At 45.0% G+C, this 1,153,433-nt stretch overlaps 7 protein-coding genes across 17 annotated transcripts in view; 3 read left to right on the top strand and 4 right to left on the bottom strand.

The window, feature by feature from the left end:
* Positions 1-34,950, top strand: part of LOC142297229 (coiled-coil domain-containing protein 162-like) — a 186,769-nt gene extending 151,819 nt beyond the window's left edge. Inside the window, exons 15-21 of the mRNA XM_075341487.1 lie at positions 2,104-2,238; positions 6,868-7,020; positions 8,329-8,538; positions 28,331-28,451; positions 28,929-28,985; positions 31,260-31,387; positions 34,357-34,950. Of these exons, the coding sequence (XP_075197602.1) occupies positions 2,104-2,238; positions 6,868-7,020; positions 8,329-8,538; positions 28,331-28,451; positions 28,929-28,985; positions 31,260-31,387; positions 34,357-34,449 (897 nt within the window). The 3' untranslated portion in view covers positions 34,450-34,950. The remainder of the gene's footprint in view (positions 1-2,103; positions 2,239-6,867; positions 7,021-8,328; positions 8,539-28,330; positions 28,452-28,928; positions 28,986-31,259; positions 31,388-34,356) is intronic.
* A 9,243-nt stretch (positions 34,951-44,193) lies between these two features.
* CD164 (CD164 molecule) lies at positions 44,194-55,431 on the bottom strand. The gene is made up of 7 exons (XM_075338355.1): positions 55,099-55,431; positions 51,878-51,952; positions 49,659-49,721; positions 48,912-48,959; positions 47,227-47,277; positions 46,473-46,532; positions 44,194-46,313 (listed from the first exon to the last, which is right to left on the bottom strand). Exons 1-7 carry the CDS (start codon positions 55,190-55,192, stop codon positions 46,147-46,149), a joined length of 558 nt encoding a protein of 185 aa, XP_075194470.1. The 5' UTR covers positions 55,193-55,431; the 3' UTR covers positions 44,194-46,146.
* A 62,781-nt stretch (positions 55,432-118,212) lies between these two features.
* PPIL6 (peptidylprolyl isomerase like 6) lies at positions 118,213-211,683 on the bottom strand. 6 transcript variants are annotated; one of them, XM_075338349.1, is made up of 8 exons: positions 211,518-211,683; positions 167,631-167,726; positions 162,129-162,317; positions 151,314-151,388; positions 144,845-144,992; positions 135,077-135,139; positions 127,186-127,321; positions 118,213-118,389 (listed from the first exon to the last, which is right to left on the bottom strand). In XM_075338349.1, exons 1-8 carry the CDS (start codon positions 211,596-211,598, stop codon positions 118,278-118,280), a joined length of 900 nt encoding a protein of 299 aa, XP_075194464.1. In that variant the 5' UTR covers positions 211,599-211,683; the 3' UTR covers positions 118,213-118,277. The 6 variants fall into 6 exon arrangements, with proteins under 6 accessions (XP_075194464.1, XP_075194465.1, XP_075194466.1 ...); XM_075338350.1 differs by having other exon boundaries at positions 135,083-135,139; XM_075338351.1 differs by having other exon boundaries at positions 151,314-151,376.
* A 10,553-nt stretch (positions 211,684-222,236) lies between these two features.
* Positions 222,237-250,638, bottom strand: ZBTB24 (zinc finger and BTB domain containing 24). The gene is made up of 7 exons (XM_075338348.1): positions 250,584-250,638; positions 243,110-244,019; positions 241,171-241,338; positions 239,839-239,922; positions 230,422-230,505; positions 229,064-229,145; positions 222,237-224,589 (listed from the first exon to the last, which is right to left on the bottom strand). The coding sequence occupies exons 1-7, from the start codon at positions 250,635-250,637 to the stop codon at positions 223,782-223,784; spliced, it is 2,190 nt and encodes a 729-aa protein (XP_075194463.1). The 5' UTR covers position 250,638; the 3' UTR covers positions 222,237-223,781.
* Positions 250,639-314,621: 63,983 nt separating this feature from the next.
* On the bottom strand, positions 314,622-526,950 carry AK9 (adenylate kinase 9). 4 transcript variants are annotated; one of them, XM_075340057.1, is made up of 39 exons: positions 526,692-526,950; positions 514,940-515,065; positions 478,556-478,619; positions 473,217-473,269; positions 469,016-469,112; positions 462,828-462,940; positions 452,376-452,543; positions 450,117-450,239; positions 443,713-443,787; positions 433,524-433,625; positions 427,184-427,323; positions 426,929-427,109; positions 423,846-423,990; positions 422,569-422,646; positions 406,880-406,972; positions 399,348-399,484; positions 397,849-398,005; positions 394,954-395,068; positions 392,011-392,102; positions 390,463-390,597; positions 388,051-388,257; positions 386,422-386,555; positions 385,549-385,761; positions 382,878-383,144; positions 382,650-382,771; positions 381,061-381,280; positions 376,556-376,621; positions 376,160-376,372; positions 374,760-374,978; positions 365,651-365,864; positions 364,780-364,981; positions 360,482-360,628; positions 347,557-347,777; positions 347,075-347,271; positions 338,659-338,828; positions 338,417-338,515; positions 337,377-337,479; positions 316,488-316,602; positions 314,622-315,134 (listed from the first exon to the last, which is right to left on the bottom strand). In XM_075340057.1, the coding sequence occupies exons 2-39, from the start codon at positions 515,054-515,056 to the stop codon at positions 314,932-314,934; spliced, it is 5,517 nt and encodes a 1,838-aa protein (XP_075196172.1). In that variant the 5' UTR covers positions 515,057-515,065; positions 526,692-526,950; the 3' UTR covers positions 314,622-314,931. The 4 variants fall into 4 exon arrangements, with proteins under 4 accessions (XP_075196172.1, XP_075196173.1, XP_075196174.1 ...); XM_075340058.1 differs by having other exon boundaries at positions 390,463-390,591; XM_075340059.1 differs by lacking the exon at positions 390,463-390,597.
* FIG4 (FIG4 phosphoinositide 5-phosphatase) lies at positions 526,828-911,562 on the top strand. 3 transcript variants are annotated; one of them, XM_075340062.1, is made up of 25 exons: positions 526,828-527,043; positions 538,895-539,025; positions 566,398-566,492; positions 626,707-626,805; positions 633,051-633,174; positions 639,941-640,097; positions 644,194-644,244; positions 650,203-650,354; positions 655,208-655,336; positions 656,675-656,775; positions 662,627-662,789; positions 670,065-670,162; positions 710,903-711,036; positions 718,895-719,011; positions 719,375-719,420; positions 727,827-727,975; positions 735,973-736,139; positions 754,082-754,220; positions 783,717-783,775; positions 786,820-786,967; positions 787,065-787,148; positions 837,007-837,202; positions 852,844-852,926; positions 857,911-857,997; positions 909,291-911,562. In XM_075340062.1, exons 3-25 carry the CDS (start codon positions 566,430-566,432, stop codon positions 909,466-909,468), a joined length of 2,724 nt encoding a protein of 907 aa, XP_075196177.1. In that variant the 5' UTR covers positions 526,828-527,043; positions 538,895-539,025; positions 566,398-566,429; the 3' UTR covers positions 909,469-911,562. The 3 variants fall into 3 exon arrangements, with proteins under 3 accessions (XP_075196177.1, XP_075196176.1, XP_075196178.1); XM_075340061.1 differs by lacking the exon at positions 538,895-539,025; XM_075340063.1 differs by lacking the exons at positions 526,828-527,043; positions 538,895-539,025 and adding an exon at positions 624,013-624,188 and having other exon boundaries at positions 566,436-566,492.
* Positions 911,563-1,133,499: 221,937 nt separating this feature from the next.
* GPR6 (G protein-coupled receptor 6) lies at positions 1,133,500-1,135,339 on the top strand. The gene is made up of 2 exons (XM_075338347.1): positions 1,133,500-1,133,679; positions 1,133,992-1,135,339. The coding sequence occupies exon 2, from the start codon at positions 1,134,011-1,134,013 to the stop codon at positions 1,134,992-1,134,994; it is 984 nt and encodes a 327-aa protein (XP_075194462.1). The 5' UTR covers positions 1,133,500-1,133,679; positions 1,133,992-1,134,010; the 3' UTR covers positions 1,134,995-1,135,339.
* Positions 1,135,340-1,153,433: the final 18,094 nt, after the last annotated feature.

Here is a 1,153,433-nt window from a genome sequence, read left to right as displayed (position 1 = left end):
CAATCAGTGCTGGTTTTACTCTCCTCTCCTTCTGACAAATCCAGTCATCTGAAGGAAGCTGCTGCTCTCTCCCTTCTTCCAATGTCCGAAGGAGGGGATTTTAGATGTTCAAGTATGAAAGATGAGATCAGGAGGCAAAGCCAAGGAGAAGATGAAGGAAGAATCCTTCATTGATCAGATATTTTACAAACTTTCTTATATTTATTTGTATTCCAATACATTTCTTTACACCAACAGAGGTAACAATTCAAATTATTAACTGCAGAGAAGAAAAATGGAAGATGTGATCACCATGTCGAGACCTTGTGGCTACAAGAAGGCAATTAGCGTTTAAAAATGTTTAGATCCATAAACCTATAGAACAAGCTTTCACAGGACGAATGGTAGATATTGACAAATTTAACAAGTAGCATAATGTAGGGGCTGAGGCCCAGCAATGCATTACCTAATTAGCTGCTTTCCTGCAGTTTTGATAAAATCACTTTTTTGTTTCTTACAGATCTACCAATTCACTGAATGTTGAGCTCTGTGAAACCCCGCCCACTCCAGTGTACACTATGCATAGGCAGAAAGCTACCAATAAGTGTTTTGGGCGTGGTTATACAGAGCTTCTACTTAGCAGCAGGTTTACTAGTCATCAATTGATAATCTTCTGCTGATAAAACAATGATGTTATGAAAACTACACTAAGTAGCCCGTAAGTGACACATCGCTGGATTCTCTGTAGATTATGCTGCCCTCAGATTAGGTGGCAAAAACATGATGACAGATTCCCTTTAATTAAGCAGAATAAAATTGCCAAAAGGAGCTTAAAGGGAACCTGTCATCAGAAATTTCGCCCAAAAGCTAAAAGATTCCCCCTCTGCAGCTCCTGGGCTGCATTCTAGGAAGGTCCCTGTTATTATTGTGCCCCATGTGAGACCAAAATAAAGCCTTTATAAAGTTCTACCTTTTTGTATGCAGCTTCTGTAAATCCGTCACGGGGGCGGGCTCTCTGCCGTCCGTTATTCTGCCTCCTGGTCCTGTATGCCGCCCCCATCGCTCCTTTCCATATCTGATGCACCGCCCACTGCTCCAGCCATCCCCGCGCATGCCCAGTGCCAGTCTCACAGGACTGAGCAGTTTGACCGCTGGTGACGTGTGCGCAGGCAAGTGATTATGGACGGGACTGTGACTGTTATCAGCAAGTACCCGCCCATAATCTCTTGAGCGCGCAAACCTCTCCAGCATTCACACTGAGCTCAGTGTAGATGCTAGACTGTATGGGCTGCTTCCAGGGATGACGTCCCTTTGTCATGTGATAGGGGCGTGTTCGAAATACTATCACGTGACAAAGGGACGTCATTCCTGGAAGCAGCCCATACAGTCTAGCATCTACACTGAGCTCAGTGTGAATGCTGGAGAGGTTTGCGCGCTCAAGAGATTATGGCCGGGTACTTGCTGATAACAGTCACAGTCCCGTCCATAATCACTTGCCTGCGCACACGTCACCAGCGGTCACACTGCTCAGTCCTGTGAGACTGGCACTGGGCATGCGCGGGGATGGCTGGAGCAGTGGGCGGTGCATCAGATATGGAAAGGAGCGATGGGGGCGGCATACAGAACCAGGAGGCAGAATAACGGACGGCAGAGAGCCCGCCCACGTGACGGATTTACAGAAGCTGCATACAAAAAGGTAGAACTTTATAAAGGCTTTATTTTGGTCTCACATGGGGCACAATAATAACAGGGACCTTCCTAGAATGCAGCCCAGGAGCTGCAGAGGGGGAATCTTTTAGCTTTTGGGCGAAATTTCTGATGACAGGTTCCCTTTAACAAAAATTGAGTTCACACTCAATATTTATATCAAATGGTATTGGAAGTGGCTCTTCACAACAGGTAAATGTTAGACTACATTTCTTGGTTCACAGGATTCACGGAATATTTTAAAACTCACGGTTGACAAGCAACGAGAACAATGTGAAGAAATATAGAAGGGAAAAGTACTCGGGGTCAAGGGAATACAGGGAATGGTCAGCTGCAATCACTGAGATCAGAGCTGATTCTTTTGAACACAAGTGTAACTTAATTTTTTTATGTAATACATATGATCATTTTTCTTAGCAAGAGAAGATGCAGAGTCTAAGAGAAGAGAACTATCAGCTACAAGCACTAGTATGCAAACTGAAAGCGCTAAATAAGTGGAAAATCACAGCCAAAGAAGGCCAGCTGCGTGCCAAGCTAAGAAGCACGGAAAAGGTAGAGTTAATGTTATGTAGTTTCTGGTTTGTTTTTTTTAAAAATGTGTAAACTAAAACCACAGAAAAAGATATTCTTTCATTTCTTGTAAGTTTATGGTATAACTTGGACAGACAACATTAAGTCTGGTTTCAGACGGCCACATTGAAAATTAGGTCAGTCACATCCGCAAGTTGCAGGCAAGACTGGCTACTTGTGCAGTACCGTGTGCTTATCTGCAATGAAGATGGCTGCCACTAAATTGCTTGTGTGACGCCTGACAAAATGAGGTTGTCACAGAAGACTGCATCCATCTTCCAGATGCAGGATTCCCTCCCCCTTGGCCCTCCATCACAACCCACACACAGGTACATACACCAGCCACAAAGCCTAGTCACCCCCCCAATGACAATAGGGACACACCAGTGGACGGGGCCCAGGCATATGGTGATGCCCACCTAGGGGTTCTGAGGTGTCAGGGGAGGGAAAAGGTGGAGTTAGAGTCTGGACAGTGAAGAGAGAGGACAGTAGAAGTCAGTAGTCGAGGGTTGTAGCTCCGGGACTACCGGACTAGTGAAGCTGACTAGGTGGCAGACGGCAGAGCAGTTCCACAGGCGACAGAGATCCGGTCGTGGGAGACCTTAAGTGGACCGGGGTAGGGTTGTAGCCCGCCGGTGCCATCAGCGGGGATCCAGTACGGAGGCCGTGCACAGTCGGGGTACCTGGGCCCTAGGGCGAGGACAGCTTCAAGCCCCTTGTCAATTAGCCAGCAGGGGACAAGATTCCACGTCTTGTCCCACCAGCAGCCCAGATAGAGCGAGACAAAAGCCCAACGCGACAGATAGGGCGTCTGCAAGTGCCTGTGAAGATCCCAAGGGTCAGATCTCACAGGCCACAGCTCCCACAGTAAAGACACCGGGAGTGGACTTTTCCAGTTTCATGCAGGACTAGTCAAGACAATACCAAAAGTGCAGGAGGCAGGGCCCCTGCTCTGTTCACCGGTGTGTGGGACCCGAGCACACCCCTCCGGAGGCTACCGGTATCCGGCACTTGGTTTACTTCTTGGACTTGGTGTGACTTATTTACAAAATGTGAGTACACCGGTATCATCCGGTCCAGCCCTGCAAGCTGCGCCCCAGCATTCCATCCCTCCTACATCTGGGCCCCAGGACTACACCTCCCATGCCCGTGGAGGGGATACTATCCTGCTGTCCCCGCTCCATCAGCCCCGGGCACCCCATACCAAGGCAGCGGCGGTGTCACCAACCATCACCGCAACCCACGGGTGGCGTCACTGACACAAACTCTCCCCTGTAAATACCCCCTTATTGAGTTGTGAGGACGAACGACTGCACGAGCCCGGGTCCGGCTGCACTCGAGCCACTGCAACGATCCCAGATCCAAGAGTCCCGAGCAGCCCCTGCCGTGGTCTGTCCCCCGTCCGCAACACTTGCAGTATTCTGATCCATACAAAGACCTAGAATGCTCTAATGGTTTTTGTGCGGGATATTGATCCACATGGAAAATCAAGCAAACTTTTCCCTACACAGCACATTACAAGGAAATCTGCAGTACTTAAACACTTCTATTATATATTATTTCTCCTGGTATTTCTCTAATAATTCCCCTAACTATATCTAGGTGTCTGTAGCAAGTATCAAACTGCAAAAAAAGAGGCCATAATCTCTTAACATAAGGTAAAAGGCTTGAAGCCAATAACAGCGAGATTGTGGAATAGGTCACAACTAGTGATGACCAAACTCTTCAGTGCTCGGGTGCTCGTTTTCAGAGTATAATGCAAGTCAACGGGAAGCTTGAGAATTATTCTGAAAAATGTTCTAGAAAAATCCTCAAGTTTCCGATTGACCTCCATTACACTGTGTAAATGAGTACCGAGCATCTGAGCATCATAATGTTCATTACTAGTGATGAGAGAGCATGCTCGGCATTGTTGATACTTGATGGAGCATCAGGGTGCTTGGGCACTCGCATTGCTCTGCCGAGTATCACGGGTGATCAGATATTTCGTCCGTAAAATAATGAGCACAATGTGACGCACCCATGGCATCTGGGGGGTTACTCGTCACAGGACCGGTGTAGGAATAGGGATGTCACAGCTGCCAGGCCTGGTTCCGTGACGGTGGCGGTGTCAATGAAAGGTGGATGATGATGGGGATAGTAGTTCTTCATGACACCACCTGTGGTGTGCGGCTATAATATGGGAGCCGCTGATGCAAGGGGTTTCCCCTGAGGGCCGGTGTTAGTGCAGCTAGGTTGGTACAGCTGTCCACAGGCAGAGCTCAAGCCCACAGGAAGGTTGGGAATAGTAGTCCACTCTAATAAAGGGGTGCGGGAAGGATTGGACGACACAACGGTTGCAGTTTAAAGTTCTTTTCTCACTGGGATTTCACCACCTTTGGACTGCCGGACTCTGCTGTGATGGGCTCCAGCCAATCCGAGATAGTTTGGAGCCTAGAACCTGTGTTTCTTTCTGTGAGTCCTTCCTCCCTGCGCTGTGTGGTGTGAGTCCCTGCGGCTTGAAGCCACGTGAGGACCAGAGTCCTTGAATGGACCCCATTCCTGTCCCGTATAGCAGACAGCGCGAGTCTGTTACTGGTGCCGCCCTGTTATCACGACTCCTGGCTCTATATGCTGCTGTGCCCCGGGCCCTTTGTGTGGGCCAGAAGCGTTGAAATCCACTGCCCGGCGGATTCTGCTGGCGGGACGTGAAGTGCCCACCAGCCTAGGGCTCTGCAACATGTCGTATGCGCTCGGATCTGAGGGAGCTATGGTGCAGCACTCCTGCAGCTCCTCCCCTTAGGTTCCTGAACTAGTGAGCAGAGGGTCCACAACTATGTAATGGGCACCCCCCAATGTCTCTACCCTAGCCCAGTCCCAGTAAGAGGGCATCTAACTGTGTGTTGTGGTGGATTGTGTTGGTTTACCGGCAATGACCTCCTCCGTATCCGAGATGACTACTGCACCTGTGATGAGGTGCAGTACCCTGTGGCCACTGAAGCCTCAGGGGTGCCACAAATGCACAGGCTCGCTTCACTGCATGAGGTGTGCAGGCACCCTAGGGAGAGCCGTTCGCAGTCTCTGAATTGCTCTACCGGGAGATAAAGCAATGTTCTTGGATGTAGTGGGACCAAAAAGAACCCCACCATCCCTCTCTCCAGAAATGCTCTGTTTATGGCTGGCTGCATATATGCTGAGACCTGAGCAGGCCAGTCATTGACTTTCCATAATGCTCGTTACTTGTGTCTAGCTTGTGCAAGCGTCAAACCACGTCGAATCAAGTAATGAGTACTCAAGCATTTTAATGCTCGCCCATGACTACTCATTTCACTTAATGAGCACCCAGGCACCGAGTCGTTCGCTCATCACTAGTCACATCTACTGTATTCTCCTTAAATCTATTAGATAATACATTTCTATATCTTCATTGAACATTTCTATTTTCTGCTATTTTGTACGATGAAATTGCCCAAAGGTGACAGCTCTTATGTTGAAAGCATTTTCAACACAGCTTTCAAAATTCTACAAATGGTCTTCACTTATGAAGATCTCACAACTGGGTCCCTAATGATCATGAGATGGTTAGGTCTTAGGGTGGTATCACACACAGCGACGACGACAACGACGTCGCTGCTACGTCACCATTTTCTGTGACGTTGCAGCGATGTCCCGTCACTGTCGCTGTGTGTGACATCCAGCAACGACCTGGCCCCTGCTGTGAGGTCGCCGGTCGTTGCTGAATGTCCAGCTTTATTTTTTGGTCGTCGCTCTCCCGCTGTGACACACACATCGCTTTGTGTGACAGCGAGAGAGCGACGAAATGAAGCGAGCAGGGAGCAGGAGCCGGCATCTGGCAGCTGCGGTAAGCTGTAAGCAGGGTAAACATCGGGTAACCAAGGGAAGACCTTTCCCTGGTTACCCGATATTTACCTTCGTTACCAGCGTCCGCCGCTCTCGCTGCCAGTGCCGGCTCCTGCTCTCTGCACATGTAGCTGCAGGACACATCGGGTAATTAACACGATGTGTACTGTAGCTAGGAGTGCAGAGAGCCAGCGCTAAGCAGTGTGCGCGGCTCCCTGCTCTCTGCACATGTAGCTGCAGGACACATCGGGTAATTAACACGATGTGTACTGTAGCTAGGAGAGCAGGGAGCCAGCGCTAAGCAGTGTGCGCGGCTCCCTGCTCTCTGCACATGTAGCTGCAGTACACATCGGGTAATTAACCCGATGTGTACTGTAGCTAGGAGTGCAGGGAGCCAGGGCTAAGCATGGCTCCCTGCACATGTAGCACAGCGACGCGTTTCGTTATGGTCGCTGCTGCGTCTGCTGTGTTTGACAGCTAAGCAGCGATCTTAACAGCGACTTACGAGGTCGCTGTTGCGTCACAGAAAATGGTGACGTAACAGCGACGTCGTTGTCGCTGTCGCTATGTGTGAACCCAGCTTTAGTGATATGCTGTGACCCCATAACATTTAGTACAGACAAACCAGCAACATAGCCCCATTCACTGTTTTATCATAATCAGTAAGGATCCCCGGTGATTTCAGTCCTAGGAATATGCCATCAATATCAAATTTCTGTTAATGTGGGATTTCCCAGTATCGTAATCTGTATTCTCATGTTTAATAACCAGGAAGCTATTCTGAACAAAAAAGAAGGCTTAAAGCTGAAGCTGCTTGTGGAACAAGAAATGGCCTTGTTACGTCAGCAGCTTGTGGCTGCAAGGACAGCATTGACGAGGACACAGGCTGAAGCCAGCAAAGTGGGACAACAGCTGAGTAGACAGGTAATGTTCCCATACAACACATACATGACATATATGGCAATGTATAATGCTCTACTCCACTGCTATACAGTGAACTGTAGTGAAAACGCTGGCTACACATATAGGGTAATGTACCCCTATTCAACTAGATTACATCACAGTAGCCCCAAGGCTACACAATAAAAGTCATTTATTAGTAATAGAATATTGCCTCCAATACCACGTGTGGAGAACCTAGGATATACTAACCAAGGTCTAGATCTTTCAATAAGGAATTCTGCAACTAAATTCTCAAATAATCTCAAATTATCAGTATAAAATCAAAGGAATTTTCTCCTTTGTACACAGATTATGTTGAGGAGAGAAGAATTGATCAATTGAAATGGAAACACCCGACCGATTCGTATTCAGGGGAGACAATATAATATGCAAGTAAAGGTGCCCGACAGTAGCTTACCTGTCCCCATTGAAAACACATATAAACATCTGACCAAACAAAGGCTTCATGTGTAGAACGGAGAGGTTTAAAGAAGCTCTTTCACAACATCCTATATTCCCTAAACTGGTCTTAATATACAGTATATGTAGTGTAATGTAGGTGCATAAATATATTCACCGATCGTTGTCTTCCTCAGTTTGCAGTACTGCTCTGGTCCTCTTCTGGGTCACATGATGTCTATTCTCACTTACTGCCGTACACTATTGTTTATGTGTGAACCAGAAGTGGCTTTTTCATTGTAAACCTATAGAGCATCATAAAAAGGCTCCATGGGCTTACATTGTAATAGCGACCTCCGGCTCACACATAAACCCCAGTATGATTTGGTAAGTCAAAATTTCAGTCACACAAGTCAGAAAAGGACCAGAGAGTCGTTGGAAACTGGGGAACACAGTAATCGGTGAATATATTAATTCAAATTTAGGGAATAATAAATGTTGAAGATCTATAATAATGTTTTGGATGCAACCTGAAGAATTTCCAACTTCTCTATGAGTTCACAATGTTTAAACCTTTTCTTAGACCGCCCCTGGACTCCCAGAGGAGATGACAAATATTCAGTGATGCACCAAAATCTTGCAAAACCCTGTGGAATGGGAGGATCAATAACACACACAGAGGGGGCATGTTAGAGGTATATAGGAACGTGTTAGAGATGTTCAAGGGTTCTGATCTAAAATTGTAAAATATTCAGTAATACAGTTCCCATCATGATCAATCTCCACCATGACAGGCTATGTAAAGTTGGCAAGTATACTCACGGAACATAGAATAACATAATTGGTAGGCTCAATCAATCGTCACGTGACAGATATATTTTTGCCTTACAGAAGCAGCTGCTAAATGAGTCTGAGCACAGGCATTCTCAGGAGGCGAAAAAGAGACAGCAGCTAGATAGCATTAAATCTGCCAGCATGGACAAACTGCTGGGAGATATTGACGTGAAGGAGCAGAGGCTGCGCTCTCTGACAGAAGAAACTGAAAGAACATCCAAAATGGGTCTCCTGCAGCAGAGTAAGATAAAAAAAGAAGTAAAGCAGGTAATAAGATCAGCCTGGACAATTGTCACACCTTGTCTGACGTCTCCTGTAAAGTATACGGCAAATTTACCACACAAAAATGCCACCTTTAAATACATAAAAACAAAAAAACAAAAAAAAACAAAAAAAAAAAAAACAAAAAAAAAAACAAAAAAGTGAGCTGGAGTATGAGATGGTATACATGGAACTTGTGAGACCATGTTCACACTGGCCATGAGACAAAGAGAAACCAAGGAAAAAACTGTGAAAACATACCCTGCTGTAACTAAATAAAAGCATAGTGCATATAAACATAGGGTACTTAGTAAACACTGTTTTTGATCAAAAAAAGCATAAAGCTATCCCACCAAACGTCAAGGTGTACCCAGTTGGGATAGTACCTACACTCTCTAATATTAAAACCTTACCATGGGTCTAAAATAGGCCTCAATGTGGCTAAGGGCTGAGAGCGACCGGGTCCCAACAGGACACACACAGTCAGGGGGATTCACAGAATGAAATGTCCAGCTCGCTGAGAAGGGGGCCACTCCCTGTTTGTACTGAATACAAAAAAACTACATAAAAACAAAAAAAGTGAGCTGGAGTATGAGATGGTATACATGGAACTTGTGAGACCATGTTCACACTGGCCATGAGACAAAGAGAAACCAAGGAAAAAACTGTGAAAACATACCCTGCTGTAACTAAATAAAAGCATAGTGCATATAAACATAGGGTACTTAGTAAACACTGTTTTTGATCAAAAAAAGCATAAAGCTATCCCACCAAACGTCAAGGTGTACCCAGTTGGGATAGTACCTACACTCTCTAATATTAAAACCTTACCATGGGTCTAAAATAGGCCTCAATGTGGCTAAGGGCTGAGAGCGACCGGGTCCCAACAGGACACACACAGTCAGGGGGATTCACAGAATGAAATGTCCAGCTCGCTGAGAAGGGGGCCACTCCCTGTTTGTACTGAATACAAAAAAACTACATAAAAACAAAAAAAGTGAGCTGGAGTATGAGATGGTATACATGGAACTTGTGAGACCATGTTCACACTGGCCATGAGACAAAGAGAAACCAAGGAAAAAACTGTGAAAACATACCCTGCTGTAACTAAATAAAAGCATAGTGCATATAAACATAGGGTACTTAGTAAACACTGTTTTTGATCAAAAAAAGCATAAAGCTATCCCACCAAACGTCAAGGTGTACCCAGTTGGGATAGTACCTACACTCTCTAATATTAAAACCTTACCATGGGTCTAAAATAGGCCTCAATGTAGCTAAGGGCTGAGAGCGACCGGGTCCCAACAGGACACACACAGTCAGGGGGATTCACAGAATGAAATGTCCAGCTCGCTGAGAAGGGGGCCACTCCCTGTTTGTACTGAATACAAAAAAACTACATAAAAACAAAAAAAGTGAGCTGGAGTATGAGATGGTATACATGGAACTTGTGAGACCATGTTCACACTGGCCATGAGACAAAGAGAAACCAAGGAAAAAACTGTGAAAACATACCCTGCTGTAACTAAATAAAAGCATAGTGCATATAAACATAGGGTACTTAGTAAACACTGTTTTTGATCAAAAAAAGCATAAAGCTATCCCACCAAACGTCAAGGTGTACCCAGTTGGGATAGTACCTACACTCTCTAATATTAAAACCTTACCATGGGTCTAAAATAGGCCTCAATGTGGCTAAGGGCTGAGAGCGACCGGGTCCCAACAGGACACACACAGTCAGGGGGATTCACAGAATGAAATGTCCAGCTCGCTGAGAAGGGGGCCACTCCCTGTTTGTACTGAATACAAAAAAACTACATAAAAACAAAAAAAGTGAGCTGGAGTATGAGATGGTATACATGGAACTTGTGAGACCATGTTCACACTGGCCATGAGACAAAGAGAAACCAAGGAAAAAACTGTGAAAACATACCCTGCTGTAACTAAATAAAAGCATAGTGCATATAAACATAGGGTACTTAGTAAACACTGTTTTTGATCAAAAAAAGCATAAAGCTATCCCACCAAACGTCAAGGTGTACCCAGTTGGGATAGTACCTACACTCTCTAATATTAAAACCTTACCATGGGTCTAAAATAGGCCTCAATGTAGCTAAGGGCTGAGAGCGACCGGGTCCCAACAGGACACACACAGTCAGGGGGATTCACAGAATGAAATGTCCAGCTCGCTGAGAAGGGGGCCACTCCCTGTTTGTACTGAATACAAAAAAACTACATAAAAACAAAAAAAGTGAGCTGGAGTATGAGATGGTATACATGGAACTTGTGAGACCATGTTCACACTGGCCATGAGACAAAGAGAAACCAAGGAAAAAACTGTGAAAACATACCCTGCTGTAACTAAATAAAAGCATAGTGCATATAAACATAGGGTACTTAGTAAACACTGTTTTTGATCAAAAAAAGCATAAAGCTATCCCACCAAACATCAAGGTGTACCCAGTTGGGATAGTACCTACACTCTCTAATATTAAAACCTTACCATGGGTCTAAAATAGGCCTCAATGTGGCTAAGGGCTGAGAGCGACCGGGTCCCAACAGGACACACACAGTCAGGGGGATTCACAGAATGAAATGTCCAGCTCGCTGAGAAGGGGGCCACTCCCTGTTTGTACTGAATACAAAAAAACTACATAAAAACAAAAAAAGTGAGCTGGAGTATGAGATGGTATACATGGAACTTGTGAGACCATTGAGGCCTATTTTAGACCCATGGTAAGGTTTTAATATTAGAGAGTGTAGGTACTATCCCAACTGGGTACACCTTGACGTTTGGTGGGATAGCTTTATGCTTTTTTTGATCAAAAACAGTGTTTACTAAGTACCCTATGTTTATATGCACTATGCTTTTATTTAGTTACAGCAGGGTATGTTTTCACAGTTTTTTCCTTGGTTTCTCTTCACCTTTAAATACAGTTAGGTCCAGAAATATTTGGACAGTGACACAAGTTTTGTTATTTTAGCTGTTTACAAAAACATGTTCAGAAATACAATTCTATATATAATATGGGCTGAAAGTGCACACTCCCAGCTGCAATATGAGAGTTTTCACATCCAAATCGGAGAAAGGGTTTAGGAATCATAGCTCTGTAATGCATAGCCTCCTCTTTTTCAAGGGACCAAAAGTAATTGGACAAGGGACTCTAAGGGCTGCAATTAACTCTGAAGGCGTCTCCCTCGTTAACCTGTAATCAATGAAGTAGTTAAAAGGTCTGGGGTTGATTACAGGTGTGTGGTTTTGCATTTGGAAGCTGTTGCTGTGACCAGACAACATGCGGTCTAAGGAACTCTCAATTGAGGTGAAGCAGAACATCCTGAGGCTGAAAAAAAAGAAAAAATCCATCAGAGAGATAGCAGACATGCTTGGAGTAGCAAAATCAACAGTCGGGTACATTCTGAGAAAAAAGGAATTGACTGGTGAGCTTGGGAACTCAAAAAGGCCTGGGCGTCCACGGATGACAACAGTGGTGGATGATCGCCGCATACTTTCTTTGGTGAAGAAGAACCCGTTCACAACATCAACTGAAGTCCAGGACACTCTCAGTGAAGTAGGTGTATCTGTCTCTAAGTCAACAGTAAAGAGAAGACTCCAGGAAAGTAAATACAAAGGGTTCACATCTAGATGCAAACCATTCATCAATTCCAAAAATAGACAGGCCAGAGTTAAATTTGCTGAAAAACACCTCATGAAGCCAGCTCAGTTCTGGAAAAGTATTCTATGGACAGATGAGACCAAGATCAACCTGTACCAGAATGATGGGAAGAAAAAAGTTTGGAGAAGAAAGGGAACGGCACATGATCCAAGGCACACCACATCCTCTGTAAAACATGGTGGAGGCAACGTGATGGCATGGGCATGCATGGCTTTCAATGGCACTGGGTCACTTGTGTTTATTGATGACATAACAGCAGACAAGAGTAGCCGGATGAATTCTGAAGTGTACCGGGATATACTTTCAGCCCAGATTCAGCCAAATGCCGCAAAGTTGATCGGACGGCGCTTCATAGTACAGATGGACAATGACCCCAAGCATACAGCCAAAGCTACCCAGGAGTTCATGAGTGCAAAAAAGTGGAACATTCTGCAATGGTCAAGTCAATCACCAGATCTTAACCCAATTGAGCATGCATTTCACTTGCTCAAATCCAGACTTAAGACGGAAAGACCCACAAACAAGCAAGACCTGAAGGCTGCGGCTGTAAAGGCCTGGCAAAGCATTAAGAAGGAGGAAACCCAGCATTTGGTGATGTCCATGGGTTCCAGACTTAAGGCAGTGATTGCCTCCAAAGGATTCGCAACAAAATATTGAAAATAAAAATATTTTGTTTGGGTTTGGTTTATTTGTCCAATTACTTTTGACCTCCTAAAATGTGGAGTGTTTGTAAAGAAATGTGTACAATTCCTACAATTTCTATCAGATATTTTTGTTCAAACCTTCAAATTAAACGTTACAATCTGCACTTGAATTCTGTTGTAGAGGTTTCATTTCAAATCCAATGTGGTGGCATGCAGAGCCCAACTCGCGAAAATTGTGTCACTGTCCAAATATTTCTGGACCTAACTGTATTTCAGCATTACACGTAATCCCAATATCTGCAATTTCATCACAATGACAGTTGGGGGCTGGCTGGCAAATTTTTCTGGGGGCAATTAGAAAGAACTGGACCACGAGTTGAGTTGGCCTCTCTTTAGCAGGAATAAATTTGTCAGCTGCAAAAAAACAGCAGAGATAGCAGACTTTAAAGCATAAAAGCCACTTTAATTTTTATTTCATAAACCAATAGTACACATGAAAATAAAAAAAATGGTATTACATCTTCTTTCTCCTCCTGGACTGATATTTCATTCTCAAAATTCTCATTTCCTGGGTAATGTCTGTCTTCATTGAATACAGATTTTGATATTACCAAGTTACGAGATTGCAGTTGTTACTGACAAATTTGCTTATTTTTCTGTGTACTATTGATTTCGGAAATAAAAATTAAAATGACGGTCACATTTTAAAAATAACGATGGCTCATGTATAGATATGGGAATAGATTGGAGTATGACATAGTTGTAAGGACAGAACTAAATTTACTGTATAAATACAGAAACAGAACTGAGATTACTACATAGATATGTTACCAAAACCAAGCTTACAGCAGAAATACAGGAACAGAACTGAGTTTACTACATAGATACGTTACCAGAACTAAGCTTACTGCAAATATACTGGAACAGAACCGAGCTTCTACATAGATACATTACCAGAACTAAGCTTACTGCATAAATACTGGAACAGAACCGAGGTTACTACAACGTTACATTACCATAACTAAGCTTACTGCATAAATACAGAAACAGAACCGAGGTTTCTACATAGATACTGTACATTACCAGAACTAAGTTTGCTGCATACATACAGAAACAGAAGTGAGTTTACTACATAGATACGTTACCAAAACTAAGCTTACAGCATAAATATGGGAACAGAACTGAGCTTATTACATATATATGTTACTAGAACTAAGCTTACTACATAAATACAGGAACAGAACTGAGGTTACTACATAGATACGTTACCAGAACTAAGCTTACTGCATAAATACTGGAACAGAACCAAGCTTAGTACATAGGTACGTTACCAGAACTAAGCTTACTGGATAAATATAGGAACAGAACTGAACTTACTACATATATACATTACCAGAACTAAGCTTACTGCATAAATACTGGAACAGAACCGAGATTACTACATAGATACGTTACCAGAACTAAGTTTACTGCATAAATACAGAAACAGAACCGAGCTTACTACATAGATACATTATCAGAACTAAGCTTACTGCATAAACACAAGAACAGAACCGACGTTACTACATTGATACATTACCAGAACTAAGTTTACTGCATAAATACTGAAACACAACCAAGCTTACTACATAGATATGTTACCAAAACTAAGCTTACAGCATAAATATGAGAACAGAACTGAGCTTATTACATAGATATGTTACTAGAACTAAGCTTACTGCATAAATACAGGAACAGAACCAAATATATGTGAAAGACTACAACTGACTAAACTACAAAGATCCAAGAGCAGAACCAGATAAAGTTCTTTTTGTACACCCTGTTTTTTAAAAACAAAAATAAATCTGCCTTCTGGAATTCCATTCTATTTTTTTTGTTAAAGACAACCTAAAATGTAGCACCAGGGGTGAGCTTCAAATTTTTAACAGGTTCCCTGTTTGTGCTATGACACCAAGCCCATAAAAACCACGCCCATTTGAATGCCACACCCATTGTCCTAGCCACACCCATATTCATACATTCCTCAATCACAAAATATAAGGATAGCTAAAAGTAAAAGCAATTTACTCTTCTTACCCTACTTATACCTTCATTTATAGTCATTGCCTCCTGTCAAGTACATGTTGTACCAGTCAAACTGTCAGTCATCAGTCACTTGTTAGTATGGTGAGTAGCATTTGGGTATGTGCACAGAACTGACATGCAGCAGATTTAAATCTGCACTAAATCTGCAAGGAGAAAATACTCAACGTGTTCAATAGACTTCAGGATTTTCATTGACTTTGTTGGCATCAGGAAAAACCTTCAGGTTTTGTGACAATTCTACACTCAAAAGTGGCTAAAAAATGCAATACAAATGCAACATGTGCACATAGCCTTAACGAGTTTTATACAAGTTTTAAAAAATTGTATTAAAGGAACCCTGGTGAAATAGGAAGGGATGACCACCTGTCCATCTGTCACCTCAACTGTCAGTTGCACCCAATCTCTGGTCTCAACAGCCACAGACCAAATATGTGCAAAATACTACTGTTAAGCAAGCTGGACACTGACTACTTGACATTGTATCAAAGTGTCATATCTTCAGTGTTGTCCCATGAAAAGATATTATAAAATATTTACAAAAATGTGAGAGGTGTTCTCACTTTTGTGATGTACGGGCAGATTCAATTTTGAGAAGGACTTATGAATCAAGCTGCATACAAGGTTATCCTGGAAAAACAGTTGCTTCCTTGTGCTCAGGCAATGTTCCCCAACTCTGAGGACTGATTTTTCCAGCAGGACAATGTGCCATGCCACACAGCTAGGTCAATCAATGTGTGGATAAAGGACCACCACATCAAAACCCTGTCATGGCCAGCCCAATCTCCAGACCTGAACTCCATTGAAAACCTCTGGAATGTATCAAGAGGAAGATGCATAGTCACAAGCCATCAAACGAAGAAAAACTGCTTAAATTTTGCACCAGGAGTGGCATCAGGTTACCCAAAAAAGTGTAAAAGACTGGTGGAAAGCATGCCAAGACACATGAAAGCTGTGATTAAAAATTATGGTTATTCCACAAAATATTGATTTCTGAACTCTTCTTTAGTTAAAACATCATTAGTATGGTTGATTCTAAATTATTATGAACTTGTTTTCTTTGCATTATTTGAGGTCTGAAAGCAATGCATTTTTTTGTTATTTTGACCATTTCTCATTTTCAGAAAATAAATACAAAACGTATTGCTTGGCAATTTGGAGACATGTTGTCAGTAGTTTATAGAATAAAAGAACAATTTACATTTTACTCAAAAATATACCATAAAGAGAAAAATCAGATAAACTGACAATTTTGCAGTGGTCTCTTAATTTTTGCCAGAGCTGTATATCTGGACAGACCCCAGATCATAAGGAACATTTAATTTATCACCAAAAATGTTCACGCTCGTTGATTTTCCCTGTAAAATCTGTTGTGCTACACATGCTAGAGGACCAGATGGCAGGCTGTGAGGCAGCAGGACAAGTGAGCAGTGAGGTATTATTAGGTAGTATTTTTGCCAGAGCTGTATTTACGTGTTCAGTTTATTCACTGCTGTTATATATTTATGTGTGTCTAGTTTATTCACTGCTGGGGTAAGTTTATGTCTGCCTAGTTTATTCACTGCTGGTGCATGTTTATGTGTGTCTAGTTTATTCACTGCTGGTGTATGTTTATGTGTGTCTAGTTTATTCACTGCTGGTGTATGTTTATGTGTGTCTAGTTTATTCACTGCTGGTGCATGTTTATGTGTGTCTAGTTTATTCACTGCTGGTGTATGTTTATGTGTGTCTAGTTTATTCACTGCTGGGGTAAGTTTATGTCTGCCTAGTTTATTCACTGCTGGTGCATGTTTATGTGTGTCTAGTTTATTCACTGCTGGTGTATATTTATGTCTGCCTAGTTTATTCACTGCTGGTGTATGTTTATGTGTGTCTAGTTTATTCACTCCTGGTGTATGTTTATGTGTGTCTAGTTTATTCACTGCTGGTGTATGTTTATGTGTGTCTAAGTTTATTCACTGATGGTGTATATTTATATGTGTCTAGTTTATTCACTGATGGTGTATATTTATATGTGTCTAGTTTATTCACTGATGGTGTATATTTATGTGTCTAGTTTATTCACTGCTGGTGTATGTTTGTGTGTCTAGTTTATTCACTGCTGGTATATATTTCTGTGTGTCTAGTTTATTCACTGCTGATGTATGTTTGTGTGTCTAGTTTATTCACTGCTGGTGTATGTTTATGTGTGTTTAGTTTATTCACTGATGATGTATATTTTATGTGTCTAGTTTTTAATTCACTGCTGGTGTATGTTTATGTGTGTCTAGTTTATTCACTGCTGGTGTATGTTTATGTGTGTCTAGTTTATTCACTGCTGGTGTATGTTTATGTGTGTCTAGTTTATTCACTGCTGGTGTATGTTTATGTGTGTCTAGTTTATTCACTGCTGGTGTATGTTTATGTGTGTCTAGTTTATTCACTGCTGGTGTATGTTTATGTGTGTCTAGTTTATTCACTGCTGGTGTATGTTTATGTGTGTCTAGTTTATTCACTGCTGGTGTATGTTTATGTGTGTTTAGTTTATTCACTGATGATGTATATTTTATGTGTCTAGTTTTTAATTCACTGATGGTGTATGTTTATGTGTGTCTAGTTTATTCACTGCTGGTGTATGTTTATGTGTCTAGTTTATTCACTGCTGGTGTATGTTTGTGTGTCTAGTTTATTCACCGCTGGTATATATTTCTGTGTGTCTAGTTTATTCACTGCTGGTGTATGTTTATGTGTGTCTAGTTTATTCACCGCTGGTATATATTTCTGTGTGTCTAGTTTATTCACTGCTGGTGTATGTTTATGTGTGTCTAGTTTATTCACTGCTGGTATATATTTCTGTGTGTCTAGTTTATTCACTGCTGATGTATGTTTGTGTGTCTAGTTTATTCACTGCTGGTGTATGTTGATGTGTGTTTAGTTTATTCACTGATGATGTATATTTTATGTGTCTAGTTTTTAATTCACTGATGGTGTATGTTTATGTGTGTCTAGTTTATTCACTGCTGGTGTATGTTTATGTGTGTCTAGTTTATTCACTGGTGATGCATGTTTATGTGTGTCTAGTTTATTCACTGCTGGTGCATGTTTATGTGTGTCTAGTTTATTCACTGCTGGTGTATGTTTATGTGTGTCTAGTTTATTCACTGCTGGTGCATGTTTATGTGTGTCTAGTTTATTCACTGATGGTGTATGTTTATGTGTGTCTAGTTTATTCACTGATGGTGTATGTTTATGTGTGTCTAGTTTATTCACTGTTGGTGTATGTTTGTTTATGTGTGTCTAGTTTATTCACTGATGGTGTATATTTATATGTGTCTAGTTTATTCACTGATGGTGTATGTTTATGTGTGTTTAGTTTATTCACTGATGATGTATATTTTATGTGTCTAGTTTTTAATTCACTGATGGTGTATGTTTATGTGTGTCTAGTTTATTCACTGATGGTGTATGTTTATGTGTGTCTAGTTTATTCACTGCTGGTGTATGTTTGTGTGTCTAGTTTATTCACTGCTGGTGTATGTTTATGTGTGTTTAGTTTATTCACTGATGATGTATATTTTATGTGTCTAGTTTTTAATTCACTGATGGTGTATGTTTATGTGTGTCTAGTTTATTCACTGCTGGTGTATGTTTATGTGTGTCTAGTTTATTCACTGCTGGTGTATGTTTATGTGTGTCTAGTTTATTCACTGCTGGTGTATGTTTATGTGTGTCTAGTTTATTCACTGCTGGTGTATGTTTGTGTGTCTAGTTTATTCACTGCTGGTGTATGTTTATGTGTGTTTAGTTTATTCACTGATGATGTATATTTTATGTGTCTAGTTTTTAATTCACTGATGGTGTATGTTTATGTGTGTCTAGTTTATTCACTGGTGGTGTATGTTTATGTGTGTCTAGTTTATTCACTGCTGGTGCATGTTTATGTGTGTCTAGTTTATTCACTGCTGGTGTATGTTTATGTGTGTCTAGTTTATTCACTGCTGGTGTATATTTATGTCTGCCTAGTTTATTCACTGCTGGTGTATGTTTATGTCTGCCTAGTTTATTCACTGCTGGTGTATGTTTATGTGTGTCTAGTTTATTCACTGCTGGTGTATGTTTATGTGTGTCTAAGTTTATTCACTGATGGTGTATATTTATATGTGTCTAGTTTATTCACTGATGGTGTATGTTTATGTGTGTTTAGTTTATTCACTGATGATGTATATTTTATGTGTCTAGTTTTTAATTCACTGATGGTGTATGTTTATGTGTGTCTAGTTTATTCACTGATGGTGTATGTTTATGTGTGTCTAGTTTATTCACTGCTGGTGTATGTTTGTGTGTCTAGTTTATTCACTGCTGGTGTATGTTTATGTGTGTCTAGTTTATTCACTGCTGGTGTATGTTTGTGTGTCTAGTTTATTCACTGCTGGTGTATGTTTATGTGTGTTTAGTTTATTCACTGATGATGTATATTTTATGTGTCTAGTTTTTAATTCACTGATGGTGTATGTTTATGTGTGTCTAGTTTATTCACTGGTGGTGTATGTTTATGTGTGTCTAGTTTATTCACTGCTGGTGCATGTTTATGTGTGTCTAGTTTATTCACTGCTGGTGTATGTTTATGTGTGTTTAGTTTATTCACTGATGATGTATATTTTATGTGTCTAGTTTTTAATTCACTGATGGTGTATGTTTATGTGTGTCTAGTTTATTCACTGCTGGTGTATGTTTATGTGTGTCTAGTTTATTCACTGCTGGTGTATATTTATGTCTGCCTAGTTTATTCACTGCTGGTGTATGTTTATGTGTGTCTAGTTTATTCACTGCTGGTGTATGTTTATGTGTGTCTAGTTTATTCACTGCTGGTGTATGTTTATGTGTGTCTAAGTTTATTCACTGATGGTGTATATTTATATGTGTCTAGTTTATTCACTGATGGTGTATATTTATATGTGTCTAGTTTATTCACTGATGGTGTATATTTATGTGTCTAGTTTATTCACTGCTGGTGTATATTTATATGTGTCTAGTTTATTCACTGATGGTGTATATTTATGTGTCTAGTTTATTCACTGCTGGTGTATGTTTGTGTGTCTAGTTTATTCACTGCTGGTATATATTTCTGTGTGTCTAGTTTATTCACTGCTGATGTATGTTTGTGTGTCTAGTTTATTCACTGCTGGTGTATGTTTATGTGTGTTTAGTTTATTCACTGATGATGTATATTTTATGTGTCTAGTTTTTAATTCACTGATGGTGTATGTTTATGTGTGTCTAGTTTATTCACTGCTGGTGTATGTTTATGTGTGTCTAGTTTATTCACTGCTGGTGTATGTTTATGTGTGTCTAGTTTATTCACTGCTGGTGTATGTTTATGTGTGTTTAGTTTATTCACTGATGATGTATATTTTATGTGTCTAGTTTTTAATTCACTGATGGTGTATGTTTATGTGTGTCTAGTTTATTCACTGCTGGTGTATGTTTATGTGTGTCTAGTTTATTCACTGATGGTGTATGTTTATGTGTGTCTAGTTTATTCACTGATGGTGTATGTTTATGTGTGTCTAGTTTATTCACTGATGGTGTATATTTATGTGTCTAGTTTATTCACTGCTGGTGTATGTTTGTGTGTCTAGTTTATTCACTGCTGGTATATATTTCTGTGTGTCTAGTTTATTCACTGCTGATGTATGTTTGTGTGTCTAGTTTATTCACTGCTGGTGTATGTTTATGTGTGTTTAGTTTATTCACTGATGATGTATATTTTATGTGTCTAGTTTTTAATTCACTGATGGTGTATGTTTATGTGTGTCTAGTTTATTCACTGCTGGTGTATGTTTATGTGTGTCTAGTTTATTCACTGCTGGTGTATGTTTATGTGTGTCTAGTTTATTCACTGCTTGTGTATGTTTATGCGTGTCTAGTTTATTCACTGCTGGTGTATGTTTATGTGTGTCTAGTTTATTCACTGCTGGTGTATGTTTATGTGTGTCTAGTTTATTCACTGGTGATGCATGTTTATGTGTGTCTAGTTTATTCACTACTGGTGCATGTTTATGTGTGTCTAGTTTATTCACTGCTGGTGTATGTTTATGTGTGTCTAGTTTATTCACTGATGGTGCATGTTTATGTGTGTCTAGTTTATTCACTGCTGGTGTATGTTTATGTGTGTCTAGTTTATTTACTGATGGTGTATGTTTATGTGTGTCTAGTTTATTCACTGCTGGTGTATGTTTGTTTATGTGTGTCTAGTTTATTCACTGATGGTGTATATTTATATGTGTCTAGTTTATTCACTGATGGAGTATATTTATATGTGTCTAGTTTATTCACTGATGGTGTATATTTATGTGTCTAGTTTATTCACTGATGGTGTATGTTTGTGTGTCTTGTTTATTCACTGCTGGTATATATTTCTGTGTGTCTAGTTTATTCACTGCTGATGTATGTTTGTGTGTCTAGTTTATTCACTGCTGGTGTATGTTTATGTGTGTTTAGTTTATTCACTGATGATGTATATTTTTTGTGTCTAGTTTTTAATTCACTGATGGTGTATATTTATATGTGTCTAGTTTATTCACTGATGGTGTATGTTTATGTGTGTCTAGTTTATTCACTGCTGGTGTATGTTTGTGTGTCTAGTTTATTCACTGCTGGTGTATGTTTATGTGTGTCTAGTTTATTCACTGCTGGTGTATGTTTGTGTGTCTAGTTTATTCACTGCTGGTGTATGTTTATATGTGTTTAGTTTATTCACTGATGATGTATATTTTATGTGTCTAGTTTTTAATTCACTGATGGTGTATGTTTATGTGTGTCTAGTTTATTCACTGATGGTGTATGTTTATGTGTGTCTAGTTTATTCACTGCTGGTGTATGTTTATGTGTGTCTAGTTTATTCACTGCTGGTGTATGTTTATGTGTGTCTAGTTTATTCACTGCTGGTGTATGTTTATGTGTGTCTAGTTTATTCACTGCTGGTGTATGTTTATGTGTGTCTAGTTTATTCACTGCTGGTGTATGTTTATGTGTGTCTAGTTTATTCACTGCTGATGCATGTTTATGTGTGTCTAGTTTATTCACTGCTGGTGCATGTTTATGTGTGTCTAGTTTATTCACTGCTGATGCATGTTTATGTGTGTCTAGTTTATTCACTGCTGGTGCATGTTTATGTGTGTCTAGTTTATTCACTGCTGGTGTATGTTTATGTGTGTCTAGTTTATTCACTGATGGTGTATGTTTATGTGTGTCTAGTTTATTCACTGATGGTGTATGTTTATGTGTGTCTAGTTTATTCACTGATGGTGTATGTTTATGTGTGTCTAGTTTATTCACTGATGGTGTATGTTTGTTTATGTGTGTCTAGTTTATTCACTGATGGTGTATGTTTATGTGTGTCTAGTTTATTCACTGATGGTGTATGTTTATGTGTGTTTAGTTTATTCACTGCTGGTGTATGTTTATGTGTGTCTAGTTTATTCCCTGCTGGTGCATGTTTATGTGTGTCTAGTTTATTCACCGCTGTTGTATGTTTGTGTGTCTAGTTTATTCACTGCTGGTGTATGTTTATGTGTGTCTAGTTTATTCACTGCTGGTGTATGTTTATGTGTGTCTAGTTTATTCACTGCTGGTGTATGTTTATGTGTGTCTAGTTTATTCACTGCTGGTGTATGTTTATGCATGTTCAGTTATTCACTGCTGGTGTCTGTTTCCATCACCGAAACACAATACAGGCTAGGCACCAATGGATATGACTGCACAGGGCACTTCCCAACCCAAGGTTAGTCCTGACTACAGAACCATACTAATAGAGCGTGAGTGGCTGAAAATCAGAGGATTACATTTCTTCTTTTGTGGGCAATGACGAGAAACTCACGTTGTATGTAACGTTTTTTTACAGCATCCTGACTACTTTGTGGATTGTTGACTGTGCATGGGAGACTAGTTTGCGGAAGTCTTCCCTTATTTGAAGAGTAAGATTACAGTGTTATTGTGAAGCCCCACAGGTGTAGTGTCGGTGCATTACCTTCAGGGACTCCACTCGGCTGGATCTCCGTCACTGGTAGGAAATCTTCTTGTTTGATCGTGACGCCACTCTCAGTATTGCGGTCAATGGGGACCGCCACTGCAGGTTAGGGGACGCCTGGGGCTGATGGTGGGTGCAGTCGGATGTAGTAGCCTCCTGAGAGTGAGGCAAGCCCCAGGGCCCTGTGTAGGTTTGTAGTACTACAAGTCGCAGAATGACCACACAGGCAGAGTGTCTTTCAGGGTTTTTACTCACATTTGATGGCAGGGTGAGTAGCCCGGGCGTAGCTGGGATGAACCAGATGGGAACCAGGTGTCCTTCAGGCTGACTTTATGAGGGTGACTACTGACTCGCCTTCCTTAGCCCTTGGTGGTTTGGGGTGACCCCGACTTTGAGTCCCTATGGGGGTCACCCAGGGAAGATGCTCCAAGCCTCTCTCCCCTTCTTGTTTCGCCGTGTGCTTGTTCCCCGGACCAGGCCACTCCAGCCTCTTGCCTCCTATGACCTATGGGCCCAAACTTGCGGTTACGTGGCTGCGGCTTTTGTAGTGTTGTGGTGTGGGCTTTAAGAGCCCCACACCGGCAGGTTTAGCAGGGAAAGGTGAATCTATCCTCGCTTCGGGATCTGCCGCCCGGTTGGGCCTGGTGCTCTCTAGCAGTCTCCTTACTTCCCACTCCGTTGCACTCGCTAGCTGAAGCTGGCTTTCAGGCAGCACTCCTAGTTGACCGTTCTCCCCCGTCTGTAGCCACTGCGCGGGCGCTGTTAGACAGCAACAGCCCCACAGGTCTGCTCCTCACTGAGCCCTATGGAGTTCTGCTCTAACTGACTCACTGCTCCTCCTCTCCTGTTCTTGCCTACGCCACCTAGCAACCAGACTCTCCACCACACCCCTTGAGAGGAGATGGAGGCTCTACCCCCTCCACTATTCCAGTGAAGGTGAAGGCTTGCCCCCTCCTGGGATCCCCAGGGGTCCTCTCATGGGTACATGTGTGAGACCTGATCACTATGCGCCTGTGTTCCACACCCCAGTCAGCCTTCTGGATTACCTGTATTGTACTGTCCCCAGCATGGGTGCAGTACTCAGTGGTGCCTGACCAGGTCAGGGGCGCCACATTCCCCCTTAGTTATCACCAGCACGTCCTCGGGCTGCAAGACAACATTTTAAAATGCATAAAACATTAAAACATGTAAAACATTTTTAAAACCACCAGGTATCAGACATCACCACCCTCCACCCACAAGTCCGTTAACCCACCCAAAACCCTTTCACGTTGGCCGCGGCTTCAGCCACTTCTGGCAGGATGTAGAGGCGGCTTACATGGGCTGGTGGTTTCAGGGTATACCTGGCCTGGTGGATCCGCGCCTTCAGCCTCTTCTGGCAGGATGCAGAGGCGGCCTCCACAGTTGGTGCTGACCAGGTACCCTCTTTGTGGTGGTGAGCCAAGGCCCCATAAACAGGCGTGCTCTCTGGTCGCAGGTGAGCCAAGGCCCTTTTCTACGGACGGGCCCCCCTGGTTGCAGACGAGCCAAGCCCCTAAACAGGCTGGCCCTGGTGGTGGTGCCACTGGTGTAACTATTTACACTGCGAGAGTTTGTGGCTATAGCAAGTTCATAGCCTTAAGGTTTATGGTTTTCTCACAATAGTTTTTGTGGGCACATGCTTAAACGTTGCAAAACAAAACTTTTCAAAACTTTAACTTCTCTTCTTACTTTACTTTACTTTTCTCTATTCTACTCCTCCATTTCACCAGGGCGTGGGCATGTAGGGCACCGGCACCTGTGACTTTCTTGCTCTCCGTCGTCGTCCGTGGTTGTTTCATCTGTAGGATCTTTGTCTGTGGTTGTTTCATCTGTAGGATCTTTATCTTTGGTTGTTTCATCTGTAGGATCTTTATCTTTCCTTTCTTGATCTTCGTCTGTTTCTACATCTGGTTCTTTATCTCTGTCTTTTCTTTCTTGTCTTTCTTGTCTTTCTTGTCTTTCTTGTCTTTCTTGTCTTTCTTGTCTGGGACATGGTGCTACGTCTAAGGCATAGTAGCCCCTTTCTCCTTGATGCAAGGTGAACTGTACTAAGTCCCCAATTTTCAAATTTCTGCCTGAATGTCCTCTGGGCAGGTGGGCTTGAACATCTCTCCGATTTACAAATATGCCCTCTTTTATTCCTTTTACTACAATAAAGCCGTATCCGCTTTTCAAGTTGAAGTCCTCTACTATTCCTCTGTAAAGGGGTCCTCTAGCCTGGGCTTTGGACCTTCTTAGGCACCTTTTCTCCTCCAGGTCTCTGACCGTGACTTCCCTCTGCTCTGGAGACTGCGGTGTTGGAGCAACCTGTGTTCTGCTGCGCCGTGTCTTGCGGGCTGGATTCATGCCTGTGGGCTTCCAGGTGAGGTCTTTAGGTTGATCTTCATCTGCTGACGGTGTCAAGTCTTCCTCCTCCCAGCGGGAATAGGGCAGCATCTCCGGCTCTGGGTAGGGGTCTGCTGCGGTTGGCGTCGGAGTCAGCTCTTCTGCTTCATGGTCTCCTCTCCCCCTTAGTTCTTCGCTGCACTCCTTTGGTGGCAGTGCTGGGGATGGGCTTTCTTCAGCTGGTCTGGGCGGTGGACTCTCTGGCGCAGCTGCAGGGGTTGTCTGAATCTCCTTGGGGGTATACGGAGGGAGCAGGTACCGATCCACCATCTCTTGTGGGAACTGGGCCTCTAGATCAGCCTTCAGCTTCCAGTATTCGGGGTCCTCTCCTATCAGGGTCTTCCTAACAGGGACCTCGGTGGACTGGGGAGCGGTGTCTGCTCTGGCCTTGCAGGCCGGGGAAAATAGTGATGCAATCTCTTGGCGGGCCGCGCCCTGTATGGCGGCGGCCTGGTCTTGGCGGGCCGCGCCCTGTATGGCGGCGGCCTGGATTGGCGTTTCTGTCGCGGCCGGTTCCTGGCGGGCCGGACTGGACACTGCAGCCGCGGTCTCACTTGGCGTCGCAGCCTCGATGGGGTCCGTGCAGGCTGAGTCGGGCGTCGCTGCAGTGATCGGAGCTTGGCGGGCCGCACCCGGCGGGGCTGCGGCCTGGTTCAGCATATCACTTGCGGCGCGGACGAGCGTCGCTGCTGCGTTGGGGTCTTGGCGGACCGGGTTTAGCAGGGTGGCAGCCTGGGTCAGCGTCACACCTGCAGCACGGATGAGCACTGCCGTGGTGGTCGGAGCCCTGCGGGACAGGCGGGGCATCGCTGCAGCGGCCTGGGCTTGTCGGGCCGCATCTAGCGTGGCTGCGGCCTGGTTCGGTGGCGCCGCGCCGAGCGCCTCTTCCGGGACCGCGGGCGTGGCAGCCGGGGTCGGGGCACTTGTGCTGGCCGGGGCATCACTCGACTCACCCATCTGTGGCTGCATCGGGGTCTGCGTCGTCGCCGCTCGGTCTAACATGCGTCGCGCGGCTCCCTCCTCGTAGGTCCGCACCGCCGCAGCCATCTCCAGGAGCTCCGTGCGTTCTTCCCTAAGCTGTCGCACAATCCCGGCCTCCAGCCGGTCGCAGAAGATGGCAAGCTCTGGTTCTGGGTATCCGCGTCTGGACTCCATTTTCTCTAACAAGCTGCTGGCTTCCCTTCTGCTCCGCCGTCTCTGGACGCTTCCGCTTTCTTCATCAGCGAGGTCAGGACTCTGCAGGGGATCTCTGGGTAGCCACGCCTCTTCGTGGGCGGTAACTTCTTCCAGCGCGGGCTGCTGTTGTTTTTCAGCGCGCTTTTCATGGTGGCAATATGGCGGCGCTTCCAATTTTTCAAGCGGACCGCCCAGGCACATGGTCACCTGTCTGGACAGGTCTAGTCCTTATCCTGTTCGTGACGCCAGATGTGAAGCCCCACAGGTGTAGTGTCGGTGCATTACCTTCAGGGACTCCACTCGGCTGGATCTCCGTCACTGGTAGGAAATCTTCTTGTTTGATCGTGACGCCACTCTCAGTATTGCGGTCAATGGGGACCGCCACTGCAGGTTAGGGGACGCCTGGGGCTGATGGTGGGTGCAGTCGGATGTAGTAGCCTCCTGAGAGTGAGGCAAGCCCCAGGGCCCTGTGTAGGTTTGTAGTACTACAAGTCGCAGAATGACCACACAGGCATAGTGTCTTTCAGGGTTTTTACTCACATTTGATGGCAGGGTGAGTAGCCCGGGCGTAGCTGGGATGAACCAGATGGGAACCAGGTGTCCTTCAGGCTGACTTTATGAGGGTGACTACTGACTCGCCTTCCTTAGCCCTTGGTGGTTTGGGGTGACCCCGACTTTGAGTCCCTATGGGGGTCACCCAGGGAAGATGCTCCAAGCCTCTCTCCCCTTCTTGTTTCGCCGTGTGCTTGTTCCCCGGACCAGGCCACTCCAGCCTCTTGCCTCCTATGACCTATGGGCCCAAACTTGCGGTTACGTGGCTGCGGCTTTTGTAGTGTTGTGGTGTGGGCTTTAAGAGCCCCACACCGGCAGGTTTAGCAGGGAAAGGTGAATCTATCCTCGCTTCGGGATCTGCCGCCCGGTTGGGCCTGGTGCTCTCTAGCAGTCTCCTTACTTCCCACTCCGTTGCACTCGCTAGCTGAAGCTGGCTTTCAGGCAGCACTCCTAGTTGACCGTTCTCCCCCGTCTGTAGCCACTGCGCGGGCGCTGTTAGACAGCAACAGCCCCACAGGTCTGCTCCTCACTGAGCCCTATGGAGTTCTGCTCTAACTGACTCACTGCTCCTCCTCTCCTGTTCTTGCCTACGCCACCTAGCAACCAGACTCTCCACCACACCCCTTGAGAGGAGATGGAGGCTCTACCCCCTCCACTATTCCAGTGAAGGTGAAGGCTTGCCCCCTCCTGGGATCCCCAGGGGTCCTCTCATGGGTACATGTGTGAGACCTGATCACTATGCGCCTGTGTTCCACACCCCAGTCAGCCTTCTGGATTACCTGTATTGTACTGTCCCCAGCATGGGTGCAGTACTCAGTGGTGCCTGACCAGGTCAGGGGCGCCACATTATATCCCAGTGGTGTTAGTACTAATGCACACTATGAGCTAAAACACACAGCTCCTCCAATACATAGTTATTATAGCTCATGTATAGGCTCGGGTTTCTTTCCACATTCTTTCTGAAATCTGTCCTTGAAGCTCTGCTTGCTTAATAGTTATTGGAAACTTTTTACTCTTATTCTTATGGGATCATTATATGGGGAAGTCATTGTGATCTGCTGTAATACTATGCAACTGAACGAAATATGCCTTGTAAGAAAAATATGAGTAGCACATGGAACTCACTGGATGTATCACAGTCAGAGCCTCTGATATTTTCCTATTATTTATATATTACTAATATAATTCATAGCTTAGCCCGCTGAATGTGTTCAAGTTAATATACATTGCTAATAAATATTCATTAATTTGTGTAGATAAAATCTCAGCTAGTCCAGGAGCGCAGCTTAAAACTGGATGCTTTCCAGCGTGTAGATGAACTCCAAAGCCAGGTGTATGACATGGAAATGACCACTTCTCTACGAAGCTCACCTGGAGGTAAAAAGACAATAAAAATGCATTCATGTAAAAAAAAAAAAGCATTGTTTAGGTTACATTACAGAATAGATCAGTGCTTTGCTTTGGCTACATTACAGACTAACGAGAGAGAATATGGTCCTATTGGAACACACAATGGGTGGACATTGGCCCATTACCGCTTGGGCCCTTGTGCTGATACATCGGTTGTACCAATGGTATATAGTATTTGCCAAAAAAAATTCTGAAATTTCCCCAATTGATCTTAAAATGTGTCTTCTGAACCAAGTACTAGGCGTAAAAGAAATCGAATGTTGGAGCAACCACGGAGAAAGACCAGTGTAGACTGTAATTACTGCTGTGGAAACCTCCTCCACAGCTGCTCCTCCTGAAAACTGGAGGCATCTGAGAGTCTGAGAAGCACTTAGGGACTTTTACATATGTAGAAGTAGTGGCAGGAGGATAAATTATGTGCTAATAAGAATTGTTTATTTTTAGGACTCCGAAAGACATCAGGCTCCCTCGTATCTCGTGCCTCTAGGAGTCATTCAGCAGGTATGACAGTTTTTCTATGAAGGAAAAATCCAAAAATAGAAGAGTTTCAACTGCAAACTTTTTTTGTGAGGAATCATGATTATAGGACTTGCAGGACTGTAGCTGTGGGGTGACGACGGTGCGAGTGTCATTTTACACAGTGAAATGGAAGAACTTCTGTAAGATCATCTCTCAGTTTCTCTTACTCGTTCTCTCTTGGTCACACTCTCTCTAGTGCACTTTCTCCCACACTTACTCTTTTGTGCTCTCTCATCGTCCAGTATGCATACCTGTGTGTCTGAGATCCAGATACTGTAATTAGATTTGTAGCCCCAGTGTGTACAGGGACTAGTATGTATGATGACAGACTTTGTACTGTGCAGCCCCCTGCTTCTGTCAAACATTCAGATCCTAGTCCCCACAGATACGACTGGCAAGTGCTGATACATAATGGCAGCCAATAACCTAAGAAAGACGCATCTGCCTTATAGATCATCACATGGGGAGTGAGTAAAGTGGTGGCAATTACATAGCAGAGCGATATAATCTACGTTGATATGGTTAAAGAGAGCCTGTCATGGCCCTATTACCCTCCAACCCAGCAGCATTCATACCAGTATGCCCAAATTCGCTCCCTAACCAGTCATGTATAACGCTATTCACTAATATAAATGCTTAAAAAATGACTTATAAACCTTGCTTTCCCTATGTTAATTAGACCTGTGACTAGTCACAGGGGCGTTATTTCCCCTGACTAGTCGGCCCTTTTTCCATGTTATCACGTGGGTGTGATAACATGATTTCACTGTGAGCTCCTGGAGATCTTGCGCATTTGTGTGGATTATTTGGGGTGTGTCATTGCGCCTCAGAAGCAGGGTGGACACTTCCTGGCTTCATTAGGTGCACTGTGCATGACTGGACATTCAGACGTTCAGAAGATGGCTCACATACATGTCTTCTGAACTTCCGATCATGCGTAGTTCGCCTAATTAAGCTGGGAAGAGTACACTTGGCTTCAAAGGAACACTGACACGGCCAAAATGAGCCGCGCGCATGCGCAAGATTTCTAGAAGCTGACGGTGACACCGGCTCATGGAAATCATGTTATCACACCTACATGGGCCTGAGATTAATGTGACAAACACAACACTCCCTTCCACTGCCATCATTTGTACTCCAAATGAGTACATTATTAAATCAATTCAGCTGAAGGCAGGTAGACAGGGAAACCAGGGATTTGGAAGCCAATTATATGTGATTTATTTTTTTTTACAGGAATGAAGAAAAATCCCTTCATAAAGTGGTGTAAAGATTTCGTGCGAAACAAAATTTGTTTTTTAAAAAAAAATGAGTTTAGTTACTCTTTAAAAGGGTGGTTCACCCATATTTTTTATTGTCTATTTCAATATTATATTGAGAAACAATGTTTCTCTCAAATACCTTGTGTTGGCAATAGTGCCTGTGAGAGGCGCTATTGCAGACCGCTGTTCCCCGCTCTGGTGACATCACATCTAGTGCCGCACACATCACATCCGTGCAGCCGGCTGCATTCTTCCTGACTCACTGAGCTGTGAGCGGTGTTTCACCGCTCGTCACAGCCCATCTGCTCCCTGCTCCCTCCTCCCTCACAGCAGAACGCTGCAAGCAGGAGACGAACTGTGTTGTGACAGCGGTGAAACACTGCCCACAGCCCAGTGAGTCAGGAAGATTGCAGCCGCCCGCAGGGATGTGACATGTGCGGCACTTGACGTGACGTCACCGGAGCGGGGAACAAGCAGACTGCAATAGCGCCTCTCACAGGCACTATTGCCAACACAAGGTATTTGAGGGATACATTGTTTCTCAATATAATATCGAACTAGACAATAAAAAATATGGATGAACCACCCTTTTAATTCTGACCAGAAAGCGCTTTAAATCCAATGAAAAGTAAATCATTTTTGAGGATGATTAGTGCAGGGAAGGGAAGTCCTAAATCACAGAACAATTCTCCAAGTCAGTCAGTGACCAATAAAGAGACTATACACCAGACATACTCTGTAAGAATACCCATCCTTTCCATGTTACACATCCTGTAGAGTGAAGAGTGGGGCTGATTACAGCGCCTGAGGCCGGGACTAGTCCAGGAGAGTATACGGATTGGTCATATAATTACCGTAATTAGCATATCATTCAACAGTCATTTTGCTACTCATAGAGCAGAGTCTGGGAGCTGTTTGGAGGATTTGGGAAACCTGACAAGTTCCTTTTAACATTTATAGTCCGTTTTTAGTTAATATTTTTCTTTTTATACAGCGCCTACGTTTATGTCATCTGAAACATTGCCTTACAACCCAGAAATGTGGGATCCCATGCAGTATTTTCCGTCAGCAGAAGCAAGATCCCATCTTCAAGGAGAGAGGAGACTCCAGAGACCTAAAACGGTGATAATTAGCATCTCATGTCTTCATCTTTAATTATTTAAACTGCCCAAAACCATCAAACTAGCCTCTGGCCTAGAGCCAGTCAATGGCTATTGGAGCCGATGTGTAGAAGAACCAGCATAGTTTTGCAGTGTCATTATAAAGTATGGGAAAACATGTTAAGGAATCGTAATGTTCCAAGTATTCACTGATGTTGTCACTTCAGTGGAGACTCTTCTCCACTTACTGCCTGCATTTTATACACAATGTCTATTGTAACGCCACTTCATTGTACATAATGGCACTTTTGCATGGTTTATGCCTCGTCAGCCGATACCTATCACGTGTAGTAATAATAATAATAATAAAAAAGTTTATTTTTATAGCGCCAACATATTCCACAGCACTTTACAATCAGGTGGGGGCTTGTACAGACAAAAACAAAAAAACATAGCACATAATTCAGCAGCTACAGTAGGAATGAGGATCCTGCTCTAAAGTTACAGTCTATGGGGAAAGAGGGGGACACAAAAGGTAAAGCGTGCTTGTAGTGTGACGCCCTGGCAAAACCAGGTAGTCACAGAAAAAGTTAATTCTCCTTGGCAGCTACACAATCCCCACACAGATGTACACCAGCTAATTAGGCCCTACTCACCCCATCCCCAGGAAAAAGGGAGGGGGCGAGAGGAGTGAAGTTCAGTTGTGCTGTAGTCAGTGAAGCGCTGACAGGGAGAAGCTTGGAGCTCCCCGGGAAAAGGTGGTAGTCGGGATTGGAGCCCTGGACTACCGGACTAGGTGGCAGTGAGGGCCACAGGTGATGGGGATCCGGTCGCGGGGATCCTGAGGTGACCGGGACAGGGTTGTAGCCCGTCGGTGCTGAGAGTGGTGACTCGTTCCGGAGGCCGTTCGAGCGGACTAGTCCAGACACGAGGGAGACAGACAGAGAGAGTGAAAGGAAGGGCCCTGGCTGTACATCTGGGTGTGGAACCCGAAAAAACCCGCCAAAGGTGACCGGCCGTTTGGCAAGTTAGTTGACAAAAGGACTCTGTGTATTCTTGACCCTCCACATGAGCACAGCCTCATCCAGCATCACGACTACCAACTGTAAGTGCTCTACTTCCTGCCTACTAAAGACTGCTCCCTGCAACCTCTCACATTACCCTAGGTCCCGGGACTACAACTCCCCTACCCGTGGAGGGGATCCTACCTTGCTGCCCCGCTCCATCAGTCCCGAGCACGGTCCCCAGAGGCAGCGGCGGTACCACCATCTCATCACCGCAACCCACGGATGGCGTCACAGACAATCTCCCCTGTAAATATCCCCTTTTCACTTGTGGGCGGCGGACCGCTGCTCGAGCCCGGGTCCGGTTCCCACTCGAGCCACAGTAAAGCCCCGGATCCGAGCGTCCCCGAGCAGCCCCTTATCTACGGTCTGGCCCCGGCCCGCAACAGTAGTATCTGGTCCGGCCACCGTTATGATAACTTATTGTTTTCATATAAAATTGAATGATCTGGTCGTTGGACAGTAATCTTTTAGGAGGACTTATGTGCTATTGGTGTTATGGAGGATGTGAGGACAAAAATAGGAGGGAGAAGTTTATGGATAGCATTTAGTAGGCAGGAACAGGGGAGAGTTAGGTTATCAGGTCGTCACAAGGGTGCCGTACAATCTGCCCTTCTGCATGGTACCCGCTCCTCCTTGGTTACGGGTCCTGTCCCTTTGGTGTTGCTAAGAACAGGTATACACAAATCCTGAGAAACACTCTGCACCATACCCACCAGGCAGCCTGAGGGGAATAGGGCCGCCCAGATGGAAGGATGGTAGAAGGAGGGCCAGAAGTGTCAGAAGTAGAGGGAGAGTAGTCGAGAAGTGCCAGTGAGCAGTGACAGGAAAGGTCACGCTGCGGAGCTGGGCTCCTGTAACCGTCCCAGGTGCCAGATGTTGGTCTGGCCTGGAAGTAGCTGGAACCCCAGTCCAGTCACAGGGGGTAGTGACAGGGGGCATGGTACTGCCACGGAGGGCAGACCGGCGGCCTTGTGCTACAATTGGGCAGGGGCCAGGGCACGACGGGGTACGCAGACCCTAGGCTGGGAAGTAGCTTCATGCAGCCCAGTAATTCACCAGACGGGAACGGAATCTTCAGGAACCGCTCTCCACCCGCTCCAAAATTGGGATACTAGCGCAACGGAGGGATAGGACTTCCCAAAACCGTCCAGAAAATCCCAAGCGTGAACCCTGAGAGCAAGCTCACTCTGCTAGCCACGCAGGTGAGCAAGAACTGAGTAGTTTTAGGTGAAAGGGATCCACCAAGTGTAAACACAGTGCCAAGGGACAAGGCTTCAGACCAACCAGCAACGCCAAAAGGGCACGGACCCAAAGTTTTCGGACTAAGGCTGCAGGGTGTTCAAGACTTTGGTTTACCTGGTGTCAGTGTCAGCATCTCTGGACTGTGTGAGTACGTAGTGCCCCTTTGCTCCCAACGGGTCCACAGCCTGCCAGCACCGAGCCCCGGGACACCTTCCCCTGCCCACGGAGGGGTTAACATCAATAGCTGCCATTCCATCGCTCCCGGGCGCTCCCCTCTCCCCTAATCGCAGCAGCGGTGGTATACCAATTTTTACTACGAACCGTGGGTGGCGTCACGAACGTTATTCAATCCACACTTTCTACCCCCCTTTTATTTTCGAGAGGCCGCGCGACCCCGCCTCGGGTCCGGAGACCCCTTGAGCCGCTACGGATCCGGATCTGAGCAGCCCGTCGGCTGTCGCGGGGGCGGCACACTTGTTTGTAGACATGTGTTTTTAATGCACGCTTAAAAACTTGGGGGCTGGATATTAGTCCATTCTTTGGGGTAGTGCATTACAGAAAACTGGCGCAGCACGAGAAAAGTCTTGAAGACGGTGTGAGATTCATATTATGGAGGATGTTAGTCTTTAGTGTCTTTAGTTTCATTTATGGTGCAATGAACTGATGTCCTTTATCTTTCCAGGTACCCAGCAGATGTCGAGCCCCTGAACCGACAGACAGCACATCACAAGCCATTCTCACCCAGCTCCATGAACTTAGGCTCAATACTAAGTGATCTCCTTTCTACCAGAATAATACAATCACCGTAACCAAAAGCTAGTAGATGTAATGAACAGGTTACTCACATCAAGCAGACATGCCTATGCCTTTGTTTTTTTTATAGTGGACACGCCATTGACTGTGTATACAGTATATCACAAAAGTGAGTACACCCCTCACATTTTTTTAAATATTTTATTATATCTTTTCATAGTACAACACTGAAGATATGACACAGCCATTAATGTCTAAACTACTGGCAACAAAATGAGAACACCCCAAAATAGCCAAATTGTGCCCAAAGTGTCCATATTTTGTGTGGCCACCATTATTTTCAAGCACTGCCTTAACTCTCTTGAGCATGGAGTTCCCTAGAGCTTCACAGGAACCACTGGAATCCTCATCCACTCCTCCATGACATCACGATTTGGCGGATGTTAATGAGACCTTGTGCTCCTCCACCTTCTGTTTGAGGATGCTCCACAGATTCTCAATAGGGTTTAGGTCTGGAGACATGCTGGGCCAGTAAAGTAGTTAGGCCTCGGCTCCACTTGAATATTGTTTCCGATGCGAGAGGATCGGAAGCAATATACTAATGACCCTCGGCGAATGTGGTCCAATCTTGCGATTGGATCACAGGTACAGAGAAGAGAGATATAGTACTTTCTCCCTCTTCTCCTCTTCCTGTCTGTGTGTATATTGCACTGCACTCACATGACATCCGAGTGTAGTGCAATGTTTTACACACTCCTACAGACTTGTATGAGTGCGTGTGATGCAAGACTCGCTGCAAACGCAGAATTCTGCGATTCTTTTTTTTATGCCGATATGGCATGAGAAAAGAATCGCAGATGGACACTGCCCCATAGTTTTACACTGGTGCGAGTGCACTCCGATGTTTTATTGGATTGCACTTGTCTGTGTAAAATGCAAATGGAACTGAGGCTTTACCCTCAGTTTCTTTAACAAATCAGTCTTTGAGGTGTATTGGGGTCATTATCATTTTGGATTCAATGGCAGGGGACCATGCTCTAATTCAGTATGTCCCAGTACATGTTGGCATTCATGGTTTCCTCAATGAATTATAGCTCCCCACAGCCGGTAGCACTTATGGAGACTCATGCTTGACTGTACACAAGACACACTTCTCTTTGTACTCCTCACCTGGTTGCCCCCTCACACATTTGACTCCATCTGAACCAAATAAGTTTATCTTGGTCTCATCAGACAACCGGACATGGTTCCAGTAATCCAGGTCCTTAAAGCCTGCTTTACACGTTGCAATTTCGCATACAATATCGTATGTGATTTGCAACGCCCCCATCATGTGTGCGGCACGTTCAATTTGTTGAACGTGCCGCACAGACGATTCACCCCCGTCACACGTACTTACCTACCATACGACCTCGATGTGGGTGGCGAACGTCCACTTCCTGGAGTGGGAGGTATGTTCGGCGTCACATCGACGTCACGCGGCAGCAGGCCAATAGAAGCGGTGGGGCGGAGATGAGCGAGACGTAAACATCCCGCCCACCTCCTTCCTTCCGCATTGTCGGCGGGAGCCGCGGACGGAGGTAAGCTGTCGTTCAATGTTCCCGGGGTGTCAGACACTGCGATGTGTGCTGCCTCGGGAACATTGCACAACCTCACGTTCATTTTTTGAGGAATGAATGACGTGCATGCAATGAACGGATTTTCCTTCAATCGCAATTGCACGGAGGTTTCACACACTACAATACTTACGATGCCAGATGTGCGTCACTTATGACGTGACCCCGCCGACACATCGTAAGATTTATTGTAGCGTGTAAAGCGGGCTTAAGGCCCCTTTACACATTGCAACATCGCTAACGACATCGCTGCAACGTCACCGGTTTTGTGACGTAATAGCGACCTCCCCAGCGACATTGCAGTGTGTGAAACACATCAGCGACCTGGCCCCCGCTGTGAGGTCGCTGATCGCTACAAATCTTTCAGGACCATTTTTTGGTTCTTTGTTTCCCGCTGAGCAGCATGCATCGGTGTGTTTGACACCATTACAACGACTTCGTTAGCGACTTCCCTTTCAAATAGCTGCTTTGACACGTTCCCAACGACCAGCTAGGTCGTTCTGCAGGTCCATATCGCTGCTGCGTCGTTGGCAGGTATGCCTGTTTGACAGCTTACCAGCGACTCACCAGAGACTTTGTAGCGATCCCGGCCAGGTTGGGATCGCTAGAAAGTCTCAGTGTGTAAAGGGGCCTTTAGTCTGCTTGTCTTCAGCAAACTGTGTGCAGGCTTTCTTGTGCATTATCTTTCAGGAAAGAATACTGTGGAAAATGAAGCGCAATAGGGTTTTACCCGAGTAATATGGGGTGAACAAGAGCAAATGCACTCACCGAATCGAGTTGTGAAAGTCACAACTACTATGCACGCATGATAATCCAGGCCACGGCAGCAGCACCCAGGATGGCTGATAACGGAGAGTAGTAGAATTGGGTTTTAACACAGCGCCAATGACCGCTATGGACGTCTGTAATATTATTGTTACTTTTTATTTCATTTACAGGTCAACGCGTTTCTGGAGTCTCAGCTCCCTTCCTCAGGACATGCAGGAAAAAAGTACATCAAATGAGATTTGATGTACTTTTTTCCTGCATGTCCTGAGGAAGGGAGCTGAGACTCCAGAAACGCGTTGACCTGTAAATGAAATAAAAAGTAACAATAATCTTACAGACGTCCATAGCGGTCATTGGCGCGGTGTTAAAAAACCCAATTCTACTACTCTCCGTTATTGTGCATTATCTTTAGAAGAGCCTTTTTTCTGGGATAACAACCATGCAGTTCAGTTTGATACATTGCATATAGTCTGAGCACTGACAGGCTGACCCCCTCTTTAACCTTTGCAGCAATCCTGGCAGCACTTATATGTTTATTTTGAAAAGACAAGGTCTGGATATGATGCCAAGGGCACTCAACTTCTTTCGTCGACCATGGTGAGGCCTGTTCTGAGTAGAACCTCTCTTGTTAAACCGCTGTATGGTCTTGACCACCATGCTGCAACTCAGTTTCAGAGTCTTGGCAATCTTATAGCCTCGGCCATCTTTATGTAGATCAACAATTTTTTTTTCAGATCCTCAGAGAATTCTTTGCCATGAGGTGCTATGTTGGATTTTCAGCGACCAGTATGAGAGTGTGTGTGAGCAATAACACCAAATGTAACACACCTGCTCCCCATTCACACCTGATACCTTGTACTTGTAACACTAATGAGTGACATGACACGGGGAGAGAAAATAGCTAATTGGACACAATATGGTCATTTTCACGAAGAGGTGTACTCACTTTTGTTGCCAGCAGTTTAGACATTAATGGCTGTGTGTTCGGTTATTTAGAGGGCACACCAAATTTACACTGATATACAAGCTGTACACTGCTTTACATTGTATCAAAGTGTCATATCTTCAGTGTTTTCCTGTGAAAATTTTACAATAAAATATTTACAAAAATGTGAGGGATGTACTCGCTTTTGTGATAAGGTGTGTGTGTATATATATATATATATATATATATATATGTATTTTATACACACACGCATCTCTTGAGTCCTAGGGGTAGCAGTTTTTAGACCATACCACAACAGATTGATGCAGATAACATGGTTATTAAACAAAGAATGAAAACAATACAAACAATAATATTAATTTGAGTGTTTGTGGCACCCTGAAAGAAATGTCTTCCACTGCAGATTTATAAAATCCACATGAGCGGTGTGCCAGTTCTGGTCTGTCTGTCCATGTTCTGCACTGTTCTCTCGTCACATGCAGGACAACTACGCCTGCTGCTAATCATTTCACACAGTTGTTTTTTGTTTTTTTTATATCTGGTTGTAACAAAGAGGTAAAAAATAAGTTTAAACTGAAAATAATCTAATGTTCCTCTTTAAGGTTGTTCACTACTTTTTATTGTTTTAAAAATTGTTCTATGTTAATCAGAAAATAAAAATGTACTCTTCCACCAGATCCCCTCTGTTCTACTCACTCCCTTTCCCGAAGGGGGTGCTGAGGTGTTCATCCATGCAAGAAAAGTTAGGATTATGCTGGTAGCAGTACTGAGGAATGGTGGGGGGTCTGCCAGTTTTTTTATTTTAATAAATGGATTTTTTTTATATTTTAGTAAACGGATTGCTATTTATCTTTCATTTGTAATGGATCCTGTAAGAAAAAAATGGATCAGTTACAAGTGCAAGAGAAACAGTTGGCTAAATAGCAATCCGTTAATGGATCCATTCTCCAAAGAATCCAATATTTAAAAAAAAAAATGGATCTGGCAGACATCAATTATTTAACAACAGACCAAAAAAAAGTTATGCTTGCAGAACTTTGTCCCCAATATCCCTTCTAACGGATGATTACAGGACATGTGAACGCAGTGTTATTATGGCTTATATCGGGATTGAGTTACATTCTATGGGAATCTGCTATAAATGGATACAACTATACAATGAAGGAAAGTTACAGTCCTTGGTAAGCTTTCCTTTATATGACTTGGTAGGAGTCTAATGGAGAGTGGGTGGAAACTGCAGCATGGCCCTATTTACTTGGAAACTGTGAAGGGATCATTGCAGTGACCCTTCACTCTTAGGGTCATTGTAGTAAGATGTTATGACTGATGGTGCATTCAGAGTAAATAGTTGGGAACAAATGTTTGCAGAAACACTTGTTCGCAGAAACATACCAGAAATCATCCAATGAATTGGATGCCTGCAAAAAAGAAAACCAAACATTATCCGGAGCACATCGCCCAGTGTAAACAGACGTGCTGCCAATAACATTATACTATATAGGAACAGAACGATAGTATTAACGATTCCTCTGCACAGTCATTGTCCATCAGCCTGGGAAAAGAGGCCGGAAAACAAGCACCAAAGACCTATATAGTCAATCTGCTCTCATTTTATAGTATTCTTGGGTTGAAATTAGCATATCTGGATACACAAATTCTCTAATGTGAGGACACCTTTAAAAGTTGGATTCTCTGCAGCATAATAAATGTCTGGGGGGCATCACAACTCTGAACCAGACCTCAATCAGAGGACAATAAAACTTTCACACTGCTTATCTATGAACTGCTGCAATATTTACTGCCACAACAGCTTGTCCCCTTGCCATAGTGATAGTTCTGCTTCACATAACTTGTCTTATTTACTGCACTATTCTATGTCCTGTTGTGTATAAATATGTAACTCTTCAGATTTTGTGTTATACTGAGCCTGATGACACCTGAGTAGTCGCAAAAGCTTGCAATTATTACCATCTTTTCAGTTAGCCATTAAAAAGGTATCAACCACTGAGGACTCTCAGTTCAATAAATGGAGCATTCTTTCTTGTGCATATTAGGGTATGTGCGCACGTTGCTTTTTACCTGCTTTTTCTTCTGCGCTGTTTAATGCCAAAATGGATGTGTTCTTCTATTCAAGCAAAGTCTATGGGAATTTGGGTTTCTTGTTCACACTATGTTGTTCAAAATGCTGCCTTTTTGTATCAGAACTTTGGTCAAAAACTCAGCTTTGCAGTGCAAAACCCAAATGGCAAAAACAATTGACATGTTGCTTCTTTGAAAAGCTGAGTTTTTGACCAAAGTTCTGCCACAAAAAGGCAGCATTTTGAACAACATAGTGTGAACAAGAAACCCAAATTCCCATAGACTTTGCTTGAATAGAAGAACACATCCATTTTGGCATTAAACAGCGCAGAAGAAAAAGCAGCAAAAAAGCAGGTAAAAAGCAGGTAAAAAGCAACGTGTGCACATACCCTTAGGAAGTGTTATGGCTATTCATTTAAGTAATCATTCAAAATCCCAGTGAAAAGGAATATTTTCCCATCAAAGATGACCTGCCATTTGCTCATATTTAGTTGAGCCTTGTTAATCTCAGAGCTCACCTAATTCTGCTGTTTTTTTCAGTTTTCGCCGAGTCATTCCATTGCAGGGATAGTCACATTTGATTTTTCTGGGATGTACTATGTGAAATCTCTGCTTTGCAGTCCAACTGAACATTTCTTCAGTCTTCTCTGGGGACATATGCTTTCACCTTGCCCCCCCCCACCCAAACACTGCAAATCATAGCTGCTGATCTAATCTCAGATGATGACAAGCTGTGATTTTTAGCATCTTTGAGAGAGGGGTGAAAGTGCACGCCCCTAGAGAAGTCTCTGAAGAAAAACACCCAGTTGGACTCCCAAGCAGAGATTTCACATAGTGCGCTTCAGAAGAAAGTATTGTGAATATCTCTGCAATGGAGTGACACAGAAAAAAACCCTGAAAGGATGGCAGAATGAGGTGAGTTCAGGGATTTTTATAGTTCTTTAACTACATTTTGAGCAAGTGACAGGTTGTTTTTTTTAAAAAATAAAATCAAAGTCAACCACACGTCATGGAGGTCCTTAAAGTGTTTATTTTCAACAAAATCAATTTTAATTTGCAGTTTAACAGCTTATGAGATTATTAGGATATTCTTACATTCGTCAAGGCATCTTGTCATGGAGCTTAAGTGTTACACGGACTCTGGAAGCTCACTGCAGTACAGTAAACTGCACATCAGTAAGAAAAATACTGTGGGATGGCACAAGAATTTCAGGTTTAGCATGCTCACGATTGATTTCTCACCATGGCATTGTTCATTCCTTCCACCGAGCTGACTCACTTCAGATGATTGGTACAGGAACTCCTAATTAGCTAGCACTAAGTTCAGACATTCTTGTGGGAGCACAGCTACACTTTTCCAGCAACAGCGCTAGATTCATCATACTTTTTTACTCTGTGAGCAGTTTGCATACTGGACTTTATTAAAGCTCATGGGGTTGTAAAATCAGCATCAGCTCTTTAAAACCTAACCTTCGCATAATCTGTTAATTGGCTCACAGAATTGTATCCTTCATATAATATTGGTCTAGAATTGCAATTCCTTATTTATAACGTACTACTGAAAGAATTGGGGAACCTACTGGGATTTTCGTTACTGAAAAGTCAGATATGGAACCTTACAGCAACATTTCTACAGTGCAAATGTGAAAGACAAACCCGTACAGCAAATATTGTATTAACTCAAGTACCAGTCCTAATGCTCCCGACAAACAGCTGTGATGGCTACGTAGATAAAAGTGCACGGATTAAGAATATATAGTCTCTGTACTCCCTGGTGTTCCCATGCAGTCAGCCGCCGAAAGCTCCTCATGCTACAGATGACTTCTAAGTGTGCAGATATAATAGTTGTGTCTCCTAAATAGTAGCATACAAAGTGATGCAGTGCATGGACCCAGTCCTGTTTAACATTGTTGGGCCCCCTACTAAACATCAGAGGGGTTTTCTGAGATAAAAGCTTAATAAAGAACCTCAATAGGTTTACAGCCACCAGAGTGTGCAGAAGAGAAGGAGGGAGCTACAGTGTAAGGCAGTGTTCCTCAACTCCAGCCCTCATGGCCCACCATCAGATCATGTTTCCAGGATGTCCTTAGTATTGCACAGGTGGTGGAATTATTCCCTGTGCAATACTGTGAAAATCCTGAAAACATGATCTGTTGGTGGGCCATGAGGACTGGACTTGAGAAACACTGGTGTTAGCGCTTGTTCTGACATCTCATTTTTTCCACATGTGAGTTCTAGCCAAGTTTTTCATGGATAGAACCCGTCTGTACCTATCATAATTTATGGAGCTGTTCACATTTTTGTTGATTTTTTTTAATTTTGAAGACCAAGTGATCTACTCAAAATTGTGGACAAATGTCGAATTTTGATCCCAAAGCCCAGGGGTGAGTGATAAAAACAAAATGGAACGGAGAGCACTTGGATGCCATTCATGTGTTGTCTGCTAGAGAAGAGAAGGTAGAGAACTTTTTTTTCTCAACAGAGTAAAACTACGGTAATAAAGATTTCCTCTTGGCTTTGTAAACATGGCCGAAAGGTACCACAATTTCTCTTCCAATCTTGATATTCAAAGAGATCCCCGACTGACCCAAGCTCTGCAGTTAGTGATGAGTGCACTACCATGCTCAGGTGCTCTGTAGTTGTAACGAGCAGCTGGAAGCTCAGACGGGCTCAACTCGTATACCAAGAATAATGGAAGTCAATGGTGAACTTGAGCATTTTTCCAGAAAAAAATCTTCCAGAAGAATGCTCGAGTTCCTCAATGACTTCCATTATACTTGGTAAATGAGTCAAGCCCATCCAAATGTCAAAATGCCCGTTATGAGTAACGAGCACCCGAGTGTGGTAGTGTTTGCTCATCAATAACTGCTATAATATATAGATATTATATATTCATATCCTAAGAACAGATATAAGTGCACCATCTGTTCGATGGTTAAAGTGGTCCTGCATGGACGCTCTGCGGGATGGCTGCAGGTTATGCCAGGGAGTGCAGGGATAAGAGTGACATATACTATATCGGCTCCGTTTCATCTATGCAGCCATAACAGAATTCTGTAGTGATAATAAATAATGATAATTTCCTTTAACATGGTATATGGGGCCATACGCTAGCAGCAGCTGATCAGCCATAGTTCTGTGTACATTATAAACACTGCTCACACCCTTGTTTGCGGATTATGAAACACAACTAATGACAGGTTACTGGTGAGACTATGGAGAAGATGGCACTACTTGCAGAAACAAAATTGCCTATAGAAAATACTATGTTGGCTCATGCACTAAGTGTTTGTGATATAATATTCCATTTCCAGTGGCCTTTGGTATTCCTGATTGGTAAGGCAGCATTTCTTAGGCTACCCGTCCATTTACAGAAACATTCCTTCCAGGGTGTACGTAATGTTCTTCACATTGTAAATCCTAATGAGCAGAGATACTGGTATGCTTGCCGCCCCCAGCATATATGCGTCGGGTCACCTTCAATATATGAAGAAGAAAACTGAGGACAAACAACTACAACTTTAAGGCACTTAGAAATCGCACCCAGAAGCAAGAAGCAAATTTTTTTTTGTTTCTTTCATTTCTGACCCCATCAGATTAAAACCAGAACATGAGATATAACAAAACAATACGGCAATATATGGAGCGTTAAAGAGAAGCCATCATCAGAAAATAAACTATTGTTCAAATCATTGTTTTGCTATATATATATATATTTATTTTTTAATTTTGCCATTTTTTATGAGTGTTCAAAAAAAAAAAAATTAGCAATTTTCATACTGGCCACAGGGGCTTTTTTTTTTTTTTAGACTGTAACTTCCCATTGTTTCAGGAAACAACACATGTATATTAGCCACAATGGTAAGATGATTCTATCTAATGAACGTGTGAAAGGGTCATTGTAGAGGGAGGGGAAGCAGTGATATCTATTATGACTGGTAATCCTGCGTATATATATATTACAGTCATTGTAATGCTAGTTCTGATAATAGGGAGCCTTACCTAAACTTCTGTTTTTTCAGGAAGAGTTATGAGTAGAGATGAGCGGACCCATTGAAGTTTGTCAGACTTTAGATAAAGTTCGGTTCTGGACCTAAACACCATTGGAAATAACCGATTGGGCAGTACAGGTCTGTGCCCACATACAGCCAGACATACACAGTAATGATGAGCGAGTTTCGAAATACTCGTAACGAATACAGTCATATGCTCGCGTATGCATTCCGAATAGTGTGTGCAATGCAAGTCAATGGGAAATACTCGCAATGTAACTAGTAACCTGAATGCCGTACTATTCGTGAGAGTAGTGAATAATATGGCATTCGGGTTACTCGTTACTTTGCGAGTTTTTCCCCATTGACTTGCATTGCACACACTATTCAGAATGCATACGCGAGTATTAGACAGTACTCGATACGAGTATCGCGAATCCGAGTATTTCGAAACTCGCTCATCATTAATACAGAAATCACTTCCGGAAAAGAGGGCGTGCGTGCAAGGTTTTTTTTTTTTGCACACTACATCCTCTATCGACGATTTTACCCCCAGTGCGAGATATTCAAAATACTGAAAGTGGCTCGCAGCGGGCTGATCACAGAGTGTACCCGAGAACAGTGCTGCTCACTTGAGTGGTTAGCACCCAAACTCTAAACCCTGATTTTTTACTTTAGTAATGTCTGTCTTTGGTTTGAAAATCGAACTTAACATGTCCGCTCATCTCTAGTTATGAGTCTAGTATAGCCCCAGTGGACAGAAAATTGAAAGATTTCGCTCTTTTGTTTTAAAATTTAGATGACCATATTAAAAGAGAAAAAAAAAAATACTGATTTAAACAATAGATAATTTCCTGATCACACATTCTCTTTAAAGTCACAGCATCTATTAACACATCATCACTCGATCATCTCTGACTAACCTTCGGACCTTTTGACTGTATGGTGGAACATATAAGTATAAGGTGCGTCATCTTACTAGTGCTGTTCATTTACTTCAGTGCTTTTGTGCAGACTTGGACAAAGGTGCATGGAGAAAATCATCAACATCATCATCATCATCGTCGTGAGTCTGTCTGTCTGTCTGGACCAGAGCAAGTGTCCATGTCACAGGGAATCCTGTGTCACTAAGGTAGTTGCCCGACAGTGACAGATCCTCCTGGACTTCACTTGAAGATGACAGAAGACATTATTTACGTTTAGGGCGTTGTGATAGAATCAGTATGCTATTGTGACTCAAGGTCCAAGGTAATTTCTTATTAGCTCCCTAGGGAACAGCCTTTGGCACATAACCTGCATATTGCACTCCCTCGGGAAACATTTATTGCAGCAGTAACAGGTTTCATTCACTGATCTGCCTTGAAAACAATTATTCTGATCACATCTGTACAGATCATGCGGTAGGGAATAGGTAGAAATGCTTTTTATATACACTTATGGCCAAGAGGGACCCAAGAAAGCGATTAGAATTAACAATGAAGACATGCTGTAATAGAAAGCTGTGGGAGCTAAAATTAAAAAAAAAACAAAAAAAATCAAGTTAGAGCAAATTAGTATATTTTTCCTTCATTTTTTGGAGCGATCCACAGAAAAGATCAGTTGAAATAGTAAATACGTAGCGCAAGCCCTGTTGATGTAGGAATGCTATTATACAGAGATGGGAAGATGCATTGAAGACGACTTTAGAGCTAAACTTGCTTTGCTTCATTAATTTACTTGCCAAACTCGAGTGCAAAATGTATTTTCTGGAAGATACGGGGCGTATTGGTCAGCCATCGCAGCAAACCTGCACAGATGCCAATTCAATAAACTGAAATATGAGAGGTACTTTCAAGATGTCTTTTAAGGCACAATTCTCTGAATATCACCTTCTTTTAGAAATAAGGTGCACTTAAGGAAATGGGGAGAAATCATAAAAAAAACAAAAGTCATTTTTAGTTAAATGATTCACCAAAGGTAATGAAAGGGTGAAAATGATAGAAAGATACGCAATACCTACAGATTGCACGGCTCCGATCATCACCGAACAACCTGATCAGCTAAAACCATTCCCTGCAATGCAATTTTAAGATTTTTTTCATCCAATATACCCATGGAAACATTTCTTCCCCTGTATACTGTAGAACAGGACATAGCAATACTTTAGGAAGCAGATGGGACGCATGCAGTCCACAGCAATGTACTTCCTTCTCAATAGCGATGGTACAAAATAGAATTTGCAGAGGAAGAAGGGCCTCATTCTGTTACTTTCCAACGAGTAATCTCCAGGTTTACATTTGGTTAGAGCGATGTAGGTGAGCAGTCCAGAGCTACTGGCCTTAAAGGGTATGATAATTCCTGTCTTTGGCCTTGCAGAACTTGTACAAGAAGAATACAACAGCTTGAACGCCCAGCACAAGGACGATCCCTCCGATAAAGCTAGCGGCATCAAAGGTGTTCTTCTTTATAGGTGATGGTGTAGGTTCTGGGGGAGTTTTTGTGGAGTCTGCAAAAAAAAAAACAACACTTTTTGTAAGATACTGTATATGAAATCCCAACTTTCACAAAAGAAAACTGAAAACCAAAAGAGTTCTTTTTACATGCAATATAAATATAATAAAGTAATAAGAAACACTATGCAGAAAGTTATATCAACATAACTTACTGGTTACAGCGCTATGGGTAGTGGATGAAGGAGTAACTTCGGTGCTGTTTGTTACTGGAGCTAATAAACAGGGAAAAGCAAATCAGATAAAATTAAAAAAAAAAAAAAAAAAAAAAAAAAAAAAAAGACATTACATGTACACCTGGTTCTACATGAAAGCTACACATGCAAATAAAAGGTTAGGCTTTAGCAGTGGTTGTCCATCTCATGGTGCTTTTCAACAGTTAGACTAAAGACTAAAGACTTTCATGTGGGCGAGTGTGGAATATATATTCACTATTTTTAACATATTGTCGCTTTAGTAGATTAAGCCTTCTTTTTCATTATACTTGGAAAAACAGATTTATTAAATGAAGTAAATAAAAAACAAGAACTTTAGACTAGATTTAGATGGCCGTATTTCAGTCTTGGAGTGGCAGGGGTTCCTGTACCAGAACCCTCAGCCTCAGACATTGAGGTCCACATACAGACTGAAATATGGCCATCTGAGCCAGACCTTACAGCCTCAGACATTGAGGACAACATATAGACTGAAGTACAGCCATCTGAACCTGACCTTACAGTCTCAGACATTGAGGTCCACATAAGGACTGTGAAATACAGCCATCTGAACCTGACCTTACTAGCTAAACACCACTGTTGCAAGTTTAGCAACTATTTGGAGAAGAACTTTAACCCAAATGTTTATTTTATGGAAGATACACACAATAGAGAAAACATGGTCTCCTAGCCTCATTTTCTGAGATGTACTTACCTGGGACTGAGGTAGATGTATTGGTAGCAGTTCCATTTGTGGTGGGTTGAGCTGTACAAAAAGATAGAATAGCAGCTAGTAATGTTATTCCATCATATAAATCAACTACTAAAAGAGCTGGTGGGTTGTTATGGACTTATGGTTCTCCATGACTTCCTCTTGTCAATATTGTTTCATCTTTGGTATATAGAGTCAAGAGCGACTAGAAAGATCCGCTGTAAAATTGCTAGATCATTTCCAATTAATGATCACGAAAACAAACTGGGCTGAACTGAAATAGCAGGCACATTGCTTGGACACAAGTGACATTATGTCTACTAAAGGTTGTTGTGATCTGTACAAGTTCCAATGGCTTAATCCTCATGAATAGAATAACCAGAAGAAGCTGTGAACCCCCACAACAAATGATGGACACCACAATTGGCACTTACACTATATAATTCATATGACATGCTTACATCCGAGTAGGGCTAACAGCATTGATGCAGCCTGAACCATGCAGCCAGGTATGCCTTACTCTGAAAGATCACGGCTTTTCCAAGAAAACATGGTTTGAAGAACCGGCTAGAGACTACAAGGTGACGTCCCTGCCGTGCTCAGCCGATTCTCAGGTGTAGCCCAAGTGTGGAGCAGAATTGGGGAAAACTATCCGGGCCGCACTGGATCAGTCAAGTTTCTCCCTATTGTCCCCGACCGGCTCTTCAAACTGCAGCGTAGCTCGGGCAGCATGGCTTTAACTTAGCATTGGTTCCCTTTACTGTCTCCATCTTATTCCATAATCTGATAGGAACCTGGCATGTGGAAAGTGTTTGGATTGTCATTCTTTCCACTGCAGACTGTTCAGTCTAAGGCTATGTGCCCACGCTAGAATGTCCATGCGGATTTTTTTGCCTGAAAATCCGCAACTTTCGCGGCAAATCCGCACCCGCGGATTTGCCGCGGATTTGCCGCGGATTTTGATGCGGATTTCATTTTTTTTTTTTCCCCCATTCAAAACAGAAAATCCGCACCAAAACTGCACCAAACAATTGACATGCTGCAGTTTGTTCCGCATCAAAATCCGCGGCAAAATCTGCAGCGGAAAAATCCGCAGCATGGGCACAGCATTTCCAAAATGCCATTGAAATGGCTGGGGAGTAGCTGTGCTGCAGATTTTCGGCAAATCCGCGCTAAATCCGCGTCAAAATCCGCGTCAAATCCGCGATAAATCCTGTAGCGTGGGCACATAGCCTAAGGCTATGTGCCCACGCTACAGGATTTATCGCGGATTTGACGCGGATTTTGACGCGGATTTAGCGCGGATTTGCCGAAAATCTGCAGCACAGCTACTCCCCAGCCATTTCAATGGCATTTTGGAAATGCTGTGCCCATTGCTGCGGATTTTTCCGCTGCGGATTTTGCCGCGGATTTTGATGCGGAACAAACTGCAGCATGTCAATTGTTTGGTGCAGTTTTGGTGCGGATTTTCTGTTTTGAATGGGGGAAAAAAAAAAATGAAATCCGCATCAAAATCCGCGGCAAATCCGCGGCAAATCCGCGGGTGCGGATTTGCCGCGAAAGTTGCGGATTTTCAGGCAAAAAAATCCGCATGGACATTCTAGCGTGGGCACATAGCCTAAAGCTGCAGCAAGTCAATGTGATATCTGCTAAAAAAATCTATGTCAAATACTAATAATGTGCTTTACCTGCTGGAGTAGTTGGGGCTGGGGTTGGCGCTGCTGTACTTGGAGCGGCTGTGAAAGGTCAACAAGAAAAACAGATTTACATTCTTCTATGGGACGGATTTCACATTAGAAGTGAATGAGAACAACAACAAAATACTACTTACGAATGGTTAAAATTACTATAGCTTAAGAACAAAGTATTCAGAGTATAGAAAAACATAGATCTGGAATAATCATTAGGAAAAGCAAACTACGCAGACTGGGCTTTTCTTTTTTCCAATACAGATTTCATTTATTCAGCACGATCAAGTAAAGTATAGAGAGCAGGCGGCTTCCCAGCCACCCGAAGAGTGAGCTTGTCATTTCTTTTAGGACTCACCAACCCTGAAGTGGTGAACAGAAGTTCCATAAGATGCAACATGTGCACAACAATGTCGCTTTCACATTGCAGTGAATTATGTTCAATATTATGGGGTGTAACATAAAAACCTGATTTAAACAAAAGGTTATTTTCAAATGGGCACCACAGTTCATAGGTCTCCCAAACCCCTCATAGGCATATGTGAGGCTTTTGAATTTGGACCAGAAAGCGGTCAGTACATCGCGCTCTGTGCTTGGACTGTGAAACACAAATGTGTGAGACCGGACTCGTAGCACAGGGTTCCCGGGCTCCAGATTAGTATAAAGTAGCTATCCTAAGCAAATTAACTTTCCAGACATGGATATTTACATAATTAGGTGTGACGTAAACGGAAGAATAGATATTACCGTCACAAGCTACTTCCGTGCAGTTGGTATCAGATGAATTTAATGAACACTTTGGATTTTCACCTAGAAGGAAAATGAAATCATTAAGTATGAAACACCCAGAAAACAACAAAGCTGTGAACCATTGGGAAGATCAAACCATGCAGAGCAAAATCCTACCCAGCAAAACTATCAAATCTTTCTGGCTGCCGCAAGAGTACACACTAGCCGTAATGAGGGGAGTGCAGGAATAGGATACGCCTAAAGGCCATCTACCAGATTTGGCGAATCTAAATCATTGGCGCGTGTCTCGCCAGAAGCGTTACTCCAATCAGACTGAAGTAACATTTCTGGAGTAAGAACGTTGCAACTTCTAATGAATTTGTCAAGGAGGCATTGCCACGCTGTCCCAGCTTTGACGGAGTTGCCCGAAACTAGTTTGAAAACTTCAAAAGTCGTAACATTTTTATGCAGCTTTGTGTTACGCAAAAATGTTGATATATTTTACAGTGTTCTACACCAGAATTCTGGCATAAACACCTTGATGAATCGGAATCTTAAGGGTGCTTTACACGCTGCGATATCGCTAAGGAGATATCGTCGGGGTCATGGTGGTTGTGACGCACATCCGGCCTCGTTAACGAGATTGCAGCGTGTGACTCCTCTGAGCGACCGTAAACGATCGCAAAAGAGGGAAAAATCGGTGGTCATGGAGAGGTTGTTCTAAAACAAAATATCGTTTTCTGCTCAGTAGCGATGTGGTTCGTCGCTTCTGCGGCACCACACATCGCTGTGTGACACTGCAGGAGCGACCACCATCACCTTACCTCCGAACACCGGAAAAGGAGTAAAGAAGGAGGTGGGCGGCATGCTCCGGCCGCTCATCTCCTCCCCTCCTTTTCTATTGGGCGGTGGTTCAGTGATGCTGCTGTGACGTCGCTGAACGAACCGCCCCCTTAGAAAGGGGGCGGTTCGCCGGTCACAGCGTCGTCGCAGAGCAGGTATGTGCGTGTGACGCTCTCATAGCGATAATGTTCGCTACGGCAGCGATCACCACATATCGGCCGTACGACGGGGGCAGGTGCTATCGCGCTCTACATCGCCAGCAAATGCTAGCGATGTCACAGCGTGTAAAGTACCCCTTAGTGTAATAAATGGACACATTATCGAGCTCAGGTGCTTCATATTCACCTTCTGCAAACAGATTCATAACATCAAATACACAGCCAAGCAATCTCCATAGACAAACATTATGGATTATACGGAGATCTCAGACTGCAAACATGGCTCTGTCATAGCATCAATTGGTAGGTTGTGAGTGGTTGTTTCATCAGTATTTTGCACCTGTGCTACCCCCACCTTTATCATGGGGTCTGCTGCATCCTGCTAATCCAATGGTAATCTGATCTTGTTGGTAATGGCTGCTTCTTTTTCTGTGATCTTTTAGCTTGGGGACCCTTGACATTGGGTTGCGAGCTTCCATATTTTGGCCAAAATATAAACCAATGCCTCATGTATTTTATAAATTATTCTAATATTCATCTTTTTATTTCACTATTGCACACTTTCATTTTTATGTGGAATGCAGCCAGGCCATATAGTGTTAGTTTGGGAGAACTTGGGTGTCTGTCCTGTGGGGTGCACTTATATAGTGCTGGGCAGCCCACCTAATCTAATAGTAGGGACGTCATCAATAGGCTGTATAAGCCAGACACTGTGCAGCACACGTAACTGGCGCCCCACAGAAGCCTCATCTGTGTGCATGTATAATAACAGCAGCCATCGCCTCCATGAAGGGAAATGATGTGAGTGGTTGTTTCATGAGTATTTAGCACCTTTGCTGCCCCCACCACAGGAACAACTACCAAAAAGGGAAGGACCATGAGGCCAAGGAGAGGTCCTTCAGCAAGATCACAGTAGAAGAGTCACCATTCATAATATGTGTTCTCTGTGCCCGGTCTCTGACGAATCCTCTCATCAGACATGGAGATGAATGTGGTCACTGGCAATATGGAGTTCCAAGTAATGGGCAACAGTAATGGTAGGAGGTGAAATCTAGATGCCAGTGCCTATTCTCTTGTGCCTGTGTTTTGGCCAACCGTGATCAAGAGTCTCTTAGTCTAAACTGTAATATAGTTTATGTCCATTACAAACGTCAAAGATAATACTTTACACAAGATTGGGAAAAGGAAAATTCTTCCATGTTCCTGAGATATTTTGTACTTGTCCAGATCTCTTACCCACAATACAGGTGTTCCACACGCAGCCTGAGATATTTTTACACGATTCACATGTGTTTCCGCCATCACAGCCCTCTGCAAGTAAAATACAGAAAATAATCAGAAAAATGGGAAAAAAAAACAGCAAAACAAACATGTACTTCAAGACAACTCATGATAAATATATATGTGAAGCTTAAAGAAAACCTGACAGCTGACACATGCTGCCCCAACCTCGGGCAGCAGAAATCAGAGTCCAGCTCCATCACTCAGCCAAGCAACATGGTGTCACGTTTCAGAGAAGTGAAACATTGAAGCCGGCCGGGGCCTAAGCGGCTCGTGGGACTTCTCCTCACCCTACATGTGTACAGCTGTTCAAAGGGAGAGCACAGCCTGCGATTCTGAGCCACTGGCCCAAACACAATCTCCCTGGCGAACTGGTAGATTAGAAATGGAGCAGCACAGCTCTGCTCACTGTGCAGTGGCCGTTCTCAGGAACTGAACAACCCATTAGGTCTCTTTCACACGTCCATGTTTCCGGTACGGGTGAAGTCTGTTTTTTGTTCTTCACGGGTACCAGAGACACGTAGACCCATTAAATTCAATGGGTTTGCGCATACGTCAGTGTTTTCACACGAACCATCCGTGTGCTCCAAACAGCAACATGTCCGTTTTTCTCCGGCAACACGGGTGTAACACGGACCGCACACTTATCCATGTGACACGTACCGGAGAAAACACATGTCACATAAAAATAAGGAATTTTTAGACTTCATCGTCTCCAACACTGCTGTCTGTCTCTGCTGTTACTTCCGGGCTCGCTCATTATGCTCATGCATATTCACTGCACGCACTGCGGACCTATAAGTAACCGCAGCGCCGGAGACAGGCAAGTATACAAGTTCATGCTGTCCGCATGCTATCTGGATGTCACACAGATAGCACACATACGCACGTTCACCACGGACCGTGAAACACACGTGTTTTACTCAGACATGTGAAATAGGCCTTAAAGTGAACCTGCCGGCTGATAAAAGCTGCTCGATCCAAGGACAACAACAAGTGTCAGACACTGGCAGCACGATTTGACTCTGAAACACTGCGGTGTCAGAGAAAAACAGCAGACTTTAAATTCTCCTGAGGACTGAGCCGAACAGGTGACTATTAGTACAGGTGGGTCCCCAGCGGCTTCTGCTTGCCCACTAAACTGAGTGACAGATCTCTGCTAGTGATGAGTGAACTCGAGTGCTTGCTACCCATACCGAGCAATGGTGAGTGAGCACTACCATGCTCGAGTGCTTGCTACCCATACCGAGCAGTGAAGAGTGAGCACTACCATGCTCGAGTGCTTGCTACCCATACCGAGCAGTGAAGAGTGAGCACTACCATGCTCGAGTGCTTGCTACCCATACCGAGCAGTGAAGAGTGAGCACTACCATGCTCGAGTGCTTGCTACCCATACCGAGCAGTGAAGAGTGAGCACTACCATGCTCGAGTGCTTGCTACCCATACCGAGCAGTGAAGAGTGAGCACTACCATGCTCGAGTGCTTGCTACCCATACCGAGCAGTGAAGAGTGAGCACTACCATGCTCGAGTGCTTGCTACCCATACCGAGCAGTGAAGAGTGAGCACTACCATGCTCGAGTGCTTGCTACCCATAACGAGCAGTGGCGAGTGAGCACTACCATGCTCGAGTGCTTGCTACCCATAACGCGCAGTGGCGAGTGAACACTACCATGCTCGAGTGCTTGCTACCCATAACGAGCAGTGGCGAGTGAGCACTACCATGCTCGAGTGCTTGCTACCCATACCGAGCAGTGGTGAGTGAGCACTACCATGCTCGAGTGCTTGCTACCCATACCGAGCAGTGGTGAGTGAGCACTACCATGCTCGAGTGCTTGCTACCCATACCGAGCAGTGGTGAGTGAGCACTACCATGCTCGAGTGCTTGCTACCCATACCGAGCAGTGGTGAGTGAGCACTACCATGCTCGAGTGCTTGCTACCCATACCGAGCAGTGGTGAGTGAGCACTACCATGCTCGAGTGCTTGCTACCCATACCGAGCAGTGAAGAGTAAGCACTACCATGCTCGAGTGCTTGCTACCCATAACGAGCAGTGGTGAGTGAGCACTACCATGCTCGAGTGCTTGCTACCCATAACGAGCAGTGGTGAGTGAGCACTACCATGCTCGAGTGCTTGCTACCCATAACGAGCAGTGAGGAGTGAGCACTACCATGCTCGAGTGCTTGCTACCCATACCAAATAGGGATGAGCAGGCACTATCATGCTCGGGTGCTCGGTACTCGTAACGAATAGTGATGAGTGGGCACTACCATGCTTGGTACTCGTAATGAGCTAACGGATGTGTGGACGTCAAGGTTTCCCACTGACTTCTATTATACTCGGTATATGATTCAAGCTACCTCTGACCTGTTCATTAGGAGTACCGAGCATGGTAGTTAGTGCTCGCTCCTGATTAGTCACTGCCTATTCGATACATGTAGACAGTGGATCGGGCACCGTGTATTTGCCGTTAGGTTACCTCTAAGCCTGGAACCACCCTCAATTAGTGGCCCGGTTATCCCCATAATAAATGATAAAATAACAATCACCAAGTAACAGAAGTCTTTGGCAGCTACTTATCACCTCTCATCTAATCAAATAACATACATAAGACTATTCACATCTGTCACCAAGCCAGATTCTGCCAATATGAGGGAAACCGGACAGACCCCATAACAGTTAATAGGGTGTGTGACCCTTCATATCTGCCACCAACCCAAATTCTGCCAATATGAGGGAAACTGGACAGACCCCATAACAGTTAATAGGGTGTGTGACCCTCCACATCTGCCACCAACCCAGATTTTGCCAATGAGGGAAACCGGACAGACCCCATAACAGTTAATAGGGTGTGTGTGGCCCTCTGGTGACTGGGGGAACTGTACATGGCAGCGGTCTGCAGAAGCCATGGCCGGCTCATTGGGTGCCAGTCAGCAGTGCCATGCTCCTGTAGGCGGGGACACAATGCATGCACACTACACATGATCACGAGCCAGCCAGGAATGTGAGGCATCCACTCATGAGACTAGGTGTGTGCTCCATACAGGGCACTGCTCCGCCCTGTGTGACCTGCCAGTGCTGGCCACCATGCAGATCGTGACGTCACGCTGTATCGCACTACGACGTCACAGAGTGACTGTGCACTATACGAGGCATTCCTATAGGCAGCTTCCTACCTGCCGCAGCGGTGCCGGTCGCCCCCCACAGCAGCAGGAGCAGTGCGGGCAGCAGCAGGAGCCGGTGTGTCGGGGCGCCCCGAGCAGTCATCATCCCGGCTCTGGAGTGTTGCAGTCTGCAGCGTCCTCCCTCGTTCCGCGCCTCTCCTTGCTCACGTGATCCCCCCAGGTGCGGCTCTGCGGACAGCGGTAACGTGCGGCGGCGACCCTCCGACCAGCGGCTTTTCTGCCTCCGCCGTGTGCGGGAACTGAGAACCGGTCTGGGGAGACTCTCGCACCTCCTGCTGTAACGTCACTACGAACGTGGCACTAGAGAGCGTTCACCTCGTCACTGGCAGCCACCTTCCACCTTCTATCCCATGGGTGATGGCGCCATCTGGAGGTGGTTAGTGGAAGTGCAGTCACGGGCGAGAAGGCGAGTGAGTCACCTGTGAACCGTGTGTAACGGGTCCGCTGCGGATTGGGATGGAGCAGGATCTCTGTGATCTCCCGGTACAAATCAGATCACAACTGTAAACTGTTGCTGTTGTGAATCCAATACACATGAGTAGTGATGGGCGAGCACTGCAATGCTCGGGTGTGTGGTCAGGGCTGTATTTGGCCTTCGCGCTGCCCTAGGCACTTTAAGTGGTCGCACCCCTTACTGACAACTAGGGATGAGTGAATGTATTCGGCACTATTCGGTATCCGACGAATAATGGGGTATTCGCTATCTGACGGCTAATATGGTATTCGCTCCGATACTTTCATTTTTGTTTCTGGACTTCCTGGCGCCTTTTTCCAGCCAATGAACACATCTGACGTTGCTTGCCCTCACAGTAACGCCGCAGCCATCTTTGTTGTGACGTTACTGTGATTGGCTTGGTCGCACAGCGTCATAGGGGCTATATAAGGCAGCCACCATTTTGTGTGCACGCATTCATTCCTGAGCTGCCGCTCTAGCGAGACTGTACTGTGTGCGGGAGAGCATTTCTCCAGCCATCTAATACTAGTCCTTCTAAAGGCCACTTTACACGCTGCGATATTGGTACCGATATCGCTAGCGTGGGTACCCGCCCCCATCGGTTGTGCGACATGGGCAAATCGCTGCCCATGGCGCACAACATCGCCCAGACCCGTCACTCTACTTAAGTGCCTGCGACGTCTCTGTGACCGGCGAACCGCCTCCTTTCTAAGGGGGCGGTTCGTTCAGCGTCACAGCGATGTCACAGCTGCGTCACTGAACCGCTGCCCAATAGAAGCGGAGATGAGCGGGATGTAACATCCCGCTCACCTCCTTCCTTCCGCATTGCGGGCGGGAGGCAGGTAAGGAGAGGTTTCTCGTTCCTGCGGTGTCACACACAGCAATGTGTGCTGCCGCAGGAACAAGGAACAACTTCGTTACTGCTGCAGCAACGATATTAGAGAATGGACCCCCATGTCACCGATGAGCGATTTTGCACATTTTTGCAACGATGCAAAATTGCTTATAGGTGTCACACGCAACAGCATCGCTAAAGCGACCGGATGTGCGTCACAAATTCCATGACCCCCAACGAGATTGCCTGAGCGATGTCGCAGCGTGTAAAGCGGCCTTAAGGGCTGAAGATATTTACCATTAGCTACTAGCGCCTGTGTAAATCATAGAAACAGGTATAGGGACAGTGCAGTTCGTTCTATGAGATAGTGTTCCTGCTGCAGAATCCAAAATAGTCCTTATAAGGGCTGAAGATATTTAGCATTGGCTGTTAGGTGTGCCGCCCCCGCGACAGCTGACGGACTGCTCGGATCCGCAGTGGCTCGAGGGGTCTCCGGAACGAGGCGTGGTCGCGCAGCCCCTCAAAATGAAAAAGGGGGGTATTTACAAGGGGGTGAACAATAAAGTTCGTGACACCACCCACGGGTCGTGGTAATGTGAGATACCACCGCTGCTGCGTTTGGGGGAACGCCCGGGAGCGATGGGATGGCAGCTTGTGATATTAACCTTTCCGTGGGCAGGGGGAAGATATCCCAGGGCTCAGTAGTGGAAGGATGGGGACTCGTTGGGAGGAGAGGTCCAGGAATTCTGACACCGACAACAGGTAAACCAAAGTCCTGAATGCCCTGCAGATGTTGTTGGAGCACGCTGGGTCCGTGCCCTTTTGGCGTTGCTGGTTGGTCTGAAGCCTTGTCCCTTGGCACTGTGTTTACTCTTTGTGGATCCCTTTTGCCTGAAACTACTTGGGTCCCGCTCACCCGTGTGGCTAACGGAGTGAGGTTGCTCTCAGGGTTCACGCTTGGGCTTTTCTAGACTGTTTTGGGAAGTCCTATCCCCCCCGTTGTGCTAGTACCCCAATTTTGGAGTGGGTGGAGAACGGCTCGTGAAGACTCCGTCCTCGTCGAGTAAATTACTGGGCTGCGAGAAGCTACTTCCCAGCCTAGGGTCCACGTACCCCGTCGTGCCCTGGTCCCTCCCCGGTTGTAGCACAAGGCCGCCGAACTGCCCTCTGTGGTAGTACCATGCCCCTTGCCACTACCCCCTGCGACCGGCGTTCTAGCTCCTTGCAGGCCAGGCCAACGTCCGGCACTGATCTCACTGACGGCACACTGGGTGAACCTGGTAGTGGCTGGTAAATAGTCTGAGCCGGCGCAACATCCCATATAATTCCCACACCCAGAATAACGGGGCCCACTTCAATCACAGTTTCAGTAGCCTACTACACAGCAACAACTCCCTCCTCATACTCTGGCTCCTGTGCATCCTCCTCAACATCCGCCGGTGTTCAACCGTCAACATCATTCCCCAGTTGGGATCTCTGCAGCACTGCCTTGGCTAAGCGTCAACACGCTCTACTGAAGCTCATCTGTATCGGTGACAAATCGCACACGGCACCTGAGCTTTTTAAAGCAATAACTGAGCAGACAGATGAGTGGCTTGAGCCGTTGGACCTCCGTCCAGAGATGGTAGTGTGCGATAATGGTCGTAATCTGGTGATGGCTTTAAAGCTTGGAAAGCTTGTACACGTTCCTTGTATGGCCCACGTTGTAAATTTAGTAGTTCAGCACTTTCTGAAGAAATACCTTGGGATACCAGACCTACTTACCAAGGTACGACGTATTAGCGCACATTTCCGCAAGTCATCTGCCTCTTCTGCTGGCCTGGCAGTGCTGCAGCAGCGCTTACACTTGCCTTGTCACAGACTAATATGTGACCTCCCTACGAGATGGAGTTCAACCTATCATATGTTGGCCAGGATCCATGAGCAGCAGAGGGCAGTATCCCAATTCCAGCTGGAACATGCCCGTCAGACGTAGCTGCCAGACATAAGTACTGCCGAGTGGGTGTGGATTGCAGACATTTGTCAGGTCTTGGAGAATTTTGATTACTGTACCAACATTGTGAGCAGTGAAGATGCTGTTATCAGCATAACCATTCCACTGATTTGTTTATTGAAACGCTCTCTGGATGGTCTGACTTATCAAAGTGTTCATGCACCCGAGTTGTCTGTGGATCGAGACTTCACAATGGTTGCTAGTAATCCACACAACCTCGGCCAACAAGCTCAGGCCACCTTTGCTCAGCATCATGAGGATGAGGAGGATGATGAAGAACAGGAATTCTTTGAAGTTGGTAACCAAGGGATTGACAACCCAAGCTTCAGGGCTGTCCAGCATGGATGGCCTGAGGAGAAGCAGGACGAGGAGAGAGAGACTGAGGAAGAGAGGAGGTTTAGGGAGACAGACTGTATTCTTAGCAGTGACACACAAAGGTTTCCAGTTCGGAGTCTGGGACACATGTCACACTGTCATGACTGTCGGCTAGTCCGCATTTTGGCAGACAGCAAATACTGGTTATGTACCTTCCTTGACCCACGCTACAAAGACAAATTTGCTTAGCTACTTGTGGAGGCAAATAAGGATTGTACTACGGAAACATTCAAGAGGGCTGTAGTGGAGCAGTTGATGAAACGATTACCCTCAGATCATGCTGGCATCAGAAGTAGCATGTCATCTCACGCAACAGGATTACAAGAGAGGACTATGCATAGTAGGAGCAACACAGGCGGGGGACTAATGTGCCAAAACTGGTCCATTTTCCACAAACCGTCAACTGCGAATCAGATAACAGTTGGGGAATGATGACAAGGAGGGAACAGTTGAGTAAGATGGTGAAGGACTATGTAGGTGACCGTATCAGTGTGCTTTCCGAGTCTACTGTTCCCTTTAACTATTGGGTTTCCAAGCTCACCTCGCGTTATACGCTTTGGAAGTGCTAGCTTGCCCTGCTGCGAGTGTGTTGTCTGAGCGTGTTTTCAGCTCAGCGGGGTCAATAATAACAGTCGCACAAGACTATCCAAGGAAACTGCAGACAGTTTGACGATGATCTAAATGAACCATAGATGGATTGCCCCAGAGTATCTCAGGCCGCCTGTTAACAATACCCAATAATAAGTGTAGCCCCAAAATTTGGATTTCTTAAGCCCGCTTTACACGCTACAATAAATCTTACGATGTATCGGCGGGGTCATGTCGTAAGTGACGCACATCCGGCATCGTAAGTATGATTGTAGCGTGTAAAACCTCTGTGCAATTGCGATTGAACGAAAATCCGTTCATCGAATGCACGTCGTTCATTCCTCAAAAAATGAACTTGAGGTTGTGCAATGTTCCCGAGGCAGCACACATCGCAGTGTGTGACACCCCGGGAACATTGAACGACAGTTTACCTCCGTCCGCGGCTCCCGCCGACAATGCGGAAGAAAGGAGGTGGGCGGGATGTTTACATCCCGCTCATCTCCGCCCCTCCGCTTCTATTGGCCGGCTGCCGCGTGACGTCGATGTGACGCCGAACGTCCCTCCCACTCCAGGAAGTGGACGTTCGCCGCCCACATCGAGGTCGTATGGTAGGTAAGTACGTGTGACGGGGGTGAATCGTCTGTGCGGCACGTTCAACAAATTGAACAAGCCGCACATACGATGGGGGCGTTGCAAATCGCTTACGATATTATATGTGAAATTGCAACGTGTAAAGCAGGCTTTAAGTTCAAATAAGTTCCATTGTTTCTCATTCAAGACTATTTTGTCTTCTATCATCTAATGACAGCGCATGACTAATGTAACTTGTTATGCTGCTGCCATGTAATTGTTTGGCCCAATCACCCAGAGCAATATTTTTCAAGCTTTTGTACATTATGCACTGGCACAAGCACTGTCGAGGCTACACTGTCTAGAACAATTGGTCAGGCAGTCTCTATTTGTGTTCTTTATTGAGGCTGTGGAACTGAATGTATTAAACTCCTTGGCATGTTATGCCCTGTTGCTTATCCTACCAATTTTTTTTAAAAACAGCTGTTGGGAGTACCTACTGATGCAGTGCTCCATAGTGTCTGAACCATTATCCCCTGGGTAAACTAAATTTTTTTAAATCCTCGGTGTTAGCTAGTGGAATAAAGCCTGAGTTCTAGAGTGAAATAACTGCCACTTCCACTGTGCTGCATGCTTCACAAACTGCGGTCTAGGAAGCAGGCGATGATGCCTCCTGCTCCCAACCTGCTTTTGGTCAGATGCAATCATCATCAACGACATCAGCTTCGATGTCCCAGCGTGGCGTTCGTTTTTCCATAAAACATGCATTTCTGAATCATTTGAATAGAATTTGAATAGAGGGCCACTGGAGCCAGTGGTGTTGGTGGAGGAGGAGGAGGAGGAGGAGGGCAAGGCCAACACCCAAATGGCCACATTGGCAATAGCACTGTAAAGTGTTATGGAGTACGTATTCCAACTTTCACACAAATGATATAGGGGACGCAGAAAACTACAAATGACTGCCATCCTTCCCCAATGTATGTTACAGGACCCACCTGAGAGCCCTAAGAAGTCTGAAATTTGAGGACAGCCAGAGGGCCACTGAAGCCGGTGGTGCTGGTGGAGGAGGAGGAGGGCAAGGTCAACATCCCAACGGGCACATTGTAGCTGACCTTTTAAAGAAGTTGTCCAGTTACCAAAACTGATTTTTTTTTCTGATAAATCTTGCTAATATGTGCCTCTCCACACATCTATTATGTTATTTCAGCAATATTACCTTTTATCGTGCTCTAGCAGCACATCCTCATTGCTGGCTCCAGCTCTGATGGGGTTAATCTCTCTTCTGACTTCCTGGGTTCAGTTCCTAGTACTAGTTCCTGGTAATAAGGGGTTAATACCAGCTATGTTTTACCAGCTGGTATAAAGTTTGACTTGGCCATTAAGAATCTCCAATAAAGGGTTAAAAAAAAAGACATCACACAGAGAAAAATACTTTATTAGAAATAAATACACAGACACATTAGGGACTCCATGTGTATTACTCCCTCTCACCCCTCCACGATCGAGAGATTTCTGTACTGACCATGCCAGGAGAGAGAGGGAAAAGAGAGAGACAGGGTAAAGAGAGAGAGAGGGTAAAGAGAGAGGTAAAAGAGAGAGGTAAAAGAGAGAGGGAAATGAGAGAGGTAAAAGAGAGAGAGGGAAAAGAGAGAGAGAGAGGGAAGAGAGAGAGGGAAAAGAGAGGGAAGAGAGAGGGAAAAGAGAGAGAGGGAAAGAGAGAGGGAAAAGAGAGAGGGGGGGAGAGAGAGGGAAAAGAGAGAGAAAGAGAGAGGGAAAAGAGAGAGAGAGAGGGAGGGAAAACAGAGGGAGGGAAAAGAGAGAGAGAGGAAGGGAAAAGAGAGGAAGGGAAAATAGAGAGGGAGGGAAAAGAGAGAGAGAGGGACGGAAAAGAGAGAGAGGGAAAATAGAGAGAGAGAGGGAAGAGAGAAAAAGAGGGAAAAGAGAGAGAGGGAAGAGAGAAAGAGGGAGGGAAAAGAGAGAGGGAGGGAAAAGAGAGAGGGAGGGAAAAGAGAGAGGGAGGGAAAGGAGAGAGGGAGGGAAAGGAGAGAGAGGGAGGGAAAAGAGAGAGAGGGAGGGAGGGAAAAGAGAGAGAGAGGGAGGGAAAAGAGAGAGAGGGAGGGAAAAGAGAGAGAGAGAGAGGGAAAAGAGAGAGAGAGAGGGAAAGAGAGAGAGGGGAGAGGGGAAAGAGAGCGAGGGATTGTGCAGATTGTACACATTGTGCACCAAACTCTTGGGACACTACTAAAATATGCCACCCAAACCCAACACTAAATCCGGTTATGTCCTAAGAAAATCTATCCTTCCTCATTATAAGGTATATCAACTAAATATGACATCCTTAGTTATCAGCAGCTGGAACATTCAAGGATTGAATGCCTCAGCTTTTGGGTCCAAGACAAATGACCCAGACTTCAAACAAAGGCTAAAAAACATTGACATCCAGATCCTCCTGGAGACATGGGCCCGGGCAGAGGAGGAATCTCTCGCACCCATGGGATACAAGGAATTCTCTGTCTCCGCCTAGAAAAACAAGAACACCAAACACGGCCGCTGCTCAGGGGACATACTAATATGGTACAAGGAGGAGATCCAAGAACATATCAAGGCAATAAAAAGAGGAAAAAGCCATATCTGTATGAGGATAAGTAGCTCCATCCTCACCTCTCAGCAGGACATCTACCTCTGCGCAGCCTACATCCCTCCATCAGAATCCCCATACTTTAAGTTGGACATCTACAAGGAACTTCAGAGGGAGGCTGCCCAATTCCAGTCCAAAGGTAAGGTGCTCATCTGTGGAGACCTGAACGCCAGGACAGGTACAGAGAAAGACTACCTGTCACCTGACGGAAACACATACGTCCTGGGAGATGAGCCCTTCTACAGAGACTCAGTACAGACAACAAGAAACAGTTATGATAGAGTGGTGAATAAAAGCGGCAGAACACTGCTGAACCTGTGCCGGAGCTTGGGGCTGCATATACTGAACGGGCGCACCAGGGGTGACTCATTAGGGAGATTTCCACTAAACTCCCACATGGACAGCAGTGTAGTGGATTATGCCATAACAGACATAGACCCAGCAAACATAAATGGCTTCATAGTCACCCCCGACACCCACATGTCAGACCACAACCAGACACTGCTGTACTTGAGATCCACGGACAAGTCACCCACACAAAAGCCCCACTTGAGCTGTCTCCCCAACTTGCCACCATCCTTCAAGTGGCCCAAACAGTTAGCCATTGAATACACCAACATGACCAACAGAACAGAGATTAAAGAGCTGCTTGTAAACTTTCATACAAAATCCTATACATCAAACCAGCAAAACTGCAAAACTATTAATGTCATCTACGCTATTATTTGTGACTGTCCAAAGATGTACGTGGGTCAGACATCTCAGGAGCTGAGAAAGCGAACCCAAAAACACATTTCTACTATCAATTTGGCAGCCATTGATCTCAAGAAAGGTAAGACCCTCACTTCGATAGCATCCCATTTCTTGAGATTTCACTCTGGCTCCAGCAGAAACCTGCGGGTAGTTGGTTTGGAGAGGGTCCTTGAAACCGGCAGAGGTGGCTCCCTTCACAAGGCCCTTCTTCGAGCAGAATCAAGATAGATATTCTATCTTAACTCACTTACTCCCCATGGGCTAAACGAGGAACTTCTGTACACTGGCTTCTTGGGTTAGGTTTGTTGTGCTTGTTCCCGGGGTTTTGGCTTACGGTTTTGCTTTCCATTGTTGTCCTTCTGCAGCCCATTGTCCAGTGGTATTGAACCAAGGCTTGGTTCTATGTCCCCTTCAAAAGGAAGATGATGGTAATAGAGGATAAAAGGGAAAAGATTAAGAAAAGACCAAAGAAAAGGAATAAAGAAGACACCAAGCAAGAACCCTCTTACAGATTTTTCGATGGATTTAATGGGTTGACATCTGCCGGGACTCATTTCATGACTTTGGATACCGCGTTAAGGTTATTTCCATATTTGGATTCCCCTCTCTATAGAACACCTCACGGGGTGCATGATTTGTGTTCTCTACTCTGTATCAAACACTATCTGATTTGGCTGTGTCGATGCATTGTGGCCTCCACTTCTTTATTCTGAATTTTGCAGAGATACGGTATGAGCCCATTTGCGCCTGAACTTTATTCTATTTTATACCGTTCTCTCTGACTTATGGGGAGTGTGTGTGGAACAGAGACCATTAACCATTTAATTCCTTTTATGATGGCACATGATTAACCTTCGGATAAGTACAATTGGCTCTCCGATGCTGTATGGGGATTATGCTGCATTGTTTTGCGGTTGTTGTATCCTATAAACTCAATTTTCATCTACGGTGGATGCTAGTGCTTTATACTTGAGTCTTTGCAAATTATGCAGACCTGATATCTAACCTTATATGCATCATCGCCGCCCCATAGGCATCCACTATTTGTCCATTCAAACATTATTGTTGTTATATTCTAATTATATCTGCAGTGTGTGCCGTTTATATCTTTGAGTATCGGTATGCCGCTCCATCTACTATATACTCTCATACATCTGACTGGTGTTTTCAGGTCTTAGCTATAGCCTGTGTTCAGGCTGTTATTCTGTTCGACCTATGCGAATGTTCACCCATGCGATTGTCCGTTCATTTGAATTGGGGTGCTGATTCCCTCTTGCAGTACTTGCGCATGCGTAACCCTGTGTCCCATTTCTCTATACGCCGTGTTAGATATGCGTGATTGCCTGTGCTGTTGGGAGGGACGCCTCCTTCCATGCACGGCTCACGCATGCGCTGTACCATTTGTTTACAAATCATACTTCCTGGCTTTGTGCACGTGGCCACTGCGTCGTCACGTGCATACTCAAACTTCCGGCTTCATCGGCGCAAGCGCCATTATACATTGTGCGACTGCACATCTCCCCATAAGGAAAACGCTATGGCTTCTAGCGGATTGTGACAGCTGCTACCACTTGACGTCAACTGGCAAGTAATTATCTAATTGCTATTTACGTATATATATGTGTGTTTTGGGTCCTCTGTTTTATACTTCCCCTGACGAAGCTGCTAGTCAGCGCAACGCGTTGGGCTCTTTGCTGACCTCACTTTTACTCCTCCGCATAACTCTTGCATGCAACCTTCTGACCACACCGGGCCCGGCTGGTAATCACACCTGTTTGACCCTCACATTGTTTGAGTGGTCAATGGGTACGCTCTTGTGATCCTCTCTTATTTCAGCTATATCCCCTCCCATGTGCCCAGGCTCAGGCACCTTGTGTGTGTGGGGGATTTCTATTACTCCTGTATACACTTATGCTAGTATAGGTGGATCTTGGTATCTTCTGCTGTAGATTGCCATGTGGCAAGTTTGACGGGCTGGTCTTGCATGTGTGTGCTTCAGATGTAGTTCCTGGCTGGGGCTGGCTGGTTTACATTATTATCCTTGATGTTCATGTTATTTATATCTGCCTATATAACTGTACTTAGCTCATCTATTGTCTGGCCACCCCTGATGTTTAACATCATCTTACACCACTGCTGATATGGTTCTTACCACCACTTGACACACAGCGTTAGGCAGACATCTGGATGGGCCGAACCTGTATATTATTGACATAGGCACAGTCTTTGGTCAGGTGACAACCTCTGTATTATTATTTTGAGGTCTTTATTACTTGTTAACATCCCGATATAAATCACTGCATTGGGTGTTTGGCCTCTAATAGCTATTAAGAATGGTCATTTGCATGCAATATACTGTTTATTTATTGATTGAGTTATTTTTTGTCTATCTGTACTAAATCTTTACTACAATTGGAGTACCAGTGAGGTCATCTGTTATGTGTGTATTTTAAGGTTTTTTATATCATGTCCTTGTCTTGTTTGATCCAATAAAATATATTGTATATTAAATGCTGTATGGTTCTGATGTGCGCCCATATTGTGTGTACTTTCCCTTTCTTTTTGTCTGATATGCAATTTTACACATAGGGCTGCACTCATATGCTCTCATTTTTTGCTGTGCATCCCCATCCCTCCCACTTATCAGAGCAGAGCATGTCACTAACTGTCTCCACCCTGGGACTTGTTGTGCAGGTGACAGAGTGGAGGAAATTGATCCCATGCAGCGTCCGGTCACCTGTGCTGCTGGTAGGAGCACATGATCACACTGCCGACACCGCTGGCTCTCCTGACAGCTGAGCAGTGCACAGCGGGCGGATAGTGTGATCACATACTTGCGTGACAGGGGGGATTTCAGCTGAAGAAACCCCCCCTGTACTCTACACTGGTGCCCCGTACCTCCCACATCTGACGGATGCTAAGCGGCGCACTCTTCACCGCTCCACACTGGCGCCCCCTGGATCCCTTCGATGCTGGGCTGTGACGTGCGGTAGTCACCGCCCACAGCCCTGTCAATCAATGTGAGTGGCGCCAGCATTTTGTGATGTACCCGTCAAGTTTGAGAGCCCGGCACTTGACGGGACGTAAGAGGATACTAGCGGCCACAGCATCAGGGGTCATGTGACCAGCACTGAGCGTGCAGGATAGCGCCGCTCAGTGCCAGAACTGCAAATAGAAGCCAATAAAGAAGTGACCTAAAATGGTAAGTTACATTCATAGAGAAAATAAAAAAAATGGGTGAACCACCCCTTTAAAGTGCTGTCAAATATGTCCCAAAAAAAGAGGTGTGAGACAGACACCAATATAATGTATTAGTTACAGCCCTTTCAAACCAAAAAAGATGGTAAAATGTAAAAAATGAAACGTGTGAACATATGCTAAAGTGGTTTGGTTTTTTTTGGAGGCCGGCGCTTGATTTCACGTTTTATTACAGTTATTAGGCACTAGAAACTGTTTCTTAGCAATTTCCCCTCTTTTACTTTAGTTTGAGAGCTGTTCTGGCGAGTACGTAAACGCCGCTTGCTGCTCTGACCACGTTATTTAAAGACACCAGAAATGCAGTGAGGCACCTTCTACAGGCTGTGCCCATACTGTTTCAGCCTTTCCCCATCCTCTTCAGCCTTTTCCTCAGTTACCACAGGTCACCGACAGGTCCGACGTAAAATTATTCTGGTTTCCCATATACTTACATTGAGGGTCGAATATTCGCGAATAGCGGTAAGGTATTCGTCGGATATCTGTCTAAACGAATAATAGGGTAGTCGATCATCCCTACTGACAACGTAAAACTATGATTATGTGCACATAACATCTGTGTAAGGCCTCTTTCACACGTCCCTGAAAAACACACGTTTTTCACGGACGTGTCAAAGGTGCGTATTGCCCTCGGTGTGCTGTGTGCATGGCCTACGTGTGTTCTCCGTGTGTTATCCATGATAACACACGGAGAACGGGAACTTTCTGCTCACCTGTCCCTGGCGTCGCTGTCCGTGGTGTTGAACTTCGGTCTCCGGTCCTGCCGACTCCCCGCTGCTGCTGCTGCTGCTTCCGGCCGCAGTCGAGTGAATATGCAATGAGCGGCGGTCGGCAGAAAGTGACAGCAGCGGCAGAGACAGGAGGGCAGGAGAAGGTGAGTAATGTTTTGGTTTTTTTTTCTCGCAAACACGTCTTTTCTCCGGTGCGTGTCACACGGAACATATCCGTGTATGTAACGTGTGACACGTTTGCGTTCTGTGTGACACCCGTGATGCCGGAGAAAAATGGACATATCAGCGTGAGAAACACACGGACACACGTAAGTACGGAACGGACACACGTTCCGTTCGAAAATACTTACGTGTGTCCAAAACATTAGGGATACATAGGTCCACGTGTGTGCGTGTCTCCGGTACGTGATAAAACTGCCAAACACGTACCGGAGGCACGTACGTGTGAAAGAGGCCTAAGGCTGACCTGCTCTTTAACACACTTGAAAAACTGCTGAACACTATAAGAATGATGATCAGTACTTGCTACGCACACGTTCAGTTTTATTTAGCTTCTTTTAACAGCTTCAGGTTTTCAAAGACACTAAGTGGTTAAAACAGGTAACTGAACTATTTTTCGGGATGCTGCCACCAAGAAGTTGCTGACTAGCACTTAATACAATTTCAATTTAAAAAAGATGCCAGTGTTTCCTCACTTGTCCTCCGCCTGAATAACTCAAAAGGTTCAAAGATGTGTAAAAGCCATGGTGTGCACATAGCTTAACCGTTCACATACACTTTAGATAGTAGTTATGGCGCTCATACATAGACTACAGTTGGCAGAACCCGGAGATAGACAGGCTCGGCCGACAGTCTGATTGTCAGAGAAGTGATGACCCAGCAGGTCCAATTTTGGATTGTGGTTTCTTTTTTCTCTAAGAGACGAGCCACTGCCAGAGATGTGTAGTAGCGTCTCTCATAGAGAACACGAGCACTCAGCAAAGTGAGCGCTCAGGGAGACAGCTGCCAGTTGAGTGATGGGACACCTGTCTATAGTGTATGGGAGAGTGGGAGATAGCTGCCAGCCAAATGATGGGACACCTGTTTATAGTGTATGGGAGGGTCCGGGAGATAGCTACCAGCCGAATGATGGGACAGCTGTTTATAGTGTATGGGAGAGTCAGGGAGATAGCTGCCAGCTGAGTGATGGGACATTTGTCTATAGTGTATGGGGGTGTCAGGAAAGATAACTACCAGCCAAATGATGGGATAGCTGTCTATAGCATATGGGGGCTTTAGTCAAATACTCGTTTGGCAGATGTATGGCCTCACTAAGACAGATATTTATTTAGCCTGGCACAATGACCCTATATCACATTATAGCCTCTGCCTGCCCCTCCCCCACACACATCACGTTATAGCCTCTGCCTGCCCCTCCCCCACACACATCATGTTATAGCCTCTGCCTGTCCCTCCACCACACACATCACGTTATAGCCTTTGCCTGCCCCTCCCCCACACACATCAAGTTATAGCCTTTGCCTGCCCCTCCCCCACACACATCACTTATAGCCTTTGCCTGCCCCTCCCACACGCACATCACATTATATCCTCTGCCTGTCCCTCCCCCACGCACATCACAATATAGCCTCTGCCTGCCCCTCGCCCACACGCATCACATTATAGCCTCTGCCTGCCCCTCCCCCACACGCATCACGTTATAGCCTCTGCTTGCCCCTCCCCCACACGCATCACGTTATAGCCTCTGCCTGCCCCTCCCCCACACGCATCACGTTCTAGCCTCACCTGCCGATTCCCCACACACATCACGCTGTAGCCTCGCCTGCCCCTCCCCCAAACACATCACGCTGTAGCCTCGCCTGCCCCTTCCCCACACACATCACGTTATAGCCTCGCCTATCCCTCCCCCACAATCCTCATTAAGAAGACCCGCACCTTCCCTATGAATCTTCAGCTCTGCGAACGATTACCTACTCCTGTGCCCGCCATCCTCCTCCTCTTGCTGCTGCTCCTCCGGTGTCCGTCGTCCTGTTGCTGCTGGCTCCGGCGAGTGTTCTCTCCTCCTCCTCAGCATCTGAAGCATTGGACGCCATATCACGGAGCTGATTGGCGCGCCTCTGACCACGGAAGTGCAGGCGCCAGCACGTCCGGGGTCAATCAGCTCTCTGTGCCCGGCGCCTGGAGTTTATCTGTATTATGTCTTAAAGACATAGAAACAGATAAATGGAGGTGTGCCTCTCCTGCCCACACACACACCTTCCGAAAACACAGCGGATTTAATCGACTGTCTAACAAAGGGGGAGAGGATGTGTAAAATAAAAAAAAATATTTTTTTTTTGCTGCCAGAAGGGGCCATCCCCCGCAGAGCGCCGCCCCAGGCACCGGACCACAGGTGCCTAGTGGTAAATACAGCCCTGTGTGTGGTACTCGGATCAGGCAGGTCGGACTCGGACAGTCAATGGAAGTCAATGGTTCTCCATGTACAGCTGGAGTTCCACTTGGGAATGAATCGTGTGAGTCTCGCATCACATAATCCGGCGAGGCCGCACACTATATATCAGTCATGGCGAACCTTTTACAGGCCGAGTGCCCAAACTGTAGTTCTAAACCCATTTTTTTTTCCGAAGTGCCAACCAATCCTATTATGTAAATAATTGATTTTAACCTTACCTTTGCAGTCTTCTCTTCTCTTCAGGAGGGGGCATCACACTCATGCGTGCTTACCACACATTGGAGCTGAGCCCCTGCCCTTTCCAGACACAGCAGTTGGATTGATCTTTCTGGAAATAAATTGCAGCATATTAGACAGAGATTTTAGCCTGGAATGCAATCAGATGTCACCCTGTAATCCACATCTACATTTCAATGTCTGAAGATCTTGAAATCCCATAAAGACGTACGAGTTGCTATTCTCCCCTTTCATTGTGTAGTTATGTCCCCTTCCTGGCCACTTCCTGGTAAACATGTCCCTCATCCTGATATATATTTCCTACATTCTGGTATATTTGTCCACATCATGGCCCCATCCTGGTAAATGTACCCCATCCTGGTAAATGTATCCCATCCTGGCATGTTCCCCCATGCTGTTAAATGACCCCATCCTGGTAAATGTACCCCATCCTGGTAAATGTACCCCATCCTGGTAAATGTATCCCATCCTGGCATGTTCCCCCATGCTGTTAAATGACCCCATCCTGGTAAATGTACCCCATCCTGGTAAATGTATCCCATCCTGGCATGTTCCCCCATGCTGTTAAATGACCCCATCCTGGTAAATGTACCTCATCCAGGCATGTTCCCTTATCCTGGTAAATGTACCCCATCCTGATAAATGTCACCCTTCCTGCTAAATGTTCCCCATCCTGGCATTTTTCCTCATCCTGGCATGTTCATGTACCCCCATCCTGGCATGTTTCCCCCCCATCCTTTCATGTTTCCCCCCATTCTGGTAAATGTATCCCCCATACTGGTAAATGTATCCCCCATACTGGTAAATGTATCCCCCATACTGGTAAATGTACCCCTTCCTGGCATGTTTCCCTTCCTGCTAAATGTACCCCATCCTGGCATGATTTCCCCCATCCTTACAGTCATATTTACCCCCATCTTTGCAGCCATGTTTCCCCCATCCTTGCAGCCATGTTTCCCCCATCTTTGCAGCCATGTTTCCCCCATCTTTGCAGCCATGTTTCCCCCATCTTTGCACGTTTCTCTCCATCTTTGCAGCCATGTTTTCCCCGTGCTCTCCATGTTTTCCCCGTGCTCTGTTTGCCCCGTGCTCTGTTTGTATATGCCCCATGCTCCCATGTTCCCCCCGTGCTAGCTCTGTCCCCCGTGCTCCCCATGTTCCCCCCCCCCGTGCTGGCTCTGTCCCCCGTGCTCCCCATGTGTCCCCCATGTAGGCTCTGTCCCCCGTGCTCCAATGTTTCCCCCGTGCTCCCCATGTGTCCTCCGTGCGCTCCATGTTTGCCCCGTGCTGGCTCTGTCCCCCGTGCGCTCCATGTTTCCCCCATGGTCCCATGTTTCCCCCGTGCGGTCCATGTTTCCCCCGTGCGCTCCATGTTTCCCCCATGCTCCCATGTTTCCCCCGTGCGCTCCATGTTTCCCCCATGCTCCCATGTGTCCCCCATGCGCTCCATGTGTCCCCCGTGCGCTCCATGTTTGCCCCGTGCTGGCTCTGTCCCCCGTGCGCTCCATGTTTCTCCCGTGCGCTCCATGTTTCCCCCATGCTCCCATGTTTCCCCCGTGCGCTCCATGTTTCCCCCGTGCGCTCCATGTTTCCCCCGTGAGGCTCTGTCCCCCATGTGTCCCCCGTGCGCTCCATGTTTCCCCCGTGCAGGCTCTGTCCCCCATGTGTCCCCCGTGCGCTCCATGTTTCCCCCGTGCAGGCTCTGTCCCCCATGTGTCCCCCGTGCGCTCCATGTTTCCCCCGTGCAGGCTCTGTCCCCCATGTGTCCCCCGTGCAGGCTCTGTCCCCCATGTGTCCCCCGTGCGCTCCATGTTTCCCCCGTGCAGGCTCTGTCCCCCATGTGTCCCCCGTGCGCTGCATGTTTCCCCCGTGCAGGCTCTGTCCCCCATGTGTCTCCCGTGCAGGCTCTGTCCCCCATGTGTCCCCCGTGCGCTCCATGTTTCCCCCGTGCAGGCTCTGTCCCCCATGTGTCCCCCGTGCGCTCCATGTTTCCCCCGTGCATGCTCTGTCCCCCATGTGTCCCCTGTGCGCTCCATGTGTCCCCCGTGCAGGCTCTGTCCCCCATGTGTCCCCCGTGCAGGCTCTGTCCCCCATGTGTCCCCCGTGCGCTCCATGTTTCCCCCGTGTAGGCTCTGTCCCCCATGTGTCCCCCGTGCGCTCCATGTTTCCCCCGTGCAGGCTCTGTCCCCCATGTGTCCCCCGTGCGCTGCATGTTTCCCCCGTGCAGGCTCTGTCCCCCATGTGTCTCCCGTGCAGGCTCTGTCCCCCATGTGTCCCCCGTGCGCTCCATGTTTCCCCCGTGCAGGCTCTGTCCCCCATGTGTCCCCCGTGCGCTCCATGTTTCCCCCGTGCAGGCTCTGTCCCCCATGTGTCCCCCGTGCGCTGCATGTTTCCCCCGTGCAGGCTCTGTCCCCCATGTGTCTCCCGTGCAGGCTCTGTCCCCCATGTGTCCCCCGTGCGCTCCATGTTTCCCCCGTGCAGGCTCTGTGCCCCATGTGTCCCCCGTGCGCTCCATGTTTCCCCCGTGCAGGCTCTGTCCCCCATGTGTCCCCCGTGCAGGCTCTGTCCCCCATGTGTCCCCCGTGCGCTCCATGTTTCCCCCGTGCAGGCTCTGTCCCCCATGTGTCCCCCGTGCAGGCTCTGTCCCCCATGTGTCCCCCGTGCGCTGCATGTTTCCCCCGTGCAGGCTCTGTCCCCCATGTGTCCCCCGTGCGCTGCATGTTTCCCCCGTGCAGGCTCTGTCCCCTATGTGTCCCCCGTGCGCTCCATGTTTCCCCCGTGCAGGCTCTGTCCCCCATGTGTACCCCGTGCAGGCTCTGTCCCCCATGTGTCCCCCGTGCGCTCCATGTTTCCCCCGTGCAGGCTCTGTCCCCCATGTGTCCCCCGTGCAGGCTCTGTCCCCCATGTGTCCCCCGTGCGCTCCATGTTTCCCCCGTGCAGGCTCTGTCCCCCATGTGTCCCCCGTGCGCTCCATGTTTCCCCCGTGCAGGCTCTGTCCCCCATGTGTCCCCCGTGCGCTGCATGTTTCCCCCGTGCAGGCTCTGTCCCCCATGTGTCCCCCGTGCGCTGCATGTTTCCCCCGTGCAGGCTCTGTCCCCCATGTGTCTCCCGTGCAGGCTCTGTCCCCCATGTGTCCCCCGTGCGCTCCATGTTTCCCCCGTGCAGGCTCTGTGCCCCATGTGTCCCCGTGCGCTCCATGTTTCCCCCGTGCAGGCTCTGTCCACCATGTGTCCCCCGTGCGCTCCATGTTTCCCCCGTGCAGGCTCTGTCCCCCATGTGTCCCCCGTGCAGGCTCTGTCCCCCATGTGTCCCCCGTGCGCTCCATGTTTCCCCCGTGCAGGCTCTGTCCCCCCCACATCTTGGCACAGCCGCACAGAGGCTAAAAATAAAAAAAAAAGCTCACCTTCTGGCCCCCACTCCTCCACTGCTGCGTCCTCAGTCACTTCAGTTCCTCGCGCGGCCACAAGACACCGGCGCCGCCTACTGACGCTCCTCCGTCTCCTAGGCAACAGGTCTGCAGCCCAGGAGAGGAGGAGTGTCAGAGCGAGGAGAAATGTCTCCTCTGCTAAACACCAGTTTGAGCTGCTGGCGCGACCACACCAGCAGATCAAACTGGCGCAGTGTGGCGACAGCGCACGTGCCAGCACAAACGGCTCTGCGTGCCCTGTCTGGCACGCGTGCCATAGGTTCGCCATCACTGCTATATATATATATATATATATATATATATATATATATAATGCTCATTGTATGTGTATGTGTGTGTGTGTATGTACAGTTGTGCTCAAAAGTTTAAAAGTTTGACTCGACTTACCGTAGTTCTTCCCTAGTAGGTCACAGGCGGATTTCCCGTACTACCTAACCAGATATATTTGTCAGGGCCAGGCGGACAGGCAGACCCAGGAGGTGGATCCACTGGGCCGAACTCCAAGATGGTGGTAAGGAGTCCGGTAGCTGAAGCACTATAGGCAGCTGAACAGTCCGTGCATATGAGGATAACGGAGAAGTCCCTGGGACCACGGAGTCACTGATGGTAGTCCGGGTGACGCAGCTCAGGTTCGGAAGCCGAGATGATGTCAGGCGGGGTCCGGAACCTTTGGAGCGAGACGAGGGGTCACCGCAGGGATCCGAGATGGTGCGGACTGTCAGATGGCAGATGAACAGCGTGCGGGGTTCGGGATTCAGCAGGACCGGATGGCGAGGCAGGATCAGCTCTAGAAGAGAGATACGTGAGTATGGCAAAGCAACACCAGGAGACCTGACTCCTAGCTTGGAAAACACGAAGATCAGGCCCCGCCCCCTTGGACATTAAACCCCTTTATACCCTGTACCTGTTTGCATCATTTCCTGTTAATGGACGCTGGCCCTTTAAGAAAGGGTCAATGACCGCGCGCGCGCCCTAATGCGCATGCGCGCTGCCCGAGTGCCAGAAGCCAGAGCAGGAAGCTGCGAGGAGGAAGCAGCAGGGACGGCCTGGGGCTGAGAAGCCGACGGGCGCCGGGAGCGGGGGCCAGGACGCCGGGGACGTGCTGGCAATGGAGGCAGGAGAGCGGGGAGCGGCGGTGACCGGACCAAGGAACCGGGAAGCGAGGCAGGGGAGCCGGGGAGCGTGACAGGTGAGCCGGAGGGCAGCGCAGGGGACCCGGGGAGCGTGACAGTACCCCCCCCCACGCCCCCCTCCCCGCAACCGGGACAGGAAGGCACGGATCAGCGGAGTGCCCACATTCTCCCGAGGCTCCCAGGACCTATCCTCAGGACCATACCCAGCCCAGTCCACCAGGAAGAACTGTCGACCTCGTACGGTCTTCATGGCCACGATATCCCTTACCGCATAGATGTCGTCATCGGCAATAGGAGGAGGAGCCGAACTGGCAGCAGCGGAGAAGGGACCAAGTACAACCGGCTTGAGCAGGGAGACGTGGAAGGAGTTGGGTATTCTCATCGTGGCCGGGAGCTGTAGCTTGTAGGAGACCTCATTGATCTTGTTGAGGACCTTAAACGGCCCGATGTAGCGAGGACCCAGCTTGTAGGATGGTATCTTCAATCGGACGTACTTGGAAGCAAGCCAGACTAGGTCTCCAGGAGAGAAACACGGAGGGTCCAGACGTCTCTTGTCTGCGTGTCTCTTCATCCGCAGGGAAGCACGCCCAAGGGACGCCTTGACAGAGTCCCAAATGGTAGCGAAGTCACGGGCTACAGTATCAGCAGCAGGGACATCCGAAGAAGGGGATATAGGCAATGGGACGGAGGGTTGAAGTCCGTAAACAACCTGGAAGGGAGAGCTGGAGGACGATTCACTGATGTGGTGGTTATGGGAGAATTCAGCCCAAGGAAGAAGCGTGGACCAGTCGTCGTGATGGGCGTTGACATAGTGACGTAAGAAGGAGGTCAAGATTTGATTGACCCTCTCCACTTGGCCATTAGACTGAGGATGGTAGGCAGAGGAGAAGTCCAGAGTCACTCCCAGATGTTTGCAGAGCGCCCTCCAGAAGCGGGAGGTGAACTGAGTTCCTCTGTCGGACACGATGTGAGATGGAAAGCCATGCAAGCGGAAGATGTGCTGTATGTAGGCTTCCGCGAGTTCCTGAGCAGAGGGCAGTCCAGCCATAGGGACGAAATGAGCCATTTTAGAGAACCGATCCACCACGACCCATATGACTGTGTGTCCGGAGGACAATGGCAAGTCCGTAATAAAGTCCATTGCTATGTGTTGCCACGGAACTGAGGGTATCGGCAGAGGCAGAAGACGGCCATATGGCAGGTGTTTGGGCGTCTTGTTCCTGGCACAAGAGGAGCAGGCAGAGACAAAAGCAGCGACGTCCGTGCGAAGGGATGGCCACCAGTAGTGACGTACAATCGTGCTCCATGTTCTCTTCTGGCCAGCATGACCGGCTGTTTTCGAGGCATGGCCCCAGTGTAACACTTTTTGCCTGTCAGTCTCAGAGACATAGGTCTTCCCGGGCGGTATCTGGGCCAGGGTGACAGGAGCCACCGGAATGATTTTGCTAGGAGAGATGATGGGTTGGATAGTCTCCTCCTCCTGCTCCATGGGCATGGAAGACCTAGACAAGGCATCAGCGCGTACATTCTTGTCCGCGGGTCGGAAATGTAGCTGGAAATCAAACCTGGCAAAGAATAAGGACCACCTGGCTTGCCGTGGGTTCAGTCGTTGAGCGGACCGCAGGTATTCCAGGTTCTTGTGGTCCGTATAAATAATCACGGGATACACTGCTCCTTCCAGAAGGTAGCGCCATTCTTCCAGAGCCAGTTTGACCGCCAATAGCTCTCGGTCACCGATGGTGTAGTTGCGTTCAGGCGCTGAGAAGCTCTTGGAGAAGAAACCGCAGGTCACCATCTTCCCGGAGGAGGACTTCTGCATGAGCACTGCTCCGGCTCCCGAGGAGGAGGCATCCACCTCCAAGGTGAACTGGCGGTTTAACTCCGGACGGTGGAGTACAGGAGAGGAGGCAAATGCCCGCTTCAGAGAGTCAAAAGCGGCGTCGGCCGCAGGTGACCAGTCCTTTGGATTAGCCTCCTTTTTGGTCAAAGCGGAGAGAGGAGCAGTCAGGGCAGAGAAGTGAGGGATAAACTGGCGGTAGTAGTTGGCGAATCCCAGGAAACGTTGGATTGCCTTCAGTCCAGAAGGAGGAGGCCAGTTGAGGATGGAGGAGACCTTCTTTGGATCCATCTGCAGTCCGGTATCAGAGATGATGTACCCCAGGAAGGGGAGAGAAGACTGCTCAAAGACACACTTCTCGTACTTGGCGTAGAGACGATTCTCTCTCAGTCTTTGTAGAACCAGCTGTACGTTCTCTCTGTGGGTCTGGAGGTCCGGAGAGAAGACAAGGATGTCATCCAGATACACTACTACACAAACGTAAAGAAGGTCCCGGAAAATGTCGTTCACCAATTCTTGGAAGACTGCTGGTGCGTTACACAGGCCGAAGGGCATCACGCATTATTCATAGTGCCCATCGCGAGTGTTGAACGCGGTCTTCCATTCGTCCCCAGAGCGGATGCGTACCAGATTGTAAGCACCCCGAAGATCCAGCTTGGTGAACACACGAGCTCCTCTAAGTCGGTCAAACAATTCGGGGATGAGCGGCAGAGGGTACTTGTTTTTTACGGTGATTTGATTCAATCCCCGGTAATCAATGCATGGGCGTAAGTCGCCTTCTTTCTTCTTGACGAAGAAGAAGCCTGCTCCCGCAGGAGAGGAGGACCTCCGAATGAATCCCCTAGCCAGGCTCTCTGTGATGTAGGCAGACATGGCCCTTGTTTCGGCTGGAGACAACGGATATATCCGTCCTCGAGGTGGTGTTGTTCCTGGGAGCAGGTCGATGGCGCAATCGTAAGGACGATGCGGCGGAAGTACCTCAGATTCCTTTTTGTCAAAAACGTCTGCGAAGGACCAATAGGCCGAGGGCAGTCCCGGTAGGTTCTCTGGAACCGGAGGTTGTCGAATGGGTTGTATGGACTTCAGACACTTCTCATGGCACGAAGAGCCCCATCGGGTGATTTCGCCAGTACCCCAGCTGACTGATGGTTCGTGTGTCCGCAACCAGGGAAGTCCCAGCAGGATTTGATGGGACATGTGTGGAAGGACGTAGAGAGCAATGTTCTCGGTGTGCAGGGCACCGATACGCAGTTCGACTGGCCTGGTGATCCAGGAGATGGTGTCAGAGAGGGGTCTCCCATCCACAGAGGCAATCACCAGGGGCTTGTCGAGTGGAGTAACAGGCACCTGGTACTTGTCCACCGTGGCCTGCTGGATGAAATTGCCTGCTGCTCCGGAATCGAGGTACGCCTCAGCCGTGAACCGCATCTCTCCCGTTGTCACTTGCACAGTCCAGGTAACCGGGTCTGAGAGAGTCCCAGCACCTAGGGTGGCCTCTCCTACCAACCCTAGGCTTTGGCGTTTCCCGACCTCTCAGGACAAGAGCGTAGGAGGTGTGTGCCCTCTCCGCAGTAAAAGCAGAGACCTTTGGCGAGCCGCTCTGCTCGACGTTGTTCAGACTGTCGTACTCGGTCGATCTGCATGGGCTCGTGGACGGGATTCCCAGCTGTTGATGACTGTAATACGGAGGGCTTCTGCGGAGGAGAGGAATGCCGTACCGGACGTCTCTCACGAGACAGCTCTTTGGATCGCTCCTGAAAACGAATGTCCACTCGAGTCGCTAGGGTAATTAGGGCATCCAGAGTGGACGGCACGTCACGACCTGCCAGCTCATCTTTGATGCGACCCGAGAGTCCTTCCCAGAAGGCGGCTGTTAGGGCCTCGTTATTCCACCCGAGTTCTGACGCCAAAGTACGGAAACGGATGGCGTATTGACCCACCGTCAGTGTTCCTTGACGTAACCGGAGAAGGGATGAAGCAGACGCAGAGGCGCGTCCCGGCTCGTCAAAGGTGCTGCGAAAGGCCTGCAGGAACTCTTGAAGATCCTTGGTCATGGGGTCCTCCTTCTCCCACAAGGGGTTCATCCATGCCAGTGCCTCGCCCTCCAGGTGAGACATTATGAAGGCGACCTTGGCTTGGTCGGAGGCAAACAAATGTGGCAGCTGCGTAAAATGAAGGGTACATTGGTTTATGAAGCCCCTGCAGGTCTTGGGATCTCCGGCATAACGGGGTGGTGAAGCCAAACGGAGTCTGAAAGCATCCGAAGAGACTGCCACGGGTGCGGGAGCCGTGGATTGACTAGTGGAGACCTGGGATGCAGAAGATGGGACCGAGGCTTGTAGCGTGGTCAGGCGGGCGTCCACGGAAGTCATAAAGTTCAGCATGCGGGTCTGGACTTCACGCTGGCGTTGGAGTTCCTCTTGCAAGGCCGGTAGTGCTGCAGCGGGATCCATGGCCTGATCTTACTGTCAGGGCCAGGCGGACGGGCAGACCCAGGAGGTGGATCCACTGGGCCGAACTCCAAGATGGTGGTAAGGAGTCCGGTAGCTGAAGCACTATAGGCAGCTGAACAGTCCGTGCATATGAGGATAACGGAGAAGTCCCTGGGACCACGGAGTCACTGATGGTAGTCCGGGTGACGCAGCTCAGGTTCGGAAGCCGAGATGATGTCAGGCGGGGTCCGGAACCTTTGGAGCGAGACGAGGGGTCACCGCAGGGATCCGAGATGGTGTGGACTGTCAGATGGCAGATGAACAGCGTGCGGGGTTCGGGATTCAGCAGGACCGGATGGCGAGGCAGGATCAGCTCTAGAAGAGAGATACGTGAGTATGGCAAAGCAACACCAGGAGACCTGACTCCTAGCTTGGAAAACACGAAGATCAGGCCCCGCCCCCTTGGACATTAAACCCCTTTATACCCTGTACCTGTTTGCATCATTTCCTGTTAATGGACGCTGGCCCTTTAAGAAAGGGTCAATGACCGCGCGCGCGCCCTAATGCGCATGCGCGCTGCCCGAGTGCCAGAAGCCAGAGCAGGAAGCTGCGAGGAGGAAGCAGCAGGGACGGCCTGGGGCTGAGAAGCCGACGGGCGCTGGGAGCGGGGGCCAGGACGCCGGGGACGTGCTGGCAATGGAGGCAGGAGAGCGGGGAGCGGCGGTGACCGGACCAAGGAACCGGGAAGCGAGGCAGGGGAGCCGGGGAGCGTGACAGGTGAGCCGGAGGGCAGCGCAGGGGACCCGGGGAGCGTGACAATATTTTACTCTGTATAAATACAACGACCTCAGGTATTATTATTACCCCTCTAATTTTGGTTATGCTATAGTTGTTATATCGCTTATTGTATAGTATATTCCGCCTATAGGTGGTGTGAGTCCCATTATAAAGTCATTAACTATACGGTGTGGAGTCCCCATAATATTGTTAAGACACTATCTGACCCGTAGAGGACTCTTTTCAGTTCTAACTTATAACAGGTACAGTACATGACCTCTTTGATTGATCATCACTACAGATTATCCATCTTATAACACTAGAGCTTACAAATTTGCATCCCATTCCTGCGTCCATTGGTGTTTTAGGTAATAGACACTTTGCACTCGTGTTTTTCATTCACTTTTTCCCATGATGCGTACTAATCTATATATTCCTCTACAGGCCTTAAACCCTGTTTCTTCCTTTCTATGGTTGCTTTTTCTTCCCATTCCAGATCTCTTCTATGGTACTTTCAGTGCAGTTGCTCTTTATCTGTCCCTTATTGTATTTTGTGAAATTATTTGTAAATGTAGTCTTGTTACACTGATTTCTTGTTATATTTGATGTCCTCATATTTCTTCAAATTTTTTGTACTGATATTGTATTTGTATTGATAGCCTATAACCATGGTGTACAACCGTTCTACCTAGAATGTATGTGAATATGTATCATTGCAACCTCTTTAATGTATTGTTTTGTTACCACATTGTTTTATCACAGACATGTAATCCTTGAAAGGCTGATGTTTAGGGTACGCTCACACGAGTGTATATATTGGACGAGTGTGTAGCGCCCCTGAAGCCATCAGGAGCCACAGGGAAGGACTGGTGACAGGCTAGGGTTGGACCCAATGGATGGCCACCTAGGGGTGGACCCGATCCAGTCCACTAGACGACAACCAGGGGGGAGGGGTCAAACAGTAAGTGGAAGTGAGAGGAGATGGTCTTAACAGTACTGATGGGAGAGTGTAACAGTGACCTTTCAGGCTCAGGCGTGTGGTTGCCAAAGGAGTACGGTGGAGTATTCTCGGAACCATAGCACCAACAGGGTGCAGTGCCCTAGGTCAGGAAAACGCTCCAGACAGACCTGATAAAATCTGCACTGTGAGTGGACCATCCATGACCTCACCGACCTAAGAGTTCGGAGCACAGTAACAATGGGAGAACCTGGGAACGAGACAGAGATCTGGCCCAACAGGGTTCAAGTTACCTGCCGTACGGACTAAGACTGAAAGACAACCAGGAGGAGACCAGCATACGCTCTAAGCCACGGGGACCCACCAGCCAGAGACAGGTGCAGGGGAAGTAAGCCACCAGGTCACCACACCGGCACTGGAACTAAGGAGACCAGTGGTGAGGACCAGCCTTCATCGGGTTGCAAGCCATAACAACGCTGTGAGTAAAGAAACCAGTTACACTGCAATCCCTTGTGTGGCCTATCTTCTTTCCGCGCCCAACACCATCATCTATCCCCTGAGGCCTGGCCCTACCTGCGGAGGGCCCAACATCCAGGCTGCCATTAACATCAGCCTCAGCAGCGAGAAACTGTGCAGTGGCAGATCTATCTAAATAGCCACAACCCGCAAGTGGCGTCACCATAAAAACTTTATTATTATTCTCTTGTGCATAACCCCTTTTAAATGACCCCCAGGGTCACGGAACCGGGCAACGGCCACCCAGTGAACTGTTCCAGTAGATACACTGCCCGGGACCGAGTACCCCAAAGCCCTGGGGTGCAACAGTCTTTTTGGCGCGGTGAACAGGATTGGACAAAACCCGTTAACACCGGGTGACGTGCGCCTCATGGACTGTTTTTGTGATTTGTAAAACTGCCGCCATATTTGTATGAAAAACTTACTGCGCCACAGCAGAGGTGAAAAAGGCGCGAAAGGGGATCTCGCCCATGACTCCAGCAAGCGCGGGCGGAAGGGCCAGTGATCTGACCTGGAAGCTCTCAAAGTGCTCCAGTCCCCCGAGAGAGTAGTGAGAAAAACCAAGGGGGACGGGAAGATGCAGGCGCAAGGCGACGGGGATGCATCGGCGCCTGGTCCAGCTGTGGAAGCAGCAGCGCCCGGAGCGGTGGCACCGATCATGCTGATCACCCTGCCGTATGTCCCAGGAGCGGCGTGGCTGCCCCAGTATGATGGCAAACCGTATGCCTTAATCGGGTTCAAAAAGAAAATATGCACCGTATTGGACATGTATGCAATGACTGGCAAACAAAGAGCGTTTGTTGTGCTGGGACAGTTAACGGGTGCAGCAGAGCTGGAAGTAGAGACCTGGTCAGATGTAGACCGAGAATCAGTGAACACCATCTTTGAAAAGTTAAAAATTGCTTTTGAAACCCGTACGGAGGCAGAGCTGAGAATGGGATTTTACAATTGCAGGCAGAGGCCACAGGACAGTATCAGAGACTATGCTCTACGATTACAAGCAGCACTGAAGACCTTGAAAAATGTAGACCCCATCAGTGCTCCAGAAGGGGACAACATGATTATTGAACAGTTCCTGCAGGGGTTACAATCAGTGGAGGACCGTAAACAGCTGCGCCTGTGGGCCCTGGAACACCCGGATGTGGAGTTTGTTGTTTTAAAGGACCGGGCTATAAAAGCCCTGCAATCCCCTGTGACCACAGACTCTGCCCCTCAGTCCTGGCAAGCCAGTACTTCACCTATGAGAGTGGAGCCCTCCTCCTTAACTGTGGTAGAGGCTAAGGGACAGGCTGCGCTCCCTGGTGCTCCAAATGACTTGTGTTCCTAGGTGCAACAGCTGAGCAAGGATGTGGCCATGATCCTAAAAGTGGTGCAGCTCAAGCCAGAACCCAAGCCGGCAGAGAAGATCCAGTTGGCCGACTGGGAGGACATGGGAGGACGTCCCATGGATGCGAGGAAGGTGGATCCGATCATCCAGAGGAAGGAGCAGCGATCGCTATGACTCGTCCGGACAAGCCATCTGCCGTCGTTGCAACAAGGCCGACCATTTTGCACGAGTGTGTCCTTCAAACCGGTAACCCCTGGGGCCAACCCCCAGGAATAAAGGGGGCATTACACGCAGTGACATCGCTAGAGATGTCGCTCGTGAAAGCACCCGCCCCCGTCGTTTGTGCGTCACGGGCAAATCGCTGCCCGTGGTGCACAATATCGCTAGAAGCCGTCACACATACTTACCTTCCTAGCGACGTTGCTGTGGCCGGCGAACAGCCTCTTTTCTAAGGGGGGGGTTCGTGCGGCATCACAGCAACGTCACACGGCAGGTGTCCAATAGAAGCGGAGGGGCGGAGAGCAGCGTCGTTCGTCGTTCCTGGGGTGTCACACGTAGCGATGTGTGCTGCATCAGGAACAACGAACAACCTGCGTCCAGAACAAGGAACGACATTTGGGAAATGGACGACGTGTCATCAATCAACGATTTGGTGAGTATTTTGCATCGTTATCAGTCGCTCGTACGAGTCACACGCAATGACCTCGCTAACGAGGCCGGATGTGCGTCACGAATTCCGTGACCCCAACGACATCTCATTAGCGATGTCGTTGCGTGTAACGGGGCCTTAAGACGACAAGGCCCATCTGACTGCCGCAACAGTTATGTAGGAGGACGACCAGTTCTGTCCATCACCTTGGATGGAATTCCCACAACTGCATTGTTGGACACCGGTTCGCAGGTAACAACCATCCCGTATGCACTCTACAAGACGTTTTGGTCTGATACTGAGCTCACCCGTCCGGACTCGGGCCTCACTATTTATGCTGTTAATGGATTACCAGTGACTCAGATTTGGTTTAAGGAGGTAACCATAAAAATGAGGAGGGTAGAGTCAAAAGGTCAAGGATTGATTGTGGTCGAAACTGATGCCAATGATAAGAATCCACAGATGATTTTGGGCAAATGTGATTGAAAATTGTCTGGGGGAAGTGTTATTCTAAAGGCCCCGTCACACAAAGAGATAAATCTTTGGCAGATCTGTGGTTGCAGTGAAAGCATGGACATTTTGTTCCATTTGTACACAGCCACAAACCTGGCACTGATTGTCCACAATTTTACTGCAACCACAGATCTACCATAGATCTACCACAGATCTACCACAGATCTACCACAGATTTATCTCTGTGTGTGACAGAGCCTTTACTCCTACAGATTGCAGCAACTGCCGGCGCTGGGCAGCAGAGGGTCCTGCAAAGAGGAATCAGAACCCTCCTGCTGAGGCAACAGGTAAACCTGTCTGGTGGGGAAATTGGTAATGTACGGGTAATAGACTCCGGTCCCATTGTGATACTTCCACGAAGTGAAATTATGATATGGTGTCGGGCGGCAATAGACCTCAAAGGGCAAGATTATCAGGCAATCGTGGAGCCCATATACTCAGAGAATTGGTCTATAGTCTTGACAGCCAGGGGAGTGGTTGATGTTCGCAAGGGAAGAGTACCCGTGCGGGTGTTAAATTGTTGGGGGGGGGACTAAATTGCCCAGGTACGCTACCATTGTCAATGTTCGCTGTTACAGATGATTCGATTCAGGCAGGAGAGTCCCTGACCCCATCAGAACAGGCAGAAGTTGGCAGCCCCCAAGAACAATTAGAGATTTGGTGTCAGGAACTGCATGTGGGTACTGATTCCTCCCCTTCACACCAGAAATACGGAGTTTACCGGGTAGTGCAGGAATACAAACAAGTTTTCAGCAATCATCCATTAGACTTCTATAGGATAAAAGGGGTACATCATCATATACCCACAGGAGATCATCCCCCTATCAAAGAAAGCTACAGGCCTATACCACCTACTCACTATCAGTGTGCCAAGGAGATGTTGAAGAACATGAAGGAGGATGGGGTTATTAGAGATAGTTGTAGCCCCTGGAGCTCCGATGGTTATCAAAAAGAAGGATGGCACCATGAGGATGTGTGTGGACTATAGGCAAATCAATCGAATAACACATAAGGATGCTTATCCGCTACCCCGCATAGAAGAATCACTAGCTGCACTGAAGGCTGCTAACTACTTTTCCACACTAGATCTCACCAGTGGCTATTGGCAAGTCTTTGTGGCAGAAATGGACCGGGAGAAGACTGCATTCACAACACCAATGGGCCTGTGTGAGGTTAATAGCATGCCATTTGGACTCTGTAACGCACCTGGAACATTCCAAAGATTGATGGAATGCTGCCTTGGACACCCCAACTTCGAGACAGTACTGCTCTACCTGGATGGTGTGATCGTGTACTCAAAAACCTACGAGGAACATCTGGAACATCTAGCTAAGGTATTTGAGGCATTGTCGAAGTACGGAATGAAGTTGAAACCATCAAAGTGTCATCTGTTAAAACCCAAGGTTCAGTACCTCGGACATGTGGTCAGCGCAGCAGGAGTGGCACCAGACACAGAAACGATTACAGTCATCAAGAACTGGCCAAGACCAAGCACTGTCAAGGAGGTACGTGAGTTTCTGGGCCTGTTAGGATACTACAGGAGATTCATAAAGGGCTATACGAAGATGGTAGCACCTTTGCAAGAACTCCTGGTAGGTCAGGCCAAGAAGGGCAAGACCGCTTGTCCTCCATTTGAATGGGGTGAAGGAGAAGAGAACTCCTTCAGACAGATGATGTGGGCCCTGACTGGTGACGAGATTCTGGCATATCCTGACTTACAACTTACCCTTTGTGCTGTATACTGATACCAGCAATGTGGGATTGGGAGCCGTGCTATCTCAAGTGCAGAACGGCAAAGAACGAGTGATTGCCTATGCAAGTAGAAAGCTCCGTCCTACCAAGAGTAACCCTGGGAACTACAGCTCATTCAAGTTAGACTTCCTGGCCTTGGTCTGGGCTGTCACCAAACGATTTAAACATTATCTGGCCTTAAAGATGTACTGTTCACACACCTTCTGTCTGCTTTTAATTCTAGGTCCCGGAAGCATCCAAATCCTAATGTTGACTCGCTGAGAGCATTCATTACAGTATTACTGAAGGCAGGAAAAGATCCGACACAGTGCGCCAGTTATCGCCCAATATCGCTATTGAATGTGGACACTAAACTATTCACAAAAATTTTAGCAAATAGGCTGGCACATTTGCTTCCACGGATTATCCATCCAGATCAGGCGGGGTTTATGGTGGGACGCGAGGCACGGGACAACACAATTAAGGCCATCAGTCTAATTCACAAAGCTAAAATAGGTGGAATACCGACCATGTTACTGTCGACAGATGCCAAAAAGGCATTCGACAGAGTGGATTGGACATTTATGGAAGCCGCGCTCAGAAGTCTGGGGTTGGGGAACGGAATGTTCGGATGGATATTATCTCTATACTCAGTACCCTCGGTGAGGGTCCAGGTGAATGGGATCTTTTCAGACCCATTTAATTTTTCCAATGGTCACTGTAAGGGATGCCCGCTATCTCCTCTTATATTCATCCTAACGCTGGAACCCTTCCTCAGACATGTACGAGCTAATAAGGATATTGCAGCCATTGCGGTGTTCCAGACCACGCATAAAGTAGCTGCGTATGAGGATGATCTCCTTTTTTTTTGTTTCAGCTCCTAGAATTTCTCTCCCTAACTTGATTAAAGACTTCCAGATATATTCCCACTTATCAAATTTTAAAATTAACTTTTCAAAATCCGAAGCTATTAACATTAACCTCTCCCCTCCAGGGAGTAGGAAGAGATGAAAACATCTTTTAGCTTTCAATGGGTGGCCCAATTTCTTAAGGGTGCTTTACACGCTGCGACATCGCTATCGATATATCGTCGGGGTCACGGTGTTTGTGACGCACATCTGGCATTGTTAGCGACGCCGCAGTGGGTGACAGGCTGGAGTGACCTAAAACGATTGCAAAAAAAGACAAAAATCGTGTGTTTTGGAGAGGTCGTTTAATTACAAAAAATCATTGTCAGGTAAGTAGCAATGTTGTTCCTCGTTCCTGCGGCATCACACAGCGCTATGTGTGACACCGCAGGAGCGACGAACATCTCCTTACCTGCATCCACCGGCAATGTGGAAGGAAGGAGGTGGGCGGGATGTTACGTCCCGCTCATCTCTGCCCCTCCGCTTCTATTGGCCGGCCGCTTAGTGACGCTGCAGTGACGTTGCTATGACGTCGAACGCACCTCCCCCTTGAAAGAGGGATTGTTCGGCGATCATAGCAACGTCGCTGACAAGGTATGTGCGTGTGACGCTGCCGTAGCAATAATGTTTGCTACGGCAGCGATCACCAAATATCGCACGGACGACGGGGGCGGGTGCTATCGCGCTCGACATCGCTAGCAATTGCTAGCGATATCGCAGCGTATAAAGCGGCCTTTAGTTATTTGGGGATACGTTTGACTAGCGATCTGGGTCTTCTTTATTCACATAACTTTCCAGCTATGCTTGCCTCTATTAGGAAGGACTGTGACCGGTGGTGGAAATCTTTGTTCTCATTGTTTGGCAGATGTCACATCTATATGATGAACATTTTGCTCAGGATCTTGTATCTTCTACAAGCTCTCCCAGTTAAAATTCCATCTGCCTTTTTCAAGACTCTTGAGTCGATTCAGTCATCTTTTATATGGGCAAGCAAATCTGTATGCATAAAAAGATCTATCCTATTTAGAGCCAAACGCAGAGGTGGGATTGGGTTGCCGGACATGAAGCGTTATCATTTAGCAGGACACCTTACCAGAATGATTGATTGGTGCAGGAATGGTACACAGAAGGCATGGGTACAAATAGAACAGTCCTTTTCTCCGATACCCCTCAATAAATTGACCTGGGTGATCTCTGAGGCTCCCGCAAGGCTGAAATTGCATCTGACGATTGGCCCGACTGTGACATACTGAAATACGGGAGTGGTGCGCGCGTAATTGATCCCCCTACATTCTCGAATGTTGCCTATCCTGAGTCATCCCTCTTTTGAACCAGGAAGAGCGGATCCCATATTTCAATCGGGTGGAGGACTTTGGAGATCAGGAGGCATGGCCCTCAGCTGCCATTTTGGCCGTGAGACAAGTGCCCGCCCCACTTGGACAGTGGAGAAGCTTTCAATTGGCACATTTTTTCTTCAGAAAACTCCCAACTAAGACCCACTTCCAACGGCCCAAGACACAATTTGAACTTACTTGCGTGGCAACGAGCCCGATATGGCACTCGCTCTCGGCGGTGTACTCTCTTCTATCCTCCCCCTCAGACCAACCCCCTCCTCCGTTTGCACCACAATGGGAACGGGACCTGGGCATCAGTCTCACCCCTGACCAATGGGACAGTGTTTTTCTACTTGCACATAGCTCATCCATCAGCTCTAGGTTCCAGGAGGCCAGTTATAAATTACTATCCAGATGATATAGAGTGCTGTCTAAGGTTAATGTGATATTTCCATTGGTGGATCCCACCTGCTGGAGGTGTGGAAGAGAGGAAGGTACTATGTTTCACGTATTTTGGGAATGCGAGGCGATCCAACCGTTTTGGAAGAAAGTGTCTGATATTATCCGATTGGTTACTGGAACCACTGAGGATATGGGACCTGCTATCTTCCTGTTGCATCACTGTGAGACCCCATTAAAAACGTACAAAACCTCCCTGAGGAAATTCCTCATAATGGCAGCTAGATCATGTATTCCAGAGAGATGGAGGAGCCAGTCGCCTCCCACGATGGTACAGTGGATCACCAAGGTCAATGACCTTATGAATATGGAGGACCTGACCTCCTCAATGCATGACTCTTACATGAAATTCTGGGCCACCTGGTGGGAGTGGATGGATTTCCAACAATCGGAGGAATATAGAGTTCTGGTGGGTGGTTGCATGGTAATTAGTGATTTGGCAGCTCCGTAATCTCCCTGGTGATGGTGGGTCGGAATGGCTACCTGTTTACCCTCCCTTTTCCCGTTCCCTGCCCAACCCTACCCCCCCCTACATACACATTTCATTTCTTTTGTACCCCCTTCCTTATTCCTCTATAAGCGTTTTCTTTTTCTTTCTTGCCTTCTCTATGTTCTTCTCATCTTCAACTTTCGCATATCTTTTCTCTACAGTATAGTACTTTTAAATTTGTAAAATATTAAGAAAATCTTATTGGAACCTTGAATATTCATACGCTCAGAATGGGATGTACGTCGGTTCACTTACTGGTGTTTTTCGGGTTTTTTGTGAGTCTTGTTGTACACTTTGTTTTGGGCACAACAGTGTTATTCCAAATAGGCCGTTAGGTCCAATGATTTGTATTTTATTTTCATGATGGTTTCTAAATAATTAAAGAATTAAAAAAAAAACATTATCTGGCGGCTGCGAAGTTCACCGTCTTCACAGACAATAACCCTCTGACCCACCTGGATACAGCAAATCTAGGTGCACTGAGCAATGTTGGGTGGCCCGGCTAACAAACTATGATTTCACTATCGAGTATCGGGCTGGTCGCAAGAACGCCAACGAGGATGCGTTATCCAGGATGCCTCACCTATCAGAGGGGGGAAAAGATGTGGATAAGCTAGAAGAGATTAAGTTACCAGCTTTCCACCGCCACAGTACATCCCAGTATCACCAATCTTATAGCAAGCATCCATCCAGAGGTTGCATTGAACCTGGTACCTCATCACAGATGGAAGGAAACTCAAGATGCTGACCCTGCGGTTAGACTGAAAGTACTGATAACCCAACTGTAATGCTGCCACCAGGGGGAGCCAGAACTCTGCAGCAGACGACACTACACAGAGCAATGAGAACCAGGAAGGAAATGCACAGCGTTCTCATGCACTGCCTAATCAGCACAGCTGAGAGGCAGAACTGCAGGGTATGTGAGGAATAGTCAGACAGGCTGGGTCAAACACCATACGGGCAGAAGCAGGACCGGAGGAGCGAGCAGAAGCGAAGTCAAAGTCAGGCTAAGGTCAGTACCGGAGGAAGCAACCGAGTGGGGAAATAGGAGGGGGGACACAGGACAGGAGGGACGACCAGGGGACAGAACACAGACAAGGGCACGGGGGCACAGGAACAGACAGATCAGGATATCACTCACAGGACCAGCAATCACAGGCAAAGCAGAGCTAAGCTTATAGCCGGCGCTGGTTCACTGGAAGTGTCAGCTTTTAAGTCATCCAGGGGCCGGAAGTGAGGCCCGAGAGAAGGCTCTGCTCCCTAGCCATGTGGATAGGGAGGCGAATCATGACAGTACCCCCTCCCCAAGGGGGGGCCACCGGACCCCCAGGCTTCTCAGGATACTTTCGGTGGAAAGCCGCAATTAACCGATCGGCCCGCACGGATCGAGCCGGCACCCAGGACCGGTCCGGAAGGTAACCCTTCCAATGAATCAGATACTGGAGGGAACTACGAACCCAACGAGAGTCGATAATACGCTGAATTTCGTACTCCTCCTCACCGTCCACCAGTATCGGAGCCGGAGGGGTCTGAGAATCCACCACTGAAGGAACAAATGAGGTATGAAACACATTGGGAATACGCAAGGTCTGGGGCAGTTGCAACCGAAAGGCCACCGGGTTGATCACTTCAATGATCTCATAGGGCCCTATAAATTTAGGACCCAACTTAGCAGACGGAACCCTGAGCCTGATATTCCGAGTGGACAACCACACTTTGTCCCCCACCTGAAAGGGGGGTCCCAGAGAACGGCGTTTGTCCGCTTGGCGTTTCTGGGACTGTTGAGCTGTCACGATGCACCGCCGTACCTCCTTCCACACCTCTCCCAGATGCTGAACGATGGAGTCGGCCCCTGGACACCCCGAATCCACTCTAGAGAAGGTCCCGAAGTGAGGGTGAAACCCGTAATTACAGAAGAAGGGAGAAGTTCCCGTAGACTGATGGACTCTGCTATTGAATGCAAACTCCGCAAGGGGCAAAAACGTACACCAATCCTCCTGCTAAGCAGAAACCAAGCACCGCAGGATTTGCTCAAGGGTCTGATTCGTCCTTTCCGTCTGCCCATTGGACTCGGGATGATAGGCGGACGAGAAGCACAACTCAATTCCCAACCGCCTGCACAAGGCTCTCCAAAACCGAGAAATGAATTGTATCCCCCTGTCAGACACAATATTCAGGGGCAACCCATGTAATCGAACCACCTCGTCAATAAAGTGGTTGGCAAGGGCCGCAGCAGAAGGTAGACCGGAGAGGGGAACAAAATGTGCCTGTTTACTAAAACGATACACCACCACCCAGATCACAGTCATACCATTTGAGACAGGGAGGTCCGTAATGAAATCCATGGACAAGTGGGTCCATGGTCTTTCAGGAACAGGTAATGGAACCAGTTCCACGGCCGGCCGGTTACGACATACCTTAGCACAGGCACATGTAGCACAGTCAGACACAAACCGAGCAACATCTGAGTGAAGAGATGGCCACCAAAACAGTCGAGCAACAGCCCTGTGAGTGGCTGTAAATCCAGGATGGCCACTGAGTACGGACTCATGGAACTCTTGAAGTACCCGTAACCGGAGGTGCAAAGGGACAAACAGTTTAGTGTCTGGAGCGGAAGATGGAGCTGAGGACTGGGCCTCCCTGACCTCAGCCTCTAACTCGGACGACAAGGCAGCGACCACCACCCCTCGTGGAAGAATGGAGGAAGGAGGCTCTGGAGGTGACACCGGGTCCAAACTATGAGACAGTGCATCTGCCCTCACGTTTTTAGACCCCGGACGAAAAGTAATACAAAAATGAAATCTAGAAAAGAAAAGAGCCCACCTCGCTTGTCGAGGCGTCAATCTCTTGGCGGACTCGATATACGCGAGGTTTTTATGATCAGTGATGACAGTAATACGGTGAACAGCACCCTCCAAAAAATGCCTCCATTCTTCGAATGCCAACTTTACCGCCAATAATTCACGGTTACCCACATCATAGTTCCTCTCAGCCGGAGTGAATTTCTTGGAGAAGAACGCACATGGTCGCAGATTAGGCAGAGTAGCAGGGCCCTGAGAGAGAACAGCTCCCACCCCCACCTCTGAGGCGTCCACCTCCACAACAAACGGCGCCTCGAGGTCAGGCTGTACCAGGACTGGGGCGCACATGAACCGGTCCTTTAACTCAAGAAAGGCCTGGACAGCCATTTGCGACCAGTTCTGCAGATCCGCCCCTTTCCGTGTAAGGTCAGTCAATGGCTTGGCAATTTAAGAGAACCCCTTAAGGAACCTTCGATAATAATTTGCGAAACCCAAAAAGCATTGTAGCGCCTTGATATCCCTGGGTTGCACCCAATCCACGATAGCCTGCACCTTTCCTGGGTCCATTTTAAACCCATCACGAGAAAGGAGTAACCCAAGAAAGGCTATTTCCTGAACAGAGAAAACACATTTTTCAAGCTTGGCAAACAGATGGTTATCATGCAATCTCTGTAATACTGAGCGAACATGCATAATATGCGTATCTCTATCAGCAGAATAAATCAAAATGTCATCGAGATAGATGACAACAAAACGACCAAGAAAATCAGAGAAGATATCGTTGATGAAATTTTGAAACACCGCAGGGGCATTTGTTAGACCAAAAGGCATCACCAAATTCTCGAATAACCCCTCTGACGTCAGAAAGGCCGTTTTCCACTCATCCCCTTCTCTAATACGGATAAGATTATAGGCCCCCCTAAGATCTAGTTTGGTAAACCACCGGGCTTCACAGAGTTGGTTGTAGAGATCAGGGATGAGTGGAAGCGGATACGTGTTTTTCACAGTAATTTTGTTTAATTCTCGGAAATCGAGACATGGCCTTAATCCTCCGTCCTTCTTGTTTACAAAAAAGAACCCAGCAGCCACATGGGAAGAAGAAAGACGGATATGCCCTTTACGTATACTATCAGATATGTATGATTTCATAGCAGCCCTTTCTGGACCCGAGAGGTGATATAAACGGGCCTTTGGCAATTTGGTATTGGGAAGTAAATCGATGGCACAGTCATATGGGCGATGAGGCGGCAAAACCTCGGCCTCTGTTTCCGAGAATACGTCTCCGTAGTCCCTCAGGTATTCCGGAAGACCCTCAGGACTTACGGAGAACACAGGTACAGATTGTAATCACCTTTTATGACAAGCAGGATTCCATTTGACTATGGTACGACACTCCCAATCAATAACGGGATTATGTAACCTTAACCATGGATACCCCAACACTAATCCAGCAGGGAGATTAGCCATTACAAAACAAGAAATAGTTTCAGAATGCAGAGACCCGATCACCAAAGTAAATTTTTCTGTAGCAAACTGAATGAGGTTTTGAGGCAGCGGTGTTTTATCAATTGCCAGGAGTTGAATGGGTCCTTCTAACCTCACTGTCCCTAACTCTAATCTTTGGACCAACTCAGAGTCAATGAAGTTCATAGCGGACCCACAGTCAACAAAGGCAGTAGCAGACCAGACCGACTCCTTGACCCGGAGGTCAACATTCAGAAGTATCTTATTGGAGGAGAGGAAAGGTACCTGATAGTCTGGGCAACCTCCTCCACCGTTACCCAGACTTAGAAGTTTCCCGACGACTGTTTAGCGGAGGGGCAAGCAAGGCAGTCTTTCCTCCAGTGTCCATGGTGTCCACAATAGAAGCACAGCTTGAGATCCCGGCGTCTTCTCCTCTCCTTCTCATCCGGACTGATGGCTCCAACTTCCATCTGTTCCATGGCCGGCAAAGAAGGTGCCCTAGGTAGAGGGGGCGGAATCTCACGCATGGTTCCCTTTCTTTCCCGTAATCTGCGGTCCATACGAACTGCCTCCGTCATCGCATCATCCAAGGTGCTGGGAGGAGGGTGCAGATCCAAAGCGTCTTTCAGGGAGTCTGAAAGACCTCTCCGGAATTGGCACCTGAGTGCAGAATCATTCCACCGTACCTCAGTGGACCACTGCCGAAACTCAGAACAATATAGCTCAGCAGTGTGGTTTCCCTGAGTGAGACACATGATCCTGTCCTCAGCCACCCGTACACGGTCTGGTTCGTCATATATCACCCCGAGGGAGTCAAAGAAGAGGTCAACCAAATGCCGTTCCGGGGCCGAAGGGGGTAGGGAAAAAGCCCAGGTCTGGGGACCCCCTCCCTCTAAGTAACGACATGATGATCCCCACCCGCTGGGTCTCATTCCCCGAGGAGTGAAAAGAAGCCTGCAACTCTCCTTAAATGTCTGAAATAGGTTTTTCTCCCCCGAGAATTTATTGGGGAGCATCACCGTGGATTCGGAGGAGGTCAGTTGGACATCAGTGGGACTATGCTGTCCTACGGTTTGTGAGGTAACTGCCACTGAGGTGGCCCTCGCAGAAGCAGAAACCTCACTCTGCATAATGTTGTGTGAAGCTACCAGGGTGCGATGCTCTGCAGCCAAATCCTGCACCAGCTGCATAAGGTTGGCTACTTGCTCGCACAAAGTACTGAGTGGATCCATTACAGTCTGTTATCCTGCAAAGTTTGATCCCACTACCAAGAATTAAATGGCTTTTTTTTTTTTTCCCCTATGGGAGATAAAGCCTATTGGGGCCAGCTATACTGTAATGCTGCCACCAGGGGGAGCCAGAGCTCTGCAGCAGACGACACTACACAGAGCAATGAGAATCAGGAAGGAAATGCACAGCGTTCTCATGCACTGCCTAATCAGCACAGCTGAGAGGCAGAACTGCAGGGTATGTGAGGAATAGTCAGACAGGCTGGGTCAAACACCGTACGGGCAGAAGCAGGACCGGAGGAGCGAGCAGAAGCGAAGTCAAAGTTAGGCTAAGGTCAGTACCGGAGGAAGCAACCGAGTGGGGAAATAGGAGGGGGGACACAGGACAGGAGGGATGACCAGGGGACAGAACACAGACAAGGGCATGGGGGCACAGGAACAGACAGATCAGGATATCACTCACAGGACCAGCAATCACAGGCAAAGCAGAGCTAAGCTTATAGCCGGCGCTGGTTCATTGGAAGTGTCAGCTTTTAAGGCATCCAGGGGCCGGAAGTGAGGCCCGAGAGAAGGCTCCGCCCCCTAGCCATGTGGATAGGGAGGCGAATCATGACACCAACCAGGTTTGTGTTTAGGTCCTGATGCTCCACTTGAAGCCCAGCATTTATGGAAGGAGAAAAGCAGGCTGTGTATCCATCGAGGCAAACTGTGCAGAAGCGTTACTATCAGTAAAACCCATGAGAGGGTATGTCAAGTGGTAGTACCCAAGAACAACGTCCAGATGGTGCTAGAAGCATACGAAGATCGAGCACGACACTTCGTTTGGAAGTAGTTGGAAGCGTTGTCGCGTGACCGGTTCTGCTGGATTGGAATGAGAACCACTATAGAAAAATCGTGCAGAAACTGTGGTCCCTGCGCACTGAGAAGGAAAGACCGCGACAGCCAAAGAGCACCGCTGCGACCCATTGTCACCAAGCAGCCATTGGAAATTGTAGCCCTGGACCATGTGAAATTAACACCCAGTCGGACAGGCTGTACATATGCTCTCACAATGGTGGATCATTACTCCAGATTTTTGGTGGTCGTTCCAGTGAAGGACTTGACAGCAAGGACTGCCACAAAAACCTTTCAGGCTTACTTCTGTAGACCACACGGATACCCAGAACAGGTATTAACAGATCAAGGTTCTGCATTCGAAGCTGAAATATTCCAAGAGTTCTGCAACTTATATGGTTGTAAAAAGATCCGCACTATGCCTTACCATCCACAGACTAACGGTATATGTGAGAAGATGAACCAGGTAGTCATTGACCTGTTGAAGACTTTACCACTAGAAGAAAGGAACATGTGGTCAGAAAAGCTACCTGACTTAGTGGACATGTACAACAACATTCCTGTGAGTTCCATAAACTGTACACCTGTGTATCTAATGAGAGCAAGACCTGGAAGATTGCCAGTTGATCTTGAGATGGGAGTCGTTCCAGAAATCGATTCATCAGATGCTGATTGGGACTCTAATTGTCAAACGCAATACAGAAGAATACAAGAATGCATAAAAAAAAGCTTAAATCAGAGTCGATAAAAACAAGAGAAGGATTACAACAAGAACGCACAAGCTGTTTCCTTAACACCTGGACAAATAGTTCTAAAAAGAAAAAGAAAGGTCCATAAACTTGATGATCAGTGGGAAGCAGAACCCTACACTGTGCTACCTTCCATTTCTGATAATAAGAAAGCATGCTTAATCAGCAGAGATAAAGGAAAAACTTCATCAACAGTCTCAAGGGATCATTTGAAGAAATGCCCAGAGCAATTGAAACCCAAGGAGGAAGTTCCCTGTACACCTCAATTACCAGAGAAGAAAGAGAAGCTGATACATACAATACTTGGAGACTTTCCTAAGAGTTAGCCTCAGTACAATGGAGCTATAATAGTGTCGGTGATTACTTTCCCACAACCAGTGGAAGAGACAATTCGAGCTCTAGAAGAACCACATGCTGTAGCAGAACCAGAAGAGTCTATAAACAGTGAATCCATCAGTTTAGTAAGACGACTGAGAAGTCGCAGACAACTACCTAGTCTACCTATAAACGTTAGTGGCACAGTTGCACCAGACACCAGAGTACAACAGGGACCAGCTGGGACACTAGAGTTACGTAGGTCTAGTCATAGCAACCTTGGTCAGCCTCCGCCCAGGTACAGAGAATAGGTGCCAAAAAGAAAAAAAATATGTACATGGTGTCCTTATGTAAATAGTAGTGTAACCATAGAAAGTAAGAATGGTTGTAAACTGTAAATGTTAATATAAATATGTAGATGTTGATTTTGCCTTAACCTGGTTTTGCATAATTTTGATAAAAATGGACCCAAACTACTGGACTGGTAGTAGTAACAAGTTGCCATTGTAAACAGTGGCACCAGTTATGCACAATATCAGAGTAATTCTGCAACAAAGTCTTTCGAAGAGGATCTGTGTTCTGCAGCAAAGTCTTTCGAAGAGGACTCTTATTTTACAAAAAAATTTTGGGGAGAGGACAGGTCGCAGGAAGGGTCTGCGGCAGAGGCGTCCGAGACCCAGTCGTCATAGTAACCGGCAACATACCTCCCAGGGACACCAGGTTATGGGTGGCAAGAGGGGAGCCTCCTGTATATATGTTATGGTTGATGAAACGTTCAAGAAAAGTGCCTCCCTTGTATGGGAAGGAAGTTGTAATGTTTGAAAAATGTAAATTAAAGTGTTAACCTTTTTTCACCTGTGCAGCCCAAGGACATGCTGGAATTCACCAAGGGGGAATGTAGTAACCCTGAAGCCATTAGGAGCTACAGGGAACTGCATCCTGTCAAAGATGCAGGGCCTAGTCCCAGGGACCCAGAAGACCAGTGTCGGTAACACCAAGACATTCATATAATCCCTATTTTTCCCTTTCCCAAGGACTGGTGACAGGCTAGGGTTGGACCCAATGGATGGCCACCTAGGGGTGGAACCGATCCAGTCCACTAGATGACAACCAGGGGGGAGGGGTCAGACAGTCCATAAGTGGAAGTGAGAGGAGACGGACGTAACACTACTGACGGGAGAGTATAACAGTGACCTGTCAGGCTCAGGCGCGTGGTTGCCGAAGGAGTACGGTGAAGTACCCTCGGAGCAACGACGGGATGCAAAGCTTTAGGTCAGGAAAACACTCCAGACAGACCTGATCAAATCTGCACGGTGTGGGGACCATCCAGGACCTCACCGACCTAAGAGTTCGGGGCACAGTAACGACGGGAGAACCTGGGAACGAGACAGAGATCTGGCCCAACAGGGTTCAAGTTACCTGCCTTACGGACTAAGACTGAAAGATAACCAGGAGGGGACTCCCAGATGCTCCAATCCATGGGGACCCAGCAACCAGAGATAGGTGCAGGGGAAGAAAGCCACCAGTTCACCACACCGGCACTGGAACTAAGGGGACCAGTGATGAGGACTAGCCTTTATCGGGTTGCAAGCCATAACAACGCTGTGAGTAATCACCAACTGCACCAGGGAACCCGCAGCGCAGCGGTGGCCCACATAGCCGCAAAACCAAAGGCAGCATTACAAACTTCATCTTATCCAAAAATACAACTCCCATCATCCTCCCCTTTATTGTTGAGACACCGCCAGGGTCACGTAGCTGGACCCCCACCACCGCTGACATCCTCGGACTAGTCCTGCCCGGTTCCAAGTGCCCCGGCCCTGGGGCGGGTGTGTCCATATCACCGAATTGGTTTAATGTCATATGTTACTTGTCATATGTTACTTCAACATATTTCTTCTCTGTGAATTGTATAATTTTTAAAGACACATGAAATTTTTCTTGTGCATGCACCCATACTTACTGTGTTTTCATCATGGTATTTATCATAGTCATGTTTCATTTTCCTGCATTTAAACAGTGTCTGATGTCACTGGACGATGGCGGAGTTGCTGGGACCAATACCGGCGAGAGAGGCAACATCAATGTCGCAGTGGTGCAGATGCTTCTAAAAAAAGGTGTTACATATATTTTGACCAGCTAAATTTTTTGGCACCCATAATGAATTTACGGCCGTAAATGTATGTTATTTTTTGCCTTATTTAATTTGTTTTATACAACATATTGATTATGTATTATGTTACAGAACGGAAAGTAATTTGAGAAGCCGGTCTGCATCCGAATCTGAGGCAGCTGTGGAAAGAGTTGATGTGACTACAGAGGAGGGCTACATGGCAGTTATTGCAGCTCCTGAACCACCACAACCTCATGAACCACCCATATCACCTGGAGTTGAGTAGGGAAATGATAATGAGGATCAACAAAGGAGCAGCAGCCCTACGGTGGCTTTGGACCACTCCCCGGCAGCAGTATCTAGCTCGCACTGTTAATAATGATGATGATGATGAGGAATTTACACTCAGCATGGCCAACTATCTGCGACAAATACCGCGAGAAGTAAGGCTGCGTGCAATGGCTGCCATGCAGATTGTTATTGATGCATGTACTGCACCAAACAATCCACAAATTATGTTCAATGCCCTAGAACAGTGAACCTATTGCACGCGTGCCAGAGAGGGCACGCAGAGCACTCTCTGCTGGCACGCGCGTCCTTGCCTCAGGCAGAATCGTACTGCCGTTTTGAATTGCTGGCGCGCTAGCGCTAGCAGTTCAAAGTTGTGACTGTCAGATCGGAGGAGACATTGCTCCTCCCGCTGACACCCCCCGCAGCGTCGTTAAGCCCGACTGTCGCATACCGTGATGTGACGGCCGCTGCCTCAGGCAGAATCGTACTGCCGCTTTAAATTGCTGGCGCGCTAGCACTAGCAGTTCAAAGTTGTGACTGTCAGATATGAGGGGACATTGCTCCTCCCGCTGACACCCCCCCCGCAGCGTCATTAAGCTCGACACTGTCTCATACCTTGATGTGGCGGTGACGGCGCCGGCGTCATCACGTGTTGTGGCCGCGGCAGTGCGGGAATAGAGAAGACTTGAGGAGACCAGGAGCGAGCAGCGGTGAAGTGGGAGTAGGAAGGTGAGTAGTACGATTTTTTATTTTTTTTTACTATCTAGAGGCGATTAAAAACTATGAGTGGGCACAGTATTATATGTATCTGGATGGGGCACAGTATTATATGTATCTGGATGGGGCACAGTATTATATGTATCTGGATGGGGCACAGTATTATATGTATCTGGATGGGGCACAGTATTATATGTATCTGGATGGGCACAGTATTATATGTATCTGGATGGGCACAGTATTATATGTATCTGGATGGGGCACACTATTATATGTATCTGGATGGGGCACAGTATTATATGTATCTGGATGGGGCACAGTATTATATGTATCTGGATGGGGCACAGTATTATATGTATCTGGATGGGGCACAGTATTATATGTATCTGGATGGGCACAGTATTATATGTATCTGGATGGGCACAGTATTATATGTATCTGGATGGGCACAGTATTATATGTATCTGGATGGGGCACAGTATTATATGTATCTGGATGGGGCACAGTATTATATGTATCTGGATGGGGCACAGTATTATATGTATCTGGATGGGGCACAGTATTATATGTATCTGGATGGGGCACAGTATTATATGTATCTGGATGGGCACAGTATTATATGTATCTGGATGGGGCACAGTATTATATGTATCTGGATGGGCACAGTATTATATGTATCTGGATGGGGCACACTATTATATGTATCTGGATGGGGCACACTATTATATGTATCTGGATGGGGCACAGTATTATATGTATCTGGATGGGCACAGTATTATATGCATCTGGATGGGGCACAGTATTATATGTATCTGGATGTGGCACAGTATTATATGTATCTGGATGAGGCACAGTATTATATGTATCTGGATGAGGCACAGTATTACAAGGATCTGGGTGGGGCACAGTATTATATGTATCTGGATGGGGCACAGTATTATATGTATCTTTATGGGGCACAGTATTATATGTATCTGGATGAGGCACAGTATTACAAGGATCTGGATGGGGCACAGTATTATATGTATCTGGATGGGGCACAGTATTATATGTATCTGAATGAGGCACAGTATTACAAGGATCTGGGTGGGGCACAGTATTATATGTATCTGGATGGGGCACAGTATTATATGTATCTGGATGGGGCACAGTATTATATGTATCTGGATGGGGCACAGTATTATATGTATCTGGATGGGCACAGTATTATATGTATCTGGATGGGGCACAGTATTATATGTATCTGGATGGGGCACAGTATTATATGTATCTGGATGAGGCACAGTATTATATGTATCTGGATGGGCACAGTATTATATGTATCTGGATGGGGCACAGTATTATATGCATCTGGATGGGGCACAGTATTATATGCATCTGGATGGGCACAGTATTATATGTATCTGAATGAGGCACAGTATTATATGTATCTGGATGGGCACAGTATTATATGTATCTGGATGGGGCACAGTATTATATGTATCTGGATGAGGCACAGTATTATATGTATCTGGATGAGGCACAGTATTACAAGGATCTGGGTGGGGCACAGTATTATATGTATCTGAATGGGGCACAGTATTATATGTATCTGGATGAGGCACAGTATTACAAGGATCTGGGTGGGGCACAGTATTATATGTATCTGGATGGGGCACAGTATTATATGTATCTGGATGGGGCACAGTATTATAAGTATCTGGATGAGGCACAGTATTATATGTATCTGGATGGGGCACAGTATTATATGTATCTGGATGAGGCACAGTATTATATGTATCTGGATGGGTACAGTATTATATGTATCTGGATGGGGCACAGTATTATATGTATCTGGATGAGGCACAGTATTATATGTATCTGTATGGGCACAGTATTATATGTATCTGGATGGGGCACAGTATTATATGCATCTGGATGGGGCACAGTATTATATGCATCTGGATGGGCACAGTATTATATGTATCTGGATGAGGCACAGTATTATATGTATCTGGATGGGCACAGTATTATATGTATCTTTATGGGGCACAGTATTATATGTATCTGGATGAGGCACAGTATTATATGTATCTGGATGGGCACAGTATTATATGTATCTGGATGGGGCACAGTATTATATGTATCTGGATGAGGCACAGTATTATATGTATCTGGATGAGGCACAGTATTACAAGGATCTGGGTGGGGCACAGTATTATATGTATCTGGATGGGGCACAGTATTATATGTATCTGGATGAGGCACAGTATTACAAGGATCTGGGTGGGGCACAGTATTATATGTATCTGGATGGGGCACAGTATTATATGTATCTTTATGGGGCACAGTATTATATGTATCTGGATGAGGCACAGTATTACAACGATCTGGGTGGGGCACAGTACTAGATGGAGAGTATCAGGATGGGAACATTACATGTGCTGTGGATGTGGAGTGGGGTGGGGCTGTGGAACCAGTCTTATTGGAGAGGTGGTGAACACAGTAATTAAAAGTTAAAGTGCACCTGCACGATTAGGTGAATATATTTGATCGTTAACACTCGCTCATAGGTGTTACACGCAATGACGTCGCTAACGACACCGGATGCGCGTCACGAATTCCGTGACCCCGACGACATATTGTTAGAGATATCGTTGCGTGTAAAGCCCCCTTTAGGCCTGGTACATCTTGTTGACCATTAGTAAAATCATCATATTGCTCAAACATTCTGATGAAATTATGTAAGATGACACATGCCTTTATGATGCAATTTACATTCCTCTCACTCAGTTGTTAGTGTGAGATCAACACCCTCCATTTTGCTGTTAGAATACCAAAAGCACATTCCACTCGTCGTGTTCGTGTTAATCTGTAGTTAAATATACGTTGATGATGATCAAGACCACGTTGTGAATATGGGTGTAGTACTTCTCTACAAAGTTGGAATGTCTCGTCTCCTACAATCACGTAAGGTGCCGGATTTGCTGTTGTACCAGGTAAGAGCCGTGGGGGTAGGACACACAAATCCTTCTTTCTAAGCCGTCGACCCATTATAGACAAATTAAAGATTCTGGAATCTCCAGTTTGTCATTATAGCGGGCTGCGACATCGCTAGCATTTGCTGGCGATGTCGAGCGCAATAGCACCCACCCCCGTCGTACGGCCGATATGTGCTGATCGCTGCTGTAGCGAACATTATCGCCACACGCACATACCTGCTCTGCGACGTCGCTTTGGCCGGCGATCCACCTCCTTTCTAAGGGGGCGGTTCGTTCGGCATCACAACGACTTCACACGGCAGGCGTCCAATAGAAGCGGTGGGGCGGAGATGAGCGGGACGTAACATCCCACCCACGTCCTTCCTTCCGCATTGCTGGTGGAGGCAGGTAAGGAGATGTTCGTCGCTCCTGCGGTGTCACACACAGCGATGTGTGGTGCCGCAGGAACGAGGAACAACATCGCTAATAAGCAGAAAACGATTTTTTGTTTCAGGACGACCTCTCCGCAGCAAATGATTTTGACCGCTTGTGCGATCGTTTAAGGTCGCTCATAAGTGTCACACACTGCGATCTCGTTAATGAAGCCGGATGTGCGTCACTAACGACGTGACCCCAACGATAATTCATTAACGATATCATAGCGTGTAAAGCCTGCTTAAGTCCCAATATCAACAACCACAAAACGGTATGTAGAGTCTGCTAAGGCCAAAAGGACAACAGAAAAATACTGTTTGTAGTTGTAGTATTGGGTGCCTGAGTTTGGAGGCTTTTTGACACGCATGTGTTTCCCATCGAGAGCACCTATGCAGTTTGGAAATTGACAGGTTTCAGAAAATCCTCTTGCAATCCGGTACCAATCTTCTTCATTAGGCTCGGGCATCACTAGTGGTTGAAGCTTCATCCACATGGCTTCACAAGTAGACTGTACAATGACAGATATTGTAGACTTGCCCAGGAGAAACTCAAGATGTAACGCACCATAGGATACACCTGTCAATAGGAATCTAGTATTTTGGTTTGTTTGTGAAATAAAAAAAAAAAATTACCAATCATTTAAATCACATTTGTTTGACTTTTTAAAGAAAACCATAAACTCTCTTGTGGTGAAAAATTACCTTAAGCCCGCTTTACACGCTACAATAAATCTTACGATGTGTCGGCGGGGTCACGTCGTAAGTGACGCACATCCGGCATCGTAAGTATGATTGTAGCGTGTAAAACCTCCGTGCAATTGCGATTGAACGAAAATCCGTTCATCGCATGCACGTCGTTCATTCCTCAAAAAATGAACGTGAGGTTGTGCAATCTTCCTGAGGCAGCACACATCGCAGTGTGTGACACCCCGGGAACATTGAACGACAGGTTACCTCCGTCCGCGGCTGCCGCCGACAATGCGGAAGGAAGGAGGTGGGCGGGATGTTTACATCCCGCTCATCTCCGCCCCTCCGCTTCTATTGGCCGGCTGCCACGTGACGTCGATGTGACGCCGAACGTCCCTCCCACTCCAGGAAGTGGACGTTCGCCGCCCACATCGAGGTCGTATGGCAGATAAGTACGTGTGACGGGGGTGAATCGTCTGTGCGGCACGTTCAACAAATTGAACGTGCCGCACATACGATGGGGCATTGCAAATCGCATACGATATTGTATGCAAAATTGCAACGTGTAAAGCAGGCTTTAAAGTCACCAACAGACGCTATTCAGCAGATATACACCGTCACATGTTAGGGGTACTTTACACGCTGCAACATCGCTGCAGATATATCGTCGGGGTCACGTCGCTAGTGACGCACATCCGGCGCCGGTAGCGACATCGCAGAGTGTGACACAAATGAGCGACGATCAACGAGCGCAAAAACGTGCAAAATCGTTGCTCGTTGACACGTCGTTCATTTCCATAATATCGGTGTTGCTGCAGGTACGATGTTGTTTGTCGTTCCTGCGGCAGCACACATCACTATGTGTGATGCCGCAGGAACGACAAACATCTCCTTACCTGCGTCCACCGGAAAAGGAGGAAGGAAGGAGGTGGGCGGGATGTTCCGGCCGCTCATCTCCGCCGCTCCTTTTCTATTGGGCGGTGGTTCAGTGACACTGCTGTGACGTCGCTGTGACGCTGAACGAACCGCCCCCTAAGAAAGGAGGCGGACCGCCGGCCAGAGCGGCGTCGCAGAGCAGGTATGTGCGTGTGACACTGCCGTAGCGATAATGTTCGTTACTGCAGCGATCACCACATATCGTGGCTATCGCGCTCGACATCACTAGCAATCAGCTCTTTCCACAGATTCTCGGTTGGATTCAGGTCTGGACTTTGACTTGGCCATTCTAATACCTGGATATGTTTATTTGTGAACCATTCCATTGTAGATTTTGCTTTATGTTTTGGATCATTGTCTTGTTGAAAGACAAATCTCCGTCCCAGTCTCAGGTCTTATGCAGACTCCAACAGGTTTTCTTCAAGAATGGTCCTGTATTTGTCTCCATCCATCTTCTCATCAATTTTAACCTTCTTCCCTGTCCTTGCTGAAGCAAGGCCCAAACCATGATGCTGCCACCACCATGTTTGACAGTGGGGATGGTGTGTTCAGGGTGATGAGCTGTGTTGCTTTTACGTCAAACATATCGTTTGGCATTATGCCCAAAAAGTTCGATTTTGTTTTTTTCTGACCAGAGCACCTTCTTCCACATGTTTGGTGTGTCTCCCAGGTGGCTTGTGGCAAACTTTAAACAACACTTTTTATAGATATCTTTGAGAAATGGCTTTCTCCTTGCCACTCTTCCAAAAAGGCCAGATTTGTGCAGTGTACGACTGATTGTTGTCCTATGGACAGACTCTCCCACCTCAGCTTTAGATCTCTGCAGTTCATCCAGAGTGATCATGGACCTCTTGGCTGCATCTCTGATCAGTCTTCTTGTTTGAGATGAAAGTGTGGATGGACGGCCGGGTCTTGGTAGATTTGCAGTGGTATGATACTCCTTTCATTTCAATACGATTGGTTGCACAGTGCTTCTTGGGATGATTAAAGTTTTAGAAATCTTTTTGTAACCAAATCCGGCTTTAAACCTCTCCACAACAGTATCATGGACCTGCCGGTTGAGTTCCTTGGTTTTCATGATGCTCTCTGTGCTTTAAACAGAAGACTGAGACTATCACAGAGCAGGTGCATTGATACGGAGACTTGATTACACACAAGTGGCTTATATTGATCATCATCAGTCATTTAGGACAACATTGGATCATTCAGAGATCCTCAATGAACTTCTGGAGTGAGTTTGCTGCTGTGAAAGTGAAGGGGACGAATAATATTGCACGCCCCACTTTTCAGTTTTTCATTTTTTACAAAAATTTAAAATAAGCAATAAATTTCGTTCAACTTCACACATTACAATTTTTATCTTTATGTGTGAAGCCTGAAATGTGGGAGAAGGTTGAAAAATTCAAGGGGACGGAATACCCTTCACGCTTTACAGTTTGTCTCCAAAATCCTGCCTCAATTACCGTAATTTGAATGGAGCTGGGAGATACGGGCTGTTAATACCAACTGTCAGTGGTTGGTATAGGAACAAAATAAACTGTTAGTAAAAAAACCGATGTGTGAGGTAATAAGATGGGGAGACGGATAGAGAGAGACAGAAAAAGAGACAGACAGACAGAGACAGACGGGGAAAGAGACAGAGAGATAGAGACAGCTGGGCAAAGAGACAGCCCTGGAAAGAGACAGCCCTGGAAAGAGACAGCCCTGGAAAGAGACAGCCAGGCAAAGAGACAGCCCTGGAAAAAGACAGCCCTGAAAAGAGACAGACGGGCAAAGAGACAGACGGGCAAAGAGACAGACGGGCAAAGAGACAGACGGGCAAAGAGACAGACGGGCAAAGAGACAGACGGGCAAAAAGACAGACGGGCAAAGAGACAGACGGGCAAAGAGACAGACGGGCAAAGAGACAGACGGGCAAAGAGACAGACGGGCAAAGAGACAGACGGGCAAAGAGACAGACGGGCAAAGAGACAGACGGGCAAAGAGACAGACCTGGAAAGAGACAGCCCTGGAAGAGACAGACGGGCAAAGAGACAGACCTGGAAAGAGCCCTGGAAAGAGACAGCCCTGGAAAGAGACAGCCGGGCAAAGAGACAGCTGGGGAACGAGACAGCCGGGGAACGAGACAGACAGACAGACACAGAGAAAGAGAGAAACACAGAGATAGAGACACAGAGATGGAGAGAGACAGACAGAGAGGCTGATACAGAGACAGACAGAGGAACAGATACAGACAGAGACAGACACACAGAGACAGACAGAGACTGATAAAAACTCGAAGAGAGATAGTTACTATCCTGGGCAATGCCCGGGTACTATAGCTAGTATATATATATATATATATATATATATATATATATATTTGAAACCTGAAGATTACATACACTTCTAAAAAGTTGAACAGGCAGGTGCAAGCCAGGCGGACTACAACCTACAAACATGGCTCAGCTACACCAGTTCTATCAGGAGGAGTGGGCCAAATTCCTACCAGCTATTGTGAGAAGTTTATGGAAGGACATCCAAAACGTTTGACCCAACTCATACAGTTTAAGGGCAATGATACCAAATACTAATGAAATGTATGTAAGCTTTAGACTTTGCAGAAAGTAATAGAGATGCCTTAAAACATTCTTTCTGTCTTAAGGTGGCTTTACACACTGCAACATCGCAAACGATATCGCTGTAATGTTACCGGTTTTGTGACGTAATAGCGACCTCCCCAGCGACATTGCAGTGTATGAAACGCATCAGCGACCTGGCCCCTGCTGTGAAGTTGCTGATCGCTACAAATCGTTCAGGACCATTCTTTGGTCCTTTGTTTCCCGCTGTGCAGCAAAGTCTCAGTGTGTTAAAGGGGACTTAAAACACTGGAAACGAGTGATGTGTCACAATATCTGTCAATCACTATTCTCTGTCAGTCAGTCTCTCCCTCTCGGTCTCTATTCTCTCTCTGTCGGTCCGTCACTATCTCTGTCCCTCTCTCACAGTCTGTCGGTCATTTTCCCCTCCTCTCTCATACTCACCGATTCCCGATCCCCGGCGCGGCACTGCATGGCATTCACACTGCTGCGGCAGCTTTTACTATTTTGAAAAAGCCAGCCGCTCATTAAACAATTTCATATTCCCTACTTTCCCCGCCCACAGGCGCCTATGATTGGTTGCAGTGAGACACGCCCCCACGCTGAGTGACAGGTGTCTCACTGCACCCAATCACAGCAGCCGGTGGGCGGGTCTATACTGTGCAGTGAAATAAATAATTAAATAATTTAAAAAACCGGCGTGCGGTCCCCCCAATTTTAATACCAGCCAGATAAAGCCATACGGCTGAAGGCTGGTATTCTCAGGATGGGGAGCTCCACGTTATGGGGAGCCCCCCAGCCTAACACTATCAGTCAGCAGCCGCCCAGAATTGCCGCATACATTATATGCGACAGTTCTGGGACTGTACCCGGCTCTTCCCGATTTGCCCTCGTGCGTTGGCAAATCGGGGTAATAAGGAGTTATTGGCAGCCCATAGCTGACAATAAGTCCTAGATTAATCATGTTAGGCGTCTCCCCGAGATTCCTTCCATGATTAATCTGTAAATTACAGTAAATAAACACACACACCCGAAAAAATCATTTATTAGAAATAAAAAACACAAACAAATTCCCTCATCACCAATTTAATCAGCCCCAAAAAGCCCTCCTTGTCCGGCGTAATCCACGGACCTCCAGCGTCGCTTCCAGCATGAAGGTGACAGGAGCTGCAGCAGACACCGCCGCTCCTGTCACCTCCACGCAGCTAATGATGACAGCCGCGCGATCGGCTGAGCTGTCACTGAGGTTACCCGCTGTCACTGGATCCAGCGGTGGATGCAACGGTGGCCGCGGGTAACCTCAGTGACAGCTCAGCTGATCGCGCTACTCACCGCCGCTCCGGTCAGCTCCACGCAGCAACTGAGGTGAGTAGCGCGATCAGCTGAGCTGTCACTGAGGTTACCCGCGGCCACCGCTGCATCCACCGCTGGATCCAGTGACAGCGGGTAACCTCAGTGACAGCTCAGCCGATCGCGTGGCTGTCATCATTAGCTGCGTGGAGGTGACAGGAGCGGCAGTGTCTTCTGCTGCTCCTGTCACCTCCATGCAGCACAGCTGGAAGCGACGCTGGAGGTCCGTGGATTACTCCGGACAAGGAGGTCTTTTTGGGGCTGATTAAATTGGTGATGAGGGAATGTGTTTGTGTTTTTTATTTCTAATAAATGATTTTTTCAGTTGTGTGTGTTTATTTACTGTAATTTACAGATTAATCATGGAAGGTTTCTCGGGGAGACGCCTGACATGATTAATCTAGGACTTATTGGCAGCTATGGGCTGCCAATAACTCCTTATTACCCCGATTTGCCAACGCACCAGGGCAAATCGGGAAGAGCCGGGTACTGTCCCAGAACTGTCGCATATAATGTATGTGGCAATTCTGGGCGGCTGCTGACTGATATTGTTAGGCTGGGGGGCTCCCCATAACGTGGCACTCCCCATCCTGAGAATACCAGCCTTCAGCCGTATGGCTTTGTCTGGCTGGTATTAAAATTGGGGGGGACCGCACGCCGTTTTCTTAAATTATTTAACTATTTATTTCACTGCACAGTATAGACACGCCCACCGGCTGCTGTGATTGGGTGCAGTGAGACACCTGTCACTCAGCGTGGGGGCGTGTCTCACTGCAACCAATCATAGGCGCCTGTGGGCAGGGAAAGTAGGGAATACGAAATTGTTTAATGAGCGGCCGGCTTTTTCAAAATAGTAAAAGCCGCCGCAGCAGTGTGAATGCCGTGCAGCGCCGCGCCGGGGATCGGGGATCGGTGAGTATGAGAGAGGAGGGGAAAATGACCGACAGACTGTGAGAGAGGGACAGAGATAGTGACGGACCGACAGAGAGAGAATAGAGACCGAGAGGGAGAGACCGACTGACAGAGAATAGTGATTGACAGATATTGTGACACATCACTCGTTTCCAGTGTTTGACTAGCTAGGTCGTTCTGCAGGTCCGGATCGCTGTTGCGTCGTTGGCCAGGTTTGCCTGTTTGACAGCTCACCAGAGACTCACCAGAGACTTTGTAGCGATCCCGACCAGGTTGGGATCGCTGGTGGGATCGCTGAAAGTCTCAGTGTGTAAAGGGGCCTTTATTCTGGTATTTGGCAAATATAAATAATTTTGGTAATCCTAATTGACCTTAAATAGAAAATGTGTATTCTGATTTCATGTCAGATAGTGAGAAAAACATGCATATGTGTCTTTTTAGATAATGTATGTAAACTTCTGGTTTCAACTGTATAGCTCAGCATTGAGACATTGAGACCACCATAGGTCCTGGTCAAGTATCCAACACCTTTGACTGGGAAACAACTCCATATCATCAGGCTTCTTCCACCAAACTTGACAAGCAAAATGGTAACAATGTTTTTAACTTTTGACGTGCATGCTGCATATTTTATCATCTACTGTACCTTAGACTATGATACTACCTTCATTTTATAGACAATCATATTGGCTATCTCATACATAAATTTGAATTGCAATTATTTAGCATACGATGAGTTATGCAGATTCTTGTCATGTCACTGCATTGTTACTGTTTTGCTCCTGGTAGTAGAAAAATCTTTTTCTTCCTGTACACTACAAATTACAGCCTGTAGGTCAATGTGTTATTAGGTTGATTCCCAAGCAAAAGGTCACTGGTTCAAATCGAGGAGCCGTCAAGAAGATTTCCCCAAAAAAGAGAAACAGCATCAATCAGCTCATAGGTAGCGGCTTCTCGGCCAAGAAAATTGCCAAACTGCATTATGGGAGTGCCATAACAGTTGGAAGAATACAAAATGAAGTCTGTCCATGTATTGAAAAGCCAAGAGGTGGGCGTTCAGGCAAAATATAGGAGTCAAGAAGTCGGCTCATCACAAGGTCTATCAGTTTTGGTGCGGCACACAGTGGAGGTTGCTTGCATGCTTCGTAATAGTGAGATCAGACATGCATGCAAGCACCGCGCGATGCACATCATACAATTCTGGAACGATGGCCCGAAAAAAGTGGAGAAGTCTTGACTTCGATATCATCATAAAAGTATAAAAAATGGACAGTAAAAGATTGCTCCAAATCACCTGTTTCCAATGAGATGAAAGTCAATAAACTATGCAATGATGCTTTAAAGGGGTCTGGAAGAAACAATGGAAAAAGGGGCTAACAGACTAAGAAATTGAAGGAACTGTCAAGTTCGGTGAAGAAAGCCTGTTGATAAGGGGTTGTGTCGCCCAGAGTTTTGTACAAACTTCGCCAACTGTCATGGCAGCGTTGGACGCTGTTCGGATTGCAGATTCTGACACTACGCCCTTTGGTTTCTCTGGTGTCTGGGATCAACACAGGCTGACTCGCTCTGTGTTGATTCATAGGCAGGCTAGCAAGAGTTAATCCCCGTTGGTTTGTTTGCTCCTTTGGTCACTTGTTAGAGAGAGGCCTATCACATCTACTTCCCTCCTATTTATGCTGGTTGAAACGTTCCACCCATGCTAGCTATAGTTTATCCAAAGTTGGTTTGTGATGTGTGGTGTCCCAGACTTACTAGTGAAAGTTGTGCTGTTTGCGTGGTCCAATTGTGGAGTTTACCCCTTTTTGTTTTGTAGCTTCCTTCCTGCTTTTGTGTTTCCTCCTGAATCTCTTATTGTCTTTACCTTTGTGAGTGCATGCTGTGTGATAATGTTTTGGTTTTCCCTTGTCTGTCTAGATCTGTGGTTTTCATCCCACTCCTATGCTGTCGCTCCCTCGAGGGAAGAGGAAGGGGAAATCAGATCAGGATTGGTCAGGAGCAGGGCCAGGAAAGAGACTCATGCCTTTCCACCATCAGGAGTATCCCCGAGACTAGGGATAGCATAGGACCCCCTAGCTTGAGGGACAGCTAAGGATTCCCGGTTCCCCACTATCCCAGAGTCATCGTGACAGATTGTTTCACAGCCAAAGGCATTGGATACTTGACTAGGATTGATGGTGGTCTCAATGCTGAGCTATATGTGAGTATTCTTAAAGACGAGTTACTTTGTACACTAGAGTACTATGGGTATGTAGAGGATGACATAGTGTTCCAGCAGGACAACCACCAGAAGCCTACTGTATGTCAAGATTGGAGATTAAATGATTTAATGACAATGTTGTAGAGATGGTGGATTGGCCCTCACAGTCCCCAGACCAGACCTCAACCCAATCGAACACTTGTGGGTAGAGTTGACCAGTATGCATCAAAATTGGGAAAGTGTATAATAAACCTGGGACCAGAAATGCTTGAATCTGATCGAGAGCATGCCCAGACTTTTCAGGCAGGGTTGAAAGCCAAGGGTGAATTTATAAATTACAAATTCAAATTTAGATTTTTAGGAGCAAAACAGTAACAATTCATTACAAGAATCTGCATAACTAACCATATGCTAAATAGATGCAAGTCAAATTTATGTATGACATAGCCAAGATTATTGTCTATAAAATGAAGGAAATTTCAAGCACAAAGTTGTAGTGAAAAGTGAGATATGGAGCCTGAAAGTCAAAAGTTGAAAAAATTGTTACCTTTTTACTTGTCATGCATCTGGATACAAATCCTTAAGCCTGTGCTCCATTTCTCTGTCCACCAGAGCACAATAGATTCACCTTTTGTTTGGGTGTTTTGTTTCTGTTATCCGTGCTTTGATTTTATTAGGGTCACAGTTGTATTCATTTACTCCATTACCTGCCCAATCACCTTTCCAGTGCGACTTTAAATACATTCCTCCTATTGGTATTTCCTGCTGGTGATATTTTCACCTTGAAACGCAGCCATATTGCTATTAGTTTCTGCTAGTCAGTGGAATACCAACTAGCATATTTCTCAATACTGTTTTTGTTCTCCACTCTGCACCTATCTTATGTTTGCTGTCAATAAGTAGGCCGCATATTCTTTAGCAATATTTACCTTCTCTGGTATTTTGTTGTTTGTCCTACTATAGGATCATGTTCTACTTGAGCACATCTTCTCTCCTGTAGGTAATTTGCACTCCACTTTGCCCTCCGCTTCCTTAGGAGGAACATGAAGTGCAAGTGCATGATGGCTGATCAGGTAGTATAGGCCTGAGCTGCCATCTTTTAGTCTGTGGTCAGGGCTATTGCAACTACTACAGGAACCAGGAACCACTAGGGACTACGGGGTTGGCATCTCTGGTTTGTAGAGGAATCGGCAGGTTCAGGTACAGTTTTTAGTGTGTTTTTTGTACCTCTTTGTGAGTTGTTCTGCCAACATAACATTGCTCATTAGTGCATGTCCCTATCCTGGTAAATATGTCTCCCATCATGATATATACTGTATGTCCCTATCATGAGGTACATGTCTCCGATCCTGGTATATATGTCTGCATCCTGGTATATCTGTCCCTCATCCTGGTATATATCCCCCATCTTGGTATATATGTTTCCATCCTGGGCCTCATCCTGGTATACATGTCTTCATCCTGGTATATATGTCCTCATTCTGAGCCCCATCCTGGTATACATATCCCCATCAAGATATTGGGGATCAACTCCGATACTGTTGGTTGTTTTTTGTTTTTTTTTTTTTTTAAACCTGGTTGGACCCACAGATCTCGGGTATTTGCAAGTCTGCCCATCACTAATCACTTACTGAGCTGTTTGCTGTCATTTTGATATGCAGACCAAGTAGTACTCTTATGATAAAATCACTGTTTAATCAGTGGTGGATTATCAAAACTACACTAAGCAGCCCAGTAAGTGAAACACCGCTGGAATAAAGATCTCTGCCCCTAAAAACCTAGTGACAGATTCCCTTTAATAACAGGCTTTCAAAACATTTTATATATATCCCTAAAAATATCAATAAAATTATCAGCTTGGGGTGTAAAAAGAAAGCCCTCACACAGCTCCATATCTCAAAAATTGAAAACGTTACGGCGCTCGGAAAGTTGTGACACAAGCAAGATTTGTTCATTTTAAAAATTCTGAATTTGATTTCTCCACTTAAATACAACAAAAACTATACATGATCTATGTAATCGTATTGATCTGGAAAATCATACTGCCAGGTCACTATTATGCTAAAGTGAACTCTGAGAATAAAGAACCTAAAAAAACAACTACAGAATTTACCTTTTTTTCTATTTTGCCACACTTGGAATTTTTTTCCGCGTACCATTACATATATGAGACAATGAATGGTGTCATTCAAAAGTATAACTCATCCCCTAAAAATCGAGCCCTCAAACAGCTAAAACGACAGAAAAAGAAAAAGTTATGGCTCTTGGAAAAAGGGAAGGAAAAAAACGAAAGTGCAAAAATGAAAAATTGCATGGTCCTTAAGGGGTTAAAGTGCAAACTATTATCTTTAATTTTAGAGTATTTACATCCAAATTGGAGTAAATATTTAGGAATTACAACTCTTTAATATGTAGTTGCCTCTCTTTGAAAGGAACAAAGTATTTGGATAATTATCTCAAACGCTCTTTAATGGGCTGCATGGGCTATTCCCTCATTAATCCTCATTAATCCATCATCAATTATGAAGGTAAAAGGTCTGGAGATGATTCCACTTGTGGCATTTGCACTTGGAATCTGTTGCTGTGAACCCACAACATACGGTCGAAGGGGCTCTCAATGTACAGTAAGTGAAACAGACCATCATTAGGCTGAAACAAAGGAAAAAATCCATCAGGGAGGTAGCAAAAGTGTTAGGAGTGGCCAAATCAACAGTTTTGTATATTCTACAAAAAAAAAACAATTAGCACACTGGTGAGCTTGGGAACTTAAAATGGCCTGAACATCCTCGGAAGATAACAGTGGTGGATGATTGCAGAATCCTTTCCATGGTGAAGAGAAATCCCTTCACAACATCCACCCAAATGAAGAACACTTTCCAGGAATTTGGTGTTTCTGTATCTAAGTGTACCATAAAGAGAAAACTTCATGAGTACAAATACAGAGGGTTCACCACAAGGTGCAAATCATTAATCAGCCTTAAAAATAGAGAGTCCAGATTAGACTTGGCCAAAGCACTCTAAAGTAGCCAGCGCAGTTCTGGAAAAGCATTGTATGCACAGATGAACCTAAGATCAACGTGTACCAGAATGATGGGAAGAAGAAAGTATGGATGGCGCTTGGAGCTGCTCATGATCCAAAGCACCGTACATCATCTGCATAACATGGTGGAGACAGTGTGATGGCATGGACAGGCATGGCTTCCAATAACCCTGGGGCACTCGTGTTTATTGATGATGTGATGGAAGACAGAACTAGGCAGATAAATTCTGAAGTGTACAGGAGTATACTTTCTGCACAGATTCATCCAAATGCAACAAGCTTGATTTGATGGTGATTCACAGTATAGATGGCAATGATCCAACACATAATGCAAAAACAACATAGGCATTTATTTATTTTTCAATGGCCTAATCAGTCACCAGATTTCAGCCCCTCCAAGCATGCATTACATATGCGTAAAATAAAACCTAAGGTAAAAAGACCCACAAACAAGCAACAACTGAAGTGAGCTGCAGTAAAGAACTGGTAAAGCATCACAAAGGAGGACACTCTGTATTTGGTGATGTCCAAGGCTTTCAAATTTCAGGCAGTAATTGCCTGCAAAGCATTGTCTACAAAGTACTAAAAATGATTATTTTATTTATGGTAAAGTAAATTTGTCCAATTTCTTTTGAGCCCCTGAATGAGGAGGCTTTGTAGAAAAATAGTTGCAATTCCTAATCATTTCACAGGATATTTTTGTTTACCCTCATTAAACCTGAAAGTCTCCACTTCACTTGCATCTCAGTTTCATTTTAAATAAATAATAGCGGCATGGAGAGGCCAAATCAAGATTTTATTACTGTCCAAATATTTGTGGACCTAACTATAAATATGAGGGGGATGACATAGGAGATGCCACAGTTGCCCCTTAAGACAAACTTTAGTTTCTTTGAAGAGCATACTGTAAGTAGGTAGAATGCAGTGTTTTTTCAAAGCTTAGAGACCATGCTTTGCTTTGCAAGATCAGTTTTAAATGCCCATTCTCCTGGACTTAGACACCACCTTCTTCAAGTGGGAATACTTAAAAAAAAAAAGAGGCAAAATCAAATTTAGGATGTGGGCAAAAGAGGGAGCACGTCTTACTTTGCCTAAATGTAGTGGAGCCACAATGTGTCAGGCATTGTAGCTTACTAGTATACCCAGCTGTAATTGACAGAGAACAAGCCAGCATGAGACTTGTTGTTTGATGCAGAGGGTCAATTCACCTTTGGTATGGCTTTTGTAGGACATGCTCATAAACTGTAAAGCATCTTGTTAACTCTTAAGCATACAAGAGCAAAGTGATGGAGTGATGTCCATTGAGGAGGATGTGAAGAAGCACCGTTTGGTATTGGAACTAGACCTAGTATCCAGCTGTGAAGACTTCACCAACTATCTTGGTTTCTGTGGTGCATCACTGCCCTCAAAACACTGACCCAATCGGCCCTGAAAGACGTGCACTGTCCAGTGTTAAGGGCGCATGCAATCATTTCCGAAAGGCAGTGGAATTTGTGTTGCGTACAACAAGAAGTAGATGATGACATCAACCAAGTACTACTTGCGGATGTGACCAGACTCCCAGAAGGACAAATAAAAGGAGGAAGAGACCAGCTTGATCCTTGCTGACAAGTTTGCTTTTCCCACATTATCAGGTGGTGCTGCTTCATGTGCTGATGGAGAGCTGTGGTTCCTGGATGATTTTTGCAAAGATTAATATGGCTTATTTTCCTCCTGCAGAGCTTGCAAGCTGAAAAGGATTTGTAGCATGCAGGGGGCAGGGGAAATCAGGCTAGAGGTGTCTCGTACCTGCATTACTTGTCACCGGGCTGGTGTGATGATCTGGGATGTCGCAATGGCCTGCCCGGCTTCGTGTCCCGAGGTGTACACCAATAAGGAGGAAAGATGGTGGGGATAGTAGTTGGATGAATGTCGTGACGCCACCTGTGGTATGCGGCCAGGGATTCAGCTGGCACAGCTGTTGCTGTCCTCCGGGTCGGATGGTAGTAGCAGCCAGAGATTGTATCACTTCGCACAGGTGGAGCGGGCCCCAGGGAGGATGATGAGGGGAGTTGTGATGGCGTTTGAGCACCGAGGTGCGGGGCGGCGGTGCCGGTAATCAAGAGTCAGAGTGAGTGGCTGCGGTTCCAGGTGTCTTTACTCACTCTTTGTGCTGTGCCACTCGCCCGGGTAATATCGGTCACCTGCTGTGATGGGCTTCGTCGAACCAGAATCCTTTCAGATGTCAGACTGGTGAGGTGCTTAGTGAGTCCCTTTCTGCCTGCGCCTTTTGTGTTGGATCCCCGTGGCTTGAAGCTACTTGGTACTCTTGTCCCTATTTCCAGGTACCGCGGCTCCATACTGGGACCTGGTGCTGTCCAAGGCCCTGGATCCTATCTTAGTACTGTGCTTTTGGGCTCTTTGTGGCCAGGGAAGCTTGAAACCTCCCTGTCACGGCAGATTCTGGAAAACCAACTTGAAGTGTGATCTTCCCTAGGGTCCTGCACCCTGCGTGGCGCCAGTGGGAGGAGTGTCACTCTCCCTTCGGCAACCACATGAACTCCTCTGTCCCACCGGAGCACCAGTGAGACACGTCTGCTCCTCTCCTGCTGGAGAACTCTCTGACCGTTGTGTTGGCTCTTAACTCTCCCTAAGTGGCCACCCCTCCCCGGGTTCCTGTCACTAGTGGGAGGTACCCCCCATGTTTGAAGGCATCCTTAAGACCCTACCCTAGCCCGATCCCCATTGGTGAGGGCAACCTGGTTGTGCATTTGAGTGTGTAAGTGGTGAAACCAGTACCGGCCTCCTCAGGATCCGAGTGTAGCATTACACCCAAAATCAGGTGCAATACCCTGTGGCGACTGAAGCCTCAGGGGCGCCACAGATTCATTGGCTGAAGATGTGGCTAAGAATTCCCACACTCAAAATGGCATAGAATTCACCCCCATCAAAACTAGAAATTTCAAGAACTCTTACACAAACATCAGTTGCAGAATTACCTGCTCCTCTGCTGACCTCAGAAAAAGGATCTTTTGGCCTGACATTGGATCCTCTCTTTATCGCTGGTGCCACCACCCTATTCCTCTGATTACATTACCTCCTTGTCATACCGATCTGATTGCAAGGTCCTGTCCACCACACAATCATCATCTCTGACTCTGCTGAATTTTCTCAGTGTGGGAAATTCCTGAGCCCTTTGTCACCCCCCCCCCCCAGTTCCCACCTTTTAGAATTGCCATTACCAAGAATGCCACTACCACCTTGGCTGTTAGACACATAATCACTGTGGCAGAACAATGCCACTGTTACTACCTTCACCAACACAGCAATGCATTTTGAGTCATGTCCTCCTCTGTCCCCCTCTGATCTAAATACATACACTATAAGTTCATCTCATCCAATACATGAACTGGAAGATGTTATTGTGAAACATTTTTCTTAGCACCAGGAGTGCTGTGGTTTAGGAAATAGGGAGTCAGAAAAGACACATGTAATTCAAAGTCTACAATCATGGCAGAGAAGAAGGACTGTGCAGAACACTGGCTCAAACTGACAGTGTCACTGTCAGAGTTAACATCATCCTGCTCTGACTGAGACTAGTGGTGTGCCTTATATTCCATAATGTTCTCTGCTTTCTACTAATACACTTGATGAAGGCAAAGGAGGATAATTATGAGCTTTAATACCACTGCCCAGACACCTGGTGCCAATAGTACTGCTGCTGCTTGTAGCTCTCACATTCTTATTATTAGATGCTATGGTAAAAGGGCAAGTTTCCATTGCCACCTTTCCTTGCAGCATCATTTTTTACTACACTAGAATTAACCTGTTACTATTTTTATCCACAATTCTTCCTTTCCCAAAAGAAATGACCAAAACATGTTAGGTACATGACATGCCCCAAAAATACTACAGAGGCAACAAGCCGCAGTATTAAAGTGGTATGTAAGCATCTCAAATTAGAATAATATAATAGGTGTGTAAAAAAATCAGTAGCTTGTGACATGCACACTTCGTGAGACAGTTAGTTTTTTTTTCCTTTTGGCAAATATTTTTTTCAGCAATACTGATGGCCTGCTTCTGCATGAAGAATGAAAAAATATGTAATTACAGGTGCCATGACAGAGTTGGATAACATTTCAGTGTTTTTATTATGTTTACAAGAGAATAAATGACAGCATTTGTTGTAATTCAAAGAAAATATTTCATTGTCAAGGGGTAAAAATTCCACAATCCACAATTATGCAGTCCACTCTCGGTCTCTCATTGTATGTTGCGATGTCCTCCATTTTCTGTAGCACCTCACTACCTTCAATCAGTTGGCTAAAATGAAGAAAACCATTCCATTAGTTTCCATTGTTATGAAACATAAAATATACATACTGCTGAGGAAAAAGTCATAAGCGGGCTTTACACGCTACGATATCGTTAATGAATTATCATCGGGGTCACGGTGTTTGTGACGCACATCCGGCGTCATTAACGATATTACAGTGTGCAACACTTATGAGCAACCTTAAACGATCGCAGAAGCGGTCAAAATCTTTTGCCTCGGAGAGGTCGTCCTGAAACAAAAAATTGTTTTCTGCTTATTAGCGATGTTGTTCCTCGTTCCTGCGGCACCACACATCGCTGTGTGTGACACCGCAGGAGCGACGAACATCTCCTTACCTGCCTCCACCGGCAATGCGGAAGGAAGGAGGTGGGCGGGATGTTACGTCCCGCTCATCTCCGTCCCTCCGCTTCTATTGGACACCTGCCGTGTGACGTCGCTGTGACGCTGCACGAACCGCCCCCTTAGAAATGAGGCGGTTCACCAGCCAGAGCGACGTCGCAGGGAAGGTAAGTGCGTGTGACTGGGTTAAGCGAGGTTGTGCGGAACACATATTCGATGTCCATGGTTTTTGGTTAGGGATGATTAAGGAATGTTATTCTGAAATGCGTAAGATGTATTGAAGATCGCATTGTATGCCATCACAATAGTACACATGACAATTAACTTTGTAATATATACGATTACAGAATTTGGCATTATTTTCCTCCTAAACTGATTGATTATTCTTTCTTAAAATTCTGGATTCACAGGTAAAATCTGTCTTCAGTTAATACCACACCTCCCAATTACTGAGCTAGGAAATGACAGTTGGTGCTCATAAAGGTCTTTGGAGAACTGTAACTGGCGTTTTAGTAGAATTTGGCATTAGAATGCCTGTGTCTGCCTCTAACTCCTCCCTCCTTTCCCCTCACCCTCCTCCATAGCACCAACTGTCATCTAGTTCAGTAATGTTAAAATCGGTCTTTATTTGAATACAGATTTTAACCATGAATTGAGAAAGAATGATCAATCTAGGGGCAGAAAGAAACAGCTTTTTCCACTAACGTGCAGCATATTAGAAAGCTGCTTATTTTCATCTATACTATTGATTTACAAAATAAACATTAATATGACGGTTACTCTATAAATGTATTACAGCACCAAAAGTCAACTTGAATTTCAGCTTCAACAAAGTGATGATTTGAACCACATAATTTGGGCTTTTTCCAAACCTGTGTTATCACTATAGGTATTTAAATTGTAATCATGCTCAATAGTGAGTTTCTTCAGTCATACAGTCAAGTAGATCTCTCTATAAGTAGACTTCTTATATAATGGAGACAGCTGAGTTAAAGAGGATATCCACTACTTTTACATTGATCATTCATCCTTAGGATAGGTCATCAATATCTGATTGGCCTTGGTCCGACACCACACTTCCCCACCGAACATTTGTCCTCAGTGCCGGTGGTGGCAGCAGGAAATGCTCACTTCTGGAGCTGCCCCGTCAACTCATAGCAGCCATGGCCGGGTACTGCACATCCATCTCCTATTCAAATCAATAGGAGGCAGATGTGCAGTACCTGGTCGCAGCCAATATCAGAAGACGGGGCAGCTCCGGAACTGAACATTTCTTGCCGCCTGCTACTGCCGCCGGCACCAATAACAGCTGATCGGCGAGGGTGCCGGGTGTCGGACACCGGCTGATCAGATATTGATGGCCTATCCTAAGGGTAGGTCATCACTCTAAAGGTAGTGGATAGCCTCTTGAACTGTGCCTTTAATGTTGCAGCTCTGTGATAGAGGCTAACAGCCAGTCAGCACTTACAACTGCACATATACTGGTTCAGGAATCCAGTGCATGTTCATGCACACTGGCAATGCTCTAGCCAACATTACTGCGCTTGTGCTGGTCTACTGTGTGTAGGAACCAGTGCATGCACATTTCCGTGACCAAAGATTTGAGATTGGACCATATGGAATTCACATGTTACAATGGATGAGATCAGTATGAAAGCAGGGAGAAAGGTTATTCATCAGCAGGATACCATTGTTTACATTTGGAAGAAATATCAACACACCCTCAAATAAACATACATGGTATTAGTAAGGGTGCAGTATATTGACGATATAAATTGGATCGAGATTGCACTGCAATTCTCAAATTGGCCACAGCTGTCAAGAGTAGACCCAAGTGTGACAACTCCATATATATATATATCTATGCAGCTGCCATGCTCAAGTCGGGAGATGCACAGCCAGCTGAGCAGTGCTGTCAGATTTATCCGGTCGTATAAATGCACCCCAAGTGTAAAGTGTCACTGTCCGCCACGTATTCGTAAGAAGTCTACATAAAGTGGACAACTCCTTTTAAGAAGCAACTCTACTAATAAAGTATTGGTGCCAATCAAAAAAAAAGTACCACATCGGCATTTATTTTTTATTTCACAGCTAGAGTGGTGCTTTAAATCTAGGTCCCCTACCTCTACTTTTATACTCACCATCTGGCATATTCATCTGTTAACAGAACTGCTCCCATCAATTTTCTGCAATTTGTGATCTGGAAGCTGGTCCAGTGATTCATGGAGTGATCCGGAGATCACAGCTAAATAGAAGTCTATGAGAGCTTTGTTCTGGCTTTCAAAGACTTGTATTAAGAGCATGTGACAACTTCTGACTTCCCGACAGTCAGAAGTTACAGTCACAAGATGGCACCATGGGATCGGAGTGACGTTGAAAAAGAAGACACCAGAGGGTGAGACTGGTGGGCAGGGGACTTAGATTTACAGCACCACTCCAGTGCTGAAAAGGAAAAACTCTGGAATGGTGCTTTAAGAAAACACTAATGTACTTTTGGAGCATGATGCTATTTGGAAAAGCACTAGATGAATAGATGATTATTTATCATGATTACGTTGAATCAATATATGCAATATCTTGAAAAAGTATTCATACCCTGTAAACTTTTCCACATTTTTTTCACATTACACTACAAGTTAAATGTATTTTACTGGGATTTTACGTTATATACCAACACTAAGTAGAAGGTGTTTGTGAAGTGTAAAGGAAATAATACATGGTTTTCTAAATATTTTAAAATATAAATCTGAAAATTGTGATGAGCATTTGTATTCAGCTCCCCTGAGTCAATACTTTGTAGGACCTTACGCTACAATTACTGCTACATGTAATTTACGAACTTTACACATCAAGAGGCTGAAATTGTTGCTCATTCTTCTTTGCAAATAGCTGTAGCTCAGTGAATTGGGATGGAGAGCATCTGTGAATAGTAATTTTCAAGTCTTGAGACAGATTCTCAATGGGATTTAGGTCTAGACTGCACCATTTAAACACATGAGTATGCTTTGATCTAAACCATTCAATTGTAGCTCTGGTAGTATCATAGAATCATAGAATGTTAAGGCCCCATCGCGCACAGAGATAAATCTTTGGCATATCTGTGGTTGCAGTGAAAACATAGACATATTGTTCCATTTGTACACAGCCACAAACCTGGCACTGATTGTCCACAATTTCACTGCAACCACAGATCTGCCGCAGATTTATCTCTGTGTATGACAGGGCCTTTAGAGTTGGAAGAGACCTCTGGGGTCATACTGTCCAACCCACTGCTCACAGCAGGATTCACCAAACCATCTTAGACAGATATCGTCCTGCCTCTGTTTGAAGACTTTCGTTGAAGGAGAACTCACCATCTCTCATGGCTCTCTGTTCCAATCAATGATCACCCTCATTGTCAGTATGTTTAGGGTCGTTGTCTCAGGGGTGAATCCAGGGTGGGAGCGGTCAAAGGGGCATTTGGTCCAGGCACAGACGACAATTGGAAAAATTGGACCCTTTGATGCGGATATCCGGGGTATCTCCTCGACAGCTGCATTTTGCTGCTCCCGGACTGGGATGCAGCTCTGTGAGGCCGCTGTCAAGGTTACAGCTGGCTGAGACAAAGTGCAGTGCGCCAACTCCCATGATCAAATGCACATGCGCCTTTCAGACACGAGTATAATTGAAGCCTTGACCGCTGGCACTTCCAGGTCAGTGCGACGTCAGCAGCGTGATCAAGTTATCTGATCACATGGTTGACGTAACTGGCTGGCTCTGCAGAGGCGCAGACAGCATTGGTGGTAAGTGCTCCAGTGGAGTGGGAAGATGTGTGAGGAGACAGTATGGAAAGCAAAGGGGAAGGGAAAAATTTGATTACACAGTATGACAATTGAGAGAGGGATGGGTGCAGACACCGTATGAAGAGCTTGGAGGGGCATGTATGAGGAAGCAATCTGCATGGGGGAATGTGTGCGTACACAATATGGTGAGTGAGGTGGATGGGATGGGTGTGGACACAGACTTGGTAGCAGGGGGATATTTGAGGAGACAGTATGGAGAGTGAAGAGATAAATATGTAAAAAGACAGTATGGTTAGCAGGGGGTATGTCAGAGGAGACAGCATGAGGGAGGGGGGAATGTGTTAGTAGCCTTTTGAAGGGAATAGTGTGGGGAGACAGTATGAGAGGAGAAGATTGTGAGGGGCAAAGAATAGAAACTTGGTAGTGTATGGGGGATGGGCAGTATAGAGATGGAATAGCATGGGGGGGGCTCTGTAAGAGCACAGACAGGAAGGGACAGTATACTGAGGAGGGGGAGTGTGCTACGTTGGCACAGTATAGAGACTGTGCAGCATAGGGTGGATACAGTGTGAGAGGATAGTGTGAAGAGGGGGCTCAGTATTGAAAAGAAAGGGCAGTGTGGAAGGCATGTACCATACGAGGGACAGTGTGTGGGTCATATTTTGTGCAGGGAACACTGAGGGGCAATTATTTATTCAGTCGCATAGCATAGGGCATGTATTCTTATTCAAGGGCATTATAACCATTCTGCTATTTTTAAGGGTATTGCGTTGGGAAGTGCTGCAGAAGACCAGAGAAGATGGAAGTCTGCAGAGGCGAGCTGTGGATGTGAAAAGTCATCAGGGTGTCTGGACAAGATGAAGAAAAGAAAGCGAATTACATCAACATCATCTATAAGGTACCTGGATACAAATTATTTGCGATACTGATTAATTCTCATCAATACTGTAATTCCTGTATTGTCCGCAGTCTGATTATGACTGTCAACAACAAGTCCCAGTATTTCCTTAACATTCTTATGGTCAAACTTGGAGTTGTAGGTTCATGTGACACAATTGTATATGGTCAAGACAAAAAAATTTTTTGTTTTTGAGAAGTTTTTTTTTTTTTAAAATATACTATAAATCACCAGCAAGAAGAAAAAGTCAATATAAAAGAATATCTTTATTGATTATAAAATTTAAAAACATAGACAGGATGTGTCAAGGAGGCAAGCCCCACAGAAGGGGTTAAAATTATCAATCTAACCATAATGTTGGGAACACCATAATCTGCACATGATTACTAATATTATCAATATTACCCTGTATAAGAGACAATGCTAATATAAATATAGTTATAAATATGTATATAGTAACACAAAAGTGTTATAAAGTGCAAAATTCATAAAAATATAGTAACAACAAAGTACCAACTCTTATACCTACGGGATATCACAGAATACAAGTAAGCATCCCACACCCTCTCCGACCCACGTTTTGCACTGTGTAGCGCTTTTTCCAGGAAAAATATACCATACCATATACATATTTATAACTATATTTTTTATTAGCATTGTCTCTTATACAGGGTAATATTGATAATATTGGTAATCATGTGCAGATTATGGTGTTCCCAACATTATGGTTAGATTGATAATTTTAACCCTTTCTGTGGGGCTTGCCTCCTTGAGACATCCTGTCTATGTTTTTAAATTTTATAATCAATAAAGATGTTCTTTTATATTGACTTTTTCTTCTTGCTGGTGACAATTGTATATGGGTCTGACATGACATTACAATTGGAGTACCATGGTCTGATGTTGGTTCTTGTGATGTATTTCTGTACTTCTGGTGATGTTTTTGTACTGCTGATGGTTCTGCTGATGTATTTCGATACTGCTGATGGTTCTGATGATGTATTATTGTGCTATTATTAGTTGTGATCCTGAACACATGTAACAATCCATAACTTGTACGATTATATTTTACATAGCTATGTTAATAAAGTATTGTGCCATTTGACAAGTTAAGGGTTACTATGTTTTATTTTATGTTAGGAGCATTAAAGAGGTTGTCCAAGTTTGTGATGAAATTCTGCAGTCTTTTATGTGATTGCAGATGTCTGTATTCTAACAGTGCGTGCACTGCAAATTGTCAGGTTTCTCTGATGCCAGCGGTTAGAGTGGGAGCTCACAAAACCGAAAGTTTCGTGGCCTCGCTCAATACAAGTGAATTGAGTAAGGCTGGACACTGTAGTCGGAACGGAATATGGCAAGAAGTGTGCAAATCGCATCCTTGCGTTCACATGACCATCCACTCTTGCTGGTGGCATGGGAGAATCCGAACAGTGTGCAGTGCTTGCGCTGTGAGAATTCAGAATTTTGTAGTCAGAGTGACTGCAGACTTTCATCACAAGCCTGGACAAGCCATTTAATTATAAAATTAAGCAATGTAGCATGTCCAATTCTAATAGATTGTAATATACTCACTTTAGGGATTCAACTCGGCTTGCTGGTTCCAGTAGTCATCACATGGTCACTCCACTCATATGGGATTTTCATACTTATGGTCACATGTAGCACGTCTTCCTTCTCTCAATGTTGCAGGGCTGCAGTTTTCCACTGAACATTGAAAGAATTAGGAAGAGCAGCTTGTCAGCATGAAACTGTAAGTGCGCAAAGTGCATATGAATGAGCGGTCACATGAAAACGACTCACATCAGCCAGGGATGAGGGTGTGGGGGCGCCAAACTGAGTTCTTGCCCCAGGTGCTGGAAAACCTAATAAAGATCTACCTCTGCGTTGTTCTATGCCCCAGTGTCAAGTCTATTGCAGCTTCTAACAGGATTTCCCCTACATAGCTTTTTGCAAACTGAAAATGAGACTTCCTATGACTTGCTTTCAAAAATGGCTTTCTTCTTGACACTCTTCCATAAAGGTCAGATTTGTGGAGTATGCGACTGATTGTGCTGTGGACAGTTTCTCGCTCCTGAGCGGTAGATCTCTGCAACTGCTCCAAAGTGACCATGAACCTCTTGGCTGCTTTTCTTTAGTGCTCTCTTTACTTTGTATGACAGTTTAGGTGGACAGCCATGTCTTGGTAAGTTTGCAGCTGTGCCACTCCCCATTTTTGGATGATTGATAGAAAGATGCTTAGTGAGATGTTCAGAGCTTGGGTTATTTTTTTTATTACCGAAACCCTGCTTTATTTTTCTTCACAACGTTATCCCTTGACCTGTCTGGTGTGTTCTTTGTTTTTAGTGATGCTGTTTGATCCCTAATATTCTTAAAAAAACCTTAAGACCTTCCCAGAACAACTGTAGTAAATACTCAGAATAAATTACACACAAGTGGACTCTATTTACTAATTAGGTGACTTCTAAAGGCAATTGATCACTCAGGATTTTATTTAGGGGTCTCAGACTTCAGGAGGCTAATACAAATTCATGCCACAATTTTAAGATTTATAATTTTAAAATATTTAGAAAATCATATCATTTACAGTCACGGTTGTCTCTCTATTTTTGGAGACTAGTGACGGATTTGGGGTTGGTATCCCTCATTTCCATCTTGGACACTACATTTAAATGTGGTTTAATTTCTTTCAGTGCATCATGAGTTTATATCAGTTTTGTTGTCCAGCAGTTCCTAGCTGAGAGCTTACACGCCCCTTCAGGTTTAAGTAGAGGTGTTTCCCAGCAATCCTTGCTGAAGATACAAATCTATTTGTTCTCTGGCCGCCTTGGTGGTAGGTCCTGTGAAGGAGTGTTCCTGAGGTTGGACTTTATCCTTTTTGTTGCTGTTTTACCCTGTTTGTCTTACCTTTCCTTGCGTTATATTAGTACAGCGGTGGGGCTAGCGTCTCCCACCTGCCAACACGCTACAGGTTTTCTCATGGTCTCAGGTTCCTGCTCGGCGACAGTTGAATAGACTGTATAGGCCCTGGCTAGGAGAGTAGGGACAGCTACAGGTGATGATAGGAGGTGTCCCATCTACCCCTCTCACTAAAACTAGGGCCCACCATTGTTATTGCTTCCCCAGTGTTCCCTCATACTTGCTGTATTGTTTGTTCTATTTTTGTCATGCGTCAGGCTCCCCATTGGTCTGAATGCACATGCCAAACTTGTCATACCCATCAGCGTGACATTTCCTTTACACTTCACAAATACATGCTACTATGTGTTGATATAGCACATAAAATTCCCCAAAAAATTTCAGTTTTTGGGTGTAACATGAAAAAATTTGGAAAAATTCATTGGGTATGAATACTTTTTTAAGGCACTGAATTAAGCAAAAAGAGTTGCAGGACACTGGTCCAGCAGCTCTGTCAAGTGTGTGGCCTCTGGACTAGACACTGCAAATGCCTTACCTACCAGCATCCTCAGCACCTCTTTTGATTAGCATGTGGTACAATATCATCATTGTGGTGTCATGCATGCATGATTTCCTGATGGATCTACTAATCAGGAAAGGCGCTGGGGATCCTGGCAAGATGAAAGAGGGTTGCTGGGCTCTGGTCTGTCAGCCACAGACCTTTGACGTGGCCATTGGACATATCACTTAAACTTCATGTAGACAAACTGTCAGTGACCTGTATTGAATATAGCAAATTAGACAATTTTATTGATTTTTGGATTTGCATTTTTTTTCTAGATGAACATTTTTCTGAATTGAGCTCTTACCCAAATGCAACATGTTTTCTATCCATGTATGGAGTAGCCTGTAGAGTGATATAGAACTGGGAACCATTTGAATGTCGCCCCTTATTGGCCATACCAAGAATTCCCCGATTATTGTGAGGAACTGCATAATTTTCATCTGCAAAATAATATTCTAGCTGGTGAAAAATAAGCAGCACAAAAAGCACACATAAGTTTCATACATTTTCTTTGACACTAGAAAAAAAGATTTATTAAGATGACGTGATTTTAAATGTTAATAATTTTATATATTATCTCATGCAGTATACACCCCAAGTGACAAGTACAAATCACATACAGCACATCCAGTAATTGGGAAAACAAGAAAAATCAAAAACTGGGCACATGGATTGCTCTAAGGATATAGGAATATCCACGTCCGCTTAATTAGGTGAGTGCAGTTATCACGCATTCCAACATCACTCCCTGCTCAATGATCCGGATTTTGTGCCTCCTGCCAAGTCCCGCGGCTCTTAAGTCCCCCCCGCACTCCTGTCAGCATCCCTGCTGTCCCCTGCGCTTAAGGCTATGTCCGCACTTTGCTTTTTACCTGCTTTTTTGCTGCTTTTTCAACTGCAGCGTTTAATGCCAAAATGGATGTGTTCTGCTTTTCAAGCATAGTCTATGAGCGCGACCCCCTGTGAAGAAGCCCTCGCGAAACGCGTTGTGTCTGTGGAGCTGCACCCCGTTCTTGCTGACTTGGTTATTATGGGTATGTGTCTTTCCTAACCATATGTAAATTTGTGCCTCTGTTGGTTACAGTTACGGGTAGTAGTGGATTTGAGCCCCCCTCCCTTTCTCACACTGTGAGCGATATGCTCTGCACAATAGGCACTTTATACTGGCCCTTTGCCTAGCATTAATTACATCTCCGCAGTATGCTGCACTTTATATATTTTACAGGATAACCACGGAGTGCCTTGGTTAGATTTACTATTTATGACACGGAGTCCCCAGCCATAGGCTGATTTGCCTCTTATATACATACCCAGCATTTGCGGTGCATGTTCCATCCTTTTTGTATCCTTACCAGCACGTCTTGAACTATCTAATTTTAATCTTGCCTGTCTATACAAGTGATTAATAAAATTTGTACACTGTTTTTGCATCAAGGTAGTGTCATTGACTCTTCTCTATGGTTTTTTATATGTTATGGAGTCTCTACCAGGGATTACGTACCCTTTATGTCCTGTATAGGGGTTATGGTGATCAGTTTTGACCACCAACAATTTCCCCCACATGGTTTTGTTCAGATGTTGTTTATATTTATAGTCTATGGGAATTTGGGTTTCTTGTGTGCACTATGCTGTTCAAAATGCTGCCTTTCTGTGGCAGAAATTTGGGCAAAAACTCTGCTTTGCAGTTCAAAACGCAAATGGCAAAAACAATTGACATGTTGCTTCTTGAAAAGCAGAGTTGTTTTTGCCCAAATTTCTGCCACAAAAAGGCAGCATTTTGAACAGCATAGTGCGGACAAGAAACCAAAATTCCCATAGACTATGCTTGAGGCCTCCGACACACATCCATTAAAAACATGCATGTTTTGTCCGTTTCCGTATATACCGGAGACACGGACAAACGTGCACCAATGTTAATCTATGTTTGTGGTCAAACTTGCGTTTTTCATCATGTCCGTGTGTCCGTGTCCATGATCCGTTTCCGTTTTTCACGTCAGCATGTCCGTTTCCTGCACGGAACACGCACACACGGACACCATGAAAGTCAATGATTTGGTGCGCACAAGTATGTGACACGGATGCATCTCTGTATGCTCCGTGTACATTTTGTGCTTTTTTCTTGCGATGTCGGTCATTCTTTCTTTTCCTATGTATGTCGGTCAATCAACCTCAGTCCGTCGGTCGGTCTCTCTCTGTCTGTCTGTCTCTCTCTCTGTCTTGTCTGTCCCTCTCTCTGTGTGTCGGTCAGTCTCCCCCCTCTCTCATACTTACTGATCCCCGATCACCGGCGCGGCGCTGCACGGCGTTCACACTGTTCTGGCGGCTTTAACTATTTTGAAAAAGCCGGCCGCTCATTAATCAATCTAGTATTCCCTGCTTTCCACGCCCACCAGCGCCTATGATTGGTTGCAGTTAGACACGCCCACACGCTGAGTGACAGCTGTCTCACTGCAACCAATCACAGCCGCCGGTGGGCGGGTCTATAATGTGCAGTAAAAAAAATAAATAATAATAAATAATAATATCCTTTATTTGCATTAATAAACACTAACAAATACCCTTGTTCACCACTTTATTAACCCCCAAAAACCCATCCATGTCCGGTGTAATCCACGGAGGTCCTGCATCGCTTCCAGCTCTGCTACATGAAGGTGACAGGAGCTGCAGAAGAACACCGCCGCTCCTGGCAGCACCATGCAGCAACTGATGTAAGTATAGCGATCAGCGATGACGTCACTCAGGTAACTCGCGGCCACCACTGGATCATCCAACTGTGACAGCAAGTCGCCTGGGTGACAGCGATGAAGTCACAGGTGAGTTGCGGTCTCGGGTGGGTGACTCCAGCAGGCCGCGGGTAACCTGACTGACAGCAGCGAAAATCGCGCTGCTCACTTCAGTTACTCTGGGGATTAGCGGTCACCGGTGATTCCTTCACGGGTGACCACTAATCAGTATGCGGCACACAGACAGAGCTGCGGTATGACAATGAAGTCGGGTGAAGGTCACCTGAGTTCATTCTCTACGCGCGACACTGTCTGCTGTCAGCGGGTATGCATCAACGACATTTTACGTCACACACGTACCATTTCACACGGACAAAACACACTCACATGTCAGTTATGTATCTCACGTACACACGGACATTCCACACGCACACACGGCTAGCATACGCTGTTCACACGGATGCCACACGTACCATAAAAACGGACATAAAAACAGATCACGGACCTGAAAAATGGCCCGTATTACACGTGCGTGATTTTAACGGATGTGTGTCGGAGGCCTGAAAAGCAGAACACATCCATTTTGGCATTAAACGCTGCAGTTGAAAAAGCAGCAAAAAAGCAGGTAAAAAGCAAAGTGCGGACATAGCCTAAGCGCCGACCATCTGCTCCAACCGACTCCCCCTCCATGCTTCCTGGTCTGACATCTGGTTCCCGAGGTCCACGCGTGTGCACTAGGGCGCGGCCACACACTCTCCCCTATTCTTAAAGGGCCAGCATCACCCGACCTGGATGTCCCTCCTATGACCCCTGCAGGTACTGGGTATTTAAGGCATCCTCCCCCCAATGGGAGGGGCCTATTCAACATGTCCTTGTAGTCAGTTATACTCTGCTAGTTGTCAGGTCCCCCATGCAATCCCACACTCTGTATAAGTCTTTGACTCTGTCTTTGCTTCCATCTAGTAGTGCTCGTGTTCCCGCCTATGTTCGTCTGGCTATCTGGCTACCTCCAGTTCCTGCAAGCTTCTACCGCTTGCCTGTTATCTCCAGTACCAGCCAAGTAGAAGACTCGGTGGCCGTCCAGGTCCGCACCTCCAGGTCATTGGACGGTAACTTGGTCCAGTTGACCCACTTTCTCCTCGTCCGGTAACCCGGGCGTGACATAAATGCTCAGTCAATCTCCTCTCCAGTTCTCTGCATAATCTTTCTGGAAAGCTTTTTCTATTGGCTATTCCGCAGTGAACAGTGAAGCAATATGCAAATACCAGGCAGTATGTGGGGAGCAACTGAGCATGTGTGACCACAAACACTCAACTTTAGGTGGACATGCACACCGATATATACTTTGAACACCAGGAGGCACCATACTATGTAAAAGATGTTATTAATCATCACTGGTAGAAATTCAATTTAATGTTAGGCTAGCTCCATGTCCATGACCATGGTACATCCATCATTTTCACTTCATCACAAATTGTGATATTGTGCAAAATTAGACTATGTAGCCCCTTTTTGTGTAACAGCTGTGGAAGGCATGTGTGCTGAAAAGTTGTAATTTTACATATTGGTGGTGCATTGGACTTTTTTACTTTTGATTCTGTGTGTTGACTAAGGTGAAGCACATCCCTAAGACTGCACGCCATCTTTGGACCTGGTGCACATAACACTTGTGCTAAGAAGGTTTTCCTATTATATGATGATATGAACTTGTTTGCACCTTAAGGCATTATGTATTACTAAATTTACAGCATTAGGCTCTGTTCACACATACGTCCTGAGTTCCATTTTAGGCATAGGAAATCACATCTGGTACAAAGTGGATTCAAACTGAAAAAGAAGAGTCCCATTAACTATGACAGGGTCTGTCTGATTTCCATTTTGCAGAAACCTGATGGACGTCCATTATGGTCTCTGAAGCCAAAGCAAAGTAAATCAGTTTCTTTATTAGGGGTCAGAACACAAAGTAGCCCATGGAGAAAGAGACTCCTTCAAACAAATAATATGAACAAAAATAATTTTATTGATCATAATATTAAAAACATGTTACAAGCATAAAAAAAGAGATTGTCCTAACAGAAAAAAAAATTCAATGGGTTAGTAAACAAAATATCACATCTTCCTTGATGTGAAATAATGTAACAAAGCCCTAATGTGGTCAAGCTTATATATCATAGGATATGGCTATATCTTCATGAAGTGACCTGGTGAAATCACAAAAGAGACAATCTTTAGTGAATTAAAGGGGGCTTTCCACGCTACGATATCGCTAATGCGAAGTCGTTGGGGTCACGGAATTTGTGACGCACATCCAGCCGCTGTAGCGATGCCGTTGCGTGTGACACCTATGAGCGATTTTGCATCGTCGCAAAAATGTGCAAAATCTCTCATCGGTGACATGGGGGTCCATTCTCAAATATCGTTACTGCAGCAGTAACGAAGTTGTTCCTCGTTCCTGCGGCAGCACACATCGCTCCGTGTGAACGCCGCAGGAATGAGGAAGCTCTCCTTTCCTGCCTCCCGGCCGCAATGCGAAGGAAGGAGGTGGGCGGGATGTTACGTCCCGCTCATCTCCGCCCCTCCGCTTTATTGGGCGGTGGTTCAGTGACGCTCCTGTGACTTCGCTGTGACGCTGAACGAACCGCCCCCTTAGAAAGGAGGCGGTTCGCCGGTCACAGCGACGTCGCCGGGCAGGTAAGTATGTGTGACAGGTCTGGGCGATGTTGTGCGGCACGGGCAGCGATTTGCCCGTGTCGCACAACAGATGGGGGCGGGTACCCACGCTAGCGTGTAAAGCGGCCTTAAGAATAATGCTAGAGATGCAATGGTGAACAATACAAGCTGCGTCAAAACAGAAACAACAGCACTTGCTGCACAGAGATGGATTGAATGCATTAAAAATGGAGGAGTGTATAGAAATTGAGACCATCACTATATGGGAGGATACCCCTATGCACTCTAAGTACAAAAACCTTATTTTCCCTAGTGGGATTAAGCAAGGTAAGAGATGGGCAAAGTTTCAAATGAGGTAAAGAAGTATCAGTGAAAAAATATAAGTGATAAGATTGTAATTCCTTGTTGGAATGTGACAAAAAGTATATTTGAACTAACTCAGTAAATTGGTTGTAACGCCCTTACTGGCGTCCCTGCACTGTCCTGCCCTCCTTTCCCGGGACACACTCACCCTTCCGACTGCTCAGCGGTAGCTGTTCCGTCTTCTGGGGCCTGTGCACGCCGCATAGGCTTTCTGGGAGTGCCCTTTTCTTAAAGGGCCAGTACACCCTAACCCAGAAGTTCCTCTCAGCCTAGTATTAAAGGCACCCTCCCCCTAAGGAAGGTGCATGGCATCGTGGTCTATTTCTAGAGATGTGTTGCTAGTTGTGTAGGTCCCCTTACTTATGTGCTGCTGCTGTATTACTTACACTTGTCTGTTTCATAGTCCCGGTTGCTGCTGCTGCATTGTATCCTATCGGCCAAGTCTGCTATAAAGTCCACTGCTGCATTGTACCCTAATAGCCAAGTCTTCTATACCGGCCACTGCTGCATCGTACCCTATTGGCCAAGTTTGCTATACTGGCCGGTGCTGCATCATACACTATCGGCCCCAAGTCTCCTATACTGGCCGCTGCTCCATCGTACCCTATCGGCCAAGTCTGTTATACCGATAGGTGCTGTATTGTACCCTATCGGCCAAGCCTGCTTCTTCAGAGACTGTCAGTGACTTACCCCTAGGGTCAGCTTTCGCAGCACCGTGTCTCCCTGAGTGGCACTTGGTTTCTACCTGCAGTGCAACACCCTCACCATCAGGGGCTCTGGTAAAAACCTGGTGTGAACCATAGTTATGCCCCTCAGGTTTTCTGTGTGCTGTGGCCCAGCGGGTACAGTCCCCACTCGCACCCACGAGCATTACAATGGCCATATACAAATATAAAATCTATGACTAGAAAATGTGGATAACTCTCTTAGTATGAAAGCAGCAACCATGCATCAGAAGCATGAAGGAGATGAGAACAAAAAGAACATTGACAAATGACGTCCCTTCTGAGGAATCTACTACTGGGAAAAGCGCACCAGGGGGTCCATTGGTAAATGTTATTTTTGTTCTCATCTCCTTCATGCTTCTGATGCATGGTTGCTGCTTTCATACTAATGGAGTTATAAGCATTCTCTATTCATAGATTTTGTGTTTGTATATGACCAATTTACTGAGTTTATTCAAATGCACTTTTTGTCTTATCCCAACAAGTGAGTACAATCTTATCACTCATATTTTTTGACTGATACATCTTTACCTCGTTTGAAATTTTATATTAGTGCAAAGTGCAAACAATATATATTGTTTGCACTTTGCACATCTTTTAGCTTGCTTAATCTCACTAGGGAAAATATGGTATTTCTCCTTAAGGGTGCTTTACACGAGACGATCTATCATGCGATAGATCGTCAGGGTCACGGTTTTTGTGACACACATCCGGCATCGCTTGCGACATCGGCCTGTGTGACACCTCCGAGCGACGCAGTATCGCTCACAAATCGAGAGTTGTGTACTCGTCGCTCGGTTTCATAATCTCGTTTAATTATAATGGCGCCGGTTGCTCATCGTTGCCGGGGTAGCACATGCCGCTCCGTGTGACACCCCGGGAACGATAAACAGCAGCTTACCTCCATCCCGCGGCACCCGCCGGCTATGCGGAAGGAAGGAGGTGGGCGGGATGTTTACATCCCGCTCATCTCCGCCCCTATTGGCCGGCCGCTGTGTGACGTCGCTGTGACGCCGAACGTCCCTCCCCCTTCAGGAAGTGGACGTTCGCCACCCACAGCGACGTCGCACAGCAGGTAAGTGTGTGTGACGGGGGGTTAACGACTTTGTGCGCCACGGGTAACTAATTGCCCGTGACGCACAAACGACGGGGGGGGAAGACGATCGATCGTGAAATTGCACGATAGATCGTACCGTGTAAAGCAGGCATTAGAGTGTGTAGGGGTATCCACCTTAGAGTAGAAAACAAGGCCATCACTATATCATAGTAAATTGGGCCCCTTCTGCTTTAGTTTGAATCCATTTTGTAACAAATAATAATAATATTTATTCATTTATATAGCGCCATTAATTCCGCAGCACTTTACATACATCAGCAACACTGTCCCCATTGGGCCTCACAATCTAAGTTCCCTACCATTATGTCTTTGGAGTGTGGGAGGAATCCCATCCAAACACGGGGAGATCACACAAACTCCTTGCAGATGTTTCCATGGTGGGATTTAAACCCAGCACTGCAAGACTGCAATGCGCTAACCACTGAGCCACCGTGCCACGCAACAAATCTGTTTTCCTAATGAGTTTAGTTTCTCTGTTCCTAAAACTGAACTGAGAAATGGAACTCAAAATGAAAGAGCCGTAAGATGCTTAGGTTTTATTTTCTGTTTGTTTTTTTTTATAAAATAGAATTTTAAATACATTCTTGGAAAATTTACCTTTACCTTCAAATGTATCTCCAAAAACAGACTCTCCTCCATTTCCTTTTCCAGATGCTATATCTATTCAACGTATATAAAAAACAGAATTACTTTATTGTTTCATTGTAATCTGAAGGTACAAAATGTGCTGTAGAAGTGTAAATTATTGTAGTCATATAATTTAAAATATAACATATATTATTATATATTTAGTTTGTGCAGAAAATTTCTGCACCAATTACTCAGTGTGCACACATAGCCTTAATGTAATATTTATGTAATTTTATGTTCTGTAATAGAACACATTAAACTTAGGGGCTGCTTCATCATCACTTAACGCCAGTTTTATTGTGTAAAACTGCTTGAAATATGGTAACATTTTTGGGCAACTCATCGTTCCGCAAATAAAAATTGTGACTTTAGATGATTTTATGCTGGTTTCGGTTAGCTCTGCCAACTTTTTGAAAGGTGGATGACAATTGTACATTTGTTCTGGTGCAGAACACTTAATAGATGCCCCAATTTCATCTTACTCCTGCACATGCTTCTTCTTCAAGACTGGAGTTTGCTAATCTAAGCCTTTAGTAGTTTTTAGTAATTTATTAGTATATATGGTATAAAATTGTTAAAGGGAATGTATCAGTAGATTTTACTATGTAACCTGAGGACAGCATGCTGTAGGGTCTGACACAATGATTTCAGGGATGTATCACTTATTTAGCTGTGTGCTGGTGTTTCAATAAATTAGTGTTTTATCAGCTGGAGATTAACATTGCCCAGACTACGTCCCACGTGAGACCTGGTCCAACCACTTCCCCAGCACTGATTAGCAGCTCACTGTTACTATACAATTTACACAGAAAGCTGTGGTCTGGGCGTGGTTAGCTTTCTGAGCTCTTCTAAAATCATCTGAAAATCTGATTGTGTTACAACTGTTGCACCCTGTAAACAAAATGATACATTGTTGGAATCTGGGCCTCTTCCTACTTTATGCTGATCTCAGATATGGTAGCAAAAACCTGGTGACAGATTCCCTTTAATGTGTTTTCTATTTAAAACCACAGAACAAAGCAACACTGGCACAGTAAGATCAACTTAGCGAGATCATAGGAATTTAACAAATCTTTAAATTTTGTTCTGTGACTCCCCTTATACGGTGCCTTAAAAAAAAGTATTCATACCCCATGAACTTTCCACATTTTCTCATGTTACCCCCATAAACAAAATGTAGGAAATATTTATGAAGTGTAAAGAAAATGATACATGGTTTTCTAAATATTTTAATGTCTGAAAATTGTGATGTGAATTTGTATTCAGCCCCCCTGAGTCAATAATTTGTAGGACCACCATTGGCTGCAATTATTGCTGCAAGTCTTTTGGGCTATGTCTCTATCAGCTTTACCCATCTAGAGGCTAAAACGTCTGTCTTTTCTACTTTGCAAAATATCTCTAGCTCAGTGAGATTGGATGGAAAGCAATTTTCAAGTCTTGCCACATATTCTCAATGGGATTTAGGTCTGGACTGACTGGGCCATTCACACACATGTATATGCTTTGAACTCAACCATTTCATTGTAGCTCTGGCAGTATGTTTAGGGTAGTTTTCCTGCTGGACGGTGCATGTATGTCCCAGTCTCAAGTCTTTTGCAGCCTCTAACATTTTCCTCCAGGACTGCCCTTTTCGTAGCTCCATCTATCTTCCTGTCAACTCTCACCAATTTACCTGTCTCTGATGAAGAAAAGCTTCCCCACAGCATGATGCTGCTACCACCATGTATGATGGTAGTTATGGTGTTTTCAGGGTCATGTGCAGTGTTTGTTTTCTGCCACATATTGCATTTTCAATTTAGCCCAAAAAGTTCTATTTTGACTCATTTGACCTGAGCACCTTCTTCAACTTGCTATCTGTGACTTCTATATGATATATATCATTTACGTTACACATCACAAATACTTGCTATTTAGTGTTGGTACAGATAGGTTAAGAAATATTTGGACAATGACTAAATCTTCATGATTTGGCCTCTACATGCATCTATTTTTTATTTAAAATGAAGCAACTGAGATACAATTGAAGTGGAGACTTTCAGGTTTAATGAAAGTGGTTGAACAACAATATTCTGTGAAACGCTTAAGAATAGCAACCATTTTTTTACAAAGCCTCCTCATTTCAGAGACTTAAATGTAATTTCACAAATTTATTTTATCAGCAATTTTATTTTAATTTATTTTCTCAAATACATTTTTTATACTTTGTAGAGAATCCTTTGCAGGCAATGATTGTCTGAAGCATGAAAGCCATGGACGCCACCAAATGGTGGGTGTTGTCCTTTGTGAATGTGTGCCAGGACTTTACTACAGCTGACTTAGGGGGGTTTTGCACACTACGACATCGCAGGTGCGATGTCGGTGGGGTAAAATCGAAAGTGACGCACATCCGGCGTCGCAGTCGATATCGTAGTGTGCAAATCCTTTTTGATACGATTAACGAGCGGAAAAGCGTCGTTATCGTATCATCGGTGTAGTGTCCGACATTTCCATAATGCCGGTGCAGCGACAGGTACGATGTTGTTTCTCGGTCCTGCGGCCGCACACATCGCTGTGTATGAAGCCGCAGGAGCGAGGAACATCTACCTGCGTCCCGGCTGCAATGAGGAAGGACGGAGGTGGGCGGGATGTTTACATCCTGCTCATCTCCGCCCCTCCGCTGCTATTGGCCGCCTGCCGTGTGACGTCGCTGTGACGCCGCACGACCCGCCCCCTTAGGAAGGAGGCGGTTCGCCGGCCAGACAGACGTCGCAGGGCAGGTGAGTGCATGTGAAGCTGCCGTAGCGATAATGTTTGCTACGGCAGCTATTGTCGCGGGCGGCGAGGCACTGCGCTCGCTAACGCTCGGGTCCAGCGCTGCGGCTGCTGCTCGGTGGCCTGAGCGGTGGGCTGGATCTGGGGACTCGAGCGGCGCTCCTCGCTCGTGAGTGAAAACGGGGTGGTTTGTTTTGGGGATTTAGTCCGTTACGCCACCCACGGGTTGTGGTGACGATGGGCACCACCGCTGCTGGTGACGGGGATCCCGGGAGAGATGGTAGGGAGCAGCTGGGATGTTGTTTTTCCCCTCCATGGGTAGGGGTTGGTGGTCCCGGGGCCTGGTGGTGTGACGGGGAGGCAGGGTCGGTGAGGTGCAGGGTTGCAGGGACAGCGCGGCGCGGTGCCGGATGGCACGGGTGTACTCACTCAGCAATAGAGGGAAAAAGTCTCCGGTGAACCAAATGGCTGGATGGACGGGTCCCGCAGCCGGCTGCAGTGTCTCTCCCCGGACAGGTGATGGTGGCTGTCTCTCCCTGCACCTTTGTGTACTGTGTTGACTCCAATGGCTTCCCAACGGTAGTCTGCTCCCCGGTGTATAGATACCGGAGGAACCCGTTTTGCCTGCAGGCGCTGGCCCTTGGATTTCTAGCCGGTGGCGGTGGCTGTATATCCTCACGGTGTGAGCGGTTGCCTTCAATCGGGACCTGGTTGTTAGGGAACCCCGGGGGTTCCTGTCACATTCGGATTTGACTATTGACGGCGGCTCCAAGCCTGGTCGGGGTCCGATGGCCCTGCCTGTGTGTGCTTAGCTTCACTCTGTTCCCCGGTCCGGTACCGGTGGGCCACCGCCCAGCCCCGGTCCTTACGGCTCTGCGGAGTTCCACCAACTCATGCAGACGGCCACCACCATCTGCCAACCTTGCTCTCAGTGCCTGGGTTCCGACTCAGACATTTGCAGTACGTGACCTCTCACTTTCACCTCCTGACTCTCACTCCTCCAAACTAAATCTGACTGCTTTTCCTGCCTCCAGGCCTGTGAACTCCTCGGTGGGTGGGGCCAACCGCCTGGCTCCGCCCCACCTGGTGTGGACATCAGACCCTGGAGGGAGGCAACAAGGGTTTTGTGTCTGACTAATGTAACTGTCCGGGGGTGGGGGGGTGTGTGTGTTCTGTCTGTGGCTACCTGGCTAGTCCAGAGCGCCACATTATCACAAGATATCGCTGCTGCGACGGGGGCGGGGACTATCGCGCTCGACATCGCAGCATCGGTTTGCGATGTCGCAGCGTGCAAAGTACCCCTTAAAGCGCACCAATCACCAGGAGCAGATAATATCTGGGGGGAATTTATAGTTATCCCCTCCCCTTGTTAGAATTAGCATAAGTATTATACCATCGATTTACTTTTACTTCTAGGACCTGTGCTGAGGTCATACCCATGTGACCAGAAGGGACAGGGCATCAGCCAACAAAGCTGATACCAGCTGGTCACATGGGTATGACCTCATCACAGGTCCTGCAAGTAATAGTAAATCGATGGTATAATACTTATCTATGCTAATTCTAATGGGGGGGGATAACTATGAATCCCCGATCCCCCGCTATTATCTGATCCTCAGCTGCTGTCACTCAAGAAGCTGATGAGTTTATAAACTTTACTTTCTTGAATTTCAAAACCTAAACATCTGAGCTGACCACTACAGGTATGTATAGAATCAAGAAAAAACCAAGGAGAAAAATAGTATGAAAAATACCCTGAATATAAATAAATAAATTGCAAGTGCTTAATAACAGGGTACTTAGTGTATACATTTTTGCAAAAAGGTAAAAAGCTGTCTCACCTCGTCACGGTGTACCCATCTGAGACAGTCCCTAACCTACTGAAGTTAAAAACATTATCAATACCTGACTTGTGTCATGTCAGAACTCCAATATGGATGGTGGCAAGTGGTTAGCTGTGTCCCAGATAAAATACACAGCAAGGTGAGACGCAATCAGCTGTTCAGTCTCAGTACTAGGAGGGCTGCACCCCCAACTTGCAACCAAGCAAGAAAACATACAAAAAACACAAAAACCTGAGCTGAAACAATGTTCAGTAAACATGCAACATTAAGCATGTGAATTGCAGCCTTAAGACTAGAAAAAACCAAGGAGAAAAATAGTATGAAAAATACCCTGAATATAAATAAATAAATTGCAAGTGCTTAATAACAGGGTACTTAGTGTATACATTTTTGCAAAAAGGTAAAAAGCTGTCTCACCTCGTCACGGTGTACCCATCTGAGACAGTCCCTAACCTACTGAAGTTAAAAACATTATCAATACCTGACTTGTGTCATGTCAGAACTCCAATATGGATGGTGGCAAGTGGTTAGCTGTGTCCCAGATAAAATACACAGCAAGGTGAGACGCAATCAGCTGTTCAGTCTCAGTACTAGGAGGGCTGCACCCCCAACTTGCAACCAAGCAAGAAAACATACAAAAAACACAAAAACCTGAGCTGAAACAATGTTCAGTAAACATGCAACATTAAGCATGTGAATTGCAGCCTTAAGACTAGAAAAAACCAAGGAGAAAAATAGTATGAAAAATACCCTGAATATAAATAAATAAATTGCAAGTGCTTAATAACAGGGTACTTAGTGTATACATTTTTGCAAAAAGGTAAAAAGCTGTCTCACCTCGTCACGGTGTACCCATCTGAGACAGTCCCTAACCTACTGAAGTTAAAAACATTATCAATACCTGACTTGTGTCATGTCAGAACTCCAATATGGATGGTGGCAAGTGGTTAGCTGTGTCCCAGATAAAATACACAGCAAGGTGAGACGCAATCAGCTGTTCAGTCTCAGTACTAGGAGGGCTGCACCCCCAACTTGCAACCAAGCAAGAAAACATACAAAAAACACAAAAACCTGAGCTGAAACAATGTTCAGTAAACATGCAACATTAAGCATGTGAATTGCAGCCTTAAGACTAGAAAAAACCAAGGAGAAAAATAGTATGAAAAATACCCTGAATATAAATAAATAAATTGCAAGTGCTTAATAACAGGGTACTTAGTGTATACATTTTTGCAAAAAGGTAAAAAGCTGTCTCACCTCGTCACGGTGTACCCATCTGAGACAGTCCCTAACCTACTGAAGTTAAAAACATTATCAATACCTGACTTGTGTCATGTCAGAACTCCAATATGGATGGTGGCAAGTGGTTAGCTGTGTCCCAGATAAAATACACAGCAAGGTGAGACGCAATCAGCTGTTCAGTCTCAGTACTAGGAGGGCTGCACCCCCAACTTGCAACCAAGCAAGAAAACATACAAAAAACACAAAAACCTGAGCTGAAACAATGTTCAGTAAACATGCAACATTAAGCATGTGAATTGCAGCCTTAAGACTAGAAAAAACCAAGGAGAAAAATAGTATGAAAAATACCCTGAATATAAATAAATAAATTGCAAGTGCTTAATAACAGGGTACTTAGTGTATACATTTTTGCAAAAAGGTAAAAAGCTGTCTCACCTCGTCACGGTGTACCCATCTGAGACAGTCCCTAACCTACTGAAGTTAAAAACATTATCAATACCTGACTTGTGTCATGTCAGAACTCCAATATGGATGGTGGCAAGTGGTTAGCTGTGTCCCAGATAAAATACACAGCAAGGTGAGACGCAATCAGCTGTTCAGTCTCAGTACTAGGAGGGCTGCACCCCCAACTTGCAACCAAGCAAGAAAACATACAAAAAACACAAAAACCTGAGCTGAAACAATGTTCAGTAAACATGCAACATTAAGCATGTGAATTGCAGCCTTAAGACTAGAAAAAACCAAGGAGAAAAATAGTATGAAAAATACCCTGAATATAAATAAATAAATTGCAAGTATACATTTTTGCAAAAAGGTAAAAAGCTGTCTCACCTCGTCACGGTGTACCCATCTGAGACAGTCCCTAACCTACTGAAGTTAAAAACATTATCAATACCTGACTTGTGTCATGTCAGAACTCCAATATGGATGGTGGCAAGTGGTTAGCTGTGTCCCAGATAAAATACACAGCAAGGTGAGACGCAATCAGCTGTTCAGTCTCAGTACTAGGAGGGCTGCACCCCCAACTTGCAACCAAGCAAGAAAACATACAAAAAACACAAAAACCTGAGCTGAAACAATGTTCAGTAAACATGCATTTTTTTTCTAGTCTTAAGGCTGCAATTCACATGCTTAATGTTGCATGTTTACTGAACATTGTTTCAGCTCAGGTTTTTGTGTTTTTTGTATGTTTTCTTGCTTGGTTGCAAGTTGGGGGTGCAGCCCTCCTAGTACTGAGACTGAACAGCTGATTGCGTCTCACCTTGCTGTGTATTTTATCTGGGACACAGCTAACCACTTGCCACCATCCATATTGGAGTTCTGACATGACACAAGTCAGGTATTGATAATGTTTTTAACTTCAGTAGGTTAGGGACTGTCTCAGATGGGTACACCGTGACGAGGTGAGACAGCTTTTTACCTTTTTGCAAAAATGTATACACTAAGTACCCTGTTATTAAGCACTTGCAATTTATTTATTTATATTCAGGGTATTTTTCATACTATTTTTCTCCTTGGTTTTTTCTAGTCTTAAGGCTGCAATTCACATGCTTAATGTTGCATGTTTACTGAACATTGTTTCAGCTCAGGTTTTTATGTATAGAATCAGCCTGATAGTGCCAGTATAGCACTGGCTTTAGCTTATATACGAAAATCCTGGTGATTGATGCGTTTTCCGTTGTTACTCGTTTTTGGGTCTTTTCGTTTTAAATTTAAACAGAAAGTCCAGCTCGCCACATTGTGACAAGCCCTCTTGTTAAGAGCACAAATCTGCTTTGCCAAAACATGTAAACATGATGAGAAGAAAGATCCAAGTCCAGCTTCACTAACTGTAAACTTTTTTATTATTAAAAATCACAAAAATACATCACACACTACATCCACTATAATACCTCTACTAGTTACTGGTGTCAAGCACCCTTAGTCATGATCCAGTCATGCTTGACATTAGAAACTAGTAGAGACATTATAGGGTATGAGGTGTGAATTTTTTTTTATTTTAATAATAAAGAAGCCTACAATTAGTGAAGCTGGACTTGGATCTTTCTTCTCATCTTTCTGTTTTAAGTTTCGTCTTAAGTATATGTAATGCATGCTCGATTGAGTTGAGATCTGGTGATTGGTTCAGCCATCACCGAATATTACACTTTTTTGCCTTAAATAAAAACTCTTGCGTTGCTTTTGCAGTATGTTTTGGGTCACTGTTCGTCTGTACTGTGAAGTGCAGTCCAATCAAGCTGGCTGTATTTGGTTTTAACCTTAATAGAAAGTATAGCCCTGTACACTTCAGAATTCATCCAGCTGCTTCTGTCTTCAGTGACATCATCAATAAACACTTGTGATCTAGTGCCATTGGAAACCATGCAGGCCCGGCCATCACACTGCCACCATGTTTTACAGAGGATGTGGTGTTCTTTGGATCATGAGTGGTAAGTATGTTTTTTTTTGTTATGCTGTTTACCTATTGGATTAAAGTATTTATATTATGATAGATTGGATATTTCTGAATGCAGCTATACCAAATATATGTATTTTTTTATTATATTTTCAATGGGGCAAAAGACGGTTGTTTGGCTTGTGATTTTTCTTTATTTTTTTTCATACTTTTATAATCTTTTTTTTTCCCACGTTTTACTGATTTAATAGTCCCCTTAGGGGCCTTGAAGCTGCGATTGTCCGATCACCTGTGCTATACACAGCAGTGCATTAGTGCCATAGGCCTGCGTTCACAGGACAAAAATAGAAGGCACAGGGGTCATCAGCAGACCCCTGGCTGTTATAAAAACCCCTTGCGCCCCCCCGCGATCACGTCACAGATGTGCTAATGGGAGGGTGGAATGACGCGATTCCCTGATGGCGCATATTAAATCCCACTAACCCAGTTTGAAAGCGCGATTTAACAGGGTAACAGCTGCAGGTGGATCCGTGACCCTAACGCGATGTCGTTGGGGTCACGGAATTCGTGACGCACATCCGGCCTTGATAGCGACGTCGTTGCGTGTGACACGTACGAGCGACCGATAACGAGCAAAAATACTCACGCTGTCCAGTTCCCAAATATCGTTGCTGCTACAGGTACGATTTTGTTCGTCGTTCCTGCGGCAGCACACATCGCTGTGTGTGACACTGCAGCAACAAGGAACCTCACCTTACCTGCGTCCACCGACAATGAGGCAGGAAGGAGGTGGGCGGGATGTTACGTCCTGCTCATTTCCACCCCTCTACTTCTCTTAGAAAGGAGGCGGTTTGCCGGTCACAGCGACGTCGCTAGGCAGGTAAGTAGTGTGACAGGTCCGAGCGATGTTGTGCGCCACGGGCAGTGATTTGCCCGTGACGCACAACCGATGAGTGTGAGTACGCACGCTAGCAATCTCGCTAGCGAGATTGCAGCGTGTAAAGCGGCGTTTACTCCAATTAGGATGTGAATACAGTCAAATTAAAGCTGAGAGTCTGCACTGTAAACCAATATTGATTATATAACTGTACTTAACTATGTTTTGGTAAACCGCTAAAATGCCAAAACTTGTGTCACTATCCAAATATTTCTGGACCTAACTGTATAACACAAAATCCCAATAAAATACATTTACATTTGTGGGTGTAACATGAAAAAAAGTGTAAAAGTTCATACGGTATAAATACTTTTTCAAGGACCTGTATATGTTTTCTGACTATTTTTCACTGCATATGTCCATTGTTAGGTTATAGGACTCTGTCTAAATAAGTTCTTAACAAGGTCTGTCTTTTTTTCCCAGAAGCATTGACCCTCCATGGGTGCTTTTTAGGGTTAAACTACAATTTCATGCGCAGCCTATGCACGAGAGTGGTGCTGTTCTAGGACAAAAACAAAGAGCTAAACAAACTTCTATTTTTTTTAATGTGATAGAAATCTTTTTACCTCCCCCTTGTACCCAGCCATTTTTCACTATGCGATGAAATGGAGTTCCTTTGTAATGCAATTTCAGGCCACTTTTGGAATCCCCAGCTTCTCCAGTGCACAAGTATTGGAAGTTTTTGCATGTTTTAGGGCACATATCCGAATACAACTGAAATAAATATATATGTCAGTGCCGACGGGGCGTTCACAGCATACTTACAACTTATCAACCTTATAACTATTTTTCCTAAAATGTATGCTTCATAGTTCCCCAAAACAATTCACAAACCTCAAAACAAAAAAGGAATGTTTTCCCCTCAAGTAAGTTTTTTATGTGATGGATATCGGGGTAATAGCGGGTTAATGGTAGCCCACAGCTACCACTAAGCCCTAGATTAGTAATGGAAGGCATCTATGAGACCCCCATTACTAATGTGTAAAGAATTTGTGGGTTTGGGAGCTCCTCTTCTCGCCCCTCCACCTCTGGTCTTAGTTGATGGCTCGCTGGAGTTCCAGGCATCAAAAACTATAGATTCTCGTGTCGTTCGTCGTTCTTTACAGTACCTCGTTCACTGGCATGATTATGGTCCTGAGAAGAGGACTTTGAGTACCAGCCTCAGATATTCATGCGGAGTGTCTGGTTAGAGCATGTTGTCACCGTCATCCAGAGAGTCTTGGTCCTAAGGGTCCAGAGGCCCCTCGTAGAGGGAGGGGTACTGTCATACGGTGTTTGGCTCTAAACTCGCTGAGTGTCATGGTGGCATCAGACACTGTTCAGATTATATAGACAATAAGACTGACGGCACTCACCAAACTGAGGTGTGAACAGGTGCATAACTGAACATGACAGTTTGCACTCTGATAATGCTAAAGTATGGAAACCATGAATGTGTGAACATGGACCTGCATTACTGTTAAGGAAAATCTAAGAAAAATTAGATATTTAGCATTTATAAATGGGCCATTTGCATATCTGCCCAGTTGCCCCTTCACAGCATATGTTGTAACTGGGTACCTACATTATGCTGAAGCCTCTCTCTGGGTTAAAAACCTCCTGTGTATGGGCAAGTAGGAACCTGCTATATAGGATAAGATTACCTGTGGCAAGTGTGGGAGGGGTGCATGGTCAGAAGTTATGTCCCTCTTAATATAGACAAAAAGACTGACGGCACTCACCAAACTGAGGCGTAAACAGGTGCATAAGGCTGCTTTTACACCAGGTTTTTGCTGTGCGGCACATTCCGGCGATTTGCGGGAAGAACGCATCCGTTTTTTTTTTTGCCGCCGGGTGCGGTTTTTCCTCATAGACTTGCGTTTGATCCTGTTTTTGCCGGATGCGGCAAAAATCGTCACTCCGGCGGCCGCTCGGGACGAAGAGAGGAACGTTTTTTTGCCAGCGGCTAAAAAAACGCATAGCGCCGGGTGCGGCGATGTGCACCATGGTGCATAATGAAAGTCTATGCGCCCCGGATCCGGTGGCATGCATCAAACACCGGAAGCATGTACCGGAGCCGGTTTTTACTTCTGAGCATGCCCAGAAGTGATATAGATTCATTGCTTGTCAGAAAATCAATCACTCACTCACACTCACTCACACACTCTCTCTCTCACACTGACTCACTCACTCTCACCCACTCACCGATCACCGACGCTGTTGCACTGCTGTGGCGGCTTCTCCTGATTTGAAAATGCCGTCCGCCCATTATTCAATCTCATATTCCCTGCTTTCCCCGCCCACCGGCGCCTATGATTGGTTGCAGTCAGACACGCCCCCACGCTGAGTGACAGCTGTCTCACTGCAACCAATCACAGCCGCCGGGCGGGTCTATATCTTGCAGTAAAATAAATAAATAAATAAATAATTAAAAAAAAACGGCGTGCGGTCCCCCGCAATTTTGATATCAGCCAAGATAAAGCCACACGGCTGAAGGCTGGTATTCTCAGGATAGGGAGCACCACGTTATGGGGAGCCCCCCAGCCTAAAAATATCAGCCAGCAGCCGCCCGGAATTGCCGCATCCATTAGATGCGACAGTCCCGGGACTTTACTTGGCTCATTCCGAATTACCCTGGTGCGGTGGCAATCGGGGTAATAAGGGGTTAATCATGGCAGGCGTCTATTAGACACCCCCAATGATTAACCTGTAAGTGAAAGTAAAGAAACACACACAACGAAAAAAATACTTTATGTGGAATAAAAGACAAAAACACACCCTCTTTCACTATTTTATTAAAATCCCCATATACCCCTGCAGGTCCGAAGTAATCCAGAGGTCCCGCGACGCTCTCAGCTCTGCTACATGAAGCTGACAGGAGCGGAAGTAGAACACCGCCCCTCTCTATCAGCCGGTGTATGTGCGGTGATGGTGCGTGCGGGAGTGCCGGTGTATGTACGGTGATGGTGCGTGCGGTAGTGCCGGTGTATGTGCGGTGATGATGAGTGTGGGAGTGACGGTGTATGTGCGGTGATGGTGCGTGCGGGAGTGCCGGTGTATGTGCGGTGATGATGTGTGCGGGAGTGCTGGTGTATGTGCGGTGATGATGGGGTCTCGCTCTCTCTCAGCCCTAAAAAAAAATAAATCAGTTTTTACACAATCAGAGACGGATCCGTTGCATCAGGCACAAACCGGATTGTGCCTGATTGCAAAAAACTGATGTGTGAAAGCAGCCTAACTTAACATGACATAAAATACAAAAAAAGACAGTTTGTACTCTGATAATGCTAAAGTATAGAAACCATGAATGTGTGAACATGGACCTGCATTACTATATTAAGAGGGGCATACCTTCTGACCGTGCACCCCTCACCCACTTGCCACAGGTAATCTTATACTATATAGCAGGTTCCTACTTGCCCATACACAGGAAGTTTTTTAACCCAGAGAGAGGCTTCAGCATAGTGTAGGTACCCAGTTACGAGATATACCGTAAAGGGGCAACTGGGCAGATATACAAATGGCTATTTATATATGCTAAATATCTCATTTTTCTTAGATTTTCTTTAGCAGTAATGCAGGTCCATGTTCACACATTCATGGTTTCCACACTGTTCAGATTATAGACTCTGATGCTCCTCACTATGCGTTTTCTGGTGCTTCTCGGTTGCACAGGCAGGCTCGGGTGTCAACCAACTGTGTGCTCATTAGTGATCGGACAAGCAGGAGTTGATTTCTGCTAGCCTGCTGGTTACTTTGTTGGATTACATGTTGTGGGAGACCTATTACATTTACTACTCATCATTTAAGATGGAGGAATTTGTCTCCCATGGCAACTATAGCTTTTTGCTAAACGTGCTGTTGGGTTTCAGTAACTGGTAATTTACTGTGTGTAGCTTGATGTGCTGTTATATTCCTCCTGTTGTCTGGCTATTTCTTCCCTGCTTTTAGTTTTCCTCCTTATTAGTTGTTGTCTGATCACTTTGTGTGAGCGTGCTGTGTGACAGAGTTTTAGTTTCCCCTATTTGTCTATCACTGTTAAGGGTACTTTACACGCTGCGATATCACTAAAGATTTATCGTCGGGGTCACGGTGTTTGTGACGCACATCCGGCGTCGTTAGCGGCATCGCAGCGTGTAACACGTACGAGCGACCTTAAACGATCGCAAAACAGACAAAAATTGTTGGTTTTGGAGAGGTCGTCCAAACACCAAAAATCGTTGTCTCATATGTGTGACACCGCAAGAGCAACGAACATCTCCTTACCTGCCTCCACCGGCAATGCGGAAGGAAGGAGGTGGGCGGTTATGTCCCGCTCATCTCCACCCCTCCGCTTCTATTGGCCGGCCGCTTAGTGACGCCGCTATGACGTCGAACGCACCTCCCCCTTGAAGGAGGGATTGTTCGGCGGTCACAGCCTCATCGCTGACAAGGTATGTGCGTGTGACGCTGCCATAGCGATAATGTTCTCTACGGCAGCGATCACCACATATCGCTGGAACGACGGGGCTGGTGCTATTGCGCTCGACATTGCTAGCAATCGCTAGCAATGTCTCAGCATGTAAAGTACCCCTTAGTGTTAACAAACTTCTGTTCCGCCCCCCCGAGGTATGGAGCGAGGGGGTTCTAGATCAGGGCTGGTCAGGAACAGGGCCAGGCTGGTGGCTCAAACATCCTCACCATCAGAGGTAACATAGGGATAGCCTGAGCCCCCCTAGTCTGAGGGCCAGTCTCTCCCCCAGTCACTGTGACACAAGGCTTTCATAGGATGCAAATTAAGAAAAGGGTACAGATTCTTTATGGAGGATAGGAGAGTCCAATGCCAAAGCTATGATAACGGAGAGAGGAGGTCTGGTTGGAGAAAATGGAACTTAGATCTTGAAAACAGATAATTGAGAGCATAAGGGGTAGTTCACACACAGCGAGATCGCTACTGAGATCGCTGCTGAGTCACGTTTTTTGTGACCTCATTAGCGATCTCTCTGTGTGTGACACTGAGAAGCGATCTGGCCCCTGCTGTGAGATCGCTGCACGTTACACACAGCCCTGGTTTGTTTTTTTATTGTTGCTCTCCCGCTGATAAGCACACATCGCTGTGTGTGACAGCGAGAGAGCAACAATCCTGAATGTGCAGGGAGCAGGAGCCGGCGTCTGACAGCCTGCGGTAAGCTGTAACCAAGGTAAACATCGGGTAACCAAGGTGGTTCCCCGATATTTACCTTCGTTACCAGCCTCCGCAGCTCCCACGCTGCCAGTGCCGGCTCCTGCTCCCTGCACACGCTAAGCTAAGCGGTGTGCGCTGGTAACGAAGGTAAACATCGGGTAACCATACCCGATGTTTACCCTAGTTACCAGTGTCTGCAGCTTCCAGACGCCGGCTCCGTGCAAGCGCAGCGTCGCTTGCACGTCGCTGCTGGCTGGGGGCTGGTCACTGGTCGCTGGTGAGATCTGCCTGTTTGACAGCTCACCAGCGACCATGTAGCGATGTAGCAGCGATCCTGACCAGGTCAGATCGCTGGTCGGATCGCTGCTGCATCGCTAAAGTGTGAAGGTACCCTAACTCTGGTTGGAGAAAAGGAACTTCAATCATGAAAGCAGTAAATGGAGAGTGGAGGTCCAGTTAGAGAAAGGAACTTAGATCATGAGAGCAGATACTGGAGAGCAGAGGACCTATTAGAGAAAAGGAACTTCAATCATGAGTGCAGATTACTGAGAGCAAGGACCTGGTTGCAGAAAAGGAACTTCTATTGTGAGAAAAAATAAGAGAGTGGAACCCTGGCTGGGCAAGCGGAATCCCAAATGGTGAGAGCTGGGAAAAATGTGAGTCATCAGATGATTGAAGACAATAAGAGCGGGTCAGCAACTGACTGAACTATCTACTGCCTACTGTGCAAGATTTGTTGCCTACCAGGAGTGCATAGCATGGCTTCTATAAGGGCTTGCAGCGGTGACCGCCATTAAGAAGCTGAAGCGGGTTGGAAGAGGACTATATAGATTCGGCCCAGGTACTGACAGTTATTCTAGTGTATCCTTGATGATATCATTGAACGATGTGACTAATATTCGTATACCAATGTGTGTTGCCTATGTTTTATGTGAATATAGTTATAGTAATGTTCAGTACTTGTTCTTGGTGTGTAGCTCACCTAGGGTATAATTGAGCCAAGCAGAATTTAGTGAATATGACAGAAAGTGGTTATCTGTTTTCAAAGAAAGATAGGGATATCTAGTTGATGACTAATTTATCGGCGTCGCATTTCTCAGTGTGGTAGCACTTGGTTTTAGCGAAGTGCCCTCAGGGCAAAATGGACTGTACGTGGGAGGCTGTTCCCCATCGGGTGACAAGAAGAGTACACCCCAAAAACATTGTGTATGAGTTCCGGACAGAAGAAGAAGATGCCATACTGGGAAGAGTGCTACACTATCACATGCTCCAGCCATGTGTCTCTGACGAGGAGAGAGTGACCGAGGCCCCGAGAGAACAGGAGGATCCGGCACCTACGATGCTTGTAGATGACAGAGATGAAGGGTGGGTAGTACCTTATATGGCAGAAGAAATAACACAATTACCCCAAACTAGCTCAGTAAGTAGGTTGGACGATTAGCCAACAGGAGAAGTGTCTGAGGGCCAGAGCATGCTGGAAGAGACAGGTCAAGAGTGACCTCATAGAACTGAGCATACCAACGCTGGTATTTCACCTAGAAAATATGTATTTGTTGTAGGGCAGATCTGACATTAGATTGTATTTTTTTAGACAAGAAAAGGATTCTGTTGTGAAGAGACTCTCTAACCTGTTAATCACTTAAGTACGCCAATGTAATATAGTTTCTCTATACTCTATACCCAGAGGATCATGCCTTAGATTTACAATCAATTTCTATAGACTTTAAAGGAGACATCTGATATTCAGGCTTTTATTACACAGAAGAGGTCACTATTACTTAAAAGAAATTTACAAAATAATATAATACAAAAGTAAGAACTCCCTTGTGCCAGCAAGATTTTCTAGAAAATAACCAAAAATCACAAATAGAATCAGAGGTTAGAATACTTACCTCAAAGAGTAATCTTCCTATTAATTTATCCTGAACTGCAATGTCAAGGTATATCAACACGTGCTGGAAAAAAAACTTTGTTAGACATATAAAAGAAGCACATGTATGTACACGTCATGCCAGTGTAACATGCGTCACGTTATAGTTGTGGCCACAGGTCAGTATGATGCTTTTTTGATATGTGGCTAACTTAAACTCAAAGTGTCATGTAATACAGGCTAAATCTAAGGTCAACACAACTTGGTACCGTTTTTACTGACCAAGAAAGAAGTGAATCAATATGATTTACTATCAATTATTTATTTTATTTTCAATAAATTCAAACCACAATAATATCAAACAAGAGAGCCGCCTGGGGGACACATGGTTCCAGACTATAGATAAATAAATAAATAAACTTCCTGCTCGTTATGACACTGTGCAATATCCATACCATATATCAAAATTTCAATATTGAATATTAAATATTACCATCACCCATTCTGTTATCATACTGTGTCACACATCATGGGGCATAAGGTCTATTTATTATTACTACTTCTCAGGGCAGTGGATATAACTTCAGATTCCAGAATAGTATATTATCTCATTATCCAATATTCCACCAGAATTTCCATAAGCCCTCATGACTATTCCCATCATGTCACACACATTTGGCAACAGAAAGGTTTCACCCGATCTAATAGGTATAACACAGCACCAATCACTATGTATTGATTGCAAACAATTGTTACCATCAAAAAGCAGCGTTTACTTACATTAAACGATATGTTATCTGGCCATGCGCCCCTCCACCCTTAACGCACGTTTCGCCGCAAGCTTTGTCAAAAGAGGGCGTGTCTAGGTGGGGAAACCTCCGTGTTTATATACTATCATCCCGCCAATAGCAGTGCCATGATATACCGTCATCATTACGTAGCGTGATCTACTTCCGGTATGTGCCGGCGCATGACGATGTTGCCGCTTCCTCATTGTAAACAGACTTCCGGGCTGCGCGCGCCGACCCGCAAACGTCATCACGTTCTTGGGTACTCAAGCCGATGTGGTATCCTTTATATATGAAGGCAGAGTGGCCACAATGGGCTTGAGGAAATGATCAATGGTGACGGAAATAAGTTCACAAAGACTACCATTGCCTGATATAATTGGTCTTCCCGGTGGGTCACTCGGGTTCTTGTGTATCTTGGGGATATGATAGAATTTGTGTGGGCATTTGAACACACAAAGGGTGCGTTAAGGGTGGAGGGGCGCATGGCCAGATAACATATCGTTTAATGTAAGTAAACGCTGCTTTTTGATGGTAACAATTGTTTGCAATCAATACATAGTGATTGGTGCTGTGTTATACCTATTAGATCGGGTGAAACCTTTCTGTTGCCAAATGTGTGTGACATGATGGGAATAGTCATGAGGGCTTATGGAAATTCTGGTGGAATATTGGATAATGAGATAATATACTATTCTGGAATCTGAAGTTATATCCTCTGCCCTGAGAAGTAGTAATAATTAATAGACCTTATGCCCCATGATGTGTGACACAGTATGATAACAGAATGGGTGATGGTAATATTTAATATTCAATATTGAAATTTTGATACATGGTATGGATATTGCACAGTGTCATAACGAGCAGGAAGTTTATTTATTTATTTATCTATAGTCTGGAACCATGTGTCCCCCAGGCGGCTCTCTTGTTTGATATTATTGTGGTTTGAATTTATTGAAAATAAAATAAATAATTGATAGTAAATCATATTGATTCACTTCTTTCTTGGTCAGTAAAAACGGTACCAAGTTGTGTTGGTTCAGTGTAACTGAAGTGTGTATAGCAATTGGACTTGGGTAAAACTAAATCTAAGGTCAGACTGAATCTGTGCACTTGGCCTTTCACAATTTATTTATCAGAAAGAGCCTAAAAAGTGTTGGTCTCGTTGCTATGCATTTGCATGCTGTACAGTAGGGTTCCCCAACCTTTGGCTTGGGAGCCACATGTAGCTCACAGGCCCATGATCTATGGCTCGTGTCAGGTATAGCAAACCGCTATGAAAAACAAGTGCCAGATGGTACTTTTTAAGTATTATGGCACAGAAGAGTAGATTAGTTGCTCATATACTGGGTGTGGGAGTAATAGCCTAGTATTTTAAAGAATTATACAGGCTTGGGATTAAAGGCTGCAATCACTCTATGAGCTTTTGAATAACATTATGCTGGTAATGGGGGGCAATGCTTGTCACTACTGCCGGAGGGGAGCCAAGCCTTCACTACTCAGGGGTTACTGGATGTGGCTTGCGACCATTTCCAGAGCTGAATGTGGAGATTAACGTAGGAAAAAATGGGTACTGCTGCTGTATAGGATAAAGGATCAGAATGTATTTTCCTATACAGAGAGTCACCACAAAGAAAAATAAATATCATGCAGAACACTTTTTTTTATACTGGGTCTCTATAGAGGATGGATGCTAAGGGATTAGAGTTGGTGCAAATTAATTCACAGGGCCAAGTGCATCATCCACATCAATCATCTGTGGCCACTAGACAGAAGGCCCAAGAAAATGCCTCCTACTTGCCGGAATCCACACCAGTTCTTTTGATTAGCCGACCTGGTGCAACATCACATGTGTGTCACGCCTCAACAATGGCATGGCACCAACCCAGCTAATCAAAAGTGGAGCTGCATATGCCATCAGGTAAAAGACAGTACTTACGACTTGTATTCAGTTGTCACAGATTATTGATCATGTCCTGAAACGCAATGATTATTGCTTTTTGGAGTTCAGAATAACATAATTTGATTCACTGGCAAAACCAGACAGATTCCATTAACAGTGACTTCATCAGGATATGTTAGGATTAGAGATGAGCGAACCGGTCCCGGTTCGGCTCGAGGTTGGTTCGTCGAATGGAGGTCTCGTTCGAGTTCGGTTCGACGAACGTTCGACGAACCGAACTCGAACCGCATAGGAAACAATGGCAGGCATTCACAAACACATAAAAACACCTAGAAAACACCCTCAAAGGTGTCCAAAAGGTGACAAACAACTCACAACACAACACAAACACATGGGAAAGTGACAAGGACATATACTCATGCGAAAACAAAAGAGCAGGACAAGGAAAAAGAGGAGGAGACACAGATATATGACTATATGCAAGGAAACGTCGATGCGATTATTGTGCAACTTGAGCCCTGCTCATTTTAGGCTTCCAATCTGGATAAATTGCCTGAGCTTGCCACGTACGCCTTGGGGATCTTGTCGTGTCCTGCAGCCAGCGTTCTCTCGGAACCTGTCTTCAGTGATGCTGGGGGGTCTGCTGGCAGATAAGCACACGTGTCTGTCCACTGACAATGTGGACATGGCTCTCAGAGGACTTTTCTTCCCCTGGGTCAGCCAGGGGAGGCGAAAGGCACGCGTATTTTTGAGAGTGCTTCATACAAAGCATCTGTTTCATTTTGAAAAGGGGGATCAAGTGATGCCAGTCAAGTGGGGTGTGTGTGGCCCAATTAGTGGAAACGAGGGAGACTGTGGTTGGAGTCCCCTCGCTTTTGAAAAAAGAACCAAGATGAACAAGTCATGGCTCTCAGAGGACTTTTCTTCCCCTGGCTCAGCCAGGGAAGGCGAAAGGCACGCGTATTTTTGAGAGTGCTTCATGCAAAGCATCTGTTTCATTTTGAAAAGGGGGATCAAGTGATGCCAGTCAAGTGGGGTGTGTGTGGCCCAATTAGTGGAAACGAGGGAGACTGTGGTTGGAGTCCCCTCGCTTTTGAAAAAAGAACCAAGATGAACAAGTCATGGCTCTCAGAGGACTTTTCTTCCCCCTGGCTCAGCCAGGGGAGGCGAAAGGCACGCGTATTTTTGAGAGTGCTTCATGCAAAGCAAAAGCAATTTTTAAAACACTATCCCGGCCTACATGGCCTTCTGTCGAGGGCACGGTGTAACGCCTGCCTGGATCGACACACTCAGATGGGCTGTAAAGGATAGGCTAGAGGGAAGCCACTCACCAAGCTGGACACCCAGAACCCTGAAACCCTTTAACCCCTATACAGTAATTTGGAATTACACAGGGCCCAAGTTGATCAATACCTGTGGAAGGCTGCAGTTCCAGAGAATAGTAGTCAGGCAGGGTCAAAACATTAATTGAGGAAGAGGAACAGAATGGGATGGCCAGGACTTAATCAGAAAACAAGCAGAGGTGAAATGCGGATCGGCCAACGAGGTACATAAACAGCAAGCAGGAAAAGTAGTCACAGGTAACAAGCACACAAAATCATAAAACTGAACTGGGGGTAACAGTAACAAGAGGTTCATAGCTTTGTCTGGCAGTGGTCTGCAGACAGGAGGGGCCTAAAAAAGGGTGCGGTGTATTCCCATTGGTTGTAGCTGAATGATGGTACTTCATCTGTGAGATACCCACCACCTACATTCAGCCTGTGGTTCTGCATCTGTCAAGGTAATGCAGCCCAGCGGGTGAGCATAACCTGTGTCCACCTGCGCCGCTGGCATCGACTCCTTTCCCATCATCAGCACTATGCATGAAAGGGACACGTTGTCACCTGGCGACCGGAGTACAAATTGATTGAGTGGACTACGTTGGTGACTTAACAGCCGTGTGCGGCAATGATGCAAACCTGTCTGCGGCCCTTCGTCAGGGCAATGTGACACACGTGCCTTGTATGGCTCACGTGTTGAATCTGATTCTCCAGCAATTTTTAAAATACCATCCCGGCCTACATGGCCTTGTGCAGCGGGCACGCTGCTATGTGCTCACTTTCATCCTTCGCACCCAGCAGCTCAACAACTTTCATCGCTCCTGAAGTCTTAGGGTCTGGCGGTTAAACGCCTGAAATGCGATGTTCCGACACGCAGGAATTTGAATCTGCACATGTTTCAGCGTCTGTGGCAGCACCGCAGAGCCCTGCTGAAATATGGTATGACGTATACCCTGGGCTAACTTGATCCAGAGGTGGTGCAGATCACGCTGCTGTAGTAGTGTCAGATCAAGGACCTATGCACCCTTCTACACAGTTTACAAATATCGACGAAGATCTTTAGCACTGGCGATGCCATTCTCAGCGTGACAATTCTGGTCATCTACAAGATGGAGCACACTGTATGCATTATTCGGAGTCAGGTGTTGGTCCAAGAGGAAGGGGAGGAAGTACAGGAGGAGTCATATGCAGAAGGGATAATAAGATCTACAAGGTCCAGACGGTGAGCGGCACCTAGGCGGAAGTCAAGGGACGGTGGGGGAGAGGGATTAACAAGGGCGAATAGTATCTGCAAAAATTGTTGAGGAAGGTGCAGGAGCCCATGAAGAAATGGAGGACGAACTGGCGATGGGCTTGGAAGACTCAGCAGATGAGTGAGAGCTTGCTCACATTTAGGTTGTGCGAGGTTGGGGGGAGAGGGCAGAGGAAGGAGGCACGATTCTCACCTCTCTGCCACCAACACACCAAGCACTTGGTCCTCCTGGATGCACAAGACACATGAGCGCCTTCTTGCTGCACTACCTACAACATGACCCTCGGATTGTACGAATTCGAAGTAATGCTAACTACTGGGTTGCCACACTGTTAGATCCCCGGTACAAGACAAAATTTGGCGAAATAATTCCTGCCATAGAAAGGGACGTACGTATACAGGAGTATCTGCAGAAGGTGGTACGGAGTCTTAGATCTGCTTTTCCAGTAAACACCAGTGCTGCACAGAGTGAATCTCAACGCTTTGTCATGGATAGGAGGAAATGGTCTTTTACTTGTCCACATCTGAGGGACCGAGGGCTGGCTGCTGTGCTGAGATGGCGTTGAGTACGGTGTCCCTGCAGAGTTGCACTTTTGGTCATATACCAAATGAGTTCAAAAAGGACAGATGCTGGTGGAAAGGGGAACAGGTGTGTTGGAAAGGGGAAAAAAGTTTTTGTCCGTGGGTTTGTTGGTTAAGCAAAAGTAACATTTGATGAAGAAACAAACACCATCTGTTACGGTGGGACTGGCAGATTTGGATAAGGTGGTATATACTATGTTACCGCTATATAACGAAAATTAATAAGAAAAGAAAGAGAAAGGTATATATCCCCATCAGCAGTCAATGTCCACCGTGCTCCCAGATGGAAAAGGAGAGGTTGGCAACTTGAAGGTTAGATGGAGGATACAGATCTGTGTGGCTATGAAACTAATAGTTGCCTGAACCGAGTTAGACGCCACTTGGATCTGGAGACTGGGAGCCCTGTTAGCGTCACAGGGTCCACACGCCCACCCAGCCCAGGAACTCCCTGTTAACATCACAGGGGCCATTCAGTACGCTGACCGTGTGCATTGGGGCCACACCTGTGGACAGCAGGCGCAGCAGCAGCAGCAAGCCTGTTAATGCCACTGGGCTGCACAAGCAGGACTGGTAGGACAGGAGCTGGTCTTAACCGTTCTGCGTTACCAACTGTGGTGGCGGCCTGCATCGACGCCCTATCCCTGCCTACCTCTGGCCTAAAGCCGCAATGGGTTCAACACATGGAGGTGTGCTCTTTCGGAGCATAATAGAAGACTGCGCACCTCCTTGTTGGCTCCAGCCCGTTTTATAACTTTGGTCCGCCCCAAACCAGGGTGGACCACAATGCACCTCCTGGAGACAAAAGCAGAGTGACACGTCATGAGTGGCATAACTAGCGTCCTATTTGGAACCGAAACTTCAATAATGACCTCATGGCTGCCACGACACAAACACCTCACCAGTTATTGTCTGACCATCAATAATGAGGTGACAAGTCATAGGGGCGGGCCTCTGCAAGCCATTTGGGAGTGGCCTAGCCACATCGTCAGGACACCTGATGCCCTGTGGTCTATATGGGCCCCCCACATCAGGGGCAGGGCCAAAGAGTTCATTACTGGACCTAGTCTCTGATGCAGTAAGTGCCTGAGCATGCTCAGTTGCATGAAATACAGTCTCTGAAAAAAGACTATCAGCTTTAGCATGGTGTCTAGGCACAAAACAGGACTTAGACCCAGCACGGAATGCAAGTACCTGTGCAAAGAGGCTTTTCACACTAAGTGTGGGAGCATGCGCTGTATCCCGAAATGAAGACTTAAGCGGGCTTTACACACTGCGATATCGCCCGAATTTTGTCGTTGGGGTCACGGTTTTGGTGACGCACTTCCGCAATCGTTAGCGATATAGCTTTGTGTAACAGCGTTCAGCGATGTAAAATCGTCGCAAAAGCGTGATTTATCGCTAATCGGCTACACGGGTCCTAATTCCCAAAAATCGTTACTTCAGCAGTAACGAGGTTGTTCCTCGTTCCTGCGGCATCACACATCGCTGCGTGTGACGCCGCAGGAGCGAGGAACGTCTCCCTACCTGCCTCCCGGCCGCTATGCGGAAGGAAGGAGGTGGGCGGGATGTTACGTCCCGCTCATCTCCGCCCCTCCGCTGCGATTGGGCGGCGGTTCAGTGACGTCGCTGTGACGCCGCACGGACCGCCCCCTTAGAAAGGAGGCGGTTCGCCGGTCACAGCGACGTCGCCGGACAGGTAAGTATGTGTGACGGCTCTGGGCGATGTTGTGCGGCACGGGCAGCGATATGCCCATGTCGCGCAACAGATGGGGGCGGGTACGCACACTAGCGATATCGGGACCGATATCGCAGTGTGTAAAGTAGCCTTTAGCCTCAGAAATTGCACAGTCAGGCTGAGCATACTCACTAGGCGAAACACTGTAGTTAGGCTGCAGCTGGGGTAAATCGGCACACGCATGCGCACTAGCTGCCTCTGCACACTTAGGGTATGTACGCACGTGTGCGTATTACATGCAGTTACGCTGCGTTCTGCACCGCAGCGTAACTGCATGCGTCCTGCGTCCCCTGCACAATCTATGGAGATTGTGCAGGAGCCGTGCGCATGTGGCATGTTAGAACGCAGCGATTCGGCTACTTGCCGAATCGCTGCGTTCTAAGAAGTGACATGTCACTTCTTTCGTGCGTTCTGCATGCTGTCTATAGGGAGAGGCAGCATGCAGAGCGCACGAATCTGCCGGCACCATGCGCTTCAGAACGCAGCTTTTCAGCTGCGCTCTGAAGCGCACATTTTCGGTGCGGTGCAGAGCGCACACGTGCACACATAGCCTTAGACGTGGAGGAGAAATTGCTCTTCGGGTGTGCACTTGGAGATGCTGTCTATGAACAGAAGGAAAAGCTAAAGGAAGCCTCACTTTCTATCCCTCCGAATTATCAAATGCAGCAATGAATTCCCTGAGTTTGCGAAAAATTAGCGTAGCAAAATGTGCATGAGGGTGTCATGGAGAGGTGCTGCAAATCAATTAGTGTCCCACTGGTGCAAATCTAAGTCCAACAGGCAGTTCTATGATACCACTAAATGGCAGTATTTTTTTGCTATCATTATAGCTTATTAAAAACAGAGCAGGAGGGTGTCCTGCACAGGTGCTAGAAATAGCTTGGCACCAGTGGGACAATAATGAAATACAACAGCCAGTTCTTTGATGCCACTAAATGGCAGTATTTTTTGCTATCATTATAGCTTATTAAAAACAGAGCAGGAGGGTGTCCTGCAGAGGTGCTGCACATAGAGTTGCACCAGTGGGACACTAATGGAGTACAACAGCCACTTCTTGTATGCCACTAAGTTTACTCAATTTTTGGTATTATAATGTCTTAGTAAGTAACAATGAGTTTGAGTGTGCAATGCAGGCAGAGGTGCTGCAAATATCTTTGCACTAGTGGGACAATACAGAAGTCCAACAGCCATGTTTAGGATGCCACTAAGTTGCAGCAGTTTTTGCTATTATTATAGCTTTTAAAAACAGAGCAGGAGGGTGTCATGCAGAGGTGCTGTAAATAGCTTGGCACCTGTGGGGCACAAATGGAGTACAACAGCCACTTTTTGTATGCCACTAAGTTGCAGCAGTTTTTGCTAGTATAATGGCTTAGTTACAATGAGTTTGAGTGTGCAATGCAGGCAGAGGTGCTGCAAATATCTTTGCACTTGTGGGACGATACAGAAGTCCAACAGCCACGTTTAGGATGCCACTAACTTCACTCAGTGTTTGCTAGTATAATGGCTTAGTAACAATGAGTTTGAGTGTGCAATGCAGGCAGACGTGCTGCAAATATCTTTGCACTAGTGGGACAATACAGAAGTCCAACAGCCACGTTTAGGATGCCACTAAGTTCACTCAGTGTTTGCTAGTATAATGGCTTAGTAAGGCTGTGGCCACACGGGCACTACTGCGATCCACTTGCATGACACTCGGCTCGTGCTGGCAGTACAGCAGAGCCGAGTGTCATGCGTGTGTTCTTGCAAGTAAGGTCCGTTCGTGCGAGCAGACCTCAGCTGCGGGGGGCGGGCCGGCTCTCAGGAAGTGAGGGAGGGATTTCTCTCCCTCTCTCCTGCGTAGTCGGCTATTGCCATTCTCGCACTGCACTAGCAGTACACCGGTGTACCGCGAGTGCAGTGCGATTTTTCTCTCGCCCCATTCACTTGAATGGGTGTGAGAGAAAGATTCTCAGCTTACAATCGCAGCATGCTGCGATTGTTTTCTCGGTCCGATTAGGGCTGAGAAAATAATCGCTCATGTGTGCTGACACACAGGCTAGAATTGGTCCGAGGGGAATGCGATGTTTTATCGCACTCCACTCGCACTGTTTTTCTCGCCGTGTGGCTTAGGCCTAACAATGAGTTTGAGTGTGCAATGCAGGCAGACGTTCTGCAAATATCTTTGCACTAGTGGGACGATACAGAAGTCCAATAGCCACGTTTAGGATGCCACTAAGTTCACTCAGTGTTTGCTAGTATAATGGCTTAGTAACAATGAGCTTGAGTGTGCAAATGGCAGGAGGGTACAGTGGCAGGGTTGTGGGGCTCTGGGTAGAGGAATGGAAGCCTGCCTTTCTATCCCTCCTAATGGGGAAATGCAGCGAGGAAATCCCTGACCTTAGCTACACAGACACTGTCATCTTGTGTAGCTGTTAAACTCTGTTTTCACGGACCTGTCACCTATGGCTCTGACCCTGCCGGTATGAGCCCTTAAAAGGACTGATAGAAAGTGCTATCCCTATGCTGTACAGCGCTGTGTATGGAGCGTACACAGCAGTATCGGCGATAGACGCTGCGCCAGCGGTGACTGACACCAAGGACGCAGAAGACAGATAATGGCGTGCTGGAGGAAATTGTCCGGTTTTATAATGCAGGGACATGTGACATGGACATCCTATCACACATGCCGTTGCTTCTCTGGCTAAAAGTCCACTTAGCTGTGTGTGTCTGGGATTGGCTGACATGCTGGCCCTCCCCACTACACGCGCGCGCTTAGGGAAGGAAGACAAGGAAAAAAAAAAAAATGGCGATCTCCATTATCCATACAGCAGTGATCTGAAGGCGCTGTTCCCGCACACTATACACTGAAATTTCATAATAGTGTGAGTCACAGAGTGACTTACACTATTACAGCGGAAAGCCAGCTAGGAATTAGCTGGTCTTTTTGCTGCTAGAACCGTTCTCGAACGTATCTAGAACTATCGAGCTTTAGCAAAAAGCTCGAGTTCTAGTTCTATCTAGAACAGGCCCCAAAATCACTCGAGCCTAGAACTGGAGAACCTCGAACCGCGAAAGTCTTCGACCAACAGCTTTTCCTCCTGACCCCTATACAGAGCGGTGGCTCTTATGAGCAGAAATAACCACTGTATCCTTGGAATTGATTTTTCAAGTCACATTATAACAGCGTTCAATGGTTGCAAGCATTCAAACAAGTCTTGTATATGCATTCATTGTATTATATATCTGTATGTTGGTGAATATTGATATAAATCCTCTTACCTTTGTACTTCTCATGTATTTGGTGTAAAAATCCTCTGCCAGAGCCTTGTACAGTGCCAATGGCCTGTAGTCTTTGTAACCCCATGTATCATTAGCCCATATTTTCAGGGCTTTTTCATCTCCTATGAACTGTCCATTAACATAGCACATTACGTGTGATGAAAATTCCCAAACGTCACCTTTAATTTCCTGTGAAGCAGCACATGAAGATGTAAAGGCTGAAATAAACTAATTTAATAACAGAAAAAAAATTTCTAACTTACGTTTACATTCTAATTCCAAATTCTAATTATTAAGCCACAAAAATGTGGTTTGTTTTTTAACCACTTCACGACCGGCCGATTTTATGCTTTGGGGTTTTTTGCCATTCTTCTTCCAAGAGCCATAACTTTTTTATTTTTCAGTCAATATGGTCATGTGAGGACTTGTTATTTTGCGGAACAAGTTGTACTTTTAAATGAAACTATTAGTTTTACCATATAGTGTACTGGAAAATGGCAAAAAAAATTAAAATGCGGAAAAATTGCAAAACAATTTGCGATTGCACGATTGTTTTTGAGATATTTTATTCACTGTGTTCACTATATGGTAAAACGGATGTGTTTGTGTGATGCCTCAGGTTGGTGCAAGTTCGTAGACACTAAACATGTATAGGTTTACTTTTATCTAAGGGGTTAAAAAAAAATCAGAAGTTTGTCCAAAAAAGTGGCGCACGTTTTGTGCCATTTTCCGCGACCTGTAGTGTTCTCATTTTTTGGGATCTGGGGCTCAGTCATGGCTTATTTTTTGCACCTCGAGCTGACATTTTTAATGATACTATTTTTGCGCAGATGATATGTTTTGATTGCCTGTTATTGCATTTTGTGCAAAATTTGCTGTGACCAAAAAACGTAATTTTGGCAGTTGGAATTTTTTTGCCGCTACGCCGTTTACTGATCAGCTTATTTGCTTTTATATTTTGATAGATCGGGAATTTTTGAAAGTGGAGATATCAAATGTGTGAATATTTTCTAATTTTTTTAACCCTTTAATTTTCAATGGGGCGAAAGGGGGGTGATTTGAACTTTTATTTTTTTTTAATTTTTCAAAACTTTGTTTTTACTAGTTCCCCTAGGGGACTATAAGGATCAGCAGTCTGATCGCTCTTCCATATCTGCTGATCACAGCTACATAGTTGTGAACACCAAATATGCTCATCTCCTGTCTCACACAGCTGTCGGCCGGGTAAAACAGGAAGTGAGTCATGTGAGCTGCAGGAGTCATCATAATGACCCTATGCTACAATGACAACCATCAGATCAGTGTGATCACATCATGTGACTTCCGGTGTCGGGCAGTGAGTACATTTTAACCGTGACTATAATTATAATGGCGCTGTCACATTTTGACAGCGCCATTTAAGGGGTTAACAGGTACGGGCAGATCGAAGATCTGCTTATGAAACCTAAAATAATGTAGCCCCAATTTACAAAAGGGTGGAGGTGGGGATACAAAAGAGAGAGGACCACGGATTATCAAAGTGAAATACAAATTTATTGAATATACAAAAGGTGATACAGGACACACAGTGGAGGGAGGCTAGATGGAAACAGCCTGCCAGGAAACAACCCACAGCAATACCAGGGCACACCACCAGATGGCACAATCTGCTGACAGGCAGCAATAGAGAGAGGGAATAAACAAGGTATAAACTGGCCCGTAGAGAGTCCAAAGGGACAGTGTGAGAAAGACAATTGTACATAGGAGATCTGTAGGATCCCCTAAAAAAGTCCCAGAGGCAGGGGGGCATAAGTGGTTAATCTATTTTACCTTGCGTCATGTCAGAGCAGTGATGGTGGATGTGTCCGGGCGTGGGGGCGGGGCCTCGACGCGCGTTTCACCAAAGGCTTCGTCAGGAGGCGCCTTTGGTGAAACGCGCGTCGAGGCCCCGCCCCCACGCCCAGACACATCCACCATCACTGCTCTGACATGACGCAAGGTAAAATAGATTAACCACTTATGCCCCCCTGCCTCTGGGACTTTTTTAGGGGATCCTACAGATCTCCTATGTACAATTGTCTTTCTCACACTGTCCCTTTGGACTCTCTACGGGCCAGTTTATACCTTGTTTATTCCCTCTCTCTATTGCTGCCTGTCAGCAGGTTGTGCCATCTGGTGGTGTGCCCTGGTATTGCTGTGGGTTGTTTCCTGGCAGGCTGTTTCCATCTAGCCTCCCTCCACTGTGTGTCCTGTATCACCTTTTGTATATTCAATAAATTTGTATTTCACTTTGATAATCCGTGGTCCTCTCTCTTTTGTATCCCCACCTCCACCCTTTGGTAAATTGGGGCTACATTATTTTAGGTTTCATATTCTTGTGGACCTCTTCCGGTCATAGGAAAGGTTGTTTAGGTTATGAAGATCTGCTTATGCCTGCTAGGCACACGTCAGCCGTACAAATCATCTGACATGTGCGGATCACCCCCGGCTGCCCACGGCAGCTGGGTGGGATTAACACTATGTCCACTGGGACGTAATTTTACTGCCCGTAGTCGTTAAGGGGTTAATCAGAGCACTTTAGAAAAGTGAGGGAGGTAGGGACCAGGGGCCGAGCCGGGGGGCAGAGGGGCAAATGTTTAGGGGCACTTTCTGCTTTGAAGTGTTTGGCAGATGTGGCCGTGCACAGCCTGCTGCTCAGCCGCATCTGCTATACTGTGATGGAGCCAGGCCGGCACAGCTGCACATTGAAAGGTGTGGTGTCTGCCAGGCACATCACAGTATAGCAAATGCGGCTGTGCACAGCCACATCTGCCAAACTAATATAAGAAAACATGGGAGTGCAGGTGTGAGGGTAGCCTGGGAAAAGATCTCTGGGCAAGAGTGTGGGCCATAAGGAAACCAACTGCACAGTAGGAGGTGAGTGCTGAGTGGCTAGGTGCCAGCGCCAATCTTCAGATGTAAAAGCATCCCCTGTGTGTGTTTATGTTTGTATCTGGAATTGTATGTGTGTAAATATATGTGTCTATGTATGTACAGTATGTATTTTTGTGTATATGTTTATCTATATAGAATTGTGTACATGTATATATTATGACGCCCTGAGCGTAAAAGTGAGGGATGGCAGTGACATAAACCCCAAACAGTCCATATATAGGAACATAAGGCTTTTATTTTTCAGCCTCCCGGATGCCACACAACAACATATCATATAACATAACAAAGACTGGCCCGGCTGAGCACTAATACAACATACCTCTGTCTGACACTAGAAAATGGTTGTTTCCAGCATCACATCCAAGCAATAAGGTAAAAAACAATTTGATTCCATAAAGTTAAAACCAACACTAGGTTGGATGGACATCCATGAAGTATAAAACAACATCTTACGCATTTCGAATACAAAAGGGGTTCTTAGTCTTAGCTAAGACTAAGTACCTCTTCTAGGTTTTAAACGCAAAAGACATTGTGAAAGAAATACTTTCTGCACCCACTTTATATGTATATATATCGGTTTAATGTGTAACAGCAAGGTATTGTAGTCAAATTTCTGCAGGTTTTTCTTATAAATTTGGCTGGTAATATTTGAGCACTAATTACCTATATTATTTGGGCACAGTATGTGGCATTAGTTGGATGGGATATTTATTTTTGAGCACTGTATCTTGGAACTATTTGTGTTCTGAATTTTGATGTTATTTTAGCTTTGTATAGTGATTGAGTTGAACATTGTTTGAGCATTGTATATTGGACTGTTTTCTTGGAATTTAATAGCACTATAATTGATGGGATTATTTTGGTACATATTTGGGCACAGCATGTTGTTGGAAATTGTTTCACTGTATATTGGTATTATTTGTTTTTCATTATTTGAGCACTGTATGTTGGCATTATGTGGGTTCTCTATATTGGAATTATTTTAGCACTATACAGTGATGTGTTACTGTGTATTTGTTGTGAGTATTCTGTATTTGATGTCGATATTGTGCATTTGTTGTGCGTTTTGAGTTACGAAATGTATTTGATGTCTAAATTCTGTATTTAAGGTCTGTATTGTGTATTTGTCTATATTGTATATTTGATGTATGTATTGTGTTTATTATGTCTGTGTTGTGTATTTGTTGTGTGTATTTGTGTTGATCAGTGATCTTGAAAGCCATGCCATCAGCAATGTATTTTGCCATCAGGGATACCCCAGTCAAACAAGTTTCAACTGAGGTACCAAACTAGGCATACTGCCCAGTGTCAGCGTTGGCAGCAGGACATTGCGCGATGAGGCGGTTTGTATTGACAACACACAATTCTGATTCAGTGTGACTTCTTCACGGGAGCCAAATTACTCCGTGTAAGAAAGGCCTGGCAATCTACTTCCGTATTATGCCAATAAAACTTGATGAAAAGTACAACTATAGTAATTTGATATAGTGCTAGAAGATGCACCCCTAAGTCGGAAAGCACTCAACAAGCTACTGGGGAAGAGCTGACGGTCTGCCTGAGCATGTTCAAGTCTCATGACGCGCCAGGATCAAAACTGCAAGGATTTCTTGGTGCTGATATCACTTGGTGAAAAGGGAAAATCAAAAGCTGCAGAGATATCATAAAGTTCAGAACTTGGAAAGTATGAAGCATGAATCAAAACAAACCTGACATCATCAAAGCCAAAACTGACAGAACAGGATTCAAATTACTCAGCAAACTAAGATAAACTCAATCCGGTCATTTCCAGTCAAACGAACATTGGGCCTACTATTATGGCAGTGATAACCGAAGGAAAAACAGTGTCATTTTTAATCTCAATTGAAATTTGGCCGGCACTGTCCTGAAATACAATGCAGTCAGTGATGGATTTATCTCGATACGACTGGAAGGTGCACCATTCATGTCACAGTTATACAAGTCCACTCACCAACAACAGATGCCGGGTACGAGAACGTTGAACTATTCTACTATCAAGTTTAAGAAGAAATTGGCAAGACCCAAACAAGACTTACTCATTATCATGGGAGACCTGAATGGCAAAGTGGCCATGGGAAACATGGAACCGTTGTTGAAAACTTCAACCAAAACGAGGTTGGAGAATCTGTCCATCATGAACACTTTCTTCCAAAATAACAACCAAAGACTGGACGTCGCCGAATGGGGCCTACAAGATTCAGATTGACTACACATGTGTCCACCAAAGATGGAAGTCGACGATCATTATCGCAAAAACAAGGCCATGAACTGACTGTGGAACCGATCATGAACTTTTGCACCAAAGATTAGAGTCTATTTGTACAGATGGACTAGACTACAACAAGTTGATTTCAGCTTCGATTTGACCAACATACCTGAAGTGTTTTGGAATGGTTTTGACCCAAAATTGTAAGTATGCAAATTACATATGAGGCCGTCATGTGACAAATGCAACCATTTATAGTATTAGTCTTTTCATATAAGCCTAATTAACTTTTTTGCCCCCTAGACTCCAGGGCTCAGGTGCAACTGCAACCTCTGCAACCACTACAGTGATGCCCATGACTATACCTTTTTCTTTGTGCATAAATATTCATGCCACGCACACTGCAAAAGTGGCTTCACGACTGGGTCTTCAAAATGGGCATCAAATGAGTGTTTCAGCACCTAGCAATAAAAAGAATACACAAAAACAAATCCAAACGGCTGAAACAGCAAATCTCTTTATGGATTATATTTACTTTGATCCCCTCATGGAAAACATACATAAAACGTACAGCTCAGCCCCCACAATCAACTCGGAAGGAGCCCATATGATGGAAATATTCTCAAGTTGGGCCTCATTCAGATGTCCACTTTTTTTTTTTAATAAATACACTTTTTTTTCTCCCCTCTATTCACTTGATCACTTGAATGGGCAATTTAAGGGCTTTATACACGCTACAATATATCTTACGATGTGTCGGCGGGGTCACGTCGTAAGTGACGCACATCCGGCATCGTAAGTTACATTGTAGCATGTAACAGCTACGTGCGATTGCGATTGAACGGTAAAACGTTCATCGTATGCACGTTCATTTCCTAAAAATTGAACGTCAGGTTGTTCATCGTACCCGGGGTAGCACACATCGCAGTGTGTGACACCCCGGGAATGATGAACAGATCTTACCTATGTCCTGCGGCTCCCGCCGGCAATGCGGAAGGAAGCAGGAGGGCGGGATGTTTAAGTCCCACTCATCTCCGCCCCTCCGCTTCTATTGGCCGGCGGCTGTGTGACATCACTGTGACACCGAACGTCCCTCCCCCGTCAGGAAGAGGATGTTCGCCGCCCACAGCGAGGTCGCTCAGCAGGTAAGTACGTGTGACGGCGGTTTAACGACTTTGTGCGACACGGGCAGCAATTTGTCCGTGACGCACAAACGACGGGGGCGGGTACGATCGCTCGTGCAATCACACGATAGATCGTAACGTGTAAAGCTCGCATAAGTCCTTTGACTCCTGTCTTACACTCACCTGCTGCTGTCTTCAATTGTTTCCAGCATTGCTCCTTGGTCGAGCAATGCTGGAAACAATTGAAGACAGCAGCAGGTGAGTGTAAGACAGGAATCAAAGGACTTATGCAGGCTTTACACGTTACGATCTATACGTTATGTTTTTCATGGAATGCCGGAAGTCACAACTCAATACAAGTCTATGAGAGCCTTGCTCTGGCCTTGTTCTGGCTCTTAAGGCCACTTTACCTGCTGCGATCTCGCTAGCGAGATTGCTAGCGAGCGTACCCGCCCCCGTTGGATGTGTGTCACTGGCAAATCGTTGGCCGTGGCGCACAACTTCGCTCGGACCTGTCACACTACTTACCTGCCTAGCGACGTCGCTGTGACCGGTGAACCACCTCCTTTCTAAGGGGGCGATTCGTTCGGCATCACAGCGACGTCACTAAGCGGCCGCCCAATAGAAGCGGAGGGGCGGAGATGAGCGGGATGAACATCCCGCCCACCTCCTTCCTTCCTCATTGCTGGCGGCCACAGGTAAGGTGATGTTCCTCGTTCCTGCGGTGTCACACATAGCGATGTGTGTTGCCGCAGGAACGAGGAACAACCTGCGTCCTGCAACAGCAACGATAATCGGGAATAGAGCACCGTGTCAACGAGCAACGATAAGGTAAGTATTTTAGCTCGTTAGCGGTCACTCGTACGTTTCACACGCAACAACGTCGCTAACGAGGCCGGATGTGTGTCACAAATTCCGTGACCCCAGTGACATCGTGTTAGCGATGTCGCTGCGTGTAAAGCAGCCTTTAGAGATGCATTGGGAGCGTGTTGTGACTTAACTTGTGTCTTCTGGCTAGTAAGACGTTATAGGCACAAGATGGCGGGACCAGAGTGGATCGGTAAAAGGTGAAGACACTGGATGGCGATTATATGACAGGGGGCAGGGGACTTAGATTTAAAGAGCCACTCCATCTTTGAAAAAAAAACTAATAAACGCTGGAGTGCTGCTGTAAAAAAATAAATTAGGCCCAATAGGTCTGACATGTTAGCATGCTCATAGACTATAATGGATATATGTTCTTTCTGAGAAAGAAAAATCATAGATAAAAAGTGTACATAAAACACGGCCATCTGAATAAGGTCTTATTTGCATGCACAACAGTGATTTTTTTTTTAGTGAGACATGCTGATGTTTTTCAGCCTACTCAGAAGTGTAGTATGCCTTAGGCCCATTTCACACATCCGGCATTTCGCCGGATGCCGGATCCGGCACGCATGCAGTACAGTACATTCATTACAGTGGAAGCACGATATCATGCGGTTGTGTGCTTCATGCACAACTGCATTTGTCCGCATGGTGTCGCACTTCGACTGAAAATGAATGTACTGTACTGCATGCGTGCCTGATCTGGCGAAATAACGGATGTGTGAATTGGGCCTTACCTGCCTTGATTTTGTCACAACTTTGCTATGGTTTGGGAAAGGATACCACTAAATGGAACCTGCAGATATGGGGTTAATTAGTTAGCAGTAAGTAACTGACAGCTGGCTTAGCACTGATGCACTGTAGAAACAGCGGTCAGTCAGTGCGGGGGTGTGGTTACAGCCGACTTTCACTATGTACTGAGCAGTAACTGAAACCGCGCCTAATACTCCCCTGTAACTGAAAACTGGAGCCTGCTGAGAGAAATAAAGCTCATTTCCTCCCGGTAGTTCGGTTTCCAGTACAGGCACACAACTTCAGAATGCCATTAACCTGCAAAGTAACCCCATATCTGTAGTTTAAGGCTGTGTGCACATGATCAGTGTTTGCAGTGTTTTGGATGTAGCGTGTTTTTGCTGCGTCCGAAACGCTGCATTGTACAGTACAAGCATAGTGGATGGATTTCTAGAAATCTCGTGCCCACTGTGCTTGTTTTTTCCACAACAAACACTGACCTGCGGTGCGGCTTTCCAGCATGTCAATTGTTTGCTGCGGATTCACATGCGTCCTCCGAAGGGAGAACACAAGCGAGGGTATGAGCAGCTAAGGTCTCCTGAGTTCTCCTGTGGAGGATACTCGTGGCCCCACAGGTCAAGACTCAGTGTCCAGGACGCAGTGAGTCCTGATCGTGGGCACATACTCTAATAGCGTTTGGGAACATGATACGTTCCCTTTAAGGAGAACATGTCACATGATGAAAAGCTATTAACCTGCAGATTAACCCCATATCCACATTTTAATGTGACAGGTTCCCTTTAAACTACATTGTAGTACCTTAGTACCAGCACACCCTACCAGCATGCTGCATTACCTTAAACATGCACCATGCAATAGAAAACCCTTGGGCCCGATTTATTATTTGTGTTTTTGTCAATATTCTATGTTTGTGGTTTCCGATTACATATATTGAGGCAAAGTCTTCGAAATGGCGGTACGAGGTTCATGAATTTTATGCAAACATTTTTAAAAATGCCCTTTTCTTTTGTTTTTTTACCTTTTTTGAAACTTTTTATAGGAAATAGCTGCATGATTCCACTAAAATGCCACATAATCTGCATAAGTTTTCAGGCGAACAGAAAATCACTTCAGGGGTAAACTTTTTAAAAACTTGCAATTGATAAATTTTCCACAGTCTTCCAGAAATCCCAAAACCAGCCCACAATGAAAAATATAAGAAATAGGTGAACATATAAAATACATTTTTAAAAAGTCGCAATTTAAAAAAATAAATAAATAAGGCGCAAATAAAAAAACAGGTGAGCAACACCAAAAAAACAAGAATGCAAATTTAATAATGAATCGTCTGTGTTTGGATTCTCATTCACTTACATCAAACATCTAGATTTTATGGCCCTGATTCATTATGACCGTACACCCATCTTAATTAAGGGGCATTTTGACATAGGATGCGCCAAATTCCTTAAGAGGCGCCCATCACTTAGTGAATTTGGCAAATGTCATCAGCGACGTGCGCCTCGCTAGAAATGCTACACAAGTCATGGACTAGATTAACATTTGTGATGTGAGTTTTTCCACCAAAGTGGCGTTAACATTTCATAAATTATTCAGGCATGCACTCACGCGACTGTTGCTCTTTGGCTGTTGCTCGATATTCCATTAGAGTGGACGAAATAGTAAAGGCAGCAATCGGTCAGCGGATGACTGGCTGCAGTGTTCAAGTGGTATTATATCACGTGAGCGTCAAGAGACTCAGCGCCGATTTTGTTGGTGTGGGACGTGAGTATAAGCGCACTCAAGCATTGTAGGGCTCGCTCATCATTACTCGTTTTGAGTACCAAGAACCCAAACATGGTAGTGCTCTTTCATTACTACTCGTTACGAGTACCGAGCACCGGAGCATGGCAGGGCTCGCTCATCACTACTCGTTATGAGTACTGAGCCCCCAAGCATGGTACTGCTTGATCATCACAATGGTTTACGAGTACCCAAGCATAGTAGTGCTCACTCATCACTACTGGGTGACGTGGTGGCTCAATGGTTAGCACTTGCAGTGCTGGGGTCCTGGGTTCAATCCCACCAAGGACAACATCTGCAAGGAGTTTGTATGTTCTCCCCGTGTTTGCGTAAGTTTCTACCTTATACTTCAATTTAGATTGTAACCCCAATGGGGACGGAAATGTTGATGTAGGTTAACCGCTGCGGAATACAGTTAGGTCCAGAAATATTTGGACAGTGACACAATTTTCGCGAGTTGGGCTCTGCATGCCACCACATTGGATTTGAAATGAAACCTCTACAACAGAATTCAAGTGCAGATTGTAACGTTTAATTTGAAGGTTTGAACAAAAATATCTGATAGAAATTGTAGGAATTGTACACATTTATTTACAAACACTCCACATTTTAGGAGGTCAAAAGTAATTGGACAAATAAACCAAACCCAAACAAAATATTTTTATTTTCAATATTTTGTTGCAAATCCTTTGGAGGCAATCACTGCCTTAAGTCTGGAACCCATGGACATCACCAAACGCTGGGTTTCCTCCTTCTTAATGCTTTGCCAGGCCTTTACAGCCGCAGCCTTCAGGTCTTGCTTGTTTGTGGGTCTTTCCGTCTTAAGTCTGGATTTGAGCAAGTGAAATGCATGCTCAATTGGGTTAAGATCTGGTGATTGACTTGGCCATTGCAGAATGTTCCAACTTTTTTGCACTCATGAACTCCTGGGTAGCTTTGGCTGTATGCTTGGGGTCATTGTCCATCTGTACTATGAAGCGTCGTCTGATCAACTTTGCGGCATTTGGCTGAATCTGGGCTGAAAGTATATCCCGGTACACTTCAGAATTCATCCGGCTACTCTTGTCTGCTGTTATGTCATCAATAAACACAAGTGACCCAGTGCCATTGAAAGCCATGCATGCCCATGCCATCACGTTGCCTCCACCATGTTTTACAGAGGATGTGGTGTGCCTTTGGATCATGTGCCGTTCCCTTTCTTCTCCAAACTTTTTTCTTCCCATCATTCTGGTACAGGTTGATCTTGGTCTCATCTGTCCATAGAATACTTTTCCAGAACTGAGCTGGCTTCATGAGGTGTTTTTCAGCAAATTTAACTCTGGCCTGTCTATTTTTGGAATTGATGAATGGTTTGCATCTAGATGTGAACCCTTTGTATTTACTTTCATGGAGTCTTCTCTTTACTGTTGACTTAGAGACAGATACACCTACTTCACTGAGAGTGTTCTGGACTTCAGTTGATGTTGTGAACGGGTTCTTCTTCACCAAAGAAAGTATGCGGCGATCATCCACCACTGTTGTCATCCATGGACGCCCAGGCCTTTTTGAGTTCCCAAGCTCACCAGTCAATTCCTTTTTTCTCAGAATGTACCCGACTGTTGATTTTGCTACTCCAAGCATGTCTGCTATCTTTCTGATGGATTTTTTCTTTTTTTCAGCCTCAGGATGTTCTGCTTCATCTCAATTGAGAGTTCCTTAGACCGCATGTTGTCTGGTCACAGCAACAGCTTCCAAATGCAAAACCACACACCTGTAATCAACCCCAGACCTTTTAACTACTTCATTGATTACAAGTTAACGAGGGAGACGCCTTCAGAGTTAATTGCAGCCCTTAGAGTCCCTTGTCCAATTACTTTTGGTCCCTTGAAAAAGAGGAGGCTATGCCTTACAGAGCTATGATTCCTAAACCCTTTCTCCGATTTGGATGTGAAAACTCTCATATTGCAGCTGGGAGTGTGCACTTTCAGCCCATATTATATATATAATTGTATTTCTGAACATGTTTTTGTAAACAGCTAAAATAACAAAACTTGTGTCACTGTCCAAATATTTCTGGCCCTGACTGTATATTAGTGCGATATAAAAATTATTATGACTACTCTATATGAGTACCAAGCACCAGAGCATGGTAGTGCTCGCTCCTCACTCGTTTTTACAACTATTGAGCACTCGAGCATGGTAGCGCTCGCTCATCAATAGCTGTTAAGAGTACCGAGCATGCGAGCAGGGTAGTGCTTGCTCATCACTACTAGTTACAAGTACAAAGCACCCAAGCTTGGTAGTGCTCGCTCATCAGTAGTCGTTACGAGTACAGAGCACATGAACATAGCAGTGCTCACTCATCACTACTCATTACGAGTACCAAGCAAGTGAGCATGGTAGTGCTCACTCATTACTAGTCCTTACGAGTCCTGAGCATCCAAGCATGGTTGTGCTCGTTAATCACTAGTCGTAATGAGTACCGAACACCCAAGCATGGCTGTGCTCGCTAATCACTACAGGTTATGAATACCAAGCAACCAAGAATGCCAGTGCTAACTCATCATCACCCCTCATTATGAGTACTGAGTACTAGAGCATGGTAGTGCTCGCTCATCACTTCTCGCTACAAATATAGAGCACCCGAGCATGGTACTGTTCGCTCATCAGTACTCGTTACGGGAACCCGAGCATGGTAGTGTCTCACTCACCACTACTCCTTACAAGAACCCTATAACTCAACCAAGAAAATGTCCCAAAAAAGGGAGACAGAAAAACGATTCATGCTAACATATGTATACTTTATTAATTACATTTTTTTATGTTAAAAAACAGAGCGCACCCGAGTATGGTACTGCTTGCTCATCATTAGTTTTTATGAGTACAGAGCACCCGAGAATGGTAGTGCTTGCTTATCAATAGTCGTTATGAGTAGCGAGCACCCGAGCATGGCAGTGCTCACTTGTCATCACCCTTGGTTACGAGTACCAAGCCCCCAAGCATAGTAGTGCTCGCTCATCACTACTTGTTATGAATACAGAGCACCCAAGCATTGTACTGCTCGCTCATCAATAGTCGTTACGAGTACAGAGAATCTGAGCATGGTAGTGCTCGCTCATCAATAGTTGTTATGAGTAGCAAGCAACCGAGCTTGGCAGTGCTCACTTGTCATTAACCCTGGTTACGAGTACCAAGCCCCCAAGCATAGTAGTGCTCGCTCATCACCCCTCGTTACGAGTACCAAGCACCCGAACATGGTAGAGCTCACTCATTGCTAATCGCTATGAGTACCAAGCACCCGAGAATGCTAGTACTCACTTGTCATCACCCCTCATTATGAGTACCTAGCACCAGACTATGGTAGTGCTCTCATTACTACTCGTTACGAGTACCGAGCATTCGAATATGGTAGTGATCACGCATAACTAGTCGTTATGAACAGCGAGGACCCGAGCAATGTAGTGCTCGCTCATCGCTAGTCTTTACAAGTATGGAGCACCCGAGCATAGTAGCACTAGCTCATCACTATTTGTTACAAGTACTGAGCACTTGAGCATGGTAGTGTTCGCACATCAGTACCTGTTACAAGAACCGAGCACCCGAGCATGGTAGTGCTCGCTGATCACTACTTGTTACAAGTAACGAGCACCCAACCATGGTAGTATGCGCTCATCACTAGTCATTACGAGTACTGAGCCCCTGAGCATGGTAGTGCTCGCTCATCACTAGTCTTTATGAATACCGAGCATGGTAGTGCTAGTCTTTACGAGTATGGCGCATCCGAGCATAAAAGCACTAATCACTACTCGTTACGAGTACTGAACATCCAAGCATGGTAGTGTTAAGCTCATCAGTACTCATTTGGAGTATCGAGCACCCGAGCATGGTAGTGCTCACTTATCACTATTAGTTACAAGTACAGAGCACACGAGTATGGTAGTGCTCGGTCATCACTAGTCTTTACGAATATGGAGCATCCAAGCATAGTTGCGTTAGCTCATCACTCACTACTCGTTACAAGTACCGAGCACTTGAACATGGTAGTGCTCGCTCATCAGTAGTCATTGCGAATAACTAGCATAAACCATAGTAGTGCTCGCTCATCACTGTTCTTTACCAATACCGAGCATGGTTGCGCTAGTCTTTGCGAGAATTGGGCATCCGAACATAGAAGTGCTCGCTCATCACTACTCGTTTCGAGTACTGAGCACCCGAGCATGGTAGTGTTCGCTTATCTCTACTGGTTACTAGTACCGAGCACGGTAGTGCTCGCTCATCACTGATCATAATCAATACTAAGCACCCGAGTATGTTAGTGCTTGCTCATCACTACTTTTTACGAGTAACGAGCACCCAAGCAAGGTAGTGCTAACTCATCACTAGTCTTTATCAGTACTGCGTATCCGAGCATGGGAGCGCTCGCTCATCTCTACACGCTACGAGTTCTGAGCACCCGAGCATGGTAGTGTTCGCTGATCACTACTCATTAGGATACCGAGCATGGTAGTGATCGCGCATCACTAGTCGTTACGAGTATAGAGCACCCCAACATGGTAGTGCTCACTCATCACTACACGTTATGAGTACTGAGCACCCGAGCATTGCAGTGCTCACTTGTTATCACCGATCCTTACAAATACCAAGCACCCAAGTACAGTAGTCTTTGAACATTGCTACTCGTTATCAGTACCGAGCACCGGAGCATGCTAGTGTTCCCTCATCAACTACTTACAAGTACCGAGCACTCGAGTATGGTAGTGCTCTCTCATCACTAGTCATTACGACTACTGAACACCTGAGCCTGGTAGTGCTCGCTCATCACTACTCGTTACGAGAACCAAGCATGGTAGTGGTTGATCATCATTAAGTGTTAAAAGTACCAAGCACGGTAGTGCGCACTCATAACTACTCGTTACGAGTACCGAGCACACGAGTACGATAGTGCTCGCTCATCACTACTGGTTACTAGTACGAAGCACAGTAGTGCTCGCTCATCATTGCTCATAACCAATACTAAACACCCGAGTATGGTAGTGCTTGCTCATCACTAGTCGTTATGAATACCGAGCACCCGAGCATGGTAGTGCTCGCTTATCACTACTTTTTACGAGTATCAAGCACCCGAGCAAGGTAGTGTTCGCTAATCGCCCCTCATTACAAGTACCGAGCACCTGAGCATGGTAGTGCTCACTCATCACTAGTCTTTACCAGTACTGAGCATCCGAGCATGGTAGCGCTTGCTCATCACTACATGCTACGAGTTCTGAGCACCTGAGCATGGTAGTGCTCACTCATCACTACTCATTAGAGTACCGAGCATGGTAGTGATCGCTCATCACTAGTCGTTACGAGTATGGAGCACCCCAGCATGGTAGTGCTTGCTCATCACTACACGATATGAGTACTGAGCACCCGAACATGGCAGTGCTCACTCGTCATCACCCATCCTTACATTTACCAAGCACCCGAGCAGGTTAGTATTTACTCATTGCTACTCATTATGAGTGCCGAGCACCAGAGCATGCTAGTGCTCACTTGCCATCAACCCTCATTACAAGTACCGAGCACCCGAGTATGGTAGTGCACGCTCATCACTAGTTATTACGACTACCGAGCACCTGAGCCTGGTAGTGATCGCTCATCACTACTCATTACGAGAACCAAGCATGGTAGTGCTTGATCAGACATTAAGCGTTAAAAGTACCGAGCACGGTAGTGCTCGCTCATTACTACTCATTACGAGTACCGAGCATCTGAGCATGGTAGTGCTCGCTCATCACTAGTCTTTACGAATATGGAGCTTCCGAGCATAGTTGCACTAGCTCATCACTACTCATTATAAGTACTGAGCACTCGAACATGGTAGTGCTCGCTCATAAGTAGTCATTGCGAATACTGAGCACGAAGCATGGTAGTGCTTGCTCATCACTGTTTTTTACCAATACCGAGCATGGTTGCGCTAGTCTTTACGAGTATGGAGCATCCAAACATAGAAATGCTCGCTCATCACTACTCGTTACGAGTACTGAGCACCCAAGCATGGTAGTGTTCATTTGTAAGTATTCATTTCGAGTATCGAGCATACCCAAGCATAGTAGTGCTCTCTTATCACTACTTATTACAAGTACCGAGCACCCGAGCATGGTAGTGCTTGCTCATCACTACTTGTTACGAGTACCAAGCCCAAGAGCATGGTAGTGCTCACTCATCATTAGTCATTACGAGTACCAAGCATGGTAGTGCTCGCTTATCAGTAATCATTGCGAGTACAGAACATGGTAGTGCTCGCTCATCATACTCATTACCAGTACCGAGCAGCTGAGTATGCTGGTGCTTGCTTATTATTAATGTTATGAATACCGAGCACCCAAGCATGGAAGTGCACGCTCAGCACTACTTTTTATGAGTACCAAGCACTCGAGCATGGTAGTGCTAGCTAAACGCCCCTCGTTATGAGTACCAAACAGCTGAGCATGGTAGTGGTTGCTTATCACCAGTCTTTATGAATACTAAGCATCCGAGCATGGCAGTGCTCACTCATCACTACACGATACGAGTTCCAAATACGGCAGCATTCGCTCCTCAAAACTCATTATGGGTACCGAGCACCCAAGCATGGCTGTGCTTTCTCTTCACTAGTCCTTACTAGTACTGAGCTTCCCAGCATGGTAGTACTCGCTCACCATTACAAGTTATATGTACAGAGCGCCCAAGCATGGCAGTGCTCACTTGTCATCACCCCTCGTTACAAGTACAGAGCATCGGAGAATGGTAGCGCTTGTGCATCACTAGTCTTTATAGATACCGAGCATTGTAGCGCTGGTCTTTACAAATATGGAGCATTTAAGCAGAGAAGTGCTCGCTCGTCACTACTCGTTACGAGTACCAAGCACCCGAGCATGGTAGTGCTCGTTTATCACTACTTGTTACGAGTACCGAGCATGGTAGTGTTCTCTCATCACTACTCATTACAAATACTGAGCCCCCGAGCAGTGCTCGCTCATCATTAGTCATTGCGAGTACCAAGCACCCGAGCAAGGTAGTGCTCACTGATCACTAATTTTTATGAGTACCGAGTACCCGAGCATGGTAGTGCTTGCTAATCACCCCTCATTACGAGTGCCAGAACACCTGAGTATGGTAGCGCTCGCTCATCACTACACGTTACGAGTTCCGAGCACCTGAACACTCGTCACTACTCGTTATGCGTATCAAGCCCCCGAACATAGTAGTGTTCGCTCATCGCCCCTCGTTATGAGTACCGAGCACCGGAGCATTGTAATGCTCGCTCATCACTAGTCATTGTGTGTGACATCCAGCAACAACCTGGCCCCTGCTGTGAGGTCGTTGGTTGTTGCTGAATGTCCTGGGCCATGTTTTAGTTGTTGCTCTCCCGCTGTGAAGCACAGATCGCTGTGTGTGACAGCGAGACAGCAACAACTAAATGTGCAGGCAGCAGGAGCCGGCTTCTGCGGAGGCTGGTAACCACAGTAAACATCGGGTAACCAAGAAGCCCTGTCCTTGGTTACCCGATATTTACCTTTGTTACCAGCCTCCGCCACTCTCACTGTCAGTGCCGGCTCCTGCTCTGTGCACATGTAGCTTAATTAACCCGATGTGTGCTGTAGCTAGGAGAGCAGGGAGCCAGCGTTAAGCATTGTGCGCTGCTCCCTGCTCTGTGCAGCTGCACCCTGTACTCTATACCCTATATATGTACCCTGTGCAGCTGCACCCGGTGTGCGCTGCTCCCTGCTCTGTGCACATTTAGCTGCAGCACACATCGGGTAATTAACCCGATGTGTGCTGTAACTAGGAGAGCAAGGAGCCAGCGCTCAGTGTGCTCTGCTCCCTGCACGTGTAGCTGCTTGCGCTGGTAACCAAGGTAAATATCGGGTTGGTTACCCGATATTTACCTTAGTTACCAAGCGCAGCATCTTCCACGCGGCGCTGCGGGCTGGTCACTGGTTGCTGGTGAGCTCACCGACAACTCGTGTAGCGACGCTCCAGCGATCCCTGCCAGGTCAGGTTGCTGGAGGGATCGCTGGAGCGTCGCAGTGTGACATCTCACCAGCAACCTCCTAGCAACTTACCAGCGATCCCTATCGTTGTTGGGATCGCTGGTAAGTTGTTTAGTGTGACTGGACCTTAAAGGTGCCAGCCACCTCTGCAGTGGATCTGTTCTTCAGCCTCTTGATAATCAAGGCTTTGGTCGCAGGGTGAATTTTTGGCATGTTGTCAGAAATCAAGTTGCAGTTCAACTGAAGATCTGGGGTGCTGGGTTTCTTTTTATACACACCCACTAATTAAGCGATCATTTAGTGAGCACAGGTGAGGATGTAAACTAGGATTGGGTGCATTATATGACAAGGTGACAAAACTTTTATCTTGCCAAAATGTGACCTTTCTGTGTTCATTAACCCCTTCACAACCATGGACGGATTTCTCCGTCATGGAGCGTGTCCCGTTAAGCCCCGCCCCCTGTTTTCAACAGCTGACATGTGTGCCTGCTAGCCGCGGGTGGAATCGCTTCCACCCGCGGCCATTAACCCCTTAAATCTTGCTGCCAAAGTCTGGCAGCAAGATCTAAATGCGCACGGCCATGTTTTTTACTTACTGCCGCCCCCACCGGAAGTCACGTGCGTGATCACGTGACTATCGGTGGTTGCCATCGTAGCACAGGGTCATGTGATGACGCCTGCAGCTATGATGTTTCACTTTCGTTTTTCCTCGGCACGGAACAGAGGGAAAAAGAAAGTGACTGTATCTGCTGTTTACAGCTGTATAGCTGTGATCAGCAGATAGATAATAGCGATCGGATTGCTGATCGCTATAGCCCCCTAGGGGGACTAGTAAGATAAAAAAAAGAAGTAAAAAAAAAGTTTTAAAAAAGAAAAAAGAAAAAAAACAAAACCTAAAAGTTCAAATCACCCCCCTTTCCCCCCATTGAAAATTAAAGGGTTAAAAATAAATAAATATACACATATTTGGTATTGTCGCGTTAAGAAATGCCCGATCTATCAAAATATAAAATCAATTAATCTGATTGGTAAACGGCGTAGTGGCAAAAAAATTCCAAACGCCAAAATTACGTTTTTTGGTCGCCGCAAGTTTTACGCAAAATGCAATAACAGGCGATCAAAACGTAGCATCTGCGCAAAAATGGTACCATTAGAAACATCAGCTCGAGATGAGAAAATAAGTCATCACTGAGCCATAGATCCCAGAAAATAAGAACGCTACGTGTTTCGGAAAATGGCGCAAAACGTGCGCCACTTTTAATGGACAAACTTGTGAATTTTTTTTAACCCCTTAGATACAAGTAAACCTATACATGTTTGGTGTCTACGAACTCGCACCGACCTCAGGCATCATGCCCACACATCAGTTTTACCATATAGTGAACACAGTGAATAAAACATCCCAAAAACTATTGTGCCATCACACTTTTTTTGCAATTTTTCCGCATTTGGAATTTGTTTGCTGTTTTCCAGTACACCATATGGTAAAACTTATGGTTTCATTTAAAAGTACAACTTGTCCCGCAAAAAACAAGCCCTCATATGGCAAGATTGACGGAAAAATAAAAAAGTTACGGCTCTTGGAAGAAGGGGAGCAAAAAACAAAAACGCAAAAACAGTAAGTGCCCCGGGGCTGAAGTGGTTAAATGATCAATATTTCACCTTTGCAGCAACTTTATTTTCATAACCTAAACCAAATTTGGGAAGATTTCCGCTTTCAAAAGAGTAATTTATGAAACCAATAGATGAATTTAAAGTCAGGTTATAAGCTTTTATTTAGATAACATGGATAAGCGACAGAACTTCTGTCAGGGACTGTAGTCGTTATAAGTACCTGTGACGGGGTATGCGACAGAGCAGTAATGGACACCAGACCGATGAACAATCCAACAAGATTTAATGAGGCAGGGAACATAAAACATCCAATATCCAAATGGTTCTTTAGAGTCCACACAAAGGAAACAGATTCGGGGCAATCCGACGCCAAGGAAAATGCAACAACAGTCCTTAGATGTGTTCCTTAAATCCGATAGCGTGGCTGAGACAACACAATCCCACATAGCAGCTGATCTTCAATGTCCCATAGTCCATACATAGGCTCTAGGATTCAGCCTCAGCTATATATCCTAATCCTTCTCCAGCCGAGATCCAACTAACTAAAAAACATGTGGCTGAATCTCCCACCTCTCCTTAGATCCACCCCCTTAACATTTGCTACTTGTAGCTACTAGTAGAAAGAAGTTCCTAGACAGAGTCTCCAGAGATTGTGTACTAGGGAAGCCCCCTGCAGAGGAGAACAATATATATGCAACCCCCACCAAATCAAAGAGAATAGCTACTGCTGAAGCCTGATTGCAATATGATACAGGCTGGGGGGATATAATGTTACAGTTCCGGGCACCTGAGCATGGTTGTGCTCACTCATCAGTAGTCGTTACTAGTACTGAGCAACTCAGCATGAGAGTGCTCACTCATCATTACACGTTATGAGTACAGAGCACCTGAGCATGGCAGTGCTCGCTTATCACTAGTCTTTACGAATACAGAGGATGGTAGTGCTACTCTTCACAAACATGGAGCATTCAAAACATAGAAGTGCTCGCTCATCACTACTCGTTACAAGTACCAAGCAACCGAGCATGGTAGTGTTCGCTCATCAGTCCTCATTTCGAGTATTGAGCACTCGAGCATGGTATTGCTCACTCATCACTACTCGTTACGAATACCTTGCCCCCAAGAATGGTAGTGCTTGCTCATCATTAGTAATAATCATACTGAGCCCCCGAGCATGGTAGTGCTCGCTCATCACTACATATTATGAGTACCGAGCACCCAAGCATGGTAGTGCTTGCTATCGCCCCTCATTACGAGTACCGAACACCTGAGCATGGTACAGCTCGCTCATCACTAGTCTTTACGAGTACAAAGCATCCGAGCATGGTAGCGCTCACTTATCACCAGAGATGAGCGAACCTTAAGCTCAAGGCTCGGGGTTCGGGCTCGGAAAATGACGGGAAAATCATCCTGTTGAGTATGGAGCTGTGCTGGTGTCTGTGTGATGTACAGCATTGTGCGCACAGTGGGAAGTGTGTGATTGGCCCAAATGTATTCAGTGTTCCCAGATGTATTGTTCACGGAGAATAAAAAAAAAACAAAGCAAATACAGCCCATTCACCTTGAGAAATGTTTTGCTATGGGCCAAGAGCAAAAATTTCTAGAGGTGAGCGAGTACTATCAGGCTCACTCATCACTAGTCATTACTAGCACGGGGCCCCCAAGTATAATAGTGCTTGCTAATCATTAGTCATTATGAGTACCGAGCACCCGAGCATGGTAGTGCTCGCTTATCACTACTCATTACGAGTACAAAGCAACCGAGCATAGTAGTGCTCACTCATCAGTAGTCTTCAGGAATATTGAGCATGGTAGGCACATCTTTACGAGTATGGAGCATCCGAGCATAGTAGTGCTCGCTCACCAATACATATTACAAGTATCGACCACTCAAGTATGGTGGTGTTCGCTTCTCAGTACTCGTTATGAGTACCGAGCACCTGAGCATGGTAGTGGTCACTTGTCATCACACCTCCTTACGAGTACTGAGCAGTCGAGCATGGTAGTGCTTGGTCATCACTACTCGTTATGAGTACCGAGCTCGCGAGCATGGTAGTGTTTACTCGACATCACCATTCCTTACAAATACCGAGCACCCGAACATAGCTGTGCTCACTCATCACTATTCGTTATGAGTACAGAGCACCTGAACATGGTAGTGCTCGCTCATCTATAGTCGTTATGAATACTGATGAGTTATGAGGATGGTAGTGATCGCTCATCACCCTTCGTTATGAGTACAGAGCACCTGAACATGGTAGTGCTCGCTCATCTATAGTAGTTATGAATACTGATGAGTTATGAGGATGGTAGTGATCGCTCATCACTAGTGATGAGCGAGTACTAAAAAGCTCGGGTGCTCGAAGCTCGGGCCGAGCCTCCCAAGATACTCGTGTACTCGGCCCGAGCAACGAGCCCAATGTTATCCTATGGGAGACCCGAGTATTTTTGTGAAATGACCCCCCGGCAGCATGGAGAAACCCTAAAAATGTCACAAAAGTCTCAGAAGAGTGCTCAAATGACATGGCAACAGCATGGGGAAGACCCCTTGAAGCATTTATCACTGAAAAGTCACAGCTGTGAACAATTTTGTCCGCGTTTTACGCCATTTTTACGGACTCACCAGAAAACCTTCCAAAATGACCCCAAAATGATTTTTCATGGCGGAAATGTTAAGGGCACATACCCAATAGTGAGATAGAGCTGGTGTATGTTACTTTTTGAGATTAATACATGAAAGATTTTACGTGAAAACATTGTGTGGCACTCCGATGTCCCTGAGAAGAGACGTACATGAAGGCCTCTTGAGTCTAATGTGCCCATTTTGAGGAAGTGAGTCTTTGTAGTATTTTCCTTTGCCAGGGCAGTCCAAAATTGTGAGGTTCACCAATGCCCCTGCATACAGACGTGCATGAGGGCCTGTAAACCTGAAGTGCCCATTGTAAGGAAGTGGGTCTATTGTAGTATAGCCCTTAGGCAGGGAAGCCAAAAATTGGGAGGCTCCACATTGTCCCTGGATAGAGACGTGCATGATGGCCTGTAAACCTGAAGTGCCCATTGTAAGGAAGTGGGTCTATTGTAGTATAGCCCTTAGGCAGGGCAGCCAAAAATTGGGAGGCTCCACGTTGTCCCTGGATAGAGACGTGCATGAGGGCCTGTAAACCTGAAGTGCCCATTGTAAGGAAGTGGGTCTATTGTAGTATAGCCCTTAGGCAGGGCAGCCAAAAATTGGGAGGCTCCACGTTGTCCCTGGGTAGAGACGTGCATGAGGGCCTCAAAACATTAAGTGTCCATTGTCAGAAAGTGGGTGTATTATAGTATAGCCCTTAGGCAGGGCAGCCAAAAATTGGGAGGCTCCACGTTGTCCCTGGGTAGAGACGTGCATGAGGGCCTCAAAACATTAAGTGTCCATTGTCAGGAAGTGGGTGTATTATAGTATAGCCCTTAGGCAGGGCAGCCAAAAATTGGGAGGCTCCACGTTGTCCCTGGGTAGAGACGTGCATGAGGGCCTCAAAACATTAAGTGTCCATTGTCAGGAAGTGGGTGTATTATAGTATAGCCCTTAGGCAGGGCAGCCAAAAATTTGGAGGGTCCACGTTGTCCCTGGGTAGAGACGTGCATGAGGGCCTCAAAACATTAAGTGTCCATTGTCAGGAAGTGGGTGTATTATAGTATAGCCCTTAGGCAGGGCAGCCAAAAATTGGGAGGCTCCACGTTGTCCCTGGGTAGAGACGTGCATGAGGGCCTCAAAACATTAAGTGTCCATTGTCAGGAAGTGGGTGTATTATAGTATAGCCCTTAGGCAGGGCAGCCAAAAATTGGGAGGCTCCACGTTGTCCCTGGGTAGAGACGTGCATGAGGGCCTCAAAACATTAAGTGTCCATTGTCAGGAAGTGGGTGTATTATAGTATAGCCCTTAGGCAGGGCAGCCAAAAATTGGGAGGCTCCACGTTGTCCCTGGGTAGAGACGTGCATGAGGGCCTCAAAACATTGTTCCCATTGCAAAGGAGCGGGTCTCCTGTCGTTGTAATGTCCATTCTGCAAAGAATGGGCGAAAAAATTTACCACTGGGGGTATACCTGAAACAAAGGCCTAAGTATTGCAATTTGTAACGGTCATCATGGTGGCGCATGAGGAGAAGGAGGAGCAGTCCAGTGATTATCCAAAGTCCAGAAGTGTGTACCCATGGGTGAGTGGAGGTACATGGCAAACTTTAAATTCCGCTCTCATTTGCTGGTGGTGTGGTGAAGTCTGGCCCAATCCAACCCTTGTTCATCTTGATCAGAGTCAGCCTGTCAGCATTTTCAGTTGACAGGCGGGTGCGTTTATCTGTAATGATTCCAACTGCGGCACTAAAAACACGCTCTGACAAAACGCTAGCGGCAGGGCAGGCCAGGACTTCCAAGGCGTAGAGAGCCAATTCATGCCACGTGTCCAGCTTGGATACCCAAAAATTGTAAGGCACAGAGGAATGTCGGAGTACAGTTGTTCGATCTGCAAGGTACTCCTTCAGCATCTGGGCAAACTTAGGATTTCTTGTGGCACTACCCCGCACCTCAGGGGCTGTGATACGTGAGGGGCTGAGAAAACTGTCCCACATCTTAAAGACTGTTCCCCTACCTCTGGCGGATTGGACTTGTGCCTCTCTCGGCTGTACGCCTCGGTTGTCCACTGATTCCTGACCTATGCCGCTAGCGTTTTGTGAGGGGAATGCTTTGCCTACTTCCGTGAGTATGGCCTTCCGGAACTGCTGCATTTTGGTTGACCTCTCCTCCACGGGAATAAGAGACAAAAAGTTCTCCTTGTAGCGTGGGTCTAACAGTGTTACCAACCAGTAATGATTGTCGGCCAATATGTTCTTAACGCGAGGGTCACGAGACAGGCAGCTTACCATAAAGTCAGCCATGTGCGCCAGACTCTTAACAGCCAGGACTTCAGTAGCCTGACCAACAAGATGACTGAACATGCTGTCCTCCTCCTCCTCCTCCTCCTCCTCCTCATCTACCCTGTCCTCTGGCCAGCCACGCTGAACCGAGGATATGACTGGTGTGCATGTCATATCCTCAATTTGGCCGGAGAGTTGCTCCATGTCTTCATCCTCCTCGTCGTCATAGTCCTCCACTGCACGTTGTGATGAGACGAGGCTGGGCTGTGTGTTATCATCACCCACACCCACTACTGTTTCTTGCTGCAACTCATCGCGCTCCGCCTGCAATGCATCATGTTTGTTTTTCAGCAGAGACCGTTTTAGAAGGCAGAGTAGCGGTATGGTGACGCTAATAATGGCGTCATCACCACTCACCATCTTGGTGGAGTCCTCAAAGTTTTGGAGGATGGTACATAGGTCTGACATCCATCTCCACTCCTCAGGTGTTATGTGTGGAGTTTGACCCATTTCCCGACGGCTTAGGTGATGCAGGTACTCAACAACTGCCCTCTTCTGCTCACATATCCTGACCAACATGTGCAGAGTTGAATTCCAACGCGTGGGGACATCACACACCAGTCTGTGAGCCAGAAGATGCAAACTGTGCTGAAAGCCGGCAAGGCCGGCTGAAGCAGTAGGTGACTTTCGAAAATGTGCAGACAGGCGGCGAACTTTTACCAGCAGATCAGACAGCTCTGGGTATGACTTTAGAAACCGCTGAACCACGAGGTTGAGCACATGGGCCACGCATGGAACATGTGTCAGCTGGCCTCGCCTCAAAGCCGCCACCAGGTTCCGGCCATTGTCACACACGACCTTTCCTGGCTTTAGGTTCAGAGGTGTGAGCCAGTGATCTGCCTGCTGTTTCAGAGCTGTCCACAGCTCTTCTGCATTGTGGGGTTTGTCACCTATGCAGATTAGCTTCAGCACAGCCTGTTGCCGCTTCGCCGAGGCAGTGCTGCAGTGCTTCCAGCTTGGGACTGGTGTGGAGGATACAGTGGATGAGGATGCGCAGGAGGAGGAGGAGGCTGAAGAGCATGACATTCCGGAGCTGTAGAGTGTGGGTGAAACACTGACTGAGGTAGGGCCTGCAAACCTTGGTGTGGGAAGGACGTGTTCCGTCCCTCGCTCAGACTGGGTCCCAGCTTCCACAATATTAACCCAGTGTGCCGTCAACGAGATGTAGCGGCCTTGCCCACAAGCACTTGTCCACGTGTCTGTGGTTAGGTGGACCTTGGGTGAAACAGCGTTGTTCAGGGCACGTGTGATGTTTTGTGACACGTGGTTATGCAATGCGGGGACGGCACACCGGGAGAAATAGTGGCGGCTGGGGACCGAGTAACGTGGGACAGCTGCCGCCATCAGGTCACGGAATGCTTCTGTCTCCACCAGCCTAAAAGGCAACATTTCCAGCGCAAGCAGTCGCGAAATGTTAGCATTTAGAACTGTGGCATGTGGGGTGTTGGCAGTGTATTTGCGCCTGCGTTCAAAGGTTTGCTGAATGGATAACTGAACGCTGCGCTGGGACAAGGACGTGCTTGATGATGGTGTTCTTTCTGCGTAGGCAACTGCAGGTGCAGGAGTGGAGGAGGCTTGTTCGCAGGCAGCATGGACAGGGGATTGGCTCGCATGCACAACCAGCGAAGACGTAGCAGTGACATCAGCAAGCACTGCTCCTCGACTCTGTTGTACTTCCCACAAAGTCGGGTGCTTGGCTGACATGTGCCTGATCATGCTGGTGGTGGTCAGGCTGCTAGTTTTGGTACCCCTGCTGATGCTGGCACGGCAGGTGTTGCAAATGGCCTTTTTTGAATCATCTGGATCCAACTTAAAAAACTGCCAGACTCGGGAAGACCTAACATTTGTACAGGCACCTTGTGTCGTCGTGTTGTTCCGGGGAACGGTTGCCTGACTTCTGCCTGGGGCCACCACCCTGCTTCTTACTGCCTGTTGTGATGCTACGCCTCCCTCCCCCTGTGCACTGCTGTCCTCGCTCTGCATATCCTCCTGCCAGGTTGGGTCAGTTACTGGATCATCCACCACGTCGTCTTCCTCTTCCGCACCCTGCTCCTCCTCCTGACTTCCTGACAATTGTGTCTCATCATCGTCCACCACTTGTTGAGACACGTTGCCAACTTCGTGAGAACGTGGCTGCTCAAATATTTGGCCATCTGTACAGACGATCTCCTCATGACCCACTTCAATATGAGCTGGCGAGAGGCCAGAATGTGTGAATGGAAACGTGAACAGCTCTTCCGAGTGTCCAAGTGTGGGATCATTAATGTCCGAGGAGGACGTGTACTCAGCCTGGTGGTAGGATGGAGGATCAGGTTCAGAAATGTGCGGTGCAGTATCACGGCTACTGACACTTGACCGTGTGGAAGACAGAGTGTTTGTGGTGGTGCCAATCTGACTGGAAGCATTATCTGCTATCCAACTAACAACCTGTTGACACTGGTCTTGGTTCAAGAGCGGTGTACTGCTGCGGTCCCCAAGAATTTGGGACAGGACGTGCGAGCCACTAGATGTGGCCCTTTGTTGTTGCGAAATTAGAGCTTGCCCACGACCTCGGCCTCTGCCTGCACCACCATCACGTCCACTTCCTTGTTCCTTGCCAATGCCCTTGCGCATTTTGCAATGCTGTGCTGACGTGTATATTCACTACTTGTGCGTTATATCAAAGTTTGTGGAAATTGCACACAAGTGCACCTGTACGCTGCCACCGACAGGCACACACGTGCGGTTTTAAAAACCAAGCACGGACGCAATAAGAACCTAACAGGTTTTTTTGGGGAGCGACAATTACAGACAAGTCAGACACTATCTGGACTGTGTACACCAGCCCCAGATATGATGAAGGCTGGTATACGGTCACCACTAGGAATGGCTATATATACCCTGCCTGCCTGCCTGCCTGCCTGCCTGTATACTGGTACAATAGTCCTGACAAGGACTCTTCTGATCACTAGCCTGTATTCAGACCTGGCTATACCCTGCCTGTATATAGCAACAATAGTCCTGAGAAGGACTCTGCTACTGTACTCCGACCTGGCTATACCCTGCCTGCCTGTATACAACTAGAATAGTCCTGAGAAGGACTTTTGGTCACACTGTTTGCAGCCCTGCAACTGAAAAAGCTATAAAGGGCCGCAAAGCTTTCCCTGAATCAGCGACACTCTCCCTGCACTCACTGTCTGGATAGCTGTGAGCAGAGCACAGCGCGCCGGCCGGTATAAAGGCTCGGTCATGCTGTGCAGGCCGGCCAATCACTGCAATTCCACAACTAACAGGGCTGTGGCATTGCAGTGGTCTGCCAGCCAATCCCTGCATGAGGGCTGGCTCTCAAAAGAGCGCCAACATGCAGGGATGAAGACCACGAGTACAGCACGAGTATCGCGAGATTACTTGGTCCCCGCCGAGCAGCCCGAGTACAGCGATACTCGTGCGAGTACCGAGTAGTTACAAGCATGCTCGCTCATCACTACTCATCACCCTTCGTTACAACTACCGAGCACTCAAGCATGGTAGTGCTCGCTCATCACTAGTCATGACGAGTACCAAGCCCCGAGCGTGATAGTGCTAGTTCATCACTAGTCATTATGAGTACCGAGCACCCGAGCATGGTAGTTCTTCCCCATGACTACGCAATACGAGTACTGAACACCCAAGCATGGTAGTGCTTGGTCATTACTAGTATTTAAGAATATTGAGCATGGTAGCACAAATCTTTACCAGTATGTAGCATCTGAGCATAATAGCGCTCGCTCATCACAACCTGTTATAAGTACCGACCATTTGAGTATGGTACTGTTCGCTTATCACTATTCGTTATGAGTACCAAGCACCCGAGCATGGTAGTGCTCACTCATCATCACCCCTTGATACAAGTACAGAGTACCCGAGCATGGTAGTGCTCGCTCATCAATAATCCTTACGAGAAACTAGTACCCCAGCATGGTAGTGCTCGCTCATCACTTCTCATTACAAATATCAAGCAACCGAGAATGGGAGTGCTCCCTCATCACTACTCTTTATGAGCACCGAGTAACCTAGCATGGTAGTACTCGCTCATCACTACTTGTTCCAAGTACTGAACACTAGAGGATGGTAGTGGTCATCATCAATACTCGTTACGAGTACAAAGCAAACAAGTATGGTAGTGCTTACTTGTCATCACTCCTCGTTACGAGTACTGAGCACCAGAGCATGGTAGTGGTCGCTCATCACTACTCGTTAAGAGTTCCGGTAGCATTCGCTCATCACTACTCGTTATGAGTACCAAGCACCCGAGCATGGTAATTATCACTCACCACTACTCGTTATGAGTACCGAGCACCAAGTATGTCATTACGACAACCGAGCATCCGATCATGGTTATGCTCGCTCATCACTATTCGTTAGGAGTACTGGGCACCCGAGCTTGCTAGTGCTCCCTCATCACTACTAGTTTTCAGCACCAAGCACCCCAGCATGGTAGTGCTTGCTCATGACTACTTGTTACGAGTACTCAACACTAGAGGATGGTAGTGCTCGCTTATCACTACTCGTTACGGCTACAGAGCACCAAAGTATGGTAGTGCTCGCTCATCAATAATTGTTATGAGTACCAAGCGGCAGAACATGGTAGCTCTCACTCATAACTACTCGTTACGAGTTCCAGTAGCATTTGCTCATCACTACTCGATATAAGTACCAAGCACCCAAGCATGGCAGTGCTCACTCGTCATCACCCGTAGTTTTGAGTACTGAGTACCTGAGCATGGTAGTGCTGACTCATCAATAGTCGTTACGAGAACCGAGCACATGAGCATACCAGTGCTCACTCATCACTACTTGTTACAAGTACTGAACAACAAAGCATGGTAGTGTTTGCTCATCAGTACTCATTACGAGTACTACTGTAAGCATGGTACTGCTCGCTAATCACTACTCTGTATTAATAGTGAGCACGGTAGTGCTCGCACATCACTACTCATGACGAGTACCGAGCACCCGAGCATGGTAATGGTAGTGCTCGGTCATCACTAATTGTTACAAGTACTGAACACCGAAGCATGGTAGTGCTCGCTCATCAGTACTCATTACGAATACCGAGCATGGTAGTGCTCACTAATCACTACTCATTACGTTTACCGAGCATGGTAGTGCTCGCTCATCACTACTCTGTACTAGTACCAAGCACCCGATTATGGTACAGCTTGCTTATCGCTAGTCGTTATGAATACCGAGCACCTCAGCATGATACTGCTCGCTCAACTCTACTTTTTAAGAGTAACGAGCATCCAAGCATGGTAGTACTCACTAATCACCCCTCATTATGAGTACCGAAAACCTGAGAATGGTAGTGCTTGCTCATCACTAATCTTTACGAGTACATAGCACCCCAGCATGGTAGCGCATGCTCATCACTATTCGTTACAAGTTACAAGCATTTGAGCACGGGAGCATTTGCTCATCACTACTTGTTTTGAGTACCAAGCACCCGAGCATAGTAGTGCTTACTCATCACTATTCGTTATGTGTACCTTGCTCCCGAGTATAGTTGAGCTCACTCGTCATCACCCCTCATTATGAGTACCGAGCACCCGAACATGGTAGTGCTCGCTCATGAATAGTTGTTACAATTACCGAGCACCTGAGCATGGTAGTGCTAGCTCATCACTAGTCATTACGAGTATGGACTGCTCGAGCATGGTAGTGCTTTCTCCTCACTACACATTATGAGTACCGAGCACCCAAACATGGTAGTGCTCGCTCATCGCTAGTCTTTATGAATACCGAGCATGGTAGCGCTAAATCTTACGAGTATGGTGCATCTGACCATTGTAGCGCTCGCTCATCACTACTGAAACGCATTTATGATGGATCCGGTTTTGTGGCAAAATACCGCTGATGTGAGTGTGGCCTTACGAATACTGAGCATGGTAGTGCTCTCTTATCACTACTCGTTACGTTTACCAAGCATGGTAGTGTTCACTGATCACTACTCTATACAAGTACAGAGCATCCGAGGATGGTAGTGCTCACTCATCAATAGTCGTTACAAATACCGAGCATGGTAGTGCTCGCTTATCACTACTTGTTACGTTTACCGAGCATGGTAGTGTTCGCTCATCACTATTCTATACTAGTACGTAGTACTAGTCGTTATGAATATTGAGCATCCGAGCATGGTAGTGCTCGCTAATCACCCCTCATTATGAGTACTGAACAGCTGAGCATGGTAGTGCTCGCTCATCACTAGTCATTATGAGTATAGATTGCCCCAGCATGGTAGTGCTCACACATCACTACACGTTATGAGAACAAAGTACCCGAGCATGGAGGGTCTCACTCGTTATGTGTACTGAGCACCCAAACATGGTAATGTAAACTTGTTAGCACACCTTGTTTTGAGTACCGAGCACCCGAGCATGGTAGTGCTCGATCATCACTTCTCCTTACGAGTACCGTGCCCCTGAGCATGGTAGTGCTCATTCATCACTAGTCTTTATGAATACCGAGCATCCTTATGAGTATGGAGCATCCGAGCATAGTAGTGCTTGCTCATCACTAGTCGTTATGAACACTGAGCACCCGAGTATGGTAGTGTTCGCTAATCACCCCTCATCATGAGTGCCGAACACCTAAGCATGGTAGTGCACGCTCATCACTACTCTTTACGAATAATGATCATCCAAGCATGGTAGCGCTCGCTTATCACTACCTGTTACGAGTACCGAGCACCCGTGGGTGGTAGTGCTCACTCATCTCTGCTTTTTAAGAGTACTGAGCCTGGTAGTGCTTAGTATTCGCTCCTCAATACGAGTACCGAGCACCCGAGGATGGTAGTGCTCGCTCAACACTACTCGCTACGAGTACAGAGCACTTGAGCATGGTAGTGCTCGCTCAACACTACTCGCTACGAGAGCACTTGAGCATGGTAGCGCTCACTCAACACTACTCGCTACGAGTACAGAGCACTTGAGCATGGTAGTGCTTGCTCATCAATAATTGTTACAGGTACCGAGCACCCGAGAATGGTTGTGCTCGCACATCACTACTCGTTATGAGTACGGATGGTAGTGCTCCCTCATCACTATTCGTTACAAGTACAGAGCACCCGAGGATGGTAGTGCTCGCTCATCAATAGTCGTTACGAGAACCGAGCACATGAGCATGGTAGTGCAAACTCATCATTACTCTATACTAGTACCTAGCACTAGTCGATATGAATACCCAGCACTCAAGCATTGTAGTGCTCACTAGTCACCCTTCATTTTCAGTACTGAACAGCTGAGCATGGTAGTGCTCGTTCATCACTAGTAATTACGAGTACAGATCACCCAAGCATGGTAGTGCTCACTCACCACTATTCATTACGACTACCGAGAACCAAGTATGGTACTTGCTCATCACTAGTTGTTATGTATACCGAGCACCCGGGGATGGTGGTGCTCGCTCATCTCTACTTTTTAGGAGTACCAAGCACCCGAGCATGGCAGTGCTCACTCGTCATCAGACCTTGTTATGAGTACCGAGCACTCGAGCATGGTAGTGCTTCCTTATGACTACTCATTAGGAGTACTGAGCACCTGAGCATGGTAGTGCTCACTCATCACTACTCGTTACGAGTACCGAGCCCCCAAGCATGGTAGTGCTAGTGTTTATGAATACCGAACATGATAGCACTAGTCCTTTCGAGTATGGAGCATCCGAGCATAGTAGTGCTCGCTAATCACTACTCATTACGAGTGTAACAGCGTGTCCCTCCCCTGCTTGTGCTCATGGTGTAATAGTCTGTCCCTCCTTTGTACTGCTTCTGCTGGGAGATTGTTTGTTCTTCTCAGCATGGGACTCCTCCAATCCACAACTTGGTAGACAGAACAGAGCCAGGACCTCTAAAGTCCATTCATGTATCAAATGTCCAGGGGGAGGTGGGCCCACCTTAGGGGCTGATCCCAGGAGAGAAGAACAATGAGACCCATGTTAGTTCAGTTAGTTGGATCTCGGCTGGAGAAGGATTAGGATTTATAGCTGAGGCTGGATCCTAGAGCCTCACAGATTGGAGATCAGTGGCCACGTGGGATTGTGTTTTGTTGTTCACCCTGTTGGAGTCAAGGAACTCATATAAGAACCATTGCCATATTTTCCCTGGCGTTGGAATACCGGGAGGTGCCCCTGGATCTTTTGTTTTGTTGTGGACTCCTTGCAGACTTTAAGGCTTTATATTTATGTTTGGTGCTTTATCTTTGTGGTTCCAATAAAGCCCTTTGGATTGTTCCTTGGCCTGGCGTTACTGCTCTGTTGCATACCCCGTCACAAACTGGTTGGCAGCGGCGAGATCAGAGCAGAAGAAATGGAGGACAACGGCCCATCAACGTCTGAAACCAGAACCTCAGGATACAGGAACTGGACTATGTCGAACCTCAAAACAAAGGCCCGTGAATTAGGAGTCGGCTACAAAGGACTCTCTAAGGAGCAACTAATTGAGGCGTTGGAAAACGCTTGCCTGCAAGTTGTCACCGAGGAACAATTTCCACAGCAAGGGGAGGAAAGACGGGAGCTGGAGGTAAATACCCAAAAAAGTCAATGGGTTGTGTGGTATGAGGAAGAGATGACACTGCTTGGAGATGAGGTCACCATTGAATATAAGATGGATGCCATTCGCAGGGCTCAAGAGAGGGCATTGCTGGAGAGGTTTGCTGTGGAAGCAGCTAGAGGCTCCAAACTGTAACCACAGCACCCACTATGAGGGAATTCTGCAGAGTGTCCCTCAAGGACTTTAAGCCATTTAATGAAGCTGCAGGCGACATTGAGGGCTTCTTCCAGGACTTTGAGCATGAGTGCCGATTAATGGAAGTCCCAGAAAGAGAGCGAGTCAGACACCTGGTGGGCCTCTTGGAGGGTGGAGCTGCCGAAGCCTATAGAGCTATGGACCCTCAGTGGAATTGTGAGTATGTAGAGATAAAACAAACCATTCTAGAACATTATGCCGTGACCCCAGATACTTATAGGACTCAGTTTCGTATGTTAGCCTGTGATGGGGAAGTGTCTTTCAAGATGTATGTCTGCCCACAGACTGAAACAAGTATGCCATCGCTGGCTGGAAGGAGAGGGGTCCTTAACTTGGGAGATATTCATCCAGGTCATCCTAAACGAACAGTTTTATGCCAAGTGCCCTACTGAAATCCGGGAATGGGTGCGCGAGAGGAGACCAGAGACAGTGGAGCAAGCTGCTACTCTAGCTGATGAGGTGCTCACAATTAACCCTCAGTGGAAGAAGCTGCTAGCAGAGGGAGCAAAAATGACCAGCTCCCCAACACCAGAGGTTCCTTGTCCTTCAGTGCTCAATGTTACTCAACCTCCTAGATCACCACCTCATGTGGATACCCGTGTGTATGTGCCTCCAGTTGTTTCTACCACATTTTCTGGAATGCGACGAGAAGAGAAAGTAGAAGAGCGAAGATGTTATAGCTGTGGGCATCTGCTGGCCACATGCCCATCTATCCCGTGGAGTAATCCTCCAATTCGACAACCACCTCCAGCACCTGCACCTCCCTATCAGTCACCAAGATTCTCCTACATACTTCTCCAGAAGGCAAACTGGAAGGAGTGTGACGCAGCGCAGATGTTATCTATGTGGGCAGCCTGGTCATCTGCAAGCTCACTGTCCAGGTGTTCGGAGGCAGAACAGCTGCAGACCACCTTTGCCTGTCCATTATCTACAGACACCCTCAGCAGGAGAAGAGCTGGATTCAGGCCCTGATGATTTTCCAAATGACTATGATATGTTGACTTCCCTATCAGGAGTCTATGGGGTGCGAGCCACAGCCACCCGTTCTTATGATCTTCAGCATAACCATCTACAGGAGGTTGTGCTGGATGGCCAAAAAGTTGTTGGCTTTTGTGACACTGTGGCTTTTCTCACCATAGCAGATCCCCAAGTAAATCAACCAGAAGCAATTCAAAAGGGACCAGGAATTGCCATTGAATTGGCTAGAGGTACTCAGAGATATATTCCAAGAGCAAGTGTAACCCTGGATTATGGCTTTGGGGAAAAACAATGCATAATCGGTGTGATGAGCAGCGTTCCTGCAGACATTCTCCTAGGCAATGATGTGGGAGATATACAATGCCAATTTGTGGGTGCAGGAAGCAGAGTTTAAGTGAAGGAGGACAAAAACTGGAGCCGAACATTCAACCCTACATCATGGTGTAATAGTCTGTCCCTCCTTTGTACTGCTTCTGCTGGGAGATTGTTTGTTCTTCTCAGCATGGGACTCCTCCAATCCACAACTTGGTAGACAGAACAGAGCCAGGACCTCTAAAGTCCATTCATGTATCAAATGTCCAGGGGGAGGTGGGCCCACCTTAGGGGCTGATCCCAGGAGAGAAGAACAATGAGACCCATGTTAGTTCAGTTAGTTGGATCTCGGCTGGAGAAGGACTAGGATTCATAGCTGAGGCTGGATCCTAGAGCCTGTGTATGGACTGTCACAGATTGGAGATCAGTGTCTACGTGGGATTGTGTTTTGTTGTTCACCCTGTTCGATTCAAGGAACTCATATTGATAAGGCCGTAATTTAGGTTGATGCAATCTAATCATGCATCCCTCTTAAACTGTCTGCAGTCCAAATTATGAGTCACTCGTGGTAGCATGCATAACCACAATCTTTCACACACACACCAGAGACGTGCTCAGATATGAATAGAAAGTAAGACTGATTTATTTCCGGAAGTGTTACAAATATATATAACCTTATTGGCTAGGTGCCAAGAATACGTAACACGTCTCCTATTGGATAAAGTAGAACAGCTTATTCTGTGATATACAATTTACTGTAATGTGCTTGGTTCCTCATTTATATTAAGCAATGTCAGCATTATTCACTTGTCACAAGAATAGCCCAGACTGTCTGTCTGAGTCTTATGCCAAGAGATATGTGGGGTACAGTTCAAACAACATCTTAAATCCTGTTCTTTATGGATATCTCCATGTAACTCCTATATACTCATAATAATGATAATCACATCCCTAACAGTCCCCCCTTTGGAGATAGCCAAAAAGTCTTTCCTTACGTTTCCAGGTCTATTGATCTGTCCTAATGCTGATGGTTACCTCACTCACATACGAGATACCCCATCCCTTGTGGATGAATCTCCCCACCCAACAGACTATGCATAGGAAGCCAGATCCTGACCGTGTTCTCTAGACTGTCCTCATGGCTATGTTCCCCTGGCCCACGTTATTCAGGAAGGGGGAATGTGGCACTAGTCCTTTAATTGGCTAATATTTATCAGGGTTGGGTTCACTCAGAGTCTCATGCTCCTCAGTCCTCAGGCGGTAATGGTGGGACATCAAAGGTGGGATGTAGAGTCGTCTTCCAGTCCACATGCTTAGATATCATCATCCTGGCACAAAGTATCGGGTAGAAGAGGGAAGACAGCCATCTCCTGGTCTCAGGCAGGTCCGACATCTCTTTGTAGTGGAATGCATGGATCTTCGTCCGAAAGAAAAAGAGTGAGGGAAGAGAGAGAGAAAGAGAGAGCGAAAGATTGAGAAGAGAGGGAGAGAGAGAGAGGAAAAGAGAAAAGAGAGAGGAAAAGAGAGAGGAAAAGAGGAGAGAGAAAAAGAAAAGAGAGAGAAATCTAGATCTGGTTGGATCTGGAGGAGAAAACTTCTTTATGGATATCTCCATGTAACTCCTATATACTCATAATAATGATAATCACATCCCTAACAATATAAGGACCATTGCCATATTTTCCCTGGTGTTGGAATACCAGGAGGCGCCCCTGGATCTTTTGTTTTGTTGTGGACTCATTGCAGAATTTAAGGATTTATATTTATGTTTGGTGCTTTATCTTTGTGGTTCCAATAAAGCCCTTTGGATTGTTCCTTGGCCTGGCGTCCCTTACTGCTCTGTCGCATACCCCGTCACAACGAGTACGAAGCACCCGAGCATGGTAGTGTTCGCTCATCAATACTCGTTACGAGTATCGAGCATTCGAGCATAGTTGTGCTCGCTCATCACTCGTCTTTACGAATTCCAATTCATGGTAGTACTCTCTCATCAGTACTCGTTGCGTGTACTGAGCCCCCGAGCCTGCTAGTGCTCGCTGATCATTCGTCATTACGCGTACCGAGGAACTGCGCATGATAGTGCTCACTCACTTGTTACAAGTACAGAGCACCTGAGTATGGTAGTGCTCGTTCATCACTAATTATTACCAGTCGTTACAAGTAGTGAATCTGAGCATGGTAGCGCTTGCTCATCAGTAGTCTTTAGGAATATTGATCATGGTAAGGCAAGTCTTTACGAGTTTGAAGCATCCGAGCATAGTAGTGCTCGCTCATCACTACTTGTTACGAGTACCGAACACCCAAGCATGTTAGTGCTCGCTCATCCCTAGTCGTTACGAGTATGAAGAACCCGAGCATAGTAGTACACGCTCATCACTATTTGTTCCGAGTATCGAGCACCTGTGCATGGTAGCGCTCGCTCAACACTACTCGTTATCAGTTCCGGTAGAATTCGCTCATCACTATTCGTTATGAGTACCAAGCACCCGTGTATGGTAGTGCTCAGTCACCACTACTCGTATTGAGTACCGAGTTCCAAGTATGGTACTTGCTCATCACTAGTTGTTATGAATACTGAGCACCCAAGGATGGTAGTTCTCGCTCATCTCTACTTTTTAAGAGTACCGAGCACCCGAGCATGGTAGTGCTCTGTAATCGCCCCTCATTACAAGTACAAAGCACCCGATGATGATAGTGCTCGCTCACCACTACTCGTTACGGGTACCAAGCACCAAGTATGGTACTTGCTCATCACTACTCGTTACGAGTACAAAGCAAGTTTGGTACTTGCTCATCACTACTTGTTACGAGTACAGAGAATCCGAGTATGGTATTGCTCGCTCATCACTAGTCTTTACGAGTACCGAGCGTCCGAGCATGGTAGCGCTCGCTCATCACTACTGGTTACAAGTTCCGGTAGCATTCGCTCATCTCTACTCGTTATGAGTACCAAGCACCCGATGGATGGATGGCAGTGCTCCCTTGTCATCACCCCTGGTTACAATACTGAGCACCCGAGCATAGTTGTGCTTGCTCATCACTACTCATTATGAGTACCGAGAATGGTAGTGCTCCCTCATCACTACTCGTTACAAGTACAAAGCACCCGAGGATGGTAGTTCTCACTCATGAATAGTCGTGACGGGAACTGAGCACACGAGCAATGTAGTGCTCGTTCATCAGTAGTCTTTATGAATACCGAGCATGCTAGCACTAATCTTTACGAGAAAGGAGCTTCCAACCATAGTAGCTCTCGCTCATCACTACTTGTTACGTGTACCGAGCACCCGAGAATGGTAGTGTTCGCTTATCAAAACTAATCACGAGTATCGAGAAACCGAGCATGGTAGCGGTTGCTTATCACTACTAGTTACGGGTACAAAGCACCCGAGCATGGTAGTACTCTCTCATCAAAACTCGTTGCGTGTACTGAGCCCCCGAGCCTGGTAGTGCTCGCTGATGATTCGCCATTACGCGTATCGAGCAACCGCGCATTGTAGTACTCACTCACCTGTTACAAGTACAGAACACCAATTACCAGTCTTTACAAGTAGTGAATCCGAGCATGGTACCGCTTGCTCATCAGTAGTCTTTAAGAATATTGAGAATGGTAAGGCAAATCTTTACGAGTATGAAGTATCCGAGCATTGTAGTGCTCGCTCATCACTACTTGTTACGAGTACCGAACACCCAAGCATGTTAGTGCTCGCTCATCCCTAGTCGTTACGAGTATGAAGAACCCGAGCATGGTAATGCACACTCATCACTATTTGTTCCGAGTATCGAGCACCTGTGCATGATAGTACACGCTCATAACTACTCGTTTACGAGTATCGAACAAACGAGTATGGTAGTGCTCACTTGTCATCATACCTCGTCTTGAGTACTGAGCACCCTAGCATGATAGTGCTCGCTCATCACTAATGGTTAAGAATATCGAGCACCCAAACATGGTAGTGCTCAATCATCACTACTCATTATGAGTAGAGAGCACCCAAACATGGTAGTGTTCGCTCATCACTAGTCGTTATGAATACTGAGCACCCGAGAATGGTTGCACTCGCTCATCATTAGTCGTTGCGACTATTGAGCACCCGAGTATGGTAGTGCTCGCTCATCACTACTCACTGCGAGTACAGCGCATGTTAGTGCTCGCTCATCACTACAAGTTACGAGTAGAGAGCACCCGAACATGCTAGTGCTCGCTTATCACTAGTTGTTACGAGTGCCAAGCACCCGAGCATGGTAGTGCTCGCTCATCACTACTCATTGCGAGAACGGCGTATGGTAGTGCTCGCTGATCACTACAAGTTACGAGAACCGAGCATTGTAGTCCTTGCTTATCACTACCCATTAAGAGTACCGAGCATCCGTGCATGGTAATGCTTGCTTATCACTCACTACTCGTTACAAGTACAGAGCTTTTGAGCATGGTAGTGCTAATCAATGCTCGTTATGAGTACAAAGCATGGTAGTGCTTGTTCATCACTACGAGTACTGAGCCATTATGTGTACCATGCACCCAAGCATGGTAGTGTTTGCTCATCCCTACTTGTTATTAGAGATAAGTGAACCCCAAGCTTGAGGCTAGGGGTTTGGGCTTGAGAAAAGACGAGAAAATTAGTCAGGTGAGTATCGCGCAGGGCTTGTGTGTGTGTGATGCCCAGCATTGTGTGCGCTGCGGAATGTTTTTTTTGGGGGGTCAAATATGGCTCACATTCAGCGTACTGAGATGTTTTGTTCACAGAAAAAAATCAAACATCGCCAACATAGCTCCGGAAGTGTTTTGCTATTGGCCAAAAGCAATACACTTACGGAGCTGTGTGGGGGTGTTTGTTTTTTTTATCAACTCTCCATGAACAAAACATCTCAGTATGCTGAATGTGAGCCACATTTGACCCAAAAAATACAATCCGCAGCGCGCACAATGCTGGGCAACACAGACACATGAGCCCAACGCGATACCTGACTGATTTTCTCGTCTTTTCCTGAGCCCGAACCCAGAGTAAGGTAATGCTCGCTCATCACTAGTCATTACGAGTACCCAGCACCCGAGCATGGCAGTGCTCGCTCATCACTACTTGTTACGAGCACAGAGCACCCAGGCATCGTAGTGCTCGCTCATCACTACTCGTTACGAGTATCGAGCACCCAAGTATGCTAGTGGTGGCTTATCACTAGTTATTACGAATACTGAGCACCCATACATGGTAGTGCCTGCTCATCACTCCATGTTATGAGTACCGCGAACCCAAGCATAGTAGTGCTCGCTCATTGCTACTCGTTGTGAGTACCGACCACCTGAGCATGATAATGCTCACTCATTACTACTCGTAATGAGTGCAACAGCGTGTTCCTCCCCCGCCTGTCCTCATGGTGTAATAGTCTGTCCCTCCTTGACTGCCTTGTATGTACTACGTCTGGTGGGAGATTGTTTGTTCTTCTCAGCATGGGACTCCTCCAATCCACAAATTGGTAAACAGAACAGAGCCAGGACGTCTAGAATCCTTTCATGTATCAAATGTCCAGGGGAGGTGGGCTCTTTTGCCCACCTAAGGGGCTCATCCCAGGAGAGGAGAACAATGAGACCCATGTTAGTCATTTAGTTGGATCTCGGCTGGAGAAGGACTCGGATCTATAGCTGAGGCTAGATCCTAGTGCCTGTGTACGGACTGTTACAGATTGGAGATCAGTGGCCACGTAGGATTGTGGGATGGTAGTGCTTGCTCATCACCGAGGCCACACATCCAGCTGAAATGCATTGCGGTGCAAAGACCCATCCGTTTTCTGCACTACGATACATGCTGCTGGCCAAACAGTGGCTGGCTGGCAGCTAAGGCCCCTTTCACACATCAGTTTTTTTGGCATCAGTCACAATCTGCTTTTTCAACGGATTGACGGATCCGTCGTAGATTGTGTAAAAACTGATGAGACGGATCCCTGTAAAAAAAGGATGAGAGAGAGCGAGAGAGAGATTTTCCTGACCAGCAGTGAATTTACACCACATCTGAGCATGCTCAGTAACAAAAACGGATCCGTCACCAGATTCCGTCATTTGACAGATGATGATGGATCCTGCGCTCATAGGCTTCCATTCTACCACACAACGGACGTCACTGACCGTTTTTTCGATGAACACACAAAACTTTACTATGGACGTCATCTCCATTCGACAGACAGTCGAATGGCGGATGAAACGTGAGGCCATCCATCGCTAATGCAAGTCAATGAGAAAAAAACGGATCCAGCTCTGGATCAATTTTTTTAAAAATTTGACGGATTGTGACTGATGTCAAAAAACGGATGTGTGAAAGGGGCATAACAGCATAACAATGACATCATGCGTTGCCATAGAACTGACGCCGATGAAAGCTGACTGCCAGCTATAGAGGAGGATGCTGTGTGACTTGGGAGCTGGGTATGATGAGTATAGTCTATACCAGGAGGGGCCCAGGAGAGGCACATATATACCAAGAGGGGGACATTATATACCAGGAGGGGCCCAGGAAAGGAATATATATACCAGGAGAGCGACAATATACAGCAGGAGTGGTCCAGGAGAAGAACATAAACAGTGGAACATCGGTTAACGAGTAACCCAGTTAGCGAGTATTTCGCTTAACGAGCAAAGCTTGCTGTAAATTTGTAACTCAGTTTACGAGCAAGCTTTGCTGTGCAAGCAAATACTCACTGCACACACTTCCGGTTCTATATTTCCACCATGCTCTAACCCGCTCTTACAGTCGGCTTCAATAGGCTCAAACAGGCTCAAACAGGCTCAAACAGGCTCAAACAAGCTCAAACAAGCTCAAACAAGCTCAAACAGGCTCAAACAGGCACAAACAGGCACGCACACACACACATATTATGTTCACCTTACCTTCTGTTCCATTGCCGGCCTCCCGGTTCTTGTAGTTTGCCGCTACAGGATGTATATCCGGTAACCATCGCGACGAGGGAGGAACTTCCGGTCAGCCGCTACTCTGTCAGCGTGCTGACCAATCAGAGGCAAGCGGCTCCTGCCTTTGATGTCAGCGCTCTGACCAATGAGAGGCAAGCGGCTCCTGCCTTTGACGTCAGCACTCTGGCAGCGAAAGTTCCTCCCTCGTCACGATGGTTATCCGATACACATCCTGTACCTGTGGACTACAAGAACCAGGAGGCCAGCGTGGAACGGAAGGTAAGGTGAGCATAATATGTGGGTGAGTGCGTGCTTGTGTGTTTGTGCGTGTTTGTGTGTGTTTGTGCATGTGTGGAATGGCACAATAGGGGACCAGGATGGGAGATTGCACAAGTTGTGGAACGAATTGTCTGCATTGCAATGAGTTCCTATGGAAAATCTTGCTTTGGTTAACAAGCACACTCCCAAGAACGGATTGTTCTCGTTAACCAAGGTTCCACTGTATACCAGGAGGGGGACATATATAGCGGGAGGGTGACAGTATATACCAGGAGCCCAGAAGGGGAACATACATACTAGGAGGGGGACAGTATATAGCAGGAGGGAGAAAGTATATACCTGGAGGGCCCCAGGATTGGAACATACAGTGCCTACAAGTAGTATTCAACCCCCTGCAGATTTAGCAGGTTTACACATTCGGAATTAACTTGGCATTGTGACATTTGGACTGTAGATCAGCCTGGAAGTGTGAAATGCACTGCAGCAAAAAAGAATGTTATTTCTTTTTTTATTTTTTTTTTTTAAATTGTGAAAAGTTTATTCAGAGGGTCATTTATTATTCAACCCCTCAAACCACAAGAATTCTGTTTGGTTCCCCTAAAGTATTAAGAAGTATTTCAGGCACAAAGAACAATGAGCTTCACATGTTTGGATTAATTATCTCTTTTTCCAGCCTTTTCTGACTAATTAAGACCCTCCCCAAACTTGTGAACAGCACTCATACTTGGTCAACATGTGAAAGACAAAGGAGCATTCCAAGGCCATCAGAGACAAGATCGTGGAGGGTCACAAGGCTGGCAAGGGGTGCAAAACCCTTTCCAAGGAGTTGGGCCTACCTGTCTCCACTGTTGGGAGCATCATCCGGAAGTGGAAGGCTTATGGAACTACTGTTAGCCTTCCACGGCCTGGACAGCCTTTGAAAGTTTCCACCCGTGCCGAGGCCAGGCTTGTCCGAAGAGTCAAGGCTAACCCAAGGACAACAAGGAAGGAGCTCCGGGAAGATCTCATGGCAGTGGGGACATTGGTTTCAGTCAATACCATAAGTTACGTACTCTACCGCAATGGTCTCAGTTCCAGACGAGCCCGTAAGGTACCTTTTCTTTCAAAGCGTCATGTCAAGGCTCGTCTACAGTATGCTCATGATCACTTGGAGGACTCTGAGACAGACTGGTTCAAGGTTCTCTAGTCTGATGAGACCAAGATCGAGATCTTTGGTGCCAACCACACACGTGACGTTTGGAGACTGGATGGCACTGCATACGACCCCAAGAATACCATCCCTACAGTCAAGCATGGTGGTGGCAGCATCAGGCTGTGGGGCTGTTTCTCAGCCAAGGGGCCTGGCCATCTGGTCCGCATCCATGGGAAGATGGATAGCACGGCCTACCTGGAGATTTTGGCCAAGAACCTCCGCTCCTCCATCAAGGATCTTAAGATGGGTCGTCATTTCATCTTCCAACAAGACAACGACCCAAAGCACACAGCCAAGAAAACCAAGGCCTGTTTCAAGAGGGAAAAAATCAAGGTGTTGCAGTGACCTAGTCAGTCTCCTGACCTTAACCCAATTGAAAACTTGTGGAAGGAGCTCAAGATTAAAGTCCACATGAGACACCAAAAGAACCTAGATAACTTGGAGAAGATCTGCATGGAGGAGTGGGCCAAGATAACTCCAGAGACCTGTGCCGGCCTGATCAGGTCTTATAAAAGACGATTATTAGCTGTAATTGCAAACAAGGGTTATTCCACAAAATATTAAACCTAGGGGTTGAATAATAATTGACCCACACTTTTATGTTGAAAATGTATTAAAATTTAACTGAGCAACATAACTTGTTGGTTTGTAAGATTTATGCATCTGTTAATAAATCCTGCTCTTGTTTGAAGTTTGCAGGCTCTAACTTATTTGCATCTTATCAAACCTGCTAAATCTGCAGGGGGTTGAATACTACTTGTAGGCACTGTATATACCAGGATGGGGGAATATATACCAGGAAGGAGCCCAGGATGGGGTATATTAGAACAAAATGGGGGATATTACTGCATAATAGGGGCGATAACTCGTATGCCTTTATAGAGGATTCAGAATGCTAAATGTATGCAAACATACATACATCTGACCAATATACGAGGATGGGGGTGGAGGCAGGTCCAAATTTTGCACTGGGGCCCATTGAACTCTAGTTATGCCACTGCTCATCACTACTCATTTCCAGTACTGAACATAGTGGTGATCGCTCATCACTACTTGTTACGCATACCAAGCACTTGAACATAGTAGTGCTTGCTCATCACTACTCGTTATGAGTATTGAACATAGTAGTGCTCGCTCATCACTACTTGTTACGCATACCAAGCACTTGAACACAGTAGTGCTCGCTCATCACTACTCGTTATGAGTACTGAACATAGTAGTGCTCGCTCATCACTACTCGTTATGAGTATTGAACATAGTAGTGCTCGCTCATCACTACTTGTTATGAGTATTGAACATAGTAGTGCTCGCTCATCACTACTTGTTACGCATACCAAGCACTTGAACACAGTAGTGCTCGCTCATCACTACTCGTTATGAGTACTGAACATAGTAGTGCTCGCTCACCACTACTCGTTATGAGTATTGAACATAGTAGTGCTCGCTTATCACTACTTGTTACGCATACCAAGCACTTGAACATAGTAGTGCTCGCTCATCACTACTTGTTACGCATACCAAGCACTTGAACATAGTAGTGCTCGCTCATCACTACTCGTTATGAGTCTTGAACATAGTAGTGCTCGCTCATCACTACTTGTTACGCATACCAAGCACTTGAACATAGTAGTGCTCGCTCATCACTACTCGTTATGAGTCTTGAACATAGTAGTGCTCGCTCATCACTACTTGTTATGAGTCTTGAACATAGTAGTGCTCGCTCATCACTACTTGTTACACATACCAAGCACTTGAACATAGTAGTGCTCGCTCATCACTACTTGTTACACATACCAAGCACTTGAACATAGTAGTGCTCGCTCATCACTACTTGTTACACATACCAAGCACTTGAACATAGTAGTGCTCGCTCATCACTACTCGTTACACATACCAAGCACTTGAACATAGTAGTGCTCGCTCATCACTACTCGTTATGAGTATTGAACATAGTAGTGCTCGCTCATCACTACTCGTTATGAGTATTGAACATAGTAGTGCTCGCTTATCACTACTTGTTACGCATACCAAGCACTTGAACATAGTAGTGCTCGCTCATCACTACTCGTTATGAGTCTTGAACATAGTAGTGCTCGCTCATCACTACTTGTTACACATACCAAGCACTTGAACATAGTAGTGCACGCTCATCACTACTTGTTACACATACCAAGCACCTGAACATAGTAGTGCTCGCTCATCACTACTCGTTACACATACCAAGCACTTGAACATAGTAGTGCTCGCTCATCACTACTCGTTATGAGTATTGAACATAGTAGTGCTCGCTCATCACTACTTGTTACAGATACCAAGCACTTGAACATATAGTGCTCGCTCATCACTACTCGTTACGCATCCCAAGCACTTGAACATAGTAGTGCTCGCTCATCACTTCTCATTAGGAGTATTGAACATAGTAGTGCTCACTCATCACTACTTGTTACGGATGCCAAGCACTTGAACATAGTAGTGCTCGCTCATCACTACTCGTTATGAGTATTGAACATAGTAGTGCTCGCTCATCACTACTCGTTATGAGTATTGAACATAGTAGTGCTCGCTCATCACTACTTGTTACGCATACCAAGCACTTGAACATTGTAGTGCTCGCTCATCACTACTTGTTACACATACCAAGCACTTGAACATAGTAGTGCTCGCTCATCACTACTCGCTATGAGTATTGAACATAGTAGTGCTCGCTCACCACTACTCGTTATGAGTATTGAACATAGTAGTGCTCGCTCATCACTACTCGTTATGAGTATTGAACATAGTAGTGCTTGCTTATCACTACTTGTTATGCATACCAACCACTTGAACATAGTAGTGCTCGCTCATCACTTCTCATTAGGAGTATTAAACATAGTAGTGCTCGCTCATCACTACTTGTTATGAGTCTTGAACATAGTAGTGCTCGCTCATCACTACTTGTTATGCATACCAAGCACTTGAACATAGTAGTGCTCGCTCATCACTTCTCATTAGGAGTATTGAACATAGTAGTGCTCGCTCATCACTACTCGTTATGAGTATTGAACATAGTAGTGCTCGCTTATCACTACTTGTTATGCATACCAAGCACTTGAACATAGTAGTGCTCGCTCATCACTTCTCATTAGGAGTATTGAACATAGTAGTGCTCGCTCATCACTACTTGTTATGAGTATTGAACATAGTAGTGCTCGCTTATCACTATTTGTTATGCATACCAAGCACTTGAACATAGTAGTGCTCGCTCATCACTTCTCATTAGGAGTATTGAACATAGTAGTGCTCGCTCATCACTACTCGTTATGAGTCTTGAACATAGTAGTGCTCGCTCATCACTACTCGTTATGAGTATTGAACATAGTAGTGCTCGCTCATCACTACTCGTTATGAGTATTGAACATAGTAGTGCTCGCTCATCACTACTTGTTACGCATACCAAGCACTTGAACATAGTAGTGCTCGCTCATCACTTCTCATTAGGAGTATTGAACATAGTAGTGCTCGCTCATCACTACTCGTTATGAGTATTGAACATAGTAGTGCTCGCTCATCACTACTCGTTATGAGTATTGAACATAGTAGTGCTCGCTCATCACTACTCGTTATGAGTATTGAACATAGTAGTGCTCGCTCATCACTACTTGTTACGCATACCAAGCACTTGAACATAGTAGTGCTCGCTCATCACTTCTCATTAGGAGTATTGAACATAGTAGTGCTCGCTCATCACTACTCATTATGAGTATTGAACATAGTAGTGCTCGCTCATCACTACTCGTTACACATACCAAGCACTTGAACATAGTAGTGCTCGCTCATCACTACTCGTTATGAGTATTGAACATAGTAGTGCTCGCTCATCACTACTCGTTATGAGTATTGAACATAGTAGTGCTCGCTTATCACTACTTGTTACGCATACCAAGCACTTGAACATAGTAGTGCTCGCTCATCACTACTCGTTATGAGTCTTGAACATAGTAGTGCTCGCTCATCACTACTTGTTACACATACCAAGTACTTGAACATAGTAGTGCTCGCTCATCACTACTCGTTACACATACCAAGCACTTGAACATAGTAGTGCTCGCTCATCACTACTCGTTATGAGTATTGAACATAGTAGTGCTCGCTCATCACTACTTGTTACAGATACCAAGCACTTGAACATATAGTGCTCGCTCATCACTACTCGTTACGCATCCCAAGCACTTGAACATAGTAGTGCTCGCTCATCACTTCTCATTAGGAGTATTGAACATAGTAGTGCTCACTCATCACTACTTGTTACGGATGCCAAGCACTTGAACATAGTAGTGCTCGCTCATCACTACTCGTTATGAGTATTGAACATAGTAGTGCTCGCTCATCACTACTCGTTATGAGTATTGAACATAGTAGTGCTCGCTCATCACTACTTGTTACGCATACCAAGCACTTGAACATTGTAGTGCTTGCTCATCACTACTTGTTACACATACCAAGCACTTGAACATAGTAGTGCTCGCTCATCACTACTCGCTATGAGTATTGAACATAGTAGTGCTCGCTCACCACTACTCGTTATGAGTATTGAACATAGTAGTGCTCGCTCATCACTACTCGTTATGAGTATTGAACATAGTAGTGCTCGCTCATCACTACTCGTTATGAGTATTGAACATAGTAGTGCTTGCTTATCACTACTTGTTATGCATACCAACCACTTGAACATAGTAGTGCTCGCTCATCACTTCTCATTAGGAGTATTGAACATAGTAGTGCTCGCTCATCACTACTTGTTATGAGTCTTGAACATAGTAGTGCTCGCTCATCACTACTTGTTATGCATACCAAGCACTTGAACATAGTAGTGCTCGCTCATCACTTCTCATTAGGAGTATTGAACATAGTAGTGCTCGCTCATCACTACTCGTTATGAGTATTGAACATAGTAGTGCTCGCTCATCACTACTCGTTATGAGTATTGAACATAGTAGTGCTCGCTCATCACTACTCGTTATGAGTATTGAACATAGTAGTGCTCGCTCATCACTACTCGTTATGAGTATTGAACATAGTAGTGCTCGCTCATCACTACTTGTTACGCATACCAAGCACTTGAACATAGTAGTGCTCGCTCATCACTTCTCATTAGGAGTATTGAACATAGTAGTGCTCGCTCATCACTACTCGTTATGAGTATTGAACATAGTAGTGCTCGCTCATCACTACTCGTTACACATACCAAGCACTTGAACATAGTAGTGCTCGCTCATCACTACTCGTTATGAGTATTGAACATAGTAGTGCTCGCTCATCACTACTCGTTATGAGTATTGAACATAGTAGTGCTCGCTTATCACTACTTGTTACGCATACCAAGCACTTGAACATAGTAGTGCTCGCTCATCACTACTCGTTATGAGTCTTGAACATAGTAGTGCTCGCTCATCACTACTTGTTACACATACCAAGTACTTGAACATAGTAGTGCTCGCTCATCACTACTCGTTACACATACCAAGCACTTGAACATAGTAGTGCTCGCTCATCACTACTCGTTATGAGTATTGAACATAGTAGTGCTCGCTCATCACTACTTGTTACAGATACCAAGCACTTGAACATATAGTGCTCGCTCATCACTACTCGTTACGCATCCCAAGCACTTGAACATAGTAGTGCTCGCTCATCACTTCTCATTAGGAGTATTGAACATAGTAGTGCTCACTCATCACTACTCGTTACACATACCAAGCACTTGAACATAGTAGTGCTCGCTCATCACTACTCGTTATGAGTATTGAACATAGTAGTGCTCGCTCATCACTACTCGTTATGAGTATTGAACATAGTAGTGCTCGCTCATCACTACTTGTTACGCATACCAAGCACTTGAACATTGTAGTGCTTGCTCATCACTACTTGTTACACATACCAAGCACTTGAACATAGTAGTGCTTGCTCATCACTACTCGCTATGAGTATTGAACATAGTAGTGCTCGCTCACCACTACTCGTTATGAGTATTGAACATAGTAGTGCTCGCTCATCACTACTCGTTATGAGTATTGAACATAGTAGTGCTTGCTTATCACTACTTGTTATGCATACCAACCACTTGAACATAGTAGTGCTCGCTCATCACTTCTCATTAGGAGTATTGAACATAGTAGTGCTCGCTCATCACTACTCGTTATGAGTATTGAACATAGTAGTGCTCGCTCATCACTACTCGTTATGAGTATTGAACATAGTAGTGCTCGCTCATCACTACTTGTTACGCATACCAAGCACTTGAACATAGTAGTGCTCGCTCATCACTAGTATCCATACTTTACTGTCTTTTCTCTTTTTGCTCCGTCTGTGACATCAGCACCATGTTTGCTATTAGGGATGTATTGAAGTTATACAATTTCCCAATACAACTTTTGGATCTATTCCTCCCAGCTTTCTAATCTTGGGTTGCAGTAGGGGCCTTTATTCAGGGTGTCCTTATAAGATGTGGGTCACCGGTGTGTGCCCATCTCATGACTATGGACACTGTTGCACTGGATTCTGTATTACACAGACAATCTCTATGTGCTGACATGAAGATCAGACCTTCCCAAACGATACTGTATTCTCGCTATCTGATGCTTTCTGGAGAGCTGTCATTCACCTAGATTGATTATACATGAAATCGGTTCTAATGATCGCACCGATGTTCAAATCACGGTCAGATCCCTGTCCAAAATTGCCTGATGCGACTAAGTGCCCCATCCTCTCACTGACCTCGGCCGCAAATTTAGCCACGTGGAACGGGGGTTCACTGAGGAGCCCGACAACCTCGATCTGCTGCTGCTCCGGTGCCATGATATGTGACCACTGCTGCTCCTCTCCGCGTCCTGCACGTCCCCGTCACCAGGGCAACAAGGCAGCGCCGGCCTGTCCCCATGCTGTGACGTCACAGCATAGAACGCGTCCACTTGACTCATTTACATACACCACAGACTAGTGGCGCTGCTGCAGATATAACCAATCAGGTTACACCACTGATTTGGGTAGGGCAGATTGAAAAATGAAAGAGTCGATCTGATTGGTTGTTATGAGTAAGTGCTGCTAGTTAGGTGAACCTGGGACACATCGGTACCTGGGACACATTTTTGCGCGGTTTCTATGATAACTCGTTGTATACAGCTTTTTCTTTGTTTTTTACTGTAGATGTGCAAATAATGTGGATGTGTGACATGACTGTAACGTGTGAACACCGCCTTAACCCATTACCACCCTAGGCGGTTTTCACCTTCATAGCCAGGCACTTTTTACGATGCTGAAGTTGGTTTCTTATTCGTCAGTTTCTTATTCGGCAATTTTGTTTTTTTCAGTTTATTATGCATTTAACAACAAAATTAACACATCACCATAATAAAATACAATGCACTGATGTGCCCTAATATAAATACACTCAAAATCAGCTGCGAAAATTATAAAACTGGGAAAAAAATGGGCATCAAAGTGGGCACCAAAGTATGTTAGTGAAAGGGTTAAATGGCTTTGGGCCACTGATCTCAGACCACAATTGCATATCTAGTGATGCCTCTAATCAAACTCAAGTGACTCCAGCCTGGCCCAAAGGGGTTCTGGGCATCAAAACTGGCATCAAAGTGGGCACACAGCCACTTTTCACAGATTTGAATAAGTAACTGGTGTTTTTGAGGGGTTAAATGACTGAGCCACTGATCTCACACCACATTTACATACCTAGTGATGCCACACATCAAATTCAGATCACTTCAGCCTGGCCCAAACAGGTTCTGGGCATCAGAACTGGCATCAAAGTGGGCATATGGCCAGTTTTCACAGATTTGAATAAGTAACTGGTGTTTTTGAGGGGTTAAATGGCTTTAAGCCACTGATTTCACACCACATATACATACCTAGTGATGCCGCACATCAAATTCAGATCACTCCAGCCTGGCCCAAACAAGTTCTAGGCATCAGAACTGGCATCAAAGCGGGCAAAACCCCAGTTTTCACAGATTTGAATAAGTAACTGGTGTTTTTGAGGGGTTAAATGGCTTTAAGCCACTGATTTCACACCACATATACATACCTAGTGATGCCGCACATCAAATTCAGATCACTCCAGCCTGGCCCAAACAAGTTCTAGGCATCAGAACTGGCATCAAAGTGGGCAAAACCCCAGTTTTCACAGATTTGAATAAGTAACTGGTGTTTTTGAGGGGTTAAATGGCTCTGGGCCACTGATCTCACACCACATTTACATACCTAGTGATGCCGCACATTAAATTCAGATCACTGCAGCCTGGCCCAAACAGGCTGCAGTGATCTGAATTTGATGTGCGCCATCACTAGGTATGTAAATGTGGTGTGAGATCAGTGGCCCAGAGCCATTTAACCCCTCAAAAACACCAGTTACTTATTCAAATCTGTGAAAATTGGCTGTGTGCCCACTTTGATGCCAGTTTTGATGCCCAGAACCCCTTTGGGCCAGGCTGGAGTCACTTGAGTTTGATTAGAGGCGTCAGTAGATATGCAATTGTGGTGTTAGATCAGTGGCCCAAAGCCATTTAACCCTTTCACTAACATACTTTGGTGCCCACTTTGATGCCCATTTTTTGACAGTTTTATAATTTTCGCAGCTGATTTTGAGTGTATTTATATTAGGGCACATCAGTGCATTGTATTTTATTATTGTGATGTGTTATTTTTGTTGATAAATGCATAAAAAACTGAAAAAACTAAATTGCCGAATAAGAAACTGACGAATAAGAAACCAACTTCAGCATCGTGCATTTTTTTGCAATTCTGGCCAGTGTCACTTTCACAGGTTATAACTCTGGAACACTTCAATGGATCCTGGTGATTCTGAGGCTAGTTTCACACTTGCGTTGTTTTCCTTCAGTCACAATCCGCCGTTTTGGAAAGCAGCGGAATCCGTTAACGGATTACGCTGCTTCCCATAGACTTGTATGGACGACGGATTGTGACAGAAGTACCTGCGTTGCTTCCGCTGGCCGACGCTGCGTTGCTTCCGCCGGGTGGAAGGAACGCAGCATGTAACGATTTTTGAGCAGCAGAATACTTAGGATTTCGCTGCGCATGCTCTCTCTGGCTCCCTGCACACGTAACCAGGGTACACATTGGGTTACTAAGCAAAGTGCTTTGCTTAGAAACCCGATATTTACCCTGGCTACGTGTGCAAGGAGCCAGCGCTAAGCGGTGTACGCTGGTAACCAAGGAAAATATCGGGGGTAACCAAGAAATGTGCTTTGCTTAGTTACCCGATATTTACCCTAGCTACGTGTGCAGGGAACCCGACACTTCCCCGCTCGGCTCTGCCCCCTCCCGCACTCCACTCCGCATGTACACACACTCACACTCACCTGTCCCCAGCCATGCAGTCCCGCGGCACTGACTTCCTCAGCGCCATGGCCCCGCTCGGCTCCACCCACCCTGCACTCTGCCCCCCACCCCCATTTTCGGGGGCCTGAACGATCAGCTGATCACCCAGCGGCCGGCTGCTGTGAGCGATCAGCTGATCACCCGGCGACCGGCTGCTGTGAGCGATCAGCTGATCTCCCGGCTGCTGTGAGCGATCAGCTGATCACCCGGCGACCGGCTGGTGTGAGCGATCAGCTGATCACCCGGCGACCGGCTGCTGTGAGCGATCAGCTGATCACCCGGCGGCCAGCTGCTGTGAGCGATCAGCTGATCACCCGGCGACCGGCTGCTGTGAGCGATCAGCTGATCTCCCGGCTGCTGTGAGCGATCAGCTGATCACCCGGCTGCTGTGAGCGATCACCCGGCTGCTGTGAGCGATCAGCTGATCACCCGGCTGCTGTGAGCGATCAGCTGATCACCCGGCGGCTGGGTGATCAGCTGATCGTTCACAATAGTCTGCCGCCGGTAAAACTGTAAAGAAAAAAAAAAAAAGCAGATTCCGTTATTTTGTACGATCCGTTGCATCCGTTGTGCCATTATATGCAACGCATCCATTGCATCCGTCACACAACGCAATGCAACGGATGCCGTTCAACGCAAGTGTGAAACTAGCCTGAGAATGTTTTTTTTACGATACTGGTAACTTTAGGACGATATTTTTTGTCTTTGTGAAAATATAAAATAAATTGGCGAAAATTTAGATAATGTTGCAATTTCCAAACCTTGAATTTAATGCTCATAAATCCGAGAGGCATGTCACACAAAACAGTTAATAAATACCATTTCCTACCTGCCTACTTTACATCAGCGCCAGGAAACATTTTTTTATTAGGAGTTAAGGCTACTTTACACACTGCGATATCGGTCCCGATATCGCTAGCGTGGGTACCGCCCCCATCTGTTGTGCGACACGGGCAAATCGCTGCCCGTGCCGCACAACATCGCGCAGACCCGTCACACATACTTACCTGCCCGGCGATGTCGCTGTGACCGGCGAACCGCCTCCTTTCTAAGGGGGCGGTCCGTGCGGCGTCACAGCGACGTCACTGAGCGGCCGCCCAATAGATGCGGAGGGGCGGAGAGGAGTGGCTGGAACATCCCGCCCACCTCCTTCCTTCCTCATAGCGGCCGGGAGGCAGGTAAGGAGAGGTTCCTCGTTCCTGCGGCGTCACACATAGCGATGTGTGCTGCCGCAGAAGCGACGAACTACATCGTTACTGCTGCAGTAACGATAATTGAGATTGGACCCCCATGTCACCGATGAGCGATTTTGCACGTTTTTGCAACGAGGCAAAATCGCTCATCGGTGTCACACGCAGCAACATCGCTAATGCGGCCGGATGTGCGTCACAAATTCTGTGACCCCAACGACTCCGCATTAGCGAAGTCGCAGCGTGTAAAGCCCCCTTTAGAAGGGATAAGTTTATCAGCAATTTCTCATTTTTCCAACATTTACAAAACCATTTTTTTTTAGAGACCACATCACATTTGAAGTGACTTTGAAAGACCTATATCATAGAAAATACCCAAAAGTGACCCCATTCTAAAAACTGCACCCCTCACACTGCTCAAATCCACATTTAAGAAGTTTAATAACCCTTCAGGTGCTTCACATGAACCAAAGCAATGTGAAAGGAAAAATGAAAATTTTACTTTTTCCCACAAAAATGTTATTTTAGCCATAAACTATTTCCATTTCACAAGGGTAACAGGAAAAAATGCACCATAAAATTGTAGTACAATTGCTCCTGAGTTCACAGATACCCCACATGTGGTCAAAAACTACTTTTGAGGCACAGTACAAAGTGAAGAAGGGAAGGAGCGCCTTATTACAGTGCAGATTTAGTTAGAATGGTTTGCAGATACCATGTCACATTGGAAGAGGCCCTGAGGTGCCAGAACAGGAGAACCCCCCACAAGTGACCCCATTTTACAAACTGCACTTCTCAATGAATTCATCCAGGTGTGCAGTGAGCATATAGACAGTACAGGTGTGTCATAAAATTTTATACTATCGGCAAGTGAAGAAAAAATAATTAGATTTTTTCCACTAAAATGTTGTTTTAACCACAAATTTCAAATTTTCACAAAGGGAATAGGTAAAAAAAATGCCCCATAATGTGTTACACAATTTCTCCTGAACGTGGCAATACCCCACATGAGACCGTACAGTGCGGTTTGTCTGCACCACAGGGCTCGGGAGGGAAAAAGCGCCATTTGAGTTTTGGAGCACAGAATAGTTTGCGGACTCCATTTGCAGAGCCCCTAAGTGCCAGAACAGAAGAAATCACCTCAAGTGACCACACTTTGGAAATTACACCCCTTTAGGACTAAAGGGTACTTTACACGCTGCGATATCAGTACCGATATCGCTAGCGAGCGTACCCGCCCCCGTCGGTTGTGCGTCACGGGCAAATCGCTGCCCGTGGCGCACAACATCGCTTACACCCGTCACAGACTTACCTTCCCTGTGACGTCATTCTGGCCGGCGATCCGCCTCCTTTCTAAGGGGGCGGTTCGTGCGGCGTAACAGCAATGTCACACAGCAGCCGTCCAATGGCAGAGGAGGGGCGGAGATGAGCGTCCGGAACATGCCAAGCACCTCCTTCTTTCCACATTGCCGGTGGACGGAGGTAAGGAGATGATCGTCGCTCCTGCGGTGTCATACATAGCGATGTGTGATGCCGCAGGAACAACCTCGCTACGTACGAGACGATTTTTGGTAAATGAACGACCTCTCATATACCAACGATTTTTGTCTCTTTTGCGATCGTTTAAGGTCGCTCCAGCCTGTCACACGCTGCGATGTCACTAACGGCGCCGGATGTGCGTCACAAACACCGTGACCCCGACGATATATCGTTAGCGATGTCGCAGCATGTAAATGGACCTTTAATCTACGGATGTAGTGACAATTTTGTCTCTAGAAAACACCCATGGTGTCAAACGCAGTGAATCTTGCAGAATTAAGAATTGCAAATAAGCCCTTCTTGTGTCCAGTACATTGTAGTGACCAGCTTTTCCTTCTGGAAAGCTGCATCCCATACATTTAGGCGGGCATTCCTTACTACTAGAATGCCAAATATGTGGACTTCGAAGGCTCGGGCCACACGGGGATTACTGCGATCCCCTCGCATGACCCTCGGCTCACGCTGGCAGCACAGCAGAGCAGAGTGTCATGCTAGTGTCCCTACGACAGAGGTCTGACCGTGCGAGCAGACCTCAGCTGCGGGGGACGGGCCGGCTCTGAGAAAGAGCGGGCCGGCACGGAGGAGGAGGGGGGGGGGGATTTCTCTCCCTCTCTCCTCCGTTGCCGGCTATTGCTATTCTCGCTCTGCACTCATGGTACACACTTGAATGGGTGCGAGAGAAAGAGTCTCACATTACAGTCACAGCATGCTGCGATTGTTTTCTCGGTCCAATTAGGGCTGAGAAAATAATCGCTCATGTGTGCCGTCACACAGGCTAATATTGGTCCGAATGGAATGCGATGTTTTATCGCACTCCACTTGCACAGTTTTTCTTGCCATGTGGCTTAGGCCTAACTGTGGTTTACGCACATTGTGGGACTCCGAAAGTATGGGGCATTTGGATTTGGGAGCGCAGATTTTTCTGGATTTTTGAGAGGGGGTGGAGCCATAGCGATTTTCAAGAGCCTTTGTGCTACCAGTGATGTGGAAGCCCCCTATATTTTCATTAAGTGATGATGGACCTGAGTGGAGACTTATGTTTTTGTGGGTTGAGTTGAATGCTATTTAGTGGCGATTTTGGTACAGAACATTTTGGATCAGTTCACATTTATCCTATGGCCTATGCTGAGTACTTACATTGGGGTTTCCATCTTCATCTCTAAAAACGTGATTGAGGAGAAATCCGCGACAGATCCATTCACTAATGAGGCAGCAATGTTACTCTGGACTGTGTTTGGCCTCTGTTCAGCAGTGTCCGTCTTTTCAAAGGTGACCAAAACTGCTGATGACCTCACTTTTGTGCACACCTAAAAAGAAGCGTAAAAAGATGGACACCACCGGACCAGAGGCCAGACATGAGGTCAAAGTGACTCCCTCATTACAGTAAATTTTCCATTGGGAATTTTGTCTGAATCACGTTTTTCAGATATTTAGGGTATGTGCCCACGATCCGCATGTGTTCTCTTCATGATACTGCAGCTGCCTGTGCCCACAATCAGATTTTGGGTCAGTGTGGGGCTTTTGCTCTCTTTTCGCCGCAGAGAACACTTGCGTCTTCGCAAGCATAAATAGACTTGTGCACCTCAGGAAACTATGCCACAAGTCAGTTTATGCTGCAGAGAAAAGAAGCACAGTGGGCATGGGATTTCTATAAATCCATCCACTGTGCTTGTACTGTATAATGCAGCGCACTTTGGATGCGACGAGAACTCGCTGGGTCCCGATCGGATGGGAGAGGGAATGCTTTCCCACTCCCAATCCTGTAAGTGCCACGATCAATATTGATTGCAGCATTTAGGGGGTGCCACAGGTCAGTTTATGCTGCAGCCCCTGGCTGTGAGGGCCGGGGCTCGGCTGTCGGGTAAGCAGAGTCCTCGGCGGCAATGGTGGTTGCACAGTGCCTTGTGATTGCTAGGACGTTTCGATACATCTTTCATCGTTAAGTACCTGACAAATAGGACATACTGGTATGTCCTTAGTCGGAAAGAAATTAAAGGGTTATTCGCAATCTTCAAGATCTTATGGCAATATACAGTAGGTGTAATAAATAATATTAGCAAATACCTCCAATTAGAAACGTAGTATAGTTCTCCTGATATATCTGTCTCTTACCTCATGTGCAGGGCATTCCAGCTTAGGTATCCATGGTTATGACCATGATCAACTGTCACTATATGAGTAGTCGTAACCATGGATACCTAAGCTGCAATGCCCTGCACATAAGGTAAGAGACATGGCTCTATCAGGAGAACTATACTTCATTTCTAACTGGAGGTATTTGCTAATATTAATTTTAATAATTAATATGCTGGGCAGACCTTGCAATGCTATGTCCAAGCTTCACACATGTTAGAGGAGCTTGATAGGACTGGTATAAAAATGGCAAAAGACGGAAAATGATTCCCCATCATCAAGTTGTGCAAAAGTTTCAATATTTCAAAGTGTTTTAGACAAGAAAACTGATAAAACCGCCTTGAAAAATTAGCCCCATAGTTTAGTATTTGGAGTGTTCATGAAGGGAATTGCTCCCTCCATCATCTTCTGCTCCTTGACACTGATTGGCATTCGCTCCATGAATATACCGATTATTATTAATTTATAATATATATATATATATATATATATATTTTAAACGGCACAAATACTCTGACTTGTAAGTGAGGGACCTGTGCACGTTACACTACACATAGATTTATGTGCAAAAAGAACGTGTGAATGAGGGCTAAAAGTTAGACCGTTCCAGGCCTCATTCAGATGTCCGCTTTCCATCACTTTGCTGGATTTCACCAGTGTGTCTGTTTTTACCATCAGTGTTTCATCAGGTTTTCACGTGCTCAAAACAAGGGGAGAAACAAAAGAAAAAAAAAAAACAACTTATGACAGATTTTTCAGGTTTAAGCCAGTAGTGAAAACTGACAGTGCCAGGATGCATGTTGGGTTCAAATGGCTGAATTAGAAACTGGGATAGTAGAGTCCTCTAAAAGTATACCTGAATAATGCACAATGCAACTTTATCCACGGGAGCGATTGGTCCACGTGCACTGGATTTAAAGGGCCTGTGGTGCACAGACAGCACACGATTGGACCACTCTATTTGTTTTTTGGGAATATAAGACACTACTTTCTGTAAGCTGCAACCTATATTTAGTCAGCAAAAAATAGGAAAAATTATTTTTCTATTCTTCCCTGATGGTGTAAAGTGGAGGGGTCATTAGCACTAGTTTTAATGTAATGGGGTAGAATAGGAAAGTAATAAATTTATTGTTCATGTTTCTCTGCAGTTGTGTGCATTATACACGCACAGCTCCACCACATGCACAGTTGCCATGGCACGCACAGCTCCGCCGCATGCACAGTTGTAGTTCCCCTGGCACACACCGCTCCGCCGCATGCATAGTTGCCTTGGCAAGCACAGCTCTGCCGCATACATAGTTGCCTTGGCACGCACAGCTCCGCCGCATGCACAGTTGTAGTTGCCCTGGCACGTACAGCTCCGCCGCATGCAGTTGCCCTCCCACGCACAGCTCCACCGCATGCACGATTGCCCTGGCACGCATAGCTCCGCCACATACACTTTCACATACAGCCCTTCCACATGCACAGTTACGCTTGCATACACAGCTCTGATGCAAACAGTTATGCTGGCATGCACAGTTACACATTCACATCTTGTAGTTCCTGATCAGGAGCTGAACAGAGGCGGTGTGTCTTGAGGACCTTCTACATACTTAACTGCAGGACCTTTCAGGTCATGTGATCAGTCATGAAAGGTCATTGAATGGCTTGTGTGAAAGGTCCTTCAGCTGCTGAGCTCTTGCAGCCTCAGTTCAGGCCCAGGCAGCTTCCTCTCCTGCTCTGCGCCAATCACATAGGTCATCACAGAAAGCTGCCTCCGGGATAACACACGCACACACATTTTAGCAGGAGTTTATCTTGTTATAACATGGATCTTATAGCAAGAAAAATACAGTATACATTCCTCTGAATGAGCCTAAGGCCACGTGCACACATTGAGTATTTGGGGAGTTCTTTTTACCTCACAGTATATGTAAGCCAATACCAGGGGTGGGACAATCAGAGGAAAAGTAAAACATGGGCACCACTTCTATATTATTCACCCACTCCCGGTTTTGGGTTACAAACACGGAGCTAAAAAAAACCTCTCAAAATACACAATGTGTGCACATGGCCTTACATATACTGAGGTAAAAAAACCTCCCGAAATACTCAACGTGTGCACGTGGCCTTACAGATACTGAGGTAAAATACTGATCAAATAATGAACGTGCACACGTGGCCTAAATCCTCATTCAGACCTCCGAGTATCACACATATGTTTATCACATTGTACCCGTTATAGTCTATGGAGCTGTTGACATGTTTTTATGTCACTAAGGGTACTTTCACACATCCGGATTTTTGCTCTGCGGCACAATACGGCGTTCTGCAGAAAAACCGCAACCGGCTTTTGTAACGCCAGTTGCGTTTTTTTTTGCATAGACTTACATTAGTGCCGTATTGTGCCGCAGGGGCTTGCGTTCGGTCCGGTTTTGGCCGCATGCGGCAGATTTAGCCGATGCCGCGGCCGAATCGAACGTTCCCTGCAACGTTTTTTGCTCCGGCAAAAAACACCGCATCGCGCCGCATCCGGCCGCTGCGGCGCATTTTTCAATGCATACCTATGGAGGCCGGATGCGGCGCGATGCGGAAAAAAAACGCATCCGCTCGCCGCATGCGGTTTTTTCCACTGCGCATGCTCAGTAGCATGCCGCAACCGGAAAAAAACGGACGGGCCGCATGTAAAAACTTATGCAAAGGATGCGGTGTTTTCGCCGCATCCGTTGCATAGTTTTCACAGCCGGATTGAGCCGCAGTGCTCAAACCGGATGTGTGAAAGTAGCCTAAACAAAAAACATTAACAAGGTAGTTGATCAGCATTGAGGATGAAACTGGCCAGTGCCTGTCTGTGTGTCACTAATGACATCTTTTTTTGGTCAGTTTTCCACAAACTGTCTGATAGGACCTTAAGAAACGATCAGTTTAGTTTTTTTGCATATAAGAAAAACTGATGACAGACCAAGCTGATGTGAAACATTCACCAAACACTGTTGAAAATCAGTCCATTTTTTCACATACAAGGAAAATCACTGGATGTGAATGATGCTGTAATAATTCAGCCCAGCATTCCTGAGCATGTAGAGTTCATAGATTGATGGTAAATTAAATGTTTGAAGAGCAGAGGCCTAGAGAAGTGTCTACAATATGGCCATGTGGTTGGCAGCAAATAGGAGTCAATAAAAAAACAAAAAAAAAAACCCAAGAAATCTAGACATAATTGAAGAAATAAAAAATAAAAAAAAAGTACATCTTGAGATCTGGGACCAGAAAAATGGTTTTATTTAAAACCATAAATGCAATATCTGCTCATAAAAGAACATTACAAGCTGCTGCAGTATGGCATGTTTGGCTCTCCATAAGGGCAGGGCCAGACGGATCAGCCAAACTGTGGCCGTGGTGTGGCTGCCGTGGCTTTTAAATTATTAAATATTTCCTTGATTTTGCAGTGAAACAGTACCTCACTAAAATCAAGGCCCTGTCACAGTCGCACCATGGTTGGAGCTTGGCCGCTCCATCTGGTTGTACTCTACTGGTATTTAAAGAAATCCTCTCAGAAAAAAATAAATATAAATAGCACTTTGGTGCATAATAAAAGTGTGAAAAACATTTTTTCCTGCTTACTAACTGCTTGAATTTACAGATCTAAAGCCTAAGGGCCCCTTTACACGCTGCGACATCGCTAACATTTGCTGGCGAGGTCGAGCGCAATAGCACCCGCCCCCGTCGTACGACCGATATGTGGTGATCGCTGCCGTAGCGAACATTATCGCTACGGCAGCGTCACACGCACATACCTGTTCAGCGATGTCGCTGTGACTGCCGAACAAACCGTCCCTCAAGGGGGAGGTGCGTTCGGCGTCACAGCGACGTCACTAAGCGGCCGGCCAATAGAAGCGGAGGGGCGGACGTAACATCCCGCCTACCTCCTTCCTTCCTCATTGCGGGCGGCCGCAGGTAAGGTGAGGTTCCTCGTTCCTGCGGTGTCACACATAGCGATGTGTGCTGCCGCAGGAACAACGAACAACATCGTACCTGCAGCTGCAACGATAATTGGGAATGGACCCCCATGTCACCGATTAGCGATTTTGAATGATTTTGCAACGATTCCAAATCGCTCATAGGTGTCACACGCAACAACATCGCTAACGCGGCCGGATGTGCGTCACTAATTCCGTGACCCCAACGACATCGCTTTAGCGATGTCGTAGCGTGTAAAGCGGCCCTAAGGCTATACTTGTGAGAGGTACGAATGGAGAAGGAAATAAAACAACACCATAACAACCCAAACTGCCATCTTTCTGTAATGTGGCCTCAGCTCTTTGGCCCTTCAAAGAATTTTATCTAAAAAGATTAAAAAAAATAATAATTCACATTTTTGTGTACACCAAGCACATTTATATCAGTCTTCTGGTAGGTTTTCTACTTTTTAAAGTACTCAATGCTCTGGAGTTTATTTCCATTTAAACTATTTGTTAAAAGAACATTTTTCCATAAATTTCTGCATATATTCATGTGAACACCTGCTACACAACACAAGAACTAAATGAAAAGAAAATTAATATATACGGTCAATGAAAGGCACATAAAATGTAAAAAATATAGGGAAGCGTACACACGTCTAAGCTATGGAATAAATCCTGCAGGACCAACATAGTAACTTAAACTGAGTATAAACTCAAGACTGGGGTTGACAACTTGCTGGGCCTGGAAAAAAAAAAAGTTTTTTCAGTCATCATATTAGAAAAAAATATCGTCCAAGTCCCCCCCCCCCACCTCCAAATAATTATACTGAGGTTGAGTTTGTCGTGGGCATTGTTGGACTGATGAAGGAACCGGCTCCGGGTTGTATCTGGAATGACTGGGCTGGAATAGGGTTACCAGGCACGGGCTGTGTTACTGGGCCAAGAGCAACAGTTTGCAGAACGTGGTGAGGGACTCTGACACCCTGGCTCAAGACACTAGGTGGGCGAGATTGCACCTGAGTTACTGGACGATTTATTTGCGCCAAGTTAATTTCATGGGTCCGTCCCTGAAGGCGGTCAAACACTTCTTTTGGCAAAGTCACCACATGCATTTTTTCTGGCATCACAGTCTGTACTCTGCTTTCCACCAAGTCAATACTGCGGATGGGTTGCACTGGATGATGGTGCGGTAACCCATGCAAGACAGGAGGTGGGTGAGTTATCACTGTCAGATTTGGAGCCTGGTCACCAATCGTTGGAGCTTCAGTAGTAACAATACTAACACCTTGGCCATGACCTGACACGAAGTTTAGGTTATGTAGATTGTCTGTGACCAGGTACTGAATCTCTTGAGAATTCGATGTCGCCAACTGGTACTGCGGGATCTGAATAATGCTTTTTGCTTCCATTCTATTTACAGCCCTAGTACTGGTAGGCAATGCTTTGGTCTTTTTTTCTTTGTTGTGGGTTTTTATGTGTGCCTTCAGATTGTCCAGTCGCGTAAATTGCACATTGCAGTCTGAGCAAGAGAATGGCTTATTTCCAGTATGCAAAGACATGTGTCTCCTCTTGGCACTGGAATCTGAAAATGCTTTTCCACAAATGTTGCAAGAATACGGCTTTTCACCCCTAAGGAGAGAAAAAAAAAATGTATGAGACACTACCAATTTGAATGCAACTTATTACAAAAAACCTTTTCATAAACCGATATCTCTCCAATAGGAGGTGTGCAAGTCCAAAAATCTGTCTAGCGTGTCATCAGAGCATGTAAACCATAGCCAAATTCCAAGGTTCCTTACAGCCCACTTCATGGAGGCCTACACCCAACACTCAATCCTCACACTCTCTGCTGCCTTCTGCTCTTCCTTTCCTCGCATAACCTAAAAGTTTGTCCTTTCTGCTTTACGGCCATGAATAGGTTTCCAAATGAGCCTTAAGAGGGGTACTCCTGTACTTAATATTGGATAGTAGACAATGTTCTTCTATATGTCATGAACGCTGTGCAGCACTGAAAGTATTTCTAATCCAAACGAGGAATGAACCTACAAGAGAAACATGAAATAAAAAGGCTCGCATTTGAACCATTCCTAGTTTTGTCTTAAAAATACAGAGTATGAAACTGATCTTTGAAAGCAGCCAAAGGCAGGTCTCTGCTTAAGTGTTTCTAATGTAACTGCTGGATGACTCATGAGTAGGCTTGTCGGAATCGGCTCACGTTAATGCCATGGCTTAGGCACGCAACAGAACCGTGACGTTTAGGCTCAGATGGTTTTGAAATGGATCCTAACAAACACTGATGGATGCCACTGTTAGGTTCTGCAAGATTTTTAAAGGTTGGTACTGCGAAGTGTATTCGCTTGTTCAGACAGGCATATTTAGAAGCGATTACTATCAGACTCAATATCCGACGGCGATCGGATAAATGTTATTCAATGGGCATGTTCAGGTGGCAGATTTCTTCATACACCCCCATCCCCTTTTTATATCATACGAGACTTGCCTGTTTAAGGCTGGGTTCACACATAGCGACAGCGACGTCGCTGTTACGTCACCATTTTATGTGACGCAACAGCAACCTTGTATGTCGCTGTTATGATCGCTGCTTAGCTGTCAAACACAGCAGCGATCATAACGTCGCTACATGTGCAGAGAGCAGGGAGCCACGCACACTGCTTAGCGCTGGCTCCCTGCTCTCCTAGCTACAGTACACATCGGGTTAATTAACCCGATGTGTACTGCAGCTACATGTGCAGAGAGCAGGGTGCCAGCACTTGCAGCGTGAGAGCAGCGGAGGCTGGTAACGAAGGTAAATATCGGGTAACCACCTTGGTTACCCGATGTTTACCCTGGTTACAGCTTACCGCAGCTGCCAGATGCCGGCTCCTGCTCTCTGCTCGCTTCATTTTGTCGCTCTCTCGCTGTCACACACAGTGATCTGTGTGTCACAGCGGGAGAGCAATAATAAAAAAACTAACCAGGACTGTGTGTAACAAGCAGCGATCTCACAGCAGGGGCCAGATCGCTGCTCAGTGTCACACACAGCGAGATCGCTAATGAGGTCACTGCTGCGTCACAAAAACCGTGACTCATCAGCGATCTCAGCAGCGATCTCGCTGTGTGTGAAGCACCCCTAAGTCTATGGGTGCACAAACAAAACAAATAAAATCAGATCCCTTGAGGTACAATCATATTGCATCCAATTTTTTACAGATACATTGTCATTGTTAACCCAGGAAACCGAATTTCATCATGGACCTCGTAACAAATTTCTATAGGGCTGACATCTTCCACAGCACTCTACCGTTAAGTGGGGACATGAGTAAAGACAATACAAAGTAACACTTAGGGGTACTTCACACACAGCGAGATCGCTACTGAGATCGCTGCTGAGTCACGGTTTTTGTGACCTCATTAGCGATCTCGCTGTGTGTGACACTGAGCAGCGATCTGGCCCCTGCTGTGAGATCGCTGCTCATTATACACAGCCCTGGTTCGTTTTTTTATTGTTGCTCTCCCGCTGATAAGCACACATCGCTGTGTGTGACAGCGAGAGAGCAACAATCCTGAATGTGCAGGGAGCAGGAGCCGGCGTCTGACAGCCTGCGGTAAGCTGTAACCAAGGTAAACATCGGGTAACCAAGGTGGTTACCCGATATTTACCTTTGTTACCAGCCTCCGCAGCTCTCACGCTGCCAGTGCTGGCTCCTGCTCCCTGCACACGCTAAGCTAAGCGGTGTGCGCTGGTAACTAAGGTAAACATCGGGTAACCATACCCGATGTTTACCTTAGTTACCAGTGTCCGCAGCTTCCAGACGCCGGCTCCGTGCAAGCGCAGTGTCGCTTGCACGTCGCTGCTGGCTGGGGGCTGGTCACTGGTGAGATCTGTCTGTTTGACAGCTCACCAGCGACCATGTAGCGACGCAGCAGCGATCCTGACCAGGTCAGATCGCTGGTGGGATCGCTGCTGCGTCGCTAAAGTGTGACAGTACCCTTAGTGCAACAGTTACAGGAGGAGTAAGGGCCCTGCTAAAAAGCTTACAATCTATAAGGAAATACTGGGGACGCAATAGATAAAGAGTGTTTTTTCTGTTTGGTCCAGTCATCAGCATACAAAGTAGGGCAACTCAAAAGCTGCATGATCCAGTCATCAGCCAGGATCTGTCTCCATACATTTACCACGTGCTACTGTGTGCATGGAGGATGCGGGTGGCAGATGAATAGGAAAGAGATTGTGATTAAAATGTATACAGAGAGAACGGGAGAGATAGGTTAGTAATCTGAGGAGATAGGCCTGTCTAAAAATGTGTTTTTAAAGCCTGCTTAGAGATAAGTTTGTATTGTATTCTGAGAATAGGTAACTAGTAGTGATGAGTGAGCACTACCATGCTCCGTACAGTCAGATGAGCCCAACTCAGACCAAACGAGTATAAGGCTATGTGCGCATGTGTGCGTAATTCATGCAGTTACGCTGCGCTTTGTAGCGCAGCGTAACTGCATGCGTCCTGCGTCCCCTGCACAATCTATGGAGATTGTGCAGGGGCCGTGCGCACGTGGCGTCTTAGAGCGCAGCGATTCGGCTGCTGCCCGAAGCGAGCATTCTAAGAAGTGACATGTCACTTCTTCCGTGCGCTTTGCCAGCAGCTCCTGCTCTGTCTATGGCAGGAGCTGCAGGCAGAGCACACGTTCTCTGCCTGCATCATGCGCTTCAGAACGGAGCTTTTCAGCTGCGCTCTGAAGCGCACCTTTTAGGTGCAGTGCAGAGCGCGCGCACACGTGCGCACATAGCCTAATGGTAGGCAAAGGGGGACTCGAGCATTTTGCCAGGAAATCTTCCAGAACAATGCTCGAGTTGCCCATTGACTTCCATTACACTCGGGTCCTCCAGTCACGCCCATCCAAGTATCCAACTGCCCTTAATGAGTACCAAACACAGTAGTGCTCACTCATCACTAGTAACCAGTGAAATGACTGGCACAAGTAAAACAGAAAATATTCATGAGTAAATACGGATAGCACGTAAAATACAATCTGCCATAAAAAAGTAGCTCTTGCTATGTACTGTATAGGCTGACTGACAAGTTTGTTCATTTCTCTGAGTGCTATAGAAGCTTAAATGAGTTTTCCCATAAACAAAAGTTAATTTTAATCAATATATCTTCTAATAATAAGTAGTGATGAGCAAGCACTAATATGCGAATGCTCTTCACTCAAGTTGAGCTGGTTGGACGCTCTGACAGGCTGGACTCGAGCAACAAATATAATGGACGTCAACTATGGGGCAGTTCAGCTCTCCTCCCAAAACAGACAGCTATAAACAAAGACGTTCAGGGAAAGGGTGGGCAGGGCTTTTTTTTTTTTTAACACAGTATATCCAAACACGTTTATACCCCCAGTGAGAGCCATTCAGGGATTGCAAGTTGCTTTCACTGGGGTGTGGGCTCCAATCATTCACTGAAGGGAGCCAACTCTTTGTGTTGGATCGTTCACTAACGACACATCCGAGCACCTCCAATACTCAGCCAAGTACCGAGTGCCTCAATGCTCAAATATTGAGCACTGGCGAGGACAGGTGCTCATCATTAATAATAAGTTCCACAATTGGATGTTTATTTATATTTTTAGATGTCTCTGTGCTGAGATAATCTTATAAATGTGCCCTTGCTATGTACTGTGTAATGGATGTGTCTGACCGTACAGGGACATGGTCTGATCAAGTGTACAAACATTACAGCATGGGATCACATAATTCTTTGGAGGTAAAAAAACATTTATAAAAAAAAAAAAAACACCAAAAAAAAAAAACCCCCACAAAGAATCATCTCCCTGCCAGGAGATGTGGTCTGATCAGACCATGTCCCTGTACGGCCATTACACAGTACATAGCAGGGGCACATATATATAAGATTATCTCAGCACAGGAACAATTTGTTTTTTAAAAACACATTCAATTGTGGAACTTATTATTATTCCAAGATCTATCTATTAAAATTAACTTTAAAATGAACCTTGTTTGTGGGAAAACCCCTTTTATTTAAAAAAACTGCATATGAAGACAGTGTATATAGTTTTAAAAGCGCATATTATACAAAAAAATATATATTACCTATGTATTCTCATATGTGTGAGTAACGAGCTTTTAGCGGTGAATGAATTTCCACATACTTCACATGTATATGGCTTTTCACCTGAATAACAATAAGACAAAGAAAAAATTATTATTCAACCCCAAATTAATCCATGGTTGGATCACGTCCTCAGGCATGCATAAACAACCAATAATACACAATGCATATTATTTCTATAATTTATGAGCAAACATGAAAGTCCATAATATTCACAAACTAAATATATCTGTCGCATCCTTATAAGACAGGTCTGGCCCTTTGTCCATGTACGACCTTGTCATGACAAATGTAATGGACGTTGTAAGTAGATACTATGGCTTCCTAGTCACATTCTTAGAGGAAAAATGTAAGATCTCAAAGTAGCAGTGACGCTGAAGATGTGATGACCAGGCGAGCTCCCTGACGTATGTCTTTATTGCAGTCGGTGTATTGGGAGATAATAAGGTGGACACATTGTTAACCAGACCATGGAGCTGCTATTAAAATCCAATGGACCTTGTGTATTACATTTCTCCTACATTACTTCTACAAGGGTCAAATGTGAGCTCGCCAGCCATCATTCACACTAAGGCTATGTGCCCACGCTGCGGAAAATGCGCGGATTTTGGCGCGGATTTCTCGCGGAAAAGCCGCGGATTTTCCAAAAATCTGCAGCACAGCTACTCCCCAGCCATTTCTATGGCATTTGGGAAATGCTGTGCCCACACTGCGGATTTTTCCGCAGCGGAAATCGTGCGGAAAAATCTGCAGCATGTCAATTATTGTTGCGGATTTCTCCGCAGGGTCCCATATACTTACCTGCCTTGATAGAGACCCGAGTCACTTTCTCCGTCCGGTGTACAGCAGCGCGGTGGATCCAGCCAGGTACAGGAAGGAAGAGGTGGGCGGGGCCTGCACGAGCTCCGGTCATGTGACAGTCGGAGCTAGTTCAGGCCCGCCCACCTCCAGCACAGTGCACCAGACGCTGACAGTGACCCGGCCGCCGGAAAGCGAGGTGCTGCATGATGGAGGTAAGTATGAGCACCCCAATCACTGCAGCACTTGTTCTGCATTGAGGATGCAGTGCCGAAGCCATGGTACTGTATCCTCAATGCAGAATGCCCGCACCATATCCGCAGGACATTCCGCTGTACATCCGCAGCATTGAAACAGAGAAAGTTCTGTTGCGGATTTCTGGGAGCACCTGCGGAATGTCCTGCGGATATAACCACAGGACACGGTCCCCGTGGGCACATAGCCTAAGTGTTGTACCCTTAAACTTTAAATTGCCCACTAATTATGGTCTCCAACCTCCATTAAGTCAAGCACATATATTCATATAGGAAAGCAACTGTACCTGTATGAGATCTTAAATGTTTTTTTAATTGAGCAGAGTCCATGAACGTTCGCTGGCAGACTTTACAATCTCGTAACCCCTCGCCTTAATATGGATGCATAAAAAAAAAAAAGAAAACACAAGTATGCATTAGAATACAATGTTTATTTTTTTCAGGGTTTTTTTCCTCTAGAGCATAAATAAGCACATTTGCAAGGGCTTATCAAGGACTTTTTTTCTCCCCAGAATGTGCCCCAGCACTAACAGGCAGGTAGCTAAGTATTTACCTGTTGTGCCCGGTGCCGATCACACACTGACGGATCAGCTGGGACACAGGTATGGAAGCGCCCAGATCACATTGCATCAAGCGATTTTCTGATAAAGACCTTACAGCTCGAAACATTGTAGTCGCTTATCCCCTTGCCTTCTACTGTCCACCGTCTATATTTCTAAATAAATCTCACTGTTGCATGAAAAACTATTGCAGAGTGCGGTGAACTTTATTATATACTACCTGGGAAGCTATATCCCATCTATCAGCACCTCTTAATTTAACCGGCTGCGTGCACACTAATTCTATCATTAATGTTATCATAATATGCAGTGGGGAACGGGCTGCCATACTGCGCAGGGAGTCGGGGTCAATCGGCATGACATCAGCTATCAGGTCCCATTGATAGAGGAGCAGTGAAGAAGAAAAGCTGCTCTGTTTACATGGAGCTGAATCGCCGGCAGGAGCGGACTGTGACAGCGATGTGTCAACGTCGCATACAGCAGGCAGGTAGTCAGCAACTATGTGCCTTAAAAACGAAGATTGGGATAACCTCCAACTCTAGAATAACATACCCCCAAGATATGAAATTCAGAAATATTAAAATCGGCGGGAGTTTAACTTAGGCCAGTGACAATTATTTTTAATCTGTGTATTAGAGATATTTCACTGTCCAAAAAAAGTGGAGCAAGATATGTACTAGGCTGACTTTACACTACTGTGCGCCTTGTGATTACGGTAGGTGAAGACATATACTACAGTATACACACAGTAAGTGCAGGCTTCTTCAAGATTTTTGGACATATAGCACCTTTAGTCACCAGGTATTAGACAAATGTCTACACTGTGTGCAGAATTATTAGGCAAATGAGTATTTTGATCACGTGATACTTTTTATACATGTTGTCCTACTCCAAGCTGTATAGGCTTGAGAGCTAACTACCAATTAAGTAAATCAGGTGATGTGCATCTCTGTAATAAAGAGGGGTGTGGTGTAATGACATCAACACCCTATATAAGGTGTGCTTAATTATTAGGCAACTTCCTTTCCTTTGGCAAAATGGGTCAGAAGAGAGATTTGACGGGCTCTGAAAAGTCCAAAATTGTGAGATGTCTTGCAGAGGGATGCAGCAGTCTTGAAATTGCCAAACTTTTGAAGCGTGATCACCGAACAATCAAGCGTTTCATGGCAAATAGCCAACAGGGTCGCAAGAAGCATGTTTGGCAAAAAAGGCGCAAAATAACTGCCCATAAATTGAGGAAAATCAAGTGTTAAACTGCCAAGATGTCATTTGCCACCAGTTTGTCCATATTTCAGAGCTGCAACGTTACTGGAGTATTAAAAAGAACAAGGTGTGCTATACTCTGGGACATGGCCAAGGTAAGGAAGGATGAAAAATAACCACCTTTGAACAAGAAATATAAGATAAAACGTCAAGACCGAGCCAAGAAATATCTTAAGACTGATTTTTCAAAGGTTTTATGGACTGATGAAATGAGAGTGACTCTTGATGGGCCAGATGGATGGGCCAGAGGCTGGATCAGTAAAGGGCAGAGAGCTCCACTCCGACTCAGACGCCAGCAAGGTGGAGGTGGGGTACTGGTATGGGCTGGTATCATCAAAGATTAACTTGTGGGACCTTTTTGGGTTGAGGATGGAGTGAAGCTCAACTCCCAGACCTGCTGCCAGTTTCTGGAAGACAACTTCTTCAAGTAGTGGTACAGGAAGAAGTCGGTATCGTTCAAGAAAACATGATTTTCATGCAGGAAAATGCTCCATCACATGCATCCAACTACTCCACAGCGTGGCTGGCCAGTAAAGGTCTAAAAGATGAAAAGAAGGGAATTTTGTTTACTTACCGTAAATTCCTTTTCTTCTAGCTCCAATTGGGAGACCCAGACAATTGGGTGTATAGCTTCTGCCTCCGGAGGCCACACAAAGTATTACACTTAAAAGTGTAAAGCCCCTCCCCTTCTGCCTATACACCCCCCGTGCATCACGGGCTCCTCAGTTTTGGTGCAAAAGCAAGAAGGAGGAAAACTTATAAATTGGTCTAAAGTAAATTCAATCCGAAGGAATTTCGGAGAACTGAAACCATTCAACATGAACAACATGTGTACACAAATAACAACAGCCCGAAGGAAACAGGGGCGGGTGCTGGGTCTCCCAAGAAGAAGAAAAGGAATTTACGGTAAGTAAACAAAATTCCCTTCTTCTTTGTCGCTTCATTGGGAGACCCAGACAATTGGGACGTCCAAAAGCAGTCCCTGGGTGGGTAAAATAAAACCTCGTAATAGAGCCGTAAAACGGCCCCTTCCTACAGGTGGGCAACCGCCGCCTGAAGGACTCGCCTACCTAGGCTGGCATCTGCCGAAGCATAGGTATGCACCTGATAGTGTTTCGTGAAAGTGTGCAGGCTCGACCAGGTAGCTGCCTGACACACCTGCTGAGCCGTAGCCTGGTGCCGCAAAGCCCAGGACGCACCCACGGCTCTGGTAGAATGGGCCTTCAGCCCTGAGGGAACCGGAAGCCCAGAGGATCGGTAAGCTTCGAGAATTGGTTCCTTGATCCACCGAGCCAGGGTTGATTTGGAAGCCTGTGACCCTTTATGCTGGCCAGCGACAAGGACAAAGAGTGCATCCGAGCGGCGCAGGGGTGCCGCACGAGAAATGTAGAGTCTGAGTGCTCTCACCAGATCTAACAAGTGCAAATCCCTTTCACATTGGTGAACTGGATGAGGACAAAAAGAGGGTAAGGAGATATCCTGATTGAGATGAAAGGGGGATAGCACCTTAGGGAGAAATTCCGGAACCGGACGCAGAACCACCTTGTCCTGGTGAAACACCAGGAAAGGGGCTTTGCATGACAGCGCTGCTAGCTCAGACACTCTCCGAAGTGATGTGACTGCTACTAGGAAGACCACTTTCTGCGAAAGGCGTGAGAGAGAAATATCCTTCATTGGCTCGAAAGGTGGTTTCTGAAGAGCCATCAGCACCCTGTTCAGATCCCAGGGTTCTAACGGCCGCTTGTAAGGAGGGACTATGTGACAAACCCCCTGCAGGAACGTGCGTACCTGTTGAAGTCTGGCTAGGCGCTTCTGAAAAAACACAGAGAGCGCTGAGACTTGTCCCTTAAGGGAGCCGAGCGACAAACCTTTTTCCAATCCGGATTGAAGGAAGGAAAGAAAAGTGGGCAAGGCAAATGGCCAGGGAGAAAAACCCTGATCAGAGCACCAAGATAAGAATATCCTCCACGTCCTGTGGTAGATCTTGGCGGACGTTGGTTTCCTAGCCTGTCTCATAGTGGCAATGACCTCTTGAGATAACCCTGAAGACGCTAGGATCCAGGACTCAATGGCCACACAGTCAGGTTGAGGGCCGCAGAATTCAGATGGAAAAACGGCCCTTGAGACAGCAAGTCTGGTCGGTCTGGTAGTGCCCACGGTTGGCCCACCGTGAGATGCCACAGATCCGGGTACCACGACCTCCTCGGCCAGTCTGGAGCGACGAGGATGGCGCGGCAGCAGTCGGACCTGATCTTGCGTAACACTCTGGGCAACAATGCCAGAGGAGGAAACACATAAGGGAGTTGAAACTGCGACCAGTCCTGAACTAAGGCGTCTGCCGCCAGAGCTCTGTGATCTTGAGACCGTGCCATGAATGTCGGGACCTTGTTGTTGTGCCGGGACGCCATTAGGTCGACGTCCGGCATCCCCCAGCGGCAACAGATCTCTTGAAACACGTCCGGGTGAAGGGACCATTCCCCTGCGTCCATGCCCTGGCGACTGAGAAAGTCTGCTTCCCAGTTTTCTACGCCCGGGATGTGAACTGCGGATATGGTGGAGGCTGTGGCTTCCACCCATAGCAGGATCCGCCGGACTTCCTGGAAGGCTTGCCGACTGCGTGTTCCGCCTTGGTGGTTGATGTATGCCACCGCTGTGGAGTTGTCCGACTGAATTTGGATCTGCTTGCCTTCCAGCCACGGCTGGAACGCCTTTAGGGCAAGATACACTGCCCTTATCTCCAGAACATTGATCTGAAGGGAGGACTCTGGCTGAGTCCAAGTACCCTGAGCCCTGTGGTGGAGAAAGACCGCTCCCCACCCTGAAAGACTCGCGTCTGTCGTGACCACCGCCCAGGATGGGGGTAGGAAGGATTTCCCCTTCGACAATGAAGTGGGAAGAAGCCACCACCGAAGGGAGGCTTTGGTTGCCTGAGAAAGGGAGACGTCGACTTCCTGTCCCATTTGCGGAGAATGTCCCATTGAAGTGGACGCAGATGAAACTGCGCAAAAGGAACTGCCTCCATTGCTGCTACCATCTTCCCTAGGAAGTGCATGAGGCGCCTCAAGGGGTGTGACTGACCTTGAAGGAGAGATTGCACCCCTGTCTGTAGTGAACGCTGTTTCTCCAGCGGAAGCTTCACTATCGCTGATAGAGTATGAAACTCCATGCCAAGATATGTCAGTGATTGGGCCGGTGTCAGATTTGACTTTGGAAAATTGATGATCCACCCGAAACTCTGGAGAGTCTCCAGAGCAATGTTCAGGCTGTGTTGGCATGCCACTTGAGAGGGTGCCTTGACAAGCAGATCGTCTAAGTAAGGGATCACCGAGTGTCCCTGAGAGTGCAGAACTGCTACTACTGTTGCCATGACCTTGGTGAAGACCCGTGGGGCTGTCGCCAGGCCGAAAGGCAGTGCCACGAACTGAAGGTGTTCGTCCCCTATGGCGAAACGCAGGAAGCGCTGATGCTCTGGTACAATCGGTACGTGGAGATAAGCATCTTTGATGTCGATTGATGCTAGGAAATCTCCTTGGGACATTGAGGCGATGACGGAGCGGAGCGATTCCATCCGGAACCGCCTGGTTTTTACGTGTTTGTTGAGCAGTTTTAGGTCCAGAACAGGACGGAAGGATCCGTCCTTTTTTGGCACCACGAACAAGTTGGAGTAAAAACCGTGACCCTGTTGCTGAAAAGGAACAGGGATCACCACTCCTTCTGCCTTCAGAGTGCACACCGCCTGAAGAAGAGCATCGGCTCGCTCGGGGGCGGAGATGTTCTGAAGAATCGAGTCGGAGGACGAGAGCTGAACTCTATCCTGTAACCGTGAGACAGAATGTCTCTCACCCAACGGTCTTTTACCTGTGGCAGCCAGGCGTCGCAAAAACGGGAGAGCCTGCCACCGACCGAGGATGCGGTGTGAGGAGGCCAAAAGTCATGAGGTGGCCGCTTTGGGAGCGGTTCCTCCGGCGGTCTTTTTAGGACGTGACTTAGACCGCCATGAATCGGAGTTCCTCTGATCCTTCTGAGGCCTTTTGGACGAGGAGAATTGAGACCTGCCCGCGGACCGAAAGGACCGAAACCTCGATTGTACCTTCCGTTGTTGAGGTCTGTTTGGTTTGGACTGGGGTAAGGATGAGTCCTTTCCCTTGGATTGTTTAATGATTTCGTCCAATCGCTCACCAAACAGGCGGTCGCCAGAAAATGGCAAACCGGTTAAGAACTTTTTGGAAGCAGAGTCTGCCTTCCATTCACGTAGCCACATGGCCCTGCGTACTGCCACCGAATTGGCGGATGCTACCGCCGTACGGTTCGCAGAGTCCAGGACAGCATTAATGGCGTAGGACGCAAACGCCGACGCCTGAGAGGTTAAGGACACCACTTGCGGAGCAGACGTACGTGTGACTGCATTAATCTGCGCGTGACAAGCTGAGATAGCTTGGAGTGCCCATACGGCTGCGAATGCTGGAGCAAAAGACGCGCCGATAGCTTCATAGATGGATTTCAACCAGAGCTCCATCTGTCTGTCAGTGGCATCTTTGAGTGAAGCCCCATCTTCCACTGCAACTATGGATCTAGCCGCCAGTCTGGAGACTGGAGGATCCACCTTGGGACACTGAGCCCAGCCCTTGACAACGTCAGGGGGGAAGGGATAACGTGTATCCTTAAGGCGCTTGGAAAAACGCTTATCTGGACAAGCTCGGTGTTTCTGGACTGCCTCTCTGAAGTCAGAGTGATCCAGAAACGTACTCATTGTACGCTTGGGAAACCTGAAACGGAATTTCTCCTGCTGAGAAGCTGACTCCTCGATTGGAGGAGCTGGGGGAGAAAGATCCAACACCTGATTGATGGTCGCTATAAGGTCATTCACTATGGCGTCGCCTTCAGGTGTATCTAGGTTGAGAGCGGCCTCAGGATCAGAATCCTGATCTGCTACCTCCGCTTCATCATCCAGAGAGTCCTCCTGCTGAGACCCTGAACAGTGTGATGAAGTCGAGGGAATTTCCCAGCGAGCCCGCTTAGGCGGCCTGGGACTGCGGTCCGTGTCAGAGACCTCACCCTGGGACCTATGAGTCACCCCAGGAGCACTTTGCTGCTCCAACTGAGGGGGGCCTGGGGTCAATGATTCAACAGTGCCCGGGGCCTGTGTTACCGGTCTGGACTGCAAGGCTTCTAGTATCTTAGCAGACCATTTATCCATACTCTCAGAAAGTTTGTCAGCAAATACTGCAAACTCCGTCCCTGTCACCTGAACAGTGGTAGCAGGTGGTTCCACCTGGGCCACCAGTAACAGAGGCTCCGGCTGAGTAAGTGCCACAGGGGCCGAGCATTGCACACAATGAGGGTCGGTGGAACCTGCCGGTAGTATAGCCGCACATGAGGTACAGGTTGCAAAGTAAGCCTGTGCTTTGGCACCCTTGCTTTTTGCGGACGCCATGCTGTTGTCTCCTCTGAGTACAATTCAGGAGGGTATATAGCCAAAAATCAACAGTGCGACCGTACAGTGTAAATGTATAGCATATAAGCATATATATATATATGTACACTTCGGCACTCAGTGGGGCCAGCACCACAGGTGCTGCTTACCGACCGCTCAAAGCGGTTGTGTGATCACCAGATTCCCTGCCTGGGCCTCCCAGAGCCGTGTTGTCTCTCCTCTCCAGCGTCAGAAGTGCTGACAGGAATGGCTGCCGGCGTTCTGTGGGGAGGAGGGGGCCGTGGGCGTGCCCTAGAAAGTGCGGGAATCTGGTGCCCCACGATGCTCAGTGAGGGGGGAGGAGGATACAAAGTATGCTCCAGCCCTCAGCGCTGACGTCCTGTGCAGCGTCCCGCCCTTCCCCTGACTGGCAGGCCTGGGGGCGGGAATATGCGATACTAGGCCGCAAAAGCCGGGGACTAAAGTTATAAGCGCGGCCGGCAAATAAGCGCGGTCGGCGCGGTAGTCCCCGGCGCACTAACACACCCAGCAGTGCTGCAGTGTGTATGGCACAAGCGCTCCATGCGCGGTCCCCAAGGGGACACAGAGTACCTCACAGTAGCAGGGCCTTGTCCCTGACGATACCCGGCTCCTGTCCAGCAGATTCCCCAGGGGCTGCGGAGGGAGCACGGTCCCAGTGCCTGGAGACCGATTAGGATCCCACTTCACCCAGAGCCCTTAAGGGATGGGGAAGGAAAACAGCATGTGGCTCCTGCCTATGTACCCGCAATGGGTACCTCAACCTTAACAACACCGCCGACCAGAGTGGGGTGAGAAGGGAGCATGCTGGGGGCCCTGTTATGGGCCCTCTTTTCTTCCATCCGACCTAGTCAGCAGCTGCTGCTGACTAAGATGTGGAGCTATGCGTGGATGTATGCCTCCTTCGCACAAAGCATAAAAACTGAGGAGCCCGTGATGCACGGGGGGTGTATAGGCAGAAGGGGAGGGGCTTTACACTTTTAAGTGTAATACTTTGTGTGGCCTCCGGAGGCAGAAGCTATACACCCAATTGTCTGGGTCTCCCAATGGAGCGACAAAGAAAAATAATGACATGGCCCCCTTGTTCACCTGATCTGAACCCCATAGAGAACCTGTGGCCCCTCATAAAATGTGAGATCTACAGGGAGGGAAACCAGTACACCTCTCGGAACAGTGTCTGGGAGGCTGTGGTGGCTGCTGCACGCAATGTTGATCGTAAACATAATCAAGCAACTAACAAAATCTATGGATGGTAGGCTGTTGAGTGTCATCATAAAGAAAGATGGCTATATTGGTCACTAATTGTTTGGGGTTTGGTTTTTGCATGTCAGAAATGTTTATTTCTAAATTTTGTGCAGTTATATTGGTTTACCTGGTGAAAATAAACAAGTGAGATGGAATATATTTGGTTTTTATTAAGTTGCCTAATAATTTACACAGTAATAGTTACCTGCACAAACAGATATCCTCCTAAGATAGCCAAATCTAAAAAAAAAACAAACACTCCAACTTCCAAAAATATTAAGCTTTGATATTTAGGAGTCTTTTTGGGTTGATTGAGAACATAGTTGTTGATCAATAATAATAAAAAAAAAAAACCTCTAAAATAAAACTTGCCTAATAATTCTGCACACGATGTACTGTATATTACAAGCTCTAAAGATTACTTTTCAAGATTCACAATGCCAACCTTGCCAGAGGTTTTTGTGGCTGTATACAGGCTATTATATTTATTTTTTTAAAGGAACAAGTCAAGTCATAGTCGAGGAAATTTTAAAAACCAAGCATGAAATAAAAAAAAATGTATTTCCTATTATTTAGTGATGAGCGCAGTACAGGGTTACTGTACACTTTAAATGGTTAGTCCAACCCCAGCTAACGTAAGAGTAGTATGGTAAGGCTGGGGACAAATGGGCATTAATGAGCGTCAATTCCATGACACTCAGCTCCTGCACTGCTGCGAGCCTAAGCCGAGTGTCATACGATTGATATGCCACTGTGCTGCAATCAGAGCACAGTGGCGGAGGACAGGACGGGCGCTGCGGAGGGGAGGGAGTAATCTCCCCAGCTCCTCCGTTGTTAGCTGATGTGATTCTCGCACTGCATTCGCATTACACTTATGTAATGCAAGTGCAATGCGATGTTTCTCTCACACCCATACACTTGAATGGGTGCAATTCAAAACTAATCGGATTCCACCCGCAGCATGCTGTGATTGTTTTCTTGGTCCGATTAGGGACGAGAAAAAAAAAAAATCACTCATGCGAGCGGCCCCATAGAGTAACATGGGTGCGGGTAGAATACGATTTTTCATCGCATTCCACTCATTCAGTTTTACTTGCCATGTGTGCTCAGCCTAAAATAGATGATGATATATGGCCATTGGAAGAGCATAACTTCCATTAGAACAATACTACGGATGTACGTACCTATATGGACACGATAGTGACTTTTCAGTTGCCTCTTTTGAGTAAAGAACTTTCCACATTTGTCACAAGTAAACGATTTTTTCTCTGCAGAAGTAAAGAAACAATATAGTCAGCAAAAAGCAACATAATAGGAGGGATGTGGTCACAGGCTTTGTACTGCTTTGCCAGCGTTTTCTCTCTTCTGTATACTAGTTATTGATGTATGAATGTCATAGGGAGGGAAGCTATAAGATGTGATCTCTAAGATTTGGACCAATATAATATACTAGAAGGTGGCCCGATTCTAACGTATCGGGTAGTCTAGAATGTGTATGTACGTTAGCAGATTGAATAATTAGGTAATGAATGGACTGGGCGGGTTAGGTTTAATTTAGTATTCTTATAATTGCTTATTGGTTTTAAAATGACAAACAACAGAAGGAACATTTTAATAGAGGAGTCTAATGTTTAATGATGTCCATGGCTTGTAATGAAAGAAGGCCATGAACAGTGTACGGTTAAGTAAAAATATGCTGATGCTGTGATGTGGCCCAATGCTGGTATGTGCCCTCATCCTGCGGGCTAATGTGTGCGGGGGACGGAAAGCGGGGGTGGGGAGCCGAGCGGGGCCATGGCGCTGAGGACATCAGTGCCGGGGACTGCATGGCTGGGGACAGGTGACTATCCATTTGCGTGTGTGAGAGATATAGATAGATAGATATAAATAAAATCTATCTATGTATGTATGTATGTATGTATGTATGTATATAACATGTGTGTGTGTGTTTGTTCAGTGTATACATGAGGAGGGTGGAGCCGAGTGCGGTAATGTGTGCAGGGGGCGGAGGCGAGCGGTGGGTATGTGTCGGCTGGGTTGCCGGTGTGGGCTCCCGGGGGTGCAGCTGTCACCTGGGAGTTGGGGCGCCGTGTGGGTGCGGGGAAAGGTGTCGGGCGTTATCCTGTCGGCCCGTAGTTCGGGCTGTTCACTCAGCTGAGCCGTTGGTCGCAGGCTCTTTAGCGCGCGGTGTGGCGACGGTTGTCACTGTAATGACGTCATTTTGGACCAAGACAGACAGAATAAGGCAATTATATATATAGATTTCCCCAGCAGCTTCCACTGTCTGGCCATATTCTCCCCTAGCAGTTATTAGAAATAACAGGCAGCACATCTCCCTAGCAGTAGTAGTCAGTGGCCACTAAACAATGTACATGGCTTATATCCAATCTGCTGCCAGAGCATATTTCAGTTAATTGGTGGGAGTGTCGGGTTTCGAACCAAATGGTATCACAAATAGATGATCTATCCTACAGATGTTAGTCCCAGACTGTAGTATATGAACTATAGAAACGTACCTGCATGTATACGCATATGATCCATCAGGGAACTCTTGGTTGAAAGTGATTTACTGCACACAGTACAGCTATATGGTCTCTCTCCAGTGTGTATGCGCTCATGAACCCGCAGAGAATGTTTCTGGGCAAAACCTTTTCCACATTCAGCACAACTAAACGGACACTCTCCTGAAATATTACAGAAAAATAAAAAAAATTGGGCACTAAACATGCATTGAAGTGGAGTCACTTGACAAATATTAGGCTTAAATGGACAACTCTACCCCAGGATCCACTCACTATCTGGGCTCACAGATTAAGTATGCTTTCCGGCCCTACGGGAGAACGAGCACCATTTTGGACGTGTATATAGCTAACACTATAAACATAGAGCCCTAATTCATTGCAGTTTCTACACCAGAAATCTGGCATAAAAAGCTTTGAAAGGCTTCTACATTTTTGGGACTCGGTTTTCAAGTTAGTTTTGCCTATATCCACCAAAATGGATGGAACTGAGGCAGGATGGGGGCATGACGCCACAACTCTTCTAATTCATGATAAGCTGTGGTGTCTAGTGATGAAAGCACTATCATGCTGATGTGCTCGGTACTGGAAGTTGGACATTCGGACAAACTCGACTTAGTATTTAAGTATAATGGAAGTCAATGGGGAACTCAAGCATTTTTTCAGAAGGCCTTGAGGAAAAATGCTGGTGTTTCCCATTGAGTTCCATTATACTCAGTATTTAAAAGGGGTGGTTCATCCATATTTTTTTTTATTGTCTAGTTCGATATTATATAGAGAAACAATGTTTCTCTCAAATACCTTATGTTGGCAATAGTGCCTGTGAGAGGCGCTATTGCAGACTGCTGTTCCCCGCTCCGTGACGCCCAGCCTCCGTGACCTCGGGGATCCGGTGATGTCACGTCAAGTTCCTGACACCGCGGCTGGCCGCAATATCTGTGACTGATGGGCTGTGGGTGGTGTTTCACCGCTCGTCACAGCCCATCAGCTCCCTGCTCCCTCACAGCAAAACGCTGCAAGTAGGCGACACGCTGAGCTGTGACAAGCGGTGAAACACCGCCCACAGCTCAGTAAGTCAGGAAGATTGGGGCCGGCCGCAGGGATGTGACGTGTCCACAACTTGACGTGACGTCACCGGATCCCCGAGGTCACGGAGCCCGGGGATCACGGAGTGGGGAACAGCGGTCTGCAATAGAATAGCGCCTGTCACAGGCACTATTCCCAACATATGGTATTTGACAGAAACATTGTTTCTCAATACAATATCGATCTAAACAATAAAAAATATGGGTGAACCACCCTTTTAAGTCGAGCCCGTCATAGCATCTGACTGCTGGTTACAAGTATCAAGCACGGTAGTGCTCGCTCATCAATAGTGGAGTCCCTTAATATAGAAGTCTTCCTCCTCGCCTCTGGCGAGATGTATGCCACTTGTCAGACACTACTGATTTAATAAAAAGCATGTGCCTCTTATTTGATTAGGCACCTCTGCTTCTACTCTGCCCCTTCATCAAAATCAATGTGAAAATCGCCAGCCTTAATGAATCAGTGCTGCAGGGTTTTGGTATGGTCACAAGCTAACCATTCATATTTTTATAGTTTTAGGAGGCTGTTAATTTATTATATTAACTTTAAGGGCATATGGAAGTAAAATAAGGGGGTATGTTAACTAGCTTATCAATGGGGCACCCGTAAACAGGCGTAAATGTGCACAAGGCCTTTGGTGAAGTGGGGTCTGATCACACATAGGAGTTTGTAATATAGATGGGTAAATATATGCAGTGAGTGCATCTGGCGCTGGCCTTTATGCCCTGATCATCTGGAAATTACTACCGGTACAACATTTTTGGTGCTAATTTGGACTTATTTGTCAATTGAGGACAGTAGTTGTTAACTGAGAAAGTAGTATAGTATTCCTGGTGAACGCTAGAGATACCTGTATGAATTCTCCGGTGCATGACTAAGAAGTGCTTGTACTTGAACACTTTTCCGCAATCTTTGCAGGAAGCTTCAGAAGGAGGCAACTTTTTCTTGCCCGCAGACTGCTTTCCTGGTTCCTGCCCCTCATTGTCTTCTCCAACTTTATAATCTTGCAGCTTAATGGACCTCCGAGATCTGCGCTTGCTTTGCCTATTCTCTATAACTTGTTCTTCCTGAGGCTTGGGATTTAAGTCACATGTCACCTCCGCAGCAAAATCGGCAACTTCATGGTCATGTATCACACTTCCATTGGAATAACAAGACTCCTCAACACTTTCTGGGTTATTGGCAGGCTCTGTGACTTTCTCTGGCTCCGGCTCTGTCTCTTCGGTGTCCGTCTGATTGTTAGTTTGAGGAGCGTGTTTTTTTGGTCTTCCTCGTTTACGCTTGGAAGGTTCCTCGGCTTCATCCGTTTTATTTTCAGGTACTTCGGCCGGAGGTGTGAGTAGCTCCTGCTGATAATCTATATATGCTTTCACCAAATTATCGATTTTCAGAACATGTGCCGTTGACACGATTTGCTTCAAGCTTTTTTCACCTATATGTACATCTCCAGTGTACATAAACTGCAGTAAGGATTCAAAAACATCAGAAACGATTCCTTCTATGACATATACTGACTGGCCAATATTTCCCTCATCAGCAAACATCATGGAGAAATATTCACTGCTAGCAGCCAGAAGAGCTTTATGTGCCCGAAACTGCACATCCCCAACCATCAGCGTGATGTCACATAGGAAGTTCTTCTTCCTCTGCTCCTCTAAGCTGGAGAGAACCATGCCCACATGACCTTCAGAGTGGAAATTAATCCGTAATTCTGTGTCTGATTCTACCTGTTGGGCCGAGTCTTCCATTGTAGGAGGGGCCTAGAAAAAAAGAAAGCAAATCATTTAATGTTCTTATGTCATTTCTGCATTTAGAACTTAGTATTGAACCTAGTTGTCACCGCAGCTATGTGCAATCAGATTGCCTACATGATGAGAGCAGATTTTAGAACATTAAAGAGGTTTTCCGGGGCTCCAAGTAAATTTTTGCAGTCACTGTATGTGACTGCCAATTGACGAATCATGACAGTGTGCAATTTGTGCAGTCAGGATTCTGCTCCTTTGCTAGCTTCAGCAGTGTTCACAAGTGTATGCCATTTTCAAAAGAGTTGTCGTGTGGGCTACTAGCGTACCTTCTCGCAACAGAACAATGAGAAGAGCGGTAAGATTTGCTAGCCATCACGTGAACAAAAGTATATAAACAGTATACTTGTGGTCACATAATCGCACAGGCTGGCAAACAGTAGAATACTGACAGTGTGCATAATTGCATAGTCAAAAGAAAGCAGTCACTGACTGTAAAAACTTATGTGGAGCCTGGAAAACCCCTTTAAGAAATATGGCACAAATGTTTTCTGTGTAACTGTTACTGTTAAGATCTCACAGTAAAACGCAGTGTTCCATTCTGACACAGAAAATGAGCTCTTCCAGGCTATGGAGCGGATGCTGCCTGTAAAATAACTGTCTCCACTGATTATTTTAAATAAAAGGGGAGATACCAGTGTGATGTCCGCTCTCTGCTCTCACTACAGAGCTGTGTGTGATTATAAGAGCAGTCACACTGGTGTATGACTCGCACGAGTGCAATGCAAGAAACACTTGCATTGCACTCTGCCCCATTTAGGACAATGCTGCAGCTCAGAACTGCGTGTTTTTCCTCAGCCATAATCGGACTGAAGAAAAAAAATTGTAGCATGCTACGATCGTCTCGACTCTCTCATCACTCGCTCCCAAACAATTCTATGGGTGCAAGTGAAACGTCGGACTGCACTTGGACTACATCCAAGTGCAGTGCGATATACACAGAGCCTAACAATGGAGGAGCTAAGGGATTTATCCACAACAAGGCATCTGATATGAGGCCTACAGGTATGTCATTTTCGAGCATTCTATAACCAGTACGCCCACATTATCAGCTTAAAAAGGTGAAAGTGGTGCCAGGTCCCCTTTGAAGTGCCACTTCAAAGGAGACCTGGAAAGAGGTTTTTTTCAGCACTGGAGTGTGGAGTGGCGCTTTAAACGTAAGCCCGTCTTATACTTATCTTCCGACGACTTCATCTTCTTTCGATGCTACTCCGGTCCCATGTCGCTATCTTGTAGCAGTAACGTCTGACTGGCTGGCTGGAAGTCAGAAGTAACATCACAAGTTCCTAATGCAAGTCTATGAGAGCCAGAACGAGGCTCTAAGGCTGCTTTCACACATCAGTTTTTTGCCATCAGGTTCAATTCGGCGAAAATCCGTCGCATCAGTTTTTTCCACGAGTTCCTTCCGTTTTTTGACGGATCCATTGTGATACTGAGCATGCTCAGTTCAAAAAACTGGATCCGTCGTTGGATTCCATCATATGCTGGATGACGATGGATCCGGCCTCCATAGGCTTCCATTATACAACATGCCAGATGGCGCCAGATCCAGCGTGGTCCGGTTTTTTGCCGGAGACAAAAAACGTTCCATGCTGCATCCTTTCCGACAGCTGGACGAAGAAACTTCGCCGGATCCGGTGGACGCCGCATGATACGCAAGGCCATCCGTCACAATCCGGCGCTAATATAAGTCTATGGGGAATAAAATGTATCTGACACCGGATCCGTTTTATCCGCAATTCGCCGGATTGTGCCTGACAGCAAAAAACGGATGTGTGAAAGAGACCTTAAAGATGCATTGAGTTGTGACCTCCGACACACGCCATGAAACACTAGAGCTAGCGGCAGGTCACAAATCGCTGGAGACCGACCACTGCCTGTCAGTGATTAACAGATACCTCTTCTTTCAGTCATCTGCCCTCCCCGCAATCTAATAAATAATAATCTTTATTTCTATAGCACCAACATATTCCGTAGCGCTTTACAATTCAGGAGGATCATATACAAACAAGTAACAGTTATAGAAATACAATATTTAGAGGGAAAAAAAAAATACAACCCTGCTCGTGAGAGCTTACAATCTACAATGAGATGGGGGGAGAGGCAAGGTTCAAGTGCTTATTTACAATGACAATCCAACCATCTCACGGAAATGGGGCTGGATAATGGTTTCCTGGACCAGTGGGCCCGAGCCTTGAGATGCCTTTGGGTGCCATGGAGTTTGATGTGGAGCTATGTTGTGAGAGGTTGTAGAGGGACTATGTGAATCGAATCTGATTAGGGAGTGTGATAGGCCGCCCTAAAAAGATGCGTCTTTAGGGTGCGTCTGAAGCGGAGTAAGTTGTGATTTGTCGTAACTTCTTGGGGTAGAGCGTTCCAGAGGGTTGGTGCAGCTCGGAAGAAGTCTTGGATCCGGGAGTGGGAGGTTCGAATTAGTGTGGATGTTAGTCGAAAGTCGCTTGCAGAGCGTAGAGAACGGGTGGACTGATAGACAGAGAGGAGGTTGGAGATGTAGGGGGGTGCTGCACTGTGGAGAGCTTTGTGGGTGAGAACAAGCAGTTTGAATTGGATCCTATGATAATGGTTGGTGCAGCTCGGAAGAAGTCTTGGATCCGGGAGTGGGAGGTTCGAATTAGTGTGGATGTTAGTCGAAAGTCGCTTGCAGAGCATAGAGAATGGGTGGACTGATAGACAGAGAGGAGGTTGGAGATGTAGGGGGGTGCTGCACTGTGGAGAGCTTTGTGGGTGAGAACAAGCAGTTTGAATTGGATCCTATGATATATGGGCAGCCAGTGCAATGACTGGCATAGAGCAGAGGCATCCGAGTAGCGGTTAGCCAGATAGGTGACCCTGGCTGCTGCATTAAGGATTGACTGTAGAGGAGAGAGTCTAGTTAGGGGGAGACCAATTAATAGAGAGTTACAGTAGTCCAAGCGAGAGTGGATCAGGGCCACGGTGAGGGTTTTTGTCGTTTCCATAGTGAGAAAGGGGCGGATTCTAGAGATGTTCTTGAGGTGCAAGCGGCAGGTGCGGGCAAGAGATTGTATGTGGGAGGTGAAGGGGAGATCAGTGTCAAGTATAACCCCCAGGCAGCGGGCCTGCAGCCTAGGACTTATCGTTGTGCCACACACAGAGAGGGAGATATCAGGTTGAGGAAAGTTGGAAGATGGAGGGAAAAGAAGAAGTTCAGTTTTGGAAAGGTTAAGTTTCAGATAGAGAGCAGACATGATGTTGCAGACTGCAGTCAGGCAGTCACTTGTGTTCTGTAGTACAGCGGGGGTGAGCTCAGGGGAGGAGGTGTATAGCTGTGTGTCATCAGCATAAAGATGGTACTGAAAGCCAAATCTGCTGATGGTCTGACCAATTGGGGCAGTGTAGAGGGAGAAAAGAAGAGGGCCAAGGACTGAACCTTGAGGGACCCCAACAGTGAGAGGAAGAGGAGAAGATGTGGAGCCAGCAAATGATACACTGAATGAGCGGCCAGAAAGATAGGATGAGAACCAGGAAAGAACAGTGTCCTTTAGGCCGATAGAATGGAGCATAGAGAGAAGGAGATGGTGGTCAACAGTGTCAAAGGCAGCAGAAAGGTCAAGAAGAATAAGCAGAGAGTGGTCACCGTTACGTTTTGCTGTCAATAGGTCATTGGTCACTTTGACAAGGGCAGTTTCTGTTGAGTGTAAAGGGCGGAAGCCAGACTGTAAAGGATCTAGAAGAGAGTGAGAGGAGAGGTAGCGGGTGAGACGAGAGTAGACCAGGCGCTCCAAGAGTTTGGAGATGAAGGGGAGATTAGAGACTGGTCTGTAGTTGCTTGTGCAGGACGGATCGAGAGAAGGTTTTTTTAATAATGGAGTAATGATAGAGTGTTTGAGGGAGGAGGGGAAGATACCCGAAGAGAGAGAGAGATTGAAGATTTTAGTTAGGTGAGTGGTGACAACCGGAGAGAGTGTCTAGAGTAGAGGTGTGGGGAAGGGATCAGTAGGGCAAGTTGTAGGACAAGAGGAGGATAGGAGCCTGGAGACTTCCTCCTCTGTGACTGGGTCAAATGTGGAAAGTGAGCTGGATGGGATATGGGGAGGGATGGGATTCACAGGGCTTGGTGGCTGGGAGCTGATCTCTTGGCGGATGTTTTTAATTTTCTCTGTGAAATGCGAGGCCAGGTCATCAGCGTGAAGGTCTGTGATAGGGGTCTGTGCTTTGGGACTGAGGAGGGAGTGAAATGTGTCAGAGTTTTTTTGGATTGTTGGCAAGTGAGGAAATAAGGTTGGTGAAGTATGTCTGTTTGGCGAGGTGAAGGGAATAGTTATAGGTCCTTAACATGAACTTGTAGTGGATGAAGTTTTCTGGTGTGCGGGTTTTCCTCCATAGGCGTTCGGCGCTCCTGGAGCATCGCTGAAGAAGTAGAGTTTGGGATGTGAGCCAGGGCTGTTTTACTCTGTGTTTGGTCTTTCTAAGGGTGAGGGGCGCTACTTGGTCTAGCGTAGTCCTGAGTGTGTCATTGTAGTGCTTTACAGCCAGATCAGGACAGGAAAGTGAGGATATAGGGGACAGTGATGCGTGTAAAGAGTCTGAAAGTGTCTGAGAATCGATGGCCTGTAGGTTTCTGAATGTGTGATTGGTGGGAGTGTGCTGGGGCGGACGAGGGTTTGTGAGCTTGAAGGAGAGGATGTTGTGGTCAGAGAGGGGAAGAGGTGAGTTGTCAAAGTCAGAGATTGAGCAGAGGCGGATAAAGACCAGGTCAAGGGTGTTACCATCTTCATGTGTCTCAGAGGATGAGAGCTGTGAGAGGCCAAGGGAGGTGGTGAGAGATAGAAGCTGGGATGCAGAAGGGGAGGAGGGGCTGTTCATGGGGATGTTAAAGTCTCCTAGGATCAGGGTTGGTAACTCTGAGGACATGAAGTGTGGCAGCCAGGCTGAAAAGTGGTCAAGGAACTGGGTGGGTGAGCCTGGTGGACGGTATATGACAGCTACTCTGAGGGGAAGGGGATAGAAGAGGCCTAATGGTGTGGACCTCAAAGGATGGGAATGAGAGTGATGGAGCTGGGGGGATGACCTGGAAAGTGCATTGTGGGGACAGTAGTAAGCCTACTCCACCACCATGTCTGTTTCCAGGTCTTGGTGAATGGGAAAAGTGTAAACCACCATGAGAGATGGCAGCAGGGGAAGTAGTATCAGAATCCTGAATCCAGGTTTCAGTTAGGCCTAGTAAGTTAAGAGAGTTATTGAGAAAGAGGTTGTGGATGTAAGGAAGCTTGTTACATACAGACCGTGGATTCCAGAGAGCACAATTAAAAGAGGGAAGTGAGGGTGTACAGGGAATGTTAATAATATTATCAGGGTTTCTATGGGAGGTGGGGGAGGGGGTAAAGTTAGCCTGGGGTGGACCGGGATTAGGAGAGATATCACCTGAAAGAAGTAGGAGTAGAAGGAGAAAGGTCAGATGGTTTTTGGACTTGTGGCATGGCTTTTTTTGGAAGTCCCTGGAGCTTGATTGAATCAGATTATTAAGATAGGTGAAAAGAGCCTGGGAGCTGTACATAGGAGAGGGGAGGAGAACAAAGCAACTAAAGCAAACACCATTATTTCTCATGACGGTGCAAGCACAGAAAGCTCCTGATGAGGTAAACTGTCACTCTCAAATGTGATCTTCATAGTTTGGAGATTGTGCCAGACATTTACCGTTCTTTGACAGCCACTACAGAAAGGTGCAGAAGGCCCTTCGCTCGCCCCGGCCGTACAGGGGGCCATTCGCTCGCCCCGGCCGTACAGGGGGCCATTCGCTCGCCCCGGCCGTACAGGGGGCCATTCGCTCGCCCCGGCCGTACAGGGGGCCATTCGCTCGCCCCGGCCGTACAGGGGGCCATTCGCTCGCCCCGGCCGTACAGGGGGCCATTCGCTCGCCCCGGCCGTACAGGGGGCCATTCGCTCGCCCCGGCCGTACAGGGGGCCATTCGCTCGCCCCGGCCGTACAGGGGGCCATTTGCTTGCTCCACCACCAGTCGTCCTTGTGAAGACGATGAAGATCACCCCCACCCATGTAAGCTTTACTCATGAGAAGCTTTCTGTGCGTGCACCGTCACAGGGAATGATGGCGCTTTCACTAGATTCTGGCATAGACGTGACCTGTCAATCACTGACAGGCAGGGAGGAGAGGGAGGACGGGCAGCAGAGCTGTGCACTTGTGGCTCATCTGCATAACAGACCCACAGCACATCTCCCTGACAGAAGCAGACCACTATGGTATAGCTCAGCATTACAGTGCCCACACACAGATGGCATTAGTCTGGGGTAGAAAACCCAATGACAGGTTCACAGTAAAGGCTGCTGCACATGATACAGCAGGCGGTATATGGCTGCCCCGGTAACACAACGACCTCACGTGCGCTCCCTGCCCCCGCCATGCCACTACTGTCAGCAAAGTGACTGCACCGAATAACCGTAAAAAGCGCAACTTCAAAATAATATCGGAGGAACAACCAGAACACAAGTAACCGAGCAACGGCGACCGCCACAACTTACACTCACCCGGATACACAGGCGAAGCGCACACAATGACGTCACTATCATGTGACCGCACATAGTGATGACATCGGCCAGCGCCTCGCCCCCGTGAAAAGCCGGAAGTCAACAAGGACGGTGGAGCAGTGTGGCGGTGGAAGCAGTGGGCGGAAAGCTGATAGCGCCTCTCTGCAGCGCCCTCTGGTGGTAAATTCATGGAACTGCGTTATTTTGTACTGGCGATGGATTCCGCTCTGACGGAAGAAAATCCTGTAAATGGCGCGCACTTTCAAATGCATCCGTGGTATTATATGTGTTGAAATTTATTACAGTTGTATTTATTTTCAGTACTTTTAGCAGTTGTTTTTGCCTTCACTTTGATGCACAGCTATACTATAACACATGAAGGTATAAGTTTGCATCTTCATGAAATAAAATATTGCTTTATATGAGGGGACATAAGACAATAGGCCCTGATTCATCATTTACATTGATTCTTAAGTCTCTTCTTTTTGTCTTGCGATATTTGCTGCCGTTTTCTGCACCAAATTCTTTAAAATGAAGCCCGAGGTTCACAAATTGTGCATAAAATATTAAAACATTCCCTTTATTACTGGCTTTAGCCTTTTTACAACTTATAAAAGGCAAAATACCAGGCGCATGCTATCACCGGAATTCAGCGCATCTTATCATGCACCTCACAAGATATGTGACTGCAATCAAGCACCGGAGTAAGGCGGCGTCACACGGTACGATATATTGTGCGATCGCACGAGTGATCGTACCCGCCCCGTCGTTTGTGTGTCACGGGCAATTAGTTGCCCGTGGCGCACAAAGTCGTTAACCCCCTGTCACACGCACTTACCTCCTGGACGACGTCGCTGTGGGCGGTGAACATCCTCTTCCTGAAGGGGGAGGGACGTTCGGCGTCACACAGCGGCCGGTCAATAGAAGCGAAGGGGCGGAGATGTAACAACCCGCCCACCTCCTTCCTTCCGCATTGCCGGCGGGACGCAGGTACACTGTGTTCGTCATTCCCGGGGTGTCACACGGAGCACAGAAGGAGGACCAACATTTTGAAAATGAACGCCGTGTCAACAAGCAACGATAAGGTGAGTATTTTTGCTCCTTCACAGTCGTTCGTAGCTGTCACACGCTACGATATGTCTAACGATGCCATATGTGCGTCATGGAATCCGTAACCCCGACGACATATCGCCCGATATATCGTAGCGTGTGACGCCGCCCTAAGACTTCCAGGGTAATCTATACCTGTACCATGATGAATTTGTCAGGCAGGCTTTAACATGCCTCGCCCCACCCTGGGCTGTGCCCACTTTGGCAAAGCTGGCTGTAAGTTGCATGAAGACGTCAAAAGTTGTAATTTATTTTGGAACTTTACAAAGTCAGAATCCTGGTAGAAACACAGATGGATCATGGCCACAGTGTCTAATAAAGACGTGCAGATCAATCCATGGAAGATCAAGTTTGAGTTGAATTTCCTGACCTTTGTGGTTCCATGTGAATTCAAACAATTTGTGTTGCGATTCACGAGGACCTTAAAAAAAAAGGTCCGTTCACCATTTGGATGAATCATAAAAAAAATCGAATGCCTCACCGTTCACCTCTCCGGTAACCACACCGCTCACTGCCCACAATCTCAGTCTCAGGGCCTCTTCTTTAACACTAGAACTACTGGACTCGTGACACCTATATAGAAATACATGGTGCAAAGTAGTCAAAATGACAACCTCAGTAGTTCTAGTGTTAAGTCGTGGTACGCCTCAACTGCCTGCTCCTCTGACCACCATCAGATCTTGGGGATCACTGTGTCGCAATACGACCTTACGATACGCAGACGCCCCCAAGGTCTGGTCACAGGCAGAAGTCCAGGACATGACGGCTTAAAGAAGAGGCCCAGATTACCAGATGGCGAGCAGTGGGGCAGCTAGAAAGATATGCGGTGATGTATTAGACTATGTGTGCACATGACACGCCGGGGCCGTGGGGTTACTTGGTACCAGGCCACGGTTTCTGCTTCTGGGTCGCCACGGTGGCAAGGCCTGGTTCCGTGACCCCAGCGGTGTCAGTTAAAGCAAAGAGGGGGATGATGATGGGGGTGATAGTTATTTGTGATGTCACCTTTGGTACTCGGCCATAGATAGCCGACGCTGCGGGATAGGACCTCTGGGGTAGATGGTGACGCAGCTTGGTTAATATAGCTCTCCACAGGTAGAGCTGAGCCCCAGGGACCAATTTCCCGTGGTCTTTAGGACCCCTTCTGTCTTGTGCCTGGGTCAAGCTGCACCAACTCCAGACCACAGGTCTTCACTCCTACACTGTTCCTTTCAACTGTCTCACTTCCTACTGTGTGCTCCCACTAACTAGACTCCACCCCCCTCATCAGGCCAGGTCACCAAACCCTGGCCTGCTGAGGTGTTGCTGAATGAGAGTGTCTGTGTTTTGTGCATACCGGTGGATGACCTCTTCTGTACCCACGATGGAATACCACACCTCCTGCTGAGGTGCAGTACCTCTGTGGCGACTGAAGCCTCAGGGGCACCACACACACGCTGCAGATTTGGTGCAGGCGCTTTATGCATCAATTCTGCACTTTGTGGTAAATAACGTGGCAAAAAATGGATGTGGTTTCTGATGTCATTGAAGTCAATGGGTGAAAAAACGCTGCTAAACTGGATAAATAATTGACTTGCTGCAGAGTTTTTCTGCATCAAAATCTGCCCAGAATAAAACCGCACTGTGTGCACAGCAAATCCAAAATCCCATACACTTCACTGGCTTCAGGAGAGGCATGCAGATTTTGATGAAGATTTTAAAAAAACGCATCAAAAACCGCAATATGTGCACAGGGTCTTAGGTGTTCATTTTTTCTACATCCCATTTTTATTATGCCCTGGGGTCTGGAGAGATCTCTGAGCATAATAAAGAATGTTTAATTCACTACAGATATCTTTGCTGCTCATCTATTTCCTCATGAAAAACCGTGTGAACAAACATATTCCGACTTCAAATGATCCACTTATCACTAGTGTCCAACACTAAAGGCCACTTCACACATAACGAGATCGCTAACGACATCGTTGCTACGTCACAGTTTCTGTGACGAAACAACAACTTCACCAGCGATCCCCTTATGTTTGACATGTACCAACGATCTGCCCCCTGCTGTGAGATCGTTGGTCGTTGCTGAATGTCCTGGGCCATTTTTGGCTCGTTAGAGTCCTGTGATTTTTACCACGCAGACATCTTAAGGCCGCTTTACACGCTACGACATCGCTAAAGCGATGTCGTTGGGGTCACGGAGTTTGTGATGCACATCCGGCCGCATTAGCGATGTCATTGCGTGTGACACCTATTAGCGATTTTGAATCATCGCAAAAACATTCAAAATCACTAATCGGTGACATCCCCCCCAATCTCAATTATCGTTGCTGCTGCAGTAACAATGTTGTTCGTCGTTCCTGCAGGAAGCACATATCGCTCGCTATGTGTGACATCGCAGAAACGAGGAACATCACCTTACCTGCGTCCCGCCAGCAATGAGGAAGGAAGAAGGTGGGCGCCCCTCCACTTTGATTGGGCGGCCGCTTAGTGACTTCGCTGTGACGCCGAACAAACCGCCCCCCTTAGAAAAGGAGGCGGTTCGCCGGTCACAGTGACGTCGCTAGGCAGGTAAGTAGTGTGACGGGTCTGAGCGATGTTGTGCGCCACAGGCAGCGATTTGCCCGTGTCGCACAACCGATGGGGGCGGGTACGCACGCTAGCGATCTCGCTAGCAAGATCGCAGGGTGTAAAGCGGCCTTTAGGCTATGTCCGTACTTTGCGTCGAGGTAGTTGCAGATCTAAACGCATCCTCTGGCAGAAATTGCTTTTGCCAAAGTTGCTGTTGGCCACAGAAACGCGATAAAAACGCGTGCATATTTACCGTGCTTTAGCCGCGTTTTTAGCGCTTTTACCTGCTTTTTCATTGCTTAAACTCAGATACGTTTTGAACATAAAGACACTACTAAATAAAGTTTACACATACAAACACTATGAAAAAAGGAAAAAAAAAGATAAATATAATTATTTATATCATAACGAAAATAGTAATATTTAATATAATTATAGCGGTTTTATACTATTTATGGATAAAAAAACAATAAATTAATATTTTTTAATAATTTAATTGTCGGACTATGTGTGTGTGTAAAGGGACATATCATTCCATTATTTTGATGTCAGAAACGCATGTGTTTATGTAGTCCATGTTTTCTGCAGCTAAAAAGCATGTAAAACGCTGGAATTTTGATGTTGCTTGCTTTTTGCAACTTCTCATTGACTTCAATGTTAAGCCCGCTTTACATGCTACAATATATCTTACGATGTGTTGGCGGGGTCACGTCGTAAGTGACGCACATCCGGCATCGTAAGTTACATTGTAACATGTAACAGCTACGTGCGATTGCAATTGAACGGTAAAACGTTCATCGCACGCACGTCGTTTATTCCTCATGAATTGCACGTCAGGTTGTTCATCGTACCCGGGGTAGCACACATCGCAGTGTGTGACACCCCGGGAACGATGAACAGATCTTGCCTGCGTCCTGCGGCTCCCGGCCATCAATGCGGAAGGAAGGAGGTGGGTGGGATGTTTACGTTCCGCTCATCTCCGCCCCTCCGCTTCTATTGGCCGACTGCCGTGTGACGTCGCTGTGTCGCCGAACGTCCCTCCCAGTCCAGGAAGTGGACGTTCGCCGCCCACATCGAGGTCGTATGGAAGGTAAGTACGTGTGACGGGTGGTTACTCGTGTGTGCGACACATTCAACAAATTGAACGTGCCGCACATACGATGGGGGCGTTGCGAATCGCATACGATATCGTATGCGAAATTGCAACATGTAAAGCAGGCTTTAGCAAAACGCAGCCCAAATGGCAAAACAATTGACATGCTGCTTCTTTGAATGCTCAGTTTTTGCCCACAATTATGCAAATTAAACGCAGCGTTTTGAACTGCAAAGTGCGCACAAGAAATCCCCATTTCCCATAGACTTTGCTGGAAAATCAAAACACATGCATTTTGGCATGAAAACGCTGCAGTTAAAAACGCTGCGGAAAAGCAGGTGAAAACGCAAAGTGCAGACATAGCCTTATACTACGGATTGGACCATTATCTTATTCACAGCGGTGCAGATTGAGCCATGTTTGACCAGGTTTCTGTTTATCAAATTATTACTGCATTATTACTACAAATTAAGACTGACTGTGCGAGCCTAATAGGATGCACCTAGAAAAGCATTAGTGCTATATATTTATATTTGTAGTAAATCAATGTTGGGCAATAAAGTCATATGAAAAAGTTTGGGCACCCCTATTAATGTTAACCTTTTTTCTTTATAACAATTTGGGTTTTTGCAACAGCTATTTCAGTTTTATATATCTAATAACTGATGGACTGAGTAATATTTCTGGATTGAAATGAGGTTTATTGTACTAACAGAAAATGTGCAATCTGCATTTAAACAAAATTTGACAGGTGCATAAGTATGGACACCTCAACATAAAAGTGACTGTAATATTTTGTAGATCCTCCTTTTGCAAAAATCACAGCCTCTAGTCGCTTCCTGTAGCTTTTAATGAGTTCCTGGATCCTGGATGAAGGTATTTTTGACCATTCCTGTTAACAAAACAATTCCAGTTCAGTTAAGTTTGATGGTCGCCGAGCATGGACAGCCCGCTTCAAATCATCCCATAGATTTTCAATGATATTCAAGTCTGGGGACTGGGATGGCCATTCCAGAACATTGTAATTGTTCCTCTGCATGAATGCCTGAGTAGATTTGGAGCAGTGTTTTGGATCATTGTCTTGCTGAAATATCCATCCCCTGCGTAACTTCAACTTCGTCACTGATTCTTGCACATTATTGTCAAGAATCTGCTGATACTGAGTTGAATCCATGCGACCCTCAACTTTAACAAGATTCCCGGTGCCGGTATTGGCCACACAGCCCCAAAGCATGATGGAACCTCCACCAAATTTTACTGTGGGTAGCAAGTGCTTTTCTTGGAATGCCGTGTTTTTTTGCCTCCATGCATAACGCCTTTTTGTATGACCAAACAACTCAATCTTTGTTTCATCAGTCCACAGGACCTTCTTCCAAAATGTAACTGGCTTGTGCAAATGTGCTTTTGCATACCTCAGGCGACTCTGTTTGTGGCGTGCTTGCAGAAACTGCTTCTTTCGAATCACTCTCCCATACAGCTTCTCCTTGTGCAAAGTGCGCTGAATTGTTGACCGATGCACAGTGACACCATCTGCAGCAAGATGATGCTGCAGGTCTTTGGAGGTGGTCTGTGGATTGTCCTTGACTGTTCTCACCATTCTTCTTCTCTGCCTTTCTGATATTTTTCTTGGCCTGCCACTTCTGGGCTTAACAAGAACTGTACCTGTGTTCTTCCATTTCCTTACTATGTTCCTCACAGTGGAAACTGACAGTTTAAATCTCTGAGACAACTTTTTGTATCCTTTCCCTGAACAACTACGTTGAATAATCTTTGTTTTCAGATCATTTGAGAGTTGTTTTGAGGAGCCCATGATGCCACTCTTCATAGGAGATTCAAATAGGAGAACAACTTGCAAGTGGCCACCTTAAATACCTTTTCTCATGATTGGATACACCTGCCTATGAAGTTCAAAGCTCAATGGGGTTACAAAACCAATTTAGTGCTTCAGTAAGTCAGTAAAAAGTAGTCAGGAGTGTTCAAATCAAGAAATTGATAAGGGTGCCCATACTTATGCACCTGTCAAATTTTGTTTAAATGCAGATTGCACATTTTCTGTTAGTACAATAAACCTCATTTCAATCCAAAAATATTACTGAGTCCATCATTTATTAGATATATGAAACTGAAATAGCTGTTGCAAAAACCCAAATTGTTATAAAGAAAAAAGGTTAACATTAATAGGGGTGCCCAAACTTTTTCATATGACTGTATATACCATCCTTAGGGGTACTCTGCACGTTGCGACATCGCAGGTGCGATGTCGGTGGGGTCATGTCGAAAGTGACGCGCTTCCGTGCATCGCTCCTGACAACGTAGTGTGTAAATCCTAGATGATACGATTAACGAGCGCAAAAGCGTCGTAATCGTATCATCGGTGCAGGGTTAGGGAAAACCATAATTAAGCTGCAGCGACGCTACGATGTTGTTCCTCGCTCCTGCGGCAGCACACATTGCTGTGTGTAAAGCCGCAGGAGCGAGGAACATCACCTTACCTGCCTCCAGCAGCTCACGCCGACTATGCGGAAGGAAGGAGGTGGGCGGGATTTTTACGTCCCGCTCAGCTCCACCACTCCGCTTCTATTGGTCGCCTGCCGTGTGACGACGCTATGACGCCGCACGACCCGCCCCCTTAATAAGGAGGTGGGTCGCCGGCCAGAGCGACGTCGGAGGGCAGGTGAGTGCATGTGAAGCTGGTGTAGCGATAATGTTCGCTACGCCAGCTATCACTGCATATCGCACCTGCAACGGGGGCGGGGACTATCGCTGCAGCGTCGGTAACATATTGTTACCGATGTCGCAGCGTGCAAAGTACCCCTTAGGATAGCAATACCAATTTGTAAATTTGTAGTGGCTGCTACCAGTGAACACGACAGAATCGTATGCTCTATTGACCTGCACACCATTTATATAGCATCTATGTTATGTACTGTAACGTTGTCTTGTTAGGACAATACCCAGCACAGTATGTGGTAGAATAGGGTGCAGCACTCAGCAGCACCTAGAACCCATTCAAACAGCTGACCTCTGGAAATGCCAACAGTTGGACCTCACCAACCTGATACTAAGGCTGGACTCACACGCGCATATAACTCGCATCAGTATCGAAACACATTACTCGGTGCGACCGCATACTCTCCGGACAGGAGCATGTCAGCCGCATAGAAATACATGCAGCTGATCCGCTCCTGTCAGCAGAAAAGCCAGCCACGTCGGGTGATGCGTTCCGTTACGCATGCGAGTTATATGCTCGTGTGAGGGGGCACCCTTATAGTCTACTTGTTAAACCCCCATTAACTTCCAAAAATCTGCTGTACATGTACTGTGTAAGTCATCGTGGTTGTATGGAGCAGGCACAGGAACTGAGCACATATCATACCCAGCAAATGCCAGCTGTGTTACAGAGCTGACATCTGCCTGTAGTAACAGCTGGGCTCCGCTCTGCTGTTAAAATCTCAAATGTCCATTGCAGCGATTTCTGGTCAATCACTGGTGATCGCAGGGTGCGGATGCAGGGTTTGCCACTGCACATCTACCCAAGAAATAGAATACATTGTATGGTAAAATGAATGGGGTCGGTCAAAACTACAACTTATGATGACTATGTGTACGAAAAAATAATTATACTTGTTCGAAAAAGGTTAAGAAAGAAATCATAAATGCAAAGATGAAAATTGGCGGTGGTGGGAAAGGGTTAAAGGGAAGCTTGCTAGGACACTTTTACTACTGAAAAAGAATACACAGTGACAAGCAAAAGGGTAAAAATGTTTTGAACTTTTTAATTTCAGGCTCCATATCTCACCATCCACTATAGCTTTGAGTGTGAGCCTACCTTCATTTTACAGACAATCATCATCTTGGCTAGTTCATACATAAAATTGATATCCAACTATTTTGCATATGATTAGTTATGCAGATTCTTATAATGTCACTTCATTGTTACTGTTTTACTTCTAAAAATCAAAATTTAAATTTTTATTATTTTGTAATCCACCTTTTGGCTTTCAATACTGCCTCAACCTTTCTGAGCATGTTCTCGATCAAATTCAAGCATGTCTTGGCCGAAATCTGATTCTAGGTTGGTGCATATTGCTCGACTCACTTGGGTACGTACACAGCTGTTTAACTGGGTTGACATTTGAGGACTTTGGGGGCCAATCCAACACCTCTACTTCATTGTCATTGAACCATTTCTTTGCCCATCTTCACTTATGCTCCAGGTTGTTGTCCTGCTGGAACATTGCAGTCCTTTTCAAACTCATAGTATATGAGTGTATGGACTAACTTGTCTTGTACAATACTCGCACATAGCTAATTATTGAGACCACCATCGATTTTGGTGAAGTATCCAATGCATTTGGCTGGGAAGTACCCCCATAACACTTGTTATGATGATATGGAAGTTGAGGCTTCTTCGCCTTTTTTGGGATCACCATTATAGACTTGTGTAACGTGCATCACAGGGTGCTTGAATGGATGTCTGTGATCTCAGTATTATGAAGCATACGAGCCACCTCCACTGCCGTTTTGTTGCATCAGAACTGTTAAGCGGGCTTTACACGCTGTGATCTCACTAGTGAGATCGCAAGCGATCGTACCCGCCCCCGTCGGTTGTGCGACATGGGCAAATCGCTGCCCGTCGCGCATAACCTCGCTTACCCCGTCACACGGACTTACCTGTCCTGCGACGTCGGTCTGGTCGGCGATCCGCTTCCTTTCTAAGGGGGCGGTCGTGCGGCGTCACAGCGACGTCACACGGCAGGCGTCCAATAGAAGCGGAGGGGCGGAGATGAGCGGGACATCCCACCCACCTTCCTTCCGCATAGCCAGTGGAGGCAGGTACGGTGCTGTTCCTCGCTCCTGCGATGTCACACATAGCGATGTGTGCTGCGGCAGGAACGACGAACAACATCGCTAATTAGAAAAAAACGATTTTTTGTTTTAGGACGACCTCTCCACGGCAAACAATTTTTGCCGCTTTTGCGATCGTTTTAGGTCGCTCATAAGTGTCACACACTGCGATATTGTTAATGAAGCCGGATGTGCGTCACAAACAATGTGACCCCGACGATAATTCATTAACGATATCGTAGCGTGTAAAGCCTCCTTTAGACTTTGTGATGAGCCAACTTGTTGACTGCAATATTTTGCCTGGATGCCCACCTGTTGGCTTTCGAATGGATGGACAGACTTAATTTCATATTCTTCCAACGGTCTTGGCACTCATAGGACTCAGTTTGGCAATTTTCTTGGCCAAGAGACCACTATCGATGAGCTGGATAATTCACTTTCTCTTTTCTCCGGAAAATTTCTTCATGGTTATTCCTCGTTTTGAACCATTAGCCTTTCACTTGGAAATCAATGTAATAAATCACTGAGCTATTATGGAATGTGATAACAGATTGTAATTTGTAGTATACAGAAAGAAAATAATTTTTCAAAACACAAGAAGGAAAACAATAACAATGCAGTGACATGACAAGAACCTGCATAACTAATCATATGCTAAATCGTTGCAAGTCAAATCTATGTATGAGATAGTCAAGATGATTGTCTATAAAATGAAGGTAATCTCACGCTCAAAGATGTAGTGGATGGTAAGATATGGAGCCTAAAGTCAAAAGTTCAAAATATTGTTACCCTTTTGCTTGTCACTGTATTTATTTCTATGTAAAAAACGATTTGCTGTTCCTATGTTCAGGCTTTTTAGCATATCTTAATGGCTTCAGGTTTACAAAGATCCAGGTGGGTAAATTATGTAATCTGACTATTCTTCAGGCATCTTCCTATCTGAAGATTCACTATACTTTCCAATACGTTAAGGGGAAGGCTCAAGGATGATGCCTGGGTGGTTTTTTTTTTTAGCCTCTTTGCTTCAGAAACTGCCAGCTGTGTGCTTCATCTTAGCTGTGTATCAAAATACGAGGGACCTCACGCAGCTTTTTTAAATTATTGGAATACATTTTTAAAAAACGGAGTAGGGTCCCCCCAATGTTGATACCTAGCCAAGGTAAAGCAGACAGCATGGCAGGGGTTAATGAGACCCCCCTTCCCATTACTAATTGTGTAAGTAAAAAGAAATTTAAATACAGAGAAGAATCCTCTCCTAAAAAAACCGAACCCTTTCTCCAATTTATTAACCCCCAAAACACCCCTGCAGGTTTGATGTAATCCATACCATGACGATCCTGACTCTGCTACATCCTGAGGTCACAGTGCGCGCTCACATTAGAAAACGTGACCAGTCACTGCAGCCTGCAGGACACTGCTGAAGGCGCTGCAGCTGTGATAGTAGTGACATCAGTGAGTTCAGTTGAGGTCAAAGGTGTCGGTTCCTATGGTATCCCAGCTGTGACTTCAGGTGAACTCACCTGAGGTAAACTCATTCATCTCCGTACCAGATTTGGTGCAGAAAAAAGTCCGGATCGGGACCGGACACCGAATCCTATAAAAGTCTATAGGGACCCAAACTTAAGTGCTATAATATGGTAATATGGTGGTAGTAAGGGCTAGTGGGCTGCAAAAGGAAGAAAAATGGGGATTAAAGCAGGACAATTATAGTTACTGAGTTTCCGCGGAGCTGTCACACTGATACTGGGTTCGCTCATTAAATCTTAGGAATATTCACTGCTTCCCCTGCCCACCCACTGTGACAGCATCTGTGATTGGTTGCAGCTTGACTGTATCAAAGCACAAGGGACCCCAAGTGGCTTTTTTAATTTAAACAAATAATTAAAAAAAAACAACAGCGTTGGCTCCCCACTAATTTTGATACCCAGCCAAGATAAAGCAGATAGCTGTGTGTTGGTATTCTCAGGCTGGGGAGGCCCATGGTCATTGGGCCCTTCCCAGTGTAAAAATAGTAGCCCGCAGCCACATCAGAATTGGCGCATCCATTAGATGTGCCAATCCTGGCCCAAGCCACATAGCAGTGGATACCACTGTCACAACTTACGCTACTAGTCAGGCATTTCCATATCCAGTAGCACATAAACTGATGAAGGTCATTTCTTCACGACCAAAACATCTTCACCTATATGCACTGGAACTGCTACATAGCTGAATAAAAAATTATTTTGTTTTCCACCATTGGGAGTGCTCGTTTTTTTTTCAATTTTGACTACAAATTTTACAATTCTGACCAGTGTCACTTTATAAGCTAATAACTCTGGAATGCTTCAATATATCCCAGTGATTCTGACTGTTTTTTCGAGACACATTGTACTTCACAGAAGTGGTAAATTTTGGTTAATATGATTTGTGTTTATTTACAAAACAGAATCTGAAATTTATGAAAATATAGAAAATTTGACACACAAAAAATTAACATTTAGCAATTTTTAAACTCTCAATTTTTATTGTCTTAAACCAGATAGTTATATCACACAAAATCAAAAATAAATAACATTTGCCAAAGGTTCACTTTACATAAGAGCCATTTTTTAAACTTTTTTTTTTTTGCTAGGAAGTTAGAATTAAAATTTTATCAGCAGTTTTTCATTTTTCCAACAAAATTTACAGAACAAATATATTTAATGATCACATTATATTTGAAATTACTTGGAGGGTCCTATGTGACAGAAAATACATTATTTTAAAAACATCACCTTTCAAAATGCTTAAAACCACATTCAAGAAGTTTATTAACTCGTTTAAGTGCTTCACAGGAATTAAAGCAATATGTAAGGAAAAAATTAAAATGTTACCTTTTCTCACAAAATATTTTTAGCCCTATTTTTTTTAATTTTTACAAGAGTAACATGAAAAAATGTACTGTGCAATTTCTCCTGAGTACATCGATACCCTGTATCTGGTGGAAAACTACTGTTTGGGTTCACGGAAGGGCTCGGAAGGGAAGGATCTTATGCCGTCACACTAGTTGTCTGGGTCCCCAAAGTGGAGTGTGAAAATAAATAATTGGAAAAAATAGCATGGAGTACGAAGTATTTGATACCCAGTGCATATAAAGCAGAGAGCTGGGCTGCAGAACCCAGCTGAGTGGATTATCTTTGCTTTATATTAAACAACGAATGACCCAATGCAGCTTTTTTTAAATAATTGAAATCATTTAAAAAAAAGCGTGAGGTCCCCCGCATCGTTATTGGGCCCTCCTCATCCTAAAAATAGCAGCCCGCAGCCACCCCAGAATTGGCGTATCCATTTGATGCTTACCTGGCTCATTGCCCTAGTACGATGGAGAAAGAGGGTGTTTTTTTTTGTTGAATAATGGATTTTCTTTGTGTTCTGTGTTTTTCTTTTTACTTACACAATTAGTAATGGGGTCTCATAGACTCCTCCCTATTACTACCCTCGAGCTTGATGACAGCTGTAATTTTTTGACAAATCACAGCTGTCATTAACTCTTTATATTACCCCAACTGCCACTGTTCCATGACAATCAGGATGAGCCAGGTAAGCGCCAGGATTGGTGCATCTAATGAATGCGCCATTCTTGGGCGGCTCTCGGCTGTTATCTTTAGGGTGTGGAGGGTTCAATAACCATGGACTGAGAATCCCCAGCCTGAGAATACCAGCCTCCAAGTTTATCTTGGCTAAGTATCAAAATTGGGGAACACATGCAGCTTTTTTTGTTTTAATTATTTATTTCAATAATTTAAAAAAAAAAAAACCACATGGGTTCCCTTGTATTTTGTATTTATACACAGCCAAGATAATACAGACAGCTGGGGGCTGAAGCCTCCAGCTGTCTTCTGCATTGGGTGTCAAAATATGGGGGGACCCTGCACTATTTTTTCCAATCCAAAAGATGGCACTGTGATTGCAACCAATCACAGGCAAGGATGACAGCGTCCCAATGGGGGTGAAATTCAATCCACCGTTATTCCATCAGACATGATGATAGCAGCAACAATTCGACCAGTTTGTCTTTGTCAAGCATAACATAAAGTGACTATTGCCATTTGTTATACAAATAACAATCACCAATCCACCAACTAAAACAATGCCACCCCTCATCTACATAATGGACATGTTTAACACATTCCCCGCAAAGATCAATATACACATAAGACAAATCACATCACCCGAAGGGGTTAAATGTACATCAATACATCAAAAAGTGCACTCACATAATCATAAGATACAGCATAACGCTACCTATACATGAAAAGATTGCCGCTCGTCTCCATGCTGCTATTGCCATAGAAATATAATGTTCATAGTTCATTGGATGGTGTATCTTGTGACCTCCAAGCGGCCAATCTCAGCGCAGTTCCCCTGCGCAGGCGCCGGTGTCCTTATGGATCCTCACTCCAAGCAAGCAATCAATGTGTGCGCATGTGTAAAGCAGACCAATAATAAGATGGTTGCAATGCGCAGCAATCACATGGGTCATCCAGACCTTGTTACTCCATCTTCCTGAAGATAAAACCTTCTCTCTATTGCGCATCCTCTTCTGTCCGCCATGTTTATGAAGACACACAGCACACCACTAATAACGTTACTGCAGCAGAGCATTGTACAGGCGGTGACTAATGATAGAAAAGCTTCAATAAGACACCATGTTATAGAAGACATACAGCACATCGGTCATAACATTAGTATAGTATAAATGTACAGCGTATAGCGCAAGCTACCGGCCAATATCCCTGCTTAATGCGTATTTAAAAATATTTGCAAGACTACTGGCCACTAGATTATCGGTGCTCCTCCCACAGTTAATCCAGGGGGACCAGGTGGGTTTTGTCCTGGACAGGCAAGCGGGGGACAATACCAGAAGAACAATAAGTCTTATTGACACTTTGAACTATCAAAACAAGGAGGGATTACTCCTCAGCCTCGATGCGGAAAAGGCCTTTGACAGGCTGGGCTAGCTCTTTTTGTTTGCTTCCCTTCAATGGTTTCGCATCAGTGGGCATTTTCTGCAAGCTATCAGGGTTTTATATACTGGTCCAGAAGTGTTGGTAAAACTTCCCCATGCATCATCATCATCAACTTTTCCCATACATAACGGCTCCTTGCAGGGGTACCCTCTTTAACCCCTTATTATTTGTATTATGCATAGAACCTCTGGCAGCACAAATTCTGCAAAGTCCAGATGTGCAAGAGTTCAGATTAAAGGACATGAATATAAATTGTCACTCTTCGCAGACGATGTCATTTTATTAATCCGAAATCCCTTGATATCCATGCCCAATCTCCATAATGTCTTGGCAAAGTACGGACACCTTTCGGGTTATAAACATAATGCTACAAAAACAGAAGCACTACCGCTGAACTTAAAGCCATCTGTTCTCTCTTCGTTACAATCAGCATATGCGTACGCCTGGAAAATAAGGCAGTCTAAAATACTTGGGGATATATTTAACGGGTGCTTACAAAACACTGTATGCGCACAACTTTCCAGCTTTCTTTGAGAATCTCAAAAAGACTTTGGCGAAATGGGACAAGCTTCACCTATCCTTCTTTGAGAGGATGGCCGCCATTAAGATGAAAATTCTTCCAAAGTTTTTATTTTTGTTGGAGACGTTTCCCATACTGATCCCTAGATTGGTGATACGACGATTTAAAAAATGACTGAACAATTTTGTTTGGGCCTATAAACGCCACCAAATTGCCCAGTCTGTGTTGCTGGCCTCTAGGAGGATGGGTGGTTTAGCTTTCCCAGATATATGGCGGTATTACCTAGCCACATATTTAAGACGTATCCCTGCCTGGTCTAGTGTGTCCTCAGCGATTAAGTAGATGGAGGTGGAGAGAACCTGGTTGGTTCCCACTCACCCTGCTGCTCTGCTGTGGATGGACAACTTGGGCCCACCAGATGCAGCCCTCCTGGGGCCCATGGCATTCACCAGGTGTGTCTGGCGAGCGCCATGAAAAGTTTCCCGCTAACCTCAGCTAAGTCCCCATTGATAACATTTCTGTATATTCCAACACTGCAAGACAGCTCCCTGAGGCATATAACTACCCCATGGATAGTTGCCGCCTTTTCCATTTTGTAGACATACTGTAATCAATCCCTGCACCAACATGATCCTCTCCTTCCCAACTTTGCGTGAAAGATTTAAAATTCTTGGGAAGGCTTTCTACACATACATGCGAATTCGCCACCTAGCCATGTCTGTGACCAGATCCACATCATTCCCCAAACTTACCCCTTTTGAGAGTCTCTGCAAACAGGGCCCTTCGATAAAGGGGCTAATTTCATGTATATATGGCTTACTCACCTTTCATGCAGAAATAGAGAACTCATATATGACAAAATGGTAGACGTATTTAGGGAGAGAGATACCTAAACTGATGTGACGGGTCATATGGGAACGAACGGCAAAGACCTCTTTATGTACTACACAAAAAGAAAACCAGTACAAAAGTTTAATGCATTGGTACCATACCCCAGAGGTCCTTGATAAGCTTTTTCTCGGCACATAGGATCGATGTTGGAGATGTGTGAAAAATAAGGCATCCCTCACCCATATTTTCTGGGACTGTGAGACCCTTGCTCCCTTTTGGAGGGCGGTAGGGGAGCTGGTCCATGGAGTTTTGAGGTATAGGCAGGGCCAGATTAAGGTTGGTGGGGGCCCCTGGGCAGAAAATCTGGTGGGGGCCCCATAACGTTAACATTTTTAGCCATAACAGTAGAGCACGAACCGTAGCATTTAGATATAAATCCAATGAACATTTATCTTATCCTGTTCTGCCACATTCAGATTTACAGTGCTACAGACACAGTCCAGGATAAATCACAGCTGTCCACTTACACACAGAAAGTAGAGTTAAGGCTGCTTTACACATTTCGATCTCGTATGCGATCGCACACGCCCCCATCGTATGTGCGGAACAGGCAATTTGTTGCCCGTGTCGCACAAACTATTAACCCCCGTCACATGTACTTACCTTCCAAATGACCTCGCTGTGGGCGGCGAACATCCACTTCCTGAAGTGAAAGGGACGTCACACAGCGGCCGGCCAATAGAAGCGGAGGGGCGGAGATGAGCGAGACGTAAACATCCCGCCCACCTCCTTCCTTCCGCATTGCCGGCAGTACGCAGGTAAGCTGCAGTTCATTGTTCCCGGGGTATCACACGGAGCGATGTGTGCTTCCTCAAGAACGATGAACAAAGAGACGTTCTATTTTTAGAAAATGAATGACGTGTATGCAATCAACGTTTTAACGCACAATCAGGGTTGCACGTAGCTGTCACACACTACAATATCACTAACGATGCCGGATGTGCGTCACTTACGACGTGACCCCGCCGAGACATCGTTAGATATATTGTAGCGTGTAAAGCCCGCTTTTGTCACATATTTTTTATTGATCCCAATGTTAAGGCAGCCAGGGCCGGCTCCAGGTTTTTGTGGCCTCCGGGTGAGTCTCAGTGGGCCCCATCCACACACAGACACGCACATACACATACAGGCATACGTATATACATATTTGAAGACAAATTCAGAAAAATACATATAAACAGACAAATATATGCACAGTTATATACACTGACATACATGCAAACACAGACGCATTAGGGCTCGTGCGCACGTTGCGTAATTACATGCATTTACGCTGCGTATAGCACTGCAGTGTAAATGCATGCGTCCTGCGTCCCCTATACAATCTATGTAGATTGTGCATGATACGTGCACCCATTGCTTTTATGAACGCAGCGATTTGGGTGCTAAAATGTTGACCCAAATCCGTGCATTCATAAAATGAGCATGTCAATTATTCCGTGCGCTATGGATGCAGCTCCCGCTCTGTCTATGGTGGGGGCAGCAGCCAGAGCGCATGAAATCGGCTTTTTTTGTACAGAAAAACTGCATCCATTATGCAGTGTTTCTGCAGCGATTTGACGCGCACATGTGCTGTCACATCGCTGCAGAATATTCAGCAGTTACGTGCGCATGAGCCCTTACAGGTATTAATATGGGAAAGTCGCCAGCAGCCTCACTCACCTCTCCTGCTTGTTTCCGTCTAGCTCCTTCAGGACATGTGGCTGTTTCACGATGGCTGTCACTAACACACATGACTGCACACTGACAGCACTGCTGTATATACATCACAGGAGGGGCTGGGGGCTACGATATATACATTACAGGAGGGGCAGGGGGCATAGACGTTACTGGAGTGGCAAACAGCTCTGGTGGTGTACTCATCACTGCGATGGGTGACAGCGCTCTGGGGAACCCATATAGTTCTGGGGGGGGGGCGCACAGACTGCTCTAATTCATATATACACACAGTACTGCTTTTTACACACACATCTCTGACACACACACACATCTCTGACACACACACACACACACACACACACACACACACACACTACAATGCACCCCCCATCACCCCCTACAGACACACACACACACACACACAATACAATGCACCCCCCATTACCCCACACACACACAATACAATGCACCCCCCATTACCCCTCCCCACACACAATACAATGCACCCCCCATTACCCCTCCCCACACACAATACAATGCACCCTCCATTACCCCTCCCCACACACAATACAATGCACCCTCCATTACCCCTCCCCACACACAATACAATGCACCCTCCATTACCCCTCCCCACACACAATACAATGCACCCCCCCATTACCCCTCCCCCTACACACACACACACACACACAATACAATGCACCCCCATTACCCCTCCCCCCACACACATTACCCCTCTCCTCACACACAATACAATGCACCCCCCATTACCCCTCTCCCCACACACAATACAATGCACCCCCCATTACCCCTACGCACACACAATACAATGCACCCCCCATTACCCCTACACACACGCACACACAATACAATGTACCCCCCATTACCCCTACACACACACACAATACAATGCACCCCCCATTACCCCTACACACACACACAATACAATGCACCCCCCATTACCCCTCCCCCCACACAATACAATGCACCCCCCATTACCCCTCCCCCCACACAATACAATGCACCCCCCATTACCCCTCCCCACACACAATACAATGCACCCCCCATTACGCCTCCCCACACACACACACACAATACAATACACCCCCCATTACCCCTCCCCCTACACACACACACAATACAATGCACCCCCATTACCCCTCCCCCCACACACATTACCCCTCCCCCCCACACACAATACAATGCACCCCCCATTACCCCTCCCCCCCACACACAATACAATGCACCCCCCATTACCCCTCTCCCCACACACAATACAATGCACCCCCCATTACCCCTCTCCCCACACACAATACAATGCACCCCCCATTACCCCTCTCCTCACACACAATACAATGCACCCCCCATTACCCCTCTCCTCACACACAATACAATGCACCCCCCATTACCCCTCTCCCCACACACAATACAATGCACGCCCCATTACCCCTCTCCCCACACACAATACAATGCACCCCCCATTACCCCTCTCCCCACACACAATACAATGCACCCCCCATTACCCCTCTCCCCACACACAATACAATGCACCCCCCATTACCCCTGTCCACACACACAATACAATGCACCCCCCATTACCCCTCTCCTCACACACAATACAATGCACCCCCCATTACCCCTCTCCCCACACACAATACAATGCATCCCCCATTACCCCTCTCCCCACACACAATACAATGCACCCCCCATTACCCCTCTCCCCACACACAATACAATGCACCCCCCATTACCCCTCTCCCCACACACAATACAATGCACCCCCCATTACCCCTCTCCCCACACACACACACACACAATACAATGCACCCCTCATTACCTCTCCCCACACACAAACACTGCACCCCTCATGACCTCTCCCCCCACACACAATACACCCTCCATTACCCCTCCCCCCCACACACAATACAGTGCACCCTCCATTACCCCTCCCTCCACACACAATACAATGCACCCTCCATTACCCCTCCCCCCACACACAATACAACCCTCATCACCCCCTACACACACAAATTACACTGCTCCATCCCTACACACTCCTGCCTCCCCCCCCTCCCTCGGAATACAGTACTCCTCCTCTGCCTGTCACAGAGCTGTGTTCCTTCACAAATGTTCCCCGTTGTGTCCTCTGCCCCTCCTCACTCATCCCCATTAATTACACCTGTCTCTTCAGCTCCTTCATGGAGCGCTCGCTTCCTCATGTCCCCAGTGTGGCGCCGGCAGCACTGTGATGACGTCAGCAAGGTGCTGATCTCATCACGTTGCTGCACGTCGGGGGCGGGGCCCAGTCCCGGCGCGCTGTTCAAATGTATTTACGTCTGAAAGACGCAAATACATTTGAATAGGAACGGAAACAGGAAGCTGCGGTCATCGGCTCTGCTGCGCTCCTCTGCAGTGTACATGCCGGCACACAGCAGAGCCGGCACACAGCAGAGCCGGCACACAGCAGAGCCGGCACACAGCAGAGCCGGCGCACAGCGCGCTGCCTCCTGCTCCTGCTAGTGTGCCTGGCATGTAAGGAGCGCAGCGGGGACAGCAGACAGCGGCCCACCACACCGTGCCCCTGCTTCTAGGTACGGCCGCAGCACATAGCAGAGAGCATTAGCACACCTCTGACCCCGGAAGTTCAAGCGGCCGCTTGTACTTCCGAGGTCAATCAGCGTCCTGTGCCCGCAGTTTGTTTTTGCGTCTTAAAGACGCAGATGCAAATAAATAGCGGTGCCCCCCCCCTCCGAAAACACAGCTGATTTATTAGACTGTCTTTACGGAGGGGGAGAGGGTGTGAAAAAAAAAAATGCTGACAGGTGCCTAGTGCCAAGTATGGTGGGGGCCCCCTTAGAAGCTCTTTTGGTGGGGGCCCCTGGGCTCCAGCCCCGCCTGCCCCGCCTATAATCCGGCCCTGGGTATAGGGTCCCATTAGACCCATTTAACCATCTTCTTAATATCCCTCCAACAGGGGTCACAAAAGATTCAGCCAGGTTGCACCTCCATATATGGACTTCAGCAAAGTGTTTGATAGCTTTGTTTTGGAAACAAACTCTTCCCCCCACTCTCCAGGAACTAGAGTCAAGGATCAGAGAAATGAGGCAGATGAAGTACATTACGGCTTGCATTAATAACCAGCTCGACAAATTTCAGCGTATATGGTCACCTTGGGACCTCTTTGTGGATAGTGTACAGCTGGTTATCAGAGTAAAGAGTTGGCTTAAGGCCTTGCTCAGACGTTTGACACATATTGCATGTTTGTTATCCCCCCTTCCTGTTTCATCCTGCCCCGTCTCTCCTTAGGCTAAGTTCACACATCCTGTGTTTTGCATCAGTCACAATCCATAGCCTTGAGGAATTACGGAATCCTGCAAAATATTTTGCAGGAATCCTGTATTTCCCCATAGACTTCTATTAGTGACGGATTGCGACTGATGACCCTGCGTTGCATCCGCTGCGTCGCGGTCCGTCGTTTTTGACTGACCGCCGAGCGGGGAGCAACGCAGAATGTAACGTTTTTCGGGCCGTCAAAATTAACGCGCCGCGCAGGAATCCGTCGCCATCCGTCAAGCTTGTAATGCATGTCTATGGTGCTGGATTCCGTCGTAATCCGTCTTACAACGGAATCCAGCGCAGGATTCCGTCATGCTCTACTGAGCATGCCCAGCATGCTTGGCACGCCCACTGGGCTGTCCCAAACACAGACGGATCATGACTGATCCATCAAAAAACGGACGCACAGCGGATGTAACGGACGCAACTGATCCGTTTTTTCACAGGATTCCTGTGAAAGGAATCCTGTGAAAAACACATCAGTTGCATCAGTTGACATCTTGAAAATGACTGATCCGTTGCTGACGGACCTGACGGATTGAAAACACAGGATGTGTGAACTTAGCCTTAGGCTAAGTTCACATTTCCGTTGTTTTGTATCAGTCACATGCGTCGCTTGACGCATGTGACTGATGCGCTGTACAACGGATGACAAAGAACAGAATTCTTTGTCGGATTCCGTTGTGTGCGGGGGGCGGAGTTCGGGGGGGAGGGGAGCCAAGCGGGGCCGTGGCACTGAGGACGTCAGTGCCGCAGGGACTGCAGGACAGGTGAGTGAGTGTGAGTGTGTGTGTGTGTGTATGTGTGTGTGTGTGTGTGTGTGTGTGTATACACACATGCTGAATGTGGGAGGGGGCGGAGCCGAGCGGGGGGCGGGGCCAGGCGCTGAGGATGTCAGTGGAAGTGCTGCGGTCTGCATGGCTGGGGACAGGTGAGTGTATGTGTGAGTGAGTGTGAGTGAGTGTGTGTATGTGCATGTATGTATGTATGTGTGTGTGTGCACATGCAAAGTGCGGGAGGGGGCGGAGCCGAGTGGGGGGCGGGGCCAGACGAGGGTGTCAGTGGCAGTGCTTGTCTGCATGGCTGGGGACAGGTGTGTGTGTACATACATGTGCGGAGTGCGGGAGGGGGCGGGGCCGAGCGGGGAAGTGTCGGCCTCCCTGCACACGTAACCAGACTAAATATCGGGTAACAGCAAAGCACCCGATGTTTACCTTGGTTACCCGATATTTACCTTGGTTACGGGCCTACACCGCTTAGCGCTGGCTCCTTGCACCGTAACCAGGGTAAATATCGGGTAACCAACCAAAGCTGGTGACGTGTGCAGGGAGCCAGAGAGCATGCGCAGCGAAATCCGACGGATCTCGCTGCTCAAAAAACGTTACATGCTGCGTTCCTCCCGCCCGGCGGTCAGTCGTTCCACGACTGATCAGTCGGGCGGAGGGTGCAACGCAGCATCATCAGTCACAATCCGCTGCTCACACAAGTCTATGGGAGCAGCGGAATCCGCTAAACGGATTCCGTTGTTTACAAGAGCAGCGGATTGTGACTGATAGATTTTAGCGGAAATGTGAACTTAGCCTAACTCCCATTTGATGTCTTGTCGAATCTTACCAAAATACTGTGATTTTGCAGTTTGAAGTTTTTATGAAAAATATCTTAATAAATAAACAATTTAAAAAAAAAGTACATAGTATAAACAATTACCATTACCCATCATTGCATGTTTGTGGAATGTACAGTGCCTACAAGTAGTATTCAACCCCCTGCAGATTTAGGGTATGTGCGCACGTTGCTTTTTACCTGCTTTTTACCTGCTTTTTTGCTGCTTTTTCTTCTGCGCTGTTTAATGCCAAAATGGATATGTTCTTCTATTCAAGCAAAGTCTATGGGAATTTGGGTTTCTTGTTCACACTATGTTGGTCAAAATGCTGCCTTTTTGTGGCAGAACTTTGGTCAAAAACTCAGCTTTGCAGTGCAAAACCCAAATGGCAAAAACAATTGACATGTTGCTTCTTTGAAAAGCTGAGTTTTTGACCAACGTTCTGCCACAAAAAGGCAGCATTTTGAACAACATAGTGTGAACAAGAAACCCAAATTCCCATAGACTTTGCTTGAATAGAAGAACACATCCATTTTGGCATTAAACAGCGCAGAAGAAAAAGCAGCAAAAAAGCAGGTAAAAAGCAGGTAAAAAGCAACGTGCGCACATACCCTTAGCAGGTTTGATAAGATGCATATAAGTTAGAGCCTGCAAACTTCAATCAAGAGCAGGATTTATGAACAGATGCATAAATCTTACAAACCAACAAGTTATGTTGCTCAGTTAAATTTTAATAAATTTTCAACATAAAAGTGTGGGTCAATTATTATTCAACCCCTAGGTTTAATATTTTGTGGAATAACCCTTGTTTGCAATTACAGCTAATAATCGTCTTTTATAAGACCTGATCAGGCCGGCACAGGTCTCTGGAGTTATCTTGGGCCACTCCTCCATGCAGATCTTCTCCAAGTTATCTAGGTTCTTTGGGTGTCTCATGTGGACTTTAATCTTGAGCTCCTTCCACAAGTTTTCAATTGGGTTAAGGTCAGGAGACTGACTAGGCCACTGCAACACCTTGATTTTTTCCCTCTTGAACCAGGCCTTGGTTTTCTTGGCTGTGTGCTTTGGGTCGTTGTCTTGTTGGAAGATGAAATGACGACCCATCTTAAGATCCTTGATGGAGGAGCGGAGGTTCTTGGCCAAAATCTCCAGGTAGGCCGTGCTATCCATCTTCCCATGGATGCGGACCAGATGGCCAGGCCCCTTCGCTGAGAAACAGCCCCACAGCATGATGCTGCCACCACCATGCTTGACTGTAGGGATGGTATTCTTGGGGTCGTATGCAGTGCCATCCAGTCTCCAAACGTCACGTGTGTGGTTGGCACCAAAGATCTCGATCTTGGTCTCATCAGACCAGAAAACCTTGAACCAGTCTGTCTTAGAGTCCTCCAAGTGATCATGAGCAAACTGTAGACGAGCCTTGACATGACGCTTTGAAAGTAAAGGTACCTTATGGGCTTGTCTGGAACGGAGCCCATTGCGGTGGAGTACGTTACTTATGGTATTGATTGAAACCAATGTCCCCACTGCCATGAGATCTTCCCGGAGCTCCTTCCTTGTTGTCCTTGGGTTAGCCTTGACTCTTTGGACAAGCCTGGCCTCGGCACGGGTGGAAACTTTCAAAGGCTGTCCAGGCCGTGGAAGGCTAACAGTAGTTCCATAAGCCATCCACTTCCGGATGATGCTCCCAACAGTGGAGACAGGTAGGCCCAACTCCTTGGAAAGGGTTTTGTACCCCTTGCCAGCCTTGTGACCCTCCACGATCTTGTCTCTGATGGCCTTGGAATGCTCCTTTGTCTTTCCCATGTTGACCAAGTATGAGTGCTGTTCACAAGTTTGGGGAGGGTCTTAATTAGTCAGAAAAGGCTGGAAAAAGAGATAATTAATCCAAACATGTGAAGTTCATTGTTCTTTGTGCCTGAAATACTTCTTAATACTTTAGGGGAACCAAACAGAAATCTAGTGGATTGAGGGGTTGAATAATAAATGACCCTCTGAATAAACTTTTCACAATTTAAAAAAAAAAAAAAAAAAAAAAAGAAATAACATTCTTTTTTGCTGCAGTGCATTTCACACTTCCAGGCTGATCTACAGTCCAAATGTCACAATGCCAAGTTAATTCCGAATGTGTAAACCTGCTAAATCTGCAGGGGGTTGAATACTACTTGTAGGCACTGTATATACAGCAACAAACCATGTTGACCACTCATGTGTCACATATAATTAAACATGTAAATAATATATTATCCCATAATATCATAAAGATTAGGGATGATCGAATACCAAAATATCCGCTTTGACGAATATTTGAGGAATAGGTCGGCACTATTCGACTATACGCAAATATTCGATGCGCAATGTAAGTGTACCGGCCCCGTGGAAGCAGCCGAACTGCTCGGATCCGGGTTCACCGTGGCTCGAAAGTCTCCGATCCGGGGGTCTTGCAGCCACTCAAATGAAAAGGGGGGTATTTACAGGGGAGTTATAGTTCGTGACGCCATCTGTGGTGTGTGGTAATTAGGAGTACCACCGCTGCTGTTGGGAGTACCCGGGGGTGATGGAACGGGGCAGCAAGGTGTTGGAACCCTCCACGGGTAGGGAATGCCCCAGGACTCGGTGAATGGGGGAGTGCCGTTGGTATGAAGGGGTCACTCTCATACTCACTCGGTTCATAAGCAGACAACGACAACCGAGTAAACCAAGTCTCTGCGTACCGCTGCCGCTGAGGGGAGTTCGTCCGGGTCCTGTCCCCAAGTGGTGCTGCCTGGTGATCCGTGACCTGCCTCCTGGCACTTAGTTTAGACTTCAACTTGATGGCCTCGCTCCCTACTATGGCTAAGTAAGGGAGCTTGCTCTCAGGGTTCACACTTGGGATTTTCCGGACCGTTTTGGTTGGAAAGTCCTATCCCCCTGCTGTTGCGCTAATGCCCCAATTATGAAGCAGGTGGGAACGGATGGTGAAGGCTCCGTTCTCCTCAGGTGAATTGTCGGGTTGCCTCAAGCTACTCCCCGACCTAGGTCCGTGTACCCCGTCGTGCCTTCGGTCCCGGACCGGTGATAGGGCCAGGCTGCCGGTCGTCCTCCTCGATGGGTTCAAGCACCTAGCCACGATCTCCTGCGACTGGGGGTCCGACTCCTCTAGGCCCAGACCACCGTCTGCAACCTAGGCAGTTACTTCGGGAGTCCCCACTCCCGACTTCCTCTGAGCTCCTCTCAGCTCGAGGGCTACTTTCCAACCTCTTCTCCACTCACTGACAGACTAACTACACTCCTCACCTCCCCTCCATGACCCCCCAGGTGGGCGACTCTATTCCTCTCAAGCCACCCACTGGTGTGTCAGGTGGGTGTGATGCAGGGTGTCTCTAGTATTTTCATTTGCTGGTAGAGGTAACACCACAGAACCAAGAGGGAGGCGGAATACTGCACAGAAGGGCAGCTTGTGCAGTACCCTGTGACGACCTGATAGTCCAGGAGCGTCACATAAGTCTATGGGAAACTCGAATAATTTCACGTTGGACCTAACGGCGAGCTGTGGTGAGTGAGGAAAAGGCTGAAATGGATGGGATTTATAATTCTGAGTAAACCTGCACCTGCACCCTCACTATTTTGACCGCATCTGGGCTGGAGGGTGAGGAACTGAGGAACTGACTGATGGCTGTAATGGGGATATTGGATCCACTTCTTATCCAGGGAGTCCTTTGAGGAATGTCCTTATCTGATGAACACTGAGGCCTAAAGCTGGGGTCACACTAAGCGACAGCGACGTCGCTGTTACGTCACCATTTTCTGTGACGTAACAGCGACCTTGTAAGTCGCTGTTATGATCGCTGCTTAGCTGTCAAACACAGCGACGCAGCAGCGATCATAACGTCGCTGTGCTACATGTGCAGACAGCAGGGAGCCGCGCTTAGCGCTGGCTCCTTGCTCTCCTAGGTACAGTACACATCGGGTTAATTAACCTGATGTGTACTGCAGCTACATGTCACAGTGCAGAGAGCAGGGAGCCGCGCACACTGCTTAGCGCTGGCTCCTTGCTCTCCTTGCTACAGTATACATCGGGTTAATTACCCGATGTGTACTGCAGCCACATGTGCACAGAGCAGGAGCCGGCACTGGCAGCAAGGGCGGAGGCTGGTAACGAAGGTAAATATCGGGTAACCAGGGAAAGGTCTTCCCTTGGTTACCCGATGTTTACGCTAGTTACAGCTTACCGCAGCTGCCAGACGCTGGCTCCTGCTCCCTGCTCGCTTCATTTCGTCGCTCTCTCGCTGTCACACACAGCGATGTGTGTGTCACAGCGGGAGAGTGACGACCAAAAAATGAAGCTGGACATTCAGCAACGACCGGCGACCTCACAGCAGGGGCCAGGTCGTTGCTGGATGTCACACACAGCGACAGCGACGGGACGTCGCTGCAACGTCACAGAAAATGGTGACGTAGCAGCGACGTCGTTGTCGCTGTGTGTGACACCAGCTTAAGATAAGTGGCTAACGCCTTGTATTTTGAATGGTGGCTGCTTCTTGTCCCTTTTGAATTTGTTTCTATCTCTATATGTACAGATGCTCTGATTAACCCCTGTTACCCTGATGGGTGTCAGAGATTTGGTACGGTGTATCTTGAGACTTTCTAGTTTTTGAATATAGTCTCATTCTGTTGGCATTGGACATATTCAGGGATTATTTGATTCTCAGTGTTGCATGGGACTACCAGCATTTATTATTGTGTTATTTATTGTCTCTTTGAACTAACTCCTTATTCCACTCTTGAGGAACCTCAGATAGATGAGGGGAAACGCGTCGGGTGGTTTCCGATAGGAGCCGCTGGTATATAACTGAGTGGTTTTCTTGGGTCATTGTACCCTGCTATGTTCCCAATTTAATCATATTGGCTATAGTGTATCCCTATTATCTATATTAGATCTGACTGTTGGTTCATTGTTGGATTTTGAATCCTTGCTAGTACTATCACCTTCACATCCGCTAGGGTCAATTTAGGACATGAAGGGATAGTCTTCGTTGAGCGGGGGCGCCAGGTGCGCAGGCTTTAGGGTGCCGACCTCCGCGGCAAGGAAGGGGCGAGTTTAGGGCGATATGAGGGTCAGGCCCCTCCCCTGTACTCTATAAATATCTATTGAAGTTTTTATTATTAATCTATGATATAGGTGTTGGGATTTTTCCTTCCCCCTTTTTAATACTGAATATTAATAAAATTGTGAATTTTAGGAGTTTTTTTTGCTTTAGTTTTTCTTGAAATGGATGGGAAAAGGCAGAAACAGTAAGGGCACAGCCTGTAGAAGGTGCGTGACTGCATTTATGGTGTCTTGGAATAACATGCCCAGAGCAGCATGCGGTGTTTACTTAGTCGCCAGAACACCTCTCAAACCAAAGTAATCACTTTTTTGACAAACAGAAGGCAGGTCTTTCGGTCTCTGTCTGTCGTTCTCTCTCTGTGTCTGTCTATCTCTCCCACTCCACCCCTCTCTCGTACTACCGATCACTAACCGATCAGGCGTGCGGCGCTGCATGGCTATCACACTGCTCCCGCGGCTTCTCCAGCTTTTGAAAATGCCGGCCGCTCATTATTCCATCTTGTATTCCCTGCATTCTCCGGTCACCGGCGCCTATGATTGGTTGCATTGAGACACGCCTCCACAGCTATCTCACTGCAACCAATCACAGCCGCTGGTGGGCGGTTCTATGTAGTGCAGTAAAATAAATAAATAATTTTAAAAAAACGGCGTGCAGTCCCCCCAAATTTTGATAGCAGCCAAGATAAAGCCACACGGCTGAAGGCTGGTATTCTCAGGATGGGGAGCCCCACGTTATGGGGAGCCCCCCAGCCTAAAAATATCAGCCAGCAGCCACCCGGATTAGCTGCATCCATTAGATGCAACAGTCCCGGAACTCTACCCGGCTCATCCCAAATTGCCCTGGTGCATTGGCATTCGGGGTAATAAGGAGTTAATAGCAGCCCATAGTTGCCACTAATAGCAACGCCCAAGCACTCAAGAAAGAGAGGAGGAGTAATTTTTGATGCAAGTGATTTATTAACAAACAACAAACTGCAAAAATGTAAACCCTGACATTAGCAACACTCAACGTTTCGGTTATGACACCTTTACCAAGGTAGTTCCTTAATCTAGAGATGCTATGTCGCACGAGTCACCTCGGACAACCGTCTTAGAAGTTAGATGGAGAGCATCACATTTTGCAGTATGCAGTGTCAAAGTGATGGTGAAGGGCTGTAAAAGAGCAGAGGTGTGGAGTGAAGGACGATTGCAAGAAAAGTCCAAGATGAGCTGTAACAGCGGTGGCAGTGGCACCGTCACTTTGTATTCTCAGGTGAAGGACTGCAGCTAGCCGAGGGTCACCTGAGTGACGGCACCGCTGATCGCGTGGCTTACTTCAGTCACTCAGGGAATTTGCGGTCACCGGTGAGTCCTTCACCTGGGATCACAAATCAGGCTGAGACACACACAGAACCGCGCGATGACAATGAAGTCGGGTGAAGTTCATCCGAGTTCATTCTGATTGCGCGACTCTGTCTAGCAGCCAGCCATGTTGTATGGGGATGTAGCAGAGCCGAGTGGCACTGCACTGTCAAAAATGCATCCAAAACGGTGATCGGGAATGTTTTCACTCGCTGACAACAAGCAGAGATGGTGGGGAATGTTTCCATTCCCTGATAGCAAGTAGACGTGTTGGGGAATGTTTCCATTCAATGACAGCAAGCAGAGATGATGGGGAATGTTTCCATTCACTGACAGCAAGCAGAGATGGAGGGGAATGTTTTCATTCACTGACAGCAAGCAGAGATGGTGGGGAATATTTCCATTCATTGACAGCAAGCAGACATGTTGGGGAATGTTTCCATTCAGTGACAGCAAGCAGAGATGGTGGGCAATGTTTCCATTCACTGACAGCAAGTAGATGTGTTGGGGGAATGTTTCCATTCAATGACAGCAAGCAGAGATAATGGGGAATGTTTCTATTTATTGACAGCAAGCAGAGATGATGGGGAATGTTTCTATTTATTGACAGCAAGCAGAGCATAGAGCATGGCTGGCTGCGAGACAGAGTAGCGCAATCAGAATGAACTCTGATGAATGTGCCGCCCCTGCAGCAGTCTCACTGCTCGGATCCGGGGTTACCATGGCTCGAGGGTCTCCGGACCCGGGGACTTGTGGCCACTTCAAATGAAAAGGGGGCTATTTACAGGGGATAAGAGTTTGTGATGCCACCTGTGGTTCGCAGTAAGGGGAGTACCGCCACTGCTGATGGGAGTACCCGGGGAAGATGGAGTGGGGCAGCAAGATGACGTTCCCTCCATGGGTAGGGGAGGCCCCGGGACTTGTGATGGTGAGGTGTAGGGGAGCGTGGTGCAGATTGGAAGCAGGGGAGGACAGCGTACTAACTCAGGCCATGTTGGTATTGATGCGACCATAAAGCAGATTTTGACACAGAAGTAAACCAAGTCTCTGAATGCCGCTACCGCTTTAGGGGAGCTCATCTGGGAATCCGCTCCCGTTGGTATTGGTGATGGTCTGAAGCCTATCACCATGCACTTGTATTTTAGATGTTCTGGTGACCCCTCTGCCTGTAGCTGTCGGGGTCCTGCTTCCTACAGTTAAATAAAGGAGCTGTGCTCTCGATGGCTGACACTTGGGATTTCAGTGGGCCGCATAAGCTGGAAAGCCCTATCCACCTCGCTGTGTTGTTGCCTTCGATCTCTGAGCTCTTGGGGACAGTTCATAGAGAGGCTATCCTCCGCAGGTTAATTATCAGGTTGCGTGAAGCTACTCCCTGATCTAGGGTCCAGTACCCGGTGCCGACCGTTCTCCAAAACGAAGTCTAACCACCCTTCTCTAATACCCTGCGACCAGGTCTCCGACTCCTCCGGCCCCAGACCACCGTCTGCGACCTAGCCAAAAGTCCCCTGGGAGCTCCATCTCCCAGCTCCTCACTCTTTGGGATCTACTACTCTTCTGCCTAAGCTTTGCTCTCTACTTCCTCTCACTGACTTCCTTCCTCCCACCAGTCTGCCTGACCCCTAGGCGAGTGGCCCTGTTCCAGCTAGACCACCCACTGGTGTGCCTGACAGGTGTGGTGTGAGGTGTGGCTATGATTTGAATGCTGATGGAGCAATACCAAAGGTTGGGATCCCAGTACCATGGGTGGTTGAGTCCTGCACCAAAAGGAAAGGGGTGCAGTTCCCTGTGACACCCTGACTAGTTCAGGGGTGTCACATTAACTTCACCCGACTTCTTTGTCATCGCGCGGCTCTGATTTGGGACCCTGGTCCCCACGTACTACCCTGGTCTTGTACTGCATTGGTATGAGTAGTTTAACTGGTGGCTGCCTGGTTGGCATGTTTGATTGTTGTTGTGCGGTTTCTATCTTGCACTTTACTATTTTTGTCCACAAATAGTTCGACTCACCTCTACTCTTAACTACGTGCCAGGGGTCCTTTCTTTCCCCCTCCGCACTTTACCCATATACCCAATATCTGTTTGATATTTTTTGTCCTGAAGCATTTTACAATAAATTTATATAGCATTTATTGGATCCTTTAGATATATTATTTCTTTATTTATCTTGGCAAAATGTAAAGACTTTATTTAAGTTTTTTGGTTCCTTATATGAATTGAAGTTGCTGCCCTATACGTATCATGAGATTGGCCCTGGTTTTTAGTTTTCATCGCGCGGCTCTGTCTGTGTGCCGCGGCCTGATTCGTGATCACAGGTGAAGGACTCACTGGTGACCACAAATCCCCTGAGTGACTGAAGTGAGCCGCGTGATCAGCGGTGCCGTCACTCAGGTGACCCGCGGCCAGCTGGAGTCCTTCACCTGAGAGCTGTGGCCGCGGGTCACCTGAGTGACGTCACCGCTGATTGCGTGGCTCACTTCAGTTGCTGTATGGAGTTGACAGAGAGCGGTGGATGCGTCATGGGACCTCGTGAGATTTACGTCGGATCTGAAGGGGTATTTGGGGATTTTAATAAAGTGGTGAAAGAGGGTGGGGTTTTTTGTCTTTTATTTCAAATAAAGGATTTTTTTGGGTGTATGTGTTTATTTACTTTCATTTACGGGTTAATCATTGGAGTGTCTCATAGATGCCTGTCATGATTAACCTAGGACTTAGTGGCAGCTATGGGCTGCCATTAACTCCTTATTACTCCGATTGCCACCGCACCAGGGAAATTTGGGATGAGCCGGGTAGAGTCCCGGGACTGTTGCATCTAATGGATGCAGCAAATCCGGGCAGCTGCTGGCTGATATTTTTAGGCTGGGGGGCTCCCCGTAACATGGGCTCCCCATCCTGAGAATACCAGACTTCAGCCCTGTGGCTTTATCTTGGCTGGTATTAAAATTTGGGGGGACCGTACGCCGTTTTTTTTTAATTATTCATTTATTTATTTTACTGCACTACATAGACCCGCCCACTGGTGGCTGTGATTGGTTGCAGTGAGACAGCTGTCTCTCAGAGTAGGGGCATGTCTGACTGCAACCAATCATAGGCTCCGGTGGGCAGTTGAAGCAGGGAATACGAGATTGAATAATGAGCGGCCGGCATTTTCAAAAGAGAAGCCGCTGGAGCAGTGTGACAGCCATGCAGCGCCGCGCTGGTGATCGGTCAGTGATTGGTGAGTGTGAGAGAGGGGGGGAGGGAGAGACCGACAGACAGAGAGAGAGACCGAAAGACCTGCCTTCTGTTTGTCAAAAAAGCGATTTCTTCAGCTGCTAGCAGCTACTGGACACTGTGTTTAGCCCTTACAAGGACTATTTATTAGGTGGATCTAAGAACGCTCTCCCGCACACAATATAGTCTATCTACACTGCCAGCTCCATATGGCTGCGTGTTGACAAAATGGTCGCTGGCTTATATAGCCCCGATGACGCTGTGCAGCCAAGCCAATCTCAGTAACACCACAACAAAGATGGCTGCGGCGTTACTGTGAGGGCAAGCAACATCAGATGTGTTCATTGGCTGGAAAACAGGCGCTAGAAAGTCAGAAATGAAAATGAAAGTATCGGAGCGCATACCATATTAGCCATCGGATAGCGAATACCTCAAATACCCCATTATCCGTCGGATACCGAATAGTGGCTAATACATTTGCTCATCCCTAATAAATATATAACAAAACAAATATGGGAAAAGAGAGAGGAGGGAGACACAGGCAAATACCTACCGCGTCACCATCCTCTATCGCATTGCCCATAAAGAGAGCTGGGGAGACAAAGAAAAATTAAGACCAGATAATAATAAAAGCAAACAGCAAACACAGATGTACTGTCAGAATCTCTAGTGAAGTAGGCATACCCCCTGATCATAATCAACATTAAGGCACTTTGAAGATAAACTCTCTAATTCAAAAATCCAACACAGTTCTTTCATTTTTAAGGATTTTAAAACATGGTTATCTGAGACATAATTTGGAGTTACCGTATATAGGTACAGGGCTCTGGGCTTATGCCGTATGGATTTGTTGCATGGTGGGCCCCCTAAGGGTAAGGAAAAGAGAATTCCATTTGTCTACTCCTATAGTTTTATGAGTGGGCGCATAGCAGGCATTGTTAATAAACATTGGCCACTACTTTCTAAATGATACCCGAAGATTGAGGAATTGTAATTATCCCTTTTGTTGTCGTATAAACGTGGATCTAATGTTAAAGATTTATTGGTGAAGTCGGATGTAGGGACTTTTAAAAGGGACACCAGACTACCTTTAGTCAACCCAAAATGGGTAATTTCCCATGCCTGCAATGTGCATGTTGCAACAATATGTTTAAGGGCCCACGTATGGGCAAGACATACCGCAACAGTGGGCGATACACGTGCACCAGCTCTTTTGTGCTGTATGTGGTCTCCTGCCCGTGCGGGGTGCTATACGTGGGTGAGATGACGATGGAGGTCCGAGCAAGAATTAGTAAATACAAGAGCACTATTAGTACAGGTTTAACGGAATTACCTATACCGAGACATTTTAAGGATAGGGGACACTAAAGCCAGCTTTACACCTTACAATTAGGTGTGCGATGTCGTATGCGATGTGACACGCCCAGGTTGCATATGCGATCTAATGAGATTGCACGTAGGTCGTTCATTTGCTGTCACACGTGCGTTAGTAGCCTATGTTAAATTGATCAATTTTGTGTGCGATCCTTTAGATCATGTGTTCTGTGACGTATGCATTGGGCACCCTTTTTTTTTTATTTATTGACTTGACAAGCGTGTGTAATGTGTAGGGATGCGTTTTTACTATGTCATCTGCCATTCAGCTCTGCTACATGGCCGCTAACAGCAGACACAGACACCCATGTAGCAGCGGTGAATGGCAGATGACAGCAGACACAGACAGAGCCGCACTGTCAGAATGAACTCGAGTGAACCTCACCCGACTTCATTGTCATGCTACGACTCTGTCTGTGCCGCGTCCTGATTAGCGGTCACCTGTGAAGGGCTCACCGGTGACCGCTAATCTCCTGAGTAAGTGAATTGAGCAGCCCTCTCTCATACTCACCGATCCCCGATCCCCGGCGCTGCACGGCATTCACACTGCTCCGGCGGCTTTTACTGTTTTGAAAAAGCCGGCCGCCCATTAAACAATCTCGTATTCCCTGCTATCCCCGCCCACCGGCGCCTATGATTGGTTACAGTGAGACACGCCCCCCACGCTGAGTGACAGGTGTCACACTGCACCCAATCACAGCAGCCGGTGGGCGTGTCTATACTGTGTAGTGAAATAAATAATTAAATAATTAAAAAAAACGGCGTGCGGTTCCCCCCAATTTTAAAACCAGCCAGATAAAGCCATACGGCTGAAGGCTGGTATTCTCAGGATGGGGAGCTCCACGTTATGGGGAGCCCCCCACCCTAACAATATCAGCCAACAGCCGCCCAGAATTGCCGCATACATTAGATGCGACAGTTCTGGAACTGTACCCGGCTCTTCCCGATTTACCCTGGTGCGTTGGCAAATCGGGGTAATAAGGAGTTATTGGCAGCCCATAGCTGCCAATAAGTCCTAGATTAATCATGTCAGGCGTCTATGAGACACCTTCCATGATTAATCTGTAAATTACAGTAAATAAACACACGCCCGAAAAAATCCTTTATTGGAAATAAAAAACACACACACATACCCTGGTTCACCACTTTAATCAGCCCCAAAAAGCCCTCCATGTCCGGCGTACTCCAGGATGCTCCAGCGTCGCATCTAGCGCTGCTGCATGGAGGTGACCGGAGCTGCAGCAGACACAGCCGCTCCGGTCACCTCCACGCAGCTAATGAAGACAGCCGTGCGATCAGCTGATCTGTCACTGAGGTTACCCGCTGTCACTGGATCCAGCGGTGGCCGCGGGTAACCTTAGTGACAGATCAGCTGATCGCGCTACTCACCTCAGTTGCTGACTGGAGCTGACCGGAGCGGCGGTGAGTAGCGCGATCAGCTGATCTGTCACTGAGGTTACCCGCGGCCACCGCTGCATCCACCGCTGGATCCAGTGACAGCGGGTAACCTCAGTGACAGCTCAGCTGATCGCCGGCTGTCTTCATTAGCTGCGTGGAGGTGACAGGAGCGGATGTGTCTGCTGCAGTTCCGGTCACCTCCATGCAGCAGCGCTAGATGCGACGCTGGAGCATCCTGGATTACGCCGGACATGGAGGGCTTTTTGGGGCTGATTAAAGGGGTGAACCAGGGAATGTGTGTGTGTTTTTTATTTCCAATAAAGGATTTTTTCGGGCGTGTGTTTATTTACTGTTATTTACAGATTAATCATGGAAGGTTTCTCGGGGAGACGCCTGACATGATTAATCTAGGACTTATTGGCAGCTATGGGCTGCCAATAACTCCTTATTACCCCGATTTGCCAACGCATCAGGGCAAATCGGGAAGAGCCGGGTACTGTCCCAGAATTGTCGTGTGTAGCCCCGCTGATGCAGTGTCGGTGCATTACCTTCAGGTACTCCACGTAGATGGATCTGTCTGGTCACAGGTAGGAAACCTTCTTTGTAGTTTGTCGTGACGCCACTCTCAGATTTGCGGTCAGTGGGGACCGCCACTGCAGGTTAAGGGATGCCTGGGGCTGATGGTGGGTGCAGCCAGTTGTAGTAGCCTCCTGAGAGTGAGGCAAGCCCCAGGGCCCTGTGTAGATGTGTAGAACTACAAGGCGCAGAATGACTCAACACAGGCAGGATGTCTTTCAGGGTTTTTACTCACAGTTGATGGCAGGGTGAGTGACCCGGGCGTAGCTGGGATGAACCAGGTGGGAACCAGGTGTCCTTCAGGCTGACTTGTGAGGGTGACTACTAACTCGCCTTCCTTAGCCCTTGGTGGTTTGGGGTAACCCCGACTTTGAGTCCCTATGGGGGTCACCCAGGGAAGATGCTGCAGCCTCTCTCCCCTTCGTTTGCCGTTTGCTTGTCGCCTGGACCAGGCCACTCCAGCTGCTTGCCTCCTGTGACGTATGGGCCCTAACTGTGGCTACGTGGCTGCGGCTTTTGTGGTGTTGTGGCGTGGGCTTTGAGAGCCCCACACCGGCAGGTTTAGCAAAAGAAAGCTGGATCTATCTCCGCTTCGGGATCTGCCGCCCGTTTGGGCCTGGTACTCTCTAGCAGTCTCCTTACTTCCCACTCCGTGCTCTCTCTCTAGCTGAAGATGGATTTCGGGTAGCACTCCTAGTTGACCGTTCCCCCCCGTCGGTAGCCACTGCGCGGACGCTGTCAGACTACAGCAGCCCACGGGATCTGCTCCTCACTCGAGCTCCCTGGACTCTGCACTGAACTGGCTCACATCTGGGACCTTCACTGCTGCTCCTGTCTGAGCTTCACTTTCCTGCTCCTCACTCCTCCACACTCTGCTTCAGACTGTTTACTCCTCCTTCTCTTTTCCCTTTGTGCCTGCCTACGCCACCTAGCAACCAGACTCTCTTCCACACCCCTTGAGAGGAGATGGAGGCTTTTGGCCCCCTCCACTATTCCAGTGAAGGTGAAGGCTTTTCCCCCTCCTGGGATCCCCAGGGGTCCTCTCATGGGTACATGTGTGAGACCTGATCACTATGCGCCTGTGTACCACACCCCAGTCAGCCTTCTGGATTACCTGTGTTGTACTGTCCCCAGCATGGGTGCAGTACTCAGTGGTGCCTGACCAGGTCAGGGGTGCCACATTCCCCCTTAGTTATCACCAGCACGTCCTCGGGCTGCAAGACAACATTTTAAAATGCGTAAAACATTAAAACATGGTAAAACATTTTAAGATCACCAGCTATCATACATCACCACCCTCCACCCACAAGTCCGTTAACCCACCCAAAACCCTCTCAGGAGGCAGGTCACCGGTTTCTTTTGGTAACCAGGTCTGGGCCATCCACTTCCCCAGACCTTTCCTCCAATCTTCCTCTCCCGTTGGCCGCGCCTTCAGCCACTTCTGGCAGGATGTAGAGGCGGCTTTCAGGGTCTGGTGGTTTCAGGGTCTACCTGGCCTGGTGGATCCGCGCCTTCAGCCTCTTCTGGCAGGATGTAGAGGCGGCCTCCACAGTTGGTGCTGACCAGGTACCCTCTTTGTGGTGGAGAGCCAGGCCCCATAAACAGGCATGCTCTCTGGTCGCAGGCGAGCCAAGGCCCTATATACGGACGGGCTCCTCCTGGTTGCAGACGAGCCAAGCCCCTAAACAGGCTGGCTCTGGTGGTGGTGCCACTGGTGTAACTATTTACACTGCGAGAGTTTGTGGCTATAGCAAGTTCATAGCCTTAAGGTTTATTTCTCACAATAGTTTTTGTGGGCACATACTTAAACGTAAACGTTGCAAAACTTCAAACTTTTCAAAACTTTCACTTCTCTTCTTACTTTACTTTTCTCTACTCCTCCATACCAGGGCTTGGGCCTGTAGGGCTGCGGCACCTGTTGGTTTCTTGATCTCTTTCATCGTCCGTAGTGGTCTCATCAGTGGGTTCTTTCTCTGTTCTTTCTTTATCTCTGTCTTTCCTTTCTTCCTCTGTGTCTCTGTCTTCCTCTTCTGTGGTGACTGCAGGGCTTCTGCAAGGACTTCTTGGGCATGGTGCAACATCTAGGGCATACCAGCCTCTTTCTCCCTGATGCATAGTGAACTCCACTGAGTCTCCTATCTTCAAATTTCTTCCAGGGTGTCCTCTGGGCAGGTGGGCTCTCACATCCCTTCGATTGACAAAAATCCCTTCCTTCACACCAGGTGATACTATAAAGCCGTACCCTGATTTGAGGCTGAAATCTTCGACAATTCCTCGACGCAGGGGTCCTCTGATCTGTGCTTTGGCTCTTCTCAGGAACCGTTTTTCTTGTAGGTCTCTGGCCGTGACTTCTCTCTGCTCTGGGGATGGCGGTGCAGGGAAAGACTGGGTTCTACTGCGGCGCTGTGTCTTGCGGGCTGGATCCTGCGAAGTGCAGCTTACAAGCTCCCAGGTGGGGCGGTTAGGCAGGTCTTCCTCAGCAGGAGGTGTCAGGTCTTCCTCGTCCCAGCGGGAATATGGCAGCATCTCCGGCTCTGGGACTAGCACTGCTGCTGGCTCCGGGGGCAACTCCTCAGCTTCTTGCCCTCCTCTCCCCCTTAGTTCTTCGCTGCACTCTGGTCGTGGCAGCGCTGGGGATGAGTGTTCCTCGGCTGGCCCAGGCGGTGGACTCTTCGGCGTAGTTGCTGCAGGGGTTGCCTTAGGGGTGTGCGGAGGGAGCATGTACTGGTCCACCATCTCCTGTGGGAACTTGGCCTCCAGGTCAGCCTTCAGCTGCCAGTATGCGGGGTCCTCACCTACCAGGGATTTCCTAGTAGGGACCTCCTTAGACTGGGGAGCGGTGTCTGCTCTGGCCCTGCAGGCCGGGGAAAATGGTGAGGTAGTCTTTTCTTGGCGGGCCGCGCCTGTCATGGCGGCGGCCTGGTCTTGGCGGGCCGGGCAGGGCATCGCTGCGGCGGCCTGGTCTTGGCGGGCCGCGCCTGGCATGGCGGCGGCCTGGTCTTGGCGGGCCGCGCCTGGCATGGCGGCGGCCTGGTCTTGGCGGGCCGCGCCTGGCATGGCGGCGGCCTGGATCAGCGTCACTGTTGCAGAGGGCTCTGTGCAGGCTAAGCTGGGCGTCGCTGCAGTGATCGGGGCTTGACGGGCCGCACCTGGCGTGGCTGCGGCCTGGTTCAGCATCTCACTTGCGGCGCGGACGAGCGTCACTGCTGCGGTGGGGTCTTGGCGAACTGGGCTCAGCAGGGTGGCAGCCTGGGTCAGCGTCACACCTGCGGCACGGATGAGTATCGCCGTGGCAGTCGGACCTTTGCGGGCCAGGCGGGGCATCGCTGCGGCGGCCTGGATTTGGCGGGCCGCACCTAGCGTGGCTGCGGCCTCGCTCAGCGTCGCCGCGCCAGGCGCCTCTTCTGGGACCGCGGTCGTAGCAGCAGGGGTCGGAGCACTTGCGCTGGCCGGGGCAACTCTGGACTCACCCATCGGTGGCACCATCGGGGTCTGAGTCGTCACCGCTCGGTCTGGCATGCGTCGCGCGGCTCCCTCCTCGTAGGTCCGAACCGCCGCAGCCATCTCCAAAAGCTCCGTGCGTCCCTCACTGAGCTGTCGTATAATCCTGGCCTCCAGCTGGTCGCAGAAGATAGCAAGCTCCCGGCACCACCAGGCAGCAGAGCCTGGTTCTGGGTATCCGCGTCTGGACTCCATTTCCTCTAGCACGCTACTGGCTTCTCCTCTGCTCCGCCGTCTCTCGACGCTTCCGCTCCCTTCACAAGCGAGGTCAGAACCCTGCAGGGGATCTCTGGGTAGCCACACCTCTTCGTGGGCGGTAACTTCTTCCAGCGCGGGCTGCTGTTGTTTTTCAGCGCGCTTTTCATGGTGGCAATATGGCGGCGCTTCCAATTTTTCAAGCGGACCGCCCAGGCACATGGTCACCTGTCTCAACAGGTCTAGTCCTTATCCTGTTCGTGACGCCAGATGTGTAGCCCCGCTGATGCAGTGTCGGTGCATTACCTTCAGGGACTCCACGTAGATGGATCTGTCTGGTCACAGGTAGGAAACCTTCTTTGTAGTTTGTCGTGACGCCACTCTCAGATTTGCGGTCAGTGGGGACCGCCACTGCAGGTTAAGGGATGCCTGGGGCTGATGGTGGGTGCAGCCAGTTGTAGTAGCCTCCTGAGAGTGAGGCAAGCCCCAGGGCCCTGTGTAGATGTGTAGAACTACAAGGCGCAGAATGACTCAACACAGGCAGGATGTCTTTCAGGGTTTTTACTCACAGTTGATGGCAGGGTGAGTGACCCGGGCGTAGCTGGGATGAACCAGGTGGGAACCAGGTGTCCTTCAGGCTGACTTGTGAGGGTGACTACTAACTCGCCTTCCTTAGCCCTTGGTGGTTTGGGGTAACCCCGACTTTGAGTCCCTATGGGGGTCACCCAGGGAAGATGCTGCAGCCTCTCTCCCCTTCGTTTGCCGTTTGCTTGTCGCCTGGACCAGGCCACTCCAGCTGCTTGCCTCCTGTGACGTATGGGCCCTAACTGTGGCTACGTGGCTGCGGCTTTTGTGGTGTTGTGGCGTGGGCTTTGAGAGCCCCACACCGGCAGGTTTAGCAAAAGAAAGCTGGATCTATCTCCGCTTCGGGATCTGCCGCCCGTTTGGGCCTGGTACTCTCTAGCAGTCTCCTTACTTCCCACTCCGTGCTCTCTCTCTAGCTGAAGATGGATTTCGGGTAGCACTCCTAGTTGACCGTTCCCCCCCGTCGGTAGCCACTGCGCGGACGCTGTCAGACTACAGCAGCCCACGGGATCTGCTCCTCACTCGAGCTCCCTGGACTCTGCACTGAACTGGCTCACATCTGGGACCTTCACTGCTGCTCCTGTCTGAGCTTCACTTTCCTGCTCCTCACTCCTCCACACTCTGCTTCAGACTGTTTACTCCTCCTTCTCTTTTCCCTTTGTGCCTGCCTACGCCACCTAGCAACCAGACTCTCTTCCACACCCCTTGAGAGGAGATGGAGGCTTTTGGCCCCCTCCACTATTCCAGTGAAGGTGAAGGCTTTTCCCCCTCCTGGGATCCCCAGGGGTCCTCTCATGGGTACATGTGTGAGACCTGATCACTATGCGCCTGTGTACCACACCCCAGTCAGCCTATTGGATTACCTGTGTTGTACTGTCCCCAGCATGGGTGCAGTACTCAGTGGTGCCTGACCAGGTCAGGGGCGCCACAGTCGCATATAATGTATGCGGCAATTCTGGGCGGCTGTTGGCTGATATTGTTAGGGTGGGGGGCTCCCCATAACGTGGAGCTCCCCATCCTGAGAATACCAGCCTTCAGCCGTATGGCTTTATCTGGCTGGTTTTAAAATTGGGGGGAACCGCACGCCGTTTTTTTAAATTATTTAATTATTTATTTCACTACACAGTATAGACACGCCCACCGGCTGCTGTGATTGGGTGCAGTGTGACACCTGTCACTCAGCGTGGGGGGCGTGTCTCACTGTAACCAATCATAGGCGCCTGTGGGCGGGGATAGCAGGGAATACGAGACTGTTTAATGGGCGGCCGGCTGTTTCAAAACAGTAAAAGCCGCCGGATCAGTGTGAATGCCGTGCAGCGCCGGGGATCGGGGATCGGTGAGTATATGAGAGAGGGGGATAGACTGACATGGACAGAGAGTGAGGGACAGAGATAGTGACGGACTGACAGAGATTAGTGCATGACAGACATTGTGAGGCGCTTCAGAACGCAGCTTTTCAGCTGCGCTCTGAAGCAGACCTTTTTTAAGCTGCGGTGCAGAGCGCACACCTGCGCACATAGCCTCAGACATCAAAATCGTATGATGGATGTCACACGTTACAATTGACTAGTTTCGTACTACCAAACGTCCAATGTATGAGGAATAAACGACGTGTATGCGATCACCGTATTTTCGTTCAATATCGATCGCATGTAGGTTTAACACGCAAATACATCACGAACGATGCCGGATGTGCGTCACTTACAACTTGACCCCGACGACGGATTGAAAGATCTATTGAAGTGTGTAAAGCAGGCTTAAGTTAATCAATTGCGTTTTCGCGTGACTGACAGTGTCCCATGTTCTAGGAGGGGAGGCGATAGGGTTAAATCCTTAAAAATGAAAGAATTGCATTGGATTTTTGAATTCGAGAGTTTATCTCCAAAGGGCCTTAATGTTGATTATGATCAGGGAGTATGTCTACTTCACTAGAGATTCTGACAATACATCTGTGTTTGCTGTTGTATGTTTTTATTATTCTCTGGTCTTAAAAATGTTCTTTGTCTCCCCAGCTCTCTTTATGGGCACTGTGGCAGAGCATGATGACGCGGTAGGTATGTGTCTCCCTCGTCTCTCTCTCTTTTCCCAGATTTGTTTTGTTATATATGTACTAGAAGGTGGCCCGATTCTGCGCATCGGGTATTCTAGAATTTACGTATTTTGTAGTTAAGGTATGATTTGTGTTATATATATATATATATATATATATAGATGTTGTTGTGTGTAGTTGCCAAGTGTTTGTGTAGGGCGCTGTACATGTTCTAGGTGTTGTCTGGGTGTGGGGGTGTGTGAGAGTGGTGTTGTTTGTGTGTTGCGTTGTGTGTGTTGCGTTGTTTGTGGAGCGCTGTGTGTCTGCAGTGTTGTCTGTGTGTGGTGCTGTGTGTGTTGCGCGGTTTGTGTGGGTGTGGGGTGCGTGTGTTTTGGGGGGAGGTATGTTTTGTGCAATGTGTGTGTGTTGCGCGGTATGTGCGTATATTTATGTATGCCGCGGTGTTTGTGTGTTGGGTGTTGTGTGTGTGCGGCGTTGTCTGTGTGTGTGGGTGTCTGTGTAGGGCGGTGTTTGTGGTTCCCAGTGTGTGTGGTGTGTTGTGCGGTGCGCGTGTGGCGGTGTGTGTGTGTTTTGGGGGGAGGTGTGCACCCCCATCGTGCTCCATCCCCCATGCTGCGCACTCCCCATCGTGCTCCATCCCCCATGCTGCGCACCCCCCATCATGCTCCATCCCCCATGCTGCGCACCCCTCATCGTGCTCCATCCCCCATGCTGCGCACCCCCCATCGTGCTCCATCCCCCATGCTGCGCACCCCCCATCGTGCTCCATCCCCCATGCTGCGCACCCCCCATCGTGCTCCATCCCCCATGCTGCGCACCCCCCATCGTGCTCCATCCCCCATGCTGCGCACCCCCCATTGTGCTCCATCCCCCATGCTGCGCACCCCCCATCGTGCTCCATCCGCCATGCTGTGCACTCCCCATCGTGCTCCACAGTCACACATCAAACAGTATACACGCACACATCTGATCGCATACACTCACACCCCACTTCTCCCTGTGCCCTCCGGTGGGCGGTCCCAGCAGCTGTGCTGAACACCATGCTCCTCTGCCGACACGCACACATCCGATCACATACACGCACACATCCGATCGCATACACGCACACATCCGATCGCATACATGCACACATCCGATCGCATACACGGACACACACACTGACGATATCGCACATACGCGCTCACACACTCACAACATCCGGAGATACCACATGCTTCCGGCCATGTGATCCTCCGGCAGGTCCTGGAAGGTCACTGCACGCACAGTATCGCCGCCGAGAAGTAAGCGATATCACTGGATGTTGTGAGTGTGTGGATGCGATCTGATGTGTGTGTGAGGTGTGTTTGAGAGTGAGTGAGTGTGATCTGATGTGTGTGTGTCTATTCTTATGTGTGTGCGTGTGTGTGTGTTCCGCCGCTGCAGGACCTTGATGCGCTCACCTGCTCCCGGTCGGCGTCTGGTGAGTATGACTGCGGGGTCTTCTTTCTTCTGTCTTCTCTCTTCTGGGGGTGCCTATAATGAAGTGTCTTGCAGTGTCTTTAACTCTTTCACCGCTGCATGACACTTCATTATTGACCGCACCGGTGTACGCTGGTAACCATGATACGAAGCGCTTCCTATAGTTACCCGATGTTTATCATGGTTACCAGCGTACACCGGCTCCTTCACGATCCCAGCATCGCAAGGTTATGTCTGGGCTGGGGGAGTCGGGGCTTCGTTTGAATTCGGGGGAAGGGGCGTGGCCGAGCGGTCGATGCGTGCGGAGGGTCAGGGCGAGCGGCCAATCCGTGAGGGTGGGCGGGGCCAGGCCGAGCCTGGCGGCCAATCCGAAAGTTGTCACTGTAACGACACAATTTTGGAGCAAGACAGACAGACAGACAGACAGAATAAGGCAAATTATATATATAGATGATTTTATGGGATAATATATTGATATTTACATGTTTTGTTTAACTATATGTGACACATGACTGGTTAACATGTTTTGTTGTTGTATATATGGTACATACCACAAACATGTAATGAGTGGGTAATGGTGATTGTTTGTACTATGTACATTTAATACGCCATCTGTTTAATATAATTTTGCTATACTAATGTGATGTGCTGTATTTCTTCTCTAACATGGTTATTGAAGCCTTTCTATCATTAGTCACGGACTGTACAATATTCTGCTGCTGTAGTAATGTTTTTAGTTGTGCGCTGTGTGTCTTCTTAAACATGGAGAACGGAGGAGCATGCACAATAGAGAGAAGGTTTTATCTTCAGGAAGATGGAGTAACGAGGTCTGGATGACCCATGTGATTGCTGACGTCAGGCGCCTGCACATTGAAACCTTCTTATTGGTCCGCTTTACACATGCGTACTCATTGACTGTTTGCTTGCTTGGAGTGAGGATTCATGAGGACGCCGACGCCTGCGCAGTGGAACTGTGCAGAGATTAGCCGCTTAGAGGTCACAAGATGCACCATCCAATGAGCTTTGAGCATTGTATTTCTATGGCAACAGTAGCATGTAGACGAACGGCTATCTTTTCATGTATAGGTAGCGTTATGCTGTATCTTTTGATTATGTGAGTGCACTTTTTGATGTATTAATGTACATTTAACCCCTTTGGGTGATGTGATTTATGTTATGTGTATATTGATCTTTGTGGGTAATGTGTTAAACATGTCAATTATGTAGATGAGGGTTGGCATTATTTTAATTGGTGGATTGGTGATTGGTATTTGTATAACAAACGGGCAATAGTCATTTTATGTTATGCTTGACAAAGACAAACTGGTCAAAACGTTGCTGCTATCATCATGTCTGATGGAATAAATATGGATTGAATTTCACCCATTGGGACGCTGTCATCCTTGCCAATGGTATGTCTGCATTAAGTGATCCCTTGATTATGGATGTGCATCCCTGATCTGCTGAATGTGTTGCTATACACAGGCAGTCCTTTTTCACCAAGATGCTGTGGACTTTGCTATTTTTCTGTTCAACCAATCACAGACACTGTCACAGAGGGTAGGAGAGGGAACTAGTGAATATTCATAAGAGTTAATGAGTGGATCCAGAAGCAATGTGACAGCAGCGCAGAAACTCGGTAAGTATAATTGTCTTGCTTTAAACCCCATTTTTTTCCTTTTGCAGCCCCTTACCCTTACTAACACCATTTTACAGCACTCACGTTCGGGTCCCCATAGACTCATATGGAGTTTGGGGTCTATGCTCAAGTTTGGGTTTAAGTCTGGTCCCGAAACTGACTTTTTTTCTCCAGCCGGCCCACCGAACCCGAATGACTGCGGGTTTACCCATCTCTACTAATAAGAAAAAATGGAACACACAGTTTGTTGTGTAATTATTCATGAATGCGCCAGTACTCTCCATGTAATCAGGAATAACTCTTGAGGTACAGTGCAAAGCTTAGAAGGGAAGTAGAGTCATATTCGACTTCAGAATGGCTCGTGGGTGCCATGCCACATTGGCAGAGCCCCCAAGATACCAACACAACAGAAATCCCTGAGTCATCATAGTTCACAAAGCACAACCCTCAATTAATTAATCTAGGGGTGCAGTGAGCATATTGACACCAAAGATGTGTGACAATTAGGGCTGAGCGGATCCGGACTGTAAAAGTCCGAATCCACACGGTTTCAACGCTCTTTGGGTGCCGGACCCGGGCGCGGGATTTCGGGTGCACGATCCGGATTCAGCAATTAAAGTAAAAATAAACAAAAGAAGAAATAAGTGAGAGTTTCATACTTACCGAGACTTGGTGTCATTTCGGCACACTGCTTCCAGATCACGCATTCACTTCCTGTACTGTCCATCGCATACACACAGCTTTCCGTGTTTTCCCAGCCCACCGGCCGTCCTCTCGTTTGTGATTGGTTGCAGGCTGACGCGCCCCCAGTCCCCCCAGTCTGTGACAGTGTCTGCTGCAGTCATCGCTCATCGCGGCTCAGTCATAGGCTACACTCATAGCTGGCAGTCTTCTCTATGGCTGCTAGCTGTGACATGTAGCAGAGCTGGATGCGTCGTCGTGGTGTGATGCCCCTGACTCTATCAGAGTGTCACAGGGAACTGCACCCCTGTTTCTCATGGTGCAGAACTCACCCTCCATGGTTCTGGGATCCTAACTACTGGTATTGCTTCCATCAGCACTCAAATCCTAACCACACCTCACACCACACCCTGTTAGGCACACCAGTGGGTGGGCTAGCTGGAAAAGGGACACCCGCCTAGGGGTCAGGCAGACTGGTGGGAGGGAGGAAGTGAGATGAGTAGTAGCCCTCAAAGAGTGAGGAGCTGAGGGAGTTGGAGCTCCCTGTCTGACCTTGTTTGGGTCGCAGACTCTGAGACCAGAGGAGTTGGAGACCCGGTCGCAGGGTATTGGAGAAGGGTGCCCCAACTTAGTTTTGGAGAACGGTCGTCACCGGAAAGTCCAGTAACCGGACTGGTACCGAGTACGCAGGGTACTGGACCCTAGATCAGGGAGTAGCTTCATGCAACCTCGTAATTCACCTGTGGAGAATAGACGCTTTATGAACTTTCACCAAGAGCTCAGAGATCGAAGGAACAAACACAACGAGGGGGATAGGGTTTTCCAGCTTATGCGGCCCACTGAAATCCCAAGTGTCAGCTATCGAGAGCAGCACAGCTCCACTATTTCACTATAGGGAGCAGGACCCTGACAGCTTCAGGCCGAAGGGTCACTCAGGAACATCTACATAATTGTAGCAGGCTCCGGGCCACTAAGCAATGCCAGCGGGGACGGATACCCGGACAAGCTCCCCAGCGTGGCAGCAGCACCCAGAGACTTGGTTTACCCCTGTGTCAGAGTCTGCTTAATGGTTGCACCAACCTCCACACAGCCTGAGTGAGTACACTGCTCTCCCTGCGTCCTGCCTGCCCGCTTGGCCTGCACAATCCTATCCAACACCTACCATCCAGAGCCCGGAGTCTCCCCTACCCATGGAGGTATCACCATCTGGCTGCCGCACTCCATCTTCCCCGGGTACTCTCATCGGCAGCGGCGGTATTCCCCTTACCGCGAACCACGGGTGGCGTCACGAACTCTCCCCTTGTACATACCCCCCCCTTTACATTTGAATTGGCCGAAAGCCCCCGGGTCCGGAGACCCTCGAGCCACAGCAACCCCCGGATCCGAGCAGTTCGACTGCTGCAGGGGCGGCACAGTGGGACCTCGTGTGGACTACGGGGGAGCTGAAGGATTGTGTTGGGGATTGAAAAAGTGGTGAAGGAGGGTGTGTTTTGTACTTTATTGCAAATAAAGGACTTTTCTGTCTGTGTTTATGTACATTCATTTACAGGTTTGTGATGCAGGTATCTCATAGACGCCTGTGCCATCACAACCTAGGACCTAGGGTTTAGTAGCAGCTGTGCGCTGCAATTAACATCTTATTACCCCGATTGGCATCGCACCAGGCCAACGGAAAGGGCCGGTATTGTCACATCTAATAGATGCGGCAATACCGGGTGGCTGCAGGCTGAGAATATACCAGCCCTCTGCTGGCGTTATCATGGCTGGGGTTGAAAATTAGGGGGGACCACACGCCGTTTTTTAAAAAAATTATTTATTTAAATTAAAAAAAAAAATTGGAGTCACACTTGCGAGGAATACACTGCTTTCCCCGCCCACCGGCCATTCTGGCGCCTTTGATTGGTTACTTACAGCTGACACGCTGACACTCAGGATGGGGGCGCGTCTAACTGCAACCAATTACACGTGCCGGTGGGTGGGCAAAGTAGTAAATATTGAATTGTCGGCTCCAGAAGGGAAAAGCGTGACCCCGAAGGAGTGTGCCGCCATGACGCAACCTCGGTGAGTATGCCGCACACGCTCCTAACCCCCTATCTCCTCCACAAACGTTTTTAATCTCTGGACTCCGGTCCCCATTGACTTATATGGGCACCGGATTCCGGAGCGGATCGGACTCTTTTTAAAATCTGGCAGTGATCCGCCGGTCCCAGTTTTTGGGGAGTTCAATCAGCTCTAGTCACAATTTGATACTAGTGGATGGGAAGAAAAAAAATAATTTTTTACTACTAAAATGTTGTTTCAGCCCCAAATTTCCAATTTTCACAAGGGAAATAGGTAGAAATGAGCTTATGATGTGTTACACAATTTCTCCTGAACGTGGCAATACCTCACATATGACTGTACAGTACTGTTTGTGCACACTGCAAGGCTCAAGAGGGAAGGAGTGCTATTTAACATTTGGAGCATAGATTTTCCTACAGTAGTTTGCCAACTCTATTTGCAGAGCCCCTAAGTGCCAAAACAGAAGAAACACCCCTCAAGTGACATTTTAGAAATGAAACCCCTCTGGGAATTCATCTACGTGTGTAGTCACCACGATTTTAACTCTGGAAAATACCCATGGAATTAAAAATTGAAAATAAAACCTTGTAATGGCAATTACAGTTAGGTCCAGAAATATTTGGACAGTGATACAATTTTGCCGAGTTGGGCTCTGCATGCCACCACATTGGATTTGAAATGAAACCTCTACAACAGAATTCAAGTGCAGATTGTAACGTTTATTTGAAGGTTTGAACAAAAATATCTGATAGAAATTGTAGGAATTGTACACATTTCTTTACAAACACTCCACATTTTAGGAGGTCAAAAGTAATTGGACAAATAAATCAAACCCAAAAAAAATATTTTTATTTTCAATATTTTGTTGCGAATCCTTTGGAGGCAATCACTGCCTTAAGTCTGGAACCCATGGACATCACCAAACGCTGGGTTTCCTCCTTCCTAATGCTTTGCCAGGCCTTTACAGCCGCAGCCTTCAGGTCTTGCTTGTTTGTGGGTCTTTCCGTCTTAAGTCTGGATTTGAGCAAGTGAAATGCATGCTCAATTGGGTTAAGATCTGGTGATTGACTTGGCCATTGCAGAATGTTCCACTTTTTTGCACTCATGAACTCCTGGTTAGCTTTGGCTGTATGCTTGGGGTCATTGTCCATCTGTACTATGAAGCGCCGTCCGATCAACTTTGCGGCATTTGGCTGAATCTGGGCTGAAAGTATATCCCGGTACACTTCAGAATTCATCCGGCTACTCTTGTCTGCTGTTATGTCATCAATAAATACAAGTGACCCAGTGCCATTGAAAGCCATGCATGCCCATGCTATCACGTTGCCTCCACCATGTTTTACAGAGGATGTGGTGTGCCTTGGATCATGTGCCGTTCCCTTTCTTCTCCAAACTTTTTTCTTCCCATCATTCTGGTACAGGTTGATCTTGGTCTCATCTGTCCATAGAATACTTTTGCAGAACTGAGCTGGCTTCATGAGGTGTTTTTCAGCAAATTTAACTCTGGCCTGTCTATTTTTGGAATTGATGAATGGTTTGCATCTAGATGTGAACCCTTTGTATTTACTTTCATGGAGTCTTCTCTTTACTGTTGACTTAGAGACAGATACACCTACTTCACTGAGAGTGTTCTGGACTTCAGTTGATGTTGTGAACGGGTTCTTCTTCACCAAAGAAAGTATGCGGCGATCATCCACCACTGTTGTCATCCGTGGCTGCCCAGGCCTTTTTGAGTTCCCAAGCTCACCAGTCAATTCCTTTTTTCTCAGAATGTGCCTGACTGTGGATTTTGCTACTCCAAGCATGTCTGCTATCTCTCTGATGGATTTTTTTCTTTTTTTTCAGCCTCAGGATGTTCTGCTTCACCTCAATTGAGAGTTCCTTAGACCGCATGTTGTCTGGTCACAGCAACAGCTTCCAAATGCAAAACCACACACCTGTAATCAACCCCAGACCTTTTAACTACTTCATTGATTACAGGTTAATGAGGGAGACGCCTTCAGAGTTAATTGCAGCCCTTAGAGTCCCTTGTCCAATTACTTTTGGTCCCTTGAAAAAGAGGAGGCTATGCATTACAGAGCTATGATTCCTAAACCCCTTCTCCGTTTTGGTGTGAAAACTCTCATATTGCAGCTGGGAGTGTGCACTTTCAGCCCATATTATATATATAATTGTATTTCTGAACATGTTTTTGTAAACAGCTAAAATAACAAAACTTGTGTCACTGTCCAAATATTTCTGGACCTAACTGTATATTGTAGTGCCCATACATTGTGCCCAGCTTGTGCTTCTAAAGACACACAACCCGTACATTAAGCTACACTTAATTCTTCACCACAACAATGCCAAACATGTGGACGTTAATTGTAGTTTAGGAACAGTATAGTGCTTAGGAGGGAGGATGACATTTGGATTTTGGAGTGCAGATTTTGCTGAATTTCATTTTGGTGGAGCCATATTGCTTCTCCAGAGCCGTTGTGCTATCAGTAACGTGGAAGCTCCCTATATTTCTGTTAACACATGATGAACCTGAGTGGATACTTCTATGTTTGTTTTTTTCTGTGTTGAGTTGAATGATATTGGTGAAAGTTTGTGGTACAGAACATTTTGCATCAGTTCACATTTATTCTGTGCTCTATGCTGAGCACCTACATTAAGCCTCGGTTCCATTTACGTTTTACACGGAAGAGTTCAATCCATTAAAATATCGGAATGCACTTGCACCAGTGTAAAACTATGGGGCAGTGTCTATTTACCATATTGGCATGAGAAAAAAATGGCAGATGTCATCCAAGTGCAGTGCGATATACAGACCGACAAGCAGCAGAGAAAAGATAGAAAGTAATCTCTCTCTCTATTCCGTACCTGTGACTCAAGCACAAGATCAGATCAGAGTTGCATGACATTCGGTTCACACTCACAGCAGTGCTGGAGATGAGGCTCATTAGTATATTACTTCTGATGCTCTCACATCGAAAACTATACACAAGTGGAGCTGAGGCTTTAGGGTTTTCATCTACAGTTCCTAAATATGTGATATAGGTGAATGCCCCAACAGATCCATGCAATAATAAGGCAGCAGAGTTACTCAGGACTCTGTTTGATCTTTATACATCGGTGTCCTTGTTTTCAAAAGTGCACAAAACTGTTGTTGACCGCACTTTTATGCACACCTAAAAAGACATGTAGAAAGATGTACACCTCTAGACCACAGACCAGATGGAAGTTCAAAGTGACTCTTTCTGCCTTACTACAGTGAACTTTCTGTTGGGAACTTTGTCTGAATCATGTTTTTCAGAGATTTACAGGTAAACCCAGAAGTAAGTGGTCAGTATAGAGTGCAGAATAAATGTGAGCCGAGTCATACTGCGATCTTTGGGAGGAAGAAAGAACACATCAACAGCAGTTAAACAATTGGCTTTATTTATTTTTTACGCAGTTCACCGTGCCATAGAAGTGATTAATCTGCCTTGCTCCTTAGATCAGTATGATTATACCAGATTTTTAAGTTTGGGGTTTTTTTTAGGTTTGTTTTTTATTTTTCTAAAAATAGCAACAAAAAGAGGACAATGTCCTCCAAAAATTAAGTATTACTCACAGCAAGTTGGGCTGTAGTGTGTACATCGCCCAGGCCAAAAGCCAATGCTCTACCAGGATACAGCTAAACCCCCACTAATGTGGAAGCGTCACAGGTGCAGGAGAAGCAGATCACACACACACCTCCATGGAATGGAGGGGAGGCGAATGCTAGATGATAAAACTGCACACAAGTGGCTTGCATAGAGCGCTGTTCACATGCAGATGGCACAGTCACAAACCCGCAGCCTATTAGGTGATGCCCTTCTATTAGATCAGGCGGGCTGCCAAGCCGTACCCCACTGTGTATCATGCACGAACAGACACTCTACAATGCAAGGCCCAACAGAAAGGGGCCTGGCTGTATCCTGTACAAACAAAAAAATATGAGGTTTTTGTTGGTATTTATGGCCATAAAACGTAAGCCTACACCCTCGTCACGGGACCTCATGTCTGTAGGTCCCTACACTAAATATAAAAATAGCAACAAAAAGAGGACAATGTCCTCCAAAAATTAAGTATTACTCACAGCAAGTTGGGCTGTAGTGTGTACATCGCCCAGGCCAAAAGCTAATGCTCTACCAGGATACAGCTAAACCCCCACTAATGTGGAAGCGTCACAGGTGCAGGAGAAGCAGATCACACACACACCTCCATGGAATGGAGGGGAGGCGAATGCTAGATGATAAAACTGCACACAAGTGGCTTGCATAGAACGCTGTTCACATGCAGATGGCACAGTCACAAACCCGCAGCCTATTAGGTGACGCCCTTCTATTAGATCAGGCGGGCTGCCAAGCCGTACCCCACTGTGTATCATGCACGGACAGACACTCTACAATGCAAGGCCCAACAGAAAGGGGCCTGGCTGTATCCTGTACAAACAAAAAAATATGAGGTTTTTGTTGGTATTTATGGCCATAAAACGTAAGCCTACACCCTCGTCACGGGACCTCATGTCTGTAGGTCCCTACACTAAATATAAAAATAGCAACAAAAACATTTTTTTGTTTGTACAGGATACAGCCAGGCCCCTTTCTGTTGGGCCTTGCATTGTAGAGTGTCTGTCCATGCATGATACACAGTGGGGTACGGCTTGGCAGCCCGCCTGATCTAATAGAAGGGCGTCACCTAATAGGCTGCGGGTTTGTGACTGTGCCATCTGCATGTGAACAGCGCTCTATGCAAGCCACTTGTGTGCAGTTTTATCATCTAGCATTCGCCTCCCCTCCATTCCATGGAGGTGTGTGTGTGATCTGCTTCTCCTGCACCTGTGACGCTTCCACATTAGTGGGGGTTTAGCTGTATCCTGGTAGAGCATTAGCTTTTGGCCTGTGCGATGTACACACTACAGCCCAACTTGCTGTGAGTAGTATTTTTTATTTTTCTGCTGACAGTCATATGAAGGCTTGTTTTTTTGCAGTTTGAGTTTGAGTTTTTATTGGTACCATTTTGGGAAACATAAAATAATTTTTGACCGCTTTCTATGCCGCTTTTTGTGAGGCATAATCAAGAAGAAACAGGAATTTCGATATTATTTTGTTTTCCTTTTTCTTTTCACCGTGTCATAAAAGTGACAGCTTTATTCTTTGGGTCAACATTTATCCAGCGATACCTCATTTATACTGTTTATGTTTTTCTTCATGTTTTGCACAACATCTTTTACACAATTTTGCATTGCTATATTTTGAGAGCTGTAGCATTATTTTTTCTGATGATGGCTTGTTTTTTGTAGGACAAAATTACGTTTTCAGTGATAACATTTTTATGTAGATATCACTTTTGATCGTGTTTTATTCCACATTTATTATAAGTTGTATGATGAAAAGACAATTTTTGCAACTTTTTTTGACGGTGTTCTCTGAAATGGTTTACTAGTCTGACAGTTTTAAAGAACGGGTTGTTCCAGAAGCGGTGATACTAAATATGTGTAATTTTTTTGTTTATATCTTTTGTTACATAAATATACATATTTATTGGTATACTTTTTTCATTGTTATCGTTCTTTATTTTCTTTTTTCTCTTCATTTTTACTTAGCACCAGGATGGGACATTAACTTTTATTACTCTGATCGCTGGTATAATGTATTTTAATGCACAAGCTTTGCAACTATATAAATAGTTTAGGATCTGAAATTATGCGTATGTAGCGCCCCTGAGACCCTCAGAACACTTCAAGGAACTGCATCCTCTAGGGGATGCAGGACCTACCCCCTGGGACCTGGAGTACCAGTGCCGATTCCACCAACACACAATCTAAATCCTAGTTCTCCTCTCCACACTGGGCATAGAGGGTTAACCATGTAAGGGGATGGTCGCCATGGGAACGAGTCCCTGGGTATAGCCAGCCTGGTGAGAGGGGTCAGTGAGTCGGTGGTAGTGAGGGGAGTTGGGAGCACACAGGAGAGGTGTGCGGACGTGCCTGAGCTGGGTCTGTGTAACGGTGACCCCGGGGGCACAGGAGAGAGGTCGCCAGGGTGGGTACCGAGATACCGCTAGGACCGGAGCATGAATGGGGCACAGGGCCCTTGGTCAAGCGCAAGTTTCACACTGTTTGGCAAATACCTGCACGGTGAGGACACCTTCACGGACTTCATCGAAGCAAATAATCCGGGGGAATCAGCAGTACACTAGGATCGGGGTTCGGAGACTTACCTCCCCGCAGGGTCTGCACTGCCTGCCGTACGGAGAAGGAGGCTGTACCCCAAAAAGGACAGTCGGGGTCCCCAAACACTCCACGCTACGGGGACTCAATCTACAGAGAGTGCCGGGGACAGAGCAACCTGGGTCACTACATTGGCACTGGTCCTTCTGGGACCTGAACCAGCAACCCCTGGGTCCACAGTTAGTAGAGACTCTTAAAGACAACTTGGTGTGGTCTCCATTATTGCCCCACTACATCTCCCAGGCACAGCCCTACCTGAGGAGGGCTTACCATCACAGCTGCCACTACCATCAGCTCTGGGAGTACCTATATTCAGCAGCGGTGGTTCTACATCCTTAAGCGCAATCCGCAGGTGGCGTCACATGACAAAAACTCTTATCTCCCCTGTAAATACCCCCCATTAACAAAAGGGGCCAAGAACATGGGACCGGGCAACAGCCACCAGCGTGACATTCCCATTTGTTACTGCCTGGGACCGAGTACCCCCTTCTCTGGGCGCTACAACCCCTTTTTCTGGCGTCACGAACAGGATACGGACAAGGCCCGGTAACACGGGTGACGTGTGCCTTAAGAACTATATTTAATGGACTATTTGTGTAAAGACTGTCGCCATCTTGAATGCTGAAAAATTTGCTGCGCCATCACTGTGCCCAAAAAAAGTGCGAAAAGCCGACCCTGCCCCCTGGGAGTAGCAACATGCAAAAGTGAAACTGGCTGCAAGAGGCCGGAAGGGGGACGGCAGAATGCACCCTGGTATGTGGAAGCTGCACGAGCCCTGCAACACTGATTCTACAGACCAGCCCTGGGCAAGATGTCTGTTCCTCCAGCCCGCGGAACCCTGACCTTGCTCGAAGCGGAGCTGGATCTGCTGTGTATGCGGGTGCGGCTGCAAATGATCCAGTATATCGAGGACTGGCGCAGGGAGATGAGGGGGATAGTGGTGGTGTTGGTGTGGTCCCAAGCAGACCGGGTCCTGCACGAGGAGCGGCACCAGGAGTCGGTAAGTGAGGCATCATCCTCAGCCCCACTAACTCCCACGGTCGCGGAACCAGCAACACCCGTGTGCGCTGACCTGCCGGTAACACCGGATCCTCCCACCACGGCCAGACCAGATCAGGCCGCAACGACACCGTCCACGACCAGGCCGGACCTAGCTAGGCTGCGGAACACAGCCCTGGGAGACCCGACGACCACAAAAGAAGGCACCGGTGACCAGCCTGACCTGGAGCCCGCTAACGGTAATCCGGATGCGGGTTATCTGGGTTTGGGGAGCATCAGTTTCGAAAGGGAGTCCAGGATGGCTGCTGTGGTACAGAGGGCCGCTGTGAACGAGGAGGCCTGCCAAGCCACCATCCGGCAGCTGTACCAGGAGCAGCAGGCTCGGGCTGCCAGGAGAAAAGAGGTGAGAACCCGTGATCTGAAAGAGAAGGAAAGCCTGCGCTGAGAAACCTGGGGTGCCCGTGGGGTCCGGTACCAGGGCACCGTCGATACGTTCGACCAGCACAAAGGGTGGGGATTCATCAAGGAGCCCGGGATGCATGCTGGTGTGTTTGTGTCCCACAGGGATGTGCTGGACCACCTGGCACAAGGACATCCGAATCGTGACCTGCACCTGGGTGACGTGGTCACGTATACCAAGCATCATGGAGAGAGGGGCTGGTCCGCCCTTGATGTCCAGAAAATCTGGGACTTGTGCCAGCCAACTCCTCCTATTCCCCCACCATTTCCAAGGTCCTCCACGCTATGGTAACTGAACCAGGTTACCCCAGCAGTTGTTACAATGTTGAAGTGTTTGTTATTAACTTTTGCTGCTAATAATTTAAAAATGTTTTGAAAAGAATCTGAATCATCTGGAACAGTCACCTGATTTTCCACAAGTTAAGTTAAAAATGGACCATGGCTACAGGACTGGCAGCAGCCAACACGAACTAGTGTGTATTGTAAATAGTTGCACCTAGTGTGCCTACCAGAGTAACCCTGCTTTCCCCATCAGGACATTGATCTCGCCACCAAGGAGAGGAAGGTTGGAGGAAAGGTCTGGGATAGAGAAGGCACAGACCTGGTCACCAATGGGACCGGTGACCTGCCTCCTCGAAAGGTTTTGGGGAACCAGGCACTTTTTGGGTGGTGGGTTGATGGGGGGTTACTCACTGCAACGTTATAAGTGCATTGCCTCCTCTGCGTGGGAAGAATGTTCATGTTATTTAAGTAACCTTTTTGCAACTTTTCTAATGCGGTTTAATAAAACTCTGCTTGCTTACAACCCGAGAACGTGCTGTGTTTAAAGAAAGGGGGAATGTAGAGCCCCTGAGACCCTCAGGGCACTACAGGGGACTGCATCCTCTAGGGGATGCAGGACCTACCCCCTGGGACCTGGAGTACCAGTGCCGATTCCACCAACACACAATCTAAATCCTAGTTCTCCTCTCCTCATTGGGCATAGAGGGTTAACCATATAAGGGGATGGTCGCCATGGGAGCGAGTCCCTGGGTATAGCCAGCCTGGTGAGAGGGGTCAGTGAGTCGGTGGTAGTGAGGGAAGTTGGGAGCACACAGGAGAGGTGTGCGGACGTGCCTGAGCTGGGTCTGTGTAATAGTGACCCCAGGGGCAAAGGTGAGAGGTCGCCAGGGCGGCTACGGAGATACCGCTGGGACCGGAGCATGAATGAGGCACAGGGCCCTTGGTGAAGCGCAAGTTTCACACTGTTTGGCAAATACCTGCACGATGAGGACACCTTCACGGACTTCATCGAACCAAATAATCCGGGTGCATCAGCAGTACACTAGGATCGGGGTTCGGACACTTACCTCCCCGCAGGGTCCGCACTGCCTGCCGTACGGAGAAGGAGACTGTACCCCAAAAAGGACAGTCGGGGTCTCCAAATGCTCCACGCTACGGGGACTCAATCTACAGAGAGTGCCGGGGACAGAGCAACCTGGGTCACTACATTGGCACTGGTCCTCCTTGGACCTGAACCAGCAACCCCTGGATCCACAGTGACTAGAGACTGTTAAAGACAACCTGGTGTGGTCTCCATTATTGCCCTACTACATCTCCCAGGCACAGCCTTACCTGCGGAGGGCCTACCATCACAGCTGCCACTACCATCAGCTCTGGGAATACCCACATTCAGCAGCGGTAGGTCTACATCCTTAACCGCAACCCGCAGGTGGTGTCACATGACAAAAACTCTTATCTCCCCTGTAAATACCCCCCATTAATAAAAGGGGCCCAGAGCACGGGACCGGACAACGGCCACCAGAGTGACATTCCCATTTGTTACTGCCCGGGACCGAGTACCCCCTTCTCTGGGCACTACACTTACATTCCCTTTAAGACCTTCACGACCTTGGATGTACTAGCACGGTCCAACGTTGTGTCCCTGCCTTTGATATGAGATTGCACGCATAGCCCGCATCTTCCCCTGCACATTTTGGCTGATCTGATCAGCTGACATGTACCTCTAATAGCCGGGGGTGGATCAGAGAACCAGCCATGGCTGTTAACTAGTTAAATCTCGCTATCAATTTTAGAAAGCGGGATTTAACATGGGCTGGTAGGGAGCACGCCATATCCCACACCCATTGGCGGCCCCATAACGTAATCGCTTGGGTAGTCATGGCAGCCAGGGGTCAGTTGATGACTCCAGTGTCTGTCATGGTGAACTTCCTGTGAACGCCGGCCGTCGAGCCGGCATTCACAGGAGATTGTAGTTTCAGCTGTACAGAACAGTGCATGACCACTGGTCTGTACAATACAAGCAATTGGATGATCGCAGCTTCAAGTCCCTTAATGTGACTAGTAAATTCAATAAAAGGTTTTGAAAAAAACCCTCATACTGTAAGTTCAAATCACTCCTCTTTTGTCTCATTAAAAATAAACAATAAAAAACACATTTGGTATTGCTGCTTTCAGAAATGGGTAAACCGTGTAACGGAAAAAAAAATTCAAAACACTTTTTTGGCCGCCACAATATTGCAATAAAATGGACTAAGAGGTGATGAAAACATTGCATGTACCCTAAAATAGTATCAGTAAAAATGTCAGCTCAGGGAGCAAAAAATAATCCATCACACAGCCCCATATCCAGAAAAATGCATACGTTACAGATCTTGGAAAATGGCGCCAAAAGCAAATTTCTGAATGTTTCATTTTACCAATTAAATAAAAGAAAAATGTATATGTTTGTTATCTACGTAATCATACTGACCTGAGGAATCATACTGCCAAGTACGTTTTACCATATAGAGAGCACGGTAAATAAAAAAAACCAAAAAAACAATTTGGGAATTTCACTTTTTTTACGATATCACTGCACTTGGAATTTTTTCCCCATTTTCTAGAACACTAAATGGTAAGTCCTCATACAGCTATGTTGACAGAAAAATAAAAAAAAAATAAGACTCGTCGAAGAAGAGAGAGGAAAAAATAAAAACGAAAAATGGAAAAATCGCCAAGTGGTAAAGGGGTTAAATAGGAGTTACTTTGGAATAAATTATATGTGTCCATTTTTATAAAAGCACATTGTTATTTTGTGAATAACCCTTCATGTTATACAACATTAAATCCCTTCCAAAACAGAACTATAACACTTACCCAGTTTACTTGATTTAGGCTTAGCACACACAGCGAGTAAAATGGAGCGAGTGGAATGGGATAAAAAAAAAATCGCATTCCACCCGCACACATGTTACTCTATGGGCCGGCTCCCATGAACGATTTTTTTTCTCAGCCCTAATTGGACCGAGAAAACAATCACAGCATGCTGCAGGTGCAATCCGATTAGTTTTCTCTTCCACCCATACAAGTCTATGGGGGCGAGAGAAACTTCGCATTCCACTCGCATTACACTGGTGTAATGAGAGTACAGTGCAAGAATCGCATCAGCTGACAATGGAGGAGATGGGGAGATTAATCCCTCCCTCTCCTCCACAGCACCCGCCCCCCTCCTCCGCGGCTGTACTATGATCGCAGTGGCATGACACTCGCATAACACTTGGCTTACACTCCAGAAGAGCGGGAGCCAAGTGTTATGCTAAATACTGACCTGGCCTCTTGGGAATTCATATCGGCATGTTGCCATGGCCAGAAGACTCCTTAACTGCACAGTATGATTTTAGGATTTTCAGGTAAATTTCACTTTTGGTCAAGTAAAGCTCCATGGATCAAGATACAGTCATATGTAAAAGTTTGGGCACCCCTATTAATTTTAACCTTTTTTCTTTATAACAATTTGGGTTTTTGCAACAGCTATTTCAGTTTCATATATCTAATAACTGATGGACTGAGTAATATTTCTGGATTGAAATGAGGTTTATTGTACTAACAGAAAATGTGCAATCTGCATTTAAACTAAATTTGACAGGTGCATAAGTATGGGCACCCTTATCAATTTCTTGATTTGAACACTCCTAACTACTTTTTACTGACTTACTAAAGCACTAAATTGGTTTTTTAACCTCATTGAGCTTTGAACTTCATAGGCAGGTGTATGCAATCATGAGGAAAGGTATTTAAGGTGGCCACTTGCAAGTTGTTCTCCTATTGCTCCTCCTCGGCTCTCCAAGTCCAGAGCAGAAGTCCGTTGAGATGTTGCTATAGTAACCAGTCAAATGCAGATGCAAAACAGCGGCCTCTTGTGGTTGGTCAGTAACAATGCATACAATGAACAGTAAATAAGCGTTTTGCAGCATTTCACAGTGGATAAAGGTGATTAATACACTCTCACCCTCTCACAAGGCCACATGCACACATTGAGTATTTGGTGAGTTTTTACCTCGGTAATTGTAGCCAAAATCAGGAGTGGATAAAAAATACAGAAGTGGTGCACAAATTTCTATTATAATTTTCCTCTGATTGTTTCAGTCCTGGTTTTGGTTTAGAAAACACTAAGTAATCCTATAAGGCAATTGCCAGCACAGTAAGGCTATGTGCGCACAGTGCGTTTTTCGCAGCGTTTTTGCGCGTTTTTCGGGTGCGTTTTTGGCCTCAAAACTGCAGGACTTTGCTTCCCCAGCAAAGTCTATGAGTTTTCATTTTTGCTGTCCGCACACATCTGTTTTTTTTACCTGCGTTTTTGAGTTAAAAAAAAAATGGACATGTCAGTTCTTTCCTGCATTTTTCTGTGTTTTCCCCACATGCAATGCATTGGAAAAACGCAGCAAAACGCAGAGATCAAAAACGCAGCAAAACGCAGCCAAAAACGCACCAAATCGCGGCAAAAACGCACCCGCGTTTTTTCGACGCAGGTGCGTTTTTGTGCGTTTTTAGCGGCCAGAAACGCACAAAAACGCAGCGTCAAAAAGACGCAGTGTGCGAACCTAGCCTAATGTGTCTTAAAGGCATAGAGATTTATAGAAAAAGATAATTAAAAAAATGGCAGACATACATAGAAACAAACGACCTTTATTGAATTAGATTTAAAAAAGGTAATTAGAACTGTGATAGCAGGATCTATAATGATTACCTCTTAACTCCACTTTGAGGGGTGCTTCACACACAGCGAGCTCACTGCCGAGATCGCTGCTGAGTCACGCTTTTTGTGACGCAGCAGTGACCTCATTAGCGATCTCGCTGTGTGTGACAATGAGCAGCGATCTGGCCCCTGCTGCGAGATCGCTGCTCGTTACACACAGCCCTGGTTCGTTTTCTTCAAAGGTGCTCTCCCGCTGTGACACACAGATCGCTGTGTGTGACAGCGAGAGAGCGACAAATGAAGCGAGCAGGGAGCAGGAGCCGGCGTCTGACAGCTGAGGTAAGCTTGTAACCAAGATAAACATCGGGTAACCAAGGTGGTTACCCGATATTTACCTTAGTTACCAGCCTCTGCAGCTCTCACGCTGCCTGTGCTGCCGGCTCCGGCTCTCTGCACATGTAGCTGCTGTACACATCGGGTTAATTAACCCGATGTGTACAGCAGCTAGGAGAGCAAGGAGCCAGCGCTAAGCAGTGTGCGCGGCTCCCTGCTCTCTGCACATGTAGCTGCATTACACATCGGGTTAATTAACCCGATGTGTACTGTAGCTAGGAGAGCAAGGAGCCAGCGCTCAGTGTGCGCGGCTCCCTGCTCCCTGCACACACAGCTAAGCGGTGTGCGCTGGTAACTAATGTAAACATCGGGTAACCATACCCGATGTTTACCTTAGTTACCAGTCTCCGCAGCTTCCAGACGGCGGCTCCGTGCAAGCGCAGCGTCGCTTGCACGTCGCTGCTGGCTGGGGGCTGTTTACTGGTCGCTGGTGAGATCTGCCTGTTTGACAGCTCACCAGCGACCATGTAGCGATGCAGCAGCGATCCTGACCAGGTCAGATCGCTGGTCGGATCGCTGCTGCATCGCTAAGTGTGAAGGTACCCTGAGTGTCTGTACATATATTTCTTCTTCCTGTGTAATAGATTCCATTGTTTTTTCAGATAAGAGGCACAATTCTTTGTTTCACATACCTAAGAGAGGTTTAGGTATGTGAAACTTAGGCTGGGTTCACACATAGCGACAGCGACGTCGCTGTTACGTCACCATTTTCTGTGACGTAACAGCGACCTTGTAAGTCGCTGTTATGATCGCTGCTTAGCTGTCAAACACAGCAACGCAGCAGCGATCATAACGTCTCTACATGTGCAGAGAGCAGGGAGCCGCGCACACTGCTTTAGCGCTGGCTCCCTGCTCTCCTAGCTACAGTACACATCGGGTTAATTACCCGATGTGTACTGCAGCTACATGTGCAGAGAGCAGGAGCCGTCACACCGCTTAGCGCTGGCTCCCTGCACTCCTAGCTACAGTACACATCGGGTTAATTAACCCGATGTGTACTGCAGCTACATGTGCAGAGAGCAGGGAGCCGGCACTGGCAGCGTGAGAGCGGTGGAGGCTAGTAACGAAGGTAAATATCGGGTAACCACCTTGGTTACCCGATGTTTACCCTGGTTACAGCTTACTGCAGCTGCCAGATGCCGGCTCCTGCTCTCTGCTCGCTTCATTTCGTTGCTCTCTCGCTGTCAAAAACAGCGATCTGTGCGTCACAGCGGGAGAGCAACAATAAAAAAACGAACCAGGGCTGTTTGTAACGAGCAGCGATCTCACAGCAGGGGCCAGATCGCTGCTCAGTGTCACACACAGCAAAATCGCTAATGAGGTCACTGCTGCGTCACAAAAACCGTGACTCAGCAGCGATCTCAGCAGCGATCTCGCTGTGTGTGACGCACCCCTTAAGAAATGTACAGTATGTCACAGCCAGACTCTTAAAGCTAGGTGCAAAGGAAACTAACATTCATAACAGTACCAGAAAACTATAGCGCTCACAAGCCGACATAATACAAGCTAGCAATAATTGACATGTACGGGGTAAAAAGGGAAGCAGTTTACTTGCCTGGAAGGTGCACCAGTCTAGGTGAGTAGATGAATGCGTGTCCTCATCAGGAGCTTCGTGTGGTAGTAAGCTGCAGAGTTTACAAGTGGCGTGGATGCCTGTGTTGGAGTGGAAAAAGTTCCTCTCAGGACTAGCAGCAGGTGCAGAGTATGGCGGTATTCTGTGGGGCGGGGCTTTAAGGGGTGAATATTATTCTTACCCTGTAGGAAGAACGATGTGCGGTCAGAAGCTGGCGTCTGTATCCAGGGGCCCCGGCCGGTGGCTTCCCTGGATACCTGAACGCACGTGTGAGGAGAGCGTGTGACGTCACAGGACTCGAGAGAGGCTACGGAAGCCTGTGGGGGGCAAAAAAGTGTCCCAACGCGTTTCAGAGGTGCAGACGTGCCTCCTTAATCAGGGAAAAACAGGGAAACTATATAGGTATACATATACATATATATATATATAATATATATATATATATATATATATTTATGTTAAAGGGGATCTCTCACCAGGCTCCCCCATCTGAGAGCAGCATAATGTGGAGACAGAGACCCTGATTCAAGCGATGTGTCACTTACTGAGCTGTTTGCTGTCATTTTGATAAAATCAATGTTTTCTCTGCTGCAGATCTAACAGTTATACAGAGCTCATGAATATGAATACCTGGCCTCTAATGATAATCTACTGCTGATTAAACAGTGATTAAAACTACAATAAGCAGCCCAGTAAGTGACACATCGCTGGAATAAAGATCTCTGCCACTACGTTTATGCTGCTCTCAGATTAGGTGGTAAAAACCTGGTGACAGATTGCCTTTAATGCCCGCACTGTGTAAGGCCCGTTTCACACGTCAGTGAAAAACAGTGACGTTTTTCACTGGCGTGTAAAACACGCACATGTCCCTGCGTGTGCCGTGATTCACGGCACACGTGGGTTGTCTAAGTGCAATCCGGGCTCCGTTCTCCGTGGCCCGTGATTGCACTTAGAAAACAACTCACCTGTGCCCGCTCTCGCTCTCCATGGTGCTGATCGCTCCCGCGGTGCAGCATCCGGCCGGCGGTGACCCCCGCAGCAGCTGCTTCTGGGTCGGCTGTGTCGCGCATAATGAATATGCGCGACACTAATGAGCCGGCTCAGAAGCAGCAGGCTGCACGGGCTGCAGAGGACATCGCTGGAGCCGGGTGAGTAAAAATGATTTTTATTTTAAAAGCACGTTTTTTTCTGGCACGTGTTTCACGGATCACACCACTGCGTGGTCTGTGGAACATCAGTGATGCCAGAAAAAAATGGACATGTCTCCGTGCGGCAATCACGCACACGCGGGTACGCCGCATGGAGACACGTGCAGTGAAAAATCACTGACGTGTGAGCAGACCCATTCATTATAATGGGTCTGCGTATGTCAGTGATTCTGGTACGTTTTAAAAAAAGCACAAACGTCCCAGAATCACTGACGTGTGATAGGGGCCTAAGAGATAAGCTAAGCCAATTAGGATGTAAAATGTGTGTCCAAGAAATGCCTATATATCTGAGTATTGATGTAATAAAAGCACTTTTTGGAGACAGAGGGCTGTCTTTGTACATAATTGCTCAAATGTGGCTTTCTGCGTACGTATGTAGACTCTGTGATGTAATCAGAAGCAGACACAAAGTCTTATATGTCCCAAGCTAAGGTTGGGTAACAGTCATTTATTACTATAATGTACAGACTACACAGAAAGTTATATATTGATAATATATAACATGTAAGTTATCAACAGTGCCAGTGGTATACAAATTGTGATCAATAACTGAAAGTTGCTATTTCTCTTTACAAAACTAAACACTCACCAAATACTTTAAGAAAACAGACTTCCAGAACTCTGTTTAGAACGTATTATTGACATCAGAACGAAGAGATATTATCATATAACATATTTTATTAGTTCTATCCTTAACATATACACATGAAACGCCATATACAGATATGTTTCAGTTCTTTCTAATGGTATGAGTTAGATACATGTTGGATGCACATTTCTGAGTGAGAGAAATGACTGCATTTTATAGTCAAAATCAATTGGCCGCCTCTGAGGCTCCTTGTATTTGCGAGACATCTTATTTCCGAGGTAAGTAATCAGGTCACAACATTCCACAAATTGCTCCATTTTCTTCTTGTATTTTTTCCGTATATAATCTGAGTTCCGTGGATTGTAAGCTAGAAAAGTACAGGTTGAATTAAGAAGAATCCTTGTAGAAGACATAATAGGAACAAAGGCACTAAAGTCTATTTAATTGCAACAAAAATACATTATAATTCTGAATCATTGTGCCATCCTTCTATTATTCCTGCTAGAAATGGAAGACTATATTGACAACTGGTTATAAATCCCATATTCAACAGAGCATGTCACTACATTGATACTTATGAACAACTGCTACTAGTGTGCAACTATGCAGGGATGCAGATAGCCTATATAGAATCCAGGGGACTTGATCTCTGATATCACCTATTGGATGCAGCAATCCTAAAAGTCAATATAAAATCTGTATTGAGCTTTGCCACATGACTTAGGATCAAGGGTGCTTTACATGCTGCGACATCGCTAACGATATTTCGTCGGGGTCACGGTGTTTGTGACGCACATCCGGCGTCGTTAGCGACATCGCAGCGTGTGACAGCTAGGAGCGACGATCAACAATCGCAAAAACGTCAAAAATCGTTGATCGTTGACATGTCGCTCCTTTTCATAATATCGTTGGTGGTGCATGCCGCTGGTTGTTTATCGTTCCTGCGGCATCACACATGGCTATGTGTGGCACCGCAGGAACGACGAACATCTCCTTACCTGCATCCACCGGCAATGAGGAATGAAGGAGGTGGGCGGGATATTCCGCCCGCTCATCTCCGTCCCTCCGCTTCTATTGGACGGCTGCCGTGTGACGTCGCTGTGACGCCGCACGAACCGCCCCCTTAGAAAGGAGGCGGTTCGCCGGCCACAGCGACGTCGCAGGGAAGGTAAATCCGTGTGACGGGTGTAAGCGATGTTGTGCGCCACGGGCATCGATTTGCCCGTGACGCACAACCGACGGAGGCGGGTACGCTCACTAGCGATATCGATAGCAATATCGCAGGGTGTAAACTGCCCTTAAGAAGCCAAACCAGAAATTCCACTTGCAGACAAGGGTCTTGCCCTTCCTCAGTGCAAAGCAGGAAATTCTATTTGGCTAGGTGAGTGCCAAACTGTTTTAAAGAGACTTATAGGCCATGCATTTCTCCTTAAATTAGCAGAGGAGCATTGCATGGCTTATTAAGTCTCCTTACGCTGGCTTGGCGCACTGTGCAAAGAGAAACAATCCCCCTAATACCTATTGTGTGGGGGTCGTTCTGACAAGCTGAATGGTAAGACCCAATTGTCAGGAATAATAGAGAAACAACACAGTACAATTCTTCTGGAAAGATGCTTCATAGGATATACAAGTATATACTACAACAGACATGTCTGAAGAGATGACGATCTGTTCTAAGAAACTTGTAAGTGTCTAAATATATTGTTCTATGTTTTCTTACCTTTCAGGTGATATGCAATATAGAGCAGGGCTGACCGTTTTACACTTAAAAATGGATACTTTGGCTTTAGACATCCCACATCATTTAGTGCTTTTATTATAGCAGTAGCTGCTCCCTAGACCATAAAAAAGTGCAAACAGAAATTATTTTACAAGTTTATTCAACAAACATTTTAGTCTTTAGGATAATGACAGCTGGATTCTGAATGGTTGCTATCAGCAAATGATCCACTCTTCCCTTGCAAAATGTTAGAGCCATCTATCCCAGAATTTTTGTAAGATTTGCTTAAAAGGCATCTCTCAGTAGAATTTAGCCTCCTAAACTACAGGGGCGTAACTATCGTGATCGCGTAGGTCAGGACTGAGCCGGGGGTGGAAGGACCAATTTTTGCATCGGGGGTCCATCAGACTGTAGTTATGCCATTACTACATGAGCGTGCAGTTATTTAGAAATTTTAATAAAATGATACCTTGATATCTGCGATCGAATATCTTATGCCAGAGAAATCCACATTTTCTTATATGTAAATGAGCTGTTAAGATCTATGGACCAGACATAGAGCTGCTTAAAAATCTGCCTCAATAGCTTATTTTAAATAAAAGGTGGGGTCTTACCAGTGTGAACCAAGTAATGACTGACAATTTGCTCTCATAAGAACACATAGCTCTGTAGTGAGATATGAACTAACACAGTACAGCATAAGCGTACTTCGCCTCAGTACAAACACATTTGCAGTTGTCCTCTTATGGTGCTTCAGCTTCCATCTCACAGGCAGTCAATATAATGGGGGAGGGCAGTACAGCTGAGCTGACAACACTATTACAGGGCAACTACAAATGTGTTTGTAAAGAGACAAACTTCACTCCTGATGTCTTATGTTAACTCTGCTTTCCCTGTCTGTGATTATGAGAGCAGATTGTCAGTCATTACATGTCTAACACTGTTAACGCCTCCTTCATAAAATAATAATAAAATAAGCTTTGGAAGCATATTCTCTGGGAGATCAATGTTTGGCCTATAGATCTTTTTTTTTTTTTTTTTTTTAAATTCTTTATTTTAAAGCCAAACTCGTAACTAAACATTACATCCCCTGCTCCCCACTGGGAGGCAGGTATTATTACAGAAATGACGGTAATATATATACAAACAGTCAGCACACATATACAATTCCCATCCCCACTACTACTCAAGTCTGGCCCAGTTTACACCTTTTATAAGCCGACCCAACTTAATGTAAGTAGGGAGAAGAGCGAAGAAAAAGAAATCAAAGCCTGAAAAAGATTGAAGGCCTGTAGAGAAAGAGAGATGAAAAGGAAGGGGTGGGAGGAGAAAGCAGGGGGGAGGGTCAGGGAGTAGTGTAGGAAAGAAGGAAGAGGGGGGCGAGGGAGAGAGAGAGGGGGAGAAAAAAAAAAAAAGGTGGATCACGACTCCTGAGGTTCAGAGAACAAGTCCGCGTACTCCGCCGAGTAGGTGAACTCCAACCATGGAAACCATGTCCTATAAAAGTCTTCCTGGCGGTCGTTAATAGAGGATGTAAAATCCTCCATATGTATCAGATCGTTAATCCGCGAAACCCACTGTGTCAGCGTGGGGGGGTAGTAGACTTACAGCCAAGCGGGATGCAAGACCTGGCAGACATGACCAGAAATCTAAGCAATGATCTCCTATATTTAGAGACCGGGAGTTCGGATAGCTGTAGAATAAATAGCTCCGGACCTATTGTCTCAGTGGTACCGGTCACCCGTCTGATTACCTCCCCCACCTCTGACCAAAACCGCTGCAGAGAAGGGCAAGAGCAAAAAATGTGCACAAAATCACCCTCCCCCAGACCGCATCTCCAACAAACAGGGTCAACTGAGGGAAGCATTCTATGGAGTCTGGTCGGGACCCTGTACCACCTAGCCAACAGTTTGTAATTAGCTTCCAACAGTCTGGAACTGATCGAAGTTCTATGTGCCAGCTGGAGGATGGTGTTTCTTTGTGAGTCGGATAAACTAAGCCCCAGGTCCCTCTCCCACTGCAGCAGGTAGGCCGGGGGGGGCAAATCCCCCGGATATGATAGCATGTTGTATACCAGGGATAGTGAGTGCCGTAAGACTCCCTCTCCCAGGCACAACTTTTCGAATCCCGTAGGAGGTCCGGCATATCGACTGAAGCGAGGGAGGGAGTGCATGAAGTGCCTTAACTGCATAGCCCTCCATTCCCCCAGGGGACCCGAAGGCAAAAGGCCCCGGATATCCTCTAGTGAAGGCCATTCCCCCTCTCTACCCAGATGGCAAGCTCTGAATTTGCCCCCCTGAACCCAATTTCTAAAGACCGGGTCCGAGAGACCAGGACGGAATTCCGGGTCACCTAGTATGGGTGACATGGGGGAAGGCACTGGCAAGAGGAGACGTCTGACCTCCCCTCTCGAACAGCATTCAAGAGTGGCGCCAATGGTAGGATGGGATCTCAGAGCAGGCAGGGAGAGGTTCAAAAGCCAGGGGATGGCCGGGAGATGTATTTCCGAGAAACTCTGTTCTAGGGCCACCCACGGCTTTGTGCTGGAATGGCGGCACCAGTCCAATACCCTAACCATGTGCGTGGCCAAATAGTACTTTTTAAGGTCTGGGATACCCAGGCCTCCCCTACTCTTAGGTCTGCACAAGAGAGACCGGGAAAGTCTCGCAGGTTTGTTGGCCCAGATAAATTTGATATGTAGAGAGGCCAGTTCCTTGAAGAAAGAGCTAGGGATCCTAATCGGCAAGGATTGAAAGAGGTATAAGAGATGTGGCAGGATATTCATCTTCAATATTGCACATCTCCCGAACCATGTGAAGTAGCCCTTCCCCCAGTTAGCGCAATCTTTTCTAATAGATTGCAGGAGCGGGAGATAATTCAACTTATAAATTTGGCTAGAGTCCGCAGTCAACTGAACGCTCAAATACTTCAAAGACTGGCTAGCCCACCTAAACTCGAACGCGGATTGTAGCGATGTGACTTGCTCAAGGGGGAGAGATATATTTAGGGCCTCCGATTTTGACATATTAATTCTAAAGTTGGATAGAGAGGAGTATGTTTCCAACTCTCTCAGAAGATTAGGGAGGGAAACCCGAGGGTCAGTATTAAAAAAAAGCAAGTCGTCCGCATAAGCCGCGATTTTATAAGTAGAACCTGAGACGTTAGGGCCCGATATGTTAATGTTGCCTCTGATCCGACTGAGCAGGGGTTCCAGAGTCAATATGAAAATCAAGGGCGAGAGAGGACAGCCCTGTCTTGTTCCATTGCGAATGGGGAATCTCTCTGAAAGGAAACCGTTCACTCTGACTGCTGCCGAAGGGATGCTGTACAAGGAACAAATCCAAGCAAGCATCATGCTCCCCAACCCCACTGCCCGCAGGACCTCCTCCATGAAAATCCAGTTAACTCTGTCGAACGCTTTTCTGCGTCGGTCAACAGAAGCATCAAAGGAAGCCCATCGGATTTAGCCTTGTGTATTAAGTTCAGAGCCTTAGTCGTGTTGTCCCTTGCTTCCCTACCCGTCATGAAACCAGCCTGGTCTGGGTGAACAATCTCCCCAAGCAATGGAGAAAGTCTATCCAAAAGAATCCTAGTGAAGAGCTTCAGATCTGTGTTGAGGAGGGAAATGGGTCGGTAACTAGAGCACGAAGTAGGGTCAATGCCCTCTTTAGGGATGACTACTATATTAGCAGCTAGGGTATCCCTTGGCAAGGGGGCAGCTTCAGAATGTGGGCCATGGTTGAATGCTGAGAGAAATGGGGAAATCAAAATGGAATCCAGCTTTTTATAATAGAGCAGAGGGAAACCATCCGGGCCAGGGGCCTTACCTGTGGGAGATTTTTTAAGTGCGGACCGGTATTCCTCCTCCGAGATGGGCCTTTCCAGATCGGCCGCAGCCTCTGGTTTGAGATGTCTCAAGCCGGAGTCCGCGATGTACATCCGTATACGGCTACGCAATTCCGTCCTGGCCCTCTCAGACCGCCCCTCATCAATTGCATAGAGGGTGGAATAGAAATCTTTAAAAGCGGAGGCAATGTCTTTCGGCAAAGTAGCCCACCTGTCTCCCACGGTGTGCACCTTAGAGACATATTCTCTCGCTCTCTGAGTCCTCAGAGCTCTAGCCAGGGCCCTGCCACTCTTATTGCCAAATTCATAGAAATGCCGTCTACACCTAGCCAATGTTCCCCTAACTTTACAATATAGCAGGGACCACAGCTCCTCCCTCTTCTTGACCAAAGTGGCCCCCACGTCCCCTCCCAGAGACCCCTTGTGGATTGCCTCCAGCTCTCTAATGTCTGCCAGAAGGGATGTAACCTTAGCTTCTCTTTCTCTCTTCAGGCGAGCCCCATGTTTGATGAACAGTCCCCTCACCACACATTTGTGCGCCTCCCAGACTATGCCCGGGGACACCTCCCCCCCCTGCTACTGCTGAAATATTCCCTCAAGGCCTCCCTTATTTCCTGCATTGTCACCGGTTCGTCGAGTAGCGAAGTGTTCAGGGTCCACTGACTCTGCCTCCCGATGGGGCAACCGAGGGATAGAGTTATTGTGATCAGGGCGTGATCAGAGAATGATATGCACTCGATTGAGGAAGCCACCAGAGAATGTAGATCCCCATGTTTAAGGAAAAAGAGGTCTAACCTGGAGTAGCAGTCATGCACTGCCGAGTAAAATGAGAAATCTTTGTCTGATGGGTGCATCAATCGCCATGTGTCTATTAGTTGATGGTCATGTAATCCCCGTCGCAAGCGACGTAGTGCCATATGTGGCAAACTGGACACCCCTTTGGAGCTATCCCTCGGCGGCTCCAACACAACATTAAAGTCACCCCCGAGGACCAGAGTACCCTCAGAGAATTCCTCTATCTGCTCAAGGTAACGCAGCAATGTGGTGCATTGACCCGAATTTGGCAAGTAGACCGCCACAAAAGTGAAAGTCTGAGTAGCAATGCGTCCCTTGAGCATCAGAAGCCTTCCCTGATCATCCGATCGAGAGTCCAACAGTTCCCATGGGAGCGTACTGGACACTAAGATGCTCGTGCCCCTGGATCTAGAGTCAGGGGAGGGTGAATGATGCACTACAGGAAACCTTCTATCGGCTAGTTTGTATGGTTTTGCCTCACAGTAGTGTGTTTCTTGGAGGAAAGCGACCTGAATTCGGTTTCTCCATAGTAGGTTCAGGAGAATAGACCGTTTCTCCGGCTGTGAAGACCCTTAACATTCAGTGAGCCCACCCGAAGCTCGGCTTGTCTCTGCTTCGTCATACTCCGTCACTGACCTCTGGAGGGACGAACCACAAATTACAAAAAAAAAAAAAAGGAGAAATAAGAGGGGGAGGGGAAGGGGGGGGAAACGGATGAGTGGAAGAGGGGGGGGATGGAGAGGGTGTAGGCAAACGAGAGCAGAGACCCTTTAGCAGGGGAAAGAGAAAGATGTAGAAGAAAGAGCAGAAAGTGGAAAGGCAGAGAGTGGAAAAGCAGCTGTTCTGCCGCTCGCAGTACCAGGGACCAGCCCAGAAACTGCTTAGGGATAGTTAGGGACAAGAACTGACATGTGGCCAGAGCTCCAACCCGCGCCTCACTTATATATGCTTGATGACCCAGACCCCAAACAACCGGGGAGGGTCTGTCAAATTAACCTCCCGCGGACCCCCCCACCCAAGACGGAAATGCAAGACCCCCCTCCCCCGCCCACCCCCCCAAACGACCCAACGTCAACAGATTAAAGTTGCCATGAACGTAAGTCAGTACGCTGTGGTCTGTTGGGTCAGTCGTACGGCCAGGACTCTTGCCATCAGAACGAGGTGGTCAGAGGACACCCCCAGGCAACCCCCAACCATACTCCTCTCCCGACCATTCAGCCACCACTTTGGTCGCTTCCCCGACCTATTAACACCCGAGAGATTTCATGTCCCTCAAAGATCATCATAGTGGGAAGATTGGATGCCATCCCTCCTCCTTCGCCGTGCCGTTGTGGCCTGAGGTTCCCACTCCATCCAGTCCGGGATTGAGCAGTCTGGTATTCCAAGAAAGTCATACAATTTTGAAAGCTCCGAGTGTCTCCTCAATGGGAACACGGAGTCCCCCTTGCGGACAATCAAATGAAAGGGGTGGCCCCATCTGTACGAGGCACTTGCCTCTTTGATTTTGAGCAGGAGGGGGTGAAGCAGCCGTCTCATGTATAGTGTGCGGCTGGAGACATCCGGGAATAGCTTCACCACAGCCCCATCTACTTCCACAGAGCCATGCGACCAGGCTCCCTGAAGAATCCTCTCTCTGTCCCCATAATAATGCAAGCGACATAATACATCTCTGGGGAAGGAAGCAGATTTGGGGCCAGGCCTTGCGACCCTATGAATTCTGTCAAAGAGATAGGGGGCCTCAGGGGGGCGATCAGTGACTCGATTGAATATGGATAAGACTTTGGTGCGCAGCAGATCTTGGGGCCAGTCCTAAGCGATACCCTTCAGCCTTATATTGTTTCTCCTGCCCCTGTTTTCTTGATCGTCCAATAGCAGAGCAAGCTCCCTAATGCGGGCATTAGAAGTCTCACAGTCCCGTTCAATCCTCTCCATTCTACCCTCCAGGGACTCCTGTGCTTGCTCTGTTGCCTCTATTCTATCTTCCAGCACCACCATTTCCTCCCTCAGGGTAGCCAGCGCCATCTGCTGGGAGGATTCTATTCTGGCCACTACATCCTCCAGATCTTTTTTGCTGGGGAGGGCCAAGATAAGCTCTCTCAGAGCCTGCAGGTCATCCCGAGGGGGGCCGGGGGGCTGGTCCGGTCGCCTGCCATCAAGGGGCATTCTGCTTGCCCCAGAGGAGGAGGGGTCCCTGGGGTGCAGAGGAACACAGGAACTCCCATCTCGGGTGATCCCCCGGATGCTGAGGCCTCCTCTGCCTCCCCAGTATCATGCTGTGTGGCCGGGCCTGTGGGTCCCCCCCTCCTCCATGCTTCTGTACCTGGGTCTGCCGCCGCTGGTCTCCCCGCTGTGGCGTTCGCCCGTTTCTCCCCTTCACCAGACACCCGTGCTGCTGCAGAGGCTGTGGGCGGGCGTCGGGTCGCACCAGGGAAATCCCCAGCCGGGGAACGCTGCTGAGACGCCGGCGCCATCTTGTCCTGGGCCGCTGGCGGGAGCTCCCGGCCCGGCACCGCCAAGAATCTGGAGAGGCTCCCCTGGGACTTCTGGCCTGCCCCGGGGGATGCGGAGGCGGGAGCACCGCCCGGTCTTTTCTTGGGGGGCATCCTGGATGAGAAGGGGCCGCGGAAATCTGTATAATAAAGCCGTGGGCGCAGGAGCTCTGGAGGTAAGCTTCCTCACGCCACCATGTCTAGGACACGCCCCTGGCCTATAGATCTTAACAGCTCATTTACATATTAAGACGAAGATCTATTTCTCCATAATAAGACAACAGATATCAAGGTATCATTTTATTCAGCTTCCTATGACCTACATGCCCATATAGATGGCTTAGGAGGGTTGATTTTACTGACAGGTTACCTTTAACCCCTTACGGACAAGGCCTTATTTGGCCTTAATGGCCAAACGTTGTTTTTTTTAAGTATTCTACTTGCCATATCTTTTTTTTTATATTTTTTTTTTTACTCTTTTTGTTCACATATTCGTATGAGAGCTCTCTTTTTTTCTTGTTATGAATGGGTTAATTTACATTTAACAGTGTCACCATTTTGTGATACATATAACTTAATACCTAATGTAGCTTTTATTAACTCTTTATAGTGGTGAGCGAACCCGCAGATGATCAGGTCCGGTGGGTCCGGATAGAAATTGGAGAAAAAAAAGATCCGTTTGGGCCCGGACTTGAACGCAAATATCTGCCCGGATGCCAAACCCCATAAAAGTCTATGGGGACCCGAACAGCCTGGAAAATAAAGGGTTAAAGTAGGAGCAATATACTTACCGAGCCTCCCGTGCAGCTGTAATGCTACTTCCGGGTCTGCTTATCAGTGCTCATATACCGTGTTTTTCCAAAAATAAGACACTGTCTTATACTTTTTTTGCCCCCCAAAAAAGCACTAGGGCTTATTTTTGGAGGAGGTCTTATTTTTGGAGAAACATGGTTGGAGTTAAGATTACCCCCCAAAAAATGCAGACACCCCACTTCCCAGGAGACTCATACTTACCAGAACCGGACGTCTGCGTGGCTCCCAGGTCCTCCCTGTGAGCTCCGGTGGGTGCTGCACGCCATCCTCCCCTGCGTCTGGGTGACTGACACTGACACACACACAAACACTCATTATATCCAGCGTCATAGAATACTTCTAGCCGCAGGGAATGATGGGAGGAAGTCACGTGTCCGGCCCGCAGGTCCTGTAAGCTAGCATTCTTGCGCTCCACTGCACAGCCTCTCAGGATTCTGCCAGCCAAAAAAAATCGGTGTCGCTGGATGTGGTGAGTATGTGTGTGATGCGATGTGTGTGTAATATGATATGTGTGTGCGATCTGATTGTGTGTGTGTGCGATCTGATTGTGTGGGTGTGAGCTCGGATGTTTGTGTCCGAGCTCACAAGTGTCCTGCAGTATCTGTAACTTTTTTAGCTGCACGGACACTTCATTATTGAACCGCGACTAGGGCTTATATTCGGGTGAGGGTTTATATTTAAGCCTTGCTCCGAAAATGCTGAAAATCCCTGCTAGGGCTTATTTTTGGGGGAGGGCTTATTTTTGGAAAAACACAGTATATTCACTGCTTTCCCCGACCACCGGCGGCACTGATTGGTTGCCGGTATACCACACCCCCACCCTCTCTAACAGCCCATGTGATCTAACACTCTCAGCTCTGCTGCATATGACACGCTCAGCTTTGCTGCATCTGATATTTTCAGCTCTGCTGCATCTGACAATCTCAACTCTGCTGCACCTGACACTCTTTAGATGCGCTGCTGCTGTTGGAACATATGGAGGTGTTACCAGAGTTCAAAACCTGCAGGTATCCAACACTTGTGAACTGAGCTAAACTCAGGGACGTCACAGCTCTCAGCTGTGGCTTAGTCAGTCTCTGCCTGGAGTCGCAGCAGAGCAGTCATGTTCTACCCTGCTGCCACTCCAGTATGTAGCACAGTTGGAATCATTGTGGGACGTCGTGTTTGTGGATTTACGCCGGACCTGGGTATGTTGTGGCAATAAAAAAAATTAAAAGAAAGGATTTTTCTTGGTGTTTCAGTTTGTTTTTTTGACTTCTAAGATTAGTGATGGGAATCTCATAAACCTTTACCTATCACTAATTCTGGGCATAGTGACAGCTATGTGCTGTCATTAAACCCTATTACCCAGATTGCCACCACACCAGGGAAATCGGGAAGAGCCTAAAGAGGTAAAGCGCCTGGATTGTTACATCTAATGGATGCAACATTTCCGGGGTGGCTGCAATTCTTAGCCTGGGTGGTCCCAATAACTATGGTCCTCACCAGGCTGAGAATACCAGCCACAAGCTGTCGGCTTTTTCTTGGCTGGGTAGCAAAATAAGGGGGTCCACATGTCGCTTTTTTACATTTATTTATTTAAGTAATAATAATAATAATAATAATAATAATAATAAAAAACAAAACAAAACATGTGATTCCTCTTATTTTGATACAGAGCCAAGATAAGCCCAAGGCTGGGGGCGGCAGCTTGTAGTTGTGTCTTTATCTTGGCTTATCTGTGGTGGTATTGGTATACAAGGGGGACCCTATGCTATTGTTTTTTTATTTATTTATTTATTTATTTTACACTGCAGTTTAAGGTCACAAATAGTGCCTGTGATTGCAGCCAATCACATGCGCTGTTAGAGAGGATGGAGGAGTGGTCTACAGGCAGTCGATCACAGCCGCCAGTGGTCGGGGAAAGCACTGAATATGTATGAGCACTGATGAGCGGACCCGAAAGTAGCGTTACCGCCGCGGGGAGGCTCGGTAAGCATATTGCTCTTGCTTTCATTTAAATGGTTTTTATTGATTTTTAAATGTTGGGTAGGGTATGAACTGGAAAAGTATGGGGACACAGAAGGCAAAATTTAAGGATGGTGATTACATGGGGAAAACGGGGGAAAATAAATAAACAAAGCAATTTACATAGAAAGATCAGAACTTTTTCCTTTTGTTAAAAGTTTGTTAATCTGTGTGAGTATTTTTACAATTCTTCTCTCTTAGAGCCAAATTATATTCAAATGTATTAAGGAGGGTGTGAGGGGAATCCGGAGATATGACGATAAATTATGATATTCAGTCATGTCAGTCAGCCCTCCTGATGTCACCCCCCCTCCCTTCTCTCACAGAGATCCTTCTCAGATGCCAACATCTGGAAAGGTGTCAAATCCCAGTACACATCCAAAGGCAATCTCCTATGATATGGAGATTAGGTGTCTTGGCAGGCCTTTACAACAAAGAGAGAGGAAGACCCCCTGGGGGGTTGTGTCCATTCATCAAAGAGAGTGGACAGGGACTTGGCAAAACCAAAAGGAAGCTAGTCACAGCAGGAGAGCATACTGCTGGCTCCGTAATATCATACACGGTTATGATATTACCGTGCGTCTCAGCCATACACCCCCTACATCGTTAGAATCGGGACTTCGAGCCGAATCTCTGCATATCCTCGAAGTCAATGTGGCGCCCTGGGGCGGCGAGATATAGAGAACTGCTAGTAGGAGTCCGGTAAATGAGTCGTGCTTGGACTCAAAATGCAGAGGGGACCTGGGCGGATCTGATGACACCAAAACCGTCCCGATCGGACCTCCCAGTCCGGAGTTGCGAGTAATAGTCCCTTCTGGGATATTATTTTGACTCAAGGCAGGGGGAGTGGCAGTGCTTCCCTCTGAGGTCACGAAGGTAGGAGGGGACAGGGATTCGGCCAGGTTGATAACCACAGTTCGGACATTTTAGCTTGTTCTTTTGCCGAGGGTCACGTGTGGATACACCTGTGGGAAAAGTTCCTGGAAACCTGGTCTAACAGCACCTCCCTGTGGCCAGACGCACAAGGTAACTGCTTGAACTGTATGCCTCTTTGTAACCCATACCTTGCCTGTAAATGTACTCTGACCTAACTGTATATTCTGTGGATTCCCTATTGTACATATTGTAGTTTCTAGTGTGGCTTAGGCCGATTAAATTATATAATTAATCTTGGGCTGGGCTGTTCTGTTATCTTGATCTTGAATCCCACGTCGGTGTGTTCGGTTAATGGTTACCGTAAATCGGTTGGTGGCAGCGAGTTTGTGCCAAGGATCATTGTGGGGTGGCCAGTGAGATTCGGGGAGGTTTTTATATATTCCGTCCGCGGAGGTCGGGGGAATATATACCCTACTCTCTCACCGGGAGCAATTCAAGCATCGGCACAGTAGAATAGCGGCCTCCTTGCTTATTGTCGGGCAATTCCATAATTGGCCTGACAATAAGAGGGGCGCTAGAGAGCGCATCTTGTGCTCTGTCTGTCGGTCGGGAGGTATAAAGGAGGGGTGTGACTCCCGCTTGTTACCCTCCGATCGTGACATAGGGAAACTCTTATTATATTATAATATTATATTCACTATCATCTTTATTAATATGAATCACTTATACAGTATATGAATTGTTAGGTTATTTGAATTTTGGCCCTTCTATTTTTACACATAATATATATATGCGTTTTACACCATTCACGTCACTCTATATATTTACACCGTGTGCAGAATTATTAGGCAAGTTGTATTTAGAGGATTTTTTTTTATTGATCGACAACTATATTCTCAATCAACCCAAAAGACTCATAAATATCAAAGCTTAATATTTTTGGAAGATGGAGTGGTTTTTTTTTAGATTTGGTCTTAGGAGGATATCTGTTTGTGCAGGTAACTATTTCTGTGCAGAATTATTAGGCAACTTAATAAAAAACAAATATATTTCCATCTCACTTGTTTATTTTCAACAGGTAAACCAATATAACTTCACAAAATTTAGAAATAAACATTTCTGACATGCAAAAACAAAACCCCAAAAAATTTGTGACCAATATAGCCACCTTTCTTTATGATGACACTCAACAGCCTACCATCCATAGATTCTGTCAGTTGCTTGATGTGTTTACGATCAACATTGCATGCAGCAGCCACCACAGCCTCCCAGACACTGTTCCAAGAGGCGTACTATTTCCCCTCCCTGTAGATCTCACATTTTATGAAGGACTAAAGGTTCTCTATGGGGTTCAGATCAGGTAAACATGTGGCGCTCCTGACCTAGTCAGGCACCACTGAGTACTGCACCCACGCTGGGACAGTGCTTCCAGGTAACTCCAAAGGCCAGAATGAGGTGTGTACGCACAGACACATAGCAACCAGGTCTCCCACACCATTAGATGGGACCCTTGGGTAGCCTCTGAGAAGATTAGCCTTCAATTCTTGTCAAGGGGTGTAGTGGAGGGGCTGGAAGCTAAGCTGCAGAGGCTGTCAGGAAAGAAGTGGAGCGAGCCAGTCTGGTAGCAGTGAGCGGCGGTTGCTAAGAGACGCAGACGTACGCACACGCTAGTCAGACCCTGCACGTGAAGTAGACGTTAGCGGGGGAGAACGGTTACCAGTGAGTCAGTCAGAAAGACACCTGGAGAGAGGCAGTCGAGTATGGGGACTGCTGGTGACTAGGCACGCATGGGGAACAGGTCCCTAGAGTAGACGTCCATTTATTGATCTGCTAAACCTGCCGGTGAGGGGACTAGAGGTACCTCACCAACCATACAGAGTCCGAGCCTCAGCAGCAACGCGGGGACCCATAAGGAGACAGAGTTTGAGGCCATCTTACCTGGTCCATGCTGCCGGCAAAGGGAGAAAAGGCAGTAGCGACTCCCTGGATAGACCCCACGGTACTTCAAGTTAAGGGTTATCCGAACAAAGAAGTGCTAGGAAGGCGAGTTAATGGTTACCCTGAGATCATAGAAAGAACAAGAACTGGAGCATTCAGAGGGCTATTTATAAAACATCAAAAACTTTATTGCATATGAATTTAAAAGTAGGTTTCAATTGTTACAGATTATATAAAGGTGCTATTAACGGACAAAGGTGAAGGACCACATAAAGTTTACGTACGAAGGTGCACAGGCCGCGCCCATAGCGGTCCCCCGCCTCTGCAGATAGAATCTATCCTTAAAGACGAAGAAATTGTGGGTGAGTACATAGTCAAGAAGTTCAAGGACCAGCTCACAAATCCGTCCATCCCAATTGCTCATGCTCAGAAAGAAACGAGCTGCTCTCAGACCATCGTCATGGCTGATGCATGTGACCTCTTATTTAAGGTCCTTGAACGGCATTTTCTTTATACCTTCCCTGATGAAGCCAGACATAACTCGTGTTGCGAAACGCGCGTAGGAAGGCTCCTTTTCACTGGTGTGGGATGCTTTGGTGACCACCTCCATTATCATGTGTAAGTTCTGGGACTGTTATTCATTCTTTTTCATGTGACTGGCTGCGCTTTGGTACCTCTGCCCTGTTCTAATGGTCTCATGCTGATTTGGCTGTACATTTCTATATACCACGTCAGGATAGAGGCGCCATATCTGCTAGCCAGCTATTAATAACTACCTATTACCTCTGGTCCCTCTTAGGATTACTTCCCCCTATTAGGGTGGTTTTCACCCTTGCTCCCCATCTTTATGTGGTCCTTCACCTTTGTCCGTTAATAGCACCTTTATATAATCTGTAACAATTGAAACCTACTTTTAAATTCATATGCAATAAAGTTTTTGATGTTTTATAAATAGCCCTCTGAATGCTCCAGTTCTTGTTCTTTCTATGTGCCTTATGGAGTGGCATAGATTTTGATGCGAGATGTGCCCTGGTTCAATGATATTGTGTCTTACCCTGAGATCAGCCTGAAGGAGTTCCTGGTTCCACCTGGTTTGTCTCAGCATCGTCCGGGTTACCTCACGATAACAGCAAAAGTGAGTAAAAACAAGTTTAAATACTCTCCGGACTGAGGCTTAGTCATTCTGGAACCTGTTGTTCTGCACACCCGAGCCTCTGGGGCCAGCCTCACTCACGGGAGGCCACACCATCCGACTGCAGACTCCATCAGCCCCAGACGCTTGTTAAAACTGCAGTGGCGGTCACCCATATCCCTCACTGCAAACCGTGAGTGGCGTCACGATAATAAAAACTAACTTACCAGTTGCCAAATATCCCAAAAGAAGACCCTGTGGCGTGATGTCCCTGGGGAGACTACTGCAGATGGGCTTCACATCTGGCGTCACGAATAGGATCAAGGACTAGACCTGTTTAGAAAGGTGACAGTGTATTTCAGCATTCCGATCGAAAAATTTGAATCGCCGCCATTTTGTCACCGTTAAAAGCGCGCGATTTTAAAAGCTGCAGCCCGCGCAGAAGAAAAGGTAACCGCCCACGGAGAGGAGTGACAGTCCCAGCATGGGAAGAGCGCTCTGACACAATGAAAGGAGAAGATGGGGGCGGATCTGTCCCCGGACTGCGGGGACGTCCCAGTCCTGTGGGAGGAGAACAACCAAAAACGAAACTAAGACTAAAGCTTGACCAGAACCTGATGAGCAACGATAGAGACAAGATGGCGTCAGCGGAAGGTGACAACAAGGAGCAGGGTTGGACAAGGCCCATGACTGCAGAGGAGATGGAGGCAGAAGTGGAAAGAATTGCCGACTGTATGGAAGAGCAGCGCAGGCGAGAGGTAGCCGCTTGGAGGAAGAGGATGATAATGGCAATTAGAAACCTGCGGTTGTCGGTGCAGCGCGGCCCGCCTGGAGGCGCCGCCCATGCTCAACTGGAGTCATCGTCAGCAATAAGCGACCCTGCTACAGGATGTCTCCAGCATGAACCTGAGTGAGTGCAAAATCGCCCCTGTTCCACCTAGTATGCTGACCCCACCGGAATTGTCATCAGAATCCGGTGCGATGTTCGGTGCGATGTCCAGTGCGATGCCCGATGCGATGTCTGGTGCGATGTCTGGTGCGATGTCCAGTGCGATGTCCAGTGCGATGCCCGATGCGATGTATGGTGCGATGTCCGGTGCGATGCCCGATGCGACGTCCGGTGCGGCCCCCGATGCAACACGATGCGACGCCCGCGGCCAGACCAGACCAGGCCGCAACGTCTCCTGTCCCAGTTGCCCGACCAGAGATGGTCACAGCGCCCCAGTCGCTGACTGGGGATCCAGCTCCTAACCCCAGACCAGAGGTGGTCACAGCGGCCCAGTCACGGACTGGTGATCCAACTCCTGCCCCCAGACCAGAGGCGGTCACAGCGCCCCAGTCGCTGACTGAGGAACCGGTCCCTGCGCCCCGACCTGAAGTGGACACAGTATCTCCACAAATAAAGAAGGAACCCCAACCTTTGCCCTTGGCTCACCTGATTGCCAGGAACATGATCCACAAGCTGCCGTCCCGACCTGAAGCGGTCACAGCACCCTCTCCGCTGGAGAGGGATTCATCGTCCTGGCTGGCTGCTGAAAGCTCATCCCCAGAGCTGCTACCCACCCGACCGGAGGAGGTCGCAGCACCCTCTGAGAGAGAGGGAGGCCATGAGGCTGCGCTGATGTTCCCCCAACGACCGGAAGAGGTCGCAGCACTCTTCACCAGGGAGAGAGAAGAGATCTTACAGCCATCACTGCTGTTCTCCAGCCGACCAGAGGAGGTCACAGCACCCTCTGAGAGAGAGGGAGGCCAGGAGGCCGTGCTGCCATCCCCCCACCGATCGGAGGAGGTCGCAGCACCCCCTACCAGGGAGGAAGAACTGGTTGCATATAGTCCTGGCATGTATGTTACCTGGTTACCTGCTGATGACCAGGTGATGGTAATACGGAGATCAGCCCGCAGAGAGCGGCGGCGAGTAAGAGCTAGACCCCCACACCCCCTTGTAAAGCTCACCCTAGATCATGAGAGAGAGCAAGTGGAGACCCGGGACCTGCAGGAAAAGCAGTCCCTGCGGCGGACCGGAGACCAGTCTCGAGGTCCCCTCCACAGAGGAGTAGTGGAGGAGTTTAACTGCCGAACAGGGTATGGGTTTATTGTGGAGGCAGAGGTTAAAGAGGGAATCTTTGTGTCTCGGCGGGACGTATAGTCCCACCTGCAGCGGGGTCACCCAGGTCGTGACTTGTATATGGGGGATGTTGTGGAATACACAGGGCATATGGAAGTGAGAGGCTGGTTTGCCTTGGACGTGGTACAGTGTCCAAGGGAAACCTTAGTGAGCTCAGACTCCACCCCCACAGCTTATACCAGGTCCCCAGAGTCATCACCACCAGGGGACGCCCATGATGCAACCTCCAAGAGTCAGTGCACTGAAGTGCTAAGCACTGGCCTTGGAAGGCGTAAATCTATTTAAGTCTAAAATGTCTTTATAGAAAAAGTTTAGTTTAAAAATGTTTGAAAAGTAATGTTTAACATGTTTTAAAGTTAAGTAACGTTCAAGAAATTGTGCCCGCAAGAACTTTTGCGAGAACTTTTTAAAATATTCTTTAGCAACTGGTTACGTGCACTTTAAAAAAAAAATGGACCACAGGTTATTAACTGGCTATAACTACAAACTCTCGCAGTATAAAAAGTCACTTCAGTGGCACCAACCTCGAAGTCTGCCTGTTGAGGGGCATGGCTCTGCACCACCAGGGAGCACGCCTGTTTATGGGGCCTGCTCTCCAACGCAAAGAAGTGGGTACGCCTGTTTATGGGGCCTACCCTACGCCACCATCCTCAGGAGAGGAAGATTGGAGGAAAGGTCTGGGATACAGATGACCCAGACCTGGTCACCAAAGGAACCGATGACCTGCCTCCGGGAAGTTTCTGGGTGGGTCCAGGACTCGTGGGTGGTGGGTGGTGGTAGAATGGTACCTGGTATGTTTTAAATGTAAATTACTCCCCTGTATGGGAAGAGTTGTATTTAATTTTCTTGTCTTTGCAGCCCGAGGACGTGCTGATGATAACCAAGGGGGAATGTAGCGCTCCTGACCTAGTCAGGCACCACTGAGTACTGCACCCACGCTGGGACAGTGCTTCCAGGTAATTCCAAAGGCCAGAATGAGGTGTGTACGCACAGACACATAGCAACCAGGTCTCCCACACCATTAGATGGGACCCTTGGCTAGCCTCTGAGAAGACTAGCCTTCAATTCTTGTCAAGGAGTATAGTGGAGGGGCTGGAAGCTAAGCTGCAGAGGCTATCAGGAAAGAAGTGGAGCGAGCCAGTCTGATAGCAGTGAGCGGCGGTTGCTAAGAGACGCAGACGCGTGCACACGCTAGTCAGACCCTGCACGTGAAGTAGCCGTTAGCGGGGAGAACGGTTACCAGTGAGTCAGTCAGAAAGACAACTGGAGAGAGGCAGTCGAGTACGGGGACTGTTGGTGACTAGGCACGCACGGGGAACAGGTCCCTAGAGTAGACGTCCATTTATTGATCTGCTAAACCTGCCGGTGAGGGGACTAGAGGTACCTCACCAACCATACAGAGTCCGAGCCTCAGCAGCAACGCAGGGACCCATAAGGAGACAGAGCTTGAAGCCATCTCACTTGGTCCACGCTGCCGGCAAACGGGCCAAAAAGGGAGAAAAGGCAGTAGCGACTCCCTGGATAGACCCCACGGTACTTCAAGTTAGGGGTTATCCGAACAAAGAAGTGCTAGGAAGGCGAGTTAATGGTTACCCACAGATCAGCCTGAAGGAGTTCCTGGTTCTACCTGGTTTGTCTCAGCATCGCCCGGGTTACCTCACGATAACAGCAAAAGTGAGTAAAAACAAGTTGAAAGACTCTCCGCACTGAGCCTGAGTTATTCTGGAACCTGGTGTACTACACACCTGAGCCCCTGGGGCCAGCCTCACTCATGTGAGGCCACACCATCCGACTGCAGACTCCATCAGCCCCAGACGCTCGATAAAACTGCAGTGGCGGTCACCCATATCCCTGACCGCAAACCGTGAGTGGCGTCACGATAATAAAAACTAACTTACCGGTTGCCAAATATCCCAAAAGAAGACCCTGTAATGTCCCTGAAGATGGAGTGATGTCCCTGGGGCGACTACTGCAGGTGGGCTTCACAAACAAGGGGGCCATGTCATTATTTTTTCATCTTTTAGACCTTTACTGGCCAGCCATGCTGTGGAGTAGTTGGATGCATGTGATGGAGCATTTTCCTGCAAGAAAATCATGTTTTTCTTGAACGATAGCGACTTCTTCCTGTACCACTGCTTGCAGAAGTTGTCTTCCAGAAACTGGCAGTAGGTCTGGGAGTTGAGCTTCACTCCATCCTCAACCCAAAAAGGTCCCACAAGTTTGATGATACCAGCCCATACCAGTACCCACCTCCACCTTGTTGGCATCTCAGTCGGAGTGGAGCTCTCTGCCCTTTACTGATCCAGCCTCTGGCCCCATCCATCTGGCCCATCAAGAGTCACTCTCATTTCATCAGTCCATAAAACCTTTGAAAAATCAGTCTTAAGATATTTCTTGGCCCAGACGTTTTATCTGATGTTTCTTGTTCAAAGGTGGTCATTTTTCAGCCTTCCTTACCTTGGCCATGTCCCTGAGTATGGCACACCTTGTGCTTTTTGATACTCCAGTAACGTTGCAGCTCTGAAATATGGCCAAACTGTTGGCAAATGGCATCTTGGCAGCTTCACACTTGATTTTCCTCAATTCATGGGCAGTTATTTTGCGCCTTTTTTGCCCAACATGCTTCTTGCGACCCTGTTGGCTATTTGCCATGAAACGCTTGATTGTTCGGGGATCACGCTTCAACAGTTTGGCAATTTGAAGACTGCTGCATCCCTCTACAAGACATCTTACAATATTGGACTTTTCAGAGCCCGTCAAATCTCTCTTCTGACCTATTTTGCCAAAGGAAAGGAAGTTGCCTAATAATTAAGCGCACCTTATATAGAGTGTTAATGTCATTACACCACACCCCTCCTCATTACAGAGATGCACATCACCTGATTTACTTAATTGGTAGTTGGCTCTGAAGCCTATACAGCTTGGAGTAGGACAACATGTATAAAGTATCATGTGATCAAAATACTCTTTGCCTACTAATTCTGCACACAGTGTAGTGGGATTTATGTCTGATATTTCCTCTGTAAAAATCTGACCTATGTAATGCTGTCTATACGTTTGCTATATTTTTGTAATTAATCTTGAATAAAGAATATGTTTTTAGTGGGTGTGTTACTCCAATTTTTCTATGTTTTGATTAAGTTAAGCAAGTTGAAGATGAAATGATCTCTAAAAGGCATAAAGTTAAAGATGACACATTTCCATTTTTTTCATCTTTTACCTTTTTAGGCTCTGTGCCCACATTGCGTATTTGCATGCAGTTACGCTGCGTATTGCACTGCAGCGTAACTGCATGCGTCCTGCGTCCCCTGTACAATCTATGAAGATTGTGCATTGTCCATGCCCACGTGGTGTTTTAGAACGCAGCGATTTGCATGCTGCCAAATCGCTGCGTTCTAAAAAGCAACATGTCACTTCTTTCGTGCGCTTTGCATGCTGTCTCCATTCCGTCTATAGGGAGAGGCAGCATCCAGAGCGCACGAATTCTGCAGTCACGAAAGTTTCAGAACGGAGCTTTTCAGCTGCACTCTGAAGCGGACATGCAGTGACTTTTACGCTGCAGTGCAGAGCGCACACACGTGGGCACATAGCCTTAAATGAACAAAAAAGGACAATGGGCTGACACAAAGGTTTGTGCACTCTGCATGGTTAGTACCTTGTATCACCCCTTTTGGCAAGTATCACAGTTTGTAAATGCCTTTTGTAGCCAACCAAGAGTCTTTCAAGTCTTGTATGAGGAATTTTCATCCATTCTTCCTTGGAAAAGTCTTCCAGTTCTGTGAGATTCCTGGGTCATCTTGTATGCATGGTATGGTCTTTTGAAGTCTAGTTACAGATTTTCAATTATGTTCAGGTCTGGGGATTGTGAGGACAAGTGTAAAACCTTCACCTTGTGCCTTTTAAGGTAGTCTATTGTGGATTTTGATGTTTATTTAGGATCATTATCCTTTTGTAGAAGCCCTTCTCTTTTCAACTTCAGCTTTTTTACAGATGGTGTTATGTTTGCCTTCAAAATTTGTTGAATTTCATTCATTGTTCCATTTACCCATTAAATATTACCCATTCCATTGGCTGCAACACAACTCCAAAGCATGACTGATCCACCCCCATGGTTAATGATTGGTGAGATATACTTTTCCTGATATTTTGTTCCCTTTTTTATCCACACATACCTTTGATCATTGTGGTCAAAAAGTTCTATATTAACCACAGAACTTGTTTACAAAAGGCATCAGACTTGTTTAGATGTTCTTTTCGATACTTCTAATGCTGAATTTTATGGTGAGGACACAGGAGCAGTTTTGTTCTGTTGACTCTTCCATGAAGGCCATATTTGTGCAGGTTTCTCTGAACAGTAGAACAATATACCACAACTGCAAAGTCTGCTAAATCTTCCTGAAGGTCTTTTGCAGTCAAGCGGGGGTTCTGATTTGCCTCTCTAGCAATCCTAGGAGCAGCTCTCACAGAAATTTTGCTTGGTGTTCCAGACCTTATCTTGACGTCCACTGTTCCTGTTAACTGCCATTTCTTAATTACAATTCAAACTGAGGAAAGGGCAATTTGATAACGCTTTGCTATCTTTAAAGCCTTCTCCTGCTTTGTGGGCCTCCGCCATTTTCATTTTTAGAGTGCTAGGCAGCTGCTTAGAATAACTTTATGCCTTTTAGAGATGATTTCATCTTCAACTTGCTTAATTGTTTGCAATAACAGTAATTTTTACCAGGGCTGCCCAAACTTGCATGCCACTTTATAAAAATGGTTCTTAAACCGCTTTAATGTAATGCTTTAAATCAAGTACATTTTGGTAACTGCAACTCCCTAATAATTACACATAGGTTAATTTAAGTTGCATCATATAAGCTATTTACCTGTTCTAAATATCCAGTTAAGGGAAGAGAAGTCAGCATTATTGGTTCCATCTTTGGAGGGAGTTTGGAAGGAAGCTTATGGTTCCAATATTTTTCCGGGAGTCTGCAAAAAAACCCACAAGTATTATATTTGAGGCATGAATTACTGAAAATTGACAGTACTGCTTAGCTAGAAATATTTTTCTAATCACCAAATATACGTGCCTTAAAGAGAATCTGTCATTGGGTTTTTGCTACCCCATCTGAAAGCAGCATGACATAGCGGCAATGACCCCAATTCCAGCCAGTCATCACTTACTTGGCTGCTTGCTGCAGTTTTGAAAGAAATCTCAATTTGATTTGATTTAGCAGATTGACAGTTGTGTAAACTGTGCATAGGCAGAAAGCTACCAATCAGTGGTGACGCAGGGTTATAGTTTGTGAATATGGAGGACTTCATGGCAGCAGATTTACTAGTCCTCTAATGAATATCTCCTGCTGATAAAAGTGATTTTATCAAACCTACAGCAAGCAGCCCACGTAAGTGACACAATGCTGAAATCAGTCTCTCTGTCTCTACATTATAATGCTCTCAGATTAGGTAACGAAAACCTGGTGACAGATTCCCTTTAAGTATAAATCAAGAAAAGGGCAAGCAAAAGAATCTGTTAGTTACTACAAGATAAATATTTCATAATTACTGCAAGTATCAAACGTTTTTGCAGAACAATCACAATTCATTACTTAAAGGGGTTGTGCCGACTTATGATATTGATGATCTATCCTTAAGATAGGTCATCGATAATAGATCAGCGGGCACTCTGCAGTTCAGCGGTTTTCAGTTATGCTGGTGGCCGAATGTACATAGTGAATGAAGCCAGAACAACACAGCTGCACTCATTGTATAGTGGCAGCTCCAGAGTGCGTCAGCTCCTCTTCATTCATTCTTTAGTTATTAGGACTAAATTAGTCTTCTAAAAGACAAGCAAGTAAATGTAGCTATGATTGCTTTCATTTAAAATGTATATATGAGCATGGGTCAATGGAAATCATGTATTTACCTCATAAATCGTTGTAACTTTTCTTCACTTTCAAAAATATATATTTTATCTCTGTATTCCACAGCATTTTCAATGTGTCCAGAGACGAGCGCTTCATACCTATGAAATACAGATCAGCAGATTATATATTATGATACAACATAACCAGGTTCTGCCACTGGTATTACTTGAAAATAATGTCATTTCTATTATTTATCTTACTAGAATAAAATATTATTTTGTATGCGTGTATATGTACAGACCTTTTGTTCCCATCCACATATGAAACTGGACAGTATCCCTTCATCTCTGCATTTTTTGGGAACTTTGATTTCACATCAGGCACTGTTAACCTCTTGGGTAACATTTCAGGAAGAGGAAGTGGACGTGGTGCTAACGGAGGCACGTATAACTCTGGAGCTTGTAAGAAAACCTGGGAAAGATACAACATACTATTGTGGTTGTTACTGTTTAATACACCAGAATAGGTTTGCCATCAATCAAAAGAGGAGTATGCTAAATTACTTAACCGTATGTACCAAGATTAGAAGTTACCCCCTATCAATAGGATAGGGGATATTTTCCAGACTGCTGGGACTCCCACCAATCCCGAGAACGGCGCACTAAAGAGCCCCATATGATTAGGGCGGAAGCCGAGCATGCACACGTCTGCAGGATTCATTTTGAATCCAGGAAAACAGCTGAGCACCATTCTCGGCTATTTCCTGTGTTCCCATAGACAATTGATGGAGCAGAGGTGTTTATGCTCATAATTTAGAGCCTCGTTCTCCTAGAAGTCAGACCCCCCCCCCCCCCCGGATCGATTCCTTATCTTATATACAGGGAAAAACTTCTAATTTTGTTACATACCCTTTAATGACATTAAAGCAGATTGTACTGCTTTTCTACCCTCCATCTGTGCATAATGCTGAACGGTAACATATCTATAGAATTAAGCGAGACAAACTGAAAACTTAAGGGGCAGTAAGTTGGGTGATTTAAAGGTGTCATCAGGTCTAAAAGGACAAGACTGCAGACACTCAATGTGACTGTAGACTTGTGAATCTTCACATTGTGGTTCAGTGGTTTAGGTACATTGACGATGTGCTTCTCTTGTGGTCCGGGTCTACTGAAGAATGTAAAGAATTCATCTCGGTCCTCAACGAGAATAACTTGAACATCAAGTTGACCTCGAGTATTTCATCTGAGTCAGTAGAATTCCTGGACCTCCAACTCCATCGAGAGAATAATACGATCTGCACCACACTTTACCGAAAACCAACAGCTAGCAACAGTCTGCTTCACTACAGGGGTTTTCACCCTTTACATGTAAAGAATGCAATTCCCAAAGGGCAACTTATGAGAGTGAGAAGAAACTGTAGTGATAGTATTGATTTTAATCTGCATGCCTGTAACTTGTCTGACAGGTTTCAGAAGAGGGGATACCCAAAAAACATCATTTCCAGTGCTCTGCAACAGTGCAAAACCCTCCCACGGGAGTCTCTCCTACGACCAAAAAAACCGACAGAGGATTGCCACAGTGAGTATGATAACTCCTTTTAACAATCAGTGGCAGGATCTCTATAAATTGCTCCAGAATAACTGGGATATTTTACGCAGTGACAAGAAATTGTCCCAGTTCCTAGACGCCAAACCCAGATTGGTGGCTAGAAGGGCGCAGAATTTGGGAGGTTTTCTATCCACAAGCCATTTCAGAAGACCTGTACATAGCCTGGGCTCAGGCATCAAACTGAAAGGCACTTTCCCTTATGGGGCCTGCACAGTCTGCCCTTACATGGTTGCCGAAGACCATATTCTCCTACCGATTCCTCCTAGGTACATCGCAAGTCGAGCATAATACAACTGTCGCTCCAGGAACGCCATTTACGTCCTTATTTGCGAATGCCCCAAACTCTATGTGGGTCAAACAACACAAGAGGTAAGGAGAAGGATCCAGCAGCACCTGTCTAACATAAACACCGCTGAGACGGACGTAAAGAAAGGTAAAACACTGACCTCAGTGGCTGCGCACTTTTTTACCCATCATGGGGGCGCCCTTCCAACCTTAAAGTTTTAGTGGTGGATTTAGTTCACCAAAATATTAGGGGAGGGGACTGTGTGAAAGAACTACTTCGGAAAGAATCCACATGGATTTACAATCTTAAGAGCTTGGCCCCTCTTGGACTGAATGAGGAACTCATGTATACAGGGTTTTATAATACCATGTAAAATCTGTTCTATGCCTTGCCTCATGACTTTATCCCTTCTTCCAGTATATCAACTCTCAAGAAAGCAAAAAAGAAGATTAAACCGTGCAAAGACAATACGTAATTTCGCTGCACAAGTTTATCGTGACTCCAGAACTGGATGACCCCTTTTGGACCAAGAAGTCTTCTATTCCATTACCTTTCCATGGATTGGACTTGTGGGGAGAGTAAAGATTAGAGAAGATACTGTGATATCTGACAATGCGTTTCACCTCACAAATTGTCCCACCGAAGAAAGGCTAAGGAAGAAGGAGACTCTATTTTGACCTGTCTTTAGATTTTTCCTCCTCTGTACATGTTGCTGATGCCTGTCCCAACTGGGCCTTATACATCCTTACTGTAACTCGTCACTGTTTATCTCCCAAGTGATGTATGACCTGTATTATGTATGTTGAAACTCATACCAGTAAGAACGATGTAAGTTTATATGCACTTGTTTCATTAATATTCTGAATGTAGTTGATATTGGCGGGTGTTGAATACAGTCTGGGTTGTTTATTTTTCTACATATTCAGGGTCCAACATATTCTTTCCAATCCTAGAGGCTCAGACAGGCCCCCTCCCCTCCCTTCCCTCTCCCCCCCCTTCCCCCCCTTTTTTCAAAGAAGCGTTGGGCCCAAATGTGCATTTCTGGGGCTACTTTTGGTGGTTTTGCCACATGTGTACGCGTGTTTTTTTTAGTTGAAGTTGGTTTCCTGACCCATTGCTCATGTGTCTTTGCTCCATATCCAATTGTAACCTGATTTAGACCTCTATGCCTTCCATTACAACCCTCTCCACTTGACTTTTGTCATGGATACGAGAGCCATCTGCAATTGGATATGGATATGCAAGATATATAATAATTGTATGTCATTCTTCTAATACTTTCAATACTATGCCTCTTGCGCACACGCAACCTTATTAATAGAGGGTTGCATGGGATTAGATTGTTGTTAAATTTAATCGCCTTTCACTCTGATCCGCTTCTATGTGACTATAAGATCGATGTGTAATTGCCTCCCCTTTTGTCAATTTTCTTGCAATTTTTTACAACTGTTTTTAGCGCTGCGTTATGTTGTGCCTTGTAATATAAACAGCTTTGGAACTATCTGAGTGTGACATATACTATAAGGCCCTATACCACAACTGCTGTTATGTGATCCGTCATGTAGCAATCAGGAGGGTCTTTATTCCCTTGTTTTTGGTTAGCGTGCCATGCCTCTAGCGCTGTGGCTCCAGTGTATGCGCATTGTAAGCAGTCTGAAGGTGCATTAAAAATACACCCTGTTTTGAACATCATTAGTGCTGTTCGTATCATACTTGCGCGATGTTAAGCACTACATTCTGTAACTTTGAGTGTAATTCTGAGCGCATTCCTGTTCTTTGGTCACTGTGAAATGTTTACAACGCTGCGCTTTCCGCGCATTATTCTCTGACATCGCTTCTCTCGCGCATGCGCAGTATAAACTTATTCTAAGTGATGGGTCTGAACCACATGATTCAGCCAAGATGGTGGCCGCCATCAGTTCAAACAAGCGCTAAGCCTCCCACAAACTACACACTGGTAAGTGTTTATTAAATTAATTATGTTAGTTAAATAGGGCACACAGTGATCTGTGCTTTGCCCCTTTCTTTCCCCTGAGGAAGCCACTTCCATAAGTGGCGATACGCTTGGGGAAGGGTAACCACGCCAGAACCCACCCTCTCTCTACTTTTTGCCCGGTTAGGTATTACATTTGGGGCCTGTTTGTGGAATTCCATAATGGCCCTTCATAGGTTGCTTGCACACTTCTGTTAGAGCAGTAGCCTTCTATGGGACCTTATACTCTGCTTTGTATTTTGACGCATCACGCACGTGACTACTGATTTTTCGTTAGGACTGCGAGTCTGCTTATCCCGTTATGTAGCAGGTAACCTGAGCACTATTGGCTCAGTCAATTCCTAGGTGGTTAATACACTTTACTGCTTTAATACTTGTCCTTTTAGTTCCTTGAACACAGGTGCACCTGTGTTTCTTGGGAACCATATGTGAACAGTGTGCTACTGTGCGTTTATTCAGCACTGTTTTTCATATACTGTGCATATACATCAAATTTTCAGCTATTACTTGGCTATTATAAGTCTGCTTACCATCAGTCTATGTAATGCTATACCTGGTTTGAGCATTTGATGTTCGAATCTGCACATACCCATCGTATTCTAACAATATCCAGTATGCATAGGACAGAATTCGTGTACGTGCACTGTATTGTATCATAATGGGCCAGCACTAACTTGCTAAACTAACGGTATTATAACCTTGGTATAAGCTCTAATTGCCTTTATATATGTACTTGTTAGACCTTTTGGTTTTTGACTTATCTCTGTCTCCTTGCGGTGTTATATGTGAACATTTGTGCTCTGCTCGTATGTAGCATTGTCATTACAGATATAATGTCTAATCATAGGTTTCATTGTTAATTTTCTTTACCTACCGGTTCCATTATAGAGAGGCCTTATGAGCATATTATATGCCACTATCTTTTCATAAAGGGTTCTGACCTTGAACTGTATGCCTGATTGGCTTTTTAATTGTTTTTAATGTACAATTCATGTGTGTCCCACACTACCAGTGTGTTTGGTAGTGCGTTTTCTGTGCTTTCAAATAAAGATTTTGTATCTATTTAATACATGTGTTTGGTGATCCCTGCTATGGTATACGCTCTTTTCCTGTTGACATAGTATGTTTTGGTATACCGGGAGATCCCACAGGGTTGTGCCCTTCCCTCTTTAGGTTGTCTCAAGCAGAGGTGTTTATGCTCATAATTTAGAGCCCCCTTCTCCTAGCAGTCAGACCCCGAGGGATCGACTCCCTATCTTATATACAGGGAAAAACGTCTAATTTTGTTACATACCCTTTAATGACATAAAGCAGATTGTAGTGCTTTTCTACCCACCATCTGTGCATAATGCTGAACGGTAACATATCTATAGAATTAAGCGAGACAAACTGAAGACTTAAGGGGCAGTAAGTTGGGTGATTTAAAGGTGTCATCAGGTCTAAAAGAACAAGACTGCAGACACTCAATGTGACTGTAGACTTGTGAATCTTCACATCTCCGGCTCTGTGCGCTCTGGGGATTCTCCGGTGTCAGAGCCGGGAACAGCGGTCACGTTGCTGCAAGTATGTAAATGGCAAAGTGCTTGTAAAAATAAACAACATTACAATTTACCTCTTATTAAAAATCCTCTCTGATCTCAAGTTTGGAAGTAATTTTAATCTTATAGTTTACTGGTCACCGCTGTAATGTAAAAGAAATGATTGGTTACCTAGGCAAGGAGCACGTGCTTACAAGCTCTTTGCTTTACAGCATGCAAGCGCTGGGCTGAAGCAGGCAAGATTCCTGGATCCAGCCCTCCTGCCCTCTTCCAACGCTGAAGAGTTAAAGCTGCCTCTTGTTTCAGCTTAGGAGAGCACAGAGATTCGGACAAACGTGCGACCTTGCTAGAGGTGCAGCGGCTTGATGATGTTCTTTTTTCTTTACTGCTTTTTGGTTTACAGGAGTTTATTTGTGTATTCAGTGGTGCCTGGTCACGTGATAGGCAGCTGTGCACACTTGGATGATGGTTGCAATTTATGAATGTAAAAAAAAGTAAATCAATCATCTGTGTAAAAATTCTTTCTACAACCTGTGTGTCTGCATTTTTAATAATACATACAGTAAAAAAGTTTGGACACACTTTCTCATTCAAAGAGTTTTCTGTATTTTCATGACTCTAAAAATCGTAGATTCACATTGAAGGCATCAAAGTTATGAATTAAAACATGTGGAATGAAATACTTAAAAAGGGTGAAACAACTGAAAATATGTCTTATATTGTAGGTTCTTCAAAGTAGCCACCTTTTGCTTTGATTACTGCTTTGCACACTTCTGGCATTCTCTTGATGAGCTTCAAGAGGTAGTCACCGGAAATGGTTTTCCAACAGTCTTGAAGGAGTTTCCAGAGATGCTTAGCACTTGTTGGCCCTTTTGCCTTCACTCTGCAGTCCAGCTCACCCCAAACCATCTTGATTGTGTTCAGGTCTGGTGACTGTGGAGGCCAGGTCATCTGGCATAGCATCCCATCACTCTCCTTCTTAGTCAAATAGCCCTTACACATCCTGGAGGTGTGTTTGGAGTCATTGTCTTGTTGAAAAATAAATGATAGTTCATCTAAACGCAAACCGGATGGAATAGCATATGGCTGCAAGATGGCGTGGCAGGCATGCTGGATCTGTATGCCTTCAATTTTGAATAAATCCCCAACAGTGTCACCAGCAAAGCACCCCCACACCATCATACCTCCTCTTCCATGCTTAACGGTGAGAACCAGGCATGTAGAGTCCATCCGTTCACCTTTTCTACCAAGACACGGTGGTTGGATGCAAAGATCTCAAATTTGGACTCATCAGACCAAAGCACAGATTTTCACTGGTCTAATGTAGATTCCTTGTGTTCTTTAGCACAAACAAGTCTCTTCTGCTTGTTGCTTGTCCTTAGCAGTGGTTTCCTAGCAGCTATTTTACCATGAAGGCCTGCTGCATAAGTCTCCTCTTAACAGTTGTTCTAGAGATGTGTCTGCTGCTAGAACTCTGTGTGGCATTGACCTGGTCTCTAATCTGAGCTGCTTTTACCCTGAGATTTCTGAGGCTGGTGACTCGGATAAACTTATCCTCCGCAGCAGAAGTGACTCTTGGTCTTCCTTTCCTGGGGCGGTCCTCATGTGAGCCAGTTTCTTTGTAGCGTTTGATGGTTTTTGCCACTGCACTTGGGGACACTTTCAAAGTTTTCCCAGTGTTTCGGACTGACTGACCCTCATTTCTTAAAGTAATGATGGCCACTCGTTTTTTCTTTACTTAGCTGCTTTTTTCTTGCCATAATACAAATTCTAAAAGTCTATTCAGTAGGACCATAAGCTGTGTATCCACCAGACTTCTGCACAAAACAACTGATGGTGCCAACCCCATTTATAAGGCAAGAAATACCACTAATTAAACCTGACAGGGCACACCTGTGAAGTGAAAACCATTTCCGGTGACTACCTCTTGAAGCTCATCAAGAGAATGCCAAGAGTGTGCAAAGCAGTAATCAAAGCAAAAGGTGGCTACTTTGAAGAACCTAGAATATAAGACATGTTTCCAGTTGTTTCACACTTGTTAAGTATTTTATTCCACATGTTTTAATTCATAGTTTTGATGCCTTCAATGTGAATCTACAATTTGTAGAGTCATGAAAATAAAGAAAACTCTTTAAACGAGAAGGTGTGTCCAAACTTTTGGTCTGTACTGTATATACAGTACATATACACACACACATAGTTGTATATATATATATATATATATATATATATATATATATATATATATATATATATAAAGCCGGCCTTAGCCACTGATCTAATGTAGATTCCTTGTGTTCTTTAGCCCAAACAAGTCTCTTCTGCTTGTTGCCTGTCCTTCGCAGTGGTTTCCTAGCAGCTATTTTACAATGAAGGCCTGCTGTACAAAGTCTCCTCTTAAGGCCTAAGCCACACGGCGAGAAAATCGGTGCGAGTGGAGTGCGATAAAACATCGCATTCCCCTCGGACCAATTCTAGCCTGTGTGTCAGCACACATGAGCGATTATTTTCTCAGCCCTAATCGGACCGAGAAAACAATCGCAGCATGCTGCGATTGTAAGCTGAGACTCTTTCTCTCGCACCCATTCAAGTGAATGGGGCGAGAGAAAAATCGCACTGCACTCGCGGTACACCGGTGTACTGCTAGTGCAGTGCGAGAATGGCTATAGCCGGCTATGCAGGAGAGAGGCAGAGAAATCCCTCCCTCCCCTCCTGAGTGCCGGCCCGCCCCCCGCAGCTGAGGTCTGCTCGCACGAACGGACCTCAGTTGCAAGGACACATGCATGACACTCGGCTCTGCTGTACTGCCAGCATGAGCCGAGTCTCATGCAGTAGTCCCCGTGTGGCCCCAGCCTATTAGTTGTTCTAGAGATGAGAAGGTGTGTCCAAACTTTTGGTCTGTACTGTATATGAACATTACATGTACAAACATTAATGTTCTAAGTAACGAAATCTGCATGTTGGGCATTCCTTTACTTCGGGGTCCGGAGAGCATACAAGGCATTCTGACATTTATTTTTATTTATTTTACTCACTTATATAGCGAATATAGATATTATTCTTCCAAAGCATTACTGCTACTGCCCCATTATCACTACTATTTCTTACATGTCTCCAGCATGCATGAATACCACTGGTAGCTCTTTCTTCTAAACAACTGATTAATCAACTTTGTGTTTAGGCTCACCAGCTCTAATCATGAGATAGACTAGCTATAAGATTATAATTTTCAGATTACGTTACTCCCTACTAATATATCCACTATAAATGGATGAAAATGATTGTGACTTACATCAAGCTCCTCTTGTGAAGCCATCTTGTAGTAGTGCCCACGGAACTCAGCTGCAAACTGCAGGGATGATGTTACAGAACAGTTGACGAGCTCCCCCCTTTGTGCCAGACTGACAGGACAGTATTGTCCAAAGTCTCCCAGCCGAGACAGCAGCTCCTGAGGAGTGATGCAGAAGTCAGCGATGGCAGCAGCGTTACCTGCACAAAACAGGTTAAACAATTTAAAGCTCAGGTAATAAAAATATTGTCATAAAGCACAAAGTCTTAAGGCCACAAAATAGGTCATAAAACTTGTGACAAGTATGGACACTTTTCCAGGGAATAACAAACAAAACTGTGGCCTATGGTTCAGACTGGCCAATGTGCAATATGCAATTAAATGAACGGACAAAGCCGTTAAACCTTTTATGACAGGATGAATGAATGAGCAAACTAGCTTCACAGACAATATCTATGTACAAACGGAAAATGAAAAACACACACCTTCCTTTATTTTTCCCAGGTAGGTTTGTATTTGATTAATACTTGCGTGGACCTCTTCAATAATCCTGTTGGACACCCACCACTTGCTGCGCATTGCATCTACTTCACACCAGTTTTGATGTTGTGTTACATAATACTCCTTGAAATGGTTAATTTCCTGCTTATAATTGGAGTTACGTACTGTTAATATCTGGGCGCTGTCATGCAAAGGGTATGGCCTGCTGTGGAAAGAAGATATAAGGCAAAAGAAATAGTGAGAGTTTGAATTTTGACTTTTTTTTTTTTTTTTTTTAAACTCGTTTTATTGAAGGTTAAGTAAGACATTACATTATAGGATAAGTCAGCAATTTGTACTTTACAAGCATACACGTATACTGTTTGATAAGCATAGTAATAAAGCAACATCAATTAAATCCACAACTATTACATTCAATCTGGCCTTAGCACATTAATCATTGCAGAGGTGTCAGTTCATGAAACATATCCATTCTGGGGCGAAAAGCCCACCTCAATAAGAGAAGCGCAACCCAGATTACAGAGGTCTCGTAATATCCCCAATACATTATATCATAAACCACGTATTTCTCCTTTCCACCCATCAGAATACCATTAGTTACTATCACGCCAGTACCGACTGTAGGCTATCAGCTAGGGAGCCGGGCGATCCACCGGTCAAGGGCGAGCCCATCCATCTACCCCATATTTTGTCAAATTTATTTAATGATCCCCTTATCTTATAAACATAGTGTTCTGACGGAATTATAGCATTTACCAACGCAATCCATGAGGCTCTAGTTGGCGGGTGGATGCCCATCCAGTTTAGTATAATGCCCTTCCGGGCCAAAAATAATACCTTTTTTATTAGCAAATTTTCATTTTGGGACCAGGAGCGTACGTCCACCACCCCAAACAGACACAGAATTGGGCACAGAGCAACTCCTTTCTGAAGTATGGTGGATAAAGTCGTTACAACCTCGCTCCAATAGGAGAGAATGACCCGGCAATCCCATATCATGTGCCAGAAATCAGCACCGTCTCTCCCGCATCTTGGACAACCCACCCCCACCAGATTATTCGCCTTTTTCATCTTGTTCAATCTTTGAGGAGTCATATAACTTTGGTGTATTATGTATAGCTGAATCAGTCTATTATTGACTGCAGGAGAGACTAGCGTGTGGGATTCGACAATGTCGTCCCACACTACATCATCAATTTCAGGGATCCTGACACTCCACCTCTCCCGGACAGAAAGAGGACTGTTCATGGCCTTGGCCCGGATAAGGGAGGAATACAGTTTGGAAATGAGGCCTCCAGGGCCCTGTGATCTGATAATTCCAATGACTGGAAAGGAAGAGAATCTAATCCCACGACCAGAGAACTGAGCCCGAAAGGCGTGCCTAATCTGGAGATACTGAAACCCATGAGATTCCGGCAAATCGAATTCTGCACGCAGCTGCGCAAAGGGGCGGAGATCACCATCCCGGACCAGTGATCCCAAGGAGACTATTCCTCGATTCCTCCATTCGCCAAACCCCGGCAGCCCACAAAAGTGTGGAAGGTCCAGGTTATCCCATATTGGTATCTCAGTTGGCATATCATGGAAACCAAAAATGGTTTTAGCCTCCCGCCAGACCCTGGCCCCCAGTTTGTGTATTGGGAGGACACGACCCTCAGGAGCCCTCTTGTGGTCCATCAACAATGGCCATAGGAGATCCATACCTGTGAACTCTGCCAGAAGACCCTCCGGAGAACCCCTCACCCCAGGAAGTGTCCAATGTCCCAAATATTTCAATTGTCCGGCCAAATAGTATAAGTACAGATCAGGAAGGGCCATACCCCCCATGTCCTTGGGTCTCTGCAATTTGGCCAACTGGACCCTTGATCTGGAAGGACCCCAGACAAAGGTGATCATCAAAGATTCCAGGGACCGAAAGAAAGAGCGGGGAATCTGTACGAATACATGTTGGGTTATGTAAAGACACTTTGGTTGCACTATCATTTTAAGGAGATTAATCCTTCCCGCCACTGAGAGCGGGAGTTGGCTCCATCTGTTAAATTTCTCCCCGAGGTGTGATAATAAGGGGGCAATGTTTCTTGCTATCATCTCCGAAGGGTTTCCCGTCAATATAATCCCCAGGTATTTAAAATGATCCACCACTGGAACTCTACAGATGTGGGTATTCATCATTTCCTCCCTGTCCCGGGATAGGAAGAGAAGGTACGATTTTGACCAATTTATTGACAGGCCCGAGAACTCCCCGAATCGGTCGATTAACTCTACGGCTCTAGGAATGGAGGAATCCGGATCCGAAGCAAACAATAACAGGTCGTCTGCATACAGAGACAAACGTTCATCTCCCTTACGATGTCTCACTCCCCGGTAGATTGGGTCCGTCCGAATGCGCACTGCCAACGGTTCCATGGCGAGGGCGAACAGAAGAGGGGATAGAGGACATCCCTGCCTAGTTCCCCTCCCCAAATGGAAGGTTTCCGATACTCCGCCTCCCACCTGAATGTTAGCCGTTGGGGCTTTATAAATAATCTCAATCCATCTAATAAAATCGTTGCCGAAACCAAATGCCCGCAGTACCTCCAGCAGGTATGGCCATTCTATAGAGTCAAAGGCCTTGGCCGCATCCAAGGAGACCAAAGCCCAATCCTCCTCTAACTTGGTGCCCATCTGTAGAATCACCTGTGCCCTCCTCAGATTATCCGAGGTACTTCTACCCGGAATGAATCCAGACTGATCCTCATGTATTATGGAGGAGATCACTTTATTGAGTCTAGTTGCTAGAATTTTGGTAAGAATTTTGTAATCAGAGTTCAACAGAGAGATCGGTCTGTATGAGCCACAATCCAGTGGATCCTTATCTGGTTTCAATAGTAGCACGATGGTTGCCTCATAGAAGGAATCAGGCAACCGTCCCCTGCGGAACGAAGCCTCAGCCGTCTCCAGGAGAGCTGGAATCAGCTCCCCCCTATACTTGTCGAATATCTCAATCGGGAGTCCGTCTGGGCCAGACGCCTTACCCCTATTGAGGGCTCCCATCGCCTCCACCATCTCTTCCATGCTAATGGGCTCATCCAAGGCCGACCTCTGGGCCAAAGTCAATCTGGGAAGCTCCAGATCCCGCAAGTATTCAGTGATCTCCTCCCTTGACACAGCCAGCCTGGACTCATATAGGTTCCTATAGAAGTCCAGAAACACCTTCAGGATGCCAGTGACGGAGGTGATTGATTCGCCACCGGAGTCTCTGATCTTAAGGACCGCAGGTGAGCTAGTGGATTGGCGCACCAGGAACGCTAGTAAACTACTAGATTGGTTCCCTTGCTCAAAATATCTCTGGTTCATGAAGAAGACATGCCTCTTAGCCTTATCCTGCAGGAACAAAAGATATTTCCTCCCAGCCTGTAGCCACTGGAATCTGTTTCCTTCAGAAGGGTCTGAGGTAAATCTATGTTCAAGCATTCTATTTTGAGTGGCCAATTCCTCCTCCTCTCTGGCCGCCTGTTTCTTGACATAAGAGATAGAAGAGTGACAGCATCCCCTCAAATACGCCTTAAGCGCGTCCCAGTAGGCCGAGTGATTCTCTTCCACGGAGTTCGTCTCGGTGTATGCCCTGAGCTGATCAGGAATCCTATCATTGGTACCAAAGAGTGACAGCCACCAAGGGTTAATCTTCCGTGACACTTTACGAGACTTACAACCCTCCCACTTAATGCTGACAAATACCGGAGAGTGGTCTGATACTGATCTGGGTAGATGACACACCGATTGTATATGGGCACAGACTCTTTCATTTCCACAGATGTAATCAATTCTAGACAATGAGTTTTTCCCTGGGGTATAACATGTGTATTCTCTCAGTACTGGGTTAAAAAACCGCCACATGTCACACCACCCCACCTCCTGTAGGAATGCACTCAGTCTAGTTTGCATCGTGGGGGAGATCGGGACCTGTCGGGTGTTGAATCTATCCAGCCCTGTGTTACTAATCAAATTGAAGTCCCCCATGCAGAGCACCAAGGCTTGTGGGAATTGTGAGGCAAACTTAGCCGCTTCATACAAAATTGAGATTCCCATCGCAGGGGGGATGTATATGGCCAAGATCACTATCATGATCCCATCGATGTGAGCCTGGATAAACACATACCTCCCATCAATATCCTTTATAATCTTACCCGGGTCCCACCGCAATGCTTTATGGACTAGTACCGATACTCCCCTCGAATATGAGGAATGAACAGAGTGAGCTGACCATTGAACCCAAGGCTTCTGGAGCACTCTCGTGGTTTCCAACAACAAATGGGTCTCTTGTAAACATACAATCTGAGCTTTGGATTTTTTGATATGTGCAAATACTGCCGCCCGTTTCCTGGATGTGCCCAGCCCCCTAACATTCCATGTCATCAAGCTTAAAGCCATTGAAATGTATCTCGTACTGAATTAATAGGGAAATGTCAAAAACTTAACCCACAGTAGAACTTGGGCAAACGTACCCTTAAATACAAACTATCGGTTGCAAACACACAGCCGAAAGAACTGATCCAGTAGTGTGACCAGGAGAGGGTGTCCCTAGTAACGACCAGGGTGAACCAACGTGGCAAGATGGTGTACTTGGTACGGGGGTGTCCTCAAACAAGGACTTAAGCTTCTCCTGCAGTCCAACGTATTGAGTTATCCTGCAACATAACCTTTAATCGTACGTAGGTAAGAGAACCCAGAGTGAGTAGGCATAGAAATATGGGAAGAGAGAAAAAGAAGAGAAAAGAGAAAGGAGAGTAGTAAAGAGAGAGAGAAAAAAAAAAAAAAAGGGGGGGTAAGGAAGAGAGAAAGGGGTAAGGGAAGAGAAGAAAGAGGAAAGAAATTAAGATGGGCGGAAGAAGAGAGAGTGTGAGGAGGAGGGAATATAGAAATATAAGAAGAAGAGAGGTAACGGAGGGCATACTGGGTGGAAACTGAAGAAGAGAGAGGGAGGTTGAGGAGGGAAATTGGAGAAAATAGCAAAGAAGACTTAGAGGTAGATAGGAATAGAATAGCAAAGATGGGTATGAGGATGAGATAAAGGGGCTGAGGGATTAAACAAGTAATTGAGACTGAGAGGGGGGAAGAAGAGAGAGGAATGTAAAGGAAATGGAAGGAGAATTTGCAGGCAATCTCAAATTATAAGTGACTATCATGTATGGTGACCCCAAAAAACCTTAGTATAGCTCTAAAGACAGAATTCAGCATCCTGAACTTAAGTGCGTTGCCAAATACTGCAAACCCGGAGTAAAGTCCCCTTTTGGATCGCAAGATGCAGGATAATTCAAGATCGCATGACAGTGGTCACGGCGCCGCAGCAGCGTTCTGGCACATGTCCCGCCTGAAGACAGTTCAATCCGGTCCCACCAGCGATGAGTATTCCAGAACTCAAACAGGGCTTAGTAATAATCGCAGTGAGCTCAGGTCCCGACCCACCCAGAGGCACCACCTCCAGCTGCCCAGCCTTGAGGGGGGGGCCAACCTGGAAACCGGCACAATGGAAGGCCAATAATAAACACATCCAGTAACTCACATGCTTCCGGGGGACGCAAGCGCACCAGCGCATCCTGATGGAATCGTCAATTTCTCCACAAACTGGAACCAAAGGAGCAGGACGCAGACGCAACTGCGATCCCGAACATCGCTCCACTCGCATGGTAGGAGGGATGGAGGAACAAAAATATATCGCGCCTTCAATATCGAGGGACGCCGAATATCTGCATAGGATGATCCTAAAACTATCGCAACAGCGATTTCAGGCGTCCCAGGAAAAGGAATCGTATCACCGACCTCAATCCAAAGGACATGAAATAAACAATCAGAACCACGATGCCATCACAACAGCGATCCTCTCGGCGTCGCTCATGGCTGTAACGCATCAGCGCTTCCTCTTCAGTGTATTGATCCAGTCATCCGCCTCCACAGGAGATGTAAAGAACAAGGATCGCTCTTGATGAACCACTCTGAGACGAGCCGGGAAGATCATGGAATAAGCAATATGGTAATCTCTAAGGCGCTTTTTCACCTGAATGAAGGAGGCTCTCGTTTTCTGGAGAGACGCAGAGAAGTCAGGAAAAATCAGTATGGGAGCATTATTATGTAGGATCGGGCCTTTGCGTCGCGCCGCACCAAGGATCGCATCTCTATCCCTGCTGCTCAACAGTCGGGCCAGGAGAGGTCTAGGCTGCGCTCCCGGGGGAGGAGGTCTGGCCGGTACCCGGTGGGCTCTTTCTATAGCGAATGCCGCTGACAGCGTCGCATCAGGGAAAGTTTCAGAGAGCCATGTTTCCATGAACTTACATGGGTCGCTCCCTTCTGCCCTCTCCGGCATCCCCAGAATTCTTAAATTATTACGACGCAGGCGGTTTTCCAGATCGTCAGCCCTTTGCGCCCAGTTATTTGCCGCGCTCTCCAAAGAGGACAATCTGCCCGGCGTCGCTCTTGCGTCGTCTTCCAGCGTGGAGATCCGCTGCTCCGTCTCCTTTACCCGCTCTCTCAGATTTTGCAGGTCCAGCCGGAGGAGTCCCACATCAATCTTAACCTCCTCGATTTTGCCCGTCAGCGACACTTTTGAATCCTGGATCGCCGCAAGTAACTGCGAAGTAACTTGCTGCAAGGTTAGCTCCTGCGGTTCCTTGGATCCGTCCTCCATGCTCTCCTCCTCCTCCGCCTCACTGGTTTCCCGCTCTGCCTGTTTGCCGGCGCCATCTTGCTGGGAGTCCCGAGCAAACTTCCTCAGCTTTTCAGCCGCCGCTGCGCTGTGACCTCTGCTCATGGTACCGATCAGAATGCTCACCGCACCACAGGTAATCCGGAGGTGTATTTAGGCACCAATTTCGGCAGGATTAATAGTATTTATCAGCGTTGGACTGCGGAGCTGCTCTCAGATGCGACCGCTCATGCTGCCTGCTGGCCACGCCCCTTGAATTTTGACTTTAGAATTGAATCTCTAATACACAATCTTAAAGGGAACCTATCTTCTGGGTCATGATGCCCGAACCACGGCAAGCATGAATCGAAAACTGGCTACGTTATTGCAGCCAGGTATGTTTTAGACTGAAATGCTACAGCGCTTCAGAGAAAACATACTTTGACAAAATTAGCTGGGGACTAACCCGGCAGGTTTCCTCTAAATTAGGTATATTTTAGACATCTCAAGGATATTGATGAGAAACTCAGTAGACCCGTATAGTCAGTAATTTCCAATTAGTGTGCTCATAGGTCCCGATACACATTCGATTAATGTCAGCTGAATCCGCCAAAAAAGTCTATGGATTTCCAATGTTCTATTGTTCTCTGGGAGAGGAGCCGCTACCAAGAAGAGTCGGGTGCTCTAGCCAAAGCCAATTATGAGAGACTTCTAACATGGCTACTTGCTAGTTCTCTTGAGTATAAAATATCTTACAGACTAGATGTGATCGGAAGACTGGGGCGGCACAGAAGCATTATTTGGCACTGTCTGTATTAGTGATACTGCTGTTTAAGGTAATGTGATGGAGCACTAATGCACAGAACTCTGGCCATCATTGTAGGTATACAATCTGAGTATTTGGGGTTTGGGTGTCGCAGCACAAAAAAATTGCACCTTCCTCAACTTTGTCCAAACAAACCCTCTTATAACGTCCTTTCCTCAACCTCCAATTAATCTTCATTATACTGCCTGTTAAATCTTTCTCCCCCTGTATTCTTCATACCTCTAATGCCTTTATCCTCTACCAGTCCCTTCACTGATTACCCACTGCCCAGGGAAATAAAGTTGCAATATTTGACAAGACCACTTTCTTCATTAGTCTGCTTGTCCCAGTCTCATCTCCCAAACATTACCTGTGTTCTCTAGATACAAGTGCTTGTCACAGTTTTCAGATTTATATTTTTAAAGCATATACAAAACCATGTACAGTGTTGGCCAAAAGTATTGGCACCCCTGCAATTCTGTCAGATAATACTCAGTTTCTTCTTGAAAATGATTGCAATCACAAATTCTTTGGCATTATTATCTTCATTTATTTTGCTTGCAATGAAAAAACACAAAAGAGAATGAAACAAAAATCAAATCATTAATCATTTCACACAAAATGCCAAAAATGGGCCAGACAAAAGTATTGGCACCCTTAGCCTAAAGCGGGCTTTACACGCTGCAATCTCGCTAGCGAGATCGCAAGCGATTGTACCTGCCCCGGTCGGTTGTGCGACACGGGCAAATCGCTGCCCGTCGCACACAACCTCGCTTACACCCGTCACACAGACTTACCTGTCCTGCGACGTCGCTCTGGCCGGCGATCCGCCTCCTTTCTAAGGGGGCGGGTCGTGCGACGTCACAGCGACGTCACACGGCAGCCGGCCAATAGAAGCGGAGGGGCGGAGATGAGCGGGACGTAAACATCCCGCCCACCTCCTTCCTCCCGCATTGCCGGTGGACGGAGGTAAGGAGATGTTCCTCGCTCCTGCGGTGTCACACACAGTGATGTGTGCTGCCGCAGGAACGAGGAACAACATCGCTAATGAGAGGTAAACAATTTTTTGTTTTAGGACAACCTCTCTGCGGCAAACGATTTATGCCGCTTTTGCGATAGTTTTAGGTCGCACATAACAGTTACACACTACGATATCGTTAATGACGCCGGATGTGCGTCACAAACACCGTGACCCCGACGATAAATCATTAACAATATCATAGCGTGTAAAGCCCGCTTAATACTTGGTTGCACAACCTTTAGCCAAAATAACTGTGAACAACCGCTTCCGGTAACCATCAATTAGTTTCTTACAATGCTCTGCTGGAATTTTATACCATTCTTCTTTGGCAAACTGCTCCAGGTGCCTGAGATTTGAAGGGTGCCTTCTCCAAACTGCCATTTTGAGATCTCTCCACAGGTGTTCTATGGGATTCAGGTCTGGACTCATTGCTGGCCACTTTAGTAGTCTCCAGTGCTTTCTATCAAACCATTTTCTAGTGCTTTTTGAAGTGTGTTTGGGGTCATTGTCCTGCTGGAAGACCCATGACCTCTGAGGAAGACCCAGCTTTCTCACACTGGGCCCTACATTATGCTGCAAAATTTGTTGGTAGTCTTCAGACTTCATAATGCCATGCACACGGTTAAGTAGTCCAGTGCCAGAGGCAGCAAAGCAACCCCAAAACATCAGGGAACCTCCGCCATGTTTGACTGTAGGGACAGTGTTCTTTTCTTTGAATGCCTCTTTTTTTTCCTGTAAACTCTATGTTGATGGCTTTTTCCAAAAAGCTCTACTTTTGTCTCATCTGACCAGAGAACATTGTTCCAAAATGTTTTAGGCTTTCTCAGGTAAGTTTTGGCAAACTCTAGCCTGGCGTTTTTATGTCTCGGGGTAAGAAGTGGGGTCTTCCTGGATATCCTACCATACAGTCCCTTTTCATTCAGATGCCGACGGATAGTACGGGTTGACACTGTTGTACCCTCGGACTGCAGGGCAGCTTGAACTTGTTTGGATGTTAGGGCTACTTTGCACACAGAGATAAATCTTTGGCAGATCTGTGGTTGCAGTGAAATTGTGGACATATTGTTCCATTTGTACACAGCCACAAACCTGGCACTGATTGTCCACAATTTCACAGCAACCACAGATCTACCGCAGATTTATCTCTGTGTGCAAAGTACCCCTTAGTCGAGGTTCTTTATCCACCATTCGCACAATCTTACGTTGAAATCTCTTGTCAATTTTTCTTTTCCTTCCACATCTAGGGAGGTTAGCCACAGTGCCATGGGCATTAAACTTCTTGATGACACTGCGCACCGTAGACACAGGAACTTTCAGGTCTTTGGAGATGGACTTGTAGCCTTGAGATTGCTCACAATTTGGATTTTCAAGTCCTCAGACAGTTCTTTGGTCTTCTTTCTTTTCTCCATGCTCAATGTGGTACACACAAGGATACAGGACAGAGCTTGAGTTAACTTTAATCCATGTCAACTGGCTGCAAGTGTGATTTAGTTATTGCCAACACCTGTTAGGAGCCACAGGTAAGTTACAGGTGCTGTTAATTACACAAATTAGAGAAGCATCACATGATTTTTCAAACAGTGCCAATTCTTTTGTCCACCCCCTTTTTTATGTTTGGTGTGGAATTATATCCAATTTGGCTTTATAACAATTTTTTTTTTTTTATTGAAGACAAATTAAATGAAGATAATAATACCAAAGAATTTGTGATTGCAATCATTTTCAAGAAGAAACTGAGTATTATCTGACAGAATTTTAGGGGTGCCAATACTTTTGGAAAGCACAGTATTATTTCTTTTACACTTCACAAATACTTCTACTTTGTGTTGGTAAATCACATAAAATCCCAATAAAATACATTTATTGGTACAACGCAAAAAACGTGGAAAAGTGCAAGGGGCATGAATACTTTTTCAAAGCACTGCATATACAGTTGTGCTCAAATGTTTACATACCCTGGCAGATTTGTTGCTTTCTTGGCCGTTTTTCAGAGATGCATGATAGACAAAATCTTTTTTTTCCACTCATGGTTACTGGTTGGGTGAAGCCATTTATTGTCAAACTACTGTGTTTTCTCTTTTTAAATCATAATGACAACCAAAAACATTCAAAAGACCTTGATCAAATGTTCACATACCCCAGTTTATAATACCGTGTATTGCTCCCTCTAACATCAGTGACAGCTTGATGTTTTTTGAGGTAGTTGTGGATGAGGCTCATTGAGGCTCTTTATTTTCTCAGATGGTAAAGCTGCCCATTCTTCTTGGCAAAAAGCCTCCAGTTCCTGTAAATTCCTGGGCTATATTGCATGAACTGCGCGCTTGAGTTTTCCCCAGAGTGGCTCAATGATATTGAGGTTAGGAGGCAAGGATGACCACTCCAGAACCTTCACTTTGTTCTGCTGTTACTAATGACAGGTTGACTTGGCTTTGTGTTTTGGATCATTGTCATGTTGGACGTCTAAAGGGCTCGTTACACACTACGATATATCAAACAATATGTCGTCGGGGTCACGTCAATAGTGACGCACATCCGGCGCCGTTTTACATATCGTAGCGTGTGACAGCTACGAGCGACTGTGAACGAGCAAAAATACTCACCTTATCGTTGCTCGTTGACACGACGCTCATTTTCAAAAAATCGATCGTCCTTCTGCGCACCGGTTGTTCATCGAGGCAGCACACATCGCTCCGTGTGACACCCCGGGAACGATGAACTACAGCTTACCTGCGTCCTGCCGGCAATGCGGAAGGAAGGAGGTGGGCGGGATGTTTACATCCCGTCATCTCCGCCCCTCCGCTTCTATTGGGCGGCCACTGTGTGACGTCGATGTGACGCCGAACGTCCCTCCCCCTTCAGGAAGAGGATGTTCGCCGCCCACAGCAAGGTTGTTTGGAAGGTAAGTACGTGTGATGGGGGTTAACAACTTTGTGCGACACGGGCAACAAATTGCCCGTATCCCACAAACGATGGGTGCAAGTGCGATCGCACATGCAAACGCACGATAAATCGTCCCATATAAAGCGTCCTTAAAATTCAACTTGCCTTCAACTTTGACTGTGCCTTTGTAGCTCACACACACCCACATCATCAGCGATCCACCTGCGTGCTTTACTGTAGGAATGGTGTTCCTTTCATCATAGGCCTTGTTGACACCTCTCAAAATGTAATGTTTATGGTTGTGGCCAAAAAGTTTGATTTTGGTCTCATCACTCCAAATTACCTTGTTCCAGAAGTTTGGAGGCTGGTCTCTGTGCTGTTTGGCGTATTGTAGGCTAGATATTTTATGGCATGTGCACAGTAATGGCTTTCTTCTGGCGATTTGACCATACAGCCCATTTTTCTTCAAGTTCCTCCTTATTGTGCATTTTGAAACAGCCACACCACTAGTTTTCAGTGAGTTCTGTATTTCAGCTGATGTTATTTCTTTGCATCCAGAACAATTTTCCTTGCAGTTGTGGCCAAAGTTTTTGTTGGTCTACCTGATCGTGGTTTGGTTTTTACAGAGCCCCTGATTTTCCATTTGTTAATCACAGTTTGATCACTGCTGACTGACATTATCAATTCCTTGGATATCTTTTTGTATCCCTTTCTTGTTTTATACAGTTCAACTATCTTTTCCTGTAGATCCGTTGACAATTCTTTTGCTTTAAACCAGAAGCGTCAGTGGCTGCATGAAAGATGCAAGAGTCTGTCTGGATCCCAGAAACTCACTCAGCTTTTATGCACACTGATTACAAGCAAACAGATCACAAGTGAGACTGTTACCTTTATTAGCTATTCAAACCCATTTGTATCAACGTCTGTGCATGTTATCATGCCAAAATCACCAGAGTATATGAACTTTTGATCAGGGTCATTTGATGTTTTTGGTTTTCATTATGATTTAAAAAGAGAAAACACAGTAGTTTGACAATCAATGACTTCACCTGACCACTAACCATGTGTGGGAAAAAAGATTTTGTGTTATCATTCATAGTCTCTGAAAAAAGGCCAAGAAAGCAAAACATCTGCCGGTGTATGTAAACTTTTGAGCACCACTGTAAATATTAATTAGCATTATATAACTCTGACTTCTCAATCTTCCTCATTAATATCATGAAATGGATTTGTGAAATCAATATTTTAACAGGAGAACTGTATGACACACAATTGTCATAGTATGTCCATCTTATTAGATGGACAGATGCCTTTCTAAGAGTCAGGGTCACTTACCATAACTAAAGATAGTCCTGTATAAAATTTTAGTGCTTTGTGTTGTTGTATCTTTAGCAACAAAATCATGACAATCTGTATGTGAAAATGATAACAAAAAACTAAGGTGCACAGACCGTAACAGCTGCAGTTGAACACTCACACTCTACACTTTTTTCTAAATTGTCCTATAAAAGAATAATAATGAAACAGAAGAAGCATTTTCCTTACCTTTTTGCATCTTTCTTGTCTTGTAGTTCTCTTTTTAAAACTTCCTTTACAGGCAGTTCTAACTCGAAAATTTTAATTGGTATTATGCTGCATGCTTCTAGAAGATCAACTTGTCGCTTTGTTGTGGGATATCCATCAAAAACAACTCTGTAAATAAAACATTTGTAAATAAAACATATAGGGAGGATTTGTGGAGGCTCTTACTGTATATAAGGGGCTATGCGGGGGCTCATACTGTGTATAGAGAATTATGCGTTGGAAAATATTGTATATAGGGGAACTTTATGGGGCTCATGCTATATGTAGGAGAGCTTTGTGTGGGCTCATATTCTATATAGGGGTGATGAAGAGCTCACACTGTATATAAGGGAAATGTGTGGGAGCTCATGCTGTATATATACAGGGGCTGTGTGAGGGCTCATACTGTATGTATGTAAGGCTGTGTGAGGGCTCATACTGTATGTAGGGACCTGTGTGGAGGCTTATACTGTATAAAGTGGGGCTGTGTGGGGGCTCATACGATATATAGAGACCTGTGTGAGGGCTCATACTGTATACAGGGAATTGTGTGATGGCTCATACTGTATATAGGGGCTATGAGGGTTTATCCTTTATATAGCGGGCTATGTGAGGGCTCATATTGTATATAAAGGGTTCTGTGTAGACTCATACTGAATATAGGAGGTGGGGTGTGGTGGCTCATACTGTATGTAGGGGCCTGTGTGTGGGTTCATGCTGCATGTAGGGGGCTGTAAGTGGACTCATACTGTAATACCTGAAATGACTAATACCTTTTGTCATAACTACTTTTTATATTCTAGATGATCTAAAAGCCAATCTAGGATGAATCCGTGTCAATACATAATACCCCCCTCTTCCTCCCTACCCCCTTTTTTCTCTTTCCCTTTTTTAAGGCTTTCAATTTTTAAGTTAATGTTATATTTCTCTAGTCTGCATACTGGATATCAAAATGTTTCATTTTGTTGAGTTTTTTAAAACTTGCATTAAAAAAACATATTAAAAAAACTAAACACAAACAAAACAGACATACAGTATATTGAACAAACAATATTATGTAATATCTATGATAATCAGATTTAGGTTAATAAGGTAAAGCTGGGGTGGGGAACCTTTTTTCTGCCGGAGGCCATTTGGAAACTTCTACCAACCTTCGGGGGCCGCAAAAAATGATAAGCTTGAAAATTACACTAATATATTTGGTCAAACAATTAATTAACTCACCCCTACTGTGGTGGCTGGAGCTGCATCTCTTTGGTGCAGCTGTGATGTTCGGTGATATTGATTATATTGCTTTTCACAACCTCTTTTCCAGGTTTGTTTCGGTGTAGTGAGCAGTCAACAGATTGGTAAATCATATACAGCATATAGGAGATGCTGGGGACACATACATCACAGGAGGAGCTGGGGGCATATATACATCACAGGAGGGACTGGGCACATATACATCCCTGGAGAGGCTTGGGGCATAGGCATCACAGGAGTGTCTGGGGCATATACAGTCATGGCCAAAAGTTTTGAGAATGCTACAAATATTAATTTTTACAAAGTCTACTGCTTAGGTTTTTCTAATGGCAATTTGCATATACTCCAGAATGTCATAAAGAGTGATCAGCTTAACAGCAATTACTTGCAAAGTCAATATTGGCTAAGAAAATGAACTTCAACCCCCAAAACACATTTCAACATCATTGCATTCCTGCCGTAAAAGGAGCAGCTAACATTGTTTTAGTGATTGTTCCATTAACACAGGTGTGGGTGTTGATGAGGACAGGGCTGGCGATCAGTCATGATTAAGTAAGAATGACACCACTGGACACTTTAAAAGGAGGCTCATGCTTGGTATCATTGTTTCTCTTCAGTTAACCATGGTTATCTCTAAAGAAACACGTGCAGCCATCATTGCTCTGCACAAAAATGGCCTAACAGGGAAGGGTATCGCAGCTACAAAAATTGCACCTCAGTCAACAATCTATCGCATCATCAAGAACTTCAAGGAGAGAGCTTCCATTGTTGCCAAAAAGGCTCCAGGGCACCCAAGAAGGACCAGCAAACGCCAGGACCGTATCTTAAAACTGTTTCAGCTGCGGGATCGGACTACCAGCAGTGCCGAGCTAGCTCAGCAATGGCAGCAGGCTGGTGTGAGTGCTTCTGCACGCACTGTGAGGCGGAGACTGCTTGAGCAAGGCCTGGTTTCAAGGAGGGCAGCAAAGAAGCCACTTCTCTCTAGAAAAAAACATCAGGGACCGACTGATATTCTGCAAAAGGTACAGGGAGTGGACTGCTGAGGACTGGGGTAAAGTCATTTTCTCAGATGAATCCCCTTTTCGATTGTTTGGGACATCTGGAAAACAGCTTATTAGGAGAAGAAGAGGTGAGTACTACCACCAGTCTTGTCTCATGCCAACTGTTAAGCATCCTGAAACGATTCATGTGTGGGGTTGCTTCTCAGCCAAGGGAATCGGCTCACTCACAGTCTTGCCTAAAAACACAGCCATGAATAAAGAATGGTACCAGAATGTCCTCCAAGAGCAACTTCTCCCAACTGTCCAAGAGCAGTTTAGTGCCCAACAATGCCTTTTCCAGCATGATGGAGCACCTTGCCATAAAGCAAAGGTGATCACTAAATGGCTCATGGAACAAAACATAGAGATTTTGGGTCCATGGCCTGGAAACTCCCCAGATCTTAATCCCATTGAGAACTTGTGGGCAATCATCAAGAGACGGGTGGACAAACAAAAACCAACAAATTCTGGTAAAATGCAAGCATTGCTTATGCAAGAATGACAGCTATCAGTCAGGATTTGCTCCAGAAGTTGATTGAGAGCATGCCAGGGAACATTGCAGAGGTCCTGAAGAAGAAGGGTCAACACTGCAAATATTGACTTGCTGCATTAACTCATTCTAACTGTCAATATAACCTTTTGGTATTCATAATATGATTCCAATTATATTTCTGTATGTGATGTAAACATCAGACAAACACAATTAAAAACCAGAGGGCAACAGATCATGTTAAAATATAATTTTGGTGTCATTCTCAAAACTTTTGGCCATGACTGTACATCACAGGAGACACTGTGGCACATAAATTACAGGAGATGCTGAGGGCAGGGATACATTACAGGAGGGGCTGGGGGTATATATACATCACAGGAGGGGTTGGGGGTATATAAACATCACAGGAGGGGTTGGGGGCATATATAATAATAATAATAATAATTTTATTCATTTATATAGCGCTATTAATTCCACAGCGCTTTACATACATCAGGAACACTGTCCCCATTGGGGCTCACAATCTAAAGTCCCTATCTGTATGTCTTTGGAGTGTGGGAGGAAACCGGAGTACCCGGAGGAAACCCACGCAAACACGGGGAGAACATACAAACTCCTTGCAGATAGTGTCCTTGGTGGGATTTGAACCCAGGACCCCAGCGCTGCAAGACTGCAGTGCTAACCACTGAGCCACCGTGCCGCCCCTATACATGACAGAAGGAGCTGGGGGCATACACACATCACAGGAGGGGCTGGGGACATATACATTACAGGAGGGGCTGAGGACTTATATAAATCACTAGAGGGGCTGGAGCATTATATACATCACAGCAGGGGCTGGGGACATATACATGACAGAATGGGCTGGGCTGCATAAATTAAAGGAGACGCTGGGGGCATATACATCACATGAGGTGCTGGGGCTCAGACATCACTGGGTGGTACGGACAGCACTAGAGGGGAACGGACAGGACTGGGGGAGCATAGACATCACAAAGGGGGATCGGACAGCACTGGGGGTGGCATACAGCAATGGGGGTGGCATATAGCACTGAGGTGGGCACACAGTACTGGGGGTGGCACACATGACTTGGGGGGGAGGGGCTCACAGCACTGGGGAGGGATGAGTCACACAGCACCGGGATGCATGCACAGCATGCTTACCCCACAAAGTAAGTCCTCAGCACGCTAGCACAGGCCAGCGTGCTGAGGACCTAATGGTTTGTGCATGCTGAGTGCGCGTCTTTGCATCACACGCTGTGTTTAAAGAGCCGGCAGCCGACAAGACCACGGCTGCTGCCTGAGTACTGGAGTCCCGGGGAATGTGCCTGGGGAGCCACATAAAAAGTCAGTGTGCGGCCCACGGGACGGAGGTTCCCCGCCCCTGAGGTAAAGGATCAAACACTATACCTTCCATAATACTAATATAAAAAAAAATGCATTGAAAAACAGGTGAGTTTTTATCTTGGGCCTCTTTGTTTTAGGATCACACTTTTACTTACCCTGTTGTATTACATGTTAGATCCATCATGGCTATTTCTAAACACCGTATGGCCATATCATCAGGTACAACCTTTCCCGTTTCTAGATGACTCTTAATGTCTAAAGCAAGTTCTGTGTTAGGTTGGTTTTCCAGCACAGAACGTATAGCATCTCCCATGGACAGGCGCTGTAATCCATATAGTCTGGTAAACATCTTAGCAACTAGAATATTAAGGAAACTAGATTAGAATGGATACTGAGTAGTCGTGTGGTAATGTTAATGGGTTTTCTTGAAACAGTAAATATATGTTTGCACAAGGTGCGGAACAGACATCATAGTAGATAGATAGATTCAACACTTAATGTAGTAAATGTGCCATATTTTGCACTATGTGCATTAATAAAAGCTTGATTGGCTCAGTCTAGTTCATACAAGCTGTGACGTCTGTCAGCAGAAGGGTCATGCATGGATGGTTAACCTCATGCAAAAAAGAAGTGATATGCAAGTGGCTACCTTTTGGAGTTCTTGGTAGCGTGCAGAAATGATCCAGCAAAGAAAAAGAGAATGGCCCAGATTAATCAAGAATGAATGAAAAGCAATGTGTTTATAGGGACACTCTGGTTCTTGTATATAGGACAACTCTAGCTAATACTGTTGGGTATACTGTAACTATTAATATGAGGGTGTAGCTAGTATTTGAGATAAGAGCTAATATACCCGTAAAATACAGCATGGCAGCAGTAAATATTTGCCTTAAAACATGTTGGAATATAATTGTAATCTTACAGGTTATATAACACTTTTACACTGTCCAGAGGAAGAGAGAATCTCCATTAGTCCCTGCACAAGAAATGTGTTCAATGTTTGGATAATTTTGCACACAATCTTACCTGTCGTCTTTCCGGATTTTGGAGGACCAAGGACTGCAATTCTTACTGGCACTGATGGTTGTGGCTTTGGCTGACATATAAATTTAATAGGATTCTTCATAAAAATGTCTCTGTTTTGTTTTGTTGAAAAGAAGTAAATGTATTGCCGGTAAATCAAAGGATAGCCAGGATTTTCTTGGTTTCTAAATGGTTTAATCACCTCTCCTTGGCTCAGCTACATAGTTTTAAGAAGAAAATGATAGATATGTTAAACTGCATATTAAATATCAGAAAAAAAAGAATCAGATTTTATGTTTATCTCCAATTAGAGTCTAAAGGCCCCGTCACACACAGAGATAAATCTTTGGCAGATCTGTGGTTGCAGTGAAATCATGGACATATTGTTCCATTTGTACACAGCCACAAACCTGGCACTGATTGTCCACAATTTCACTGCAACCACAGATCTGCCAAAGATTTATCTCTGTGTGTGACAGGGCCTTAAGACTAGAGTTGAGCGCGGTTCGTGGTTCGAGGTTCTCCAGTTCGGGGCTCGAGTGATTTTTGGGGCTGTTCGAGATCGAACTAGAACTCGAGCTTTTTGCAAAAGCTCGATAGTTCTAGATACGTTCGAGAACGGTTCTAGCAGCAAAAAGCAGGGCTTTTTACAGCTACAGTGTGCAGGAGCCATCGCTGGCAGCCTGCCACAAGCTGGTAACCAAGATAAACATCGGGTATCCAAGCAAAGCGCTTGGTTAGTAACCCGATGTTTATCTTAGTTACGTGCAGGAAGCCCACACTTCCCGCTCAGCTCACTCCGCCCCCTCCTGCCAGCAGCATGTACACACGTACACACACACACACACTCTCACACACGCACCCCCCCCCCCCCCCCCAGCTACAGTGTGCAGGAGCCATCGCTGGCAGCCTGCCACAAGCTGGTAACCAAGATAAACATCGGGTATCCAAGCAAAGCGCTTTGGTTAGTAACCCGATGTTTATCTTAGTTACGTGCAGGAAGCCCACACTTCCCGCTCAGCTCACTCCGCCCCCTCCTGCCCGCGGCATGTATACATACATATACACACACACACACACACACACACTCTCACACACGCACCCCCCCTCCCCCCCCGCTTGGCTTACCTGCGGTGATGAAGTCCCGCCATCCCGACCTCAGCGCTGTCACTGTCCTCCATGGCCGCCGCTTGTCACATCACCTCTCGCTTCCCACCCGAGACGTCACGGACCTCTCGCGATACTTGATGTGAAGGCGCCGGTCATTGACCTCAGTGACAGGGGCTGTCAGTGTGCTGGAGATCAGCGCAGGTAATGTACCTCGCTGACAGCAGCACTTGTCATCCCCTGCAGTGACCTGGGCTGACCCATTGATGTTAGCTCAGGTCACTGCATTGCTCTCCCAGCCAATGGGGAACATCCTGCTCTTCATTGACTGGGACAGTGTGGATCGTCATGGCAACCCCTTGGATTACACCAGACCTGGATTTGTTTTTCATTCTAATAAATTGGTTAAAGAGGGAATGTTTTGGGGAGTGTTTTTTCAAATAAAAATGTGTTTGTCGTCTATTTTTTTTTATTACTGACTGGGTTGGTGATGTCGGGTATCTGATAGACGCCTGACCTCACCAACCCCAGGGCTTGATGCCAGGTGACATTACACATCTGGTATTAACCCCATATATTACCCCGTTTGCCACCGCACCAGGGCGCGGGATGAGCTGGGGCGAAGCACCAGGATTGGCGCATCTAATGGATGCGCCACTTCTGGGGCGGCTGCGGCCTGCTATTTTTAAGCTTGGGAGAGTCCAATAACCATGGACCTCCCTAGTCTGAGAATATCAGGCCCCAGCTGTCTGCTTTACCTTGGCTGGTGATCCAATTTTGGGGGACCCCTACGTGTTTTTTTTTTTTAAATTATTTATTTAATTTAAAATAACAGCGTGGGGTGCCCTCAGTTTTGGATTACCAGCCAAGGTGAGGTTCCCAGCTGTGGTCTGCAGGCTGCAGCCGTCTGCTTTACCCTAGCTGGCTACAAAACTAGGGGGAACCCTACGTCATTTTTTTTTTTCATTTTTTTGGCTAAATACAAAGCTAAGCACCCCTTAGTGCCACATGAAAGGCACCAAAGGGTGCTCCACTTTTTCTCCACTTTTTCTCCACTTTTTCTCCACTTTTTCTCCATTTATTCTCCACTTTTTCTCCATTTATTCTCCACTTTTTCTCCACTTTTTCTCCATTTTTTTCTCCACTTTTTCTCCACTTTTTCTCCACTTTTTCTCCACTTTTTCTCCACTTTTTCTCCATTTATTCTCCACTTTTTCTCCATTTTTTTCTCCACTTTTTCTCCACTTTTTCTCCACTTTTTCTCCACTTTTTCTCCATTTTTTTTCTCCACTTATTCTCCACTTATTCTCCACTTTTTCTCCATTTATTCTCCACTTTTTCTCCATTTATTCTCCACTTTTTCTCCATTTATTCTCCACTTTTTCTCCATTTTTTCTCCACTTTTTCTCCACTTTTTCTCCACTTTTTCTCCATTTATTCTCCACTTTTTCTCCATTTTTTTCTCCACTTTTTCTCCATTTTTTTCTCCATTTTTTTCTCCACTTTTTCTCCACTTTTTCTCCACTTTTTCTCCACTTTTTCTCCACTTTTTCTCCATTTTTTTCTCCACTTTTTCTCCATTTATTCTCCACTTTTTCTCCATTTTTTTCTCCACTTTTTCTCCATTTTTTTCTCCATTTTTTTCTCCACTTTTTCTCCATTTTTTTCTCCACTTTTTCTCCACTTTTTCTCCACTTTTTCTCCACTTTTTCTCCACTTTTTCTCCATTTTTTTCTCCACTTTTTCTCCACTTTTTCTCCACTTTTTCTCCACTTTTTCTCCATTTTTTTCTCCACTTTTTCTCCATTTTTTTCTCCACTTTTTCTCCACTTTTTCTCCACTTTTTCTCCACTTTTTCTCCATTTATTCTCCACTTTTTCTCCATTTATTCTCCACTTTTTCTCCATTTATTCTCCACTTTTTCTCCATTTTTTCTCCACTTTTTCTCCACTTTTTCTCCACTTTTTCTCCATTTATTCTCCACTTTTTCTCCATTTTTTTCTCCACTTTTTCTCCATTTTTTTCTCCATTTTTTTCTCCACTTTTTCTCCACTTTTTCTCCACTTTTTCTCCACTTTTTCTCCATTTTTTTCTCCACTTTTTCTCCATTTATTCTCCACTTTTTCTCCATTTTTTTCTCCACTTTTTCTCCATTTTTTTCTCCATTTTTTTCTCCACTTTTTCTCCATTTTTTTCTCCACTTTTTCTCCACTTTTTCTCCACTTTTTCTCCACTTTTTCTCCACTTTTTCTCCATTTTTTTCTCCACTTATTCTCCACTTATTCTCCACTTATTCTCCACTTTTTCTCCACTTTTTCTCCACTTTTTTCTCCACTTTTTCTCCACTTATTCTCCACTTTTTCTCCACTTTTTCTATGGTCGGTCTACCCATTAGCTCTGCCATGCATACTGTAGCTCTACACCTACTGCACATGTTACTTTATGATTGACATCTCTTTCGTACCAGAGCTGTCTAAGTCTACTCTGACCCCATATTTGTCATTACTATATTGTCCTTGTACTGTATTATGACATTTGTATCATGTGTTTCATTTCTTGCTGTGTTGCAGTTTTTTTGCTGCATCCCAATTGTACCTCTACATTGTTCGAGTTTATGTTATTGTTCTCTCACTCTTATGTGATACTGATTATTGTCATTTTTCATGATTACATGCAGATAAGTCCAATCTGACGAAGGCTCAGGCTGAAACGTCAATTGTAACTTGTTTTGGACAAAAACATATATGCTTATGAAAAAAAAAATGTTCTTAATACGGACCAATAAAGAGTGATTTTGCATTACTATCCATTGGGACTTACTGACTTAGTCTGGGAGATTTAGAGTGCCGAGGTTACTCACTAATTTTATCTATTATTACCTCTGAGCACCTATATACCAGTGAGCAGAGCTTCCTCTACAGTAGTTCTCCTGATTAGGCATGCCCTTACCTCATGAGCAGGGCATTGCAGCTTTGGTAGCAACCATTACGACATGGACTCTGCTGCTGTGGACCCGGGGAAAGTGAGTGCAGATTCATTGCACCCACACTCCTCACATGAAGGGTCCGCACTCCTAGAAAATGGGGGATACGTTCCCTGAGTGTCTCCCCCCCATATTCTAGACGGTCCAGAGTCGTCGTGGGACCCCTTTATTTTTTTTCTTACAATAAATTGGTGAAAGAGGAAATGTTTTGGGGACTGTTTTTTCAAATTAATTTCTTTTGTCGATTTTTTGTTTTTGTTAGTACTGACAGTTTATGATGTTGGGTATCTAATAGACGCCATGACATCACAAACTGCTGGGCTTGATCTCAGGTGACTTTACAGCTAGTATCAACCCGATTTATTACCCCGTTTGCCACTGCACCAGGGCACGGGATGAGCTGGGGTGAAGCGCCAGGATTGGCGCATCTAGTGGATGCGCCACGTCTGGGGTGCCTGCGGCCTGCTATTTTTAGGCTGTGAAGGCCCAATAACTATGGACCTTCCCACCCTGAGAATACCAGACTACAGCTGTCCGCTTTACCTTGGCTGGTGATCCAATTTGGAGGGGACCCTACTTTTTTTGTGTAATTATTAATATTTATAAAATAATTATAAAAAAGAGCCTGAGGGGACCAACACATTGGATCCCCAACCACGGTAAAGCTGCCAGCTGTGGTTTTCAGGCTACAGCCGTCTGCTTTACCCTAGCTGGCTATCAAAAATGGGGGGACCCAACGTCATTTTTTTTTTTAACTATTTTTTAAATAGAAAAAATTAATGGGCTTCCCTGTATTTTGATTGCCAACCAAGGTAACGGCAGGCAGATGGGGGTGGCAACCGATAGCTGTCTGCTTTATCTGCGCTTAGAATCAAAAATACCGCGGAGCGCTACGTCATTTTTTTAAAGATTTATTTTTACAGCACTGTGATGTCCAGCAATCAAAATACAGGGAAGCCCATTTTATTTTTAGTTATTTATATAAATAATTAAAAAAAATAAATATGGGCTCCCGCTGCATTTTTTGTATTGCTAGCTAAGGGTAATCCAAGCAGCTACTGGCTGCTAACCCCCACTGCTTGGTGTTACCTTCACTGGCAATGGAAAATCCAGGGAAGCATTTTTTATTTTTTTTGCCAAAAAACTACAAAAAAAGGACGTGAGTTTCGCCATATTTTTGTATGCTAGCCAGGTATAGCAGGCAGGTGCTGGAAGAGTTGGATACAGCGCCAGAAGATGGCGCTTCTATGAAAATGCCATTTTCTGAGGCGGCTGCAGACTGCAATTCGCAGCAGTGGGGCCCAGAAAGCTCAGGCCAACCTGTGGTGCGGATTCCAATCCCCAGCTGCCTAGTTGTACCTGGCTGGACACAAAAATGGGGCGAAGCCTACGTCATTTGTTTTCTAATTATTTCATGAAATTCATGAAATAATAAAAAAAGGGCTTCCCTTTATTTTTGGTTCCCAGCCGGGTACAAATAGGCAACTGGGGGTTGGGGGCAGCCGTACCTGCCTGCTGTACCTGGCTAGCATACAAAAATATGGCGAAGCCCACATAATTTTTTCAGGGGGCAAAAAACTTCTGCATACAGTCCTGGATGGAGTATGCTGAGCCTTGTAGTTCTGCAGCTGCTGTCTGTCTGTATGGAGAAGAGCAGACAGCAGCTGCAGAACTACAAGGCTCAGCATACTCCATCCAGGACTGTATGCAGAATTTTTTTGCCCACCAAAAAAATGACGTGGGCTTCGCCATATTTTTGTATGCTAGCCAGGTACAGCTGGCAGCCACGGGCTGCCTCCAACCCCCAGTTGCCTATTTGTACCCGGCTGGGAACCAAAAATATAGGGAAGCCCGTTTTTTTTTAATTATTTCACTTATTTCATGAAATAATTAAAAAAACAAATGACGTGGGCTTCGCCCCATTTTTGTGTCAAGCCGGGTACAACTAGGCAGCTGGGGATTGGAATCCGCAGCACAGGTTAGCCCAAGGTTTGTGGGCGCCTCTGCTGCGAATTGCAGTCCGCAGCCGTCCCAGAAAATGGCGCTCTCATAGAAGCGCCATCATCTGGCGCTGTATCCAACTCTTCCAACAGCCCTGGAGCCGGGTGGCTTGTTGGGTAATCATGAGTTAATACTGGCTTTGTTTTACTAGCCAGTATTAAGCCAGAGATTCGTAATGTCAGGCACGTTTGACCCGGCCATTAAGAATCTCCAATAAAGGGTTAAAAAAAAGACACCACACAGAGAAAAAATACTTTAATAGAAATAAATACACAGACACATTAGAGACTCCATCTTTATTACCCCCTGTCAGCCCTCCACGATCCTGCTCTTCTGTCTTCTTTCTTTCTAGTGTAGTAGTAGTGACGATTGTAGTGAGGATGAGGTTCACCAGCTCATCACTTGGGGCTGGGGAACCTCCATCCTCACTACAATCGTCACTAGTGTAGTAGTAGTGACGATTGTAGTGAGGGAGGATGAGATTCACCAGCTCATCACTTGGGGCTGGGGAACCTCCATCCTCACTACAATCATCACTAGTGTAGTAGTAGTGACGATTGTAGTGAGGAAGGATGAGGTTCACCAGCTCATCACTTTGGGCTGGGGAACCTCCATCCTCACTATAATCATCACTACAATCGGGAAGCAGCGTGCAGCCTTCACTCCGTGAGTGATCACTGCTGGCTGCTAGCGGTAACGCTGAGAGACGCGTTACCATAGCAACGGTGCTCTCGGAGCCGCGGTTAGCGGTGACGTCACCGCTAACTGCGTTGCTATGGCAACGGTGATCTCCGTTAATGACCGGCTGTGTCAGCCGGTCCCTAACGGAACGGGGAGTCGACCGTGTGCTAGAGCATGTCGCCGGTACACGGCGATACACATATGTGCACCGTGTACTGGAGAGATGCACTCGCAGGTCCTACATGACGTGTCATAGTCATGTGACCAGTCTGTAGCCAATGAGATAATAGCCACGTGACTGGTCACATGGCTATTTTGACGTCACGATAGGTCCTGCATCTCTGCTGGCAGTGCAGGTCACCGGGAGGATTCAGCGATCATCGGATGGAATAGCGGCAGGAGACAGAGTGCAGAAGGGATCGCGAGGACCGGTAAGTGTTATGGCAATGTTTATTAACTGTTTGTGTACATTTATAATGCATCTTTATGTGTTTGTGATTGCCTCCCATTATAGCCTATATGTTCGAGTTCGGTTCGTCGAACGTTCGACGAACCGAACTCGAACGGGACCCCCGTTCGGCGAACCGGCCTCGAGCCGAACCGGGACCAGTTCGCTCATCTCTACTTAAGACCATGATGGGAACAGCAGTCTGGCATCTGCAGGCTGTCTCTATAGCAGATTAGGCAGGGCTGGTGACAGGAGTCAGATTCAAAAAGGAGAGAGTTGCACTCTGTAGTGCTAAGATATGTGGAACAATCAATATGGGAGTATAGACATGTAATACTGCTATAAAAAACATGTAAAAACTGAGATACTTAGCACACAAAATTGGCCAGTTTTATGTGAGCCTAACAGCCAGCCATTAAACAGCATACCCACAAGAGAAATTGGAATGTTGTGATTTTGAAACTCACACCATAAAATACAGCACAGTGGGCATGAAATTTCTATAGATCCCATCCACTTTGCTGGAACTGTAAGATGCTGTGTTTTTTTGCGCAGCAAAATTATCCAGTGTCAAAAACTCACCAAAAAACTCATTGTGGGAATCTTAGAAGCCTTGAACCTGCGATAATCTGATTGCTTAAACCAGGGGTCATGAACCTACGGCTCGCGAGCCAGATGTGGCTCTTTGATGGCTCCATCTGGCTCGCAGACAAATCTTTAATAAAAAATACCGTGTTTTCCGGTTTGTAAGACTTACTTTTTTCCACCAAAACTGGGGGTAAAATGGGGGCGCGTCTTACAAACTGTCTATGGTTTACCGGAACGGCAGTGGTGGCACTGGGTCGGCGATACTGCGGGCTCGTGGGGTGTCGAGGCGGCGAGCCCGCAGTAGCCGGCGGACTGCGGGCTGCTTTGAATCTCCCATAGTTGACGAAATCGACTTCAAGATAATGGCCGCGGAGGTGACGTGTGAGCAGATAGGACTCTGTGACCATTTTCTTGAAGTCCATCGTGTTAATCATGCGCCATGGCCATTTTCTTGAAGTCGATTTTGTCAACTGTGGGAGATTCAAAGCAGCCCGCCAGCAGGTCAATGGCACCCGCCGCCGTGACACCCTAAGAGCCTGCAGCAGACCCTCCGCACGGTGACCCTCTGGAGCCGTGACACCCCCTCCTCCATGCCTGCAGCATCACCTACCCAACCTCCTGGGACCTTCTGAGCCGATCCACCAACGCTGCTCCCCCCTGGTAAGTATGGATCTCATGGAATTACATTTTAAAATATGTGGCGTTCATGGCTCTCTCAAAAAAGTTCCCGGCCCCTGGCTTAAACTATATACTGCAATAACACACTTTTTCAAAATATAATGAAAATCGAGGTCTCCTATGAAGCTTAGCCAGTGGCTGAGCTTCACAGGAATACCAAAATGGCAGCATAGTAGGCTTTCAGCAGGTGGCCAGCTGCCATATCAATTTATTTATGTCCTGTGATTGCGCCTTGGGGAGCCAGTGCATGCAATCAGAGATTGGTAGATTCAAGAAAATACTTAACAGAAGGAATCAAAACTCAGCTCTGGCCGTTGTTGTTAGAAAAGATGCCGACTATGTTTCATGCATTTATTGAGGGTGGAGGTAGGTCAGCTCCCGAGTCCCCTCTGCACTTTCTGATCCCTGATGTACAGGTAAGTCATTTTTGTGCTAAGGGGGCAAACATAATATACAGTATCTTGCAATCTGTCATACATTGTCTGATCTGGAAATAGGTATGGTTTTCTCAAAGTGCTATAGTTTTTATCATACACACACACACACACACACACACACACACATACACACACACACACACACACACAGTATATATACACATAGACATAGTTTTTAGTATACAATACCTTTACTGGGTCCCATCGTCCAAAGATACTGGGATGTTTGTATGACACATGAAGCATTTTGCTAGCAAGGGACAGACTGACTGGGTAACATTTTTCAAACAAGCTAGCACGATTTTCCACAATATTCTTCAGCTTCTCAAACAACTGGAAACGTATAATATATAGTTTTCGATTTGCATTAATTGTTACACAGGGTATCATTAGGCTTTGAAGTTCTTCCTATAAATGAAAATGCATTTAATAATGCTGTAAAACATTATCAATGAGTCAATTACATCTAATATATTAAAATCAAAACATTATTATTTTATCAGAATAACTTGCTGTCTTTTAAGAAACCATATGGATGGATGATATGAATGTTTTCTTTGTAGAGCCATCCTGTACTTTCTTTGCTCACATAGAGGAGATTAACAATGAATGAAATTCACCTTGAGTTCCATTCTGTTCCAACCATTGTAGATTCAGAGGTGAGCCTTGGTGACTAAAGGCCACTTTACACACAGGGACATCGCTAGCGATGTCGCTGGTGAAAGCACCCGCCCCCGTTGGTTGTGCGTCACGGGCAAATCGCTGCCCGTGGCGCACAACATCGCTAGGACCCGTCACAAATAATTACCTGCCTAGCGACGTCGCTGTGGCTGGCAAACCGCCTCCTTTCTAAGGGGGTGGTTAATTCGGCGTCACTAAGCGGCCGTCCAATAGAAGCGAAGGGGCGGAGATGAGCGGGCCGAACATCCCGCCTACCTCCTTCCTTCCTCATTGCGGGCGGCCACAGGTACGGTGATGTTCCTCGTTCCTGTGGTGACACACATAGCGATATGTGCTGCCGCAGGAACGACAAACAATCTGCGTCCTGCAACAGCAACGACATTTGGGATTAGAACGACGTGTCAACGATTGACGGTCGTTCGTGCGTTTCACATGCAACGACGTCGCTAATGAGGCCAGATGTGCGTCACGAATTCCGTGACCCCAACGACATCTCGTTAGCGATGTCGTTGCGTATAAAGCCCCCTTAAGAGGAATAAACAATCTCTTTGTACCATATGAGAAGTCCAATACTATTATAGACTAATAATAATTTGGGCCCCTCTTGGAGATTTTACATTGGGGCCCAACATTGTGGCAGTTAAACATGTAATATGTATACTAATAAGCCACCTTTACATGTATGCCTCGTATATGATGTTCTGTAATACAATCAGTGCCTGCCTCTAACAGCAGATACCCGCACTTGAGGATGTGGGAAGGGTGTCTTTACTTATGCATCACCCCCTAGCAATATGATTGTAGGGTGACAATAGTATTTCAATGGCGGCAATGTTCCCCCTGAACTATATTCTGAATTTACAGTACACCAGAGAGCCTAAGAAATAACCAGTGATAAAAGTCTATACCTTTACTGACTGGAGAAATTCAGAATCTGTCTCACACTTTTCTCCAATTTCAGTTTTCATTCTTTCAACTGCATCCTCTTCTTGTTCTTCTTCCTCCTGTTCCTCCTCTTCTTCCTCTGGAAACTCTTCTGCAAGGATCAGCTCAATGTTGTCAACTTCCTCCTCTTCTTCCTCCTCTTCCTCATCACCACTTCCTTCTGCATCCATATGTCCCTACTCAAGAACACACGTTATTGGACTTCTCCCTTACATGACCCAATAGAGGCAAGAGATGTTCAGACTGCACTGAATCCCTATAAGTATTCTTTGAAAGTCAAGTCTTTGGATCTTCCCTGAATACAAATACGTAAGTTCCAACAATAAACATTGATATAGTGTTGGCATTAAAGATCTCACCGTTTTCTCGTCATTTATCTTTTGCTCAGCTAAAAGTTCAGCTCGTCTTTTGGCAATCTGTTCATCCTGCAATAATTCAGTGATAATAGCTTTGTTAATCTATTTGTAGCTGTGAATATCATTTTAGTATCAGACTTGGGGAATAGGTCACAAATAAGCTGCATTTTTTACTGGGAGCAATTTACATAACAGCAAGATGTAATGTATTGAGAATACTAAATATACAGTCATATGAAAAAGTTTGGGCACCCCTATTAATGTAAACCTTTTTTCTTTATAACAATTTGGGTTTTTGCAACAGCTATTTCAGTTTCATATATCTAATAACTGATGGACTGAGTAATATTTCTGGATTGAAATTAGGTTTATTGTACTAACAGAAAATGTGCAATCCGCATTTAAACAAAATTTGACCGATGCAAAAGTATGGGCACCTCAACATAAAAGTGACATTAATATTTTGTATATCCTCCTTTTGCAAAAATAACAGCCTCTAGTCGCTTCCTGTAGCTTTTAATGAGTTCCTGGATCCTGGATGAAGGTATATTTGACCATTCCTGATTACAAAACAATTCCAGTTCAGTTAAGTTTGATGGTCGCCGAGCATGGACAGCACGCTTCCAATCATCCCACAGATTTTCAATGATATTCAGGTCTGGGGACTGGGATGGCCATTCCAGAACATTGTAATTGTTCCTCTGCATGAATGCCTGAGTAGATTTGGAGCGACGTTTTGGATCATTGTCTTGCTGAAATATCCATCCCCTGCGTATTTTCAACTTTGTCACTGATTCTTGCACATTATTGTCAAGAATCTGCTGATACTAAGTTGAATCCATGCGACCCTCAACTTTAACAAGATTCCCGATGCCGGCATTGGCCACACAGCCCCAAAGCATGATGGAACCGCCACCAAATTTTACTGTGGGTAGCAAGTGCTTTTCTTGGAATGCCGTGTTTTTTTGCCTCCATGCATAACGCCTTTTTGTATGACCAAACAACTCAATCTTTGTTTCATCAGTCCACAGGACCTTCTTCTAAAATGCAACTGGCTTGTCCAAATGTGCTTTTGCATACCTCAGGCGACTCTGTTTGTGGCGTGCTTGCAGAAACGGCTTCTTTCGCACCACTCTCCCATACAGCTTTTCCTTGTGCAAAGTGCGCTGTATTGTTGACCGATGCACATTGACACCATCTGCAGCAAGATGAAGCTGCAGGTCTTTGGAGGTGGTCTGTGGATTGTCCTTGACTGTTCTCACCATTCTTCTTCTCTGCCTTTCTGATATTTTTCTTGGCCTGCCACTTCTGGGCTTAACAAGAACTGTACCTGTGTTCTTCCATTTCCTTACTATGTTCCTCACAGTGAAAACTGACAGTTTAAATCTCTGAGACAACTTTTTGTATCCTTCCCCTGAACAACTATGTTGAATAAACTTTGTTTTCAGATGATTTGAGAGTTGTTTTGAGGTGCCCATGATGCCACTCTTCATAGGAGATTCAAATAGGAGAACAACTTGCAAGTGGCCACCTTATGAATATATATGAAACTGAAATACCGTATATACTGGCGTATAAGACGACTTTTTACCCCCTTAAAATAATGGCTACAGTGGGGGGTCGTCTTATACGCCGGATATACGGGGGGGGGTGTGTATATATATATGTACACTGCAGCGTCCAGGGGAGGTGGGGGCAGCAGCTCTGGAGCACAGGGGAACGCTGCGGGCTGCAGCCTTTGATCTCCTGCACCCGCTCATATAATATGCACAGCCGCTGTCCATCTCCAATGGTGCTGAAATCGCACGCAGTGAGGGGCTGGGGCAGCGGTGCATATTATATGAGCCTACGTCCCAGTGTGATCGCACATGCCCACCCCTGTGTTAGATTTGGCCCCCAGGCTGCTGCTCATTCTAAAATAAAAAAGCTTTACTTACCCCTGCAGCGTTTCTCCCCGTGTCCCTGCTTCCACTGTGATCAGGCAGGCAGAGAGCTCAGCCTGCTGTGCCGATCACATGACCGCACTGAGAACCAGGAAGTGGAAGAACAGAAGCACGGAGCCAGACAGGAGGGAGCTCAGCGCTGGAGGAGATAAGGAAAGAGGGTTTTATTTTACTTTGGGCAGCAGCCTAGGGGCCATATCTGACACAGGGGGACTTGTGCGATCTATAGGGGCCATGGGCAGCACTATGGGGGCGATATCTGACACAGGGGGACTTGTGCGATCTATATAGGGGCCATGGGCACAACTATGGGGGCGATATCTAACACAAGGGGACTTGTGTGATCTATAGGGACCATGGGCAGCACTATGGGGGAGATATCTAACACAGGGGGACTTGTGCGATCTATAGGGACCATGGGCAGCACTATGGGGGAGATATCTAACACAGGGGGACTTGTGCGATCTATAGGGACCATGGGCAGCACTATGGGGGCGATATATAACACAGGGGGACTTGTGCGATCTATATAGGAGCCATGGGCAGCACTATGGGGGCGATATCTAACACAGGGGGACTTGTGCGATCTATAGGGACCATGGGCAGCACTATGGGGGCGATATATAACACAGGGGGACTTGTGCGATCTATATAGGAGCCATGGGCAGCACTATGGGGGCGATATCTAACACAGGGGGACTTGTGCGATCTATAGGGGCCATGGGCAGCACTATGGGGGCAATATCTAACACAGGGGGACTTGTGCGATCTATAGGGGCCATGGGCAGCAGCATGGGGGCATTATCTAACACGGGAACGTGTGCAATCCATAGGGGACCATAGGCAGCACAGGGGAACGTGTGCCATCACAAGGGGGCTATATTCAATATAAGGGGGCCATATCCAGATTAAGGGGGCTAATTTTAGGATGGGGGGCTATGAGGGACATATACCCTATATGATTTGTTAGAGGGACACTGGCATTATAAGATGGACCCCATTTAACATTAAAAAAAAAAAAATTCTCTTTCCCTTCACCAAATTTGGGGGTGCGTCTTATAATCAGGTGCGTCTTATAAAGCGAAAAATACGGTATATATCATACAGCAGGGGTCGGGAACCTATGGCTCGCGAGCCAGATATGGCTCTTTTGATGGCCGTATCTGGCTCGCAGACAGGGCTCCTACCTGTCTATGGGCAAATGCCGGGGCCCTGGAGAGCCGGGGGGGCCCACTCGGCCTCGTCAGTTCTCCTGTCCCTTGGCCGGGGCCCACTCGCCTTTATAGTTCTGCTGCCCCCGGCCGAGTTCCGGGGACCGCAGTCCTCGGCAGCAATCTGCGGCGCCGTCACTTTAAGGCGCGCAGACATCCTGTTTTGAATTTCATCTGTGGGCGGAGCTACCGCCTTCTCAGTCCCACAGATGAAGGAGGCGAGCTTCTGTCCGGCGCTGTGTGGGCCCCCTCTCCACCGTGACCTAATCGGGTAAATGCCCTACCCGCCTCCCCATTATGGGCCCCGGTGAGCTGCTTCTAACCCCCCAGATGTATGCCCTGCCAATCCCCCCCCGCCGATGCCGCGGGTGCTGTACCCGCCGAGCCGCGGGTGCAGGCCCCACAGAGCAGCAGAGTTGTGTGTATTTGTCTGTATGTAGCAGAGTTGTATGTGTTTGTCTGTATGTAGCAGAGTTGTATGTGTTTGTCTGTATGTAGCAGAGTTGTATGTGTTTGTCTGTATGTAGCAGAGTTGTGCGTGTTTGTCTGTATGTAGCAGAGTTGTATGTGTTTGTCTGTATGTAGCAGAGTTGTATGTGTTTGTCTGTATGTAGCAGAGTTGTATGTGTTTGTCTGTATGTAGCAGAGTTGTGTGTGTTTGTCTGTATGTAGCAGAGTTGTGTGTGTTTGTCTGTATGTAGCAGAGTTGTGTGTGTTTGTCTTTTTGTAGCAGAGTTGTGTGTTTGTCTGTTTGTAGCAGAGTTGTGTGTGTTTGTCTGTTTGTAGCAGAGTTGTGTGTGTCTGTTTCTAGCAGAGTGTAGTACCATTGTTTCAGTCCAGTTGTGGCTTTATACAGCAGGGAGGAGCATTCCTTGCTGTACTAAGTGAACATTGGAGCGATTGATCTGTCAATGGCCCTTTAAAAACATATTGTACGGCTCTCGCGGAATTAAAATTAACATGTTGCAATCAAAGCAGACTTTTTTTCATTTGGGAGCGGGGTAGTCTTATACAGTGAGTATATCCCAAATTCTATATTTTTAGGGCAGAAGTTGGGGGTCGTCTTATACGCCCAGTCGTCTTATACGCCGGCATATACGGTAGCTGTTGCCAAAACCCAAATTGTTATAAAGAAAAAAGGTTAACATTAATAGGGGTGCCCAAACTTTATCATATGACTGTAAAGTTATCTATTGAAATCAGTGGGATCCAAATTTCTGTCTTAGGGAATTCAATGTTCTAATATGTCACTTTGCCACAAATCTCATTGTGTAGCATATTTGGCTATATAACCCCCTGATTTTGTAAAAAATGTAAAATACAGTCAATTTTGACTGATAATGTATTTACACACCCTCATTTTCATTTTCATATCCCTAAGTCTCTGTTGTCGCTCTTCCTTTTTTCTTCGGTGTTCTTTCCACTTAGCTAAACGAGGGGGCAGTAACCTATCACAAATGTCACTCTCATCTGCTTCTAGAAAGACAGCAATATCTGGGAACAAGCCACGATCACCCATGTATTGGACTTCCTCAACAGTGCTAGGGAAGCCATCCAGTACAAATCCAGCAGAACTGTAAAAAAAAACACAGACAAGACTAATATAGCTTCTTATGCTTCTGTAAAAATCCGGATATTACTGCAGCTGTGTGCTAGGAGCCAGTGCCAGAATTTCAGAAGTTCTCAATTTGTGTAAACCACATAAAAAGCGCTTTACAGTAATAACAAATAGCAATATCCATATTTAACCATTGTACAAAAAATTGAAAAGATTATAGACACCATAGGGCACATTTATTCTCCTTCTTGTGCCTGGATTCTAGCTTGAGATGCTCTACTTTTTACTGACATGTACTATTACTTGACACTAGTGATGGGCTGACCTACAGATACCCGGGATCAGCGGGTCTAACTGAGTTTAAAAAAACAAGCCCAGTTCCAGTCCGGAATTGATCCTGGATATCTGCCCGTACGCTGGTCCCCATATAAGTCTAAGGGGACCCAAATAATGCACTTTAAAATGGTGGTAGAAAGCGGTAGTGGGATTAGAGCAGGCGCATTATACTTACCGGCCTGCAGCCGTATGCTTTATCTGTGCTGGGTATTATAATATGGGGGGACCCAATGAGAATTGTTTTTTTTATTTATTTTTACACCAATATAAATATGCACAAAGTGTCTGTGATTGCAAGCAGTCAGACACGCTGTCACACAGGGTGGGGGCGCTGTATGACTGCACCCAGAGGTGCTGGGATTACTGGTGGGCGGGGAAAGCAGTATGAAGGATAATGAGTGACCTCGGAATTAGCATGAGCACCCCGGAAGCAGTGTACAGCTGCTCGGGAGACTTGGTAAGTATAATGCGCCTGCTTTCTCCTTTTTTTCTTTATTTTTCTTAATTATCCAAGTTGCCAGATCCGAATCATTACCCAGACCTCCCTGAGAACTTTAGGTGTGGGGTCAGTGCTCGGGTACTTTTATAGTCTGGGTCCGCCCATCACTACTTGGCACCAAAAAGAACAGATATTTATGCCACACTTAATTCTTTTAGGACCAGGTGATTACATTATTTATTATGAGCTTTTGTTTTTTCCTCCCCTCATTCCATGAGCCATAACTTTTTTATTTTTCAGATGATGTAGCCATATGAGTGTTAAATTAAAAAGGAGCAGATGTCTCAGAAAAGTAGAAAAACAGCAATGATGAATCGGGGACACAGTTTAATCTGAAATAAACAAGGTGGAAGGTGTCATTGAGACAAATGTATCTAATAATGTGCACTAAAATAATAAAACATACAACGCTGAAATCAATTTTTGTCAGAATAAGGAAATATAAAGAGACGAAGAAGCAGTAAATGTGCCACATTATGTTTTATGCTAAATGGCACCAATCAACCAGCAAGTTTACCCTTTTGTCAGATTTTCATAAACTTATAATTACTGAAAAGGTTCTTTGGTCCACCATTCCAGGACATGCTGGTCCAGAACTTCTGTAGGTAGAGGCTCATTGTCTGCTAAATACGACTTGACTGCTTCTTCTTCTTGACTTAATACCACTTCTTCCTAGAAGAGAAAAAAAAAACCACAACAATGTATTTCACAATTTATCCAATACATACAATTTTACCTCCAGTGTACAGTCAGAATATTCAGATTCAGACCTATTTACCGTTGACTCAATGCTCTTTTCTTTTCTGTTTTCATCTGTGTCTACATTTTCCAACCCAAGCAGCATGGCTTCCTCTTCTGAACTGCCTTCATCTTCATCTTCTTCAAACTGAGGTCCAATCTTTCTCTCTAGCTTGGACAACATGATTTCTTGAAGGCGCTCTTTGAACTGAATATGGAATATGCCCAGTTTATCTGCTAGACATCTTGAATTAATGGTCTTCCCAGAACCACTTGTACCAATCAGAAGGATCCTCAAAGGTGGAGCCTGAAATTCAAAAGCCACATCTAATATCAGTCAACATCGTATCCAACAGAAATTCTATGAAATAATGACTCAATATTAGATTAACCATCAGCCTATTAGACAGAGTTTAAAGAGAACTTGTCACTTGCTTAAAAAAGTGAGTTAAATACCTTGTAAAACTCCCTCAGCTCACCTGATTCTGCTGGGGGTTTTTTCTCTTTCGCGCTCCATCCCTCCATTACAGAGGTATTCACATTTGTTGCTTTTGGAGTGCAGTATATAAAATCTCTGCTTTGCAAAATAACTGGGCATTTCTTCAGAGTCTTCTATGGGGGCGTGGGCTTCCACATTTCCCCCAGATTTTGCCAACCACAATTTTAGTCTACTAGACTTCTATATCATCTGCCTAGCTGTGATTGGAAACATCTGGGAGGGAGGAGTGAAAGCATACACCCTCAGAGAAGACTAAGGCGGGCTTTGCACGTTGTGACATCGCAAGCCGATGCTGTGATGTCGCACGCGATAGTCCCCGCCCCCGTCGCAGCAGCGATATCTTGTGATTCCTGGCGTAGCAAACATTATCTCTACGCCAGCTTCACATGCACTCACCTGTCCTGCGACGTCACTCTGGCCGGCGTCCCGCCTCCTTCCTAAGGGGGCGGGTCGAACAATGTGAGAGCGATGTCACACGGCAGGCGGCCAATCAAAGCGGAGGGGCGGAGATGAGCGGGATGTAAACATCCCGCTCACCTTCTTCATTCCGTATAGCCGGCGGTGGCAGGTAAGGCGATGTTCCTCGCTCCTGCGGCTTCACACACAGCGATGTGTGCTGCCGTAGGAACAACATATTTAATTAATGTAATTTTGAAAAAGTCGGAGCCTACACCGATGATACGATAATGACGCTTTTGTGCTCGTTAATCGTATCATCTAGGATTTACACACTACGATGTCGAAAGTGACGCTGGATGTGCGTCACTTTCGATTTGACCCCGGCGACATCGCACGTGCGATGTTGCAACGTGCAAAGCCACCCTAAAGTATTAACCAGTTGGGCTGCAAAGCAGAGATTTCACATATTGTTCTCCAAAAGCAAGAAATGTGAATATTTCTGCAACGGAGTGACACAGTTTAAAAAGTAACAGGCTATGTGCCCACGGGACAATGTACCCGCGGATTTTGCAGCGGAAAACCTGCGGATTTATCTGGATTTTCTAGATAAATCCGCAGGTTTTAGCAAGTACAGACACTCCCCATGTTATCCTATGGGATATGGGGAGTGTCTGTGTCCATGCTGCGGTATGTGCGGCTGCGGAATATGCTGCTGATGTCCCACAGCCGCACGTCACTGCATGTCAATTATTCCTGCGGAAATAGCTGCGGATGTCCCGCCTCTACACTATGGAGATAGAGGCCGGGACTTCCGCAGGTAAGTCGCACGAATGTCCACAGGTTTACCGCAGATATTTTGCTGGAATCCCGCAGCAATGGATAGCTGCGGATTCTGGGGAGCTGCTGCGGGAAACCTGCAGACGTACCTGCGGATATATCCACGGGTACATTGTCCCGTGGGCACATAGCCATAGAGTGGCAGAGGCAGGGGCACTCAGGGATTTTTACAAAGCATTTAACTCAGATTTTGGAGCAAACGACAGGTTCTCTTTAACATACTTACCTACATGACAGAATGGGGCTTTTGTATGGTTCCCTGACCCTACACTTACATCATGAGAGATAATATGAGGTGATCTCTGTATGCTTTGGGTTAATGGGCCTTGTTCAGAGTCCCTATCTTGGTTTTTACAGTGGAGCTGACTGTGTGATACACCTCCTGTCCCATACCATCATTGTCATGTCCTGTTATGTCAGTTACTGGAAACTATGCAGATCAGGCTAGTGATGCAATACATTGAATAGCTTGTCTGGTTTGGAAACCAGATTTTTAAATACCCTATCAGTGCATATTTAGGAAAACCTTGCTCTACTTTTCTGAAAAGTAGGCCTATGTAGAAATAGAATGTCAGAATTTGAGAGCTGCACTTTATGTGACCTTATAATTAAGGTTTTCTATAACTTCTCTATATTCCCAGGCTGAATCTGCATATGTTGATAAATGTATGGTATGCTTTATGGGGGAAGAGATCATGCTTAATCCTATTGTGTTAACTATCTGAAAGTGTAGTGTAACAAAAAGTTGTTTTGCCCTTAACAACCAAAGTAACTGTCACTCATTCTGAAGTAGTAGTTAAAATGTTTAGTTTTTTGGCTTTTTTTTTTACATCATTTGCATTTCTTATTTTTATTAGTTGTAAGAAATTATCCCAGTGGGGTTAATTCTATGTACAAACTAATTGTTCCCCTCAAAAAAGCATAAAAAAATAAAATAAATTCCCTTCCCAAGTTTTGCTCAGACATAGAACATTACTTGTAATGGTGCTTCATGTGCAACATAATACTGAGGATTCTCTAAAAACTTCTTTCTTGCTTCAGGATTGGAGCAGTAGTAAGTCTTCTCTCTGTAAATTGCTGCATAATCCACTTGTCCTGGGTAAAGTATACGGTTATCTTTTAACGCTACTGGGCAGAAGTGCTTAGAGTCTCCGAAATGTTTCTTTCTTTCATTTGTAACATCCTCATCCTAAAAAAGGAAAATGGGCTGGTTTTATAGTGATAAAAACTATAAGAAATACACATAAGAAATACTCCTGTTACTGACTATAAGAATGCCTTGAAATTTATTAATGCTTCTGATTAGAGAGTAGATAGGGAGGTTACCAACAAAAGGGAACAATGAAACAATAGTAACCTACAATATCACTTCTCTAACATATCATTAGCTAAATTGTTTAAAGAGTGTCTGAAACGTGATTTGCTTCTGTAAATGGCCATATTTCAGGATGAAGGACTGAGAGCGAGGGTGCAAAATTCACAATGCTACACTGTAATTTATTACTGATCCCTTTCCAAACAGAAGCAATCCAACAGCAAGAAATTAGACATGTTGCTAATAATGGAGATGTTTGATTGAAAGAAACCTGATGCGTGATTTTTTTTAAAGAATAAATACAGCTTAAAGCGCTGCTGACAAGAGCACACAACAGTATAAATGCAGCATAGCAGGGTGAGAAATCAAGATGTCCCATGGAAGTTATTGGCCAAGGCGCCTGTGATACATGCACAATTGTATGACAGGACAAGGTCATGGATCAAGGCTGCAGAAGTTGTATGATTAGCCCTTTCAGCTTGAATAGCAAACTGCGACTGTGAAGAATCTAAGATTTATTCAGCGGACACCTACTTCTTCTCCCTCCTCCACTTCTTCTTCTTCATGATCCTCTTCTTCCTCTTCGGCTTCCAGCTCTGCCTGTATGTCTTCTGCTTCGTCATCTAAGTCCTGGGATGTTATTTCCCATCCCTGATATTGAAATGGCCCTGTAATAACACCATAATTATCTTAATATATAAATATACCATATACTGAAAACTGGAGAGATTAGTTTCCAATCTGTTTCTGTGGGCAGTAACAGAATGGAGATACTGAGCCCAACACCCAGTCAGCACTCGCAAAGTCATTCCTCCTTAAACGCCTGCATACTTGTGCCATAATGTTCACAGCGTACATCCCCCTCCTTTACATAGAGTTTTTCGTTTTCATATTACACCTCCCCATCCTTTACTTAAAATGATAGTCAGTTTTATGTTACACCTCCCATTCTTTATATGCAATTGTGTTTTTGTTTAGTTTTCCACATGCATTTTTTCATGCAACACTTACCACCATAATGTTTGAACAGTAACAACTAACAACCATTATCACCTATAAACAGGATAAGTGATAAACAGATGATGGGGGAAGGGGCACTGCTTTAATCCAGACCAATCCCAAATCTCTACAGAGCCCTGGCTGAACGAAATAGCAGTCAAGCATCTGCATCTCCGCTCTATTCCGCTTTATAGTACTGCCAAATCCCCTAGAATAGAGATGGGTGCTAACTTTCAAACCCCAATCCTCCCTGGGCAAGTAAGAGACACACCTAGCTGTTCAAATGATATAAAAGAAATATGCTGGGGAACAAAAAGGGCAATAAGGTCTTATCCGATGGAGAAGGGCATAAAGATGTAGGGACGTGCTTATATGCCCCACAACAAAGAATGAAAAGCAATTATCAGCTGCTATAGTCAACAGATTAAAAAAAGAGATATTCCAGACTGAAATAGGTTGACTTTTTGCACTGCTGAAAAAGATCCCAAATAATTCAGAGGAGACGAGATGGATTATTGCGATTTATTGCCAACACGTTTTAAAGGGATCTGACTTCTTGATCAGGAGAAATCACATGCTCTTCAGCAGAGCAGAAAGTCCACCTATTTCCTTCTAGCATAAAATACAACACGATGCATCAGAAAGGTACAGCTATCTTTGCTCAATTTTCAAATTCTGATGCTCAAGCTGCCATTGTCACCATTTTAAGTGGTGCAGAGGAGTCAAGATGGGCAGTGTGATCTGCCATGCACTGTGTGATTGTGTCCTACAATGTTCTATATATCTTCAGTAGCTCTTCTGTGGGATTGGACTAAATGGCTAGTTTTTGATCCCCACATTTATCAATGAGCGTTAGTACCCATGACCCTGAGTGTCCCTGACTGTCCTTTCTTGGACCACTTTTGGTAAGTACCATCCTCTCCAAACAAGAAACACTACAGGCCCTTTATGTGATGCTCTGACCCAGTCATCTAAACGTCAGTTTTTGAACCTGTTAATTCCAGCTTCTAATTGTGGAATGACGTATAATAAATATATATACACACACACACACACACACACACACACACACACACACACACACACACAGTACTCATATGGAAGAAGTCCAATGACTGCAAAAATTCAGTTTTCAGATTTATCTTCCCTAGTTAACAGACTCACTTTCCATAGATGTCACTGCCTCTTGTAGAAGTGTTTCTGGGGATTTATCAGCTACCTCCAGTAAAGTGACATTGACTAAGGTTGTGTCAGCAAACACTGGTTCCAACAATTGCCACTCTTCACTAAATGTGTTTAACAGCTGCTTCAATGGTTCCATCTCTGGCACATCTGGATATCCTCCCTCAGGAACTTCAGGTAATATAATTTCTGTGAAGCAACATCATACCTCATAGTTAATATGCAGCAAACAGCATGAATGCCACAAACAAAGCCAGAGTACTGAGGCACTTAGCTACTTAAATCTCCCCTTATAAGTCAGAACCTAAAGGCCCAGTCACACACAACGACTTACCAGCGATCCCGAAAACGATACGACCTTATAAGGATCGCTGGTAAGTTGCTGGGAGGTCGCTGGAGAGATGTCACACAGTCAGACCTTACCACCCACGCAGTAACAATCAGCGACCTGTTTAATGATCTCGGTGGGCGTTGGGACCGTGTTAGGAGGTCGTTGGTAGGTGTCAAACACAGCGATACGTCCTGCCCAGCAGGACATCACCTTTGAAGAAAATGGTCTGGACCATTCGCCAACGACTAGAGATCTCACAGCAGGGGCCTGATCGCTGGTAGGTGTCATACATAACAAGATCGCTAGCGAGATCGTTGCTGCGTCACAGAAATGGTGACTCAGCAACGATCTCGTTAGCAATCTCGTTCTGTGTGACGGGACCTTAAGTCTCTGAACAAGAGCTAAACTGTTAGGTCATAGGTTTTGTCTGCAGAATGGAGTCACACCTAAAGGTTGTCTGTTGTGACTTTGATATTGATGGCTTTGTTGCAATACTACTCCACTAATCCACTACCAAATACTCAGAGGAGCTGAGCTTGGTAAACAATAAATGGGACACACAAGCACACGGTCCATTAAATCAGCTGATTGTCAGACCCTCACTAAACTGGAAATCACTGATGGTCTATTCTAAGGAGAGGCCAACAATTTCAAAATCCTAAAATATACCTTTAGGCCTCTTTCACACGTACGTGCCTCCGGTACGTGTTTGGTCAGTTTCCGCACGTACCGGAGACACGTACACACGTAGACCTAGGTATTCCAATAGATTTGGATACACATATGTATTTACGCACGGAACGCGTGTCCGTTCCGTACATACGTGTGTCCGTGTGTTTCTCACACTCACATGTCCGTTTTCTCTCCGGCATCACGGGTGTCACACGGAACGCAAATGGCTCACACGGAACACAAATGGACCACATGGATGTGTTCCGTGTGACACGCACTGGAGAAAAGACATTTGTCTGCGAGAAAAAAACCCAAAACTTTACTCACTTTCTCCAGCCCTCCTGTCTCTGCCGCTACTGTAACTTGCTGCCGACCGCCGCTCATTATGCTCATTGAATATTCACTTCACTGCGGCCGGAAGCTGAAGCAGCGGGGAGTCGGCAGGACCGGAGACCGAAGAGCAGCACCATGGATAGCGACGGCAGGGACAGATGAGCAGAAAGTTTCCATTCTCCGTGTGTTATCACGGATAACACACGGAGAACACACGTGTGCCATAAACATGGCTCACGGAGGGCAAAACGCACCTGACACATCCGTGAAAAACGTGCGTGGTTTTTCACGGACGTGTGAAAGAGGCCTTAAAGTTAACCAGTAGACATTTGGAGGGGTTTTTCACCCCTTTGATGTTGATCATCAATATCAGATTATTGGGGTCCATACTTAGCACTCCTATTGATCAGTTGTTTGCAGCAGTAGAGCAGTAGAAGCGAGATGCAATCCGCTTTATCACATTGTTTTGTTTTGTGGTTGCTGTAGATCAGATCCTATTATTTGAATAGGAGCATATTACCAGTAACCAGCACTGGTTCCAATAAATGTGATGGAGTAATAGTGTTTCGCCCTGTACATTATTTACTTCCGGACACTACTGTCATACACAGCTGATCAGAGAGTGGGCTGGAGTTGGATCCCCACTGATCTGATATTGGTGACCTATCCCTATGGTTAAAATGGTGGAAAGCCTCTTTAACTAGAAATAAAGTTCTTGGAAGGTCATAATGCTGTCTGCAGGGATCTAGCTGGTGTATGGATTATCTCTGATTAATTAGCTATCTATAAGTGGCACTAAGAGTTTTCTTCCTTTTAAAAAACAACTATCATTATAAAAAAAATACAATAAAGCAAATCTGTAACAAACACAGCACACACAAACAAAGCCTTATAGGACAGGCTTATTTAACAACTAAAGGTAGATGTGCCTTTTATTATCTTTGATAGGCTATGTTCATGTAATCAGAAAGAAAAAATCTTAAATCTAGCATCCTGCACCACACCTTACTAATACAGTAATTAATGATGATTGTAAAGTGTACAGTATATGAAGTAACCTTGTTCTGGCTCCGGCTGCTCCATGTGTGACTGTTTTTGGGACTCTACTATATTGGCTGTCAATAATTGCTCTGGTGAAGCAGTGTCTAGAAAATGAACGTGATCAGCACCCACTGCACCTTCCTCCTCTGCATCTGCCAGATAAAGACATGTAAGTGTAGCATGGATATGGAAACCCAATATGGTCTTTGGAAGGATACTCCTTTCTGATGTAGACAGTAGCCATATTCTGATCACATTACATTATGGTCGACAAAGCAAATGTTATAATATATGGTGTTGAGTACAATTATAATGAAAACAGTATATAGTAAGGAATCAAGAACATACAGTATAAGCCAGCAGAAGGCAACAAGTTGTATATAATAGTGCAATCTATTCTGTGCCTGAAGGATACTGATTATTGAATATTATGATGACTACAAATATTAGACTAATGCTGACTGCCTATCGTGTATTAGGGCCTAATAATTCTTCCCTGACAGATCTGTCACGATTCCTCCTGTGAGTCTTGAACGCAATAGGTGAGTGTTTGCTGCACTTTAGATTCTGCGTTTGATGAGCAGTCGGTATGCTGATTGACAGCTCAGTTGTCCAATCTAGTGCAGGGGCATACTGAGCTGTTGATGTGTTCAGTGACATCTCAGCCATCCAATCTGAGACTGGGAGGTCCTGGGTTTTCCAAGTGTGCCCTGTTCGGTTTCATTGCCCAGCTATTTAGATGAGCAGTCAATCTCAGTCTTCTGCTCAGTTGTGCTTATTGGCCTCTTGCATCTGTGTTCTGGGAATTGATCTTTTGATGCCTGACCATTGACTTTGTTTGATCATCCTTTTGCCTCATCCCTCTGCTCTGATCCACTACCCTTTAGGTATATTGACTCCGGTCCGTGACATGACTACACCTCTGGCGATTCCCTTAATCTTGTCTTGATCTCCTGGTAAGTGTATTGTGAGGGGGTTGGGGCCTTTCCGCCCTGTATATCATAGCGTGAACTTTTTACGTTTTACATAAACTTAACCCGAAAGTCAAATACATCTCACATTTTGTGAGTAGGGTATGCATATGTCTGTGTGTGTGTGTGTGTGTGTGTGTAATGGTGTATTGTGTTGTGAGGACATGTATGGATAGAATAGTTTGAGTGTACAATCATATTCGGATGTTTAGAACATATTTATTAAATCTGTAAAATCTCTTTCATATCTGCCTAAGGATTCAATCAGAAGTCTGTGTTGCACATCCGTTTTTTTTTCAAGGATGAATGCACTCATTATAGTCTATGGTGCTATTCACAAGCCTGTATTCTTCCAAAGTTTTGTTGGATCACACTCGGACCGGTCGTGTGAATGTGGTCTCAGAGAAAATCACTGACATCTAAATGAGCACTAATTTTTACCTTATGTGATTCACCAAACTATGTCTACTACCTATACATGAAGCAATGGCTTACATTACAGTATACATTGCATACTATAGCATTATTTTAATACTCATTACTAAATTTGAACATGATTCAGCATCTTTATTGTACTATAGGTAGATGACGTACCTTTTTGCATTTCTTTTGCATCATCTGTTTGCTTTTGCATCTCTTCTAGCTTTTTCTTTTCTTCTAACCTTATGGCCTCCTGTTGTTCTTTTCTGAAAATATATCATTACTGCTTTCTGCATAATGACATTTAAATAACTCAGATTTTTTTTTGGGGGGGGCAAGGATTTTTTTTTCCTTTGTATCACAATCTGTATTAAAAGTAAAAATGAGAAATCTTGCAATTTTCACCCTGGCCATTGGAGCTATTCTAGACTTTTACTTCCTGTTTTTTGTTTTTTTCCGTAATCCTGTCTCTGATGATAAGAAGACTGCTGAAAACTTTTCTTGAAAAAAGTATGAACGCTCTACGCTCTACCCCAGCATATCAGACTCTCACCTACCGTGGAAAACTTCAAGAGGAACCTGAAGACCCATCTCTTCCGACAGGCCTACAACCTACAATAACCCTCAGTCCAGTACAACACTGCGCAACCAGCTCTGTCCTCACCTATTGTAACATCACCCATTCCCTGTAGACTGTGAGCCCTCGCGGGCAGGGTCCTCTCTCCTCCTGTACCAGTCTGTTTTTCTATTGTTAATTATTCTTATACTTTTTTTATGTATACCTTTTTCACTTGTAAAGCGCCATGGAATAAATGGCTCTATAATAATAAATAATAATATCTTATTTCTTAAAAAAGATTGTGATTCCAGTGCCTTTTCACTTACTGGGCTTCTTGCTGTAGTTCTGATAAAACATTGTTTTATCTGATAAAGCTATTCTAGACATCTCATTGATGAACCCCTACTATGTAGTCCTAAAAATTCATGTGCCAACAAATGATGGGCAGCTTTCTGCCTATGCACAGTGTAGGCAGATAGCTGTCACAAAAATGTCAATGACTACCACAAGACAAAAAAAACGCAAATGATGCATAAGACTTTTAGGGTGCATCCACAAAAGTTGTATAGACTGCAGATTTAACAGTGGAAAATCCTCAGAAAATTTTCAACAGAAAAATTAGCATCACATGGATTTTGCTGCGTATCCAATGGAGCGCAGATTTCCCCCTTTGCAATGTAGGTGAAAATCTACAATAGGAGGCCAGGTACACATTGTGTTTCAGCCACATGTCAATGGCACTATTGGGGCTAATGTCTAATGACTAGTGGTGAGCGAGCTTACTGCTAGTTACTTGAATGAGCATCAGAGTTTAAAAAAATCTTGAGATTCCCATTGACCTCTATGGTACTTGAGTCGCACTCAAGAACCTTAAGGCTATGTGCGCACTTTGCTTTTTTACCTGCTTTTCCACTGCTTTTTCAACTGCAGCGTTTTAATGTCAAAATGCTTGCGTTCTGCTTTTCAAGCAAAGTCAATGGGACATTGAGCTTTCTTGTGCGCACTTTGCTGTTCAAAATGCTGCGTTTAATTTGCATAAATTTGGGCAAAAACTCAGCATTCAAAGAAGCAGCATGTCAATTGTTTTTGCCATTTTGGCTGCGTTTTCCATCCATTCAATTTAATACAAAACTGCAGCGTTTCTAAAAGCACCGGAAAAGCACTAAAAACTCATGAAAACCGCAAGGTGCGCATAGGCTACTCTCTTTGCGTTTTACATGCATTTTTAAAGCCAAAAGCATTGTCCTTTCTGCCAGAGGATGCTTTTTGAACTGCAACTACCTCAATGCAGTTTGAGCAGAGGCTAGCATGCTTACTCATCACTATTAACCCATTATCTACCAATGTCATTTTTTGGGACGCCTAATCTTTTGCTTCTAGCAACTAAGATTTTATAATTAGGTCCAATTTTTTGTCTTGTGTTTGTAAAATGAATGTTTTCAAAACAGGAAATCATGTCATTGTCATTTTTAATTGAATATTCTTCCACCCAGAGAGCTTTCAAAACATCTATTTTCGAATTTTTTTCAAACTTTTTTCAAAATTTGGCAAATTATGCTTCTGATTCATTAGGACCCAAATCATTAAAAATCTGTCATTAAAAAAAAATAAATAAATAAATGAAAATTGCTAATTTGGCAAGTAATGGGTTAAAGACCTGAAAGCGGAATTTGGATGGAAATTCTGATGTGTTGTGTGGCCTCTGTTTCAGTAGACCTTCCTGAGATGGGCACAAAAGCATGCTCTAGATGGTTTTGTGATTACCTCAAAAAGGTGCACACTGGTGAAAACGGAGTTTAGACATTGCACAAAGTGACTATATCTGCCTCATTAAAGTGAATGGTTATATAAGGCTGGAAACACACCTATGCGAGTTAAATCGGTCCGACTGGGCTGAAAAAAACTCGGCTGATTGTAGTTCACCTTAGGTCCGAGTGCAACGCTAGTGCGATGCTTTTTCTGAATAAATTATTGATTTTGCTCGCGTGTGTGACGCGTGTGTGTCACGTTTGCGATGCTAGTTTCCTGCAACATCTTAACTAGATAAAAGTGATTACACATGTGTCAGTTAATTTACCTTTGGGAATGTGATGTCACATTCATCTGTTGAATATTTAATGAGCATAGTTCCTGCCACACTCGCAAATATGAACGCTGGTGCGCGTGTGTGATCCTTCTTTTAATCCCCTTCCATAGGAAATCATTGTGAAAAATGGTTCGAGAAACTCGCAAAAAAGCAGCATGCTGCGATTTTTTTTCTCAGTACGATTTGGACTGAGAAAAAAATCGCAGATGAGAGCTGAATCATTCACTAACATGTGTCCGATTCCAATGCGAGATTTTCTCGCATTGCTCTACTGTGAGAAATTCGCAAGTGAGAAGCAGCCCTAAGGGGTTAAGCCCGATTCCCGTTCTTCATGGCTTCAGAAGGAAACCCCAAAGGAGACACTGGCCCAAACACAATGTGAACAAAGCCTTTGTTGACAGGCTGAAGATACCAAACCTGTAACAGCCTCATATGGCACAATAAAAAGGTTATTACAACTGTTGCCAAATACCTTGCCTCCTCTTCTTCCTGCATTTGTCTTGCTCTTTCCTTCTGAAGCCTTTGTAATATATTATTGTTAATATCCTGTTCATTTAGGTGGTAAAGTCTATTGAGCAAATACTTTCCTAAAACAAAGAATATCAGAAGGCTGAATTACAAATAATATCACATTGTTTCGGCCCAGATTTATCATTGCCTTTTTTTTAAGTTATTTTGCTTTTTTTTTGTCTTGCAGTATTAGTTGCCATTTTTGGTGCCAAATTCATCAAAATTGTGGACGTGATTCATGAATTTGCAGACAAATCAAAAATGGACTTTTTCTTATCTTGACCTACTTGTGACTTTTGATGCCAAAACTTGCAAACACTACATCAAAAATTCCCTTTTGGAAATACACCAGGGAAGGACTGGAGTGAAATTGCACCAAATTTTGGGACTTTTTAAAAAGTCGCAATTGATAAATATGATCGAAAACATCTGGAATTGATTGACTCCACAAACAAAACAGAAAACAATCAAACCAGAGAGCACATATAAAATAGGCTTCAAAAGGCGAAGATAAAAATGTATTGAGTTCAAACAAAAAGAAGGTACAAAGCTAAACAAAAAACAAAAGGTAATGATGAATTGGTGTCTGTGCTGAAATGATACAGAACAGGGCCAGAGAATGAATCAACGTCAATTAAGACCATTAGGCTAGTGTCACGTTACTCTTATCTGTGAAAATCGGTCCGAATATGCTAACAACACTCTGGGAACCAGTGGTTTCACCCGCATAATTAAGGGACTGCACAGGGAAAATGTGGAAAGAAAACAGCGGATAATGGCTACTGCAATATAACGTTGCAGAATGACTGCTGTGTGTGAACACAGCCTAAAAGTGATGTGATAAGTAAATTATACATCATGCCATAAGATCCTTTAACTCTACTTCATGTAGAGTTCTTTTGGTTTCTATTAGCCGTTATACACCAAGATATATTACAGCTGTGGATATGTGCAAACCACATTGCCTTGAGTATAATCTCTAAGGCTATGTGCGCACATTGTATAGTGTACATGCTGAAAAATCTACAGCGATTTGGCAGTGCATGTGCGCTTCAAATCGCTGCAGAAACACTGTGTACTGGATGCAGTGTGTCTGCAGAATAGATGCTGATATCATGCGCTCTGGATGCTGCCTCTACCATAGACAGAGTGGGAGCAGCATCCAAAGCGCACGGAATAATTGATATGTTGCTTTTTTGAGCGCAGCGATTTGGATCAAAACTTCAGCATGCAAATCACTGCGCTCTCAAATGCAACGTGCAGATGGATTATGCACAATCCTCAAAGATTGTGCTGGGGACACAGGACGCATGCGTTTACATTGCAGTGCAATATGCAGCGTAAATGCATGAAATTACGCAACGTGCGCACATAGCCTTAGGCTGGCTTCATATTCTGCGGAACCGTCCCTAGTGAAAACCATAGGGAAAACCATTTCTTTATTCTTCTCTCCTAAAGAATTGCTGATGATGTACTTCTACAATGATTAAAGCACCTTCAATATTTTTATTCTGCTGGTCAGGGCCGGCGTCAACACCCGGCATACCCGGGCAAATGCCGGGGCCCTGGAGAGCCGGGGGGGCCCACTTGGCCTCGTCAGTTCTGGTGCACCTTGGCCGGGGCCCACTCTCCTTAGTTCTGCGGCCCCCGGGCCGAGTTCCGGGGACCACAGTCCTCGGCAGGAATCTGCGGTGCCGTCCCTTTAAGGCGCGCAGACTTCCTGATTTGAACTTCATCTGTGGGCGGAGCTACCGACCGGCATCCTGCTCAGTCCCACAGATGAAGGAGGCACAGTGCCAGCCAGCGACCCCAAGCACAGCGTGTCCCTCCGGCGCTGTGTGGGCCCCCTCTCCTCCATGACCTGAACGTTATGTGCCCTCCCCACCCCCAATTTATGCCCCCCCGGAGCCGCGTGCATGGGCCCCCGGAGCCGCGCGTGTCTGTCTGTCTGTCTGTATGTAGCAGAGCTATGTGTGTATGTATATAGCAGAGCTATGTGTGTATGTAACAGAGCTATGTATGTAGCAGAGCTATGTGTGTATGTATGTAGCAGGGCTATGTGTGTATGTATGTAGCAGAGCTATGTGTGTATGTATGTAGCAGAGCTATGTGTGTATGTATGTAGCAGAGCTATGTGTGTATGTCTGTAGCAGAGCTATGTGTGTATGTATGTAGCAGAGCTATGTGTGTATGTATGTAGCAGAGCTATGTGTGTATGTATGTAGCAGAGCTATGTGTGTATGTATGTGGCAGAGCTATGTGTGTATGTAGCAGAGCTATGTGTGTATGTATGTAGCAGAGATATGTGTGTATGTAGCAGAGATATGTGTGTATGTAGCAGAGCTATGTGTGTATGTAGCAGAGCTATGTGTGTATGTATATAGCAGAGCTATGTGTGTATATAGCAGAGCTATGTGTGTATGTAGCAGAGCTATGTGTGTATGTATGTAGCAGCGCTGTGTCTGTATGTATGTATCCAGCAGAGCTGTGTGTGTGTGTGCATGTATGATGTGTATCTATGTATGTCAGTGTATATAACTGTATAGATGTGTCAGTTCTATATGTATTTTTGTGAGTTTGTCTTTAAATATGTATATGTATGTGTATGTGTACATATGTGTGTGTCTGCGTGTGGATGGGGCCCACTGGGACTCTGCCGCCCGGGGCCCACAAAAACCTGGAGCCGGCCCTGCTGCTGGTAAACATGGTGTAAAGGCCTAAATAATAAATACAGTAACTTCAAGAATTACTGTCTCTAATAAATAGACTAAAACAGACACCATGGATTTAATATGTACCATTTACCACAATTATATTTCCAGATTCACGACAAAGCAACAATCTGGGTAATAATTACCATTTTCTGCAGGATTTTTTAAACAAATGACAGTGTCTGGAAAAAGTCCCTTTTCTGACAAAGGTATCCAAAAATTTGGTGAATTAGGGAAATTATCTAAAACCCATCCTCCAACAGCGCAGGCATCAGGAGATAGTTCTTTATTTTCTTCATTGTACTGTACAATTAAAAATAAAGTAAAATATATGAAAAACACATTCATTAATTTTCTTTTTTTTGCCCCACTATGGGACTACAAGCTAAGATAATAGTAGTATTACTTAAGGCCATATAATAGTATTACTTCAGGCCTCTATAAATATTACAATAATAAAAGGCTGAACCCACCGATATCGGTAGGCTTGGCTGATAGTTTAATGTATAAGGGCTTGCCAACTCTCCCTTCACCGAAAATGTTCATTGAGATAAGGATCCGGCATATCTGATCTCGGATTAGCCTTGTTTTCTTGCTGAGATAGCCACCTGAGGATTTCTTGTCAAGAACTCAGAAGTGGTCAACCCCTAACACCATGTTCATGCATTCAGTAGTTGGTCAGAATTTCACCTCGGTATTTGTAAACCAAAATCAGGAGTAGACCAATGAGAGGAAATGTGCAGCATTTTTCACCCACTCTTGGTTTTGGCCTACAGATATTGATATAAAATGCTGACCAAATAAAGAACGTGTGGAACATTGTCTTAGGGTCCTGTTACATGGGCAGAAGATCAGCCCATAAAATGCATTGATTGTCACCATAGCGTCTCAATTAGCGCTCATTACACTTCAACTTCTTTGTAGCAATGATGGGCAAACTATCTAGGGTGGTTGCTCTCATACAGTTTACATATCTCTGGCTACAAATCCCAATGTACAGGAGGCTGTCAACCAACAATAGTTTGGGGGCCTGCATAATAGATGCCATCAGTTGACAACAAGCATGTGCTCCCGGGTCGGCTGAATACTGTCAAGCTTATACAGGTAATAACTGCTAATCAACCTTCCAATGAATGTTCATTTGGTTAGTCATCAGTGTGTGTAAAAATTACCTTATTAATAGGTAATAGTGTTAATACTTAGTATTCTAAAATATAGCTTACACATTCACATTACAGTTTTTGTTATCTGAGTCTAGACAACATCGTTACCCATACAAATCAATTGGCCTATTTTCACATTTGACTTTTAAACATATCCATATAATGGCGCCCCACCACCATGCGGAGCTGCCGCCCCACCACAGTGCAGAGCTACCGCCCAACCTACACCCCACCTACTGTCTCCTCCCCAAAATCCTATAGAATGTAAGCCCGCAAGGGTAGGGCCCTCTTCCCTCTGTACTAGTCTGTCTACTGTAACCTGTATGTGTTCTGTATGTAACCCCCTTCTCATGTACAGCACCATGGAATTAATGGTGCTCTATAAATAAATAATAATAATAATATAATCAATCTGAAAAACTTGGCTCTGTTAAAAACGGATGGCACACAGCATGGCCTAATAGAAATAAGTTACCCTTTACCTCTGTAATAGCTTTTTCCAGTGCATCGATATAAACATTTGAATGTAGTGTTACTGTGGTGTCTTGTACTAGTCTCATAGCTTCCTCTACCATTTGTCGGACTTCGGGATGATCAGCAGTAACTTCTTCTGTTTGGTCTACAATTGTAAAAAAAAGGTAAAATCGGAGCTCCAATTTTGGATAGGTATCCCTCACTTAAAACTAAAGACTTCAAAGACATTTGATGTAAAATTTTTACATAAATATCCTTATTAAGGTCAGTCCCTTTATGTACAATTAGCGGTTGACAAAAAAACAAAAATGATATTCTGATGGATGTTGGTTTTCAAAGAACTCAACAAACTCCTATCAATAAGTGATAAAGGGCTTCCCTTTTAACCAGAAAAAGTGAGAAAGAGAGGGCTTTATTTACAAAAACATTTGCTTTCTCAGCTGCTTCATTGAGGGATACAGGTTGTACACTGCTGCCATCAGGTGGCTGACAATAAGAATTGGAACCTAAGAAAAAAAAGTTGGTTTCTCCTCAGTAGGGTTCATCTGCCTACAGGGAACCAAGCTATTAAGTTTAAAGTAATTGAGAAGGTAGACGGGGGTCTGGAGCTGCCAAATTTCTTCAAAATGAAATACTTTAGGATAACAAAGAGGGATGAGCCACTCTGTTTTCCCAACCCAAAGCAGTTCAAAATTCACCACTGCACACTCTTAATATCAGATGCAAAGTGAAATATCTTAATGGATGCAGGTATACAAGAGAAAAACGACAAATAGCATTAATGTTTCGACCAGTATGGTATATTCACAAATAGTCGCTGCAGGTACCTCTTATTTTGATGCACAGCCAAGATAAGCGCACGGATGGGGAATGCAGGCTGTAGCCGTATGCTTTATCTGTGCTGGGTATCCTAATAAGGGGGGACCCTAAGCCAATTTATTTATTTTCATACCACGATAGTGACCCACAGACAGTGTCTGTAATCGCAAACAGTCGGACGTTTTAACACATGCTGGGGGTGCGCCTGACTGCAACCAATCACAGATGCCAGGACTGCCGGTGGGAGGGAAAAGCAGTGAATATGGATGAGCAATAATGAGCAACCCCGGAAAAAGAGTAAGCGGGTGCGGGAGCAGTGACAGCTGCGCCAGAGACTCGGTAAGTATAACGCGCCTGCTTGATTTTTATTTTTCCTTTTTTTTTTTATTTCCCGACTTGCTGGACCCTGATCATTAGCCGGAGTTCCCTGTGAACTCCAGGCCTGTGTCTGGCACTCGGATACTTATGAAACCACACGCATCCGGACATTTACAGTCCGGGTCTGCCCATCAATAATCATGATGCCTTGTGGTGTTTGTGTATATTGACAAAAAAAAAATCTACTTCCCTTACTGCTTTTCTCCCTAACTGAATAGCTTGGTTGACAGTAGGTGGGTGTAACCTGCTGGGGAAGAGCTGCTATATTTTCTGAGGTTGCAATCTTTTTTTTTAGTCAAATATTTTTATTAAGATTTTTCAAAAATAACATCATTTACAAAACCAAAAGGGTAAGCAGTTCTAGAGCTCTAGAGAAAATGTGAAATATTAATAAGAAACCAGGTACTGTCATTATAAAGGTGCTGTTAATAAATTAACTGAATAGGTCAAACAAATATCAAATCCAAGACGGAGTAAATATTTCTGTTTATTAAAATAGACCTAATCTATATCTTAGTAGCTCTCTAGATGCAAGGTCTTAGTCATAGATCCATAGTGCCCATATTTGTTCAAATTTAGAAATAAAATTTATTTTTAAATAAATTTTATTTTGCAGATTATTAACCAGTTAACGTTGCTTATAAATTCTGGGACTGTAGGTATCTGATCTGCTATCCAATATTGTGCCATTAGTTTTCTGAATAGCATTCTGTGTTTTAAATACTTTTTATTAAAGAAATTTCATGACAAGTAATCAAAACAAAACAGAACAAACAATAACATTAAACACAATACTCAGTACATAGAAATATAATTAGACATTAATGTTGCAAGTGAGTAAACCGTCCTATCTAAAGGGATAAGGGATAAAGGGATAGAGTAGGGAGGTAGGGAAGGGAAGTCGGAAAGAGCACATTTATTGGGGAGAAGGGGAAAAGGTGGGAAGGGATAAGATTCAGCGTAAAACTTTGTAATAATTCAAGATTATATACATAAGTAACATAAGATGCTGAACATAAAAAAGGCACTTTCCAGTAATGCAAAAAGTCTCAATTTTTCAAGAACAATGAAATGTAAATCAGACACTCCGCATAGACCAGAGGCGCATTTTTTATCGTGTGAAGAAAATAAGTTATTATAAGTTGCATGGCACTGTTCAAGTTTATTACATAGAGTAACTTTGTCAATCACCCCAGTGATTGGAGACAAAACCTGTTTCCAGTATGATGCAATTAGATTTTTTGCAACTACACATACAGTATGTGAATTATAATTGGTCTAAATATTGGGTCGCTGTGCTCCATATGGCGTAAGATCAATAGAGATGTGAGTTATATGATTTATCAGTGCGGATATTCCTGACCAAAGGCTCTTTAATTTTGAGCAGCTCCAAAAGGTATGAAGGAGATTTCCCTCTCTTCCACATTCTCTCCAGCAAAGTGGTGATGGAGTCAAGGCTGCTCTATTTAACACCTCTGGGGTATAATACCATCTTGTGATTGTTTTGTAGTATGGTTTATGCAGAGTCGCACAAGTAATAGACAAATATGTTGTATTAAAGCAATGTTGCCATTGTTCCAAGGAAAACGTTTCATGCAGATCTTTCTCCCATTTGATCATATAAGGTCTCTTATCGAATAAGTGGTCGCTATTAATATAATCATAAAGACTCCTTGTCTTCCAAATTGTCACACTGGTTGAGTTGCAGAACAAAAAACTAATAAGTTCTGACAAAGAATTCCTATTACGGAGTAAGTCATTAAGAGCCCCTCTAAGCGAGAGAACTAGTTTGAAATCTGATTCAGGGATTCCAAATCTAAGTCTTATATCTAAAAAATTGATATATTTCTTGCCATTATAAATATCTCTAATACTTTTCAATCCCAAGTTGACCCAGGAGGATGGAACCTCTGCATTTGCTAAGACCCCCAGGAACATTAAAGGGTACCCTCAGTATATGTCTAGATAACTCTTTCCATGCATTAACAGTCGCAGAGAGAGTAGGGAATTTGAGTAGGGGCAAAAGGGGATTTACAATGTAGGAGAGAACAATAGGGGATTTACAATGTAGGAGAGAATGAGTGAGCGGAGTGATGAACAAACGTTGAGCCATGCTTCCAAATCAATCCAGGCGAGAGATAAATTATTATTTAAACAATTTTGGCTTTGTCTTATGTTTGTTTGGAAATAACTCATTATTCTTGGAAGCCTATAGCCCCCCTTTTTTATGTTTTGTTAAAACATTTTTTGCTACTCTAGGTTTTGTATGGTTCAACACATAGTCATTTAGTAATTTCTGAAGGTCGTAAAGGTATTTTGACGGGATAGTTAAAGGGATTGCTCTAAAAATATATAATATGACCATCTTAAAAGACATAATCCTTCCAGGCCAAGTTAATTCACTCTTTATCATGTTGTTAATATCTTTCCGAACTGTTCCAACCAAGTTATCTAAGTTAGATTCAACTAGGGAGTGTAAGTTTTTACTAAGGGAAATTCCCAAATACTCTTCTACCCATTTAAACAAAGTAAAGCTCTTAATATTTCTAATATCGGCATCTTCTAAGTTAAATTGTAATATTTTAGATTTTCCTGATTTTATTCTATAGTAGAAATCCTTGAAAATCTGTCTAACATGGCTTTTGTTTCTCTGAGTTCAGAGAGCGATAAAATAACGTCGTCTGCAAATAATCCGATTTTATATTGGCGTTTATTTGTTAGAATGCCCTTTATTCTGCCATTACTTCTGATATATTTGGCTAAGGGTTCCATTGCCATAGCGACCAGAAGTGGAGAAAGAGGACAACCTCGCCTAGTTCCATTAGAACTAGCAATCGGTTTGGAGAGATGGTTATTCGCGTAATTTTTTGCAGAAGGATTAGTGGAGGGACATAATTATCTTGATAATGTTTTCATTAAAGCCAAATTTAGTTAGCTTTAATTCCAAATACTTCCAATTGATCCTATGAAACGATATATAGCATTGTAGACACTGACGTTTGGTAATGCTCATCATCAGTAGTCAAATCTTCAACATATTGGAAGACGCATACAAAGGTGGACAGGGTCACTTCTGTTGATAATTTTAGTTACTTCTTTCCAATCAGATTCAAGATTGGGGCAAGACCATCTCATATGTATAAGGTTTGCATTTTCGGGATTTACATCTGCAGCAATAAATGACTACATCGAAGCCCTTTGTCAAATAGGAATTGAGGAGTTCTATACTTTTGGTGTAACAAATATATATTGACATAATCTATGTGATTCACCCAGAGGCAGGTTCGAAACCAGAATTTTCAACCATTGGTTTGCCTCATCAGGGCCGCCTTTATCTCTTTCCCATTTTTCTTTAGAATTAGATGAAAATTGCAATAAAAGCAGTTTCAATAAAGCATTAAATAGTATAGAAATAAATCCTCCCGAGCTACTAGATTTGGCAGTTCTTTGTATAATCTTGTTTTGAGGAATATCATTATACATAATAAGCCTTTCTGACTGAACTGCATGCTGTAACTGGAGACATTTATTCAAATTGTCTCTTCAGGGAGGAAGGAGACGAACTCTAGTGCCACCTATTGGAAGTAGCAATTCTAAAAGTTAAAAATGGCCCTTTACTGAGCCTTATACTATTACCTAAGTTTTATGCCAGATCAGAACCTCAATTTGGCACGGTGTTTCGGGATGATAGTCCCTCGTCAGTGCAAAGTATGAGGTCTGATCTGGCTTTATGAGAAGCTAAAGTGAGGTCTAAGGGAAGAACGTTTGTCCTTGCGGAGACTGACAAACCAATCTGGCTGTCAGTGGTAAGGAGTCTAAGGCTATGTGCGCACTAGAAATGTGAAGTTTCTCAAGAAAATTTCTTGAGAAACTTCTGCCAGTGAAAGATTTCCGGACCTGCGGAAAAAATCCGCACCAAATCCGCATGCGGTTTTGCCGCGGATTTGCCACGGATTTACCGCGGATTTACCGCAGGTTTGTCCCTGCAATAAATAATAAAGATAATCGATAGACAGATAATGGATAGAGGGATAGATAGATAGATGAATAGATGAATAGATAGATAGATAGAGGGATAGATGGATAGATAGATAGAGGGATAGATGGATAGATAGATAGATAGATAGATAGATAGATAGAGGGATAGATAGATAGAGGGATAGATAGATAGATAGATAGATAGATAGATGAGAAAAACCTATATAATGTTCCACCTCCCTGCATTTTCTAAGCTGGCACCCTTTAGTGACTTTCATGTGGCACTAAAGGGTGCTTAGCCTTGTATTTAGCCATAAAATAAATAAATAATTAAAAAAAAACGACGTGAGGTCCCCCCATTTTTTGTAGCCAGCTAGGGTAAAGCAGACGGCTGCAGCCTGCAGACCACCGCTGGCAGCTTCACCTTGGCTGATAATCCAAAACAGTGGGCACCCCACGCTGTTATTTTAAATTATATAAATAATTTAAAACAAAAAACGTGCGGTCCCCCCCATATTGGATCACCAGCCAAGGTAAAGCGGACAGCTGGGGTCTGATATTCTCAGACTAGGGAGGTCCACTGTTATTGGACACTCCCCAGCCTAAAAATAGCAGGCCGCAGCCGCCCCAGAAGTGGCGCATCCATTAGACGTGCCAATCCTGGCGCTTTGCCCCAGCTCATCCCGCGCCCTGGTGCGTTGGCAAACGGGGTAATATATGGGGTTGATGCCAGATGTGTAATGTCACCTGGCATCAAGCCCTGGGGTTGGTGAGGTCAGGCGTCTATCAGATACCCGACATCACCAACCCAGTCAGTAATAATTAAAAAATAGACAACAAAAAAAGTTTTATTTGAAAAAACACTCCCCAAAACATTCCCTCTTTAACCAATTTATTGAAAAGAGCACAATCAATTCCACGTCCGGCGTAATCCAATAAGGGGGGGGGGGGCATGGCGATCCATACCATAGTCGCTGTCCCAGTCAATGAAGAATAGAATGTTCCCCATTGGCTCGGAGAGCAATGCAGTGACCTGAGCTAACATCAATAGGTCAGCTCAGGTCACTGCAGGGGATGACGAGCGCTGCCATCAGGAGCATAGATGAGATCATTACCTTCTGTGATCATCTCCTGTACTGCTGACGTCAGCGCTGTCACTGACTTCTATGCCCGCCGCGTTGTCAGAAGTATCGCGAGAGCCCGTGACGTCACCGCTAGTGACAGTCTCGGGCCGCTCGCGAGACGGGCATAGACAGCAGTGACCGCGGTGACGTCAGGAGGCAGGAGATCGTCACAGCAGGTAATGATCTCACCTCCTGACAGCAGCGATCGTCATCCCCGCGGCTCCCAGCATTGCAGGATGTCAGTGTCTGCCTGCGCTGCCGCGTGACAGGCTGCTGACACTACGGGCAGACACTGACACCCTGCAGTGCAGGCAGCCGCGAGGCCGGAGCAGGACACAGACTGCACGGGCACCTGGAGGTCGCACGGAAGTGCTTCTGTGCGGCGTCCAGGGAGTGCGACGTCTGTGTTTACTCTGCTCCGCCTCCTCTTCCTGGCATAATGACATCGCTTCCTGCAAAACCGCAGGCAGCGATGAGCATTCCCGCAGGTAATTCGCGGCTATTCCGGTGGTATACCGCACATCATTGCTACCTGCGGAATACCCCCGGAATACCGCAGGTACCTGCGGAAATTAATGGACATGCACATTTTCTCAAGAAAGTTTCTCGAGAAAATTTTCTCAAGAAATTTTCTTGAGAAAAATCCGCACAGTGCGCACAACTATTTTTTTTTCTCATTGAATTTCATGGGAAATGTCTGCACAAAGATTGCAGACATTTCTCAAGAAATTTCCGGGGCAAATCCGCGGGTAAATCCGCAGGTAAAAAGCTCTAGTGCGCATATAGCCTTATAGCTGCAATGCTTCTCTGGGATCTTTGTAGAATTCATGGTGAGGTATCCCAAATTCCCTCTGTAATTGTGAGTATTCCTTTATCTCGTTATTCTCTAGAACATGAACCAAGTCTCTCATGCCTTTCTGTTTTCATATTTTAAAGCCCTGTAGTGGTATAAATTTGGTAGCCCGGCGTCTCCCACAACTAAATAAATTGAGAAATCTCTTGTAAACCCTGTAGACTTCTTGTCTTCCACCATAATTTGTGAATTAAGGACAAGTTTGGAGTACGCTCTGCTTGGAAGTTGTAATTCTTAGTGTAAGCCTCCTGGTGGCAGCAATGTGCAGCCCATGGTTTTTGTGACCTCCAATAAAGGCTGAGAATTAGATTTTACGATAAGTCTAAAATACTATTTTTGTGCAAAACTACAAAAAGGTGACTGCAGAAAATATTAATTGCGATTTTACCTGTTTCTTCAACAATACTTTGTTCCTCTATCTTCTCCGTAGCTTCTTTCTTTTGCACTGGGGTCTTCTCAGTGGTATCTGATTCTGTATTTTCTTTTTAAAATACATAATACATTGCTTTAGGTGTGCATTATAGCTTTTCCAACCTTCATAGGTAAAAACAATAAAAACAGTCTAGTTATGTCACAACTTAAGCGGGCTTTACACGCTGCGACATCGCTAGCGATGTCGCGAGCGATAACACCCGCCCTAGTCGGTGGCGCATCACGGGGTGATCGCTGCCGTAGCGAACAATATCGCTACGGCAGCGTCACACGCAATTACCTCTTCACCGACGTCACCGAACAATCTCTCCTTTAAGGGCGAGGTTGGTTCAGCGTCACAGCGGCATCACTAAGCGGCCGCCCAATAGAAGCGGAGGGCCAGAGATGAGCGGCCGGAATATCCCACCCACCTCCATCCTTCCTCATTTCCGGCGGCCGCAGGTACGATGTTGTTCCTCGTTCCTGCGGTGTCACACATAGCGATGTGTGCTGCCGCAGGAACGGCGAACAACCTGCGTCCGACAACAGCAACGATATTTGGGATTAGAACGACGTGTCAACGATTAACGATTAGGTGAGTAATTTTGATCGTTAACGTTCCTGCGTTTAACACGCAACGACGTCGCTAACAAGGCCGGTTGTGCATCACGAATTCCGTGACCCCAAACGACATCTCGTTAGCGATGTCGTTGCGTGTAAAGCATCCTTAAGTTTGTAGAATTAATTGTTAATGTTGTAAAAGGAACCTGTCATGTTGAAATTGCTTTCTGACCTGCAGGCAGGATGTTGAAGAGCATGAGCAGCTGATCACATTGTTACCATTTTGCTTATCATTATATATCAATGTTTTGAACATTTGACTTTCAGACTCCATATGTCACGATCCACTAAGGCTTTCAGACTACCTTCATTTTATAGACAATCATTTTGGCTATCCCAGACATATCTTTGACTTGCATCTATTTAGCATATGATTAGTTAAGCAGATTCTTCTCATGACACTACATTTTTACTGTTTTGCTCCTAAAAATCTAAATTTACATTTGTATTATTTTGTTAATATTTTTTAAATCCACTTGTAGCTTTCAACACTACCCTGAATCCTTCTGAGCATCCTCTTGATCAGATTCAAGCATGTCTTGACTGAAATCTGATCCCAGGTCTCTTCTACACGTTCGCAATGTTGGTGCATACTGGTTGACTCACTTGGGTATGTATACAGCTTTTTCTTCAATTCTACTCACAAGTGTTCGATAGGATTGAGGTCTGGGGACTGTTGGGGCCAATCGAGTACCTCTACTTCATTATCACTGCACCATTTCTTTTATGCTTCGGCTTGTTGTTCTGCTGGAACACTGTCGTCCTTTTCATACCCAAAGTACTCAAGTGTATGAAGTAACTCATCTTGTAAAATACTCACATATAGCTCAACATTGAGATCACAATCGATCCTGGTCAAGCATCCAATGCCTTTAGCGGTGAACCAACCCTAATTCATCAGGCTTCCTCCACCGAACTTGACAGTTTCTTCAATTTCTCGATCCGTTAGCCCCTTTTCCATAGTTTTTTTTTCCCGCCCCATTTGTAGCCATCAGAGCCTAGTATATTGACTTTCGTCTCATAGCCCAAATCACCCGTTTCCAATCTTCTACTATCCACTTGATGTACTTCTTTGCAAACTCAAGCCGACGCTCTTCATGATGATATTGAAGTCAAGGCTTCTTTACTTTTTTACAGGCTACTATTCCAGACTTGTGTAATGTGCATCGTACTGTGCTTGTATCGACATCTGTGATCTCACTATTACAAAGCATACAAGCTAACTGTACTGCTTTGTTTGTCGCACCAGAACTGATAGACCTTGTGATGAGCCAACTTGTTGACTCCAATATTTTGCTGGACGTCCACCTCTTAGCTTCTAGATTAATAACAGAGAGTTGTAGAGCAGGGTATTTCCAAGCCGCGCCAATGACTACCAGATCATGGAGATTTGAAGATTAATGTAGCTTTATTTGTGCACTGGTCAACGCGTTTCGGGAGACTCTGCTCCCGTTCTCAGGACAGTCAGGCAAAGAACATTAAATCTCTTCTAGATTAATAGACAGACTTCATTTTGTATTCTTCCAACTGTCATGGCACTCACATCTTGCAGTTTAGCAATTTTCTTGTCACCGAGACTGCTATCGATGAACTGGATTATGCAGTCTTTTTCTTCTTGGGAGTTCTTCATAGCTGCTCCTTAATTTGAACTAGTGACATTTTGCTTTAGAATCAGGCTAATAAAACATTGAGCTATTAGGGAATATGAGAACAGGTTGTAATTTATAGTATATTGGAATAAAAAGATTTTTCACCACAAAGAGCAAAACAGTAACAATGCAGCGACATGACAAGAATCTGCATACCTAAATCATATGTTAAATAGTTGAAAGTCAAATTTATGCATGAGATAGCCAAGATGATTGTCTAGAATATGAAGGTAGTCTCATGCCCAAACCTGTAGTGGATGGTGAGATATGGAGACTAAAAGTCAAAAGTTCAAAACACTGTTACCTTTTTGCTTGTCACTGTACATGTTTGTGAGAAAAGTTTCAGGAAAATGTGCATATTATTAATTGAAATTCTGAGTGTTATTATGCACATCCAGTGGGTGGGTCTATTCAGTGATTAACAGTCTTTCCTGTATGACAGTAGTTCCAATGATAGCCGTCAATCACTGAGTGGAACCGCTCACTGGACTCATATGCATAGAACACCAGAGATTTCAAATAATTAAATATAGGTTATACTGAATCTTTTTCCACAAACCGATCTATCATTCTGTTCAGCTTCTACTGCTTTATGCTCTACAGTCCGGAGGGACCACATGTACATTATGATAGGTTCTCTTTAAAGGGAATGTGTTAGCAGGATTGTACAAAACTATTTACGGTATATCTGCATGTAGCCCTTCCAAAGACAAATCCTACAATACCATCAAATGGCCAGACCATTTACCTGTTAGTGTGAAATCAGTGTTTTGAATTAATATGGAAATGTCAATATGATATGTCCCTCTAGCTCTATTTCCCACCAAGCACGGCTTCTGTCTGCTTGATTGACGACTCTTTTGTTTGATGTTACATAGCATAAAAGCTGTCACTCAAACAAAAGAGGGTGGCGTTGCAAGTTAAATAGAGCTGGAGTCACAGAGGTTTCAGATCTACCATAGCCATTCAGCCTCATTTGCATATACATTCAAACGCTGATTTCTCAGTAACAGAGAAACGGACTGGCCATGTAAAGGTATTACTGGACTTGTCTTAGGAAGAGCTACATGCACATATAAATAGTTTGGGAAGGGGAATTCTGCTGGCTGATTCCCTTTAATGCTGTTTAGTCCAACACTATGTGAATTTGAATAGACATTTGCATAGTATACAACAAATGAAAGGCTACTTTTACTGACATATGACGTACTTGTACGTCATATGTCGGGCTCCCTGCCTTTCCTGGCACATAAGGGCTAAAACAACCTTAGGCGGAGAGTTTAGTTGGCGCGCTAATGTGCATAGCACAAGCAATTAGTCGATCGCAGCTTTAAAGGCTGCTTTACATACAACGATATCGCTAGCGATCTCGTTAGCGATGTGACACGCCAGATCGCAGATAAGATGTGCCGAGATCGCTCATGTGACCGCCGCATAAAACACGACCTATGAGCGATCTCAGCAAATCGTATGTGCGATCTGGTGTGTTACATCGCTAACGAGATCGCTAGTGATGTCGTTGTATGTAAAGTGGCCTTAAGTCCTCTGTGGACTATTAGCTACAGTAAAAATAAAAAAATAGAAAAACACAAGTTCCAATTATCCTTTTTTTGCCCCATTAAAAAACCCACAATAACCCCCACATATTTGGTATAGCTGTGTTCGTAAGAGTCTAATCTATCAAAATATAAAATAAATTAACTCAGTCAGTAAAAAAAGTAACAACAACAAAAAAAATCGAACACCAGAATTATGTTTTTTTTTCTGCCACAATGCAATAAAATGCATTAAGAGGCGATCAAAATATGGTATCTACCCCAAAATGGAATCATTAAAAAACATCATCTCAGGTCGCAAAAAATAAGCCCTCATAAAGCCCCATGTACTGAAAAATTAAAATGTTATGGGTCTCGAAAATGGCAATGCAAGTAAATTCCCGAATTGTTTTCCACAACTTAAATATATTGTGAGACTGTGACCGGGGTTATCTATGACGGCCGGTATGTCTCGCCCCGGTTGTGCTCACTCCATGATAGAAAGTAAATCCACTATAGGGTTAATGCTGTTTACTTACAGGCTGAAGGAAGGGTTAAATAGAATCAGGAACAAGGGCAGGTGTGCCGGGTGTGAGGGGGTGAACAGAACTCCCTGAGTTTTCTGCTGGAGAGGCACATGTATTTTTGTTATGGACTTTTGTTTGGACATTAAAACCGTGTGCTGTGAACCTTAATGCCTGGATCCCGTGTCTTCTGCTGCGCAGCCGACCGTGCTACCTCACATATGGTGGAGAATGCGGGCATGACAGCCGGTGAGGTGTAGCATCCATCCCTGGTGACCCAGCTGCGCATGTCCTGGATTCGAGCGGCTATACTACAGCCCAAACCCGGCGACGCCATGGAGGACATACTAAAGAATTTGGCTCAGGATAATGCACAGCAGCAACAGACCAATGCACACCTGCTCCAATCCTTGCAAGTGCAGGAAAAAAAACTCCAAGAACAGATGGATCAAGCCAATGCACGTCAGCAGCAAGCCTTGCAATTGCAGGAAAAAAGGCACCAAGAACAGATGGTTCTCCTGGCCAAGTCGATCCGTGCCGGACCAGCAGCAACAACCCCGGGACCGGGTGACGACGGCAGCGTCCGGAAAGCGGTGAGACAAGCGTTGCAAAAGATGACCCTGGGGGATGATGTGGAAGCGTTCCTGGCGGTGTTTGAGCGGGTGGCCGAGCGGGAAAAGCTGCCGACCCCGCAGTGGGCTGAGGTATTGTCGCCCTATCTGACAGGGGAACCCCAAAAAGCGTACCTAGACCTCTGTACCGAGGACGCCATTGACTATGTGACCCTGAAAGCCGAAATACTGGCTCGGTTGGGGGTGAATACCTATGTACGGGCTCAGCGGGTAAATCAGTGGTTCTATGAGGAAGCCAAACCCGTACGCTCCCAGGCCTATGACTTGTTGCATCTTGTAAAAAAGTGGTTGCAGCCTGACACTCTGAGCCCGGCGCAAATGGTCGAAAGGGTAGTAGTGGATCGTTTTGTGCGCACTTTACCCGTCACCGTTCAACGGTGGGTCGGACAGGGTGAGCCGAGTACCCTGGACCAATTAGTGTCCCTGGTAGAGCGGCATGTGGCTACGCAAGACTTGATACGGGACACTGAGACTTTGCGTACCGCCCGTCGGTCCGGCCCCTCCAAGCCTAGGGCCAAGGACCCACCGCTGACAACGGTGCAGGAGTCCCCTACCGTCCCGTCTGAGGCCGCGGCCGCCATTCCTGAGGTCCGGAAGGTTCTGTACCCTAAACGACAACCCGTCAAGGGGGTTTCCGTCCCCATTAGATGTTGGCGGTGCCAGCGGGTGAGACATATGGAAGCCCAGTGTCCACTCACCACGGAGCCCATGGATTGTGGGGTTACCCGGCGGGGTTCAATGTATGCTCAGGTGGTGTGTACCGCTGACCTGGTCTCCCCAGAGACGGAGCCCCACTTGTGCCAAATACAGGTGAATGGATGTCCGGTTACAGGATTGTTGGATTCCGGAAGCTTAGTGACCCTTGTGCGATCCACCTTGAGGGCTAAAGTAAAGGCCACTGGACGCACCGTGGGGGTGGTTTGCATACATGGGGACCGCCGCGACTATCCCACGGGGATTGTCACCATCACAGCACCTTGCGGTCAGGTGCAACATGAGGTGGGACTTCTTAACACTCTTCCTTATGACGTGATCCTAGGAAGGGATCTGCCCTATTTTTGGACTTTATGGAGGGGACCCCCTAAGTCCCCTCAGATATTGGTCGGTCCGGGACCTGAGCCCTACAATCCTGAATCCGGGCCACCTGACGTAGGGGTCACCCTGATAGGGACAGAGTGTGAACCCGATAGGTCGCCCCTAGAGGTATTGGCAGGAGAGGCTGAGACGGTCGAGCCCATCCCGGAGTTGGAGGCGTCCCCGGATACGTTTGGGACAGCCCAACTGCAGGACCCTATGTTAATACATGCTCGGAGTCGGGTGACAGTAGTTGACGGGGTGGCACAGCTGCCCGGTGCCCAGGTAAGGTACCCCCATTTCGCTCTTAAACAGGATTTACTCTACCGGGTAGATGAAATACGGGGCGTGGGGGTAGAACAGTTGGTGGTGCCCCAGCCGCATCGCCGGCGGGTCCTCGACTTGGCTCATAAACACCTGATGAGTGGCCACCTAGGGGTCAAGAAAATGCAGGAGCGAATATTGCAAAGGTTCTATTGGCCCGGGGTCTTTGGGGAGGTAAAATGGTTCTGCGAAACCTGCCCGGAGTGTCAGCTTACCGCACCCCTGACCCATTTTCGCAGTCCGTTGGTACCGTTACCCATTATAGAAGTCCCTTTTGAACGGATAGGGATGGATCTGGTGGGGCCCCTCGTAAAGTCCGCTCGAGGGCACCAACATATCCTAGTGATCGTTGACTATGCCACCCGGTATCCCGAGGCGATACCTCTCAGACATACTGCAGCAAAGCTTATAGCTCGGGAGTTGTTTGCTGTGTTCTGCCGGGTGGGGTTGCCCAAGGAGATCCTTACGGATCAGGGGACCCCATTCATGTCTAAAGTGACCAAAGAGCTATGCCGGCTACTCCAGATCAAGCAGTTGCGTACGTCTGTGTATCATCCTCAAACTGACGGTTTAGTCGAGCGTTTCAATAAAACCCTGAAAACCATGCTAAGAAGGGTGATTTCAAAAGACGGGAAAGACTGGGATATGATGCTTCCCTATTTGATGTTTGCCATACGAGAGGTGCCACAGGCATCCACGGGGTTTTCGCCTTTTGAATTGTTATACGGGCGACATCCCCGGGGATTGTTGGACCTGGCAAAGGAAACATGGGAACAAGAGCCCACCCCCCATAAAAGTGTGATCGAACATGTTTTAGGTATGCAGAACCACATAAGCGCGGTCATGCCAATTGTGAAGGAGCATTTACAGGAGGCTCAGGCCGCGCAAAGCGGCCGCTACAATAGACAAGCCACCGTGCGGACCTTTAAACCCGGGGATCGGGTGTTGGTATTAATCCCCACGGCGGAGAGTAAATTCCTGGCTCAGTGGCAAGGCCCCTACGAGATAAAGGAAAGAGTCGGGGTGGTTAACTATAAAGTATTGCAGCCCGGTAGGCGGAAACCTGAACAAATATACCATGTCAACCTATTAAAACCTTGGCAGGAATGGGAAAGCCTGATGGCTGTTTTTTCCCCACCTCCCTCCTCTTCGGGTCGCTCACATCCGGCTCCAGCGACCTCCGGAGAGGACGATCCAGAAGTAAGGATTGGAGAAGCCCTCACCAAGACACAGAGGCGAGAGGCCAGACGGTTGGTTCAGCAGAACCCCGATGTCTTCTCCGAGCTGCCCGGAAGGACCAGTCTGATACGACATGATATTGTCACCGAGCCCCACCTGAAGGTACGCCTGAAGTCATACCGAGTACTGGAGGCTCGACGACAAGCCATATCGGAGGAAGTAAAGACAATGTTACGCCTGGGGGTCATCGAAAAATCCCGGAGTGAATGGGCTAGTCCGATTGTCCTAATACCAAAACCCGATGGCTCCTTAAGGTTCTGCAATGACTTTAGGAGATTGAACGAAATATCCAAGTTTGATCTCTACCCCATGCCCCGGGTGGATGAGCTGATTGATAGGCTGGGACAGGCGTGATATTTTACCACGCTCGACCTGACCAAGGGGTACTGGCAGGTGCCACTAACGGAGTCCGCCAAGGAGAAAACCGCTTTTGTTACGCCGGAGGGTCTCTTCCACTATGTTGTCTTGCCTTTTGGGTTACATGGCGCTCCGGCCACGTTCCAGAGGTTGATGGACTTAGTGCTGGAACCCCACCAGGCGTATGCATCAGCGTACCTGGATGACATCATTATTTACAGCTCCGATTGGCAGACTCACTTGGAACAGGTACAAGCGGTGGTGGACGCGCTATGAACAGCCGGATTGACAGCCAATCCCAAGAAATGTGCATTGGGACTCACGGAAGCCCGCTACTTGGGCTACGTGATAGGCCAAGGAGTGATTAAGCCCCAAATTAACAAGGTTGAGGCGATCCAGAAGTGGCCTAGACCCCTGACCACGAAGCAGGTTAGGGCCTTCCTGGGTATCGTGGGGTACTACAGGAGGTTTGTAAAAGATTTTGCGGGACTATCAGCCCCCTTGACGGACCTTCTCAAAGGCAAAAAGTCCGTCATGGTGCGCTGGACTCCGCAGGCCGAGGACTCCTTCCGGGCCCTGAAGGAGGTCCTGTGCGGTCAGCCCGTTCTGGTCAACCCTGATTTCCGGAAGGAGTTCATAGTACAGACTGACGCCTCGGAGGTCGGCCTGGGGGCAGTGCTGTCTCAGGTGGTTCAGGGGGAGGAACACCCCATCACCTTCTTAAGTAGGAAGCTCACCCCTCCCGAGCGGAATTATAGCGTAGTGGAGAAGGAGTGCCTGGCGATCAAGTGGGCCTTGGAGTCCCTACGCTATTACCTGCTGGGACGGCAGTTTCGCTTGGTGACGGATCACTCTCCACTGGTCTGGATGAGGTCCGCCAAGGAACGGAATGCCCGGGTTACCCGGTGGTTCCTTTCTCTGCAGAACTTCCGGTTTACGGTTGAAAATAGGGCCGGTGGGTTGCAGGGCAATGCCGATGCCTTGTCCCGCGGCCCGTGTTTGATGGCGGGAGTTCAACCCCGCACGCTTGAACTGAGGGGGGGTGTGTGAGACTGTGACCGGGGTTATCTATGACGGCCGGTATGTCTCGCCCCGGTTGTGCTCACTCCATGATAGAAAGTAAATCCACTATAGGGTTAATGCTGTTTCCTTACAGGCTGAAGGAAGGGTTAAATAGAATCAGGAACAAGGGCAGGTGTGCCGGGTGTGAGGGGGTGAACAGAATTCCCTGAGTTTTCTGCTGGAGAGGCACATGTATTTTTGTTATGGACTTTTGTTTGGACATTAAAACCGTGTGCTGTGAACCTTAATGCCTGGATCCCGTGTCTTCTGCTGCGCAGCCGACCGTGCTACCTCACAATATGTAGATATGCATGTTTGGTATCTACGCAATTGTACCAACCTGGAGTATCAAATTTCCAGGTTATTTATACTGTATAGTGAACATGGTAGATAAAAAAACCAAAACAAACTATTGTAAATTGCACTTCTGTTGTAATTTCATCGCACTTGGAAACCGATTTTCAGTGCATTACATGATAAAATTATGGTGCCATTCGAAAGTACAACTCCACAAAAAACAAGTCCTCATACTGCTATGTAGACGAAAGAGTAAACAAAAAGTTGCGGCTCTTGGAAAATTGGGAGGAAAAAGAAGGGAATTTTGTTTACTTACCGTAAATTCCTTTTCTTCTAGCTCCAATTGGGAGACCCAGACAATTGGGTGTATAGCTACTGCCTCCGGAGGCCACACAAAGTATTACACTTAAAAGTGTAAACCCCTCCCCTCTGCTATACACCCTCCCGTGCATCACGGGCTCCTCAGTTTTGGTGCAAAAGCAAGAAGTAGGAAACTTATAAATTGGTCTAAGGTAAATTCAATCCGAAGGATGTTCGGAGAACTGAAACCATGACCAAGAACAATTCAATCTGAACAACATGTGTACACAAAGAAATAACAGCCCGAAGGGAACAGGGGCGGGTGCTGGGTCTCCCAATTGGAGCTAGAAGAAAAGGAATTTACGGTAAGTAAACAAAATTCCCTTCTTCTTTGTCGCTCCATTGGGAGACCCAGACAATTGGGACGTCCAAAAGCAGTCCCTGGGTGGGTAAAAGAATACCTCGGTAAAAGAGCCGTAAAACGGCTCCTTCCTACAGGTGGGCAACCGCCGCCTGAAGGACTCGCCTACCTAAGCTGGCATCTGCCGAGCGTAGGTATGCACTAGATAGTGCTCCGTGAAAGCGTGCAGACTCAACCAGGTAGTCGCCTGACACACCTGCTGAGCCGTAGCCTGGTGCAGCAACGCCCAGGACGCACCCACGGCTCTGAGAGAATGGGCCTTCAGCCTTGAAGGAACCGGAAGCCCAGCAGAACGGTAGGCTTCAAGAATTGGTTCCTTGATCCACCGAGCCAAGTTGACTTGGGAGCTTGCGACCCTTTACGCTGGTCAGCGACAAGGACAAAGAGCGCATCCGAGCGGCGCAGGGGCGCCGTACGAGAAATGTAGAGTCTGAGTGCTCTCACCAGACCTAACAAGTGCAAATCCTTTTCACGTTGGTGAACCGGATGAGACAAAAAGAAGGTAAGAAGATATCCTGATTGAGATGAACAGAGGATACCACCTTCGGGAGAAATTCCAGAACCGAACGCAGAACCAGCTTGTCCTGGTGAAACACCAGGAAGGGGGACTTTGCATGACAGCGCTGCTATGTCAGACACTCTGCGGAGTGACGTGACTGCCACTAGGAAGACCACCCTCTGCGAAAGGCGTGAAAGAGAATATGCCTCATTGGCTCGAAGGGTGGTTTCTGAAGAGCCGGTATCACCCTGTTCCGATCCCAGGGTTCTAGCCGACGCTTGTAAGGAGGGACTATGTGGCAAACCCCCTGCAGGAACGTGCGTACCTGAGGGAGTTTGGCTAGACGCTTTTGAAAAAAACACAGAAAGCGCCGAAACTTGTCTCTTAAGGGAACCGAGAGACAACCCCTTTTCCATTCCGGAGTGAAGGAAGGACAGAAAGTGGGCAAGGCGAATGGCCAGAGAGTAAAACTCTGATCAGAGCACCAGGATAAGAAGATCTTCCACGTCCTGTGGTAGATCTTGGCGGACGTTGGTTTCCTGGCCTGTCTCATAGTGGCAATGACCTCTTGAGATAACCCTGAAGACGCTAGGATCCAGGACTCAAGGCTACGCAGTCAGGTTGAGGGCCGCAGAATTCAGATGGAAAAACGGCCCTTGAGACAAAAAGTCTGGCCGGTCTGGTAGTGTCCACGGTTGGCCTACCGTGAGATGCCACAGATCCGGGTACCACAACCTCCTCGGCCAGTCTGGAGTGACGAGGATGGCGCGGTGGCAGTCGGATCTGATCCTGCGTAACACTCTGGGTAGCAGTGCCAGAGGAGGAATACGTGAGGCAGTGGAAACTGCGACCAATCCTGAACTAATGCGTCTGCCGCCAGAGCTCTGTGATCTTGAGAACGTGCCATGAATGCCGGGACCTTGTTGATGTGCCGGGACGCCAATAGGTCGACGTCCGGCTTCCCCCAGCGGCAACAAATCTCTTGAAACACGTCCGGTCGAAGAGACCATTCCCCTGCGTCCATGCCCTGGCGACTGAGAAAGTCTGCTTCCCAGTTTTCTACGCCCGGGATGTGAACTGCGTAGATGGTGGAGGCTGTGGCTTTCACCCACAGCAGAATCCGCCGGACTTGCTGGAAGGCTTGCCGACTGCTTGTGCCGCCTTGGTGATTGATGTATGCCACCGCCGTGGCGTTGTCCGACTGAATTCGGATCTGCCTGCCTTCCAGCCATGGCTGGAACGCTTTTAGGGCTAGAACACTGCCCTTATCTCCCGAACATTGATCTGGAGGGAGGACTCTGCTGAGTCCATGTACCCTGAGCTCTGTGGCGGAGGAAGACTCCCTGACAGACTCGCGTCCGCCGTGACCACAGCCCAGGATGTGGGCAGGAAGGATTTTTCCTTCGACAAGAGTGGGAAGAAGCCACCACTGAAGGGAGGCCATGGCTGCCCGAGAAGGAGCAACGTTCTTGTCGAGGGACGTCGATTTGCTGTCCCATTTGCGGAGAAAGTCCCATTAAAGTGGGCGCAGATGAATCTGCGCAAACGGAGCTGCCTCTATTGCTGCCACCAACTTCTCTAGGAAGTGCATGAGGCGCCTCAAAGGGTGTGACTGGGCTCGAAGGAACGATTGCACCCCTGTCTGTAGTGAACGCTGTTTGTCCAGTGGAAGCTTCACTATCGCTGAGAGAGTATGAAACTCCATGCCGAGATATGTCAGTGATTGGGCCGGTGTCAATTTTGACTTTAGGAAAAATTGATGAACCACCCGAATCTCTGGAGAGTCTCTAGAGCAATGTTCAGGCTGTGTTGGCATGCCACCCGAGAGGGGGCCTTGACCAGCAGATTGCCTGAGAGAGTAGGACCGCTACCACCGTTGTCATGACCTTGGTGAAGGCCCGTAGGGCTGTCACCAGGCCGAAAGTTAGTGCCACGAACTGAAGGTGTTCGTTCCCTATGGCGAAGCGCAGGAAGCGCTGATATTCTGGTACAATCGGCACGTGGAGATAAGCATCCCTGATGTCGATTGATGCTAGGAAGCCTCCTTGGGCCATCAAAGGCGATGGCAAGCGGAGAGATTCCATCCGGAACCGTCATGTTCTCTGTCCGTTGAGCCGTGTGAAGTCCAGAACGGGGCGGAGTGATCCGTCCTATCTGGTACCACGAACAAGCTGGAGTAAAAGCAGTGACTACGTTCTTGAAGGGGAACGAGGATCGCAACTCCTCCTGCCTTCAGAGTGTTCACCGACTGGAAACGTGCATCGGCTCGCTCGGGGGACGGAGATGCTGTGAAGCAACGAGTCGGAGGACGAGAACTGAGCTCTATCCTGTGACCGTAAGACAGAATGTCTCCTACATCGGTCTTGGACATGTGGGGACCACTCGCCTGACCTGGACCGCCATGCAGAAAAGGTTCTCTGTGCACGGCGGAGGATGAAAATACCACCGCCTGAGACGTCAAAGACGCTAATTGCGGAGCACAGGATGACCGCATTGATCTGAGACAGAGCAGCTGAGATAGCCTGGAGTGTCCACCCCTGCAAAGGCTGGGGCAACGGACGCGCCTATGGCTTCATAGATGGATCCCATTAGGAGTTCTATCTGTCTGTCCGTGGCATTCTTGAGCGTGGACCCGCCAGCCACTGCTACTACTGATCTAGCCGCCAGTCCGAGACTGGAGGGCACCTTATGACACTGAGCCGAAACCTTAACAACGTCAGAGGGGAAGGGACAACGTGTGTTATAAGGCGTTCAGTAAAACGCTTGTCCGGGAAGGTGTGCTTCTGGACAGAATCTGTGAAGCCTTGAGAGCCACGTCCGGACAGAGTCCTGTGTTGCGACCTCCGCCCCATCCTCTAGAGGGTCCTCAAGCTGAGACCCTTGAAGAAGTCGGGGAAGATTCCAAGCAAGGCTGCTTAGCCGGACTGGGACTGCGGTTCGTGCTGGGGTTTACCACTTAATAACTAGAGGCCACCCCAGGAACACGCTTCGTCGCAGACCGAAAGAGGCCTGGGGCGATCCCGCAGTGCCCGGGGCCTGTGTAAGGGGCCGGTCTGGACTGCAAACTCCTAGTCTCTTAGCCGACCATTTGTCCATAGCCTGAGACATGGATAGTGAAAATGACCCAGAGAGTTTCTCAGCAAAGCTGTAACTCTGTCCCTGCCGCCTGGACAGGGAACGCCGGCGAAGCTCAACCAGTGCCCCCGTCACCGGCTGAGCGAATATGTTCACAGTGATCACTGAGGATACATATGTACAGCCGAACTGTGAAACTGCATACAAACATTATATAGCCATATATACAGTGTATCACATATACAGTTCATCACTCTAGGGGGCCCAGCATCGAGAAGAAGCCCCCTGGTGTACCGACCCTGAAGCAGTATGTGCTGCTGAAAACATGGCTGTCGGCGTGTACAGTGGAGGGGGGAGCCGTGGGCGTAACCCCAAAAGTGCGGGAATCTGGTGCCCTGAGTGAAACGTGAGGGAGGCGGAGGACAGCCAAGTGTGCTCCAGCCGTCACTGCTAGCCTCCGACTGACCGTCCCGCCCTTCCCCCTGACTGGCAGGGCCAGGGGCGGGAGTTTAAGGCGCTAGGCCGCAAAAGCCGGGAGCTAAAGTTACAGACCGCGGCCGGCAAGCAGGCGCGGTCGGCGCGGTAGTCGCCAAGTCTGGGGCGAAGCTGCTCTCTGCACCGTCCCCAAGGGGACACTGAGTACCTTGAGGGGATCAGTTCCGTAGCGTGATTAGTGAGGGGGGCGGAGGACAGCGAAGTGTGCTCCGGCCCTCACTGTCGGCGTCAGCCCGACTGTCCCGCCCTTCCCCCTGACTGGCAGGTCCGGGGGTGGTATAATGATTGAACAGTGCCCGGGGCTGGACTGTAAGGCTTCTCCAGGAGTAGCCAAAAATCAACAGTGCGACCATACAAACAAGCATATATATATATATATATATGTACACTTCGGCACTCAGTGGGGCCAGCACCTCAGGTGCTGCTTACCGACCGCTCACAGCGGTTGTGTGATCACCAGAATCCGTGCCCGGGCCTCCCTGATGTTGTCTCTCCTCTCCAGCGTCAGAAGTGCTGACAGGAATGGCTGCCGGCGTTCTGTGGGGAGGAGGGGGCCGTGGGCGTGCCCTAGAAAGTGCGGGAATCTAGTGCCCCACTGTGCTGAGTGAGGGGGGAGGAGGATACAGAGTATGCTCCAGCCCTCAGTGCTGCCGTCCTGTGCAGCGTCCCGCCCTTCCCCTGACTGGCAGGCCCGGGGGCGGGAATATGCGATACTAGGCCGCAAAAGCCGGGGACTAAAGTTATAAGCGCGGCCGGCAAATAAGCACGGCCGGCGCGGTAGTCCCCGGCGCACTAACACACCCAGCAGTGCTGCAGTGTGTATGGCACAAGCGCTCCATGCGCGGTCCCCACGGGGACACAGAGTACCTCACAGTAGCAGGGCCTTGTCCCTGACGATACTCGGCTCCTATCCGGCAGATTCCCCAGGGGCTGCGGAGGGAGCATGGTCCCAGTGCCTGGAGACCGATCCGGGTCCCACTTCACCCAGAGCCTTAAAGGGATGGGGAAGGAAAACAGCATGTGGCTCCTGGCTATGTACCCGCAATGGGTACCTCAACCTTAACAACACCGCCGACCAGAGTGGGGTGAGAAGGGAGCATGCTGGGGGCCCTGATATGGGCCCTCTTTTCTTCCATCCGACCTAGTCAGCAGCTGCTGCTGACTAAGATGTGGAGCTATGCGTGGATGTCAGCCTCCTTCGCACAAAGCATAAAAACTGAGGAGCCCGTGATGCACGGGAGGGTGTATAGCAGACGGGAGGGGTTTACACTTTTAAGTGTAATACTTTGTGTGGCCTCCGGAGGCAGTAGCTATACACCCAATTGTCTGGGTCTCCCAATGGAGCGACAAAGAAAATGAAAAAGAAAAAATGGAAAATCGCCTGGTCATGAGGGATTAATGCACTTATATAATGTAAAGCACTCAAGAATCAGGGACGGAAAACAAAGGTTTTTGCCACATGCTGAATGAATTCACTATATTAACACATTACCTATAATGATTGCTGTTTGAATTTTATGAGACTATGAATATTCCTTCATTTATTCTTTCCAATCACTTACCCCTCTCACTATGATCTTCATCCGCCAGACTTGAAATTTCATCAGGTTCTCCTTCCTTTTCAGCTTCTTTCTGGGCTTCTTTTATTAGAATGATAATAATAGTCATCATATTACTGTTTATCTTTTATTAATAAAGATCTATCTACTTACTGTAAACAAAACTTGGACGTGATTAGTGACCACTCCCAAACATTTACAATATAATCCAAAAGTTCTGTGTTGTTCAGATACATCCTATCCCAAAAAACTAATTTTCCACACACTACAGTTTCTGTTATGGACAGAAAGGACGTTGTATTTTGGAATAGGAAGTTGTTTTGGGGGGAATAAGGGATCAGTACAGATTGTGCATTAGGTTTCTAGAACAATTCAGACACATAAAGGGAGACTCTATTGGACCATTGGATTATGTGAAAGCTCCACCTTCATTTCAACATCCGATGTAAAGTTATAGTAGGATTTTTACATTCGGTTTCCACACTCGGTACATACAGACAGCGCCATTACTAAGACTGAACAGATCTGCCTAATCAGGAAATTGTAATAACAGCAATGTAGTGGGGTTTTTTTATTTCCTCTTTAGAGAAGTGAATAGAGAATTAGAGAATTTCTTTAGAGAACGTCCTCTTTATAGAAGTGTTAAAGGGAATCTTTCACCAGCTTTTTGCTACCTCATCTGAGAGCAGCAGAATGTAGAGACAGAGACCCTGAATCCAATGATGTATCACTTAGATTACTGGCTGTAGCCGTTCTGACACAATCAGAATTTTTAGATTATGTCATGTAGCTGAGCTGAGAGAGTTGTCCCGCCCACACCAGGCTTCTATATAGATTATACACCAAGTTTTTGCGACCTTATTTCAGAGCAGTGTAATGTAGAGACAGAGACCCTGAATCCAATGATGTATCACTTAGATTACTGGCTGTAGCCGTTCTGACACAATCAGAATTTTTAGATTTAGTCATGTAGCTGAGCTGAGAAAGTTGTCCCGCTCACACCAGGCTTCTATATAGATTATACATTAACAGTGAGTTATTAATCAGAGGAGAGGGCAAGCCAGACTGCCCTGCCTGTGACAAAGTAGTCCAAGCAATGATAATTTCTACTGGTTAAACTTGTATAGCAAAAACCTTCAGACAGATTCCCTTTATAGATAACATAAAAGCCAAACATAAAATTTAAAAACTGGTCGATAGTTTACCAAAAGCAGATCAAAGAATAACAAGCAGAAAGTAAAGGAGAGGATAGGATGAAAGTGGGGCACATTTTCTTATACCTTCTGCTTTCAATAATGCCTCTTGCTGTAACTTTTGTTTCACAGCTTCTATAGCTTGCTCGGTGGCTTCCTCACACGCTTTTTTCATGGCATTTTGTTTAGCTTCTTCCATATATGGTACAATAAGCACAGACATATCAAATACCTGAAAAGATATATACAGTACATATTAATGATTCCATTTTAAATAACATAATTAAAGCTTAAATGCTAAACCAAGCCCATGGCACCCAAAAAGCTATTTATTTTGCTTGTTGCTGCTTTTTAGCTCAGCTTCATTAGGGCAGAGCTGAAACCTGTGACTACAATTTCCAGTGTTTAAAGGCAGTCCAAGGTTGTCTAAGACACACCTCCTGTTTTATCATTGGTTCTTTCCCTCCTTCCTTCAGCTCATACGCCTCCGATAGGCTTGTGTTTATACAGAGCAGCCAATCACAGACTTTCTAAGGACTCAGTGCATGAAATCTGCACAATAAGGACAAAATAATTATAAAGTACAGAATAATAAAACATCAGGTAAAAAAAGATGATTTTCCAGAAAGTGATGCACATACAGTACAGACCAAAAGTTTGGACACACCTTCTCATTCAAAGAGTTTTCTTTATTTTCATGACTCTGAACATTGTAGATTCACATTGAAGGCATCAAAACTATGAATTAACACATGTGGAATGAAATACTTAACAAAAAAGTGTGAAACAACTGAAAATACAGTATATCTTATATTCTAGGTTCTTCAAAGTAGCCACCTTTTGCTTTGATTACTGCTTTCCACACTCTTGGCATTCTCTTGATGAGCTTCAAGAGGTAGTCACCGGAAATGGTTTTCACTTCACAGGTGTGCGCTGTCAGGTTTAATAAGTGGGATTTCTTGCCTTATAAATGGGGTTGGGTCCATCAGTTGTGTTGTGCTGAAGTCTGGTGGATAGACAGCTGATAGTCCTACTGAATAAACTGTTAGAATTGTTATTATGGCAAGAAAAAAGCAGCAAAGTAAAGAAAAACGAGAGGCCATCATTACTTTAAGAAATGAAGGTCAATCAGTCCGAAAAAATTGGTAAAATTTTGAAAGTGTCCCCAAGTGCAGTGTCAAAAACTATCAAACGCTCCAAAGAAACTGGCTCACATGAGAACCACCCCAGGAAAGGAAAATCAGTCACCTCTGCGGAGGATACGTTTATCCGAGTCACCAGCCTCAGAAATCGCAGATTAACAGCAGCTCAGATTAGAGACCAGGTCAATACCACACAGAGTTCTAGCAGCAGACACATCTCTAGAACAACTGTTAAGAGGAGACTTTGTGCAGCAGGCCTTAATGGTAACATAGCTGCTAGGAAACCACTGCTAAGGACAGGCAACAAGCAGAAGAGACTTGTTTGGGCTAAAGAACACAAGGAATGGACATTAGACCAGTGGAAATCTGTGCTTTGGTCTGATGAGTCCAAATTTGAGATCTTTGGATCCAACCACTGTGTCTTTGTGCGACGCAGAAAAGGTGAACGGATGGACTCTACATGCCTGGTTCCCACCGTGAAGCATGGAAGAGGAGGGGTGATAGTGTGAGGGTGCTTTGCTGGTGACATTGTTGGGAATTTATTCAAAATTGAAGGCATACAGAACGAGCATGCCTATCACAGCATCTTGCAGTGGCATGCTATTCCATCCGGTTTGCATTTAGTTGGACCATCATTTATTTTTCAACAGGACAATGACCCCAAACACACCTCCAGAGTGAAGGCAAAAGGGCCAACAAGTGCCAAGCATCTCTGGGAACTCCTTCAAGACTGTTGGAAAACCATTTTCCGGTGACTACCTCTTGAAGCTCATCAAGAGAATGCCAAGAGTGTGCAAAGCAGTAATCAAAGCAAAAGGTGGCTACTTTGAAGAACCTAGAATACAAGACATATTATCAGTTGTTTCACACTTGTTTGTTAAGTATTTCATTCGACATGTGTTGATTCATAGTTTTGATGCCTTCAATGTGAATCTACAATTTTCAGAGTCATGAAAATACAGAAAACTCTTTAAATGAGAAGGTGTGTCCAAACCTTTGGTCTGTACTGTATACTGAGGTAAATTACCCTTAAAAGGTTTGTCTACTACTCAGACAAGCCCTATGTTTGCCCCAAGTTAAATAATAACACTTGCATCCCCCTATACAGTCGTTCTAGCTGTGTTGGCAGGGGCTCTCCCAGGGATCGCATGACATTGTTATGTCACATGATCCCTGCAACCAATCAATGCTGACTTCACTCTCCTCCTTGAATATAATTGACATCCGGAGGAAGTGATAGAGCTACCGAAGTTCTCACTTACCCTAGATGTGTCCGATTTGTCTGAAGGCGGGGGACAGTGAAGCCAGCCCTGACTACGTGCAGGGATCATGCGGTATAACAATGTCACATAATTCCTGGGAGAACCCCTGCCAACATCGTTGGAATGGTGCCAGCAATGGAGGTGAAAATAGATATTATTTTATTGGGGGCAAAAATAGGGATTGAAAAGGGGTAGTCCAACTAGTGGACAACCCCTTTAATACAGATGAACTTTGACAGTCACTTTGAATTAAACTATTGCTCACCCTTTTAAAAAGAAAACATTTAAACTACTTTAGACAGTCACAGAACTTCTCAAGACTTCAAAATGTCAAGAATTGAAAGCATACCTCCACTTACACTGCAGAGTCCTTCAACTCAACTGGTTTTCTGTTGCAATAGTTTTTATAAATGACTCTATTACAGATATTTGATGATGACTGCACTAAACTAAGTAGCATTTTTCTGCTGCTATGCTGCTGTTTTAAGTGACGGTGCAAGGATCACAGGCTTTACAGTGCTTGCTCCCACACTGAAGTTGGTAGTGAAGCGCGAAGAGATTCCTAGTTTAGTGCAGCATGCAGGAAACGTTTTGGGTAGTCTGTGCAGCACTTATCAGAAAAACGTGTAATAAAGTAATTTAGAGAAATGACAATACTACACAGTCCTAAACTATAATCGTTTTCTTGTGAAAATTGAGGTACGTCTTAAAGAAGGAGGTATTTACTAAACTTGTATTTTTATGTAACAATCATGCCATTCAGTACCTTTCCTGAATATTTGTTGGCTATTAGGTTACAGACAGTTGTCTTCCCTGAGGATTTTGGCCCAAAAACTGCCACCTTGCAGGGAGGTAATGGCATAGGAGGAAGAAGGTATGGCCGTGGGTTCTGAATAAACTTCATCAGCGATTCTTCATCAGACAGGACGTACATTTTATCCAGAAAACTAAAAATGAAACAAATTATATCAGAATATTCTAATAGGATATAATTTGGAGTAATTTCTACAAAAAACCTTACCTAACAGCAAATTCTGCCAATCCTTTTTTAATATATCCCTCTTTCAAAGCCACAGGACACAGAGTACCCCATCTGCTTCTGCGCCACCTGTATCTTGGCGCAATCATATGATAGGATGAAAGTGTCCTCATTAATTCATCCTGTTAATTAAATATAAGTTTTTCTTGAATAGAGCATGAAATCAAAACACCTCTGCAAAAAATAGCTCTATAAAATAATTAAGAATATGTTATAGTAAGAGCATATCAATTCATTTACTGTTCTACCTTCTTCCACAAGTACTAGAGCAAATACAGCTTCCATAAAGCAGTATGATGTACCACAAAATCGACTATTACATAGCGGATGAACTTTAGGATAACATGACGTCATTTTTTTTTTTTTATTTTTTTAAAATATTTATAAAAACACGTTAATAAAGATATATTATGAGCTTGTCACTGATTAGAGTACAAACGTACTAATACAATAATGACCATATAGTCATATTATTAAACATAAGGAAATAAACTAAAGGGGTTGTCAAGGCTTGAGGCTTAAGTCTGCAGTCATTCTATGTGACTGCAGACTTGTGAATCCTCATAGTGCACACTGTCAGGATTTTCCGGTGCTGGGAGTGAGCGGTCATGTGGCCGCAAGTATTCCGTAGGTACAGACAGTGTGAAAATACGGACGTGTGAGCAGCACCATAGGTTATAATGGGTACATGGGCTATGGGTGAAAATAATGAATGTCACAAGTACTGGAAACATGTACATGTGAAGGTGGCCTTAAAATAAAGTGACCTCATAGATAAGAAGAAAAATCAGATTACAGCCAGCCTGTCCTGATGGTATTAACCCTAGCACGCGCAACCACAGAAATATACCATAGAAAACAAGTAACCTAGCAGGCCTGCGAGGCCCCAGGTATGCGTTCTAGGGTTAAGTGCTGCTTTATAGGGATATTATGGCATCTAGAAAACCTTTTCATTATTCAATTACTTATGGCTTCATGTTGTAATAGGTGACACTACTAAGTTCACAGCAAGAACCTGCCCAGGCAACAGGTGCAAAACACTGTTGGAGCAAGCACTCACACACTGCCAATCCATGGAGGGCCACACAAATGGCTTGTATAGGCGCTATTCACACATGTAGGTGCACAGTGTCTGGCTTACAGCCTATTAATGACGGCCATGCTATTAGATTATGTGGGCTTCCCAGCACTATATAAGTGCATCACACAGATAGAGAGACCCTAGTTTACAAGGTAATTTTAATACTAAGCAATCTCCAGGCAGTGGTAATGTGTGAGTGGTTGCTCCATCAGTGTTTTGCATCGTTGCCTCCATGTTTATTGAGCCGTTTGCTGCATCCTGTGAGTGCATTTGATTCTGTGGCCTGGGCAGGTAAACACTGTTGCCCTTTCTTGCTGTGAATTTTTCAGAATTTTTTGGGGAAAATTTAATTCCTCTTTTTGTGGTGACACTAGTAAGTTGTTTAAATGGTCTGTTTCACATTATTATTCACAATTAATTCTTAGACCTGCAACTCCTAAAAGGTTCAATGAGTGGACATATACATCGCCTTGAAAAAGTAATTATGATTTTATGGGATATAACAGCAGAAAGTAGCAAGTATTTCTGAAGTGTAAAGGAAATGATACCTGTTTTTCTAAATATTTTAAAAATATAAATCTGAAATATAAGGAGTGTATTTGTATTCAGCCCCCTGTAATCTTATACAACTTAGGGTACTTTCACACATCCGGATTTTTGCTCTGCGGCACAATACGGCGTTCTGCAGAAAAACCGCAACCGGCTTTTGTAACGCCGATTGCGGTTTTTTTTTGCATTGACTTACATTAGTGCCGCATTGTGCCGTAGGGGCTTGCGTTCGGTCCGGTTTTTGCCGCATGCGGCAGATTTAGCCGATGCGGCGGCCGGATCGAACGTACCCTGCAACGTTTTTTGCTCCGGCAAAAAACACCGCATCGCGCCGCATCCGGCCGCTGCGGCGCATTTTTCAATGCATCCCTATGGAGGCCGGATGCGGCGCGATGCGGAAAAAACCGCATCCGGTCGCCGCATGCGGTATTTTCCACTGCGCATGCTCAGTAGCATGCCGCAACCGGAAAAAACCGGACCGGCCGCATGTAAAAACTTATGCAAAGGATGCGGTGTTTTCACCGCATCCGTTGCATAGTTTTCACAGCCGGATTGAGCCGCAGGGCTCAAACCGGATGTGTGAAAGTAGCCTAAATAAAGTACTGCGTGATTAATTTGCTCCAGAAGTCACCTAAAGAGTAAATTGTGTCCACCTGTGTGTACTTTATTCTCAGTTGAGCTACAGCTGTTCTGTGAAAGCCTCAGTGTTATTTTTTTAGAACATTAGGGATCAAATGGGATCATGAAAACCAAGGAATACACCAGAAAGGTCAAGGATAAAGTTGTGGAGATGAGTAAAGCAGTGTTAGGTGATAAAAAAATATCCTAAGCTCTGAACCTCTCACGGAGCACTGTTCAATTCATCATCCAAAAATGGAAGGACTATGGCCAAACTGCAAGCCTACCAATACATGGCTTTCCACCTAAACTGACATCCTAAGCAAGGAGAGCAGTAATTAAAGAAGCAGCCAAGAGGCCCATGGTCACTCTGGAGGAGCTGCAGAGATTCAAAGCTCAGGTGGTAGAATCTGTCCTCAGGACAACTATTAGTTGTATACGCCACTTATCTGGCATTTATGGACGAGTGGCAAGAAGAAAGCTATTTTTGAATGTCAGCCATAAGAAGTCCTATTTAGAGTTTACAAAACGCCATGTAGGGGACACAGGTAGCATGTGGAAGTGGAAGAAGGTGCTCTGCTCAGATGAGAACAAAGCTTTTTGGGGTGATACAAAATTCTGTGTGCACTGCACATTGCCCTGAAAATACCATCTCCACTGTCAAACAAGGTGGTGGCAGCATCATTCTATAGGAATGCTATTCTACCGCAAGGACAATTCTGGAGGAAAACCTGTTACAGGCTGCAACTTGAGATTGGGGTGTAGGTTCACCTTCCAGCAGAACAACGACCCTAAGCATACTGCCAGAGCTACAATGTAATGGTTTAGATCATAGCATATTCATGTGTGTAAATGGCCCAGTCACAGTCTAGACCTAGATCCTACTGAGAATTTGTGGCAAGACTTGAAAATTGCTGTTCACAGGCGTTCTCCATCTAATCTCACGGAGCTAAACCCATTTTGAAATGAATAATGGGCAAAAATGTAAGCCTCCGAATGGGCAAATAATTTTCAAAAAGACTTAAATTAGTATTTGCAGTGAAAGGTGGTCCTAAAAAGTACTGACGGAGGGCGGGGGCTAAATACAAATGTACAACACAATTTTCAGTTATAGTTTTAAAATATTAAAACTATTTATCATTTCATTTAAACTTCACAAATTCTTGTTACTTTGTGTTTGGTATACAACATAAAATCCAAATAAAATAAAATAAACTTTGTGGGGTAATGTGAAAAAGTTTGCGGGGTATCAAGGCACTTTATATCAGACCATCTCTGATTTTAACTAGTTGGAATACTACCTGGGTATTTAACTTCTAGAAACCCATTTACTACAGTTCCTCTCACAAGTAATTTCCTATTGATTATATACTAATAAAAAAAGTAGTCCTACAATACCAAACAGATTGAATGCGGGAAAATGGTGATATTGCGGAATAAAAGATTCTACTTTTTTTCCCAAATTATGGACAACTCTTAACCCCTTAACGACCGTGGGCCGTAAAATTACGTCCTAGCGGTCATAACGTTACTGCCCGCGGTCTCCTGGCAGCAGCATGCTGCGATCGGCGCACATCTCAGCTGATTTTCACAGCTGAGATGTGTGCCTGCTAGGCACGAGCAGAATCGTTATCTGCTCGTGCCATTTAACCCCTGTAATGGCGCTGTCAATATGTGACAGCGCCATTATAAACGCGATCGCGGTAAAGTTTTACTTACCGCCCGATACCGGAAGTCACGTGACATGATCACATGACTTCCGATGGTTGTCATGGTAGCACAGGGTCATGTGATGACTCCTGTGCTAGACATGAACTACTTTCACTTTCGCTTTCCACGGAGGCCAGGGAAGCAGAAAGTGCACGTATTTGCTGTTTACAGCTGTGTAGCTGTGATCAGCAGATAGTGCAGAGCGATCGGATTGCTGATCGCAATAGCCCCCTAGGGGGACTAGTAAAATAAAAAAAAAAAAGTAAAAAAAAAAAGTTTTAGAAAATTAAAAAAAAACAAAAAAAATAAAAGTTCAAATCACCCCCCTTTTGCTCCATTGAAAATTAAAGGATTAAAAAAATATACACACATTTGGTATCGCCGCGTTCAGAAATGCCCGATCTATCAAAATATAAAATCAATTAATCTAATCAGTAAACGGCGTAGCGGCAAAAAAATTCCAAACGCCAAAATGACGTTTTTTTTGTCGCCACAACTTTTGCGCAAAATGCAATAACAGGCGATCAAAGCGTAGCATCTGCGCAAAAATGGTACCGTTAAAAACGTCAGCTCGAGTCGCAAAAAATAATCCGTCACTGAGCCATAGATCCCGAAAAATGAGAACGCTACGGGTCACGGAATATGGCGCCACTTTTTTCAGACAAACTTCCGAATTTTTTTTAACCCCTTATATAAAAGTAAACCTATACATGTTTGGAGTCTACGAACTCGCACTGACCTGAGGCATCACACCCACACATCAGTTTTACCATACAGTGAATACAGTGAATAAAATATCTCAAAAACAATAGTGCTATCGCACTTTTTTTGCAATTTTTATGCATTTGGATTTTTTTTTTTGCCATTTTCCAGTACACTATATGGTAAAACCTATGGTTTCATTGAAAAGTACAGCTCGTTCCGCAAAAAATGAGCTCTCACATGACCATATTGACTGAAAAATAAAAAAGTTACGTCTCTTAGAAAAAGAATGGCGAAAAAAAAAAACGGAAAGCGAAAAATCGGCCAGTCGTGAAGGGGTTAATTAAAACTAGAGCAAAGCAAAAGCCCACTATATGATTACTATGAAAACCAGTAACAACTATCTGAAAAGCTGAGAAATATCTTTCAGTGCAATGCCAAGTGTGCAATTTCATGTTTTATGAAAGATATATGCATATAAAGCGGGCTTTGCACACAACAATATCGCTAGCGATCTTGTTAGTGATGTGACACGCCCAGATCGTTGTTACGATTTGGCTCATAGGTCGTTTTGTAGCGGTCACACGAACACATCTCACAAGCGACGCTACATCGTTCAGCGATATATTGTTTGAACAAAGATCAAAAAATTGGTCTGCACTCTGACAAGTGGGTGGTGGTGTAAGTGAAAAATGGGTCCAATCCAAGATAATAAATAAATTCACTGCACTCATAGATTGTGATGCAAAAAGTTTTCCAAATTTATTGAGGCAACTGTGAAGTCATTCCGACGTTTCGACCCCGCCTGGGTCTTAGTCAAGAGTCGCTTCAAGATGGGTGCCTGGGATATGGAAATTTGAGTGGGTTAATAGCGTTTGGTAGAGAATACCTTAAGGATAAAGGTCCTGGGTTTAGCCAGCGCAGCTGCGCTGTGGCTGGTGATATGGTGTATTCTCTACCAAACGCTATTAACCCACTCAAATTTCCATATCCCAGGCACCCATCTTGAAGCGACTCTTGACTAAGACCCAGGCGGGGTCGAAATGTCGGAATGACTTCACAGTCGCCTCAATAAATTTGGAAAACTTTTTGCATCACAATCTATGAGTGCAGTGAATTTATTTATTATCTTATATTGTTTGACCAAGGCGGTCGTGTGGATGGTGTTCGTCGTTAGCAGGGTGTCAAGTGTAGTAATATGTCTGCTGCGTTCCAAACGACGAACAATATTTTGAAACTGAACGACGTGTCAACAATCAACGATTTTCACCCTATTTGCGATTGTTCGGAGTCGCACGTAGGTGTCACACTCAACAACGTCACTAACGATGACGGAAGTGACCCCCGACGACATATCGTCAGATAAATCGTAGCGTGTAAAGCGGCCTTTACTCTACTGCATTGGACAGTTTATGCAGTTATATTGTATATATAGTTTCAGGTCTCTACATATGAAACATTAGAGTTGTTGGATTTTCTGTACCTTATTATGCTTTGAACTTTTGGCTTCTGATTTTTTAGGAGTTATATTTGTAGAAGCTATTTTTTGGCATCAGTATGTTGTATATTCTCGGTTTCTATGCAGATGTAATCTTTTTTTCTCTTCTTCTGTGATCAAAGTGTTTTCTTTCTATTTTGTAGCACCCAGAAATATATACTTACACTTTCCAGGCCTTCCATGGACTCCTCTTCCTCATAGCTGGAAAGTTTCATTACGACAGCCCCATGACGAAGTCCCAGAGACTCCAGGCGGGATATAACAGACTGATTAAGTAAGCACAAATGCAGGTGAAATTATTTTAGCCGTATTAGTGCACTTATAAAATCACACAATTAGTTTTATCAGACCTACCCCATAAATCATTGACGGACCCTCCTGCTCTGCTGCCGACTTTGACACTCCACCCCTTCCCTCAGCACTTCAAAGACTGGCCCTCCTGTAGTAGTGATGGGCAGACCTCTTTTTGGTGATCCGTTTCCCATGGCTCCACTCACCAAAAAGAGGTGGCTTATTCGGATCGTTCTTGGCTCCCTATTAAATATGTGTTCACCGCAGGTGAACACATATTTAAGATTATAGTTACGCAGATGAAACCCCACCCATCCGTGGCTAAACACTGCCCACTTACAAGGGACCAATTAGATTGTTGAATGGGCGGGGTTTATCTGTGGGTGGGCTGGGTTTCAGCTGCGAAAAGAGCCGTTTAGAGATTTTATTGGCTCTCATTGGGGATCCGGCTCCTGTCACTGACAGCAGGGATCCGGATCTTTGTGTCAGATCGTTCGCGACCAACACATCACTATCCTGTAGGGATGGGATTCAGCTGGTTCTTAATGGTTCTGTTAAAAATGATATCTGATTCAGCAAGAAGCAGTGCCCAGACCACGCTCTGCTCACACACTTGAGAGGAGAACAGCAGGCTGCAGAGCCTACTTAGAGCAGGGGCCTGGATTGTGCTGTAAGCAGCTGGGATGGACTAAACAGAAAGAGATTGTGTAATTCTGTCTCCAAAAACCAGGCCAGCTGCTTACAGTACACTCCAGAGTGTACATTTACAGTGCCTGCCGTCTTTGACATCCCCACTCATCATCGCAGTCCTCCCACTGTGGGTAGGTGGCGCTGCAGGGAAGTCCAGCAGTGATAACACATGCATTTGTTCTTCTTGCCTTTCCAGCATCCCTGGAATTCCCTGCGATCATGGGCCCCTTAAAAGCTGCTATAGTTACAGTATTAGAAAGGACACTAATTTCCTAATAATACACTATATGGACAAAGTTATTGGAACACATTTGTAAATCATTGAATTCAGTTTTTTTTTTTATTCAGTACCAATGCCGAGAGTGTATAAAAACCAGCCCCTAGCCATTCAGTGTGCCTTTATTAATATTTGTAAAAGAATGGGTCGTTTCAAAGAGCTCACTGAATTAGAGTGTTGTCCTGTAATAGGATGCCACTGTTGTAACAAGTTAGTTTATGAAATTTCTTTCTTCCTAAATATTCTTGAAAGGTAGGAGCGTTTAGAAACCAAAGAAACTGATAAAGTGACAGACCACGTAGAGGTACAGAGTGAGATCACAGAGTGCATAAAAGTCGACAAAACTCTGCTGAGTCAATAACTGCAGCTCTCTAAACCCCATATGGCATCAACTGTGTGCGGTAACATTCATAGCATAGGTTTCCATGGCCGAGGAGCTGGATATAAGCCTTACACCACCAAGCACAATTTCAAGCGTCGGATGGAGTGATGTAAAACAAACCATCTACTTTACTTTTAAGCAGTTGAAATGTGACGCCCTGGCCTATCAGGTCGTCACAAGGGTGCCGTGCAATCTGCCCTTCTGCATGGTACCCGCTCCTCCTTGGTTACAGGTCCTGTCAATTTTGTGTTGCTACCAACAGGTGTACATAAATCCTGAGGAACACTCTGCACCACACTCACCAACCACCCATTGGGCAGCCTGAGGGGAATAGGGCCACCCAGATGGGTGGATGGAAGAGGGAGGGCAGAGATGTCAGAATTGAGTAGAGTTGTGCAGTGAGACAGCGGTGACAGGACAGGTCACGCTGTGGAGCTGGGCTCCTGTACCCATCCCAGGTGCCAGACGTTGGCCTGGCCAGAAGGAACTGGAACCCCGGTCGCAGGGGGTAGTGACAGGGGGTACGGTGCTGCTACAGAGAGCAGGCCGGCTGCCTTGTGCTACAACCGGGCAGGGGCCAGGGCACGACGGGGTACGCGGACCCTAGGATGGGAAGAAGCTTCACGCAGCCCAGTAATTCACCCGACAGGAACGGAGTCTTCAGGAACTGTTCACCATCCGCTGAATCGGGGTACTAGCGCAACGAGGGGGATAGGACTTCCCACAACAGTCCAGAAAATCCCAAGCGTGAACCCTGGGAACAGGCTCACCTTGCTAGCCACGCAGGTGAGCGGGACCCGAGTAGTCTTAGCCGAAAGGGATCCACCAAGTTACACACAGTGCCAAGGGACAAGGCTTCAGACCAACCAGCAACACACCAGCAACACCAAAGGGGCACGGACCCAGCGTGCTCAGCCAAGAGCAACAGAGCATTCAAGAGTTTGGTTTACCTGGTGTCAGCATTAGTGACTTTGGACTGTGTGAGTACCCGATATCCCTTCACCCCCGACAGGTTCCCCACTCCATACATCACCGGGCCCCGGGACACCAAACCCCCTACCCACGGAGGGGTTAAACATCCTGCTGCTTCAACACCGTAACGGGCTCCCCAACAGCAGCGGTAGTCTCTCACATTACCACGCACAGTGGGTGGCATCACGAACATTATCCCATTCACCACACAAAGCAACAATTTCCCCCCTTTTTATTTCCGAGGTAGCGGGACCCGAGTAGTCTTAGGCGAAAGGGATCCACCAAGTTACACACAGTGCCAAGGGACAAGGCTTCAGACCAACCAGCAACCCCAAAGGGGCACGGACCCAGCGTGCTCAGCCAAGAGCAACAGAGCATTCAAGAGTTTGGTTTACCTGGTGTCAGCATTAGTGACTTTGGACTGTGTGAGTACCCGATGTCCCTTCACCCCCGACGGGTTCCCCACTCCATACATCACCGGGCCCCGGGACACCAAACCCCCTACCCACGGAGGGGTTAAACATCATGCTGCTTCAACACCGTAATGGGCTCCCCAACAGCAGCGGTGGTCTCTCACATTACCACGAACCGTGGGTGGCGTCACGAACATTATCCCATTCACCACCCAAAACAACAATTTCCCCCCTTTTTATTTCCGAGGGAGCCGCGCGACCCCGCCTCGGATCCGGAGACCCCTCGAGCCACTGTGGATCCGGATCTGAGCAGCCCGTCGGCTGTAGGGGGGGCGGCACAGAAACATATTTTCTGAATGACAAATTATGCTTCACAAATTATTCATCGCTCTGTACAGAGCGGTGTAGCAGGCTGACTCTGAGCGTATGACTCATGCAGTCTCGCATTGCATCACCCTGCACGGCCTGACAATCTCCGGACAGAAACACATCAGCTGCATGGAAATATATGAAGTTGACCCGCTCCTGTGGGAAGATTGTGCGCCGTGATGCGACACTCGCCCAGTGACAGTGAAAGTTCAGTTAAAAGGACCTTTGATGATGCCATAGTCATGTGACCAGTCTGTAAGCCAATGTCTGTAAAAAATTCACACCAGACTGGTCACATGACTATGACGTCATTAAAGGTCCTGTAAGTCAGTGCTGGTTACCGGCAGCACAGCAATGATCGGACTCGGAAGGAGCGACTGGGTGACAGAGTCTGCAGGACGTGTCAGGGGACCTGTAAGTATGATCATAATGTTTTTAAAAAAGTGGCTTTTTTTTTTAGAGCCCCTGGACCTGATCTGGATCCCATCTGTAACACGAGTGTCCCAGGAAAGCTCGTGATCGGGAACGTGTACTCGATCACTATGTGATCGGTATGATCTTCGATCTTTACAGGTCGGAATCGCCCATCACTACTATGGAACTCTCTCCTACATGATGTAATGATTAATTTACTACTAAAATTTAAGATAAGCCTGGATGCCTTTCTTTAAAAAATAATATTACTAATTATGTGGACTAGATTCTGTGATTGGGCGTTGATCAAGGAAACTAGTCTAGATTTGTGAAGTTGGGAAGGAATTTTTTCCCCTAATATGGAGCTATTGGTGCCTGCCCCACAGGGTTTCTGCCTTCATCTGGATCAACATGTTAGGCTATAAGTTGAATTCAATGGACTTACATTTATCTTCAACCTTTGAAGTATGAAAACTAGGAATTTTTTGTTGGAAAAAAGTAACAATTTTAAATTTTTGCTTCCACATTGTTTTAATTCCTGTGAAACACCTAAAGGTTTAATAAACTTCTTGAATGTGGTTCTGAGCAGTTTTTAGAATGGTGTCACTTTTGGGCATTTTCAGTCAAATAGGTTGCTTCAAATGTGATATGGTCCCTAAAAAAGGATTTTGTTGGAAAAATGAGAAATTGCTAATAAACTTTTAACCCTTCTAATTTCATAACAAAAAAAAAATATTTCAAAAATGAAAATTAGAATAAAATAAGTGGATAATGTTGTTTATTAACGATTTTGTGTATATAACTATCTGGTTCAAGGGCATTACGAAATTTTCAAATTTTTTGTAACATGTTTGATTTTTCATATAAAAAAATATATAAAATTGAACAAAATTTACCACTAAAATGAAGTACAATGTGTCATAAAAAACATTCTCACAATCACTGGGATCCGTTGAAGCATTCCAGAGTTCTTACAATATAAAGTGACATTGGTCAGAATTGAAAAACATGGCCTCATCATGAAGGCAAAAACAAGCTTTGGCGCAAAAGGGTTAATTGTAATTATTATTTTATTTTAATATTTTTATTACGTAATATTGAGCAGAATTAAATATGCTGACATTTCCTTACATACTGTATGAGTCCACACACAGCCCCCTATATACAGTATGGGACCACATACAACACCCCTATATGCAGCATGAGCCACTACATAGCCCCTATATACAGTATGAGCCCCCATATAGCTCCTATATACAGTATAAGCTCTAATATATCACCTGTATACAGCATGAGCCCTCACATAGCCCCCTATATACAGTTGAGCCCCCACACAGCTCCAGAAATACAGCCCTCATAACCTCATATAGCCTCCCTGTATACAGTATGAGAATCCAAAGAGCCACCTTAACCCCTTAGTGACGGAACTAATTTTCACCTTAATGACCAGACCAAATTTTGCAATTCTGACCAGTGTCACTTCATGAGGTTATAACTCTGGAACGCTTCAACGGATCCCGGTGATTCTGAGACTGTTTTTTCGTCACATATTGGACTTCATGTTAGTACCAAATTTAGGACAATATTTTTGGCGTTTATTTATGAAAAAAATTGAATTTTGGCAAAAAGTTTGAAAATGTAACAATTTTCAACTTTTGAATTTTTATACCGTTAAACCAGAGAGTTCTGTGACACAAAATAGTTAATAAATAACATTTCCCACATGTCTACTTTACATCAGCACAATTTTGGAAACAACATTTTTTTTTGTTAGGAAGTTACAAGGGTTCAAAGTTCATCAGCGATTTCTCATTTTTACATCAAAATTTACAAAACCATTTTTTTAGGGACCACATCATATTTGAAGTGACTTCATTAGGCCTAGATGACAGAAAATACCCAAAAGTGAGACCATTCTAAAAACTGCACCCCCCAAAGTACTCAAAACCACATTCAAGAAGTTTATTAACCCTTCAGGTGCTTCACATGAACAAAAGCAATGTGGAATGAAAAAAAGCAAAAATTAAATTTTACCTAAAAATCTTGCTCTAACCCAAATTTATTCATTTTTAGAAGAAATAACACAACAAAATGGACCCCAAAACTTGTTACCCACTTTCTTATGAACGCGCCAATACCCCACATGTGGTCAGAAACCTCTGTTTGGACAAATGAGAGGGCTCGGAACAGAAGGAGCAATATTTGAATTTTGGAAAGCAAATTTGGCTGAAATAGATTGCGGGCACCATGTTGCATTTACAGGTCCGCTAAGGTACCTAAACAGAAGAAACCCCTCACAAGTGACGCCATTTTGGAAACTAGACCCCTCAAGGCTTCTGTCTAGGGGTATAGTGAGCATTTTGGACCCACAGGTACTTCACAGATTTTGTTAACGTTACGTTGTCATATTGAAAATTTTAATAATTTTCTCAAAAATGTTGCTTTAGCATCAATTTTCTCACTTTTTCAAGAGTTAATTCCAAAAATTTGACCTTAACGTTTGTTACCCACTTTCTTATGAGTGCGGTGATACCTCACATGTGGTCTGAAACCTTTGTTTGGAAAAATGGGAGGGCTTGGAACGGAAAGAGCAATATTTGAGTTTTGGAAAGGAAATTTGGCTGAAAAAGATTGCGGGCACCATGTCGCATTTGGAGATCCCCTAAGGTACCTAAACAGCAGAAACCCCCACAAAATTTTACCACAAAATTGTTACTTCAACCAGGTAGCTTTTGCTTTTTTTTCACAAGGGTAACAGGAAAAAAATCACCATGAAATTTATTGTGCAATGTCTCCTGAGTTTGGCGATACCTTATATGTGGTGGAAATTAACTGGAAGGGAAAGAGTGCCATTAGACTGCAAAATTGGCTGGAATCAATAGCGGACGCCATTTTGCATTTGGAGAGCCCCTGAGGTGCCTATACAGTGAAGCTCCCCAACATGTGGTCCCATTTTGGAAAATAGACCCCTCAAGTAATTTATTTAGATGTTTGGTGAGTACCCTGAACCCTCAGGTGCTTCACAGAAGTTTATAATGTTGAGCTGTAAAAATAAAAAATACATTTTTACCACAAAATTGTTACTTCAACCAGGGACCTTTTTTTTTGCAAGTGTAAAAGGATAAAATAAAGCATAAAATTTATTGTGCAATTTCTCCTGAGTATGCTGATACCTTATGTGTGATGGAAATCAAATGCTTGGGTGCACAGCAGGGCTCGGAAGGGAAGGAGCGCCATTTGACTGCACAATTGGCTGGAATCATTAGCGGACGCTATGTTGCATTTGGAAAGCCCCTAAGGTGCCTAAACAGTGGAGGTCCCCCACAAGTGACCCCATTGTGGAAACAAGACACCTCAAGGCTTTTATCTAAGTGTATAGTTAGCAGTTTGAATCCACGAGTACTTCACAGAATTTGATAAGCTTAGGTCGCCATATTGAAAATTTTCATTTTTTTCACAAAATGTTGCTTTAGCATCAAATTTCTTACTTTTTCAAGAGGCAACAACAAAAAGTGGACTTTACAGGTTGTTATCCAATCTCTTTTGAGCGCAGGGATACCCCACATGTGGCCAAAAATCTCTGTTTGGATAAATGGGAGAGCTTGGAATGGAAGGAGCACCATTTGAATTTTGGAAAAGTTGAAATAAATTGCGGGCACCATGTCACATTAGCAGGGCCCCTTTGGTACCTGTACAGCAGAAACCCCCCACAAGTGACCCCATTTTGGAAACTGGACCTCACAAGGATTTTATTCAGGAGTATAGTAAGCATTTTGAATCCACAGGTATTTCACAAAAATGTTGCTGTAGTAACAAATTTCTCACTTTTCGGCTATGTGGCCATTATCCAGAGATACGGCGTCTAGTACACAGTATCAGCCTTCCTGCAGAGATGTGAGTGTTGTCCACGGGAGAGCACAGCTGCCCATGCCCACGATTTGGGTTCAGGCTGCTGTGGACTTTAGCTCTATTCTACCTGCAGAGAACACTGTCGTCTTTGCAGCATAAATTGACATGCTGAGGCTCGGGAAGCTGCACCACAGGTCGGTTTATGCTGCGGAGAAAAGAAGCAGGCAATGGGCAGGGGATTTCTAAAATTCCTTCCACTGTGCTTCTACTGCACAACGCAGCGTTATGGACACAGGGAAAACACTCTGCGCCCAAAACGCTGTAAACCCTGATCGTGGGCGCATAGCCTAAAATGCTACAATGGATGCATGGATAGATGTCAAACAAATATAACGTCCCACCCCCTGCATATTCTAAGCTGGCACTCTTTAGTGCCTTTCATGTGGCACTAAAGGGTGCCTATCCTTGTATTTTGCCCCCTCAAAAAATAATAATTAAAATAAACGACGTGTGGTCCCCCCTATTTTTGATAGCCAGCTAGGGTAAAGCAGACAGCTGTAGCCTGCAAACTACAGCTGACAGCTTCACCTTGGCTGGTGATCAATTTGGAGGGCTCCCTAGGCTGTTTTTTTAAAAAAAACAAACAAACGTGGGGTCCTCCCCAAATTAGATCACCAGCCAAGGTGAAGCTCACAGCTGGGGTCTGGTATTCTCAGGGTGGGAAGAGCCATGGTTATTGGACTCTTCCCAGCCTAAAAATAGCAGGCCGCAGCCACCCCAGAAGTGGCGCATCTATTAGATGCGATAATCCTGGCACTTCGCCCCAACTCATCCCGTTGCCCTGGTGCGGTGGCAAACATGGTAATAAATGAGGTTGATACCAGATATGTAATGTCACCTGGCATCAAGCCCAGCAGTTAGTTATGTCACGGCGTCTATCTGATACCAGACATAACTAATTGACAGTAATAGAAAAAAAAATGACAACAAAAAAAAAAAAATATTTGAAAAAACACTCCCCAAAACATTCCCTCTTTCACCAATTTATTGAAAAGAGAAAAAAGAAAAATCGTGTCCGCTGTAATCCATTTTGGAAGTCCCACAAAGATTCTGGACCTTTTAGAATATGGGGGGCACGTTCAGGGAACGTGTCCCCCATTTTCTAGGTGTGCAGACCCTCCATGTGAGGAGTGAGGGTGCAATGACCCACTCTCCACGGGTCACAGCTGCAGAGTGCGAGCAGCAGCCAGCGTTTCTGAAAGCAAAGCAGGAAGCTGAGCTAACAGCCGCGCTCTGCACATGTGCCCAGCGTGCATTGTGAAGGAGGTGGGGGTCGCGGGGGATCAGCACTGCGACAGGTGAACACCGGAGGACATCGGGGGGGGGGCGGGATAGAGGGTGACCTGGCAGGGCCTGGGGAGCAGTTTCCTGTTGCATGTGTCATGGCACATGCGACAGAAATCAGAGGAGGAAGATGAATTCAGGAGGTGCGCTGCTGTGTGCGCGTTGCCATCTTGGATTATGGAGGGGGTGAGGGGTCGGGGGGGCACTTTGGTGACACCGGGGGACCGGAGGGGAATGGGGAAGAGATTTATCTCCCATCTGACATGTTTGTTCATGCCAGGTGGGAGATGAATAATTTTTTACTGGCGCTGTCATTTACTGTAACATGAACATCGGTATACGATGTATACCGGTGATCGCTGCGGGGACCGGAAAAACGGCCTGAATCATGATCTTCAGGGTCTCAGCTACCCCCGGTAGCTGAAACCCCGGAGATTTTCCGTCGCTGGGGGGCGCTCCAAGCTTTTTTTGGCATGACGTCTCAAAGCGTCGGTACAGAACAAGTACCCTGTTTTTCCGACGTCTTGAGACATTAGGCCGTCGTTATGGGGTTAAATACAGAATGAGCTCCCACAAAGTCCCGCTATATATATTATAAGCCCTTACATAGCCTCCCTAGATTCAGTATGTTGCCTCACATAACCTGCCTATATACAGAATGAGCGTTCATAAAGCCCCCTATATACAGTATGAGCCACCACATAGCCTTTCTATATATAGTATGAGCTCCCTCACAGTTCCCCTACATACAGTATGAGACATCACATAGCCTTCCTAGATACAGGATGAGCCCTCACATAGCTGTCTATATAATGGCACACAGCCCATACAAAGAAACCCCACATACATGCTCACCTCACTCCCATTTCACCAGCACTCTGCATCTGTCCCCAGGGCTCCACTTCTTGTGGCTGGCACATACATGACGTCATTGTGCTTCTGCCGGGATGTCACAGAAAAGGGAACATGTGTTCCCCTGGAGCCGAGCTGCCATTTTGTATTTCCTGCAGCGGAGCGTCATGAAAACTCACTGCCCGGAGATATGCACAAAACATTATAATGAGAGAAATACAGCCAAAAGCCCCCATTGAGGTTCCGGCCGCAGATAGCCCAGATACCCTTCATTATAATCCATCTATGGGAGGGATTACATAAAAGCCCTCATACGTGTAATGTGTAGGTGTCCCAATACTTTTGTCCATATGGCATATTACAGTAGTAGAGAAAGCAAATCTGGTGGAAGAAAGCAATTTACTTGTTAGGAGGATCCAAGTTCACAAATCAATAAAAAAATCCTTGTTTTCTTCAATTTTACAAATAGTATTATTTAAAATATAATAGCAGAAACTTACTACAAAGAGTTCATCGGATTTCTTATTTCCGTCAAGTTCTATGAGGTATTGAGGGTCGTGATCAATCATGAGATCCTATATTAACCAGCAAAGAATATGTGTCAATAACAGAATTTTATATTCAGAGTTTCAGTATCTGAAATCGTTTATTCTACGTCTTGTCAGAGAAACAGAAATGTCACTAACAAGTCGAAGAATCTATAATTGAAGTCCATATATCTGGCAGAGAAGATGGTGAGCATGACATCAAAGTTCACACCTCTCAGCATATCCATTTTCTTTAGCTTACAGTGAGCAGTGCATCCATATTACAGTAATGAAACAATCAAAGAAGTCATTAACTCTTACATTCAGGAAATCACTCAGGAGGACATTTTGAGAGATATAACATCAAACAAGGAGACGTTTACATACAATTACAATTACATAGCCTTGCATTACACAACCCATGAGACTAGCTTTTGTGTACCTGCTATTCCCACCCCAGTCTTCTTATGAAACAAGGTTATTACTTCCCAATGAAAAAGCAAAGCTATTTGTCAGCAAGAACAGAAAATACACGAGAGAGGAAAAAAGGAGATTGAAGAATGTGTTCAATATATTTTCCTTACTAAAATTCAAGATACCCTAGAGCAGGGGTCTCAAACTCAGCTGGGTGCATGGGCCGCATATAGAAAAAAAAAATGAGGGGGGCCGCATTATTTGCAGGACAAAGTGAACATTTTTAATGAATCCATGTTTTTTTTTTCTATACATCTTGGATCACTTTTGTAAACATTTTTCGCTTGTTTATTATAACAAACGTGCACTTTTTTTGTTAAGTTTATATACAGAAAAGCATTTTTAATGTAAATAAAAAAAGTCATGCTTTAGGATTTTTTTTTTTTTTTTTTTACATTTTATCACCTTCTTGTAATTGTTTTACAATTAGCAGCATCATATAGTAATCTTAGCCAAAATCTTGTAGTAATGTGCCCATCCGTGTGCCCTGTAGTAAGGTGCTCATCCTTGTGGTATTGTGCCCAGTAGTATAGTGCCCATCCTTGTGCCCTGTAGTATTGTGCCCAGTAATATTGTTCCAATCCTTGTAGTATTGTGCTCATCCTTGTAGTATTGTGCTCTGTAGTATTCTGCCAATTCCCGTAGTATTGTGGCCATTCCTGTAGTATTCAGCCCATCCCTGTAGTATTCAGCCCATCCCTGTAGTATTGTGGCCATCCCTGTAGTATTGTGGCCATCCCTGTAGTATTCTGCCCATCCCTGTAGTATTCTGCCCATCCCTGTAGTATTTTGCCCATCCCTGTAGTATTCTGCCCATCCCTGTAGTATTTTGCCCATCCCTGTAGTATTCTGCCCATCCCTGTAGTATTGTGGCCATCCCTGTAGTATTCTGCCCATCCCTGTAGTATTGTGGCCATCCCTGTAGTATTGTGGCCATCCCTGTAGTATTGTGGCCATCCCTGTAGTATTCTGCCCACCCTTGTAGTATTGTGGCCATCCCTGTAATATTCTGCCCATCCTTGTAGTATTGTGGCCATCCCTGTAGTATTCTGCCCATCCCTGTAGTATTGTGGCCATCCCTGTAGTATTCTGCCCACCCTTGTAGTATTGTGGCCATCCCTGTAATATTCTGCCCATCCTTGTAGTATTGTGGCCATCCCTGTAGTATTGTGGCCATCCTTGTAGTATTCTTCCCATCCCTGTAGTATTGTGGCCATCCCTGTAGTATTGTGGCCATCCCTGTAGTATTGTGGCCATCCCTGTAGTATTCTGCCCATCCCTGTAGTATTCTGCCCATCCCTGTAGTATTGTGGCCATCCCTGTAGTATTCTGCCCACCCTTGTAGTATTGTGGCCATTCCTGTAGTATTCTGCCCACCCTTGTAGTATTGTGGCCATCCGTGTAGTATTCTGCCCACCCTTGTAGTATTGTGGCCATCCCTGTAGTATTCTGCCCACCCTTGTAGTATCGTGGCCATCCCTGTAGTATTCTGCCCACCCTTGTAGTATTGTGGCCATCCCTGTAGTATTCTGCCCATCCTTTAGTAATACGCAAACAAAAAAAAAAAATCTCACCTTTCCTCCGTTCCCTGTGTGCCCACGATCAGTACTTGCAGAGTTTTGGATGCAGCATGCTTCAGCTGCGTCCAAAACCCTGCTATGTATGGTAAAAGCACAGTGGGCATGAGATTTCTAAAAATCCCATGCCCACTGTGCGTGTACGGCCCGCAGTGAAAACGGAACTGCGGTGTGGCTTCCAGAGGCCGCAGCATGTGAATTTATGCTGCGGCGTCTGAAGCGTCCTCCCTAGGCAGAGCACAGCGAGGAGACCGCAGCGGCCCGAACCCCTGATCGCAGGCACGGGCAGCTGTGGTCTCCTAAGGAGTAGACTTGCGGTCCCGCCGATCAGGACGCGCTGTGTCCAGCACGCAGCGGGTCCTGAACTTGAGCACGTACCTTACCTGCTTGTCGCGGCCCGTGATGAGCGCGGCTCTGTGCTGAGGGTCGGCGCCGGCAGGAACTTCACTGCATTTGAATCCATTTGCGGTGCAGCGCAGAGGAGCTGTGTCTGGACCAATGGCTGCTGCCTGCCAATCAGATGCAAGGAAGTGACGTCGCTGTATGACGTCACCTCCTTGCATCTGATTGGCAGACAGCAGCAGCAACTGGGATAGAACTGACAGCTCCTTGCGCAGCACCGCAGATGGATTCAAATGCAGTTAAATCCTGCCGGCGCCGACCCTCAGCATAGAGCCGCGATTTGTCACGGGGTCTGCGGGCCGCAACAAACAGCCTCAGGGGCCGCATGCGGCCCGCGGGCCGCGTGTTTGAGACCCCTGCCCTAGAGCAAATAAAAGAATCCATCCATCTACCATACATGGCACCATACAGAACCCCGGCAGAGACATACAGTATAAAAGGGCAGACGGAATCATTTTAGACTCCATTCGGCCACCGTGCTGTTGGTGGCTGTCTTTTTCCGCAACAAAAAGGAGACAGTTGCACTCTGTAGCACAGACATGTGGAACAATGAATATGGGAATATAGACATGTATTACTGCTATGAAAAACATGCAAAAATTGAAATAATCAAGACACAAAAATGGCCTTTATACATGAGTCCAACAGCCAGTGCAAGGTGACCTCTTTATTTCTTGGGTCCCTATCAAACTAATGCCTCTCCTTGGGTCTTTTTCAGCAGGCAGAAGTGTAGTTTACCACAGGGTTGAGTAAATCCATCACAGGTTCTTTATGAATCTGGGGGTTTTTTTTTCAGAAATTTTCCTGGCATTCCTGATGTAGTGCTCACCATAGAGCGTTGAATAAATGTGAAGTCGGCCTTACTTGCACACACCACAAATTAAGTTTTATGCTTGTGAAATGCTTAAAGTGCACAGTGCAGCAACGCTTTAAGATGATTTCCTTTGGAAATGTTTGAAAGTATTAGCTTTAAAAGCTACATTTCTTGATGAAAGCTATTATACTGTATACAAAACCATAACGGTTTTTTCTTTGCAATAATGCTGCTGTTCGTCTGAATCTGGGTTTGTTTTTCTATTGTTCTTGCTCCTCTCCATGATGAGGTATGGCAACCTAGTCTTTTTTTAATCCAACTGGGTGTAGCTATCAATAAGACACCAATAAAGAATTGTTGAGGATCAAAACCAATTGTCTAACAAGACTACATTTACATACACTGAATACAGGGCCAGATCTCAGGAAAGAAGAGGATCAGGGACAAAAGGATAACAAGATTCAGGCAAACACCAGGTAGAAAAAAATTACATTTTTAAGGCAAGTGACACATCCATTTTAAATGAACTGAGCTATTGTTTTTATTTTACTTTTATTTTCAATTTTGATTTTTTTCTTCCCTGATTTTCCCCATCACTATATATTAAGATTATGAAACCTTTGAAGTTTTAATTCTGAAAACTGAGACCTATAATAGGCTGACACTTCCTGATCTGAAGACATCACGTCTAAGGTCCTGTTTACATGGACTGACCAGCGGCGCAATACGACGGCCATTTGATAAACTTTTGCCAATTGGTGGTCGTTTGGTCGTTTTAGCAACGCTCGTTCACTATTATCTTGAAGTGTAAATGACCTATAAATTTCATCTCGTTAACATCACAGGTAAGATTACATTGAAAAGGATTCACCATTCACAAAAGGTTATCAGATATTCTACAGGATTTCAGCAGAGGAGCTAGGGTACCTTCACACTTAGCGATGCAGCAGCGATCCGACCAGCGATCTGACCTGGTCAGGATCACTGCTGCATCGCTACATGGTCGCTGGTGAGCTGTCAAACAGGCAGATCTCACCAGCGACCAGTGAACAGCCCCCAGCCAGCAGCGACGTGCAAGCGACGCTGCGCTTGCACGGAGCCGCCGTCTGGAAGCTGCGAAGACTGGTAACTAAGGTAAACATCGGGTATGGTTACCCGATGTTTACATTAGTTACCAGCGCACACCGCTTAGCTGTGTGTGCAGGGAGCAGGGAGCCGCGCACACTGAGCGCTGGCTCCTTGCTCTCCTAGCTACAGTACACATCGGGTTAATTAACCCGATGTGTAATGCAGCTACATGTGCAGAGAGCAGGGAGCCGTGCACACTGCTTAGCGCTGGCTCCTTGCTCTCCTAGCTGCTGTACACATCGGGTTAATTAACCCGATGTGTACAGCAGCTACATGTGCAGAGAGCCGGAGCCGGCAGCACAGGCAGCGTGAGAGCTGCAGAGGCTGGTAACTAAGGTAAATATCGGGTAACCACCTTGGTTACCCGATGTTTATCTTGGTTACAAACTTACCTCAGCTGTCAGACGCCGGCTCCTGCTCCCTGCTCGCTTCATTTGTCGCTCTCTCGCTGTCACACACAGCGATCTGTGTGTCACAGTGGGAGAGCGCCTTTGAAGAAAACGAACCAGGGCTGTGTGTAACGAGCAGCGATCTCGCAGCAGGGGCCAGATCGCTGCTCATTGTCACACACAGCGAGATCGCTAATGAGGTCACTGCTGCGTCACAAAAAGCATGACTCAGCAGCGATCTCGGCAGTGAGCTCGCTGTGTGTGAAGCACCCCCTACAGTTCCAGCTGAAGGAACACAGAACTGCTTCACTGCTCAATGCTGAGCCAATGAATTCACTTGGAGAACCCAGGTTGGAACTACTCATCCACTTAATTACATATCTTGTTGTGCTCGGTCAGATTCAATTTGATGCAGCAATCCCAATATCAATTATATATAAATCAGCATTAAAAATCAATCCTTTATTAGTAATATTTTAAAAGGAGACCTCAGGTTCTCCAATTCATGAAACAGCAGCTCACAAAGCCATTACCATGCGTGATTGGTTACATAAATACCCGGTCAATTATCAAACAGACCGTACTGTATTCAGGTATGCATGGTGGTGGCCACCAAGTCAAACAAAATTAGGAAAAAAAAAAACAACAAACAAAACAAATGAAGTGATGATGCCAAGGTCAAAGGACAATGGTCCAGTGTGATAGAAAAACTTAGCATAAGAAATTAATATACCTAAAAAAATGTTATTGTTTCACACTGGTGCTGACAATGGTCAGACACAAGAATATGTAAACATGTATTAGGCATATGATAAAGGAATGGTCTCACCACATCCTTTCACAAAAGGGCAAGCAGTCTCTCCTTCAGAATCCCGGGTTCAGTACGCTGATTCAGCATTCACTTCCCCTATCCAAGTTGGAGGCCAAAAATAACAAATTACCTGCCGCCCCAAACTCCCGGTCAGATTCCTAAGCTTGCCACTATCTCTTCTCAGTGGGTGCTCGCCAAAAGTGGGGTGCTGCTGGCTGGCATAGTTGGCCCTGGAAGTCCCAAAGTCATGAAGATTCTAATCCCTGGAGGGCCAGTGGAAGGGTGAGACTCTCTGTTGCTTGTACAATCTTCTGTGCTTGCTGGGAATGTACAATATGTTTTGGCCTTTTTGTGAACCAATAAAGTCTTTCCAATGAGTGGTTCTTTTACTTTCTGTTGTCTAAGTAGTGTTCTGCCCACAGGGAAGGAGTGCGGGCGTTCAGTGGGATGTGTCTTGGTCCATGTGGTCTTTCTGAAGACAGCCAGGCCAGCAGACGAGAGCACCCACTGACCCTTGTGTCTACACAGTTGCATCTCCCCTCTGTCCCTACATAATAACTTCTGCACAGGTACCAAACCATACTCCCATAAAAGTTAATGAATACCTCAAGTCTATTACTTCCTATGGTCCATGTATCATGTATAGAAATCAAAATAAAGAAAACAATAAAAAAACAACAACTATAGATTTGTTTTAGTATCTGGTTATCTTCAGAAAAAATGTAAGTAATACAGTCACTTCAAATATATAGGCGTGGTTAGAAACAAACTGAGTTTCTCACCTCTACAGGACGTAGAAGAGTGTCTTTATATAATCGTATGCACTCGTCAGCATTTTCAGGAAAGTCTTCAGGTCTATACACAAGCTGGTTTAAGACTTCTTTTAAATTGTCAAATTCTTCCTCCTAAACAGAACAGGACACCTAATAACTTTGTTATTTTTCGCTGTCGACGATGTTAAATCGATGAGGACAAAATTCTACCTGACCAACCTGCACACTACTAGACACTGGACAGGTGCTATTTAACTTAAAATGGTTGTCTCAAGATTTATTTCTAGGAGCACGCTAACTCCTGGCCTACTACTTTCAGGGGACGGCAGTGTAGACCTCATTGATTGACAGTTCAGACCAGCAGCATGGTTGTGCTCCTTGTCTGAACTGCGTATTCTGCGATGCTGCAAGCAAAAGCAGCTTTGGTTCTGCGGCATCGGAGAAGTACACGGTAACTGCAGCTGGCTGGATCAAGCGATCTGGCCTGCTGCACCTTGTCTAGGAGACTCGCCACCATTGATATAGACTTCAGAGGTGACGAGTGACCTAGACAATGCACAGTACACAATAAATTAAAAACACTTTAAGTTGCTTATTTTTTACAAGCGCATTGCAAGCTTAACCATTTAAGAAGTTGCGACAGCTCCTTTTAGAGGGAAAAAAGTACTGGATAGGATAAAACCAAATGTGGGCAAATAAGCTTTCCCAAAATGGCAGATGTTGGAAGATGACTGGACAGGCATCAATGATCTGAGATTATCAGCAGACCTTCCTAAAGCTGGTGTCACACACAGCGACAACGACGTCGCTGCTACGTCACCATTTTCTGTGACGTTGCAGCGACGTCCCGTCGCTGTCGCTGTATGTGACATCCAGCAACGACCTGGCCCCTGCTGTGAGGTCGCCGGTTGTTTTTGAATGTCCAGCTTCATTTTTTGGTCGTCACTCTTCCGCTGTGACACACACATCGCTGTGTGTGACAGCGAGAGAGCGACGAAATGAAGCGAGCAGGGAGCAGGAGCCGGCGTCTGGCAGCTGCGGTAAGCTGTAACCAGCGTAAACATCGGGTAACCAAGGGAAGACCTTTCCCTGGTTACCCGATATTTACCTTCATTACCAGCCTCCGCTCTTGCTGCCAGTGCCGGCTCCTGCTCTGTGCACATGTGGCTGCAGTACGCATCGGGTAATTAACCCGATGTATACTGTAGCTAGAAGAGCAAGGAGCCAGCGCTAAGCAGTGTGCGCGGCTCCCTGCTCTCTGCACTGTGACATATAGCTGCAGTACACATCGGGTTAATTAACCCGATGTGTACTGTACCTAGGAGAGCAAGGAACCAGCGCTAAGCGCGGCTCCCTGCTCTCCGCACATGTAGCACAGCGACGTTATGATCGCTGCTGCGTCGCTGTGTTTGACAGCTAAGCAGCGATCATAACAGCGACTTACAAGGTCGCTGTTACGTCACAGAAAATGGTGACGTAACAGCGACGTCGTTGTCGCTGTCGCTTAGTGTGAACCCAGCTTAAAAGTAGCATGATTGAATTAAGAGATAAAAAGCTCAAGTCTCCAGTGAAAAATGTAATTATTCACAAAAATACAAGTACTGTTAGTACTGCATGTGCAGCATCTTAAAAAATATGAAATTCCTATTCCTAAAATAAGCCAAAATTGCATATTTTTTACGTTCGCATGCACAAAGCAAGTTATTTACACTCCCACATGACTAATTACAAATTAGATGATTGAAAGATAATGGAAAAAACAAAGAGGCCAATCATTACAATCAGCATACACGTGCTAGCCTTAATGAAGAGCTTGCTGGAGTATAATGTGCTGAATTCATTAAAAGGAGTATGCCACTTCAGTGCACCTTCTCAGAGAATAAAGTAGCATTTCTGGCGTAAGAAACACCAGCCCTTTGGGTGAATTCCATGGACAGACATACCCCCACCCATCTTACCTCCTCCCCAGCTCCACGCATTTTAGCAGAGCTGCTTCAAACTAGGGTGAAAAGCCAAAAGTCGCAACATTTTTTCATAACTTCATGTTGTATAAAAACTGCAACTTTTTCGAGCTGTTTTATTCCAGTTATACAGCTTAAAAGCCAATATGTGAATCCTTAAAGCAGATGCACTTACTTTCCATTTTTATTGATATAATCTATAAATGTACCGTATCTTGGAAAACACAAGTAGAATCCTGTGTTTTCAGAAGAAAATGTTATTATCTACTGTAATCTGTTGTAATCCAGCTCACTAGAATGATGTTACCTCTTCTTCTAGCTCTTCTTCCTCCTCTTCCTCCCCCTCTTCTCCTTCCTGAGGTTTCTTCTTCTTTTCTTTTAGAGCAGGATCCCATTCTTCACGCTTGTAAACTCTGCCTGTCCCTGGATCTTGCTTAAGGCCACTTAGTCTTTTACTCAGGTCTTTGTCTGGACACTAATTGAACACAGAAAAACTTAAATATTAATATATTGTTCTGAAATATGACTCTGTGGGCTTTGACATTGGGGGTAGCGTGTTAAAAGGAAAAATAAACATGACAGTGAAAGGTGGAAAGGTGTTTGTTCTACTTTTTTTAAAGTAAAACAAGGGAAACATTTGATAAAAAGATGCCTAGTGTTTCTAGAGGCCTTAATGTTTATGTCTTATAGTCTGGATGTATCTGGCTGTGGCTGTGGAGGTAAGGATGAAAGAGGCAGCAGCAGAGGAACGGGTCAAAGGAGGCAGGAGCAGGGTCACAGGAAGCTGGAGCCGGCGCTGGGGCAAACACAGGAGTCTGCTAAAAAAGAAAATTAATTTTCACTGCTTCCCATGCTAACTATCCTGCCCACTTCTCAGCACTGAAGCCAGTGCAGAAAAGTGGGTGGGATAATGGGCGTAGGGAGCAGTGAATATTCATTCTCTTTAATAGCGGGCATACGTAATCAGCTGCCGACGTCCTGCAATGCCTGGTCAATCATGTGTATCCGCTATTAAAGAGAATGAATATTCACTGCTCCTCACATCCATAATACCAGGGGTGCGGAGCAGTGAATATTCCAGCAGATGACTTCCGCTTGTAACTGAGGGCGAATGTCAGTGATTTTAGGAGAAAAAAAAAATATTATTTTCATCTTTTACAATTTTAAATTAACATAAAAGGTAAATGGGCTGATGCAAAAGATTGGGCAACCTGCAAGGTTAGTGTCTAGCAGCACCCCCTTTGGCAAGTATCACAGCTTATAAATGCTTTTTGAAGTCAGGCAGGAGTCCTTCAATTCTTGTTTGAGGGATTTACATCCATTCTTCCTTGCAAATGTCTTCCACTTCTGTGATATTCTGAAGTTGTCTTGCATGCATTGCTCTTTTGAGGTCTAGCCACACATTTTCAACGATGTTCAGATGAGGGAACTGTAATGGCCATTGTAAAACCTTCAGCTTACGCCTTTTAAAGTAGTCTATTATGGATTTTGTAATGTGATTATAATCAATATCCATTTTTTCAGAAGCCATCCTCTTTTTAACTTCAGCTGTTTTACAGCAAACTTTCTGTGAGAGGTGCTCGCAGGACTGCTAGAGAGGCAAATCATCTTCAGGAAGATTTAGCAGGCTCTGAAGTTGTGGTACATTGTTCTACTGTTCAGAGACACCTGCACAAATATGGCCTTCATAAAGATTCATCAGAAGAATAACCTCTCCTGCATCCTCACCATAAAATTCAGCATCCAAAGTATGTAAAAGAACATCTGAACAAGCCTGATGCATTGTGGAAACGCTTCCTGTGGACCAATGAGGTAAAAGTAGAACTCTGGCCACAATGATAAGAGGTATGTGTGGAGAAAAAAGGGCATAGACATTCAGGAAAAGAACATAACCCAACGAAGCCGAAAAGAGGATGACTTCTACAAATGGATAATGATCCTAAAAACACGTCAAAATCCACAATAGACTACCTCAAAAGGCGCAAGCTGAAGGTTTTACAATGACCCTCACAATTCCCTGATTGAAAATATGTGGCTAGACTTCAAAAGAGCAGTGCATGCAAGACGACCCAAGAATCTCACAGAACTAGAAGGGTTTTCAAAGAAATAATGGATGAAAATCCCTCATACAAGACTTGAAGGAGTCTTGGTTAGCTACAAAAAGCATTTGAATGGGAAATTTTGATCTGTCATTGGGTTAAAAAAGGGACATATGTTTTGCTTTTTTTGGACATTCATAGGCAGCAATAAACATGGACAAGTGAACAGCAATAGACCATAATAGATATACAGTATGTTCTATCCATCAAAAACCTGTATAAAACACGTACTGTATGTGAAAAACTAACGTTTGAATGAGACTTTCAAAGCCATATTCTTCAAGCATATTGTACAATTAAACTATTTGTTGCACATGACAAATAGTAATGTCAGTCTTTGGTATCATTAAGGATACTATTGGCATTACACGTGCCCAAACTCTTGCATTGGCCCATTTTCCTTTATTGTTAATTTAACAATGTAATCTATGTATTGTAACATGGCGACTGGCTACATTGTTAATGGCTGGTATGTACCACAGAAGTGGTGTGAACCTGGAAGTCTGTGCTGGTACTTGTAGTGCCACATGTTTTGATAAGGCATTCACAAGGATAGGTTCACGGATGGCACTGGCCACCCATATACTCCACCCATTGATGTGTCACATGACATGTTTAATGGAGTCTGTGATAGTAATGTGGAGGGACTGCAGTCAGTATGGAAAGTGCTGAGCTATGAGGAGGAGACTCTGCTTGAGGTGTGTGGACTGACAGGAGTCAGTGTGTGGAAGATGCCAAGCTTCCATGAAGAAACCTCATGGAGAAGAGTGTGGATGCTGACCGAGATTAATTTTAATATTAGTTACACCATTATTTCCTTTATTTATTGAATCCTCACGGATTTTATTTAAATGTTTTTTTGATATTTATTGATATTTAATGGTGATCTTAATATGGAAATTTTGATTATTATCTTACATTTTAATATTAGTCAGGGAAATACAGCGGAAACTCAGTTTTCGAGTAACTTGGTGTGCGAGGATTTCGCTATATGAGCAAAGCTTGCTGTAAATTTGTAACTCAGTTTACGAGCAAATTTTGCTGTATGAGCAAATACTCACTGCACACACTTCCGGTTCCGTACTTTTAGCGAGCTCTGACCCACTCTTGCAGTCTGCACAAACACGCACAAACACACACAAATACACACATATGATGCTCACCTTACCTTCCGTTCCCTCGCCACCCTCCTGGTTCTTGTAGTCCGACGGTACAGGCTGTGTAACGGGTAACCATCGCGACGATAGAGGAACTTCCGCTGTCAGCCGCTTCTCAAAGGCAGCGCGCTGGCCAATCAGAGTCAAACGGCTCATGCCTTTGACGTCAGCACGCTGGCAGCGGAAGCTCTGGCATCAGTCGTGATGGTTACCCGATACACATCCTGTACTGGCAGACTACAAGAACCAGGAGGCCGGCGAGGGAACGGAAGATAAGGTGAGCATAATATGTGTGTGCATGTGTGTTTGTGCGTGTGTGGAATGGCATAATTAAAATAAATATCCGTTACAAAGCCATATAAATACAAATAGAAGGGAGGGAAAAATACCCATAAATTATGGCAGCGGTTTACTAGGAAGATAAAGTGCTTAGTGCAAAAGAAGGGAATTTTGTTTACTTACCGTAAATTCCTTTTCTTCTAGCTCCTATTGGGAGACCCAGACAATTTGGGTGTATAGCTTCTGCCTCCGGAGGCCACACAAAGTATTACACTTTAAAAAGTGTAACCCCTCCCCTCTGCCTATACACCCTCCCGTGCATCACGGGCTCCTCAGTTTTGGTGCAAAAGCAGGAAGGAGGAAACTTTTAAATTGGTCTAAGGTAAATTCAATCCGAAGGATGTTCGGAGAACTGAAACCATGAACCAAAAGAACAATTCAACATGAACAACATGTGTACACAAAAGAACAAACAGCCCGAAGGGAACAGGGGCGGGTGCTGGGTCTCCCAATAGGAGCTAGAAGAAAAGGAATTTACGGTAAGTAAACAAAATTCCCTTCTTCTTTGTCGCTCCATTGGGAGACCCAGACAATTGGGACGTCCAAAAGCAGTCCCTGGGTGGGTAAAAGAATACCCCAATAAAAAGAGCCGACAACGACTCCCTCTTACAGGTGGGCCACCGCCGCCTGAAGGACTCGCCTACCTAGGCTGGCGTCTGCCGAAGCATAGGTATGCACCTGATAGTGTTTCGTGAAAGTGTGCAGACTCGACCAGGTAGCCGCCTGACACACCTGCTGAGCCGTAGCCTGGTGCCGCAATGCCCAGGATGCACCCACGGCTCTGGTAGAATGGGCTTTCAGCCCAGCAGGAATCGGAAGCCCAGAAGAACAGTAGGCTTCAAGAATCGGTTCCTTGATCCACCGAGCCAAGGTTGACTTGGAAGCCGGCGACCCCTTACGCTGGCCAGCGACAAGGACAAAGAGCGCATCAGAACGGCGCAGGGGCGCCGTGCGAGAAATGTAGAGCCTGAGTGCTCTCACTAGATCTAACAAATGCAACTCCTTTTCACATTGGTGAACTGGATGAGGACAAAAAGAAGGTAAGGAGATATCCTGATTGAGATGAAAAGGGGATACCACCTTAGGGAGAAATTCCGGGACCGAACGCAGAACCACCTTATCCTGGTGAAAAACCAGGAAGGGGGCTTTGCATGACAATGCTGCTAGCTCCGACCCTCTACGGAGCGATGTAACTGCCACTAGAAAAGCCACCTTCTGCGAAAGACGTGATAAAGAAATATCCCGTAGCGGCTCGAAAGGTGGTTTCTGAAGAGCCCTTAGCACCCTGTTAAGATCCCAGGGTTCCAGCGGCCGCTTGTAAGGTGGGACTATGTGGCAAACTCCCTGCAGGAGCGTGCGGACCTGCGGAAGCCTGGCTAGACGCTTTTGAAAAAACACGGAAAGCGCCGAGACTTGTCCCTTGAGAGAGCCGAGAGACAAACCCTTGTCCATTCCGGATTGAAGGAAGGAAAGAAAAGTGGGTAAGGCAAAGGGCCAGGGAGTAAAACCCTTGTCAGAGCACCAGGATAAGAAGATCCTCCAAGCCCTGTGATAGATCTTGGCGGACGTTGGTTTCCTGGCCTGTCTCATAGTGGCAACGACATCTTGAGATAACCCTGAGGACGCTAGGAGCCAGGACTCAATGGCCACACAGTCAGGTTGAGGGCCACAGAATTCAGATGGAAAAATGGCCCTTGAGACAGCAAGTCTGGACGGTCTGGGAGTGCCCACGGTTGACCTACTGTGAGGTGCCACAGATCCGGGTACCACGGTCTCCTCGGCCAGTCTGGAGCGACGAGGATGGCGCGGCGGCAGTCTGACCTGATCTTGCGTAACACTCTGGGCAGCATCGCCAGAGGAGGAAACACATAGGGAAGTCGAAACTGCGACCAATCCTGAACTAATGCGTCCGCCGCCAGAGCTCTGTGATCTTGAGACCGTGCCATGAATGCCGGGACTTTGTTGTTGTGCCGTGACGCCATGAGATCGACGTCCGGCGTTCCCCAGCGGCGACATATCTCTCGAAACACGTCCGGGTGAAGAGACCATTCCCCCGCGTCCATGCCCTGGCGACTGAGAAAGTCTGCTTCCCAGTTTTCTACGCCCGGGATGTGAACTGCGGAGATGGTGGAGGCTGTGGCCTCCGCCCACAGGAAAATCCGCCGAACTTCCTGGAAGGCTTGACGGCTGCGCGTGCCGCCCTGATGGTTGATGTACGCGACCGCCGTGGCGTTGTCCGACTGTATGCGGATCTGCCTGCCCTCCAGCCACCGATGGAACGCCTTTAGGGCTAGATACACTGCCCTTATCTCCAGAACATTGATCTGAAGGGAGGACTCTGTCGGAGTCCAGGTTCCCTGAGCCCTGTGGTGGAGAAAGACCGCTCCCCACCCTGACAGACTCGCGTCCGTCGTGACCACAGGCCAGGATGGGGGCAGGAAGGATTTTCCCTGCGACAGAGAAGTGGGGAGAAGCCACCACTGAAGAGAGGTTTTGGCTGCCAGGGAAAGAGAGACGTTCCTGTCTAGGGACGTCGACCTCCTGTCCCATTTGCGGAGAATGTCCCATTGGAGTGGACGCAGATGAAACTGCGCAAAGGGGACTGCCTCCATTGCTGCCACCATCTTCCCCAGGAAGTGCATGAGGCGCCTCAAGGGGTGTGACTGGCCCCGAAGAAGAGAGTGCACCCCTGTCTGCAGCGAACGCTGTTTGTCCAGCGGTAGCTTGACTATCGCTGAGAGAGTATGAAACTCCATCCCGAGGTAAGTCAGTGATTGGGTCGGTGTCAATTTGGACTTTGGGAAATTGATGATCCACCCGAACCTCTGGAGAGTCTCCAGAGCGACGGTCAGGCTGTGTTGACATGCCACCCGGGAGGGTGCCTTGACTAGGAGATCGTCTAAGTAAGGGATCACCGAGTGGCCCTGAGAGTGTAGGACCGCCACAACGGATGCCATGACCTTGGTGAAGACCCGTGGGGCTGTAGCCAGGCCGAAAGGCAGTGCCACAAACTGAAGGTGTTCGTCCCCGATGGCGAAACGCAGGAAGCGTTGATGCTCTGGTGCGATCGGCACATGGAGATAAGCATCTCTGATGTCGATTGATGCTAGGAAGTCTCCTTGTGACATCGAAGCGATGACAGAGCGGAGGGATTCCATGCGAAACCGTCTGGTTCTCACATGTCTGTTGAGTAATTTGAGGTCCAAAACGGGACGGAATGATCCGTCCTTTTTTGGCACCACGAACAGGTTGGAGTAAAAACCGCGACCACGTTCCTGAAGGGGAACGGGGATCACAACTCCTTCTGTCTTCAGAGTGTCCACCGCCTGAGCAAGTGCCTCGGCTCGCTCGGGGGGCGGAGATGTTCTGAAGAAACGAGTCGGAGGACGAGAGCAGAACTCTATCCTGTAACCGTGAGACAGAATGTCTCTCACCCATCGGTCTTGGACATGTGGCCACCAGGCGTCGCCAAAGCGGGAGAGCCTGCCACCGACCGAGGATGCGGTTTGTGGAGGCCGAAAGTCATGAGGAGGCCGCCTTGGAGACGGTGCCTCCGGCGGTCTTTGGAGGACGTGACTTAGACCGCCATGCAGAAGAGTTCCTCTGGCTCTTCTGTGGCCTGATGGACGAGGATGATTGGGATCTGGCTGAGGGCCGAAAGGACCGAAACCTCGCCTGAATTTTCCGTTGCTGAGGTATTTTTGGCTTTGATTGGGGTAAGGACGAGTCCTTTCCCTTAGATTGCTTAATAATTTCATCCAGTTGCTCGCCAAACAATCGGTCGCCCGAAAAAGGCAAACCGGTCAAGAACTTTTTGGAAGCAGAGTCTGCCTTCCATTCGCGTAGCCACATGGCCCTGCGGACTGCCACCGAATTGGCGGATGCTACCGCTGTACGGCTAGCAGAGTCCAGGACGGCGTTCATGGCGTAGGACGAAAAAGCCGACGCCTGAGAAGTCAAAGACGCTACTTGCGGAGCAGAGGTACGTGTGACCGCATTAATCTCAGACAGACAAGCTGAGATAGCTTGGAGTGCCCACACTGCTGCAAAGGCCGGGGCAAAAGACGCGCCTGTGGCTTCAAAGATGGATTTCATTAGGAGCTCTATCTGCCTGTCAGTGGCATCCTTGAGCGATGAAGCGTCAGCCACTGCTACTACAGATCTAGCCACCAGTCTAGAGACTGGAGGATCCACTTTGGGACATTGAGCCCAACCCTTGACTACGTCAGAGGGGAAGGGGTAACGTGTGTCATTAAGGCGCTTAGAAAAGCGCTTGTCCGGAAAAGCTCTGTGCTTCTGGACAGCATCTCTGAAGTTAGAGTGATCGAAAAATGCACTCCGTGTACGTTTGGGAAACCTAAACTGGTGTTTCTCCTGCTGTGAAGCCGACTCCTCCACAGGTAGAGGCGGGGGAGATAGATCTAGCACCTGGTTGATTGATGCTATAAGGTCATTTACTATGGGGTCCCCTTCAGGTGTATCAAGATTGAGAGCAACGTCAGGGTCAGAGCCCTGGGCTGCGACCTCTGCCTCATCCTCTAGAGAGTCCTCAAGGTGAGACCCCGAACAGCGTGATGAAGTCGGGGAAGATTCCCAGCGAGCCCGCTTAGCCGGTCTGGGACTGCGGTCCATGCCGGAGTCCTCCACGTGATACCTAGGGGCCACCCCAGGAGCATGCTGCGGCGCAGACCGAGAGAGGCCTGGGGGCGATGACCCTGCAGTGCCTGGGGCCTGTGTAAGGGCCGGTCTGGACTGCAAGGCTTCTAGTATCTTAGCAGACCATTTGTCCATAGACTGAGCCATGGATTGTGAAAGTGACTCAGAGTTTCTCAGCTAAAACTGCAAACTCTGTCCCTGCCGCCTGGACAGGGGGAGCCGGCGGTTCTGCCTGAGCCGAGGGTCCCACCAGTGCCCGAGGCTCCGGCTGAGCGAGTGCAACAGGGGCCGAGCATTGCTCACAGTGAGGGTAGGTGGAACCTGCAGGTAGCATAGCCGCACAAGACGTACAGGTTGCAAAATAACCCTGTGTCTTGGCACCCTTGCTCCTTGTGACCGACATGCTGTTCTCTCCTAGGAGAGTAATCACTGAGGGTATATAGCCAAGGGCTAAACACTGCGGCCGAACCTAGAAAATGTATACAAATATAATATATATATATATATATATATATATATATATATATATATACAGTTCGGCACCCTAGGGGGACCAGCACCGTGTGACCGGTGTGGCTTACCGACCGCCCAGAGCGGTGTGTGTCCACCAGATTCCCTGCCTTGGGTCTCCCAGAACTGCAGCCAGAAGTCCTCCACCGGCAGAATGTGTTTAAAACATGGCTGCCAGCGTTCTAAGGGGAGGAGGGAGCCGTGGGCGTGTTCAATAAAGTGCGGGAATCTGGTGCCCCAGAGTGATGAGTGAGGGGGGAGGAGGACACTAAAGTATGCTCCAGCCCTCACAGTCGGCGTCAGGCCGACCGTCCCGCCCTTACCCCTGACTGGCAGGCCCGGGGGCGGGAGTTTAATGCACTAGGCCGCAAAAGCCGGGGACTAAATTTAATACCGCGGCCGGCAAGCAGGCGCGGTCGGCGCGGTAGTCCCGGTCGTCACACAATAACAGCAGCCGCTGCAGCGTCTGAGACCAAGTGCTCCATGCACCGTCCCCAAGGGGACACAGAGTACCTTTATGATGCAGGGCCTGTCCCTGATGATACTCAGTCTCCTGTCCGTCAGAATCCCACAGGGGCTGCGGAGGGAGCCCGGTCCCAGTGCCTGGATGACCGGTTAGGATCCCACTTCTCCCAGAGCCTCTAAGGGATGGGGAAGGAAAACGGCATGTGGCTCCAGCCTTTGTACCCGCAATGGGTACCTCAACCTTAACAGCACCGCCGACTTAGTGGGGTGAGAAGGGAGCATGCCGGGGGCCCTGTTAGGGGCCCTCTTTTCTTCCATCCGATACAATCAGCAGCTGCTGCTGACTGAAATGTGGAGCTTGCGTGAATGTGTGCCTCCTTCAACACAAAGCATAAAACTGAGGAGCCCGTGATGCACGGGAGGGTGTATAGGCAGAGGGGAGGGGTTACACTTTTTAAAGTGTAATACTTTGTGTGGCCTCCGGAGGCAGAAGCTATACACCCAAATTGTCTGGGTCTCCCAATGGAGCGACAAAGAAACCACTGTTGTTTAAATAAATATCTATTTATCATATATAACAAAGTGCACAGTGCAAAATAAAATATCTGAGTAATATGGTATATATGTATAAGATTGTGGTATAATAATCCTGTATAATGAAAATTGTAAATATATACTAATTTTCAAGGGAAATTTTACCTTCACACTGGTCTTTAAATGTTCCAAAGTATGCCACTATGCCCCGACGCGCATTTCAGCGATCCTTTCCTCAGGGGGTGCTTCCCTTGCAAATTAGTATATATTTACAATTTTCATTATACAGGATTATTATACCATAATCTTTTTCATATATACCATATTACTCAGATATTTTATTTTGCACTGTGCACTTTGTTATATATGATAAATAAATATTTATTTAAACAACAGTGGTCTTTGCACAAAGCACTTTATCTTCCTAGTAAACCGCTGCTATAATTTATGGGTATTTTTCCCTGCCTTCTATTTGTATTTATATGGATTTGTAACTTATATTTATTTTAATTATTGAATAAAAAATATTAATTTTAATATTGGTTACACCATTATTTCCTTTATTTATTGAATCCTCACGGATTTTATTTAAAGGTTTTTTTATATTAAAATGTGTATTTTTTTATCTTTAGAATTATACAGGGGCATTCTGGCATTGATTTTCAAGGTGAATAAATCAGTCTCATAAAATTTAAGAAATCTGATACTGTATACAGTCTGTATTGTGAAATCTTGTGACAGATCCATTTTAAGCATAGTCAGTGTTCATAAGCAAAAAAACCAAAACGCACAAAATGCTATTGCCCTCACTGATCTTAGGTATTGACATTTCTTAGCTGAAGCGGATACTTGCCTGCTTGATCTTCCCATACATTATTTAATATTCAGAACTAATAAACACTAATCTCATTTATGCAAGTCATAATCATAAAAACAGGCCGGACAATGAAAAGCAAGTCAATATTACAGAAATCCATGTAATTAATCTGCAATCGTTACCTTGATATTGATGATGACATCTGGTTTTAATTTAAAGTTCTTTATTAATTCAATCTGATCTGGAATCTTTATGAATTCTTCAGAGAGAGATGGTAGTCCACAAAGCACGTAGCCTAAAATGTGGACAAAAATTAGAGTGATTCTAAGCAAACAAATTAAAAGGTAAATTCTAAAATACTTTCTACAATGTAAAGACCTTCTGCATTAAGACAGTATTAAAATGGCTCTCATCCAAAAGCGTAAAGGCCGCTTTACACGCTGCCACATCGCTAAAGCGATGTCGTTGGGGTCACAGAATTTGTGACGCACATCTGGCCGCGTTAGCGATGTCGTTGCGTGTGACACCTACGTGCGATCGAAAATTGTTGCAAACACGTGCAAAAATCGCTAATCGTTGACATGCTCCCCTATTCCCAATTATCGTTGCTGCTGCAGTAACGATGTAGTTCGTCGTTCCTGCGGCAGCACACATCGCTACGTGTGACACCGCAGGAACAAGGAACCTCACCTTACCTGCGGCCGCCGGCAATGAGGAAGGAAGAAGGTGGGCGGGATGTTCGTCCCGCTCATCTCCGCCCCTCCGCTTTTATTGGGTGGCCGCTTAGTGACGTCGCTGTGACGCCGAATGAACCGTCCCCTTAGAAAGTAGTGTGATGGATCCACGCGATTTTGTGCACCATGGGCAGCGATTTGCCCGTGACGCACAAACAAGGGGGGCGGGTATGCATGCTAGCGATCTTGCTAGAGAGATTGCAGCGTGTAAAGCGGCCTTTAGTGCCACTCCCAAGCCAGTGTGTAGGTGCTCTCAGCTATAGGGACAAGTGCCAAACAAAGAAAATAACCACCTTGTTCTTAAAGAGAATCTGACGGAAGATTCATGCTAATGAAACGCTGTAATAAACAAACGGTTGCAATAACGCAGTCAGTCTTTACTTCATGCTGGCCATGAGAATCGGAGGAGATGCATGCTGCCGATACACGGGCTAGCATTAATCAGACACTGGCCGTGTTGTTTCAATCATGCATGTTTTAATTTGAAACAAAGTGGTTTCGGAGAAAAGTAAACAGTGTGGGGACCATGTGTCTAGGATGACTGCTCCACCCCCCTCCCGTAGTCTGACAGTTCTCCCCATACGGCACCTTCCCCATAGTGGTCACAGGTACACTACTGCTGCTCATGCCTTCTTAACCTCACTCACCACCAATTTTGTGCGAGTTTGATAAAGGTCAAATAAACCGAAACTTCACGGATTCTCACACAAAATATGTGTTGGATCAATAAAATAAAAGCCAGAGTGCTGGATTTTTTCTTATTTTATATTAAAGCTTGGGACCCTATCCGGGCACCTACATCTTTGAGGCCGCTGTGTTTTTATCCATTATTGATAGTTCTCTCCATATACACACACATGGGCTGGAGGCACATTTGCGTATGACTTGCGCGAGGATCACATCGCCTGGACTGGCTGGCGGCTCTCCTGACAGGACCATGTCAGCTTCATGTATTTTTATGCAGCTCACACGCTCCTATCAGGAGAGCCGTCAGTCGGTCCAGGCAATGCGATGCGAGTCACGCAAGTCATATGCAAGTGTGACTCCAGCCATAGGGAGAGATCTGCCAGTACAGAGGAGAAGAGTGGAGCTGCAGGGACCTGCCTTGGACTAGTCATCTGAGAAGCCAACTTTTCTGAGTGTTGCCTTTGAATTTCTGCTGCATTTCAGAGGAAAACATACACGGCTATAATAATAGCCACACACAAAATAAATACGTAGAGACCAAATTTAGACTACATTTTTATCATTAAAAAGGTATTCCCATCTCCAAGATCCTATCTCAGTATGTAGTAGTTGTTAGAATATTAGCCAATACCTCCAATTAGAAATATCACTTCATGTGAAGGCATGGCAGAAGCTTATGTATCCATGGTTACGACTACTAGCAACTGTTGCTATATGCATGGCTGTAACCTTAGATACCTAAGCTACTGTAATGCCCTGCACATGAGGTAAGTGATATAGCTTATCAGGAGAATTATACTACATTTCTAACTCTATTTGCTAATATTCTTATTATTAAAATACTACATATTGGGATAGGATCTTGGAGATGGGAATATCCCTTTTAAGTAAATGAACTGAAATCACTCAGTTTTCCTTGAGGAGCTTGTCTTGGACTGCAGAATAAAAATATTTTTTCTTTGCATACCAGGTACTGAGTTTGGTATTAAAGAGTTTATAGAAGGTGATGTATGAACATTAAAGCACTGACCACCCATGTACATTGACCAGCTACATTGAAAAACCACAGGTGAAGTGACTAAAGTTGATCACCTCATTATAATGGCTTCTATCAACTAGTCTGATATATTAGGCTTCAAGTGAGCAGTCAGTACATTGAAGTTAAAAGGAAATTTGTCAGCAGATTTTTGGCATATAATATGAGCTCAGCATTATATAGGGCAAGAAAATCTGATTCCAGGGGTGTATCACCTATTGGGCTGCTTAGCGCTGTTTTGATAGAATCCCTGCTTTGTCTGATGTAGATGTAGCATTTGTGATATACCATAAGTTTACTGCTCAGTGTATAGCCCCGCACACACCCCTGACTAGCAGCTTCCTGTGTACACTGTGCATTGTCATCCAGCTGCCCTATCAGTGGTAGGGGTGGGGTTACCCAGATTAGCCTGATTGCCTTGCACATGAGACTAAGGGGTACTTCTCACATAGCGAGATCGCTAGCGAGATCGCTGCTGAGTCACGGTTTTTGTGACGCACCAGTGACCTCATTAGCGATCTCGCTGTGTGTGACACTGAGCAGTGATCTGGCCCCTGCTGTGAAATCACTGCTCGTTACACACTGCTCTGGTTCATTTTGTGGACGTTGCTCTCCCGCTGTGAAGTACACATTGCTGTGTTTGACAGCGAGAGAGCAACGATCTGAATGTGCAGGGAGCCGGGAGCCGGCGTCTGGCAGGCTGCGGTAAGCTGTAACCAAGGTAAATATCGGGTAACCAAGCAAACTGCTTTGCTTGGTTATCCGATATTTACCTTGGTTACTAGCGTCCACCGCTCTCAGGCTGCCAGTGCCGGCTCCCTGCTCCCTGCACACGTAGCCGGACATTGGGTAAATAAGCAAAGTGGTTTGCTTATTAACCCGATGTGTACTCTGGCTACGAGTGCAGGGAGCCAGCGGTGTGCGCTGGTAACCAATGTAAATATCGGCTAACCAAGCGCTTGGTTACCCGATATTTACCTTAGTTACCAAGCGCAGCATCGCTTCCACGCATCGCTGGGGGCTGGTCACTGGTCGCTGGTGAGATCTGCCTGATTGACAGCTCACCAGCGACCATGTAGCGACGCACCAGCAATCCTGACCAGGTCAGATCGCTGGTGGGATCGCTGGAGCGTCGCTAAAGTGTGACGGTACCCATAGTCCTGTAGTGATAATCTCCTGCTGATAAAACACTATTTGTATTAACACTATACACAGCCTAGTAAGCAGCACATCCCTGGAATCATGGAATCAGGCAATCATGCAGTATATTATGCTGCTCTCATATTTAATAGAAAAAAGCTGCTGAGAGATTCATTTTAGTAGCAAGAAAAAAAAAACAAAAGCATAATGATATGTGTGGGTAAAATTGTTAAAGCTAAAATATTGGGTTAAGCAACTTCATAATATTAGAGCAAATCCTAGCAATTAGGAACACCAACCCAGCTGTCTCGAGAGTATTGTCCCTCTTGGTATAATTAGGCATTAGCCCTTTAATCTGATTGACTAACCCCAAGTCTCACAGGAGATATATCCTTATGGAGTGTATAGTTTATTATAAAAATGTGATTTTCTATGGTCTTTATGTATCCTTCCTCTTCCTTACCATATTTTAACTTTCCCTGTTTTCCCTCTACTGCTTTTTTCTTTTCCTATACAATATATAGATATATATTGACTTTAGAATTCTTTGTAAGCCTCCTTGGCGGGGGATCATTAACGTTAATATTTTGTGCATGCTGCTTCTGTTACAAGTTATTCATAATAAAACCTTGTTGAAACTAAGATTACCGTCTCACTTTAGCGACGCTCCAGCAATCCCACCAGCGATCTGACCTGGTCAGGATCGCTGGTGCATCGCTACATGGTCGCTGGTGAACTGTCAATCAGGCAGATCTCACCAGCGACCAGTGACCAGCCCCCAGCCAGCAGCGACGCGTGGAAGCGATGCTTTGCTTATTTACCCGATGTGTACTCCGGCTACATGTGCAGGGACCAGGGAGCCGGCACTGGCAGCCTGAGAGCGGCGGACGCTAGTAACCAAGGTAAATATCGGGTAACCAAGAAAATGGCTTCGCTTGGTTACCCGATATTTACCTTGGTTTACAGCTTACCGCAGGCTGCCAGAAGCCGGCTCCCTGCACATTCAGATCGTTGCTCTCTCGCTGTCAAACACAGCGATGTGTGCTTCACAGCGGGAGAGCAACATCTAAAAAATGAACCAGCACTGTGTGTAAGGAGCAGGGATTTCACAGCAGGGGCCAGATCGCTGCTCAGTGTCACACACTGCGAGATCGCTAATGAGGTCACTGGTGCGTCACAAAAAACGTGACTCAGCAGCGATCTCGCTAGCGATCTCGCTATGTGAGAAGTACCCTTAAAGCAACTCCAAAATAGCAGGTCTCATGGGGTGTTACTAGTAAAGTCCTATCTGACATACACCACGGGTGACCCAGTGACAAGGTCTTGGACAATAAAAACTGATAACTGTAGGGAGTCATCTGGTTGGATCCCAGCTACTGTAGCACAAAGAGCTGAAAAACATGATGATAGGAACATGTCAGAAAGCACAGTGTATCCAGATGACTGCTTTTAGTGCTTTTTAGCTGCAGACCTCTGTACTCACCAAATGTGCTTACAATAATCACATGAACATCAGATCTGGATCATGGACAAATGGAAGAAGGTGGCAAGGACTGATTAATCAAATTCATTTTACAAAATGTAGATGGCAGGGTCTATAACCATGGCTTACAAGAGATGGCACTTTTATGCCCTATGAGAAAAAGGCTAAAAGGCAAAGACAGTGCAGTGCTCGAGCAATGTCCTGCTGGGAAACCTTGGATTTCCGTGCATTAATGTGGATATTACTTCCTAAATAATGTTGCACCTCTCTACATCAGGAAGAGAATTTTAATGTTATAACTGATTGGTATATATAGTTATACAATGACAATCTCTATACTAATAGATCACAAAAGTGCATTACACTGTTTATTACGCCATGCTGACAGCTGTTATCATCTCTTTTTAGTTCTGTACAAATCCTGTGAAAAAGTGAGTTTCTCCAATGATTTTGGAAAAACAGAGGAACAGAAACACAACTAAAAGCTACGATACAGCTAGTACATATTACTGCTTAAAGGGAACTTGTCAGGTCCAATATGCCCCCACAACCACGAGCAGTTCTGGGTGCATATTGCTAACCCCTGTCTAACCGTCCCTGTATACACTAGCATAGATAAAGAGATCTTTAGAAAAAGTATAGACTAGTCCCAAGGGCGTTGTATCCTTGGCTAGTTGGCCCCATTAACATGTTAGCATGTCCCTGTGGGTGTCCTATTATGCTAATGAATGTACAGCATCAGAGGATAATCTCACTCACCTCTCCGCTGCCCGATGCTGGATTTCGGCTCAGTGAACATGACCCCGGAGTTTCGGTCATGCGCACTACTTCAGTTTGAAGTCGGGACGCATACACCTGGCTTCATAGTGCGCATGACCAAAACTTCGGAGTCATGCGCACTGAGCCGAAATCCAGCGTCGGACACGATGGCAGCGGAGAGGTGAGTGAGATCATCCTGTAATGCTGCACATTCATTAGCTTGTTAACACACCCACAGGGGCGTACTAACATGCTAATGGGGCCGATTAGAAAGGGAAGCAACACCCTTGGGACTAGTCCCCGCGCTCATTAGCATATGATAAAAGATCTATTTAAATACCTTTTCTAAAGATCTCTTTATCTATGCTAGTGTATACAGGGATTAGCAATATGCACCCAGAACTGCTCGTGGTTCTGGGTGCATCTTGCACCTGACAGGTTCCCTTTTAAGTTAATGGCCAACTTAAACATAGGGGAAAAAAAAATCAAAAACTGCATAACAAGTATGTTCTTTATAGGGCAACACATTACCATGGTGGGCAACTTCTGCAGAATTTATCTTGTCCAGTATTAGCTGTAGTATCAGCTCTTCTTGCACACTCTGACCCTTGTAGAGGAGTTCTTGAATCTTCAGACAAAAATAAGCATAGTAGAGCTGTATTAGGAATTATCAGTAACACCATTTGTAGTCTGACTCAGCTATGCTATGGATGCATTATACAGGAATAATCTAGAACATACTGTTTTGGGGGGGTTTAGACACAGACTAATGCACTGGTATAGAAAAATACATGTGAATGTTTACTGCATGTTGTTCTATCAGGAAGTCACATCTTTAAAAAAAAAAAAGAAATAGTATTCAGACATTACCCCCTGATGTGTGCATTCACTGCGATAAATCAAACTTCTAGCTTTGCAGGAAACAATTGCATAGTATAAGAAAAAGGATAATGACGGAAAGGATGTCAAACGCAGCCCTAAGATCATCCTTTGAACACCGTTTGTCTCACTGCGCTGAATTGACAGATCAGGGGGCACTGAATACTATTTATGTAACCACCCTCACCACCGACAGTGTGCGCAGTGCATAGACCTGCTCTACTGTGAAACCATCCTCTATATAAAAAAAAGACAGGAAAAATAAAAGTCAACTTAACTCTTTCATTCATTTAGTAAAGTAATATCGATTCACCAACCTGCACTTCAGTTCGGGCTTCAATTTTTGAATAAAGCAATTCCAATCTTGTATGTTGCAGACACATGTCAAAGAGAATCTATCACCAGGTATTTTCCAACCCATCTGAGATCAGTATAATGTAGGGGCAGAGACCCTGATTCCAAAGATCTGTCAATTACTCGACTGTTTGCCGCATTTTTCATAAAATCACTGTTTTACTTGAAGCAAATTTACCAGTTCTCTGTATAACCCCCCCCCCCCACACACCATTTATATGGACAGTGTACACAGAACGCTGTCAATCAGTGGTGGGGCAGGTCACACAGAGCTCATAAACTCATTAATATACAGGATTAATTGGCAGCAGGTTCACTAGTTGTCTAGTAATAATCTTCTGCTGATAAAACTGATTTTATGAAAACTACAAAAAGCATCCCAGGAGATGATACATCGCTGGAATCAGGGTCTCAGGAATTAGAGTCTCTTTAATTAGGGTGGCTCAGTGGTTAGCACTGCAGCCTTGCAGCGCTGGGGTCCTGGGTTCAAATCCCAGCAAGGACACTATCTGCAAGGAGTTTGTATGTTCTCCCCGTGTTTGTGTGGGTTTCCTCCGGTTTTCTCCCACACTCAAAAAAACATACTAACAGGGAACTTAGATTGTGAGCCCCAATGGGGACAGTGTTGCCATTGTATGTAAAACGCTGTGAAATTAACAGCGCTATATAAATGAATAAATATCATTATCATTTGGCTTGATCTCCTGACCTGCTATTTTTCAGAAACCTAATGGGTAGGTGTAGCGCCGTGCCCCACGGGGAAGGTGTTTTAACCTACTCGTTGCTGGGTCGGGGTGCAGATTCTTCTGCATCGTCACGGGGTGGCCTGGCCCAGTTCTGTTGCCCCGAGGTGTACAGGAAGGAGGATTGGAGGGTGGTAGGGAGGATGGCGGTAGTAGTTTAAGAAAGTCTATTAGGATCGTGACGCCACCTGTGGTATGCGTTCAGGGATGGGGGCCGCCGCTGCAGGGTCTCTCACCGGGTCAGATGTTAGGTGCAGCCGGGATGATGTTGCTCCCCACAGGCGGAGCGGGATTGCCCCGGGAGGATGGCGGGGATTTGGTGGTAGTCCCTGTTGGCGCTGCAGCGCTGGGCATCGGCGCCGGGTAAAAGAGAGGCAGGGGCTGTGGTTCCAAGTGTTTTTACTCACAGGTCTTTCAAGCGCTGCCCGAGGTGCCGTTCTCTGCCACGATGGGCTCCAGTCTATCCCGGATCCGTCGGCGGTCACCGCCGGTGCCCGTGGAAGTTTAGTGAAGTGTTCCTCTGTAGCTATTCGGAACCTGGGCCAAGCCTCCTGCTCCAAGCCACGGGCCCACGGGGAAAGAGGAACCACTAACTCCAGTTGTCAGTGCTAGTTGTTCTCCTAAGCTGTGCTCAGGAAGGTTCTCCCTCAAAGTGTGATGGTTGCGCCTACTTCTACCCCATGTGGTGCCCGCGCCCAGTAGTTGCCCTAGCGAATGGGAAGTTCCATGCTTCGTGATTGCTGGCTCCCCTGTCTGCAAACACCTAGTCCAATCACCTGTGAGTAAGCACCTGTTGTTGTATGTGTGTGTTTTGTGAAGGCACTGGCAAGTTAACCCCCTCTTGACCCGGGATAGATATTACCCCATAAAAGTGGTGTAATACCCTGTGGCGCCTGAAGTCCAAGAGTGCCACATAGGCAAGTTTATTAAAGGGGTTTGATCACTACAATACTAACTCTTATTAATGGTTCCAGGTGTCAGGTCTATTGGTTCTGTCGCGCATCTACACATGCACTGGCTTACTGACGGGTCTCTGGCCACGAGGGGCAGGGTGTTGCTGTCGGCAGGCGGAGCTTGCATGAGTGCCCGCTCTGACCAAGCATGTCATACCCTATGGTCGATGGGAGGCATGACGTCACTGCGTCCAACAATGTTGTCACTCAGGGGCCCCGGGACGCTTGGTCCCCTGGTATGAGCTGTTGGAAGCGGATACAGGACGCTGTATCATCTGGCACAGTCAGATGGTGGGAGGTTCCCTCCATTCCACTCTCCTCTTCTCCTTTTGATGTTCTGTAGACAGACGGTAGGAATGGGCATTCCCTCAGCGAGTCACATGAGCTCAGGGAGGTAGATTTAAACCTGCAATCTACCTCCCTGAGTTGCTGATTAATTCAGTGGTGTGGGTGGTTGAGTTGGTATGCTTGTGCTAGAGTTCTGTGGTTCTCCTTGTGCCTCTCCTGCTATGGGTTACAGCTTCTCCTTGGTTATTCCTGGGTTCAGCTTTCTCTTTAGTTTCTGCTGTGTATCAGCCTTTAGTTTGGTTAGCTGGGTTCAGCTCCGTTTTGGTTTCTGCTGTGGTTTCAGCCTTCTGATTTGTTTCCTTTTCTATTAGGTTATTTTCTTGGTGTGCTTTTCCCACCTGCTGCTGTGTGCCTAGTTGCCAGCTGCCGTACTGTTTGCTTCATGCTCTGCTAAAGTTCCCCCTTGCCAGGACCAGCAGGCGGGTGAAGGATATCCCCGGCCCTTAAGGGTGTGCGACGGCAAGTGCCAAGTGCGACCGACATATTGCGCTCGCTAGCGTGCAGCGGGTCTGGTCCCACCATCTCACATTACACCAGGGTGATGGATCATTGCGCAGCAAGTGCAATGATGTCACTACATAGTGCCCGCTGTGCAGTGCTTCAGAACACGAGACCAAAGCAGTGGAGGAATAAGGTAAGGTGAGTAGTTTATTTTTTAATTTTATTATTGAGTACTTTTATGGGTCTCTCATTCTATGTGGGGAGGATATATGGTGTGTGGGGAATATACTTATCAGTTATAAAATTATGTGGGGGAGATGTATAAAGTGTGGGGAGCTTTGGGGGCTATGAACAATATGTGGGGGTGATGATAGTGTGTGGGCTGGTGCCGTGGGGGTCACTATACTGTGTAAGGGTCATTCTACTATGTGGAGGGCTGTGTGAGGCCCATCATACTGTCTGAATGCCTGTAGGGTTATCAAACTGTGCGGGTTATCACACAGTGTTGTAGGACTGTGAGACCACCACACTGCATTTTTGGACTGTGGGGAACATTATATTGTGTTGTGGGACTGTGGGAGCCATCATAATGAGTTGGGATTACTTTGTGCCTCAATGTGTGTGGGGAAACTGTATATCACTGTGTAAGGAACATTATAGAGACATCAATCACACTATGTTGGTTACTGTACGGGTATCATATTTTGCAGGGAGGGGGACTTTGGTGAAATTTATGTAATTTTTTTTTAACTCTAGTTTAAAAAAAAAAGTGTGCTAAAAAAAATTGCCCCATACCAAAGACAAAGGATATTAATTTATTTGTTTTGTGAATATTGTGCGCTATAAAGCTTTTAGGCATGCTGAACATTAGCATATTACCATGGTATGTGCTAGAAACAAAAAGCAAGGCTATACCAGCCTCCAAGTCTTTCTTTTTATGAAAAATTATTAGGTTTGCAATATAAATGAGACTCAATAATGTACTATTTTATTCAACAAACACACAGCACCAACCATATTGCCTTCCTCTGTTTCACGCTTAATGTGCTCATTAATCAGTTCTTTGGCTGGAAAATAACAAAAAGACAAAAAAATAAGGCATTAGAGGTAAAGTATTTATTAAAACTATATATCATAGACTTACAAAATCAGAACATACATCAGAAAACAGTATGAAATTATGGTTGTCTTACTGCTCTGTATAGCAATAGCTACATAAAAGAATACATTTGATTTATAACATATTAATCTATCCAGAATTTAGCATCTGAATTACTGCTTCACACTTATATGCCATGCGATATTATATCACTGAACTTCCATCACAGTAGGGGGTTCTATGGTGATCCATAGGTGCATTTACATTAAGAAACATTAAATAGCCACCAACAGGCAACATCTTTACTGGCCGACGTTCATTAACAGCTTCTTTACACAGGCAGACTACATTTCAGTTGAGAACAGAACACTCTCCAATACATCATTCAGTATGCACAGGTTTCCAATGTTCTTTACAGCGCCTATTTGCACAAGACAATGTGCTGCCGAGAATAATAATCTTTTCAGGAAACCAAAAGATCATTTCACCTGATGAACGGCAACTTGTGTAGACTGAATGATTATCCTGCAAAAAAATATTCCTACAAACTCTTGTTTTATATAATATTGCATTGTAAATGGACCTTAAAATGGATAAAGTAAAGGTATTCAATTGTTTTAGCTAATTAGACATCATGAAAGTAAGCAAGTTTGCAATTGACTTGCTTTTTCTATCTGCTGTCATTCTCCAGCAATGAGAGCTTTTATCTTTCATATTGTTCAGCTGGTTTCCATGGAGCTCAGCGAATACGGCCTGTTCAGATATTGACCAAGAGAGCGCAGTAGTTACATTCTAGGAGAGTGGTTAACTAATAACATACCAGTTGACCCTTTCCAGTTCACTGATTTCCCTACAGCAGTAAGTTGCTCATTCCCTACCAGCTACTAACAAACTTCTGTTACACATCTTCCTAAATGACCAGCCCACAACATTTGCTTCTCCCCGAGCAGCATTCCTAATTGCATGTTTTGCTGCCCTGAGCTGTGTGCTTGTTCTAATAGTGTGTTATCTCTACATGTAGGTACAGGGATAACAGTGTACACTCAAGAACAAACCATGAGGGCTAAATGTGTTATAGCAAACCTTGTGCTGTGCTTTAGGCCCTGTGCGCACGCTGTGGATTTACCGCAGATTTGCCGCGTAATTGCTGCAGGAAGTGTGTCTAACATTGCTGCAGTCATTCCCCAGCAAATCCTATGAGTTTTAAAAAATGCTGTGCCCACACTGTGTTTTTTGATACCCACGGATTTTCCGCAGCGGAATTAATGAGCATGTCACTTCTTTTCTGCAGGTACCTGCGTTTTTTGCCATAGATAATGCATAGGCAGGGAAATGTTTTATCTCACAAAAGAAACATCTGCGACTCCATGTTTTCCTATCTGTAGACACTTTTTTTCCTTCCTCCCGCCCAGGAGATGTGGTGTAATCAGACCACATTCCTGTACGGTCAGACACATCCATTACACAGTACATAGCAGGGCACATATATAAGATTATCTCAGCACAGGAATATTTTTTTAGTACATGTAGAACTTGTTATTGCTCCAAGATATATTGATTAAAATGAACTTTGTTTGTGGGAAAACCCCTTTAAGGACAGTCCACCATGTCAGAAACAAGGAAGTACGGAAACGGCATAGTTCTTAGATGCTTAAGAGACAACTAGAGAATATCCCTTTAAGTTTATTTCAGTAGACCTGTATTCCCCAACTGCAGTCCTCAAGAGGCACCAACCGTGTATGTTTTCAGGATTTCCTTAGTATTGCTCACTTGAAAATTCCATCACCTGTGCAATACTAAGAAAATCCTGAAAACGTGATCTGTTCATGACTCTTGAGCACCGGAGTTGGGGGACATTGCAGTACACCATTTCCAGCTTATATGTGAAAATGGTCTAATGCTATAAAACATTGGCCCAGATTGATCAAAGCAATTCCAACAGAATTATTATATAATTAGCTTTGAAAAGCCACAAAATTTTGGTGCAACTGTAGTGTTACTTACGCCAAAAATCTTACACCAATCAGGAGCATCTGACTCCAACAAGTCCCCTCCTCAAGACAGGAGAAAACATTGCCAGTCGTGATGAATCAGGGACAATGTATCCAGTTAATGAACATTACAAAAAGTTTACATGCAATCCAGTGCAAGCATTGCATTCTTTTTTCTTTTATGAATATCGATCCCATAAGCCATGGGCCCCAAACTCGGCTGGGTGTATGGGCCGCACATAGAAAAACAATAATTGGGGGGCCTCATTGATTTTAGGACAAAGTGACATGTTTATTGGTACCATATTTTTTTTTCTCTACACTTTTGGATCATTGTTTTTGAACATTTTTTGCTCATTTATTATAACAAACGTGTCACTTTTTTGTTGAAAAATAAATTTAAAAAAATTATATATATATATATATATATATATATATATAAATATAAAATAAAAACAAAACAAACAAATTTTTGAGGGTAAACATTTTTCCATCCTTTATTTTTTTTCTGTTTACATTTTATCACTTACTTGTAATGTAGCTTTAAAATTAGCATCATATAGTAATTTTAGGAAGGAGAGAGAAGGGTTTTCCAGCGAGAAAAAAAGTGTCAAAAAAAATTATTAAAACATGTCTTTATTAATTTGCTTAAAAAAGTTATAGGAAAAAGCAGTATAAGAATATAAGACAAAAAAGGAGGGGGAGGGGACTACGCATTTTGTTAAGTAAACTTCATCATGGTCTGTACTGAATGGAGTCAGCGTGACCATTCAGTACAGACCATGATGAAGTTTACTTAACGAAACGCGTAGTTCCCTCCCCCCCTTTTTTGTCTCATATTCTTATGCTGGTTTTTCTATAACTTTCTAAAGTAAAATTAATAAAGACCTATTTTAATAATTTTTTTTGGACACTTTTTTCCTAGCTGGAAAACCCTTCTCTCTCCTTCCTTGGATTACATATGTGGTGGACAGCTCCCCCACCTCCATGTGGGGAATACGTGACCAAAACCTGGGACTGCAACCTGGACAACTTTGTGAACGGTGAGCTGGCATTTTTTCATTTTTCTTGTATTTAGTAATTTTGGCCAACATCTTTTAGTAATGTGCCCCATCCTGTTCCCCTTCTTGAAGTAATGTTCCCATCCTGTTCCCCATCCTAATGTACGTATCCTTGTCCCCTTTTACAAATTTGCTCCATCCTTGGCGTCATCCTGTAGTAATGTGCCCATCCAGTAGTAATGTGCCCATCCTTGTCCCCTTTTACAAATGTGCCCCATGCTATAATAATGTGCCTATCCTATAGTAATGTGCCCATCCTTGTCCCCTTTTATTATAAATGTGCCCCATTCTTGTCCCCATCCTGCAGTAATGTACCCCATCCTGTAGCAATGTGCCCAACCTTGTCCCCTTTTACTAATGTGCCCCACCTTTGTCTCCATCCTGTAGTAATTTGACCATCCTTGTACTAATGTGAATGTGCCTATGCAGGTCCTCTTCTTGTAGTAATGTCCCCTTTACTGATTATTTTCTTATAGCAATGTCCCATCCTGGTCCCCTATTGTGCCATTCTACACGCACACACACACACACACACACACACACACACACACAGACACATTAGCAATGTCTCATCCTGGTCCCCTATTGTGCCATTAAACACACACACACAAACACATATACACACACACACACACACACACACACACACACTAGCAAAGTCCCATCCTTGTCCCCTATTGTGCCATTACACACACTCACTACCAACGTCCCATCCTGGTCCCCTATTGTGCCAGTAAACACACACACACACACATTCTTCTCATACATTCTTCTCACCTGTCCTCCGTTCACTTGGCGTTCTCTTCCCTGCTATTTGCGGCCTGCAGGCACGTGCGCCCCTTGAAGATCGTGGCTGCTGTGAACGCTTCATCTAAAATTCAGATGAATGTTTTGCTGCCGCCACGCAGACTCAAGCTCTCTCTGCATAATTCCAATGGCAGTTGCTGGCCAATCAGAGGCAAGCAGGTGACGTCATACGTATCGGCTGTTTGCCTCTGATTGGCCAACGGCTGCCATTGGACTTTGCAGAGAGAGCTTGACTCTGCTCATCGCCAATAAAATGTTCTTCTGAAATAAAGCAGTGACAGCTGTGGACCCTGCACCGACTGAAATCGTCAAGGAGCACATGCCTGTGGGCCAGAGAAAGCAGTCTGAGGGGGTGCATGCGGCACGCGTGTTTGAGACATTTGCCATAAGAGTATGTGTAACCCTCCTGAAAAAGAGCTCAATACAGGTTGAATAGAATGAGCATATGCACATGCAAAATCTGATAAGGTTTTTGAAGATGTTAGTTAAACTAAGGCGGGCTTTCATAGTATCATAGTATCATAGTTTTTAAGGTTGAAGGGAGACTCTAAGTCCATCTAGTTCAACCCGTAGCCTAACATGTTGATCCAGAGGAAGGCAAAAAAACCCCAATGTGGCTTTGCACGTTGCGACATCGCAAGCCGATGCTGCGATGTCGCACGCGATAGTCCCCGCCCCCGTCGCAGGTACAATATCTTGTGAAAGCTGGCGTAGCGAAAATTATCGCTACGCGGCTTCACATGCACTCACCTGCCCTGCGACCGTCGCTCTGGCCGGCGACCCGCCTCCTTATTAAGGGGGCGGGTCGTGCGGCGTCACTGCGACATCACACAGCAGGCGGCCAATAGGAGCGGAGGTGCGGAGATGAGCAGGATGTAAACATCCCGCCCACCTCCTTCCTTCCGCATATCCTACGGAAGCCGCGGTGACGCCGGTAGGAGATGTTCCTCGCTCCTGCGACTTCACACACAGCAATGTGTGCTGCTGCAGGAGCGAGGAACAACATCGGACCGTCGCGTCAGCGTAATTATGGATTACGCCGACGCTGCACCGATGATACGATTACGACGCTTTTGCGTTCATTAATCGTATCATCTAGGCTTTACACACTGCGATGTCGCATGCGATGCCGGATGTGCGTCACTTTCAATTGGGCCCCACCGACATCGCACCTGCGATGTCGTAGTGTGCAAAGCCCGCCTAAAGGTGCTGCTAAGATGGGTCTCTGTACATCACCTATACCAGAAAGTGTGTGTGTGCAATAAGATGCTTCTTCTGACTATTCAATGTTACAAGAGCCTTGCCTGATTAGGGTTCTCCTTTAATCCACAATACTGATTGGAGGCGCATTTTGTGGTTCTTTTTCAAACATTTCACATACAGAAAGACTGTTACCTTCTATGAAAATGCAGTTCCATGATTGCGAGAGTTTCTTCCCCAGAGTAGCCTTTCCCGTACCCTAGAAAAGATAAATGCTAATCATTGTCTTTCATAAAAACACATAAGAAATTGCCTGATTAGTAGAACCACCTGGTCAGAGTATTAATACAAAAGCTGTTAGTCTGTGAGGTTTTCTTTATGACACCATTCAGACTGAGTGTTGAGAGGCCCGAATTTTGTTTTTATATGAATCAGGGACCAATATCTACAGTATAAGTTTTACTCTGAAATGTTGTGTCATTTCAGAGTAAAACTTAGCTGAAAGCGAGGCAGAGGAAGAGATGGTCAGTCCAGGAAGAAAGTCCCCACCGGATTCTTCCAGCTTGCTCAATGAGGTTAACAAATCTGTCCTCATTGCCTCGTTCACACTTTCAGCATTTGTTCAGTATTTTACAGCAGTATCTGTAAGAAAAAAAACAGGAGTGAAGCAATCAAAGGAAAAATATAAGAGAATCACGTACATCATTTCTGCATTTTTACCCACTCATAGTTTTGGCTTACAAATACTGATATAAAATACTGACCACTAAACAGGTAAATGTGGCCTATGTGTGAGTATTGGGATAGACATGTTAGTATAGCGATTAGGGAGAAGCCGGAGGAGACATAAGTCTTGGACTAGTCACCTCATCCACAGATGCACTTTTAAACATTGTTATACTCTGAAACAAATGAACATTTCAGAGTACAAAACAGATGCTGGTAATGCTGCTGCCGGTTTCCGCTTCAATGCTGTTTGTGGTCCAGTTAGCAATAATCAGCTGTAAGATCCCTAAAACATGACGACACTCCTATAGTTAAAGGGATTAGAATGCCATTTTTTTACACAGATAACATGTGCACAAATAGATACTGCAATAATGATCCTACGAAAAGAGGCCTATTTCTGGGACTTACCCCAGCATCAACATGTGCAAGTACGTAGCAATTCAGCCAATCATTGGAATCCATGTTGTAACGCAGGTACCAGCGCCCCGCACTGTGCTGCATTCCTCTCCTGGCAGGGTCGCCAGCACACTCACCCTCCTGGCCACTCAGCCCTGGCTGCTCCACTTTCAATTCCTGCATGCCATACAGGCCACCTGGGAGCACACTTAGGGCACATGCACACCTATTCTTAAAGGGCCAGCGTGCCCTAACCCAGAAGTGGCTCTCATCCTATGGCTGAGAGGCACTAGGCATTTAAGGCACACTCCCCTTATGGTAGATGCCTGAGTAATGAAGTCTAATCTTAGAGACGCGTTGCTAGCTGTTCAGGTCCCTTACCTATGTGCTGCTGTGTTACTTACACCTGTCTGTTTTGTAGCACTAACCGCTCCTGCTGCATTGTTCCAAACAGGCTGGGCCTGCTGTACTGACTAGTCCTGCTGCATCATTCCATATCGGCCATGTGTGCTGTATCTGCTACCCGCTGCTGCACCTATGTACACCGGCCATACATGCTGCCGCATCTATCCATTCTGACCAAGCTTGCCGCATTAGCTGTTCCGGCTGCATTTGCTTCATCAGAGACTGTCAGTGTTCTTACCTCTGCGGTCAATTTTTGCAGTACCAAGTCAACCTGAGTGGCAATTGATTATTACCTAATCCACCCTCACCATCAAAGACTCTGGTGAAAACCCAGCGTGCACCAAAGTCAAGCCCCTTAGGTGTACTGTGGGCTGCCACCCAGTGGGTCGACTCTCCGCTTGCACCCGTGACCATTACACACGTATAGATTTTGTTCACTCTCCTGTGCTGCTCCCAGACACATTTACAGAGTAAGTGCTCTTTTACACTTGTGTACCGCTTCCGATGTGAGAGCATCGGAAGCGATATGCTAATGACCCTCTGCTGCGGGTGTCAGCTGAGGGTCATGCGACTGTGATGCGATCTTATCACAGCCTCGGAGAAGATGGAGGGAACACGTTCTCCCCATCTCCTTCACTGTCTGTCTCTGCATATATTACACTGCAGTCCCATAACATGCGAGTGCAGTGTGATGTTTCACACGCTCCCATAGGCTTGTATGGGAGTGCGTGAGCCAAGACTCTGCGACTGCACTGAGAGACGATTCGTGTCGAAAAGAAAATTAAAAGCATTCTGCCTCATTGATTAACACTGGTGCGTGCGAGTGCGATCCAATGTTTTATGGCAATCGCAAGTGGAAAAGAGCCCTTAGTAGTGAAAAAGTTCTAGCTCAACTGACAAAACCTCCAATTTTATTGGTACATTATTAAAACATCTTCACATCTAGGGTCGGACTGACCCACCGGAGGACTGGAGGATCCTCTGGTAGGCCCACATGCTGGCACTGCCTGCAGCTACAGGCCCAGCTGGCTGATCAGAACAGCATTCCGCTCAGTCCACAACCTAAGGCCCCCTTCACACGTCAGTGAAAAACACGCACATGTCCCTCCGTGTTCCGTGATTCACGGCAGACGTGGGTTTTCCATGTGCAATCCGTGATCCGTGATTGCAAATGGACATTAGTCACCTGCCTTCGCTCCTGCTGTCCATGGTGCTGAACTCCTCGGCTCTGCAGCGTCCGCCCACCGCTCTCTGCAGCTACTTCCGGGTCGGCTGTTCCTGCTTTCATGAATATTCATGAGCCAGGCAGGAGCTGCAGAGAGTGGAAAGGTAAGTTGAAAATGTTTATTATTTAATATGTCAGTGTTTTTCTGGTACGTGTTTCACGGATCACACCATAGTGTGGTCCGTGGGTCATCAGTGATGCCAGAAAAAAACGGACTTGTCTCCGTGCAGAATCACGGACATGCATGTATGCTGCACGGGGACACGTTCAGTGAAAAATCACTGATGTGCGAGCAGACCCATTGATTATAATGTGTCTGTGTATGTCAGTGATTCTGGTACGTATAAAAAAAAGCACATACGTACCAGAATCACTGACGTGTGAAGGGGCCTAAGATGCAGTCTGTAGCAGAAGTGATTCAGGGATGCGTACACTGATCTCCCATGCTGTTCAACACATGGAAGAGCAGTGATAAGGATCCCGCAGGATTCAACAGTGATCTGTTCATTGGAAGTGAGCTGCAGTTTGCAGAAAAAGAGAGAGCCAGTGAAGCTCTTGTCGAAAGCTGGGAGGAGCAGTCAGCAATAGCCAACGATGCTAGCACATGAGCTGCAGATACAGCCGCTCACATGCGTTAGTGTTACAGGTCTCTACTCACCACTCCTTCCAGCATTAGGCAAGCCATGAGTGCGGTACACATTTCACTGAATAGATCGCTGTTCCATCCTGCTTGATCCTTATTACTGCTGTTCCGTGTTTTGAACATCACGGGATAGTGGTGTACACTTCACTGAATCTCTCGGTTGCTCAGTGGTTAGCATTTCACTCTTGCAGCACTTGGGCCCTGGTTTCAAATCCCACCAAAGAAAACATCTGCAAGGAGTTTATATGTTCTCCCTGTGTTTGCGTGGGTTTCCTCTCACACTATAAAGACATAATGATAAGAATTTTAGATTGTGAGCCCCATTGGGGACAGTGTTGTCAATGTATGTAAAGCGATGTGGAATTAATGGCGCTATACACTGTGCAAAATTATTAGGCAAATGATCACATGATACGTTTTATACATGTTGTCCTCCTCCAAGCTGTATAGGCTTGAGAGCCAACTACCAATCAAGTAAATCAGGTGATGTGCATCTCTGTAATGAGGAGGGGTGTGGTGTAATGACATCAACACCCTATATAAGGTTTGCTTAATTATTAGGCAACTTCCTTTCCTTTGGAAAAATGGGTCAGAAGACAGATTTGATGGGCTCTGAAAAGTCCAAAATTGTGAGATGTCTTGCAGAGGGATGCAGCAATCTTGAAATTGCCAAACTTTTGAAGCGTGATCACCGAACAATGAAGCATTTCATGACAAATAGCCAACAGGGTCGCAAGAAGCATGTTTGGTAAAAAAGGCGCAAAATAACTGCCCATGAATTGAGGAAAATCAAGCGTGAAGCTGCCAAGATGCCATTTGCCACCAGTTTGGCCATATTTCAGAGCTGCAATGTTACTGGAGTATCAAAAAGCACAAGGTGTGCCATACTCAGGGCATGGCCAAGGTAAGGAAGGCTGAAAAACGACCACCTTTGAACAAGAAACATAAGATAAAACGTCAAGACTGGGCCAAGAAATATCTTAACGCTGATTTTTCAAAGGTTTTATGGACTGATGAAATGAGAGTGACTCTTGATGGGCCAAATGGATGGGCCAAAGGCTGGATCAGTAGAGGGTCACTCCAACTCAGACGCCAGCAAGGTGGAGGAGGGGTACTGGTATGAGCTGGTATCATCAAAGATGAACTTGTGGGACATTTTCGGGTTGAGGATGGAGTGAAGTTCAACTCCCAGACCTACTGCCAGTTTCTGAAAGACAACTTCTTCAAGCAGTGGTACAGGAAGAAGTCGGTATCATTCAATAAAAAACAGGATTTTCATGCATGACAATGCTCCATCACATGCATCCAACTACTCCATAGTGTGGCTGGCCAGTAAAGGCCTAAAAGATGAAAAAATAATGACATAGCCCCCTTGTTCACCTGATCTGAACCCCATAGAGAACCTGTGGTCCCTCATAAAATGTAAGATCTACAGGGAGGGAAAACAGTACACCTCTCGGAACAGTGTCTGGGAGGCTGTGGTGGCTGCTGCACGCAATGTTGATCGTAAACAGATCAAGCAACTGACAATCTATGGATGGTAGGCTGTTGAGTGTCATCATAAAGAAAGATGGATATATTGGTCACTACATTTCTACATTTTGTGCAGTTATATTGGTTTACCTTGTGAAAATAAACAAGGGAGATGGGAAAATATTTGGTTTTTATTAAGTTGCCTAATAATTTTGCACAGTAATAGTTACCTGCACAAACAGATATCCTCCTAAGATAGCCACATTTTCCAAAAATATTATGCTTTGATATTTATGAGTCTTTTGGGTTGATTGAGAACATAGTTGTTGATCAATAATAAAAAAAACCCTCTAAGGCTATGTGCGCACTAGTGCGTTTTACCCGCGGATTTACCCGCGGATTTGCCGCGGAAATTTCTTGAGAAATGTCTGCAATCTTTGTGCAGACATTTCCCAGCAAATCCTATGGTAAAAAAAAATAGCTGTGCGCACTGGTGCGGATTTTTCTCAAGAAATTTCCTTGAGAAGAATTTCTCGAGAAACTTTCTTGAGAAAATGAACATGTCCATTATTTCCGCAGGTACCCTGCGGATTTCGGCAGTACAGCCTGCAAAAATCCGCAGGGAACCACCCGCGGGAAAATCGCGGCAATTCCGCGGCTATTCCGCGGCTAATCCGCGGCAAATCCGCATGCGGATTTGGTGCGGATTTTTTCCGGAGGTCCGGAAATCTTTCACTCCCAGAAGTTTCTCAAGAAATTTTCTTGAGAAACTTCTCATTTCTAGTGCGCACATAGCCTTAAATACAACTTGCCTAATAATTCTGCACATAGTGTATAAGTGAATAAATATATTAATAGCTCTCTTCTGTTGCAGACTGCAGCTCACTTCTACTGAACAGAACACTGTTCAATTCTGCTCAATTCATATAAGGCTAAGTTCACATTTCCCTTGTTTTGCATCAGTCACATGCGTTGCTTAACGCATGTGACTGATGCGTTGTACAACGGATGACAAAGAAAAGAATTTCATTGTCGGACTCCGTTGTGTGCGGGGGCGGAGTTCGGGAGGCGGAGTTCGGGGGGCGGAGCTGAGGACGTCAGTGCTGCGGTCTGCATGGCTGGGGACAGGTGAGTGAGTGTGTGTGTGTGTGTGAGTGTGTGTGTGTGAGTGTACACATGCGGAGTGCGGAACAGGGCGAGGCCGAGCGGTGAAGTTTCGGCCTCCTTGCACACTGTATCCAGGGTAAATATCGGGTAACTAAAAGAAAAGCACTTTTTGCTTGGTTACCCGATATTTATCTTGGTTATCAGCATACACCGCTTAGCGCTGGCTCCCTGCACCCGTAACCACTGTAAATATCGGGTAAGTAACCAAAGCGCATTGCTTGGTTACCCGATGTTTATCCTGGTTATGGGGGCAGGGAGCCAGAGAGAGCATGCGCAGCAAAATCCAACGGATCGCGCTGCTCAAAAAACGTTACAGGCTGCGTTGCTCCCGCCCGGCGGTCAGTTAAAATACGACTGACCGCGACACAGCGGAGGCAACGCAGCATCATCAGTCGCAATCCGTCACTAATAGAAATCTATGGGGGAAAACAGGATTCCTGCAAAATATTTTGCAGGATACCGTAATTCCTCTAGGCGACGGATTGTGACTGATGCAAAACAACGGAAGTGTGAACTTAGCCTAAGAAAAAGGAGGGAGAAGGGGGGAAAAGTGTGTGAATAGTAATGTATAAAATATAACTTATTATTTCATTGTAAAATTGAGAAAATGTAAAATATGAGATGAATATTTTGAACATAAAGTGGACCATAATCATGTGCTGACCTTGTATTAAGGCTTAGTCCACCACAAAACGCGATACGCAATATACAGAATATCATAGAGAAAAAGCCAAGGACCCTTAATTGATTGTCTATTCTGAGGGATTTATGAAATGTAAGCAGATATTTATCCATTTCTAGAGTTTAAATTAAAGTCCTTGGAGAGTCCCGGAGAGCAGTGCTGCTGTTAAGGGTGGATGGTTGGCAAGTTGTAGAGATGATGGAAACAGGTTTTTTTTCTCCATTCTGTCAGTCCTTGAAAATCAGACTGCATTCAGTTGGCATCCGAGTGCTGTACGATGTTTTCCATAGACCCATAGGTTTGCATGGCCGAGAGCAATCCAAATTACGGATGGAAGTCGTGCATGTTGCGATTTTTGTCCTTAGACTGACTCAGTTCAAGGAACAAATCAGACATGTACGCAATCCTATAGAATAACATTGATCCGGGAGAGATCCAATGGTTTGCCGGATCACACTTGGACCGAAAACACGGTTGTGTGACCCTAGCCTAAGGAGCACAGGGAGATAGAAGACTCCCTGTTACATCACCCACCACTAGCCAGATGTATTATGTACCTGAGCAGGATAATTACCCATTACTAAGACTGCATCCAAACACCAAGTGTCAATGGGGAGGGTTTACTTATTGATATTGGATTAGAGGGATCACCCCTAACTGACTGAACGTTTACCATTTTATCACCGCTGACTCACTTAGCCCCTCCCCCTGTATCAGCCCTAACTGACTGAGCCCTTCTCCCTTTGAAAAACCCCTGACTGACTGAGCCCTTCTCCCTTTGTAACACCCCTTACTGACTGAGCCCTTCTCCCTATGTAACACCCCTGACAGACTGAGCCCTTCTCTCTTTGTAACACCCCTGACTGACTGAGCCCTTCTCCCTTTGTAACACCCCTTACTGACTGAGCCCTTCTCTCTTTGTAACACCCCTGACTGACTGAGCCCGTCTCCCTTTGTAGCACCCCTTACTGACTGAGCCCTTCTCCCTATGTAACACCCCTGACTGAATGAGCACTTCTCCCTTTGTAACACCCCTGACTGACTGAGCCCTTCTCTCTTTGTAACACCCCTGACTGACTGAGCCCTTCTCCCTTTGTAACACCCCTGACTGACTGAGCCCTTCTCCCTTTGTAACACCCCTGACTGACTGAGCCCTTCTCTCTTTGTAGCACCCCTTACTGACTGAGCCCTTCTCCCTTTGTAGCACCCCTTACTGACTGAGCCCTTCTCTCTTTGTAACACCCCTGACTGACTGAGCCCTTCTCCCTTTGTAGCACCCCTTACTGACTGAGCCCTTCTCCCTATGTAACACCCCTGACTGACTGAGCCCTTCTCCCTTTGTAACACCCCTGACTGACTGAGCCCTTCTCCCTTTGTAACACCCCTGACTGACTGAGCCCTTCTCCCTATGTAACACCCCTGACTGACTGAGCCCTTCTCCCTATGTAACACCCCTGACTGACTGAGCCCTTCTCCCTTTGTAACACCCCTTACTGACTGAGCCCTTCTCCCTTTGTAACACCCCTGACTGACTGAGCCCTTCTCCCTATGTAACACCCCTGACTGACTGAGCCCTTCTCCCTATGTAACACCCCTGACTGACTGAGCCCTTCTCTCTTTGTAACAACCCTGACTGACTGAGCCCTTCTCCCTTTGTAACACCCCTGACTGACTGAGCCCGTCTCCCTTTGTAGCACCCCTTACTGACTGAGCCCTTCTCCCTATGTAACACCCCTGACTGACTGAGCACTTCTCCCTTTGTAACACCCCTGACTGACTGAGCCCTTCTCCCTTTGTAACACCCCTGACTGACTGAGCCCTTCTCCCTTTGTAACACCCCTTACTGACTGAGCCCTTCTCCCTTTGTAACACCCCTGACTGACTGAGCCCTTCTCTCTTTGTAACACCCCTGACTGACTGAGCCCTTCTCCCTTTGTAGCACCCCTTACTGACTGAGCCCTTCTCCCTATGTAACACCCCTGACTGACTGAGCCCTTCTCCCTTTATAACACCCCTGACTGACTGAGCACTTCTCCCTTTATAACACCCCTGACTGACTGAGCCCTTCTCCCTTTGTAACACCCCTGACTGACTGAGCCCTTCTCCCTTTATAACACCCCTGACTGACTGAGCCCTTCTCCCGTTGTAACACCCCTGACTGACTGAGCCCTTCTCCCTTTATAACACCCCTGACTGACTGACCATTCTCCCTTTGTAACACCCCTGACTGACTGAGCCCTTCTCCCATTGTAACACCCCTGACTGACTGAGCCCTTCTCCCTTTGTAATACCCCTGACTGACTGAGCACTTCTCCCTTTGTAACACCCCTGACTGACTGAGCCTTTCTCTCTTTGTAACACCCCTGACTGACTGAGCCCTTCTCCCTTTGTAACACCCCTGACTGACTGAGCCCTTCTCTCTCTGTAACACCACTGACTGACTGAGCCCTTCTCCCTTTGTAACACCCCTGACTGACTGAGCCCTTCTCCCTTTGTAACACCCCTGACTGACTGAGCCCTTCTCCCTTTGTAACACCCCTGACTGACTGAGCCCTTCTCCCTTTGTAACACCCCTGACTGAGCCCTTCTCCCTTTGTAACACCCCTGACTGACTGAGCCCTTAGTAACACCCCTGACTGACTGAGCCCTTCTCCCTTTGTAACACCCCTGACTGACTGAGCTCTTCTCCCTTTGTAACACCCCTGACTGACTGAGCCCTTCTCCCTTTGTAACACCCCTGACTGACTGAGCCCTTCTCCCTTTGTAACACCCCTGACTGACTGAGCCCTTCTCCCTTTGTAACACCCCTGACTGACTGAGCCCTTCTCCTGTTGTAACACCCCTGACTGACTGAGCCCTTCTCTCTTAGTAACACCCCTGACTGACTGAGCCCTTCTCCCTTTGTAACACCCCTTACTGACTGAGCCCTTCTCTCTTTGTAACACCCCTGACTGACTGAGCCCGTCTCCCTTTGTAGCACCCCTTACTGACTGAGCCCTTCTCCCTATGTAACACCCCTGACTGACTGAGCACTTCTCCCTTTGTAACACCCCTGACTGACTGAGCCCTTCTCCCATTGTAACACCCCTGACTGACTGAGCCCTTCTCCCTTTGTAACACCCCTGACTGACTGAGCCCTTCTCCCTTTGTAACACCCCTTACTGACTGAGCCCTTCTCCCTTTGTAACACCCCTGACTGACTGAGCCCTTCTCCCTTTGTAACACCCCTTACTGACTGAGCCCTTCTCCCTATGTAACACCCCTGACTGACTGAGCCCTTCTCTCTTTGTAACACCCCTGACTGACTGAGCCCTTCTCCCTTTGTAACACCCCTGACTGACTGAGCCCGTCTCCCTTTGTAGCACCCCTTACTGACTGAGCCCTTCTCCCTATGTAACACCCCTGACTGACTGAGCACTTCTCCCTTTGTAACACCCCTGACTGACTGAGCCCTTCTCCCTTTGTAACACCCCTGACTGACTGAGCCCTTCTCCCTTTGTAACACCCCTTACTGACTGAGCCCTTCTCCCTTTGTAACACCCCTGACTGACTGAGCCCTTCTCTCTTTGTAACACCCCTGACTGACTGAGCCCTTCTCCCTTTGTAGCACCCCTTACTGACTGAGCCCTTCTCCCTATGTAACACCCCTGACTGACTGAGCCCTTCTCCCTTTATAACACCCCTGACTGACTGAGCACTTCTCCCTTTATAACACCCCTGACTGACTGAGCCCTTCTCCCTTTGTAACACCCCTGACTGACTGAGCCCTTCTCCCTTTATAACACCCCTGACTGACTGAGCCCTTCTCCCGTTGTAACACCCCTGACTGACTGAGCCCTTCTCCCTTTATAACACCCCTGACTGACTGACCATTCTCCCTTTGTAACACCCCTGACTGACTGAGCCCTTCTCCCATTGTAACACCCCTGACTGACTGAGCCCTTCTCCCTTTGTAATACCCCTGACTGACTGAGCACTTCTCCCTTTGTAACACCCCTGACTGACTGAGCCTTTCTCTCTTTGTAACACCCCTGACTGACTGAGCCCTTCTCCCTTTGTAACACCCCTGACTGACTGAGCCCTTCTCTCTCTGTAACACCACTGACTGACTGAGCCCTTCTCCCTTTGTAACACCCCTGACTGACTGAGCCCTTCTCCCTTTGTAACACCCCTGACTGACTGAGCCCTTCTCCCTTTGTAACACCCCTGACTGACTGAGCCCTTCTCCCTTTGTAACACCCCTGACTGAGCCCTTCTCCCTTTGTAACACCCCTGACTGACTGAGCCCTTAGTAACACCCCTGACTGACTGAGCCCTTCTCCCTTTGTAACACCCCTGACTGACTGAGCTCTTCTCCCTTTGTAACACCCCTGACTGATTGAGCCCTTCTCCCTTTGTAACACCCCTGACTGACTGAGCCCTTCTCCCTTTGTAACACCCCTGACTGACTGAGCCCTTCTCCCTTTGTAACACCCCTGATTGACTGAGCCCTTCTCCCGTTGTAACACCCCTGACTGACTGAGCCCTTCTCCCTTTATAACACCCCTGACTGACTGAGCACTTCTCCCTTTGTAACACCCCTGACTGAGCCCTTCTCCCTTTGTAACACCCCTGACTGACTGAGCCCTTAGTAACACCCCTGACTGACTGAGCCCTTAGTAACACCCCTGACTGACTGAGCCCTTCTCCCTTTGTAACACCCCTGACTGACTGAGCCCTTCTCCCTTAGTAACACCCCTGACTGACTGAGCCCTTAGTAACACCCCTGACTGACTGAGCCCTTAGTAACACCCCTGACTGACTGAGCCCTTCTCTCTTTGTAACACCCCTGACTGACTGAGCCCTTTTCCCTTTGTAACACCCCTGACTGACTGAGCCCTTCTCCCTTTATAACACCCCTGACTGACTGAGCCCTTCTCCCTTTGTAACACCCCTGACTGACTGAGCCCTTCTCCCTTTGTAACACCCCTGACTGACTGAGCTCTTCTCCCTTTGTAACACCCCTGACTGACTGAGCACTTCTCCCTTTGTAACACCCGTGACTGACTGAGCCCTTCTCCCTTTGTAACACCCCTGACTGACTGAGCCCTTAGTAACACCCCTGACTGACTGAGCCCTTCTCCCTTTGTAACACCCCTGACTGACTGAGCCCTTCTCCCTTTGTAACACCCCTGACTGACTGAGCCCTTCTCCCTTTGTAACACCCCTGACTGACTGAGCCCTTCTCTCTTTGTAACACCCCTGACTGACTGAGCCTTTCTCTCTTTGTAACACCCCTGACTGACTGAGCCCTTCTCCCTTTGTAACACCCCTGACTGACTGAGCCCTTTGTAACACCCCTGACTGACTGAGCCTTTCTCTCTTTGTAACACCCCTGACTGACTGAGCCCTTCTCCCTTTGTAACACCCCTGACTGACTGAGCCCTTCTCCCTTTGTAACACCCCTGACTGACTGAGCCCTTCTCCCTTTGTAATACCCCTGACTGACTGAGCACTTCTCCCTTTGTAACACCCCTGACTGACTGAGCCTTTCTCTCTTTGTAACACCCCTGACTGACTGAGCCCTTCTCCCTTTGTAACACCCCTGACTGACTGAGCCCTTTGTAACACCACTGACTGACTGAGCCCTTCTCTCTCTGTAACACCCCTGACTGACTGAGCCCTTCTCCGTTTGTAACACCCCTGACTGACTGAGCCCTTAGTAACACCCCTGACTGACTGAGCCCTTCTCCCTTTGTAACACCCCTGACTTACTGAGCTCTTCTCCCTTTGTAACACCCCTGACTGACTGAGCCCTTCTCTCTTTGTAACACCCCTGACTGACTGAGCCCTTAGTAACACCCCTGACTGACTGAGCCCTTCTCCCTTTGTAACACCCCTGACTGACTGAGCCCTTCTCCCTTTGTAGCACCCCTTACTGACTGAGCCCTTCTCCCTATGTAACACCCCTGACTGACTGAGCCCTTCTCCCTTTGTAACACCCCTGACTGACTGAGCCCTTCTCCCTTTGTAACACCCCTGACTGACTGAGCCCTTCTCCCTTTGTAACACCCCTTACTGACTGAGCCCTTCTCCCTATGTAACACCCCTGACTGACTGAGCCCTTCTCCCTTTGTAACACCCCTGACTGACTGAGCCCTTCTCTCTTTGTAACACCCCTGACTGACTGAGCCCTTCTCCCGTTGTAACACCCCTGACTGACTGAGCCCTTATCCCTTTATAACACCCCTGACTGACCGAGCCCTTCTCCCTATGTAACACCCCTGACTAACTGAGCCCCTCCCCCTGTATCAGCCCTAACTGACTGAGCCCTTCTCCCTTTGAAAAACCCCTGACTGACTGAGCCCTTCTCCCTTTGTAACACCCCTGACTGACTGAGCCCTTCTCCCTTTATAACACCCCTGACTGACTGAGCCCTTCTCCCGTTGTAACACCCCTGACTGACTGAGCCCTTCTCCCTTTATAACACCCCTGACTGACTGACCATTCTCCCTTTGTAACACCCCTGACTGACTGAGCCCTTCTCCCGTTGTAACACCCCTGACTGACTGAGCCCTTCTCCCTTTGTAATACCCCTGACTGACTGAGCACTTCTCCCTTTGTAACACCCCTGACTGACTGAGCCTTTCTCTCTTTGTAACACCCCTGACTGACTGAGCCCTTCTCCCTTTGTAACACCCCTGACTGACTGAGCCCTTCTCTCTCTGTAACACCACTGACTGACTGAGCCCTTCTCCCTTTGTAACACCCCTGACTGACTGAGCCCTTCTCCCTTTGTAACACCCCTGACTGACTGAGCCCTTCTCCCTTTGTAACACCCCTGACTGACTGAGCCCTTCTCCCTTTGTAACACCCCTGACTGAGCCCTTCTCCCTTTGTAACACCCCTGACTGACTGAGCCCTTCTCCCTTTGTAACACCCCTGACTGACTGAGCCCTTCTCCCTTTGTAACACCCCTGACTGACTGAGCCCTTCTCCCTTTGTAACACCCCTGACTGACTGAGCCCTTCTCCCTTTGTAACACCCCTGACTGAGCCCTTCTCCCTTAGTAACACCCCTGACTGACTGAGCCCTTAGTAACACCCCTGACTGACTGAGCCCTTAGTAACACCCCTGACTGACTGAGCCCTTCTCTCTTTGTAACACCCCTGACTGACTGAGCCCTTTTCCCTTTGTAACACCCCTGACTGACTGAGCCCTTCTCCCTTTATAACACCCCTGACTGACTGAGCCCTTCTCCCTTTGTAACACCCCTGACTGACTGAGCCCTTCTCCCTTTGTAACACCCCTGACTGACTGAGCTCTTCTCCCTTTGTAACACCCCTGACTGACTGAGCACTTCTCCCTTTGTAACACCCGTGACTGACTGAGCCCTTCTCCCTTTGTAACACCCCTGACTGACTGAGCCCTTAGTAACACCCCTGACTGACTGAGCCCTTCTCCCTTTGTAACACCCCTGACTGACTGAGCCCTTCTCCCTTTATAACACCCCTGACTGACTGAGCCCTTCTCCCGTTGTAACACCCCTGACTGACTGAGCCCTTCTCCCTTTATAACACCCCTGACTGACTGACCATTCTCCCTTTGTAACACCCCTGACTGACTGAGCCCTTCTCCCGTTGTAACACCCCTGACTGACTGAGCCCTTCTCCCTTTGTAATACCCCTGACTGACTGAGCACTTCTCCCTTTGTAACACCCCTGACTGACTGAGCCTTTCTCTCTTTGTAACACCCCTGACTGACTGAGCCCTTCTCCCTTTGTAACACCCCTGACTGACTGAGCCCTTCTCTCTCTGTAACACCACTGACTGACTGAGCCCTTCTCCCTTTGTAACACGCCTGACTGACTGAGCCCTTCTCCCTTTGTAACACCCCTGACTGACTGAGCCCTTCTCCCTTTGTAACACCCCTGACTGACTGAGCCCTTCTCCCTTTGTAACACCCCTGACTGAGCCCTTCTCCCTTTGTAACACCCCTGACTGACTGAGCCCTTCTCCCTTTGTAACACCCCTGACTGACTGAGCCCTTCTCCCTTTGTAACACCCCTGACTGACTGAGCCCTTCTCCCTTTGTAACACCCCTGACTGACTGAGCCCTTCTCCCTTTGTAACACCCCTGACTGAGCCCTTCTCCCTTAGTAACACCCCTGACTGACTGAGCCCTTAGTAACACCCCTGACTGACTGAGCCCTTAGTAACACCCCTGACTGACTGAGCCCTTCTCTCTTTGTAACACCCCTGACTGACTGAGCCCTTTTCCCTTTGTAACACCCCTGACTGACTGAGCCCTTCTCCCTTTATAACACCCCTGACTGACTGAGCCCTTCTCCCTTTGTAACACCCCTGACTGACTGAGCCCTTCTCCCTTTGTAACACCCCTGACTGACTGAGCTCTTCTCCCTTTGTAACACCCCTGACTGACTGAGCACTTCTCCCTTTGTAATACCCGTGACTGACTGAGCCCTTCTCCCTTTGTAACACCCCTGACTGACTGAGCCCTTAGTAACACCCCTGACTGACTGAGCCCTTCTCCCTTTGTAACACCCCTGACTGACTGAGCCCTTCTCCCTTTGTAACACCCCTGACTGACTGAGCCCTTCTCCCTTTGTAACACCCCTGACTGACTGAGCCCTTCTCTCTTTGTAACACCCCTGACTGACTGAGCCTTTCTCTCTTTGTAACACCCCTGACTGACTGAGCCCTTCTCCCTTTGTAACACCCCTGACTGACTGAGCCCTTTGTAACACCCCTGACTGACTGAGCCTTTCTCTCTTTGTAACACCCCTGACTGACTGAGCCCTTCTCCCTTTGTAACACCCCTGACTGACTGAGCCCTTCTCCCTTTGTAACACCCCTGACTGACTGAGCCCTTCTCCCTTTGTAACACCCCTGACTGACTGAGCCCTTCTCCCTTTGTAATACCCCTGACTGACTGAGCACTTCTCCCTTTGTAACACCCCTGACTGACTGAGCCTTTCTCTCTTTGTAACACCCCTGACTGACTGAGCCCTTCTCCCTTTGTAACACCCCTGACTGACTGAGCCCTTTGTAACACCACTGACTGACTGAGCCCTTCTCTCTCTGTAACACCCCTGACTGACTGAGCCCTTCTCCGTTTGTAACACCCCTGACTGACTGAGCCCTTAGTAACACCCCTGACTGACTGAGCCCTTCTCCCTTTGTAACACCCCTGACTTACTGAGCTCTTCTCCCTTTGTAACACCCCTGACTGACTGAGCCCTTCTCTCTTTGTAACACCCCTGACTGACTGAGCCCTTAGTAACACCCCTGACTGACTGAGCCCTTCTCCCTTTGTAACACCCCTGACTGACTGAGCCCTTCTCCCTTTGTAGCACCCCTTACTGACTGAGCCCTTCTCCCTATGTAACACCCCTGACTGACTGAGCCCTTCTCCCTTTGTAACACCCCTGACTGACTGAGCCCTTCTCCCTTTGTAACACCCCTGACTGACTGAGCCCTTCTCCCTTTGTAACACCCCTTACTGACTGAGCCCTTCTCCCTATGTAACACCCCTGACTGACTGAGCCCTTCTCCCTTTGTAACACCCCTGACTGACTGAGCCCTTCTCTCTTTGTAACACCCCTGACTGACTGAGCCCTTCTCCCGTTGTAACACCCCTGACTGACTGAGCCCTTATCCCTTTATAACACCCCTGACTGACCGAGCCCTTCTCCCTATGTAACACCCCTGACTAACTGAGCCCCTCCCCCTGTATCAGCCCTAACTGACTGAGCCCTTCTCCCTTTGAAAAACCCCTGACTGACTGAGCCCTTCTCCCTTTGTAACACCCCTGACTGACTGAGCCCTTCTCCCTTTATAACACCCCTGACTGACTGAGCCCTTCTCCCGTTGTAACACCCCTGACTGACTGAGCCCTTCTCCCTTTATAACACCCCTGACTGACTGACCATTCTCCCTTTGTAACACCCCTGACTGACTGAGCCCTTCTCCCGTTGTAACACCCCTGACTGACTGAGCCCTTCTCCCTTTGTAATACCCCTGACTGACTGAGCACTTCTCCCTTTGTAACACCCCTGACTGAGCCTTTCTCTCTTTGTAACACCCCTGACTGACTGAGCCCTTCTCCCTTTGTAACACCCCTGACTGACTGAGCCCTTCTCTCTCTGTAACACCACTGACTGACTGAGCCCTTCTCCCTTTGTAACACCCCTGACTGACTGAGCCCTTCTCCCTTTGTAACACCCCTGACTGACTGAGCCCTTCTCCCTTTGTAACACCCCTGACTGACTGAGCCCTTCTCCCTTTGTAACACCCCTGACTGAGCCCTTCTCCCTTTGTAACACCCCTGACTGACTGAGCCCTTCTCCCTTTGTAACACCCCTGACTGACTGAGCCCTTCTCCCTTTGTAACACCCCTGACTGACTGAGCCCTTCTCCCTTTGTAACACCCCTGACTGACTGAGCCCTTCTCCCTTTGTAACACCCCTGACTGAGCCCTTCTCCCTTTGTAACACCCCTGACTGACTGAGCCCTTAGTAACACCCCTGACTGACTGAGCCCTTCTCCCTTTGTAACACCCCTGACTGACTGAGCTCTTCTCCCTTTGTAACACCCCTGACTGACTGAGCCCTTCTCCCTTTGTAACACCCCTGACTGACTGAGCCCTTCTCCCTTTGTAACACCCCTGACTGACTGAGCCCTTCTCCCTTTGTAACACCCCTGACTGACTGAGCCCTTCTCCCGTTGTAACACCCCTGACTGACTGAGCCCTTCTCCCTTTATAACACCCCTGACTGACTGAGCACTTCTCCCTTTGTAACACCCCTGACTGAGCCCTTCTCCCTTTGTAACACCCCTGACTGACTGAGCCCTTAGTAACACCCCTGACTGACTGAGCCCTTAGTAACACCCCTGACTGACTGAGCCCTTCTCCCTTTGTAACACCCCTGACTGACTGAGCCCTTCTCCCTTTGTAACACCCCTGACTGACTGAGCCCTTAGTAACACCCCTGACTGACTGAGCCCTTAGTAACACCCCTGACTGACTGAGCCCTTCTCTCTTTGTAACACCCCTGACTGACTGAGCCCTTTTCCCTTTGTAACACCCCTGACTGACTGAGCCCTTCTCCCTTTGTAACACCCCTGACTGACTGAGCCCTTCTCCCTTTGTAACACCCCTGACTGACTGAGCTCTTCTCCCTTTGTAACACCCCTGACTGACTGAGCACTTCTCCCTTTGTAACACCCGTGACTGACTGAGCCCTTCTCCCTTTGTAACACCCCTGACTGACTGAGCACTTCTCCCTTTGTAACACCCGTGACTGACTGAGCCCTTCTCCCTTTGTAACACCCCTGACTGACTGAGCCCTTAGTAACACCCCTGACTGACTGAGCCCTTCTCCCTTTGTAACACCCCTGACTGATTGAGCCCTTCTCCCTTTGTAACACCCCTGACTGACTGAGCCCTTCTCTCTTTGTAACACCCCTGACTGACTGAGCCTTTCTCTCTTTGTAACACCCCTGACTGACTGAGCCCTTCTCCCTTTGTAACACCCCTGACTGACTGAGCCCTTTGTAACACCCCTGACTGACTGAGCCTTTCTCTCTTTGTAACACCCCTGACTGACTGAGCCCTTCTCCCTTTGTAACACCCCTGACTGACTGAGCCCTTCTCTCTTTGTAACACCCCTGACTGACTGAGCCCTTCTCCCTTTGTAACACCCCTGACTGACTGAGCCCTTCTCCCTTTGTAACACCCCTGACTGACTGAGCCCTTCTCCCTTTGTAATACCCCTGACTGACTGAGCACTTCTCCCTTTGTAACACCCCTGACTGACTGAGCCTTTCTCTCTTTGTAACACCCCTGACTGACTGAGCCCTTCTCCCTTTGTAACACCCCTGACTGACTGAGCCCTTAGTAACACCCCTGACTGACTGAGCCCTTCTCCCTTTGTAACACCCCTGACTTACTGAGCTCTTCTCCCTTTGTAACACCCCTGACTGACTGAGCCCTTCTCTCTTTGTAACACCCCTGACTGACTGAGCCCTTAGTAACACCCCTGACTGACTGAGCCCTTCTCCCTTTGTAACACCCCTGACTGACTGAGCACTTCTCCCTTTGTAACACCCCTGACTGACTGAGCCCTTCTCTCTTTGTAACACCCCTGACTGACTGAGCCCTTTTCCCGTTGTAACACCCCTGACTGACTGAGCCCTTCTCCCTTTATAACACCCCTGACTGACTGAGCCCTTCTCCCTTTGTAACACCCCTGACTGACTGAGCCCTTCTCCCTTTGTAACACCCCTGACTGACTGAGCCCTTCTCCATTTGTAACACCCCTGACTGACTGAGCTCTTCTCCCTTTGTAACACCCCTGACTGACTGAGCCCTTCTCCCTTTGTAACACCCCTGACTGACTGAGCCCTTCTCCCTTTGTAATACCCCTGACTGACTGAGCACTTCTCCCTTTGTAACACCCCTGACTGACTGAGCCTTTTTCTCTTTGTAACACCCCTGACTGACTGAGCCCTTCTCCCTTTGTAACACCCCTGACTGACTGAGCCCTTCTCTCTTTGTAACACCCCTGACTGACTGAGCCCTTTTCCCATTGTAACACCCCTGACTGACTGAGCCCTTCTCCCTTTATAACACCCCTGACTGACTGAGCCCTTCTCCCTTTGTAACACCCCTGACTGACTGAGCCCTTCTCCCTTTGTAACACTCCTGACTGATTGAGCCCTTCTCCCTTTGTAACACCCCTGACTGACTGAGCTCTTCTCCCTTTGTAACACCCCTGACTGACTGAGCACTTCTCCCTTTGTAACACCCCTGACTGACTGAGCCCTTCTCCCTTTGTAACACCCCTGACTGACTGAGCCCTTCTCCGTTTGTAACACCCCTGACTGACTGAGCCCTTAGTAACACCCCTGACTGACTGAGCCCTTCTCCCTTTGTAACACCCCTGACTTACTGAGCTCTTCTCCCTTTGTAACACCCCTGACTGACTGAGCCCTTCTCTCTTTGTAACACCCCTGACTGACTGAGCCCTTAGTAACACCCCTGACTGACTGAGCCCTTCTCCCTTTGTAACACCCCTGACTGACTGAGCACTTCTCCCTTTGTAACACCCCTGACTGACTGAGCCCTTCTCTCTTTGTAACACCCCTGACTGACTGAGCCCTTTTCCCGTTGTAACACCCCTGACTGACTGAGCCCTTCTCCCTTTATAACACCCCTGACCGACTGAGCCCTTCTCCCTTTGTAACACCCCTGACTGACTGAGCCCTTTTCCCTTTGTAACACCCCTGACTGACTGAGCCCTTCTCCCTTTGTAACACCCCTGACTGACTGAGCTCTTCTCCCTTTGTAACACCCCTGACTGACTGAGCACTTCTCCCTTTGTAACACCCCTGACTGACTGAGCCCTTCTCCCTTTGTAACACCCCTGACTGACTGAGCCCTTAGTAACACCCCTGACTGACTGAGCCCTTCTCCCTTTGTAACACCCCTGACTGACTGAGCCCTTCTCCCTTTGTAACACCCCTGACTGACTGAGCCCTTCTCTCTTTGTAACACCCCTGACTGACTGAGCCTTTCTCTCTTTGTAACACCCCTGACTGACTGAGCCCTTCTCCCTTTGTAACACCCCTGACTGACTGAGCCCTTTGTAACACCCCTGACTGACTGAGCCCTTCTCCCTTTGTAACACCCCTGACTGACTGAGCCCTTCTCCCGTTGTAACACCCCTGACTGACTGAGCCCTTCTCCCTTTATAACACCCCTGACCGACTGAGCCCTTCTCCCTTTGTAACACCCCTGACTGACTGAGCCCTTCTCCCGTTGTAACACCCCTGACTGACTGAGCCCTTCTCCCGTTGTAACACCCCTGACTGACTGAGCCCTTCTCCCGTTGTAACACCCCTGACTGACTGAGCCCTTCTCCCTTTGTAACACCCCTGACTGACTGAGCACTTCTCCCTTTGTAACACCCCTGACTGACTGAGCCCTTAGTAACACCCCTGACTGACTGAGCCCTTCTCCCTTTGTAACACCCCTGACTGACTGAGCACTTCTCCCTTTGTAACACCCCTGACTGACTGAGCCCTTCTCTCTTTGTAACACCCCTGACTGACTGAGCCCTTTTCCCGTTGTAACACCCCTGACTGACTGAGCCCTTCTCCCTTTATAACACCCCTGACCGACTGAGCCCTTCTCCCTTTGTAACACCCCTGACTGACTGAGCCCTTTTCCCTTTGTAACACCCCTGACTGACTGAGCCCTTCTCCCTTTGTAACACCCCTGACTGACTGAGCTCTTCTCCCTTTGTAACACCCCTGACTGACTGAGCACTTCTCCCTTTGTAACACCCCTGACTGACTGAGCCCTTCTCCCTTTGTAACACCCCTGACTGACTGAGCCCTTAGTAACACCCCTGACTGACTGAGCCCTTCTCCCTTTGTAACACCCCTGACTGACTGAGCCCTTCTCCCTTTGTAACACCCCTGACTGACTAAGCCCTTCTCCCTTTGTAACACCCCTGACTGACTGAGCCCTTTGTAACACCCCTGACTGACTGAGCCCTTCTCCCTTTGTAACACCCCTGACTGACTGAGCCCTTCTCCCGTTGTAACACCCCTGACTGACTGAGCCCTTCTCCCTTTATAACACCCCTGACCGACTGAGCCCTTCTCCCTTTGTAACACCCCTGACTGACTGAGCCCTTCTCCCGTTGTAACACCCCTGACTGACTGAGCCCTTCTCCCGTTGTAACACCCCTGACTGACTGAGCCCTTCTCCCGTTGTAACACCCCTGACTGACTGAGCCCTTCTCCCGTTGTAACACCCCTGACTGACTGAGCCCTTCTCCCGTTGTAACACCCCTGACTGACTGAGCCCTTCTCCCGTTGTAACACCCCTGACTGACTGAGCCCTTCTCCCTTTGTAACACCCCTGACTGACTGAGCACTTCTCCCTTTGTAACACCCCTGACTGACTGAGCCCTTCTCCCTTTGTAACACCCCTGACTGACTGAGCCCTTCTCCCTTTGTAACACCCCTGACTGACTGAGCCCTTCTCCCTTTATAACACCCCTGACTGACTGAGCCCTTCTCCCTTTGTAACACCCCTGACTGACTGAGCCCTTCTCCCTTTGTAACACCCCTGACTGACTGAGTCCCCTCCTTACACCATTGTTGATGAATGTGTACCATAACAATACCACCTGATATTAGCACATTTTGCCACACAACTGATAGTCTTGTATTATTTATGTGTAGCTACATAGTAGGCCGAAGGTGCTCTAGTCCGATGCTGTTTACATCTATTGTCAATGAATTAGAACATTGATGCGTTTCTGGTGCACTTTGGACTTTTACTCATGAAGATGCTTTAATACTGCACTTATAACGTCTACTTGCCATAATTGTTATCGTCTTTGGCAGCGATCTGCTCTGTGCTTTGGGAGGGTTAAGCAGTTACGGTGAGCTGGCTTCTCTCAATTTTTGCACTAACTGTACAGGGCCTTAGTGGCAAATATATGAACTAGCCTATCTAGTGTTAAGTAGTGACGAGCAAACCTGAAGTTAAAAGGAATCTGTCATCAGGTTTTTGCTACCCCATCTGAGAGCAACATAATGTAGAGACAGAGACCCTGATTCCAGAGATGTGTAACTTACTGAGCTGTTTGCTATCATTTTGATAAAATCAATGTTTTCTCTGCTGCAGATCTAGCAGTTATACAGAGCTCATGAATATGCTGGACTACCTGGCAGCACGCTAAGTAGTCCTCTAATGATAATCTACTGCTGATTAACCAGTGAATTTATAAAAACTACACTAAGCAGCCCAGTAAGTAACACATCGCTGGAATCAGGATCTCTGCCCCTACGTTATGATGTCTAAAGTGCCAAGTGCAAGACAGCATACAGAAGAGATTCCAAACAGTCACAAGAATCCCCACAAAGAATGTTCCTTCATGATGAAGCAAAAGAAGCCCTAGCAAAATGTGCATTGGGGTCCAGTTTGGTAGTTTTCCTGCAAGTTTGGGCTGTATTTCAGTATATGGAGTTGCAGATTTGGTCAAGATTAAACAGTTTGAGACTGGGTCATTTTGTTTTTTGTTTTTTTTTGTACATGCATTTTAATAATTTTTCCATCTTTTTTTCATGGTATTTGGGGCCGAATTATTATGCCATTATCATATTCCTTTTATTTGTTTTTTTTTGGCTATTGGGCTTATTGGTGGAAAAATAAGAAATACTTGTCCCTTTTTCACATTTTTTTATTACTCATTTATGAACACAACGAACCATTAAAGTATATGCAAAAATGTGTTTCTCTTTCTATAACAAATAACTTTATATATCAGACATTTTTTTCTGATGAGGGTAGGGCTAGAAATGTGGATTGCAGCATTTTTAATTTATTTTTTAATTTATTTCTTTTTCATTTATTTCACGTATTGTGCACCCCGTTTAGAGTGCATTTCAACATTTAAATTATTCTTTTTTGTGTTATCCCCTGTAACTGAGTCTGGTATAGAAGTCCTAGTTACAGGGGAAATTTAGCCTGCTTGCATAGCAGAGCTGACTAGATTTCCTATGACCCAGAAGGTCCTGCTCCCTCCCTACGTCCAGTGCTCACATGACCACTAGATCGTGGAGAAAGCACCATCAGTACTTCTTCTTGCTGTGTACATAGCTTGCGTCTTCTCGGTGGTGAGTCTAGCTGTCTGTTATAGCCAGATCATGTGCAGCTGCATTACTATGTGTGACGCCCTGGCCTATCAGGTCGTCACAGTGTATTGTGCAATCTGCCCTTCTGCACAGTATCCACCCTCCTTGGTTACGGATCCTGGTCCTTTGGTGTTGCTAACAGCTTAGCCAATCAAAATCCTAGGAACACTTCCCACTTTAACTTACCAGACACACCATTGGTGGGCCTGAAGGGAATAGAGCCTCCCACATGGGGGGTTGGTGAGGGGAAAGTGAGGAAAGTGACAGTTGAGGTAGAGTTGAGCTTGGAGAGTGGAGCTGGAGAGTTGAGCAGTGGTGACTCTCGTGAGGAGAGGTCACGGAGGAGAGCTCCTGTGTAGTAGGTGGCAGACGTTGGTCTGAGCCTGGTAGGAGCTGGAACCCCGGTCGCAGGGGACAGGGTCATGGGGCATGGACTGCCGAGGAGGGCGGCCGGCGGCCTTGAGCTATCACCGGGGGTACGACTGGGTACATGGACCCTAGGCCAGAAAGTAGCTTCACGCGTTACAAGTAATTTACCCGACGGGGGTGAAGACTTCAAGTGTCATCCCCAACCCGCTCCAAAATCGGGGTACTAGCGCACTGCTGGGATAGGACTTTCCCAACACAGTCCAAAGAAATCCTACGCGTGAACCCTGAGAGCAAGCTCACTCTGTTAGCCATATGGGTGAGCGGGACCCAAAGAGTTTTATACCCACGGGTCCAACAGAGACAGAGGTGCCAAGGAATGGGCCACAGGCTAACAGCAACACCAAGGGCACAGACCCAAACGTGCTCCCTACAAGCTGCAGTGGTGCTCAGAATTCTGGTTTACAAGCTGTCGGTGTTGTTATTCCTGGACTGAGTGAGTACACTGAAATACCCCTGTTCCTACCCCAGCAGCACCCATTCACCATCCGACGGGCCCCGGGACACAAACCACCTACCCACGGAGGGGTTAAACATCAGGCTGCCATACCATTGTCACCGGGCTCCCCAACCGCAGCGGTGGTCCCTCACATTACCACGCACTGTGGGTGGCGTCACGAACTTCCTAATCCCCTGTACATACTCCCCCTCTTCTTTTAATTCGAGTGGCCGCGTGACCCCCGGGTCTGGAGACCCCTCGAGCCACCGCAGATCCGGATCCGAGCAGCGGCCCGGCTGCTGGCACAGGGGCGGCACATATGCACTGACGTTTTAGAACATCACTGCTCTGCAAATTATACTGCAGACTGTCTGGACAATTAAAATATATGAGTGGTCAGAAAGTTAATAGTTTCCTAACTGGCTGAGAAATACAGGCACCTAATTGGCTCCAAATTTATTCTGCAGCGGGACAAGGACCCCTAACAAACATTAATGTCATTAAAAACACTCTTCAACGTAAAGAAAAACAAGGGGTCCTGTAAGAGCGCCATGGCTCCCACAAAGCCCTGATCTCAACATCATTGAGTCTGATGGAATTGCACCAACCAACATCCACAGATCAAAAGTTAGGTCTTCAAGATGTTTGGAACAAACTTGCTGCCATTTCCTTCAAAAACTATTGTGAGGTTGCAGCCAGTTCACACACTGCAACATGGGGTTTTTTATTTGCTTTTGCTGCGATGCGAGGTAGCATAGGAGAACACACAGTTCAAATAAAGTCCAGCAGTTTATTAAACAAGACATAAACCGCACCCTGGGTACATAACCAACAAAACTCTCTTTCTTTATAAAAGGGACACACAATTTACCGGCCGTCACACTCATGGTTTTACAGTCCGTTAATTCAGCGGTTCGCCAGCACAAGTTTGGATCCACATCCGTGAGTGGTATCCAGAGAGGCCTCAATACCTCCATGCACCGGAGCAGCCTCTCCAGACAGGCTGCTTTTCACACACACACACACACACACACGACAAACACAGACACAGACACACACACACACACACACACACACACTCTCTCTGCCTCCTGGTAGTCTCTCTCAGTCTGACTCCTGCCAACCTCTCAGCAGATGCTGACTTCCCTCATCAGTGTTCCATCCAGAGGCTCATAACATTCAGAGATTCGCTGTCTCTCCACACATTCACTAATGTGAGTCCACACACCTCTTCATGAGGTTTCTTCATGGAAGCCCATAAGCTTCCTCACACATGATCTCTCCCAGGGGCTCCTTCAACATCCCTGCACAATCCCTGCTGACTGCAGTCTGTCAGAGGCCTCATACACACAGCCTCTTCAGACTCCACACAGTCTGCCATGTGCCAAACAACAGACTCCATTAAAAAACCAAGTGGCCTGATAGTGTGACGCCCTGGGCAAGCCAGGGGTCACAGGTCACAACACCACCACACACCCCACATTCCCTGCAGGAACACCAAGGTCAAAACACAAATCCTTGTTGCCCTCCTCCAGGGGCTGATGTCCACACCAGGGGGTGGGCCAGGGGGATGGCTCCACCCACCGAGGAGTTCACAGCCCTGGAGGCGGGAAAACCAGGCAGTTGAGTAGAGAGGAGTTTGAGGGTAGGAGTGAAGTGGTAGAGGAGCAAGAGAGAGGAGTTACGGTGGAAGAAAAAGTGTCAGTTGAGAAAGCCTGAAGTTGGTCCGGGTGTGTGCCCCGGACTGAGACAGCAAGGTTGGCAGACGGCGGTGACCGTCTGCAGGAGAGGCTGATCGGAGGTTGCCGAAAGGACCGTGGATGGGTGGTGGCCCGGCGGTACCGGAGCGGTATACAAAGAGAAGCCAGCACCAGTGGCAGGGGCCTTTCGGATCCCGGCAAGGCTAGGAGTCGCCATAATTTGCCAAATCCGTCAGTGAAGGGGACCACTGGGTCTCCCAACAACCAAGTCCCGATTGAAGGCAACAGTCCGACCGTGAAGGGGAGACACCTCCACCACCAAGGCACCAGTTTCCCAGGGCCAGCGCCTGCGGGCAAGAGAGGGGCTCCCCCGGCTTATATCCAAGCTGGGGAGCGGGTTACTGGTGGGAATCCATCGCTACCAAAGAACTTAGGTGCAGGGAAGTGACCGTCACCGCTAACTGCAGGGAACATCAGCACCGTAGCCGTCCGAGGGACCCGTCCAACCAGCCGTTTGTTTACCGTGAACTGTGTCGTCTTCCTTGGGCTGAGTGAGTACCTCCGTGCCGTGCGGCACAGAGCTACCCCTGCGTCCCCGCACCTCCACAGGCCCCATAACCCGCCTGTCCACCATCCTGACCTCCCCATCATCGGGCCCCGGGACTACCAAAACCCCTACCCACGGAGGGGCAAACCAACATCTAGCTGCTCCATACCATCACTCCCGGGATCCCCAGACAGAGCAGCGGTGGTGTCCACATCATCACCACCACTGTGGGTGGCGTCACGGACAATAAACTATCCCAAAAAAAAACAACCCCCTTTCACTCACGGGCGAGGAGCGCCGCTCGAGTCCCCGGGATCCGGCCCATCGCTCGAGCCACCGAGCAGCAGCAGGCCGCAGCGGCAGCCGGACCCGAACAGTGGGAGAGCGCAGCGTCCCCTCCTCCGCCCGCGACAACTGACACATGTCAAACACCCTCATGGGTGGGGCATGTAGATGGCCAGACCAAATGAACTATAAGGGTAAGAACGCACTTTGCTTTTTACCTGCTTTTTCAACTGCAGCGTTTAATGCCAAAATGGATGTGTTCTGCTTTTCAAGCTTAGTCTATGGGAATTTGGGTTTCTTGTGCGCACTATGCAGTTCAAACTGCAGCCTTTTTGTGGCAGAACTTTGGGCAAAAACTCTGCTTTGCAGTTCAAAACGCAAATGGCAAAAACAATTGACAATGACAAATTTTGCCAGAGGATGCGTTCATTTCTGCAAGTTACTGAACGCAAGGTGCGCACATGGCCTAATACAAACAATTGGCACTACAAGTAGCACAACGGACATTCAGGCTTCCACCACTTCTGTGGTACATACCGGCCATCAGCAATGTACCCAGAAGAATTGATGCTTTGCTATTATCTTTAAGGCCCCCTTCACACGTCTGTGATACACGTGCGTGTTTGGTCCGTTTCCGTATATACCGGAGACACAGCCAAACGTGCACCAATGTTAATCTATGATTGTGGTCACACGTGCGTTATTTCATTATGTCCGTGTGTGCGTGTCCGTGATCCGTATGTGTTTGCGTTTTGCACGGATGCATGTCCGTTATCTGCAAGGAGCACGCACACGTGGACACAATGAAAGTCTATGGGTATGTGCACACACGTTAGTAAACACGTATGCATCTACCTATAGTCCGTGTCCGTTTGGTGTTTTTATTTCTAGTGATGTCGGCTATTCTTTCTATTTCTGTGTATGTCGGTCAATCTCCCTGAGTCCGTCGGTTGGTCTCTCTGTCGGTCTCTCTGTCTGTCTGTCCCTCTCTCACAGTCTGTCGGTCAGTTTCCCCCCCTCTCTCATACTTACCGTTCCCCGATCACCGGCGCGGCACTGCACGGCAGTCACACTGCTGCGGCGGCTTTTACTATTTTGAAAAAGCCGGCTGCTCATTAAACAATCTCCTATTCCCTGCTTTCCTCGCCCACCGGCGCCTATGATTGGTTACAGTGAGACACGCCCCCACACTGAGTGACAGGTGCCTCACTGCACCCAATCACAGCAGCCGGTGGGCGTGTCTATACTGTGCAGTAAAATAAATAAATAATTAAAAAAAAACGGCGTGCGGTCCCCCCCAATTTTAATGCCAGCCAGATAAAGCCATACGGCTGAAGGCTGGTATTCTCAGGATGGGCAGCTCCACGTTATGGGGAGCCCCCCACCCTAACAATATCAGTCAGCAGCCGTCCAGAATTGCCGCATACATTATATGCGACAGTTCTGGGGCTGTACCCGGCTCTTCCCGATTTGCCCTGGTGCTTTGGCAAATCGGGGTAATAAGGAGTTAATGGCAGCCCATAGCTGCCACTAAATCCTAGATTAATCATGTCAGGCGTCTCACCGAGATACCCTCCATGATTAATCTGTAAATTACAGTAAATAAACACACACACCAGAAAAAATCATTTATTAGAAATAAAAAACACACATATACCCTGGTTCACCACTTTAATCAGCCCGAAAAAGCCCTCCATGTCCGGCGTCATCCAGGATGGTCCAGCGTCGCATCCAGCTCTGCTGCATGGAGGTGACCGGAGCTGCAGCAGACACAGCCGCTCCTGTCACCTGCACAGATTGTTTAATGAGCGGCCGGCTTTTTCAAAATAGTAAAAGCCGCCGCAGCAGTGTGAGCGCCGCGCCGGGGATCGAGGAACGGTGAGTATGAGAGAGGGGGGGAAACTTCAGTCACTCGGGGGATTAGCGGTCACTGGTGAATCCTTCACAGGTGACCGCTAATCAGTACTCGACACAGACAGAGCCGCGGTATGAGGATAAAGTCGGGTGAAGTTCACCCGAGTTCATTCTCAATGCGCAACTCTGTCTGCTGTCAGCCGACATTTATAAACGACATTGTGCATTACACACACGGACATTCCACACGGACATTCCACGTACACATACACGTTAATTCCACACGCACACACGGACGTTCTACACACAAACACGGCTAGCATACGCAATTCACACAGGTGCCACACGGACCATAAAAACGGACACAAAAACGGGACACGGACCCGAAAAACGGCCCGTAACACACGTGCGTGTTTTTCACGGATGTGTGAAGGGGGCCTAAGACAAAGGGTGGTCATACCAAATATTGAATTCATCTATATTCTGCTTCTATTAATTCAATTTGCTTAATAAAATAACGATTTCCATTTTTTTCAATATTTTTATTTTGCAGGGGTTTTTTCCACACCTGTCTAAAAGTTTTGACAGTGCTGTACATGTAATAAACCAGAAGGGAAAATGTCACATTGAAACTGAAGTCATGTTGTTACAAAGCAGGAAGGATGTTGATATACAGGTTCATAGGAAATTATTCATTTTAGCTTTATTTTTCTAAATCCCTGCCCATTTTAGACTTAGGGGTACTTTGTACACTACGACATCGCAAGCCGATGCTTGCGATGCCGAGTGCGATAGTCCCCGCCCCCGTCGCAGCTGCGATATCTTGTGATCGCTGCCGTAGCGAACATTGCTGCTACGGCAGCTTCACATGCACTCACCTGCCCTGCGACGTCGCTCTGGCCGGCGAACTGCCTCCTTACTAAGGGGGCAGGTCGTGCGGTGTCACAGCGACGTCACACGGCAGGCGGCCAATAGAAGCGGAGGGGCGGAGATGAGCGGGACGTAACATCCCGCCCATCTCTTCCTTCCACATAGCCGGCGTGAGCCGCGGTGACGCAGGTAAGCTGATGTTCCTCGCTCCTGCGGCTTCTCACACAGCGATGTGTGCTGCCACAGGGGAACAAGGAACAACATCATACCGTCACTGCAGCGGCATTATGAAAATGCCGGACCCTACACCGATGATACGATAACGACGCTTTTGCGCTCGTTAATCGTATCATAAAGGATTTGCACACTACGATATCGACAGCGACGCCGGACGTGCGTCACTTTCGATTTGACCCCACCGACATCGCACCTGCGATATCGTAGTGTGCAAAGTACCCCTTAGTGGTCAAGGGTGTGATCCAAATCAGTGATACAAGAAATGTCAATTACTGATTAGGACTGCTAAGCCCAGTTTTTTCCCCATAAACTTCTATACCAATCTGTTCTGCTCCTTTTGCTCTATGGCATGTTGTCGATCAATTGCATGGCATTGTAAAGCTAACTCGTTTTCTTTACACAACAACTTCATCTTTGTACAGTCAAAGATCTCGCACATGCGTTTCTTCACAGCTTGGGCAGCAAATTTAGGATGATTTTAAGATGACAAAACTTGTGAGGAGTACTCACCTGGGATAGATAACAGAATGTGAGGCCGAACTTGTCTGGCTAAGGCTGGTTTCACAGCAGCGTTTTGTTTTTTTTTTAACTGCGGCAAGAATGGATTTTTTGCGGCAAAACCAGATCCTTTCCAATTCGTTGTCATTTCAATGCATTTGCAATGGAATCACGGCAAGATGTGGTCACTTGCGGTTGCGTGCGGCATACACTGGATCCGGTGTTTTGCGGTAGTTTATCTTTTTTCAAAAACGCTACTTGTAGCGTTTTTGACCTCGGACAAAATACCGCATATCACTGGATGCGTGATATTGCGGCTGTACCTTCAATGCTGTTCAATGATCACCGGATCTTGCTCTACCGGATGTCACCACATTCTGATAGGCAGGATCCTGTTGTCTGTTCTGAGCATGTTCAGAAAGAAGTTCCTCCCCCGTGCTTTCTGATATACTAGAGCTGCATCGGTTGAAGAAGACAGAAGAAATATGACAAAAGACCAGGATCGTGGAGGGGTGAGAGGGAGTAATAAAGATGGAGTCCCTAAGTGTGTCTGTGTATTTATTTCTAATAAAGTGTCTGTGTATTTATTTATATTAAAGTATTTTTTCTCTGTGTGATGTCTTTTTTTTTAACCCTTTATTGGAGATTCTTAATGGCCAGGTCAAACTTGGCCTGACATTAAGAATCTCGGGTTTTATACCAGCTGGTAAAACAAAGCTGGTGCCACCCGACACCTGGGCGGCTGGAAGAGATACAGTGCCAGAAGATGGCGCTTGTATGGAAGCGCCATTTTCTGGGGCGGCTGCGGACTGCAATTTGCAGCGGGGGGCCCAGAAAGCTGGGGCCACCCTGAGTTGCGGATTACAATCCCCAGCTGCCTAGTTGTACCTGGCTGGACACAAAAATTGGGCGAAGCCCACGTTGTTTTATATTTGTTTCATGAAATATATGAAATAATTAAAAAAAGGGCTTCCCTATATTTTTGGTTCCCAGACGGGTACAAATAGGCAGCTGGAGGTTGGGGGCAGCCCGTACCTGCCTGCTGTACCTGGCTAGCATACAAAAATATGGCGAAGCCCATGTCATTTTTTTTTAGTTTTTGGGCACAAAACTTGAAAAAAAAAAAAAAAAAAAAAGGGCTTCCCTGGATTTTCCATTGCCAATGAAGATAACACCAATCAGTAGGGGTTGGCAGCCAGTAGCTGCTTGGGTTACCCTTAGCAATAGAAAATGCATCAGGAGCCCATGCATTTTTTTTTTTGCCCCTAACCCTAGGATTAGGGTTATGTGTTTGGGGTTTTTTTTTAAATTTTTTCATGAATTTTAAAAAAAAAAAAAAATTGACATGGGCTTCACCCATCGAGCACCCGAGCATTTTATTGCTCACTGATAAGTGCTCCTGACCACACAGACTCCAGTGTCGGCCGATTACTTGTTCTGTGTCCCCCTGCATCTATCGGAGCAGCCATAAAAAGTAGAAGTAGAAGGATCCGGTAAAATAACATCCGGTGACTTGCAGTTGCATGCAGTGCACTTTGAATACACAGGATTCGGTCAAATGCGCTTTGTGGTATTTTAGCTACAGACAAAAAACGTTGATGTGAAACTAGCCTAAATAAGACAGACAGACAGACTCTGTCTAGTCAATTAGTATATTAGAAATCATAAGATAAACACCGATGCTACAGAAAACAATGGAGCTGCTGATGATCAAGCTTCCACTGAATCATATGTGATAGTGTGCTAGACCAGGAGATACTGAGTAGAGAGTGTTCAAATAGTGTTAAAAACACTGCTTTATTCTCCCCCTGGAACGTAACTGCACAAAAACTGACAGGGCTACACAATATGAGTACTACTCACTCAGAATGCACAAAGTTCAAGACTGCAGATGATTCCAGCAGGTGGTCCGCTCGGCCCACAGTTATGCTGAGAGTTCCCTGGTGCAGCTGAGTTGAAGGGTTAACTGTACCCGCAGGAATGTGTGCAGGGAGGATGGCAAAAAAGTACACGATACATACCGGAGCGCCCCAGCCGGTGGTGTCCCGGCTGTAAGGAAGTTGCATGTAAAGCAGCGTGTGACGTCACAGGGTTAGATGGTGAGCACTGTGGGCTCACACAGGTTCCAAAAAACACCAGGGAACTCTTAGGCTATGTGTCCACGCTGCGGAAAATGCGCGGATTTTGCCGCGGATTTCTTGCGGAAAAGCCGCGGATTTTCCAGAAATCTGCAGCACAGCTACTCCCCAGCCATTTCTATGGCATTTGGGAAATGCTGTGCCCACGCTGTGGATTTTTCCGCAGCGGAAATCGTGCGGAAAAATCTGCAGCATGTCAATTATTGTTGCGGATTTCTCCGCAGGGTCCCATATACTTACCTGCCTCACCGGAGTCACTTTCTCCGTCCGGTGTACAGAAGCGCGGTGAATCCAGGTACAGGATGGAAGAGGTGGGCGGAGCCTGCACGAGCTCCGGTCATGTGACAGCCGGAGCTAGTTCAGGCCCGCCCACCTTCTCCTGCAGACGCTGAGAGAGTGACCCGGCTGCCGGAAAGCGAGGTGCTGCATGATGGAGGTAAGTATGAACTCCCCCGATCACTGCAGCACTTGTTCTGCATTGAGGATGCAGTGCCGAAGCCATGGTACTGTATCCTCAATGCAGAATGCCCGCACCATATCCGGAGGACATTCCGCAGCATAGAAACAGACAAAAGTTGTGGTGCTGTTTCCTGGGAGCACCTGCGGAATGTCCTGCGGATATATCCGCAGGACACTGTCCCCATGGGCACATAGCCTTAACATCACCGTGAGCCGAGCGGACCACCTGCTGGATTCATCTGCAGTCTTGAACTTTGTGCATTCTGAGTGAGTAGTACTCATATTGTGTAGACGTTTTCGTGCAGTTACATTCCATGGGGAGAATAAACTATCTGAACACTCTCTACTCAGTATCTCCTGGTCTAGCACTATCACATATGATTCAGTGGAAGCACTGTTTTATTTCTTATCACGTTTTAATCCTTTTATCTAGGTGGTCTGCACACAGGACCACTTGATCATCAGAACAAGGAATCCTAAGAAAGACACCATTCAGTGAACCCAATGGGAAAAGATGCAACCCAGATAATACATCGTATTACCAATTATTGATATAAATCAAGAGATTTCCAGTAAATGTAGTGAGACCTCCAATACTATCCAGGACCACTAGATGGCACTGAAGGTCCCAAAAAACAGTGCTCAGTAAATCAATAGTAAACTGTCCAAAGCAGAGCATTTAATGACAAAAATTGGCCTAATTAGATTGGAGATATCTAAAGGGCTGATCAAACTTACCCATGATGGGTGAACTAGGTGGTGTAACCGTGCCCCAACGCGCATGTTTTGTTATCTCCCTCGGGGGGCACGTTTCTTAAATTTTTTTGTTTACTTGGTCTTTGCGCTTTTATATTTAATTTTGATAGATTATTTACTCTTTCCTCTTGCTATATAAATTTTTGTAATAAAAATATTTTATATTTTTGCAAACAGGTTTCATTTGTATTTATTATTTCTTTGACCAGGGCCTTCATTACATTTTCCCCTGTTCTCTCTTTGGTTGGTATTTTATGAATTTATGGGAGTAGTTTTTGGCCACTTGTTAACATGGTCCTCCTATCTGCCCTTATTCGTTTTCCACAATGGTACAGTAGTAACTCCTGGGTTTTCAGGCCTAGATATAAACACACGTTCCCATACCTCTTGCTGGAGAGAATCTTAAAGGGAATCTGTCACAAGGTTTTTGCCACCTAATCTAAGAACAGCATAAGGCCTCCGACACACATCCGTGCCTCCGGTACGTTTTTAGTACGTTTTTGCACGTACCGGCGGCACGGAGACACGTACACCAATGCTACCCTATGGTAGCAGGCACACACATGTAAAACCACACGGAACGTTTGTGTCCATGTCCGTTTGTACGTGTGTGCGTTTTCCAACACGCTGACATGTCCATTTTTCGCCGGCAGCACGGGTGTCACACGGCCCGCACCCGTACCACACGGATGTAGGGTGGATGCGGTCCCGTGTGACATGCGCCGGAGAAAACTCATGTGTCAGAGAAAAAAATAACAAATCTTTACTCACCTTCTCCAGCCCTCCTGTCTCTGCCGCTGCTGTCACTTGCTGCTGACCGCCGCTCATTATGCTCATTGAATATTCACTTCACTGTGGCCGTCAGCAGCGGGGAGTCGGCAGGGCTGGAGACCGAAGATTAGTACCCTGGACAGCAGGAAGGACCACGTGAGTATGCAGATTACCGGTTCTCCGTGTGTTATCGCGGATAGCACACGGAGAACACACGTGGCCCGCACGTACCGGAGACATATGCTTACCTACACGCAACACGCAGGGAAAACACGTGTCTCGCGGCACATGCGTGAATTTCACGTGAGTGTGGCAGAGGCCTAACATAGGGGCAGAGATCCTGATTCCAGTGGTGTGTCACTTACTGGGTTGCTTAGTGTAGTTTTGATTAAATCACTGTTTAACGTCTTCACCCACGGGGATATTTTCCATTTTTCATTTTCATTTTTTTTCCTCCCCTTCTTCCAAAAGCCAAACTTTTTATTTTTCCATCAATATTGCCATATGAGGGTTTATTTCTTGCGGGATGAGTTGTACTTGTGAATAAAACCATTAGATTTACCAAATGATGTACCGTAACGGGAATAAAATTCCAAGTGCGGTAAAATTGCAAAAAAAGTGCAACTGCACGATTGTTTTGGGGGTCTGTTATTCATTGTGTTCACTACATGGTAAAACTAAGGTGTCCATATGATGCCTCAGGTCATAGATACCAAACATGTATACTTTTATCTGAGGGGTTAAAAAAAATGATAAGTTTATTCCCCCAAAAATAACGCTTTTGTCGCCATTTTCCTAGACCGGTAGTGTTCTCATTTATTGGGTTCTGGGACGGTGTGATAGCTTATTTTTTGAGTATTGAACTGTCATTTTTAATTATAAAATTTTTGTGCAGATGCTACTTTTTGATCGCCTGTTATTGCATTTTAAAAAAAATTAGCAGTAACCAAAAAACAGAATTTTGGCATTTGACATTTTAGTTCTCACCAAAGCATGTACCGATCAGATTGATTGATTGTATATTTTGATTGGGCATTTCTGAACACGGCGATACCAAATATGTGTTTATTTTGTATTTTTATATTGTTTTATTTTCAATTGGGCAAATGGGGGTGATTTTAACTTTAAGGGGTTTTTTTTATATCTTCAAACTTTTTTTTTTTTTACATTTTTGATTTATTTTACTAGTCCCCCTAGGGGACTTTATCACTGCACAGTCTGGTCACCTGTTTATTTCTGCTGATCAGAGCAGCATCGCTTTGATCATCAGAAATGCAGCGTTCCTGTGTGAATGGCTCTCACAGGAAATACGTCATGCTAGTGTCAGGGGTCATCAGCTGACCCCGCACTACCATGGCAACCCATTGGCGGCCCCTGATCGTGTCACGGGACAGCAGATAGTGGCGGAAAACAGCGCGATTCCCACTGCGGCCATTTAAATCGCGCTGTCAGTATCTGACATTGCAATCTAAGTGGTAAGCAGGTGCAAGTGGATCTCTGATCATCAGAGGACTACTTGGCATGCTGCTAGGTAGTCCAGCATATTCATGAGCTCTGTATAACTGCTAGATCTGCAGCAGAGAAAACATTGATTTTATCAAAATGACAGCAAATAGCTCAGTAAGTGACACATCACTGTAATCAGGGTCTCTGTCTGCATATTATGCTGCTCTCAGATGGCGTAGCAAAAACCTGGTGACAGATTCCCTTTAAATGGAGTAATGTGGTAAGTAGTGGTCTTGTTCACTGACCAACAAGAAAGTAATTCGATATTGTCCAAAATTATATTCTTGACCTTGTAAGTCCAGACCACCTTATTCCTTCCATATCTTCCCTTCATGGGGAAACAGGAAGACAGCATATGATACTTAAACTTTCCAAACTACAGTAAGTACTGCATGGCTTCAGGTAATGGCAGATATCAGGATTATGACATAAGAGCATATTGCTGATCTATATTGTATGGATCTGTAATACAGCACCCATAGAAATCTATGGGCCCATCCTGTACCATAAGTACCACAAATGATTAAAAATGGGAAACTGAAATGAAAAGAACACATGTCCATTAAGTACCGGTAATAGAATTTACTGGTAAAAGTTTAGTTAAAGTAGATACTAGTTATTATATGACTAATCAAAAACTATATAAAGAGGTCTTACTGGCTTTCCAACTATAAGAAAACAGGTGGGTTTGGAAGAAAGAAATGCTCTCTCGGTTTCATTTTCTTCAAATGTGTCTGCGAGTGGAGGTATATGGGTGTTCTCTTCTTGCGCCATTGTAAACTCCTAAAAAGTTAACAAAGCATTTTAATAATAATAATAATAATAATAATAATAATAATACAGTAATAAAAAATAATTTTATTTATATAGCACCAACATATTCCACAGCACTTTCCAATTGAGTGGGCACATGCACAGACAATAGAGACATTACAAAGTAACATTGTTCAACAGTTACAGGAGGAGTGAGGGCCCTACTCACAAGCTTACACTCTATAAGGAAATAGGGGGGATACAGTATCTAGAACACACTGGTCATGTATGGTCCAGGCATCAGAATAATAAAATAGTGGTTTTCAAATAAGCTACATAGCCGTCATCAGCCAGTTTTTGTCTCATTACAGTTATGAAGTACAATTGGCTGAATGGATGATGTGGAGACAAAATTAATTGGATGAACCAGATTCTGAGAAACATTCAGAAAGCGGGGACAGGGAAAAGTTAGATTAGTGAGATGAGGCAATGAGAGGAGGATGCTAGTTTTGGAACCCTTAAAAAAACAATATCATGACTAGGGTGATTTTTTTATATACTATATTATATATATATATATATATATATATATATATATATATATATATATATATATATATATATATATATATCTATATCAGTGCCTACAAGTAGTATTCAACCCCCTGCAGATTTAGCAGGTTTGATAAGATGCAAATAAGTTAGAGCCTGCAAACTTCAAACAAGAGCAGGATTTATTAACAGATGCATAAATCTTACAAACCAACAAGTTATGTTGCTCAGTTAAATTTTAATACATTCTCAACATAAAAGTGTGGGTCAATTATTATTCAACCCCTAGGTTTAATATTTTGTGGAATAACCCTTGTTTGCAATTACAGCTAATAATCGTCTTTTATAAGACCTGATCAGGCCGGCACAGGTCTCTGGCGTTATCTTGGCCCACTCCTCCATGCAGATCTTCTCCAAGTTATCTAGGTTCTTTGGGTGTCTCATGTAGACTTTAATCTTGAGCTCCTTCCACAAGTTTTCAATTGGGTTAAGGTCAGGAGACTGACTAGGCCTCTGCAACACCTTGATTTTTTCCCTCTTGAACCAGGCCTTGGTTTTCTTGGCTGTGTGCTTTGGGTCGTTGTCTTGTTGGAAGATGAAATGACGACCCTTCTTAAGATCCTTGATGGAGGAGCGGAGGTTCTTGCACAAAATCTCCAGGTAGGCCGTGCTATCCATCTTCCCATGGATGCAGACCAGATGGCCAGGCCCCTTGGCTGAGAAACAGCCCCACAGCATGATGCTGCCACCACCATGCTTGACTGTAGGGATGGTATTCTTGGGGTCGTATGCAGTGCCATCCAGTCTCCAAACGTCACGTGTGTGGTTGGCACCAAAGATCTCGATCTTGGTCTCATCAGACCAGAGAACCTTGAACCAGTCTGTCTCAGAGTCCTCCAAGTGATCATGAGCAAACTGTAGACGAGCCTTGACATGACGCTTTGAAAGTAAAGGTACCTTATGGGCTCGTCTGGAACGGAGACCATTGCGGTGGAGTACGTTACTTATGGTATTGACTGAAAACAATGTCCCCACTGCCATGAGATCTTCCCGGAGCTCCTTCCTTGTTGTCCTTGGGTTAGCCTTGACTCTTCGGACAAGCCTGGCCTCGGCACGGGTGGAAACTTTCAAAGGCTGTCCAGGCCGTGGAAGGCTAACAGTAGTTCCATAAGCCTTCCACTTCCGGATGATGCTCCCAACAGTGGAGACAGGTAGGCCCAACTCCTTGGAAAGGGTTTTGTACCCCTTGCCAGCCTTGTGACCCTCCACGATCTTGTCTCTGATGGCCTTGGAATGCTCCTTTGTCTTTCCCAAGTTGACCAAGTATGAGGGCTGTTCACAAGTTTGGGGAGGGTCTTAATTAGTCAGAAAATGCTGGAAAAAGAGATAATTAATCCAAACATGTGAAGCTCATTGTTCTTTGTGCCTGAAATACTTCTTAATACTTTAGGGGAACCAAACAGAATTCTGGTGGTTTGAGGGGTTGAATAATAAATGACCCTCTGAATAAACTTTTCACAATTTAAAAAAAAAAAAAAGAAGAAGAAATAACATTCTTTTTTGCTGCAGTGCATTTCACACTTCCAGGCTGATCTACAGTCCAAATGTCACAATGCCAAGTTAATTCCGAATGTGTAAACCTGCTAAATCTGCAGGGGGTTGAATACTACTTGTAGGCACTGTATATATATATAAATATACACACACAGTACAGACCAAAAGTTGGGACATGCCTTCTCATTCATACAGTTTTCTTTATTTTCATGACTCTGAAAATTGTAGATTCACATTGAAGGCATCAAAACTATTAACACATGTGGAATGAAATACTTAACAAAAAAGTGTGAAACAACTGAAAATATGTCTTATATTCTAAGTTCTTTAAAGTAGTCACCTTTTGCTTTGATTACTGATTTGCTCTATTGGTATTGAGTCGAAAATCTTTCAACTGATCTTGTAAATAAAGCATTTTAAGAGCTTATATAAGCAACTCAACAAGGCAATGGGTCTATAGCTTGATGGATTATCTTCAGGATTCTCAAATTTTAACAATGCAATTATTTTGGCATGCTTTAATTTACTAGGGACTTGATCATTTTCCATAATATCTAAGAAGAACTTTGCCAGCCATTTTTTCACATAAGGTCCACAGTTTTTGAGAAATTCAGGATGGATTCCACCAGAGGCGGGAGCTGTGTTAATTTTGGTTTCAATAAGGGCAATTTCAATGTCACAGGTTATAAAAGAAGTTCAGTTCAGTTCAGTTGGTGCCACTGATGATTTTAGTAGCTTAAACTTGTTTTTAACTTCTATGGTGTGAGCTCGGACTTTTGGGCTTCTTGAGATGTTCCCAATGTGTGTTGCGATTTGACTTGGAGTTATAGCATTAGTTTTCTGTTTTACTTTACGATTTCCTTGTAGTTTTCTTAAAAGAGACCATGCTTTTCTACTGGACCTTTTAAAGTCCAAATTCTCAACTGTTTCCATCCATTTAATACAACGTGCTGCATTCAGTTTGTTCAATTCCTCACCGATTTCACCATTTTTCACTCTCAAGGAATTATCTGTACAGTTGTTCACATTCATCAGACCATCCTGGGATATATTCTTTGCGAAAGCCACGTGGTATTGATTTCTTTGCAGCTGTAATAACTGCTACTGATTGGAGGTATACAGCCGATACACTTATCAAGGTGATCTGCAAACTTCTTCCAATTGGCATTGGCAAGATTCCATCGAGGACACAGATACGAAGTTACAAGAGGAATAGATACTCCAATAGTGATGATGACAGGGCGATGTTGGCTACAAAGGAAATGTAACACATCAAGATGTAGATAGAGGTTGATTGTTTCTATTACATAAGACAAAACATAAGTCAGGATTATATCCTCTCTGCCAGGCTGCTGACTGGAAAGTTGGAAAGCTGTTTGCGTCAAAAACGAGGAATTTGTTATGCGCTTCAGACCAGTTTACCAGATGCTCGCCATTGTCATCGTTGCTAGCATATTGCGAGAGCTCGTGGTGGCTATTAAATTCTCCTATGTATACAGTAGGGTGTGGGTGAACATGAATGACTTCGGTGGGCCATTGTACTGCAGGAGGTTTGTAAATATTAACAATTGTGATATCGCCAACTTTGCTCACAACTTCATGAATGTCATTTTCAACAGATGTAGATACAAGCATTGCGTTTTCAATGTTACCTTTCACATATGTGGCTACACTGTAATGAGTCATATGTAGCACCAATTAGATCAAAGCCATAGATGGAGCCACGAACTAGGAGTTGATCATTTTCAACATGCGTTTCCTGAAGAACAAGTACATCTAGTTTATCAGTGAGGAACTTGTGGAGGAAAACACATTTTCAGCGGCTAACACCTTCAGTATTAATTTGACAGATTTTCACACGTGCAATATTATTCGGCCCCTTTAAGTTAATACTTTGTAGCGCCACCTCTTGCTGCGATTACAGCTGCAAGTCGCTTGAGGTATGTGTCTTTCAGTTTTGCACATCGAGAGACTTAAATTCTGGCCCATTCTTCCTTTGCAAACAGCTGGAGCTGAGTGAGGTTGGATGGAGAGCGTTTGTGAACAGCAGTTTTAAAATCTTTCCACAGATTCTCGATAGGATTCAAGTCTGGACTTTGACTTGGCCATTCTAACACCTGGATACGTTTATTTGTGAACCATTCCATTGTAGATTTTTCTTTATGTTTGGGATTATTGTCTTGTTGGAAGACAAATCTCTGTCCCAGTCTCAGGTCTTTTGCAAAGAAGAAAGCCGCGGAGACACCATCACGTGTTTCTCAACGCTGGCAGGAAACTAGCCAGGTCTTTCACCGGGAAGGAACAACCACGGGAAGGGCAGTCTCCAGTCAAGGAGACCACCTATACCAAACATGGTATCCATCCACAGACAGCCGTTTCGGGGTATTTGCCCCTCATCAGTGTGGAGTAGGAATCTGGCTAGTGGGGGCAATGCCTAGTATAAGACTACTTAAGCAAGCATTGTTGACCTTAGGGAGATCAACATATCCACTGCGGAGACACCATCACGTGTTTCTCAACGCAGTGATTCTAGAGCATTGCCCCCTGGGAAGTATGCAAATAAGAAAGCCGCGGAGACACCATCACGTGTTTCTCAACGCTGGCAGGAAACTAGCCAGGTCTTTCACCGGGAAGGAACAACCACGGGAAGGGCAGTCTCCAGTCAAGGAGACCACCTATACCAAACATGGTATCCATCCACAGACAGCCGTTTCGGGGTATTTGCCCCTCATCAGTGTGGAGTAGGAATCTGGCTAGTGGGGGCAATGCCTAGTATAAGACTACTTAAGCAAGCATTGTTGACCTTAGGGAGATCAACATATCCACTGCGGAGACACCATCACGTGTTTCTCAACGCAGTGATTCTAGAGCATTGCCCCCTGGGAAGTATGCAAATAAATAAATAAATAAATAAATTCTTATTTACATACTTCCCAGGGGGCAATGCTCTAGAATCACTGCGTTGAGAAACACGTGATGGTGTCTCCGCAGTGGATATGTTGATCTCCCTAAGGTCAACAATGCTTGCTTAAGTAGTCTTATACTAGGCATTGCCCCCACTAGCCAGATTCCTACTCCACACTGATGAGGGGCAAATACCCCGAAATGGCTGTCTGTGGATGGATACCATGTTTGGTATAGGTGGTCTCCTTGACTGGAGACTGCCCTTCCCGTGGTTGTTCCTTCCCGGTGAAAGACCTGGCTAGTTTCCTGCCAGCGTTGAGAAACACGTGATGGTGTCTCCGCGGCTTTCTTATTTGCATACTTCCCAGGGGGCAATGCTCTAGAATCTCTGCGTTGAGAAACACGTGATGGTGTCTCCGCAGTGGATATGTTGATCTCCCTAAGGTCAACAATGCTTGTTCAGGTCTTTTGCAGACTCCAACAGGTTTTCTTCGAGAATGGTTCTGTATTTGGCTCCATCCATCTTCCCATCAATTTTAACCATCTTCCCTGTCCCTGCTGAAGAAAAGCAGGCCCAAATCAGGATGCTGCCACCACCATGTTTGACAGTGGGGATGGTGTGTTCAGGGTGGAGAGCTGTGTTGCTTTTACGCCAAACATATCGTTTGGCATTGTGCCCAAAAAGTTTGATTTTGGTTTCATCTGACCTGAGCACCTTCTTCCACATGTTTGGTGTGTCTACCAGGTGGCTTGTTGCAAATTTAAACAACACTTTTTATGGATATCTTTGAGAAATGGCTTTCTTCTTGCCACTCTTCCATAAAGGTCAGATTTGTGCAGTGTATAACCGATTGTTGTCCTATGGACAGACTCTCCCACCTCAGCTATAGATCTCTGCAGTTCATCCAGAGTGATCATGGGCCTCTTGGCTGCATCTCTGATCAGGCTTCTCCTTGTTTGAGATTACAGTTTTGAGGGACGGCCAGGTCTTGCTAGATTTGCAGTGGTATGATACACCTTCCATTTCAATATGATTGCTGGCACAGTGCTCCTTGAGATGTTTAAAGTTTTGGAAATATTTTTGCAACCAAATCCGGCTTTAAACTTCTCCACAACAGTATCACTGACCTGCTTGTTGTGTTCCTTGGTCTTCATGATGCTATCTGCGCTTTAAACAGAATGGTGAGACTATCACAGAGCAGGTGCATTTATACGGAGACTTCATCACACACAGGTGGCTTATATTTATCATCATCAGTCATTTAGGACAACATTGGATCATTCAGAGATCCTCAATGAACTTCTAGAGTGAGTTTGCTGCACTGAAAGTAAAGGGGACGAATAATATTGCACCCCCACTTTATTTATTTTTTTAAAAAAACTTTAAAGTAAGCAATAAATAACGTTCAAATTCACAATTATTTCCACTTGTTGTTGATTCTTCACCATAAAATTTAAAGTTTTATCTTTATGTTTGAAGCCTGAAATGTGGGAAAAGGTTGAAAAAATCAAGGAGGCCGAATACTTTCGCAAGGCACTTTAAATGTGTATCTCCATTTTCCTAATCTGTTTTTATTTTCTAATTAAAGTTGTTGTTTTTTTTTTACTTTTTGTACATGATCAAATAGAGCAATATGCTAAGTGACCTATGCAGAGGTTGTAGAGAAATAATAGAGTTGCGGTTGGGAATCCAAAATTCTACTCCATCTTATAAAGGATGGGTATGTCCGCACGCTGCGTTCTGGATTTGTCAAAAAAAAAAAATGCACCCTCTTGCAGACTTTGACAAATTTAAACACTGCATTTGACAAAAAAAAACGCGGTAAAAATGCACACGTTTTCAATGTGTTTTTCCTGCGTTTTGGACAGTGCGTTTTTAAAGGAGAAATAGAATATGATAGGATAGTATTTGATAGATAGGTAGAATACATAGATAGATAGAGGGATAGATAGAAAGAATAGATAGCATGACTGCCCGCAAACAGCAGACAGAGACAGAGCCATGCCATGAGAATGAACTTGGGTGAACCTCTAAAGTCAGTGCCAGGACACAGGCAGTAGTGCGGGGCCCGCAGCTGTGACGTCAGAGCTTCACCTGAGTTCATTGTCATCGCGCTGCTCTGTCTCTGTGTGCTGTCATGAACTCGGGTGAACCTCTAAGGTCAGTGCCAGGACACAGGCAGTAGTGCGGGGTCCGCAGCTGTGACGTCAGAGCTTCACTTGAGTTCACTGTCATCTCGAGGCCTGATTTGTGGTCACAGGTGAAGGACTCACCTGTGACCGCAAATCAACTGAATGAGGGCACCGCTGATCGCGCGGCTCACTTCAGTTGCTGCGTGGAGCTCACAGGGAGCGGTCGTGCTCTATGGCCGCTCGCTGTCAGCTTCCGATGTAGCAGAGCTGAAAGCGTCGCGGGACCTCGTGTGGATTACGTCGGACCTAAATGGGTGTTTGGTGGGTTAATAAAGTGGTGAAAGAATTTTTTTTTGTCTTTTATTCCAAATAAAGGATTTTTTGGGTGTATGTGTTTATTTACTTTCACTCCACTTACTTTCGCGCCAGTGATCGGTAAGTATGAAGGAGAGAGAGAGAGATAGAGAGAGAGACCAACACCGACAGAAAGAGAGAGACCGACATTTAGCTTTAAATGCTCGATAGCCGGAGGGTTTAAACTATAGAACAGATCTTATGTATTTCTATTAAAGAGAGATTTGTTTTTTCTCTCCTCATCTCCTTCTCTATATAATATATATATATATATATATATATATATATGAGCCATCTACAGAGAATTCTGTGCCTCATGTATATATGTTTCATATATTATATGCCTTTTATTAAATATATGTCATGGTAAATTGTGGAGTTTTGAAAATTTCCTAAAATTTGAATGAATATGCCCTAGACATTTTCTATACAATATATTGTGAAGGGTTTAACTGTGTGGACAATTAGTAATTATTGCTTTATTGGGTGGGTATGTGTTTTTTTTATTTTAAATGGGTTTTTGTGAGCTTTTCTATGTCTATGACTAAAGGGCACTTTACACGCAGCGATATCGCTATCGAGCGTACTCGCCCCCGTCGGTTGTGCGTCATGGGCAAATCGCTGCAGAATTATGGATTTAGATGGCTTTATTGAATCGGCCCAGTTTTGCCTGGACACTGAACTAAGCAAGGGGTCTTTTACAAGGGGCTGCTGATAAGTTTTTGGCTTTACCCAGAAAGAAACGAGATAGGATGATGAAACTTTGCATTTATTCCACATACTCTCCACTGATGTCAACACACTTTTTACATCAGTATTCCAAGTTCTGTTAGCCTAGCAAAAAGAAGGATTTCGGTTGTGCCTCAAACCAGGCATCCGTAGCAGCCATGGCATCAGAAATGGTGTGAAATGTGTTACCCTTGAGGTGTTTCTTCACGTTTGGAAACAGATGATAGTCGGAGGGAGCTAGATCTGGTGAATAATGTGGGTGGTAAACCAGCTGGAAGCCCAGCTCTGCCAGTTTTGCAGTGGTCGCTTGTGCAGTGTGAGCGGAGGCGTTGTTTTACAGAAACAAGTTTCCTTTGGACAGCTTGCCGTGCCTTTTGGCCTTCAGAGCTGCCTTCAATTGGCCCAAAAGTTCAATGTAATACCTTGCATTGATGGTGGAACCCTTTTGAAGGTAGTCCACTAGCAGCACACCCTCCTTATCCCAGAACACAGACGCCATCAACTTAGTGACTAATGTTTGCATCCTGAACTTCTCTGGACGAGGAGAACCACTGTGCTTCCAGTCTTTTAACTGCTCCTTGTTTTCAGGGTCATACAAATAAATCCAGGACTCATCCATAGTGACCAGTCGATACAGGAAGTTCTTATCAGTTCGGAAATGCTGACAAATTGACCGGGAAGTTTTCACACGCATACTTCTCTGATCTGTTGTCAAACATTTGGGGACCCACTTTGCAGATAGCTTCCTCATGTCCCAATGTTTATGGATAACGACACACACGTTCACGGAAAATCCCCATGATGTCTGCTACTGCTTTAGCTGAAATTCGTCGATTCTCCTGTATGAGGTTGTGCACAGCATCGATGATCTCCGGAACAACAACCACTTTCAGTCGTCCAGGACATTGGTGCTGAAGTGACCCGTTTTCAATTTGGCAACCCAGTTCTTAACTGTAGAATATGAAGGGCATTGATCCCCCAATGTCTGCCATATATTACCATGAATATCCTTCGTGGACTTTCCTTGCAAAAACAAGAATTTCATCACTCCTCTGCTCTCAGTTGCTGTGAATATCGCATTAGACTCCGCCATTTTGTTTTCCCGCGTGCGTAGTACACTGTTGCCATAAGCAACAAACACAAAATTTTGAAAACATATATTAGACACATAAGGCTTTCCTGTGATGTAAAATTTGTTACCATAGAAACAAAAAAAAAGATCAGAAAGCCAAAGACTTATCAGAAGCCCCTCGTATATATATGCCATGCCCATCAAAAAATGCTAGTCACATTTGAGCTGTGACCATGAAGTGCATCAGACATAGTGAAATAATATCCCCACTCCAGTAACATATCCCTGCACCAAAATCCTCTTTACAACCAGTGGAAAAAACTGGCAGCAATGCAGAATGTCAGTCAGTATTGGGGTCCAGCCCCGCAGCTTTGGTTTGCTGGCTGTATGATATGACCATTAGTTTAACCCTTTACAGATAATTTAGCGGCCTCATAACAATGCTAGCACAGAGAATGAAAGGATTTTTCCCCAAAAATGCAATTATCCTCTATAAATCCAATCAGGATAACTTGCTGATTGCTGGGAATTCAACCATGGGGACAATCCTGAGGACAGGGCTCCACAGCTCCCTAATGGTACTGCAGGAAATAGCTGAGTGCCGTCCCATAGACAGTGATTACAGAGGTGGTCCAACATGAGCGCCTCCATTTATTGGACTGCAGCTGGACAAAGAGAACCTTTTTTTTGGAATAACCCTTTCACGGACACCTTCGGCATTGTAATCGCAAGTAAGCCACTCATCACATGTATTATTGATCCATAGGATAAAATGGTGCAATCCTGACAGGTCTGTGACGGCTGATCTGAAGCAAAAAACAAAGAGAAAGAATGTGCAAAAAAGTGGGATCACCGGGTAAATAATGTACAAAAATATCTTTATTTAAACATAGACACAAGTACCACATTAAGTAAAAACAATTAAAAAGCATACAGCTTAGGAAAACACACACTGAGGGTGCCAATGGTATGACTCCCAAAGACAACCTCAAACCCTCAAAAAGCCAGAACCCCACTTAAGATGGAATGATGAAATAGGTATATAAGCAGTGTCCATGGACCAGGACAGTCAGCATAACAGATAAGTGATAGACAAGAGTCAAGCTGACATGCCTCGGTCAGAACCAAGCTAGATTGGCAATGCACGATAGTAACAGCACATAATAATATCAGCAGTAATAAATGTAGTGCTAAGCACAAATAGAGAGGCCAATACTACCTACAGATGGACACACAGGGGGGCAAAGGCATAGCAAGGAGGGATGAGGAACCAGCCCCACGCGTATCGCTACAAACAAGGTGTAGCTTCCTCAGGGGGAAAAAAAACCCTTGACTCTTGTCTATCACTTATCTGTTATGCTGACTGTCCTGGTCCATGGACACTGCTTATATACCTATTTCATCATTCCATCTTAAGTGGGGTTCTGGCTTTTTGAGGGTTTGAGGTTGTCTTTGGGAGTCATACCATTGGCACCCTCAGTGAGTGTTTTCCTAAGCTGTATGCTTTTTAATTGTTTTTACTTATATGTGGTACTTGTGTCTATGTTTAAATAAAGATATTTTTGTACATTATTTACCCGGTGATCCCACTTTTTTGCACATTCTTTCTCTTTGTTTTTTTGCTTCTGATTTTTCTAATGTGCTAAGTGGCTTAGATCCCTTTTTAATATCTATTTACTTATCCTTTGGTGCCCTCCCTCTCTTGTCATTAACCGTGACGGCTGATCTGTGCACATCATCCTGCTCAGCACAGAGCCCCCAAAGAGCGAAGCCCCCACAGAGCAGAGCCCCCCACACTGTAAAGCCCTCCATAGTAGAGCTCCCCATACAGCCCCCAGAGTAGAGCCCCCCATAGTAAAGCCCACACTGAGCTCCCCATATAGCCCCTGAGAGTAGAGCCCCCCCATACAGCCCCCTGTGTGTAGCCCCCTATAGTAAAGCCCCCACTGAGCTCCCCATATAGCCCCTCAGAGTAGAGCCCCCATACAGTAGAGCCCCCATACAGTAAAGCCCCCAATATAGCCCCTCAGTCAGAGTAGAGTCCCCATACAGTAGAGCCCCCATACAGTAGAGCCCCCATCCAGTGATGGCGAACCTGTGGCACTCCAGCTGTTGCAAAACTACAATTCCCATCATGCCTTCACAGCCAAAGCTTTTGCTTTGAATGGCCAGGCATGATGGGAATTGTAGTTTTGCAACAGCTGGAGTGCCACAGGTTCGAGCCCCCCAATATAGCCCCTCAGTCAGAGTAGAGTCCCCATACAGTAGAGCCCCCATACAGTAGAGCCCCCAATATAGCCCCTCAGTCAGAGTAGAGCCCCCATACAGTAGAGCCCCCCTCAGTATATACTCACACACCTGCGCCCCTCTCTTTCCTCTCAGCCTCAGCACTGATTTGTGTACAGCCCCATCATCTCCATGGCGACTGCTCCGCCCACCCCAAACTAACTTCTATGTGCCGGTCACGTGAGGCGCGCTGCCCCGTTACGTGTCGGTCACAGCAGAGCTCGGTTATGCTCGATGAATACCGGATGTCCCCAGCCACTGTGCCGCACTATAGGGCAGCGCCGGTCTCCAGTGACACTGAATGCTCTAAATAACCGCTGTATAAGGCTCCCGAGACAGTGCCTGCAGCGTCAGAGCGCGTGACGTCACTACGTCATGACGGCCAACGTCTGAACAGAGCTGATGTTCCAAGTCTGTGGTACAGGTAATAAACAGCTGACTACGGAGGGGCGGGAAGGGCTGTGTGGACCGGGGGGTCGTGTGTGACAGTCTGCGGCAGGCATGGCTGTGTGTGTGACAGACTAGGGCAGGCATGGCTGTGTGTGTGACAGGCTAGGGCAGGCATGGCTGTGTGTGTGACAGGCTAGGGCAGGCATGGCTGTGTGTGTGACAGGCTGCGGCAGGCATGGCTGTGTGTGTGACAGGCTAGGGCAGGCATGGCTGTGTGTGTGACAGGCTGCGGCAGGCATGGCAGTGTGTGTGACAGGCTAGGGCAGGCATGGCTGTGTGTGTGACAGGCTGCGGCAGGCATGGCTGTGTGTGTGACAGGCTAGGGCAGGCATGGCTGTGTGTGTGACAGGCTGCGGCAGGCATGGCTGTGTGTGTGACAGGCTAGGGCAGGCATGGCTGTGTGTGTGACAGGCTGCGGCAGGCATGGCTGTGTGTGTGACAGGCTAGGGCAGGCATGGCTGTGTGTGTGACAGGCTGCGGCAGGCATGGCAGTGTGTGTGACAGGCTAGGGCAGGCATGGCTGTGTGTGTGACAGGCTGCGGCAGGCATGGCTGTGTGTGTGACAGGCTGCGGCAGGCATGGCTGTGTGTGTGACAGGCTAGGGCAGGCATGGCTGTGTGTGTGACAGGCTGCGGCAGGCATGGCAGTGTGTGTGACAGGCTAGGGCAGGCATGGCTGTGTGTGTGACAGGCTGCGGCAGGCATGGCTGTGTGTGTGACAGGCTAGGGCAGGCATGGCTGTGTGTGTGACAGGCTGCGGCAGGCATGGCTGTGTGTGTGACAGGCTGCGGCAGGCATGGCTGTGTGTGTGACAGGCTGCGGCAGGCATGGCTGTGTGTGTGACAGGCTAGGGCAGGCATGGCTGTGTGTGTGACAGGCTAGGGCAGGCATGGCTGTGTGTGTGACAGTCTGCGGCAGGCATGGCTGTGTGTGTGACAGGCTGCGGCAGGCATGGCTGTGTGTGTGACAGGCTGCGGCAGGCATGGCTGTGTGTGTGACAGGCTAGGGCAGGCATGGCTGTGTGTGTGACAGGCTAGGGCAGGCATGGCTGTGTGTGTGACAGGCTGCGGCAGGCATGGCTGTGTGTGTGACAGGCTGCGGCAGGCATGGCTGTGTGTGTGACAGGCTAGGGCAGGCATGGCTGTGTGTGTGACAGGCTGCGGCAGGCATGGCTGTGTGTGTGACAGGCTGCGGCAGGCATGGCTGTGTGTGTGACAGGCTAGGGCAGGCATGGCTGTGTGTGTGACAGGCTAGGGCAGGCATGGCTGTGTGTGTGACAGGCTAGGGCAGGCATGGCTGTGTGTGTGACAGGCTAGGGCAGGCCTGGCTGTGTGTGTGTGACAGGCTGCGGCAGGCATGGCTGTGTGTGTGACAGGCTAGGGCAGGCATGGCTGTGTGTGTGACAGGCTAGGGCAGGCATGGCTGTGTGTGTGACAGGCTAGGGCAGGCATGGCTGTGTGTGTGACAGGCTAGGGCAGGCATGGCTGTGTGTGTGACAGGCTGCGGCAGGCATGGCTGTGTGTGACAGGCTGCGGCAGGCATGGCTGTGTGTGTGACAGACTAGGGCAGGCATGGCTGTGTGTGTGACAGGCTGCGGCAGGCATGGCTGTGTGTGTGACAGGCTGCGGCAGGCATGGCTGTGTGTGTGACAGGCTGCGGCAGGCATGGCTGTGTGTGTGACAGGCTGCGGCAGGCATGGCTGTGTGTGTGACAGGCTGCGGCAGGCATGGCTGTGTGTGTGACAGGCTAGGGCAGGCATGGCTGTGTGTGTGACAGGCTAGGGCAGGCATGGCTGTGTGTGTGACAGGCTAGGGCAGGCATGGCTGTGTTTGTGACAGGCTAGGGCAGGCATGGCTGTGTTTGTGACAGGCTAGGGCAGGCATGGCTGTGTGTGTGACAGGCTAGGGCAGGCATGGCTGTGTGTGTGACAGGCTGCGGCAGGCATGGTAGTGTGTGTGACAGGCTGCGGCAGGCATGGTAGTGTGTGTGACAGGCTGCGGCAGGCATGGTAGTGTGTGTGACAGGCTGCGGCAGGCATGGTAGTGTGTGTGACAGGCTGCGGCAGGCATGGCTGTGTGTGTGACAGGCTAGGGCAGGCATGGCTGTGTGTGTGACAGGCTAGGGCAGGCATGGCTGTGTGTGTGACAGGCAAGGGCAGGCATGGCTGTGTGGACCGGGGGGCCGTGTGTGCGAGACATTCCTCCCAATTTGTTCCTGGGGGCACCTGATAATCTGTGACTAGTGATGAGTGAACCCGTGGATATTTGGGTTTGCCGAACCAGCATGGAGAAAAAAAAAAAAAATCAGGTTCGACAGCTGAACTTGATCCCAGAGAAACCTTATATAAGTCAAGGGGGAATTCAGGTTTGGGGCTGTAAAATGGTTGTAGTAAGGGTTAGGGGGCTGTAATAAAAACCTAATTTGGGGTAAGAGCATGCCAATTGCCCTGCAAACAAATGTGGATAGGTAAATTACTTAAAGGGAACCTGTCACTAGCTTTGGTGACTATAAGCTGCGGCCACCAGCAGTGGAATTTATATACAGCATTCTAACATGCTGTATATAAGAGAGCCCAGGCCGCTGTGTAGAACGTAAAAATCACTTTATAATACTCACCTAATGGTGCGGTGCGGTGCAGACTGGTCGGATGGGTGTCTCCGATACCGGTGCCTCCTCTTTCAGCCATCTTTGTCCTGCTTATTCTGAGTGCATAACGCTTCCTACATCATCCACACTAGCCGGCATTGAGGTCCTGCACAGGCGCACTTCAATTTGCCCTGATGAGGGCAGATCAAAGTATTGTAGTGTCGGCTAGTGTGGATGACGTAGGACGCTATATGCACTCAGGCTTCAGAATAAGCAGGACAAAGATGGCTGAAAGAGAAGGCACCTGAGAACAGAGACACCCATCCGACCAGTCTGCACCGCACCGCACCATTAGGTGAGTATTATAAAATGCTTTTTACGTTCTACACAGCGGCCTGGGTCTTGTATACAGCATGTTAGAATGCTGTATAAGAGCCCACTGGTGGTGGCCGCAGCTTATAGGCCCCAAATCTGGTGACAGGTTCCCTTTTTAAAGCGCTTCTGTTACCATTGCAATTATGGTTACATAGCAAGTAAATGAAGAAACTGAAAATTTTAACCCCACACAGAGATGATTTCAGAGATTCTCCATTAACCAACAATTTGAAAAAAAAAACCCTTAGGCTGGGGCCACACAGGTCACTAGTGTGATCCTTGCATGACACTCAGCTCATGCTGGCAGCACAACGGGAGCCGAGTGTCATGCGGGTGTCACTGCAACTGAGGTCCGATCATGCGATCAGACCACAGCTGCAGGGGACGGCCGGCACTGAGGAGGGGTGGGCCGGCACTGAGGAGGGGAGGTAGGGATTTCTCTCCTTCTCTCCTCCGTAGCCGGCTATTGCCATTCTCGCCCTGCACAGAGTACTGCGAGTGCAGTGCGATCTTTCTCTCGCCCCATAGACTCGAATGGGTGCAAGAGAAAGAGTGTCGCATTACAATCGCAGCATGCTGCGATTGTTTTTTCGGTCCGATTGGGGCCGATAAAATAATCGCTCATGGCTGCTGGGACATAGGTTAATATTGGTCTGAGTGGAATGCTCTGAAACAGCCTGTTTATCTGGTAGACCCTCACAGCTCTCATTTCCCGAGAGCCACCACACAGCACCCAATTAAAACAGAGATGGGCTACGGAACCCTATCCAAGAGTGCTCAAAAATTATACACTCCCTGACAGAAGTTCTGTCGCTTATCCATGTTATGTAAATAAAAGCTTATAACCTGACTTTAAATTCATCCATTGGTTTCATAAATTACTCTTTTGAAAGCTGAAACCCTCCCACATTTGGTTTAGGTTATGAAAATAAAGTTGCTGCAAAGCTGAAATATTGATCATGTTAATGAACACAGAAAGGTAAGATTTTGGCAAGACACGTTTTGCCGCCTTGTCATATAATGCACCCAATCCTAGTTTACATCCTCACCTATGCTCAGTAAATGATAAGTTAATTAGTGGGTGTGTATAAAAAGTAACCCAGCACCCCAGACCGTCACTTGAACTGCAACTTGACCTCTGACAACATGCCAAAAATCCACCCTGCGACCAAAGCCTTGATTATTAAGAGGCTGAAGACCAGATCCACTGCAGAGGTGGCTGGCACCTTTAATTTTTCTCAGCGTCAAGTACGAAGAATTAAAAAAAAGATTTGAAGAGTCTGGGGATGTTTTTGTCAAGCCAAGGTCCGGCAGACCCCACGAGACAACTGCTCAGGTAGAACGTTTGTTGGTTAGAAAATCCAAAGCCAGCCCCTCTTCCACTGCAGCAGAGCTCCAACAGGCCTGGTCATCTGAAGTCTGTGTCAACTAGAACAGTTTGTAGGATTCTGTCTCAAAACGGCCTCCATGGTTGAATCAGTGCTGCAAATGCTGCAGGAGACCTACTGGAGCCTGTATGGATCCAGAAAACAGTTAAGTTTGGTGGTGGAAAGATCATGGTCTGGGGTTACATTCAGTATGGGGGTGTTTGAAACATTTGCAAGGTAGAAGGCAATATCAATAGCCTAAAATATCAAGAAGTATTAACTACCTCTTACATTCCCAATCATAAAAGGGGTCAAATTCTGCAGCAGGATGGTGCTCCATCTCATACAGCCATCTCTACAACAAAGTTCCCCCTGGCAAAGCAGAGCAAGGACTGGCCAGCCCAGTCACCACACATGAACATCATTGACCATGTTTGAGGTAGGATGAAAGAGGAAGCTTGGAAGACAAAACCAAAGAATCTAGATGAACTCTGGGAGGCATGTAAGACTGCATTCTTTGCTATTCCTGATGACTTCATCAATAAATTGTATGAATCATTGTTGAACCTCATGGATGCAGTCCTTCAAGCTCATGGAAGTCACACAAAATATTAAATATGGCTCTAATGGCACCACAACCTCATTCACCAATGTTATGCAATATATGTTTGTATTAGAAGTTAATTACTTGTTTGAATTTCACATTACTTTCTGTGGGCGACAAAACTTATGTCTTGTCAAAATCTGACCTTTCTGTGTTAATTAAATGATCAATATTTCAGCTTTGCAGCAACTTTATTTTCATAACCTAAACTAAATTTGGGAGGGTTTCAGCTTTCAAAAGAGTAATTTATAAAACCAATGGAATAATTTAAAGTCAGGTTATAAGCTTTTATTTACATAACATGGATAAGCGACAGAACTTCTGTCAGGGACTGTAAGTGACAGGTGCCTGATTCATTGAGGTTTCCACTGCTTTGCTCACTCTCAAGGAGGTGACATTGACTAAAGATGCCCATGCTCCACAGGTGCCAACTCTGCGCTTTCAGCAGGGCACTAATTCTTAGACTGTTTGTTTTAACAGTTCCCACACAGGAGCCAATTTCCTGTTCCAGTGGTGAAGTCTAGTTGCTGCATTTAAAAAGATTGTAGTTTGATTTGAAATTGAGCCGGAGGTATGCAGCTAGACATGCTACTGCCAGTCCCAGCCATTTAGAATTGAAGTGGCTCATCCATGCTGATCAGTCTCTATGCTTGGAATCCAAAGCATTTATTTTGGAAAAAAAATATTGTTCAAAGCAGGCACCTATGCCTGATTATGACAGCTTTGAATAATGGAATAAGACTCTGTTTCCATTTTTGGGTGGTGGTACTATGACCGTGTTGAAGAGGGGATTCCTGCACTCTATAGTGAGGGAAGTAACCGCGGCACCTTGACGTAGTAGTGGGCTTCCAGCAGGGTGGCCACCCAGTAGTCAGCATTGGTAACAGTCAGGGCAACTATGTGGTCACATGGCAGGCAAGGATTTGCTCACAGCCACGAAGACCAGCGGCAACGACAAGCTGTCATCAGTTGGAGGTGTATTGCAGTTTAAAATTTACAGATTCACCAACACCCTCCAGAAAACCTATTTTAAAAAGGCCCCTAAACAGCCTCTTTGCCAGTTGGCCCTCACAGCTAAGATTGCCATAGATCCAAGACTCTAAGGCAACATGCGCATGGTGCATTTTTTGCTGCGTTTTGGCTGCCGTTTTGTTGTCAGAACTTTCTGACATTTGACATCCCAGCAAAGTCTATGAGAAGTGAGATTTGCTATGCGCACATTGCAGTTTGTCAGCCTTTTATTTGTCATAAGTTTATTACAAAAAAATGCAGCATGTTCATTCTTCCTGCATTTTTGTCAACATTTGTCACAAAAACTCAGCAAAAACGCATGTTGTGAAAAATTCCCCGAAAACGCAGCAAAAACGCACCTACAATTACAAGCATTTTTTGTGACATTTCCAGGCTCTCTGACAACGTGCAGTTTTGGCTGCAGTTTGTGAACACAAAAAGATGCAGCGTGCGCGTGTAGCCTCAGGCTATTTGCGCACGCTGCCATTTTTGTTGCATTTTTGACGCTTTTTTGGGGGCAGTTTTGTTGTCAGCAAGTTCTGACTTTTGGCTTCCCAGCAAAATCTATGAGAATTAAGATTTGCTGTGCGCACGTTGCATTTTTTTTTGTCTGCAGTTTATTTCTCACAAACGTCCGACAAAAGAAATTCAGCATGTTCATTCTTTTTGTTTTTTTGTCGCAGTTTCGTAACACTTTCTTTCCGCAACACTAAAAACTAAGGCCACAGACTCTGGTGAGAAGTGGCGAGAGGTAGTTTTTCCAAACATTTAAGGCTACAGAACTGGCTGCACACTGGCAACAAGTATAATTTTGGAGGAGGAGGAGGCAAAATATTTGAGTTTTCAATGTGATATTATATTTTGGGCTTACTGTATTTTGGAGTCTCCAAAATACTGGGAATGGCAATGTCTGTTTGTGGCTCGTCTTGTTGTCTACTCAGCCAAAGGTATGGACAAGTCTCGTGTAATCCACGACTTGCTCATTTTAATGAAAGTCAGCTTGTCTACGTTAGCTGAGGACAGGTGTAGGCTCCTGTCTGTGATCCACCATCACCAGCCACTTTCACCTGTTTGTTGTTTTATACCCATGCACAGCTCCTGTACAATGTGAGGTTTATCCCCTGGGTAGATGAGTTTAAGAACGGTCTGCTGTCGTTTTGCCCCTGGTTGTGCTAAAGTTGGTTGTACAGGTCTTACTCTGACCTGATGAGAAGGAGGTGGAGGAAACTGGGCAGGAGGAGGAAGCAACACTGACCTGTGTGGAACAGTGACCTGAAGTGGTGGTAGGACATGCGCTTGAAAGCCTGGCGCCTCATGCCCATCAGCCACTAAGTTTACCCTGTGTGCAGTTAGAGGGATATACTGTCCCTCCTGGGGCTTACTGGTCCAAGTATCCGTAGTTATGTAAACCTTTCCACTTATGTTGTAGCAGAGTAAACTATGGATTTGTTCTGCCACATGTGTGTGCAGGGATGGCAAGCCTGGAAAAATAGCGGTGGCTGGGAACAACGTACTGCAGGACAGCCACAGACATCATGTGTTGGAAACTGTCCGTCTCCACCTGCCTGAATGACAGCATTTCAAAGGCAAGCATTTTGGAAATGCTGTCATTTCAGGGTCAGGGCTCCTGGGTGGCTGTGTTAATTTTTTTCCTAATTGCATCTATCACTGTCCCTCGCTCCAACAGCGTACTCTCCCTACTCTAGTTAAGGTAAAATGGTGGTGTGGCCCATGATCCTGCCCTTATACATGCTGAGTCACGTGGTGCGCCAGCCAATAACAGCCAATACGTGGCATGGCTGCGATGACTCCGTAATTGCCCACAGCCTAAAACCTTGCTGATTGGCTGCTCTGCAACCTTTCAACAAGTTTTATTCTTTGACAATCCCAAAAAGGAACTAGACGTACAGTAAAGTCTGTTAAGGGTTCAACATCGGTTCTTTATAATAACCTGCAGCCGGGCAGTTTAATGAACAAGAACAAGCCCCTAAGCTGCTTTATGTCGTGCTAACATGGCATGAGATGCTCATATGTTTACTATTATGCCAGGTCACATGAGCGTGAGAGACCGATTATGGGAATGACTAGGGAGGAGCGAATGTATTCGGTATCTGATGGATAACAGGCTATTCGCGCCATACGGTATCCTCCGAATAAAACATCCGCTCCGATATTTTCATTTCTGACTTCCTGGCGCCTGTTTTCCAGCCACTGAACACATCTGATGTTGCTTGCTCTCACAGTAATGCCGCAGCCATCTTTGTTGCGGTGTTACTGTGCTTGGCCGCACAGCGTCATCTACATTCACGTTCCCGGAAGCTGCGGCAACGATACGTATATAGTCCCTGCTGCTCCGGCTTCCAGCACCACGGAAAGTGAGAGAGACAGCTTGCCGTTAGGTCCAACATGAAATTCTTGTTTCTCATAGAATTACATTGTGCGTCGAATATTTGCGAATAGTTGAATAGCGATGACCGATTCGTCGGATATTCGCGAAGTCTGATATTTTGGTATTCGATCATCCCTAGTAATGACCCTCGGATCACACTACTCACTGTTGTCATAGTGCGATCCAATTCTCTAGCATGAAGGAATCGGAGCACAGGTGTGAAGAAGATGGAGAACAAAATGTTTCCTTCATTCTGTGAGTCCACGAAAATCGGACTGCATTGTCATCTGACTACTGTCCGATGTTTCCACTCACCCATAGACTTGTGTGGTTATGCGTAATCCTACTTGTACTCCCACTCTCAGCAAGCGGTGCCTTTTTTCTCATGACATATCGGTGTGAGGAAAAAAAAAGTGCTGGTCAGCACTGTTCCATGTAATAAGGGATGAATTAGGGGGATGAAATGATCCTACAACTGAGATTGTGAAACTTATACGTCGGGGCTCTCTCCGGGGGGTCCGCTCTGCTGTTTTTCAGGCCTGCTCTGTGCACTTTTATGGGTATGTTTACTTAACTGGCTGGGCTCTTTATTTATGTCTCTATACTCAATCTGACTGTTCATTGGCATCCATTTAGCACCCTTTTGGTGGCTAAACCTGTATATTTGACTACAAGCTTTGACTTTGTTTGACTATGTTACTTTGTCATTGCAGAGTTTGCTTCTTACCAGCACCTGTATTAAGCAATGTTTACTAGTGATGCTTGGATCCTATTTTAGTTTTATATACTGAATGTATCTCTGTTACCTCAGAGTACACACTCTTATCATAGTACTTATCTAGTGCTGGTTCTTATCATCTGTCTATGTGTAACAATTGTCAAAACTTCACATCATGCTTTATGTGTGCAGGATGCCTTGTCCATTTTATATGTACTAATTTCTGACCCAGCCTGTCAGTCATTTCTTCTATTTGTGCCCCATATGTATTTGTATCTTGCACATTCATCTTCTACCTGCTGGCCTGTTTTGCTGCTGATCTTTTTGTGCCAGTTGCTCTCTATTAAACATATATTTGCACTTTACTATTTGTCCTCCAGTTTTTGGTTACTCCAATTCAGCAGCACCCCGCTTTTGGCGGGCACCCACCGAGAATGGAATAACGCCAGATTTAGGAAGCTGGCTGAGGTCTGCAAAGTCTGTAGCCAGGTGACCAAATTGTCCCAACCTGGGTTTCTTCCTTAAGTAGTCTCTGGTATGATGATGTGATATAATCCTGGCAGCCGGAGTCGAAATCCCTAGACTGTGGTACGGTCTCCAATCTAGGGACTCCGATTCCGATTGAAGTCCTGTAGCAAAGTGATCCTCTAGTCGGAGCCAAAGTCCCTAGACCGAGTCCACAAGGTATCCTGGTTCTGATCCCCCTAGCCAGCTCCTAAGAGCTTAGACTGGATCATGCAACATCCATTAACAACCTGGTGACTCCAAGAAGTCCCCTTTTATAGCCATAACCTTCCCTTAGGATATACTGTGCCCTTATCGGATTAGTTGTACAAGGTTGCTTCTTATTGGATGAATTTCAAGCTGCATGGATAATGTTCATTTAAATTATGTGGATAGAAAGACTGAGGATATTTACTTGAATCCACAGACTAGGCAATGGCCACTGAGGTAATTTACATTAGATTAGCAATACAATGGGTATCTGGCCTTCAGTGGCCAAAACAATTACATGAGTCAACAAAAACTTCAATACTAAGCACCCAAGAGTCTTGTAGAACAATGAGGGATTATCCCCATCTATAAACAAACTGTCTTCATGTCTGGCTGAATTTTAAGAAAGTTAACCCATGCTAGGCACTGCATGTCCATGTCGTCACACACATGACATCAAATGACATCGCCATGTGCGCCCACTTACACCGTCATCAGCTGCAGGCATATTCACTGCTCTACACGCTCCAGAATTGTGGGTGTGGGGAACAGTGAATAATCGTTCTTTTTAATAGCGGCACACATGACCATCCAGTCACTACAGGAAGCCAGCTGCTGGGCGCTCACATGCGGTGCTATTAAAGAACATGAATATTGACTGCCCCCCCATACCCATATTCTCGCCCACCTCTCAGGACCGTCTTCAGTGCAAAGAGGTGGGCAGGATTCTGGGCATGGGGAGCAGTGAATATTCATATACTTAATTGACAGGCACATTAGTGCTTGCGGCCTTGGTGAATGATTGTCGGAGCATGGAGTAATGTCTCTTCCTGTCAGTACAAAAAAAAAATCAAAAGTACATAATTAGCTGTGTGGGAGAAATATACCATATGTACTGCCCTTATTCCCACCATGTGTCACGATGACTTTGAGAAATCGGGGCATCGGTGCTCCTAAGCTGTCCTTCAAGCTTGGGGACCCTATGCTACCCTTACCTTAGGGATACTCCTGATGCTGGAGAGGCCCAAGTCGCCTTCCTGGCCTTGCTCCTGACCAGTCCTGATCTGATTTCCCCAACCCCAGGGAGGAATGAGACAAAAGGGTATAGAAACCCAGTGATAAAGACAGACAAAGGAAAGCCAAAATTCTGTCACACAGCACGCACACACTATGGTAAAGACAATAAGAGATTCAGGAAGGTATAACATGAGCAAAAGCAAAGTATATAACAGGGGTAAACTCCACAACCGCTCCAATTAATAAGCACCACTTTCACTAGAGAGTCTGGGATACCACATCTCAAAGACCAACATTGAATAAACTTTAGATGGCATAGGTAGAAGGATTCTACCAGCATAAATAGGAGTGAAGCAGATGTGATAGGTCTCCCTACAACATGTGATTAAAGGAGCAAGCAGACTAGCAGAGATTAACTCTTACTAGCCTGCCTATGAATCAGTGCACAGCAGGTCGATGCTCGAGTCTGCCTGTGTTGATCCCAGACACCAGGGAAACCGTGGGCGGAGTGTCAGAATCTGGTATTATGGCCAGATTACGGTTGCCCACAACCCACGTCACGGGTCCTCGTGCTTGTGGGTCCCTACACTGATATATAAATAAAAAAGCAACAAAAAGAGGGATAAAAATCTCCTCAAAATTCAGCAATTACTTACAGCAAATAGAGGGCAGCAGTTATAACCTGCCCAGGCCAAGGAACTAATGCACTAGCATGATGCAGCAAGACCCCCCAGTAAGGTGGAGGCACTACAGGTGCAAAAGAACCAAATCACTCACACACTTCGAATCCATAGAGGGGGCGATTGCTGGGTGGTAAAATTGCACACAGATGGCTTGTATAGGGCGCCGTTCACACACGTAGGTGCAGAGTATCTGGCTAGCAGCCTATTAGTTACGCTCATACTATTCGATAATGCATACTGCTAGTGCTTTAGTTCCCTGGCCTGAGCAGGTTATAACTGCTGACACTCTATTTGCTGTAAGTAATTGCTGAAATTTTGGAGGAGATTTTTATGCCTCTTTTTTTGCTTTTTTTATGTGTCAGAATCTGCAATCTTAACAGAGCCCACTGCCGCCGTGACAGTCGACGAAGTTTGTGCAATACTCCGTGTGACCCCATGCATCACAGGCGCAGCGTCCTATGCTCATTCCTGGGTCATTGGGTACGATTCTCAGGTGAATATTTTATTATCTATTTTTTTCATTGGCGACAGCTTATATTTAACATGTTACCTGCTCTCCATCCTGCCACACCACTGAAAAAAGCTGTGTGAAACTTGCGTTGGGGTAGAGCAGCACTTTTACATTTCTTTCTATATCTTTGGGTAAGCACCTTCATCTGTACTTATGGAACAGTTTTAATAAGACTTATTATCCTTGTCCACTGTGACCTCATACTTATTGTAAAAGTATGTTAACTACTTAGTACCTCCATTCATTTATTTAATATAGTGCTTGTATTGTTACATAACCAGTACATATTGTACCATTTCTCCCACACAGCTAGTAATGTACTTTTTGATTATTTTATTTTGGGCTCCTCATTGTAGCAACGTTTTATCAATATTTTAATCATTATTTCAATAAAGATTTTCTAATTTAGCATCTCGTAATTTATACCTCCTTTTGGCTCTCTGATCCCCTAGTAGCACAAAGGATTGGAAAGTAGCTGTGTTGCCATTGAGATGTTACAAAATGCTTGGCTGCCTCCAAGTACAAGCTGTTTTTAATATTGATATTACTAAGGTGCTCAGCTATCCGTCTCTTTAATTTCCTAATAGGGCAGCCAATGTAGCATACCTGGCACTCACTGCATTGTATGCAGCATACCACATAGTTGCAATTGATGAACGCAAAAATATTGCGACTCGCACCACACAGCAGCTCAAAGGAATGGTTATTTATTTTATGTGAAGTCACACATATTGGAGACACAGCCAACACACTTAAAACAAAAAATCTTTCAGGGCTAACCCAGTTAGGCTTGTCCTTGTGCTCCATAAATAAGCTAGGAGAGAACATGTTACCTAGCTAGTGACCTTGTCTGGCAACATAGTGACAACCATCACACAAGATATGCCTAGAAATAATACAGTACATTTAATTTGGTTATACTGAAGGCTATATGGGGTGGAGAAAGTAACTGGATGTACTTTAGTATTGTCCAATTCCTATTTGCTGTTTAATATTCCTCTCTGGATCTCCATTAACCTTTGATTTACTGTGTCCTCTATTTAGAAGTCTAGTTCCGATTACATCCCTCTTCCTTTTGAAGCAGTTATTGTTAGAATAGATACGTTTGGCATAAACAAGTTTCCCATAAGGAACAGATCTGATTGTATGTCGGGAATGACAACTACATACCAACAAAGTGGTGTTTCCTAAAGTTTTTTTTTTTTGTTTTTTTTCTATACAAAGTAGTGTGAGCACTATCAAAACTAAAATCACCTTGTCGAGACAAATCCAAAAAGGAAATGGACGTAGAGGGAAGAAAAGACTGAAACCACAGATTATAGTTGTTAGAGGTAAAAGACATATACTGCGGCACGGTCAACATGTCTCCCGACCATACAATAAGCAAATTGTTGCCTTATCAGCCGTGCCAAATCCAATTTTCAAAAAAAGATTATAGCAACTGAAAATGGCATGCTCCTCTGACCACGCCATGTAAAGAATCGCTAAAGAAAGTGAAACTTTGGAGACCATCAGGACTTCCTCTACTTGTAAAGAAAAAGTGGAATACAATGAAAAAAAAAAATAATTAAAGATAATGCGTTGTAGTTACAATCAACTACTTTAAATTGGAAGAATATGAGCCGTAGTGATTGAGGTGGAAGTATAAAGCTTCCACTGCAATGTGGAGTGGAATGATAAAATATAAGTTCAGTACTTCACAAGAGGTAATTGAATAACCTTGTTTCCAGTGGAATTTATCAAAATCTTGTAATACACTAATGCTATCCCTGAGATAAACTAGTATTCTGACAACCCGTGGAGATGTTCATCCAGCCATTCTCCCAATTTTTCATTTAAGCATCCAGTACCTGATATAATGGGGCACAAAGTGGAAGGATACTTGTTTTTGCATTTTTTGGAAGACTGAAAATGGGGAGAGTGGGATGTTCAGGCCGATATTTTTTGCCTTTCTGAAAAATACCCAAAGTAACTTAATCATCCAAGCATGTGGAAAATTTATTTTTAAAAATAATGGTTGGATCTGAGACAAGGAGTCTGTATCGGTTTGTGTCAGACAATATTAATAAAGACAACTGTTTGCTGTATAGGCTTGCCTCCATAATAACCACACAGTGGTTTGGTGGACTGGCAGACTACAAGCTCTTAACAGCCAGGTGTTCTTTTTTACTTAAATTGGTTCCTTTTGATTGAGTCTTGAAATTTTTATGCAATAATTTAAGGTCATGTTCAACCAAGGTTTGAAAAAGATCAATGGTCGAAACCCTAAATTGCAGGGGATAATAAGATGGGTTACTAATTTTAACCATAATATCATTATCCGATAAAGGATAACTTTTAGGGTTAGTATTTGCAATTCGTGTAAAGACATTAATGCGTACTGTTCCTTTAAAAGATAAATGAAAAAAATCATTATTGTGTTTGGAGTCAGTTACTGGTGGAGCCGCTACACCTTTAGAATCATTATTAACCAAATGTCTTTTGCCAGTAAGCAACCATGCAAACCTGTTTACATCCTCAACCGTTAAGGGTGCTTTACACACTGCGACATCGCTAGCGATCTCGTTAGCGATGTGACACGCCAGATCGCAGATGCGATCTTCCGAGATCGCACATGTGACCGGAGCTACAAAAACGACCTATGTGTGACATCGGCAAATCGCATCTGCGATCTAGCGTGTCACATCGCTAATGAGATCGCTAGCAATATTGCAGCGTGTAGAGTACCCTTTAGGAACAGGCTGAAAGTTTTCTACCTTTGTGTCAGGCACAATTGTAGGTGACATAATAAGGACACTTTCAAAGTCATTATTCATTGGAGTTTGATCTCGTTGCCCTCAACCGATATCTTTTGTAGCCTTCCATACTGAAATCGCTACCCTCTCCTCCTTCATTTGTGTTTATTTTAAGCATTCTGTGATCTGTAAGTTTCCCAAGATTGTCCTGAAACAGACGTATTGGAGCCATAATCAGTAGAATCTCTTTCTGAAGAGGAGAAGGAAAGTCGTTGACTTGCAGTGTCTTTGGTGGATGCATGTCTATAATTATGGTGTTTTAGAGTAGAACCAGTTCTGGGGGGTTTTGATTTTTGTCCACAAAAAAAACTTGATTATTATTGTAATCCAAGGAGTCTAGTTTATTAAAACTCTCAGACAACACAGCTACTTTCCAATTTTTTTGGTATTGAGAAGGTTAAATGTTCTCTTAGAGGGGAAAACTGGCAAAAGCATCTGCATATCAAAAAAGGTCCGTGGAGCCTCTGTTAGGAGTCTCGACACAGAAAATAGCCAGATATCCCTCCGGGAAGGACCTAGCCAACGAGTGGCTCTTTTTAAGGAGACCACCATAACCACCATATAAAGTGGCCCTTTTAGTCAATATCAAATTCTTTGACGAGTTTAAAGATATGACAAGAGAAATACCAAGGCCAATTATCCATCCACAGACAGTGTGTTGTTTCTTAAAAAGCATCTGCATGTGAGGGAAGCTGATTGGATACTTACCCTAAACACAAAATTTCTGCATGGCATGAATTATAAAAATGACATTGTATGTTTTATTAAAGGGTTTGATTTAATTTCTTTAATTACATGATTTTTTATTGTATTTATATATGTTTGTATTCATCATAGTTTAGTGTTACAAAATGGTCTGTGTTAGTTTATCATTAGACTATTGAAATCCTCACTATGATTGGTCTTTTTTTACGTTAATAGAATTTGCCATTTCCTGTGTTCTATGCTATTATAAAGGACGGCTTAGCCAGAAACACATCATATGTCATGTGCTTCTTTATGGACCCATTTAATTTTATTTTCTAATGAATGTTGAATAAAAGATCATTATTTTGTATCATCGGCTGGCACTGCTGTGTAAAAAGCTTATTGATGATTTATAGCAAGTGGCTGATTGCAGTTATTTATTCCAAAGGGTGTGCAACCAAATATTAAGTTGAGGGTGGCAAACATTTTGTGTGTGTGAATATATATATATATATATATATATATATATATATAATCTGTATATGTGTGTATGTATGTGTGTGTGCATGTATATATTTATTTAGTATATTTTTATTTTGTTGTAAGGAACTAGTTTTACAACGCTGTTATAACACAATCAATCCCTACATGAGGGATGGATGTGCCATGTGACGCTGGCACACTTTGACAGGTCCCTGCCCAGCAAGGTAGAAATCGAAATGTGCGCAGAACTACCCATCCTTTTACACAATATACAGTGCCTTGCAAAAGTATTCGGCCCCCTTGAATTTTTTCAACCTTTTCCCACATTTCAGGCTTCAAACATAAAGATAACAATTTTAATGTTATGGTGAAGAATCAACAACAAGTGGGACACAAATGTGAAGTTGAACGAAATGTATTGGTTATGTTAAACTTTTGTAAAAAAGAATAAACTCTAAAATTGGGGCGTGCAATATTATTCGGCCCCTTTACTTTCAGTGCAGCAAACTCACTCCAGAAGTTCATTGAGGATCTCTGAATGGTCCAATGTTGTCCTAAATGACTGATGATGATAAATATAAGCCACCTGTGTGTAATCTAGTGTCCGTATAAATGCACCTGCTCTGTTACATAGTTACATAGTTACTTAGGTTGAAAAAAGACCTAGGTCCATCTAGTTCAACCTTCCTCCACCAGTTCTACATTTGGTCACTAAGTCATTTATAACCAACAATGTTTTTTGTACTGAGGAAATCATCCAGCCCTTTTTTAAAAGCTATTATAGTATCTGCCATTACTACCTCTTGTGGTAGGGCATTCCACAGTCTGGCTGCTCTAACTGTAAAGAACCCATTCCTATTTAGGTGTCTGAATCGCTTTTCTTCCACTCGCAGTGAGTGCCCCCTGGTCCTTAGTATTGTCTTTGGAAGAAATAAGTTATGTGCTAGTCCTTTATATTGACCACACATGTTTTTATACATATAAATGAGATCTCCTCTGAGACGTCTTTTTTCTAAGCTAAACATATCTAACTTTTTCAACCTGTCATCATATGGGAGGCCTTCCATTCCTTGTAGTAGTCTAGTTGCCCGCCTTTGAACTGACTCTAACTTCTGAATGTCCTTTTTAAAATATGGAGCCTAAAACTGGATCCCGTATTCCAGATGTGGCCTTACAAGTGATTTATAGAGTGGTAACAATACGTTGGGATCACGGGATCTAATCTCTCTTTTTATACACCCTAAAATCTTGTTTGCTTTAGCAGCTGGTGCTTGACATTGAGTGCTGCTGCTCAGCTTATTTGTCATGAGAATACCCAAGTCCTTCTCCTGTTCTGTAGTCCCGAGTTTACTTCCATTTAATGTATACGCAGCTATAGGATTACTCCGTCCTAGGTGCATTACTTTGCATTAGACTATGATAGTCTGTGTTCTGTTTAAAGCACAGAGAGCATCATGAAGATCAAAAAACACAACATGCAGGTCTGTGATACTGTTGTGGAGAAGTGTAAAGCCAGATTTGGTTACAAAAATATTTCCATAACTTTAAACATCCCAAGAAGCACTGTGCAAGCGATCATATTGAAACGGAAGGAGTATCATACCACTGCAAATCTACCAATACCCGGCTGTCCATCCAAACGTTCATCTCAAACAAGGAGAAGACTGATCAGAGATGCAGCCAAGAGGCCCATGATCACTCTGGATGAACTGCAGAGATCTACAGCTGAGGTGGGAGAGTCTGTCCATAGGACAACAATCATTCGTACACTGCACAAATCTGGCGTATATGAAAGTGTCAAGAAGAAAGCCATTTCTCAAAGATATCCATAAAAAGTGTCATTTAAAGTTTGCCCCAAGCCACCTGGGAGACACACCAAACATGTGGAACAAGGTGTTTTGGTCAGATGAAACCAAAATTGAATTTTTTGGACTCCATGCCAAACGATATGTTTGGTGTAAAAGCAACACAGCTCATCACCCTGAACACACCATCCCCACTGTCAAACATGGTGGTGGCAGCATCATGATTTGGGCCTGCTTTTCTTCAGCAGGGACAGGGAAGATGGTTAAAATTGATGGAAAGATGGATGGAGCCAAATACAGGATCATTCTTAAAGAAAACCTGTTGAAGTCTGCAAAAGACCTGAGACTGGGACGGAGATTTGTCTTTCAACAATACAATGATCCAAATAAATGTATCCAGGTAGTAGAATGGCCAAGTCAAAGTCCAGACCTGAATCCAATCGAGAATCTGTGGAAAGAGCTGAAATCTGCTGTTCACAAACGCTCTCCATCCAACCTCACTCAGCTTGAGCTGTTTGCAAAGGAAGAATGGGAAAGAATTTCAGTCTCTCGATGTGCAACACTGATAGACACATACCCAAAGCGACTTACAGCTGTAATCGCAGCAAAAGGTGGCACTACAAAGTATTAACTTAAAGGGGCTGAATAATATTGCACGTCCCAATTTTCAGTTTATTATTTTTTATAAAAGTTTAAAATAAGCAATAAATTTCTTTCAACTAAACAATTGTGTCCCACTTGTTGTTGATTTTTCTCCATAACATTTAATTTTTTTATCTTTAGGTTTTAAGCCTGAAATGTGGGAAAAGTTTGAAAAATTCAAAGGGACCGAATACTTTCGTAAGGCACTATATAAAGAGGCAGTTTACCACTGTCCATGTGTACAGTTTTAGCAGGTATAACGGATTTTCTAATACCCAAATAAAACAATTAGGAAGCCCATTTTTTTTATAGACCAGGAAAAAGCTAGTGTACAAGGTAACCTCCATGAAAAAAACCACTGTCTGTAATACCACACAGAAGGAAGATTCAGAATGACAGCTATAGATGACAGGGAATAGTCATAAACTGGGGGGATAAAATGTATGCAATTTCAGCAAGTTCCCCTCACTGTATTCTTTTAGGGGTATACAGAGCTATAACTTTTTCATTTTGTTGTTTGATTTTGTTTTTTTTTTTTTTTTGTAAAATATTTATAGAATATGGCAGAAGCTGGCAAGGGTAAAAACCAAAAAATAAATCCAGTTATTCTAGGGATGTGTGGTAGTGATTGAAACATTCCCTAATGTAGAGGCAAGGTTTATCAGGACATGAGTCACACTGGTAAGTGGTTTTCCTCCAAACTCCATCTTTGTAACACACCCTGCACCTCTTTTGGGGTTGCCCTTTTTTGGTTGTAGGTGGCACTTTTGAGGGGAAAATGCTGACTGGACCATTCTGCTGGCCTCACTTGATAATTCTGCCCCAACCTTCCCTTGGTCTCCTAATATCAGATGTTTTATATTTTTTTTTTTTTTCTTGGAACTTAAGCTAAGATCTTTAGTTCCCAGTTTTTCAGTATAACACAAAAGAGTTATATAGGGCCATTTGGATTATAGTATAGCATAGTATACCGCACAATTTTTGTACCATATGCGAGACTTGCGAACAGTGTATAGGGCTGCAGCATCTGGCCGGAAAAGTCCACAGCACCAATAAATTTGTCATCCTGTACACAGAAAGGCTTCCAGACACTAGAAGTTGCCCCGAGTACAGAAACTTGGCTGCTTCTATCAGCATGAATTAATGTTAACATAAGGACATCCTTCTTGTCACGAAATTTGCCTTAATTTCACCTGACTTTAATTTTTGGGTGAAAAAATATGTCTTGGGCAATGCTCTTTGATTCCGATATATGGTTCCACAGGCCACTGTTTTGTTTTTTTTTGGAACACAGGCACCTGAACACTGGTAAACGTGTATAATAGTCACCTCTGTACAAGTCATACCTCTTATCTAAAAGGAGATGTACCTGTTCTTGGGCAATTTTCCTATGTATGTTCAGTGAGGGGGGCATTTAGGAGGAAAAGCATCGGTGTCTTTCCTCTCCTACACCCTGAATTTGTGTGTGTGTGTGGTGCCTTAGGGGTACTTTGCACACTACGACATCGCAGCTGCGATGTCGGTGGGGTCAAATCGAAAGTGACGCACATCCGGCGTCGCTGTCGATATCTGAGTGTGTAAATCGTTTTTGATACGATTAACGAGCACAAAAGCGTCGAAATCGTATCATCTGTGTACTGTCGGTCATTTCAATAATTTCGGAAGGACCGATGTTATGATGTTGTGCCTCGTTCCTGCTGCAGCACAAATCTCTTTGATTTGATGTAACTTATGCCTGTTTGGTCCTGAGGAAGGGAGCAGAGTCTCCTGAAACGCGTAGACCTGTGCAAGAATAAAAAGTTTACATTAATCCTAGATTTCATCAGTGATCTTTGGCGCGGTTTACAAAGCCCCATTCTACAATTTCTCTCTGTTATCAGCCACCTGGGGTACTGCTGCCTTTGATCCGGATTTATGCTGTTACAGGAGTTGTGCCTTTCTCAACCATCTTTGGTGAGTAGGATCATCTCCTTTATCACCCCCTGTCTGTCAGGGTAAGACCCTATTGCGCTTTTTTGTCTGCAGGTTCTTTTTATCTACAATCAGGTGAAGATGGCGGAGAGGGGTGGGTGTGCAGCTGGGCACCCATTTTCACCCACTTCCTCACATTGAGGGCGAACCACCCCCCTCTCTCCGCAGTGCCGGTTGTACGAGACCATTTCTCTGGGTCCAGGTCTCGGTCGGGGTGGCCAATGGGCAGATGAGGGGCCACATCCTTCCGGGATACAAAGATCTCGGCCTCCAGGCCCAGCTCATATATGAAGCCCCATCCTCTCTGGGCATTGAAGTGCCGCACTTGCCCTTGATATGTTGGGCCTTGCACCCGGAAGGTGGCGTTCCGGAGGTGGTCCTCGGTGTATGTCCGGGACAGCACCTCCGCCTTTCTCTTCTTCCGGGACGCGATCTCCTTCAGCTGGCGCCGCTGCCGCTCCCAATACGGGGCACTGGCCTCGTACTCCGCTTCCACCTGCGCGGGGGCCGAGCCCAGCTGGACACCCTCCGTGCCAGCTACGACCAGCACCAGTGGCAATGGAGGGCTCCGCTGTGTCGTGGCCCGCTCTGCTGCCCTGCAGGTGCATCCCGGCTGCGCCTCAGCCGGGACTGGAACTGGGGAGAGGTCGGCGTCTCAGCCGCTGCCGACTTCCGGTCAGGCGCCTCCTCTGCTGTGGCCGGGCGGACTGCCGGGGCCGTCGTCGGGGTTGCGGCCTGGCTCGGGACCGGAGAGGGCGTCTTCCGGGCTTTACTCTGGCATTGAGTTGGTACGGGTGCTGGGGCGTTGTCGTGCTTGCGGCCTGAGGATTCCACTGGCGGGTCCTCACAGGCAGATGTAACGGGTACCGCTGCCAGGGCTTGTGGCAGAGGACCGAGCGGGGTGTCGGCTACAGGTACGGGCAGCGAGCGAGGCGGCGTGGCGGACGGGGGCAGACCGGGCCCCTCGGCCTGATGGGTCTGTCCCGGTGGGACACAGGGGCGTGGGTCGCTTACTTGGTCCTCCGAGGTCGCCTCCACTTCACGGGCCCAAACGGCTGCAGCCAGCTCCGCCATCTCGGCCGTCAATCGCTTCAGCAAGAAGTTAGCCTGAGCCTGGATCTTGCAGCACATGCGTTCTGTCTGGGCTTCCACCCAGTCGGCTGTTCCGGGCACGGGTTCCTCCACTGCTGGTTTGCCAGACTGGTCTGCCATCTTTCTCTGTCGGTGTCCAGGAACAAAAGGGTAGCAGAGTCCAGGCGTCTCTGCCCTTTATCTGCTCGGGTCACATGCTGCAGACTCTTCGCCCGCCTCCCCCTTGGTCTTTTGCAAGCACTCCCTTGTGCGGCAGGTTAGTTTCATATTCGGCCTCAGGGTTTGTTTCCTTCCGGCTGTGTTCCCAGGGGGCGGGGCTTCAGCTTCGCGCCCTTTCTCGGGGGAGAAGACGCTGGGCTGTAGTTTTTCGCGCCTAAAAATGGTGGCAAAATGACTTTTTGTGTACCAAAGGAGCCATGCCCGCTGACCCTGACCTGTGGGATCTATAGGCTCTGGCGGTTGCCCTATCCCTCTCTGTGGGTGGTTGTCTGCTTTTGAGACTTTAGTTGGGACAGGACCTATAATCCTGCCCTCAATCGTTTGATTAGCTAGGTCGTTGGTTCCGGTCCTGGCTTCAGGGTCCGAGTACCCCCTCTGTGCACGGTTTCCAGCCGGGTCTCCGGTGTCGGTACCGGCGGGATCCAACCCTGTCCCGGTCCACCTCGGATCTGCCGAACCGTCTTCCCGTCCCCTGCTGACGGAGACCACCGTCTGTCACCTAGCCAAGGCACCAGGGCTCCGACCCTGCCACCGTTCAACTTGAACTTCTCTGCTGAAGCTACGCCTAGCCCCAGCCTCCACTCCTCTCAACTCGAACTCCAACTTCATCTAAAGCTTAACTGCTTGTTTTCCCGCCCCGGCTGTCTAGACCCTTGGTGGGCGTTTCCTAACCGCCTGGTCCCGCCCACTGGTGTGCCTGTCTTGCCCTGAGGGGGGTGACTAGGGTTTCAGGTCGGCTGTATGTAACCCTGTGAGGGATAGTGTTGTGCGGGGGCCTAGTGTGTGACCACCTGGTTTTGCCAGGGCGTCACAGGTACTTTACACCCTGCGACATCGCTAACGATTTATCGTCGGGGTCACTGTGTTTGTGACGCACATCCGGCATCATTAGCGACATCGCAGCGTGTGACACATACGAGCGACCTTCAACGATCGCAAAAGTGGTAAAAATCGTTGGTTTTGGAGAGGTCGCTCAAACACCAAATATCGTTGTTTGGGCACTAGCGATGTCGTTCCTCGTTCCTGCGGCAGCACACATCGCTGTGTGTGACACCGCAGGAGCGACGAACATCTTACCTCCGTCCACCAGCAATAAGGAAGGAAGGAGGTGGGTGGCATGTTCCAGCCGCTCATCTCCGCCCTTCCTCTGCTATTGGACTGCTGCCGTGTGACGTCGCTGTGACGCCGCACAAACCGCACCCTTAGAAAGGATGCGGTTCGCCGGCCAGAGTGATGTTGCAGGGAAGGTAAGTCCTTGTGATGGGTGTTAGCGATGTTGTGCGCCACGGGCAGCGATTTGCCCATGACTCACAACCGACGGGGGCGGGTACGCTCGCTAGCGATATCTGTACCGATCTCGCAGTGTGTAAAGTACCCTCTAGAATTCGTAAATCTTGTGTAAGTGTTATGCAGAAGGGCCCAGATAGTAGCTTCTATAATATACTTGATCCACAATCAGAACAGACAGTAGATTAAAGTGTAAGGGAATCTCACTGCTACACTAACTGTAGGAGATCGTCATGATTGCGGAAGTGCTGAGCTAAGAGTGGAAGTTCAAAATCACCAGAAAAGAATCTGGTCTGGTAAGGAAAGGCAGGGCCGGGAAGTATGTAACATAGCGGAGGGTATGAATCGGGGAGGTGGTGGGTGTAAACCTTCATGTCCGCTCTGGTACTTGCAATGCCACAAAACTTATTAGGGCATTCCAGGGACAGCTTTTATTGATTTCTGGAGAGAGTGGGTCTGGCGATTCACATGTTTCTGCCAATGGGTGTGTTTCATATTGTTAAAATGTTAACTGTTTGATTGACACTTGGTCACTGTGCAGAGGCTGCTTTGCCTCTGGAAGAATTTTCTGAGAGAGAGGATCAGTTTGTCTTAACCAAGAATAGATTGTAATCTGGGTTTGTGTAACTTTGAAGCTGCAAGAGGGCTTATGTTATGTTCTTGAAAAAGGTTATGTGATGTTTAACCCCTTTACCACCCCTAGATTTTTATTTTATTTTTTTTTGTGGTTTTCATTTTAGTTTTTTCCTCTTCTTCGTCTAAAGCTGGGTTCACACTAAACGACACCGACAACGACGTCGCTGTTACGTCACCATTTTCGGTGACGTAGCAGCGACCTTGTAAGTCGCTGTTATGATCGCTGCTTAGCTGTCAAACACAGCAGAAGCAGCGATCATAACGTCGCTGTGCTACATGTGCAGAGAGCAGGGAGCCGCGCTTAGGGCTGGCTCCTTGCTCTCCTACAGTACACATCGGGTTAATTAACCCGATGTGTGCTGCAGCTACATGTCACAGTTCAGAGAGCAGGGAGCCGCGCACACTGCTTAGTGCTGGCTCCTTGCTCTCCTTGCTACAGTATACATCGGGTTAATTACCCGATGCATACTGCAGCCACATGTGCACAGTGCAGGAGCCGGCACTGGCAGCAAGAGCGGAGGCTGGTAACCAGCGTAAACATCGGGTAACCAGGGAAAGGTCTTCCCTTGGTTACCCGATGTTTATGCTGGTTACAGCTTACCGCAGCTGCCAGCGCCGGCTCCTGCTCGCTTCATTTCGTCGCTCTCTCGCTGTCACACACAGCGATGTGTGTGTCACAGCGGGAGAGTGACGACCAAAAAATGAAGCTGGACATTCAGCAACGACCGGCGACCTCACAGCAGGGGCCAGGTCGTTGCTGGATGTCACACACAGCGACAGCGACGGGACGTCGCTGCAACGTCACAGAAAATGGTGACGTAGCAGCGACGTTGTTGTCGTTGTCGCTGTGTGTGACACCAGCATAACAAGAGCCATTTTATTTTTCCATCAAAATAGCCATGTGAGGGCTTGTTTTTTGGGTGACAAGTTGTACTTTTTGAATGACACCGTTTGTTCTGCCCCATATTGTACAGGAAAACGGGAAAAAAATTCCAGGTGCGATGAAATTGCAAAAAAGTGCAATTGCACTATTTGTTTTGTTTTTTTTTTAATTTTTTTTTTTATTTATTTACCATGTTCACTATATGGTAAAACTGATCTGGCAATGATTCACCAGGTCAGTACAAGTTTTGTGCTTTTGTCGCCATATTCAGAGACCCATTGAATTCTCATTTTTCGGTATATGGGGCTGTTTGAGTGCTTGTTTTTTGATCCCCGCCGGACCGGGTTCACAACTGCGGGTGTATCTCCGATCACTATATATCACTTTCCTGAGCCTGTATTGAATCCTATTTCTGAACTAATTACACCCCTAACTAACGCCCTAAACCCAACTAAAGTTATCTAATGACAGGTTGTTTGACAGATGGACAAATAAAAATAATATATATATATATATATATATATATATATATATATATATATATATATATATATATATATATATATATATAATATATATAATTTATTAAAAAAAGACACCAGAGATGGGAGGGGGAACAGGGAGGCTGGGGTGACACTGGGAGACAAGACGCGCACGGCCAGTGCTCACATACACAGGAGATTTCTTACATGCCCCTTTGGGGCTTTCCCTGTTATACCATATATATCCCCAGTTCGTATCAGATAGTCCGGTCAGATGAAGGCCGGTTAGGTCGAAACGTCATGACTTGTGATGGACTATTTGTCTTTTTTGTTTACACACCAATAAACACGTTTTTTGACTGCAAGAACTTTTTTTTTTCTCAGTTTGGGGTAGTGTGCCGGAGTTCTCCCTTTATTATGAGTGATTTATAGACTTTTTTTGGCACTAGTCTAACAGTAGCACAACTCCAATCTCAAACACTGTCACTGACAGGGAGATAAAATTGAGCTGAGCTTCTATTTCCCCGCCTTGAATGCATTAGCTGTGATTGGATAGCTACATTCACTAACTGATCACAGCAATCATGAATGAAGTGATGCTGTCATTGCTCCCTGCAGCTCTTCACAACCTTCCAAATGTTACAATCGCTCTCGATCGTGGTATCTGAAAGCTAAATTGGCAAGTGGTGTTGCTGCCACTGTCCCTGGCTTTTACTGGAGGATCTCGGTTGTCATCTATACCTAGCTCCGGTGGTGATCGTGTGGGAAGTGCTCAGGGGTGGGATTCAAATTTTTAACAACAGGTTCTCTGTAAACCCCGCCCATTTGAAACCACGCCCATTTTGTAGCTACACCCATTTTGTTAGCCACACCCATTTTTGCGTACTTTCCTCAACAACAAAATACAAGTAATTAATAATAAAAACTTTCCCCTTCTTACTCTTCCTGTACCTTCACTTTCCTATCAAGTACCAGTTGTTTCAGTCACTGTCAATCACTTATTTACTTGGCATATTGTATGAAAATTTTTCTACAATGTTTGAAAATTATTACTAAAGGAACCCTGCTCAAATTGGTACAGACAACCTATCCCATACAGATCCCATCCCATACAGATCCCATCCCATACAGATCCCCTCCCATACAGATCCCCTCCCATACAGATCCCCTCCCATACAGATCCCCTCCCATACAGATCCCCTCCCATACAGATCCCCTCCCATACAGATCCCCTCCCATACAGATCCCCTCCCATACAGATCCCCTCCCATACAGATCCCCTCCCATACAGATCCCCTCCCATACAGATCCCCTCCCATACAGATCCCCTCCCATACAGATCTCCTCCTCCCATACAGATCCCATCCAATGCGGCCTCTTTTCCCATGCAGATTCCATGCGGCCTTCAGTCCCCTGCAGGCTCCCACCCCTTGCGGCCTCCAATCCTCTGCAGGCTCCCATCCAAGGTGGCCTCCTCTCCCCTGCAAGCTCCCGTCCCATGCGGCCTCCACTCCCCTGCAGGCTCCCGTCCCATGCGGCCTCCTCTCGCCTGCAGGCTCCCGTCCCATGCGGCCTTCTCTCCTCTACAGGCTCCCACCCCATGTGGCCTCCTCTCCCCTGAAGGCTCCTGTTCTATGTGGCCTCCTGCCCTGCAGAGTCGCATTTTCGGCTCACAGAGCACTTACCTGCTCCGAGTGCCGGCGGCCTCTCCTCTGACATCATCCGCGGCACTCTGCATACAGACGCTGACAGATGGCAGCGTGTTGAGGTAATCTCACCACACTGCCTTGTATTCTGAAGCTTCATCATGCCGACGGACGCTGGGTCAGAGAGCAGACAGGCTCCACTGAACCCGGAAGTGTGGCGTGCATGGAGGTACGGGGATTCATTTGTATCGGCGTCTTAAAGATGCCGATACAAATGAATACAGGGAACCGGGTCGCGGACGCCGATTCTTGCCGGTTCTGCGAACCGGCTGTTATTTTAACAACCGGTTCACCCGAACCGGACAGAACCAGCTGAATCCCACCCCTGGAAGTGCTGATATTTCAGCACCTCCTGGAAGATCATGTTGTGTTTGGTCAGTCAAGGTAACTTTTTATTCACATTTTGAGATTACAGCAATAAAATTGGAATAATGTACAATTTGATGAAATGCGCTGTCAGACATTCTCCACCACTATTATAACTCAAGTATACATAACTGGTTTTATCTGACAAGTCTGAGTATTTCTTGTGTTATAATTCATTGTTTTCTCTATTATGTTCCCAGTGTCTCTGCCTGTGAATGTACTGTATAGAGGACAAGTGGAAAGAAATCTCTTACTAACTTATAGAAGTACAAAATATTAGGCACGTCAGCAGGTGTACACAGACACTATCTGCCAGACACTTTTTTTTTTTTTTTATTAGATGGGTTTTTAATAGACTAGAAGGTGGCCCGATTCTACGCATCGGGTTTCTAGAATTTATGTATTGTGTAGTTCATGTATGATTTTTGTTATATATATATATATATATATATATATATATATATATATATATATATATATATATATATAGATGTTGTTGTGTGTAGTTACCAAGTGTTTGTGTAGGGCGCTGTACATGTTCTGAGTGTCGCGGGGGGTGAGAGCGGTGTTGTATGTGTGTTGCGTGTGTTGCGTTGTTTGTGGAGCGCTGTGTGTCTGTAGCGTTGTGTGTGTGTGTGTGTTGTGCGGTTTGTGTGGGTGTGGTGTGTTTTGGGGGGAGGTATGTTTTGAGCAATGTGTGTGTTGTGCAGTATGTGCATATATTTGTGTGTGCAGCGTTGTCTGTGTGTGTGGGTGTCTGTGTAGGGCGTTGTTTGTGATTCCTAGTGTGTGTGTGTTGTGCAGTGCGCGTGTGTGTGTGTGTTGGGGGGAGGTGTGCACCTCCCATCGTGCTCCATCCCCCATGCTGCGCACCCCCCATCGTGCTGCATCCCCCATGCTGCGCACTCCCAAACGTGCTCCATCCGCCATGCTGCGCACTCCCAAACGTGGTCCATCCCCCATGCTGCGCACTCCCAAACGTGCTCCATCCGCCATGCTGCGCACTCCCTATCGTGCTCTATCCGCCATGCTGCACACTCCCAAACGTGCTCCATCCGCCATGCTGCGCACCCCCTATCATGCTCCATCCGCCATGCTGCGCACTCCTAAACGTGCTCCACCCGCCATGCTGCGCACTCCCAAACGTGCTCCATCCGCCATGCTGCGCACTCCCAAACGTGCTCCATCCGCCATGCTGCGCACTCCCAAACATGGTCCATCCGCCATGCTGCGCACTCCCAAACGTGCTCCATCCGCCATGCTGCGCACTCCCAAACGTGCTCCATCCGCCATACTGCGCACTCCCCATCGTGCACCATCCGGCATGCTGCGCACTCCCAAACGTGCTCCATCCGCCATGCTGCGCACTCCCAAACGTGCTCCATCCGCCATGCTGCGCACTCCCAAACGTGCTCCATCCGCCATGCTGCGCACTCCCAAACGTGCTCCATCCGCCATGCTGCGCACTCCCAAACGTGCTCCATCCGCCATGCTGCGCACTCCCAAACGTGCTCCATCCGCCATGCTGCGCACTCCCAAACGTGGTCCATCCGCCATGCTGCGCACTCCCAAACGTGCTCCATCCGCCATGCTGCGCACTCCCAAACGTGCTCCATCCGCCATACTGCGCACTCCCAAACGTGCTCCATCCGCCATACTGCGCACTCCCCATCGTGCACCATCCGGCATGCTGCGCACTCCCAAACGTGCTCCATCCGTCATGCTGCGCACTCCCAAACGTGCTCCATTTGTCATGCTGCGCACTCCCAAACGTGCTCCATCCGCCATGCTGCGCACTCCCAAACGTGCTCCATCCGCCATGCTGCGCACCCCCCATCATGCTCCATCCGCTTGGGAGTGCGCAGCATGCCGGATGGTGCACGATGGGGAGTGCGCAGTATGGCGGATGGAGCACGTTTGGGAGTGCGCAGTATGGCGGATGGAGCACGTTTGGGAGTGCGCAGCATGGCGGATGGACCACGTTTGGGAGTACGCAGCATGGCGGATGGACCACGTTTGGGAGTGCGCAGCATGGCGGATGGACCACGTTTGGGAGTGCGCAGCATGGGGGATGCAGCACGATGGGGAGTGCGCAGTATGGCGGATGGAGCACGTTTGCTCAGCCTCTCTCCTTCCAGCCTCCCTCAGCATCAGCCTCCCCCTCCTAGCCTTCCCCAAGATCAGCCTCTCTGCTCCCAGCCTCCTCCAGCACGCCGTGCTCCTCTGCCGACACTCACCCACACCCGATCGCATCCACTCACCCACACAACCGATCGCATCCACTCACACACACCCGATCGCATACACTCACACACACAGACACTGACGATATTGCACATACGCGCTGATACTCACAACATCCGGGGATATCACATGCTTCTGGCCATGTGATCCTCCCTCAGGTCCTGGAAGCTCACAGCACAATATCGCCGCCGAGAAGCAAGCGATATCCCAGGATGTTGTGAGTATTTGGATGCGATGTGATGTGTGTGTGTGAGTGAGTGTGATCTGATTTGTGTGTGTATGTGTGTGTGTGTATGTGTGTGTGTGTGTGCTGTTATGTGTCTGTATTTTCCGCAGCTGCAGGACCTTGATGTGTGGATGCGATGTGATGTGTGTGAGGTGTGTATGAGAGTGAGTGTGAGAGTGAGTGTGAGCCGGTGTACACTGGTAACTATGATACACATCGGGTAACTAAGGGACTTTAGTTACCCGATGTGTATAATGGTTACCAGCTTTCACGGCCTCCGTTAAGATCCCAGCATCGCAAGGTTATGTCTGGCGCTGCCGGGATCCTGACGGAGCCGGTGTAGAAGCAAGCGATATCCCAGCATGTTGTGATGTGTGGATGTGATGTGTGAGGTGTGTGTGAGAGTGAGTGTGATCTGATGTGTGTGTACTCACCTGGGAATCGGAGCCCCGTGTCAGTTGGGCCACAGCGAGCGTGCATTGCGTGAGGGGGGCGGGGCCTGCAGAGAGCCGGGGCGAGAGGCCAATCCGTGTGGGGGGGCGGGGCCATGGCGAGCCCAGCGGCCAATCAGCTTTGTGTCACCGTAAGGACACAATTTCGGAGCATGACAGACAGACAGACAGACAGATAGACAGATAGACAGACAGACAGACAGACAGAATAAGGCAATTATATATATAGATAAGGAAGAGCCCAGGGTGGTGTATGGGATTCATCAGCATTACTGAATAGTATCTTGCTCTTGGATACAACAGATTACATAGAATTTCAAGATGATAATGCCTCTGATAATAATGGCTCTGGAATCACATTATCTTAGGCTACTTTCTCATCAGCGTTTTTTGCCTGTAGGCAGCAAACCGCATATTACCGGATCCAGTGGATTGAATGTGCAACGCATGCAACCGCAATTTTAATTTTACTGGATCCTTCTGCAGCGGGACACAGAATATATCGTCCGGCACTGGAGTCAGCTGATCGGGAGTCAGCTGAACTCCTGATCTCACAGCCCGCACACGCTGCGATGGATGCAGGTTAACAGCAGTCACTGCCTGCTGCTGATCATGTGTGACCGTCTGCGGGCTGTGTGGTTAGGAAGTCAGCTGACTTTAGATCGGCTTATTCAAGTGCCGGCCAATTACTTCTTCTGTGTCCCGCTGCATCCATCGCAGAGTGTGCGGGCTGGAGTTCAACTAAGTTCAGATCAACTGACTCCAGTGGCGGCTGAACTCAGCTGATCTCACAGCCCTCACACACTGCGATGGATGCAGGGGGACACAGAACAAGTAATCGGCCGACACTGGAGTCAGCTGATCTGATTACTTGTTCTGCTGGCTATGAGGCCAGGAGTAGGGATCAGTGAGCAGTAAAATGCTTGGGTGCTCGATGGGCAAAGCCCATGGTCGATTTATTTTTTATTTTTTTTTTTTTTTTTTAAAATTCATTAAAAAATAAAAAATACAAATACCCCAAACACATAACCTTAACCCTAGGGGTAAAAAAAAAAATGCGTGGTCTCCCGCTGTATTTTCTATTGCTAAGGGTAACCCAAGCAGCTACTGGCTGCTAACCCCCACTGCTTGGTTTTACCTTCACTGACAATGGAAAATCCAGGTAAGCCCTTTTTTTTGCCACAAAACAAAAAAAAATTACGTGGGCTTTGCCATATTTTTGTATACAGCAGGTACAGCAGGCAGGTACGGCTGCCCCCAACCCCCAGCTGCCTATTTGTACCTGGCTGGGAACCAAAAAATATAGGGAAGCCCTTATTTTAATTCTTTCATGAAATAATTTAAAAAAAAAAATGACGTGGGCTTCGGCCAATTTTTGTGTCCAGCCAGGTACAACTAGGCAGCTGGGGATTGGAATCTGCTTCGCGGGGTTACCCAAGCTTTCTGCGCCCCCCCCCACTGCGAATTGCAGTCTGCAGCTGCCCCAGAAAATGGCGCTGTCATAGAATGAGTATCCAGCAGTGTGTGTGTGTCTGTCTAGTGTATACATGCTTGTGCGCTATGTGTGTGTATGTGTTTGGTGTATCCATGTGTATCTGCTATGTGTGTATACATATGTGTGTATATGTGCTCACGTATGTGTGTGTGCGTGCGCAGTGAGGACCTGGAAGCCGGAGCATCGTGGGGACAGCATCAGGGACTCCTCAGAGTTCCCAATGAACTCTGATGAACCCATGAAGTCACCCTGGTGACATCCGCTGTAGCGCGGATGTGGTGGGGGTGTCATCAGGATGTCATCAGAGTTCATTGGGAATTCCAATGACCTCCTGGACATCACTGCACACAAACTGCTTGCTGTATACTCACCTGTCCCAGTGATGCTCCTGCTTCCAGATCCTCGGGCAGTGAATATTCAGTGAGTATAATGAGCGACGGTCAGGAGCGAGAGGCAGAGGAGCTGAAGACATCACCGCTGGATACAGGTGAATATAGAACATCTTTTTATTTCAAAAACACGTTTTCTCCAGTACTGTCCCATGTATGACCATAACCATGCTTGTGGCTTGTACCTGATAAAACACGGACTTCTGAAACCGGCTAGAGAGAGAGATTTCTTTACTGACCATGCCAGGCTATTTTCTGGGCATGCTCAATACAGACAACAGGATCCTATCAGGATCCGGTGACTGCCGGTACATCAGGATCCGGCGCCCATTGACATATATTGCAGCTACCATTGCAATCTAACAGATCCATTGAGATGCAGTATTTTGCCTGAGGACAAAAACGCTGCAAGTAGCGCTTTTGAAAAAAGGTAAAATATTGTAAAGCAACGGATCCAGTGTATGCCGCATGTGACCGCATACTGCTGCGATTCCATTGCAAATGCATTGAAATGACAACGCATTTGTAATGGATCTGGCTTTGTGGCAAAATAAACGCTGATGTGAAAGTAGCCTAATACAGTTGGGTTGAATTGTGCATGAGACTTGTGTGAACAATAATTTCCCTGCAGAGGGCAGCAGCGAGCCAGCGTCTGCTTCTTTTCTTTTACAACTGCTTCATATCAGAAAACTAATAAGATAATTTGAGCAATGCCAATATATTAATAACCACACAACTGCAGTTAACTAATGCAATTCTTCATTGTGGATAGGCTAATGGTCTCGGTTGATGCCATGTTTTTTTTCTCATTATGTGAATAGCATGCTGTGCTATTCTGCCTGTTAACCACAAAATTGGATCCTACTTTTAACTTTCTTGGCAAATAGAAGTAAATTAGAGGATGAAATGAATGCCTAACATTTGCATTAAATAAAACATAAACGTTAGGCTATGTGCACACACTGCCTTTTTTTGACGCTGCGTTTTTGTGCGTTTTTTAGCGCTAAAAACGCACAAACGCAGCGTCTTTATAAACGCATGAAAAAAGGAATGCTTTACCGCGTTTTGGTGCGTTTTTGGCTGCATTTTGCTGCGGTTTTTCTCACTGCGTTTTTCTGCGTTTTTTTTTTATCAGTGAACATTGCCATTAAAGATTGTTGAAAAAAAAAAAAGGTCTGATGTAATTTCCTTCTTCCATATGTTCTTCATTCTCCACTAGTGTATGCAGGAGAGCAGACAGCTGCAGAAGTACAAGGCTCAGCATGCTCCATCCAGGACTGTATGCTGGAGGGAGAGTCAGGGGGAGCAGACCTACAAGGCTCAGCATACTCCATCCACTAGAGGATGCAGGAGAGCAGACAGCAGCTGCAGAACTACAAGGCTCAGCAAGCTGCATCCAATAGTGTATGCAGGAGAGAAGACAGCAGCTGCAGAACTACAAGGCTCAGCATCCTCCATCCAATAGTGTATGCAGGAGAGCAGACAGCAGCTGTCGAACTACAAGGCTCAGCATCCTCCTTCCAGGACTGTATGCAGGATTTCTTTGCCCCCCCCAAACCAAAAAAATGACGTGGGCTTTGCCATATTTTTGTATGCTAGCCGGGTACAGCAGGCAGGTACGAGCTGCCCCCAACCCCCAGCTGCCTATTTGTACCCGGCTAGGAACCAAAAATATAGGGAAGCCCCTTTTTTTTTTTTTTTTATTTCATGAATTTCATAAAATAGTTTAAAAAAAAAAATGATGTGAGCTTCGCCCAATTTTTGAGTCCAGCCAGGTACAACTAGGCAGCTGGGGATTGGAATCCACAGTGCTGGGTGCCCATGCTTTCTGGGCACCCCCGCTACGAATTGCAGTCCGCAGCCACCCCAGAAAATGGCGCTTTCATAGAAGCACCATCTTCTGGCACTGTATCCAACTCTTCCAGCTGCCCTGGTGACGGTGGCTCGCTGGGTAATAATGGGGTTAGGGCTAGCTTTATATTATCAGCTGGCCCTAAGCCCGAAATTCATGGTGTCACGCCAATATTAGACATGGCCACTATGAATTTCTAGTAAAGATAAAAAAAAACACAACACACAGAAAAATATTTTTATTAGAAATAAATAAAACACAACACAATTAGTGACTCCATCTTTATTGAAATAAAGCACCCCCCTCCGCAGTAATCCTGGGTCAAGGGTCCCGCGCCGTCAAATCCGGATCCAATATCATCTGATCGGTTTGCTGGAAGGCCAAGCGATCAGATGATGTGCCAGGTTCCAGGATGTGAATCACATCACACAGCAGCTGATTGTATAAACGCTTTTATACAATCAGATGATGCATCAGTGCAAAAAAAAAAAATACTCACTTGTGTGCTGATTACCGGCAGCTCCTGGAGCGGATCTGATCCCGTCCGATCGCTGCAGGAGCTGCCGGTAATCAGGGATGAAGTCTCCTGACGGCATCCGCTGATAGGTTAAACCGGCCGGGCGCCCGAGACTTACGATCAGCTGATGCGTCAGGTGACTGCATCAGGTGATCCATCACCAGGTCCTGCAGGCATACGTACCCGGGGAGACTGCACACAGCCGGAGCGGCGGTACCGTGAGAGGAGATGGGAGCGGGCATGGCACCGGAAGTCTGCAGACAGGTGACTATGACTTTTTTTTCTTTCTACTGTTCACTTTTGATTTCGCAGCTGCCTCCACCTCCCGTCCAGACATGACGCCGCACGGCAGCATACATGCACAGGACTGGAGGTGGAAGCGGTGGTGACGGTACCGGGAGGATTCACGCTTCCGTATTTACTGACAGAAGGAATCCTCTTCCTGTACATGTCACTTTACTACCCACCTCCTGCGTTTATAGCTGCGTTTTTGGTCTTAGAAACGCACCAAAACGCAGCTATAATAACAATTTGCATTTCTCATTGCGTCTTTCAACATCCCATTGCACTCAATGGATGAAAAACGCGGTGAAAAACGCGGGAATAATTGACATGCTGCGTTTTTGTGGTCACCACAAAAACGCAGCTAAAAAAAAACCGCTGTGTGCAGACAGCAAAAATGAAAACTCAGACTTTGCTGGGGGAAGCAAAGTCATGCAGTTTTCTGGGCAAAAACGCACCCAAAAAACGTGCAAAAACGCCGCGAAAAACGCACTGTGTGAACTTACCCTTAAAAGGGTTTTCCACTGCTACAAAAGTTTTACTTAATGGGCCGGGGTAGTGTAATAAAGTAGACTGGCCCTCCTCCTCCACGCTTCGTATGCTCTTCCCCTTCGGACAGCTGTGCTCAGCATCTTGTTTGTCCTGTTTGTACAGAATGTGAGGATAGGAGATATCATATGATACCCCCATTCCCTGATGTTAATGCCAAGTAATCGGTAAGGTGCACAGTACTGAATGCGGAGGAATGCTGCTATTCTGAAAGGTGAGTTTAGGTGATCCTAAAAGGACAGAAAGTATAAGTATAGATTAGCCTGAATGGTCAGTGTGAAAATTGCGAGTGTTTACATTTTTCAGATTTTTTTAAATACAAAGTCCTGGCCTATTAAGTTTAACTTTTGAAGTAGAGGATAACCTCCTTTAAGAGGGAAAGTGTCATCAGAAAATGACAGACTGTTTAATTCAATTTACATTACATGTATGTATTAAAAAATGTAGGGAATTTTTTTTTTTGTACATTTTTCATATTACAATTTTTTTTTTAATAAAGTTGCAGTTGATTGGTGAATCCTTTTTTTTTCAGCTGTCTATATAACTGTTACTGTAATCCTGCCTCTAAGGCCTCTTTCACACGTCAGTGATTCTGGGATGTATGTGACAGTTTTTATACGTACCAGAATCACGAACATATGCAGACCCATTAAAATCAATGGGTCTGCGCACACGTCAGTGATTTTTCACTGACCGTGTCTCCGTGCGGTGTACACGCGTGTCCGTGATTTCTGCATGGAGACATGTCCGTTTTTTTTCTTGCATCACTGATGTCTCATGGACCACACAGTGGTGTCATCTGTGAAACACGTACCAGAAAAACATGGACATTAAAAATAAAAAGCTTTTTATACTACCCTTCTCCAGCGCTGCTGTCTTCAGCTGCTGCTGCCTGCTGCTTCCAGGCCGGCTAATGCTCATGCATATGCATTTGTGCACGGCACAGCCGACCTGGAAGTAGCTGCAGTGGGGTTCAGCAGCGGCCAGACACAGGAAAGCCGAAGAGTTAAGTACCACGGACAGCAGGAGCGGGGACAGGTGAATATACGTCCATGTGCTATCACAAGTGATGGATCACAGATAGCACATGGATATCCCATGTGTACCGTGAATCATGGCACACGAAGGAACTTATACCTTTTTACACGTCAGTGAAAAATGTCTGGGTTTTTCACTGACATGTGATATAGACCTAATGATAAGACTCTTGAAAACAATGCCTGAAAGAACAAGATGAAAAACAGACCTAGTAACCAATATGAAAATTTGTGAAAAATAAATAATTTTGAATACAGATCGTGATTTTAAAAATAAAAAATCTTGACAAAAAATAAAAACAACAACTTTTTAACATAAAACCCTGATTTAATAGTAGTACATTTTCTATTGTTGCATTCCCTTTATTCTCTTCCCGACTAGCAACCGTAAATAAACACTGGTGCTTGCTGGGCTTTGTGCAGCGCCAATATTTCTATACGGTTGGCGGTTAGGCTGAAATCTTGACCCTCTGACTCCTGCAAGCACCAGAATTCCAGTGTAGAATGCTAGTTTTGACCAGCAACCTCATCAGGACCTGATTGTCTTAGGTCCCGATGATGTTTACCCTGTGATACCTTCTAGATGCCTCCCTCAATAGCGATCGTGGCATTTAGAAGTTTGTGAAAAGGAAAGCGCTTTGTCACTCACCCCTTCAGCACCCTTGCGACATTGTCACGGGGAAGCCAAATGTTGTCTTGGCAACCGGAGGTCTTATGAGGTGCCAGAATTGCAGAACCTCCCAAAAGTGACCTCATTTTACAAAACACACCTCTCTATGAATTAATCTAGGGGTGCAGTGATCATATTGACACCACAGGTGTGCCACAGAATTTTATACCATTTTGTGGCGAAGAAAAAATAATTACATTTTTGCCACAAAAATGTTTTTAGCTCCAGATTTTACATTTTCACACCAGATAATGTGTAACAATGGCAAAATGTGTCACACAATTTCTGCTGAGCATGGCAATACCACATATGTGGCAGTACAGTACAGCTTAGGGTGGCTTTACATGCTGCAATATCCGGCCCGATATCGCTAGCATGCGACCCACCCCCATCGTTTGTGCGAAACGGGCATACGTCACACATACTTACCTGCATAGCGACGTCGCTGTGACCGGCGTACCGCCTCCTTTCTAAGGGGGCGGTCCGTTCGGCGTCACAGCGACGTCACTAAGCGGCCACCCAATGAAAGTGGAGGGGCGGAGATGTGCGGGACGTAACATCCCGCCCACCTCCTTCCTTCCGCATTGTGGCCGGAGGCAGGTAAGGAGATGTTCCTGCGGCGTCACATGTAGCGATGTGTGCTGCCGCAGGAACGAGGAACAACTTCACCCCTGCGACAGCAGCGATAACTGGCAGCAGACCCCCATGTCAACGAGGAGCGATTTTGGACGTTTTTGCAACGATCCAAAATCGCTCCTAGGAGTCACACGCTACAACATCGCTACAGCGGCCGGATGTGCGTCACAAAATCCGTGACCCCAACGAGATCGCTGTAGCGAAATCGTAGCGTGTAAAGCCCGCTTAAGTCTTAGGGCCCAGTCACACACAACAAGATCGTTAACGAGATCGTTGCTGAGTCACAGTTTATGTGACGCAGTAATGATCTCACCAGCGATCTCGTTATGTGTGACACTTACCAGCGAGCAGGCCCCTTCTGGGAGATCGCTAGTCGTTGCCGAATAGTCTGGACTATTTTCTTCAAAGGTGATGTCCTGCTGGGCAGGATGCATCGCTGTGTTTGACACTTACCAACGACCTCCTAACACGGTCCAAACGCCCGCCGATATCGTTATACAGGTCGCTGATTGTTACTGCGTCGTTGGTAAGGTTTAACTGTGTGATATATCACCAGCGACTTACCAGCGATCCTTATCAGATTGTATCGTTGTCGATATCGCTGGTAAGTCGTTGTGTGTGACTAGGCCTTTACAGTGAAGGAAGGAATAGGGTCACTATTTGACCCTTTGTAGCATATATTTTCGAAGAATAGTGTGCAGACTCTATATACAGAGCCCCTAAGTGCGTGAATCCCCCTCAAATGACCACATTTAGGAAATGACACCCGTCTGTGAATTTATCTACATGTGTAATGACCATTTTGACTCCATGGATGTTTTCCAGAAACAAGAAGCAATGAATGTTTCTGAGGGAAAATTGCAAATCTGCCATTGTTGTGCCCGTACATTGTAGTGCCCATAGATTGTGCCCACTTTGTGCTTCTGAGGGCACACTGCTGGGAAATTAAGCTGACTTTCCTGATTACAGAAATGCGCTAGATGTTGTTTAGGCCATGGTGGAGAGGTTGGAGTGTGATTGATGGATTGTGTGGACATGAGTCTTCCATACAGGTAATGGGTTCAAGCAGGTGCAAACAGAGATAATGAGTAGGAGGGCTTCTTAAGGATAAAATATCAGGTCTGTGAGGCAGAATTCTTGTTGGTTGGTAGGTGATCAAATACTTATTTCATGCAATTATAGGTGAATTATTTAAAAATCATATAATGTGATTTTCTGGATTTTTGGAGGGATTTTGTCTGTCATAGTTGAAGTGTACCTACAATAAAAATTACACACCTCTCCATTCTTTGTAGGTGGGAAAATTTGCAAAATCAGCAGTGTATCAAATACATATTTTCCCCACTGTATACCAGGTGATAACTAGTTTTCACTGGACAACCCCTTTTTAAATAGAAAGATATTTCCTGTAAAGATAATAGCAAACACTCTGCAAACTCAACAGTTGCTGATTAAAAGGAACCTATCACATTGTGCATACAGTCCGACCTGTGTCAAGCACGGTATAGAGAAGGAGAAGCTGACCAGAATAATTAAATAGGTTTGTGGGAAAAGATTCAGTATAATTTGTTTTCTAAGCATTGAAATCCTTGGTGTTTGCATGCAGATGAATTCAGTGGGTGCTTCATCCTGGTGACTGGCAGCTCTCTGCATGTACAGTCATACAGGGAAGACTGTCACTGAATAGGTCCACCCACTAGACTCGTATGCATATATCCACCAAGTATTTCAATTGATAAATTACAAATCCTGGTCTATAAGATCCTGCCTCCAGATCACGTACCATTTTCAACATGACAGGCTGCTTTCAAAATTGGTTGCTAGCTTAGTGCTATGTACCGAGTCCTACTTGGGTTGTGGTCTTCATTACAACGTCTCTTGTCCTCATTTCTAAATTTTTCTCCTACTACTGCTGTACTAACACTCACTTCTAATATTCTTTGTTTGGCAGTAAGATAACCGTGGAACATTCCTGACATCCCGATGCCTCTCGCTGCTCCCATCATAAGTGGTATTCAGAAGCTAATACTCTATGAGACAAGAGCGGTGAGTTACTGTATACTACACTCTGTGGGTTTATAATTATATCAGAGTACACACGTGCACCTGGGATCCTGACAAATCATGTATCCAGGTCTTAGGTCTCAGTGAAATGTCCGTGCATGCGTATGAAGCATCCACCAAAGTGAATAAGTATTCCAGAAACCTCAAGAACTGTCATGCTCTCAAATCTGCAATAGATCCCTGGCGAATGCTATTGCAAAATATATGCATGGCAAAGGGTTATAATTGGTATTGTGCAGCAAACTCTGATTTCCACAGTGTGCCTGTGGCATTTTAAGAAATAATTGCATTGCTTATTAGTGCTTTCATATATGTAGCCCAGTCATTCGCCGATGTATAAAGTGTATCAACATTGTGATACATTCTGAGTCATCAATATCTCCTCATTGCATTATGTGTGTTGATTCCCATGGAGTTGAAATGATAAACCAAAGTTGGCTTTACTGTGTAGTGAGTTACTATATTCTGGTTTATTAGAGGTGATGGTTGTCTATGACGTAACCGGTGGGTGCATGAGTAATTATAGGACCGTTTACCATGCATCATTTTACTCCTATAATCATCAGATTTGCAGCGCACATTTAGCTTTGTGGTCTTTGGACATTTCATAGCGAAGTATAAGATTATCGAGCAGAAATTCAGTTGTGTAGTTACATGGCTCGTCTTGCTTGGTTTATACATACTCCTAGTAAGTGGTGTACTGATCTATAGTGGGGGCTAGTATTGAATTAGGTTGTCTCACAGAACCAACCTCTCCATGTGAGCTTTTAGGACATATTAAGGGAGCTCTCTGCTTAGGACTCCTCCATAAACCATAGAGGACTGCACGTTGTTCTGGTATAGTCATCTGTATAGTCAGTGTGTATACATACTATACATTTCAAGAATGGGTAGCCAATAATAGACTACAGTGCCTACAAGTAGTATTCAACCCCCTGCAGATTTAGCAGGTTTACACATTCGGAATTAACTTGGCATTGTGACATTTGGACTGTAGATCAGCCTGGAAGTGTGAAATGCACTGCAGCAAAAAAAAATGTTATTTCTTTTTTTTTTTTTTTTTTTTTTTAAATTGTGAAAAGTTTATTCAGAGGGTCATTTATTAGTCAACCACTCAAACCACCAGAATTCTGTTGGTTCCCCTAAAGTATTAAGAAGTATTTCAGGCACACAGAACAATGAGCTTCACATGTTTGGATTAATTATCTCTTTTTCCAGCCTTTTCTGACTAATTAAGGCCCTCCCCAAACTTGTGAACAGCACTCATACTTGGTCAACATGGGAAAGACAAAGGAGCATTCCAAGGCCATCAGAGACAAGATCGTGGAGGGTCACAAGGCTGGCAAGGGGTACAAAACCCTTTCCAAGGAGTTGGGCCTACCTGTCTCCACTGTTGGGGGCATCATCCGGAAGTGGAAGGCTTATGGAACTACTGTTAGCCTTCCACGGCCTGGACAGCCTTTGAAAGTTTCCACCCGTGCCGAGGCCAGGCTTGTCCGAAGAGTCAAGGCTAACCCAAGGACAACAAGGAAGGAGCTCCGGGAATATCTCATGGCAGTGGGGACATTGGTTTCAGTCAATACCATAAGTAACGTACTCCACCGCAATGGTCTCCGTTCCAGACGAGCCCATAAGGTACCTTTACTTTCAAAGCGTCATGTCAAGGCTCGTCTACAGTTTGCTCATGATCACTTGGAGGACTCTGAGACAGACTGGTTCAAGGTTCTCTGGTCTGATGAGACCAAGATCGAGATCTTTTGGTGCCAACCACACACGTGACGTTTGGAGACTGGATGGCATAGCATACGACCCCAAGAATACCATCCCTACAGTCAAGCATGGTGGTGGCAGCATCATGCTGTGGGGCTGTTTCTCAGCCAAGGGGCCTGGCCATCTGTTCCGCATCCATGGGAAGATGGATAGCACGGCCTACCTGGAGATTTTGGCCAAGAACCTCCGCTCCTCCATCAAGGATCTTAAGATGGGTCGTCATTTCATCTTCCAACAAGACAACGACCCAAAGCACACAGCCAAGAAAACCAAGGCCTGGTTCAAGAGGGAAAAAATCAAGGTGTTGCAGTGGCCTAGTCAGTCTCCTGACCTTAACCCAATTGAAAACTTGTCGATGGAGCTCAAGATTAAAGTCCACATGAGACACCCAAAGAACCTAGATAACTTGGAGAAGATCTGCATGGAGGAGTGGGCCAAGATAACTCCAGAGACCTGTGCCGGCCTGATCAGGTCTTATAAAAGACGATTATTAGCTGTAATTGCAAACAAGGGTTATTCCACAAAATATTAAACCTAGGGGTTGAATAATAATTGACCCACACTTTTATGTTGAAAATTTATTAAAATTTAACTGAGCAACATAACTTGTTGGTTTGTAAGATTTATGCATCTGTTAATAAATCCTGCTCTTGTTTGAAGTTTGCAGGCTCTAACTTATTTGCATCTTATCAAACCTGCTAAATCTGCAGGGTGTTGAATACTACTTGTAGGCACTGTATATACATGCACAATAAATGTTTGCCTCTGTGGCTTCCATGAAAAAAAGGCTTTTCATAGAAAAACGCCCTTAATTAGTATGGTGTACCATATAGATCTGTAGCAAAAAGGGGAGAGATTATTATTTTATTGTTTACGGTTTGTTGCCATAGATACCAGACACCTCTCCAGTCTATCAGTGGTGGGCAGTGTCTTGGGCAAAGGGCACAGTGCTGACAAGCTTTTGCCATACAGCTTTCAAAGGCTTCTCGAATACTGACCGTATTGCCGGAAGGGCCAGTTTCAGTACAACTTTGCTCCTTTGATGCTGCAAAGGCAAAGCTGCCTATGGTTGGTGTGACTATGCTGTTCGCCATTATCATTAAATCAGCTGCTTAATGCCTCAAAGCAAGCAGGGATGCAGCGTAGAAGTGCTGCTAACAAAAAAACTAGAGGAAGACCCTTTAATGAATGTCACACTAATACTAAGGGGTACTTTGCACACTTACGACATCGCAGCTGCGATGTCGGTGGGGTCAAATTGAAAGTGACGTACATCCAGCGTCGCTGTCGATATCGTAGTGTGTAAAGCGTTTTTGATATGATTAACGAGCGCAAAAGCGTCGTAATCGTATCATCGGTGTAGTGTCCGACATTTTCATAATTGTGTGGCAGCGACGGTACGATGTTGTGCCTCGTTCCCCTGCGGACACACATCGCTGTGTGAGAAGCTGCAGGAGCGAGGAACATCTCCTCCTACCTGCGTCACCGCGGCTCATCCCGGCTATGCGGAAGGACGGAGGTGGGCGGGATGTTTACGTCCTGCTCATCTCCGCCCCTCCGCTTCTATTGGCCGCCTGCCGTGTGACGTCGCTGTGACGCCGCACGACCCGCCCCATAGGAAGGAGGCGGTTCGCCGGCCAGAGCGAAATCGCAGGGCAGGTGAGTGCATGTGAAGCTGCCGTAGCGATAATGTTCGCTACGGCAGCGATCACAAGATATCACTGCTGCGATGGGGGCGGGTACTATCGCACTCTGCATCGCAAGCTTCGGCTAGCGATGTCGCAGCGTGCAAAGTGCCCCTAAGAGGCTTTGTTAGACATTTAACTTTTCTCGTGCAGTACACAATTCAACGCTTTATACCATCTGCTCCCTTTCTGTCCTAAGTGCTTGGGACAATTATAAACACGTCAGAAGCGAGTCTATTCAGTGCTATTATGGATGGCTGATCTCCACGAGCATAGCCTTCTGACTTTGTTCCCTACCAATTCCACTTTGTACTTTTAAGCAGAAGTCTGAATATATTTTGAGCCATTTCTTACCACAAAATGCAGCCAAAAAGTACTGGTAAATGAAAAGACTTAATAATGAATAATTAAATCTTTTTGTGTCTCTAATACAAATATGCTGGTAGCAATATTTTATTTGCATAATTGATCATAATGTTGTGCTTTTTTTTTTTTTTAATTTTTTTTATTTTTTTGCAATTCAAAATTTTGTTACATGTCAAATCCGCACATGTTGTGACGTACCTACAGACTTATTGACCCTGGGGCAAATTTTCAACCTCAGCCAACTATGTATATACTGTTATGGTAGTGTCAGTACGTGGCATAGGACTACCGTGGCCAATGAATGGCTGTAGGAGCCAGATGCTCTAATACTGCATCAACTATACAGCTGTGTTCATAGAGACAAGGACCATGGGGGAGGGTCTCTCCTTTTTTGTTAGTTTAAAATATATTCAACTGCCAGATTTAGTTTAACAGCAAGTCAACTACAACTATATCACAAAAGTGAGTACACCCCCACATTGTTCAGTGGGACAACACTGAAGATATGACTTTTTTTATACAATGTAAAGTAGTCAGTGTACAGCCTATATAACTGTGTAACTTTCGTGTGCCCTCTAAATAACTCAACCACCACACAGCCATTAATGTCTAAACTGCTGGCAAGAAAAATTAGTACACCCCTAAATGAAAATGGCCAAATTTGTCCCCAAAGTGTCAATATTTTGTGTGGCCACCATTATTCTCAAGCCCTGTTTTTAAGTCTCTGGGCATGGAGTTCACGAGTGCTTCACAGGAGCCGCTGTAATCCTCATTTATCATCCATGACGACATCACAAAGTGGGTAGATGTTAGAGACCTTGTGCTCTTCCACCTTCCGTTGGCTGATGCCCCACAGATGCTCAATAGGGTTTAGGTCTAAATACATGCTTGGTCCATTGTAGCAAAGGGAGAAAAACCGGGCACAGCTGATCCAAGATAAATACTGCTGTTGAATCATTCCTTATAGCAAGGGCCGGGTGCACATTCCAGAGCATAGACCATGCATAAGATCCAAAGGGAGACAGAAGCAGAATGCACTCATCGGCATCCAGGTAGCGGTGTTTAATTAAATATAAACATGCAGGGGTACAAATGGTGGGGGAGGGTGAGGAGAGCTCACAATGCCGAACGACGGCGGGCTATTTCCCACTCCTTGTGCTTCCACGGGTCCCCGTGGAAGCACAAGGAGTGGGAAATGACCCGCCGTCGTTCGGCGTTGGGAGCTCTCCTCACCCTCCCCCACCAGTTGTACCCCTTCATGTTTTTATTTGACTAAACACCGCTACCTGGATGCCGATGAGTGCCGTCTGCCTTTGGATCAAATACATGCTTGGCCAGTCAAGCACCTTTTATACTGAATTGCTCTAGCAAAGCATTGGTCATCTTTGAGGGGTGTTTGGAGTCATTATCATGTTTGAAAACTGCCCTGCAGAACAGATTTCAAAGTGAAGAACACTACCCATGAAGTAGGTGTTTCAGTATCTAAGTCTAAAGAGAAGACTTCATGAGAGCAAATAGAGACGGTTCACCCCAAGGTGTAAACCATTAATCAGCCTTAAGAATAACAAAGCCATATTAGACTTTGCAAAAAAAAAATCTGAAGTAGCCAGCCCAGTTCTGGAAAAGCATTCTATGAACAGATGAACCGAAGATCAATCTATACCAGGATGATAGGAAGAAGGTATGGAGGAGGCTTGGAACTGCTCATGATCCAAAGCACACCGCATCCGCTGTATCACATGGTGGAGGCAGTGTGATGGCATGGGCATGCATGGCTTCCAATGTCACTGGGTAAGGCTGCGTTCCTTCCGCCCGGCAGTCAGTCGTTCCATGACTGATCAGTGGGGCGGAGGATGCAACGCAGCATCATCAGTCACAATCCGCCGCTCATACAAGTCTATGGGAACAACGGAATCCGCCAAACGGATTCCGTTGTTTACCAGAGCCAGCGAATTGTGACTGATACAATTTAACGGAAGTGTGAACCTAGCCTAAGTCATGTTTATTGATGATGTGACTGAAGACAGAAGCAGACAGATGAACTCTGAAGTGTACAGGAGTATACTTTTTGTGCTCAGATTCACCCAAATGCAGCAAGCTTGATTGGACAGTGCTTCACAGTACAGATGGACAATGACCCAAAATATACTGCAAAAGCAACACAGGAGTTTAAGGAAAAGCAGTGGAATATTTTTCAATGGTTCAGTCACCAGATCTCAACCCCATCAAAATGCATTTCACATGCTTTAGACAAAACTAAAGGCAGAAAGACTCTCAAACAAGCAACAACTGAAGTCAGCTGCAGTAAAGGCCCGGCAAAGCACACAAAGGAGGAAATTTAGCTTTTTGTGACGTCCATGGCCTCCAGACTTCCGGCAGTCATTGCCTGTAAAAGATTCTCTACAACAGGGGTGGAGAACCCACGGGCCGCATACGGAGGAGGTTTTCTGTGGCCACTGGGGAAGATTCCTGGGGCCGCAGTGCTCGGGCTAGCCATCACGTCTTGCCCGCTGCTTGCTCTTTAAATACCCGTGTGCGCATTCAGGCGTTACACTTGAGAGTGACTCGCATCGCATCACCCGGCATGGCCGCACACTCTTCTGACAGGAGCTGGTTGGCTGCATTTATTTCTATGCAGCTGAGACGCTCCTGTTAGGAGAGTGTGCGGCCGTGCCAGGTGATGCGATATGTGACTCCAGCCGAAGCGTTCACTACTAAGCGCTGCGTGAGCGTACTGGCCAGTGCCAGTGAGCTCATGACTTACTTTGTGGGTGGTGTTAGTGCTCTGTGCTCCCATCCCACAAAAGATTAGCAGCAGCAGCTTCACGGCTTCCAGGGCTGTGAGCCCGCCCTTTAGTGCTGTGTGCCTCTGTGCTGTGTGCAATCCACAGTGCTGTGTGCCTCCTCCCTCACTGCTGTGTGTATGCCACCCATAGTGCTATGTGCCCCCTCAATCTCCAGTGCTGTTTGTTCTCTCCAGTGCTATTTACTACTCCCCAGTGCTGTGTACTACCTCAAGTGCTGCTTACCACTCCCAGTGCTGTGCACCCCAGTGATATCCATGTTCCCCTCTGCTGTCCGTGGCCCCCTAGTGATGTCTTTGCTCTGGAAGTGCTGTTCGTGCCCCCCAGTTCCCCCCAGTGATGTCCGTGCTCCCTTAGTGATGTCTGTGCTCCGCTAGTGTTATCCGTTTTCCCCAGTGCCCCCTGCTGTCCGTACCCCCAAGTGCTGTTCTTCCTCCTGTTGTGATATCCTAGCCCCCCTTGTGCTGTCTGTGCCCCCAGTGATGTCCATACCCCAAGTGATGTCTGTGCCCCCTAGTGATGTCTGTGCTCTGCCAGTGCTGTTCGTGCCCCCTAGTGATGCCTACTCCCCAGTGATGTTTGTGCCCCAGAAGTGCTGTCCATGCCCCCCAAGTGCTGTCTGTGCCCCTCAGCCAAATATATATGCCTCCCAGTGATGTCTGTGCCCCAGCGTCTCTTGTGATGCATATGCCCCAGCCTCTCCTCAGATGTATTTGCCCCAGCGTCTCCTGTGGTGTGTATGTCCCCAGCATCTCCAGTGATGTGTATGTCCCCAGTATCTCCTGTGATGTGTATACCCCCAGCATCTTCTGTGATATATACATCACAGGATGGACTGGGGGCATATGCATAACAGGATGAACTGGGGGCATAAACATCACTTGAGGGGCTGGGGCATATACATCACTGGTGGGACTGGGGGCATACACATCACTGGAGGGGCTGGGGCATATATGTTACAGGAGACCCCTTGTGTGATGCATGTGTCCCCAATGTCTCCTGTGATGTATTCACAGCAGTTCCAATGTCTCCTATGTGATGTATATACAGCAGTCCCAGCGTCTGTTATGTGATATATGATTTACCAATCTTATTATCACAAAGAGTTGACTGTGCTCCGGACAGAAACAAACCTGGAAAAGAAGTTGTGAAAAGCAACGTTACATGATCAGTATCATCAAAAATTAACCGCCGCACCAAAGAGAAGCAGCTCCGGCCACCACAGTAGGGGTGAGGTAATTAATTGCTTGATCAAATATAGCCGGTTACTTTTCACATTGACAATTTTATGCGGCTCCCGAAGGTTGGTAGAAATTTACAAATGGCCCCGGTAGTAAAAAGGACCCCCACCCCTGTCCTACAAAGTATTTAATATTAACATTTTATTTATGGTAAAATAAATTTGTCCCAATTCCTTTTGAGCCCCTGAAATGAAGAGGCTTTGTAGAAAAATGGTGGCAATTCCTAAACGTTTCACAGGATATTTTTTTTTAACCCCTTTAATTAAACCTGAAAGTCTCCACTTCAATTGCATCTCAGTTTTATTTGTTCAATGTCCAAATGTTTCTGAACCTAAGTGTATATGTAGTAAAGGGAAGTAACCAGGACGGTACAGGGCAGATGAGGTTTACTATAAATAAACGTTTTTGGCTTGGAACTAGGAGCATATTGCTTAAAAAAAAAAAAAATTAGGTCAGCATTTACCAGAAAACTGTCCGTGATGCTTGTAGTTAGAAGATTAAGTATGGTTGCTCAGAGTCCCATGGAGCTTTTAAGTTTATCAAATAGCACTTGCAGTAAAATGAAAAGAGCATATCATTATTACATCAGGGAAGTTTATCAACAGAGGACACGCATCATTTCACACTGTTACACATGCTGCACAAAGTGTTTTTAGTTCTCACATGATGTATTAATCCTGGAAGAATAGCAGGCGAATAAAAGAGATACTTGCTCTAAATTAGACAAAATAGGAAGCGAAAAAGGTAGAAGCTAAAAATAAGCTCAAGACAAAACTGCATGAAACATATACACCATAAAGTTTATGTGTGCAGGCACCTTCTTCAAGTGGTAGGCATCTTCTTCAAGTGGTTTACATCTGGAAACCACTTGAAAAAATGCTAAAAATAAATGCCAACAAAACAATGTATATATGCACAGCAATGGCAAAACCAATTGCCCACGATCCTTGCTTTTGAACTTCCTTTAACCGCTTCAGACTTCCAAAGTTGTGAGACGACAAAAAGACACCCCAGGAAAAGTGTCACCGACATTCTCCTGAAGAATCTGTTGCAGAAAGAACTCTGCATGTCAGCTGGCATGTAAAAGGCTTTTATGTACACATACCGTATGGAGGTGATATTGATGACTTATCAGGAGTCCAAGTCATTCGTATCAGATCACTGGAGATATGACATCTTTAGTGTCTGTTCCAATGGACGGCAGATCAGCTCCTATTCTCTATGATAGGAACATGGCCACTACATAACAGGGAATAGAGCTTTGCTGTTCATAGTGTGTACTTATAGGCTATGTTCACACGTTGCATTTTTGCTGCAATTTTTTGTTCTTTTTTACATGAGTTTTATGCAAATTAAAAGCTGTTTTTTACAGTATCTGCAAAAGCTATGAGATTTCAGAACACACACACACACACACACACACACACATGCAGCGTGAACATTCTTTCAGCTTTTTTGCAGCTTTTTTCTACCATTGAAAGCAATAAGTGTAATAATGCAGCTGCGTTTTTAACTGCATTTTTTTGTGGCTTTTGACACATCAAAAACACAGCAAAACCTACTTTATGGAAGCAGCTTTATGGAACCTATAGCAGCTGAATAATAGTGTCAGAACCACTCATCTGATCTTGATCTGTCAGTATTGCAATCTAGGACAAGCCTTTAAAACAGAATTATCTACACATTTTCTGAACTCTTCTTGTCATCTTTGCCTAAAGGATCCTGATTTATCAAGATCGTCAATTTTTCTCTCCAGATTTGAATAGAATCTTCATGAATCTGCAGCGTCTGACGAGTGGCTTGCACTTTCCTGTGTAATGCCAGAAATGTTATTCCATTCCCTGACTGGAGTAAGATTTCTGGTGTACGAAATGCCACAACATGAGATTCTATATAGATAGAAGAGGTAGGCAGGGAGGAACTCTGCCTCTATCTCCTCCCTTTGCATATAGCTCCTCCCTCCGCCCACTGTCATAGAATCAGTAACAGCCGCCATCTCCTATCTCCGTAATGGGAAAGTCTTCACTGAATACAGATTTTATGACAGAATTGAGACTTTTGATAATGACTGATGAATTCTGGCAGAAAAAGAAATAAATCTGTCTGATAAGATATATTACAAAGTTTCTTATTTTCATGTGTACTATTCATTTATGGAATAAAAATGTAAACGACGGTTACGGTATAAGAGCTCTCCACTGTAAACAAAGTAAAAGCAGTAAACCAATTGCAGCCTCTCCCGTCTGCTCTTGAGTGATGCCTTTCGGTTTAGGTTTTACGCTACAGTGTTCAGGCAGGGGGGAGGGGTGGATCGCCAAATGCAAGGGTTGAAATCACTTCAGACTTCGTGAGCGCCAGGATAGCCCATGCCGCAGCTGCACGTGACAGAATAAAACTTCACTCCCCATTCATGCTGCTGGTGAAAACCTACCCAAACCTATCAGGAGTTTTGGAGGGTGAACCTACCCTAGACTTATCTATATTGCTTCTTTCCATCTATTACATTGACATTTACATGTCATGTGATTTGCACAAAAATTTGTGCCATTTTTTTCTTTTTTAAGAAACGTTGCACCATGAAACTGTGACTCTACTGACCAGCAAAGAAACGCCTCCTTTTTTACTAGGGTTGAATTTAGCAGATCACAGCAGGTAATTGTAACCTAATGTGTTTCTGTAGCAGACATAAAGGGGATATCCCACAAAAAGTGTTATTTAAAACTTAAAGGGAGTCTGTCACCTCCAAAAAGGCTAATTGAACCACTTATACAGGTTTCTAGGGGACTAGAATGCTACAGGTCTCTGAAAATGGCAACAAAAGTGCTATATTTTTTTTTTTTTCTTTTACAAACTTCTGAAATTATTTCTCACCACTTAGATAAAAGTCAAACTATACCTGTTTGGTATCTCCAAACTCGTATTGACCTGGGGAATCATAACACCACGGAATTTTTGACATATAGTGAACATGATAAATAAAAAACAAAAAGAAAAAAAAAACAATTGTGCAATTGCATATTTTTTTTTTCCTATTTCATGCACAATATGGCCTAAAATGAATAGTGTCATTCAAAAGTACAGCTTGTCCCACGAAAAACAAGCCCTCATATGGCTATATTGACAGAAAAATAAAAAAGTTGTGGCTCTTGGAAGAAGCGGAGGAAAAAATGAAGAAAAAGACAAACAAAAAAAAAAACAACAAAAAAACGGAAAATCACCGGGTAGTGAAGAGGTTAAAGATGGGGGAAAATATAGGCAGTGTTGGACTGCCTGCAAAATTCATGAATCACATGTGCCATGTTATTGAATTTGGTCAGAGAAAACCAGAAGTAAAAAACTAAGTGACTTCAAAAACCCCGCAAATGATGGGTCGAGCCCTTTGTTCACATTTGTTTTGATTGCTATTCTCTGTTTCTGGTTTCATCTATGAGTTACCGGACAAAATTAAGCAGGCTGCTATTTTATAGTGTTCACTAAAAGTCTGGATTTCATGACCGAAACATGATGGCCTCCTTGTTCAGAGCTGTTCATGTGAATCTTGAGACTGATGATCTTGACACTGGTGTAATTTTCATTGTCCTACTATTAACATGGAATACAATAATTGAAATTAAGAACATAGAATAACATAACATAGAATAAGTACACTATAGGTTTGTTTTTTTTGTGTGTAATTTTATCGTGAGGTAGTCTCTTATCTTTTTCTTTTGTCTGTTTTGTGTTTAATCACCTGTCAGGTCCCCTATACCCTCCAACCCAACAGCATTTACATATGTATGCCAAAATTCCCTCCCTAACCAACCCTGTATAACGCTATTTACTAAAATCAATGTATAAAAAAGCATTTATAAAGTGCGCTGTTCCTATGCTAATTAGGGCCTTCACTAATTGAAGGGGCATTGTTTCCCCATACTAGTCGGCCCTCTTCCCATGTTATCATGACCCTGTGGGAGTGAGAACATGATTTCCATGAGTCGGTGTCATCGCAGCTCCGATAAACCTTGCGCATGCATGTGGCTCATTTTGGTAGCATTATTGCGCCAGAGAAGGCGGGTGTACACGTCCCGGGTTCAGAGCGGCAGACTGCGCAAGATTGGAAGACCAGCTTCCACACTCCCTATTATGCACAGTGCCTCTCGGGCACACTGATGCTGGCGAAATGAGCCACACACATGCGTGAGGTTTATAGGAGATGTGATGACGCCGCCTGTTGTATAATATATTATCACAGCTACAGGGGCATAACATGGAAAGAGGGTCAGTTAATCTGGGGAAACAATGCCCCTTCAACTAGTGAAGGCCTAATTAGCATACCATTAGCATATAACACTTTATAAATGCTTTTTTTTAATACATTGATTTTAGTATATAGTATTATACAGGGCTGGTTAGGGAGGGAATTTAGTCATACACATATAAATGCTGTTGGGTTGGAGGATATAGGGGGATCGGACAGGTTCCCGTTTAAACACTGCAGTATTGTATGTCTTTCCATGAAATAATGCAGTGCATTGGTGGTGAAAATTAATTGAAAACCAGATCAGCTACTTGCTGCATCTGGAGCACCGGTTTCGTTGGTGGTCACATATTTGGCAGTTGCTAAGTTACAGTTATGACCCAGAAGAGTTGTCCAAGCTGCGCAGGAAGGTGTTTTTTCTAAAGCTTAGAAGGAGTCTGGTAATGGGACAGTTCACTGACATGAATTTGAGTGAGACCTGGAGATAAAGTTTCCAGTTATAGCACCTCTGTCCTGGAGCCTCGCTGGGAACTGTGCCTGTTTTGATTCTACTTGCGTTGCTTCTCTATCTGTGAACCTATGGCAAAAATTATAAATCTAATATCTATAGCAAATATGAGGGAGTGCAGACTATAATAGTACAGAATAGTGATAAAAGAAACACATAATAAAATACAGTAAGTGAGCAGTAGAGACTTGCGCTATTTCTTTCCTTATGCAAGAAGGAGTTCCCAGGGATGCTTAGCACTTTTTGGCCCTTTTGCTTTCACTCTGCGGTCCAGCTCACCTCAAACCATCTCGATTGGGTTCAGGTCTGGTGACTGTGGAGGCCAGGTCATGTGGCATAGCACCTTATCATTCTCCTTCTTAGTCAAATAGCCCTTACATAGCCTGGAGGTATGTTTGGGGTCATTGTCTTGTTGAAAAATAAATGATGGTCCAACTAAACGCAAACCGGATGGAATAGCATGCCGCTGCAAGATGCTGTGGTAGCTATGCTGGTTCAGTATGCCTTCAATTTTGAATAAATCCCCAACAGTGTCACAGGCAAAGCACCCCCACACCATCACACCTCCTCATCCATGCTTCACGGTGGGAACCAGGCATGTAGAGTCCATCCGTTCATCTTTTCTGCGTCGCACAAAGACACGGTGGTTGGATCCAAAGAAATTTGGACTCCTCAGACCAAATCACAGATTTCCACTGGTCTAATGTCCATTCCTTGTGTTCTTTAACCCAAACAAGTCTCTTCTGCTTGTTGCCTGTACTTAGCAGTTGTTTCCTAGCAGCTATTTTACCATGAAGGCCTGCTGCACAAAGTCTCCTCTTAACAGTTGTTCTAGAGATGTGTCTGCTGCTAGAACTCTCTGTGTGGCATTGACCTGGCCTCTAATCTGAGCTGCTGTTAACCTGCGATGTTTGAGGCTGGTGACTCTGATAAACTTATCCTCCGCAGCAGAGGTGACTCTTGGTCTTCCTTTCCTGGGGTGGTCCTCATGTGAGCCAGTTTCTTTGTAGCATTTGATGGTTTTTGCCACTGCACTTGGGGACACTTTCAAAGTTTTCCCAATTTTTCGAACTGACTTCATTTCTTAAAGTAATGATGGCCACTTGTTTTTCTTTACTTAGCTGTTTTTTTCTTGTCATAATACAAATTCTAACAGTCTATTCAGTAATAATAATGTTTTATTTCTATAGCGCCAACATATTCCGCAGCGCTTTACAATTCAGAGGGGACATGTACAGACAATTTGAGACAATACAAATTCAATAGGACTATCAGCTGTATATCCACCAGACGTCTGTACAACACAACTGATTGTTCCAACCCCATTTATAAGGCAAGAAATCCCACTTATTAAACCTGATAGGGCACACCTGTGAAGTGAAAACCATTTCCGGTGACTACCTCTTAAAGCTCATCAAGAGAATGTCAAAAGTGTGCAAAGCAGTAATCAAAGCAAAAGGTGGCTACTTTGAAGAACCTAGAATATAAGACATGTTTTCAGTTGTTTCACACTTGTTTGTTAAGTATTTCATTCCACATGTGTTAATTCATAGTTTTGATGCCTTCAATGTGAATCTACAATTTTCAGAGACCTAAAAATAAAGAAAACTCTTTGAATGAGAAGATGTGTCCAAAATTTTGGTCTGTACTGTATGTATGTATTATATATACACAGAGTATATATTTCTTTTTCACATTAAATTTTTTTAGCGCCACAAAGGACCACTTAAATCCATTTTAAATTGTGTTCCTCTTTCCATAACAATTATCTTCATATATTGAATGTTTTTTCTTTTTTTTTTTTTTCTTTTCTTTTTTTTCTACAGTGGCAGGGATAGAAACAGTGATTCGGACTGGCAGCACCTTTAATGTTTATTTATTTTTTATTTATTTCACACCTTGTGGCCCCATAACATCATAAAAGACGTTTGGATTCAACATTTAAAGTGTAATTGTCATTTCAGGAGAACTTGCAGCAGAATGTCTGTGTCTGCCAATTGCTTCCCTCTCCATAGACTCTTAAAGGGGTGGTTCACCCATATTTTTTATTGTCTAGATCGATATTTTATTGAGAAACAATGTTTCTCTCAAATACCTTGTGTTGTCAATAGTGCCTGCGAGAGGCGCTATTGCAGACCGCTGTTCCCCGTCCAGTGACGTACCCGTCCAATGCTGCCTCGTCACATCCGTGCAGCCGGCTACATTCTGAGCCCATCTGCTCCCTGCTCCTCCTCCCTCCTCCCTCACAGCACGTCTCTTGCTTGCAGCGTTGTGCGAGGAGGGAGGAGGGAGGGGGGAGCAGGAGACGCGCCGTGCTGTGCTGTGCTAGGAGAGAGGAGGAGGGAGCAAATGGGCTGTGACAGCAGTGAAACACCGCTCACAGCTCAGAGTCTGGAAGACTGTAGCCGGCTGCACGGATGTGACGTGGCAGCATTGGACGGGTACATCACTGGACGGGGAGCAGCGGTCTGCAATAGCGCCTCTCACAGGCACTATTGACAACACAAGGTATTTGCGAGAAACATTGTTTCTCAATATAATATCGATCTAGAAAATAAAAAATATGGGTGAACCACCCCTTTAAGGGAAGCAATTGTCATGTCCTTTCGTAGTAATGGGAAAATGTTTTACTGAATACAGATTTTACCCATTAATTGTGAGTGAAAGATCAATCGAGGTGAAGAAAGAATTAGATTTCACTAAAAAGTATTTAAAAGTTTGTTGCTTTCTTGTGTACTATTGATTTATGAAAAAATAAAATGACAGTTACTCTTTAACCTCTTTACGAAATTCATCGTACATGTACATCGCAAGTCGGAAGCTGGGGAGTGTGCTCACAGGTTGAGCCCGCCCTCTACTCGTCAGGTAATGGCTGTGTATTAGAGGCTGAACTTGCCACTAACAATCATGGGTGTAGTGGAGCTCCACCCTCAAATTGTTAACCTTTTAAATCCTGCTGTAAAGGTGTGACAGCGGAATTAAACGCTGGCATAGTGGCCATTCTAAGAACCTATTGGCGTGCCCATGATGTGATTGTGGGTTTCCATGACAGCAGAGGGTCTGCTGAAGACCTCCATGCTTGTCATAGCAGAACACCTTTGAAATCTTGTCTATGGCCAGGCTTCAAGGGAGATTGTGATTTTCACGATATGCAGAAAATGCTGTGCCATTGCTGTATAATTGGTAGCACAAGCAATCAGACAACCGCAACTTCAAGTCCCCTCTAAGGAGGCGATTAAGAACAGTAAAAAGTATTAAAATAATGTTTTGTAACATATGAAAAGAAACAACAAGTTCAAATCGCCCCCTATTACATTTTTTTTAAAAAACACGTGGTATAGCTGCATTCCGAAAAGTCCGATATATCAAAATATAAAAATGTGTGTATATATCTCCCAAAATTGTATAAAAACGGTCATCTTAGCCTACAAAAAATAGGCCATCACACCGCTCCATTGGCTGAAACATCAAAACATTGGAGAATGGCGACACAACCCCCCCACCCCCCCTTTTTATTTTCCTGCAAACTGATTTTTTTTTTTCACCACTATAACAATAATAAAAAAACTGGACATGTTTAGAGGATGAGAATCTTATTACAAGGTCGTTTTTACCACAAAATATACACTGGTACAAACAATTCCCTAACCATGGCAGACCTGTTTTTTGTTGTTTTTTTTTTTTTTAACACTATAGATTAGCACTACCATGTTTCCCTGAAAATAAACCCTTGCAGGAATTTTCAACCTTTTCAGCATAAGGCAGAAATATAAGCCCTATCCTGAAAATAAACCCTAGTCGCGGTTCAATAATGAAGTGTTGGCAGCTAAACCAAGTTAAAGAATACTGCAGGACACTGCATTACAGAAAGCAGACACCTCCAAAAGAGAGAAGACAGAAGACACCACAATCATACTCACTGGATGCCGAACGGGAGCACCTGCAGTGAACTGCATCAAGGACCTGCGGTGGAACGCACACTCACACACATCAGATCACACACCTCAGATCGCACACCCATCAGATCGCACACACACTTACCACATCTGGTGGTACTTCTGGCTGGCAGGGGAACCTGGGATGCAGTGCAGTGAACTGAAAGGACCTGTGGTGGAACATATGGAGGACCACAGGTCCTAGAAATAAATGCAGCTGCACGCTCCTGTCCAGACAGCAGCAAACCATGCCTGGTGATGTGACTCGATTTTTTGCGCTAGTCACATGCAAATGTGAATCCAGCTAATGGAACCCGACAACAGATTCATGCTGCTCGAATCAAAGGCAACATTTATCAGAGCCTTGCTGCATAAGGTGTTGTAACTAGATTCCGATGTGCCCCAATGCAAAATTGGGGCAGCGGCTCAGAGATTAAATAAAAAGGAGGCAAGGAAGAAGGAGGAATAATAAGAAGACCAGACCCCAGGCGTGGCCTGGACGGCAATGTGAGGAGACGTGTCTGTGGAGCTCTCCTGCAAACACCCATGATAAATACCTGAACACCGCTGTTATCACTGCCTCAGCCAGCTGTCAGGAAGATAAGGTGGTGAGCACATGTCTGGGGTGAGTCTGGTGGATGCAGAGCGGTGCCATGGTCCGTCGCAGACAAAAAGATAATGGAGGCGGGAAAGTCCCCAGCTCTCAAGATGGTGCTATGATAAGGGAGGACGCTGAGAAAGCTAATGCAGCCTGTAAACAAAGAATGCAGGTTGTAGCAAGGCTGGAGAAATTTGCCTGGACTCCAGAGAAATCACTTCAGCATATAGATAACAGAGGTGAGAAAGGAAAGGAGGGGGAAGATAATGCCAGCTCTGATGAGATGGGGGATGGTGAAGAGCAGCAAGATAATACAGAGATGGAGAAAGCACATAGTGCAGAGGAGGCTACAGAAAACCCCACTTTAAAGGACGTTTTTGCAGTGGTGTCTTTTTGTAAAGAAGCTCTGACTACCCTGACAAAGCAAATTAAGGGATTACAGGCAGAGGTTGCTGGCATTAAGAAAGACCTCAAAAAAGCAGACCTGAGAACAGGAGCTGTGGAGGAGAGAGTGGGGATAACAGAGGATCATATTACAAAACTACAAAAGTCTGAAAAAACATTTGCACAGCAGATAGCTGAAATCATGGCAAAAAACGATGATTTAGAGAATCGCTCTAGAAGGAATAACATCAGGATTGTCGGCATCCCTGAGAAAGCGGAAGGAAGAAACCCCACTGAATATGTAGAAGACTGGCTTAGGGAAAAAATTGGGGCTAATGTCTTATCCAAGCTCTTTGCCGTGGAACGTGCACACAGAGTCCCGATGCAGCCACAACCAGCAGGCAAGGGCCCTCGCACTATGCTAGCCAAGCTCCTCAACTACAGGGACAGGGACACTATACTGCAAAAGGCAAGAGACATGGAGAATCTTATGAATTTCCATACACCCGGACTACTCCATTTCTGTCCAAAAGCTACGTATGACTTTTACTGGAGTAAAGAGGCGCCTGCGAGAGATTGGGGTGCAATACTCAATGATGTTCCCAGCAAAGCTAAGAGTGACGGCGTTGGAGCGGGTGCACTTTTTTACAACTCCGGAGGAAGCCATGCAGTGGTTGGACGCAAACGAAAAGCAGATCCGTTTGAAGGAATGAGATGACTGAATCTGCAGTGTGTTGGAGAAGGCCGGCTGAGGCTCTACGACATCCTTAGGAGCTTACAGGGGACCCTTCTTGTTGGTTTTTTTTTTGTTTGTTTTTTTTCCTCCTTCCCTTTTGAGATTGAGGTAGTATGCAGGGGGAATGCAAAAGGTTTGATGTGAGCTTCGCAGGACATGGGGACTGCCTAATTAGGCGCGGTGGTGGTGTTTACAATTTGAGATTCCAGTTTAATTACTGTTCGCCATTTTTACTGTTATATTGGTTGAGTGGCATGTGATTATACATTGAAAGGGTGGAAGTGGAGAATTGTTGGAAAAGGGACGAGTTTCAAAATGTGTCTAAGAGGGGAAGGCGAGGGAAGTGGGGGGGAATTTAGTAGGGATTATGGACCAGGTTTGAAAAACCCGATGCTTCACGGGAGTACTCAAAAACAGGAAGTGGTGGGGAGCAGGAGGGGAGGGGGGGAGGGGGTAAAGGGATAGGGTAGAGGCAGCATGGGGAGATACTACAAGGTTTGATGGTTTTACTGGGTGGGATAATGGGGGATAGAATTAAGGTGTTGAGTTGGAATATTAGAGGGTTATCAGATAGGTCTAGGAGAGCGGCAATAATTAAATATGTTCAAGACCAGAACCCAGCAGTAATATGTCTACTAGAAACGCATCTAAGGCTACTTTCACACTTGCGTTGAACGGTATCCGTTGCATTGCGTTGTGTAACGGATGCAACGGATGTGTTGCATATAGTGACACAACGGATGCAACGGATGCTGCAAAACAACGCAATTCGTTTTGATTTTTTTTTTTTTTTTTTTTCCCGGTTTTACCAGCGGCAGACTATAGTGAACGATCAGCTGATCGTTCCCTGCAGCCGGCCGCTGGGTGATCAGCTGATTGCTCCCAGTAGCCGGCCGCCGGGTGATCAGCTGATCGCTCCCGCCCGCCGGGTGATCAGCTGATCGCTCCCGGCTGCCGGGTGATCAGCTGATCGCTCCCTGCAGCCGGCTGCCGGGTGATCAGCTGATCGCTCCCGGCCGCCGGGTGATCAGCTGATCGCTCCCGGCCGCCGGGTGATCAGCTGATCGCTCCCGGCTGCCGGGTGATCAGCTGATCGCTCCCTGCAGCCGGCCGCCGGGTGATCAGCTGATCGCTCCCGGCCGCCGGGTGATCAGCTGATCGCTCCCTGCAGCCGGCCGCCGGGTGATCAGCTGATCGCTCCCTGCAGCCGGCCGCCGGGTGATCAGCTGATCGCTCCCTGCAGCCGGCCGCCGGGTGATCAGCTGATCGCTGTCACTTGCCGGCGCCCGGGCATGCCGGCGGGCGGGCGCTCAGCTGAGCGCTGTGACTTGCCGGCGGCCGGGCATGCTGGTGGCCGGTCATTCAGCTGAGCGCTGTCGCTTGCCGGCAGCCGGGCGCTCAGCTGAACGTTCGGCCACCGCGAGCCAAAATAAAGTTTGATTTAAAAAAAAAAAAAAAAAAAAAAAAAAAAAGAGCATGCGCAGTGAAATCCAGAGGATTCCGCTGCTCAAAATAACGTTACATGCTGCGTTGCTCCCGCTGGGCGGAAGCAACGGAGCGTCGCCCAGCGGAAGCAACGCAGCTCCTTTTGGTACAATCCGTCAACCATACAAGTCTATGGGAAACAGCGGAATCCGTTAACGGATTCCGCTGTTTCCCAAAAGGGCGGATTGTAACGGAAGGAAAATAACGCAAGTGTGAAAGTACCCTAACAAAGGAGACAACACATGTTTTAAATAGGAGATGGGTGCAGAAGGCCTATCATTCCACCTTTTCCAACTATGCAAGGGGTGTATCACTGCTGATCCATAACTCTGTGCAATATGAAGAGATAGAAGTGTATGTGGATAAAGAGGGACAGTGTGTGGCCGTCAAGTGTAAAATATTTGGCAGACTCATGTGTATAGCTGCAATATATATACCACCTCCATATATGTGCACCAAACTAAGGGAGATAAGGGAGTTCTCTGAGAAGGGAGGAGTAATCCCTTTTCTACTGGTGGGGGACTTCAATAATGTGATAGATCTGTACTGGTATAGGAATAGTAGACCTCCAGGTATCCAGGATAGTTGGATGACTTCGTTTGACACTCTTATTGGGGAACTTGGAATGGTGGATGCCTGGCGAGTGAGGAATGGGAGGGTATCCTGCTTCTCTTGTTATTCGGCTTCACATAACACTCTGTCCCGCATTGACATGGCTCGTGCTAGTGATGTGATAGATGCAATGATAGGCGACGTGTAATATCTGACAAGAGTGATTTCAGATCATAGCCTGATTCTAGTGTCCATACGACGGGGGACCCTGACAGGGGGAAGGAGGGGAGAGTGGAAGCTTCATCCAGCATGGATCCGTCATATTAATATGGGGAATATAGAACGGGATCTCGGGGAATTCTTTATCCACAACGAGGGTAGCACTGGTCCCATGGTGGTATGGGATGTGATGAAGGCATACCTCAGGGGCTCCTGTTCAGGGATATCTGTAAACGTAAAACACAGACGAGGCAGGATGAGAAAGATAGCCTGGAGGCCTTAGATAAGGCAGAGCTGGAAGCAATTCGGAGTAATACTACGGATGCGAAGCAAAATTTTAGGCAGGCGCATGAACAGGTTAATAAGATGCTTTTGGAGAAGGTGGTAAGGAAGCAGGCATTCCAAAAATTGCATTTTTATGAAGCGGGAGAAAAAGTTGGTCATATCGGTCATAGCTGCAGCTCAAAGGAGTAGTTCATTTGTGCATGGTATGGACACGGTGGAGGGGACACAGGTCACTGAGGTTGAGGAGATCCTTGGGGTCTTTAAAGATTTCTATCGCATGCTATATTCTTCTAGCGGAGAGATGAGGGTGGAAGAGGTGGACTCATTTCTTGAGCGAGGTGAGCTTCCGGTGTTGTCTGTGGCGGATAGAGATAAACAGGAGTCACCTATTACTATTGATGAACTGGAGGGCGCTCTGCATGGCATGAGCAATGACAAGGCACCGGGAGCAGACTGGCTACCAGTTGAAATTTATAAACAGTTAGAAGAAATCCTATCACTCAAACTATTGAAAGTCTTTGAGGTGGCGGAGGGGGAAGGTGTATTGCCTGAATCTATGAGAGAAGCAATAATAGTAGTAATTCCTAAGGAGGATAAAAATCCGAGGCTTCCAGACTCGTATAGACCAATCTCATTATTACCAGCGGACGTGAAGCTTCTGGCTAAGGTGTTGTCAAACCGGCTGACTGGAGTTATATCTAACCTAATACATATGGACCAATCAGGGTTCATGGCCAATATGTCGACAGCTGCTAATATCAGGAGATTATATCTTAATCTACAATTGCCGCCTGACAACCCTGGCCGGAGGGTGATCGCTTCGCTAGATGCCCAGAAAGCAGGGTGGATAAAAATCAATGTTTTTTTAAAAAAAATCAAAAAAATCGGATTTTTTTGATTTAAATCGGATTTTTTTCAATAAACTGCTTTTTGAGGAAAATATTTTACCATCCAAAGGTTCTTCCATCATGAGATAAAGCTGAGTTGTTTAACTCAGTAGAATAAAGGCTATATATGTGTAACATTCACAATGCCATGCTCTTCCAGAGGTTTCTGTAGGATTAGTGGGCAGTTTCTCTCCTATATTATCACAGACGCTCGCTTTACTTACGCAGTTCTCAAAACTGAATTTGACTCCGCAGAGGTCCCAGCCTCTTCTTCACGGCAAAAATATTACAACATGAACAGAGTTGAGAAAAAGACCTTAATCCTATTGTTCTACAAACCTATGAATACAGAATCAACCCCTTCAGTGCCAAGTCCAAGAAGTTAGACAATATGTTTCTGATTGTTTGGAGTGGAATAGATCTGCACAACACAAGAAAAATGTGAATCTAAGTGTGAGGAGGAGGAAGGGCAAGCAGACAAGAAAATGAAAGTGAAACTTTGAACATAATACTGCAGCATAGCCACAGACAGACAAGTCTGGATCTGTTTGTGTGTACGATCTGAGGTTTATTACATTCTTTCCTTATAATGGCAGCAGGCGGTAAAAGAGACCCAGTTTGGGAATATTTTAATGAAGGTCCTTCGCCTATCGGTAAGGCAGGCATGCGTGCAAAATGCAAACAATGCAACAAAGAGATGCAAGGCCTGGTGGCGCGAATGAGGCAACATCATGAGGAGTGCGGTGATGAAGATGACCAAAGAAACACTTCTGAACAGGCAGGATCTTCAGGTTGGTAAACATTTTTATTGAATCCTATTTCTAATGACTGAACTGTCATGTGGGAGAAATATTATATTTCTTATTATTACTGCATGTTACTGTCATTTGGTACAGTTATGAAGAAAAACAAATATTCCTTTTGGGGCAGGGGCAGTGATGTGTTGTGTACAATAAGCAGAAATTGTATAATAATAAAATAACAGTATTGACTTTTTTTGTTTAGGGGAATTCATGGATTCTGGAAACTATCCACCTCCAAGATCACCATCATCCTGTTCTACAGTTTCAGAGTTATCCATCCAGGATAGTGCTTCATTAGCAGCAGCATCATCATCAGACACCCACAACCACATATCACCATCACCCAAAAGGAAGAAAAAACCTTTACCTCCAAGAACTAGCAGATTAGAAAAAGAGTTGATTGATGAAAAAATTGCCCAGTTTATTTATGCAACGAACTCTTCTTTCCGTCTGACTGAGAACCCACATTTCATTAATATGGTTCAGTCACTGAGACCAGGATACAGTCCACCCAGCAGAGCTGATGTTGCAGGGAAACTGCTGGATCAAGTGTATGACAGAGAAATGGAGCAATGTGCAACAGCTCTGGAGGGTAAAATTGTTAACCTAAGTATTGATGGGTGGAGTAATGTCCACAATGATCCTATTGTATGTGATTGTATAACAGAAGAAGGTAAAGTCTTCCTTGCACAAACAACTGATACGTCAGGAAATGCACACACAGCAGAATACTTACAAGAAGTGGCAGTAAAAGCTATAACGATATGTGAACAAAAATTCAAATGAAATGTCTAGTACGCAGTTTGGTCACTGACAATGCTGCAAACGTATCCAAGATGAGAAGAGATTTAGAAGAGCAGGGAGGGAATACAAAGCTGCTAATAACATATGGTTGCAGTGCTCATTTTCTGCACCTCTTAGCCAAAGACTTAAGTGTTCCAGAAATAAAGGCTAATGTTGTTGAAATTGCTAAATATGTCCGTAATAATCATTTTGCTGCAGCAGCTCTGAAAAGGATGGGTGGAACCAAGCTAACGCTCCCACAAGATGTTAGATGGAACTCTGTGGGGGACTGTTTTGAGCAGTATATCAAAAACTAGCCTATTCTGATGACACTTTGTGAAGAAAATCAAGATAAAATAGATGGCACTGCCACGGCCAAAATCCTCAACATTGGGCTTAAGAGAAATGTTGAACATATGCTGAGCTTCCTGAAACCCATCTCTCAAGCTTTAACCAAAATACAGAAAAATAGCTGTTTTATTGCGGATGCTGTTGAAATTTGGAAGGAACTGAGTGAACACTTAAAAACAGAACTACACATGGACAAAATTTAAATTACAAGCAGTAAACAAATGAATGGGACAAGCACTGACTCCAGCTCATTTTTTGGCAAATATTGTCAATATCCAATATCAGGGTCAAAACCTAAGTGCTGAGGAAGAGGAGTTAGCTATGACATGGGTATCCAGCAATCATCCATCTTTAATGCCAACTATAATAAACTTCAGAGCTAAGGGGGAACCATTCAAGAAATATATGTTTGCTGAAGATATTTTAAGAACGGTCACACCAGTAAACTGGTGGAAGTCACTTAAGCGCTTGGATTTAGAGACTGTTCAAGTAATGATTTCACTTTTAACAGCAGTAGCTTCTTCTGCAGGCGTTGAAAGAATATTCTCTTCCTTTGGACTCATTCATTCTAAATTGAGAAATCGGTTGGGACCCAATAAAGCAGGAAAGCTTGTTTTTCTTTTCCAGTTTATGAATAGGAACAAAGAAGAAGATGATGATGAAGATGACGACAAGTGAGCTACAGAGGACAGCAGGGACAGTAGTATTTAAGTTTTTCATGTGTCGGCTGGACTGACAGTCTAAGTTTCTTAAAATATATATATATTTTGTTTAGCCAAATTAGTTAACAAACATGGATGTTTGTTTAACCCCTTAAGGACGAAGCCAGTTTTGTACTTAATGCCCAGGCCATTTTTTGTAATTTTGACCAGTGTCCCTTTATAAGGCTATAACTCTGGAACGCTTCAATGGATCCCGGTGATTCTGAGATTGTTTTTTCGTGACATATTGGGCTTCATGTTAGAGGTAAATTTAGGATGATATTTTTTTATTTTATTTGTAAAAAAATCTGAAATTTGACAAAAAAATTAAAAATTTTGCAAGTTTCAAACTTCTAATTTTTATGCCCATAAACCGGAGAGTTATGTCACACAAAATAGTTAATAAATAACATTTCCCACTTGTCTACTTTAGATCAGCGCAATTTTTGAAACAACATTTTTGGGGGTTAGGAAGTTAGAAGGGTTCAAAGTTCATCAGCAATTTCCCATTTTTTCAACAAAATTTACAAAACCATTTTTTTAGGGACCACATCCCATTTGATGTGACTTTGAGAGGCCTGGGTGACAGAAAATACCCAAAAGTGACACCATTCTAAAACCTGCACCCCTCAAGGTACTCAAAACCACATTCAAGAAGTTTATTAACCCTTCAGGTGCTTCACAGGAACTAAAGTAATGTGGAATGAAAAAAAATAAAAATTAACTTTTTACCTAAAAATTTTACTTTAGCACTAATTTTCTTACTTTTTCAAGAGGTAACACCAAAAATTGGACCTCACACTTTGTTACCCACTTTCTTATGAGCGCGCCAATATCCCACATGTGGTCAGAAACCTTTGTTTGGGTAAATGGGAGAGCTCGGAATGAAAGGAGCAATATTTGAATTTTGGAAAGCAAAGTTGGCTGAAACAGATTGCGGGCACCATGTTGCTTTTACAGATCCCCTAAGGTACCTAAACAGCAGGAACCCCCCTCAAGTGACCCCATTTTGGAAACTAGACCCCTTAAGGCTTCTATCGAGGGGTATACTGAGCATTTTGGACCCACAGGTACTTCACAGATTTTGATAACGTTACTTTGTCATATTGAAAATTGTAATTTTTTTCTCAAAAATGTTGCTTTAGCATCAATTCTCTCACTTTTTCAAGAGGTAATTCCAAAAATTTGACCCAAATGTTTGTTACCCACTTTTTTATGAGCGCGGTGATACCTCACATGTGGTCTGAAACCTTTGTTTGGACAAATGGGAGGGCTTGGAACGAAAAGAGCAATATTTGAATTTTGGAAAGGAAATTTGGCTGAAAAAGATTGCGGGCACCATGTTGCATTTGGAGGACCCCTAAGGTACGTAAACAGCAAAAAACAACCACAAGTGACCCCATATTGGAAACTAGGCCTCTCAAGGAATTTATCTAGATGTTTGGTGAGTACCCTGAACCCCCAGGTGCTTCACAGAAGTTTATAACGTTGAGCCATGAAAATAAAAAAATAAACTTTTACCACAAAATTGTTACTTCAACCAGGTAGCTTTTTTTTTCACAAGGGTAACAGGAAAAAAATCACCATGAAATGTATTCTGCAATTTCTCCTGAGTTTGGTGATATCTTATGTGTGGTGGAAATCAACTGTTTGGGCACACGGCAGGTCTTGGAAGGGAAGGAGTGCAATTTGACTGAACATTTGGCTGGAATAATTAGTGGACGCTATGTCGCATTTGGAAAGCCCCTAAAGTGCCTAAACAGTGGAGGCCCCCCATAAGTGACCCCATTCTGGAATCAAGAAACCTCAAGGCTTTTATCTAGGTGTATATTGAGCATTTTGAATCCACGAATACTTCACAGAATTTGATAAGCTTAGGTTGCCATATTGAAAATTTTCATTTTTTTCACAAAAATGTTTCTTTAGCATCACATTTCTCACTTTTTCAAGAGGCAACAACAAAACGTGGACCCCACAGGTTGTTATCCAATTTCTTGTGAGCGCAGGGATACCCCATATGTGGCCAAAAACCTCTGTTTGGATATATGGGAGGGCTTGGAATGGAAGGAGCACCATTTGAATTTTGGAAAAGTTGAAATAAATTGCGCGCACCATGTCACATTAGCAGGGACTCTTGGTTACCTATACATTAGAAACCCCCCACAAGTGACTCCATTTTGGAAACTGGACCCCTCAAGGATTTTATTCAGGAGTATAGTAAGCATTTTGAATCCACAGGTACTTCACAAAAATGTTGCTGTAGCAACAAATTTCTCACTTTTAGGCTATGTGGCCATGATCCAGCGACACGGCGTCCAGTACACAGTGTCAGCCTTCCTACAGAGATGTGAGTGTTGTCCACGGGAGAACGCAGCTGCCCATGCCCACGATTTGGGTTCAGGCTGCTGTGGACTTTAGTTCTATGCTACCTGTAGAGCACACTCATCTCCGCAGCATAAATTGACATGCTGAGGCTCGGGAAGCTGCGCCACAGGTCGGTTTATGCTGCGGAGAAAAGAAGCACAGTGGGCACGGGATTTCTAAAAATCCTTCCACTGTGCTTCTACTGCACAACGCAGCGTTATGGACACAGGGAAAACACTCTGCGCCCAAAACGCTGCAAACCCTGATTGTGGGCACACAGCCTAAAATGCTACAATGGATGAATGGATAGATGTCAAACATATATAACGTCCCACCCCCTGCATATTCTAAGCTGGCGCCCTTTAGTGCCTTTCATGTGGCACTAAAGGGTGCCTAGCCTTGTATTTAGCCCAAAAAGAAAAAAAAATAATTAAAATAAATGACGTGGGGTCCCCCTTATTTTTGATAGCCAGCTAGGGTAAAGCAGACAGCTGTAGCCTGCAAACCGCAGCTGACAGCTTCACCTTGGCTCCCCAAGCTGTTTTTTTTTTTTAATTATTTATAAATAAATAATTTAAAAAAAAAAACAAACGTAGGGTCCCCCCAAATTAGATCACCAGTCAAGGTGAAGCTGACAGCTGGGGTCTGGTATTCTCAGGGTGGGAAGAGCCATGGTTATTGGACTCTTCCCAGCCTAAAAATAGCAGGCCGCAGCCGCCCCAGAAGTGGTGCATCCATCAGATGCGCCAATCCTGGCGCTTCGCCCCAACTCATCCCGCGCCCTAGTGCGGTGGCTAACGGGGTAATAAATGGGGTTGATACCAGATGTGTAATGTCACCTGGCATCAAGCCCAGCAATTAGTTATGTCACAGCGTCTATTTGATACCAGACATAACTAATTGACAGTAATAATAAAAAAAAATTGACAACGTATCCCCCATTTTCTAGGAGGGCAGACCCTCCATTTGAGGAGAGTGGGTGCAAAGAATTTGCACCCACCCTCCCCGCGTCACAGCTGCAGACTCTGTGCAAGCAGCAGCAGCAGCCAGCGTCTGAGTCACAGACACAGGAAGCTGACAGCCGCGCTCTGCACGTGTGACCGGCGTCTGCTGAGGAGGGGGCCGCGGGGGATCAGAGCTAACAGGTACGGGGGACACCGGGGAACACCGGGGTGGGGATAGGGGGTGACTTGGCAGGGCCTGGGGAGCAGGTTTCTGTCGTATGTGTCATAGCACATGCGACAGAAACCATAGGAAAGGGGGAAATGCGGCCGGCGCGCTGCTGTGCGCGCCGGTATGTGCAGCGCCATGTTAGATTTTCGGGAGGAAGGGAGGGTGGGGGGGACACTTTAGCCACACCGGGGGACCGGAGAGGACCGGGGGATGAGATTTATCTCCCATCTGACATGTTTGTTTATGCCAGATGGGAGATAAATGATTTTTTACCGGCGCGGTCATTTACTGTAACCTGATCATCGGTATACGGTGTATACCGGTCATCAGGTGAGCGGGGACCGGAAAAACCGGCCAGAATCATGATCTCCAGGGTCTCAGCTACCCCCGGCAGCTGAGACCCCGGAAATTTTCTGACTCTGGGGGGCGCTAGACCCTTTTTTACGACCACCGTTAAAAAGCGGCGGTTTGGAAGAAGTACCCTAATTTGTCACCGTTAAAAGGCGTATCGGCGGTCGTTAAGGGGTTAAGCAAATAACTTATGCTGTAATGTTGTTATTGTTTCAGTTGAATAAATCTATTTAAATTGTTATTAAGGTCAGGATTATTTTTCTCCTTCCTAAGTACAACAGAACAGTGGTGTCCAAATATGAATGATTAACCCATTAAACTGGGGAGAAAAAAGTAATATAAAAAGTGATTCTAAAAATCTTCATCTACTTGCATGTTAAAGTAGCAAGAACTAGTTTAGGTAGAAACTTTGATTTAAATCACTGATTTAAATCAAGCCTTACTGACAAGTGATTTAAATCGTGATTTAAATCAGTTAGATTTAAATCAAATCCACCCTGCCAGAAAGCATTCGATACTGTTGAGTGGGGGTATCTGTGGAAAGTGTTGCAACATATGGGTTTTGGCCCACGGTTTGTAAAGTGGGTGCAGCTGTTGTATAATAGGCCTACTGCTAAAGTTAGAGTTAACAGTATGACCTCCTCAGCGTTTGAGTTGCACCGGGGAACGAGACAGGGCTGCCCACTATCGCCGCTCCTATTTGCTATTGCAATAGAGCCTCTGGCGGCGGCCATTAGGAAATCGAAGGGGATCCATGGATTTAGGTATGGAAACTTAGAGGGGAAAATAGCTCTTTATGCTGACGATTTATTACTTTTCTTGGGGGATCCGTCAGCCTCATTGGATCATGCCATGCAGATAATAGAGAAATTTGGAGAAGTTTCGGGACTGACCATTAATTGGTCTAAATCGAGGTTCTTTAAAGTGGATGGGGAAGTAACCTGGACAAATGATGATACTGGGGCTAACAAATTGAAGAGTGTGGACGAATTTAAATATCTAGGTATCCAGATATCTCTGCCAGTAGAAAAATACATACAGGTGAACTTATGGCCGCTTCTTAAAAAATTGAGAGCCAAAGTGGATGCCTGGAACAAGCTACATTTGTCAGTTGTTGGAAGGGTTAATTTACTAAAGATGGTAGTAATGCCTAAACTCCTATACATACTGCACAATGCCCCTGTTTGTATTTCAAAGAAAAGATTTAAAGGGATAAACTCGCTGTTTAGGGACCTGGTGTGGGGTAAAAAGCAGCCTAGGGTGCGAGTAGAGACTTTACAAAGGCCGAAAGATGAGGGGGGTCTAGCAATCCCAAATCCGGAATTGTATTATATGGCGGCGCAATGTCAACACCTTAGGGGCTGGTCTGATCGAGAGAAAGATGGGGGCATTAAAGAAGTGCTGGAATACATAGTGGGTAGAAGTCCATTGGTAATGGGACTAGAGGATGGTGCGGTGGGGATCTTGGGTGGAACGTCTCCTACAATGGCACTTATAAACAAGACCTGGGATAGGCTGAAAAGGGTGAGAGGGGTGACCCGGTTAACTAAGTTTACACCTATCTGGGATAACAGTAATCTCCCGGAGATTCAGAAAATGGGGAATATTGAGGAATAGAGACGCAAGGGTGTAATATACATGCATCAGATATTGGACGGAGGAATTCTGAAATCGTTCCCACAGTTAGAGTGAGTTTCAGTTACCGGAGTCCGGATGGCTTCACTACAGTCAATTAAAACATGCGATTGCAGCCCAAGCGGCTAAAAAAAGTGTGGACATACACACTGACCTGGTACTGGAGTATGTGTGTAAGGGTGGAGGAAGCACTAAAGGGATCATTTCTGGCACATATAAAGATATACTACATACCTTTCTTTTAGACTACCCACTTAAAACTAAATCTAAATGGGAGGAGGAAGTTGGGCCGATAACGGAGGAGGTGTGGGAGAGTATCTTAGAGTATGTCCCTAAACTTTCCATGAGCGAACCGGCCAGACTATCTCACCTATACGTGATTCACCGGGTATATAGGTCTCCTTTACTGATGTTCAAAATGGGGTTGAAAAGGAATTCGGAGTGTCCAAGGTGTCAGGGATCTGACGCAGGTATTTTTCATATGATGTGGTCTTCTCCAAGACTGGTCTCTTTTTGGACTAAGGTTATCCACAAGATAGGAAGAACATATGGGTGTGTCCTTCCCAGGGAACCATTGCTATGCATATTGGGATATGTTGAGGAGCTTGGGGTGTAAAATACTATGAAAATTTCCATTGCTGGGCTGCTGTATACGGCAAGAAAGCTAATCGCCAGGTCCTGGATTAAAAAAGACCCCCCGACCAGGGGAGAGTACATTAAAAGGGTGAAATGTATTCTTCAGCTGGAACAGGGAGTGTATGAAAGAAGGGGGAATGTTAAAATGTTTGAGAAGCTATGGTCTCCTTGGCTGCAATGCGAATAGGACGAGTGATGGACCAGTAAACTGGGGTGGGATCGGGATAGCTGTCGGAGACCTTTGATGTCTGTGTTTTGTTTTATTACTAGTTGTTCCTCCTGCACAACGGGATGGTTGCTATACTACATTTGGAGGGTATTCTAAGTGTGTACTAAATGGGATGTAGTATCGGGGAGAAGTGTTGCTGCCGGGGTGGGGGAGGGGGCGGGAGGGGGCGTTAAAGGGGTAATAGTTGTGATAAACTTATTTAACTTGTTATTCTGTTATATGTATTCTGTTTTAATAAAAAAGTATCTGATTTAAAAAAAAAAAGACCAGACCCACAAAGTCCCGCCCCGATGCTCAAGCCTGTGAACAAATTACGCCATTTTGGAAAGTTTGGGAAAAGATTGCTCTGCAATAAAACATCAGATTTCTTATCTAAAGGGTGCTTTACACTCTGCGACATCGATAGCGATGTCACTAGCAATCACACCCGTCCACGTCGTTTGTGCGTCACGGGCAAATCGCTGCCCGTGGCGCACAATATCGTTAGTCCCTATCACACATACTTACCTGCCTAGCGACGTCGCTGTGGCTGACGAACCGCCTCCTTTCTAAGGGGGCGGTTTGTTCGACGTCACAGCGGCATCACTAAGCGGCCGCCCAATAGAAGCAAAGGGGCGGAGATGAGCGGGCCGAACATCCCGCCCACCTCCTTCCTTCCTCATTGTGGGCGGCCGCAGGTAAGGTGAAGTTCCTTGTTCCTGCGGTGTCACACGTAGCGATGTGTGCTGCCGCAGCAACGACGAACAACCTGTGTTTTGCAACAGCAGCATTAATCGGGAAAGGAACGATTAGGTGAGTAATTTTGATCGCTAACAGTCGTTCGTGCGTTTCACGCGCAACGACGATGCTAACGAGGCTGGATGTGTGTCGCGAATTCCGTGACTCCAACGACATCTCGTTAGCGATGTCGTTGCATGTAAAGCGGCCTTAAAGGTATCATTTTAATCATCTTCCTAACACCAGTACGGCACTGCCTCTAGTTTACAGGGCAGAAACCTGCTGGTTGGTTCTTATTAACAAAAAAAAAAAAGCAGTCGGTCAGTGATGGGAACACCCACTAGACAGAAAATCTCAAAGCAGAAGATTAAATGATAAAAACACAGATTATACTCCCAAAACTATATATCAGTCTACTCCGCTCCCCCCGCTCTGTAAATGCTGCCTGCAGGTTAGAAGGCATTTTCATGTGGTCAGGTTGCACTCAAAGCAATATTCGTCTCTGCTTTCTCTGTTGGTTTGTATTTTTAGATTTATTTTTTTTTTTTTTTTTTTTTTTTTAGATTATTTTAGTCTTCTGTCCAAACCTGGTTACATACTAGCCACTTACATCTTTGTCTTTTTTTTTTTTTTTTTTTTAAAAATGTCGGCAAACTATCAAGGTTTTATCCTTGGTGAATTGTTTTCTGCTTTCATACAAGAGATATGCTTTCTTGTACAAATGTTCTGCACCATGTTGAAGTTTTTTTTCTGTTTCATAAAAACTCACTGAACCATATAAATGCTAAATTGTGTCAAAAGCCTTCTGTTCAGCATAGTATGGGGCCATGAATGCTTTTTAAATACCACATTCCCTATTATTTTTATTTTTTTTTATAAGTACAATATGACATTCCAAAACAAAGGTTTGTTGATGACAAAATGCAGAGACACCCACATGAGATTATACAGCTTGTTATTACAGAGGAAGTTTCATGTGTGCAAGGCAGAATCTTAAAGAACTTTCTCACTAGTTAAGCCCCAGTCACTCATAGTGATGTCATTAGCAAGATCGCTGAAACGTCACAGGGTTTGTGACGCAACAGTGACCTCGCTAGCGATCTCGCTATGTGTGACACATAGTAGTGACCGGCCCCTCGCTGCGATATCACCGATTGTACCAGAACGTCCTGGTTCATTTTCTCATCGTTGGTGTCCCTCTGGGCAGCATGCATCACTGTGTTTTTGCTTTCTTTTCAACTCCTGCCAGAATAGCTGCTGTGTGACAGGGTCCCAACGACCGCCGAGGATCGCCGTATCGTTGCTGCATCGTTACTTAGATCTGCCTGTTTGACAGCTCACTAGCGACCATGTAGCGACGTACCAACGATCCTGACCAGGTTGTATCGTTTTCGAGATCGCTGGAACGTTGCTACATGTAACGGGACCCTCTTAAGAACATTGACTTATCTACAAGACAGTTTATCAGTATTTTACTTAACTGGTGGAAAGCATGCCAAGACGCATGAAAGCTGTGATTAAAAATCATGATTATTCCACAAAATATTGATTTCTGAAGTCTTCCTGAGGTAAAACTTTAGTATTGTTGTGTCTAAATAATTATGAACCTGTTTTCTTTGTTTTTTTTTTTTTTTTTTGAGGTGTCTGAAAGCCATGCATTTTATTTGTCTCTCAGGACACTCCCAGACGCTCTTGGCTACCACCATTACACCACAGGCACCTGCAACCTGGTAGTCTCTGGACTGATTACCAAACATTACCTATGGACCTTTTTTCCTAACCAACCTTGTGAAGTCACAGATAGCCAGAGACCTGCACCTGCTAACCTGTTCACATAGATGTCCACTTGAGATACCTCCCTGCTGATGTGGGATATCCTCCTGTGCTGAACCTGTACTTTTCAATTGAGATTATCCTCTGCATTCCCAAGGACATCCTTTATTCTGTCCTCATTCTCTAGCCACTATATAGAAGCATTCACGTGACTGCCTGATTGATTAGTTCTCTACATATATAGCACATATATGGTCATCTGGGTTAATTCCCTGCTTCTATGATATACCTCTGCCGATGTGGTAAACTCTTCCTGCTCTTTAACTCAGGACTAGGTATAACAGCACTTAAGGACATCAACTCCCTCAGCATTCAGTCACAATAAAGAAGCATCTTCCTTGTTATACACAGTAAATTGCTGTCAATACGTATCCCTTACTGGATAACCCTATACACTATTGCTGCTTCAACCCCTGTGACTATGTGACTATATATACATATATGGTTGATCCTATAACAGGTTGATCATATACAACTGTATCCCACATATTATCCACTGAATCTAGTCTGTCTGACCTGAAGAAGGTTTCCTGGCCGAAACGTCGTCACCTGGTGGACATTACTTTGTACAGCACTTTTCTCACGATTTTTGCACAATAAAACAAAAGGAACTGAAATCTATTTTTTTCCGTGTATTTACTTTGATATACCTATTGGAAACGATTAGTGTGCCGGAGTTACCCTCTTTGTGCTTATATATTTTTCTCCTGAGCACCTACATGGGTGAGGCGAGGTCTTTTTCTCTATAATAAGCATTCCAGGTTTCAGCTGTATTACGTATTTCAGATATATAGATGGAAAGCCCAATGTAAGTACTCAGCACAGTGCACAAGATAGAAATGAACTGATTCAAACTGTTCTGTACCAAAATCACCACCAAATAGCATTCAACTCGCCCCACAAAAACGTAAGTCCCCACTCAGGTCCGTCATCGGTTAACAAAATGATAGGGGGTTTTCACATGACTATTAGCACAAAGGCTCTTGAAAAACGCTATGGCTCCCCAACCCCCTCAAAAAAGAAATCCAGCAAAATCCAAGTGTGCCCCCTCTCTTCTGAGCCCCACAACGTGCCTAAACTATAGTTAGCATCTACAAGTTTGGCATTTTTGTAGCGAGGAGAACCCGTCTAAATGTATGAGGTGCAGGTTTTCGGAAGCACAAGCTGGGCACAGTGTATGGACAGTACAATGTACTGGGCACAACAAGTACTTAGTTGCAATTTTTAATTCTGCAACATTCACTGCATTTGAAACCATGGGTGTTTTCAAGAGTCTAAATCGTCACCATATCCATAGATGAATTGCCAGGCGGAGTGTAATTTCCAAAATTTGGTCACTTGAGGGGATTACTTCTGTTCTGGCACGTAGGGGTTCTGCAAATTGAGTCCATAAACTATTCTAGGTAAATCTGTGCACCAAAAATCGAATGGCACTCCATCCCTCTTGAGCCATGTGGTGCAACCGTATAGTACTGTACATTCATATGTGGAATATTGCCACGTTCGGAAGAAATTGTGTAACACATTATGTAGCTTTTTGTACCTATTCCCCTTGTCAAAATTGGAAGTCTGAAGTTAAAACAACATTTTCATGGTTAAAATGTTATTATTTTTTGTTCACAGCCCAATAGTATAACATTTTATGATGCACCTGTAGTGTCAATATGCTCACTGCACCACTGGATGAGTTCATTGATGGGTGCAGTTTGTAAAATTAGTTCACTTTGTGGAGGTTTTTTGCTGTTGTAGCACCTCAGGGGCTCTAAATCTACACTTCAATATGGTACTCCTTCCCTTCTTCACTTTGTACTGTACCTCAAAAGTAGTTTTTGACCACATATGGGGTATTGTCTTACTCAGGAGATATTGCACAACAAATTGAATGGTCCATTATCTCCTCATACCCTAGTGAATTCGAAAACAATTCGAGTTAAAGTAATATTTTTTAGGTTAAAAATGTATTTTTTCATTTTCACGGTTCAACATTATAAAATTTCTTGAAGCACCTGGGGGTTCTAGGTACTTTCCAAACATCATAGATAAATTCCTTGAGAGGTCTAGTTTCCAAAATGGGGTCACTTATGGGGGAGCTAAACTGTTTAGTCACCTCAGGGGCGTTGCCAATGTGACATGGCACCCACAAACCATTCCAACTAAATCTGAACTCAAATTTGGTGCTCTTTCCCTTCTTCACTTTTCACTGTACCTCAAAAGTAGTTTTTGGCTACAAATGGGGTACTGGCGTACTCAGGAAAAATTTCACAACAAATTGTGTGATCCATTATGTGACCCGTGTGGAAATAAAAGCTTTTGTGTTAAAACTACATTTTTGTGATAAAAAAAATTTGGATTTTTTTCATTTTCTTTTTTTCCAATTTAAGATATTATTGATTTTTCAAAGAAATACAATATGAGAACATACATCCATGCTGCAACAAATGATGCGAATCAAAAATCAAAAGTCAATGCGATACCAAGCCTTCGCAGGCTTCGTAATATTCTATAGATGGTAGAAATAGTACATGGATAATCATTTAAAACCTTAGATAATAGAACAAGAAGAAGAAATTAAGACGAGTGATAGTCACAGAATCCAAAGAAGGAGGGGTATTTCAGAGGAAGGAGAAGGGAGATAGAAAGCAGGGTAAGGCGACCGGGACTGATACATTGTCCGTTAAGCTAAGAATTATCGAAAGGGTGGTGTATGCTGTCTGAAAGAGAAAAAGCCAGGGTGCCCCCATTTCGGAGATTAAATTAGTTCAAGAAATTTTTTACTGGACAGGAAAGACTCCCAATGGAACCACTTAGTGGCTGTCGCCACCGTCTGCCCTCGTGACTGGGCCATCACCATTTCCATGCTGTGGATCACATTTACCTCTGTTACCCACTCATCCACCGTCGGGGGGGGGTAGAGTCTTTCCAGCGCCGTGGGATCACTGTCTTGGTGGCCTGAAGAAGGTGGTCCAAGATAGATTTCTTAAAAACCTTTTCCGATACGTTAAAGATATACAGTAAAACTGCCTCCGGGCGACTGGGGACTACAATCCCTGTGACCCCTTGTATGGCTGCTAGTACTTTGTTCCAAAAGATCGACAGGCTCGGGCAGTGCCACCAGATGTGGGACATGGTGCCTCCCTGGGCTCCGCAACGCCAGCAAGTATTCGGTATTTCGGGGCACCACGCATGGAGGGACGCCGGGACCCTGTACCACCTGGAAAGTATCTTATAGCTGGTTTCTTGCATCCTAGTGGCAACCACAGACCTGTGGGTCAGACAGAAACAACGCTCCCATTGATTCCCGGGAATCGTTTGATTGAGCTCTGACTCCCATGCTTTACAGAAGCGAGGAGGCGACACCTCTACTGCACTCGTCATAAGCTTGTACACCCTTGATATTGCGTGGCGCGTATCAGAGGACCCAGTGCAAAGGTTTTCAAAAGGAGTTGGGGGCGAGGGATGAGCCATGACAGTGTCTTGGGAGGTCAAAAAGTGTTTGAGTTGGGCATTTTCAAAATGGAATCACAATTTGAAATTACGGCTTCTACCATCTCCAGGAGTGGGATGAGGGACCCCCCTGGGGCTACCTGATTTTAATCTCAAGGGATTCAGTTTCGTGCTTCCTAGAAAATTGTTGGATGATGCTCCCGGTAAAAACTCTGGGTTATCAGTTAGTGGCATAAGGGGCCCTCTAGGCTGGATCATGAGATTGCACGATGACACAGAGTGAACCGTTTTCAATGTTTGTTTGGTGCTATAGGACATCTCAATCTTATGTTTGGTGAGGAACGGCCAGGTCCACGGCAGGGTCGGTAATGATAAGGGGCACATATCTTGAAACAGGCAAACCCAAAGCTTAGAACCAGAATTATGCAAAAGGTCCAGGACCCTGGCATGAGCGGCTGCTAAGTAGTACCGCCTACAGTCAGGCAGTCCCGTCCCTCCCGCACACTTGGTCCTAGTTAAGACGCTACTCCCTATACGGGCACGCCTTCCAGACCAAACAAATTGACCGAATATGCGCTGCATCTTTGCCCAATAGGTTGCTGCAACATAGACCGGAACCGTCTGTATCAAATACAGCAATCTCGGCAGAGCCGTCATCCTGAGTGCGCTGATCCTGCCAAACCATAAAAGAGTGCCTCTATGCCACAGAGCCAAATCCACCTCGAGACGTGACAGGAAGCTTTGGTAGTTTAATTGAAAGAGTTTGGACAGGTCAGATGGGATCTTAATGCTCAAATATCCAATACTGCCGTGGGGTGGCCATCTAAAGGGGAAGTTTGGTTTTATAACATTCACTGTTGCTTGGAGTAGAGAGATATTTAGGGCCTCCGATTTATCAAAATTAATTTTAAAATTGGACCACTTGCTAAAACTGTTTTAGATCCATCATTAAGGACGGGAGGGATGTGATGGGATTACACAGATATACAAGGAGATCGTCGGCAAAGGCAGCGCATTTATGCTCCCGATTGGCGATCCTAATTCCCCGTATGTCCGGGCTGGCTCGAATGGCCGACAACAAATGTTCCATGACTAAGACATACAGTAAAGGTGACAAGGGGCATCCCTGCCGGGTCCCGTTTCGGATGGAGAAGGGTTTCGACAGAGTGCCATTAATCTTAAGGTGAGCAGTCGGGGAATGGTATAAAGCCATAATTTTAGATGAGAAAACCGGTCCCAGGAATATATGGTCCAGGGTCTGTGAGAGTGACTGTTAGGAGACTCTGTCGAAAGCCTTCTCAGCGTCCAAAGACAGCAACATCAAAGGAAGTTTTTTAGTATGTGCGTGTTGAATTAAATACAGGGTTTTTATGGTGTTGTCCCTTGCCTCTCTACCCGGGACAAATCCGACCTGACCAAAGTGGATCAAGTCAGGGAGCAAAGGGCCAAGTCTATTTGCCAAAAGCTTGGCATAAATTTTTAAATCTACATTAAGGAGTGATATCGGTCTAAAACTGCTACACGCCGTGGGGTCTTTTCCGGCCTTACGGAGTAGTGAAATATGAGCCGTGGTGGAATAGGGAGGGAAGGGGACGGAGTCCAAAATTGAATTAAAGGAAAGAATTATTAGGGGCGCTAATTGGTCTGAGAAGGATTTATAAAATTTGGCGGGGAACCCATCGGGGCCAGGACTCTTATTACCAGGAGTGTCGCGAATCACTGATAATAAATCCTCCAGTAAAAATGGACTTTCCAGGTTATCAATTATAGAGCTGTCGAGACATCTAAAAGGTGAGGGCATTGAAGGACACTCATCACTCGACCTGGGGGGCTCGACAGGTAAATTATATAACTTGGAATAATAGTCGTGAAAGGTATTTGAGATGTCTGGGGTGGCATAGAGTATTTCGTCGCGTGGGTTCTTGATGCAGGGTATGAGGGTATGAGCTCTTTCTTCCCTCTGCACGTTAGCCAACAATCTGCCGGATTTATCCCCAAATTCATAAAACCTCTCCTTTCCCACCTGCATTAGACGCTGGTATGAGGAATCAAGCAGTTTTGTAACCTCGAATCTAGCTTGTAAGAGGGCTTGTAAATTTGTGGCCGATAAGGCTCGCTTGTGGATGAGCTCCAGGTCAGAAACCTTATGGAGAGCTTTTACTATGTCATGGGCCTTTTTCTTTTTTGATTCGGGACCCGTGCTTAATAAAAATACCTCGCAGGACACATTTCAATGCTTCCCACTTATAAGTGGGGGCTGTGTCATCTACTGAGTGGTCCTCCATGAACCTTGCAATGGAGGTCTGAATATCTGTAACACAAAGCTCATCCAGTAGCAACGACTCATTCAGCCGCCACGACCCTCTGGGGGCCGAAAGAGAGGGGATCTCAATCGTGCAATATACTGGCGCATGGTCTGACCACAGTATGTTATCCATTCCCGTGTGTCGAATCCACGGGAGCGCGCTATGTTGTATTAGTATGTAGTCAAGACGATTATATGAGTCCTGAGTGTGGGAGTAGAAACTATAGTCTCTGTCTGACGGGTGATGTATTCTCCAGGTGTCGAACAATTGAATGCGCAGTAGAGCTTTTTTAATGCATTTAATGGTGGTTTATGCAATACTGGATTTCCCCTTGGAGTTATCTAGTGTGGGGTCAAGGGTGACATTAAGGTCGCCACATAAAATCACCGTTCCCTGTATCAAGGGGATCGCGGCGTCGATCAGACGGGAAACAAAACTGTCCTGTTTTTGATTTGGGGCGTACGCATTAATTATTGTGAAGATGTGGGTCCCCACCCTCAGTGAGAGAATAATATATCTTCCAAGACTATCTGTTGTGCACTTTAGGATTTGATGTGGGAGGGATTTATGGATGGCTGTTGCCACTCCTTTGGAGCGGGAGTCTGGGTTGTCCGAGGATACCCATGTCTGGTAATATTTATTTTTAAGAATAGGGGCATGTCCTTGTTTAAAGTGTGTCTCTTGAAGACACGCTATTCTCACCTTCCGTTTATGAAGATGGTACAGTATCTGTGTCCTTTTCTCCGGAACATTGAGGCCCCTGGCATTAAAGGAAGTGATGGTTAGGTCCACCATCTATAAAAGAATAGGACATTAGAGATATATAAGAAAGGGGATCGAACACGATCAGCCCGGCCGCCGAAGGTAGAAAGAAGAGAAGACTGGAGATGGGTAGGATGTAGCGGGAAAAAGAGGAAGAGAGAAAAGAAAACAGGGAGAACATCAGGCAAAAAAAACCTTGCACAGTAGACTAAATCCGAACAAACGTTCCTAGGGAACATATCCGCCTCATCTAGGCAGGACAGAGGATCCCAACCTATTTGGGGAAAAAGGATGTCAGACATAACCAAGCAGAGCTCTGTATATACTAAACACATTAAGGATAGCCATAGGTACCGGCAAAGGTATCAAATGTATATGTAATACGGGCGATGGATAGACTGGGAGGCAACGTGTGAGAGTCAAGTAACTCAAATAACTGTAAGAGGTATAAGTCATAGGAGCGTGTTCCACCACTGAGCCAATCCATATCGGTTACCGAGGACGGCCCGCCCTTCGGCCCCGCTCTCCTCTCGGAGGCAGCCCCGTGTTGGACTCAGGAGGTAGAGTTGGTCTGGAAGAGGCAAGCCGTTCCCTGGGTACCCACTGCTGGAGTAGAGTAGTCGGCCAGGTTGCAATATGGATTGTAGGCAGATTCAGACTCTCAGTAAAAGCCGGGAGGTCCTCTGGAGACCATCCATCGGGAGTCCTTCCGCACCGATAAGGAGAATGGAAATCCCCACCGGAACGGTAGACCCCTCTCTTTTAAAGCATCAAGAAGGGGCTTAAGAGTCGCACGTTGGGCCAGGGTGTGCCGTGAGAGATCTGGCATTATGCGTATGGTAGAGCCATTATATGACAAGTTCTGTTTCCTCCTGGCTGGTTGTAGGATGGCCTTCTTTACAGCGAAGAAATGCACTCTGCACACGATATCTCTCGGGCGGGGGTCATCTGGATCCGGAGGACGTAGAGCCCTATGGGCTCTGTCAAGCTCAAGGGGAGCTCCTGGTGGCCTCTTTAGCAAATTATTAAAGATGGAACGAAGAGTAGCAGGTATATCAGGAGCAGCAATAGATTCCGGGATACCTCTAACACGTAGATTGTTCCGTCTGTTTCTGTTCTCTAAGTCGTCTACATGTTGTTGAAGGGCAAATAGTTGCTTGGATTGGTTTTCTACAGTCTCTTGGATAGATTGAATAGACACCTGAGAATTTGATTGCTGCTCGGCCAGGGTGTCGACCCTGTGAGTAAGTGAGGAGAGATCTTGCCGTAGTTGGATAAATTCATGTTTACACTCCGCCACCACTTGATTAGCCAGTGCTGCAATGTCGTTCTTGGTGGGGATCGCTTGCAACAGTGACCGCAGGTCTGCCAGGGAAGCCGGACGGTCCTTGCCCATCGAGGCGGCAGCGTGAGACATATTGGGGTATGCATAGAAAGACTCCTGTATAGCTGGACCATATAGTAGTGTTTGCGTGCTTTGGGGGTTCTTTTTGTCGTCCCATATTTGTGGCATGGACGTATGACGAATTGGGGGTGTTCCCATCACCCTGGGCCCTCCATTCATGAGGATCAAAGTGCCTTTATCCATGTCTCCGCCTGCGGCTGTCGGGCTCTCAAACCAGGAGGATCCAGTGGACCACCGATCTGGGGAGGAAGGGGGTGCTTCCCTCTGAGGTATCCCCCAGGACTCACTGGCAACCACCCAGGGTTCAGGTGGCCCTCCTCTATTTCCAGCTCCTCCTGAGGGTCTTGTGGCCCCTGGTAAAGGCGCATGGCTGATGGCATCACCTCCCTCTCTGGTTTGAGCCCCGCTCCCCAGGCCCTCCCACGGTCCCTGTACCTGGGTCCTGTCGCCTAGCAGTCCATCTGGGTAAGCTGCTGCACCCTCCTCTCCTCTGATCGCTGGGCTTGTGCGTGCAGACAGGGGCAGTGGTGCCTGCAGTGCAGCTTCTCCGTGCAGTGCCTGCTTCTTCAGTGCCCGGGCCTGCAGCGGTGAGTCATCTTCTGAGCCCGAGCACATGTGCGCCCCGCACCCACATGCCGCACTTCTCCCAGCTCCCCTGGTGCCGGCCGCAGGTGAGTCACCAGGGCTCCCCGGCTCCAGCAGAGATACAGCGGGGGGTGAAGCAGGTTGGACGACTGCTGCGGGCGACCCGTCCTCCAGTCCTGGTCTGCCTGTCAGCGCCTCTGGAGCGCGGCCGCCATCTTGGAATGGCGCCGCAGTTGGTGTCACTTCCTCCACCGCGGGGGATCCGCCAACTCCCGCCGCCACCGCGTGTTCTTTAGAGGGTCCCTCCAGGTCACGGGGGGGGCCCTGCCGCCTCACCCCTTCCCTGGATCTTCGGCCTGCCGCCCCAACGGACACCGGTACAGGGATCCCTTCAGGCTCTGCAGGCCGCATTTCTCTCCCTGGCTGAGGTACAGTCCCAGGCTCCCGGGAACGGGTGAGGTAAGCCCCGATTGTGCCCTGGGGTGCAGAAAGTTGCCCTGAGGTGTTGGGCTTGTTCTTTTTGGTTGTGGATTTGCCCATTATGTATATTAGACCGGCCCTATGGAGGGTTATTTAGAGGAGCTCTAGCAAGCAGCGTCCTCACTCGGCCATGTCCAGCTCCGCCCCCCGATTTTTTTTTCTTTTCATTTTCATAGCTTAACTTTATATATTTTTGTGAAGTCTGTAGGTGTTCAATGTACTCACCAAACATCTAGATAAATTCCTTGAGGGGTCTAGTTTCCAAAATGGCGTCACCTGTGGTGGAGCTCCACTTTTTAGGAACATTAGGGGGGTCTCCAAACGCGACATGGCGTCTGCTAACGATTGAAGCTACTGTATTTTAGCATTCAAAAAGTGAACTGGCGCTCTTTCCCTTCTGAGCCCTGCCGTGTGCCCAAACAGTAGATTTACACCACATGTGAGATATCTGCGTACTCAGGAGAAATTGCACAGAAGATTATATGGTGATTTTTTTTCCTGTTACCCTTGTGGAGAAAAAAAGCTTTCTGGTTGAAGTAACAATTTCATGGTAAAACTGTATTTTTTTTTATTGTCTCAATGTTCTAAAAAGCACCCAGAGGATCAAGGTTCTTACCAAACATCTAGACAAATTTCTTGAGGAGCCTAGTTTAAAAAATGGGGTCACTTGTGAAGGAGTACCACTGTTTATGCACATCTGGGGCTTTCCAAACGTGACAGTGTCTGCTATTTATTCCAGCTAATCTTGCATTCAAAAATTCAAATGGCGCTCCTTCTCTTCCTGGCCCTGCCATGCTCTCAAACAGTAGATTTACACCAGATGTGAAGTTTCAACGTACTCAGGAGAAATTGCTCAACAAATTGTATGGTGCATATTCTCCTGTTAACCTTGTGAAAATGCAAAATTTTATGATTAAAGTATGATTAAAGTTTTTGTGGGAAAAAGTAAAATTTTCATTTTTTTTTTTGTACAAAATTGCGAAATTTTCACTAAATTTCCAATATTTTCACAAATAAACGCAAAAAATATCGGGCAAAATATACGACTGTCAGAAGTACAATATGTCACGAAAATACGTCAGAATCACCGGGATCCGTTGAAGTGTTCCAGAGTTATAACTTGTCAAAGGGACACTGGTCAGAATTGCAAAAAATGGCTTGGTCAGGAAGGTGAAAACTAGCTTGAAGGTGAAGGGATTTAAGACTAAACTTAAAGCATGACTGTTGTGTTCTATTGATTTATGAAATAAAAATTAAAAACATGAAACAAAGCAATATTGTAATATTTTATCAGACAAGTTTGCATCTTTCTCCTCCTGGACTAATCTTTCATTCTCAAAATTCTCAATTCACCTTAAAATGTGACTTAAAGGGGTATTCCCATCTCCAAGATCCTATCCCAATATATAGTAGGTTTAATATTAATTATATTAGCAAATATTTCCAAATAGAAATTTAATATAGTTCTTTTTGATTCACTATGTTGCTTACCTCATGTTTAGGTCATTGTAGGACCTTTAGTCATCCATGGTTATGACAACTACAGTACAGACCAAAAGTTTGGACACACCTCATTCAATGAGTTTTCTTTATTTTCATGACTCTGAAAATTGTAGATTCACATTGAAGGCATCAAAGCTATGAATTAAAACATGTGAAATGAAATACTTAAAGTGTGAAACAACTGAAAATATGTCTTCTATTCTAGGTTCTTCAAAGTAGCAACCTTTTGCTTTCATTACTACTTTGCACACTCTTGGCATTCTCTTGATGAGCTTCAAGAGGTACTCACCGGAAATGGTTTTCCAACAGTCTTGAAGGAGTTCCCAGAGATGCGTAGCACTTGTTGGCCCTTTTGCCTTCACTCTGCGGTCCAGCTCACCCCAAACCATCTCGATTGGGTTCAGGTCTGGTGACTGTGGAGACCCGGTCATCTAGTGTAGCACCGCATCACTCTCCTTGTTAGTCAAATAGCCCTTACACAGCCTGGAGGTGTGTTTGGGGTCATTGTCCTGTTGAAAAATAAATGATGGTCCAACTAAACACAAACCGGATGGAATAGCACGCCGCTGAAAGATGCTGTGGTAGGCATGCTGGTTCTGTATGCCATTCAATTTTGTATAAATCCCCAACAGTGTCACCAGCAAAGCACCATCACACCTCCTCATCTATGCTTCACGGTGGGAACCAGGCATGAAGAGTCCATCCGTTCACCTTTTCTACAAAGACACGGTGGTTGGATCCAAAGATCTCAAATTTGGACTAAAAAGCAGACCAAAGCACGGATTTCCACTGGTCTAATGTCCATTCCTTGTGTTCTTTAGCCCAAACAAGTCTCTTCTGCTTGTTGCCTGTCCTTAGCAGTGGTTTCCTAGCAGCTATTTTACCATGAAGGCCTGCTGCACAAAGTCTCCTCTTAACAGTTGTTCTAGAGATGAGAAGGTGTGTCCAAACTTTTGGTCTGCACTGTAGCAACTATGAAACTGTGACTATATGCATGGATTGAACTAGGGATATCTAAGGTACTACATTTCTAATTGGAGGTATTTGGTGAAATTATTATTACACCTACTACATATTAGGATTGGATCTTGGAGATGGGAATAACCCTTTTAAGTGAATACAGAGGTGAAGCTCTGCCTTTAGCTCCTCTTTCCTCCCATCATCCTCAAAACTTGTCAGTAAAAGCTGCCATCTCCTATCTCACGAATTTAAAAATCTGTATTCACTTAAAGTGACTCTGTCAGCAGGATTTTGTTGCCTCACCTGAGAGCCACATAATGTAAGCTAAGAAACTGTGAATCCAACAATGTATCACTTAGATTACTGGCTGCAGCCGTTCTGACACAATTAAAGCTTTTAGATTTAGCAAAATAGCAGAGCTTAGAGCTCCGACCCACACCAGGCTCTCAATAGAGATTGTACATTGACAGTGAGATGTCAATCACAGGAAGGGGACTGCTGTGCATGACATAATGTAGTCCAGCAATGATAATCACTAGGTGATAAAGCCTTTAGTTTAAGTAAACTACAGCACACAGCCTAATAAGAGAGGCATAATTGATTTGTTTTTTAACCCCTACAGCTTGCTGTCCTCAGATTACATAGCAAAATCCTGCTATGATTCTCTTTTAGTCACATTTTACCTGTGAATTAAGAATTTTGCCACACTGACATGTGGTCTGATTGATCCCTCATTTATTGGCACTTTCTTTCCTCTTTTTGTCCTGTATATGCATTTAGTGCCAGTGGTGATCCCAGTGGTTTAGCGGTGCCCTCCTCATTTTCTTGTTTTCCAAATAGTCAATATGGTCCAACAGCACTATTAGAAGGAACCTGTTACATAAAAAAATAAAAAATGTCCTCTGTGTGATTCTCACCTTCCAACGGCTTCACCCTTTCTCGCAACCGCTCTGTCGTGCTCCAGCGATTTGTGACCTGCTGGCAGCTCCAGTGTTTCATGTTGTGCACCAGAGATCACAGCTCAATACATCTCTTTGAGAGCCTCGTTCTGGCTCTGTTAGAGAAGCATTGAGCTTGTTAGCATTACCTCTGACTTGTGGCCAGTCAGAAGTTGCTGTCACAAGATGGTGCTGCGGGACCAAAGTGACATCGGTAAAAGTTGAAGCCACAGGAAGGTGAGTACATGACCGAGGACAGAGGGCTTGGATTTAAAGCAACACTTCATGGCTGGGAAAATAACTCCTCTGGAGTGATGCTATTATAGTGTGTGTAACCTGCGCAGTGCCTGCACTTCGAACCCTGCTGCCGGGAGTAAAAGAACTTTAATCCGCCCCGGCAGTCTGCAGGTTTCAGTCATTGGGGTGGCACAGGTGCGAGTTCAGTCACTGCTCTGTGTATAGAGTGTGGCAACCGTGACCCCTGCACTAACCGACAGACGTTCTTGTTTTTACAAGGACTAACAATAAACTTTTAAGGGTTGTTTGACACATAATATAGTCATCTGCCTTTCATCAGTGACTATTCAGGAATTCTTTAATTGCCAGCTGTGGCCTTGTGGGGTGATTTGTTGGCATATCTTAGCCTTAACATGTGCCTCCATGATTTCTTTGCTTATGAAGTAGTTTCTGGAGCCTTTAGAAGCATTTCTGGCGTAATACGCCTTGTAGTGAGGCCTTCCACGTGCCTTTTCCTCAGGGAGTGTCGGTTGGTGGTTCCGAGTGACTTTCTATACCGAGGCCTCTGTTGGCAGGGTGCGTGCTTCCACAATCATCACACTTCAGTAGAGATTGTAATTAGCTTATCGTTTTCTTCTTCTGTCAACAGTATTTGCAGGGGAATATATCTAACCTTCGCTCTAAACATCTGACATGTTGCTTAAATGTAAACTCTCAGCTTGAAGCCCAAGGCAATTAGACTTTCCAATTTGATAACTGCATATATAAAAACAAGCTTCATTAGTTGCTTGGCAACGTGTGCTAAGGCAGTTACCTAGAGAAATTCACCAATATTACTATGCCGAGCGCTCTTAGATTCTTCACATGCAGATAATACTCTCTGGTACATCTATCCAAGTTCAAAACAATTATAAATTTACTGATCAAATGATTCCCTACATAATATTTTTTATCGTTTTCAATTGTATTACAAAGTGGAATCCTCTGCTGATCATCAACTTCTTGTCTTTGCCGGACATTACTGGCTGTGACATTTCATTACAATTATGCTTTTCAACCATCTGTTTTCCTTTCCCCTTGGGATCTGAATATATTTATATAGATTGCGTGTGTCGTACGCAGATAGTGAGTGAAAAAATGATGGCGTTCTGTTAAAGGTGTTGTCCTGTTTTTCCACCTAATCTAAAGGCCGAGTCACACACAACGACTTTCCAGCGATCCCGACAATGATACGACCTGATAAGGATCGCTGGTAAGTCGTTGGGAGGTCGCTGGAGAGATGTCACACAGTCAGGCCTTACCAACGACGCAGTAACGATCAGCGACCTGTATAACGATCTCGGCGGGCGTTGTGACCGTGTTAGGAGGTCGTTGGTAGGTGTCAAACACAGCGATGCGTCCTGCCCAGCAGGACATCGCCTTTGAAGAAAATGGTCCGGACCATTCGGCAATGACTAGCGATCTCACAGCAGTTGCCTGATCGCTGGTAGGTGTCACACATAACGAGATCGCTGGTGAGATCGTTGCGACGTCACAGAAACTGTGACTCAGCAACGATCTCGTTAGCAATCTCGTTGTGTGTGACGGGGCCTTAAGAGTAGCATGATGTAGAGATATCGCCAGTGATTTTTTTCACTTACTGGGCTGCATAATGCAGCAGTAGATTATCACTAGAGGACTAGTACACCTGCAGCCATGTAGTCCTTCATATTCATAAACTCTGTATAATCCCACCCCCAGCAGTGATTGCAACTTTCTGCCTATGCACAGTGTACACAAAAAATATACCAATGACTGGTGTACGCAGGGTTATACAGAGCTCGGCATTCAGATACCTGGTAGATCTCCAATCTCGCTAGAGATTTTATCAACATTGCAGCATGCAGCCTATAGGGTAAGTGATACATCATTAGAATCATTTACTCTGCCTCAACATTATGCTGCTCTCTGATCAGAAAGAAAAATTTAGATGACTGATTCCTGTTAAAAGGTATGATCCCTGCGAGTTACCTCTATCTTAATACTGAAAAAAGAATTATTTAGAAGAAGCTAGGAAAACCTTTGCTTTTCCAATAATAATTGTTTTCATATTATGTCAGCATATTCCACAGCGCTTTACAGACATCATCACATTCCCCATTGGGGCGCAGTCTAAATTCCCTATCAGTGTGTTTTTGGAGTATGGGAGGGAACTCACACAAACATGGGGAGAAGATACAAACTCCTTGCAGATATAGGCCTTTTTGGAACTGGAACCCAGTGTCCTAGCGCTGCAAATCAACAGTTCTTACCACTGAGGATCTTACCCTATAGATCCAGTATAGCTTAAATATTTAGCTCCCGTAGCTGTGAGAATAAGGTCTAAGGCTGATTTTACATTTGTATGTTTCCAGTCCGTGTGTAGACTGCATTGTCTAGACCGGCCACTGGTTTCCTGAGCTGAACTCCACAGTCTCATATATGCCTAACATGCTGTTGAGTTCTGGAGACCCGTAGCTGGTTAAAACATTGCCGTTTTACTTGAACCATGAATGTCAAACGTGTGAAGCCACTCTTCGATACAGTCTTGAGGAGCATTCTTGCAATGTTGTTAATGAGCCCTGAATACGCATAATACTATATATTCAGATTTTAGATTTGACAGTGTTTAAAGGTTTGTTGTTTTTTTAACACAAACAACAAACACATTTTATTTTAAAGTTCATCAAATGAAAAGAATTTGGCACAAATCATTAAAATAATAACTAGACAAAAGGTGAAAATGCAATAATGAATTGGTTCCTGTCTGTTTTATTTTCTATAGCTAACCATAAATAACTAATCTCCAATCCTCCCCAGTCATTCTCTCCTTGTCTTATATCCTGATTTCATTTATGTTCTGTGGTTTTCTATCAGTAAGGTATCATGTAGAATTTAAATGGTGATTTTATTACCATTAGGTTTAATCTATGAGAAACTGTATGATCTCTGTGACCAGAAAAATGATTAAGCATGGCATGATCAATGGTTCTTTTCATGCCTTTCATTGATATGTATGTCTCCTCTCCTTTTCTTTTATATCTGAGGGCTCTATTGCATTTTTCTTTTGTGCGACAGAAAAACATACAATATAAAAATATAAATATAAAAATATTCTCTAAATGTAGAAGAAGATACAATTGTGCAAACTACCAGCCAAGAAATTAACCCAATTAAACCGAATAATTGCAAATATTGCCTTGTTTGAACAAAAATACATTAGACATGACTAACTTTTAATTAACTTGATTTTCTGTTGTAAAGACCCATAAAATTAGCCTATTTGTTTTACGTTGATGTAAATTACTTAATCAATGTCTCCATCTGGACTGCTTATTGATTTTTTTTTCTTTCATTTTTTTGTGTTATATGTTTTAGAGTTGTGTAAGACATATGAAGCCCGATTCATCAAAGTTCTTACACCAGTATTCTGGCTTAAAAAGCTTTAACAATCGCATAATTTTGGCACAACTGGCAGCTGCGTAAAAATGATGCAAGTTTTAGCGTTCTCAGAACTTTTTCTCCAACTCCAACAAAAGAGCTGGGGTGGGACAGGAGTGTGGCAACCACCGCTTGTGAAATCCTAAAGAGCTGTGTCCTTTGTTACCCCACAAATTTTAATCCAGCAGGTACTGTGTAGTAGGAACTGGGGCGAAGCGCACACAAAGGTGAACGCCATTCACCCAGCACTCCTGATTCATGAAGAGGCATATGCATCTTCATGAATATAGAGTCTCTGACTTCAGCACATCTACTCAACAGGACCGACGAAAATGACACTGGTTTTGATGTATAAGGTCCATAGTATATATGTAAACACACACCATGATGATTAAAGCACCACTCCAGCATTTTTGTTTTTTTTTACCTCTGGTGTTTAATTCTAAGTTCCCTGCCACCTGTCTTATCACCCCCCTCTGGCATCTTCATCTTCTGCTCAAGTGTTTCTTGGAGGCCACTCTAAAATACAAGTCCATGGAATTGTGCATTAACCACTTTCCAACATAAAAGTAGTAATAATAATGCTACATCTAATGCTGGAAGGTGTTCCCAAAAATGGACATAGACACGCGGCTGGAAGCAACATAAGGCACAAGAGGAGGTCGAACAATAACCCCTGTGTCTACCAAATAAAATGGCCTTTTGCTCCTACCATAATTGGGATATGACAGGACTCTGGCTATATTCACACAATCGTATTTTCAGTCTGAGTACTGTCCATTGAAAAAAACACTCACCTATTCGTCTATGGGTGCTCAAAAAATAAATGGATCCTAGATGAATCATCTGTATAGCATCCAATATTTACGGGTAAATTTCTATTATTAACCACCTTCACGACATCCACCGTACATGTACAGTGCAAGTCGGCAGCGGTTGTATAGAGCGGGCTCACGGGGTGTTAACCTGTTAAATCCCTCTGTCAGTCTGACAGCGGGATTTAACACGCATCTGCAGGAGGATGTGCCATTTTAAGCATGCGTGACGTGATCGCGGGTCATCAATCTGCTGTTAGGACAGCAGGGGGTGTGCTGAAGACATCTGTGTTTGTCACTGCAACAATCCTTTGAAACTCTACCTGTGGCTTCAAAGGAAACCATGATTTTCACTATAGCCAGCAGTTTTCTGGCATTGATGTATATAGCACAGGTGATCAGACAATTGCAGGTTATATAAAAAGTAAAAAAAAAAAAAAATTCAATTATAAAAGGATAGACGTTCAAAAAGGTTTACCCCCCCTTTTGCCCCATTCAAAAACCCTGCTTCCATTAAAGTCAATGCAGCTAGGAGCCACAATGCGGACAGAGAGGGAGACGGACAGAGAGGGAGACGGACAGAGAGGGAGACGGGCAGAGGGGAAGACGGGCAGAGGGGGAGACGGGCAGAGGGGGAGACGGGCAGAGGGGGACACGGGCAGAGGGGGAGACGGGCAGAGGGGGAGACGGGCAGAGACTGGGAGGGAGGCAACGCCGGGTACTACAACTAGTTATGTATAAAAACAAAAAAATAAAATAAACTATTATTGCGCTGTTGTTTTTGTTCCTCTTGCCTCCCAAAAATCAGAGTAAAGCTCAGTTCACATTTTTTTTTCTGTGCCCTACAATGAGCATCTAGGTTTCTGTCTAAATGTGATTCAGACAGAAGCGCCAATTTGAACCATTAATTATAATGAGGCAAACTTTCATGGCATTCACATGATTCAGTTTGGTAATTTTCAAAGACACCGCTATCGATGAGCTGGATGATGCGGTTTCTCTTGTCTTGGGAAATCTTCTTCATGCTTCTCCTCGATTCAAACAAGTGACCTTTCACTGTGAATCAACCTAATAACACACTGAGCAATTAGGGAATGTGAGAACAGGTTGTAATTTTGTAGTATACTGGATGAAAATGATTGTTCAAACAGCAGGAGCAAAACTGTAACAATGCAGTGACATGACAAGAATCTGCATAACTAATCATATACTAAATAGTTTCAAGTCAGATTTATGTATGGGATAGCCAAGATGATTGTATAAAATGAAGGTAGTCTCATGCTGAAAGATGTAGTGGATGGTGAGATATGGAGCCTGCAAATCAAAAGATTACTCTTTTGCTCGTCAGTGCATGTTTAAAATCTTAGTGTGAACGTTGTTCTGAAATTTGGTATTAAAATGAAGTTGTCAGCAGGATTTCCCCTCCAAATTCTTTGTATATACCTGTAGCTCTTTCAAAGACAAGTCCAGCAATACCTTTATATGGCCAGTCTGTTCCTCCATTACTGAGAAATAAGCCTTTGAATTGGAAAGCAAATGAGGCTGTACATCTGATGCCTCTGTCACTCCAACTCTATTCCCTGCCCAACACAGATTCCTACTGCTTGACTGACCACTTTTGTTCTGTGTGACTTCAGGCAAAGGAGTAGTCAGTCATGCAGGAGGATTACTTGTTGCTGGACTTGCCTTTAAAATAGCTACATTTCCATATAAATAGTTTGGGGGTATGAAATCCTGGTGACAAATTCCCTTTAGCTCTTCAAATATATTCTAATAAATACAGAAAATACTTGCAAATATGAAAATATTTTATTATAATTATTGAAGACATCGTGCTTGGATTGTCTTTCAGTAGTTTGATTAATTAGTCATATAATTGAACAGCTCTGTGACCTAAGCGACAGTTCATACACATGGCTTTCCATGTTTTCTCAGTCTTAGAACATTATTGTTGTCTGTATCCCCAGCTGGGATACAAACTAATCTAATCGGTTGAAAGAGCAGAACAACAAGGGCAACTTCCAATAAATCAACACTTTGCATCAGCTGTTGGCCTCATGCTGTGCATTGCTTTAACAGCAAGGGCATTGAGCAGATTGGATTAGGATCAAGTTGTCCTGATGTCGATAGTTCACTATGTCTTTTATCAATCTTCTGGAGTTACATTCTTCTTTTTAAACTTTTTTTGTAGCATGGAGAAGGGAGAACTTAATACCACATGCCATATATTATGATTTTTTTTTAAAACGTTACCCCTTACTTTAGCATGCATATTGTATTTATAACTAACACTTCAAATGTAATATAATATGTGCATGTATTTGTGGCCAAAAGAGACTTAAACAAATTTTCTTTTTCACAAAGCTTGCTGCTTTAGTTCTATAGTCGCATGTGCATTAACTCTAAATTGTTATGAAGGGTGAAGAGATGAATTGCAAAGTCGTTGTTTAAAATGAATATAATTACAAATGCTACATTTTCACTGAATTTCAGCCTAGCCACATAATAATAATCTGTTTACATAATTTTATAAAATCAGTAATTCCTGTTAGCTCAGGAGAAAGTGTTAACAATGACAAGGTAGCTGATACTTATCTGTCTTGCTGATTTATAACAGTAGAATAATGGTTTTAAAAAGGAGCTTTTGGTTTAAATCATTGTCTTCTACTGTTACATATGAGTACCTAACTCCAAGAAAACACATAGTCATCATTGCTTTTTATCAAAAGGGTTTTACGGGCAAGGACATTGCTGCTTGTAAGATTCTTTCTTAATTGACCAATTATTTTATCATCAAGAATTTTAAGGAGAGAGATTCAATTGCTGTGAATAAAGTTTGAGTGCCCAAGAAAGTCCAGCAAGTTCCAAGAGGATTTCGCTATGATATTGGTTCATCAACAGCGGAGAGCTTGCTTAGGAATTGCAGCAAGCAGCTTGTTGGGGCATCTGCACACACAGTGAGACAACGGCTTTTGAAGACTACACTGGTGTCAAGAAGAATGTTAAAGAAGCATTTTCTCTCTGAGAAAGAAATGAAGGGCAAACTGACAGTCTGAAAAAAATACAGGTATTGGATTGTGGAGAATTGGAGTAAAATTGTTTTCTCTAATTAAGCCCCCATCAGACTAGTTGGGACATTTTGTAAAAACAAGGAAAAATGAGCTATTATGTGCAAATAGAATTAATTTATTATCAATAGTAAAAAAAGTAGAAAGGACATTAGGGCATAGGATAGGGAACATACACAAAGGTCCCGTAAACCACAATCACAGTACAGTAATTACAATGAGATGTTGAAACCCCAATTACAAATGATATAGGTAAGGCCTAACACAAAATTAGTAATATGCAACCAAATTAGGGATGGAAACAGGCTGTAAATCCTATAATGAAGTCCGTGAGAGAGTAATACAAGTCACCACACCCCCCCAGTTCTCCTGGTGACAGAAAAAATTAGCAAAGAAATTAGAAAGGGACATTGATGCCCAAGAATCAGCGCATAGGTCACACATCACCGAGTATTTCTCCATCAGGCTCATAAGGGGGACGTGTCACCTCCGACAAACCAAAATGACCCTCAAGGTGGAAAGTGGCATATATGTTGATCAGAAAAGTTGGGACATTTGGAGTATTGATTTTCCAGAGGAGAAAAGATGAGTTCTTTCATGAGTTCTGTGTCATGCCATTCATTTGTTGAGTTGCTTTTCATTCACACGTGTGGGATTGCTCTCAATTTTGCCTACGAACTGCCATGAATAAAGAATTGTATCTTAATAACGTAAAAGATCAACTTTTCCCAGCAACCCTGGAGAAATTTGGCTATCAACAATGCTTTTTCCAGCCTGATTATCTACAATATTACACTGCAAAAAGGATAACTAAATGGTTCTGTAAAGAAGACATTGACATTTTGGGGTTATGGCTAGTAAAAGCTCCAGATCTCAATCCGATTGATAACTTATGCTCAGTATTTAAAAAGTAGATAAACAAATAAAAAAACTAAGAAATTGTGATAAACTCCAAGCATTAATTAGACAAGAGTTGGGTGTTCATCAGTCAAGATTTGGCCTAGTAGCTGATATCCAGCATGTCAGGGTGAATTGCAGAAGCCTTGAAAAATAAGAGTTAACACTGTAAATATTGCGTCTTTACATAAACTTGATATATTTATCAATAAGAGTTTAAAAATTATTTTAATTCTACTTAATTTACCATAGAAACATCTGACTAAAAGAAGTTAAAACACTGAAGCCGCAAAGTTTGTGAAAAACAAAATTTTTGTCCATCTCAAAACTTTATCCTGCCATGTCTCCACTAAGGGGTTTGAACCAGTGATCTCTAGTTGTTGATTGGTTTGTCTCTTGGTTTATCCACAGCTTGTTTTGTGTTGGGCCAGCTGCTGAAGGATCTTTTGTCTTTCTTTCTTATCTCAGCTTTCCTGTTTCACTTCTATTCAGATATGTGCATCCTCTCGTTTTGTTTACCCAATCATGTTTTGGTAGGTGCTATTTATAATCCCTGCTCACATGCCTCAGCGCTGGCTATATTTCTGAATGAATGGTTGTCTGGAGTCCCAGCTCCTCAGTTAAGGTTTTCTTACTGAGAAGTTGCTATTGCTATTTCCTGCAGTTTGTGTGAATCTTTTCCCAGTTATCTCCTATGTTGTTTCATTTAGGTTTGGGAGGGTTTCCACGTATTCTGTTATTCTTTTTGGTTTCTTGTATTCCTTCATTCCTGTATGACTGTGTTTGCACGTTCCTAGCCTTGTATCTCACCCTCTTTGTGTTCACTTCATTTATGTTGATTGTTCTTTTTGTGTTAGGGGCACTTTGCACACTACGACATCGCAAGCCGATGCCTGCGATGCCGAGCGCGATAGTCTCCGCCCCCGTCGCAGCTGCAATATCATGGTGATAGCTGCCGTAGCGAACATTATCGTTACGGCAGCTTCACATGCACTCACCTGCCATGCGACGTCGCTCTGGCCGGTGAACCGCCTCCTTATTAAGGGGGAGGGTCATGTGGCGTCATAGCGACGTCACACGGCAGGCGGCCAATAGAAGCGGAGGGGCGGAGCTGAGCGGGACGTAAACATCCTGCCCACCTCCGTCCTTCTGCATAGCCGACGTGAGCTGGAGGACGCAGGTAAGGTGATGTTCCTTGCTCCTGCGGCTTCACACACAGCGATGTGTGCTGCCGCAGGAACGAGGAACAACATCGTGACATCGGTCCTTCCGAAATTTTGGAAATGACCGATACTACACCGATGATACGATTTGGACGTTTTTGCGTTCCTTAATCGTATCAAAAAGGATTTACACACTACGATATCGACTGCGACGCCGGATGTGTGTCACTTTCGATTTGACCCCACCGACATCGCAGCTGCGATGTCGTAGTGTGCAAAGTGCCCCTTACACTTGGTTTATAGCTTAGGGTGCAGTTAAGGACACTCAGGGTCAGCTGTTAACTGATCTTAGGGTGCCAAACTCCGCTGTCAGGCAGGAGCAAATCAGAATTAGGCCTGAGGCATGCACTAGCCTGTTTTGGGACCTGTGTGGCTCTGGTTTTACATTTCTCTTGGTTTGTCCATCCATCCCCATGAGAGTGTTAGGGTTCAGTCGTAACACTGGCTATCACTGTACAGGCTTTTCTCTGACTTTCTTTATCATCTACCATTCCAGAACTTCTCAGGGGTTTCTCATGTCTTCTGGAAGTTAATTTTGCTGTTAAGTTTGTCCTTAAAGGGGGTTATCTGGGACGATTTAATTTTTATACTACGTGTCTAAGAACTAACAGATAGGTAGTTGCCAACTACCTGCCTGTTTTGCCCAGTATCAACCTCTGTCAGAACAGAGATTCAGCGGCTTCCACTGACATCACATTGACAGAAGACTTCCACTCTGCTCTGTTGACTAAGCATGGTTGCCAATGTCATGCCGATTGACAGTCTGCTCCACACTGACTGTGGTGAGCTGGCTGTCAATCAGTATGACATCGGGAACCACATCCCATCTACAGACCAGCCCAGAAGAGGAAAGGCTGCTCTATTGATGTGAAGCAGCAGAATAGCTGGCAGGAGCCAGCCGTGATCACTGTGAGTTGGTGCAGGTGGAACAGGCAGGTAGTGAGCAATTACCTACCTCTTCGTTCTTAGGCCCATAGTAAAAAAGTAAAATAGTCCTGAAAAACCCATTTAATACCTATCCATTGTAAATCTAATTGTGTTTTTAATTGCAAAGCCAGATTTAATCACCGAGAGAAAAGTTTCCCTAAGAAGGATAGGTTACTCATGCCCTCCCTCCTTGACCCCTTTTCATTGTTAACATTCAATTGTTAATAGTAATTCTTTTTTATGTATATTTATTTCTATTTGTCCATGTGTGCCAAAATATCATTGATATCAGAAAATGTAATAAATGAGGCATTACCACAATATAGTGCCATTGTCAAGGTCATCATTACCATTGTAACATATAACTTTGTACGACTCATTAGGATTATACTTAATAAAATATCAGTATACTGATGCCATATTTTGACAAACTATAGATTATCTTTTCTGTATCTAATGTGAATCTGTGCAGTTACATAGCTAATATTAGAGATAAGTTATTCAAAGTGTAAGTAACTCAGGCCAAAGTCAGTTTTTGCAAAATCAACACTATGGGAGGATAATGGCTTACTGACATGTGTAGTGTGCGCTGGATTTCTCACTTCACATGATGGCAAAATATATGTTGGGATGAGGTGCAAAATCTAAAAAATAAAACATATTGCACTTATTTGGAAAACTTTTATAGCCATATTGTATTTACAATAATGCATAAAACACGTATCAGAAGTTGAAAATTAGACATTTTTTCTTTTCATTTGAAAAAACTTAACTCATTTAAAAATTGCTGAAAGTTTTTACATTTTTTACATTATTTTTTAATTCCCTTAGGGGACTTGAGCTTGATATAATTCGATCTCTTATGCCACACTGAATAAAAATATAAACACTTTTTTGTATTTGCTCCCATTTTTCATGAACTAAACTGTGAGATCATAGACTTTTTCTTCGTACACAAAAGGCCTTTGTCTCTCAAATATTGTTCACAAAGTTGCCTAAATCTGTGTTTGTGACCCTTCTCTTTTCCCGAGATAATCCATCCACCTCACAGGTGTAGCATATCAAGATGCTGATTAGACAGCATGATTATTGCACAGGTGTGCCTTAGGCTGGCCACAATAAAAGGTCACTCTAAAATATGCAGTTTTACAGTATTGAGGGTGTCTGGAGGAGGGCGTCAGAAAACCAGTCAGTATCTGATGTGACCACCATTTGTCTCCCGCAGTGCAGCACATCTCCTTCTCATAGAGTTGATTTGGTTGTTGATTGTGGCCTGTGGAGTCTTGGTACACTCCTCTTCAATTGCTGTGCAAAGATGCTGGACATTGGCAGGAACTTGAACATGCTGTCGTATACGTCAATGCAGAGCATCCCAAACATGCTCCATGATTGACATGTCCGGTGAGTATGCTGGCCATGCAAAACCTGGGATGTTTTCAGCTTTCAGGATTTGTGTACAGATCCGTGCAACATGGAGCCAAGCATTATCATATTGCAACATGAGATGATGGTTGTGGATGAATGGCACAACAATAGGCCTCAGGATCTCATCACTGTATCTCTGTGCATTCAAAATTTCATCAATAAAATGCCCCTGTGTTCATTGTCCAAAACATACTCCTGCATATACCTAACCCCACTGTTACAATAGGCCACTCGATTCACAATGTTGACATCAGCAAACCACTTACCTACAAGACACTATACACTCAATGTACCATTTGCCCTGTACAGTGAAAACTGGGATTCATCTGTGAAAAGAACAACTCTCAAACGGGCCAGATGCCAGCAAATGTGAGCATTTACCTACTCAAGTTGGTTATGATGATGAACTGCAGTCAGGTGGAGACACTGATGAGGACGAAGAGCATTAGATGAGCTTCCATGAGATGGTTTCTTACAGTTTATGCAGAAATTCTTTGGTTATGCAAACTGATTGTTGCAGCAGCTGTCCGGGGGGCTGATCTCAGATGATCAAGAAGGTGAAGTTGTTGGCTGTTGAGGTCCTGGGTTGGTGTAGTTACACATGGTCTACGGTTTTGAGGCCAGTTGGATGTACTACCAAATTCTTTGAAACGCCTCTCAAGATGGCTTATGGTACAGAAATTAACTTTCAGTTCACAGGCAGCAGCTGTGGTGGTCATTCCTGCACTCTGCATGCCAATTGCACGCTCCCTCAAAACGTGCGATATTTGTGGCATTGTGTGTGATAATTCTGCACATTTTAGAGTTTCCTTTTATTGTTGTCAGCTTAAAGCACACCTGTGCAATAATCATGCTGTCTAACCAACATCTTGTTAATCTATCCAACTCACTGGTGTGATATATCTTGGCAATGGAGAAATGCTCAGTAACACAGATTTATACAAATTTGTGAACAATATTTGATAGAAACCGTCTTAGATCTTAGAGAGGAGTTCATTAAAATGGGAGTCAAAACATAAGTGTTGTTTTTATATTATATTTAAGTGTATATCTGGTATTATCACAGAATTGCAGTATATAGCGAAAATCATGGTCAGCTATGCAGCTAAGCCTTTTGCGGAGTTTTATAGGCGTACAAAGATGACAGTGATAGAGCCTTTAGTAGATCTTTTGCTTCAATGGTAACTCATTGGCATCCTACCACTAATTCGCAAGGAGCCGACGAGATCCGACGCATGTGTACAATTTAAATGCAGTTGTCAGAGTTTGACAGTGACCTCTAAATAGTTATCATCCGTGGCTGAAGGCTCAGGTAGTGCTTGTTAGAGACAGATGGCAGCTATGTAATATAGCCAGCATCTACCGCATGTGGATAGAGCTCAACTCCTGAGCAAACTCAACACATATGAACTCCTTCCTATCATGTTAATTGACAAATTCTAATGCGGGAAGGTGTAAAACATGCCGGAAAGCCTATTAATTAGGCTGTCTACTTTGTTATTAAAGTGGCCTGTGAACAGCTATCCTTGTAGAAGATTTATGAAAGAAAAAAAAAAAAGCCATTCTTGGCACCACAATCTACCTTCATGTCCAACACTTTTGCTCCAATGATCTATGACTGAGTGGAAAGGATGGCGTTATGCCCACCAGTGACGTGACTGTGACAAGAATGTCTGTGACTATGTGATTATTATTTTATCATTGTATTGTGACAATATTAAGTCTACAAATATAGAGAGAGTGCATAAAAATCATGTCTCTTCAGTAAATACGTAGGATCTTCTGCAAGTCATGTTAAACTGTATGCAGTTTTGCTACATAGCTCTCTGCTTTCACTACCACCATGCTTCATCTACATGTGAATTCAGCCTTATATTTACTTAAAGTCAACCTGTCATGTCAAAAAACATTATTAATCTGTAGATGTGGGGTTAATCTATAGGCTAATAGCATTCGAAAGCCATGAGGCACCCGCACTGTGAGCCTTATAACCAGGAGGAAATTAACTTTGTTCCTCCCAGCAGCCTCAAGCTTTTAGTCATAGAGGTGTGCATGGAGCAGCTTCAGTCACCGCTCAGTACATTTTGAGTGGTGGCTGTAACTGTATACCATGTATACCCCAGCACTATCTGACAGCCGGCTCAGCAATGCATCAGTACAGAGCAAGCCATCTGTCAGTGCTGGGTCATATTTACGGCTGCCGCTCACTGTATACTACAATGTGAATGAAACTGGTCTGGCTGCACCTCTATACTGGACAGTCGTAGGCTGCCAGGAGGGATAAAATTTATTCAGATCTTTGTGTCTTTCAATTAACCTATTAATCACATTTTTAACGACAGTGTTCCTTTAATGTGCTTACAGTGTGCATGTGATCATTGGGACTTATAAAGTTAGTGTTGTATATTCGCCTTATATGTCTATCATTTTTCATATTCATTTCACTGATGATATTTTATATACTGGTTTGAACTTTGTGTCATATTTTCTTTAGAGATATTTCCTTGTGGGGAGCAATCATGCTGAAACGAAATATCGCGTATTGAAAATTGACCGAACTGAACCCAGAGACCTGGTTATCATCGATGACAAGGTATGTTCAAGATAATGCCATGTACATGTTGAGTAACACATAATATAACATTTACTATTTTTCAGCTATATTTGTTGCAGGCAGGCAAGTGAAATCAGGAGCAAGGCTGTGCAATCTCAATAAGCAAACATTTCGTCACATCATAGATTTTCAAACGGAGTTGAGTAGTGACAAGTAGAACAAGTGCTCATCCAGCACTTCATTTAATGGATTTCCATGGTCGTATGGAACATCATCATGCACAACACTAGACAGTTACTGCAGTAGTGCAAGGAACACGACTCTGAAGCAGCAGAAATGTGTAATGAATCATATGGGTGATGAATCATATCTGGCAGTTTGATGGGTGTAGATGTGGCGGATGTCGAGAGAATACAACTTTCTAGAATACATAGTGCCAACTGTAAAATATGGTGAATGAGGGAGGATCATATTGGATTATTTTAAATGTTTAGACTATGTCCATTATTTCTGATGAATAATAATGTTAACACCACAGAACACCAATACATGGATTTGTTCACTAGTGTAAAATAAAATAACAGGTACTCCCCTCCTGCACCAACGCTGGCGCTCCCAGAGATCGCCTTATACCATTTGAGCAGTGAAGCCAATCAGCAGCTACAAATGTGCTGCAGTTCTCTTACGTACTTCAGACAAACCTTAGTAAAGGAAGAGGGAGAACTGCAGCACATTAGTGACAGCTTATTGGCTTCAATTCTCATGTTTCATAACAATCTCATGCAAACTCTGGGAGACCCTGTGCCAGTCTCTATGGAACAACGCTTGTGTGGGAGATGAGTAATCTGTTATTTTTTTTCTACACTGAGGAATATAGAATTTAAGAAGTAGTTTTTGGAGTACTGAACAACTCCTTTAAAACAAATTTATGCCTCCAACTTTGCTACAAGAGTTTGGGAAAGGCTCTTTCTTGATTCTGAGTGGTTGTCACCTGTGCAAGGTTCATAAAGTCTTGGTTTAACAAGTCTGGTGCTCAGGAACTGTCAGACACTGACTTTCTACTCCAGCATCAGTAACTGATCCCACAAATGCTCTTGAATTCTCAAAAACGCCAAACTAAAAATGTGTCTGATAGTGTATCAAGAGTCTTCAGTGCTACAGACAACTACCGATGTCTACTAATGCACATAAGAACAATTGACAAAACAAAAAAGGACCTGGAAACTATATGCAAAGACTTTCAAGGCCTAGGCCAAAAAGGGAAGGAACTGGGAGTGTAGGTCTCATTCTCACTATCCTTCCAGTGGTTGGACATGGAACAAGGTGTTTGAACAAGGTTCTACAGGTGAACAACTAGCTACGTCGATGGTGCCGTCGGCAACATTTTGGTCTTTTTGACCATAGAGTGAAAGCTATACTCCTTGTTAGAGATACGTTGCATCTTTCGAACGCAGGAAAACAATATATTTGGGACTTGCTACACTCATCAGGAGAGCTTTAAACTAGAGCAATATAGGATGTGAAATATTTTAAAAAAGGAAAAATTATGCTATTAATAAATTCTTTTGAGAACCCTGCTATTAAAGATGAAATAAAGAAGTAAGACATCAAATTATGAATGAAAATAGAGGAGCCAGAGAAACCAACTAGAAACTAAAATGTGTCTATATGAATGCACAGAGCACGGGAAACAAACAAGGAGAATTAGAGCTGCTAACATAGGAAGAGAGATCAGATGTCATAGGCATCACTGAAATTTGGTGGGATGATAAACATGATAGGAATACAAACCTTGAAGGCTACAACTTATAAGAAACATGCTTAACAAGAGGGGAAGAAATGTATGTTAGGAATACATATATCTCCACAGACATCTAAGCTTCAGAGAATGGTAGCAACTGTTTAAGTAATGGTCATGTCACACACAACGACAGCGACGACGACGTCGCTGCTAAGTCACGATTTTCTGTGACGTAGCAGCGACCTTGCTAGTGATTTCGCTGTGTGTGACATCAACGACCTGGCCCCTGCTGTGAGGTCGCTGGTTGTTGCTGAATGTCCTGGACCATTTTTTAGTCGTTGCTCTCCCGCTGTTAAGCACACATCGCTGTGTGTGACAGCGAGACAGCAACAAACTGAATGTGCAGGGAGCCGGCTTCTGCGGACGCTGGTAACCAAGGTAAATATCGGGTAACCAAGCAAAGGCTTGGTTACCCGATATTTAACTTGGTTACCAGCGTCCACAGCTTTTTGAAGCCTGCTCCCTACACACGTAGCCAAGGTACACATCGGGTAACTATAAGCAACGCGGTTTTCTTATTAACCCGATGTGTACTCTGGCTACGAGTGCTGCGAGCCAGCGCTAAGTGGTGTGTGCTGGTAACCAAAGTAAATATCGGGTAACCAAGCGAAGCACTTTGCTTGGTTACCCGATATTTACCTTAGTTACCAAGCGCAGCATCGCTTCCACGCATCGCTGCTGGCTGGGGGCTGGTCACTGGTCGCTGGTGAGATCTGCCTGTTTGACATGTAACGACGCAGCAGCGATCCTGATAAGGTCAGATCGTCATCGTGATCGCTGCTGCGTCGCTACGTGTGACCTAAGCTTAAGAATACAAGGAGAGATAAAAAAAAATACACTATGGTAGGTGTTTACTATAGGACACCTGGGCAGGGAAGATACTGTATGTATATGTTGGTTTTTTTTGTGTGTTTTTTTTTTTTTTATATATACATCAGATGTTTTTATTCTCAAAGTGTAACATGACGATCATGGTAGTTTTTAACAGTCCAGATATTTGTTGGGAATCTCTCTCGGGCAATAGTAATGGGTCAACAAAATTCCTAGCTTCTCGCTGACAATTTTCTTTCAAAAGGTAGAAGACAGAACAAGAGGATCTGCCATCTTGGCCTAATTTTTACCAACAGGAAGGAAATGGTTGAGAAAGTAAAGGTGGCTGGGAAATTAGGAGGCAGCGATTATGCTATCCTTGAATTTTAGATTACAAGAGGAGGAAGACCTGCAAGGACTCAGACTTTAAGGTTAGACTTCAGAAAGGCAGATTTTAATGGACTAAGAAAAAAGATTGGCTGGATGGCTGGATGTTCCAAAGGACAGTAATGTCCAAGAAGGATGGGAGATTTTGCTAAATAAAAGTCTCACTGCACAATCAGTAACAATCCCCAAAAGACAGAAGAGTTGGAAGCATTTAAAGAATACCAGGATGGATGATCACAGAATTTAAACACTTGCTAAAAAGGAAAAAATAAATATATATCAATTGGAAAAAGGGGGGCATATCTAAAGAAGAATATAATGCTGTCTCCAGGGACTGCAGGGCAAGCGTTAGAAGAGCTAAAGCCAGTAATGAAGTAAGGCTTCCAAGGGAGACCAAAAGCAATTAAAAATGTTTTTTTGGTGCATGTCAAAAGTAAAAGAAAAATCAAAAATATAATTGAGCCTTCCAACATGATTACCATGTTCCGGTGAACTTATTCCAAGTTCCTGTAGGAAAGACTTTTGTGTCGGACCCAGATGGGAGACACTTCTGCAGTGTGGTAATTCTTCAAAGGTGGCTGGCCATGCCAGGCAGAAAAAGACCATTCAACTTATGTTGGGACATTATTGGTGGCCTATCATACAAAAAGATATTGTGGAATATATTTCTGCCTGTCCTTCATTTGCATGAAACAAGACTTCCAAGCAACTTCCGTCTTGAAGACTATTACCACTTGCCATTCCTTGAGCTCCCTGCATTTATTATGGATTTACTTGTGTTCTTTGGATGCTCCATCACCTGCCTGGTGGTGGTGGACCACTTCTCGAAGATGGCTTACTTTTACCCCATTGCTTGGTCTTCCATCTTCCGCCTCCACAGATTCCCACTTCATATTGTATCCAATACGGTTGTCCAGTTCTCATCCAGCTCTGGAAAGCTACTTGTAAACTCTTAAATGTATCCTTGGATTTCTCTTCTGCATACCATTCTCAGTCCAACTGTCAGGTGTAGTAGCTCAATCAGATTCTGTCCATTGTTCAGTGACATTTTATGTATGTGCATCATAACAACTGGGTCAAGCTTTTGCTTTGGACATAATTCTCATATTATATATCATGTAAGTGAAGCTTCTGTAAATTCCACTTTTTTGTGGTCTATGGTCAGCAGCCCAATGCCCCCTTCCAGTGTCTTCCACTTCTGGCATTCCTGCAGCTGATGCTCTCACTAAGGATTTCTCCAAGATCGCGGTGGACACCAAAGCCACTCTTGAGAAATCGTCTAAATGGATGAAAAAGCATTTTGACAAACATGGATCCTCAATCTTTTCTTCCGAGAGATAAGTTGTGGTTCTTTTTTGAATAGATCCTTCTCAAGATTCCTTCTTATAAGTTGGGCTCTTGCTTTATCGGTCCCTTTGTTATGAAGTCATGAAGCAAATCAACGGCGTGGCTTTCAGCTTGAAGCTTCCTGCCACATTACGTGTATTCAACTCCTTCACCAATAAGTCAATCCATCTTCCCCAGAGAGGCTCTGGTAAATACCCAGTAGACACTTAGTCACACCCCTCCAGAGTAAGCCTGGCCCATTATGCAGTGGGTCCACAGCCACGTGCATAACATATTTTCTGCCTATAAGAGTCTATCCAGAACGGAATGGGGAGCAGCTAGAGGGAGAAAGAGGCAGTACACACAAAAAGAAGCTGTTGTAGCTTTTAGTAATCACACCAGAGTGGAAAACCACTAAATAAAGCCTGATACTCATGTAGTCACTAGAAAGTTTTATTTCTCATGTACACACATGACTATTTCTGAAACGTTACCTAAAAGTGGAGTTCCATTACAAAGTCACAAAGTAAGGGTCCAACTCCATAATACTGCCAGTACATTTGTAGTAATGCTTTTAGCAGGCTTGCAATGCCATACAATTTAGTTGCATGTTGGCTCAGCCTGTCGATGTTGTCTGGGACACACCAGTGATGGCTAAGGGGATTCATGACTTGCTGCTTCCCACTGGCAGATGTTGGTGGTGATGATTTGCTTTTTAACTGAATAAGCTTTTTGCTCATGAGAACATGTATTCAGCCAAGTTGATTGTGCATGTGTATGGAGTCATTGTAAGAGATAGATGTCTGTTGTTCCTTGGTATTTATTCGTAAGCCATAATTAAAAATAAAGTAAACAAAATCTATAACAAGTCCGTAACCTAGTAGTGGCCAAATTGGTAAACTGAATAAATGTAGTGTCCGATATGGTTCAAACATTCTACATTATACTGCTTCACATATTGTTGTTTCCAATATGGAAAAAGACCTCAAATCAATATAACTTTAGATTGTTACAGCTTTGGTAAATGCATATAGGAATAGCCAATAGCATGATTAGTTTGTTGCTTAAAGGGGGTTGCTAAAACATTGATATATCTATACTGTACAATCAATGTTCGATCGGCAGAGAGCCCCTCATGTGACCCCTGCCGGTTTCTAAACAAAGTGAATGAAAAGCATGGTGCCATTTCAGCCTTTGTTGTGCTGCCTCTGCTATGTTAAAGATTAGCCCAGCTCAAGATCTCCTTGAACGTCCAGTCTTAATGCAAGGAAATTGAAACTTTTCACCATCTGGAAACTCCATACATGGATTTCTAAGAACACATTGACTTTCTGGGATCACTCTTGCTACAGAAAACCACACGAAATGAGCACTCAGGAAAGTGACAGTGAAAAAAAATCGGAAATATCGACCTTGCCCATTAACATAATATCCAAACAACTCTGCTTTTTTAGATACATCCTGTTTATTATAGTCAACACATTTTTGGAAATAAAAGCATATTATATACACATATCCAGGACAATTACTAGGTCTCCCATGTAAGAAAACTGAAGCTTGACTTGATGGTTCCTTTCAAGGCATGCCCCGAAGCGCGGCTACTGTGAACTTGGATGAATAGACTTCATTCTTTACTTGATTTACTGGGCTGCTGCCACTACTTCTTTCCTTTTTAGGGTTAGGTTCCTGAGAGGCTCATCTTCCCATATCTATTGCCATTAGTGTGGCATAATGTTGTACCTTCATTTCTCTATCCCAGGTTATATTATAGAAGTTTTCTTTTCACTTTCTCCTTCACCCCATGCTATTGTCACATGAGGATTAAAGCTAATGACATGAACAAGACTGATTTCGCTATGGTGAACACTTTAGCATCTAATGTGTCTGATAAATGTATATAGTTTTTCACTTCAATGTATTTTCTGAATGCCTAATTTTTCATACCATTTTTCTCATTCAGCATGTATATACCCAGCAAGAAGTACGGGAGCTTCTTGGTCGTCTTGACCTTGGAAACCGTACTAAAATGGGTCAGAAAGGTTCATCAGGATTATCGCGAGCTGTGTCAGCATTTGGTATTGTGGGTAAGATGAGTATATAATTATATTATGTTATGATTTAATAAATTATAATGTCTTATATTGTAAGTTGTTTGTGAAGCCCTGTTTTATACAATTCACATAATCAAAGGTAGCTTTTCTGAAAAGTTACTAGTTTTTGAGTGGCATATTGAAATATTATACCGGAGCACAGTACGTGTTTTAACTGCAAGTACACATTAGCTCTGTCGTCCTTTTTTATGTTACAATATATCATAAAGCCCAATGCTCATATAATAGTGCCAAACATTTCACACATTCATGTAAGCCTCATTCCAACTCTAGAATCATACATACAAATTATTTCATATTTCACACCCTCAGACTACCATTTTAATTCAGACCACATCCCCTAAGATGGCCAAAAATAATATACAATTTATCTATGTCCTCAGATATATAAAATTAATTCAAACCCCAGACTCAAATCTAATGACTAAATCAAACAACAGGATAATTAAACTCTTCAAATACGGTAATTCAGACCCCAGATTAAAAATCCAATAATAATTCAGACTCCAAACTCCTAAATTCCGACTAGACACAAATAATGAAGATGGTTTCTGCTCTTGGGGTAGATTTCTGCAGCCATTTGATGGGACTGTCTTCCATCCGCTTTGTCACCTGCATACTGGCAATCATATGCCAACTAGACTTTTTAATCCGCTTCTCTCAATGTTCTAAGGGCCCTGCATACTGGCGGTCAAGTGATGACTAGATTCTCATATGTTTCTTTCAAAGTTCTACTGACTGAGTGGATGAGAATCTTGTCAGCACATGACTGCTCTTATTCAAACCACATACTGGCAGTTTTGCGACCATCCACTTGATTTTGCAGTAAAGGAGAATCCTAAGAGTGACTGCAGAAATTTACCAAAAACCCCTTTAATTCAAACCTCAGGCCAAACCCTAAAATTAATTCAGAACTTGATACATTGTGCCGAGTTTTGCTCTACTGCGTCTCTATGAATCACTAATAGGGGCAGAAGAGAAAGATGGCGAAAGATGGCATGCAACTCAAAAACCGTAGCTGTTTTAGCACAGCTTCACTTTTCTTCATTTAATCAAGGTAACCACAAGGATATAACCGTTCTCACTTTCCTCGCTAGCACATCAATATCTTGACTGAACCCAAAGCACAACTGTTAGATGCAGCTGTGGATTTAGTCAAATTATCTCTCCTATTACATTTTTCAATTAAAGCACCACTCCAGTGTTTATTTTGTTGCTGGAGTTGTGCTCTAAATGTAAGTTCCCTGTCCTCTGTCTTATACTTACCTGCCACCATCTTTATCTTTTTCTAGGGTCGCTCTGGTTGGTCTCCAGCGATTTGTAACCTGCCAGCAACTCAAGTGTTTCGTGGAGTGTGCCGGAGGTCACAAATCAATGTAACTCCATAAGAGCCTTGTTCTACCCTCGCTATGGCTCTCATAGACTTGTATTGAGCACATGTCAAGTAACTTCTAACCAGTCAGAAGTTACGGGCACAAGATGGGGACATGGGATCGAAAAATAATGAAGGCGCCAGAGGGTAAGTATAATACGGGGGCTTATATTTAAATTACCACTCCAACACTAAAAACAAACACACAGGAGTGGTGAATTAATGATCTAGAAAGAAATATAATAATCACAAATCTGTAAGCTTTTCTTATGGAAGATAAATTAGGTAACCTTTTTTAACTATACAGTAATATACTGCAGATACAAAAAGGCTAGATTTCAGCATGTGGCACTGTCATTTGCTTTTTTCTGATGTTTTCAGATTTTATTACATTATCTGCACTGTTTTAGAATGCATGTGTTAATCCACCTTGAAATTAACCCTGCTAGGTGACTAATATCAAAAACAGTTTTTCACTACTTGGTGCTGCGGTCTTATGCTTCTTGTTGTTCCTATTTTCCTACTTTGCAGCCATCACGTGCCCTGTCAGTCACTGGCATGGGCAGCCTCATGGCATCCACCCCAGCATCATTGCTGAGGCCACTGACTGGGTCACAGAGATCATTTGAGTGAAAGAGAACTCATTAGTGATTCAGTGGTTGTTTTGGTATTTTGTCACGTTTTACGTTTTTGTTTTTTTACAATTTGCTGTCATTCTAGCAAAACCCCTGTAACTTTAGATGAAGCTATAGACTGTGATCTGGTGAAGATGTTGTTTGATAAGCCACTCGTCATAGTGCTCATAGCATGAAAAGCACAGCTGACCGCTCTGTTTACAGTGCCATGATGATATGAGCAAGTGGTTAAAGTAGCATGTCTCAATAAAGGCGAGCACTACACTATGCACCCGCTCCGGAGGTTTTTCAGCAGGGGGAGATGTTTTCATACATTTCCTCTCCATTCATTTGTTGCAGTGGCATTGTGCTTCCCTTTGAAGCGTACACGTGCGCTGTAGACTAGATTTTTCCTAGTTATTGAAGGTATGAATCAGGCACTTAGGGCAGCACCGATGAGTAACACATTGGAGGATGCATTTTTATTCTAGCTATTACATACTGGCAAAAACAAGACTGCCTTTCAGCTGTGTATCGGCGCTGTAATTGTACAAAACAACACATTTCATATAATATCTCAATGTTTTATACCTATTGATTGCTTTGAGGAACACCATTGGGAACTCTACAATGATGTTTTCTTCTTTTGTTTTTGTTGCTTTTCAAAATGTGTATGTTTTGGTACATTTTTTAGGATTTCTAACAGTGAAATGTGACTACTCATTCTCATTAATAATTTTTATTTCTATAGCGCCAACATATTCTGCAGCGCTTTACAATTAAGGGGGGACATGTACAGACAATATGAAACAATGCAAAATAACAAAATTAAGATACCAGGAGCAGTGAGGGCCCTGCTCGTAAGCTTACAGTCTATGAGGAGATAGGGGAGGCACAAAAGGTGAATGGGGGGGAGAAAAGCTTGTCATATATGGTCCAGCCATCGATTCAATAGGGTATTCAAAAGCAGCTGCATGAACCCGTCGGTGAGAATTTATACAGGTACAGGGGACGAGAACTGGAAGTAAGTTTTTTGAAGGGCAGAAAGGGACTAGATTAGATCAGGGCAGTGAGGTGATAGGCTAGTCTAAAGAAATGCGTTTTTAGGGCCCGCTTAAAGGTGTGGATGTTGGAAATTAATCGGATTTCTCTTGGTAGTGTGTTCCAGAGCATAGGCGCAGCTCGTGAGATATCTTGAAGACTGGAGTAGGAGGTTCGAATTGTTGAGGATGTCAGTCTTAAGTCATTAGCAGAGCGGAGGGCACGGGTGGGGTGATAGACAAAGATGAGGGAGGAGATGTAGGGTGGTGCGGAACCGTGGAGAGCTTTGTAAGTGAGAGTGATAAGTTTATGTTGGATTCTGTAACGGATAGTCAACCAGTGCAATGACTGGCACAGAGCAGAGGCATCACTGAAGCGGTTGCAGAGGAAAATGATCCTCGATGCGGCATTCAGAATGGATTGGAGAGGGGAGAGTTTAGTAACAGGGAGACCAATTAGTAAAGAATTACAATAATCCAGGCGAGAATGAATGAGAGCGACAGTAAGAGTTTTTGCAGAGTCAACGGTAAGAAAAGGTCGAAATCTTGAGATGTTTTTGAGGTGGAAGTGACAAGAACGAGCAAGTGAACGAATGTGGGGAGTGAAGGAAAGATCGGAGTCAAATATAACCCCAAGACAGCGGGCGTGCTGCTGGGACGTAATGGTAGAGCCACACACAGAAATGGTAATATTGGGTTTCGGAAGGTTAGGAGAGGGAGGAAACAGTAGAAGTTCAGTTTTTGACAGGTTCAGTTTTAGATAGAGGGAGGACATGATGTTGGAGACAGCGGACAGACAATTGGTAGTATTTTGTAATAGTGCAGGGGTGATGTCAGGAGAAGATGTGTACAGTTGGGTGTCATCAGCATTGAGATGGTACTGGAAACCAAATCTGCTGATTGTTTGTCCAATAGGGGCTGTGTATAGAGAGAACAGGAGGGGGCCTAGGACTAAACCCTGAGGAACCCCGACCATAAGGGTAAGAGGAGAGGAAGAGGAGCCGGCAAAGGATACAGTGAATGAGCGGTCAGAGAGGTAAGAGGAGAACCAAGAAAGCACGGTGTCCTTGAGCCCGATAGAGCGGAGCATAGTGAGTAGGAGCTGGTGATCCACAGTATCGAATGCAGCAGAGAGATCCAGGAGAATCAGCAGGGAGTAGTGACCATTAGATTTAGCTGTTAGTAAATCATTAGAGACTTTAGTAAGAGCAGTTTCAGTAGAATGTAAGGAGCGGAAACCGGATTGTAGAGGGTCAAGGAGAGAATTATCTGACGGCGGATTAAACGGGAGTGGACCAGACGTTCCAGGAGTTTGGAGATGAATGGGAGATTAGAGACAGGTCTGTAGTTAGCGGCACAATTTTGGTCCAGGGATGTTTTTTTAAGTAATGGGTGTATGCTGGCATGTTTGAAGGAGGACGGAAAGACCCCAGAGGAGAGAGAGAGATTGAATATTTTAGTTAGGTGAGTATCATTGTGAATTTGGATTGAGTCAGTTTAGAAATGCTGTGTGATATCTCAATATATCTTTTTAAGCGGGATGTCTGGTACTTTTTTTAATATCATAAAGTGGTCCATAGTGATGTAGAAAACCCCAAACATATCACCTAATAGACTGGAGAAATTCTGCCGCACCTCTTCCTCTGTCCCCCTGCTAATTTCTGCTTGTTCTAAGAGACTTCGCTGCAGCCACTTGAACCGGAAAAAAAAGTTTCTTCTGGCTCAGATGAAATGCAAAGGCTGGAGTTGATCAGAACCACCGATTGGCTGCAGCATTTCACTGCAGAAAAATCCAGAAGACCAGCAGGGGACTCGGGACAACTCTAGAGCTGTAAACAAGCATATAAGGGATTTTTTTCTTTTTTTTTTACACCTGCATATGACATATAAAGAAGTACCAGATAAACCCGTTACAGTAGATCTCGGTTGAAAAATACATAAATTGAGTCACTTTGCATATACATTGCTTCACCTACCTTGGGCCAATTGTGATTGACATTATGTTTATATTGGTATATATACATATATGTGTATGTATGTGTGTGTATATGTATATGTGTATATATATATATATATATATATATATATATATATATATATATATATATGTATTTATATATAAATAATACATACCATACCCCGCTATTTTAGTGTTGTATGTTGGGTGGCACCCGGTTGGCACTTTCAGTTAACAAATCACTGAAAAAAAGAATGTTGATATCTCGAAGTTTTCATGTTTCCATTTTTGTAAATCTGATTTGTTGTTAATGCATCTTTTTTGTGTCTAACCAGTGTAAAGTCATTGTCTGCAGATATTTATTAGCCACGGTGTATAAAAAGGAGCGTTTCTGAGCCCTATTACTTATGCTGAGGGGTTTTCATGTGCCAGTTTCTTCTGCCTTTGTAAACTCCATAATTTATTACTTCTGATTAGAGCTATTTATCATTTTATAGCTGGTGTAACTTCCTCCAGTATACATTGCTAGGGCTGTACTTGAATATCTCCTTTTTTGAAGAACATGCATGGAGTGTCAGTGTGCATGCTCAACAATCAGGCTATTCTAGTGGTGAGGGGCTCAGTGTTAGTAGTTATTACCTAGAAGCCAATTATCTTATGGAATAATGTTCATCACTCTGATTCAGTTTTTATAATTTTAAGATCTACGTTTATATGCTTTTTTTTCCTTTTTAGCATTTTTTTTTTACTATTCTTTCAAATTAAAGTGAAACATATAACCCACTACTCACATCACATTTTACAACATTTAAAAGAAACAAATAAGCAAACCTCTGCCATCCTATCTTCTTCCCTCTCTTATCAGTTGGATTGACAGCAGCATTGCATTTAAATGGTAAAAGTGCTGTTATAGGCAGATTCTGTCTGTATAACACATCCTCCATCTGCCATAAAGCTGCTCTCGAATGTAGGGTGAACATCGCTAAGGTGTTTTTCCAACATATAAACCCAAGGGTCAAATCTTATTTAAATTCTAAAGGTTTTTCTATAGCTTCACACATTTCAACCAAGTAGACATGCATTTAAGTAATCTCCATAGTAAGTAAATCATAGCTACACAGGGGCTTGACATTTTTCACAACAGTCATCCAATGAGGGCATCTAGATATAGGAAAAAAACAATGTGTCCAATACAAACATTGAGTCATACAATTAGTTCTATAAAATGAGGCTTGGCAGTACCCCCAATTTTATTTTCCCATGTAAATTCTGGTCTGTCCCCTAATTCTTACACAACGTTTAATCAGACCTCTATTAATGTGGTATACTATTGTGTCATCCCTCCTTTTTCTTTTTATTTTCTATCATTAATTGAAATGATTTTCTGGGCAATGTATAATATAAGGCATGGAGTCCAATATGGGAAATCCACACATTGTGTAATGTACACACTGTCAAGATTCACAGTTCCAGCAGTTTTTATTTCACCGCTCATATGTACTTTGCAGCTTTACAAATTATGTTCAGCCAGCTGATGAAGTATGGCAGAAAACATACTATTTTATATTCTCCCATGAATATGACCATCCCAGACCATCAAAGAATATACAATGTTATGAAAGCTATTAACTACAGAGTATTATTTCCATGCCAATTGGAAAATATCAGTTACACACATTTGCATATCAAACTAATCAGAAATTGAAGTGTGTCCATCCAGTCTAAAAGTTGTTCAGTGAATTTCTCTTTCTTACAGGATTTGTCCAGTTTTTGGAAGGATACTACATTGTGCTAATTACTAAAAGAAGAAAAATGGCTGACATTGGAGGTCATGCTATTTACAAAATAGAGGATACAAGTATTCTGTACATTCCTAATGATTCAGTACGGATCACTCACCCTGACGAAGCAAGGTAGAAAATCATATGCTTAATTGTTTTAATTTTAGCACTTAGCAGTATTTAGAAATAATTATATTAAAGAGGACTAATCATCAGGATTTTCCTATATAAACTAAAGCCAGTTTTATACTGGCACTGTCATGCTGATTTTAAGCATACCTTTTTTTGTGAAATCAGATGTATACTTTCTGAAATACAGGAAAGGAAAGTTTGTGAAATGCACTGTTATTTGATTGATAGCAGTTACAGAATATCTAATAGGTGGGTCGGGCTTTGCTAGTTATTCCTGCCCCTGTCTACCTGCCTGTCCTTCCTCCCCCTGTCTCTCTTATTACAGGGGGAGGAGGGAGGGAGGAAAGATATGGGGGAGGAAGACATAGCTGGAATAACTAACAAAACCCAACTCACCTATTAGATATTCTGTAACTGCTATCAATCAAATAACAGTGAATTTCAAAAACTTTACTTTCCTGTATTTCAGAAACTATACATCCGATTTCACAAAAAAAGGTATGCTTAAAATCAGCATGACAGTGCCAGTATAGCACTGGCTTTAGTTTATATAAGAAAATCTTGGTTGGTTCTCTTTAAAGAGGAATGGTAACAACCAATTTATTCAGGAGCTATAACCGAGGAACACAGAACTTAGATGCCTCATGATTGCTTTTTGATGAAGAATACAAGTACTCTTGTCACATAGTTACTGCAGACTTTTGTACCAAACCTGGTCAACCCCTTTAATGACAATCAATACACCTTTTTACGTAAGTCGTATTAGGCATTATTTCTCAGTGCCAACTTTGTTTCAAGCACTTGTTGATAGCTAAAATTCACACCTACATGCCATTTTCAGGAATAATGACAGTGGCAACAAAATAGTTAACGGCAGGAGGGGGCTCCCTCTTTAACGCATTCCCTACATATGATGTAACTGTACCGGGCTGGAACAGGAGTGTGTAAACAACAACAGTGATGGACAGTCAGGGGAAACCAAAACTCTCACATAGCACGCTCACAAAGAGTAATTAGACAAGTCTTAAGGCCCCGTCACACACAGAGATAAATCTTTGGCAGATCTGTGGTTGCAGTGTAATCATGGACATATTGTTCCATTTGTACACAGCCACAAACCTGGCACTGATTGTCCACAATTTCACTGCAACCACAGATCTGCCGCAGATTTATCTCTGTGTTTGACAGGGCCTTTAGGGGTGCTTCTCACATAGCGAGATCGAAAGCGAGATCGCTGCTGAGTCACAGGTTTTGTGACGTACCAGTGACCTCATCAGCGATCTCGCTGTGTGTGACACTAAGCAGCGACCGGGCCCCTGCTGTGAAATCGCTGATCGTTACACACTGTTCTGGTTCATTTTTTTACTCGGTCTCCCGCTGTGCAGCACACATTGGCGTGTTTGACGGCGGGAGACCAACGAGCACCGACTCTGTGTCAGCAGCGTACGCTGGTAACCAAGGTAAATATCGGGTAACTAAGCAAAGCGCTTTGCTTAGTAACCCAATATTTACCTTGGTTACCAGCGTACACCGCTTAGCGCTGGCTCCCTGCACATGTAACTAGGGTACACATCGGGTTACTAAGCAAAGTGCTTTGCTTAGTTACCCGATATTTACCCTGCCTACGTGTGCAGGGAGCCAGCGCTAAGCGGTGTATGTTGGTAACCAAGGTAAATATCGGATAACCAAGCAAAGCGCTTTGCTTGGTTACCCGATATTTACCCTGGTTACCAGTGTACATGCTTACAGGCTGCCAGCGCTGGCTCCCTGCACACATAAACAGGGTAAATATCGGGTAACTAAGCAAAGTGCTTTGCTTAATAACCCGATGTGTACCTTGGTTACGAAGCGCAGAGTCGCTGGTGGCTGGTCGCTGGTGAGATCTGCCTGATTGACGGCTCACCAGCGACCATGTAACGACGCACCAGCAATCCTGACCAGGTCAAATCGTGGTCAGAATCGCTGGTACATCGTTTAGTGAGATGGTACCCTTAGTGTAGAAAACTAAAGTAGGAAGGAAATAACCAGATAAAAGGAGGTAATCCACAACACACCAAGAAATGCGCAGTAAGTCACCCAGGCTCGAAAACAACAGCACATTGACCGTAGCAGAAAGCTATAGTCTGCGTCTGAAGACACATTCCTCCATCTTCAAAAGGTGGGGAGTACCTGTGATAGGTCCCCCACAACATGTGATCCAAAAGGTAACTAGCAGGCTTGCAGAAATTAACTTCTCCTAGGCCAATCACAAATGAGTACACAGTTGTTCGACACCCAAGCCTGCCTGTGCAACTCACAAGCACCAGAGAAAGTACAGTCAGGAGTATAAGTCTGTGGTCTGAACAGCAGTCAATGAAGCCATGACTCCACAAGTTTAGAGCAACACACCGTGGGACATCTACTAACTCCAAGAATGTGCCACTATTTTTACGTGCTATTTTCCAGTGGTGATTTTTTTTTGGGACTGTGACAGTTTCTGCCAGTGTCACCTGAAATATTGGCTTCTGACTGAGCCAATAAGCAAGGGGTTTCGAGCGGGTACCTATTCGTCCAGTAGTAGGTTGCCATAATATATGATGAAGGGCTTCCTTTTCCTTGCTTTTTGGACTTTATAGTTGACCACTGAGTTAGTCACCTATTCTCCCCTGTGAGCACTAAAACAAGTACCTAATACCCAGGCTTAAATTGTCTCATTGGAGCTAACCGATTATACCCCCTGGGTTGTTCTTCTTGGACCTTGCGGAGGCATTCTTTTACCTGTCCACTTACTTTACTCCCTTGACACAATGGATCATTATGCCTGCCCATTTGTGGACAACGCCTATCTGCTCATGGGGAACATCACTTGACCCATTTACATTTTACTTTTATTGAAGTATATAAAGGCAGTGACTCGTTTTCGGGAGACATAATTCTAAACACTTGAGAAATATACTAATATATAATTATGTTCATAGCTGGCTATATGGCCTCATCAGCATGTTGTTCTCTTAAATAGACAGAATTACTACCACGTCACTTGTTGCTTGTGTATTTTATTTGCTTGTATTTCTAACATACAATACAGGGGAGGAAAGTCATGGCTCCCACACTGCATAATATCAGGCTAAGATACCTCTATTTAATTGTATTAATTTCTTGCATGGTAAAAATATAATTATAAAGGATATCCACTGCGTAATTAATGTACTTGCTTGAAACATGGAATCATGTAATCAGGGGCAATTAACTGCTTCAAGGTGGGGCAGAAGAGGCCCATTAAGCAGCATGGGGGTTCAGTAGCACTGATATACATTAGGCCTCTTAGAAACTGAAACATTTGAGCACAGAAGCCCTGGATCTGTGGGCAATACACAGCAAGTGAGGAAAAATACCCAATGTCCATCCACATTTCAGGCAAATGTCTCCATATCTACTAAAGATATGGGACAGGCTCTGTATAATATATATAGTGTCATTGTCACTTGTTCTGGATATATAGATGTTTTCCAGAGTACACTCCATGCCTTCCCATTCTTCCTGTCCTCAATTAGGCCCCTTTCACATTGCGCTTTTACTTACGTTCAGTGGTCCCATCGGGGCATCTGTCCAAACCGCCCCTCCCCCACCCCGCAAAACATGTTTCGGACGGATGCGCTGATAGGGCCATTGACTATAATGAAGCAGACTCCGCTAGTGTGTGCTCTGTCAGCGCATCCGTCCGAAACACTTTTTGTGGGGTGGGGGAGGGGCGGTTCGGATGGATGCCCCGACGGGACCACTGAACGTAAGTAAAAGCGCAATGTGAAAGTAGCCTTATACTTACAGAACTACTACATCACATTTTTGGGGCAATCAGACAGGAATATTTGGTTAAGTTAAGCATAAAATCCTTATAAGATTGGTACTGCCATGCTTGTATTGACATGAATAATTATACCTTACCATCTAATGAATGCTGTTAAAACAAAACTTAAAAAGAATGGTGCAGTTACGTTTTGTTTTCTCACTATTTTACCCCATTTTAAATAAATATTTCTATTTCTGTAATTATTTTTATAATGATATTTATTACATTTATTATCCTCAATACCTTGTCAATTTTGTTTTCTATCAGATATTTAAGGATATTCCAGAATGTGGATCTGTCCAGTAATTTCTACTTCAGGTAATGCACAAAGCTTTTTTTCCTCTTCTGCAGTGAGTGGACTCATTGATCGTGTGAACTCTCCTGACTGTCTATATGAGCAAGTCTTCTCCATTATTTCTCTAAATGCCTGGCCATTCATAATTTTCACTCTGTGCTCCTGTCGCTTAGCAGAAAGATACAGAATAAAGCGGCTTCCACATAACTGCTTCCTTTCTTGTTATATCACTAATGGACATTGCGTGAATGTAATTAGTCTATGCTAATTATTATTATGATCATTAAATTGGATTAAGTGATTGCAATGTAAATTTGCTCTACATATATTTTTTTTCTACAGAGAGCAAATTGCTGAAATGAAAATTCTGCATTAACACTTTGTGACTATAGACTGCTGATTCGTGTACAGTCATAATTTCTGTGTTTGCTGAGCGGGTGGGTGATCACCTGAGCACATGTATGTGATCTGCATACTTGTGGCCATGTACTGACTACTCTTATCCCGCGTCTGTCAATTCTCTTTTAGTTACGTGAGCCTAGTCAGCATGTGACTACAAGTATGCAAATTGCATTACTGTATGTGATTGCCCACCTGCACAGAGAATACAGAGGTATCATGACACTGTGCCTATTGCACACTGTCATAATTTGGCAGTTAGTAGTCCCACATACAGACTACAGGTTTTTCTCCTGATACAGTCCAACCAAACAATAAAGTAACCTGGCTAACATGGTATAAGGAGAAAATGAAAGCTCAAGGTGACAGGCTCACTTAATATATATATATTCTATGTATGTATGTATGTGTATATGTGTGTGTTTGTGTGTATATATATATATATATATATATATATATATATATATATATATATACACATACAATGTGTAAGGTATAGAACAGAAGTCTCAAACACACGGGCCGCATACGGCCCCTTAGGCTTCTTCGTGTGGCCCCCAGACCCGTGGCCCCGGTGACTATCGCGGCCGGTGCAGAAGCCACACCCACTGTCTGCACTTTGTTAGATTAATGTTTTGCCGGCGCTGCGCTCTGAGTCAAGGGCTCTGCGCGCGCAGCACCGGCAAAACGATCATCTGACATAAATCACTGACAGTGGTTACTGCCCCTGCACCTGCCGCGATAGTCACCGGGGGCACGGGCCTGGGGGCCGCACGAAACAGAGATGAGGCAGCCGAGGGAACACGGGACAGGTGAGAAGAAAGGTGTTTTTTTTTTTTTCTGTGTGTGTATGTGAAGGACAGCACATTAACCCCTTAGCGACCTATGACATACTGGGTACGTCATGGCTCCCTGGTACTTAAGGACCCATGACGTACCGAGTACGTCATGGCGAAATCGCGGCCCCGGAGCCCCGGTGGCTGCGATCGCTTTGCATTGCAAATACCTTAGATTCGGGGAGGAGGGGACCTCAGGAGGGGTGGTGTCTCCTCCCCGGACCTACGGAGGCTGTGATTGGCTGACGAACGCTGCTCAGCCAATCACAGCCACTGTAATGTTTCAGCCATTGAAAATGGCTAAAACATTGAAATCCAGCCATGATCAGTGCAGCTATAGCACTGATCATTGGCTTGAGCAGGGTGACCTCTGTTTCACCCGCCCCCAGATCTGATTGGAGAGACTGGCCTTGTGACGATCTCTCCAATCACTGTGGATCTGGGGCCGGAGACCGCTCCTCTCCGGTTCACTCCGGCATCTGTGGAAGCTGAGGAGAGTGATCAGTAAGTTATAGCCACTGCACCCTTTCAACTGCCCCCCCCCCACCCATTACTATAGGATGGGGACATTGCTATAGAATAGGGACAAGGTGATCACATTACTATAGAATAGGGACAAGGTGGGCACATTACTATAGGATAGGGACAAGGTGGGCACATTACTATAGGATAGGGACAAGGTGGGCACATTAATATAGGATAGGGACAAGGTGGGCACATTACTATAGGATAGGGACAAGGTGGGCACATGACTATAGGATAGGGACAAGGTGGGCACATGACTATAGGATAGGGACAAGGTGGGCACATGACTATAGGATGAGGACAAGGTGGGCACATTACTATAGGATAGGGACAAGGTGGGCACATTACTATACGATAGGGACAAGGCTGGGGACATTACTATAGGATGGGGACAAGGTGGGCACATGACTATAGGATGGGGACATTACTGTAGAATGGGACAACTATATGATGGGGACTGTACTACAAGATAGGATGGGAACAAGGCTGTGGACATTACTGTAGGATGGGGACAAGGATGAGCACATTACTGTAGGATGGGGCACAATACTACAAGGGGACAAGGATGGGCACATTACAACAAGATGGGGAACATTACTTAAAGATGTTGGCTAAAATTTCTATATAGTGATAATTGTGACACTATTAGTTACAAGAAAGGAATAAAATGTAAAAAAACAAAAGGCATGACTTTTTTTTTAGCATCAATATTTTTTTTTTAATATTTAAACAAAGAATGTGCACATTTGTTAAATAAACAAGTGAAAAATGTTCAAAATCAGTGATCCAAAGGTGTGTAAAAAAAAATATATGTGGTACCAATAAAAATGTCACTTTGACCTGCAAAGAATGCGGCCCCCCCAAATTATTTTTTCCTCTGTGCGGCCCTTACACCCAGCCGAGTTTGAGACCCCTGGTGTAGATCCTTGGGCCATTGAGTATCCTATATTCATACATTGCGTTTTTGCTGTGTTGTGTTTTTCAAGCGTTTTATGCAAATTAAAAGCTGCTTTTTACAGTACAAGCAAAAGCTATAAGAGTTGAGAAATTTCATACACACACACACTTATTTTTTTTCCGGACTGTAATGGAAAACTGCTGCATTTCTGAAAGAAGCAGCATGTTAGGCTACGGGTTGAACTAGATGGACTTAGGCGGGCTTTGCACACTACGACATCGCAGGCCGATGCTGCGATGCCGAGTGCGATAGTGCCCGCCCCCGTCGCAGCAGCGATATGTGGTGATAGCTGGCGTAGCGAAAGTTATCGCTACGCCAGCTTCACACACACACTCACCTGCCGTGCGACGTCCCTGTGGCCGGCGACCCGCCTCCTTGTTAAGGGGGCGGGTCGTGCGGCGTCACTGCGACGTCACACGGCAGGCGGCCAATCAGAGCGGAGGGGCGGAGATGAGCAGGATGTAAACATCCTGCCCACCTCCTTCCTTCCGCATATCCTACGGAAGCCGCAGTGAGGCCGGTAGGAGACGTTCCTCGCTCCTGCGACTTCACACACAGCGATGTGTGCTGCCGCAGGAGCGAGGAACAACATCGGACTGTCGCGTCAGCGTAATCATGGATTACGCCGACGCTGCACCGATGATACGATTACGACGCTTTTGCGCTCGTTAATCGTATCATCCAGCCTTTACACACTGCGATGTCGCCTGCGATGCCGGAAGTGCGTCATTTTCAATTTGACCCCACCGACATCGCACCTGCGATGTCGCAGTGTGCAAAGTGCCCCTTAGAGTCTCCCTTCAACCTTAAAAACTATGAAACTATGTCAATTTTTTCATTTTTGCCGCGTTTATTCACTATTAAAAGCAATGTGAGAGTGCAAAAATGCAACAGCTGCATTTTTACTGCTTTTGTCATAAATGAAACTAACTATATTTAAACATGTACTATAGACAAATGACACGCCAAAAATGCAGCAAAAAAACACAGCAAAACGCGGCAAAATCTGCTTTTTAGAATTTTTTTTACTGCCATGAGATCAGGTTTTGGCTGCAGAAAAAAACCACACAGCAAAATCAAACCATATGAACATAGCCATAGAAGATTTTATTAGCTAGGTATCTTGGATTTATAACAAAAATGCTGCTCTATTTTGGTCAAATTAGCGATTTCATTCTTGCAACCAAATACTTTGATTGCTAATATTTCGACAACTGAGAGGCACAATTAAGAAGAAGAAAAAATAAAAGAAGGTTTTTTTCTGCTTTGCAGCCACTATAACATCCCGAGTCCAATTACACTTGAAAAAATTGGTGAAAGGTCCTCTTTAAAGGGAACCAACCAGCAGAATTTTGCTGTATAAGGTAAAGTCAGTGCCACACTGGCGCTAGGAAGCTGAATGCAGTGTTACCTTTAATTTACAGATTGCATGCTTGATTGCTGAACAATCTTTAATCTAAGTTCCAGAAATGCACCTCTTGTTTGATTGGTGTGTGCATTGCAGCAGGACTACGTGGGTCTTCATCCGCCCCTGTACGGGCCCTGTATGCTGGCCTGGCCTTTATACCCCCCGTAGCCGCCTTTTCATTTATGTCCAGCACATGCGCAGCAGCATTGGGAAGTATTTCATTAATTGTTCACTAAGGGTGCTTTCACACATTCGGCTTGAGCTCTGCGGCTCAATCCGGCTGTGCAAGCTATGCAACGGATGTGGTGAACACACCGCATCCTTTGCATAAGTTTTTCCTTTGCGGCCAGTCCGGTTTTTGCCGCTTGCGGCATGCTACTGAGCATGCGCAGTGGCAAAAACCACATGTGGCTGCCGGATGCGGTTATTGCCGCATCGCGACGCATCCGGCCGCCATAGGCATGCATTGAAAAATGTGCCGCATCGGGCGAATGCGGCGCGATGCGTTTTTTTTTTTTGCCGCACGAAAAAACGTGCCAGGCAACGTTCCATCCGGCCGCCGCATCAGCTATATCTGCCGCATGCGGCAAAAACCGGACCGAACGGGAGCCCATGCGGCACAATGCGGCACTAATTAAAGTCTATGCAGAAAAAACGCAACCGGCAGCAAAAAAAAAACGGTTGTGATTTTCCTGCAAAGTGCCGGATTGTGCCGCATTGCAGAAACCGGAGGTGTGAAAGCAGCCTAAGATGATGTTTGCAGTCAGCGCATGTGCATAGCTCTATCTCTGATCCCATCTTATTGAAGGCAGTCTCTTGCATCCTACATAGAGAACAGTAATGACAGCGTCCACTTGAATGAAAAAATCTTCCTTCTTTTTATTTCATCAAAGTGCAAAAAAAAGTGCACTAAAAGAAGGAAGATTTTTTCACTCAAGTGGACGCTGTAATTCCTGTTCTCTATATGCTATGTGAAACCAAGTGATCCCTTGGTACTGGACGGGCGTCCCAATACCGCCAGTTTGTGTGTCTACACAGGCGGTCAGGGACTTTAGGTGCTGCAGTTTTTTGGTATTTTCCTGCTTCCTACATGTCTGATGCTGTTGCCGAGGGCAGCTTGATTACAAACGTCCCATCTGCTTCACGTGCGGGGAGCTGCTGCTGCTAGGCGGGCTCCTCTTCTAGTGTGACCACACGTGCTCCTGTGGTCTTAAAAAGGGAAAACGATGCAAAGGCATATGTGCTGCCCTTGGCAACAATACAGAAAGCCGAGGAGGCGGTCTTCAATAAGATGGCAACGGAGATAGTGCTATGCGCAGGCGCTGACAGATGCCATCTTAGTGAGCAGTTGATGAAATATTTCCCGATGCTACTGTGCATGTGCCGGACATAAAGGTAAAGGCGGCGACGGGGGGATAAAGGTCAGGCCAGCATACAGGGACAGATGAAGAACGCAAGACCCGTCCCACATAGCTCCGCCCCGGTGCATACGCTGATCAAATGAGCAATGCATTTCTGGAACTTGGATTAAAGATATTTCAGCAATCAAGCGTGCAATCTGTGAAGTAAGGGTATCATTGCATTCAGCTTCCTAGCTCCCATGTGGCGCTGGCTTTACTTTATGTAGCAAAATTCTGCTTGTTAGTTCCTTTTAGGCACCTAATGTTACACAGTACATTATATAAAATAACATTTTAATTAATTAAAATTATGCTTATGTTTTAATTGGAAATGTTATCCCTCTATTTTGTCTGACTTTAAAACTGTACCATTATTGACTTTTGCGTAGAAATTTTTATTTTAAACAATTGTAATGACTTTTTACTTTGCCTTTACTTTTTCTCACCATCTGAAGTTACAGTTATGATTTGAGCCATTCACTTCAATACAATCTTACAATCCTTCGGATGCCCACTGAGATGATGAAGTCAGAGCTTTCAACTCAGACACGCCAGGAAGGTTTTGATATATTTGAAGATGAAGAATTAAGTAACCATGCAGGAAGCAGTGAGTATATCAAATTTTCATTGATTGCTTATTTTCTACATTCAGATTTTTTCTGTTTATCACTTTGGTCATTTTCATTAGTATTTCTTTTAGCACATGCTCAGACACACACAAAAATAAAACTTCACAGGGAAAAAAAAAACACTGTATAAGCTGTATTAGTCTTTCTATTCAGTATTGATTTCATCTTCTGAAATTAATGATAAATAATCACTTTGTATTTAGAGATACATTTTTTAAATTTGAATGGAAATGGACAAGAGTATTAAAGGAGTTTTTGCCCCTGTGACTAAAACCGAAATGCTGCTGGGAGGATTAAAGTTAATTTCCTCCTGGCAGCGTGGTTTAATGTGCAGACATCGGGCAGGATTCAAATGCTATTAACCTGCAGAATAACCCCATATATGCAGCTTAATAGCATTTTTCCACGTGACATGTTCCCTTTAAGCAATGCTGAAAAGCGGAAAAGATATAACGAGGCATGTTGACATTTTTCAGAAGCTGATTATTCCCATCACCCTTGTATCATAAGAACTAGGTGTGATTTCATTTTAAGACCTGTTGTAGTCTCTTATGAACTGTTAAATGTACTGCAAAAAGTGCTGACTATGGATAGTAAAAAAAGATCCATTTATCATTATATAAAGCATAAAAACCCATTCAAAATCGTTCCACATTTATTTAATGTACTTGTTCCATAATAAAATTGATTTGTATGATATAGCTAGAGATCAGCGGACCTGTGGAAGTTCGGATTCCTTATGTTCTTTCCCTCTCAGTCTCTTACGCTCCTTTTTTTTCTCCCGCGCTCTCTCTCTCCCGCTTTCTTTTTCTCCCTCTCTCCCTCTTTCTCTCACCCTCTCTCTCACCACCTCTATCCCTCTCTCTCACCCCCTCCCTCCACCTCTCTCCCCCTCTCTTCCTCTCTCCCTCGCTCCCCCTCTCTCTCTCTCTCTCCCTCTTTCACTCTCTTCCTCACTCTCTCTCCCTCTCTCGTTGTCTCTTTGTCCATCTCTCTCCCTCTCTTGTTGTCTCCCTTCCTCGCCCTCTCCTTCCCCCTCCCTCTCTTTCCCTCTACCTCTTTCTCTCTTTCCCTCTCTCCCTCCCTTTCTTTCCCTCTCTTTCTCTTCCTCCTTATATCAATTTTTATGCTAATGATTTTTTAGAATCTTTATAATGACTCTACTTTTTAAAACCTCCGATATTTGTATGATCTATAACTTTTCATTATTAACTCAGATTAGATTTCATTGTGGTAACTCCTCAAAATGCACATTAGGTGATGGACACCGCTCAACTCCTTCACTTTCCTTCACAGTGACCTTTGCCTAAGATAATGGGTTATTCCCATCTCCAAGATCCTGTCCTAATATGTAGTTAATGTGCTAATAATAATATTAGCAAATGCCGCCAATTAGAAATGTAGTATAGTTTTCCTGATTCAGAATGTCCCTTATCTCATGGTCAGACCATTGCAGGACTTTTGGTATCCATAGTTACGACCACTCATATAGTGACAATTAGTTGATCGTGGTCGTAACCATGGATACATAAGCTGCTGCAATGCCCTGTACATGAGGCACGTGTTATATTGTTAATCAAAAGAACTATATAACATTTCGAATTGGAGATATTTGGTAATATTATTAGTATTATTATTATTATTATTATTATTATTACACCTACTACATATTGGGAAAGGATCTTGGAGATGGGAAAACCCCTTTAAAGCCTGATCAGATAGCGATTCTTTAGAAACTAATAGAATTTGAGTCAGTCTATTTTTGCTAATATCCTTGTGAAGAACAATAAATAGAAGTCTAATACTAGGCTATGTATTTATTGTGAAAATTCCAATACTTTCTAAAAATTACATTTAATCTATATAAAATGTCAGGTCAATGCACATATAGGGTAATAACGTACATGTTAGCTGAATGGGTAAAGGGAAACCGTGCTCACCTTTTGGAGTTGTGACTGGCATAACACCTTTTGATGGCATGTAGAATACCGCTGTTGTGACTCCATCTGCACAAGGACCAATAGTCTCCAGCAGAGAAATAGAGGTATTGTGGATATCGATAGCTGTAGTGATATGCTGCTGATATGGGTATATGCTCGCATGAGTCAAAGAGGCTTTAAAAGAAGTTGTTTATTGGGTTAACGTGTTTCGGAATCATACGAACTCCTTCCTCAAGACAAAACCTACAGGAGCCACCTAATAAAAAAACAAAAACGTGTGGTGCCAGTAAATTACTGCCTTCTAAGCAGCCCCTTCTACTTATGTGAGTATATTTCCATACCAGCAGTGCCGCACCGCAGCCATGGATTTCCACAACACCTGCTCTAAAAATGACATCTAACATAAAATCCCCATATAAACAATGTCATTCTCTGATGACACATTCCTTTCAACTGTCTAGTCTAAAAAAAAAAGTAGTTTTTTTTTTTTTTTTTTCTTTTTTCTTTTTTACTGAAAAAGTGTTTAAAACAACTATTATTTGCAAAGTTAAATAATTCCTACTCCTATCACTTTACATTGTCAATACTTTTATTAGTGAACCTATTGGTATAATCTGAAACTATGTGTAAGTTTCATTAGGAAAAAAGTCACAAACAAGAGCTCAATCACACGTCAGTCATTTTTCGCTACCACAAAAAGCAGTCCACTTTCATCAGTACCATTTATCAGTCTCATCATAGTGTTGTCAGTTTTTACCATTCGGGTCAGAACTTCATTGGTTTTATTAGATGATAAAAAGGAGGTTTCTCAAGCTTCTCCTATCACACATCTTCTGCCTTCTTTCACGTAACGCTGTGAATCTCTGGCATACAGCTAAGCCCTTGTCCACGTTTCAAATAAACAGACTGTGGAGTTCAATAGCCTTGATTTATTGGCTGATAACGTGAACTTGATTGCAGTATACGTGGAATATACAGTGACTATACACTATACATGTTACAGTGACAACCTTCGCATTGGCCGCTCGTCTCGCCTCGGCTCCGCCACCCCGCACGGATTGGCCGCTCGGCCAGGCTCCGTCCCCCGCTCGAATTGGCCGCTCGCCCCGGCCCCCTGCACGCATTGGCCGCTTGGCCAGGCCCCGCCTTCCTCACGCTTTGGACGCTCGCCCTGCCCCCCGCACGCATTCCCCGAACCCACCCGGAGCCCCGACTCCCAGGTGACTGCTGCACTCCCGGAAGCCCATACTGGCAAGACAAAGTGGAGAAAAGCCGGATGTGTGAAACCACTAGCTTACCCCTGCTCCGGAGGCGGCATAGGCTGGTAACCATGGTACACATCGGGTAACTATAGAAACCGCTTTCCTTAGTTACACGATGTGTAACATGGTTACTAGCTTACCCCGGCTCCCGGCACACGTCAGCGCTGTCGCTTTGAATAGTTACTTACCTTTTCTCCACTTTGTCGGATCCGGCGCGCTCCCGTGCACTGTGTACACTACAGTGGCCGCGCGACAAGCTCCGATCAAGTGTTGTCATGTGACCGGAGCATGTGACCAGGAAGTTGTGGCGCGGCCACTGTACTGTACACAGTGTACGGCTGCTTTAAGATGTCCGTGTTTAATCAGGTACCAGTCACACGCATGGTTATGGTCATACGTGTGACATCCGTGTTTGCATGCGTGTGACAGGTACCGGAGAAAACACGTGTCTGTGAAATAAAAATATTTTTCATATTTACCTGCTTTCTCTGGCTCTGCTGCCTCCCGCTCCTGACCGCCTATCACACACACACACACACACACACACACACACACACACACTGAGCACATGTACACACATAGCAGACACACATGGATACACCGAGCGCATACACACATAGCGCACATAAATGTACACACACACACACTCTGCTGTATACTCACCCAGCGATGCGGTCCCTGGCACTGAAGTCCCCAGCGCTGTTCCCGCTTCCAGCTCCACAGGACACTGAATATTCAGTGAGTATAATGAGCAGCGATAAGGAGCGGGAGGAAGCAGAGCCGGAGACAGCATCGCTGGAGAGAGGTAAATATAGAAAATATTTTTATTAAAAAGACCCATATTTTCTCCGGTATGTTTTACACTGATGTCACACGGATCACATCAGTGTGTGATCCGTGTGACATCCGTGCTGCCGGAGATGCCTGCGTGTGTGCGTGCGGGGTCATGAAAAGTCACACGGTCCGTGTGCAAACACAGACGTGTGAGGCACATCATAGAATAACATGGGTACGTGTGACATCCGTGTTAAAAATGGATGTCACACTTGCCTAAAACACGGACGTCTGAAACCAGCCTACGGCAGCGCGCCGGATCCGACAAAGTGGAGAAAAGCCGGATGTGTGAAACCACTAGCTTACCCCGGCTCCCGGTACACGTGTGCCGGAGCCGGCGTAGGCTGGTAACCATGTTACACATCGGGTAGCTATAGAAACCGCTTTGCTTAGTTACCTAATGTGTAACATGGTTACTAGCTTACCCCGGCTCTCGGCACACATGTGCCGGAGACGGCGTACGCTGTTAACAAGCGTACACATCGGGTAACTATGGAAACCGCTTTGCATTGTTACCCGATGTGTACCATGGTTACTAGCTTACCCCGTCTCCCTGCCCATTCAGATCGTTGGTCTCCCACTGTCAAACACGCCGATACGTGCTGCACAGCAGGAGACCAACGAGCAAAAAATGAACCATCATTATTCAAGACTTACTGACTATATTATTATTCAATCTGCTAACCTACATACATATTCTAGACCACCCGATACGTTAGAATTGGGCCACCTTCTAGTATTTTTTATATTGCTTTTGAATTATATTGTGAAATTCCGTTTTCTCAACCTTTTCAGGTACATTTGGCATTTGCAGTGAGCCCTACACAAAGTATGTCTGGAATGGTGAGCTCTTGAAATGCATCAAAGACATTGTTCATCATGATTGGCTACTTTATATTATTCATGGATTTTGTGGGCAATCCAGTATCCTTTCTATAACAGAAGTATAACTCATGCTCATGTACAACACTACAACACTGTATAGTGCGTTCCCGGGATATTTATTATACTTCAGTGGGTAATATAGACAAAAGGTAGGATAAAAGATACTTTTATAAGCCATTTGCTTTGAAATGCTTTGTATGAGACAAACATCACATCTCTAAAAATATTTGTCTCAATTTGTGGATTTTTTTTAAATTCCTTATCTTTTTTTTTTTTGTTTTATGTTATTCATTGATGTTATTTTGTGCCAAATTTATAAAAATGGCACATCTGGTTCATGATGTTTTAGCATAAAACAATTCTGCAGTAGATTAGCTCATTCCAGGGCAGACTGAGACTGGAGTACACATTTTATTGACGAATTAAATGGAATCCATGTTTTTATCTTAAGAAAAGACTTTCTTTGCTTAGGTGAAAGCAGTACATACCTTAGGTTTCAGTCATAGGGGTGGAGCTTTTGCTGGGATCAGTCACTGTCACTCAAGTTAAGGCATGATTCTTTTTTTGAGCTTAGTCACGCTCCCAACATTGTAATTGATTACACTACACGTCCTTCAACATCAATTCTCTGCGAAGCTCCACCAAATACAGTCACATGATCGTGACATCAGCACAGGTCCTGCACAACCACTTCTTCAATGATGAACTCTGGAGATCAATAGAGGAGACATGGTGGTGAAGGACCTGTGCTGATGTCACGATCATGTGACCATAATGGGCAGAAGTCAGCAGAAAAATGATGTTAAAGGACCTGTGATGTAATTATTTACAATGCTGAGGGTGTGACTAAGCTCAAAAAAAGAATCATGCCTGAACTTAAGTGACAGTGACTGATCCCAGCAAAAGTATTGCCCCTATAAACTGAAACCTAAGCATATTAAATAAATATATATATATATATATATATATATATATATATATATATATATATATATATAATATGTGTTTGTTTGTTTTTTTTAGGATAAATTATTATTATTTTTTTTTTAAACCATGTTAGTGATCATTTGAAACACATTGGGGGCTTTTAATATAAAAAAAAGACATATCAGGTTCCCTTTAAGTGGAAGGGCACACTAGAAAAAAAAATCTGTCAAACACATATAATATAGGCCTCATATAAAGGTGCAAATGAAAAGATGAATTTGGTGAAAACCAAAAAAATGCAGAAAACGTAAAGGACGCCACAAAAAACCCCAGACACAAATGCAATATTGAATTGTATCCATCCTGTATGCAACCTCATTCGTTACTCTTTTGGATTTGTTAATTTGGTGTTCCTTACTTTTTATGTTTTACCTTAATTTAAGAATTAAGAGTTATTAATTTATGGTCGCCCAATCTACGTAACTCTTATGGCCAGAAGATCAAGCAAATTTGCTGGGACTCGTTTCTTAAAAAGAGGAGCAAATTGTGAGGTAATGAACATGGCTTTATTATTTTGATATAAAGCTAAAACAAATGAGCTGAAAAAAAATCTATGATTACCGTATATTGGTCTACTATGGTGACATTGTTAACTGCATTTACAACCGTTAAAGAATTTTTTATTTCTCATTGTTTAAAGTAATATTATAAAAATAACACCGGGGAACAATAAAATTGGTGCCTGAGATATTGAACCTCCTTTTTGGTCAGTTTTTGTTCCTGTTTCTAAATCTGCTCTCATTTTTCTTCCGTCAGCTCTAGTTAATAAGATGTGATATACCAATGTATATCCATAAGACCAATAAAACCCTAGGACTGATGTCTAATAAACATTATTATTTTTGTCATCTTGGTTATTAAAACAAATTCAAAACAACAGCTTTAGAATGCACAGCCAAGGAATTCAGATAATGACCATGAAATGGGGGTGCACACGTCAAGCAAAACACATTTTGGACAGGAGAAACAAGAAGCTTGACCATAAAGGCACTCACTCCACAAGGTATATAAAGGGTTAAAAAACAATTTTATTTGTGTACAAAATATTAAAACCAACAATAACAAACATGATAAAGTGCACAAAGTGTGATAAAGCAACAAAGACAACAAGCAATACCCAGTTGGTCTTCCTATAAATTTATTTATAATGAATTTTCCATAAGGTTCACAGGGATTGGATCTATATGAAATTTTTTTTTTGAATATCAAGCCGTTTACTTCATATCAAAAAGCACTGGAATTCAAACAATACAGTACAGACTTAATAACCTAATCATCAGAGGATAATATAGTACACTGATACTAGTACCTATAAGTCCTTGACTGGACCCCAGTTTGAGGCAGCAAAAAAAAAAAAAATCCTGACCCAGTAGTCAAAATATCCAGATCCACTGATCTAAATATACACAATCCCTGTAATGATAAATACTTAACTTATAATAAGGAAGACCTGGCCCAACGCGTGTCGCTTAGAGCAGCTTCATCAGGGGCAAGGAGTGTCAGTTGACACTCCTTGCCCCTGATGAAGCTGCTCTAAGCGACACGCGTTGGGCCAGGTCTTCCTTATTATAAGTTAAGTATTTATCATTACAGGGATTGTGTATATTTAGATCAGTGGATCTGGATCTTTTGACTACTGGGTCAGGATTTTTTTATTTTTTTTTGCTGCCTCAAACTGGGGTCCAGTCAAGGACTTATAGGTACTAGTATCAGTGTACTATATTATCCTCTGATGATTAGGTTAAGTCTGTACTGTATTGTTTGAATTCCAGTGCTTTTTGATATGAAGTAAACGGCTTGATATTCAAAAAAATTTTTTCATGTAGATCCAATCCCTGTGAACCTTATGGAAAATTCATTATAAATAATTTTATAGGAAGACCAACTGGGTATTGCTTGTTGTCTTTGGTGCTTTATCACACTTTGTGCACTTTATCATGTTTGTTATTGTTGGTTTTAATATTTTGTACACAAATAAAATTGTTTTTTAACCCTTTCTATACCTTGTGGAGTGAGTGCCTTTATGATTAAAACAAATTCATACATGTAGATTTCTATTATTTATGAAGAATTGAAGTCCCATCATAAGAATTAAACATGCCTAAAATGTCATCATTGATACATTGTTCATTTACTAAGATACCTTGCAAAAGCTGCGCTTTAAAGAATTCTTGGGGAGAATTGCGACAGGGCAATCGCTTTGAATAGACCAGTAGTAATCTGACATCACGTGGGTATCTTACTGTCTTTGGGATCTTTCTTCTATAGTTCTTAAATCTTGGTGGAATCGTTCACCCTGTTCTTCACGTAGGTCACCAAGGTTTTCTGGGAAACTATGTAAGTGGCTGTGGAGATAATGCACCTTGATTCTCATTGTACAGCCAAGGTGATGGAAAAAAGATGACATTCTTTCTACTAGTTCAGTGTCTTTATCTGTTTTATAGTTCCCAAGACAATACTGTACAACCATAGTGAAAGACCATGTATCTGCCTCAGTATCATTCAATGAATCATGAAGTATGGATATAATGAGTCCTCTGATTTGAGGGCTGTCAAAAATATCCGCCTTTAGCTTCTCCTTGGTTGGCGCTGGAAATTTTCTGCAAATGTAGTTGAAGTCAAATGCTCTACTGCATTGTCACACAAGCTCGACAGAGTCTGTATAGAATCACAGATGATTGTCAGTTATGTATTTGAATAATACCTTACTACTGAGTTAAAGGCCCATTGCATTTAATAAGTATTCAGGTATTTGTAAGATACCTTACAGACCATCTTTTATTCCATAATTAATACCCCTCTCGAGGGAAAAATTCCAAATTCATGTGTAGGAAACTGTACATTATCTCAAAAAGTAGAGCTGCTACAAAAAATGAATGACATACTCTGATTCAGAGAACTGCATATACCTGGAATCAAGCCTAATAACTGAGGCACCAAAGCATTTTTTTCCTAATTTGTTCTCCAGTGTAATGCAGGGTAAATTGTTTTGCTCTATACATATTCAAATAATGTGGGAATCATGAATTGCTTTACCCTGGAACCTTGGTAGTTAGGATGTACGGTTATCCTGACAAAGAAGAGTGCATTATGTCTTTCTTACAACAATAAGTGATGGTTGGTTGATAGGGTCAGTGAGTGCAAGACTCATAGTTCAATGTATACCTTGGCAACCAAGCAAACTGGGACATACCGCATCCCTAGTTCCATATCTACAATTGAAACATATTAATAGAGAACCACACTTCTGCAATTTATAACAAATATAGCTCTGCAGTTTGAAAAGAATCTTACCATCGCAGAGGCTTCCGTAAGGAATAATTTTGTAACAATTTAATTGGTGATGTTTTAAATGACATATTTGACAATTACTGCTTTTCATTTCAATGCTCAGCAGCCTTAAATTGACGTCCATTATGTCTGATTGACTGTTACATTTTGGTAGATTCTTCTCTTTTCTGCAAATATATTTTAAATTTGTTTATCTCTTTCTAATAATGATATCTAAATTTGGTGATCCCTTCCTTTTCTACAAATATCATCTAAATTTGTTGATCTCTTCATTTTCTAATAATAATATCTAAATTTGGTTATGTTCTCTACAAATATCATCTAAATTTGTTGATCCCTCCCTTCTGCACAAATACCTAAATTTGGTTAATCCTTCCCTTTTCTACAAATATCATCTACATTTGGTGATCCCTTCCTTTTCTACAAATATCTGAATTTGGTGATCCCTTCCTTTTCTACAAATATTATTTAAATTTGGTTGATACCTGTTCTACAAAGGTTATCTAATTTTGATCCTATGTTTATGAGATTTAAAGGAAACCTGTCACCAGATTTGGCGACTATAAGCTGCAGCCATGACCAGTGGCCTCTTATATACTTCATTCTAGAATGCTGTATATAAGAGCCCAGGTCGGTCTGTATAGCGTAAAAATATCTTTTATAATACTCAATAGAGGGGAGGACCAGTCCGATGGGTGTCTCTGCTCTCCGGTCCGTCGCCTCCTTTCTACTGCGTTCTCGATCCTCCTTCTATCCAGCCTGGGCCGGCATTGCGGTCCTACGCAGGCGCACTTTAATCTGTCCTGCTGAGTACAGATCAAAGTACTGTAATGCGCAGGTGTGAGGAAACGTTAAAAACTGCCCATGCATGCGCACTACAATACTTTGATCTGCCCTGAGCAGAGCAGATCAAAGTGCGCCTGCGCAGGATTTCAATGCTGGCTAGTGTGGATGATATAGGACGTGTCTTGCACACAGGCCTTAGAAGGAGGAGGACAGAGATGGTAGCAGAGAGGAGACACCCAACTGGAGAGCAGCGACCACCCCATAGGTGAGTATTATAAAAGTGATTTTTACGTTTTACACAGCGGCCTGGGCTCTTACAGTCATATGAAAAAGTTTGGGCACCCCTATTAATGTTAACCTTTTTTCCTTATAACAATTTGGGTTTTTGCAACAGCTATTTCAGTTTCATATATCTAATAACTGATGGACTCGGTAATATTTCTGGATTGAAATGAGGTTTATTGTACTAACAGAAAATGTGCAATCCGCATTTTATCAAAATTTGACTGGTGCAAAAGTATGGGCACCCTTATCAATTTCTTGATTTGAACACTTCTAACTAATTTTTACTGACTTACTAAAGCACTAAATTGGTTTTGTAACCTCATTGAGCTTTGAACTTCATAGGCAGGTGTATCCAATCATGAGAAAAGGTATTTAAGGTGGCCACTTGCAATTTGTTATCCTATTTGAATCTCCTATGAAGAGTGTTATCAGGGCTCCTCAAAACAACTCTAAAATGATCTGAAAACAAAGATTATTCAACATAGTTGTTCAGGGGAAGGATACAAAAAGTTGTCTCAGAGATTTAAACTGTCAGTTTCCACTGTGAGGAACATAGTAAGGAAATGGAAGAACACAGGTACAGTTCTTGTTAAGCCCAGAAGTGGCAGGCCAAGAAAAATATCAGAAAGGCAGAGAAGAAGAATGGTGAGAACAGTCAAGGACAATCCACAGACCACCTCCAAAGACCTGCAGCATCATCTTGCTGCAGATGGTGTCAATGTGCATCGGTCAACAATACAGCGCACGTTGCACAAGGAGAAGCTGTAAGGGAGAGTGATGCGAAAGAAGCTGTTTCTGCAAGCACGCCACAAACAGTCACCTGAGGTATGCAAAAGCACATTTGGACAAGCCAGTTACATTTTGGAAGAAGGTCCTGTGGACTGATGAAACAAAGATTGAGTTGTTTGGTCATGCAAAAAGGCGTTATGCATGGAGGAAAAAAAACACGGCATTCCAAGAAAAGCACTTGCTACCCACAGTAAAATTTGGTGGAGGTTCCATCATGCTTTGGGGCTATGTAGCCAATGCCGGCACTGGGAATCTTGTTAAAGTTGAGGGTCGCATGGATTCATCTCAGTATCAGCAGATTCTTGACAATAATGTGCAAGAATCAGTGACGAAGTTGAAGTTACGCAGGGGATGGATATTTCAGCAAGACAATGATCCAAAACACTGCTCCAAATCTACTCATGCATTCATGCAGAGGAACAATTACAATGTTCTGGAATGGCCATCCCAGTCCCCAGACCTGAATATCATTGAACATCTGTGGGATGATTTGAAGCGTGCTGTCCATGCTCGGCGACCATCAAACTTAACTGAACTGGAATTGTTTTGTAAACAGGAATGGTCAAATATACCTTCATCCAGGATCCAGGAACTCATTAAAAGCTACAGGAAGCGACTAGAGGCTGTTATTTTTGCAAAAGGAGGATCTACAAAATATTAATGTCACTTTTATGTTGAGGTGCCCATACTTTTGCACCGGTCAAATTTTGTTTAAATGCGGATTGCACATTTTCTGTTAGTACAATAAACCTCATTTCAATCCAGAAATATTACTCAGTCCATCAGTTATTAGATATATGAAACTGAAATAGCTGTTGCAAAAACCCAAATTGTTATAAAGAAAAAAGGTTTACATTAATAGGGGTGCCCAAACTTTTTATGACTGTATATACAGCATTATAAAATACTGTATATAAGGGCTCACTGATGATGGCCGCCGTTCATAAGGGAAAAATCTGGTGACAAGTTACCTTTAAAGAAAAAGAACATTCTCCCTTTGAACTCTGAAGGGGGAATAGTTTCCAATACATGGAACATATTTACAGGGCTGAAGCATGGTACTTGTTAAGTCACCATATAGTCTCCACGTTTGTATGTTTTTCTAATATTGTAAAGCAATACCTATACTAAAGTAAAGCATACAGTTCTTCATAAATCAATCCTTGCTAAGTGATCTATTTTGCCTTTTAGGGAGATGTTGCCAATGAAGTGGAGACGGAGCAAATAGTGCATGATGCCTCTGTGATGTCATTTAACGCTGGCAGCTACTCCTCATATGTCCAGGTCCGTGGTTCTGTCCCTTTATACTGGTCCCAGGATATTTCCACAATGATGCCAAAGCCGCCAATTACATGTAAGGTTTATACCTGATCCAGTGGAAAAAAGTACATTTCAATGTTTTCCTATAAATGTTTGATATTGATTTTTAGCATCATCACATTCTGTAAACTTGGAAGCAAATGCAAATAGAAGTAATATAATGTACTATAATTCAATGTAATATACGTATTATTATATTCATAAGTCTCATACTTGTAAGCAACACAGTATAAACAATGCAGCATACAATGGACAGTATAAGAGGATAAGTGCAGGTATAGCAAGGCTAGATTCAGTTGGTGAGAAAAACCTAATTACTATGGATAAGGAAGAATTGTTTGATATAAGAGGTGGGGGACTGAGCACATGTACTGGAGCTGGAGGAGATCTGTGGTGAGTTCATTACCTTGTGACAGAGTCTATAAAATGTGTGAATATTTGTAGTGCTGAGGAGTGGCGGTAGAGAAAATAGGAGACACGTGAGAAGCGCTGCACAATAAGAGTGTGCGAAGGTGATTAGAAAAAGAAGTAGAAAAACAAGCAAATTTTTCAGTTTGTCATCATTTATAGTTCATGTATTGTCTGAGCAGAGCGATCAGTTAGAATGCAGAAACAATAAAGTGTATGATTTATGGTGGTCTTATTTATGAGAATACGGACTCTTGAAACCCCCACTTGAATGTTGCATTAGTGCGCATAGCCAGTGCCACTCAATGTAAAGGTTGTGACTGCCAAATATTGCAAGTACAGAACTTGGCTATCTCCAGCAGTGCCACAGACAGAGAATGCAGCGAGGATCATGCACGCACTCTACCATTCCAGTAACACAACACGTGTGGACCCCTTGTCTTATCATTAGTGAGGGTCCTAGCATGGTGGGTGTCACATGTTTATTATGAAAAACATTTTTTAATTATAGAAGTAAATGGAATATAAACCTGAACATAGTAGTTTTCTGTCTGCAGAATTTTCTGCATATTCCTTAAAGGGAACCAATCACCAGGATTTTCGTATAAAGCTAAAGCCAGTGCTGTACTGGCACTATCAGGCAGATTCTATACATACCTGTAGTGGTCAGCTCGGATGTTAAGGTTTTGAAATCCAAAAAAGTCAACTTTATAAAATGAGCTGCTTGTTGAGTGACAGTTGCACTGCAGTAGATCATATATTCATAGTTCTCCCCTCCCCCTGTAATTAGCATAAGCATTATACAAACTATTCACTTTGTCTGTGGAAGGACCTGTGTGAGGTCATACCCATGTGACCTGGTATCTAGCTTTGATGGCTGAGGCCCCACCCCTTCTGGTCTCATTGATATGACCTCACCACAGGTCCTTCCACAGATACTGGCTGTCAGATTCCATTTAAGTATAAGAAAACTGTGAAAATTGGCTATTAGTATTGGGATTTGGTGGAGGAAAAGAGATTGCAGGTATAAATTGGGATTTGCATGTGCTGTTTTAAAGAGTACTTGTCAGTTGCTTAAAAAATTATGTTAAAGTGATTGTCCGGTGTTAAGCTACAAGTCTGCAGTCACTCTATGTAATTGCAGATGTATGAGTCCTCCTATCACGTGCGCTCTGAGATTCATCAGCCACGGAGTTGTGACTGCAAGTATCTTATTTGCATACATGCAGTCACATGCCTACTAGACTGTATCTGCTTCTCTCACTGCAGGTGCAGTGATTGAGGCCAGATACAGTCTAGTTAGAATGTGGACTGAAGTATGCAAATCACATACTTGCGGTTACTTGACTGCCTGCTCCTGGCACCGGCACCAGTGAATTCTGACAGTGTTCAGTCTAGTGCTACATAGAGTGACTGTAGACTGTATAAAGGAACTCTGTCAACACAGAATGACTGTTCAAACCAAGTACAAGCGCTCGTGCATCATGGCTTGGCTAATTATTTATATACACCTTCCCACCTGCTTGTTTTCCATCTGTCTCCTGCCATCTTTGGCTCTATGAAACCATAGCTGTCAATCAAAGAAGGGGTGAGTGTGGAGACAGGGAAAACAAGTAGGTGGGAAGGTATTTAAATAATTAGCCCCACAATGACGCACCGAGTGCATGTACTTGGTTTGAATAGTCATTCTGTGCTGATAGTCCCTTTAAGACCAGACAACCCCTTTAAATAACTTGTAAAAAATCCCTGGTCTCCCTTGATTCTACCACTCTCCTCCATTTTGGACTGCGTTGTTCCATTGCCGAGATATTCACACTTGTTGCTTTTGGAGGGCAATATGTGAAATCTCTGAAGAAATGCCATGCTGGTCTGCAAGCTGGTCTGCAAGCAAGCAGAGTCTTCTGTAGGGGCATGCACATTCATACTTTCCTCCCAGATGCTGTCAAGCAGCTCTAGTAGTCTCAGATACTGCTGAGCTGTGATTGTTCGCATCAAGGGATCAAACTGCACCCCTCCACACACACACACATAGAAGACTCTGAAGAAACATCTGGTTTGTTTGGAAGCAGTGATTTCACATACTGTCCGCCAGAAGAAACAACAAATATGAACATCTTTACAATAAAGCAATGCAACATAAAACCGATAAAAGAGCAGCATAGTCAGAGTAGCTCAGGCGCTTTTACAAGATATTCACGTAAAAAAAAAGGGGGAAATGGCAGGCCCTCTTTAAGAAAGAGATGAATGAAAGTTATTTTCCAGTGACATGTTAATGTTTTATGGAAAAAAGGCTATAGAAAAGCTGTTCATCATCCTAGATGAAGTGCAGCTTAGTTTAGTGATACCATAGACACAATGGTGCTGATGAAAAATTAAATCCATTACAGTCATTTTGTCAGTACAATGATATAAAATTATAGTGTAAAACATCTGATGTGCCTTTAAATGGGGATATGGCTGACTGCAGCATTACGTCTTCTGGAGACCATGTTATAGGAAGAAAAATATATTCTAAACATTTTAAAAAAGTTTTCATTGCAGATTATATCTTAGCTTATTAGAGTCTTATTTTTAAACTACTTCTGCTAGCAGTAAGTTGCCAGGGAATTTAGATAAGCTGTATCATCTAGGGAGAAGTAGACATACTAGGCAGATGAAGATGGCATGCCAGAAGGCTGACCTGAATCAGAATCTAACTAAGAAGACGTGTACAAGAGTAAATAACAAGATGTGGTATCATATTTCAGTTGATGTTTAGAATGTAAGTTCCATTTGGTAAACTACAATAAATACGCCAATACTATACAATGCAATTTACTTTTCCGGTAGCGTGTTCCAAGGCATTAATATTATGACAATAATAACAACTAACTTTTATTTATATTGAAGATAAAATCAGACACACAGTATATACCATGGGTATATTAGACATGGAAATCTAAATGGGTAGGTGCAAAGGATTATAAATCCAATATCATGTGGAGTGTGATAAAATAATGAAAACATCCAAATGAAAAAGCTAACTAGCCATATCGTGTAAACAATTACATACTGTATGTAAACACAAGTATATATTGGAGGCACCCCCAATAGACAAGATAGTAAATATTAGGGATGATCGAATTCCTCAAATATTCGGCTTCTCGAATATTTGCAGAATAGGTCGCCACTATTCGAATATTCGCAAATATTCGATGCGCAATATAAGTCTATGGGAAACCCGAATAACAACTATTCGGAACTATTCGGGCTTCCCATAGACTTACATTGCACATCGAATAGTGGTGACCTATTCGTCGGATATTCGCGAAGCCGAATATTTGAGGTATTCGATCATCCCTAGTAAATATCAATGTTCTATATACAGTCATGGCCGAAAATGTTGTCACCCTTAAAATTGTTCCAGAAAAGGAATTATTTAATGATTGCATTTACACGTTTTGTTATGCGCATGCTTATTTCCTTTGTGTGTATTGGAACAACACAAAAATAGGAAAAAAAGGCAAATTGATCATCATTTCATATAAAACCCCCAAAAATTGTGTGGAAAAAATTGTCACCTTTCCAAAATTATGGGTAAACAACTATGTTTCAAGCATATGATGCTCATTCAAGCTCACCTGGCAAGTAACAGGGGTGAGCAATATGAAAATCACAACTAAAACCAGGTAAAAAGGGAAGAAGTTGACTCAATTTTTGAATTGTGTATCTGTGTGTGCCACACTAACCATGGAGAACAGAAAGAGTAGAAGAAAACTGTCTGAGAACTTGAGAATCAAAATTGTTGAAGAATATCAACAATCTCACGGTTACACATGCTTCTCCAGAGATCTTGATGTTCCTTTAACCATGGTGCACAACATAATCAAGAAGTTTACAATCCATGGCATTATAGCTAACTCAGGATGGTCCAGATGGTTAGTAAGCAGCCCTAATCAAGTTCCAAAGAAACTTAAGCTGTCCTGCAGGCTCAAGGTGCATCAGTGTCACGTGAACTATTCATCGACATTTGAATGAAATGAAACACTGGCAGGAGACCCAGGAGAAAAACTCCACTGCTAACACAGAGACATGAAAAACTTAGACTGCAGTTTATCAAAATGTACGTAACGAAGCCAAAATCCTTTTGGCAAAGTGTATTGTGGACAGATTTGATCAAGCTAGAGATTTTTGGTAGAGCAGATAATTTTACTGTTTACGGAAAATGGAATGAGGCCTACAAAGAAAAGAACACAGTACCTACATTTAAATATAGTGGCGGTTGATAAGTGTTCTGGGTTTCTTTGCTACCTTTGAAACTGGGTGCAAGGCATCATGAAACCTGAAGGATTCCAAAAGATTTTGGGCTGCAGTGCAATTCCCAGTGTCAGAAAACTGGGTTTGCATTCTAGGCCATGGGTAGAGATGAGCGAACCCACAGATACCCAGGATTGGTGAGTCCAACCTGATTTAAAAAAACAAACAAACCCGGTTAGGGCCCGGAATTAATCCCAATATCTGGCCAGACACCGATCCCCATATCAGTCTATGGGGACCCAAATAATGCACTTTGAAATGGTCCTGGAAAGGGGTAGAGGGATTAGAGCAGGTGCGTTATACTTATCAATCACCGTGTGGCTGTAACACTACTTCCGAGGCCACTCATTGTCCTCTTCCATATGCACAGCTTCCCCCACCCACTGGCAGTCCTGGTGTCTGTGATTGGTTGCAGTAAGACCGTGCGCCCACCCTGTGTGACAGCGTGCCTGACTGTTTGCAATTACAGACGCTCTCAGTGTGTCTATATTGGTGTAAAAATAAATACATAAATAAAAAAAATTGCTGTAGCATCTCCCCATATTGTGATACCCAGCACAGATAAAGCATGCAGCTACAGGCTGCAGACCCCAGCCGTGCGCTTATCTTGGCTTTGTATCAAACTGAGACGGACCCAGGGGACTTCTTTTTTTTAATGATTTAAATAATTTAAAAATGGGTCGTGTGGTCCCCCCCAATTTTGATACCCAGCCATGATAAAGCCGATAGCTGGAGGCTGCTATTCTCAGGCTGGGGAGGCCCACGGCTATTGCCCCTACCAGCCTAAAAATAGCAGCCTGCTGCCGCCCAGAATTGTTGCATCCATTAGATGCGACAATCCCGGAACTTTACCTGCCACATTCCAATTGCCCTGGAGCAGTGGCAGTCTGGGTAATAAGGGGTTAATGACAGCTCACACCTACCCATAAGCCCTTGATTAGTAATGGGGCCCCATTACTAATTTGTAAGTGAAGGAAAGTAACACAAACACCGAAGAAATCCTTTATTTGAAATAAACTACAAAAAACCACCCTCTTTCACCCCCTTACTAATCTCAAACACCCAATTCCAACATAATCCACACGAGGTCCCACGACAAACCTGGCTTTGCTACATACATACTGAAGTCACAGCGCGTAGACACAAAACATGTCCACACACTATGGCTTCAAGCAGATACTGACTGAGCTGCAGCTATGAGTGGTGATGTCAGTTTTTCGGTGGTCAGAGCTGGAGGTTCCCATGGTACACCGCCCCAGGTGACCTCATTAAACTCCGTGACCTCACCTCTCAAACATACCTCTAGAAGAAATGAATGAATGGATGGAAATGAAGCACTGGAGAGATCTGAAGTGGCCAGCAATGAGTCTGGATCTAAATCCCACTGATCACCTGTGGAGAGATCTTAAAATTGCTTTTGAGAGTAGCACCCTTCAAATATGAGAAACCAGGAGCAGTTTGATAAGAGTGGTTCAAAACTGCAGTGGAGAGGTGTAAGAAGCTTGTTGTTGGTTAAAGGAAGCCATTGATTGGTTATTTCTTCCAAAGGGTGTACAGCCAAATATTTAGTTGAGGGTGCCAACAATTTTATCCAGTTCATTATTGGGATCTGAGTGAAATTATGTCCAATTTGCTTTTTTTTTCCTATGTTTTTGTTGTGTTATTTCAATACACACAAAGGAAATAAACGTGTATAACAGAACGTGTAATTGCAACAATTTCTTGACGAAATACCGTACTTCATTTTCTTTAACTATTTCAAGCGTGACTCTACAATGAATGTAAAAAAAGATGGATACCTCCTAAATCATAAAGATAGCAAAAAGATATGAGCAAATGAAAGAGTTAGCTTATTAAGGCTATGTGCACACGCTGCGTTTTTTTGACGCGTTTTTGTGCGTTTTTGGCTGCTAAAAACGCACCCGCGGCAAAAAAAAGCGGCAAAAACGCATGCGTTTTTCCCGCGATTTGGTGCGTTTTTGGCTGCGTTTGCTGCGTTTTTGATCTTTGCGTTTTTCTGCGTTTTTCCAATGCATTGCATGGGGGAAAACACAGAAAAACGCAGGAAAGAATTGACATGTCCAGTTTTTTTTTTTTTTTAAAGTCAAAAACGCAGCTTAAAAAAAAAAGTTGTGTGCGGACAGCAAAAATGAAAACTCATAGACTTTGCTGGTGAAGCAAAGTCATGCAGTTTTGAAGCCAAAAACGCCGCGAAAAACGCACTGTCTGAACTTACCGTAAAGACTTGTATACATACATTCATTTAGCTGAGACGTCGTCTGACTTCATCTGAGGTCTCTACATAAATAGCAGTCTATACTACTATACTGCTGATAGGCTTCAGAGTGGAGGTATGGGACATGGGAGTTTCTTTTCATAGCAGTTAACCTTTACTATGTACACATAGTAATACTGTACAGCTAATTCAAGAACATAAGCAAATTGTAGTGTATGCACTAACCTAATCTATGAGCTTGTGTATATTTGAACACTGCTGCATACTGTAGATAATGATATTGTTTTTTTCAGCCTGATGTGTAAATGTGAAGTATATAAATATATACTCGTACATAATATACTACTATATTTGTTTTTACTCACACAGTGGACCAAGCTGATCCATATGCGCATGTGGCTGCTTATCACTTTGACCAAATGCTTCAGAGATTTGGATCGCCCATTATAATTCTGAACCTTGTGAAGGTAAAATAAACCGTTCAATTGTAATCTAATTGTAATCATAGTTAAAGGGGATTTCCGAGATTTGTAAAAAATTACTAACAGTTGTTTGTCAAAATATTAAAGGGAATCTGACAGCAGGTTTTCACTAAAGAATCTGACAGTGAAGTGTCACTTACTAAACTCTTGGTGCAGGTATGCTAAAATTCGTTCTTCTCTATTGGAGATATAGTAGTGCTCAAATTGCTGAGATGTGTATAACCCCACCCACAACCCTGACTGACAGCTTCCTGTGTACACTGTGAATTGTAAGAAAAGTGATAATCATTGATGGGGACAGGATTAGGGTACTTTCACACTTGCGTTCAGCGCAGTCCGTCACTACGGAGAATAGCGCAGTCCGTTAACGCACAGCGCTATTCTCCATAGACTTGTATGGACGACGCACTGTAACGCAAGTGTCAGTGTTGCATCCGCTGGACGACGCAGCGTCGTTATTTTGACGCTGCGTTGGGCGGAAGGAACGCAGCATGTAACGTTTTTTTGAGCGGCGTAAACCTTTATTTGTCACTGCGCATGCTCATTTTTTTTTTTTTAAATCACAGAAACTTTATTTTGTTTCTCGGTGGCCGAACGTTCAGCTGATCGCCCGGCTGCTGGCATGTGAGAGCGCTCATTTGATCGCCTGGCCACCGGCATGTGAGAGCGTTCAGCTGAGCGCCCAGCCGCCGGCATGTGAGAGCACTCAGCTGAGCGCCCGGCCGCCGGCATGTTAGAGCACTTAGCTGAGCGCCTGCCCGCCGACATGTGAGAGCGCTCAGCTGAGCGCCCGGCCGCCGGCATGTGAGAGCGCTCAGCTGAGCTGCCGGCAGCCGGCATGTGAGAGCGCTCAGCTGAGCTGACGGCATGTGAGAGCGCTCAGCTGAGCGCCTGGCCGCCGGGTGATCAGCTGATCGTTCACAATAGTCTGCTGCCGGTAAAACTGTAAAGAAGAAAAAAAAAAAAAGCTTACTTTCCCGTTGTTTTGTACGATCCGTTGCATCCGTTGTGCCATTATATGCAACGCATCTGTTGCATTCGTCACACAACGCAATGCAACGGATGCCGTTCAACGCAAGTGTGAAACTAGCCTTACACCGATTAGGTTGGCTGACATGCACCTGAGACCAAGACCTGTAGTGATAATCTCTGGCTGATAAAACACTGTTTGTATTGAAGCTACAGCACCCTAGTAAGTGACAAATTGCTGAAATCAGGGTCTCTTTGCCTGCATTATGGTGCTATCAGATTAAATAGTAAAAACCTGCTGGCAGATTACGTTTAAAATAACTCATTACTTACCTATTTAATCACCGTCACTCCAGTACTGTCTCACCGATGGTTCCTGCAGCAATTATGTAATGTTCATCGTTCACCTGACCTCTGCAGCCAATCCTTTTTTTTTTCACCCTGGTGGTATGCTTTTCCCTACAATTGTCGACGCTAAGCCCTTGACTTTTAGAGCGTACTGTCGCAGAAGCGCTGTAGTGGCAGGGAAAAGAGGAATAGCTGAATGGCTTCTATCACCTGGTATGAATAGAATGGGAAACTTAGCCAAGGGAAAAGTGATTTTTACTAAACAGTAAATGTTATGATACAGTGAATGTTCAATGATCAGTGTGAAAAGTATAATTTTTTTTTATATACTTTACAAGTTCATTTAATCTCTTCGCCCCGAAGCCCATTTCCACTTTCCTAACCTGGCCAATTTTTTTTAATTCTGACCACTGTCACTTTATAAGGTAATAACTCTGGGCCACTTCAATGGATCGCGGTGATTCTGAGATTGTTTTTTTTGTGATACATTGTACTTATGATAGCTCCACTATTTTTTGTGTTTGTGAAAATATTGAAATGTATTGAAAATGTAGCAATTTTAAAAATTTCAATTTTTATGCCCTTAAACTAGGGCGTTATATCACACAAAATACTAAATAAATAACATTTCCCACATGTCTCCTTTACATCAGCGCAATTTTTTAAACAGTATTTTTTTTGTTAGGACGTTAGAAGGGTTAAAAATTTATCACCATTTCTCATTTTTGCAACAAAATTTACAAAACCATATTTTTTCAAAGTGCTCAAAACCACATTAAAAAGTGTAAATTTTATTTATTTTATTTTTTTTACTTTTTCCCACAAAAATGTTACTTTAGCCAAAATATTGCATTTTCACAAGGTTAACAGGAGAAAAATGCACCATACAATTTGTTTTGCAATTTCTCCAGACTACGCGAATACCCCAATTTACACCTCTTTTTTTCCTCTCTCTTCTTTCTACTCATTTTTTTCCTGTCATATCTGACTCCAGGGAAGATCTTGCACACCAGTCAGGCCCACTGCCCATGGTCATCCATTCTGCATGCTCTTAACAAATAACCCAATAGCCAAATACTATAAATCACAGATCTGCCCTAAAGGGCACAAAAATGAAGGGTCAAGCAACAAATTTAAATAAGTAATATATTTATTGAGTAATTATACAATTACAAAATAATTTAGAAACACATGAATAAATAGTCAATGATATGGAAGAAACTAGACTAAAAAGACATACGTTGGGGAGGACCAAGAAAATATATTAGTCCACATCAAAAAAGCTTCCTGATTCTAGACCACCTACCAACTCAGGAATAAGCAAGAAAGATTAAGAACTTATGCTGCATTTTTTGCCACGTTTTTACCGTGTTTTTTTTATGCAGTTTGTTGCCCAAAACTGCTTGTCTTTCCTTCCCCAGCAAAGTCTATGAGAATTCAAAAATGCTGTGTGCACATCGCTTCCTTTTTCCTTGCGTTTTTGGGTGCAGAAAAAAGTAGCAGCATGTCAATTCTTTGTGCATTTTGACCAGTGTTTTAGTGATACCCAGGATCAGCAGGTCAAACTGCGTTTTAAAAAAAAAAAAGGTTCTGGCTCGGAATTAATCCCAGGTATCTGGCCGGACACCAGTCTCCATATAAGCCTATGGGGACCAGAATCCGGCGCTTAGCAATGGTGGTAGAAGGGATTGGGCATGGGAACAAGCGCGTTATACTTACCGAGCCTCCGGCATGGCTGTAACTGCTCCCGCGGCCGCTCACTCTTCTTCCGGGGCCGCTCATTAGGCTCATACATATTCACTGGTTTCCCCACTCACCGGCGTCATTGATTGGCTGCAGTCAGACCTATCGTGGTATAAAAATAAATCAATTTAAAAAATTGGCGTAGGATCTCCCCCATGTTATGATCCCCAGCACAATTAAAGCCATGGCTACATGCATTTAAATAGATAATTAAAAATAATTTAAAAAAACGATGAGCGGTTCCCCCCAATTTTGATACCCAGCCATGATAAAGTCCGAAAATTGGGGGCTGGTATTCTCAGGCTGGGGAAACCCATGCCTATTGAGCTACCCACAGTCTAAAAATAGCAGCCTGCAACCACCTGGAATAGCCGCAGTCATTAGATGCGACAGTCCCGGCACTTTACCTGGCTCTTCTTGATTGCGCTAGTGCAGTGGCAATCGGGGTAATAAAGGGTTAATGTCAGCCCACAGCTTGAAACTAAGCTTTAGATTAGTAATGGGAGGCATCTATGAGACCCCTCATTACTAATCTGTAAGGGAAAAGAAATAAACACAAACAATGAAAAAATCCTTTATTTGCAATAAAAGACAAAAGAACAGCCTCTTTCTCCCCTTTTATTAACCCCAAAAATACCCCTGAAGGTCCAATGAAATCCACAGTAGTGCCCATGACAATCCCAGCTTTGCTACATCTGAGAAGGCACAGCACGCGGCCATAGAATAATGACCACCCGCTGTAAGTTTCAGGCAACGATTGAGTGAGCCGCGCCATCAGCGGCGATGTCATTTGATGTCCCACCCACACCAGGCTCTCAATAGAGATTGTGCGTTGACAGGGAGGTGTCAATCACAGCAAGGGACTTGTTGAACTGTCTTGTGCCTGAGTTTCTAGTCCCGCAATGTTAATGGCAGGGTAATAAACCCTTTAGTTTACATAAACAATTGCACACACACTTATAGAGAAGCACATTGCTTTTTGTTTTTTTTTTTAACTCTTACAGCATGCCGTCCTCAGCTTACATAGCAAAAACCTGCTGACAGATATCCTTTAAGAATGTCAGTTAATAGGTGACATACACCACTGATGGGCTAATGAGCCTCCTGTCAAAGCTATATGTTGGGAAATCTTCCTGGTGTATATCTACAAATCTTTGAAAGCAGTGTGGGCAGAGCATTAATGCTATGAATTAACACCCCCTTCGTAGAAATACTCCAAATATTGTTGAACACAAATCAATTTATGATTGCATAGTTTCTTATGGTCTCAACTTCCTTGATCTTAGTGACATCTTAAAGGCTGTGTTCACACACAGAAGATTAGCTGACTTGGGCAGCCATGAACAAGCTTTTTGGTGCTCAAAGTAGGTAATGCAGCATCCTTGCCAGTGAAGGACAGCATGATAGTTGTTAGATGGAAGATCATTGTACTCTTTACCATGTTCCATAGTCTTATAGAGAAAGTCTTTCCCTCACCAGTCCTTTAAAGGAAAACACTCAAGATATGTTGACAGCTATTGTATCAGCAGCAGCTTTGTGTAAGCATCCATTTGTTTGTGCAAATACATTTTTTGCATGAACCTAAATGGATGGAAAAAATAGCTATTTACGGTCACAGCTGGAGTTTCCCTCGGTCCTCCACCTGTGACTGCAAATCACCTGAGTGACGTCACCGCTGATCGCGTGGCTCGATCAGTCACTGCAAGAACCTCACAGCCGATGGTCATGTTATAGGCTGCTCGGCGTGAACTCAGAAGTAGCAGTGCTGGAATCATCGTGGGACCTAGTGTGGATTACGTTGGACCTGCAGGGGTGTTTGGAGTTAAAGTGGTGAAAGAGGGTGCTTTTCTGTCTTTTATTTCAAATAAAGGATTTTTTCGGTATTTGTGTTTTATTGACTTTCACTTACAGATTAGTAATGAGGGGTGTCCCATTACTAATCTAGGGCTTTAGTTTCCAGCACCATCTCTATGCTGATGACACCTAACTGTACACATCTTCTCCTGACATCACCACTGCACTATTACAAAATACAACAGATTGTCTGTCCGCTGTCTCCAACATCATGTCCTCCCTCTATCTAACACTGAACCTATCAAAAACGGAACTTCTTCTGTTTCCTCCCTCTCCTAACTTTCCGAAACCCAATATTACCATTTCTGTGTGTGGCTCTGCCATTACGCCCCAGCAGCACGCCCGCTGTCTTGGGGTTATATTTGACTCCGATCTCTCTTTCACTCCCCACATTCGCTCACTTACTCGTTCTTGTCAATTCCACCTCAAAAACATCTTCAGAATTCAACCTTTTCTTACCGTTGACTCTGCAAAAATTCTTACTGTCGCTCTCATTCATTCTTGTCTGGATTATTGTAATTGTTTACTAATTGGTCTCCCTGTTACTAAACTCTCCCCTCTCCAATCCATTCTGAATGCCACAGCCAGGATCATTTTCCTCTGCAACCGCTTCACTGATGCCTCTGCTCTTTGCCAGTCATTGCACTGGTTGCCTATCCGCTACAGAATCCAACATAAACTTATCACTCTCACTCACAAAGCTCTCTATGGTTCCGCACCACCCTACATCTCCTCCCTCATCTTTGTCTATCACCCCACCCGTGCCCTTCTGTTCTGCTAATGACCTAAAACTGACATCCTCAGCAATTCGGTCCTCCCACTCCCGTCTTCAATATTTCTCACGAGCTGCACCTATGCTCTGGAACACACTACCAAGAGCAATCCGATTAATTCCCAACATCCACACCTTTAAGTGGGCCCTAAAAATGCATTTCTTTAGACTAGCCTATCACTTCACTGCCCTGATCTAATCTAGTACCTTTCTGCCCTTCATAAAAATTTACTTCCAATTCTTGTCCCCTGTCCCCTGTACCTGACTGGTTCATGCAGCTGGTTTTGAATACCCTATTAAATCGATGGCTGGACCATCTATAACAAGCTCCCCCCCCATTCACCTTTTGTGCCTCCGATATTTCCTCATAGACTGTAAACTTACGAGCAGGGCCCTCACTCCTCCTGGTATCTTAATTTTATTTTGTATTGTCTCATATTGTCTGTACATGTCCCCTCTGAATTGTAAAGCGCTGCGGAATATGTTGGCTCTATTGAAATAAAACATTATTATTATTATTCGTGGCAGCTATGGGCCGACATTAACTTCTAATACTCAGATTGCCTCCGCATCAGGGTAATCTGGAAGAGCTGGGTAAAGTGTCGGGACTGTTGCATCTAATGGATGCGGCAATTCCGTGTGGCTGTAGGCTTCTATTTTTAGGCTGCGGGGCCCAATAGGCACGGGTCTCCCCAGCCTGAGAATACCAGCCCAACTCTGTTGTCGGCCTTTATAATGACTGGGTATCAAAATTGAGGGGACCACACATCGTTGTTTTTTTAACTTATGTATTTAAATAATTTTAAAAAAGCCACATCCGATTCCTTTTATTTTGATACACAGCCATGATATGTGCACGACTGGGGGCTGCAGCCTGTAGCTGTATGCTTTATCTGTTTTGGGTATCATAATAAGGGGTGACCCTACTCCAATTTTTATTTATTTTTACAGTACAGTATAGACGCACATAGCGTCTGTGATTGCAAGAAGTCAGACATGCAGACATGCTGTCATTCAGGGTGGGTCCGCTGTCTGACTGCAATCAATCAATTTATTTATTTTTATACCACGATAGGTCTGACTGCAACCAATCACAGACGCCAGTGCGCGGGGAAACCAGTGAATATGTATAAGCCTAATGAGCGGCTCTGGAAGAAGAGTGAGCGGCCTCGGGGGCAGTTACAGCCGTGCTGGAGGCTCGGTAAGGGTACGCTCACACAAGCGTATAAATCTGACGAGTGCATTTCGAGAAAATTTCGCATTGCACTCTGCCCCATGTTAGACAATGCCACAGCTCAGATCAGCAATTTTTTTCTCAGTCCTAATCGGACTGAGGAAAAAATCGCAGCATGCTGCGATTTTCTGCGAGAGCCGTATCACTCGCACCCATTCACTTGAATGGGTGTGAGAGAAACATCGGACTGCACTCGGATGTTATCCCAGTGCAGTGTGATATACGCACAGGCTGACAATAGAGGAGATGGGGGGATTAACCCCTCCCTTTCCTCTGCAGCGCCAGCCCTCAGCTTTGCACTAAGCTCTAGATTAGTAATGGGAGGCATCTATGAGACCCCCCCCATTACTAATCTGTAAGTGAAAAGAAATAAACACAAACTCCAAAAAAATCCTTAATTTGAAATAAAATACAACCCCCCTTATTCACTCCAAACACCCAGTTATGACTTACTCCACACGAGGTCCCACAACAATTCCAGCTATGCTACATCTGAAGTGATAGCGCGTGGGCATAGAATATGGTGGTGGTAATGTCTCTCAGTTTATTTGCAATCACAACTGGATGTTCCCATGGTCCTCCCCTGTGATCGCAGGTAACCTAACCTCATTCAACTGAGTGACCTCACCTTCTTATTTTCATACCCAGCCAAGATAACACGCACGGCTGGGGCTGCATCTTGTAGCTGTATGCTTTATCATGGCTGGGTATCATAACATGGGGGGACCCTACACCAATTTTTTATTTATTTTTACACCAATCTAGATGCAGACAGTGTGTGTGATTGAAAGCAATCAGGGGGTTGACCTTTTGGGTCAGGTCCTCTGTGTATATTTCTCCTCCTGCGACTTGTATTGCATGCCTCCTTTTCTTTATTTAAATATCACACCACACTGCCATTGCTGCTGTTGGCGTGCAATACAAGATGCAGGCGGAGAAATTTGCACAGATGACCTGACCCAAATAGGCACGCCCCTGATGCACACTTCAATCAAAGTGCAGTGCATTTCTGCAACTTTGATTAGCGATATTTCAGCAACCAAGCTTCTGATCTTTCAACAAATGGTATGCTTGGATTCAGCATCCTAGTGCTAGTATGGCACTGCCGTTAATTCATAGAGCAAAATCCTGGTGCTTGGTTCGCTTTAAAAGATGATGAGGACATATTGTTGGCTCTCAATAATATACCGTAAGTCCCTGTAAAAATCGTGAAACCTTTTTGCAATTTACCTTGGGTCCGCTGATCAGAGGAATGTAACTTGGGTCCTTCTTTGGATGTAAGATGTGCATCAATGGTCTTATGCACTTGTCGACATGTTCAAATAAGAACCTGTGTAGCCTAGTTTTATTAGCTAAGTACATCTGGTCTAATAGATATTTAAGTTCCACTTTGTCTTTCGTGAGGTTAGCAAGGACAGATGAGGAAAGCGCTTTTTTATGGATGAATTCAAGATCGTTAAACCTTTTGTGTTAGGCTATGTTCACACAGGGCTTTTTTGGTGCATTTTGTAGTGTCATTTTTGCTGTGAATTTTTTGTGTTTTTTCTACAAAACGGGTTATATCAATTAAAAAATGTTGCAAAACCGCTGTAAAGAATTGACATGCTCATTCTTTGCAATCTGCAGCAAAAAGGCAGGTATTTGACAAAACAGTCAGGAAAAAATCTTCAGGTGTTTGTGTGTGTGTGCATGAGATTTCAGAAATCTCATAGACTTTGCTGGGACTGTAAAAACCAGCTTTTTATTAGCATGGGTTTGCATAAAACCAAGGCAAATCTGCAGCTAAAAACACAGCAAAAACGTACCAATAAAGTCCTGTGTGAACATAGCCTTAGTGAGGAAACACAGGATGCTCTCTCTCTCTTAAGCCTAGCACCATGTTTGACTAAGATCCCTATTATCACGCATTTAAATGCTTCATTTTGTGTCGGGAGTGGTGTAGAGTCTTTGGAATGTATTGCCAGGAATTCTAATAATAGAATCCTGTACTTCTGTTAGGTCCTTAATTAAGTTGCCACGTCCAAGGACGTTGTATGCCATTAGGTAGAGTTAGGTGCAGGAAAATTGGGGCATGATCTGACCAGGAAATATGTTTCATAGATGACTGTATTTGACATGTCAGGTCATGTTGACTCGGTAAAAACATGTTTGTGCAACTGTAAGAGGAGTAGGCAGAGAATAGCAAGTATGGTCTTTGTCTGTAGGGTGTAAATTCCACCAGATGTCAACTAAACCGAGGTCTTGGATGGCATGTTTGGGGGCATTAATCCGTTTGTAGGATATAAAGTGACAGCCAGAAGAGGTGTCGATGAGGTCAAGAGTAAAGTTAGTCACCACCCACAACCAAGACCGCTTCATCAAAGTCAGCCAACAAGAACAGGAAGTAGGAACATGCCATAGGTGGGCCTCTTTTAGGTAGCTAACAGTTAGTTATAGTGAATATAGTGGTGTTGACACTGTGTTTTTTTTTTATAAAAGCATGTCTTCCTTCTTTAATAATCATAGTGTCTAAGACCGAGTGTACTAAAGACTTATGTAGAGCTATAGAGACCTCATTGATTTAGTGTCAGGGCTGGAATTGTGTACCCAAGGTGTATAATATCTGTCTGTCAGAGTGGGGAGATGACCCGTCTTAAAAGGTGTTTCTTGGAGTAGAAAAATGTGAATCCGTCTTTTGTACATATCGTACAAGATTTAGGATTTCTTTTCAAGGACATTTAGACTCATGGCATTAAAGGACCCACAATTAATCTGTGTAATCTTGAGAACAAATAAACAAAAATAAAGGCGGAAGGGTGTTGGGTGTAGAAAGAGGAGAGAGAAAGGGACAGTGAGAAATTTAGAAGAGAGCAAAACAGAGAGAAAGTAGCAAAGGTCAGATTTACCTTCGTTTCACCAACAAGGCATGGTGAATTGGTAAAGCATAAAAAGAAAATGATATATACCAAGTAAACGGTGAAAGGGAAAGGAAATCCTGTGTCTATGGAAAGATGAAATGGTGACCCCTGATCAAACCTAATGCTGGCTTCTCTCACCACATTATATACTGTAGGTTCCGCAGCTATGCAATGATCCAGATAGCTGACCCTGAAATAGGCCCTAAGTAGGGAACACATGGGATGAATGCTTAGTTAACCACACTAAGGTCTAAAGAAAACACAGGGAATACAAACGTGGAGTGAATGAATAACTTCTCTCCAGATGACTCGGGCAGAGGAACTGCAACAGCAAAAAAAGTTTCTCCAGATGACTACTTGCACTGAAGACTTGTTAAGGGTATTGGATCTATCACCATCACAGACCAGAAGGGAATGAGAGTTTTTAAGGACACAAAGGCAAGTGCTGCTGAAAAAAGCTGAAAGGGTGAGGAGCTCTGCAGGGTCCTAAAGGGAAAGAGATGAACCCCAAGCAGAGGAGATACATAAGATACCATATACACCAAGCAGGAATAATAGAAGGTCTGGGAGAAGTTTGCATAGCCAGATGCTGCGACTTTCTATAGACGGACACCACAGGACAGTCAGTCACCAATGACAGCTATATATTTCAAATTATTCAGACTGCAATAAGAGACAGCAATGGCTCCAAATGTGGGATTCATTCCATGGAGGAACTCCCTGAGTTGAACCAAGATGAGTAATGCTAGACCTTATTAAATATATAAATTGCTAAACCATAACTAGAAAAGGAGGGAGAAAGTAATAGGCAATCGAACCCCAGGCCTCCAAAGAGGAGGACCGAGGCCAACATGTTTTGCCTGCATACATAAAAATACCACATAGAAAAAAAAACTAGCTAGGAAGAACACCATCATGAAATGAATAGGGACATTTAAGAGGACCCTTCTATAGTCTATCTCAGCTCTTCAGTATCAACTACCTGAGAGGATTCTTCACGGTATACACTGTGTGAGCAGAATAACAGTACAATAGTTAAACAACCAAATCAGAACTCAATTGGACATTTCCTCTCATATTTACGAGGATCACAGTAGTGGAGTAGAGCAGCAATAACCATCAAACCTCTGGTTTCACGAAGGGTGGAAGCCTCCTCTGGCCCCCTTTGCCCGCAGTTAAGTGACCCTCTGATACCTTTGAGTAAGTCCCTCCTAGACCTCCATGGGTATGACTGGTCAGTCCTCCATTTCATTTGAGGGGATATTCTGGGCTGAGGTGAAAGAAGTGATGTCATCTGGTGACCGAAGGATATGCATCTGACCCGCATGTAGTACTTGGAGGCGGAAACCCTCAACTATAGGGCAAGTCATGTGATCTATTTTGATGTATGAAAGTGAGCCGAGGAGCCATTGCGCACTTTTTGAATAATAGCCTCCTTTTGTATGTAGTCATGTACCCGACAAATACCATCACATGGCCGATCAGAGTCCTTACGTTTAGGGCATTGAACTCTATGAGCGCTGTCTAATTCCATCTGTTTTGGCTGCCCAAGACCTCATTAAAGATACGTTGTAGGGTACAAGTAAGATCTTTGGATTCAACCAACTTTGGTAAGCCTCGTTTTCTGAGATTGTTGCCTCTGCCTCTATTTTCAACATCTTCCATAGCTTCTGTTAAATATTGTATTGGATGTGCATGTTTTTCCATAATGGTCTGGTAAGAGTGCATTTCATCCTGCAATCTACTGGTATGGGTCTGACCTTGAGTATCAATCCGATGTATGTTCGAGGGTTGAGAGTTCTATGCAGCAAGTATTTTCCAGCCTAGTGATGTAGGCCTTGTAGCGCCGGCATCCCTGCTATACCCGGCTTCTTCCCAGCATGGATGCCGACTCTCTCACTGCCACGCCTCAGCTGCGTCCTCGCCAGCTCCCCCATGGGCGGCCATATGTGCTCCTGCTTTCCCTTCCTTCTGGGACCTGTGCACGCAGCACAGGTGATTCGGGAGTACGTCTCTGGCACATGTGTGCACACCTGCCCTCCTCTTAAAGGGCCGACACGCCATTTCCCGGAAATGCCTCGGCTTATGGCTGAGAGGCACTAAGTATATTAGGCACCCTCCCATTTGGGGATGTGCCTGCACAACACCTTTAGTTAGTGAGTCTACCAATCTGTTAGCTAGTTGTCAGGTCCCGTGCTGCTGTCCCGTTATCGATTCCTGAGTCCGCCTTCCCATGCCTATCTGTCCCTGCCGTACCCACCATACTTGTCCATACCCATCTTTCCTCTCTACCTCAGGCAAACCGCCTATACCTGCTTGCACCCGAGACTATACCTGAGTTTGTCTCCTTTTCTTGGGGTCAGCTGCCATAGTTCCGGTCACTGCCTTGGGAGTGGTACTTGACATCAGCATCATGGCAGGTGCTTAGATAATTCCCTCCCACTAAAAGGTATGCCCAGATCCTCCCTTTAGCCCAGTGGGTTCACTCCCGCTCACTTCCTCATCCATACCAGCGGCGAGTGTTACAGACCTTCATGTTTTCTCTAGTGGGTATGGATGTAATGCTGCAGCGACACTAACAGAGTTCGATTAGTACCCCTCCCGACAACAAGGCCGGTACAGTGGGCACTCATAACACTCATTTTAAGAGTCCTTATATTAGACAACCCGAGGCATTCTCCAGCAGACCCTTTTCTATATTTAGCAACTTCCATCATCGTTGTAACTGGGGAGGAGCCCTCAGGGAAAGTTAAGGCCAGTCCAGCTGTCTCCTCAAAGGGAGACAATGTCTCTGCTTCCCCAGGTGCAGGCCCGGCCACAGTAGATGGACTGATCATATTCCTTGTACCTGAGGAGCTTATGCCCTAAGTGCCTGTTGAGCGTATCTTGGAAGATGGTACCCCTTCCTCTCATAGGCCACGATCTGCCGTCACTGCTACGTTCACTGTCTTGTTACTGGAACCTCTGGTGGTGACGCCCATGCGCCTGAGGTGAGTCAGATGACTCGGGGACTGCGGGGCAATAGTTTACTTACAAAGTGCTGCTTTACTGGGGCGGGAGGAAGCAGCCTCTACACGGGTCACGGTGCCGGCGGCCGTGTTTTCTTCCCGCTGTATGACTGCCATTCTAGCAGAGTAGAAGCGCTCTATTGCTCTGGCGTCGGGGCGAAGAGACCCGAACACTGCACCAAGGAATCTTCCCCCTCCTCCTACTGCTCATACCCCAAAATATAAGGCTAGTTATTCTATGTCGGCTGGATCTCGGTGCAGCTGAGACAAAGTGTGTCTTCACTCCTCCATAGCCAGGCCATGCCCCTCATTAAAAGTGAATTATACATCTGGATTTGGATGTTTTATATTTCCCATATGAAGATAAAAAATGACGGCATATAGTTTATTTTTGTATTTTTGTCACTTCCTTTTCTTTCCCTTTTATTGCTTAAATAAATATGTGTGCAGATATCCCTCTATCTTTGTATTATTTTGGACAAAGCTATGATTTCTGGTATTTGTCCATCAGGTTATTGGTAGAGTTGTATGTGTGATGGGACATATTTTATCATTACCAGGAGGTTTTTCTGTATGTTTAGTATTTAGCACGGTCTACCTACAAACAAAGTTCCCTTAGGCAAGCCTGTGGCTATGTGCTTTGCTTGCACCCATCTAATACTGCAGACCACTCAGAAGGGTAGTATGCCTTCATTTGAAGGGGCAATATTACAAATGTTGGCCTAGGTAACCAAAATCTCCTACACCTTATTATGTAGTGTTTACCTTGCTTATATACCGCCTCTTTTAGTCTGACCACCTCCCAAGATGAATCGGAGACACAAGCCAAGACCTCACAATATGCTAGATTCCGCAATCGTACAATACAACCATGAACCTGCTCCACCTCCAGGTTTCTTACCCTGTAATCCTTTCAAGTTACTGTCTTCGACTTGCTGAGAGAGGAAGACTTTTTTTGATTCTGACTCTGATTTGGATACTGACCAGTTCTCTAAATTAAGAGACATAGTTAACAGTCTAGCACAGGCAGTTAATGACTCCTTGCAGGTAAAGAGAGTGATGCCTTTCCCTTCAGTGGGGGACGTCTTCTTTAAAATGGTAAGGATTTTGTGAAACTCAGAATGGTTACAGAGGTTTCTTATGGTGTATTTGACATTTGTAAAGAGTAACTATCATAATGTCATTTTTACATGTTATAGACACTACATAGTATTGCAGATTACTGTGGGTCTGGATCTTGAGACACCCTCCAATTGGACAATACACTGCTCTGAATTGCGTAGCTTTTGCATGAGCTACACACAGACAATAGTTTTCGGTTGTAAAGATTTACTTTTGAGCCCGTACATTATTTTGCGCACAAAGTTTATGCAAGAGATACACATTTCAAAGCTGTTTTTGACTGATAAGCAAATGTTTCAGAAGCCAAACCCAATGCTGGTCTGCAATACTATGCTGGTAAGCCTACAATCTATAAACAGTTTTGCAAAATGTTAGACTTTTTTAAAAGGGCCAAATACCACATGAAAAACTCCTATAACCATTCTGAGTTTGACAAACTGGAAGCACCTAGACAGAGACTGTCACATATTGAAGCACTTGGATATTCTCAATCTCTTCACATCCGAACTTCTCTCGAAAAAGGGTTTGCGCCTCTAAAGTAGACCCACTCACTGGTCTCTCAGTGATCCTTTTTTCTTGTTTCCATACTAGTTCCCTTTAGCTCACTGTCTCCCTGGAACACCTTGTCATTCTACCCTGGAAGGTCTGACAGTCCCTACTCTGGTGGAGCTCTTCACTGATTCGACAGGGTCTAGCCTTCTTTCACCATTCACTGGCAAGTAGTGACTACAGATACCTGCTTCTGATTGGGAGAAGATTTTCTCTAAGTCACTTTTCAGGGATGCTTGAATTGTCTGGAGGAACTCTTTCCCATCAACATCCTGGAGCTTAGTCTTTTGGTTGTCTTTTCTCAATGGCAGGAGAATCTCGCGGGTCTCCCAATCCACTTTCAGTCTGATAGGACCACAGCAGTGGCATACTGTACATCAACTACCTCTGCAGAGCATGCAGCTGATTAACCATATCAGAAGTCTCCCACATCCTTTATTTTGCTGAGCTCAGTATCCCTGTGATATTAGAAGTCCACTTGCCTTAATCAGATAATTGCTAGTCAACGTCCCCCTCAGTAAGAAACAACTGTCTGCAGGGTAGTGGACTCTTCACTTTCTAAAACTTTAACAAAAGTGGGGTACTTCAGACTTTGATGCCATCAACGATAATTGTAAGGTCCCTTGATTTGTATCAAGGACCTGCAATTTGCTAATGATCGCCTCCAACACACTGGTGATTCTGTGGTTCTTTGTTCTTTCTTACATTTCTCCTCCCCTTTCCACTACTTCCCATTCTTCTCAAGATCTTTAAGGCAAAACGGAGTCCAGCCAATCTCATGGCTCCATATTGACGCACAAAAAATCCTGGTACGCAGTGGTGGTCAATCTTGTTGCAGACGTCAACTTGCATCTCCCAGATTGCCCAGACCGGCTTTTAAAAGGGTCCACTTTTCCACTCAAATTTACGGTTGCTTGGTTTAATGGCAATCCTGATGAGGCAACTGTCTTGACAGCCTCAAGCCTTAGGGTACCGTCACACTTTAGCGACGCTCCAGCGATCCCACCAGCTATCTGACCTGGTCAGGATCGCTGGTGCGTCGCTACATGGTCGCTGGTGAGCTGTCAATCAGGCAGATCTCACCAGCGACCAGTTACCAGCCCCCAGCGACGCGTGGAAGCGATGCTGCGCTTGGTAACCAAGGTAAATATCGGGTAACCAAGCGCTTGGTTACCCGATATTTACCTTGGTTACCAGCGCACACCACTTAGCGCTGGCTCCCTGCACTCATAACCAGAGTACACATCGGCTTAATAAGCAAACTGCTTTGCTTATTTACCCAATGTGTACTCCGGCTACGTGAGCAGGGAGCTGGCACTGGCAGCCTGAGAGCGGCGGACGCTAGTAACCAAGGTAAATATCGGGTAACCAAGCAAAGCACTTTGCTTGGTTACCCGATATTTACCTTGGTTACAGCTTACCGCAGGCTGCCAGAAGCCGGCTCCCTGCTCCCTGCACATTCAGATCGTTGCTCTCTCGCTGTCAAACACAGCGATGTGTGCTTCACAGCGGGAGAGCAACGTCCAGAAAATGAACCAGAGCAGTGTGTAACGAGCAGTGATTTCACAGCAGGGGCCAGATCACTGCTCAGTGTCACACACAGCGAGATCGAGTAATGAGGTCACTGGTGCGTCACAAAAAACGTGACTCAGCAGCGATTTCGCTAGCGATCTCGCTATGTGAGAAGTACCCTTTATGGATCAGGTAATCCAGATCATGATCAAGTTACAGAAGACCTTCCTCCAGGAAGTTGTTCATTCAATTACTCAGTAACAATCGCTCACCCTTTCTTGTTATCCACAAAGCCCAGGTTGTTTATTTGACTAGTTCTTTCCTTTATTCCCAAAGTGCTCTCCACCTTCCACCTTAACAAAAAGTTATTTTTGCCTTCCTTTTTCTTTTCTCCTGCTCATCCTAGAGAGAAATTCCTCCAGACGTAGGGCTAGTAAGAGCCATCTCTACTTGTCCTTCACTGTCCTTTCTTCAGAAAGCTGTTTTCACCCCTTCCTACCACTTCCCCCAATTTAAATTTTTCTATATTAATTTTAAGTAAAAAAAAATCTATATTTTTTTCTGCACATTGAGTAGGATAATTTCATATTTTTAAAGTTCAGACTTTTAATGGAATGGGGTAATAATGCATATTTTTTATGTGCATATGGAAAAAAGTGGGATGACATAATTTTTTTTTTGTTGTGTTTTATTTTGTAACACTATGGAAGTTAAACCTCTGGTTGATTGGATTGCTGTATGATTTACTGTAATAGTTCTTTAGCTATCTGAAATAGGAGTACAAAGGTGGTGAACACTTAGGTAGGCCCCATCTGCTGTGACAACAAATTGGCAAGGGTGGAGGATGGGGGGTTAGATGAGGGGCTTATACAGGGTTCCCCAATCTCTCTGTTCACCACTTGTATTTTGGGGTCCATTTTTTGTGACATTTAAGAAGTTAACCTGCTGCAATCAGATCTACGGTAGCTGCTGTTAAAGACAGCTGAATACCATAGTTAACACCAGTCCTGTTTGCATCTTGATCCAGAATGTGGCATGCACGTACTTCACTTATCTGGAAAGGGTTAAAATATTTTGGCTATGTCATCTTCCAGTTGTTTATTTGGTATCCTCAGGTACAGAAGCAGAAATTCACATGAATGAAAATAAATCTGCCAGTTGTAAAAATCTGTCCCTGTCCATTTCCTTTGGCAAAACTAATATGTAAATGTTAGTGAGGAAAGCGCAATACACTGAAGTGTATATTTATAGATTCGACTGTCAAAGGCTCGGCTGCAAAACTCTGGATCACCCGGCTTTGACATGTGACTTGTTAAGTGGTTTATTTTTTTTTAACTTGTCAGTTGTAATGTGGATGAAAATGTGCTCTTTCATAGACTGTCCACACCAGGATTCCAGCATTAATGCATTTCTGGAATAATTGAAATTTGTGATTCATTATTTAACGGAAACCGGCTTCTATTAGACCGCTTATGCGTAGCAATTTGTAATAAATGCTTGGAGTCATCTATGGTGTTTTTTTTTGGTCTTGAAAGCTCGGACATTTTCAAACATGTGCTTGCCCTATAATGCATGCTGTGATGGAGCTTGAAGTCACGTTTGACGAGGAAGCAGGCCATATTCCTTTATCCTGAAGATCATAAGCTAGTTCAGTGCTAACAAATGAGCTATTCAATGCTGACCAATTGTTCAGTTTCTTTAGTTGCTAGCTTTGATACTGCATTTTATTAAAAATTTCAATATCCTTTACATGGTCTAACTGCAGATTTTGAATGATAATCAGCTCAGGGGACAGTTGTAAAACCTTCAGCTTGTGGCTTTATTGAAGATTCTGATGTGTGTTTAGGATCATTATCCATTTGCTGAAGTCATCCTCTTTTCAACTTCAGCTTTTTTACAGATAGTGTTAGATTTGCATCAAGAAGTTTTTGAAATTTCTTTTAATCAATTCTTCCCTCTGCCCATGAATTTTCCCCGTGCCATTGACTTCAACACAATCCCAAAGCATGATTGATTCACCCCATGCTTAATGGTTGGGGAGATGTTCTATTCCTGAAATGATGTGCCCTTTTTTTCCTGCACACATACCTTTAATCATTGTAGCCAAAGAGTTTTATTTTAACTACATTGGTCCACAAGACGTGTTTCCAAAATGCATCAGCCTTGTTCTTTTGCATACTTCTGCCAAGAGAGGTTTTCTTCTGATGACTCTTCCATGAAAGCCTCCATATTTGTGCAGGTGTCTCTGAACAGGAGAACAATGTACCACAATTCAAGAATCTGCAAAATCTTACTGAAGGTCTTGTGCAGTCAAGTGGGATTTCTAATTTGCCTCTAGTAATCCTCCGAGCAGCTCTTACAGATATTTTGCTTGCTTTACTAGACATTATCTTAACCTCAACTGTTCCTGTTAACTGCCATTTCTTAATTACATTTCTTACTGAGGAAATGGCAACTTTAAAACGCTTTGCTGTCTTCTTATAGCATTCTCCTGCTTTGTGGGCTGTTGCCATTCTTATTTTCAGAGTGTTTGGCAGGTGTTTAGAAGAACCTATGACTGCTGTTTTTTGGCACAAGGGTCAAAGTGGTTGGGTTTTTATAAAGCAGTGAAATTTGCACCACCTGGCCTTTTCTAACTATGATAGTAAACAAGCCATAGCCCTAACAGGCTAATTAAGGTCTGAAACCTTGGTCAAAGTTATCGGAGCATACAGACTTTCAAGGGTGCGCAAACTTTGGCATCGGCCCATTTTTCCTTATTGTAATTTTTCAAATGTAAAACATGAAAATATATATTTTTTTATCCTAACATACAAAGGAAATGTGTCATCATTAACCTCATGTCTTTTAGAGATCATTTCCTCTTCAACTTGCTTTACTGTTCACAATAGCAATCATTTTGACCAGGGGTGCCCAAACATTAGCATGCCACTGTAATTAGATTGTACAGCTTTCTATTAACCAAATTTTTTTTAAATTTTTTTTTTTTATTACTGAGCTGGTAATGGGGGTTCTCTGATAGACACCTCTCCATTATTACTACCAGAGCTTTTTGTCAGCTTTGTTTTTGGATACTTTACAGCTGACATAAACCCCAAGCACTATTACCCCAGTTGCCAACGCACTAGGGCAATTAGGAAGTGCCGAGGCAATGCATCAGAATAGGCACATCTAATGTGATGTGCCATTTCTGGGGCAGCTGTTGGCTGGTATTTTTAGGCTAGGAGGCACCCAATAGCCATTGACCTTAGCAGCCTGTTAGTATACGACTGCAGCTGTCTGCTTTACATTTACTGGCTACCAAAAATTGGGGGCCCCATGTTGTTGTTTTTTTATTTATTTATTTTATTTGTTTATTTAATTTATTTATTAGGTTAATAAAAGGCTGGACAATAAGCTCCACATGCCAGGCATTAAAGGGTACAGTTTAATAATTTCTCATGTGGTTGTAAAGTCAAATAGCTGCCGGATATCTATCTATTATTGGAGAATGCCACACCAGGTCTGGCATGCCAGTATGAGGAGACTTAAAAGCCTTGCATGCTCTGGGAAATTTAGTATGCAAATTGTCTCTTCAGAGAGGAAGAGGACTTGAACTCTAGTGCCACCTATTGGAAGTAGCAATCATAAAAGTCAATATCAACCCTTGAAATGAGTCTTACTATATGACTTAAGAGTAGTGATGGGCAAACCCACAGATATTTTAGATCGGCGTGTCCAATCAAATTTAAAGAAAAACAAAATCGCATCAATACCGCATCGTGTTTTGATACATTTTTTTTTGCCTGGAGATGCAGATTTGGTGCAGGAATATGGTGTATATATTTCAGCACCAAATCTGCATTTCTTGAGGTCATTGAGTTTAATGAGGTAACTTGAGGTCAGTTTACCTGCAATCACAAGTGGGGTACTGTGGAAACCTCCAGCTATGCCCACAGATAAACTGAGTGACGTCACCGCTCACAGCTGCGGCTCAGTGAGCTCTTGCATGAAGCCACAGTGTGCGGACATGTTCTGTGTCTGAGCGCTGTGACTTCAGTATGTCGCAAAGCCGGAATTGTTGAGGAACCTTGTTTGGATTACATTGGAACTGGGTGTTTGGGGTTAATAAATTAGAGAAAGAGAATGTATTTTTCTTTTTTTTTTTTTTTTTTTTGTATTTTATTTCAAATAAAGGATTTGTTCGGTATTTGTGTTTACTTCTTTTCACTTACAGATTAGTAATGGGGGGGTTTCATAGATGCTTCCCACTACTAATCTAGGTCTTAGTGACAGCTTTGAGCTGTCATTAACCCCTCATATTACCTCAATTGCCACCGTACCAGGGCAATCGGAATAAACCGGGTAAAGTACCAGAATTGTTGCATCCAATGCATGCGACAATTCTGAGCAGCTGCAGAATGCTATTTTTAGGCTGAGGGCGCCAATAACCATGGGTCTCCCCAGCTTGAGAATACCTGCCCCTATACTGTCGACTTCATCATGCTGAGTATCAAAACTGGGGGGGGGTTGCACATCATTTTTTAAAATTATTTCAACAATCTTAACCATCTTATTTTGATACACGGCCAAGATAAGCACACGGCTGGGGTCTGCAGCCTCTAGCTATCTGCTTTATCCATGCTGGGTATCACAATATGGGGGGGACCCTACACCAATTTTTTAAATTTATTTTTACACCACCATAGACACTCAGACAGTATGTGTGATTCCATGCAGTCAGACACGCTGTCGTGTGGCACTCTGTCTGACAGCAACCAATCACAGACGTCGGGACTGCCGGTGGGCATGGGAAGCAGTGTATATGTATGTGGGTTATGAGTGCCCTTGGAAGTAGTGTTACTGCGGCACAGGAGACACTGTAAGTATAACACTGCTTTATTCCTTATTTTCTTTCTTTTTTTTTTTTTTTTTAATTTATCTGGATAGCTGGATTTGGATAGTTACACAGAGTTCCCTGAGAACTCTGTGTCCGGAGTTGGCACACAGATACTAGGTATCTGGCAGGGATCCCAAATTTTACAGTTTGAGTTCACCTATCATTGTTTAGGATATATAAGCCAATCCAGAATTTCAATTTCCAGACGCGATGTTTCGGGTTATTGCCCCTAGCCAGTACAAAGTATGAGATCTGGTTTGGCTAGGTGAGAGGCTAACATTGGGATCTAAGGGGCAAGTATTCTCCTTAGGGCTCTTTTCCATATTCGATTTTTATTTGCGAGTGTAATCTGATAAAAAAAAAATTGGATTGCACTCGCACAAGTGTTAATCAATGAGGCAGATTCCTCTTTCCTGTTATTTCTCGACACAAATCGCGCTCTCTGTGCAATCGCAGCATGCTGCATTTTGAAGCAAGTCTCAGCTCATGCATTCCCATACAAGCCTATGGGAGTGTGTGAAACATCACAGTGCACTCACATGTTATGCGACTGCAGTGCAATATACGCAGAGACAGGCCAGGCAGGAGATGGGGAGAAAGTGCTCCCTCCATCTTCTCCGCTCCTGTGATGCGATCGCAGGATCGCATCACAGTCGCATGATCCTCGGTTGACACCCGCAGCAGAGGGTCATTACCATTATAGCTTCCAAATGCCCTCGCATTGGAAGTGGTACGCAAGTGGAAAAGAGCCCTTATGGAGAGTGGCACACCAGGTCTGGTATACCAGTATGAGGAGACTTAAAAGCCTTGCAAATTGAGATTCTACTTTGACTTATATATTCGAAGTCATATAGTAAGGCTTGTTTAAAGGGTTGATATTGACTTTTAAGATTGCTGCTGTCAGTTGGTGACGCTAGAATTCATGTCCTCTTCCTCTCTAAAGAGGCAATATGTATATTTAATTTCATAAATACATTTTATTCTGGTGCATGTTACACAGACAACATATGGATGGCACACAGATGACACTTATGTACACACATGGTTACATGGATAGTCAAAACTGAATGTGCCACAAAACATGGCCTGTGGAAGAGACTTGAGTAGTCTTAAAAGATTTCTATTTTTTACAATCTTTGTTAGCCACTAAAAGGTATCAACCACTGAGGACTCTGAAATTCTAATTTTTTTCTATCCACTGGCTAACACGCTAAAAAGATACTGTATATATTTTTCCTTTATCAAATATGCTCCTGGAAGCCAAAACTGAGAGTGACAGAGTAAAATGTAATAGGGGAATTGTGCTAGTTCTTCACATTGTCATACTACATACACAGTATCTGCTGATCTCTACAGATAAACCTTATAATGTGTCTTAATCTCTCCAGATTTATGTTTCCCCACTGCACATATCTAATCTGGGATCTATAATTTTTAGCACTTTTGAAGTGATTTTTTGTTTTCTGACAGCTACCCAAGGTTAATGGGAATCTGTCAGCTAAATCATGCTGCTCGAACCAAAGCCAGAATTATTCCAAGACCGGCTCAAAGCATTTATGGTTTACACTGAAAAGCTGCAGAGTGCCAGATAAAAACATAGTTGGATTTGCAGCTAATGGAGAAGGTGGCCAGTCCAAAAGCCTTCGCCCTGCTTGCTCGACTAGACGGATCGGTCTCCTCTCATGCATGTGTATAGGACAATACAAGGATAAGGCTGCACATCAAACTTAGATAATGGTATAATGCCTCAAGCATATGGAAAAATATTGGAACATACAATGAAAAATGTTACTTGCTAATTTGAACATGTGAATAATGAATTGCATACCTGCCATGAACATTAGGAAAAAGGAGATATTTAGCAATCGCATTGATCAATGTAACTGAGCCCCAAGACCTCGTCAAGGTATATCTCTATATTGGGGTCCCTAGCTCTGTGACCCTGTGTGTCATCTCATTGCAATTAAAAACTGCTGTGGGTGGAGAGGGGTAACTAAGGACTTTCTTATATAGGAGATGGAAAAAAACATGGCCAAAAGGGGCGGAGCTGTGTTCACATTCAGAAAAAAAACTACATATAACTGAATAGGATAACTGAAGTGAGCACTAATATATATATATTATGAGTGCAAGCCAAAAAATACATACTATACAAGGATAAGGCTGCACATCAAACTTAGATAATGGTATAATGCCTCAAGCATATGGAAAAATATTGGAATATACAATGAAAAATGCTACTTGCTAATTTGAACATGTGAATAATGAATTTCTGAATGTGAACACAGCTCCGCCCCTTTCGGCCATGTTTTTTTCCATCTCCTATATAAGAAAGTCCTTAGTTACCCCTCTCCACCCACAGCAGTTTTTAATTGCAATGAGATGACACACAGTTAGGGTCACAGAGCTAGGGACCCCAATATAGATATATACCTTGACGAGGTCTTGGGGCTCAGTTACATTGATCAATGCGATTGCTAAATATCTCCTTTTTCCTAATATTCATGGCAGGTATGCAACTCATTATTCACATGATCAAATTAGCAAGTAGCATTTTTCATTGTATATTCCAATATTTTTACATATGCTTGAGGCATTATACCATTATCTAAGTTTAATTTGCAGCCTTATCCTTGTATAGTATGTATTTTTTGGCTTGCACTCATAATATATATATATATTAGTGCTCACTTCAGTTATCCTATTCAGTTATATGTGTATAGGGCAAGACCTGTCAGTAAAGAGGAGCAGGATGGGGACCTTCTTGAATGATTAACCTCGGCCTCGCCCTCAACTTTGTTTCTTTGAAACACTGGAATCTAGGACTCGGTGAATGATTCAAGATGCCCCATGAACTTGGGCAGAATGAATCAATTGACATTATGCAGATTGCCTCTTCAGAGAGAAAGAGGATCGATATTGACATAGGATTGTTACTTCCGATAGGTGCACTCAAATTTAAGTCCTCCTCATCTCTGAAGAGGCAATTTACATATTTAATTTCCCAGAGGAGCACTGTAAGGCGTTTAAGTCTCCTCATACTGGCATGCCAGACCTGGCAGGTCACTCTCCACAAGGAGAAACCTTATTCCTTAGATCTCAATTGACATTAGGATTTTGTTTTTACAGAGAGCCTAACGTTGACTCTCTTTTGGTTGCATGTGTTTGTTTGCACACTGAATATAATTCTGTCTAATGTATGGCAGCGGTAAGCTTATAAAATGAAGGAAGAATTGCTTTTCCTGCTAAATTATAGCAGTTTTATTTAGCATCCCGAGGGACATATCATTAAGTTGTATAGCAATATCTAGAGATTGCTTTAATATGAAATAAAATTTGCTGAGATTATTTAATAAATTCAACCACACAAATGCGGATGCCTCCTCACCTAGTCATTTATAATTTTGCATTATCTCGAAATTAGTCGTCTTAATTTCATGCACAACTTCTACTATTGTCATAGCAACTGTCTATGCGGGGATCTTCTCCAGGGACCGAGATTCTTTGAAATGCTCAGTCATTTACATTTTAGCATTAGACTTCCAAGCGAAAAAAAAGAGAAATATTGGAAACTTCTAATGATTGAAAGATATTATAATGACATTATTCTGCAGGAAACTGCACATATTGAAGATGTGCCATACCTATGTCTCAGAAAATATGCACCCAGGACCGCGAGCAGTTCTGGGTACATATTGCTAATCCCTGCCTAACCATCCCTGTATACACTAGCATAGGTAAAGAGATCTTTAGAAAAAGTATTTCTAGAGATCGTTTATTATATGCTAATGCGGCCAGGGACTAGTCGCAAAGGGTGTTAGTACCCGGTGCTAGTCAACCCATATAGCATGTTAGCATGCCCCTGTGGGCGCACTAACATGCTAATGAATGGGCAGCGACGCGCACATACCTCACTGTTCATGGCGGCTGGCGGAGGATGGATGCTCATTGAGCATGATCCGGAGTCCCCAGCACTTCCAGTCATGTGCACTATATCTAAAGAATTTGGAAAGAGAAAGAGCACCGCATATACATAAGGGGCACACCAACCACAGTATAAATCGTAATATACAAAAAAGCTTTATTCAACACACTAGATTTAAAAACACTAAAAAGACATGAAGAACATCACACTCAGAGCTGAGCTAAACCCAAGCGTAACCATGGCCATGGTGAACAATAAACAAGATCACAGTGATCTTATTAAACATATATGATAATACATACATCAAAAATGGAAACCTGTGAAAAACCACAATAGGTAGTTTTAAGTTGCAACAAGATGACCAAAAGATATATAGAGTACAGTAATGACCAGTACATGCAAAGACAATATAGTCACCCAATCTGAGCTACATTTGTCTACCCACCTGGTCCATGGTGTTCCCTGCACCCTGTGTCTTTTCCATCCACAATTATCTATGCTTTGGGGCTGGTGTTTGCTATGGTTATTCGGGCGGACAACCATTGGTATTTATGTTCCTGTGTTTGTGCTGTGGGCACCTGCTAATTTGCTATTTGGCTTTGTGCCCCCTCTATCCATAGGGACTTACCTATCTGCACAACTCTATACCACTCTTGGTATTGTTGGGGCCCAGCACCCTGCCTGGGCATCCTTATGGTGTACGTTATAGTGCATAGTTGCTTGTAGGCAGGTCATCATTTTGTATTTATACACAGATACATACAACCCTCCCCAGCTCTACCTCGGGTGTACTAATACATCTGTATCATTGCCTATATATTATTATCCCCTTCCTGCAAACGCCGCCCCCTATTCAATGTTGCCTCATTTTTGTAGTGCATAGCCATAATATATTGTCTTTGCATGTACTGGTCATTACTGTACTCTATATATCTTTTGGTCATCTTGTTGCAACTTAAAACTACCTATTGTGGTTTTTCACAGGTTTCAATTTTTGATGTATGTATTATCATATATGTTTAATAAGATCACTGTGATCTTGTTTATTGTTCACCATGGCCATGGTTACACTTGGGTTTAGCTCAGCTCTGAGTGTGATGTTCTTCATGTCTTTTTAGTGTTTTTAAATCTAGTGTGTTGAATAAAGCTTTTTTGTATATTACGATTTATACTGTGGTTGGTGTGCCCCTTATGTATATGCGGTGCTCTTTCTCTTTCCAAATTCTTTAGCTCTGTACACCGCATTAGGGTGCACCCACTTTCATACTTGATCGGTGGTGCGCTCCTAAAAAATACTACTATGTGCACTATATCTCACTGAAGCCAGGAAACTTACACCCGGCATCAGTTTAGTACGCATGATCGGAAGTCTTGGGCACTCCAAATTATGCGCACTGCACATCCATCCTCCGCCGTGCGCCATCGAGAGTGAGGTATGTGCAGTGTCGCTGTGCATTCATTAGCATGTTAGAACGCCCACCGGGGTGTACTAACATGCTATGTGGGCCGATTAGTCAAGGGAAGTAACGCCTTTGTGACTAGTCGCTGGCCTCCTTAGCATATAATAAACGATCTTTAGAAATAATTTTTCTAAAGATCTCTTTATCTATGCTAGTGTATACAGGGACGGTTAGGCAGGAATTACTAATATGCACCCAGAACGGCTCATGATACTGGGTGTATATTGCACCTGACAGGTTCCCTTTTAAGGATCTATTCTCGTTAATTTCCAATTGTAAGTCAACCTGATGGATTTTGTAGACTGATTATGGTTCTGGTATTGAAAGTTCTGAAGGGCATCTGTCGACAACAGTTGTAAAAATATTTTATTTTCTCATTTAATGTATTTATCCTTACAAGGGCAGTCATCTTGCCTGAGCTGCTTTTTTGTACCCTGAACAGGATCTTCAAAGATTTGTTCTATATAAGCCAATGTCTAAGACAGAATGTAACTTATGGGTTCATAATAGTATACTATGAGCTTGTTCTGTGATGTTTGCAGTAGTCATTTAGCAGGAAAAGAATATTAGGAGGTAAACTGTGCTTATCAATTAATGATTGGATCTTCTGTTATCCACCACCAGTTGCCTTTCATTTCAATTTTATTTATCTTTTACTTATAGTGTAGCGTGGCATTGGTAAGTAGTCTGGGTGATGTCTGCATCTTCCTCACCCCGACACACTATATGAAAGATGGGTTTTTGGCTGGGTGTGTGAACCTGTGTCATGAGTGGTACACGTGTGCAGGCCGCATGCTGCGGTTGACCTTGGCTGGTCAGGACCAGATGTTAACTGAGTACAGAAGGAGACCACCAGTTCTTAAAACAGTTTTACAACCACTATGTTCACTGGATAGCAGGCACGTATCTTTTTGGTCGTTTCGTTATCAACAAAGAGAGTTTTCAAACAAAGTCTCTTCATGGTTACAAGTCTTTAACCACCACTCAGCTCAGCATAACAGCACAGGCTGTGAAAGTCATCCTGTCCTCCCTGCTGTTCTGCGTCTTCTCCCTTTCGAAGGGATAATGCCGATATGGTCGGACTAGACTCGTTGCCTACTGATGCTTCAAGGACAATTGGGATACTTATCTAGTCTCACGTCTTATTCCTTTTTGACCCATTTACCTTCAAAGAACTGTAAGCTACTCGGCGCCGCACTGCTGAGCTGTCGTATTTCACTCTCACTCGATCACTTTTCCCCTTGGTCAGTTCGCTGACTCCATGTTCTGGACACTTTTTTTCTGTGTCAGTCTGTTCCTCAGGATCACGCTATCTCTTTCTCCAGTCTCCTCTAGCTTGCAGGGACACTTGCGTCATGCGGCCTTCTCAGCTAACTAGACGTTAGATCTATTCTAGGCACACTCCCTACCTGGCATTCCACAGAACAAAAATGTCACTTTCCTGGACTACTCCCAACTATTAACTGTCAGCATAACACATCCTATCACTATATCACTACCACAAAGCACAATTCACATCATATATTAAAGCAGGACATAATTTACATTACACTACACATTATACACCACATATTATGACAACAATATTGGTCTTTTCGGGGGGAGGTGGAGGAGGGGGTGGAGAACATGACCACAAGTCCACCACCTTACAATATTAGAGAAAAAAATTGACACTTGTTAGTCTTCAAGTAGTAAAAATAAAATTCTTCATATGAGAAATGTAGAAACAACAAAGAGCCAGCACCATTGTGCACTAAGGCATCAAATATTCCAAACTGCATTATAAAATTTTTTTTTTTTTTTTTTGAGATTTTTGGCAAAAAATTGCAATTTCTTGAGCTGCTTCGCCACGTCACGGCAAATCTCATTTGAAGCAGTCCTACACTAAAATATTTTTATAAAATGTGCCATGCGGCCTCACATATAAATAGCAGAACTGCTCTCAGCAGCACTCACCTGGTCTATTGCAGTCCCGTACCCATGACTGAGTCATGGCTGTGGGCGGGACAGGTCCAAGCAAATGCTGCATGAAGTATATATATAGCCTGTGGACAAAGCCTGATGACCCAATGTGAACAGTCACCAAACGCCAAAATCTATACAGATGGAATACATCCCAAATTGGGGTGCATAGCAAGGTGGAGGTCAACCACCGACCAATTCAACAAAGAAACAACAAAGAGCCAGCACCATTGTGCACTAAGGCATCAATTTATATGTGAGGCCGCATGGCACATTTTATAAAAATATTTTAGTGTAGGACTGCTTCAAATGAGATTTGCCGTGACGTGGCGAAGCAGCTCAAGAAATTGCAATTTTTTGCCAAAAATCTCAAAAAAAAAAAAAAAAAAAAAAAAAAAAAAATTTTTTATAATGCAGTTTGGAATATTTGATGCCTTAGTGCACATTGGTGCTGGCTCTTTGTTGTTTCTTTGTTGAATTGGTCGGTGGTTGACCTCCACCTTGCTATGCACCCCAATTTGGGATGTATTCCATCTGTATAGATTTTGGCGTTTGGTGACTGTTCACATTGGGTCATCAGGCTTTGTCCACAGGCTATATATATACTTCATGCAGCATTTGCTTGGACCTGTCCCGCCCACAGCCATGACTCAGTCATGGGTACGGGACTGCAATAGACCAGGTGAGTGCTGCTGAGAGCAGTTCTGCTATTTATATGTGAGGCCGCATGGCACATTTTATAAAAATATTTTAGTGTAGGACTGCTTCAAATGAGATTTGCCGTGACGTGGCGAAGCAGCTCAAGAAATTGCAATTTTTTGCCAAAAATCTCAAAAAAAAAAAAAAAAAAAAAAAAAATTTTTTTATAATGCAGTTTGGAATATTTGATGCCTTAGTGCACATTGGTGCTGGCTCTTTGTTGTTTCTTTGTTGAATTGGTCGGTGGTTGACCTCCACCTTGCTATGCACCCCAATTTGGGATGTATTCCATCTGTATAGATTTTGGCGTTTGGTGACTGTTCACATTGGGTCATCAGGCTTTGTCCACAGGCTATATATATACTTCATGCAGCATTTGCTTGGACCTGTCCCGCCCACAGCCATGACTCAGTCATGGGTACGGGACTGCAATAGACCAGGTGAGTGCTGCTGAGAGCAGTTCTGCTATTTATATGTGAGGCCGCATGGCACATTTTATAAAAATATTTTAGTGTAGGACTGCTTCAAATGAGATTTGCCGTGACGTGGCGAAGCAGCTCAAGAAATTGCAATTTTTTGCCAAAAATCTCAAAAAAAAAAAAAAAAAAAAAAAAATTTTTTTATAATGCAGTTTGGAATATTTGATGCCTTAGTGCACATTGGTGCTGGCTCTTTGTTGTTTCTTTGTTGAATTGGTCGGTGGTTGACCTCCACCTTGCTATGCACCCCAATTTGGGATGTATTCCATCTGTATAGATTTTGGCGTTTGGTGACTGTTCACATTGGGTCATCAGGCTTTGTCCACAGGCTATATATATACTTCATGCAGCATTTGCTTGGACCTGTCCCGCCCACAGCCATGACTCAGTCATGGGTACGGGACTGCAATAGACCAGGTGAGTGCTGCTGAGAGCAGTTCTGCTATTTATATGTGAGGCCGCATGGCACATTTTATAAAAATATTTTAGTGTAGGACTGCTTCAAATGAGATTTGCCGCGACGTGGCGAAGCAGCTCAAGAAATTGCAATTTTTTGCCAAAAATCTCAAAAAAAAAAAAAAAAAAAAAAAAATTTTTATAATGCAGTTTGGAATATTTGATGCCTTAGTGCACATTGGTGCTGGCTCTTTGTTGTTTCTTTATATGAGAAATGTAGTATTCTTTTGATAGATTTGCTTAGTTAGGGTACATTCACACACACACATTTTTTTACACTGTAAACAATATGCTTATTGTAAAAATATAGGAACACTATCTCACTTCTTTGACATCTCATCATAGCAGCTACTTTTTATTCTAACCTGGTAACTAGCCGATCAATATTGGTCTAATTAAAAGAAAAAAATACCCTGCCATGGTTATACCAAGCAGATTTTGAACTATACGTTCTTTCACTGGAATCCATATTAAATAGCAGGAAACCTTTTTCTCTATCCTATAGGGGCAGGGCAAATTATAATAAAAATGTTGTAATTCCACACGCTTCTTTAAATATTAGTCACTGCACATACAGCTCTGGCAAAAATTAAGACCACTTCCAAATTCTCAGTTTTTCTGATTTTTCTCTTTATATGTATATTTTTGAGTAAAATGTGTAAATTGTTCTTTTATTCTATAAACTACTGACAACATGTCTCCGAATTTCCAAGCAGAAAAATTGTATTTATTTTCTGAAAATGAGAAATGGTCAAAATAACAAAAGAAAAAAAGCAATGCTTTCAGACCTCAAATAATGCAAAGAAAACAAGCTAATAATCATTTAGAATCAACAATACTAATGTTTTACCTTAGGAAGAATTCAGAAATCTATATTTTGTGGAATAACCATGATTTTTAATCACAGCTTTCATGCGTCTTGGCATGCTTTCCACCAGTCTTTCACACTGCTTTTGGGTGACCTTATGGTACTCCTGGTGCAAAAATGTAAGCAGTTAGTCTTTGTTTGATGGTTTGTGACTATCCATCTTCCTCTTGATTACATTCCAGAGGTTTTCAATGGGGTTCAGGTCTGGAGATTGGGCTGGCCATGACAGGGTTTTGATGTGGTGGTCCTTCATCCACACATTGATTGACCTACTTGTGTGGCATGCCACATTGTCCTGCTGGAAAAAACAGTCCTCACAGTTAGGAAACATTGCCTGAACAGAAGGAAGCAACTGTTTTTCCTGGAAAACTTTGTATGCGGCTTTATTCATACGTCCTTCGCAAATATGTTTGTTGAATTTTCTTTACCTAATTTTCAGCTTTGCCCAATACCTAGTTGTCTAATGGTTAGACGGAGACCTAGAGAGGCATACAAGCCACAGTGTCTTGCACCCACTGTGAAATTTGGTGGAGGATCGGTGATGATCTGGGGATACTTCAGCAAGGCTGGAACTGGACAGGTTAATCTTTGCAAAGGACATATGAATCACTTTCCATACCTTACTACAATCGCTTTCCATACCTTACAGAAGCTAAAATGACTTGGTGTTCTCAGCTTTGCCAATTTCAGAATGTATAATTTGTTAGGGCGAACATAAATAACACTGCATAATATTTCTGTATATAAAAACAAAGATCACACTTTTTCACCAGCTATAGGTTTACCACATCTGTTGCACTTGAGCTTCAAAGAACTTCCAGAAATAGGTGTAACCCTCTTCTCTTATGAATGTGAAAAGCTTGGCTTAAAGAGAGAATTCTATTGGGATTACACCCATCTTTTTCTATACACTTAAAAGGGTTGTCCGGTCTAAATCCACAAGTCTACAGTCACTCTCTGACTGCAGAATTGTGAATCCTCAGATCACATGCACTGTCTGCTCTGATTGTCTCTCCAGGAAAGGAGACAAATTCTAGTGCAGCGCCACCTATTGGAAGTAGCAATCCTAAAATTCAAATGTGGATTTTTAACAATCCTTTGCATATGACTTAGGATATATACAGTTAGGTCCAGAAATATTTGGACAGTGACACAAGTTTTGTTATTTTAGCTGTTTACAAAAACATGTTCAGAAATACAATTATATATATAACATGGGCTGAAAGTGCACACTCCCAGCTGCAATATGAGAGTTTTCACATCCAAATCGGAGAAAGGGTTTAGGAATCATAGCTCTGTAATGCATAGCCTCCTCTTTTTCAAGGGACCAAAAGTAATTGGACAAGGGACTCTAAGGGCTGCAATTAACTCTGAAGGCGTCTCCCTCGTTAACCTGTAATCAATGAAGTAGTTAAAAGGTCTGGGGTTGATTACAGGTGTGTGGTTTTGCATTTGGAAGCTGTTGCTGTGACCAGACAACATGCGGTCTAAGGAACTCTCAATTGAGGTGAAGCAGAACATCCTGAGGCTGAAAAAAAAGAAAAAATCCATCAGAGAGATAGCAGACATGCTTGGAGTAGCAAAATCAACAGTCGGGTACATTCTGAGAAAAAAGGAATTGACTGGTGAGCTTGGGAACTCAAAAAGGCCTGGGCGTCCACGGATGACAACAGTGGTGGATGATCGCCGCATACTTTCTTTGGTGAAGAAGAACCCGTTCACAACATCAACTGAAGTCCAGAACACTCTCAGTGAAGTAGGTGTATCTGTCTCTAAGTCAACAGTAAAGAGAAGACTCCATGAAAGTAAATACAAAGGGTTCACATCTATATGCAAACCATTCATCAATTCCAAAAATAGACAGGCCAGAGTTAAATTTGCTGAAAAACACCTCATGAAGCCAGCTCAGTTCTGGAAAAGTATTCTATGGACAGATGAGACAAAGATCAACCTGTACCAGAATGATGGGAAGAAAAAAGTTTGGAGAAGAAAGGGAACGGCACATGATCCAAGGCACACCACATCCTCTGTAAAACATGGTGGAGGCAACGTGATGGCATGGGCATGCATGGCTTTCAATGGCACTGGGTCACTTGTGTTTATTGATGACATAACAGCAGACAAGAGTAGCCGGATGAATTCTGAAGTGTACCGGGATATACTTTTAGCCCAGATTCAGCCAAATGCCGCAAAGTTGATCGGATGGCGCTTTATAGTACAGATGGACAATGACCCCAATCATACAGCCAAAGCTACCCAGGAGTTCATGAGTGCAAAAAAGTTGAACATTCTGCAATGGCCAAGTCAATCACCAGATCTTAACCCAATTGAGCATGCATTTCACTTGCTCAAATCCAGACTTAAGACGGAAAGACCTACAAACAAGCAAGACCTGAAGGCTGCGGCTGTAAAGGCCTGGCAAAGCATTAAGAAGGAGGAAACCCAGCGTTTGGTGATGTCCATGGGTTCCAGACTTAAGGCAGTGATTGCCTCCAAAGGATTCGCAACAAAATGTTGAAAATAAAAATATTTTGTTTGGGTTTGGTTTATTTGTCCAATTACTTTTGACCTCCTAAAATGTGGAGTGTTTGTAAAGAAATTTGTACAATTCCTACAATTTCTATCAGATATTTTTGTTCAAACCTTCAAATTAAACGTTACAATCTGCACTTGAATTCTGTTGTAGAGGTTTCATTTCAAATCCAATGTGGTGGCATGCAGAGCCCAACTCGCGAAAATTGTGTCACTGTCCAAATATTTCTGGACCTAACTGTACCAGATCAGAATCCCAATTTGCAGACACGGTGTTTCGGGGTGCTTGCCCCTCGTCAGTGCAAAGTATGGGGTGTCTGATCTGGCTCATGAGAAGCTTTGTGGGGACCACGGGGGAACACTATTCTCCTTAAGGAGACTTTGCAAGCCAGTCTGGCTGCCAGGTAAGGGGACTTATAGCTGCCATGCCCCTCTGGAAAATATTCAAATTGTCTGTCCAGGAAAGGAGACAAACTCTAGTGCAGCGCCACCTATTGGAAGTGGCAATCCTAAAAGTCAAATGGGGACTGTTAACAATCCTTTGCATATGACTTAGGATATATATGCCAGATCAGAATCCCAATTTGCAGACACAGTGTTTCGGGGTTCTTGCCCTGTCTGCTCTGATAATTTGCTGGTGTAAGAGCAGGGAACAGCGGTCACATGGCCGCAAGAATGCAATGAGTATACTTCCAATCAGAATCCGTCTAGAAGTGTCTTTCAACTGATGCTCAGCAAGATCAGTACAGGAATTTCCTGTCTAAGCCACTCTGCTGCCTATTACTTTATACAGATAGGGGTTTCCTGTACTATTACTTGAACATAATGTGCACATCTTGCTGAGGAGCACATGAAGTGAGCATAAACTAGTCTCTGAAACAGCACTACAGCTTATTGTAAAAAATTACTGTAATGATTTATATTACAAATATTAATAACTTTGAGATGTGTGCAGGTTAAAGGCTTTGTCCACTACTCTGACAACCCATTCTTAATCCATATATTTTCCCTTAAAGTAATAAAAGTTATTCTCATCTCTGCTACTGGCGCCAGTCCAGTGCTGTCGGCCCTCACACTCCTGGGATCGCATAACAGAGTGAAGTCACGCGATCCAGAATTGGCACATGTAATGTAATGCGCCACTTCTGGGGTGCCTATGGGCTGCTATTTTTAAGCTGGGAAGTGCTTAATAACCATGGACCTTCCCAGCCTGATGATAGCAGCCCTCAGGTGTCTGCTTTACCTTAGCTAGTTATCAAAAATAGGTGGGACCTCATGTTGTTTTTTTTTTTTCATTCATTCATTTATTTATTTATTTTCTATCTCCCTCCTCTAGCAGCTATCCAGATACTGAATGCACGTAACAGGTGTTTTACTAGAGAAAGGGTAGTATTTAGCCCTGAAAATGACTTTTTTTTTTTTGTTTTAATAACTGAAGTTTTAATAAAGTTTTATTACATACAGAAAATGGGAACAACATAGCCCATAAGCATATAGATTGAATCAGAAGCAGTTTATAAACAAATGTCATATTTCCGTATATCAAGTAGTAGTCCAAAGGTATTATATCAACTAATAGGACTTTTGTTTTAATGGTAGAGCAATTAATTACTGCAATAGCAATTACACACTCACTATATGTCTTCTCTATTCTAAGCTCTCCCTCTTAGATAAACGCTCCCTGAACTGCTTCCAGAGGGGAGAGTGCCGAGCATCGCGGCACCAGGTCTTATATAAGATGCGGCCAGCTAATCACAGTAATGTCAGCAGCCAACATGGCTACGGCATTATCATGTATGGTAGGCAATCCCTGCATGTTGCATGGCAAGCAGATAGTCCAGCACCACTGACTCCAACGAGAGCTAATTTGTCAGCAATAGCTACTGGCTGGAAAGGAGAGCTAGGACCGAAAAGCAGGGGGTGCCAACCAAAAATATGAGTAACAAGTTCAAATTCAAAAACATAGAAAGAAGAGGGGCACTCACCCAGAGTAGGGAAAAAAACAGTCCTTTATTTCACATGGACAACAAGAGGCAGAGGTAGAATGCGGGAAATGAGGACACATCTTGCTTCTTGCATCTTCCCTCTGCCTCTTGTTGTCCATGTGAAATAAAGGACAGTTTTTTCCCTACTCTGGGTGAGTGCCCCTTTTCTTTCTATGTTTTTGAATCCGTGCGTGTTGATTGGCTGTCTAACTGGTGATTCTAGCACCCACGATAGTCAAGTAATGAATGCGCGCAAGCACCCCGATATTCGACCGATTATCAAGAAGTGGCAAGCATGCTCGCTTGTTACAAATGTAAAGGAAAAGGTTGGATATGAGAACCAGCATAACTAACATAAGGGTTCTATTTGATCCATCAGGTTAGTCACAGTACATACAGGGCTGCTTGCTATTATTTTGATAAATTTGCTGTTTTATTTGCTTCAGATCTACCAGTTATCTGAATACTGAGATCTATATCACCTCGCCCACATCGCTAGAATCAGGGTCACTGTCTCTACATTATGCTGTTGTCAAATTAGGTGGCCAAAACCTGGAGACAGATGCCATTTAATTAGCTTAAGGCCGCTTTACACGTTGCGATATCGGTACCGATATCCCTAGCGTGGGTACCTGCCCCCATCTGTTGTGCGACACGGGCAAATCGCTGCCCGTGCCGCACAACATCGCCCGGACCCGTCACACTATTTACCTGTCCGGCGACGTCGCTGTGACCGGCGAACCGCCTCCTTTCTAAAGGGGTTAAATATAGGGACCCCCATACAGCAGTATGAAAAGTCATGCTGGGCATTGTCTAGCCCAGTTTGGTCAGTATGACCATTGCACAGACTCAAGTAGCCAATATAAAAATAGGAGGACTGGAGTCAAAAAGTGCCAATGAAGTGAATATATTTTATTAATTACCATAAAAAGATGTGCAAACAGCAAAAAAGAGGATAAAAACACATAGGGGTGTGAAGATGCATAATCAGGATCAAAATAATAGGCAATAATCACGAATGGCCAATTGGAGTGACATAAATAAAGCAGAAGGGCAATGTCGGAACAGGCATAAAGCGAAGGGTATACAAATAAGTGCATGTGCATCAGTGCATGTAGTAGCCTGCTCACACACCCAAATTCATTAATGAGGCATAATACCGTCCGGTAAATATAGCAATACATACAGAAAAAAAGTGGCCAGTGCATATTTAAAGTGGCTAATGCATGATCCCAAGAACACAGGAAGGAGGCTCCCCCATACCCCACCAACGTACGTTTCGCCTATGTGAGCACAGTGCTCAGATTCGGCTTCCTCAGGGAGGGAGAAGGCAGCGCTATGCTCGTTGCAGTCCAGGGGTTTTTATTATAGGGCGCGCACATACTTCCGCGCACGTCACATCCTCAAGTGACGCGCGCGCACGTCGGCAGCGTCCCGATGGGGGCGGGCCAGCCGTCGGGCTGCAACACGCACGCGCGGGAGCAGGGACGCGTCATCCCACTCCCGCGAGAGCGCGGCAACCAAGGCGACGGCAAGCACGCCCACATCAGGAAGGAACAGACGAGCCGCGCGTGCAGAGGTAAATGACCAAGTGAACACAGGGCCAGAGGGAGATACGCGACCCAGGTGATAACAACAATAATATGGACAGTAAAGAAACACAATATAAATAACGAATCCAGTGTCTTCATGTACTTGATAATCGTTAGGGACAGCGTATCCGAGATGGTAAAAAGGTCCAGGAAGAGTAGAGTGCTAATCCAGGAAAGGAATACTGGAAGAATATACATAGAGAACATATGGATTAATGTACACATAAAAGTGTGCACGCCAGATGGTGCAACAAAACTAGGCATAGCATATAGAAGAGAGAGAGGGAAAGCACAGAAGAATAAAAAATGATTAAAAAATTGAAGAATATAAAAAACACACAAACCCTAAAAAGATATATAAAAATCAATCCTGGTGATGCAGGAAAATCAAGCATATTAGAGGAACGGAGCAAAACTCATTGTTTCGTTGAGTCCCTTTGGGACCAGCGTGTCCAGACGGTGGATCCAACGAGCCTCACATTGGGCAAGTATTTTTTTGAGGTTGCCACCTCTGCACCCGCTGCTCACCATATCAATGCCCCGCACCTCCAATAATGCAGAATTACAATTGTGGTGGATCTTAAAGTGCCGGGGTAACGTTTTGAGCAGTGTGATGTCCATAGCAGATTTTGCTGCCTCAATGTCACGAACATGCTCCCTGACCCTAATGCGGAGCTCACGGGAGGTGAGCCCCACATAGATCAGGGAGCATGGGCACACAGCAAAGTATACCACATGTGTGGATCCACATGTGATATATTTCCTGATTTGACACTATTTACCTGTCCGGCGACGTCGCTGTGACCGGCGAACCGCCTCCTTTCTAAAGGGGCGGTTCGTTCAGCATCACAGCGATGTCACAGCAGCGTCACTGAACCGCCGCCCAATAGAAGCGGAGGGGCGGAGATGAGCGGGACATAACATCCCGCCCACCTCCTTCCTTCCGCATAGTGGCCGGGAGGCAGGTAAGGAGAGGTTCCTCACTCCTGCGGTATCACACGGAGCGATGTGTGCTGCCGCAGGAACGAGGAACAACTCCGTTACTGCTGCAGTAACGATTTTTGAGAATGGACCCCCATGTCACCGATGAGCGATTTTGCACGTTTTTGCGATGATGCAAAATCGCTCATAGGTGTCACACGCAACAGCATCGCTAATGCGGCCGGATGTGCGTCACCAATTCCGTGACCCCAACGAGTTCGCATTAGCGATGTCGTAGCGTGTAAAGCCCCCTTTAGTTGATAATGGCTTAGGTTTCCTCTACTTGTCATCTGCTCATGTCATGTTATCAATATTATGATACATCCTCACAAATGGATATAGAATATTTTAAGGACAGAGGTACATCTGGGATAATTATTCTAGTTCTACATAGCTGATTGAATATATCCTTTATCACTAAGTTTGTATGCTACATAATACCTAATTCAAGGCCATTCAATGCATTGGAGCCAAGAGAATAATGCGGATGTCTCTGCTGTAGATGGATGATTAAAACCAATACGTTGGATGTGATCGAAAGGTAGTTTATTTAAATGCATTTCAAAGTGAAACTCTACTTTTTCATGAGGAAAGCCACCAGGTTTAGTACTGCCCGGAAGTGAACAATGGAGCCTCGATCTCTGAATGAGACTCCATAGGTTTGAATATGGATTTGTGGGACCACTACACAATGGATTATGTTGGATCTTTATGTTTTTGTCTTTTTTTTTTTTATAAATTGGTGAACAATTTTTTCCTGTTTGTGTTTTATTTTAACTTTACACTTACTGTTTTAGTAATGGGGGTGTCTGATGGGCACCTCTCCATTACTTATTCCTGGGCTTGATGCCAGATGACATTATACACACACACACACACACACACACACACACACACACACACACACTGATTCATCTCATCCAGCTTTAAAGACTCCAGTGTCCACCTCACCAGGCCACAATCTGAAAGAACTGAGGTCCAGTGCCAGAATTGGTGCATCTAATGTATGCGCCAATTCAGGGATGGCTACAGGCTGCTATTTTAGGTTGGAAGGTCCAAATAACAATGGACATTCCCAGAATGATAATACCAGCCCGTAGCTGTGTGTGTTACCTTGGCTGTTTTTTATGTTTTTTTTTTTTTTTTATTGATTAAATTAAACCAGGCTAAAAAGACCCTATAAGGCAATGTGAACTAAAGGGTGAAAGTGTAAAACCCTGCCCATATGCCTGCTCTAATCTAAGTTGTCCCTCTTACAACAGCTCTCCCTGAACTGCAGTGTGATGAGCATCACACCCCCCAGGTCTCATATTAGACCCGATGATGCAATATGGCCGGACAATCACAGTAATGCTTGTAGTCAACATTGCTACGGAATTACTGTGATTGGAAGGCGATCCCTGCAAGTTTAGAGGCAGAAAAACATGCAGGGCTTGGACTTGAGCATTTCGCTCAAGCACCTGCGATACTTGTTCGAGCGCCTCGATGCACAACTGAGTAGTGCCGAGCACACTTTCTCATTACTACGCAGTACATACACCATATGTATAAATGTATGCATATGACTTTATTCACTCTATGGATGAAATGAGAGTATGCTTTTGAAATTCATTGGGCTGTTATACAATAGTATACTTTTTACTACTTTGCAGTATAGTCAACTACTCTTTTGTATACAAAAGCCACTTAGTATATACTCAGTCATATATCCTCCAGCCACATAGCTTAAACATTATACAATATGAACAGAGTTTTGTGTTTTGTAAATCAGCAATCCCAAATAGTTAGTATGCAAATAAGCATTAAAATATACACCTTTATTGATATAGATATTAAAAAGAGCAACCTTAATTACTCTAGTATAAACAAGTCAGGCTCATAAAGCTATCACCACCTACGGTGAATACACCATGGCCACTTAAGTCAGCCTAATGAAGGACATTCCAATCAGGGGTCCTATCTGGTGATGGCCACAAGAGATAATAAACACAGGAAAAAAAACCTAAACAAACAAACCAATAAAGTGACAATGCTGTGAGCAAAGGACAGTGGTCCAATTTACAAAAACACACAACAAAAGAAATAATGAATACCTAAAAAAACAACAGATCAATGTGCGCTCATATTCCTGACAATGGTCAGTTATAGATAGACATTAATACACAATGGATTTTCTAGGTATTAAAATAGGAATGGTCTCACCCAGTCCTTTTTCATATGAGGGCATGCAGTCTCTCCATCCGAGTCAGTAGAGTTGTCCACCATTTACTAACCCTACTACTCTTTGGATTCAGAAAATAAGAAATAACTGCTGCCCCAGACTTCCGTCCTAACAAGGACGGACCACATCTAAGGTCTCAAGCTGGACCCCTACTCTGACCCTGATGACATCCCAATATAGTTGATCAGGACACTACAATCATAAAAAGTGAATATTACTTGTCTCCTGCAGCCCACCCACCACAACAAATTTCTTTCCTTGATTCTCTAACATGGTCTTGTCTTCCTTTTGTCCAATCCTTTCTTCACGTTGTAAAAGATTTGACTAGATGTTTTCTTTGTTCTAAATAGCAATGTGAGTGGATCAACTCTTTTCTGAAATTAAATATAAGTTAGAAGATCTAGTCTCATGGGAGAAAAATAATTTCTTTCCTCTATTCAGTTATTATATTAAAATACGCAGCCAAATAATGTGTGGGTTGTTTTTTTTTTATTTGTTGTTTTTTTTTTCTAAAGAAGGGGATGGGAAGTCATATACAAATGGACTGTATCATTTTTAACTAAGGAAAAGCCATTACTGAGAGACATCTCCCTTGACAAGAATTAAAGTTAATAAATCTTTATATATATGAAAACAAGATATATTTTATGTGTGACATGTTTTTTTTTATAAACTAAGGAACGAGAAAAGAGAAGGCATGAGAGGATCCTTAGTGATGAACTGGTAGCTGCAGTTACCTATTTAAACCAGTTTATCCCACCTGAGCGTAGCATTGTATACATTCCCTGGGATATGGCAAAGTATACTAAAAGGTAAGAAAACTTAATATCTTCAAGTCTACTTCTAAGTCATGCATTTGGTGGTCATCCTGGAAGTTATTTTATTAAAGAAGTTATGCCATGGATATAAGCATATCCTATCTATAAGATTGGGGGTAACTTTTTAATTGCTCAGGGTCTGAAAGTTGGTTTCACAAACAGTCCAGAGAGTGTCCCAAAGTTGGCCAAGTGTAGTTCTTGGCTATCTCCGCCATCCCATAGTGAATGATTTGTGACCGTGCTCATACTCGACCTGCAGAGCCCAGTCTCATAATCGCTGATGTTCCTTAGCGCTTCATAGGGTATTACACGTGTTATTGCCTTCTTCAGCATCAACCAAGGTCCATTTTACAGTCAAAAGACATTTTAGTGTGTTATAGTCTTCTCTCTATCCATTTTTGGTTATATGGCTTATTAAGTAACCTCAAATCATTTTTTTAAGGCGTCTCATTGTATATGGAGGGGAGTAAGAATTGATTGTTACAACTTTTGCTAAATAGATGACTTAAAAAAAAATCAGTCCTACGTTGCTCCTCTTTTATTAAAGGGGTGGTCCACTACTCAGCATAATGGCCACACATAGATGTAAACCTCATAAAGAAGGCTTTTTCGAAATACCTTGTTTAGTCAATTGTGCCTCTGAGCGGCAATATTGTGGTCCGATCATCCCCATCACATGATCCCCGGGCTCCATGACCTCTGAGATCCGGTGATGTCACGTCAACTTCCAGTTGACTCGACATCACTGGAGCGGGCCCCAGTCTCCCTTAGTGACTTGGCTGTGGGTGCAGTTTCACCGCTCATCACAGCCCAGCATCTCACACACGCTCTCCTTTGCTGCAGAGCGCCGTCAACATGAGCAATGCTGGGCTTTGACGAGCACAATTGACTAAACAAGGTATTTGAAAAAAGTATCTTCTTTATGAGGTTTACATTGATGTGTGGCCACTATGCTGAGTAGTGAACCACTGAGTAGTGAACCACCCCTTTAACCCTCGTTCGGCTGAATAGGTACAATTGTAACTATTCCGTTTTAAAATTGCAATACATTTTTTTTTCCAAAAGCCGTAGAGGGCTGAAATTTCGTGACATCTCTGCAGTTTTGGTCCAGAATATATTGGCCAAATTTCAATAAAATATCTCCACCCCCTTCCGAGATAAGGGGTTGCTGTTAACGTTGTAAAATTATGCAGCCTGACGAAGGTTAAATAAAAATAGCAGCCTCAGACTCGTGATTGGTATTATTTAATCAAGCATGGTCAAGATATCAAATTTATTGCAAAGATCTAAAATTCACCTTATATTTGCCAAGTGGAAAGTTTTAGAACTTTTCACTAAAAGTTTTGATTTACAAAAAGTTATTATTCTAAAACAAATTTAGTGCAAAAACAAGGTTCTCCATACAGGAGGTCAGTTAGTATACATGTGAAATATGTTTTTCTTTTTCATAAGAGTAGATGCAAAGCAATTTGTAGAATTGAGTACAATATTTATTTATACTAAAGACAGCCAAACAATGAGGAATGAGAGAGGTTGACCGAAAAGTAGAATATTTATTTAAAATGGTTTTCCCACGAACAATGTTAATTTTAAAGTTGATCTTACCCAATAGATTTTGGAATATATACCGTATTTTTCGGACTATAAGACGCACCGGTCCAGAAGACGCAGCCTGTTTTTAGAGGAAGGAAAATAGGAAAATTAATATTTTAAGAAAAAAATGTGATCATGACACACTGTTATGGGGCAAGGATCTGCTGCTGACACTGTTATGGGGGTAATGCCCCCAAATTCTCGACTAAGGTACCCCATCCTGGTAATGATCCTCCTGCCTTGTATATGATCCCCATCCTTGTATATATGTCCCTGATCCTGGTATAGCCCCCATCCTGTTTTATACCCCCATCCTGATAAATACCCCCATCCTGCTATAAACCTCCATCCTGCTATAAACCCCCATCCTGCTATATGGCCCCTATCCTGCTATATGGCCGCCATCCTGCTATATAGCCCCACCCTGCTATATAGCCCCATCCTGCTACATAGCCCCATCCTGCTATATACCCCATCCTGCTAATATACCCCCATCCTGCTATATACCCCCATCCTGCTCATAATATACCCCCATCCTGGTATATTACCCCATCCTGCTATGTGCCCCCATCCTGCTATATACCCCCATCCTGCTATATACCACCATCCTGTTATATACCCCCATCCTGCTATATAGACCAATTTTGCTATATGCCCCCATCCTGCTATATGCCCCCATCCTGCTATATACCATCATTCTGCTATATGGCCTGTATCCTATGGCACAGAAAAAAATAAACATTTATACTCACCTTTCCTCACTACCTGCAGCATCGATCATCTTCCTCTCTGTGTCAGCAGCAGCACTGCTAATCCGTATGGAGCCGGTCACTTCCCTGCAGCATCGCGATGTCCTCCCTTCTGCCGGCCGCTGATGTGTGTGGAGACTAGCGGTGCGCACAGGGATGATGTCATCCCTGTGCTCACCGTTCACTACACAGATCAGCGTGCCGGCAGACAGGAGGACATCGCGATGCTGTAGGGACCGGTGAGTACGGTGAGTGACCGTACTTATTCACTGCCGCCCGCGCTGATGATGATGCGCGAGGGGCAGTAAATATAGCCGCACATGATCACTCCAGGCTGTAGTTGCTAGGGGTGAACACGCGGGCCGGCTGTTTACTATGCGTGCATCCCCCACTCATCATCCCGCCCACCTGTCAGTGCCTTATTCAGCACTGAGAGATGATGGACGGGAGGATGGGCGTGCATATAAAATGAGCGGGCCCACGTGGTCACTGCAAGCGCTTGTACAGCCTGCTTGAGCCGCCGATGACCCGCTCCACCGCAGCACCCTCATTCCCCGCAGCCATGCCCTACATTCAGACTATAAGACGCACCCCCCACTTTCCCCCAACATTTGGGGGAAAAAAAAGTATGTCTTATAGTCCGAAAAATACGGTAATTCCACAATTGGATGTGTTTAAAAAAAATACCACATCTCCTGGGCGGATGCAAAAGAGACTATACAGATAGCACAGAACGGGATTACAGCTGATTCTTTTTGTGAGGTTAAACATTTTGTTGCCTATTTTTAAAAAAAAATGTTTTACCTCAAAGAAAAAATGCAGTCCCATGGTATAATGTCTTTATACCCTTTTGCTTCTTCCCCTGCCCAGGAGATGTGGTCCCTGTACTGTCACACACGGCCATTAGACAGTACATAGCAGGGACACATATATGATTATCTCACCACAGGAATATTGATTTTTTTTTACACATCCAATTGTGGAACTTATTATTATTCCAAGATCTATTGAGAAAAATTAACTTTATTTGTGGAACAACCCCATGAAGAGGTATGTAAATTATTAAGGCCTAAGCATGTACATGAAAAAGTTTGGGCACCCCTATTAATGTTAACCTTTTTTCTTTATAACAATTTGGGTTTTTGCAACAGCTATTTCAGTTTCAAATATCTAATAATTGATGAACTGAGTAATATTTCTGGATTGAAATGAGGTCTATTGTACTAACAGAAAATGTGCAATCCGCATTTAAACAAAATTTGACCGGTTCAAAAGTATGGGCACCCTTATCAATTTCTTGATTTGAACACTCCTAACTACTTTTTACTCACTTACTAAAGCACTAAATTGGTTTTGTAACCTCATTGAGCTTTGAACTTCATAGGCAGGTATATCCAATCATGAGAAAAGGTATTTAAGGTGGTCACTTGCAAGTAGTTCTCCTATTTGAATCTCCTATGAAGAGTGGCATCATGGGCTCCTCAAAACAACTCTCAAATGATCTTAAAACAAAGTTTATTCAACATAGTTGTTCAGGGGAAGGATACAAAAAGTTGTCTCGGAGATTTAAACTGTCAGTTTCCACTGTGAGGAACATAGTATGGAAATGGAAGAACACAGGTACAGTTCTTGTTAAGCCCAGAAGTGGCAGGCCAAGAAAAATATCAGAAAGGCAGAGAAGAAGAATGGTGAGAACAGTCAAGGACAATCCACAGACCACCTCCAAAGACCTGCAGCATCATCTTGCTGCAGATGGTGTCAATGTGCATTGGTCAACAATACAGCGCACGTTGCACAAGGAGAAGCTGTATGGGAGAGTGATGCGAAAGAAGCTGTTTCTGCAAGCACGCCACAAACAGAGTTGCCTGAGGTATGCAAAAGCACATTTGGACAAGCCAGTTACATTTTGGAAGAAGGTCTTGTGGACTGATGAAACAAAGATTGAGTTGTTTGGTCATACAAAAAGGTGTTATGCATGGAGGCAAAAAAACACGGCATTCCAAGAAAAGCATGGATTCAACTCAGTATCAGCAGATTCTTGACAATAATGTGCAAGAATCAGTGACGAAGTTAAAGTTACGCAGGGAATGGATATTTCAGCAAGACAATGATCCAAAACACCGCTCCAAATCTACTCCGGCATTCATGCAGAGGAACAATTACAATGTTCTGGAATGGCCATCCCAGTCCCCAGACCTGAATATCATTGAAAATCTTTGGGATGATTTGAAGTGTGCTGTCCATGCTCGGTGACCATCAAACTTAGCTGAACTGGAATTGTTTTGTAAACAGGAATGGTCAAATATACCTTCATCCAGGAACTCATTAAAAGCTACAGGAAGCGACTAGAGGCTGTTATTTTTGCAAAAGGAGGATCTACAAAATATTAATGTCACTTTTATGTTGAGGTGCCCATACTTTTGCACCAGTCAAATTTTGTTTAAATGCGGATTGCACATTTTCTGTTAGTACAATAAACCTCATTTCAATCCAGAAATATTACTCAGTCCATCAGTTATTAGACATATGAAACTGAAAAAGCTGTTGCAAAAACCCTAACTGTTATAAAGAGAAAAGGTTAACATTAATAGGGGCGCCCAAACTTTTTCATATGACTGTATAACCCCAAAGTTATATGTCACGAGAAGCATGAAGTCTTTGGAATAGCAATAAACTGAACCCAAGGCTGCTAGGTTTCAGACATGGCTCCATCAGTCTGTACAGATGGCGTTTGTTTTAAAAGTTAGTGTTCGAAATTAAGGTGCAGACTTAATGTGACAGTTTATGGGCTTGATTTGAAAAACACAAAGGGTTGTTTTTTTTTAATCAGATTATTCCTATTAAACCTTTTTACATACAAAATTAAGGCACACACCTTCTACTTGACACCAACGGATAACTCTTCCTCCCCCCCCGCACTCTCCCACCCTATATCACATTAGAACCTCTATTAATGTGGGCCCGTTAGGGCCCATGCTATGCATAAAGATCTAGACAGCATGGAAAGAAAACCAGTTGGGCATTTTAATACAAGGTTGTAGAGGCAATAAACACAGTTGTTAAACATAAAAGATTAGAGTGGTTAGTCCTGCATCCGCAGTAGATTAAAAAACTACTTTAATGAAAATATTAATCTAAAACATCATGCTATGTCACGGCATTACTAACATTGAAGCATTTCAAACAACAGTGTGCTCTTAATCATGACATATGCATTTTTATCATGATTAAGAGCACACTGTGGCTTGAAATGTGTTGATGTTAGTCATGCCTTGACATAGCATGATATTTTATATTAATCTTTTCATTAAAGTAGTTTTTTAATCTACTGCGGATGCTGGACTAACTGCTCTAATCTTTTCTGTTGTTCACCTGGGAGCCGGACCAGGTTATCCAAGCACCGCATTTCATCTTACATTCTCCAGTGAGCTGTGTTCTCTATTTGTTTCTCTCTACAGTCGTGAAACGTTTATAAAACACTTGTAACCAGAGGAAACTCATTAGGAGCATAAGGGTAATTAAAGAAGCATGGGAAGCACATTCTCTAGTGTTAAGATTTGGGATGGCTGTCCCAGGGTGTTGAGCCATGGGCTCCAGATTTTATAAAATATACTAATAACCTTACTTTTAATATACACTTCTTTCTCCAGTCGTATAGTATTATTGACTATATACAAACACAATTGTTTAGCGGTCAGTTAAAGAATTGAAGAATTGTTGGGGATTTAGGGAATAATGCTGATAACACCTGAGATGTATGGGACCAGAAGGCATAGATTTGAGGGTAATGCCACCGTATGTGTATTGTGGAGCCAAGGTCTATGAATCCATTGAAACAAAAGTAGAGTTGATTCTGGGCAAAATGATGGACCCTAGTGAGAGCTAAGTAGGTCCTATGTAATATCTTAATGCAAAGCTGACCTTGAAGATTGCTTTTGGTAATTCTACCAACCCTCAAGTGACATTTGGGAGTCCAGATCCAGCCCCCATTTTTTGCATGAATGGTAGTTTAGTATTAGCTGGGGGTTGGTTCATAGCTGCATATATTTAGAGATGTAGCTTGGACTAAGTAATCAGAGTTGACAAACCTACTCAAATTAAGGAGACGTTGAGAGGTCCTTTGCTTTTGTAAATTGTAGAATTATTAAACTACTAGAAGGTGGCCCGATTCTTCGCATTGGGTATTCTAGAATTTACGTATTGTGTAGTTCATGTATGATTTTTGTTATATATATAGATGTTGTTGTGTGTACTTACCAAGTGTTTGTGTAGGGCGCTGTACATGTTCTGGGTGTTGTCTGGGTGTGGCGGGGGTGAGAGTGGTGTTGTATGTGTGTTGCGTGTGTTGCGTTGTTTGTGGAGCGCTGTGTGTCTGTAGCGTTGTGTGTGTGTGTTGCGCGGTTTGTGTGTGTGTGGTGTGTTTTGGGGGGAGGTATGTTTTGTGCAATGTGTGTGTTGTGCGGTATGTGCGTATATTTATGTATGCCGCGGTGTTTGTGTGTTGGGTGTTGTGTGTGCAGCGTTGTCTGTGTGTGTGGGTGTCTGTGTAGGGCGGTGTTTGTGGTTCCCAGTGTGTGTGTGTGTTGTGCAGTGCGCGCGTGTGTGTGTGTGTTGGGGGGAGGTGTGCACCTCCCATCGTGCTCCATCCCCCATGCTGCGCACCCCCCATCGTGCTCCATCCCCCATGCTGCGCACTCCCCATCATGCTCCATCCGCCATGCTGCGCACTCCCAAACGTGCTCCATCCGCCATGCTGCGCACTCCCAAACGTGCTCCATCCGCCATGCTGCGCACTCCCCATCATGCTCCATCCGCCATGCTGCGCACTCCCAAACGTGCTCCATCCGCCATGCTGCGCACTCCCAAACGTGGTCCATCCGCCATGCTGCACACTCCCAAACGTGGTCCATCCGCCATGCTGCACACTCCCCAACGTGCTCCATCCGCCATATTGCGCACTCCCAAACGTGCTCCATCCGCCATACTGCGCACTCCCCATCGTGCACCATCCGCCATGCTGCGCACTCCCAAACGTGCTCCATCCGCCATGCTGCGCACTCCCAAACGTGCTCCATCCGCCATGCTGCGCACTCCCAAACAGTGACAGATAGACAGACAGACAGACAGAATAAGGCAATTATATATATAGATATTGTTGAATGGAAATAGATCTTCTGTAGGTGAGACTATGGAGAGGTTCAGAATTCTCTTCAAGCCAAACTAGAGCTATGTGCCACAGTGTATGAAAGAAACAATGTGGCTTTGCCTGATTCTGATTCTCCACTGTGTTTATTTGGGTTTGTTTGATATACCTTTTTAATTTTGCATATAAGGGATCTGGTGTATTCCTACTGGCACTCCTTTACACCCACTTTTGCTACTTCTGCACTCAATTTGTGTTCTGTCTCCAATTTTAAGTATTCTACTTATAAGAATCTCAGCTTATTGACAGTCAAATAATATGTATTTTATAACAACTTTTCCCAAAACTAAAATTTACTTTATTTCAGCAAACTTTGCAACGTTCTGGATCGACTCAATGTTATTGCTGAAAATGTTGTGAAGAGAACTGGATTCTTCGTTAATCGACCGGATGCATATTGCAGCGTCCTAAGGCCTGATGAAAAGTGAGTATTTTTCATTTAGGTTTAGTTATGACAGTCAATATTTCTCATTTAAATACTTAATAATTTATAAGTAGAAGTTTTTAGATAATTAGGTATCTATTATAGATTAACTTGATTAAAGCACATTAGTGCTCAGATATGAAAATTTTACATACTGAGAACTTTTTTCTGTAATTCTTTCCGATGACAAAGTTAGACTCTTAACTTTCATTTTTATTTTTCATTTTTTATTTTATTTTGTCCATCATAAAAATCGTGTCAATTGTCAATGTCTACTGTTGGTTATTCTTTATGAGTACTATAAATGCACATATGTATTCTTAACATTTAACAATATAATTTAGCTGTGTTCATATATCCTAGGTGGCATGATCTGGGAGGCGTTGTTGGACCATCTGGTCGCTTGCAGGTACCAATAAAGTTTCTGTTTGTACATACTTTTTATAGAATGTAGGAAAACACATTTAAATTAAGTATCTATTCACATATCCAGGATATGTCAGCTTTTAGATCCATTTGTGGATTATAAAATTGGAAATAGATTGTACTAGCACAGAACCCATGGGAACAGACGTGCCATAAAACGTCTTCCATATATCTACTTTCCAGTTGCTATTTTTTGTAGCTGATCAAAAAGCGAAGTCTACACAACTTTTTGTGAGGCTAAAAAATGGATAACAACTAAATCCTTTATTTTAATATTGAAGTCTACAGGAAATGATCTTAGCAGATGGCCATCCGTTATTGGATCCATTTTTTAGCACTCCGCATGCCCAAAACACTAGAGGTGTTCAGAGACACAGATCTGTTAGAAATGGGTCAAAAATGGATACCAAAATATCTGTTTTCAAACGGTTTGGTTGGTTTTCTGATTTTTCGTTTTTCATTTTTTCCTCGAGCCATAATTTTTATATTTTTCCGTCAACATCTCCGGATGAGGGCTTGTTTGTTGCTGGATGAGTTTTACTTTTGAAAAGAAAACATTAATTTTACTATATAGTGTACTGGAAAATGGGAAAAACTCCAAGTGCTGTGAAATTGCAAAAAAGTGCAATTCCATACTTATTTTTTAGGTTGTCTATTTATTTTATTTACTTATTATTACTTCACGATATGGTAAAACTGACCTGGCAATGTGATTGCCCAGGTCAGTACAAGCTTAAAACTACCAAACATTTATAGTGTTGTTGTTATGTAATTGGTGAAAAAAAAAATCAGAAATTTGTAAAAAATAAAAAAAAAAAAAAATACAAATACCGCTTTTGTCACCATTTTCCAAGATCCGAAACATTTTAATTATTTGCAATTTGGGGCTAAGAGCTTAATTTTTGAGCCTTCAGCTGAACTTTTTAACAGATACCAGATGTTTTGATAGCCTCTTATTGCATTTATTGCAGTGTTGCGGCGGCCAAAAATATGTACTTATGGCGTATTTAAATTTTTTATTCATTATGCAGATTACCGATTTAGATTAATTTATTTTATATTTTGATAGAGCGGATAATTCTGATCGTGGCGATACCAAATATGTGTATTTTTGTTTTTTTATTCTATTATCAATAGGGCAACCTGTCATGAAAATGCCGTCCGATCTCCAAGCACTAAGTGATAAAGCAGGGGGAGCTAAGAAGTTTAATATACAGTTTTGTGAAAAAAGTTAAGTACAATCTATAATTAAATCATGTAAAACTCTGCTCTTTCTGGGATCTTTGGTGCAGTGGGCGGTCCTATCAGTGATTGACAGTTATCTCTGTGTACACATTTATACAGAGAAAGCTGTCAGTCACTGATAGGACCGCCCACTGGACCAAAAATCCCAGAAAGAGCAGAGGATTAAACGATTGAATCATAGATTATATGAGTACATAATCTTTTATCACAAAACTATATATTAAACTTCTAAGCTCCCCCTACTTTATCACTTGGTGCTTGCAGATTGGACTGCATTTTTATGGTGACAGGTTCCCTTTAAGTGTTAATTGTGAACTTTGAAAGTGTGTTTTTTTTTCATGTTGCATTTAATTTATACAACGTATACCCTGAGATACTGTTCTGTTCTTACCTTTTTGAAGATGAATTTACAGAAAATGAAGTATTTCTCGCTGAAAATTATTGCAATTATGAATGTTTTGTTAAACACAATACACATGTATATTTTCTTTATTTGCAATGGAAAAACACAAAAAAAGGAGAGAGAAAATTGGACATAATTTCAAACAAAACTCCAAACACAGGCTAGACAAAGTTGTTGGCACCCCCAACTTACCTTAAGGTTGTACACTCTTTGGAATAAATACCTGCAATCAGTTGCTTCCTTTAACCATCAACAAGCTTCTTACACTTCTCAACTAGAATTTTGGACCACTCTTCTTTTGCAAACTGCCCCAGGTTTCTCATGTTTGACGGCTGCCTTCTCTCAACTGCAATTTTAAGATCTCTTCACATGTGTTCAATGGGATTTAGATCCGAACTCATTGCTGACCACTTCAGAACTCTCCAGCATTTTGATTCCATCCTTTTCTGGGTTCTTCTTGCAGTATTCTTGGGGCCATTGTCCTGCTGGACGACCCACGACCTAGGGCACAAATCCAGCTTTCTAACACTAGGCTCTACATTCTGACCCAAAATCCTTTGGTAATCTTCAGATTTCATGATTCCTTGCACACACAGTCAAGGCACCCAGTGCCAAAGGCAGAGAAACCATCCCAAAACATCTTTGAACTTCTACCATTTTTGACTGTAAGAACTGTGTTCTTTTCTTTGTAGGCCTCATTCCGTTTTCGGTAAATAATCTAATGATATATTTTACCAAAAAGCTCTATCTTGGTCAGAAGACCTTGAATTTCTTTGGAACTTGATTTGTGCTAGAAATCCACCATCCAAACTATCCTACATTGCAACCTTTCAGCAATATTTCTTTGTCATCCTTGTGCAGGGAGATTAGCTACAGTGCCATGGGTTGTAAATGTATCGAATATTTTGTGCACTGTGGATAAATGAACATCAAGATCTCTGGAGATAGACTTGTAACCTTGAGATTGTTAATATTTTTCAACCATATTGGTTCTCAAGTTCTTAGTTCTTTTCTCATCCTTCTATTCTTCATGCTTAGTGTGGCACACACAGACACACAATGCAAAGATTGAGTCAACTCTCCTTTTTATCAGATTTTAGGTGTGAATTTCATATTGCCCACACCTGTTACTTGTCACAGGTGAGTTTGAGTGAGCAGCACATGCTTGAAACAAAGTTGTTTACATACAATCTTGGAAAGGTGCCAACACTTCTGTCCGGCCTTTTTGGGGGGTTTTGGGCCATGACCATGTAAGCTAAATTTAGAATGCATAATCACACTTCCAGACACATCTAGACTTTTTTGGATAGCATATTTTGTCTCAAATGGGTAGAAACATACATTTCAGAAGATCAGGCTAGATATATCATATAAATAATATCCCGAAGCCAATAGCCCGGTATGCTATTGCAAGAAAAAAATAATCTTGCTGCTGGATGTGGATGGCTAAGAGAGACCGTGCGTAAAGCGGGCTTTACACACTGCGATATCGGTCACGATATCGCTAGTGTGGGTACCCACCCCCATCTGTTGCGCGACACCGGCAAACCGCTGCCTGTGGCGCACAACATCGCCCAGACCCGTCACACATACTTACCTGCCCGGCGACGTCGCTGTGACCGGCGAACCGCCTCCTTTCTAAGGGGGCGGTCCGTTCGGCATCACAGCGACTTCACTGAGCGGCCGTCCAATAGAAGTGGAGGGGCGGAGCTGAGCGGGATGTAACATCCCGCCCACCTCCTTCCTTCCGCATAGCGGCCGTAAGGCAGATAAGGAGAGGTTCCTCGTTCCTGCGGTGTCACACGGAGCGATGTGTGCTGCCGCAGGAACGGGGAACAACCTCGTTACTGCTGCAGTAACGATTTTTGAGAATGGACCCCCATGTCACCGATGAGCGATTTTGCACGTTTTTGCAACGATGCAAAATCGCTCATCGGTGTCACACGCAACGGCATCGCTAATGCGGCCGGATGTGCGTCACCAAATCCGAGACCCCAACAAGTTCACATTAGCGATGTCGTAGCGTGTAAAGCCCCCTTAAGTACGTGTCAGCTGCTACAATGTTCAGAATTTGTGTCTGTACTGCTAGAGCTCAGAAAGATGAGATCTGTAGGATTAATTTACAGTCAGCATTGCTAGATTTCAGTCAGCAGTGTTGTGGTTCATGTGCTGGGGTGAATTGTTACCAATTTTAAGCACCATGTTAACCCAAATGGTAACTAATTATGACTAGATGTCACTTTTACATCTTGAAAAGCCATAAGACCACCAATCTGATGTACCTATGATGAGCCAGCCCATGATGATATTTTTACAGCAATAGAGGATTATACTTTTTATATTTGAATGCTGCTTTTCTTTTTTCTATATCCTCTTCACAACACATGACATACTGGGTACATCATGGATCATGTCACTATAATCCCCGCGGGCTGCTGTGGGCAGTCCACAGTGAGCCGCGCACATGTCAGCTGATTTAAACAGCTGACGTGTGCCTGCCAGACATGAGTGGAATCGCGTTCCACCCGCGCTTATTAACCCCTTACATCTCGCTGTCAAAATCTGAAAGCGAGATGTAACTGCATGCAGCGGTAAGCATTAATTTACCCCACGAAATCGGAAGTCATGTGACGTGATCACACGTCTTCCGATGGTTGCCGTGGTAGCACAGAGTCATGTGACTACTCCTGTAGCTATCGTGAGTCACTTTCTCTTACTGCCGGCAGAGCTCCATGTGTGAGAGTAAGGCTGTGTGCGCACGTACATGCTGAAAATTCTGCAGCGATTTGGCAGCACATGTGCGCTTCAAATCGCTGCAGAAACACTGCATAATGGATGCAGTGTTTCAGCAGAATAAATGCTGATTTCATGCACTATGGATGCTGCCTCTCCCATAGACAGAGTGGGAGCTGCATCCAAAGCGCACGAAAGAAGTGACATGCTGCATTTTTAAACACACCGATTTGGATTAAAATTTGGATCAAAATTTCAGCATCCAAATCGCTGTGCTCAAAAAAGCATCGTGCGCAAGGATTATGCACAATCTTCATAGATTGTGCTGGGAATGCAGGGCGCATGCATTTATGCTACAGTGCTAGACGCAGCGTAAATTCATGCAATATGCACAGGTGTGCACATGCCCAAAAGCAGCTTTTCTCCAGATCTCAGCTGTGTAGCTGTGATCTGGAAAATTGGAAGAGCAATCAGACAGATGATCCTTATAGCCCCTAGGGGACCTAGTAAAATAAAAAAAAAGTAAAAAATTAAAAAAAAAAACCTTAAAAGTTCAAATCACCCCTGTTCGGCCCATTGAAAATTAATGGGTTAAAAAAATGTAAGAATATACACATATTTAGTATCGCCGCGTTCAGAAACGCCCGGTCTAACAAAATATAAAATCAATTAATCTGATTGGTAAATGGTGTAGCAGCAAAAAATTCCAAACGCCAAACTTAAGGGTTTTTTTTAACCTCTTAGATAAAAGTAAACCTATAGATGTTTGGTGTCTACGAACTCGTACTGACCTGAGACATCACACCAACCCATCAGTTTTACCATCTAGTGAACACTGTGAATAAAATATCCCAAACTATTATGTGATCGCATTTGCTTTGCAGTTTTTCCGCACTTGAAATTTTTTTGCTTTTTTCCAGTACACTATATGGTAAAACTTGTGGTTTCATTTAAAAGTACAACTTGTCCCACAAAAACAAGCCTTTATATGGCAAGATTGACGGAAAAATAAAAAAGTTATGGCTCTTGGAAGAAAGGGAGCAAAAAAAAACCACGGAAAATCGCCCGGGGGTGAAGGGGATATTATTGGAGGACTCAGAGTCAGGGGCTTGAATACTTTTCTTGCATCTTCTTTATTTCTAGATATACAGCCTGTGGGGGTATTTGAGTGTGTATGTATATATCTGCACGTGTATATGAGTATATACAGTATGTATATGTTGCACACCAGCGACAGTGCAAGGAGAATAAATGTATAGCAGAAACTGCTATGTGAATACTGACATGAAAAATAAAATAGCTATATGTAAAAATGAAAATATGACAATGGTATCTGCACAACTGCTATGAACTTTAAGAACAAAGAGAAATTTAGCTATTGAATTGATCAATACAACAGAGCCCCAACACCTCGTCACAGTAGTCTCTTATTGATCAATTCAATAGCTAAATTTCTCTCTATTCTTAAAGTTCATAGCAGTTATGCAGATACCATTGTACATTTATTCCCCTTGCACTGTCGCTGGTGTGCAGCCCTTCTCTTTATACAGTAAAGGGTTTTTTAGGGTTTTTGCACCCAGTTCAGACTTAGCATGGTGTTATTTTTATATATATATATATATATATATATATATATATATATATATATATATATATATATATATATAAGGAAAAGGAATCCAGCAAATATCAAGAGCTCCGGTTGGCATAAAACTATGGATTTATTGGTAGAAAAATTTAAAAATATAACAAAGCTGTGAATAATAAGTTGCAGGAAATAAGTGCGTTACGGACAACGCGTTTCGGCGGTATAAACCACTTTCTTCACGGTCCACGTTTTGGCTTGGACCGTGAAGAAGGCGGTTTATACCGCCGAAATGCGTTGTCCGTAATGCACTATTTTCCTGCACCTTTTTATTCACAGCTTTGTTATAAGTTGCAGGAAAATAGTGCGTTACGGACAACGGGTTTCGGCGGTATAAACCGCCTTCTTCACGGTCCAAGCCAAAACTTGGACCGAGAAGGAGGTTTATACCGCCAAAACGCGTTGTCCGTAACGCACTTATTTCCTGCAACTTATTATTCACAGCTTTGTTATATTTTTTTAATTTTTCTACCAATAAATCCATAGTTTTATGCAAACCAGAGCTCTTGATATTTGCTGGATCCCTTTCCCTTTTCCACATTGTTCAAGACCTACTCCCGGTCTGGTCCATACAATATTCAAGATAACAGGAGGAATTATTCATACAGAGATGTCACAGTTGAGCTGGTCTACATCCTCATTGCCTCTATATACTGTGTATGTATATATATGTATATATGTATGTATATATGTGTATATATATATATATATATATATATATATATATATATATATATATATATATATATATATATAGATATACACTACAGTTCATAAGGAATAGAAAATATAGTCCAGACATTGACTAGGTTACAAATAATGATTTTTACTTGAAATAATAATTGTCTCCTTCAGACTTTGCTTTCGTCAAAGAATGCTCCCTTTGCAGCAATTACAGCTTTGCAAACCTTTGGCTTTCTAGCTGCTAATTTGCGGAGGTAATCTGGAGATATTTCATCCCATGCTTTCAGAAGCCCCTCCCACAAGTTTGATTGGCTTGATGGGCACTTTTTGCATACCATTCGGTCAACCTGCTTCCACAGCAGCTCAATAGGATTCAGATCTGGTGACTGGGCTGGCCACTCCATTACAGATAGAATACCAGCTGCCTGCTTCCTCCCTAAATAGTTCATGCATAATTTGGAGGTGTGCTTTTGGGTCATTGTCCTGTTGTAGGATAAAATTGGCTCCAATCAAGCGCTGTCCACAGGGTATGGCATGGGGTTGCAAAATGGAGTGATAGCCTTCCTTATTCAAAATCCCCTTTACCTTGTACAAATCTCCCACTTTACCAGCACCAAAGCAACCCCATACCATCACACATTACCTCCACCACGCTTGACAGATGGTGTCAGGCACTTTTCCAGCATCTTTTTAGTTGTTCTGCGTCTCACAAATGTTCTTCTGTGTGAGCCAAACACATCAATCTTTGATTCTTCTATCCATAACACTTTTTTCCAATCTACCTCTGTTCAATGTCTATGTTCTTTTGCCCATATTAATCTTTTCCTTTTATTAGCCAGTCTCAAATATGGCTTTTTCTTTGCCACTCTGCCCTGAAGGCCAGCATCCCGGAGTTGCCTCTTCTCTGTAGACATTGACACTGGCGTTTTGCAGGTGCTGTTTAATGAAGCTGCCAGTTGAGGACTTGTGAGGCATCGAATTCTCAAACTACAGACTCTAATTTACTTGTTTTGCTGCTCACGTGTGCATCGGGGCCTCCCACTTCTCTTTCTACTCTGGTTAGAGCCTGTTTGTGCTCTCCTCTGAAGGGAGTAGTACACAACGTTGTAGAAAATCTTCAGTTTCTTTACAATTTATTGCATGGAATATCCTTCATTTCTAAGAACAAGAATAGACTGTTGAGTTTCACATGAAAGTTCTCTTTTTCTGGCCATTTTGAGAATCTAATGGAACCAACAAATGTAATGCTCCAGATTCTCAACTAGCTCAAAGGAAGGTCAATTTTATAGCTTCTCTAATCAGCAAAACTGTTTTCAGCTGTGCTAACATACTTGCACAAGGGTTTTCAAGGGATTTCCAAACCTCCATTAGCTTTCTAACAGTTAGCAAACACAATGTACCATTAGAACACTGGAGTAGTGGTTGTTGGAAATGGGCCTCTATACACCTAAGTAGATATTGCATTAAAAAACAGACGTTTGAAGCTAGAATAACTATCTACCACATTAACAATGTATAGAGTGTATTTCTGTTTAATGTAATGGTAGCTTCATTGAAAAAAATGTGCTTTATATGATGTATGTGTATATATATATATATATATATATATATATATATATATATATATATATATATATATAATCTGACTAAATATGGTTTGCCCTTCTCCCTTTTCTCAGACAGGTGTCCTTAGAACAAACTGTGTTGACTGCTTAGACCGGACCAATACTGCACAATTCATGGTGGGAAAGTGTGCTTTAGCCTACCAGCTGTACTCCTTAGGACTGATTGATAAACCTAATTTGCAGTTTGATACAGATGCAGTTAGGTATGATGTGCATATTTTTTATTTATGTATGTAATACATTTTTGGAAGATTATCTGAGGTAAATTCAATCTACAAAGGTTTCCTCATGATGTAGAAACTTAAAGGGAACCCGACAGCCCTTGGATCGGCACTGGCTGCATTAATTCCAGCGTTTCAGAGAAGACATACCTTAACAGCCACCAGTGACTGAGCCACACTAGAGACTTGTCAGACAGGTGGTTCACCATCAGCTTGTCTCCCCCCTATAGTGAACTGACAGATCTTTGCCTATATGAGCACACAGGGAGAGACCTGTCAGTTCAGGGCAGCGAATAGGGAGAAGACGCCCGGGACCACCGGACTGACTAGTCTGCTGTACGTCTGGGTCCCTGGTAACTGTAAAACTATGTTTCTCTGAATCACCGTAGCGTTTCAGAGTCAAACATACCTGGCTGAAATTACAGAGCCAGTGCCTAATGCTTGCTGTGCATGAATTGGGCAGCATGTGTCAGCTGTCAGATATTTTTTAATTTCAACTATTTTTGTAAAAAATATGTGTCCTATTGTTTTTCGCTTTTCTTTTGGAGAAGAGATTTGTCACAATTGGTAATCCTGTGATGGGTTCTTCGTGATCGGCTAATTTCACAAATCGATTAATAATTTACCTGCTACTTAAAACGTTAGAACACCTTTCCTCATGATCGTGTGGTGTCATTATTATCTCAGGTGTAAAATATGCTGTAGCTGTGACATATCCGATATCTTTACATTGCAAACAGTAATATTAAACTAAGATATTAAATGTAACTTAGGAGTAGTGAAAGATGAATGGATGCAATTTAATGTTAGTTATTCCAAGTATCACATGGGTATATTCTTTATTTAAAATACTAATTAATATGAAAAGCACATGGTCATACTGTATGTCCTTTTGACATGTCCAAATGTACCTGTTATTCCATGCAATTCAATAATATAGATTCCCCTGCTCTACGTATTGTACAGTTTGATCATCTAATCTGCTAAGTACAGTAGGTTTGGTTATATAAAACATCCATTTTCCTATACTCTTATTAGATACTTCTGTTAAAACTTGTTAGCATAGTCACATGTCCTTAGCACATTTCGAGCTTCATCTAATTTAGTAAGAAGATAGAAGGAGCAGTAGTGTGTACTTATTTATGACTGTCAGGACTCCCTGTAGTTTTGTCTTTTTCCACCAACAGCTTTCATTTAGCAGCACACCAGAAGTATCGATATAACTGCAAATCATTAGCAAGATAGGATAGTGATGAAAAGTGTGTATCAAGAGGCAATCCTGAACACGTGACTTGGGTTTAGTACTGTCTGTGTGTATCTTAATAGAAAGTACTACATATAATGTTATGGTTATTTAAAAAGGCAAGAATTATTTTGTATCGTTAATAGATGCCTTAAAGAGAACCTGCTCAAGTTTCCCTAACCCCCCACCATGTATTTATTGCTACGTGAATGCCCTAACCAACAAGCCATTTTATGGTCTAAATAAATGGCTGCATATTGCAACTATTTTATAATGGCGATGTGCTAATTACAAGGTGACTAGTCGAGGAGGTGACATTTTCCTGAGACTAGTCATTCCACTGATCTATGTTATCATGACACTGCTTAAGAAACATAATTAGCAATAGTGGTCATCATCACTACTGGCCCTTCAGGAGTGCAATGCTTTTGCCCAGGAAGGTGGCAGTGACGTAGGACTTGATCAGCCTTAATGTGTGTATATATACACTGTATGTTGTATATATACTCTGTATATAATGTACATATTTAGATAGATCTGTATAGAGTATATAATATACTCACTGAACAAAAACCACAACACTTTTGTTTTTGCTCCCATTTTTCATGAGTTGAATTCAAAGATCAAATACTTTTTCTATGTACACTAAAGGCCTTTTTCTCTCAAATATTGTTCACAAATTTGTCTGTATCTGTCTTAGTAAGCACTTTTGCCGAGCTAATCCATCCATCTCACAGGTGTGGTATATCAAGATGCTGATTGGACTGAATGAGTATTCCACAGGTGTGCCTTAGGCTGGCCACAATAAAAGGCCACTTTAAAATGTGCAGTTTTAAGCGGGCTTTACACGCTACGATATCACTAGCAATTTCTAGCGATATTGAGCGTGTAAAGGCCCTGTCACACACAGAGATAAATCTGCAAAAGATCTGTGGTTGCAGTGAAATTGTGGACAATCAGTGCCAGGTTTGTGGCTGTGTACAAATGGAACAATATGTCCATGATTTCACTGCAACCACAGATCTGCAAAAGATTTATCTGTGTGTGTGACAGGGCCTTTAGTACTCGCCCCCGTCGCACATGCTATATCGTGTGATCGCTGCCGCAGCGAACATTATCGCTACGGCAGCGTCACACGCACTTACCTGGTCGGCTACGTCGCTGTGACTGTCGAACAATCCCTCCCTCAAGGGGGAGGGACGTTTGGCGTCACCGCGACGTCATTAAGCGGCCAGCCAATCAAAGCGGAGGGGCGGAGATGAGCGGGGCGTAACATCCCGCCCACCCCCTTCCGTCCGCATTGTGGCCGGCGGCAGGTAAGGAGACGTTCCTATCTCCTGCGGTGTCACACACAGCGATGTGTGCTGCCGCATGAGCGATGAACAACATGGATAAACAACCCTTACCGATTTTTGAGTTTGGGACGACCTCTCCATGGTGAACGATTTTCACCATTTTTGAGGTCACTTAAGGATGCTGGAAAGTGTCACATGCTGCGATATCGTTAATGACACCGGATGTGCTTCACTAACGATGTGACCCCGACGATAAAACATTAACGATATCGTAGCGTGTAAAGCCCCCTTTACAGTATTGAGTGGGTGCAGGGGGGAGGGTCAGAAAACCATACCGCATCTGGTGTGACCACCATTTGCCTCACGCAATGCAGCACATCTCCTTCACATAGTGTTATTAATCAGGTTGTTGATTGTGGTCTGTGGTATGTTGGTCCACTCCTCTTCAATGACTATGCGAAGGTGCTGGATATTGGCAGGAACTTGAACGTGCTGTTGTATACACCAATCAGAGCATCCTAAACTCAGTCAATGGGTGACATGTCCAATGAGTATTCTAGCCGTGCAAGAACTGGGATGTATTCAGCTTCCATGAATTACATACAGATAATTTCAGCATAGGGCTGGCTGTGCATTATCATGAGGTAAATGAGGTGATGGTCATGGATGAATAGCACAACAATGGGCCTTTGGATTTCATCATAGTATCTCTGTGGATTAAAAATGGCATTAATAAAATGCACCTGTGTTCATTGTCCATAACATACAACTACTTATATCATAACCCACCTCCACCATGGGCCACTCGATTCATAATGTTGCTGTCCTCAAACCACTCACCCACACAACGCCATACACGCAGCCTGCCATCCGCCCTGCACAGTGAAAATTGGGATTTATGTGTGAAGAGAACACCTTACCAACATGCCAGATGCCATCAAATGTGTGCATTTGCACACTCAAGTCAGTTACGACAATGAACTGCAGTCAGGTGAAGACCCCAATGAGGATGACGAGTATGCAGATGAGCTTCCTTGAGATGGTTTCTGACAGCTTGTGCAGAAATTATGTAAACCAGTTGTTGAAGCAGATGTCCGGGTGCTGGCCTCAGACAATCTTTGAGGGGAAGATGCTGCATGTGGGGGTCCTGGACTCGTGTGGTTACACATGGTCTACAGTTGTGAGGCCAGTTGGATGTACTGCTAAATTTTCTGAAACATTTTTGGGAAAGGCTTATATGCACATTCAGTTCACAGGTAACAGCTCTGCTGGACCTCCCTGCAGTTAGCAATCTCCCTAAAAACTTGCTACATCTTTGGCATTATGCTGTGTGTAAAAACTGCATATTTTCGAGTGACTTTTTATTGTGGCCAGCTTAAACTGTGCAATAATCATTTTTTCTAATCACCATCTTGATATGCCACAACCGTGAGATGGATGGATTGTCTCAGTAAAGGATAAGGGCTCACTAACACTGATTTAGACAAATTTGTGAACAATATTTGTAAGAAAAAGGCCTTTTTTGCACTTTAAAAAAGTCTTAGATCTATGAATACAGCTCATGAAATATGGGAACAAAAACAAGTGTTGCTTTTAGATTTTTATTCAGGGTTTATATACTAATAAGAGATGACACAGGGAAAAAATATTGAACACCTGAAGAAAGAGCGGTGCAAAAAGCCATGGAAAGTCATGGTCATCTGAAATCTACCAGTAATTGGAAAGCAATCCTGCTACTTAGGGAAAAACTAATTTCAGACGGTTCAACTGATGGCCTATGAAAAGGTGTCCAATTATCAAGGTACCACACACAAAACATTTCTTGATGGGTAAAACCAATGACCTGTCTCAAGACCCTTGCAACCATATTGTCTTAAAACATACTGATGGCATTGGTTACAGAAGAATTTCTAAACTAGTGAATGTTCCAATAAGCACTGTTGGGGTCATAATCCAGAAATGGAAAGAATATCAGTTTACCATAAATCAGGTGCTGCCTGCAAAATTGCAGACCGAAGAGTGAAAAGAATTCTCAGAAGAGTTGTCAAAGAACCACCTTTGGAGAGCTACAGAAAGACCTGGAATAGGCAGGTACAATGGTTTAAAAGAAAACACTAAGTAATGCTCTCGCCCTCCAAGGCCTGTATGCACTCTCATCACTCAAGACTCTGTTGCTAAACATAAAGGATGTTCAAGTGTGTTTAATGTTTGTTGAACAACATTTAGACAAGTCTGTGAAATACTTGGAAGAATATAGTCTGGTCAGATGAGACCAAAATTGATCGTTTTGGTTGCCATAATACACATTATGTTTGGACACCAAACAGCACTGCATATCATTACAAAAACAAAAACACGATACTAACAGTGACGTTTGTAGGTGGGAACATTATGGTGTGGTGCTTTTATCAGCATAAAGCACTGTCAACTTCATTAAAAAGAAAGAAGGAAGAATGAGTGGACATGTACTGAGATATTCTTGATAAAAATCTGCTGCCATCTACCTGGGTGATGAAGATAAAATGAGGTTGGACATTTCAGCAGGACTATGATTCCAAACATACTGCCAAGAAAACTCGCAATTTGTTTCAGAGAGAGAAAATAGAGATGCTAAAATTACCCAACTTGAATCCAACTGAAAATGTATGGAAGGAACTAAAACTCAGGGTTTATAGAAGGAACCCATGGAACCTTCAGAATTTGAAGAGTGTTTGTATGAAGTCTTGAACCAAAATCATACCTGAGCTATTGATGCAAGTAGTTTCTCCATACAGGAGTTGTCTTCAGGCTGTCATCACCAATAAAAGCGTTTATACAAAGTATTATATACATTTCAGTATGCGTGTTCAATACTTTTTCTTTGAGTCATTTCTTATTATTACACATGACTAAATTTATGTACATTCATGGTTTGATTTCTTTGCTTGTATGGATTGGATGGGTTGTTACCGACATCTGGTGAGAAATTCATGCCAACATCAGCTTTAGAAATATGCACTATTTAGTGTGTATATATACAGTGTGTATATATACAGTATGTGTGTATATATATACCGTATTTTACGGACCATAAGACGCACTTTTTTCCCCCCAAATGTTGGGGGAAAGTTGGGAGTGCGTCTTATGGTCTGACTATAGGGCTGCGGCCGGGAACGAGGGTGCTGCGGTGGAGCGGGTCATCGGGGGCACGAGCAGGCAACAGCAGCGCCTGCCGTGACCACGTGGGCCCGCTCATTACATATGCACGCCCATCCTCCCGCCCACCTCTCAGCGCTGAAGCCGGCACTGACAGGTGGGCGGGAGGATGAGCTGGGACGCGCGCATAGTAAAGAGCCGGTCCGCATGATCACCCCTGGCAATTACAGCCTGGAGTGATCATGTGTGGCTGTATTGACTGCTCCCCGCGCGTCATTATCAGCGTGGGGTGCAGTGAATCAGTACACTCACCCGTCCCCATGTGTGGAGCTGTCCCCCTGCAGCACGCGATGTCTTCCTGTCTGTGCCGGTCAGCTGATCGGCACAGACAAGAAGACAACGCGTGCTTCAGGGGAACGGCTACACACACACACACACACACACACACACACACACACACGTCATTGCCGCTGAGAGAAAGATGATCGGTGCTGGAGGGAGTGAGGAAAAGGTGAGTATAAACGTTTATTTTTTTTCTCTGTCCTATAGGATACAGGCCATATACCAGGATGGTATATGAGCACGATGGGGGCATATAGCAGGATGGGAGTATATGAGCAGGATGGATGGGGGGTATATGAACAGGATGGGGGTATATGAACAGGATGGGGGTATATGGACAGGATGGGAGTATATGAACAGGATGGGAGTATATGAACACGATGGGGGCATATATCAGGATGGGAGTATATGAGCAGGATGGATGGGGGGTATATGAACAGGATGGGGGGTATATGAACAGGATGGGGGTATATGAACAGGATGGGAGTATATGAGCAGGATGGATGGGGGGTATATCAATAGGATGGGGGTATATGAACAGGATGAGGGAATATGAGCAGGATGCTGGTATATGAGCAGGATGGGGGTTTATAGCAGGATCATATACAAGGCAGGAGGATCATTACCAGGATGGGGTACCTTAGTAGAGAATTTGGGGACATTACCCCATAACAGTGTCAGCAGCAGATCCTCGCTCCATAACAGTGTGTCATGACCACATTTTTTTGCTTAAAGTTTTATTTTCCTATTTTCTTCCTCTAAAACCAGGGTGAGTCTTATAGTCCGGTGCGTCTTATAGTCCGAAAAATACGGTGTATATATATATATATATATATATATACATATATACATATACACACACACACACACACACACACACACACACACACACAGTACAGACCAAAAGCTTGAACACACCTCATTCAAAGAGTTTTCTTTATTTTCATGACTCTAAAAATTGTAGATTCACACTGAAGGCATCAAAACTATGAATTAAAACATGTGGGATGAAATACTTAAAAAAGTGTGGAACTGAAAATATGTCTTATATTCTAGGTTCTTCAAAGTAGCCACCTTTTGCTTTCATTACTACTTTGCACACTCTTGGCATTCTCTTGATGAGCTTCAAGAGGTAGTCACCGGAAATGGTTTTCCAACAGTCTTGAAGGAGTTCCCAGAGATGCTTAGCACTTGTTGGCCCTTTTGCCTTCATTCTGCGGTCCAGCTCACCCCAAACCATCTCGATTGGGCTCTTCTCAGGTCTGGTGACTGTGGAGGCCAGGTCATCTGGCGTAGCACCCCATCACTCTCCTTCTTAGTCAAATAGCCCTTACACAGCCTGGAGGTGTGTTTGGGGTCATTGTCCTGTTGAAAACTAAATTATGGTCCAACTAAACGCAAACCGGATGGAATAGCATGCCGCTGCAAGATGCTGTGGTAGGCATGCTGATTCTGTATGCCTTCAGTTTTGAATAAATCCCCAACAGTGTCACCAGCAAAGCACCCCCACACCATCACACCTCCTCCTCCATGCTTCATGGTGGGAACCAGGTATGTAGAGTCCATCCGTTCACCTTTTCTACAAAGACATGGTGGTTGCATCCCAAGATCTCAAATTGGGACTCATCAGACCAAAGCACAGATTTCCACTGGTCTAATGTCCATTCCTTGTGTACTTTAGCTCAAACAAGTCTCTTCTGCTTGTTGTCTGTCCTCTGCAGTTGTTTCCTAGCAGCTATTTTATCATGAAGGCCTGTTGTACAAAGTCTCCTCTTAATAGTTGTTCTAGAGATGAGGTGTGTCCAAACTTTTGGTCTGTACTGTGTGTGTATGCGTATATATATATATATATATATATATATATATATATATATATATAACAGTGTATATATACAGAAAGAGATATAGATAGAGACAGTTGTTGTTACATCTATTTCAAAATTATGCTTGATTTTTTATGATAGGTTATTTGAGGAACTCTATGAAGATCATGGGGACACTCTGTCTCTACAATACGGTGGTTCTCAACTTGTCCATAGGGTCAAAACCTACAGGAAAATAGCACCATGGACTCAACATTCCAAAGATATTATGCAAACCCTCTCCAGATACTACAGTAATGCATTTTCAGGTAAACACTTGCACTTTTAAACTCTAGACCTCACAGACAATGTTGCAGATATGTTAAAACTATAAAAAAAATGCTTTATGCAATGCCTATAAAAAGTATTCATATCCACAAGCATAAGATTGGTTTCCTTCTCCTGTTCTATTAGAAATAAGTAGTGATCACAGCATTTAGTGGCTGCGAAAAGGATTGCGCTCCCTCTCCCATGCAAGTGGGTTCCCCGCGATGTGATCATAGGGGCCTGGTTATTGCCATGGCAGCCCAAGATCATAATGACTATTTCCTGACGATCTCCGGGTCACCCAGCTTTGGAAAGCCTCTGAGATCATGCCAGGACCATTATCTCAGAGGCTTGTATCTGTGCTGCACTGATAGGTGTTGGAATAATAGTGCAGTGCAATACATTATACCAGTGATCAGAGTTGTAAAAGTTGATGTCCCTTACAGGGACTAAGTAAAAAAAAAAAGTTAAAAACATGAAAAAACAACAACTAAAGAACAAAAAAAGAAATAAAAAATTCTACAAATAAACACATATACAATGTGTGTGTATATATGTGCGTGTGTGTATATATATATATGTATGTGTGTATGTGTGTGTATATATATATATATATATATATATATATATATATATATATATATATAGTGCCTACAAGTAGTATTCAACCCCCTGCAGATTTAGCAGGTTTGATAAGATGCAATGCAAATAAGTTAGAGCCTGCAAACTTCAAACAAGAGCAGGATTTATTAACAGATGCATAAATCTTACAAACGAACAAGTTATGTTGCTCAGTTAAATTTTAATAAATTTTCAACATAAAAGTGTGGGTCAATTATTATTCAACCCCTAGGTTTAATATTTTGTGGAATAACCCTTGTTTGCAATTACAGCTAATAATCGTCTTTTATAAGACCTGATCAGGCCGGCACAGGTCTCTGGAGTTATCTTGGCCCACTCCTCCATGCAGATCTTCTCCAAGTTATCTAGGTTCTTTGGGTGTCTCATGTGGACTTTAATCTTGAGCTCCTTCCACAAGTTTTCAATTGGGTTAAGGTCAGGAGACTGACTAGGCCACTGCAACACCTTGATTTTTTCCCTCTTGAACCAGGGCTTGGTTTTCTTGGCTGTGTGCTTTGGGTCCTTGTCTTGTTGGAAGATGAAATGACGACCCATCTTAAGATCCTTGATGGAGGAGCAGAGGTTCTTGGCCAAAATCTCCAGGTAGGCCGTGCTATCCATCTTCCCATGGATGCGGACCAGATGGCCAGGCCCCTTGGCTGAGAAACAGCCCCACAGCATAATGCTACCACCACCATGCTTGACTGTAGGGATGGTATTCTTGGGGTTGTATGCAGTGCCATCCAGTCTCCAAACGTCACGTGTGTGGTTGGCACCAAAGATCTTGATCTTGGTCTCATCAGACCAGAGAACCTTGAACCAGTCTCTCTCAGAGTCCTCCAAGTGATCATGAGCAAACTGTAGATGAGCCTTGACATGACGCTTTGAAAGTAAAGGTACCTTACGGGCTCGTCTGGAACGGAGACCATTGCGGTGGAGTACGTTACTTATGGTATTGACTGAAACCAATGTCCCCACTGCCATGAGATCTTCCCGGAGCTCCTTCCTTGTTGTCCTTGGGTTAGCCTTGACTCTTCGGACAAGCCTGGCCTCGGCACGGGTGGAAACTTTCAAAGGCTGTCCAGGCCGTGGAAGGCTAACAGTAGTTCCATAAGCCTTCCACTTCCGGATGATGCTCCCAACAGTGGAGACAGGTAGGCCCAACTCCTTGGAAAGGGTTTTGTACCTCTTGCCAGCCTTGTGACCCTCCACGATCTTGTCTCTAATGGCCTTGGAATGCTCCTTTGTCTTTTCCATGTTGACCAAGTATGAGTGCTGTTCACAAGTTTGGGGAGGGTCTTAATTAGTCAGAAAAGGCTGGAAAAAGAGATAATTAATCCAAACATGTGAAGCTCATTGTTCTTTGTGCCTGAAATACTTCTTAATACTTTAGGGGAACCAAACAGAATTCTTGTGCTTTGAGGGGTTGAATAATAAATGACTCTCTGAATAAACTTTTCACAATTTAAAAAAAAAAAAATAAAGAAAGAAATAACATTCTTTTTTGCTGCAGTGCATTTCACACTTCCAGGCTGATCTACAGTCCAAATGTCACAATGCCAAGTTAATTCCGAATGTGTAAACCTGCTAAATCTGCAGGGGGTTGAATACTACTTGTAGGCACTGTGTGTGTGTGTGTGTGTATATATATATATATATATATATATAATATTAATATACCAAAAACTGGTGAAATCAATTAACAATTAGAAGAGTACCTAGGGACGACGTTTTGAGGAATCTGACTGCTGGACCTCTAGACCAGATGAGTAATAACTATCCTCTTCTAATTGTTGATTCATTTCACCTGGTTTCGGATGGTGCATTAGTCACAGTGTAGGGTGATCTAGGGATTGTTAGAGTTTCCCGTCGGTGAATGGGGGCACCACAATCCTAGAGCGTCAAACCCTCCGTTGCTAGGTAGGGATACTCAGGGATCATCAGGGTGAGTTTTATTCCCTACCTTTGCATTATTGTTATTAATATAATAATAATATATTATTATATAATAATATAATATAATAATATTAGTATTAAGTTCCCTCACTATTATAGGCTTTTTTGATGGTCTTCTGACCTTTAAGTATATCATTAAAGATTAAATTTTAATGAGGTTTTTTTGTTTGGTCTGCAATCTCAGAAAATGAAGCGTAACCACTTTTTATGCATGTTTAATTATTATTCTGTGACTTAATTTCTTCATAAAAAAATTAAATTTCCATGTATAAATTTATTTTAATAACCAAGAAGGCAAAAATTAATGTTTCACAGACATCAGTCCTATAGTTTGATCGGACATATGTATTTACTCTGAGTAGATCACATCTCATTAACTAGAGCAGATGGAAGAAAAATAAGGGCAGAATTTGAATCGGTGACAAAAACTGACCAAAAAGGTGATTAAATATCTCAGGCACCAACTTTCTTGTTCACTAGTTTAATATATTAGCATACTATACCCAGTTTTTTCCTATATCTGCGGGTAAATAGTATTCTCGTGGTGACAGATTACCTTTAATACACATGGTAGACTTTACTTAAAAACGCTGCAGTATGTTTGCTGCTAGATTTGCTCTGTGACTTTCTCTATGACAACGTGATGCTGATGTAGATAGTGCTCAATATGACAAGGTGAAAATATCCATCATTGATTTTTCTAATCAACGTCCAACTGTCTACAAGATATACTGGGACAGCAGCCAAGCTGCTTTCAACATTTCAGTATGAAATAGCTTTCCAAGCATGTTTTTTAAAGTAGTAATTTCGCATTTGGAATCTAGTAGGAAAATTTGAGTTCACTTTATTCTTAGGATAATAAAAATAGCATTCCATAAAGTCAAATGTTTTCACTCTCACTTTATTGGGGGGACACTGGAAACCATGGGTCAATCCTACTGCCACGAGGAGGCTGACACTTTGCTGTAAAAAAAAATAAAAAAGTTATCTCCTTCTCAGTAGCATACACCCACCAACTGGAGACGCTCTGTTCAGTTTAAGCTTAGTGTCCGTAGGAGGCAGACATGGGGCTGGACTCAGCCCGGTCTCTACCTTAGGTTTGTATTTGTTGTGTGTTACTACTGTTGAGTGCTACTACTGCTCTATCCACTATACAGTGAGTTGGAGCAATCAAGTACCACTTGCCTCATACCACAGCGCTCCGACTGCTCTGTACACTATACAGCGAGTCAGAGCCGTTAACTACCATATACTACATGTCTCATACCACAGTACTCCTAATGCTCTGTCCACTATACGAGTCAGAGCCACCATGCACCACGTGCCTCATACTACAGTGCTCTGTCTGCTCTGTCCACTATACACCGAGTCAGAGCCGCCAACTACCATATATAACGTGCCTATTACCACAGTGCTCCTACTGCTCTGTCTACTATACAGCGAATCACAGCCTCCAAATACCATGTGCCTCTTACCTCAGCGCTCCTAGGGCTTTATCCACTATCCAGTAATTGTTAGCCTCTGCCATGTCCCATATACATGATGCTACAGTACTTCTAGTACATGCCCTACTTTCAGTAAGTTAGAGCCACCATCTACCATGAGCTCTCCTTGTGCACTGCCCACTGTCCAGTAAGTCAGAAACACTACCATGTACTGTTTTGACTACCATCTTGTGAGTCCTTCTACTGCGAACCACCTACCTGATACAGCAGTGTGGCTAATGCTTCATCCTCTATGATGTGAGTCGGAACCATGTTGTACCATGTACTCCATGTCAGACATAGCAGCAGGCCTAGGGCTCTCTGCACTATCCAGTGTGTTGGAGCTTCTATCTACCACTAAAGCCCCCGTCACACGTAGTGAGATCGCTATCGAGAGTGCTGAAATGTCACAGGTTTTGTGACGTATCAGCGACCTCGACAGCGATATTGCTGTGTGTGACAAGCTGCAGCGAGCGGGCCCATGCTGCGAGGTCGCTGATCGTGACAAAACGATCAAGACCATTTTTTCCGTCGTTACACGGGTCACTGGTGGCTGATGGCTATCATGTAGCGATGTTTCAGCGATCCCTGCCAGGTCGGATCGCTGGTGGGATTGCTGGTACATCGTTATGTGTAACGGGACCTTAACCACACTCATTATTCAGCGCTCCTAGATCTGTCCACTTTCCAATGTGTCAGATTGTTACGGTATGGCTAGCTGATAGACTAATAGATGGAGAAATATGCCTATCAGAAGTCAGGGTCCACCGTGCAGTGATGTTATGGCTGCTGGTGGTAGATAGGTGCCTGAACTACAACTAAGCGAATGCTACTAAATATCAGAGTCCGCTGAGTTAAAGAACCCACAGGGAGGAAAGTAAAGGTAAGACCATGAACTCTATTACAACACAGAGGGGTATGAGGTATAGCTATAGGAATGGCAACTCTGTTTCTGCACAGAGCTCCAAGGCCTGAGATCTCGTGTTACAGATCAAACGGATGATCTAATATAAACTCTACCGAGCACTGTTATTTCACAGCGTCAGGTTACGACTTATCACTTCTGTTACTTCACAGAAGCAAATATATATATTTGGCGTACACAGTACGAATAGGGTCTATTTAGTGGACACTAACCGTATCCCTCTATGGAGGAGACTCAAAGGGTGTGTAGAGGAGTCAATGGGGTCACTTGCTCCTATCAAGGACTACTGTGGAGTTCCACTGGCTAACCACTGGTGAACCCAGTACTACTGTAGCCCAGAAGCTCTGCCTAACCGGCAACTGACCCTAAAGCGGTCTGATGTGACCGCTACACCTCGCCCTACACTTGCCTCCTAACCCTGTATCAGTCCCAGAGGACTTCGACGCCTGGCTCTTTACTAACGTGGTAAGTGCTTGCTGCACCACGTATGAAGACAACGGAGCGCGGCCATGTGGGTGCTCGAGGCTTATATGACCTAAGGACTGCCCACAAGATGGAGATCCTCATGGCCCACCCAACCATAACTAATGAGCTGTCTTCCATGTGACCACACATCACTGATCACATCATTGTGGCCAATGGGATCGCGACACGTCTTCTGTGATGTCACTGCGGTCAATGGGATTGCAACATGTCATCTGTGCTGTAACTGCGGCCAATTGGATCACCCCACATCATCTGGATACCTGATGTACTAAGCATGCTCAGAAGCCTGAACCACTGACTTAGGCGGGCTTTGTACGTTGCGACATCGCAAGCCGATGCTGCGATGTCACACGCATTAGTCCCCGCCCCCGTCGCAGGTACGATATCTTATGATAGCTGGCGTAGCGAAAATTATCGCTACGCCAGCTTCACATGCACTCACCTGCCCTGTAACCGTCGCTCTGGCCGGCGACCCGCCTCCTTCCTAAGGGGGAGGGTCGTGCGGCGTCATAGCGACATTACACGGCAGGCGGCCAATAGCGGCGGAGGGGCGGAGATGAGCAGGATGTAAACATCCCGCCCACCTCCTTCCTTCCGTATAGGCGCCGGCGGCAGGTAAGGAGATGTTCCTCGCTCCTGCGGCTTCACACACAGCGATGTGTGCTGCCGCAGGAACGAGGAACAACATCGTACCTGTCGCGGTACCGGCATTATGGAAATGTCGGTGAATGCAACGATGATACGATAACGACGTTTTTGCGCTCGTTCATCGTATCATTTAGCATTTACACAATACGATGTCGAAAGTGACGCAGGATGTGCGTCACTTTCGTTTTGACCCCACCGACATCGCACGTGCAATGTCGCAACGTGCAAAGCCGCCCTTAGTCTCAGAAATGAGACTATCAGGCTGAGCATGCTCAGAAGGCACAACACAGGAAAACGCCTAGATGCTCAGGTCAGAACCCGAGACTCAAGGAGGCGGACCGAACGAGGCCGGGTATAGGGGGAAATCGTCCCAGGAGGCTTCCGAGAAGATGCCGAAGCTCGGTTCGTGACACAGATCTTCCATGAACCTCATACCTGAGGCAGCAGCTTAAGTGCTCTGTCCACTATTCAGTGAGTCAGACCCACTACATTCCGGATGTGGCAACGGGTCTGGTACTGTTTCCACCTTCGAGTAAGGCAAAGGCACCATCCACAACGAACTCCCCAGTGGATCGCAGCAGGCTTACTGCTCTGACCACTAATCAGTGGGTGCGACCCACCACTACGTTGAATCACATGTTTGAGGTAAGTGTGATTGCCACTAACCAGTAAGATGATTTATTTATGTCTCATGAGCCACATAGCTACCGTAACATAGTTACTAGTGTTCTAATCAACTACCTCATGAGACAGTCTTGCCATCTACCATAAACCACGAGGTCGACCATGATAGCGGTCTGCCATTATCTACCTGGCTACCTGCCATTATCCTCATGGTGGTCCATAGCAGACTTCCAGGTACTCTGTCCATTGTTCAATCAGTACCACCTTCTCGTGCATCCTACATTGTGAGTCGTGGCGGTGGTCCAAATTTTATGCCCACCATAGGAGGCATCACCCTGACTTCTACTGCGGCCCACATTGTCGACTGTGCCCTCTCATAGTGATCCATTCACTATTCAGTAAGTCAGGTCCACTTCCTAGCGCACTGGTCTGAGCGTCCTCAAGCGATGCCATTACTTCAGTTCTCCAGTTTGCAGGTTGGTACTTACATTTTCTTTCTTACAGAGTTTGGATTACATCAAGTCGTTCACAGCTGACGAACAAGGTACCAACAATCATTTCCTCTCAAGAGTCAGTTCCCGATTATTATGAGAGCTGACCATATTCTACTACAAAAATTATCATGAAAGTGGACTAGCTTCTCCTGCAAGAAAACAAAAGACCAAAAGGATATAGTATCAGGGGTATCAACTAATTAAACCGAACAAAAAAACTCCTAATAAAAATGTACACTTTATTTCTATATCAGTTAAAAAGGTTATATTCATGCAACTAAAGACACACAATGTGCATAAAGTGTTAGATACACCGGATAGAAAGTGTAAGGGTACCGTCACACTTTAGCGACGCAGCAGCGATCATGGTCAGGATCGCTGCTGCATCGCTACATGGTCACTGGTGAGCTGTCAAACAGGCAGATCTCATCAGCGACCAGTGACCAGCCCCCAGCCAGCAGCAACGTGCAAGCGACGCTGCGCTTGCACGGAGCCGGCGTCTGGAAGCTGTGGACACTGGTAACTAAGGTATACATCGGGTATGGTTACTTGATGTTTACCTTAGTTACCAGCGCACACCGCTTAGCTTAGCGTGTGCAGGGAGCAGGAGCTGGCACTGGCAGCGTGAGAGCTGCGGAGGCTGGTAACGAAAGTAAATATCGGGTAACCACCTTGGTTACCCGATGTTTACCTTGGTTACAGCTTACCGCAGGCTGTCAGACGCCGACTCCTGCTCCCTGCACATTCAGGATTGTTGCTCTCTCGCTGTCACACACAGCGATGTGTGCTTATCAGCGGGAGAGCAACAATAAAAAAATGAACCAGGGCTGTGTGTAACGAGCAGCGATCTCACAGCAGGGGCCAGATCGCTGCTCAGTGTCACACACAGCGAGATCGCTAATGAGGTCACTGCTGCGTCACAAAAAACGTTACTCAGCAGCGATCTCAGTAGCGATCTCGCTGTGTGTGAAGTACCCCTAAGGGTAATTGTATCTAGGGGCTGTGCAGATCAATGGTAAATAAACCTAATAGATTCAGATGCTGGACTCTAGGGGATATGACTCACCCTTAATTGGTCCCTGCCTAGCAATGGGGCTTTAAGCACCCTAACTTTCTTGGTGCCCCCATTCCACGTCGGCTGCCCCTATTGTATCCCTTACTAACTTGAAGATAACCATCACCAAATTTACCAGAATAAAGTGCTAAGTGCAAGACCACATATACACATACAACAGACACAAATTAGTAGAGCGGTTGCTACCCAAAAAGTCAACTGCAATAAATATTTACACTAGGTGACACCTTAGGCTGCTTTCACACATCCGGTTTTTCCTGTGCGGCACAATCCGGCACTTTGCAGGAAAAACGCAACCGTTTTTTTTTGCTGCCGGTTGTGTTTTTCCTGCATAGACTTTAATTAGTGCTGCATTGTGCCGCATGAGGTTGCATTCCATCCGGTTTTTGCCACATGCGGCAGATTTAGCCAATGCGGCAGCCGGATGGCACGTTGCCTGGCACTTTTTTCAATGTATGCGGCGCATTTTTCAATGTATGTCTATGGACGCCAGATGTCCACTTTTGTCCACTGCGCATGCTCAGTAGCATGGCGCAAGCGGCAAAAACCGGACGGGCCGCATGTAAAAAACTTATGCAAAGGATGTGGTGTTTTCACCGCATCCGTTGCATAGGTTTCACAGCCGGATTCAGCCGCACGGCTCAAACCGGATGTGTGAAAGCAGCCTTAGAGTTACCCAGGACTGGTATCATCAGTAATTCACTGGATCCATTGAAATTGAACAATATGAGATCAAGGCACTCTAGATTGTCACTCATTAAATTCACTAGCAAAGAAAGAGATGCAAAATAACATACAGCTCATTGGTTGAAGGTCTACAATCCAGGGACTACAGTTCACATATAAAGAATAAAGCACCATACTCCATTATTCCAAGGATAACATGTCCCCAGAAACATCCCTAGAAAGAGGCATGAATCATATCAGATGACTATAAATAGGTGGGTGAGAAAAAGGAATGCACCCATTGAGTACTTTACGATTTGTTGGTAGCGCCTCCAGGCCTACTGTGAAGCCATGCATGTCAGCAAAGAATGACAATTCATATGTCAGCAACGCTCAGTTGTGTCTTTGACCTCGCCCTTCTCCCAACGCGTTTCCCCCATTTGTGCCTGGGGTTCATCAGGGGATCAAAGCTGACAACAGGGGAGAAAGTTACATCCCCGTCGTCCTTTCCAAACAGTTCAAGAAATATATACCCGGTATCAATACACCATGGGGTATAGCATGTAGATCACAGGAGCTCACAGCCAGGTGTCTCACAAATGGGGGCTTAAAGCCCCATTGCTAGGCAGGGACCAATTAAAGGGGAGTCATATGCCCTAGGGTCCAGCATCTGAATCTATTAGGTTTATTTACCATTGATCTGCACAGCCCCTAGATACAATTACCCTTATACTTTCCATCCGGTGTATCTAACACTTTATGCACATTGTGTGTCTCTGGTTGCAGGAATATAACCTTTTTAATTGATATAGAAATAATGTATACATTTTTATTAGGAGTTTTTTTTGTTTGGTTTAATTTTTTCTCCTACAAGAATCCATATTCTTTTCAGTATTTCCAGGTGGGCCTACCTGGATTGTCCGTTCTACTCTGCGGACTCCCTACTTTGCCGGCCCCTGAGGTATACAGGTAGTATTAGTAATAGTAATAGTAGTACTTCTTCCAGCACCCAGAATTTTGGATCACGGATCGGGGTGGTAAGCCTCCCTTTCCTCATCTGGAACTCAGAGATAGTCATCCTCACATCTTACGATCACCCTGACAGAAGATGCTTGCCTACCTGAGGTCTCTAATCCAGGCGTGTCTTTCTGTAAGTGCCCTGTCTATTTACATCTGGCTTTTTTATTAGGCTTCCCTGCAGGAATCCAAATCCTGTGATATCCAGAAGTTTCAATGTCCTCACTCGTTTTCCCTTCTTCATTCCCCTATACAGGGCAGTTGTCTTCTGCCCAGTCTCTTTGACATATTGAGTCAGTTCAATGGGCACTTTCATGCTACGAACTGTCTAGAACAATCTCCTTAGATTTGCATGTTTCTCTTTCATGTTCTGAAGAGTCATCCCTTTGGACACATATTCGGCAAGGGATAGAACGCCTTCTCTAGCACTCCAGCTCTCTTTTGCTATTTCTAGGGTCTTCCCAAACATTGTCAGACTCCATCACCAGCTAGCTTTCTCCCAGTTACTTGCAATCTGCCTTCCAGGTTCTCCTAAAGCCTAATCTTTTTACCTTTCCCTTGGCAGCTCAGATCTAGACTGAAGGGTTTCTACCCTTACATTTTTCAGCGATACATTCCGCCCTCAGAATCTCGTCTCTAGTTCTCATGTTTCTAGTCTTTTTCTTTCAGCTTTGGGATCTACTTTAGGATATCCCATAGTTTTACTGTGTCCCCCCAATGAAGTGATGGAGGAAAGAAGATTTTGGGTACACACCGTAAAAATCTTCTTCTTGGAGCCTTCATTTTGGGACACAGCACCTGGCCTTTTTCTAAATGTCTTCTGTTGGGCCATTCTGCATTTTATTTCACGTTGCTTCTACTACTGCTTTCACACTAACTGACCAGCACATCTCTGGTCGGTGGGTGTATACTAATGAGGAGGAGCTAACGTTTTTTATACCATAGTGTCAGCCTCCTAGTGGCAGCAGCATACACCCGTAGTTTCCTGTGTCCCCCATTGAAGGCTCAGAGAAAGATTTTACGGTGAGTACCCAAAATCTTCTTTTATCCATGTTGATGTTATAGTTTCCTGTAAATCACCTTAACTTGGACCTGTCATCTTGGGTAACTTTTCAGAATAATTGATCATTTGTGTGTGCATGATATGAGAATAACTCTCTTTCTGTCCCTTACATGAAATAAAATAAACATTATTTAGCAACCAAAAGCATTGCCACAGAGAAAAGGGGCAGAGGTTAAAAAAGCAGACAATTGAACAGTGATAGGACAATGGAACATTCTAAACCTGACCATATATAATCTATTTGTTTATAATAGATTAATGCAAGCTCTGATGATATGTCTCAGAATGAAGCTATTGTAGAAAGGGTAATCTTGCAGTGATAAAATATAGACTGACTCATATCAGTTGTCAAATCAGTAACCTGTACTTTGCATTGTCAGGACATCCATCCAGAAAGGACACAGAAGTCTACCAGAGTAAAAAAATAAGAAAGAATGAGATGTTCTCCTTCCAATATTGCCTACAAGAAAAGCCTAATTATTTGAACATGCTGTAAAGTCTGGTATGGAATCTGTACCAGCAAAAGAGAATTTTGAAGAGTTCTCCCACCGACAAAGTATATTTAAATCAATATATCTTGGACTAATAGTAGTGCAAAATAGTATAAAAGTACATTTGGATGTGTGAAAATAATGTTCCTGATAATCTTATACATGTGCACCTTATATGTATTGTATAATGGCTTTGTTTGACCGTGCAGGAGCATAGTCTGAACCTACCATAGCTCCTGGGCAGAGGAGGCAGCAAGAGTATATAGAAATTACAGCATGAGATCACAGATTCTGCTTTATGTAAGGTAAAACATATTTATAAACAAGAAGAGTAGTCTTTTTTACCTCGCAAAAAAAAAAATCAGCTGTGATACCTTGCTTTAATGTTTGTAGTCTTTTATGTCCTCCCCTGCCCAGGAGATGTGGTATGTTGAGAACATATCCCTGCAGAAATAACTCTTACATTATAAATAGCAGATGCACATTTTTAAGATGATCTCCGTACCGGAACATTTTTTTTTTTTTTTTAAATTACCACATCCAGTTATAGAAATTAATATTATTCCAAGATCTATTAATTAAAATGTACTTTTTTCGTGGGACAACCCCTGTAAGAATGATATTAGGTTTACCCGACTCCAGTGGGGCAGGGTTTAGTAATAGAGGTAAATGATTCAAAGGTTGGCCAATTTGGAGTCTGTGCTGAGATAGATGAGATCAGGTCTACAAGGCTAGTTGGAGAGAGTGGGTTGAATTGATTTGGATTAGGAGGCAATGGGGTAGGCTAAACATAAGTTTTTGCAATTTATGTAATTACAGCAGTCCTTGTAAGTCATATAGTAGACTAGTGTTTGAATGGGGCACGGGTTCAGCCAGGGCAACACTAGAAAGGGAATTGGTGTAAAGCACTGTCTGATCTTCACCCAGGGATTAGAGTTATAATATCTACACCAGTCAAAGACTATAGATAATTGAAAATCCAAGTGATATGGTTTACAGTCAAGGAGACCAATACCGCTGCAATGTTAGTAGGAAATGTTTAAATCTGGCTGGTGTATCATACCGTATAAACCTGTTCTGTATTTGTGATAGAGGCTTTAAGGAAGTCTTGAAATATTATTGTACCAAATTATTAGTTTTCATATCTGTTCATCTGTTGCACCAAAATGTTATTGTTCTATTCAAATGTTGGTACTCCGTGCAATGTTGGTATGGTTAAATGCCTCAGTCCACCTTTTCGCCCAGTTTTTTACATTACTGCCACCTTTGTGTTGATTGACAGCTCCTGCTAGCTCACATGTAAGTTATGCAAACTTTGTTGAAATGACAGTGACCAATTAATTAAAGGGGTGGTTCACCCATTTTTTTTATTTTCTGTATGAGCTATACTTACCTTTCTAGGCGTCTTCTCCATTGGCTTCTGTTTCCAGTTCTGGCACTGAGCGGCGCTATCCTGCACGCTCAGTGCCAGTCACATGACCCCCTGGAGCTGTGGCCGCCGGCATCCTCTGACGTCCCGGCATTTCCGGGCTCTCAAACAAGACGGGTACGTCACAGGATGCCGGCGCCACTCAGATTGAGTGACAGGGCTGTGGGCGGTGACTACCGCACGTCACAGCCCAGCATCGAGGGGAGGAGCCGGAGGACGTCACTGTGGAGCCGCGTCCTGCAGAGAGGCTGAGACACGGGGCGCCAGTGTGCAGTACAGGGGGGGGTCTTTAGCTGAATCCCCCCCTGCACGTAAGTATGTGATCACACTGTCCACCCGCCCGCTCTGCTGCGATGTCAGGAGAGCGGCCGGTGTCGGACAGTGTGATCATCTGCTCCTCCCAGCAGCAAGACACTGGCAGGCATGTCACCGCTGTGCTCTGCCATCTGTCCTGCTGCATGGGACCAACTGTCTGCACTCTGTCACCTGCACCACAAGTCACAGAGTGGAGACAGTTGGTGACAGAGCACCTCTGCCCCCCCCCCTGTTCTTTCCCCACTCTCTTCTCTCCCCCCACTCTTCTCCCCCTCCCCTCTTCCCCCTCTTCTCTGCCCCCCTCTTATCCCTCTCTCCCCTCTTATCCCTCTCTCCCCTCCCCTCTCTTTTCCCTCGCTCTCTTCCCCCCTCGCTCTCTTTTCCTCCCCCCTGCGCTCTCTTTTCCTCACCCCTCGCTCTCTTCTCCCCCCCCTCGCTCTCTTCTCCCCCCCCTCGCTCTCTTCTCCCCCCCCGCTCGCTCTCTTTTCCCCCCCGCTCGCTCTCTTTCCCCCCTGCGCTCTTTTCCTCCCCCCTGCGCTCTTTTCCTCCCCCCTGCGCTCTTTTCCTCCCCCTGCGCTCTTTTCATCCCCCCTGCACTCTTTTCCTCCCCCTGCGCTCTTTTCCTCCCCCCTGCGCTCTCTTTTCCTCCCCCCTGCGCTCTCTTTTCCTCCCCCCTGCGCTCTCTTTTTTTCCTCCCGCGCTCTCTTTTTTTCCTCCCGCGCTCTCTTTTTTTCCTCCTGCGCTCTCTTTTTTTCCTCCCGCGCTCTCTTTTTTTCCTCCCGCGCTCTCTTTTTTTCCTCCCGCGCTCTCTTTTTTTCCTCCCGCGCTCTCTTTTTTTCCTCCCGCGCTCTCTTTTTTTCCTCCCCCCTCGCTCTCTTTTCCCCCCTCGCTCTCTTTTCCCCCCTCGCTCTCTTTTCCCCCCCTCGCTCTCTTTTCCTCCCCCCTCGCTCTCTTTTCCTCCCCCCTCGCTCTCTTTTCCTCCCCCCTCGCTCTCTTCTCCCCCCGCTCGCTCTCTTTTCCCCCCCGCTCGCTCCCTTTCCCCCCCCCCCCGCTCGCTCTCTTCCCCCCCCCCCTCGCTCGCTCTCTTTTCCCTCGCTCTCTCCTGGCATGGTCAGTACAGAAATCTCTCCATCGTGGAGGGGTGAGAGGGAGTAATAAACATGGAGTCCCTACTGTGTCTGTGTATTTATTTCTAATAAAGTATTTTTCTCTGTGTGGTCTTTTTTTTTTTAACCCTTTATTGGAGATTCTTAATGGCCAGGTCAACCTTGGCCTGACATTTAGAATCTCGGGCTTTATACCAGCGGGTAAAACATAGCTGGTATTAACCCCTTATTACCCAGCGTGCCACCTGCCACCAGGGCCACTGGAAGAGTTGGATACAGCGCCAGAAGATGGCGCTTCTATAAAAGCGCCATTTTCTGGGGCGGCTGTGGACTGCAATTCGCAGCGGGGGGCCCAGAAAGTTTGGGCACCCTTCACTGCGGATTCCAATCCCCAGCTGCCTAGTTGTACCTGGCTGGACTCAAAAATTCGGCGAAGCCCATGTCATTTTTTTTTTTATTATTTCATGAAATTCATGAAATAAAAAAAAAAAAAAGGGCTTCTCTATATTTTTGGTTCCCAGCCGGGTACAACTAGGCAGCTGGGGGTTGGGGGCAGCCCGTAGCTGCCTGCTGTACCTGGCTAGCATACAAAAATATGGCGAAGCCCACGTCATTTTCTTAAAAACGTTTTCAGGGAAAAACCTTTATAAAAAAAAAAAATGCTTCCCTGCATTTCTATTGCCAGTGAAAGTAACACCAAGCAGCGGGGGCTAGCAGCCAGTAGCTGCTTTGGTTACCCTTAGCAACAGAAAATGCAGCGGGAGCCCACAAACAATGTGATTTTTTTTTTTTTATTTTTAATTAATTTTTTTTTTAAAAAAACGGCATGGGCTTCGCCCATCGAGCACCAGAGCATTTTACTGCTCAATTCATCCCAAGTAATCAGATGACTCCAGTGTCGGCCGATTACTTGTTCTGTGTCCCCCTGCATCCATCGCAGCGTGTACGGGCTGTGAGGTCAGCGGAGTGGAGACAGTGACATGCTCTGCTCTGACACATAGTGTGCTGCATGTCACTATCTTTCTCCACTCTGGCACTTGTAGTGCAGGTGACCGGATGCTGCATGTCACGTTTTTGCCGCGATTTGGTGCCTTTTTTGCTGCGTTTTTGCTCACTGCGTTTTTAATCAGTGCACAATGCCATTAAAGATTGTTGGTGAAAAAAATAAAAAAGGTCTGATGTCATTTCCTTATTCAAAATGTTCATTGTATGCAGGAGAGCAGACAGCAGCTGCAGAACTACAAGGCTCAGCATCCTCCATCCAGGACTGTATGCAGTTTTTTACCCAAAAAGAAAAAAAAAATGACGTGGGCTTCGCCATATTTTTGTATGCTAGCCGGGTACAGCAGGCAGGTACGGGCTGCCCCCAACCCCCAGCTGCCTAGTTGTACTCGGCTGGGAACCAAAAATATAGAGAAGCCCTTTTTTTTTTTTAATTATTTCATGAATTTCATGAAATAATTTAAAAAAAAAATGACGTGAGCTTCGCCTAATTTTGGTGTCCAGCCGGGTACAACTAGGCAGCTGGGGATTGGAATCCACAGTGAAGGGTGCCCATGCTTTCTGGGCACCCCCACTGCGAATTGCAGTCCGCAGCCACCCCAGAAAATGGCGCTTTCATAGAAGCGCCATCTTCTGGCGCTGTATCCAACTCTTCCAGCTGCCCTTATGCCGGGTGGCTAGCCGGGTAATAATGGAGTTAGGACTAGCTGTATATTATCAGCTAGCCCTAAGCCCGAAATTCATGGTGTCACGCCAATATTAGACATGGCCACCATGAATTTCTAGTAATGATAAGAAAAAAAAAAAAACACAACACACAGAAAAATATTTTTATTAGAAATAAAACACAACACAATTAGTGACTCCATCTTTATTGAAATAAACCCCCCTCCGCAGTAATCCTGGGTCAGGGTCCCGCGCCGTCCAATCAGGATCCAATATCATCTGATCGGTTTGCTGGAAGGAAGGCAAAGCGATCAGATGATGTGTCAGGATAAAGGATGTGAATCACATCATACATCAGCTGATTGTATAAAAGCCGATTATACAATCAGCTGATGCATCAGTGCAAAAAAAAAAATAAATAAATAAATACTCACGTCTGTGCTGATGACCGGCAGCTCCTGGAGCGGAGTCTGATCCTGGCCCATCACTGCAGGAGCGGCCGGCTATCAGCTGATGAAGTCCCCTGACGGCAGGATCAGCTGATAGCCGGCCGGGCAAGAAAAAGCCGGCGAGACTACGATCAGCTGATGCGTCAGGTGACTGCATCAGGTGATCCACGGCCAGGTCCTGCAAGCTTCGTGCATGCACCGGGGAGACTGCACACAGCCAGAGCGGCGGGACCGAGACAGGGGCTGGAAGCAAGCATGGCACCCGGACCCTGCAGACAGGTGAGTATGACATACACACTCACATACACACTCACTCACACACTGTATATACACACACACACTGTATATACACACACACACTGTATATACGCACACACACACTGTATATACGCACACACACACTGTATATACACGCGCACACACTTTCTTCCCCTGGCTGTGCAGAGCTGCTGTATCTGTGATTTCTCTGAGTGCACATCCACTGGGAAGAGGCAGGGAGGAGGGTTTGGGTGGGAGCAGAGTGGGTGTATTAGACACAATGGGAGTGTTAGATAAGCCAGACACCGCCCTAAAGCCACAAAGAATTCTGGGACTTGTAGGAACTGAACACAGGAAGTCAGAGGAGAGATTAACCCCATCAGAGCTGGAGCCAGCAATGACCGTGTGCTGCTAGTGCACAATGAAAGGTAATTTTGCTGAAAAAACATAATAGATGTGTTGAGGGGCACATATTAGCAAGATTTATCAGAAAAAAAAAATCAGTTTTGGTAACTGGACAACTTCTTTAACTTATGTCCCATGTTTCAGGTTAATGAAGTAATATTTGGACCATATTTATTTTTTATTCTTAAAGTGGATGTCCACTACTAGGACAACCTCTTCTCATTCCCCATATTTGTCCCCCGTAAAATAAAAAAAAAGCTTATACTCGCCTCCCGTGCCTGCGCCATTCCAGCTGTGTCGGCACTCATGTTCCTGGTGCTTATGTAAAGTTGTTGCATTACGTGAGCCTTGCGCCCACTCAGTGCCAGATTCACTGTCCCAGTCTTCAGACATATAAGTAATCAAGACGAGGCGAGACCTGCAGTTGACCACTCACTTCCTCTTGACTAATTCCTCCTGTATCATTGAAAGTGAAAAGCACAAAAATGACATATACTTGCCTTTTTAAAATCTTATTGAATAGGATACCAAAACAATTCAACACCTCAAAGAATATGGACCTGAGATATAAGTGCTACATATAAAAAGTACACACAAATTTTGTAAGCAAAAAACACATTCACTTGAGAATGCTTTGTACTGCAGAACCATAATGAGTCTTGCTTTACCGGATGTACTCTGCGGTCAGCTTCATTTCTAGGTTTTTACAATGGCAAGATTTTGTTCTATAATTTAGCATAATTGTGTAATCTCTTTTCTTTCAGATGCAGACAGACAAGATGCAATCAATCTTTTCCTGGGTGTTTTTAAGCCACTGGAAGGCAAACCTCATCTCTGGGAGCTGCCCACTGACTTTTACTTACACCATAAAAATACTATGAAACTTCTTCATTCTAAAAAAAGGTAAATGATGAATAGAGCAGTAAATGCAGATTATACTCTTGCATCAGTTTAAAGTTGTTAGACATTGATGGCCTTTTGTTATATAGGTCATCAATATTAGATTGGTGGGGGTCTGACACCCAACCAGCCCACGTTCTGCTGTGTGCTGCAATATCAGGATAAATAAAAAATGTTACATTGGTGGATTTACTGATGAAGAAGCGGAGTGACACATCGAAATGCGTTGAATAAAACCACCTTAATTCAGTTTTTATAGATTTATGTCATATCTTCAGCAGCACAGTAATACAGTAGTTCCACATCAACTTTGTTCCTGATTTTCAATATCAGGATGAAAGCAGTGTACAGAACTAGAACATCATGGATGTGTACACTTTGTCGTTGCGTTTCTCAGGAGCTACAACAAAGCTTCCACTGAAGTAAATAGGAGGTGACCTGCAGTGCCTGAGAGTGTCCACTTACACAGTGTACGGAGCTGTGCTTTTTCATCTAGTCTGTGACAGCATTGGGAACAGCCAATCAGTAGAGCTGACACGGATTTCAGGTCCGAGCTGATCTTATATTGATAACCATCATTATATAAGCAGCTGAAACTCTGTGCAGAGTTGTTTTTTTGGGTTTTTTTTAATCACAGATATCACAAAATTCTGCTAATATCATCTGATTGTGCTGATTGTGCTTACTTACCAGTTTTCAGTTCATATTGATGTCTGATTCGATACAGTGTTGCAGTAAACAGTTTGTCCACTATTGGACAATTCCTTATTAGTAGTGATGGTTGAACATGCTTGGCACTTCTTGTTACCGATCGAGCATTAGCATGCTCGGATACATGCAGAACTAGGCCGAGTATCGCGAGTGCTCTGATGTTTCGTCTGTGAAACAATGACCACAATGCACAGGCTTGATTCACTGCATGATGTGTGCCATTTCCAGTCTCTGAATGGCTCTCTCAGTGAATGAAACAATGTTCTTGGATGTAGTGTGACCAAAAAAAAAACAAAAAAAACCCTCTGACATCCCTCCCTCTGGAAATGCTTTTATGGCTGGCTCTATGTTGACAGAGACCCGAACAGGGGAGTGATTGACTTTCCATAATGCCCGTTACTTGCGTTAAGCTTGTCCAAGAGTCTAACCAGCTCGAATTAAGTGCTCGCCTATCACTTTTAATTACACTGGAGTACTTTACAAAGTGTAAATGCTGAAGAACAGTGTTTCCTCCACTCCTGACGGATTATTGAAAGCTGCAGCATTGTCATCTGCCGTTATTGTCATCTGCCATTGTTTAAGGGTCACTGAGCTAAAAGTAGGATGGCAGCTCTAGTACAGAGGTAAGTATGGATTTTTTTAACTTTGAGCTGTGCTCTGGGGCAGTTAACATGGAATCGTCCAACGGTGGCCAACCTTTTTAATATATGCTACAATATTAAATCAATCCATGTTTGAAATAGATCAGTGGCAAACCCAAGCTACATACACTCCTAAACATTGAAATTGCAACACGAAGAAGGAAAATTCATGGAACTGAAATAGAATCCATATATTAATAAAATCTATTTAATATACGGTATTACAGTTGCACAAAGTTACAAAAGAAATATTAAATGTGATTGTTAAAAACATAATCTTTATTGAAAGTTCAGGCAGAAATGTTTTGTAGCTTTTTTCGAAACCTGGACATATATGTAAGCTGGAACAGACAATAAGGATGTAGCTCTCCAGTATAATTCCTTAGGTGTTCCACTCATACAAGGAACCTGCCAGCTCGCAGGTGAAACTTGAAAGAAAGAGAAACCATCTAGGATCCTGGAAAGACTCCAAAACGCAATCCAGCACATGTGACTAAAAATTTATTTATTGAATAGGATATCCTGCCATGATTAAAAACTATACTTTTCAAAACTCGTAGACTTAAACTTTTGCCACATATGTCACTGTAGTCCGTGATTATCTTTTCTCCTATTTTAATCAATAAATAAGGAATTTTTACTTATGTGCTGGATTACATTTTTTAGCCTCACAGGATCCTGGATGCTTCCTTACTTTCTCAAAGGTGGAACAGGGCTTGGAAACCTCCCCAAAAAACTAGTAACCCACCGCTGATCACTCTTGCCACCTCGCTGCTAGTTGCCCGCCATCTGGTTCTCCTCCTTCTACTGTCATGCTGCTCATCTCCGGCTTCTTCACTATAGACTACAACTTCTACTGTAGCTGCGTGCGGGCATCAGAGGTTATGGCGATTCATAAGGTTGTAATGTTAACAGATTGAAGTCTTGGAGATGTGGCTCACGATGTAGGAAAGAAGGGGACCAGATGGCACGCAGCAGGGTGGCAGGAGAGGTGAGTATTAGTTTTTTTTGTCTTTTTTTTATTTGACCAATACTTACCTTGTTATCGGTCCTCTACTTTCCACCATCATGCACCTTTTTTCTGGCCTATTCACTATAGGCCAAGACTTCCGGCTGTATCCAGGTCAGAGCTTGCTGTGCGTTATAAGGTTGCAATAAGGCTGCTTTCACATCAGCGTTTTTTTGAAGGACGAAAAAAAAAAACGAATTGACTGAATCCTTGACAAATGCATAGTCATTGCAATGCATTTTCAATGGAATCGCGTTAAGATGCGTTTGCATGCGTCATGTAACGGATCCAGGGTTTTGTGTTTATTTAGCTCATTTTAAAAACGCTACTTGTAGCGTTTCAGTTTACTCTAGTAAAGTTTACTCTAGTGAGCATGCCCAGAAACCACCTGGAGTGATATCTCTCTCTCGCTCTCGCTCTAATAACACTTGTGTTTGGATGCGTTCATCACTGAATCAACAGGATCCAGTCACATGCAGTTTGCGTTGCTGATGTGAAACCAGCCTGACAATGTGATTTTAAGACTTGCAGTGAGCACATGTCTGGACATAGCCGGGAGTCTGGTTCTACACTGCATTGCCCGACGATGCAGTGCCCGTCAGCAGAAAGAGGACTGAACTTTTTTTTTTTTTTTTTAAATATATCCGATTTTCTTTTTTTACACTGTTCTGCACCATATCTCTGACCTCTTCACTATAGTCAAAGACTTCCAGTTGCATTCAGGCCAGATTTACTGCCTGTCATAAGGTTGCCATGATAATAGGGATTATATGATGCAGCGTGCACCAGGGGAAAGCAGAGGACCGGATAGCAGCAAGAGAGGTTAGTAGTGAGGTGTTTATATTCGTTGTTTTTTTTTTTTTATATATATTTGAACCCCCAAGGTTCGTAACTAGGGGTCATATGTAATTTGGAAGATTGTAAATCGGGGACTGCCAGTAATTAAAACTTATTTAAATACAATTTGAAAAAGTGTATCATGCACAGTTTCCAGAATTAATCCGCTCACCATCCTGCAGCCATTACCGTAGATGTTGTGAAAAGTCGTGGTGCTGAAGGGAACCACTTGAATGTGCAATAAAAGCGGATTTTTAGTTTTACGGCAGCCACATTGCAGTTTAAAAACATTATCTGTGTACGCCAGTAAACCCATTGTGTCCACCTCCAAAACGACTTCACATTTCAAACTAGATCTAGGTTTATAACCATAGGTAACTAAAGAGCTGAACACATGAGAAAAAAACAGACTGAATATAAAGCACCTGCACCTCACTGATATTGCATATATAGCTCTCTTTTCAAATGTCATTGTTTTTGATAAACTGATTTATTATATTCATACACTTTGTAGTAGCACTCTGGGTGGCTGCAATGGAGAAGCGTAATTACCGTATGTTATTTTTATGTATCAGTTAAAATAAAGTGACTGTTTCTAAATAAATGTAATGCAAATATCTTGTGGCAACTTTCACTTTCCAGAGATTTTCCAGCAATTTATATACCATGTCTGGTCCCATGTTCCATCAAATTTCCCAGTGAAGACACACCATAAGGCTGGACTCACACGAACGTATTAAAAAACGGTCCCATTCTCGTTTGCGAGAGTCGGACGAATTTTTCTCACTTGTCATCAGTGTGCACTCAGTGTGCTGTCAGTATGCTGTCAGTATACAATCCGTTTTTTTTGCACAGCAGCTGTTACTCATTTACAGTCATGTACAGGAGAATTTACAGTGTTCTGTGCTACATGATAGGATTGTATTTAGAAAAACGGATGTCACTAGGATGGTCCGTGTGCCGTCCGTGTGACATCCGATTTTTCCTCGCACCCATTGACTTGTATTGGCAAGCCTCGGACGTATTCTGGATCAAATCGCAGCATGCTGCCGCTTTTCTCACATCCAGAATCTGGATGCAAGAAAAGCTGACCAACAGCTCTCCCTCATTGACTAGTATTGGTCCGAGTGCAATGCGAGAATTTCTCGCATTGCTCTCGTCCGTTTTTTGTCGCTCGTGTGAGCGTACCCTAACACTGGAATGCTGCTAGATATCCCAGTGATTCTCAGTGTTTGTTTTTTTCCCCGTAAGATATTGTACCTTATGTGACTGGTATTTAATTTGACATGTTTTACATTTGTTTTGTAATATGTTCGATATCTTTTGCATTTGTTTATGAGAAATTCTGAGATTTGACTGCCCAATCTTGTAAAATCTTGTAAAATTCTGTAAGGAACCTGTTGTTTCAGAAAACTCCCTACATCGTAGATGAATTATTTTAGCAGTGTAGTTTTCAAAATGGAATCTCTTGTGTTGCTGTTTTTTTTTTTGCTGAACTGGCACCTCAAGGGATCTGAAAATGGCACCAGAATCTATTCAAATAAAATCTGCATATCAAAAGTCAAATGTCGTTCTTGACCCCTAGAAGCCTAATTACAGGCGAAACAGCCGTTGTCCTCAGTGAGGGGCCGGTATCCATGTCTCCTCCCGCCGTTGCTTTTACCCTGCACTGAAGTCTGAATAAAGATCACCCGGCATAGCAGCTGTTTCTGCGGTCATTTTCTCCTTACCTTTGATGATCAGAAGGAAGGAGAGCCATTTCACTTTTGGAATCCAAATTTTGGTGAAATAGTTTGTGGCCACTATTTGCAGAGATCCTAAGGTGCCAGATCAGCAGAAAACACCCCAAAGTGACCCCATTTTAGAATCTAGAGCCCATGAATGAACTGGTGTAGTGAATATCATCCCACAAGTGTTTTCCCCAAAAAAGTAGGATGGATGTTGCAAAGTCAAAATTGAACATTTGCCAGTTTATTGCCTAATACATAGTTACATTGGTTTAAAAAATACTTAGGCCCATCAAGTTCGTTTCTTCACCATTATACATTATTTGGCACTAGATTATCTACAACCCATAATGCACACCATAGTTTGACTGTTCTAACAGTAAAAAACCCTTTCCTATTTAGCTGCTTAAATTTTCTTTCTTACAAATATAGTGAGTGCTCCTGATCCTTTATATTGTCTTTCGAAGCAATAAGTCATGTGTAAGTTCTTTGTATTGACCACACATGTATTTATACAGATAAATGAGATCTCCTCTGAAATGTTTTTTCTAAGCTAAACCCAACCTCTCTTCATATGGGAGGCCTTCCACCCCTGTAATAATTTAGTTGCTCATCTTTAAACTGATTTTAACTTCTGAATGTCCTGTTTAAAATGTGAAGCTCAAACCTGGATCCCATATTCCAGATGAGGCCTTACAAGTGATTTATAGAGCAGCAACTATACATTGGGATCACACGATCTAATCCAGGGGTCTCAAACATGCGGCCCGCGGGCCGCATGCGGCCCCTCAGGGTAGTTCGTGCGGCCCCAGGCCCGTGCCCCTGTTCACTATCGTGGCAGGTGCAGGGGCCACAGCCACTGTCTGCACTTTATGTCAGATGAATGTGTTGCCGGCGCTGCGCTCTCGCGCCGCCAATAAAATCATCTCACATAAATCACTGACCGTGACACTGCAGCTGCCGCGATAGTGAACAGGGGCACGGACCTGGGGGCCGCACGAAGCAGAGATGAGGCAGCGGAGGGAGCGCGGGATAGGTGAGAAGAATGGTTTGTGTGTGTGTGTGTGTGTGTGTGTGTTGGACGTTAACCCCTTAGCGACCTATGACGTACTGGGTACGTTATGGCTCCCTGGTACTTAAGGACCCATGATGTACCCAGTACGTCATGGCGAAATCGCAGCCCCAGTGGCTGCGATCGCTGCAAATACCTTAGATTCGGGGAGGAGGGGACCTCAGGAGGGGTGGTGTCTCCTCCCCGGACCTACGGAGGCTGTGATTGGCTGAGCGGCGTTCGTCAGCCAATCAGAGCCACTAATGTTTCAGCCATTGAAAATCGCTGAAGCATTGAAATCCAGCCAAGATCAGAGCAGCTGTAGCCCTGATCATTGGCTGGAGCTGGGTGACCTGTGTTTCACCCGCCCCAGCTCTGATTGGAGAGACCGGCCTTGTAACCGATCTCTCCAATCACTGTGGATCTGGGGCCGAAGACCACTCCCCTTAGCTTCACTCCGGCGTCTGTGGAAGGTGAGGGGAGCAGTGCTGACCCATTACTACAGGATGGGGACAAAGTGCGCACATTACAATGAGATGGGGATAAGGCTGGGGACATTACTATAGGATTGGGACATTACAAGGATGGGCACAATACTATTGGATGGTGACATTATTACTATAGTATGTGGACATTACTATAGGATAGGGACTAGGATGGGCACATTACTATAGGATAGGGACTAGGGTGGGCACATGACTATAGAATGGGGACAAGGCTGGGGACATTACTATATAATGGGGACAAGGTGGGCACATTACTGTAGGATAGGGACATTACTACAAGGGGACAAGGATGGGAAACATTACTATAGAATAGGGATAATGCTGGGGACATTACTATAGGGTGGGGACAAGGTTGGCACATTACTAAAGGATGGGCACATTACTATAGAATGGGGACAGTACTATAAGATGGGAACATTGCTACAAGGGGACAAGGATGGGGAACATTACTATAAGATGGGGGACAAGGATGGACACATTACTATAGATTGGGGTCATTACTATAGGATGGGGACAAGGATGAACACATTACTATAACATGGGGAGAAGGATGAACACATTACTACAAAATGGGGACAAGGATGGGGAACATTATTTTAGGATGGGGACAAGCAAGGATGGGCACATTACTGTGGGATGGGGCACAATACTATAAGGGGACAAGGATGGGCACGTTACAACAATATGGGGAACATTACTAAAAGATGTTGGTCAAAATTTCTATATAGTGCTAATTGTAAGACTATTAGTTACAAGAAAGGAATAAAATGTAAAAAATAAAATGTTTATTTAAACAAAGAATGTGCACGTTTGCTATAATGAACAAGTGAAAATGTTCAAAATCAGTGATCCCAAGGTGTGTAAAAAAATAAATAAATATATATATGTATACGCAGCTATAGGATTACTCCGTCCTATGTGCATTACTCTACATTTATCAACATTCAATCTCATTTGCCAAGTATCTGCCCATTCTGACTTATCATCCAGATTGTTTTGTAATATTGTTCTATCAAGGTCAGTTTTTAATATCCTACATAGTTTAGTGTTGTGAACAATGACTGACACTTTACTATGAATCCCTGTGCTAGGTCCGGTCGATCGGTCCTAGCACAGATCCCTGCGGCACCCCACTGCTGACTATAGCCCATTTAGACAATGTACCATTTATGACTACTCTTTGTTTCCTATCTTTTAGCCAATTCCTTACCCAGTTGCATATAGTTTTCCCTAGTCCTTGCTTCTGGAGCTTTAGTATAAGGCCATTATGTGGTACAGTATCAAATGCCTTTGCAAAGTCCAAATATATCACATCAGCTGCATCACCAATATCCAGATTTGCACTTATCTTCTCACAGAAACCCAACAGATTGGTTAGACACGACTTATCTTTCATGAATCCATACTGTCTGTCAGTTATTATATTATTCTCTGTAATATTTTCCGTGTCATCTCTTAAAATGCCCCCCAAAAGTTTGCATACTACTAATGTCAGGCTTACTGGACAGTAGTTGCCTGGATCCACCCTCTTACCTTTCTCAAATATCGGTACCACATCAGCAATCCTCCAATCCTGAGGCACCAATCCTGTTACAAGCGAGTCTAAGAAAGTGAGATACAGCGGTCTGTCGATTACTGAGCTCAATTCCCTCAATATTCGTGGATAAATGCCATCTGGCCTGAGGGATTTATCAATTTTTAATTTGTTCATACGAACGCGTACTTCTTGTGTTAAATTAGTTATATCAGTCGGTGAACTTTAAATTTTGTCTTGCTAAATTGTGACTAGCTTGTGCTTTTATAGACATGCAGATCGTAAATTAAGTGGGCTCTCCCTGCTACAATAATGCCAAACACTGGTATGCTAATTGCAATTTAGGCACTCTGTGGGGCTCAGCAGGCATCAAGGCATTTGCAATTAGTAATGCAGATTTCACACAATTTTATTTTGTTAGCAAAATGATGGAGCTATGCTGCATTTTCAGAGCCTTTTTGCTACCAGTAACGTGAAAGCTCCCTATTTTTCCATTGACAGGTGATGGACTTCAGTTGAGGCTTAACTTTGTGCGATGAGTAAAAGTTTTTATTAGTAGCATTTTGGGTTACTTTTTTTTATTGCTTTCCACTTAGGGCTGGGTTCACATTTTTCCTGTCCTTTACACTGAGCACTTATGTTTCTGTTCCTGTCTAAATCCCCAAAAAATGAGATTCAGACAACCCCTCCAATGGAACCCAGCAATCCACCATGGTAAGGCAGGCAGTTAATTTGGACTCTGTCCAGCTTATGATACCATACTGTCTTTTTAGGCATGTTAAACTGTAGTCAATCATACTTTTGTATGTTAAATGATTACTTAAAAGTCAGAAATCCCTGGAGCGGAACCCCAAATTGACTCAGTCTGCCTCACTGCAGTGAATGTTTCTGTCGGGGATTTTAACGGAAACATTTTTTTTTCCTAAAGCTGTTCTCCATGCGATATAAGTGATAAGGTAAGGCTAGTTTCACACATCTGGCTTTTTGCCGTTTTGCCGGATACGGCGCACGCCAGTACAGTGTATACAGTACAATGGCAGCGTGACAAGCGCCGGTCACATGCTGTCATGTGACCGGAGCATGTGACCCAGAAGTTGTGGCACTGCCATTGTACTGTATACACTGTACTGGCGTGCGCCGAATTCGGCAAAACGGCGAAAAGCCGGATGTGTGAAACCGGCCTAATTTAATTCTTTGGGACAGTATGATTATGCAACACCATATTTATGTAGCTTTTTTATGTTTTGCTACAGTAACATAGTAAACATTTATTTTTATCAAGAATTGTTTTTTATATCCAAAAATTGATTGCTATTACCTTTTTTATTTGTTTTTGCCCGACAGAGCTATATTACTGCTTGTTTTTGTGGAGTTGAAGATATCATAGGTATTGTTTTCAGTTACATAATTTTTTTAATTGCGTTTTATTTTTTGACTCTGAATGAACTAAACCCATTCATTCTGGAATTTTTTTGACACTGTTCCCTATCTGGTAATAATTATTAGCATTTTCAAGTTAATACAATCATAGCGACATAGCGATACCAAAATGATATATGGTACTTTTTATGTTTTTACTTCTTCTGCACACACAAAACAATATTTCACAAAATACAATTTATTTTTGCATCGCCATAGTCCTAGAGCAGTAACTTTTTAATTTCTCCAGCGACAGATTACTTCTTGATAGTTTTTTATTCAATTTTTTGTTTGAGTATGAAGAAAAAAATACATTTTCAGTGTTGTTTTTTTATTTTATTAACAGTGATCACCATACATGACTTTTGAATCCCTACTACATTCTGTGTACTCACGTAAGCAGAAGCTGACAAGGAAAAAATAAGTTTGTCCAGCTCACCTGCTCAGTGGAGACCATTAGATTTTGGACAGTGCACGGAAAGGAAAAGTCGGCAAGGCTTGAAATTAAAAATCCAAGGAGATTCCAGCAATCCAGTCCAAAATTTTTTTTTTGATAAAACATATACATTTTTATTTTTAAGTCATGTTAAAAAGCCCATACAAGGTCAAAATCAGCCCAAGAGGAGGACGTGTTTCCAACGTGTTGTTCTTAATCTGTCTCTAACCCATCTGAAAAAAAGGACTCATTAAAAAGGGCTTACACCCGAATATAGAATCACAGAAGGAAGGTGCAGCAAATGAATCTCATTAACCCTAAAAGAGCCGACATATAAATGAAAAAATAACATCTAAAAAGTTTTTTTACATCAAGAAAACACATACATGGAAAACAGTAATTCAGAGAATAAATTATTCACGTAAGCAGAAGCTGTCTGCTACTTTCTTGAGAGTACAAAATTATCAAAGCCATTGAGGAAGGGGGGTCTCAAAATCTGGACCCCAGTGTTCTTACTGTCTAAAAATTTGAATAATGAATAAATAAAAAAGGTTAGCTATTCTTCAGCTTTGCATTTAATAATAAATAAGCAGTTAAAATAAACAGACATATTTTTAAAGGGATTTTACAAGAAGGGGGTTGCCACGGCTAAATATAAAAAACTGAAAATTAATGTTGCTTCAGCACCACTTATGTCCCCAGTCTTTGTTGACAAGCTATTGTTAATAGTGACATCACAGCAACAGTACATGGAACTATTACACCTAGTCACTGGGTTCAGTAGTCTGCTGAACCCAGTCATTGGCTGCAGTGTTCATGTGCTGTAGTCAGGATTGTCTTGTCTTAGTCTGATCTTTTGTTAATTGGCAGTGTTTGTTTCAGCAGCAGGACCATTACAGGACTAGAAACACCTGCAAAGAAGTCCCACATGCTCCTTGCTGTGATTGACACCTCACTGTAAATGTACAGTCTATGTAAAACCTGGTGTGGGAGGGACAGCTCCCTAGGCTCAGCTACATAACTAAAACTAAAAATTCAGATTGTGTCAGAACACCTGCACACAGTAATCTAAGTGATACATCGTTGGAATCAGAATCTCCTTGCCTACATTATGCTGCTCTCAGATGATGTAGCAAAAACCTGCTGACAAATTCCCTTTAAATATTTGGACCGACAGCATTGAATTTATTTGCTAGCATACCTCTTAAATAGAATGTTAAATAGCATTGGATTTATTTTGTTTTGTTTATCAGTTTTTAACAGAAAAAGGATATACAAATATATTAGGCAAAAATAATTTGTCAAAATATATTTTTAACTAAACACACACATCCTGTTTGCAATCATGAACAGAACAGATTGGCTATGTTTAATCCATGCAACAATAGAAATCACATTAAATGGCAATGATTTATTACTTGACACACACAGTAGACGCTTCATGGAATAGGATTTCTCTAGAGGATACGTATTAGAATCAAGGTCTTCTCAACCTCCTCTGCAGGAAGCAATTAAATATGAAGTCAAGTTGACTGGTTTGAAATCATCTGGGATCATTACACTTTGCATCCGACAGTTTATAACACAAATATTGTAATAAGTTTCTCTCTCTAGGGTTATTATAGGTAAGAATATTTTACTTGCTAACCTGATAGATTAATATATGTTCATTATAATAGGACATGTTCTTTAGATAGCAGTGGATTAAGCCCGCTACACACGCTTCAATATATCTCACAATCCGTCGTTGGGGTCAAGTTGTAAGTGACGCACATCCGGCATCGTTTGTGAAGTATCTGCGTGTGACATCTACGTGCAATCAGGATTGAACGCAAAACCGTTGATCACAAACACATCGTATCTTTGTCTAGAATTGAGCGTTTTGTTGCACGAACCTAGTCAATTGTAACGTGTGACATCCCTCATACAATTTTGGTGTCTGATGCTATGTGCGCAGGTGTGCGCTCTGCACCGCAGCTTAAAAAAGGTCCGCTTCAGAGCGCAGCTGAAAAGCTGCGTTCTGAAGCGCCTCACAATGTCTGTCATTCACTAATCTCTGTCAGTCCGTCACTATCTCTGTCCCTCACTCTCTGTCCATGTCAGTCTATCCCCCTCTCTCATATACTCACCGATCCCCAGTGCTGCACGGCGTTCACACTGCTCTGGCGGCTTTTACTATTTTGAAAAAGCCGACCGCCCATTAAACAATCTCGTATTCCCTGCTATGCCCGCCCACCAGCGCCTATGATTGGTTACAGTGAGACACGCCCCCACGCTGAGTGACAGTTGTCACACTGCACCCAATCACAGCAGCCGGTGGGCGTGTCTATACTGTGTAGTGAAATAAATAATTAAATAATTAAAAAAAACAGCGTGCGGTCCCCCCCAATTTTAAAACCAGCCAGATAAAGCCATACGGCTGAAGGCTGGTATTCTCAGGATGGGGAGCTCCACGTTATGGGGAGCCCCCCAGCCTAACAATATCAGCCAACAGCCGCCCAGAATTGCCGCATACATTAGATGCGACAGTTCTGGGACTGTACCCGGCTCTTCCCGATTTGCCCTGTTGCGTTGGCAAATCGGGATAATAAGGAGTTATTGGCAGCCCATAGCTGCCAATAAGTCCTAGATTAATCATGTCAGGCGTCTATGAGACACCTTCCATGATTAATCTGTAAATTACAGTAAATAAACACACACACACGAAAAAATCATTTATTAGAAATAAAAACCACAAACATATAACCTGGTTCACCACTTTAATCAGCCCAAAAAAGCCCTCCATGTCCGGCGTAATCCAGGATAGTCCAGCGCCGCTTCCAGCTCTGCTGCATGAAGGTGACCGGAGCTGCAGAAGACACCGCCGCTCCTGTCACCTCCACACAGCAACTAAAGACAGCCGTGCGATCAGCTGAGCTGTCACTGAGGTTACCCGCTGTCACTGGATCCAGCGATGGCCGCGGGTAACCTCAGTGACAGCTCAGCTGATCGCGCTACTCACCTCAGTTGCTGCGTGGAGGTGAGAGGAGCGGCGGTGAGTAGCGCGATCAGCTGAGCTGTCACTGAGGTTACCCGCGGCCACCGCTAGATCCAGTGACAGTGGGTAACCTCAGTGACAGCTCAGCCGATCGCGCGGCTGTCTTCAGTTGCTGTGTGGAAGTGACAGGAGCGGCTGTGTATTCTGCAGCTCCGGTCACCTCCATGCAGCAGCGCTGGAAGCGACGCTGGACCATCCTGGATTCCGCCGGACATGGAGGGCTTTTTTGGGCTGATTAAAGTGGTTAACCAGGGAATGTGTTTGTGTTTTTTATTTCTAATAAAGGATTTTTCGGGCGTGTGTGTTTATTTACTGTAATTTACAGATTAATCATGGAAGGTGTCTCATATACGCCTGACATGATTAATCTAGGACTTATTGGCAGCTATGGGCTGCCATTAACTCCTTATTACCCCGATTTGCCAACGCACCAGGGCAAATCGGGAAGAGCCGGGTACAGTCCCAGAACTGTCGCATCTAATGTATGCGGCAATTCTGGGCGGCTGTTGGCTGATATTGTTAGGCTGGGGGGCTCCCCATAACGTGGATCTCCCCATCCTGAGAATACCAGCCTTCAGCCGTATGGCTTTATCTGGCTGGTTTTAAAATTGGGGGGGACTGCACGCCGTTTTTTTAATTATTTAATTATTTATTTCACTACACAGTATAGACACGCCCACCGGCTGCTGTGATTGGGTGCAGTGTGACACCTGTCACTCAGCGTGGGGGCGTGTCTCACTGTAACCAATCATAGGCGCCGGTGGGCGGGGATAGCAGGGAATACGAGATTGTTTAATGGGCGGCCGGCTTTTTCAAAATAGTAAAAGCCGCCGGAGCAGTGTGAATGCCGTGCAGCGCCGCGCCGGGGATCGGTGAGTATATGAGAGAGGGCTGCTCAATTCAGTTACTCAGGAGTTTATCGGTCACCGGTGAGTCCTTCACAGGTGACCGCTAATCAGGACGCTACACAGACAGAGCCGCAGCATGACCATGAAGTTGGGTGAAGTTCACCCGAGTTCATTCTGACAGTGTGGCTCTGTCTGTGTCTGCTGTCATCTGCCATTCAGCTCTGCTACATGGCTGTCTGTGTCTGCTGTCAGCGGCCATGTAGCAGAGCTGAATGGCAGATGACATAGTTAAAACGCATCCCTACACAATACACATGCTTGTCAAGTCAATAAATAAATAAAAAAAAAAGGTGCCCAATGCATACGTCACAGAACACATGATCTAAAGGATCGCACACAAAATTGATCAATTTAACATAGACTACTAACGCTCGTGTGACAGCAAATGAACGACCTACGTGCAATCTCATAAGATCCCGTATGCAACCTGGGCGTGTCACATCGCAAATGCGATTGTACAACTAATTGCAATGTGTAAAGCAGGCTTTAGATGCTTGTGCACCACATTCAACTCAACTACTATTTTTTTAACATTCCAATAAAATAGTTATACCAACACTTTTATTACTTTTATTTTAAAATTTATTTTATTGAAGCTTTTATCATAAAAAAAGTTAATAAATATAAGGATCATCAGCTAACATTACAGTTTATTACTTTATTGTAGACATCAGGTAAACAAAAAAAGGGTTATTTACCAAGCTTGAGTTTTAGAGAATCGTTAGTTCACCTGTCCATGTCCTACTACCTAAGCTGGACCAGAGCTAATTTTGCAAGTAAATATTAATTGTTATGAGCAAGGACAACGCAGTCCATCCACAATGTCTAAACTCTCTGGAGTTTGTCGCAGTAGTCTGCTAACATTAATGTACATTTTTTATTTGCTATGTACCCACCAATTAAGTTGCCTCTTGAACTTCATTTCTTTTAAGTGTAAGTAGTTTCTTGGTGGCAAGAACATAAAGGAGATTTGTTCTTTACAATCTAGAGTTCTGTTTTCTAACCTCCCATGATTTTTTTCTTTGTATATTAGTACTTATACTTCGTTGACAGAATATACCCAAAGGCAAAGTTTCTTAGCAGGAAGTAGGCCCACCAGGTGTGCACAATGACTACTTGAAAGATAGATATCAGAGGAACTTCGTTCGACTTGAAACTGTGAAAGACGCTATTGGTTGGCCTGGTAGTATTTGTAGGGTTAAGTACACAGAGTTCAGTGAAGTCTATAGCTGCATAGCGTGTAGCACACTGCCTTTGGTATGGTACCTTTTAAAGTAAGGTTGTTCAATCTTTTTTTAGTCTGAGGGACGCATTGTCATCTTTTTTTTTTACTTTAAGAGGCTAAGCTTAATAAATCTTAACTTGTTTTGTGTCATACTAATATAGCATTGGTCATCAATTATAATGAAATTCTCATGTATGCTCGAGTTTTGTATTGCTCATTATACAGAAAGAGAAGAAATTTGTAGTGCACCTGAACAAACAGAGGAATTGAAGCATATCACCCAGAGAAGCAGGAGGATCGGGAGGCAGTCGTTACCCATACAGCTCAGGAACCAGTGCCAGACTTTCACGCAGGAAAACAATGATCAGGTACATCAAGATAAGACTTTGCCCACAAATAACAACCTTGTAAGCACTCAGAGTCCTCTTGGATGGAGAAGGAAAAATGTTGTTGTGATGAAGAAACGGAGAGTGTTGGTGGTCATGGGGAATTCCCTGTTGAGAGGAACAGAGGCCTTTGTCAGCAGACGGGCTATAACCTCAAGAGAAATGTGCTGTCTTCCAGGTGCAAAAATCAAAGATGTGTCTGACTGAATATCACGACTCTTCAGACCTACATATAAATATCCATACCTGCTAATACAGATGGGGACATATGACACTGCAAGAAAGGACCTGGAAACCATCTACATTGACTTTGAAGACAGGCAAGAAACTGACAACTAGGAGCGCAGGTTGTCTTTTAATCCATCCTCATAGTGGATGTCCATGGAACAAGGAGGTGGAACAAGGTTCTACAGGTGAACAACTGGCTACGTCGATGGTGTCGTAAGCAAGGATTTGGATTTCTGAATCACGAAGTAAATTACCTATACAATGGACTACTTGCTAGAGATGGGCTACACCTTACCAAAACTGGAAAAAACACATTTGGATGATGCCTTGCTGAACTCATCAAGAGAGCTTTACACTAGAGCAATGTGGGAAGGGAAGCAAAAGGCCAGTGAAAGCCATACACCTGACATATGATTGAGAACTTTGCTATTTAAACTGAAAAGGAAGAACAAAGACAAACAAATCTAAATAATAAGACTGAGAGGAGACTTAATAGCTTTCTACAAATCTCTCAAGGGCTGTGACACTGTAGAGGGATCAGCCCTATTCTCATTTGTACTAGGAAAGACTAGAAGCAATTGGGTGAAACTGACTGGGAGAAAACACAGATTAGATATTAGAAAAAACATTTTGACAGTGAGGGTGAGTAATGAGTGGAACAGACTCCCACAAGAGGTATTGAGTTCCCCTTCAATGGAAATCTTCAAAAAGAGACTGGACAGACATCTTTGATCGATGATATAGTGAATCCTGCTTGAGTAAGGGGTTGGACCAGATGACCCTGAAGGTCCCTTCCAACTCTACTATTCTATGATAATTTTCTAGCTGCAGCTGTTCAGGTCCAATTCTATGTAGTCACATGCACATCACGAACACATATCAAACACATGCAGCTCACACCACTCACATATCAGACACATGTAGCACACAAACATACTGTACACATATCAGTCATATGCAGCACATGCACTGTTCACATATCAGACACATGCAGGATGCACATCCAGGGGCATACACTAAAATAATGGGGCTTCATAGCAGTAGTTTTAATTGCTAATTGTATAATTGTTTGATACACTATAATGGTCTCCACACAACACTCCAGTTATTATAAGTGACCCCATATAACCACCCAAATATCATAATGGCCCTCCATAGCCCTCCAAATATTATAATGGCCTCTACATAGACCTCCAAATATTAAAATGGCCCCCACATAGCCCTCTAAATACTAGACTATTGCTCACAAAACCCTCCATATAGTATAAAGGCTCCCACATAGCCATCAAAATAGAATAATGGCCGCCACATAGCCAAACATATGGTATAACTGGCCTCACATAGCCCTCCATTTAGTATAATGTGCCCCACATAGTGTTTCATATAGTATAAGCGGCCCCACATAACCCTCCAAACAGTAAAATGCTCTCCACATCACTTTCCATACAGTATAATAAGCACCACATTGTCCACCATGTAGTATAATGGCCCCCTCATAAACTCTGCAAACAGTAAAATGCTCTCCATATCACTTTCCATACAGTATAATAAGCACCACATTGCCCTCCATGTAGTATAATGCCTGCACATTGCCTTCCGTGTAGTATAATGGGCCCCACCTTGCCTTTCATTTAATATAATGCTCCCAATTTTGGCATCAAGATAGTATATTGGCCCCACTTTGCCTTCCATGTAGTATAAAGCGCCCCACATTGCCTTCCATATCGTATAATGCTCCCATATTGTTTTCTATATAGTATAATGGGCCCCACATTGCCTTTCAATGCAGGACACTGAAGTCACGTAAGAAGAGGAAAACTGCGGATGGGACAGAAGGGGATTCGCACAACCCCTATGACTTCAGTGATACAGAAGGGGAAACTCCGGATGCTCATTTGCACTACATTGCATTCCATACAGTTTAATGGGCCCCACATACTCCTCCATATCTTAACTGCTCGGCACAGCGCTCATGGTGAAGTGACATCATTGTGCCCTTTGTGCTGAGATGTCAGATCTCAGAAGCCAAGAGAGAATGATGGAAGAGTGAGCGGACCGCTCCCCCTTTCATTATTGTGTTCAACTGTATTGGTATCCAAGACGCCGATACAGTTGAATATGCCATAATGGGCGCAGGCATTGGGCCTCCCCAGTTAACGGGCCCCTTAGCAACTACGTGGTCTGCTGTCATTGGTATTATACCACTACGCATACCCCTCACATATCAGACACATGCAGCACAGAAACCACTCATATATCATACACAGGCTTTACATATACCGGTCACATATCGGTACTGGTGCTCCATATGTCTGTTTCACTTCTTTCTCAGTAGATGGTGGCTGTGATATTCATACATGATCTGCCTCTTAACAGCCAAGAGTAAAGAAGAGCAGCACTCACGGCTGTTAAATTCCGCTATCATATGAACATAGCTTAAAGCAATTGGGACTGATTTTTCCAGAAAGCATGCCATGGCTGTCCAAGTATTGTGCCTGGTATAGCAACTAAGCTATATTAAATTATAAAAGCTAATTGATAACAGTGGGAGTTTTTCTAGATATATGCAAAGCCTGTTTTCTAATCTCATAATACCACTTTTGTTGACAATTCTTTCAACCTGGCCATACATGCAATATGTTTTGGTGGTTATAAAACTTTGTCGTACAGTTGTCAGACGTACTTTCCCAGGGGGCGCATATGTTACTATATTATGTTAACATATTCCTGATTTAGCTGTTGAAACCCTTTCAGTAAAAGAATATTATTGGTAGCCAGAGCCAGGAGTGTAACAAACACAGTTGTAGAGGATGTGACCATGCTTTGGGGTACAGGGGCCAGCTGACCTCAGTTTATAACTAAGCTGGATGTGCGTCTAAGGACGCACATCCAGCAGTAATGCATTGTGGCACAGACACCCGTCCGTTCAAGGACTGCAATACATGCTGCTGGCCAAACAGAGGCCGGTAGCTGACCTCGATGTGCCTGTAACTGGGGGTACATGACAATGATGTCATGCATCGCCATAGCAGGCATGCAGTGTCATCTGTCAGCCACTGTGCTGGCTACAGAAGAGGACGCTGTGCAATGTGGGAGCTGGGGAAAGTTAGTAGAATCTTTTCTGTTTTTATATGCTTGAACAGGTACAAAGCAGAATGAGGCCCAGGAGGGGAGCATATTTACCAGGAAAGAGCCCAGGCTAAGGAACTATATACCATGAAGGGGCCCAGTTTAAGGACATATATACCAGGAAGGTTCCCAGTATAAGTACATATATACCAGGATGGGTCCAGCATGAGGACAAATATACAAGAATGGGGAAATATATACCAGGCTGGGGAACATATATATCAGGATGTGCCAAGGATGAGGACATATATTCCAGGATGGGCCCAGGATGAGGACATGTATATCAGGATAGGTCCAGGATAAGGACATGTACAGTATACCAGGATAGGGACACACATGCTAGGATGGGGCCCAGGAAGGGGACATATATACCAGGATGGGGACATATACAATGGCATGCAAACGTCTGGGCACCCCTGGTCAAACTTTTTGGTATTTTGAGCAGTTATGCAAGTTGAAGATGAAATGATCTCTCTAATGCATAAAGGTAAAGATGACACATTTACTTTATATTTTAGACAAAATATTTTCATATTTTACATTTTTAAATGAACAAAAAATGAAAATAGGTTAATGCAAAAATTTGGGCATCCTGCATGGTTAGTACCTAGTAAAACCCCTTTGGCAAGTATCACAGCTTGCAAATGCTTTCTATAGCTAGCCAAGAGTCTTTCAATTTTTGTTCGAGGGATTTTCAGCCATTCTTCCTTGGAAAAGTTTTCCATTTCTTTGAGATTTCTGGGTAGATATGCAAGCACTGCTCTTTTGAGGTCTAATCACATATTTTTAATGATCAGATCAGGGGACTGTGAGAGCCATTGTAAAACCTTCAGCTTGTATCTTTTGGAGTTAGTATAATGTAGATTTTGACGTGGATTTTGGATCATTATCTATTTGTAGAAGCCAACCTCTTTTCAACTTCAGCTTTTTTTTTTACAGATAGTGTTATGTTTGCATCAAGAATTTGTTGAAATTTAATTGAGTCCATTCTTCCCTCCACCAGTGTTCCCTGTGCCATTGGCTGCCACACAACCCCAAAGCATGATTGACCCACCATCATGCTTAATGGTTGCTCATACAGTGGTACCTCGCATAACAAGTAACCCTCTTAACGAGAATTTCGCTTAACAAGCAAAGCTTTCTGTAAATTTGTAACTCGCTTTACGAGAAAGCTTTGCTGTACGAGCGAAATTCTCACCGCACACACTTCCGGTTTCGTCCATCCACCACACTCTGACCCGCACTTGCAGTCCACACAAACACACACATGCATGCACAAACACACACAAACACACATGCACGCACACACATACAGTATTATGCTGACCTTACCTTCCGTTCCACCGCCGGTCTCATGGTTCTTGTAGTTCCCGGGTACATCGCGACGTCCTCGCGGCGAACTACAAGACCCAGGAGGCCTGCGATGGAACGGAAGGTAAGGTGAGCATATAATATAACATAATATGTGTACCTTTCGTTTCATCGCCGGCCTCCTGGGTGCTGTAGTGCGCCGCTCCGCTCCAGTCCACGCTGTGTATCTGCATCCATAGCGACGAGGGAGGAACTTCCTGTCATCGCTAATGAAAGGCAGAGCGCTGGCCAATCAGAGGCAAGCGGCTCTGCCTTTGACGTCAGCGCTCTGGCCGGGAACTTCCTGCCTCGTCGTTATGGTAACGCGTTACACAGCCCGGCCCCGTACCAGAGAACAGCAAGTCCCAGGAGACCGGCGATGAAACGGAAGGTAAGGTGAGCATATAATATGTGTGTGTGCATGCGTGCTTGTGTGTTTGTGTGAGTTTGTGTGTGTTTGTGTGTGTGGTTGTGCATGTTTGTGCATGTGTGGAATGATAGAATAGGGGACCAGGATGGGACATTTTAGAAGTTGTGGAACGGATCGTCAGCATTGCAATGATTTCCTATGGGAAATCTTGCTCTGCTGAACGAGTACCTTGATTAACAAGCACAGTGCCAGAACGGATTGTTCTCGTTAAGCAAGGTACCACTGTATATTCTTTTCCTGAAGTTCTGTTGCCTTTTTTCTCCATCAAGACCTTTGATCATTGTGGCCAAAGAGTTCTATTTTAACCTTATCTGTTCACAGTGCTTGTTTCCAAAATGCACCAGGCTTGTTTAAATGTTTTCTTGCATACTTCTGATGCTGAATTTTATCGTGAGGACGCAGGAAAGGTTTTCTTCCGATGACTTCCATGAAAACCATATTTGATCAGGTGTCTCTGAACAGTAGAAAAATGTACACAATTCCAGAATCTGCTAAATCTTCCTGAAAGTCTTTTGCAGTCAATTGATAGTTCTGATTTGCCTCTCTAGTAGAGATGATCGAACCCTAAGGTTTGGTGTTCATACTGAACACAGATTTTACCCCAAAAAAACAGGGTTCGGAGTCTGTGTACTTTACGTATGCAAACCACTCGTGTACACACTGTGCTCAGTTCTGTGAGACCCGCTTGCATTGTTTGAGTGGCTCGCACGTGAGGGTAACAACAGCATGATTGGATGTAGTGTGCACCAAGCAAAAAAAAATGAGAAAACACAACCCCCGCAAGTGATCTGACTGCATGTAGGTGGAGACCCGAACTGCCCAATTACTGACTTCCATTGGCGTTCAGGTCAAGTCCTGGTCCCAAACCAAGCTTTATCGAAGTTCCACCTGAACCTGCCAAGCCAAACTTTTACGGGTCCGCTCATCTCTACAGTCTAGCAATCCTAGTAGCGGCTCTCACACAGAAATTTGGCTTGGTCTTCCAGACTATATTTTGACCTCCACTTTTCCTGTTAACTGACATTTCTTAATTACATTTTACTGAGAAAAGGGGAACTTGAAAATGCTTTGCTATCTTCTTATAGCCTTCTCTTGCTTTGTGGGCCTCCACCAGTTTCATTTTCAGAGTGCTAGGCAGCTGCTTCAAAGAACCCATGGCTGCTGAGTTTTGAGAAAGCTGTGAAATTTGCTTAATCTGGCCTTTCCTAACAATGATGGTGACAAAGCCATAACCCTAACAGACTATGTAAGGTCTGAAACCTTGGTTAGATATCTGAGCACACAAATCTCCAAGGGTGTACAACGTTTGCATTGGCCCATTTTCCTTTTTGTAATTTGTCATCTCAAACTTTATGCCTTTTAGAGATCATTGTATCTTCAACTTGCTTAACTGTTCACAATAGCAATAATTTTGACCAGGTTGCCCAAACTTTCACATGCCACTGTATACCAGGATGAGAATATAAATATCAGGACGGGAGACATACATACCAGAATGGGGCCCAGTATGGGAGACATATACACCAGGATGCGGAAATGTATACCAGGAAGGGGCCCAGAATGTTGGACATTACTACATAATGAAGGGTGGAGCAAAATCGTATGCCTGTATAGGAATGAGAACGCTGCAAGGGCTCCCACATCTGACTGACATGAGGGAGGTGGGGGCCCAGGTCCAAATTTTGCACCGAAGCCCATCAGACTCTAGTTACACCACTGGCTAGGGTTCGCTTATGTGTGAGCACTTTTCAAACAGCTATTTGTACCCCTGTGGTAGTATTTAAGAGCGGTATACTTTGTGAAATGAAGAAACATAATTTGTATTTAATCCTATTTGGATTTAAATTCTGCTGTTAGTTTAAGATTTTGTGAGTATTGCACTAATCTGATTCTATTTTGTGCTGCATATAACACATCATTTCCATATACACCCTTTTATTTTTTCATGGTGGTTAACATAATTGCAGCTAAAACCACTGTCAGTTCATAAGCAAAATGTGTGATAGCTGTGTATATTACTTAAAGTGCAATTTTCCTTCTCTTCAGCCATAGATGTTATTACTTAGTATTATTACTAACTGGCTCTCTCATATGTAGACTTGCCATTTTTTTCATGACACTTTTTCTTTCTTTATTTGATGTCCAGTTTCACTTTGTTCCATGCTTTTCTATTATTTTAATTTCCAAGTCAACTTTACCATGATTTAAAGTAACTCTTAGTACTCACATTTCCATCAGCTTCAGATTATTCAATCAGTCTGTAGAACAGAATGTTACATAGGGTTTTTGAATAGCTATTGTGTACAGTGGCTTGAAAAACTATTCATACTCTGAACTTTTTCAATTTTTTTTCATGTTACAGCCACAAATTTAAATGTATTTTATTGTAATTTAATGTGATTTAACAACACTAAGTAGCAAGTATTTGTATACATGGTTTTTAAATATTTTAAAAATATAAATCTGAAATTTGTGACGTGCATTCGCTACAATAACTGCTGCCAGATTTTTGGGGTATGTCGCTACCAGCTTTGAACATTTCGAGGCTGACATTTTTGCCCAGTCTTCTTTGCAAAATAGCTGTAGCTCAGTGAGATGGGATGGAGGTCTGTAAAAAGCAATTTTAAAGTTCTGCCACAGATCCCAATGGGATTTAGGTCTGGACTGTGACTGGACGTGTGAACAGGTGCATAACTGAACATGACATAAAATACAAAAGAAAAACAGTTTGCACTCTGATAATGCTAAAGTATGGAAACCATGAATATGTGAACATGGATCTGCATTACTGCTAAGGAAAATCTGAGAAAAATATGAGATATTTAGCATATATAAATGGCCATTTGTATATCTGCCCAGTTGCCCCTTCACGGCATATCTCGTAACTGGGTCCCTGACGCTATGCTGAAGCCTCTCTCTAGGTTAAAAACCTCCTGTGTATGGGCAAGTAGGAACCTGCTATATAGGATAAGATTACCTGTGGCAACTGGGGGAAGGGTGCACGGTCAGAAGGTATGACCCTCTTCATATAGACAAAAAAGACTGACTGCACTCCTCGACCTGACGTGTGAACAGGTGCATAACTGAACATGACATAAAATACAAAAAAAAAAATACAAAAAAAAAAAAAAAAACAGTTTGCACTCTGATAATGCTAAAGTATGGAAACCATGAATATGTGAACATGGATCTGCATTACTGCTAAGGAAAATCTGAGAAAAATATGAGATATTTAGCATATATAAATGGCCATTTGTATATCTGCCCAGTTGCCCCTTCACGGCATATCTCGTAACTGGGTCCCTGACGCTATGCTGAAGCCTCTCTCTAGGTTAAAAACCTCCTGTGTATGGGCAAGTAGGAACCTGCTATATAGGATAAGATTACCTGTGGCAACTGGGGGAAGGGTGCACGGTCAGAAGGTATGACCCTCTTCATATAGACAAAAAAGACTGACTGCACTCCTCGACCTGACGTGTGAACAGGTGCATAACTGAACATGACATAAAATACAAATTTTATGATTTTATGTCATGTTCAGTTATGCACCTGTTCACACGTCAGGTCGAGGAGTGCAGTCAGTCTTTTTTGTCTATATGAAGAGGGTCATACCTTCTGACCGTGCACCCTTCCCCCAGTTGCCACAGGTAATCTTATCCTATATAGCAGGTTCCTACTTGCCCATACACAGGAGGTTTTTAACCTAGAGAGAGGCTTCAGCATAGCGTCAGGGACCCAGTTACGAGATATGCCGTGAAGGGGCAACTGGGCAGATATACAAATGGCCATTTATATATGCTAAATATCTCATATTTTTCTCAGATTTTCCTTAGCAGTAATGCAGATCCATGTTCACATATTCATGGTTTCCATACTTTAGCATTATCAGAGTGCAAACTGTTTTTTTTTTTTTTTTGTATTTTATGTCATGTTCAGTTATGCACCTGTTCACACGTCAGGTCGAGGAGTGCAGTCAGTCTTTTTTGTCTATATGAAGAGGGTCATACCTTCTGACCGTGCACCCTTCCCCCAGTTGCCACAGGTAATCTTATCCTATATAGCAGGTTCCTACTTGCCCATACACAGGAGGTTTTTAACCTAGAGAGAGGCTTCAGCATAGCGTCAGGGACCCAGTTACGAGATATGCCGTGAAGGGGCAACTGGGCAGATATACAAATGGCCATTTATATATGCTAAATATCTCATATTTTTCTCAGATTTTCCTTAGCAGTAATGCAGATCCATGTTCACATATTCATGGTTTCCATACTTTAGCATTATCAGAGTGCAAACTGTTTTTTTTTTTTTTTGTATTTTATGTCATGTTCAGTTATGCACCTGTTCACACGTCAGGTCGAGGAGTGCAGTCAGTCTTTTTTGTCTATATGAAGAGGGTCATACCTTCTGACCGTGCACCCTTCCCCCAGTTGCCACAGGTAATCTTATCCTATATAGCAGGTTCCTACTTGCCCATACACAGGAGGTTTTTAACCTAGAGAGAGGCTTCAGCATAGCGTCAGGGACCCAGTTACGAGATATGCCGTGAAGGGGCAACTGGGCAGATATACAAATGGCCATTTATATATGCTAAATATCTCATATTTTTCTCAGATTTTCCTTAGCAGTAATGCAGATCCATGTTCACATATTCATGGTTTCCATACTTTAGCATTATCAGAGTGCAAACTGTTTTCTTTTTTTGTATTTTATGTCATGTTCAGTTATGCACCTGTTCACACGTCAGGTCGAGGAGTGCAGTCAGTCTTTTTTGTCTATATGAAGAGGGTCATACCTTCTGACCGTGCACCCTTCCCCCAGTTGCCACAGGTAATCTTATCCTATATAGCAGGTTCCTACTTGCCCATACACAGGAGGTTTTTAACCTAGAGAGAGGCTTCAGCATAGCGTCAGGGACCCAGTTACGAGATATGCCGTGAAGGGGCAACTGGGCAGATATACAAATGGCCATTTATATATGCTAAATATCTCATATTTTTCTCAGATTTTCCTTAGCAGTAATGCAGATCCATGTTCACATATTCATGGTTTCCATACTTTAGCATTATCAGAGTGCAAACTGTTTTCTTTTTTTGTATTTTATGTCATGTTCAGTTATGCACCTGTTCACACGTCAGGTCGAGGAGTGCAGTCAGTCTTTTTTGTCTATATGAAGAGGGTCATACCTTCTGACCGTGCACCCTTCCCCCAGTTGCCACAGGTAATCTTATCCTATATAGCAGGTTCCTACTTGCCCATACACAGGAGGTTTTTAACCTAGAGAGAGGCTTCAGCATAGCGTCAGGGACCCAGTTACGAGATATGCCGTGAAGGGGCAACTGGGCAGATATACAAATGGCCATTTATATATGCTAAATATCTCATATTTTTCTCAGATTTTCCTTAGCAGTAATGCAGATCCATGTTCACATATTCATGGTTTCCATACTTTAGCATTATCAGAGTGCAAACTGTTTTTTTTTTGTATTTTATGTCATGTTCAGTTATGCACCTGTTCACACGTCAGGTCGAGGAGTGCAGTCAGTCTTTTTTGTCTATATGAAGAGGGTCATACCTTCTGACCGTGCACCCTTCCCCCAGTTGCCACAGGTAATCTTATCCTATATAGCAGGTTCCTACTTGCCCATACACAGGAGGTTTTTAACCTAGAGAGAGGCTTCAGCATAGCGTCAGGGACCCAGTTACGAGATATGCCGTGAAGGGGCAACTGGGCAGATATACAAATGGCCATTTATATATGCTAAATATCTCATATTTTTCTCAGATTTTCCTTAGCAGTAATGCAGATCCATGTTCACATATTCATGGTTTCCATACTTTAGCATTATCAGAGTGCAAACTGTTTTTTTTTTTGTATTTTATGGACTGTGACTGGGCCATTCAAACACATGAATATGCTTTCATCTAAACCATTCAATTGGAGTTCTGACTGTATGTTTAGGGTCGTTGCCATGCTGGAAAGTGAACTTGCGCCAAAGTCTGAAGTCTTTTGCAGCCTCACAGGTTTATCTCTGTATTTACAGTTAGGTCCAGAAATATTTGGACAGTGACACAATTTTCGCGAGTTGGGCTCTGCATGCCACCACATTGGATTTGAAATGAAACCTCTACAACAGAATTCAAGTGCAGATTGTAATGTTTAATTTGAAGGTTTGAACAAAAATATCTGATAGAAATTGTAGGAATTGTACACATTTCTTTACAAACACTCCACATTTTAGGAGGTCAAAAGTAATTGGACAAATAAACCAAACCCAAAAAAAATATTTTTATTTTCAATATTTTGTTGCGTATCCTTTGGAGGCAATCACTGCCTTAAGTCTGGAACCCATGGACATCACCAAACGCTGGGTTTCCTCCTTCTTAATGCTTTGCCAGGCCTTTACAGCCGCAGCCTTCAGGTCTTGCTTGTTTGTGGGTCTTTCCGTCTTAAGTCTGGATTTGAGCAAGTGAAATGCATTCTCAATTGGGTTAAGATCTGGTGATTGACTTGGCCATTGCAGAATGTTCCACTTTTTTGCACTCATGAACTCCTGGGTAGCTTTGGCTGTATGCTTGGGGTCATTGTCCATCTGTACTATGAAGCGCCGTCCGATCAACTTTGCGGCATTTGGCTGAATCTGGGCTGAAAGTATATCCCGGTACACTTCAGAATTCATCCGGCTACTCTTGTCTGCTGTTATGTCATCAATAAACACAAGTGACCCAGTGCCATTGAAAGCCATGCATGCCCATGCCATCACGTTGCCTCCACCATGTTTTACAGAGGATGTGGTGTGCCTTGGATCATGTGCCGTTCCCTTTCTTCTCCAAACTTTTTTCTTCCCATCATTCTGGTACAGGTTGATCTTTGTCTCATCTGTCCATAGAATACTTTTCCAGAACTGAGCTGGCTTCATGAAGTGTTTTTTAGCAAATTTAACTCTGGCCTGTCTATTTTTGGAATTGATGAATGGTTTGCATCTAGATGGGAACCCTTTGTATTTACTTTCATGGAGTCTTCTCTTTACTGTTGACTTAGAGACAGATACACCTACTTCACTGAGAGTGTTCTGGACTTCAGTTGATGTTGTGAATGGGTTCTTCTTCACCAAAGAAAGTATGCGGCGATCATCCACCACTGTTGTCATCTGTGCACGCCCAGGCCTTTTTGAGTTCCTAAGCTCACCAGTCAATTCCTTTTTTCTCAGAATGTACCCGACTGTTGATTTTGCTACTCCAAGCATGTCTGCTATCTCTCTGATGGATTTTTTCTTTTTTTTTCAGCCTCAGGATGTTCTGCTTCACCTCAATTGAGAGTTCCTTAGACCGCATGTTGTCTGGTCACAGCAACAGCTTCCAAATGCAAAACCACACACCTGTAATCAACCCCAGACCTTTTAACTACTTCATTGATTACAGGTTAACGAGGGAGATGCCTTCAGAGTTAATTGCAGCCCTTAGAGTCCCTTGTCCAATTACTTTTGGTCCCTTGAAAAAGAGGAGGCTATGCATTACAGAGCTATGATTCCTAAACCCTTTCTCCGATTTGGATGTGAAAACTCTCATATTGCAGCTGGTAGTGTGCACTTTCAGCCCATATTATATATATAATTGTATTTCTGAACATGTGTTTGTAAACAGCTAAAATAACAAAACTTGTATCACTGTCCAAATATTTCTGGACCTAACTGTAGCTCCATACATAAACTCTGACAAGCTTCCCTGTCCCTACGGAAGAAAAACCTTCCCACAGCATGATGCTATCACCACCATGTTTGATGGTGGGGATGGTGTTTCTAGGGTGATTTGCTGTGTTAGATTTCCAGCACACATAGCATATTGCATTTAGCTCAAAAAGTTCTATTTTGGTCTCATCTCATTAAAGCACCTTCTTCGACAGGCTAGGGGACCCAACTAGCATGTGGAAGAAGGTGCTCTGGTCACAGAAGACCAAAGTAGAACTTTTTGAGCTAAATGCAAAATGCTATGTGTGGCAGAACGCCAAAAGTCGCAACATTTTTTGTGCAACATTGAATTACTCCAAAATTATGCTACTTTTCAAAGCTTTTTACTACAGAATACTGATGAATTGGGCCCTATGAGTTTAATTATTTTGGTTTAAAACTGTCCATATAAGCATTGGACAGTTTTAAAGTTAAGCATCGATAATAGCAGCCATTACAGCTTTACAACAGAATCGGTATAGTGTTTAAATAATGCTTGTTTTGCATGGATATTTTTCTCAGCTTTCTCTATTTATGTAGTACAGAAAAGATGGTTTATTGTAGTCTCTGAATGATAACCAGATACGTTATTACTGCCAAAATAATGGATTTTTGCCATATATGGAACTCTTCAAGTAAATTGTAATCCATGTTGTGTCTTCAACTACAACCATTGGGAACCCTCTGTAAAACTGCTTTATTCTGGCATTCTACAGGATATAGTTGAATTTAGTCTGTTAACATTGGTGTTATGATTTCTATTTTCATACATTGGGTCAGTGCAGTTTCAATTGCAGTTTGTGTCGTTTTGACCGCAAGGCTACTTAACCAAACTCACCCTCCACATGTCCAGTGTGGTTTCTCTGCCACTACCACTAGTGTTTGTTGTCATAATGCAGCAGCGACATCACGGCTATAAGAAATGTGACAGCTGCAGCCCATTATGGAGCTCACCAGCCACACTGCTGTAGGTGGCACTAGCCACTTAGCCCTTAACCCAATGTTTAGCTGCAGTGGTCAGCAAAGATTGGTGACACTGGCAAAGAGTGACTAACTTAGATATCACTGTTTTTCCCTCTCGCAAACATATACAGTAGAAATATAAATGGAAAACCCTTTTATTATTAGGATGTAGGCTTAGAAAAAAAGCATTAGACATTTTCTTAAAAGGATGATTACATGGTGACATGATTTCTATGTCTGTTTTTCAGTTACACATTCTGGTGGACATCAGGAGTCTTGGAGCACTTACCATTACCATTTGATGAAGGTAAGATATCGTCTTATAAAATATGCAGCATGTTGACTTTTAGTTTTTCAACTAAATGTCAAACTACCACATATTTAGACTTTCTTGAACTTTTTACACATATTAAATTTGCTTTTGGTTGCTGACCTTGGGTGGATCACAAACCTGTTACCTGTTGTACTAATATTACTTGTCATTACCTTTCACAACAGAAGCTTCTATGTTCTCTGGAAATGTTTACTACCTACATTTTGACAATATAATGCATAACATCTTATAAATGACCTCCAACCGTTTATACAGGCTGATTGGACATTCGTTATTGCTAATGTTTAGCCTCCTGAGGTTTCATGAATGTGGTTACATATGAAAGCTTCAGGAATGTGGTTAAGATATTACAAAGGGGACAAAGCAAAGTATATACAGTTGCATAAAATAAAAGGGATCAACAAAAGAAAAGTATGAGACCTGTAGTTGCAGCAATAGCGCAATTCTTTTGTGGAGCGAAGCTCTCCTATTAAAATATGGATGAATCCTACATCAAGCTATATTATCCAGACTGACCAATGATTATAATTCAGAATCTGTATTTATTAGATAAGTCACTCCCACGTACCTTCCCTTGGTGAGCTCAAATGGGAGCTGGTCATTGGGATGCAGCTTGGGTCCTAAAATTTGGAAATCCCCAATCCTCAAGATATCTGCCCTCCTGGAGGTCCCAGGTGGAAGATGTTAATGCCATGTTTCTGATTATGATTTTAGCTTTCTATAGATATGGAACATGTCATATACCATCACATTCATCTAGCTGATAATTTCCAGCTAATCAGCAGGCCATGCTGCCATATAAGCACATACATTTTGTTCGTCTTGGGTTTACGATGACAAAAATGTGTCTCCCCTCATTATAGATAACCTATTTCATTAACATGTTCAGACCAGAGGGTCATACCTGAGCAGGGGTCAGATGTAGTGTCAAAATGCTAGCTCTTGTTCCCTTTCCAAGTTATGATGAAGCCATGTTCCAATTCTCAATATGAGGGTGACTTGTCCCTTCTCAACAGATGGCATAAGAGATTTGTCATTTTATACCATTTAATTTGACAATCAATGTTTTACATTAATTACCCCTTATACCGATCCTTTTATTGTTGGGGAAAAGAAAAACACATTAGAATGATGCATTTCATAACATGTGCACCAATTTTACTCGTTACTGTATTGCCAAGGCTGGTTGTACAGTGGCTTTAAAGGTAACCGGTCAGGTTCCCTATGCACCCAGAACCACGAGCAGTGCTAACATGCTATTCAATGTCCAGCAACATTGGCATGAATGTACGTACCTGTCTGTAGTCACTGCCTCTGACTCCGGGTTTAGACTTGGTGCACATTATCAGAAGTCCCAGCAGTTCCAGTCATGTGCACTAAACCTTTCTGAAGGTGGGACGCATACATCACACCTACAGGAGCGTGCTAACATGCTAAGAGGGCAGACTAGTCGGGGGAAATAACGCCCTTGCAACTAGTCCCTGCGCTCATTAGCATATTATAAAGGATCTTTAGAAATACTTTTTCTAAAGATCTTTTTATTTATGCTACTATATGCTGGGACTGTTAGGCAGGGATTAGCAATATGCACCCAGAACTGCTCCTGGTTCTAGGTGCATAGGGGACCTGACAGGTTCACTTTAAACTGTCTTTTCACTTTTGAGATTTGACCTCTGGCACACCATTTGATCATCTGAATAGAGGCATGTACCCCTTTTTGTCTATTCATTCATTTTGTCTGCTGTACATCTTCACTGCTGGCACTGGAATACAGTCAAATTCACTTCTCTAGGACTGCGCTGTAGTGTCAGCCACAGCCACAACTGTATGTATGGATATAGGCCATCAGGATGTACAGCTAGCATCTGTATGTCTTGTTTTTTCCATACGGGCATATGATCACTGCAGCCTGTCACTAATAACACATTATCAGCAATGCGGCCACTTGCCCATCTAGATGATTCAGGAAGTATGCAGACTTCCAAGAAACCAAATATCGTTGAACAGGAGGAGCAAGGGATTGGCAACATGAGTATCAGTTATTTTATTACTTCATTCTTCTTGTTTCATAGAAAAATGTCCAGTGGCTGGGACTTTAGAATTGCCTTGTATTTGTACAAGGATGCAGTGACAGCATGTATTCCACCTAAAGCCTAATATTGACCATGCTGTAGCTGCTCGGTCATAGAAACCTATTCTAGGCTTCTTAGGTTATGCAGGTTGTGACTTTTGCATGGTCTAATGCATTCTAATGCATGTTCACCTTAGTGTCACCTCACAATAAAGCACCAGTTGACCAGAGCAGGTCTAAAGATTCATAAACTGACTTCTGACAAAGGCAAGTTATAGCAGTGTCATGTATGTGAGTAAGCTGTGTAGTATGACCTGACAATTGTAGGCTTGCGGAGGCTCTGGAACATAATATGGGGTATCCTTTCACTTTTGGTCATAGTATAGGCTGAGCTGCATGGTGCCAAAATCTTGTCTGTATGCAGTAGCAATGTGCATATGATTTTCAAGGTAATGAAGCAAAATCATATAGTGATTGGTTGTCGCACATAGAGGTGGAGTCAGCGTCATGTTGCTGCTGCAGCATAGAACACTAGCTATTATGTAAGCTGATCAGATTCTTATATTCAAGCTGATATCTTGCTTTATTCAGAATGACAGGTTTATTGTTCAGTCTTTCTTAAGTCCCTGTCAAAGAAGAATCAACACTTCGAAATATCTTTCATTCTTTGCCAATTAGCCCCATCGTGTTTGACAACTTAGGAATTATTAGTTAAGGCTCACCTATGAGATGTCTATGAACATTGTATTTGGACTTGGCTGTGAATTATATTGGTGCTTGACATTGAGATGTAAGTGTAAAAAAAGGCTGGGGTAATGATCAGCACATTGTTAATCTTTCTCCATTCACAAAATAGAGGGACCAGAAATGGAGCCTGTATTCTAAAGGATTTAGGAGTGATAGCGGTCTAGTAGAATAATAATAAACCTAATGCTTTCGTTAACAGTGCCAAGTGGTGAAAACCTGAAGAAGATGTCAATAAAGAAGCATAACAGAAATAATGAGGAGGTCAATATATACACAGAGTTCTTTCGACCTTATGAACTGAGCAGTTTTGATGACACTTTTTGTTTGTCTATGACAAATTCTGCAAGGTAAGTTACATTGTCTTTAGGTTGTAATATAACCATTAGCATACTGATGAAATCATCAACCATTCAAAATGTACTGATATGTCATTTTCATTTTCAGAGATTTCATGCCCAAAAATGTTGGCATTGATCCAAGCCCATTTACAGTGCGGAAACCAGATGAAACTGGAAAATCTGTTTTGGGGTAAGAAAGACCATTTTACTATTACATACATATAGGACTTAAAAGGGTTGTCCGGTCAATATCCACAAGACTGCAGTCACTATGTGCCACTTTGTGACTGCAGACTTATGAATCCTTACATCGCTTGCACTGTGTGCTGTCAGGATTCTCTGTTGTTAGAGCTGGGAACGGCAGTCACGTGGCCATGAGTATGTGATATGCACACTCACGGCCAGATTATGACTAGATGAGCGCGGCCTCGCTCAATGCAAGTGTATGTGCATTGTGGGTGATGTGAGGATTTATATAGAGTTACTGCAGACTTATGAATTTATACTGTACAACCCCTTTAAAGTGAATCTGGATTTTTGCTATCTCAACTGAGAATAGCATAATGTTGGAAAAAAGACCCTTATTCTAGCAGTGCATCAGTTGTGACATAATGAGAGTGTTTAGATGTCGCAGAGCTCAGAAAGCTGACCCCGCCCACACTACAGCTTTTTGAGTTGGATCAGATCTCATGTGGGGCCTAGTCTGGACAGTGATAATCTCCTGCTGATAGAACAGTTATTGTATTGAAGCAACAGCACACAGCCTAAAATGTGACAACTCCCTGAAATAAGTGTATCAGCCTCTACCCCCTGCTGTCCTCAAATTACATCTAAAAATCTTGCTGACAGATTCCTTTTAAAATAAAAGACATTGCCCACCTCATGTGTTTAAAGAGTTTGTAAAAGAGAATTTGTCAGCTGGTTTTTGTTACCTCATCTGACAGCAACATAATGTAGGTAAGGAGATTCTGAATCCAATGCTGTATCACATAGATTAGTGGGTGCAGCTGTTCTGAAACAATCAAAAAATTTAGATCCAGGAAAACACCAGCGCTTATTGAGCTTCCCAACCCACACCAGGCTCTCAATAGAGATTGTGCATTGACTGTAAGGCTGGGTTCACACATAGCGACAGCGACAACGACGTCGCTGTTACGTCACCATTTTCTGTGACTTAACAGCGACCTTCTAAGTCGCTGTTATGATCGCTGCTTAGCTGTCAAACACAGCGACGCAGCAGCGATCATAACGTCGCTACATGTGCAGAGAGCAGGGAGCCGCGCACACTGCTTAGCACTGGCTCCTTGCTCTCCTAGCTACAGTACACATCGGGTTAATTAACCCCATGTGTACTGCAGCTACATGTGCAGGCAGCCGCGCACACTGCTTAGCGCTGGCTCCTTGCTCTCCTAGCTACAGTACACATCGGGTTAATTAACCCCATGTGTACTGCAGCTACATGTGAAGAGAGCAGGGAGCCGCGCACACTGCTTAGCGCTGGCTCCTTGCTCTCCTAGCTACAGTACACGTCGGGTTAATTACCCGATGTGTACTGCAGCTACAGTTAGGTCCAGAAATATTTGGACAGTGACACAATTTTCGCGAGTTGGGCTCTGCATGCCACCACATTGGATTTGAAATGAAACCTCTACAACAGAATTCAAGTGCAGATTGTAACGTTTAATTTGAAGGTTTAAACAAAAATATCTGATAGAAATTGTAGGAATTGTACACATTTCTTTACAAACACTCCATATTTTAGGAGGTCAAAAGTAATTGGACAAATAAACCAAACCCAAACAAAATATTTTTATTTTCAATATTTTGTTGCGAATCCTTTGGAGGCAATCACTGCCTTAAGTCTGGAACCCATGGACATCACCAAACGCTGGGTTTCCTCCTTCTTAATGCTTTGCCAGGCCTTTACAGCCACAGCCTTCAGGTCTTGCTTGTTTGTGGGTCTTTCCGTCTTAAGTCTGGATTTGAGCAAGTGAAATGCATGCTCAATTGGGTTAAGATCTGGTGATTGACTTGGCCATTGCAGAATGTTCCACTTTTTTGCACTCATGAACTCCTGGGTAGCTTTGGCTGTATGCTTGGGGTCATTGTCCATCTGTACTATGAAGCGCCGTCCGATCAACTTTGCGGCATTTGGCTGAATCTGGGCTGAAAGTATATCCTTGTACACTTCAGAATTCATCCGGCTACTCTTGTCTGCTGTTATGTCATCAATAAACACAAGTGACCCAGTGCCATTGAAAGCCATGCATGCCCATGCCATCACGTTGCCTCCACCATGTTTTACAGAGGATGTGGTGTGCCTTGGATCATGTGCCGTTCCCTTTCTTCTCCAAACTTTTTTCTTCCCATCATTCTGGTACAGGTTGATCTTTGTCTCATCTGTCCATAGAATACTTTTCCAGAACTGAGCTGGCTTCATGAGGTGTTTTCAAGCAAATTTAACTCTGGCCTGTCTATTTTTGGAATTGATGAATGGTTTGCATCTAGATGTGAACCCTTTGTATTTACTTTCATGGAGTCTTCTCTTTACTGTTGACTTAGAGACAGATACACCTACTTCACTGAGAGTGTTCTGGACTTCAGTTGATGTTGTGAACGGGTTCTTCTTCACCAAAGAAAGTATGCGGCGATCATCCACCACTGTTGTCATCCGTGGACGCCCAGGCCTTTTTGAGTTCCCAAGCTCACCAGTCAATTCCTTTTTTCTCAGAATGTACCCGACTGTTGATTTTGCTACTCCAAGCATGTCTGCTATCTCTCTGATGGATTTTTTCTTTTTTTTCAGCCTCAGGATGTTCTGCTTCACCTCAATTGAGAGTTCCGTAGACCGCATGTTGTCTGGTCACAGCAACAGCTTCCAAATGCAAAACCACACACCTGTAATCAACCCCAGACCTTTTAACTACTTCATTGATTACAGGTTAATGAGGGAGACGCCTTCAGAGTTAATTGCAGCCCTTAGAGTCCCTTGTCCAATTACTTTTGGTCCCTTGAAAAAGAGGAGGCTATGCATTACAGAGCTATGATTCCTAAACCCTTTCTCCGATTTGGATGTGAAAACTCTCATATTGCAGCTGGGAGTGTGCACTTTCAGCCCATATTATATATATAATTGTATTTCTGAACATGTTTTTGTAAACCACTAAAATAACAAAACTTGTGTCACTGTCCAAATATTTCTGGCCCTGACTGTACATGTGCAGAGAGCAGGAGCCGGCACTGGCAGCATGAGAGCGGCAGAGGCTGGTAACGAAGGTAAATATCTTGGTTACAGCTTACCGCAGCTGCCAGATGCCGGCTCCTGCTCCCTGCTCTCTTCATTTCGTCGCTCTCTCGCTGTCACACACAGCGATCTGTGCGTCACAGCGGGAGAGCGCCTTTGAAGAAAACGAACCAGGGCTGTGTGTAACGAGCAGCGATCTCGCAGCAGGGGCCAGATCGCTGCTCAGTGTCACACACAGCGAGATCGCTAATGAGGTCACTGTTGCGTCACCAAAACCGTGACGTAGTAGCGATTTCGGTAGCGATCTTGCTATGTGTGAAGCACCCCTAAGGTGTTATACACAGCAGGGGCCATGAATGACTGTTGCTTCCCTGAATTTCTAGTCCTCTAATGCTAATCACAGGGTAATAAACCCTTTAATTTACATAAACAATAGCTCACACACAGATAAGAGAAGCTGACAGATTCCCTTTAAGTATGTTTATATTGATGACCTTTACTTAGGATAAATCAAAAGGGTCCATGGAGCCTCTGTTAGGAGTCTCCACACTGAAAATAGCCAGATATCCCTAGCCAAGGAGTGGCACTTTTTAGGAGACCACCATAACCACCATATTAAGTGGCCCTTTTAGTCAATATCCAGCTCTTGACGAGTTTAAAGATATGACAAGGTTAATAGCAAGGCCAGGTATCCATCCACAGACAGCTTTTTCGGGTATTGCCCCTCATCAGTGTGGAGTAGGATTCTGGCTAGGTGGGCACAATGCCTAGTAGACCATTCAACACAGTGAAATCCTAGGTGCATTGTCCCCTGGGAAGTATGCAAATCAAAAGGGTCCGTGGTCGCTGGTTGTCGGCACTGTTTTCTCTGGCTGGTCTCCCCGAAATCAGTGATTGTTCTGTCTTTATTTAGGATAAGTCATCAATATCAGCTTCCACACATCCCCAGTGATCGCCTGTGGTGGTGTTAGAATATAAACAGGATTTGAATTAGAAAAACATGGGCCCCATACCCTGTTTAGTGGGCATTCCCTGGTACTTCAGATCAGTTTCTCATTTTTTCAGTAGGAGCTGATTCGCAGTACACAGCATTGGCCACTAAACAGTGTAGAGAGCTGTGTTATTTTGCTCCATACATTTTTTCCATTTGACTCCCCACTGTAGGTGATACCAGCTGCTGTTAGGGGTGCCAGGAGTCTGACTTATTAGCGAATATCATGAGCTAAACTTAAAAGCTTTTATGAGGTTGAGCTTTATATCTTGAGATATCGGTGCCTGTATACACAAGAGGACAAAGAGTATATGTGCAAAAAATGGACAATTTTATTAAATATGAAAAAAACCACAATAGACAATTAAAAACATAAGACCACCAAAATGAATAATCTGGGGGAATATAAAGATTGTTACACGGACAGAATTGTTACACAGACAGGGATGGTCTCAGGAAAACCACCAAAAATACTCAGGATAAACATAAATCCTGTAAAACATCTGTCACAGTGTGATTGATTGCATTAAAATCTTAATCAGGTGAATCCTGAGACGCCAGGTCAGTGTTACAAACTGAGGGTATAATGACTAACCAGGACTATACATATGAATGGCAGAGAACAGTTATAAGGCCCAATATAGGGGTAATCCCATGTGGAGTGTATATAAGCAAATCAACGATTCAATATAATGCCTAACAAATAGAAAATTAATTACCTGGAGGTCAGATGGATAAAGATTAAACCTTCAGTTTGAGAGACCCCCCAGTGAGGAACCTGGACTTGATGAAGTTTTTAGTTTTCACATGTCTAGATTATAAAATTCTGTGAAGAACCTGTGGGTTCAAGGTGCTCACCAAACCTTTAGATAAATTCCTTGAGGGGTATAGTTTCCAAAATGGGATCACTATTGGAGATGCTCCACTATTTCGGAATATCAGGGGCTCTGCAAATACAACATGGTGTCTGCTATCTATTTCAGCCAGTTTTGCACTCCAACCTGAAATATTGCTTCTTCCCTTCCGAGCCATACCTTGCGTCCAAACAGTAGTTTTCCACCAAATTTGGGGTATCTCTGTGCTCAGAAGTAATTGTAAAACAAATTGTAAGGTCCATTTTTTCACATTAGTCTTGTGAAAATGAAAAAATTGGGGCTAAAGCAGTCTTTTTGTAGGAAAAAGTAAAATGTTCATTTTTTTCCTCTCCACATTGCTTTAATTCCTGTGAGGCATCTAAAGGGTTATTAAACTTCTTAAATGTGGTTTTGAGCACTTTGAGGGGTGCAGTTTTAGAATGGTGTCACGTTTAGGTATTTTCTGTCATTTAGGCTTCTCAAAGTCACTTCAAATGTGATATGGTACTTCAAAAAAAATTGGCTTTGTAAATTTTTTGGGAAAATGAGAAATTTTTGATAAACTTTTAACTCTCCTAAATGTTATCTAATAATGATTTTGTGTTTTTATAGCTATGTGGTTTAAGGACAAAAAATACAAAAATTGCTAAATTTTCTATTTTTTTTTTGCAAATATTAAATATTTTCATAAGTAGATGCAAATTATATCAACCAAGATTTACCACTAACGTGAAATACAATATGTCTCGAAAAAAAAACACTGGAGGACAAAAAAGGGGTCAGTTTCATGGAGCACTAATTAAAGGAAAAATTCAAAGGTTTTTTTTTTTTCTTTGAAACAACAAACCTTTTATTGGTGGTCCTTTATGGCCACAATATGTTTCGACAACTCATACGTTGTCTACCTCAGGTGATCTGAGGAAGACAACGTATGAGTTGTCGAAACGCGTTGTGGCTATAAGGCACCACCAATAAAAGGTTTGTTGTTTAAAAAAAAAAACCCATTTGAATTTTTCCTTTAATTAGCACTCCATGATACCGTTACCTTTTTTTGTCCTCCAAATAAACATTCCTCTTGAGGGAAGTTTGGCAAGAGCTGCTGTAAAGAAAGCCTAATTGGGTTAGAACTATTGTTTACCGAGTGCTTACACGGAGTACGGGACCCGCTGTGACGGTGAGCAGCTGCAGTGTGTGGATTCACGTGACACCCGGAGCAAGTCTATTCCAGATGCAGTGCTGGAGAGAGTACGGCTGGAATCTCTCTTTGGAAATTAATAGAACCTACTACTGAGGTTGTGCGGGGGTGCACAACCCTGTAATGGGAGCAGTATTTAGGAACTTTTTAGGTTTTAAAACCGCAGGTGCTCCTCATTGCGCCCCCCTCTCCTTTTTTTCTTTTCGAAAAAAAACACTGGGATATGTTGATGCGTTCTAGAGTTACCGTATTACTGCATAGACACTAGTTAGATTGGTAAAGTTTGGCCTGCTCAGGAAGACTTACATGGGGGTGAAGGGGATAATAGCATTTTTCACATGACATGTTACGTTTAACACACAACACTTTTACAAATCAGCCAACTAAATCAGCTATATAGCTAATAGATATATTTAGAACTGCCTAGTTCTAGAAAGCGAGTTATCTGCATCGAGCTGATGATTTTTTCTGCCTCCATTTCTGCATATCTCGAGGCTCATGTTCTCATCCACAGAATCAGCTAGGGATTTGAGCTTCAGCAAGCCAGGTATACTAATGGCACCTCTGTGCCAGTCAATACGTCTCTTATCTTTTCAATTACTTCATGTTGAGAGATTTTATTGTAGATTTGTATGCTGTTTTTTTTTTTTATCTTTGCTTCTTTTATGCTATAAGCTTTGAAAAATATCCTCAGATTTCTTTGCACCCGTTTGCCTTTTAGATAACCAACTTCAATAAGAATTGACATTTTCAAAAAATCCTTTAAAATAAGACCCTTAATTATAATAAATAGAAAATATTCCTTTTCATAATACATTACGATAGTTAATCCTGTTCTGGAACTCCTATATCAGTTTTATGATTGTAAAAAGGACTTACGGAGTAAAATCATAATAGTTCTAAATGATTACTTACTAGAAATTATTTAATTGATCCACTGTGAATCAAATTTGGGTCAAGTTGCATCAAATTTGCAGCTTTTTGCAACTTCAACAATTTGCAATTTAATTCACATAGATCGTTAAATAAAGTGACTAGTGCCATTTTACACATTGGTGAAGAATGCGGCAGACTCGCATGACTTCAGCTGCAGCCATGTGGGTCTCTGCAGACTGCTTTGCCGATATTTCATCACAGTATCTAGTGCAGCCAATAAGGAGCTATCACAGCCACTATAAAAGATGAGGCAGGGAAAGCAGCTGCCATTTTATTGTTTTACAGCTTAGGACTAACAATTAGGAGCACATGGCTCATTTTCAGAGACAAGGATAGCAAGGCATAAGGGGTACTTCTTACATAGCGAGATCGCTAGCAAGTCACGTTTTTTGTGACGCACCAGTGACCTCATTAGCGATCTCGCTGTGTGTGACACTGAGCAGTGATCTGGCCCCTGCTGTGAAATCGCTGCTCGTTACACACAGTGCTGGTTCATTTTTTGGATGTTGCTCTCCCGCTGTGAAGCACACAACTTCTGGCAGCCTGCGGTAAAGCTGTAACCAAGGTAAATATCGGGTAACCAAGCGAAGCCTGATTGACAGCTCACCAGCGACCATGTAGCGACACTCCAGCAATCCTGACCAGGTCAGATCGCTGGTGGGATCGCTGGAGCGTCGCTAAAGTGTGACGGTACCCTAAGGCTTAATTTAGAACTCTGATTTTCACATATGTAATCTATCTTTTGTTTTGACAGATAGATCATGTACCTTTCATATTCTTTTGGGCTATTTACATATCCGTGTTTTTCCCTTCACCCATGACAGCACCACGTGATTATATGGGTGCTGTCATGCATTCTGGAAAAACTGGCTACCGGTAAGTAAGCTTGGTGTTTTCCCTTCACTCATGACAGCACCCATATAATCACGTGGTGCTGTCACGGGTTCTGGAAAAATCGGCTACCGGTAAGTAACCTTGGTGTTTTTGTGCCCCGTATGTGCATGCAAAATTCATGTCTTTTTTTTTTTACCAACATCACAAATTAAAAGTACCAAGTTTATGGCTCTGTGAAAATCACAGACAGCACACAAATGGTAATAGTGTGAAGTCCGTGATTAACATTGCAAAGGATAGGCGAAGCTTTATAATTTATTTATCCATACATCAAAAGCACTAACGATACACAGACACATCTGATGAAACTCAGATCCAAAACAATGGTAACACTCATACCATTTGTTTGCATATGTGAATAAACAAAGATGACTGCATGAAGACTAAGATGGAGTATGGTATAATACTTCAGCGTTGAAGAACATAAAAAACGGAAGTAATAGTCTCAGTCTATGAATAATACATAGATTCAGGTGATAGGAAGGTGCAGGACCTGCAGAGTTTGTGTGACTGTGAATTGTTTGATCAGTGATATACTGCATTGCATCACCTTAATAACACCATTTTTTTTCATTCTTGATGCACTACAAAGGAGGACAGTTTGAATCCCATCAGTGCTAACTTTCCTACTGAGCTAAGGCTTGTTTGTGTGAGAAGCAAGTGTACTTCTTCCTGGCTTGTGAGACCGATAAACCATAAGCTAGATCTTTTAAAACTTCTTATTTTTAAAAAATTAAAAATTATTTCTAAGACAAAAAGAAATGTTCAAGATTCCAGAAAATACAACTGGCTACCTCACAAAGTGTGCGTGTGTTATAAGTTCTTTTTTTTTTCTAATACTCCAACCATACACATATGCATAGCACACAAATACAGTGGGCTGTTGCAGGTTCTGGCTTTTGGGACATGTACCCAGCTCACTTTTCTTGTCACATAGATTTTGGGAAAAGGACGTGTTACTTAAAAAAGAATGTAATTTTATATATATATATATATATATATATATATATATATATATATATATATATATATATAACCACACATACACTATATATATATATATATATATATATATATTTCACTTTTTGCATGCCTGTTTGACAAGTCCAATCTAAAATAAATAGCCACTGGGAATAAATACAATTTATCTATGATAAGTAGCAAATTTTTCACTTACTCCGGAAAAAATATTTAAAATTTAACTTTTAATAATTCAACTAAAAATGATAAAATATCACGAACACCAGACAATTAACATACAAAATTATGGCCCTCCTGTCACTTCAAAGGATCCATATAAGCCAAAGAATTTTTTGACTTATATGGATCCTTTGAAGTGACAGGAGGGCCATAATTTTGTATGTTAATTGTCTGGTGTTCGTGATATTTTATCATTTTTAGTTGAATTATTAAAAGTTAAATTTTAAATATTTTTTCCGGAGTAAGTGAAAAATTTGCTACTTATCACAAGTCCAATCTAGCAACTTTATACCCACTATAATTATATGTGATATTGCAGCATGTTCCTGGCAGATTTGTCACACAAAAGTGTACCAGGTTATCTCTGCAGACTTTTATGTGCTGTCGACTGATGCCATTGATTAAATCAGCTGTACCATCTTTATGCTTGTGGATTGACTGATGTTTGCCCTGTTCTGCTGCCACCAGTGTGAATGGCTCTCACCCTGCCTGGCATTTACTCCCTGTCTATCATGTCATCTGTACTATAGTATTTCTGCTGCCATTGCTGGCCCTAAATTTCCAAGCATTTGAAGGCATGCACCATCCTAATTCTCCACCATGCCTCTCCTGCATCAGCCACCTCACAGCCGCACCTGCCATACACCTCTTGTCTACCAACTGTGCTTCATAGTGCTAGACTTTACTGCTGCTGTTGTTACTGTCCCTAAACTTCCAAGCATTTCATGGTCAGCCCCATCCTAACTCTCGATCATGCTGCTCCCACCGCACCAATTGCATAGCCACACCAGCCACGTACCTCCTTGCTGCACACTCTGTGTCATAGTGCTAGTACTACTTGTGCTGTTTCTGACCCTAAACTCCAAAGCATCTTCTTCATCTAAACTTTTTACTATGCTTCACCTGCCATAGCCACTGCACAGCCACTCCAGCCACACACCTCTTAGATGCATATTCTTTTTTATAGTACTGGGCAGTAGAGATGTCCGAGGTTCGAATTTCATGTTCGAGTAATTTTGGGGGGGTGTTCGAGTCGTTCGACGAACTCGAACAATTTGCTAAAAGTTCGGCAGTTCGAGTTACGTTCGAGAACGGTTCGAGCACCAAAAGCGTGTCTTTCTCAGTAAGTATGTGCGCACCTTTCGTATCTGCATGTGTCCTGCATCCACAGCACAATCCCTCTCTCTTTCCTACTCACCACTGAGGGGAGGAGCCGGACATCAGCTGTGAGACGCGGGACACACCTCTAAAATCGGAGAAGTTCACGGAATGAGGCTGCATTGCTCTCTCTCTTTCTCTCTCTCTTTCTCTCTTTCTGTCTCTTTTTCTCTCTTTCTCTTTCTGTCTCTTTTTCTCTCTTTCTCTCTCCCTCTTTCTCTTTCTCTCTCTCTCTCTCCCTCTCTCCTCTCTCTCTTTTTCTCTCTCCTCTCTCTCTTTTTCTCTTTCTCCCTCTCTCCTTTTTTCTCTCTTTTTCTCTTTTTCTCAGTCTCTCTTTTTCTTTTTCCCTCTCTCTCTTCTCTCTCTTCTCTCTCTCTCCCTCTCGCTCTTTCTCTCTCTTTTTTCTCTCTCTTTCTCTCTCTCTCATTCTCTCTCCTCTCTTTTTCTCTCTCTCTCCTCCCTCTCTTTTTCTCTTTCTCTTTTTCTCTTTCTCTTTCTCTCTCTTTTTCTCTTTCTCTCTTTTTCTCTCTCTTTCTCAGTCTTTCTTTTTCCCTCTCTCTTCTCTCTTCTCTCTCCCTCCGACTCTCTCTTTTTCTCTCTTTCTCTCTCGCTCTTTCTCTTTCTCTCTCTCTTTCTCTCGCTCTCTTTCTTTTTGTCAGTCTCTTTTTCCCTCTCTTTCTCTCTCTCGTTCTCTCTCTCTCTCTTTGTCTCTCCTCTCTCTCTCTCTCTTCTCTCTCTCTCTCTCTCTCTCTCTCCTCTCTCTTTTCTCTCTCTCTTTTCTCTCTTCTTTCTCTCTCTCAGACCTGGCGATTATCAGCTGATGCAGTCACCTGACGGAATCAGCTGAAACTATAAGTCGAGCGGTGAGGCCGGCTTTTTACTGCCCGGCCGGCTAAACTATCAGCTGATGCTTTTGGACAGGAGTCTCTACAGAAGTGTGTAGTTTTTTGGGGGTTTTTTGCACTGATGCATCAGCTGATTGTATAAAAGCCATTTATACAATCAGCTGCTGTGTCATGTGATTCAGGCCCTTGAACCTGACACATCATCTGATCGCTTTGCCTTCCAGCAAACCGATCAGATTAAATTAGATCCGGATTGGACGGCGCGAGACCCTTGACCCAGGATTACTGCGGCGGGGAGTTCTTTATTTCAATAAAGATGGAGTCACTAATTATGTTGTGTTTTATTTCTAATAAAAATATTTTTCTGTGTTGTGTTTTTTTTTATCTGTACTAGAAATTCATGGTGGCCATGTCTAATATTGGCGTGACACCATGAATTTCGGGCTTATTGCCAGTTGATAATATACAGCTAGCCCTAACCCCATTATTACCCAGTGAGCCACCCGTCACCAGGGCAGCTAAAAGAGTTGGATACAGCGCCAGAAGATGGCGCTTCTATGAAAGCGCCATTTTCTAAGGCGACTGCGGACTGCAATTCGCAGCAGGGGTGCCCAGAAAGCTTGGGCACCCTGAGCTGCGGATTCCAATCCCCAGCTGCCTAGTTGTACCTGGCTGGACACAAAAATTGGGCGAAGCCCACGTCATTTTTTTTAATTATTTCATGAAATTCATGAAATAATTAGGAAAAAAAAGGGCTTCCCTATATTTTTGGTTCCCAGCCAGGTTCAAATAGGCAGCTGGGGGTTAGGGGCAGCCCGTAGCTACCTGCTGTACCTGGCTAGCATACAAAAACATGGCGAAGCCCATGTAATTTTTTTTGGGGGGGCGGCAAAAAACTCCTGCATATAGTCCTGGATGAAGTATGCTGAGCCTTGTAGTTCTGCAGCTGCTGTCTGTATGGAGGAGAGCAGATGGCAGCTGCAAAACTACAAGGCTCAGCATGCTCCATTCACTAGTGTATGCAGGAGAACAGACAGCAGGTGCAGAACTACAAGGCTCAGCATACTCCATCCAGGACTGTATGCAGGAGGTTTTTGCCCCCCCCCCCCCCAAAAAAAAATTACGTGGGCTTCGCCATATTTTTGTATGCTAGGCAGGTACAGCAGGCAGGTACGGCTGCCCCCAGCTGCCTATTTGTACCCGGCTGGGAACTAAAAAAATAGGGAAGCCTTTTTTTTTTTATTTCATGAAATAATTAAAAAAAAAATTGACATAGGCTTCGTCCCATTTTTGTGCTTAGCCAGGTACAACTAGGCAGCTGGGGATTGGAATCCGCAGCACAGGTTGGCTCGAGCTTTCTGGGCGCCTCTGCTGCGAATTGCAGTTCGCAGCCGCCCCAGAAAATGTCGCTTTCATAGAAGCGCCATCATCTGGCGCTGTATCCAACTCTTCCAGCAGCCCTGAAGCCGGGTGGCTTGCTGGGTAATAATGAGTTAATACTAGCTTTGTTTTACTAGCTAGTATTAAGTCAGAGATTCTTAATGTCAGGCAAGTTTGACCCGGCCATTAAGACTCTCCAATAAAGGGTTAATAAAAGACACCACAGAGAGAAAAAATACTTTGATAGAAATAAATACACAGACACATTAGAGACTCCATGTTTATTACTCCCTGTCAGCCCTCCACGATCCTGCTCTTCTGTCTTCTTTCTCCTTCAACCCATGCAGCTCTGCTACATCAGACAGCACTGCATGGGAGGAAGAACGCTGCTGCTCCCGTGCAGTCTATTCACTCATTGAGTGAGCAGAAGCTGCATGCTGTAAGCGGTGACGTCACCACTGACAGGCCGGTTACCATAGCAACTGTGCTCCGATCACGTGATTCCAGTGAATCAGTGGCCAATACTTCTTTACATTCAAAACACTACAGTGCACCTTTTTTTGTCGCCCTAATTAATAGGATAGGTTTTTCATTAGCCACACAATAATTATCGCTTCATCATTTAGGAAAGTCCAAAGCTCTTTATACTCCCCAAACAGGGATTGTTGCATCCAAGCATGTGAAAATGCCATGGCATATTCTTTTTGCACCACCTGTGTATAAACAACAGCAATGTATACATCTGCTCACCCAAAAGGGATTCTTCTTAGTCTTTTTAGGCCCTGTGCTCACTTGCCGGTTTTTGCCGCGGATTTCCTGCAGTTTTGCTGCATGTTTCACTGCATGTTATGTTCATAACATCTCTGCAGTGATTCACCAGCAAAACCTATGGGGAAAAAAAATGCTGTGCGCACTATGCGGATTTTGACAGCTGCATGTTTTCCTGCGGGATTCCCGCAGCAAAAACAATTGCATGTCACTTCTTTTCCGCATGTCGCTGCGGCATTTCACTCCATTGACTGCAATGTAAGCGTGAAATCCCGCAGGGAATAACGCAGGCAGCAAATTCTGTGCGGTTCATTGCATTTTCCTGCGTTATTCTCTGCGGTATTTCGCGGTTTACCTGCGGTAATGTTCATCGCTGCCCTGCGGTTTGCAGGGAAGTGATGTCATTATGACAGGAAAAGGAAGCAGAGCAGAGTATAAACGCACACAGATCACAGACACAGACATATAATACACACACATCACACTCACACACAGACATATAGATTACATATAGAAAGCAAACGGACATATAGAAAAAAAAAACACGTGGGCTCCGCTGTATTTTTACCGTCCAGCCGAAGTAAGCACACAGCGGCGGCCCGGTATTCTCAGGCTGGGGAGGGCGAGGGGCAGGGTTAATTCCCCCCCTTCCGCAGCTGAGAATATCAGCCCGCAGCTGCCCCGGGACTGTCGCATCCATTATTCGGCAGTCCCGGAGTGTCCCTGGCTCTTCCTGTTGCCGTGATGCGGTTGCAATCAGGGTAATATAAGGAGTTAATGGCGGCGGATCGCCGCCACTAAGTCCGGGCTTGATCATGGCAGCGTCTATGAGACAGCTGACATGATCAACCCGTAAGTAAAGTGAAAAAACACACACACACACTGAAAAATCCTTTATTTTAAATAAAACACAAAAAAGCCCCTGGTTCACCCCTTTATTAACCCACCCGAAACACACAGCTTCGGCATAATCCACGTCCTCCAATGCTTGCATCCAGCCACGACTGACACACAGCACAACGCTGAATGCAGCCTCGCAACGAGACTACAGAGGTAACCACAGGGCATTTCCCACGGCCGGTAATGTGAACAACACATTACCGCTCGGGAAAAATGCAGCGTGTGCTCACAGGGACTCTATCTATCCCTCCCTCTATCTATCCCTCTATCTAGGGCCTTAGGCTATGTTCACACACTGCGTTTTTTACCTGCGTTTTTGGTCCGTTTTTGCTGCAGAAATTTCTTGAGAAATTCTTGTAACCTTTCTGCAGACATTCCCCAGCAAAACCTATGGCAATAAAAAATAGCTGTGCGCACACTGCGTTTTTTTCTTAAGAAAATTCTTTCAGTAGATTTTCTTAAGAAAAAGAATGAGCATGTCACTTCTTTTCTGCAGCTAACTGCGTTATTTGCCATAGATAATTGGCACAATAACGCAGGGAGCAACCAGCGGTAAAAACGCACCGAAAACGCGGCAAAAACGCAGGTGCGTTTTTGGTGCGTTTTTTAACGCAGGTTCACTAATCCTTCACTCTTAAGAAATTTCTTAAGAAATTTCTTAAGAAAAATCATTTTTCTAGTGTGAACATAGCCTTATACTGTTTAGGAGTGCTAAAAATTTTGTTTCTATCCATTTTCATTACCATTTCCAGTACAATTTGAGACTCAAGCTGCAATTGCTTACTTGGCTATCATTTTCTAATTGTTACAAATTGGGTAGTTCATAAATTGTATTGTTTTTCTTGGCTTTATTTTTTGCTGTCTCATAGCTCAATTTTACTTCTTGAGATGTTATATTTAGCCAATCTAAGCATGCTGTTGTATTTCCAAGAAAGTGATTACATTGTGCTGCAGAATATTTCACATGACTCTACGGCATGTGGAAGGTGGGACATAGATTCTCATGATTTTTTCTTTGGCTAGTTTCACACTTGCGTTGTTTTCTTTTAGTTGCAATCCGCCGTTTTGGAAAACAGCGGAATCCGTCAACGGATTCCGCTGCTTCCCATACACTTGTAAGGACGACGGATTGCGACTAATGGACCTGCGTTGCTTCCGCTGGCTGACGCTGCATTGCTTACGCCGTTCGGAAGGAACGCAGCATGTAACGTTTTTTGAGCAGCGGAATCCTTAGGATTTTGCTGCGCATGCTCTCTCTGGCTCCCTGCACAAGTCACCAGGGTACACATCGAGTTACTAAGCAAAGCTCTTTGCTTAGAAACTCGATATTTATCCTGGCTACATGTGCAGGGAGCCAGTGCTAAGCGGTGTACGCTGGCAACGAAGGTAAATAACGGGTAACCAAGCAAAGTGCTTTTCTTAGTTACCCGATATTTACCTTGGCTACGTGTGCAGGAAGCCCGACACTTCCCCGCTCAGCTTCGCCCCCTCCCGCACTCGGCATGTACACGCGCGCGCATACAGACGCACACGCGTGCATACCCACACTCATACCTGTCCACAGCGATGCATTCCCCGCGGCACTGACGTCCTCAGCGCCATGGCCCCGCTCGGCTCCACCCACTCCGCCCCCCGCACACATTCTCGGCAGCCGAACGATCAGCTGATCACCCTGCTACCAGCTGCTGTGAGCGATCAGCTGATCACCCGGCGGCAGACTATTGTGAACGATCAGCCAAGCTTTCTTTGTTTTGTCACTTGCAAGGCAATTTGTTTATACATAACAGCATAGTGAATATTTATTATGGTATTTGGTATTTTCTGAAGCCTTGTTTGTATATTCACAATTTGTTTTTAGCGCTCACATGTACGTTAAGGGCATGGTTATTTTTCCTTCATGTAATTATAGCGTGCTAGTTTATTCCATAGAAAATTGGCTTGGCTACTAAGAATTTCACCTGGTGGGATCAGTGATTTTTTTTTGATACCAAGAAGACTTTGAACAATCTTTTTATTTTAATGATAAAAACAAACTTTATATGTTCTGAACGTATTTTCTTCAGTGTAAATTCTATATAACAAAGTATATTCCTTAGCAGAATTTCATTTCTAACTTGGTTTAGCTTGTAATTTATGATACTTAGAGGATTGTCAACTGCGAGGAAAGAGGGTGGTTTCTGGAACATAGTGCAGGTCTGTGAATTGCTTAGTCACTCCTAATGCAGCCAATCTTTAATAGCTTACAACTCTAAATGATCCATTCATAATTTTTTAGCAGACAAAGATATACCTCAGGAATTTAACCTCCTGAACCAGGACAACATAGTTTTTAAAGGGAACCAACCGGCAGGATTTTCATATATAAAGTAAAGCCAGTGCTATACTGGCAGTAGGATGCTGAATGTAACCATACATTTTATTCAGAGATTGGATGTTCTCTTTCAGAGATATGTGCAAGTAAAGTTACAGAAATGCACTGCTATTTGATTGACAGGTGCAACAAGGGCAAGAATATGTGGGTCTGGTCTTGCTATATATTGTCGTCCCTTGTCTGTCTACCTGTGCCGTAATTAATGTTGATGATTGCAACAGGGGAAGGAAGGCCAGGCAGGCAGACAGGGGTGGGAATAGATAGCAAAACCCAACCCACATATTCCTGCCCCTGTTGCACCTGTCAATCAAATAGCAGTGCATTGCTGGAACTTTACTTGCACATATCTCTGAAGTAAAACATCCAATCTCTGAACAAAAGGTATGTTTAGATTCAGCATCCGAGCTCCAGTATACACTGTGTGCAGAATTATTAGGCAAGTTGTATTTTAGAGGATTTTTTTTATTATTGATCAACAACTATGTTCTCAATCAGCCCAAAAGACTCATAAATATCAAAGATTAATATTTTTGGAAGTTGGAGTGTTTTTTTTAGATTTGTCTATCTTAGGAGTATATCTGTTTTTGCAGGTAACTATTACTGTGCAGAATTATTAGGCAACTGAATCAAAACCAAATATATTCCCATCTCACTTGTTTATTTTCACCAGGTAAACCAATATAACTGCACAGAATTTAGAAATAAACATTTTTGAAATGCAAAAAAAACATTCCAAAATATTAGTGACCAATATAACCACCTTTTCTTTACGATGACACTCAACAGCTTACCATCCATAGATTCTGTCAGTTGCTTGATCTGTTTACGATCAACATTGCGTGCAGCAGCCACCACAGCCTCCCAGACACTGTTCCGAGAGGTGTACTGTTTTCCCTCCCTGTACATCTTACATTTTATGAGGGACCACAGGTTCTCTATAGGGTTCAGATCAGGTGAACAAGGGGGCCATGTCATTATTTTTTCATCTTTTAGACCTTTACTGGCCAGCCACGCTGTGGAGTAGTTGGATGCATGTGATCGAACATTGTCCTGCATGAAAATCATGTTTTTCTTGAACGATACCGACTTCATCCTGTACCGCTGCTTGAAGAAGTTGTCTTCCAGAAACTGGCAGTAGGTCTGGGAGTTGAGCTTCACTCCATCGTCAACCCGTAAAGGTCCCACAAGTTCATCTTTGATGATACCAGCCCATACCAGTACCCCACCTCCACCTTGCTGGCGTCTGAGTCAGAATGGATCTCTCTGCCATTTATTGATCCAGCCTCTGGCCCATCCATCTGGCCCATCAAGAGTCACTCTCATTTCATCAGTCCATAAACCCTTTGAAAACTCAGTCTTAAGATATTTCTTGGCTCGGTCTTGACATTTTATCTTATGTTTCTTGTTCAAAGGTGGTTGTTTTTCAGCCTTCCTTACCTTGGCCATGTCCCAGAGTATGGCACACCTTGTGCTTTTTGATACTTCAGTAACGTTGCAGCTCTGAAATATGGCCAATCTGGTGGCAAATGGCATCTTGTCAGCTTCACGCTTGATTTTCCTCAATTCAAGGGCAGTTATTTTGCGCCTTTTTTGCCCAACATGCTCCTTGCGACCCTGTTGGCTATTTGTCAACACTTGATTGTTCGGTGATCACACTCCAAAAGTTTGGCAATTTCAAGACTGCTGCATCCCTCTGGGCTTTCACTTACAGGCCTCTATACAAATAGGAGTTGTTTATAAATTTGGTAAGGTATGGGTAAGGTGCTTATTGCAGTAGTAGATTCTGCTTTGTTGGTTTACCATATTAGTTCTACCATGTCTTAGTTGTACCATGCCACTGCATAAAGTGTTGCATCAGGATACACCAAAGACGAAGGTGGTTGGACAATGGGATCGATATGATAAGGTCAGAAGAATGTTATTAACAATCTTACTATACTCAAGTCTTGAATTGTTTTAATGCGAGAGCATTAAAGGGAGACCTGCCTTGTTGAATTGGCTAAAATGGACTTTGATGATACTTATTACATCATTTGTATGATTCTAAGGTTGCTGTTTTTAATATTGTGTTAAAAATAAAAATAAAGCCTTTAAAAAAAGAAAATTAATAGGGCTTCAAAGGACAGACTTTGCTCATGCCATTTCAATTAGCAGGTTCCAACCTTCATCTTTTAACTCCTATACTTGAATATGGACTTATATCTGGGTCCCCTGAGATACATTCATATAGTGACTACTGACCAGTGGAGTCAGCTGGCAAACAAAAGTTGACAAGTCGGGTCAAAACCAGAAACGGCATATTCAAGACAAAGTCAGAAGTCAGGGCTGAAGTCAGAGCCAAAATTGTGGCGACAAAGGCAGTATTGTCTGGAAAACATAGGGTAAAGACTGTGTGGGGTTAGCAACAGTTATCAAGTAGAGCTAGGAAGCAGGGTATCACAGGTAAACAGACCAGGGTCAGTAAATACTTCTAACTTGCAACTCTTAGCAAATAGTTTTTTAGGGCCACATACTATTTAAACTACCTGTATCGTTATAGACCTACAATGTGCAGAGCTTCTTAGAAACTTGCCACTGGGTGATCGGAGTACTGTATTGAACCTGGTAAGTGAACTTGCATTAGTCGGTCTATGTTCTGAATGATGAAAATTTGCCTGGAATTTTATTCTTGAGAATAATTATGCTTTTAAGATACAACATTGACTAACTGAAGATACTCTACAGTAATTGTAAATATGCAGCTTTTCACAGTTAAGAAAAACACATAACACACAGTGTTAATAAATTAATATTGCTTAATCTTTAGCTGCGCATCCAGAGATCTCTGCCATGTCTGTCCCATCCATCATTCACATGACCGCTGCAGCCAGTCACTATCCTCAGTGGTCAAACACTGGACACGCAAAGTTCACCTCTGCATATACAGACATGATTAGGTGCAGCAGATATTTAAATGACAGGACGTCATCACTGCAGAATGGGCAGGAACCACTAGAGTGACGCTGCCAGTGGGATCCTAACAGCAATGTAATAGTTATATCTGTATTTCATAGAACTTCTTATTCTTATGACATTTTTCTAAAATCCCAGAAAACCCCTTTAGAATTTTAAGGTAAATTAATTATTAATTATAATGAATACACAGGGGATTAAGCTGCTGCAATTTTTAAATCAGAACCTTTGTAAATTCCGAACTACCGGTCTCGCAGTCTAGACGGCATTTAGGTACACTATGTTTAGCTTAAGCCTTTTCTTGTAAACCATAAAAACGAAAAAAAAAAAAATGCATTACTATGTGCTTGACTAACCTCTTTGTAATCACATTACATTATCACATTTACTGTGCAGTCATTTCAGGTAAGCTGGTATTTTTTAAAATAGTCTATAAAAGATTCATTTACCCTGCAAATAGTTTTCTAGATCAGTGATCGACCATGGGTCACTGCAAAATAAGAACGACGGTGTCCATGTCAAATAGTTGAAATGGAATAAAGACAACGCTCAAGCGCTGATTTGACAAATTAGTTAATAGAGGGAGTTTTTAGAAACTTTACCAATTCAGGACATGTTCAGCCTGCAGCTAAATGGTTTCCTAAGACATTTGAAATCGTTATAAGCATTAAAAGTGCAGCACAAATATATTGATGCCAGCAATAGGACCATTCCTGCCTACGTTTTACAATATGAAGCCAAGAGTTGGTTGGTGCAGAGGGAACTTGAGGACATCTTACTTTCCAAGAGAGTAAGTTCAGGTTCTACAAATGGGCAGATTGAAGCTGGCTTTATCAAATAAGTGGATTGATTCTTATGCACTTAATTTAACCTTTAGTTAGTCACACCAAAATGCTTACACTATTAGTCACAGCACTTCGCTCTGGCATGTGCAGTCGATATTGCGTCTCGATGCATGTCTAATTGCAATAAGTTTCTGGGAGAAATACTTCACTTTCTGGAACAATTTTAGGAGGGCCAACACTTTCAGCCATGACTGTGTGTGTGTATATATATATAGAGAGAACCTTTTAATTTGTCAGTGTGGTACCAGGAGGATAAAGTAAAGGGTGTCATTACCCGGACATACTGTATGTTTCTTTTCATACATCTATATATACACACACAGTTGAAACCAGAAGTTACATTCACTATCTAAAAAGACACATACAGTATGTCCGGGTAATGACACTCTTTACTGTGTCCTTCTGGTACCACACCGAAAAACTAAAAGGCTCTTTAGGCAGACTGAAGAAAGGAGATTGAGATGTCATGTTGGATCTCAGGATACTTGTTTATGAGAGCAAATTCTTGACGTAAGCAATGCCTATAGTAACCACCAGATATCATACTTATTTAGATAAATGGAGAGCTAACACGGATCGGTCACCCCTGGTGCTATTGTTTGATGGTCATTTTTCTGTGTGTATTGATATTTGATTTGATTTGCCAGTAAATGTTACGGTCTGGCATTAACGTTTTGGTTTTTCAATATACTTTTTGTTCTATTTTACTGAAAAAATAAAAAAAAAACAATACAGGTATATTTTAAAAAAAAAAAAAGTCACATATACATGTTTTTCTCACTATCTGACATGACATTAGAATAAACCTTTCTCGTTTTAGGTCAATTAGGGTTACCAAAATTATTTATATTTGCAAAATGATGAAGGAGAAAGAATGTTTTAAGGCATTTTTATTACTTTCTGCAAAGTCAAACGTTTACATACACTGAGAGTACTGTGCCGTTAAACAATAAGGGACAGGCCATATGATGATGTCATGTCTTTTGAAACCTTCTGATACGTTTACTGGCAACATCTGAGTTAATTAGGTTTACTGGCAACATCTGAGTTAATTAGAGACACACCTGTTGATGTATTTTAATGCACATCTGAAAAACACTGCTTCTTTGTGTAGATCATGGGAAAGTCAAAAGAAGTCAGCCAAGATCTCAGGAAGAGAATTGTGGACTTGCACAAGTCTAGATCATCCTTGGGTGCAATTTTCTAGATATCTATTGGTGTCTTGTTCGCCTGTACAAACCATTATACGCAATTACAAACAAGATGGGAATGTCCAGCCATCATACCGTTGAGGAAAGGGACAGATTCTGTGTACCAGAGGTGAATGTGCTTTGGTCAGACATGTGCATATCAACCCAATAACAAAAGCGAAAAGACCTTGTGAAAATGCTGGTGGAAGCTGGTAAGATTGTGTCATTATTGACAGTGAAACGAGTACTGTATCAACATAAGCTGAAAGGCCATGCTACCCGGAAGAAGCCATTACTCCAAAAGAAACATAAAAAAAGCAAGATTGTTTGCAAATGGACACATAAACAAAGAGCTTAATTTTTGGAGACATATCCTGTGGTCTGACAAAACGAAAATTGAACTGCTTGGAGGCAAAAACGAGAAGCTTTGAAGCCTAAGAACATCAACCCAACTGTGAAACACGGGGTATGGCAGCATCGTGTTGGTGGGGTTGTTTTGCTACAGGAGGGACTGGTGCACTTCACAAAATAGATGGCATCATGAGAAAAGAAGATTATGTGGCAATACTAACGCAACATCTCAAGACATCAGCAATGGACATGCCAAAATGCCAAACTGATTACAAAGTGGCTTGAGGATAACAAAGTCAATGTTTTGGAGTGGCCATCACAAGCCCTGATCTCAATCCTATTTGAAAATGTATGAACAAAGCTGAAAAAGCAGATGTGAGCAAGGCAACCTACAAACATGGCTCAGTTACACCAGGTCTGTCAAGAGGAATGGGCCCAAATTCCTACCAAGGTACCAAATACTAATGAAATGTATCTAAACTTTTGACTTAGCAGAAAGTAATAAAAAATACCTTAAATCATTCTCTCTTTCTCATTATTCTGGCGTTTCGCAAATATAAATTATTTTGGAAATCCTAATTGACCTAAAATGGGAAGATCTATTCTGATGTCATGTTGGATAGTGAGAAATTGCAGACGTGTCTTTGTAGATAGTGTATGCAAACTTCTGGCTTCAACTGTGTGTGTGTATTTGTGTGTGTTTGTATGTGCGTATATATATATATGTGTGTGTGTGTGTTTGTGTGTGTATATATACAGACAGTACAGACCAAAAGTTTGGAAAAACCTTCTCATTCAAAGAGTTTTCTTTATTTTCAGGACTCTGAAAATTGTAGATACACATTGAAGGCATCAAAACTATGAATTAAGACGTGTGGAATGAAATACTTAAAAAAAAAAAAAAAGTGGGAAACAGCTGAAAATATGTCTTATATTCTAGGTTCTTCAAAGTAGCCACCTTTTGCTTTGAATACTGCTTTGCACACTCTTGGCATTCTATTGATGAGCTTTAGGAGGTAGTCACCGGAAATGGTTTTCCAACAGTCTTGAAGGAGTTCCCAGAGATGCTTAGCATTTGTTGGCCCTTTTGCCTTCACTCTGCGGTCCAGCTCACCCCCAAACCATTTCGATTGGGTTCAGGTCTGGTGACTGTGGAGACCAGGTCATCTGACGTAGCATCCCATCACTCTCCTTCTTAGTCAAATAGCCCTTACACAGCCTGGAGGTGTGTTTGGGGTCATTGTCCTGTTAAAAAATAAATGATGGTCCAACTAAACGCAAACCGGATGGAATAGCATGCCGCTGCAAGATGCTGTGGTAGCCATGCTGGTTCAGTATGCCTTAGATTTTGAATAAATCCCCAACAGTGTCACCAGCAAAGCACCCCCACACCATCACACCTCCTCCTCCATGCTTCAAGGTGGGAACCAGGCATGTAGAGTCCATCCGTTCACCTTTTCTACAAAGACACGGTGGTTGGATCCAAAGATCTCAAACTTGGACTCATCAGACCAAAGCACAGATTTCCACTGGTCTAATGTCCATTCCTTGTGTTCTTTAGCCCAAACAACAAGTCTCTTCTGCTTGTTGCCTGTCCTTAGCAGTAGTTTCCTAGTAGCTATTTTACCATGAAGGCCTGCTGCACAAAGTCTCCTTTTAACAGTTTTTCTAGAGATGAGAAGGTGTGTCCAAACTTTTAGTCTGTACTAATATATATATATATATATATATATATATATATATATATATATATATATATATAATGTATACATGGGCGGCACGGTGGCTCAGTGGTTAGCACTGCAGACTTGCAGCGCTGGGGTCCTGGGTTCAATTCCCATCAAGGACACCATCTGCAAGGAGTTTGTATGTTCTCCCCGCGTCTGCGTGGGTTTCCTCTGGGTACTCTGGTTTCCTCCCACACAATAAAAACATACAGTTAGGGACATTAGATTGTGAGCCGCAATGGGGAAAGTTTTGCCAATGTATGTAAAGTGCTATGGAATTAATAGCACTATATATATAAATGAATAAATATTATTATTATTATTATATAGGTATACATGCGCAAACATTTAGGCACCACTGGTCAAAATTACTGTTGTGAACAGTTAATCAAATTGAAGATGAAATGAGCTCTAAAATGTGTAAAGTTAACGATTGCACATTTCCTTTGTATTTTAGGTTAAAAATATTGTGGGTTTTTTTTTCCCATTTTCATATTTTACATTTTTAAATTAAGAAAAAAGTTAAATGAGCCAGTGCAAATGTTTGGCACCTTGCATGGTTAGTACCAGTAGCACCCTCTTTGACAAGCTTGTAACTGTATTTTGTAGCAAGCCAAGAGACTTTCAATTCTTGTTTGAGGGATTTTCATCCATTCCTCATTGGAAAAGTCTTCCAGTTCTGTGAGATTCCTTGGTCATCTTGCATGCACTGCTCTTTTGAAGTCTAGTCACAGATTTTCAATTATGTTCTGATCAGGGGGACTGTGAGGGCCATTGTAAAACCTTCATCTTGCACCTTTTGGGACAGTTTATTGTGGATTTTGTGTTTATTGTGGATTTTGTGTTTATTGTGGATTTTGTGTAACATCATTATACATTTGCAGAAGCCATCCTCTTTTCAACTTCTGCTTTTTTACAGCAGCATTTATGAGAGTGCTGCTTGTAGGATTACTAGAAAGTAGGGCTGAGCGGATCCAGACTGTAAAAGTCTGGATCTGCGCGGTTTCAGCATTATCTGTGTGCTGGACCTGGGCGCTGGATTCCGAGTGCATGATCCTGAATCGGCAATTAATAAAAATAAACAAAACAAGAAATAAATGAGAGTTTCATACTTACCGAGACTCGGTGTCATGGCGGCACACTGCTTCCGGGTCACGCATTCACTTCCTGTACTGTCCATTGCGTACACACAGCTTTCCGTATTTTCCCTCCCCGCCCACCGGCCGTCCTCTTATCTGTGATTGGTTTCAGGCTGACGCGCCCCTAGCCTGTGATAGTCTCTTCTGCAGTCATCACTTATCACAGCTCAGTAATAGGCTACACTCAGAGCTGGCAGTCTTCTCTATGGCTGCTCGCTCTGAGATGTAGCAGAGGTGCATGTGTCGTCATGGGATGTCGTGTGGATTACGCTGGAGCTGCAGGGTGTTGGGGGTTAATAAAGTGGTGAAAGAGGACGCGTTTTGTATTTTATTTCAAATAAAGGATTTTTGTCTGTGTTTATGTACATTCATTTACAGGTTTGTGATGCAGGTATCTGATAGACGCCTGTGCCATCACAAACCTAGGGTTTAGTAGTAGCTGTGCGCCGATATTAACCCCTGCTATTACCCCGATTGGCACCGCATCACGCCACCGGGAAGAGCCGGTATCACACTGGGACTGTCACATCTAATAGATGCGGCAATACAGGGCAGCTGCAGGCTGAGAATATACCAGCCCCCAGTCGGCGTTATCATGGCTGGGGATGAAAATTGGGGGGGGACCGCACGTTATTTTTTTCTTCATTTTTTAACAAAAGAAAAGCCACGTGCGGTTCCTCTTTTGATACACAGCCAAGATAAGCACAGGGTAAAAACAGCGTCTAATTGTTTTTTGGTTCTCTTTAATTTTTGGACCAAGGGATGTAAATTTGGTGATTACATTTTTACACTCAGGGTGGTGGCACGTCTAGCTGCAATCAATTACACGCGCCGGTGGGCGGGCAAAACAATGAATATTGAATTGTCGGCTCCGGAAGGTAAAAGCGTGACCCAGAAGGAGTGTGCCGCCATGGCAGCACCTCGGTGAGTACACCGAGCTCACTCCTACCCCCCTACCTCCTCCACAAACGTTTTTAATCTCCGGATTCCGGTCCCCATTGACTTATATGGGCACCGGATTCCGGAGCAGATCAGACTCTTTTTAAAATCTGGCAGTGATCCACCGGTCCCGGATTTTTGGGTGTTCATTCAGCTCTACTAGAAAGGCAAATCACAACCCCTACTTAACCACAAAAGACTTTCAGGAAGATTTAGCAGACTCTGGAGTTGTGGTACATTGTATTACTTTTCAGAGACACCTGCACAAATATGGCCTTCATGCAAAGTCATTAGAAGAAAACCTTTGTCAAAGGGTTGCTATTAGGTACTAACCTTGCATGGTGGTCAAGCATGTACAGTCCCTGACAAAAGGTCTGTCGCTTATCCATGTTATGTAGATAAAAGCTTATAACCTGACTTTAAATTCATTCATTGGTTTCATAAATTACTCTTTGGAAATTCTCAAACCCTCCCAAATTTGGTTTATGTTATGAAAATAAAGTTGCTGCAAAGCTGAAATATTGATCATTTAATGAACACAGAAAGGTCAGATTGTGGCAAGACAAAAGTTGTGTCGCCCACAGAAAGTAATGTGAAATTCAAGCAAATAATTAACTTCTAATACAAAGATATGTTGCATAACATTGGTGAATGAAGTTCTGGTGCTATTAGAGCCATATTTAATATTTTGTGTGACTTCCATGAGTTTGAAGGACTGAATCCATGCGGTTCAACAATGATTCATTCAATTTATTGATGAAGACATCAGGAATAGCAAAGAATTACAGCCTTACATGCCTCCCAGAGTTCATCTAGATTTTTTGGTTTTGTCTTCCAAGCTTCCTCTTTCAGCCTACCCCAAACATGCTCAATGATGTTCATGTGTGGTGACTGGTCTGGCCAGTCCTTGATCTTCTTTGCCAGAAGGAACTTTGTTTTAGAGATGGATGTATGAGAGAGAGCACCATCTTGCTGCAGAATTTGACCTTTTTTATGATTGGGAATGTAAGAGGTAGCTAATACTTCTTGATATTTTAGGCTATTGATATTGCCTTCCACCTTGCAAATGTTTTGCACACCCCCATACTGAATGTAACCCCAGACCATGATCTTTCCACCACCAAAGTTAACTTTTCTGGATCCATACGGGCTCCAGTAGGTCTCCTGTAGTATTTGCAGTGGCTGTGGTGTAATTCAACTGAAGATTCATCAGAGAAATCCACCTTCTGCCACTTTTCCAGCGTCCATCTGTTTAGCAAGCTGTGGGACTTTGCAAATGCCACAATGTTTTTAATTGCCTTTTTTTTAGTGCTGGCTTTTGGGCACTGATTCGACCATGGAGGCCATTTCAAGACAGAATCCTACAAAATTTTCTAGTTGACACAGGGACTTGAGGTGACCAGGCCTTTTGGAGCTCTGTTGCAGTGGAAGAGGGTCTGGCTTTGGATTTTCTAACCAACAAACGCTCCTCTTGAGCAGTTGTCTTGTGGGGTCTGCCAGACCTGGACTTGTCAAAAACATCTCCAGTCTCTTCAAATCTTTTTTTAATTCTTTGTACTTGACGCTGAGACACATTAAAGGTGCCAGCCACCTCTGTAGTGGATCTGATCTTCAGCCTCTTGATAATCAAGGCTTTGGTCGCAGGGTGGATTTTTGGCATGTTGTCAGAGGTCACGTTGCAGTTCAACTGATGGTCTTGGGTGCTGGGTTTCTTTTTATACACACCCACTAATTAAGCAATCATTTAGTGAGCACAGGTGAGTATGTAAACTAGGATTGGGTACATTATATGACAAGGCAACAAAACTTTTGTCTTGCCAAAATCTTACCTTTCTGTGTTCATTAAATGATCAATATTTCAGCTTTGCAGCAACTTTATTTTCATAACCTAAACCAAATGTGGGAGGGTTTCAGCTTTCAAAAGAATTCAAATTGTCTCTCCAGGAAAGGAGACACACTCTGCTACTTCCAGTAGGTGGCGCTAATCCTAAAAGTCACAAGTGGCCTTTTAACAAGCCTTTTCATATGACCTAGGATAGTCATGGCGAACCTTTTACAGGCCGAGTGCCCAAACTGTACATCTAAACCCATTTTTTTCCCGAAGTGCCAACCAATCCTATTATGTAAATAATTGATTGTAACCTTACCTTTGCCGTCTTCTCTTCAGCAGGGGGCATCACGCTCATGCATGCTTACCACACATTGAAGCTGAGCCCCTGCCCTTTCCAGACACAGCAGTTGGATTGATCCCTCTGGAAAAAAAATTGCAGCATATTAGACAGAGATTTTAGCCTGAAATGCAATCAGATGTCACCCTGTAATCAACATCTTTATTTCAAAGTCTGAACATCCTGAAATCCCATAAAGACGTGCGAGTTGCTCCCCTCCCCCTTCATTGTGTAGTTCTGTCCCCCTTTCTTGGCCACTTCCTGGTAAACCTGTCCCCCATCCGGATATATATTTCCTACATTCTGGTATATTTGTCCCCATCATGGCCCCATCCTAGTAAATGTACCCCATCCAAGCATATTTCCCATCCTGGTAAATGTACCCCATTCCTGGTAAATGTCATCCATTCTGGTAAATGTACCCCATTCCTGGTAAATGTCATCCATTCTGGTAAATGTACCCCATCCTGGTAAATGTACCCCATTATTGTAAATATATCCCATCCTGGCATGTTCCCCCATGCTGTTAAGTGACCCCATCCTGGTAAATGTACCTCATCCAGGCATGTTCCCTTATCCTGGTAAATGTCCCCTTTCCTAGGAAATGTTCCCCATCCTGGCATTTGTCTTCATCCTGGCATGTTTATGTACCCCCATCCTGGCATATTTCCCCCCATCCTTTCATGTTTCCCCCCATCCTGGTAAATGTATCCCCCATCCTGGTAAATGTACCCCTTACTGGCATGTTCCCCTTCCTGCTAAATGTACCCCATCCTGGCATGTTTTCCCCCCATCCTTGCAGTCATGTTTCCCCCATCCTTGCAGTCATGTTTACCCCCCATCCTTGAAGCCATGTTTACCTCCATCCTTGCAGCCATGTTTCCCCCATTTTTGCACGTTTCCCCCATCTTTGCACTTTTCTTTCCATCTTTGCACGTTTCCCCCATCCTTGCAGCCATGTATGCCCCGCGCTCTGTTTGCTTGCCCCGCGCTCTGTTTGCTTGCCCCGCGCTCTGTTTGCTTGCCCCGCGCTCTGTTTGCTTGCCCCGCGCTCTGTTTGCTTGCCCCGCGCTCTGTTTGCTTGCCCCGCGCTCTGTTTGTTTGCCCCGCGCTCCCATGTTTGCCCCGCGCTCCCATGTTTGCCCCGCACTCCCATGTTTGCCCCGCGCTCTGTTTATATGCCCCGTGCTCCCATGTTTGCCCTGTGCTGGCTCTGTCCCCTACACCTTGGCACAGCCGCACACAGCTTAAAAATAATAAAAAAAAAAAGCTCACCTTGCAGCACCCGCTCCATCGCTGCGTCCTCAGTCAGTTCAGTTCCCGCGCGGCCACAAGACGCCGGCGCTGCCTACTGACGCTCCTCCGTCTTCTAGGCAAAGGCCTGCGGCCCAGGAGAGAAGGCGTGTCAGAAGGAGGACAGATGTCTCCTCTGCTCCAACACCACTTTGCACTGTCGGCGCGACCACACTGATAGTGCAAAGTGGCTGAATGTTGCGACAGCGTGCGTGCCAGCAAAAAGGGCTCTGCGTGCCCAGTCTGGCACGCGTGCCATAGATTCGCCATCACTGACCTAGGATATATGCCAGATCAGAATCCCAGTTTGCAGACACGGTGTTTCAGGGTGATTGCACCTCGTTAGTGCAAAGTGTGGGTAACTGATCTGGCTTATGAGAAGCTTTGTGGGGATCACGGGGAAGACTATTCTCCTTACGGAGACCTGACAAACCAGTCTGGCTGTCAGTGGTGAGGGAACTTATAAAAGAGTAATTTATGAAACCAATTGATGAATTTAAAGTCAGGTTATAAGCTTTTATTTACATAACATGGATAAGCGACAGAACTTTTATCAGGGACTGTATACTTTTGGATTGCTTTTTTATTTGTGATAAAAACAAAATTCAGAAAGTTGTCAAAATTTGTTTTGCTTTTGTCACCATTTTCTAGGACCCTATCATTCGGCATCTGGAGCTGTGTGAGGGCCTATTTGTTTTTCCCTGAGCTGATATTTTTACTGTTACCATGTTATAATAGATATGATGTTTTAATCTTGTTTTATTGCATTTTATTGCAATGTTGTGTGATTTAAACAAATTTAATTTTAGCATTTTAATTTATTTACTTGTTATGCCGTTATGTTATATTTTGATAGATTGGACATTTCTCAACACTGTGATGCCAAATATGTGTATTTTTTATTTATTTTTGCAATTGTTTTATTTTTAATAGGGTAAAAGAAGGGTGATTTGAACTTTTGAGTTTGTTATTCCCTTAGGAGACTTGAAGGTGTGATCGGCCAGTCGCTTTTGCTATACAGAGCAGTTCATCAGCCCTGCTCTGTATCTGTATAGCAGAAATCCCAATCTCCTATCAACGGCAGCGGCCACTGCCTGGCATTCACAGGAGAATCATGGTGATATTCACTGTGGTCATCAGCTAATCTCTGGCTGTCTTGATAATCCATCGGCGCCCTGTGATCACGTGACGTGCACAGCAGTGGGCGAGAACAGTGACACGCTTCCTGTCTGCACGTGTTAAATGCCACTATCATTGATTGACAGCAGGATTTAACTGGTTAACAGCCACGGGTTGATCTTGGATACACCCACTGGTATTAGAGGCTCTTGATGGCTGATTAGTGAGCCATCAAATGCCAGGAAAGATGCGAGCTCAGCGTGTGAGCCCTCATGAAAGGCAGGGACAGTGCCGATAACGTAAATATACATAATCAGTCGTGAAGGGGTTAATCCAGTTGTCAACGATTTCTTTAGGTGGAAATCCAGTGAAAATTAATTTGTGGTGAGGTGCATAATTGTACAAAATAAGTGGGCTTAAAGGGAGCCAGTCAACTAGCAAATCTAGTGATATTCTGCAGATATAGTTTAAATCATTTTAGGCTGGTTTACTGGAACGGCAGCTACAGACAGAAAATTAAGTTTCAGCTTCTTGCTTCCAGTTATGGAGGTGGTGCATAGGACTGTAGCAGTCAGTTACTGCTCAGTACACAGTGAGGGGGCAGTTATCATTCCTCCTGCGCCTTGAGTGACAGCCTGTTCTCTAGCATATATGTAAACCAGGCCATCATGTGCAGGGGAATTAGTTCAGCGTGCTCATTGTATAGTGACTGGTGATTGTTACCGCCCTCTGCACCATCCTGATGACTAGAAACAAGCAGCTGCAGGGAGAAATGTAACCTTTTTTTCGCTCTGTAGTCGTAAGGCCGGTGTCACACCTGCAAGTGACTTGCACGTTACTCGCTCGAGAATTGAGTCGCATCACCCGGCACAGCCTACCACAGCTGCATATAAATACATGCAGCTGCACACCTCTGTCCGGAGAGCGGCAGGCCGTGCCGAATGATGCGACTCAGTTCTCGAGCGAGTAACGTGCAAGTCACTTGCAGGTGTGACACCAGCCTAAAGCAAAGTAACATGATTTAAATGATATTTACCTGCAGATTACCATTATATCTGCAGGTAAATAGTGATTTTGGAGGTGACAGGTTCCCTTTAATTAACCTGAGCGAGCGAGGTGCTGAACTGAAGTAAAGTGCTGAATTTAAGATAAGTGCATAGTTTCAACACAATTACATAGTTTGACACAAGAACATAGTTTGGATTTATCCTTATACGTTTCCCATTGGGTTTTTTTCGGTTTTTTTTTTTCTTTGTTTTTCTACTTTACTGTTTATCCCCATTTGATAGGTGCTCCATGGACAATGCTACCAGGTGTGTATCTTGTCAGATGTATGCATGCCTTGAGCAGCCGTTCGAGGGTGAATATGTCTGCACTCGATGCAAGCATGTTGCGTATTTGGAAGCCAAGGTAACTGATCTAAATAAGCAGCTTGCAACACTAAGGGGCATTGCAAACCTGGAGAGGAGTTTAGAGCTCACTGAGCTTTCTCTGGCTGGGGCCAGTGATATGGAGGAGGGTGGAAGTGGGGAAGATCAGGACCCAGAGGTAGGTAGCTGGGTAACAGTTAGAAGAAGAGGTAGGGGGAAAAGTGTCAGGGAGCCTAGTCCTGACCTGGCACAACCTAGTAAATATGCCTGTTTGGCTGATATTAGGAATGAAGGGCCTGGACTAGGGTCACTACAGCAGGATGTTGCTAGTAGCAACCAGGAAAACAACTGCTGTAGGAAGGAGGGAAATAGGAGTGCAGCAAAGCCCAGACAGATGTTGGTGGTAGGGGACTCTATAATTAGGCGGATAGACAGGGTCATCTGTCACCGAGACCGTGAATGCCGAACAGTGTGTTGTCTGCCGGGTGCTCGGGTTCGGCATATTGTGGATCGGATAGACAGATTGCTGGGTGGGGCTGGGGAAAACCCAGCGGTCATGGTGCACATTGGTACTAATGACAAAGTTAGAGGCAGGTGGAAGGTCCTTAAAAATGATTACAGGGAACTAGGAGAGAAGCTGAAGTCCAGGACCTCCAAGGTGGTGTTTTCAGAAATACTACCGGTGCCACGAGCGTCACTAGAAAGACAGCGGGAGCTTAGGGAGATAAATATGTGGCTTAGAAATTGGTGCAGGAAGGAAGGGTTCGGGTTCATTTAGAACTGGGCCGACTTCTCAGTCGGCTACAGGCTCTACGGTAGGGACGGGCTGCACCTCAATGGGGAAGGTGCAGCTGTGCTGGGGGAGAAAATGGTCAGACGGATGGAGGAGCTTTTAAACTAGGATCGGGGGGGAGGGAGGGTAGTGGAGCAAATAAGGGGATAGATAGAGCAGATAGAGACAGGGAGACGGTAGGGGTCAATGAAGGATTAGGCGGGGATGGGACATACAAGGAACGTAGGGAGGCTAGGAGTAATAAAGGTGTTAATAGGATTAAATGTCTACTGGAAAATGCAAGAAGTCTTGCAAACAAAATGAATGAATTGGAGACTCTTATGTCAACCATGGATTATGATATGGTGGGCATTACGGAAACCTGGCTGGATGAAAGCCATGACTGGGTGACAAACATACAGGGTTATAGTACATTTAGAAAGGACAGGAAAGGCCAAAAAGGTGGTGGGGTGTGTATATCAAATCTAACCTAAAACCTGTGTTGTATGATGACATTGAGGGGAACAGCAACAATGTAGAGTCAGTATGGGTAAATGTACATGGGGAGGGGAATAATGGAAAAATGCTAAATGGAGTTTGCTATAAGCCTCCTAACATACCTGAACACAAATAGAGGGTGAAATGCTGGAACAAATTGAAAAGGCAGCTAATAATAATAATCGGGTTCTTATTATGGGGGATTTCAACTATCCAGACATTCAGTGGGACATAGAATCTTCTGGTTCTGCTAAAAGCTGTAAATTCTTATCTACCATTCAAGACCATTTCCTCTCTCAGATGGTAGGTGAACCGACCAGGGGAGATAATTTGCTAGATCTGGACCTGTCAAATAGACCGGATACAATTTCAGATCTACAGGTCCGGGAGCACTTGGGCACCAGCGATCATAATATGGTAAGCTTCAACATAATATTCAATAGAACATTTCAAAGGGGGAATGCTAAAACCTGGAATTTTAGGAAAGCTGATTTCAACAAATTAAGGGAAGAGCTTAAATGTGTAGATTGGGACAAAGTCATGGTAACTGGGGATACCGAACATAAATGGGGTAAGTTTAAGGATATACTACTAGAGTCCTGTAAAAAACGTATACCCTCTGGTAATAAAATGTCCAGGAATAAAAAGAAACCACTATGGATAAATAAGACTGTACAAAGTATAATAAAACAAAAACAAAGGGCATTTAAAATCTTAAAGGCTGAGAATACAGAAATAGCATTGCAGGAGTATAAAGATATCAATAGGAAATGTAAAAAAGAAATCAAACAAGCAAAATTAGCTACTGAAACAAAAATCGCGAATGACATTAAAATAAATCCCAAAATCTTTTAGAAATACATTAATGCCAAAAGGAAAACAAAGGATAGTATCAGCCCCTTAAAATATAATAACAAGTTAGTTATAGAGGACAAACAAAAGACTGAGATATTAAATAGGCATTTCTCATCTGTATTCACCAAGGAACTGACTGTACCAGGGATCATTCAACAAGTGAAAAATCAAAGTCCACCACCCGATATAATTAATTTAACACAAGATGAAGTACGCCTACGTCTGAGTAAATTAAACATTGACAAATCCCCAGGGCCAGATGGCATTCATCCACGAATATTGAGGGAATTGAGCTCCGTAATCGACAGACCGCTGTATCTCATCTTTTTAGACTCACTTGTAACAGGGTTGGTGCCTCAGGATTGGAGGATTGCTGATGTGGTACCGATATTTAAGAAAGGTAAGAGGGTAGATCCAGGCAACTACCGTCCAGTAAGCCTGACATCAGTAGTATGCAAAGTTTTTGAGGGCATTTTAAGGGATGACATGCAAAAATATATTGCAGAAAATAATATGATAACTGACAAACAGCATGGATTCATGAAAGATAAGTCGTGTCTAACCAACCTGTTGGGGTTCTATGAGGGGGTAAGTTCAAACCTGGATATTGGTAATGCAGCTGATGTGATTTATTTGGACTTTGCAAAGGCATTTGATACTGTACCACATAATAGCCTTATACTAAAGCTCCAGAAGCAAGGACTAGGGGACACAATATGCAACTGGGTAAGGAATTGGCTAAAAGATAGGAAACAAAGAGTAGTCATAAATGGTACATTCTCTAAATGGGCTATAGTCAGCAGTGGGGTGCCGCAGGGATCTGTGCTTGGACCGATTCTTTTTACTCTCTTTATTAATGACGTTGTGGATGGGATTGATAGTACAGTGTCAGTCTTTGCCGATGACACCAAACTATGTAGGATATTAAAAACTGACCTGGATAGTACAATATTACAAAAAGATCTGGATAAGATGTCAGAATGGGCAGATACTTGGCAAATGAGATTTAATGTTGATAAATGTAAAGTAATGCACCTAGGACGGAGTAATCCTATAGCTGCGTATACATTAAATGGAAGTAAACTCGGGACTACAGAACAGGAGAAGGACTTGGGTATTCTCATTACAAATAAGCTGAGCAGCAGCACTCAATGTCAAGCAGCAGCTGCTAAAGCAAACAAGATTTTAGGGTGTATAAAAAGAGAGATTAGATCCCGTGATCCCAACGTATTGTTACCCCTCTATAAATCACTTGTAAGGCCACATCTGGAATACGGGATCCAGTTTTGGGCTCCACATTTTAAAAAGGACATTCAGAAGTTAGAGTCAGTTCAAAGGCGGGCAACTAGACTATTACAAGGAATGGAAGGCCTCCCATATGATGACAGGTTGAAAAAGTTAGATATGTTTAGCTTAGAAAAAAGACGTCTCAGAGGAGATCTCATTTATATGTATAAATACATGTGTGGTCAATATAAAGGACTGGCACATGACTTATTTCTTCCAAAGACAGTACTAAGGACCAGGGGGCACTCACTGCGAGTGGAAGAAAAGCGATTCCGACACCTAAATAGGAAAGGGTTCTTTACAGTTAGAGCGGTCAGACTGTGGAATACACTACCACAAGAGGTAGTAATGGCAGATACTATAACAGCTTGTAAAAATGGGCTGGATGATTTCCTCAGTACACAAAACATTGTTGGTTATAAATGACTTAGTGACTAAATGTAGAACTGGTGGAGGAAGGTTGAACTAGATGGACCTAGGTCTTTTTTCAACCTAAGTAACTATGTAACTATGTAACCTTCTTTGCACTGCTCATAGATTTCTTTTTTGAAATTACATTCTAGACAAAAAATAAAATCAATGGCTTCTTTTTTAATAATTTAATTTATAGCAAAAAGATCTCTGAAAAGAGGACCAATAATATGACTAAAACAGCTATTCTTACTGATGAAAAATCAAGTTTTCAGTATCAGAAATCACTGATGGAATTACATACGAGTTTAGACACTAACTTTAGGTTGCTTCTTTCTCTGTGCCATACACGAACATTGCAGATGGATTATCCTCAGAAGTGGAGTCTAGGTTGTAAGCAACAAGTCTCATCTGTAACATAGAGCTGACATACTGCTGTAACAGCCATTTAAAGGGGGTTATACGGGACTTTGCTCATTTTCTGCTATGGGTCTAAGAACTTACAGGCAGATACTTGTTAAAGCACCACTCCAGCGTTCTTTTCTTTTTCAGCGCTGGAGTGGTGCTTTTGTAAGTCCCCTGCTCCCTGTTATATACTCACCTTCCAGTGACTTTATCGTTTTTCAGCACCACTCTGATTCTGCAGCGCCATCTTGTGCTTGTAACTTCTGATTAGCCGGAAGTCAGAATCAACGTCACAAGGTCTCAGTGATCTCTGTGGGAGCCAGAATAAGGCTTTATAAAGCTGTATTGAGTTGTTCCTGTCGCGGGCAGCGGGGCGCTGCGCTCGCTAATGCTCGAGCGGCGCTCCTCGCCCGTGAGTGAAAAGGGGGTTGGTTTGTTTTTGGGATTTAGTCCATGACGCCACCCACGGGTCGTGGTGAAGATGGGCACCACCGCTGCTGGTGACGGGGATCCCGGGAGCGATGGTAGGGAGCAGCTGGGATGTTGTTTTCCCCCTCCGTGGGTAGGGGTTGGTGGTCCCGGGGCCCGGTGGTGTGACAGGGAGGCAGGGTAGGTGAGGTTGCAGGGACAGCACGGCGCGGTGTCGAATGGCACGGGTGTACTCACTCAGCAAGAGATGCACAAAGTCCTCGGTAAACCAAACGGCTGGATGGACGGGTCCCGCAGACGGCTGCCGTGTCTCTCCCCGGACAGGTGATGGCGGCTGTCTTTCCCTTGGGTCTCTAGCCTTTGGCGGTAGCTGTATACCCTCACGGTGCGGACGGTTGCCTTCTAACGAGTCTTTGGTTGTTAGGAAACCCCTGGGGTTCCTGTCACACTCGGATTTGACTGTTGACGGCGACTCCAAGCCTAGTCGGGGTCCGATGGCCCTGCCTGTGTGTGCTGACTTCACTTTGCTCCCCGGTCAGTAGCGGCGGGCCACCGCCCGACCCCGGTCCTATGGTTCCACGTTGATCCACCACTCCTGCAGACGGCCACCACCGTCTGCCAACCTTGTTGTCAGTGCCTGGGCCACAAACCCAGACACACTCCACTTCACTCCTCTCACTTCAACCTCCTGAACTCAACTGCTCCTTTTCCCGCCTCCAGGCCTGTGAACTCCTCGGTGGGTGGGGCCAACCGCTTGGCTCCGCCCCACCTGGTGTGGACATCAGACCCTGGAGGGAGGCAACAAGGGTTTTGTGTTTGGCTAATGTTACTGTCTAGTGGGGGTGGGGGTGTATGTGTGTTACCTGTGACGACCTGGCTAGTCCAGGGCGCCACATTCCCTCTAACATGCTCTATGAAACACTGGAGCTGCCGGCAGGTCACAATCACAGGAGACTGACCGAAAAATATATGAAGAGGCGTGAAGAGGAGTATTTGACTAAAGCGGGCTTTACACGCTACGATTTCGCTACAGCGATCTCATTGGGGTCACGGATTTTGTGACGCACATCCGGCCGCTGTAGCGATATTGTAGCGTGTGACTCCTAGGAGCCATTTTGGATCGTTGCAAAAACGTCCAAAATCGCTCCTTGTTGACATGGCGGTCCGCTGCCGATTATCGCTGCTGTCGCAGGGGCGAAGTTGTTCCTCGTTCCTGCGGCAGTGCACATCGCTACATGTGACGCCGCAGGAACGAGGAACATCTCCTTACCTGCCTCCGGCCACAATGCGGAAGGAAGGAGGTGGGCGGGATGTTACGTCCCGCTCATCTCCGCCCCTCCGCTTTCATTGGGTGGCCACTCAGTGACGTCGCTGTGATGCCGAACGGACCGCCCCCTTAGAAAGGAGGCGGTACGCCGGTCACAGCGACGTCGCTATGCAGGTAAGTATGTGTGACGGGGGTGCCAGATTTTGTGCGCGACGGGCAGCGATATGCCCGTTTCGCACAAACGATGGGGGTGGGTCGCATGCTAGCGATATCGGGCCGGATATCGCGGCATGTAAAGCCACCCTAAGAGCAGGGGCTTACATATAAAGCACCACTCCAGCGATGCAATAAAAAAAAATAAAAAAACACTGGAGTGGTCCTTTAGCTACCTGCTTGTCCTTCCCAGCTCAGATCTCTACCGGCTCAGAACATTCACAGACTACCTGCCTGTAAGCTTAGGACCATAGCAAAAAATAAGCAAAGTCCCGGATAACCCCTTGAGTGTTCTGCTCACTAGTGACTGTGTAATTTTAGCCCTTATTTTGAAAGGGATCTTTCTGCCATCCTATTGCCATGGCAGCAATACAATTGCAGGGTGCTGATAGGTTTGATGGTATAATAAAAGCTCCATGGTCGCCTTCATCAGGATCTCATGGAAATTTCTGTAAATTTTCACTAACAAGACTAATTTTCATCAATAAATAGGTATTGCCCATGTATTATGTTAGTGTGTTGACATGTTCAAATCCGGTAGGGTGGGGTTAAAGGTGAGAGCCAAAAGCTAGAAAAATATATAAATCCTATGTAAAAGTAAGTAAAATATTTTTTTTCCCTACACAAATGCATGAAATGGTTTAAAATTAAAAAACAAAACAGTGTATCACTTGTTAGTAACACATCCTTTGCAGTCCAAGAAACATTTTTATTTTTGCAGTGAGCAGTAAGAGAGCTTGTTTTTGAGGGACTACTTGCAATTTTATTGCTACAATTGTGTGATATATCAAACTTTTTAATAATTTTAATTCAGTTTTACAGGAGGTGAGATGAAAAAAGGAATCTAATTCTGGGATTTTTTTTTCTTCTTTCAACACTGGTTACCAGGCGGTGTATAAAGTATAGCAATTTTATAGTTGGCAGATGCAGTATCAATAACAATTACAGGTTTTCCTTAAAGTACCACTCCATCGTTTTTTCTTTTGTACCACTGGACAGGAACTTTAAATACAAAAATCCTGCCCCCTGTCAAATATTCAACTTCAAGGGCTTCACCTTTTACCAACGCTGCTGAGGTCCCACTGCGCCATCTTGTGATAGTAACTTCTGACTGTCCCAAAGTCAGATGTTATGTCACAAGCACTCAATGCATCTGTGTGAGCCAGAACGAGGTTCCCAAAGAAATATATTGAGTTGTGATCTACGGCTGTTCCATGAAACACTTCAGCTGCTGACAGGTCCAACATCACAGGAGACTAACTTCAGCACAGTCAATAGAAGATGAGGATGCCGGAAGAGCAATCTTTTTTACGTCTCTGGTAAAGGGCTCAGCACAGAAAGACTTTTCAAACCAAGTACAGGCGCTCAGTGTGTCATGTTGTGGCTAGACAGATAAATACACCTTCTCACCGGCTTGTTTTCCCTCTATCTCCTCACTTGTTTGGCTTTTTGAAGCCAGAGCTGTCAATCAGAGAAGGGTGGAGAAAGAGGGAAATCAAGCAGGTGGGGAGGTGCACTTAAATGTTTAGCCCTGCAATGATGCACTGAGAGCGGGTACTTAGTTGGAACTTTATTTCTGTGCTCACAGACTCTTGTAATGCAAAAATAAATGTGAGTTTTAGAATGCACACATAACCGTTTCCAACATTCAAGAGGGTTTTTTTGCTCAAAAGTATTAACCACCCCCCACGACCTCAAAAATACAGTATGCAGTTGGTGTTGGAATATCATGCTGACTGACAGAATAAAGTTATCATGTTCTTTATACCACAGCAGTGAATGGAGTGAATTTAAAATACAAAAAAGTTATTGAAAGTTAAGTTATATTCAGCCCAAAATGCTGGAATTAAAAGATGCAACCTATTCAGAAAAAAAACCAAAGCTTCATATGATTTGACTATGTCCTTCAGAATGAAGAAAATAAGACGTGCCTGTTAAAGGTTTCTTAAACTGTGCACAATCCATTTAGATATCCAAAAATAGACAGGATTTGATTCAGAATACTCAGAAAAATAGTAATACACAAAAAAATAATACAATTGATAGCACAATTACTTTCGTTACTTCATTTAGTACAGATTATCAGGACATTCATTCAATTTTTGTTTTTATTGCAGGATGTTAACTTAGCTTCAATTCTTGTTGGAGGAAAACAACACTCAGCACCCAAAGCCAAACCATTGGGTGGCATTCTGTCCCAAATTTTTTTATTAACGCAAAGCATCCAAATTGGCTCAGTTTCAAGGGTAACTTTAAGTGGGGTTCTAACAAATGTAACATTGGTAAATACATGGTTAAAACATCCCAGTTTTCTTCATTTAAGTCTGTTATTAAACGCAAAATTATTACATTCATCAACTGTAACACTACTCACTTAGCGTATCTTCCTGAATGTTCTGTGTAATACATGGGACGCACTATACGCAAACTCAAAATCAGATTAGATGAATACATCCACAATGCGGTTCCTCACCCATTAAAATCCAGGAGATCTCTGTCTGGCTTATCAAGACGTTTTCTCGAGACTCATCAAGGTGATCTCTCTTCATTACAGGTTAGAGGTATACAAAGAGTTGATTGTCCAATCAGGGGTGGTGATTGGCCCAGGATCCTGTGCAGACATGAAGCTTTCTGGATTTTGAAGCTCAAAACTAGACAACTTAATAGTCTGAACTACAGGACTGATATTATGTATCGTGATTAATTATGATATAAATTATGTATTTTTTTGTGTATGTGTGTGTATATATATATATATATATATATATATATATATATATATATATATATATATATATTTATATATATCAGGACCTTTACAATTATCTATTACTATTATATACTTCTATCATCATTGTGTGCATGCATGGTTTCTTTTCTTAATATAACTGGTGATTCTATATATATATATATATATATATATATATATATATATATATAATTTGCTTGTATTTTTGGTTAACAAACACATGTTTTTACTATGTTTTATATATACTTCTTCAGTTTTTGCAATTGTGATTCATTTGTGCTCCCTTTTATTTTCTTTCATCAATAGTTTCACATACAAAAATGTTCCGCCTGAAGCTTTCATGATTTTTTTTATTATTTGCAGTAGTTAATGTCATGAATTTATATGCTAATTACCCCACAAATCATTCTGTGCAATTATTGTGTCAATTGTTTCTTCTGTGTTTTGACCTTAGCCATTGCTAATTTGGTTGTGACTTCTTGTTAAATATTTGGAGTTTAGACAAGTTTGTATCATGACTAAGGGCTTTGCACAAAACGCATAGAAACGGTTTACTGTTTAGATATGTTTTCAGTAATTTATGGATTCTTATTTTATGGAATAGATGACATTTTGAACCACGTCATTACCTGCGGTGCTGGTTTCTCTTGTTTTTCCCTGTTAAAGGGAATTTGTCACCTAATTCATGCTACCCAAATAGCAGGCAATATGAATCAGAGCCTGGCTGTACGATGACAGCCAGGTTTATAGTTTTCATATATGCTTCGTTATTTCAGACAAAATATACTTTACAAGTCCTGCTGTAATACTTATATATGTTCTGAGGATTTCGATAGCGTAGGGCAATGACAATCAGAGACGAGTTCTTGGTACAAGATATTTTATAATATGTAACCACGGTAGATACACAACGGAAAACACAGCGGTACAAATACACAAATACCTTCCCGAAAACGGAGCGAAGGGAATTCCCGGGGCCACGCACCGGACTCCCCCAGGGAGACCACCAGAGCGAACCCCTATACAGGGACTGTCCGGCAATCACCCCAGAAGGCCTAAATGCGCAGCAGCCGGGACACAAGGGGCAAGCGGTAAAAGTCCAGGAGTGTCCGTACGGGATGATTGTCCAGAGTGGTTACGAACCAGAGAGAACCGGGCAGAGTGCTGACCGAAGATGGCAGAAGGAATCCGGGCACAGCTTTGAGAAACCGGGTAAGGTCCAGAGTCGGTCGGTCGGTAGTCTTTAGGAGGATCCAAAGGTAATCAGGATTAGCAGCAGCAAAGCAGGAGCACACAGCAAGCAGTATACTCAGGCACTGGACTAGGCTTAGAGGCGGCCTTTTAAGCAGCTGGACAGGAAGTAGGGCAACAGAACAGTAAACTCCATGTTAACCGAGGGCAAGCTCATTCAAAAGAGAACTGGAGAACCTGGAAACCTGACACCTGCTAGGGACCATAGCCGGAGACTAGACAAGTTCAGATCCTGCCAGGGCTCCTCCAGGTTATTAACAGATCTCTTGCTATAGCAGAGATCTGTCAATCGCCTTCAGTTGTGAATGGAGAAGACCGCAAAGGGCGGAGTATTTAGCTTCATAAAATATCTATTTTCTTTTCCCTTTTGATTGTTCCCTTAAAACCTTTACTGTAGTCTTTGTGAATTTTATGTATAATATTTTTTTTGTCATACTAAAGTCCAAATCAGGGCCGGCTCCAGGTTTTTGTGGGCCCCGGGCGGAAGGGTCCCAGTGGGCCACATAAACACACACGCACACGCACACACACATACACAGATACATATTTAAAGACAAACTCACAAAAATACATATAAACAGACAAATCTATACAGTCATATACACTGACATACATAGATACACATCATACATGCATACATACAGAGACACACTGCTATGCTGCATACATACATATAGACAGACACACGCATACTGCTCTGCTACATACATACATATAGACACATACATACTGCTCTGCATGCATACATACATATAGACAGACACACCCACACTGCTCTGCTACATACATACATATAGACAGACACACACATACTGCTCTGCTGCATACATACATACAGACACACTGCTCTGCTGCATACATACATACAGACACACTTCTCTGCTGCATACATACATACAGACACACATATTCTGCTCTGCTGCATACATACATACAGACACACATATACTGCTCTGCTGCATGCATACATACAGACACACACATACTGCTCTGCTGCATACATACATACAGACAAACAGACACGCATACTGCTCTGCTGCATACATACATGCATACATACAGACAGACACGCATACTGCTCTGCTGCATATATACATACATACATACATACAGACACGCATAGTGCTCTGCTGCATATATACATACATACAGACATGCATACTTCTCTGCTGCATATATACATACATACATACAGACACGCATACTGCTCTGCTGCATATATACATAGATACAGACAGACACGCATACTGCTCTGCTGCATATATACATACATATAGACACGCATACTGCTCTGCTGCATATATACATACATACATACAGACACGCATACTGCTCTGCTGCATATATACATACATATAGACACGCATACTGCTCTGATGCATATATACATACATACATACAGACACGCATACTGCTCTGCTGCATATATACATACATACAGACAGACACGCATACTACTCTGCTGCATATATACATACATACATACAGACACGCATACTGCTCTGCTGCATATATACATACATACATACATACAGACACGCATACTGCTCTGCTGCATATATACATACATACAGACAGACACGCATACTGCTCTGCTGCATATATACATACATACATACATACAGACACGCATACTGCTCTGCTGCATATATACATACATACATACATACAGACACGCATACTGCTCTGCTGCATATATACATACATACATACAGACAGACACACACCTTGCTCTGCGGGGCCCACACACGCGGCTCTGGGGGCCACACACGTACGGGGGGACAGGGAGGGAGTGATGTCCCACATACTGATCAGGTCACGGTGCAGATGGGGCCCACACAGCGCTGGAGGGAAGCGATGTGCTGGGGGTCGCTGGCTGGCACTGTGACTCCATCTGTGGGACCGAGCAGGACGCCGGGCGGTAGCTCCGACCACAGATGATGCTCAATGCAGGAGAACACAGTGAAAGCTGTGGTCTGCGGACCTTAAAGGGCCGGCAGCCACAGTTTCCAGTGACAAGGACTGCGGTCCTCGGAACTCGGCCCGGGGGCAGCAGAACTGACGAGGCCGAGTGGGCCCCCCCAGCTCTCCAGGGCCCCGGCATTTGCCCGGGTATGCCACGTGCTGACGCCGGCCCTGGTCCAAATTTCTAAATATAAGCAACACCAATGATTTTTGTGTAGGAAGTGAGAAGCAGTGAAAATCCAGGTATAATTGCATGTGTAATAACATATGCCTGTTCTCCTTGGAGCGAATATGACATTTATTAGCAATTCCTATGAAGGTTAAAGAACCTCTGAATAAATGTTAAACCTCTCATCGGCAAACAATCAATTGCTGAATTTCTCCTGTAAAGTGGTAAATAGCCAGACACTTAACTGAATTGTGCGCTATATGCTTATTTCTAGATTTGCTGTACACGTGTGGACCAGCTCACATGTTTTTTCCTTCCTCTATACTTGCTCACTGCCCCCAGCCGCATCATGACTCCATGGCAACAATGCGGCTGTCTACATTTAGCTGCTTTACAACGAGAAAGATCTGACTGAGCACTAAAATATCTTACTGTGTATATGTTTGTGTCCTTCTGAGCTAGTTTGCTATTAATCTGACTCTGCATCTAACCTTATTCTTACCTATGGAATTTGCCTACATCCCTTTGTTTAGTAGGCTGCTACTTGTAGTGCAACCTCCTGGTTTTGATCCCTTGGTTAGTCTTATTTTGCTCATAATGTTTGTTTGTTTGCTTTTTTCGATCCTTGACTCGGTCCACTCACGTTGCCTCTTTTTCTGTTCTGGTCATAGTTATCATCATGCAGATGCCAATCAGTGACTACTTTAGGTTCAACTAACCTGAGAATGCCACCAGAAAAGTCTGTACCTCATTGTAGTGATAAAAACAGGAGCTAAGGGGTTAAAAAGCGCAATACAGTCTTATAAAAAGACGTGAATGACATGTAAGTGAAAACGTGCTCACCTGTTTGGTTGTGGTAACCACAACACAAAAGACGTCTAGTATATTAGGACAGCAGTTGCAGAATCCATGGACCAAGGGTCCAACAATATCAGGATAGAGGGAAATTTTGCTGTGGATATCCTTAACAAAAAAAAGATGCTTGAACTACAATCGGTTTAGTGTTGCCTAAAATGAGATAAGGAGGCTAGAAATTCTCTTTTGCTCAGTGAGGTACAGGATGGTTTGGTGTTGCCTTCAGTTTGTGCTGAAGAAATGTGGAACACTTTGAAACGCGTTCACAATAAACCACATCAAATCCAGCTTGTATTTCTTAGTCTTTCTAATAGCATCCACAGCAGTGTGGAGATAGCCACACTTTCCCTCCATCTTGTACCTCCATTGTGTAATAGAGAGAATTCTTAGACCCCTGATCTCATTTTAGGCAACACCAAACAATTTGTAGTTCAAGGATCTTTTTTCCTAATGATAACTGTAACAATATTCAAAGGCCATGGATCCCAAAGTTGCTGCAGTGTGTATACCATTTTTCAGACTTATGGGAATTTTTTCTGGATGCTCTCCAACTTTTATCTGGTACTGGACCAACAAATTGCCATTGCGACTACTCTTAACAGTGCCTTCCACCTCTTGCTGCATTTTTCAGCTTTACCACAATTTCATGAATATCGTAAGACCTGTCAAGGGTTCATCAACCAATATAGTATACAGTTAAAATTTTGCCCTCCGCTTTCTACTTGGGTTGAACAAGTTAAAGAACCAGGTCATACATCATTAGCTGCTTTATCCCTTTTATATTCAAAACAGGCTGTGTCTAGAGGTAGTGACTGTACTATCAAGTTACATCACGTATGAGAAATCGCTTTGAAGAACTATACTCTGCTATGGCATTTTATAATGGAACAAAATAAGTATAAATTGGCAGGTTGGAGATCATTTTTCAACCACTGACAACATATTTTTACTGGCTTCCAGAGTTCATCTTCTTTTCTGGGAAGATATCAGGAGAGGGTACAAGCAAGATGTACAGTCTCTTTTAAAGTCTGAAGACTATTCGCCTTCATGTGCACTGAGTTTTACAATCAATTGTGATAATGTGATCTCGATTAATGGTGTTAATGAATTGTGTCATGCAGTAAGATGCGATTAATTGATTAAAAGAGTGGTAAAGCTGCCGGCATCCATATACTCAACCCAGTAGGGACGCCGTGCATTCACTGCACTGCCGTCCAATTGCTTTTGTTCTGGACCTCTGCGTGTATCACTGATCCCACAGCCTGCGCACGCCACTCAGGTCTCCTTGGAGCATGCTAAGGCTGCGAGCATGCGCACTCCCTGCCTCTTAAAGGGGCAGTGCGCTCTCTCGGGAAGTGTCCCCAGCTAATAGCTACAGACTTTAGGTATTCAAGGCATCGTTCCCTTTTGGGAGGTCCCGGAGCAACATTGTTTCTAGTTAGTCCTGTGTCTACTAGTTTGTTCTCAGGTCCCTGTACCTGTGTCCCACCCTGTATATGTAACCAGTACCTATCTTGCCTATACCTGCACCTATTTTAACCTATAACCCAATCCTGCCTGTGTACGTGAAACTGTGGTCCAACCTGTACTGGTAGTCCTCCGTCTGAACTAGCCATCCTGTACCCGAGTCCCATTTGAACATGCCAGACATGCCATGCCCATGACAGAGTGGGTTCACTCTCAGGTGCATGACAAGGGTATCCTCAAGTTATAACTTTTTGATTTTGATAGCATGCAAATAAGCAAGTTTGCAATACATTTACTTTGTCTATCTGCTGTTGTTCTGCAATGAGAGCTTTTATATGTTATAGTAAAATGCTGTTTTCCATAGACCTTAGCCACTAGTGCCTGTTTATATTCTGGCCAAGTGTGCACAGATTTACTTTAAAAAAAAGAGGGGAGAGTGGTTAATCCCCAACATACCAGTCACCTCTCTCCAAACCATTGATTTTTACAAAGCAGTTAGCTGCTCACCTTCCTCTCCCTCTCAGCTCATGACTTATAAATCTTGCAAAACAACCAGCCTGCTTCATCCCATTGGCTTCTCCCACACCAGTTGTCCTAATCATGGCCCTGTCTGGCAGAGTGTCTGCCCCCCCCACTCGGAAACCAGAAAGTGAAAGAGACTAGTTGGGTGCTACTCAAGAGACAATTTGAGAATAACCCTCTTAGAGGCATACACCATTTATTAAATTTGGTGCATTTTTTTTTTTACTGATTTCCGCCACCGATTTCTTATATGGTGAATACTCTGACTGCCAAACCTCAAAAAGAAGCTAACAAGTCCCACCCATTGCTGCAAAATTAAAGTCGCTTGCCAACTCCTTGCCATCACCATTGATGGCTACTATGGAAACAAGATGCCAAGTAATTAATTTCCTCTTATAATATAAGCCCCATTGTAAACGCCCATATAGAAGTGATAGTAATCACTCAGATTAGAATACTTAGGACCAAATTCGAACGTTAATGATAAATTCATAAATAAGTGAAAAGGGATGTCCACTACTCAGATATCTCTTTCTGAATCCCTATGTTTTCCTCCAGTAAAATAACATCTTTACTCCCCTCCGTTGTTTTGTCTGGCAATCCCAGCGGCCAATCATCATTGGCTTAACTCTCCCCTCCTTTGGACAAATCAAGTCATGGAGAGGTAGCTCTCGCGTCTTTTAGATATATGCGATTCGTTCAAAGACTGGGAGAGTGAAGCCAGCGTTAATTGTTCTGAGGCAGCGCATGACATAATGTCCCATGATCGTCAGAAGAGCCCGCGCCTTGCTTGAACGCCACTGGCACTGGAGGTGAGTATAAGTATTATTTTACTGGGGTTAAATATAGTCATTTTCCAAGTAGTGGATAATAACTTTATATTGATATAATTTTGTATCATTGTTTGGACTTGTCTCTAAATCCCACACTGTAGTTTAGCCAGCACTAAACAAATTACGATGGAAAGATCAACTTCTCTAATGCGAATTGCAGCATTTGTGGAAAATAGAACAAGGCTATATTACAGAACAAAGCATTGTTTGTTTTTTGTTTTATTTTGCTATATGGGTTATATTTTTGTCAAAGCCACCCTTATGTTGTATTACATTAATTTATTTGGAAAGATTAAACTTAAATTTATTTCACAAGTCTAAAAGTACAGATGTAGCCAAAAGTTGTGAGACTGGCACAAATTTTGTTTTTCACAAAGTTTGCAGCTTCAGTTTTTATAGCGGCAACTTTTCATTATTTTTCAGCTAGATAACTTCTCATTAGTAAATGTAGATTGATATAAAGAGTGAGCAGATGAATTGCAAAAAAATTGCAATTTTTGCTTGCCAGGCAAAATAACTTAATCATAAAAAAACGTATTCAAAGAGATTGGTTCAATTGTTGTAACAAAGGCTTGAGGCCGTGCAAGAAAGTCCAACAAGTGACAGGATCTTAACCTATGGCCTGTTTCACACATCTGTGAAAAACACAGACGTTTTTCACTGACGTGTTAAAAACGCAAATGTCCCTCCGTGTGCCATGATTCATTGCACACATGGGTTGTCCATGTGCAATCCGTGATACGTGATCCGTCATCCGTGTTTGCACATGGATGTATACTCACCTGTCCCCATTCCTGCTGTCCATGGTGCTGAACTCTTCGGCTCTGCTGTGTTTCCGGCCATTGCTGCAGCTACTTCCGGGTCGCGGTGTCGTGCATAAATGCATACGCATGACCATAACGAACCGGCTCAGAAGCAGCAGCCAGCTGAGGTTGGAGACAGCTTCGCTGGAGAAAGTGATTACAAAATGCTTTTTATTTTCTATGTCCGTGTTTTTCTGGTACGTGTGTCACGGATCACACCATAGTGTGCTCCGTGGGACATCAGTGATGCCAGAAAAAATGGACATGTCTCCATGTGGAGCACATGGACACACATATATGCCACACGGAGACATGGTCAGTGAAAAATCACTGATGTGTGCGCAGACCCATTGATTTTAATGGGTCTGCGTATGTCCGTGATTCTGGTACATATAAAAAATTTCAGTTACGTACCAGAATCACTGACGTGTGAAAAAGACCTAAAATGGATTCAGCTATTGGATCAGTTTAACATCAGGGCAGAGCTTTTTCAGGAATGGCAACAGGCAGGTATAAGTGCTGCTGCACGCACAGTAAGGCAAAGAATTTTGGAGGCTGACCTGTTGTCAAGAAAGATAGCAAAGAAGCCACTTACCTACAAGAAAAACATTAAGGTCAAACTGATATTCTGCAGGAAGTACAGAGGATTGGCATAATGTTATTTTCTCTGATGAAGCCTGATTATCCGGGGAAGAAAACCTAATGCTACCATAAGTGCTGGCTCATGCCAACTATAGAGCCTCACTCGCAATTAGACCTAAGAACACTGTCATGAATAAAGAGTAGGATCTAATCATCCTCCAAGAGCAACTTCTCCCAAGGAATCAGGAGCAATTTGCTGATGGATGCATGATGCATGATGGATTACCATGTAACAAGACAAAAGTAATAACTTAAGTGGGGTCCAAGGCCTGGAAAATCCTCAGATCTCAATCCCATTAAGAACCTCTTGTCAATCATTAAAACATAGATGGATAAACAAAGACGATGAAAATGTGATAACTCCAAGCACTAACTTTACAATAATGGGTGGTCATCAGTCAGGATTTGGCCCAGAATCTGATATCCTGCATGTCAAGGAGAATTGTAGAAGTCTTGAAAAATAAGGGTCAACGCTGTAAATATTGAGTTTTTTAATAAACGGGATTTATTTCTCAATAAAAGGTTAAAAGCTTACAAAATGCTTATATTTGTACTTCAATAACCATAGAAACATTTGGCTGAAAGATCTGAAAACACTGAAGGAGCAGATATTGTGAAAACCAAAATTTGTCAGTCTCAAAACTTTTTGCCTCAACTCTACATGTTAGTTATGCTAACAGTTATTCCTCAATGTCTTATTTGCAAAATGTACCTGCACCCATCCTACAATAAGCAAGACCGCTTTGCAGTAAACAATATATTGCATTTAAAATCTTAGCAAATATGCACCAGACAATTAAATTACATTTGTTTCTTATTTTTGCAGTAGCACCACAAATCGGGAAGAAGCTGTACTACAGCGGAAAACTGCAGCAAGTGCACCTCCTCCTCCAAGTGAGGAGGCTGTGTCTAGTAGCTCTGATGATGACTCAGGAACAGATAAGGAGGATGAAGGAGCTGTATCTCAACGATCTACACCAGTAAAAATTACAGATGTCGGTGACAACACCAAAATAGCAGAGGTAAGTATGTAACTATCTGACTTTAACAATGTTCTTACTTTATGCACTCATTACATTGTACAGTAGAGAATAGTCGCCTAAAAAAATGTTTTGCAAAAAACATTGGGACCTGTCGTATATATATATCACTGTGGCACAGTGTTCTTTTTCATCATTTTGATGTCAAGCTTAAAAGTCTGTCACCACATTTGACCTATCTAAACTATTAATAAGGGCATACAGATTATAGAATGCTGAAAAAAGCCATATCTGTCTGCCTCATATCAGATGCCTCGATGTTGAAATATTATCTTTTATCCCTTTATGTAAATGAGCTCTTCCAGGCTATGGGGCGGATGTTGCCTGGATGATAACGCTGCCTCCAGTGCTTATTTTAAATAAAAGGGGAATTATCACATCTGCTCCCCTCCTATTTATACACTTAAATTCCTTCTACTCATGCCAGCTATAGTTTATTCTGTGTTGGTCTGTGAGGTGTGGTGCCCCAGTTTCTTTCTGGTGAAAGCTGTGCTTAGTTGTTGCTGTTTGCTTTTGCAGTTGTGAAGTATACCCTTGTTGTATTGTACTTGCTTCCTGTTCTTGTTTTCCTCCTGAATCGCATATTGTCTTATCCTGTGTGTGCACACGCATCATATCCCAAACTCATTGTGACAGAGGGCTTGTTTTTTTGTGCAATAAGTTGTACTTTTGAATTACACCATTCATTTTGCCACATATTTTACTGGAAAATGGGAAAACAATTCCAAGTGTTTGTTGTTATTTTTTTGTTTAATTTATCATGTTCACTTTATGTTTAAAACTGACTTGGAACTATAATTCCCCAGGTCAGTAGACGTTCATTGATACCAAACATGTATAGTGTTATTTTTTTTATTTATATGGTGAAAATAATGCAGAACTTTGTCAAGAAAAGAATTGCTCTTTTGGCGCAATTTTCTGAGACCCGTAACATTCTCATTTTTCGCATTCTGGTGGCTTATTTTCAGTGTCTTGAGCTGACTTTTTTAATTATACCATTTTGGTGTAGATGCAATGTTTTGATTGCCTCTTATTGCATTTTATTGCAATATTGTGGCGACCAAAAAAACAGAATTCTGGTGTTTTGGATTTTTTTCTCATTTCGCCATTTACCAATCAGATTAATTTTATTTTGTATTTTGATTGATCAGGCATTTCTGAATATAGCGATATCAAATATGTGTATTTTTATTTATTTCAAATTTTTATTGTTTTATTTTCAATAGGGCAAAACGGGGGCTGATTTGAACTTTTCATTCTTAGATTTTCATATTGTAATTTTTTTTTTTTTTTTAATAACACAGCTGTCATCTTCCGGTAATGATGCAGGTTCGACTCGCTAGTCCTCATCAAAATCAGGGAGCCAGCATATGATGTAACTATATGTCTCATGTTGGGAAGGGGTTAAAGGCTCCTTTTCCAACCAATTAAGTTTTGTGGTTTGAATGCTCAAAATTACATTATTTTTTTAAACTCTTAAGGAGTTGAGTGCTCTTCTCAGTTCACTCCGCCTTCTTTTGAAAATGTATTTTTACAAGCATCTCCGCCTGGATATGTAATCTTATTGCTTTACAACTTTTTGCATTGAGAGGAAATAATGGGTGAGTTAGATTTCGAATGGGCGTGGAAACTTGAGTTGGACATGGCCGTTACTATACCTGACTGGCAGAGCGCAGTTTTGTTCATACACTAACCTTCTGCTGCTTGCCATGCTCAAGAGAAGAATTCCAAAATTCTAACAAGATGGTACCATTACCTTGCAAGATGGTACTATTTCCACGCAGGAGAACTACAAAGATGTACATAAAAAAGTGTTTTGCCCACAAACAACACTCCAGTAAGCAATCAGAAGCCTCTTGAATGGAGAAAAAAGAAGTTCTTCTGAGAAGAAAAAAAGAGTAGTGGTCTTGGGGGATTTCCTACTGAGAGCACATCAACTCACAAGAAGTGTACCAGCTTCCAGGTGCCCAAAACAAAGATGTGTCTTATCAAGAATCTTTAGTACTACAGACGAATAAGAACTTCCACTAATACACGTGGGAACAAATGACACAGCAAAAAAGGACCTGGAAACTATATGCAGAGACTTTAAAGATCTAGGCCTGATAGTGAAGGAACTGGGAGCGCAGGTCGTCTTCTCATCCATCTTCCCAGTGGATGGACATGGAATAAAGAGATTAAACAGGATTCTACAGGTGAACGACGGACTTAGGGGTACTTTGCACACTACGACATCGCAGGTGCGATGTCGGTGGGGTCATGTCGAAAGTGACGCACCTCCGGCGTCGCTCTCGACATCGTAGTGTGTAAAGCCTAGATGATACGATTAACGAGCGCAAAAGCGTCGTAATCGTATCATCGGTGTAGCGTTTGCGAAAACCATAATTACCTTGCTGCGACGGTCCGATGTTGTTCCTCGTTCCTGCGGCAGCACACATCGCTGTGTGTGAAGTCGCAGGAGCGAGGAACATCTCCTACCTCCTTCACCGCGGCTCCTGTCGGCTATGCGGAAGGAAGGAGGTGGGTGGGATGTTTACGTCCCGCTCATCTCCGCCCCTCCGCTTCTATTGGCCGCCTGCCGTGTGACGTCGCTACGACGCCGCACGGCCCGCCCCCTTAATAAGGAGGCGGGTCGCCGGCCAGAGCGACGTCGCAGGGCAAGGTGAGTGCATGTGAAGCTGGTGTAGTGATAATTTTCGCTACGCCAACTATCACCACATATCGCAGCTGCGACAGGGGCGGGGAATATTGCACTCGTCATCGCAGCATCGGCTTGCGATGTCGTAGTGTGCAAAGTACCCCTAAGTCGATAGTGCCATCAGCAATGTTTCTTGACTATGGAATGAATTACCTGAATGATGGACTCCTTGTTAGAGATGGGTTACATCTTAAAAAACAGTAAAACACATATTTGGTAGACGTCTTACTACACTCATCAGGAGAGCTTGTAACTAGAGCAAAATGCGATGGGAAATACAGTATATGACCAGGAAAAAGTATGCAGCTAATGAATTCTTTTGAGAACCCTGCTATTAGAAGTGGAAATAAAGAACAAAGACAACAAATTGTGAATGAAAATAGAGGAGCAAGAGAAACCAACTACAAACTAAAATGCACAGCGCATGGGAAACAAACAAAGAAAATTGGAGCTGCTAACAAGGGAAGCGAGATATGATGTCATAGGCATCACTGAAAATTGGTGAGATGATAGATATTTATAAGAAGCAGGCTTAACAAGATAGGAGGAGGTGTTCCATGGTATGTTAGGAAAGCATATATCTGTACAGAAATCAAAACGTCAGAGAATGGTAGCTCTTAGAAACGGTTTGGGTAAGAATACAAGAACAACAGAAAGGACACTATTGTAGGTGTTTACTATAGGCCACCTGGACAGACTGAATATATGGTTGAACTATTTTTACATCAGATGTCTTTGTTCTCAAAAGAGTACGACGTAGTGATCATGGGAGATTTTAACTATCCAGATATTTGTTGGGAAACACTCAGGCAAAAGTAATGGGTCCAGAAAATTCTTATCTTCTCTCGCTGACAACTGTATTTTTCAAAAGGTAGAAGACAGAACATCTTGAACCTAATTCTTACCAACAGGGAGGAATTGACTAGGGAAGTAAAGGTGGCTGGGAATTTAGGAGGCAGTAATCATGCTATCCTCAAATTTTTAATTACGAGAGTAGGAAGAACTGTGAGGATTCATACTTTAAGATTGGACTTCAGAAAGGCAGATTTTAATGCTCTCATACGGAGATTAGAAAAGGTCCAATGGCTGGATGTCCTAAAGTACAGGCATTTCAAAGACGGATGGGAGATTTTGCTAAATTAAATTCTTGCTGCACAATCGGTAACTATCCCTAAAAGAAGGAAGAATTGTAAGCATTTAAATAGACCAGTATGGATGAACACAGAATTTAAACACCTACTAAAAAGGAAATGTATAACAAATGGAAAGAGAGAGCATATCTAATGAAGAATAGAATGCTGTCTGCTTTGCAAGCTTTAGAAAAGCTAAATCCATTAATGAAGTGATGAAAGTGATAAAGGATGAATATGGTGAAGCGGTCAAAAATGGTGTTGAGAAGGACAAACTTTTAAATTCCTCTTTTCATTTATGTTCTTTAAGAATGCAAATGTATCAGCAACTGACATTCACTGTACTATCAAAGGAATAAAAAAATCCCCACTACGGTATCTATAAATAGAGAGATGGTGAAGGAACACTTAGCTAACTTTTATAATTTCAATCTCCTGGCCCAGATGAATTATATCCTAGGGTACTGAAAGAGATAACATGACATTGCAGAACCACTAGACAGAATCTTTAAAAATTCTTTGAGAACAGGAAAAGTCACAGAAGATTAAAGAAGGCCAAATGTTATACCTATCTTCAAAAAAGGAAACAAGGTGGAGCCAGGAAATTACAAGCCAGTGAGCCTTACTTCTATATCAGGAAAGATCTTTGAACAAATTATTAAATAGCATGTATGTAAGTACTTGGATAAGAATACAGTAATTAAACAGATCCAGCATGGGTTAATAACAAACAAGTCATGCCAGACTAATCTAATTTCCTTCTATGATGGAATCACACTGACTGGGTGGATCAGGGAAATATGGTAGATATAGTATATTGCGACTTCAGCAAGCATTTTCTGTAGTATCTCCTACTATCCACATTGAAAAAATGACCAAGTATGGGATTGACAAGGCTACGTTTAGGTTGAGTAAATCACTGAGCCAGTTATGAATCCAAGAGTGGTAATCAATAGTTGCACTTCCAATTGGAAGAGTGTCTCAAGTGTAGTACCACGAGGCTCTGTCTTGGCCCCAGTGTTATTCAACATTTTTTATAAATGATCTAGATTAGGGAACTGTAGGTAAACTAATCAAATTTGCAGACAATGCAAGGAGGGATAGCTAACACTAGAGAAGGCAGAAAAAAATTTCAGAAGGATCTAGATAAGCTGCAACAATGGGGAGTGCCTAATATTGGTATTTAACAGGGAGAAGTGCAGCATTCTACATCAGGGCAAGAAAACCGGAAATAATATCCACAGAATAGGAGGAATAGAACTAAGCAACAGCACGTGTAAAAAAGACTTGGGTATACTAATAGATCACAGATAGTGATGGGCGGTCCCGATCGGTGCGATCCCGATCTTAGCAGATCACATAGGGATTATGTACACGATCCTGATCACAATCTTTCCTGGTATTACAGAACGGGTCCAGATCGGGTCCAAATCGGGTCCAGGGGCTGTAAAAAAACAAAAAAAGCACATTATTAAAAACATTGTCATTATACTTACAGGTCCCGTGACGTGTCCTGCAGACTCCCGGCCGCTCCTGCTTTCGAGTCCAATCATTGCTGTGCCGCCAGTAACCAGCACTGACTTACAGGACCTTCAATGATGCCATAGCATGTGACCAGTCTGGTGTGAATGTTGATTGGCTTACAGACTGGTCACATGACGTCACCACTTCCACCGTTGTCATAGTAACCTAATGAGCGGAATACTATAGCAACGGTGATCTCTGATCACCTGATACCCGGTGCCGCTATTCACCAGTTGTGGCATTACTGTGCATGGCAGCCAATCCCTGCATGTGGGCTGACTCTGTAAAGAGCGCCGATATGCAGGGAGGGTGAGCTGAGCCTGTGCCCGAGCATCTCGCCGGTACTCGGTGCCCGCCGAGTATCCCGAGTACAGAGATGCTCGGGTGAGCACCAGGTATGCTCGCCCATCCCTATCCACTAACAGTACAGGACCTTACATGACGTACTCACATGTGACCAGTCTGTAACCAACGAGGTTGGGAAGTCACGGGAAGTCCTTTAGTCAGCGGTGGTTACCGGGAGGGGACAGTAATGATCGGGCTCGGAAGCACATGCAGCCGGGAGATAGAGTCTGCAGGATGCGGGACCTGGAAGTATAATGACAATGTTTATTATTAATTATATTCTTTATTTTACAGACCCCCGCCCATCCCATAACTGTAAAGTTCAAGATTGGTGATCAGACACAAGATCATGTTATCCCGATCCTGATCTTTATAAAACAATCGGGCGACTCTCCCCGATCCCGACCATCGGGGGGATCACCCACCACTAATCACAGACTGAACATGAGTCAGTAGTGTGATGCAGCGCCAAAAATGCAAACACAGTTCTGGGATGTATTAAGAGAAGCATAGAGTCTAGATAACGTGAAATAATTATCCCCCTCCACTCCTCTTTGGTTACACCTCATCTGGAATACTGTGTTCAGTTCTGGGCACCACATTTTAAAAAAAATTATTGAAAAACTGGAGCAAGTTTAGAGAAGAGCTACCAGGATCGTGAGTGGAGTGGAAATCATGTCCTATGATGAACGGTTAAAGGATCTGGGAATGTTTAGCTTGTAAAAAAGAAGGCTAAGGCTGCTTTCACACATCCGGTTTTCGCCATCAGGCACAATCCGGCGAATTGCAGACAAAACTGATCCGGCACTTATTGTCGCCGGATCAGTTTTTTTCCACATAGACTTTTATTAGCGCCAGATTGTGCCGCATGGCATTACATTTCATCCAGCGTGAGAAATTTGTTGGTCTGGCTGCCAGAAAGGACACACACTGGGACATTTTTTGTCTCCGGCGCAGTGCGGCGTGTTTGATAATAAAAGCCTATGGGCACCAGATTGGAATGCGGCAAAAAACACATTCCAGTGACTGATCCGTTTTTTTAATGCTCAGATGAGATGTAAATTAATTTCTGGCCTCTCTCTCTTTCTCGGTCGGTCTCTGTTGATGTCGGTCTCTCTCTGTCGATCTCGGTCTCTATCTCTCTCTGTTGGTTGGTCTCTCCCTCTCACCCCCTTTTTCATACTCGCTGATCACCGGTGCGGTGCTGCACAGCTGTCACACTGCTCTGGCAGCTTCATCTGCTTTTGAAAATGCCGGCCGCTCATTATTCCATCTCGTATTCACTGCTTCCCCCGCCCACCGGCGCCTATGATTGGCTGCAGTCAAACACGCCCTCACACTGAGTAACAGCTGTCTCACTGTAAACAAACACAGCCGCCGGTGGGCGGGTCTATATCTTGCAGTAAAATAAATAAATAAATAAAAAACGGCGTGCGGTCCCCCCAATTTTGATACTAGCCAAGGTAAAGCCACATGGCTGAAGGCTAGTATTCTCAGGATGGGGAGCTTCACGTTATGTGGAGCCCCCCAGCCTAAAAACATCAGCCAGCAGCTGCCTGGAATTGCCGCATCCATTAGATGCGACAGTCCCGGGACTCTACCCGGCTCATCCCGAATTGCCCTGGTGCAGTGGCAATCGGGGTAATAAGAAGTTAATGGCAGCACATAGCTGCCACTAAGTCCTAGGTTAATCATTGCAGGTGTCTATGAGACACCTTCCATGATTAATCTGTAGTGAAAGTAAATAAACACAAACACCGAAAAATTCTTTATTTGAAATTAAAGACAAAAAAACACCCTCTTTCACTACTTTATTAAAATCCCCAAATACCACTCCAGGTCCGACGTAATCCACACGAGGTCCCATGACGCTTTCAGCTACAGTATGCTACATCGGAAGCTAACAGGAGCAGCCGTAGAACACCACCGCTTGCTGTGAGCTCCACAGGGTAAATTAAGTGAGTCGTGTTGTCAGCGGTGACCTCACTCAGGTTACCCGCGGCCACCACTGGATCCTCCAACTGTGACAACAAGGCACTTGAGTGACTGAAGTGAGCCGCGCTGTCAGCGGTGACGTCACTCAGGTTACCTGCGGCCACAGCTGGATTCTCGGTACAAACTGCTACAACGGATCAGTTTTTTTACCGGATCCGTCGCATCAGTTATACACTTTGTGCTGGATCCGTTGCATCAGACACACACCGGATTGTGTCTGACGGCAAAAACCGGATGTGTGAAAGTAGCCGAAGAGGAGACTTAATAGCTGTCTACAATTGTCTGAAGGGATATCACTGTGTAGCTGGATCATCCTAATTCTCATTTGCACATGGAAACATGAGAAACAATGGAATGAAACTGAAAGGGAGAAGATACAGATTAGATATTAGAAAAAACTTTTTGACAGTGAGGGTGATCAATGAGTGGAACAGGTGCCACAAAACAGGTGACATATTTCTAAGATAGTTTAGTGAATTCTGCGTTGATCAGGGGGTTGGATACAATGACCCTGGAGGTCCCGTCCCTTAAGTCTAACATTCTATAATTCTACCTATCCAAGCTTCAGGATGTTTTTTTCTCTGTCCTTGACACGTGATGGCAGGAAGAGGGCACTATTCTTCATATATAATGTAGATTGTTAACAAGATAACACCATTGTGGGATAAAGTGTTTTCACCATGCCATCAAATTACTGGGTATAGGGTTGGAAACGCTCCTCAGATGGCCTTTTTTATAAATCTCACCCTCATCAATAAGCTATCAAAAGAAAGATATACTATTGACGTTCGCTTCAGATGCTTAGTATAGCCTAAGGAGTACTTCTCACATAGCGAGATCGCTGCTGAGTCACAGTTTTTGTGACGCACCAGTGACCTCATTAGCGATCTCGCTGTGTGTGACACTGAGCAGTGATCTGGCCCCTGCTGTGAAATCGCTGCTCGTTACGCACAGTGCTGGTTCATTTTTTGGACGTTGCTCTCCCTCTGTGAAGCACACATCTCTGTGTGTGACAGCGAGAGAGCAAAGATCTGAATGTGCAGGGAGCGGGGAGCCGGCTTCTGGCAGCCTGCGGTAAGCTGTAACCAAGGTAAATATCGGGTAACCAAGCGAAGCCCTTTGCTTGGTTACCCGATATTTACCTTGGTTACTAGTGTTCGCCGCTCTCACGCTGTCAGTGCCGGCTCCCTGCACACGTAGCCGGAGTACACATCGGATAAATAAGCAAAGCGATTTGCTTATTAACCCGATGTGTACTCTGGCTAGGAGTGCAGGGAGCCAGCGCTAAGCGGTGTGCGCTGGTAACCAAGGTAAATATCGGGTAACCAAGCACTTGGTTACCCGATATTTACATTAGTTACCAAGCGCAGCATCGCTTCCACGCGTCGCTGCTGGCTGGGGGCTGGTCGCTGGTGAGATCTACCTGATTGACAGCTCACCAGCGACCATGTAGCGACGCACCAGCGATCCTGACCAGGTCAGATCGCTGGTGGGATCGCTGGAGTGTCGCTAAAGTGTAACGGTATCCTAATAGCATAGAGCAATGACAAATATATGCCAGATGCCGGAGCTCTCTTCAGAGAGTTCTGAAAATACTGATAGATTTCTAAAGAGCTCAAAAATTTAGATTAAGTTTCAGGATTTATCATAATTTCAAAATATATTCCTGTAAGCTCTGTGCAAGTTTCTAACTGGTTAACGGAGTATTGTGCTCGGTTCCGCCCCATCTCAACCCCTTTTTTTCCCTTGTTCTATTTTCCCCTTTTTACTAATAACTGTTCTAATGTTTATTTTGATGGTTACCAAGCTTGAAATAATTGGGTTAAGCGGGCTTTACACGCTGCGACATCGCTAATGCGGAGTCGTTGGGGTCACGGATTTTGTGACGCACATCCGGCCGCATTAGCGATGCCGTTGCGTGTGACACCGATAAGCGATTTTGCATCGTTGCAAAACAGTGCAAAATCGGTAATCGGCGACCCGGGGGTCCATTCTCAATTATCGTTACTTCAGCAGTAACGAGGTTGTTCGTCGTTCCTGCGGCAGCACACATCGCTGCGTGTGACGCCGCAGTAGCGAGGAAGCTCTCCCTACCTGCCTCCCGGCCGCTATGCGGAAGGAAGGAGGTGGGCGGGATGTTACGTCCCGCTCAGCTCCGCCCCTCCGCTGCGATTGGGCGGCGGTTCAGTGACGTTTCAGTGACGTCGCTGTGACGCCGCACGGACCGCCCCCTTAGAAAGGAGGCGGTTCGCCGGTCACAGCGACGTCGCCGGACAGGTAAGTATGTGTGACGGCTCTAGGCGATGTTGTGCGGCACGGGCAGCGATTTGCCCGTGTCGCGCAACAGATGGGGGCGGATACCCACACTAGCGATATCGGGACCGATATCGCAGTGTGTAAAGTAGCCTTAAGTTGAAGTATTTACTAACAATTAATGTTTGAAATTGCTGTTTGTGTTTTTTTCTTAGTCATCTTTACTACTTTATTTGGGTCCTGTCTTACCAACATGTGCAACTACTGTGTATAATATCCTTTATTATTACTAGCTTTTATACTTGGAAAAAAAATACTTTCAATAAACATAAATTGAATATAAATTGAGAGTTAGTAATTAAAGGCATGGCCAAAGGTCTCCGAAGTTACACTAGCACGTTATTGGGCAGGTATGGCAAGACTTACTATGTATATGTATGTATATGTGTATATGTGTGTGTGTATGTATATATATATATATATATATATATATATATATATATATATAATTTGTATATAAAATTTGCCTTATTCTGACTGTGTGTCTGTCTTGCTCCAAAATTACGTCGTTACAATGACAACCGTCGCCACACCACGCGCGCTAAAGAGCCTGCGACCAACGGCTCAGCTAACTGAACAGCCCGAACTACGGGTTGACAGGACGACGCCCGACACTTTTCCCCGCACCCACACGGAGTCCCAACTCCCCGGTGAGTGCTGCACCCCTGGGAGCCCACACCAGCAACCCAGCCGACACATACCCACCGCTCGCCCCGGAGCCCACAGCGGAAACCCAGCCGACAGATACCCACCACTCACCTCCGCCCCCTGCACACATTACCGCACTGGGCTCCACCCCCCCGTACTCCACCCTCCGCATGTATACACTGAACACACACACGATTAGTTACCTGTCCCCAGCCCTCCCCGGTGAGTGCTGCACCCCCGGGAGCCCACTCTGGCAACCCAGCCGACACATACCCACTGCTAGCCTCTGCCCCCCGCACACATTACCCCACTCTGCTCCACCTCCCCCCGCACTCCGCCCTCCGCATGTATACACTGAACACACACACACACACCTGGATAGTCACCTGTCCCCAGCCCTCCCCGGTGAGTGCTGCACCCCCGGGAGCCCACTCTGGCAACCCAGCCGACACATACCCACTGCTAGCCTCTGCCCCCCTGCACACATTACCCCACTCTGCTCCACCTCCCCCCGCACTCCGCCCTCCGCATGTATACACTGAACACACACACACACACACCTGGATAGTCACCTGTCCCCAGCCCTCCCTGGTGAGTGCTGCACCCCCGTGAGCCCACTCCGGCAACCCTACTCTGCTCCACCTCCCCCCGCACTCCGCCCTCCGCATGTATACACTGAACACACACACACACGAATAGTCACCTGTCCCCAGCCATGCAGTCCCCAGCACTGACATCCTCAGCGCCATGGCCTTGCTCGGCTCTGCCCCCCGCACACATTACCCCGCTCAGCTCTGCCCCCCGCACACATTACCCCGCTCGGCTCTGCCCCCCGCACTACGCCCTCCATATGTATACACTGAACACACACCTGGATAGTCACCTGTCCCCAGCCATGCAGTCTCCGGCACTGGCGTCCTCAGCGCCATGGCCCCGCTTGGCTCCAACCCCGCACACATTACCCCGCAGGATGGGGGCACATGTCAGGATGGTGGCTGCACCACGATGGGACACATACCAGCATTGGGCCACATCACAGCATCAGCTCACATACCAGGATGAGGGCCATACAAGGATGGAGACTATACCAGGATGGTACACAGACCAGGATGCTGCATATAATTGCCTTATTATGTCTGTCTGTCTTGCTCCAAAATGATGTCATTACAGTGACAATATATAAGACTTACTATATATACCTTTCTGATTGGTACCCATCCAAATAAACTTTTTGAAAAACTTTGTCTCGAAACACGCTGTTCCCAAGTGTCTCCCAAGTGCTTGAGCTATATCAAGAAAAATTTGTCTGTATAGCTGAAGCATATGACTTTTCGTTTTGGCAACTTCATATAGATCACCATTCATAGGGAAATTGTCTGCGGCTTTCTCATGTGAGATTATGTTTTTAACTTTGATATTTTATCTAGTGTTTTTAAAGATGGGTTCTTTCATTTGGGTGGTATGAAAGTCATTACTGGTCAGTAATGTTTGGATCACGAGTAAGACTAAGAACTTTTTCTCTAGAATCAATACTTTCAGGAGAATAATTAGGGCTCCGCTAACATGTATAATTTTATACTACAGCTAATAATACATATTTTTGGTCTACAGTAGAAACTAATTTGTGGGAAGCCTAGAACTGTTCAGCAGGCTAACAATGCCATGCTGTTTGATACTTCTCAAAATAGACTTGATATTGTATATCTGTACAAAAAGCACAGCAGTTTGAGCAAATTGAATATATTAGGTGTTGTCTCCAACAAATTATATATTTTTTTTATAGTGATCTTAACAGAGGATTCTATTTTTAGCAAGATATTTTTTATTACACAGGGTTTCAACTGCTTGACAATTTTGGTTCTATAGAACAACAGTTCTTGAATGCTTTAAATAATAGGTTTACTTTTGATTTCAATGTTAACATAAGTATGATATATTTTTTATGTTATAAGAGAAAAAATGATAAAAATCGGGAAAATCGTGCTTTTTCTCCTCGATAAAGACACACTGTCAACATTTGCCTGTGAGGGGGGCAGCATAACATTATGTCATGCTAAATCATTGCATTTCGGAAAGAAAATGGTTTTACACAAATGAAGAATAAGAAGCGACTGACCAGGGCTAAATTGAAATTGTTTGACAGCTCGGTTGGAGTGTTTCCAAAATGCCATATTGTAGGGTGCTCTTATATGCATTACTACTTATCAAAGGTGGTATTTGGAAGGTCGGTAACTGGGTTATGGGCAATGCACCCTTTAAGACAATTGACAGGAACATGGGCAATACTTCCTCTTAGTGTTATAACCAGTGAATGGGATAGTTAAGTTTTGATAGCTAAACAACTGGGTTATAGCTTCTCCTTTTAAGTCAAGTTTTATGGAGTGTTCCCCTATGCATCCGCTGGCACTACAACTAAAAGTGGTCAATGCAGTGGAAAGAAAGTGACAGTTTTATGGCCATTGCTCCCATAATTCTAAGGCCCTGATTTATCATTTGCGGTTTTCTTAAGTCACTTTTCTTTGATTTTGTGTTCAGATATTTACTGATATTTATTTATTTATTGCATACAGAGGCATACAGTTCATGACTTTAACGCAAAGTAAAAAAAAGGGCTTCTTTTCTGTCATTAACTATTTTTGTGATTTTATTTTTTTTTTAAGCAAAAAGTCACACCTTGTTTGAAATGTTGCAAAATATGCAACTTTTGGCAAACAGGCATAAAAATACACCAATTAATACAGTTGTGCTAAAATGTATGATTTTTTTTAAGAGGTTGCAATTGATGAATTGGGCAAAATTCTCTGAAATCACTACACCTCTGCTCAAAAGCAGAAAACAGAGTACAAATTAAATAAACTGGAAGAAAAGGCGCAAATAGAATAATGTATTGAGTGCAAAAAAAAAAAGGCATAAGAACACAAAACTAGACAAAAAACAGGCACAAAAACAATGATGAATCCGGTCTCTTATTGTTTGGAATAGCACTTCTGTAAGGACATCTATACAGCTGCCTTACTTCTAAGGTATATGTTGGGAAATACAGCCATGTTGTAACTAGTCATGGGCGAACCCGAACTGTAAAGTTCGGGGTCCGTTCCGAACACATAGTGTTCGTTTACAAGGTCTGTGATTGGATGCTGGAGTAACCTGAAACCAACCCAAACATTCTTGCACCTAGAATGTATGGACAGATGCCAGGTTACTCCAACAGCCAATCACAGGCGCCCATTCTATGTGACAGCATCTGTGATTGGCTGTTGGGTCCCTCACACATATAGTAGTGTAAAAATAAATAAAGTGTTTAAAAAAATGACGTAGCGCTCCGCGGTATTTTTGATTTTCAGCGCAGATAAAGCAGACGGTATGGGCTGCCACCGCATCTGCCTGGCTTTACCTTGGCTGGCAATCAAAATACAGGGAAGCCCATTCATTTTTTTTTAATTAAAAAATAATTTTAAAAAAGTGCGTGGACTCCCGCCGTATTTTGATTACCAGTCAGTAAAACCAGGCAGCTGTGGACTGTGATTATCAGCGTAGTTAGGCCCAAGCATTCTGTGCCCCCCTCGCTAAAAACTGCAGCCCGCAGCCACCCCAGTAAATGGTGCATTGTTTCTTAGTGCCATTTTGAGGCGCTTCGTCCAGCTCATCCAGTGGCCCTGATGGTGGTAACACGCTGGGTAATAAAGGGGTTAATACCAGCTTTGTATTCTCAACTGGTACTAAGCCCAAAATTCATGGGGTCACCCCAAATTCGACATGGCCACCATGAATTTCTAGTAAACAGTAAAAAAAACACAACACATAAAAAAATATTTATTAGAAATAAAACAAAAAAATTTAGAGACTCCATCTTTATTATAAAAAAACCTTAGTCTGACGTAGTCCACAGGGAGTGCAATGTCAGCTCTGCTTCATCGCTCTGTACAAACAAGTGTCTCTACAGAGTGCAAAGCAGGCTGACACTGACAGTGACAGTCAAAGTTCAATCGAGTCCATGGCTAAACCATGGACTGGGGTGAACCCTGACATCACCGTGAACATAGCCGAAAAAAGCTGAAGACTGCTGAGTGACAAGCAGTGCAGTGAATACCACCGGAAGTTAATGATCAGATCCGGAAGCAGAAGTGGCCGGGAGACAGCGTCTGCAGGATGCGTCACGGGTCCTGAAAGTATAATAACAATGTTTATTATTAACTGTATTCTTTATTTTACAGCCCTCCCCGCCCTATCCAATAACTTTAAAGTCCAAGCTTGGGGTTCGGATGGAAGTTCGCGTTATCTCCGGTCCCGAACTCGAACTTTACAAACAGTTTGGGCGAGTCTCCCGATCCTGAACATCCTGGGGGTTCGCCCATCACTCGTAGTAACATATTTTTTTTCCCAGCTCCAAAAAATATGATAGACCTTCATTTGTTTGTAGCAGAATACATAGCGAACCAAACACAAGTCTCCTGTGATTAACAAATATAGATATTCAAGGCAATTTTGTATTTGCTTTTCCGCTACTTTCTCTTACCGTTGTAAATGAGCTCTTGTAGGGGTTTCCACTTTTACACAATAACTACTTTTGTATGACCATTTGAGAATGTAGACAATCTGATAATACGGCACTCAAGTCCCATGATGTCTTAATGGATGAATGTTATCAGATATTACATACTTTTGTGCTAAAGAGATACAATCTGAAAAGGAATTGTTTAAGCTTGCTATTGTAAACTTGCCTGGTGAAGTGGCGTCTGTGCTGTGAAAGCTTGCATTCATGATTTTTCTGGCTATCCAATAAAGATATGAGTCTTTTATGATACAGAAGCATTTACCATCATATTTCCCCAGCTTTCACAGTGCCTGTACTTTTTTGTACATCACGTAGGTGGATGTAAAATAATTATTGATTGGCATTGTTACTTATATTTACTTGTGTATCTAAGCAATTTTGAACATTTGGTTTTTTTATTATTTTTGTGTTTTAGGCATCTTCTCAGTCAACAAAAGAAACATATGGGATTAATTTATCAGATGCTCCTTCTGAGACTGATCTACAGATCTATACAAGGTAACAATGTATTATATTGTCTCTATAAGATAATATTTGTGTCAGTTTTAGATTCAATCCATATGTTGGATCATTGATTAAACACTAGAGAAGTATGATTGGCACTACTGACGCTTGTAAGGAGTAAGAGTACCATCTCACTAAACGACGTACCAGTGATTCTGACCATGATGTGACCTGGTCAGGATCGCTGGTGCGTCGCTACATGGTCACTGGTGAGCTGTCAATCGGACAAATCTGACCAGCCACCAGCGACTCTGCGCTTGGTAACCAGGGTAAATATTGGGTAACTAAGCAAAGCGCTTTGCTTGGTTACCCGATATTTACCCTGGTCACCAGCGTACACCGCTTAGCGCTGGCTCCTTGTATACGTAGCTAGGTTACACATCGGGTTACTAAGCAAAGCGCTTTGCTTAGTTACCCGATATTTACCCTGGCTACGTGTGCAGGGAGCCAGTGCTAAGCGGTGTGCGCTGGTAACCAGGGTAAATATCGGGTAACCAAGCAAAGCGCTTTGCTTAGTTACCCGATATTTACTCTGGTTACCAACGTACGCTGATCACACAGAGTTGGTGCTCGTTGGTCTCCCGCTGTCAAACACGACCGATGCATGTTGCACAGCGGGAGACCAACGAGCAAAAAATGAACCAGAACAGTGTGTAACGATCAGCGATTTCACAGCAGGGGCCAGATCGCTGCTTAAGGTTACACACAGGGAGATCGCTGATGAGGTCACTGGTACGTCACAAAACCTGTGACTCAGCACTTGTAAAGGGGATTGTGCTCTGCTTCAGTACATCACAGTATATGTTGGCACTCATGGTTCCCTCAATGAACTGTATGTAGCTCTCCACAGCCAATAGCACTCACTCATGCAGCCCCAAACCATGACACTCCCACCATTATGCTTCACTGTAGGCAAGATACACTTGTCTTTGTACTCCTCACTGGTTTGCTGCCACATATGCTTGACACCATCTGAACCACATAAGTTTATCTTGGTCTTGTCAGACCGCAAGACATGGTTCTGGTTCCAGTAATCCATGTCCTTAGTCTGCTTGTCTTCAGCAAACTGTTTGTGGGCTTTCTTGTGCATCATCTTTAGAAGAGGCTTCCTTTTAGGATGACAGCCATGCAGACCAATTTGATGCAGTTTGCGGTGTAAGTTTTGAACACTGACAAGCTGACTATGCACTCCTTTAACCTCTGCAGCAATGCTGGCAGCACTCATGTGTCTATTTTGAAAAGACAACCTCTGGATATGACGCTGAGCACGTGCACTCAACTTCTTTGGTTGACCATGGCGAGGTCTGTTCTGACTGGAACCAGTCTTGTTAATCTGTTGAATGATCTTGGCCACCGTGCTGCAGTTCAGTTTCAAGGTGTTTGCAATCCTCTTATAGTCTAGGGTATCTTTATGTAGAGCAACAATTATTTTTTTCAGATCTTCGGAGAATGATTGAGCAATGTGAGAGAGTCTGTGAGCGATAACACCAAATTTAACACACCTGTTACCCATTCACACCTGAGACCTTGTAAGGCTATGTGCGCACAGTGTGTTTTTGCGAGTTTTTCATGGGTGCGTTTTTGGGCTCAAAACTGCTTGACTTTGCTTCCCCAGCAAAGTCTGACTTTTCATTTTTGCTGTCCGCACACAACTTTTTTTTTTAAGCTGCGTTTTTAAGCTTAAAAAAATGGACATGTCAATTCTTTCCTGTGTTTTCTGCATTTTCCCCCCATGCAACGCATTGCAAAAACGCAGTAAACCGCAAAGATCAAAAACGCAGCAAAATGCAGCCAAAAACGCACCAAAATGCGGTAAAAACGCATGCATTTTTACCGGTGCGTTTTTACTGCGTTTTTACCGTGGGTGCATTTTTGTGCGTTTTTAGCGGCCCAAAACGCAGCGTCAAAAAAACGCTGTTTGCGCACATAACCTAACACTGAATTACATGAAACTGTGCAATGAAAATGGCTAACTGGGCAAAATGTTGCCATTTGCATTTAGGGGTGTACTCACTTTTGTTACCAGTTGTTTTGACATTGACTGTTGAGTTATTTATTGGACACCAAATTTACACAGTTTTACAGGCTGTACACTGACTACTTTACATTATATCAAAGTGTCATCTCTTCAGTATTTTCCCATGAATGATATAATAATAATACAAAAATGTGATGGGTGTACTCACTTTTGTGATGTACTGTAAATCTACTACATGATGTTCTTTTAAAGGGTTGACGAGGATAAAAAAAAAATGTGCCATTGGAGGAATATGCCATATAATAATGAATTACTTGCTAAACTCCCACTGCTCCATTGCCAGGTTTTGTTTAGTGTACTGCAACAATTACAGTCATATGAAAAAGTTTGGGCACCCCTATTAATGTTAACCTTTTTTCTATATAACAATTTGGGTTTTTAAAACAGCTATTTCAGTTTCATATATCTAATAACTGATGGACTGACTAATATTTCTGGATTGAAATGAGGTTTATTGTACTAACAGAAAATGTGCAATCCGCATTTAAAGAAAATTTGATCGGTGCAAAAGTATGGGCACCTCAACATAAAAAGGACATTAATATTTTGTAGATCCTCCTTTTGCCAAAATAACAGCCTCTAGTCGCTTCCTGTAGCTTTTAATGAGTTCCTGGATCCTGGATGAAGGTATATTTGACCATTCCTGTTTACAAAACAATTCCAGTTCAGTTAAGTTGGATGGTCGCCGAGCATGGACAGCACACTTCAACTTATCCCACAGATTTTCAATGATATTCAGGTCTGGGTACTGGGATGGCCATTCCAGAACATTGTAATTGTTCCTCTGCCTGAGTAGATTTGGAGCGGTGTGATCATTGTCTTGCTGAAATATCCATCCCCTGCATAACTTCAACTTCGTCACTGATTCTTGCACATTATTGTCAAGAATCTGCTGATACTGAGTTGAATCCATGCGACCCTCAACTTTAACAAGATTCCCGATGTCGGCATTGGCTACACAGCCCCAAAGCATGATGGAACCTCTACCAAATTTTACTGTGGGTAGCAAGTGCTTTTCTTGGAATGCCGTGGTTTTTTGCCTCCATGCATAACACCTTTTTGTATGACCAAACAACTCAATCTTTGTTTCATCAGTCCACAGGACCTTCTTTCTCAATGTAACTGGCTTGTCCAAATGTGCTTTTGCATACCTCAGGCGACTCTGTTTGTGGCGTGCTTGCAGAAATGGCTTCTTTCGCATCACTCTCCCATACAGCTTCTCCTTGTGCAACGTGTGCTGTATTGTTGACCGATGCACATTGACACCATCTGCAGCAAGATGAAGCTGCAGGTCTATGTCTCTTGAAAGGAAATCTGTCAGCAGGTTTTCATTCCCAATCTATTTATTTTGTTGTGTAGCTCTTTCAAAGACAAGTCCAACTGTATCTTCACATGGTCAGTCCTTTCCTCCGTTACAGAGAAATCAGCCTTTTAATTAGTATGCAAATATAGCTGAAGATCTGAAGCCCCTGGCAGTCCAGCTCTATTCCCCGCCCAGTGCTGTCTCCTCCTGCTTGATTGACAACCCATTTTCTTGTAGACACATAATTGAAGCTGTCAGTCAAGCAGGAGGCGGCAGCATGCCTACAAAATGTAAGGCGTTAAATTTTTGCAAAGGAGGATAATGTATCCGCATGTTAAAATTCAAAAAAAGTTATTCCATCATTTTAAAAAAATGTCCAAGAGAAATTCCATTAAAAACACAATTATACTGACACGTTTCTGGTATACAAGTTATTAGTCATTGTAGCTATGACTAAGGGTTTGTATGCCAGAAACAAGTCAGATCAATGAACAGTTATTAATGGAATTTGTCATGGACATTCTTTTAAAAGGATGGAATAAAGTTTTTGGATTTTTAACACACGTCAGTCCATTTCTCTCTTTTGTATACTTTACTGCTGATCCACGGCTTGGATCCATGCACATTAAGATATGAGCAATCATTTCTACAAATTTCTACTATATCTACACTGTGGGGCACTTTATAACACCAAATCTTTTTTATAAGGGGATAAATGAGCAGAGATTAAAGAGGTTGTCCACTAATAGGACAACCCCTATACTCCCCTCCAGTACCAGTGCCCTTCCAGTGGTACTGCGGCTCACATGACTTTGTGACGTCATGCGAGCCCCACGTCCAATCAGCACCAGCTTCTGTCTCCCCATCTTTGCACTAAACTATTAATTCAACAGAAAATGAGTGCTGCAGCTGTGCTCACTTCCTGTTGATTGCCCTTTTTCTCCAAAGCCGGGGAGACAGAAGCCGGCGCTGATTGGAAGTGGGGCTTGAATTACGTCACAATATCATGTGAGCCCTGGCACCGCGGGCCATGCCACCACTGGGAAGGTTTTGGTATGGGAGGAGGTTATGGACTTTATTGTTTTAATTGGGAGAAACATGTGGAATCAGAAGTGGTTGTCCTAGTAATGGACAACCCCTTCAACTTTATTGGCCTATGATAAATGCTTGATGTCCAAAGCTTTCTGCAACTGCCTTGGCATCCAGATTCTATAGTATATGGTGCAACAGTCTTCTTCTGATAAGACATTATAAAAGCTGGTTCATCTGAAGAACTCTCTCAACAGCCACTGTTAGATATATGTCGTAGACCATTATAATCTGCAGGAAATTATAACCCATAAATCCCTTTAGTAGAGAGCAGGCAGTGCTATAAAAGCTGCAAATTGATGACAAGTGAACTGCAAGAAATGTGAAGTGTCAACTACTTTTTATGAAATATTTCAATATATTTTCTATCATATGACTACTCATATTTAGAAAAAACAAGACCAATTGCAAAATATATTATTATTATCATTATTATTATTATTATTATTATTATTATTATTATTATTATTATTATTATTCATAAACCTAGTGTAAGTCAATCTAATTATTTGGACTAATTATAATTTACATTTAAATGTTTGCATTAGATTCGTACATTTGGGACTCTGCCAACACAAGCAAGACAAAAGACACCTAAAAGCCAATCAATGGACCATGGACACAATCGTGAAACTGTACGTACTAATATTTGAGTATTTCATTTTCATCCTTTTGACATGACGTTCATTGTGCTTTCATAAGGAATAATATGGTATTGCAGCTGACCATGTGTTTTCATTTAGTATCACGTCAAGATAAAAATGCCCCAATCCTTAAATTTGACTTGGTGCTGTAATTGGGTACCGCACTTTCAACAAACTTGGCAGAAATCAGCAGAACAAGCAGATATAAGAAACCTTGTAATGTAAATGCTGCTTTTTCTGTCCTTTTGCTATCATAGGGAAATAGAACAGGAATACTCTTCTTTTTTTGTTTTTTTTTTTTGTTTTTTGTGTGCTGTGCATTGGAAAATTCATAGCAGCAAGTTTCCACCCACCAATTCAGAGTCAGTTACAAGAAGAAACAGAGCCTTGCTGGGGGGAAAAATAAGTGAGAAAAGCACTTAGCAAGTCATATAATCACCAGAAATAGTGTTATTCCATATTAACACACACAGGACAGTGTTTCTGAAAAGTTCCTTGAAGCTGTATTTTAAATACGAGATGCTCGTACAATTAAGATTACCAAACGTACCCATGTACAAGCCAACTTTTTCAGCACATTTTTTATGCTGAAAAAGCCCCTCTCAGCTTATACTTAAGTGAGGGCCCCACTTCCATATTATAAGACGCACTTTTTTCCCCAAAAAAGGGGGGGAACATGGTGGTACGTGTTATAATCCAGATAAAGCTTACCGTGTTGGCGCAGTGTGGTGGAGCGGGGTCACAGGACAGAGGGTCGGTGATACTGTGGCCTGGAATATTGCGGCTCAGGAGTGTTGGCAATAATGCAGGCTCCGGGGGGGCCGTGGTGGGCCCTACTGAGCCTGCCGGAAGGCAGCAGATACAATTGAGCCTGCTGCGGAGCTCTATTGAGCCTGCCGGTGGTTGACGTGATAGACTTCAAGAAAATGGCCGCGGATTTTATTCTCGTGCACATGTTGCTTATTTTCTCGTTGCAGATGTGGTGTAGATTTAAACCTGCAGAATGTCAATGCTATCCGCAAAAACAGATTTCACTCAAATCAATGAATGGGAAAAATCTGCACCAAAATCGCATGTAAAAAATGCATCAAAACACACAGCAAAAACATGCCTTTTGCATTTTTTCTGCCAAGAGTTGCAGAAATGGTGCCGAAATTTCTGCACCAAATAGTTAACATGGGCACATATCCATGCAAACCCAAATAGAGGGTCAAATTTGTAGATTGGATATAGGTACATATGTTTAGGCCTTTGGATTTTTCTATCCCATTAACCCCTTCACAAAAAGGTAACATAAATGTGAATCATACGTAGGGTTTTATTGAGTGTAGAGTGGGTGCTGGACATCAGAGTTATCAGAGTAGCGGAGCCACTTCTCAGGATCGGTGGGAATCGTTTCGTGCAGACCCCCATCATACAATTACCTATCATTGGTAGAACCCCATTATGTAGCAATATGAAGTGGAGAGCAAGAAACTTGGGTCTTCCCTCTTGTTACTCCTTTGCATAAATTCATGTAAGGCGGGCTTTGCACACTACGACATCGCAGGTGCGATGTCGGTGGGGTCAAATTGAAAGTGACGCACATCCGGCATCGCATGCGACATCGTAGTGTGTAAAGCCTAGATGATACGATTAGCGGGCGCAAAATCGTCGTAATCGTATCATCGGTGCAGCGTCGGCGTAATCCATAATTACGCTGACGCGACGGTCCGATGTTGTTCCTCGCTCCTGCGGCAGCACACATCGCTGTGTGTGAAGCCGCGGGAGCGCGGAACATCTACCGGCGTCACCGCGGCTTCCGTAGGATATGCGGAAGGAAGGAGGTGGGCAGGATGTTTACATCCTGCTCATCTCCGCCCCTCCGCCGCTATTGGCTGCCTGCCGTGTGACGTCGCTATGACGCCGCACGACCTGCCCCCTTAGAAAGGAGGCGGGTTGCCGGCCAGAGCGACGGTCGCAAGGCAGGTGAGTGCATGTGAAGCTGGCGTAGCGATAGTTTTCGCTACGCCAGCTATCGCACGATATCTTACCTGCGACGGGGGCGGAACCTATCGCGTGCGACATCGCAGCATCGGCTTGCGATGTCGCAACGTGCAAAGCCCGCCTAAGTGTTTTCATGAAAGATAACATCAGTTTAAAATGCAGTAATTAACTTTACATTTGCATAATAAGTCTTTAAGGCTGGTTTCACACTACGTCTTTTTAACATCCGTCCTTAACGTTATTTTAGCGGACAAGCGGATCCAGTGCAAATGCGTTTTCATTTCAATGCATTTGCAATGGACTCGCGTTAACATCCGTTCACCTGCGTTTGCCTGCGTTATAGTGAGGATCCAGTGACTTGCAGTTTTTTAACATGTTTCAAAAACGCTACTTGTAGCGTTTTTGAGCTCCGTCCAAATACTGCAAATTGCTGGATCCTGACTATAACGCACGCAAACGCAGGTGAACGCTGGCGTGCTGATAGACAGGATCCTGCTTTTGTACTGAGCATGCCCAGAAAGTACTGAGCATGCCCAGAACCAGTCTCGCGTGATCTGTCTATCTCTCTACTCCCTCCCTCACCCTCTCTCTCTCTATCTGTCTTTCCCCCTTCCTCTCTCCCTCCCTCTCTCCCACCTGAGAGCTGCGGACACTCGTAACCAAGGTAAATATCGCGTAACCACTTCTCTTAGTTACCCGATGTTTACGTTGGTTACGCGTGCAGGCAGCCCTGCTCCTAGCAGCTGCAGACACTCGTAACCAAGATAAATATCGGGTATCCAAGGCCGATGTTTACCTTGGTTACCAGCGTCTGCAGCTGTCAGAAGCCTCCTCCCAGTCTAGCTCCCCTCACTCCCGATCACATGACTCCAATGCCCGCCCCTAAACATCCAGTGCAGGATCCTGCAAAATAACATATGCGTTTGCATACGTTATTTGCTGTAAAAGCAGGATCCGTACTTCCGCTAAAAAAACGTTTTCAGCGGATGTTAAAAAGACGTAGTGTGAAACTAGCCTAACTTGTCTATATCAGGATCAACAAACATACAGCAGCAGCATTTCTCTCCAAGGAATTTAGTTGCCATGGTAACAAAGATTTTGGATTTTCTTCCCTTTATCCTATCATATGCATCCTTATATTATACAGATAAAAGTCACCATTCTCTCACACATGCCTCACCTTGTTTCACTATTTGATCCTATATCTCACAGATCACCACATTAATGTATTTATTCATGTTGCTTACATGGTGCCAACATATTCTGCAAAATGTACAGAAATTGTCTCAATATTGCACTGCCTCTGAGCCACAATGCTGCTTATGAGCAGAGAATTTAAAAAAATAAATTATTAAATAAATAAATAAAAAATCTACCTGGATCAGGTTGATGGTATGAGCTAAAAAATGTTTGATATCTTTCTTTTAGATCAAAGCATTATCACTCCTTGTCAACCACCAATATGCATGAAACCGGGTCCATTAAGGGGCCTTATTTCCTCACTGCCATTTTAAAACTGCAATCAATAACCAGTAAATAGCGCAACTCCCCTTCCCCCCCGCAGGCGAAAATCCTGTAAGTGTCAGTGAAAACATGCGTCATTAGTCTCAATCGTTTTTTTGAACCGATCAGGACCGATTAACTCTTAAATACAGCTGGCAATTTTGACAGCAGCATCTATGTTGTTAAGAGTGTTAAATGCCCCCCTTTTAAACAATTGCCCCCCCCCCCTCCCAAACATAATCATAAGTGCCAGTAGTTGCCAAAGTACTCCAAAGTCATCTGGTGACCTCAGGGCATGGAAGCCTGTTAGATCGTGCTGTAAGCAAAATAAATGTATAAATCACACCATGTAATTTTCTGGATTTTTTTACCCTGTCATTCACAATTGAAATGTACGTACTATAAAAATTACAGCCCTCTCCATTCTTTGTGGGTGGGAAATCTTGCAAAATCGGCAGTGTATCAAATACTTATTTTCCCCACTGTATACGGTATGTGGTGTTGAGCTGTTAAAATGATTCTTATCTGTTTGTAAATTTTACTAATAAACCTTTCTGCAGTTTGCAATAACCCAAATTGCAGTGGAATTGAACAATTCTGACTGCAACTGTTAATTGGAAAATTCTTCTAATTTTCTTATATATTCCTATGTTCCTTGCTTATCAAACATTGAGTGCTCTATCTATTCAGAATAAAATGCCCTGTACTATAGAGATAATTAAGTTGCCGACATGTTGCGTCACTGCTGCTGTAAGTTTATTTAACCTGCTCTATCTTCTCTTTTCATTTTGGCTTGAGGTGAGCACTGGTCAGAGACCGTATTTTCTATTATATAACATAAAAGCAGCTGGGAATACAGACACAGGCTAACACTATTTGTTATTGTTATGCAATTTATTTGCTTTACGGAAATTGCCAGCTTTAAGTCAACATGATTTTTATGGAATGTTTGCTGATTTTATATAAGACTCTCTATACACTGAGCAAATACAGGCAGAGCACAATGCTGCAATAAAGCGAAGCTGTCACCTCATAAAATTCTATTTACTTGCACATATGGGGTTAATCTGTAGGTGAATAGTGTTACAATACTGTCAGTCTGCCTTACTGCAAGTGTGGCTACCAGGAGAAAATAAACTTATTTTCTTCCAAGAGCCACCAGCTTTCAGTCATAGTGGCATGCATGTGGCAGCTATAGTACACAGTGAGTGTCAGTTCTAAGAATGTCCCCCATTTGGATTAACAGTTCACTCCAAAGTCAGCTGTCAGTCAAAGTGCACAGGCATGCTTACAACGGTCGCTCACAGTATAGTGAGCAATGACTATAATCTTTGCATGGACACTCCTATAACTGAAAACCAGTGACTTGTGAGAGGAAATGTTAATTTTCTCGTGGTTGCCACAGGAGGTGGACAGACAGCATTGTAATGCTATTTACCTGCAGGCTAACCACATATCTGCAAGTAAATAACATTTCCCTAAGTAAGTAGTTCCTTTTAAAAAGTTTGGCGGCTTTATAATAATAATAATCTTTATTTCTATAGCGCCAACATATTCTGCAGTGCTTTACAATTCAGGAGGATCATATACAAACAAGTAACAGTTATAGAAAATACAATATTTAGAGGGAAAAAGACAACCCTGTGGAGACACGGGGCTCAGTGGGTGCTCTCGTCCGCTAAAACCCGCCGCCTTTAGAAAGACAGCGTGGCTCAGGGCTCATCTCAACTGAATGCCGGCCTCCTTAACCGTGGGCGTAACACTACTCAGACAACACAGGGTGAGGGAATCACAATAATTAGACTTTATTGGATCCCCAAACAATTAATGGCACATAACACATAACCAGCAAAACACAAATGTAACAGGCAACAGAGTCTCACCCTTCCGCTGGCTCACCAGGGATTTAGAATGTCCATGCCTCAGAGGTTCCAGGGCTATTTACTCCAATCCTGCAGCACCCCGGTTTTGGCGGGCACCCACCGAGAAAGAAATAATGCCAGATTTAGGAAGCTGTCTGAGGTCTGCAAAGTCTGTAACAGGTGACTGAACTGTCCCAACCTGAGTGTCCTCCTTAGGTAGTCCTGGTATCCTGGTATGATGATACAATCCTGGCAGCCAGAGTCGAAATCCCTAGGCTGTGGATATGGTCTCCAACCGGAACCGGAGTCCCTAGATTGAAGCCATAAGATATCCTGATCCTCTAGTCAGCTCCTAAGAGCTTAGACTGGATCCATCAGCATCCATCAACAACCACCTGGTGGCTTAAAGAAATCCCTTTTATAGCCACAGCCTTCCACTTGGATATACTCCTCATCGATTGGTTGGACAAGATCGCCTCTCCCATTGGATGAATCTCAAGCTGCATGGACAATGTTCAGCCAAATGATGTCCACAGAAAGACTGAGGGTATACATGTAGTCTGGAATGCACAGACTAGATAATGACTACTAAAGTAAATACATTAGCAATACACAACTACAATACAATGATTACTGGAAGAGTCTGGAGAACAATAGCTAAGCAAACATGACTTAGCACACATAAGAACAATACGTGTGGCTGAATGTTAAGAAACTTTGACCCATTAGAGGCATTGGGTGTCCATGTCGTCACAAACCCTGCTCGTGAGAGCTTACAGTCTACAATGAGATGGCGGGGGCAAGGTACAAGTGCTTATTTACCATGACAATCCAGCCATCTCATAGAAATGGGGGATAGATAATGGCTTCCTGGGCCAGTTGGCCACAACCTTGAGGTGCATTTGGGTGCCATGGGGTTTGACATTGGGTTATGTTGTGAGAAGTTGTGGAGGGACTATGTGAATTTAGTTTGGCTAGGGAGTGTGATAGGCCGCCCTAAAAAGAAGTCTTGGATCCGGGAGTGGGAGGTTCGAATTACTGTGGATGTTAGTCGAAAGTCATTTGCAGAGCGTAGAGAACGGGTGGGGTGATAGACAGAGAGGAGGGTGGAATTGTAAGGGGGTGCCGCACTGTGGAGAGCTTTGTGGGTGAGAACAAGCAATTTTAATTGAATCCTGTGATATATGGGCAGCCAGTGCAATGACTGACACAGAGCAGAGGCATATCTCTTAGGCCGAGACCACACAGGGATTTGTGCGACTGCTCGCATGACACTCGGCACACACTCGCAGCACAGCAGGAGCCGACTGCCATGCGAGTGTCATGCGACTGTGGTCGATTGTGCGATCAGACCACAGTTGCAGAGGGGGGGGCAGCGCTGCGGAGGGCTGGAGCTGCGGAGGAGAGGGAGGGATTTATCTCCCTGTCTTCTCTGTTGCCAGCTGATGCGAGAATTGTACTGTTCTGACGTTACACCGGTGTAATGCGAGAGCAATGCGATGTTTCTCTCGCCCCATAGACTTTTATGGGTGCAAGTGGAACATGATCGCATTCCACTCGCAGCATGCTTCGACTGTTTTCTCGTTCTGATTATGGCTGAGAAAATAATCGCTCATGGGAGCTGCCCCATAGAGTAATATTGGTCTGAGTGGAATGTGATTTTTTTATTGCATTCCACTCACACCGTTTTTCTCGCCGTGTGTCCTAGGACTTAGTCTCTAAATGTTTTTTTTCACATAAATGATAATACTTTATCCCAGCTGTCCAGTGGAAGGCCTTTATTTGCCATCGTATGAGCTATGTAAATACTGATAAGTTGTGATCTTTGAAATCACAGGATGGAAGATGGTCACAAGGTAAAATCAGGTGACTTTTACTGATTTCTCAGCCTTCCCTGGGTACAACCTCTTCTGCATAAGCATTGATCAGTTGTTAAATACGTTCTGTGCTTAAGCAGGCACAGTTAATTCTGTTGTCTATATATTTGCAGGCGCTGAATAACTTTATCTCACCTGGGACCTTCCACTCAGTACCTTGAGTAGAATATGATGTAATTTCGAAATTTGGTACCATAAACAGTTACGGGCATTTTAAGAAATATTTTTAAAAAGTAGACAATGCCTTTACACAGAATTTGGAGTATTATTAGTTTGGTATGCAGACAGGGCCGTATTTACCATTAGGCACCCGTGGTCCGGTGCCTAGGGCGGCAGATTGTGAGGGGCGGCACCTTCTGGCAGCAAAAAAAAAAAAAAAAAAAAAAAAAATTTTTTTTTTTTTTTTTTTTTTTTTTACATTTTTTTTTTTTGTGGCCGCCGAGCACAGGAAGCTGATTGACCCCGGAACTGCCGGCGCCTGCACTTCCGGGGTCACAGGCGCGCGCCAATCAGCTCCTTCCTCTGTGCTGCGTCCACTGCTGTGTGGACGTCACATGCAGAGCTCACAGCAGGACGCCGCGGAGGACGTGATGGAAGCCGGTGTCAGAAGAGGATACTCACGTGAGCCAGGAAGATGGCGGCGGGCACTGGAGCAGGTAAGTGGATTCATAAGGAGCGTGGGAGTGTCTCTAATGCAGACCGGAGATCTGCGCATGCGGGGGGGGGGAGGCGGCAAAGGCAGATACTGGAGGGAGGCAGAGGCTGAGACTGGGGGGAGGCTGGAGGGAGGCAGAGGCTGAGACTGGGGGGAGGCTGGAGGGAGGCAGAGGCTGAGACTGGAGGGAGGCAGTGGCTGAGACTGGGGGGAGGCTGGAGGAGGCATAGGCTGAGACTGGAGAGAGGCAGAGGCTGAGACTGGGGGGAGGCTGGAGGGAGGCAGAGGCTGAGACTGGAGGGAGGCAGAGGCTGAGACTGTGGGGAGGCTGGAGGGAGGCAGAGGCTGAGACTGGGGGAGGCTGGATGGAGGCAGAGGCAGAGACTGGGGGGAGGCTGGAGGGAGGCAGAGACTGGGGGAGGCTGGAGGGAGGCAGAGGCTGAGACTGGGGGGAGGCTGGAGAGAGGCAGAGGCAGAGACTGGGGGGAGGCTGGAGGGAGGCAGAGGCAGAGACTGGGGGGAGGCTGGAGGGAGGCAGAGGCAGAGACTGGGGGGAGGCTGGAGGGAGGCAGAGGCTGAGACTGGGGGGAGGCTGGAGAGAGGCAGAGGCTGAGACTGGGGGGAGGCTGGAGGGAGGCAGAGGAAGAGACTGGGGGGAGGCTGGAGGGAGGCAGAGACTGGGGGGAGGCTGGAGGGAGGCAGAGGCAGAGACTGGGGGGAGGCTGGAGGGAGGCAGAGGCAGAGACTGGGGGGAGGCTGGAGGGAGGCAGAGACTGGGGGGAGGCTGGAGGGAGGCAGAGGCTGAGACTGGGGGGAGGTTGGAGGGAGGCAGAGGCTGAGACTGGAGGGAGGCAGAGGCTGAGACTGTGGGGAGGCTGGAGGGAGGCAGAGGCTGAGACTGGGGGAGGCTGGAGGGAGGCTGAGACTGGAGGGAGGCTGAGGCTGAGACTGGGGGGAGGCTGGAGGGAGGCTGAGGCTGAGACTGGAGGGAGGCTGAGGCTGAGACTGGAGGGGGCTGAGGCTGAGACTTGAGGGAGGCTGAGACTGGAGGGAGGCTGAGGCGGAGACTGGGGCAGGCTGAGGCTGGGGGAGGCAAAGGCTGAGACTGGGGAAGAGAGGCTGATGCTGAGGGAAGATAGAGGCTGATGCTGGGGGAGAGAGGCTGATGTTGGGGGAGTGGGAGAGAGGGGCTAATGCTAGAGACAGAGGACAAGGGATGAGGGATAGTGCAATGACAAAATCGATTGGGTGGGGGGAGTGTAAGGACTCAGAATAAGAGGGGGCAGCATTGGGAGCTCATTGTGAAGAAGGGGCAGCATGTGTGGGATCAGTATGGAGTGGAGCAATGTAGGGGAGTAAATATCAAGAGTGAGGTAGTGTGTGTGGGGGGGTCTCAGCATAAGCGTTAGTGTGGTGGTCTTAGCATGAGTGGGGCAACATGAAGGTCTCATTATGGAAAAGAGGAAGGCAGCATTAGGAGCTCATGGAGAGGGACAGCATGCATGGGACATTGTGAGAAGGGGGCAGCATGCATGGGACATTGTGAGAAGGGGGCAGCATGCATGGGACACTGAGGAGGGGGCAGCATGCATGAGACATTGTGAGGAGGGAGCAGCATGCATGGGACATTGTGAGGAAGGAGCAGCATGCATGGGACATTGTGAGGAGGGAGCATCAAGCATGAGACATTGTGCGGAGGGAGCAGCATGCATGGGACATTGTGAGGAGGGAGCAGCATGCATGGGACATTGTGAGGCGGGAGCAGCATACATGAGACATTGTGAGGAGGGGGCAGCATGCATGAGACATTGTGAGGAGGGAGCAGCATTCATGGGACATTGTGAGGAGGGAGCAGCATGCATGGGACATTGTGAGGAGGGGCAGCATGCATGGGACATTGTGAGGAGGGAGCAGCATGCATGGGACATTGTGAAGAGGGGGCAGCATGCATGGGACATTGTGAGGAGAGAGAAGCATGCATGGGACATTGTGAGGAGGGGGCAGCATGCATGGGACATTGTGAGGAGGGGGCAGCATGCATGGGACATTGTGAGGAGGGGGCAGCATGCATGGGACATTGTGAGGAGGAGGCAGCATGCAAGGGACATTGTGAGGAGGGGGCAGCATGCAAGGGACATTGTGAGGAGGGAGCAGCATGCATGGGACATTGTGAGGAGGGGGCAGCATGCATGGGACATTGTGAGGAGGGGGCAGCATTCATGGGACATTGTGAGGAGGGGGCAGCATTCATGGGACATTGTGAGGAGGGGGCAGCATGCATGGGACATTGTGAGGAGGGGGCAGCAAGCATGGGACATTGTGAGGAGGGAGCAGCATGCATGGGACATTGTGACGAGGGAGCAGCATGCATGGGACATTGTGAGGAGGGGGCAGCATGCATGGGACATTGTGAGGAGGGAGCAGCATGCATGGGACATTGTGAGGAAGGAGCAGCATGCATGGGACATTGTGAGGAGGGAGCATCAAGCATGAGACATTGTGCGGAGGGAGCAGCATGCATGGGACATTGTGAGGAGGGAGCAGCATGCATGGGACATTGTGAGGCGGGAGCAGCATACATGAGACATTGTGAGGAGGGGCAGCATGCATGGGACATTGTGAGGAGGGAGCAGCATGCATGGGACATTGTGAAGAGGGGGCAGCATGCATGGGACATTGTGAGGAGGGGGCAGCATGCATGGGACATTGTGAGGAGGGGGCAGCATGCATGGGACATTGTGAGGAGGGGGCAGCATGCATGGGACATTGTGAGGAGGGGGCAGCATGCAAGGGACATTGTGAGGAGGGAGCAGCATGCATGGGACATTGTGAGGAGGGGGCAGCATTCATGGGACATTGTGAGGAGGGGGCAGCATTCATGGGACATTGTGAGGAGGGGGCAGCATTCATGGGACATTGTGAGGAGGGGGCAGCATGCATGGGACATTGTGAGGAGGGGGCAGCAAGCATGGGACATTGTGAGGAGGGAGCAGCATGCATGGGACATTGTGAGGAGGGGGCAGCATGCATGGGACATTGTGACGAGGGAGCAGCATGCATGGGACATTGTGAGGAGGGGGCAGCATGCATGGGACATTGTGAGGAGGGGGCAGCATGCATGGGACATTGTCCTCACATCATGCTGCTCCCTCCTCACAATGTACAGATCATATTTCATAATCGAGGAAGGTGTGGTGCATATACAGTAGTTTATAAGGGAGGGCAGTGTGGTGTTTATTAGGGGCAGTGTCACAGTCACAGTATATAAGTGGGGACGGTGTGGTGGGAATATTTTATACTCATGCTATGTTTTGATGTGCCTGTGGTGATTCCCATGGGGGGGGGGGTTCGTTTCTTATTGATACTTTTTAAAGTGTGCTACAGAGTAGATCTGCCTTAAACAGATGTCGTGTGCGAAAACTCAGTTTTACGTTGTCACTAAGGGGCGCGACCACTTAAAGTGCCTAGGGCAGCATGAAGGCAAAATACAGCCCTGTATGCAGACATAAATGTTTATGCCAACCATATTGTCAAGTGAAAGCTTTGATGCATTAGGTAATTTACAAAATTAGCGTTTTGTGTCTTAATGTGCCTTTTGCCAAGATTCTCAGCAAGGAATTATTACACCTGCTATTTGTAAGTTGTATTTAATATTTTTATGCTGTCTCAAGTTTCATTTGTTATGCCTTCAGGAAACATGGAAACAAATTGAGAACTGGATATTGCCAACTCCCATTACTATACAGTAATGCAGCAGAAAAACTAGAGAGGGGTGTAGCAGGCAGGTTACTTTCCCCAGCCGCAGCAAGGGGGTGACCTCATTCAGTGGTCCGAAATGTATAGCATAGGACAACATTTTGCCGTCCACTCAGGAAAGAAAATTGGCCATTCCCGTAGCTGGTTGTTAAATTGGCAGATGGCTCAGAGAACATGGAAAAGGCTGGCTTCCTGCATTCATGCTATACTGGTGTAGTATTCATGTACTAATGGTGCTTCTGGAAATGTATTCCTGTACTGATGGTAGTTCTAGAGCAGTATTCCTGTACTGTGGTGGTTTTGATGATGTATTCATGTACTGATTGTGGTTTTGGTGATGTGTTCATGTACTAATGCTGGTTCTGCCATTTTCCTCTACTAATGAGTCTTGGTGCTTTATTCCTGTACTGATGATAGTTATCTATATATATAATTGCCTTATTCTGTCTGTCTGTCTGTCTGTCTGTCTGTCTGTCTGTCTGTCTGTCTGTCATGCTCCAAAATTGTGTCACGGTGACAGTGTCCTTACGGTGACACAAAGCTGATTGGCCGCTGGGCTCGCCATGGCCCCGCCCCCCCACACGGATTGGTTGCTCGCCCAGGCTGCGCCCCCACACGGATTGGCCAGCCGCTCGCCCAGGCTCCGCCCCCCCACAGATTGGCCTCTCGCCCCGGCACCCTGCAGGGATTGGCAACTCGGCCACGCCACGCCCCGCCCCCCTCACGCAATGCACGCTAGCTCTGGCCCCGCCCCCCGCACGCAGTCCCCGAACTGACACGGACGGAGAAACGACTCCCGGGTGAGTACTGTACCCGACCCCCCCGACCCCCCCCCCCACCCACGGGAGCCCACATCAGCGTACGCCGCCAGCCCAGCCGACACTTACCCTCGCATTGCTGGCCTTGCCGTATGCTGGTGTGGGCTCCCGTGCGAGCGGGGGACGAGATACGCTGGTAACCATGGTTGCATAGTTACCAGCGCATCAAGGTCCTGCTTCGGCCGGACATCTACACGCACACACATAACAGCACACACACACATACACACACATCAGATCACACTCACTCTCACACACACCTCACACACACATTACATCGCATCTACACACTCACAGCATCCGCCGATATCACTTGCTTCTCGGCCTCGATACTGTGCTGTTGTGACCTTCCAGGACCTGACGGAGAATCACATGGCCAGAAGCATGTGGTATCTCCGGATGTTGTGACTGTGAGCGCGTATGTGCGATATTGTCAGTGTCTGTGTGTGTGAGTGTATGCGATCGGGTGTGTGTGAGTGTATGCGATCGGGTGTGTGTGAGTGTATGCGATCGAGTGTGTGTGAGTGTATGCGATCGGGTGTGTGTGAGTGTATGCGATCGGGTGTGTGAGTGTCGGCAGAGGAGCACGGCGTGCTGGAGGAGGCTGGGAGCAGAGAGGCTGATCTTGGGGAAGGCTGGGAGAGGGAGGCTGATGCTGGGAAAGACTGGGAAGGGAAGGCTGATGCTGGGGAAGGCTGATGCTGAGGGAGGCTGGGAGGGGAAGACGGAGGCTGGGAGGACAGAGGCTGATCGTGGGGAAGGCTGGGAGGGGGAGGCTGATGCTGGGGGAGTCTGGAAGGAGAGAGAGGCTGATGCTGAGAGAGGCTGGGAGGGGGAGACTGATGCTGGAGGAGGCTGGGAGGGGGAGGCTGATGCTGGGGGAGGCTGATGCTGGGGGAGCCTGGAAGGAGAAAGGCTGATGCTGGGGGAGGCTGGAAGGAGAGAGGCTGATGCTGAGAGAGGCTGGGAGGGGGAGGCTGATGCTGGAGGAGGCTGGGACGAGGGACGCTGGGAGGAGAGAGGCTGATGCTGGGGGAGGCTGATGCTGGGGGAGGCTGGAAAGAGAGAGGCTGATGCTAGGGGAGGCTGATGCTGGGGGAGGCTGGGAGGAAAGAGGCTAGGAGGAGAGAGGCTGATGCTGGGGGAGGCTAGAAGGAGAAAGGCTGATGCAGGGGCAGGCTGATGCTGGGGGAGGCTGGGAGGGGGAGGCTGATGCTGGGGGAGGCTTGGAGCATGATGGGGAGTGCGCAGCATTGGGGATGGAGCACGTTTGGGAGTGCGCAGCATGGGGGATGGAGCACGTTTGGGAGTGCGCAGCATGGGGGATGGAGCATGAAAGGGAGTGCGCAGCATGGGGGATGGAGCATGAAAGGGAGTGCGCAGCATGGCGGATGGAGCACGTTTGGGAGTGCGCAGCATGGCGGATGGAGCACTTTTGGGAGTGCGCAGCATGGGGGATGGAGCACGATCGGGAGTGCGCTGCATGGCGGATGGAGCACGTTTGGGAGTGCGCAGGATGGGAGATGGAGCACGATGGAAGGTGCGCAGCATAGGAGATGGAGCACGATGGGGAGTGCGCTGCATGGGGGATGGAGCACGATGGGAAGTGCACACCTCCCCCCAACACACACACGCGCGCGCACTGCACAACACACCACACACACACACACTGGGAACCACAAACAACTTCCCTACACAGACACCCACACACAGACAACGCTGCACACACAAATATACGCACATACCGCACAACACACACATTGCACAAAACATACCTCCCCCCAAAACACACCACACACACACAAACCGCGCAACACACACACAACGCTACAGACACACAGCGCTCCACAAACAACGCAACACACAAACAACACCGCTCTCACCCCCCATCTCACCCAGACAACACCCAGAACATGTACAGCGCCCTACACAAACACTTGGTAACTACACACAACAACATATATATATATATATATATATATATATATATAACAAAAATCATACATGAACTACACAATACGTAAGTTCTAGAATACCCGATGCGTAGAATCGGGCCACCTTCTAGTTTGACATATTCGTGTAGTAATGGTGTTTCTAGTGCGATATTCCTGTATAGTTATTGGTTCCTATCCTGTATGTATGTAGCAATCCATAACTTGTCAGATCGTACGATACTTGGTTATGTTAATAAAATATTTTTCTTTCTGACAAGTTAATGATTACTATAGCTCTATTAATGCTAAAAGCATTAATTGTAAGCATAAGCATTGTAGCATGCCAAATTCTAACCGTGTGTAACATATATTCCTTGTTGGTATTTGGCTCTACTTGCTAATTCAAACTGTCATCATATTCATATGTGATTATCATACTATGTGTACGTGTCGACGATCAGGACCCACGATGGGTCCTGACCTGCAGGGATGCGAGACTCCTCCACAAGGAGACCGCAGCTGTCCACCATCCAAGCTCGGGAAGTTGTGGTCTCTCTCTTCGGTTCTCCTTCCGGAGAATGCTTACGACTCCGCAACAAAAAGTTGACATGCTTGCAGCTTGGAAAGCTGCGCCGCAGGTCAGTTTATGCTGCGGGCAGTACACACACAGTGGACATGGGATTTCTTTAAATCCCATCCACTGTGTTTCTACTGTACATCGCAGCGTTTTGGACACAGCTGAAGCATGCTGTGTCCAAAACGCTGTGAACACTGATCGTGGGCACATACCCTTATAGTCACATACTATATAGCTTCTCTTCCTGCTTCTCGCAGTGAAGCATTGGCTGTAGTTATTCACTAAACATTGAAAGAATCAGGAAAAGCAACTAGTCGATACACGTCTGTAGGTATGAACATCTCATATGAGTGGTCGATTGACTACTGAACTGTTTAAGCTCTGTATAGGCGAGGTGCCAAACTGAATTTTTGGGGTGATTTATCTAGAAAGTCTTACACTGCCATCACTGTTAAAGGGAACCTGTCACCACTTATTTGGCGTATAAGCTGTGGCCACCACCACCGGGCTCTTATATACAACATTCTAACATGCTGTATATAAGAGCCCAGGCCGCTGTGAGAACATAAAAAACACTTTATAATACTTACCTAACAGTCGTGCGGTGGGCCTTATGGGCGTCTCCGTTGTCCGGTGCCAGCGCCGCCTATTTCGGCCATCTTCATCCTCTTTATGAAGCCTGTGTGCATGACGCATCTACGTCATACACACTCGTCGATCCTGCGCAGACGCACTACAATACTTTCATCTGCCCTGCTCAGGGCAGATCAAAGTGCGCCTGGTCAGGACCTGAATGCTGACGAGTGTGGATGATGTCGGACGCGTCATGCACCGCGGCTAGAGAAGAAGGAGGACGAAGATGGCCGAAAGAGGCGGCGCCGGCACTAGAGAACGGAGACGCCCATATGGCCAACCGTGCGACCGTTAGCTAAGTATTATAAAGTGTTTTTATGTTCTCACAGCGGCCTGGGCTCTTATATACAGCATGTTAGAATGCTATATATAAGAGCCCGGAGGTGGTGGCCGCAGCTTATACGCCAAAAAAGTGGTGACAGGTTCCCTTTAACAGTATCATAGTGTACACAAGAGAAAAAAAAATCACCTAGTTTCTAATTTACAGAAGTATCATCATAAAGACCACACTTTAGAGTTTAATAAAATATTCAGCATAATTGTTATTTTAGGGAGAATTAAAGTGATGGTAAAACAGACATTTTAGGCTGTGTGCACACGTTGCGTTTTGCTTGCAGATTTTCACAAATCTGAAAGGAAATCCTTATAACAGCAAAGTCTTGGAGAATCCTGAAGTGTTGTGCACATGTTCAGAATTTTTCCCTTGCACAAAAAATCTGCAGCATATTAATTCTTTCTGTGTTTTTGGCTGCATTTTTAACATTTAGGCTGCTTTCACACTACGTTTTTTTTTAACATGCCTCATAAACGTTTTTTTGCTGCAAAAGCGGATCCTGTTTTTGCAAAGAAAAACGCATGTGTTATTTTACAGGATCCTGCCACTTGAGGTTTATGGGCGTTGATTGGAGTCATGTGATCGGGAGTGAGGGGAACTGAACGTGACAGACTGGAAATTCAGACGCAGCTGGGGGCGCAAGACAGAGGAGAGAGAGAAGAGAGGAAAGAGAGAGAAGAGACGAGAAAAGAGAGGAGAGAGCAGAGAGGAGGAGAGAGGAGAGAGAGAGTAGAGCAAGAGGAGAGAGAGAGCAGAGAGAAGTGAGGAGAGAGAGGAAAAGAGAGGAGAGAAAATAGCAGAGAGGAGAGAGAAGGGAGGAGAATAGAGGAGAGAGCAGAGAGCAGAATAGAGGAGAGAGCAGAGAGGAGAAAGGAGAAGAGAGGAGAGAGAGAGGAAAGCAAGAGGAGATAGAGATGAGAGAGGAGAAGAGAGGAGAAGAGGAGAGGGGAGAAAGAGGGGAGAGAGAGAGAAAGAGAGAGACTGATCACGCCAGGCTGGTTTCTGGACAAACAGGATCCTGTTTATCAGCATACCACCGTTCACATGCGTTCACGTGCTGTTTAGTCAGAATACAGCGACTTGCAGTATTTGGACGCAGCTTAAAAACGCTACAAGTAGCGTTTTTGAAAAATGTTAAAAAACTGCAAGTCGCTGGATCCTCACTATAACGCACGCAAACGCAGGTGAACACATGTTGACGCGAGTCCATTGCAAATGCATTGAAGTGAAAACGCATTTGCACTGGATCCGTTTGTGCGTTAAAAAAACGTTAAGGACGCATGTTAACAAAACGTAGTGTGAAAGCAGCCTTACCTCCATGCTGTCTTACTGTTCAGCTTGGTCCTACATGCAAGGTATGCATAATACAGATAATGCAAAGAGATCTCTATTGTCTTTTAATTGGTTGCTTTCATTTATATTTGGACTAGGAATGTAAGGGAAACCATTTGAAAGAGAACAAAGAGTTCTCTAAATTGCCAGTATTATTTTTAGAGCGCACTTATGAGTGGGCAGAAGAGGAGCACAGCGCAGTGCAGTCTCAGCCAACGGCTGCACAACATGAAGTAGTACAGAACATGGGCACAGAGCTTGGGCATCTTCTCCTGTGTCACCCAGAAACATACAGCCTTTTTTTGTTGGCTGGTTTAAGGATCTGCAATTTAACAGGGTGATTTGCTTTTTAAAGATTAGAATTTTTGGCAGTATTATGTTAACTTTTTAAAGGGGTTGTCTGGGACTTTAACATTGATAACCTATTTTTAGGATATGTCATTAATGTCTGATCATGGGGGTGTGATCAGCTGTTCCCAATGCCGCCATTAGCTGAAATGACTTGTTGAGCCGCACAGCACTGTCAACTGTATAGTGGCCACTAATGGCTTTTCGAATCAATAGGGAAAGGATTCTAGTACCCGGCCGCGGACACTATTCTGTCGACTGAATTGTGCAAAGTTTTTAACACACTTAAATTATAAAATTATTTATTTACAACATGTCTGCAAGATTTTCGGAATATTGTATCGTGGCACAACCCCTTTAAGGCATGCAGACTTCACTGATATTGGTATCCCACTCAAAACCATACTTATATGAGCCAAAAACAAGGAAAGGAGGTGGAAACAATAGGCTTCTATTCTAACATATTTGGGCTGTCCTGGTATTACATGGAAGAACAAAGTAATACATACTGGAGGGTATTGTGTCCAATGTATTAAATCAACATTTTACATTTAGTTTCTTACATAAACAATTCAGTGACACTTTCGGGTTGACACTTTGTATTATAAATTGTTGAACTCACAATAGAAAGAAGACGCTTCTGCAAGAAAGTGTGTAAAATCAATCACTTCCCTAACAACTTTTAAATTGAGCTCTAAGTGCTTGCAGGAATAACACTAGCTTCTGGAAAACAAGATAGAGTTTATTACATTTATAGTTCATAGAGGACAGGCAGAAACACAGGGTTTATATTTAGTGGAAGAAAATTTGTTCAAACTTTTTGTACACTTGATAGAGAACCTGCCAACACTTTTATCATAGGAGAATCGGCATAATAGTGTACATTTTACATGCAACTGCTTGCTTTGCTAGTGCAACTGACATGTTGAAAAAATTCCTTGAAAGGCTGCTTTTACAAAGTAATGCCTCACCATGGATAACCTACATCTGACATACAATTTTACCACAAACTGGTGCAAAGAAAATTTGTTTTTTAATGCCAGCTTGGCTTTGCAAGCACACATAATTTTTATACTGATTAAATTGATACCTTTGGTGAAGAAATCCACTTTGTTGTTCTTCTTTAATCATCATTTGAAGTTTATTGCTAATTAGATTTTGGTCTAGAGGGAGTGGAATGTGCACTGGGTCTTCTCCTCCCTGTCTGTGATTCCCTGACCCTTCCAAATTTAGAATGACCTGTCCTCGCTGACTAAAATCTCAGCATTGACCTGTCATTCAAAAATTGAAAGCAGGCTGAAAGGCCAGGGAATCACAGACAGGGAGGAGAAGACTACGTTTACAAGCATAAAACTTCAAATGGTGATTCAAGAACAACAAAGCTGATTTCTTTACCAAGGGTATGAAATTAATCAGTATTACAGTGTCATTAAAGCCATGTCTTTACATTACAATATCCTGCTGATAGGTTCTCTTTAATGCCTTTTTATTAAACTCTGGTGTCTCTCCAGAGCTTAGAGTATTATAATTGTAATATGTAAAAATAAGTCTTTATATGCAACTTACTGCTCACCTCTCCAGCCCCTCTGCTCCTCACTGTTACCCGTCCGGTCCTCTTGCATCATTACATCACACTGGGCCGGGTATTTCAGCTTTGATAAAGCCGGAGAGAATTTTGCACATGTTTGCTTAAGGTCATGGTGCAACAAATGATGTTTAACGCTCGCAGAACCCTCCTGGGCCCAGCGAGAGGCCTAGGGATTTTGGTGAGAGTGAAGGCAATCTGAAGACGCTGCAAGAACCAGCGGAGGAGCCGGAGAGGTGAGTAATAAGAATTTTTTTTTTTACATTTTGATGGCTTTTTACCGATTACAAGAAAATCTATATTTTGTTGAATGCAGAATTATGCAAGCGTTGGGTAGAATTTAACTCCATTTAAGTTTATTCGCTCATTTCCAGAAGGTACCCACAGAATCTGTTCTGTCACCCAAAAAATCTGTGTAATTTAATAAAGTAAATGGTAAACAAGGAGTGGATATGTAATTTCCTTCAGTGGTAAAAAGGCAAAAAGTAGGAGGGCACCCCAGAAATGTGTGGGATCCAACCCAAAAATACATAGAAAACAATAATGCAAGAAGACCAGGAAAAGCTGATGGGCAAATACTGGGAATCATCAGATTTATAGCAAAATCAATATTTTATTAAACACACAGAAACAAAATGGCACACTTTAAAAACCTCTAAGAAGCACAAAGGCTGATACATACAGACAATGGGTGTGTGAAGGGAAAGACAGCACCTATCCTCCAAATCCCAGAACAATGCTAAGAACAGATCTCTGCCAGACACTTGTATACACACACACTTATTATACAAATAACAAAGAATGTACAAAATAGACCAGGCAGTGTGCATGGATAAGGCAAAACCTCCAATAAACAGCTTGAGAATGATCGCAACACCCAGGTGGCTTTCTCAGGGGTCTACCCCTGAGCAAGCCACCTTAGTATAGCGATATGCGTGGGGTCCTCCTCCCTCCATATCCCTGATGATTTTGTTCATTTAAACGCTCTGCCATGGTTTGGAATGGGTTGTAAGCCCATTCAATATGCCTTTGGTTGTCTTCCTCTATTTTTTGCAATATTATATACTACATATCATTCTCAAACTGTTTACTGAAGGTTTTGCCTTATCCATGCACACTGCCTGGTCTATTTTGTACATTCTTTGTTATATGTATAATAAGTGCGTGTGTATACAAGTGCCTGGCAGAGATCTGTTCTTAGCATTGTTCTGGGATTTGGAGGATGGGTGCTGTCTTTCACTTCACTCACCCGTTGTCTTTTTGTATCAGCCTTGGTGCGTCTTAGATGTTTACATGTTTTTAAAGTGTGCCATTTTGTTTCTTTGTGTTTAATAAAATATTGATTTTGCTATTATTCTGGTGATTCCCATTATTTTCACATCAGCTTTTTCTTGTCTTCTTGCATTCCTTCTGTGTTAGACATTTACAATGTAAATGTCTCCAAAATCTTGAAGCAAATTGTGTACTTGGCACTTTTAATGTTTCTAGCACCAGCTTTGAATGTGATGAGCAGTGCTTAATTGGAAGGTTCTCCACCTGTAAGGACACTTACCCGGATTCCAGCAATGTATCACTTACTAAGCTGCTTACTACAGTTTTGGTAAAATCTATGTTTTTTCTCTTGCAGATCTACCAGTTCTACAAATAGTGAGCTCTATATAACCCCACATTACTGATTGACAGCTTACTGTGTGTAATGTGCATAGGCATAAAGCTGCCAATCAGTGATTGAGATCGGTTTATACAAAGCTTATGAATATGGAGGACTACATGGCAACAGGTTTACTGGACCTCTAATGATTATCTCCTGCTGATAAAATAGTGATTTTGTCAGACCTACAGCAAGCAGCTCAGTAAGTGACACATTGCTGGCATCAGGTTTATTTTCTCTACATTAAGCTACTCTGAATTTGGGTGCAAAATCCTGTTGATAGATACCCTTTAAAAGGGTTTTCAGGAAACATGGCTACTTTCTTTCAGAATCAGAATCAGCCCTGACCAAGTATTGGGTATTGCAACTCCTCACCATTTGTAGCTGCAATACCACACAACCTGGTGACAAGGGTCGAGCTGTTTCTAAAAGATTTATTATTATGTAGCACCAGCTTTTGGTGAGAGGGGGGTAATTAAATTGGTATAAGGGGAACCTGTCACTTGATTCTTGCTGCTCCAGAGTCAGAGCCTGCAAAATTGCAGCCAGAGAACCAAGGAAATCCAGCATCCACGTCCAGATATATAAAACTAGATTTTATTCACATTCGTTAAAAGGATGATGCATATCACATCCAAAATATAAAAACCCACAAGGGGGAATCAGATTACAGATGGTACGCGTTTCGAGCTGTGTGCTCTTAGTCCCAATCCATGGAGTTTTATATATCTGGACGTGGATGCTGGATTTCCTTGGTTCTGTGGAGTTTCCTGGCGTGGCCGGCCTTTTATCCGTGCACCTGTCCCATTTGCAGTCTCCTTAAGGCTACTTTAAACGCTGCAATATCGGTACCGATATCGCTAGCGTGGGTACCCGCCCCCATCTGTTGTGCGACATGGGCAAATCGCTGCCCGTGTCGCACAACATCGCCCAAACATGTCACACATACTCACCTGCCCGGCGACGTCGCTGTGACCGGCGAACCGCCTCCTTTTTAAGGGGGCGGTTCGTTCAGCGTCACAACGATGTCACAGCTGCGTCACTGAACCGCCGCCCAATAGAAGCGGAGGGGCGGGGATGAGCGAGATGAACATCCCGCCCACCTCCTTCCCTCCGCATAGCGGCCGGGAGGCAGGTAAGGAGAGCTTCCTCGTTCCTGCGGCGTCACACGGAGCGATGTGTGCTGCCGCAGGAACGAGGAACAACCTCATTACTGCTGCAGTAACGATTTTTGAAAATGGACCCCCATGTCACCGATGAGCGATTTTGCACGTTTTTGCAATGATGCAAAATCGCTCATAGGTGTCACACGCAAAGGCATCGCTAATGCTGCCGGATGTGCGTCACCAATTCCGTGACCCCAACGAGTTCGCATTAGCGATGTCGTAGCGTGTAAAGCCCCCTTTAGACCTGAGTGAGCTGAACTACTTTCCTTCCTTACCACAATTGCAGCCAGGTATATTTACTCTGAAATGCTCTGGTGTTTTAGAGAAATTATACTTTACCAATCTGGATGGGAACCATAGCCAGAGAGAAGACTTATCAAGCACCACCCCAACCAGCTTTTCCTATTGCTGCTTCTGGTGAGTGATGGGTCTTTTTGTATAGGGAAAGACCTGTCAATCCTCTTCAGTGGTGCTGGCTGGGTTGAAGCCGGACTAATTTAGTCTCTGGCTATGTTCCCCAGCCAAATATGTAAAGTATACTTTCACACAAACGCCTCTAATTCATACTGTTAGCAGCATGAATTAGGTGACAGGTTTACACACAGCTTCAGAAAAAGCCTGCCAACTCAACCTGGTTATGAGGGGAAAATGTACTTCTACAGGAGCAAGCAAAAGGAATAAAAAGACTTAAGCCTTGTGCCCACAGGGTTTTTTATTCATGTTTTTTTTTTTTTTTTAGTCATGGCGATCGCAGGGTTTTCTGCGCTGTACCCGGCTCTCACTGCCTGGAGCAGTGTCCAGGCGGCCTCCTGGCAGTTTAACCCCCTGAATGCTGCAATGAATGCGATCGCAGCGTTCAGGAGGCAGGGAGAGGAATTGCTTACCTCTTCCTGGCAATTGGGTCCCTGTAATGCAATCACAGGGACCTGCGCGCTGCCATGCCAACCCTGGGTAGTCACCATGACGACCCCATATTACTCAGCTACGGATCGCCTCACAGACCACGCCGGATACATGGTGTGTGAGGTGAACTGTCAGTGAGTGTAATCTACTGCAGTGATCAAGCTTGAGCCCTGCAGTGGGTTGCAGAAACGCAGAAAAAAAAGAAGCAGAAACAATTGACATGCTGCTGCTTTTTTCTGCCACAAAATCTGCAAGAAAAAAAGCAGTTTGTGTACAGCATGTCAGGATTCTCATTGACTTTGCTGGCTTGCGTTTTTCCTTGCAATATTGATTAAAATCTGCAAGGAAAAATGCATGAAAAAAACAGCAAAAAACAAAGTTTGCACATAGCCTGAAAAGGGTTATTCTCATTATATTAAATTAGTACAATTCCAAACTACTTGTAAATACAAGCAGCTTTGCAATTCACTTGTTTTTAGAAATTCTCTCTGTTCTCAAAAATGGATGGTTTTTTTAATCTGGCTTCAACAGCAGTCTATCAGGGGTGGCCTGTGTCTTAGGCAAGGAACGCAGCATTCATAAGCCCTTTTCTATAGAGTTTATAGGCACTGCTCTGAAGCTGGCTGGACCAGAGTTAGTGTCACTATGCTGCTCCAATATAGCAGTGGCAAAGTTGCTCATATATTCGCATCAGACAATGCATACATAAGGCAACCTGTGCAACCATGCTACTAGTCTGAACTGTCAGTCATTCAGGAGCGCATTGCCCCTCGGCATGTAGGAAGTTGGGAGACAGGGCCATGGTGTGCTTTTAACAAAACTTTAACATTTGAATTAAACACATATTCAAAACTCCCAAGTATGTCTTATTAGCAGGGCAGTCACTAATTAAATCCCATTATGTCAATATCACAGGTCAGTGCTGCTTGTGCTTCTTTTATTTCTTGATGTGCACAGAGTCACTTGTGCAGGGTGAGCATGTAGCCCTCCAGAATATAAAGAGAATAAAATCAATCCTGCACTGGCCTATACAAATTATGTATGAAAGGGAGTGACTGAGGACTAGAAGGAAGCCAAGAGCTGCAGGGGAACTATACACAATCTCTTATTTACCCCAGAAATGAACATCTGACATCCCCCACCTACTTTACAGGTCTGTTCGTTTAACTAGGTCTCAAAAGTGATTCAGTTTATTAACAAAAAGGCATAAGAGGGACTTTTCTGGGAAATTGGAGCTATTTTACAAATCCCAACATAGTGTGTGGTCATCACTGGGGGGGGGGGTCATTGATAGCATGTAATAGATGCTTTCTGTTTAAGAAATAAAGGTTGTGACAAACATTTTAATGCTATTGACTCCAGCAGTCATTTTGGTTTTAGAATACATCCTAGACAAAAATATAATCAGCTCATCATGTTTCCAAGAAGGATTGAAGCATACTTCTGAACAGTTCTATTTTATTACCCATTTCAAAAATATTTTGAGAGATCCAGGCACTTTTTTTTACAACTTCAAGTGAAGTACTTTGGAAACAGAGAAAATAAAGGTTGCTCTAACTTTCAGGCCACTTGACATTTCATGTTTTTTGAAAAGCAAAGTGGTCTAAATGGAAGTTAGAAGAAAATGTAGTTATTGCTGCATTATATAGCAATGGCTATGGAAGACCCATCAGCACCAGACATTACTTATATTAGATCAATAATAAAATGTACTATTGTACATTACACTCCTGTTTTTAACTTCTTTTTTTTTGCCTAGGAGTCCTGCTTAAAGCTAAAGCAGACATTCTAAAATAGTGATATATTGCTCTTATTTAATATTCTGTCCAAAATTACTGTCCAACAGGTAATAGCTATATATACATTATTATTGCATTATATATACACTGGAGATCAAAATCGGAGAACACCACACAATTTCCTAAATGTTAAGGTTATTGTGTAGTCCATCTTACCCTTTAGGTGGGAGGGGCTTGATAAACACCCACCGAGAGACAGACGCCAGGTACCACTCCCAGCGCAGTAACCAGGACTGTGAAGCTGACCCCCCACACCAAGAACAGACACAGGTGCGGACAGCCAGAGTAGCTGGTGTAGCAGGTGCAGCTGGCACAGCTGAGGCAGACAATACGGCCAATATGGACTAACACAGTCTCTAGTATAGCAAGGGCCCCCGGGGTAGCTGAGGCTGGTGGCATCGCTGGAGTTTACGTACACGGGCTCTAGTACAGCAATGGCCTCCGGGGTAACTGAGGCTGGTGGCATGGCTGGGGTGGACTGACACAGGCTCTAGTATATCAAGGGCCTCTGGGGTAGCTGAGGCTGGTGGCACGGCAGGGTGCGACAAACTAAACTCAGTCTTTACTATAGCAAGGATCTCCAGGGTAGCCGAGGCTGGTGGCATGGCCGGGGTGGATGGACACAGGGTACCAATGGGATTAGGAGACAGGAAAGAATACTGTAAAGGAAGAACAGCGAACCAGGGGACCTGACAATTAGCTGGCACAAGCACAGAACCACTAACTAACTGAACACATTGATCGGGCACCTCCCTTAGTGGGAGAGTGCCTTAAGTACCCAGTGCCACGCAGTGATAGGCTGAGAGGCACTTCCTGAGAATGACGCGAGGAACCTTTGGTGTCTGAGATAGGAAGTGTTGTCTCTCGCCTTTCTCTGCCGTACAAACCCCACCTAATCATTGATCATTGTGTATAATCTGGGGCAGGAAGGGTGCTGATCTCTTGGCAATGATCTTAGAAAAGAGTTTAACATCAATGTTAATTAGGGAGATCGGTCGATAACTAGATCAAAGTGTCAGGTTTCATTATAATCGAAATGTGGGCCTCAAGAATTTGTCTGGGAAACAGATTTGTAGTCTACTGAATTAAATACTTTGGTTAAGAAGGGTGTTAGCTGTGGGGCAAATAGCTAGTCAAATTCAGCAGTGTACCCATCTGGACCTGGACTCTTATTAGATGGGGATGTCTTGATTACCTGAAGAACTTATTTTTCATTAAATGCTTGCTCTAAAGTATGTACTTCATAAGATATATCAGATAGAGAGGTCAAGGCAGTTTTATATACATATTGAACTATTTTGGTTTGTCAGTAAGATATCTGCGTATTGGCCTTCAATGTTGGGGATTTATAGTAGACTTTGAACACATCAGCAATTTGTCTAGATTCATTTATTTCAATACCCGGTACAGATTGAATAGAAGGAATATACATAGTGGGTGCATTAGGGTGAATGGTTCTAATCAATGGACCTCCGCATTATCAGAAAATTCATAGAAAAACTGTTATACCCTTTCTCTATGTTTAGAATAACTCTGATCTAAGAGTTTCTGCAAGTCATCTTTTTGATTGTTTAGATTAATGAGCGTTGCCGGAGATGGCTTTTGTTTATTGCATTGTTCAAGAGAATGTATTTGTTTCAATACATTTTCTATCTGGGAGGATTTTGCTCTTTTTAATCTAGTGCCTTCTCTAATGAAGACACCTCTGATCACGCACTTTAAAGTTTCCCATTGAGAGGGGAGTGGAGTACTGTCTGTTTTATGGTAGAGTAAGAAATCTGAGATCATGTGCTCTATACCAGTTATAGTAAAATTGTGTGATAGCAGATTCGGGTTTAGATGCCAATGACATGGACGAGGACAGGAGTTTGGTGGCTGAAAAGGGGAAAAAATGGGAGCATGATCCAATAGGTCATGGTGCCAACAGAAGCAGAAGGGCCCCAGTTCAGCAAGTGGTGACTGATCAAAAAAATAATCAATTCTACTATGAGTTGTGAACTGATTATTAATAAGTGTAGTTTTTATCGTTGGGGTGTAAAACACACCAAAAAGTTTGAATAGATTGTTTTTGGGTTTTTTTTAATGAGGATAACTTACCGTCTGCAGAATCCAACATTTTCTCCATAGTCAAATTGAAGTCTCCCCCAGGATCAAAAGGTTCGCCATAAAAACTTCAACCAATTCCGATACCTCTAACTGACCCTCACCTGATCCTTGTTTGGAAGATAATAGTTAGCTAGAGTATAGACTTGGTTAAATAGGTAAACTTTGAGCAACAAAAAGCAACCTTTTCATTGGCGTTCAACCTACCAAGGTGAAGGGTTTGAACTATGATACCAGGTTGTGAAAGCTTGTTGGTGATTATAGGAAGTGATTGATTGCAGGTACTTATTCCAAAGGGTGTGCAACCAAATATTAAGTTCAGGGAGGTTTTTTGTGCTGGTCCAATACACACGAAGGATATAAACGTATATGGTAAAACTTGTAAGAGCAATAATTTTCTGGGAGAAAAACTTCAGTTTCTGGAACAATTTCAAGGGTGCCAACACTTTTACCCATGGCTATATATAGTATATACTGTGTGTGTGTGTGTGTGTGTGTGTGTGTGTGTGTATGTATGTATGTATATATGTATATATATATATATATATATATATATATATATATTATATATATATATATATATAATGTATGTATGTGTATATATATATATATATGTAATATACAGTGCCTACAAGTAGTATTCAACCCCCTGCAGATTTAGCAGGTTTGATAAGATGCAAATAAGTTAGAGCCTGCAAACTTCAAACAAGAGCAAGATTTATTAACAGATGCATAAATCTTACAAACCAACAAGTTATGTTGCTCAGTTAAATTTTAATAAATTTTCAACATAAAAGTGTGGGTCAATTATTATTAAACCCCTAGGTTTAATATTTTGTGGAATAACCCTTGTTTGCAATTACAGCTAATAATCGTCTTTTATAAGACCTGATCAGGCCGGCACAGGTCTCTGGAGTTATCTTGGCCCACTCCTCCATGCAGATCTTCTCCAAGTTATCTAGGTTCTTTGGGTGTCTCATGTGGACTTTAATCTTGAGCTCCTTCCACAAGTTTTCAATTGGGTTAAGGTCAGGAGACTGACTAGGCCACTGCAACACCTTGATTTTTTCCCTCTTGAACCAGGCTTTGGTTTTCTTGGCTGTGTGCTTTGGGTCGTTGTCTTGTTGGAAGATGAAATGACGACCCATCTTAAGATCCTTGATGGAGGAGCGGAGGTTCTTGGAAAAAATCTCCAGGTAGGCCGTGCTATATACGGATAAGGCTGCACATCAAACTTAGATAATAGTATAATGCCTCAAGCATATGGACAACTATTGGAATATACAATGAAAAATGCTACTTGCTAATTTGAACATGTGAATAATGAATTGCATACCTGCCATGAATATTAGGAAAAAGGAGATATTTAGCAATCGCATTGATCAATGTAACTGAGCCCCAAGGCCTCGTCAAGGCATATCTCTATATTGGGGTCCCTAGCTCTGTGACCCTAACTGTGTGTCATCTCATTGCAATTAAAAACTGCTGTGGGTGGAGAGGGGTAACCAAGGACTGTCTTATATAGGAGATGGAAAAAACATGGCCGAAAGGGGCGGAGCTGTGTTCACATTCAGAAAAAAACTACATATAACTGAATAGGATAACTGAAGTGAGCACTAATATATATATTATGAGTGCAAGCCAAAAATTACATACTATATACGGATAAGGCTGCACATCAAACTTAGATAATAGTATAATGCCTCAAGCATATGGACAACTATTGGAATATACAATGAAAAATGCTACTTGCTAATTTGAACATGTGAATAATGAATTGCATACCTGCCATGAATATTAGGAAAAAGGAGATATTTAGCAATCGCATTGATCAATAGATCAATTGATCAACAGCCCCACAGCATGATGCTGCCACCACCATGCTTGACTGTAGGGATGGTATTCTTGGGGTCATATGCAGTGCCATCCAGTCTCCAAACGTCACGTGTGTGGTTGGCACCAAAGATCTCGATCTTGGTCTCATCAGACCAGAGAACCTTGAACCAGTCTGTCTCAGAGTCCTCCAAGTGATTATGAGCAAACTGTAGACAATCATGAGTAAACTTGTAGGCACTGTACAGTGCCTACAAGTAGTATTCAACCCCCTGCAGATTTAGCAGGTTTACACATTCGGAATTAACTTGGCATTGTGACATTTGGACTGTAGATCAGCCTGGAAGTGTGAAATGCACTGATTAATTATCTCTTTTTCCAGCCTTTTCTGACTAATTAAGACCCTCCCCAAACTTGTGAACAGCACTCATACTTGGTCAACATGGGAAAGACAAAGGAGCATTCCAAGGCCATCAGAGACAAGATCGTGGAGGGTCACAAGGCTGGCAAGGGGTACAAAACCCTTTCCAAGGAGTTGGGCCTACCTGTCTCCACTGTTGGGAGCATCATCCGGAAGTGGAAGGCTTATGGAACTACTGTTAGCCTTCCACGGCCTGGACAGCCTTTGAAAGTTTCCACCCATGCCGAGGCCAGGCTTGTCCGAAGAGTCAAGGCTAACCCAAGGACAACAAGGAAGGAGCTCCGGGAAGATCTCATGGCAGTGGGGACATTGGTTTCAGTCAATACCATAAGTAATGTACTCCACCGCAATGGTCTCCGTTCCAGACGAGCCCGTAAGGTACCTTTACTTTCAAAGCGTCATGTCAAGGCTCGTCTACAGTTTGCTCATGATCACTTGGAGGACTCTGAGACAGACTGGTTCAAGGTTCTCTGGTCTGATGAGACCAAGATCGAGATCTTTGGTGCCAACCACACACACGTGACGTTTGGAGACTGGATGGCACTGCATCTTATAAACGACGATTATTAGCTGTAATTGCAAACAAGGGTTATTCCACAAAATATTAAACCTAGGGGTTGAATAATAATTGACCCACACTTTTATGTTGAAAATTTATTAAAATTTAACTGAGCAACATAACTTGTTGGTTTGTAAGATTTATGCATCTGTTAATAAATCCTGCTCTTGTTTGAAGTTTGCAGGCTCTAACTTATTTGCATCTTATCAAACCTGCTAAATCTGCAGGGGGTTGAATACTACTTGTAGGCACTGTAATATATATATATATATATATATATATATATATATATATGTGTGTGTGTGTGTGTGTATGCACATTTTTAGCCGAGTTGATTGGTTGATTCTTGATTAATCACATTTTCTGTCACATTCTAACACAGTCAATATCATATTAAGGTGTGTAGACAGAATAACAGCAGTCATTTTTTGTTATAAACCTGTTAGTGATGAGTTTCACGTTAGAGCTGTAGAGCTAAGTCCCCATGTAAACTTTCTGAACATTTTGAAATCATCAGTCAGCATTCACAGCTGGTTGATATCAATTTTTTTCATCTTCAATGTTCCCCTGCTTCATTTCCCATTTTCAGCGGGCCAGAACTTTCTTGATGCTGCCATATCCATATGACGGCAGTGGATGCAGGGAAATCATCAGCGAGAGCAATCCATGACTGCTCTCGCTCTGAGACAGCAGAAATTGTTGCTGGGTGTAGAACAGGCAGGCAGTTCGTAACAACCTGTCAGTTCTTAGCTTCATAAATCTAATATATAAAGCAGAGTGTATGTATGTATGTATGTATGTGTGTATGTATGTGTGTATGTATGTATGTGTGTGTGTATACCCACTAAAGGAATCCGCACCGTCGCATTTACAATGACGAAATTTTGCACAGACGCCTCATGTGACCCAGGGAGAGTCGTAGGCTATGTTTTGACAGAAAAATGTAACCCCGTGCTTTACAGTTAAGCGGGCTTTACACACTACAGTATAACTTACGAGATGTCGGCGGGGTCACGTCGTAAGTGACGCACATCCGACATCGTTAGTGACGTTGTTGCGTGTGACACCTACGTGCGACCCAGATTGTGCGCAAAAACGTTGATCGCATACACGTCGTTCATTTTCTAAATATTGTTCGTTTTGTTGAACGAAACCGGTATATTGATATGTGTGACACCCTACCAACGACGAGCCTCATCCTTCTTATGTACGTCATATGCGACGCGGGCGTGTTTCTACACACAATGCCTCACGTCCACCGCTATGATTGGTGGTACCAACTTTTCACGCCTCTTTAATTCCCAGAAAAGGTGAGTAATATGCTGGTGTCATCCTTAACACGATCTCAAAGATCTAACGAGATATTGATCGATGTGGCTTCGTTTACAATATGCACGTGTGACGGCTCAAAGACGACCTGTGTACGATCTCTACTGATCGTATATACGACATGGGCGTGTCACATCGCATACGAGATCGCATATGAAATCGTAGCGTGTAAAGCAGCCTTATGTCTCTAAAATCCTGCCGCCATTAAACTGAATAGAGGTGGGAACTATAGCTTATTAATAGCAACTGTCAGTGGTTGCTATAGGAACAAAATAAACTGTTAGTTGAAGCTTATGCGTGAGGTTATATGATGTCGGTAGAGAGATGGATAGAGAGACAGAAAAAGACAGAGACACAGAGACAAATGGGGAAAGAGACAGACAGCCCTGGAAAGAGACAGCCCTGGAAAGAGACAGCCCTGGAAAGAGACAGACGGGCAAAGAGACAGCCCTGGAAAGAGACAGAAAGAGACAGACAGACCTGGAATGAGACAGAAAGAGACAGACAGACCTGGAAAGAGACAGACCAAGACAGACGGAAAAGAGACAGACGGGGAAAGAGACAGACACACATACATAGAGACAGACACAGAGATAGAGAAAGACAGACAGACACAGAGATAGAGAAAGACAGACAGACAAAGAGATGGAGAAAGACAGACAGACACAGAGATGGAGACAGATAGACTGATACAAAAATACAGACAGAGATAGAAATAGTCAGACATAGACACAGACAGACAGAGAGACAGACAGACAGCGACACACAGACAGAGAGTGGGAGAGAGACAGAGAGACAGTTACTATCCCGGGGAACGCCCAGGTACTACGGCTAGTAAAAATAATAAAAGCCCGGATGACCCCTTTAATTATTGTAAAAAATAGTGTGTCTAGATTTCTGGCTCTAGTTTTAAAACCACTTGTATATCTCTACAAAGAACTATGAAGTTTATGGGAAAAATTGGAGATTGTTTTCTGTAAATATTCTGGAGAACATTTTTTCCGCCGCTCAATCATGATGTGCTTTTTTAAGCATTCTTTGAATCCAGATTAAAATAGTTTTTCCTAGGTAATATTCACAAACTAAAATGAAGGTTTCATAATTGCTGTTGACAATCTGAGAACTTGGTGACTCATTTCTTTCTTCATATCCTAAAGCAAAGAATAAATGGCTATAGAGGTTTATGGCATGACATTTGACCAAGCTTCCTATTGAAGGTTTTGAATGCTATACTTTACAATTTTCCACGTGATAAAGAAATTGTGTTTCAGGATTTGATAAATTTACATTGACCAAAATTTGTCTATCAGATTGGCCAACTGTCCATAAATTTACAGAGTCTGCAAAATAAAACCTATTTTTACTGTTATTCAGTAAAAAAAAAAAATATATATATTTTTTTTTTGAGCGCTTTAGTTTGCACTGTGCATGTGTCACACACGACATAGGCAAGGACGTCTAAAGTAGTGTTCTCAGAGCCAAATCACACAGAGGAGGGAGGGCAAAGCATAGGTACACAGAATACAGTAAATTACATGTTGGGCATGGCTACACGGTAGAGTCTACTGAGTGACCGGTACTACTTCTGAGCAGGTTCTAGTGGGCTAGTGCATTTGAATATAGGAGAAGCATCAGTGTTCTGATCCCAACATGGCTACATTTTGTATCAGCTCTATATTATGAGCCATTGTTCCTCATGCTATCTATGTCAGCAGCAATCGAGCATTTCCAGTCAGGGTGCGTATTTTGTCCATTCACTGCACATAACACAGTTATCTTGAATCATTATGCTGAAAATGAATATGACAAACCTTTGACAACCACAATTCATAGCCATCATCTCACTCTTCTTATATGGAAGCAGAAAAGTAGCCATCATCCCGCCTAATAGTATAACATTGCCATAGATTATTTACTAGCATAGTCTTCATCGTGGGTCTACGTTGTCACAGTAGTTTATCAACACTGCAATTCAAGGATTTCCTGTAGTCAAAGAATTAGGAATAACCTAAGGCCCCTTTCACACATCAATTTTTTGCCGTCAGTCACAATCCGTTGGCTCGTCAGATCCGTATAAAAAATGATGCAACAGATCCGTCGAAAAAACGGATCCGTTGCATCAGGTTTTTTTAGCTCAAACGTTATATATACAGTGTTTTTATACCCCATCTGAGCCTGCTCAGTTAAAACAAAGGATCCGTCACCATATTTCATCATTTGACGGATTACAACGGATCCTGCACCCATAGGTTTCCATTCTACCAAACGATGGACGGCGACGGATCCGTCACTGTCCGTTTTTTTACGTAGACAAAAAAGATACTTTGTCCATTGTCTCTGTCCGACGGAAAAAGAATTTTCGACAGATCAATCGAACAGCGGATCCATCTGTCGCAATCCATCGCTAATACAAGTCTATGAGAAAAAACGGATCCAGCGGCATCATTTGCCGGATCTGTTTTTTTCAAAATTTGACGGATTGTGACTGATGGCAAAAACTGATATGTAAAAGGGGCCTAACAGAATGCAGTCTAGTAACATTGCATTGAAGCTTAGAGACTGTGCTCCCATTATCTGTTTATGTAATAATACATTACCCTTAATTGGCGATCTAGACCAGAGGTCTCAAACATGCATGCGGCCCCTGAGGCTGCTTATTGTGGCCCGCAGACCCCGTGACGATCGCAGATCTATGCCTGCAGCGGCACAACTTTCCTACAATTAAATCATTTGCGGTGCCGCGCAGAGGAGCTGTCTGCGTTAGACCAAAGGCTGCTGCCCGCCAATCAGATGCAAGGAAGGGACATCGCTGTATGACGTCACCTCCTTGCATCTGATTGGTAGGCAGCAGCAATCTCCTATGCGCGGCACCGCACATTATTCAATTGTAGTAAAGTTCTGCTGCCGGCGCCGACCCGGGCATAGAGCTGCGATCGTCACGGACCGCAACGAGCAGGTACATGCTCATGATCAGGACCCGCTGCGTCCTGGACGTGGCGGGTCCTGACCTGCGGGACCACATGTCTCCTCCACAGGACACCGTAGCTGCCCGTGCCCACGATCAGGGTTCGGAGCGCTGCTGTCTCCTCGCTGCGCGCGTGTGTGTGTGTGTGTGTATGTGTGTGTGCATGTGTGCACGCACAATACTACAGAGCACAATACTACAAGGAAGGGCACAAAGGTACTGGGCACAATACTACAAGGATAGGCACAAAGGTACTGGGCACAATACTATAAGGATGGGCACAATACTACACAGATGGGCACAAAAGTACAAGGATGGGCACACAGGTACTAGGCATAATACAGGAGACCGCAGCTGCCCGTGCCCGCGATCAGGGTTCGGAGCGCTGCAGTATCCTCGCTGCGTGTGTGTGTGTGTGTGTGTGTGTGTGTGTGTGCACAATACTACTGGGCACAATACTACAGAGCACAATACTACAAGGATAGGTATAAAGGTACTGGGCACATTACTACAAGGAAGGGCACAAAGGTACTGGGCACAATGCTACAAGTATAGGCACAAAGGTACTGGGCACAATACTACAAGGATGGGCACAATACTACACAGATGGGCACAAAAGTACAAGGATGGGCACACAGGTACTAGGCATAATACAGGAGACCGCAGCTGTTCGTGCCCGCGATCAGGGTTCGGAGTGCTGCAGTATCCTCGCTGCGTGTGTGTGTATGTGTGTGTGTGTGTGTGTGTGCACGTGCACAATACTACTGGGCACAATACTACAGAGCACAATACTACAAGGATGGGTATAAAGGTACTGGGCACAATACTACAAGAATGGGCACAAAACCACTGGGCACAATACTACAAGGATGATCACAATACTACAGAGCACACTACTACAAGTATTGACACAAAACCACAGGGCACACTACTACAAGGATGGGCACAAAGGTACTGGGCACAATACTACAAGGATGGGCACAAAGGTACTGGGCACACTACTACAAGGATGGGCACAAAGGTACTGGGCACAATACTACAAGGATGGACACAAAACCACTGGGAACACTACTACAAGGATGGGTATAAAGGTACTGGGCACATTACTACAAGGAAGGGCACAAAGGTACTGGGCACAATACTACAAGGATAGGCACAAAGGTACTGGGCACAATACTACAAGGATAGGCACACAGGTACTAGGCATAATACCACAAGGATGGGCACATAGGTACTGAGCACAATACTACAAGGATGGGTGCAAGTATTGAGCACACTACTACAAGGATGGGCACAATACTACACAGATGGGCACAAAAGTACAAGGATGGGCACACAGGTACTAGGCATAATACAGGAGACCGCAGCTGCCCGTGCCCGCGATCAGGGTTCGAAGCGCTGCAGTATCCTCGGCGCGTGTGTGTGTGTGTGTGTGTCTGTGTATGTGTATGTGTATGTGTGTGTGCACGTGCACAATACTACTGAGCACAATACTACAAGGATAGGTATAAAGGTACTGGGCACAATACTACAAGAATGGGCACAAAACTACTGGGCACAATACTACACGGATGATCACAATACTACAGAGCACAATACTACAAGTATTGACACAAAACCACAGGGCACACTACTACAAGGATGGGCACAATGGTACTGGGCACAATACTACAAGGATGGACACAAAACCACTGGGCACACTACTACAAGGATGGGCACAAAGGTACTAGGCACAATACTACAAGGATGGACACAAAACCACTGGGAACACTACTACAAGGATGGGCACAAAGGTACTGGGCACACTACTACAAGGATGGGCACAAAGGTACTGGGCACAATACTACAAGGATGGGCACAAAGGTACTGGGCACAATACTAGAAGGATGGGCACAAAGGTACTGGGCACAATACTACAAGGATAGGAACACAGGTACTAGGCATAATACCACAAGGATGAGCACATAGGTACTGAGCACAATACTACAAGGATGGGCACAAAGGTACTGGGCACAATACTACAAGGATAGGCACACAGGTACTAGGCATAATACCACAAGGATGGGCACATAGGTACTGAGCACAATACTACAAGGATGGGTGCAAGTATTGAGCACACTACTACAAGGATGGGCACAAAGGTACTGAGCACAATACTACAAGAATGGGCACAAAACTATTTGGCACACTACTACAAGGATGGGCACAAAGGTACTAGGCATAATACTACAAGGATGGGCACAAAGGTACTGGGCACAATACTACAAGGATGGGCACAAAGGTACTGGGCACAATACTACAAGGATGAGCACAAAGGTACTAGGCACAATACTACAAGGATGGCCACAAAGGTACTGGGCACAATACTACAAGTATGGGCACAAATGTACTGGGCAAATACTACAAGGATGGGCACAATATTACTGGGCACATTACTACAAGGATGGGCACAAAGGTACTAGGCACAATACTACAAGTATGGGCACAAATGTACTGGGCAGATATTACAAGGATGGGCACAATACTACTGGGCACATTACTACAAGGATGGGCACAAAGGTACTAGGCTTAATACTACAAGGATGGGCACAAAAGTACTGGGCACTATACTACAAGGATGGGCACAAAGGTACTGGGCACAATACCACAAGGATGAGCACCTTACTACAGGGCACACAGATGGGGACATTACTACAAGATGTTGGCTGAGACTACTATATGATGCTACTATAAAACAATATTACATGAAGGTGATAAACTGTAAAAAAAAAAAAACCCTCAAAATAAAACATGAAAATTATGGTTTTTTGCCATTAAAAATGTTTTTTTTTATATTTAAACTTAACTAAACAAAAAAGTGCAGGTTTGTTATAAACAAGCAAAAAATGTTCAAAAAAAGTGACCAAAGATGTATAGAAAAAAAAAAACATGGAATCAGTAAAAATGTCACTTTGTTTTGCAAAGAATGCGGCCCCTCTCAATTTTTTTTTATATATATGCGGCCCATACATTCAGTTGAGTTTGAGACCCCTGATCTAGACTATCATTTGAAAGTAAGAGAGACCGCTATAGTATCGAAGATGAAATACCGTAATATTGCACCAAATCAATTCAGCATGCTCACATGTTAGCAAATCACAAGAGCTTTTTACAGTGCACAACCTGTTATCTGTTTCATGCTTCCTGAATGACAGGCAACATGAGTCAGTTTCGCTGTGCTATTGCAGTCCTGAAATGCTACAGTGTGTCAGAGAAAACATACTTCGAATAGCCAACTGTAGACTATAGCCCTGATCTATCAATACTGGGGTGAATAACGCTGGTCTTCATGAGGTTCTGTATTAGACGTAAACGCTCCTGATTTATAATGAGGTGCATGCCTATTAATTGAGTAGGCACTTCTGAAATCTGATTCAGCAACTGGAATAAGATTATTAGCATAAGGTATGCCACAGCTCATCAGGAACTAGACGAGCAGGTGTCGCTATACCCCATTCTACCCCCACAGAGGTGAATTTAACTTTTCCTGCAGCCTAGGCAAATATTCCATTTGGTGCCCCTCCTATACACAGCTTAAGTGTTTGAACACTCATCGCTCATTTGCACACTTAATCATATGATAGCTAACGGCTGCTCCTAATTCTCTCAATGCTCAGTGAAAAAATACAGCTCCTGCTTTATTGAGTGAAGCAGGAAGTGTAGCACGTAACCATAAGTATGAAAATCACATCTGAGTGGTCATATGACCTCTGGAACCGGCAAGCAGAACTGAATCCTAACATGGAGTATGTTATATGCTGTTAGGATTTGGCATGCTACAGTGTTTAATTTTATAATTAATGCTCCTAATATAAATGCAGATGTAGTATTCCTTTATCCTTAATCCCTTAACTTTACAGATGGCACAGTATTTTATTAGTGTAGCCATGTATCATGTTACCTGACAAGTTGTGAACTGTTACATGTGCACAGGATCAGAACCAAGCACAAAAAGGCATCACCAGAACCAACAGAACAGATGTACATCACAAATTACCATCAGTACATGAATGCATCACCAAAACAACTATATCTGCCCTACACTGTGCACCCTGAATGTGTCGCTCACTGTGCTTTCTGCACAAAATTTGATCCCCACTCTATCGCTCTTATGGTACACGCCCTCCACACTGTCCTCTTCTTTCCATACTGCACCTTTCTTCATACTGTCCCCTCACATTGTATTCCCCCTTTTCTACTCATAGTGTCCCCTCCATACTGTGTCCTAACTTTGTCACCCCATGCTGCCCCTCTTTATAACGCCCCCACACTCACAAGTGTATGTATTGTGCCCTCTCACACTTTTCTCCCCACATACTGTCTCATCACACCGTTTCCCTCAGTACTGTCTCCTATCACTTTTCTCCATCCATACTATTTCCTCACACATTTCTCCATTCATACAGTCTCCGCACACATTTCTCCATTCATACAGTCTCCGCACACATTTCTTCACCAGCACTGTCACCCCCACACTGGCTCTTCTCTATACTGCCCCCCCCCTCCACATTACCCAGTCTCTATACTGTGCTCACTCATCTTTTCTTTCTCTGTACTGTCCCTCACACAAAATAAATTTTCTTAGGTCAGGACCCAGCCATTTGAACTTTATGAACATTTGACAAGAATCTAGTGCTAGGGCTTTTATGCCTTCATGTGTTTAAATAATTTGATTATTTCTGAGCATTGATCTGCAAAGCAACCTAAAGTCATGATCCCCAATTCATTATTGTAGTAGCCCTTTTTTATACATTTTTCGCCTGTGTTTCATGTGCAACTATTTCTTCTTTCGGAATCCCTTAATAACTGTATTCTGACAGTAATACCAAAGGAGCCTCGAAGGAAACTGACGGAATAACGGTGGACATGGTCTGGCCTCTGTCCTTGCAGTATTTGGGGGGGGGGTTTCAGACGTGCAGAAAAAAATGTAGTTACCCTCCTGCATTGCCCAATTGAAATGTATGAAAATATTACATTAAATTATTGTGTTAAATCAACATTTCTCATGCCAGACCTAAGAATTTGAATGATTTAACTCTGCAATGAATGTAAGAGACCAGGTCACCTGAGAAGTTTGACCTAATCTTCGCAAACAAAGTGACTGTGCTCTAGTTAATTTGCCTCAGGGCCACCTACTTGAAATTAGAAACAGATAAGCAATCATGACCTGGTAACGAGGAAATGAAATATTGAAGCATGATACAGAGGATGGCCTTGGCAGCTTGCTGTTTATTTTTAAAGTTAAATATGAGCTTTAAGGTTATGTAAATTAAAGTAATAATGGTTTGTGTGGTATGAATACATTCTTAGCATCTAATTCTACTATGCAAATAGCCAATATCATTATATGACTTCCATAGTGTGTGGTATATTCATAATTCATGATTACTCCATATTTCATGTTAGGATAACTGTGTATTAAAGAATCATTCCCATCTTGATCGAGTTATTACATATCCACAAGCTATGAATTGTGCCCTGTATTTTATTTCTTTGCACTAAATGTCCGGACACATTCCCTTTTTAAAGGGTTTTTCCCATCTTAGCATCTCACCTCGTGCTACTCAGGGTATTCCTATCTTCTACAGGAGTTGGGTAGGATTAGCTAGAGAAAACTGAGGGGAATAGATACTCTAGTCGTGTATTGGCGTACCCATAATGCACTTCAAGGCTTATTTGGGTAACCCACCTAACCAGGGTTTAAATGCTCTGCAATATTATTTTGGGGCCATGCCTATATACATGAAATCATATTTTTATTATCTACAGTACATATATTTTGTTTAGTTACACTGATAGGTTTCCTGAAAAGGTTTCTACGTAGGTTGTTTATATGTGGTTGAAGAAACGGGGTCACAGTCAACATATTTATTAAGCAAGTTTAATTGTATGTAACTTAAATAGTACCACCCAAGACCATAGGTTGTGTGTGGCATTGCCACTGGGCTCGATTCACTTCAATTGGCTGAGTGCAGAACTAGAAACAACCTGTGATCAGGCGCAGTACTGTTTACAAATGAACATAGCCATGTGTTTCTAATAGTGATGGGCGGACCTGGACTAGAAGTCCGGATCCGCGCTGTTTCAAAGTTACCCGAATGCCAGGCCCGTGATTCCAGGTGTTGATCCGGATCCGGAAACTCTGGAAATAAAAAATAAAGGGAAAATAAGAATGAAGCAAGCACTTATCAAGGCTCCTGCTCAGCTGTACACTGCTGTTGTGGCCGCCCATTCACTTCCGGTGCCGCGCATTAGGCTCTAGCATATACACTGCTTTCCCCACCCAGCGGCATCTGTGATTAATTGCAGTCAGACATGCCCCCCTCTGTGACAGCATCTGCCTGAAACCAATCACAGGCACTGTCTGCAGGTCTATCGTACAGTAAAAATTATTAAAATAGACACCCCCATTACTATATTCTAAGTGAAACTAAATAAACAAACACCGAAAAAATCCTTTATTTGAAATTAAATACAAAAAACACACCCTCTTTCAGCACTTTATTAACCCCCCAAAACAACCCTGCAGGTCTGATGTAATTCACACAAGGTCCCACAACATTTCCAGCTCTGCTACATATCTGAAGTCACAGAGCACAATCCTGGAACATAACCGCCCGCTGCAGACTTCAAGCAGAGACTGAGCCGCGTGATCAGCAGTGATGTCACTCAAGTTATTTACCGTCACAGCTGGAGGTTCTCACGGTCCTCCACCTGTGACCGCAGGTAAACTAAACACAGGTGACCTCCGTAAAGTCAGTGACCTCACCTCAGGTGAGACATGCATTTCCTGGCAGAAAACAACTTTTTTTTTCCAAAGAAATATAGATTTGGTGCTGAAATTTTTACACTATATTCCTTCACACAATCTACACCTCCTTGCAAAAAAAACTATCATTAAGGCCCGTTTCACACGTCAGTGAAAAACACAGACGTTTTTCACTGGCGTGTAAAACACGCACATGTCCCTGCGTGTGCCGAAAATCACGGCACATGTGGGTTGTCTAAGTGCAATCCGGGCTCCGTTCTCCGTGGCCCGTGATTGCACTTAGAGATTCACTCACCTGCGCCCGCTCCCGCTGTCCATGGTGCTGATCGCTCCCGCGACGCAGCATCCGGCCGGCGGTGACCCCCGCAGCAGCTGCTTCTGGGTCAGCTGTGTCGCGCATAATGAATATGCGCGACAGTAATCAGCCGGCTTAGAAGCAGCAGGGAGGACGGGCTGCAGAGGACATCGCTGGACGCCGGGTGAGTTAAAATGTTTTTTATTTTAAAAGCACGTTTTTTTCTGGCACGTGTTTCACGGACCACACCACTGCGTGGTCCGTGGAACATCAGTGATGCCAGAAAAAAATGGACATGTCTCCGTGCAGCAATCACGCACACGCGGGTACGCTGCACGGAGACACGTGCAGTGAAAAATCACTGACGTGTGAGCAGACCCATTTATTAGAATGGGTCTGCGTATGTCAGTGATTCTGGTACGTTTAAAAAAAAGCACAAACGTACCAGAATCACTGACATGTGAAAGGGGCCTTAAGCATGTGCTTTTGATGCTTTTTTTTTTCTGCTAGGAGGTGTAGATTGGGTGCATGGATATGGTGTAAAAATTTCATCACCAAATATGCATCTCTTGGCCCAAAAATGCAAAAAAAAAAAGGTTTTGACACCATTTCAGTGCAGTTTTCTGCCAGGAGGTGCTAATTTGGTGCTGAAATGTCTGTACCAGATTACAGCACCAAATTTGCACCTCCTGGCAGTAAAAATGTTTTCACCTGAGATCAGGTTACCTGCGGTCACAGGTTGAGGACTATGGAAACCTCCAGCAGTGACTGCAACTAACCTGTATGACATCACTGCTCATTGCTATGGCTCATTCATACTCTGCCTGAAGCTCACAGCGTTCAGTCATGTTCCATGATCGTGCGCTGTCAGCTCAGATGTAGCAGAGCTGGAATTGTCATGGGGCCTCGTGTGGATTATGTCAGACCTGCAGGGGTGTTTTGGGGGTTAATAAAGGGGTGAAAGGGTGTTTTTTTTGTATTTTATTTCAAATAAAGGATTTTTTCAATGTTTTTGTTTATTTACTTTCACTTACAGATTAGTAATGGGGGGTCTAGACCCTTCCCATTACTAATCTAGGGTTTAGTGGCAGCTGTGGGCAGTTATTAACCTCTTATTACCCCAATTGCCACCGCACCAGAGCAATCAGGAAGAGGGTGGTAAAGTGCTGGGACTGTCACTTGTCAATTATCTAATGCATGCGATAATTCTGGGCGGCTGCAAGCTACTATTTTTAGGCTGGGGGCGGTCCAAGAAGCATTGGCCTTCTCAGCCTGAGAATACCAGCCCCCAGCTATTGGGCTTTATCATGGCTGGGTATCAAAATTGAGGGGAATCACACGTTGGTTTTCTAAATTATTTATTTAAAGAAGAAGCAGCTATATGCGGTTCCTCTTATTTTGATACACAGCCAAGATAAGCGCACGGCTGGGGGCTGCAGCCTGTAGCCGTATGCTTTATCTGTGCTGGGTATTATAATATGAGGGACCCTACGCAAATTGTTTTATTTATTTTTATACCACAATAGATGTATGTAGCTTCTGTGATTGGAAGCAGTCAGACACGCTGTCACTCAGGATCAGGGCGCGTTTGACTGCAACCATTCACAGACGCCGGTGGATGGGGAAAGCAGTGCGTATGCATGAAGGCTAATACACAGCTTCAGAAGTGAATGAGCAGCCTGGAAGCAGTGTACAGCCACGACGAAACCTAGGTAGGTAAAGCACGCCTGCTCCTATCACTTCTACCACCATTTCTAATCACCACATTCTGGTCCTAATAGACTTATATAAGAGCCACTATCTGGCCCAGAACTGGATTTTAAAAAAACAGATAACCGGGACCCGCTGGTCCCAGTTATCTGCAAGTCCGCCCATCATTAGTTTGTAATCCTGGACAAACCGTTTAGTTATTTCATTATATAGCTTAACCACAAAGTGATTTTCCCATTTTCGTTTTTTTCCCCAGGAGCCATAACTTTTATATTTCTCTGTCAGCATAGCTGTATGAGGGCTTGTTTTTTGTGCCCTAAGCTAATGTTTTTGGGTAGTTGCAATGTTTTGATTGCTTCATATTGCATTTAATTGTAATGTTTCCTCTGCCAAAATAGCGTAATTCTGGCACTTTGAACTTTTTTTTCCTGTCACGTTATTTACCAATGAGATTATTTTTTTCATATTTTGATTGATCGGACATTTCTGAATGCAGCAATACCAATTATGTGGGATTTTTTGTTTATTTTATTTACAAGCGGGCAAAAGGGGGGTGATTTGAACTTTTGGTTGTTTGTTTTTTGTTTTCCCACATTATTACAACTTTTTTTTTTTTTTTTTTTTACCACTTATTACAGTTTTTACTAGTCCACTTAGGGGACTTGAAGCTGTGATAATCCAATCGCTTGTGCTATACAGAGCAATGCATCAGCTCAGCTGTGTACAGCAGAAATGATGATCTCCTATGAATGCTGGCTCAAAGCAACCATTCACAGGAAGGCCTTCATTCTGTCATGATGGACACAGGGGTCATCTGCTGACCTATGGCTGTCATGGCAACCCATCGACACCTCGCGATCATTTCATAGGCATATCAATGGGAGCGGGGAATGGTGTGCCCCCTGCCGATGCATGTTAAATCCCACTGTCAGAGATTGTCAGCAGGATTTAACTGGTTAACAGCCGCAGGCAGATCTTCGATCCGTCTGCGAATGTTAGAGGCATATGATAGCAGATCAGATCAGCTAACGTGCAGGAAAAGATGCGGACTCTGCTTGTGAGCCCGCATCAAAGCCAGGGAAATTAACTTGGGTGTACCAGTACATCCAAGGTCGTGAAGAGGTTATCTAAACCCAAAATCCCCAATCTTTTTAAAACAAATCTGTGCTGTGTAATATGTAACACCCTGATAAAAAAAAAAGATTTCTACCTTTCTTTTCTCCTGAATTTCACTTCATTGCCTGCAGTCAGTTTGTTTAAATGCAGCTCTAAATCACCAACAAAAGAAGGGGAGGAAGTTTAATAAAATTTAACTTTTATTAATTGAAAAAATAAAATCATAAACAAGATGTCTTTTGGAAAAAACAAGCCTCATGAATGGGTTAAAAATATGTAACTCACAAAGTCATGTTTGGGAACACCATAATTTCACATAGCAATTATCATCAAAAATATATATCATCCCGTATAGGAACAATAAAGAAACACAAATAATCCTGCAGTTATATGTATATATATAATATAACACAAAAGTGTTTGTAAAAATGCAGGACTCAGCCAAGTCAATAGCAGTACAATGACAATCAGTATACCTACGGGATCTTACATGGACGTGAATGATGTCCCACACCCTCTCCCAGTGAGGTACAATTGAAAAAAGGTCCCATTATATAATGCTGATATCCAATCACAAATGTCCATATGCACACGCCTCCACCGTAAGTTCTCATTAGATACAGCTGTTTGAAAACGTCATGTCCTCTTAGCAGGGATAGTAAGACCCGTAGTTAAGTACTCGTTGCCGGGTGAGGAGAACGTGTACCGCATCCACTCATTACGTACTTCCAAGGAGTGTAGTTAAGGACGCGTTGCTATGTAAAGTCCACATCATTTCCGATCACTCCATGTCTAAAGAATTCCGTTATAAGGGACTCATCAATGGGTGAAGGAAAACACCACTCCTCCATGTTTGCACGTTACTAGGGACGCGTTTGTCAGATGGTATACATCACCTCCAATGATAACCGGTTTGAATTTAAATAGTCCATTTTACCCCCAAAAATACGTCAATCACAATAAGCGTAATAGCAGCAATACATGTAAAGGGGTGGGCATAGTGTAAACCGTGCTTGGTAAAAGTGCATAATACATTAAAAATAACTACGGTACATATAAACCTAGTACACAAGCACAGACCGCGATCCATAATGTGAGTGTAAATAAATGCCTCCTTTAGCGAGAATAGATGTTTATTATACAGAATAAGATACAGAATGTTGAGAAATGGTCATATTACCATATCATAAATACATATATATGCACAAACATTTCAATAATTATAACCATATGTGTATGCCCAAAAAAACAAAAAGGTTTTTTAAAAATTTTTATATGAAAATTGCTACCAGCCGGTGTCCGAATGAGTCCGGGCATACTTTGGTTAGCAAAGTATTCAACAATCGGACAGTCCGACATTTTATATACCTCAAATAGTGCATCATAATGAAAACTACCACCAGAGGGAAAAAACAAAAAATGAAAAGTGAAAAAACCAAGATCACATGAAAAAGTGCATACATGATAGTGACATAACAAGTCAGAAAAAATTTTAGGAATTAATAAACCAGGAAAAATAGGATATGTGTAGGATAAATAAGTGCAAGTAACAAATGTAATAAAACCAACATATATCAAAAAATTGTATATGTGTATATCTAAATAAACATATGTTCGTATGTGTGCACACACATGTGTAAACATGTTACATGCGTACACACAAACATGTGACGCAATAAATAATTAGTGAGTGTAAAGAATAGTATATAAAATGAACAAAGTGATAGATGTGAGTAGTAATCAATCACATATAAAAAAAATTATAAAATACTCAGCCTAAAAATGGAGACAATGTAAGAGTATACAAATGGTGAGTGTGTGTAGCTGGAACCAGTGAAATAAAAGTGATAAATATATATATAATATAGATAGTCAATTAATTGACTAAAATGAAACATAATATATGTGAATACATTAAAAAGTGACACCAATAAAATGATGATCGATTAACATGATAGAAAAAAGTGAAATATGTGGTATAAATAAATACAAATATAGTAAAACCGTATGTATAATGTAAGTGGTCAATTAATTGACTAGAATGGAGTATAATACATGTGAACGTATTCATATGTGACACCAATAAAAATAATCATGATAGAAAAAGTGAAATATGTAGTATAAGATGCATACAGACATAATGAATAATAATATATATCACATCTGAATAACAAATTAATTTAAAAGATATGTGTATATAATGTTAATAAGATTCTCAACATATAGACATATATAAACCACATATACCAAGCATATAGGAAATTATGGTATTCCCATCATAAAAATAACATGACCATAAAAATGTCAACAAATCATATGTTTGAAAACCGCATGAGACAAAACCAAATGAAAAAACAACCAGCAGCATGACAAAGGCACAGTGGATGTGAAAAATAGCACTGTATAGAATCCTGAGAATAAATCTAGAGGGACCTAAAATAGAAGCAAAGAAAACCAAGAGAGAAAATAATTAATTTAAAATTAAAAGATTGATCGGACATTTCTGAATGCAGCAATACCAATTATGTGGGATTTTTTGTTTATTTTATTTACAAGTGGGCAAAAGGGGGGTGATTTGAACTTTTGGTTGTTTTTTGTTTTCCCACATTATTACAACTTTTTTTTTTTTTTTACCACTTATTACAGTTTTTACTAGTCCACTTAGGGGACTTGAAGCTGTGATCATCCAGTCGCTTGTGCTATACAGAGCAATGCATCAGCTCAGCTGTGTACAGCAGAAATGATGATCTCCTATGAATGCTGGCTCAAAGCAACCATTCACAGGAAGGCCTTCATTCTGTCATGATGGACACAGGGGTCATCTGCTGACCTATGGCTGTCATGGCAACCGATCGACACCTCACGATCATTTCATAGGCATATCAATGGGAGCGGGGAATGGTGTGCCCCCCTGCCGATGCATGTTAAATCCCACTGTCAGAGATTGTCAGCGGGATTTAACTGGTTAACAGCCGCAGACAGATCTCCGATCCGTCTGCGAATGTTAGAGGCATATGATAGCAGATCAGATCAGCTAGCATGCAGGAAAAGATGCGGACTCTGCTTGTGAGCCCGCATCAAAGCCAGGGAAATTAACTTGGGTGTACCAGTACATCCAAGGTCGTGAAGAGGTTATCTAAACCCAAAATCCCCAATCTTTTTAAAACTAATCTGTGCTGTGTAATATGTAACACCTTGATAAAAAAAAAAGATTTCTACCTTTCTTTTCTCCTGAATTTCACTTCATTGCCTGCAGTCAGTTTGTTTAAATGCAGCTCTACCAAACTTGGAAGCTCCCTGGGCTTTTTTATCTAACCTCACAGCCTGAGCTGGCACAGTCTGGCCTCAGCGTCCAGCACTGCCCTCTGCTCGCCCATTACACACTCATTGGCTGTCAGTAATCTGCCCCAGCTCCACCCTTTACCCTCCCACTACACACTCTTGTAATGTGAGTCTATAGGATATATATATATATATATATATGTCACGAACAGGGGGGTAGGAAGCGGAAGCTACAGCCCCCCTTTCCACCACCCTGCCGACAGACAGACAGAGCACGTGACACGCTCTCTAGTGCCCCTCTTACAGTCAGGCCAATTATGGAATTGCCCGACAATAAGGCAGGAGGCCGCTATTCTACTATGCCGGTGATTGAAGGGCTCCCGGTGAGAGTAAGGTATATATTCCCCCGACCTTAGCGGACGGAATATATCTTAACCTCCTTTAATCTCCCTGGTCGCCCCACAATAATCTTTGGCATAAACTCGCTGCCACCAATCGATTACGATAACTATTTAGCCGAGCACACAGACGTGGAGTTCAGGATCGAGATAACAGAACAGCCCATGATTTATTATATATTTTAATCGGCCTAAGCCACACTAGAAACTACAATATATACAATACGGAATCTACAGAATATATACATATGTAGGTCAGAGTACCTTTACAAGTAAGTTATAGATTACAAACAGGCATACAGTTCAAGCAGTTACCTTGTGCGTCTGGCCACAGGGGGGCGCTGTTTGACCAGGGTTCCAGGAACTTTCTCACCGGTGTATCCCACACGTGACCCCCGAGCAAAGAACAAGCCAAAATGTCTGAACTGTGGTTATCAACCTGGCTCAATCCATGTCCCCTCCTACCTTAGTGACCTCACAGGGAAGCACTGCCCCTCCCCTGGCTGGAGTCTAAACTAATATCCCAAAGGGATTATTGGCCATAACTTTGCCTGGGAACGTCGTAGGCAGACGCCAATGCTCTCATTTTTACAGATTTTACCTTCAAAATGATAGGACACATGGCTGGTCTCCCACTGGCCAATATCCAGTTTGGGATACCTCCAAAGGTCCCACACCTATATAAAATATGTGCGGGGCTCATCAGCCTGCCCCGATGCCATATTTCTGCTTGACATATTTATAGGATGCACGGCTCACGAGATATTAGCCCTGATACTGAGCCCCAGATCCCGAAAAATGAGAATGCTACAGGTCTCGGAAAATTACGCCAAAAATACTATTCTTTTTTTGGACGAAATTTTGTTGATTCTTCACCATAAAATTTAAATTGCTATCTTTATGTTTGAAGCCTGAAATGTGAGAAAAGGTTGAGAAAATCAAGGGCGCTGAATACTTTCGCAAGGCACTGTAGCCTGAGTGAGGTCACTGCTGAATGCGTGGCTTATTAATTCTCTGTACAATAGACCCGCAGACCGGGTCTGTGATTGATTGCAGTCAGATGCGACACAGGCTGGGGGCGTGTCTGATTGCAACCAATCACAGATGAAAGCAGTGAATATTGTTATTGTTATTATTATATTATTATTATTATTATTATTATTATAATAATATGTAATTTAGGTAACGAGTGGCCTGGAAAGTTAAAAGAAGGATTGTTGGCGTGTACAGCCGTGCTGGTGATTCAGTAAATATAGCGCGCCTGCTCCAATTTCCATATCCATTCCACCACCATTTTTAAATGCCCGCAAGATACCCTGGATCAATTCCAGGCCGGAACCGGGTTTTTTATTAGCCCGGTTAGACCCGCTGATCCAGGTTATCTGTGAGTCCACCTGTCACTAGGTTGAAAAAACGTGGCAAAACCGCTGAAAAGAATTGACATGTTAATTCTTTTCATAACGCAGCAAAAACGTAGGTGATGCATGAGAGTTCAGAAATCCCAAAGACTTTGCTGGGACTGTAAAGGCAGCGTTTTATTATCATTGATTTGCATAAAACCAAGGCAAATCCGCAGCTAAAAAACGCTGCAAAAACGCCCTGTGGGAACATAGCCTTAAGCTTAAGGCTATGTTCACACACTGCGTTTTTTACCTGCGTTTTGGGTCCGTTTTTGCTGCAGAAATTTCTTGAGAAATTCTTGTAACCTTTCTGCAGACATTCCCCAGCAAAACCTATGGCAAAAAAAATTAGCTGTGCGCACACTGCGTTTTTTTCTTAAGAAAATTCTTTCAGTAGATTTTCTTAAGAAAAAGAATGAGCATGTCACTTCTTTTCTGCAGCTAACTGCGTTTTTTGCCATAGATAATTGGCACAATAACACAGGGAGCAACCAGCGGTAAAAACGCACCAAAAACGGACCGAAAACGCACCAAAAACGCACCGAAAACGCACCGAAAATGCGGCAAAAACGCAGGTGCGTTTTTGGTGCGTTTTTTTTTAACACAGGTGCACTCTTAAGAAATTTCTTAAGAAATTTCTTAAGAAAAATCATTTTTCTAGTGTGAACATAGCCTTACTCTAATTCCTTCTCACTACTGTTTAATAGTTTATATTTTATCTACGAATGATAAAGTTCCATTTTAGTTTTGTATACATAGTATATGTATATAAAAATCAGGACAAAGCAAAATCCTATTTTTATTTATTTTTTTTGAGATAAGTAAAATTTGAACAGAATGATGTAATTTCCTTTCACCAGTGTATGAAATTATACTTTTAGTCACTTAGCTTTGTTATTAGGCTACCTGATATTACGGTAAATGAAAGCTTCCTGCCATTAGAACGAAAATTACATTTTACAAAGAGTAGTGCCATTAATACTATATATGAATATTAAAGAGTAGTTCATTATTTTCAGCCGAATGGACCTGGATTGTAATTTCAAAGCTGTGCTTAATAAATAGGGGTTTCTGATAAACTTTTCTACTGGTATTTATTAGAAAAGCCAACCTATGTAAATCGTCAGATATTAATATACTAAAGCTGCCACATTTACATACATATCTTCATATACAGTTTAGACTGGTTTACGTTTTGTAAATTTTAATAATTCAGCACCTGTATTTTATTTTCTCCTGCTTTTATTAATATTTTATAGAATGTTTTGTGAGAAGTATAGGAGACGCAAAGCATTTTTTTATGTAAAAAACTATGTTTAACCTTGCCTAAACTGACAATCTCTGATTCTAAAAATATTTTATGCAATCCATTGGCACAATCTGTCATTTATTTATGGAGAAAAGCAGGGAAAGTTTGTTGAACGCATAGTAGGGAAATGCCAAAAGATTTATTCCCATCTTCTACACTTATGGTATAACCAGAGAGTATACCCTAAGGATCCATTCAAGATGGGTGTTTTCCACGTTAGTGTTGATGCAAGGACTGAGTGGAGTGCGAAGTTATGATTAAGAGTTGCAAAATGGCATGCGCCTTACTACAAATCTTACTCTAGTCATAGACTGGAGTAAGATTTGTGGTGTAAGGAACACAGCTTCTCAACATGATCTTAACGAGCGAGAACTAGGCTAAAATGGCGTGTCAACACCACAACATTTTTGAGCAGGCTCGTGTTGTGCAAAAATTTTAAGGCTATTTACGCCAGTTTTCTGATGTATGTTTTTATGAATCAGGGTTTTTATATATGATACGGTGCGACGGGACACCTATCAATCGCACAAATGGGGCTCACTGTGGATATGCCATAAATGTGCAAAATGATGATAGCCCTTTAAGTTATACTTCTGAAGTGCACTTCATTGACGCACTTGTGGTTTAACCAAACTGTAAAATTATTTTTAGAAGTGGATGCTTTCTCTTAGGTTTCTTGACAGTTGTCGAGTTTACCTGGCCAAACTATCAACCTCTGTCTGTGCCAAAAACTTAAATTATTAATAGAATAAAATGGTATAATGTGTTGCCATTGGCCTCTATGGACATTTCTTCCCAGCATTCAACAGAAATATAAGTTAATTATCTTCATTGCTACAGTGAATGTCAAAATGTAGATATTCTTAACACCGACTATTATCATATTTCTTTATCCATGCGGATGGATTTTAGTATGCACAACATTAGTTGATTCATAGTTGGAGTAACCCATTATGTAAAGCCTTACAGAAAGAAGTATGCAAAATTATTAGTTTACTTTTTATCCTGAACCTATGTGCTCCATTGTGTTTTTGCAGGAGCTGCATTTCTTCATTCTCTCAGGATAACATATATGAAGTGACGCCACCCAAGGTCGACAGGAAGTCGGTGGATATCTTTCATGCTCATATCCAAGCAGGCCGAGGCATCATGCAGCCCTTGGGCAAAGATGACATGTTCACATACAGAGAATATATAAGGAACCGTTATATGTAAATCTTATTTCTTAAAGTTAAACTGTTAGCTTAATATATTGCTATATGTATGTATATAATATAATATATATATATATATATATATATATATATATATATATATATATATGTGTGTGTGTGCATACCTACCAGGAGGTCAATTACCACCTTGAGGGCTAGAGGGAGGCAAGGAGATGACAGCCTTGATGTTTACAGTATATTAACCTGACAGATCTGCTTTACATGATGTTTCTAATCGAAAGTGAATATTTCTTATTTATGAAATAATAAATGCATATTGTTCTGTTGAATATTTCGAGACGTTGTCCACTTTTGTCTTTGCTTGCTTCTTCCTGTATTTGTAACATATACAAATGGATATATACAGTTAGGTAAAGAAATATTTGGAGAGAGAGCAGCGTGTAAACATTTTTCCTCTTATGGATGCTATGTAATAGTAATAATGGGACAGTGCTATATATTACAAAAGAGGACAATGTGGAATAATGGGACAATGCTATAAATTACAAGAAAGGACGATATGTAATAAGGGAAAGTGAGTGCTTATACATAAGAGAGCATGCAATGTAATAATGGGCCAATGCTATACTATAAAAGGTATGGCGCAATGTAATTAATAATGGTACAATGCTATTCATAACAAAAGACCCTATATTATAAAAGGATGGCACTATACAAGTGAGGATGCTATGTATTTACAAGGCGGTGCTAAATCTTCTTTATCCCACAACCCTGAACAGTTATTAAATACGTTTAACTCTCTCCTCCACCAACCACTGGCCCCCTCCGACCTCCCTCATCTCTACAGAAGACTTTACAGTTCAACAACAAGATCAACCAAATTGGACAACCCTTTACTACTCAACCACCACAACCCCTATGTATGTCAGATCACAGCCCTCCCCCACTACCTTCTTTCCCACCATCACTTAAGAAAAGCTTACTCATTTCTCCAGATTGCACATCACCACTTAACCCCATCCCACCTCCTCCCCAACCTCACTACCACGCCCTAGCCAATCTCTTCAACTTATTAACTTCTGGTACCTTCCCTTCTGCTTTCAAACATGTCACAATTACACATATCCTAAAGAAATTATTTTTCAACCCGACCTCTACTTCCAGCTACTATTAGCCCATATCATGTAGTCTGTTCCTCAGTCCTGCTGACCTGGGGAACTCTGCTAGGAGCTCAGGTTGCTAAGTACCAATTACAGCCGTCTCTTTCCTATATAACAGGGGTCCCCAACTCCAGTCCTCAAGGGCCGCCAACAGTTCATGTTTTCAGGTTTTCCTTAGCATTGCACATGTGATAATTTAATCACCTGCACAGATGATGATTCCAACACCCATGCAATGCTAAGGAAATCCTGAAAACATGCACTGTTGGCGGCCCTTCGAGGACTGGAGTTGGGGAATATAAGATTCTTGACCTAACTACCGTATTTTTCGGACTATAAGATGCACCGGACTATAAGACGCACCCTGGTTTTAGAGGAGGAAAATAAAATTTTAAGCAAAAAATGTGGTCATGACACGCTGTTATGGGGCGAGGATCTGCTGCTGACACTGTTATGGGGGTATGTGTCCCCAAATTCTCTACTAAGGTACCCCATCCTGGTAATGATCCTCTTGCCTTGTATATGATCCTCCTGCCTTGTGTATATGTGTATATATATATTTATTTTTATATATATATATATATATATATATATATATATATGTCCCTCATCCTGCTCTACATCCCATCCTGCTATATACTGCCATCCTGCTATATACCCCCATCCTGGTATATGGCCGCATCCTGTTATATAACCCCATCCTGGCATATGGCCGCATCCTGCTATATACCCTCAGCCTGGTGTATGGCTGCATCCTGCTATATACCCCATCCTGGCATATGGCCGCATCCTGCTATATACCCCATTTTGGCATATGGCCGCATCCTGCTATATACCCCCATCCTGGCGTATGGCCGCATCCTGCTATATACCCCATTTTCGCATATGGCCGCATCCTGCTATATACCCCATCCTGGTGTATGGCCCCAGCCTGTGGCACAGAAAAAATAAACGTTCATATTCCCCTTTCCTCCCTGCAGCATCGCTCGTCCTCCTGTCTGTGCCGGCCACGGCTGTGTGTGGACACGTGCGCACAGCGATGACATTGCTGTGTGCACAGCTAGCCTCCACACACAGCTGCAGCCAGCAGACAGGAGGACGAGCGATGCTGCAGGGATCGTGGCCGGGAAGTATACTGATTCACTGCACCCCGCGCTGATGAGGATGCGCGGGGGGGCAGTGAGTATAGCCACACATGATCACTCCAGGCTGTAGTTGCCAGGGGTGATCATGCAGGCCGGCTGTTTAGTATGCACCCCCCGCCTATCATCCCGCCCACATGTCAGCGCCGGCTTCAGTGCTGAAAGATAATGGGCGGGATGATGGGCTTGCATATGAAATGAGTGGGCGCATGTGGTCACGGTAGGCGCTGCTGCAGCATGCTCATGCCCCTGATGACCCGTGCCACTGCAGCACCTTCCTTCCCCGAAGCCATGCCCTACATTCAGACTATAAGACGCACCCCCTACTTTCCCCTGAAAAATACGGTACTCAGCGGCGATAATAGCTTCAGCGTAGCTATAGCGATTATGGTCTTTGTGTTGATCTAGTTCGTGGTGATCTATAGTTACTATTTTGAGTGGTGTGGAAGCTTCCCTCTCGTGCGTTTACTTCCTTCCTTTTTCTTTTTTTCTCTATTCCCTTGTACATGTATTGTTTCTCCTTTTGTGTATGAGTGCAGTGTGTACATGTTTTTGTTCACCCTTGACAGTGTCATTTCTGTTGGGTTTTGTTACTATGTTTCCAGCCCGCCCCAAGGGTGTGGAAGAGGGAAACAAAGATCAGACTCAGACCTGGCTACCATTAAACCTACCTCTGAGATAAGGGCCAACCTAGGAGCCCCTGTTCTGTCTTTTCATACCCCGTGACACCAATTCTCTCTTTGTGGGAGTCTCTCAAGGCTCTGTTTTGGGATCCATACTCTTCTAAATCTATACCTTTGGCCTGGGACAACTCATAAAGTTTAATGGCTTCCAGAACCATCTATACTCTGATGACACTCATATCTACCTCTCTGGCCCAGCCATCACATCTCTGCTGTCCATAATCGCTTAGTGTCTATCAGCCATATCCTCCTTTTTCTCATCTCGCTTTCTAAAGCTCAACATAGACAAAACTGAACTCATCATTAGTGATGGGCGAACCCGAACTGTAAAGTTCAGGGTCTGTACCGAACAGAAAATATTGCAATGGTGTAGGGGCTGTAAAAAAAACCCATTATGGTTATACTTACAGGCCCCGCAACGCATACTACAGACCTGCTATCTCTCGGCTGCTTCTGCTTCTGATCATTAACTTCCGGCGGTATTCACTGCACTGCTCGTCACTCGACAGTTTCCGTCTTTTTTCGGCCGTGTTCACGGTGACTTCAGGGTTCACCCGAATCCATGAGCCATTGACTCGATTGAACTTTGACTGTCACTGTGCAAGTCTCGCATCAGTAACACCCAGCATGGCGCACACTCTCCTGACATGAGAGTCAGCTTCATGTATTTCCATGCAGCTGAGGAGCTCCTGTCAGCTCCTGTCAGGAGAGTGTGTGTTGTGCAGGGTGATATCGATGCGAGACTCTCAGGAGTCATACACAAGTGGAATCATCCCCCCACTGTCAGCCTGCTTCTCACTCTGTAGAGATACTTGTCTGTACAGAGCAATGAAGCAGAGCTGATATTGCTCCCCCTGTGGACTACATAGGACTAAGGATTTTTTTATAATAGAGATGGAGTCTCTAAATGATTTTTTTTTATTTAATTTCTAATAAAAAAAAATTGCTGTGTGTTGTGTTTTTTTTACTGTTTACTAGAAATTCATGGTGGCCATGTCTAATTCTGTGTGACACCATGACACCATGACATTTCGGGCTTAATACCCTCTGAGAAGACCAAGCTGGTATTAGCCCCTTTATTACCCAACGTGTCACCGCCATCAGGGCTGCTGGACGAGCCGGGTAAAGAGCCTAGAAATGGCGCTAAGAAACAATGCGCAATTTCCAGGGGCGGCTGCGAGCTGCGGTTTTTAGCGTGAGAAGGCCAGGACACTTGGGCCTTACCACGCTGAGAATCCCAGCCCCCAGCTGCCTGGTTTTACTTGACTGCTATCAAAATACAGCTGGAGCCTATGCATTTTTTTTAAATTATTTTTTAAATAATTTAAAAAAAAAAAATGAATGGGCTTCCCTGTATTTTGATTGCCAGCCAAGGTAAAGCCAGGCAGATGGGGCTGGCAGCCCGTGTCCATCCGCTTTATCTAGCGCTGAGAATCAAAAGTACCACGGAGCGCTACATCATTTTTTTAAAATTTATTTTTACACTACTATATGTGTAAGGTATCCAACAGCCAGTCACAGATGCTATCACACAGAATGGATGTCTGTGATTGGCTGTTGGAGTAACCTGGAATCTGCCCATACATTCTGGATGCTAGAATGTGGTTACTCCAGCATCTAATCACAAATGACAGCGTCTGTGATTGGCTGTTATTTTAACAGTAAAATAAAACAACACAGAGAAAAAAAATATTTTATTAGAAATGAAACAGAAGACATTTAGGACTCCCTCTTTATTACCCTAAAACCCCCTCTGACGTAGTCCAAAGACCTCTGCGAGGAGACAAACATAGGTCTGCTCACATAGACTCAGCTGAGAGCTGTCAGAGACTTCACCCGAGTGCACAGCTGAGGCCCTGGCGTGACTTTATGCTGTTATTTTCTATTGAAAGCTGGTTATGCTATGGTATGCATGCCTAAAAGTGGTAAAAAAATCTGTAATGAAAACAATCTGGCCCTGGGCCACAAATAGTAGACTTCATTGCTGTTATTATAATCTGCACATGTCAACCACAACTGGATAAACACAATAAGTAAGTAAGGCTGCGTTGGTTCACATTTGTATTAGTGGTCCTGTTTTGAGTTTCCATAACACATTTCATCATACATAGTTAAAGAAAACAAAAAAACAGCGTAGCATGCAGCACTACGCTTCCTATTAACATGACAGACATCCTGATAGAACCCTGCAAACCCTAGTAGAAGTCATTGCAGTCCGTCAGACACTGTTGATGTCTGTTATTCAACAAATATGGGGATCCTCATTTTTGGTTTTCTGTTCCTGTCTAATAATAGAAAACTAGAAATCACAACACGGAAGGCAATCCAGCCTAAGTCATGGGTTATATTATCACATTGTATTATTGCTTTATGGTAATGAGGAGTAAGGAACATGTTGTGAAAATAACAGACTATTGTGAAACACTTTGTTGTTTTATAGCTAGACCAAAATATCATTGTTATAATTGTGTGACTGACAAACAACCTTAATTTCAGAAGGTTCAAAAATTATCTAGACAAACCGTATTTGGATTGAAGTTCTAAAATGTTTGTGTCAACATCGCATGTTAAGAATGCAAATATTAATGTACTTCCGCTATACCTGCAAGTTTTTAGCATGTGATGAAAATATAAAATACACAAAAAGATACCCAGAACATATTGGTGAAAAAAAATTGTACGCCAACTGTTTGACCTGGCAATTTGACTTGTTTGCAATGCACTATACTTCAGGAGAATGATTTGGAGTGGAATATGAACAGCTGTTGTACAATTAAGGGCTTCAGTATGTAACGAGAGGTTATGTTCCATAGCAGAACATGTATCACTTGAATAATTAAGTGACAAGGACATCAAGAAAAACAAAATAAATATCAGCCCTTGTAACAAATTTTATGTGCTTCCCTTGATGCTACATTTTTGGAAGTCATGTGATCTAATTAAAATGTCTCTCCTCTCTCCAGCTTTGTTTTGGTTTTTTTTCAGAAGAATCAAACAAAAGAATGGTATCTTTTCGCACTGCATAATAGAGCAGTTACAGTAAACTGATAACTTCCAATTATCTGTAAAACATTTAAAGGAAATCTTTTAGGCTGTGTTCACACTATGTATTTGTGATGCATGGTTTATACACTATTTTTCATATACGCATTAAAAACATATATTTTTTTCCTGTGGAAAATCTCAGCAAAAAAAAACACCAATGCATTATGTGAACACAGCCTTAACACGATTCATGCTACCAAATCCATTGATGACCTAAATCCGACAGCATCTCCAGCATCATGTTTTACTTTGAGACACTATATACCCGGGAATGAGGTGAAGAGTGCAAGAGGTTTGACCCTTTGCATAAGGAAAGATCTGTTTGTCTAGTGAAGCTGGCAGTGACTTCTCTCTAGGACTTGTCACCTTGTTCCTTGCTGCATTTTCAACAATTTTTTTTCTCTGCAGAGTAAAGGATATGTGTTTGGTATGCAGAAGTTGGTCTCGGATGCTGCTTGCCTGTAGAAAATCATAAGCATTAGATGTAAGTTAAAGAAGATGTTTCATCTTATATTTTCAGGAGCGCACTGAACCCAAACCTCTTGGCTGCCTGTTTTCTAAAGGGCTGTGTGCTCCTGATAGGGTCAGACTGGGGTGTCTGGGCCCCACCAGGGGGATTGACTCCAGGGGCCTACCCGACAGCTATATGCAAATACCTGTTAGTCGTTATCCCCAACCCCGTTATAGTGGAGCATTGACTGTAAAACACAGGCGACTCCTGCACATCTACTGTGGGATGTAAAATTACAGTAGTTTGCAGTAAAGGGTTCTTTGGTGAAAACAAGTTATCATTAATCCACAGGTTAGATAGGTGATAACTTATTGATCCGTGGTACCAGACCAGTCGAAACTGCACAGAATGTGGAACTTTTATTCCTGACAAGCCACTTTTATCCCCATTATAAAATGTGACAGGTGGAATGTGTGACCACAGCTCCATTCATCATTTTTTGGGGCAATCCGAAAAAGTCAAGTACAGCACACGGCAGCCAGTGAGGATATACATGGATCAGGGGTTGAGTCAGACATGAGCACCAATGGAGATAAAAGTTGTAGATTTTACCGATCAGTGTGGGTCTTCCCCCCCACTGATCAATAAGTTATCACTTATCCTCAGGCCACGTTCACACTTTCAGTATTTGGTCAGTATGTTACATCAGTATTTCTAGCCAAAACCAGGATTGATTGAAAAATGCGAAGTGGTGCCCGTGTTTCTATTCTATGTTTCCTCTGACTGTTCCACTCCTGGTTTTGGCTACAAATACTGAGGTACAATTCTGACCAAATACTCAACGTGTGCACGTGACCTTAGAAGAGGCGATTACTTGTTTTCAGCAGAGAACCTCTGTAAGTGCATATTTTATGCAGTGTAATAATCACAGGACAGGAAGGGGTTAAATGTTCAAGTATTTATTCTCTATTGGAAATAACGAATCTTCCCCATATTGATATCACAGAGAAAAAGTGACCGCCTTACACAGTACAATCCACTATACCAAGACCAATAAAACCACATACAAGGGAGAAATACTGCCACACCATGACCAGACCACAGTGACCAAATAATACCACATGCAAGGGAGAAATACCACCATACCATGCCCAGATCACATATTACCACGACATAGTGACTGAATACAACCACATACAAGGGTCAAATACCAACACCCCATGACCAGACCACATAGTAACCGAATACTACAATAATGATCATGAATAAAAACCACAATACTAATAACACTAATGTTACCACCAGTGCCATTATACACTGGAGCTCTGTATATAGTTTATGCTGTGTGTACATGTAATACACTGAATTACCAGTGATGTCTCTAGTTTAATCTTTGCTTTTCCAGTTCATCCGCACTGACCGCTATAATTTCTTCCTACCATGATGTGACTGCAGAAAATAACAGATAGTCACATGTAGCTGATCACTTTCAGAGCACATTCCACACTTTTTCCCCAATTTCTACACCATGTCAGACCTTTGTTCACCCATGGAAGACAGTATCCTCAAAATTAAATTTTATAACAGTAGTAATAATGTCCCCTAATTTGCCCCTACAGTAATTATGTCCACCATTTGCCACCAAAAACCAATAATGTATGGTATGTTCCTCGTTCTGGCCCATATAGTAATTATGTCCCCCATCCTGGCCGACTTTATTTAATAATGTCCCCAATCCTGGCCACCTTTATTTAATAATGTCCCCCATTCCAGCCGCCTTTATTTAATAATGTCTCCCTTCCTGGCCCCCCATATTTAATAAAGTCTCCCATCCTGACCCCCTTTATTTAATAATGTCTCCCAATTCTGGTGCTTTACCCAGCTCTTCCCGATTGGCCTGGTGCGGTGGCAATCGTAATACTTTTGGGGTTGATGTCAGCTGTGAATTGACAGTTGGCATCATGTTCAGGGGTTAGTAATGGATAGGCATCTATCAGACAACCCCATTACTATCCCGGTGTGTGTACAGAGTAAAAAAAAAAAAAACACACAGAAAAAAAGTCTTTTTAACAGCAGACATCAGCCTCAAAAATATTACCCCGATAAAAGGACAATCAAGAAGCTCTGGACAAAGTGCCAGGATTGGCACATCTGACGGATGCAGGCTGCTATTTTTAGGCTGGGAAGGGCCCAATAGCCATGGCCTTTGCCACCTTGAAAATATCAGCCCTCAGCTGTCTGCTTTACCTTTATAATTTTTTTATTGTTTGTTTATTTTTGTTTGTTTTTTAATTTTAATTCAAATAAAAGAAAAGCAGAGTGGGTTGCAGCCCACAGCTGTCTGTTTTACCAGTACCGGGTATGAAAAATACATTGGAAACCAGAAGTTTACATACACTAAAAAGACACATTTGCATATTTTTCCTCACTATCTGACATGAAATCAGAATAAACCTTTCCCACTTTAGGTCAGTTAGAAACCAAAAGTATTTATATTTGCCAAATACCAGAATAATGAGAGAGCATGTTTTAAGGCATTTTATTACTTTCTGCAAAGTCAAAAGTTTACATACATTTCATTAGTATTTGGTACCATTGCTCTGAAACTGTATGACTTGGGTCAAATGAACGTTTTAGATTTCCTTCCACAAGCTTCTCATAATAGTTTTTAGGTATTTGGGCCTCTTCCTCCTGACAGAACTGGTGTAAATAAGCCAAGTTTGTAGGTCACCTTACTCGCACCTACCATTTCCATTTTGCCCATACATATTTAATAGGAATGAGATCCAGGCTTTGTGATGGCCAGTCCAAAACATTCACTTTGTTATCCTTAAGCCACTTTGTAACCCGTTTGGCAGTATACTTTGGATCATTGTCCATTTGGAAGACATATTTCTGCCCAAGCTTTACCTTTCTGGCTGATGTCTTGAGATGTTGCTTCAGTATTGCCACATAATCTTCTGTCCTCATGATGCCATCTATTTTGTGAAGTGCACCAGTCCCTCTTGCAGCAAAACAACCACACAGCATGATGCTACCCCATACATGTTTCACAGTTAGAATGGTGTTCTTAGGCTTCAAAGCTTCTCCCTTTTTTCTCCAAACGTAATAATGGTCATTATGGCCAAACAGTTAAATTTTAGTTTTGTCAGACCACAGGACATCTTCAAAAATGAAGGTCTTTGTTCCTGTGAGCATTTGTAAACATTTATCTGGCTTTTTGTGTTTCTTTTGGAGTAATGGCTTGTTTCTGGCAGAATGGCTTTCCAGCCTATGTTGATACAGTACTCGTTTCACTGAGGATAATGACACAATCTTACCAGCTTCCACCAGCATCTTCACAAGGTCTTTTGCTTTAGTTCTTGGGTTGATATGCACATGTCTGATAAAAGCACTTTCATCTCTGGTACACAGAACCTGTCTCCTTCCTGAGCGGTATGATGGCTGGACATTCCCATCTTGTTTGTACTTGCGTATAATTGTTTGTACAGATGAATGAGGCACCTTCAGGTATCTGGAAATTGCACCCAAGGATGAACCAAACTTGTGCAAGTGCACAATTCTCTTAGTGAGATCTTGGCTGATTTCTTTTGACTTTCCCATGATGCTACATAAAGAAGTAGTGTGTTTCAGGTGTGTCTCTATTTAACTCAGATGTTGCCAATAAAACAGAAGCTACAAAAGACATGACATCAGCATATGGGCTGTCCCATAGTGTTTAAATGCAGACGGTAGTACGCTTAGAGTATGTAAACTTTTGACATTGCAGAAAGTAATACAAATGCCTTAAAACATTCTCTCAAAATTCTGGCATTTGGCAAATATAAATAATTTTGGTAATCCTAATTGACCTAAAATGGGAAAGTTTTTTTCTGATTTCATGTCAGATAGTGAGAAAAACATGCATATGTGACTTTTTAGATAGTGTATATAAACTTCTGGTTTCAACTGTAGGTGAGAGCCACGTCTTTTTTTAATCTTCCACATGTAATAAACATGTAATAAAGCTTCCACGCTGCAGCCTTTCAGCAAACTGACCTGGATAGTACAATATTACAAAAAGATCTGGATAAGATGTCAGAATGGGCAGATACTTGGCAAATGAGATTTAATGTTGATAAATGTAAAGTAATGCACCTAGGACGGAGTAATCCTATAGCTGCGTATACATTAAATAGAAGTAAACTCGGGACTACAGAACAGGAGAAGGACTTGGGTATTCTCATTACAAATAAGCTGAGCAGCAGCACTCAATGTCAAGCAGCAGCTGCTAAAGCAAACAAGATTTTAGGGTGTATAAAAAGAGAGATTAGATCCCGTGATCCCAACGTATTGTTACCCCTCTATAAATCACTTGTAAGGCCACATCTGGAATACGGGATCCAGTTTTGGGCTCCACATTTTAAAAAGGACATTCAGAAGTTAGAGTCAGTTCAAAGGCGGGCAACTAGACTATTACAAGGAATGGAAGGCCTCCCATATGATGGCAGATTGAAAAAGTTAGATATGTTTAGCTTAGAAAAAAGACGTCTCAGAGGAGATCTCATTTATATGTATAAATACATGTGTGGTCAATATAAAGGACTGGCACATAACTTATTTCTTCCGAAAACAATACTAAGGACCAGGGGGCACTCACTGCGAGTGGAAGAAAAGCGATTCCGACACCTAAATAGGAAAGGGTTCTTTACAGTTAGAGCGGTCAGACTGTGGAATGCCCTACCACAAGAGGTAGTAATGGCAGATACTATAACAGCTTTTAAAAAAGGGCTGGATGATTTCCTCAGTACACAAAACATTGTTGGTTATAAATGACTTAGTGACTAAATGTAGAACTGGTGGAGGAAGGTTGAACTAGATGGACCTAGGTCTTTTTTCAACCTAAGTAACTATGTAACTGTGTAACTATGTAGCATACAAACAATTTTCAAAATAGGACATAGACTATTTTTTAAAGTCTATATTAGAGTCCGAGACCCGGACACCCGCTGTTTGGTCGATTCTCTCAACTCTACTACTGAACTATTCTTTACCAGACATACAGAGACAAGTATATTTTACCCCTTCCAGAGATGTGATATACATGTACAGTGCAAAAGTTTTAGGCGGGTGTGACAAAAATGCTGCAACGTAACAAAGTATTTAAAAATAGAATTGTTAAAAATAACGATATTAGGGGGATGCAACGTGAACGAAGTAAAGAAAAATCTAAATCAAATATTTGGTATGACCAACATTTGCCTTCAAAATTGCAAAGTTAAAAAAAATAAAAGAGAAAAAAGAAAGTGTATCAAAATTGTAATCTACAACTTCCATTTCCAAAAAGTTGGGACGCCATGTAAAACAGAATGAAAACTAGAATGCAATTAATTGGAAATCTCTTGTAGCCATATTTTATTCCCAGTTAGTGATGGGCGAACTCGCAGATATACGATGATCGGTGGGACTAACCAAACTTAATAAAAACAAAAAAAAATACGGTTCCCGCCTGGAATTGGCCCCAGATATCTGGCCGGACACCAGTACCCATATAAGTCTATGAGGACAAGAATCCGGTGCTTAAAAATGGTGGTAGAAGGGATAGGAGGATTAGAGTAAGCTCGCTATAATTACTGAGTCCCCAGCGCAGCTGTAACTGCTTTCACACTGCTCACTCTTCTTCCAGGGCCACTCATTTACCTTCATACATATTCAATGCTTTCGCTGCCAACCAAGAGTCCTGCCATCTGTGATTGGTTGCAGTCAGATTTGCCCCCAGCTTGTGTGACAACGTATGACTGCTTGCAATCACTGACCCTGTCTGCGTGTCGCTATCATGGTATGAAAATAAACAAAGTAGCGTAAGGTCCCCCCCATATTATGAGACCCAGCACAAATAAATCATACGGCTAAAAGCTGCAGCCCACAGCCATGCGCTTATCTTGTGTGTGTATAACATAGTGTGCAGCTATTTTTTCTTTTTTTTTATAAATATTTTTAAAAACTAGCGGGCGGTCCCCCAATTGTGATACCCAGCCATGATAAAGCCCGACAGCCGGGAGCTGGTATTTTCAGGCTGGGAAGACCCATGCCTATTGGGCCCCCCAGCCTAAAAATAGAAGCCTGCAGCCACCCAGGATTGTCGCACCCAGAATAATTAAGGGTTAATAACAGACCACAGCTGCCACTAAGGGGTACTTCACACACAGCAAGATCGCTACTGAGATCGCTGCTGAGTCACGTTTTTTGTGACCTCATCAGCGATCTCTCTGTGTGTGACACTGAGCAGCGATCTGGCCCCTGCTGTGAGATCGCTGCTCGTTACACACAGCCCTGGTTCATTTTTTTATTGTTGCTCTCCCGCTGATAAGCACACATCGCTATGTGTGACAGCGAGAGAGCAACAATCCTGAATGTGCAGGGAGCAGGAGCCGGCGTCTGACAGCCTGCGGTAAGCTGTAACCAAGGTAAACATCGGGTAACCAAGGTGGTTACCCGATATTTACCTTCGTTATCAGCCTCCGCAGCTCTCACGCTGCCAGTGCCGGCTCCTGCCCCCTGCACACGCTAAGCTAAGCGGTGTGCGCTGGTAACTAAGGTAAACATCGGGTAACCATACCCGACGTTTACCTTAGTTACCAGTATCCGCAGCTTCCAGACGCCGGCTCCGTGCAAGCGCAGCGTCGCTTGCACATCGCTGCTGGCTGGGGGCTGGTCACTGGTCGCTGGTGAGATCTGCCTGTTTGACAGCTCACCAGCGACCATGTAGCAATGCAGCGATCCTGACCAGGTCAGATCGCTGGTGGGATCGCTGCTGCGTCGCTAAAGTGTGACGGTACCTTAAGCCCTAGACGAGTAATGGGATCCAGGTATGAGACCCCAATTACTAATCTGTAAGTAAAAATAAACACAAACACCCAAAATACCCTTTATTTGAAATAAAATACAAAAAAGAGCCTCCCTCTTTCACCAATTTATTAACCCCAAAAGCAGCCATGTCTGAAGTAATCCACCCGAGGTTCCATAACAATTCCAGCCCGGTTACATCTGAAGGCATAGTGTTCAGCCATAGAACATGAGCACCCACGGGGAGCTTCAGGCAGAGACTGATCCGCACGATGAACGGTGATGTCACTCAGGTTGTTTGCGGTGAAGCTGGAGATTCCTACGGTCTTTTACCTGTGATCACCTTACCTCCGGTAACATCCAAAAAGTCAATTGAGGCTGAGGTCCGTGAATTCATAGACCTGCATCTCCCGGCAGAAAACTGCTGTTTTTTTTGCTAAGTCATGCAGATTTTTTGCATACAATTTTACATTGCAATTCAAAAGGGATATGGGCCTAAAGTTTCCAGGGGTTACTGGGGGTTTTCCCGGTTTAGGTAAGGTAGTTATTATGGTCTCAAAATTACTTAGCGAGATAGCTGCTGATTCTTGCCAAGAGGAGAAGATTCTCAGGATAAATGGGGATAGAATGTTAGTGAATTGCTTATAATATGTGTTAGTGAGCCCGTCTGGGCCAGGAGCTGAGGGTTTTTTTTGCCGAATTAATTGCCTGGCGAACTTCTTGTAAAGAGAAGGGCAAATTGAGCAATTTTAGCTGATCTGTGGATCACCGGGGGAGGTTAATGCTATTTAAAAAGGAACTAATTGTGTCTTGGGAGGGCTTTGGGGCGGTGGGGTCATCTTTAACGTTGTATAGTGATTGGTAAAAGTCAGCAAATTCATTGGCGATTTCTGTTGGGTTGCAAATTTTTGAATGAGGGCCTGATATAAGGAACTCTATTTTGATTTGGACTTCTCTTTTTTTGACTCTCCTGGCTAATGAGGCTCCTGCCCTGTCACCCATGGCATAAAATTTTAACTTAAAAGCTCCCAAATTTTTCTCATAGTCCACCAAGAGCAATTGGCGGAGCTGTAGTCTTAGTTTTCTGAGATCGTTCGAAACAGAGGGACTTGGGGAGGATTTATTAAGAGAGTCAAGGAAATTGATTTGGTTTAGGATAGCTTTGGAAGCTGCCTGACGTCTTTTTTTCTCCCTAGTGGCGATTTTTATGAATGACCCCCTAATATAAGCTTTGTGAGAGGACCACAATGACTCCTCTTTTACTTCGTTATTATCATTAAATTTGAAAAATTCGTTGAGGTCAGATCTTAGTTCCTCAGCTACTTGTTTAGAAGCTAGAAGGGAGTCATTCATTCGCCACCGGTCAAATATAGGAGAGCGATCTTGCTCTCAAATAGTCATATAAATGGGGGCATGATCCGACACTGATATTATTCCAATTTTAGAATCCGAACAGTCTGTAATAAGTGTACTATTTACCAGAAAATAGTCCAATCGGCTGTAGGAGCGGAACCGAGGCGAGAAGTATGTGTATTCTCTTTCATTTGCATGATGGTATCTCCATATATCATGAAGGCGCCATTCTGAGACCACTACTCTCATCTCCTTCCTCTGTACAGCAGCATTCGAACTGTCCAAGGAGCTTGACATTAACATATTGTAGTCTCCGCAAATTATTTGCTTACCTCCCGTGACTGCTGAGAGTTTAATCAGGAATTTGCGCAAGAAACAGATCTGGCCTGTATTGGGGGCATATACAGATGCAATAGTATACCTGGACCCATTTATGGAGCAATTTAGAATAGCATATCTGCCGTTAGGGTCTGAGTGCTGGGCTAGCATAGTGAAAGAGACAGTTTTACATTTATAGACATACAGTTTAACACCATTATGCTAGAATTAGAATCTCTTGGCTAAGACTGCAAGGAAGGAAAGGAAGGTTAGGTAGAACAATACACGCATAACCAACATTTGTCCAAAAGGAAAAAAAAAGTCCAAAAAAGGACCAGCGGCATGATAGGAAATTGCCGCCCTAAGGGCCAGAAGGACCTGGATGAACCATATCCAGAGGGCCTTCAAGAAAAATATCTAAGTCACAACCACGACTCGGAATATTAGATAACTCACGCTACGGACCACTCTTCATTAGTTTTCTCCCTGCGGGATGGTCCTGGGCTCTCGGAGATCTGTCTGGGAGATTCGCCAGGTTCCACGAAGAGAGGAGCCTAGCCAGCTGGTGTGGCGAGTGACACACGTGGGTGTTCCCTACCCGGATGATCAGGATTTTGACAGGGAAGCCCCATCTGTAGGCAATAGCTTCATCCCTTAAGATCTTGGTGTCAGGAGCAAATTCTCTCCCAGTTCCAGCTCTGGAAAATGGATATAAGGTGGAATTTCTCAGGCAGGGATGGCTTCTTCCTCAGAGCTTGTAGCAGGGCCTCCTTGGTTTTGTAGAAATGCAGGCGAGCTAAGGTATCCCGAGGGGCCTCAGCATTAAGAAATTTTGGTTTTGGGACTCTGTGAATCCTGTCTATTATGAAATCATTTGGGCCCAGATCTGGCAAGGCCTCCTGCAGCAAGGATACCAAGAAGCTCTGCAATCCTCCGTCTGGTATAACTTCCGGAATCCCTCTTATTCTTATATTGTTCCGGCGAGATCGGTCCTCCAGATCCAGGATTTTAGTTTGCAGCCCCTGTACTTGCTGTTCCAGGTCTGCGTTGGCATCTATCAGGCTGTTATGGGATCTTGTGAGCTCCTCCATCTTTGCTTCAATGTGGGAGGTGCGGGCTCCTATGGCTGTAATATCTCCACGCAGCTCAGCTACCATGCCTTTCCAGTCCTCTTGTAGTGAGGCACGGAGGGCACTGAAAAGCTTCTGCATCGTGTGCTTTGTAAGTGGAATGTCAGCAATATCAGTGTCAAGGTCTGTAGCAGCCGTGGAGCCTCTCCTGGATGAGCGTGTTGAAGCAGTGGAGGAGGATGCGGCCATCTTATCTCTTCCAGCGCTGATAAAGAAATCTGTCACTTTTGCTGGAGAAGGCCTCTTTTGGGACTTTCCCTTTGTCATATCTAGCTCCAGGGGTTATCTCTGTGATTACCCACCATGCAGGGAGAATTTGGAGTCTCTGGTGAGCTGTTCTGAGCTGTTTCTGAGTCACTGTGGCTGGAGCTCAGTTCCTAGGTGACCAGTGCCATCAGCGTGCAGGCCACGCCCCCACAGACCTGGTTGTTTTGATGGTTGTTTTGAAGGTTAATGAATTGGTGAAAGATTAATAATAGGAGGGTCTCATAGATGCCTCTCATTACCAGTGTAGGACTTAGTGGCAGCTGTGGGTTGTCATTAACCACTTATTAACCCGATTGCCACCGCATCAGGAAGAGCCAGGTAAAGTTACGGGATTGTCAAATCTAATGGATGCAACAATCCTGTGTGGCTGTAGGCTGCTATTTTTAGGCTGGGGAGTCCAATCAGCATGGGTATTCCCAGCCTGAAAATACCAGCTCCCAGCTGTCGGGCTTTATCATGGCTAAGTATCAAAAATTGGAGGACCACATGCCGTTTTTTTAAAAATATATATTTTTTTTTTTTACAAAAAAGAGCCGCATGCAGTTCCTCTTATTTTGATACACAACCAAGATAAGCGCACAGCTGGGGGCTGCAGCCTGTACCCACATGCTTTATCTGTGCTGGGTTTCATAATACGGGGGGGACTCTACGCCAGTCTATTTTTATACCACGATAGTGACATGCACACAGCGTCTGTGATCGCAAGCAGTCAGACGCTGTTACACCAGTTGGGGCCATATCTGACTGCAACCAATCACAGATGCCAGGACTGCTGGTTCAAGGTGGAAGTACTGAATATGTTTAAGGCTAATAAGTGGCCCCGGAAGAAGAGTGAGTGACCTCAGAAGCAGTTACAGCCACGCCGGAAACTTGATAAGTATACCTTGCTTGCATTATTTTTCCTTTATCTCTTTTTTTTTTTTTTTTATTTCCTGAGTTGCCAAATCTGGATCATTAGCCAGAATTCCTTGAGAACTCCAATCCCAGGTCCGGCACCAGGATACTTTTTGAAACTGTGAGGGTCGGACTTTACAGTCCAAGTCCGCCCAACACTATTTTTCACCCACTGAATAAAAAAACAAAAACGCATTGTCAAAACCGCATAAAAAATGTAGGGTAAACGTATGTGCTTTTGGATGTGTTTTTGTGACAACAGGCTGCGTTTTTTTCTGACCACAGGGTGCAGTTTTAGGGTGAACACAAAACTGCAGCGTGCGGACATAGCCTAAAAGTTCTTATTTTATAATAAATAGTTTTCCCATCACAATATTCTGAGAGCTGTAACTTTTTCATTTTTTGGCCAAAGACTTTTTGGGACCGTTTTGGGGAACATAAACTTTTTTTAATGGCTTTTAATTCAGACTTTTCAGATGAAGAATTACTAAAAACCAGCAATTCACAGATTTTTTTTTTTAATTTTTTTTAAATTCTTTTTTAGTGACATTTGCTGTTTGGTAAAATTGATAAGACCGATTTACTCTTCCGGTCAGTACAGTTACGATACCAGATTTATATTGCTTTTTAATGCTTTGCTATTTTTATACACTAAAATCTATATTTTACAAAAAATGTATTTGTTTTTACATCACCATATACTGAGAACTGTAAATTTTTTATATTTTAGGGTTTGTTTTTTGGGGGGATGGTTTTGCATTTTCATTTCTAACATTTTTTTTTAGATATGACTTTTTGATTGCTTTCTATTCACTTTTTTGTATGTCAGTATAATTAAAAAATGCCATATTTGGAGTGTTTTTATTTATTTATTCACTATATTATTTATGGAATAAGTAACATGACAGTTTTATAGATCGGGTCTTTCCTGACATAGCAATACCAATTATGTGTATGTTTCTTTGTTTATTTTTGTTTTCAGTGGCAAAAAGAGTTTTCGTGATGTGTGCATTTTTATTTAATTTTTTGTACTCATTTTACTTAACAGTTTTTCGTTTTTTTCACTTTGTCCCATTATGGGACATGATTTTTTCTCACTTTGATCACCGGTCTCATGTGTTGCTGTACTCGTGTACAGCAGCACATGAGACCTGTCAGTGTGTTCCAGACACAGCCTGTAAGATGCTGCTTATAGCTGGATCTTACAGGCCACCGTACTGTGGGATCATCAGATGACTCCACGGTTCCATGGCAACGATCGGCACCCATAATTATAATCGGGGGGGGGGGCTTTTAAAGGGGTTATCCAGCTTATTTTACCTATTCTTATAGGACATTATAATTACATTTATATCTATTTGTTTTGTGGTTTTTGTGTGCCGGATACATTTTTGTTAATACACTCTATTTTGTTAACAGCCGTTATTAAACCAAGTAGTACAGCTAGTATGTGTATATATATATATATATATATATATATATATGTATATATATATGTAGAATTCAGCTCAGCTAGCCAGATTGAGCGCTTTGTTTCGATTACCTTCCTAATTGATTCTCAATTACTTCTCTCAATGTTCTAATGAGATAAGTAGATGAGAATCAAATCAGAATGTGACCACAATTTAGTGCCAATCACATACTTCCTCTCATGTGGCAAATGCTGGCACCAGCTCTGGCTTTGAGAGTCAAAGGTCAGTTATCACTTAAGCTCCTGTGCCTGCATGATCACCAGGATGTACCGGTTGCCCACATAATCGTTAGGACGTACCACTACATCCATTTGCGGGAACACACTGCAAAATAGTATGTACCTGTATGTCCAATGTCAGTAAGGGGTTAAATTAATTAATTTATTAATTTCACAATTCTCCCCATAATGACATAACAGACGTTTCGGAGGCATTTCAACATTTAAATAAATTAATAGCAAATATGTTAATAACCCATTTCTGCTTTGTGTGGGGAGTCTGGCTGTGTTTGACAGCCGTTTTCCCACTCCTACAGTCTTACAAAGTCATACAGCGCCTTACTTTGCAGGGATGTTTTAAAATAATACCTGCCCCAGCCAAATGTTTAAACTGAGTGGTCAGCAAGTAGTTAATAATAGTCAACTATGTAAAAGCAATTTCAAAAGCGCTCTGTCATTTGTCCTCCATAATAGTAGTTCATAGTTATTTATACAGTATTTCTAAACATTTGACGCTTCAGATTATGTGTTAAAATTGTATTCTCAAGTTTAGAAGTTAACCTCTTTCTACTAGATAGGAAATAGACGGATTTTTGTGTACTCACCGTAAAATCTTTCTCTGAGTCTTCATTGGGGGACACAGGACCATGGGTGTATGCTGCTGTGACTAGAAGGCTGACACTAAGTAGACAAAAATATGTTAGCTCCTCCCTAGCAGTGTACACTCCGAGCCCGAGGCAGATCTATGTCAGTTTAGTGTACAAGCAGTAGGAAGAGAAACAGAACAACCATACAAAAGTCAAGGTAATAACCAATAACATGTAACCCGGCCATATGTGGTCCAGGACAAAGCCCACAGAAACAAGTAGGCAAAATGTAGAAACCAAACAATCAGGGTTGGAGCTGTATCCCCCAATGAAGACTCAGAGAAAGAGATTTTACACTGAGTATACAAAAATCCTTCTTTCGCTCTCATTTCATTGGGGGACACAGGACCGTGGGATGTCCAAAAGCAGTCCCTTGGTGGGAGTCACTAACGTTGTAAGAATAGACAGCTCCCTTTGCGAGATCGTCTAACACATGAAAATCCGCACCACCCATAGAGGTGTGCGACTGCCGCTTGCAAAACCTTTCTCCCCAGGCCGGCGTCCGCCAACACCTGGGTATGTACCTGGTAAAATCTTGCAAAAGTATGTGGGATAGACCAAGTGGTCGCCCTGCAGATCTGCGCGGCCGATGCCTGATCGCCCAAGACACTCCCACTGCGCGGGTGGAATATGCCTTCACTCCCCGTGGAGGTGACCTGTTCCTGATCCTGTAGGCCTCTGATATGGTCGACTGGATCCATCTTGCAATTGTGGCCTTGGAAGCAGGCATTCCTCTTTTTGGTCCTAGAGGAAGGACGAACAGCACGTCCGATTTGCGAAAAGGTGCAGTTCTTGACACACATGTTCTGAGGGCAGAAACCAGGTCCAGAGTTTGTAAAGACTTCTCCAGGCTATGGGAGGGACCTGGGCAGAAGGAAGGGAGCACAATCTCTTTATTCAGATGAAAGGGTGACACCACGTTAGTCAAAAAGGAGGGAGTTGGGCGTAACATCACCTTGTCCTGGTGGAAAACCAGAAATGGTGACCGACAGGAGAGAGCAGCAAGCTCTGACACTCTCTTGATGAAGGTGATGGCCACTAGAAAGGCCACCTTCCAGGAAAGATGCGAAAGAGAGGCTTCTTTCAAGGGCTCAAAGGGAGACTCTTGGAGTGAACCTAACACCAGATTAAGATCCCATGGCTCAAGAGGATCCCGGTATGGAGGCGACAGGTGAGCGACCCCTTGAATGAAGGTTTTGATCTGTGGGCGAGTAGCAAGAGGCTTTTTGAGAAGAATAGAGCGAGCCGACACCTGGCCTTTAAGAGTTCTGATTGAGAGACCTGCATCCAGCCCTGACTGTAAAAAGGACAGGATTGCAGGGATGCACCAGGAGAGAGGACATGGGTGGTTGTTGTCCTCGCACCACCAATAGAAGGATTTCCACTTGCGGTAATAGATCCTTGACGAAGACCGTTTTCTGGCCCTGATCATGGTCTGAATCACTCTGGGAGAAAAGCCCGCCCCAGGCTAGCACCCACGATTCAATAGCCAGGCCGTCAAATTTAAGACCCTTGAGTTCTGATGGAAGAGAGGGCCCTGAGACAGAAGATCTGAGCGGTCTGGGAGACGCCAGGGAGCATCTGCGATGAGTTGAGCGAGTTCTGCGAATCACGGCCGCCTGGACCACTCTGGGGCAACGAGGATGACTGGGACTCCTTCCCTCTTGATTTTCTTGAGGACCCTGGGAATCAGAGGGAGAGGGGGGAAGATGAATGGGAGTCTGAACTGACTCAACGAAAGGGTCAGGGCATCGACTCCTATTGCCCACTGGTCGCGATAGCGAGAGACGAACTGAGGAACCTGATGGTTGAATCAGATCAACCAGTTCAGATCACTCCATCAGATCCACATCCGGGGTTCCTCATCGGAACCAGATTTGATTGAAGACTTCCCTGCTGAGAGACCATTAGCCAAAGGCGAGACCTTTCCTGCTGAGGAAGTCGGCCGACTAATTTTCCACGGCAGGGATGTGCATTGCCGAGGTCATGGATTGATGTGACTATGCCCACTGAATGATTCTCTTGACCTCCCTCATAGCCCTGACGCTCCTTGTTCCTCCCTGATGGTTGATGTAAGCTACCGCCGTAGCATTGTCTGACTGTATCCTGACAGGGGAGCCCCCCCAGGAGGTGCTGGAACTGTTGCAGAGCTAATAGAATGGCCCTGATCTCCAGGATATTGATTGGAAGCCGACTCTCCTGGAGGGACCAACGTCTGTGGGCTTTGTGATGGAGAAAGACAGTGCCTCAGCCCAAGAGGCTGGTGTCGGTGGTGATTCTCTGCCAGCGGGGCGGTAGAAACGACCTTCCTCAGGAGAGATTGTGACGTCTGGTCCACCACTGAAGGGACTGATGGGTTCCTGGAGACAGATGAATCCTGCGATCCAGCGAAAAAGGTGGCTTGTTCCACTTCCATAGTATGGTCAGCTGAAGGGGGCAAAAATGGAACTGGTTGAATGGAGCTGCCTCCATAGATGCTACCATTTGACCAAGGACTCTCATGCCAAATCGGATGGATAAGGAACCCGAGTTCCAAAGATCCTGTAGCCCCCATTGCAGAGAGAAAATCTTTTCTTGTGGTCGGAAGATTCGTCCCTGGTTGGTATCAAAAACCATGCCTAAGAAGGAAATACAATGGGACGGGGTCAGAGAGGACTTCTGTCGATTGATTAGCCATCCCAGGTAAGAAAGCGTGTCGATGGTGATCTGAAAGCTTTCGAGACAGTCATCGAAAGAAGAACCCTTGACAAGGAGGTCGTCCAAGTAGGGAATGACCATGATACCTCTGGAGTGAAGGATAGACATGCCAGCCGCCATGACCTTCGTGAACACTCCGAGGCGAGACCGAATGGAAGCACAGTGAACTGGAAATGTTCTTCTGCTACTGCAAAGTGGAGAAATTGTTGGTGTGGCTGGGCTATTGGCGCATAAATATAAGCATCCTGTATGTCCAGGGATGCTAGCAGTTTGCCGACCTCCATGGAGGACATCACAGAATGTTAGGACTCCATTCCAAACTTCCGAATTTTGACGGACTTGTTGAGAAGTTTTAAGTCGAGTACAGAGCGAACCGTGCCATCCTTCTTGGGGACGACAAAGAGATTTGAATACAAACCTCTGAAGCGGTTGGAGGCTGGGACTGGGATTATGACTCCTGACTGGAGAAGAGAGTTGATGGAGTGAAAGAAGGCACAGGCCCACGTGGGTGCCTCAGGAGGGTGAGATTGGAAGAAACATCTCGGTGGGGGCGAAGAAAATTCTTTTTTGTAGCCTGAGACTGATTTCTCTGACCCAGGCATCTGTGGTCAATGGAAGCCAGATCTGCTGGAACAGGGACAGCTGTCCCTCCACCTGTCCGGCATCTCTATGCAAAGGCTGAAAGTCATTTGGACAAAAAGCACTGGGATCCTGAAGAAGCCTTTCTCAACTGGCGTGGTCTTGAGCGCCAGGAGGGGTTTGTTTTGAATGACAGAGCCCTTTTGTCTCGGAGGGGAACGGTTCCTTCTGGGCTGGACTGGAGAGTTGAAGTTACGAAAAAACTGGAAGCGGGCAGGTTGACGCCTGCGTGGAGGCCGCCTGGGTCTGAGTTGGGGAAGAGAAGTGCTTTTCCCACCCGTCGCCTCAAAAATCATCTGGTCCAGTCTGTCGCCAAAGAAACGTCCACCCAAGAAGGGGAGAGTGGTGAGAGAGGCCGCATCCGCATTCCAGACTCTGAGCCAAAGGGCACGGCAGATGGCCACGGTGTTGCTAGCCGCGTGGACTGCACAGTTTTCTGAGGCCAGGACAGTATTGATGAGGTACTCACCTGCAGGTGCAATCTGCGCTGAGATGTTGATGAGTTCCGCAGAAACAGCGCTAGAGCGAAGGCCTCTTCGGAGTGAGTCTGCCCAGGCTATTAGGGCCTTTGCAACCCAGACGAGGCAAAGGCTGGAGAAAAGGCAGAGCCGGCTGCCTCGAAGGCCGATCTGGAGAAACGATCAATACTGCGATCTATGGCGTCTCAGAGAGACACACCGTTAGGAAGAGAGATGACTGTGTGTGAAGACAGGCGGGACACTGGTGTGTCGACTATCGGTGAGACTGCCCATTCCTTCCAGAGTTCCTCGGAGAAGGGAAAATGTAAGTCTATGTACTTACGGTTGTTGAAGTTCCTGTCTGGCTGCTGTCTGTGTTTATGTAGTATCTCAGAATTCTGGATGACTGCTGAAGGACCTATGGGCGCATTTCCTCCTCTTAAAGGATATGTGCGTGCCCTGAGTGGAGACAGGGTCATACTGGTCCTTGAGCGTTTTATTTACCGCCTCAACCAGGCTGTCCAGCATGCGCCACATGTCTATATGGAGATAAGGTATGCACACCAGTGACTAGTTTATTCATATGTTCATGGCAGTAATGCAGGTTCCAATTTTCACATTTCATTCTTACATATAGCTATTAAATTTTTCATGTCAGTATTCACACAGCAGTTTCTGCTATTACATGTATTCCCCTTGCATAGTCACTCGTGTGCATACCTTATCGTTTGTGAACCCACCCCACTCACACCTATTGCCAATCCACATGATACGTATATAGAGCCTGGGTCTCAGCTTCCCATACACGGTAAGTTTTTTAACTGCATGAGAGGACACACACAAGCTAGGGACCCCAACGTAGAGAAATACTTTGGCGTAGTGTTGGGGCTCTATTGCATTGATCAATTTAGTAGCTAAATTTCTCTTTATTCATATGTTCATGGCAGTAATGCAGGTTCCAATTTTCACATTTCATTCTTACATATAGCTATTGAATTTTTCATGTCAGTATTCACACAGCAGTTTCTGCTATTACATGTATTCCCCTTGCATAGTCACTGGTGTGCATACCTTATCTCCATATAGTGATGTTTATTTAGGTTTTTGCACCCAGTTCAGACTTAGAATGGAGTTCCAAACGTTATTCCTTATTTGTTAGTAGTTCTTCGTTTGTGAACCCACCCCACTCACACCTATTGCCAATCCACATGATACGTATATAGAGCCTGGGTCTCAGCTTCCCATACACGGTAAGTTTTTTAACTGCATGAGAGGACACACACAAGCTAGGGACCCCAACGTAGAGAAATACTTTGGCGTAGTGTTGGGGCTCTATTGCATTGATCAATTTAGTAGCTAAATTTCTCTTTATTCATATGTTCATGGCAGTAATGCAGGTTCCAATTTTCACATTTCATTCTTACATATAGCTATTGAATTTTTCATGTCAGTATTCACACAGCAGTTTCTGCTATTACATGTATTCCCCTTGCATAGTCACTGGTGTGCATACCTTATCTCCATATAGTGATGTTTATTTAGGTTTTTGCACCCAGTTCAGACTTAGAATGGAGTTCCAAACGTTATTCCTTATTTGCGCCACATGTCCGCCGTCTGATCGGGATCGAGCTGAAGCCCCTCATTGGAGTCCTCACCTGAGACATCGAATGGGTCTGGGGACGAGCGGTGGTCGGGTCCCGGGGGTGAGAGGGACCATTGGGATGAGCTTGAAGAGGCCTGGCGAGCGCGTTTGTGCGCTCTTGTAGAGGTCCCTGGATCAGATTGATTATCGCCCTGAGATGGCTGATCTGCCCTCTCCCGGGAGTCATGGCCGAGCGCAGGAAGAAGCTGCAATGCTTGCGCTATGGTCTGTGATGACCTGGAGAGAGACTCTACAGACTGGGACAGTGAAGCCAAACATTCTGGGGGTGGCGACACGCTGGGGCCAGGAGCATTATCAACAACTGCGGCGTCGTAGGGCTCCTGGGCGAGCTGTGGGTCTGGCGTACAGTCCGAGCATAGGGGTGCGGCCCTGGGAGAATTTAGTTTTGCAGGAGGTGCATGCAAAATGCATTATGATGGGGGGATCTGCTTGGGCCGGGAGGATTTTGAGTTAGGCATGGCTGTCCTGCTTCTGTTACTAGCGTTGCAAGGGAGGAGGCAGGCGGGGAGGTGAAAAGAGGAGACTCTAGGCAGAGGAAATGGTTAAAGCAGCACTTACCCAGGTCCTGTGTTCTCCCCTCTAGGTGCTGTGAGGCTGAGAGATCAGGTGCTACAGCTGCGATGTATCCTGGTGTGATGTGTGATATAATGCCTGAGGACCGAGATCATTCCTTAGACAAGTGCTCTGGGAAGATGGCCGCGGGCATGCAGTGAGAGGGAGGGTACTGGCCGGAGGGCGCGAACGCAGGTATCGCGAGAGAGTCCTGTGTTTCCTGCAGCCCCTGCGAAGAGTTTACATAGGTAAGGATGGTTGACCTCGGGGAGATCAACATCCAACACCGCGGAGACACCATCACATGTTTCTCAACGCAGTGACACTAGAACAAGGCCCCCTGGGACAATATGCAAAACAAGAATGCCGCGGAGACACCATCACTTGTTTCTCAACGCTGGCAGGAAACTAGCCAGGTCTTTCACCGGGAAGGAACAACCACGGGAAGGGCAGTCTCCAGTCAAGGAAACCGCCTATATCAAAACATAGTATCTATACACAGACAGCTGTTTCGGGGTATTTGCCCCTCATCAGTGTAGAGTAAGAAACTAGTAGTAGTACTACTACTAGTAGTAGGTCAACCATCCTTACCTATGTAGTCTTCTACTAGGCATTGCTCCCACTAGCCAGTTTCCTACACCACATTGATGAGGGGCAAATACCCCGAAACAGCTGTCTGTGGATGGATACCATGTTTTGGTATAGGCGGTTTCCTTGATCGGAGACTGCCCTTCCCATGGTTGTTTCTTCCCGGTGAAAGACCTGGCTAGTTTCCTGCCAGCGTTGAGAAACCTGTGATGGTGTCTCCTCGGCATTCTTGTCCTGCGAGGAGTTTGGCCGGGAGCGATGCAGGGGAGAGGGAGGGGGGAGAGGGAGGGGGAAGAGGGGGGCGGGGTCCCTGCGAGAAATGCGACCGGGGTGCATGAAAGGAGGCAGGGATGGGTGAGGCGAGGACTATCTGGATGGGCGAATCGGCCGCTCGTGTGCGCAGGAAGGGGGCGTGGCATGCTAAGCTGCCAGAGTAGGCCTAGACCGGGGCCTAAATTAGTCAGGGGGAGCCCTCCATTGGCAGCGCGATACAGACAAAACATGGAGGTCTTACCTGCTGGGACCCTGCCGCGTCGCTGCACTTCTAGATCGCCACTCATCCTTGGTCTGGTAAGCTCTAGATGCCCCTGGGGGATAACCGGGGAGGTACAAGGAGCAGCCTGTGCATCCGACCGATGCACACTGACTGCCCCTGTATCCTGAGGGTAAACGGGGAGGCCTGAAGAGCCACAGACTGACGCTGTGGAGGGGGCGCCAGGGAAGCCCTTGCTGCATTAAACCTGTGCATTCCTGGGACGGCACCCTAGGAGATGTAGCAGGTGAGGGGGCCCATGTGGACTCAACCCTGTGCATCCCTGGGACGGTACCCATAGGAGATGGAGCAGGGGAGGGGGCTCTCGAAGATGTGCCCGCTCCACACCCAGGGAATCCCTGGGGGAGCTGGGCATCCATGGGATTACCTGAAAAAAACATAATAGTGAGAGCGAGGAATGCGCCGATGAAAAAACAACAGTGGCTGAGGGGGCCGTGACAGCCCACACCAGCCTCCTATGACACTAAGCAAAAAACTGGCATAGACTCGCCTCCAGCTCGGGGTGTACACTGCTAGGGAGGAGCTAACATCTTTTTGTCTACTTAGTGTCAGCCTCCTAGTGACAGCATCATACACAGTGTCCCCCAATGAAACGAGAGAGAAAACTTCCTTATCGCTGGGAAACCAACTGCGGAGATACCACCGATTCCGAAAACCAGGGCTCCATGATAATGGAGCAGTGATATGGCTCAAATCATCATGGTAGATCACACAGAATGTATCAGCTGTCAGGTTTCCTTTAATTATTCTGCTACAGAAATTGCTAATACTTGGAAGAGACAGTACTTAGTTACATAACACTGCATACATGATCATCTTGTAGAAGCAGGCCAACATGAAGGAGAGAGGGTCCAATACTGTCTTTGCAAAAAAAATTAATCGCTTTCTAGTAAAGAATGGTTTCATGATGTTGTATTCATAAGTACATTTCATTTTTGAACCTTCAAAGTGTATACAGGTTTACTGGTATGGAGTGACCTTTACAAGATTTGTGCAGTGATTATCAAGCCCCTGTGAGTCACAAGCACTAAAGTGTACTAAAATAATAACCAAAATTTGTTGTACAACCCACCATCATCTAAATGTTAAGTGCAAATAAATGATTATTGCCTTATTGAAAAGTCATATTAAAAGGGGTATATTCAATAAGTGACAAATAAAACAAATTTAGCTGCTCACAATCCTTTTTAAACTTTTTCAACAGATTTATAAAATCTACACCTTATTTTGTGTATCAAAATTATATGCCTTTTGAGATGGGTGGATCGCACAAGCGTGACACAGACAGGAAAGGGCCCTTGTGCAAGAACAATACACGGGCTTTTTTCAGTCTAATAACTCATGATAATGCACAATTCCAACTTATTTGGGGTGGAAGTAGCTCCTTTACCTCTTGGGACCCTGTCAAACTGTACCAATGAGATGTCTGCCTCTGGTGAATCGATCCACAGAGGATCAAATCAGAGTAAAATTTACTGAAATTCATAATTTAACGCAAATTCAAACATTTTGAGATTCGATTTGCAGTTTGCAAAAAAAACCCCCAGAACTTCCACATTATTCTTACCTACGCTGATAAGGCATCAGACAGAAGACTATCATTTTGTTTTGTCATATGGGGTTCCTCAGAATGCCCTGCAGCTATGACACCTTAAGGATTATCATACCTTGTACAGTGATACAGTGGTGTTGAGTATCTGAGCATTCACAGATCAATGGATTCCAGAGGAGCACAATTTACATGGCAGAGTCCTTTTCCATCTCCAGAGTCACTGGTTAAGTCTTTCTCTCTAGTAGCATGTAGCACTTATGGTCAACAGGTTTCTCTCTTTTCCTTTCCCCATGTGTATTTTCCAAGCAATTGCAAGCTTTCCAGTATTGAGATTCATGCTAATTTTGCTAAATTCATCTAGAATCACATTGTTTGGGGAAAAACTAGCAAAATAGGCAAAATGGCAGTTCAAAAGTTCTGCTCATTTCTTCGTCCCCTGACGAAGCGTAGCAAAGTGAAATATGTGTTGGGACACCGGTGTCCATGTGTGGCCCTGGTAACAGATGGATATTATGTGACCAGACATGGGTGAGTGGATTTGGTTGCCCATTGAGATATATATATGATTTTCCATTGATGTATGTGGGCTCTGATCATTTGATTGGACTTGCAGTTGTGTATTATCTGGCACCACTACTTATATATCCATTTGTACTCCTTCTTATTGTAATAACAAAAATCATCTGTCTGAATCTACCGGGGCCACGTGGGGTTCATTCCGTGGGGTTCATTCCCCTTCTTGCACTGTACCCTATCATTGGTTATTATGTATGTAATTTTTGCATCCTGGAACACGTTTTGAATAAAATATTTAATTGCACATAATCGGTGTTGTTCATCAGGGTACTATGTTTCAAATTGGCGAAACTCAAAGACTCCTTCTTGTTGTGTTTTTATCATTTCTATATAAGATGGAAGTACCATATTTTTCACTTTATAAGACGCACCCCCAAATTTGGTGAAGGAAAAGAGATTTTTTTTTTAATGTTAAATGGGGTCCATCTTATAATGCCAGTGTCCGTCTAAGAAATCATATAGGGTATATGTCCCTCATAGCCCCACATCCTAAAATTAGCCCCCTTAATCTGGATATGGCCCCCTTATATTGAATATAGCCCCCTTATGATGGCACACGTTCCCCTGTGATGCCTATGGCCCCCTATGGATTGCACACATTCCCCTGTGCTGCCTATGGCCCCCTATGGATTGCATATGTTCCCTGTGCTGCCTATGGCCCCCTATGGATTGCATATGTTCCCTGTGCTGCCTATGGCCCCCTATGGATTGCATATGTTCCCCTGTGCTGCCTTTGGCCCCCTATGGATTGCATACGTTCCCCTGTGCTGCCTATGGCCCCCTATGGATTGCATACATTCCCCTGTGCTGCCTATGGCCCCCTATGGATTGCATACGTTCCCCTGTGCTGCCTATAGCCCCCTATGGATTGCATATGTCCCCCTGTGCTGCCTATGGCCTATTATGGATTGCACACGTTGCCCTGTGCTGCCTATGTACCCCTATGGATTGCATAAGTTCCCCTGTGCTGCCTATGGCCCCCTATGGATTGCATATGTTCCCCTGTGCTGCCTATGGCCCCCTATGGATTGCATACATTCCCCTGTGCTGCCTATGGCCCCCTATGGATTGCATACGTTCCCCTGTGCTGTCTATGGCCCCCTATGGATTGCATACGTTCCCCTGTGCTGCCTATGGCCCCCTATGGATTGCATATGTTCCCCTGTGCTGCCTATGGCCCCCTAGGGATTGCACAAGTACCCCTGTGTTAGATATCGCCCCCATGCTGATGCCCATAGTAAAATAAAACACGCTTTCCTTACCTCCTCCAGCGCTGATCTCCCTCCTGTCTCCCTCCTTGCTTCTCTTCCTCCACTTCCTGGTTCTTCGTGCCGGTCATGTGATCGGCACAGCAGAGTGAGATCTCTGCGTGCCTGATCACAGTGGAAGCAGGGACACCGGGGAGAAACGCTGGAGGGGGTAAGTAAAGCTTTTTTTATTTTAGAATGAGCAGCAGCATGGGGGGCATGTGCCATCACAGGGGGGGCGCAGGCACATATAATATGCTCCGCTCCCCCAGCCTGTGACTGCAGTGCGGTTTCAGCACCACGGAGATGGACAGCGACTGTGCATATTATATGAGCGGGAGCAGGAGATCAAAGGCTGCAGCCCACAGTGTTCACCTGTGCTCCAGAGCTGCCCCCACCTCCCCTGGACCCTGCAGTGTGTATGTATATATATATATATATATATATAGTTGTCGCGGGCGGGGAGGAGGGTGTCAGCACACTACGCTCACCCCTTCTGCTCGGGTCCGGCGGCTGCTGCTCAGTGGTGGCTCGAGCGGTGGGCCGGATCCCGGGGGTTTCTCGAGCGGCACTCCTCGCCCGTGAGTGAAAGGGGTTTGTTGGGTGTGGGAAGTGTTTATTGTCCGTGACGCCACCCACGGTTGTGGTGATTTCACCACCGCTGCTCAATATGGGGATCCCGGGGATGGTGATGCGGAGCAGCCAGGTGTTGTGTTGCCCCTCCGTGGGTAGGGGTTGGTGATCCCGGGGCCCAGTGATGAGATGGGAGATGCAGGGCCTGGTGGGCGCAGGGACGCGGGGGCAGCACTGTGCCTTGCGGCACTGTGGTACTCACTCAGCCTGAGACGTTGACACAGTTTTATGGTAAACCACACGGCTGGAAAGACGGTTCCCACGGACGGCTGCACTTGCTCTCCCAGTAGGTGACGGTGATGTCCCTTTTCCTTGCACCTTTGTGCTATGTTGGTAGCGATGGGTTCCCACCGGTAACCCGCTCCCCGGCTTCAAGCTGGGCCGGAGGAGCTCTACTCTTTGCCCGCAGGCGCTGGCCCTGAGAGACTGGTGCCTTGGCGGTGGCGGTGTCTCTCCTGCTCTGGTTGGGCTGTTGCCTTCAATCGGGACTTGGTTGTTGGGGGATCCACGTCCCCTTCACTGACGGATTTGGCAAATTATGGCGACTCCTAGCCTTGCCAGGGTCCGAGAGGCCCCTGCCCTGGTGCTGACTGTCCTTCGGTACACTGCTCCAGACCGCCGGGCCACTACCCGTCCGCGGTCCTTCCAGGAACTTCCACACGGTCCCCCTCCAGACAGTCACCGCCGTTGCTGACCTTGCTGACCTGTCCTGCACACAGCTGGACTACTTCAGGCTTTCTTTCTGTCACCACTCTTGCTTTCCTCCTTCACCGCTTTACTTTCTTCTACTTTCACTACTTGTTTACTCCTTTTACTTAGCTCCTCACTCTAGCTCCCCCTGAGCTCTCTGCACTCGAGCCCTGCCTGGGCTAATCTGCCTGGTTTCCTCCCGCCTCCAGAGCTGTGTCCTCCTCGGTGGGCGGAGCCAACCGCCTGGCCCACCCCCTGGTGTGAATCATCAGCTTCTGGAGGAAGGCAACAAGGATTTTTGGTTAGCTTTGGTGTTCCTAACTGGGATGTAGGGTGTGGTGGTGTGTGACCTGTGTCCCCTGGCTTGCCCAGGGCGACACATTCCCCCTTAGCAAAATGCAGACCGTCCGCGGGCTGCCGTCCAACACTGGTTTTATTTTTCTGTAAAAGATAACATGGTAAAATAATAACATATGTACATTTTTAATAACTCTTCCCTTAACGGGAGGCACATTTCTTAAACGTTGCATAACGGTTTACGGTTACGGTTTCCGCTCTCTCCCACCCATACAACCTGGCCCTGATGCTGCCCCTAAAGCCCAGGCAGCACCCCTTGACCCACAGTCCAGCACACGTTACCCGAGCGGGATCTGTCCTTCCCCTCCAGAGGGTAGCCACCGGTTCCTTTGGTGGCAGGGCCCCACCCTGCTCTGCTCAGGGCCCTCCCTCCAACCTGCCTCTCCGGAGGCGGCATTGCGGAAACGGTAACGGTAAACAACTTATTTACAAGCCACTAACGTTTGTGGTTGCCCTGCAAGTTCACGGGCTTGTCCATGGATAGTCCTCCATGCAAAACTTTTAAACGGTCCCCACGGGGACAACGGTGCCGGCTCCAGCCGGTTGCAAATCACAAAGATAATCTGGTTACTGTTCGGTAATCATTTCCTTATCATTCTTTCAAACTTTTAAATAACAAACAAAATGGTGGTCCCAACGGGGACTGGACAACGGTGCTCCGCTGCCCTACTCCAGGCCTTCAGGCTCCAGTGCTCCTTCCAAGGGAGGGGGCGCGGCGCTCACTCGGGACTCTTGGCTGCCCCTTAACTTAGCGTCCAGCGCGAACCACCCCCGCTCCCCATAGTGCCGGGTGTATTGCACGATGTCTCCCGGCATTAGATTGCGGCCGGGATGCTCCTCAGGCAGGTGGGCATTCACATCCCGCCGGGCTACAAACACTTCGGCCTCCAGGCCCGGCTCGTAGATGAACCCGTAGCCCCGGCGGACATCAAACCGCCTCACCTGCCCCTCGTACAACGGACCCCGGACACGGAACGTGGCCTGTCGGAGATTCTCTTTCTCCCGAATAGCTCGGGCCACCAGCTCGGCCTTCTTCCGTTCCCTCTCGGCGATCTCCAGGCCCAGCGGTACCGGCTCCCTATCCCAATACGGCGCTGCTGCCAGCGCCGGCGCACGGGTCGGGCCCCGCGGGATATCCTGGACGTTGCCCACTGTCAGGAATCTGGGCGGCATGTCCCGCGGTGTCTTGGCCTTGGGCGCTGCCTTGCAGCAACAACCCGGCACTACCTCAGCCGAGGTGTGGGGGATGGGCATAGGGGCTTTCCGCTGCTGGGCCTTCGGCTCGGTGCGGGTCATCGGCTCCGGCTCGGGGGATTTTTCAGGGGATGCCTCCGGTTCAACCTTTGGAATCTTCCACGGTAACACCTCCAGTTTACTGCGGGCTCCGGCTACAGGTCGGTCCGCCTGGGCGGGGACGCTGGGTATTGCTACCGGTTGCGGTGGTAGCAGGCCTAGTGGCGGGGTCACGGCCTCCGAGACGGGTGGCGAGGGAGGCAACGGGGGGAGAGGGCTTGGACCGGGCCCCGCAGCCGCGATGACCGGCCCTTCCAGGGCATCGGGATGTGGGTCACTCACCCTCCCTTTCTCCGCTTCCTTCTCGCGTCTCCGCACGGTGGCTATAACGTCCGCCATGTCGGTCTCCCACTCCTCCATGAGGAGCTGCATCCTGACCTGCAGCCTTTGGTAGAGCTGCGCGGTTCGGATTTCCACCCACGCCGCGGTTCCAGGTGCGGGGGCTACGGTGTCGCGGGACGGCATCCACATGATGGCTTCTTCTTCCAGGAACGGTTTGTCTGCAGAGTCCTGGCGTCCCTGCTTTTATAGCTGCAGCTACATGCGTCCAGCCGCCATCGCGTCCCCCTTAGCTCTTTCCGGCCCTCCTCTCTCGGGGCGGGGTTTTGGCCTTCGCGCCTCTACTACTCGAGAAGACGCTCGAGCGGGAACTTTTCGCGCCAAAGATGGCGGCTTCTGAAATTTTTCTGCCGGATACCTCCGGCGGTAACAAGGCGCACCTCTACCAGACGGCAGAGCGGTAAGATCCTGTTCGTGACGCCAAGTTGTCGCGGGCGGGGAGGAGGGTGTCAGCACACTACGCTCACCCCTTCTGCTCGGGTCCGGCGGCTGCTGCTCAGTGGTGGCTCGAGCGGTGGGCCGGATCCCGGGGGTTTCTCGAGCGGCACTCCTCGCCCGTGAGTGAAAGGGGTTTGTTGGGTGTGGGAAGTGTTTATTGTCCGTGACGCCACCCACGGTTGTGGTGATTTCACCACCGCTGCTCAATATGGGGATCCCGGGGATGGTGATGCGGAGCAGCCAGGTGTTGTGTTGCCCCTCCGTGGGTAGGGGTTGGTGATCCCGGGGCCCAGTGATGAGATGGGAGATGCAGGGCCTGGTGGGCGCAGGGACGCGGGGGCAGCGCTGTGCCTTGCGGCACTGTGGTACTCACTCAGCCTGAGACGTTGACACAGTTTTATAGTAAACCACACGGCTGGAAAGACGGTTCCCACGGACGGCTGCACTTGCTCTCCCAGTAGGTGACGGTGATGTCCCTTTTCCTTGCACCTTTGTTCTATGTTGGTAGCGATGGGTTCCCACCCTTAACCCGCTCCCCGGCTTCAAGCTGGGCCGGAGGAGCTCTACTCTTTGCCCGCAGGCGCTGGCCCTGAGAGACTGGTGCCTTGGCGGTGGCGGTGTCTCTCCTGCTCTGGTTGGGCTGTTGCCTTCAATCGGGACTTGGTTGTTGGGGGATCCACGTCCCCTTCACTGACGGATTTGGCAAATTATGGCGACTCCTAGCCTTGCCAGAGTCCGAGAGGCCCCTGCCCTGGTGCTGACTGTCCTTTGGTACACTGCTCCAGACCGCCGGGCCACTACCCGTCCGCGGTCCTTCCAGGAACTTCCACACGGTCCCCCTCCAGACAGTCACCGCCGTTGCTGACCTTGCTGACCTGTCCTGCACACAGCTGGACTACTTCAGGCTTTCTTTCTGTCACCACTCTTGCTTTCCTCCTTCACCACTTTACTTTCTTCTACTTTCACTACTTGTTTACTCCTTTTACTTAGCTCCTCACTCTAGCTCCCCCTGAGCTCTCTGCACTCGAGCCCTGCCTGGGCTAATCTGCCTGGTTTCCTCCCGCCTCCAGAGCTGTGTCCTCCTCGGTGGGCGGAGCCAACCGCCTGGCCCACCCCCTGGTGTGAATCATCAGCTTCTGGAGGAAGGCAACAAGGATTTTTGGTTAGCTTTGGTGTTCCTAACTGGGATGTAGGGTGTGGTGGTGTGTGACCTGTGTCCCCTGGTTTGCCCAGGGCGACACATATATATATATATATATATATATATATATATACCCCCCTCTGTATATTCGTCTTATAAGACGCACCCCCTTCTTTTCCCCAAAATCCAAAAAAAATGAGGGGAACAAAAGTGCGTCTTATAAAGCGAAAAATACGGTAGATTGTTCTAATAAGGATAAAATAACTGACATGAATGTGTATATATTACAATAATTATTACAGATGTTCTTTTTTTAAAAAAAAAAAAACAAAATAAACCCCAACAAAAAAAAAACAATGTAGCTTTCACAACCAATTTTTCCTTTTGGGGCAAATTACCAGGGAAATTCATCAAAAACATATTTTTGTAAAATAAAGTAAAAAGCCGAGCCCTAAACAATCTAGGAGTCATGAAAGGCCAACAATTTTTCGTCTAAAAATTTTTGACTTTCTTTTGTGCTTTGTTCTATCCTGTTCTGCTAAGGACACAGTTGTTGCTTGAGACAAATTTTGCATCCTGTTTCAAAGGCTCCGGTAAGAAACACCTGGTCCTCTTCTCCACCAAAGGTGGATGTCAAGGTAACCCAAGCTCCATTTTCTATTCTTCCCAATATTATCCATCACCTTGGCACTTGATGTTGACTGTACAGATGCTACAACATATGCAGTGGTGAATTCCATCACATTGCAATGTTGCAAATCAGTCAGTGATCTCCCAGTGCAGGACACAAACCCCCATGGTTCTGGGTTCCCAACTTGCAGCGCTGCCTCCATCAGCATCTAAAAATCCTAATCACACCACACCCTGTCAGGCACACCAGTAGACTGCTAAGCTGGAATAGGGCCGCCACCTAGGGGGTCAGGCAGGGAGGTGGGAGGTGACAAGTCAGTTGGCTCCAGGGGAGCGAAGGGAGAGGAGAGTTGAGTGGTAGCCCTTGAGCAGTGAGGAGCTCGGGGAAGCTGGGAGTTGGAGCTCCCAGAGGAGAAGTAGATTGGGTTGCAGACGGTAGTCTGGGCCCATATGAGTCGGAGACTCGGTCGTGGGATATTGGGACTGGGTGCCAGGCTGAGTCTAGGAGGACGGTTGGCAGCTGCAGCCCAATAGCCGGTCTGGGGCCGAAAGCACATCGGGGTACTGGACCCTAGGTTGGGGAGAGGCTTCAAGCAACCCGGCAATCAACCTGCGGAGGATAGGGCCTTTATGGACTGTCCCCATGAAGCTCAGAGATCGTGGGCACTAGCGCAACGAAGGAGATAGGGCTTTCCAAACAAAGCAGCCCACTGAAATCCCAAGCGTGAGTTCCTGAGAGCAAGCTCCTCTACTACCCATAGTGGCGGGCGTGGCTAAAATTTTGTGCACGGAGGCAGGCTCCAGACCATCAGGCAGTACTGCAGGGGGCGGAACCTGGACGAGCTCCCCCAAGAGGGCAGCGGCACCCAGAAACTTGGTTTACCATGTTGTCAGCGTCTGCTTTCCTTCTGAGTGAGTACCTTATCAGTCCCTGCTACCAGCGAGCCTGCGCTCCCCCTGCAATCCATTCCCATCATCCAGAGTCCCGGGGCCTTCCTGGCCCCAGGTACTCCCAACTGCAGTGGCGGTACTCCCTATTACCGCAAACCATGGGTGGCGTCACAAACTATCTAATTCCCTTGTAAATAACCTCCCATCACGTTTTAGAGTGACCCTGAGCCCCCGGGTCCGAAGACCCTCGAGCCACGAGTAACGACACCCGGATCAGAGTGGTTCGACCGCTGCTAGGGCGGTACATGTCCGAGACACTAGGAAGTGAGCGCTGTGTGGTGGATATCCCGGTCTTCAGATGTGATACTGTATTGTGTGTGTGTGCGTGTGTGTGTGAAAACATTTGTATGTTTGAGACACATTTACTAAAAGTGAAACAGCTTGCTGCTATCATCCTCATGGTAGGTGCACGCTCTCCAACTCTCATCACCCAGCACCAGTAGTGTGATCACTGGTGATAAGTTACCAAAGCAGCCAGAGACCCGATGAAGACTCCCATTGCTGCTATTCTAGTTCACATATGTAACCCAGCCCAAGGATGACGGGTAGGCAAGGATAGGCACCCACCTAGGGAGCCACCTCTTGGGGGGGCAGCAATTTAAAAATATATACTTTAACAGTAGTGTGCCTGCACCCCAGCTGTCAGTATGGTGAATGTCGGCGGCTTGAGAAAGTTGCTGGGCAGCCACCGGCATGTTGGGTTTTTTTTCTTTTAATTTGCTCCCCAAAAGAGGTAGCTGACTACCTGTCATCCTGGTCAAGCTAGGCCAATGTGTCCATACAAAACTCATAGAGATACGTCCTTTTTTTTCTGGCTAAATTTGATGAAAAGTGACAATCCATGTACAGAACAAGGATAGCATCTGTGTGCAGTCTGTGCTCAACATTGCAAAGGATAGGAAAAGCTTTGCAATTTAAGAACAACACTGTTGATACACTGATCAAACACAAGTGACACGTGGATTCAAAACAATGATGACACCAGTACCATTTTTTTTTTTGCATAAGTGAAAAATGCTAATGTCTGAATGAGGCCATAGAAAGCATGTATTATGTCAATGGAAAAGCCTCATTTCTATACTATTCATTCATCTACTTGTACATCTGACCAAAATATTAATAACAATAAACCTAAGCTAAATTTTACCTAACTGCTGTGTGAGAACAATTACTGAACAATGAACAGGGAACTTCTCAATCTGCAGATCGCTGTTTCCGGCGGACATAGAATCCTCTTATGACTAACATTACTAACTTACTTAGCAGCACGCTAGAACAACATTTCACACTAAATATAAAAAATTCATACCCTTTCTGTAATGTATCTGATGAAATAATTCATTGCTAATTAGAAGTCTGCTTCTCAGTATAATAAATTGCTGGTGGTATGTCTGTTATTGCTAGACTATGCAGATGGATCTGTGGCACCCCTGGGCTTCAGGCGCCACAGGGTATTACACCACTTTTCAGGGATAATATCTATCCCTGGTCAGGGGGAGGTTAATCTGCCGATGCCTTCACAAAACACATGGGGTAGAAGTAGGTGCAACCATCACACTTACAGCAGAACCTTCCTGGGCACAGCTTGGGATAACACCTAGCACTAACAACAGGAGTTAGTGTTTCTCTCTCTTAGTGGGCCCGTGGCTTGGAGCAGGAGGCTCAGCCCAGGTTCTGGATAGCAACCAAGGGACACTTCACTAAAAGACTTTCACGGGCATCGGTGGTGACCGCCGACTATCTGTGATTGGCTGGAGCCCATCGTGGCAGAGATCGGTACTCTGGGGCAGCGCCTGAACTACTTGTGAGTAAAAGACCTGGAACCACAGCCTCTGTCTCTGCCTCTCCTTTACTGGCGCCGGCGCCCAGCGCTGCGGCGCCAAAGGTGAACTACCACCACCCCATCTGTCTTCCGCCATTCTCCGTGGAGTAATCCCGCTCCGCCTGTGTGGAGTGACACAATCCCAGCTGTGACCCTCACCATCAGGCCTGGAGAGCAGCACCCGCAGCGGCGGCCCATCCCTGGCCGTGTACCACAGGTGGCGTCACGATCTTAAAAGACTTTCCTAACCGTCACTACCACCCCCATCCTCCATCCTGCCTCTTTTCCTATTGCTTTCCTCCCCTCCTGTACGCCTCGGGGGCCAGGCCACCCTGTGATGACGCAGAGGATCTGCATCCCCGGCCGGGCAACGTACTGGTTAAAACACCTGCCCCGTGGGACGCTACAGATGTTTTGTGTACCCAGGCATACATTTCATTGCATATCGGTGCCCTTTATAAGTACTAGCTAGGATATGTAGCTGGGTGTTGATTTAACCCCTTAGGGATTGAGCTAATTTTGACCTTAAAGGCAATCTGTCAGCACGTTTTTGTTATGTAATCTGAAGACAGCATGCTGTAAGAGTTAACACAAATAATTCAGCCCTGTGTGTATTATCACAAAGTGTGTTGTTTACCTATAATATTTGAAATCTGACCACTGTTACTTTGTGATAATAACTATGGAACGCTTCAACATATCCCTGTTATTCTGAGAATGATTTTTCATATCATATTCTACTTCATGTTACTAGTAAATTTATGTTCATATTTTTTATTTGGGAAATTATATATAGAGATATTGAAATTTTCAAACTTTTAGTTTTTGTACACTTAAGGATGCTTTACACGCTGCGACATTGTTAGTGATGTCGTGCGCGATAGCACCCGCCCACGTCACTGTTTCGTCATGGGGTGATCGCTGCCATAGCGAACAATGTCGCTACAGCAGCATCTCACGCACATACCTGCTTAGCGACGTCGCTGGAGACACCAAACAATCTCTCCTTTTAAGGGGGCGGTTCATTCGGCGTCACAGCGGCGTCACTAAGCGGCCGCCCAATAGCAGAGGAGGGGCGGAGATGATCGGCCGGAACATGCCGCCCACCTTCTTCCTTCCTCATTGCCGGTGGACACAGGAAAGGAGATGTTCGTCGTTCCTGCGGTGTCACACATAGCGATGTGTGATGCCGCAGGAACGACGAACAACCAGCGGCATGCACCACCAACGATATTATGAAAAGGAACGACGTGTCAATGATCAACGATTTTTGATGTTTTTGCGATCGTTGATCGTCGCTCCTTTTAGTCACACACAACGATATCGCTAACGGCGCCGGATGTGTTTCACAAACACCGTGACCCCAACGATATATCGTTAGTGATATCGTTGTGTGTAAAGTACTGTTGGGGAGAGCCATAAGATGAAATACTTAACCTCTTGACAAGGGATTGTGGGAAATATGTCGATTTCCCTTACATAATTCAGGTTTCAGATCATACACATGACACAGATATAAAGATGGCTGCCATTTCCTGTTCTCCACACCTTGCCTGGAATGCAAGGAATGTGCAGATGTAAGAAGACCACCATATAAGGAAAAACCCACTGGACAAGCTAGAGAACCAACCAACAGATCAGATGACACCATGGAGTCATGCACTGAAGTCAGACCCGCCCATCAACAGCAACACAGATCTCCCCATTGGCTAGCCCATGAACTGTCCCACTAAATGGGCATATCCGAACTTGTGTACACCCCTAGCCTATATCAAGAGGACGCATGCTTGTACTCGCTGTGTTCGGTGCCATTTTTACTGTGATCAAAAAGAGATTTCACATCCGACTGTGTCTGGTGTGAATTCTTTACGCATGCATTTGGTCTACACCAATTAGGCCAGGCAGCAGGCAACTAGTGATCTCTGGTTACGAGTTCACCCTAACATTAATGGTGCTCAATGTGGGGCCAATAGACGGAAACACCTGAAATCCTGATGAACCGGCAACTGGAATGGCATGACGTGCTGAACACCCCAGGAATTTGATCACCTCCTAACGAGAGCATGGTAGGTCTGCTGATTTTTCATAATCTGTAGTCTTCCCGTGGTCTCGGGGGGGGGGGGGTAACACTGATTGCCTGACCGTGTCCGTTTTTTTGGGGTATCTGTTGACGGGCAGACGGGTCTCATGGCTATTGGCCATATTAATTTCGGAAGAACCGTCACATTTGCCTGCTGCCTGATGTGTATTTGTGAAGAGGGGAGATTGACTGGTAGTTAAGAGAGCATGTGGGTTTGTGAGTTGTGTCTGAAAAACGTGTAAAGTATATGGTTTGTGGTTTTCGTAATGCCCAGCTCAGCTAGACTGAGTGCAGAGCTTTTTGTAGTGCCCAGCTCAGCTAGACTGAGTGCAGAGCCAGATGTAAATGCCCAGCTCAGCTAGACTGAGTGCAGAGCCATATGTAAATGCCCAGCTTAGCTAGACTGAGTGCAGAGCCTTGCTTTATACATAAATCTAACCTGTTTAAAGTGTTTTCCTGGACATGAATCGGCTGGGATAGACACCTTGTAGCCAGGGGGTGATAATAGAGGTGTTTTTGTAAATTACAGAATGCAGAAATCAGACAGGGACCACGTGGCAAAATAAGGAAAGATTTGGAAGTGTGTGCTGCAAACTAGAAGTTTTCTTTAGTATTTCAGTTGTGAGTCATCTCCCGTCTTTTTGCTTGTTGGTGCTTAGTAATGTCAAATGGCAGAAGGAGGGAGGTTACACTGTGGAAGAATTGTTTTGAATAAAGAAAAAAAAAAGGTGGTTTGGAAGACAATGGATTGTTATCTGCTGCTTATGCAGGGGGAAGGGTTTCTGAAAGTTTATATAGTGTCTATATAGAGAGAATTGGGTAGAAGGGAAAGGAAAAAGGAAAAATCCGGATGAGAGTGGACTTTGTTGGGATGTGCGGACTCTAGGCCGCAATACTGTGATAAACCATGTGCTATTCCTGGTGGCAGCCATTTTAGGTCAGATTTTAAAATGGTGGATGAAGCACATGGTGGCCGAGACATGCATGGTTTAAACAAAGAAAAGGAAGTGAGTCGGGGGATGTGTGAAGATCATGTTCTCTGTAAATGTTTGAACAATGAATTGGATGGACTACTATATACTTAGACAGAAAAATAAGTGTTTTTATCTATAATTAGACTTAGATCGTGGACATATATGTGTGTGTGTGTGTATAAATATCTAATATATAAAGCTGAATGTGTGTATGCATGTGTGTGTGTGTGTGTGTGTGTGTGTGTGTGTGTGTGTGTCCGAGATTGGCATCTGCACCATCGCAGCTACAGCCACAAAATTTTGCACACTCACACATCTGGACCCCGAGAGCGTCATAGGCTATGTTGTGAGGCAAAATTTTAACCCTGCGTGTTCCAATTTACCAATCAATTTTGCCCCTATCTACATAATGGGGAAAAAGTGAAACGAAAAGTGTACCGCACCGTCGCATTTACAATCACGAAATTTTGCACAGACACCTCATGTGACCCAGGGAACGTCGTAGACTATGTTTTGACAGGAAAATTTAACCCCGCGCTTTACCGTTACTCTCCAAAAAACATGCCTCCATTAAAGTAAATGGAGCCTGGAACTACAGGTTATTAGTAGGAGCTGTGATTGGTTGCTATAGGAACAAAAGACCTTCATAGTATAAGAAGCTTATATGTGAGGTAATAAGATGTCGGTGGGGAGACGATAGAGAGAGAAAGACAGAGACAGACAGAGACAAATGGTGAAAGAGACAGACAGACAGGAAAGAGACAGACAGAGACAAATAGTGAAAGAGACAGACAGACAGGGAAAGAGACAGACTGGGAAAGAGACAGACCTGGAAAGAGACAGATGGGGAAAGAAACAGAGATAGAGACAGGCAGAGACAGGCAGAGAGAGAAAGAGCCAGACGGGGAAAGAGACAGACCTGGAAAGAGGCAGACCTGGAAAGAGGCAGACCTGGAAAGAGGCAGACCTGGAAAGAGGCAGACCTGGAAAGAGACAGATGGGCAAAGAGACAGACGGAGCACATTACCTTGCCAATTAAGTTAAATCTGTGTGGAATATCTGTGGTGTTAAAATATATGTTGTGAAATACTTCTATTAGCTTAGTTTTTGCCTGTTAATAATTACATTTCTATCTATTTGCTTTGTGGTTTTTGTGTGCAGAATAAATTTTGTTAATACATTCTATTTTGTTAACAACAGTTATTAACCCGGGCGAAGCAGGGTAGTACAGCTAGTATATATATGTGTATATATATATATATATATATATATATATGTACAGACTACAGAAAATATGAGAGAGAAAGAGTTGGAGCAGATGTGAGGTCCTTTTTCCTGCCATATGCCAAAATGGAGGATGAAGCACATGGTGGCCGAGGCATGTTTGAGACAAAGACAGGAAGTTAGTGGGGGGAGGTGTGAGATAAACCATGTGCTATTCCTGGTGGCAGACATTTTAAGAGAGAGCATGTGTAAAGTAACCACAAGACCATAGGTTTTTTGAATGTCTGAACAATGGATTGGATGGAGAACTACATACTTGGACAGAAAAATGCGTTTTAACTGTAGTTGGACCAGGACTGTGGATATCTGAATATGCGTGTATATGATATATATAAATGTATGTGTGTGTATGTATAAAACACAGACTATAGAATATAGGGCAAAATAGTTGAGCAAAAGGAAAAAATCAGTTTACCCTCCCTTCCCACATGGTCCTATTCTAGCAAGAAGACCGTGTGCTGTGCAGCCATTTTTAGTAGGAATTAGATGAAATGAGTATTTGCTGTGTGAGACTTAGGGATCAATGTGTTAAAGTCCATTGCAATATTCAAAATGATAGAATAAGAAAGCATTAAGATAAAAATTCATAAATAACGTACCTTTGCAGTAGAGGTCATGATAAATAAGTAAATAATAAATATTCCAGTTATGGATCTGATAGATTGATCCTGAGAGTTGCATGTTTTAAATAAAATAAAAATAAAAAATTAAATTAAATAAATAATAATAAAAATACATCTAAGGGAAGAGATGGACCCCAACTTGCATCTTGCAGAGAGAAAAAAAAAATGCTTGCTTGTGGCTTCAGAGGAGGGAAATACAGGTTTTTCCACTAGAGTTTCAGGTTACAAGGGGGGTTAGTCTTATCTATTGTTTTGTCATAAAAAGGCCAAAAGAAGAATAAGAAAAAAAAAAAGAGGTTTCCACATTTAATTCAATGCATATTATAGTGGAAAAGGTAATTGCAAATAGTTTATTTTACTAATTTAATCCCAAATTAATAAAAATTAACTGTGGACATGTTTAGATTTATTGATAGATATTCCAGCATAGAAGTCTGTTATCCAGAGGTTGTGTTACATTATTATTGTTGTTATTAATAATAATAATAATCTTTATTAATAATATATTTAGTAATAATTACAATAATTTGGTTTAAGGTATGTGGATGACTTATGGAATTCTGTGCTTGATATTTAATGTATTTAACTGTCTGCTTTCTTTTTATAGAATGAAAGATTGTAATGCAAATTTCTGTGGTTCAAGCGAAGGTTGAAAAGTCATTGAAATGGATTTCCATTATTAAGTTACAAATAAAAACAATATTTATGGTGTTCCTGGTTAGGTACAATCTACACAATGCGACTTTTATGCCTAAATGTAGAGCACCGGGGCCACACGCTTTTTGAATCTAATTATGTTTTGGATAATAGATTCAAAAAGGGGGGGAAAGATGATGTGGAAAATCACATATTATTTAAGGTTTTAATTTGTTCATCGATTGAGTTTTACTATTAAGTTTTCTTTATATTTTTATCTGTAAGGAGGATACAGCAGACATACATATATCTCATGATTGCTCTGATGTAACAAGAATTGCCAGGTTTTGAACATGTCTCAAATGTGGCCATTGCTAATGCAGATTTTGAGTTTTTCCGTAGATGGATCCAGATACCAAGATGCTGGTTGATTCTGCACTGGATATGCTGAGGTTACGCAACATGAGGTAATAAAGCTGAACCACTCGCTCCTCTCCCATCGGAATAGGAGAACGAGATTTAGATTTGCGATCGCCATGGTTCATAGAGCTGAGGGGGGTAAGATAGAAAAATGTGGACACTATTTCTAGTGTGACATGATAAACCTATAAAGACCGTAGAGTGGGTGTGAGCCCAGGTGGAGGCTCTCCTGTTATCAAAGGAGCCGGTGACTGATGGAGCTGGAGGAGATGCTCGCACAGGTGCAGACAACAAAGAAGCAGTGAACGGGCCTAGAGTTGAGAGTCCTTTACCTATGCAGACCAGTACCAGTACCTCGGTGGCTCCTGTCACGTCCGTGACATCGGTCACTACTTGTGTTTTTAAATCCTTACAGGAACAAGTGATTCAGCAAGGAACGGAGTGTGAGACGCAGGGAGCCAGCTGACAAAGGAATGTCTGTGGGTAAAGGGCGGTAAGCTTTCTCTGCCATGAGCGCTCTACTCAATAATGGCTCAGATAACACATGTGACAAAAGGTGTTGGGATGGACAAGATATGGGCACCACTGCTCAGTACCCAGGTGGCCAGACTCACCCAGTTTTGTAAGATGTGTGCCTATTAAGGTAGAAAAACTGTAAAGACTTTGTAGCAACACCCCTCATCCGCTCTACTGCTCCAGTGATTGCAGATTAGTCATATACATCTACCATGAGTAGGTTTATATGAGTTTTGTGCGTGTTGTGTGAATTTCTTTTCAGGCCTGGTCTGAAACATATCCAGTATGGAAAACATTACTGCTGAAAAACTCATGGTGCTGGTGCTATGTAAAAATGGAGTTCCAAAAAGTGGTAAAAGTACATATTCTATAGCAGAGGTCATTATAGAGATCTTACAGTACCTGGGGATGCCCATGATGAACCCCTGTCTGCCACTGTGAAGAGGGGAGAAACACGTTGGGCTTCTTTCAAGCTAAGTGTCTGACAAATATGCGTTTATTTTATTAGCCTGAGTGTCAATTGGACAGTGGAAAGTCTGTGATTGGACAAGATGTCCTCATAACTAGAGATGAGCAAACCGGTCCCGGTTCGGCTCGAGGCCGGTTCGCCGAACGGGGGTCCCGTTCGAGTTCGGTTCGTCGAACGTTCGACGAACCGAACTCGAACGTATAGGCTATAATGGGAGGCAATCACAAACACATAAAAATGCATTATAAATGTACACAAACAGTTAATAAACATTGCCATAACACTTACCGGTCCTCGCGATCCCTTCTGCACTCTGTCTCCTGCCGCTATTCCATCCGATGATCGCTGAATCCTCCCGGTGACCTGCACTCCCAGCAGAGAAGCAGGACCTATCGTGACGTCAAAATAGCCATGTGACCAGTCACGTGGCTATTATCTCATTGGCTACAGACTGGTCACATGACTATGACACGTCATGTAGGACCTGCGAGTGCATCTCTCCGGTACACGGTGCACATATGTGTATCGCCGTGTACCGGCGACATGCTCTAGCACACGGTCGACTCCCCGTTCCGTTAGGGACCGGCTGACACAGCCGGTCATTAACGGAGATCACCGTTGCCATAGCAACGCAGTTAGCGGTGACGTCACCGCTAACCGCGGCTCCGGGAGCACCGTTGCTATGGTAACGCGTCTGTCAGCGTTACCGCTAGCAGCCAGCAGTGATCACTCACGGAGTGAAGGCTGCACGCTGCTTCCCGATTGTAGTGAGCATTGTAGTTAGGATGGAGGTTCCCCAGCCCCAAGTGATGCCCCTCACTACAATCGTCACTACTACTACACTAGAAAGAAAGAAGACAGAAGAGCAGGATCGTGGAGGGCTGACAGGGGTAATAAAGATGGAGTCTCTAATGTGTCTGTGTATTTATTTCTATTAAAGTATTTTTTCTCTGTGTGGTGTCTTTTTTTAACCCTTTATTGGAGATTCTTAATGGCCGGGTCAAACGTGCCTGACATTAAGAATCTCTGGCTTAATACTGGCTGGTAAAACAAAGCCAGTATTAACTCATGATTACCCAACAAGCCACCCGGCTCCAGGGCTGTTGGAAGAGTTGGATACAGCACCAGATGATGGCGCTTCTATGAGAGCGCCATTTTCTGGGACGGCTGCGGACTGAAATCCGCAGCAGAGGCGCCCACAAACCTCGGGCTAACCTGTGCTGCGGATTCCAATCCCCAGCTGCCTAGTTGTACCCGGCTGGACACAAAAATAGGGCGAAGCCCACGTCATTTGTTTTTTAATTATTTCATGAAATAAGTGAAATAATTAAAAAAAACGGGCTTCCCTATATTTTTGGTTCCCAGCCGGGTACAAATAGGCAACTGGGGGTTGGAGGCAGCCCGTGGCTGCCAGCTGTACCTGGCTAGCATACAAAAATATGGCGAAGCCCACGTCATTTTTTTGGTGGGCAAAAAACTTCTGCATACAGTCCTGGATGGAGTATGCTGAGCCTTGTAGTTCTGCAGCTGCTGTCTGCTCTTCTCCATACAGACAGACAGCAGCTGCAGAACTACAAGGCTCAGCATACTCCATCCAGGACTGTATGCAGAAGTTTTTTGCCCCCTGAAAAAATTATGTGGCTTCGCCATATTTTTGTATGCTAGCCAGGTACAGCAGGCAGGTACGGCTGCCCCCAAGCCCCAGTTGCCTATTTGTACCCGGCTGGGAACCAAAAATAAAGGGAAGCCCTTTTTTTATTATTTCATGAATTTCATGAAATAATTAGAAAACAAATGACGTAGGCTTTGCCCCATTTTTGTGTCCAGCCAGGTACAACTAGGCAGCTGGGATTGGAATCCGCACCACCGGTTGGCCTGAGCTTTCTGGGCCCCACTGCTGCGAATTGCAGTCTGCAGCCACCTCAGAAAATGGCATTTTCATAGAAGCGCCATCTTCTGGCGCTGTATCCAACTCTTCCAGCACCTGCCTGCTATACCTGGCTAGCATACAAAAATATGGCGAAGCTCACGTCCTTTTTTTGTAGCTTTTTGGCAAAAAAAAAAAAAAATGCTTCCCTGGATTTTCCATTGCCAGTGAAGGTAACACCAAGCAGTGGGGGTTAGCAGCCAGTAGCTGCTTGGATTACCCTTAGCTAGCAATACAAAAAATGCAGTGGGAGCTAACATATATTTTTTTTAATTATTTATTTAAATAACTAAAAATAAAATGGGCTTCCCTGTATTTTGATTGCTGGACATCACAGTGCTGTAAAAATAAATCTTTAAAAAAATGACGTAGCGCTCCGCGGTATTTTTGATTCTCAGCGCAGATAAAGCAGACAGCTATGGGTTGCCACCCCCATCTGCCTGCCGTTACCTTGGTTGGCAATCAAAATACAGGGAAGCCCATTAATTTTTTCTATTTAAAAAATAGTTAAAAAAAAAAAATTACGTTGGGTCCCCCCATTTTTGATAGCCAGCTAGGGTAAAGCAGACGGCTGTAGCCTGAAAACCACAGCTGGCAGCTTTACCGTGGTTGGGGATCCAATGTGGAGGTCCCCTCAGGCTCTTTTTTATAATTATTTTATAAATATTAATAATTACACAATAAAAGTAGGGGACCCCCCAAATTGGATCACCAGCCAAGGTAAAGCGGACAGCTGTGGTCTGGTATTCTCAGGGTGGGAAGGTCCATAGTTATTGGGCCTTCACAGCCTAAAAATAGCAGGCCGCAGGCACCCCAGACGTGGCGCATCCACTAGATGCGCCAATCCTGGCGCTTCACCCCAGCTCATCCCGTGCCCTGGTGCAGTGGCAAACGGGGTAATAAATCGGGTTGATACTAGCTGTAAAGTCACCTGAGATCAAGCCCAGCAGTTTGTGATGTCATGGCGTCTATTAGATACCCAACATCATAAACTGTCAGTACTAACAAAAACAAAAAATCGACAAAAGAAATTTATTTGAAAAAACAGTCCCCAAAACATTTCCTCTTTCACCAATTTATTGTAAGAAAAAAAATAAAGGGGTCCCACGACGACTCTGGACCGTCTAGAATATGGGGGGGAGACACTCAGGGAACGTATCCCCCATTTTCTAGGAGTGCGGACCCTTCATGTGAGGAGTGTGGGTGCAATGAATCTGCACTCACTCTCCCCGGGTCCACAGCAGCAGAGTCCATGTCGTAATGGTTGCTACCAAAGCTGCAATGCCCTGCTCATGAGGTAAGGGCATGCCTAATCAGGAGAACTACTGTAGAGGAAGCTCTGCTCACTGGTATATAGGTGCTCAGAGGTAATAATAGATAAAATTAGTGAGTAACCTCGGCACTCTATATCTCCCAGACTAAGTCAGTAAGTCACAACGGATAGTAATGCAAAATCACTCTTTATTGGTCCGTATTAAGAAATTTTTTTTTTCATAAGCATATATGTTTTTGTCCAAAACAAGTTACAAATGACGTTTCGGCCTGAGCCTTCGTCAGATTGGACTTATCTGCATGTAATCATGAAAAATGACAATAATCAGTATCACATAAGAGTGAGAGAACAATAACATAAACTCGAACAATGTAGAGGTACAATTGGGATGCAGCAAAAAAATTGCAACACAGCAAGAAATGAAACACATGATACAAATGTCATAATACAGTACAAGGACAATATAGTAATGACAAATATGGGGTCAGAGTAGACTTAGACAGCTCTGGTACGAAAGAGATGTCAATCATAAAGTAACATGTGCAGTAGGTGTAGAGCTACACTATGCATGGCAGAGCTAATGGGTAGACCGACCATAGAAAAAGTAGAGAAAAAGTGGAGAAAAAGTGGAACATAAGAGGAGAAAAAGTGGAGAAAAAAGTGGAGAAAAAGTGGAGAAAAAGTGGAGAAAAAGTGGAGAAAAAGTGGAGATTAAGAGGAGAAAAAGTGGAGAAAAAAGTGGAGAAAAAGTGGAGCATAAGTGGAGAAAAAGTGGAGAAAAAGTGAAGAAAAAGTGGAGCATAAGAGGAGAAAAAGTGGAGAAAAAAGTGGAGAAAAAGTGGAGAAAAAGTGGAGAAAAAATGGAGAAAAAGTGGAGCATAAGAGGAGAAAAAGTGGAGAAAAAGTGGAGAAAAAGTGGAGCATAAGAGGAGAAAAAGTGGAGATTAAGAGGAGAAAAAGTGGAGAAAAAGTGGAGAAAAAGTGGAGAAAAAGTGGAGAAAAAGTGGAGCATAAGAGGAGAAAAAAGTGGAGAAAAAGTGGAGAAAAAGTGGAGATTAAGAGGAGAAAAAGTGGAGCATAAGAGGAGAAAAAGTGGAGAAAAAAGTGGAGAAAAAGTGGAGAAAGTGGAGAAAAAAATGGAGAAAAAGTGGAGAAAAAGTGGAGAATAAGAGGAGAAAAAGTGGAGAAAAAGTGGAGAATAAGAGGAGAAAAAGTGGAGAATAAGTGGAGAAAAAAATGGAGAAAAAGTGGAGAAAAAGTGGAGAGAAAGTGGAGAAAAAAATGGAGAAAAAGTGGAACACCCTTTGGTACCTTTCATGTGGCACTAAGGGGTGCTTAGCTTTGTATTTAGCCAAAAAAATGAAAAAAAAATGACATAGGGTTCCCCCTAGTTTTGTAGCCAGCTAGGGTAAAGCAGACGGCTGCAGCCTGCAGACCACAGCTGGCAACCTCACCTTGGCTGGTAATCCAAAACTGAGGGCACCCCACGCTGTTATTTTAAATTAAATAAATAATTAAAAAAAAAAACACGTAGGGGTCCCCCAAAATTGGATCACCAGCCAAGGTAAAGCAGACAGCTGGGGAATCTCCCCAGCCTAAAAATAGCAGGCCGCAGCCGCCCCAGAAGTGGCGCATCCATTAGATGCGCCAATCCTGGTGCTTCGCCCCAGCTCATCCCGCGCCCTGGTGCGGTGGCAAACGGGGTAATATTTGGGGTTAATACCAGATGTGTAATGTCACCTGGCATCAAGCCCTGGGGTTGGTGAGGTCAGGCGTCTATCAGATACCCGACATCACCAACCCAGTCAGTAATAAAAAAAAAATACACGACAAACACATTTTTATTTGAAAAAACACTCCCCAAAACATTCCCTCTTTAACCAATTTATTAGATTGAAAAACAAATCCAGGTCTGGTGTAATCCAAGGGGTTGCCATGACGATGCACACTGTCCCAGTCAATGAAGAGCAGGATGTTCCCCATTGGCTGGGAGAGCAGTGCAGTGACCTGAGCTAACATCAATGGGTCAGCCCAGGTCACTGCAGGGGGGTGACAAGTGCTGCTGTCAGTGAGGTACATTACCTGCGCTGATCTCCAGCACACTGACAGCCCCTGTCACTGAGGTCAATGACCGGCGCCTTCACATCAAGTATCGCGAGAGGTCCGTGACGTCACCGCCAGTGTCAGTCTCGGGTCGGAAGCGATAGGTGATGTGACAAGCGGCGGCCATGGAGGACAGTGACAGCGCTGAGGTCGGGATGGCGGGACTTCATCACCGCAGGTAAGCCGAGCGAGCTAGCGGGCGGGCGTGCGGGGGGGGGGGGGGGTGGATGTGTGTGTGTGTGTGTTTGTGTATGTGTATGTATGTGTACATGCCGCGGGCAGGAGGGGGTCGAGCGAGCTGAGCGGGAAAGTGTGGGCTTCCTGCACGTAACTAAGATAAACATCGGGTTACTAACCAAAGCGCTTTGCTTGGATACCCGATGTTTATCTTGGTTACCAGCTTGTGGCAGGCTGCCAGCGATGGCTCCTGCTCACTGTAGCTGTAAAAAGCCCTGCTTTTTGCTGCTAGAACCGTTCTCGAACGTATCTAGAACTATCGAGCTTTTAGCAAAAAGCTCGAGTTCTAGTTCGATCTCGAACAGCCCAAAAATCACTCGAGCCTAGAACTGGAGAACCACGAACCACGAACCGCGCTCAACTCTACTCATAACTTTACCTGGTCTTATTATTATTATATTTATACAGTGGGTACATGTTATACATGTGAGATATTCAATCTATTTTAGGGTTTGGTCCTTAAATTTGCTATATCATATTGACTTAAGCTACCAAACAGCTATGTAAAATATAGAGTTTGAATATTTAATCTTTGGGAATGAATTGGATATATATACTTGCATATTGATGCCTCTTTATCCCCTGTATCTCACGGTTTCTATATTCCCTCACTGACATTAGCAGCACGTATTAGCTTAGCAGTGTAGGGATAGGGAGGGTGAGCTGTCAGTGAGCAGTGGCGCCAATTCGCCTTATAGGGTGCCGACCTCCGCTGCGAGGTAGGGAGAGTTTAGGGCTATTGCCCCAATCCCTGCCCCCTCATTTACTGGAATATTTAATTGTGTTTATAGTTACTCACATGGGTGTATGTTGTTTGGAATTTTAATGATTATTTATAACATAAACCTGTAACGATCCACAAGATAATGGTGGACGCTGGCAAATCGTGTAACAAATGCTCGTTTTCCTTTTTCTTAATAATGAGATCTTTATATAAGATATTTTTGGTTTAGCACCTACAATGTGATTGTATTTCTTATAGATACTTCAGATACAGTGTGATGTCCTGACCAGTGATGTACGAGCCTTATACAACTGCCTATATAGTGTGTTAAACATGTGTATCCTCCAATTCCAGATCCTAAATCAGTGTCAGGAGCACGTGGTCTCCAGCCAGGAGACTGGGTGATACTAAAAAGACAAGTCAGAATGATCCCTGAGTCAGAATTAGATGGACCGATCCAGCTTTTCTCGACTACAGCAACTTCCATGAAGCTTGAGGGAAAACCCATCTGGAGACAACAACCGCTGTAAAGAGTCCATCGTACCAGCAGAATGAGGGTCACAACACACATAGTGCTGGATTATCTCACGTAGAACCTTATGGAGAATTTCTAGATTGGGGATGATACATGGGAAATAACCATGATAAGGGAACAATGGGTACAGGAACATTACACAAATAAGGGCTCATGGTGGGAAAAACATTATCTGACCTGAACCAACCAATTATTTTAAGGGTTTAAGTGACTTTTTAAGGATAACATACACTTGTAGGTAACTGGTATTGTCTTATTTGTTGGTATTTGAAGCCGTAAAAGGGCTACTCTGTGTTACTGAAAGTAATCAGATCCATGCGTAAGGGAAATCTTGTTAAAGGCCTTTTGGTGGTAGATTATGGACCCGAGACAAGAAGAGATCCATTAGAGTTGTGATAAAATCAGGTGTATTCAGGTAGAAAAGTCTCGAAGACGCGGACAGCACTCAGATGTTGACTGAGAATCAGTCTTTCAGAAGTGGTAATGCTAAAAGCTGCAGCATAACGGTAAGAAGCTTATTCTTGCAATTGCCTTACTCTTACTGGGACGTTACCTATGCCTCTGTGAACTGTGTGTGCGGGATGTGATCAACTCTCTAATCAACAGTCTGTACCAGTGGGGGCAAAGGCTTAGCATTGCTTGTATAGCGGATAGCAAAACGAAAAAAAGTTGCAGTTAAAGCATTAGAGCTGATGTGTTAGAGGACCATGGTAGGTTCAGAAGGTTAATAAAGTATTTAGGGGGGGGCTGTTGAGAAGAGCCATAAGATGAAATACTTAATTAACCTCTTGACAAGGGATTGTGGGAAATATATCAATTTGACTTACATAATTCAGGTTTCAGATCATACACATGACACAGATATAAAGATGGCTGCCATTTCCTATTCTCCACACCTTGCCTGGAATGCAAGGAATGTCCAGATGTAAGAAGACTACCATATAAGGAAAGACCCACTGGACAAGCTAGAGAACCAACCCACAGATCAGATGACACCATGGATTTATGCACTGAAGTCAGACCCGCCCATCAACAGCAACATAGATCTCCCCATTGGCTAGCCTATGAACTGCCCCACTAAATGGGCATATCCGAACTTGTGTATGCCCCTAGCCTATATCATGAGGACGCATGCTTGTACTCACTCTGTTTGGTGCCATTTTTACTGTGATCAAGAAGAGATTTCACATCCGACTGTGTCTGGTGTGATTTCTTTACGCATGCACTTGGTCTACACCAATTAGGCCAGGCAGTAGGCAACTAGTGATCTCTGGTTAAGAGTTCACCCTAACAGTACCCTTTACATCAGTTAGTCATGCTGTACAAAATACGTAATAAATAACATTTCCCATATGTCTACTTTACATCTGCATCATTTTCAAAACGTAATAATATTTTGTTAGGATGTTATATGGTTTAAAAGCAATTTCTAATTTTTTTCAATGAATTTACAAAGACTATGTCTTTAGAGACCTATTCAGATATAAATGGACTTCGAATGGGCTAAATATTTTGAAAGTCCCCAAAAGTGATACCATTTTAGGCCTAAAACACACTTCCGCAAAAAAAACGTCCGTATGACACGGTCCGTTTTTTGGGTCCGTGTTCCGTATTTTCGGGGCGTTTCTCCGGTACGTATGGCATCCGTGTGATGGCGTTTGCGAGCCGTGTGGAATGTCCGTATTGACACAAAATACGTATGTGATCTGTCCCCCGAAGAAGCGTAGGAGACGTGAAACACGTGTCGGGACGCTGCTCCCCACGTGCAACCCTGGTCTGTTATTACATTGATATGGGTGAGTGTTCATTTTGAGGTCTGATTATTATGACTGGACTATTTTACTAGGGCAACTTTGCACCTGTCTTTCTACCTCTTTTATGAATAGATTCACCCTATTTTATATATTTTGAACATCTATCCAGGGGCATGTGGGGTCTTTTCTATCCCCTTTTGCACTTTACCCATCTGTTTGGTTTGTTGTTTAAAATTTACTGTCTTGAAGCATCATTACAATAAATGTCTATATAGCATGATTTTGGCTTCATGGGATGGTTTGTTCACAAAATTGCAAAAATTAAAGACTTTTCTTTTCTGTGCCCTAAAATACGTACGTGTGCAGTCCGTATGCCGTCCGTTTTTTCAGATACGTATTTTCTCCCAAATAACCTTGTTAGCCCTTCTAAATGTGCTCCTGGTGTGTTAAATTGGTCAATTAACTACCCAATTTGTTTAGTTTGTTTAAAACACCTTAAAACATGGCTTCAGAGCTCATTCTCATATTAGACACACTCCAAAATGTCTCTCTCCAATGAAGCAACCATGTATTTGCTCTGGTTGATATCTAGGAGATTTGGGGTTAGATGACATATGATTGAAGAAGAGCCACCACTGGAGAAAAGAATGTGGATTCACCCCCTTGTGAAGCTCAGGAAAACACATGGGCATTTTAATATTTTATATGGAGAAATGCGGAAATTTCCTCCTAAATTTTCCAAGCCTACTGCCATCTCACCATGAATTCATTTGACAACATCCTTGGCCTTGCGTACCATCGTTTGAAGCATCAGGACACCTCTATGCGCCTTAGCATCTCCCCTGAGGAATGACTGTTGGTGACTTTACGGTAGGTGTTGTCATGTATACTCATGCTTTAACGGTTATATTGAAATACATGTTAAGTCGCTAAGGCATCATTTTGTAGATCACTTAACCATAATGCAATTTAAAATTAAGATCTGAGAAGTCACATCTACCATTCTATCTCTACCAAAATTGAAGAAACAAGAGGCTTAACTCAAACAAGCTTGTTTATTAAACATAAAATTAAATATTTTTCCAATATGGAAAGTAAAGATCACATATGCTTTTACCAACCAAAGAAATTATAAAAAAAACATACACAGTATCTCGCCAGTCATTGGATGATACAAATATTTGGTGTGAAATACGAATTACATGAATAGTCAAAGTAATGTCATGTTTTTATTCTATTTCAGTTACCTAGCAACTGGGCAATCCATCAGCAGTCTACATTTCGAATTCTTATTGGGAAGGTCCACAATTGGCAAGATTATCCTGCATACCTGCACTGTGCTTTGGGAGATCCTTAGGCATTATGTCATGCAGCTGCCTTCAACACAGGAATGGATGCACATTTCAGATGAATTTTTGGAGAAAACAGCTTTCCCAAATTGTATTGGTGCCATTGACGGAAAACACATTAGAGTGAAGAAACCACCAAACTCTGCATCAAGATATTTTAATTATCATAATTTTTTTTCTGTAGTTATTTTGGCCATGGTAGATACAAACTACTGCTTTTTATTTGCTGATATTGGGGCCTATGGCAGTGCCTCAGATGCGCGCATTTTCAGAAGTTCACGTTTAGCAAGACGATTAATGTCTGATAGTTTAAGTTTGCCTGCACCAAGACCATTGCCTGTTACTAATGGCCCAATTGTCCCTTTTGTAATTGTTTCAGATCAGGGGTTTGAATTGTCTAGGCATTTGATGCGTCCATATCCCAGAAGGGGGCTGGACAGATCAAAAGCCCTATTTAATAGCAAATTGGCAAGAGCACGTTGCTATGTTGAACGTGCCTTTGGCATTTTGGCCTCAAGATGGCGCATTTATCAAACCACCATCCAACTCCAACCAACCACCGTCAAGGCTGTCATTAAATCGACAGTAGTGTTACATAATTACTGTAGATTACATGAAAGCAATGACGAAGACATTGAGGAGTTGCCTGCTTTAAATGCACCATTTGTAGAGAATGGTAGTATCAGAACCACTGTGTCCACTTCTGGTCTACAAGTGAGGAATCAGTTTAAAGATTATTTTAGTTTAAATCGCCATAGTCATGTATAATTTTGGCATTGTTATAGTTTTTTATCACTTTGTTACATAAGCACAAACACATATGTATTACAAAAGAGAAAATGACCATACATAGGTATAATTTGTGTTTTTTTGGTTGGTTGTGTTTATGGTCCCCATAAGCTATTGTGATATAACTATATCGTTTTAACATCAGAAATTTTTGTTAATCTAAAAACAGTACTACTGAATGTACATGACTAATAAAATTATGGCAATTTTGATTTGAAAAAGTTAGTCCAGAATTATTATTTTACCTATGTATGTATGTTATCTTTTGCAAGACACCTTGTATTTTTTTTTTTTTTTTTAAATACAATTTTGTCAGGGACATTAGCTCATACAAAACACCATACTTTATTATGCAATAATGTCATGCAAACATAATTTGTTTGACACTATTGGAATACAAGTATGGGACCAGACCATATGCAGATACTGCATAGTGGCTGGATTTTTAATAATAAAGGTGTCTGAATGTTAGTGTAGTAGTTTATGTGCGTGCATTTTTTCCCTAAACCCAGTTTATTCTAATGGATGGTCCAAACAACATGTCCAGAGCAAGGCATCATTCTAACAGGCAGGTATTGTTTTTGAAGTGAAAGAGTAATTTGTATTGAATTTTTGTAAATGAAAACAAAAAATATGACCACATGTATATAGAGTAAGTAATGTGTTACATTTTGATATTTTCCCCACCAGCAATACCCTAGAAAACATACCAAAATGTAATATAATACATACAATATCACATTATGATTCAACTAAATCCTCTAGGCTAGTGATGTTTTCCTGTGTAGGCTCCATTGCATTGACATCTACAGAATGTTTGCTGCACAACAGTAGATGTTGTAGTGAGTGACTGATCAGTGTTTCCACTAGTAACAGTTGTTGTACTTGGAACAAATAATGAGGCAGTTGTTTGAGCAGATGGAAGACCAAGTGTAGGTGGTACATAATGATGTGTTGGAAGAGGCTGAGTATGTGTGTATGTGAAGTTAGTTGGGTAAGTCTGTTGTTGAAAGTACTGTTGTTGTGGATTATTAGGAACATGGTATGCTGTTGGTTGTTGAATCATTTGAGGTAGTCTATGAACATTACTACCAATACTAGGATAGTTAAAAGAGGTTTGCATTGGTGTTTGTTGGGGTATTTGTGGGACAAATGTTGGCTGTTGAGATGGCCTTTGTGTCATTAATGTACCTGTTTGTTGTGGGACAACTGTTGGCCTAATTTGTACATCAGTTACCATAGAAGAAGATGGACACTGTATATGTGTTTGTTGCACTACAGGATTTAGTTGAAAATTAGAGAAATGTTCATCTGTTTGGCTTTCCACAGTTTGTTGAGTTGTGTTTGTGTGTGGGCCACGTGGATTGGCTCTCCATTGTTCTATCACTTCAAAACAATAAATGGGTTCTGGCTCACGTTGGGTAGCAGATATTAGTGTTATTAAGGACGCCCTCAATCTGTCCTGCCTATCAGGTGCAACCAATGCAAGAGAGGGAGAAAGGGAGCGGCAAAATCTCTCTCCATCACTCTCTGGTATCAGTGAATTCATCATGTGTATAATTCTGGTATCAATGATATCTGGCAGGGAACGTAAATCTTCATAACGCCTATGTCTGCGACCACGGATAGATTGGGCTACTGTGCGCATGGTATTAGTTGATATTCTTGGCTGTGCGCCTGCATGTTGCTGTGGACTACTCTCTGCAAGAACTGGTGAAGGGCCACTTTGTTGCCCTGTAGACTGGTTTGCAATTACATTAGTGGATTGACTTGTGCCCAAACCCAAATCAGAGGACATTTCTTCTGTGTCTGGCTGGCTGGTGTTGGGGATTGGTGGAGGTTGATATGAGGTTGGCTCCATCTCAGAAGCAGAGGTCACTGTTAATACTGCTGACTGGGCTTCCTCACTATCTTCCAGGTTATCCTCTGTACTTTGATGACAAAAAAAAAAAATTAGTGTGTGCCTTTAAAAAAAAACACCATGTGATGTAATGGTAGAAACTTACTTTGGTACTTCCATAATGGGCATAAGGAAGCTCAGTTTTTCATAATGGACATATTTTTTCTTTTTTGCAGCGGCAGCTGTGGTGGCCACAGGGTTATACTCTCTTCTGAACTGGTCACGGGCTGAGCGCCATCGCCGTTTGACAAGATCCACTGTAAAAAAAAATAAATAAATAAAATAAGATCACAAATTCTAACAATTGTAGATTCCAAAAAATTAGACATTAGTTTTGTATTGCAGCAATTGTAAAAAATAGGAACACACATCCATGTGTATGAAAACAACAACCCATAACACTCATATAGTGACATAATAACACAATAACCATGGGAAAGAAAAAAAGTTCACCAGTAAAAATCTTAAACCACTGAATAATCATTCATCTCCTTTTAATTTTTTAAAAAAAATAAAACAAACCTACAGTAAGCCATGAGCAACAAAATGACTACTAACCCATGAAGTGCCATATGTTCCACATATATTTTCCATTATACACTACACATTACTGTTACCATTCCAGACATGGTGACACCAAGGAACATGCATAATAAACCAAACATAGAAATACAACTCAAAATGTATAGAGAAATCTCTGCACATTAGCAATAGAAAAAGCACAGAAATGCAAACCAAAAAAACCCCCAAACATGGTAATAGTGGCTTAACCACCCTGAAATGCCATTTGTACATGCATAAAATGCTTTGCAGACCACATATACACATGCTGACATTACTAGAAAACTGCAATGAATAATTCAAAAGGCCAAATAAATACCGTATTTTTCGGACCATAAGACGCACTTTTTTTCCCCCAAATGTTGGGGGAAAGTGGGGGGTGCGTCTTATGGTCTGAATGTGGCTGCGGGGAATGTGGGTCATCGGGGGCACGAGCAGGCTGTAGCAGCCTGCCGTGACCACGTGGACCCGCTCATTTAATATGCACGCCCATCATCCCTCAGCGCTGAAGCCGGCGCTGACAGGTGGGCGGGGGATAAACAGCCGGCTCGCATGATCACCCCTGGCAACTACGGCCTGGAGTGATCATGTGCGGCTGTATTCACTGCTCCCCGCGCGTCATCATCAGCGCGGGGAGCAGTGAATCAGTGAGTGTACAGTACTCACTGTTCCCTGCAGCATCGCTCGTCCTTCCGTCTGTGTCAGCGGCAGCGCCGCTGATTGGAGCCGCCCCATTACCCTGCTGGATCGAGATCATCTCCTGTGTTTGTGCCGGCGGCTGAGTGGAGACTAGCGGCCGCACAGCGATGACGTCATCGCTGTGCGCACGTGTCCACACGCAGCGGCCGGGACACTGCCACAGACACAGGAGATGATCGCGATCCAGCAGGGTAATGGGGACGGCTCCAATCAGCGGCGCTGCCGCTGACACAGACGGAAGGACGAGCGATGCTGCAGTGAGTGAGGTAAAGTGAGGTGAGTATGAACGTTTATTTTTTTTATGTACCACAGGATGCGGCCATACACCAGGATGGGGGCATATTATGAGCCGGATGGGGGCATATTATGAGCCGGATGGGGGCATATTATGAGCCGGATGGGGGCATATGATGAGCCGGATGGGGGCATATGATGAGCCGGATGGGGGCATATGATGAGCCGGATGGGGGCATATGATGAGCCGGATGGGGGCATATGATGAGCCGGATGGGGGCATATGATGAGCCGGATGGGGGCATATGATGAGCCGGATGGGGGCATATGATGAGCCGGATGGGGGCATATGATGAGCCGGATGGGGGCATATTATGAGCCGGATGGGGGCATATTATGAGCCGGATGGGGGCATATTATGAGCAGGATGGGGGCATATGATGAGCCGGATGGGGGCATATGATGAGCCGGATGGGGGCATATGATGAGCCGGATGGGGGCATATGATGAGCCGGATGGGGGCATATTATGAGCCGGATGGGGGCATATTATGAGCCGGATGGGGGCATATTATGAGCCGGATGGGGGCATATTATGAGCCGGATGGGGGCATATTATGAGCCGGATGGGGGCATATTATGAGCCGGATGGGGGCATATTATGAGCCGGATGGGGGCATACTATGAGCCGGATGGGGGCATACTATGAGCCGGATGGGGGCATACGATGAGCCGGATGGGGGCATACGATGAGCCGGATGGGGGCATACGATGAGCCGGATGGGGGCATACGATGAGCCGGATGGGGGCATACGATGAGCCGGATGGGGGCATACGATGAGCCGGATGGGGGCATATGATGAGCCGGATGGGGGCATATTATGAGCCGGATGGGGCATATTATGAGCCGGATGGGGGCATATTATGAGCAGGATGGGGGCATATTATGAGCCGGATGGGGCCATATGCCATGATGGGTTATATAGCAGGATGCGGCCACATGCCAGTATATAGCAGGATGTGGCCATATGGCAGGATTACGGTGTATAGCGGATGAGGGACATATACTGTATATACCAGGCAGGGAGGATCATTACCAGGATGCGGCACCTTAGTAGAGAATTTGGGGACATTACCCCCATAACAGTGTCAGCAGCAGATCCTCGCCCCATGACAGTGTGTCATGACCACATTTTTTGCTTAAAATTTTATTTTCCTATTTTCCTCCTCTAAAACCAGGGTGCGTCTTATAGTCCGGTGCGTCTTATAGTCCGAAAAATACGGTACACTCTCCTGTTTGTGAGTCTCCAGTGTAGCTCAAAATGAGTCAGGCCCAAGGGCGTAACTACCGCGGTCGCAGGGGTCGCGATTGCGACCGGGCCCGCAGGTTAGGGGCCCGCGCTGCAGATCAGCAGCCGCTCCTGTCAGTGAGAGGAGCTGTGCTGTTCCTGCATTTTCAGTAGAAGCGGCCGGGCAGCGTGAGCTCTGCCCTCCAGTCTCTGCATGTGATTACTGTACACTGTGCTGCCGGCCTCTGCAGGAGATAGATCAGGTGAGGGCAGCAGTGCAGTGACCGGCAGCACTTACCGTGTCCCTCTGTCCCAGCAGCGCAGGCTGTATATACTCTGCCTCCCTCCCCCTCGCTCTGTGCAGTCACCGACAGCGTCCGATGGTTTATTTACTGATGTGCGACCATGTGGAGAGGGGTGAGCTGTGGCAGGAAAGTTTATCTGACCTTCTTTAAGTTCTATGTTATCTTAATTTAAACCGTTCAGGTGCTGCTTTGGATACTTTGGGATATGGTGTGGGGGGTGAGGAGGATGAGGCTGATCAGGTGATTGGGGCCATCCCACAGAATCAGTCACACCGTGAGCAGAGGGGGAAGTGTGCAGCAGTTTGATGAAAGCAGCACAGCCTTGTCCTGTATCTAAATCCAGCTAAATTACTGTGCACTGCTCTGCTACATACACAGATGACCTTGTGCACACGTGGCTTTTTTCATGCTTTTTTTAATCGATAAAAGCAAGGAAAAATCATCTCAGCAAAGTCTGAGAATCCTGACTTGCTGTGCCCACGCTGTTTTCTTGCAGTTTTTGTTGCTGAAAAAAGAAGCAGCGTGTCAGTTGTTTCTGCATTTTTTTCCTGCTTTTTCACCAATTGACTTCAATGGAGTCAGTGAAAAATGCAGGAAAAAAACGCATGTGTAATGCCCACGTTGAATATTTGTGTGTTATATGCTTTATTTGACGTCACTGGGGCTCCCTGCAGCCATTTCCTTATCTCAGTCTTTACTGCAGGACATTGCTTCTGGGAAGTCTGGTGATATCACACGGTGAATCGACTTCATGCCTGCGGATCACTGGGGTGTCCTGCAGATCCGCCGCCATGAACTCAGTTCACCTTGTGATGTCACCAGGGTTTCCTGCACCTAGGCCTTGTGGTCTTTACCACGGGACCTTGTTGCAGGGAACTCTGGTGACGGAGGTACCCTGGTTTGTGAGGCGATCCATACCTCAGTAAACCGGGGTCATCATGGTGATTACCTAGGGTTGCCATGGCAGTGATCGGATCCCTGTGATTGCACTACAGGGACCTGATCACCAGAGAGGGGTAAGCAATTCCTCTCCCTGCCTTCTGAATGTAGCAATCGCATTGATTGCAGCATTTAGAGGGTTAAACTGCCGAGAGCGGCGCGGGTACTGCTCCTGGCAGCGAGAGCCAGGACCTGGCGACCGCGGGGGTACAGCGCTTGAACCCCCATGATTGCCATGACTAAAAAACGCTCAAAAAGTAGGTGAAAAAACACGCAAACGCAATAAAAAATGCTCGTTTTTTTCAGTTGCTTTTTTTCGTTCCAAACATGCGTTTTTATGTGCAGATTTTCTGCACATAAAAACGAAATGTGGGCACATAGCCTAAAATAGATTTGATGCAGTGTGTCCTGGGAGGGTGCTTTATCTTTACAATACGTGAGCTGACTTCAGCAGCCAATAGTTGATGGTTGGGGTGAGGAGAGCAGGCAGGAGCGTAACAATCACAGACGCAGAGATTGTTACCAGGCCCAAAGGTACAGGGGACCAGCCGACCCCAGCTCCTACTTCAGCTGGATGAGCGTCTGAGGGCTAAAATGCATCACAGAACATAGACCCGCTGGCTCCCTGCACTGCGATACACGCTGCCGGGCAAATAGTGGCTGGCAGCTGATGTCCATACCGTGACTGGGGGCAGAGCATGGTAGTACTGTCATGCTCTATAGCACACACTCTGATGTCAGCTGCAGGCCACTCCGCGCTCGCTACAGAGGACACTTGGTGATGTGGGAGTAGAGACAAGATGAGTAGAATTTTTTTAAAATTATTTATATTTTTTTAATTATGCATTAGAGACAGTCTCAGACCATATATACCAGGATGGGGGACATATATACCAGGATGAGGAACATATACTGTATATCAGGATGGGAGACATATATTAGGATGGGCCCAGGATGTGCAACATTTTTACTAGGATCGGCCCAGGATTGGATAAATATATACCAGGATGGGGACGTTATATACCATGTATACCAGGATGGGGAACATGTATACCAGGATGCGGACATATATACCAGTATGGGGACATATGTACCAAGATTGGGAACATTACTGCATAATGAAGGGGCAATTAATATGTGTTTATAGGATTTAAAACGCTACAGGTGCCCATACATCTGACCAACGTCCGGAGGGGGGCCCAGGTCCAACTTTCGCACCAGGGCCCATCACACTCTAGTTACGCCACTGGTCAGGCCCATTAATAAATGCCAAACAAACAATACAAATATGTTTATACTCTGCCTACGGAATGTGCACATGTAGGTAAAGACAGAAGCAATGCAAATATCTGTACTCACCATATCTATTTTTCCTTCCAGGGGTACATTGAGACCATCCATTCCTAGGGTAGACTATCTCTGCCACAGCCATCCATGTTCGTTCCACCATTAACCTGTCATGATAGCCATCAACACGTGTGTCCCACAGCTCTGGATGCCTCTCTACTTCTCCAATCAGCCTCTCTGTATCGATTCTGGGCGCCATGCTCAGTACCTGTGTTGTTCTCTGTGCTCAAAGTTCCCCTGCAGTGAGAGGACAGGTGCCCAGCTGCTGTCTGGTGTGCAAATGAGACAGTAAATGTATGTTTGGTGCCAGAATTAATGACCATCAGTTGACCTGATAGATTGGTAACAAGTGTTTCAGATTTTGTGATAAAAAACAGACACGGACGATACGTGCTGAACACGGACATACTCTGTGTGCGGTCCGTGCAGACACGGACCCATAGACTAAGGCGGGTCCGTGCCTGCGTGTTGCCAGCCAAAAACGGACATGTCGTCCGTGTAGAAAAGCGCACAGACGTACTTACGACACGGACACACATTCCGTGTGATTTTACGTACGTGTGCCATCTTCCATTGAATAACATGGGTCTCCGTGTGTACGTGTCTCCGGTACGTGCAAATACGTACCGCACACGAACAAATTACACGGATGTGTGTTGCGGGTCTTAAAAACTGCATCCCTAAAATACTTCAAAACTGCTGTCAGAAAAAATGTTTAACCTTTTAGGTGCTAAACAGGAATTAATACAAGGTGGACTGAAAAAAAAATTGTGATTTTTACTCTAAAATGTTGCTTGAGCTACAATTTTTTCAATGGGAAACCAAGGAAAAAATTGTGAAAAAATACCCTGCTGTAACTAAATAAAAGCATAGTGCATATAAACATAGGGTACTTAGTAAACACTGTTTTTGATCAAAAAAAGCATAAAGCTATCCCACCAACACCAAGGTGTGCCCAGTTGGGATAGTACCTACACTCTCTAATATTAAAACCTTACCATGGGTCTAAAATAGGCCTCAATGTGGCTAAGGGCTGAGAGCGACCGGGTCCCAACAGGACACACACAGTCAGGGGGATTCACAGAATGAAATGTCCAGCTCGCTGAGAAGGGGGCCACTCCCTGTTTGTACTGAATACAAAAAAACTACATAAAAACAAAAAAGTGAGCCGGAGTATGAGATGGTATACATAGTACTTGTGAGACCATGTTCACACTGGCCATGAGACAAAGAGAAACCAAGGAAAAAATTGTGAAACAATACCCTGCTGTAACTAAATAAAAGCATAGTGCATATAAACATAGGGTACTTAGTAAACACTGTTTTTGATCAAAAAAAGCATAAAGCTATCCCACCAACGCCAAGGTGTACCCAGTTGGGATAGTACCTACACTCTCTAATATTAAAACCTTACCATGGGTCTAAAATAGGCCTCAATGTGGCTAAGGGCTGAGAGCGACCGGGTCCCAACAGGACACACACAGTCAGGGGGATTCACAGAATGAAATGTCCAGCTCGCTGAGAAGGGGGCCACTCCCTGTTTGTACTGAATACAAAAAAACTACATAAAAACAAAAAAGTGAGCCGGAGTATGAGATGGTATACATGGTACTTGTGAGACCATGTTCACACTGGCCATGAGACCAAGAGAAACCAAGGAAAAAATTGTGAAAAAATACCCTGCTGTAACTAAATAAAAGCATAGTGCATATAAACATAGGGTACTTAGTAAACACTGTTTTTGATCAAAAAAAGCATAAAGCTATCCCACCAACGCCAAGGTGTACCCAGTTGGGATAGTACCTACACTCTCTAATATTAAAACCTTACCATGGGTCTAAAATAGGCCTCAATGTGCCTAAGGGCTGAGAGCGACCGGGTCCCAACAGGACACACACAGTCAGGGGGATTCACAGAATGAAATGTCCAGCTCGCTGAGAAGGGGGCCACTCCCTGTTTGTACTGAATACAAAAAAACTACATAAAAACAAAAAAGTGAGCCGGAGTATGAGATGGTATACATGGTACTTGTTAGACCATGTTCACACTGGCCATGAGACAAAGAGAAACCAAGGAAAAAATTGTGAAAAAATACCCTGCTGTAACTAAATAAAAGCATAGTGCATATAAACATAGGGTACTTAGTAAACACTGTTTTTGATCAAAAAAAAGCATAAAGCTATCCCACCAATGCCAAGGTGTACCCAGTTGGGATAGTACCTACACTCTCTAATATTAAAACCTTACCATGGGTCTAAAATAGGCCTCAATGTGGCTAAGGGCTGAGAGCGACCGGGTCCCAACAGGACACACACAGTCAGGGGGATTCACAGAATGAAATGTCCAGCTCGCTGAGAAGGGTGCCACTCCCTGTTTGTACTGAATACAAAAAAACTACATAAAAACAAAAAAGTGAGCCGGAGTATGAGATGGTATACATGGTACTTGTGAGACCATGTTCACACTGGCCATGAGACAAAGAGAAACCAAGGAAAAAATTGTGAAAAAATACCCTGCTGTAACTAAATAAAAGCATAGTGCATATAAACATAGGGTACTTAGTAAACACTGTTTTTGATCAAAAAAAGCATAAAGCTATCCCACCAACACCAAGGTGTACCCAGTTGGGATAGTACCTACACTCTCTAATATTAAAACCTTACTATGGGTCTAAAATAGGCCTCAATGTGGTAAGGGCTGAGAGCGACCGGGTCCCAACAGGACACACACAGTCAGGGGGATTCACAGAATGAAATGTCCAGCTCGCTGAGAAGGGGGCCACTCCCTGTTTGTACTGAATACAAAAAAACTACATAAAAACAAAAAAGTGAGCCGGAGTATGAGATGGTATACATAGTACTTGTGAGACCATGTTCACACTGGCCATGAGACAAAGAGAAACCAAGGAAAAAATTGTGAAACAATACCCTGCTGTAACTAAATAAAAGCATAGTGCATATAAACATAGGGTACTTAGTAAACACTGTTTTTGATAAAAAAAAGCATAAAGCTATCCCACCAACGCCAAGGTGTACCCAGTTGGGATAGTACCTACACTCTCTAATATTAAAACCTTACCATGGGTCTAAAATAGGCCTCAATGTGGCTAAGGGCTGAGAGCGACCGGGTCCCAACAGGACACACACAGTCAGGGGGATTCACAGAATGAAATGTCCAGCTCGCTGAGAAGGGGGCCACTCCCTGTTTGTACTGAATACAAGAAAACTACATAAAAACAAAAAAGTGAGCCGGAGTATGAGATGGTATACATGGTACTTGTGAGACCATGTTCACACTGGCCATGAGACCAAGAGAAACCAAGGAAAAAATTGTGAAAAAATACCCTGCTGTAACTAAATAAAAGCATAGTGCATATAAACATAGGGTACTTAGTAAACACTGTTTTTGATCAAAAAAAGCATAAAGCTATCCCACCAACGCCAAGGTGTACCCAGTTGGGATAGTACCTACACTCTCTAATATTAAAACCTTACCATGGGTCTAAAATAGGCCTCAATGTGGCTAAGGGCTGAGAGCGACCGGGTCCCAACAGGACACACACAGTCAGGGGGATTCACAGAATGAAATGTCCAGCTCGCTGAGAAGGGGGCCACTCCCTGTTTGTACTGAATACAAGAAAACTACATAAAAACAAAAAAGTGAGCCGGAGTATGAGATGGTATACATGGTACTTGTGAGACCATGTTCACACTGGCCATGAGACCAAGAGAAACCAAGGAAAAAATTGTGAAAAAATACCCTGCTGTAACTAAATAAAAGCATAGTGCATATAAACATAGGGTACTTAGTAAACACTGTTTTTGATCAAAAAAAGCATAAAGCTATCCCACCAACGCCAAGGTGTACCCAGTTGGGATAGTACCTACACTCTCTAATATTAAAACCTTACCATGGGTCTAAAATAGGCCTCAATGTGGCTAAGAGCTGAGAGCGACCGGGTCCCAACAGGACACACACAGTCAGGGGGATTCACAGAATGAAATGTCCAGCTCGCTGAGAAGGGGGCCACTCCCTGTTTGTACTGAATACAAAAAAACTACATAAAAACAAAAAAGTGAGCCGGAGTATGAGATGGTATACATGGTACTTGTGAGACCATGTTCACACTGGCCATGAGACAAAGAGAAACCAAGGAAAAAATTGTGAAAAAATACCCTGCTGTAACTAAATAAAAGCATAGTGCATATAAACATAGGGTACTTAGTAAACACTGTTTTTGATAAAAAAAAGCATAAAGCTATCCCACCAACGCCAAGGTGTACCCAGTTGGGATAGTACCTACACTCTCTAATATTAAAACCTTACCATGGGTCTAAAATAGGCCTCAATTTGGCTAAGGGCTGAGAGCGACCGGGTCCCAACAGGACACACACAGTCAGGGGCATTCACAGAATGAAATGTCCAGCTCGCTGAGAAGGGGGCCACTCCCTGTTTGTACTGAATACAAAAAAACTACATAAAAACAAAAAAGTGAGCCGGAGTATGAGATGGTATACATGGTACTTGTGAGACCATGTTCACACTGGCCATGAGACCAAGAGAAACCAAGGAAAAAATTGTGAAAAAATACCCTGCTGTAACTAAATAAAAGCATAGTGCATATAAACATAGGGTACTTAGTAAACACTGTTTTTGATCAAAAAAAGCATAAAGCTATCCCACCAACGCCAAGGTGTACCCAGTTGGGATAGTACCTACACTCTCTAATATTAAAACCTTACCATGGGTCTAAAATAGGCCTCAATGTGGCTAAGGGCTGAGAGCGACCGGGTCCCAACAGGACACACACAGTCAGGGGGATTCACAGAATGAAATGTCCAGCTCGCTGAGAAGGGGGCCACTCCCTGTTTGTACTGAATACAAAAAAACTACATAAAAACAAAAAAGTGAGCCGGAGTATGAGATGGTATACATGGTACTTGTGAGACCATGTTCACACTGGCCATGAGACCAAGAGAAACCAAGGAAAAAATTGTGAAAAAATACCCTGCTGTAACTAAATAAAAGCATAGTGCATATAAACATAGGGTACTTAGTAAACACTGTTTTTGATCAAAAAAAGCATAAAGCTATCCCACCAACACCAAGGTGTACCCAGTTGGGATAGTACCTACACTCTCTAATATTAAAACCTTACCATGGGTCTAAAATAGGCCTCAATGTGGCTAAGGGCTGAGAGCGACCGGGTCCCAACAGGACACACACAGTCAGGGGGATTCACAGAATGAAATGTCCAGCTCGCTGAGAAGGGGGCCACTCCCTGTTTGTACTGAATACAAAAAAACTACATAAAAACAAAAAAGTGAGCCGGAGTATGAGATGGTATACATAGTACTTGTGAGACCATGTTCACACTGGCCATGAGACAAAGAGAAACCAAGGAAAAAATTGTGAAACAATACCCTGCTGTAACTAAATAAAAGCATAGTGCATATAAACATAGGGTACTTAGTAAACACTGTTTTTGATCAAAAAAAGCATAAAGCTATCCCACCAACGCCAAGGTGTACCCAGTTGGGATAGTACCTACACTCTCTAATATTAAAACCTTACCATGGGTCTAAAATAGGCCTCAATGTGGCTAAGGGCTGAGAGCGACCGGATCCCAACAGGACACACACAGTCAGGGGGATTCACAGAATGAAATGTCCAGCTCGCTGAGAAGGGGGCCACTCCCTGTTTGTACTGAATACAAAAAACTACATAAAAACAAAAAAGTGAGCCGGAGTATGAGATGGTATACATGGTACTTGTGAGACCATGTTCACACTGGCCATGAGACAAAGAGAAACCAAGGAAAAAATTGTGAAAAAATACCCTGCTGTAACTAAATAAAAGCATAGTGCATATAAACATAGGGTACTTAGTAAACACTGTTTTTGATCAAAAAAAGCATAAAGCTATCCCACCAACGCCAAGGTGTACCCAGTTGGGATAGTACCTACATTCTCTAATATTAAAACCTTACCATGGGTCTAAAATAGGCCTCAATGTGGCTAAGGGCTGAGAGCGACCGGGTCCCAACAGGACACACACAGTCAGGGGGATTCACAGAATGAAATGTCCAGCTCGCTGAGAAGGGTGCCACTCCCTGTTTGTACTGAATACAAAAAAACTACATAAAAACAAAAATGTGAGCCGGAGTATGAGATGGTATACATGGTACTTGTGAGACCATGTTCACACTGGCCATGAGACCAAGAGAAACCAAGGAAAAAATTGTGAAAAAATACCCTGCTGTAACTAAATAAAAGCATAGTGCATATAAACATAGGGTACTTAGTAAACACTGTTTTTGATCAAAAAAAGCATAAAGCTATCCCACCAACACCAAGGTGTGCCCAGTTGGGATAGTACCTACACTCTCTAATATTAAAACCTTACCATGGGTCTAAAATAGGCCTCAATGTGGCTAAGGGCTGAGAGCGACCGGGTCCCAACAGGACACACACAGTCAGGGGGATTCACAGAATGAAATGTCCAGCTCGCTGAGAAGGGGGCCACTCCCTGTTTGTACTGAATACAAAAAAACTACATAAAAACAAAAAAGTGAGCCGGAGTATGAGATGGTATACATAGTACTTGTGAGACCATGTTCACACTGGCCATGAGACAAAGAGAAACCAAGGAAAAAATTGTGAAACAATACCCTGCTGTAACTAAATAAAAGCATAGTGCATATAAACATAGGGTACTTAGTAAACACTGTTTTTGATCAAAAAAAGCATAAAGCTATCCCACCAACGCCAAGGTGTACCCAGTTGGGATAGTACCTACACTCTCTAATATTAAAACCTTACCATGGGTCTAAAATAGGCCTCAATGTGGCTAAGGGCTGAGAGCGACCGGGTCCCAACAGGACACACACAGTCAGGGGGATTCACAGAATGAAATGTCCAGCTCGCTGAGAAGGGGGCCACTCCCTGTTTGTACTGAATACAAAAAAACTACATAAAAACAAAAAAGTGAGCCGGAGTATGAGATGGTATACATGGTACTTGTGAGACCATGTTCACACTGGCCATGAGACCAAGAGAAACCAAGGAAAAAATTGTGAAAAAATACCCTGCTGTAACTAAATAAAAGCATAGTGCATATAAACATAGGGTACTTAGTAAACACTGTTTTTGATCAAAAAAAGCATAAAGCTATCCCACCAACGCCAAGGTGTACCCAGTTGGGATAGTACCTACACTCTCTAATATTAAAACCTTACCATGGGTCTAAAATAGGCCTCAATGTGGCTAAGGGCTGAGAGCGACCGGGTCCCAACAGGACACACACAGTCAGGGGGATTCACAGAATGAAATGTCCAGGTCGCTGAGAAGGGGGCCACTCCCTGTTTGTACTGAATACAAAAAAACTACATAAAAACAAAAAAGTGAGCCGGAGTATGAGATGGTATACATGGTACTTGTTAGACCATGTTCACACTGGCCATGAGACAAAGAGAAACCAAGGAAAAAATTGTGAAAAAATACCCTGCTGTAACTAAATAAAAGCATAGTGCATATAAACATAGGGTACTTAGTAAACACTGTTTTTGATCAAAAAAAGCATAAAGCTATCCCACCAACGCCAAGGTGTACCCAGTTGGGATAGTACCTACACTCTCTAATATTAAAACCTTACCATGGGTCTAAAATAGGCCTCAATGTGGCTAAGGGCTGAGAGCGACCGGGTCCCAACAGGACACACACAGTCAGGGGGATTCACAGAATGAAATGTCCAGCTCGCTGAGAAGGGTGCCACTCCCTGTTTGTACTGAATACAAAAAAACTACATAAAAACAAAAAAGTGAGCCGGAGTATGAGATGGTATACATGGTACTTGTGAGACCATGTTCACACTGGCCATGAGACAAAGAGAAACCAAGGAAAAAATTGTGAAAAAATACCCTGCTGTAACTAAATAAAAGCATAGTGCATATAAACATAGGGTACTTAGTAAACACTGTTTTTGATCAAAAAAAGCATAAAGCTATCCCACCAACACCAAGGTGTACCCAGTTGGGATAGTACCTACACTCTCTAATATTAAAACCTTACTATGGGTCTAAAATAGGCCTCAATGTGGTAAGGGCTGAGAGCGACCGGGTCCCAACAGGACACACACAGTCAGGGGGATTCACAGAATGAAATGTCCAGCTCGCTGAGAAGGGGGCCACTCCCTGTTTGTACTGAATACAAGAAAACTACATAAAAACAAAAAAGTGAGCCGGAGTATGAGATGGTATACATGGTACTTGTGAGACCATGTTCACACTGGCCATGAGACCAAGAGAAACCAAGGAAAAAATTGTGAAAAAATACCCTGCTGTAACTAAATAAAAGCATAGTGCATATAAACATAGGGTACTTAGTAAACACTGTTTTTGATCAAAAAAAGCATAAAGCTATCCCACCAACGCCAAGGTGTACCCAGTTGGGATAGTACCTACACTCTCTAATATTAAAACCTTACCATGGGTCTAAAATAGGCCTCAATGTGGCTAAGGGCTGAGAGCGACCGGGTCCCAACAGGACACACACAGTCAGGGGGATTCACAGAATGAAATGTCCAGCTCGCTGAGAAGGGGGCCACTCCCTGTTTGTACTGAATACAAGAAAACTACATAAAAACAAAAAAGTGAGCCGGAGTATGAGATGGTATACATGGTACTTGTGAGACCATGTTCACACTGGCCATGAGACCAAGAGAAACCAAGGAAAAAATTGTGAAAAAATACCCTGCTGTAACTAAATAAAAGCATAGTGCATATAAACATAGGGTACTTAGTAAACACTGTTTTTGATCAAAAAAAGCATAAAGCTATCCCACCAACGCCAAGGTGTACCCAGTTGGGATAGTACCTACACTCTCTAATATTAAAACCTTACCATGGGTCTAAAATAGGCCTCAATGTGGCTAAGGGCTGAGAGCGACCGGGTCCCAACAGGACACACACAGTCAGGGGGATTCACAGAATGAAATGTCCAGCTCGCTGAGAAGGGTGCCACTCCCTGTTTGTACTGAATACAAAAAAACTACATAAAAACAAAAAAGTGAGCCGGAGTATGAGATGGTATACATGGTACTTGTGAGACCATGTTCACACTGGCCATGAGACAAAGAGAAACCAAGGAAAAAATTGTGAAAAAATACCCTGCTGTAACTAAATAAAAGCATAGTGCATATAAACATAGGGTACTTAGTAAACACTGTTTTTGATAAAAAAAAGCATAAAGCTATCCCACCAACGCCAAGGTGTACCCAGTTGGGATAGTACCTACACTCTCTAATATTAAAACCTTACCATGGGTCTAAAATAGGCCTCAATTTGGCTAAGGGCTGAGAGCGACCGGGTCCCAACAGGACACACACAGTCAGGGGGATTCACAGAATGAAATGTCCAGCTCGCTGAGAAGGGGGCCACTCCCTGTTTGTACTGAATACAAAAAAACTACATAAAAACAAAAAAGTGAGCCGGAGAATGAGATGGTATACATGGTACTTGTGAGACCATGTTCACACTGGCCATGAGACAAAGAGAAACCAAGGAAAAAATTGTGAAAAATTGCTGTGGACTACTCTCTGCAAGAACTGGTGAAGGGCCACTTTGTTGCCCTGTAGACTGGTTTGCAATTACATTAGTGGATTGACTTGTGCCCAAACCCAAATCAGAGGACATTTCTTCTGCGTCTGGCTGGCTGGTGTTGGGGATTGGTGGAGGTTGATATGAGGTTGGCTCCATCTCAGAAGCAGAGGTCACTGTTAATACTGCTGACTGGGCTTCCTCACTATCTTCCAGGTTATCCTCTGTACTTTGATGACAAAAAAAAAAAAATAGTGTGTGCCTTTAAAAAAAAAAAAACACCATGTGATGTAATGGTAGTAGTACTTTGGTACTTCCATAATGGGCATAAGGAAGCTCAGTTTTTCATAATGGACATATTTTTTCTTTTTTGCAGCGGCAGCTGTGGTGGCCACAGGGTTATACTCTCTTCTGAACTGGTCACGGGCTGAGCGCCATCGCCGTTTGACAAGATCCACTGTAAAAAAAAATAAATAAATAAAATAAGATCACAAATTCTAACAATTGTAGATTCCAAAAAATTAGACATTAGTTTTGTATTGCAGCAATTGTAAAAAATAGGAACACACACACTCATATAGTGACATAATAACACAATAACCATAAGAAAGAAAAAAAGTTCACCAGTAAAAATCTTAAACCACTGAATAATCATTCATCTCCTTTTAATTTTTTAAAAAAAATAAAACAAACCTACAGTAAGCCATGAGCAACAAAATGACTACTAACCCATGAAGTGCCATATGTTCCACATATATTTTCCATTATACACTACACATTACTGTTACCATTCCAGACATGGTGACACCAAGGAACATGCATAATAAACCAAACATAGAAATACAACTCAAAATGTATAGAGAAATCTCTGCACATTAGCAATAGAAAAAGCACAGAAATGCAAACCAAAAAAAACCCCAAACATGGTAATAGTGGCTTAACCACCCTGAAATGCCATTTGTACATGCATAAAATGCTTTGCAGACCACATATACACATGCTGACATTACTAGAAAACTGCAATGAATACTTCAAAAGGCCAAATAAATACACTCTCCTGTTTGTGAGTCTCCAGTGTAGCTCAAAATGAGTCAGGCCCATTAATAAATGCCAAACAAACAATACAAATATGTTTATACTCTGCCTACGGAATGTGCACATGTAGGTAAAGACAGAAGCAATGCAAATATCTGTACTCACCATATCTATTTTTCCTTCCAGGGGTACATTGAGACCATCCATTCCTAGGGTAGACTATCTCTGCCACAGCCATCCATGTTCGTTCCACCATTAACCTGTCATGATAGCCATCAACACGTGTGTCCCACAGCTCTGGATGCCTCTCTACTTCTCCAATCAGCCTCTCTGTATCGATTCTGGGCGCCATGCTCAGTACCTGTCTTGTTCTCTGTGCTCAAAGTTCCCCTGCAGTGAGAGGACAGGTGCCCAGCTGCTGTCTGGTGTGCAAATGAGACAGTAAATGTATGTTTGGCGCCAGAATTAATGACCATCAGTTGACCTGATAGATTGGTAACAAGTGTTTCAGATTTTGTGCTGAAAAACGGACACGGACGATACGTGCTGAACACGGACATACTCTGTGTGCGGTCCGTGCAGGCACGGACCCATAGACTAAAGCGGGTCCGTGCCTGCGTGTTGCCAGCCAAAAACGGACATGTCGTCCGTGTAGAAAAGCGTACAGACGTACTTACGACACGGACATACGTTCCGTGTCATTTTACGTACGTGTGCCATCTTCCATTGAATAACATGGGTCTCCGTGTGTACGTGTCTCCGGTACGTGCAAATACGTACCGCACACGTACAAATTACACGGATGTGTGTTGCGGGTCTTAAAAACTGCATCACTAAAATACTTCAAAACTGCTGTCAGAAAAAATGTTTAACCTTTTAGGTGCTAAACAGGAATTAATACAAGGTGGACTGAAAAAAAAATTGTGATTTTTACTCTAAAATGTTGCTTGAGGTACAATTTTTTCAATGGATAGGACAATAAACTGGATCCCACAATATGTTGCCCAGTTTCTTCTGAGTGCATAATTAACCCACATGTGGTCATAAACCTCTGTTTGGACCAACGGCATGACACAGAAGCTTGAATTTTGGAACACAAATTTGGCTGAAATAGATTGCCAACACCATGTCGCATTTGCAGAGCCCCTTAGATACCTAAACAGCAGAAACCCCAGCAAGTGACCCAATTTTGGAAACTACATGCCTCAAGGATTATATCCAAGGGTATAGTGGGCATTTTGAATCTTCAGATACTGTACAGAATTTGTTAACATTATGTAGTTTGTTATATGAAATGTTTTTTTTTTTTCTAAAAATGTTGCATTAGCCCCACATTTTTCCACTTTTGCAAGAAATAACATGAAAAAGGGGACCCCAACATTTGTTACCCACTTTCTTCTGAGAGCGGCGATACCTCACATGTAGTCAAAAAGTTCAATTTTTACAAATATCAGGGATCGTAACAGATGGAGCAATATTTGAATTTTGTAACACAATTTTGGCTAAAATAGATTGTGGGTATCTTGTCGCATTTGCAGGGTCCCTAAGGTACTAAAACACCAGAAACCCCCACAAGTGACCCCATTTTGGAAACTAAAACCATCAAGGAATTCATATAGGGGTGTATTCAGCATTGTAAAGACATATGTGCTTCACAGAATATTTTAAACTGTGGATGTGAAAACAAATAGTTTTTTTCTGCTAAAATGTTGTTTTATCCCCATATTTATAATTTTAATAATGAATGATAGGAGAAAATGGAGCCCATAATTTGTTACCCAAATTTCTCCAGAACACTGATTCCTCATATAGTGTAAAAAACAAATGTATGGCCACGTGGTAGGGCTCAAAAAGCGAACAGCCGTATTAAGTTTTTGGAACACAAATTTGGACACTGTGTTGCATGTGCAGAACCCCTTAGGTGCCAGAACAGCAGAAAACCCTCCAAAAGTAACCCCATTGTAGAAATTGCACCTCTCAATGAATTTATCTATGGCTGCAGTGACTATTTTGTAACATCCACGCCACACTATTTGTTTGGAGAATTGCAAATACAGTATGTCAGTTCAGTGCCCATATATTGTGCCAAGCTTGTACTTCTAGAGACATGCACCCCGTAAATTGTTAGTTGGTATCCCCTCACTGCAATAATGATAAAATATGTCCGCCTACTGCGGTTTAGGCACAGGTGGGCTCGAAAGGAGGTGGGTATTTAGATTTGGTAGTCCAGATTTCCCCTTATTTGAGGGGTGGGAGCAGGGCTGGATTATAGGCGGGGCTCCAGCCCCGGGGCCCCCACCAAAAGAACTTCTAAGGGGGCAGAGGGCTATACTTGCCACTATGCACCTGTCAGCATTTTTTTTTCTTCACACCCTCTCCCCCTCCGTAAAGGCAGTCTAATAAATCAGCTGTGTTTTTGGGGGAAGGGGGGGGGCAGCGCACTGCCATTTATTTGTATCTGCATCTTTAAGACGCAAACACAAACTGCGGGCACAGGACGCTGATTGACCCCGGAAGTACCAGCGCTTGCACTTCCGGGGTCAGAGGTGTGCCAATGAGCTCCCTGCTATGTGCTTCGGCCGTCATGGGCGTACCCAGCGAGGGGCTGCCAGAAGCAGGGGCACGGTGTAGTGGGCCACTGTATCTGCTGCCACCGCCGCGCTCCTCCACAGTGTGTGCATGCATGCCCGACACACTAGCTGCAGCAGGAGGCAGCGCGCTGTGCTGTGCCGGCTCTGCTGTGTGCTGCTGTGTGCCCGGCATGTACACACTGCAGAGGAGCGCAGCAGAGCCAGTGCCGGTGACCGCAGATTCCTCCTTCCTATTCAATGTAATGAATGGGGATGAGAGGGGAGGGGCTGAGGACACATAACGGGGAACATTTGTGAAGGAACACAGCTTTGGGACAGGCAGAGGGGGAGTACTGTATTTCGAAGGGGGGGCAGGCAGGAGTGTGTAGTAATGGGGCAGTGTAATGTGTGTGTGTAGGGGGTGATGAGGGTTGCATTGTATTGTGTGTGGTGGGAGGGGTAATGAAGGGTGCATTGTATTGAGGGTGGGGAGGGCGTAATCGGGGGGTGCATTTTGTGTGTGTGTGTGTGTGGGAGGGGGTGATGGGGTGCATTGTGTGTGTGTGTGGGGTGATGGGGGGGTGCATTGTGTGTGTGTGTGTGGGGGTGATAGGGGGTGCATTGTGTGTGTGGGGGGGGAGTAATGGGGGGTGCATTGTATTTGTGTGTGTGTAGGGGTTGATGGGGGGTGCATTGTATTGTGTGTTTGTGTAGGGAGGAATGGGGGTGCATTGTATTTGTGTGTGTGTAGGGGGTAATGGGGGTGCATTTTGTGTGTGTGTGTGCGCGTAGGGGGTGATGGGGGGTGCATTTTATTGTGTGTGTTTGTAGGGGGTGATGGGGGGTGCAGTGTGTGTGTGTGTAGGGAGTAATGGGGGGTGCATTGTATTTGTGTGTGTGTGTGTAGGGGGTGATGTGGGGTGCATTGTGAGTGTGTGTGTAGGGGGTTATGGGTGGGTACATTGTGTGTGTGTATGGGGTGATGGGGGGTGTATTGTGTGTGTGTGTGTGTAGGGGGTGATGGGGGGTGCATTGTGTGTGTGTGTGTAGGGGATGATGGGGGAATGCATTGTGTGTGTGTGGGGTAGGGGGAGTAATGGGGGGTACATTGTATTTGTGTGTGTAGGGGTTGATGGGGGGGTGCATTATATTGTGTGTTTGTGTAGGGAGGAATGGGGGTGCATTGTGTGTGTGTGTGTAGAGGGTGATGGGGGGTGCATTTTGTGTGTGTGTGTGTGTGTTTGTGTGCGTAGGGGGTGATGGGGGGTGCATTGTATTGTGTGTGTGTGTGTAGGGGTGATGGGGGGTGCAGTGTGTGTGTGTGTGTGTGTCTAGGGGGTGATGGGGGGGTGCATAGTGTGTGTGTAGGGAGTAATGGGGGGTGCATTGTGTGTGTGTGTGTGTAGGGGGTGATGGGGGGGTGCATTGTGTGTGTGTGTGTAGAGGGTGATGGGGGGGTGCATTGTGTGTGTGTAGGGGTTGATAGGCGGTGCATTGTGTGTGAGTGTAGGGGGTGATGGGGGGTGCGTTGTGTGTGTGTGTAGGGGGTGATGGGGGGGTGCATTGTATTGTGTATTTGTGTATGGAGCAATGGGGGGTGCATTGTATTTGTGTGTGTGTGTGTGTGTGTGTGTCAGAGCTGTGTGTGTGTCAGAGCTGTGTTTGTGTGTGTGTGTGTGTGTCAGAGCTGTGTGTGTAAGAAGCAGTACTGTGTGTGTGTGTGTATAAATTAGAGCAGTCTGTGCGCCCCCCCCCAGAACTATATGGGTCCCCCAGAGTGCTATGTCACCCATCCCAGTAATGAGTACACCACCAGAGCTGTTTGCCACTCCAGTAACGTCTATGCCCCCTGCCCCTCCTGTAATGTATATATTGTAGCCCCCAGCCCCTCCTGTGATGTATATACAGCAGTGCTGTCAGTGTGCAGTCATTTCTGTTAGTGACAGCCATCGTGAAACACAGCCACATGTCCTAAAGGAGCTGGACGGAAACAAGCGGGAGAGGTGAGTGAGGCTGCTGACGACTTCCCCATATTAATACCTGTAAGGGCTCATGCGCACGTAACTGCTGAATATTCTCCAGCGATTTGACAGCACATGTGTGCGTCAAATTGCTGCAGAAACACTGCATAATTTATGCAGTTTTTATGTACAAAAAAAGCCGATTTCATGTGCTCTGGCTGCTGCCCCCACCATAGACAGAGCGGGAGCTGCATCCATAGCTCACAGAATAATTGACATGCTCATTTTATGAACGCACAGATTTGGGTCAACATTTTAGCACCCAAATCGCTGCGTTCATAAAAGCATCGTGCGCACGTATCATGCACAATCTTCATAGATTGTGCAGGGGACGCAGGACGCATGCATTTACACTGCAATGCTATACGCAGCGTAAATGCATGGAATTACGCAACGTGCGCACGAGCCCTATTGCGTCTGTGTCTGCATGTATGTCAGTGTATATGACTGTGCATATATTTGTCTGTTTATATGTATTTTTCTGAATTTGTCTTCAAATATGTATATGTACGTATGCCTGTATGTGTATGTGCGTGTCTGTGTGGATGGGGTCCACTGAGACTCTTTCACCCGGAGGCCACAAAAACCTGGAGCCGGCCCTGGCTGCCTTAACATTGGGATCAATAAAAAATATGTGAGTAACTCTACTTTGTGTCTCTAAGTGACTGCTGTGAGTTATCCTGGACTGTGTCTATATTGTAGTTAGAGATGAGCGAACCGGTCGCGGTTCGGCTCGAGGTCGGTTCGCCGAACTGAGCTCCCGTTCGAGTTCGGTTCGTCGAACCGAACTCGAACTGCATAGGAAACAATGGCAGGCAATCACAAACACATAAAAACACCTAGAAAACACCCTCAAAGGTGTCCAAAAGGTGACAAACAACTCACAACACAACACAAACACATGGGAAAGTGACAAGAACAAATTCTCATGTGAAAACAAAACAGCGATACGAGGAAAAAGAGGACGAGACACAGATATAGGCATGGCATGCCCTTCTAAAATCATGTAAAACACCGCAAGGTGACTCCAAGCGGAGTCTCCCTTTTTTCCAAAAATTGGGCCACACAGACACCCCTTCAGTGGCAGCACTTGTGCCCCAGTTGTACACTTCACAACTAGATTTGCATCAAGCACATTCAAAAATACGCTATTCTTAACCGTCCCCAGGATGACACCGGGGTAGGTAGCAAAGTCTTTCCTGATCCCAGCTCTGTTCATCTTGGATCATTTTTAAAAAACACAGCAAGCAAGGGTTACTCCAAGCGGAGTCTCCCTTTTTTTCCAAAAATTGTGCCCCACACACACCCACCCATTCAGTGGCAGCAGTTGTGCCCCAGTTGTACACTTCACAGCTAGATTTGCATCAAACACATTCAAAAATACGCCATACTTAACCGTCCCCAGGATGACACCGGGGTAGGTAGCAAAGTCTTTCCTGATCCCAGCTCTGTTCATCTTGGATCATTTGTAAAAAACACAGCAAGCAAGGGTTACTCCAAGCGGAGTCTCCCTTTTTTCAAAAAATTGGGCCACACACCCACCCATTCAGTGGCAGCACTTGTGCCCTAGTTGCAAACAGGATGTTTTGATTTGCATCAAGCACATTCAAAAATACGCTATTCTTAACCGTCCCCAGGATGACACCGGGGTAGGTAGCAAAGTCTTTCCTGATCCCAGCTCTGTTCATCTTGGATCATTTTTAAAAAACACAGGAAGCAAGGGTTACTCCAAGCGGAGTCTCCCTTTTTTCAAAAAATTGGGCCACACAGACACCTTATCAGTTGCAGCACTTGTGCCCTAGTTTCAAACAGGATGTTTTGATTTGCATCAAGCACATTCCAAATCCACAAGCATTTACTCTCCCCAGGATGACACAGGGGTAGTAAATTCCTGGTGGATCCATGACTTGTTCATTTTGATGAACGTTAGTCTGTCCACATTGTCACTGGACAGACGGGTGCGCTTATCTGTCAGCACACACCCAGCAGCACTGAAGACACGTTCAGAGACAACGCTGGCAGCTGGACACGACAAAATCTCCAAGGTGTAACTGGAGAGCTCTGGCCATTTTTCTAGATTTGAAGCCCAAAAGGAGCAAGGCTCCATTTGCAAAGTCATGGCATCGATGTTCATTTGGAGATACTCCTGTATCATCCTCTCCAGCCGTTGACTATGTGTCAGACTTGTTGTCTCTGGTGGCCTTGCAAAAGAGGGTAAAAGATTCTATAAAATTGCTGTTACCAGCACCAGATACAGTCCTACTGGTACGGGTAGACTGTTGACGATGACGAGACTGTCCCATGTTTGTCAAGTTACAACTGGGAGAATCACTCCCTGCACCTGCACGGTTGTTTGGTGGAAAAGCCGAGCTAAGATCGAGTAACAGCTTCTGCTGATACTCCTGCATACGTGCGTCCCTTTCTATGGCTGGAATTATGTCACAAAATTTGGACTTGTACCGGGGATCTAATAGTGTGGCAAGCCAGTAGTCATCATCACTTTTAATTTTGACAATACGAGGGTCATGTTGGAGGTAATGCAACAAGAAGGCACTCATGTGTCTTGCGCAGCCATGCAGACCAAGTCCACGCTGTGTTTGTGGCATAGAGGTGCTAACCGTTCTTTCTTCCTCTGACATCTCCCCCCAACCTCTTTCAACTGAAATTTGACCAGGTCTCCCTCATCTGCTGAGTCTTCCATGTCCATGGACAGTTCGTCCTCCATTTCTTCATGTTCTCCTGCACCTTCCTCAACATTTCGCCTGCTACTATGCGCCCTTGTTGATCCCTGTCCCCCATGGTCCCATGCCTGCTGCGTTGGTGATGATGAACGTCTGGACCTTGGTGATGTTGTTGTCCCTTGCGCATATGAATCCTCCTGTAGTTCCTCCCCTTCCTGTTGTCCCACCCCCTGACTCCGAATAGTGTTTAGCGTGTGCTCCAGCATGTAAATGACTGGAATTGTCATGCTGATAATGGCATTGTCAGCGCTAAACATGTTCGTCGCCATGTCGAAACTGTGCAGAAGGGTACATAGGTCCTTGATCTGAGACCACTCCATCAGGGTGATCTGCCCCACCTCTGCATCTCGTTGGCCCAGGCTATACGTTATGACGTATTGCACCAGGGCTCGGCGGTGCTGCCACAGTCGCTGTAACATGTGGAGAGTCGAATTCCAGCGTGTCGCCACATCGCATTTCAGGCGATGAACCGGCAGGCCGAAAGACTTCTGGAGAGATGCAAGTCGCTCAGCTGCGGCGGTTGAACGGCGGAAGTGAGCAGACAGTTTTCGTGCCCTGGTCAGAAGGCCATCTAGGCCGGGATAGTGTGTTAAGAATTGCTGGACGACAAGGTTCAACACGTGAGCCATACAAGGCACGTGTGTCACCTTGCCCAGGCGAAGGGCCGCACCCAGGTTTGCAGCATTGTCGCACACGGCCTTACCAGGCTGCAGGTTGAGTGGAGACAACCATTTATTAAACTCTGACCGCAGAGCTGACCACAACTCCTCAGCTGTGTGACTCCTATTCCCAAGACATGTCAAGCTAAAGACCGCCTGATGCTGTTGCGCTCTGCTGCCAGCATAGTAATGAGGGGAGCATGATTCCTTCTGCGCAGTGAGAACGCTGGTGGCCTGACCAGGCAGGCTTGGGGCGGAGGACCCAGATGAGGTGGAGGAGGCAGAAGCAGTGGCGGAACTTGGACAGACAGAGGATTGACACACAAGTCGTGGGGAGGGCAAGACTTGTGCAGCAGACCCTTCACCATCTATCACCATAGTTACCCAGTGCCCAGTCAGCGACATGTAACGTCCCTGTCCATGCTTACTGGTCCAAGTATCGGTGGTGAAATGCACCCGTTCACACACAGAGTTTCTCAAGGAAGCGGTGATGTTGTGTGCGACATGCTGGTGTAGCGCGGGCACACCTTTCTTAGAGAAGTAGTGGCGACTAGGCATCTGGTACTGGGGCACAGCGACAGACATAAGGTCTCTAAAATCCTGTGTGTCCACTAGGTGGAAAGGCAGCATTTCGGTAGCCATGAGCTTACAGAGGGATAGAGTCAACCTCTTAGCTTTGTCATGGGTAGCAGGAAATGGCCTTTTATTTGACCACATCTGAGGGACAGAGATCTGGCTGCTGTGTGTAGACGATGTTGAGTAGGGTGTCCCTGGAAAAATGCAGGTTTGTGAGGAAAGTGCAGGCGGAGACATGATGTTGCCTTCATCCAACGTTGGTGCTATCGATGTCTGAGAGAGCTGTACACACTCACTTGTTTCCCCTTCCAAACCAACTGACGACCTACCAAGCAAAGTGCATGTTGCGGTTACAGTGGTGGAAGTTGTGCGTGGAAAACCAGGTGTGACAGCTGTCCCCACAGTCCTAGAAGATGAAGAGCGCGCGGATGCACTGGAAGGGGCAGGCCATGGATGGTTCGCTCCGCTAGGCCGCATTGCAGCACAGTGAGCTTCCCACCGGGACCTATGATATTTATTCATGTGACGATTCATGGAAGAAGTCGTCAAACTGCTGAGGTTTTGACCTCTACTAACAGACTCACGACAAATTTTACACATCACATAATTTGGGCGATCTTTTTCTATGTCAAAAAAGGACCAGGCTAGGCAAGGCTTAGAGGGCATGTGACCTGCTGAGCCCCCCCGACTAGTGCTCAGAGGCAGAGTGGTGGCTGAGGATGCAGTTGTAGACGTGCTACCAGTGCTCCGACTCTGTCCAGGAAGGCGCAAGGTAACTTCGTCGTCGGTTGCATCCTCCTCCACCGCCTCTGTTGACCTCCTCGAGTGCCTGACTGTGGGTTGACAGTAGGTGGGATCTAGAACTTCATCATCAATTGTTGTGTTTGCACTCCCCTCCCCCTCAGACCGAGCCTCTTCTTGCCCTGACCGAATATTTAAGTTGTCATCCCAAGCGGGTATCTGTGTGACTGAACAGTCTGCAGACTCAGCCATCTTAGTTCCACCATACTGTGCAGGGCGGATGGAGACTTCAGAGCTGGGAGAAAGCAAGTTTGATTGGGATGACAACTCAGAGGACTGGTGTTTTTTGAATGCGGTACTTGAAGTGGCTGAGAGGGCACTTGTTGGACCACTTGAGAACCATTCAAGCATTTTCCTTTTTTGGCCATCATCTACCTTTGTTCCTGTTGTTCGTGTCCGTAAAAAAGGGAGCACATCGGATTGTCCACGGTAAGTAGTAGACATCTTACTTTTGCTGGTAGATGGTCTATCTTCAGCAGATGATAATGGAGCTTTGCCACCTTCCCCACGGACAAACCCTTTTTTTCCTTTTCCAGCACGCTTCTTCCCCTTTCCACCAGCATCTGTCATTTTGCCACTCATGTTGATTGCAACAAGATTGTGCACTGAAAATGTGGTAGTAAAAATTGAGAGGTGGTGTAGATTGCAGCGGTGGTCTAGCTTTATTAACAGCAGAATAATAAAGAATAAATATCCCTGACAATGCAACTACAGCCCTTAAACTGGCAGCATAAATTGCTAGTATAATGGCTTAGTAACTATCAGTTTGAGTGTGCAATGCAGGCAGACGTGCTGCAAATATCTGTGCACTACTGGGACTATACAGAAGTCCAACAGCCACGTTTAGGATGCCACTAGGTACACTCAGTGTTTGCTAGTATAATGGCTTAGTTATAATGAGTTTGAGTGTGCAATGCAGGCAGAGGTGCTGCAAATATCTGTGCACTACTGGGACTATACAGAAGTCCAACAGCCACGTTTAGGATGCCACTAGGTACACTCAGTGTTTGCTAGTATAATGGCTTAGTAACTATCAGTTTGAGTGTGCAATGCAGGCAGACGTGCTGCAAATATCTGTGCACTACTGGGACTATACAGAAGTCCAACAGCCACGTTTAGGATTTCACTAGGTACACTCAGTGTTTGCTAGTATAATGGCTTAGTTATAATGAGTTTGAGTGTGCAATGCAGGCAGAGGTGCTGCAAATATCTGTGCACGACTGGGACTATACAGAAGTCCAACATCCACGTTTAGGATGCCACTAGGTACACTCAGTGTTTGCTAGTATAATGGCTTAGTAACTATCAGTTTGAGTGTGCAATGCAGGCAGACGTGCTGCAAATATCTGTGCACTACTGGGACTATACAGAAGTCCAACAGCCACGTTTAGGATGCCACTAGGTACACTCAGTGTTTGCTAGTATAATGGCTTAGTAACTATCAGTTTGAGTGTGCAATGCAGGCAGACGTGCTGCAAATATCTGTGCACTACTGGGACTATACAGAAGTCCAACAGCCACGTTTAGGATGCCACTAGGTACACTCAGTGTTTGCTAGTATAATGGCTTAGTAACTATAAGTTTGAGTGTGCAATGCAGGCAGACGTGCTGCAAATATCTGTGCACTACTGGGACTATACAGAAGTCCAACAGCCATGTTTAGGATGCCACTAGGTACACTCAGTGTTTGCTAGTATAATGGCTTAGTTATAATGAGTTTGAGTGTGCAATGCAGGCAGACGTGCTGCAAATATCTGTGCACGACTGGGACTATACAGAAGTCCAACAGCCACGTTTAGGATGCCACTAGGTACACTCAGTGTTTGCTAGTATAATGGCTTAGTAACTATCAGTTTGAGTGTGCAATGCAGGCAGACGTGCTGCAAATATCTGTGCACTACTGGGACTATACAGAAGTCCAACAGCCACGTTTAGGATGCCACTAGGTACACTCAGTGTTTGCTAGTATAATGGCTTAGTTATGAGTTTGAGTGTGCAGAGGACAGGAGGGTACAGTGCCAGGGTTGTGGGGCTCTGGGTAGAGGAATGGAAGCCTGCCTTTCTATTCCCTCCTAATGGGGAAATGCAGCGAGGAAATCCCTGACCTTAGCTACACAGACGCTGTCATCTTGTGTAGCTGTTAAACTCTGTTTTCAGGACCTGTCACCTATGGCTCTGACCCTGCCGGTACGAGCCCTTAAAAGGACTGATAGAAAGTGCTCTCCCTAAGCTGTCCAGCGCTGTGTATGGAGCGCATACAGCAGTATCGGCGATAGGACTCAGGACGGATCTGCGCCAGTGATGTCTGACACCAAGGACGCAGAAGGCAGATGATGGCGTGCTGGAGGAAAATGTCCGGTTTTATAATGCAGGGACATGTGACATGGACATCCTATCACACATGCCATTGCTTCTCTGGCTAAAAGTCAACTTAGCTGTGTGTGTGTCTGGGATTGGCTGACATGCTGGCACGCCCCACTACACGCGCGCGCTTAGGGACGGAAGACAAGGAAAAAAAAAAAAAAATGGCGATCGCCATTATCCATACAGCAGTGATCTGAAGGCGCTGTTCCCGCACACTATACACTGAAATTTCATAATAGTGTGAGTCACAGAGTGACACACTATTACAGCGGAAAGCCAGCTAGAAATTAGCTGTTTTTTTTTGCTGCTAGAACCGTTCTCGAACGTATCTAGACCTATCGAGCTTTTGCAAAAAAGCTCGAGTTCTAGTTCGATCTAGAACAGCCCCCAAAATCACTCGAGCCGCGAACTGGAGAACCACGAACCTAGAACCGCGCTCAACTCTAATTGTAGTACTGTAAATCTGAATGTGGCAGAACAGGATAAGATAAATGTTCATTGGATTTATATCTAAAGGCTACAGTTCACATTCTACTGTTATGGCTAAAAAATTTAACGTTATGGGGCCCTCACCAGATTTTCTGCCCAGGGGCCCCCACCAACCTTAATCTGGCCCTAGGTGGGAGTCATGTTGCTTTTCCAGAGTCTTTGTTCTACCACTATTGGAAACTCTCTATATTTCCAATGACAGAACTGAGTGAGAGATGGTTTTGTGCAGGACAAGTTAGAGGTATTATTGGTAACATTTAGGGAACACAATATTTTTTGATCGCTTTCAGTATAAGGCTGGGATCACATTCTTGTGTTCTACGTTAAGCAATTATGTCAGGGTTTCCGTAAATGTGATTCAGGAGAAACCCTTGATGAAAGCACTCACTATAATCAGGCAGATGGAGACATTTTGGACTCCGTTTGGTGTCTGTTTCGCTGGTGTCTATCATTTCAGGCATGTACAGAGCTTGTGGTCCTCCATATTTGTGCGCTAAAAAGACGCTTAAAATGATGGGAAATTGTTGGTAGGAACAGAGACCAGACAGTCCAAAGTGTCTCCCCCTGCCTTATTACAGTGAATGGTTCCATCACGGTTTATGGAATTTACACGGAATTCCGGACGGAAGTGCTCAGTGGTTTCTACAGGATTACTGTGATCCGAGCCTTAGGCGGGCTTTGCACGTTGCGACATCGCAAGCTGATGCTGCAATGTCGCACGCGATAGTCCCCGCCCCTGTCACAGCAGCGATATCTTGTGATAACTGCCGTAGCGAACATTATCGCTACGGCAGCTTCACATGCACTCACCTGGCGTTCGACGTTGCTCTGGCCAGCGTCCTGCCCCCTTCCTAAGGGGGTGGGTCGTACAACGTCAGAGCGACGTTACACGGCAGGCGGCCAATAGAAGTGGAGGGGCGGAGATGAGCAGGATGTAAACATCCCGCCCACCTCCTTCCTTCCGCATAGCCGCCGGTGGCAGGTAAGGTGATGTTCCTCGCTCCTGCGGCTTCACACACAGCGATGTGTGCTGCCGCAGGAACTAGGAAGAACTAGGAACTACATCGTACCTGTCGCGGCACCGGCATTATGGAAATGTCGGAGAATACACCGATGGTACGATAACGATGCTTTTGCGCTCGTTAATCGTATCATCTAGAATTTACACACTACAATGTCGAAAGTGACGCCGGATGTGCGTCACTTTTGATTTGACCCCGCCGACATCGCACATGCAATATTGCAACGTGCAAAGCCGCCCTTATTCTGATTTTTGAGAGGTAGAATGATAAAATAGACAGCAGTACAGGAATAGCTCTTATTTTTATTTTTGAACGGCTCACCATCTAGTGTAAGTGATTAGACAGCTTTATTCTTTGGGTCAGTGTGATTTGAACAACACCATATTTATATAGTTTTTTCATGTTTCACCTTTATCCCACAGTAAAAATATTTATATATATATATTATATATATATATATATATATATATATATATATATATATATATATATATATATATATAAACAGTAGCTATACAGTACAGACCAGAAGTTTGGACACACCTTCTCATGCAAAGAGTTTTCTTTATTTTCATGACTCCAAAAATTGTAGATTCACATTGAAGACATCAAAACTATGAATGAAAACATGTGGAATGACATACTTAAAAAAGTGTGAAACAACTAAAAATATGTCTTATATTCTAGGTTCTTCAAAGTAGCCACCTTTTGCTTTGATTACTGCTTTGCACACTCTTGGCATTCTCTTGATGAGCTTCAAGAGGTAGTCACCGGAAATGGTCTTCCAACAGTCTTGAAGGAGTTCCCAGAGATGCTTAGCACTTGTTGACCCTTTTGCCTTCACTTTGCGGTCCAGCTCACCCCAAACCATCTCGATTGGGTTCAGGTCTGGTGGCTGTGGAGACCAGGTCATCTGGCGTAGCACCCCATCACTCTCCTTCTTAGTCAAATAGCCCTTACACAGCCTGGAGGTGTGTTTGGGGTCATTGTACTGTTGAGAAATAAACAGAACTACATAGTGGCAGTGGTGGGATAGACTATATTTTAATTCATCACAGTGCCCTTCATTGGTTCTCTTCCATCAGTATCGGCAACATCCTGTGGTCAAATGATGCCCCAGTTTATTGCTCCCTCCAAGTCCCCTTTATAAATTATTATTAAGTCCCCTCCTGCTCTAAACCATCCTGCCCCTGGGGACTGAACGAGTCGTTGCGTCTTGATCCGAAATGCAAATTACTAATTCCATCTCCAACTTCATTGCAGATCATGCGGCTGACAACATTGTCCCTACTATATAATGGGAAGCTCTAAAATGTGTACTCCGGGGGGGTGTTTATCAAGACTGGAGGCAAATTGAAGAAAGAGAGAGCTCAGGAACTCTTGCTGGCCCTGCAGACAATGAGTATTGGACAAGGAGCACAATCTTTCTCTCCCTGTGCAGGGTTCAAACCCGCATGGTTCTGGGAACCGTACTGCCTCCACCAGCATTCACAAATCCTAGTTACACCTCACACCACACCTGTCAGGCACACCAGTGGGCTGCTTAAGCTGGAATAGGTAAGTCCACCTATGGGTCAGACAGAGTGGTGGGAGGGGAGAAGTCAGTGAGAGAGGAAGTGCAGAGCAGAGCTGATGGGCAGAACAGAAGTAGCTCCCAGTGAGTGAGGAGCTGTGAGTAGCAGCTCCCCAGAGTTCAGTGGTAGCCCTTGAGCTGTGAGGAGCTCTGAGGAAGCTGGGAGTTGTAGGTCCCAGTGAAGAAGCAGACTAGGTCGTAGACAGTGGTCTGGACCTAGAGGAGTCGGACCCCCAGTCGCAGGGAATTGAGGTTAGGTGCCTGGGACCTGTCTTGGAGGACGATCAGCAGCCTGTGCCTAATCACGGGTCTCGGACCGAAGGCATGACTGGGTACACGGACCCTAGGTCGGGGAGAAGCTTCAGGCAACCCGGCAATTAACCTGCGGAGGACAGAACCTCTATGGACTGTTCTCACGAAGTTCAGAGATCAGGGGCACTAGCGCAATGAGGGGGATAGGGCTTTCCAAACAAGCGGCCCACTGAAATCCGAAGAGTGAGCCCCTGAGTGCAAACTCTTCTACTTAGCAACAGTGGGGAGTGGGGCTTCAAGCTGACGGGCCACAAAGAACACTCTAAATTCTGTGCCAGGAGGCAGGTCACGGACCACCAGGCAGTGCTGCAGGGGACGGGACCTGGACAAGCTCCCCTCAGGAGACAGCGGCAGTCAGAGACTTGGTTTACCCTGTTTTTAGCGTCTGCTTTATTTCTGAGTGAGTACCTACTTAACCCCTGCAACCAGCGAGCCTGCGCTTCCCCCTGCAACCCGACACCACCATCCAGAGTCCCGGGGTAATCCCCTACCCGTGGAGGGTCATGTCACCTAGCTGCCCCACTCCATCACCCCGGTCACGCCCAACGGCAGCGGCGGTACTCCTAATTACCATACACCACGGGTGGTGTCACAAACTATATCTCCCCTGTAAATAGCCCCTTCTTCATTTGAGTGTGGACCCTAGCCCCCAGGTCCGGAGACCCTCAAGCCAGGAGTAATCACCCCCGGATCTGAGCTGTTCGACTGCTGCAGGGGCGGCATACTTCCATTATACTCATTGCTCGAGTCGAGCCCGTCCAAGAGTCCAAACTGCTTGATTCGAGTAACAAGCACCCGAGCATTTTAGTGCTCGCTCATCACTAGTTTGCCATATGAGTGGCTTCTAAAAATTCCTGGACTTTATTTGAGGGAGCATTTAACACAATTATAAATTAGACATTTTGTTTGATTAATTATAAATTCAAGAGACATAAGTTGCCAAAAAGTTTGTTTATTTCTACAAATTGTGAAATATTACATTTTATATGTACTTGTAAAGGTTTATTGATAAAGGTATTATTAAATTTAAGTTTTTACAGTATCATCTGCCAATTTCTGGGTTCTGGACACTGTATTTGATGATCACATTATTTCTGTATTTTATGGTGCCACTTCCCCTCTTCTCAATGATATTTGATCTGCCTTGTTACATTTACTGGTAATTGTGTGAGGCCTAATTCCAGGATGTGGTTCGGCTGACTCAGTTTTGGACAGGCTTTATATTAATTCGTACACATTCATGACAAATTCAGAATTGCTGGAGGTTGAACATTTGTGCAACTAAGAAAAAACGTAATCAATCTTAATGCACACGGCTGAAGGGCAAAGGAGGTTTATTGTGCGGGTAATGACTGACATCTTCCTGTAAATCATCTTTTCTGAATGTTTCCTAAAGGACTGGGTGCCCGGTAGCCAGTAAAGATACAAAACCAGACAACAATGAGTGTGCTTCCCCGGGATATAACTAATGCCCTTTTGATTTAGACCTGGGCTTCACAGTGTTGCTGGAAGTGAACAAAACAAAACTGCAAACTCAGTGAATGCTTTGTTTCTCCATAGGAGATAATTTAGGATGCATGCAAATTGTGATTGAACAAAGCATGTTAAAATAATTATGAAATACAGTATATGTGTGAGAGTGCTGATATTGCAAATGCTCCAGCTGCAGTGTCTCCTTCTCTCCAGCAAAGGCAGGTCTGCTCAGACTTAGAGAAGAATGCTGTGAGGAAAAAAAGACAGGAATTGCGAAGGAAAGAGGAGAGACTCATAGCAGAGAGACTGGAGAGAGAGGTGTCTGCCAGTGTCTCACTCCATTAAGGAATAACGTTTGGAACTCCATTCTATGTCTGAATTGGGTGCAAAAAACCTAAAAAAACATCACTATGGGGAGATAAGGTATGCACACCAGTGACTATGGAAGGGGAATACATGGAATAGCAGAAACTGCTGTGTGAATACTGACATGAAAAATTCAATAGCTATTTGTAAGAATGAAATGTGAAAAATGGAACCTGCATTACTGCCATGAATATATGAATAAAGAGAAATTTAGCTACTGAATTGATCAATGCAATAGAGCCCCAACACTACGCCAAAGTATTTCTCTACGTTGGGGTCCTTAGCTTGTGTGTGTCCTCTCATGCAGTTAAAAAACTTACCGTGTATGGGAGGCTGAGACCCAGGCTATATATACGATGTGGATTGGCAATAGGTGTGTATGGGGAGGGTTCACAAACGAAAAACTACTAACATTAAGGAATAACGTTTGGAACTCCATTCTATGTCTGAACTGGGTGCAAAAAACCTAAAAAAACATCACTATGGGGAGATAAGGTATGCACACCAGTGACTATGGAAGGGGAATACATGGAATAGCAGAAACTGCTGTGTGAATACTGACATGAAAAATTCAATAGCTATTTGTAAGAATGAAATGTGAAAAATGGAACCTGCATTACTGCCATGAATATATGAATAAAGAGAAATTTAGCTACTGAATTGATCAATGCAATAGAGCCCCAACACTACGCCAAAGAGACGTAGTGAAATACGTAGAGAAATACTTTGGCGTAGTGTTGGGGCTCTATTGCATTGATCAATTCAGTAGCTAAATTTCTCTTTATTCATATATTCATGGCAGTAATGCAGGTTCCATTTTTCACATTTCATTCTTACAAATAGCTATTGAATTTTTCATGTCAGTACTCACACAGCAGTTTCTGCTATTCCATGTATTCCCCTTCCATAGTCACTGGTGTGCATACCTTATCTCCCCATAGTGATGTTTTTTTAGGTTTTTTGCACCCAGTTCAGACATAGAATGGAGTTCCAAACGTTATTCCTTAATGTTAGTAGTTTTTCGTTTGTGAACCCTCCCCATACACACCTATTGCCAATCCACATCGTATATATAGCCTGGGTCTCAGCCTCCCATACACGGTAAGTTTTTTAACTGCATGAGAGGACACACACAAGCTAGGGACCCCAACGTAGAGAAATACTTTGGCGTAGTGTTGGGGCTCTATTGCATTGATCAATTCAGTAGCTAAATTTCTCTTTATTCATATATTCATGGCAGTAATGCAGGTTCCATTTTTCACATTTCATTCTTACAAATAGCTATTGAATTTTTCATGTCAGTATTCACACAGCAGTTTCTGCTATTCCATGTATTCCCCTTCCATAGTCACTGGTGTGCATACCTTATCTCCCCATAGTGTCTCACTCCAGGCCGCCAGCTAGCAGGCCTGGAGTGAGAGAGAGAGAGAGAGAGAGAGAGGCCGCTGACGTCTGTACTAGCAGTGTCCACTCATCTGCTTGTGAGTGAATATAAACGGCTGCCAGCGAGAGATAGCAGCTGCAGAAGTGAACCCAGAGGAGATCTTTATATGACACCTTGCTATCAGTCTGTAAATTGAGCCCTAGGAGAACTGTCCCTGGTGATTGTCAGTGCAATATAGAATTGTTGTAGAGCCGGACACAGAACCTTTGCCTGGAGACCCCCCCTGGAGTTAAATATGTGTAACAGTGAGTCCTGAGCTCAGGCCTGGCCTATATCTTTTTGTTTTTGTGGACAAGTGTGCACACTGACTCAATAGTGGGTTTGGCGCCAGACCAGGTCTAATATATACTACGCAGCCGCCATTCCTGCAGTACTGTTGGTGTATCTCTGCTAGCAATTAGTTAACCCCGGGTGTTATGAACTGGTAACCGTAAATCCCATTAATCAGGAAAAAACAAAACCACAAGAGTAGTTGGAAACTAAGCTGACCATAATCCCCTATCTATCGGACAAAACTAGAAGTAGCAGTGGGATGTTCCTAACACACCTAGACACCTCGTCACTGTCGGAAAAAGTTGCTACACCTTAAAGATAGAAATTAGGAAATATAACTTGCCTTGGAGCAGGGCCCAAAGAAATACGGTGATTTAAGAAAACACAATACACAGATAGAAAATATAGATTAGCAAAGGTGAGACCCGACTTAGTAGAAACAACAGGACAGGAAAGATAACTGATCGCGGCCAGCAAAACCCTGCAAAAAATACCAACCTCCTGATAAATAATAATCCTAAAACCACAAAGTCTCTCCCCCACTATATCAGGTACTCTTGTGCCAGACACTTTAAACAGAACTGCAGATATAATGGGAAGAAACAAAATCATAGAACAAATAATATTCTAAAGTGCAAATAATCCAAACATGAACAGGGAGCAAGCTCCCTTTCTTGCTGGAGGAACTGCCTTGATCACAAAAAGACAGATCCTCTCAAACAAGAAACCAAAACATAGAACAAAATGGAATAAGCAGAAACACCCTTAAGTGCAATTCCAGCAATTAAGCACAGACACTAGTAAACTTATCTGGAGTAGATTCAGGCACAGATTAAATGGGAGAAACTGAAGGGAAAACTCCCAGCCATCTTCAGAAGCAACAGGAAATATTTATCACCGGCGGCCGCCGGGCAGAAACTGCTCTCCCAAATACACTAGGCAGATCTGCAATAGGACTTCCTGATTCCTAATTAATTCCATCACCTGTTTGAGTCACAGATTCAGACTCAGTTTCATTACCATTCCTGGCCACCAGAGCGAGCTCCACACCAGCACCCTCTCGGATGACATTCACAACACCCGTGGAACTTTTCTGTGTTGCTTATATGTGTGGGCGAACTGCGAGGGGTTAGAGTTTCTGCTAAGATTGTTAATTGGTGTGCTTGTCCAGGGACAGCTCCTTCATACACCCAGTGATTTACACCTTGTAGTGTTTCCAGAAGTTCCTGTTTAGGTAAACTGTTCCTGTTGGTTCCTGTCCTATTGGAATCAGTCCTTAGCCCAGCACGCTGATCACGGTTCAGGAACTGGGTGCCTGTACATTTCTTTGTATTTATATTTGCTTTACATCCCCACTGCCTTTATCGTGTTATAAAAAGTTTGTGTTTAAACCTGGTCTCGTTCCTCGTTCGTGACCCGCTGTATCCTGGGAGTAACCTCTCGCCTTGACATATGGTCAACATTATTTGACTCCCTCCCACCTTTCTTTACCCCCCTAAATATCGAATTGTGTAAAAATCAAGCATACAGCTATATAATATCTATCAACAAATGGGCGGAAATATAACAGTAGTAGTAGCAGATGTGTCAAAACACTTTTCGCCTCAGGCTCAGACAACTATATTAACTCCTACAAAGCCTAGTTTAAGTGTTGACCTAAACAACCAAGATTGGCAGAGTTCCCCCACAGAGCAACAAGTTTAACAAAAGTCCTGTATATAGCCTATTTTAAGAGCTGAGCCACAGCCAAAATTTGTTAGCGTTCCCCCACAGAGCAACAATTCACAAAAAGGCCCTTGCAGAGACTGTTTTCCTTGTTCGCCCACACAGTTAAGATTGTTAAAGTTTTCCCACAGAGCAACAATTCTTAAAAAGGTCCCTACAGAGCCTGTATGTTCTGCTCGCCAGGAAAGCAGGGATTTTAGTAAACCAACTGGGACGCAACACACAGAAAACTGGAGGGGCTTGACTTTTAGCCTGGTTTTCTCCAGAGCCCCTAATGGTGGAAGTGTTACGCTTCAGGGATCGGTCCGGGTGCTACTCGGGAGATAGGTGTTGCATCGGCTCGCCCCAGGGGTATAAGAGCAACAATCACTGGTGGTAGATGACAACGGCAGCAGGTATAGAGGCTCTATCCGGGATGGATGGACGGCTGGAAGGCAGCAGTTACTTAGTGGACAAGTTATCATGGAAAATGGCCGAAGTGGCAGCTCACAGCAGCAGCAGGTAGAGGTAATGGCAGCAGCACTCTGTAATATAGACAGGTATAAGCAACAGAACTAGCACTACTTAAATAGCAGCAACACAGTGCTAGTGATCCTGTCTCCAGCAATGAGTCTAGGTGTAACTCATTGCCCAGGCAGCTTCTCACATAACAGTGTTGACTTAAATACCTACGACCTCCTAGCTGGCCTGGGAGGTATTTCTGGACTAGGAGGACGCTATCCCTTTAAGAAAGAGGCATGGCCTCAGCCAAGCTCTACGGAAAGAGGACTGAAGCCTGTCAGGAGTACAGATACTCCTTGGGGCAGCATGGAACGGAGATGTGACTGCAGCAACAAGACACCTGGACAGGTGAGGAAGCATCCTCCTTACTGGGGCATGAGAGTAGGGGAATGCGAGGACGCCAGCAATTCACCGTGTTCCCAGTTTACCCACACAGTCCATATTGCTAGTGTTCCCCCTACAGAAGCTGTTTTTCTAGGTCACCCACACAATCAAGATTGTTATAACTCCCCCACAGAGCAACAATTCTCAAAAAGGCCCCTACAGAGGCTGTATTGTCTGTTCACCCACACAGTCAAGATAGTTGGCGTTCCCCCACACAGCAACAATTCTCAAAAAGGCCTCAACAGAGCTTGTTTCCCAGTTCACCCACACAGTCAAGATTGTTATAGTTCCCCCCACAGAGCAGCAATTCTCAAGAAGGCCACTATAGAGGCTGCAAATCCAGTTCACCAACACAGTCAAGATTGTTAGCGTTCCCCTTACAGAATCTGTTTTCTCAGTTAACCCACACAGTTAAGATTGTTAGAGTTCCCCTTACAGAACCTGTTTTCTCAGTTAACCCACACAGTCAAGATTGTTAGTTCTCCTACAGAGCAACAGTTCTCAAAAAGGCCCCAACAGAGCCTGTTTTCCAAGTTCATCCACATAATCAAGATTGGCAGAGTTCCCCCAGAGCAAAAATTCTTAAAAAGCCCCTACACAGCTTGTATTCCCACAGTCAGTACTGTTATAGTAACCCCACAAAGCAACAATTCTCAAAAAGGCCCTCTATGGAGCCTGTTTGCCCAGTTCACCAACACAGTCAAGATTGTTACAGTTCCCCCACAGAGCAACAATTTTCAAAAAGGTCCTTAATGAGCTGGTATTACAGCTGATTACACCAGGCCTTATTAGAGCAGTACTGGACCAGGCTGTATTAGACCAATTTTGTACCAGGTGGTATTAGAGCAGTAGTGCTCCAGCCTATATTTGAGCTGTTTGCACCAGGCGGCATTAGACATGATTAAAGAGGCTGGTATAAGGGCACTTTTCACAGATCTCAACGAAAAATGGTGGTACAACCCATGATCCGACCTTTATACAGACTGGTCACGAGGTGTGCTGGGCAATCACAGCTATGCCAAGTGCTCTAAGCCTAAAAGCTTGTTGATTGGTTGTGCTGCAGCCTTTCAACAAGCTTTATTCGGCTGTTGAAACCCAGACAATAACACAGACATCCAGATGGACATCTGTGTTCGAGTCGGAGACCCAGACACCCAGGGTTCGGTATGAACCCCACACTTTGCAATTTGGGTTCGCTCATCCCTAGCAAAGAGATCTTATAATGGTCTTATGTGCAGAGTACATGCAGAGATGAACACAGCATGGCTAGGTTCCTAACATAATCCTACAATAACGAATAGACTTGTAAAGTTGTGATAAACATCAATAAACATTGGAATATGAAATAGATGCTAAATTAAAGCAGTACGTGTAAAAGTAATGCATTAAGTAATGAAGATAATGTACATAATTGCTGTCTGTATTTTCTGTCTCTGTCTGCATTTATGGTGACCTTAAAAGACTTCCAGGCACATGGCCGTAGCTTACATGCAGCTAAAAATCCCATTTCTGATGCTGCCCTCAAAGAACACAGACTTCTGTAATTAAATTGTCACTAAACAGTGAGTAGAACTCATACATTACATTCATTAGCTGCCATTGCAGCACACATCGCCTATATTGCTTAGATGAAGAGCTGAAGGACAACAATCTTCATGTGAATTTTAATCTAATTTCCCAATACTTGGTATGTCAGGACGAGGTTGAATAAGTTTACTTTTTTTGTTTTGGTAACAGCTGTTTGATTTTTATTGTATTCATTTAATTTACTAAATGTATTAATATTTATGTAACTCATAAATTAACACAAATTAACTGAAAAAGGAATTACATTATTGATATAAAACAATGCTCAGGACTAAAATAGCTATTTTTACAACAAAGTTAATTTTTAACAGTTGTCCACTACTTGGACAACCCTTTCTCAATAGCTATATTCCCCCTTTTTAAAATAAAAACAGCCTATGCTCATTTCCGGTTCCGACACCATTCCTGTGATGACAGCACTGAGTCTCCTGGGGTTTGCATGACATTGTTATGCTACATGAGCTCTGTTGCCAATCAGTGTTTGCTTCACTGTCACTTCCTTCAGATGTAACTAATATTCAGAGGATGTCAAAGAACAGCAGCTCTCACTTCTTCTAGGGGTCAGTTTCATTTGAAGGAAATGAGAGTGAATTGGCTGCATGGCTCCTATGGCATAACAACGGGACACAAACCCAGGGATACCCAGTGCCATCATTGCTTGATCTGTGCAGCATCAGAGGTAAGTATACTTTGTGATTAATTTGTAAAGGAGAATACCGCAATTGAGAAGAGGTTGTCTGAGTAGTGGACAACCCTTTAATCATGGTAAAGTACTTTCTTAAAGGGTTATTCCCAAAAAGGCAAGTTATCCCTTATCCAATAGATTAACGCTTGGATTTGACCTCTGGAACCCCCTAGTATACTGAGAACAGGGTTCTGGAACCCTAATAATGGGATCCACGGCTAAAGTTGCAACTTGACTTTTTATTTTTTCTGGACAGGTAATCAAAAAACCATGGACTGACAATTTTTTTTACAGACACTTTAGAAACCATAATAAATCCGTATGATTATAATTGATAAGTCTGCAGCCCATAATTCTGATAATTAGAGATCAGCTGTATTCACTATAAACCTGTAAAATGATGATAATTGCATCAATATTATAATCTGTTATGTTATACAGGTTTAAAAAAAAAATCACAGACACCTTAATTTTTTTTTTTTACGGACAGGGCAAAAAAGTGCCAATTTTTATGGACTGTCCTGGAATTTCTGGACGGCCGCTCAGTCTGAAACTGCTTCCTGCCTAGAGTACAGGTGTGCGTGCAAGCCTCAGCTCCATTCATTATCTCTAGGACTTCTGGAAAAAGCCAGCACTGCATTCAGGCAATCCTATAGACAATGAATGATGTGGAGGCTATGCGTGCACACCAACACTCTCTTCAGCACGAAGTTGCAAAGTCTCATTGTGACTGAGGGTCTGGAACCCCAACATAGTCCTGAATATCCAAGGGGACGGTCTTTTAGAGCTACATAACTTGCTATTAGGAGAATAAAACTTTAATCACAGTAGAACTAATTTTTTTTAATAATACATAGAAAAAAAATCTATTTTTTAATTTTATTTGACTAGCAATACAACGAAAGAGAAAGAAAGAAAGAGAGAAAGAAAGAAATAAAGAAAGAAATGTTTTCTTTGCATAACTGTAAATATGTTATTTTTTATATTCACAACATAAAAGTTTTTTTGTTTTTTTTGTAATTTTTCAGGTTATAGCTTTATGGTACTGCACTAGTTCATCAACATTTTCCTTTTATGTTCAGTTTTAACCTTGAGTAACTTTAACAGTAACTTTGGTTTCTCATGTAGCATTTTCTTCATCATCGCTTTTCCTCTTTCCTGGTGGATACTCCTCCACTTTTTTCCCCTTCCTCTTTTAATGCTGCTCATGCCTTTAACTTAGGTACACTAATGTAACTTCCCTTGGTTTATATAGTCATTTGCATATTTTGCTTTGCCCAACTATATATTGATTTAACAACAGATTTTTCTTTAGCTTCCGTTCTGGCGTTTGTATATTTTATATAGACCTTGAATCCTAGTGCCACCTATTGGCAACCGTTTCCCACTTTTGCGAGTATACCACCAAAAATGACTGTACCCACTAATCAAACCTCTCGCTTTGCTCTGATGAGGGGCAAACACCCTAAAACATCTGTCTGTAAATATAGTGAAAGGCAGTATAATGACTCAGTGGTTAGCACCGTTTTTATATTAGGTTCTGGGGGTGAAAATACTAATTGAATATGTTTGCTTTTGGCGTACACATGAATTAACATGAGGCAGTCTGCTCAGTACACTGCTTTATAAAAAAAAAGGCCTAGAGAAAGACATAAAAAATATATTTATCTCTTAACTGATCATAGTAGAACACAAATATACCTTTAGTAGTGTGTTTGCAGACAATGGCTGCTGTAATACTGGCATTTAACTTATGATCATGGGAAAGCCGAATGTATTTTAGTTATTAGTCAGTTGGGAACATGCAATGCTTTTTGGCTGTAAACGTTTATTCTCCCCTCACACCCTTATATTTTTGATCAAAATAATGATGGACTAGAATTGAAATAATGCCATATTATCGAATATTTGCAAGCGTAGATCTGATTTTGAATTGCCAAATGGTTCAAAATGTTTTACACATTCATAGCCTGAGGTAGTCCATCACGGAATTGCATTTATAGCAATACAGAAATAATACTGAAATACTGAATGCCAAGCTGGTGGTGTAACTTTTACCTTATGTATGAGGATATAAATAGGCATCCACAGAAGTTCATGTTCATATTTCGTATTTCATAAAGAGGTTTTATTTAGCATAGTTCTGTATAAGAACATACTTCATTGGATGCTGAATTATTGAGCTATGCACCTCTAGAGGTTCAGCTCAGGAGGGTGCGAAACATCTGAGTGGGACCCTTACCAGGTAACTGTGTGCACTATTATGGTGGCGCAGCCTAATCATAGGTATAGGGAAACATTAGCAGATGACTGTGTTGTTACTGAAAATCACTATACAATAATAAACCCCGATATTACCACCATATGATGGCCATATAGTTGTAGGTGCCCGCCCTGCATAGATTACAGTACATCTACAGATAGTGTCTGACAGCTGACGTTCTTTCTTAAGTTGTTCTCTTTTGCCATCTTTTCCATTTGGCTCCTTCCCACTTAACAACTTTTGCCAGTCACGAGTTGTCTGCAGAGATTATAAGAAAGATACAACTGACTTTTCACATTTCCATCACCGTCCCCAAACTCCCCATCCTACTGTCACCCCAATGCTGAACCGCTGCTGTAGCATGTGTCCCTATTACTGACCCTCTGTCACAAGTGTCATGTCCTGATGAGACCTCGGGGGGATCTGGCCTCTTTTCGTATATCCTCAGTAGTAATTTATTCCATTTGGTGCTGAAGATGTTAAGATTTCTTTTCTATCTTGCTGTGATTAACATGTAGTTGTAAACTCAGCTGCAGCCACTCTCTGCCGCTTTATAAACCCACTTTTTACTCTATCCTATGCCGGTTATACTTCATTCTATGCTGACTGGTGAATAAGTTATCCCTGGAGAAAGTTATGGTGATCTTTCCAGTGGTTGCGGTGGAGTTTCTCTGGGGAAGAATTATGAATACTTTTGTTGCATTTGTCTCCCTTGTTTGACTCCCCCCTTGTAGGGAATGCAGAGTTCAGACACAGGTGAGTATGAGGTAGTGACTCCTCTGCCCTCTCCCTATTGCCAGGACGTTCCTTTACCTCTCCTGTTGTGCCACACGCCGAGCATTCCCTCACCCTGGCATGACATTATAGCAAGCCCACATTTTTCCAGGATACTTACATGGATTCTGTCACCACTCTTGCAAAACAAGTTGCAATGTCTGTATCTTGAACTGACAAATTTTTGGTCTGATGTTTTGCAAGAGCAACAGCTGTTCTCGGCAGCCAACCAGGCTGAACCAGAACTTATGCTGGCTCTCACATATAGGTTTTCTGGGGTACAAGATAACTTAATGGTTTTCTGTGAGGCTTGTGTGCCACCCCGTACTTGACAGCAGCCGACCCGCTCAGATTCGAACCTTCAGTGGGTGGCTCGAGGGTCTCCGGACCCTGGGGTCCTGCAGTCACGTCGATCAAAAGGGGTTTGGCGGTTTAGGGACGTAGGTGTGCGGCCGGAGCCGTGTTTGAGTTTGTGATGCCACCCATGGGATGTGGTGAAGGTGGACACCACCGCTGCAGTTACGGGGCACCCGGGGGAGATGTTATTCAGCAAGTTGTTAACCCCTCCGTGGGCAGGGACGGTGGCCCCGGGATCCGTTGGGGGTGTTTGGCGGTGCAGGGAGATGGGCGGCCGGAGGGCACTGATGTACTGACGATTAGTAAACACACGAGTCTCTGGTAAACCAAGGTGATGGTGGTCGGTGCCCGCAGCCGGCCGCAGTCTGGTCCCCTACCCGGTTGGTGGTCTCTGCCTTTCTACTGCACCTGTTTGTGATGGTGGACTACCTGCGCTTGCAACTTCAGGAGTACGCTCCACGACTTGTGGTTGCCTGAGGAGCCCTTTGCCCACAGACGCTGGCCCGTGGGATCTCTCTGCCGTGGCTTTCTATCCCCCTCATTGGGCTGTTGCCTTCAGTCGTGACTTTGGGTAGGACAGGACCTATAGTCCTGGCCGCAATCAGTTAATTAGCTAGCCCCCAGTAGCTTCTGGACCTAGCTTCAGGGTCTGAGTACCCCCTTTTGTGCTCCGGTTTCCGAGTCGGTTCTCCGGGTTGGTACCGGCGGGCCACTACCCTGTCTCGGTCCACCTCGGTTCCACCGAGCCGTCTTCCTGGCTCCTGCAGACAGAGGCCTCCATCTGCCTCCTAGCCAAAGGTACCAGGGCTCCTACCCTGGCACCTGTTAGTTAGCTTTAGGCCTGATACACAGGCCTGCTTCCACTTCACTTCACCTCCACTAACAGACTCTGTACTTTCCCGCCCCAGACTGTCTGAGACTCCTCGGTGGGCGTCTTCCAACCACCTGGTTCCGCCCCCTGGTGTGTTCATCAAGCTCTGAGGGAGGTGACTAGGGTTTTAAATGTTTGGCTGCTGTCACCTTGTTAGGGGACTGGTGTAGTGCGGGGCCCAATCTGTGACTACCTGGCCCGGCCAGGGCGTCACACTTGCAAACTCTATTTCAAGCTTAACCCATCTTTTTTCTGGGGGTGAAGAACAATGGGTAGAGGTTATCTCCCTCTTGCAAAGTGATCCCCAGTCCTGGGCCTTTTTCCTTCCTACAGACTCACAGTGACTCTGTTCCACAGATGGGATTTTTGTGGCTCTGAGTCTCATCTAAGTAACCTCCAGCAGGGGGACCAGTCCTCAGAAACTCCAGAAGGGCATTATGAGAACCTTGACATACTTTTTGGTCTGACTAATCCTGCGGCCTTTTTTCAACATTTTGTCAATGATATTTTCTATCATCTAGTGGGCAGGTTTGTGGCTGTATACATGTATGACATTTTGATTTACTTGCCTGATCTTAAGACACATCAGGTATATGTCAGACACGTGTTACAAATATTATGGACAAATAAACTGTATGCCAAATTTGAAAAATGTGTATTCATCACACAGGAGGTTTTTAGGATTTCCGGTATCATCTGTGGGGTTCTGGATGACCCTGATAATGTCTACACAGTTTTGAAATGGGATCCTCTGAAAAATCTGAAAGCCTTTTTGGGATCTGGCAAATATTATTGAAAGTTTATAAGGATCTTGTCATCAACTGGACATGACTAAGAAAGGTAAAGGTACAGGCGTTTCTAGGTGGTCCGATCCTGCCCGCTGGGCATTTTCTTCCTTGAAGAAATACTTTGGCACAGCACCTATTCTCATTCAGCCCGATGTCTCTCTATCCTTAATTGTAGAGATTCATGTGTCCAAGGTAGGGTTCATGTCACGGCTGTCTCTTTGTTACTAGAGACTTGTGACAGGATCTGGGTTAGAGTCTCGCTTTGCCATCCGAGACATCAGGACCATCTTCCAAAATGTAACTGGCTTGTCCAAATGTGCTTTTGCATACCTCAGGCGACTCTGTTTGTGGCGTGCTTGCAGAAACGGCTTCTTAAGCATCACTCTCCCATATAGCTTCTCCTTGTGCAACGTGCGCTGTATTGTTGACCGATGCACATTGACACCATCTGCAGCAAGATGAAGCTGCAGGTCTTTGGATGTGGTTTGTGGATTGTCCTTGACTGTTCTCACCATTTTTCTTCTCTGCCTTTCTGATATTTGTCTTGGCCTGCCACTTCTGGGCTTAACAAGAACTGTACCTGTGTTCTTCCATTTCCTTACTATGTTCCTCACAGTGGAAACTGACAGTTTAAATCTCTGAGACAACTTGTTGTATCCTTCCCCTGAACAACTATGTTGAATAATCTTTGTTTTCAGATCATTTGAGAGTTGTTTTGAGGAGCCCATGATGCCACTCTTCATAGGAGATTCAAATAGGAGAACAACTTGCAAGTGGCCACCTTAAATACCTTTTCTCATGATTGGATACACCTGCCTATGAAGGTCAAAGCTCAATGAGGTTACAAAACCAATTTAGTGCTTTAGTAAGTCAGTAAAAAGTAGTTAGGAGTGTTCAAATCAAGAAATTGAAAAGGGTGGCCATACTTTTGCACCGGTCAAATTTTGTTTTAATGCAGATTGCACATTTTTTGTTAGTACAATAAACCTCATTTCAATCCAGAAATATTACTCAGTCCATCAGTTATTAGATATATGAAACAGAAATAGCTGTTGCAAAAACCCAATTTGTTATAAAGAAAAAAGGTTAACATTAATAGGGGTGCCCAAACGTTTTCATATGACTGTATTAGTGCAGCGTTGGGACTGGTGATCCTTACCTGCCAGCATACTAGCTAGGGTTATTACAGGGTCTCTCAGGGTTTCAGGTATCCTGCTAGATGACAGGTGCGGAACCTGTATATGGATTGGCCAGGAGTGCAGGGTGCAGTTGTAGGTGAGTGCAGGAGGTGTCCCATCATCCCTTTCCCTAGCAACAGGGCCCACCATTGTTTATGTGTCCCTTGTGTATCCCACGGCATTCTTTCACCGTGGCGTGGCATGGCATGATATCCTCTTAGTAGCGCAAATAATGTCTACAACTGTGCCTCTTCCAAAGTAAAATGCCTTTTTTTGTGCGCTCTAGATGGTAAAAATAACCCCTAGCAGAAATGATTATTAAATCTCTGCAAGTGCCCTAGAAAACAGTGCCTACATTTTGCCCCCTAGAAAGTAATAATGCTCTCAGTGTGCCTATTTCACAATCATAATACACTTAATCCTCCTATAACATTAATACTTCTTAAGTGCCCACTTTATATTTAAAGGGAACCTATTACCAGACGTTTTATTATACTCACCTATGGGGTGATGTGGTCTGATGGCCATCGCTGATCTTAATCCGGCTCCTCCTGTCATCTTGCAATCACCGTCTTGCTGCCCTGCTTCACGTGGATGATGCATCCTACATCATATGTCATCCACACAGAGTCCTCATTGTGGCCGGGCCAGGTAGTCACAAATAGGGCCCCGCATTACACCTGTTCCTCATAGGTAACATACAGCCAAACTTTTAAACCCTAGTCACCCGCCTCAGGGCTTGATGGACACACCAGGGGGCGGAACCAGGTGGTTGGAAGACGCCCACTGAGGAGTTCAGAGAGCCTGAGGCGGGAAAGTAAACAGAACAGTTTGAGAGTTCAAGTTGGAGAGTTGTGTGGGCTGGAGCTGTGTGCAGCTCCAGCAGAAAGGAGAGAACTCAATTTGAGCAGGTGCCGGGGTAGGAGCCCAGGTACCTTTGGCTAGGAGGCAGACGGAGGCCTCTGTCTGCAGGAGCTGGGAAGACTGCTCGGTGGAACCGAGGTGGACCGGGATAGGGTACTGGCCCGCCGCTACTGACCCGGAGAACCGACTTGGAAACCGGAGCACAAAAGGGGGTACTCAGACCCTGAAGCTAGGTCCACAAGCTACTGGGGGCTAGCTAATTAACTGATTGCGGCCAGGACTAGAGGTCCTGTCCCACCCAAAGTCCCGACTGAAGGCAACAGCCCAACGAGGGGGATAAGCAGCCACCACAACGGCTCAGAGATCCCACGGACCAGCGTCTGCGGGCAAAGGGCTCCTTAGGCAACCACAAGCCAGGAGCGGACTCCTGAAGTTGCAAGCACAGGCAGTCCACCATCCAACAATCCAACACAGGTGCGGGAGAAAGACAGAGACCACCAACCGGGTGGGGGACCAGACTGCAGCCAGCTGCGGGCACCGACCACCATCACCTTGGTTTACCAGAGACTCGAGTGTTTACTAATAGTGAGTACAACAGCACCCTCCGGTCGCCCATCTCCCTGCACTGCCAAACACACTCCCGACGGGTCCCGGGGCCACCATCCCTGCCCACAGAGGGGTTAACAACTTGCTGCCAAACATCTCCCCCGGGTGCCCCGTAACTGCAGCAGTGGTGTCCACCTTCACCACATCCCGTGGGTGGCGTCACGAACTTAACACGGCTCCAGCCGTACATCTAGGTCCCCAAACCATAACCCCCCTTTCAGTTGAAGTGACCGCGAGACCCCCGGGTCCGGAGACCCTCGAGCCACTGTGATTGGTTGCAGTGAGACAGCTGTTACTCATCGTGGGGGCGTGTCTGACTGCAACCAATCATGGGCGCCGGTGGGCGGGGAAAGCACGGAATACCTGATTGAATAATGAAGCGGCAGCCATTTTCTAAAGAGGAAAAGACACGGCAGATTTGTGACAGCCGTGCAGCGAGACGCTCGTGATCGGTGAATACGAAAGAGAGAGGGATTGTGCTGGGAACGAGGACGCATGCAGATAGCAACGTGTGCACATAGCCTTACTGTCAAAAGCCACGTTTTTGTTGATCGAACCGTTCTCGAACGTAACTCGAAATGTCGAGCTTTTAGCAAAAAGCTATAGTTCGAGCTCGAGCTCGAACACTCCACAAAATCACTCGAACATGAAATTGGCGAACCTCGAACATCAAACATCGCTCAACTCTAGTCTTTGCCCTTGTTAAAATAACACTTATACTCACGTTTGGTGCCGACACTGTTTCAGCGATGTTGTCACACGCTCTCCTTGAGCTCACATGAGGTTGTTACGTTACATGAGCCCTGCACCCAATCAGCTTTACTCACCCCACCTTCAGACATATCAAGCATCAATAGGAAGTGAGCGGCCAGCTGCAGCTCTGACTCCCTCTTGATGTTCGATTTGTTCGAAGGCAGGGACAGTGAAGCCGATGCCGATTGGGTTCAGGTCTCGCGTGAGATAAGAACGTCACATGAGGCCTGGGAGAGCAGGTGATAATACTGCTGGGACAGTGCCACAACACCGAAGGTGAGTACAAGTGTTTTTATTTTGATGGGGGCAAACATTCAGATTGAGGCCCCCTTCACGCGCACATGAAAAAAATGAACCATTTTTTCACGGACGTATTAAAGGGGTGGTTTGCTCCCCGTGTGCCGTGTTTGTGGCACATGCGTGTACTCCGTGTGTGATACGTAATAACACACGGAGAACTGAAAGTCCCGTCTTACCTGATTCTTCCGAAGCTGTCTGTGGTGCTGAATGACAGTGTCCGGCACAGGCCACGCCCCGCTGACGCTGCTTATGGCCCCCAGTGAAGAAGATGCATTGTTCAAATTCACTGGGGGTCGGATGCAGGTGACAGCGGCGGCAGAGACTACAGGGCTGGTGGAGGTGAGTATGTGTTTTTTTTAATTTTTACAATGACACGTGTGTTTCTCCGGCGTGTGTCACGTGGGACCGCATCCACACTACATCCAGGTGGTATGGGTGCGGGCCGCGTGACACCCGTGCTGCCGGAGAAAACGGACATGCCGCCGTATGGAGCACACGGGCTCACGTCTGCTCCACACGGAGGCACGGGCCAATGGCTGAATTGATTTTAATGGGTATACGTGTGCCCGTGTCTCCGGTACATGCGGGCACGGACCTATCACGTACCGGAGGCACGTGCGTGTGAAGGGGGCCTGAGACGGGGTGTCCCAGTAGTGGAAAAACGCCTTTAAAAATAAAAAACACTTACATGTTAAGAAGGTGCTGTTCCCCAAAATGAACCAAAGTTGCACAGATTTCTTATGTCACTCATAGTAATATACGGTTTCTTAAGAATCATTGAAAAATAATGTTGTGCTATTTTTCAACACATTCTATACTTCTAAACATTGAAATTATGTAACGGGGTGCCAGGGGTGCCTCGGGGATTGTAGTCGTGGCCCCTTCTGCTGGCTTACCCCTGGTGCCGCCGTCACTTTGGGGACAGGAGATGACTTGGTGGGGCAGAGTGTGGTGTTGCAGGCGCCGTCATCAGTCACACAGAGACTCTGTAAACGTGGATCATTTGAATCAGCAGGCATTTTTATTAAGCGCTTTTCCATCTCAAAGGCCACAAACACAGCAGTTGACTTCACACTTCCTTTGCCTGGGGGGGAAAACCTGCCCTAGACGTCTTCTCCAGTGGGGACGTGCCCGGCTAATCTGCTTCACCTGGCTCCCACTACGGCTACCCACAGACCGGACCCACACCAGTACTGCTTCGTACTTGAGATTCCGCCTTCTCCTCTTCTCTCCGGTTTTCCTATTTACCCAGCTCCCACACTCTGCCCCTTCTCTGCTTCTTCTCTCCCGCCCGGGACGCAACTGCCTGCTAGTGCTAACTTTTTCCCTCACAACTCTTCTTCACCCTCCCCTTTCTTCTGCCGGCTCCTCCTTTCCTCTGCCCTGTTTCTGTGGAGACAGCCGTCCCACCCGGCCACTAGGGGAACCCCTAAAACAGTGCATAAAACATTAAAACATTTTTATTAAATATCATCAACATTCCGGGATAACTGCACTTCATTGTAAGGGATCTGCCCACCCCTTACACACCTCCCCTCTTTAAGCCTAAGCCTCCCGGCAAGGCACAAAACTAAAAACACATTCATGTAATCAAGTCATGGTACTAAAACTATAAACATGTCCACCTTAGGGCACACGCAAGGGGCGCACCAGTCCGGCGCCCGGAGTCCCTCCTGAGAGCTCCCGGTCTTAGAAGAAAGCGTGCCCGGAGGCCTTCAGTAAGCATTCCCGGTCTTTGAAGATCTTCCGCCCGGAGGCTTTTGCAGCACTCCCGGTCTTAGACGGCAGGAACACAGAATTGCAAAGTTTCTTTTAACCACACGGAGGGAGCCCCTGGCTCAGTCCAGCGTCAGGCTCCTTCCGCGGTCAGTAGCTTGAACAATTGCAAACAGCAGAACTTCTCCGGCTCTGAACAATGCCGGTATCTAACATAAACAGGTTCATTGGCTCCCGGTCTTGGCAGTTCACTCAGGGTGATAAGCCCGTTGCCATTCAGCCCGTTGCGCCTTCACGTAGTCAGACAATGACTGACCAGGCAACTGGCGCAGCCTCTGGAAGGGCTCATAATTGACGGTTGGCTCCGGTGTCTCAGTCTCCGGTCTTGTCTCCTCAACCCCCGACGGGGGTGACGGGGTCGCTGCACGGGACGGCTGGGGGCTGCCCATGACGATTACCGGGTGAGTAACCAGGCTCTGTTGTATAGCCAGCACCGCCGGGGTCCCCTTCTCTGGGTCAGCATTCGGTCCGGTCATGATTTCAGGTGCCACCGCCAGTGTGCTTTTCGGGTGGGAGATCTCAGCTAGTACCGGTCTTTGCTGTGCACGTCGCCGGTATTGGCATTCCTCCCACTCGATTTCTTGCTGCCATTGGGCAGCCTCTTGGGTAGTGGGCATCCGGGTCACTCCTACCGCAAAGAGGCCTCGGCATCCCACCTCTCTCATGAACCGCACCTTCTCTCCCGGGTATAAAGTGTGGAGGCGTTGTGGTAGGCCCTCGGTGTTCAGGTTCACCCGGTTATAAAAGTAGTGATCGCCGGTCTCTTCATCCTCGATGAAACCGTAGCCTTCTTTCTGGTTAAACTTCACCACAGTCCCGATGGTACACTGGCGTTCAAATTCCTCACTCCGGGGACCGGCCATCATTTCACGGGCTACGGTCTCGGCCAGTAGTCTCTCCTGTACCGGGTCGGGTTCTGGTGATGGAGACTTCCTCTGAGTCTGGGACGACGGCTGCACTGGATCCCAGAAGAAACCCCAGTTGTCCTTTTCTAGCTCCCGGGCGGGTCGTTCTTCTGGGGTCGGAACTGCTGCGGGGGTTGAAGATCCCACCGCGACTGGCGGGGGTATCTCCGGGCACGGGTATGGGGTTCCCAGAAGCCTGTTTCCCGACGGCAGCTGTGCGGTGTAAGTCGCTCGGACCTCGGTCGTGGTCTCTCCGGTTGCGGCGTCCCAGGTCGTAACCCAGGTGACTTTCGTGGGCCGCTCCGGTCCTCCGGGTACAGCCGGTGGGTTGAGAGGAAGTCCTTCCGCAGCTGCAGCCGCAGTCTGCTTAGGGCGTCCTCTGCCCAGGTTAGTTGCTGCTAGCGCGGCCACCACAGCTTGCTGCTTTCCTGCGGTCTCCATCTTGCTTGTAGGCAGCGTCTCTGGTAATGGTGGCGGGATCAGTGGAGATGCTGGAGGAAGTGGAGGCGGGCCTACTTTTCCCGCTCTTGGGTATACTCCACCCCCAGTCTCCCACATCAGATCGACCCCTCCGCGGCGGTTCTTCTTTTTTTCTGGAACACCGCCCACTTCACATGTTTTTCTCGGCATCCTGGGGCCAGCACCTCCCCTCTTTGGGCGGAGTACTCCGTACTTCTTTTTCTTTACCGGCCATCCCCAGGCTCTTCTTTTGGCGCCAATTTTTCGCGCGCTCTCAGTGTTCTCAAAGACGACGGCCATCTTGCCGCCATCTCGTGCCCGGTCCAACGCCTCAGGCACTGCTTCTTCTTCCCACCATGGGATCGGGACTCTTCTCCAATAATCCGGATCCTGTGCCCTAGGCACCACTTGGTCTCCGTCTTCTTGGGTCGGGACCCCTTGCATACAATCCGGATCCTGCCGACTACGCCACATGTAACGGGGTGCCAGGGGTGCCTCGGGGATTGTAGTCGTGGCCCCTTCTGCTAGGCTTACCCCTGGTGCCGCCGTCACTTTGGGGACAGGAGATGACTTGGTGGGGCAGAGTGTGGTGTTGCAGGTGCCGTCTTCAGTCAAACAGAGACTCTGTAAACGTGGATCATTTGAATCAGCAGGCATTTTTATTAAACGCTTTTCCATCTCAAAGGCCACAAACACAGCAGTTGACTTCACACTTCCTTTGCCTGGGGGGGGAAAACCTGCCCTAGACGTCTTCTCCAGTGGGGACGTGCCCGGCTAATCTGCTTCACCTGGCTCCTACTACGGCTACCCACAGACCGGACCCACACCAGTACTGCTTCGCACTTGAGATTCCGCCTTCTCCTCTTCTCTCCGGTTTTCCTATTTACCCAGCTCCCACACTCTGCCCCTTCTCTGCTTCTTCTCTCCCGTCCCGGACGCAACTGCCTGTTAGTGCTAACTTTTTCCCTCACAACTCTTCTTCACCCTCCCCTTTCTTCTGCCGGCTCCTCCTTTCCTCTGCCCTGTTTCTGTGGAGACAGCCGTCCCACCCGGCCACTAGGGGAACCCCTAAAACAGTGCATAAAACAGTAAAACATTTTTATTAAATATCATCAACATTCCGGGATAACTGTACTTCATTGTAAGGGATCTGCCCACCCCTTACAATTACAACCCCAAGAAGCAAAAGTGGTGGAATTATAGAAATTACAGGATCCATAGACGTGTTAATAATATGCATAACTGTTGGGATTCATGCTCGCAGGTAAGAATTAGGTAGCGTTCACATAGGCAATGAGGTTTTGTCCAAACGTACAATATTATTGATTTCATAAAACTCCAAGGAATTCAACAAGCAACCTCTTCTGGGCACAACGGTATAACAGCAAATAAACAGGTCATTCACCAGGCACATACTGTATATGTCAGTGTGAGCTCAACTGAACTGTTTACAGTCCGCTTTCCTGGAGTAAACTTTCCACAAGGGGTATGGATCTACCAGTCTCAGTGTCCTCTTCAGCCTGAGCTCCTGTAGCTTCTAGTACCAACAGAAGTATTCAACTCTGTGCACAGTTCACACTAAACAGCCTGGTCACTCAGCAGTTTCAACACACTGCACTCTGATCAATCCCCAGCAGACTCAGAGACCCAGGTGAAAACATACCCTGGTCCTAAGACAACGCTAGCCCTGTTCATGTAATCAAGACGAGCAGTGCTAGGATTAACACAGTCCTACATGGCTTTGCTACAATATAGTAAGAAAATGAAAGCAAAACGTTTTAAAACATCTCAATTTTTTCAGTATTGAATATGTGCATCACGCACACAAATACACACACTTACAGACCTTGGCATGTTCTCAGTGAAATTATTAATGGTTGTCTGAGGAATGTTCTGCCACACTGAATGCACTTGGTATGTAAATCATCAAGATCCACTGCTGACAGCTCTTTTTGTAATTGTGATGGGAGACAAGTCCATAGATGCTGCAGACTATTGTAGTACATTTAGGCCATGCAGACTGCTCACAGTAACATGAGCAACATGCAGCCTGGCATTGGCGTGTTGAAAAACAGCTCGATGGACACTTTGAAGAAATCTCCATAGCACTAGTTCTATGATTGCTCCATTCTATACTGAAAGTGAAATTGAATGTCACATACCAAACCTAAAACGACTAACAACAGTGGCCACACAAGCTATCAAAAGGCATTTTCACAACTATGGGCTACAAGCCAGATGTCCAGCTACAGGTGTTCTACTGATCTTACTCCACTGCCCTCAAATTCTATCATGGTGCAGAGTAAGATGCCAATGGATGTAGGAATCTAGGTCTATTAATTTCAATGATGACTCTCACTTTTGTCTTGGATGCCATGATAGCTAGTGATTGGATTGGAGACAACGTGAGCAATGCAATGAAAGGCCTTCTCGGGGGAACGTCACACCAGTTCTACTCCCGGTATTATGGTGTCATAATATACGGTAGCTGGACCCATCTGGTCTTTATCCCAGGTACAATAGCAGCTTGGTGTTAGATTGAATAGGTTAGTGGCACTGCACAAACTGCCCTTCTGTGCAGTATTCCAAGTACCTCATGGTTCTGGGTCTCTATCTTATTGGTGTTGCCTCCAACAGCAAATCAAATCCTAGATACACACTGCACTACACCACACCCACCAGGCACACCAGTGGACGGCTTGAGTGGAATAGAGTCGCCCACCTGGGGGGTCAGGGAGGGGAGGTAAGGAGTGTAGTCAGTCTGTCAGTGAGTGGAGAGTTGGGAAGTAGCCCTCAAGCTGTGAGGAGCTCAGAGGAGGTTGGGATTGGTGGCTCCGAAGAGAAGCTGTCTAGGTTGCAGACGGTGGTCTGGACCTAGAGGAGTAGGAGCCCCGGTCGCAGGGGATTGGGGCTAGGTGCCTGCACTTGTCGGGAGGACGGTCAGCAGCCTGGCACTGTCACTGGTCCGGGACCGAAGGCACGGCGGGTTACACGGACCCTAGGCCAGGAAGAAGCTTCAGGCAACCCGGCAATTCACCTGAGGAGAACGGAGCCTTTATGATCTGTTCCCACCCGCTCCAGAATCGGGGCACTAACGAGGGGGATAGGGCCCTCCAACAAAACGGTCCAGAAAATCCCAAGCGTGAGCCCTGAGAGCAGGCTCCCACACTTAGCCACAGTGGGGAGCAGGGCCTGACAAGTTTCAGACTACTGGGCCACCACGTTGAAGTTAAACTTAGTGCCAGGAGGCAGGTCACGGATCACCAGGCAACACCATAGGGGACGGGACAGTGGCAGCGATACCCCGAGATTTGGTTTACCCAGTTGTCAGCGTCTGCTTATTGACTGAGTGAGTACCTGAGTGACCCCTGCATCCCACGGCATCCCTCCAAGTCCCGGGGCCTTCCCCTACCCGTGGAGGGCGACAACACCTTAGCTGCCCCACTCCATCACCCCGGCTCCCAATTACCGTACACCATGGGTGGCATCACAAACTATATCTCCCCTGTAAATACCCCTGTCTGCATTCGAGTGTGGCCCTTAGCTCCCAGGTCCGGAGACCCTCAAGCCACGCATAATCACCCCCAGATCTGAGCGGTTTGGACCACTGCAGGGGCGGCACACCCTCGAAAAACTTGTCATCACGAACATGATACGAGCAGGACCCACTAACCTGGGTGACGTGCGCCTTGAAAGTCCAAACTGCGTGTCAAGTGTCCCATTTCCCGCCATTTATGCCATTATCCGTTATCTATGGTGCTAAAACGCTGTCTTCCCGACCAAAAGCGCGCAAAACAGAATCCTCGCCTTTTGTCCTGAGAGTCTGCTCCGGACCGGAAGTTTCCAGAGGGCCTCAGCGCAGCAGAGAGTGGTGGGCAAAAACTGAGGGAGTGGACAGCATGTAGCAGCGGAAGATAAGCAGGGATGCCAGGACTCTGCGATAACGTTATTGGGCCCCGCAAAGGCAAAATGTCAGAAAAGCGCAACTTGTCGGCTGACGACACTGCTCCTGAGACAGCTGCCTGGAGCGAGATGCGGAGGACGGCCACGGTGGTGCAAGCCCATGATATTGAGGTCTCACTTGAGGAGTGGGTAAGCAGCTACCCAGCCCCATGTTAAACATCGGGCACCTCCTGGGCATACTCTTGCAAAGTGCCCTAGTAAACCACAGCGATGGCATATGGGCACCACCACGTCAATGGTATCGGCTGGGATCTCTTCATCTGAAGTGGACTCTTCTTCCACCTCCATTACCTCTAACTCATGTATCGCCCGTGACGACAGGGACATCCTCTAACAGGGGACGAGCTACGTTTAACCAAGGGGGAATGTGACACCCCTGAACTATCAGGTCGTCACAGGGTACTGTAAAAACTGCCCTTCCGTGCAGTATTCCAAGTCCCTCATTGTTCTGGGTCCCTATCTTATTGGTGTTGCCTCCAACAGCAAATCAAATCCTAGATACACACTACACCACACCCACCAGGCACACCAGTGGAAGGCTTGAGTGGAATAGAGTCACCCACCTAGGGGGTCAGGGAGGGGAGGTGAGGAGTGTAGTCAGTCTGTCAGTGAGTGGAGAGTTGGGAAGTAGGCCTCAAGCTGTGAGAAGCTCAGAGGAGGTTGGGAGTGGTGGCTCCCAAGAGAAGCTTTCTAAGTTGCAGACGGTGGTCTGGACTTATAGGAGTCAGTCCCCTGGTCGCAGGGGATTTGGGCTAGGTGCTTGCACCTGTCGAGGAGGACGGTCAGCAGCCTGGCACTGACACCGGTCCGAGACCGAAGGTACGGCGAAGGTACGGCGGGATACACGGACCCTAGGCCAGGGAGAAGCTTCAGGCAACCCGACAATTCACCTGAGGAGAACGGAGCCTTTATGATCTGTTCCCACATGCTCCAGAATCGGGGCACTAGCTCAACGAAGGGGATAGGGCCTTCCAACAAAACGGTCCAGAAAATCCCAAGCATGAGCCCTGAGAGCAGGCTCCCACACTTAGCCGCAGTGGAGAGCGGGGCCCGGCAAGGTTCAGACTACTGGGCCACCATGTTGACGTTAAACTTAATGCCAGGAGGCAGGTCACGGATCACCAGGCAACACCATAGAGGACGGGACCCGGACATGCTCTCCTTAAGCAGCAGCGATACCCCGAGATTTGGTTTACCCAGTTGTCAGCGTCTGCTTATTGACTAAGTGAGTACCTGAGTGACCCCTGCATCCCACCACGCTCCTAACCGAGTCTCGGGGCCTTCCCCTACCCGTGGAGGGTGACGACACCTTAGTTGCCCCACTCCATCACCCCAACTACCGCCCAACGGCAGTGGCGGTACTCCCAATTACCGTACACCACGGGTGGCGTCACAAACTATATCTCCCCTGTAAATACCCTTGTCGGCATTTGAGTGTGGCCCCTGGCCCCTGGGTCCGGAGACCCTCTAGCCACGAATAATCACCCCCGGATCCGAGCGGTTCGGACCGCTGTAGGGGCGGCACACATGTGCTTGTGTGAACAATCTGCATGGCATTTCTGTATTAATACTATTTTTCCTCAAAAACAATCAGTTCATTAGAATGATTATACACTTTTACAACAACAGTAAAGACTCTCAGTTGCTGCAAATACAGCACATAGACTTACATTGCCTCATCTTACCCTGAAGGGGTAGACAATGCTGTTTAAAAATTAAAAGCCAATTGATTCTTAGACAATGGTAAGTTATATTGATCACTAAATGCAGTAGCTAAATAAAACAAAAAATAATGATGCCATATTCACATGCCCACACTGTGCAAAGAATGTGACTCACAGATCTTATTATTGATTGTGAGTATGTATTGATATGCTCAACGCTAAGATAAATGCTCTTATAAAGAGGACTTGATTAACAATGTCACACAAATATTTGCTATGTGCTGTAAGTTTGCTTCATAAGATTCAGCTTTCATGGCCCACATAGCCTGAGACCATCATGTATGTATAAGAACTTTTATTTGTAAAGTGGCAAAATATTCCTGAGTACTAGGGATGAGCGAACCCGAACGGTAAAGTTTGGGGTTCGTACCGAACCCAGTGTGTCCGAGTCTGAGATTCAAACACAGATTTCCAACCGGATGTCCGTGTAAGGGTGAGTTCTCATGTCCTGTAATCATCCGTTAGAATGGATCCAGCATAGATTTGTTGGCAAAACCATTCTGCAAACACAACTTTTTGTCCGTTGTTAAATAACTGATATCTGCTGCATCGTTTTTTTTAACAAGGGAGTCTATGGAGAACGGATCAGTAAATGGATTGCTATTTAGTCATCCATTACTTTTGCCTTTGTAAGGGATCTATTTTTTTTTTACAGAGTCAGTTTCAAATGGAAGATAAATAACAATCCGTTAACGGATTCGTTCTCCATAGACTCCCATGAAAGGTTGCAGCGCAGCCAATCAACAAACTTTTAGGCTGTGGACAGTTTCAGAGCAATCACAGCCATGACAAGCATTGATATGGCTGTGATTGGCTGGCACATCATGTGTCGCCCAGGAGATGGGGTACTGGGTGCTTTTTAATGGAGAGTATTTACAGGGGGATTAAAGTCATTGGTGTGACGCCACCTGCGGGTTGCGGTTAAGATGGTGGAACCGCCAATGCTGAGTAGATTATCCCCAGGGCTGGTGGTAATGGCAGCTGTGGTGGTAGGCCCTCCGCAGGTAGTGCTGAGCCTGGGAGATGTGTGATTGATTAATAAGGGAGGCCACACTGTGGGTTGTAGTTAACAGTTTCTACTCACTCTTGACCCTTGGACGGCTGGTTCAGGTTCGTGTATTTCCAGTGTCAGTTGATGACTCGGTTACTCTGTCTCCGGCACCCTCAGTGTGATTGGGTCCCCGTCCCATATCGTGGAGCGATTTGGGGGCCAGACTGTCCCTTTTTGTGGCAGTCTCCTTGTCCATACGGCGGGCAGTGTGGACCCTGTAGGGCTGCTCTGTGTCCTGAACCCTGATCTTTGCTTTACTGCTGATGCCCCTGGATCTGTGGGTCAGTGAGGTCCGTGAAGGTCTGGTACTCGGGTGTACCTGTCCTGGTGATTACTCACCTGTGCCCCCGGGCCACCGTTACACAACCTAGCTCTAGGCACGTCTTTCACTTACTACTACTGCACCAGGGGGCAATGCACCTAGGATTTCACTGTGTTGAGCGCCCTCGCTGGCTGCTGGCAGTGTTTTCTCTGGCTGGTCTCCCCGAGATCAGTGATTGTTGTCTAGTCCTCTGGTCTGGCTCTGCCCTCTAGGTGGCTATCACCTTGTATCTGACTAACCAATTACCCCTGGTGTGGAGTGGTAACTAGGATTTTGGTATGTCTAGGTGTTCAAGGTCCCAGGGGGTAGGCCCTGCATCCCCATGAGGATGCAGTTCCTAGTAGTGCCCTGAGTGGCTCAGGGGCGCTACATTCCCCCTCGTTGAAACACAGAATATCCTTGGGCTGTAAAGAGAATAAAGGTTTTTAATAAACATTGAAAAACATAACCATTCTTCCCGCACAGGGAAAGCTTTACTTTAACATTGCATGAGCATCTCCCCATCAACCCACCACCCAAAGGTCCTGGTCTCAGAACCCTGTAAGGAGGCAGGTCACTGGTCCCTGTGGTGACCAGGTCTGGGCCATCGCTGTCCCCGACCTTTCCTCCAGTGCCTTGAGTGGCTCAAGGGCACTACAATCACATGACAAAGCCTGTATAAATGTCGGATCACAGACTGTGCAGCCATTTTGCATTCTGATCCTGTCTTAGTGAAGAATTGCCTAATATAGGTTGTTTAATCAGCTCTAGTACTGCCGGGTGCAAACAACTTGAATAAAGCCTGGTACACTATTGTCTGATACCGCCTGATGCAAAAAGCTGTAATACTGGCTAATTTAATCAGCCCTAATACAATCTAGTGCAAACAGCCCTGGTGCACTTCTGCTTTAATGCCACCTTGTGCAAACAGCTGTAATACCGGCTACTTTAATCAGCTCTAATACCACCTGCTGCAATAATGCTGTAATGTTGCGCCCCTGAGACACTAAGAGCACTACAGGGAACTACATCCTTATGGCGATGCAGGACCTATCCCCTGGGACCTGGAACACCAGTGCCAGAAACACCCGCAGAAACAAAAATCATAGTTACCACTCCACACCAGGGGGCACTGCCTAGTCACACAAGGGGATGGCCACCTAGAGGGCAGAGCCAGACCAGAGAGACTAGACAGCCTGGTGGGAGGGGACAAGGCAGACAAGAAGTAGAGAGTGAAGAGTGAGTAAGTGCCTAAGAGCTGGGTCGTGTAACGGTGACCCGGGGGCACAGGAGAGTGGTCGCCAGGGCGGGTACACCTGAGTACCTCTTGGACCAGAGCACGCACGGGGCACAGAGTCCTAGGTCAGGCGCCAGTTTCAGAAGGCCTGGCAAGTATCTGAGCAGTGAGGGGACTTTCACAGACCTCATTGACCCACAAATGCCGGGGCATCAGCAGTAAAGCAAGTATCAGGGTTCAGACACATACCACCCTACATGGTCCACACTGCCCGCCATACGGAGGAGACTGCCACCGCAAAGGGACAGTCGGGCCCCAAATGCTCCACGCTATGGGGAACCAACCACACAGAGTGGTCGGGGCCAGAGCAACCGAGTCATCAACTGGCACTGGAAGTACAGGGACCTGAACCAGTCGTCCAAGGACCCACGAATGAGTAGAGACTGTGAATTACAACCTCGGTGGGGTCTCCCTTATTCCAGCACGTCCACCATACAGCTACCTGGGCTTAGCCCTACCTGCGGAGGGCCTACCACCTCAGCTGCCATTACCACCAGCCCTAGGAGTAACCAATCCAGCAGCGGCGGTTCCTCCATATTAACCGCTACCCGCAGGTGGCGTCACACAAATGACTTTATTCTCCCCTGTAAATACTCCCCATTAAAAAGCACCCAGGGCACGGGACTGGGCAACGGCCACCAAAGTGACATTCCCCAAGGGCAAACCGCCCGGTACCAAGTACGCCAGTCCCTGGGGGATACAGTAGTACGGCTGGTGCAAACTGGTCTAATATGGCCTGGTGCACTACTGCTCCAAGGAGCTCCCTGGCGTCACATTTCTCCAGGGAATGTGCAAACGACAAGAGAAGGGGGGTTCTCACGCTGTGCCGTCAGAGCCTGTAGCAAGGCATAAATGTTCTGCATCTGAGCACCACCTTTATGACAAGGTATCTGAATTCCAAGCATGAGCTGCAGCGGAGTACACACCTGAAAAACCAGGAAAGATAAGAGGCTCCTCCTACTCCTTCTCCTGCAGTGGTCTTGGGCCTGGCCTGTTTCTCCCGCTCACATGGAAGTGTTCAGCTCTTCATCTCCCAAACCCTGTAGAGAAAAAGGAATAAACCCGTCCACCCACCCACAAGCTCTGATCTTGAATGACTGCATTTCTTGACATTTGAAATGTTGCCATTCTGGCTAGTGGAGATAGAAAGCTTTAAAAAAAAAAAACAAAAAACAAAAAAACTTATGTTGGTGGCTGTTCCACAGTACATTGTTCTTACCCACCACTACTTTTCTGGGTGGGCCATCCTTACCCTGCACACACATGTGGGCCACATCAGGTGTGCACTGCGTCACATCATCAGTGGCAAGGCCCACATAACCACTGATACGTGGACAAGTAAGCACGGGCAAGGACGTTATATCTCCCTAACTGCCCACTGGGTTAATTCAGTGGCAGCTAGCCCTGAGGCAGAAGGCCTTCTGAGGCTTGTCCTACCACCATCAAGGATTGCTAGATGTTTCTCTGTCCATGTTACTTCTTCCTCCTACTAACAACCACCAAATTGCCAGAATTGTGACCAGTGCTGATTATTGGGTGGCATACCATCACTACTTCTGTCACTGGGGTGGGATCGGAAAATGCGTAAATACAAGAGCATGCTACTAGAGGCACTAGTGACGTCATTCCCACCTGATAGCAGGGGTTCAGTAGAACAAGGCAGAGGAAGAGGCCCTGGCCAATGTAGCTGGTGCATAGCCAACATCTTGGAAGAAATGGTTATTATGGCCAAAACATGACAAAAATTAAGCAGCAGCACACTACAACATCCAGCACCGCCATCTCATATGGTCCGTATTAGCAGGAGGCAACGTCTCAGCAACATCGTGGAAGACTATGTGTCCACAAGTCTAGCTGTACGAAATGATAGGTCTACCCCATTTAGCTTCATGGTTTTCAAATTGGACACATGGCTTGAGCTTGCCCTTTACACTTTGCAGGTGCTGACCTGCCCTGCTGCAAGTGATTTGTCTGAATGCGTGTTTAGCAGGGCAGGTGGTGTGATCACAAACAGGTGCACCCGCCTGTCTTTTCCCTGAACTTTGGGTTGAAGGTGGCCGCCATATTCTATACCTTTTGACGATGTTTATCAATTAGCAGTTTTTCAAGCCTTAACTGCTTTACCTCTCTTATGTATGCCACATGATACTCAAAAAGAATCCAGACCTTTCTAAGACTCTCCACCATTGCCAGCACAAAGAACGGAACCATACCACCTTCCACCCAGGTATCTTGTTTTCATTATCACCAGGAATTTTTACTTTCACCACTCCACCATTACCTTATCCTGCATGTCCACTTCTTTCAATGACTTTTCTCACCAGAGCACTATGTACATGGACAACATCTTTCACAAGATTTTGTGTTTTCCTCGTATGCTCTGTCTAGCGGCCTCTTCACTTTTCAACCGGATAATGTGCTTTGTATGAACACATCATAAGTGCATGTCACTCATGATAGCCATCCGCTTCACTGTGACTTCAGTTGTGGACAGTATAACTGTTTAGCCTCTGGGGACCAATATACCCTACATGCCCCCACAGCCGTGTTAAATTCTTCAGGCACAGACTCACTGGCACAAGCTTCTCTCAAGTGATGGAACTGCCGATGCACAGTCTCTCCGCTGGGGCTGATGTGAGGGCAGCCTGGATGTTGGGCCCTCCGCAAGTAGGGCCGGGGCCCCAGGGGGTTGGTGATGGAGTTAGGCATGGAAAGAAAGGTAGGCTACATGAGGGGTTGCTGTGTAACTGGTTCTCTTTACTCACAGTAGATGGTAACTGGTACCCGGAGGAAGGCTGGTATTCACCTCTGGTTCCCTTAGTCCCAGTGCCGGTTGATGATCTGGTGGCTTCTTTCCCCTGCACCTTTCTCAAGTTGGTGGGTCCCCGTGGCTTGTAGCGTCTTGGGGTCCCCTCCTGTTTGTCTCTCAGTCTCTGGTCCCTAAGGCGGTGTGGTGAGCTCTGTAGGGTCGGTGTTCCATTCCGGTTCCTGGCTCTCTCGTTACTGCTGGTGCCCCCGGACTTCTAAGGTCAGTGAGGTCCTGGATGGTCCCCTCACTGTGCAGATTTTATCAGCTCTGCCTGGAGCATTTGCCTGACCTAGGGCTCTGTACCCCGTTGGTGCTATGCTTCTGGGAGTACTTTGCCGTACTCCTCCGGCAACCACACGCCTGGGCCCTTAGGTCTCCATTACACTCCTGTGTCAGTCCAGTTATGTACGTCTCCTCTCACTTCCACTCACTAACTCTCACTGTCTAACTGTTGTCCCCTCCCACCTGGTCATTGTCTAGTGGACTGGATTGGCTCCACCCCTGGGTGGCTATCCATTGAGTCCATTTCTAGTCTGTCACCAGTCTTTGGAGGGGGGGGAACTGGGATTATGTGTTTTGCTGTTACTGCCACTGGTCTTCTAGGTCCCTGGGGGTAGGCCCTGCATGTTTAGCTGGATGCAGTACCTTGTAGTGCTCTGATTGGTTCAGGGGCGCTACATTCCCCCTTGGTTAATTCCAGCACGTCCTCGGGCTGCAAAGGTTAACACAGTTTAACATTTTTTTAATTTGGCATTTTTAAAACAGTAAACATTCTACCCACGCAGGGGAGGCACTTTCTTAAACATTGCAAAGAGTACCCCCCATCAACCACCACACAAGGGTCCTGGTCCCAAAACCACTAGGAGGAATGTCACCAGTTTCCATGGTGACTGTGTCTCGGCCGCCTCTGCCGCAGACCCTTCCTGCAACCTTTTCCTCTCCTTACTGGTGGTGTCAATGAAGGTCCTTTTTGGCAAAGTTGTATTCTGGTAGTAGGCACAACTGGTGCAACTTATTTGCAGGTAAAGTTTTTGACTGCTGCCAGTCTTGGAGTCTGGGTCCATTTTTATTATCAAACTTATTCAAACTGGTTAAAGGCAACGTCACACAAGGGGCCCTCTGGATCAACAGGCCTCCTGGGATCAGCACTCTGGATTTGGGTGCACTGATGCCGCGCACCTCTACTGCCTCCTGGTGGCAGCTGGGGAACTGGTGCTGTTGCAGGAGCTGGTATCTGTGCAGCGGCCCCTGCTGGACACAACTCTACATCAAGGGTGTACCAGCCCCGCTCCCCATAGTGACGGGTGTAGGTGACCTTGTCTCCTGCATGCAAGTCCTGACCAGGGTATCCTTTAGGGAGATGGGGTCTAACATCCCGGCAGGAGAAAAAGACTCCCTCTTTCAAGCCGGGCTCCGCAATAAACCCCATCCCCTTTTAAGGTTAAATTGATTCACCACCCCCTGATACAGCAGTCCCCGTGCCTTGTAGCTGGCACGCCGCAGATGCTGTTTCTCCTGAAGGTCTCTGGCCTCCGCCTGCGCCTGCCGGGCCTCCCACTGCTCCTGCTCCCGGGCCAGCTTGGTGATCATGGCCTCGCATGCCCCATGGGTGTCCTCCACAACATCAGACAGCTCCCAGGTGGTGATTACTGCTCCCTCATCGCCCGGTTCAGAGATTTCTATTTCTGCAACCGGGCAGCTTGCTGCCGGGTCCCCGGCAGCAGTTTGGGACAGTACTTGGGTGTCGTCAGCGGCGACATCCTCCTCCGCGTCTCCCGGTGAAGGCGTGGCTCAATCAGTCATAGGTGGGTTAGGAGACGGGGCGACCTGGTCCTTCTCAACTGGAGAAGGTGATGCGTCCTGGTCTCGTCTGGCCAGGAAAAGCGGTGCAGCCTGGTCCTTCTTGGCTGGGTAAGGTGGTGCGGCCTTGTCTGGTTTGGCCGGATCAGGCAGCGGTACAGTCCGGTCAACAAAGAGAGACAGCATTCGGGTTGCAGCGGTCTGGGAGAGTCCTTATGCTGTCTCTGCCATCGGCGCCCGGAACTCGTGGGCCCATATGGCGGCCACCTCCGTCATAATTTCCGTCCGACATTCCGCAATCTGCCGAAGCTGCTGTGCCCGCATTGTCCAGCACAGCCGCTGGACCTCCGCCTCTAGCCTGTCTGCCATCCAGGCCCCAGAGCAACCTGATTTGTTCCCCTGGTCACTTGGAGTCGACATTCTCCTGGTGAGTCTGGGAGCATGCTGCCGCAGGGTTCCCAGTCTCCCTGCTTCTAGTTTCATTTTACATGTTGCACACTCCCAGGAGGCGGAGTTGGTGTTTGCGCGCTTTTCTCCACAGTGATGGCGCAGTAAAGGCTGCTTTACACCAGGCAATCTATCGTGCGATAGATCGTCGGGGTCACGGTTTTTGTGACGCACATCCGGCATCGCTGGCGATGCCGGCCTGTGTGACACCTCCTAGCGACGCAGTATCGCTCACAAATCGTGAGTCGGGTACTGCTCGTTAGGTTCCATAAAATCGTTTAATTTAGTTGACCATCGTTTCCGTGGTAGCACACGCCGCTCCGTGTGACACCACGGGAACGATGAGCAGCTCACCTGCCTCCCACGGCCGCCGCCGTCTCTATGTGGAAGGAAGGAAGTGGGCGGGATGTTTACATCCTGCTCATCTCCGCCCCTCCGCTTCTATTGGCCGGCGGCCGTATGACGTCGCTGTGACGCCGAACGTCCCTCCCACTCCAGGAAGTGGACGTTCGCCGCCCACAGCGAGGTCGCACGAGAGGTAAGTATGTGTGACGGGGGTTACTAACTTTGTGCGACACGGGCAGCGATTTGCCCGTGACGCAAAAAGGACGGGGGCGGGTACGATCGATTGTGAAATCGCACAATCGGTCGTACCGTGTAAAGCAGGCTTTACTTTTTCACACAAAATGGCGACAGTTACAGAAGTCACAAAACAGTCCCTAAGGCACACGTCACCCGGTTTTGAACGGGTCCAGTCCAATCCTATTCGTGACGCCAAGAAAGCTGTGCCGTCCAGGTCTATGGGGTACTCTGTCCCCGGCAGTGTACTACTGGGACGTGTCACTAGGTGGATGCTGCCCGGTTCCGTGACCCTGACGGTCGCTTTAAAAAGGGGATTATTTACAGGGGGATAGTTAATAAAGTTTATGTCGTGATGCCACTTGCGGGTTGCGTTTATGGTGATGGAACCGCCGCTGCGCAGTCTCTCCGCTGAGGCTGATGTGAGGGCAGCCTGGATGTTGTTCCCTCTGCAAGTAGGGTCAGGGCTCCAAGGGGTTGGTGATGGAGTTAAGGCCCCGTCACACACAGAGATAAATCTTTGGCAGATCTGTGGTTGCAGTGAAATCATGGACATATTGTTCCATTTGCACACAGCCACAAACCTGGCACTGATTGTCCACAATTTCACTGCAACCACAGATCTGTCACAGATTTATCTCTGTGTGTAAAGTGGCCTTTAGGTGTGGAAAGGAAGGTAGGCCACACAAGGGGTTGCTGTGTAACTGGTTCTCTTTACTCACAGTAGATGGTAACTGGTACCCAGAGGAAGGTTGGTCTTCACCTCTGGTTACCTTAGTCCCAGTGCCGGTTGGTGACTTGGTGGCTTCTTTCCCCTGCACCTTTCTCAAGTTGGTGAGTCCCTGTGGCTTGCAGCGTCTTGGGGTCCCCTCCTGTGTGTCTCTAAAGACCACTTTACACGCAACGACATCGCTAACGAGATGTCGTTGGGGGTCACATAATTTGTGATGCACATCCGGCCTTGTTAGCGACGCCGTTGCGTGTGAAACGCAGGAACAATCGTTAACGATCAAAAATACTCATCATATCGTTGATCAATGACACGTCGTTCTATTCACAAATATCGTTGTTGCTGCTGCAGGTACGATGTTGTTCGTCATTCCTGTGGCAGCACACATCTCTATGTGTGACACCGCAGGAACGAGGAACATCACCGTCCCTGCGGCTGCTGACAATTAGGAAGGAAGGAGGTGGACAGGATGCTACGGCCGCTCATCTCCACCCCTCCGCTTCAATTGGGTGGCCGCTTAGTGACGCCCCTGTGATGCCGCACGGACCGCCCCCTTAGAAAGGAGGCGGTTCGCCGGCAACAGCGACATCGCTAGGCAGGTAAGTTCGTGTGACAGCTGTTAGCGATGTTATGCGCCACGGGCAGCGATTTGCCCGTGACGCATAACCGTGGGGGACGGGTGCTTTCACCAGCGACATCGCTAGCGATGTCGCTGTGTGTAAAGTGCCCTTAAGTCTCTGATCTGTACGGCGGGCAGTGGAAACCCTGTAGGGTCGGTGTTCTGTTCCGGTCCCTGGCTCTCCCGTTACTGCTGGTGCCCCCGGACTTCCAAGGTCAGTAAGGTCCTGGATGGTCCCCTCACTGTGCAGATTTTATCAGCTCTGCCAGAAGCGTTTGGCTGACCTAGGGCTCTGTACTTTGTCGGTGGTATGGTTCCGGGAGTACTTTTTTTGTACTCCTCTGGCAACCACACGCCTGGGTCCTCAGGTCTCTGTTACACTCCCGTGTCAGTCCAGTTACGTCCGTCTCCTCTCACTTCTACTCACTAGCTCTCACTGTCTAAATGTTGTCCCCTCTCACCTGGTCATTGTCTAGTGGACTGGATAGGCTGCACTCCTGGGTGGCAAATATATCTAGAAACCCTTAAAACATCATTTTATTATAAAATTTAAAAACATCCAAAATACACACTATAGAACCTAAAGTGCACAGGTGGAGAAGGGAGGAGGGTAAAGGATAAAGTAACCCCTAAATATAAACCTCCCTCCTGTCCACTACCTCACGCGGGGGTTGGCACCCTAAAAGCACGATATGGCGCCCCCACTCACCGCCGGCTATCCTTAGCCTGCCCTAGTTATCCCTAGCGGCAGGTATGAAAGGTGCTCAAAAACTCATAAAGTGCATAAGTGCGGATAGCTAATGAGGTATAAAAAGAGGATCATGTAAATCAATTGGCCTTAGAGGTTAGGCGAGGATGCGCCAGAAAACGTGGAGGGGACCTTAATAGCTGTCTCCTAACCACTCCCTACCTCCAGCGGGGGTCGGCACCCTGAATACACGATAACATATGGCGCCCCCACACCACGAAGGCTGCCCCTAGACAGTCCCTTATTGCATCCTATCAGACAATATGCATACAAATATAAAGTGCCTGTGCTGTGGGCCTAAAGTGCATAGTGATAAATAACGATAAGGAGGCACTTATACTAGGATGCAATAATAATTTTACAGCAGCATTTTAAACCATAAAGTGCATGTGCTTATTCAAAGATGCAGGGGACTAAGAAAGGGGTGTACTCATCACTGATACATGATCCAATTGTCGCCTTTGGTTGCCTCAACGCGTTTCTCCCTCCAGGGTCATCAGGAGGCCTGATATTCAACGTGACAGACAGATGTAAAGATGAGCAGATCATCTGCTCATCTTTACATCTGTCTGTCACGTTGAATATCAGGCCTCCTGATGACCCTGGAGGGAGAAACGCGTTGAGGCAACCAAAGGCGACAATTGGATCATGTATCAGTGATGAGTACACCCCTTTCTTAGTCCCCTGCATCTTTGAATAAGCACATGCACTTTATGGTTTAAAATGCTGCTGTAAAATTATTATTGCATCCTAGTATAAGTGCCTCCTTATCGTTATTTATCACTATGCACTTTAGGCCCACAGCACAGGCACTTTATATTTGTATGCATATTGTCTGATAGGATGCAATAAGGGACTGTCTAGGGGCAGCCTTCGTGGTGTGGGGGCGCCATATGTTATCGTGTATTCAGGGTGCCGACCCCCGCTGGAGGTAGGGAGTGGTTAGGAGACAGCTATTAAGGTCCCCTCCACGTTTTCTGGCGCATCCTCGCCTAACCTCTAAGGCCAATTGATTTACATGATCCTCTTTTTATACCTCATTAGCTATCCGCACTTATGCACTTTATGAGTTTTTGAGCACCTTTCATACCTGCCGCTAGGGATAACTAGGGCAGGCTAAGGATAGCCGGCGGTGAGTGGGGGCGCCATATCGTGCTTTTAGGGTGCCAACCCCCGCGTGAGGTAGTGGACAGGAGGGAGGTTTATATTTAGGGGTTACTTTATCCTTTACCCTCCTCCCTTCTCCACCTGTGCACTTTAGGTTCTATAGTGTGTATTTTGGATGTTTTTAAATTTTATAATAAAATGATGTTTTAAGGGTTTCTAGATATATTTGTCACTTTAAATTACCCTTCACCTTATATATTGCACTCCTGGGTGGCCATCTATTGGGTCCATTTCTAGTCTGTCACCAGACTGTGGAGATGGGGGAAACTGGGATTATAATGTGTTTTGCTGTTACCGACACTGGTCTTCCAGGTCCCTGGGGGTAGGCCCTTATCTCTGGCTGGATGCAGTACCTTGTGGTGCCCTGATGGGTTCAGGGGCGCTACATGAGTAAATTAATATGTCCTCCAGAGAGATCACCACAAAACCACCCACCAGAAAGCAAAAAATGTAATTTATGAAATTCTGAAAACCCACTGGAGCATTTGTTAACCTGAATGGCATCACCAGATTTTCAAAATGACCCTGAGGCATATTACAATCGCTTTTCCAGTCATCACCCTGTTGAACACGAATGAGATTACAATTGTTAAAAGTTTAGCAGTGAATTTAATTTTTTTTTAGAGAACTATTCAGATTTAAATAGACTTTGAAATGCCCAAATATTGGAACCTCCCCAAAAGAGATACTATTTTAAAAATGACACAACTCATATACTTCAAACTGCTGTCAGGAAATGTTTTACCCATTCTGGTGCAACATAGAAATTAATGCAAAATAGAATGAAAAAGAAGTTACATTTTGCCTCAAAAATGTTGTTTTAGACCCAATTTCTACCCTTTTACAAAGGATAGCATAACAAATTGTACCCCACAGTCTGTTACCCACTTTTTTTATGAGCATTGCAATACCCCACATGTAGTCAAAAAGTTCTGGTTGAACAAACAACCGAGCTCAGAAGGGAAGAAGAACCATATGAGTTTTGGATCACAACTTTTGTTGAGATTGCGGGCACTATTTCATATATGCACTACCGCTAAGATGCTTTAAAAACAGAAACCCCTAACAAGTGATCCCATTTTGGAAATTAAACCCCTCATGGATTTTATACAGGTGTATAGTGAGCATTTTGAACCTACAGGTACTAAATAGAAGTTGGTAACATTAGTTCATCATAATGAAAATGTTAATTTTTTTCACAAAAATGTTCCATTAGCCCCATATTTCTCAATTTTGTAAGTGGTAACACCAAAATGTGGACCCCACAATTTGTTACCTACTATCTTATGAGAGGTGTGATATAACATATGCAGTGAAAAACGTCTGTTGAGTCAAATGGCAGAGCTTGAAACAGAAAGAGTAATATTTGAATTTTGGAGCACAAATATGGCTGAGATAGACTTCGGGCACCATTTCGTATACGCAGGGCCCCTTAGGTGCCTAAACAGCAGAAACCCCCCACAATTGACCTCATTTTGGAAACTAGACCCCTCAAGGATTTTATCCAGGGGTATAGTGAGCATTTTGAAGATACATGTACTATGCAGAATTCATAACATTAGGTCATCAAATTGAAATTTTTCTTTTTTTTTTCACAAAAATGTAGCTTTAGTCCCAAATTTTTCACTTTTGCAAGAAGTAAGACAAAAAAATGAGCTCTTCAGTTTGTTACTCACGTTCTTCTGTGTGGCAATACCGAACATGTAGTCAAAAATTCTGATTGGATACACGACAGGGCTTGGAACGTAAGAAGCTACATTTGGAATTGAAATTTTGCTGGAATAGATTGCAGACACCTTGCATCATTTGCAGAGCCCAGGTGGTACCAAAACAGCAAAAGAAAAACATAACTCCATTTTGGAAACTATACCCATCAAGGAATTCATCTAAAGGTGTGATGTGCATGTTGAACCTGTAGAGTAGATGCCTCACAGAATGTTTTAAATTATGGATGTGAAAACGAAAATTATGGGGTTTTTTTTTTAGTTAAAATGTTGTTTTAGCTTCAAATTTGTAATTTTCACAATGAATAATAGGAGAAAAGGGACCATAAAATATGTTACGCAAGGTCTCCCGAACGCGATGATGCACTGAATGTTATCAGAATCTTCTGTTTGGCCACACGGTAGGGCTGAGAAGAAAGGAGCGCTATTTGGTCTTTGGAGCACAGATTTTCCTAGAATATTTTGCTGATGACATTTGCAGAACCCCTAATGTGCCACAACAGCAGAAAAAAAAAACAAAATGACCCCACTGTAGAGATTTCACCTCTCAGTGAATTAATCTACAATTGCAGTGACTATTTTGTAACATCAACGCCATGATTCTTTTCTGAAGAATTGCAAAAATGCCAGCCTATTGCCCATAGATTGTGTCCAGCTTGTACTTTGGGCAACATGCCCCCCATAAATTAATTGGGCTCTCCCCATTACAATGATACTAAACATGTAGCCTCTTACTACAGTTTAAAAAAATAAAGAAATAACGTTTGGAACACCATTCTAAGTCTGAACTGGGTGCAAAAACCTAAAAAAAAAAATCACTATATGGACTATGTGACTATGTGAGTATAGTCATAGTCACCAGTGACTATGAAAGGGGAATACACATAATAGCAGAAACTGCTGTGTGAATACTGGCCTGAAAAATACAATAGCTACATGCAAAAATGAAAAAATGAGAGTGGAATCTGCATTACTGCCATGAAATATGAATAAAGAGAAATTTAGCTATTGAATTGATCAATACAACAGAGCCCCAAAACCTCTTCACGGTATTCTCTTATTTTTGGAGTCCCTAGCTAATGTGTGTCCTCTCATGCAGTTAAAAACCTTACCAAGTATGGGAAGCTGAGACCCAGGCTATATATGTATAATGTGGACCAGCAAGGTATGGGTGGGGTCGGGTTCACAAACGAAAGACTACTAACAAATAAAGAAATAACGTTTGGAACACCATTCTAAGTCTGAACTTTTTAACTGCATGAGAGGACACACATTAGCTACGGACCCCAAAAATAAGAGAATACCGTGAAGAGGTTTTGGGGCTCTGTTGCATTGATCAATTCAATAGCTAAATTTCTCTTTATTCATATTTCATGGCAGTAATGCAGATTCCACTCTCATTTTTTTATTTTTGCATGTAGCTATTGTATTTTTCAGGCCAGTATTCACACAGCAATTTCTGCTATTACGTGTATTCCCTTACATAGTCACTGGTGTGCATACCTTCTCTCCATATAGTCTTACTACAGTTTAGGCACAAGGGGGCTCAGACGGGGGCATTTTGATTTAGTAGTTCAGATTTCACTGCATTTATTTGGGTATTGGGTGTCATCCCTTTTCCGACCTCTTTGTTCTACCAGTAACATGGGAAATCCCTATATTCCCAGTGACAGAATTATAGACCTGAGTGGGGGCTGGTTTTGTGCGAGATATGTTAGGGGTTTTATTGGTAACATTTTTGGGTACAGGCCAGGAATGGTGCGATGCCTGCTGCGCCCATTTAAATCGTGTTGTCAGTGTTTGACAGAGTGATCTAAGGGGTTAAGAGGTGCAGGTGGATCTCCGATCCACCTGTGCCTGTTAGCCACACATGTCTGCTGATGTGATCGCCGTCAGAGCCCGTTGTAACCGGAGTAAGGCGACAAGGATGTACCGGGACATACTTGGTTGTAAAGGGGTTAATCTGATCCTACCTTCCCTAGCAGGACAGACTCTGAACAGCAGGGTCATTCCAAGAGGTCTCCACAGCTCAACGTTTAAACTATGAGCAGTAATCTTTCACTCTACATCCTCCCTGAACCAATCTATGGATATTAGGTTCAGCTATGGCAACTTTATTAGGGTCATCATAAATGAAGCCGAGAGAAAAAGAATAAGCCCAGGCCTGTGGCAAAGAAAAAATCAAAGCTGTGGATCTTCTCCATGGAGTAAAGATAAAATAATGCCTATTTTACATGAAGCAGAAAAAAATATAAAACTTACTTCGGTCTCTGTCAAAGCAATCTGGCATTTTTACCAGATTGTATTAGTAGCAGCTGAACGTGCATGCTGCTACTAATCCCTAATTGGTCACTAATTTCTGTGACCTCCAGGGACAAGACCTGTTGTTGTGCAGCAAGGCGCAAACCGGATCCATGAAGATGACCCTGTACACACTAAATGGGCTGGTTATAATTATATGACTGAACCCTACCACTCACATGGGGATAGACAAACCAGGAGAGAAGAAAAACACTGCAATCCACAGCTCTCTATTCAGACTAGCAAAAGTCCTAAATTTGACCTTGATTTTTCCCTGCCTGACTGTAGAGGTTATCGCCCTATGATATTGCAATTGCACCCCCACTCAACCTCAGCTGATCCTGCGTGTCTTTAACTGTACCGTCAAATGTAAACTAAGTGTAACATAAAACAACAATAACAAAACATAAAGTGCACACAAGCAGAGGGTGAGACTTAGAGTGGAAACACATCTATGCGAGTAAAATCGGTCCGACTGGGCTGAAAAAAACTCGGCTGATTTTAGTTCACGTTAGGTGCGAGTGCAACGCAAGTGCGATGCTATTTCTGAATAAATTAATGATTTTACTAGCGTGTGTAATGCGTGTGTAATGCGTGTGTAATGCGTATTTTTTACTATGTCATCTGCCATTCAGCGCTGCTACATGGCCGCTGACAGCAGACACAGACAGCCATGTAGCAGAGCTGAATGGCAGATGACAGCAGACACAGACAGAGACGCACAATCAGAATGAACTCGGGTGAACTTAACCCGACTTCATTGTCATGCTGCGGCTCTGTCTGTGCCGCGTCCTGATTAGCGGTCACCAGTGAAGGACTCACCGGTGACCACTAATTCCCCGAGTGACAGAAGTTAGCAGCCCTCTCTCATACTCACCGATCCCCGATCTCCGGCGCGGCACTGCACGGCGTTCACACTGCTTCGGCGGCTTTTACTATTTTGAAAAAGCCGGCCGCTCATTAAACCATCTCGTATTCCCTGCTTTCCCCGCCCACAGGCGCCTATGATTGGTTGCAGTGAGACACGCCCCCACGCTGAGTGACAGGTGTCTCACTGCACCCAATCACAGCAGCGGGTCTATACTGTGCAGTGAAATAAATAAATAAATAATTTAAAAAAATGGCGTGCGGTCCCCCCAATTTTAATACCAGCCAGATAAAGCCATACGGCTGAAGGCTGGTATTCTCAGGATGGGGAGCTCCACGTTATGGGGAGCCCCCCAGCCTAACAATATCAGCCAGCAGCCGCCCAGAATTGCCGCATACATTATATGCGGCAGTTCTGGGACTGTACCCGGCTCTTCCCGATTTGCCCTGGTGCGTTGGCAAATCGGGGTAATAAGGAGTTAATGGCAGCCCATAGCTGCCACTAAATCCTAGATTAATCATGTCAGACGTCTATGAGACACCCTCCATGATTAATCTGTAAGTTACAGTAAATAAACACACACACACATGAAAAAATCCTTTATTAGAAATAAAAAACACAAACACATTCCCTCATTACCAATTTAATAAGCCCCAAAAAGCCCTCCATGTCCGGCGTAATCCACGGACCTGCAGCGTCGCTTCCAGCATGAAGGTGACAGGAGCTGCAGAAGACACCGCCGCTCCGGTCACCTCCAAGCAGCAACTGAGGTGAGTAGCGTGATCGGCTCAGCTGTCACTGAGGTTAATCGCGGCCACCGCTGGATCCTCCAACAGTGACAGCGGATTACGCCGGACATGGAGGGCTTTTTGGGGCTTATTAAATTGGTAATGAGGGAATTTGTTTGTGTTTTTTATTTCTAATAAAGGATTTTTCAGTTGTGTGTGTTTATTTACTGTAACTTACAGATTAATCATGGAGGGTGTCTCATAGACGCCTGACATGATTAATCTAGGATTTAGTGGCAGCTATGGGCTGCCATTAACTCTTTATTACCCCGATTTGCCAACGCACCAGGGTAAATCGGGAAGAGCCGGGTACAGTCCCAGAACTGTCGCATATAATGTATGCGGCAATTCTGGGCGGCTGCTGGCTGATATTGTTAGGCTGGGGGGCTCCCCATAACGTGGAGCTCCTCATCCTGAGAATACCAGCCTTCAGCCGTATGGCTTTATCTGGCTGGTATTGAAATTGGGGGGACCGCACGCCATTTTTTAAAATTATTTATTTATTTATTTCACTGCACAGTATAGACCTGCCCACCGGCTGCTGTGATTGGGTGCAGTGAGACACCTGTCACTCAGCGTGGGGGCGTGTCTCACTGCAACCAATCATAGGCGCCTGTGGGCGGGGAAAGCAGGGAATACGAGATTGTTTAATGAGCGGCCGGCTTTTTCAAAATAGTAAAAGCCGCCGCAGCAGTGTGAACGCCGTGCAGCGCCGCGCCGGGGATCGGGAACGGTGAGTATATGAGAGAGGAGAGGAAAATGACTGACAGACTGTGAGAGAGGGAGAGAGATAGTGACGGACCGAGAGAGAATAGAGACCGAGAGGGAGAGACCGACTGACAGAGAATAGTGATTGACAGACATTGGGAGACATCGCTCGTTTCCAGTGTTTTAGGAAACATGCGAGAAATGTATTTAGAAAATCGGATGTCACTAGGATGGTGTGAGTGCCGTCCCGTGACATCCGATTACACGCTCCCATAGACTTGCATTGGAGAAACTCGCAGTAGAAACTCGCAAAAAAGCAGCATGCTGCGATTTTTTTCTCAGTCCGATTCGGACTGAGAAAAAAAATCGCAGATGAGAGCTGAATCATTCACTAACATGTGTCCGATTCCAATGCGAGATTTTCTCGCATTGCTCTACTGCGAGAAACTCGCAAGTGAGAAGCAGCCCTTAGGGCTAAGAATATCTTCACACAGTTTTACAGAGAGGATGGAGGAAAACAGATGAAACCCAAAAGACCAACAGAATATGTGGAAACCCCCAGATCCTAACTGAAAAAGAATGTGAAGATCGCTGCAAGGGAAACTAAAAAACAAACTTCAGGAAAAATAAAAAGAGATAAATCAGCAAGATAATCCTTAACTGAGGAACTGGAACTCCAAACATCCATTTATCTTAGAATACAGCGAGCAATGGAGGCATATGCATGGTGAGAATAAATAGACCTTCCCAGAATGTGATAGGGCAAACAAAGTGAGGAAGTGAAAACACCTGAATAGAAGTGAAACAGGAAGCAAGGTATATGAAAGAAAAGACACGAGTACTATCATCAAATGGACAGAGACAAAACAAGCTGTGGTCCAATAGAGAGGGAAACAGACCACACAACCAGAGGTCAACGGATCAAGCACTGGAAACGAGCCATGACAGTGATCTACAAGAAAGAAGTGGTTAAAAAAAACACTTTTCAGGTATGTGGTTTGCATGTCTCTTGCTATGGACCCTCTACATGTGCTATAAAAAATACCATGCATTAGAGTTGAGCGATGTTAGAGTCGAACGGTTCGCCAATTTCATGTTCGCCAAAAGCAAGGCTTTTCACAGTAATGCTATGTGCGCACGTTGCGTATCTGCATGTGTCCTACGTCCCCAGCACAAACCCTCTCTCTTTCCTACTCACCGATCACGGGCGCCTCGCTGCACGGCTGTCACAAATCTCCGGCGGCTTTTCCGCTTTTGAAAATGGCTGCCGCTTCATTATTCAATCAGGTATTCCCTGCCTTCCCCACCCACCGGCACCCATGATTGGTTGCAGTCAGACACGCCCCCACTATGAGTGACAGCTGTCTCACTGCAACCAATCACAGCCGCTGGCGGACGGGTCTATATCGTGCAGTAAAATAAATAAATAATTAAAAAAAAATGCGGTCCCCCCAATTTTGATACCAGCCAGGATAAAGCCACACGGCTGGAGGTTGGTATTGTCAGGATGGAGAGCGCCACCTTATGGGGAGCCAACCAACCTTACAATATCACCCAGCAGCCGCCCGGAATTGCCGCATCCATTAGATGCGGCAGTCCCGGGACTCTACCCAGCTCATCCCGAATTGCCCTGGTGTGGTGGCAATCGGGGTAATAACGGGGTTAATCATGACAAGCGTCTCCCCGAGACACCTTCCATGATTAACCTGTAAGTGAAAGTTAATAAACACACACCGAAAAATCCTTTATTTGGAGTAAAAGACAAAAAAACCCCTCATTTACCTCTTTATTAATCCCCAAACAACAATCCAGGTCCGAAGTAATCCCCATGACACTGTCAGCTCTGCTACATGAAGATGACAGGAAGGACCATAGAACACGAGCGCTTTGTGTCCTCTCCACGCAGCACCTGAGTGAGCCGCGCTGTCACCGGAGACTTCACTCTGCATTGCAGAGGTCAAGATAACCAAATCTTCTTATGCTTCTCATTAGAGGCAGTGGCTCAATGGTTAGAGCTACTGCCTAGGGAGCATTACTTCATGAGTTCAAGTCCCAGCCGCCCCGGTAAAGAATTTAATTTAATTTATTTTTAATTTTAAATTATAATTATTATTTATTTATAATTATAATTTAATGTAATTATGCACTGAGGGGAGGAGCCGGACATCAGCTGTGAGCCGTGGGACACACCTCTAAAATCGGAGCAGTTCACAGAATGAGACTGCAGTGCTCTCTCCTCTCTCTCTTCTTTCTCACTGCTCTCTCTTTTCTCTCTCTTTTCTCACTCCTCTCTCTCTTCTCTCTCTCCTCTCTTTTTCTCTTTCTCTCTTTTTTTCTCTCTCTCTTGTTCTCTCTTTTTCTCTCTCTCTCTTTATCGCTCTCTTTTTCCCTCTTTTTCTTTTTCTACCCCCCTCTCTCTCTTTTTTTCTCTTTTTTCTCTCTCTTTTTCTCTCTCTCTCTCTTTTTCGCTTTCTTCCTCTCTCTCTCTCTCTTTGCCTCTCTCTTGCCTCTCTCTCTCTTTTTCTCTTTCTCCCTCTCTCTCTCTCTCTTTATCGCTCTCTTTCTTTCTTTTTCTCTCTTTTTCTCTCTTTTTTTCTCTCTCTTTTTCCCTCTTTTTCTCTCCCCCCTCTCTCTTTTTTCTCTTTTTTCTCTCTCTCTCTTTTTCTCTTTCTCTCTCTTTCTCTCTCTTTCTCTCTTTTTCTCTTTCTTCCTCTCTCTCTCTTTTCCTCTCTCTCTTTTTCTCTTTCTCCCTCTCTCTCTTTATCGCTCTCTTTTTCACTCTCTCTTTTTCTCTCTCTTTTTCTCTCTCTCTTTCACTCTCTTTTTCTCCCCCTCTCTCTTTTTCTCTCTCTTTTTCTCTCTCTTTTTCTCTCTCTTTTTCTCCCTCTCTCTTTTTCTGTCTCTCTCTCTTTTTCTCTCTTTTTCTCTCTCTCTTTTCCTCTCTCTTTTTGTCTCTTTCTCTCTTTTTCCCTCTTTTTTCTCTCTCTTTCTCCCTCTCTCTTTTTCTCTCTTTTTCTTTCTTTTTCTCTATTTCTCTCTCTTTTTCTCTCTTTTTCTCCCTCTCTCTCTTTTCTCACTCTTTTCTCTCTCTCAGACCTGGCGATTATCAGCTGATGCGGTCACCTGACGGAATCAGCTGACACTATAAGTCGAGCAGTGAGGCCGGCTTTTTACTGCCCGGCCGGCTAAACTATCAACTGCTGTTGTCGGACAGGAGTCTGCACAGAAGTGTGTAGTTTGTTTTTTTCTTTTTGCACTGATGCATCAGCGGATTGTATAAAAGCTGTTTATACAATCAGCTGCTGTGTCATGTGATTCAGGCCCTTGAACCTGACACATCATCTGATCGCTTTGCCTTCCAGCAAACCGATTAGATGATATTGGATCCGGATTGGATGGCGTGGGACCCTTGACCCAGGATTACTGCGGAGGGGGTTCTTTATTTCAATAAAGATGGAGTCACTAATTGTGTTGTGTTTTATTTCTAATAAAAATATTTTTCTGTGTGTTGTGTTTTTTTTTTTATCTGTACTAGAAATTCATGGTGGCCATGTCTAATATTGGCGTGACACCATGAATTTCGGGCTTAGGGCCAGTTGATAATAAACAGCTAGCCCTAACCCTATTATTACCCAGCGAGCCACCTGTCACCAGGGTAGCTGGAAGAGTTGGATACAGCGCCAGAAGATGGCGCTTCTATGAAAGCGCCATTTTCTGGGGCGGCTGCAGACTGAAATTCACAGCAGGGGTGCCCAGAAAGCTTGGGCACCCTTCGCTGTGGATTCCAATCCCCAGCTACCTAGTTGTACCTGGCTGGACACAAAAATTGGGCGAAGCCCACTTCATTTTTTTTTCTAATTATTTCATGAAATTCATGAAATAATAATAAAAAAAAAAAAAAGGCTTCCCTATATTTTTGTACCAGCCAGGTACAAATAGGCAGCTGGGGGTTGGGGGCAGCCCGTAGCTGCCTGCTGTACCTGGCTAGCATACAAAAACATGGTGAAGCCCGCTTAATTTTTTGCGGGGGGCAAAAAACTCCTGCATACAGTCCTGGATGGAGTATGCTGAGTCTTTTAGTTCTGCAGCTGCTGTCTGCTGTCTGTCTGTATGGAGGAGAGCAGACAGCAACTGAACTACAAGGCTCAGCATGCTCAATTCACTAGTATATGCAGGAGAGCAGACAGCAGCTGCAGAACTACAAGGATCAGCATGCTCCATTCACTAGTGTATGCAGGAGAACAGACAGCAGCTGCAGAACTACAAGGCTCAGCATACTTCATCCAGGACTGTATGCAGGAGTTTTTTGCCCCCTCCAAAAAAAATCATGTTGGCTTCGCCATATTTTTGTATGCTAGCCAGGTACAGCAGGCAGGTACGGCTGCCCCAAAACCCCAGCTGCCTATTTGTACCTGGCTGGGAACTAAAAAAATAGGGAAGCCCTTTTTTTAATTATTTCATGAATTTCATGAAATAATTAAAAAAAAATCAACATGGGCTTCGCCCCATTTTTGTGTCCGGCCAGGTACAACTAGGCAGCTGGGGATTGGAATCGGCGGGAGACAGAGTGCAGGACGCGTCACGGGGACCTGTAAGTGTAATGGCAATGTTTATTAACTGTATGTGTATATGTAAAATGTGTCTTTATGTGTTTGCGTTTGCCTGCCTTTGTTTTCAACGGGGTTCGTCGAACGTTCGCCGAACCGAACTCGAACTCTAGGGGGGTGACTCATCTCTACATAGCATATTATCAAGTGACTCTCTGACTTTGTTGGGCAGTTAATAATGGACAAAGAAGGTTGTCGAGGCAAGATCAATTTTACAGCACTTGTTGAATCCTAATAGTGTGTACTGTACACACTGTTAGGATTTAGCTGCTTGCTAGTTTGAACAATCATTATGAGACTGCAGGTATGCAATGTGCATACTTGCAATAATATCCAGACTAGGTAATTTCCTGCTTTTCTCATTTAACACTTTTAGAATTTGACAAGCTATATTACTTGATCTAGCCTAGAAACCGCATTTAAAAGGAACCAGATAGCTGATACATGCTGCCCGATTCACAGGTTGCATGTATCAGGCATTGGGTGTATGATAACAACAATGTATGCTGCAACGTTTCAGAGAAAAACATACTCTAAATGCCGCCAGAGACCAAGCTGCACCAGAAAATAATAACACAGGTGGATTCCTGCTGGCTTCTCCCAGCCCACTTCCATAGATTCTCCCTATACATGTGTTAAAGGGGCGATCAGGGGCCATTATAGTTGTGGCAGAGTTTGCTGTTCGGCTGCAGCGCAGCCCAATGCTCTTCCTCTGCACCCCAACCACCACTTTAGTACAATACAGTATCAAGCTCATCCTTTCTTCATGCGTCACAGACACTGACACACTCACAGGATCTTTTAACCAAATTTCTTTACTTGTACAACCAGGGGTGGGATACAAATTTTTAACAACAGGTTCTCTGTAAACCCCACCCATTTGAAAACCACACCCATTATGTAACCACACCCATTTTGTTAGCCACACCCATTTTCACGCACTTTCCTCAACCAAAAAATACAAGTAATTTAAAGTATAATCTCTTTCCCCTTCTTCCCCTCCTATACCGTCACTCTCCTGTCCAGTACCAGTTGTTCCAGTCACTGTCTGTCATATTGTATTAAATGGTTTTTCTAGTTTTTAAAAATTATTACTAAAGGAGCCCTGCTAAATTGGAATGGGCGACCTTCCCCCTACAGATCCCATCCCATGTGGCTCCTTTCCCCCTACAGATCCCATCCCATGTGGTCTCTTGCCCTCTGCAGATCCCATTGTCGCGGGCGGAGGGGGTTGGGAATGCCGCTCACCTGGGAATCGCTGGCGCTCGGGTCCGGTGCTTCTGCTCCTCGGTGGCTCGAGCACGGGACCGGACCCGGGGCTCGAGCAGCGCCTCCTCACCCACGAGTGAAAAGGGGGGAAGGTTTGTGGTGGGATATTCGGTTGTGACGCCACCCACGGGTTGTGGTGATGGTGGGCACCACCGCTGCTTATGACGGGGGATCCCGGGAGCAATGGCGGAGATCAGCTAAGGTGTTGACCCCTCCGTGGGTAGGGGCTGTTGGTCCCGGGGCCCCGGTTGGGGAGCAGGGAGGAGGGATAGGTGCAGGTGCCGATGCGGGGAGGCAGCATGGACGCGGGTGCAACGTTGCGGTGCAGCGCGGTGCTGGATGGCACTGGTGTACTCACTCAGGTAGACAAGGACAGAGTCTCTGGTAAACCAAACGGCTGGATGGACGGGGCCCACAGTCGGCTACGGTGTTTTCACTCTCCCCGGACGGGTTGATGGTGGCTGTCGTTTTCTCGACCTATGTGTATGTGTTTGACTCCTATGGCTTCCCACGGGTAGTCCGCTCCCCGGCGTGTACGTGTCGGGAGAGCCCGTTCTGCTGCCCGCAGGCGCTGGCCCTTAGATCTCTGGCCCTTGGCGGTGGCTCTTATCCGGATGGGTTGGGCTGTTGCCTTCTGACGGGACTTGGTTGGGAATGAACCCCTGAGGTCCAGACCGCAATCAGAGAATTAGACCTTTATGGCGGCTTCCGAGCCTAGTCGGGGTCTGAGTACCCTGCCTTGGTGCTTGGCTTTAATCTGCTCCCCGGTTCGGTACCGGTGGGCCACCGCCCGACCTCGGTCCTACGGTTCCGTTGACCTCCACCAACTCCTGCAGACGGCCACCACCATCTGCCGACCTTGCTGATTGTGCCTGGGCTCCAACCCTTCCACTGTCTAACACAATCTACTGTCTTTTCCTGCCTCCAGACCGGTGAACTCCTCGGTGGGTGGGGCCAACCACCTGGCTCCGCCGCACCTGGTGTGGACATCAGACCCTGGAGGAGGCAACAAGGGTTTTGTTTGACTGGTGTTCCTGACCAGGGGAGGGGGGTGTGTGTATGTGGTGTTATTCTGTGACCCCTGGGGTCCAGGGCGTCACACCATCCCATGTGGTCTCTCCCCCCTGCAGATCTCATCCCATGTGGTCTCTCCCCCCCTGCAGATCCCATCCCATGTGGTCTCTCCCCCCTGCAGATCCCATCCCATTATGGCCTCTCCCCCCCTGCAGATCCCATCCCATTATGGCCTCTTTCCCCCTGGAGATCCCATCCCAGTATGGCCTCTTTCTCCCTGCAGATCCCATCCCATTATGGCCTCTTTCCCCCTGCAGATCCCATCTCATTATGGCCCCTTTCCCCCTGCAGATCCCATCCCATTGTGGCCTCTTTACCCCTGCAGATCCCACCCCATTATGGCCTATTTCCCCCTGCAGATCCCATCTCATTATGGCCCCTATCCCCCTGCAGATACCATCCTATTATGGCCTCTTTCCCCCTGCAGATCCCATCCCATTATGGCCCTTTTCCCCCTGCAGATACCACCCTATTATGGTCTCTTTCCCCAGCAGATCTTATCCCATGTGCTCCTTTTTCCCCTGCAGATCCTGTCCCATATGGCTCCTTTTCCCATATAGCTCCCATCTTATGTGGCCCCTCTCCCCATATAGCTGCCATCTTATGTGGCCTCTCTCCCTAAATAGCTGCCATATACATTGCTTGAACGTTACAGGGGATGTCTTTATCTTCTCCACAAAATCCAGCTGACTGTTTCCCTGGTATTCAGGCTCGCATTGGGGCACTCAATTTCACTAGCCACGGTAGACTCGACCGTCTTTTCAGTCAGTCAGGACCAATCTTCCCTCTGGAGGCCCACTGACTCTTTCTGACTGATAGAAATTGTAAGATCTCATCAGGGAATAGCCACCCTTTTCCGGACCGCTCTTTGTGTCCGAAAAATAACCGGATTCGGCCCAAAAGGCCACATTAAATTAATCTTTTTGGGCTTTTCTTCAGTACACCTCTCACAGACGCAGTGTACACCTTCTCCTCAGGGACTCCCCTCACTAACTGATTTCTAATCGCTCTTTTTCAAATTAGACACCTCCTCTGGCATACGAGCACCAGGGAAACAGCCCTCACACTGTGGCCACCTAGTGGTCATTTGAACACATTACATTACACTATATCATAGACACACTCTGGCCACCTAGTGGTCATTTGAACAAATTACATTACACAATAACAGACTTTAGATCAGGGGTCTCAAACTCGGCTGGGTGTATGGGCCGCACAGAGGAAAAAAAATAATTTGGGGGGCCGCATTCTTTGCAGGACAAAGTGAAATTTTGATTGGTACCATATATATATTTTTTTACACACCTTTGGATCACTGATTTTGAACATTTTTCACTTGTTTATTATAACAAATGTGCACATTCTTTGTTTAATATTGTTTAAATATAAAAAAAATAATTTTGACGGTAAAAAAAAAAAATATCATGCCTTATTTTAAGTTTGGTTTTTTTTTACATTTTATCCCTTTCTTGTAACTAATAGTGTTACAATTAGCACTATATAGAAATTTTGGCCAACATCTTTTAGTAATGTTCCCCATGTTGTTGTAATGTGCCCATCCTTGTCCCCTTGTAGTATTGTGCCCCATCCTAGTCCCCACCCCACAGTAATGTACTGATCCTTGTCCCCATGCTATAGTAATGCTCCCCATCCTTGTCCCCATCTTGTAGTAATATGTCTCATCCTTGTCTCCATCCTATAGTAATGTGCCCCATCCTTATCCCCATCTTATCGTAATGTGCCCATCCTGTAGTATTGTGTTCATCCTTATCCCCATCCTATAGTAATGTCCCCAACCTGTAGTAATCTGTCCATCCTTGTCCCTATCTTATAGTAATGTTTTCCCATCCTTTTTCCCTATGTAGCAATCTTCCTATTCTGTAGTACTGTCCCCATCATATAGTTGTCCCATTCTGTAGTAATGTGCCCATCCTATAGTGATGTCCCTATTCTATAGTAATGTGCCAACCTTGTCCCCATCCAATTGTAATGGCCCCATTCTATAGTAATGTCCGCATCCTATAGTAATGTGCCAACCTTGTCCCCATCCAATAGTATTGTGCCCATTCTTGTAATGTCCCCATCCTTTAGTAATGTCCCCAGCCTTGTCCCTATTCTATTGTAATGTCCCCATCCTGTAGTAATGGGTGGAGGGGGGCAGTGGCGGCGGCTGAAAGGGGGCAATGGCGGAGGATCGGATGCAGTAACGGCGGCGACTCAAAGGGGGCAGTGGCAGCCGCGGCGGATCGGATGCAGTGACGGCGGCGGCTGAAAGGGGGCAGTGGCGGCGGTGGCGGATCGGATGCAAAGACGGCGGCGGCTGAAAGGGGGCAGTGGCGGCGGCTGAAATCGGGCAGTGGTGGCGGCGGATCGGATGCAGTGGCGGCGGTGGATCGGATGCCGTGACGGCGGCAGCTGAAAGGGAGCAGTGGCTATAACTTACCGATCGGTCTCCTCGGCTTCCACAGACGCCGGAGTGAAGGTGAGGGGAGCGTTCTCCAGCCCCAGATCCACAGTGCTTGGAGAGATCGGTCACAAGGTCTCCAATCAGAGCAGGGGGCGGGGTGACACAGAGGTCACCCAGCTCCAGCCAATGATCAGTGCTACAGCTGCACTTATCATGGCTGGATGTCAATGTTTCAGCCATTTTCAATGGCTAAAACATTACAGTGACTGTGATTGGCTGAGCGGCGTTCGTCAGCCAATCACAGCCTCCGTAGGTCCGGGGAGGAGACACCACCCCTCCTAAGGTCAGGCAGAGGTCCCCTCCTCCCTGAATCTAAGGTATTTGAGGCGATCACAGCCAGCGTCATGGTTCCTTAAGTACCAGGGAGCCATGATGTACCCAGTACGTCATAGGTCGCTAAGGGGTTAATGTGCCATCCTTCAATGAACACACAAAAAAGCCCCCCAAAAAAACAAAAAAACACACCATTCTTCTCACCTGTCCCGCGTTCCCTCGGCTGCCTCATCTCTGCTTCTTGCTGTCTGCAGGCCCATGCCCCCGTTGACTATCGCGGCTGGTGCAGGGGCCGCAGCCCCTGTCAGTGCTTTATGTTATGGACTCTGAGTGCAGCGCCGGCAAAACATTAATCTGATATAAAGCGCAGACAGTGGCTGCGGCCCCTGCACCAGCCGCGATAGTGAACAGTGGCACGGGCCTGCGGGCAGCACAAAGCAGCCTGAGGGGCCGCATGCGGCCCACGGGCCGCGTGTTTGAGACCTCTGCTTTAGATGTTACACATTTTACATATACATCATACACACCGTTTCGGGGTGACCAAACCTTACACCCCCTTACACATGCAGTAAGAGACCTGTCACTCAAAAGGCGCAGGTGGGGAGAAGCCACCAGATATCCATCTTTCTGACTCCCCCATGCACGTTTTACCCAGGTGGCTTTTATAGTATGTATTTCTCTAAAAAGCTTTAGCGTTTCACAGTTGAACGTACACGGCTGAGATTATATAGCCAGTGCCTGATACATGCTGTCCGTGGATCAGGAAGCATGTATCAGTTTGCCTTTAAGGTTTTCATAAGTACTTATTGTGAGTGTGGTACAGAGCTTCATAGCTCATAATATTACCTGTTTCATCCTTCTTCATCCTATCACAGCTTTGTTTTTGATACTGCTCTTCTACTAAAGCTCACATGTATGTAGAAAAATACTTGTGAAGATTATTTATATTACTTTACAGTGATCTTGTCTATTAGGAGCAGCGCATATAGTTTACATTGTTTAAAACAGACCCCAGTTGCTATGGAAGTGCTTTTCTCTCGTATTGTTTTTGTGGTAAGGGCGTTTTTTAACATTTGATTGAATGGCCGCTAAAAGCATTTCTATTATATACAAAGGGCTATTAACCTACATTGTCGTTATATCTTTTTAGTATACACATCAACCAATATTGGAAACTCAGATTTCAAGCATATACTTAGACGTTACTCTTGGTTGCTAGGAGACTGAAGATGTGTTCATTGCTTGACAGGTGTAGAGAAAAGTAGGTAATGTTTGAACATCTTATATGATTTCTCATGTTCCCAAAGTAAACAGGCGTATTACAGATGGAACTGTTATGCAGCACAAAAGAAATATATTGGCCCATAATTTACCTCTATGAGCCTCTGATTTTAAAGCACCACTCCAGCATTTTTTTTTTTATTTCAGCACTGGAGTGGTGGTTTCATTGTAAGTCCCCTGTCCTCTGTCTTAGGCCCCTTTCACACGTCAGTGATTCTGGTACGTTTGTGCTTTTTTTTTAAACGTACCAGAATCACTGACATACGCAGACCCATTATAATGAATGTGTCTGCTCACATGTCAGTGATTTTTCACTGCACGTGTCTCCGTGCGGCGTACCCGCGTGTGCGTGATTGCCGCACGGAGACATGTCCATTTTTTTCTGGCATCACTGATGTCCCACGGACCACGCAGTGGTGTGGTCCCTGAAACACGTCCCAGAAAAAAACGTGCATTTAAAATAATAAACATTTTAACTCACCCGGCGTCCAGCGATGTCCTCTGCAGCCCGTTCTGCCTGCTGCTTCTAAGGCGGCTGATTACTGTCGCGCATCTTAATGATGCACGACACAGCCGACCCGGAAGCAGCTGCTGCAGGGATCACCGCCGGCCGGATGCTGCACCGCGGGAGCGATCAGCACCATGGAGAGCGGGAGCGGGCACAGGTGAGTTAATCTCTAAGTGCAATCACGGGCCACGGAGAACGGAGCCCGGATTGCACTTAGACAACCCACGTGTGCCGTGATTCACGGCACACGGAGGGACATGTGCGTGTTTTACACGTCAGTGAAGAACGTCTGTGTTTTTCACTGACGTGTGTAACGGGCCTTATACTCACCTGCCGCCGTCTTCATCTTTTTCCAGCATTCTTTCGGTTGTTCTCTGGTGATTTGTGATCTGCCGCCAGCTCCAGTGTTTCACGGAGTGAGCCTGAGGTCAGAAATCAATGCAACTCTATGAGGGCCTTGTTCTGGCTTTCATAGATAGAAATTACAGCACAAGTGCTCAATGCATGACTACTGTGTAGTCACAAGTTAACAGCACAAGATAGCGCTGCAGGATCGGAGCAGTGCTGAAAAAGGGTGAAGCCGCCAAAGGGTGAGTATAAGAACGGTGGCAGAGGAATTAGATTTGCCCCCTTTACCGCAGCACAAGATTTTCACCTTAACCACCCGGCCATTTTTTTTTTTTTAATTCTCACCAGTGTCACTTTATGAGGTTATAACTCTGGAACGTTTCAACAGATCCCAGTGATTCTGAGGTTTTTTTTTATGACATATTGTACTTCATGTTCATGTTAGTGGTAAAATAAGTATGATATTTTTTGTGTTTATTTGTGAAAAAAATTATAATTTTCAAACTTTTAATTTTTGTGCCCTAAAACCAGACACTTATATCACAAAAAGTAGTTAATAAATACCATTCCCACATCTCTACTTTACATCAGTACAATTTTTGAAACACCATTTTTTTCTTAGGGAGTTAGAAGGGGTCAAAGTTTATCAGCAATTTCTCATTTTTACAACAAAATTTACAAAACCATTTATTTAGGACCATATTTGAAGTGATTTTGAGAGGCATAAGTGACAAAAAATACCCAAAAGTGACACCATTCTAAAGCTGCACCCCTCAGACTGCTCAAAACCACATCCAAGAAATTAATTAACCCTTTAGGAGTTTCACAGGAACTAAAGCTATGTTTAGGGCCGCCATTAGGACATGACAATCAGGACTGGTATATGGGGCCCAGTGAAGAGGGTGGCCTGGCTGGGGCTCTGTGCCCCCCTCTTCATCTGGCCCCAGTCACAACCATAGCAGAGGGGCCCAGTGGTGTTGCTTTGGCTACAACACATTGCTAAGTTGCGCTTCATGGGCATTGTATTCAAATTAGCCATGTGCTGGAGGCAGGATCAGTGGGGCAGAGCAGGGCGCTGGTGCGTCATCCTGTGATCCAGCATACAGCAGTGTGATGAGGTCATCACTCTGAGACCTCATTACACTGCTGCAGGCAAGCAAGGCAGAGCCGCGGAGGTGGCGAGGATGTGGAAGCCAGTGGTGAAAGCCAGTAAGCACTCCGTGAGCTGAAGATCGCCGAGGTTGGTGGTGCTGACCCCAGTCCCTGCCTTGCATCAGCTGGATGTGCATTTTTTTTCTTTTTGCAGCAGACAAATATACCAGGGGGAGCCAAGGAAGGGGAAATATATACTAGGAGGAGGACATGCCATATATACCAGGAAGGGGACAAAAGCCAGGATGGGGACAGACAAAAGCCAGGATGGGGACATATGTATCAGAATGTGCCCAGGAGGGGGATATATCCCAAGATGGGACATATATACCAGGAGGAAGACATATATACCAGTAATGGGACAGAAACCAGAATGGGGACATATATACTAGAATGTGCCCAGGATGGGACATATATACCAGGATGGGGACAAATAAATCAGGATGGGGACATATATACCAGGATGGGCCCAGTAGGAGGACATATATACAAGGAGGGGGACATGTATATCAGGAAGGGTGCATATATACAAGGAGGACATACGAGGAGGATATGATACATAGGGGAAGTGTGTATGTGGGGATATAGTATACAGAGTGGTAGTGTGTGGGGCAATATACAGAGGGGCAGTGTGTGGGAAGATATATATAAAGAGGGGCAGCTTGTGTGGGGGATAGTATACAGAGGGGGAAGTGTATATGACGGATATTATACAGTAGGGCAATGTGTGTGGGGAGATATTATACAGAGGGGCAGTATTTATGGGGATTTTATACAGGAGAGCAGTGTGTGGGGGCATGTTATACAGAGGGGCAATGTGTGTGGGGGATATTATACAGAGGAGCAGTGTGTGTGGGAGAGATATTAACAAACAGGCAGTATGTGTGGAGATATTATATACAGGGGCATTGTGTGGGGGTATATTATATAGAGGGGCAGTGTGTGTGTAGGGATATTACACATGGAGCAGTGTGGGAGTGATATTATGGAGAGGGGTGGTGTAGAGGGTGTATTACGAAGAGGGACAGTGTAGTGGGTGCATCATTAATTTTCTGAGGGAAATACTTTATTTTCTGTAACAACTTCAAGGATGCTAACACATATGGCCATGACTGTATATATTTATATATATATATATATATTGTGAGGTAGCAGCGTTTGTTTGGGCAAAAACGTGAGGCAGTGAGGCAGCAGCGTGTTCACACCAACAGTCTATTTATTGTTGCAGCATAAATAGATCCAATTTCCCACTGTCAAAGTCTCTTCCGGATCACAGCCGGTGCATATAGACAAATTCTTTGCATCAAAAAGTCTTGTTACCTTAGGACCCCGTTAACCGCAGGGATCTGTGTAAGGTTCTCCTAGGCTCACACTCTTGGCCTGTGTTCACTCCACACAGAGCCAGCCCAGCTCACACAGCATGTGTTAGCTTCACCAAGCCTGGCTCTCAACTGAGACACACCCTGCTGTGCTCTGCATGATTTAAACGAAAATGCCGGACATGAGGATTGCTACAAAACCTGGACTGGGAGGAGGGATCTTTCTCCCTGTTACCCTTTGTGCTATACTCCCAGTAATAGCTATAGCAAACTCAGAGGGTTTCCAGACACATTCTGGGGGACACATAGCGGTCTTCAAATATTACCCCTGTCACTGCCTCACATATCCCCCCCCTCAGTTCAAACGGGCGGGGTTGAACTTTTGCCAACATACAGGGACCTCTGGACAGGGCATCCGCATTTCCCTGCAACCTACCAGCCCGGTGTTCCACAGAAAAGTGAAAGTTCTGCAAGGAGAGAAACCACCTGGCGACTCTAGCATTTCTCTCCTTAGCAGTCCTCATCCAGACCAAAGGGGAGTGGTCTGTCACCAGGCGAAAGTGTCGCCCCAGCAGGTAGTAGCGGAGGGATTCCAGAGCCCATTTTATGGCCAGGCACTCCTTCTCCACTATGCTATAGTTCTTCTCTGCCGGGGTGAGTTTTCTACTCAAATAGGTGACTGGGTGCTCCTCTCCATCTACCTCCTGGAACAGAACTGCACCCAGACCCACCTCAGAGGCATCTGCCTGTACTATAAACTCCTTTTGAAAGTCAGGGTTGACAAGGACAGGCTGACCACATAGGACTACCTTTAGCACCTGAAAGGCTTCCTCTGCTTGTGTATTCCAGTGGACCATGACCGACTTCTTCCCTTTTAAAAGATCGAACAAAGGCGCCGACCTTCCAGCAAAATTGGGTATGAATCGTCGGTAATACCCCATTATACCCAGAAAGGCTCTTACCTGTTTTGTGGTAAGGGGACGAGGCCAGTTTTGAATGGCTTCGATTTTGTTTACTTGTGGCTTGATAACCCCTTGGCCTATCACATACCCCAAGTAACGGGCTTCTTTGAGACCCATAGCACATTTGCTTGGATTCACCGTCAGACCAGCAGCTCTGAGCGAATCCACTACCGCTTGTACCTGAGATAAGTGGGTGCTCCAGTCACTGCTATAGATGATGATGTCATCCAAATATGCGGAGGCATATGGTTGATGGGGTTCTAACACTATGTCCATTAATCTCTGAAACGTGGCCGGAGCCCCATGTAAACCAAATGGCAAGACGACATAGTGATAGAGCCCCCCTGGCGTGACAAAAGCGGTCTTTTCTTTTGCCGCCTCTGTCAGCGGCACCTGCCAGTAACCTTTAGTGAGATCGAGAGTCGTGAAGTACTGGGCCCGTCCCAGTCTCTCTATCAGCTCGTCGACCCTGGGCATGGGATACATATCAAATTTCGAAACCTCATTTAACTTTCGGAAGTCATTACAGAATCTTAAAGAACCGTCTGGTTTCAGGATCAGTACAATGGGACTGGCCCATTCGCTCGTGGATTTTTCAATAACCCCTAGTTGGAGCATCTTTTTTACCTCCTCCGCAATGGCTTGCCTACGAGCCTCTGGTACCCGGTATGGCCTCAGGCGTACCCTTACTTGAGGCTCGGTGACAATATCATGGTGGATTACGGTTGTTCGGCCTGGTAGGCTTGAGAACACATCCGTATTCCGCTGCACTAACCTCCGAGACTCCCGTCTCTGCTGTTTTGAGAGAGAATCCCCTATCCTCACTCCCAATTCATCATCAGGGGACTCCTCCTTTGTTGTTGTCAAGGCACCTGAAAAGGTTAGGTCCAACGTTACGTCAGCCACCATACATTCCCTGTCTTTCCATGCCTTCAGCAGGTTTACATGGTAGATTTGTTCTGGTTTTCTTCTACCTGGCTGATACACCTTATAGTTTACTTCCCCCATTTTCTCCCGGATCTCATAGGGACCTTGCCATTTGGCTAAGGTAGGTATTAGGACTAAGACACGATCTCCCGGTTTAAAAGACCTGATGGAGGCCTTTCTATTATACTGAGTACTTTGGGCTGCCTGAGCATCCAGCAAATGCTCTTTAACAATGGGCATTATTGCCGTGATACGATCCTGCATACCCATAACGTATTCCACTGTGCTTTTGTGAGGGGTGGGCTCCTGTTCCCAAGTTTCCTTAACTATATCCAGCAGTCCCCGCGGATGTCTGCCATACAGTAACTCAAATGGCGAGAACCCGGTGGAAGATTGTGGGACCTCGCGGATAGCGAACATTAAATAGGGCAACAACATGTCCCAATCTTTCCCCTCTTTGGAGACCACCTTTTTCAACATAGCCTTCAGAGTTTTATTAAAACGTTCTACTAGACCATCAGTCTGGGGATGGTACACTGACGTGCGTAGCTGCTTGATCTGGAGGAGTTTGCACAGTTCCTTTGTAATTTGAGACATAAAGGGAGTGCCCTGATCGGTCAGGATTTCTTTGGGTAACCCCACGCGACAGAACATAGCAAACAACTCCCGAGCAATAAGCCTCGCCGAGGTGTGACGTAGTGGAATGGCCTCCGGATAACGTGTCGCGTAATCCATCACTACCAGGATGTGCTGGTGACCACGGGCTGATTTTACAATGGGTCCGATCAGATCCATAGCAATCCGCTCAAAAGGCACCTCTATAATGGGTAAAGATATCAGAGGACTACGGAAACGGTGCGTTGGTGTGGTCAACTGACAAACTGGGCAGGACTCACAGAACCTCTTAATTTCTGCGCCGACCCCTGGCCAGTAGAACCGCTGAAACATGCGTTCCCGCGTTTTCTCTTCACCTAGGTGCCCACTCATTAGGTGGTTATGAGCCAATTCCAAGGTCTGACGGCGGTACGGCTGAGGGACCACCAACTGTTCCACTATTTCCCCCCGGATTGTATCAACCCGATAGAGCAACTCTCGCTTTAGAGCCATGTAGGGAGTTTCCAGCCTGGCACCAGGCCGCTGGGGTACCCCATCAATTACCTGTACATTTCCACGTCCAGGAGCCAATGTGGGGTCCCGGAGCTGCGCTGTTCCGAAATTATCTGGAGACACGTTCAACTCCGGGATTGCCTCGGGTGGCTCAACCTCTCCTGCCATTACCTCTAGGGGAAACCTGGCAGGGTTACACTCTGTCCCTATACTGGTGACCCCTACGGCAGGTATCCCTGAGTCGGGATCGTCCGGCTCAGGGCCTGGTTCAATTATACACCTCGGAGGGCTAGGTCGCCTCCCACATAATGTCCAGAACAGGGGCAAGTCTCTTCCCAAAATAACAGCATATGGAAGTCTTTTCATCACCCCCACTTCATGTTGAACCTCTCCACACGAGATAGCAATGGTGACCCTTTCCATAGGGTATTCACGTAGGTCTCCATGAATACAAAGTACCCCTACTTTATGTCCCGTAGGGTTTTCCCCGGAGACCAAGGAGGCATGTACAAGAGTCACTACACTTCCTGAGTCCAACAAAGCCTCTGCTGTATAGCCATTAACACGTACTTTGCAGAGATGGGGCTCCTCCCCCATAGTAACAGTGCTTGCGGTACAAACAGTATGGGCATACATTGATACCCGGCGAGCGTACCGGCAGTCCATGGGTTCTGATGTGAGTGGGCACTGTGCCATCACATGCCCGAGCTGATGGCACCGCCAGCACATAACAGCAGAGGTGTCCCTGTTTCGGGTGTCTGACTTTGGGGAACCGGGACTCCGGCTGACCTTAGTCTGGGGTTTACTCTCTGCCAGGGCTGAAGACGGGGCAGCACCCGAGGAGGGACGGGAGTCTTTTACCAACTGTGAAGGGGGCGTATCCCTACGGAGTGCCCGCCGTGAAGCAGAGTCCCGGACCAACTCCTGGGTAGCTGTGTAGCGTTCCACCAAATTCACTAGCTGGTCTAGGGTACCGGGGTCCCCCTGTCCCACCCACCGTTGAATGGGGGCTGGCAAAGTCCGCACAAACCGTTCAATCACCACCCGCTCAATCATCTGTCCGGGGTTCAAGGTCTCCGGCTGCAGCCATTTTTTTACAAGGTCCAGTAAGACATGGGCCTGTGAGCGTGCAGGTTTTCCCTCCTCAAAGGACCACTGATTCACTCGTTGGGCCCGGAGATAAGTGTTAACCCCCATTCGTGCAAGGATCTCACCTTTCAGTGTGCCATAGTCCTTGGCATCCTCCGTGCTGAGATCCAGGTAGGCTTTTTGGGGTTCACCTACCAAGAACGGTGCCACGACATCAGTCCAACGGTCGATAGACAATTTCTCTCGCTCAGCGGTCCTCTCAAACACGGAGAGAAAGGCTTCCGGGTCATCCTCTGCACTCATCTTCGTAAGTGCCGCCCTTACTCTGTCCTGGGCCGCAAGAAGGACTGGATGACCTGGAGTTACCGCTGGGAGCGCTTCTTGCAGAGCAGAAAGCTGCTTAATCAACAAGCTGTTTGTCTCCTGTTGCTGAGCTAACGCCCGCTGGTGCTGAGCATTAGCCTGTTGCTGTTGTGCACTGGTTTGTGCAAAAACCTGCTGTAGTTGAGCAGTAGACTGGGCCAGCTGCTTTACAAGATCCTCCATAGTGGCTGCTGCGGTAAACTTTAACTTTGCAGGCTTGATCATAAACATGTGAAAACTGGGTTGTTGCCCCTAGCAACCAGGCTGCAACGCCTGTAAGCTTCGTGGACCCGCCGATCCACCGCAAACAGTCAGTAAAAAAAAAAAAAATATTTTTTTCCGGGTAAGTACCTCTTAGGCCATTGCCCTTAGCAACCAGGCTGCCATGCTCGCATTCTCCACCATAATGTGAGGTAGCAGCGTTTGTTTGGGCAAAAACGTGAGGCAGTGAGGCAGCAGCGTGTTCACACCAACAGTCTATTTATTGTTGCAGCATAAATAGATCCAATTTCCCACTGTCAAAGTCTCTTCCGGATCACAGCCGGTGCATATAGACAAATTCTTTGCATCAAAAAGTCTTGTTACCTTAGGACCCCGTTAACCGCAGGGATCTGTGTAAGGTTCTCCTAGGCTCACACTCTTGGCCTGTGTTCACTCCACACAGAGCCAGCCCAGCTCACACAGCATGTGTTAGCTTCACCAAGCCTGGCTCTCAACTGAGACACACCCTGCTGTGCTCTGCATGATTTAAACTAAAATGCCGGACATGAGGATTGCTACAAAACCTGGACTGGGAGGAGGGATCTGTCTCCCTGTTTCCCTTTGTGCTATACTCCCAGTAATAGCTATAGCAAACTCAGAGGGTTTCCAGACACATTCTGGGGGACACATAGCGGTCTTCAAATATTACCCCTGTCACTGCCTCACAATATATATATATATATATATATATATATATATATATATATAATATATAAAGCTGAATGTGTGTATGTATGTGTGTGTGTGTGTGTGTGTGTGTGTGTGTGTATTTCCAGGAATGGCATCCACACCGTCGCAGCTACAGCCACAAAATTTTGCACAATCCTGGACCCCGAGAGCGTCATAGGCTATGTTTTGAGAGGAAATTTTAACCCACACTTTACAGTTATTCACCAAAAAACCTGCCTCCATTAAAGCGAATGGAGCTGGGAGTCACAGTGCAGCCAGAACTTCAGAAGAATGCGCAGCCACGCCCTTAAATGGAATGTTGGCATGTCACAATGCAGCCAGGGAAAGAGACAGACACAGACAGGGAAAGAAACAGACATAGACAGGGTAAGAGACTGACACAAAGAGACAGACACAGACAAAGAGACAGACTGACAGGGAAAGAGACAGGGAAAGAGATGGAAAGAGAGAGACAGGTTAAGAGACAGACACAGACAGGTAAAGAGACAGACACAGACAAAGACAGACACAGGGAAACAGACAGACAGGGAAAGAGAGGGAAAGAGACAGACAGGGTAAGAGACAGACAAAGACAGGTAAAGAGACAGACAAAGAGACAGACACAGGGAAAGAGACAGAGGGAAAGAGGGAAAGAGACAGACAGGGAAAGAGAGGGAAAGAGACAGACAGGGAAAGAGACAGACAGGGAAAGTGACAGAGATAGATAGACAGACAGGGAAAGAGATAGACAGACAGGGAAACAACAGCTATTAACCCGGGCGAAGCCGGGTAGTACAGCTAATATATATATATATATATATATATATATATATATATATATATATATATATATATATATAAATAATATGTACATATATGCACACACATAAACACACACACACACATAAACACACACACATTTTTCCAAGAGTGGCGGTGAGACTGTGGAATGGTTGAGAGGTGGATCATGGGTGGAGTCTCAAAGGAGCCCCAAAATGGTGCCAGTATGGGGCTCTGAAATTCCTAACAGTGGCCCTGGCTATGTAGAAGGAAAAAATGAAAATTTAACGTTTTTCCTCAAAAATGTTGCTTTATCCCCAAATTTTGCATTTTCATGAGAGTAACAGAAGAAAATAGATAACAAAATTTGTTGTGCAATATCTACTATTTTGATACCCCATATCTGGTGGAAATCTACTGTTTGTGTGGACGGCAGAGCTCGGAAGGGAAGAAGCGCCATTTGACTTTTCAAGCAGAAAATTGTCTGAAATCATTATCAGATGCCATGTTGCATTTGGAGAGCCCCTGATGTGCCTAGGCAATGGAAACCCCCCACAAGTGACCCCATTTTGAAAACTAGACCCCTCAAGGAACTTTTCTAAATTTGTAGGGAGCGCCTTGAACCCCCAGGTGCTTCACAGTTTGGCCATGAAAATAAAACAAAATCCTATTTTTTCCACACAAATGTTCTTTGAGCTCAAATTTTTTTATTGTCACAAGGGTAACAGGAGAAAATGGACCCCATAATTTGTTGTGAAATTTCTCATGAGTATACCCATACCCCATATGTGTGCAAAACAACTGTTTGGGCACATAAAAGGGCTCGGAGGGGAAAGAGCGCCATTTGACTTTTCAAGCGCAAAATTGGCTGGAATTGTTAACGAATGCCATATCACATTTGGAGAGCCCCTGATGTGTCTAAACAGTGGAAAAAAACACCAGTAACCCCATTTTGAAACCTAGACCCCTCAAGGAACTTATCTAGATGTATGGTGAGCATCTTGAACCCCCAGAAGCTTCAAAGAATTTTAGAACATTGAGCTGTGAAAATGAAGTAAATTGTTTTTTCCCATAAAAATGTTGCTTGAGCCCCTAAATATTTAATTTTTACAAGGTTAACTGGAGAAATTTGAGTATGCCGATACCCCATCTGTGGAGGAAAAACAACTATTTGGACACACCGCCAAGCTCCAAAAGGAAGGAGGGACGTTATGGAGTTCAGACTTTGATGGAATGATCTGTGGGCGTCATGTCACGTTTAGAGAGCTCCTGATGTGCCTAAACAGTGGAAACCCCGCACAAGTGACCCTATAATGGAACTAATCTGGGGTTTCCTGGTATGTGAATTTTATAATGTGGTAGGATATGTGAGTTGTGTATGATATATCAGGCTGGCATCTGTGAGTTTTGTAGAGTAAATCAGTTTGACATCTGTGAGTTATGTAGAGTACGTCAGGTTGGTATATTTAAGTTGTGTAGCGTTAATCAAGTTGGCATCTTTGAGCTGTGTAAAAATAAATTTAGTAGTCATGGATGTGTGGTAGCTTTTGAAACATTATTTTATACACAGGTCAGGTTTGTCGAGCCAGGTGTCACATTGCCAAATGGTTCCCTTCCTTATCCCTCTTCTGTAGCACACCCGTCACCTCTTTTGTGACAATCCTTTGTTTGCTACTTGAGGGAGCTTTCCTGGGAAATGTTACCCTGGTACCATATGGATATTTTCAGTTCCAGACGTCCCACAATAGGGCCCACTCCTTCCTAACTTCCAAACATCAGGGCCTTGATCATTACCTCCTGAACCCTAAGGAAGGAACCGGTCTGGCCTGCACACCGTGTCAACATGAAAGCATTGTATAGTGCCATCTATATGATGTGCACAGCCAGCTTCTTGCACCATACCCTAGTTTTGCACATGGCACTGTCGGGCTGAAGGACTTGATCCGAGAGATCAACTCCCCTCATGTTTTGCTGTGCCCCAGGACACAGTCTAGTTTCTTGACCACTGTAGAAGTACCTCAAATAGCGGTGGCTGTGTGCCAGGACCAAGTATTGGGGTCAAGTATTGGACATCCCTTTTGTCCTTGTACTTAACCACAAGCATGTTGGCGCTACATTGGGCTCTGATCTGGCCATTTCCAGGCAGCTGTACAATTAGTGTTTTAGGGAGGACCCTCTGGTTTTTTCACCCAATACCTCAAGTTGCAGTAGCTCTGCCAGAGGGACTTGAACAGTGGGATGCTGGTATACAAGTTATCAACATACAGGTGATAACCCTGATCCAGCAGTGGGTGCACCGAATCCCGCACAATTTTCCCCTTCACTCACAGGACAGTGGCGCATACTGTATAGGGGGTTGAATTTGGGTATCCTTCCTTTCATAAACACTAAACCTATTGGTGTACCCTGAGGTTCTCTCACACAGTTTTGTAGAGTTTGATCCTGTACCTGGCCCTCTTACTGGGTAAATACTGCTAGAATTTCAGCCTCCCCTTGAAGTGGATAAGGGTCTTGTCCACGCAGATCTCTCTTTGGCAGGGTCATCAGCAAGAAACAGAGAGGTGGGTATATACTTGTTGTATCTGTATGTTTGTTTATACATACATACTTACAGTATGTTGCTTGTACTGCATATAATTTTGCATGTCTGTGCATATATAGTTTTATATGTGTGAATGTGAATGTATATATGATGTGCATATATGCCTGTGTGTACAGTATATGTACTGTATCTCTGTGCATAAATAGTAAATGTGCCTATGTGTATATACTTTATAGTATATCTGCCTGTGTATGTTCCTGTATATATATGCACATGTCTGTGTATAGATAGTATATGTGTATGTGAATGTACAGTACAGACCAAAAGTTTGGACATACCTTCTCATTCAAAGAGTTTTCTTTATTTTCATGACTCTGAAAATTGTAGATTCACATTGAAGGCATCAAAACTATGAATTAACACATGTGAAACTCAATACTTAACAAAAAAGTGTGAAACAACTGAAAATATGTCTTATATTCTAGGTCCTTTTGCTTTGAATACTGCTTTGCACACTCTTGGCGAGCTTCAAGAGGTAGTCACCAGAAATTGTCTTCCAACAGACTTAGGCGGGCTTTGCACGTTGTGACATCGCAAGCCGATGCTGCGATGTAGCACGCGATAGTCCCCGCCCCCGTCGCAGGTACGATATCGTGTGATAGCTGGTGTAGCGAAAATTATCGCTACGCCAGCTTCACATGCACTCACCTGCCCTGCGACTGTTGCTCTGGCCGGAGACCCGCCTCCTTCCTAAGGGGGCGGGTCGTGCGGCGTTATAGCGACGTCACACGGCAGGCGGCCAATAGCGGCGGAGGGGCGGAGATGAGCAGGATGTAAACATCCCGCCCACCTCCGTCCTTCCGCATAGCCGCCGGCAGCAGGTAAGCAGATGTTCCTTGCTCCTGCGGCTTCATACACAGCGATGTGTGCTGCCGCAGGAACGAGGAACAACATCGTACCTGTCGCGGCACCGGCATTATGGAAATGTCGGTGAATGCAACGATGATACGATAACGACGTTTTTGCGCTCGTTCATCGTATCATCTACCATTTACACAGTACGATGTCGAAAGTGACGCCGGATGTGCGTCACTTTCGATTTGACCCCACCGACATCGCATGTGCGATGTCGCAACGTGCAAAGCCGCCCTTAAAGGAGTTCCCAAAAATGCTTAGCACTTGTTGGCCCTTTTGCCTTCACTCTGCGGTCCAGCTCACCCCAAACCATCTCGATTGGGTTCAGGTCTGGTGACTATGCAGGCCAGGTCATCTGGCGTAGCACCCCATCACTCTCCTTCTTAGTCAAATAGCCCTTACACAGCCTGGAGGTGTGTTTGGGGTCATTGTCCTGTTGAAAAATAAATGATGGTCCAACTGATAGGGACTCTAGATTGTGAGCCCCAATGGGGACAGTGTTGCCAATGTATGTAAAGTGCTATGGAATTAATAGCGCTATATAAATGAATAAAATTATTATTATTATTATTATTATTAACTAAACGCAAACCGGATGGAATAGCATGCTGCTGCAAGATGCTGTGGTAGCCATGCTGGTACAGTATGCCTTCAATTTTGAATAAATCCCCAACAGTGTCACCAGCAAAGCACCCCCTCACCATCACACCTCCTCCTCCATGCTTCACGGTGGGAACCAGGCATGTAGAGTCCATCCGTTCACATTTTCTGCGTCGCACAAAGACACGGTAGTTGGATCCAAAGATCTCAAATTTGGACTCATCAGACCAAAGCACAGATATCCACTGGTCTAATGTCCATTCCTTGTATTCTTTAGCCCAAACAAGTCTCTTATGCTTGTTGCCTGTCTTTAGCAGTGGTTTCCTAGCAGCTAATTTACCATAAAGACCTGCTGCACAAAGTCTCCTCTTAACAGTTGTTCTAGAGATGTGTCTGCTGCTAGAACTCTGTGTGGCATTGACCTGGTCTCTAATCTGAGCTGCTGTTAACCTGTGATTTCTGAGGCTGGTGACTCGGATAAACTTATCTGCAGTAGAGGTGACTCTTGGTCTTCCTTTCCTGGGGCGATCCTCATGTGAGCCAGTTTTTTTGTAGCGTTTGATGGCTTTTGCCACTGCACTTGGGGACACTCTCAAAGTTTTCCCAATATTTCAAACTTACTGACCTTCATTTGTTAAAGTAATGATGGCCACTCGTTTTTCTTTACTTAGCTGCTTTTTTCTTACCATAATACAAATTCTAACAGTCTATTCAGTAGGAGTATCAGCTGTGTATCCACCAGACTTCTGTACAACACAACTGATGGTCCCAACCCCATTTATAAGGCAAGAAATCCCACTTATTAAACCTGACAGGGCACACCTGTGAAGTGAAAACCATTTCCGGTGACTACCTCTTGAAACTCATCAAGAGAATGCCAAGAGTGTGGAAAGCAGTAATCAAAGCAAAAGGTGGCTACTTGGAAGAGCCTAGAATATAAGACATATTTTCAGTTGTTTCACACTTTTTTGTTAAGTATTTCATTCCACATGTGTTAATTCATAGTTTTGATGCCTTCAATGTGAATCTACAATTTTCAGTCATGAAAATAAAGAAAACTCTTTGAATGAGAAGGTATGTCCAAACTTTTGCTCTGTACTGTATATCTTTTGATTGTAAATTTATATTTATCTCCACTCTATTTAATAGACACAATTACTGTGTAGTTTCTCTACCATCCATTCATTTTTTGGATATTTTTATCCAGGGATATTTTTGTTGTTCTAAATTTTTCGTCCTTTATGCTATTGTTTTAATGCTGGACTTGTATAAAGATATTTTTCAATAAAATTAATATATTTTATTATAATGTTGTATAGTGCATTATCTTTATAGGTTGATATAATTTTCAAAATGCACTTGTAACGTCTGCCTGGAACCACAGACTCAGACTAGCTGTAATGGGGAGGCTAGAGGGAAGCCACTCACCAAGCAGAACTCTGGAACCCTGAAACCCTTTAACCCTATACAGGAATTTGGAATTACACAGGGCCCCGGTAATCACTACCTGTGGAAGGCTGGAGTCCGATGAGAGTAGTAGTCATGCAGGGTCAAACCAGGAATTGCAGAATAGGGACAGAATCAGGCAGGCAAGGACTTAATCAGTAAACCAAGCAGAGGTCAAATCCGGGACTGGCAGCGAGGTACAGAAACGGCAGGCAGAAGGGTAGTCAGAAAACAAGCAGAAGTCCAAACACGGGTCGCTAAGCAAAACAGAGAGGGAGCCAGGTAACAGGAAAACACAACTATCTCTGGCAGTAGCCAGCAGACAGGAGGGGGAATTGTGTGTGGTGTCTTCCCATTGGTTGTAGCTGAATGATGGTAACTTCATCTGGAAGACACCCGCTACCTACAGTCAGCCAGTGGTACTGCAGATCCCAGGGAAGCCCAGATTAGTGGATAAGCGTAGCCTGCGTCTACAAGTGTCACTGGCAAGAACTCCTCTTCCATCCCAGCACTATCTCAGCGTGAACACGGCGTCACCTAGTGATTGAAGCAGAAGTCCCAGGAGCGGACTCCGGTGGGGACATGACAGTACTATTGTTGGTAAAATTTGGTAGTTCTATAATTCTGATTTAATGTTAGATAGTGAGAAAAACATGCATATCTGTGTTTTTAGGTAGTGTATGTAAATTTCTTGTTACAACTGTAGAAGAAGTTATAATTCCATTAACACAAAAAACTGTATACTGTCTGTAACTATGGTGGGTATGTATTATTCTATCACTTTCTACCAGCAGTTATAAATTGATACACAGTATTAAAACCCAAAATATAATGTTTTTTTCTTGATACATGATATTACCTGTAACAATACAAATACTCAAATTGAGATTACTACAATAGGTAAGCCTAGGATCATTATGTAATGTAGTTGCCATATTTATTCAGGCATTCTCATATACAGCTGATGTTGCTTGTTGGCCTTCTCTTCATAAATAATTGGCCAAAGCATAAGCAACATGAATCATAGTCTTTTAGCTAACGATGGAATGTGTGAACATCACAACTATGCGCTAATTAGCTTCTATTGAGTGACATTTATAAAAGCCAAAGGCTATTATATGTTACAGGCAAACTCTCAGAATACCTTTGCTTCAGTAATTATGCTCACACATTAATTTGGAACCATGTGGACCTTTTAACTGAAAATTATGAACGGCCAATTGGATACTTCTACATTTCACCACCTTTGATATATTATTCTGAGTAAATTGGTTAATCAAAGAAACTGATGGATGGACTACATTACTTCTCCATTAATTGAAACATTAATAAGTAATGCTGAAGACTTTACCTCTTTCTTCAAGGAAAAGATTGATAATATCAGAGTCAGCTTTGGCCTGCAGTACCCACATCCCCTTCTCATAACTACTCAGCCCTCTTCCTTCAAAACCAGCTTCCCCGTCATGACAGAAGATCAACTTATCTCCCTACTCTCCAAATCACATCTCACCGCCTGTGCATTTGAGCCACTCCCATCCCACCTTATCCCCAACCTCACCTCGTCCCGTGACTAACTAATTTCTTCAACCTATCACTAATAAATGGTGTCTTCTCCTTATCCTTTAAACATGCCTCGATCACACTGTGGCGCCCCTGACCTGGTCAGGCACCACTGAGTACTGCTCCCATGCTGGGGGCAGTACAACACAGGTAATCCAGAAGGCTGACCGGTGTGTGGTTACACAGGCGCATAGTTATCAAGTCTCCCACATGGACCTTTGAAGGGACTCCTGGGGAATCCAGGAGGGGGCGTGGCCTCCATCTCCACTTAAGAGGTGTGGTAGAGTCTGGTTGCTAAGTTGCGGAGGCAGGCACAGAGGGGAGGGAGTAGTGAGCCAGTCAGTCAGTGGAGCTCAGGCAGAGAAGTCGCAAGGAGGAGACCTGGAGGCTGCCACTAGTCAGACACCGCAGGTGCAGTAGTTACTGATGGGGGAGAACGGTCAGCTGGGAGTGCCGCCCGAAATCCACCCAAAGCTGTAGTGCAAAGGGGTGGCTGAGTACGTGGACTGCCAGGTGAGGACCAGGCCCGCACGGGGTTACAGGTCCCCAGAGCAGGGGCTCATTTAGTTGGCCTGCTCAACCTGCAGGTGGGGGTACTTCATACCCTCCACCATAACACCACAGAGTCTGAAGCCACCTAGCAACGAGAGGGCCCATAGTTCACAAGAGGCAAGTAGCCGGAGTGACCTGGTCCAGGCTACAAGCAGATGGGTCGAAAAAGGGGAGAACGGGTAGAAGCAACTTCCCTGGGTGACCCCGTAGGACTACAAGTCTGGGTCACCACAAAAACACAAGGGCTAGGAAGGCGAGTCAGTAGCCACCCTCACAAGTCAGCCTGAAGGAATTCCTGGTTCCACCTGTTTATCACAACTTCACCCGGGTTACTCACCCCTGCCATCTGACGTGAGTAAAAACCCTGAAAGACATTCTTTGTGTGTGTGAGTCATTCTGCGACCTGTGGTTCCACACACCCAAACTGGGCCCTGGGGCTAGCGGCACTCTCGGGAGGCCACTACATCTAACTGCGCCTACCATCAGCCCAAGGCATCCCCTAATCTACAGTGGCGGTCGCCCTGACCGCAATACCAAGAGTGGCGTCACGAATCCAACAGAAATCAACCTACCTGTGACCAGAGGACCTCCAAGCCTGTGGCGACCCTGCGACGACCTGCACCTGAAGGTACAACACCATCCTCAAAAAGCCGTACCTTGACTAATCATCTGTGTCTTGCAATCACCCCATATCACTTCTCCCCTATGCCTCAGAACTTCTGGATCAGCATGTCCATCTTGAACTGTCCACTCATCTCTCCACCTGCTCACCTGCTCTGTCTTTAATTGGCTTCCGACAGCAACATTCCACTGAAACTGCCCTAACTAAAGTCACCAATGACCTACTAACTGCCAAAGCCAAGCAACACTACTCTGTCCTCCTCCACCTGGGCCTGTCCTCTGCCTTCAGCACTGGCCTATTCCCACCTACTACAGATTCTCTCATCTCTTGGTATCAAAGACTTGGTTCTATCTTGGATTTCTTCACTCCTAACTGAAAAAAAATTCAGTTTCTCACACTCTCTCTCCACTTATTTATCTTGCCCCCCTATCTGTTGGTGTCCCCCAAGGTTCAGTTCTTTGACTTCTGCTCACCTCCATCAACAACTTTGGCTTGGGATAGCTCATAGAGTCTTACGGCTTTGACTATCATCTCTATATTGATGCTACACAGAGCTACCTCTCTGGACCTGTTATCACCTCCTTACTACCCATAATCCCATAATATCTGTCCGTTATTTCATCCCTTTTCTCTGCCCGATTTTTAAAATTTAACATGGACAAAACTAAATTTATAAACTTTCCTCCTCACTCAACTTCTCCAACAAATCTATCATTCAAAGTCAAAGTCTGCTCACTTTCCCCAGTCCCAGATGCTCGCTGCCTCAGGGTAACTTTCAACTCTGCTCACCTTCAAGCCACATAATCAAGCCCTCTCCATCTCCTGCCGACTCCAACTCAAAAATATTTCCTGGAATCGAACATTCCTTAACCAAGAATCTGCAAACACTAGTGCATGCCCTCATTATTGCATGGACTACTGAAAACTCCTGCTCCGTGGCCTTTCTTCTAACACTCCCACACACCTACAATCTATTCTAAACTCTGCCACCCATCTAATCTACCACTTCCCCCGCTATTTCCTGGCCTCTCCACTCTGTCAATCCCTTCACTGGCATTCCATTCCCCAAAGACTCCAGATCAAGACTGACCATGACCTACAATGCCATGCGCAATCTGTCTCCTCTATACATATGTGACCTAGTCTCCCAGTACTTACCTACACACAACCCCCAATCCTCACAAGATCTCATTCTCTACTGCACTCTTATCTCCTCTTCCCACAACTGCATACACGATTTCTCCCATGCACCTCCCATACTCTGAAACTGTCTGGTTGAACACATCATACTCTCGACTACCATGGAAATCTTCAGAAGGAACCTAAAGACCCTCCTCTTCCTATAAGCCTACAACCTGCAGTAACACTTGGTCCACTATAGCCCTGCGTAACTAGCTCTACCCTCATCTACTGTATCCTCACCCATCCTCTGTAGACAGTGAGCCCTTGTGGCAAGAAAGTGGGGGGTGCATCTTATAGTTCAGGTATGCCTGGCTTGTTGGAGGGGGCAGTGGCCACGGTGGAGGAGGTCACAGGAGTCAAAAGCAGGGTTGCCGGGGCAGGAAGCTAGTGCAAAGACACAAGCGGCATTATGGGCATTAAGAGCAGTGAATATTTATTTTATTTAATAGCACACACTGATCATCCCATCCGTTGGCTTACTACAGTGACTGAGGCTATCACATGTGTCCATTAATAAAGAAAATTAATATTCATTCATATTCATTTTGGATTAGCTGGCAGCTGACATTGGCATTTAACTGAGGGTGCATTGCAGTCACGTCATACATTGTCGGTGGCTTACAGGCCGAAGTCATTTGCCGACATCAAAAGAGGACGCCGTGCACTGGGAAAGAGAATGTAAGAGGAGTAGAACTGTTTATTTATGTACAAGGCATATATACCAGGGTTTGCCCATGATGGGGGAGATTTATACCAGGATGGGGGGATAGATACCAGGATTAGGGACATATATAAAGACTTTGTCTGCACCAATACAAGTATGCACCATATAAGTATGCCAATTCCTTCATCCTGCTTTTCCATGAACTGACCTGCTATCCCCTTCTGTCTGCTGTGTGTTTTAATACATGGTATGTCAATTCCTTCATCCTGCTTTTCCAATATATTTGACCTGTTCCCTCTTTGCTTCAATATCTCCCTGGCATGCTCCAGCATCTGTGATCTCTCCCCCATGTTCCCCCACCTTCCTTTTATGACCTTTGTTTATTTTGCCTATGTGATGCTGTATCTGGCTTCTTTGATTGAGTGATCAAAGGGTTCTTGTGGCACCCCACCCCTTCACAGCTGAATGCACTTGTATGTGTATATACTGGGACAGCTCAAAGTCTGCCCAAAGACTTTGTCTGCACCAAGACAAGTATGCACCATATAAGTATGATGCATTGAATTAGGCCAGAATTGGGCCGGAAGTGCCCGGAAGGTATTTGACCACATAGTCAATGTAAACAATGTTCGTGTGTCTATTAACTTTCACCTCTATAATACTTCACTTTCTACTGCCCCCTCTGATCCCTAAACCAAGTAATGAACTTTTCATCTCTAAAGAGAACTTTTCATCCTCCCCACCCATCTCACCTTCCCCTCAGACATTTTCCTCAATATTACACCCAGTGTCTCCAGACACTCACGGCCATCTCATGGCCTCTCCTGCTCCCACTTACTAAAGGTCCAGTCACACTAAACAACTTACCAGCGATCCCAACAACGATAGGGATCGCTGGTAAGTTGCTAGGAGGTTGCTGGTGAGATGTCACACTGCGACGCTCCAGCGATCCCACCAGCAACTTGACCTGGCAGGGATCGCTGGAGCGTCGCTACACGAGTTGCTGGTGAGCTCACCAGCAACCAGTGACCAGCCCCCAGCGCCGCGTGGAAGATGCTGCGCTTGGTAACTAAGGTAAATATCGGGTAACCAACCCGATATTTATCTTGGTTACCAGCGCACGCAGCTACACGTGCAGAGAGCAGGGAGCATCGCACACTGAGCGCTGCCTCCCTGCTCTCCTAGTTACAGCACACATCGGGTTAATTACCCGATGTGTGCTGCAGCTAAATGTGCACAGAGCAGGGAGCAGCGCACAATGCTTAGCGCTGGCTCCCTGCTCTCCTAGCTACAGCACACATCAGGTTAATTAACCCGATGTGTCCTGCAGCTACATGTGCACAGAGCAGGAGCCGGCACTGACAGTGAGAGCGGCGGAGGCTGGTAACAAAGGTAAATATCGGGTAACCAAGGACAGGGCTTCTTGGTTACCCGATGTTTACTGTGGTTACCAGCCTCCACAGAAGCCGGCTCCTGCTGCCTGCACATTTAGTTGTTGCTGTCACACACAGCGATCTGTGCTTCACAGCGGGACAGCAACAACTAAAAAATGGCCCAGGACATTCAGCAACAACCAACGACCTCACAGCAGGGGCCAGGTTGTTGCTGGATGTCACACACAGCGACATTACTAGCAACATCGCTGCTACGTCACAAAAGTTGTTCGTTAGCAGCGATGTTGCTAGCGATGTTGCTTAGTGTGACGGGGCCTTAACACTCTCACTGCTTCTCCTCACTGCTGGGGATATTGCTCCAAATCCTGGACCTCCTCACCACATCCCTATTGTCACTTCAAACCCACATCCACAACCTAACACAAATTTCCGCACCCTCTCAAACCTCATACACATTCACCCGACCCCCGCTCCCCCAGTCCCACTAAAAGGAGCCCTATGGAACGCTCGCTCTGTCTGCAACAAACTATCCTACATTCATGATCTTTTCATCACTAATAAACTTTCCTTCCTCGGCATCACTGAAACCTGGCTCACCCCCTCTGACACTGCCTCTCCTGCTGCACTTTCTTATGGCGGTCTCCAACTCTCTCACACTCCCCGCCCCAGTAACAAGCATGGTGGAGGAGTTGGTTTGCTCCTGTCCGACCAATGCTCCTTTACACCAATTCCACTACCACCCTCGGTTACTCTCCCATCTTTTGAGGTGCACTCCGTTCGCATCTACGCCCCCTCCAACCTTCATTTACCGCCCTCCAGGGCCAGCCACTGCCTTTTTTGATCATTTCACCACCTGGCTACTACACTTTCTTTCCAACGACATCCCCACCATCATCATTGGTGATTTCAATATCCCCATTGACACTTCCCACTCATCTGTCTCCAAACTTCTAACACTCGCTGCCTCCGTCGGCCTCACTCAATGGTCTTCTGCAGCTACTCACAAAGATGGCCACACGCTGGACCTCATCTTCACTCACCTCTGTTCCCTATCTAACCTCTCTAACTTACCTCTCCCCCTGTCTGACCACAACCTACTCACATTCTCTTCCCTGTCTTCTCCAAGTACGCAACCCCCCCTCCACAAACTCTCACACCCTCGCAGAAATATAAAACACATTGATTTACACGCCCTTTCTCAGTCCCTTCTCCCTCTCACAGACACTGCATTTCTACACGATGCAGATGCTGCTGCAACTTTATACAACACTACAATCTCTGCAGCTCTTGAATCAGCCGCCCCCCTCACACACACCAAAACCCGCACAATCAACAGGCAACCCTGGCACACCAGTCAGACTAAAGAACTGAGACGGGCTTCCAGAATTGCTGAGTGCAGATGGAAAAGGTCTCATTCCACTGAGCACTTCATTGCATATAAAGAGTCCCTCACCACTTTCACGTCCCCACTCACTGCTGCAAAACAAACCTACTTCTCATCCCTCATATCCTCTCTCTCTCACAACCCTAAACAGTTATTCAGCACTTTTAATTCTCTCCTCCGTCCTCCAGCACCACCTCCCTCTCCTCTCCTCTCAGCTGAAGACTTTGCCTCTTTCTTCAAGCAGAAGGTTGACAACATCAGAGCAAGCTTTGGCCCACAATCACCACAGCCCCTCATCTTAGCTACTCAGCCTTCTTCCTCCAAATCCAGCTTCTCCACTATGACAGAAAACAATATTTCCACTCTACTCTCAAGATCACATCTAACAACCTGTGCACTGGACCCGCTCCCATCACACCTCATCCCCAACATCACCGCAGTCCTCATCCCAGCCCTAACCCATCTCTTCAACCTATCACTAACAACTGGTGTATTCCCTTCATGCTTTAAACATGCCTCAATCACACCCATCCTCAAAAAGCCCTCCCTTGACCCATCCTCTGTGTCAAACTATCGCCCCATATCCCTTCTCCCCTATGCCTCAAAACTACTAGAACAGCATGTCCATCTTGAACTGTCCTCATACCTCTCCTCCTGCTCTCTCTTTGACCAGCTACAATCTGGCTTCCGACCACTGAAACTGCCCTAACTAAAGTCACTAACGACCTACTAACCGCCAAAGCCAAGCGACACTACTCTATCCTTCTCCTCCTGGACCTGTCCTCTGCCTTCGACACAGTAGACCATTCCCTCCTACTACAGATTCTCATCTCTGGGCATCACAGACTTGGCCCTATCTTGGATATCCTCACACCTAACCGACCGAACTTTCAGCGTCTCCCATTCTCACACCACTTCCTCATCTCGCCCCCTATCTGTCGGTGTCCCCCAAGGCTCAGTTCTTGGACCCCTGCTGTTCTCCATCTACACCTTCGGCCTGGGACAGCTCATAGAGTCCTACGGCTTCCAGTATCATCTCTATGCCGATGACACACAGATCTCCCTCTCTGGACCTGACATTACCTCTCTACTAACCAGAATCCCACAATGTCTGTCTGCTATTTCATCCTTCTTCTCTGCGCGATTCCTAAAACTTAACATGGACAAAACAGAATTCATTGTCTTTCCTCCTCCTCACTCATCTCCTCCAACAAGCCTTTCTATCAAACTCGATGGCTGCTTACTCTCCCCAGTCTCACAAGCTCGTTGCCTTGGAGTGACCCTCGACTCTGCTCTATCCTTCAAGCCACACATCCAAGCCCTCTTCACCTCATGCCGATTACAACTCAAAAACATCTCCCGGATCCGTGCTTTCCTTAACCAAGAATCAGCAAAAACATTAGTGCATGCCCTCATCTCCCGCCTCGACTACTGCAACCTCCTGCTCTCTGGCCTCCCTTCCAACACTCTTGTACCCCTCCAATCTATCCTAAACTCTGTGGCCCGCTTAATCCACCTCTCCCCTCACTACTCCCAGGCCTCGCCACTCTGCCAATGCCTTCACTGGCTTCCCATCACCCAACGACTCCAGTTCAAAACACTAACCATGACATACAAAGCCATGCACAACCTGTCTCCTCCCTACATCTGTGACCTAGTCTCCCGGTACCTACCTGCACGCAACCTCAGATCCTCACAAGATCTCCTTCTCTGCTCCTCCCTTATCTCCTCTTCCCACAATCGCGTACAAGATTTCTCCCGTGCATCCCCCATACTCTGGAACGCTCTACCTCAGCACATCAGACTCTCCCCTACCGTAGAAAGCTTCAAGAGGAACCTCAAGACCCACCTCTTGCAACAAGCCTACAACCTACAATAGCCCTCAGTCCAGTAGACCACTGCGCAACCAGCTCTGTCCTCACCTATCGTACCATCACCCATTCCCTGTAGACTGTGAGCCCTCGCGGGCAGGGTCCTCTCTCCTCCTGTACCAGTCTGTTATGTACTGTTAATGATTGTTGTACATATACCCTTTCACTTGTAAAGCACCATGGAATAAATGGCGCTATAATAATAAATAATAATAATAATAATATATACTAGGATGGGCCCATGATGGTGATCATACTGTATATACCAAGAAGGGGGACATTTATACCAGGATGTGGAACATATGTAACAGTGTGAAAATGTACATAAGATAAACTTGCATGTTTGTTAATATATATATATATATATATATATATATATATATATATATATATATATATATTTATATTTATGCTATAACTTAAATGGCCACTAGGTGTCACTAGAGGGCAGGCACACTGCTAGACAGTAAGGAGTTACATTAGGTTTCCCTGGTAACGTAGACACAGAGAGACGGTTGAAAATTTCAGTCAGGATCTGAGGGACTGTGCAAGAAAAAGACGTCTGTCATTTTCCCGTGTTCGGATTTGTAGGATTGCCTGGTTTTGTTTTTTTTTTTCTTTTTATGGACTGCTTACTTGTTTTTTTTTTTAGCTCCTACTGCCCCTGATGAGGGGAATTCCTCTGAGTGAATTTTTCTCCAGAAACTGTTTGGACAAAATCAACTAAGAGTGAATCAGAAGCAGTCTGAGGGGATGGACGCCATCTTGAGTGAAAGACTTCAGTGAGTAACAATTGACCTGAGACCGATCGGTGTATAATAGTCAGTCAGGGACAGATAGATAGAAAGGATAAAGAAGAAGGAGGATTATTCTACAGATAATTTCCTGAGAAGGAGCGGTGTTTTCTTGTTTATCCTGAGGCATTTGCTCTGAACCGGAAGTTATTGGCGGTTAAGCTGTGTTGTGCTGATAAGACTATTCTGCCTTTGCTTCATCACACTGTCTGGGGCAGTGAGGTACCGAATATTGAATAGAGGTACAGGTATAAAAGTACATGTACATATATTTACTTGTTTCTGGCTGTATATGGGGAGGTGGCCGGGTACCCTGATTGAATTGTAAACATAAGGGGAGGTGGTTGTAAGATTATATCCTTGGAGGGATCACGTGCCAATATCTGTAGTAGTGCACCCGGGTAAGCCCCATTAATAGATAAGAGAGGGAGCGGTATAGTGAGGGGAAATATAGTCCAGTTCATCCCTACAGACCGACACTTGAAGTCCCCCAAGTTGCATAAACTGTCATTGTTTATTCCGGGCTGTTGTGGCCCATACATTGTAAGAGAACTGTTTTTTTTATAAAGAAAATTGTTATCCCCCATCTTTGTGTCCCTGGGTTTTCCATAGTGCCATCGTATCTTAATAGTCATAACGACCGGCATTCAGTCGTTACATATTTGGCGTAGTCGGCAGGATACGGTGCTCGCTATGGATAACCCCGATCAGGTGGGAGACGCTGTAACACCCCCTGTTGTACTTCACCCCCCTTTCCCCTTGGTGACCAGCAGTGAGCGGCTAATAGGGTGCTCTGCAACGGGCACGCTGCTAAATCACCTGGCTAAATTCGATGGGTATAACTTACCATTCAGTGACTGGGTGGGCCGGCTGAAGAACGCCATTGCCTTGCACAGCGTACACCTCAAACTGCAACCCGAGGTCGCACTGAATGCTCTGGAGGGGGATGCCCGCAAAGTTGTTCTGCTGAAACCAGAAGGTCAGCGAAAGACAGTGGATGAAATAATTCAGGTCTTGGAAAAGGCTTTTGACCATGTGGCAGCGGCCGGACAACTGCGAGTACAGTTTTTCGCTCGTACCCAGAGGACCGGAGAAAGTTTGATCCAGTATGGCATTGCATTGGAAGAATTGCATCAGGAAATTAAGAAGAAGTCAAATGTAACGGTGGGCGCTGAGGCCGAGGTTGATCGCATTTTACGGGATCAGTTCATTGAGGGGCTCCAAAATGAGATGTTAAGGAGTGAACTACTACTGAAGACAAGGAGTACCCCTGGTGTTACCTACGCTGAAATACAAGAAGAGGCAGTGGTGCGGACCCTGGAGGTGAAGCCTGCCCCGAAATGGAGTAACATGCAGGTGGTTGACACAAGGGAATTGAGTCGAGACCCTGTCCAGGTACAGCTAGCAGCCTTGCAGAAGACTGTGGAGGGTCTGGCGGAACAGATGCAACAAATGCGGGCTCAGGGGATGCCTCTGACCTACCCAGCATCAATGGACCCCTGTACTCCCATGCCTGGACAAATGCTGCCTCCTATTTTGGAGATGCAGTCACGGCGTTATACACAACAAGGAACAGCGGCCCGTCCCAGATTAGAGGCAGCAAGAAGTGGGATGAGAGGGCCTATCCAGTGTTGGAGATGCGGAGGGCTTGGACATCTGCAACGAGATTGTCAGAGGGGCAGAACAGAAGAAACTGACGGCAGTAAAAGGGAAGCCCTCACTGTAGCCGGGCATACAGCGAGGCAGAACCCAGAACCAATGCCCGAAATCTGCTCAGAAGATCTGATTGCGGAGAGTCCTGTACTGGAGGTAGAGTTTGCTGGGAAGAAAGTTGTGTGTCTGGTAGACACTGGATCAGAGGTAACAACTATGCCGGTAGAATATTTCCAGACGTACTTCAAGGAGGCTGCTAAACCAGAATCGGGGCATTTATTAAAACTGAAAGCGGCTAACAATGAAGAGATTCCAGTAGCGGGTATCGCATGGATGAAGGTGCAGCTGTGCGGACAGGAGCTGGGAACCAAGGGAGTGATACTCGTGAAGACGCAGGCAAGGCCAAATCTCCCAGTGGTCCTAGGGATGAACATCCTGAGGGAACTGGATTCTCTTCTGTTTGAGCGCGATGGCCCAGGATACTGGAAAAGAGCAACAACTCATAAGGTCACGCAGAGAGCCCTACAGCAGGTGGTCCGTTCGTGTGGTATACAGAAGAGTTCAGCAGGAGGAAGAGCAGTGGGAGCGGTGTACGTCCCACGTGACCCCGCTGTAACTATCGCTCCGGGTCAAGAGAAGCTGGTGTTGATGCCAGTGAGGACCCATAGGAAGCTGAATGGTGTGGAAGTAATTCTGGAGCCAGTGAGACAGTCTGAAAGCATGGAAGGCTTCATGATCGCCAGGACGCTGGTCACTGTACAAAATGGGAGAGTGCCGGTTAGGTGCCTGAATTTGCAGAGCAATGAGGCGACTTTGGTGGCGGGCTCAAAACTGGCCGATTTGTATGTGTGCAGTGGAGAAGTTCTCCACAAGAATCAGTTCACGTTGAAAGCGAATCGCCAGACTGCTTGGACTCTGTCGATGCAGACAGCAGAAGAAGAATCACCCACGCCCATGTGGAATGGTAAGAAGATCATAGAGCTGATGGGGATGGATACAACTCAGCTAACGCCGGAACAGGTGCAACAGCTACAGACTACTCTATGGGAATACCAGTCTGCCTTTTTCAGGAGTGATGAAGACTTTGGCTGCACAAAGGCGGTAGAACACGAGATACCCACAGGGGACGTGGCCCCAATTCGAGAGAGATATCGCCAGATTCCCCCGAATCTTTATCAGGAGGTCAAGAGTATGTTAGTGCAAATGTTGGATAATGGCGTGGTCCGCCCGAGTCAGAGTCCCTGGGCTACCCCGGTTGTACTGGTTCGGAAGAAGGACGGGTCTATACGGTTTTGTGTTGATTACCGCAAGCTGAACGCACAGACCGTGCGTGACTCATACCCATTGCCAAGGATTGAGGAGTCTCTGTCTGCTCTGGGAAAGGCAAAATACTTCTCCACATTGGACCTGGCTAGTGGATATTGGCAGGTACCCATGGCAGCTAAGGATCGTCAAAAAACAGCTTTCATCCTACCAATGGGACTCTATGAATTTAATCGAATGCCTTTCGGACTGACTAATGCCCCGGCCACATTTCAGCGACTGATGGAGTACTATCTAGGTGATTACAATTTTGAATCTGTGTTGATATATCTGGACGATGTAATTATATTTGGAGATTCGTTTGAGGATCACCTTAGGAAGCTCCGGCAAGTGCTACACCGGCTAAAAGACAATGGCCTCAATATCAAACCCAAGAAGTGTCACTTTTTCCAGACTCATATTGAATATCTGGGACATGTGGTGTCAGCGGATGGGGTGCGTCCGACCAAGAGCAAGATAGAGGCTATCCAGGAGTGGCCCACCCCCAGGACTGTGAGAGACGTGCGGGCCTTCCTCGGTTTGGCCGGATACTATCGTCGGTTTGTGAAGGACTTCGCTAAGATGTCTGAACCATTGAATGAGTTATTGAGGGGGACATCTCAGGGCTCCAGGAATCAGCCTATTCGATGGACCGACCGACAACAACAGGCGTTCGATCAAATTCGGGCCGCTCTCGTACAGGCACCTCTGTTGGCATATGCTCGCTTTGACCGACCCTTTACTCTGTATACAGACGGAAGTCTGCATGGGCTGGGAGCAGTGTTTCCCCAAGAGCAAGAGGGACGGGAGATGGTTGTCGCGTATGCCAGCCAGTCCTTACGGGACACTGAGCGCAACCCTGATAACTATAGTTCATTCAAATTGGAGATGTTAGCCCTGGTGTGGGCCATGACCGAAAAATTTGCTGAGTATCTAGCAGGGTCAGAGGTTCTTGTAATGACAGACAACAACCCGCTAGCTCATCTGGAGAACGCCAAACTGGGAGCGTTAGAACAGCGATGGGTGGCGCAAATGTCCAAATTTAATTACCGGATTCAGTTCCGGTCCGGAAAAGAGAACTCCAACGCAGATGCCCTGTCACGGGTAACGCGAGATGCGCCAGGGCGTGAGGTAGACAAAGATCTCGAGGATACCGAGATTCCTGACCTGAGGCGATTACCTGAATTTGTAGATCTGGCACGTTCAAGTGGGGTGGTGACAGGAGTAGCCAGATTGCTTGGGATGACTCGTCAAGAATGGGCTGATCTACAGAACGCAGACCCTGGGCTGTCACGAGTAAAGGGGTGGGTGAATCAGAAAACTTGGCCTGATGTGAAAACTAGAGCTCAGTTAAGCTCGGAGGAGCAAAAGTTGTTACGGCAGTGGGACAGACTGACAATAGCGGAGGGAGTGTTGTATCGCTGGATCTACTTGCCGGCTGAGTTAGGATACCGATGGCAGGTGGTAATCCCATCCTCGGCAGCTCCAGACATTGCTCGCGAGGCCCATACCCAGGGTGCTCACCTTGGGCCTGAGAAAACGTATCGATGGTTGCACCGATTTGTATACACTCCTGGCCTGGAAGAAGTTGTAAGGGAGGTGTGTGCTAGATGCCGACCCTGCGAGTTGGATAAGTCCCCTGAACAAAGGGCCCCTGTTCAAACCATCGTGACATCCGCCCCGCTGGAGGTGTTAATGGTAGATTACCTGACAATTGGGTATTCTAGGAGTGGGCATCATTCGTGCCTGGTGATGACTGACCACTTCACAAAATTTGCCGTGGTTGTCCCCACCAAGGACCAAACCGCTGAATCCGCAGCGGAAGCAATCTGTAAACATTTTATCCCGACCTACGGGTGTCCACAACGGATACATTCAGATCAAGGGGCTTGCTTCCAGGGTAAACTCATGACTGAGTTTCTGCAGGTCTATGGCATCAAACAATCGCGAACGACACCCTACCATCCGCAAGGAAATGGGGCCTGTGAGCGGTTCAATCGCACGCTGCTACAGATGTTGAGGACGCTTGAACAGCAACAGAAGGCAAGGTGGACTGAGTTCATCCCTGAACTTGTGTATGCTTATAACAATAGAGTCCATAGCACTACCGGATTTACCCCTTACATGATTATGTTTGGGCGGCCTGGGAGGGAGGTCGAGGAACTGAACTTGTCAGTACCTGGGGAACTTGAGTATCGCACAGCCAGTGAATGGGTTCAGAGTCACCAATGGAAGCTGCGGGAAATTCACAGGATAGTGGGAGAACGAGTGCGGGACCATCCCCATCGAGATCGTAGACTGGTGCATGGAGATGAGTTCCTAGTGGGCGATAGGGTGCTTGTACGAGTTACTAGCCCAGGTGGAAAGTTGGACGATCAGTGGGAGGCTACACCTTACACTGTGGTGGACAGACCATTTACAGGGAGAAGTGTGTACACTGTGATCACTGAAGGCTGTGTCGGGCCCCGTCGTACGTTGCACCGGAACTGGTTGAAAAGGTGTATCTCCGACACACCTACATGCCCACCTGTCTCGCCTGATCCACCAATCACAGGTCGGCCAAATAACCTTGTGTGTGACTGCTGTGATGATTTCAGCAACGTGGCACCAGATGACCAAGATCCGGCATTGCAGATTCCAGTTGCTCCAGAGCTACCTCCAAGTGTCGTTGCTCCGCCAGATATGGAAATCGCCCCCACAAACACGAGAGGTACTGAATTACGAAGATCTGAAAGGAGTACGGCTGGTATTCCTCCGATACGGTACAACCCTGAAGAATATGTACTGCATGTAAGATGTAGAAATTGATTTGTCGGGACGCCAAATCTTAAGTGGGGTGGAGTGTAACAGGGTGAAAATGTACATAAGATAAACTTGCATGCTTGTTAATATATATATATATATATATATATATATATATATATATATATATATATATATTTATATATATATTTATTTATATTTATGCTATAACTTAAATGGCCACTAGGTGTCACTAGAGGGCAGGCACACTGCTAGACAGTAAGGAGTTACATTAGGTTTCCCTGGTAACGTAGACAGAGAGACGGTTGAAAATTTCAGTCAGGATCTGAGGGACTGTGCAAGAAAAAGACGTCTGTCATTTTCCCGTGTTCGGATTTGTAGGATTGCCTGTTTTTTTTTTTTCTTTTTATGGACTGCTTACTTGTTTTTTTTTTGAGCTCCTACTGCCCCTGATGAGGGGAATTCCTCTGAGTGAATTTTTCTCCAGAAACTGTTTGGACAAAATCAACTAAGAGTGAATCAGAAGCAGTCTGAGGGGACGGACGCCATCTTGAGTGAAAGACTTCAGTGAGTAACAATTGACCTGAGACCGATCGGTGTATAATAGTCAGTAAGGGACAGATAGATAGAAAGGATAAAGAAGAAGGAGGATTATTCTACAGATAATTTCCTGAGAAGGAGCGGTGTTTTCTTGTTTATCCTGAGGCGTTTGCTCTGAACCGGAAGTTATTGGCGGTTAAGCTGTGTTGTGCTGATAAGACTATTCTGCCTTTGCTTCATCACACTGTCTGGGGCAGTGAGGTACCGAATATTGAATAGAGGTACAGGTATAAAAGTACATGTACATATATTTACTTGTTTCTGGCTGTATATGGGGAGGTGGCCGGGTACCCTGATTGAATTGTAAACATAAGGGGAGGTGGTTGTAAGATTATATCCTTGGAGGGATCACGTGCCAATATCTGTAGTAGTGCACCCGGGTAAGCCCCATTAATAGATAAGGGAGGGATCGGTATAGTGGGGGGAAATATAGTCCAGTTCATCCCTACAGACCGACACTTGAAGTCCTCCAAGTTGCATAAACTGTCATTGTTTATTCCGGGTTGTTGTGGCCCATACATTGTAAGAGAACTGTTTTTTTTATAAAGAAAATTGTTATCCCCCATCTTTGTGTCCCTGGGTTTTCCATAGTGCCATCGTATCTTAATAGTCATAACGACCGGCATTCAGTCGATACACATATATACCAGGATAGGGACATATATATCAGGATAGGCCCATGATGGGGCTCATATATACCAGAATTATGGACATATACAGTGGAGAAAATATTGATACACTGGCAATTTTGCAAGTTTTCCCATCTACAAAGAATGAAGGGGTCTGTAATTTTAGTGTAGGTACACTTCAACTGTGACAAACAGAATAAAAAAAACCCCCAGAAAATCACATTGTATGATTTTTACATAGTTAATTTGCATTTTATTGCATAAAATTAGTATTTTATATAGGAGAAAAACAGAACTTAAACTTTGGTACAAAAACGTTTGTTTGCAATTACAGAGGTCAGATTTTTCCTGTAGTTCATGACCAAGTTTGCACACACTACAGCAGGGATTTTTGCCCACTTCTCCATACAAATCTTCTCCAGATCTTCCAGCTTTCGGGGTTGTCGCTGGGCAACATTGAGTTTCAGCTACCTTCAAAGATTTTCTATTGGGTTCAGGTCTAGAGATTGCCTAGGCCACCCCAGGACCCTGAAGTGCTTCTTACACAGCCATTACTCAGTTGCCCTGGCTGTGTGTTTCGGGCCGTTGTCATGCTTGTAGACCCAGCCATGACCCATCTTCAATGCTCTTACTGAGGGTAGGAGGTTGATAGCAAAAAATCTCGCAATACATGACCCCATCCATCCTTCAATATGATACAGTTGTCCTGACCCCTTTGCAGAAAAGCACCCCCAAAGTATGATGTTTCCACACCCATGCTTCATGGTTGGGGCAGTGTTCTTGGGGTTGTATTCATCTATTTTCTTCCTCCAAACACAGCGAGTGGAGTTGATACCAAAAAGTTCTATTATGGTCTCATATGACCACATGACTTTCTCCCATGCTTCCTCTTGATCATCCAGATGGTCATTGGTGGACTTCAAACAGGAGGCATAGTGTGTTACTAACGGAAATCTTTGTGACTGTGGTCCCAGCTCTCTTCAAGTCATTGACCAGGTCCTCCTGTGTATTTTTAGACCTATTACTGACTTTTGTCTGAATCATCCTTACCCCATGAGGCGAGATCTTGCATGGAGCCCTAGACCGAGTAGGATTGACAGTCATCTTATGTTTTTTTCATTTTCTAATAATTGTGCAAGCAGTTATTGCCTTTTCACCAAGCTGCTTGCCTATGTACCTATGGTACAAATTACAGACCTCCTCCATTATTTGTAGACGGGAAAACTTGCAAAACCATCAGTGTATCAAATACTTATTTTCCCCACTGTATAACAGGATGGGCCCAGGATGAGGATTATATATACCAGGATGGGGGATACATATACATGGAAGGGGCTCAGTATGGGGATATTAGTTCAAAATTGGGGGGCAATAGATCCCCACCTCCATAACCATGCGTCATTGCCACATTTTTTTTCTTCAAACTTTTTTGTTCCTCTATTCTGCCTCTAAAACCTAGGTGAGGTTTATGGTCCAGTGCATCTTAAAATCGGAAAAATATGGTATGTGCCATTTTATTTCAAGCTCACAAAAAATACAATCATATCTTCTAGGAAAGAATACTGTGCTTGACAGAAACTCCATTCTATATCACATACAGTACAAGTCAATAATATAAATTCATATGAACTGTCACAGTACAGGTTCCGTGCACACTGCAATGCCATGTGAATGGATCCATAAACACACACAAATTGGAAAATAAAATAATCCCTAAAATGGAAATAAACCATTTAACATATTTAAGATACGGAAAGGTTAGTGGCATAATTAATTTAATTACATCTAAGGCTTTGTGATATTTTCACTGTCGAACCTAAAGTTCAAAGCTCAGATTTAGGGCAAGTTATGTCTAATGAAATGGTAGGACAAAGAGAAAAGCAAAAAGATAATTAATTAAATGGAAATTGATAAGTTACTAATTGACACGTGTAGTGTAGAACAAGACTACAATTACTTTTGGATTTCAGAATATATTCTGTACATATATACAATATATATATATATATATGTGTATATATATATATATATATATATATATATATATATATATATATATATATATATAGACGAGGATGGTTGACCTTAGGGAGATCAACATCCAACACCGCGGAGACACCATCACGTGTTTCTCAACGCAGTGATTCTAGAGCAATGCCCCCTGGGAAATATTCAAAACAAGAAAGCCTGTGGAAACACCATCACGTTTCTCAATGCTGGCAGGAAACTAGCCAGGTCTTTCACCGGGAAGGAACAACCACGGGAAGGGCAGTCTCCAGTCAAGGAGACCACCTATGCCAAACATGGTATCCATCCACAGACAGCTGTTTCGGGGTATTTTCCCCTCATCAGTGTGGAGTAGGAAACTGGCTAGTGGGAGCATTGCCTATTAGAAGACTACATAAGCAAGGATGGTTCACCATAGGGAGATCAACATCCAACACCGCAGAGACACCATCACGTGTTTCTCAACACAGTGATTCTAAAGCAATGCCCCCTGGGAAATATTCAAAACAAGAAAGCCTGCGGAGACACCATCACATGTTTCTCAACGCTGGCAGGAACCTAGTCAGGTCTTTCACCGGAAAGGAACACTGACGAGGGGCAAATACCCCAAAGCAGCTGTCTGTGGATGGATACCATGTTTGGCATAGGTGGTCTCCTTGACTGGAGGCTGCCCTTCCCGTGGTTGTTCCTTCCCGGTGAAAGACCTGGCTAGTTTCCTGCCAGCGTTGAGAAACATGTGATGGTGTCTCCACAGGCTTTCTTGTTTTGAATATTTCCCAGGGGGCATTGCTTAGAATCACTGTGTTGAGAAACACGTGATGGTGTCTCCGCGGTGTTGGATGTTGATGTCCCTAAGGTCAACCATCCTTGCTTATGCAGTTCTCTACTAGGCAATGCTCCCACTAGCCAGTTTCTTACTCCACACTGATGAAGGGCAAATACCTCGAAACAGCTGTTTGTGGATGGATACCATGCTTGGCATAGGTGGTCTTCTTGACTGGAAACTGCCCTTCCCGTGGTTGTTCCTTTCCGGTGAAAGACCTGGCTAGTTTCTTGCCAGCGTTGAGAAACATGTGATGGTGTCTCCGCAGGCTTTCTTGTTTTGTATATAGATATATATATAGATATATACAGTGCCTACAAGTAGTATTGAACCCCCTGCAGATTTAGCAGGTTTGATAAGATGCAAATAAGTTAGAGCCTGCAAACTTCAAACAAGAGCAGGATTTATTAACAGATGCATAAATCTTACAAACCAACAAGTTATGTTGCTCAGTTAAATTTTAATAAATTTTCAACATAAAAGTGTGGGTCAATTATTATTCAACCCCTAGGTTTAATATTTTGTGGAATAACCCTTGTTTGCAATTACAGCTAATAATCGTCTTTTATAAGACCTGATCAGGCCGGCACAGTTCTCTGGAGTTATCTTTGCCCACTCCTCCATGCAGATCTTCTCCAAGTTATCTAGGTTCTTTGGGTGTCTCATGTGGACTTTAATCTTGAGCTCCATCCACAAGTTTTCAATTGGGTTAAGGTCAGGAGACTGACTAGGCCACTTCAACACCTTGATTTTTTCCCTCTTGAACCAGGCCTTGGTTTTCTTGGCTGTGTGCTTTGGGTCGTTGTCTTATTGGAAGATGAAATGACGACCCATCTTAAGATCCTTGATGGAGGAGCGGAGGTTCTTGGCCAAAATCTCCAGGTAGGCCGTGCTATCCATCTTCCCATGGATGCGGACCAGATGGCCAGGCCCCTTGGCTGAGAAACAGCCCCACAGCATGATGCTGCCACCACCATGCTTGACTGTAGGGATGGTATTCTTGGGGTCGTATGCAGTGCCATCCAGTCTCCAAACGTCACGTGTGTGGTTGGCACCAAAGATCTCGATCTTGCTCTCGTCAGACCAGAGAACCTTGAACCAGTCTGTCTCAGAGTCCTCCAAGTGATCATGAGCAAACTGTAGACGAGCCTTGACATGACGCTTTGAAAGTAAAGGTACCTTACGGGCTCGTCTGGAACGGAGACCATTGCGGTGGAGTACGTTACTTATGGTATTGACTGAAACCAATGTCCCCACTGCCATGAGATCTTCCCGGAGCTCCTTCCTTGTTGTCCTTTGGTTAGCCTTGACTCTTTGGACAAGCATGGCCTCGGCACGGGTGGAAACTTTCAAAGGCTGTCCAGGCCGTGGAAGGCTAACAGTAGTTCCATAAGCCTTCCACTTCCGGATGATGCTCCCAACAGTGGAGACAGGTAGGCCCAACTCCTTGGAAAGGGTTTTGTACCCCTTGCCAGCCTTGTGGCCCTCCACGATCTTGTCTCTGATGGCCTTGGAATGCTCCTTTGTCTTTTCCATGTTGACCAAGTATGAGTGCTGTTCACAAGTTTGGGGAGGGTCTTAATTAGTCAGGAAAGGCTGGAAAAGCAGATAATTAATCCAAACATGTGAAGCTCATTGTTCTTTGTGCCTGAAATACTTCTTAATACTTTAGGGGAACCAAACAGAATTCTTGTGGTTTGAGGGGTTGAATAATAAATGACCCTCTGAATATACTTTTCACAATTTAAAAAGAAAAATAAAAAAAGAAATAACATTCTTTTTTCCTGCAGTGCATTTCACACTTCCAGGCTGATCTACAGTCCAAATGTCACAATGCCAAGTTAATTCCGAATGTGTAAACCTGCAGGGGGTTGAATACTACTTGTAGGCACTGTATATATATATATATATATATATATATATATATATATATATATATATATATATATATATATATATATATGTATATATATATATATATATATATATATGGATATATATTTTTTTTCTATCTCCCTCTCTCTGTATATATATATATATATATCACAAAGAACTGAGTACACTCCTCACATTTTTGAACATTTTTTCTTACATCCCTTGCCAAAAATTATGGACTCACCTGGCTCTGAGGATGTTTATTCAGTTGTTTGCTTTTGTTTAAAAAAGCAGATCACAGACATAGCACGAAAGTAGTCATTTCAAATGTCAACTTTCTGGCTTTAATAAACACTAAAAAAAAAAATCATGAAAACATAATGTGCTAGCCAGTAACGGTTACTTTTCAAGACTAAGCAAGTGGAAAAATGATGGAATCACTCAATTCTGAGGTAAAAATTATGGAATCCCCCTGTAAATGTTCATTCCAAAAACTAAGGGGCCCTTTGCACACTACGACATCGCAAGCCGATGCTGCGATGCCGTGCACGATAGTCCCCGTCCCCGTTGCAGGTGCGATATCATGGTGATAGCTGGCGTAGCGAACATTACTGCTACGCCAGCTTCACATGCACTCACCTGCCCTGAGACGTCGCTCTGGTCGGCGACCCGCCTCCTTATTAAGGGGGCGGGTCGTGCAGCGTCATAGCGACGTCACACAGCAGGCGGCCAATAGAAGCGGAGGGGCGGAGATAAGCGGGACGTAAACATCCCGCCCACATCCTTCCTTCCGCATTGGCGGCCGTGACGCAGGTAGGAGATGTTCCTCGCTCCTGCGGCTTCATACACAGCGATGTGTGCTGCCGCTGGAACGAGGAACAACATCGTAACATCAGTCATTTACAAATCATGGAAATGACCGACGCTACACCGATGATACGATTACGATGCTTTTGCGCTCGTTAATCGTATCAAAAAGGCTTTACCCACTACGATATCGACAGCGAGGCTGGATGTGCGTCACTTTCGATTTGACCCCACCGACATCGCACCTGCGCTGTCGTAGTGTGCAAAGTGCCCCTAACACCTGCATCAATTAAGATCTGCTCCTTAGTCTGCATCTAAAATGGAGTGATCACACCTTGGAGAGCTATTGCACCAAGTGGACTGACATGAATCATGGCTCCAACACGAGAGATGTCAATTGAAAAAAAGGAAAGGATTATCAAACTCTTAAAAGAGGGTGAATCATCAAATGTTGCAAAAGATGTTGGTTGTTCACAGTCAGCAGTGTCTAAAATCTGGACCAAATACAAACAACATTGGAAGGTTGTTAAAGAGAAACATACTGGTAGATCAAGGAAGACATCAAAGCGTCAAGACAGGAAACTTAAAGCAATATGTTTCCAAAACAAATCAGGATTGAATGGGAGGAAACTGGAGTCAATGTCTGTGACCGAACTGTAAAGGGGGCTTTACACGGTAGCGATATCGCTAGCAATTTCTAGCGATATCGAGCATGTAAGTACCCGCCCCTGACACGCATGCGATTGTTTGTGATTGCTGCCGTAGCAAACATTATCGCTAAGGCAGCATCACACGTACTTACATGGTTGTCGTCGTCGTCGCTGTGACTGCCGAACAATCCCTCCTTCAAGGGGGAGGGACGTTTGGCATCACAGCGACATCACCGCAACGTCACTAAGCGGCCAGCCAATCAAAGCGGAGGGGCGGAGATGAGCAGGACGTAACATCCCACCCACCTCCTTCCATCCACATTGTGGCCGGCGGCACGTAAGGAGACGGTCCTCGCTCCTGCGGTGTCACACATAGCGATGTGTGCTGCCGCATGAGCGATGAACAACATGGATAAACAACCCTTACCGATTTTTGAGTTTGGGACGACCTCTCCATGGTGAACGATTTTCACCATTTTTGAGGTCGCTTAAGGTCGCTGGTCAGTGTCACACGCTGCGATATCATTAATGACGCCGGATGTGTGTCACTAACAACGTGACCCCGACGATAAAACATTAACGATATCGTAGCGTGTAAAGCCCCCTTAAGAAATCGCCTAAAGGAAATGGGATTTAAATACAGAAAAGGTAAACAAAAGCCATCATTAACAGAAAAAAAAAGGGTTACAATGGGCGAAGAAAAAGCAATCGGGGTCTGTGGATAACTTTATGAAAGTCATATTAAATGATGAATCGCGAATCTGCACTGGGCAAGGTGATGATGCTGGAACTTTTGTTTGGTGCCGTTCCAATGACATTTAGAAAGATGACTGCCTCAAGAGAATATGTAAATTTGCACAGTCATTGATGATATGGGGCTGCATGTCAGGTAAAGGCACTGGGGAGATGGCTGTCATTACATCTTCAATGAATACCCAAGTTTACATTGAAATTTTGGACACTTTTCTTATCCCATCAATTGAAAGGATGTTTGGGGATGATAAAATCATTTATCAAGATGATAATGCATGCTGCCATAGAGCAAATACTATGAAAACAATCCTTGACAGAAGGCACATAAGGTCAATGTCATGGCCTGCAAATAGTCCGGATCGCAATCCAATTGAATATCTTTGCTGGAAGTTGAAGAAAATGGTCCATGACAAGGCTCCAACCTGCAAAGCTGATCTGGCAACAGCAATCAGAGAAAGTTGGAGCCAATTGATGAAGAGTACTGTTTGTCACTCATTAAGTCCATGCCTCAGAGACTGCAAGCTGTTATAAAATCCAGAGGTGGTGCAAAAAATACTAGTGATGTATTGGAGTGTTCTTTTGTTTGTTTGTTTGTTTTTCATGATTCCATAATTTTTACCTCAAAATTGAGTGATTCCATAATTTGTTCCCCTGTTTGGTTTTGAAAAGTGTTTTTTAAGTGTTTTTTTAAAGCCAGAATGTTGCCATTTGAAATGACTTTAGGTTTGTGCCATGTCTGTGATCTGCTTTTTTAAAACAAAAGTAAACTGAATGAACATGCTCAGAGCCAGGAGAGTCCATAATTTTTGCCAGGGGTTGTATATCTTTTCATGGGAAAACACTAAAGATATGACACTCTGATGCAATGAAAAGTAGTCAGTGTACAACTTGAATAAATTGTGTAAATTTGACGTGCCCTCAACACAGCTAATAATGTCTAAATATTTAAACCACTGACAACAAAAGTGAGTACACCCCTAAGTGAAAATGGCCAAGCTGTGGTCAAAGTGTCAATATTTTGTGTGTCTGCCATAATTTTCATTCACTCCCTTAACTCACTTGGTCATGGAGTTCACTACAGCTTCACAGGAGCCACTAGAATCCTCTTCCACTTCTCCATGACGACATTACAGAGCTGGTGGATATTAGAGACTTTGCGCTCCTACACCTTCTGTGTGAGCATGTTGATCTTGGAGGTGTGTGTGGGGTCATTACCATGTTGGAATACTGCTCTGCGGCCAAGTTTCTGAATGGAAAGGATTATGTTCTGCTTCAGTATGTCACAGTACATGTTGGGATTCATGGTTCCCTTGAAAAAAAGTTTGTTTAAAAGAACTGAGAGTCCTCAGTGGTTGATACCTTTTAACGGTTAACTGAAAAGATGGTAATAATAGCAAGCTTTCGAGACTACTCAGGTCTCTTCATCAGGTTCAGTATAATACAAAATCTGAAAAGTAACATTTATACACAAGACATAGAATGCAGCAGTAAAGAAGACAAGTTATGTGAAGCAGAACTATCACTATGGCAAGGGGGCAAACTGTTGGGGAAAACTTTGAAAGTGTCCCCAAGTGCAGTGGCAAAAACCATCAAACGCTACAAAAAAACTGGCTCACATGAGGACTGCCCCAAAAAAGGAAGACCAAGAGTCACCTCTGCTGCGGAGGATAAGTTTATCCAAGTCACCAGCCTCAGATATTGTAGGTTAACAGCAGCTCAGATTAGAGACCAGGTCAATACCAATACCCTCTACCCATTCAGAGACTTGTTTAGTGAGGTTGCCCCCACATGAAATGATGGGTCTTCCTGGATTTCCAGATTTGTGAATTTTGGGAAGCATGTAGAATGTGCCTATTCTTGGACTTTCCAGTATCAGTTCATCAGCTCTTAAGGATATGTCAGGCAGACAAGAGGCCAACTTGTTAAGTTCCTTGTAATAGTCTTGTGTAGGGTTAAACTCCAATTTTTTATAGTAGCGTGTGTCCATCAGTTGTCTTCGTTCTTCCTTCATGTAGTCTGATTTGTTCATCATGACTATTGCACCCCCCTTGTCTGCAGGTTTAATGATGATTTCTTTGTTGGTTTTCAAAGATTGTATGGCCCTTCTCTCCTGGGCACTTATGTTGGATGATTGCCTCCTGTGTGTGTCTAGGATAGTGGATTTTACCAAATGTCTGAAAATGTCTATATAGTCATCCAAATGAGGGTTTCGTCTAGGTGCAGGTGTCCAATCTGACCATTTCTTGTTTGTCAAGATCCAATCACATCAGGACTACAAGATCCCAGGTACCTTCAGCTGCACCACAAATAATGTGGTGTACTTAATTATATGAACCAAATGTCCAACTGGGAGTCTGTATGTAGGGGAGACAGGACAACAACTCAGGACAAGGATGAATTCTCACTGCCACACAATTAGAGAAAGAAGGATAGATCTACCTGTTGCCCAACATTTTTGCAACCCAGACCACAGTATCATGGGCATGAAATTGCTGGCATTGAAAGGAAATTTCAAGTCCCAGAGAGACAGAAGACTATGGGAATACAAACTTATGACACATTCATGTGACCTTTGACACATTCAAAGCAGGAATGAATGTGTCACATGGATTTATGTCTTTTTACATCAATTAAGAAATGTGCTCCTCAGACCATCTGGGGACATCACAGTTCTGGACCAGACCCCAATCAGAGGACAATAAAACTTTCACACTGCTTGTCCATGAACTGCAGCAAGTTTTATGGCCACAACAGTTTGCCCCCTTGCCACAGTGATAGTTCTGCTTCACATAACTTGTCTTCTTTACTGCTGCATTCTATGTCCTGTTTTGTATAAATATGTGACTCTTCATATTTTGTATTATACTGAGCCTGATGAAGAGACCGGAGTAGTCTCGAAAGCTTGCTATTATTACCATCTTTTCAGTTAGCCATTAAAAGGTATCAACCACTGAGGACTCTCAGTTCTTTTAAACAAACTTTTTTTTATCTCTACTGGCTAACACGGTACAAAGATATATTTTACCTGGTTCCCTTACTGAATTGTAGCTCCCCTCAGCCGACAGCACTCATGCAGCCCCAAACCATGACACTCCCACCACCATTCTTGACTGTAGACAAGACACACTTGTCTTTATACTCCTCATCTGGTTGTCACCACATACGCTTGACACCATCTGAACCAAATAAGTTTATTTTGGTCTCATCAGATCACAGATCATTGTTCCAGTAATCCATGTCCTTAGTATGTTTGCCTTCAGAAAACTGTTCGAGGGATTTCTTGTGGATCATGCTTAGAAGAGGCTTCCTTCTAGGATGACATCCAAGTGGAGAGACAATAAAGTATATGTACTTACCCATAGTTACCGTATTCAGTAAGGAGCATCTCAGCTGGGGATTTCACGGGATGTGACATATATACACTTAGCAGTTTGGATACCCGGGTATCTAAGCTAAAAGTGCCGTTAACTCTGTAAGAGTTTGTCACAGGCCTGTGAAGAGTCCCGTCTGCTGCCACTTCTAGAATCTTTGGCGCCGAAAAGAGGAACGCAACATGCACAAAAAGAGTCCATGATTTATCTGCTGCAGGTCTACAGCCCTCAACCAAAGGTCACTCACAGTTCTGCAGAGCTCAGGAATGGGGCTCCTTATAACGGATGCCTTCTCCTCAGGGGGTCTGTAGAAAGTCTCTTCTTCAGCCTAGCAAGAGTCCACCTGCTTCTTTCCTAAGGAATAAGTCTTCTTCTCTTTTCCCAGGTCCTTGGCCTAATCAGAATTCAACCACCACCTCAGCTAGCATAGATCTCCACAAAAGTCTCAACTCTCTGCAGCAGTCCAGAACTGTCTTGTTTCTCGATTCCCGGGCTTCTCTTGGCACGCCACAGCCACTGTGCTCTCTCATATCCTGGCCCCCCACTTGCATTGAGGAGACCTCTGGGTGCTAGTGCTCTCACAGTCCTCTCCACACACAAGTGAAATGGTTTTGGTACCAGTCCAGAACTGTCTTGTTTCTCGATTCCCGGACTTCTCTTGGCACGCCACAGCCACTGTGCTCTCTCATATCCTGCCCCCCCCCCACTTTCATTGAGGAGACCTCTGGGTGCTAGTGCTCTCACAGTCCTCTCCACACACAAGTGAAATGGTTTTCATACCATGCCTGATGAAGGGACCTGAGATGTCTCGAAAGTTTGCTTTTTAACATCACTTTATTTTAGTTAGCCATTAAAAGGTATCACAAGATTATAATTTTGTTCCTCTCACTGAGAATATTTAATAACTCCACACACAAGTCACAAACAGGAAGAGGAGACATGTCAGAACCCATATCCCTTTGCACACTGTTACAAGTGTGCGCCGTTCAAACACTGGAAGCAGCTCGCACATGGCTGAGCACCAAGCGTACCTGAGCACAGCTTTGCTTATGCGAGTTAAGTTTGCAAGTAGAGCATCTGAACCCGAACCCTGTTTTTTTAAGTTTGTGTTCAGTTTGAAAACTGAACTTCGGATTCGCTCATCTCTAGTTATTACCTATCCCCATGTTAAGGAATGTTATTTATAGAATAACCTTTTAAAACTTAAGCAGAGTAAATCTCCTCATACACAATAGCATGAAGTTCACTGTTAGTATTTGTGCTTTCCATACCATAGATCCTAACTTTAAATCCTGGCAGAACAAAAGCTCTAACGAAAAGTAGAGCATTAGATACATAATTAAAGGAATGCACTGAGCACAATAAAGGTCGTTTTACACGCTAGCGAGATCGCTAGCGTGCGTACCCGCCCCCATCGGTTGTGCGTCATGGGCAAATCGCTGCCCTTGGCGCACAGTCGCATAACATCGGTTGAACCCGTCACACGTACTTACCTGCCTAGCGACGTCGTTGTTGCTGGCTAACCGCCTCCTTTCTAAGGGGTCGGTTCGTTCGGCGTCACATCGGCGTCACTAAGCGGGCGCCCAATAGAAGCGGAGTGACAGAGATGAGCGGGACGAATATCCCGCCCACCTCCTTCCTTGCTCATTGTCCCTCGTTCCTGTGGTGTCACACGTAGCGATGTGTGCTGCCACAGGAACGATGAACAACATCGTACCTGCAGCAGCAACGATATTTGGGAATGGAGGAGCATGTCACTGAGCAACGATAAGGTGAGTATTTTTGCTCGTTAGCGGTCGCTCGTACGTTTCACATGCAACGACATCGCTAACGAGGCCGGATGTGCGTCACGAATTTCGTGACCCCCAACGACATCGCTTTAGCGATGTCGCTGCATGTAAAGCGGCCTTAAGATGCTAAATGGCACCTAGCGTCATATTTTTTCAGTGGAGACCAAGGACAATCAGAAGACACTGCAATGTGCAGAAACTACACAGGACATAATGTGGACATAATGTGATCACCATATGTCAGTACAAAGAAAAATCACCATCAATGTACCAAATCAGCTTCCTAGCATGTCCTCCCTCTGTCTTCTCCACCACGGGCACATGTGTGGCTGCATATGTGAAACCTCTGTCGTACATATGACCTTCAGGACCTTATTTATTTGGTTTTGTCCCATAAAAAGTTTGTTTGTCCACTATTGATGCATTCCTTCCTCTGATATTTGTTTGGGAACAGTGGCAGTGCCCATTAAATCACATCAATTAAAGTACATCTGGTTACATAAACCTCATAAATCCCTTCACAAGTCGCAAATACAGGGATAATATTTTAGATGTATTTATAAATGTATGGACAGTTGTGAAAGCTATTATTTTCTATACATAACAGATAGCGGAAACTTGCCCTCTACAACTCACAAGCAGCACAGCAAGATTTCAGTCAAGGTGCAGGCAGAGCGATTACAGCATGCCCACAGAACAGTGCATGGTAACTGCTACAGCTCCTTTTGCCTCCCTAATGACTGAAAGTCGGTCGCTACAGGGGAGAATACAACTTCATTTTCTCCCTGTAGACACTCATCCAATAAATTAACCTATCATGATTTAATAACGATTTACTTGCAGATTACCACTATACATGCAGGACAATAGTGTTTTTGTAGCTTATAGGTGTTTAAATAAAAGGTCCTTTCAATATATGAGCATCAATGATTAGGTTTGAATGATGTATAGTTTAGATGCAGATAAATATCTGAGAGCTGCATAAAGCACGGACATAGACCCCGATAAAACCAGTGTATCAATTATAGGGATTGTTGCTGTAGCTTTGATAACCCACAGTCTCTTGGAACTCTGCTTGGCCCACTGATGAGTGGATATTCATGCCTATCCCCACCTTCCACCATTAATTAGCCACTTTTTGCCTATTCAGTGCAGAAAGAATGATGTCAATGTTTTGCAGGTGGGATTAGACAGACTGATATTAACCCCTTCATGACAAAATACATGACAGTATAGGCCGCTTTACATGCTGCGATATCGTTACCGATATTGCTAGCGTGCGTACCCGCTCCCATCGTTTGTGTGACATGGGCAAATTGTTACCTGTGGCGCACAAAATCTCGTGGACCCGTCACACTACTTACCTTCCTAGTGACGTCGCTGTGACCAGCGAACCGCCTCCTTTCTAAGGGGACAGTTTGTTCGGCATCACAGCGACGTCACTAAGCGGCCACCCAATCAAAGTGGAGGGGCGGAGATGAGCGGGACGTAACATCCTGCCCACCTCCTTCCTTCCTCATTGCGGGCAGCTGCAGGTAAGGTGAGGTTCCTCGTTCCTGCGGTGTCACACATAGCGATGTGTGCTGCCGCAGGAACGACGAACAACATCGTCCAAGCAGCAGCAACGATAATCGAGACTAGGGGGGGATGTCACTGATGAGCAATTTTGAACATTTTTGCGATGATTCAAAATCGCTTATAGGTGTCACACACAACAACATCGCTAAAGCGGCCGGATATGCGTCACATATTCCGTGACCCCAACGAGATCGCTTTAGCGATGTTGTAGCGTGTAAAGCAGCCTTACATCCTAAATCATGAAGGGGTGATCACCACCGGCTGCTGCAATGAGCCGGTGGTGATCCCCACACAAGTCAGCTGATTTGAACACCAGACACGTGTGCCTCGCAGGTGCAGGTGGATCAGTGATCTACTTGTACCAGTTAACACCTTAAATCGCGCTGTCAAAATATGACAGTGTGATTTAACCTTCATCCGGCTGAGTAGGTACAATTGTAACTATTCAGTTTTAAAATTGCAATACGGGGGCGTGGCCTGGACATGGAGGGATAAAGAAGCCTGGGGAATCTGCTCCTGCCCTGACCTAGGGATACACTGCAAAAGCGTCTCTTTTATCTGGCTTCAGGCAGCGAATGGGCAAGAAGAAGGGGAGAGGAAGCCCCCAGACCACATTTAATCCATCGGGGACCCCTACTCGCGATATACGGAGCTACATGCTGGACCCGGCTCAGGAAGCTACTGGGCACAAGATGGCTGACACAGCAATGCACACAAGAAGCGGCTGCTCGCTGAGTGCGGTGGTAGCGGCTGATGAAGATTTACAGGCTGCAAGCGGCGTGGAGAGGCAGGCAGCAGAGTCCGGCGGCGACAGGGAACAGAAGCAGGTTAGTGGGGAACAGGCCAGCGCGGCTCCCGCGGTGGGAGGACAAGATGGCGCTGCACCCACGTGCGCTGGTGGTGCAGCAGGAGCGACCACAGATTATACCTATGTGGCATCCCCCTGTGCAGGACCAGGAGGAAAGGACAGTGAAAGCGGGAGGCCCTCGGCTGTGAGGAATCCCTCTTACCTCCCATCCAGCAGGAGTCTGCTCACTACATCAGGCTTGGAGGTTCGGCTAATGGAGGAGGTGGAGGTGGTGTTGCCCAGCCATGGAGCTGCTGCAGGCTTGGAGCTGTGTGCTCCCCCTGTGCCCCTTAGAGCTGCTGGGACTGTGTCTTATGGGGGGAGCATCCCTACAGGATTGCATGCCACAGCTGCAAGATCAGAAATTGCTGCACAAGCTGCTGAGCTTATTAACATCAGTGAAGGAGGGGGTCACCCTGCACACCAGTCCATGCTCCAGATGTGGAGGGTGCTAGAGGGCCTTAGCTCCCATATTAGAAATATCCCAACGAAAGCTGACATGGAGTCATATATAGACAGACTGGAAAGCTCATACAGATCAGAGCTCTCAGGCCTGAGAGACGAAGTCCAGCAGATGGGGGAGAGAGTGGGGTCTATTGAATCTGCAACACAATCTCTATCAATTAAAGTAACCGAGCAGGACTCTACACTGGCCTCTCACACGGCACACTTCCAATATTTAGCCGATCATATTCATGATATTGAAAATCTTAACAGGCGCAACAATATAAGGGTCCGCGGCCTGCCGGAATCGATTGAATCTGTCGACCTTGATAAATCCCTTCGCCATATCTTTAATGCTTTGCTGCAAGTTCCCTTGGACTCACCTTTGGAACTAGATAGATCACACAGAGCTCTGGGCCCTCGGTCCTTGGACCCGGACAGACCCAGGGATGTTATTTGCAAGGTCCACAGATACCAGCTGAAGGACGCCATCATGATGCGGGCCCGCTCGGCAGAGAACTTAAGCCACCAGGGACAGAGGATTCAACTCCTCCCAGACTTATCCAGGTGGACTTTACAGAAAAGGAGGGCATTGAGGCCGCTCCTGGACTCTCTACATCAACGAAACATCCCCTACACATGGGGGTTCCCTTTCCGCCTTAGGGTCCGGCGGGCGGGCAGGATGCACGTCTTGAGTCACCCTAGGGGTATCCCGGCATTTGCAGCGGCCCTACATATCCCAGGGGTGACTATCACGGGATGGCCGTGCTTGCCTCCGGGGGGGCCTGGAAATGTGCATCCTGTGGCTGCCCGGGCGAGGAGGGGAAATCTGCAAGACGCCCCTGAAGATCGTGGCTGAGATGTGGTAATTGAGATGAAAGGGAAAAATTTGATACTCAATTTTGCTTGAGAGCTATGGTTTAATTTCTCCTGCAGTAGTTTGAGATGCATAATAGGGGAAAAAGGAAAAAAAAAAAAAGTATTAACAGTTGTTTTTGAGTTTCATAGTTGAAATATGTTGGGGGCGGTTCCCTCTTTGGAGGCAATGGCCTGGGTCGTGGCCCTTTCGGGGACGTCTAGCTCCGTTTGAGGGGCTGGTTCGTCCCTGTGGGGTCTACACTCATAGCCGCAGGGTTCACTGAAAGTGTGGGCAGAATATAAAATTATAAAGCTATGATGGATGACATAAGTTGCTCAGGTGGTGTATACTGGGTCGGGGGGAGTTCCCCTCCATGTTCAGTCCGTTTCTTTTCTGGGGTTGTTGCACTTGGCAGGCCAAGGCGCAGCTATATAAAAGATGTACCCCAATCACTCGTCTGGTTAGGCGTCAACTTTAGCCCTTCTGTGGTGCTGAAGTACTTTCATTTATAATCTTTTTCTAATCCCCTTTTTTTTTTCCCCTTTTGATTTGCAGTTGATTCTACTCTCTTCCCTTCCTGTTCTTTTTCATTTCTCATTCTTCTTCGCACTTCCTTGGCTTTTCCTCTTCCCACTCTCCTTCCCATTCCTTTTAGCCACTCATCCTACTTCCCTCCCTCCTACAGTTTGTGGTCTGGGACCCGGGTGTGGAATCATGGCGGAACTAATATTCGGCTCTCTGAATGTTAAAGGGTTTAACACCCCCCAAAAACGGGCACAAATCCTATAAGGCATGCAAAAGGAGAGGGTACACATTCTTCTTCTCCAAGAAACTCATTTTAAAGTCGGCTGTATCCCCAACATGATAAACCGTTACTACTCGACCTGGTATCACAGCGCTAACACAGAGTCCAGGTCCAGGGGGGTGTCATTGGCCCTGCACAAATCATTAGCAGATTACATGATAGACATAAAGCTAGATCCGGAAGGCAGATTTGTCATAATTAAGTTGCGTATTGCGAATACAGTGTTTACAGTGGCAGGATGGTACGCGCCCAACGTGGGACAGTCAAGGGCAGGGTGAAGTTTCCTTCGGGTGTTGGCAGAATTCTCGGAAGGGGTGGTAATCTTGGAAGGGGATTTTAACCTTCCTTTGAACCCATCAGAGGATACTTCGTCTGGCAGAAGCGCGATCCCCCTGTCTCACTTAAGGTCATTTAAGCAGGAGATGCACCAGTCACAACTGGTAGGCGTGTGGCAGATATTAAACCCATCTGGAAGGGATTATACCTTCTACTCAAACCCACACGACTCATATAGTCGTATTGATTTCTTTTTGACAAGTCAGCATGCTCTCGCTTGGAGCCCAGTTGCAGAGATCGGTAGCGTAGTTTGGTCTGATCACGCGCCCATTTTTCTAACTATCTCTCCTCCTAATGGCCAGACGCGCGAGTGGACGTGGAAACTTAATGATAACCTCTTGAAAGATACGGTGTGCGTGAATGACATCAAGGAATCGATTGGGGTTTTTATGGAGGCACATGCGGCGGACCCTACTTCCCTGCCCCTTCAGTGAGAAGCATTTAAGTGCGTGATTAGGGGGGTTCTGATAAAACATGGGGAACGCATTAAGAGAATGAAGATTTCGCAAGTCAAGGAATTACTCGACATGATACATAGGCTGGAATTTACACATAAAAGACACAGATCGGCAGGGGTCCTGGCGAACCTCACTATATGTAGAGAAGATCTTAGGTCACTTCTTAACGAGAAATACCTCAGATACCGAAATCACTACAAACGCTTTCTATACCAACACTCAGACAAATGTGGCAGGCCCCTATCGCGCCTGCTTCATCCCCGTAATAATACGTCGTTTATCTCACGCTTACAGCGGCGGGGTGGTTCGGACACGAGTAACCCGGAGGAGATTCTGGAGGAAATGCGGACATTTTATTCAGACCTCTATAACATTATGGGCCGCTTGGCAGACATGGGGCAGAGTAATTTGTCAGAGTGAATTGATGAGTATGTTACAGAAACTGCTTCCACGCCGCTGGGGAATGAGGAGGTCTCTCAATTGGAAGAGCAATTTACAGAAGAGGAGATTGGTGTGGTGATTAAGAATACTCCAGTAGGTAAGAGCCCTGGCCCAGATGGGTTTTCCCCAGCATTTTATAAGACATTTAGAGACTTAATAACACCATTTCTTACAAAGGTCTTCAATGCAGTTTCTGACACATCCCCATTTGCAGCGCAGTCCCTGGAGGCGTATATTACAGTACTACCAAAGGATCCATCTATGGTATCTAATTATAGGCTGATTTCTTTATTAAACGTGGACGTGAAGTTGTTCTCCAAAACACTGGCTAACAGATTGGCTCCCCTTCTCCCTGAAATTATTAATTCAGACCAAGTCGGCTTTGTACAGGGCAGAGAGGCCAGAGATAATGTAAATAAGACGTTATTACTTATGGCGAATGCAATCTCCTCCTCCACATCTATGGGCCTTCTGTCGGTGGACGCCGAGAAGGCTTTCGACTGCGTACACTGGGATTTCCTTCGCGCGGCGTTGAAAAAGATTGGCCTGGGCCCCCGCTTTCTACAAAAAATATTGGCATTGTATACATGTCCCTCGGCACGGATCAAGGCCAATGGATTGTTGTCCCGGCCCAATGCTATAAGGAATGGTACGAGACAAGGGTGCCCTGTCTCTCCGTTGTTATACGTGGTGGTGATGGAGCATCTGGCCAATGCCATAAGGAGGAATCCCTGTGTGCACGGTCTGCAAGTGGAAGGTAGGATGTATAAGACCTCCCTGTATGCTGATGACTTATTGATTTATATTTCTCAGCCTCACATCACCCTGCCCTCCTTGTTGATGGAGTTTGAGAAATTTGGAGATTTGAGCAACTTTAAAGTAAATTATTCAAAAATGGAAGCTCTGAATGTTACCTTGCAGCCCTCTGAGGTGTCATTAGCTAAACAAAACTTCTCGTTTCGGTGGCAACCTAAAGCAATCACATATTTAGGTATACAGATCCCTGCTGATCTCACACTCCTGTATTCCCTGAATTATCAGACCCTGTTGACACGAATACTTAAAGACCTACTATCATACCACAAAAAACCTATTTCGTGGTTCGGACGTATTAACTCGTTTAAAATGGATGTGCTACCACAGTTCCTGTACATCTTTCAGGCGGTTCCTATCTTACCACCCGCGAGCTTTTTCTGCACACTTAAATCGGCATTAATCAAATTTGTATGGGGCCACTCCAGGGCGAGAGTAAGATATCAGATCTTAACCAGATCCATTAGTAGGGGAGGGGCTGGATTGCCGGATCTTTGTAGATACCATCAGGCCGCTCTTCTGCTGCGTATGTTCGACTGGCACATTTTGGCTACACATAAAAAATGGGTCGTGTTGGAACAGGGGGGAGCGCCGGTGCCCACGAGGTATCTGCCATGGCTGGAATAACGCGAGGGGGTGAAGTTACCTGCAGCTGACTTTCTAATCAAGGCCCCGCTTAAAGTGTGGGATCGGGTGAGGCAGAGGGGCTCTTTGACTGGGCCTCCGCTTCTGCTCATTCCAATTTTCTACAACACGGAATTTTCCCCGGGATTCACACGTTCCTCCTTTCTGCGCTGGAAGGTGGAAGATGAACTTCGGGTATATCATGCTTTGAAAGAGAATGATATTATGTCTTTCGGAGACATGCAGGGCCTGGACCCCCCTCGCTCGCTGTCATGGATTGAGTATAGACAATTATACTCCTTTGTATGTAATAGACTGAGACATTGGAAACACATACCTGACATTTCTCTGACCCCGTTTGAGGGTTTGTTTTTGCAAAAATCCTCACCATCTCATTTAATCTCAGTCATATACAAATTACTGAGTCAGGCGGCCCCGGATACAGACACAGACCCAAATTTCATATCTAACTGGGAGACAGAACTGGGCACTCCTTTTACTGAGGAGGAGAAGCAGAAAGCTTACCTGTTTACCCATAAGATGTCCACAGCTGGCTATGCAAAAGAAAAGAACTACAAAATTCTATCCAGATGATACCAATATCCAGTGAAGCTACATAAGATCTTTCCCGACTGTGTCAGAGTTGTGTTGGCGGTGTGGGGGGGCCCCCGGGACGATGCTACATATTTGGTGGGAGTGTCCGCTGATCAAACCCTTCTGGTTGGAGGTGTTTCAGACATACACTAAAATTACTGGAGAATCGGTAACACCATCACCACAGATCTCGTTGCTGTCGATGTTGCCTGGCTCTATTAAAACACAAAAGGGAGATCTGCTTAGATTTTGTCTAACAGCAGCTCGCTCGGTGATCCCTAGGCACTGGCGGACGACAATCCTTCCATCATTACAAGAGTGGCAACAGGAATTGGCCTCCATATTTTATATGGAGGACTTGTCCGCAGAGGCAACAGGGGACAGTGAGAGATTCTTCAAAATTTGGCAGCCCTGGATCCTTTTCAAAGATACTGAAGGGTTTCGAGAACTGTTCGGCCATTGAGCTGTTAGCGAACCCGCTCACAGTTATTAACTTAACCCGCCACACCTGGGAGCACCACGGACTTCCTCTCCCTCAGACCTTCCCTTCCCTTTTCTTCCCTCACCCACTTTCGCTGCTCTTCGCTACTCATCTCCTTTCTTCTCTTGGCTATCTATTATTTATACTCTAATATGCCTTGCATTACGGTTAGAGGGTCACTCCTTTGCTCAATATATGGGATCTACATACCAGACTGATGTCGCAGACTCCTCTTTTCCTCATTGGTTCAAAATCTTGCCTCTCATGGAGAGAGAGGGTTAATGTGGATAGATTAATGGATGAGGGGGGGACGGAGAGAGCAGCAAAGTTAAAATTACATAAAGCAGGGCCTTACAGGTTTACCGTATTACTATTTTGTTCTCTTCTTGGAGAAAATTGTATTCATAACTGAATTCAATAGTTAAATTCTTTCGGAATAAGACTGTTATTGTAAAACTTTAACTCTTTTTCTTCTTATTTTCTGTATTATGTTTTTTTTCTCAATAAAGAAAGATTAGACATAAAATTGCAATACATTTTTTTTTCCAAAAGCCGTAGAGGGCTGAAATTTCTTGATATCTCTGCAGTTTTGGTTCAGAATATATTGGCCAAATTTCAATAAAATATCTCCACCCCCTTCCGAGATAAGGGGTCGCTGTTAACGTTGTAAAATTATGCAGCCTGACGAAGGTTAAAGCGCCACAGCGGGGAATGCACCTTTCCCCGCTGCCATCAGAGGCCCCGTGAGGCGATCAAAGGGGAACCAATGGTTGTCCTGGTAGGACAGGGTCATGCGATGATTCCTGTCCCTATCATGACGTAGTTTCTGTTACAGCCAGCAGAGCAGCAGCTGTAACAGTAACGCAGCATTTCTCCTGATCAGAGCAATGCTGCTATGACTAGGAGAAATGAAACAGCGATCAGACTAATGATTCTTATAGCCCCCTAAGGGGACTAGTAAAATAAAAAAAGTAAAAAAATAAATAAAAAACCCTAAAAGTTGAAATCACCCCCATTTGCCCATTGAAAATTAAAGGGTTAAAAAATTAAAAAATATACACATATTTGGTTTCACTGTGCTCAGAAATGCCCGATCTATAAATATATAAACTCAATTAATCTGATCGGTAAATGGCGTAGCAGCTAAAAAATTCCAAATGCCAAAATTCAATTTTTTGGTTGTCGCAAATTTTGCACAAAATTCAATAACCGGCGATCAAAATGTAGCATTTGCACAAAAATAGTAACATTAAAAACATCAGCTCGAGATGCAAAAAATAAGCCATCACTGAGCCCCATATCCTGAAAAATGAGAATGCTACAGGTCATGGAAAATGATGCAAAAAGTGCGCCATTTGTTTTAACAAATTTTTTTTAACCCCTTAGATAAAAGTAAACCTATAAATGTTTGGTGCCTACGAACACGTACCGACATGAGGCATCATAACAATATATCAGTTATACCATATAGTGAACACAATGAATAAAATACCCCCAAACAATCGTGCAATCGCACTTTTTTAGCAATTTTTCTTCACTTGGAATTATTTTGCTGCTTTCCAGTACACTATATGGGAGAACGTATGGTTTCATTTAAAAGTACAACTCGTCCTGCAAAAAAAAAAAAAAAGCCCTCATATAGCAAGATTGACAAAAAAATCTAAAAAAAACAAACTAAAAATGGAAAATCGCCCGGGGTTGAAGGGGTTAAGAAGAGTGGCCAATAACTATCTTACTAATAGTTCCCTTGAGATAATGGAAAGTGGAATGGAGGAATTAAAGGCTTCTATTAGGGACAAACTGTCTGGGATGGTCTTAAGAAATTTAATGAGGAAATTGGTTGTGAGTTACAAAACATGGAAAAGCACATAAAGGGATATAGATTAAAGAAATTCCAGAGGGATATGAATAATCTAAAACAAGCAGAGTATATCGATGGAAGTGGACAAGGAATTGATCTCGTTCCACTTCACACTCTGGCTCAATATCCCGCTCTAGATTTGCATTGCTGAAATCATATACCTGTGGGGATGATCTCCAGCTGACTGACTCTGGAGGGACATGTGCTGCTCAAACTGATATTGGATCTGCGTTTAATAGGGATACAAACCTGGCAGAAGTCCACGCGACAAGTTTCAAATGACCAACGTAAAAGAGGAAATAAAAATTTACAGGTAATAAATTTGACATCACAAGTCCTTTCTGAGGTGCAAATACTCGTTGATGTTTTGTCCAAGGGGGGGGGATTAACTTTCTGGCCTACTAACTTGTGCAACTTTTTTACAGCAATGAAAGATCATCACACTTTTTTAAGGACACTTATACTGAAGAAGTTACATAGTAAAAATACAGTACTTTATGAGTTGAATACATGCCCTGAAAGAGAAACCCTTAGTGTTTTGGAAGAACTTTTGAGAAAGTAAACACCCAATCCTTAAGGACTAACTTGTAAGTATAATACAAAAAATGACTCCCTGGACATTTCTATTGACAATAACCATGATAAACATGACAAGCGGATATGCTTGTCTGAAATAAGGTTTGGGATGCAGGCCTCTGACCTTGAGTCTAGAGTCATGGAGAGGGGGTACAGTAATAGGAGCATCAAAAAAGGGTACTTAAGGGCTAAAAATACACTTCGTAACATATTATTGCAGTGCCCCATTAAAGACAACAGGAATCAGAAGATACGTTTTATTTCTATATACAATCACAAATGGGATACAATGAGGTCAATTCTTGGCAAACATTGGCCAATACTAATGACTGATCTTGCTTTAAAAGACACTGTATCAGACTTTTCACTTATGACCTCCAGACGTGCTAAAAATTTAAAGGACATAATGATCAAAAACCATTATGTCCAAGACCACCAAATCCATTTGGCTCAAGAGGGCCTGTATTGGGTTGCTTTTCCTGCAGCCACTGTCGTGGCTGTCCTTCATTGTGTCTCTTTTAATTCAGCAGATGGTTTGCGTCAATTCAATATCAATCTCCACATATCATGTGGCACTTCAAATGTGGTATATTACATGTGGGTTCCCACTGATTTATGTGGGTCTGATCCCAAGAGAATTGCGAGAATGGGTCAGAGACATTCACACAGCCAGGACAGTGGGAGATGTTATCTTACTAAAGACCTTACCATTCCACTTCAAAGTGGATCATGGATATGATTATAAAACACTCCTGATCAGAGGGATTGTTGTTATCCATGGTGGAATTAGAGGTGTAAATATAATAAAACGTTTTGGCAAAGTGCGAAGCTAGGTGGATCGTTCTACTGGGTACTATGGTGCCTTCAAGGTTGACACAGCTTCACACCCTTTTTATGATACCATCAATCATCTCCCTTCTTGTTCTCATTCTCCTACCCTTTTTATTCTCTTATTATTTTTAATATTTCACATTGAATGTTATTCCTTGTGTTATAATACTTTTAATTTCTAAATCTAGATGCCTTGCTAATTTCTAGCTTTTCCTCACATTTGGCCATCAACTATCAGCCCAAAACAGAACTTGGTGACACGTATTTTCCTGTTTGAGACTGAGAGAAACCTGAGTAAAAGACCATGACTTTTATTGCACTGTGCTGGATAAAGAGTTTACTATGGGAGAATATGTTGCAATTCTGATAACATATGATACTAATGTTACCCATCTTAATTATTCAGTCATCGTCTCCTACACAAAGATATTGTGTGACTATTTAATGATGTTCTTTTTTTTAACTATCATAGTCCTTTCTGTTTTGCAGCTACCTATTGTTGCAGAGATGATGATTTTACTCTCCTTTGGCAGCAATGTGTACGTGCGTCCCCCGCATATCCACCATCAATTTCGGATCCGTGTATGGTCGGGAGCTATGGTGACGCGTCCCTGCTCCCACACATATGCGGAAGGGCTATGATTACTGTTGGGGCAGCAGGAAGGGGGGTGATACGCGGGGGGTTGCATATGCACTGATACTATCGCTGTCATTGGACAGGTTAACACCCATGTGACTAGGGTAAATCTCATTAAAAGGTCAATTATGATGTGTGCATTCAATATCTCCTTCTCCCTGATGAAGCAAGTAAATGGATTTAGATTGTGAAATGTAGGTTGCGGATTCTCTTGGGGGATTCTCTTAAGTGGACTCTCTACCTGCACTAGTAGCACTTTACTTTTTGGTAAGCAACTCTGATTTGCAATGTACACTTATCTCTAAAGGGTACTTTACGACATCGCAAGCCGATGTTAGCGATGCCGAGTGCGATAGTCCTCGCCCCCGTCGCAGCTGCGATATCTTGTGATAGCTGCCGTAGCGAAAATTATCTCTACGGCAGCTTCACATGCACTTACCTGCCCTGCGACGTCGTTCTGGCCGGCGAACCACCTCCTTCCTAAGGGGGCAGGTCGTGCGGCGTCACAGAGACGTCACACGGCAGGTGGCCAATAGAAGCAGGGGGGCGGAGATGAGCGGGACGTAAACATCCCGCCCACCTCCTTCTTTCCTCATTGCAGCCGGGACCCAGGTAAGGCGATGTTCCTCGCTCCTGCGGCATCACACACAGCGATGTGTGCTGCCGCAGGAACGAGAAACAGCATCGTAACATCGGTCCTTCCGAAATTATGGAAATGACCGATGCTACACCGATCGTACGATTTCGACGCTTTTTTGCTCGTTAATCATAGTAAAAACGATTCACATACTCCGATGTCGACAGCGACGCCGGATGTGCGTCACTTTCAATTTGACCCCACCGGCATCATACCTGCGATGTCGTAGTGTGCAAAGTACCCCTAACAAGCATTTGATATGTATTATAAACCATTGTGTCGGTTTATTGCGATTTTTGTCTGTTATTGATATGTGCATGGCAATATGTCTGTCCCTTTGCACTTTGTGTGCTATGTAACTTTTCCATGCTTTTAAGTGCTCATGCAGATTACCTTTTGTCATATGCTTACACAAGGTTGGTATGTATACGCCATTGAGGCAATTACCTGTTTATTAGATATTACCTTCTCACCGTTTGTGACAGTTTGAGGTCCACCGTGTGCTGGCTTTCCTCCGTCTTTTTTGTTTTCATTTTTATATGTAATGCACTATTTGTTTACGATGTTTAGTAATGCAAATAATTAATGCAAATTATTAATGCAAATTAAAATAGCAAATAACTCCAACTGCTCTCTTTTTTTCCATTTATATCTATGGAGTTGTAGTTTTGCCATGATACATATATCTCTATTCATGACTTTTGTAATATATTGATCTATTTTTTGTAGCAGATAAAATATTTGTATTATCAAGGCTACAGCTATAAGCCAAGTCATAGATCTAGTGCTGTCCTGAAATTGGAAAGCACAAGCTTGTTGCCAGTGTCCATTTAAAGGGGTACTCCGGGAAGATAAAAAATATTCTAATGGCCATGACCTAATAAATTCTAAAGATGAGATCCACAGTGCTGTTTCCCACCCTCACAGTACCTGTAATTCAGTGTAACACTAGAGCTGCTCCTTGCATCCATTCTGGGATGTTACATCACATTGGGGACATGGACAGCTCCATGCAGTTAGTAACAGCCAGCTCCCTGATAATATCTGTTTGCCTACAGACAGCGAATAGGGGGCATGTACATACCCTGCAACTTCCCCTGTTCTCAGACTGCAGGGAAACAGATATTATCAAGGGGATGGCTGTTACTAATAGCATGGAGCAAGCCACGCCCCTGATGTGATTCACAATGACCATAAATAGGGATCGGGTGGGTCAACCTCACTAAACAACTATAGAAGACACAAGGGGGACACACAGGGGGAAAAGCATGAACTGCTTATCATTAGATGACTCAGGTAGGAGTTCAGCAGAGCTTTCAGTAACGATATCACAGAGGAGTACAAACCAACTGCTTGCAAACTTGTCTGGAAGGAACTGAAAATATCACCAGTACAGTCCAAAGGAAGGAATGGGTATTTAAACACCAAGGGATACTGACAATCAACAGTGGAAGTCGAGCTCCTGCTGGGACCAAAAAGGAGAAAGATGAATCCAGCAAGAAAGCTACCTATACCAATGAATATTAACAGCAGGAACAATGGAAAGTCAGGTAGCAATCTGTGCAGCCAGACACTGCGACCTTTGATGGCCAGAAACCACATGACAGTCTGTCACACATGACACACCCATGACACTGACCTCAGGCAACCTCAGTAAAGTCAGCACCAAATTTGCACTTCCTACAAGAAAACTGAACTGAAACGGCATCAAAACCATTTTTTTTTCTTTTTCATTTTTGGGCTGCAAATTGGGCTGCAGAGATGCAAATTTGGTGATGAAAGTGTTACACCAAATTTATGCACCCAATCTACATTTCCTGCCAAAAAAACCCACATCAAAACTGCATGCGGTATGATGTGGTAGTGATGCAAATTTTTCCCCAAGAGGTGTAGATTGGGTGCAGGAATATGGTGTAAAAATTTCAGCGGCAAATCTGCAATTTCTTGGCAAAAAAACAGTGGTTTTCTGCCTGGAGATGTAGGTCTGTGAATTCAGCTTAATGACATCACCTGAGGTCAGGTTACCTGCAATCACAGGTGAAGGACCTTGGGAACCGTCAGCTGTAACCAGAAATAACCTGAGTGATGTCACCGCTCTTTGCGTGGCTCAGTCTCTGCCTGAAGCTCACAGTTTTTCTATATCTGTGCGTTGTGCCTTCAGATGTAGCAGAGCTGGAATCATCAAGGGACCTCATGTGGATTACCTGTGAGCTTCTAAGGTTCATAAATTGGTGAAAGTGTTTTTTTTTATAAATTTGTTTTCAAATAAAGGATTCTTTGGGTGTTTGTGTTTCTTATTTTACTTACAGATTGTTAATGGGGGGCTCATAGCCACCACCCATTACTAATCTAGGGCTTAGTGGCAGATGTGGGCTGTTATTAACCCCTTATTACTCAGATTGCCACTGCACTAGAACAATTGGGATGAGCCAGGTAAAGTGTCGGGATTGTCACATCTAATGGATGCAATAATCCTGGGCAGCTGCAAGCTGCTACTTTTAGGCTGGAGGGCCAATAAGCATGGGTCTCCCTAGCCTGAGAATACTAGCCCCCACCTATTGGGTCTTATAATGGCTGGGCATCAAAATTGGGGGGAACTGCACAATGTTTTTTTAAAAATTATTTATTTAAATAATAAAAAAAAGCCACATGCAGTAACTCTTAATTTGATACATAGCCAAGATAAGCGCACGGTAGGGGGTTGCAGCCTGTAGCCATTTGCTTTCTCTGTGCTGAGTATCATTATACAGAGGGTCCCTCCACCGATTTGTGACACGCAGACAGGGTCTGTGATCGCAAGCTGTCATCAGACACTCTGTCCCACAGGCTGGGGGCGAATCTGACTGCAACCAATCACAGACGCCAGGACTGCTGGTGGGCGGGGGAAGCAGTGAATAAACATGAAGGTAAATGAGCAGCACAGGATAGTGAGTGGCCCAAGTTACAGCCGTGACGCAGACCGGTAATTATAGCGTGCTTGCTCTAATCCCCCTATCCCTTCTACCTCCATTTTTAAGTGCCATATTCTGGTCCCCATAGATTTATATGGGGACTGGCATTTGGCCAGATATCCGAGATAAATTCCGGGCCGGAATCGGTTAGTCCCGCCAATCCTGGATACGTGCAAGTTCGCCCATCACTAGTTATAATGTATAATATCTTTTCAAAGAAAACTAATAATCTTACTGTGTTTTCAAATGCACATCATCGCATGGCATTCCGTGCAAAATAAAAAATGGATCACACTAAATGGTCACACTAAACATAAAGCAGAATGTAAAGATGCCAAACATAAAGAATAACATTGGTGCAAAATTGTAAGCACTGACACTTTCACCACCACTAATGCACAATAAGAAAATAAACTTCTGAGATCAGAAAAGATATTTTCATTTGGGGTATTGTCAGAATCTTTGAAAGGGACACACAGGTTATCAACTAATAGAAACACTATAAATTCATGCTAAAACATTAGCTCTCTAGAGATCAAAGAACGGTATTAAACTGCCAGACACGATTGTCTGCCAATTGACTAGACCTTTAGATTTTGTATCCAGGTCCTTAAGGGTGCTTTACACGTTGCGACATCGCTAGCGATGTCGCGTGCGATAGCACCCGCCCCCGTCGGTGGCACGATATGTGGTGATCGATGCCGTAGCGAACATTATCACTACGGCAGTGTCACACACACATACCTGTTCAGCGACCTCGCTGTGATGGCTAAACAATCCCTCCCTCAAGGGGGAGGTGCGCTCGGCGTCACCGCGACGTCACTAAGCGGCCGGCCAATAGAAGCGGAGGGGCGGAGATGAGCGGGACGTAACATCTCGCCCACCTCCTTCCTTCCGCATTGCCGGTGGAAGCAGGTAAGGAGATATTCGTCATTCCTGCGGTGTCACACATAGCGATGTGTGGTGCCGCAAAAGCGATGAACAACATCGTACCTGCTGCAGCAACGATATTAAGGAAATGAGCGACGTGTCAACGAGCAACGATTTTTCACGGTTTTGTGCTCGTTGATCGTCACTCATTTGTGTTACACACTGCGATGTCGGTAACGGGTCCGGATGTGCGTCACTACCGACGTGACCCCAACGATATATCGTTACCGATATTGCAGCGTGTAAAGCACCCTTTAGTATCCAGAGGTTCAATACTGCAGTATTTTATGGTAGTATTTCAGTCCATGATGCCTTTTTTTATGATTGGGTTCCTAGTTCATTCCATTGCTTAGTTACATATTTTGGATTTTCTTGTCTATAGTTTCAGTGCTGTGGCCCTAAACTTATTATATAGGGTGCTGATGACTATTTCAGTCACCTTGTTATTTACCCCTGATTGATATTTATGGTTATAGATATAGCTTCCATGTATATGCAAATAATCTTGCCTCGTTATGTTCTTACATATGCCGCATTTAATATAATTAAAACCATGTGATACAGGCTTTACAAAGTTTGAGCACTAGGATGAATTAAAATTCCTTTTATAACATCCATAATTAATAGTGGTACATACATTCATATTGAATGTAATACGGTATTTATATTTATAAGGCCATTGTGGTACTTGTTTGGAAATTTCTTCAGTGGATTTCAGATCTTCAGAGGAACCAATTGAGGGCAGGATTATAGGTCCTGTCCCAACCAAAGTCCCAAAAGCAGACAACCACCCACAGAGAGGGATAGGGCAACCGCCAGGGCTCATAGATCCCACGGGTCAGCGTCAGCGGGCATGGCTCCTCAGGTACACAACAAGCCGGGAGCGGACTCCCGTGTTCCATACCAGGAAGTCCAACACAAGTAAACACAGTGCAGAGGGAAAAAACGGCAACCACCAACCCAGGTGGGGGACCAGAGTACAACCAGCCGCGGCGGCCGGCCACCAGCACCTTGGTTTACCAAAAGACTCGTGTGATTCATTTAATTGTGAGTAACCAAACATCCCCTGGTACGTCCGGGTACGCAAGCCCCTGCCATCGCCATACCCTGAACAGAGACACTGGATCCCGGGGCAACCATCCCTACCCACGGAGGGGGTTAATATCCAACTGCCACTACATCTCCCCGGGTGTCCCACAACAGCAGCGGTGGTGTCCCACTTCCCCACACACCATGGGTGGTGTCACGAACTGAATACGGCCAAGGCCGTACAACTACGTCCCCCTTTTCATTTGGCGTGTCCGCGTGACCCCCGGGTCCGGAGGATCCCTCGAGCCACACAGTGGGTCTGGATCCGAGCAGCCCGGCTGCTATAGGCGTGGGGGCGGCACATATGCTTTCACACTTGTGGTAGCATGAGACGGACTCTACAACCCACACAAGTGGCACAGGTAGTGCAGCTCATCCAGGAAGGCACATCAATGCGAGCTGTGGCAAGAAGGTTTGCTGTGTCTGTCAGTGTAGTGTCCAGAGGATGGAGGTGCTACCAGGAGACAGGCCAGTACACCAGGAGACATGGAGGGGGTCGCAGGAGGGCAACAACCCAGCAGCAGGACCGCTACCTCTGCCTTTGTGCAAGGAAGAACAGGAAGAGCACTGCCAGAGCCCTGCTAAATGTCCTCCAGCAGGCCACAAAAGTGCATGTGTCTGCACAAACGGTTATAAACCGACTCCATAAGGATGGCATGAGGTCCCGACGTCCACAGATGGGGATTGTGCTCACTGCCCAACATCGTGCAGGACGCTTGGCATTTGCCACAGAACACCAGGATTGGCAAATTCGCCACTGGCAGCCTGTGCTCTTCACAGATGAAAGCAGGTTCACACTGAGCACATGTGGCAGACATGACAGAGTCTGGAGACGTCATGGAGTGCGATCTGCTGCCTACAATATCCTTCAGCATGACTGGTTTGGCAGTGGGTCAGTAATGGTATGGGGTGGCATTTCTTTGGAGGGCCGCACAGCTCTCCATGTTCTCGCCAGAGGTAGCCTGACTGCCATTAGGTACCGAGATGAGATCCTCATACCCCTTGTGAGACCATATGCTGGTGCTGGATTCCTCCTAATGCAGGACAATGCCAGACCTCATGTGGCTGTAGTGTGTCATCAGTTCCTGCAACATGAAGGCATTGAAGCTATGCACTGACCCGCCTATTCCCCAGACCTGAATCCGATTGAGCACATCTGGGACATCATGTCTCGCTCCATCCACCACATTGCACCACAGACTGTCCATGAGTTGACGGATGCTTTAGTCCAGGTCTGGGAGGAGATCCCTCAGGAGACCATCTGTAACCTTATCAGGAGCAAGCCCAGGCATTGTAGGGGAGATCATACAGGCATGTGGAGGCCACACACAATACTGAGCCTCATTTTGACTTGTTTCCACTTTCATTTTGTCTTGTTTTGATTTTCATTTTGACTTGTTTCCACTTTCATTTTGTGTGTGTCTTCAAATCCAGACCTCCATTGGTTAACACATTTGATTTCCATTGATGTTTTTTGTGTGATTTTGTTGTCAGCACATTTAACTTTGTACAGAACAAAGTATTCAATGAGAATATTTCATTCATTCAGATCTAGGATGTGTTGAGTGTTCCCTTTAATTTTTTGAGCAGTGTAGTATTGAACCAGTTCTATACCCGGGTGTTGATGAATTAGCATCGGGGCTGGACTAAGTGGGTGAGGTCTTTTTTAATCTACTCTTCCCCTGGCTGCTTACAATCCCTCTGTTTAAATTTTGTGCCCCAGCCGCCATCATCCCTATGGATACACAGTATATATATATATACAACCACTATATACAACACATGTCAACCTTCTATCCACCTAATGTGATGTTTTAATATTAAGATGAAATAAAGTAAGTTTTTATTATTTTTTTCCCAGCCACTTGTGTCATCAATCATGATTTTTTTACAACTCTCTCTGGGTGAAGCTAGCGAGTTGATAGTCTTTTTATTTATGCAATGGACTGTGCTGTATATCCATTGCAGCAATCTGTTTTTCCTTGTGTTGTTAACGTAAATAAAGCATGGAACATTATTTTTTAGTTTATTTCTATTTGTGTAACTCCCAATGCTAATAAAATGATGTTTAAATAAACATCATAATGAAGAACGCAGAGAGCAGCTCCAGCTTGTTTAAACCTTAGTTACTAGTTTATGGACGATTATTTAATCAAGAATTGTAATCTTTTCTTAAACACTGAAGTAAATAAGTTTGATTTAAAAATTAAGAGGTCACCTCCAAGTGTACATACACAACTGTGCACACATGTACACAAATGTACACCCACATAGACAAATGGGCACACATGTACACACAGGTATATAAATGTGCACAAATGAACACAGATGTACACAAACGTTCACACATACACACATGTACACAAATGGGCACACATGTACACAGATGTACACACAGGTACTCAAATACACACACGTACACAGATGTACACACATGTAAACCAATGTGCACACACACAAGTGTACACAAATGGGCACACACGTACACCATTGTACACACAAGTAGAAAGATGTACACAAATGGGCACACTTCCTGCGGCACTTAGTCAGGATTTGATTCACCTGTTCCACTTGGCCCTTGGACTGCAGATGGTAGGCCAATGAGAAGTCTAAGGTCCAATATCTTACAGGTGGCCCTCCAGAACCAAGACACAAACTGAACACCTCTCTCAGACACGATGTGGAGCGGTAGACCATGCAGCTGGAGGATTTACTGGTGCAGAAGGCAAACCGGTCAGTGATGTGAAATGAGCCATTTTTGAAAACCTGTCCACTGCCACCCATAATGGCAATGCAACCGGAGAACTCTGGCAGATCCGTAATAAAGTCCATTGCAATATGCTGTCAAGGAACAGATGGCACCATTAGGGGAAGCAGTTGCCCGGCAGGAAGCTGCTTTGGCGTTTTGTTGGGGAAACAAGAGACACAGGCCAAAATGAACTCCAGGACATCTTGTCACAGTGATGGCCACCAATACTGCTGAGAAATCAGCTGAAGAGACTTCTTCTGTACAGCACAGCATGACTGGCCAGCTTGGAGGAATGACCCCACTGAAGAATTTGCTTCCTGTCTCCTTCAGCAATGAACGTCTTTCCAGTAGGAATGCAAGACACCTCTTTGGGAGCCACCGAAAGCATCCTGAAAGGCTCGATTAATATGCTGAGGCTCCTCCTCCTGGTCGGCCGACAGTAACTATGGAGACAGTGCATTGACCTGGACCCACTTCTCAGCCGGTTGTAAATTGAGAAAGAAGTTGAAGCTGGCGACGAACAAAGGCCACCGAGCTTGGAGCAGATTCAACCTCTGAGCTGACTGTTGGTAGTCCAAGTTTTGTGGTCGATGTAGATGATGACAGGATACACCACTCCCTCCAGAAGATATCTCCATTCCTCCAGGGCCATCTTGATAGCAAACAGTTCTTGATCGAAAATTGAGTAGTTGTGCTCGGCAGCAGAGAAAGCCCTGGAAAAGAATCCACAAGTTACTGTCTTACCCACAGCAGACTGCTGCATGAGATCAGCACTGGCAGAAGAGGACGTAGCATTAACTTCCAGGATGAACTGTTTGCTAGTCTCCAAGTCTCCAGTCTATTCAGATACGGAGCCGAAGAGAAGGCCTGCTTGAGGGCGACAAACTTATCTTCAGCTTTTGAAGTCCATACTTTTGGATCTGCCCCTTTGCGGGTCAAAGCCAAGATGGGAAGAATCCAGAACGAGAATTGAAGGATGACCTGCCGATAATAATTGGCGAAACCGAGGAACTGCTGAATCGCTTTCAAACCATCAGGCTGAGGCCATTTCTGCCCCGCTGATACCTTGTCTGGATCCATCCTCAGTCCGTTATGTGGCCTAGGAAAGGCAGGGAAGACCGATCGAAGAGACACTTCTCCTATTTGGCATAGAAATAATTCTCCCTTAGTCTTTGCAACACCTGGCAAACATCTCTTTTGTGTGTGGGCAGATTGGGAGAAAATACCAAGATGTCATCCAGGTACACTACCACACACGAGTAGAGCAGATCTCGGTATATATGGTTGACAAATTTCTGAAAGACCGCTGGGGCATTACTGATTCCGTATTGCATTACCTGATACTCATAGTGGCTGTCACGTATATTGAAGGCTGTCTTCCATTTGTCATCCTACCATATCCGGACAAGGTTGTACGCACCACGGAGGTCGAGTTTGGAGAAAATCCTGGAACCTCTGAGCTGGTTGAACAATTCTGGTATACGTGTCAGCGAGTATTTATTTTTTACCATAATTTGGTTAAGCCCTCTTTAATCGATACATGGCTAAAGAGACCCATTCTTTTTCTTTACAAAGAAGAATCGAGATCCGTTTGGTAAAAAGGACTTTCGGATGAATCCTGTTGCCAGATTCTCCTTAATGTATTCGGACATGGCTTGGGTCTCAGCCTGAGACAGACTGTAGATATGACAGCACCAGCACAATAAACCTGAGAACTAGCAACATATAGAACTTGTTGCCGAGGCACCTCCTGTTAAGGGGAAGGTGCCTTAAATACCTGAAGCTTCACAGATGAGCTGAGAGGCATTTCTGGGTCAGGACATACTGGCCTTTTAAGAAAAGGGGCTTGTCCACTCACGCATCCTACAGCCATTCCAAGGAGGCCTGTAACCGAAGAGCCCAGCTCCTGGCCTCCTTTCACTTTCACCTACAACACTACACTGACTGTCTCCTGACACTCCTGACCCAAGTGGCCAACCCTATTCCCTTCAGGCTGTCCACTGGTGTGTCTGGTGGGTGTAGTGCAGAGTGTTCCTAGGGTTTTGATTAGCTTGTTCTTAGCAACACCAAAGGTCAGGGACGCGAAACCAAGGAGGAGGTGGATATTATGCAGAAGGGCAGATTGCACAATACCCTGTGATGACCTGATAGGCCAGGGCATCACATTCCCCCTTGGTTAAATGTAGCTCGTCACCAGAGGTTTATTTTTTATTTTTTCAAAACTGTAGAAAAGTAAGAAAAAGGTTAACACTTCTATTTTCATTTTCATCCCATGCAGGGGAGGCACTTTTCTTAAACGTTACCAATGGTTAAAGAGTTCATCTCTCAACGATGGGACGATACTGGTTTCAATGGTAGCGGAGACTCAACCTGCTCCGTTGCAGCCTCTGCTCACGACAGTCCAGTCCCAATGTCCCGAATCCCGTTAACTCAACACCCAAACAACCTGAACTCTTGCAAACTTATGGTGGGTCTGTGACCAGGTTAAGGTCCCGGTCCCAGGAGGTGCAACTATATACAAAAGACAAGTTTGTGTTGGTCACGCCAGTCCTGTGACCGTGGTCCATGTTTACTTATATAACTAACGAAGTCCATGTACTGGGTGTACACATCTTAGCAATTTTCTAGCAAATCTGGTTATTTCCACTCTGTTCATTAAAACTGGTTAATTAAGCACTTATTTACTAACATTTCTATGTGGAAAATAATAAACTGTGGAAAATAACAAACGAAAACACCAATATCTAACAATTCTATGGCATCGTTAAACTACTGGTATTTTTATCATTTTTCTTTCAAACTAACGGGTCCCGTAGCCATGCCTCTTTGCGGCTATGCACCACCGACACTGGTACAAATTCTTCTTCAGGCATCGCATGCTTGGTCACCTCCAGGGCATACCAGCCCCACTCTGCGCAATACCGGGTATAGGTGAACATTTCTTCGGGTTGGAGGTTGCGCTCGAGGTGCCCCCAGGGGAGGTGCGGTGCTACGTCCCGCCGGGACAGGAACACCCCAGCTGTGATGCCTGCTTCTCGGATGAACCCCCATCCTTGCTCAGGGTCAAACCGATCCACGAGACCATGGCACCGTGGCCCCCTTACTCGTGAAGCAGCGCTGGTCACCTGCTCTTTTTCTGCTCTGTTGCGGGTGGCAAGCTCCCGCCGTCGCCGGTTTCGCGTGGTGATCTTGTACCGCCTCGCGGGCTCGGCTGCAACCGCCAAGCCGCTCGTCTCCGTGCTCGTACTGCGGGTGGTGGCTCGAGCCTCTCACGGACCCGGGGGTCACATCGCTCTGCAAGGGAGTTGGCACTACACGCGGGGACTTGGGTGAGGATTTCGACGACCGGGGCTGCGGTGGTTTGGTTTGGGATGTAAGTTCGTGACGCCACCCACGGGTTGTGGTGATTGGAGACACCACCGCTGCGGTGAAGGTATGGGGGCTCCCGGGAGCGGTGTAATAGCTCAGCTAGGTGTTGACCCCTCCGTGGGTAGGGGGTGTTGGTCCCGGGGCCCGGTTGGCGAGGGCCGGGGTGCAGGGTGAAGTGTTGCGGTGCGGTGCCTGATGACACTGGTGTACTCACTCTGACACAAGACACTGGAGTCTCTGGTAAACCAAACGGAGTGATGAACGGGGCCCGCAGCCGGCTGCAGCTTCTCCCAGAATAGGTTGGTGGTTTCCGCCTTTCTCCTGCACCTCTGTGTTTAAATGTTTGACTCCTATGCCTAGACACCTGTAGTCCGCTCCCCGACTTGCATATGCTGGAGGAGCCCGTTTGCCCGCAGACGCTGACCCTTTGGGTCTCTAGGCCTTGGCAGTGGCTTTACCCTGTATGGTTGGGCTGTTGTCTTCTAACGTGGCTTGTGTGGGATAGGTCCTTAAGTCCAGTCCGCAATCAGTTGATTTGACTCGGACCTGTCGGTTCAGGGCTTAGTACTGGGTCTGAGTATCCCTCCTGGTGCTCCAGTTTCCAATCGGTTCCCCGGTTCGGTACCGGCGGGCCACTGCCCGACCCCGATCCCTACGGTTCCACCGACTGTAATCCCAGCTCCTGCAGGCGGCCACCACCGTCTGCCTCCTTGCCAATGATGACTGGGCTCCAACCCAGCCACCTGGTAGTCTCTTGGCAGGCCTGAACACAGGACTGCCCGTGAATTTGACTGCTCTCTACCTCCTCCAGACTACTCTCCTCTAGAACCTGAACTTGACTGTGTGTTTTCCCGCCTCCAGGCCTGTGAACTCCTCGGTGGGCGGAGCCAACTGCCTGGCTCAGCCCCCCTGGTGTGGACATCAAACCTGGAGGGTGGTGACAAGGCTTTTAGTCTGATGTCACCTAGCCGGGAGGGGGTGTGGTGTTGTGTGTGACTACCTGGGACGACCTGATTAGTCCAGGGCGTCACAATCTCAGCTTGTAACTGTTGGTTATGTCGTTCCCAGTAGGGGGCGTAAGCATCCGGCCTCAGCTCCCTAGCTGGCTCTGGTTTGATGTGGACGCTTGCGGCACCAACAGCCGTCGGGATGCCGCACGGCAGTGGAACCGGTTGATCTTTAATTTCCACTTCCGCATCTGCAGGTAGAAAGACTTGCAGGGTCCGGGTGCTCCGCCTCTGAGGACGGGCCCGATGGTCCGGCCAGGTCTGGTCTGGCCGGGGTCCGGGTGACTGCTGTCATGACCGGGATGAGGGACAGCACCATGGTTTCTGCAGCTGGAGCTTCCTTTAAAAGCACCGAAGGTTCCGCTGCTGGGATTGGTGGGGGCAGCTCGGCATCTGCCAAGGACGGGGTAGGTGACGGTGTAGGGCTCACCGCAAGCGGAGGCGGTCAGGATCCCTCAGCTGCTGTGGCCGGATATGGGCAATCAATAGGGACTGGGTAACCACTTCCCCCCTCTTCACGTGGGATCTCAATCTCACGGGCTTGCACCGCCATCGCCAGGCTCTTCATCTCTTCCCTCCACTGGTATAGGATGAACAAGAACTGCATCCGCATTACTCTGCACAGCTGCTCCACCTTTCCCTCTATCCATGTCGCGGTCCTGGGAACAGCACGTTCCGGTGACCAGTCTCGCTCCGCCATCTTGCCTCTGCGTCGTCCAGGAATGTTATGGCAGAGTCCTGGCATCCCTGCTTCACTTCCGCTGTAGTTTCATTCCGGCACGCCCCCTCGGTTTTCACTCAGCACTCTCTCGCACGCTGTGGCCCTCTGGGAACTTCCGGTTCCAGCCTCACACGCAGGACGAAGGGCAGGGCTTCTGCTTCGCACGGTTTCACGGGGAAGTTGGCATTTTGTGCGAAAAGATGGCGGAAAATGGCGGAATTGGCGGGAAGAGGGATTTTGAGTCGCAATTTTCGGCTTCAGGGCGCACGTCACCAAGGTAAGTGGGTCTTGCTTGAATCCTGTTCATGACGCCAGAATGTTTGAGGTGTGCCGCCCCTGCGTCAGCAGCCGGGCTGCTCGGATCCGGATCCACGGTGGCTCGAAGGGTCTCTGGACCCGGGGGGGTCATGCGGCCTCTCTAACGAAGGGGGGCTATGTACAGGGAATGGTGTGGGCAGCCAGGTGTTTAACCCCTCCACGGGTACGGGGGATGCCCTGGGACTCGGTGATGGTGTCGGGGAGGTGCCGTCAGGCCGGTAAGAGTTAATTGCGTACTCACTCAGTCCAATAACGCTGACGCTAACAACCGTGGTAAACCAAAGTTCTTGATGCCACTGCAGCAGGGAGGGAGCACGCCTGGATCCCATGGCCATTGCTGTTGCTTGTTAGCCTGTGACCTTGACCTTGGCATCTCTTGTCTGTAGTTGGTCCCTTTCAGCTTAAAACTAAACGGGTCCCGCTCACCCGTATGGCTAACGGAGTGAGCTTGCTCTCAGGGTTCACGCTCGGGATTTTCTGGACTAGGCAGTGAGAAAGTCCTATCCCCCTCATTGCGCTAGTACCCCGATTTTGGAGCGGGTGGAAAACGGATCTTGAAGGCTCCATCCTCATCGGATGAATTACCAGGACGCCTGAATCTACTTCCTGGCCTATGGTCCACATACCCTGTCGTGCCCTGGACCCTGCATAGTGATGGCACAAGGCCGCCGGCTGTCCTCCTCGACAGTCCGTGCCCCTTTTCACGATCCCCTGAGACTGGGGTCCAGCTCCTATCAGGCCCAGACCAACGTCTGCCACCTAATAACCGAGGAGCCCAGCTCCTGACCTCCTTTCACTTTCACCTCCAACACTACACTGACTGTCTCCTGACACTCCTGACCTCCCCTTAACCAACCCCCCCAAGTGGACAACCCTCTTCCCTTCAGGCTGTCCACTGGTGTGTCTGGTGGGTGTGGTGCAGAGTGTTCCTAGGGTTTTGATTAGCTTGTTCTTAGCAACACCAAAGGTCAGGGACCCGTAACCAAGGAGGAGGTGGATATCATGCAGAAAGGCAGATTACACAATACCCTGAGACGACCTGATAGGCCAGGGCATCACATATGTATAAGGTAGCCTCAATAGTTCTCCATATATTATATTGTAGCCCCCCCATAGTCCTATATGTATTATCATGCAACCCCATAAACCTTCATTTTGTACTATGCAGCCCCATTACTCCTCCATGTATAATACACCCCTATAGTCCATGTATAAGGTGTCCTTCATGTTGTATAATGCATCCCCATAGACTTCCATGCATAATGCAGCCCCATAGACTTCCATGTATAATGCAGCCCCATAGACCTCCATGTGTCATGCAGCCCCATAGACCTCCATGTATCATGCAGCCAGTACCCCCAGGCCTCCAGGTATCATGCAGTCAGCCCCCTCACACCTCCATGTATCATGTAGCCAGCCCCCCCAGGCTTCCATATATCATGCAACCAGCCCCTCTAGGCCTCCATGTATCAGGCAGCCAGCCCACCCAGGCCTCCATGTATCATGCAGCCAGCCCCCCAGACCTCCATTTATAATGCAGTCAGCCCCTCCAGGTCTCCATGTATCATGCAGCCAGCCCCCCCAGGCCTCCATGTATCATGCAGCCAGCCCCTCCAGGCCTCCATGTATCATGCAGCCAGCCCCCCCAGGCCTCCATGTATCATGCAGCCAGCCCCTCCAGGCCTCCATGTATCGGCACCATGCCTCCCAGGCCTCCATTTATAATGCAGCCCCCCCAGACCTCCATGTATCATTCAGCCAGCCTCCCCAGGTCTCCATGTATCATGCAGCCAGCCCCTATAGGGCCTCCATGTAACATGCAGCCAGCCCCCCAGGCCTCCATGTATCATGCAGCCAGCCCCCCTGGCTCCCATATATAATGCAGCCAGCCCCCACAGGCCTCTGGCCACCGTGTACTCACTGATTTATAAAAATAAAAAACAAGTATTCACCTCTCTCCTCTTTCCATTGCTGCTCTGTCCTCACCTCTCTCCTCCGTTCCCCTGCTGCTCCGTACTCACCTCTCTCCTTGTTCCCCCGCTGCTTCTTTCAGCGTCCTCCCGTCCTGCACTCTGTGCTCTCAGCACAGCAGTCGCACAGGAGTGACATCACCGCGCAGGCACGGTGGGAGAATGATGATGCATGTGTGACGCCCTGGCTTATCAGGTTGTCAAAAGGGTGCCGTGCAATCTGCCTTTCTGCATGGTACCCGCTCCTCCTTGTTTATGGGTCCTGTCCCTTTGGTGTTGCTAAGAACAGGTATACACAAATCCTGAGGAACACTCTGCACCACACCCACCAGACACCCATTGGAAGGCCTGAGGGGAATAGGCCAACCTAGATGGAGGGATGATAGAAGGAGGGCCAGAAGTGTCAAGGAGTAGTCAGAGAGTAGTCAGTGAGCCGTGACAGGAAAAGGTCACGTTGCGGAGCTGGGCTCCTGTACCCGTCCCAGGTTCCAGACGTTGGTCTGGCCTGGAAGGAGCTGGAACCCCGGCAGAAGGGGGTTGTGACAGGGGGCATGGTACTGCCATGGAGGGCAGTTCGGCTGCCTTGTGCTACAACCGGGCAGGGGTCAGGGCACGACGGGGTACGCAGACCCTAGGCTGGGAAGTAAGCTTTATGCAGCCCAGTAATTCACCCGACGAGGACGGAGTCTTCACAAGCAGTTCTCCACCTGCTCCAGAATCGGGGTACTAGAGTAATGAGGGGGATAGGACTTCCCAAAACCGTCCAGAAAATCCCAAGTGTGAACCCTGAGAGCAAGCTCACTCCGGGACCTGAGTAGTTTCAGACGAAAAGGATCCACAAAGAGTAAATACAGTGCCAAGGGACCAGGCTTCAAACCAACCAGCAACGCCAAAAGGGCACGAACCCAGCGTGTTCAAAGAAAGGTTACAGGGCATTCAGGACTTTGGTTTACCCGTTGTCAGTGTCAGCATCTCTGGACTGTGTAAGTATGTTGTGCCCTTTTACTCCCGACAGGTCCCCAGGCTTCTAGCACCAAGCCCTGGGACACTTTCCACTGTCCACGGAGGGGTTAACATCACAAGCTGCCATCCCATCGCTCCCGGGTGCCCTCTCTCAAACGCAGCAGCAGTGGTATCCCACTTTTACCACGACCCGTGGGTGGCATCACGAACATTATTTATTTTTCACCCCCTTGTAAATACCCTTTTTTCATTTCAAGTAGCCGCACGACCCCGCCTCGGATCCAGAGACCCCACGAGCCACTGCAGATCCGGATCCGAGCAGCCCGTCGGCTGTTGCGGAGTGGCACACATGGAGCAGCGCCGAACGCTCGATACTTTATCATTACTGTGGGCGATGCCGGGGGACAGAGGCCCACTGCAGCCGCTGCTGACACCGGGCAGGGGGCCTGGTGTCAGCGGCGGCGGCACCAGGCTATATAGCGGCCACATGGTCTGCGACAGAATAGCGCAGCTCCTGTCTCACAGAAAGGAGATGGCTGCTGATCTGCAGGGTGGCCGCAAGCCCCTAAGCTCCCGCGCCCGGTCGCAATGGCGACCCCTGCGACCGTGGTAGTTACAACCCTGGTGAAGTGGCAACAAGCTCTGCTGAAACTAAATTTGTTTAGGTGACAAACAGTACACCGCTGCAGAGTTCTTGAAAGGTATAATAGACCAGACAGGTATGTGGCTCTTGCCGCTGAACTCAGGCATGATCATTTTTCTGTAGTAATGTGTTACCTTTGTGACCTGGCAGTAGTCTCTGATTACATTATTTGTTGTAGTTTGTGCTTATACTCCAGGTAGAAGGACGGTTTTGCAAGTCCACCATTCATGGTCCAAGTGCGGACCTGCCATGAGTCTCCTAACCTGAACTCAACAACTTTAGAGACATCTGTGTGGTTGTTGAGTTGTGGACTGGTGACCCCCAGCAGGTCAGAATATCGTGGTTTATGCTTGGACCGTGAATATTGGATGGCTTAAAAGAAACTTGTCACCAGGTTTTCCCCATGTGGAGGGTGGCTTTTTGAAGTGTGCCAGAATGTTGTCAAGGAGATCCTGGTTCCCTTTGCAGATTCCAAAAAAAGAGATATTATTATTCTTATGTGACGCCCTGGCAAAACCAGTAGTAGTAAGCTCAGGGAACTGAAGTAGAAAGTGAGCTCCAGGAGTGCTGGAACAAGTTGCTGTAGGAAGGAACCCGAAGTGGACCAGGACAGGGTAGTGGCCCACCAGTATTGTGAGCGGGAATCCAGACTAGAGCAGGGAAGTGGACTTCCCCCATTGTAAGCAGAGGAGTTCAAGTGACTTTCCACTGTGTGCAGGAGAGAGGGTTCTGCTTCATTGTACCGGGTGTGGGATCCGAGCACCACCCACCAAAGGCCCACGAACACCGGCAATTTCTGGTTTACCTTATGGACTTGTGTGAAGTTACTGAGTCATCCTCAGAGTGAGTACATCAGTCCCCTCCGGTCCAGTCTTGCGGATGATGTTCCGCTGTGCTATCCCTGCCATCACCACAACTTCCCATCTTGGTGCCCCCTGCTCCATCTGCCCTGGGCGCCCCATCAACAGGCAGCGGTGGTGTCAACATCCCTCACCGCAGCCCACGGGTGGCGTCACAGACAACTCTCCTGTAAATACCCCCTTTTCACTCGTGGGGGACGGACGCCTGGACGAGCCCCTGATCCGGCTACCACTCGAGCCATATCCACCGCCCGAATCCGAGTGCCTCGAGCGCCCCCCCGGTTGTGATCTGTTCCCCGCCTGCGACATTTTGATTGTAAGCTTGCGAGCAGGGCCCTCGCTGCTCTTGGTATCTGTTGTATTTTATTATTCTGTAATATCTGATATTGTCTGTATATGTCCCCTTTGAATTGTAAAGTGCTGCAGAATATGTCGGCTCTATATAAATAAAAATTATTATTAATATAGTCATGTTTGATAATAGTCGGAACCTGGTGGCGGCTCTGAAGCTTAGCAAGCTCACACACATACTATGCCTGACCACGTGGTTCAGCACTTTCTGAAAACCTACCAAGGGTTGCCTGAGATACTTGTTAAGGTATGCCATGTGCTCTCACTTCTGCAAGTCAGCTACAACTGCCATCAGACTGGCAAGTTAGAGCTTACAGACTGGTGTTTGACATGATCAATCACTGGAACTCCACGTTACACATATTATCAAGGCTTTTTGAGCAACAGAGGGCAGCAGTTGAATATCAGCTACAACATGCCCATCGGTATTCTGATCAGCCTCCACACAAATTAGAACAATGAGTGGGCATGGATGTCTGACATTCGTTAGGTTCTTCATTCAATGATTTGAGTATTGGTGAACGCCGACGATGCCATAATCAGCGTAACATCCCGCTTCTGTGTCTACTCAAATTCTCACAGTTAATGATGAAGCTTTGCACGTAGACCAGGTGATGATGGAGAAAGTACACAAGATGCTATGTGCTTGTACATCCTGACTGTTTCATCTGGAAATGTTGCCATTAAGGCTTGTGGACTCTGAGACTTTCCACAACCTCATGGTGGGAGTCATCCTGCGTTACTCGATCTCCAGCCACCACTATATTTCCCATTGTGCTGTCTCCGCCTTACACCAGCATGTGTCCCATAACATCAATTGTGCCCTGACCAATGCAGTTAGGTTGCAGTAGCAGTATACCCATAGAAAGACAGTAAAGCAATATACCCTGCCCATAGGCCTCTAATCCAAAAATGATCCCTCTTCTGGCAGCTATTCCTACACTTAATGCAGCTAACAACTGTATTACTGGGGAAAAGGGAATAGAACAGATGTAGGTCTGAAAATGACTTTTGGTTTTCGGTTGCACCAGCAAGAACTGTAAGGGCAGCTTTGCACACTACGACATCGCAGGTGCGATGTCGGTGGGGTCAAATCGAAAGGGACGCACATCTGGCGTCACTTGCGATGTCGTAGTGTGTAAATCCTAGATGATACGATTAACTAGCGCAAAAGCGTCGTTATCGTATCATCGGTGTATTCTCCGACATTTCTATAATGCCGGTGCAGCGACAGGTACGATATAGTTCCTCGTTACTGCGGCAGCACACATCGCTGTGTATGAAGCCACAGGAGCGAGGAACATCTCCTACCTGCCTCCCGGCTGCAATGAGGAAGGAAGGAGGTGGGCGGGATGTTTACATCCTGCTCATCTCCGCCCCTCCACCGCTATTGGCCGCCTGCCATGTGACGTCGCTATGATGCCGCACGACCCGCCCCCTTAGGAAGGAGGCGGGTCGCCGGCCAGGGCGACGGTCGCAGGGCAGATGAGTGCATGTGAAGCTGGCGTAGTGTTAATGTTCGCTACGCCAGCTATCACAAGATATCGTACCTGCGACGGGGGCGGGGACTATCGCGTGCGACATCGCAGCATCGGCTTGCGATGTCGCAACATGCAAAGCCCGCCTAAGGCTAGAATCCCTGCCTACATGTCTCTAATACACTCTCCCTTTTCCAACAGCTTGCACTACACTAATTGCAGCTAATAGCGGTATTATTAGAGAATAGAATAGATTTGAATTAGCCCTGAAAAGGACTTTTGGGTTAACATAGCAGCAGCAAGGTCTGTAACGCTAGAATCCCTGCCTACATGCCTCTAATGCACTATCAAACAAGAAAGAATGGTCCTGCACCACTGCGTGTTACCTGCGGTACCGCATGTGCCGGGAGGCAAACCGTGATCTATCCAAATCCAGCGCGGGGTGCCAGTCACAAAAAAAGATCCATGAAGCGGCAAGATAAGAAGAAAAGATTGCACTTCTCCGCTGTGCTGGAAATCTTATATTCAATAATGTGCAGGATAAAAGGCTGGAGGTAACCTGTACGCCAGCTCCTAGGAGAGGACGAGGGCCGTTTCGCCTATTGATTAGGCTTCCACGGGACCACCTCCTATCCTGCACATTATTGAATATAAGATTTCCAGCACAGCGGAGAAGTGCGGTCTTTTCTTATCTTGCCACTCTAATGCACTATCCCTTCTCCAGCAGCTTGTGTAGCACCCCTGAACCCATCAGGGTGCTACAAGGTTCTGCATCCCCACAAGGATGCAGGGCCTACCCCCTTAGGGACCAAGAACCCCAGTGCCGGTAACACCAAAAACCCAGGTAATCCCAGTTTTCCCCAACAAATCCCCAATATAATGGTACCCAGCTAGGGTGGGACCAATGGATGGCCGCCTAGAGGTGGAGCCACTTCAGTCCACTAGTTGACCAGGTGGGAGGGGGCAGACTGTGGAGAGTAGTCAGTCTAATGCGGGCTTTACACGAGACGAGCTGTCGTGCGATGCCTTGTCGGGGTCACGGTGACGCACATCCAGCATCGTTCACGACGTCGTCTCGTGTGACACCTCCGAGCAACGCAGAATCGCTCACAAATCGTGAGTCGTGTACTCATCGCTAAGTTTTAAAAATGTGTTTATTTAACATGGCGCCGGTTGTTCACACCCCGGGGACGATGAACACAGCTTACCTGCGTCCCGCGGCACCCGCCGGCTATGCGGAAGGAAGAAGGTGGGTGGGATGTTTACGTCCCGCTCATCTCCGCCCCTCCGCTTCTATTGGCCGGCGGCTGTGTGACGTCGCTGTGACGCCGAACGTCTCGCCCCCTTCAGCAAGAGGATGTTCGCCGCCCACAGCGAGGTCGCTCAGCAGGTAAGTACGTGTGACGGCGGTTTAACGACTTTGTGCGACACGGGCAGCGATTTGCCCATGATGCACAAACGACGGGGGCGGGTACGATCACTCGTGCAATCGCACGTTAGATTGTACCATGTAAAGCCCCCATTAGTCAGAACTGAAGTGACTGTAAAAGTGTAAAGGTGTGACTGAGGAAACGTCCTGACTCAGGTTAACAGTGACCTGGTACCCAGGAGAAGTGGTTGCCAATGGAGTACTCCTCGAACTACGCACCAACAGGGTACAGGACCCTAGGACAGAAAGAGCTTCAAGCTGACCTGTTAACATCTGCACAGCAAAGGGGACCATCAAGAACCTTGCTGACCCTAAAGAATCCGAAGACTCCATAGCAAAGGGAGAACCGGGGACAGGACCAGAGACTCCAACCCCACAGGGTTCATGCTACCGTCAGGTGGACAGAAGTGGACAAACCACAGACAGGGGACCCTCAGTATTCTATACCATGGTGACCCACTTACCAGAGACATTTGCAGGGGAAGAAGGTACCAGAGAACCAGACTGGCACTGGAACAACGGGGACCTGGAGGTGAAACCAGCCGGCCTCGGGCAACCAGTTAACATCTCAGCAGTGAGTAAACCAGTTGCACTGAATACCTGTCTGGACTCCTTCTTCCGACGCCCACCTCACCATATACCCAATGGCGCAATGCCCTACTTGCAGAGGGATTACCATACTAGCTGCTAATACCATCAGCCCTAGTAGAGACATTCTGCAGCGGCGGCTCTCTTTACTTAGCCTCAACACTGCAAGTGGCATCACGTATAAACTTTATCCAATAATCCCCTGTAAATATCCCCATTACAAAAAGGGCCCAGGGCCCGGAACCGAGTACCCCATATCTCTATGTGCTACAATCCTTTTTCCTGGCGTCATGAACTTGTCTGGACTCCTTCTTCCGACGCCCACCGCACCATACACCCGCTGGGGCAATACCCTACTGTACTTGCGGAGGGATTACCATACTAGTTGCTAATTTCATCAGCCCCAGTAGAAACATTCTGCAGCGGCGGCTCCCTATACTTAGCCGCAACACCGCAAGTGGCGTCACATTAAGCTTTATCCAATAATCCCCTGCAAATATCCCCATTACAAAAAGTGCCCAGTGCACTGAACTGGGTAACGGCTACCACTGTGACATTGCCAATAGAGACTCTGTCCGGAACTGAGTACCCCATATCCCTGGGTGCCACACTTGCCCCACATTACATGCAGATAAGAGTGGTATTTTTATAGAATAGATTTTTTCTTATGTAGCAACAGCAAGGTCTGTAAGAGCAGACTACATGCTCTAATACACTATCCCTATTCCAGAAGCTAACTCTACACTAATTCCAGACTAACAGCAGTATTATTAGAGAATAGAATCTATTTAAATTAGCCCTGAAAAGGACAGTATGCAGTTTGCAGCATGCCAGTGCATACTGCCCCCACGACATAAGTCCACACAGCCAGCCAGGACCCCAACTTCATGTAGTGTGGCAGAGGGTAAGAAACTACACCTCGCCTATGACAATCGCCACATTACATACTCATGCATTTTCTAAATGTGCTAAAACACTTGCAGAGGTACAGTATATTATACTACTACAATGAGGGATTATAGTGATAGTTTGATAATGGTTCTGTAAGTATACATTTTTTATGCTACGTCAATGCCTTCGTGTATTTTAGAGCTGACTCTACTAAATTTCCGCGGGAGCATTTCTTGTGCTTTGCTATGCTGTCCTGCTGACTATCCGTGCAAACGACATTATTTTTCAGAATCATTATGATACAGATTGTAACAGCATTAGCTGAATTTCAGAATGGGAGCGCCTGATGGGTTTCAATCATTTCAGAGTTGTATATAAACACTTCTTTTTCTTTCTAGCAGTCGCTCAATGTATCTTTAGAATTCTGGCTTCAATCTTGGAATATTAGTGGTATTTTTGTGACACATTGTCTAGATTAAGAACTGCATGCACTCCTGCTTTCTACCATGAACCTGGTGAACTGAGCATAGAACAGACATAAAGCCTGTTATTTCACTATCCCTTCTGGAGCTTATATTTCATTATTCTGCTATCAGGCTCATCTGTATGGCAGCTTCTGGGTTATTATCTGTAGTGTTTGTAAGACGCCAGTATGTGCGGCATCACTGAGCCTCTGCTTCTGATAAGTTTGCTTCCCATGGACGTCAATGGCTTAAGTCATCCCCTGGTGCCATGCAGTGCAGAACAAGCAGCAGCACAATGTAAGGAAGCTATGTGAGCAGCCACAGCCAGTCCCAGCACTTCTCCTGTCTCCTCCTCTTATACACAGCCCACCCCTTCCCACAACATACAGTCTGAGGCTACAGTACAATATTCCCTGCCAGACTGCCACAGCACCAGTCCCTTACACATCAGGTCAGAGGACTGAGCTACATAGGGCACATTGCATATACCAGGACTCTACATGCTTGCTACAGCTGACTTGTGAAATGCCCTGCTAAGTCATTGTAGAGGTAAGCATTGGAACCTGCCATTCAAAAATACTGATGTTTTCTTCTAATAATAACCGTATTGTACACATTATAGGATGTATTCTATTTTCAGTATATTGTATAGACTATGCATGTATATTATAAATGTATATATTAATATATAGTTAATATTATACTACATTATATTTAGGATGATGCATGACTTCAATGTGCTGGTTACTATAGCCTGAAGCTTCAGCACCATGGACAGTGTCAGCAGTGCTGCTGTGCAATGTGCTGTGTGTGATTTTAGACATTATGCTCACTTCCTATGTTTCACTTTGTATTTCCCAGGCACTCATACTCTGGAGAAATGAATGAAAGCCTTAATGACAGCGACACGAGCTTCTCTGAACCGTGGATCCAGACCAGCGATGTCAATGGTTCCCTGGAGTTGTCAGCTTTCTTCTCAGTGTTTACCATCAACCCATGGGATATTATGCTGTGTATCTCAGGGACCATCATTGCCTGTGAGAATGCCATTGTGGTGGCCATCATCTTCTACACACCAACACTGAGAACCCCAATGTTCGTACTGATTGGGAGCCTAGCTACAGCAGATCTCCTTGCTGGCTTTGGCTTGATCCTTAATTTTGTATTTCAGTATGTGATTCAATCAGAGACTATCAACTTGATAACGGTGGGGTTCCTTGTGGCTTCATTCACAGCTTCAGTGAGCAGCTTATTGGCCATCACCGTGGACCGCTATCTGTCATTGTACAATGCACTGACTTACTGTTCAGAGAAGACAATCCTATGGATTCATCTCATGCTGGTGGTCACCTGGGGGGTATCCATATGTCTAGGTCTCCTTCCAGTATTAGGCTGGAACTGTTTAGATGACATCTCATCATGTAGCATTGTCAGTCCTCTGACCAAAAGTAATGTGACTCTATTATCCACCTCATTCTTTTTCATCTTTATTTTAATGCTGCATCTATACATAAAAATCTGCAAAATAGTCTGCAGACATGCTCATCAAATAGCACTACAGCAACATTTCCTCACAGCATCCCACTACGTGGCCACAAAGAAAGGAGTGTCTACTCTTGCCATCATCCTTGGGACTTTTGGGGCTAGTTGGTTGCCTTTTTCTATTTATTGTGTGGTGGGAGACCATGAATACCCCTCAGTGTACACATATGCCACCCTCCTACCTGCCACTTACAACTCAATGATCAATCCTATTATTTACGCCTACAGAAATCATGAAATACAAAGATCCATGTGGGTTCTCTTCTGTGGCTGCTTTCAATCCAAAGTGTCCTTTCGCTCCAGATCACCCAGTGATGTGTAAGTGACTGCACAAATGGAAATCTAGTGACTACAATCGTGCCTGCTATGGACAACTAGATGTGTGCTGTGTAGTTGTTAAGACACAACCTTGGACCTCTAGCACTTTATCTTTTTTTGATCTCTCTGGGAATGGTCCATCCTGAATATGAACAATGAGCAAGTCTATATAGGACCCATGTGTGAAGTGTGTATGCTTCAATATTGCACTTTATATTGAGCTGCTGTACTGCCAAATCAGTGTTGTGGGGGCTGACTGAGAAGGAATGTCTTTGTTTTATGTTATAATATATTTTGTCACAAATGCTGAGAACTTTTGTACCAACGAAATAAAAGTCGTTGACATGTAGTTATTATGGCTGTGTCGATCTGTTCTTCCCTGTGGCTTGCATGCAGGTAGGGTAGTGAGCTGAGCATTAGTCATAGAAATATTCCATGACAAAAAATGGATGCTGCAGGCTGGATGAAAGACTTAGCATCTAAGCACACAGTGAACACGTCCATTCACTGCTATAAAGGCTGTATAATTGATACCCCAACATGAAATATCTCGATGCCTGGATTTTTTCAATATTAGAGATGCTCCCAGGTCTTGTACTTTCCCGGTCATTATACCTGAGCAGAATACCAATAACAGCCACACTATAGCTCACGATATACAGTCCTGTCTCCTGTCCCTCACTATTAACGGTAGCTAAAGGGTTAAAAAACAAAGTCAGGTCACCCACTTGCCGGCATAACAGGTAGGGAAGACAATTCTTCGTGATAGCTCTGCTCTCCAACTAAAGCTGGCCATAAAGGTACTATTATTTTGCACTGTTTAATGTTTTTTTTATAATGATCACTGTGAGCATTGGGCATTTTCCCCCAAAACTGCAAACTACCCATGAAGTTGTGTCTATACACTGATTTATACAGGTAATAAAGGGTTATTATTTACATTTTATTTTTACAGTAATACCAATGGTTGTTCAGGTTATTTAATTTTAAAATATCAGGTTGCATTACTTGCACTGATCCTAATTTTTATCTTGACACTGTTTTTGTGATCAAAGTGGGGTCTCCGAAATCAGCAGTTTATACCTATTCTGGTATTGTTGGGTAATACAATGTATTCTTCTACACTTTTCAGGTAGATTAATTCATATAGTAATTATGAAATGGTGTTAAATGAGACATGTCTCTAGCTCATAAAGCGTATTTTCAATGGTATTCAGTGACTACTAACCAGAATGGAGCACATCAGAGACTACTAATTTGCAAAATAAAACAAAGCAAAAAAAAAATTAAATCATTTTAAAATATTTTTTTCTTAAGTCTGAATGAGCATCATCTTTCCCTGCTTTTTTTTAAATTTTATCTGCGTTGCATTTAAAAAAGAATATCAGTATAAATAACATTTAAAGGGAATGAACCAACAGGATTTTCACATATAAAGTGAAGGCAGAGCCATACTGGTACTAGGATGGTGAATCAAATCATACCTTCAGTTTAGAGATTGATAAGGTTTTTTTCTGCAATCAAGCATCCAAAGATCCAGATTTGAGAGCACTGGTTGAGTGGCATGGGGCGGTACTATGGTTTCGGGTCTTGCGTTAATATTCCTCTCCTGTGTTCTTTGCTGTCCTCTATGTAAATTTAAAGCACACAGGGGAGGAATATTAATGCAAGATCCGACCCACATAGTCTCGCCCCGATGCACATGCCACTCAACCAATGCTCTCATTTCTGGACCTTAGATAACGTTTTTGTCTGCAATTAAACATCCAATGTCTAAACTGAAGGTATTGTTTGATTCACCATTCTAGCGCCAGTATGGCACTGCCTTTACTTCATATGTGAAAGTCCTGCTGGTTGGTTCCCTTTTAAAGAAGCATTCCATGAAGTTTATTTTTTTTTGCTACGTATATCTGTTCATATGTGTATGTAGTGAATAATATACCCACCTATCTATGTCTGCTCTGGTGTCCAGTTCCGTTCTGCTCCTCTTCTCAGTGACATCATTGCTTTTCAAACTCTCCAAGTCACACTGTGCTCTGTGTGACCTGGAAGTGGCTTTTATAATGTAAGTCTATTGCGCATCAGAACAAGTCCCCATAAACTTACATTGTAAAAGAGACTTCTGGTTCACACATAGAGCAATGAGTGAGCTGTCTAGTCTGAAAAGCAGTGACATCACTGAGAAAAGGAGCATAATGGTGCTGGATCCCCGAGAAAGTGGCTGTAGGTGAGTAAATTGATAAACTCACACTACACTACATGTACATACACATATGCACACATTCAATGGAAAAAAAACTTCATGAAAGTGCTTCTTTAAGGATACAGAGAAAATATACTGAATGTCAAACTTGCTCCTAATTGTAACTTTTTAATTATCTTATTGTTTTTTTAATTGAGTCATTACACTTTTTATGCCAATAGCATCTTTTAATAATACCAGAGTATTACTAGTTGTCATGTGCAACTAATAGTTTAATTGTACAACATTCTTAAAGGATATGGCTTTGAAGGTCTCATTCAGACCTTAGTTTTTAACATACATGTTTTATGTTTTTGAAGGTTAGAACATATATCTATTATGGTCTATTGTTCTTCCCATGTCCATGTTTTTCCCTGCCCACGTGTGTCTGGAAAAGAAAACAGCAAAACACATGTCCATTTTTGAGCTGAATGACTAATCAAAATTTATCATATCAGGCTATGTGTCTGTGAAAGTCACGGATAGCACATGGGTAAGGCTACGTTCACATGTCAGCATTTGGTCAGTTTTTTATCTCAGTATTTGTGAGTCAAAACCAGGAGTAGAACAATCAGAGGAAAAGTATAATAGTAAAGTCTCGTTCACCAATTAGTCACCATGTGCATGTGACCTTACAAATACTGAGGTAAAAAAAACCTCACCAAATACTCAATGTGTGCACGTGACCTTACAAATACTGAGGTAAGAAACTCACCAAATGCTCAATGTGTGCACATGACCTTACAGATACTGAGGAAAAAAAAACTCACCAGCTACTGAACATGTGAATGTGGCCTAACATTGAAATGGGTAGGAGAAGCTGTGAAATTTTTGTTTTTGTGAACATCAGATAATCATTGATGAAAAAAATGGACACACTGGCCCAACTCTGATGAATCTGTTCCATTACATTAGTGAAGATAAGTTGTTGTTTTTTAGCATTATAAAAGAAGTTAAATCTAAATGAAGCTTAGGGTCTGTTCACATAGTTTTAGAAGTAGTGTTCAGTTCTGGCATTGTTTTAAAAGCATTTTTCCATTTACATGTTTGCAGTGTTTGACTTAAAAGGGCGCTTTACACGCTACAATAAATCTTACGATGTGTCGGCAGGGTCACATCGTAAGTGACGCACATCCGGCATCGTACGTATGATTGTAGCGTGTAAAACCTCTGTGCAATTGCGATTGAACGAAAATCCGTTCATCGCATCACGTCGTTCATTTCTCAAAGTTTGAACATGCGGTTGTGCAATGTTCCCGAGGCAGCACACATCGCGGTGTGTGACACCCCGGGAACATTGAACGACAGCTTACCTCCGTCCGCGGCTCCCGCCGACAATGCGGAAGGAAGGAGGTGGGCGAGATGTTTACATCCCGCTCATCTCCGCCCCTCCGCTTCTATTGGCCGGCTACCGCGTGACGTCGCTGTGACGCCGAACGTCCCTCCCACTCCAGGAAGTGGATGTTCGCCGCCCACAGCGAGGTCGTATGGATGGGTAAGTACATGTGACAGCTTTTAATCGATTTTGCGGCACGGTCAAAAAATTGAACGTGCCGCACATACAATGGGGGCGGGTCACATCGCATACGATATCGTATGCGAAATTGAAAGGTGTAAAGCAGGCTAAAGAGGTTGCCTGGTCTAAAATGACAAGTCTGCAGTCACTCTATATGTCACTCTATGCGACTGCAGACTTGTGAATCCTCACATCAGATGCACTGTGCGCTGTCAGGATTCTCCATGTGTCAGAGCCGGGAATTGTTGTCACATGGCTCTGAGTATGTGATACACACACACCCGGTCACATTCCAACCAGATGGGCGCTGCCTCGCTCAATGCAAGTGATAAAAGAGAAAAAGAACCATACTTACCAGCAGAATCTGCCCTTACTGCATTGTGGCCACTTTGGAGGTCACTGCTAGATGTGAAGTGATGATGTCAATACCACTAGTGATCAGTGAGGCAACTGATTGGCTCACTGACAGACGCAGACAGAAAAGGGCTCCTGTGCAAGAACAGTATATGGGCCCTATTCAGGCCAATAACTCATTAAAATGCACCATTGCACTTGCTGTGGAGGCAGAAATGGACCCCTGTACCTCTTGGGTCCCTGTGCAGCTGCACAGGTTGCACCGCCGCTGGGTTGGCTATAGGATGAAGTAACTGGTGGTTGGGATGTCAACGCTTCTGGTGAGATATAGATGATCTGAGCTCCAGCATGGAGCAGGGGTCAGATTATGCTGGTATGGCTTTTTTTTGTTTTTTTATCAGAGTGGCTTCCCATTGTTCATTTTTAAAACACAGCAGAAAATCCTGCTAACACAGCAATATGTTACATTTTAAATGAAAATCTAGTAAAGAAATATCATGAAACTACTTGTCAACCATCATATACACTGAAAAACTGAATGGGCCTCACCCACCAGAACTGGGTAAAAAGTAAACAGGTCTTATTGTCCTCAGCAAACCACGTAAATTAGCTTGAATTTCTTTAACTGGATTGGAAAAATGATAATTGCAAAATGGTTAGGACATGATAAAAAAAAGGCAAACTATTGGTACATTTAAACGCGCACTGTAGTTTTTTTCAATCATATCTGAACCTGAGAAAAATAACCATAGGAGGAGACTGAGAAGGTTTTTAAAGCGCACCAATCACCAGGATTTTCCTATATAATCTAAAACCAGTGCTATACTGGCACTATCATGCTAATTCTCTACATATCTTTAGTTGTCAGCTCAGATGTATAGGTTTTAAAACACAAGCAAGTAAAGCTTGTAAAATGAGCAGCTTTTTGATTGGCGGCAGCTGCCGATCAGATAATAGCTGGGGTGGGTTTTCATAGTAATTCCCACCCCCCTGCCTGTCCATCCTCACCCCACGTGTTATTTATGCTAATTCTATTAAAGAAGCGTTTTACTAAGGGGCTAGAACAAAGGTCTCAAACACGCGGCCCGCATGCGGCACCTGAGGCTGCTTCTTGCGGCCCGCAGACACCTAGACCCCGTGACTATTGCAGCCCGATACACGGGGCCGCCATCGTCAGCGCTGTCCTGCAGGTGAATTTGCAGCACCGCACAGAGACGCACGTCCGTACACATCTTTACTAATGGCAGCTGCCACCAGCCAATCAGAGAACAGCAGTTAATGTAGGTCTATTCTGATTGTCTGGCGGCCGCCGTTAGTAAAGATGTGAGGAGAGCAGTGCTGCAAATTGTTCCACAGAAGGAAAACGCTGATGGCTTCTGCTCCGTGAACCGGACAGCGATCATCACGGAGACTAGGTGCCTGCGTGCTGCAAGCAGGTAAGGAAAACAGCAAGGGAACGAAGGTGATAGGAATCTTTTTTTTTTTTTTTTTGTATGTGAACAATGTCATAACGGGATTTTACTACAGGATGAGTACATTACCACAGCACAGGGCACAATATGGGCACATTACTACAGCACAGGGCACAATATGGGCACATTACCACAGCACAAGGCACAATATGGGCACATTACCACAGCACAAGGCACAATATGGGCACATTACCACAGCACAAGGCACAATATGGGCACATTACCACAGCACAGGGCACAATATGGGCACATTACCAGAGCACAATATGGGCACATTACCACAGCACAGGGCACGATATGGGCACATTACCACAGCACAGGGTACAATATGGCCCATTACCACAGGGCACAATATGGGCACATTATCACAGCACAGGGCACAATATGGGCATGTGCCACCCCTGTGCCAGCAGCTGGTGCTGCTTGGATGCAGATCTACGGTGCGGCTCGAGGGGTCCTCCGGACCCGGGGGTCGCGCAGACACTCCGAATAAAATGGGGGCGTATTTGTACGGGATTGTTTGTAAGATGTCTGTGACGCCACCCACGGTGTGTGGTAAGATGTAGCACCACCGCTGCCGTTGCAGGGCTCCCGGGGACGTTGGGCTGGCAGCTGCATGTTAACCCCTCCGTGGGTAGGGATGAATGTCCCGGGGCCCAATGTCTTTGTGCTGAGGATGGTGATTGCAGGGGCCGGCACACCCGGCTGGGCTGGGGATGTTACTCACGGTCGAATGAAGCACACGAGTCCTGTGGTAAACCAAGGGGATGGTGGTCGGCTGCCGTAGACGGGTGTATCTGATCCCACACCTGGATTGGTAGTCAAAGTCTCTCTCCTCTGCACTCAATGTGTTGTAGGTAGGACTTCCCGATGTGAAACCCGGTCCTTTGGTTGGGAGCCGTGCCCATCTGACGCTGACCCTTGAGATCTACGGGCCCTGGCGGTTGCCCTATCCCTCTCTGTGGGTGGTTGTCTACTTTTCGGGACTTAGGATGGGACAGGACCTAAAATTCTGCCCTCAATTGGTTAATTAGCTAGGCCGTCGGTGCCGGTCCTGGCTTCAGGGTCCAAGTACCCCCTCTGTGCACACGGTTTCCGGGTCGGTTCTCTGGTGTCGGTATCGGCGGGCTCCAACCCTGTCCTGGTCCACCTCAGATCTCCGGCTGCCGTCTTCCCGTCTCCTGCAGACTGTGGCCACCGTCTGCCACCTAGCCAAGGTGTCAAGGCTCCGACCCTGGCACCTTCCAGAATTCACTCCTCACTTGAACTCTACCTTAACTGATCTACCCTGTTTTCCTGCCCCGGGCTCTCCAGACCCCTAGGTGGGCATTCCCTATCCGCCTGGTCCCGCCCACTGGTGTGTCCGTCCTTCCCTAAGGGGGGTGACTAGGGTTTCAGGTTGGCTGATATAACCCTTCGTGGGATGGGTGTTATGCGGGGGCCTACATGTTCAACTACCTGGTTTTCAAGAGCACTACAGGCACATTACAGAGCGCAATATGGGCAAATTACCACAGCACAGGGCACAATATGGGCACATTACCACAGCACAGGGCACAATATGGGCACATTACCACAGCACAGGGCATAATATGGGCACATTATCACAGCACAGGGCACAATATGGACACATTACCACAGTCGACAATATGGGCACATTACTACAAGGGGGCAATACGGGCACATTACTACAAGGGGGAAATATGGACACATTACTACAAGGGGGCAATATGGATACATTACTACAGGGGACAATATGAGCACATTACTACAGAGGACAATATGGGCACATTACTACAGGGGACAATATGGGCACATTACTACAGGGGACAATATGGGCACATTACTACAAGGGGACAATATGGACATATTACTACACTGGACAATATGGGCATATTACTTCACGGGACAATATGGGAACATTAATGCAGGGCACAATATGGGCACATTACTACAGGGCACAATATGGGGACATTACCACAGGGCCCAATATGGGCACTTGAGCACAGGGCACAATATGGACACATTACTACAGGATAGGAACATTACTAAAAGCTGAGAACCAGCAGGAAATATTACTACAAAATGTTGGCCAAAATTACTATATGGTGGTAAATGTAAAACAACATTACTTACAAGAAGGAGATAAAATCAAAATGAAGAATTACTTTTTTTTCCCATAAAAAGTATTTTTAATATATAAACTGAAATAAAAACGTTCACATTTGTTATAATAAACAAGTGAAAAATGTTCAAAAAACGTTATCCAAAAGGTGTATAGAAAATAAATATGTGATCACTAAAAATGTCACTGGGTCCAGCAAAAAATGCCCCTCAAATAATTTTTTTTCTATGTGCGGCCCATATACCCAGCCAAGTTTGAGACCCCGGGGCTAGAAGGACCTTTGCTGATGTCATTCCCATGTGACCAGAAGGGGCAGGGCTTCAGACAACAGAATAATAATGTTGCTTCCTGGTATCAGTTATGTTGGCTGAGGCCCCGTTGATCATACCTAGGTTTGGCATCATGTATCAGCCGACAGGTTCACTTGAAGTATATTAAAAAACAAAGATAAAATACATGCAATTACTTAATATGATTGTAGTTTAGAATTTCTCGTAGTTAAATATATAAATTAAAATGAAATTATGATTGTAAATCTTCCAAACACCTCTGATTTTTGCAGGAAAGGCCTCAGTATATCAGTAAAGGGTTAATTAAATCAACAATGCGTGTTGGCAGTGCTAGCACTAAACTTCATCCAATTGTCCGATATTTTTGTTTAATCTGCCTGGAAATGAAGTGGCTGGAGATAAACTTGATTGCCGTGGGAGGTGAAGCTGGCTGGTGCCATCCCCAAGCCTCAGTTAATATGTAACATAATCCTCTCATGATGACAGTATTGATTCCTAGTCTCATTCCTCAAGTCAGTCATTGACACCTTGGGTTGGCTTTAATTCTGGAGCTGCATTCTCTGACTTATCTCATTGTATGAACTATTACAGATCCTGAGGTTTTTTTCATCATAACCCTTTCCTCGTAACGCAATAAAATTATGTGCTACAGTGTGTTTTCTCTGGTGATCAATGACTGATTATTTTCAGGACGTTAGATTAAACACTACATTTATGTTATTGCAATATCTATATATATAATTGCCTTATTCTGTCTGTCTGTCTTGCTCAGAAATGATGTCATTACAGTGACAACCGTCGCCACACCACGTGCTCTAAAGAGCCTGCGACCAAAGGCTCAGCTAACTGAACAGCCCGAACTACGGGCCGACAGGACGACGCCCGACACTTTTCCCCGCACCCACATGGAACCCCGACTCCCCGGTGAGTGCTGCACCCCCGGGAGCCCACACCAGCAACCCAGCCGACACATAACCACCGCTCGCCTCAGCCCCCCGCATACATTACCGCACTCGGCTCCACCCCCCCGCACTCCGCCTTCCGCATGTATACACTGAGCACACACACGCACACACACACACACGAATAGTCACCTGTCGCCAGCTATGCAGTCCCCGGCACTGACGTCCTCAGTGCCATGGCCCCGCTCGGCTCCAATGGCCCGCACCCCCCCGCGCACACATTACCCCGCAGGATGGGGGCACATGTCAGGATGGTGGCTGCACCACGATAGGGGCACATACCAGCATTAGGCCACATCACAGCATCAGCATATTTTTTTCTTAACTTTACACTGTTCACGGCCTTCTTTCATTACAAGCAATGGACATCATTAAACATTAGACTCATCTATTAAAGCTGTTCCTCCTGTTGTTTGTCATTTTAAAAGCCATAAACAATTATAAGAATACTAAATTAAACCTAACCCGTCCAGTCCATTCATTACCTTATTATTCAATCTGCTAACCTACATACACATTCTAGACTACCCAATACGTTAGAATCGGGCCACCTTCTAGTACTATAATACATGTGTATTGTAGAAAGAAGTATCTATTACCTGCATGCAGACACAAGCATGGCAGCCTTCCCTAAAGCTGGTGTCACACACAGCGACAACGACAACGACGTCGCTGCTACGTCACCATTTTCGGTGACGTTGCAGCGACGTCCCGTCGCTGTCGCTGTGTGTGACATCCAGCAACGACCTGGCCCCTGCTGTGAGGTCGCCGGTCGTTGCTGAATGTCCAGCTTCATTTTTTCGTCGTCACTCTCCCGCTGTGACACACACATCGCTGTGTGTGACAGCGAGAGAGCGACGAAATGAAGCGAGCAGGAGCCGGCACTGGCAGCTGCGGTAAGCTGTAACCAGCGTAAACATCGGGTAACCAAGGGAAGTCCTTTCCCTGGTTACCCGATGTTTACACTGGTTACCAGCCTCCGCTCTTGCTGCCAGCGCCGGCTCCTGCACTGTGACATGTGGCTGCAGTATGCATCAGGTAATTAACCCGATGTATACTGTAGCAAAGAGAGCAAGGAGCCAGCGCTAAGCAGTGCGCGCGGCTCCCTGCTCTCTGCACTGTGACATGTAGCTGCAGCACACATCGGGTTAATTAACCCGATGTGTACTGTACCTAGGAGAGCAAGGAGCCAGCGCTAAGCGCGGCTCCCTGCTCTCTGAACATGTAACACAGCGACGTTATGATCGCTGCTTCTGCTGTGTTTGACAGCTAAGCAGCGATCATAACAGCGACTTACAAGGTCGCTGTTACGTCACCGAAAATGGTGACGTAACAGCGACGTCGTTGTCGCTGTCGTTTAGTGTGAACCCAGCTTAAGATAATACCATGACCTTCTATTTATTAGCATATGACCAGTAGTGTAGCTATCTGGGGGGCAGAGGGGGCGGTCGCCCCGGGCCCATGACCTAGAGGGCCCACTCAGATCTGCTGGCTCCCAGGGCCATGTGAAAACACAGTTTTTGTTTGTTTTAGACCCCCCCATTCCTTTGTGTGAGAAAAGAGGGGCAGAGAGTGACAAGAGAGGGGCAGAGTGTGACAAGAGAGGGGCAGAGTGTGACAACAGAGGGGCAGAGTGTGACAAAAGAGGGGCAGAGTGTAACAAGAGAGGAGCAGAGTGACAAAAGAGGGGAAGAGTGTGACAAAAGAAGGGCAGAGTGTGACCAGAGAGGGGCAGAGTGTGACCAGAGAGGGGCAGAGTGTGACGAGAGAGGGGCAGAGTGTGACGAGAGAGGGGCAGAGTGTGACAAGAGAGGGGCAGAGTGTGACAAGAGAGGGGCAGAGTGTGACGAGAGAGGGGTAGAGTGTGACAAATGACGGGCAGAGTGTGATGAGAGAGGGGCAGAGTGTGACAAGAAAGGGGCAGAATGTGACAAGAGAGGGGCTGAGTGTGAGAAGAGAGGGGCTGAGTGTGACAAGAGGGGTGAAAACAGTGACAGAGCAGAACAGAACGTGACAGAGGGGTGCAAACTGTAACAGTGGTGCAGGATGTGACAGAGGAGGGGCAGGCTGTGACAGAGGAGTGCATTGTGTGACATAGCGGTGTGCATTGTGTAGCAGAGGAGGCATAGAGTGGCAGTGGGGGCAAGCTGTGAAAGAGCGGTGCAGGATGTGACAGAGGGGTACAGGGTGTGACAGGGGTGGTGCAGAGTGTGACAGATTGGTGCCAGCTGTGACACGGGGTGGGGGGGGGCACAGACTGTAACAGTGGGGTAAACATGGTTACCTGGTTAGGGGACCATTCAGAAAGTTCACCCCCCTTTAGATGAAAACCTAGCTACGCCTCTGCATATGACACAAACTCCATAGTCTAATAAAAAAGAATAACATACGTTATTTTTGGTGTCAAAAAGGCCACAGCTCTAATTTAAAATTACACAAGTATATAGAGAGTCAGGTGAAATGCTACCGTAGGAAAATATATCCTGAGATTCATGGACACCGTTAGATCCCCGAGCTGCCTGCCTTAAATCCCCAATACCGATTCTGGTACATGGCCCCCTCATCCTGGCACATAGCCCACCATCATGGTACATGGCCACCATCACACCACACACTTAAAAAGAACTATTATACTCACCTTCCTTACGGTCCCCTGCAGCGCGGCCGTTCTCATCTCATACAGGCAACTGACAGCGCTCACACGCTCATCAGCTGACACGCTCCCACATACCATGTTAGCTACCTGAATGAGATGAGGATACCACCCTGTGGGGGAGCGGAGAGTGCGTGAGCGTAAGATTGTTTTAAGTGTGCGATATGATGCAGACAGCTGATGTGAGCGCTGTGCTCCCACATGCCGTCAGCTGCTGAGATACTGTACTCACTGCTCTCAACGCCCAGGATGATGGGCAGGGAGAGCAGGGAATATTTAGTTTCTTAATGAGCAGCCACACGTGATCAAGCAGCAGCTGTTCGTAACTCAGATTTGTGCTCTCATCATAAAGCAAAAAAAAAATACAGAGTGATGGCTCGTATCTTGAAAAATTTGAAAGTTGGTGTACTCGTTAGTCACAGTATTACTGTATCTGAGTATTACAAGCTTTGTGTGAAAATAGGCAGTGCCTGCAAGCAAAAATATCACAATGGCAGGATCTTAACCAATTTCAGCTCCAGACCCATTTTTCCTGGCCTCTGGGCATCATATTGGTGTGTTGGCGGCCTGTGCTGGTACTCCTGAAAATAAATAAATCACATGTTGAGTGTAATATTTAAATACATATCAATGAAAACCTTACAAACATAGTTTGGTGTCAGTCTTTGCTGATAACACCAAACTATGTAGGATATTAAAAACTGACCTTGATAGTACAATATTACAAAAAGATCTGGATAAGATATCAGAATGAGCAGATACTTGGCAAATGAGATTTAATGTTGATAAATGTAAAGTAATGCACAGAGGACGGTGTAATCCTATAACTGCGTATACATTAAATGGAAGTAAACTCAGGACTACAGAACAGGAGAAGGACTTGGGTATTCTGATTACAAATAAGCTGAGCAGCAGTACTCAATGTCAGGCAGCATCTGCTAAAGCAAACAAGATTTTAGAGTGTATAAAAAGAGAGATTAGATCCCGTGATCCCAATGTATTTTTACCCCTCTATAAATCACTTGTAAGGCCACATCTGGAATATGGGATCCAGTTTTGGGCTCCACATTTTAAAAAGGACATTCAGAAGTTAGAGTCAGTTCAAAGGCGGCTAACTAGACTACTACAAGGAATGGAAGGCCTCACATATGATGACATGTTGAAAAAGTTAGATATGTTTAGCTTAGAAAAAAGACGTCTCAGAGGAGATCTCATTTATTTGTATAAATACATGTGTGGTCAACGTACAGTACTGGCACATGACTTATTCCTTCCAAAGACAATACTAAGGACCAGGGGGCACTCACTGTTAGTGGAAGAAAAGTGATTCAGACAGCTAAATAGGAAAGGGTTCTTTACAGTTAGAGCAGTCAGACTGTAGAATGCCCTACCACAAGAGGTAGTAATGGAAGATACTATAACAGCTTTTAACCCCTTCACGACCCATGACGGATATATCCGTCATGGATCATGTAAGGTTAATCCCCGCCCCCTGCCGTGGGCAGGTCGGGGCGATCCGTGCACATATCAGCTGTTTTTAACAGCTGACATGTGCGCCTGCAAGTTACAAGTGGAATCCCTTCATCTGCAACTTTTAACCCCTTACATTTCGCTACCAAAGTCTGCTAAAAGCTTCTGCTAAATCTGATAAATGAGCAGCTGTACATAGATCAGAGTACATAATCAAAAGAGCTAGATATTTGGTAGAAGGAGCAAGTACTACAGCGAACCAACAACTCTCAGTAATGGCTCTCCAGCACACAGAATACAAGGTCCAGCTAATATCTGCACGGTTATTACATACAGAACACTGAACAACCTAACATGTCAGCTTTGTGAACATGGTTATGTTAAAATTTCCACCCATTTGTATTCCTGTTTGTGGGATTGTTCTGGCAAACTCTGGACAGTAGGCAGGATCAAATATGTATACATTTACCGTACTTTTCATTTCATAAGATGCACCAGATTATAAGACGCACCTGAAATTTAGAGAAAAAAAAAATAAAAATATGGTGTCCGTCTAATAATCCAGATACTTGCTGTGAGCCCTGTGTGTGAGGCAGGAGGAGCATCCAGAAACTGTCGTGTGCTGATAGAGTTCTTGGCTCAATGACAATTCGAGATCTCATCTGCGCACACTCCATCTCCGGGTGCCATTTTCCTTAAGTCCGCTGCATGAAGATCAATGGGCTGGAGTTGCCTCATGTGCAGAAGGAAGTCTTGAGCCAAGAGTTCCATCTGCGCATCTGTGACGCCCTGGTACCGCCAGGTGGTCACACAGAATAGGCCCCCTCATAAACACCTTCCCACAGAGGGTTACACCACCCAACAAAACCTAGTCACCCCCCCAGGGAAGGACAGACACACCAGTGGGTGGGACCAGGCAGATGGAGAATGCCCACCTAGGGGTCTGGAGAACCCGGGGGCGGGAAAAGCAGTAGATGAAAGTTGAGTTCAAGTGGAGAGGTGTCAGACTAGTGGAGTGGAGGAGTTGAGAGGAGAAAGTGAAGTGCTGAGTCAGAAAAAAAAGGCGTCGGGGTTGGAGCCCCAGCGTACTGGCTAGGTGGCAGACGGAGGTCCGTGTCTGTCAGGAGATGGGAAGATGGCTGCCAGAGATCCGAGGTGGACCAAGGCGGGGTAGGAGCCCACCGGTACCGACACCGGAGAACCGACCCGGAAACCGTACACAGAGGGAGTACTTGGACCCTGAAGCCAGGATCGGCTGAGCTAATTAACCAATTGAGTGCAGGATTATAGGTCCTGTCCCAACCAAAGTCCCAAAAGCAGACAACCACCTACCGCGGGGAATAGGGCATCCGCCAGGGCCCAGTAGATCCCAAGGGTCAGCATCAGCGGGCACGGCTCCCAACCAAAGTACCGGGAGCGGACTCCCGTGTTTCACACCGGGAAGTCCATCACACCAAAAACACAGTGCAGAGGAAAGTGACACAGACCATCAGCCCGGGTGTGATACCAGAATACACCCGGCCGCGGTGTCCGGCCACCAGCACCTTGGTTTACCATTGGACTTGTGTGATTCATTCAATCGTGAGTAAACTAACATCCCCCGGTCTGACCGGGCGCGCCGCGCACGTGCAATCCCCACCCTCAGCACAGAGACACTGGGCCCCGGGGCATCCATCCCTACCCACGGGACATCCAGCTGTCATCCCATCGCCCCCGGGTGCCCCACAACAGCAGTGGTGGTGCCACACTTCACCACACACCGTGGGTGGCGACACAGACTGTTTACGGCAAATCCCGTACAAATACGTCCCCTTTTATTTGAAGTGTCCGCGCGACCCCCGGGTCCGGTAGAATCCCTTGAGCCATGCTGTGGATCCGGATCCAAGCAACCCGGCTGCTGGCACGGGGGCGGCACACATGCGCCGACTCCGGCTGCCATTATTTGAAGCCTGCACTACTGACATTTTCAGAATAGCGACCCCCGCAGCAAAGCCTGCAGCACAGGGCCCGCAGCCCGCAGCATCTTCTGTGACCTCTCTCCACCTTCCCCGGTAAGCTACATTTACCTTATAAGACGCTCCCCTCATTTTCGTCCCAAATTTTTGGGAGGAAAAGTGCGTCTTATAATCCAAAAAATATGGTATATATGTGACACTATGCACTCTCTGATAGGACCAGCTTCTATAAAACTCATTCAAATTCCTAGTCTCCACATACAGGACGACAGGTAACTAATGACTTGCAAAGCAGCATTTGTATTATTTAACGGCTTTATGCTTGCTCTTAAGCCATGGTGACTTTATGGATGATTGCTTTGTAGGAAGCCTAGATAGGTCCACCAGGGTAGTCTCTGCCGTTTTCTTGACAGTATCAAGTCATTATATTATATAGTGGACTAGTGGTTGTGCATTATACTACAGTTGTGCTCAAAACCCATTTGTGTCAACTTCTGTGCATGTTATGAGGCCAAAATCACCAGGGTATGTGAACTTTTGATCAAGGTCATTTGGATGTTTTTGGTTATCATTATAATTTAAAAAGAGAAAACACAGTAGTTTTACAATAAATGGCTTCACCCAACCACTAACCATGAGTGGAAAAAAATGATTTTATGCTATCATTCATATTCTCCGAAAAAAGGCCAAGAAAGCAAAACATCTGCCGGGGTAGGTAAACTTTTGAGAACAACTGTATGTATATGGAGGACTATGAAGAGTGCATTATAGTATATAAAAAGCAATGTGGGGTCCATTATACTGTATGGAGAGGTAGTGGGGCCCATTAAACTATATAGAAGGCTATGTAGAGGCTATTATACTATTTGAAGGGCTATGTAGGGGCTATTATAACATTTGGATGGCTAGGTGGGAACCTTTATCCTGTATGCAAGAAATTATACAGTGTGAAGGTTTGTGTGGGTGCCACTATACTGTGTTTGGAGAGCTAATGGGAGCCATTATATAATGTGTAGAGGTGTGGGGGCATTATACTATATGTAGGCCCATTCTACTGCATGGAGGGCTGTGTGGGGGTCATAGTTGAGGGATCCTACCATGTTGGCGTCACAATACTTTGTCGGGGGAGTTACAGTAGTGTTATACTGTGATTGTGGAGGAATTCATTATGGGGGTATCATACAATGTTTGTGGGGCACTTTTTTTTACATTATACTTTATGGGGGAATCTAGGGGCTTCAATAGGAGGAAAAATGACTTTTGCAAGGGCTGCAAAGTTGTCAGATATGCTCTTCTGTGACCCGAATATTTTTATTTTTTTGAGTTGGGGGCAGTTAGAACTTTGCTATTGGGCCAAATGATTTGTACATATGCCCCTGATAGTAAGGGGTACTTTGCACGCTGCGACATTGCTAGCCAATGATAGCAATGCCGAGCGCCCCCGTCGCACATGCGATATCTTGTGATAGCTGCCGTAGCGAACATTATCGCTACAGCAGCTTCACACGCACTTACCTGCCCTGCGACGTCGCTCTGGCTGGCGACCCGCCTCCTTCCTAAGGGGATGGGTCGTACGGCGTCACAGTGACGTCACACGGCAGGCGGCCAATAGAAGCGGAGGGGCGGAGATGAGCGGGACGTAATCATCCCGCCCACCTCCTTCCTTCCGCATAGCCGGTGGAGGCAGGTAAGGAGATGTTCCTTGCTCCTGCGGCTTCACACACAGCGATGTGTGCTGCGGCAGGAATGAGGAAAAACATCGTATCTCATATTGGTGCGACATTATGAAAATGACCGACACTACACAGATCACCGATTTTCGCCGCTTTTGCGATCGTTTATCGGCACACCTAGGCTTTACACGTTGCGACGTCGTTACGGGCGCTGGATGTGCGTCACTTTTGATTTGACCCCGACGATATCGCAGTAGCTTAGTATGCACAAGCAAAGTACCTGTTATAGGACCTGCAGTACGTGTCTTGCATCTGTCAAGAAGCACATTTATTTGTTATCATCTATCTCAAAATGTGTAATACAAGAGGAAGCACAGGCTATAAAAGGCTGAGAACTGTAGCTGCAAAAAAAGACTGTATAGAAAAGTGTTAATTTGCAGTAAATTATTCATATTTAGTAAGGGTGTCTTGATGTACTGTATAGTACTTGTCTTTTCATATGGTGGCATAAAAGGATAATTTATTTTTATTTATTTTCCACACCAATCATTAAAAAAATGTGAAATACTCCATAGTATACTGTATCCACAGTGACTGATTAATGAAATGTGTGTCCGGGACTTTAACATTGATGACCTCTCCTTAGCTTTGGTCATCAATGTCTGATTGATGCGGGTGTAAAACCAGGCACCCATGTTGATCAGCTGTTGAGATGCCGCCGCTGGCTGGCACTAATCGGTTGCGCACCTGCACAGAACAGCTCCTTCAACAGAATAATAACCTCTGCTAGGTATCGGTAGGGTGCTGTAGCCACTTTACCAGTGATGGCTGATCTATGACACGCGTGTCAGAGGTGACACACCGAGCCATTTTTGCTGACATGCGTGGCAGAGGCAGGTGGCTGCATCCTGATTTATAAGACAAGCTGTGGCCGCCGGTGGTTAAACTAGAACAGCATGTGCGGTCTAAACTGTTCCGAAATGAACGGCCCAGGAAGGCCGTACATACAGCTCTAGTTAAGTCACCAGCAGCCGCGGCTTGTCTTATAGATCGGGATGTGGCCACTGGTAATTTGCTAGTAAGGATGGGCACATTACTACAGAGGACAAGAATGGGCATATTACTACAAGGGACAAAGCTGGTCACATTACTACAGAGGACAAGGATGGGGCAAATTACTCCAGGCAACAAGGATGCGCACATTACTACAGGGGACAAGGATGGGGTACATTACTACAGGGAACAAGGATAGGCACATTACCTCAGGTGACAAGGATGGGGCACATTACTACAGAGGACAAGGATGGGTGTAGCGCCCTTGCGGTCATGCTATTAAGATCTACAACCTGGTTCCTGGAGTCCTAGCTCTGGCTAAACCCGCACACACCTAAAACACTCACACAACACCACCCTGGACCACAAGAGGTCAGTATCAGAGGGTTGGCCGTCCTATGGTGTAAAGCCTGCCCAGGAAGTGGAGGTTGCCTAAGAGGTGTAAATCCAACCCTCCTGTAGTGAGATCCCTAGAGGGAAGGAGGAGAGTCGAGACGGAGTGAGGAGAAGGTGGGAGGAGGACACCCGGCTGGGTGTCCGGTCTGGGTGCGAGGCCTGAGGTGGCACGATGCCTAGGGGAGAAGCAGCTAGCTGCTGGGTCTGCAAGAGACTCTGACAGAGCTGGGCACATAACCGGGTGCAGGCCAGGGGAGAGCTGCACCATAAGAGAAGTGCTTG

Source organism: Anomaloglossus baeobatrachus, chromosome 3, assembly GCF_048569485.1.
Source record: "Anomaloglossus baeobatrachus isolate aAnoBae1 chromosome 3, aAnoBae1.hap1, whole genome shotgun sequence".
Taxonomy (NCBI): Eukaryota; Metazoa; Chordata; class Amphibia; order Anura; family Aromobatidae; genus Anomaloglossus; species Anomaloglossus baeobatrachus.
This window is presented reverse-complemented; position numbering and strand designations above follow the sequence as displayed.

Coding starts and splice junctions, on each gene's coding strand:
- CD164 (XM_075338355.1), bottom strand. CDS start 55,192: ATGATGACTGCTCGGGGCGCCCCGACACACCGGCTCCTGCTGCTGCCC. Junction 46,533..47,226: donor TACATCTACCTCAGTCCCAG/GTAAGTACATCT, acceptor CCTGTTTATTAG/CTCCAGTAACAAACAGCACC. Junction 46,314..46,472: donor TACCCATAGCGCTGTAACCA/GTAAGTTATGTT, acceptor TTTTTTTTGCAG/ACTCCACAAAAACTCCCCCA.
- PPIL6 (XM_075338349.1), bottom strand. CDS start 211,598: ATGGCACCGGAGCAGCAGCAGATCGAGGTTGTCGGGCTCCTCAGTGAA. Junction 151,389..162,128: donor AATACATGAGAAGTACAAAG/GTAAGAGGATTT, acceptor TGTCTAACAAAG/TTTTTTTTCCAGCACGTGTT. Junction 127,322..135,076: donor AGATACATTTGAAGGTAAAG/GTAAATTTTCCA, acceptor ATTATTTTGCAG/ATGAAAATTATGCAGTTCCT.
- ZBTB24 (XM_075338348.1), bottom strand. CDS start 250,637: ATGTGCGGTCACATGATAGTGACGTCATTGTGTGCGCTTCGCCTGTGT. Junction 244,020..250,583: donor CGCTTCGCCTGTGTATCCGG/GTGAGTGTAAGT, acceptor CTTTTTTTCTAG/GCCCCTCCTACAATGGAAGA. Junction 224,590..229,063: donor ACACATATGAGAATACATAG/GTAATATATATT, acceptor TTCTCTCCTTAG/GGGTGAAAAGCCGTATTCTT.
- AK9 (XM_075340057.1), bottom strand. CDS start 515,056: ATGGCGCAAGAAGAGAACACCCATATACCTCCACTCGCAGACACATTT. Junction 443,788..450,116: donor CTCTTCTACGTCCTGTAGAG/GTGAGAAACTCA, acceptor TGGTTAATATAG/GATCTCATGATTGATCACGA. Junction 364,982..365,650: donor AAAATCCGGAAAGACGACAG/GTAAGATTGTGT, acceptor TTAATATTCTAG/TTGCTAAGATGTTTACCAGA.
- FIG4 (XM_075340061.1), top strand. CDS start 566,430: ATGCCTCTCGCTGCTCCCATCATAAGTGGTATTCAGAAGCTAATACTC. Junction 626,806..633,050: donor TGGTTATCATCGATGACAAG/GTATGTTCAAGA, acceptor TTTCTCATTCAG/CATGTATATACCCAGCAAGA. Junction 662,790..670,064: donor GCCAAAGCCGCCAATTACAT/GTAAGGTTTATA, acceptor TTACTCACACAG/TGGACCAAGCTGATCCATAT.
- GPR6 (XM_075338347.1), top strand. CDS start 1,134,011: ATGAATGAAAGCCTTAATGACAGCGACACGAGCTTCTCTGAACCGTGG.